The sequence below is a fragment of the Arvicola amphibius genome, chromosome 3 (genome assembly GCF_903992535.2).
Source record: "Arvicola amphibius chromosome 3, mArvAmp1.2, whole genome shotgun sequence".
NCBI classification, from domain to species: Eukaryota; Metazoa; Chordata; class Mammalia; order Rodentia; family Cricetidae; genus Arvicola; species Arvicola amphibius.
Window position 1 is genome coordinate 64633896 of NC_052049.1, and position 1153433 is coordinate 65787328.

The window sequence follows — 1153433 nt, forward strand, 5'->3', positions numbered from 1 at the left end:
CCAAAAACAAAAAAACAACAAAAAAAAAACCCTTGCTGAAGCAGATTGGACAGGAATGTGCAAGTGAGTAAGAACCTAATTTCCAATGTGTCCAACTCCTGAAATAGAATGGAAATAAAATACAGTTATAAAGACATGGAACCTTAAACCTTAGGTGACAATTATCAAGTGTTTCTGGCCACATAGTCATTGAGCACACTACCAGAGCGGGTTATTCCCTTCAAATAGAGATCTGTCAGCTCAGTAGAAGCCAAGGTCCTCCACCTTTGAAACTTTGTACCCAGTTTCCTGACATCTCCATCTGAAAATAATGATCTGAAAGGGGTGCAAAAGATAATTAGGAAAATAGAATCTCCCTGGGTCCTCCAATAAGCTAGTATGATTCTAGTAACCTCCTTTAAATTTCACTATTAGAATAACACCCAAAAATATAGTGTTGCAGCATGGAACTTCATAGCGTTACAGTCTCATACTAATGTGTTTAAAAAGTCAATGAAAAGAATGTCTACCTGTCTGCATGTGCTTTTTAAATGAGTACCTTTTAAATACTCAAATGTTGTGCTACCTGTTCTATGTTTCTTGATCTTCCTATCCCAGCTTCCTGGGTGTTTGCAATAAAACTGTGTGCAGTTAAGTCCATCTGAATGGGTTTATAAATGGAATTATAAAACATTAATAGTCGTGTTTTGAAAGACATAGGAGCTGAACTGAAATGATAAATGATCGTGACAGTAGGAATGTGCTTGACATCCAGCTCAATATGATGAGGATGGGCTCTTCTCACTGCTCACCAGGTAGAGATCAAAGCCAGTTAATCTCTACGTCATTCTACAAGCAAGTCTCCTACTCCTCTGTTAGCTGTCTCTGTGCTCCAAATTCTCAGTCAACTCCTCCTGCCCCGCACTCTCTTTGACTCTTGCCTTCCTAAATAGATGCCCCGGTGTTGATTCATCCCTGAACTACAACTACCTGAAACAGCAGCACCATCATACCACTCATGAATACAGCGTTTCTTCATTTGTATCCACATCTCAATCACCTTGATAAATCAGAATGAATCAAACAGAGCCCAGGCAGATCTCTAGGTGACTAATTCACATGTTCATTCTTTGCATTAGATTCACTGTGGACTCATTTTCTCTTCAATAAGCAGTCTTATAATCCTATAAAGAATCACATTATAACTAGAACTCAGTGGTAAAGCTGTGTGCTCATCACTCAGAAAGCCCTAGAGTCAGTCCCCAACACCAGTAAAACAATAAAACTAACAAAAGGAGATGGCATAGTCCCCTGGAGGCACAGGGGAAGAGGAACTTAATATAGCAAAATAATTTATTTCCTGTATTGGATCTCCAAGTAGCCTGACATAGCACTAATTTTAAAATAATGAACTATTTGCCATCTGTCAGTCACCTTCATATCATAACTCAAACTCTTATATTGACCAGTTTGATCTCCTACAGTTATCCAGCACAAATAAGTAATAAACATTCTGGCACAAGAGAAGATAGTGTTAGAGTTTTGCATATTAAGAATTAAATGATGGGGAAAGTCATACATATTAGAAACTGAAGGAATATGAACTCAAACAGCCTTAATATCAAGAAAAATGTAATTTTGAAGCAATAGCTCTTTGTTCTACTTGATGTAAACTGATACAAAAATATTCAAAGATTTGAAACTACAAATTAAATGCTTAAAAAAGAACACATCCTTAAATTGTTTGGTTTACGAATAGCATATGAATCTAGCTGACTTATTGTGTTTATCTTCTCATATCACATCCTATATGGAATTAGACAAAGGGATATCACAGACTTTCAAATTAAAGATGTGTATACTATGGGAGCTAGAACGGTGACTAAGTCGTTAAGAGCACTAGCTTCTCTTCCACAGGACCTAGGTTCAATTCCTAGCACCCATTTGGAGGCTCACCTTCACCTATAATTCCAGTTCTAAGGGATCTGGTACCTTCTCCTGGCATCTGCAGAAACTGCATGCACATGATACACAGATATAAATGCAAGCAAAGCTCTTATTCACATAAAATGGAGGTAAGAAAGATGTTTCTGCTTTATAAGTAAATACTATATTATGGACAAGAGGACATATCCTCATTATAGTTTTTAATATACTTGTGAATCGAAGAAATAAACGCATAGAGTTTTCCTGGTAAAAAGTCTAGACATGCTTTATATAGTACTGGAAAAAGAAGCAATGTATTTCAGAGCCATTACTGGAGGAGATTTTCTACTTCATTCCAGTAAACGAGTCCTGTGCCTCTTCCTGTGATGGCTGCAGGAGTGGAAGTGAGAGGAACCAGACCAAAAGGGAGCGAGCCACACTGGACAGGAGATGAGACGTTGCAGAAGTCCAAAGCAATGAAGAGTCTGAGGTCGATAATCAGCAGTTGCTCCGAGGCCCAGGAAGCACAAATGCTTAGACACAGGCGAATTTCCTCAATGTTTGTTAACAGAACAAATATCTTTTTAAAATTTTGCCTAAACTGTTGAAGTATTGTGAGGTCAGTGGAATAGTTGATAATTAACATTTGCTCTTTTAATAAAAGCAATATCATATAAAGCGCAGGCAGGGTTATTTTATAAATTTGAAGGCTTGGTTAGTGTGGCCCCACCTGTCCCCATGACCTTGTGCTGGTGACTTTCACACAAGCTAGAGTGACCTGAGAAAAGCAAATCTCAATCAGGAAAATGCCGCCATCAGTTAGGTCTGTAGGTCACTTTCTTGATTCCGGATTGGTGTGGGAAGGCGCAGCCCTTTGTAACAGTGCCACCCTTGGGTGATGTCAGAAATCAGGCTGAACAAACCATAGAAAACAAACCAGTAAGTAATGTTGCTCTATTGCCTCTGTTTCAATTCCCACCCCTGGGTTCCTACCTTGACTTCCTATTCTGGCATCTCTTCATCATGGACTATAGGCTGTTAAGGTAAAATAAATCCTTTCCTCCACAAGTTGATTTGGGTCATGGTATTAATACAGTTGGCAACAGAAAGCCAAATAGAACACTCTTGTCAGCTAAAATCCACCCTGCATTCCCTCTGCAAAAGCAGCTATGTGTTGAAGTTCTATCTCAAGAGCCAAGATTTGGGGTAGCAAGAACTTTTTATTTTAATTTTCCTTTCATGACTTTTTATGTATACGATGCTTCCTGCCAAATAGCTGGATCATTAAAACTATAGACCTAGCCTGAAACACTGTAGGCTGCCCTTTAGTTGACCGTCTGCACAAGTGAATGGCACTGTTGTCAAGACATGCCCCCTTGCCCTGAGTTACCATTTCATGCCAGAGGACTTCCAAGGGTGAGGCTATTATATTGTTACAGCTACTGTATTCACGCATTTGAGTCATATTTTGGCTGAAAGCCTAACAGAAGACACAGTCAATACTGAATTCAGACAAATTTATTCTTCAATATTTATAAAAGATACTTTTATAACAAGGATCAAGATGCAATAAGCATCAGTGTAATTGGTTATAATATCAAATACCATAACACATGGCATTACAAGAAACTCTATGTAAAATCCACCTCTTTTAACTCACCATTGATTTTATTCCAAATTCATATATATTTTCTGCTGGCAAAAATTTGGCCACTGTACATAGTAGTATCTATAATTAGGAATGTGGTAACTCACATAAAAATAAAATATTTAAAAGAAATATAATAATTTCTAATAAAACTTAACAAAGCCTTTAAAACTGTAATAATGCAAGAAACAAAAACATTTTAAAGTAAAACTGAACAATTAGCTATGATAGTCAAGTGAAATCAGCTGTGCTGACCTCTTTGCTCCTAGTCCCATTCCTTCCACTCTTCAACTGGACTTTGGGAGAGGTCAAGATCATGATGGGGACACCCACTGAAACAGTTTACCTGAGCTAATAGGAGCTCACCAACACATCCAGACTGGGAAGAACAAGCATAGGACCAAACTAGTCCCTCTGAATATGGGTGACAGTTTCATGACTAAGGCAGATTGAGGGACACCAGGATTTATCCCTACTACTTGTACTGGCTTTTTGGAACCCATTCTCTTTGTATGGATACCTTGTTCAGCCTAGATATAGCAGGGACCTTGGACCTTCCACAAAGCAATGTGCCTTACCCTCTCTGAGGATTGGATGGGGGTGGGATGGAAGGATGCATGGAAGGAATGAGAGGAGGGGAAGGAATGGAAATTGGATTGATATTTTTTTTAAGAAATCCAATAAAAAAATCACTAAGAAATCAACTGTGCCATGTGCCTCAGATATTAACATTCCTAAAGAAAGGAGAAGCTGCAACCCCAGTTTTCCCCAGACCAGAGTGAGCACTGCTAACTTCAGGTAGTGACTTAAGATTTTATATGTACTTTAAATACAAATTTTAAAAATTGGTCTCTAAGCATTTGCTTTTTCACAAACTTTCCACTAACAGCTGTTAACTTGCTGTGTTACCTTGGAATTCACTTCAAATCTCTGATCTGTTTTCTCATTTATGTAATTGTTTTCACTTAAAGTTTTTTAGAAATGATTCAGAGAAAGCAAGAAATGAGTCCAATTCTGCTTCCATTATATATTCGTGTCTCACAGTGGATCGCCATGGAAGGATGGACTGGAGAGGCTTTGTAGCTTCCAATCAATGGTAAATGGACACAGAGCTACAACAGAAATGGTGTGTGCCCTGCACAAAGGCACGCAAAACTGAAGTCCTTTCTTCACAACGTCCTCCTGGATACATCATCGCAGTCTGAAATTCTCACGGGATCAACCTGTCATTTTCTCTTTTGAAGTGTCTTGTTCGCTTGTGCTCAGATGATGACAATGATGATGATGATTTTAAATGCCTCATGTACTCAACTATGTGTGGATTTTATGTTTACCAGTTACATAGTCAAACCCATAGTCATCTCTTCCTTTGGAAACACAAGTAGTCTCTTTAATATGCCCAGGTTTATTCACCTCATCCAGGAACTCTGTAGTCCTTCAGTGACACACACTGGTGTGGCCTTGTGTCTATGTCTTCTTCCGGTGTCACCTCTGTCTCACTCTATGTAAAAGTTGGAGCCCTTATGTCTATTCTCGTGGCCTCATAATTAAATGCAGGATCATAAATGTGGTTTGCATATGTTATTCTCTCTCTGTCTTCCTATGCCTGCCTGCAGGGCTGCTTTGGAAATTCTCAATCTTTCTTCCTCTATTAGGAAGAACAATCTATTTTAATGTAAAACACTGGCAATAGCTATTACTCATATCTTGATAGTAGGAAGCTCACTTTCTCATCTACAGATTGCCTGTGTGTGATTTCCAACAGCTACAGGAAACACAATTCTAAAATCTCCTAGCAATTTTGATTACCTCCCCAACATTTATTCCATTCATGTCTCATATAGTCATGCTGTTTAGACTTTGATAAGCCTTCTTATTCAAGTGTGGTTCATAGGAACTCACTAAGAAAGAAAAAAAGGGACAGAAAACAATCCAGGTCCAGTTCCAGCTGAGGCAGAGCCACAGGCAACCCATGTCTCTGGTCGCATAATCATCAAGAATTCACATAATTTAGGGGTAAGGCAGTCTAACCCACAATTTCTTAGTCTCAAAAATAAGTTTCAGAGACAACATGGTGGTACATGCCATAAATCCCAGCACTCAGGAGGCAGAGGCAAGCAGATCTCTGTGAATTCTAGGCCAGCCTGGTCTATAGAGTGAGTTTCAGAACAGCCAAAGCCACACAAAGAAACCCTACCTTGGAAAAAAATCAGTTTCAGATATGCAAAATAATAAGATTATTTGACCAGTGATGCTTGGGATTTCTGATTTCTGCTGACAGACATCCCTCGCAGCATACATCAAATAGGTACAGGGAGTCAAAGAAGCCTGCCCCTGATGCTATCTTAGAATGGGGAAAAATTAAGTCAAACAATAAACCTAATGCTAATCATCACTTATCTGGATGCTGAGAAACAGTGTTTCAGGTCTGAGATGTCTTCAGATTAGGACTGTTTGTCTAGATTTACCTTGCTGAACACCACTCATCTACACAGCTGGGCTCCTGATCTGGTTTGCTTTGGTTTGGTTTGGTTTGGTTTGGTTTGCTTTGGTTTGCTTTGGCTTGGCTTGGCTTGATTTTCAATCCAACAGTACTCCAAAATGTTAGATTTTACAACATTCTAGAGGTCATATTTTCAACTGTGAGTGTTCAACAGTGTCATGAGGCCTCAGTGGGTCTCAGAAGTGTGAAGCCAGACCCTGTAATCCACCACTTCCAAAAGACCATCTTTGTCTTTCAGAAAGCTAGTGAGATATATTGTTTGCTGCAGATGGGAAAGTATGGCCAAATAAACAAAGCTGTCTCAAATCTGTCTCTTCTCATTCTGAGTCAAGAAAAGATTTATACATTTTCAAAAGTTAAAGGAGACAAGAAAGAATTTTCAGAAGAAACTGGAGTGAGAAATACAAGGGCTCTCTCTCTCTCTCTCTCTCTCTCTCTCTCTCTCTCTCTCTCTCTCTCTCTCTCTTGCACTGCTGAGTCCATTCAGTGTCATGACTATGGAGTGCTCAAAAATATTAGGAGCTTAAAATTTCCAGGAGAATCCTTGGAAGGTAAACTTATTTAATTGCAGCCAATTTGAGCTCTTAGCATAGCATCCATAGCTGTAACAATATAATTGCATTTAGAGGGAAAAACAGAAAGTGGCCATGTGCACCCATGGAAAGGAGCAGGCTCAGAAGAAAGCTGAGAATGCCTTAACGTTATTCTTGGCATAGACGGGCCCTCTAACAATTAGAAAGTTTCAGCTTTTTTTTTAGTTGTTTTTATTTGTTTTCATGGAGTTTTTCAGACATGAAGTCTCACTGATTACAATATGTATAAGAATAACATCAATAGGCACATGAATGCAGAAGGGAGAAAGTTCAGGAGGCCTCAACCCTAGACAAAGAACTATAGGCTGTCAAAAGTTATGTTACTTTGGAGAAGTGGTTTTGCTTTTGTTTCCTCAGAAAACTAGAGTCTCTGGATTTATTCAGAGTTAAGAAAAATCAGGTTTGATCAAGGAAGACCAATTGAGAAATCTCTAGTAGGAACAGATGGCCCAGATGTCTGAGTTCTACATCCAGAACAGATTCAAGACTGCTGCCTGAGATGAGGACTTGATCATAATTCTAAATTTTCTTTAGGTCCCCATAAGATTATCATCACCCTCAACAAGCAGGAAGTAGCCTGAAAAACTACACCCACATTCCCAAAAAATGAACTATGAATATTTTCCTTTGTTTAGAATGTTGGTTACAAATTGCTATGGCTAATTGTCAGGAGAAAGGCTAAACAAAGGATATTAGATTCAGAGTTCTTGTTTTAAAAAACAAGAATGGGTAAGTGGTGTGGGACAATGGTCTGTATTCTGCCAATTATATTTTAAATAAGCGCTTATTGGTCAGTAGCCAGGAAGAAGTATAGGTGGGACAACCAGACAGGAAGCAGAGGCAGGTAAATGAGAACAGGAGAATTCTGAGAAGAAGAAAGCAGGTTCTACAGTCCTGATACAGCCACAGTACAAGCAAGATGTGACTGCCTTGCTAAAAAAGGTACCAAGCCATGTGGCTAACATAGACAAGAATAATGGGCTAATATAAGTTATAAGAGTTAATAAAAAGCCTGAGCTAATGGGCCAATCAATTTATAGTTAATGTAGACCTCTGCGTGATGTCTTTGGGACTTAACAACTGTGGGAACAGGACAGGACAGAAAACTCAGACAACACACCTTGTTTAGCAAAGATTATAAGGGGAGAGGAGGATTGATCACTAATGGTCACATGGATGTGGCAGAAATGGAACCCTTAAATTGACTTAAAGGAAACTTGAAATAGTATGGGCATTATAAAAACAAAGAATGGCAGTTTCTTAAAAAACAAAGAAATTAAGAAATAGAATCACCCTAACACCTAGCAATGTTGCTTTTGAATGTATAATGAAATTTTAAAGCAGGGCCTTTGATATAAGAGTAACACTGGTTTGGTAAGAGTTCAAAAGTTCCTTCTGTTTCTTATTGCTTTGTTTATTTCTTTAACATAAAAAGTATTGGCTGTATATTTGCTTTGAAATCATGACCGGATTTGCTGTGAATTGTCTGCACTTGAGCTTTTTATTATACAGAAGACTCTCCTTTGCTTTTGTTTCTACTTCTTTGTTATATTTGTGCACACATATTCATAGCAGCAACTTCACAGTGCTAGAGTCCTAGAATCAACTTTTATTCACAGACAGATGAGCAGGTATGTACACTTTGATATACACATTCATTGGAATATTACTTGGCCTTAAAAGCAATGGAAGTTCTGACAAATGCTGTAAATTGAGAACATTCTACTAAGGGACGTCAGTCACAAAATGAAATAAAATGCTGTATAGAACTACTTATGTGAAGTGCTGAAAATAGCAGAAATCATCAAGACAGAAGGCAGGATGACATTTTCCAGGGGCTAAAGGTATTTGAGGAATGGAAAATGTTATTTAATGGGTATAAAGTTTCACTTTGGAAAAATGAATAGTCATGAGCATGGTGGTGACAATTTCACATTTTATTTTTGCTGAAGAGGAGAGACAGTCTTTCTATGTAGCTCAGGCTGGCCTGGAGACATTATACAGCCCAGGCTGGTCTTTGTAATACCTTGCCACCAGGGCCAGAATGAGTTACGTATTTTGAATATATTTGTAAGATGGTAAATTTTGGGGCATGGAAAGATGACTCATCAGCTAAGAACACTGTCTATTCTTCCAGAAGATCTGGGTTCAGTTCCCAGCACCCACATGGTAGCTCACAACAGTCTGCAAACTCTCCTGGCCTTTCAGGCACTAAATGCATTTTGTGCACAGACATACATACATTCAAAACATCCATGCTCATAAATAAAATGGGAAAAAGATTAGTCTTATTATGTAATGTGATACTTAACACAATTAAAAGGACAAAATAGTGGAGATGAAGGAGGAAGAGGAACAGAAGGCTGCAGAAGAAAAAGGAGGAATGCAAAAAGGACATAGGGAACAAGAAGGCCCATAAAGACTAAAGTATTTAGTATCTAGCCCCTTTCCTGACCCAGGGTGGTCCAAAACAAAGATAAAGACAATAAACAATCCACTGCACATCCTTAGCCATGTTGTCCTAGCACTTCCTAGGCACTAAATGAAAGTGTTTATTACTGTTCCCTTACTAAATTCTTCTCTCTCTAAGGTTGTATGACACAGTAAATAAAACCACATGCCAATCATGCTAGCATTGTTTACAATTGCATTTTCTTACCCAAATTTCTTACTCCAGAAGGTTGCATTGCACTGTCTGGTAGGTATGAACAATAGTGTTTGGCTTCCCAGGACCCATGCTGTAAGACTGTGGTCTGGGCAATCAACCTCTATGTTTCATTTTCCATCATGAGTTGATAATATTAGCAGCATGTAATATATTGTGTTAACATGACAATGAGATGGAAAGTATTTATAATGGCATTTAATACGTGGCTTAAAATAAATTAATCAAGATTATTATGTTTGTATCTCTCCTTTAAATTTTCTGAAATGTTCAAATGTCAATCAAGATTTATATATACATAAGATAAATACAAAAAAATGTTTTCCAAGTGTGTACAACATAAAGGGGTAAAAGCCAGATTGTTCTCATCTATACAACTTTATAAACTGTTCTATGATTCCTTTGCTCAGTACTTTGCACACATTATTCTTGGTTAATGAGAATTTGGAGTTGGTGACCAGTCCTCAAAGTGTGACTATTGGGAAAGGAACAAAAAGAGAGACTGAAAAGTACCCAAAGAAATCATTATTCTGTTTTTCCTTTGCTGGTTTAAGTGGTAATCAACCATTTCTGAGAACAAGAAATATCCCTGGGCACATTCCGTTGGACCTTTTTAAATTTCCCTTTTCTTTCCTGCTGGCTTTGTTTTTAGATGGGTATCAAACAGGAAATTCTAGTCCACTAAGAAATGGTGAAGCTTTTTAGCTTAAGATTACAGGGAAGATTTAAGGAAATGCTCAACATCCTTAGCCATCAGAGAAATGGAAAACAAAACAACTCTAAGATTCCATCTTACACCTGTAAGAATGGCCAAGATCAAAAACACTGATGATGACTTATGCTGGGGAGGATGTGGGGTAAAGGAAACACTCCTCCATTGCTGGTAGGTGATGAGGGATTGCTTTCTGTATGCTGTGATTACCATTGATTAATAAAGAAACTGCTTTGGGCCTATAGCAGAGCTATAGGGGAACAGATAGGTGGAGAAAACTAAACGGAAGGCTAGGAGAAAGAAGGCAGAGTCAGGGAGATGCCATGGAGCCACCAGAGGAGAAAGACACAAGCTGCCATCTGGAACCTTGCCAGTAGGCCACAAGCTTCATGGTAAAATATAAAAGACTAGAAATGGGTTAACCAAAGATATGAGATAGCTAGCAATACGCTTAAGCTATTGGTCAAGGAGTGATTTGAATAATATAGTTCCTGAGCAATTATTTTGTAGTCTGGGCAGCCTGAAACAAACAAGCAGCCTCCCCCAACAGATTGGTGCACAAATGTGTGCTAGATAAATCCACATAAAACCTGAGAGGGCTTGGAAAAGAATTCTAGACACTAAAAAATATTTTTCTCCAGTGGGCTCTGATTGCTAGAAGCAAGCAGAGACATGAATCTTTAAAAGAGGTCTTCCTGATTACAGAAGCTTCCTAGGCTGCGCTGATGAACTCTGGCTCTTTCAGGAGGCCAAGCACTTGAATGGGGTTTGTGGGCAGCATGCTACAAGTTACTTGGTGGCAGCATGGGCCAACTGGTTACCAGAGTTGAAATGGTGAGGACAAGTCCCACCCAGCAGTCTCAGAGGCAATGAACAGACTTGGGCCATGTCAGACTGGGTGGAGCCAAAAGGCAAAGCAGCCTTATTACTAGCTAAGCCATTTAACATTTTAAGAAGCAGCCCTGGTCAAAAAAGGATTACAGATGCACAATAAAGACAAATTCAGATGAAAAGACCTCTAAATAGGCTACAGTGTGTTTTTAGAAAGTACGTAGGCTTGGGGGAGAGAAGAATAAAAGTATAAAAAGTTATATAAAAAAAGAAGTATATGTTTTTTAAAAAGGTAAAGCTTTTAAAGAGACAGAGTAAAGACAGTCATAGATTAAAAGTAGTAAAGAAAATTAAGTCACACAAAGATGGAATATATACAGAAAGACTGGATTATGTATATTATTGTGTTCTCTTTGAATTTTTGACTGTTAAAGAGCTACATAATGAGAGATATTTCAGTGTATGGACTGCTAAAATAATTCAACATAAAGGTGTGTTGGCTTCAAAATTTGGGTCTAAGGGTATGTTGCTTTGGAAAAGAGGTTTTCTTTTTTTTCCACAGAAGATGAGAATCTGTGGAATCCTTCTAGACTAATGTGGTTTAATGGACCAAGACCCCCTGAAAGGTTGCTGTGAACACCCCCCAAAATTACTTTGCCCAACAAAAAGCAGGAAGCAGTTTGAAGAATTACACCCAAATTCCCAAATATTGTTTATAAATGTTTATTTACATTTAAAGGGGGATATGCTATAGAGATTTGCATTGGTATGGATCTGGATTTATTGATGCAAATTTAAAGTCAATTTTGTTATATATATGGTGTGGGAGGTCCTTCTGCTTTGGGCCTATAGTAGAGCTATAGGGTAGCAGAGCTAGGTGGGGAAAACTAAATGGAACGCTGGGAGGAAGAAAGCAGAGACAGATGTTGGGAATTTTACCCAGTAAGCCACAACCTCGTGGCAATACACAGATTAATAAAAATGGGTTAAATTAACATGTAAGAGTTAACAAATAAGAAGCTAGAGCTAATAGATCAAGCAGTTATTTAATTATAATAGTTTCTATGTGATTACTTCAGGTCTAAGCTAGCTGGGCATCCAGGAACCAACAAGTGACCTCCCTCCAACATATATATCATGATTGAGGTATTGTGTTTGTGCAGCTCATTTAGAAATGTAATATATAATTAGAAAATATAGGTAAAAAGACTGTCATTTATAATATTCAAGATTGTAGTCATGTTAGTTAGGTTTTCAAGATGCACAGAGATATATTTCAGATGGATAAATAGTCTCCAGATACTTCAAAGTTTATAGAATATGGCATTTAAAATGTTTTAATAACTTAAGACTTTTCACGACATAAGACACATCTGCTCCTGACAGCAACAATTACTTCAAAAGGATGATAGGCATTGAAGAGGCTCCTTACAGGGTTTGTTAGCCATTTAGGCAAGAAGCTGCTCTTGCCTGGACTGCTTGATGTTATGCTGTGTAACTGCACATGCAGGACCCACAAAGAAATGACTGCTAAAGTTGCCTAAAGAAGGTGAGACAGACCTTTGAGGCTCCTGCTTCATGAAAGAGTCTGCAAGATGTTCTGCAGGACACAGAAAAAAATGTGACTGACAAACTGCCAATATAGGTGAAACTGTCTTTGAAATTTTCTGCTTCATGGAAAAGTCTGCTGGATACTATTGACCTCCAGGCTGAAAATGGATGCCCCAACAGTACAGAAGAACTTTGGGTGACTGCCCAGGTATCAATATGTCTCTGTCAATTCTAGAGTTTTGGAAGTTGCTTGCAATGTACTTCCTGTTAACTTAGGTAATAGTATATGCTTCTGGAGTCTTTGATGGAGTTGAAGAATAGTTATAATTATAGTTTTCCTTAATTGTGATAAGAGATAAAATATATATAAATATTGTAACTGTAATTATTGATTGGTACCTGTTTTTATATATAATTTTATTATGTTAAAGTTAGCACCTTCTTTTTTATTTAGACAGAAAAGGAGAGGTGATGTGGGATTCCCCTTTGTATGTTGTAAATATCATTGATTAATAAAAGGACTGCATTGGGCCTATAGCAGACCTATAGTGGAACAGAGCTAGGTGGGGAAAGCTAAACTGAATGCTGGGAGAAAGAAGACATAGTCAGGGAGATGTCATAGAATCGTCAAAGGGGAAAGACATGAGCCACCACCTGCAACTTTACCAGTAGGCCATGAGCCTCATGGTAAAATATAAAATACTAGAAATGGGTTAACTAAAGACATGAGCTATCTAGCAATATCCTTAAGCTATTGGCCAAGGAGTGATTTAAATAATATAGTTTCTGAGTGATTACTTCATGGTCTGGGCAGCTTGGAAAGAGCAAGCAGCCTCATACAACAGGCAGGAGTGCAAACTGGTCCAGCCACTTTGGAAATCAGTATGGTGATTCCTAAGAAAATTAGGAAACAACCTTCCTCGAGATCCAACAATACATACCCAAAAGATGGTCAATCATACCACAAGGACATGTGCTCAACTATATTCATTCCAGCATTGTTTGTCATAGCCAGAACCTGGAAAGAACCTAAATGCCCCTTGACTGAAGAATGGGTAAGGAAAATGTGGTACATTTACACAATGGAGTACTACACAGCAGAAAGAAAATAATGACATCTTGAAATTTGTGGGCAAATTGATGGAGCTAGAAAACATCATATTGAGTGAAGTAATCCAGACCCAGAAAGACAATTATCAAATGTACTCACTCATAAGTGGCTTTTAGACATAAAAAAAAGAAAAACAAACCTAAAATTCACAATCACAGAGAACCTAGACAATAATGAAAACACTAAGAGAAACATACATGGATCTAATCTACATGGAAGTAGAAAAAGAAAGATCTGAATAAATTTGGAACATGGGAACCATGGGAGAGGATTGAAGGGAGGGAGATAGTGGGACGGGAGCATAGAAAAATATATATCTCAATAAAATCAATAGAAAATTGAAAAAAGAAAATATGCAGAACAAAAATGTAAAAAAGATTACAGGGAAATCAATACTGGACTGAGCTGAGGATGGATGGATGGACAGACTGTGGAAGAGCCGTCTTTTAACCATTCTCCCTTTGAAAGATGAAACCAGTAGCTTTCACATGTACGTAGGCAGCCACATCTAAAAGAAACACATATACATTAATTAAATCACAATTTCAAATCAAAAGGCCAACAAGGCTGCAGAGCACATATAGCCACAAATCTACTCTAATGCCTCAAAACTGGACGAATGAGGGCGTGTAAAGGTACAGAAAGACAGCGATGGTTTCTCTGCTTACTGCTGAGTGTTACCAAATGTGGGTTAAGTACCTCACATACTGGAAACACACTGCAAATTACCTTTCTTAAATTATGGATAGGAAGGGAAGCCTTTTCTTTCTTTCCTGATTTTATTTTGTATCGATCACTGCATATTCAAACCTACCTCTTCTGCACTGTAAGGAACTGATTGTGGGATGTACTTTATTACACTTGTACCATTAAGATGTTATACAGAGGGAATGTTCTGATGACTTTAGTAATCTAAGTGTACTATCAGCTTTTTTAACATTTGCAATTGCATTTAGCTAACTGTACAGTGATATAAGTTCAGAAAAGCTATTAAACACAAAAACAAAAATGACCGCAGGCTGAGCAAAATCACAACCATAGCAATACTAAGCATGGCAGCAACAGTGACAGCAAGCATGTCATTTCATCATTTGACAATAATACAGAGCTTCAGTTTGTAATAAATTTCACCTAAAGCTGGAGCAGACACCAACATTTTTGCAACTTATTTTAATGCTCTTGATGACAACATATATTAAATTGGTTCTCAGTCCAAGGATGAATAGTGGACTTCATTCTACAGATCAGTGTTATAAGACTCTAGTCCTGAATTCTGTAGTTTAGGGGATCTGGAATGGACTGCGTTGAAGTTGACACACAGCAGAATACAAAAGTCTTATGAATTATCAAACTGATATGTTTACACAAGAAAATTTAAATAACATTTAGTTATAAAATATTTTATAAACAAGTATCATGATATAACACTACAAAAGGATTTAAGTTTTATTTTATTGAAGTTCATCAAATAGTGTGCAATTTTGGGTACATAATCTTCATTATATTCAACTAGATTTCCCTAAATAATATTTATTCAGAATATAACCTTTATGGTACAAAAATATAGAAGCATCTGAATATGCTTCTTTTCTACTACAGACATCATCATAGAGAACACTATTACCAATAACTTACTGCCCAAATTTTTTAATGCAGTCCAGGGTGTGGGGGGAAGAGGTGTGTGAATATGTGTGTAATAAATGGGAGAATTATACTTTGACATTCTCTTAGCATTTATCTACAAATTTCTGATTATAGTGATCATACTAACTTTTCATTGCAGTGATCCCATCCTAAACACTGCATACCTTAACAAAGGCACAAATGATTCCATCTGACCATGTCTCTCACTGCACCTTCAACTTATATCCACACATATTAAGGAAAGAAACACTTGTTCAGCTGTGCAGGAAAAACAATTGTGCATAGGTTCATTTGGAGGATTCTGCAGAATACTGCATTTCACAAAACAGTGTAAGCAAGGAGTTTTCTTACAAGGGATCATCTTTTGGGGTTGGTATTCCAAATCACACACTTTGGGAATTGTTAAGCTGCAGAATCTAGTTTAATCATCCTAAGAATGCTGTCAGAGAGGCTGTATTATGCTCATTTTAGAAATTAAGGAAGCTAAGACATAGGAAGTTTAAGTGACTTTCCTAAAGTCACCAGCTGGTAAGTGACAGAGTTGGCATCAATCCCTGCCTCTCTCCCCTTCTCCCTGCACCACTCACAGCTCACCATCCTTCAGCATCACTAACACTCACAATATTAAGGAAATGTTCCTGTCTTTAACTGAGGAGGCTGAGCCCTAAAATATTTTGACAGTATAGATCTGAATGTCAAAGGGGCCAAGAGCATGCTCCATAGAAATGTGTAACAGGATTCCAGAGAAGAGAAAACGGTGTGACCACGGAGCAAAAGCCCTCATAGATGTTATCCATGCAACTCTGCACTTATTCCTGGTCTTCCTGATGGGGTTTCAATGGAGATAAACAAAATGTCATGAGCAGAAAGCGTGACCTCTCAGTGCTGCTTCTTCTGGGCATCTCTAAATCTTTTCGATCTCCTTCCTTTCATGTTTGCATTACTTCAAACAGTCAACCTTCCTGCAGAAGAGAGTCTTCCTCATGATTCTCACAATTCTGCTAATTTCTAGCATTGAAAACATGTAATGTTTTTGATAATGCCTCCAAAACTGAAAAAACAAACATATAGCTTCAGGAATTCTAAATGAAAAATATATTTTTTAAATATATACCTATGCATTTTAGTTTTTGTTCCTAGAATAGAAATAGAAGATGATAAATTGAAACCACTCATAAAAATGCATGTCTTGGGTTTTAGATGAGGACAGTGGTGGACTTACAGGGATGATATCAGGAAGCAGGTGAAGGTGGTAGAACTTACGGGATAATGCCAGGAAGCAGATGAAGGAAGTAGGGAGCACACAGTGATTTTAGCCCTCTCTCAATGAGTTGAGAAGGAATTCTTTAGGAAGAGGGCATGAGGAGACAGGAAGGAGTTGAAGGCAGGGCAGTTGACGGAGGGTACCTTTGCTCCCTGCAGCTACCCAGTTCAGTATCAGGATCCACCTTCACCGTTTTTCTTCTGTGGAATCATAGTCACAGCACCAGGCATTCGTCATCTTAGGACACTTGCTTTCACTTGCACCCTGATTGTGAACAATTTTAAAGACTTTTACCTCTTGAGTAGCCTTGATTTTTCTAACTCTACCATACCCTTTCTTGCCAGTTACCCATGACCCCTTGCCTTTAGTAGAGACGATGCCATTCCTTGAGCTAGTCAGTTTCTCAGTCCAAGAAGATGAACTACTGGGCCGGGCGGTGGTGGCGCACGCCTTTAATCCCAGCACTTGGGAGGCAGAGGCAGGCGGATCTCTGTGAGTTCGAGACCAGCCTGGTCTACAAGAGCTAGCTCCAGGACAGGCTCCAAAAAAGCTGCAGAGAAACCCTGTCTCGAAAAAACCAAAAAAGAAAAAAAAAGATGAACTACTGCCTTCTAATAAATTTCAAAAGCAGCATGTCTTAACATAGTGTGTAATACTATCTTACTTCGTGTCTATTTTACATAAAACTAAACTCCTGTCCACTCTTGTCAGCTCTCAAAATACATATCTCAACTGAGAAAACCAACTTATAGTTCATGAATTATTAAAGTGCTATTTACATTCTATGACCGTAATAGTTCATTTCAATTTTTACATATTATAAGAAAATATTTTAAACATCAATTTTTCTTTATCAATATTATATTCATTCTTTTGGGAATTTTATAGAATATATTTAGAATATATTAATAATTAGAGCAAACACCTCTATGCCCTTGTTAATTTTATTTATTTTTGTAATTTACTTATTTTGAACTTACTTTGTTTCACCTTTTATCCCAGCTACTGCTACAGTGGCTGGTTCTGTGGATACCTCAACCATGTCCAAACTAAGGGATTCAAAGTTTAGAGGAACCCAAGTTTTATTCTTCTCTCTGTGTTGGCTTTAACAGGTTTCATATAGCTCCAGAGAATGTCTCAGGACTGAAAATGTCCTGCCCGTTGGTGTGATCAGCTCTGGGACTCACCCCTGCATTGGTCCTTCCTTCAGCATGCTGTTTCCTGGTCTTCAAGTTCTGCTCTATAAGATTACATTCCCACACAAACAACTCCCAGGAAGGCTTTTTGCCTTGGGCTCTGCTTTTGAAGGCAATCTGGAATATTGATCAGGGTCTGGTGAGGAAACAGAAACCACACAAGTAATTTGAGCATAAAAAAGTAATATAAGGATTATTAACTTGTAAGGGAAGAAGATAGAGTACACCTGACAAGAGAAGTTTAAAGGCTGTGCTGAACACAGATAAAGACTCAGCTTCCATTTCAGAGCTGAGATAAAATATCAAAGTGGAAGGACTTTGGAAGCATGTCTTCACCCATGGCTGAAAGTTGATGTTATTTCAGCCCACATCTGCTAACTCCTGTTTGAATGCACCAAAACTCAGTAACAGTTTCTCCTATAAAAGAACTGATACAGTATTTGAGAAAGCCCCAACCTGGGGGAGGTGGGGGGTTCTAGCCAAACTTCCTAGAAATTGCTTGTTAGTTTGCTGCTCAAGTAGCCAAAGTCCTTCCTTAGAAACTGGTGGGAATTTCTGGGACTCCACCACTGTGGGCAAAGCTTGGCAGAAAGCTACTCTGGAATATTACAGAGCATGCTGGAACGTACCATCAGCTGGGCGCTGGCAAAGCCAGCGCTGGAGTGGTCATTCCATGTGCTAGCTCCACACACTGCGGGATCAGTTAGGAACAAATACGCCAGAAACACCAAAAGAAACTCCTATCCTGCGGTATCATCTTAGCATTTCCTACTGATGAAGATTAGCTTCTTGTCATCCAGTTAAGAAGGAAAGTCTCTTTGTCCCAGCTACAGTAGTACAAAGCAGAGTAGAGAGTAGATTAAGAATGGTTTTATTCCTACATGCCTCTTTATCAAGGCAAGTAATGGTTTAAAAGGGAAATTTCAACCATAACCGGCAGCAGCCTTACTCAAGGAGTTATCCAAACCATGTCCTCCATCTGCAGTTCTTTCCTCTGCTTGCCCAAGATTTTCCAACTCAAACACCACCCACCCCCTATCTGCAGTCTGAGCTTTCCTGGCTCTCACGACTTCACGGTCCATGTATCAGCTCCTCAGACTCTTGTGGGGCTTGGACAATGACTTGGTTGGTAAAAGCTTTATGTGCAAGCCTGAGAACTTGAATTTGCTTACCCGGTCTCCTGTGAAAGTCACGATGCAACCCAGTTCTGGGAGGGTAAGAAAGAAGGATGCCTGGAACTGGCTGGCTACTAATGAGTGTCAGTAAGATGCAGTCTTTCACAAACATGAATTAAGAATGATTAACACACCCAACATCAATCTTTGTTCTTCATATGTGTAAGCATATACAAGTAGGTGAACCCACATGAACACACACACACACACAACCAGAGAGTTAATATTTTTTAAAGAAAAAGTTCTTGTGTTTCCTCCATGACCTTGAGGATGCACAGAAGTCATGCCTGCCAACTGGCTTTTCCACCAGGAAACACAATTGTACAATTTAACATGCTCTTCATCTCATATGTTCATTGAGAAGTTGTCGTTGTGCACAAAGGCACTAAGCAGCCTTTGGACCCAATGTAGACGGGTGCACCACATCCTCTTCTTTTTCACTCACTGAAGGGATCATGACAATTGAAAACTCTGGAATCTGCAATGATAATCTATATTAATCAAAAGACTTCCAAGTCCCATTGTTATGAGCATTCATTCTAGAATAAGACAAGCAGCCCTCTAGTTTTGGCTCTTACATCTACTAATTGTGCAGTATTGATTTTAAAAAATCAAATTTGTTCAAACTCTTCTGTAAAATGTAAATTGGGTTTGTTTTAAAAGATGATACTCAGAACAAAAAAGAAAGAATGAAAGAAAGGAGGAAGTAAAGGAAGGAAAGAAAAAACACCACAAGTACATTTGTTCATCAAATAGTTTGTTAAGCCCTTCTATGTGTCAGAATTTTCCCTAAACACTAAAAAAAAAATAACATATATGAGGCTATGAATCAATGGCGGGACTCTAGAGTAAGAGGCGGGAGAATCTTTGTCAGTTTGAGGACAGTAACACCTGCTCTACATAGTAAATTCCAAGTTGCAAACCTTCCAAGGCTACATAGTGAGAATTCTCTCCCTCCCTGCCCCTGAAGTCCATCCTTGCCCCTTCCCCTTCCCTTCTCCCCCTCCTCACCCCATCTGTCTCTCTCTCTCTCTCTCTCTCTCTCTCTCTCTCTCTCTCTCTGTCTCTCTCTGTCTCTCTCTCTCTCACACACACACACATGCAAACACACATGCACACATGCACACACACACACACACGCACACACACACAGGATTCTGCCTCATGGTAGATGCAAGCTTTAAAGCACTTTTTTCTTCTCTTTTTTATGATGATGAAAGTGTTCATACTAAATGAGTAGAAAATTTAGCGATCCTAATCCCTCTCCTGAGTGTTTCTTGATGTCATTGAAAGCACAAAAGAAAAATTCATTATCGATTGCATTCATACACTAACATTATTAAGGCTTGTTCCTATGATGATACAGAGATGACTTGTCTCATAGGAAGTTTCAGTTTCTCATTATTGATTTAAGAAAAAATTTCCCAGAGATGCCCTGATGTGCGGTGATCATTACGGCTGTTAGTAGGCAGATAAGCCTTTTGTTGCCCATAATGTGAGTTTCAAGTGTCTTTGACATTCGTATTATTACAAAGTTTTTTGTAAGCATGAAACAGTAGCATGTAGTGTACTGAAGGTCAGACTATTTCCTGAGGGCCACTCAATGCCACGACATAATCAGGCAACCCCATGGGTGTCTGGAGCCCTGGCCCTGCTCCTCCTCTCCCTGAGGAAGCACTATCTCACCATGATGCCTACTTGCCTTTAACTGGTATTTTAGGAAAGCACACTGAAGAAAACAATGTATTACTTGCATTTCCCTCCAAATCAAATTAATCAGAAAATAAAATTAAAGTACATTTATTTAGTAGAAAGCTCCTGTTTCCATTAATGAGAATTTTATTAAATATAATAAAATATTTTGGGCAATTCCTTTCTTCCTGGTGCTTTTTTTTCCTCCCTCTTCTTTTCTCAGATTTATTGAAAAGCATTTTTATTAGTGCAGTAATAGGCTCCAGGACATGCAATTATATTGAGATGCTGACACTTTTCTGTTAGTTGCAGCCTTTGGCCTGAGGCCAAACACTGAACCCAAGCATCTGAGATCTCTGCAAGCAGCCTGGCATGCCACTCCTCGCTTTTGTCCTTACTGCAACCTCCCATTTCTACCCAACATTGAAAGTTAACTAATTTCTCCTTCCCATTACCACTGATCCAAATAGATAATCCCATCTCTTTTTTGGAATAAACCAAAAAATCCTAAAAGGATTTTTGAGAAATACAGAGCCAAAGACAATCCTGATGAGAAGGAAAGCTTTTGTCTTTAGTTTCACATGGGAAACAGAGTTCCATGACATTGGGAGCTATTTACAAACATGTAATCCAATTGTCGTGCCTCAGTCATAATTTTTTCTTATAAGTTTTATTTCTGTACACTTCCAGTTGTGAGTCTTCCCCTTCCTATGCCCCAAATTAAAACATTTCATGATAAAAATATAGATGTTAAGTAAAAACAAAATACAGAGTTACACCTCTTGTAAGTTATTTAATTTTTTAAGCAGAAGTAAATTATTATTCTTATGGGGGAAAAAGTCACTGGAAAATATCCTTACTTTTTTCTTAGAGTGTGAGTTCCAAAAGTTCAAGAGATTAAGTCTCTGGTCTTTATTAGGTTCTGTGTGACAATTCACTTCTTGGAACCACTGTATGTATTGTTAGAAAACTCATATGTAAACTTTAAAACTTTGTGAGCTGGTTGAATGCATGCATACACATGTGCAGGCAAACACATGAACATACTACACTCTCTAAATTGACTCTTTCTTTGATCCACTTGGACTTGAGTTTTGTGCTTGCGTTTTGAGGATAATAGATAGAGATCTATTTGTGTTCTTCTATGTGCCAATATCCAATTATGCCAGCACACTTTGTTGAAGAAGCTTTCTTTTTCCCATTGTATAATTTTGGTTTCTTTGTCAAAATCAGGTGTTCATAGGTGTGTGGATTTATGTCTGGATCTTAGATTCAATTTCATTTATCCACCTGTCTGTTTTTATCCCAATACCATGTGTTTTTTAATGCTCTAGCTCTGGAGTAGATCTTGGGAGCAGAGATGTTGATACATCCAGCATCTTTAACTGTGTTTTGCTGAAAGGTTCACCAGCCGTAGGAGCTCTATGGTGAAATTTTTAGTCACTATGTATACTATCATATAATCTACAAGTAATGATACTTCGACTTTTTCCTTTCAAAATTGTGTCCCCTTGAGCTCCTTTAGTTGCTTGACTGCTCTAGCTAAGACTTGAAGTACTACATTAGTAAGTCTGGGGAAAGTGGACAGCATGTGTATCAGGAGATATAGCACACATGCCTGAGTGGAGCAGTGTCCATTACAATTTTTCAGATTCTTCATTTTATTCTCATGTTTGCCACCTCTCAATAACACATCACCTGTTGTTGTTGTTGTTGTTGTTGTTGTTCTTGTTCTTGTTGTTTGAAACTGGTTCTTGCTGGCCTGGAAATACTATCTAGATATGAGGCCTTGAACTCATAGAGGGTTACCTGTCTCTGCCTCCAGAGTGTTGGCGTTAATGGGATGTACTACACACCCAGCTCTCATAAGAATTAAGTAGTTTGGCGCAAGTCCTATTTTTCCCCTTGTACACCCATGACCAGGTTGCGGATATTTCATTGTTTTGTGTATTCTGCCTAATCCCTGACTCTCTTCTGACACTAGCTACGCAATGTACCTCTGATTTGACTTTCTCCTTCTACGCCAGTGTCTTAGCCTTTTTAGACATCAATAATTTGCCCATTTCCTTAAATAGTCTACCAAGATCCCCATGCAATTCTGCCTTCATAAGATTCATTAAAAGAATACCCAACTTTCTCAAATTTCTTGTGCTTTTCTTCAAGGCACTAAAATGACATGGGCAAAGGCAAAATAGAATAAAATATAGTTAATATATCCTCTCTTAATTTGTGATTTGAATAAATATGCAGATAGTATTCAGCTTTTGTATTATAACAGTATTAATTTTGAAGCTGTGATCAAAGAATTGTTGGAAGCAAATTGCAAACTATTCCTCTTAAAATACTCATTTCATGGAACCTAGTTATATAAAATGTTGTAGACTATCCAAACATCTGCAATATATTGTTTCTATTGTCCTTTAAATTTATGATGCTTAAAAACTATACATGGGTCATATTTTATATGGAATATGAATGAAAACTTTGCCTAATTCAACACTCATGCAGTTCACAAATGACAAAGGATGGGAGCAATGCTCTCGTTATTTAAAATTTCATGTCCATGTAGAAACAAAGAAATAATTGCTTGGCCTACCTGACCCAGCAGTTCACATTAATGACATGTTGGCAGAATATTTATTTTTAATTCAAAAGGAATCATTACTTTCTATTTTGAACACGAAATGAGACTTCACTGATATTTGAGTAAATGTTCATTTCTCTGCCACCCTCAGATGAACAAGAAGAATTCAAAGCTAAGGAAAGGATCAGCTCAGTTCCCTCAAACTTCAATGGAACTTTTCATCTGAGTAGATGGACAAGTCCCTTCGCTCTGGGAGTCAGTCAAGAGGACCCTAGCAAGGCTACCGAGGCTGCTCCAGCCTCCCATCACTGGCTGGGCCTGCTCCTTATCTGTGGCTAGTGGGAAAGAGAAAAGAGCTGTTCAGACCAGTAGCACTGTGAGAAAGAGTGGGTGGTGAGAAATTCTGTCCCAGCTCCCTTTTGGGAAGCGAAAAGGAAACATTCCTTTCACCAGACAGATGAGAAACTCAAGACAATCACACATGAGCTTCAAAGCGGTAAGAAAAGGGGGCAGGCCATGTGTCCTCCCAGGACTGGTGGCTGCTGTTCAGTCACCTCTGTGCCTGTATAAGAAAGAAGCAGACCTGCTCTGAGAGTCAAGGAGCACCCAGGAGGACCCAGGTGGTGGAGCTGTTAAGCCTATAATCCGAGCTGAAGGGCCTATAAGTAGGAAAGAGTAAGCGAGGCAACACCCTCTGCTGGGGCTTAGTTCCCTGGTACCCTCAGAAAAGCCAGTGTTCAGGGAGCTCAGGGCTGAGCCCTCCAAATATAAGCCATTCCAGCAGTGAGCACTAACTGAGAGGCAGATGAACTTTCCTCTCAGCTTCAGTAAGTCAGGTGGGACAGACCTAGTCTAAGAAGCTAAATAAGCATCTTGTTGACACAGGCTCTCAGTGTGAGATCCTTCCTCGATGCTAGAGTGAGGACAAAGCTCACTTTCTTCCTCACTATCCTTGAATCGCTGTAGAAAGATAGTGAAACATTTTAAGACATATCAAGTGTAGTGAGGAGGCAAGCATGTCTGCTTTTCGTCCTGCCCGGCTCCACACATCTAGCTTTACACCCGAAATAACAACACACAAATTGTATTCATTTAAATACTGCCTGAATATTATATGCATAATAAATAAATAAATATTTACAAATAAAAACAAAAAAAAACCTCTGCAATTAAACACTGCCTGGCCCATTAGCTCTAGCCTCTTACTGGCTAATTCTCACATCTTGGCTAACCCATTTCTCTTAATGTGTGTAGCACCACGAGGTGGTGGCTTACCAGGAATATTCTAATCTATGTCCATCTTGGGCCGGAGCTTTATCGCTTCTGCCTCACTGCCTTCTTCTTCCCAGCATTCTGTTCTATCTTTCCCGCCTACCTATGTTCTGATCCATCAGGCCAAGCAGTTTTCTTTATTAATTAACCAATGAAACAACAGATAGATAGAAGACCCTCCTACATCACTCAAGTATTTAAACCTCACACTGAAGTGGGCCAAATTTGTAGTGTGGAGCTGCGGGCAGGCCTGCTTTTCATCCCACCCGGCTCCTGCATGGTTAGCTTTACACCCGAAATAACAACACACAAATTGTATTCTTTTAAACACTGCCTGGCCTATTATTTTCTGCCTCTTACTCACATCTTGACTAACCCATATCTAATAATCTGTGTAGCACCACAAAGTGGTGCCTTACCAGGTAGATTCTAGTGTGCATCCATCTTGGGCTGGAGCTTCATCGCATCTGGCATCTCTCTCTGAGGAGAGGCACGGCAGTCTGCCTAACTTAGGAGAGGCGTGGCATCTTACTGATCCTTCTACCTCACTTCCTCTTCCTGTTCTGTCTACTCCACCCACCTAAGGGGCGGTCTATCAAATGGGCCAGGCAGTTTCTTTATTAGCCAATGAAATCAACTCAAACAGAAGACTCTCCCACATCATTTCCCCTTTTCTGTTTAAACAATAAAAGAAAGGCTTTAACTTTAACATAGTAAAATTACATATAACAAAATAGTTATCAAGTAAGAATTAGTTACAATACTTATATCCATTTTATCTTTTATCATAACAAAGGAAAACTTTAACTATCTATCCATTCTTCAACTCCATCAAAGACTCCAGAAGGATATAATATTACCTAAGTAAATAAGAAGTAAGCAACTTACAAAATTCTAGAAATGAAGAGACATCTCGCTGCCTGTACAGTCACCCAAAGTTCCTCTGTACCGTTGGGGCATCCATCTTCGCCCTTCAAGCCCATAGTTTCCAGCAGACATTTCCATGATGCAGGAAATTTCAAAGTCAGTTCAGTCAGTATCTGCTGTGTCCTGCAGAATGTCTCGCGGACTCTTTCATGAATCAGGAATCCCAAAGAATCATCTCACCTTTAGGCAAGTTCAGCAGTCCTCTCTCTGTGGGTTCTTTGTGTCCAGTTTCGGCAACAGTCCAGGCAAGAGCAGTTTCTTGCCCAAATGGCTGTCAAACTCCATAAGGATCCTCTTCGATGCCCATTTTCCTCTTGAAGTAGCTAGTGCTTCCAGGAGCAGATATGTCTCATTGTCATGAAAAGCCTTAAGTTATTAAAACATTTAAGTGGAATATTCTGTAGTCTTTGAAAGATATTAGGAATGCCTATCTAACTAAAATATATCTTTATATATCTAGAAAATCTAACATGACTACAAGTTTGACTATTACTGATGACTATCCATTAACAACCTATATACATTACATTTTTAAATGAACTACAAAATCATAATACCTTAATCAAGATCAGAAATACATATACATAAAACAAAACTGACCTAAATTTAAATCACTAAAGCAAAATCCATATCAATGCAAATTACTCATCTCCATATCATATCCCCCTTTAAATGTAAAAGAACATTTATAAACAATATTTGGGAATATGGGCGCAGTTATTTCTCTCCAAACTGCTTCCTGCTGAATGGGGACGCTGTTAATCAGATCTTTCATAATGTAACCTGTGTGCCAGGTTCATCTTAGTCATCAGTTGAGCGAAGTGATTTTTTGAGGGTGTTCACAGCAACCTTTCAGGAGGGCGTGGTCTATCATACCATATTGGGAAAGAAGCAATCCATAAGGTCTCATTTTCTGTAAAAACAAAAGAAGAATCTCTTTTCCAAAGTATCATATCCTTAGATCCAAATTCTGAAGTCAAGGTATTTTCAAAATATCTTTCTTGGATTAGTTCAGCAGCATTTTTAAACAAATATATTTTAGCAGCTATTGCTCCTTCCTCAGCATTCAAACAATTCAAAGAGAGCATAGTAGCATACAGTATCATGGTTCTCAGTGTATTTTCCATCTTTATGCGGCTTTATATTAACCTCTATTTCGTTAATTTTTTACTTTTACTTTTTGAGACAGGTTCTCTGTATATCTTTGTCCTGGAATAACTCTATAGACCAGGCTGTCCTTGAACTCAGAGGTCTACTTGCCTCTGCCTCCCCAGTGTTGGGATTAAAGGTGTGCTCTACAACACCTTGAACTCACAGAGATCTGTCTGTCTCTGCCTCCCAGGCACTGGGATTAAAGGTGTGTGCTACCACACCTCGAAGTCACAGAGGTCAATTTACCTTTGCCTCTCAAGTGTTGGGATTAAAGGTGTGTACTACCACACCTAACTACTTTCTTTCTTCCTTTTTTACCCTAAGAACTTTAACCTTTAGCATGCATATATTTTTAACACAGTGTAAACCACTTAGACATTTTCTTCGACTTTGAATTTTTCTTTTACTGTATATCTCTCTTTTTGTGACCACATGAGTCTTTAATTTACCAAACAATATCGGTAGGACTAAAGCCGTGACTTTGACAGCTAGATCCAGCCCATTCCTTAGCTTTATGTGATTCCGGCCTTGTGGCTGAGATATTGGCCAGAGCCACATTCATTGCCATAATTCTACAGTGTTTCAAGGTCCCTGCCAGCAAGCAAGCTGCAACAGTGTTAAACAAACAATCAAAAGCTCCATAGTCAGGACCGCCTGCTTGAAAGAGTCGGAGTTTGCCCTGGAGGACGGCCCAGAAAGCCGGCATTTTAAAACAGCACAACTTTTTCTTGCTACAGCTAAAACCGAAAAACATGCATTCAGCTTTTCATCACACCTTTTAAGTGTTTCGTGGCAGGACCTCTTAAAAGAGCTTGCAGGTTTTTGCAGCTAAAGCTGAGTCAGGAAGCCTCTCTTAGATGAGAGCGCTTGCTCTAGCAAGCAAAGCCAAACCCGAGAAATTGCTGCTAACCGAGAAAACATGCTTTACTCTATTCTTTCCCAAGCTTTCTCAGGCTTTCTGTGGATTCAGTTATCCACGTTGGGCGCCATTCTGTATTGTGGAGCTGCGGGCAGGCCTGCTTTTCATCCCACCCGGCTCCTGCATGGTTATCTTTACACCCGAAATAACAACACACAAATTGTATTCTTTTAAACACTGCTGGCCTATTATTTTTCTGCCTCTTACTCACATCTTTGACTAACCCATATCTAATAATCTGTGTAGCACCACAAAGTGGTGCCTTACCAGGTAGATTCTAGTGTGCATCCATCTTGGGCTGGAGCTTCATCGCATCTGGCATCTCTCTCTGAGGAGAGGCAACGCAGTCCTGCCTAACTTAGGAGAGGCCGTGGCATCTTACTGATCCTTCACCATCACTTCCTCTTCCTGTTCTGTCTACTCCACCCACCTAAGGGGGCGGTCTATCAAATGGGCCAGGCGTTTCTTTAATTAGCCAATGAAATCAACTCAAACAGAAGACTCTCCCACATCACAATTAACCCAGTAAGCTATAGAAGTTGATAGGATTGTCTTAGGACACCACACCCAGACAGAAAAAAGTCTCAAGTATATGCCGTTGAAGGTAAATTTCTTAAATGCTAATAGTCCCATTGATTGAAATTCCACAATAAAGTGCGGAGATTTTTTAGATACTGTTGTGTCCAAAGTCCGTACCCCCAAATGACCACCAAGAGACCAAATCCAATGCAAAAACAAGAGTCTTTAATAAGTATTTAATGTGAGTTAGCTTGGGTGTGCCTCTCCATCTGATGCAGCAGCAGAGCAGAAGACTCCTGTGAACAGGGGCCGGGGGAGTGGGTTTTATAGTGGTTGGGTAAGAGGAGGGGGGACTTGGTGTATTCGGCAAAATTGCATAGTTACAGACTTGGGATTGGTTTCAAACACCTTGTTAGGGGTATCTGGACTGAGCTGATTGGCTACTTTAGGTCTAGGAAATTGCAGCATTTTATTCTCAGCAGGAGAGGCACCTGGAGTTGTTTTAATGTGCTTGTGATTGGTTTTTCTCTGGGGGGGGGGGGGTGTTTATCGTTCTTTCTGTAACTAGAGCTAAGGTCAGAGGCAGTCAGGAGTCTGCATCTAGCTCGGGTCTTTGTGCTATGGGCTGCAGTTCCGCTGAGGGCCTGGGTCTCTCAAAACAAAACATGAAATTGCCTAGTTTAGATTTATATTTAATTCTTCCTAAATGTTTTACTTTCTAATATATATATATATATATATATATATATATATATTGTTATATATGATGCTTTAGAGTGTGTGTGTGTGGTGTGTGTGTGTGTATCTGTGTGTGTGATGCTTGAGAACTCTGTAAGTTTACCAGTATGTTCTGAGATACGATATGACATACTTCTAGGCCAACCTCTACAGAGAAGTTTTCTAGCAGACCAGGTTAACTGCCTAGCTCTGCTTGTATACAGTAAACTCAAGTCAGGGCCTCAGCATATAAGTAAAACTCTCAGAAGAATAACCAATACAATAAAAGGTTCCACTTAATATTCTGATAAAAAATTTGTCTTTGCTACAACCAAAAGGCACTAGGCCCAAGATTTTCCTTTTGTGAATTCTAGGCCAATGTCCCACTGATAATTGAACTGTGAGCTGACTTTGGAATTTAAAAAAAAGCTACAATAGGATCTCTGTCTGGCAGCAATATGATTACTTTGGCTGTATCAGCCTAACCCCTTAAGATTCATGTCCCAATTGGCTCAGCATTGGAAGAATGATATCGAAGCTTAATACCAACAAAAAACAAGTGCTTCTCTGGGATCGATCCTTGTGCTTGGGAAGATTACGAAGCCTGTTATTTGAACCAGGGTCCTTATTTTCTATGGGGTTAATAGCAAAACAGTGGTGCTATGAACATAGCCCATGAAGGCACCCTGCTGCTGCAGCAGCCCATTAAAACAATCTAGGTCAAGTAGAAAGAAACATTACACAAAGTACATTTGTCCAGGAGTGCTTTCTGGAGCAGAAATCAGGAATGCATTTGTAGGATAGCACATACTGCATCAGCCTTAGATGCAAAACTGAAAATTGATAGGCCAATCTACTTAAAATATTGTTTGTGTATTTATAGTAACACATGAACTCAAAACACAAAACTCAAAATGCTATACCTGTTTATTTAGTAATAAATATGTGATACTATAGATAACTTATTAAAAGAGGTAGAAGTGTACTTATATATAATAGAAAAGCTATACATCAATAGTGTTTATATTATTCTAAAAGCACAGACATCATAAAATGGTCATAATTGCTTCTTATTTAACTTCACTTAAATCATGTATTTCCGCTACAAGTTCATAATTTAGATTCATATGAGCAACCTATATGTCTTAGTTTGAACTTCTTTTGTCTTTATTTTGAAAGAATGAAAGCATTGATGTAAATAATTTTTTTCTCAAAATAACAGGAAAAAATATTCTTTTACTTGCAATATTCCAAGGGGAAATCACCTTAAAATTGAATTACTCTATAAAACTACTCTCATCAACCTTGTAAGGATGACAATGTGACTGTCAATTTATTCTAATGACTCATGATTTGAGCCAAATTTAGACACAGTTCAGTCTTTACTGTACACATATCTTATTTTGAATTAATCAAAAATAGAAGTGAAATATATTGTCCTGCCCTAAACAAATACAGCTAATTTACAAAATCCAAATATCTAATTTAATATGTATTCCATATGCATTCAGTCTCCATGTGCATTCATCTTAACACTAGCAAACAAGAAGGATTACAATACACAAAAATTGTTTTTTCCACCTGCTTGGATAAACTTAGGGATTATAAAACTCTATAAGATATCTAGTGTCATAAGGTTTATAGTGCGATAGTTTTAGAAACATAGAGCTTTTCATTCTTAATTGTTTAACTCAAAATCCTTTCCACATTTCAAATGAGAGAAAAACGAAACAAAGGAAAGAGGCGGAGACAGACGAAAACTGTGGTATCTGAAGGCTAGAACAAATTACTAAACTAGCTAGCTAAGTACTGCTGATGGTAAGTATAGGTTTAGAAAAAAAAGAGGTGCTGTTGTTCAAAACATAGAGCCAGTAAAGAGAAATTCATGTTGTCAACAAATATTTATAAAGATTTCAGTGAGTCAGGGACTGGTCTAATTGTTGTTGAAGCACCAATGAGCCACCTAAATAAATCTCTCTTGTTCCAGAGCTCACGTACTCAGTGAAGAGGCTGATAATCAGTTCCATAGAGCCACGTGCACGTCGGCAGTACATAAGAATCCGAGCTGGGAAGACACAGACTTTGGTGAGAATGTGGGCCAGGAAAGGACTTCCTCAAATGGAGAGCCACGTGCAGAGATGAGGGCATATGGAGAATACCAGAGCAGATCTGGGGACCATCGCACCAGGAGGACGAGGGAAGGCGCCACAGAGTTGAAGTCTGCTGCTTACCAGTCGCTCCTGCCTTACTACATTAGATCCGCTAGATGTGCTCGTTTCTTATTAGCTTTTCAACAATAATTTCTTACTAAAGGATAACTTTGATTTCTGTGCACTAATATCTACATCACCTAACCATGTCCTCTTTTTAAATAACATTTGCTTAGAGAGCAGGAAGAGTCTTAGACGCGAAGAAGTCCATGTTCTCATTTTACAGATATGCACACTCCCCACACCAGCTGCCTGCAGACAGAACAAGGAACAGAACTAGATAGTGCTTGGGACCTCACTTGTCTGTGAATATTTGTATTCATAGTTCTTATAGTAGACTCTGGTTTCCTTGAATGTTGCATGTAACTGGGAGTGCCAAACATTTAGTAAGTAGATATCATCCTACTGTGTTGCCCATGCCTCTACACGTTTCCCTCTTAAGCGAACTCTTCAACTTTTCTAATTCCTCAACAAGTTGATGTACTTTGTCAACTGTTCCATAAGAACTGGAAATTTAAGCATGATTTCTGTCAAATACAGGTTAGAAAAGAAGGCACATTATGAACACTCAGAAATTTGGCAGCATTTTCATGTCGGCATGGCTATACTACTGAATTAAATGAAATTTCTATGGAAATCATTTAATGAAGGAACCTTATTCTTCCTTTAGAGATCTGCATACACTATTCACTTGGAATAAATAATCAGGATGGATACCACCCAAAATTTGGATGTGTATTCTCAATTAACCTTATTTGTCTCTCTTGAGAGTCTCTCTCTCTCTCTCTCTCTCTCTCTCTCTCTCTCTCTCTCTCTCTTTCTATCTATCTCTTTGTGTGTGTGCATGTGTATGTGTATGTGTGTATGTGTGTGTGTGTAATTAACAAATATTTTTACCAACAACATGGGGCTTACTGGGTTTTTATACTGGCAACATGCATAAATCCAAACCAAAGCTGAGAAGGCTATTCTAACTTCTTCTGTAGATTTTTTTGACAACAAGGTGCAATTTGATAGCATGAGAGTTTGTAACTTAGAAGCTGACAACACAAAAGAAAGTAATTTTTTTCCTAAATTTGTCTTTTCTTCACATAAACAATTTTGAAAATAAGAATCAATTTCTTTCAGAAACATGGTCAAAAAAGAAAAGAAAGAAAAAGTGCCCTGGTTTTCTGTGCCTGAGTTTCCAGTACATCTCAGGGCATTAGCTAAATGTCTCAGCGTTTCCACTATGCCGAAGTCAGAGAATTGTGGTGGAACAGAATGCAAAAAGCAACTCAGCTGGAAAATCTCTTAGATGAAATATTTTTGTCAGAGCACTTTTCTCATGTGAATTTGATTCTAGTTTGGGCTATAACCAGCCACCAGGCATGGTATCCATTTTGCCTCATGTCCCTGGGGGGCTTTAAAAAAATAGAAAAGAAAAACAGAAACTACACATGGCTCAAGAGAACAAGAGCAATAGCAAAAACAACCATGTTTTAACAGGCGCTGTGTTTGTCGCGAGTCAATAGATACGAGTCTAGTTCAGATAGCCTCTAAGGTCCTTTCCCTCTGACAGATGACAGCGGGGCAGTTGCTGAGGCTCTCTTCCTAATTTTCTCTCTTCACAAAACCAGACACATAATTATCCACAAGATTCATTCTATTTTTTTACAGATACAGGTGGAGGTTGGTAGCTTTTTATTCAAGTAAACAATAACACCTGAATATTAAAGTTTGCTTTGGCCCCAGAATGTGCCGATGTCTCAACAGGCCCTTTTCTTATATAAAGAGAACAACACACACACACAACTGCCTGTCAAGTTTCCATCTTAGACAGCTGATATCCAGAACTATACTGCCACTGGTGCGTGGTAATATCATCTGATCAAAGATAACACACACACACACACACACACACACACACACACAGAGAGAGAGAAGCTAAGAGAGTCATGTGAACATATGATGGCAGAAAACCAGAAGATAGTTACCTCCTCAGAAAGTACCACTATCTGGAAAGTAAAAGAAGTTGGAGCAATATTCCTGACTCTCTCATTAATTATTATATACACCATAAAGATATTCTGCTATATATTGCCATAGAGATTTTATAATCAGTATTATGGTAACATTTTGTTATACAGCTGTGCTGGTTAGCTTTACTTATCAGCTCCATGCAGCCTATACAAATTTGAGAGAAAACCATCAGTTGAGGCATTGCTGAGACTACCCGGCCTGAGAACTTGTATGGAGAGGATTTTCTTGATTGTTCATTGAGGTAGGAGAACACAGGCCACTCTGGGTGGTACTATTCCTGGGGCAGGTGGTCTTTAACTGTATAAGAAAGTTAGTTGAGCATAAACCTATGAGCTAGTTAACAAACAGCATTCTCCATGCCTACTGACACATTTCTTTGGCTGCTCATTGAGCTCCTTATTAGGAGGAAATGCTATGTGGAAAATTAAGCAGTTCTGCCTTCAGGTTTCTCCCTTGGGTGCCCACATTGGCTTTCCTTGGGACTACGGGTTGGAATTGCAAGCCAAATAAACCCTTTCCTCCCTAAGTAGCTTTAGGTCAGAATATTTTATCACAGAAACGAAAGGGAAACTAAAACAATGACCCTATAAAATTGCTGTTAAATTACAACCAATTGTTTGTTATGTAAATTAATAAATTTTTATAAATAAATCATATTTTAACATTCATTTTGAAATCAAGGAGACTTGTAGATTTTATGATCAATTGCCCTGTCTTTAATGGATATTGGAGAAACAACCAATGGTAAGAAAGGCAACTCAAGCATTCATGGGTGTATTATTTTTCACAAATTCTGCATCTATCTCTCCAAGAATGATGAGAACCAAGTGTCAAGGAGACGGGAGTTTGCTCACATAACTTCTCAATCACTTTTCTCTTACCAAAACTTTAAGATCATGGAGTTGAGGAAGGAAAACCTCACATGCCCACTGAAAGAGCAAAGACTATTGCTCTTTCACCTGCGCCTGAGACTTACGACAAAGCAAATACTTGTCATTGAATTTGTTTGGAAAAAGCTATGGAGCTCAGGGATTGGATGATTTTAAGAAATGGGAGAATCTGTATTGACGTTCAGTGCGGAGTTTAATGACTGATTTTCAGAAACACGGTTGTTAGGACATGGTTACATTTGGTTGCAAAGTGTTTATAACATATTTTATGGTCATTTGTGTATGATTTAGAACTAGGACCAAAGAATATCCATTTTGTATTTTTCCCTTCAACTTGAAAAATAACATTTAGTTAGGAAGAAAAAAATCAAGAACAGTGTTTGTTACATTTAAGTAAAATGTTTGAAAATCATGTTTTTCCCTTTATATTTTAAAAGAAAATATATTTTTCTTCTTGTTGGCTTAATAAATTAAGTTTTATTTCCTTAGTAAATACTAAATGTTACTTTCAAAATTGCCAGTAACTCATTATAGTTTATAACTAATCATCAAACAGCTAATGACTCAAACATAAATGATCAAGTCTAATTTTAATAGTGAGAGAATATGCCTGAATTATATATCAAAATTATTCACAGACTATTGCATGTAGTAGTTAAAAAACTTTATGTGCCATTTTTAATCTACTTCTAAACATGAAAATTTAAGGATCAGTTCTATATATGTTTAAAGTACAATGCTTTGTGGCTATGGAAAAATAGCTATATTTTCTTAATTCTAAGAAGGCAAATACTTCTCAATATCCCAGAGACACTATATAAGAACCTCTTTGTATTTATATATAATTTATTGCTAAAACTGTAAGCAGAAATGGAATATGATTACTAAATTATAATCTTCCATGTCAAAAATCAGTACTAAATAATAATGATGGTTACAAAACTATGTAAATCTTGTATTATATCCTATAATTTACATGCAGCCTTTATGTATATTCTTTATAATTATATCACATGTTGTCTTATCACTTTAGTGACGCTGAATGATTTCCATCATTGCATTAATTACACCAACTTTATGAGGCCCACATTTATTAAGGTTAATAATGCAACTCTCATCTTTTCTATTTTTATCAGTCAGAAAAATGTAGTAGAACACTGGATGTCACGATCACCAAGGAAGACAGAGATACTAAAGAGGCAGCACTGCCTCGCAACCTCCAGCATAGCCAGTTACCAGCCAAGTGTGGAGATGGCAATCATGGTGGGATAGGTGGGCACTGTAATACAGTAACCACTAGACATGTGGGGCTCTATAAATTAAACTTTGAAATAATTAACTGACGCTAAAATTTTAAATCAGTTCATTAACTACTATCTACACTACTGGACAGTGGAAAGAGCATGTCCATCACAGAAAGCTCCAGAAGTGGAACAGGTTTATAGATACCTCAATGCAGTTTGAAAGTTTAAGTGTTTTTCCTCAGTATGCTCAATTCTTTATTTTTATCTTTATCTTGATTTGTATTATTATTCTGCAAAGTAATAGGCTTCCCACTGCTCTTTTTGCAGGTGGACAATGTGCTGCAGTCCCTGCTTTCCCGCACCTTCTCTTGTCCTCCACACAACACCCACTGGCTCTCCTCAGAAGTGCCCCTTCTACTTCCATACCTAAAAAAAAAGGAGAAAGTCAGGACCGTGAGGGGTGCATTCACCCATGGAGACGGTGGGACAGAACTAACGGGAGATCACCAACTCCAGCTGGAATGGGACTGATGGAACATGCGACCAAACCGGACTCTCTGAATGTGGCCGAAGGTGGGGGCTGACTGAGTAGCCAAGGACAATGGCGCTGGGCTCTGACTCTTCTGCATGGACGGGCTCTGTGGGAGCCTTCTCAGCTTGGTTGATCACCTTCCTGGACCTGGGGGGAGTTGGGAGGACCTTGGTCTTAACATAGAGTAGGGAACCCCGATGGCTCCTTGGCCTGGAGAGGGAGGGAGTGGGGGTATGGGTGAAGGGGAGGGGAGGGAAGGGGGAGGAGGAGGGGAGGAGATGGAAATTTTTAAATATAAATAAATAAACCATAAAAAGAAAAAAAGAAAAAACCTAGATCCCGCACGTAAGAGAATGCATTTGTCTTCTGGTTGTTGTTGCTTTCTGTTGGTTTGGGTTTGGCAGGGAAAAAGACTCTTTCCTATGTAGCCCCATCTGGTTTCAAAGTCACTGTGTAACTGAGGCTGGTTTGAACTCCTGGTCACCCTGTGTCAGGCTGCCACATGCTGGAATTTGGGATGTCTTTCTGAGTCTTGTTTGTCTCTCAATGTGACCATCTTTGTTCTACTCAATGCAAGCTTCTTCCTGATGTCCTCACTTGTTTCCATTCTCCCTACGGTTACTTCTTTAGCTCAGGATCCTGCAATCTGGGAATGTTAGCAACATATAAACACTCTTACACATCATTCTGGCCTCTCCCTTCGACTAATCCATCTACAACATAAGCTGGTTAATTTTCCTCACACAGCTTTGAGGGTCTTTTCTTGACAATAGATTCATGCCGAAGAGCTTCACTTAACGTTTAGGCACTGGCTGGCTTCTTTCCTTCAACCGGATGCCCATACCTACCAAACACCCCTACTTTCTCCTGAATTCCAATTCACTAGTTGATATTTATCTTTTGCTTCCTTCTACATTTGCTCAAACTATTTTAGCATGTACAATTATTTGTAAAGTCTATTGCCTATACTTAGGTGTTATGCTCTAATCCACAAAGTCAGGTCCTGATTAATCCTAATACATTCAGTTGACCATAATCACCTTATACAACTATGCCCACAGGCTGGCAGTACTTCTTTGTAACTCTGAGAGTTCTCATTTGTTATCATATTTTTTGCTATTCTTCATAACTATCCTTGTACTTGAGGAATGCGTCATTTCCTGCTAGAAAGCGTTATACAACCACAAACAATATTTAAGGCCTGTGGGAGTCTTAATATTGTTGTGTGTATCCTTGTCTCTCTGCATTTCACATTACTTACTGCACACTTTGCATGAAATATTTTTAGTTGAGATTTTTATCTACAAAACGATATGAAAGTGTGAGAAGAATCATACTTTTAGCATAAGAACTGGTTGGATCCTCACAAACATTAAGGTTGTATATTGTTCACTCCATTTTACAGATTATGTTCCGTGAGGTTAAGTTCTTCTAGGACTAACTTTACAAAGAAAAAGAGAGGCAGATCCAATGTTTTAAGACAACTGTGAAGTACATACTATTTTAGCTCCGAGGCAAATCCTTTTTAGAAAGAGCATATCTTCTTTCCCAGCCCCAGCTGGAGCCTGATGTTTGTTCCAGCTAACAGGCCATCTTCAGTGTCCTCTGCTGAACCATAAAGGTCTGCTTGATCCCCCAGTGAGTCTAATGAAGTTACTGATGCCAAGCAGATCCACAGATTGGACTCTTATTAGAGATGGAGGTCATCAAAAGGTTCATGGCTGCCGATTTGATGGTTTAGTATCAGGAAACACTCAGGTCATTTGAAAGGGGAGGTACGGGGCTTTTGTGGAACACCATCCTTGAAGCACAGCAGGCTCATTGCTCCCTTGAAATCAGAGGGCTATGATTACTCAAACAGGGCAACACGAGATTGGACCTACTAGCGCTCCCTAGTGGAGGGGAGGATGGTGCTCATGGGGCTCAGGAGGCAATCCAAAGGAGATCCAGGAGATTCGCAAGATGTATAAGGCTCCACCACTCTCTTAAGATATGTTAGCAGTAGTGATTGATGAAAGGAGAAACTTTCAGTGTGGGTATAGCAGCCAACAAATTTCCCATGCTCCTGTAGACAAATAAACTCAGTTGTTCTCCAAGCTAGGCTTGAGTGGAATCGATTATTTTTTTATCTGTTGTAATGCTGTATCTGGGGCAAATAGAGGTTTTTTTTTTTTTGGTGTCTCCCCAGGAAAAATCAACTCAGCGTGGACATAGGTGAGTTAAATGTTGGGACAAGGGAAAAGGCAGCATGGATGTGGTAGATGCATGTGTACAAGTGCAGACATAGAAATGAAGGCATGGAGGAGTAAACTTAATTTGGATTTTAAAAAAGCAAAAGAACTGTCCTCTCCTGTCTGTACGTAGCGGTCTCAGTTATTACATCAACCAACCACTAAAGAAAAACAACCCTTTAACAATCCTTCTCCCTTCTCCTGTAAAGCCTGTACTTTGGAATAATATTCATCGTATTTTATGATTTCTATCTTCCTCTGTCTTTTAAGACTGACCATAGGGAGAACATTTATCATGTCACTGCATTAAAAGTCAGACAGGCCCTATGACTTTTAGTCTCTTGTCAATAACATAGATTCCTTATTTCTAAAGGACCATGTTAGTCTTTCGTTCAGAAATTGTAATATGATTAATTAACATTGTAGGGATCATTCATGAGCAAGTCTTCCCACTGTTTTCTGGCTAAGCCTAGTAGCACACATGCTGCCTGCCTTCTCCTGAAATCTCTTACTTTGCTTTGCCTCTCCCGCACTCAACAGACACTTATCAAATGTATGATGTACTAAAGGAAGGACAGAAGAAACAGGGCAGTTCTTGCCTAATCTCACTGTCATGTGAAGGCCCTGTGTTCTTCAACCTTATAAACAACAGAATCATCTGCTCCTGGTATTTTTGGAGATTCTGTGGAAACATTCATTCTGGGAATGTCCAGCTATACTTGCCTTGACAGAGGCAGTACTGGTGTGGAACAATTCTATATTCTGTCAATTATGTTTTAAATAAATACTGATTGGACAGTAGCCAGGCAGGAAGCATAGGTGGGACAACCAGACAGGAAGTAGGGGCAGGTCAATGAGAACAGGAGAATTCTGGGAAGAAGGAAGCCCATTCCTCTGCCGTCCTGTCCAGACACTGAAGAAAGAAGATGTGACCTGCCCCACGGAAAAAGGTACCAAGCCATGTGGTTAACATAGATAAGAATAATGGGTGAATATGTTATAAGAGCTAATATGAAGCCTGAGCTAATGGGCCAATCAGTTTATAACTTATGTAGATCTCTATGTGATCTTCTTTGGGATTTACTGGCTGGGGGACTGGGCCAGACAGAAACCCCAACAAGCAGGCCCTCATGTTACACAGTACTTCGCCTGTGGTTGTCTTGTTGTATTCTTTCTTCTGCTTCTGACCTCAGGGGTTTAACCTGTAGCCACTTATTCTGGAGTGCTCAGGTAAGATGCAGCATCCGTACTTACAGAGTCCCTCATTAAATGACTCCAGACTAAGATTTCTGCTGCATTTTCCCCGTGACTTTAGCTAATGAACCTTTGGCCCTAGCCAGAGTCGCATGTAGAAGCATTCAAGGTGGGGTTAGACTGTTCTCTGACCCCAAGGGGAACATCTGAACTCTCTGAGCTTCTGAATTTCTAAACCTTTGTTGTAGGAAGATTCCTCTTCAAGACGCTCCTCCATTAGCCATAATGATGGCCGCCCTCCTCCAGGGTCAGGGCTCTCTCTAAAAGCTCTTCTCAAATTCTGGTCTCTCCCAACTTTTTCATCCTCAGGAAAACTTTCAAAGTTGTCTTTTGGGTCCTTGAATAAGAAGAGATCAGCCTCATAATCTATTATTGCAATAAGCTCCAAGCATCTTCACTCCTCATCCAAAACTGAGAGGGAATCCTCCTTGCTAGGAATGTAATTGCCTCTGGCTGGGAGCATCTGTGCCATGCGTATAGATGGAGTTGATCAAAATGTGTAACTTCTCTAAAACGCCAGTTTCCCAGAGGACGACTCATTCTGCATGCCTTCAGTTTCCAGTCACCTTCTCTCATGGCATCAGGGTTTCCTCATGCTGTCACTACGAGAATCACACAGAAAGTCTTTCAAGTATAAAGTCTGTGATTATGCTTTCTTTCACATCTATCTCAGGCACTCCTCCTGGCTTTCCTATTCTGCCCATCTTTCCTTTTCACCTAAATAACACCATTTGGTAAAATTCCTCACCCTTACCCAAGCAGAAGTAGCATAAATGATGTACCATGTTTCTCTCTGCCTCTAATTTCAGATGAATTCCTAGTCTCATTGCATAGTAATCTTCACTCATCCAGTTGTCTTTCACAAATAGAGCAAAGCAGAATCTGCTTCTAAGTTAAACAAAAAACAGAAATCAGAATGTCAAATTATAATTGGCATATCCCAGACATAATCAATATTGACTTTTGCAAGTTCCTCCCACAGCTAAAGCAAACCCTGGTTAACGCTGGCCAAATCTTGACTAATTTGGCTTCAAGTTATTACCATACTTAATATCTCTGAATCAACATTGATGACTAAGATGAAGTAAACTACAAAAAAATGATCAGTCTTCAATGCAAAAAGTTTCCACTTTGTGCCAATGATTGCTAGTGCACCTGTTTTATGTTCAGAGTGGGAAAAGTATCAAAAAAAGATGTGGCCAATTTTGAAAGAGACGGAATGTTTTCAGTATCTCAAAATAGCTCAAATATATAGCATTGCTTCTGCTACTTATTCAAACTACAAGGCTGATTAAGCATATGTATAATGTGGGCATAGAAATAAAAAATTACCTCCTCGCATCTCACCTCACCCTCCCAGGATCCAGACTTCAGAAGAATTGGTATTGCATCCAGTAGAGATGAAGACAAGGCAGCCACTCAGCTACTATCCTTGGAGTGTCTAAAAAGAGGCAGCTATGAAGGACATTCAGAATCGCTGATAACACAATGACAAGAGCTCTTATTCCAGTCCCTGCTTTCCAGATGGATACCTATTCTATTAGCCCAAACAGCTACCCTATATGAAAGAGCTGCTCTGATCCAAACTTTAAGAAATTGAGAGGAAACCCACTTCACATTTATTAGCAACAGACTATTCTAAGTCATGGTAAGCTTGTTATTCGGGTAACTAAAGTGGCCACCAAGCATTGCCTGGAGGGTCTGTATTGAGGCTAAAGCACGGGGAGTCATGCTAAAGATTCGTAGGATTCATAACCTGAAGAAGTCTAGCGTCCAGTCCTCCTCAGGCTCAGAACAAACAGAGGCTTCAATGCTTAGTTTAGGGTTGTAACTTACCTCCGTGCCAATCAGGGGAACTGTGGTTGATCAAGAGAGGGGAGGGGCAATGAAAACCATTGAAGGGATGGACGGGGGCAGCGGCTCTGAGAAGCATATGAATCTTACAGTAAATCGTTAGGAGATTTAATACACATAGCGGAAATCTCTATGTTGAAAATCTCAAGTGTCTATTCAAGCCACATAGGGCAGAATGTGACTAGAGCCTCAGGATAAGGCTACATCCTCAAAGATAGTTTCAACATCGACACTTGGGGAACTGAATGGGATCATGAGGGTAAATGTCCCTCAGCCAAGTTTTTTCTATTTTGTTTAATCTCCAAGCATAAGATTTTTCTTTAACTGATACATCATTTAAAATAATATTCCAATGTTTTCTAGTACTATTATGTCTCATTTTTTAATTATTAGATCAGTGTTTTGGGCAACTTATTTTCAATTTCCAGTTATCTCAAATCTCTTTAATGCAAAGTATTTTTGAGGTATTAACGAGGTTGCAGAGCATAATTTTGAACAAGACGTAAGGATTATCCTAATGAAATTCACGGCAGTGAAACTATACCTTGCACAGTTATAAGTGTGCATTTGTGAAGCTTCTACAGATGGGGTTCAACCTAATGTGCAGTCAAGAAAGCACCCCTTGAAAACTGACACACGCACTGATACAAAAAGTAACTAGGTAGAAAGTTTGAAAGTGGAGTGGGTGGGAGAATGCAGGAAAGTCTGATGCCTCTGAAACAAATTGCCCAGACAACAGAGCAAGCAAAGGGGGTGACAAGAGCTCGCTGTTGGAAGTGCTCACTCGCCCTCCTATATTAGTTTTACACCTTTCACTTGGCTGCACTGAGGTACTGATCAGCTGACAGCATCATCTGATCAACCTGCATGGATACCAGAGTGACAACTGATGGTATCATCTGATCAACCTACATGGATACCAGAGTCTGTAGTGAGGTTGACAGGTAATGGAATCATCTGATCAACCTGCATGGATACCAGAGCCTGTGGTGAGGAACTGACAGCTGACAGCATCATCTGATCAACCTGCATGGATACCAGAGCCTGTGGTGAGGAACTGACAGCTGATGGTAATATCTGATAAACCTGCACGGATACCAGAGCCTGTGGTGAGGTACTGACAGCTGACAGCATCATCTGATCAACCTGCATGGATACCAGAGTCTATGGTGAAGACTGGCAGCTGGTGGTAATATCCAATCAACCTGCACAGATACCAGAGTCTGTGGTGAGGACTGACAGGTAATGGCATCATCTGATCAACCTGCACGGATACCAGAGTCTGTAGTGAGGTTGACAGGTAATGGCATTATCTGATCAACCTGCATGGATACCAGAGTCTGTGGTGAGGACTGACAGGCAATGGCATCATCTGATCAACCTGCATGGATACCAGAGTCTGCTTTATTTTTATGTTTCCATGAAGAAAAAAAATTGTAACTACTTACGACTTAGCTGGACGAATATTATGGAAAGCGGCAGGAGGTAACCAGTGTTGCTCTCCACTGAGAACACCCATAGCACAGACAGCAGCATCCCACACAGTGACTGGGATTAGGTGTAAGGCACCTTTGTTGGTTAGCATTTGAGCAACCAAATCCACAAGAACATCCTCAAATGGGAACACACATCTTTCTTTATTATATATTTCTATACTGTTTGCCAGAACACTAACATATGGAAATTTCTTTTTCTTTTAACATGCAATATGTTTAAGTTTATGTTATCTGTGGAGTTCACTTAGTTAAAGTAGAGGTAACATTGGCACTACACATAGGGAGATGAAAACTTTGGTTCTGAGATCATTAGTTTACACACTGATAAAATGGTATCCACAAAAGCCCATGCGATTCCTATGAGCTCTTTTTCATGTTGGCACTTTTAAACAATACAGTTGACCATTTCTTTGGGGATAATTCTCTTTGTGTGTGTATGACACATGATGTATTAAGACACATATATTAAAGATTGTGAGGTTGAGAGCCCAGGTTAATAATGCGGTCCACAAGGCTACTTACTACTGTCCATATGTCACACCCACAGAATAAATTTCTCACTAATTCATCTTTTTTCCTCCAACTTAAGGGCAGAACCCCTCATATGGGGTACTTTGTGTAACTAAACAAGTCCAATCTTTTCCACTCAGGGTTCAGTCAATTCTCCTACAGAACAACACAGCTGTCCTTTTATCCAGGCGTTAGCGGCATGTGCCTTTCATCCCAGAATTCAGGAGGTAGAGGTAAGAGAACTGAGTGTTCATGAAGACTGGGTTGCAGAGGGAGACCTTATTTTAAAGAAAAAGGGAATAAGCAAAAATAACAACCATAAAAGCACACAGTTGCCTTTGAACAACACAACCCTTCGTCGGCAACAGGCCTGTACTCCGATCACGTGCCCTGTACTCTGATCACATGTCTTGTGTCAGCTTCCCTTCCTTCACTCTTTGCGCACTGTTCTTCCTACTGAAATTACATATGATGTCAAGAGATCTAATCCATCCTGAACTTTCTCACTCTGCCCTGAATGTGCCGTGACATTCTTTCAGCCCATTCTCCTGCTGCATGTCTCTCTCAAGGGAACTACTGCCAAAGTGCAATTAGAAGATCTCCAGCACAGGCATAGAAATGGAGAGAGCAAAGCACTAACAAAAGCGCTCTACAGCAAAGAGTGACCTTTTAAGTGTCCTGCTTGGGGGACAGCAACTAACAAAAGCTATCTCCTTCCTAGGGACTGATGTAATTGCATGTCCCAGAACACTTTCTAGTCCATAGCTTCTCACGTAAACAAACTATGCATGGCAGCGCTCAACACAGCATCCCACTTGATAATTCTAAGCAACAACACACATTTAATATTCTACATCCACAGGGGCATGATTACATGACTCCAGGGTACACCATACACAGGAAAAGTTATAACGGTCCCCCTGGAGTCACGGCATGTGGAGCTATCTCTCCTCAAAATATTCTACCCAATATAATCTTGTAGAGAGTTAGTATACTGGAATTTACTGGCAAATAAGACTTTTTTCAAATCCATACCAACTGCTCACTGTTTAATAGGCATCTGTCTCTCAATTCTATCTCCAAATTATGTCCTGAATCCCTGTCTTCTCCGTCTTCACCTTCTATTGTAAGCACCATGCACTATCTACCAGCCCAGTGTGGCTGTGGCTCTATATTCTCTATCCCAGCACTTCTTCCACAAATAACAATGGCATTATTCAAACAAAAATCTTGGTTAGTTCATTCATTCTTCCTAAAAGCCTTCAGTGGTCTTTTATTACTTTGCTTTTTGTTTTCTTGAAATGAAATTCTGAATCTCACAGCCTCTGTATAAAACCTCTGTATAGGCTTCTCTGTTACTCTCCAGTCAAAGTTTCATCTGTCTGTCTATCTGTCTGTCTGTCTGCTTATCTGTCTACCTGTCTGTCTGTCTGCCTGCCCTCTATCACCCCCCCCCACACACACACACACACGGGACAAGCTCTTTCCTGTGTCAAGACAGTTAAATGTGCTGTTGCTTTAGGTGTTTGGTTTCACTCTTTGTGGACTCCCCCCAACCCCCAGATTTCAATACTGCTGATACAGGGGCTGTGCCTTTTCTACTGACAAATGGAACCTCTGTAATTAGCATGACACCTGTTACATAAGCTTGCTTAAAAGGCAGGTAGTAAAAAAAAAAAGTTTAAAAAGAAGACAGGTAGTAAGTTCAGAGGGAACAATGCCAGAGATAGTTGTTTAGAAATTTTTTACCATATGGTTAACAGATCAATGGCTGTGAAACATTTGTAGAAAAGAAAATATCCAGAAACAATTCCAGAAAGAAAAATCTGTACATGTAAGCAGCCTGTGCCAAAGCAAGCCAATGCCCTACTAGCAAGAAAATTTTGATCATGTAACTATAATGGTATTGGTCACAGAGACTTTGAAGGTAGCAATGGCATTGGCAATAGTGATAAAGAGGAATTTGTATATATTTCCTAATCATTGTCCACCATACAATTACATAAATTATTACGAATTCAAACTTGATCACAGCTGAACTCTGCTTCTCCAGCACAGAAACTGTGTAGAACATAACATCCTCCTCCTAAAACCACAGCCAGCTTTGACAATATTTGAATTCATTAACCTCTTAACTCTGGTATGAGTCCTATTCACAAGTAGTGACAACGATTAGTTAATGAGTTAATCATTCCTTCCTAGTTACAGTCTTTCTTAATTAGTTGATTTAAATTGAGGAGTAGGAGGAGGAAGGGAGGAATCTTCTTGTAGAGAGCAATGTTAATAATGCCAGTGTTAAGGCTTCTGAAGACTTGATTACTTTTTAGTCCCAGAAATATAGATTATATTTTCAAATGTTTCTTATAATTTTTAATCCATCAAGTACCACTAAGCTGATTATGGTATTTTTGCAAAATAAATCAACGTCATAACACTACCTGTCATTTATACTGACACTGTGCCTTAAACTGGGTCCTACAGGGACTATGAATGGGAATGTGGCATGTTACTCACAGAACTGTGAGTGGCAATTTCTCAGCCATGGACCCAGAAGATAGCCACACTTTCAGATCACTTCAATCCCTTAATAAGCTTTACTTCACATGCAGGACTCTGTTTCCTAGATTTGTTTCAAATTTGTCAAAATTGTGTCAACTTTCCCCACATGATTGATGAGGTCACAACAGAGAATTGCTATAAGATGCAGACATTGTTCAGATAATATTCTTAACATTTTCTTTTCTCCACTACGACTTCAATATTTAAGCTGCCTAAGGGTTGGCAATCTTTTTATCTTTTTAAAAAAAAAACTTAACGTTTCATTAATCTTTTGGCAATTTTGATCTGTTTGTTCTTAGCTTGTCTGTTTTCTGGAGATCATAACCAGCAAGGACATTGGTGAAAGAGGCTCCCAATGAACAGAAACCCAAAGTATTTACCAACTAGATTCAGTAGCACATTATAAAGCTCATTCCCCTTGACTGAGATCCATTGTCAAGTATGGAAGGATGCTCCAATATATGCAAATAAATGAAAACAAGCCCTTCATATCAATGTAAAAATGTCAGGTGCTCGTTTCAGGAGAGGCAAGAAAAATGACAAAATTAAACCTCTCATGAAAATGGCAAATTAAGTTTACAATAATATGTAAAAAACTCACATCTACTATCACACAAACTACAATATTTAAAGATTTCTCTTCTAAGACCTAGAGCAAGATGGGAGTGGTCTCTTCAACCATGTTTATCAACACACACTAGAAGTTCTAGATAGAGAAATTTAGCAGGAGTAAAAAAAAGGCATAAAAATTTAAAAATGAATAAATCTAATAGTCTTTTTCTGGCAGATGTAACGCTTGGTATTGGCATAAAAACAAGAAGCTTGACCAATGGAATCGTATAGAAGACCCGATCTTAAACCACAAACCTACGAAACACCTGACTTTTGATAAAGGAGCCAAAGTACACAATGGAAGAAAGAGGGCATCTTCAACAAATGGTGCTGGAATAACGGATGTCAACCTGTAGAAGAATGAAAGTAGATCCATATCTATCACCATGCACAAAACTCAAGTCCAAATGGATTAAAGACCTCAATATTAATCTGGGACACACTGAGCTTGATAGAGGAGAAAGTGGGAAGTACTCTACAAACAAATGGGCACAGGGAACCGTTTCCTACGCATACCCAGCTGCACAGACTTAAGGGCAACATTGAATAATGGGACCTCCTGAAGCTGAGCGCTTCTGGAAAGCAAAGGACATTGTCACTAAGACACAAAGGCAGCCTACTGACTGGGAAAGATCTTCACCAACCCTGCAACTGACAAAGGTCTGATCTCTAAAATATATAAGGAACTCAAGAGACTAGACTTTAAAATGCTAATTACCCAATTAAAAAAATGGGGCGCTGAACTGAACAGAGAATTCTCAACAGAAGAAGTTCAAATGGCCAAAAGACACTTAGGTCATGCTCAACCTTCTTAGCATTCAGGGAAATGCAAATCAAAACAACTTTGAGATACCATCTTACACCTGTCAGATTGGCTAAAATCCAAAACACCAATAATAACCTTTGCTGGAGAGGTTGTGGTGTAAAGGGGTACACTTATCCATTGCTGGTGGGAATGCACACTTTTGCAACCACTTTGGAAAGCAGTGTGGTGGTTTTCTCAGGAAATTCGGGATCAACCTACCCCAGGACCCAGCAATTCCACTATTGGGAATCTTCCCAAGAGATGCCCAATCATACTACAAAAGCATTTGCTCATCTATGTTCATAGCAGCATTATTTGTTAATAGCCAGATCCTGGAAACAACCTAGATGCCCTTCAGTGGAAGAATGGATGAAGAAACTGTGGAATATATACATGCTAGAATACTACTCAGCGGTAAAAAACAATGACATCTTGAATTTTGCATGCAAATGGATGTATCTTATACTTTAAAAAAACTGGAAAGAATCCATCAAATAACTGTTTAAAACTAGTTAGCAAACAATTTCTGTGAAACTAGAAAGTAGAAATCAACCCCAAATATGAAGCATTTCTATTAATTGGTAAAGTTGGGAAGAAGTCAAGTAAAAAATTCTTTTTTATATTAATTAAGTTTATTCATTTATTTTACCATCTCTATAGCTGTTTCCCCCTCCTTCCTCTCCTCCCTATCTCCTCCACACTCCCTCCCACCACTCACCAATACACCCCTCCCCTCTTTCTGTTCAGAAAGGGCAGGCCTCCCATGGGTGTCGACAAAGCATGGCCTATCAAGTTGAGAGGGGACTCAGCTCCTCACTTGTGTAGAGGTTGAGCAAGGCAACCCAGTATGCATAATAGATTCTAGGAAGTCCACCAGAGCATTAGTTAGGGACAGGCACTGCTCGCACCACCAGGAATCCCACAAGTAGATAAAGCTCCACAACCTTCACACATATGTAGAAGGCCTATGTCGGTCCCATTCAGGCTTTCTAACTTATCAGTCCAGAGTCGATGAGCTGCTATGAAGGGCAGGGAGTTGCATTTTGGGGTTAGGGAGAAACCTGGTATCAATAAAACTCTCAGGAATCCAGAAAAATGACCTTAGCTAAGACCCCTCAGCAATAGCAGATAGCCCAAACTGGCCATCTACTGTAATCAGATTGATGACTACACTAACTGTCATCAGAGAGCCTTCATCCAGTGACTGATGCAAACAGAAGCAGAGATCCACAGCCAAGCACTGGGGGGAGCTCAGAAAATCCTGCTGAAGTGTTGATGAAGGGGAGGAAGGATTGTATGAGTCAGGGGGTTCAAGGACATCAAGAAGGAACCCACAGAAACAGCTAACAAGCAAGAAAATCTATTTGTGATAGCTACAAAAAGTTAAATACTTACAAATAATGTAACCAATGAGGGCAAACTCTAAAACATTAATTAGAGAAATTGAATAAGATACAGATGAAATAAATGCATTATTTATGGATTTTTTAATGTTTAAATGTGTGTATTACTGAAATTGCCCTATATCTTCAATGAAATGTTAGTCCAACTCGATATAGTCTATACTAAAGCAAATAAGGAAAAGAAAAGCTGGAGGCATCTCACACTCTGACTTCAAAATGCACTACAGAGCTTAAGGAATCAAAACTACACTATGCTTCATAAAAACAGTCATGCAAGGAAAAAAAACTAGACTGATAATCAATTGGATTTTGATTTTTAAAAAAGGATTAAAATGTTCAGTGAGAAAGAATAGTTTATTTAATAAAATGTTGAGAACACTAGACATCTATACACAAAGCTATGTACTGAAAATAGACCTGGGTGTGGTGGCTCCAAACTATAGTACCAAAACTAAGAAGGCTGAAAGAGAAGGATCTCTAGGGGTTCTGAGCAGTCTGGGTACAGGCTGAGATGCTGTCTAAAAAATGAGGAAGGAAGGGAAAGATGACTCCCCATAAGCTTCATCATAGACAGGAGAAGCATAAAGCAAATTAAGGTCTTACATGTAAAATGCAAAGCTATACAAAAGATACTAGAAATACAATATAAGCTAAGACCTCCATCATGTTTGTTTGGCCAACAATTTTTGGACATGACCATTAAGGTATAGGCAAAAAAATCAGAAGAACATAAAACTAAAAAGCTATTGTAAAGCAGATTGAACAATCTCCAGAGTAAAGTAATAACCACAACATGGGAGGAGGGCTTTATATGAACTATTCGGTCTGATAAGGGGGTTAATGCTCAAAGGACATGCTTACCTCTGTTCAATGACAGGAACAGAAGGAACAAGGTAGAAATGGCTCAGATATTCCAGATAAGGCATTTCTCAAAGCAAGACAGAAAACAGCTAGCAAGTGCTGTTTTTAACGTTCAAAATCTCGTATAGGAAGATACAAAGCAAAACTACAATGAACAATTACCACATTTATTTAGAATTTTTAGAGTTGAAAAGAGGAAAATGGATAAAGGTGGGGGGGTGTAGCTAAATAATGGAGTAATGTGGGATTTCCCTCTGTATGCTGTGATTACCATTAATGAATAAAAGAAACTGCTTTGGACCTATATCAGACCAAAAGTTAGGTAGGTGGGGAAAACTAAACTGAATGCTGGGAGAAAGAAGGAGTCAAGAAAGAAGCCATGTAGCCCCACCAGAGACAGGGGCCAGAACTTTAGCCGGTAAGCCACAGCCACATGGCAATACACAAATTAATAGAAATGGGTTAAATTAACATGTAAGAGGTTAGCAATAAGAAGCTAGAGCTAATGGGCCAAGAAATGATTAATTATTACAGTTTCTGTGGGATTATTTCATTTCTGGGTGGCCGGGACGAACAAGCGGAGACGGGAATCAACAAGCGGGTTCTCTCCTTACTACAACTTAGCAGCCGCAATCACAAAAGTAGAGTGTTTGCCTAGCATGTGAGAGGCTGTGTTCCATTTCCAGCACCAAAGAAGAAATAAAACAAGCAAAAAGACGAAAATGGTGTTGGTGAAAATGTGTGCTACTACAGATACTATGGAAGCCATATAGAGGGTCTTCAAAAATCTTAACAACTATCATATGATCTAGCAAGAACCGTAAGAATGTAGCCAAAATAAGTTTGGGAAAATGGTCTTTCGTTCCCATGACCCATGCAGCAATGTTTACAAGAGCCAGAATGCAGCAGCTCAAGTTCTATGTGAATAATGAATCACTATTTCACCATAAACACAGGAAATTCTGTAATTTTTGCAATATAGATGAATACTGAGGACATTAGGTAAAATAACACAGGCACAAAAAGAAAAACGTCGGATGATTTTGTTCATATGAGGAGTCTGGAAGCCTTGATCTAACAGAAGCAGAGCAAGAACAGGGGTGGATTGATAGTTGGGACGGTGGTTGAAAAGATTAGGTCGAAGAGATGGCATCTGTAACCCAGATTAGGGCAATAAATTCTGGAAACCTAGTGTGTGACAAGGCGGACCACACTTATGAGTGAGCTCCTGTGACAAAGCATTGTGGGGTGTAACACTGTCACCACAGACACGATCGTTATATGAGGGATTTAAGTAGAATACAGGTCCAGAATAAATACATATATGTAACGCTTATGTCTAAATGTACAAAGTTTTATTGCTACTCAGAATGTTAAAATTTAATTAAAGTTTTTAATTAAAAACTTCTCATATTTCACTATTTTTTATTGTGAACGCTCTTAGAAGTGCAGACTTTAAATATTGTTTTAGGTAGTATACACAACTATACAGTATGGTCATTCTGTACCTTGGGGTTAAGAGAATTTTCTATTTTTACATTCTCATGTCTACATCAGAGAGGCAAGTTATTGATATCAAAGAACTAGCTAAGAACTTGGGAAGTAATAGTAGAAGCTCACTTCACTGACTCTCAAATGAAGTACCAGCAGACTTGCTTCCTGCTTCCTTTTCCTGTACTCCCTCAGCATCTTTCCATCATCAGATAGATAGGTAGGCAGGTACATAGGCAGAAGCAGATAGGTAGACAGACAGACAGACGATAGGTAGATAGATAGATAGATAGATAGATAGATAGATAGATAGATAGATAGATAGATAGATGATAGATAGATAGATGATAGATAGATGATAGATAGATAGATAGATGATAGATAGATAGATAGATAGATAGATAGATAGATAGATAGATAGATAGATAGATAGATAGATAGATAGATAGATGATTAGATGATAGATAGATGATAGATTAGATAGATTAGATAGATAGATAGATAGATAGATGATGTATATCCTTCCCTTCCCTATTTCTTTAAGTCCTAAAATAAAAACCATTTTAGTTCTCACTATTTATTTGTTTGAAAATTTCATACTTGTACACAACGTGTTCTGTTCTAACCTACCCCATTTCCTTTCTTCCAATATATGCCCTATCTCTCCATGACCACTTTCCCTCCAACTTCACTTGCTTTTTATTTTAAAACCCACAGAGTCACGTTAGAGTTTCATATATGTAAATGGATACAGGACCATGTGCTGAAGCACAGAAGCCTCCCTGGGACTGTATCCCTAAAGAAGACTGATTCTCCCTTCCCCAGAAGCCATTAATTACCTATAACTCTTCAGCTAAAGGTGAAGCTTCATGAGCACCTCCAACATCCATGCTGGTATTTTAGCTGGTTTGATCTTGTATAACATTTGTGTAGTCACAGCCACGGTGAATTCATGCATGCAATGGAGCTATTTGTCCATCAAATACTGTTTTTCTGCAGACATCTGCTCTTCTGGGTTTTGCAATCTTTCTGCTCTTCTTCCTGCAATGATTCTTGGGTGTTGGTGTGAAGGTGTTACATAGATGTCCATTTAGAACTGAGGCATGACAAGGTCTCTCATTTTCTGAAGGTTGACCAGTCTCTAAAGAGACTTACAACTTAGTAGCTATGTACTATGTACAAAAAAAAAAAAAACCACCAGCTTCTCTGATCAGGTTTGAGAGACGTGCTAATCTCTCATATAGAGATGGGAACTTAGAGACCAGTTTATAATTATACCATCTGGCAGAATAACAGCATTAGATCCTCCTGTGGGGGCCTATATTTAGTCAACCACGAACTTGCTGGATTTCTTTGATGTTCATCTACTTTGGGTTGGAAGATTGTTGTTTTTCGTTTTGTTGCTAAAGGGACATATTATCAAAATGGACTCTACATTCTTATCTCTATTCTATAGATTAATGCATTTCTCATCAAAAAGTTTCTTTGCATGCAACAGATGGAATTAATGCAGAACTCACATCTAATACAAGTACAGAGAATAAAGGATTATGTAATGTACAGTCACATGTGACTCAAGCTCAGGATCATCACAGAAAATGGAGCAAGAAGATTTTAAGAGCCAGAAGGTGAGGAGGACAAGAATTGAAACAGTGTCTTCTGGACATGACAGACTCATGAACTCACAACATCTGTGGCTGTCTGAGCAAGATCAATCCAGACAACTTTTTATCATGGAGTAGAAGGAGAGTCATGAGTTCCTATTCATAAATGAGGAGCATGGATCACTGGTGACTTCTGTAGGAGGAGGAGTCAGTTTTCTTGGAGTGTGTGACTCCTGTAGACCAACCATGCTCCATTGGACCACATCACACCCAGAAATATATGAACAGCAAATGCAGAGTTGATAGGCTGCTCCACTTAAAAAAAAGAGTACATAAAAGAAGTATCTTTAACAAATGGTTCTGGCATAACTGGATGTCAACCTGTAGAAGAATGAAAATAGATCCATATCTATCACCATGCACAAACTCAAGTCCAAATGGATTAAAGACCTCATATAAATCCGACCACACTGAACCTGATAGAAGAGAAAGTGGGAAGTAACCTGCAATACATGGGCACAGGAGACCACTTCCTATGTATAACCCTGTAGCACAGACAATAAGAGCAACAATGAATAAATGGGACCTCCTGAAACTGAGAAGCTTCTGTAAAGCAAAGGATGCTATATTAAGACAAAAAAAGGAAACCTACTGAATGGAAGAAGATCTCCACCAACCTCCACATCAGTACAAAGGTCCTAATATCCAAAATATATAAAGAAGTCAAGAAACTAGACATTAAAATCCTAAGTAGACGAATTAAAAACTGGGGTACTTAACTAATAGAGAATTCTCAACAGAAGATTCTCAAATGGCCAAAAGACACTTAAGGCCATGTTCAACTTCCTTAGCTATCAGGGAAATGTTAATTAAAACAACTTTGAGATACCATCTTACACCTGTCAGAATGGCTAAAATCAAAAACACCCATGGTAGCCTATGCTGGAGAGGATGTGGAGCAACAGGCACACTCATCCATTGCTGGTGGGAATGCAAACTTGTGCAGCCACTTTGGAAATCAGTGTGGTGGTTTCTCAGAAAATTTTGAATCAGCCTACCTCAGGATCCAGCAATACCACTCTTGCGAATATACTCAAGAGATGCTCAATCATACTACAAAAGCATTGTTTCAAACTATGTTCATAGCAGCATTATTTGTAATAGCCAGAACCTAGAAACAACCCTAGATGCCCCCTCAATGGAAGAATGGATAAAGAAAGTGTGGCACATCTACACATTAGATACTACTCAGCTGTAAAAAGCAATGGCATCTTGAATTTTGCCTACAATGGATGGAAATAGAAAACACTATCCTGAGTGAGGTAACCCAGACCCCAAAAATATGAATATGATATGTACTCACTCATTAGTGGATTCTAGCCATAAACAAAGGACATTGAGCCTATAGTTCGCGATCCTAAAAAGCTAAATAATAAGGTGAACCTAAAGAAAAAACATATATAGACCCTCCTGGAAATTGGAAGCAGACAAGATCGCCAGGCAAAAGTTGGGAGTGTGGGGGGTTGGTTGAGGGAAGGGGAAAGGGGAAGAAAGAAGGAGAAGGGGAGAGGATGGGGAGAGCTTTGGGAGTGGGATGGTGAGATGAAGGAAGGACAGATATGGAGCCGGAAGGAGATATTTTAATTGAGGGAGCCATTTTGGCTTGGAGGGGTTCCCAGGAGTCCATGGGGATGATCCCAGCTAGGAACCTGGGCAATGGAGGAGGAGGGTGCCTGAACTGGCCTCATCCCGTAGTCAGACTGATGACTATCTTGAATATCACCATAGAACCATCATCAGGCGACAGATGGAAATAGAGACAGAGACCCCACACTGGAGCACTGGACTGAGCTCCCAAGATCCAGTTGAAGAGCAGAAGGAGAGAGAATATGCGCAAGGAAGTCAGGACCAGGAGGGGTGTTCCACCCACTGAGATAGTGTGCCTGAGCAAATGGGAGCTCACCAACTCCAGCTGGACTGGGACTGAACCAGCATGGGATCAAACAAGACCCTTGAATATGACTGAGAATTGGTGCATACTGAGAAGCCAATGATAATGGCACTGAGATTTCCTCTACTGCATGTACTGCCTAGTCTGTTTGGATGCACACCTTCTTAAGCCTGGATAGAGCAGGGAGGGCCCTTGACTTCCCACAGGGCAGGGTACCCTGCCCTCTCTTTGGACTGGAGGGGGGGGGAAGAGTGAGTGAAAAAGCTGGAGGGAAGTGGGGAGGAGGGGAGGAAGTGGAAATTTTGATTGATATTATTTATAAAATAATAAAAATTTAAAAATAAAAGAAACTAAAACACTTAGGGAAAGTATGGAAGCAAATTGTATCTGGAAAGAGTTAAGAAAAGGAGTTGGGGTGAATATTATCAAAATAAATTCTATGAACAAAAAATTCATAGAAATATTTATTGAAAAAATTAAAACTCCTTTTTTTCTACCATTTAGAAAAATAAAAATTTTTACTTTAGACAGGATCTTAAATAATATCTTGTTACAGATTCATCTTCATTTTGCAAATATGTTTTTGTTCCTTGCAACTAAATCACCAAGTGGGGCATGTTGGAACACACGTTTCATCCCAACACTAAGGAAGCAGAGGAAGGTAGATTTTCTTTGAGCTCAAAGGCAGCCTGATGTAAATACAGAGTTCAGTACTGAATAGTAAGACTTTGTCTCAGATTAATTCATTAATTATCCTCATTCTGTTCAGAGGTTTAAGCCTATTGTAAAGAAAGAGGAAAGCTCTGCAGTGGGAGGGGCTCACTAACAGCTAAACCCTCCCTGAAGGGGTGGCCTTCGCGGGATTTCCCGCTGAGTCCCTCTGTTTGGCCTTAGCACTGGCCATGAGGATGAGAGGAGATTTCAGCATAGCTCCTAGGACTCCTACAGGCCAAGAGAGAGAAAAGTGAGTGTGGGAAAGAGAAGCTAGACACCACATGTACCAAAGGTCCTGTCATTTAGTCTCTTCTTTGAATTTTTTCTATGTTCTAAAACACAATTCTTAAGATTTATAGTTAAGAATTCAAAAGCACACTTATGAATGGCAAATATCCACCTGGTATTGTTCTCTTCGTTGCAAGAGAATAATTCCATTTTCTGCCGTTTTTTATTTATTTCTGATGGCACTCTGTTCTTCATGATGCCCTCATCCTTACTTTTATACTCAGTTACAGGTGTGTTGAAGGCAGAGGCCTGGATCAAATTCACCGAGGATGTAGGAGCTATGCATGTTGGGATGTAGCAGAAGCAGTTAGCAACGGAACCTATCCGGAAGGAGGAGAATTAGATATGTCATATATTTTTAGGAAGTATGAAATGTACCTACATTTGAGTAAATAATTTGAAAATCTGTTGAAATTCTTCTGATAACGTCATATCACTCTTTCTTCTTAATCTATAACTTCAAAAACTAAAAATAACAGTATGATAATTTCAGCCTAATTTTGTGTGGTGTATATACATAGTTATTCACATATTCTACATATGTAAACATATGCACATATATACATACATATTCATAAATATACATTCACTTATGTACAGATGCATATATATAAGGGGCATATAAAACTAGAGAATGAATGCCTATGTGCACCTGTTGTGTTTGTACATCTGTCAGTCAGTCGTCTGTCTGTCTGGGAGGAACAAAGAGAGAAAAAGTATGTCTAACCCCCTCAGCAGACAGGTGACTAACGGTGACTACAGCAGACTCGAGTATCTTTCCAGAATGTCAAATAGCTAATCAGTCCCTGACCTAACCACTTGAAAGGACACAGTTCCATTGATCTGTCGCCTCATGGCTACAGAATGCACTCTCGGTTGGCACAGTGGTTGGCAAGTGAGAGAGCTCATCATGGACAGGATAACGGTCCCTGCAGGAGAAGGTGGGCCATCTTAGAAACAAAGTCGTCACCAGGATTGGAACACGCAGGAAATTCAGTCTTTGGGGAAAGCAATTAGTACTGTAATGCACCTGGCATGATCCAAGAAAGAAAAATAGGTGCCAACAACTGACAATACATAACTCACAATGCAGCTCCTGGAGAACACAGGGTGGAGAAGGACTCATCATTGCAAGAAGGCTAGCAGATCCACACAAGGAGTCAAAACTTAGACTTGCATGGGTATTTTTCATCCTGCTTTGTGAGGTTTTCCAAATTTCCCTATTTTTAAACAGTGCCTGAAGCAGGATGATCAATTGTACTTACTGAATTCTTCTCAGATGTATAAAAAAATCACATACACATAGTCATTTATAAATGACTGAATAAAATAAAAATAAAAAAAATAAAAAAAAATAAAAAAAAAAATAAAGATTGAAATTGGAGTAGGGAGTTGGAGGTAGTGTATGTGGTTTAAACACTAAACATGATCTTTAAGATAAACATGTCTATCTCCTTCCTTAAAGCTGTTTCCACAGTCTTTCCAAGGAGGGGTTAGAGCAGATTATCTGGTGTATTAAATATACCCAAGCTAGGAAAGGGACTCCTGGCCACACCACCCTCACAGGTTGTGAGAAGCCATTCCCAGCGAGAGGGACCACATTGGAAGTGGATTGACAGTTTCGACTGCAAACAGCTTTCCAAGAGACTAATCTTATAAAGTACTGCAAATGAATAAGGACAACAGGGGGAGGTGACTCACCTGCCAGTCTCTGCTGTGCAAGATGAGAGCCTGTCTGTACTCACACATGCGCCGACTAAAAAAAAAAATCACATAAAAAACAACATCTTTGCTACAGAGACGTTTTTAACAAGTATTACAGAAAGAGCACCAGCTACCAAAAAGAGTTGCCAGGGCCAGAAGGAGCCATCAATCGGAACAGTTTACATTTCAAAGTTTTTCCAAGAAGAGTGAAAATGTCTCCCCTCCTTGAGGGAAAACGGAGGCGCTACAGTGAGGAATCTATTAGCTGCCTTCTCGCTCAGGCTCCCTCTCCAGAGCGGCCCTTTAACCTGAGCGTGGAGCAGGGAGAGAGAGAGGGGGGGAGAGAAGAGGGGGGGGGACATTACTTGCCTCTCCTGGGATCCACGCCCTGGGCAGCACGCACGCAAGGCTGAAGTGTTCGAATTACGTTCCTCTTCTTCATGAAGTGCATTGTTCAGAGAGGAGCTTTTCATTCCGAGGACTCTGAGGTCGCTTCATTTCTCCCCCAAGCTTCTGAAGTCACTAGGAGCTGTTGTCCCCACCAACCTTAGGGTGCCTTTTCTACTTGACATAATCCAGGAATTGACTCTTGTCTCTGCTTTGTTTATGTCCTAGGAATGGATGATAACAATGCTGTATTTTAAGCAAAATTATGTGTGTGCTTTAACTGTTATAATAAAAAAAGTTTGCATACTTGTCCTTGTTGGGGAGAAACCACACATCCTACAAGAACAATTTTCAAATGTGTAAATCGACTGATACTTTTGTTTGGGGCTTTTGTTCTTTTATCCACTTTTTGATGTTACTTCTAAGTACGAAGTCTGCCTTTTCTGAATACACTGGAATAAACTGCACATTTTTTATTTGTAGTATCTATGAACAAGGCAAGCACAAGTACTAAACCAAGAAAAAAATTAACTTCACAGTCAAGTCTTGGGGCAAAGGATAAAAACACTGGCAGCATTTTGTCACTAATATTCCATAAGACTTGCTATTGTGCACTCCCAAGGGACCAGCAACCCTACCATTAGTTTCAAAGGTGCCACCCCATACCCATGCCCAACAAGAAATTTGTACAACCATAATGAAGACTGAGATATTGAGATGACCCAATAACCCAGAAGCACTACAGCCATTGTCTTCAGTCACAATATAAACAGTATAGAAATGGGAAAAACACTGGGGAGAGGGGGGCTTCTTTTTTTTTTGAGCATACAAACAAATGCTGTTCATCATGTCTGCAGAAAGTGCAGGCACTTTCTTGGATTGTCTTATTGATATAAATTACACAGGTCTCCGGCAATTGTGGACAATTTCTATACCAACATCCTTCGCATATACCATTGGGTCTCGGTGAACTCATTGTGACCTTCTGGTCGGAGGCCATCACTGTGTGATGTACATAATTCTCTCAACACTGATCCATTACTTCTGCTCGGTGTTGGGGGTCAGGCCAATAGTGTAAAGTCAAAGATAATTAGCAGCCCTATCAATAACCAGCTACAGGGTTGCTGCCTAAGTGACAGGGCAAAAAGCCAAAGAAGGTTGCAGTATGAAGTGGAAGGGAAGTGCGGGCGTATTTGGTTCCAGCGGCTGCTATGGACTATCAGCATCACCAGGAGACCTCATTGCATTAGCATAAATTCAAATGACAAATGCACAGTGCTATTCAGAGACTCATTAATTTGCAGTGAGTGCAGTGCTCATGACATATTAGTGCAAATTCAAATGTCTTTGTAGCAATGCGAATTAGTTGTGAGACCCAAAGTCGCTAAAATGAAAATGTGTGGGTTTTTTTTTTAGCAGTTTATTAAATTATGAACTGTGATGACTATATCCGTGCATCTTTTTAAGCAGATGAGGTCCAGCGTGCTCCAGCGGCAAAACGCATGGTTTGTGTTGATATTTTCCTGTCAGACAATTTCCTAGCTCAGATAATATACCAGACAGCGCTGAGTTTTGCTGCATACGGACTGAGAGCGCCCCCTTCTGGACAAATGTCAATGACGCTTGAAAAAGAAGAGCAGACATTTATTGTTTTCCCTTTCATGTTTTTAACAGATTTCAATACGAAGAATTTCAGTACCCATCTCAAACCCAAAGGAAGCAACTTGTGATCACTTACTGTAGTAGGAGAATGCAACTTTCTATGAAGTGGAAGAGCATGACCAGTGTTTGGTCTCCAGTTATTTTGTGTGGCGCTTCTTTCTCTAACATCTCACACACAAGATTCTATTTAAAAATAATTTCCTGGTTTATATGTGATAAGAAAATAAGCAACAAACTACTATTGGTCACTAGATTCTTCTTGTTTCACAAAATCGTGGGAAAGTCTGTTATGTTGGGGTGGGGGGAGACATAGCTACAGAGTCTTTTCAATAAAGCAATCAAGTATGTATTATACGCCTCTCCGTTAATGAGATGGTGAGCAGACGAGAGAAGAAAGGCTGGACCACACCTGGTCCACATGTGGATGGTGGGCATTTTCTTCTTAACAGAAGGAACCATCTGCCCGCTTACTTCATTACTCGAAGCAGCATGTCTCAAATCCTAGCACATCCCACACAGATAGAAACTACTCCAATTAGTAAAATAACGAGATGAAGACAGTTAATTTTGTGTTCATGGTTAGCATAACAAAAATGTACAATAGCAACAACTGTATTTTCCAGGGCTCAGGGTTATTGTTACAGAAGAGTCATATCCAATGTTAAACACCCATGTTGATGTCTAATAGTAATAAATACACACATACAGCATTTCTCAGTGGAAGCTCTAACTTGCCAAATCAAGTAACACACTTCTAAATAAATTGAAAATTATATTACTACTGAAAATCACTTTTAAAATAATAAAAATTCCAGATATAAGAATCATACCACTCAGTCATTTAGGTTAGCTAATCTCCACTAGTATACAAGAATTCTGTACTACCAGACACTTAGGAAAAACAGGTTTATCATTTTGTAAGCTTTAAATAAATTACATAAAGTGAGGAGGGAGTTGTGGTGAACTATTAGTGCCTACAGGCCTAATAGTGTACTTTCTAGGCATTTAGTTTAAGATAAATGTGGAAAGAAAACCTTCCAAAGAAAGCTGCCTGTTTTAAAATCCATTTTATAATATTTATTAAAGTTGTGCATTATTTTCAACAATTAAAAGTAAGATCCTGGTCATCTATTCTACTCACTTGCGACTGGATTGTTCTTGAGTTATTTAGCAGGCTCATTTTATTTACGGGAGCTGCTACCAAGAAGATCGGAAGCTAATGATGATTGAGAAGGATCACTGTGCATTCAACTCGTGGATGTGGCGTGTGGCTAAACAATATTAGATTATCACTGTGGCCAGATGTCTAGGCATTGCTTCTTCCTAATGAACTCTCCTTTGCAGAGCGACTAAAATCCTAGACCCTGGGGATGTCAAAGTTGCACGGCCCTTTGTTGAGCATCCCTCATTTTATGGATGTAGGAGCCTGAAACTCAGAGATGTTAAGCAACTTTACCAGGACTAATGACTGGTGGCATGGAAGAGGCAAGAACTCTTCCCTCTGGAATTCCTTCTGGAACTTGAGCCACAACAAAATCAGCCAAAGGACTGCAGAAGGATGTCTGCATCTGTCTCCAAACCTCCTGGTTCTTGACATCTGAGATAGGCCTGAAGATTTTCCAGCAAGTTTCAGGCAATAGTCTCCAGATGATGCTGTTCTTGATGATACCAGGACTGATGAGATGTAAGAGTTTTTCTGATAACTTGTTTTTTATATATATAAACAAAACAATCTCAAGTGTCAGCGTCACCACGTCATTCTGGTGTCTTCTATTAACCCTCCAAAGGGCTGGGGTAAACTCTGCAGCATGAAAGACTCGAAGGGTGGTGCCACGCAACAAATAAAAAGAAAAGAGTCAAGGCACTTGTGTGGAGGTGCTTAGGAGTCATGGTCACCCCTGAACATCAGTGTTTCTAAAGAATGACACCACACAGTTAAGCGTCAAGTACAAGGAAACCAGCCTTATCCCTCACAGCCTTTCTTGCAAGCTAGCAATTCTGAGATCTGTATAGCAGTTTGAGTCCCTTGCCAGTCTCTGAAATAAACCAGCATTTCTAGACCTAAGGACCCCAAGTACAAGTCAGCATTGCTTATGCCATCTTAGCAAATATGTCTTAAGAACAGAAGAGAGCGAATGTTCGTGTGGCTGAACCTGAACTCCCCTGGGAGGACAGTCAAGATGGACTTCATCAGAGCACATGCCAGCTTAACCTAGGAACCAGAGTTTGGCGAACTTTTTCAGCACTTCAGTCGTGTTACAAATCTTATTTCCTCCTTCATTTCTTCTTCTGGTTTGGAAAAGACTGGAGAGGATATTAACATATATAACAGTTCTGTACATATTAATATATAATATGACTATATGTTATATGTGTGTGTATTGATATCATGTATATTATTCCAGCAGTATAAAAATAGTTGACTGACATTGAAATGAATTTAATTACATATGTCAACCCTGGTGTTCTTGTACTTTTTCCCACAGAGACATAATTATTTTTATAAATTCTCTTATATCTGTTTCCCCTACAGATTTGATTTCACAGAATGGGTCTGATGTAAATCCATACAATGAATAAAATGGCATTCTACTGAACATTGAGAAGATATCACCACAAAATAGAATTCCCATTTGGGGAGTTCTTAGTAAGTTGGTACATTTAAAAATGTGATTTGTTACGTTCATTGGTTCTACAAAGACAGCTTTTTTTATTGAAAACGATGCTCAAATAATACTGGATTGCCAGCAGTTCTGAGCTTCTCCTTTTATTTAATTTTGGACTGTTGTCCTAACTTGTAGAGAAACCAGCCAAGCCACAGGAAGGACTTGCACAGGCTTTATCATTGCTGAGGGTAACATATGGGGTGTCCCTGTGCTTATAACAAGATACTCACCCTAAATTCGTCAACGTCCACCATTGCCTCTCCCACGTATTAGCTCCTGATCCAAACATCTTTCCTCGCTTTGAGTACTTGCTCTTTCATTTGTTTTTCAGTTCTGGTAAAAACAAATCTTACTGCTTGACACTTCTGCATTGTAGTGAAAGTCTTGGTTTTCTCTGTCTACATGGAGCTGTGTTTACGGCTGCAGGCATCTCTATAAAAAGAACCATGCGTGGCACACATGCAAATGTCTAATTTTAGATTGAAAGTCTATGAGAGTGAGCCTTTCTTTATAGGCGACAGAATATTCTGTCCTTTAAAAGTGATTAAGCACTATCAAATATCATAACAGGTCATTGACAAAATAACTTTGGTGTCATTGCATAGGCTTGTCCTCCTGTGAATAGAAAACAGAAGCCTGCTAATCCAAGTTATCTATGCTACAACAAGATTCTTATTTATACCTTCTCATTTGAAAATATATGCCTATGTACTATTTTTATCCCTGGGTAAAATAAAGTGAGGTGTTTTTGTGGTTTATTAAGCAAGTGTATTTCACCTGTTTTCTAAAATCTTCTCTCTGATATTTTTAAGACAGTTATCTTAAAGGAAGGCAATAAAAAGAAGTATTTTTTGTCTTGAAGAATCATTATTAATTAACACGAATGTTCTCTGTGTAATTTTATATTCTGTCTCCACTCATAAAATTGTACAATTGTGTTTTGCATCTGGGTCAGTTGGTAAATTTGATTCTAAGAAGAAGAAATAGTAAAATATGCATATTATACATAAAGAGATTTTAAGTTTCAAGTTGTCGTTAAAAGTGTGATCTTAGATTTCCAGGCTTAATAACAAACCTCTGAGAGGAAGTCCCTAAAGCAAGCACTTTGCTATTGCAGGCAGTTCTGATTTTTAGATGCTTTTTGCCCCATCCCCCTAGAGGTGGACAGTTTTAGAAAAATTTGTGATGTTATCTCAAGGAGGGATCCTATGTAATCTGGCCACCTACATAAATCCAGATCTCCAGAAGGGAGTTGGTGAAGTGCAATACAGCCTGTAAAATTATGGGCTGGAGCATTCTCTGTCCATTCATACCACAAGAAGAACAAAAACAGCTTAGTGCAATTGCTCGGTGTTTCAAATTTAAATAAATACAAGTTATACAGGGATGGGGTGTGGTGGGGGTGGGGATAGTTCCTAGCTGTTCTTTTCTCCTCCAGAACACTGAATGTCTAAAACATGTTCAATCCTGTTAATGCTTGTCAAATATTTCACAGTTCAGCTTTGTTCAGTTTTTTTTTTTTTTTCCTGACTATGAAAAATCAATTTAGTGGGATTCAGATTCAAAGTTGGAAGCACTGGAAGATGCCTTAAATAACCCTACTGCACCACATGTGTAGGTGCACAGCAGCCCCCAGACACTGAGATGACTTGACCATAACCCTACTGCACCACATCTGTAGGTGCACAGCAGTCCCCAGACACTGAGATGACTTGACCATAACCCTACTGCACCACGTCCGTAGCTGCACAGCAGAGCACCAACTCTGAGATGACTTGGCCATAACCCTACTGCACCACATCTGTAGCTGCACAGCAGAGCACCAACTCTGAGATGACTTGACCATAACCCTACTGCACCACGTATGTGGGTGCACAGCAGAGCACCAACACTGAGATGACTTGGCCAAGGGTTCCGCAACAAGGACAACTTCAAGCCAACTCTGTGATGTCCCTTCGCCCTGCTCATTCTATTTTTCTTTCATAATTAAGCAATTGACATGCACTATACAATGTGATTTTATAATTACGATCAAGCATCATAGATGGGGTTATGGGGAGCTTCAGTGGCAAAGCATTTCACTTGGTATTTAGTCATTACACTCAAATAGTATCATTATCTTTCAATTACAGAGATCAATTTTAGTTCATTAGCAAAATAAAATGCTTGCAGAAAGTCCACGCAAGCTCTTCAAAGCCATGAACTCCTAAATGTCAGGATTGAGCTTCATTTCATTTTTAAAAGAAAAAAAAAGAAAAAGAAAAAGAAAAGAACCCAAGGTCAAGCACAGCTGTGCAGAACTCGATGGCCTGCATGACCAAGATCTGCAAAAGAAGAGAAAAAAAGCAGAATTCAAAGTTCTGTAAAGAAAATCTGTGTCATTGCCAACTAATAATTGCCATTTCTCATTTCATGCATTTGGTAGCTTTTCCAGGAGAGATTTGGGTCTTGGAGTATCGTGGCGCAAATATCACAGCATGTGTCTGTATGTTCAAGCTTAGATGGCCTTTGCTGCAGGAAAGGAAGAGTCAATTAAGGTTTAGCCCTAAAGAGGATTACTATCGATGGGCAACACAACAACCAAACAATACGGCTAAGAGGAATGGTGCCAGAGTCTCTTGGCTCTCCAAACTGAGCGCCAGCTAAGCAGAGCTACAGGCAGAGGGGTCACGGTATTATCAAGTCTTGGGTGATGTGAACGTCCTCTTGATGCGACTCCGTTGGTACATCTTGGAGGAAGTTATTGCCCTTTACACATTTAACTATTGTGAGGTTAACATTTAAAGTTTCTAACATTATACAAATATGTTAGTGTTAAATTTTTAGAGTATGCCAGGGGGTAGTTATGCAAGCCTTTGATCCCAGCACTTGGGAGCAAGAGACAGGTGGATCTCTGTGAGTTTAAGGCCAGCCTGATCTTCAGAGTGAGTTCCAGCACAGGTTCCAAAACTACAGAGAAACCCTGTCTCGAAAGACCAGGGGATGGGGTGAGTATAAACTAGCAATATGATCTATAGCTTTTCAACATGCTTTTACAAATATTTAAGTTATTATCTTAAATTAAATTTTAATTTAAAATAATTAAATTGTAATTAAACTGTAGCACCTCGATGTACTTAAAAATCCTATTTTAAATTGTAGTCACACTTTTTCTAAAGAGGACAGAAGTAGTCTTCTTATACAGGATATGACCATACTGATACCACACAATGATACTAGCTTTGGATAAAGTAGGGTTTTACTGATGTGGTTCAATATGTAAACTGGAACAGATGGCAAGCTTTGAATTGTGATTGTACATGTAAACCCTTTTCAGTATAATAAACTCTAATATGCAATCAATCTTCTTTGTGATTGTTTTTCCCCTAGGACACAATTCTTGAAGTGATCAATTGCCAGAAATTCAGAAAGTTTGCTCCTACAACAAAAAGACTAGATTTTTCTGCATCATGTCAGACAAATGGTGGTTGTAGCAGAAAGTCTGGACAAAAACTGAAGCAGTCAAAAAATAGGGACTATGCGTGTTGTTAACATGAAGGGAACAGCCCTGCCTGGAGTAAAGCAGCCCCATCTGTAGTGGAGCAGCCCCGTCTGTAGTGGAGCAGCCCCGTCTGTAGTGGAGCAGCCCCGTCTGTAGTAGAGCAGCCCCATCTGTAGTGGAGCAGCACTGTCTGTAGTGGAGCAGTACTGTCTGTAGTGGAGCAGCCCCGTCTGTAGTGGAGTAGCCCCGTCTGTAGTGGAGTAGCACTGTCTGTAGTGGAGCAGCCCCATGTGTAGTGGAGCAGCCCCATGTGTAGTGGAGCAGCCCCGTCTGTAGTGAAGCAGCCCCGTGTGTAGTGGAACAGCCCTGTCTGTAGTGGAGCAGCCCTGTCTGTAGTGGAGTAACACTGTCAGAAAGGAAGACACTGAAACAACTGTGGGCTCCAACAAGGAGGCTTCAAAGAGAACTGTGGCAGCCATTTAAAAGACCTGGCACTGTGGAATACTAGGAGCCAGTCTTGCCTCTAACAGCCTGGCTCTAACAGTCTTTCCTTTACAGCACTATTTGAATAAACAAGGCCACTGCTATCTGGACTGGCAGATGAAGCCACAGCCCAACAGCAGAGGAGCCCATCATATGGAAAGTAATCTAGCAGTAGCAAGGGCCGAAACTGATGCATGAAATCTTGCCTCGAGGGCTGGAGCAGAGCTTCCCTGATAGGCCGCACAATCCCTACAGTTCCTGAGCCATCTAGGAAACTGCTCGACCCTCTGGTATGCAACACTGTACTTCTCACCAAGCGGCTTCGTGGAATCGTGAGTGAGACTAATGTACCCAATAGAGAAGAAGCTAGTGACAGCCCTTGCAGGCAGAGCCAAAAAGCTGGTTATCCAAGCTATGTAAATACAGGATTGTCTTGCTGGTGTTTCTGTTTTAAAAATACACAAAGGGAGGTGACGGCTATATATGCAGGCAAAGCCTGAAGCCCCACCATATGACTCAGTCCATTTTATGTCTCTGACTGCAGGATCTCATCAGTTAGACTGTGGCATTTACCTTATACAGCAGAAAGGTAGTATTGTTCATACTGATAACCTGATACTTTATTCCATAAATGAATCCATGTTATGAGGGATGCTGACGGTCGAACAACCCTGGACTCTGCTCTTGCATGATGGACATCTTCAGCAACGTTCTTTTGCTTCCCAACCCTGCCCAACGTTTTTTCATATATATTCATATTTCACAAAGAAAGCAGGAAAAATCTTAGATATATTTATGTTTTCCTTATTTAGCTTAGAGATAAAGGGGAAGATGCAGCGGGGGGGGGGGGGGGAAGTACTAGAGTGATTAGGAATAAGTTCTCCATCAACAAAATCAACGAGAGGAAAAATAAAAGGGCGTCCAGAATAGCTTCAATGTTCTGTTTAAGGGCAAGGGGCCAAAAAAAGGTAACTTCTTTTGCAAGTTATTCTAATTTCCAATTTCTCACATGCCACATTTATGCATTCACATTAAATGGCAAACATTAAAAATAACTCCTCTCAGTTGATCATCACCCCAGTCCAAACCCAAATCTGATCTGAGCCGACAAGCCCTGTTGCCAGGGACAAGCTCATTTTTCTAAACCAGTCCTCCTGTGTCTACAAAGATACATGGGGTGCAGATATATAATCAGTGCATCACAATACCAGAGTAGATGATAATTGTGATTTGTTTGCTTTTCCATGAACACCTAAAACATAACTTTTAATTCGAGGAGGGCATAATTTCACTATTCTGAGCAGAATAAAACATTGTTTGGAATTATGAGCCTTAACCCTAGCATGGAGTTTTCCCTTTGAAACAACGAACAGAACACACCGATCTTCAAGCTTGTCTGAAACAAAAATTCACATTATTTACACCCAGACTCATTATAGATGTGTAGCTGATGAACCTCAAGTTGAGTACACATGAGCCTTGAAAGGGTTGAATTCTGTACGGTTCCCCCCAAGGCTTGCTAAGAAAAGAGCTGCCAGCAATGGACATTTGCTGTTCGCTGCACTTTTTAGGTGATTTTGTGTTGTAGCTCTGTATATGAGTCCCTTTGGAGGGTCTTGATGGAGGCATGGTCCATGGAAACTTCAAACGAATGTTCAGTCCCTTCAAGACTGCCTCAGTCTTGACCTTTGTTCAACTTCAAGTATTTAGGGAGCACTCCAGACGATGGTTAGATTTGATGAAAAGGTTTAATGGAAGGCTTGGAAAGGAGAGTGGATGGCTGTGTGTAGCAATCTTGTTTTCTTTACATAATGTAACACACTAATAGACGACATTTTTCTTTGCTTTCTGCTGTTAACTTTGAAAATAAGCAAGTTACTGTCCAAATCAGAGCCAAAAACACCACAGGATTTCTGGCTGTGAAGGGACACTTCATGCACAAATGTGGGAAAGGAAAAAGTTGATAAACAGCCAGTTGGGAAGTGTGAAGAGATTATTTTTATTTCATGGTGTTTTCAGTGTATAGTAGCTCAGATGTTCAAAAATGCATCAGTGTGCCTGCGAGTTTACAGTTCCTCTAGTAGATACAATCCAGTGTAGTAGAACGTAAAATGCTCGTCATGGCAGCACCTCCACCCTCACCCCCCTCCACCTCCCCCTACCTCCCACCCTCCAACCTCCCCCCTCTGCCCCCCCACCCCTGTCACCTTCTTTGATCCTAACCTAATTGGCTTAAAACAGTCCAGCTTGAACCGGTTGGGATTTAATGAGAGTCTGTGACACATGGTCCCTAAAAAGCAAGGCACATGCTGGACCTCCACTGCTGTCTCTCTTTCTGGTTATTTTTATTTCTTCTCTAGTCAAAAGGGACCGGCAGGGTTATGTTTCCCTTGCTGACCATTCTCCTTCCCACAATGGACACCAAAGTATTACATTCAGACCTTGAGGTTTGCAATGATAGTGTTTGCACAGAACAGAGGGGAAAAACTGAACAAATTACAACTGATCTGCATTCCAATGTTGATTCTGTTATTTTTAAAAGAAAAGTTGATATAAATGCACTCACACATTCTAATTTAAGTCAGACTGGATCTCTAGAACAATAAAATACAAGGATTGGCCTGAAAGTTTGAGCTGTAACCTCTTTGCAAGCATTCCTATATATTGCAGAGAGTATTTTAGAGGAACTTGACCTGCACCCTTCCGGATCGCTCATTCTTTCTTTCTTTGTCATCACCTCTAATTACTTTATTAATTAGAATATTGACTTTAGTACTAGTGACAGTCTGATGGTTTCACAAAACAGAAAGCTTTGGAAATTTATGAAGGAAAATTACAATTGCCTTGAATAGCAAAGGTGTGTTACTTGTCAACCTAAACAGGAAATAAATATTCTTACAAAACAAATGCCACAATAATGGAAAACTATTGGAAATACCCAAAATTCCCTTAGTAAAAGACAGTAAGTTTTCTTCTGATGTCCCATAATGAAGGTCTGTAGCATTATAATAAACTGAACTTAATATAATCATAATCACAGATTGCACTTCTTATATATTCCAATATTTTATATATCCAGCATCACTAACTCCTCCCCAAAATTGCTTTAAGATAAGCAAAGAAAGGCTCATAGCTGATGGCAAAGGCATTCAAGATCTGTAGAATATGAGTGTATATTCTGAAAGATACAGAGACCTTTGTAAAGTTGGAAAACAATTTTCAACCACTAAGTACGGATAACAGTTGCTGGGACCGCTCCTGTAGGTAGTCCATGTTCTCCCATTAGGTGACAAGCAAGAAAATCCACCTGTTTGTTGGACCCTCACTGAAAAGAACCTAAACAAATTACAGAATTCCCACTTTAAATTAGGATACTACTCAGCTCTCTTTAAGTTTCTGAAGTAATATTGATTTTAAAAAATAGTCAGAATTTCATCTCTTCTCTTTCCAGATACATGGCTCTTCTGTTCCTAGGCAAAAAGGGCTTATTTCTAGTACATAAACTATTTCATGGAAAAATAAAAATAATTTCATAAAAATAAGAATAGTGTTTCTAAGGTGAGAACAAATTGTACAAAAAGTCACATTTTATCTAATATAATTTAATTAAAACAAAATTATCATTTCCCCATTTCCTTTCTTCTTTCCAACCCCTTCCACTTCCTCCCAGCTCTCAAGTAGGTGACCTCATTCTCTTTATTATTGACACTACTTAAATCAGTGAGTTCATTGGTGCAATAAGGACCGGATGTCAGCCTGTCTTCTAGGCTTCACTTAGAAACAGGCAAATCTCTCTCACCTGCTCTCCTGCTAGAATGGCAGCTGCTTGAGGAAATGGTTCTTTATGTAGACACCTGCCTGAGAATATCATTAACGCTATTGTGCAGGTTCTGTGTGCTTTCACAGTCTCGAGTTCATACATGTATCAGTCTTCTTGTGTCTGGAAGATACTGTTTTCTGGGAGCCATTCACCAATTCTGTCTCCGAAAATCTTATTTCCGTTTTCTCTTCCATATAGATCCCTGAACCTTGCGGAGTAAGGTGTGACAAAAGTATCTCATTTAGGGCTGAGTGCTCCAAACGTTCTCACTCTCTGAGCATTGTGCAGTCATGGCTCTCTGTATTAGTTCCCATCAACTGGAAAAAGTTTCTCCAACGAAGCTGGGATGAGTCACTGTTCTGTGTGTGTGTGTCAGTATGTCATTAGGAGTCATCTTATTCATTTTATGTATGTGAATGTTTTGTTGGTGTGTATGTCTGTGTAGGATATATGTGCCTGGTGCATTTAGAGGTAAGAAGAGGGCAACAAAGCCCCTGGGATGGATACCTATGAACTACCATGTGGGTGTTGGAAATCAAACGTGAGTCTTCTGCAAGAGCAACTGAGCCTTCTCCCCATCCCTTGGATGAACAATCTTACTCCTAGGTATATGGCTCCCAAAGCTAAAAATGTAATCAAAGGACTGACATACAAAACTTTCATAGCCAACATACTCAAAAGTGTCAAGTGATGGAAACAAACTAGAAGTTGTTTGTTCATCAGCAACACGTGGACAGGGAAGACACCGTGGCATGTTATTCACCCATGCAGCAGAGTGGAGTGTGACGCACCCTGAAAACAGGATGCTGAGGACTAGGCATGCATGCCTAGTCACATGGCATATATATCCATTAGTACACAGGATAGGGAAATACACACAAAAGCAGCCTAGTCACTGTCAGTAGCTAAGTAGCATGAGATACAGCTGATCGTTTCCCACTGCTTTAAGGTGATGACGATGTCTTGTAACTGTACTAGGGCTGACGGGTTCTCAGTGTTGTAAAGTCATTAAAAGCTACTGAAGATTATTAAAGTGGTGAGGATTTTGCCTCAACAAGACAGAAAGAAAGAGAGAGAGAGAGAGAGAGAGAGAGAGAGAGAGAGAGAGAGAGACTCATTCTAACTCAAAACCTAATCTGGCCCAGAAAGACTGGCGGCAGATTACCTGGGTCCTGGCATTGGAGATGTCTTGCAAACTCTAAAAGGTATCCTTCCAGACCTGCTATAGCCCCTGCAGAGGGATTGCAGTGCCAAAGTCCACTGCTTTAAAGTTTATCCATCCATCATGGTCCTAGACATAAATACCCTGTTATGTGGACTTTTATTAACTAAGGGGGAGGATTTTAGAATATTTGTAGAAGGAGTGGTGGGGCTGCATCCCGCCACCCAGCTAGCTTTACACCCAAAATAATTACACAGAAACTGTATTTTTTTAAACACTGCTTGGCCCATTAGCTCCTGCCTCTTATTGATTAACTCTTACATCTTGCTTTAACCCATATTTAGTAATCTGTGTAGCACCATGAGTTAGAGGCTTACCAGGAGAGATCTTAACCTGCATCTGTCTCGGAGAGGAGAGGCATGGCGACTGCCTGAGGTGTCTGCGTGACTCTGCTTTCTTTTTCCCACAATTCTGTTCTGTCTACTCCGCCTACCTAATTTTCTGTCCTATTAGAGGACCAAGGCAGTTTCTTTATTAACCAATGAAAGCAACACATAGACAGATGACCCTCCTCCATCAAATATTCCATCCAAATTCAGAACATTCTGCCTTTTAGCTATTTGATCAATATTTAAAGTGCATTTTACACTTTTTTGCTTTCTTTTAAGATAACAAAGGCTTCCATTTTCCTGCAGACTTCCAGTTTACATCCACCCACCTCATGTTGTCGCCCGTTTCTGCGTCACCCTCATAAAGGTCCCCATATGAACCATCAGTGGCACCGCCCCTCTTTCAGGTGAATATTATCACTCTCCCTTCCTCATCTGTCTGCCAGGCATCTTGTCCACACAGGCTGTTGTTCGGCAACCAGTCTATGTGTTCTCTATGCTGTCCCTATAGACCCTGTCCCCAGCCTTACTGCAAGCTTGGCTCTTGACTCTCCCCAATCCCAAGGTAGAGCTAGTCACTTATAAAAAAATCAGAAATAGGTAACATACTAGGCAATGGGGGAAAGTAGGCTTTGCTATTTAATATACATTTAACACAATTCGATTCAGACATTATCCTCAGTTTACTTTAGGTGAACTGTGACATTGTAACAGTAGTTAATTTGTGAAGCAAATCAAAGCAAAAATTTCACTCACATCTATGGGCTGCAATGAGAATTCCATAGCTGCCTGCTGCGTGCAAGAACTCTGTTCTGGGTAAATCGCAGTCATCCTTTTTTTTCTGCCTGTGTGCAGTCTCAGGTCTTATCTTTATAAAGAACAGATGAAAGAAAACTGAGCTAAGAAGGCTGAAATGACCAGAGAGGTTTCAAAGGAGATTGCCACCAACCATATACCAAATTAACACATTCCTTTTAAGTAGGAATGTGCTGCTTGCTTCTTCCATCTGCCTTCCTCCTCCTGCCATGAATCTCTATGTATTTAGAAGTAGAATGATGGCAAGGGTGCATATTTGACCATCAAGTAATCTTAAGCAAAAACTAACAGTCAGTGTTTGAGCTGGATGCCTTTAGCTGCAGTCAAGGTTTACACAGGCCGTGGTAAGACAAGAAGAGTTTGCTATGAGATTATCCACTGCCCAGAGACGAGCTCCCTCTGCCAGCCCCCCCGAAGTAGGTGGTCTCAATCACAGCCCTCTTGAACTTATTGAAAATGTAGGAGCCTTCCAGCTTTGGTTTTTATCCAGCGCACTCTTGGGCCATCCTTTTGCCATAGCTTCCTATAGCTTTCTACTATCAAATGTAAATTACTGGAAAGGGTGTTAAATGGGTCCCACTTGTCAACATTACTGTGTTTGGTGGTACCTGGTCATGGCATCACCATGGAACAGCTGCCATTGTTTCAGATTCACTGATCTTTTTCAACAGCCCGGGGCTAAGATAAGATACATTATCTGCTCGGGGCAAGGGAGGTGGGAGGAGGAACTAATCCTACCAGTCTCTGCCTTTTAAACAAGGGAATCTTCCTCAGAATGTGAGATATGATACCCAGCTAGGGCCTTTTGTGTGTGTGTGTGTATTTTCTTCTCATCCATTCAGATCACTTCCATGAGAATACTGTTACTATTTCCACTATAACCTCCGTTGAACCAGGTTATGACTCACTCTTACTTTCAGCTTCATAAAAAGGTATTTGAGAGATCCTCATTATTGTCAACTGGATTCTATCCCCAACAGATTACATTTAAACTATGAGAAACAAGAGTGTCTTTCAAGCACTCCCCCATCCCTGATTACAGCCTATTTCTATTCTCTTGACCAGTTCAGGATTCCCATCCTTCCCATGCATCTCAAATGAACACCCAAACAAAATACATCTTGTGTTTATGCTTCCATAACATGCAGTAATGTTTTTAAAAGAATCTGGCGTTCTGACATTTGAAAGTGTTGGTTTGGACTTACCTTTATGTTTTTTCACTTGTTTGTTTTTGTAGGGCTGTATTTTTTTGTTGTCACTTGGAAATAATTCTGTGTGGAAGATACACAGGCCGTGAATGGTTCCCAAGTTAATAATGAATTAAATTCTTGGAAAACTAGCTATCAATTCTAATGATATAATTGAACTTAGATTTTTCATGAAATGACCGTGATGGAGGTGTACAGCGTCTTCTCTGAACGCTGACAGTAAACATTTTGGAATTGAAGCAGAACAGTCTAATCCCCCTGCACACACACACACACACACACACACACCACAGTCTGCTTTATATTTTTACAGATTAAAGACTTCTAAAGCAGGTTGGATTTCACCAGTATCAAGTCTAAATGCCAGATATGTGACATCGATCACATTATCCTCTCACCGTTTTCCCATGTCTAGAAAAATGGAGTAACAACACTTTTCTCATGGAATATTGTAAGAATTGAACTAGACAGTCCATGGAAATCACTCGGCTTCAGCGAAAGCTGTGGTTACTACTCTCATGTGTGAATAGTAATAACCAGGCTTCTACCACCCCTTCCTCTGGTCTGCAGGCATTCCTGAGTCATCACTTCACATTCTGTTTGTCCCAAACATAAACATCATCCAATGCCATTCTACACTTCTTTCTGCCAGCGTGTCAGTTCCATTATTTCTCTACTTCCCAAAACCCAAAGTTCCCCCTCTGACTACAGCCTTTATTCTTACCCTGTCATTTAGCTGGGATCTGAAGAAAAGAAAAAATAATAAAAAAAGAAAACAGCCATGTCCTTTGCACCATACTGGCCAGCTCAGTGAATGGATTGGATTGCCATAACCCATCACCTAAATTACACTTGGTGTAACACTAGGATGTAATGGTTTCATAATTTTCCATAGATTTAATTCAATACTAATTCTTGGCTATTGTCTCCTACCAAAACCTATTCCTAAGGCCTCCCTTGCGTTTGGTAAAACTATCTTTGTTCCTTACCCCAAACTCTGTGTATGAACCTCTTTCTTTTTCGGTCCCCAAAATTCAGTCTTTTATTGGCAGGACCCTATCACTTCAACTTCAAAATACATGCAAATATTTCCCCTTTTCTCCACTTTTTTCTCCTCTTTGACCTTTGTGGAGTCAGCATCAGCATGACCTCCCCTACTTGCCCTCGTTCTAGATATACCCGATCAGGAACCCACTAGAAGAGAGCAGCCCAGGGGCACCTGTCTGTATCCTAACAGGTCCGTGGATATAGTCTAAACATTTCAGTCTAAGACCCACTGCTTTACTCAAACTTTCTCCTCACTTGGAATAACATAAGAACATTTGACTCATCTGCCTGGCTCTCCCTTGCTTCCCTATATCCCATTTCCATACTGAAGTGGAGATATTTATTGTATTTAAATGACCCCAGTGGCTTCCCACATCCATTAAACTAAATAATTCCTTATCTACATACAAATGCCCCCACTTGTCTTTGTCCTTCAACTTTACAGTTAGTGACACTGGTCTTCTTGTTCTATCACTAGAACAGGTTATGTTGGTGTTTACCCCTAGGACCTCACGTTATGTTACTCAATGAGATGCTCCTGAACTCTGGTAATGAGTCAGTGTCTGATAACCAATAGTCATTCTCTGTCCACACTACAGTAGCATCCTATATCACCTACTGGAATGGCCAGATAGTAAGTACACTTTGAGTAATGTGTACCTTAAGCCAGAATAATTGCTAGCAGATAGCTACACATTTATAGGCCTGGCTAGTTAAGTGTAGCAGCTGCAGAAGAAATACCTTTTGGTGGTGTCAAGACATTTAGAAACTCTTCCTTGAAGAGACTGTGTTAAGTTACTCTAAAAGGAACAGAGTAAGACAACAGGTCAAATATATACTTGAAATCAGATTCATCAGGCTTCAAATCCCAGCACGGCCTCTCTCAAACTACCAAAATGTCCATTCCTCCCTTCTTCCCTCTACCTCTCCCCTCCCTTCCTTTCTCCTTTTTCCCTCCCTGTCCCTGTTCTCTCTCTCTCTCTCTCTCTCTCTCTCTCTCTCTCTCTCTCTCTCTCTCTCTCTCTCTCTCTCTCTCTCACACACACACACACACACACACACACACACACACACACACACACACATTCTCTCTCAAGTCTCTGACTCTGTTTCTCTGTCTGTGTGTGTATGTGTGTGATCTCTGTGTGTGTTATTCAACTTATAAATCAAATTTCTATCTTTTGTTATTAAGTGATCGTTAGTGTTTAAATGTGAAATGTCCCTACTTGGTCCCAGCTGGTGGCACTGTTTCAGAAGTTGAAGCTTATCTGGAAGAATCTGGTCAAAATAAGGTGAATCTGTCCCTGATTCCAGCAGGAGTTGTCTGTTCCCTGATCCATAAAAATGCAAGTAAGCATGTCACAAGCTCCTGCCATGCCTTCCCACCTTGATCAACGGTCTTCCTGAGCCAAAAACCAAAATAAACCTCTCTTTCCTTTTCCTTTTGGGCACTTGGTCACGGGGATGAGAAAGTGGTTCAGTAATTGTTATTTTCCTCTCAGAACTGTTGTTGAATTGGGTGACAAAAAAGGAATTTCATCCACAGTAAACATGGATTGTAGCTTTACAGACTATTTGACATTCTCTAAAAGGCAAGTTTTTTATTACCTATGGCAATACAATTGTAAATCCAAACAAAATAAAGAAAAATTCATTGTAATTGTGTTACCTCAAAACAACAACAAAAGTCTACTCTGTCTTATCATTTTTCTTTTGTATTTTTAAATTAGTTTTGTATTATAAAATCCCAAAGGAGATTGAATTTTGTAGTTTCTTGCCTCCTTTGAGAATCTACCTCAGAAAAGTCTTGTGTCTTGTTTTCTGTTTACCTTTTTAATTTTTCCACAAGCAGAGAAGTGATCACATTTCTGGGCCCCCTTGCTTCTGAAACTTGGGTTATATTACCAAATTCTACTGCAGCCCTCACACAAGCAGTTCATCTCCCATTGTGAGATTATGGAAGTCAAGCTTTTAAAATGTATGAGCAACGATTAGAACAGTGGTCATCTCAAAGGCTCGCATATCCATAGTTGATAAGGCATCTACAGAACCAAAATTCTTTGCTATCCTTTGGGCAGAAATTGCTTGTAGCAGTAAATCCTGGAGAAGAATGGAAGTTGGAGCACTCAGTCATGTGACAGCTGTTGAGCTGCATGTACTGATGAACTCTGGGATGGTTTCTCTCAGTTCTTACCCTGACTGGATCCAGGATCAGCTGAGAGACAGGCTTCTGGGTGTGCTTCTGTGAGAGCGTTTCCTAAAGGGTCAGCTGAGTGAGGAGAGGCAAACCCTCTCCAAGAAAGGGCAGTGACCCAAACAGGAAAATGTTTGAGGAAGAAGCACTGATGTCTTCTTCCTGCCACCCAAACTCCCTGCTAGCGAATGCATCTACTCTGTTGCTCCTTCTGCTGTTGCCATCCTTCAGTGACACTGGAACCTAGCTTGTTCAGCCTTCAGTGATCTTCCAAGCAGCTCTCCAGGAATCCTCCTGGCCTTCGGCACCAGATTGGAACTGTTGTGCTATCCAGCCTTGTGAACTGAGCGACCATAGGCTCTCAACCTCACTAGCATGTAGATCACCATTTTTTTTCATACTCAGGTCTTATTGTGTAAAGAATCTAATAAATCTCCTTTGTAATATCTATTCAATAAGCTCTCTTTCCTTCGAGAATGTTGGCTAATATTAAGGGCTGAGTGCTTGCAGTGACAATATAGATGAAGGAAGAGATGCATTATAAACAGACTGTGACGAGTAAACTATTATAAACCTGCAAGTTCACAATCTATACAAACACCAAAAATTGATTGCTTACTGTACAACACACAACATGCTAGATACAGGGGCTATAGCAGTGACCTAAAATAAATATGCAAATGGAGGCCTGGGTATGACTCAGTCTCCACTAAATTTATGATAGAAAATAGTAACAAATTAAATAAGTACACATATACATGTAAATGCATAACCAAAATTTTCATTAGGGAGAAAGACCAAAGTAGCATAAAATTGTAAAATATCAAGACTTCATCCGAATTTAGGAATCAGGGAAGGTCTGAGAGAGAAGTCATTGAAGTTGGATACATCAACTCACACCTGCAATCACAGCCCTTGGGCATGGAAGCAGGAAGACCAAGAGGTATAGGCCAGTCTGGGCTGCCTCAGACACTGTCTCAGCTTTTAAATATTTTTAAGAGGAGCATTTGAACTGAGAGGGAAAAGCAGACTTAAATTAGACAGTCACGTATGAGGCAGGAGCTGAGGAAATTGGGTATAGCAAGTATTAGAGATAGAGAACAGGACATTCAAAACTTGAGTCAGAAGTGACAAAGTCTTTTGGTAGAAATTGTATAAAACCCATACGCTGTTGAACAAAATCACTCATAAGATGCCATTTGGGATGTGTATATTCAGGGAAAGATTTTTAACTCATCAGGATTAAAAGAAATAGATGAGCGCACTCTGGTAAAGCAAGCGACATAGCGCCTGGCACAGAATAAAGCCATTTGCAAGTACTGCCTCATCGTCCATCACCACATCATCTCCGCTTAGAGCAGCTCTTCCTCTGTCCTAGGACTGAACTGAACGTACTCATCATCTCCGCTTAGAGCAGCTCTTCCTCTGTCCTAGGACTGAACTGAACGAACTCACATGCTGCATGGCAGTTGCTTCCTTCAAACCTGCTCTGCACACTGAATCATTTTTTTCTCACATGAAAGCATGCAGTAACGTCACCACCGGTTGGTTGTGTGCTGTGATTTTCGATATGCTTTATCATGTTGTAATATTAAAGGCCGGATGTTAATCTTATCCATCAAACATGTAGGAAATATGCCATTAAGATGGTCGTAGGGTAGCTGGAAAGATGGCTTAGCTGTTAAAAGCATGCATTGCTCTTACAGAGACCCTGGTTTTGATTCCCAACACTCACATATATGGTGGTTCTCAACTATTTGTAACTCCAGGGCTAAGGGATCTGGAGTCTTGGCCTTCCTCTGATATCCATAGGCCACCAAACCACTCATGGGATGAAAAAGCTCAGACACAAAATCAATCAATCATGAGAAGAGGGTTGTAAAGACAGAGTATACAATTCAAAATGCAAGCAAGAATTTAGGATTTAACATAGAATTAAGTAATTAGCTAATTACGCTACCGAAGGCACACCAAACTGGTAAGTCTACAATGCACCAAGAGTTGCACTGACAGAAGAAAACAAGACCTCACCTGCTGTACTGGAGACCATGGAGATGCCAGCCAGAACCATGGGCCATTTCACTGGAGACCGTGGAGATGCCAGCTGGAACCATGGGCCATTTCAAAGCAGCAAGTTGCACAAAAGTCAAGGCTCTCCCTTTCTTCTGGGTTTGGAACTCCAAACCAGGAAAATCTCTTCTTCCCACGTCCAAGACCTCAACCTCTTCCTCAACGGGGTGAGCGGTGAGGAGAAAATACAAACAGACAATAAAAAGAAATTCTGCTTAATAACTCTTAAGCATCTTCCCTATTTGGTTCTCAACTTTCTCCTGGATAATCTGCAGTAAAAATAAATAGGTGTCTAATACAAGGGACTCTAGAGGAAGGAGTCGCCCAAGTTATGAGAAGAGCATATATGATGGTGTCACGACCTGGCTCTACAGTCCTCCTCATTGCTCACTGCCTCGGAAGAAAATACAAACTATTCATTCAGCATTTGTACAGGGTATCTGTGGTGCAACCTCATCTCTCATTGAAACTTTTTCTTTTTTTGTTTTTTGTACTAGACAAGTTTCTCTGTGTAGCTTTGAAGCCTGTCCCAAAACTTTCCCTATAGACCAGGCTAGCCCCAAACTTCCAGAGATCCACCTGTCTCTGCTTTCCAAGTACTGGGATTAAAGGGTGCACCACCACCTTCCTGTGAAACTTTTATTCAGTCAGCACTCCAAACAAATTTTAACCAAAGTCAGTGAAATTTCATGAGTGCTCAGCTTGTCTTTGAGCCTTCCCTGCAATGTCCTTTCCTGTAGCGTTTCCTTCCATGCAGTGCCCTTTTCCGTAGAGTTTCGTTCCATGCAGTGACCTTTCTCGTAGAGTTTCCTTCCATGCAGTGCCCTTTCCTGTAGAGTTTCCTTCCATGCAATGCCCTTTCCCATAGAGTTTCCTTCCATGCAGTGCCCTTTCCCATAGAGTTTCCTTCCATGCAGTGCCCTTGCCTGTAGAGTTTCCTTCCATGCAGTGCCCTTGCCTGTAGAGTTTCCTTCCATGCAGTGCCCTTGCCTATAGAGTTTCCTTCCATGCAGTGCCCTTTCCCAAAGAGTTTCCTTCCATGCAATGCCATTTCCTATAGAGTTTCTTTTCTCCTCATTGCAAACTCAATTTAGAAATTACCTTCCTAAAATCTCCTATTCTAAATGCTATAGCCTGGGTTCTGTGTCCCTACCTGACCTCTGTGATTGTCACATTGAGCCATTGTCTGCTTAGTTTTTGCCTTCCAAGCCAGATTATGATCTTTCCAAAAAAAAAAGACAAAGAGGAAAGTTTTCACAAATTTCTTTTTGATACATTCACCACACTAAGGTTCTTCTTTATGCTAATGAGAAGTAAAGTCCCTCTCCTCGTGAAGCTTACAGAGCTTTGGTCTGTCACTGCATGAGTGATGTGGTAGTACCCTCTGTGTGCTGTGATTACCATTAATGAAAAAAGAAACTGCCTTGGCCTGTTGATAGGGCAGAACTTAGGGAGGAGGGAAAAATGGACTGAATGCTGGGAGAAGGAAGGAGAGAGAGAGAGATGCCATGGATCTGCCACCAGAGTAAGACATGCCAAAAATTTGCCAGTAAGCCATTACCATGTGGCAATACACAGATTAATGGAGATGGGTTAAATTAAGATGTAAGAGTTAGCCAATAAGAAGCTAGAGCTAATGGGCCAAGCAGTGTTTTAATTAATACAGTTTCTGTGTGATTATTTCTGTTCTGGGCAGCCATGAATGATCAAGCAGCTTCCTCCTACACACGAGGAGGAATTTAAGTTAGTAGCTATTATTTTTCCTTTCGTTGACTGAAAAACCACTATTTACAGCTGTACCCAGGAAATGCCAGTTAAAAACTTATTTTAATCATAATATTTATTCATTTATTTATTTGTCTGATCAATGAAAGGAATACTCAGAATAGAAAAAATATTAAAAGCAATGAGATGAGTATTTAGTCAAATATATTTACTGTATATATAAAATCTTATCACTCAAAAAAACTAGCCTGGGAAGATTGCTGTGTTTTAAGGACAGCCCGGGCTACACAGTGAGGATGAAGACAGCCTGGGCTATAGAGAAAGATTCTGATTGAAAGATCAAGAAAAACATGTGAGTAGCAGATCATCTGTAAACATAACACTTTTATTAATGCTTTAATACATATTCTTATAGTAAGTTACTGTGCATCTGTACATGTAAAGATGCACATACTTTCTATGGATTTTAAGAATGCCCCTTGACCAAAGAATGGATAAGGAAAATGTGATACATTTACACAATGGAGTACTACACAGCATAAAAAACTTACAACATCTTGAATTTTGCAGGAAAGTGGATGGAGCTAGAAAACATTATTTTGAGTGAGGTAACCCAGACACAGGAAGACAATTATCACATGTACTCACTCATAGGTGGTTTTTAAAAATATAGCAAAGAAAACAAGCCTACAAACCATAATCCCAGAGAACTTGAACAACAATGAGGACACTAAGAGAGACTTACATAGATCTAATCTACATAGGAAGTAGAAAAAGACAAGATCTCCTGAGTAAATTGGGAGCATGGGGACCTTGGGAGAGGATTGAAGAGGAGGGGAGAGAAGGGAGGAGAACAGAGAAAAATGTAGAGCTCAATAAAAATCAATAAAATTAAAAAAGATAGAATTTGTGTATCATAAAATTTATTCACTCAATGTGTATAATTTGTGTCTAGTAGTGTGCCCACAAAGTGACTCAGCCATCCTTGCACTCTGATTCAGAATGGTTTCAGCCTCGCAGGACTCTCCACAACATCCCATTTGATTAGTAAGTCCTCCCCCTCCACAACAGCCCATCTATGAATCTACTACATTCTATGAAAAAATGCTGCAACTGCCAGGTATGGTAAGTAGCACACACCTTTAATCCATGAATTTGGGAGGCAGACGCAGAAGGATCTCTGACTTCGAGGCCAACCTTGTCTACAGAGTGAGTTCTGAAATAGCCATGGCTACATAGAAAAAACTTGTCTCAAATAGAAAAAAGAAAGAAAGAAAAGAGAACAAAAGAAATGATGCTGCTAGGAAAATTCATGTACAAACGAGTATACATTTCTATATTTCTTGAGTAAATTCAAAGAATAGAAATGCCAGGTCTTTTGTCAACTCTATGCTTAAGAATTTGAGCATAGGCCAAATAGCTAAGCAATTGTTGTGTTATTCATATTTGTATCAACAATGTTTGAAAGTTTTGGTTTCTTTGCTACCTTTTAAATTAAATATTCATTAAACATAGTTTTTTATGTCTTGCTCTGTAAACTATACAAATGCTTTTCTCCTTAGCAGACTCATCTCATTGCTGTCTTGGTCTTTTCAAGCTGCCGCAGCAAAACACAACTGCCTAGTGCGGGGCTTCAACAGAAAAACTGTGCTCTCTCGAAGCTCTGACAGCCAGAGGCTCTGGAAGCGAGGTTCCAGCAGGCTTTCTGGCTTGCAGACGTGTGCTTAGTCCGTAAATGCCTTTTTGTGACCATGCTCCAAGAGAGGGAAAAGCTCTGGTCTCTCCAGATCTCATAAAGTCTCTAATCTCGGCTAATTAGCATCCCACCTCCTCAGATGAATATAATATTCATTACAAACTTACTGACGTTGTGACCAAATGAAAGTCACATTTGGGTTAGGGCTCCAGTATACAAATCTAGGGATTCCAGGATGCAATCCAGTCTATAGTGGCAGATAAATGGTGATCTATTGCAAAATCCTGTACAAAAATAATGCTCGAAAAGCAAAATTATAAAGTTAAAAAACTTTTTTCCTTAAAATACATTATTTGCAAATTTCATTTAAAATTCATTTTGTTGTGTTAGCTACATACCCTTCACGTCCAAGTGTGGATATAAGTGTCTTTCTGAAATTTCTCACCTGCATCTACTTGCAATCTGGAAGAACAGACTTCACACTCTTTCAAAAGATATTTAAATTTTCTGGGTAGCTCAACTGTTGTTGTCTCTAACTCCATTTCTCTGCTAGAGAAAATGATGCCTTTTACACCACGGAGAGCTGTGTAAGCTTGAAGGTTTTCGTTTGAACTGATGAAGGAAAAGAGGCCATCCTAGAGGGAGCCTTATTGGAAGCTTCTACTAAGAAAAAAAAAAACTTTAAATTTCCAAAGAAAACTAATTGGAACCCTGAAGCAGATGGGAAAAGCAGAAATTTTGGAACACCTCAGTGACCTCATTACAAGCATAATGAAGAAGGCAACGATGGAGTTAATTAGAAGAGAGGCAAGAAAAAAAGATTAAATGAGAATACAAAAACAACAAATGTAACTCAGAGAAAGAGAAGCATTCAGCAAGAAATAGAATATGCTGAACTCTGCAGAACTATTCAGAATGGAGGGAGATGGGAGCTAGACTCAAACAAAGGAGTATAAACCAGGTGGCCACTGGGATGATAAGCCTGCAGAACACAGAGCAGGCACCTGGAAGGAGTTACTAGATAGCCGTATCAAGCAGAAATGTAGTCCTGTAGGCAGAGGAATTTAGCTGCTTGTGCATGAAGAGCCGTTCTTTGTAAGTTGACAAAAATTAAATACCTCTGTATGTGACAGATTAAAAACTCAAGAATGTAATGGACTCAAGAACTGTCCAAATTTGTCCTTTGCCATTTAAGACTACCTTAAGTGGTTCACACCTTATGTTTGTTTTTCTGTTTCTTTGAGACCAACTCTCACTCTGTAGCCTGAGCTAAGCTTATATTTACTATGAAGCCTAGGCTGGCATCACGTTCATGGCAATCTTTCTATAAGTAGGCTAATACTCACTATATAGCCCAGGCTAGCACCGAATTCATGGCAATCCTTCTGTAGCTAGGCTTATACTTACTATGTAGCCCAGGCTGGCATCAAATTCATGGCAATCCTCCTGTTTCTTTCCCAGTGCTTGTAATCACCAGCATGGAACACTATGCCTGGCTGTTTACATCTTGGCCACTTTCTCCCAGTTAGAGACCAAAAGCTATTTAGTAGAATCATGATTTCCATAAGCTTATTTGCTCTTCCATCATAAGCTAGAAATTGTAAATTTTAAAATAGTTCATAAAAATACATTTAAACTTGCATTTTGCCCATTTATCTACAACTCATGTTTATTTTGAAAACAGGAAGACATTTTTATAACCCAAAAATTTCTGGTAAAAGTTTATAACAAAGAGGATCATTTTTTTCCTTAAAATATAATGATGTCCACTGAATAGAACAATGGCTTAAAAATGTGTGCAATAATTAGAGATGTGATTAAGAAATGATTCAGTGGACACAAACCAACTTTTAATAAGCCCATCCCCAAATATGTTTTCTGAATTACATAACTTGACTAGTACAATGAGCTCACAGACTAGAAATTTCTCATATATATTCTTTGTTTATATTTGAAATAATACATGTCTGCATGCTGTAGTTAAATTGAACATGAAACCATAAAATATGATTTGATAGGGCTCTTCTTACTGTCCCGATAGTGTTCACTCTAAAGATTCATAGTCTCACTCACACATCCCTTAAGGACATAACCCAGCTAGCATCAGATTGTACTGACCAGTCATTTTTGCTATAGTCAAACAGAGCTCTGTGTCAAGAATATATAAAATTCTCCAAACCCATGATTATTTCATGAATAATACAGAAAGAACATTTTCCACACATGCCATCTTTAAATCTCTCACAGAACCATAGTACATTATAAGGGTAAATTAAATGTTAATGCTACCCAATGCCTTTATGAGTTAAAAAGGAAAAAGATGAAACTAATGTAAGTGGAGAGAAGGATCAAATTGTTTTAAATATCATTGTTGGAGAGTGGATTCTAAGCAAAAAGAAGGCAATGCTGCATCAGTACTTAAGAATTTCTGCTATTTGGGTTGTGGATGCTGTTCCATCAGAAAGTGGTCACTGTAACAATGAACGGGCTGGCTGGCTTATTGTTTCTTTCCCGCCCGGTACCCCACAGCCGGCAAGCCCCAAAGAAATAACACAGAGATCTCTATAAGTTATAAAGCTGATTGGCCCATTAGCTCTAGCCTCTTACTGGCTAACTTTTACATCTTGATTAACCCATTTTTCTCATCTATGTTAGCCATGTGGCTCAGTACCTTTTTCAGTGAGGCAGATCACATCCTGCTGCTTCGGTGGTCTGGGCAGGAGTGGGAGGAATCAACTTCCTCCTTCCCAGAGTTCTCCTGTTCTCATTGTATCATTTCTATTTCCTGTCTGGTTTTCCCACCTTTACTTCCTGCCTGGCCAATCAGCATTTATTTAAAACATGATTGACAGAATACAGACAATTCTCCCACACCAGGTCACTATGCAAGCGTAAGGACCTGCACTCAGTTCCCAGACCCAAGTGAAAGGGCCTGGCAAGATCGTGCATACCTGTGGTGCCAATAATGGGGAGGCAGAGACAGTGGCTCCTTCACAGACCCAACCCTTCAGCCAGGCTGTGCAGCTGGGATGACTAGCTCTATCTTCAGTGAGAGATTGTGTTTCAAATGTAAGAAAGGGAACAACTGAGGAAGACATCCGACCATTGCCTCATCTCTGGGGGGCATCTGCACATACATGAACACAGGTGATACACATACACAAGCATATACAAATTAATATACTATACTATACTATATATATACTTATACTATACTATAATATACTATGCTATACTATAATAACTTACATCATTTATCTCCCTAGTGACAATTATTCCCTGGCAATTAGTCTCTTCTGCTAAATCAGAACCTCATTTCTTCAGCCCTTTCTAGTTCACTAACTTCCTTAATCGCTCCAACTCAGTCACTCCAATTATCTGCCAAGCCAGCCCTTAAATCTAAACCTGTTAATTGTTTGCTATTCTCCTGTTTCTTCTGAAAATCCTGAGATTGTTAAAGATTTTTGAGCATAAGTCAGATAGCTACGTACATTTGCCACTACAAATCTCTACCATATGTCTTTACCCCAACTGCTTTTAACTCCAAGACTGTAGTCAACACCTACAGCCATCCACTTCTCAGCTCTGGAGTCTTCCTGCCTAGTCCCTTTAAAACTGCTCCTCTCCTCTTCCTCCATCACGATTTTTTGTTGATTAGTGACCATGGCTCGCTGTGTAGATCCCTCTTTTCCTAGACCCCTGGACTTGAGCTGTGTGCTAAATTTTTATCTGTGCTTTGCATCTTGGATGAAATTCATGTTTTATTGTGTAAGGCCAAGTCTCGGTCACTTGTGCTCACTCAATGGACTCAGTTGTAACCACTCAAAGGTATTTTGTACTTTTCACCAACTGGTAAGTTACTGCCTGGTCAGGTGTACCTTTTTTGTGCCTGTCTTCAAATTTCAAGCATGATTCAGTATAAGGCTTCGAAACTCATGTGAAAACTTCTACCAATTCCTGTTAGAATTTTACTAAGGTTCATTTTTTTCTCTCCCAAATAAATCATTCTCTGAACATCTTCCAAACACTCTCTCACCTCTTGTTTGAAGTAGATGATCTAATTTAACGGTTTGTCTAAAGTCATTTCCCAATAGTCCTTCACCTTCTTCATATGTCATAGCACTTTCTCTGCAACTGGGTAGGCACAAACACTGTGCCTTACCCATGCACAGGCCTCGCACTTGAAATCACAGGGTCCTTGGAATTATGGCAGAAACAAGATTGGTTCCAAACCTCAGCCATTCATCTGGTGGTTTAAAAACATAAGATGGGAAAACCTAATGAAGGAAAGCATATGAAAGATCGAAGATATCAGGGAAGGGAGATGCAGGACACCAAGTTGAGCTCATACAAATTCTGTAAAACTTTTCAAATACCAATCAAGGTGTGAAAGCCACAGTCAGTCACTTGGAAAGATCAGGGCAGACAAGGAACAGTGAGCAGAGAACAGATACCGAGGAGGGTGACAAAGCAAACAGAGGGTGGGAATGAAGGCATTCCTCTCCTTATATGGGGCTCTCTTGCAGGCAGAGCAAAGCCCGTGATGACAGGGGTAGAATGGATGGCACTGACTGTGCCAGGAAGCCAGAGCCGAGGCCTTTGTTCTCAAAAGAAGAAAAGAAATACACCCACATTGTTAACAGGGTGTCTCTCTTTCAAAAATAAATCTAGAATCCCATTGTCACATGCACACTTTTACATGGTTCTTGCTCTATTTTAATTCGGTGGTGCATGCATGTAGGAATATATATTTATGTTATCTAGGAAAGTTCCTCTACAGTAGGTACATTTGGTAACATGTGGGACAGGTATGGGTAATAGTACAAAAATAAACTACTATTATAACCACTTTTCATGGTAGTGTTTTTTGATAAAATAGTGTTTAGTTGTATAATGAGAACAGTTGTGGTATACAGTGTTTTACTATTATATAGCACAATAATAAAAACTGAAAAATGCATTGTAACCTAATGTGACAGTCAATATTATAAAATACGTTTCCTGAGCTGGTCAGTAAATTACATGCATTCTCTTCAGTCCTAATTAGCAACTAAGGTTCTACATTGCTTGCTTTCCTCCTTGTGTCTAGCTAAATTATACCTAGCCTACTTTCTTTCTTTTTTATTTATTTATTTATTTATTTATTTATTTATTTATTTATTTATTATGTACACAATATTCTGTCTGTGTGTATGCCTGAAGGCCAGAAAAGGGCACCAGACCTCATTACAGATGGTTGTGAGCCACCATGTGGTTGCTGGGAATTGAACTCAGGACCTTTGGAAGAGCAGGCAATGTTCTTAACCGCTGAGCCATCTCTCCAGCCCTAACCTACTTTCTTTAAGAATACGTGTCCCTCTGCCTTTGGCAATCTTGTATTCTTTCAAATTTTCTAATCTTAACAATTACAAAGCGGCCACATAAACAGAGACTACGGAATCTTAATCCTTTCGTTCAGCTTCCCCAGACAGGCTGCCAAGTCAGCAGCACAGGGGTTCAATGTGCGCATGACGCCAAGATGACCAGGAAAGGCCAAAGACAGCCTACTGGAACATTCTTCAGGCTAAAACTATGTGGAAGTAACACAACTCCAACAACAGGAATGTTGTCATAAAAAAGAGAAGGGGAAAGGGGAAACCAAATAAAATTTTAGTTTGAAAACACATATAAGTAGATTCTACCAGTAAAAATGTTTGAAAGGAGGATTCTGACTCAGGGTCCTACCAAGTAACTTCTTCATTCACATAGTCTTCATTCTCTTTTTTTTTTTTTTTTATTTTATGTTATTGAGCTCTACATTTTCTCAGCTCCTCTTCCTACTTCTCCCCTCCCCTTCAACCCTCTCCCATGGTCCCCATACCCCCAATTTATTCCGGAGGTCTTGTCTTTTTCTACTTCCCATGTAAATTAAATCCATGTATGTCTCTCTTAGAGTCCTTATTGTTGTCTCGGTTCTCTGGGATTGTGAATTGCAGGCTGGTTTTCTTTGCTTTATGTTTAAAAACCACTTATAAGTGAGTGCATGTGATAATTGTCTTTCTGGGTCTGGGTTACCTCACTCAATATGATGTTTTCTAGCTCCATCCATTTGCTTGCAAATTTCAAGATGTCACTATTTTTTCTGCTGTGTAGTACTCCATTGTGTAAATGCACCACATTTTCCTTATCCATTCTTTGATGTTACCTGTTGGCTTGCTGTATATTGCCTTTACTATGTTTAGGTATGTTCCTTAAATTTCTTCTCTCTCTAAGACCTTTATCATGAAGGGATGTTTTATTTTGTCGAAAGCTTTTTCAGCATCTAATGAGATGATCATGCGGTTTTTATTTTTCAGTTTGTTTATATGGTGGATTGCATTGACAGATTTTCATATGTTGAGCCATCCTTGAATCTCTGGGATAAAGCCAATAGTCTTCATTTTCAACTGAGCTATAAAGATCTAAGTTGTGCACTAATACCATGAACTTACCCAGATGCCATGGAAGTTTTGAGTCATGGACACACACTCTGTGTTCTACTTTCCAAGGATATGGGGCTTACTCAAGCAACAGGTATCTAACACAGGAAAGTACCTGATGACTGCCCAAACACTACAGAACTATTGATCTTTTCACATATAATATAGCACAACTGTGACTTGATTAGTGGCCCTATACACTTTAGAATATAATCTACCCTGTAAAATGTTTCATATGCATATAAATTTATATTGTAGATACATAAAAAATATATAATCTGTCTTCAGAAATATTATTGCTTGGTATTTTGAATTTAATAATAGTAGGCATGGATTATCAATAGTATCAATAAGACAGTTCTTTTGCCCTAATCTTTTGTTTCTGTCTTTAAAATCTGTGGTGGTCTGAATGAGAATGGCCCCATTAGCTTATATGTTTAAATTCTTGCTCACTAATTACTAAAACTATTTGGAAAGGATTAGGAGGTATTGCCTTGTTGGAGGAAGTGTGATATTATTGGATGAGGTATGTCACTGGTGGTAAGATTTGAGGTTTAAAAGCCAACATTAGGCCCTGTCTCTCTGCTTGCAACTTACAACTCTGACATGAGCTGCCAGGACCTGCTTCATCACCAGGCTTGCCTGAGCCAAATTCTCCATCATAGTGCTCATAGACTGATACTCTGAAAGTATAAGCAAGCCCACAATTAAGTATTTCCTTTTATAAGTTTCATTTGACACGGTGTTTTGTTGTATAGTAGGGGAGTAACTAAGATACTACCTTACTACCACATGATAAGTCCAATTATACCTGGAATAGCTCTAATTAAGGAAGAACAGTACACTTCAAGAATAGTTAACATGGGGCTATGACATCAGTATCTCTGAAAGTGCTAACATGCTCCATAAATATCAAGGCAGAAATCATGGGAAAGCAGCATAGAAATGGCTTCAATAAATATTGACTTATGGGATTGTTGAGTTCAGCGTGAGAGTTTTTCTCTTGGTCTATAGTACCAATCTCCATCTTCCTGGAACAGATATACATAGTTTAAGAAGAGTTCACTGGAGATCTAAGATTACAACTTTTAACCTTAATACAGCAGAATGCATTCCATGTAGGTCTGCCACTGATGGCAAGACTGAACTCATGGGTGTCTGTAGACCACCTCACATCTCCCTCACCATAAAGCAGCTCGACCTGCTCCAGTCAGGAGAGCAGATACCTGTAATAAAAGCAAGTCAAACTGAATGCTGCCTGTCAACACCTTTCACTAATAACAGCAGCAGTAACTGATTTTCAAAAGCAAGCCTCAGTTTGCATTTGCCCTGGCCAGCCTCTTCCTATCACCAAGGCAATCCCCCCTCAATGCTGCCCCTGTGAGGTGAGCAATGCTCCTCAGTGCTGCCCCTGTGAGGTGAGCAATGCTCCTCAGTGCTGCCCTTGTGAGGTGAGCAATGCCCCTCAATGCTTCCCCCTGTGATATGAGAAATGCCTCCTCAATGCTGCCCCTGTGATATGAGAAATGCCCCCTCAATCCTGCCCCTGTGAGGTGAGCAATGCTCCTCAGTGCTGCCCCTGTGAGGTGAACAATGCCCCCTCAATGCTGCCCTGTGAAGTGAGCAATGCTTCTCAGTGCTGCCCCTGTGAGGTGAGCAATGCTCCTCAGTGCTGCCCCTGTGAGGTGAACAATGCCCCCTCAATGCTGCCCCTGTGAGGTGAGCAATGCTCCTCAGTGCTGCCCCTGTGAGGTGAACAATGCCCCCTCAATGCTGCCCCTGTGAGGTGAGCAATGCTCCTCAGTGCTGCCCCTGTGAGGTGAACAATGCCCCCTCAATGGTGTCCCTGTGAAGTGAGCAATGCCCCTCAATGCTGCCCCTGTGAGGTGTTGCTGCCTTGAATTTTCTGAGCAGAGCTTGGGTCTGATTAACTTTGAAATCAAAATATTCTAGAGGCCACACGTCCAAAGCACTCCAGTAAGAAGTGAAATTGAGGCAAAATCTGTATCTCCAGAATGTTTTGTCTTAAACAGTTTCCACATATTTTATTCTTGATAAAACTGCTTTGTCAAATGCAAGCAGTGAAATTTTTAAATAAAAATTGCAGATGACTGTAAATAAATAAGCAACAATAGAAACAAATCCTTCCTCCAAATTAATACACTATGTGTTCCGTTCCATCGGTTTAGTCCAAGCAGCCATGAAAACAATAAGCATTCAATCTAAAAGTGAAGCACTTTATTGGCTATTTAGGGCTTTTCATTTCTTCTGGCTAATAAAATGAAATTCAAATATTACATTTGAAGCTAAATCATAAAGCCATCAGAGAACTTATTTCTCCAAATTCTAACTTCCAAAATATATGGGAAATTGCCTAAAGGTGGAGAAAGTTGTTGCTTTTATCATACTGAGTGTCTGAATCCCCAAGATGATTGATTTAACGAGGTTTGCACATTAGAGGCTTTCCCTCTGTTACAATGAGAGGAAATCACAGGAAAGATTAATGCACTCTGCATGGCGCCACTGTATTAAAATGTCTTTGAAATGTCTTCACTCCAGGAGCACTTCATGCCCACGCCAGCAGTTAGTGAAGTTGGTCTCAGGGTAAAGAATTTCTTAGCAATGGCCGATGAGGATGTCGTGTAGGAAATGGATACCTGAGATTCACTGAATTTCCAAAAGACATAGATAGAAGCCAATGAGTTTCCAAACAAAGCTTGATTTCATAACTTGTCGCAAAGAGAGCTATCTTTTGAGATCCTTTCAGGTGAGGACACCTACGGCCTCCCACAGTGTCTAGAGTCTTGTCGTAAAGCACAGCGTTAGCAACTCGATTCAAAAGTCCTACCTCTCACACGTGGATCCTAGTGGGTTCTGTCGCTGCAATGTCCCTTTTCTGGCCTTAAACTCTCTCTTCTTCGCATACAATGAAGAAACCATCTCAACACCTTATTTTAATAGCTGGGATGGTAACATATGCTGATTATATACCTCATTATCTATACCTCATTATGCCTGGACCTGTTCTTTCCCATAGCAGTCTGATTATATAAAAGAGGCAACTCAGAATGCTTTATTAGCATACATTAGTTGTAGCAAAATAATGGGCTTCGCTTTGACATCTTCATGCATGCGTTTCACATACTCTGATCACATTCAAACCATCATATCTTCTTTCCTTTCTCCTATCTCTGGTCCTCTTACTCTTCACAAATAACCATCTTCCGCTTCCTTTTTTATTTCCTAGATTTTCCTCATGAGAGAAAACACATAGTATTTGTTTTTCTGGGCCTTACTTATTTGCCTAACATGCTGATCTCCAATCATTTCCCTGCAAATAAGTTGATTTTGCTCTTGAAACCTAAAAATCTCTCTCTCTCTCTCTCTCTCTCTCTCTCTCTCTCTCTCTCTCTCTCTCTCTCTCTCTCTCTCTGTCTCTCTCTCTCTCTCTCTCTCTCGTTTGTGTCAACTTGACACAAGCCAAAGTCATCTGGGAAAAGGCAACCTCAAATGAAAATGTGCCTGAATCAGATTAACCTGTGTAGTCAAATCTTGGAGGCATGTTCCCAAATAATTAATGTGGGAGGAACAAGTCCACTGTGGACAATGATATCCCTGGGCAGGTTATCCTGGGCTGTTTTAAAAAGCAATGTGAATAAGCCATGGAGAACAAGTCAGTATAGAACAGTGTTTACTGTGCTGGAAAGTTGGTTGTTGTTGTTGTTGTTGTTGTTGTTGCTGCTGCTGCTGCTGCTGCTGCTGCTACTGCTGTTACTGTTGCTGCTGCTGCTTGCTGCTAACTTGACACAAGCTGGATCATGTGAGAAGAAACCTCAGTTGAGAAAATGTTGTTCTCATCAGATTAGCCTTAGCAAATCTGCAAAGCGTATTCTTGATTGATGGTTGATGTAGAAGAACCACCTACCTACCATAGACAGTGCCAGCCCTGGGCAGGTGGCCTTGGGTTGCATAACAAAGGAAACTGTGCAAGACAGGCAGGAAAAGCAAGGCAGGAAGCAGCCTTCCTCCACAGTCTCTGCTTCAGTTCCAGCTTTCATCATCCTGTCCTGGCTCCCTACCCTGAATTCCCTCAAAAATAGAACAGGACCTGAAATCTGTAAAAAAAATCTTCCCCATATCCTTTGCTCATAGAGTGTTTATCACAATAATAGAAAGGAAGATAGATCATATCATGCGTATATATGTTTTACATATGTGTGTATCTATATATAATTTTACTTACACACCTCCATATAAATCATGTTTTTGCACATTCCTTCATTAATGAGCACCTAGGCCAATTGTATAACTTAGCTATAGTTGAGTGAAAAAATACCAAAATAAACAAGGGTATTCAAGCAACTTTATTCTGTGACAATGCTCATTTCTTCAATTATGTACTTAGAAGTATTGTATCTGGATATTATAGTTCAATTTTTAGTTTGTAAGGAGCCGACATAATAATTTCTGTGGTAGCTTCTCTAATTATATTGCCACCAACAATGTGGAAAGTGTGAAGAATTCTGTCCCATTTTCCACTTTCCTACTTCCCACCCCCACACCACCATATCTCCACCATGCCACCCCCATGCCTATCCTATGCCACAGCCTCAGAAGGATTTGTTGCTGTTTGTTTTCCTAAATGTAGCTACTCTAACCTGGGACAGTTGGAATGTCAATGTAGATTTGATTTCCATTTTCCTGGCGCCTTAAGGTGATAAATGTTTTTTACACGTTTATTTCCTATTGTGTGTCTCTTGAAAGTTGTCTAATTTGACCATCTAACGAAAACCCTGACACCATGCCTGAGAAATCTTATTTTGAGTTGATGGTCACAGTTTTCCAAGAGACTCCCAAAACATTGCAGTCTATAGCCCTTGGTTGCCCCCCAAGACATGGGAGGTCAGTCACTATTGTTCAAGGCATGATGCACTTCAGACACAGGAACCTGGGGCCTTTGAACAGTATGTTTTTTTTTAATCTGTAAGGAAATGCCATGGGAGCACATAGTAATATATGGTGATTAACCCAAAAACAGGCAGCTGGAGAGATTTCTCAGTGGTTGAGTGCTCACATGTGTGTAGGCACATGTAGGTGTAATACAAGGAATCTGTGTACATACGTATGGAGACCTGAGGCTGCTATAAGGAGTCTTAATCACTCTCTACATTATTCAATAAAGCAGGGTCTCTCGATTACATCCTGAGCTCATGGATAAGACTAGCTAACTAGCTAGCCATTTTGCTCCAGATGTCCCTTACCCACACACATCTTCTAGGTGCCACATCTACCAGACATTTATTTGGGTGCAAGGAATCCAATCTCTGGCCCCCATACTTGCTACTTATGCAGCAAGTACTTTAACCCTCAAACCATATCTACAGCCCCATATGCAATTTTTTAACCACTTTCAGAGAAAAATAGCTACATCACAGACAAAACTAGTGTATTAGCAGAGAAAGGCCATGTGAGCGATGTAGATCCTGAAATCCCCACATTTCCTTTTTCTCCATATAGCATGCCACCCTGTCCTTTATGCAGTTATTTCTTCAAGCATAGCTATTCCTTTACTAAGGTATTCTGCCTCTAAGTATCATTTTCATGTACCCTTCTGTGCTCATAGTAAATATGGGAAATACATGTAATTATTTATATTTAGGTGTAGTGTGTATTGCATGTATGACTCATAGTATATTTCTGATCACCTTAGAATATTATATGTCTTTTAACCTTTTTTGTTTTGAACTTTGGACTTCTTTTTGGCACTATTGAAAAGCCAAGTTCAAAGTCATATAAACTCACAAAAAGTAGTAATTCATCTAAAGATTATTATAAAGCTTTTTTAAAAATCTGAACAATTGGGTCTTAGAAAAAGCAATGAGACAACTGCAAGATCTCATGAACAAAATGGCATCCTTAGAGGGCCCCCAATCATAGTAAATCCTTCATTCCCCTTTATGATTGGAAGTTCAGACTACCTGACTAGTCTAGTTTAGCTCGGGGTTCCATGATACTCCATGCTCTTCAGCTCAAGAGGCTGGATACCTAGTTAATCTATAATTGAACCAATGTGAACGATGCCCTAGATTTGAAAGCTGTGATCTGCTATTGGAGCCTGTGGCCTATTCCAGCAGGAAGAAAGGATGAGGTGAGGGTTCCCTCCAAAAGCTAGAGGCAGAAGCAAGAAAGCATGCCAGAGCGTGCATCTGTGTCTTGTGCTCAGGTGATCACAAGGAGATTTTGACAAGTAAAACTAATCAGGGAGACACCTATATTCTTCATACTTATGTTTTTTTGTCTTTGTGAGTTCCACAAGAGAAAATGCTCATAAGGTTGCTTCAGAGAAGATTCTCAGAAATTTTGTTCAGCTAAAGCACGGTGTGATTACTAACCATCCATTTATGGCACTATTGACTATTTATGGGAAGAATTGTTCTCAGTGCTGAAAGGCAGCTCACAAACTTCTGTAGAAAATCCCTGGTCGTATCCCCACTGCACCACGTCCATTTAGCAGTCGCCAAGCCTCTCCCAGTCATGTATGTAGAACCCTGTGGGCCTAAAACTCCTACAGAAAACCTGCACTTCCAGTTGATGGCGCTTGTCAGGGCAAAGTAACTTTTGTGACGCTTCCATGTCTCCATGAGCACAAGTTTCATCAAACCACTTGACAATGGTAAGGGACTTGGTTTCCCAAACTTTCAGGTCTGCCCATCACTACCCCCCAGTTTGTGAATGCAGCTAAAATACTGACTTAGCTTCAGACTATGATTTTGCCTCTGCCATTTGATTGCTACTTTTATGACCCTAAATAAGTCATTTCCCCTTTGAATATTGAAATTCACTTATATGAAGAAGTGATGGGAATAATACTTTTATCTCTCAGATTTATACGGTTAAATAAGTTAATACATAAACACAGTAGCAGTGCTCGGCTAGATATTCACCCAGCTTCCCTGGTATACAACAATGATGAGTTTTTACAGTTTTAGTCTTGACCCTTACCATGTGGGTACATATTCATGTGTGTGTTATATGAATATATGAATATAAGTTTCTCAGGACTTAGATTTTGTCTTTCCCCCAAATTTGTATGTTTTGCTGTCTTCTCCCATATAACACACCCCTTTTCTTCGAATCCAATTTTTCTCTTCCTCACATACTTGCTTCACAGTCACTCAGTTGATCTTTTATAAGCGCCAATATGTGAACAAACCAATGAAGAATCTGGCCCTAGGCGCTCAAGACATAACTCTTACATTGTGGCAGACGGAACATCAAAGCAATAGTATCGTATGAAGTTGGGACCAAACTCACTCACCCTTTGAAGCTGTATATAACTAACTTGGGATTTTTTTTTAAAAATTCCTTATTCTGGAAAAAATGATTTATCTATGCTAAATTTACTTTTATGTATTCTTCTATGCTTACATCATATTATACAATTACCACAAAGAAATTTATTATAGAAAAGATGACTTTGGTGTCAAGAGCTCTTCACAACATTCAGATGGGTCCTGGAGACAGTGTCATGAAAGGCCATTGAAGCAGAAGATGCCAGTAGCATATTGAGGTCATATAAAAGTTATAATGGACTTATACAAGATGTAAAAATACAGACTTTAAGAGACTAAAAAGTGGTCAGAGTGCCAGAGACGCTTAAAGTTTATGTGAAATAACCAATTAATGATCACAAATTAATGAAATAACAGTGACATGGAGGTGGAGAGTCATACATTTTGATTGTCTACTTGCTAAAGATGTCCCTGCTTCTTCATTACAAAGAACTTTTGAATTCATTTTTTAACAAAATTAGTTTTAACAATATAAATGAGAAGAGAATGTCATAGATTAAAAGATATTTCAACAAATGTAGCAAGCAGAAATATTGCACTAACTGTGTCATAGTTATTGTTCTATCACTGAGAAGAGAAACCCTGACTATGGGAACTTGAAAACAGAAGCATTTAAGAGGGAGCATGCTTATAGTTTCAGAGTCATCTTGGCAGGCGGTAGGCTGGCAGCTACGGCACTGGATCAGTAGCTGAGAGCCTACATCCTGAGTCACAGCAGGAGACAGAGAGACAGGGCCCGGCATGGGCATTAGAAGCTCACAGAAGCCCACCCCCAGTGACACATCTACTCCACAAAGGTCACACCCCCTAATCCCTCCCAAACAGACCCACTAAACTGGAAAGCAAGCATTCGAACGTATGAGCCTGTGACAGTCATTCTCATTCAAACCACCATAGACTGTAGCGCTCTCCTTTAGCTAGTTAAGGAAATGTGGTCACATATTACTTCACAAGTAAGTCTAAGAAGCTGCATTTAACATGTGACAATAATATAGCTTTCCCTAGATAATAAAACAGTCAATTATAAAATTCTATAAATATTATAAAATATGATGCCTGCTTTAAGATCCTCATGCAAAATAAAATTATGGTGAAAGAATAAATAAAACAGATTGGTAAAAGACTTGTTGAAGCTTGGTGGTAGAGACATGCTCAAACTTTTCTAAAATGGGAAGATTTTAAAGACATGAAGAACACCTGAGATGAGAAATAATGTTTTCTCTTCCCGTTTCACCTCACAAGCAATGCTGAAAGTGTGAGCAATGGCGTCTTAGGGTAGAGAAGAGAATGGGAAACACAAGGGAATGATGCAGCTAGGCACTGCATTCACAAGTGTGGAAAACTCTGCTGGGGATTTCCTCATGGCTAGTAGCAAATGCCTTATCAGTTCCTCTAATTTTAACATAGACATTCAATCACAGGCAGTACTACTGATTCTGAGTTACATAAAATTATTTTATTGCCCTTACATTATTTATTTTTAATTAAACAAGCAATCATATGCCCATTGCAACAAAACCTCGTGTGTTTGCTGAAAAACCAACAATGGAGAGGACTAAGGGCCCAGCTTAGCTTTTCTTTCGTGTGCACATCTCCCTTCTCTTCTCATAGGCTAACAGTATTAACAGATATTTTTAATTGTTTGGGTGTTGCTTGAACAGCTCCATCTTAGATGGTATTATTTGTGAGGACTGCTTAGTGAGTTTATGTGATGATGTATCTATTGTACCTTCATGTGGAACATGATCCGTTTGGGACAAGGAATTTTCTTTTTCTTTCACCTCTGTTTCACCAGATACTACGCCCTAAGCACTTATTTGAAGGTGACACTGATATTGATAAGAACTTCTGGACTCACACAAACTTTCCTTAATGGTAAAAGCTAAACGCCAAGTCTGCAAACGTAATATTTGACCTTCCCCGCCCCCACCGAAAAATAACAATAGAGCACAAGCAGCGATAGCAGCAGGTGTGTGACATGCGCGTGGCAAGCATGGAAAGCTGACGTGACTGACATTCTGAAGACATTTTCCAGCAAGATAAATTGTCAAAGCTGAGAACGTTTGAACAGCAGGGCACAGCAAAGAGGCATTACATCTTCAAATTTCAAGTCATTTGGCTGTGCTCGGCAGAGTTACTTATAAAACTTAGTAGAGAGAAATCTACATTAACTGTTGAGCCATCCATAGGGCTGCATGTGGTAAGGAGAGAGGGCATATGTGCCCATCTGTTCCGGATCTAGCTACCTTCCCAACCTTGCCTCTCTTGTCATTTTTAGAATGTAAACAATTTGAATGTGGGGAGGAACGGGGTTCTGTGGTGTGTTCTGAACGGTTTCCAGCACTTAGAACATTTTTAAGGAATAACAACATTTTGCATTGGACTGGAGGGAATAGAACTTCCCCTTCATTTGCTAAAATGAGAATATCTTTTATTCACCAAAAGCTGTTCTTTGGCTGACCAATTTAGCAAAAGAATAAAGAACTCCCCCTCTCATGCTTAAGGACCTGTTCTTAAACAATGAAATGATAATTCAAGGAGACATGTAGTAGCAGGGAGCCAGTTTGTAAAACTACTTTTCTGGACAAGAAAGATGGTTTCAGAATGTAGGGGCTCAATTGGAAGCAGCCCTGATGCACGTTCAGTGGGAAATGTGTGCAGTTGGTCCCGGCATAGATAAAAGGAACAGAAAATGTTCTGGTTCCATATGCCTAAGTTTAAAAGTGGGCCGAGGTGTCAGCGCTGTCTCCTGCAGTCTTTAAGAAAAAGTTATAGTCTGCTTCATTAAAAGAAAGTCAAGGTTTGTAAAATCTCACTTGGCATTTATCCTTTAGTTCTGTCATTCAGATGTAAAGAAGATGCAACAAATAAAACAAGCTGTCCATGCTTACAGCAAAAGACTGGGAACAATTCAAGTGGTCCCCAAAAGGGGACCAAAAGAAGAGTAGCCTCCTCAGAGCAATAGAGTAGCATGCAGTGGCAAAGGAGGGGGAGGTCCCTTCATAAGCCCAGGGCAAGCAGAGGAGGGCGTTGCTAAGCTTACAAAATGGTGAGTGTAGTGGGATACTGGTTTCAGAGCAAAGAAATAAAAACCTATTTGCACATTTGAAATCTCTTCAGTAGCTACCCATGCAGGGTGAGAACTGGGGGACTGATCTTCAGAATGTGGTTACTCAGAGTTTCTCATTTGGATTATATTACTGCTAAAGTGTCTTTAAGTAAGTCCCTTTTAAGCACTTATTAAAACTTGAGGTTCATTAAACAGGCCAAATGTCACCTTCAGAGTGACTTTTTAATGCCCTCTTCCAACTCTGGTAGTGCTGTCTAGGCTGATTGTCCCTAAATAAACAAATTAAATAAAGCAAGTTCAAAATGTTCATGTACAATACACGACACTTCCTTAGACAGCCAATAACCTGAGTATATAAATATTTGAAATGGTGAGTTGCTAACGTAAAACGAAAGCTATAACCTCAGGAATAGAGCTGAGTCCATAGGGAATGACTACAATTTAGAGCAATACAGTCAAACTAACAGAAGAAAAATATGTATCTCCGATTGTGCCCACAGAGGCTAAAACAAGAAGTCTAGTCGAATGACAAACATTATAAGCCGTCCACAGTGAAGGCTGGCTTACATGCTACACTCCCTTTGTGTCAGTAACCATCGTATGCACACAACGTATGGATGCTTCACCCAACAGCCCATTTCCATAGAAAATAAAAGAGTAGGAAGAAGGGAAAATATGCCAGCTGCCGCTGGTTAAATAATAATAATAAATAATAAAACTATTGGGAATTATGATCCAATCAAAGAACGAATACTACAGGCCTTCAGGGGAAGCTTAACCCAATCCCTAAAACCATTTGTTGTCCTGCTTTCTGTTACGTCTTCTCAGTCACTCTGAAAGTACATGCCTGCCGTATGCTGGAGAAGCCATGATGTATGAAGACAAAGCCAGTTCTCTTCCACAGTAACACATGATCCTTACAAACTTTCTTGTTTCCTTTTTACCCTATTCTTTTAATAAAATAAGGAGAGGACACCGCCTTTTAATATCAATTTTTTAAAAAATCCAATATTGTACAAGAAAAGTAATAGACAAATTATAAACACACTGGCATTATCCTGCTGGCTACTTAATTTGTAGATGTTAGTCATGAATGTAAATCAGTGTAATATAGGCACTGCATTGGAGAACGATGAGTAATTCCATATTGTGGCCCACATGAAGCCCTTTCAGTCAGAAATTGCCACTTTTAAAAATCAGGCAAAAATGCTACTGGGAAGGCTGGAGTCTCTCCAAATAACTCAAAGAAACATAAACATGTGATAATAATCTATGTGTCACTTCAGCTCAGAGTCTGTGAAATAGAAAACTCTATAGTAAAAACAAGCAAAAAATGTGCTTTAAAAAAGCATTGTAAAATATCTTATTTTCTATGCAAACCTTTAAGGCTTCTCTTCAATTGGTCATCTTTTATGTCATCCAGGCTGAAGCTCAGTACAGATGAGGACAGTTCATTTGTGACATCATTATGTTTCATATCAAAGTCTCCATCAGTAGTTACAGATTACAAAAATTAAAAACTAAACCATCATGGTCTGGAGAGATGGCTCGGCAGTTAAAAGCACTGGCTGCTCTTTTAAAGGACCCCAGTTCAATTCCCAGTACCAACATGGCAGCTCACAGCCATCTATAATAACTGTACTCCCAGGGGATCCAACACCATCTTCTGGCCTCCTTGGGCACTGCACACATATGGTCTACCAACATACACACAAGCAAAACGCCCATAGACATAAAATGATAAAAATAAAGGGAATATTTTTTAATCACCAAAGACATTTTTGTAATAATTTTGGTTATACTGTAAGTGACAAAAAATCCAAATAAAAAAGCCAAAGAACAATCATACATGTTAATAGTTTGTTAGGACAACACAAAATCCAGACCAGTAATTCTGGAAGGGATTTCTTTTCAGCACTTGCCAAATTATGTGCAATCTGGAACAGGAAAGCTCTGTCGGTGTAGAGGCACTAACAAACCCTCTTTGTTGAGTGGTCCTAATTACTATTACTAGTTACTATTGCAATGAGTTCCTGCTTCTTACAGTAAGTCCCAAACCACTAACAAATGTCCCAAGGGGTTGGGGGACCGAATTTCCCAATATGACTGCCTTCAAAACATCCAAACCCTGCTGCCACAGGCCAGGACTTAGTGGTTCCCAATCAACCACCACACAACTTGGGAGGATTTTCTTACAATGTACTTGACAGACTCCACACCTTCTCAAGTGTTTTTCAACTCTGTGTCCCAGTTACGTTGAGACTTTAAGGCCTTAGTACAAGTGTGGATAATGCCCCGCTTCCATCAAAAGCCTGAATTTATATACCTTGCAGTCACATGACTTTCCCCATGTTTAATTTGTGATTAGACATAATGTATTTCTTTTTATTTTTATTTTTACTTACCTCTCATGGGACTGTTTACATTAACACCTGAAAATTTTACTTGATTGTTTTTAGTTTGTTTCAATTAGCATTTATTTTTAATAGAATCAGAAAATCATAATATTTTATAATATTTATGATATGAGGTCCTGCTTCCACAATAATAAAGATAATGTGTTACAGAGTAAATGGAGTATTAGGAACATTCACTAGTATCCTGAAAATTGACATTGTACATTAATCAACCAATAACTCTCTGTATTAAGCTTCACAGTCAAATATAATTACAATTGTTTATCAACAATTTCATATTTTATCCTTTTATTTGCTTGCTTTTTTAGACACAGTCTAATTCAGTAGTACCAAGCTGGCCTAAACCTCACTATATAGCTCAGTCTGGCCTGAAGCTCACAGTAATCTTCATGGCTCAGCCTTCTGAATACTGGGGTTTACAGGAGGGAGCCACCACTCTCAATTTATCATGTTTTTAAAACACATGGATGATCATAACGATCACTCGCTCTCCACTGAACAGTTATTCTCCCCACCTTCCATGTAGTAATCCATGAAAGAAACAGAAACATTTTTAGTTAGTTAGGGCCTTCTACTGTTAAAGACATGTCACTACCTGGAATCTACATTCTGTCTTGCTATGTCGTGCCATGGACCACTTTCGCCTTTGATGAAAGAAAAATAATTTCCTTCTCCACACACGTGAACTTAGAATCTGGAATCCAACTGTTCTAAAATACAAAGATTTTAAAATGCTAAACCTCGTTAACGTTACGAAGGGTGGCCATGGGCCACACAGAAACCTGGAATAGCGGTGGAATCCAGAGAGTATCTCCCAAAGTAGTTTCTCCAATGATCTTTCTCATGTGCATGGTCTTTTTTTTTTTTTTTTTTTTTTGCTCTCCCCCCTGATTTTGAGAAGATCACTAGACTTTAGACTTTTTTTTTTCCATTGTCACCTTGAGTGGCGGTTTTTCCAGTCCTGCCTCCTCTTACTAAATATTGGGAGCATCACCGAGCTGTATTGCTGTTCTTCTTTTGAGTCACATTTTGAAAAAAACATACAGGACATTCAACAGAGAGGAGTCATTTGTTGTCCGAACTCTCCTGTTCTGTGAATCAAATGTGACATTCGTAGTCCACCAAGGGCCAGGATGAGAGGTGTATGGGCATCGGAGCTACAGTGGCTCCAAGTTTTTTGGATCTTTGAGGGTTCCACTTCAGTACCTTAAGCGGCTCTCTGACCCCCACGATATCAAAGTCATAAACTACTTCTACATTTGTCCTTGGGAAAACAACCAAAGGAACATATTTGTTATGGAAACATTAAGGAGTGATACTTAAGAAGCTTCCTTTCTGTTGGCAAAAACTGCTCGTTCGTTTCTCGGCTGCCCAGACCGGTGCTTGTTCTCTCCCAGCTGCCCAAAAAGAAAATAATCACACAGACTGTATTAATTAAAACAATGCTTTGCCAATCACTTAGGCATATTTGTAGCTAGCTCTTATATCTTCCATTAACCCATTTCTATTATTTTCTATTTTACCACGAGGCTCGTGGTTTACAGGTAAAGTTCCTCAGCGTCGTCTCCTCCAGCAGCTCCATGGCTTCTCACTGATTCCACCTACTTTCTCCTCTATCCCTGCTTGGAATTCCTGCCTTACTCTCTCCTGTTCTGCCATAGGCCAAAAGAAGTTTTTTATTAACCAATGGTATACAAAGGGGATTCGCACATCACCTCTCCAAAAACCTAGAATGTCCCCTGAAATAATATGACAGAGTGCGGCATCTTCAGACTTTTTCCTCTTAAAGGAAGGTTCCCTTTTCAGTTCTACATTTTTACTGCAGCATACCTGCATTCCATGTGGATGAGGGTGTGTGCTAAGTCTAATTATTGCTCAGAGCCAGAAGATACAACTACCAAAAATACTGCTACTGTACCAGCTTCAAATATGTGAATATGAACTGGACTTATATCTGGGGATGCAGCCTGCAAAAAACAAAAATATTTTTAGAAAGTCCTGTGCATGCTTCTGAACACGGCCAGATTTGGAAAGTCTTTTACTACTGTGTTACAATTAACTCCCTTATGATATAAATCTAACAGTATTTAACAGTAAATACTGCTTTAAACATAGTCTACATGTTCTGATATAATCATCTGTAGTAAAATCTCCAAGAATATTCTAAGACTTTCATTTCCTTAAAAATGAATAAAAAGAGGATGGTAGGGGGACAGGAAACACTGGAGGAGGCAGCACCTATGTCCTGAAATGGAGCAAGTGTCTCTGCTCACTTTGGGTCTTAGAGTTCAGACTACAGGGCCTTGGGCATCAGGATCTACCCAGAAGGGGATCCTGGCTGTAGCGGAGGCTGAAGTATGTCAACACACTGGGAGCCAGACTATTGTGCATACAGAATGGACTGGGCCATGCAGAGACAGCAGGGCTCTGAGCTTTAACTCCTCTCAGCAAATGGGTTACATGTCATGCCGTGTGCAGTGAATTGTCAAGCTTCCCTCGTGCATGTGCATGCGTGTGTGCATGCTTGTATGCGTGCGTGTGTGTGTGTGTGTGTGTGTGTGTGTGTGTGTGTGTGTGTGTGTGTGTCTGAACTGCAGTGCAATGATCACCCCATACAAGACTGCATATCTCTACCTTCTCCAAGCATCTTTGCCTCTGGTACAGGCAAGTGGCACAGAAAAGGCACATCCAGCATCTCTTTAGCTTCATGCTTTCCCTATTAGCTGCTCACCGTATGCCTAACTGCCTTCTTGTGTCCCCAGCATCAATAGAGGAAAATAGCTGAGACAATCATTGCTGCTGTTTCCAGATAGGTGTGTGTGTGTGTGTGTGTGTGTGTGTGCATGTTTAGACATGTGGGAGCTTAAAAGCAACTAACAACAACTTTAAAGCAAAGAAAGGTGTACCACAACCACAAGATTTAATCGCCTTTGTGCCATATCACGAGTCTGAGTTTCCTAATTCACTGGACTCCCCTATAAGTACAAAAACACATTCTAATGGTTTGTAAACATTTATCTTTCTACCACTGTTGTAAAAAGGATCTGGTCTTCATATCCATCTTCTATTTAATTGATATAGGTGATTTATTTGTGTGTATTAATTTCATAATCTAATACCTTTCTGTGTAACATGAGGGCCAGCTTGTTGGGGATTCTGTCCTGCCCAGTTCCCATAGCTGTTAGGTCCCAAAGAAAATCACACAGAGGACTATATTAATGATAAACCAATTGGCCCATTATCTCAGGCTTCTTATTAACTTATATTAGCCCATTATTCTTATCTATGTTAGCCACATGACTTGGTACCTTTTTCAGCAGGGCAGGTCACATCTTGCTTCTTCTGTGGTCTGGGCAGGACTGCGGGAAGAGCTTCCTTCTTCCCAGAATACTCCTGTTCTCATTGCCCCACCTCTACTTCCTGTCTGGTTTTCCTGCCTATACTTCCTGCCTGGCTACTGGCCAATCAGCGTTTATTTAAAATATAATTGACAGAATACAGACCATTGTCCCATACCACTTCCCCCTCAGATTTTACGTGGAGTCAGTTTACCATGTTGGAGCGCCAATCTATAGGGAGAGAGGGCCTGTTTTGGTCCCGGCCTCCCGGCTAGCTTACACCTGAAATAATTACACAGAAACTTCCTGGCCCATTATATCTAGCCTATTCTTGGCCAACTCTCACATCCTGATCTAACCCATTTCTACCAATCTGTGTAATACCACGAGGTTGTGGCTTACTGGGAAAGATTCAGCATGTCTGACTTGGCATCTCCATGGCAGCTCTCTCTGTTGTTCTTCTTCCCAGCATCCAGTTCTGTCTTCCCCACCTATCTAAGTTCTGCCCTATCAAAAGGCCAAGGCAGTTTCTTTATTCAACCAATGAAAGCAACACACAAACAGAAGGAACTCCTAAACCATTTCTGAACTTTCTAATTATTTTTCAGTAGATTTTTTTGGAATTTTCCAGTTTCCGTGAGTATGTGTCTGTGTCTATACATTTCTCTGTGTGTAGATATGTGTGTATACATACATTTGAAGACCAGCAAACAACCTTGGGTGTCATTTCTCAGAACCTTCCTTCCTTCCTTTCTTCCTTCTTTCCTTTCTTCCTTCTTCTGTTTTTTTCTTTTTTAGGCGGAGTGGAGAGGGAGGCAGAGAGGTGGGTGGCACCAGCCTGAAATGGAACTCACCAAATAAGCTAAGCTGGTTGGCCAGCAAACCCCATGCTTCCTCTTGTCTCCTGCTTCATTCATTAGTCCATGCCCCCACTTGCATGCAACCTTGCCTGGCTTTTTTGAATGAGTTAAGGAACTCTAACTCCACTCCTTATGCTAGAAGGGCAAGTATTTTAGTTACTGATCCATCTCCTTAGCCAAGAAATTTCTGGGTATTCAATCATAGCTTGTCTCTTCTGTTCCTCGTCTTACCATTTTAAATTGTTTAGTTTTTCTTATTTAATTTTCCTAGCCAATGTTAAATGCCAGTGGGGAAAGTGAGTATCTTTATAATTTTATTCCTGACATTAGTGAGAAAATTTATTTAGTTTGTAAAATTTTATTTGGGTGATTGTGACACACAAACATATACATATCTTTGCGTACAAAAACAAGTATCTATACATATACATTTCTATCCACAAATGCAACATACAGTCAGTGCATTGATTCCCCTTTTTTGATCTCTTAAAAATGGAGGTTTTTCAGTATTTATAGACATGATGTAATTTTTTTTCCTTAAATCTATATAAAATTTTACATATCACCTTAAATTTATAATATGAATATCAGAACATCTTTGGGTAATAAAGCATGTTTGGTTATGAAGTTATTCTGTTACTATGTAACAGGGCTCAAAATCTTAGTAGGTCCCCAGACCTTAGCACTTCTGACTCCATGATGAAAGTACCACTCTGGTCATAAAACTCAACACATAGACAGCACCACCATCCAAAATGGAAAACAAAGACCTAATTCCTTGAAAGTCCATAGTTCTGGGAAAGTCTTTAAACGTACTAACTAACCTTGCTTTTGCACTTCTGCTGTTCCGTTTCTGGCTACCTGTTCTACTGACCTAAAGTATATCGACCCAGAGCATGGTTTTTGTGCTCAAAGCCTTACTCTGAGAAAGGTTTCGTGATGCACTGGGACCCTGAACACCCAGTGTAGCCTCTGGCCAGCTAAGAAAGACGCTCTGTTGGCTTAAATCCCTGTCCAAACCATCTTCTCTGACAGATACCCACAACACTAGACCACTAAATATTCTTTGCTTGTATTTCATCTACTATAAATGTATCGATATTTAGTAGTGAAATTGGTCTGCAGTTTTTCCGCATTCATTGTTTGGTATTGATGTAGTACCCACTTCGTAAAATAAATTTGGACATAGTCTTCTGTTTTTGTTGCTGAAGTATAATAGCTTAAACAGCACCAACTAGATTCTATACAAATGGAAAGTTTTAAAACCAGGGCCTGGTGACAATTTAAAGAATATCTCATTTTGAGAAAATTTTCCAATTTCTTCTCAGCGCTTCTTGCTTCCTTCATTTACTCTACCATCCAATTTCAATCATTCATTATTTTGTGGTGCTTATATTTGGAATCATATGTAGGCTTCTTTTTCCAGTAATTCATTTGTCACCATAAATGTTACTGTTTTACGTTAGGACTACTGTTGGGGCAGCTGGCCCAATCCCTGCGTTCAGGGGCGTGGCTGCTCCAGCGGGGTAGCATTCCCCTTAAATAGGATTGGGGAGCCGGAAGGCGCCCCGTTCTTTTGCGCTTCCCCGCGCTCACCTTCGGCTCCACTGGACCCTTGGTTCTGTAAGTTCCCTTATCTCCCCTTGTATTAAAATTGAGTAATTATAAAAGGACTATTTTTGGTTATTTCCAATCTTTGCCGCTTCATCTGGCGCCCAACGTGGCTAAATCCACTTAAAAACCTTACGTGGGACAAACCGCGACTCGCTTCGGCCCCGCGGCCCGGCCGGTCGTCCAGCAGCCGGTCGTTGGGAGTCCCGCGAGCGCGCGCTCCCCCTCCCTCCCAGACGAAACCGCGGCTTGCTCCGGCCCGCCAAGCCACCTGAAACCAGGCCTGCTGCTTTGCTCTGCCCGGGAGCTGTTTGCCCGGCCTCAAGGGCTGCTCCGCGCTGCGGGACCAGAAACCGCGGCTCGCAGTGCGTCCCAATAGCCAGGTACTCGGCTCCACGCCCCGTGCAGCTCGCGCGCCCCGCCGCACTCCCCCTCCCCACACCTCAGGGCGCCAAGACGCCCACCAAATCGTTTGTGAAGTTCTTGCAGGGAACCGAAGCCCCGCCCGCCGCCACTTCGCCGCTGCTTCCCCAGCTACTGTGCTCTGCGCGGGACGCCATCTTTGGTTTCCCAAAACACGTGAAACTCGGGGCCCTACGCCATCTAGTGGCAGACAATGGTAATTACAGGTAATTTTTCATTTGATTAAAAATCAACCGTTTGGATTAACAATGTCTGACAATATCACTATTAACGGATTCTATAATTTGTTCAACTACACGATGACTGAATTTTTGAGCAATACAGATGTGGTTTCCTTTGGCTGGATATTTACAGGGCTTGGTATCTTCTTTATTTTTGTTTGTTTCATTACAACGTGGTTGGAAAATAAAAAGGAGATAGAGTCCTTACAGGCAGGAGCTAAACAAGGACATAACTGGTTTGGAAAACACTAATAAACAGCTTGAAAAGACGGTTGCAGCTCTCGAGGAAAGGCATAATAGACTTTCCTCTGAGATGGCTTTGTTACTTGAGAAATTTGGAACTTTCGAGGAGAAGTTTGAATTTCATGAGGAAAGGAATAACATATCTCTCTCTGAGATGGCTTTATCACTTGAGAGGAAAATGCAAGGTATGGAGTCAGGAACAACGGATCTGAATCATAAGTTACAATCCCTGTCGGTAGGAACTGAAACATTATCTGAGGAGATTCGAACCGTTAAATGTATTAACAAGACTTTATCAAAGAGCTATGAAAGATTGCTAGACAGAATTTCAATACAAGATGGCACCATTCATGCCATGAAAATTCTGTCCAAGGATGAGACGTTATCGGTATTGGACAAACTTCATACCCTTGAATCCTCTATGAAAGCCTTGGAACATAATACTGGACAAGAGATTGAGGCATTGCAGAAGGCAATGGTAAATAGATTTGAAAAGATCGAGGAAATTATGGACTCTCATGAACAGGAGCAAATAGTACAAAAGAAAGTCCCAACCCCATCGAATAGAACTCTCCGGGATAGCTTCAATAGAACTCTACCTATTTTCCCAGTGATAACTACAGAAAAGGTGACTGGTTCTAAAAACCCTAAGATCACCAAGGAATATACATGGGAACCTATCCGTATGAATGATCTGAAAGAAATTAAACAAGCTGTTATGAATTTTGGGATGCATAGCTCCTTTGTTAAGGAGATGCTAAAGTCTTGGTCCCTTACAATTAACCCAACCCCTAGGGACTGGTTGGACCTAGTCTCAGCTGTGTTAGAGAACGGTCATCAGTTGAGCTGGAAGTGCATGTTTAGACAAGAGGCTAGGCTTTTAGAACAGCAGGAAAGATCAAAGGGAGTTGACATCACCCTAGATCAAATTATGGGTGAAGGACTTTATTCTGATCCTCTAGAACAAGCTAATTATGATGAACACACTCTATCCATATGTACTACCGCAGCCTTGAAGGCTTGGGACAGGGTTCAAGACCCAAGACAGAGAACGGAATCATATATCAGAGTTAAACAAGATCCGAGAGAACCATTTGTGGACTTTTTACATAGACTAACTAAAGCTGTACAAATAGGGATATCTGACCCAGAAGCAAGGCAGGTAATAATTGAGTCCTTGGCTTATGAGAATGCCAATGTAGAGTGCAAAAGGGTTTTGACGCCCCTAAAGATCAGATCAGCACCCCTGGAGGAATGGGTCTTACATACAATGAATATTGAATCGAATGAGCTTCACGCCCATCACGCCGATAAGTGGGTAGAAAACGCCATTGCCAACGGTACAAGAAGATATCAGAATACCAAATGTTTTAATTGTGGCAGAATGGGACATATGAAACGGAATTGCAGACAAAGGACTTACAGAAATAATAATAATAATAATGCCTTTGCCAGGAATAACAGGAATAGAAGGCCTCAGCCTTCAGGGTTATGTAGGAGATGTGGGAAAGGCAGACACTGGGACAGCGAATGCAAATCATCAAGAGATAGGCAAGGAAATCTGTTGCAGGCGGGAAACGCCATGGGGGGCCTCTCGCAGGCCCCCATGGCGAATGTGGTCCAGTCATTTCCCGTTACAACGGAGAACATGCCTTGTCAGGACAATTAGAAATCCCCATGTCTGCTGTTGGAAGCAAAAATAGCCCAAAAGATGAATTACGTGTATTTTGGCAAACTTCTATAAGTGATCAAAGACCAAAGTTAAGAGTGTGTGTAAATGGCATTTTCATTACTGGCCTGCTGGACACAGGAGCGGATGTTAGTATCATTACTCCAGAATCTTGGCATCCGTATTGGCCACTACAGGATGTAAATGTTCGACTTTTGGGAATTGGGACCCTATCTCGAGTAAGGCAAAGCACTAGATGGGTCGAATGCATCGGTCCTGAGGGACAGATAGGAAAATTAAGGCCATATGTAGCTAATATTGCAGTAAATTTATGGGGTTGTGACCTATTGCAGCAATGGAATACTCAAATTAACATTCCTGCTGCCTCTAGAGCATATATTTCTGAGGAAAACATCAAAAGGTATTACAGATGGCGAAAACCAGCCATTCGGGCTGTACAAGAACACAAACCAATGGATGCCCCTCCAGAACCACCAACAGCCCTACCTCTAAAATGGTTGACTGAGAAACCGATATGGACAAAACAATGGCCTTTATCTGAGGAAAAGTTGCAAGCTTTAGAACAGCTAGTACAAGAGCAATTGGATGCTCAACATATAGAAGAATCTACCAGCCCTTGGAATTCTCCTGTATTTGTGGTTAAGAAAAAATCTGGTAAATGGAGAATGGTGACGGATCTCAGAGCTATAAACAGGATTATTCAACCTATGGGCTCTCTGCAATCTGGACTTCCTTTGCCTTCTTTATTACCAAAAGGATGGCCTCTCATAGTTATTGATTTGAAGGACTGTTTCTTCACAATACCTTTACAAGAAAAGGATAGAGAAAAGTTTGCCTTCACTGTGCCTACTTATAATAACTCTCAACCTACCAAGAGATACCAGTGGACCGTCCTCCCACAGGGCATGTTGAACTCTCCTACCCTGTGCCAATACTTTGTGAATCAACCATTACAAATAATACGCAAGATGTTTCCCAAATCCGTTGTTTATCATTATATGGATGACATATTATTGTCTGATTCAAACATGGATACCTTAGAGAAACTGTTTGAAGAGGTAAAAACAGTTCTACCTAAATGGGGATTACAGATTGCTCCCGAAAAAATTCAGAGAGGAGATTCTGTTGATTATCTAGGTTATAGAATAGGTTTGCAAAAAATTAAGACACAAAAGGCACAAATTAGGAGAGATCAGCTGCATACTCTTAATGACTTTCAAAGGTTGTTGGGAGACATTTCCAGCCTTCGACCGGCTGTTGGGATAACACCTGATATGATAGTTCACTTAAACAAAACCTTAGATGGGGAAAGAGACCTAAACAGTCCCAGAGAATTAACAGCTGAAGCAGAAAAAGAACTGACAATGATTGAAGAAAGATTGCAAGAAGCACATGTGGATAGGGTGAATCCAGAACTCAGTTGTATTCTTGTCATTTTGCCTTCAAAAATTTCTCCTACAGGAATTCTAATGCAAAGAGATGATATTATTTTAGAGTGGCTCTTTCTACCTCATAAGCCAAGTAAGAAATTAAAAACCTATGTGGAAAAGGTTTCTGAACTAATCATAAAAGGTAAATTGAGACTTCGCCAACTAGCAGGCATAGACCCAGCAGAAATCATAGTGCCTTTCACCGCTGATGAGATACGAAAATTGTGGGAAGATAATGAACCATGGCAAAGAGCTTGTGCTAACTTTTTAGGAGAAATTAATAACAACTATCCAAAAAGCAAAAGGCTTAACTTTATAAAGAGAACTTCTTGGATTCTTCCTCAAATTGTCCGTGATGCTCCGATAACTGGAGCCCGCACGTTTTATACTGATGCTAATAAATCAGGGAAGGCAGGCTACAAATCAGAAGACTTGAGTAAGGTGGAACAAAGTCCTTATGATTCTGTCCAAAAGGCAGAGTTATTTGCCATTCTTATGGTGCTAAGGGATTTTAAGGAACCTCTTAACATTGTTACTGACTCACAATATGCAGAAAGAGTTATCTTACATATTGAAACTGCCGAATTCATACCTGATGATACTGAACTAACCTCATTGTTTATCCAGGTACAAGAAATGATCAGGAACAGACTTTGCCCTATGTATATAACACACATCCGATCCCATACGGGTCTGCCAGGTCCTTTAGCACGTGGCAATGCAGATATTGATCAGCTATTGATTGGTAGTGTGCTGCAGGCTTCCGAATTTCATGAAAAGCATCATGTCAATAGCAAAGGCTTGAAAAAAGAGTTTTCTATTACATGGCAACAAGCTAAGGAGATTGTAAAGAAATGCCCTACTTGCTCTTTCTATAACCAAGCACCACTGCCTGCAGGAACTAATCCAAAGGGCACCAAAAGGAATGAAATTTGGCAGATGGATGTGTTCCATTTTGCAGAATTTGGAAAATTAAAATATGTACACCATACCATTGACACTTATTCAGGATTCCAATGGGCAACTGCTTTAAGCTCAGAAAAGGCCGATTCAGTAATCACTCACTTATTAGAAGTCATGGCCATCATGGGTATACCTGCGCAAATAAAGACGGATAATGGTCCAGCTTATGTCTCTAGAAAAATGAAACGGTATTTTGCCTATTACAATATTAAGCATGTTACAGGCATACCCTACAATCCTACAGGTCAAGCAGTCATTAAAAGATCAAATAGGACAATAAAGGAAATGTTAAACAAGCAAAAGGGGGTGGAGAATACCCCCAGAAATAGATTACATAATGCTTTACTAACTTTGAATTTTCTCAACGCTAATGAAAAGGGGACAACGGCTGCAGAGAGACATTGGATAATGGAAAAGTCTGTTGAATTAAATCAACCAGTTTATTTCAAGGATGTGCTAACCTCACAATGGAAGCTAGGGGATGTGCTGCGTTGGGGAAGGGGTTTTGCTCTTGTCTCCACAGGAGAAGAAAAATCGTGGATACCATCAAAATTAATAAAGGTTCGGTTTGAAGAGGAGAAGCCCCTTGGAAAAGAAAAATAACAATTCATGCACAAGGATGGTGAACATACTGATGGTAAGAAACCTATAGTACGGGGGCAGGGTTCTTTTCTTATGCCCACAGGAAGACGCTCACCTTCAAAGGACCTGAGGGACCCTGCATACCTTGAATATTGATGAATTGGAACCAATTGCAACCCAACAAGGATCAGCATTAACATTGGGTAAGCTCGGTGAGTATAAAAAACAATTTTTGTATGTGTGTCAATATGCATTTCTTCATAGATATTTAGAGCTGGTTTCTTGGAGTTGGACTCTGGCCCAGTCCCTCTCCAATTCCAAGCTTGTTTATAAGAGATTTCTCAGAGTTTCTGTCTCAGGTTAGGAGTAAAATTATGAGACAGAATATTAATAACAATAATGTTGATAATGGTACCAATATATTTGCCTTCTTTGCCTTCATTCATATCTATGGTTGTTTTTAATGCACCTTTCATTGAAGATATGCACGTATACGTCTGTATGTGTTCTTGTAGATAATGCTTATCTCTCTCGCAACAAACGACAAAATTTTTTTTTCTTCAGTAATCTTTGCAGTTTCCAGGATGAAGACGGGGCCCCGCAACATCAACTCCAACTGGTTATTATGACGTCATGTTTTAGTAGCGCTAATATTTGGCCTGTTTTTTGGTACCAATTGCACAGAACACTTTTGAATGGTGCACATTTTTGACAACATTCTGGCCTCATTTTTCAAAAAAAAAAAAATTCAGAGGCTGGACACATTTTTCCTAGACAAAATGTTACCCTGGGTATTCTACCATCATTTGCTTTCACAGGAACCCCTGGGAAGAAAAGTCGCCCCTATGTCAGCTGGAAGCAATCTTGGATGACGACGCCCCCCCTCCCAACAAAGTTTACCCTCAGATTTAGGGACACTAATTGGTGGCTGGTATAGGGTGGTCGGGTTGTGGAAGGCTTTATATGGACTCAGGGGTATAAATTATGTGTATATCTATATGTATTTATATATAAAAAAGGGGGGGGGAGGGAGGGATTAACTGGTGATCTGAAAGAATAATTGATTTTTGTGAGTTATTGTTTTTCTTCCTTTTTTTTTAAAAAAAACTATATGAGTGTTGATTCTTGTATATTGATATATTGAACATTGTATGAGAGTATGATACTACCTCTGTTTGAAACAATTGTTATATTGACATTGTTTACCATATTGCACTGTACATTTCTACCTCAGATATTATTTATGTAAGGACCCTGTTTACATTTGGAAATCATTGTCTTCATTTTTTGCACAGTTGTCTATTCTATTAGTCATACAGTTACATAAGTGTTGAGAATTATATGTTGGTCATATTTATATTTAGGACAATCAGGTTTTTTAGACACATAGAGGTTGTATTTAGTATAGATAGCATAATCTTCAACCTCTTTGAAGAACTGTAGAACATGGCCTTTAATCTAACCTACAGTTTTGTATTTATGAGACACAATCACTCCTGGCAACAATGCTCTACTCCCGAGAGAACGTTGAGCACCAAAGACACTCCACTGAGAGTTTGTCTTCTACTTGGCAGAACTGGCCTTGGGGCAAAGAAAAGCCCATACCTCCATTACTGACTAAAGTACGAAATATCCATAAGTGGATAAAACAGAATTGTCTTATCTTGCCAAGACAGGATAGGATAGTTCTACTAAAGGTTCCTTGCCATTGTATAATGGTATGTCAGGTTTTTTCAGGCCTCAGCCAAAGTTGGTTGCCTCAACATTGCTATCAAGACTTCGTGTGGTTGCCCAGGTAGTCAATTGTCTCTGTCTTCTGTTGCACATTTTGGAAGTTTCTCGTTTGTGCTTCCTGGTTGCTTTGGTAATTTTACTCTCCTTCTCAGATCTTTGATGGGGTTGAAGATTAGATAATGGTAGCTACCTTCTAGATTATTTAGACTTCCCAAAGTAGAGTGATTAGAAAAATTCTTCGTTATATACTTCTCGCCTGATATTGTTTACTTTTTGTAATTTTATATGATCTGTTCCCATTGTATATAGTTGTATTTGGTTTCTGAATCTGTCTTATTTAGACAAAAAGGGGGAGATGTTGGGGCAGCTGGCCCAATCCCTGCGTTCAGGAGCGTGGCTGCTCCAGCGGGGTAGCATTCCCCTTAAATAGGATTGGGGAGCCGGAAGGTGCCCCGTTCTTTTGCGCTGCCCCGCGCTCACCTTCGGCTCCGCTGGACCCTTGGTTCTGTAAGTTCCCTTATCTCCCCTTGTATTAAAATTGAGTAATTATAAAAGGACTATTTTTGGTTATTTCCAATCTTCGCCGCTTCAGACTACTTAACATAACAACTATCAAGTTCGTTTTACTTTCTGCCATCTTCCCTCTCCTTCCAGCCCAACTGTTCTCAGGTGTTCGATAACAAATGTTCACAAATCACGCATCGCTTAGACCCTTTCCATTCTTGTCCTCTTACACCTTTTCCTTGACGCTCTATTGAACCTGTGCGCTGCTTATCCATTTACCGCCACTTCTCTCGCCATCTTCCATTAGAAGTGAATCTTCAAGTTTGCGAATTTTCTGTTTCTTGTGTGAAACGTCTGCCCATGCAAGGGAAGTTGACTTCTTGACTTTACTCTTAAGAGCAGCAAGCTACACAAACCCCTGTAGGCATTAACTGTTGCTATTTTTAAAGTATATTAGGATTTCATGTTTTTTTCCTCTAGTTTCGTGGTTTTCCTTTAGTTTGTTTCCGTGTTTTGTTTGTTTTGGTTTTTTCCGATTTAACCAGATGATCTCACTTTATTCTTAGAAGTTTGTTTTATTAGTTTCTTTCCTTACGTTTTTTAACGTAATTTTTATTGATTCTTTGGGAATTTCACATCATATATCCCAATCCCAATCATTTTTTCGTTTTTCTGTGTCCATCCTTCACCCTTGTAGCATCCCCCACCATACAAGTAAACTTTAAAAAGAAATAATAAATAAATAGATAGATAGATAGATAGATAGATAATAAAATGATACAAATAAAAATAGTGATAAAAAACAAACAATAATAAAAAAAACCCTACACCTTCGTCTTTCCTGTCTCTTCATCACCTCTTTATTTGTCTTAGTGGCACTGGGAGCTGCAGGGTGTCACTTGGTATATCCTGTTGTCCCATCAGCTTTACTTGCTCATTGTAATGAGCTGTTGGTCTGGCTCAGGGCCTCTGGAGCATGGCACATCATCAGTGCTGGACCTTCACCAAAGCATTTCTCGAATATCCTGCTGTTGCCTTAAGTCATGGAGATCCAGCAGCTACAGTTCCATAAGACAACTCCCTTCACATGCCTCTGCAGGTCATAGTTGGGGCAGATGGCTCGGTGAGCCAACTCAAAGCTCTGGATGTGGGACTGGGTGATGACTGAGCTGGTTTCAGGTCACTGGGACCATACCCTTCAGGCTAAGGGTGGGGCCAGTTTTCCCAAGTCCAGGGGTCAGCTCTCTGATTGGGGTCGGGGCAGCTCTCCCAGGGCCAGTGAGGGGTGGGACTTGCTCAACACGCCCTCGGACTTCATTACGCTTGTTTTACAAGGTCCCTAAAAGACCTTAGCTGCAGCAGAACTACAGACCCCGATATGGCCCTTGGTGCTTGGGCCCAGATGTCACCACGGCCCCAGGTGCCAGTGCAGACCATTGAAATCGGAAAGGCCCCTGCAGCAGCATAGCCCTCAGACACCAACATGGCTGCAGGTGGCAGCCCAGACCCTGGGTGGTAACAGAAGCCACATACATCAACAGGTAGGGCCACAGACCCAGATATGGCCCTTGGCAACAGCCCTGCCTGGATGTCCTGACCACCAACATCTGTGTGCTCCTCACTGCCTTCACCTCTTCTCCAGTACATGAAACCACACTGCTTATCTCTCTCCCATTTCCCCACCATATATTTGCTCCTCATAACAGCATCCCAGCACTCGGTGCCACAAGGCACAGGGAAGGACGCTGGTGCTCTTCCACCACCCAGGCCAAATGGCAGTGAGCAGGCATGGGTGTCCTCCCCTGCCCACTTTCCTTATGCCCAAAAAAAAAGTTCTGGATTAATTTTCTAAAGTGTATCACACTTTATTTCCTTCTTACTAGATTTTTATAGCATTTTGTTTTTCTTCTTGTTATTATTTTTATAAATTTCTGAACAGGATGTGGTGATACCTATAGTACCTCCACAGCAGAAGTAAAGGCAAAAGGGTAAGTGGTCCAAGGACAGCCTTGGCCACATAGTCAGTCTGAAGTCAGCCTGGGCTACATTAGTCTCTGTCTTAAAAGGCTAATTTCTGAGAGAATTTAATTTTCTTTCTTCTTCCTGAATTCCGGAGAGACAAGTAGATAAAGAAAGAGTTTCTGTAGAAACATCTCTGCTTATTTTGTGTCTGTTTGATTTTGCTCATCTAGTTGCTGATCTGGTTTTGGTTTATTTATTGTGAAAACACATTTTGCAGGGCATTTTCTTCCATTTTTTTTTTTTACTCTTTTCCTTTACCTTCTTTGCTTAACTGGGCATCACCACTTGTCTATAATGAAATGGGCTTTTTCTTTCACATGACTCACTCCCTATAAAGACAGTCTGGTAAATGGGAGAGAAGATGAATCAGTCCTGAGTCTACCTGTGCTGCAGTAACAGGGTTCCAGAGGTTGACATTATAGACGAAATGTGTTCTCATAGCTCTACAGACTGGATCCAAGACTAAGATGCTGGCAAGCTTGGCTCTTCAGGCAAGACTGCTCCCCATCCCAAGATATTGCCTTGGGCACCAGAAGGAAAGATTATCACACCCTATAGTGAGCAAAATCAGAAGGCAGAGGCAGACTTTCTATTGCAAACATTTTTGTGAGGTGACTTAATCTCATTTTTGAGAATTGACTCAATCGGCTCCCCAAAACCACACTCTAACTGTTCCATTAGGGCCTGTGTTCAAGCATGAGTTTGGGTAGGGCCTAAGACACTCTAATGCACCCTTTTCCTTCCCAATGTCTTAGTTCAAGGAGTCTGCATTCTGTTGAGACTGTACCTGGTCTACTTTTTTCTTACACATCTGAACCAAATACATGGAGCTTCTCCTCACACAAACTGAAACCCAACTCTCAGGACACCAAGTGGTGGATGACCCACAATTTAACTCCCCTCTGATACAAACCACCAATTTTAGCATAAATCTCAAAGGTGAAGAAGCCCAGTGCCATTAAAACTGCCCACATTGTAAAAATCCTACATTCCCAGAACCCCATCTCAGCTTTATTCATTTGCTAGAATTGCTCACAGAATTCAGAAAAATTCTTTTGTTCACACTTACAGCTTCATTATAAATGATATGACTTCTAATGAGCGGAATGGAAAGGATGCGTGGAGCCAGGGACGAGGGTTGAGGATCACACTGCCCTTCTGTGCCCCTTCTGTGCAGCCCACCCACACAGCACTTTAAAGTATTCGCCAGCAGAAGCTCTATGGTACTATCTACAAAATGCTATAATAGTCTCGTCAGGAAGCTGCGAGCAGTCAACTCCTCGTCCACCAGTGATTGGCTCATACTCCAGCTCCTGTCCCCTCCCCACAGGTGGATTAGTGGCTGGAGCTAAAAGTTCCAAACCACTAATTATGTCTTAGTCATTCTGCTGGCTACCTATAATCTCACAGGCTACAAAAGACAGTCTTACTAATCAAGAGAATCAAAATACTTTCAGAAAAAAATATGGCAGCAATCAGGAAAAATACAAAAAATACAAATATGAATTTTTATGACGCCATACTGTGGCTGGTTTTATTTCTATTAATCTCTAATACCACCAAGGAGTGACGATGCTCCTTTGAGTGTTTATGGACATACCCACAAAACTTCTCTCATGGCTCAGGCTGCTTCCTCTGCAAGGTTAACTGTTTACTGGCTAATCCTTGTGTAAACCTTCTAGCAAACCTCACTTTATTCCCGTGCCTGCCACCATGCGACACTGACACCATATGCCATCCTTCCCTAGCTTGGATTTCATAGTGTGTATGAATTATGATCAATCTCCTCTTTATTGAAGACTATAGAAAGTTGTGATTTTGTAGTTGCTTTCATTGTTTCTATTGGAGTCCAGAATTCTATTAGTACTAATTTCAAGTTATTACCTTCGCTGTTCCCAGTTTGTATTGCCCATGAGCTTTCAGTATAGTTTAATAGGACAAATAGATCTCTGGCAGTTATAAAAAGTTAAAGATGCCTCTGTGACCACCTATGGATCCCATAAAAGACTTGGAGGGGGGCTGGAGAGATGGCTCAGTGGTTAGGAGCATTGCCTGCTCTTCCAAAGGTCCTGAGTTCAATTCCCAGCAACCACATGGTGGCTCACAACCATCTGTAATGAGGTCTGGTACCCTCTTCTGGCCTGCAGCATACATACAGACAGAATATTGTATACATAATAAATAAATATTTTAATAAAAGAGGACTCGGAGTTCCTCTGCGACATCCACGGATCCTATAAAAGGCATGGAGGAATCAGAGCTCCTCTGCAATGATTCATGGATTCCACAGAAAGTATTAACGGCTCAGAGCTGTGACCACCCATGGATCCTATTGAAGGTTTGGAGGTCTCAGGGCTCCTTTGCAATCATCCATTGATCCTATAGAGTGCTTAGAGATCTCGGGGTTCCTCTGTGACCACGCATGGATCTCATAGAAGGCATGGAGGGACCCTGGGCTGCCTGGGACAGGTAGGTCACTTCAGAATTTGAGGGCAGAGAGAAGAGAGCATCTTCTATTAAAGCCAGATGGGTAAGAACAAAACAGGTGCATTAATTAGGAAACTATTGAGGACTGGCCAGGAAGGAGAAGAAGGGAAGATGCAGAGGTGTGGGCATGCTCTATATCTTGCCCACAACTGTCCTTATTTACATGAACAGAGTTGAGAGTTCTCATCTAACTAAACACAACATCTGTGGCTTTTACAGCTTAAAAAACAAACCTCAATGAAGATTAACAAAAGGGAGCTTGGGAGAGAGTTGTTACTTAATTTGCAGTAAATATCCAGAAATTCATATAAGTGAAGCACTGTGTTCCCTTGTATAGCCCTACAAAAAAGGGTGACAGATATTTGGCATAAAGAGAGGGCACAGCTCACCCTCTAGAGTGAGGGGTCAAGTGAAGTAGCACAATAATGGCCAACGATCACTGAGACTTCACCAGATCAGAGCAATTATATACCTGATACCAGCTGTGTTAGGCATCACAGCAACCAAGCTTCAAAGGATCAAGTCGTTTGTCCAATGCTAACATCTGGTAAATGACAGAGGTAGGCTCTGGTCATACAAGGGAGGTCTATAACCTCTCTCATACATTCTTATGTGGTATCTTTATAGCTAGCTACTGAGTTTTCAAGATAGACTCTAGTTTGGAAATGGAGGGTTGGCGTTTATTAACAGGAAGAAAAGAACCTACACAGCGAGTCAGCTGTATCTACACAAGTGTTTGGTTAACACCCCAGAAATGACACAGGAAAATAACTCCCTAATATATTGGTCTGTTTCTCTGGAGAACCCCAACACAGAACCTAGTGAAATCCACTCCTATTTTCCACAGTCTGGCAGGTGAGTGGGCCTTCATCATTCACATTCACAGAAAGGGCTTGCAGGTCCTGGGGTTTTACATGACTGTTGAGAGCCATGTGGAAATTAAACTTGGTGCAAGGAAAGAGGACTAAGGGTTTTGAGCTCAGCTTGAATGTTTTGAACCCTAAGCCAACATTGGCATTAGAGAGACAGCTGAAAAGCTTGCGTACAGGGAGGCAATGCTGCCTGACTACTACCACACCCAACTACTTCCTTTTTTTCTTTTTTACTTTTAAGAACTTTAACCTTTAGCCTGCATATATATTTTAACACATAGTAAACCATTTAGATATTTTCTTCGACTTTGAATCTTTCTTTTACTGTATATCTCTCTTTTTGTGACCACATGAGTCTTTAATTTACCAAACAATATCGATAGGACTAAAGCCATGACTTTGGTGACTGGATCCAGCCTATTCCTTAGCTTTCCAGCCTCATGGCGGAGGTACTGACTGTAGCCATTTTTATTGCCACAACTCTATGGCGTTTCAAGGTCCTTGCTAGCAAGCAAGCTGCAACAGTGTTAAACAACACTCAAAAGCTCCATAGTCAGGACCACCTGCTTGAAAGAGTCAGAGTTTGCCCAACTGAGAAAGTTTAGGAAAGAATAGAGTAAAGTATGTTTTCTTGGTAGCAGCAATTTCTCGGGTTGCTCTGCTTGCTACAGGCAAGCAAGCACTCTCATCTAAGAGAGGCTTCCTGAGGCAGCTTTAGCTGCAAAACCCTGCAGCTCTTTTAAGAGGTCCTGCCACGAAACACTTAAACGATGTTGATGAAAAGCTAAACACATGCTTTTCGGTTTTTAGCCACAGCAGGAAAAAAGTTGTGCTGTTTTAAAATGCCGGCTTTCTGGGCCAGAGGACTGCTGAACTTGCCTAAAGGTGAGATGATCTTTCGAGGTTCCTGATTCACCTAACTCTCTAAGACAAATTCAGGATTGATGAAGTCCAATACCCAACAATACAGACCAAATATACAGCCCTAGTTTCTGATTTCTTCAATAGAGTGACTATATTGCTTTGGATCTTCTGCATTTTCTTCTGTAGTCCTGAAGTTATCCATCTATTCATATTGTCGGTAGCTGACTATTAAGAGAAAAAAGTACGATTTGTTAATTAGATACATAGGCTTAAGTTTTTACATTAGCAAAAGAGACATTTATGTAAGGACTAAAAATAATTGCATTTTCATTTACAAATATACCACAGTAGATTAAAATTAGTTGACCTAAACCCACACAAATGGTCTACCAATATGATATCTAAAGTGTTCCCTATTAGTAGTATATGTGTACAAAAACCTAACTTAAAAATGGACTAAATAACTATGATCTTTAAATCTGAACAGAAACATTATGTAAATCGACCAAAAAGTCATCATTATTAGAAAACAATGCATTTGTTTTGAGAATTATATTAAAACAAGACTTTATTAATATTTTATATTTTGTTTTCTAAGATGTTTAATTTCTGAGAATTTCATATGTGACTACTATATTTATAATATTTCCACCCTCATTATTTTCATACTTCCCACTCCCTCTTAAATTCATGGCCTCTTAGTCTTTAATTATCATCATTACAAATATACAAATAAATTTATGGACAACTTGCTTAGTTCCTTTCACGTCACTTGCATGTGTTTGTGTTTGGGTCTAACTTGTTTTGGTTAATCTGTCAAAAGGTTTATCTCTAGAGAAGACTGATTCTCCTGTTAGCAGTCATTAGTTTCCTATAGCTCTCCATTTTGGGGGTAGGGTCTTAGGAGATTTCTTTTATGTTCTTCGGTAAGTCAACTGGTACTGTCATTTTTAAGGCCTTTTTAAGGCAGCCATCATGTTGAGATTTCATAAGTGCAGCTTCTCTATCATGCATCAGACTTCCCAGTCCTTTAGCTCATATAATCCTTCCATCTCCTCTTCCTAAATATTCCCTGAGACTTAACTTTAGGGGGCTTATATTATAGATGTATTATATGGGGCCAGGAACCCACAGTGAGTTGTTCTCTGCATTTTGCCCCCTTGGATCTTCCTGTGATGATCTCTACCTACTGTAAAAGGGAAGTTTATGATGATGGTTGAAAGCCATACTTACCTATGGGTATAAGGAAAATATCTAGAATTCAGTGATAAATTATACTGGTTTAGGAAATTTTCAGTAATGGGTTCCTCTCTAGGGTACATGACTTTAACAGTTAGGAATAGTGGGCTAGGTTTCCAGTACCAGGTATGAATTACCTCTACTTTAATGGACCTTAAATCAAATTATATGGCTGTCAGTTGTCCCCCAGATGTATATGCTACTATGGCACCTTTCAAGGTATCTTGCCATTCTCGTAATTGTTGTGACTCGTATACACCAGAGTAAGGCTATTGGCTGCTTATCCCTCATGGTGGCTCTCATAGCTCTTTTCAGTAACATGAGACCTAGTCCACAGGAAGGCAGCTTGCAGATCAGATCCAGCTCAGTTCTTCAAAGTAATATGGGATTCCCTTCTGTATGCTGTGAATATGTTTTATTACCATTGGTTAATAGAGAAGCTGCTTGGGCCTATGACAGTGCAGAATAGACCAAGGCAGGAATTTCAAGCAGAGACAGAGAAGAAAGTAGGAGTGATCAGAGAGATACCATGCAGCTGCCAAAGGAGACAGATGTCCCGGAACCTTACCATTAAACCACAAGCCTCATATTAAAATATAAAATAATAAGAATGGGTTAATTTAAGATGTAAGGGTTAGTTAATAAGAAACCAGAGCTAATAGACTGAGTAATGTTTAATTAATATCATTTCTGTGTGATTATTTTGGGTCTGGGCAGCTGGGAACAAATAAGAAGTAATCACAGTTCTGTGTCCAGAGTATGTGGTGTCTTCAGCAATGGGCTCCTATGTTCAGTTCCTGGGAATGCACCAAGGGCACCTGCTATAGCCCATATTGTTTTGGGAGTTGTTTTGGACTCCACTGACCAGCAACTAAAAATGATGTTTTCCATTACTGGCATTAGGATTTTGTGAGATATTCCATGGCTTTTTTGAGGGGAGCATTGTTGCTTTAAGAGGAGTAACTTCATTTATACTATATAACTATAAATAGATATAGATATGAGGAAGAGACCTGAACAGAGGTCCTTATCAGTTTAGACCATGAAACCCAATATGGACAAGTTCAACTGAACCACCATATATAGGCTGCCCATGCATGCTTTAGCATTTCTAGGGAATAATTTCATTCATTCACTCAGGTATAGATATATATATGCAAGTCCACTCATACATTATACATTCTTTAAGTAAACGTAAAGTAACATGACTCCCTATGGCTTTTTCAAACATCCTTGTGTTATGTATCCCTCCTCCCACCCTGTTCCTCTATAGCGCCCCCTACCTGCCTTTCTAGTTAAAGCACTCACACTTATCCATTTCCTTTTTTGTAGTACCTCTGTCCTACTATCCCTATTTCTAGAGTTTTTCTCCTCTCAGTCCCCTCATAATTCTCTTTTAATGTCCTGGAATCTGGGGTCACTCCAGGATATAACTTAAAGATGTAGATCCACAAATAAGAGAGAACACGGGGCATGTGTCTTTTTGAGTCTGGGTTACCTCATTCAATATAATCTTTCTTGGTGTATTCATATACATGAAAATTTATTTTATTTTTATTTAGATCTAAATAGCATCCTGTGGTGTATACATCCCATATCCCATATTTTCTTTATCCATTCATCAGTTGAAGTACAATTATGCTGTTTCCATTTTCTAGCACTTACAAGTAGAGTAGCAATGAGCATGGCAGAACAAGTATATGTGGAGCAGGATGTTGATATACTTGGGAAGATGACAGGGAAGGATCTAGTTGGGTCGTGGGGTAGAATTTTGTTTTATTTTTCAGCTCTTTGAGGCAGAGTAACAGCACCAGCTTACAGTCCCATCAACACTGAGTGAAGGTCCCTTTTATTCATCTTCACTAGCATTTATTGCCAATTGGTTTCTTGTCCTTAGTTATTCTGATGTGATAAGATGAAATTTCAAAGTAATTTTAATTTGCATTTCCATCATAGCTAAGGATAGTGAACACTTTTGGGATAATTGGTTAGATATTTATGTTTCTTCTTTTGAGAACTCTCTGTTCATATCAATTGTCCACTTTTTAATTGGGCCATATTTTTACTTCAGTTTTTGAGTTCTTTATATATTTGAATATTAATCCTCTACCAGTTGTCTCCCAGTCTGTGGGTTTCCTCTTCACTTGATTGCTTCCTTTTGCTGTTCAGCAGCTTTTTACTTTTATGAGGTCCCCCTTGTCAGCTGTTGGCCTTAATTCCTGGGCTAAATATTACTGACCAGAGCCACACGTTATCCTGAATGGCATGCTCTGGTGTAGAAGCCACATGAACTTCCTACTGTCACAGGACATAAGAAAGTCATTAGTCAGTGTGTTTAGCAAATGCTCTGGCGAGGACAGCAGGTAGCTGGGTTACAGCAGGGTAGAGAAATCTCTGCTACAGCTTCTCATGCAGTCTGACAACACTCTGGCCTTGGGGATGGAGAAAGTTCGTGATCTGCTAAATGAATACACTCAAAAAGATGCACTGGGAGTTGGGAGGATGCTGTGTCAGATACAGAGGTAGGTAGTAAACAACTACAGGAGGGAGGAGACAGAATCCAAGGTGAGTTTGGCACTTAATCGGCAACATTCCAACTTGCCATAATTGTCAAATTCTAATTCGCCTTCTAGGATCTTCAGTTTAGGTCCTACCTTTTTTTTTTTTTTTTTTTTTCTTGAGAAAAGCTTCAGCTCACTGTATCAAGCACCAGTATGACCAGCCCTGCCGTAAGAAAGAGGAGAAAGAAGGAAAGAATGCCACCGATGAAGAAAGCAGGTGGGTGAGGATGATTTCGGGACGAGCTCAATGATCTCAAGGGGAAGAAGGAATATCGGCAGGGATTCCAGCTTTTTCACTGAAATCTCATGTTTCAGGCCTCCAGATAAACCAGGGAGGAAAACAGGACAGAGAGTAGAGTTTTTGGTGAAAAGGAGACAAAGGAATGAGTCTCACCCTGAGAAGTTTCCCTTCCCGGTCATTTCCCTTTAGGGGTTCACAGTTGACTCCTATGAAGCGCCTGCCGATTTTTCCCATCTCTGCGTTTTCCCTGATCCCGCTCAGCCAGGCGCCTTCTGTTTGTTGACAGCTCTGGGTTTAAAGTTAGTACTACCACCAGGCACTCCTGCTAATGGAAGAAGTCCAAACTCTATTTGGCCACGAACACAATTACACCCACAGAAGTGTATTTTTACTCGCAGCTTTACTCTTCATTTTTGCCAGGTAGGTAATTTATACAGAGCTAGAAAAAGACTGTTTGGGGCATGGAGACAGTACATTGCCACTGAGAGACAGCCTCTGGGTCTGAGTTCAAGGCAATCAGCAGTCGTGGAATTGTTCGGCTCTCCATTGTCTTTGAAATTTACATGAAACTGATGCTCGTTGTCACCTGCAAGAAAGGTGTCATGAGGAAACTTTTTCCTCTCTCTCTCTCTCCTCTCTCTCTCTCTCTCTCTCTCTCTCTCTCTCTCTTGGGTTTTCGAGTAGTTTCACTGTAGTTTTGGGGGAGGAAACAAAGTTATCTCAGATATTCAAGTCAAAGATGTGTGTGAGTATTGCATGAGGTTCTCCATGAACCCTATTGTGTGTGTTTCTTATTTTCAACAAACATAACCTTGAAGTGCAGTCTTGGTCAGCTCGCTCTGCCCTTGCTAACTAGGGTTGCTCTCTCAGAGGACTCATCCTCATTGACTGAAGTCCACCAAACAGACCAGAGACTCCCCCTGACTGTTTCTTTTATTTTTTTCTGCTTTAGTTGCAGACAAATTAAACTGTCTCTCAGATGTTATCAGCAGCTGTCAAAAAGTATATTATACTCAGATTTCGATTTTGCTTTCAGAAAACATATAACACAGTGGCTCCAACAGCAACTTCAGGCATTTCTTATGCTGTTTGCGTGCATGTAAACAGGCAACTATACAATCGTCAATTTTTCAGATTCTGTCTGAGGGTATTCTAGAAGTGGGTCACCTAGGGTGACTCACAGAATTTCAAGGGCTCTCACCAATTCCCCCTTCCCTAGTTGTATTTTCTTAAATGAATTCCCCCAAACGATGGGAAAGGGCCCACTAAGCAGAAACACAATGGTGCTCCCTGATGGAGCCAGATGTGAGATTATGTTAAGGAGGAAAGAGCGTGAAACCAAAGACAAGGGGACTTAAACTCAGGACAGACTAAAATGCTGTGAGTCACCACCTGATGGGGAAGCAAAAGATGAAAATTAGAAACATTATTTCCAGGGTCCTTTAAGAATGTTTGCCACTGCCCCACTCAAGCCCAGCTGCCCCTAGCTGGACCTTTTGACCCAGTGAATGCGTGTTCTTCAAAAACTGAGAATCTATGTTCAGTGTGTCAAGCGGGATTTCCTGGTTCTTAAATTCTGTGTTTTCCTTTATTTTTCTTTTCTGTTTTTTTTTTCCTCTTTGAAAGAAGGGAAGAGGAGACAAATGTTTTATATTTTACTGGAAACCGCATGAGGAAATGAAAAAAAAATTGAGTTTCCGAACCTGGTTTTCATTTAGCTTTATTCTGTTCTGATTTCCTAATCAGTAAAAAAGTTCTATTTCCAGTCATCCCTCATAGCAGACTTACTCAACCACATGAGATAATGTACACAAAATACTCTGAAAATTACAATACCGAGCAAACTCTGAGTGAATATTAGTATTTTCTATTTTTGCTATTGTTGTTATTCCCCCTGTGTCCATGAAAGTTGCCTTGAACAGACTTTGGAGACCAGTGTTTTGCATTTGTTTATACAGTTGCACACTGCTGTTTCCATTGGTGAATATATTCACCAGCCTCTGGCGAAACATCACTCCGCCTCATGTGGCCAGAGGGAAAGACTAGTTCTGAATAAAAAATAAGGGTCAAGCATCCAATTGACATCCATCCCTCCTGGTCCAGTCATCTGTCTATCATAAGGCTCCTACTATACTTGGTAGGAAGTACAAAGAAAAATAAACATTCAAGAGAAGAAAAACCAGGGCAGTCATTGCAATTTTTTGCTTTTTTTCTTTCTTTCTTTCTTTCTTTCTTTCTTTCTTTCTTTCTTTCTTTCTTTCTTTTTTTCTGTGAGGGAACATACCCCAGTCTGTGTTTCAAGAAGGTATTTTGTTAAGGATTTTTTTTGTAGCTTTCCCAATATACAACTTTTTGGTGATGTAACCTGCATCTCTATAAATTATATACCATGTGTCAGAATCAAATGTTCTTAAAATATTATCAACCACTGCTAAATATATTTTGCACATTCCATCCTAATTCTATGTTATATAGTAATTGATACACAGCCCACAAAACATCTAAAAATACTTTTTACAGCAAAATAAATGCCTCCAATTCCTTTCTACTCTATGGTAAATGTAAGCCACAGAAACCAATGCAGAAATTTGTAACTACAGTTCAGGAAGGAAAGAGAGAAAATTATGAGGCAATGGTTTCCACAGCTCAGCATTGCCTTCATTTCCCCCTAATTACCAATCCACACACAGTTTGGTGGGTTAGAATCCACTAAGACCATGCCGTCTATGCCCCAGATGATGAAACATCCCTTCTCTCTACTTTTCACTTGGAATGAACGAGCAGGAAGAAGCAGGCCTGTGTTGGGGCATGCCGTCGTCTGCCTGTTCAGTATTCACTCCTCATCTGTACATGTAGGCATCTACGCTGCCTTTCCCAGCTCATCGCTTCTTTCACATGACTTTTTCACTTAGCAAGAAACATTATGTAGGTCTTACCTTTGGTCCTGAGTACAGCACACCATATCCTAAGTGATACAGATCAAGCTGAGGGGATGAACTGGTTCTATGTTGTCACAGAGATTCCCACTCTCTCCTGATGAATATGAAAAAGGAACCCACATTATCTCACATATGTGTGGAACCTTCAAAAGTCAAATCAGTGAAACAGAGAACAGGTTGATGTTATCGCGGCGTGAGAATGAGAGGTACATAGAAAACGGAGATATTGATAAAATAGTGCAGTTTCTTCGGGACCTCACCGTTGGTTGTCATTGAATTGAATTCGATCATCTTCAATAGTTCTGTAATATCCATGGAGCCTCAGATAATAGAATTCTCTTGAGTATTTTGGATGTGGGTAAATTTACTGTTTCATGGTCAAGACTTCATTGCACAGAAATACCAATTCTCATCTTATGCAAAACTTTCAATAATAATAATTATTATTCTTTTGAAGTTATATTGTCTTGGATTACAGACCATATCAGAGGTTGATTATTTAAAACAGAACAAGAGAGTACCAAAATAATATCATTACACCATGATTTTTGCATCAATAATAATCCCCAAAATTCAATCACCAATTTAAAATGCTGCTCTAATATAGGGCTTTTTAAAAATAAATTTTCTTGTATGCCATTAGGAAATGTCAAAATTTTAATAATATAAATTGTAACAGAAGGATTTCATTTTGCCTAATTAAAGCAAAGAAGTTTTTGTTTTGCTTTTAAAGTAATATTTTTACTCATGAATACCAACACCCAAAAGAGGCAATAAAGGGTGTGAAGAGCAGACTTGGTGAGCTAAGACAGAGCACTTGTACCATATCTCCAATATATTCCTGTGTCGTTTGTTACTTGATGCTTATTTTCACCCATGTCCGTCTAGTTTTCGAGTGATAACAAGATTTCCCATTTTACTTCTGCTGAGAGATAATTATTGCTGTCACAAACTGCAACATAACACTTACAGAAGTTTTAAAGGCCACTCAAGGTGTCCCTAAATAAAGACTCTCCAAGTGGAATTTATTAAAATAGCAGGCAAGCGAACAAGGCAGGTGGACTTTGCTTCTCCTACACACTACCATTCCAGCTTATTCAGAGCCTGTTGAAGTCAACATTCTGCCCCGGAAGAAGACCAAAGAAGCAATAATTTGGCTCTCATCTGGTATCCTAGCATCTGGGGTACCAATAGAAAGAAAGATCAAAAAGTTCTAAGATGGAGAGATACAACGTTAGTAGTTAAGGCTAACTTTGTATAAGCCAGGATTATGTGGATGATCTCACTGGGAACCGTTTTGAGTCACATTTGAAAGATTTATTTCTCTTGTTTTTAGTGATAGGAGGTGACCTGAGTACAGGTGCCTGAGGTCCATAAGCAGGTATTGGATCTCCTGCAGTTGAAGTTATAGTAGCCCAGGAGCCACAAAACCTAGGTGCTTGAACCAAACTTGGGTCCTTTCCAGGAGCAGTACTTCTCTTATCCACTGAGCCATCTCTCCAGACATCTTGCTGTTGTTGCTGCTGTTTATGCATATGTGGCATGGCACTGAGTTGCCTACAGAGAAGAAGGCTAGAAGGAGGCATTAGATACCTAATGAAGCTGAAGTTACAAAGACTGTAACCCATCCATGTGAGGGCTTGGAACCAAATCCAGTTCTCTAGAAGAACAGCAATTAGCCACTGAGTCACAGCTGGAAATATGTGTTGTTTTTATTGGTTGATAAATAAAGCTGCTTTGGCTTATGGCAGGAAAGAATATAGGTAGCTAAGTGGGAAATCCAAGCAGAGATTCAGGTGAAGAAGGGTGGGGTCAAGAGAGACACCAGCAGCCGCCAGAGGAATAAGATGCCAGAGCATTACCAGTGAGTCACAGTCACATGGTGATATACAGATTAATAAAAATGGGTTGCTTTAAAAGAGCTAGCTACTAATAAGCCTGAACCATGGCCAAACAATTATAATTAATATTAAGCCTTTAAATTATTTTATAAGTGGCTGAAGGGACCAGCCTGTGGGAGAGAACCCAATATAGCAGGACTGGGCAAGACAGAGAAAAGTATTTGGCTATAGTACCCCAGTATTAAGCATGCATGCAGTGAAATCTTCCTTAACTGGGGTAGCCTATGCTATCATTGGATACATATATCTATGGACTGACTTCTTGAATTGTCTGATGGTGAAATCAGTAGCTTACCTGTTTCCTATCCATTGTGAATATAGCCAGCTTGGTGCTTTAATATTCCTAAGATAAATATTATGGCTCTTAGGAGAGAGAGGCAGGATCTCTGAGCCTGGCATACAGAGCAAATCTCTGGACTGGATGGGCAGAGCTACACAGAGAGAGACTCCATCTAAAAATAAAATAGAATAACACATGTTATATATGAAATATATGTCTCAGAGTTATAGTTTCCCAATTCGTTTGAAAAGATGAATAGAGAGAAGAGAAATGTAAAAGTAGTCACTAGGTAATTCCTATATAGTAGAATGAGAAGGGGCTTCAAGATCACCCAACTGACCAATCTGAGAATGGCATCTGGGGCCTAAATGTCTAGGAGATTAATTTCATGTGCACCACATGAACCAAAAAGGTCATGCAAAGGAAAAAGAGCAGAAATATTAGAAATCTGACCTTTACAAAGGAGAAAGACAAATTCTGGTTACAATCCAGAGGTTAAATGTGGGGGTGCCACTGAAATTAGTGGGAAAAGAAGCTGAGATTAAGTGCTGTAAGTCCCATCACTGCTGCAAAAAGACGGATACTGTGCAAGCAGGTGCGAAGATGCAGCCAAAGAAGAGCTGATTTAAAGATAAGCAATGCCATCACGAAGCATGAAAAGAACAATACAGGCAAAAGTTAGGATACTGAAAGCATAAATTATAGAACTGAGTCTATGTAGGATGGACATATAATGCACAGCTGTGCATCTGGCTGGAGTGTTTTGTAGGAAACAAAGTGTGGAAGAAGAGCTTTACCTCAGGGTCTTGTCAGTGAGTTGAGGTGAGACTCGGAGTCAAGCCTCCCTATGCTTGCTAATACATTCATGTCAAAACCTAATATTGATATTAAATAAGTCACCAAATCTTTGCTAAAGTCTGTAATCCATAAGTCGAAATAATTCCGTAGAAAAGTGTGGATGAATGTGAATACTCATCACAGTACGCCGTGAGCACCGCTGTAAGCACTCCGCTTTTGATATTTCAATATCCAGCAGAGTATAATTACATAATGTCAACCTGTTATGTTTGGAAATAATACCCCCACAGGGGTTGGCTTATATCACAAGATCTTTGAACATGAATGTAGTTACAAGAATTTTCCTTTTGATTATACCTGTGTTGAGGTAGTATATTGCTATAAGGTGTTGTAATAACCTTGCAGATTATATGGCCCTTTCATCCAGTGACTTGGGGGTATGTTACTAAAAACAGGAGAGCTGAAATTCAACAACTCAAAATCACAAAGCTGTGAGTCTTTCTTTACTTATTTTGAAGCATATTAAGGATAAGAACTTTCTGTTGTTATTTTTCTTTCTCAATTTTGTCTTTGGTAACATAGAGAATTATGATAATATGAATATAATAACAATTACTTGAAGCATACAATTACATAATGAAGTAGAGTATATATAATAAGAAAAATGCATATCTAGAACAAAGGACAGTAAGATTGCTTTGAATTCTAGCAAAAACCCATCACATTTTACATGTGACAAAAGTGTGCTTCTTTCTTAATTGCTTTCTCAGTATATAACTAGACTTAGAGTTGGAGAACAGTAAGCTCTGTCTGAGGACTGGGTGAACTCACACAAGTAGATGAATCTACAACTAGTTTGCCAGCATTCACCCACTTACAAATCCATATTGTACAAAGGCAATACATTAGCACATTTTCAAGGCAAGAGACAAACAGAGCTTTAGAAAGAGAACAAAGAAGGAATGTGATCTAGCCAGCAAGAAACAAATCTACTGTACAGTTTGGATCAGTGTATTTATTGACTATAGTGATAATTATAGAGTATTATCCATATAACAGAGTATTACAATTGTTTTAAGAAAGAAAATACAATGCTATTTAATATCAACATTGATGCATCCTAACTTGAAACTGATTGTGTTATTACTTGTCAACCTAAAACTTTCATGTAATCCTGTAGGTTAAGAGCTCACCTTTGCATAATATTTATTTTTAATATTTTATTCAAATAGAAGAAAATTCGGAGTACCTCCAGGTGAATAATTTCTTATTTATTCTATAAATTTTTGACATTAACTACAACGGAGGGCAGAGGAGTAGCAGAAAGAACTGATGGACACAGAAGAAAATGACCTGGGGTCCAGTCTTTTTTGTCTTGGACCATGCATGGGCTGTGAAATGTGCAGATACACTTGTCTATGAAGAAGACAAAACACGGACATCAACTATGAACCCTCCCTACAGGAACCTAGTACCTGCTATATACAAGTGGGTGGGTGGACATCCTGACCTTATCGTGTTGTTCAGGGGAAGAGGAACAGCTTGCTACCCAACATAACAGAGACCTGAATTTCAGATTTGCTCACTGGTTACTTAAAGATCTTGCACAAACATATACATATACATATACATATACATACATACATACATACATACACACATATTACCATTATGTGAATGACAATAAATATTAATATATTTTTAAATATCTTGGATGAGACATTTAATATCTCTGTGCCTTGGATTTCCTAATGGGTAAACTGAGGGAACTATCTAGTTTCTAAAGGTGTTTTATGAATTGGACTGGTGACAAGGGATTGATAGAGGCTGGATATTTTTATAACTCTGGAACAATTTCTTCCAGCACTCATAATTGTATTTTTTCCTTCTTCCATGGACTATTTATTGGACCCTGCTATGTGGGAGGTACTCGCAGCCATCTGCTTACACACTGTATCTTTCATGTCTTATTCTAGTCATCTGAGCTACAAGTTTCTTGCTGTTTCCTCAATGTTTCTGTTTCCTGTAGTGTTTGATGTCTCCCTCTCCAGTGGAAGTTCAGCTATAAGAAACCTTCACAAGCTTTTCAGCAGAGGGCCACTGTGGTGGTTTGAAGGAAAATGGTCCCCAAAGGGAGTGGCACTATTAGGAGATATGGCCTGCTGGAGGAACCGTGTCACTGTGTGGGTGAGCTTTGAGGTCTCTTTTGTTCAAGCTTCCTTCTGTGTTACAGTAAGTCAACTTCCTGTTGCCTGCAAGCTGTAGGACTCTTAGTTTTAGCACCACATCTGCCTGCATGCTGCCATCCTACCTGGCATGCAGACAATGAACTAAACCCTTTGAACTGTAAGCTGTTTTCCTTTATAAAAGTTGCCATGGTCATGGTGTCTTTTCTCAGCAATAGAAAACTCTAACTAATACAGAAGTTGGTACCAGAAGTTGAGTAGAGATGCGGTGCATCGGACCATGTATTTGTTTGGAGAAATTTGGACTTTGGTACTTTGGGTTGAAAGCAGTGAAATGCTTTAAACACTGCTTAATGGATCATACCAGTAGGAGCATGAAAGACAGAGGTGCTAAGTGTTATTTTAACTTTTGGGGGTTCACCCAAAAGATTTCAGAGGAGGAAAATTTTAGTATGCTCTCTAGAAATTGTTCTTATGATATTTTGGTGACAAAAAAAATCTTTTGCCCTTGTATGGAAAGTCTTGCCTGAGACTAAAGGGAAAAAATTGGATTAATTCTGTTGACAAGAGACTCTGTCATGAGATTTTTAGCAATAATTCTAATGAAGATTTATAATGAAAAGGATCAAGTTGGTCTGGATAAGTCACAAAATGAAAATTTTGAGGAGAAAAGGAGTACCAGAAAGTGGAATAGAGCTAAATCTTGTGTTCAAGAAGATAAATAGATTAAGAAATGGTATAAAGAAAGTGTTGACTTCAGGACAAGATCATACTAAGTTTAGTTTCCAACTTGTGAAAGAAGCTAAAGATAAACTTGGAGCCAGGTGTGGTGGGGCACACCTTTAATGTCAGTACCGGGAAGATAGAGGCAGGTGGATCTCTGAGTTTGAGGCCAAACTTGGTTCATAGATCAAGTTTCAGGACAGCCAACTTAGGCAGTGGAGGACTGAAAGCTGTCGAAGATGTAATTAAAGGAGGGGGCCATGTTCCAATCACAGCAAGCAGCAGAACTAGGTGCTCACACACATGGTTCTGATCTTAGAGTTAAAGACACAAGAAAGGAGTATGGAATAAAGCCACTGAGGCCAGGCATGTGTCAGGGGTGTCTCTGAATGAAGACTGAGTAGAAAGGTCATTACATGGAACTGTGAAGTTGAAGCTTGGATTGCCTTGAAGAGCCAAAGGTGTTAGAGATGCCAGAGTCATGGGATACATGCCAAGGAAAGCTGCTAACAGGGAGTGGAACCAGTCTAAGATAAAGAAGTGTGTTGCAGTTAACAAAGCTGAATGGAGGTGGAGATTCGAAGAGCATTTTGGCATCAGAAATAGAGATGCAGGGCTTTTCCCAGATAGTTTGCCCAGGTAGTTTTCAGTCTTGCTTTGATCCAGTATTTCCTTGCTATACTCCCTTCCCTGCATTTTGGAATGATAATGTATATCCTGTCCCATTTTATGTTGGGATCTGCTTTTTGATTTTGATTTTTACAGGTAATTACATTTAAGAGATTGCCATGTGTCTCAGAAGAGACTTAGACTTTAGAATTTGAAACAAACTTGAGATTGTTATAGTCTTGGGACTTTTGAAGTTGGGCTGAATACATATTTTCCATTATGATATAGCTATAAGTCTATGGTGTCCAGTTGAAAGTGGTGGTTTAAAATAAAATGGCCCCCAAAGGGAGGGGCACCATCAGGAGGTGTGGTCTGTTGGAGGAAGTGTATCATTGTGGGAGCAGACTTTGAGGTCTCTTTGGTTCAAGCTTCCCTCAGTGTGACTTTTAGTCTATTTCCTGTTGCCTACAAGATGTGGGACTCTCATCTCCAGCAAACATCTGCCTACCTGCTGCCATGCTCTCCACCATAAAGATGATGGGCTGAACCTCTGACACTGTAAGCCACCACTTCAATTCAATGTTTTCCTTTATAAGAGTTGCTGTGGTCATGGTGTCTCTTCACAGCAAGAAAAACCCTAAGACAGTCACAGAAACTGTTTCCTGTTAGACTAAATGCAGAGGCCTGAGGAAGACACCTGTGAGGCAAGGGAGAGAAGACCCAAGTTTGAAACTTGTGTTTCAACAGAACTTGTGTATTTAAAAAGAAGAAAGTAATGGACACATCAGGACAATGGCCCTGCAAAGTGACTGGATTTCCTTTCTTTCCCGCATTTCATAGGGAAATCGTATCAGTAGCTTTCAGTTCTTTTTCTAGCATTTGTAGTTTTAATCCTTACTGGACCCTTCTTTGAGGACAGACAGAATCCATTCCTGTTTACCACTACTTTTTAATATTAAAAGCCTTGAACACAAAGTCATTTTGAAGCTACTTTTTTCTTTATGCTTTTATTTACTTCCTTTTGTTTTTTAACAGCAATTTCTAAATTCTTAGCCAGCACTGGTGGTTGGAAATTGCCCTTGCAGGAGAAGAGGTCACTGTGATTTATACTATATCTGCATGTGCATTCTTTCGTGCTTTAAAGATTTCTCTTTGCTTACTTTTTTTTAGAAAAGTCCTCAGTCTGTTCTTTCTGCTAATTACTCACTCGGCTGGTATTTCACTATTTTTCCTTTAAATCAGTTGCCTTTTTAAGACCTTTTGTTTTCTGATGTTCACACAATAGGATATTATAGAGACTATCCCAAATATACCACAACAGAACCACCTGCTGTTTCAGGATCTGGACTGGCCACCAGGGTCTCATTCAGTCCTAATGCTTTTTCATCAGCTTTTTCTCTAAAGGATATATATAATTAAAATATTAATATATATTAATATATATTCTATTTTCAGGAAAATGACATTTGGTGTATTTTATATAAAGTTGGCATTGTGTTCATTCCCTAACTATAAGTACTGCAATCAAGCTGAAAGAAAGGGAGCAAGAAGGAGCTATACAGAGATATTCTGTATCATCACAGAGAGAGAGGGGGGGGAGGGAGAGAGAGAGGCAGACAGACAGAGAGGCAGAGAGAACAGAGTATAAGTATGTAAGAAAAGTCAAGCAAAATGAATATACAAGATATTGAAAGGAAATTGAATGAATACTTCTGATTTGATGGGGTGAAAGATTTCTGGGGCTAGAGATTTGGAAAGTAAGTACGTATAACAAAACTCTTGTATACTGCTAGCAAAATAAAATTAATTTAACTCCTTAAGCAAGTAATAATGCAGAGTTTTAAGAGAAGTGAGATACTGAAGACCAATTAAACAAGTAGGCTAGGGTTTACTTCATTCTCAATTTAAACATTATATAATATCCAATGTTTCTACATTGGTCTCTGATTATCTGGGCATTTTTCTTGTAATGTTAATCCCAAAGATTCAGGGAGAAAGACCACTGACCCAAATCATCACAGTCAAATTAATTAAAGGAAGCTTTTTTATTTGTATAAATGGGCTGTCTCTCCATAAAAATGGGGTTTAAGAGATCAACGTTGTACATGAAGATGAGGAGGTTTTTATAGCTTATGGGTAGAGGGTCCAAATGGGGGATTTGGCAAGCAAAATAGGTAGGGTTACTGGGGCAGAATATCAGTGTAACAAACTAGTCATATCCACTTCCTGAAACAAAGACATGATTGCAAGGTAGTCATAACAACCCTCTGAAACAAGAGGGTTTAAAAACAAAGAAGTGGTTGCCATTTCTTGGAGCATGCAGTACAGAACCAAAGTAGTTAAGATTACAGATGGAACACAGTTCAGTTTTTAAGAAACAGAGGTTTAATCATAAACAGGAATGAAACTAAATTTTTTTTGCTATAATATGGCTTCTAAGTCTAAGACGGAAGCATACTGGTTCATCAGTAACATCTAGCAGACACAAACTATCCTGCCTCTAGAAAGTAGGAACAAACAAAGAAGCTCTTGCCTGAAATTAGATGACAGCTCAAAAGATCACATGTTCAAAATTCTGAGTAAATGAACAAAAACTTCAGAGACAAGTATTTCCAACCTAATACAAGAGATGGAAGAAAGAATCTTGGACTCTGAAGATACAATAGAGGAAATAAACTCACAGATTAAAGAACAAAACAAATCCAACAAATTCTTAACACAAAACATCCAGGAAATCTGGGACACCATGAAAAGACCAAACTTAAGAATAATTGGGGTAGAAGAAGGAGAAGAATTTCAACTCAAAGGCCCAGAAAATATATTAAACAAAATTATAGAAGAAAATTTCCCCAACCTAAAGAAGGATATTCCTATGGAGCTACAAGAAGTCTACAGAACACCAAATAGACTGGATCAAAAGAAAGCATTCTCATGCCATATAATAATCAAAACAAAAAACATACAGAATAAAGAACAGATATTAAGAGCTGCAAAGGAAAAAGGTCAAGTAACATACAAAGGGAAACCTATCAGAATTACACCTGACTTCTCACTGGAAACCATGAAAGCCAGAAGGTCTTGGATAGATGTGCTACAGACACTAAGGGAACATGGATGCAAGCCCAGACTACTATACCCGGCAAAGCTAGCATTCACCATCAATGGAGAAAACAAGATATTCCAGGACAAAAACAGATTTAAACAATACGAAGCCACAAATACAGCCTTGCAGAAAGTAATAGAAGGAAAATCACAAACCAAGGAGTCCAACAACGCCCACAATAACTCAGGCATCTAGAGACCCTTCACCAGCACAACTAGAACAAGGGAAACACACAAACTCTACTACAAAAAAATGACTGGAGTTAACAACGACTGGTCATTAATATCACTTAATATCAATGGACTCAATTCACCTATAAAAAGGCACAGGCTAAGAGATTGAATACGAAAACAGGATCCAACATTCTGCTGTTTACAAGAAACACACCTCAACCACAAAGACAGACACCTACTCAGAGTAAAGGGTTGGGAAAAGTTTTATCAAGCAAATGGACCTAAGAAACAAGCCAGTGTGGCCATACTAATTTCTAACAAAGTTGACTTCAAACTAAAATCAATCAGAAGACATGGAAAGGGACACTTTATACTCATAACAGGAAAAATCCTTCAGAATGAAGTCTCAATCCTGAATATCTATGCCCCTAATATAAAAGCACCCACTTATGTAAAAGAAACACTTCTAGAACTCAAGGCAGCCATCAAACCACACACACTAATAGTAGGAGACTTCAACACTCCTCTCTCACCAATGGACAGGTCAATCAGACAGAAACCTAACAGAGAATTGAAAGACTTAATGGAGGTAATAAACCAAATGGACTTAGCAGACATCTATAGAACATTCCACCCAAATAGGAAAGAATATACCTTCTTCTCTGCAGCTCATGGAACCTTTTCGAAAATTGACCATATACTTGGTAACAAAGCAAACTTCCACAGTTACAAAAAAATATTAGTAACCACCTGTGTCTTATCGGATCACCATGGATTAAAATTAGAATTCAACAACAACACTACCTCCAGAAAGCCCACAAACTCATGGAAACTGAACAGTCAACTACTGAACCACACCTGGGTCAAGGAAGAAATAAAGAAAGAAATTAAAGTCTTTCTTGAATTTAATGAAAACAAAGACACAACATACTCAAACCTATGGGACACAATGAAAGCAGTGCTAAGAGGAAAGTTCATAGCACTAAGTGCCCACTTAAAGAAAACGGAGAAAGCACACATTGGAGACTTAACAGCACACCTGAAAGCTCTGGAAAAAAAAGAAGCAGACTCACCTAAGAGGAGTAGAAGACTGGAAATAATCAAACTGAGGGCAGAAATAAACAAAATGGAAACACAGAAAACAATCCAAAGAATCACTGAAACCAAAAGCTGGTTCTTGGAGAAAATCAACAAGATTGACAAACCCCTAGCCAAACTAATCAAACGGCAGAGAGAGAACACGCAAATTAATAAGATCAGAAATGAAAAGGGGGACATAACCACAGACACAGAGGAAATTCAGAGAATCATTAGATCTTACTACAAAAGCCTGTATGCCACAAAATTGGAAAATGTAAAAGAAATGGACATTTTTTTAGATAAGTACCATATACCAAAGTTAAACCAGGACCAGGTAAATGCTCTAAATAGTCCTGTTAGTCGCGAAGAATTAGAAACTGTTATCAAAAACCTCCCTACCAAAAAGAGCCCAGGACCAGATGGTTTCAATGCAGAATTCTACCAGAACTTCCAAGAAGACCTAATACCTATACTCCTTAAGGTATTTCATAATATAGAAACAGAAGAGTCACTGCCAAATTCCTTTTATGAAGCTACAGTTACCCTGATACCTAAACCACACAAAGACTCAACCAAGAAAGAGAACTACAGGCCAATCTCACTCATGAACATGGACACAAAAATTCTCAATAAATTACTAGCAAACCAAATACAAGAACACATTAGAAAAATTATCCACTACAATCAAGTAGGCTTCATCCCAGAGATGCAGGGCTGGTTCAACATGCGAAAAATCTATCAATGTAATCCATCATATAAATAAACTGAAGAAAAAACCATATGATCATCTCATTAGATGCTGAAAAAGCATTTGACAAAATTCAACACCCCTTTATGATAAAGGTCTTGGAGAAATTAGGGATACAAGGGTCATTTCTAAATATAATAAAGGCTATTTACAGCAAGCCAACAGCTAACATCAAATTAAACACAGAGAAACTCAAGGCCATCCCACTAAATTCAGGAACACGACAAGGCTGTCCACTCTCTCCTTATCTCTTCAATATAGTGCTTGAAGTTCTAGCAATAACAATAAGACAACATAAGGGAATCAAGGGGATTCGATTTGGAAAGGAAAAAGTTAAACTTTTGTTATTTGCAGATGATATGATAGTATACATAAGCGAACCCAAAAACTCCACCAAAGAACTCCTACAGCTGATAAACTCCTTCAGTAACGTGGCAGGATACAAGATCAACTCCAAAAAATCAGTTGCCCTCCTATACACAAAGGATAAGGAAGCAGAGAGGGAAATCAGAGAAGTATCACCTTTCACAATAGCCACAAATAGCATAAAATATCTTGGAGTAACTCTAACCAAGGAAGTGAAGGACTTATTTGACAAGAACTGGGATACCAGAAAATGGAAGGATCTCCCTTGCTCGTGGATTTGGAGGATCAACATAGTAAAAATGGCAATTCTACCTAAAGCAATCTATAGATTCAATGCAATCCCCATCAAGGTCCCATCAAAATTCTTCACAGAGATTGAGAGGACAATAATCAACTTTATATGGAAAAGCAAGAAACCCAGGATAGCCAAAACAATCTTATACAATAAAGGTACTTCTGGAGGCATTACCATCCCTGACTTCAAACTCTATTACAGAGCTACAGTATTGAAAACAGCTTGGTATTGGCATAAAAACAGAGAAGTTGACCAATGGAATCGTATAGAAGACCCGGATCTTAAACCACAAACTTATGAACACCTGATTTTTGATAAAGGAGCCAAAAGTACACAATGGAAGAAAGAGGGCATCTTCAACAAATGGTGCTGGCATAACTGAATGTCAACCTGTAGAAGAATGAAAGTAGATCCATGTCTATCACCATGCACAAAACTCAAGTCCAAATGGATTAAAGACCTCAATATTAATCTGAACACACTGAGCTTGATAGAGGAGAAAGTGGGAAGTACTCTACAACAAATGGGCACAGGAGACCGTTTCCTATGTATAACCCCAGCTGCACAGACATTAAGGGCAACATTGAATAAATGGGACCTCCTGAAGCTGAGCAGCTTCTGGAAAGCAAAGGACACTGTCACTAAGACACAAAGGCAGCCTACTGACTGGGAAAAGATCTTCACCAACCCTGCAACTGACAAAGGTCTGATCTCTAAAATATATAAGGAACTCAAGAGACTAGACTTTAAAATGATAATTAATCCAATTAAAAAATGGGGCACTGAACTGAACAGAGAATTCTCAACAGAAGAAGTTCAAATGGCCAAACGACACTTAAGGTCATGCTCAACCTCCTTAGCTATCAGGAAAATGCAAATCAAAACAACTTTGAGATACCATCTTACACCTGTCAGATTGGCTAAAATCAAAAACACCAATGACAACCTTTGCTGGAGAGGTTGTGGAGTAAGGGGTACACTCATCCATTGCTGGTGGGAATGCATACCTGTGCAACCACTTTGGAAAGCAGTGTGGCGGTTTCTCAGGAAATTCGGGATCAACCTACCCCAGGACCCAGTAATTCCACTCTTGGGAATTTACCCAAGAGATGCCCAATCATACTACAAAAGCATCTGCTCAACTATGTTCATAGCAGCATTATTTGTAATAGCCAGATCCTGGAAACAACCTAGATGCCCTTCAGTGGAAGAATGGATGAAGAAACTGTGGAATATATACATGTTAGAATACTACTCAGCGGTAAAAAACAGTGACATCTTGAATTTTGCATGCAAATGGATGGAAATAAAAAACACTATTCTGAGTGAGGTAACCCAGACCCAAAAAGATGAAAATGGGATGTACTCACTCATAATCGGTTTCTAGCCATAATTAAAGGACATCAAGCCTATAATTCGGGATTCTTGAGAAGATAATAAAAAGAACCTCCACCTGGCGATGGATGATGAAAATGACTGAGCCCCACATTGGAGCACCGGACTGAGCTCCCAAGGTCCTGATGAGGAGTAGAAGGAGGGAGAACATGAGAAATAAAGTCAGGACCGTGAGGGGTGCGTTCACCCATGGAGACGGTGGGACAGAACTAATGGGAGATCACCAACTCCAGTTGGAATAGGACTGATGGAACATGCAACCAAACCAGACTCTCTGAATGTGGCCGACGGTGGAGGCTGACTGAGAAGCCAAGGACAATGGTGCTGGGCTTTGATTCTTCTGCATGGATGGGCTCTGTGGGAGCCTTTTCAGCTTGGTTGATCACCTTCTTGGACCTGCGGGGAGTTGGGAGGACCTTGGACTTAGCATAGAGTAGGGAACCGTGATGACTCCTTGGCCTGGAGAGGGAGGGAGGGGAGTATGGGTAGAGGGGAGGGGAGGGAAGGGGGAGGAGGAGGGGAGGAGATGGAAATTTTTAAATAAAAAAAAATAAACCATGAAAAAAAAGAAACCCCCCCCCAAAAAAAGAAAAGAAAACAAAACAAAACAACAACAAAAAAAAGATCACATGCTCCTTTGAAATCTCCTGGGATGGAATGTTTGGAATGACTGTGAATAATCCTGACTCCCCTTTCCTGTGCCAATGTCTTCTAGGAGGGACCTTTCCCTTCCTTTAATGCACAAGATGCTACGTGTTTGAGACATAAACTCCCCCAGGCATTAACATCCTATTTGTGGTGAACATGCAAGTTGTCTTTTGCAACAGCTCTCACTGCTTCGCAGGCCCTTGCTTGACCCCGTGCTAAAGACTGAATCACTGTGTGGGGATGCTCCATCCAGGGTGTCCAGACACTGGGCTGATGATCTGCCAACAGGAAGCAGAAAGTCCTTCTGGAAGAGCCCAGAGAACGGCAATGTTTTGGGAGTGTAATCCTAACTTAGAGAAAAGTTTCCATTAGAACAAAAATTTTCTAGGCCAAGCTTCATAATTTCAAATACAAAACAGAAAGGTACAATAAAAAGTAGTAAAATTAAAATAAAGTTTTAAAAAATTATAATGTACTTTTGTGGGGCAAGTACAAAAGAATTAATGGCTAAACAGAGAGAGTGAATGAATGTATATTGTGATTTTTTTTAATTTCATGAATTACTTGGTTTTGAAAAAAAGTGGAGACAAAACTTTGACATTTTAATTAAAAAAAATAAAATGATGTTTTCCAAAATGAAGACCTTTGTGCCAGATAGGATGAATTTTAATTCTAACTCTGTCATTTCCTGTTACTTCCATATTCCCCTCATCTATATTAACACCTGCTGTGGAAGGTTCTCTTGACGCACATAAAGCTCCTAAAGATTCCAGTGTGCTATGGTCATCTGCACACACCTGCCTTTATATTTCTTTCCCAACAACTTATGCTAAGAGGATGTGGGGTAAAGGGAACACTTCCGGGTTTACTTTAAGATCAAAAGTAAGTAAGTCCTCGAAGACAGACAAAACTCTAAGAGACAGGCGCTGAAGACGTGATTTGGAGCCACAAGGAGCAGTATATGGTTTGTCTCGACATCTCAAAGAAAGATAAACCATAGTTCTACATCCAGCTGCTCCACGAGACTTGAATGGAAACATCCCAAACACACAGGACAAAGCCTTGTGAATGATGGTCTCTAGTGAGGCAGCATCAGGCTGTCTTATTCCTCCAACCACAGTGCTCTCTGGAGATGGAGAAGCCATGAAGTTCTGTAGTTAGAGCAGAAGGAAAGGCTGCAGTGTGGACAAGGCACCAAGGTGAGGACAGAAACATTGCAAAGAAATTAGAGTCTGAACAGACCCCCTCCACCATGCCAAAACACACACACAGAAACACATCAAAACACACACATAAACACAAACACACACACACAAACTCACACACACACCTTTCCTCATTTGACTGTCAGAAAAGCTGAAGCTACACTGTGGTCTCAGGACCAAAGAGTGGAAGATTCTTCTCTGAATAAAATGAACCAGCTGGCCCAGGGGAAAGACACAGACATGGAAATGAGAGGGGACAATGGTAAAAATCAAGGGATCCATTCAGAAGGTCCCAGTGTCAAAATATTGAGAGTTACAAAAAAGAAAAAAAAATACAAGGAAACTTCCTAAACCATGAAACTTAGGAGCTTCTGAATCATGTCATGAAAGAGAAATTATAAAGTTTGCCACCATGAAAACTTAGAATACCCAACCATCAAGACAAGAAGATGCAACTAACTTCCAAAGGAAAGAAAATCACCTATAAAGTAACTATTATTGTCCACTGCTATGAACACATCTTTCTGTCTCGAGCATTCCACCTGGAACAGCTGAACGTTGGGTTATAACAGCTGTTTCGCATCACTAGACACAGTCACGGCAGCCTGGTTTTGCCCCGTCACACACAAAAGGAAATGCTTGGAGACAAGCTAATACCTCCACCAAACCTTGTACTCCCAGAACCTCTGCCAATTTGTACTGTGGGGCATCAAAGCTCTCTAAAGGGGAGGTCCACAGATTGTGCTAAACTTTCTGGTTTAGGAAAGTCAAAATAGGGTTGAAAAGCAGCCCTGTATTTTCAGCTGAGAGTCACTTAAGGGTAAGAAAAGCATGGAAATAAACCACTACCAAATAGATAGGGAATCTATTTCTATATGCCTACTGAAGTATGGAGAGGAATCTCTCTGGGAAAAAAATAAAACATAGAATCATTCAGAACTTCAATTATTTTTAATTTACAATGTCCAGCATTCAATAAAATATTTTCAGATAAGCCAAGAAATGGACTTACCAAAAATAGGGAAATGCACACAGAAAATAGGAAGACATTCATATTAGTATTGTCAAAATAGTTTTTTAAATATCTATAGTTACATATTCAAGAAAAAGGATGACAAGATGAAGAGTTTCATCTAAGCTGGCATCTATATTTTCAAACACATCAAATGGATATTCTAGAGTTGACCAAATAACTGAGTTTAAGAAATCAGTAAATGAGTGTAATAATAGATCAGATAAGTGTAGGAAAGGATTAATGAACAGGAAAATGACTCATTAGAGAAAATGATCAAAACTGAAACACAAGGTTGGAGAGATGGTTCGGCAGTGATGAGCACTTGCTACTCTGCAGTTCCAGAGAGTCTGAAATTCTCTTCCGCCCTCAACAGACACTTCACAAAGGTTTTATCTTCTAGTAAAACATACACAAAAAAACTACACTTGGAAGATAAAAACTGAAAAAGCAAAAAAAGCACAAATATAAAAGGACACAGTAGGGAGGCGTGACAGAGACATGGCAGGTGAGTGACTGTGTCCAGGAGAAGTCGTATGGCTGTGTGAAGCAGCCAGGCAGGAGGGAAAGAGGACAGGCCTCACAACAATGGAGGGCGTTATCACAGGCCTTGGATGTCAAAGCAGCGACTCTCAGAGGATTGTGGTGACTGAATAATGTACGTGTAGAAAATTAAGAACCAGTTAAAAAAAAAAAAGGATGTTTTTTCATTGTTGGGAATAGAACTCTAAAGCTTATTCTCTGAAGGAATTTTTAATTTCATGGAAAACATTTATATTATAAAGTTAATGAAACAAGATAATTTGTGGTTCATTTACCTATGCTAAATAGGTATATGTTGTAAAAATGTAAACAAACATTGATTTTAAATGATTATGTAAATTTCACTAAAAAGATGAGCAAGGATAACATTCCTTTATTAAAGAAACAAGGAAAGCAGAGAACTTTAATATGACTTTTTTCCATTAAGAAGTAGGAATGAATAATATTTAGAACTGACAAATCAAGAAATAGTACTAGAAGTTGTTACTTAGATAAAGCAAGCATTAGAGTAAATAGTTGAAAATAGAGTAGATGTCTCCAGGGAGAAGGAGGTAGAAAAGAAATCAAGCAGATCCAGCTACTGTCTAATGAGTGTGGAAGCTGTGTGTGTGACTTATTAAGCATATGCAAGGAAGGCTTTAATAAGAAAAAATCATGCTAAATTTTAAATGTGAAAATAATCCCTAGCAGCAATGGGTACATGCCATGTTTAGTGGAGAGACTGTGGGATCTCAGAGTATGTGGTGGAAGGGAAATGAGCACCATGGTAGGCTAGGGCCATTCAGGAGGAAAGAGGCTCATGGTGGGCTAGGGCCATTCAGGAGGAAAGAAGCTCATGGTGGAGTAGGATCATTCAGGAGGAAAGAAGTTCATGGTGGCTAGGACCATTCAGAAGGAACAAAGCTTGGCTGAAACTGTGCTCTTTTATTTTTTCCCCATTTATTCCAGGCTCATAAACAGTCTATTCTTAGACAATTTGCAGGCCCATATTTCTACATGGTGTGACAGTCAAGTTCTCGGGTCATGCTGGGTATCCAGAGCAGTCACATATCCTGCCAGACAGGCTGCCTCTACCCTAACAAAAGCTCAGGATGGACAGCTCCTTCTCTTTTGTAATTATGTAGATCGCCTGAGAAGAGGTGTGGATTCCAAGCTAGTGACTGAGCTGTGGATGTGACTGTAGTCCTGCTACTCCCCCCCCCCCCCCCCCCCGCCGCAAAATGTTAATGAACTTCTACCTTAGTTTACCTGAAAGGGGGGATAAAAGGTGTTTGGATAATAAACGTGGGTGATCTTCAGAAATGAATTAAGCCTGAAACTCCCTTCTGATATGGCTGTGTGAACTGTGTCGCATTTATTACCGCATCTCCATGCTGGTCCAGAGAGGAAAATATAGTTTATGTTTATGTTGGGGCATCGGACTCCGACAACAATTGGTGAAGTCCCTTGGCTTTTCAATGTTCCAGAAACTTCAAACATTGTGATCCAGGTTGTGATCACAGGTAAGTAAGCCTCTGTCGAGAAGCTGGGAAAGTTTCTCCAAAAGAAACGAAACAACTATAGTGCTCATATCTCCCCTCAGAGCCACAGTCCAGTCTGCTTAGGGGATTACATACCTGAAAGTATCTATTCATAGGCAATTTATAGCATCAAATGCACAGCAGCCCTGATAAGTGCACTTAGAAACAAAGGCAGCACACAGAAAACTTTATAGTTCACTGCTAGGATGCATGATGTGATGGGGCGGGGGAAGTGGCCAACTAGATGGATGGATCTATAAAAATGTGTATTTGTTCAGGGGACAAAAGATTATCACACAGAGAGCAACTTAAACATAGACGTGCAGACTCCAGGTCATGATGGCGACACGACACCCTGTGTGCTCCTTCCTCCCCATTTGGGGTATAATTGGACCCAGATTAGAGTCACCTTAGATAATTCCTGATCTTAGAAACAGCAGTTGGAGATGATTCAATTGTCTTTAATCGATAAGAACATTAAAGTGTTAAGTGAAGATGTTGGGGAGACAGTAATAACAGATATGAGATGTGAACCTCCATCCCTATCCCCACTGGCCAACATCCAACATAACAACAGTGAAGAAAGTTACAGAGAAGCGCCAGCCCCCCAGACGAGGTCTACCACACACAGTGAGGAGTTAACCCACCGAAGGCTCAGCTTAAACAAACGGGGACAGTTTCCTCAGCTCCAAGGCTGCGTGTACATAAAAGGGTTGAAGTTGTCTGCTAAACCCAAGGAAAGGGTTACAGGCTAGAACAGGCTTCCCAGTGAAAACAAAGTGCTGCTTTGACGGTCTTTGTAGGCCTCCTGCACAGCACAAGAGATGGGTGAGCTATGCTCAGGAAGACTGGGTCACAAGAGCACTGGATAGAGGTAGGTCGAAAGTTCCACCACTCCATTAAGTTGGCGGTATTTTAAAAATTTAGTTATAACAATAAAGGAATATGATTGCATATATGTCACCTTGTCTACATCAGTCATCCCTCACACCTTCTGTCACAAAACACAGTGAGTCAAGAAAACCACTACATTGTAACTAACATTGACAGCTGGCCTCTCAATGCAAACACTCAGCTCAATTCTCAAGTGCCCTTGGGACATCAAGAATAGTCTCTCATCTTGGGAATATCAAAACTGCTGCTTTCCCCCCTCTACCTGCATTAGAAGACCCTCTAGTGTGCATTGATATGGTGCCCCGAGGATGTCTCTATTTATAATGTAAAACATCTCATGCACAATTCTGGTTCCAGGCTGTTGTGCTCAAGGCAGCACAGAGTGGTCTGTCCCCAGTGAGTTCCTGGGGTGCCCCCCTACAATGCAAATTACACTGCCCTCAAGCTACCCTATAAATTAATTATAAAAATCTAAAATAAATAACAACATGACAAAAAAGTTTGTCTTACTAAACTCAAATCTATTCCCCTCACTCAATGTAACTTTTGTATAAAGCAGAGCAACGGTCTCCAGAAGAAACAATGCGATAGCTCACCTGGTAAGGGCCCTTGCCACCAAGCCTGATGACAGGAGTTTCATTCCTGGAACCACATGCTGGAAAGAGAGAACTGCTTCTGTAAGTTGTCCTCTGAACTCCAGATGCACAGAGCTGCCCATGTACATGTACACACATGCATGCACACACTTGCATGCACACACGCGCACGCACACACAGCATGCATGCACAAATTATTTTTAAAATATGGAAAAAGTGGACTCTAGCATGCTGCAAAGAACTTCCTTTTATACATCTCTGAATTATACATTAAGATGTTAGCAGAGTGAAGGAACCGTGTAAGGATGGGTATTTCAGGTGGAGCCCTGTTATTAGGGTACACTTCACTGTAGTCACAGAGAATCTCAAACCACCTTTTAAATTCCATTTCTTTGAGACTTTGCTTCTTACTTTCACATTAATAATGAAAGAACATGAGAACAGACTAAGAATGACTGTTTTCATATATTCCACAGCATGAAAGCATGATCCTTAGGAAGAAGTATGACCTCCAACATTCGCCAAGCTTACTACCTGGCCGGATAAAAAAGAAAACAGCAGCCCCCTCCACCATCCCACAGCTCCTAGCAGGCTGCAGTTGGGATGCATCACCAGCAGCCAAGGGAAAGGATATGGTAATATGGGAACTAAGATGTCTCCAGGCAGGACCTCAGCGCTTGTCGGCCTGCTTCTCTGCCCAGCAACAAGAGGCGACAATACTCAGAGAAATGCCCATCTAGAACCCAAACACAGCTACAGTATCAAGTATCCAATCTTCAGCTGTAGGCACAGAAGGATGCAGAAAACAGAAGTAAATGAATTAGTCAGGTGAGTGTGAGGAAGAGAGAAACTGGCCAGTGTTTTCAGAATTGAACTTGGCTCTGCTTTAAAAAAAATAGCTCCTGAAATCTACTGGATGGGCCTACAAGCAGAGTAGATACCACATACAAAACTTTTTGAAGGAAAATGTGTGATAGTGACCAAACAGGGAAAAGATGGAGGGGAAATGGCTAGGAAAGCTCGTACTACCTCTGAGACCCTCAAATTGTCCAACCAGTGGGTATGGACCTGAAATCCATGGGAAGAGAAAAGATACTGAAGAAATGAGGGCTTGAAAACTCTCCAAATTTGGATATTTGTTGCTGTCGCTGTTTGTTGGTTTGCTTGCTTGTTTGTTTGAAGTGTCTCCAAAAACTTCCACTCTTGTCCTCGGCGACCCTAATCCTTGCGGGCAGACTAAAAGCCAAAACTCAAAGGCAACGCTGGAAAATTCACATGACATCCGAATATTCTACCCAAAAAAAGAGAAAGAAAAAGAACAGAAATAACAATGTTTAACTCACAGAAGTGAATTAAGGCTGAAATGTCATGTGGTATTTTAACCTTATTCTGAATTTTCTTGTTCTAATCAATCTAAATCAGGCCTTAATGATATTTAAATGTAGCTACTTGTAATTCCCATAATAGGCAAACAAAAGAGAGGTTAAAATAATTCTATTATTTCACAATGATGAAACAGACTGAATATTTCAATTATTCTACTTATTATAGTACACAGAGAACAACACTCTGTAATCTGCTTCGATATATATAGGCTCTTTAACCACACCACAGTGGGACTTATACAGTCACTTTGGTTGAGCTGTGCTCGCTGATTCAGTGTTGGAATAAAGTACTTCACAGATTAGCTTAGTCTGCAGCGCTTAAAGGTCAGGATTTATTGTAATGTAAATCACAAAGCAATTTTATCTTGACAGAGATTACATACTGTTACAATATTTCTCGCTGAATCTAGTGATGCGTTTGCTTTTTCTTTGCAACTGCTGTGCAAATTGGACTGGAGCCCAGAAAAGAAAAAGAGATGGCAGGCTGGTTTGGCTTTTTAGAAACAACTTAATTCTCTCCATTTTTCAAAGTTCCACAAGGAAAAAAAATCTGAAAATACACATAAAATCCTACAGAAATACTTGTAAACCTTTACGGAGCCTGGGCTCTCCCACACACAGGTACCCATTAGTGAGCATCTCTCAAACGTTTTGGTGTGTTTTAGGAAAGGAAGCAATTGCTAATGACTGATTTCTTGCCATACTGTCTAAATCATCTCCATTTTCAGCAAACAAACAAAAACAATAGGAAGAGCTCTGCTTTCCATTGAAGAGATTACAAACAAAAGAAAAAGACCGGGGTCTGAACAAAAGAAGGTGAGGATCAGGGAAGGCAATGCAGTCTCCAGGCCAGTGAAGGAGAGGGAGACACTAGAATGTTGCTCTGCTTCCCTGCTGAGATTCTCCCTTTGCATGGAAGGGGCTGAACCAGGTATCAGCAAGAAATTTGGTTTCCAGGGACTAGAACAATTCCGTGTGAGGACTACTTAGTGCCCAGATCCTCAGGAGCCTCTCACTGTGGGGACTGGGTCAGTCAGTCCAGTCATCCACTAGAAGAAGTCCCTCACTGATTACCCACTAGGAACCCACTTCTGCTAGAAGGGAACTCTGTTAACTTCTTTGCCCTTTCTTACAATGAAGTCCCTTTCCCAAAGCTCACCATTCCACTGTCCATGAACTTCACTTCTGAAATTCAGAAGCCAAAGGGGCCAGAAAGCAAAGGCCCAGGGTGGCTTTGGTGGCTGTTGAGTGTCCAGGAGCCAAGCTCCACCAGTCATTTATCTGAGGAGGGTTCACCTCTGCCACCTGCTCCAGTTAGTCCTTTGTCCTTATCAGCAACAGGCACAGCTGCCGCTCACTTGTGAGATGCCTTTGTGTGAGCTGAACATGTTTGATTTGCTAGAAAGGTTCTAGTTCTGTCCTCCAGTAATCACCAATTACTGCTGTTGTCTTTATCAAAAGTATCCCGGTTTGGATGCTACTCTAAAGTAGTATCAGGTGGTTAACGCTCCAGGAAACTGGACAGTGGATATGATTCGGACTAGCCTTATTCTTGTCTGCTAGAGAGCTCTTCAATTTGGCACTTTAGACTTTATAACATGCATTATCTTATTTATTCTTCTAAATAACTCTGTCTCTAAACTCAGAACTCTAAATTACAAATGAGGAAATACAGTGAGTCAGGGAGACTCACGTGGGCTCCTCAGCTATTGCCAAATACATTAGAACTCCATCTAAACCACTGTTCCATATCACCTTCTTATGGAAAATTGGGGAAAATAGAGGTCTTGAAAGGAAAAGAACGGGGTTAGAAAAGGAAAATAGTGTGATTGTTTGGGGTTTCGCTTTGTTTTGAGAGAGGATCTTGCTATGATGCTCACACCATCTTAAACAATGGACCCTCTGTCTCAGAATCAAGGTACTAGAACTACACATAGGAACCTGCCAAGAAACATTCTAGGAAACTATTCCCTTCCACTAAAGATACTGAAAACCCGGAACAAGAAATGGACATGTATGAAACACTGCTGCCAGAAACACTGGGGAGTCCCACATTGGATGTCATATGCTACCAGGGAAATTATGGATTTTCCCTTTGGGTTTTTCATTTCGTTAATATAAATGGGCTCAGTGGGAAGCTCCAAGACATTTTTATCAGTGTTTGAGAGAAAAGAACTGGGAAAGCAAGCTGCAAGTCTCAGGAGCTGCTGGACAAAGGTATACGGCAATGAGAAAGACAGTCATGTCTTCTGGCTTAGAATGGCATACTCAGTAACGGAGGTCAGCAAACCACCACATGGCAACAAGCTGCTACACGGCAGAAAGGGAGTAGCTTCAGAGGAGTGAGAAAGCCCAAAGTGCCAAAGACAACATGGTTCGATTTTGGCCAGCATCTGAAGAAAAAAATAGAAATGGAAAAGATATGTTTTTTTGAGTTAGGATTCAGATAGCCAGGCAGAATGAAAAAAAAAGAAACCCTCATGAAATCTCTGTAAGTCCAAGAAGAAGAGTGCATTATCCCATTAGGGGAGAATTATTCCTCCTATAGTTTTAGTATAGCTTCAGGTAAATCAGCCTGCAGGAGGGGTTATCTCTCGCGTAAGCGATTGACAGGCCCAGCTAGATTAACTCTGAAGGATGGAGACAATGATATGTAATGTTCCAATCTTTAGAGCATATCAGAATATCATGTCTCCACCTAGGGCCAGAGGGATTCAATTAGGGAGGGGCCCATCTTCCATGGCCTCTAAAGATCCTGCCACATTCCCCGTCAAGAGTGGAGATCCTGAAATAATGTAGAAGTGCTGAAATTTGGGGTTAGTTGTGGCTGATTTACACCATCAAAGCACAGAGGTCCTGCTCCAAAGCTATTCATCCGCAGGGATTAATGCTTAGACTGGTGTCTCTGTCATAGTCTTGGGTATAGCTTCCACCCAGAGATGCTGCTACAGAAGACAAGAAAACAAGGAACCAGGAACCAGACAGAATACTCTCCTGCCAAGCCTGGCCTTGCTCAAGGATATTTCTAAAACTGAAGCTCTTGAGGTCCCTGTCCTAAGTTAACTGTTTTCTACCCTGTCCTTATCATCACCACCCCCCCAGGTCATGAAAAAGATACATCTTCTACTCAGTCTGTTATAAATACCACTTTAATTGCCAGAATTAGTCGACAGCCCTGTGAGATAAATCAGCTTTTTGTTTAGCCCTGAAAATATAAACAGATTCTTCATTAGAAATGAAATTTACATTTCGGCCTTCTCTGCGGATAAAAAGGAAAGGATGGGGAGGTGCAGGCAGCACCCCTGTGTAGTCTGGGAGACAGGAAGAGAAGGGAGGAGGACAGGGAATAAAATAGCTTGCCTCTCTGCGCGCCCCTCCTTCCCTCCTGCACCACCGCCACCGTGAGTGCTATGCCAAGCACATCTACCCTCCCTGCTCACATGGGGGAGGGCCCAAAGCTTTTCATTACACCACTGGTTTACACCCTAAGAAACGTCTTGTGAGCTGCAAAATACACTTTGAAGCAACTTTCTAAAAGGCATGTCTATATTTACCCATGTGTTCCACATGATTAAACTGTGAAATTTGTCTCCAGTTTGGCAATACCTTAGAGAGATGTTGTGAGGTTTAGAAAGAAAAGGCCTGTGAAGTGCCTTAAATTCCACGGAGGGGAAGCACGGTAGACTTCCAAGGTGCTGTTACACTCCCCGAGGCTCCGTTGGTGCAACAGCAAGCAAAAGCTCATAAGTTATGATGTCACAATGTTGTCATGCAGCATCATCCACAGTGAGACCAAGAAAAAACTGGTTTTTTTAAGAGCCTCTCTCCCCTCCTCGGCTTGCTAAAGCATATGGTCTTCAAAACTAGTTCACAGTGAACTTCATCTCTGCCGCTGCTGTAAATGAAGTTTCTTCTCAGGCAGATGTCAGTGCTAAAAGTTTGGTACTCATAAATACCAAATTTACATAAAATCTATATAGCTTTTTGCAAAAGTCTTTTTGGTGGGCGTAGGCTTGTCGGCTGGGAAGCGTAGTTCACTTTCTTCTTCCTGTAGTCATAATACATCTCACTAATTGGAAAAGCAATGATTCTGACTGCTCCATAGATGGTACTCCAAAAGCCCTCTCTGGCTTTAATGCCATCTGTCACACTGAAAGAAATTACAAAGTGTACTGAAAGAGATTCTTGGACTATGAAGTTAGACCTGTGGTTTCAAACTATGGGTCACTATTTATGAAAATGCACTACATAATTCAGCAAGAATTGACTGCATAGGTATTTTACTTCCACAAAAAACAACTTCTTGATTAAGTAAACTCGAATTAGCTGCTTGCCGAAGCAGGGGTAGTCACCAACTTACCTAGAGGTGCTGTCTCAGAAAAGAAAAGAAAACACCAGGTACTTACGGAACTGGGAATCTGACTGGGGCTATCTATTGGATGGGGATTATAGGAAAGGATTTCAAACCAATTTTTGAAGAATAAACAGTTATTTGATGTTACCTTTACTGGCATAGACTGGTGTAGGAGGTTCTTCTGTCTATGTGTTGATTCCACTGGTTGAAAAAAGAAACTGCCTTGGCCTTTTGATAGGGCAGCACTTAGGTATGCAGACTAGACAGAACAGAATGCTGGGAAGAAGGTCAGAGGGAGAGCCATTATGGAGCTGCCAGAGATAGACATGCCTAATATTTCCCAGTAGGCCACTGCCACGTGGCAATGTACAGATTATCAGAAATGGGTTAAATCAAGATGTGAGAGTTAGCCAATAAGAGGCTAGAGATAATGGGCCAGGCAGTCATTTAATTAATACAATTTCTGTGTGCTTATTTCAGGTGAATTTCAGGTGTAAGCTAGTCGGGTGGGATGAACAAAGGGCCCAAGCTTATAGCTAGACAGGATGACAAGCAGCCCACTCCTCCTGTTACAATAGTCTGGCCCAAGGTAGGGCGGAGTAACCTGTAATTTCAGAACCCTGGAGGTAGAGGCAGGAGGATCATGACTTTAAATCCAGCCTGGACTTCACAGATGAAAACATAGGATGTAGTCTAATATTTATGCAAGCTGACTTTCACAAACTTTCTGAAATGAACAAGAAGATTACTGACCACTTCTAACTTCCTGGGCCATAATCTTCTGCATTAATACCATGAAGCTGAAGAACAGGTAGGATGATAAAGTGTCCTTAGTGAAGCAGCTAAATGACTGCTCACGCAGCTGTGGGATGTGTGGACGGAATGGCTGCAGGCTGCAGCAGGGGTCTACTAGGACGCTCCAAATCTGGAAAAGCGAGGCCATCAGGAGCCACAGAAAAGGATTCTTCTCTGGTTACAGTCTGTGGACCTCCATGTGTGGCCCTGCCCTCTGTGGCCCCGCCTTCTTTTCCAGCTTGCTGATTTGGTTGCCTACCTGGAGATCACAGTAGGTTCTTGGCCTGGTGATTGCTCCTCTTTTTACTTTATGTAGCATATCTTTATATGTACAACATAGTCTAACACTTTTAGAGAAAACCTCAAGTTGTTTGGAAACATTCCAGTGTCATTCCTACAACAAAATGGGATCAGAACAACACTCTGCTTAAAACTTAGGAATGCCTCTTTGGACTTCTGGTTCAAGTTTAAACTTCCAAATGTCCTTCTTGAAGAGTATTTCCAAATTGTACTCTGCTGGGTGAATAGATGGAAGCTCCACATCAATAGGCCACAAGCTCCTCGATTCCAGATCCTTGGCTTCCTCTCCCTGCATATCAGGCTTGAGCTATTTGGACACATCTTTCTTTTTCCACCGATTAGGAAGTTTAGAAGCTAAAGAGTCACTTACTCTCTGAGGCACCTTACTATATTGGAAAAAAAAATCTCTTTTGTCCATATATAAATAATTAACAAGAGGATGTGTTTTCTCTAAGCAGTAGCTTATGATTTGAGGTAAAATGAGAAGGCTGGATGGTTGAGTGTACCAATTCCATGTAAATGAGAAGTTCTTGTGATAATCTTCAAGAATGCTTCCAATGTCTCCTCCCAAATCTTGAACAACCAACCGCTAAAGGGCCAGGGGGACTCTAGGGAAAATGACTCCTTTGAAAATCTCCTGTTCATTTAATGAGACTGTTTCTGTTTTATGTCTCTTTTCTTTTGTTTTTACTATTATTTTCCTAAATACAATTGACTATAGCATACATTTAACGAGGTATTCTCTCTCTCTCTCTCTCTCTCTCTCTCTCTCTCTCTCTCTCTCTCTCTCTCTCTCTCTCTCTCTCTCTCTCTCATATGCAGACATACTCCTTTACTCCCTGAACTGAGAGCCAGACCAATCTCTCTGTATGTTACTGATCTCCCTGGTCTACAAAGGGAGTTCACAGAGACACCAGGGTTACATAATAAGACCCCATCTTTAAAACAAGAAAGCATGTCTCTTTCCTATCATTCCCTTATAAATCACACCCCCTTGTGGTAATAAATGCTTATAACTTAACCCTTCATGTTTCTCTGTCAGAGAGTTTCTACAACACAGCCTACAAATCACAGAAAAACCCAAATAAACTAAAGAAGGTAGAAAACATGTGAAATAAGTGTGCTTGTGGCAAGAAAAAGAGGGGAAAAAAACTGGCACATTCAAACCAATTTAAGTTAAGTAAGTCACCCTTTGCTCATGATCAAATGATGTTCTGAGAAACGCAGTGTTAGGTGAGGTCTCCCTCTGTGTGGACAGCCCAGAGTGTACTCATGCAGCCCTCACTGCTGCAACAACCAACAGTCGGCACAGCAGACTGACATGGGTATTCATGCCATAGCCTCTTGCTCCGGAGATGACAATGAAGAGAACATCAACTTAAGTCAGAAAATAGCAGCACTATTTGTAATAGCCAGAACCTGGAAACAACCTAGGTGCCCCTCAATAGAAGAATGAATAAAGAAGGTGTGGCACATATACACTTTAGAGTTCTACTCAGCTGTAAAAAACAATGACATCTTGAATTTTGCATGCAAATGGATGGAAATAGAAAACACTTTACTGAGTGAGGTAACCCAGACCCAAAAAGAGGAATATGGTATGTACTCACTCATAAGTGGATTCTAGCCATAAATAAAGGACATAGAGCCTATAATTTGTGATCCTAGCTAAATAAGAAGGTGAACCCAAAGATAAACATATTGTTAGCATCCTGGATATTGGAAATTGACAAAATTGCAAGGCAGGGGTTGGGAGCACAGGGGTGGGGGTGAGATGGGGAGAAGGGGAGATGGGAGAGAAGGGAGAAAGAGAGGATGGGGAGAGCTTGAGGGAATGGGATGGTTGGGATGGAGGAGGGGTAGATGTGGGAGCAGGGAAGTATATATCTTAATTACGGGAGCCATTTTAGGGTTGGCAAGACACTTGACTCTAGAGGGGTTCCCAGGTGTCCAAGGAGATGTTCCCAGCTTGTTCCTTGGGCAGCAGAGGAAAGGGTGCATGAACTGGCCTTGTCCTATAGCCACACTGATGATTATCTTGCATATCACCATAGAACCTTCATCTGGTCATAGATAGAGATAGAGACAAAGACCCACATTGGAGCACTGGACTGAGCCCCCAAGGTCCTAATGAGGAGCAGAAGGAGGGAGCACATGATCAAGGAAGTCAGAACCACGAGGGGTGCGTTCACCCACTGAGACGGTGGGACAGACCTAATGGGAGATCACCAAGGCCAGTTGGAATGGGACTGATGGAGCATGTGATCAAACCGGACTCTTTGAATGTGGCTGACAGTGGAGGCTGACTGAGAAGCCAAGGACAATGGCACTGGGCTTTGATTCTACTGCATGGATGGGTTCTGTGGGAGCCTTGTCAGTTTGGGTGCTCACCTTCCTGGACCTGGGGGGAGCTGGGAGGACCTTGGACTTCCCATAGTGTAGGGAACCCTGACTGCTCTTTGGCCTAGAGAGGGAGGGAGTGGGGTGTGGGTAGAGGGGAGGGGAGGGAAGTGGGAGGAGGAGAGGAGATGGAAATTTTTAATAAAAAATAATAAAAATAAAAACTAAATAAAATAATAAAAAAACAGGAGAAACCCATGCATTCGGGAAACAAAGAAAGCACTGATGTACAAAGCCATCGCATGTGTGTTACAGCATATCCACACACACACACACACACACAAAGGTTAGCAAGTAGAGCACACTTTGGAAAAATGATAAAAATACATTAGGAAACAAAGTAATTTACCAAGTATTGTGGGATATTTGATCACACTGTGTGAAGACTTGTCTCTGTCCTTCCTTGCTTGCCTAAGGCACCTTCTGATTGGCTGGTTTAATAAAAAGCTACGTGGCCAACAACTAGACAGGAGAGGATAGGCAGGACTTCAGGCAGAGACAGGAACTCTGGGAAGGAATCGAATCTCACCAGGAGATGCAGAAGTTGAACATACAGTACTTATGAGAGGCAGTAAGCCATGTTGCAGAAGGTAGATTAATAGAAATGGGTTAAGTTTTAAGAGCTAGTTGGGAACAAGCCAACTAAAGCCAAGCTTTCATACTTAATAAGAAGTCTCTGGGGTCATTACTCAGCAGCTGGCAGTCCAAAGAATGTCCAACTACAACGTATCTTCTGGTCATGCATAACTGTGTGCAGTGTACTTTCTTAGGACGGTGGGCAGTAGGCTTTGTTTTCACACCAGTCACCACCTGTGAGGATGCGCTGTGCTGTGTCCTCGTGGTAACGCAAAGACTTTTCAGCTCAGTTATAATCTTATGAGATCATTGTCATGTATGTGGCCTGCCACTGATCAATATTATCTTCACACATTTTAAGGCTAAAAGTTAACTTATTCTTGAATTTTTAAAAATCACTATATTATCAAATAACTCACATCACCAATTTTTTGGTATTTTAACTGTTCCTGATAAAAACCCATCCAACAATCTCTGAATGACAAATTAGAACAAATACAGAAATGATTACTTTATAAGATGTGATCTAATACCATGTGGTAAAGAGGAAACATGATTCCTAATGGTATTCTGCTATACTCATAGATCAGTGCATTGTCAAGTTGTCAGCAGAGAGGCTTCATCCATCAGCAGATGGCAGTGGGTGCAGAGACCCAAAGCCAAACACTGTGCTGAGAGAGAGTTTGAATTAGAGGTCTCCATCAGGTCCGTGGCCTCGGAGATAGAGGAACCCTGCAGAAGAGGGAGAGGAAAGACTGTATGAGTCAGAGGGGATGGAGGAGACCAGGAGAATATGGCCCACCAAATAAACAAAGCAGGGCTCACACTGGCTCCACAGAGACTCAAGTAGCAAGTATGGGGCCTGCATAGGCCTGCACCAGGTCTGCTGCATCTGTTATAGCTAGTACCTAGGTGTCTTTGTGAGACTCCTAACAGTGGGAGCAAGTAAATCCCTGACTCCTTTGCCTGCTCATGAGACTCTTTACATCCTATTGGATTGCCTTGACCAGCCTCAGCATGAGGGCTTTCACCTTCTCTTATTGTATCTTGTTTTGCCCTGTATGACTGTTGTCTCTTGGAGGCCTATTCTTTTCTGAAGAAGAAACAGAGGGGGAAGTAGATCATAGGGATAGGGAAAGGGGGGGCGCTAGGAGGAGGAGTGGAAGTGTAGACTCTATTTTCAATTAAAAAGAAAAGAAGAGGAAACAGTTCATCAGTTTCATAATTTTTAAACATTGACTTTATTTTATGTGTATGAGTGTTTGCCTATATGTATGTAAGTGCCCAGAGAGTCCAAAAGAAAGTGTTGAATCCCCTAGAACTCAAGTTACAAATGGATATGTGTCACAATGTGGATGCTGGAAACCAAATTCAAGTCCTTTGCAAAAGCAGCAAGTGCTCATAACTGCTGAGAAATCCCAACAGTCCAATTTCATAATTTTAACCAACCTTCTGTTTGCCTATTATAATGATTACAAATTAACACTGAGTACTGTATCCCCCAATTCACAGGAATAGTTTCCCATACCAGAAAGGAAGGTCCCAGTGTTACTTTCTCCACTATTGCTATGAAAACCAGGAGAACAACTTAATGAGAAAGCTTGATCTCATAACTCCTTGCCTTTGGGAAGAAACCATATGGTGGGAACATGGGCTGGAGTACTTTCTTCAGTTCTTGGTCAATAGGAAGCTGAAATTAGAACATACAAGAGGAAGAGTCCAAAGCAAGATATGGTCCAAGAGTATGCCCACCTCCAGTGACTGACTTCAGTGCCCAAATCCTACTCTCCAACCTTTCAATAATGTCACCATATTATGAATGCCTTAAATAATTAATCCATTGACTTGGTCAGAGCTCTCTGGTATATTCAAGAAACACCCTGCTATGCCTTATTAATCTTCTGGGACTGTCTCAGTACAATGGAGTTGACAAGACTGATCATCACTGTTTACTTGATAGCCTATGACTTTGCAGTAGAGACTCATAAATATCTAGGGGAAAACAGCATTCTTTCTCCTATTGCCTTGGACACAGGAGCACATTGTGCTATCTGGCTCTGATCCTGATGGAAACCTTTGTTTCAATAAAAACTGGCCATTCTCCAGAGAGTTGAATTAACACGTATTCCTGGCCTGGCAACGTCAATGTATACCTGAAGCAACTCTTCTAAAGTTGCTTTGAATGCTAATAAATCTTCTGTTTTTATTTACCTTTCCACTTGACAATGTCTTCCCACTGAATAATCTAAGATACCTGAGGGTAAAGACCATGTCTGCTCTAACCTGAGACTAGACCAAAACATTTGTTTGAAGGACATCAAGAGTACAATAATTTGAGCAAGAGTATTTCTTAGCTTGCTACTTTGATGTATGTGTCCTTATTTAGAGAGATAGATTAATACTGTGTACTATGAATAGAAAGAACAACGAATTAAGCAGAAAAACACCTTGACTCTTCATCAAACTACCTATTATAAAAATGTAAACACAAATGGGAATTTGAATATGACAAATGTCTGTAATCAAGTTAAATCCATCTCAAATAAAAATTAGCTACAAATTGTAAAAGAAAAAAATGAAAAAAGCACTGTAAGCCTCTATGTGTTACATCCTAACAAAAACCTCATAGTTCAAGCATTATCTCCATTTAACAGCTAAGGAGTTGAGAATTATCACACAGTTTACTAAATTTGCTGACATCATACACCTATTGTAACAGAAATGGAATGCAAGTTGATTTCAAAGCCAATGCTTTTCTACTGTGCCACAAGAAAGACCCCTAATAAAATCTCAAAGTACAAAAAAATCAAAGTTCGATGAAGTTTTAATTATATTATAACTAAAAGCAGAACATAAAGACAAAAAAAAAAAAAACCTTAATAGGTAAAGGCAAAACCAACAGCACTGAAATAGGAGACGTGAGTTTTAGAGTGTGTTGCACCCCCTCATTCCTAATCATGAATGAGTCAATTCTTTTGGCTAAATTTGCCTCTGAGAATCTTTCCCAATTCTATTTTAATAAGCATAGATAACTTGATTGTATACAAACATGACTTTAGGGAACTTGCTATATTGTAGATTCTTGGACTCTACCTCAAGATATTCCATGCCAATTTAATAAGTATGCCCAAGAGTATACCTCCAAGGTTACTCTGATTCAAAATATCCTAAAACAACAGGAGTTTTAAAGAACTCATACTACCATGCTTTACTTGTTACCTCAGCATACATACCATGGAGTATGGGCCTTCTTCTTTGAGAAAAACCATTCTATCCACTGAAAGAAGGATCAAGGAGGTAGAGTGATGTACAGTGACCTGGCACCATATCCTAGAGTTAATCAGGTAATGGATAGATGGTAGATGAATGGTTTTCCAATAAGATTCTCTTTCCAGGAAGGTATATTTAGGATTAAGTAATTTTAATTTATTTGTAATGTTGGTGAAAATAGAGGCTATTGGCAAAATGCTGGTTGATATGACAGTGAGATTTTATGGAATTTCCCTTTAAATTTTTTATAAAGTAGCTATAGAGGTTATTGGGGAAGAAAATGAATGCAAAGAATTTAAAGTATTATATGAAAGGGAAAGTACAAAAAATAACCATCAATTTACTCTCTCACCTTCTAGATTAGATAGATACAGCTATCATGTGTATCATCAGGCCCTACAAGAGGCTTGTGGTCTCAGGTCCCAAAGAAAACTAATCAGCTAGGCTGGGTATCTTTCACTAACCATATTTAGCTTCACAGTTACAGGCCCAGAATAAACAACTGGAAGGTATATAGTTTTGACTAAGTAAGGGCAATGAATCAAAGAGAAAAAGGAAACTTATGAAGGAATTTTCTAGGAAGGATTATTCTGGAATATTATTTTAAGATGCATTACATTTGTTATGCAGTGGAACATTTGTTTTAATGCTGCAAAGGTGTGCTGTAGTCTTTTATGTTGCATTTGTTTAACTCTGTAAAACTGTGTTACTTTGCCTGTCTAAAACACAGGATTGGTCTAACAAAACAGCCAATAGCAAGGCAGGAGAAAGGATACGCAGGGCTGGCAGGCAGAGAGAATAAATGAAGGAGAAAAAGAAGGGTTGGGAAACAAGAAAGATCAAGGAGTGAAATAAGAATAGGCCAGCCACCAGCTACACAGCCACCCAGCCACACAGTCACATAGTCAGATACAAGTAAAAGAAAAAAAAAAAAAGAGCGATTACAAAAGAAAAGGGAAAAAGTCCAGAGGCTAAAGATAGATGGAATAATTTAAGTTAAGAAAAGCTGGAAAGGGGCTGGAGAGATAGCTCAGTGGTTAAGAGCACTGCCTGCCCTTCCACAGGTCCTGAGTTCAGTTCCCAGCAACCACATGGTGGCCATAACCATTTGTAATGAGATCTGGTGCCCTCTTCTGGCCTGCAGACAGAATACTGAGAATACTGTATTCATAATAAATAAATCTTTTTTTAAAAAAAAAGAAAAGAAAAGCTGGAAAGCTGGCTAGAAATAAGCCAAACTAAGGTCAGGCATTCATAAGAAAGAATAAGCCAGCCGGGCGGTGGTGGCGCACGCCTGTAGTCCCAGCACTCGGGAGGCAGAGGCAGGCGGATCTCTGCTAGTTCGAGGCCAGCCTGGTCTACAAGAGCTAGTTCCAGGACAGGCTCTAGAAACTACAGGGAAACCCTGTCTCGAAAAACCAAAAAAAAAAAAAAAAAAAGCCTCCATGTGTATTTATTTGGGAGCTGGGTGGCAGGCAAAGAGCAAAAGACTATAAAAACAACCAACAACAGATTATGATGAATCTAAGTAAATTAACTAAAGCAGGAAGAATGGCTGCTAAAACGGTTTGAGCTGGTGGGAGAGCCAATGTCTTAGTGATGTTAAAGGAATACAGCAGTTATAAAGAGAAAAAGAAAATAGAAAAAGATGGCAAATGATAGCCAGAGAATGGAATTCATGAAAGTGTTTAGCAATTATTAGTCAAGATCTAAGCTGTAACTATGAAAATTTTCTGACCTTGATCTTCAGTTCCAAGGGGATGGTCCTGAAAAATCTCCTAAGTGGCAGGAAGAACCTTGCAATTACCCACAAGTCTCATGGCTTATACTAACCAGGTGTGGCCGTTTCAATAAAAGTTGTCCCCATAGGTCCATAAGGAGTAGCATTATAAGGAGGTGTAGCCTTTTGGGAGTAGGTGTGGCCTTGTTGAAGGAAGTGTGTCACACCGTCCCAGATGCTCAAGCCATGCCGATTGTGTCACTCTGAAGATCCAAATGCAGTACTCTCAGTTCCTTCTTCAGCACCATGTCTGCCACATCTGTTCTTAAACCTAACCCATTAGGCACCATGAGGAGGGCGAGAGACAACACTTATGGTCCCAAACATTTTAATAATTCACCACATAAGCCGTCACTGATGGATCAGGGCTGCAGGACAAGGACTTGGGAGCCATGTTTCTCCTGATAGCCCCAAGCATGGGCAGAAGTGGGGTCTATAAACATAAAACTCATGAACATTTTTTGCCAAGTTCCAGTTCCAGTTTTCACCAATCAGGATTTAGAGATTGGGGCTTCCTTGAGTATTCCATCACTGTCAACTGACATAGAATGCAAGCCTTTCAGTCCAACCATCCAGACTCATTTGTTCCTTCTGTTGTTAGGAACAACCATAACGTTTCTAGAGAACTAAAGATGTGTAATGACAATTTCTATGGTTTAAGGAGGAGGTCAGTCAGCCATTGGAAAGGTCTCAGCTCCCCTAGGTCTTGGGAACCTGAACTTTATTTCATCCTGAAGTCAAAATGGCAGTACTCAGACCAAGGTGCTTTTGCCTGCTCCCTTCACTGCCATGCTTCCTGCCATGTTAATAATGAACTAAACTTCTGAAATTGTTAGCCAGCTCCAATTAAGTGTTTTCCTTTATAAGAGTTACTATGGTCATGCTGTCTCTTTCTACAATAGAAACTCTAACTAGACACTAAGTGATTGATAATCTATATGAAATGATACAGGACGGAGGCCTGGCTACTCCTCAAAAATTAATCCTGTTACTAAAGAGTTGGAGTTTTGAGACATGTGGTATCACCCCGATGGAAACAGACCTAGAGACTAAATTCAATTCAGTCAGTGACTCAATCACGCTTTCCTATATGATACAATCCTAGTAAATACTTGAACTCAAAAGCTTGGGTGATCTTCCTTGATAGGCAATTTTCTGTATATGTCATTATACATCGCTGTGTGAAGTTGGTGGCTGTACCTTGACTCCATGGGTTGAAGACACTAGAAACTTCCCACATGGAGGCTCCTACTGTGAAGCAGTACCTCCCTTGCATTTTCTCTTAGTCGATTCTCACTCCTATGTCTTTACTTCAATAAGACTGTAATCATAACAAAATCAGAACAAAGAGGAGCATAAAAATTCTAGATCTTTGTGATAACTCTTTGCATCAAAACGAAAAAGAATGAAACCAGAGAAAGCAATAAAACTTTACTGTTACACTAGAAAATTACCATGGGACAATGGTTTTACCCTGTAAACATTTGTTTCTTATACTTGTTTAATAAAATGCTGGTTGGCAGGTAGCCAGGCAGGAAGTAGAATTGGGGCAATGAGAACAGGAGAATTCTGGGAAAAAGATTCTGTAGTCAGCAGTTGTGACCCAGCAGCAGAGGAAGCAAGATGTGACTGCCTCACCAAAAATGTACCAAGCCACATGGCTAATTCAGATAAGAATTATGGGCTAATGTAACTTATAAGAATTGTAAACAAGAAGCCTGAGCTAATGGGACAATTGGTTTACAACTAATGTAGACCTCTGTGTGATTCTTTGGGACTTAACAGCTGCAGGACCGTGTGGGGCAGAAAACCTCAGTCAACAGAATGATGCCCACTGTGGAAAACTGCATCCACATAAAAACTGAGAGAGCTTGGGAAGTAATTCTAGTCATAAAAGAATGGAGTAAAGCACAGCTTATTGATATCAGCCCTTTCTTGGGTGGGCTCTGCTTGCTAGAGACAAGTGCTCTCATTTAAGAGAGGCTTCCTGACTCAGATATAGCTGCAAAACCTTGTAGCTTTTTTTTAGCCTTAATTTTTGCATTGAAGTAAATGATAATAAGCTACTTGCAAAATACAGCAGCATAGAGCTGGGAGTGGTGGTGCACATTTGTAGACCCAGCACTCAAGAGGCAGAGGCAGGAGAATGGCTTAAAGTGCAAAACCAGTCTGTTCTACACGGTGAGTTCCAGGCCAGCCAGAACTGCACAGTGAGACCCTGGATCAAGACAAATAAACAGCAACAATAGAAAATAGAAGGTTTTTTTCTTGAAAGAGAGAAAAACATGAAATTGAGTGGATAGGAAGCTGGGAGGATTTGGGAAGAGTGGGTCGAAGGGAAAGAATATGATCATAGAATATACTATGTAAAAAATTAATAGAAAAATTTAAATTGCAACATATTTAATTACTGCTATGATAATTAATACATAGTTAATTGTGAAACCCTAAGGTTTCATTGTTTTTTTCCTAGAGAAAATGTCTTACTTTCTATAGGCTAGTCTAACCTAGAACTTGCTTCATAACCCAGTCTAACCTGTAACATGTGATCCAAAAGTCTCTGCATCTAAGTGCTGAGATTACAGGCATGTGTCACCATAGATGGCTTAGGATCTCAACCTTAAAATTACTAAAACATCCAGGTTTTTATGTGGAAGATGTGTCATAACAAAATGAAGCTTGAGAAGCGACACTCTTGACCATTTCTCCCCTGGCAGACATGCTGTTCTCTCGGTTTACATTTGCTAGGACATATGATGCAGTCCACTTAATCCAGAGAGTAAGGGACTGCAATCCTGCTGTGTGACTGGGAGCAGAGTGGAGATGACTTGTCCATACACTATAACATAGCTCACATTTGAGCACTTAATCTTTTTTTTTAACACAAGACCTTACTATGCAGCCCTGACTGACCTGGAACTAACTCTCTACATAGACCAGGCTGGCCTTGAGCTCAGAAACATTCTCCCAGTCTTGCCTCAAAGTCCTGGGATTAAAGGAGAGACAGCCGAACCACGCTCATGGAAGCTCAAATTCTACAGCTGTGGAGCTTGCATGGGACCGAAATAGGTTCTCTGCATGTGGGAGACAGTGGAGTAGCTTGGTCTGTTTGAGGGTCTCCTGGCAGTGGGACCAGGATCTGTCCCTGGTACATGAACTGACTTTTTGGAGTCTGTTCCCTATGGTGGGATTCCTCACTCTACCTTGATGTGGGAGGAGGGGGCTTTGTCCTGCCTCAATTTAATGTGCCAGGCTTTGTTGACTCCTCATGGGAGGCATTACCCTTTAGGAAGAGTGGATGGGGAGTGGGTTGGAAGGTGGGAGGAAGATGGGAGGAAGGATGGAAGGGAGAACTGTGGTTAATATGTAAAATCAATTTAAAAATTAAAAATAAATAAATAATAAAGGCATGACCCATGATACCTAGCCTCAGATTTGTCGATAAGAAATAGGAAAGGAGGGGGCTGGAGAGATGGCTCAGTGGTTAAGAGCATTGCCTGCTCTTCCAAAGGTCCTGAGTTCAATTCCCAGCAACCACATGGTGGCTCACAACCATCTGTAATGAGATCTGGTGCCCTCTTCTGGACTGCCTGTATAAATAATAAATAAATAAATATTTTTTTAAAAAAGAAAGAAATAGGAAAGGATTTCTTCCTTCCCAGTTGTAGCTCAGATGTGGCTCAAACATACAATACCATCTACCCCACATCTCAGTTAATTTAAGTCTGAGACACCAAACAATCCCCAAGATGTTGAGGCACAAAGGCGTTCTTCCGAAGAGGTGAGGGTGTGAGGGAGGAGGCAGGCTAGCTTTTCACCAGATCCCTCCATATCCCACCAGTTTTCATGTTTAAGTCAAAAGGGCATGTGTGCTCAGGAATTTCAGAAGGGGATTGGAAGTTTCAAGAAAACTAAAGTATCCTGGACTATTCTAGTGAGAGGAGCTTATCTATAGAAAAGTCAAGGAACATGCCATGGGCTGGAGGTGAAGGGGTGGAGATGAAGTTCAGCTACAGATCATCTGCCTCATGAGTGCAAAACTTGGGATAAATCTCCATCACTTACACAAAAAATGTTTAGCACATATTACTTTCTATTGATGCCCATTTAAGGACGTCATGGTTTAGAAGCATTACAAATAATTGTGCAGAGGCTGGAATGATGGCTTAGCCATTGAGTGCATTTACTGATCTTTCAGGGGACTTGGGTTTGGTTCCCAGCATCCACATGGCAACTCACAACAGCCCATAACTCCAACTCCAGGGGAACTGACACACACTGCCCTGACTTCGTGAGCCAAGGGAATATATGTGGTGCATATATATACATACATACACACGTGCAGGCCACACACCATACACATAAGTCTTTTAATTGAAAAACATGATGCAATGAAAGTATGCATGTCAATTTTGTGCAAATATTTAAGAATTTATAATAGTAATTTAGTTTTTAAAAAACTTAGTAACTACCTCAAAAATTACTAACATTTTTAGCATTCCTTTATATTTTTTGATTTCTTAAGATTTATTTTAAGTTATGGGTATAAGTGTGGGGTGTGTGCATCTATGAGTATGTGCCCGCAGAGGCTAGAATGGCATTAGATCCCCTGGGATTGAAGCTGCCTGAACTGGTGATGGCCACCACACCCAGGCCTTCTATTAGAGCAGTACACAATCTTAACCACCAGGCCATCTCTCTAATCTCCATCTTCCACATTCTTTAACACAACTTGCTCACTTGTAAAATATACTAGGTCAGGAACTTTTGTCTGTGCATCAAAATCGTGGCTGCACCCAGTATGACTTTGCTGGGAATGTATTGAATGAATGAATGGGTCCATAGCCCGAGCACTTCTCAAAACAGAAGTGTTTTCAAATGCAATTTTGTCTATAGGAACCTAAAACTATTACATATTGCCATGTCTGTGTGGTTCAATACTTATCTGACTTATTTCTTGGCAATACTAAAAAAACTAGATAAGTTTAATAGAAGCCCGTTCCTCGGAAGCAATGTATGGAGAGACACAGATTGGCTTTTCATTCCAATTCCCCAGACACTTTATTCTGGGACATTTGGATTTAGTGATTTAATGATCTTGAAGCAAGGAGAAGAAATCCCGTCAATGGGCAACACGATTCTGTTTGCTCAAATCCTGGCTAAAACACACATACTGTAAATGAGTGTGAGAGACCCAAACACACGTGTACATATGCACGAGTACCTCACCAGCCACAGTGACGTGTCACGTTTTGTCTCAGATTAACAATTTCTCATATTCTCAAATTACCTCATCCAAAATTCACACTATTTCCCATTTCTACAAATCCCACAATGGCCTTTCACAAAGCCTTTGTTTTTTCTAGCTCCCTTTTCTCTGACAGCCCAAATGCAGTACACATGTATCAGTTTGATATAAAGCTTCTACGTCCCAGTTCCTAAATAAAGGCCTTTCACAGAGCTTTTAATAATATGGTCCACGCTCCTGGAACTCTAGGCAAAGCTAAAAATCATCTCTCTTTGCCTTTCAACAAATTTCAGTTGTTGCCTCTGACCAGGTGCATGTAAACTCCACTAACGTTAGTGGAGGCAAAGCTGCTGCATGTGGAGTGGAGTCTCTGAATCACACTCTGATCTGCAGAACATAACTCTGCCGTCTGTTCAAATGATACCAGAGCCTCGGAAACATACCGCATGTCTGGCTTTTCGATCTGTATATTAAAATTTATTCATGTATTTTAGTAGCTATTACAACATTAGTGATGAAATTAGAAAATAAATCTGATCACTGAGCAGGTTATATTTGTTTTAAATGGTAGAAATTTTCTGTTGTTTCAACTTGGTTAAATATATAAATATATATATATATACATATATATATAAATATATATATACATATATATATAAATATATAGTAAGGAAAAAATTTAATGTGAACAAAATAAAAACAGTGACTCGGTAGATTGTTTCTGTGTGAATCATGGTTATATAATAAATTTTACATAATGAAAATGCATTGTAATGCATGCACCATAAACACTCAGCTAAATGAGTTCATACTTGCCTTTTAGTATACTTTAAAAAAAAATCACTAAACATTAAACTTGTCAGGAGAAAATTGACTAGCTAAATAACCTTATTTTATTTTTACATACTCCTGATGCTGAGATCATGTACATCTAGTTTTTCTTGAAGGTTTCACACCCCTTCATCTTCAAATTTTATTGTCTCCACTTTTCCAGTTATCCCCTCCCTCAATGGGTTAAAAAATCAGTAAAATATGCATAAAATATGGATAATTCAAATATTTTGAAGTAAGGAAAGAAATAGTAAATTTGGTATGTTAGTGACCTCTGACTCTGGAACCCCATCCCAGTAGGACGTACTCATTGGCTAAATGTAACTCAACTTACTTGTGTTTTAAAACTCTATATATTCAATCATGGCTAAGTTCAAAGCCTTTGCTTTTCATTTCCCTCCCCCATCTTCCTTTCTTGAGAAAATGGAGTAGAGGAATTTTCGTTTGCAATAGTGCAAGTAAAAGGCCCCATGTGGTCATTGGGGTTCCACATGTTCTGGAAAATCTTGCAGCCTCTGCAGGTCTCCACAGTCTATGTTCTACAGGAACTGCAATTACTCCAGACCCCAGGGATCCATAGGATCCTTCAGATCCTATCTCTTCCATGACTCAAGCCAGATGTGTTTGGCTTAGTCCAGTTCCCATACTGATTGCTGAGCAGTCCCTTCTAGGAATTCAGTGTTCCTCTCACCCCATCTGACCCTCAACTCTCCTCAGGCTAAAAACCAAAGAATGAGAAACTCATTTCTGACGCTGCTCTTCTTCCTCTCCTCCCAGTGAGTGGATTCTTTACTTTCCCTGCTACCTGACCAGAACCATCTCTACAACATAAATCTTCCCTTTCCCATTTCCCATAGTCTTCTGGCTTCCTCTCCAACGTGCTCATGATTTTGTCCTGTCTACAGAGGCAAGGTTGTTCAGAGGGACTTAAGATCCTATCTAATTTTGAAGAGTGAACTATAACTTGGATTAGACAACCAGGAAACCTGTATATTGAGAACAGCATAGAATACCATTACGACCATAAGAGAAAACATGTGGGGGAGAGTGCTAGAGCTTCAGGGAAACTGTTTCTTTCTTTTTGTTTTAATTTGTATGTACTAACTATAAAAAGTAGTACATTTCATTGTGACATCTTTTTTTAAAAAAAACAAGGTCTCTCTTTATGTAGTTCTGGCTGGCCTAGAATTCACTATGTAGACTAGGCCTTAAATGATCTGCCAGCCCCAGCATCCTAAGTGCGGGTATTAAAGGCATGCACCATCCTACCTGCCCTATAATACTTCTATACACGTTGATAATGTTATTACTTTTATCAAATTTTCTCCCCTTCCTCTTCCCAAATACTTCTCGACTTCCCTATCTTTACATCACAGTGCACACAATAAAAGACCTGTGAGGTTTGTCTTCCTGGGTCTGCCTTATTTCATGGGACATGAACACCAACTCCAACAAGTTTCCTGAAAAATAACATGATTTTGTGCTTTGAGGATGAATGGCTCTCATAAATATTTTATTAATTAATATATGCATCTTTATATCTATTCACTATTAGTAAGCACTTAGGATGTCTTGGCTACTGTGGACAGAACTGCAAAACAGATGAGTGTGCAGGACCTCCAATGTATGTTGACTTAGATACCATCAAGGACACAAAGACAGTGACCTCCTCCATGTTCTGTATTGTAAGGACATGATGGCACAAATGAAAAACCTCAACAGATTGATCAGAAGGTAATGCTGAGATCTCAGGAAGCAGAGAACTAAAATAAAAAAAAAGAATCATGTTCCATTCTTTTCTTGTAAATTCTATGAATGATGACCAGTCCCCCTTTCAACTCTAGTACACACACACACTGTATCTTTCCATACTATTTCAGAAATTTTTTTAATTCAATGTTTTGTACATTTTGTCATGTTTATTACATGTCAAACAATACATGTCTGTGTTGGCGTGGAGGGGAGCAACCTTCAGTCCTTCAGCCTAGCCGGACCCTGAAACCCACTCTTGTTGCTTCTGCTTCCTAACTAATTTGGCACTTGCACTTTATCTAACTCTGGCTACCTGCAGGTCCTTCCTGTGACTACTACTATTGTAAGCTTTTGCTCTGAGGCATCACATCATGACCTATCATTGGGTCAAGCACTCATCTTGGAAACTTACCGTCTCAAGTTCTGGAAATGTTATTTAATTAGTTTGCTAAAAAATTGCTTTCCTGCGCATATCCTTCAAGACACCTATTTCTCTGTTCATTTTCAATATCCTTGATACAGATGCCAAACATTTACATCCTAAATGCTTCTTTTGTCCACCTTATCCCACTATTCCCTATGATTTCCTCAACTTTATCGTCTCCTAATACATCTGCTGAGGTCTGTCATTCCTACAACCATTTCTTTTCATTTCTGGACATGGTTATGTTCTTTGAATGTTGGTTTCTTGTTCTTCACTTTTCTATGATGGATGCAATACAGTCCCTTCTCTAGGGTTCTTTACCTCTTTTTATCCTACACGTTCTCTTTCTTAAGATTGAATTCTATTGTAGTAGTTGCCTAGGTCCAAATTTTCAGGCAGATGATTAATTGGGGTGTGTCCTTGAGAAAAGTATCACTTTGTCATTGCACAATTTTTATGAAATCTGTTCTTAGACAATTTCACACATATACACTGTGCATACTGACCATTCTCAGCTCCCCCTTCCTAGCCCATCATTCATCATCTCTCCACTCCCTAAGTCTCCCTTACATTCATGTCTAAAGAATATGTGTAAGGAAAGGAGGGAGAGCCGGAGACAGACATACAGACACTGTGATGCAGCTGCATGGCTGGGAGTGGGGAGGCTTCTGAACTAGACTTTCAGAATACTCCTTAATTAAGACAAACCAGGGCTTGGTGTTCCTGTCTCTGTCCGGCACCTCATTCAAGCAGCTCCTGATGAAAGAAGCAACTTTTAGCCAGGTAGACGACTCACCTGTGAGCCCTCAGCTGCCAGCTTCACCCAACAACTAGAGGAAATACTTAGCGTCTAGTCTGGAAAGGCAAATCTTCACGATGCAACATGTCCTCTATGGTCAGTATTCTGCATGAGATCAGATCTTTATGTCAATTACTAAGTGATCCTTGGTATTTCATAGTCAAGAAAGACACCCTAAAGCAGTTTTAGAAGCATCCAATACAAGCTGGTTTTTGATTACTGGCTACTGAGATCTCTATTGTGGAGTGAGCAGAGAACATTTCATTTTATTGCTTGTCAGATTCCTTTTTTCTGGCTAAGCCAGATTCCACAAGGAAGCACCTTCTGCCTGGACTGGCTCACCACCACTCTGGTAGTCAAGCGGGTCTGGATGTTTGGTACACAAATACACAACCCATCACATTGTTTTCAATTCAATTTCAAATAACAGCCCTTCTTCCCTGCCACCACACACGTGTGCATGCGTGAGTGGGGGACATGCGTGTGTGCTTCTCAATCCAGAGAGTTTCTACATTTTTAAAATTTTATCTGCTCTGAAAATTAAACCTCTGATATCCTATCAGGTTGAAGAAGGAAGCTGTGTCTATGCCACTGGGTATTTATTTAAATATTTCATAGCTGACTTTCGTCAGTTATCCTATTTTTAGTTCTATCTCCAAACCCATTTCCACACATACCTGGAAGTGCCAGTTCCTGAGCCTCTTGGTTATTCTGCAGTGTGAGAGCAGCTCAGATTTTCCCACTGTCAGCAACGAATTCTGCTTCCGAGTCCTGCTGAGGTCAGTACCACACATTCGACTGCTTTCTAGCTTCCAAATTTTGCTTCTTTTCCATTCCTTTAGTCCTGTGGGTGTATGCTTTTTTGAAAAATCTACTATTATTTTACAAAGCAAACATACAATCTTCTACTTTAGAATTAGCAAAACAATGATTTGCGTATTCTCCCCCTCAGCTCTCATATTCCCATTTTTAAATAAGTAGGATGCTCTCACTGGTCTAAAGAAAATAATTGTCTCTCAGTTGCCTCTGTTGTTCCTAATCTCAGACAGGGCCAGTATTTATAAATTCTTTCTCCTTGAAGAGTTTCTTCAGGAAATGAAATACATATCCTACTGTTCTTTTCGTGTGAAAGGAAGCTTACTGTAGGACCGTTGTACACTCTACAGGTTTCATCTCACACTGTCTGACACTCGTTACACCTCACCATAGAACTCATGCTTATTCTTTGTAAGTTTTATGTGGTGCATTGCTTAGGCAACTATCTATGACAGGGTACTTGATTTATTTCTAATCTTTGCTCTAACATACCTTTAGTAAACAATCTTGAACAAAACTAATTTGACATATAGACAAAGGCTGCTTCAATAAACATGTCATGACAAGTAGTATGTTGCCAATCACTCTGCATGAGGGTTACACTAATTCTTAACCATAACAGTAAAACTATCTGGGTTTTGTTTTTGTTTGTTTATTTATCTCATTCCTAGCATCAAACAGAGTTCTCTCACAAAAATAAATAGGAAAAAAGGGTTTCCAAAACATTTTCCCATTCCCTTATGAAATTTTTTATGTCTTAAGATATATTTCAGCCGGGCAATGGTGTTGCACGCCTTTAATCCCAGTACTCAGGAGACAGAGGCAGGCGGATCTCTGTGAGTTCCTGCTCTGCAAGAGGACAACTAGGGCTGTTACACAGAGAAACCCTGTCTCAAAAATCAAACGAACAAAAAAGATATATTTCATTTTGTTGTGCTTCAGTCGCATTGTGTGCTTATAGTTAACCATTAAGGAAGGTGTATGTTGTGTATGTTGTGTATCAGTGTAAGCATTAGTTCAAATGTATCATTCCAACACTGTTGAGTCAAATATAGAACTACAGTACATAAAAATATCCCCTCTCCTTGTAAACTACATATTTATACTTAGTAAGGACAATGAAAATAATCAGAAAGCAATGCCCAGGGCAAGGCATTTCCCACCCACAGCACATACACACACTTAAACTCTCATTACACGCTCACTAATCTAGCTGGTTCAGGAAGCATGTCTGAATCAACAGTTAGCCTATTTCTGGGCTATGTTATTAATCAACTGTATACTTTAGAAGAATGTAGGCCTTAAAATCACTAGGCAGAAAGTGTCACGTTAGCCAAAGACTGTGATCATTCTCTGCCCCATTTCCTCATCTGAAAAGAAGGGAAAGGACACTTCTCTATGCTTACAAAACTGTTCACTACTGAGACCACAACATAAAGTGTTTCTAATCAATAGACTCGGGATGGAGCTGGTCAGATGAGTCAGGTAAGAACACATGAAATGTAAAAATTAGAGCCTTCTCAAGAACAATATTTCAACCATAAAAATAGAGAATATTTAAAAAAGTATAAACTAACAGAGTACTTGATACTGAGAAATACGTAAAATCTAAAATCACAAAATAAAACGCAAAGTATGGGGGATGTGGATTACTCTTGCCCATTTTTGTCAGTATAAATAGCATGAAAATGTTTCAGAAAAACCATTTTTACATGTCAGACAAACGGAATAAAATATAGTGAATTAGAAAAGTTAGAAACTATTTTAAAATATTTTTCTTGTTTTCTACATGTAATTATGTAATATTTTAAATATAAATTATTTTCAAAGACTTACTATACCTTGATCTCATAATTATCCTACTTAAAAAGATTGGCACTAACAAATAACAAAAGCCTCAGATTATTTGTGTATCTAATTACACATTCTGTAGGATAAAAGAACATGAAATACCATTATGTGGAATATACAAGTTTTTTTTCAAACAGGTGTATACATTTTTTTTAAAATAACATCTGTAGCGCTTGGTACAACTCAGTGTGTGAGCACTTGCCTAGCATACACAAGGCTCTTCTTTCAATCCCCAACAACATAAAACACAAACAAAATAAAAACTATAATAGCATATAACTGTCTCACAAAATGCCAAGTTCTCCCTCGGATTTTTTTTTTTAAGTTGCAGCAATAGGTCCCCCTGGTGGAGATTGAGAATATATGCGTCCCATTTTTCTGTGGTTCCAAATAACAGTTCCAGTGTGAGCACTGATACGGTGCTTTTCTTCTTGGAACAACTGTGTAGTGAAAGTTGTAAGAGAAACGATGCCCGATGAAGACAGAGGGCAGGATCAAGGTTGGCGTATCATCTCTACATGTAAATTTGTACTTAATACTCGGAATTGCAGAAATCAAACTTCCTTTACCCTAAAAACTCCCCCAAACATGAAGCTGCAGTGAAGAGTTAACACAATCTACAATGCGCATAATGTCTTTTAAAGCTAGATTTACGGATATCTAACCAAGATTTGTCGTACTTGGTCTATATTCTTGTCCATATAAGACAAATGATTCTGAAGTGAGACAGAAGTGTCATTGTTCACTGAAAACTTCCATGATAATCACCAAGAGATTGTGTGCATTTTTAGGTTACACTAGGCAATATTCTATCCTAAAAATCAGAGCTGCGTGTGCCAACTCCTATGGATGAGGGAGACAGAAGTTCTGGAAGTGAAATCAGAAACACATGTTCCCATTCATTTCATCAGTTATGGGACGCCCACCCAGAAGTTCAACCACTTCAATGCATTGTGAAACTCAGGCTTCACTCCATACTCTTTCGCAAATCAACGTGTGTTGCCAGCTCAGAGCAACAACAGAAATTCTCAAGGAAGAATAAACTGCTTCTTGTATCCCAAAAGGTCCTGGAGAACCCAAACAGCCCTATCTGTGTAAAGAAATGCAAATCCCTTGCACTCAGACCAGTCAATACTTGGCAGTCCTTTCTTGGCCACTGTCCTATTGTTGCTCGCTATTTGCCGGTGGCTTCTACTACATCAGCCTTCCCTTAGTCAGAGAGGCAGCCCTGGGGAGTTACTGATATAGTTAATCTGAAGCTTAACCCACCAGAATCTCTGAGTCATATTTAAAGAGAGTAGGTCAAATAATATAAAATCTTAGCATATTTGGAGAGGATGGGACTGAACTACAGCCAACTCTGTAGCTCAGGTTGGCCTGAAATTCACTATGAGGCACAAATCGATCTCGCTCATAGCAATCCTGCACTGGCCCGAGTACTGGAAGAACCACCATGTCTGGCGTGCGCTGCTGTGGTATATCAAGTATATCACTGAGCCATGAGTATGTGGCTGGTGCTCGACAAGCATACTGTAGGTCACATTCTACTCCAAGCTCTATTACCTCTCGGCTCTCATCTTTTCCCAAAATTTGGAGTACTGGAACAAGCTGATGGGAACACTTTGCAGAGGCAGAACACGGAGAGAAGCCCTCTGAAGGCCCACAGTTTGATTCGGGAGACCTGAAATCTGGCGGTCTCTACTGTCTAACTGTGGTTGTCCGAAGATTCCTTTACCTGACCTCAAATAACGAAAGTTGTCTGTATTTGTTCTTCTCACTCTAGTTGGCATTTTATTTTTAATAACCCTAATACTTCTGTGAAATTTGCCACTAGCCTATTTTTGAAAAATTAAAGTATACATTACAAAATGGAAAGTAAGTTTTTTAAGAATTTTTGTCTTTTATTTTTAATCTCAATTAGCCGTTTAAAAGTGGAGACCTTATTAGATGGTAGGAAGCAAAGGGATCTTGACAACTGAAAAACAAAACCTCTGGACCTTACTAACTACCCAAGTAGCTAAATATACAGATCATCATTTTTAAGCTTATTTCAACCAGCTGTTAATAATGTATGGTTTATAGAAACCCTCAGATTATAATTCCTCCAAATGAATGGAGTACTTGTATGAATACTCAAATTAATCTAAATTTAAAATTCTTACATCAAGTGCATCAAGGACCTCAGACATCCAAGTTTATATGCAAACCACTCAGGCCCACAGGCCAGTAATGACTTGGCAGTCCTTTCTCTGCCATCAGAGTCCCACCAGGCTTCCTATTTCCCTGTAACTTTCACCAGTCCCCACTCTACCAACCCCACCGACATCTCAGTGGTAGAGGGTCTGCCTAGTGTGCACCAGGTGCTGGGTCTGATCCCTAGGATTAAAAGAAAATAATACTAGTTTACCTCTAAACAATACCCTAGCTATTCTAGGTTTATGTACTTAAAAGGTTCTGAGAGGCTCTGAAGATCCCAGACTTTCTAGGATAATTACAGCAATATAAATAATTACAGAATTATATGCAATTGGGCTCATGGGCCAATAATTTAAACTACATAGTAAGTCTAATTTTAACTTTATATTTTCATTTGTCTTTTCAATTCACAAATTATTTTTGACAATATAATTTTAATTTTCTCCAAATGAGATCTAGTTATTTTTCTAGTTTAAAAAATCCCCCTCCCTTTTATTAACCTTTTGCACAGTGGTGAAGTCAATTAAATTTGAAATCTTAAAATACAAATCTTAAATCTTCCCCCCAACTAATCTTAAAGAAGTCACTTTGTTTTTATAGTCAGTGTTGAAAATTATTCCACTCTCCCTTGGGATTTAGGTTCCCAACAATTATCACCCAGCAAGATTGTTAGAGAAGAAATCTCCCATAAAGTGTAGTCTGGGCCAGTTACTCAGATTTAACTGAACACTTAATCTTCATAGAAAAGGAAAAGGCAATGGAAATGTAGATCGTGCTTAAACTATGGTTGTATCTACCTCTTGGCAAAGACTTTAAATGCATGAACTTTGAGAATAATCAAAATGCACATTTTATAATGAAAGATTACTTCTCAGTAGGCCAGCCCCAAACCTTTACCCTGCTGTTAAATTTAAAGAGGCTTTCAACAGTAGAAAATGTGATTTGGAAATATTTTTATCACTCAGCATTTAGTTGATATACACTGTGTGGTTTTTATTCTAAAGTGCCGTCTATCAGAAGTAGGCTTTCAACAGTATCACGAGAATCCATGTGCTACGGCACATGCCTTTCCTTTGTCAGGTGTGTACAGACCTTTTGGAAGACCCTGGGGACAGGCAGTCATGGTAATGTCATACAGAGAAAATGGCCGCTTTTTTTAGAGAACACAGTGGTGTGCTGGACAAATGTTACAAGCATATTAAAATCAGAAATGTCGACCTCCAGGGATTCTATTAAGTATCCCTGATTTCTATTATTATGGAATAAGGAAAATATATTCTAAAATATTGTTAATTTATAAAATGAAAGTAACCTGCTGATCTTCGATTCTATAAAATGTCATCCTCCTAAAATTCACTGCACAGTGAGAACTATTTACGTAGTCTCACTATAAAATTTGTAATTTCTTAAGTTCTAATAAAAAGGTAACTTAAGATTTTATACACAATTACATAATAACTAATAACACTTTATACTTTGAGTGTTTCTCAATGGGGCAACTTTCACACATACCTCAGATAAAATAAAGCCCAGGCTTTACTTATTTGAACTACGCTAGCAGGCTGAAAGTATTTCCTATCACAATTGTATTGACTTTCTTCTTTGTTAAATTTAAAGGAAAGCCACTGACATTAACAGCTCAACGCTCTTCTTAGGAAAGCTCATATAATCAGAACTGGACTGCTGAAGATGTGCTGGGGTACCATTTCCCATAATCCTTTGTTTGCCCCTAACTTCAAGAAGGCAGAATGCCCCATTAATACCTGGAGAGTCTATCTCCACGATTTCTCGATACAACATGGAAAAACAAAGCCCACAGTGTTTTCTAGGGCTAGTGTTTTCTCCTTTCCTTATTGATTTACCACAATAAAATCCAAAATTTACATTTTTCATTTTGCCAAGAAGTTAAATGGTTACAACTCTATTCAAGCTCAATTTGTCATAACAAAATCAGATTTCTAAAATATTGTAGAAAGAAAAGATGGGCCTATATACACAATCCATAGTCCCTCCGAACTGAAGGACAACACCCTTAGGAAGGAATCAGGCATATAAATTATCCTGTATTGAAGCGAGAAATGTCAAGCTTGATGAGACCTCAGGGGATGGACAAATGTTCTATTTTATTATCATTTGTATTTTCTGATTTATTTTCAAATACAAGTGAAAGTGTAAAGACTAAAGATTTAAAAATATATTCTACTAAGTGTTAACAGACACCAGAAATCTAAAATAGAAAGTTTACCAAACTTAACATACTAATAAAATAAGGATTTTATTAATAAATGTCTAAAAAATGTGCATCAAAATAAAAACAAATAGCTAATGCTAAATTTAGAAGCCTCCAAATAACATCCACCACATTATTTGATATTTTTAAGCTTTATAGAGAGCCGTAGTTAAAACTGTCGATGCTAACAACGTTGGTCATACAGAGAAACTCAACCGCAGTAAAATAAATACAAAGGGCGCTTAGCTTTGGTCCTTGTGGAGAAAGGACTAGTTGGATTTTTTTTTTTGTTGTTTTTTAAACAGGTCTTTCGTCACAAAAAGGGAATACAGATGACAACTGCAACATTTTGGTGTTGATTCTCGCAATCCTTTATATGTCACCGGTCATAATAGCAATGAATTCCTCTTGATTTACTGTGGCAAAAAAGACAATATAATGGTCAGAGACACAGAAACTTTCTTTCCCCAAGGAACCATCACTTCATAATGTATTAAACTTTCCAACATACAAAAATCTTACAAGTCCAAACATAACTTCTAAATAAGTGAGTATCTTATCACATTAAGTAGGGACAACAGATGATATAATGTTACCATAAAAGTCAGTTGCATACATATCATTTGTGCAGAAAGAGTTTAAAAAGTGACAGTTCTAATGTAAGTGGTTTAACCACCATCTTTATAATCTTTACTAATACATTTAGTAAGGCTTCCTTCATAAGTCAGTCTGCCTATACCATGAATGTGAACTAACAGAATTCTAAAGAAAGAAAATATTTTCAAACTAGAAAAAAATGGCAAATTGTTGATTTTAAGCTTATTTTGAAGAAATGACTGAAACCAAGTCATGTAACCTTAAAAGCATTAACAGAAATAACTTAATAAAATACAATTTTTATATAGCAACTATAAAACAAGAATACAGGAAATAGTCACTTAAAATTATTTGGTAAGTTACTAAAATTATAAATAAAATTTAGTAAGAAACTTTAGTGTTTAAATTATATTTATGACAGCAACCTGTAATAAACAGGACTGAGCAATCTTAAATATGAATCTAAAGATGTATACATACCCTCATATATAGGAATGTTCAGGAAAGAGAGTTTCCTATATAAAGCAAGTGACTATGTGCATATCAAGACTTAGTAAGTCCTTTAAGGCACAAGTTATGGATGGCAATTTTTATTATGGCACAAACCCACCACACTGAAAATAAAGACCTGGCTTCTAGCCACAGCTCTGTACAAAACAGTTCTGCATGTCATCTCCTTTGTCTAAAAAGTAAACTCGAACAGGATGTTTTTAGACTGTTTCTCTTTAAATCCTAGAGAGTGATTTACTCAATCAAACACTTTCAGGTGTCTAATAAATGCAACACCACACATAGTATTGTATAATGCATCAAAACATATACAGGGTTCCTATCCTACGATATCTTGAATCAAACAGAAGTGAATAGATGTCACTATAAAATCCTTGCTAATTCAAAGAAACAATGGTATCATAAATTTGAAAGATTTTATTCTTAGTCATTGTTCAAATAGTAGAGAGTCACGTTCTTCATATGTGGATAAAGAAAGTGACCTAGAAAATGTTGAGTTAAAGCATATTTATCAGAAATTAATACATTAATTCCAGAGATAGCTCAATAATTATGTTAGGACTGAAACAGAAAACAAATGCTTGAAACATAAAATAACTTATTATAAAATATGGATCAAACCATTCTGGAAAATACTATTATGGAAGAAATCATTAATGAGAAAATTTTAGATATAAGCAAATCACAGATCGGACAGTATATCAAAAATATAGCATTTAGAAGGAAATAGGAAGCCGGGCTGTGGTGGCGCACGCCTTTAATCCCAGCACTCGGGAGGCAGAGGCAGGCGGATCTCTGTGAGTTCGAGGCCAGCCTGGTCTACAAGAGCTAGTTCCAGGACAGGCTCTAAAAAAGCTGCAGAGAAACCCTGTCTCGAAAAACCAAAAAAAAAAAAAAAAAAAAAAAGAAGGAAATAGGAAAAAGCCAACGCAGGGAAATACCATTGCAAGCACAGAAAATACCTAGAAAAATAAACTATGAATTAAGATGAATGAGATGTTCGGAAGAGGCAGACATCCATGAACTCCTGTTCAGTCTTAAACAAAAGGAATTCTGGGAGACATGGAGGAAATGGGACAAATCTATACGACTCTTAAACTAAGTCAAGGACCTGAGAAAATGGAGCAGTGACTTCTGTGGTTAAAGAACACATCTGAAGAGCTTGTGAGAAGAAGACCCATTCTCCCCCAACTAAGAATTCAAATAGGCAAGAACCCTAAGCCAGGGGCCTTATCTAAAACTCTTAATTGAAGCCATCTACACACACTGAGGCTGCCAAACCAATACAACAAGTGTTATCTTCTTGAGAAAACAATAAAAGTAGCCCCAAAATGATCTAATTATAAATCATATATTATAACAGAATTATGATTAAAATACACAAAATCTAAGAAGTAATTGCTTTACTCGATTTTCACTTTTCTTAAAATATAAAATTTCAATAATCAAATTTCAAATTAAGCTTCAAATAGAAGTTCCAAAATCACAAATAGTGGTTTTACATTATTTACATATACTTTAAAGTAAAAAAGCATTTTGAAAATATTTAAATCTATTTTATGACTTAATGTCTAAAAACATAAGTTCAAAAAGGTAAAAAACAGGAAGTAACTAAGGGAACCAATCTTAGATACCTGACTACCAGAGAGGCTTCAGATGGTAAGTCAGGTCTTGTAGCACAATCTTTCTGGTAATCAACTATAACATTAGCTCAAAAAATAAAAAACCTCTCAAGGCCAAGGAGCCATCAGGGTTCCCCACTCTATGCTAAGACCAAGGTCCTCCCAACTCCCCCCAGGTCCAGGAAGGTGATCGACCAAGCTGAGAGGGAGGGGAGGTATGGGTGGAGGGGAGGGGAGGGAAGGGGGAGAAGGAGGGGAGAGAAGGGGGAGAAGGAGGGGAGGGAGGGGGGAGGAGGAGGGAAGGAGATGGAAATTTTTAAATATAAAAAAAATAAACCATGAGAAAAAAAAAAAAGAGAGAAATTATGTCTGTAAAACCTGAGTTTACATTATAGCTTTCCCAATAAATTTCATTCTGAAAAAAAAATAAATAAATAAAAAAAAAAATAAAAAACCTGAGTGGTCAAGAAGACAGCTCAGCCTGATGACTCAGAACCAGGGAAAAAGCTGAATGGAATGGGTCTCAGCACTCCTACAGAAATGGGAGACTCTTCACATGTCAGCTAGCTGAAGCACGCAGCCCAGGAACAGAGACAAGACAGTTTAAGAAATGACTCCCAAACACACATACACAGACAATAGTGTGTGTGTGTGTGTGTGTGTGTGTGTAGATAAACGTGTGTATAAACATGTATATATACCCATATATTCATACACATACACACAGGATCTGTGACTCAAGTTACCTGAGTTAAATTCCTCCCCACGCTGCTTTTGGTCATGCTGTTTCATCACAGCAAGAGTGACCCTAAGAGAGAAACTGGTAACAGGAGAGTGGGTTTTACTGTGAGAGACCCGACTGCATTGTTTTGGCGAGGGCTGTGGAAGGGCTTTGGAACTCTGGGTTAGAAAAGCCAATGAGTGTTCAAAGCTTAGTGAGCTGTTCTGTGGGAGAGTGGAAGATAAGCAGGTGATGGAGAACTTCCAGAAGGGAGTTTGAGAATCAAAGACTCTGTTGGGGTTGTTGAATATTATGAGTTAAGCATATGTGTGGTTCTGGTTAGATGGGGCTGAAGAATGAGCTGCGATTAACAAAATAGCAAAACCACTAAGGTGAAACCACTAAAACCGCTTTAGCAAAACCTTCGCTCTGCTAGGACAATGGATGCTGGCCAGCGTGGTGGAGATTAAGAAGCGAGCAGCATCCTGGAGTGAGGCCTTCTATAAAGTGTTTCCTCAGTTAGCACACAGAAGCTGTGGTTCAGAGGTGCCAAGGTTATACCTTGTGCTGGCAGGCCAACTTGGTCTGATGTAAGATCACCCAGACGGCACAGATTTTGAAGGCATGAAAGGACACGGAGAGCAGCTGACAATTGGCACTGTGTGGCAGGGCTGGAGCCCTGAAGACAGAGATCATTGGTGAAGTGCAGCCCAATTGCAGCAAAAGACCCCAAAAGTCTGAATATGAGAGTATCAGGACATGGCCACAAAGAGCAGCAGCAGCCTTGAGTGGTGCTGGCTTGAGTTCAGGAGATAATCTGAGGACGGCAGATGTGACCCAGAGACATAGACCAGGCCTTTGGAAGAACCCAGATGCCTCTAAGTGGATGGATCCCAACATTAGATACTGGGTTATTTACAGAGCTAGGAGTTTTGTTTTCCTTTTCAGAATGTGATTGTGCCTGGTTCTTCCCTTAGGAAAGCAATCCTCCATGCCCTCTGTATCAGCTCCTGCCTCCAGGTTCCTTTCTACTTTGAGTTCCTGCCGCGGCTTCCCTCAATGGACTATGATTCAAGATATGTAGTTCAAATAAACCTTTTCCTCCCCACGCTGCTTTTGGCCATGGTGTTTCATCACAGCCACAGTAACCCTAAGACACTATCATCATTATTTAAGAAGGAGTCTACTATGGCTTCTTAAATGTTGCATTCATCTTTATTAAAGTACATACTGCATTTTGTTTTATATTATTTATATTTATATTGACATACTGGGGTACTATTCCTTCCATATTATCAGATATGCCTATGTGTCTATGTCTATTTTGTACTATACATTATTTATCTTTATATCTACATTCACTGTCTTTATTACTTAAACCCTATAAAGTTAAGAAAAATTGTTATTCTTAAAAACTGATAGCATTAAATATTTATAAGACCAAATGAGTTAGTAAAGGTCACAAAAAGGCAGCAAAGTATTTTTATCCTCAGCAGTTTAAAGTGAAAAAAATATAAAACTTGGTTTATAGCCAAGAGGATCCATATTAAATAAAGTATCAAAGCAGTTTGCTCCTCTGGATGCTATGAGCCTCAATGGAACCCTCACCAACCACAGGTACCCTTTCAGAGACTTCTGAGAGAAAGATGGTACTCAAATGTACTTGGTTGGGAAAATGTATAACACTTCAACAGACAGGCAATCAGCCCTAAGACGAAGAAGCATGATCAAATGCAAACACAAACTGTCTTCAGGACACAGTGTTCTGAAAGTTAGCGCAGGAAAGAAGAATGCAACAGAACAAATCAGGTACTAAGTGTAGAACTGGCGTAGGGGGATTTGTACTTTAATCTGCAGGTAGTAAAGACTCTCCAGGGTCTGAACAAAGAAATGACAACATTATAGCCTACAGTTTAGAAAAAAATATCATCAATAGAATCAAGAGTGGCAATTGGAAGGCTTTAAGAGACACTGCATCTCACAGGCAGTCAGGGAAAGAATACTGTAATGTTTTACATAGAAAGCAGGGCCTGAATCAGAGCAGCAGAGGTCAATAAAAAACATAAATAAGTAAAAGTGATTGAAAGAAAATCAATTAATTTAGTAATAGCTCAGAAGTCCAAGCTGGTATAGAGAGAAAGCATTAAAATCTAAAATTTTGGTAAATAGCTAAATTTTGGGGCTATTTTGTCTTCAGAGAAGTATGTATATTTTACATTATAAATTACATAGTTGTTTTAAAGATCTGCTTCAGTATAAATAGAAGTTCACAGAGTTTGGCACCCAACTGGACTCCCATCTATTCTGGTGGCTGAGGCAAAGGGATCATAAATTCAAGACCAAACTTGAAATAAGCTCAAGGCAACACGCGGCTCATCTTCAAAAATAAAAGCGAAAGAAAAGTGGAGGGAGAAAAAATTTGCTTGGAGTCTTGAAAAATCAACAGATTTTAGAAAAAAAAAGGAGGCCAGAACTTACTTTCCCCATCACCGTCTTTATCAAATTCTTCTATCATAGCCCGAAGTTCTTCATCACTCATATTTTCGCCCAGTTCTCTGGCAACACGTCGCAAATTCCTCAGGCTTATTTTACCTGAATCATCATCATCAAATAGTTTAAATGCTTTCAGTATCTCTTCATGTGGATCTCTTTCCAATATCCAGTCTGTCACTAGAATTAAAAGAAACTTTTCTTAACAAAGCTGTTCTGCTACAAGGAAAGGCATTTATTATTTTCATTACATCATCAAATGTAATTTGGTCCTATTGGAATCTATAGATTCATTTGAAAATTTCAAATGCCTGTAGCCAGAAAGTACCAGAATGTTTAATGAGCCCAAAGTGAAAAATACAATTTAAGTCTTCTACAAGTTGTTGTCTATTGCTATTTCATCTGTATTTGGCTGAGTAAGCATCTAGTCAAGCTAATGGTATATCAACTACACATAAATCCAAAATTATCTTTTAGCCATAAATTTTATCCAAAAAAAGGTTTCCAAGAAACTATTTGAAGTATATTACTATAAGTATGCAAATCAAAGCTCATAAATATTCATAAAAAGAATTGGCATACCTACAGCCATAACACCAAAATAAAATACCACACTTAACTCTATGGCACACACTCAACTAATTTTGAATTCAGTCCCAACAAGAAAGCAGGACAAGAAAAAAATGTTATGAAATTTCTTCATCGATTAAGTAACATACATGACAGGTAAACCAGAAAGGCAGACTGCTGAAACACTAACGCACTAAAGAACAACAGATGGGAAGCCAAGATGTGCAACCCTATCCCACTGACACTCTCCTGGTACTTCAGAGAGATGTCTCTATGTGTTCACCTGCCAACACTCTACCAGAGAATGCAGATTTCTTCCGACTGGTAACTGCCCCTAATTCTCAGTAACTAAAGCATTACCCAACATAAAGTGTTTTACAGTGACATTCCTCCACACCTTCACCTTCCACTTCTGTTCTACAAGTACTATTTCTTTGCAAGAAATCTTTTTTCAGTGGAAACAAACCAAGCACGGTGGCTCACACTACAATCCAGTAGGAGGATTTAAAGTAACTAACACCCACACAATCAAGGTTTCACCTCTTTAACAAAACTCCAACTTCTGTCCATTCAACCACTTTGTTTTTGATTTTTATATTGTAGTACTGCACTTTATTGGCATAAAGCATACTAAAACCAACTACAAAGATATATGATTTAATTACACTGTTGAAAATGTCCTTCCATTAAAATTATTAGACCTTATAAAAATCAGGTAAGGAAACAGCTAATTCTGAAGGACTACATTAAATCAAAAACCATGAAAGACACTGTTAGAAAGTTCCTATCCAAACATACAATATTTATTTCAAACTCACAAATATCAGACCTTCAAGTTCTTCTACAACCACCTATTGGCTTTGTTGCCCCTGAACCTCCACTGACTGAAGGGTAACGACATCATTTACCCACTCTGAAATAATGGTAATGCTTTCGATCCCATTGAGGGTCACTTATACTACAGTTCTAAGGACACCATCTTGTTCACTCTCCAACAGAGCCCTCTTTCTTTTCATCCTAGCAATCCTGACCATAAAGCCAACCTTCTGTCTTCGCCAGACTCTTGTTGGCTCATCGCCAATTTTCTCATCAGCTACTTTTGGAAAACATGGTATCCCAGTCCTTAAGTTCTGCTGACTAAAGTAAACTTTAGTACATTACATAAGACATCAGTATGACCTGAGTCTGCCTTCCCAGCGCTCTGACCTTCTCTAGCAGAGGAGACTCCATGAGATCAACGTCTCAAACATGCTGACCGTCCAGTACCACTCCGCCTTGTTGCTTTCTCTGCCTGGACTGCAGTTCCTCTACTCCTACAATCTTCTTGGGAATCTAAGATTCCTGAAGATTTAAATTAAAAATCCCCTTTGAAAAGACTTAACTTCTCTAGGTGAAGCCTTGAGAGATATTTCCAGTAATGGGCCAGATAAAAACATTTAAGTTTTCGGGGAACTTAAGCCCACAGTCTAAACTACTCACTCAAGCATGGCAGCAGAAAAGCAGCCTAAACAAATGGGTTGTAGAGCAGAGTATGCAGTTAAATTCAATCCGGGGCTACAGTCTGACAACTTTGGTCCTTGCTACCAATCTCCCTCTATCACACAGAACTATACCTACATCCTAAGGTACTAAAAACAATTTCTTGGTAATTTTAACTAATTCCCATTCTTTCCACCAAATGCAAATTTTTCTGTATTGGATAAATAATCAAAATGAAAACAATATAATATTGTATTTTAGATAGAATTTAAAATGTAAGTAGTACAAGCCAGGAACAGATGAAGTATAAAAACATCTCGCTTCTAATCTTACCTTAAAGGCAGCAATTCCTGAAACACCTGCTACTCATTACCCAAATGATGCTAACTACCCTTGCACTGAATGGACTTTTTTTCTTATAATGGGGAAAGCTCAGGAAGTGCCAAGCTCATCTGGAATTCTGTGGGACAGTGTCCTTAGGCTACAACAAATGGTCCACAAAGATAAGATCTGGGTAATATGTAACTCTGTTCTTATACACTAAAATATAAAATTTACAATTCTTAAAATTATATTTATGCAAAAGATATTTTTACAAAACTATGAATAATAATGCTTTAAGTAGCCTTCAATTATACAAGACAGAAATAAGACAAGATTACAGAATAGAATATGTCCCAACAATACAAATATATTTCCAACTTCTGAATTCAGAAACAAAGGACTCATTCCCTGACCCTCTCTTTTTCTTGGAGACAAGGTCTCATTATGTAGCCCTTGCTGGCCTGGGACTCCAAATGCAGACCAGGCTAACCACAAACTCATCGAGCATGGGCTACCTCTGCCTCCTGAGTGCTGGGATTATTCTTAATTATAATAACAGCATTTGATAGCTCTTCCTATAAACGGTAGCATTTAATATTTTCCATGTTAATGAACTACTTAACCCTGATATATTATTACACTAGCCTCATTTTATAGAAGAAAATGACACACAGACAAGTAAACTAATCAAGTTCACTGACACTTGGGAGTCAGAACCAAGATGGGGAATGCAGGGAGGGAATCGGGCTCCAAAGCAGTCTATGCTCTGCATGTGCCTGGATTATAGCTTCATCATAGCTGCATCATCCCAACCATGGCCTGACTCCTGGGTTAACTCCTGGGTCCTGGGATCCACCTTAGGAGACCACCTATATTGTGAGGGGAAAGGGGGTTCTTGCTCGCCACTCAAGGAAACAACTCTACAAATCAGAGGGTGGAATAAATCTGCTTCTAAAACCAACAATCTGCCTCTTTAAACAGTCAGCGCTGCCTCCTAAGTTGAGGATCTTCTGTGTTAGGAAGAACGCAGCTTCCTCTTACATTTGTCATTTTACTTCTGCCTCCTGTGCTTTCAGTGTGAGCTTTTTAATGAGAGCAAGATAAATCTATGTTCTCTGTCTTCTCATTACCATTTCTTTTTCTTTCCCCTATTACTTCTCTTTTAAGACTTAAATAATTGCATCGGTTTTCAATTTTTAAATATATACAAACGACTTCATGGCATGCTTAGCTCATGATTTTTAAAGTTGTATCTTTGGTTTAGCACAGCAGCTTACTAAAACTGAACCTAAATATTTATTCAATCTATTTATAACATTGTAGGTAATAAATTTAAGCTACAATAGCCAATTTCCAGCCTTCCAGAATCCTCTACTGAAGTAAGGGGGGTGTTTGTTTTTGTTTTGGTCAGAATCCGCTACTGAAAAAGCCTTATCTGTATATATCATGAGTGACTCATTATAATCAAATAGCCAAAATTTAAGCCTCACAACACCCTGTCCATGGCCTCAGCTTAGCGACAGATGACAGGCATCACTAAGGTTGTTAAGAATGCAGAGCCTCCTAAACTGTCCAGCTAAGGAGATGTAATCACTGTCTCCCACCAAGACACCGAGTCTTACACTTCTGCCATCTCCCACTTTGCCAAAAGAAACTGCGCAGGGCAGCAATCTTTAGAAAGATTTCCTCAGGATCAGCATACTACTTTTTCTTTTCCAGACAAGAAATCATTTTTGGTCACCCTTTAGTGACATGATATTAATAAACCAGAAAAGTAACACAATAATTCCTTGTTAAAATATCAAAAGTTAAAACTAATTCTCACAGTATAAGTCAAAGTATTTTTTCTTTGAAAACCAACAAAAATTTCATAATTTACCCACAACTACTGGTTATGAAGACTACTTAAGTACACACCAACTTCATTAAAATCTTGGAAGGTGATTTTGCCTGTGGCTTCTCTGTCATAATCTTTAAGAATCTTCAGCACATCAGCTTTTTTCACATCAAAACCCAAGGCTCTCATTGCCACCTTTTTATTAGAAGGAAAAAACAAATTATAAAACACTCCTCGCAAAACAATCAATCACTGATTTCTAAGAAAGTTTTACATCTTAAAAGATGACAATATAATACTAAAGCACAATGATTTTGCATTTTTATAACTAAAATAAAATGATACTATACTGGTTTTTCATTTTGAAATTAAATAGAAGTTTTTATTGACATTTTCCTTTTTTATATACCAACTCATTTTTAAAAAGTTTATACAAAATACATAAAATAGTGCACTAAATACAGAGATAGCAATTCTTCTTTCACTGAAGGATTAAAAGAAGTATCATAAATATTAAAAGGGTAACCAAGAGAATAAAAGCAGCCTGTCTTGGTGGCACATGTCTTTCAAGTTCTTGAAAGGCAAAGGTAGAGGGATCTCTGTATGCTGGAGGCCAGTCTGTTCTACAAAGCGAGTTCCAAGACATTCAGAGCTGCTAGACAGAGCAACCCTGTCCCAATAAATAAATAAATAAATAAAATCAGTAAGACACATAAAATTGCATGAACTTCATAATCTTACCACTCAGGAGACTAAGAAAGAAAGAGTGTTGTAAGTTGAAACTAGTATGGAATACAAGAAGAAAATCTTTTCTCAAAACCCAACAACCATTGCAGCAACCATGATTAGCCACCAGATTCGTTTCAGAGTAATTTAAACTGAAGCCATTTTGCTGTTAGTAGCAGGAAAGAAGAGATGTGTCACTAGATAGTGAAGTCTTAAGAGAGTCAAATCACTCCTTAATGAACAGTGCAGAGTTGGTGGAAAGGATATAGGATTACAATAGATGCTGAGCCAAAACTAGGAAGGAGGGACAAGACAGGGCTGCTTACCTTCTCAAGATGGTTAGAGTTTGGGTAGATGCAAGTGAGAAAAGTAATGAGAAAAAAATAGATAGCATTTAATAGAAAATACAGGTAGAGGGATCTTTCCTTAGTGTGCAGGGAGCAGCCAGTCAAGGTTTATGAGCAATGAACATGGCCAAAGACTTGAAGAAAGACATAAACTTAAGGTTATGAAAAGGCAAACCAGAAGTGAAGAAGCTCCAGCTATGAAATAAAATCCCAAAGCACAAGAGTCAAAGACAACAAATGGGTAAGACACTGGACAGGCATAACTCATGCTATGTGGCGGGAGGGCGGCAGCGGCAACAACAGAGGGTGATGGGGAACAAGCTAAAAGAGGAACTCAAGACAGAGGCTAAAGGGCCAGGCCTATCATTACTTTTAGATATTCTATCCTCTCACTACATAGTTCCTACCCCTCCTTGGATTGCTTTAAAAATCCCCTACAATGTTGCCATTAAAACTCCTAAATAAACATTTAAGGCTACTTAACGATTTCAAAATGTTCTCTTTCTTACTAAAATGTTCTCTTTCTTATTAAGTTGAATGTAAGAAATATAAGAACCTCACCAATTTCCCCTTCTATCTTAGGCACTAGACAATTTACATCCTTTGTAGCAAAAAAAAAAAAAGCACACTAAAAGTGTGTTAGTATTATCTTAAAAATTAAAAGACAGAGCTGGGTGGAGGTGACGCACACCTTAATTCCAGCACTTAGGAGGCAGAGGCAAGCAAATCTCTGTGAGTTCAAGGTCAGCCTGGTCTAGGAAATAAGTTCCAGGACAGCCAAGGCTATTACAAAAATAAAACCTGCATCAAAAAATAAATAAATAAAAAATAAAAGCTGGAAAGACAACATTTTCTGAAGTGGGATGTCTTTATATATAAGTGTTGTTTTATTGGTTGGTGAATAAAGCTATTTTGGCCAATAGCTCAGCAGAGTAAAACCAGGATGGAAATCTAAACAGAGATATAGAGAGAGTAGGCAAAGTCAAAGAGACACCATGTAGCTGCTGAAGGAGGACACCTGGAACCTTACTGACAGGACACAGCCTCATGATTAATAGAAATGGGTTAAGATGTAAGAATTAAATTTTCAATCTTATAAATGTCTGAGCAAAGGCAATATTCTGCACCCTCAAATGTCAATAACATTTGTTTTCAATTTAATTAAAAACACATTATTATCATACACCATGACCAAGCTGGTGTCACCTCCAGGGACGGAAGGTTGACTCAGCACACACAAGTCAATAGATACAGTCCCGTACGTGAATAGCCTTCAGGACGGAAAGTGTAGAGCCATCTCAACTGATGAAGAAACAGTTCAACAAAATCCAGTATCCCTCCACGATCAAAACTTGTGTTTGTCTTTCTGACTCTGGGTTACCTCGCTCAGGATAGTTTTTTTCTAATTCCATCCATTTGCCTGCAAATTTCATGATGTCATTGTCTGAGTGTACCACATTTTCTTTATTCATTCATCAGTTGAGGGGCATCTAGGTTGTTTCCAGATTCTGGCTATTATGAATAATGCTGTTATGAATACTGTTGCGTAAGTGTCCTTGTGATTGAGCACGCTTTGGGTATATGGGTCTTGGGGTAGATTGATTCCCAATTTTGTGAGAAACCACCATACTGATTTCCAATGTGGTTGTACAGGCTTGCACTCCCACCAGCAATGGAGGAGTGTTTCCCTAACTCCATATCCTCTCCAACATAAGCTGTCAGCAGTATTTTTGATCTTAGCCATTCTGACAGGTATGAAATGGTGTCTCAGAGTCACTTTGATTTGCATTTCCCTGATGATTAAGGATGTTGAACAAATCCTTAAATGTCTTTTAGCCATTGCCATTTCTTCTGTTGAAAGTCTGTTTAGCTCTCCACCCCACTTTTTAATTGAATTACTTGGCATTTTTTTTTGTCTAGTTTCTTGCATTCTTATATATTTTAGAGATCGGAGGTGACATTCTCTTAATCTTAAAATTGTCTATGCTGCGCCAAAGAGATAGCTCAATGGGTAAGAGGGCTTGGCCCTGCAGCCATGAGAGGCAGAGATGGAATCCCCACCACACAAAGCACAGCTCTGCCCTCCACACACGACACAATGTGGTGTGCATGCCTGCAGAGAACACATTCATGGTTTTCCAAAAACCTGAGCGCTATATACATCCTCCAAAGGAAACCAAAAACGGGAAGAGTATGCTAAGAACTGTTCCTTCTTTTCCCCTCCGCACCGCACGTGGGTGAATGAAAAGCCATCCTTTCCACCCGGATGTACCTTCACACTTAAATACAAGCTTCGAAAAGCCACAGTAGGGTTCTTGCTCAGTTTTAGTGCAGCACCTGTAGTGGGTGCTGAAAACAGCCTCACTGCTCTAAAACAAGCTTTTAAAATAGTCCTTAAAGCAACAGCCAACAATGAGACTCGTTTAAACAAAAGACGTGTTATGAAGTACACTGTTACCTTTAATTCGTGATAATCTATTGCGTGGTCTTTGTCGGTATCAAAGAGCTCAAAGGCATCTTTAATTTCTTGCTTCTGTTCTTCAGAGAGCTCTCTTCGCTTTTTCCTCTTTGTTTTGTCTACTACAAGATCACTTCTATGACACAGAAAGATGTGTTTAGTCCACTTTAACTCACCTCACTTAGGACAAGGAATGGTTTTCTAAATTTCAACAAAGCAGAGTGGAATAGTCTGGAGAATAAAGAAACTGTCCCTAAATCAGCGTCCTGAAGTCTACATGTATTTTTATAAACCAGCATCCAAAGTACTATAGTTATTATTCAAGTCACCTACCAAGATCATGAAAATAGAACAGTCCATAGGAAAGTAAACTTCATAAATGACAGCTGTGCTGTATTTGGTTTACCTTGGACAGCTTCTAATTCGATTCTCACAATTATTACAACCATAAAGTTTAACAGGTAAGGCACTTTAGCGCTGTAAGTTCAAAATGCTTTTAGATTATACGTTTCTAACAGTGCCTTGTGGTTTTATTCCATTGATATTAACCAACCAAAATATAAAAGCACATGAACATACAAATACTAGTCGGGCATACGAACAGCATCTAATGCTCGTGCCTTAGTCTATGTGATGTTTTAAAACAGTTGTAACTCTCACTTAACAGATAAAACGACAGGTTAAACGTCTTCATTAAAAACTGCAGAAGCGTAAAAGATAACCTTAAAAAAGGGTATTTAGAGCCGAAAGCGTCTGCCTTAAAGGCTGCCAATGCAAAAGCAGGCCAAATGTTTAAATGAGGGAGGGCACTACACGTGTATCCGCACGTTTTTAAAAGATGGAAGCTTTATAGCCTGAAACCCAGCAGAGTGTATGTGCGAGCGGCTAACATCATAGGGGCCTCAGGGATGAAGGTGGCGGCCCTGGGTACCCGCCACACCCAGCCCGGGGCCACCAGCGTCGCCCTGAGCCGCGGCGCCCAGCCTGAGAGTGTAGATGGACAGGGTGAGGAGCCAATGGGGAAGGTGGTGTCCGGACGTGACCGGAGGGAGCGAGGACAGCAGACCCACCCGGGTGGGCGAGCGCACCGCTCGCACAGGGAGGAAGCCGGCCGGGTCTCGACTGTCCCAGGAAGGAGCCTGCCAGGCGCGGGCCCCGCTCACGAAGGAGGGAAACCTCGCGAGACTTCGCTCCCGCCGCGGCAGCACAAAGGGCCACCCGGGTAGGGCGGCGGCGGCCGGGAGGCGGGGACCGCGGGGTGCTCGGCGCCCCGCAGCCGCTCGGCCTGGCCTCCCTTCCACGCCCCGTGGCCCTGCGCGGAGTGCAGGCACGGCCTCCTCGGTACCGACCTCAGAGCTAAACTCATTTTCTCTTCCGACCGAGATGTTCCGCCCAGGCCCTTTTCCAGGAGACCCGCTCAACAGCCGCCAACCTCCACGGCCGCGCGGACCACCCACCAAACAGAAGCTTCTGGCCGCGATTGGCTGGAAATTGCCAATAGTCGGCCCATTAGGGCGGAAGCCTCTCGGTCCTCTGTTTCCATTGGTCATTTTAAGTGTCAATCAAATACCCTTTCGGCCCGCTGCCTCTCTGGCCCCTTGGATTGGCCGGGTGCTGTTGGGAGCCCCTTGCTCTCGTCAGTCGCCACGCTGGGTTCCGGGGTCAAGGCCAGGCCCCACACGTGACCTGGTGTGCTAGAGTGGAGCACGCGGACAGCGTCGAGGGACAGCACAAGAGCCTGCTCTAAAACAGGCAGCAGTCGTTGGGAACCCAGGTCGGCGAAAAGATCAGCAATCTTGGGTGGCCCGTGCACCTCAGAAAGTTAAAACGTAAACCTGAAGACTTTGTTCTCCGTTCTTATTTCAGAAACTACCAAGCATTTTCCCCCTTACAACTTTTCCAAGTGATTCTAAGAACTCACTCTGTAGACCAGGCTGGCCTCAAACTCATGGAGACCACTGCCTTCGCCTCCCAAGTGCTGGGATTAAAGACAGGAGCCACCACCTCTCAGCTTCCACAGTTAACTAGAGACTTGTGCTTCTCTGACCTCCAGGTAAGTTTTATGTGTCAGAACACAAACAAAATACCACACAACATTCTCTCCTTTTTTACTAAAAAGAAAATTTTAACTAACATAGAAAAACTAAATATAAAGTAAGTACAATATATGTAATTATATACAGGCAATAATTACACAAACAATATCTAGTCCATTACCATTTGACAAACTTGGAGAAAACATTCCATTATCCTGTCTTAGTGAGTCCAAAGTGTTGTACCTAATTTGCTTCATATCCTCACTTGTATCACCAACCCAAAATGTCTCTCAACCTTATAAAATTTATACCTCTTTTGTGAGTTTCTTTTCTCAACTTGTTAACAAAGAAAACTATAACTATCTAGTCTTCAACTCCATCAGAGATCCAAGAAGGAAATAATTTTAACTGAGTAATAAGGAAGTGCAATCAAGCAACTTCCAAAAACTGTGAGAAATGACAGAAACAGCTAGCTGCCTGGACAGTCACCCAAGGTTCCTCTACAACTTTGGGGTATTCATCTTCGGCCTGCAGACCTAGAATATCTGACAGATGTTTCTGTGAAGTAGGATATTCTGAAAGACTGTCTCACCTTGTCTTGGCAAAGTTCAGCAGTGATTTTCTTTTGTATTCTGCTTGTCCAATTTGGACAGCATGCTGTCAGTAGTTGAGGCAAGGACACTTTCTTGCCCAGTGGCTAACTTTTGTCACAAAGCAAATAAACTCTATATGGAGTTTCTTTGATGCCCATCTTCTTCTCTGAAGAAGATTGGTACTGCCAGGAGCAGACATGACTCATTGTCATTTTAAAAAAAAACCTATGTTATTAAAACATCTTAAATAACATTCTATGGCTCTCTGAAGTGTTTGAAGACCACCTATTGGCCTAAAATATATTTCTGACCTTGAAAGCATACCTAACATGACTACAAGTTTGATTATAATAGGTGACTAACAACTTACCTGCATTTTTTTATTATCCTAGTTTGTAATAATAACTTTCAAATACTTGAAATTTATGTTATATTGTTAAATAAGTTGTATAGGTGCAATACCTTAAACAAGAGTAGAAACGTAGGTTCTAATAAGAATAACCTCAAATTTGTATCAATATCCTAAAATCCATACCAATATAAAGTATTTAAGACTAGTACTCGCTTTTTAGATTTAAATGTAGATTCAGTGATCTACCCTTTTATCCTATCATATCTATCTCCTCCGATTTTTCTTTTCAGAAAAAGATCCCTGAATCTAATCTCCTTTGTTCAGTTTTTTTCCTAACCATTACCAATAACAACTTATAACCAAGAACCCTAAATGATGACAAATATTTATAACCCATTTGAACAAGGAAAGCTTTAAAGACTCAAAATAAAGCCAAAGTATTATGAGATTAGTGGCAATAGAATAGTCCTGATTTTTCTTCTGTCCCATATCAGGTGACAGAGATTTTGGATTTTCCTTTAACAAGCATGTTTGAATTTAGAGAAAGAGAGAGCCACACTTCAACTTCAACTTCAGCTTTAATTTGTAATTGAACTGGGACCATAAAAAGACCATTCACATTATAAGTCTATAGAGATCATCAAAAATAAACATTTGGGAAGATTTATGAAATTTTATCCTGTTGGATATGTGATATACAAATAGGCCAATTTATTCTTTTTCTTTGGACATTTTCTCTGAATTATTTTTCCTTTTTATTCAGATGTCTCATTTGTCCAGTGGTTTCCATATTACCTGGATGCCTTCATTCTCCTGAAAAGACAAAGCAAAACCCTGCCACAACCCTTACTTTGGGGAGGTCCCTTTTTGGCAAGTTTTATCTGATCTAATGAAAATCATTTGTTGGTCTTATAAATTAGTTTAGAGTGAATGGCCACGTTATTTGATGAACTATCGCCTCTTCTAATGAGGTCTCTCTTGTTCAAATCTAATCTTTATAGTATTTCCTTTATGGTTTCTTCTGAATTTTTTGTTTTATCTTCTAAACTGCTCTATCATCCAGAGCAGTATGTTTTTTTTTTTTAATAATAGGCATTATGTCCTTTAATTGTTCCAGGGAGGAGTTCCCTCCCCCACAGTGAATGACTGAATCAAATTGGACAAGTGTTCCACAAGAGGCCTCCTAAGGTGTTTCCAGATGGCAAAGGTCATCTTGGCTGTTCCTCTTGATCTGCGTTCATTGGTTCATTGTCTGCTGTTGCCACACCTTCTGCATACTCCAGAAAGGAGGAGCCTTCTGTTTGGATTATTCTTAGCAAAAACATTGTTTCTAAAATATCCTGCCTACAATTCCTTTTTAGGTGACCACAATTAAAACTCTGGCATTTTTATTTTTCTTCAAGCCTCTGTAAATCACTTCTCCTATCCAAGCATCATCATAGTTATGAGATTCAATATTGTCTATATCTCAGATCCTTTCCTCTATGGATGCTGTGCTTGCCTTTAAAGGCCTAATTACCATTTTGCATTGTGAATTAGCATTTTCAAAAGACAAAGATTCAACTATTATTTGTCTATCTTCTGAATTTGATATCATTCTACTTATAGCTGAAGTCAATCTTTGTGAAAGAAAGAAAAAAGAAAGGAAGGGAGGAAGGAAGGAAGGAAGGAAGGAAGGAAGGAAGGAAGAAAGGAAGGAAGGGAAGAAGGAAGGAAAGAAGGAAGGAAAGAAATAAAAGAAAAAGAAAACATTGGAGATTCTTTTGGTCCCTGTATAACTTTAGTAAATGACTCAGTTCTCGTTCCAATTTCTTCAATTCTATCTCAAACATTCAAAGCTGCTGCACAACATAGAGCCAAGGAGTGATCATCATACAGAGACTCTTTTTGTATATCAGCATAATCACCTTCTCCAAGAAGTTGGTCTTGGGAGATTTTCATATATCTAACCCTACTTCATTATTCAATGGTCTTATCTTCATCTTTATACCAGGTTCTCTGCTGCAATTGACTACTAGTCACCAATACTGCTGTAAACAAGTCTTTCCAGTCTTGTGGGACAATTCCATTACTAGTTGACCATAAATTTATATCTGCTTCCCTAAAGGTAAATGCATACCATATGAGACTATCACTTCCTTAAATCTCCTCAAATCAATCATTTCCACAAGAACCCAATCAGCTCTTACACAGCCTTGGAGATGCCTGTCATTTGGCAATTCCTGTTGGTGACTGAATAAATTAAGGTCAGTTGTTTGAAAATCTTGGACTGTTCCTCTCTAACCTTATAGTGTGATACTGAGGTTAGTTCTCCTTTAAATCCCTCTGTCTTTATTCGAATATTTCTTAAGGCTTGTAACTTATCAGTCAAATGGCATTATTTTCTTTACTAACTTTTTCTAAGGCCTCTACAAACTCAGCACTTATATCAACCAACTTTTTAGGGATAAAACAAGAATAATCAAACCAATAATGTTTATTATTGACATTATGTAAGTCCCATCTAAGTTAATTATCCCATCACTTAATTTTTTTAAAATTATTTATTTATTATGTATACAATATTCTGTCTGTGTGTATGCCTACAGGCCAGAAGAGGGCACCAGACCTCATTACAGATGGTTGTGAGCCACCATGTGGTTGCTGGGAATTGAACTCAGGACCTTTGGAAGAGCAGGCAATGTTCTTAACCCCTGAGCCATCTCTCCAGCCCCACTTAATTTTTTTTAAAACATCCATTGTGTAATCATACAGAGACCTAATTCCCTCAATTGCCATAGTGTTTCCCATTTTTTAAGGTGGAAAAAACTCTTTTTAAAAAAACTAATGTCCCAATTGTCTCACCAAATCTGCTGACAATGATGGTGAAGATAAAGATGATGCCACATTGGGTACTAGAAAAATGAAGCATGAATCTAATCTTAATCAATAAAAACCAGAAGTTAGATATCTGTAACCCCGCTTGGCGGGTCAGCTATTCAAGGTCCTCTGAAGGGGCGCTACCTGAAAGAACATGGGCTGGAGAGAGAAAGGAGACCAAGCAAGATTCTATTTGTCAAGGTCTCATTTATTAGGGTGAAGGTTACAGCTTATATGGCCCTTGAAAGAGGAACTTGACATGGGGTAGAGGTAGGGGTAGGAACTTTGCCGGGGTAGCGAAAGTCATCAGTCAGCACCCCTGGTGTAAGCCGAAAGATGTGATTCCATTAACATTTTCCAAGATAGTTGGAATATGGGGCGGGTTCCGTAAACATAGTTCTCAAGATAGTTGGGATGTGGGGTGGGTTCTCCATAAACATCCTTAGGGCAATGACCCCTGCTATCTTTTATTTTAGGACAATGGTCCCCTGATAGATATCCAGGTAAAACCTAGAAGATCAGAGAACTGGGAGCAGCAACCAGTTGCTTCCTTCCTGTCTTCATCCTCAATTCAAAAAGCTGAAAACCTGTCTCTGCCCTACCTTATCACTTCCTCTTTCTGCCTTCCAAGTGCTGGAACCAAAGGTGTGACCCACCCCTACCCAGCTTCCATAGTTAACTAGTGACTAGCTCTGCCCTCTGATTTCCAGACAAGTTTTATTTGTCAAGACAAACAAAATATCACACAACTGCTTATTCTTGCAACACATAAATTTCACAGACTTCTAGGAAGTAAAATAAGAAAGGAAATATTATTATTAAAAATAGTACTTTAAAAGGGAGGTTTGAATAGGCCAGTAAGATAGTGCATTGGTTAAAAAAACTGCCCATGCAAGCCTGATGACCTCATTTGGCTTTCCACCCTCTGCAACCCCACTAGAAACCCATAGTGGAATGAGAGAGAACCAACCCCCCAAATTGTCTTCTGACCACTAAACAGGTGCCAATGGCTGTAGCACACATTCACATACACATCTGCACACACACATACACATACACGCACGCACACATACACACACACACACACACACCAATTATAAACTTGATGCTTCTAATATAGATAACCAAAATGAAATCACTTCAAGGAAAACAGTGGCAACCAAAAGTTCGAAAACTGAATTTGGTCAATATAAATAAAATTGAAGAATAAATTTCTGTGTCAACAACTAAAAATTATTTAATCCACATTTTTTCCTGCAAGATTTTTCTTTATTCTTGATCTAATTCCTTGCTTTAAATTCAATGTTGGTAATTATATAATTTTTATTTTGTAGTCAAGGTGGCTAGCAAAAACCTGATGATTGCAGGCAGTGTGTTTTTTTTTTGTTTTGTTTTGTCTTTTGGGGTTTTTTTTGTTTTTTTTTTTGTTTTTATATTTTTGTTTTTGTTTTTTTGCTGCTTCCCCCATCTTCTCTGGGAAGCTAACAAGACTTATAACTTGCCTACCAAGCTGTTTTTCTAAATAACAAAATGGCCTTCAAAAAGAAAAGGGGAGAAACCTCAGTCCTACAAAGGCAAAAAACTGATTCACATTAACAATCTGAACAAGAAAATATATCCTCAAAAGCCTCCAGAAAGAAGTCTAACTTTGTACATGCGTATGTAGGAATTACAAGATCCTAAGCAAGCAACTTATTTAACCCAAATATACCTAGTTAGATAGCTAATCCATAGAAATTTGGCATCACCAGTAAGATTGTTTTTAGCCACAAGGCTTGTAGAAATTTGTTCTGGAAGCAATATTAAGTGAAAACACTTCACAAATCAACATAGAGAAAATGAGAATACCAGAAGCCTAAAAAGCTGTTGCACTAACACAGATTGGTGTTTACTGGGAAGAAAACTTTCAAGAAGAACTGAATGGATTCCAAGCAGTAGAAATGGAGAAAAAAAAAGTAGATGAATTCAGTGGCACGGTGAAGACAACATTTATTTCTCTGCTATAAAAGAAACTAAAGATAATTAGAAAGTCCTTTAAAATACAATTTAATAAATATGCCATTTCTTTAAAAAGACATAATCAAAAATAATGCCACATCAGTCTATACTAAATGCAATGGAGTGCCATCTATTTTCCCTTTTCAGAATCAAAAAACTTATTCCTCCAGATTCCAAGAGTCCTGGTTACTGAAAACTCACAGTTAAATTCCTCTGGGAAATTCTTTTTTACAAAGTAGCTGCATTAAGAAAGAACATACATCTTCCATGCAGGCAAGATGCATCCAAAGATTTTTTAATATGAAGGGAAGGAAGGCTACAATTTTTTCTCATATAAAGAAACCAAGTGACTTCTTCAACTTTATGGTTCACTATACAATCCTCCAAAGCGTCTGTCTTAATTATTTCATAGTTCAACTTCTCCTGCCCAATCTACTCTGCCAGTTCTGTACCGAACTTGTTTCTAAGAAGCCTTGTAGTCAACCTCATTTGCATAAATCACTTTCATACTGTCATTGCTAGACAATCTATCTAAGCTACAGAAATCTGACAGAATATTTATAAAAAGGAATACAAGAAATACATTGTTCAAGTACACCAAAGTAGTTCAAGCTTAGTGATTTATATTTAAAACTGAAATGGTTAACTTACTGTGATGGTTAATTTTAATTGTCAATTTGATGGTATTTAAAGTCACCATGAAAACAAACCTCTGTGTAAGTCTGGGGAAAAGTTTCTAAATGGGGTTAACTGAGGTGGGAAGAATGACTGTGGTGGTTTGAAAGAAAATGACCCCCAAAGGGAGAGGCACTATTAGGAGCCTTGTTGGAGAAAGTGTGCCAATGTGGAGGCAGGCTTTGAGGTCTCTTTTACTTAAACGTCCCTCAGTGTGAAAATCAGTTGACTTGCTGTTTCCTGCATAGTGTAGGACTCTCAGCTCCAACACCAAATCAGCCTGCATGCTTCCCTTCATGATGATAATGGACTAAACCTCTGAAACTATAAGCAAGCCACCCTCAAATAAATGTCTTCTTTATGAGAGTTACTGTGGCCAAAGTGTCTTTTCACAGCAATAAAAAGCAAAACTAAGACAGCAACCATAAATGTAAATGCAACATTCCTTGGATTCAAGTCATAGACTGAACAAGAAAGAAAACCAGGAGTTGCACATCATTCATCATCTTTCTTGTGTCCTCACTGCAGATGCAATGTCACCAGCTGTCTTTGTCACACTTTCCCTGCATGGTAGACTGTCACCTCAAACTATGAGCCAAGATAAACCATCTCTCCCAGTCCTAGTCATTATTGTAATGCTGTGAAGAGACACCATTTTCAAGGTAATGCCTTTGAAAGCCACCATCCTTCCCTAAGACACTTTGCTCTGGCATTTTGTTCTAATGACAAGAAATGGGACTAATATAGTTTTTTTAAAAAAAGAAAATGCATTATAGGGCTAGAAAGATGGCTTAGTGCTTGAGCTCCTTCTGCTCGAAACTGCTGGGAGATACCACTAAGAAATGAAATGAAACTTCAAAGAGTTTAAATATTTAAGTCTAGCAAATTCTATAAAAAGTTTACTGTATGGAGACAGAGAATAGAATACAATAGTGCTACCAGAGACTCTGAAGGTTGCTGGGTGGAACAAACAGAGAGAATGGTCAATAGGCACAAAGTCACAATTAGAGGGGAAAAGTGATTTCTGGTAATTATTGCACCAAAATAGATAGAAAGGGGGAACTTCGGTATGATACAAAAGGAAATAAGTATTTGGAATGATGGAGTTGGTCAAAATACTGTACATGTGAACAAAACATCAAATTGTATCCTTTTCATTTGTAAAATAATCATGTCAATTAAACCATAAAATAACAGTATGAAACAAATAACAACTGTTAATATCAATGTGAGATCACAGGAAAATTAAAGGATATAGGTAGACAAGGAAAGCCAAAGAGGCCCTACTCCCTGAGATGCTGGCTCTTTGGTCACAGAAGACATTCTGAGGAGAAACAGTAGGAAGGCACAAGGGCAGCTGTTTGAACAGACCTAATGGGGGAAAGAGGAGGGCTCAAGGGCCTGTAAAACACCCAAAGCAGCACCATTTTATTAGACTCCCAGCATTGGACTCATACCAACCTGAAGGGATAAAGCTCTTATCTTCTCTTTCTCATAGGTGGTCTTCTGTTTTTCCCAGACGGTCAGTTATTTGTCCATTCCAGGGAACAAATGGAGTGATCCTCCTAGACAGGTACCAGCACGTAGGATTGCAGGTGAGAATATAAAAGATTACTGTGGGAAACCATGGTGATTCTTAATAAATAAATAAATCTTTATGACATGCCTCAAGGCTTATGCCCAAAAGAATTGAAATCAGAAATTTGAACATGTGACTTGTACTGGCGGGTACCGGCATGTACCGGCGGTCGGAGGGGTTTGGAAATAACCAAAATAGTCCTTTTATAATAAATCAGTTTTAATTAAAGGGGAAATAAGGGAACTTACAGAACCAAGGGTCCAGCGGAGCAGAAGGTAACGCAGGGGATAGAAAATGGGGCTCCTCCCGGTGCCCCGATCCTTTTTAAGGGTATCCTACTCCCCTGGTGCAGCCACGCCCCTGAACGCAGGGATTGGGCCAGCTGCCCCAACATCTCCCCCTTTTGTCTACATAAGGCAGATTCAGAAACCAAATACAACTATATACAATGGGAATAGATCATATAAAATTACAAGAAGTAAACAATATCAGGCAAGGAGCATATAACAAAGAAAAAAATTTTACTAATCACTCTACTTTGGGAAGTCTAAATAATGTAGAAGGTAGCTACCATTATCTAATCTTCAACCCCATCAAAGATCTGAGAAGGAAAGTAATATTACCAAATGAAGCACAAACGAGAAACTTCCAAAATGTGCAACAGAAGACAGAGACAATTGACTACCTGGGCAACCACACGAAATCTTGATAGAAATGTTGAGGCAACCAACTTTGGCTGAGGCCTGAAAAAACCTGACATACCATTATACAACGGCAAGGAACCTTTAGTAGAACTATCCTATCCTGTCTTGGCAAGATAAGACAATTCTGTTTTATCCACTTATGGATATTTCGTAGTTTAGTCAGTAATGGAGTTATGGGCTTTTCTTTGCCCCAAGGCCAGTTCTGCCAAGTAGAAGACAAACTCCCAGTGGAGTGTCTTTGGTGCTCAACGTTCTCTCGGGAGTAGAGCATTGTTGCCAGGAGTGATTGTGTCTCATAACTACAAAACTCTAGGTTAGATTAAAGGCCATGTTCTACAGCTTTTCAAAGAGGTCGAAGATTATGCTATCTATACTAAATACAACCTCTATGTGTCTAAAAAAAACCTGATTATCCTAAATATAAATATGACCAACATATAATTCTCAACACTTATCTAACTGTATGACTAATAGAATAGACAACTGTGCAATAAATGAAGACAATGATTTCCAAATGTAAACAGGGTCATTACATAAATAATATCTGAGGTAGAAATGTACATTGCAATATAGTAAACAATGTCATTACATAAATAATATCAGAGGTAGAGATGTACATTGCAATATAGTAAACAATGTCAATATAACAATTGTTTCAAACAGAGGTAGTATCATACTCTCATACAATGTTCAATATATCAATATACAAGAATCAACACTCATATAGTTTTTCAAAAAAAAACCCAATAACTCACAAAATCAATTATTCCTTCAGATCACCAGTTAATCCCTCCCCCCCTTTTTATATATATATATATATATATATATATATATATATATATATATATACATAATTTATACCCCTGAGTCCATATAAAGCCTTCCACAACCCGACAACCCTATACCAGCCACCAATTAGTGTCCCTAAACCTGAGGGTAAAATTTGTTGGGAGGGGGGGTGTCGTCATCTAAGATTGCTTCCAGCTGACATAGGGGCGACTTTTCTTCTCAGGGGGTCCTGTGAAAGCAAATGATGGTAGAATACCCAGGGCAACATTTCATCTAGGAAAAATATGTCCAGCCTCTGAATATTTTGAGGAAAACAGGCCAGAATGTTGTCAAAAATGTGCACTATTCAAAAGTGTTCTGTGCAGTTGGTACCAAAAAACAGGCCAAATATTAGCGCTACAAAAACATGACGTCATAATAACCAGTAGGAATTGATGTTGTGGGGCCCCGTCTTCATCCTGGAAACTACAAAGATTACTGAAGAAAAAATTTGTCGTTTGTTGCGAGAAAGATAAGCATTATCTACAAAGACTCATACAGACATATACGTGCATATCTTCAATGAAAGGTGCATTAATGACAACCATAGATATGAAGGAAGGCAAAGAAGGCAAATATATTGGTACCAATATCAACATTATTGTTATTAGTATTCTGTCTCATAACATGACTCCTAACCTGAGACAGAAACTCTGAGAAATCTCTTATAAACAAGCTTGGAATTGGAGAGGGACTGGGCCAGAGTCCAACTCCAAGAAACCAGCTCTAAATATCTATAAAGAAATGCATATTGACACACATTCAAAAATTGTTTTTTATACTCACGGAGCTTACCCAATGTTAATGCTGATCCTTGATGGGTTGCAATTGGTTTCCATCCATCAGTATTCAGGGTATCCAGGGTCCCTCAGATCCTTCGAAGGTGAGCGTCTTCCTGTGGAGATAAGAAAAGAACCCTGCCCCCGAACTATAGGTCTCTTACCATCAGTATGTTCACCATCCTTGTGCATGAATTGTTATTTTTCTTTTCCAAGGGGCTTCTCCTCTTCAAACCGAACCTTTATTAACTTTGATGGTATCCACGATTTTTCTTCTCCTGTGGAGACAAGAGCAAAACCCCTTCCCCAACGCAGCACATCCCCTGGCTTCCATTGTGAGGTCAGCACATCCTTGAAATAAACTGGTTGATTTAATTCAACAGACTTTTCCATTATCCAATGTCTTTCTGCAGCCGTTGTCCCCTTCTCATTAGCGTTGAGAAAATTCAAGGTTAGTAAAGCATTATGTAATCTATTTCTGGGGGTATTTTCCACCCCCTTTTGCTTGTTCAACATATCCTTTATAGTCCTATTTGATCTTTCAATGACTGCTTGACCTGTAGGATTGTAGGGTATGCCTGTAACGTGCTTAATGTTGTAATAAGCAAAAAACCGTTTCAATTTCCTAGAGACATAAGCTGGACCATTATCTGTCTTTATTTGTGCAGGTATACCCATGATGGCCATAACTTCTAATAAGTGAGTGATTACTGAATCGGCCTTTTCTGAGCTTAAAGCAGTTGCCCATTGGAATCCTGAATAAGTGTCAAAATTAAAACATATTTTAATTTTCCAAATTCTGCAAAATGGAACACATCCATCTGCCAGATTTCATTCCTTTTAGTGCCCTTTGGGTTAGTCCCTGCAGGTAGTGGTGCTTGGTTATAGAAAGAGCAAGTAAGGCATTTCTTTACAATCTCCTTAGCTTGTTGCCATGTAATAGAAAACTCTTTCTTCAAGCCTTTGCTATTGACATGATGCTTTTCATGGAATTCGGAAGCCTGCAGCACACTACCAATCAATAACTGATCAATATCTGCATCACCTCGTGCTAAAGGACCTGGCAGACCCATATGGGATCAGATGTGTGTTATATACATAGGGCAAAGTCTGTTCCTGATCATTTCTTGTACATGGATAAACAATAAGGTTAGTTCAGTATCATTAGGTATGAATTCAGCAGTTTCAATATGTAAGATAACTCATTCTGCATATTGTGAGTCAGTAATAATGTTAAGAGGTTCCTTAAAATCCCTTAGCACCATAAGAATGGCAAATAACTCTGCCTTTTGGACAGAATCGTAAGGACTTTGTTCCACCTTACTCAAGTCTTCTGATTTGTAGCCTGCCTTCCCTGATTTATTAGCATCAGTATAAAACATGCGGGCTCCAGTTATTGGAGCATCACGGACAATTCGAGGAAGAATCCAAGAAGTTCTCTTTATAAAGTTAAGCCTTTTGCTTTTTGGATAGTTGTTATTAATTTCTCCTAAAAAGTTAGCACAAGCTCTTTGCCATGGTTCATTATCTTCCCACAATTTTCGTATCTCATCAGCGGTGAAAGGCACTATGATTTCTGCTGGGTCTATGCCTGCTAGTTGAAGAAGTCTCAATTTGCCTTTTATGATTAGTTCAGAAACCTTTTCCACATAGGTTTTTAATTTCTTACTTGGCTTATGAGGTAGAAAGATCCACTCTAAGATAATATCATCTCTTTGCATTAAAATTCCTGTAGGAGAAATTTTTGAAGGCAATATGACAAGAATACAACTGAGTTCTGGATTCACCCTATCCACATGTGCTTCCTGCAATCTTTCTTCAACCATTGTCAGTTCTTTTTCTGCTTCAGCTGTTAATTCTCTGGGACTGTTTAGGTCTCTTTCCCCATCTAAGGTTTTGTTTAAGTGAATTATCATATCAGGTGTTATCCCAACAGCCGGGATTTCCAGTCGAAGGCTGGAAATGTCTCCCAATATCCTTTGAAAGTCATTGAGAGTTTGCAGTTGATCCCTCCTAATTTGTGCCTTTTGTGTCTTAATTTTTTGCAAGCCTATTCTATAACCTTGATAATCAACAGAATCTCCTCTCTGAATTTTTTCGGGAGCAATCTGTAATCCCCATTTAGGTAGAACTATTTTCACCTCTTCAAACAGTCTCTCTAAGGTATCCACGTCTGAATCAGACAATAAAATGTCATCTACATAATGGTAGATAATAGATTTGGGAAACATCTTGCGTATTATTTGTAATGGTTGATTTACAAAGTATTGGCACAGGGTGGGAGAGTTCAACATGCCCTGTGGGAGGACGGTCCACTGGTATCTCTTGGTAGGTTGAGAGTTATTATAAGTAGGCACTGTGAAGGCAAACTTTTCTCTATCTTTTTCTTGTAAAGGTATGGTGAAGAAATAGTCCTTCAAATCAATAACTATGAGAGGCCATCCTTTTGGTAATAAAGAAGGCAGAGGAAGTCCAGATTGCAGAGAGTCCATAGGTTGAATAATCCTGTTAATAGCTCTGAGATCCGTCACCATTCTCCATTTACCAGATTTTTTCTTAACCACAAATACAGGAGAATTCCAAGGGCTGGTAGATTCTTCTATATGTTGAGCATCCAATTGCTCTTGTACTAGCTGTTCTAAAGCTTGCAACTTTTCCTCAGATAAAGGCCATTGTTTTGTCCATATCGGTTTCTCAGTCAACCATTTTAGAGGTAGGGCCGTTGATGATTCTGGAGGGGCATCCATTGGTTTGTGTTCTTGTACAGCCCAAATGGCTGGTTTTCACCATCTGTAATACCTTTTGATGTTTTCCTCAGAAATATATGCTCTAGAGGCAGCAGGAATGTTAATTTGAGTATTCCATTGCTGCAATTGGTCACGACCCCATAAATTTACTGCAATATTAGCTACATATGGCCTTAATATTCCTATTTGTCCTTCTGGTCCTATGCACTTAACCCATCTCATGCTTTGTCTTACTCGAGATAGGGTCCCAATTCCCAAGAGTCGAACATTTACATCGTGTAGTGGCCAATACGGATGCCAAGATTCTGGAGTAATGATACTAACATCCGCTCCTGTGTCCAGCAGGCCAGTAATGAAAATGCCATTTACACACACTCTTAACTTCGGTCTTTGATCACTTATAGAAGTTTGCCAAAATACACGTAATTCATCTTTTGGGCTATTTTTGCTTCCAACAGCAGACATGGGGATTTCTAATTGTCCTGACAAGGCATGTTCTCTGTTGTAACGGGAAATGACTGGACCACATTCGCCATGGGGGCCTGCGAGAGACCCCCCATGGCGTTTCCTGCCTGCAGTGGATTTCCCTGCCTATCTCTTGACGATCTGCATTCACTGTCCCAATGTCTACCGTTTCCACATCTCCTACATAACCCTAAAGGCTGAGGCCTCCTATTCCTGTTATTCCTGGAAAAGGCATTATTATTATTATTATTATTTCTGTAAATCCTTTGTCTGCAATTCCATTTCATATGTCCCATTCTGCCACAATTAAAACATTTGGTATTTTGATGTCTCCTTTTACCATTGGCAATGGCTTCTTCTACCCATGTATCGGTGTGAAACTCAGTCGATTCAATATTCATTGTATGTAAGACCCATTCCTCCAGGGGTGCTGATCTGATCTTTAGAGGCGTCAAAACCCTTTTGTACTCTACATTGGCATTCTCATAAGCCAAGGACTCAATTATTACCTGCCTTGCTTCTGAGTCAGATATCCCTATTTGTACAGCTTTAGTTAGTCTATGTAAAAAGTCAACAAATGGTTCTCTCGGACCCTGTTTAACTCTGATATATGATTCCGTTCTCTGTCTTGGGTCTTGAACCCTGTCCCAAGCCTTCAAGGCTGCGGTAGTACATATGGATAAAGTGTGTTCATCATAATTAGCTTGTTCTAGAGGATCAGAATAAAGTCCTTCACCCATAATTTGATCTAGGGTGATGTCAACTCCCTTTGATCTTTCCTGCTGTTCTAAAAGCCTAGCCTCTTGTCTGAACATACACTTCCAGCTCAATTGAGGTCCGTTCTCTAAAACTGCCGAGACTAGATCCAACCAGTCCCTTGGGGTGGGGTTAATTGTTATGGACCAAGACTTTAGCATCTCCTTAACAAAGGAGCTATGCATCCCAAAATTCATAACAGCTTGTTTAATTTCTTTCAGATCATTCATACGGATGGGTTCCCATGTATATTCCTTGGTGACCTTAGGGTTTTTAGAACCAGTCACCTTTTCTGTAGTTATCACTGGGAAAATAGGTAGAGTTCTGTTAAAGCTATCCCGGAGAGTTCTATTTATCGATGGGGTTGGGACTTTCTTCTGTACTATTTGCACCTGTTCATGAGAGTCCATAATTTCCTCGATCTTTTCAAATCTATTTACCATTGCCTTCTGCAATGCCTCAATCTCTTGCCCAGTATTATGTTCCAAGGCTGTCATAGAGGATTCAAAGGTATGAAGTTTGTCCAACACTGATAACGTCTCATCCTTGGACAGAATTTTTATGGCATGAATGGTGCCATCTTGTATTGAAATTCTGTCCAGTAATCTTTCATAGCCCTTTGATAAAGTCTTGTTAATACATTCAACGGTTCGAATCTTCTCAGATAGTGTTTCAGTTCCTACCGACAGGGATTGCAACTTATGATTCAAATCAGCTGTTCCTGCCTCCATATCTTGCATTTTCCTCTCAAGTGATAAAGCCATCTCAGGGAGAGATCTGTTATTCCTTTCCTCATGAGATTCAAACTTCTCCTCGAAAGCTTCAAACCGTTTACAAAATTCTTGCATATTTTTTCTCAATTAACAAAGCCATCTCAGAGGAAACTCTACAAGACTCTTGCATATTTTTCTCAATTGACAAAGCCATCTCAGAGGAGACTCTATTATTCCTTTCCTCGAGAGCTGCAACCGTCTTTTCAAGCTGTTTATTAGTGTTCTCCAAACCAGCTATGTCCTTTTTTAGTTTTTTAACTCCTGCCTGTAAGGACTCTATCACTTTTCTATCTTCCAACCACGTTGTAATGAAAAAAATAAAAATAAAGAAGATACCAAGCCCTGTAAATATCCAGCCAAAGGAAACCACATCTGTATCACTCAAAAATTCAGTCATCGTGTAATTAAACAAATTATAGAATCCTTAATAGTGATATTATCAGACATTTTCAATCTGAATGCTTAATTTCAATCAAATGAAAAATTACCTGTAATTACTGTTGTATGCCACTAGATGGCGCAGTGCACCTAGGTTCACGTTTTTCTCGGAAACAAAAGATGGCGTCCCACACAGAGTTCACAGTAGCTGTGGAAGCGGGGGCGATGTTCCGCTAGCTTAAAATCAACGTTGAACCTCTGCAAAAGCTGCACAAACAGCTGGCAGGTGAGCAGGTAGCAATCCGCTAGCTTAATATCAACGTTGAATCTCAACGGCCTGTGGCTGGACGGGGCTGAGCGCGTTGGTGGCTACGGGGACGCGCATGGACCGGCAGGAGGGCAGGAGCGGCGCGTGCGGTGACACCATGGGGCCGGAGGGAGCCGCGGTTTTGTCTGGTCCTGCGGTGCGGAGGAGCAGCCCGCGAGGTGGGCTGGGCACACACGGGCAAACAGCTCCTGGGTGGAGCAATGCAGCAGGCCTGGCGCAGTAGAGGATACTGCGTCGTTTGGCCGAGGGCTGTCTCCGTATGGAGACGTGGAAATAAAAAAAAAAAAAAAAGTGCATGCTCCGGCTCAATCAGCTGAATTAAAATTAAGCCGGTTCAGCCCGCCTGTGAATTGCAAGCATACCGCAGCAGACTTACTGCCCCCCCCCCCGGGGTTCTGCCCCACGTGGAAGGCACCAAATGTACCGGCGGGTACCGGCGTGTACCTGCGGTCGGAGGGGTTTGGAAATAACCAAAATAGTCCTTTTATAATAAATCAGTTTTAATAAAAGGGGAAATAAGGGAACTTACAGAACCAAGGGTCCAGCGGAGCAGAAGGTAACACAGGGGATAGTAAACGGGGCTCCTCCTGGCTCCCTGATCCTTTTTAAGGGTATCCTACTCCCCTGGGGCAGCCACGCCCCTGAACGCAGGGATTGGGCCAGCTGCCCCAACAGTGACTGACTGTACATCCACACTCATAGTAGTAGTATTCACGTTAATCAAAATGTGGACATATGAATACGTATCGGGAACCCTAAAGGTCCAGCCTCTAAGGATTCCTCTCAGGGTTCACAGGAAATACACCACAATAAGCAAAGGAACTAAAGCCTGAGGGTTAAGAAGTCTCTCATAACTTGTTCTTTCTATCCATTGTTTTCTCTTCCTTGCACTCTATTCCAATTCTTCTGTCCTAACTGTCTATAATTTCTGAGCTCTAACTCTCTGTCTCAATCCTCTGCTATATTCTTTTTCTTCTTTGTTCATTTTCCTATCTAATTTCTGGAACACTGTGACTTCTGTTCCTGCTTCTGTTAACTCTTGTTCTTATCCAGCTATAAAGACCCACAAAACCTTGCAGGCATACCTAGCCAGGCAATCTATGTAAACAGACAAGGGAGGTTTCTGATCCTTGTCCATTAGCACTTTTGCCAAATGTTCATGAGCTCTAAAGGCCTTTTGGGTCTGAAGTTTACATCTTTGCTCTAAGATCAGATCCAGGAAGGATGGAGGCGGGGCTTGTTGTCTATTAGAGGTGCCAGTGGAGGTTTGTCTTCCTCCAGGCTGTGGGCAAATGGTTAATTATTTTTCCCGAGAGTAAGTAAACTGGGGTGAAGATGAGGTGAGGAGTCAGGAATCTTTTAATGCAAGGTTAGTTTTAGGTCATCACTTTTCTTACCTATAAGTGAGGTAAAACCAAGGCATGCTTATTTTTTTTTCTATCTGTGTGAGCAGTTATGAATTAATAGCTTTGGGCATGTAGTAATTCTATGTCTTTGGATATCTGGGAATGTCTTAAATGGAATGCTTTTGCCTGGACCCTAAATGTTGGCCAAATGCCTGTCAACAAAGATAATTGCAGGAAGGCAGATCTCTATGTTTACATAGGAGAGAGGAGCAAAAGCCTGACAATGGAAACTGTTTTCACATGTAGCTAGGGGAATGCAATCAGGAAACTCTAAAGGCATAGGGAAGATAGTACTCAGTGAATGAACAAGCAGTGCTGAACTGTGAGAATTAATTCCCAAATTTGTAACAGAAGGGTGGTCAGTTACAACAAAAAAAAATCTACACCAAAAAAAAAAAAACCAGCCACTTTATTCACAAGGCAATAATTCTAATATGTCCTGCATCTTGGTTTAAACCTCCAACAAAGCTTTTGGCTATAATTAGTCACCTTGTGAAATGAGACTGGTCTTAATTACTGAATGATTCTTCCGTTCATAGAAAATAAGTAAATAAAATATAGCATATATGTATAATCAAATATCATTTTGCTTTAAGAAATGAAATACATATATGTTTAGAACATTATTGATTCTTAAAATATTTGTGTTAAGTGAAATAAACCAGGCACACAAAAAATACATTTTGTAATATTCTGCTTATAGGAAACATCTAAAAGTAACTCATAGAGACAGCAGATGGGAGGAGTTAGTTATTTTACAGGTACAGATTTTCAGTTTAAAATTAATGATAGAATGTGATGGTTTGAAAAAATGCCCCTAGGCACTGGAAAATAGGCTCACAGGGAGTGCCACTATTAGGAAGTATTGCCTTGCTGGAGTCAGTGTGGCTTTATTGGAGGAAGTATGTCACTGAAGGCAGGGCTTGAAGTCTCAGATGCTCAAACCAGGCCAGGGGTTTATTGTCTCTTCCTGCCATGTGCAACCCTCAGCTCCTTCTCCAGCACCATGTCTGCCCACATGCCACCATGCTTCCTACTATTATGAGAACAGACTAAACCTCTGAATTGTAAACCACTTTAATTGCAATTGTCAGCCAATGAAATGTTTCCTTTACAAGTGTTGCTGTGGTCTTAGTGTCTCTCCACAGCAATAGAAACCCTAACTAAGACATAGAGACACAAGTTTTAAGGCATTATGAGGAAACAATCAGTCAAATAAAAAACTTAAAGTGTCCTCTAGGACAGCTGTCCTTTCCTCTCATCAAATCAGAGCATGACAAAGGGACTGACTTAGATTTTAGAAGAGTTAGGGTCTCTTACAACTCGATAAAATGCCTTTTCCTGGCTTAGATGCGAGTTTTGACAAAGCAGCTGTAAAAGGCATTATGGAGATAATTGAGGAAATTTGTATATGAATGGGGAATTCAATTATACAAAGAAATTATTAATTCTGTCAAGCATCCTAATAATATTTTTGCCTACTTATGAAAATGTTCTTTTTAGAGATGCAAACTGAGGTTTTTCAAGGTAAAAATGTCCAGAATGTCTGTGATTCACTTTAAAATAGCATACAACAAAGAGTTTAAGAATTCAAAGGTACAACAACAATATAAGAAAACCAAATGAGAGAAGAAATGGAGATAGTGGGGCCTGGGTGCGATGAATCTGTTAAGGTGTCTGGCAAACTGGTACCTGAGCTGAAAGATTAAATTGTTCCACGCGTGTCACATTCAGCCTCTGCCCCCAAGGGCTATAAAAGAAACCAAGAGCTACCTCTGAGAGGGTAAGATAGAGCAAATGGAAGGCTACATGGACCAGACACAAGGCTATTCTGAGACCTGTGGAAAAGGAAACCTGGAAGGAATATTGGATTGGAACTTTGATGGGTACCGGGAATAGAGATAATAGAAAGTCTCAGTCCACAGCCAAACATTAGGTGGAGAATGAATCCAAATTAAAGGTCTCTGCCAGGTCCCTCCCTTGGAGCTCATGGAACCCATGGGAGAGTGGGAGGAAAAAAGTGTAGGAGCCAGCAGAATAAAGGACATCGGGAGGACATGGCCCACAGAATCAACTAAGCAGGGCTCATACGTGCTAATAGAGGCTGAAGTGGCAGTGATGGACCCTGCATGGGTCTGTGCTAGGACCTCTGCATATGTTATGGCTGTTAGCTTGCTGTTTTTCTGGGACTCCTACAGTGGAGGGGCTGCCTCTGACTCCTTAGTTTGCTCTGGGTCCCCCTTTCCTCCTATTGGTTCACCTCGCCCAGCCCTGATATGAGAATATATGTTTGGTATTATTGCTTCTTGTTATGCCATGTTTGGGTGGTGTCCTGGGAGACCTGTTCTCTTCTGAAGGGAAACGGAGGAGTGGATCTGGGTGGAGACCTGTTCTCTTCTGAAGGGAAACGGAGGAGTGGATCTGGGTGGAGACCTGTTCTCTTCTGAAGGGAAACGGAGGAGTGGATCTGGGTGGAGACCTGTTCTCTTCTGAAGGGAAACGGAGGAGCGGATCTGGGTGAGAAGAGGGAGGGCCGGGAGGAGGGAGGGGACTCAGTCAAAAGGCACTGGATGAGACAAGAATTTCAAAACCATATATATAGTAAGCAAAGTTTTAAAGTTTTATAGCATATGTTTTGCTATTATTCTAATATTCTAAAATATTCTAATTGTTTGACTTCAATTAATAATACTATATTGTTATAAATTAAATTATTGTTATAAATTAAATTATAAGTTAACCTAATATCATTATAGAATAAAGAGTATCATAAAGTTTTTAAAAAGAAGAAAGAAAGTCTAAGTTCAGAAGGTACCCCCAAAGAAAAGTTACCCCTTGGAGGAGACACACACAGGACCCATTGTGTTTTGACATCCCAGATGACCACTGAAGCATTTATTTATATTGTTCTATTATTAAATAAAACATGGGAGTCAGATATCAGGATAAAAACCTGATTTATCAGAGAAGTGGCAGAGACGTGACCAGTGACTCTCTCTCTCCCTCCCTCCCTCCCTTCCTCCCTCCCTCCCTTCCTCCCTCCATCCCTCCCTCCCTTTCTCCCTTCCCCTTTTCCAATCCACAAGGACCACAAATGTTTTTAAGCCCTCTCCCTACTATTTCCTATGTCTCTCTATATGTCTCCTGGGTCCTCCAAAACCTCTATGGCTAAATCTGGTCGGCTAGTTGCTAATTCCACCCCTGCTTCAAGGTTAAACTATATTGTCAGTCTTGGAGTGTCAGTGCAAACAAATATTCCTGCAACAGGCCTTAGCCAGTGACTCGTGTGTCTCTGCCAGTCCAGGGTTGAACACAGGGTGTTTGTGACCTTATGGATGCCACAAGGCATTTCTGCTCCTCACAGTAGATTCTCTCAAAGAAAGATGTGAGCAAAATGTCTTCATTGTGTTCACATTAACCTCTGGAAGACAAAGACAAAGTCCTGATATAGGAAAAGAAGAAAAAGAAAGAAAAGTATAAAACTTGATGAGCATAGTAAATGACATAAGAAATCAAACTGATGGGCACAGTTCTGTTCATCTGGATCATAATAGACCATGATGGTGGAGGGAACTCCATCATCAAAGTGTAACCAAAGGACTTTAACTAATTTCTACCTATTACTACCCTTTAAATATAGGTTTTAGACATAAATTTACCTAAACAGCCATCTATATCTCCATCACTTTTATTTTCTTCCAACCCATGGCAAATCAAGCCTTACTTTTCACCTAGAAAGGTTTGCTAGGTTATTGCTGTGGGCCCAGTGCAGCTTGTCTATACTGCTGTCATGGCAGGCTCAGTAGAAGCCAGTCAAAGAGTAGGCCTAAGTTTCAGTTTACCCTAAGGCAAACCTGGTTCCAGGAAAGACCACAAACTGAGACCATCAAGGCACCACCCCAGAACAGACAATTAGCATGGAAGGGGAAAATACCTAGCATTCCAAAGAAAATACCTAATATTCTAACCATTGTAGATAGGATCACCAGATGTCCCCTAGAACAGCACACACCCATCCCCTTTCAACAAGACACCCATAGACAATCAGGGGTTAGCTAATCAGGGGTCATGAACATAAGAAATCCTTCACTCTGACCTCTACTATGATAAAAATAATCCCTACCCCACCGGGACTTGGTGTTCTCCGATCATTTGTCTGCACGGAGGGTCCAAGCTTGAGCTTGAAGAAAAGCTCTTTGCTTTTTCATACAAGTTTGGACTCTGTGGTGGTTTGGGGGGCAGGGAACCCAGCTATTTGACCCTGTGAATTGCTAAGTTCAACTGCTCTGTTTCAGTTTGCATCCCTGGGTCATACCTGGTGGGCTCCTTGAAACTGCTCTCCTAGTCACTTCTCATAGTTTTTCCTAGTTTCCTTGAATGTTGATTTTCCCACACTGGTTCCCCAAATGTTTCCTCTTTTCCTTTAAGTATCATGTATATACTAACGACAATGTTTTTTAGACGTTTTATTTGTAACCCTCTAGTTAGTTCACCCTTGATGTAATGATTTCAGCCACAATAAAACTGATACTTCCAGGTTCTAGGCAGCATGCATGGGCAGACAAGCTCTCAGGCAGAAGTGCCTAATGACTCCCGGGGATGTTAAAGGGCTCCCACATGAACCATGTGCCACGTGGATTATATCATCCACATATGACTCAGCTAAGCCATTGCACACATGCATGGTTGCACATCCACGTATGACTCAGCTAAGCCCTTGTACACATACATGAGCCCCGTCATCTGTGCATGACATAGCCACATCAACCCCCTGTGTGCATGCGCTAGACAGCTTTTAAAAGCTGGAATGCCATCTTTTTCTGTCTGCACACTGACTTCCCCAGGCCTGTGTACACCCTATCTAATAAACTCCTAAGTGGGTTTGTTGCATGTTCTGTTTCCTTCTCACTCACGCCAGGTAATTTCACTAATGCCATAAGACTCAGGAGGCTCTCCCACCCCAAGCACCTCTCCTAGGGTCGGGATCTGGAACCAGGTATTTTTTCCACAACAACCATGTGTTCCATCTGCTTGAGCATGATTTCTACACACACCACCAACTTCAATTGGTAAGTTTCCCCCATTCTGGTCAGCTTAACCGTTTCTCCAAACCCAAAGAATTAACTGTTGAGCTCCCGGAAATCTTCTGGTGTTCCTAGAATGGGGGGGGGGGGGACAACCCGCAACCATGGTCTTTACAGCTACGAATGAGCTCTTCACTGACATTCATCTCTGGATTGCTTTCCTTAGCTAACTAAAATCATGTTTGGACAACCCGGGGTTGGTCCTCCCATGACTGGAGGCCCAGGGTGCCTCAGGTTTTTTTTTTTCTCTTTTTTCTTTTTCTTTTCTTTTCTTTTCTTTTCTTTCCCTCCCCCACATGAAAGGCCGCTCAGAGTAACCTCTGGCCTCTCTGGCTTCCAAGTCACCCCAACCAGATCAAGTCAGGCTTTAGCACCTCCCCTGTAGGCAGAGAACGCTTTCATACAGGCCCGATGTTTGTTCAGCACAGATTTACACCCTTCCTATAGAGGGGAGACATCTTCCCATAGGCCTTGTGGTGTCACCATTTCTGCAGGTTTTCTTGGTTTTAGCTATGGAAAGCAAGCCATCCAAGCCCATCAATCCAGCCTTCCCCCGGGATGCCTTTTCAAGGCCTTGAAACCCCAGGCCTTAGCCCTACTTACAGATTCCCACACTTGTCCATCTTTGTTAAAAAAAATGGCCTCGCTATAACTTAGATAGCAATCTAAAGTGGCTGCCTAATGGCACCTTTGATCCCAATATTTTATGGGAGCTTTCTAACTACTGTCAGCGCACAGGCAAATGGAGTTTCCTTACATCCAAGCCTTTTACTGTTTAAGCTCTAAGCCTAAGCCCTCTGTCCTTGCAAGTTGTTCACCTGCTCCCTTGTTCTTGGATATGCCATCTGAGCCGGAAGAACTCTCCACTTCCTCTCTGGTCCCAGCTAATGAACCCCCATCTTTTCGACCTCAGTGGGCAGCTATCACCATCTGTTCAGCTCTTACCCCTGTTCCCTTAGCTCCAACCACAGTCCCTTCAGCTCCTACCCCTGTTCCTTTAGCTCCTAACGCCATTCTTCTAGCCACTACCCCTGTTCCTTCAGCTACTTCTCTGGACCCCACTAAGGAAACCACAACTTTGCGACCTCAACAGACACTTCCTCTCCTTTACTTCCCGCTGCCTCACCACCTCCCTCCATTCCCTCTTCAGCTCTCTCACTCTTCCCCAGTTAACTACTCCATCAGGCCTACTGGATCATTCTTCCTCTCCAGTGCATGGACACAGCAGATCCTGTGCTCTGGCACCCACCTTTGCCCCTCCTCTCACAAAGCTCACATGCTGCTATGGAACCGAACCATGACCAATCCAAGCCAGCTGCAGTTCTCCCATTGTGAGAGGTAGCTGGCATAGATGGATTGAACGGGGTACACATTCCTTTCTTTCTCTCAGAACTCTCCCATATAGAACAAAAACTGGGGTCCTATATATCTAATTCTACCACTTTCTTTTTTTTCCATTTTTATTGATATTTATTGAGCTCTACATTATTCTCTGCTCCCCTCCCTGCCTCTCTCCTCCCCCTTTAAACCTCCCCCAAGGTCCTCATGCTCCCAACTTACTCAGGAGATCTTGTCTTTTTCTACTTCCCATGTAGATTAATCTATGTAAGTCTCTCTTAGTGTCCTCATTGTTGTCTAAGTTCTCTGGGACTGTGGTTTGTAGGATGGCTTTCTTTGCTTTATGTTTAAAAACCACCTATGAGTGAGTACATGTGATAATTATCTTTCTGTGTCTGGGTTACCTCACTCAAAAGAATGTTTTCTACCTCCATCCATTTTCCTGCAAATTCAAGATGTCATTTTTTTTCTGCTGTGCAGTACTCCATTTTGTAAATGTACCACATTTTCCTTATCCTGAATCTGAACAGAAAGGTCTGAGAGCTCATGTTGTAATGCAAGCACTTGTTTGAGACCTCCTATTTGTGCCTTAAGGGCAGCTTTTGTATTAAGTAACTCCTGAATCAAGGGAGTGGGCAAAGGCATGCTATGGGGGGGGGGGCGGTCAGAGCCTAAGGCAGCGGCCACGGGAATCCTTTTTGGCTGACTAAGAAAGACGCGGGGAGCTTTATCCCCTCTACCATACCTTCCTTCCTCATATCTAGCCACTTCTACCTCTAACTCGTTTTCAGAGCCTGAATCCAAAGGCTCCTCTGAACTTTGAATCCAGCGATCTGAGTCCTGCCGGCTGGGTTTGGTTTCATTTTTAAAAGCGACCAGCGATGAATAAATGCTTTTAGGTGGTTTTTGGCTCTTATCTCCAGCGGGCACGGTCTCTTTTTGGGGAGCTGTTATAGATTTAATAGGTCCTGGGGAGGGGTCCTTGGGGATACTAATAATAACCAAAGGACAGGGGGAAGGACACCCACCCTTGTCATCTTTACGAGATGGCGGGCCACACAAATGGAAAACCTTGTATGATAAGAACTTTAACTCTTTTAAGAAAAAAAAAAATTAAGACATTAGAAAATAAAAAGATCTATTTTCTTGGGAAAGTAGAAGAAACACAGCAAAAATGACAATGTCACTGAATGGAATCTACAGATCTAATGCAAATGCCTATTAAACTTATAACAAAATTCTTTGCAGACTTCGAAAAAACAATCCTCAACCTTATGAGAAAAGACAAAAACACAGGATAGCCTAAACAATCTTAAAATCCTGTACAATCAAGGAATTTCAGAATGCATCACATTCTCTGACTTTAAACTTTACTACAGAGCCACAGTACTGAAATCAATCCACCTTGGATACAAATTCACCTGCCTACAAACAGCAGATTTTTGACAAAGAAGCAAAATTGTGAAATGGAAAAGAAGCATTTTAACTTGCTTATCTCAGAGGCTACCTTAATTTAAACCTGTCTTTTTTCCTTTAGCTGAAGCTGCGCTGCACAGCAGGGGGTAGGACACAGGCTCACTATGCCTGTTAGTGTTAGACTGCCTTCCCGAGCTCTGGCGGGCGGATTTTTAACTATCTTTTTTTATTTTAACTTGTAAATCATAAAATTAGGAGAATTTTTGAATCCTCTCCTCTGTTCTATAGACTGTTTGAGGTTAAATTTGCTCTCTAAACTTACTCTTGCTTCTGCTTGCCTTTTACCCACAGGTGAGTTAGGTTAGCTGACTGTGTGCACGTGGCTCCTCAATCTCAGCGGTAACTTGTTGATTCTTGGGCCAAAAATTATTTTTCCTTCACCTTTCTTACTCATTTAGCATGCAATAAAAGTTGCCATTCTACATCTATCACGCTTACTGATTCTCAATAACTCTGCCATTGTTCCTGCTCCATTCTTACTCCCTTTAGTTACCAACATATATAAGTGAATACTTTGTCCTTATCCCAATTATAACTTATTTACAAAGTTTTACTCCCGATTTAAATTTCGTCCTGCTTTTCTACATTTCTTTCTCTATTTTACATCTCTAATAAGAGCCCAGTAACTGAGGACAGCCTCCAGCGCGGGGTCTCCATTTTTTAACATTTTACTAAGATCTTTCCCATGTCTGGAGGTGAATTCCTGGGCTGGTTAAAATTAACCAGGGGCATTTTTCATTTATAAAACAGAAGAATTCAGCTGAATCTCTTTTTTTAACTCTTACTCCTCTCTCCCTAAGGGACTGTTGAAATTCCTGTATGAATTTCTCTTCCTTTAAAAACGATTGTCCCATGTCTTATAGATGACAATGAACCTGCACCTGCCTTGTCCTGCAGATCTGTCCGAGAATCACAGCTAATCAGGACCTTATTTTCCTTCGTCCCGGGACTGTGCCTCATCATCCGGTTAGTTGGCCTTACTTCAGGGTCCCTGTTAGGGTGCCACTGTAACCCGTCGTCAGGGTCAGCTATTCAGGGTCCTCTGAAGGGGCACTACCTGAAAGACCTGGGCTGAAGAGAGGAAGGAGACCAAGCAAGATTCCATTTGTCAAGGTCTCATTTATTAGGGTGAAGGTTACAGCTTATATAGCCTTTGAAAGAGGAACTTGACATGGGGTGAGGGTAGGAGTAGGAACTTTGCCAGGGTAGCAGAAGGTCATCAGTCAGTACACCTGGTGTAAGTCGAAACATGTGATCCATTAACATTTTTCAAGATAGTTGGAATAAGGGGCAGGTTCCATTAACAGATAGTTCTCAAGATAGTTGGGATGTGGGGTGGGTTCTCCATAAACATTCTTAGGGCAATGACCTCTGCTATCCTTTAGGACAATGGTCCCTGACAATTTTTCGGTCGAGAGGCATTTAGTTTTTTTCCAGGATCTGGCTATGACAAATAAAGCTTCTATAAAATGAACATAGTTGAGCACATGTCCCTGTGGCACAATTGAGCATCCTTTGTGTATATACCCAAAAGTGGTATCACTGAGTCTTGAGGAAGGTTGTTTCCTAATTTTCTGAGAAATCACCACACTGACATCCAAAGGGGTTGTACCAGCTTGCATTCCCACCAACAATGCAGAAGTGTTCCCTTTTCCCCACAACCTCTCCAGCATAGGTTGTCATCAGTGTTTTTGATCTTGGCCATTCTTTCAGGTATAAGATAGAATCTCAGGGTTGTTTTGATTTGCATTTCTCTGATGACTGAGGATGTTAAACATTTCCTTACATGTTTTCTACCATTTTAGATTCCTCTGTTGAGAATTCTCTGTTTAAGTCTGTACTCCATTTTTTATTTGATTATGTGTTCTTTTGGTGTCCAATTTCTTGAGTTCTTTGTATATTTTGGAGATCAGACCTCTGTCTGATGTGGGGTTAGTGAAGATCTTTTCCTATTCTGTAGGCTTTCATTTTTTCTTGTTGATCATGTCCTTTGCTCTACAGAAGCTTTTCAGTTTCAGGGGGTCCCATTTATTAACTGTTTCTCTCAGTGTCTGTGCTGCTGGGTTATGTTTAGGAAGTGGATCCCTGTGCCAATGTGTTCAAGTGTACTTCCCTCTTTCTCTTCAATAAGGTTCAGTGTGACTGGCTTTTTTTGAGGTCTTTGATCCACTTGGACTTGAGTTTTGTGCATGGTGATAGATATGGGTCTATTTTCATTCTTCTACATGTTGATATCCAGTTATGCGAGCACCACTTGTTAAATATGCTTTCTTTTTTCCATTTAATATTTTTTGCTTCCTTCTCAAAGATCAGGTGTTCAAAGATGTGTGGATTGATTCCCAGGTCTTCTATTCAATTCCATTAGTCCTCCTGTCTGTTCTTATGCCAGTACCAGGGTGTTTTCAGTACTGTAGCTCTGTAGTAGAGTTTGAAGTCAGGGACTGTGATACCTCCAGAAGTTCTTTTATTGTACAGGTTTGTTTTGGATATCCTGGGTTTTTTGCTTTTCCATATGAAGTTAAGTACCATTCTTTTGAGGTCTTTAAAGAATTTCGCTGGGATTTTGATGGGCATTGTGTTGAATCTGTAGATTGCTTTTGGTAAGATTGCCATTTTTACTATATTAATTCTGCCTACCCAAGAGCATGGGAGGTCTTTCCACTTTCTGGTGTCTTCTTCAAATTCTTTCTTCAAAGATTTAAAGTTCTTGTCATACAAGTCTTCCACTTGTTTGGTCAGAGTTACTCTGAGATATTTTATGCTATTTGTGGCTATTGTGAAGGGTGTTGATTCTCTGATTTCTTCCCCAGCCCTTTTATCATCTGTGTACAGGAAGGCTACTGATTTTTTTGAGTTAATCTTGTATCCTGCTACATTGCTGAAAGTGTTTATGAGTTGTAGAAGTTCCTTGGTAGAATTTTTGGGATCACTTATGTAAGCTATCATATCATGAGCAAACAGTGAGAGTTTGACTTCTTCTTTTCCAAATTGTATCCCCTTGATCTCCCTTTGGTGTCTATTGCTCTAGTTAGGAACTCAAGAACTATATTGAATAGATTTGGAGAGAGTGGACAACCTTGTCTTTTTCTTGATTTCAGTGGAATCGCTGGGAGTTTCTCTCCATTTAGTTTGATGTTGGCTGTTGGCTCACTGTATATCACCTTAATTATGTTTAGTTATGTTCCTTGTATCCCTGCTCTCTCCAAGACCTTTATCATGAAGGGATGTTGTATTTTGTCAAAAGCTTATTTGGCATCTAATGAGATGATCATGTGGTTTTTATTTTTCATCTTGTTTATACGGTGGATTACTTTGACAGATTTTTCGTATGTTGAACCATCCTGCATCTGTGGGATGAAGCCAACTTGATCATGATGGATGATGGTTCTGATGTGTTCTTGGATTTGGTTTGCCAATATTTTATTTAGTATTTTTGCATCAATGTTCATGAGTGAGAATGACTATAATTCTCTTTCCTAGTAATGTCTTTCTGTGGTTTGAGTATCAGGGTAATTGTAGCCTCATAAAAAGCGTTTGGCAATTTTTCTTCTGTTTCTATTGTGTGAAATAATTTGAGGAGTATTGGTATTAGTTCTTCTTTGAATGTCTTGTAGAATTCTGAGCTGAAACCTTCTGGTCCTGGGCTTTTTTTGGTTGGGAGACTTTTAATGACTGTTTCTATTTCTTCAACAGTTATAGGTCTGTTTTTTTGTCTTTTTTATTTATTTGTAGGTATGTTTAATTTGCTTATCTGGACTTGATTTAATTTTGGTAAGTGATATTTATCCAGAAAGTTGTCCGTTTCCTTTAAGTTTTCCAATGTTGTAGAGTACAGGTTTTCAAAATATGACCTGATGATTCTCTGTATTTCCTCCATGTCTATTGTTAGTCCCCTTTTTCATTTCTGATTTTGTTAATTTGGATATTATCTCTCTGCCTTTTGGTTAGTTTAGATAAAAGTTTGACTATTTTGTGGATTTTCTTGAAGAAACAGATCTTTGTCTCGTTGATTCTTTGTATGTTTTCTTTGTTTCTATTTTGTTGATTTCAGCTCTCACTTTGATTTTTTCCTGCTGTCTAGTTCTGTTAGGTGAGTTTGCTTCTTTTTCTTCTAAATTTTTCAAATGTTCTCTTAATTCACTAGGGTTGGATTTTTCCAGCTTCTTTATGTAGGTGTTTAGTGCTATGAACTTTCCTCTTAACACTGCTTTTATTGTGTCCCATAAATTTGGCTATGTTGTATGGTCATTTTCATTGAATTTTAGGAAGTCTTTAATTTCTCCCTTTATTTCTTTCTTGACCCATTGATGATTCAGGTGAGCATTTTTTAATTCCATGTGTTTGCAGGTTTTCTGGAACTAGTATTGCTGTTGACTTCTAGTTTTAAAGCATGGTGATCTGGTATATTGGGTTATTCCAATTTTTTTATATTTGTTGAGGTTTTTTTTATTACCAAGTATGTGGTCAATTTTTGAGAAGGTTCCATGAGGTGCTGAGAAGAAGGTATATTATTTTCTGTTTGGATGGAATATTCTATAGATGTCTGTTAAATCCATTTGAGTCATAGCATCTGTTAGTTCTCTTATTTCTCTGTTCATTTTTTGACCTGTCCAGTGGTGAGAGGAGAGTGTTGAAGTCTCCCACTATTAGTGTGTGGGATTTAATGTATGATTTAAGCTTTGGAAGTGTTTCTTTCACATATGAAGGTGCCCTTGTATTTCGGGCATAGATGTTCAGTATTGAAATTTCCTCTTGATGGATTTTTCCTGTGACTAATATGAAATGATCTTCTTTGTCTCTTTTGACTGATTTTAGCTTGAAGTCTATTTTGTTAAATAGTAGGATAGCTACACCTTCTTGTTTCTTAGGTCCATTTGATTGGTGTATATTTTTTCCCAACCCTTTACTCTGAGACGATGTCTGTCTTTGAGGTTGAGATGTGTTTCATGTATGCAGAAGAAGAATGGATTCTGTTTCATATCCAATCTGTTAGCCTGTACCTTTTTATAGGTGAGTTGAGTCCATTTACATTAAGGGATATTAATGACCAGTGATTGCTATCTCCTGTTAATATAGTTTTCATTGTTGCTGATGTTAATTTGTGCGTTTTTTTCTTCTTTGGGATTTGATGTTATGAGATCATCAATTTTCTGGGTTTTGGTTGGTGTAGCCATCTTCCTTGGGTTGGAGTTTTCATTCGAGTATTTTGTATAGGGCTGGGTTTTTGGGTATTGGTGAAATCTAGATTTGTCATGGAATATCTTGTTTTGTCCTCCTATGGTGATTGACAGTTTTGCTGGGTATAGTAGCCTGGGCTGGCATCCATGGCCCCTTAATGTCTGAATAATACTTAACCATGAACTTCTGGCTTTCCTTGTCTCCAATGAGAAGTCAGGTGTAATTCTGATAGGGCTACAGTTATATGTTACTTGGCCTTTTTTCCTTTGCAGTTCTTAATATTCTTTCTTTACTCTGTATGTTTTATGTTTTGATTATTATGTGGTGAGAGGACTTTTTTGGATCCAGTCTATTTGGTGTTCTATAAGCTTCTTGTATCTTCATAGGCATATTTTCTTTAGGTACAGAAAGTTTTCTTCTATGATTTGTTAAATAAATTTTCTGTGCCTTTGAGTTGAACTTCTTCTTCTTCTATACCTATTATTCTAAGATTTGGCCTTTTTATGGTGTCCCATATTTCCCAGATATTTTGGGTTAAGCTTTTGTTAGATTTAATGTTTTCTTTAACTGATGAGTCAATTTCCTCTATTGTCTCTTCAGTGCTTGAGATTCTCTACTCCATCTCTTACATTCTGCTGTTCATGCTTGCATTTGTGGTTCCTGATCTTTTTCTCATGATTTCTGTTTCTATAATTCCTTTGACTTGTGTTTTCTTTACTGTTTCTATTTCAGTTTTCAAGTCCTAAATAGTACTTTTATTCGCTTGATTTCTTTTTCTTGGTTTTCTTTAAGCGATTTGCTGATATCTTCCAATTTTTTGGTTGTCTTTTCCTCAATTTCTTTAAGGGAATTTCTCATTTCATTTTTAAGAATTTCTAACATTCTCTTGAAGTTGTCTTTTAGTTCATTTTCTTCTGGTTCATGCATATTTGGTTGTTCAGGTCTTGCTGTTGTAGGGTCTTTAGGTTTTACTGGTGTTGTGTTGCCCTTTGTGTTGTAGCATGTGATCTTACCTTTTCTATTCATACTTTCCTTTAATAGATGTGGTTGGGGCTCTCTGAGATTCTGTTTAATAATCTTCTAGATGCTAGTGAATCCAAAGCTCAGATGGTTGTTCCTTGTGGTATAGTCAGTGTCACAATTTTAGTTACCCTATTGGTAACTCGCTATTCCTGGAGATAGCTCAGAGCTCCTGTGACTTCCTCTGGTCACTTGTAGTTTGCTGTCTCAGGCCAATTTTGGCCTTGGTTGCTGGCTTTGCCCAGTTTCTGTAAATCTTGTTCTCAATTCTACCACTTTCATAAAGCAATTCCAATATATTACCCAGTCTTATAATCTCACCTTTCATGATATCTATATGATCCTATCTAATAACCTACTTCCTGAAGAGTTTGGGAACAGGCCAGACACATGCAGACCATATTCACCAAACACATGCAACACACCCTCTGGGTCAGAGGCAGTCCTCAGGCAGGAACCTCACTGGGTCTATAACACTCCAGGGTGGGATTTAAGCTAGAGACTGGTTTTTTACTTGCCTTCTGGCAGGTCTCCATAAAGCTGCCCTCAAGCTAGTAAACTATAATAAGCTCTCAGAGGTCATTCAAGATATGAAGGAAAATCCTTCTTCATATTTGGAACGCCTCCCTAAAGCTCTGTTATAATATACTAACTTAGTTCCAGAAACCACGGAAGGCAGACAGTTACTCATGACTCATTTTTTTTCTCAATGCTACCCTGACATTAAGGCTAAACTTGGACATTTGGAGAAAGGCCCCTTGACCCCACAGGCAGAAATCTTAGAGTTGTCTTTTAAGGTGTACCATGCAAGAAATGTCAAAGCCTGCAGTCATCACTGTCATGTGCTAGCCATGGCCCTCCGACTGGCCAAGGCAACAGACCAATCTCTGCTGTCCATGCTGCTCCCTTACCCCCCCCCCCAGGACTCAAGAATCACCAAGCCCATTATTCAGATGTGGTCACTGGGCCCGAGCATGCCCTAATCTTGGTTCTATGAGACCTTTGTCCAAGATGCCATAGGGAAGGACATTAGGCAGTCAACTGTTCCTGTTCATATAGTGGCATGGAGACATCAAACCCAGAAAATTCCCAAGTTGACCTTCTAGGTCTGGCCATGGACAAGTGAGGCTTCCCAAATTCCTTTGACCATCTGTAAGAGGGAGTCATGGGTAAACATCACAGTATCAGGACAGCCCATCTCCTTTCTCCTGGACACTGGAGCCACATACTCAGCATTGAGGAAATTCTGCGGGCCTACCTCTCCTAGTTTCCCTATTGTTGGGGTAGGGGGGCAGCCTTGTCTACCTCAGCTGACCCCATCACTTAACTATGTTTTTATGGGTATTTATCTCACTCATTCATTTTTAGTCATGCCAACCTGCCAGGTACCTATTATGGGAAGAGATATTTTAGCAAAAGTAGGAGCTTCCATTTTGTTTGCTCCTTCCATTCACCTTACCACAGACTCAGCAGCAGCTCCCCTCCTCCTCCTTCTAGCCTCCCAACCTCCAAGCTTCCATATGTCTTTTCCTCTACCAGCCTCTTAGGTGAACCCCCAAATCTGGGACATCAAAAACCCCTCTTGCTAAACACCATTCCCCCATCATTATCCAATTACCAGACCATACTAATTATTCCCCATCTCATTCTTGTATAGAGATCTTAGAGGATCTACTGCCCTACCCCTCACATATACAGGAGGGCAAACTGTTCCAGGACACTTATACTTGGTACACAGATGGCAGCTCCTTTTTATGTGAAGGGATTCGTAGATCAGGCTATACCATAGTGTCAGATACTGGGGTAGTGAAGGCACAGGCACTCCCTGCCCATAACACTAATCAGCAGGCTGAGTTAATAGCCCTTACCTGTGCCCTCCAGTTAGCAAAGGGACAATCTTTAAATGTTTACACAGACTCCAAATATGCCTTTCATATTCTCCTGTCCCACACAGCTATCTGGAAAGAGTGTGGGCTTCTTATGACAAAAGAAGGATCCATAACTAACTCAGGTTACATTATGGACTTGTCAAAAGCCTCCCATCTCCCCAAAGCTATAGGAACTATTCACTGCTAGTCTCATCAGACCACAGTTCCATTATTTCCAAGGGAAATAACCAGCTGACCAAGCAGCTGGAACAGCAGCATTCCAGAGCCCAAACCTACCTCAATCACCTCAGGGGCTTCATACAGTACAGCCCACATTCTCACAGATACCCCCTGACACCCAGCAAATTTTGTCCTACCTACATCAGCTCTTCCATCCTAATAGCAAAGCTCTGTTTCATTTTGTCAAGGCTCACCTCCAACCCACTCCTGAGGACTTAAGAGTTCTTAAAAGCTATCAATGCCCCTTGTAAAATCTGTCAAAAGTCAGATCCCAAGACCAAATATCGTGGCTTCCTTTTTCCCATCCTCTAGGAACTGACTGACAGCTTTATTTTACTCAAATTGCCCACAGTCAGATGAGTTAAATATCCCCTGGTTTTGGTGGACACCATGTCTGGGTAGACTGAAGCATTTGCCACCACTAACAAGAGGGCCCAGATAGTTTCGGATGTTCTCTGAGAAATCATCCCCCATTTTGGAATCCCAACCTCTCTTCAGTCAGTCTAAGACTCTTAACATTCCTTGGCATTTTCATATCCCATACCACCCTCAGTCTTCAGGAAAGGTAGAATGAACTAACCATTCCTCAAAAAAAATGTTCTTGTTAAGATGTCACAAGAGCTTCACATCGACTGGGTAAAATTTTTGCCTCTGGCCCTTCTTAGGCTTAGTGCTCTCCCCAAAAGCCCCCTTTCCATCTCACTTTTTGAACTCATGTATGGGAGGCTGGTTTTAACCCCTGGCCTCTCACCTAAAACCTCTCCCCTTCCTGATCACCTGCTTACTCCACTGTTATCCCATCTTTGCTCCCTATTACGGGTTTTTACCAACTACTCATTACCTTAACCATGTGTTAATTCATGCACACCGCCAATTAAAATAGGGGGGCATGTGCTATTCTCTCCCCCAGACCAACGCCCCTCATCCCTTCCCCTAAATGGCAAGGCCCCTTTAAAGTAATTGTAGGAGTGGCGGGCTGTGTCCCACCACCCAGCTTATGCACAGCTAGCTTTACACCAAAAATAACAACACACAAATTGTACTCATTTAAACACTGCTTGGCCCATTAGCTCTAGCCTCTTATTGGCTAGCTTTCACATCTGGATTAACCCATTTCTAATAATCTGTGTAGCACCACGAGGTGGTGGTTTACCAGGAGGAAAGATTAAGCATGTCTGACCTGGTGGCTGGCTCCATGGCGACTGTCTCAGAGACTGTCTCAGAGACTGTCTCATGGCATCTGAATAACTTCCTTTCTTCCCAGCATTCTGTTCTGTCTACTCCACCTATCTAAATCCTGCGCTATCAAAAAGCCAAGGCAGTTTCTTTATTAACCAATGAGAGTCCTCCATCAGTAATTTTTACAATTCCCACTGCTGCCAAGCTGGAAAGACTTCCTCATTGGATTCACCTGTCCCACCTTAAACCTTTTACTCTTCCAGCTCAAGATACTCCCTCATATATGGTAACTCAAACAGGGCCCTGTTCTCTTAAGTTCCAGAGGGCACCAAGATCAGCCACTCTTTCTCCAGTTCCAGAAAAATGAAAGTTTCATCACCGTACTCAACCCTCCTGCGCCCAAAACCCCATATACTCTCCCTCTTCCTCTTTCCCCTGCTTTATCAGCTTCTCTATATCTCCAATGTCATGCTTAAATTTCTAGTTAACTACTCAGCTGTTATTATAAGGACCATCATTAAACATAGAGCCAAAGGTACAAGGACTGTCAAAAGTCCAGGTGGTAAGAAACAATAACAAGTTTGGGAACATTCACAGCCCCAGACTCCAAAAACTCACAAAACAGACTTTAACATAACAGGTTCATCACTGACTGCAGCAGTGTCTCCTGGATGCTAAGGTAATACCATGATGCTAAAGAGAACAAGTGCCTTAAGATTTGCTTTAGGTAAAACATTAAGGGGTCTAATAATTCACCTTTCTAATAATTCCCCCTTCTTTTCCTCCCACCTCCCCACCATCGTCAATTCCAACACTATATCATCATGATAAGCTTTTAATATGTCTAAAATTTATTTCTTTTCAAACATTTTTTCATAAGATCCAGGGAGCCAATTGTACCTATCTAAACAGACCAGACTTACCCAGAAGAAGTATCATTTAATTCTTCACTTATTATTCCTGGTCTCAGGAACCCCTGGGAAATTCCCTCCTCTACTCCTTCCCCCCTCCCCCAAAAATCCTCTATTTTCCATCTTGGTACTTTCCTCCTTTAATCACTGGGATCTCAAATATTTTCCAGACATAGTTTTTTGCCTTTCCAGGATCTTGCAAGGTCCAAGCTGCCAGATAGCCAGTTCCACGGAGTCTGGAAAAAACACAAAAGTAATCAGCCACCCCAGGACACGGTCAAGCATCTCAACTCTGTGACACCCACAAAATCAGCAGGAAGCAGTCACATGAGACCCTACAATGCTTCATTCCAACCCATTAAAGAACACAAACACCCCAAATTTTTATAGTAAACAAAAGGGTGGAATGTAATGATTTCAGTTACAATAAGGCTGATACTTCTGGGTTCTAGGCGCCATGCATGGGCAGACAAGCCCTCAGGCAGAAGTGCCTAATGGCCCCTGGGGATATTAAAGTGCCCCTGCGTGAACCATGTCCCGCGTGGATTACATCATCCACGTATGACTCAGCTAAGCCCTTGCACACATGCTAAGCCCTTGCACACATGCATGAGCCCCATCATCTGAGTATGACATAGCCACATCAACCCCCTATGTGCATGTGCTAGGCAGCTTTAAAAGCTGGACGCACCCCCCTCTCTCTGCACACTGACTGCACTGACTGTGCACACCCTCTCTAATAAACTCCTAAGTGGGTCTGTTGTGTGTTCTATGTTTTCTTCTCACTCATGCCAGATAATTTCACTTGAACCTTAGATTTCTATCTGTGGATCATATATTTGTACCTCAATAGAACCTAATATAACAAAACAAAACCTGTCATTTTCTAAAATTCCTCATAATTTATTCTCTCTCTTTTTTCCTCAGCAACACCAGTCACCCAGTTCATGTAACCCCTTAGAATGAGGTTAAGTTCTCATAATTGTCAAAATACAATTTTCAAAATTTAAAGATATGCCAATCATACAAATATAGAATGAATGTTTTCGAGATCTATTTAACTATCGTAGAGGGAAACCAGAAAGAGAGAGTAGCTGATTCATAGAAAAGATAGAGTAGCCACAGCTGGTCACTGAAGTCTAAAATAGATTTAAGCTTTAATCTCCTGTTTCTTAACACTGTGTAGTCAAAATGAACAAATATTTAGAGTTACAGGTTTTTTTTAACTAGACAAAAATCATTTGCAACTCCTGGTCTACAGAGCTAGCTCCAGGACATCCAGGCTACACAGAGAAACTCCTGGTCTACAGAGCTAGCTCCAGGACATCCAGGGCTACACAGAGAAACTCCTGGTCTACAGAGCTAGCTCCAGGACATCCAGGGCTACACAGGGAAACTCCTGGTCTACAGAGCTAGCTCCAGGACATCCAGGGCTACACAGGGAAACTCCTGGTCTACAGAGCTAGCTCAAGGAGATCCAGGACTACACAGAGAAACCCTGTCTTGAGAAACATTTATAAGCTTACCTAACAAACAGAAAATAACAAACCAAACCAAGCTGTGCTAACAAATCAAATAATGACGAATTTCCTATAGAATTAATAATAATTGGATACATATGTTAGGCATTTCATTATCCTTTGGCCTTATTTTCAAGTTTTAAATCAGTTTTCTTCCTTGCTTCTTGAGTGAGAATGATTTTATGAAAATATTTTGTACATTCAAAAAGACTGGAATTTTTGCTGGACCTCACAGTAAACTTAGTAATATACTTTGAGATCATTTAAGATTTGGCCTGATATCCTGCTGCATACACATTCTGTTTCTTTAACCCTCCTTTAAGAGAATGGTGGCACATGCCATTAATCCCAGAACTAGGGGAACCAGAGGAAGGCAGATCTCTGAGATGGAGATCATCCTGGGTTACAGAGTGAGTTTCCTGACAGCAAGGGCTCCATAGAGAAACTCTGTCTTGAAAAAACTAAAATAAAAATAAAATAAAACAAAAGTGAACAATGTAATAGCCCACGTTAGCTGCTTTGGATTTTTCATGTAATCATCTTTTATAACCTAAGCTATGCATACCTTTGATTTTAAATATGTACACTTGCATGCCTTTGCCTCAGAACAATGTGTGTGTGTGTATGTGTGTGTGTGTGTGTGTGTGTGTGTGTGTGTGTGTGTCCATTATGGTAATCATTTACTTAAAACAGTCAACAGATAGAGAGCAACCTTATGTAACAAATATCCACCATAAATGTTGAATACATCATATGGACATAGTTGAAAACAGTATGTTTATAATACTAAAGCCCTGGGGTCAGTGGATTCAATAACTTAATCTTTTGTAAAACTCGGTTAAATATTTCTGTAAAACATCCCACATTTCTTCCCTATGCCAAGCTTTCTGTGCTTCTCAATAAATACAGAACAAAGGCCCTGGTGAAGCACACAGGTGACAGGGACAGATCACATTTAGAGACAGACTACAGACAAAATCTATTGCCAAAAACTGCAGACAAATGGAAATACAGGAAGAAAGGAGAGAATTCAAATTTGAACTTGCTCTTGTTCAAATTCACCCAAGGGGAAGTGCTGAGCTTTTTTCTTTCTTTTCTTTCCTTCCTTCCTTCTTTCTTTCTTTTTTAACATAGCATCAATGTGTTTTGGTGCCTCTGAGGTTATCTTCAATGCATTTGACCTATGGTAATTCCATGTCAATATTTACACTGAAGAGTGCCCATTGCAATGCCCATGATGTTCTCCACAAGGTATGTGAGGGGTTGGCAAGTTCATATAATCCACAAAAAATGACTTGAGTTCAGACACATGATGATAGTTAAGAGAGTATGACATAAGAGAAAGGAAACAAAACCATATCCATCTAATAGATGTGCTTTAAATAACTAACTACTTCGCTACAAACTCACCAATAGAATTCAATAACAAAAAAATGAAGGCATCAGGTGCTTGTGATGCTTTAATGTTAATTGCCAACTTGACACAATCTAGGATCACTTGGGAGAAGTTCCTCCATGCATACCTGTAGAGGGTTATCTTGATTTTAGTGAGGCATTGTGGGTGACACCATTCCTAGGGCTAGGACTCAGAACTGTATAAAACATAAAAATGAGTTGAGTACTTCCAAGCTTTCCACATCCTTCTGTTTCCTAATCGTGTGTGTGCTGTGTGACACTATTTTCATGGAGGAAAGAACAAGCAGCTGTCCAACCAGATGGGGACCCCTGGTCAGGTCAAAGAGACTATCCAAGTTCAACTTTATGAGCCAATGAGTTTTATTGCAGTTACTCACAGAAGTACGGGTGAGAGGTTACTTAAAGGAGCAGAAATGACTCAAAGGCAACTGTATCACCAAAGCCCCTCTCAGCATGGTTGATGACTGTCGGGAGACCAGCCTCGACAAAAATATTTTTCTCCAGAGTAGAGGCATGGGAATTTAGAAATATAGTAAAGAATATGAAGATGCAAATGAAAATAATAAAATGGAGAAATATATAGGATAGTATTGGGAGGGAATTCCAGTGAGTACTGAAAATTCACCTGTGTTTAATTTCCAACTGCTTAAAATACCCCTGACTCCAAAAGGTGGGAGTAAGTAAAAAGACTACATTAACGTGATACAAGGAAAGAAATATACCCATTGAAAATTATGAGCTACATTTGTAATTAAACATTCTGTTGCTGGAACAAAACAAGACACACTTACACCGTAGACCAAAACATTTTGTAAGCAAACCACTCCCTGGGTGGAATCCCAAGTTATCTCCATAAAGGGAAATGGAACTTAGTTGGATCCTTAGACTCTTGTTTGAGGTAGGAACAAACTGCTTCTCTATTTCTAGAGCACAAAGTCTGGTTATTAACTACACCTGCTGACAATAACCTTGAGAGGGAAGAACTCTCTGACCTACAGCTAGGTGGGTCCTTTGTTTGAGGTGGAAGCACAATAACCTTGAAGGAACTAGGAGATAAGTCCCTAATCTCTGACCTTTGGTCAACGTGAAACAGGTTCACATTTTCGGGCCTCCATACTTAGCCTTACAGCTTAAATAAAGACAGGGAAGGAGGAGCCCAGTGGTGTTTTACCCGTGGATTGAGGCCCCTTTGGAGGTTGAGTGACCCTTTCACAGGGGCCACTTATCAGATAGCCTGTATATCAGATATTTACATAACAGTTGTTCATTAAGTTGCTTTTGTTGGACTCTCTATATCAAGAGGAAAAGAAACTACAACGGCCTTGAAGGCAGGTGACGTGAAGAGAACCCAGTCAACATTACTCTTCCCCTCCTCTTGCCTCCCAACCATGCTGCAAGGAGCCTCCAGTACAGGAGTTTAAATTTTCATTTTACAAACCCGAGCTCCATCTCACTCTGGTCATTGGGGTGCACACCCTTATGGCACGGTCCTTGCCATGTAGAAGTCTGAAAGGTGACCCAGCCAAATGGACAGAGGTTCAAGAGTTCAAAGGCAGGAGGGGTAAATTCAGGCTTTAGGTGCCCTCCCTCTTGTGGGAGGCTATGGGTGGGGAACTCAGGGGCAAAGTAGTCCTGAACTGTGGGTCATTTGAGATCAGAACTGAGAATAATTTAGCTAGTCACATTTAGGTTTATGACTGTCAACACTTATGGCTTCCAAGAGTAGCCACAAATAGACTCTACTAACACTTAGACTAGAAAGAACATACACATCAGGACCAGAATATGCTACAAAATATAGCAGGAATTAGAATCTTTAAATTCTTATCAAGGGGCTGGTTTTTAATTTTTAAAGAAGCATTCAACTATTTGACTTTTAATTTACTTATTTGTTTTGTGTATATATATGTGTGTATACATATATATATATATATATATATATATATATATATATACACACAAAATGTGTACTGCTTAAATCAGGTTAAATGTGTCTATCTCTTTGAATATTTGTTTTCTTTATAGTGAAAATTTTAAAATATTTCCTTCCATCTTTTGAAATATAGAGAATATTCATGTCATTCTTAATGCTCCTACTGTGTGAGATGTATTGCATAAAACAGAAAATAATGTATTAATCTCAGCTCTATTCTTCAAATAAGACCACCCTGTAGCTAACATAGGTCTGAAACTAGCATTTGTGAGACTTGGATAAATAAAAATAAATTGTCTTTGTCTGCTTTATATTTCTCATAATCAAGCAAGTTGTATTTAGATATTCATATTTGTAGATTCACAAGATGTCTTTGAACTCAAATTGTGCTCTTATTACAACCATCAGAAACAAAGAATTGTACATTATTTTTTTGATGAATTCTCATTAGTAATGAGGCACTAAACATCTAGTGAATACAACACAGAGGAGAATATTAATAGGGTTATTTTTAGCTGCCACCTACATACAACATCAAGACAACATCTAGAGCAGGCACAAAATAATGGTTCTTTTAGTTTAATAAAACCATAATGTTCCTGAAAAATTCTCCTCTTTCCTCCCCAAATTGGGGCATCTAATTATACAAAGTGATTGCTGTGGCACCGTCTTAGATGAGTCCAAAGTATGAGGGGTAAGAAAAAAAAAGAGGGAGGAGGAGAAAATCGAAGTATAGAAAAGAGACTTCAGCTACTCAACAGAATATCAAACTTAAACTCTTTTCCTATAAAGTATGAAAACTATAAAAGAGAATAAAGACTCCAAAAATCTGAAAAAATCTTTAAGGGTTTAAATCATCAATATTTGAATATCAAACATAAAGTAAATGTACAAAAATGAAGCCAAGAATCATAGAATGAACTTTCATGGCTTATGATGAAAAAAAAAAAAAACACAAAGGCATTTGGGAAGTCATGTGATGAACTCTATAGAAAAGATTCAATAAAATACAAAGTATATTATTTTATGAAATAAGAGGATATAAAGGGGGTATTACCCACCCTATATAATGTACACATATCATGTATTGTTGTAATACTAGTTTACATATAATGGAAACTAAGCTATCTAAGACTACAGACCACTTAAAAATCTGTTACTAGCTTTGCATGTGACTCACTGAATCCTAAAAATAAGATAAATGTTCAAAATAAAACTACAAGATGCCAGTTTTCAACTGCTAGGTTTGCACAGATAGAACTTTGCTACTTAAAATGAACTGTGGTAGGGGTGGTAGAATAAGGCTTCCTTGAACACAGTTGACAGATAACTAAGAGAAATTTCTCTGGGAAGCCATGTAGACTGTAAACATCAAAACTGAGTGCACAAATCTTCTGAACCAGGTTTAATTTTTTTTTAATTTGAAAGTGTGTGTGTGTGTGTGCATGCGCACGTGCGCAGCCTATATGGAAGCGGCCATGGAGGTGAGAGGAGTGTGTCAGATCCCTGGAGCTGCAGTTAGAGGCAACTGTGAGCCAGGCATGGGTGTTGGGAATGAAACATCTAGAAAAACAATAAGCACTCTTTACCTCTGTGCCATCTCTCCAGTTCTTGACACAGCTTCCTGCTTCTCAGAACCTATCCTTTACACATGCCTGCTTTCGTGCAAGAAGTACATAAGAGGCTATCCATACAGCTTGAGAACGATCATGAGCTCACAAATATCATGGAATGGATATTTAACTATTAAAAAGAACATAAATAATAAGTTCTATATGAACTAATGTGTAACATCATTATGTGATCTTTTCGAGACATATTACATGTTGCTCAGGTGTGGGAAAGGCACCCATGGGGAAACCTGGGTCCTCACGTTCTGGCCTGCCAGAAGCATCCACAGGCCCTTCGGGTGCCTTGCAGCACTGGGCAGGAGGGTGCCATTATGATGAACAAGTATATGGTAGAGAAAGGGGAGAGGAAAAGAGGCATTCACACGCTGTGGTAAGAAGCATTCTGAGGAAGCAAGGACTGAGGAATGGGCTGATGTTGGCAGCCTGATTGCCCCCAGGGACCAGGGTGACGGCTGGCCCTGGGCTGCTGCTGAGGAGTATGTCTGGTTCTGTGGCCCTGCAGCAGCCAGGGTCTGAGTTGATATCCATGACTCCTGATACCCTAAAGGCTGTAGGCCAGGTGGGGATCTGAGGGTCATGCTGCCACCACAGCCATACAGATCTGAGTGGCCTGCACGGGGCACGGTGCCATGGTGAGGTCTGGGTCAGGGCTGCAGTGGAGGGTCATGCATGTCTGGGTCCATGGCCCTACTGTAGCCAAGGTCTGTGTTGATGCCTGTGGCTCCTGATCACCATCAAGGCCATGCCGACACCAGGAGTATAAGCGGCCACCTGGGGCCATGTTGGTGTCCAAGGGCCATGCTGCCTCTGGAGCCATGTCCCTCTGAGTGGCCTGCTCTGGCACCTGAGGCCAAGATAGCATCCAAGCCTGGGCTGCTGATGAAGGGGACATCTGGGTTCACTGTCCTACCACAGACAGGGCCTGTGGTGATGTCCATGGCCCATGGTGCCACCAAAGGCCACAACCTGTGGTCATGTTGGTGCCTGAGGGCCATACCACTGCCAGGGTCACACTGATCTGAGTGGCCTGTGCTGTCAGCTGTGGCCATGGTGTCATCTGGGCCAGAGCTGCTGCCAAGGGCCACATCTGGGTCCATGGCCCTACTGTAGCCAGAGTCTGTGCCGATGTCTGTGACTCCTGACACCATCGAAGGCAATGCGGATGCCAGGGCTCTGAGCTGCCATCCAGGGCCATGTTGATGTCCGATTTTGATGCTGTCATGAGGCCATGCCAATCTGAGTGGCCTGCACTGCCACCTTGGATGTCCGTGGTGACATCCAAGCCCAGGCTGCTACCGAGGACCATGCCTGAGTTCATGGTCCTACCATGATTCTGCGTTGATATCCATTGCCCATGGTGCCACCAAAGGCCACAAGAAAGCCCGGGGTCTGGACCACAACTTGTGGCCATGTTGGTGTTTGAGGGTCATACTGCCACCAGGGCCATGCCTATCTGGGTGGCCTGTGCTGCCATATAGGGCCATGGTGTTGTCTGGACCTGGACTACTACTGTGGGCCTTATCTGAGTCTGAGGCCAGGCAGTAGTCAGGTTGCCATTGTGGGCTGAGTGTTGAGGCCGAGAAATGCAGGCCCATTTCCACCTTGTCTGATGGCCAGAGAGTTTGAGAACTAACAGGCTTAGTTCTTAGTTGCACCTTCTAACTCTGGAGGTGGTTGCCTGCCCTTTTGAAGCTAAGATAGCTTGGTGCCATCCTGACAGCGGGTGGTCAAGATATACAGGTGTGCTTCTGCTCCTTTCATTTCTGACTATGATGTCACCTAGGGAAAGGTGGTCACGTACCTAGAGTATATGACTTGGGGCATTGGGGCACCTCACTACCTAGACAACAGAATGCTAATGATTAGATGTCTCAGAGTTGACTATGTGAGTTAATCTTTGCATCATGTTAATGAAGTCTTTTGTTGCCGTCTCCCACAGTTTATGGTGGGTATAAAAGCTGTGGAAAACTAAACGCACGGGAGGATTTCAGGATTTTAATCACTGAAAGGCCTTCCCAATACTTTCTATATTTTCTGTCTTATTACTTTTATGGTCTTCATATTCTTTACATTTCTTCAATTCTTACCTTGGTAAGAAGTATTTTTGCAGAGTCCGGTCCTTGACAGCTGAGCAGATGCCCGGGGTCGGGACAGCCACCTGAGACAATGTTGGTGTTCTAGGGCCTTATGACCATTAGGGTCATACTGATCTGGGTGGCCTAGACTGCTACTGGGGCCATGGTAATAGTCTGGCCCAGTCTGCTGCTGTGGGCATGTCTGGAGCCTTATTCCTGCTGTAGCTGGAGTCTGTGATGATGTCCATGACTGGACTATCACAAGGGCTGGGCATCATAGGAACCATGCATGTTCAAATCTGAAGGCTGTGCTGAGCTGGCCCAGGCCCTCACTGGACTTTGGACAGCTGACCGAGCTCCTCGCTGGACACTGCAACAGGAGAGCTGGCCCCACCTCACACACCCATGGAAGAGTTGGCCCCCACACTGAGGAGAGCTGGCCCCACCGCTCACCTAGGAGAGCTGGCTCTGCCCCTTGTCTGAGGTGGGCAGTCCCAGTGACCCAGACCAACCAGCTCAGCTACCCCCAAACCTACATCCTGAGCCTTCCTTGAGTTGGTCCACCTAACATCTGCTCCATCTATGACCTGCTGGAGCACATGAAGAGACAGGTCCTGTGGAATGATAACAGCAGGATCCTCATGACTGGGGCAACAACGAGATAGCCAAGAGGAGTTTTGATGAGAAACCAGTGGTAATGCCATGCCAGAGGCCTTCAACCATACCAATGAGTCACTGCAAAGAACATTTTTCGTGTGGAGCTGACTGGACAAAAGGGTAGACTGAGTGACACAGCGCAGCTCCTGATGCCGCTGGGATGAATGGAGAGCTGTTGGGAAGATGGAGGAGCAAGGTGGTTTTTGTTTGCTTGTGTTTTGTTTTGTTTCTAATTAATTTGGAACAAAGCGTGCTGCGGGGTGAGCGTAGATATAGAGGGACTGGGAGGGGAGCAGTTGGGATGTATGGTGTGAAGTTCCAAAAGAATCAATGAAGAATTTTGTTTTTAAGAAGATCATTAAGCAAATAAGAGAAAGTAAAACAAGTAGATAGAATATACTAATTAATTGAGAAAAAATTAATAGTAATAAAAGTTGGTGCTAGTTCGTATTGTCAATATTCCTTATCCAAAGTCCACCAGAATTACTTACAGATGAAGATAATGGGCATGTATTTTGTTTGTGTTTGTAGGACAAGGGGAAAGCATACCACAGAGTACTTATACAGTGGTCATTTGTAGGAGTACATGACCAAGGAATTTCTAAGGAATTAGCTTTGGTTGGGTGACGGGAGAATGGGTACAATCATATGATTAGCTATGTATCAAATTTTATCTACAGGAAGGCAAAGTAGATAAAGCTGCAACTGGGAATTCAAATATCTTCATTTGGTCCTTCTGGCATGGGTGAGGATGAGGCCATGACTGCTTTGTAACCATCAGTTAGACATTTCCTGAAATTTCCTGAAGTTTTATCTTGTTAGATTGCTCTCTCAGTCCTTGGTTCAAGGAAGCTGGCAAAAAAAAGCATTTCTGTTCCTGTTATTTTGGGTTTTGTTGTGATTGTTGAGCTGTGCCTGCTGGTGACCAGCTCCTCTATCACACATTCCAGAATCTGTGGAACAAACGAGATACTCGAGGAACCCAACAGCAAATCTTCCAATCCATGAGCCCTTAGAGTTCCTGCTGCCTTTGCATAGGCTTGTGTTATAGATCGGTAGATGCCCAAGTTGTGTCTAGTCCATCCCTCAGAATGTGGAAGTGCCAAGGGGGTGTATTTGTGTGTGTGCATGCACATGTGTGCATAACTGTGCATGTGTTTACAAAAACACAAATTCTAATAAGTGACACCATGCTCATGTTCTATAGAGAGAATAACTGAGAGTAACAGAAAAAAACTAAACGCAAAAATACTCTTCTTTGTGGAGCCCCAGTGCTGGAAGCTGGACTTGATTGGAAGTTGTCACAGAATTTCTCCTGCTAACTAAGACTTATGCAAAATGCAGTCTGAATTGTTTTTTCTAATAATGAGAACCATAGGCTAGTACACATTTTAAACCATAGATTTACCTGGAAATGTGAGAAATAATTTCCTCCTCTCACTTAACGTCTATTATAGTTCTATCCCTTCCTGTTTTCTGGTTTCTCTTTTATTAATATAGAGTTGCTGGGCCAGGGGTGTGACTCCATGGTGTAGCACAGGGCTTGAATATGAGAGGTCTTGGATTCAATTCCCTGCATACACCCTCAAAAAGAAGAGTAATTAAGCTCCCCCTTTGTCTAATGTTTTATTGAAACTGTGCAGTATGTCACACACAGAGAACGTCTAGTACTGAAAAGCCTGGGAAGAAAATATTCTCATCTTTTCAGTCCCATGCAACCAGTCTGTCCTTGTTGAGGATGGCTGAGCGCACAAGGGTTGAGAATACTACCCACATGTGGCCAGAAGTTTCTAGAAGGGATGCCTTTAAACATGTAGCAGAAAGGGGAGGCTGGTGTTTACTATGAAGAACTTACAACGTGAGAATGTATATTTCCAAAGGTGGCCAAGCCTGAGGGCTGAGTGGGAAGCCCAAAGCATAAGCAGAGAGGGCACACAAAAGTAAGAGTGCCACAAGGGCTCAGAAAGTCAGGCTGCAGCCTGTGGGGACCTGCGGGGACCTCCAAAGAATATAGCAAAGCCTTTTGGTTTCATAGTTGTTTTTTTTCCCTCATGTGTTGCATACACACACTTATATATTATTTATCTTGTGAGATTTCTATCATAAGGGAAAGGGAACAGGAAGAAGGGAGGAAAGAAGAAAGAGAAGGAGAGGGAAGATGAGATTCTGATTGATATGTGACCCTGTCCAATTCCTTTTCTTGGTCATAAAGCTGGTTTAGGGCACCTTTGGGGAGAATTAAACTTTTTTGGAAAAGTCATTCCACATTGGGCTGAAGAAGAAATGGTCACAGCCGAAGAGACCATCTCCCTCCAAAGAAGACCTTACAGGGGTATTTTAAAAATACTTCGCTTTGTTGCTAACGTTATAAAATCAGGAACAAAGAACAAAGACTTTCAGTTTTTGGCTTTTGTTAAAGAACCAAAATCGGGCTCAGAGACACTGCACTCTCACAGTCGAGGTGCTGCTGCCCCCTGCAGGTAGCAATTATGATTTCCTTTTCGACAGTCCCTTCTCCTACTGCAAAGGTACTGTTTCATTTTGTGCATTCCAGAGTAGATGGGTATTTTAATTCATTTATATACTAATTATCCTCAGTCTGCAATATATGGCGTGCTAACATGGGTCTGGTCAGGAAGAAAGGAGCACAGCCTTAGGTTAGTGCTTCTCAATGTGACTTTTCCACCACATGCTGAGAACTACACTCTAACCACTTCTCCAGCTGTTAATACCATAGTCTATGCCTACTGGAAAGTCTCTCGCAGGCTTCTCTCCTGCTATAAATGCTAATGCCATATGCATGAATGGAGCGATAATAAATACTTAGGGATTCAGAGGAAGGTCCAATTGTTTCTGTAGTCATTAAGAATTTTAAAACTGGTTTGAACTTTTGTAAGAGAAGGGAAGCATTCTGAACAGCAGGGAAGGCGAAAGCAAATGTGTGAACTCAGGGGGCACGCAGTTCCTGCAGAGCGCAGAGTGGGACGGACACTAGAGGCCACACTGGTTCTCCTTCAGATACGATCCTGGCTGTCTCAGGAGTGAGAGACCCACAGAAATACTGGAACGGGAAACAAATCGCATTTGAAACTCTTTCCCCCACCCCCAGAAGGCAACAGAGACCCCAAGGAGTGAGCTAATTTGCTGAATTTCACACAGCCCGTTGGCGAATCAGCTGAGATCAGATCCGCCATCCAGGATTTTCCTACACACACGGAGGCATGGGAGTCATTTCCGACATGGACAAGGAGAGGGAACTTGGAGCTGCCAGCAAGTTTTAGATGTAATTCTTCTTCCTTTCAACTTCTTTTCGCCACTCACGTTCACTTTATATATTCTTACTCCAAAAAACAAAGTAAGTGAACAAACAAACCAACCCAAGAAAGTGCTATGGGAGATGAAGTAGTATAGGAACTGCTACAGAACACTTGGGGCCAAACCGCTTTCCAAGTGCGATTGCCGTTGACTGCCCGCAAAGTGAGCCGCTCAACTTCTCAATTCTCTATGACTGTCATTCTCAGCAAAGGAAGAAACTACAAGCTGAATTTCCAGCCTTCTAATGTGGGCAGGAGTTCAGGCCTAAGGAGCCAACAGGCGTGCCTCAGGTGCAGCATTTATAACAATTGGGATCAGATTTGAAAACAATAGCCAGTTTTGTGCTGCGTTTAAACAAACTGACAGACTGACGGCCTCACATCCGCAAGGCCTACTTTGCATCTTGAAATTTGTTTGGGCCTGGCTTTGTAGCTCGGTGTTTAGAACACTTGATTTGGATTTGAATCTGGACTTTAGCATTTACCAGCTAAGTGATCCAGACAGCTGAATTAATCTTTCTAAGTATCCATCTGCACATGTATAAAATGATATGTTGATTTTTTTTTACTGTTTTCTTTGAGTTGTTAATAGATTTACTACCTTTATTTGAGTTTGCCCCCAAAGCAGATTTCAAGACAACTTTTGAGTACAGGGAGGTTGTTTGACATATGACCCCAGGAAACAACAAGGTGTTGTTGACTGGGTTTCTGTCCTGCCTGGTCTCTGTCCTCCCACCAGGTCCCACAGCCATTTAGCCCCAAAGAAATCACACAGAGGTCTATATTAACGATAAACTGATTGGCCCATTAGCTTAGGCTTCTTATTAACTCTTATAACTTACGTTAACTCATTATTCTTATCTATGTTAACCACATTGCTCGGTACCTTTTTCAGGGGGGCAATCACACCTTCCTTCTTCTGTGGTTGGGACAGGACTTGGGGTAATGGGCTTCCTCCTTCCCAGAATTCTCCTGTTCTCATTGCCCTGCCTCTTCTTCCTGTCTGGTTGTCCCACTTATACTTCCTGCCTAACTACTGGCCAGTCAGCGTTTATTTAAAACATAATTGACAGACTACAGAATTGTCCCATACCACTTCCCTGTCTTTTTTTTTTAAACAAAAGAAAATATCCATAGTCCATTTTTTGGGAATGTGGGCACAGTATTCCAGGCTACTTCCTGCTGGTTGGGGGTGCTGATAATCTTATGGGGACCTAAAGAAAATTTAGAATTATCATCAAGTCCTGACTGGAGTATCTTGTGAGTCTTGATCATCTCAGGCAGCAGTCTTTAACCTGTTCTGGATATAGAACTCTGACGTCTGGGCCATCTGTTTCTACTGGAGATTTCTCAGGTGGTCTTCATTGATTAAACCTGATTTTTCTTAACTCAGAATGAATCCACAGCCTCTAATTTCCTGTGGAAACAAAAGCAAAAATCTCTTCTCCAAAGTAACATACTGTAGTAGGAGGAGCAGGCCATGTCCTGCTGCCCAGCTAGCTTAACCCCCGAAATAACTACACAGAAACTGCATTCATTCAAATACTGCTTGGTCCATTATCTCCAGCCCCTTATTGGCTAACTCTCACATATTAGTTTAACCCATCTCCATTAATGTGTGCATTGCCACATGACTGTGGCTTACTGGCAAGATTCTAACTGGCATCCATCCCAGGCAGGAGATCCATCGCACGTCCGCCTGACTCTGATCTTCTTTACTGTATCTCTCTCTCTTTTTCTAACCACATGTCTTTAATTTGCTAAGCAATATGGGTAGGATTAAAACTGTGGCTTTGATGGCTGAATCCATCCCATTTCTTAACTTTCTGAGATTCCAGATTTATGGCAAAGGTACAGGCTGGAGCCATGTTTATTGCCACAACTATGGCATTTCAAAGCCCCTGCCAGCAAGCAAACTGCAACAGTGTGCTCACAAACCACATTCAAATGCTCCGTAGCTGGACCTCCTGCCTGAAAGAGTCAGAGTTTGTGCTGACAGGATGGCCCAGAAAGCTGGCATTTTAAAACAGTACAGCTTTTTTTCTTGCTACCACTGAAAACCAAAAAGCGTGCAGTCAGCTTTTATCAACACCATTTAAGTGTCTCATGGCAGGAACTCTTAAAGAGCTGCAAGGTTTTGCAGCTAAAGCTGAGTCAGGAAGCCTCTCTTAAATGAGAGCACTTGCCTCTAGCAAGCAGAGCAGACCTGAGAAATTGCTGCTACCAAGAAGTCATGCTTTATTCTTTTCTGTCTAGAATTACTTCCCACACTCTCTCGGGTTTTATGTGGATGTAGTTGCCCCACATTGGGTGCCATTTGTTGACTGGGTTTCTGTCTTGCCTGGTTTCTGTCCTCCCACCAGGTCCCACAACCATTTAGCCTCAAAGAAATCATACAGAGGTCTATATTAATGATAAACTGATTGGCCCATTAGCTCAGGCTTCTTATTAACTCTTATAACTTATATTAACCCATTATTCTTATCTATGTTAGCCACATTGCTTGGTACCTTTTTCAGGGGGGCAATCACATCTTCCTTCTTCTGTGATTGGGACAGAACTCAGGAAGAATGGGCTTCCTCCTTCTCAGAATTCTCCTGTTCTCATTGCCCTGCCTCTACTTCCTGTCTGTTTGTTCCACTTATACTTCCTGCCTAACTACTGACCAATCAGCATTTATTTAAAACATAATTGACATAATACAAAATTGTCCCATACCAGCAAGACCATGTTGAAGTGAGTCAGGGAAATTTCACTAACAATAACAATTCCAAAAAGCCAATAACAATAATGACTGTATTATCACTGCTTCATTTAAAGGGCTAGGAATCAGTGAAGGGCCAATAGCTCCAAATGCACTCATTGGTTGGACATAGTTCTGTGAGCCCTCAGCACCTGTGCACTTCTACCCCACCCTGCCATGCCCTGACCAAAGGTTTGACACATATTAGAGTACAGAGAAACCCTCCTACACAAAGACCCAGGGCTTTGAGACCCAGGTCAGAAGCTTTGAGTTTCCATGGGAAGTGCTTCTTAAGGCTGCCACCAACTCCTGGAAGGAATCTGGTGGGATGGTGGTGGTCTCTGTCCTAGCAAGGGGATGTACTTATTGTAGCAGTGCCTAGAAACTGCAGAACCCAGCAAAGGATGCAGCTCTTTAAGTACAAAGCACTGCACATGAAGATGGCAGAAGGGGAGAAGGGGCGTTCTCCCACAAATGGAAAAGCTATTACTGAGATGAGAGGCATCAGATCTGGCAGCCAGGCTTCCATCTGTCATCCCCCTTTCCTTCATAACCTCTGTTTTTCTCTACAGCCTGCCCATACCTTCACATCTCTCCCTGCCCCTTCTTTAACTTTGTCTCCCTCCTATCTTCTCCTCGACTCCTAAAATCCAACCTAGAGAGGGCTTGTATGTTCCACACATTCTCATCAGTCAGGGCCATCATCCACCTTTCTTCCAATATTTCCTCAAATAATAGTTTTTATTCAGAAATTCAAGGTGCTTTCAGCTTCTATGAAAAGGGATTCCAGTTGTCTTTCTTTTCTTGTGGTCTGAACCCAAGGTCAAATAGCATCTCAGTAGATGTTTTAAGATTGACCTCTTACTTCAAGCAGGGTGGCATGTGTGTGTGACGACAGCACTAGGAAACAGAAAATCACTGCACAAATGGCAGCTTGGGCTATGTTGTGAGATACTGTTCACAACAACAGCAGCAGCAGCAGCAACCTTGCCACTTGTATTATAAATATACATTTATATTGTCTTGCTAATTACATCATTCTTTATAATCAGATGTTGAACATTTGCATTCTTGAGATGTTCACAGGTGATTTGTAGCTATGCTGACACCTAACAGTCATATTTGATGATGCAACATGTCCCCTAGATCAGAGAACCCCTTTTGTGGAATTCTGGTGCCAGTCACCAATCCTAACATGCACTTGGTGTTTTAGTTCATCAGTAAAAATGTGTTTAGAGTATTTGTGCTGTTTCTCAGTGATTTTTACCAAGTTAACACCTGTGGCAATAAAACACATTAAAAGTTCATTTCCCATAGAGGAGATGGGATTGTAGATGTTAAATCTTGTTGGTGATCTGCCAGTTCTGTAACTAAGTTGCCATTAAATTTGACCAGTTATTCTATTTTTGCACCCTTGACTGCCTTTAAACATCTTCCAAAATTGTCGTTAGTTTGACTAATTTATTTACTGGAGGACTACTTCTCGAAATCAGCTGTTAGAACAGCTCAGAGAGCTTTTTAAGACACAGATGGTAGAGTGTTAACCCTAACTGATGAAGAGGGTCCAAGCTGGTGGTGTTTGTTTTTCTTTTGCTTCTTTCCTTTTGTGGTTATATGGGCAGAACTGGTCACCTTGCACAAGCGCTGCAAGCTTGTCACACTGGGACTTATCCCCAGACTAATGTTTAGTATTTTAGATAAGATCTTCAAGAAAAAAATTTGTGCCTCATGACAAAAATATCTACATAACATATAAATAGCCTAGAGAAAGGCCTTCTCCAAATGGATGCTGCCCCTTAATGCATTTCTTCTTGACAAGAACGTGACCTGTTTGAAGAAGTTATCAAGACATTTCAGAAACATTTTTTAAGTTTAGGCATATTTTAGCTTTATTAATTTCTAGTAGTTTAGTACATGTAAATAAAATCTGTTGTCTAATTATCATCATCCTTTTCTTCTTCCCTGTCTTCTTCTACTGCTTTGTTGACAGGAAATTAAATTACATATGTGACCTGCAGGCCACTAGAGTGCATGTGTACCCGTGTGACTTCCATTCTGACTTCATAGTCTTAGAATCTGCAAGGATGACTGAGAAGCCTGCAGGACCAAAGACTGCACACACCTTTCTGCTCCATGGAAGCTATACAAGAGGGTTAGGGCTTCTGCTGTGAACTGTTTGCAGGACAGAAGGTGTAGATGTTCCTTAGCAGGTTTGTAAACTAAGCTCTCTTATTCTGTTTAGCTCTTTCTCTCCACAATAGACTCTTAAATCTGTCCTAGAGAATGTTATTGAAAGCCAGGATCTTGTCTGTCCCAGGCAGAATGGCAACCATAGATACTCTGTGACTATGACAGCACTCTCTGATTATAACAGTATTCTGAAACTTTGACAGTATTCTCTAACTGTACAGTACTCTGTGACTTTGACAATACTCTCTGACTATGCAGAACTCTCTGACTTTGACAGTACTCTGTGACTATGACAGTACTCTGTGATTATGACAGTACTCCGTGGCTATGACAGTAATCTCTGATTATGACAGTACTCTTACTATGACAGTACTATGTGACTATGACAGTACTCTGTGACTGTAACAGTACTCTCTGACTATGACAGTAATGTGACTATCACAGTACTCTGTAACTATGACAGTACTCTGTGACTATGAAGGTATTCTCTGACTATGAAAGAACTCTGACTATGACAGTACTCTGTGACAATGCAGTACTCTCTGGCTATGACAGTACACTGTGAATATGCAGTACTCTCTGATTATGACAGTACACTTTGACTATGACAGTATTCTGACTATGACAGTATTCTCTATTATGAAGTTATTCTCTGATTATGACAATAATCTGTGACTATGCCAGTACTCTGTGACTATGCAGTACTCTGTGATATGCAGTACTCTCTGACTATGACAGTACTCTCTGACTATGACACTACACTATGACTATGACAATACACTATGACTATTACAGTACTTTCTGATTATGACATTACTCGCTGACTATGACAGTACTCTCTGACTATGACAGTACTCTGTGAAAATACCAGTACTCTATGACTATGCAGTACTCTCTGACTATGACAGAACTCTGTGACTATGACACTACTCTCTGACTAGGACAGTACACTGTGGATATGACAGTACTCTATGATTATGACAGTACTCTGTGACTATGACAGTACTTTGTGACTATGACAGTACTCTGTGACTGTAACAGTAATCTCTGACTATGACAGAACTCTTTGGCTATGCAGTACTCTCTGACTATGACAGTATCTGTGACTATCACATACTCTGTGACTATAACAGTACTCTGTGTCTATGTAGTACTCTGGGACTATGCAGTACTCTCTGACAATGACAGTACTCTCTCACTATGACAATACTCTGAGACTATGACAGTACTCTCTGATTATGACAGTACTCTGTGACTCTGACAGTATTATGTGACTATGAGAGTACTCGGTGACTGTGACATACTCTCTGACTATGACAGATCTCTTTGACTATGCAGTAGTCTCTGACTATGACAGTATCTGTGACTATCACAATACTCTGTGACTATGAAAGTATTCTCTAACTATGACAGAACTCTGACTATGACAGTACTCTCTGACAATGCAGTACTATCTAACTATGACAGTACACTGTGAATATGCAGTACTCTCTGATTATGACAGTAGTCTGTGACTATGACAGTACTCTGACTATGACAGAACTCTGTGACAATGATACTACTATGTGACTATGACAGTACTCTGTGACTGTGACAGTACTCTGTGAATATGACAGTACTGTGAGTATGATATTAATCTCTGATTATGAGAGAACTCTGTGACAATGACAGTACACTCTCTATGACAGAACTCTGTGACTGTGACAATACTCTCTGGCTATGACAGTACCCTGTGACTGTGACAATACTCTGTGACTATGCACTAGTCTGTGACTAATACATTATTCTCTGACTATGACAGTACTCAGTGACTGTTACAGGACTTTCTGATTATGAGAGTACACTGTGACTATGACAATACTCTCTGACTATGAAATACTCTCTGACTATGACAGTAATCTGTGACTATGACAGTACTCTCTGACTATGACAGAACTCTGTGACAATTGCAGAACTCTCTGACTATAACAGTACTCTCTGACTGACAGAACTCTGTGATTATGACATAACTCTCTGACTATGACAGAATTCTGTGACTATGAATCTGTGACTATGACAGTACTCTCTGATTATGACATTACTCCTTGACTATGACAATACTCTGTGACTATGACAGTACTCTCAGACTGTGACAGTACTCTCTGACTATGACACTACTCTGTGAAAATAACAGTGCTCTATGACTATGCAGTACTCTCTACCTATGACAGAACTCTGTGACTATGACACTACTCTCTGACTATGACAGTACTCTGTGGCTGTGGCAGTACTGTTTAACTATGAGAGTACTCTGTTACTATGAGAGTACTCTGTGTCTATGCAGTACTCTCTGACTATGACAGTACTCTGTGACTATGACAGAACTCTTTGACTATGACAATACTCTGTGACTATGAAGTACTATCTCATTATGACATTACTCTCTTATTATGACAGTATTCTCTGACTATTACAGAACTCTGTGACTATGACACTACTCTCTGACTATTAGAGTAATCTGTGGCTATGCCATTATTCTCTGATTATGACAGTACTCTGACTATGACAGTACCCTCTTATTATGAAGTTATTATCTGATTATGACAGTACTCTGTGACTATGACAGTACTCTCTGACTATGACAAAACTCTGTGACTATGATAGAACTATGTGACTATGACAGTACTCTGTGACTGTGACAGTACTCTGTGACTATGACAGTACACTGTGTCTGTAACATTACTCTCTGGCTATGATAGTACTCTGTGACTGTGACACTACTCTGTTATCAAGATAACTGTGACAGTACTCTGTGACTATGACATTACTCTGTGACTATGACAGTACTCTGTGACTATGAGAGTACTCTCTAACTATGACAATGCTATGTGACTATGACAGTACTCTCTGATTATGACATTACTCTCTGATTATGAGAATACTCTGTGACTATGATAGTACTCTGTGACTATGCAGTACTCCATGACTATGACAGTACTCTCTGACTATGGTAGTATTCTCTGATTATGACTCTATGACAATGAAAGTACTCACTGATTATGATATTTTTCCTTGACTATCACAGTACTCTGTGACTATTACAGTACTCTCTGACGGTGACAGAACTCTCTATGACACTACTCTGTGAAAATAATAGTACTCTATGACTATGCAGTACTCTCTGACTATGACAGAAATCTGTGACTATGACACTACTCTCTGACTATGACAGTACTCTCTGATGATGAGAGTACTCTGTGGCTATGGCAGTATTCTGTGACTATGCAGTACTCTATGACCGTGAGAGTACTCTCTGACTATGACAGTACTCTATTACTATGATATTACTCTGTGACTATGACAGTACTCTTTGACTATGACAGTATGTGTGACTATCATAGTACTCTGTGACTATGACAGTACTCTGTGACTATGAAAGTATTCTCTGACTATGACAGAACTCTGACTATGACAGTACTCTGTAAAATGCAGTACTCTCTGACTATGACAGTACACTGTGAATATGCAGTACTCTCTGATTATGACAGTACAGTTTGACTATGACAGTACTCTATGACAGTATTCTCTAATTATGACGTTATTCTCTGATTATGACAGTACTCTGTAGCTATGACAATTCTCTCTTACTATGACAGAACTCTGTGACTATTATAGTACTATGTGACTATGACAGTACTCTTTGACTGTGACGGTATTCTGTGACTATGACAATGCTGTGACTATAAGAGTACTCTCTGACGATGACAGTACTATGTGACTATGACAGTACTCTGTGACTGTAAGAGTACTCTCTATGACAGTACTATGTTACTATGACAGTACTCTCTGACTATTACAGAACTCTGTGAGTACAACTTTACTATCTGAATATGACAGTACTCTCTTGCTATGACAGTACTCTGTGACTGTGACAATACTATGTGACTATGCACTACTCTGTGACTAAGACATTATTCTCTGACTATGACAGTACTCTGTGAAAATAACAGAATTCTCTGACTATAACAGTACTCTCTGACTCTGACAGAACTCTGTGATTATGACACTACTTTATGACTATGACAGAACTCTGTGACTATGACTCTGTGACTATGACAGTACTCGCTGAGTATGATATTACTCCTAAACTATGACAGTACTCTGTGACTATGATAGTAGTCTCTGACTGTGACAGTACTCTCTGACTATGACACTACTCTGTGATAATAACAGTACTCTATGACTATGCAGTACTTTCTGACTATGACAGAACTCTGTGACTATGACACTACTGTCTGACTATGACAGTACTCTGTGACTGTGACAGTTCTTTCTGACTATGAGAGTACTCTATTACTATGACAACACTCTCTGACTATGACAGTACTCTGTGGCTATGAATGTACACTCTGACTATGACAATACTCTGTGACTATGACAGTACTCTCTGATTATGACAGTACTCTCTGACTTTGAGAATACTCTGTGACTATGACAGTACTCTATGACTATGACAGTACACACTGACTATGACAGTACTCTCTGACTGTGACAGTACACTCTGACTATGACACTACACAGTGAAAATAACAGTACTCTATGTCTATACAGTACTGTCTGACTATGACAGAACTCTGTGACTATGACACTAATCTCGGACTATGACAGTACTCTCTGATTATGACATTACTCTCTGATTATGACAGTACTCTTTGACTATGACACTACTCTCTGACTATGACAGAACTCTTTGACTATGCAGTACTTTCTGACTATGAAAGTATCTGTGACTATCACAGTACTCTGTGACTATGAGAGTACTCTTTGAATATGAAAGTATTCTCTGACTACGACAGATCTCTGACTATGACAGTACTCTGTGAATATGCAGTACTCTATGACTATGACAGTATCTATGACTCTGATAGAACTCTCTGACTATGACAGAACTTTGTGACTATGATAGTACTATGTGACTATGACAGTATTCTGTGACTATGACAGTACTCTGTAAATTTGATAGTACTGTGAGTATTACAGTACTCTCTGATTATGATAGATCTCTGTGACTATGACAGTACATTCTCTATGACAGAACTCTGTGACTGTGACAGTACTCTCTGGCTATGACAGTACTCTGTGACTGTGAGAAAACTCTGTGACTATGCACTACTCTGTGACTAAAACATTATTCTCTGACTATGACAGTACTCTGTGACTGTTACAGTACTCTCTGATTATGACAGTACTTTCTGACTGTGACAATACTCTCTGACTATGAAAGTACACTCTGACTATGACAATACTCTCTGACTATGACAGAACTCTGTGACTATGACACCACTCTCTGACTATAACAGTACTCTGTGACTATGACACTACTCTGTGACTATGAAAGGATTCTCTGACTATGACAGAACTCTGAATAGGTCAGTACTCTGTGACATGCAGTACTCTCTGACTATGACAGTACACTGTGACTCTGCAGTACTCTCTGAATATGACAGTACTCTGTGACTATGACAGTACTCTGACTATGACAGTACTCACTGATTATGATGTTATTCTTTGATTATGACAGTAGTCTTTGACTATGACAGTACTCTCTGACTATGACAGAACTCTATGTCTATGATACTACTATGTGACTATGACAGTACTCTGTGACTGTGACAGTACTCGGTGAATATGACAGTACTGTGATTATGATAGTAATCTCTGATTATGATAGAACTCTGTGACTATGACAGTACACTCTCTATGACAGAACTCTGTGACTGTGACAGTACTCTCTGGCTATGACAGTACTCTGTGACTCTGACAATATTCTGTGACTATGTACTACTCTGTGACTAATACATTCTTCTCTGACTATGACAGTACTCTGTGACTGTTACAGTACTTTCTGTTATGAGAGTACTCTGTGACTGTGACAATACTCTCTGACTATGACAGTACACTCTGAATATGACAATACTCTCTGACTCCGACAGAACTCTGTGATTATGACACTACTCTTTGTATATGACAATACACTGTGACTGTGACAGTTCTTTCTATGAGAGTACTCTGTGACTATGAAACTACTCTCTGACTATGACAGTACTCTGTGACTATGAATGTACTCTCTGACTATTACAATACTCTGTGACTATGACAGTCTGTCTGAATAGACAGTAATCTCTGAATATGAGAATACTCTGTGACTATGACAGTAATCTGTGACTATGCAGTACTTTGTGACCATGAAAGTACTCTCTGACTATGACAACACTCTATGACTATGATAGTACTCTCTCACTATGGCAGTATTCTATAACTATGACTCTATGACTATGCCAGTACTCACTGACTATGAGAGTACTCTCTGACTATAACAGTACCGTGTCTATGTAGTACTCTGTTACTGTGACAATACTATGTGACTATGCAGTACTCTCTGACTATGACTGTACTCTGTGACTATGACATTACTCTGTGACTATGCAGTACTCTCTGACTATGACAGTACTCTCTGGCTATGAGAGTACTCTGTGACTGTGACAACACTCTGTGACTATGCACTACTCTGTGACTAAAATATTATTCTCTGACTATGACAGTAGTCTGTGACTGTTACAGTACTCTCTGCTCATAATAGTACTTTCTGACTGTGACAGTGATCTCGGACTATAAAAGTTCACTGACTATGACAATACTCTCTGACTATGACGGAACTCTGTGATTATGACAGTACTCTCTGACTATGACAGTACTCTGTGACTATGCAGTACTCTGTGACCATGAAAGTACTATATCAATACTCTGTGAAAATAACAGTACTCTATGACTATACACTATTCTCTGACTATGAAAGAACTCTGTAACTATGACACTATACTCTGACTATGACAGTACTCTGTGGCTATGACAGTACTCTCTGATTATGATAGTACTCTGACTATGAGAGGACTATGTGAAAATAACAGTACTCTGTGACTGTGACAGTACTCTCTGACTATGACAGAACTCTTTGATTATGCAGTTCTCTCTGACTGTGACAGTTTCTGTGACTACGATAGTACTCTGTGACTATGACAGTACTCTGTAGCTATGAAGGTATTCTCTGACTATGACAGAACTCTGTGACTATGATAGTACTATGTGACTATGACAGTACTCTGTGACTGTGACAGTACTCTGTGACTGTGACAATACTCTGTTACTATGCAATACTCTGTGACTAATACATTATTCTCTGAATATGACAGTACTTTGTGACTGTTACAGTAATTTCTGATTATGAGAGTACTCTGTGACTATGACAATACTCTCTGACTATGACAGTACACTGTGACTATGACAATACTCTGTGATTATGACATTATTCTCTGATTATGACAGTACTCTCTATGACAGTACTCTCTGACTATGATAGTACCCTGTAACAATAACAGTATTTTATGACTATGCAGTACTCTCTGACTATGACAGAACGCTGTGACTATGACACTACTCTCTGACTTTGACAGTACTCTATGTCTGACAGAATTCTCTGATTATGTCAGTACTCTATGAGAGTACTCTCTTATTATGAAGTTATTCTCTGATTATGACAGTACTCTGTGACTATGACAATACTCTCTGACTATGACAGAACTCTGTGACTATGATAGCACTATGTGACTATGACAGCACTCTGTGACTATGAAAGGATTCTCTGAATATGACAGAACTCTGACTAGGACAGTACTCTGTGACAATGCAGTACTCTCTGACTATGACAGTGCACTGTGAATATGCAGTACTCTCTGAATATGACAGTACTCTGTGACTATGACAGTACTATGATTATGACAGTACTCTCTGATTATGACGTTATTCTACGATTATGACAGTAGTCTGTGACTATGACAGCACTTTCTGACTATGACAGAACTCTATGACTATGATAGTACTATGTGACTATGACAGTACTCTGTGACTGTGACAGTACTCTGTGAATATGACAGTACTGTGAGTATGACAGTACTCTCTGATTATGATAGAACTCTGTGACTATGACAGTACACTCTCTATGATGGAACTCTGTGACTGTGACAGTACTCTGTGGCTATGACAGTACTCTGACTGTGACAATACTCTGTGACTATGCACTACTCTGTGACTAATATATTATTCTGACTATGACAGTACTCTGTGACTGTTACAGTACTTTCTAATTATGAGAGTACTCTGTGACTATGACAGTACACTCTGACTATGACAATACTTTCTGACTATGACAGGACTCTGTGACTATGACAGTACTCTTTTTTATGAAGTTATTCTCTGATTATGACAGTACTCTGTGACTATGACAGTACTCTCTGACTATGACAGTACTCTCTTTCTATGTCAGTACTATGTGACCATGACAGTACTCTGTGACTGTAACAGTATTCTCTGACTATTACATTACTCACTGACTATGACAGTACTCTCTGATAATGAAAATGCTCCGTGACTATGACAGAACTCTGTGACTATGACAGTATCGGCCTATGAAAATAATCAGTGACAGTAACAGTACTATTTGACTATGAGAGTATTCTCTGACTATGACAGAACTCTGTGACTATGATAGAACTATGTGACTATGACAGTACTCTGTGACTCTGACAGTACTCTGTGACTATGACAGTGCTGTGACTATGATAGTACTCTCTGACTATGACAGAACTCTGTGATTATTACACTACACTCTGACTATGACAGAACTCTGTGACTAAGACAGGACTCTCTGATTATGACATTATTCCTTGACTATGAAAGTACTCTTATACTATGACAATACGCTGTGTCTGTAACATTACTCTCTGGCTATGAGAGTTCTCAGTGACTGTGACACTACTTTCTAACTATGACAGTACTCTGTGACCATGACATTACTCTGTGACTAGGTCAGTACTCTGTGACTATGAGAGTACTCTCTAACTATAAAAATACACTGTGACTATGACAGTACTCTCTGATTATGACATTACTCTCTGATTATGACAGTGTTCTCTGAATATTACAGTACTCTGTGGCTATAACATTACTCTGTGATTATGACAATACTCTATGACTATGTCAGTACTCTGTGAAAATAACAGTACTCTATGTCTATGCACCAGTCTCTGACTATGACAGAACTCTGTGACTATGATAGAACTATGTGACTATGACAGGACTCTGTGACTCTGACAGTACTCTGTGACTATGACAGTGCTGTTACTATGACAGCACTCTCTGACTATGACAGAACTCTGTGATTATTACACTACACTCTGACTATGACAGAACTCTGTGACTAAGACAGGACTCTCTGATTATGACATTATTCCTTGACTATGAAAGTACTCTTATACTATGACAATACGCTGTGTCTGTAACATTACTCTCTGGCTATGAGAGTTCTCAGTGACGTGACACTACTTTCTAACTATGACAGTACTCTGTGACTATGACATTACTCTGTGACTAGGTCAGTACTCTGTGACTATGAGAGTACTCTCTAACTATAAAAATACACTGTGACTATGACAGTACTCTCTGATTATGACATTACTCTCTGATTATGACAGGATTCTCTGACTATTACAGTACTCTGTGACTATAACAGTACTCTGTGACTATGCAGTACACTGTGACTATGTAGTACTCTCTGATTGTGACAGTACTCTCTGACTATGATGGTACTCTATGACTATGACAGTACTCTTTGACCATGGCAGTATTCTCTGAGTATGACTCTATGACTATGACAGTACTCACTGATTATATTACTCCTTGACTATGATAGTACTGTGTGACTCTGACAGTACTCTGTGACTATGCAGTACTCTGTGACTGTGACAATACTCTGTGACTATGACAATACTCTGTTATTATGACATTCCTCTCTGGTTATGACATTATTCTCTAATTATGACAGTACTCTCTGACTATGACAGTACTCTGACTATGTAGTACTCTGTTACTATGACAGTACTCTGTGACTATGCAGTACTCTTGATTATGACAATACTCTATGACTATGAGAGTACTCTCTGATTATGACATTACTCTCTGGTTATGACATTACTCTCTTATTATGACAGTACTCTCTGACTATTACAATACTCTGTGATTATGCAGTATTCTGTGTCTATGCAGTACTCTCTGAATATGACAATACTCTCTGACTATTACAATACTCTGTGATTATGCAGTATTCTGTGTCTATGCAGTACTCTCTGAATATGACAGTACTCTCTGAATATGACAATACTCTGTGACTATGACAGTACTTTCTGATTATAAAATTATTCTCTTTTATGACAGTACTCTGTGACTAAGACTGTACTCTCTGACTATGACAGTACTCTGTGACTATGACAGTACTCTGTGACTATGCAGGAATCTGTGACCATGAAAGTACTCTCTGACTATGACAGTACTCTATGACTATGACAGTACTCTCTGATTATGACGGTACTCTGTGACTATGACACTAATCTCTGACTATGATAGAACTCTGTGATTAAGACAGGACTCTGTGATTATGACATTATTCCTTGACTATGACATTACTCTTAAACTATGACAGTACGCACTGACTGTAACATTACTCTCTGGCTATGACAGTACTCTGTTACTGTGACACTACTTTCTAACTATGACTATATTCTCTGACTATTACAGTACTCTGTGACTATGAAAGTATTCTCTGACTATGACAGAACTCTGATATGACAGTATTTTCTGATTATGACGTTACTCTCTGATTATGTCAGTACTCTGTGACTATGACAGTACTCTGTGACTATTCAGTACTATGTGACTATGATAGTACTATGTGACTATGACAGTACTCTGTGACTATGACAGTACTCTGTGGCTATGACTGTAATCTCTGATTATGACAGTACTCTTACTATGAGAGTACTATGTGACTATGACAGTACACTCTCTATTACAGAATTCTGTGACTGTGTCAGTTCTCTCTGACTATGACAGTACTCTGTGACTGTGACAATATTCTCTGACTATGCACTACTCTGTGACAAAGACATTACTCTCTGACTATGACAGTACTCTGTGACTGTTACAGTACTCTCTGATTGTGACAGTACTTTCTGTCTCTGACAGTACTCTCTGATTATGACAGTATACTCTGACTATGACAATACTCTCTGACTATTACAGAACTCTGTGACTATGACAGTACTCTCTGATTAAGACAGTACTCTGTGACAATTACAGAACTCTCTGACTATTAGAGTACTCTCTGACTATGACAGAACTCTTTTATTATGACACTACTCTCTGACTCTGATAGAACTCTGTGACAATGACTCTGAGACTATGACAGTACTCTCTGATTATGACATTACTCCTTCACTATGACAGTACTCTGTGACTATGACAGTACTAAGTGACTGTAATGTTATCCTCTTTCTATGACAGTACTCTGTAACTGTAACCGTACTTTCTGTCTATGAGAGTAAGCTGTGACTATAACAGTACTCTTGGGCTATGACAGTACTCTCTGTCTAAGACAGAACTCTGTGACTATAACAGTACTCTGTGACTGTGACAGTTTTCTTTAACTATGACTGTACTCTCTGACTGTAACAGTAGTCTGTGATTCTGACTGTACTCTGTGACTATTATAGTACTCTCTGACTGCGACAGTACTCTGTAACTGTGACAGTATTCTTTAATATGAGAGTTTCTCTGAGTATGAGAGTACTCTGTCACTGTAACAGAACTCTGTGACTGTGACTATTCTGACTCTGACATTACTATATGACTTGTCTGTACTCTGTGACTATGACAGTACTCTCTGATTATGATAGTACTCTCTGATTATAACATTACTCTATGATTATGACAGTACTCACTATTACAGTACTCTGTGACTATGCAATACTCTGTGACTATGTGGTATTCTCTGATTATGACATTATGCTTTGACTATTACAATACTCTGTGACTATGACATTACTCTCTGATTATGACAGTACTCTGTGACTATTACAGTACTCTCTGACTATGACAGTACTCTGTGACTATTACAGTACTCTCTGACTATGCAGTACTTTCTGACTATGACAGAACTCTGTGACTATGACACTACTCTCTAACTGTGACAGTACTCTGTGACAATAACAGAACTCTCTCACTATAACAGTACACTCTGACTATGACAAAACTCTGTGATTATGACACTACTCTTCGACTATGACAGAACTCTGTGATTATGACTGTACTCTGTGATTATGACAGTACTCTCTGATTATGAGAGTACTCAGTGACTATTACAGTCCTATGTTATTATGACAGTACTCTGTGACTGTGACTGTACTCTCTGACTATGACAGAACTCTTTGACTATGCAGTTATCTATAACTATGACAATATCTGTGACTATGACAGTACTCTGTGACTATGCAGTACTTTCTGACTAAGAAAGTACACTGTGAATATGCAGTACTCTCTGACTATGACAGTAATCTGTGACTATGACAGTACACTGACTATGACAGTACTCTCTGATTATGACGTTATTCTCAGATTATCACAGTACTCTGTGACTATTACAGTACTCTCTGACTATGACAGTACTCTGTGTCCATAACAGTAATCTATGGCTATGACAGTACTCTCTTACTATGACAATACTCTTTGACTATGACAGTACTCGGTGACTTTGCAGTACTTTCTGACTATGAAAGTACACTGTGAATATGGAGTACTCTCTGACTATGACAGTACTCTGTGAAAATGACAGTACTCTGACTATGCCAGTACTCTCTGATTATGACTTTATTCTCTGAATATGACAGTACTCTGTGACTATGACAGTACTCTATGACTATGCAGTACTCTCTGAAAATGACAGAACTCTTTGACTATGACACTACTCTCTGTCTATGACAGAACTCTGTGACTATAACAGTACTCTCGGACTATGACAGTACTCTCTGATTTTGACATAACTCTGTGACTATGAAAGTACTCTGTGACTGTGACAGTTTTCTTTAACTATGACAGTACTCTGTGACAAAAACAGTACTCTATGACTATGCAGTACTATCTCATTATGAAAGAACTCTGTGAATATGACTATGGCAGTACTCTCTGATTATACAGTACTCTGTAACTATGAAAGTACTATGTGACTATGACAGTACTCTATGACTGTGACAGTACTCTCTGACTATGACAGAACTCTTTGACTATGCAGTACTCTGTTACTGTTACAGTTCTCTGTGACTGTGACAGCACTCTGTGACTATTACAGTACTCTCTGACTGCAACAGTACTCTGCAACTGTGACAGTACTGTTTGATTATGACAGTATCTCTGAGTATGACAGTACTCTGTCACTGTGACAGAACTCTGTGACTGTGACAGTTTTCTGACTATGACATTACTATCTGACTTGATTGTACTATGTGACTATGACTGGACTCGGAGTATTACAGTACTCTCTGAATATGATGTTACTCTGATTATGACAGAACTCTGTGACTATGAGAGTACTCTCTTTCTGTAACAGTATTCTGACTATTCAGTACTCTTTGACTATTCTAGTACTCTGTGACTATGACAGTACTGTCTGACTATGACATACTCTGTGATTATGACTCTACTCTGTGATTATGACATTACTCTCTGATTATAACAATACTCTCTGACTATGATAGTACTAAGTGACTATGACAGTGCTGTGACTGTGACAGTACTGTCTGACTATGAAAGAACACTGTAACTATGAAAATACTCTTGTTACTATGACAGTACTGTGTGACTATGACAGTACTCTCTTACTATAACAGAACTCTGTGACTATAAAAGTACTGTGACTATTATAGTACTCTCTGATTCTGACATTACTCTCTGATTATGACCGTATTCTCTGACTATGACAGTAATCTGTGGCTATGACAGTACTCTCTGACTATGACAGTACTATGTGACTATGATAGTACTCTGTGACTATGACAGTACTCTGTGACTGTGACAGTATTTTCTGACTATGACACTAATCTGTGAAAATAACAGTACTCTATGACTATGTAGTACTCTAATATTACAGAAATCTGTGACTATGACACTACTCTCTGACTATGATAGTACTCTCTGACTATGAGAGCACTCTGTGACTATGGCAGTACTCTGTTACTCTGCAGTAAGTACTCTATGACCATGAGAGTACACTCTGACTACAACAGTACTCTATGACTATAACAGTACTCACTGACTATGACAGTACTCTCTGACTATGACTCTGTAACTCTGACAGAACTCTTTGATTTTGATATTATACCTTGACTATGAGAGTACTCTCTCACTATGACAGTACTCTGTGACTGTTACAGTACTCTGTGACTGTTACAGTACTCTGTGACTGTGAAAGTACTGTCTGACTATGACAGTACTCTGTGATTATGACAATACATTGCGATTATCACAGTACTCTCTGGCTATTACAGTACTCTGTGACTATGACAATACTCTGTGACTATGACAATACTCTGTGATTATGACATTACTCTCTGGTTTTGACATTATTCTCTAATTATGACAGTACTCTCTGACTATGACAGTACTCTGACTATGTATTACTCTTTTACTATGACAGTACTCTGTGACTATGCAGTACTCTCTGACTATGACAATACTCTGTGGCTATGACACTACTCTCTGTCTATGACAATACTCTGTGACTATGACAGTACTCTCTGATTATGTCATTATTCTCTGATTATGAAATTACTCTCTTATTATGACAGTACTCTCTGACTATGACAGTACTCTGTGACTATAACATTACTCTGTGACTCTTCAGTACTCTGTGACTTTGCAGTACTCTCTGAATATGACAGTACTCTCTGACTACAACAATACTTTGTGACTATGACAGTACTCTCTGATTATGACATTATTCTCTGATTATGACAGTACTCTGTGACTAAGACTGTACTCTATGACTATGGCAGTACTCTCTGACTATGATAGTACTCTGTTACAATAACAGTATTTTATGACTATGCAATACTCTCTGACTATGACAGAACTCTTTTACTATGCAGTACTCTCTGACTATGACAGTACACTGTGACTATCACAGTACTCTTTGATTATCACAGTACTTTCTGATTATGACAGTACTCTCTGACTATGACAATACTCTGACTATGACAATTCTCTGTGACTATGACAGTACTCTGTTACTCTGACAGTACTCTCTCACTGACAGTACTCTGTGACTATGACAGTACTCTGACGATGACAGTACTCTCTGATTATGACTTTACTCTCTGATTATGACAATACTCTCTGACTCTGACAGTACTCTGTAACTATGACAGTACTCTGTGACCATGACAGTACTCTGTGACCATGACAGTACTCTGACTATAACAGTACTCTGTGACCATGACAGTACTCTGTGACTATAACAGTACTCTGTGACTATGCAGTACTCTCTGATTATGACAGGACTCTGTCTGTATGACAGTACTCTGTTACTATTATAGTACTCTCTTCCTGTGACTTTACTCTGTACCTGTTACAATAGTCTGTGATTGTGACAGTAGTCTCTGACTGTGACAGTACTCTCTGACTATGACAGTACTCTGTGCCTATGATAGTACTTTGTGACTATGATAGTACTTTGTGAATATGACAGTACTCTCTGACAGTGACATTAGTCTATGATTATGACAATACTTTCTGTCTATGATGGTACTCTGAGGGAGGACTCTCATTGGTTAATAAAGAAACTGTCTTGGCTTTTTGATAGGGTGGTATTTAGATAGTTGGAGTAGACAGAACAGAATGCTGGGTGAAGGGAAGTTAGGCAGACACCATGCCTCTCCTCTCTGAGACAGACGCCATAGAGCCAGCCACCAGGTCATACATGCTGAATCTTTCCCAGTAAGCCACCACCTCTTATTAGCTAATAAGAGGCTGAAACTAATGGGCCAGGCAGTGTTTAAATGAATACAGTTTGTGTGTTGTTATTTCGGGGCATAAGCTAGCCAGGTGGCCGGGAGCTGGCCAGGGAGGCAGTCCGCGGCTCTCACTACAGAATGGCTCCCACGTAGATAACTGAATCTACAGAAAGCTTGAGAAAGCTTGGGTAGGAATAGAGTAAAGCATGTTTTCCTGGTAGCAGCAATTTCTCGGGTCTGCTTTGAGAGGCTTCCTGACTCAGCTTTAGCTGCAAAACCCTGCAGCTCTTTTAAGAAGTCCTGCCATGAAACACTTACATAATGTTGATGAAAAGCTGACTGCATACTTTTCAGTTTTCATCCATAGCAGGAAAAAAGCTGTGCTGTTTTAAAATGCTGGCTTTCTGGGCCATCCTGCCATGACAAACTCTGACTCTTTCAGGTAGGTGGTCCAACTGACTGTAGTCTGTGAGCAGAATGCTGTCGCTTGCTTACTGGCAAGAACCTTGAAACGCCATAGAGTTGTGGCAGTAAAAATGGCTACAGCCGGTACCTCCACCAAGAGGCTGGAAAGCTAAGGAATGGGCTGGATCCAGCTGGCAAAGCCACAGCTTTAATCCTACCCATATTGCTCAGTAATTTAAAGGCTCATGTGGTCAGAAAAAGAGAGAGATACAGTAAAGAGAGATTCAAAAACAAAGAAAACCTCTAAATGATTTATAGTGTTAAAAATATATGCAGGCTAAAAGTTAAAGTTCTTAAAGTTAAAAAAAGAGAGTAGTTGGGTGTGGTGGTACACACCTTTAATCCCAACACTTGAGAGGCAGAGGTAAATTCACCTCTGTGACTTCAAAGTGTGGTAGCACACGCCTTTAATCCCAATGCCTGGAAGGCAGAGACAGACAGATCTCTGTGAGTTCAAGGAAAGTCTGGTCTACAGAGTTATTCCAGGACAAAGATATACAGAGAACCTGTCTCAAAAAATAAAAGTAAAAATAAATGAAATAAAGGTTAAAATAAAGCCACACAAAGATGGAAAATACACAGAGAATCTTGATACTGTATGCCATTATGCTCTCTTTGAATTGTTTAAATGCCGAGGAAGGAGCAACAGCTGCTAAAAGATATTTGTTTATAAATGCTGCTGAACTAATCCAAGATAGATATTTTGAAAATACCTTGACTTCAGAATTTGGATCTAAGGTTATGATGCTTTGGAAAAGTCCTTCTTTTGTTTTCACAGAGGATTAGACCCTGTGGATTGCTTCTATCCCAATATGGTATGATAGACAACTCCCTCCTGAAAGGTTGCTGTGAACACCTTCAAAAAATTACTTTGCTCAACTGCTGACTGAGATGAATCTAGCACATAGGTTACACCATGAAAAATCTGATTAACAGTGCCCCCATTCAGCAGCAAGAAGTTTGGAGAGAAATAACTATGTCCATATTCCCAAATATTGTTTATAAGTGTTCTTTTACATTTAAAGGGAGATATGACATAGATATGAATAATTTGCATTGATATGGATTTTGCTTTAGTGATTTAAATTTAAGGTCAATTTTGTTATATGTGTATGTATTTCTGATCTTGATTAAGGTATTGTGATTGTGTAGTTCATTTTAAAAATGTAATGTATAATTAGGAAATATAGGTTGCTAATGGATAATCATCTATAATAGTAAAGCTTGTAGTCATGTTAGTTAGACTTTCTAGATGTGCATAGATATATTTTAGATAGACATTCTTCATATCTTTCAAAGACTACACAATATGACATTTAATGTTTTAATAACTTAGGGCTTTTCATGACAATGAGACACGTCTGCTCCTGGCAGCACCAATCTACTTCAAAAGGAAGATGGGGGCTGGAGAGATGGCTCAGAGGTTAAGAGCACTGACTGCTCTTCCAGAGGTCCTGAGTTCAATTCCCAGCAACCACATGGTGGCTCACAACCATCTATAATGAGATCTGGTGCCCTCTTCTGGCATGCAAGCATACAGGGAAGGAATGTTGTATACATAATAAATAAATAAATCTTTTTAAAAAAGGAAGATGGGCATCGAAGAGGCTCCTTATGAAGTTTGATAGCCATTTGGGCAAGAAACTGCTCTTGCCTGAACTATTGCATACTCTGTGACTATGTGCAGTATTCTGTGACTATGGCAGTACTCTCTGACTATAACAGTACTCTCTGACTGTGACAGTACTCTGTGACTGTGACAGTACTCTCTGACTATGACAGTGCTCTCTGACTATGACAGTACTATCTGACTGTGACAGTACTCTCTGACTGTGGCAGTAATCTATTACTGTCTATGAAGAACGGAACTCTATTTTGAGTAAACCTAGGTAAGCTAGTATGTTTCTAAAAGTCTCAAATTTGCTTCAAATATAAAGTTATGGGCTTCAAAAAACTCTCAGTTGTTTAGAGTTTTGGCTACTCTCCCTGAAGACCTTGGTGCCGTTTCTAGTGCCCATATGGTTACTCCCAACCATGCATAACACCACGTCCTAGCAATATCATGCCCTCTTCTGATATTCTCAGGCACTGACATGCACATGTGTCACATAGACATATGCATGTAAAACAGTTATGCATGTAAAATAAATCTTCAAACTTTTTTTAAAAACAGAAAGTAAAGGGGGGATCAGAAGGCTCTGAAAGTTGGGGAAAAATATTCTACTGAGTTATTGATAATTTTTGGCTTTAAAGGGTAGTCTGAGAAATGTCCTTCATGTATTGTGGCTCTGTGGCTCTATCTGTCAGAAATTCTGTCTTTATCTCCACTCTCCATTAGAAATGAACTAGATCTACAGTAGAATGCAATGATTCTCCTTTACAGAGGGAAAACATTATATCTATATGAAAATAAATAATATTATGATTTATCTGGACTTGCATATTAATATTTTGGGGATTGAACTTTGGCCATCAAGTTTTGCAGCAAGTACCTTACTCTCTGAGCTATATTACCATCCCTAAGGAAGGTCTTTAATAACCTGACTATAGTTATATATAATTGTTTAAATATATATGCCTATTTATTTTATGTAATAATTTTAAATTTTTGTAACTATTAATTTGACTGATTTAATTTTTGTTTAATTTCTGTCTTAGAGTTTCTTCAGTTAAATATTATACTTTGTTAGTATTTTCTGTGAAAAGATTCTGTGTGTTCTGAATCCTATCCTACTGGATTTCATATGGCCTTGAAATGAAATGAAAGTGGTCAGGTCTGAAGTACTGATTCAAGAGGTGTATTGCTATTTGCTTCTACAAACAAAAATGCTTTCAGATTCAGGTCCACCCGGAGGAAAATAAGTCAAATTTGAGGGTGGAAAAAAAAATCGCTTGACTGGATTTCTTCAATTAAACCACTAGATGGCGATATCCTCGTTTCTTTGTAAATCCCCTAGCAAACAGGCTCCTATGGAAGCAATTGTATTTTGAAGGCTGTCAAATGATTTGGTTCTAAGAAGGAAAGCTACAATAGAGGGATTCCAAACACTAAGAGGGGAATTGTATTGTGTACAGGCTGTGGCACATTAGAATCTTTTCTGATTGACAGAGAAGCCACCGGGTCACGGTGAGGAGAAGAAAATATTCTCCCCAGAAGCAGTGAATAGTCCAATATCCAAGGCCTACAAGGAGACCTCGCCCAGGAAGACGCGGATGGCCGTTGCTCCCAGATCTGTCATTTCTTTACTGCCTGATTTCACCATCTCAAAAACCTTAACCAGGATTTGCCATGGTAGTAAAACACCTATGATTTCAGCGTTCAGAAGCTGAGGTGGGAGTTCAAAGCCAGACTGAGTTACTTAAGAAGTCCCAGCTCACAGAAGAGAGGCTAACACACCATGATCGAGATGTTCTTACCTTCGAAGACTGCACACGCTCGGCATCTCACACATTGCACACAAAAGTTAAAGTGCTCTTTCCCTCCCAGACCACATCACTCATTGTTGTCCAATTTAAACTCTAAGACTTGACGGTCTACCTGGTTTGTTTTTTAAATGAAAAATATTTAAATATAAAAATAAAAGTATCAAACATTATGTTGTTAAATTACATTTTTTAATGTATATGTGCAAGTATGTCAGTGCACCATGTTCATACCTATTGCCCTCCGAGGCCAGAAAAGGGCATCGGATCCCTTTGGACTAGAGTTCGAAACGATTGTGAGCTGTTGTATGCACTGGGGATCGAACGCAAGCGCTCTGTGAGAGCAGCTAGTCTCTCTAGCCCTATATTACAGTATTTTCAAGTGAAAACACACATGTGATCTTTATTCTCATGCAGATATAAAAAGACCGTAAGTGAAAGCTTTTAATTCACCTCATTCATTAATTAGAATCTGCTTAAAGAGACCCACCCGCCTTGCACAGGGCAGGTGGCTGAGCTACTACAAATCTACAAATGAGTGAAGGAGCAGGGAAGAGATGGAAGAGGAGTGAATGCACCGTGGAGAGAGCCAGCACTGGAGACAAGATGGCAGTGATGGGGTGAGAGACGGCTGAGCCGATGGTGGAAAGTGTTGTTGCCCACTGTGGGCAGAGGTGTGGTGTGCAGCAGCCTGGGGCTTATGCAGACACAGACCCAGCCCTGCCCATGCCGGCCAACACACTGCGCATGCCTGGGCAGTGACCAAGACCCTAGATGAGGAATGGTTCGCTTTCTGGACTGGACCTCCTCAAAGGACCAACATGGTCTTTGATGCCGCTGGAGGCCACGTTGATGTCTATGGTCCATGCTGCTGCCTCAGGCCATGATGAGGCCAAAGATGCAGTGTGGGCATATGTGGTCTGAGCAGCTATCTGATTCCTTGATGATATCCTTCGGTTTTTCAGCCTTGGCCATGCTGAGGCCTGTGATCTGTGCTGCTGCTGGAGGCACGAGTGGGTGTGTGATCTGTTCTGTCTCACCAGGAACCACGATCCTAGAGAGCAAGGGAAGCTACTTTTGCTGTGACATCGATGACTTAGATGCTTAGCTAAGAAAGAGGGATGTGGAAAGCTTCTGCGACAACCCCTAAGCCCTGCTCCAAAGGTAATAGCCTAAACAGGAAGCCACAAAAGGGAGCTCCTAAAAATTGTGATAAGGATGCTGAAGTATAGCTTTCCACAGTCTGGCAAGGGTGTGGGAGGAAAGGACGCAATTCTACTTAAGGGACAGGCCACTTTGACAATGCTCCAAATTGATCTTGCTTTATTTATTTTTTTATTTTGTTTTGGGGGAGCCATAAATGGGGAAACATTCAAAAACTTATATACATACATATCAACATAAGCAAAGATGCTAAAACAAACTTCCTGATTGATGCCAAGCTATTTATTATCCTACAAAGCAATGTAAATGTAATACGTGGTGATCTTTTCTCAAGTGTATCTGTAACAGATAAAATTAACTGATTTGAAACAGTATGTATAAATTTTATGTAAATTAATTTCTACTCATACTGAAAAGCAAAATAGCGTCCAACCCCTTCAAGTCCATGATGTCAGAACTAAACAATAATCTTGTTCAGCCAGACAATCTTCAGAAAGTCTGCTAAACTCGATAGCCTTTCTCTTTCCTATTTCTAAATGTCAGACAAGGTTCCTCACAACACCGTTTTTCAAAAATAATAGCCACGTTGCTGTGAGGAACAGCATCACTGGAAAGAGTTTGGTTCTGTTGGCTGCAGTGCTAGGAATGAATCCACAGGGAGGCACTATTTGCAATAGGTTTTCTACATATGGGTGAGTAGGCTCTGTCATTAAATTGAGAATGTTATCATAAAGTTTGATCACAAAGCATATAAACAGTAGATTACTTTAACTCTGGCAGTAACTGTCATAAAAAATACACAAAAAATTTCAAAAAAAATTAAAAATGGCTCCATTCTGACTTGGCTTGCAATTTAAGTGCAATGTGATGTCACTCAATAGTCTCAAACTGGGTTGGGAGAATGTGGGGGGTGTTCAATGCTGTAACATTTGCCTAGCATATGGGTGGTAGTTTGTATATAACTGGTCCCCATAATCTCATAGGGAGTGGAACTATTAGGAAGTGTGGCTTTGTTGGAGTAGGTATGGTCTTCTTGGAGAAAGTGTGTCACTGTGGGGGTGGGCTTTGAGGTTTCATATACTCAGGATACCACCCAGTGTGTCAGTTGACTTGCTGCTGCCTCCAAGAAGTAGGATACTTGACTATTTCCTGGTCACCATACCTGCCTGCACGCTGCCATGCTCCCTGCCATGATGCACTGAACCTCTGAGCCACCACAAGTAAATGTTTCCTTTGTAAGAGTTGCTGTGGTCATGGTGTCTCTACAGCAATAGCACCCCTAAGACGGTATGTAAGACTCTGGGTTTTATCCCCATTTTTAGGTCATGTAGTTGGATAAAGTTATTTTTAAGGTCACTTTCTTCCGTTTTATCTGTGTTAGAATGTTCAGGTCTTGCTGTTGTAGAATCTCTAGGTTCTAGTGGTACTATAGTGCTCTTTATGTTGTTTGCTTTCAATGAGTGGATAGGACATTGTCCTTTGCAATAGGACCCACTACCATCTACCCATCTGGGTTTGGGGTAATTATAGGTACAGGTGAGGGCTACAAATGGTGCCTGTGCCTCCAGGAGCTGCTGGAGACACAGGGAATGGTTGGCTGGTGGGGGGTGTTCCATGGGTTTGGGGGCAGAGTGGGACTTGTAGGTTACAGGGTCCAATGGGCGGCAGGGGTAGTGGAGCAGCCTGGATGCAGGAGTCTTGCTTGCTGACCAGTTGCTGGGGCTGCAATGGATGGGAGAGGGGCACAGCTAGGGCCCAGAGATGGGGCTGTCCAGCCAGGAGACCAGTCACTTACCTCTTCTTTCTATCAGTGCAGGCCTCTGATGTGGTGGGGATGTTTCGGGGGCGGGGAGGATGATAGGTACCATGTGTTTGGGAGATTGAGTGGACTTGTAGGTTACAGGGTCCAGTGGGAGGCAGTGGTGGTGGAGCCATCTGCCCACAGGATTCTTACCTGCTGACTGGCTGCCAGGGCTGTGAGAGATGGGGGAGGGGCACAGGATGCCATCCAGAGCCTAGAGCCTAGAGACCTGGCACTCCAGCTAGGGGACCAGTTGTTCATCTCTTCCTTCAGTTGGTGCAGGTGGAGCCTGTGTCTCTGGGGGCCTCTGATGCTGAGGGGGACGGTTGCCTGGGGGAATCAACAAATTTCTAGATAGATACCACTTATGAAAATTTAAAAAAGATCAGATAAGCAATTTAAATAGACTTTAAACCCCTAATGAAATAGAAGCAGTCATTAAAAGTCCCCCCCAAAAGACAAGGCTAGACAATTTTAATACAGAATTCTACCAGAATTTCAAAGAAGAGCTAATACTAACATTCTCTAAATTATTCCACAAAATAGAAATAGAAAGAACTCTGCCAAATTCTTTCTATGAGACCATAGTCACCCTGTTAGCCATACCACACAAAGACTCAACAAAGAAAGATAGTTACAGAGCAATTCCACTCATGAACATTGAAGCAAAAATAATAAAATACTCAAAATACTGAATACAAGAACACATCAAAAAGATCATCCACCATGACCTAGTAGGCTTCATCCCAGAAATGCAGGGATGTTTCAACAATGTAACTCACCATAGAAATAAACTTTTTAAAAAATGATAACCTAATTAGATGCAGGGGGGGAAAGCCTTTGTCAAAACTCAATACCCCTTCATGAAAAAAGTCCTAGAGAGTTAAGGGATACACGGGACATACCTAAACATAATATAGGCAACTTACAGCAAGCCTATAAATAACATCAAATTAAATAGACAGAAACTCAAAGTAATTCTACTAAAGTCAAGAACAAGACAGAGTTGTACCACTCTCTCCATATCTATTCAATTTACTACTTGAAGTTTTAGCTATAGCATTAAAACCCCGACAACAAATGGCGCCCACATGGACAAGTGCATCCACACAAAGTCTGGGAGAGCTTGGGAAGTAATTCTAGACAAAAATAAATAGTGTTAAGCACAGTTTATTGATAGCAGCATTTTCTCAGTGGGGCTCTGTTTGCTAGAGGCAAATGCATCTCATTTAAGAGAGGCTTCCTGGGCTGAAGAGATGGCTCAGAGGTTAAGAGCATTGCCTGCTCTTCCAGGGGTCCTGAGCTCGGTTCCCAGCAACCACATGGTGGCTCACAACCATCTGTAAAGGGGTCTGGTGCCCTCTTCTGGCCTGCAGGCATACACACAGACAGAATATTGTATACATAATAAATAAATAAATAAATAAAATAGATAAATAAATAAATAAGTAAATATTTATTTATTTTAAAAAGAGAGGCTTCCTGACTCAGCTTTAGCTGTAAAACCTTGCAGCTCTTTTAAGAGGCCCTGCCACAAAACACTTAAATGGTGTTGATAAAAAGCAGACTGTATGCTTTTTGGTTTTCAGCCGTAGCAGGAAAAAAGCTGTGCCATTTTAAAATTACAGTTTTCTGGGCCATCCTGCCAGGGCAAACTCTGACTGTTTTAGGCAGGAGGTCTGGCTACAGAGAGTTTGAATGTGGTTTGTGAACACACTGTTGCAGCTTGCTTGCTGGCAGGGACTTTGAAATGCCATAGAGTTGTGGCAATAAACATGGCTATAGCCCGTACCTCTGCCATGAGGCTGGAATCTCAGAAAGCTAAGGAATGGGGTGGATCCAGCCATCAAAGCCATGGCTTTAATCCTCTCTATATTGCTTAGCAAATTAAAGACTCAAATGGTCATAAAAAGAGAGATATACGTTAAAGAGATTAAAAGATGAAGAAAACTTCTAAATGGTTTCCAGTGTGTTAAAAATATATACAGACCTGGGAGAGAAAAGAGTTAAAGTCCTTAAAATAAAAAGAAAGAGAGTAGTTGACTGTGGTGCCAAACACCTTTAATCCCAGCACATGGGAGGTAGAGGCAGGCAGATCTCTGTGAGTTCAAGGACAGCCTGGTCTACAGAGTGAATTCCAGGATAGCCAAACACATACTTAGAAACTCTGTCTCAAAAAGCCAAAAATTAAAAGTAAAAATAAAAGAAATAGAATTTAAAGTAAAGCCATATCAAGATGGAAAATACACAGAGAGTCTGGATACTATATATTATTATGTGGTCTTTGAATTATTTGACATCTCCTTAGCAATAGCTGCTAAAAGACATTAAATATAAATGCTGCTGGATTAATATAACATAAATATTTTGAAAGTACCTTGACTTCAAAATTGACGTCAAAAGATATGTTACTTTGGAGAAGAGGTTTTGCTTTTATTTCCACAGAAAATGAGAGGCTTTGGATTTATTCTGAGTTAAGAAAAATCAGGTTTGATCAAGGAAGACCACCTGAGAAATCTCTGGTAGGAATAGATGGCCCAGATGTCTGAGTTCTACATCCAGAATAAATTCAAGAGTGCTGTATGAGATGATCAAGCCTCACAAAATACTCCAGTCACAACCTGATGATAATTCTAAATTTTCTTTGGGTACCCATAAGATTGTCAGCACTCCCAACCAGCAGGAAGTAGCCTGGAAAACTATGCCCACATTCCAAAAAAGTGGATTATGGATATTTTCCTTTGTTTAGAATGTTGGTTACAAGTTGTTATAAATAATGGTCAGGATAAACGCTAAACAAAGGATATTAGATTCAGAGTTCTTGTTCTTTAAAAAAAGGGGGGGGGAGTGCTGTGGGACAATGGTCTGTATTCTGTCAATTATAATTTAAATAAACGCTGATTGGTCAGTAGCCAGGCAGGAAGTAGAGGCAGTACAACCAGGCAAGAAGTAGAGGCGGGTCAATGAGTACAGAAGATTTCTGGGAAGACGAAAGCTTATTCTGCAGTCCTGACCCAGCCACAGAAGAAGCAAGATGTGACTGCCTCACAAAATAAGGTGCTGAGCCACGTGGCTAACATAGACAAGAATAATAGGCTAATATAAGTTATAAGAGTTAATAAGAAGCCTGAGCTAATGGGCCAATCAGTTTATAACTAACTTAGGCTCTCTGTGATTTCTTTGGGACTTAACAATTGTGGGAACTGGGCAGGGCAAAAAAACTCAGTCAACAATCACCTAATTCGATGCAGGAAAAAAAAAGCCTTCAACAAAACCCAATACCCCTTCATGATAAAAGTCCTAGAGAGTTTAGGGATACAAGGGACATACCTAAACATAATATAGGTAACTTACAGCAAGCCTATAAATAACATCAAATTAAATAGACAGAAACTCAAAGTAATTCTACTAACATCAAGAACAAGACAGAGTTGTACCACTCTCTCCATATCTATTCAATTTACTACTTGAAGTTTTAGCTATAGCATTAAGACAACTGAAGGGGATTGAGGGGATACAAATTAGAAAGGAAGAAGTCAAAGTATCTTTATTTGCAAATGGTGAGATAGTATACATAAGTAGCCCCAAAAACTCTATCAGGGAACTTCCACAGCTGATAAACACTTTCAGCAAAGTTGATGGACACAAGACTACCTCAAAGAAATCAGCAGGCCTCCTGTAGCAAATGACAAATGGATTGAGAAAGAAATCATGGAAACAACACCTTTCACAATAGCCTCAAATAATCCAAAATATCTTGGGGGTAACTCTAACTAAGCAAATAAGAGACTTGTATGATTAAAAACTTCAAGTCTTTGAAGAAAAAATATTGAAGAAGTTATCAGAAGGTGAGATCTCCCATGCTTATGAATTGGTAGTGTTAATAAAGTAAAAATGGCTATCTTACCAAAAGCAATCTAAAGATTCAACTCAAGCCCCATCAAAATTCCAACGCAATTTTTTACAAACCTTGAAAGGACAAGTTTCAACTTCATATGAAAAAACAAAATATCCAGAATAGCTAAAACAATTCTGAGCAATAAAAGATCTGTGGGAGGTTTCACCATCCCTGATTGCAAGTTATAGTAACAAACACTGCATAGTATTGGCATAAAAACAGACACTTTGACCAATGTGATTTAATTAAAGACCCAGTCATAAATCCACACACCTAAAGATACCTGATTTTGATTTAAAAGAAAAAACAGAAATACACTCTGGAAAAAAGAAAGTATCATCTTCAACAAACAATGCTTGTCAAACTGTATGTCTGCATGTTGCAAGAATGCAAGCAGATCCATATCTATCACCCTGCATAAAACTCAAGTCAAGTCAATGACCTTTACATAAAACCAGACATACTAAGCCTGATAGAATAGAACATAAACACATTGGCACAGAAGACAACTTTCTATTCAGAATACTGATAGCACAAGCACGAAATTAAGAATTAATAAATGGGTCCTCATGAAACTGAAAAGCTTCTGAAAGGCCAAAGACATCATCAATTGGACAAAGATGCAGCCTAAGGAATGGGAAAAGTCTTTTGCCAACTCCACATCTGATAATGGTCTACTATTAATTCATATTAATATTAATATGAATTAATATTAATATTAATGGTTAATATTAATTCATATTAACATATGAATGACTCAAGAAACTAGATTTAAAAACCAAATAATCCATTTATAAGGTAGTACTCATATCTAAAAAGAATTCTCAGCAAAGAAACCTCAAATGACTGAGAAACACTTAAATGTTTCAATGGCTAAAGAAATCAAAATGGCTCTGAGATTCCATATTACATATTTCAGAATGGCTAAGATCAGTAACACAAGTGACAGCTCATGCTGGGGAGGATACTTAGCAAAGGAAACACTCCTCCATTGCAGGCAGGAGTATAAACCTGTACAGCCACTATGGAAATCAATATGGGGTTTCTACACAAAACTGAGAATCGATCTATCTAGAGATCCAGCTATACCACTCTTGGGCATACACCCAAAGGATGCTCCATTATAATACAAAGACAGTTGCTTATCTATGTTTATTGAGATTTTATTCATAATAGTAAGAAACTGGAAACAACCTAGATGGCTCTAAACTGAAGAATGGATAAAGGAAACAAAGAATGGGATATTGTAGTGTTGAGCTGCGGGCTGCATTCCCGCCTGGCTCCCAGCCGCCTGGCTAGCTTATGCCCTGAAATAACAACACACAAATTGTATTCTTTTAAACACTGCTAGGCCCATTAGTTCCAGCCTTTTATTGTCTAATTCTCACATCTTGATTAACCCATTTCTAATAATCTATGCAGCACCATGAAGTGGTGTCTTACCAGGAAAGATTCAGCATGTCTGACCTGGTGGCTGGCTTCATGGCAACTCTCTCAGAGAGGAGAGGTGGGGCAATTTGACTGAGCCATCTACCTCACTTCCTTTTTCCTGTTCTGTCTACTCCACCCACCTAAGGGTGGGCCTATTAAATGAGCCAAGGCAGTTTCTTTATTAACAAACACAAACAGAAGACTCTCCCACATCAGGATATTACTCAACTGTTTCAAAAAATGAGATCATGAAATTTGCAGGCAAATGGAGCTCAAAAAAATCATCCTCAATGAAGTAACCCAGACCTAGAAAGACAAACATAGTATGTATTCACTTATAAGTGGATATTATCTGTTAAGTAAATGATAATCATGCTACAATCCACAGACAGAGAGGTTAGCTAAAGAAGAGGGCTATGGGAAGGAAGCATGGATCTCCCTGGGAGGGAGAAATAGAATAGATTCTGTGGCTGGACTGCCAGTGGGTGGGAATGGAAGCAAGAGGGATGAGGTTGTCAGGGGGATGGAGGGATAGAGTGTAGGGAGAGACAGCTGAAATGGGGAGGGTTATATTCTGCTATACACATAGATATTCTGCTATACGTTTGGAGGGTTGACATGGAAACCTATTGCCATGGAAACCACCAGGATTCTGTGAGGGTGGCCCTAGTGAGGACTTCTAGTAACAGAGGATAGAGTCTGAACTGGCCATCTTCTGTAGCCAGTCAAAGCTTCCAGTGGTGGGTTGCATTACAGTTGAGTTGTTGTTCCTGTGTTGTTCCTTAAACAACTCAGAGTGATGCTAGGACAGAAAGTCACCCGCTGAAAACAGTGGGCCCTATTGCAAAGGACAATGTCCTATCAGCTCATTGAAAACAAAGAGGTTGTTGGGGGCATGGAGTCTTCACCCGTTCTAGTCTCTTTGGCATGAGAAGGTGCTCTGCAGGCTACAGAAAGAAAAACCTGTTCATCTTCCCAGCCACAAAACCCCCCACTTACAACCTATCCTTGATGGAGGAGAGTTATCTGTCTATGTTTCTTTTATTGGTTAATTAATAAAGAAAACTGTCTTGGCCCTTTAAGAGACAGAAAATTAGGTAGGTGATGTAGACAGAACAGAATTGTGGGAACAAGGAAGTAGAGTTGGGGAGACGCTTCAGGCAGTCTCCATAGTGAGTCTCCATGCTGCTCCTCTCCGAGATGGACGCAGGTTAAGATCTCTCCTGGTAAGCCACACCTTGTGGTGCTACCCGGATTACTAAATATGGGTTAAAGGAAGATGTGAGAGTTAACCAATAAGAGGCTGAAACTATGGGCCAGGCAGTGTTTTAAAAGAATACAGTTTCCGTGTAATTATTTCGGGTGTAAAGTTAGCCGGCGGCCGGGTGGCGGGACACAGCCCTGCCACTTCACACTACAGATTGGCGCCCAACGTGGGGCTAAATCCACTTAAAAACCTGAGAGGGCTTTAAATAAAGGAGAGAGAGAGAGTTTAACACAGTTTTTTGCTGTTTGCCTGGACGTGCCGTAGAGAGATTTCCTGTTTTGGCAATAGCGGCAGAGAAAAAGCTGAGTCATTTTAAAACGCGGCTTCCTGGTGCTCTGCCGCCATGACTGAGGCAGTAGCAGCTCTGGCTCTGCTCCGCCATGCTAAACTGTGCTGACCTCAGGCAGGTCTATCGTAATTACCATAATAACAGCGCAGTTAAGGTTTAGACTTGGCTGTAAACAGGCGGTACCGTATTACCTCTACCTGGCGCAACTTAAGTTTTTAAGAAGTGGTTAACCTTTTAAGAAGTGCTCCTGGATATTAAAAAATTACAGATTCACAATAGGAAAGATTCAGACATAGAAGGCCTTTAAATGGCTCACGTAGGCCTAAAAGGAAAAAAAATATAAAAAATAAAGTTAATGCCTTTAAAAAAAAGGGTAAAGTGTTTAAAGAGACAAAATAAAGTAAGTGATAGAGTAAAAATAAGCCACATAAAAATGGAAAATTCACAGAGAGTCTGGATTATGTATTTTATTGTGTTTTCTTTGAAATTTTTGACTGTAAAGGAGCTAAATACAGAGAGACATTTCATTATATGGGCTGCCAGTCTAGACCAGAATGGACATTTTAATGGTATGACTTCAGGATTTGGATCTAAGAACATGATGCTTTGGAAAAGAGTTTCTTCTTTTGTTTTCACAGAGGACGAGACTCTGTGGATTGCTTCTATCCCAATATGGTATGATAGACCACGCCCTCCTGAAAGGTTGCTGTAAACATCTTCAAAAAATTACTTCACTCAACTGCCAACTGAGAGGAACCTAGCACACAGGTTACACCATGAAAGACCTAAATAACAGCGCCCCCATTCAGCAGGAAGCAGTTTGGAGAGAAAAAAACTGCGCCCATTTTCCCAAATATTGCTTATAAATGTTCTTTTACATTTAAAGGGGGAGATGATATAAATATGAATAATTTGCATTGGTATGGATTTTAAGGTCAATTTGTTATATGTATATGTATTTCTGATCTTCATTAAGCTATTGTGATTGTGTAGTTCATTTTTAAATGTAATGTATAATTAGAAAATATAGGTTGTTAATGGATAATCATCGATAATAGTCAAGCTTATAGTCATGTTAATTAGATTTTCTAGATATATAGAGATATATTTTAGTTAAATAGGCATTCTTCATATTTTTCAAAGACTGCAGAATATGGCATTTAATGTTTTAATAACTTAGGGTTTTTCATGACTATGAGACACGTCTGCTCCTGGCAGCACCAATCTACTTCGAGAGGAAGACGGGCATCGAAGAGGCTACTTATGGAGTTTGTTAGCCATTTGGGCAAGAAACTGCTCTTGCCTGGACTGTTACATAAACTGGACACAAGGAACCCACAGAAAGAGGACTGCTGAACTTGCCTAAAGGTGAGATGGTCTTTTGGGGTTCCTGATTCATGAAAGAGTCTGCGAGACGTTCTGCAGGACACAGCAAAAAGTGACTAAACTGTCTTTGGAATTTCCTGCTTCATGAAAAAGTCTGCTGGACACTATGGGCCTGAAGGCTAAAGATGGATGCCCTAACGGTACAGAGGAACTTTGGGTGACTGTCTAGGCAGCGAGCTGTCTCTGTCATTTCTAGAGTTTGAAAGTTACAAATGACTTGTTTACTTAGGTAATATTGTATCCTTCTGGAGTCTTTGATGGAGTTAAAAAATAGATAGTTATAGCTTTCCTTAGTTATGATAAAAGATAAAATAGATTTAAATATTGTAACTGTAATTCTTGCTTGATAACTGTTTTGTTACATGTAATTTTACTATGTTAAAGCCTTTCTTTTTTGTTTAAACAGAAAAAGGGGAAATGATGGAGGAGAGTTATCTGTCTATGTTTCTTTCATTGGTTAATTAATAAAGAAAACTGCCTTGGCCCTTTAAGAGACAGAAAATTAGGTAGGTGATGTAGACAGAACAGAATTGTGGGAACAAGGAAGTAGAGTTGGGGAGACCCGCTTCAGGCAGTCTCCATAGGGAGTCTCCATGCTGCTCCTCTCTGAGATGGATGCAGGTTAAGATCTCTCCTGGTAAGCCACACCTCGTGGTGCTACCCAGATTACTAAATATGGGTTAAAGGAAGATGTGAGAGTTAACCAATAAGAGGCTGAAACTATGGGCCAGGCAGTGTTTTAAAAGAATACAGTTTCCGTGTAATTATTTCGGGTGTAAAGTTAGCCGGCGGCCGGGTGGCGGGACACAGCCCTGCCGCTTCACACTACATATCCTGCCTCCTAGAGGTGCTGGGGCAATGGTAGTACAGAATATGTAGGAGTGGCCAACCAATGTTTTGTTTAACTTGAGACCCATGCCATAAGAGGGAATCCATTTCCTACAACTGCTGGATGATCAGAAACTGGAAACTGGATAGCCCAGAGACTTAGGGTAGAACCAAACACAACTGGCAAAAATGCAAGAGAGTAAAATTAATAAAATGGTTCCTAATGATATTCTGCTATACACTTGGATGCCTTGGCCACCTATGCAGTTATCCAGTCCTGGCAGCAGATGGGAGCTGGTGCAGAAACCACAGCCAGGTATTATGCAGATCTAAACTGGAGGTTTCTAACAGGTCCCTTCCCTCGGAGACTGGGGAAATCTACAGAAGGGATGGAAAACACTGAGAGAACATGGCCCACTGAAACAACTCAGCAGGGCTCACATGGCTCCCAGACATGGATGTGGTGAGCACCGGGCCTGAATGGGTCTGCACCAGGTCCTCTATGTAAGATTATGACCATTCGTTTGGTGTTATGTGGGAGCAGCTGTATCTCTGACTCTTTTGCCTTTTGGGTTGCCTTGTCCAGCCCCAATGTGAGGGCTTTTGCCTGTCTTATCGTATCTTGTTTTGTCTTGTTTGGCTGTAGTCTCTTGGAGGCCAATGCTTTTCCGAAGAAACGGGAAGTAGATCTGAAGGAGACGGGAGGTGGGGACTATGAGGAGGGGGAACATGGAGAAACTGGTTGAGATATGTTGTATAAGAAGAATCTATTTTCCATTAGAAAAATAGCTATTACCTGTTTGCTTCTTGGGTCCATTTGTTTGGAAATCCCTTTTCTACCCTCTTACCCTGAAGTGATCTCTATCCTTGATATTGAGGTGTTTTTCTAAGATGCAGCAGAAATTAGACTCTGTTTTCTCATCCAGTTTGTTAGTCTGTCTTTTTATTAGGGGATTGAGATAATTAACATAGTTATCAGTGAAGAGTTTTTATTGATTTTTTTTTTATTTTGTGGTTGTGTTGTGGGTGTTTCCCCACCTCTTTTGATTTACTATTCCTAGACTATTTATTCACTGTGTCCTTTTGGGTGCAGTTAATCTCTTCAGACTGAAGTTTTCCTTCTAGTATCACCTCTACAGCTGGATTGGCTTATAGGACTTGCTTAAATTTGGTTTTGAAGTGGATTTTTTTAATCCATTGGTTATGATTGACAGTTTTGTTTACTATATACAGTAGCCTGGGCTAGTGTTTGTGATCTCTCAGAGCCTGTATGATAGATGTTGAGGCCTTTCTGGCTTTCAGAGTCTTCACTGAGAATTCGGGTGTTTATTCTCATGGCCTGTTTTTGTGTGTGACTTACTTTATTCTCATGGCCTGTCTTTGTGTGTCACCTGGTCTTTTTTCCATGTAGCTTTTCGTTTCCTTTCTTTGTTCTATATATTCAGTGTTTTGATTATTATTGTGGGAAATTTCTTTTCTTATCCTGTCTATTTGCTGTTCTGTAGATTTCTTGTATTTTCTTAAGTATATTTTTTAGAATGGAAAAGTTTTCTTCAATAATTTTTGTTGGGGTAGACCGAACTGAATGCTGGGAAGAAGGGCAGTGTGGCAGACGCCATGAAGCACCTGCCTGAGACTGACGCTGGTTACACTCATGACGGTAAGCCACAACCTTGTGGTAATAACCAGATTAGTAGAAATGGGTTAAAGCAAGATGTGAGAGTTAGCCAATAAGAGGCTAGAGATAACTGGCCAGGCAGTGTTTAAATGAATATAGTTTCTGTGTGGTTATTTCGGGTGTAAGCTAGCCAGGTGGTGGGATGCAGCCCACTCCTTTAGCCAGGTGGCCGGGACAAACAAGGGACCCTGCGCTCTCAGGTTTTTTGTTGTTGTTGTTGTTGTTTGGGTTTTCTTTATTTTTAAATTCTATTTCCATGTCTTGTAATGTTTTCATTATTTTTCCAAGAAGAATATATTTTGCTGTATGGGTATTTTGCCTACATGTAGAGTTATGTGCAGCACATGCATGCCTGGTGATATGGATCACTTTGAACTGAAGTTACATGTGGCTGCCATGTGGGTACGGGGGATTAAACACTTGTCTTCTAAAGGATCAGCCAGTGCCCTTAATCACTGGGCCATTGTTCGAGCCCCTGGCTTTGTTATTTTAATAAATTGTGTTTTCACAGTGTTCGTTAAGGCATTTATTCATATCCACTTTAAGGTCTGTCTGAGGGTTTCTACTGCTGTGAAAAATACACTATAGCCATATCAACTCTTACAATAGAAAAGAGTTAATTGAGGTGGCAACTTACAGTTCCAGAGGTTTAGTTAATTATCATCATGGCAAAGAACATGGCAGCATGAAGGGAGATATGGTGCTAGAGAAAAAGCTACTATATCATGATCATACAAGTAACAGGAAGTGATGTCTCACTGGGAGTAGCTTGAGCATATACTAGACCTCAAAGTCCACCTACACAGTTACACATTTCCTCCAACAAGGCCACACTTCCTCCAACAAAGCCATACCTCCTAATAGTGCCATTCCCTATGAGCGTATGGGAGCCAATTACATTCAAACTACCACAAGATCCTTGAACATATTCACAATTGTTATTCTGAAGTCCTTCTCTTGTGCTTCAGCCTAATAGTTTTTCTCAGGGCCCAATGTAATACAGTTGGTGGCTTCTGGAGTAAACATAATGTTTTAGCTATTCATGTTTTCTTTTTGCATGGGATCTAGGCATCTGGAGTTATTATGTTTGTATTCTTTCTTTGTGTACATGTCTTGTCTTTGTTGCATGGGTGTTCTGTTCTTTTGTTGCTGTTGTTCACTATGGATCCAAAGTCAGGGTGGTGGCTGTGGGGTCCCAGGTAGATAGTGTTTCTGCAGGTCAACAACACAAAGAATGGAGATAAGTTAGTAGTAGGAAGGCTCAGAAGGGCAGCAGGAAAGAGGAGGACCCTGAGTCTGCACTAAGAGGCAAAGTTCGCAAAGAATGGAAGTGTGTTTGGAGGAGGGGCTCCTACAGACAGAGAGCATCTTTATAGTTAAGAATGTATTCTGGGTCTACCCCGATATTCTAGAATAAATTAACAGGCTCTCTTATTAGAAAATACTTCTATCAAATAAGTAGCATTTCTGTTCTCAGTCTCTCCTCCTCCCTTGGATTTTCCTTCACCATAAAAAGTAGTGGTGGATCCATAGCTGCTGGTTCACCAAATACTTTATTCTGCAATAAATGCTCATACAGGCAGGGTCAGAAGCCAAAAAAGGAGGTGGCTGCTGTGGATTAGAAATAACACACATAGCCGGGCGGTGGTGGCACACGTCTTTAATCCCAGCACTCGGGAGGCAGAGGCAGGCGGATCTCTGTGAGTTCAAGGCCAACCTGGGCTATAAGAGCTAGTTCCGGGACAGTCTCCAAAAGCTACAGAAGAAACCCTGTCTCGAAAAAACAAAAAAAAAAGAAAGAAAGAACACACATGTACTACTTGTAATATCTTCTTAAATTGTTGATCAATGATTTACTTGCATTTTCTCCTCTGTGTTTCATTTTTTCCACGTATCTTTCTAGGTTCTCACTATAATTTATAAATAAAGAGTACATTTTCAACTATTCTTTATAAAAATGCTATATTTGTAACTTTATTGTTTCGTTCAGTACTGGGTAGCTTGTGAGTTTTATCTTCTATTATTTCATTTCTGATGTGGGATTCCTCTTTGTATGCTGTGAATACCATTGGTTAATAAAGAATACGTCTTGGGCCTGGCAGGGCAGAATAGAGGTTTGCGGGGAAACTAAACTGAATGCTGGGAGAAAGAGGTGGAATCAAAGAGATGCCATGTAGCCACTGCTGGGAACAGACAAGCTGGAACCTACAGCCACATGACAATACACAGATTAATAGAAACAGGTTAAATTAAGATGTAAGAGCTAGCCAATAAGAAGTTAGAGCTAATAGGCCAAGCAGTGATTTAATTAATACAGTTTCTGTGTGGTTATTTTGAGTCTGGGCATCCATGAACCAACAAGTAGACTCCTACAACACATTTCCATTTCTATGTATAATACACAGTAACAATTTATATAAGTATACTATGTATCAGTCTTTACTATATAGAAGTATTTACTATGTATAAGTTTTTATTAGGAATAAGTCTTTACTATGTGTCCATCTTTACTATGTATAAGTTTTTACTATGTATCAGTCTTCACTGTGTAAAAGTATTTACAGTATATCTGTCTTTACTGTATATCTGTCCTTACTGTGTATCCGTCTTTACCGTGTATCCATCCTTACTGTGTATACACAAGCACTGAAGGATACTGAGCTGCATAGTGTTTATTGAAACTAATGTCACAGTTACTTTTATATTTGTATGACTAAACTCCATGGTTCAGGCAACTTAAGAAAGAGTAATTAATTTGGGACTTGCAGTTCTAGAAGGTAAGTCCTACATCATCATGACAGAAATCAGGGCAACAGATAGGTAGGCATGGTGCTGGGCCAGGAGCTGAGAGATTACACCTTCATCCACAAGTACAAGGCAGAGAGAGCTAAGTAGGAAATGGTGTGGACTTTTGAAACCTCAAATCCTCCCCAGTGACACATCTCCTTTAGCAAGACCATATTTCCTAATCTTCTCAAACAGTTCTGCCAACGGGGGACCAAGTATTCAAACATATTAGCCTATGGTGTCATTCTCAATATTCCACCATATTCCATTTCCTCAAACCCTGTAGATGTGTGCCTATATCATAATGCAAAAAAGCATTTCGTTCAACTTCAAAAGTTCCCAGTCTTTCACAGTCTCAACACTGTTTAAAAGTGCAAAAAGTCTCTCCTTAGGCTCAGGGCCATCTCTTCATTCTAATCCCCTCTAAACTAAAAAAGCAAATTACATACTTCCAGCATATTATGACACAGAATACACATTCCTTTTCCAAGAGGGAGAAAAGGGGGCAGAGTGAGGAAATGCTGGATCAAAGCAAGCCTAAAACCACACAGGCAAACTCCAAATTGTGCAGTTCAATGTATGCTATCAAACATCTTAGATGGCTCTACTTTTTCAGCTTTACTGGCAGCAACACATTTTTCTCTGGTTCCGTGTTGTCTGCAGCCTGCTTTAGCAGATATCCCATAGCTCTGGTACTTCCAACATCCTGGGGTGTCCAACACAACCCAGAATTTACTTTCACAACTTCATAAAATGGACTTTCAGGGACTCCTTTCCAACTTGCCTGGCCTCAGTTGGTTCTCCTCAACTGCAGAGAAAGATTTCACAATGCCTTACTTGTATACACTATATAACTCTAAAGCCAGAACTATTTGGCCAATGTTACTAGTTGGGATGGAACCTGGCCCCCTCCTTCAATTACATTTTCATAAACTTCGATTCATTGCTTCCTACGAACACATTCCTTAGGCCCTTTACCTTCATACATTGCAGTGATAGCTGGCTGGGGTTGGCCTAGTACACACCCCCTTTATTCCATTTTGCATCCGGCCTCTCCTTAGAGCTTTCAGCACAAGCTTTAGCTCCAACGTTAGATTAATGATGATATTTTTCTTCTCAAACTGCATTAATTTGTATTTCTTTTTGCCTTGCTTGCTCTTTTTCATTGTAGAATGGCATAAGAGTATCACTCATAAGTCACAGACAGATTCTTAGGATAAGGGCAGGAAGCAAACATATTCTTTGCCAAAATACCACATGAATGGTCTCTAGCTCAGCTGCTAATAAGGGAAACCACTGGAGCTGGGCTCCCACAATCCACATTGCTCTCAGTACTATTGTCTTCCTACTTGGAAGTTCATTTACAGTGTTCAACTATTTTCTTTGTCTAAAGTTCCAACATCTTCCATATTCCTCTAAAAACAAAACACCATATGATCAGGTCTATGAGAGCAGTAGCCCACTTCCTGGTGCTAACTTCTGTCTTATATGCTTTTCTATCACTGTAACAAAACACCGTGGCCAAGGCAACTTATAAAAGAAAGCATTTAATTTGGGGCTCATGATTCCAGAGGATTAGAGTACCATAGGGTGGGGAGCCCAGCAGCAAGCAAGCAGGCAGGCGTAGTGCTGAAGTGGGGGCCAAAATCTTATATCTTGACCCACAAACAAAAGGCAGAGGAAGATAACTGGGAATGCAAGGGGCTTTTGAAATCTCAAAGCCTTCCTTCAGTGACACACCTCCTTCAACATGGTCACACCTCCTAGTCCTTCCCAAACAGTTCCACCAACTGGGAGCCAAGCATTCAAATACATGAGCCTTTAAGGGACACTGTCATCCAAAATACCACAATTAATGTGGAGAGAGAGAGAGAGAGGAGAGAGAGAGAGAGAGAGAGAGAGAGAGAGAGAGAGAGAGAGAGAGAGAGAGCATTTTAGTAGTTGATATGATAGAACCAGGTGAAACAGATTGAAGTTAGAAATATGAAGTCAGAATGTTGAGTCACAGCATGAATATGTTAGCATTTTTAAAGGAAAATCAGAATATCTTCTGTGTTTGACTCTGCATACCTGTGAGAGAAATGGGAAAGCCAAGAGAGTTGTGCTGCAGACGAAATGTTTGTGTGTTCCTCAGTTCATGTTGAAGCATATTCCACAATATGGAGACACCCGCAAGTACATACAGCCTTTATAGCTGATTCTATGAATGATTCCTTCATTAAAGGGACAACAGAGTGCCCTCTTCTCTTATGCCTTCTGATCCTTAGAATCACAGCAAGAAGGCAGCAGTGTAGGAACTATGAAATGAGCCCTCCCCGAATTTGTTGGCATCTTGACTATGGAATTGCAACCAAAAAGTTTTACTGGAGATTTCAACCAAAAACTTGAAAAAGAACCCATATTCAAAACTTGTCCCCCAATATTGGAGAGAAGGGACTAGTAGATTTAACCAGAGCAATTTATGCAATAAAATGAAGTAAAAGACATAAAAATATGAAGAAAGATACATCACCTTATATAAAATGTGTAATGGTTCACCAAAAATTTCACATAGCATCTTTTCTCTAAGATATTAAAAAGAAATTTGTTAATGGTATATAAAAAGCACCACTTGTACACTGAAATAAATGGCCACTTTAATAGTTACCACACCAAGGTTCACATACACTTATTGAAAAATTATAGGATAATTTGTGCATGTCACATTCATATTACTATCCATATAAGAACAAACACATAAGCATTTATTCAACTACATCAGCATAGCACACAAGGTTTCAGTTTGTTTTAAGCTTTTCAGTTCAAAGGAGACATTAAATAAATAAAAAAGTAAAAGTCCACAAGTTCATTATTAGCAATATAAATAAGAAAAATTATTTTGAAATGTGTAACATTTTGACAACTTTGAGTTACATTTACAATATTCTATTTCCAAAAATCATAAATCAAGGGTCACTGTCAGGGTGAAAATATATTTTTTATTTTCTAAAAATGCTATTAGAATTTGATATTACTTGAGTTATTCTTCATATATGTGACATGTTGGAAAGTAAAAATATATGTGGCCAATTCTATGGATTGTGCATGTTTAAAAGAGGGTACAGTTTGGTAGCAGACAAACCTGTGTTCAGTTACCAGCTTCGTTCCTAGTCCATGTTGTACGACACTGGTCAATTACGTCTCGGAGCTGGAACTAGGATACAAATTTAAAATGCATCATGAATACTAAATGAGTATGAATTTACTTCCATATGTTTTACATGGTAAGCAATACTGAAATATCGCCATCTTACACTGCAATATAACTGGAAAACTGAAAGATTGGGGAAATCGACAAAAATATCAGCTTATACTGAGAATTGCACTTTTAACAAATAGGGAAACATCTCATCAGGAATAAATTTTTCCTAATAAAACTTAATGCCTACTCTATCCTGATTTTAAATAAATAACTAAATTATGATAAAACAGTCAATGATTAAGGACTTTTGGCTTATTTTGTGCTGCTGATATAAAAATAATGGCTCTATTTAAGGCTTATTAAGTGATTGTAGCTGCCCTGAACCAACCTCTACTCTCAGTACTGTGTCATCAGTTGAAGCAGACCCACTATCCTGAAGGACCAGGACAGAGTACTCATGATACTCCATATCTAAGCCAATCATGGCCTCCTTTCTGACTCTAATCCAAGGTTTCCATGGTGGCATGTGACCGCTAGGTTCATCTGCCTTTAGGAATATATACATATGCAATCACATATACAATCACAAACCCATCCTTTTTATGATAAATACATGGTACTTAGAAGGAACGAGATTGCAGAAAATTAAATTTATATGGTCACAAGGAATAGGCTAGTCCACCCAGCAATTCTTGAAACCCAAGGTTCACATCTTTCCCAGCTCCCTCCAAGTCTGCTTCATAAATCCCCTTTTCAAGGGTCTCCCCTTACCCTACTTCACATCCTTCCCTATATCCTTTATATTGAAACATAATTTATATTAACTTCAACATGCCTATATTAGTTTTTGGGTTTTGTGACCTTTAACATCCAGCTATAATGTGTGAGTGGTTTTTTTCACTTTCAAACCTCCTGGCATTGTTTAGGACAGTGCTGTGTGTGTATGTGTGTGTGACCGTGTATGACTGTATGTCTGTGTATGTATGTGTGTGACTGTGTGTGTGTGTATGTCTGCACAGTGCTGTATATGTATGTGTGTGATTGTATCTGTCTGTCTGCATGTGTGTGTAACTATATGTCTGTGTGTGTGCACTCACACTTGTGTGTGTGCGTACTCACACTTGTGCATATGTGTGTAACTATATGTCTGTGTGTGTGTGCACTCACACTTGTGCATGTGTGCGTACTGAAAGAATAAAACAACTAAAGACCCTGGGTGTGTGCAGGATAAAAAAGTTGAGTAACCTGGCAGAAACAAGAACTGCTGTTTTTTCCTAATATTAAATGATCTGATTTCCAAAAGTCGATCCATTTGGTCTAGAATATCAACAATAAAATGTTAATAATAAAAAATGTAGTGGGAAACTGTTTTAAAAACTTTTATGAAATACTCCAAAAGGCTTTTTAATAGGTCATTATTAAAAGCACCAAACCCAAACATTTTACCTAGTGTTGCTGAACAGTGGCTTAATGTTTTTTATGACATATGAACATAGACTTGTTTTCATTCATGACAAAGAATACTGAGCAGAAACAGGTGTTGTGAATCAGGATAAGAAGGCCATTTGCTCTCATCAATACATAATACATACACTGCAACTAATTTAAAAATTCTTCTGTGGTACGTAAACATGTTACATCAATCAAAAGAATGGTTTACATTAAGAAGTCATAGATATCGGGAATTATTTTGGTACTGTAAAACATGACACAATACTGAAATTGCTATTTAGCCAGAAAAATTGTTTATAATAGATATTAATACTAAAATAGGATATAATAAAAAATTATTCTCAATGTATATATTTTCAAATTTGCCTGACAGTGTCCTTTCAGAAACCTGACAATCTGAAGTTAGGTTACATACATTGAATTTCACTTTCATGACGGAAAATATTACTTACACAATAACAACAAACAGTAGTGTTTTACTGAAGCACTCTGCAATTTATATTTAAAGCTTTGCAATACAACAAAAACCCATTGTACTATTCATAAGTTAAATTATAGAGCACAATATGTCTTATAGAAAGAATAGGAAAAATAAACAAGGAGGCATAAAATTCAGGATTACAAACATGGGATGTTTTAGCTGTCATTCTAAATGCTAATTTATATTGAGTTCTACTTTATTTTTGAACTCAAGAAACTTTATCTTTAAATAAAATACGGAAATAAAACCAAGTGTGAAGTGCAAGCATAGAACTACATTTGATTCCTCTAGGCACCTGAGAAGCGCACTGAGGAGGAGCAAGGGCAAGCCTGGTGCTGCCCTGAGGGAGTGCATCCTTGCTGCCCACATCGCTGCCCACATCACTCCCCAGCATTCCCAGAGCAAACACTCTGGAACAGCAGCGCTGGCCAATCACAAGCTCACGTAAGCGGCTTTTTCCTTGCAAAAAAGAAAAGGATACAAAGCGAAGACTGCTTTTCTTTATTTTTGTTTCCCCATTTTTAATCCTTTTTTTCTCTAATATACAACATGGTTATATAAAAGCACTTCTTGAAATGCTCACGAGTAACCATTTTAAACAACACAAGGGAACTGGGTTAATTTACACAGTTAATGCAAACAAATAAATCAGTACAGATACTAAGGTGAGGTCCTAGAATTTGTTATACGGAGGGCTAAACTTGCAAGCGACCTCATGGCAAAAGTAGACACTTTGTGGCATATCCCAGCTTTTGAAATATAGTTAGAAGCTAAACGAAAAAGCCTTTCAGCACCAAAGGTGTTGAAGTGCCCAGGAAGCACCTTCTCCACAAGACCTGTGTCCACTAACTCTATGAGACGTTCACAAGTTCCAATATAGTCACTTATCCTGCTGTACGGGAGCCAGTCAATCAGTGATCCGTCATACACCACATCGCCACTGAAGAGAACCTTCCGGTCTTTGTCATGTAAGCAAATACTGCCTCTGGAGTGGCCTGGCATGTGCATAACAGTGAGCTGTCTGTCACCAAGGTTGATCACATCCCCTACAATTAGAAACAGAAGTTACCAATAAATATATCACACGATAGTTGACTTGAATCATTGAAAAAAAACAGAAGAGCTCTTTCCCATCTTCCTCTTGGAGAGGCAGCTTCGCTTCTCCCCTCTCCCCTTTCTCTTCTCCTCCTTCTCTCTCTCTCTCTCTCTCTCTCTCTTCTCTAAGTAAAAAATGTCTGCTTTAAAAAAAAAAAACAGAAGAGCATTAAATAGGCTTCAAGGAAACTGATGACATTGGGTTTACTTTCCTTCCACAAAGACTGTTTCTGCATGCACGCAAACACGGCTTGTGCGCGCATGCGTGCGTGCGTGAGTGTGTGTGTGTGTGTGTGTGTGTGTGTGTGTGTGTGTGTGTGTGGTGTGTGCACATGTGTGGTGTGTGTGTGGTCTATGTTCATGCCTGCAAATGTGTGTGGAGGCCAGAGTTAGATGTATCTTTATTGTATATTTATTTCACACTTATTTTTGAGACTGAACCTGGAGTTCACTAATTGGACAAGAATAGCAGGCAATGCACTCCAGAGATCCCATTGTTTCTGCCTCTTACATTACGTCAGGTTTATTCCACAGCTGTTAGGAATCAAACACAGGTCTCCATGCTTGCATGGCAAGCCCTGAGTGGGCCACTCTCCGGCTCCCAGTACTGTGCTTCTTAATGCTAATTTAAAATAGGTAGCCTTGGGGCTGGAGCAACAGCTCAGAGGTTAAGAACACTGCTGCTCTTCCTTCTGGGTGACTCAGGTTCAGCTCTCAGCAACTATGCCCATCAGTTCCAGCTACAATGAGATCCCCACCTCCGACCTCCATGAGCATCTGCACTCGCATGAACATACTCACATGCAGACACCTACACATAATTTAAAAAGATAAAACAAAAAACTCTTAAAGTATAAGTGGTCTTTATTTCACTTCTGTTGTTTTATAGACCAGTATTTGACAGATTAGCTTTTGCCCAAGTAACTAATATCAGATGCTACCTCTACGAGTTATTAAAACAAAATTTTAAAAATGATTATCCCGTGGTCAAATATTTTTGAGGATTCTTGCTTTAAAGAAAATTAATCACATTTCTTTTGTGTAAGCTTCAAAGAGCTATTAGCATGCCAACAATATTGCGGATCTGGATACACACAGCTGTAGAATTTTCCAAAGTCACTGGACCATGAACCTTCGACTCAGCACGGGCGTGGTAGCACTATCCTGGAGGCACAGGCTGTGAATGTGGTTTTAGTGAAATGCACCATACTTTGCCTCTCATGTTGTCCTGTGGGGTCTGGGGCTTGAGGGGAAAGTGCACGTGAATACACTCTGGGTAATGCTATTTTTGTGAACAATGAAAGTTCATCCTCGTTTCTCACCCACGAACCCCCACCTTCTGTCACTCCAGTTAAACTTCAGGCTTCCCTGCTGCCATCCAAATTGGGTATACTCTCAGATTCCTCACAATAACTGACGTCAGGGAAATGGAGGCATACAGGGGAAGGAAAATTGCTGTTTAACTGGGATTAAATCAAGTACTAACCCAAAGTAAATCATTACCTACTTAAAAAGATTCTTACTGTAATCTCTAGTGCAAATAAAACATCAGAAGACAATGAACTAAAAAGTTAACAAAGGAATTAAATGGTATAAAAATCAAGGAAAACAATAAATGAAAGAAGACTAAAAATAAATAACATACAACCATGAAAAGAACAAACATAAAAGCAACTGTGTCATTACGTATGAATGGAAAACCCTCAAACTGTGGTCAGAAATGGATTAAAAGTAAGATGCACAAAGTTGCCAAGAGAGGATCTTATAAAGTCAATGGCTAAATCATGAAAAAGATATGCCACATAAACATTAATGATAACAGATTAGAATGGTTATCTTTTTTTTTTTTTCTTTCCCAAGACGGTTTCTCAGTTGCTATGGAGCCAGTACTGGAACCTGCTCTGTAGACCAGGCTGGCCTTGAACTCACAGGGATCCACTTGCCTCTGCCTCCCAAATTCTGGGATTAAAGGCATACACTGCCCAGCTAACATGGCTATCTCAATGCAAGACAAAAATAGATTTTTGTCTAGTAAATATACCCAAAGTGAAGAAGTAGATTTTATGAGGGTATATTAGGTCAATACATTAAAAGAAAAAATTATATATGTATACTGACCTAAAATCAATACTAAAAGTACATGATAGGAAAACTAAAAATTCAGCCACAAGTGATGTGTCCAACCTAAAATCTCAGCACTTGAGAAAATGAGGCAGGAGTTCTGCCGGAACTCAAGGTTAGCTTGGCAAACAATAATTTCCAAGCCATCCTGAGCTACAAAGTGAAAACCTATCTCAAAAAAACCAAATTATATCAACAAATAACTTTATCTTTAACTTTAACAGAATTAAAAGTCCCTCTCTGAATAATTCAAAAACAAGAGAACGTTAATCAGAGTACAGAAGACTTAACTTGATCAGAGTACAGAAGAAATAACGTAACTAGAAATAATGAAAATTTATAGTGCATCTTAAATAATCAAAAAGTTAAGGAAACAGAAAAAATGAGGATGGGAAATATCCACAGATGTAACCACCACATTTCTACACAGCTTACGAAACCAGAAAGAATTAAGTATCCTGGGTTGAAGTAAGTTGGATGAAATCATAACATACCAAAATTTGTGGAAACTGGTAAAGTAGTATTTAAAATTGCTTTAAATGCTTACTTTATAAATTATTAAGTATTGAGCTCAGTTCTAAAGATGCTATCATAAGAAGATAAGGGCAAATCAAACACAAATGTGTACCAAGAAAGAAGCAATAGCTGACTGGAGAGATGAATTAGTCACAATGCCTGCCACAAAATTACCAGGAGCGGAGGTTGGGTCCTCAGCACCTATGCGATATTGCTGGGTATGGTTACATGCACTGGTAACAGAGCTCATGATGAGTGGAGACAGGAAGGTTCCTGGAGTTTTCCGGCCAGCCAATCTAGCCAATTTGTGAGCATCCGCTTCAGTAAAAGATTCCGTCTCAAAAGACGAAGGTCTGGAGGCAGACCGAAGAATATACTTAATGCAGACCACTTAAGAGAAGTGCTGCTCTCGCGGAGGACCTGGGAGAGTTTCCCAGGACCCAGTGGCGGCTGGAACTTTGGTTCCAGGGGCGCTGACAGGCCTCCTCAGCACCAGGCATGTAGTACACATGTATAAATGCAGGAAACATTCATACACATAAAATGCAAATAACTAAATCTTGCTTTTATAAAAAGAGCATCAAAAAATAAAACAGCAAACAAACATCATTAGAGAAAAATCACGGACAAACTGATTTTTTAAAAATGAAACAAAATTAATATAAACTTACCTAGGGAAATCAAAACAAAAATTGAAAAAAAAAGACACATTGTCAAAATGAAGGGTGAAAGAAGGAAAGGGAAGGTCTAAAGACAGGAAAAGGGGAGCTGAAATTACCAGTTAAGACAGCAGGTTAGAAGCTAAGGTCACACAACCAGACAAAGGTGAACTCTCAGGAGGAGGAAAACCCACTCTCTTCCTCCCGAGAAAGAGGAAGTGCATCAGAATAACGGAGTGCCTAGGGCAGTGGAGAAGCAGGGTGAACAGGAGAAGGCAGCAACACCATTAAGAAGCACAACACCCTCAAAGTAGGGGCGGCTCCAACCCCAGTTCGCGTCCCCTTGTACCTGGCTGGCGCCAATACTCAAAACACATCAAACTACGGCTCCTATACATTGTTTTCTGCTTTGCTGGTATTGTGGTCCTGCTATTTGGCTTCTCAAACTTTGTAATTTCATGGGCTATGATCAAGACACCAAACCTAAGACTCAATTAGGGAGAAGGAGGAACTAAGATACACATTAAAAGCATAGAAAATCTGATCAGAGATTTAGAGCATAAAATCCTCAAATACATGGACATCCAAACATAGTGGACATTTTGCATCCTAAACAGCCATGACTAAAGAGCAACCCCTCTGCAGCCTATTATGGTCAAGATGTGAAAACCACAGAACAAGAAACAATATTAGAGCTATAAGAGAAAGATACCAACTGACATTCAAAAGCAAACGCAGAATAACATCAGACCTCTCAAAAGAATGAAGTCATGAAAATGTGAATGATAAGTTTCAAGTCTGAAGGTTAATAATGTCTAAGCAAGCTATATTGCAAGGCTATCTTTTAAGATCAACAGATAAAGATGTTTCAAGACCTATACAAGGTAAAGACATTCCTTACCACCCAGCCAGCATTACAGAATATATCTGAATTCAAATCACAGAGAAGAAATACAGGATTAATTACCACAACACAGGAAATAATACATTAATGACAGTTAACAGATGCAGGAAGACAAAACAGATAATGATCAGTCGTAACCAAATTACTCAGCCCTAAAATTTTAACTGATATGGGGAGGAAAAAAAAAATAACAAACAACAACAAAATCAACCAGAAAACAACCAATGAAATGACAGAAATTAGTAAACTCTATATAGTAACTCTAGATAGAAATTAGGAAACTCTGTATAGTAACCCTAAATGTAAATGATTTAAGCTCTACAATTTAACAAAACTATACTAGCTGTTTGGATTTAAATAACACGATTGAACCATACGTTGTCTAAAAGAAGCACACCTCACTGGCAAAGACACAGACGAGAGTGAGAGAGTGAGAAGCAAGTGCCCAACAAAGAAGCTGGCCTAGCCACTCTTGGGTGAGAAAGCCCTCAAGCCAAAATTAATCCGAAGAGATAAAGCAGTTCAGTACATATCAATAATGGGAACATTTAATCAAAAATATGGAAGCCGGGCGGCGGTTAATCCCAGCACTCGGGAGGCAGAGGCAGGCGGATCTCTGTGAGTTCGAGACCAGCCTGGTCTACAAGAGCTAGTTCCAGGACAGGCTCCAAAGCCACAGAGAAACCTTGTCTCGAAAAACAAACAAAAAAAAAATATGGAATCATTTTGTCTAAATATGCATCATATATTGGGCTCTGAATTTATACAACAAACACTAACAGACATAAAAGGACAGTGGGTCCTAATAAAGGGGAGGGGCTAGCTTCATATATCACTTATCTTTAGAGAGGTTATCCATACTAAAAGCCACTAAAGGAACGTCAGTATCTACACTAAACGTCAAATGAACAACTATAGAATTTTCTTTTCTTTTCTACATACATTCTTCTGAGCAGCCCATGAAACCCTCTCTGGCATAAATCACATTTTAGGCATAATGTGTGTGTCTACAAATTAAAAAAAAAGAAGTAATTTGTGTATCTTATCAAATTATAATTGAATAAAGCTAGAAACCAGTAAGAAGAGCAATGACAGAGACTATGCCAACAGAGGGTGGACTAGACAACATGCTTTTGAACGACCAGTGGGTTAATTCTAAATTGAGGCAGAAAAAATGGCTCAGCAGTTAAGAGCACTAGCTGCTCTTCCCGAAGACCCATGTTCTAATCCCAGTACACACATGGAAGCTCATATCCATATGTAACTCCAGTCCCAGGACATATCTAATACCCTTGCCTGGCCCTATGGGGGTGCACAGACACATAAGTGGATAAGACATTCATACATATAAAATAAAAAAATAAAAAGTTAAATCTTAGAATCAAACAAAAATTAAAGCAAAACAATAAAGGAAGTTCTAAGAGGAAAGACCAAATAAATGAGAAGTGATTACACTGAAGAATCAGAGCGATATCAAATATTTAACAATGCACATCCAGGTCTTAAAGAACAAGAGCAAGGCAAGCCCAAGAGCAGTAAATGACAAGGAAAGAAAAGATTGGGGCAGAAATTTAAGGAAACAGAAACCAAAAGAACAGAAGGAATCCATTAAAAAAAAGGACTGGCTCTTTGAAAACAAAATAAACAAGATCAATTAGCCATTTTCCAAGTTAGTACAGAGAAAGACAAGACCTAAATCCATATAAAAAGGGGAATATTAAGAAGCCTCAGAGAGAGAGAGGTAGCATGGCACTGACCCCAGTATAGCCGGAGAGACCAGAGAAAAGAGCAAGGACCCCAGAAGCATCAACTGCAGTGGCTTCCAGAAACAATATTAAGAAGTTTCTCTGTAAAGTCCAAATGGATCAAAGACCTCAACATAAAGCCAGCCACACTGAACCTTATTGAGGAGAAAGTGGAATTGCATTGGCATAGGGAACCACTTCCTAAATAGAACCCAGCAGCACAAACACTGAGAGAAACAATTAATAAATGGGACCTCCTGAAACTGAAAAGCTTCTGTAAAGCAAAGGACATGGTCATCAAGACAAAACAACAGCCTACAGAATAGGAAAAGATCTTCACTAACCCCACATCAGACAGAGGTTTGATCTCCTGATGGAGGAGAGTTATCTGTCTATGTTACTTTCATTGGTTAATTAATAAAGAAAACTGCCTTGGCCCTTTAAGAGACAGAAAATTAGGTAGGCGAAGTAGACAGAACAGAATGCTGGGTAGCAGGAGTGGGGAGACGCTTCAGGCAGTCGCCATAGTGAGTCGCCATGCTTCTCCTCTCCGAGATGGACGCAGGTTAAGATCTCTCCTGGTAAGCCACACCTCGTGGTGCTACACAGATTACTAAATATGGGTTAAAGGAAGATGTGAGAATTAACCAATAAGAGGCTACAGATAATGGGCCAGGCAGTGTTTAAAAGAATACAGTTTCCGTGTAAATATTTCGGGTGTAAAGCTAGCCGGCAGCCGAGTGGCGGGACAAGCCACACCTCGTGGTGCTACACAGATTACTAAATATGGGTTAAAGGAAGATGTGAGAATTTGCCAATAAAAGGCTGAAACTATGGGCCAGGCAGTACTTAAAAGAATACAGTTTCCGTTTAATTATTTTGGGTAAAGCTAGCCGGGTGTTGGGACACAGCCCTGCTGCACCTTCTACAGATTGGCGCTCCAACGTGGTGACTAAATCCACTTAAAAACCTGAGAGGGCTTTAAATAAAGGAGAGAGAGAGTTTAACACAGCTTTTTGCTGTTTGCCTGGACATGCTGTAGAGAGATTTCCTGTTTCGGCAATAGCGGCAGAGAAAAAGCTGAGTCATTTTTAAATGCGGCTTCCTGGTGCTGTGCCGCCAGTGCAAACTCTGGCTATAAAGCATTTCAGTAGCTTTTATGGACTGGATGTTTCTGTGCCTGCTCGGGATCGGATAGAAAGTACTCTGAGACCATGCCAATGGCTCAGCACTCCCTGCCTGCATCTGGGCAGAGGGCGGAATCAGGCTTAGGTGAGCTGGAGAGCATGGCGGATTTCTGCCGCCATAGAGAGATGTTTCCAGGCTGCACGGTGCTCTGCGCATCAGATTTGGCTGTAACTTGGATGAAAAGAGTTTCTGTGCTGCAGGCACAGTCTCGGAATTAAACTGCTGAGTGCGGCTCCAATGTGAACTGCTGTGTGCCTGGAACTGTGTGCGGCTCAGGGGCACCAAATGACTGAGGCAGGAGCAGCTCTGGCTCTGCTCCGCCATGCTGAACTGTGCTGATCTCAGGCAGGATCTATTGTAATTACCATGATAACAGCGCAGTTAAGGTTTATACTTGGCTGGAAACAGGCTGTACTGTATTACCTCTACATGGCGCAACCTAAGTTTTTAAGAAGTGCTTAACCTTTTAAGAAGTGCTCCTGGATAGTAAAAAAATTACAGATTCACAATAGGAAAGATTCAGACATAGAAGGCCTTTAAATGGCTCACAATGTTGGATGAATATACGTAGGCTTGAGAGAGAGAGAAAAATAAATATATAGAGAATAAAGTTAATGCCTTAAAAAAGGGTAACGTCTTTAAAGAGAAAGAAGTGAAGTGATAGAGTAAAAATAAGCCACGTAAAAATGGAAAATTCACAGAGAGTCTGGATGATGTATTTTATTGTGTTTTCTTTGACATTTTTGACTGTAAAGGAGCAAAATACAGAGAGACATTTCATTATATGGGCTGCCAGGCTAGACCAGAATAGACATCTTAACGGTATGACTTCAAAATTTGGATCTAAGAACATGATGCTTTGGAAAAGAGGGTCTTCTTTTGTTTTCACAGAGGATGACACAGTGTGGATTGCTTCTATCCCAATATGGTATGATAGACCACGCCCTCCTGAAAGGTTGCTGTGAACACCCTCAAAAAATTACTATGCTCAACTGCCGACTGAGATGTACCTAGCACACAGGTTATATACTATGGAAGACCTAAATAACAGTGCCCCCATTCAGCAGGAAGCAGTTTGGAGAGATTACTACGTCCATATTCCCAAATATTGTTTAAAAATGTTCTTTTACATTTAAAGGGGGAGATGATATATATATATATATATATTCATATAGATATGAATAATTTGCATTGGTATAGATTTTAAGGTCAATTTTGTTATATGTATATGTATTTCTGATCTTCATTAAGCTATTGTGATTGTGTAGTTCATTTTAAAAACTGTAATGTATAATTAGGAAATATAGGTTGTTAATGGATAATCATCGATAATAGTCAAGCTTGTAGTCATGTTAGTTACATTTTCTAGATGTGCATAGATATATTTCAGATAGGCATTCTTCATATCTTTCAAAGACTGCAGAATATGGCATTTAATGTTTTAATAACTTAGGGTTTTTCATGACTATGAGATACGTCTGCTCCTGGCAGCACCAATCTACTTCAAGAGGAAGATGGGCATCGAAGAGGCTACTTATGGAGTTTGTTAGCCATTTGGGCAAGAAACTGCTCTTGCCTGGACTGTTGCATAAACTGGACACAAGGAACCCACAGAAAGAGGACTGCTGAACTTACCTAAAGGTGAGATGGTCTTTTGGGGTTCCTGATTCATTAAAGAGTCTGCGAGACGTTCTGCAGGACACAGCAGAAAGTGACTGAACTGTCTTTGGAAGTTCCTGCTTCATGGAAATGTCTGCTGGATACTTATGGGCCTGTAGGCTGAAGATAGATGCCCCAACGGTACAGAGGAACTTTGGGTGACTGTCCAGGCAGCGAGTTGTCTCTGTCATTTCTAGAGTTTGAAAGTTGCATATGACTTGTTTACTTAGGTAATATTATATCCTTCTGGAGTCTTTGATGGAGTTGAAGAAAAAATAGATAGTTATAGCTTTCCTTAGTTATGATAAAAGATAAAATAGATCTAAATATTGTAACTGTAATACTTGCTTGATAACTGTTTTGTTATATGTAATTTTGCTATGTTAAAGTTGAAGCCTTTCTTTTTTGTTTAAACAGAAAAGGGGGAAATGATGGAGGAGAGTTATCTGTCTATGTTACTTTCATTGGTTAATTAATAAAGAAAACTGCCTTGGCCCTTTAAGAGACAGAAAATTAGGTAGGCAGAGTAGACAGAACAGAATGCTGGGTAGCAGGAGTGGGGAGACGCTTCAGGCAGTCGCCATAGTGAGTCGCCATGCTTCTCCTCTCCGAGATGGACGCAGGTTAAGATCTCTCCTGGTAAGCCACACCTCGTGGTGCTACAAAGATTACTAAATATGGGTTAAAGGAAGATGTGAGAATTTGCCAATAAGAGGCTGAAACTATGGGCCAGGCAGTATTTAAAAGAATACAGTTTCCATTTAATTATTTTGGGTAAAGCTAGCCAGGTGGCGGGACACAGCCCCGCCGTTTCCTTCTACAATCTCCAAAATATACAAAGAACTCAAGAAACTTAAGTCCAAATGGATCAAAGACCTCAACATAAATCTAGCCACACTGAATTTCATAGAAGAGAAAGTGGAAAGTACCCTTGAATGTAATGGCACAGGAGATTACTTCTTAAATATAAAACCAGTAACACAGACACTGAGAGCAATTAATAAATGGGACCTCCTGAAACTGAGGAGCTTCTGTAAGGCAAAGGACATGGTCAACAAGACAAAACAGCAACATACAGAATGAGAAAAGACCTTTCCTAACCCCACATCTGATAGAGGGCTAATCTTCAAAACATACAAAGAACTCAAGAAGCTAGACATCAAACCACCAAATAATCCAATTAAAAAATAGGGTACAGATTAAACAGATTTGCTCAACAGTAGAATCTCAAATGGCCAAAAGACATTTAAGGAAAATGCTCAATATCCATACTCATGGGGGAAATGCAAATAAAAACAACTCTGAGATGCCATCTTACACCAATTAGAATGACTATGATCAGAAACACTAATGACAACTTATTCTGGAGAGGATGTGGAGTAAGGGAAACACTCCTCCATTGCTGGGGGGGAGTGCAAATTTGTACAGCCATTGTGGAAATCAGTATGGGGATTTCGCAGAAAATTAAAAAATCAGTCTACTTCAAGACCCAGCAATACCACTTTGTGGTATATACCCAAAAGAGGCACAATCACACCTGTGATATATCTACTCAGATATATCAAAGAATATCTGCTCAGCCATGTTCATAGTAACATTATTCATAATAGCCAGAACCTGGAAACAACCCAAATGCTTCTTGACCGAAGAATGGATAAAGAAAATGTGGTACATTTATACAAAGGAGTACTACTCAGCAGTAAAAAACAATGACATCTTTAAATTTACAGGCAAATGGATGGAACTAGAAAAAAAATCCTGAATGAGGTAACCCAGATACAGAAAGACAAATATAATATGTATTCACTCATAACTGGATATCCAACATAAAGCAAAAGATAATAAGCTAACCACTGGGAACAATAATAAGAACAAAGGGATTAAGACCATAATGGAGAAAACCACAGAGTAACCCAAAATGATGGGAGATCACTAACTCCAGACTGACAACCTGGGGAACCTGCAAAGAACCAAAGTAGGCTCCCTGAATGCAGGTGACAATGGTGTGGTTTCGGCAGTGTATGGGGCCACTGCAGTGGGACCAGGGTTTAACTCTAGCATGAACTGACCTTGTGGAGCCCATTCTCTATGTAGAGATACCTTGCTCAGTCTAGGCACAGGGAGGGAGGTCCTGCCTCTAGGAGATGATGAGACAAACTTAGCCGACTTCCGGGGGGGGGGGGGGAGGCTTTAACCTCTCTGAGGAGTAGATGGGGGTTGGGTGGGGGAGTGGGGAAAGGTGGGGAATGGGAGAAGAGGAGGGAGGGTGATCTGGAATTGGCACAAAAATTTAATTAATTAATTAATTTTTTAAAAAGAAAAATAGATAAGGGGGACATTAAGAAAATACCAATAAAATTTCTGAGATAATTAGAACATACTTTGAAAACACATTAAAAAAACACAAATGACCCACCAAAATTTAATCAAGAAAATATAAACAACTGAAGGATAGTTATATAAACCCAAGGCGAAAGCTATAATAAAGAGATTTCCAACATGAAAAGCTTGAGATGTACTGCTCATGTCTACTTGGCCTTTAAAGAAAAATTAAAACCAATTCCTTGAAGTATTCCATAGAATACAAAGGAGAAGAAAACTTTCAAACTCATTCTATGAACCAGTACTACCCTGATAACCAATCAGATAAAGACACAATATTAAAACTATAGGCCAATTTCTCTGAGAAACATACATGCAAAAATCCCGAATAAAATACTTGCCAGTCAAACTGAACAACAACCTCAAAGGCCACAGCAGGCCCAGCTGCTTCCTCTCTGCCTGATGTTCAGACAGACGCCAAGCTTCCAGCTACTGCTGCAGTGGCAGGTCTGTCTGTCTGCTTCCTGTCATGACCATAGAGTGACCCTCGAAAACTATGCAAGCCCATAACTAAACGCTTTGTTTTATAAGAGCTTTCTTGACTGAGAAGTCTCTTCACAACAACAGAACAGTAACTAAGACATAGGGTCTTATTATGTAGCCCTGGCTGGCCTGGAATTCCCTATATACACCCGGTTGGTCTCAAACTCATAGAAATCTGTTTCTGCCTCTTAAATGCTAGAATTAAAGACATGCACCATTATACTGAGTCATCAAAAAATTAAATATGAAACAAATACTTTCAACAAAGCAGCAGTCTTACAAAACTGTTGAGAAAAATCAGATTTTAGACACTAATAACATACTTATGAAAAAAGAAATCAGAAAAAAACATATAATTTAAAAAGTAAAATACCTAGAAATAAACCTAACAAAGAAGTTTAAAGACTTCTATAATGAAACTGAAGAAAAAAACTTTAAAAGACACTAGAAAACAGAAAAAAGTCATATGTGAGTTCCTTTTTTCTGATGTTGTTAGCAAAATACCCTGACAAAAGCAACTTAAAAAAGGTCAGCATGGTTCAGTGTTCAAAGCACAGCCTATCACATCAGGGACTGCAAGGAGGCTGGAGCTCGGAGCAGTTGGGCACACTGCACCCATAATCAAGAAGCAGAGAGAGAGAGATGCTGTGGGATACTGTACAGTGTGAAAAGGTATCGCTCTGACTGGCGTAACAAAAGCTGAACCGTCAATAATAGGAAAGAGGTCAAGCCGGACTTCCAGGGACAGAGAGGAAACTTAGAAGAGGGAGACACAGGAGATGTGGAGGAAAGCAGAACGGGAAGTATAGAGATGAAGTAATGAGCCACATGACAGAATGCAGTGATGGAGGAGTGTCTATGTGTTACTTTCATTATTAATAAAGAAACTGCCTTGGCCCTTTAAGAGACAGAAAATTAGGTAGGCGGAGTAGACAGAACAGAATTGTGGGAGAAAGGAAGCAGAGTTGGGGAGACACTTCAGGCAGTCGCCATATGCAGTCGCCATGCCTCTTCTCTCTGAGATGGACACAGGTTAAGATCTCTCCTGGTAAGCGACCACCTCGTGGTGCTACACGGATTACTAAATATGGGTTAATTAGCCAATAAGAGGCTGAAACTAATGGGCCAGGCAGTATTTAAAAGAATACAGTTTCCGTGTAATTATTTTGGGTAAAGCTAGCCGGGTGGCGGGACACAAGCCCGCCGTTCCATCTACAATGCAGATTAAAATAAATGGATTAATTTAAGTTATAAGAGCTAATGGTTATAAAAGCCTAGACTAAGGCCAAGCTTTCATAATCAATAATAAGTCTCTGTGTTGTTATTTGGGAGCTGGCTAGCAGGACAGAAGAAAAGGCTACAGAGAGATGAATGAATGCTGTTGCTGCTGACCAGCTAGCTATCTCTGCATCTTATACAGCTCCACATTCCTCAGCCAAGGAATGGTCCTGCCCACTATTAAGACAGACCTTCCCACATCAATGAATGTAATGTAATCAAAATAATGCTAAACAGACCCAGAGGCCCACCTCCAAGGTGATTCTAGATTCTGTCAGGATAATAGCACCCATTAGAACTCTCCAAGCTTTAACTGCCAAAGTCACAATGATGGCTGTGTTACCAAGAACGACCTAGAGATTTAATGCAATCACCATCAAAATACAAGTGGAATTCACGCAGAACTACAAAAACAATTCTAAAATTTACACTGAAGCACAAAAGACTTTGACTAACCAAAGCAATATTAGGCAGGAAGACAATATCCCATATGTAGTTTCAAGTTACACCTCAGAACTATAGAAGCAATATCAACATTTAATGGCATAAAACAGATGTCAGATCAATGGAGAAAAGTAGACTATCCAGGCATAATAAATGTAACTGTAGCCACATTTTTTCAACACATTTGTCAAAAATACACATTGGGAAAAAGTCTCTTCAATGAATTCTGCTGGGAAATGGGATATTCACATGTTGTGTAACATTTCCTGGAGAAACATGACCAAACATCTGTTATTCCTCAGACAGCAGAGACAATGAGCCAAAGAAACTTCCATCCAAATTCAACCTGATGACTCAATCAGCTTCTGGAGTTACTTACAGGAACCTGGGTAACTCAAGACATTGCATCACGGTAAAGTCTGACCCAACCTGGGTGTTGCTCTCACAAGTACAGTATCCGTATGTCCCCTTCAGATAACTGTCCACATCCTGTAACCCTGCATCCCCAAGACTACATGTGGCTGTCTGTGTGAACGCAGGAGTGGATGGCTGTATGATGGTGGAATCCTAGGTTAGGGTTCTCTCTTCCTGTTAGCAGAGAGACAAGTGCTCCCCTCACCGTCATCACAGAACTAGCTATCATTGTATTGTTTCCCTTATTTCCCTGCAGCGCCTATGAGTAAGAATCCAGGGAGAGTCACAGCAATCTCTGCTCCATGGCAGCTAACGGTCACGCCACACTCGGAGAAAATGGCCATTCCCCAACACAGCACTCCTGACAATGAGAAATGAAGTCCTGTCTTTTACTCTGTACAAAAATCATTCAAAGTCAAGGATACGTCACTGATAGGAGACCTGAGACTCTAAAACTGTTGAGGCAAAACACACAGAGAGGCAGAGAGAGGCAAGAACTTTCTCAAAAGGCTTCCATTAGCTCAGGAAACAATTGTACAAATTGACAAATAATACTACATGAAACTCAATAGCACTTGCACAACAGGGGGAACAGCTAGCAAAGTGGAAGAGACAGCAAACAGTGTGGGGCAACTCTCGACAGTGCATGTGGTACAGGATTAACAGTGAGAACCGATAACGAAGGAGACACTCAACAGAAATTTAATCAAGAAATTTAAGGCTAGTTTGGGCTACATTGAGACTGTCCCTAAAAACAAGGAGGAGGTAGTGGTGGTATGGAGGAGGGGGAGGAGGAAGCATGAAATTATCTCAAAACACATCAAAAAAATTTATGAAACCCTCAGCAAATTTCCAGCAAAGCAGACACAGCAGGGGAGGCACTTAGCTTGATAACAGGTACCTTGGAACACTACAAGCAGTATTTCTCTCAATAATAATGACAAAAAGCTTTCCTTCTAAGGCAGGAGCTTGACACCCAAGACCCTGCCAGGGCAATAATTAAGAAAGTAGAAGTAAAGTCACAAGTATTACCAAAGAAGAGATTCCGTCTTTGTTAACAGGTGGTACGACCTAATACAGAGAAATGCTATGATGTGGGGTTTCTGTGACCAGCACAGCCAGCAGAGGAACATAGGCCAGAGATAAGAAGGTAGGTGGAGCCAGGCAGTGGTGGCACCCGCCTTTAATTCCAGAGGCAGAGGCAGGCCTACAAAGCGAGTTCCAGGACAGGCTCCAAAACTACACAGTGTAACACACTGTCTTGAAAAACAAGACAAAACAAAAAAAGAAGGTAGGTGGGTTCAATACAACTCAGTAGCCAGTTCTGGCTCAAACTTTGAGAGTCCAAGTAGTTTATTTTAGGCTTTTAGGCATATTTAAACATAGCACAATTTGAATTTTTTTTTCTGGTTTTAATGAACTCAATCCCCATGTGTACAATAAAGCTTAAGACATGACTATGTCAAAACTCTTTGTAAAGTACAAGTGACATTTTCCATAAAGATAGGTTGTACAGATTAACTAAAGAAAAAAATTAACTAAAGAAACAGGATCAAGATAAGGGTCTGAGGACAGGGCCATTGACAGAGACAAACAAGCTCAAGATAAAGGTCTGAGGAGGACTGACGTGGTCTCTGCCACACAGATAGTATAAAGGTCACCAGACAACATCCCTTCCGGGCTGGGCAGAAAGCAGGTTCTACATCTTTCTTTGAAGAGGCATCCCTGTGTGTTTGTCAGCCCTGGTTCCTGATGGTTATGTGTGAGCACAAGGACCTACTGCCTCCTACACTGTGCCATGAAGGAAAAGCCAGGGAACAGTGAGAAAGAGATGGTGGGGGATGCTAGAAGGTGGGGGTGGGGGTCCTCACTCAGCCTTCCCAGTGCTGCCACCCTTCAATACAGCTCCTCATCTTGTGCTGACCTCAACCATAAAATCATTTCATTGCTACTTCATAGTTGTAATGTTGCTACTGCTATGGATTGTAATGTAAATATCTGATATGCAAGATATCTGATATGCGACCCCTGTGAGAGGTCGTTCAACACCCAAAGGAGTAACTACTGCTATGAGGTATCAGGTGACCACACACACAGACACACCAAAACAAAGAAAGGAAAAAAACACTATTTTTATATACTATAAAGAATGATCAGCTGGACAGTGGTGGTGCACGCCTTTAGTCCCAGCACTCGGGAGGCAGAGGCAGGCGGATCTCTGTGAGTTCCAGACCAGCCTAGTCTTCAAGAGCTAGTTCCAGGACATACTCCAAAGCAACACAGAGAAACCCTGTCTCGAAAAACCAAAAAAATAAAAGATAAAAAAGATCAAAAAATCATTTTAAAAAAATTCTAAAGAACATCAGGGAAAAGAAAGATGCTCACGGGCAGGCACAGTGGTACAGGGTTTGATCCCAGCCACCAGGGAGAGGGCTGAGGTAGGAATGTCACAACTGCCAAGCTGGCCTAGTTTCCTAGTTTAAGGCCAGCCAGCAAAATTTAGTGAGATCTTGGTAGCTCAGTGGTAGGAGAATTTGCCTAGAAAGCATGAGGTCAGCTTACAGCTCCAGCTTGTGGAGGAAGGGCATAAGAAAGAAACCGAGGTAAACTGAACACCCACTGTTACATTAACACAGCAGTGGAGAAAATAGCTGGGGGCACGTGAATCCCAGAACTACTTGAAATGAGATGCAATTAAAACCAAAATTTTAATCTATTTTTTGTTTCAGTTTTTATTATGACAGTCACATGTGGTTCGTGGCTGCTATATGTTTAATGTAGATTCACCACAATCTCAATGACAATTTCAACATGATTTGTGGAGACGGGGAGGGCAGAGTCTGCACGTGTGTTTTTGTGGATGCTGTGTGTTTGTGGGTGATGGGTGTCAAATAAAAGCAAAGTTCTAAATGCCACAATGAAACCAATTTCTGTGTATTTTAATCATAAAATTAATTTACAGAAATTAAAAGAAATGGGAATAATTGGGGCAAAGACATTATATCCCTTATAACTTTCTCCCTAGCTCCAACTTGGACAGGTTTTCTAACCAGTTTGTACACTTCCAAACTGGGAATAATAACAGTTGTTGCCTTACAGAATATTTTATTTTTTTAAAGATTTATGATGTATATAGGATTCTGCCTGCATGCATGCCTGCACACCAGAAGAGGGAACCAGATCTCACTATAGATGGTTGTGAGCCATCTGGGAGTTGAACTCAGTACCTCTTGAAGAATAGCCAGTGCTTTTAACCTATGAGCCATCTCTACAGCCCAGTATTTTAGTTTAAATGATGTAATGTCTGCAATCAGAATGCTTCTCAGCACACAGATGTCAGTCATTTTACCTTTACCACTGCCATCTTCCTCCTCCACGTCCGAAGATGATGCTTCTAGACTCAAGTTTACTTTCATGTTCTGTCCATCATTTGCTGTGTGGAGTTTTAATCCTCTCTCTCTCTCTCTCTCTCTCTCTCTCTCTCTCTCTCTCTCTCTCTCTGTGTGTGTGTGTGTGTGTGTGTGTGTGTGGGTGTGTGTGTGTGTGTGTGTGTGGGTGGGTGTGTGGGTGTGCAGGCGCGCAACATTAAGAACTTTTTAATCTATTAAAAAAAAGTAGAATCTATTTCATAGACTTGTTTTGACAGGCATTGCAATAGCTATTCTTAGTTGTCAATTTGACTAATCTGGAATGATCTACAATCCAGAAATGGAGGGTGTGTCTTGAGGCAAGAAGATAACATACCTTTGATCCACATCTTAAGGTTGGCAGACACACACCTTTAATCCAGACCTTGAGGTAGAAGGCACACCTTCTGTCTGTGCTCCGCCTTCTGCTGGAAGCCCGCAGAACAATGGAAGGAGGGGCTTATTCTCTCTTCGCCTGCTTGCCCTCCCCTGCTAGCACATTCACTCCTTCACTGGCATTGGCGCCAACGTCATCAGGGCTCCAGCATATGCTGAAGACCAGCTGAGACACCCAGTCTCCTGCGACTGAGCAACTTCTAGATTCCTGGGCTTCCTATTCACAGCAAGTCATTGCTGGATTAGCTGACTGCAGCCTGTAAGCCATCCCAATAAACTCCCTACATACATACATACATACATACATACATACATACATACATAGAAAGAGGTTGATAGATTTATTCCATAAATTCTGTGACTCTAGAGACCCCTAATACATAAATGTTAAAAGCTTTCTTATAAAGAAGAGGAAATTTGTCTATAAATTTACACGAAGGCTAAGTTGTGCATTAGTGATACAGCGCATGCCTGGATTTGTGAGGACCCAGGTTTAATCTACAGAACTACAGAAATAAAAGTCCATAAAAATGCACACAGCCCTGAGAAATAAAGACAATTATGATAAGATAAAGTGGGAAGACTTACACTACCAGCAAGTAACGAAAACAATGTGTTTCTGCCTAAATGACAGACGCAATGTTAGTTTGAAGACAAATGCGTTCACATGTTTAAGTACTTGGTTGCCAGAGGATGGGGCTGTTTGGGAAGTGTGCAAAACCTTTAGGTGACTCTTGGTATCAGTCAATTTTGAGACTCAATGAACTAAGCCAGCTGTTTTCAATCTTCAGTATGCACTAAAGTCCTATGAAGGGTTTGTAAAGCTGTAGACTGGGGTTCTACCCATTTCTGCTTCCATACAGAGTGATGTATAAGAATCTGCATTGTGACGAGTGCCAGGAAACCTGCAGGCTTCTCAGGACCACACTCTCGGAAGTACTGTGTAGAGAGTTGACCTCTGTAGTGATGCCAACGTGAAGAAGTTTGAAGTGAAAACTGTCTCTCCAAGCAGAAAGGCAGAACTGATACCTGATGGTCCAGCATCATCCCACTCACAGTATTAGTCACCCAGAGTGTCCTTAACAAGAAGGCTTCCTTTCCCGCATCACCCCTGCAACATCTAAAGTGTTGGCTATTAGGGCCTATGTATTTCTGTTTTTAACAAATTTACTCCAAAGATTGTTTTGAAACCCAGAGTTCTGGAACCACAGTCACACTTAATGCTTCTTTTTTTCTAACAAATGATCCCAAACAATACAGAAGCACAGAGTTGAAGGCTCTGGAAAACTTTGGTTCTGACTGTAGTCCCAGAACATTTATACTACCTGAATCAGGCCAAAACAAAAAACAAAAACAAACAAAAAAAACCCAACAAAACAAAAAAAGCCTCATTACTACCTCATTATTCTATCTGGGCCTGACTTAAATCTCAGCAATGACACTAAGATAATGTGAGACATCCCCAGATTTCCCCAAATTCTACTATTGATGTCAGAATTCTACTGGTTTAAAGTATTTCTGAGAATTAAAAGCCAGCATCATTCACTTTATGCTCGCTGGTTAGGGAAAGAAATCATTGTTGATTCAATAATACAGAAGTTGGTTACTCATGCGGTGCTGAAGCCCCAGGACCAAACTCAGCTTGGAGAGGAAAGGGTTTATTTTGCTCACAGTTCATCACTGAAAGCAGTGAGGGCAGGACCTGGAGGAGGCAGGAGATGCTGCTGAGGCCCTGGAGAGGTGCTCCTCATTTGCTTGCTCAGTCCAAAGACGGCCCCACCCACAATAGGCTGGCCACTCCCCCATTGGTCACTCATTAAGAAAATGCCTTAGAGCCCAATCTTCCGGAGACTCCTTCTCATTTGAGGTCCCCCCTCTCAGATGACTCTAGCTTGTGTCAAGGTGACATAAAGCTAGCCAATGCAAGTTGAATTGAAATGTAAATCACTTAACAAACGTACAGAAGGGAGCGATGGGAGGGAAGTTTTTTGCTCAGAAGAACCAACAAAAGAATGGAGTCTACTCTAGTAGACTAGGCGCTCTCCAAAACGTCTTAACAAAAGGAAGACAACCACTGGGCAGAGCAGACATCGACCATGGCTAAGGCCTTGGTGCCGAGCATCATCTGTTCTGCTCTGCCTCGTGGTTTAGGAAGGCTTCCCACATGCCGAGAAGTCTCAGGTATGGTGTTTCATGGAAACCTCTTATGAGAACCAGTCACCTGGGAAACCCCTCTCTGCTCTCCTTGCGTCCTCTTTCCCCATCTCTCGACGTCTCAATGTCCTTTCCCATTTGAGCATCCCCCAACTCTTTTCTAATTGCAGGTTCTAATACAAAAAAAAACCTATATGTTAAATAAGATGTTTAGGACTTTAAAATGTAAGAGCCATTTCCCTGCCCTATTCTCTACTGCCAGTATACCTCTCCAAGGTGACCACTTGACAGAACTTCAGCTCCTTCTTCTGACAGTTAGTGCTACAAAATATAGTTGTCTCAACTAATAGCTGTACTGCCTTTTTTCGAATTACCAATTTGATATATTCCAGTAATTTCATGCATATGTTTCTATTGATTTAAAATTTATACTACCGATTGATTTCTACATCTTCAGCTTTTTATTCTCTACTGTGGTACACATGCATTTCTCATCTTCTCAGCACACAGCCATCCAAAAGAATTGTGGTCCGTCTATGCCTGTAAATGATCATCAGTGCATCCACTCCACTATCCCGAGGCTGTGTTTTGACTTCCTTTCCATTAGAATTATGCTATTGTATTCAGCACCTTCCTCTCTGTTGGCTTCATCTCTTACTTGTAAGCGACATATTCCTGTGTGTTTCCTAAGTAACAGGATATAGGAAATGCTTTTGTGAGCACTTCACTGATAGTGGGATGGATGCAAAGTTCTAAGACGGGAATGATTACTACTCAAGAGCAAAATATCTGCTGTAAACCGGCTCTGATCCCATTATTTGGCCTTGTGTACACTTCTGGAAACCTGTTGGGCCTTCTTTGATGTCCATGTTCTGACTTTTTTTTCTATGTGCTTGGCTTGGATGTTTTATCCCTGAGCTGGGAACCCCGTGGGGTCTCTCTGTCTGAATGCACACCTTAGACTATGGATTTTCTGGTATGTCTTAGGATTGCTTCTGTGCTCTACTTCTTCCTCATCTGAATGAGCTGCCCCACACTCCCGTGCTGACCTTTCACACCGCTCCCTACTCACCTAGTTCTCCTTCTCGCTTAGGTTCCATTTTATCTATCTGCTTTTCGTACCCGTATTCTCTTCTTCTGCAGAGTTAATTGTTATGCTTTAAATTCCCTAAACTCCTGTGGAAGTTGTTTGTCGTCCACCTTTAAAGCAAAGCATCCTAGCCGGGCAGTGGTGGCTCACGCCTTTAATCCCAGCACTCGGGAGGCAGAGGCAGGTGGATCTCTGTGAGTTCGAGGCCAGCCTGGTCTACAAGAGCTAGTTCCAGGACAGGCTCTAAAAAAGCTTCAGAGAAACCCTGTCTCGAAAAACCAAAAAAAAAAAAAAAATAAATAAATAAATAAATAAAGCAAAGCATCCTTATTGCCTCAAGAAAACCTCTCTATTAGCTTTGCTTATTTTCAGACAATGTGGATGAAAACCCCACCACAACTTCCAAGGGGGTTCATACTAAATGTTAAGATATTTGATCTTGCATTAGCATCCTTGGACAGAAACTTTACCAGTAAGATTCTGCTTGAGGCACTCATCTCTGAACGAGAAGCTTCTTTCCTATCACCCTCACAGTATTTGGTCCAGCTTTCTTCTCTCACTTTCAATGGCTTAAACTACCACACACCAATAGTTTACAATACTTTTCCTGCTCCAAAACCAGCAGGATTTACCATCAACTGGGATTAGCAAAACAGGGTCATAATCCCAGTTTCTAATCAGCATAGCTGATCTCCAGCAGAAATCTTAGCTAGGGCCTCAGGAAGCAGGCTTGACAGTAGAGTGATCAGGCGAAGGATGGCAGATAGTCCCCAAACTGGCACCTTCCGTCTTTGAAGGAGCCAGATGTTCCAGATTCTAGTTCTTTAATAGGGGAATAGGAGGCTTAGCTCTCGAGCGAGGGAAAATGTAAACTGAGTACTCTCACCCGCTGGTTCCCTGTGCTCCATGTGTTCCCTGAGCTCAATTGTACTGAGCACTCCCCAATTAAGAAACCCATTTATTTCCTATCCCTGAAGAATAAACTAACCAAATGGAGGAAGGCATTCCTTTTAGAAGGGCTCTATGTTTTAAGAACCTCTTAAAGGCTTACAACCTATTTATCAGTGTTAGTGCTCCCTACATCCCCACAAAGGTCCCAGGACTGATGTGAACTAAACTGGTTCTTGAGACACAACTGTTCCCTCAGTCACACCTAACTCCCACCCTTGGTCAATGTAGCTCTTACTTCAAGTCACAGTCTCTTGACGGTACTGCTAGTTCCACGGCGGAGGCATGGAGGTCCTCACAGGAACGTTAAACAGACAGCTGTCCCTTCAAAGAGAGGGACGTATAAACTGTTTGCCACCCAGAAGGCCAGAATGGCTGTGGTTAATAGCCTGGTGACCTTTGTGTTACCTGTGGAGTCAGGCCACACTGGACCCCCCATCTTTATCTTTCCACTTCAGTCAATCTACAACACTCTCCTCCCCAGACCCTTATCACGAGCTTGTTTCTCTGGAACCTGTTTACTCAGTTTACCCACAGAGCCTGCCTTTAAGGAAAATGTCACTTGCACTTTACAAGAGTTTCGATGTGGTCATTTCTTAAGCATTGTTGTGTGCATGGAATTGAATTATCACCAGGAAACTTACCAAATCATGTTTGCTTAAATATAAGTAAACTACTTCAGACCTCTGAAGTTTGAACCAACATCCATTACATGAGTTACGTTAAACAGAACTGTCTCATCTGTCCCAGATGGAGATTCTGTTGGCCTTGGTGATCACAGAGACACCCACAGTTCTAGGAGGTCCCCAGAGGGAAACGAATTACAGGTCTGTTCACCCTGTTCTGGTAGATGCCGCTTTTGTTTTTAACGTATATAAATGACGTAAGTCTACCTGAAATCACTACTCTGAGGTAATTTATCTTTAAGCAAACTGTTTAGATAGGGATAAGGGGGACAAAGGGACAAAGGGACAAATCACTTGAAACTGAGTCGCCGGAATACTGTAAAAGGTGGACTGTGGTATGTTCTAGCTTAAAAGGCCTGGGCTGTAGCTCAGATCTACTACTCTCCTCTTCTGCTAGTACACAGAATTGCTTTCTGTCAAGGCTAATGTGCGAGATGAGATAGCTCTCCTCTCTGACCTTCCCTTAGACGGTAGCTTTCAGGTTAGAGACACAGAGCAGATTTATGCTTCTTCATGACAGCAAATCATCAATTCACTTAATGAAATATAAGTGATTTTGTCCACTTGTGTTCTAACCAGAGCTGATCTGTTACAGCTGCGTATGTGTGTGTGCAAATATATATGAATTTTTAATATAATTATCTTACATATCCTTCCAGACATCTGGACTATGTTAATACCCAGTCAGCAGCCCACATCCTTCAGAAGACAGGAAATTGATATTCCTGAGATGAGAGATCAGATGCTACTTGAGAGCGCAAGGCATCCATGTCTTAATGAGATGCAACTTTCCACACTGTCGCCCTGAAGCACCACACTCCAGTAGTTTACAGTGCTTTTCCAGCTCCAAAAATGTCAGGATTTACCACCAACTGGGGTTTGGGAGACCACCACAGTTACAGTCCCAGGGTGTGACCAGTCTAGTTTGTCACAGGCAGGACATGTTCAGCCAGTCGCTCCTCCCTGCAGTCTTAGAGAGAAAACTGCAAACGTGTGTGTGGTATGTGTGTGTGTCTGTGTCCGCACGCACACACGCGTGCACCTGTGTGTGTGAGGGGGGCTCGCACACACAGGCGTGCTTACGTGTCAAGCTGTGTATGTGGTTGTCAGCCTGCTGGAGCAGCTTCTCTCCTACCATGTGGGATCCAGGGACCAAACTTAGGTCAGCAGCCTTGGCAGAAAGGGTCTGTACCCACCAGGCCATCTCACTGCTTCCCACCTCTCTCTTACCCTCAATTCCCTACTGCCCGCAATAATAAAAGTAAACAAATAAAATAGTTTTCTTTTAAACAATTTAATATATTTTAATATTAATGTCTTTTTTCTTTTTGGTTTTTCAAGACACAGTTTCTCTGTGTAAAAAGAGGGTATTTTTAATTTTTGGTGGCTTTGAACTCCTGACCTCCTGCCCCAGCCTCCTCAGTGCTGAGATTACAGGCTTGCGCCACTTACCGTTCAAATTAATTTTCCTTTCTTTCTGAATTCACTATGTAAAACAGGCCGTTTTGCCTCTGTTTCTCAAGTGCTGGGATTATGCGCTGTCACACTTGGCTAATGGAAATATTTTTTAGGCTGGGTGCCAGAATTTACTTTGACTACCCATCAAGTACTTGGAAACTGTACCAAAGAAACCATCAATTTTTAAGAAGAAATATGGTAATAAAAATTATCTAATGTAAATGTATATTTTAAATCTCAAACTAAGTAGACTTCCCTCCAAAGCAGTTTTTAAAAAAGAAATCTTTAGACTTAAGATTTTAATGAAGGGACCTGTTAGTTGGATGTAAGGGAATGGAATTTCATGCTTTTTAGTATCATATATTATATCCAGTGGCATAAATGCATTTCTGTAAAATATTTTATTATTTACATAATGTTTAATTCTTAGTAAGCACCATTAGAATGCAAGCGGATTTTTTTTATTCCAGAGGAGTGTTTCGGCGATTAAAATGATTAGCACTGACAGAGTGCCATCCATCATCTACTCACAATTATCATAATGTGTCTCATGCGTAGGATTTATGTGTATTGTTTGCTTTCCTGTGTTATGCCTTGGTTCAGGATCCAGCTTTGATCATGATTCTGCTCAATGGACTCTAGGTGAGACATTTAACTAGGGGTCTCTGGCGTCACTTCACAAGTGTTATGTGGGAAAAAATTGAAAAATAAATTCTAAAAAGAAAATAAGAAATTAATATAGCCCGTATTGCTGTCGTCACTAATTAGTCCAATTATGCAGTTCCTACATGCAGAGAAGGGGTTAGGGCCCACTCTATTTGGCTCTGGCCTATCAATTTCACAGCACTAGAGAATGACGCCTGCATTAGCACACAGGCTTGATCCGCCGGAAACAACTCCCTTATTGATCTTCCCTAGGCCTTGCTCTCATGCAGACCAGATATTTGTCATAATTCTACTTTGCTACGTTCATGTTCACTGTCAAGCCTTTCTTTCTTCTTGTGGGGCAATAATTCGGAAACAACCCCATCTGAAGGGTAAGGATGGAGGAAGTAACCACAGCTCTCTAGCTTTTTAAGCCTACAGGTGGGACCGCAGTCACTCCTCGGTGAGCACGCCGATGAAGCTGCAGTTCTCAAAGCACAGAGCGTAACACTCTTCACAAGGTGCTGTTCCTTAAAAGCCTACCCGCTACAAAAGCTGGAAATGTTCGACCCGTGCTTGGGGAAAAGGAAAATCCCCAGTCACAAGTCTCTGCGGTGTTACTACTGTAGCGGACATAGTGAATTGACTGGGTATGACGCCAGCTTTTAGAGAGACTGCTACACAGTTGCAAAGCGCTTTCACGCTGCAAAGGGTGAGACACACTGTTCCCGCACTATACCCCAGCAGAGCCAAGGTGGCCACGGAGGTCTGCAACATGCAGCACACGCTCCCCAAACCCCTCCCTCGGCAACAGCGCGCGCCCGCGGGGGCCCATTACCATCCTGCAGAATGAGGGTGGGTTGCACTGCTTGCACTCGGAACTGCCTGGCCCTCCAGCCAGGGCTGGGGGCCCGCACCACCTCGCTGTCAGAGAGCCAGGTCACGGTCTCAAAGTTGTCCCCGCGAGCCAGGGCCTCGGCTTCGGCGCGGTGCACGGCCACTTGGTCGAACTGGTAGAGACCCCCGGAGTGATCGAAGTGCACGTGGGTGGCCACGGCCAGCAGCGGCCGGCGCCCAGCATCCTCCTTAGCCCCGCAGTCCTGCAAGAGGCCGGAAGAGTAAAGGTACTCCGGGAGGCTGCGCAGCCCCAGGCCCGTGTCGATCACCACGTCCTGCTCCGAGCCGCGCACCAGCCAGATGTTGGCGCGGTTGCCTGACTCGTAGAAGCGTTCTTGAATCCAGAAGATGCCATCGCCCAGAGACTTGTGGGCGTACCACTCGAGCGCGGACATGCTGCTGCGCAGGGGTGCGGCCGGGAGAGGTGGGTGTGCCTCCCACGGGCAGTCCGGGACCGGCGCTGCCGCAGTGAGCCGCGTACCACTCTCAGCCCCGGAGGAGGCGCGAGCGAGGGGCGGGGATGCGGAAGGGAGCGCGGATAGGACGCGGCGACGCTATCCTGATCGTCCGGTGCGCAGGGCGCAAAGGCTGCAGCACAGGCTGCCGCAGCTTCTGCAGCCGCAGCACCAAGGCAGTAACGCAGGCCGCTGCAGCTGGGCGGAGACACGGAGCAACCCGGGCCTCCTCGGGGTTCTACTGCAGAGGCTGGGGGTGATGCGTGGGAAGCGCCAGGACCGCCCCCACACCGGCAGTGGGCGCAGCTCACTCGCCGCCGGGCTCAGAGCGAGGCAGAGCCAGTTGGAGACTGACTACGGCGCCTGCCAAGGGCTAAAAAGCTCTGAGCCGGGGGTGTGGCCTCACCAGGAGTGGGCGGGACTCATAGTGGGCTAGCAGAGTGCTGGGGCCGCGTGCGCCCTGCTGGCGAAGTGGAGTCCGTGGTTCTTGACTGCCCCGACCGCCCGCATCCCCGCCACCTCGGCTGCACAGCGTGCCCAAGCCTCGAGACTAAGCAAGCAGGTAATAGGAAGCTGTCCGGGACTGGGCTGGAGGTGAAGAGATAGAAGGGAGTTGATGAGGGCACGTGGAGAACGTGGTGGACCGGCATCCCGAGCCCAAATTCAGCAAACCTCTGGAGTGACTTGTGAGGGGAGCCTTACCTCTCCAAAGCATACTCCTGCCTTCCAAACCCTTTAACGTCTTGGTAGCCAGATTTCCAATCTCCTCTTGGGGGTGTTCTCAGTGAAGTAGAAGAGTTTTTGCTCTTGAGGATACTACAGAAGAATTTAGCAAATCAAGTAATCCTACGGTTTGGCACTGGTTTGTCGGCAGATTGCTGCTAAGAGCATACCACTCCGCTTCTGTTTTCTTAACTGTTGGCACTCTTGATAATGGGTTAAGGGGTTGTTGAAGGGATTCTTCTTTAAACAGGTCAAAATCCCCGTCAGGTTTTGCGCGGTTCTTTGCTCTTTGAAGAGAGCAGAGATAGCAAAGCATAGCTAATAAAGGGTGGAGCACTTTGAAGCGACAGGAAAAGTGGATAATGACTGGGTGTGGCCTTGCGGGCCACTGAAATCGCCCCCACTTTTAACATGAAGTCCTTGTGCTCTCCCCCCCACCAGCCCTGCTAGCTGCATTTATTTAGGATTCAGAAATTCCCTTGATAAGTTGACAAACCTTCAAAAAGTACAGACCCACGGGGCAGCATTATAAAGGATAATTAGGAAAATGCTTTCTGTGGCATCTCCTAATACACTTTCCTGGAGGGAGGGTGTATTCTTCCTACAATCCTGGAGTCTCTGGTGAAAATGCGAGCAGGTCGCTGCCCCTTTGAGTATTTTGCTAATCTCATCTAAGTAGAAGTTATTCAGTTATGCAATTGGAACCATTCTTAGCACTAAATGGTACATGACGAACAGAAAGCTATATTTCATAAAAAGTCTGATTTGAGTTCTTAAGAATCTGAGGAAGTGCACGCCTTTAATCCCAATACTCAGGAGAGGTGCACCTTTAATCCCAGCACTCAGGAGTGGCAGGCAGATCTCTGTGAGTTCAAGACCAGCCTGGTCTACAGAGCGAATTCCAGGACTGGCACCATAACTACTGAGAAACCCTGTCTCAAAAAGAGGAAGCTAATATTGGTATACAAATATTTGTAATATAAGGCAACATACACGCAAAAATCGGATGCTGTGAGGAAGGCATCCTGCATGTTGAATGCCTGCAGCAGCCTTAAAGAAGACGTTGTCAACAGAGAGGCACAGTGCCTCCTGTACTTGATGCTTCCCTGCAGATGGAAGCCACTAGGTAAAATAGTACAGTATCATTACTTGGTCATGAGCTCAGCAATAATTTGCCCATAATTATTTGGCTTATGTCAGGCTGCAGCTCCAAACGGTTCTCTTTTTCTACTTTTCAGTAGACTTTGCTTCTCATCTTTGTTAGATTTACACATGGGTATTACCGAATGAGGCAGGACTTCTTCAACTGGCCTTTCTGGCCTTTTTCTTACTTTGATTCCGTACCACCTACCAGTCTCTTGACAGTCTGGCTAAGCTATATCTTGCCTGTTTCTCCTACTTGACTGAACTCCATCAGAGCAGGGGTGTTATTTATTCCCTCTGTATTTCCAACACAGAGAATGACTTGACACAGAGGGTTATCAATGAAGACTCCAGTGGCTGATGGAAGCCCCTCCCTGGGGAGACACACAAGAACCAAAAGTTACTTGGTGAGAGGCAGAAGTGTCCTAAGCTCTGTTGAAAGAAAAGAGTGGCACATCAGAATTGTAAAGGTCTGCCTTCTCCTAAAATGACTAGAAAGCGGACTGAAACTCGGAACCTGAACTTCAGCGGTCTATGTTGGAGGGTCAGATGGGAGAAGCTGAAGGCCCGAGCTAACGCAGAAGTAAAAGAAGGGCAAGAGCAGAGAATGCAGAGCTAGGAGTTTTCTGCTAGGGTGCAGAGGATACAGTCAGGGTAGAATGAGTAAGGCTTAGAGCAAGTTGCGAGTCCTTCAAAGTTACTGTGGCCTGGTTTCCGCTGCCTGCCCTGGCTTCCAGCCACTTGGACATTTATTCATCTAGCTAAATGTGTAAGGCCGTGTACAACATGAGGACAGTACTTTTTTAAAAAACTATTTATTTATTATGAGTAGTGTTCTGCGTGCATGTATGCCGGCAGGCCAGAAGAGGGCACCAAACTTCATTACAGATAAGTGTGAGCCAACATGTGGTTGCTGGGAATTGAACTCAGGACCTGTGCTCTTAACCACTGAGCCATCTCTCCAGCCCGAGGACAGTATGTTTAAGTCACAATCATAACTCGTGACAGTTTGGACCTAGGACAAACTGCAGAGATTAGTTTACACTCTTCCAGAAGATTGTATTTAGAGTTAATTAGGGTAGACTTTCAATCTGACCTCCACAGACACCTACAGTCATGTATACATACACACCTGTAAAATAAAATCTGAAAATTCAGAACTTTTGGCAGTTACTAATTTCCCTTATTGATTCTACATCTCTGGGATTAAAATGATTATCAATTAGTTTAGACACATGCTTCCAGAAATAAAATATAGATCGGACATTGAAAGGATTTCCTGAGAACTACTACTTTGGTAGGAATTGATTGAGACTATCAGATAACCTTTGAACTCTTCTAGAAAATGGGAGATTCAATCTACTGTAATTCTTAGTTTAGTTAGGGCTGCATAGTAAGTGAGACCCGAGAGAGAGAGAGAGAGAGAGAGAGAGAGAGAGAGAGAGAGAGAGATCACTTACAGTAAATATTGATGTCAGAATATTTGAAATTAAGGGATGTTTTGAAGGAAGAACTGGGTGAGAAGCTTTAGTGCTCTCTGCTCAGTACCTTTCCAGAATGTTCAGTGCCAGTTGAGGAAATTACTGAGTTAAATTGGGCCATTCTAAACAGATTTGGATAATGGGGAAATAGAGAAAACAAAAACTCTTCATTCAAGAAGTTTGGAAGCTGAAGCAGGAAGATTAGAAATTCAAGACCTGCCAGGATGTAGAAAGTGCTCAAGTTCAGTCTGCCTCAAAAATTATGTCTGTAAATTAACAAAAATTAAAAGGCCAGGGCTGAAGTTTATTGGATGATTGTGGTGTGAGAGAAGCCTGAGTTCAGTCCCTAGCATCAGAACAACATACTTTCCCCTGAAAATGTCTGACAGGTGGAAAAAAATAAGATCAGTGTATTGGATAAACCAAGTAAAGGATTTCTGTGACTGATGCCTAGGCCTCACTTGTGAGCTTCCCCTGGCTATAGGAGAAGTGTCCAGGACCTATACCATGTCCTGATCACCAAACCGAAGAGAACAGCATGTAGGATGTCTAGTAATGGCCAGTATGTCTAGTAACAGTATGTTTCAAGAGCTAGGATAGGATTTTCCGCAGGTTACGTTTAGTGTTATGATTTATGCACAATGACGGCATGATAAAGATATGAAGGTCGAGTCTGCAAAGCGTATTTTCTTGGGGAATATTCCATTAAACTGTGTTAGCTGAGACGCTCTCTTGAAGTGAATATTCCAAACTGTTTCCAGGGCCCAACCCCAAAAATATTGGTTTATTAGGTTTGAGACCAGTTGTTCCCCAGTAATATGGTTTATGTCTCCCAGTTAATTCCTATGATCAGCTGGGCTTGGCAAACTCTGCCTAGACTTGTTCTTAATCTTTAATTAGCGACAGATTCCAGACTGGAATGTAGCACAGTGGTCCTGGCCATGCCTGTTGGGCCCCTCCAGCTGTTCCATGGAGTAAAAGTGTGAGCCTCTTACTCAGCAGTTGCCTTACTTGAAATACCAGCTTTTTGTAGACTCAGCATGTTTGAGTCTACACGCAATTGCAATGAGGCCATTTGGATGAATTACCCCTCTTCCACAATAGACAGATGGAACGAACTTCAGTGTTAAGATGAATTCATGAACGGACTTTGTTTTTAAGGTAACTGGTGCATGAGAAAAATTAATTCCTAGTAGAATTTCAATCAGCAAAATAGAAAAACGATTTTAAAAAAACATGTATCATTCAAGTCAACAGCCCTGTAAAAAAATTGCATATCAGCATTTTGTAATCTATAACGGAATAGTAGATCTAGACAATTTGATAAATGTGATAAGCGGCCTATACTAAGCAAAGCAGACCAATAGTAACTAACCCAGGGACTATCCTGACTGCCACCAGGAGAGTGATTAAATGTGTATTGCTATGATATAATGAGAAAAACAGTATTTCTTAAATGTGCTGGCAACAAAAGTCAGTCCAAAATCTGAGTGAGCCTCTAATTTACCTGCCCATTGGAAATAGTGTTCAGAGTGATGCTTAAGCTACCTGCGTATGGGGTCGCTCACACCCGAACAGGGGAAGCTGTTGCTGATTTTGAGCTGTGCTCAGCTGCAGTGGCATCTCTGGGAACCTGTGGTAGAAAGTCCTTAGGGCCCCGCTCAAGACCAGCTGCATCAGAACGCAAACATTTGCTTGTACTTGCATGTTCTGGTGACGAGTGCTTTACAGGACAGCAACCTAGTCTTTTCCAGAAATCAATAGCAAGGAAAACAGAACAGGGAAAGCTTTCCAACTGGAAGGAGATGTAAGAGACACATCGTTCCAGTGCCTTGTGAACAGAATTGTAAAGCCACTCGGGTAGTGGGTGAGGGGGTTTGGATGCTGATTACATAAAGCATGAGAGTAAGGAACCGTGACAGTTCTGTGTGTGATATTATGTGGGTTTAAAATTTTTAATTAGCTCATAAATTAGCATATTTCCTGATAGTATTTTCATACATACTTAGTTTTGGTTGGTCCTTCATCTTCTGCTCCCTGTCCCCAGACTCTCCACCGCCTCTTCTCCCCCTTCCACTATTCCACGTGTGTTCTTCTGTGCCATCCGCTCCCTCAAGGCTTCCTTTCTTCTTCCTCGTGGGCCCCTTTGCAGCTTCCTGACCTCTGACTACTGCCACACAAATACACATAAACGGAAAATCAGAAGCCAGGATCTGCACATGAGACTATAAACAGTTTTGGGCTTTTCTATCCTGGGCTACCTCAAGTAATATAAGTAATATACATTCCAGTAATACACATTTCCCTCACATTTTATAATTTTATTTTTCTTTATGGCTGAATATGTTTTCATTGTGCGTATGGACTGCATTTTCATTACATTCATTGTGGATGGACAGCTAGGCTGTTGATGGATATTTGGTCTAGTTCCGTGTTGTTGCTACTGTGAATAGACATGGAATAGGCATGGATAGACAGGTCTGTGATCATCCTTTGGGCGTACACCTAGGAGGCTATGATTGGCACATACTAGAGTTCTTCTTAGTTTTTTTGAGAAACCTCCATATTGATTTCCACAATGGTTGCATTGTATTTTTTTTCTCATGTAGCTCTCAGAGAATATGCATGATGAAGAGTTTTTAAATAACCCAAGTCACAGGACTTGGGGAGCATGAAGAAGTGATTAGTCATATATTGGTAACTCCTGAGGCCGAATGGTCGGTAGGTACACGGGAGTCAACGAAGCTGCCTGTCCCACTCGCGTATATATGTGCATAGACTCGTGGAAGGCAATTGAACTCTGCAAAGACGGTAGCACACTTATATAATTATTTCTTAATGTTCAGGCACTGGTGTAGGCAAATGCCAAGTAGTAAATGATATATGTATAATGATGAATTTCGAAAACATATAATGTAAAATTGTTTCTGAAAATGTTCTCAGCTTCAGCCGTTATAGTAAGTCCAAGATTGCTTGAGCAATTCACAAAAGAGAGGAAACAGTATTTCCCCGCTGATTTGATTTTTCTTCATGTAACTACAGCCATAGACATATGAAATCATTGACTCTGACAACCGCAGAGCCTTTAAGAAACTGCAGTTATTTGTTACTGCTTATTTCCTGTAAGTGAATTAACAGGTTGGTCTGTGGCATCCTGTGTTCCAGATGTGTGGAAGGTCGCAGTCATTACATTATGGCTGTTTGAAAACTAACGTCACTGAGGATAATTAATATAATTTCAAACCTCAGAGGTGGGGCTTATGAACAGGTATATCTGTGTTTTAACTGAACTACTGGGCAGGTATCCCCTGGAGCATCCAGTATCCTCAACATATCCTGTGTGTTGTAGTCATCTGGTCAGATTTTCAGACCACTCTTGCCTAGTCTTCATGCCAAGCAATCTTGATTGAGGGTTTCCATGATTCACCTTTGACATGCATTAGAACTACCTTGAGACCGTCTTAGGATACAAATTTAAGCCACACACTGAAGCCAGCCCCTAGAGATATGACCACTCCCTCTCATTCCTCTCCTCTCTTCTTCCTCCTTCCTTTTTCTTTGCAGTAGGACCCTACAGTTTGCATTTTCAGCGCTTACCTGAATGAGGCTGCTGTCACCTGCACTATTGAGAAATTACTGCTTCAGTGTCTCGGCTCCCCGAGTCATTAGACAATGACTGCCGGGGCTGAAGATTCTTTTTATGTTGGCCCCACAATAAGGAAAGTTTAGATTTCCAGGCGTTTCAGCCAGACAATACGAAGTAGCTAGCACCTTGTTTATTTTTGGAGGCCTTCCCTTATCTTTGATGTCACAAAGCCAAGAGGACTAGCTTAAGTAGTCTTGGCATCCCCACAGGAGACCTGGTTTGGAAGAGCATCTGTGCGAAACACTGTTGGCCACATGATCGCGAGAAAGGGGCTGTGTTAGGCAGGCAGAAGTGAAAGTTCCTCCAGTGTTCTGTGGTTAAGAGGTCAGGCCACTCTCCTGGGCACCATTGTGCCAGAAGTGGGAGTGGCAGGAGTGTGCATTTTCATCCTCACCACAGTTCACCGTGGAATCCCACAGAAAGAGCCAACCCAGTTCTCATGCTTTAGAGCAGGGCTCCTTCAACTTCTGCCACTCATTGACTCCTGTTTACCTGAGAAATTTTATACAGCCCAGGTATATATGTATGTGAGCATATGTATACGTATTATTGGTAATCTTAAATTCATGCAACCCTAGGTATGTCGGTATGTAAACATATGTATACATATTATACACTTCCTACTAATGATAAATTCATACAACCCCAGGTATGCATGCATATGTATACATATTACACACCTACTGGTAATCTTAAATTCATGCAACCCCAGGAATATAGGTATGCAAACATATGTATACATATTACACTTATGGTAATCATAAATTCATTTTGGAACACTTGCTTGGCATGCACATATTTTTACCATTCAGTGAGGAAGCAAATATGACTACTACTAAGCTGGACGTGGCTGGGAGAAGAACTCAATCCTGCTGAGAGTTTGATATTGTAGGACGTAAAGCATCTTCCGAGATTTTCAGAGTTTCTCTGTTGCTCAATTTTATGATCATTAGTGCTGAAAAAGCGGTTTCACACAAGGAAAACAAACTGGCAGAAATGTCTGGGACCCTTTTCTGGAATTATTGGAAATTCTGTCCTAGTCCCAAGCCTAGACCCAGTAAGCAAGTTTTTATGAAGCTCAAGTCAGTAATTCAAATCACAGTTTTTAAAGTCATATTTTGTGGGTTTTGATACATGCTGAAGAATGACTAGGAAACAGTAGAAGTCTTTGTAAAATATTGAAAGTCTTTGTCTTCTACTATGTTTCTTTAAAAGCAGAGGCTCGCTGCAGTTTGCAGCACACAGTAGCCCCGAGTCTGAACTGCGGTGTCTCAGGCAGTGACTGCCTGCCTTGTGTGATGGGAGGGCCTGCACGCTGCCGTGTGTGTGTGTGTGTGTGTGTGTGTGTGTGTGTGTGTGTGTGTGTTTTCTTCAGTATAAATTTTTGGTTTGTTGTCTTGGAACTCTTTAGACTAGGCTGGCCTGGAACTCACAGAGGTCTATCTGCTAGACTCTGTCTCCCAAGTGGTGGAATTAAAGGCCGCGCCCACCACCCTGGCTCTCTCCCTCTTGCTCTTTTTCTTTAAAAACAAACAAACAAACAAAAAACAAAAACAAGAAACACACACAAAACCCTTCACAAAAACAGACACCAAATATACAAGCAGAAGACCAAACAAAACTTCACAAATCAATATGAAACAAAAATTCTAAAAAGAAAAAAACTTAGGGTTTGAGCTCATTTTGTGTTGTCCCTCCACTCCTGGGCATTGAGCCTACCCAGAAAGGTGGTTAATGTATCCAGTGAGACTCCACTGGAGAAAACTAATTTTTCATTTGCAAGCATGTATCAAATGTATTTTGTCCGTGGCTTCTTGGTTAGGGGTGGGGACTGTATCTACTTGATTTCTTTGTTACTGGTGGAAACTGTGTCTATGTCCCTCTCTCCTGATGGAATCATATCTACTCTGAGCCTGTATAAACCCTGTGTGCGCTGCTACAATCTCTGTGAGTTCATATTTGCATCAGGCCTGTTGCCCCTGGAAGACAGATTTTCTTTGGAGTCATCCATCCTCGTGGGCTCTTCTAATTTCTACTTTTCTGTTTGTTCCACTGCCTCCTCTTCTGCATAGACTCTTGCACCCAGTTAAAAAGTACTTTGAGCCGGGCAGTGGTGGCACCATGCCTTTAATCATGAGAGTCAGAGGCAGGCAGATGTCTGTGAATTTGAGGCCAGTCTGGTCTACAAGAGTTTCAAGACAGGTTCGTACTTTGGAAGGGCTAGAGGGCTAGAGCTTTGCCTTTTTTTTTTTTTTTTTTTTTTTTTTTGCTTTAAAGTGCTTCTTTTCTTTGATGTGTGATTCAGTAACGCTTAACGTTTAACCTTGTCTTTCAGGGTTGTCCACCCTTCTGTTTGCCCACACGTCTGCTTTAATCAGTTCTGATGGCTGGTAATAAAGGAAGAGGACGAGGACGTGCTGCCTATTCCTTTAATATTGAGGCTGTTGGCTTCAGCAGAGGGGAGAAGTTGCCTGATGTGGTGTTGAAGCCACCGCCACTGTTTCCTGTAAGTGTAACAACAGCTTGGTTTTCACAATGTATTTTTGCATATTTTAAGGGTTTAGGGCTTTAATACATACTGCTGTCATGATATCCTCATGTCTAAGAATAAAAGACTATGTTGCATCTACTTTGTACTCAAACAACTGGTTGTTCTTAGAACCTATCCGAGTTTTCAGACTGACTTTTTAAAATACAGAAAGCAAAACTATATATACCTTTCTATAAACACAATGAGTACAGTGTGAGCTAAGAATTATTTGAAATCCTCATTTCTTCTACTGTGTTATTAATATAGTCTAATTGCTAAAATAATATTTTAAGTCGTTTTATGATGCGTACAATGATTTTCTTCCTATTTTGTATTTGTAGAAAACAATTTTGCTCATTATTATACCATTTTGTCTCATTCAAGTTTATTGCTGTTGTATCTTTGCTTTATTGCAGTCTCTTTGAATTTTGTTACTTTCTCAGAACAGAAACATTTCTACTACTTTAGGGATTGCTTCTAAATTTAACAACATAAACTGGGGGGCAGTGGTGGCACACGCCTTTAATCCCAGCACTCGGTAGGCAGAGGCAGGCGGATCTCTGTGAGTTCAAGGCCAGCCTGGTCTACAAGAGCTAGCTCCAGGACAGCCTCTAAAGCTACAGAGAAACCCTGTCTCGAAAACAAAAACAAAAACAAAACAAACAAACAGCAGAATGGCTGATGTTGTGATTGAAAGCAGTGGCTTACATTTTCAGATGTGTGTATGCTGCTGCTCAAAGCGGACTAACCACAGATGCTCTTAGTAATTCCCTGCATTAGCCTTTCCTGTTCTAGATGGAGAAGTCCTTTGTTGAAGGACTTACGGCGTAGAGAACCCTGGATAGGTGGATCCTTGTTCTAGACACTCACAGAAACAGATACTTTTTAAAAATAATATTAAATATTTTAGATTTTTGAAAATTGTATGCATGAATACTGTACTTAAATCATCTTCACTCCTCCAGCTCCTCCCATATTCTCCTAATTCCCTCTCAAATTCATGACTCTGCTATAAATATTGTTGTTACACATATACACTTTCTGTGCACAATAATGTATATATAACATGTTTACATACACACACAGTCTACTGGGTCCATTTAGTGTTGCTCGTATGTACATGTGTTAGGACTGTCTACTAGGCATTAGATAACCTAGTAGAAGCCTTGTTCTTGGAGAAAACTGATTTTCCTTCTCTCTGCAGCAATTGGAGACTATAGCTCTTTATCTAGAGCTGGGGATGGCGGGCTTTGGAATTCTCCCACCCACCTTGGCATGTCAGCTGCTATTGACATTGTGCGGAGCTGTCTTGACCCACCATACTGCTGAGATTTCAGGGATGCGACTTCTGCCCTGTCTGAAAGACACTGTCTTGCATGCCATGATCTAACTGGCTCTTGCATCGGTCCCCTCACTCGGTGTTATGCCCACTGAGGCTAGGCGTAGAGGTTGTGGTTTTGGTGTATTAGATGAGCACCCGTGGTCTTTCACGTTGCATTTTGACCAGTGGTGGATCGTTGTAAGCACCTCTGTGTGCTGCAGAGAGGAGCTTCTGTGGGAAGAGCTACATTCACTTGTGGGTGTCAGGATTTTTGTATTTAGAATACAGTTACAAATTATATTAGTCAAGGGAACTGACTGTAGTAGGTTTTCTCCAGGGTCTGATTTCTTCAGCCTTGAGTAGTTGGTTAGGTTTGCAGTGTCAGGGATGAATTTCCTTCTTCTGAATGGGCCTTACGTCCAGTTGGACAGCTGTTGGTCACCCCCAAGTTAACAGTGCCACTATTACAGCATTGAGGATATCCTGCTGCCAGGCCATTCATTGTTGTTCACGTTGTTCATCTGGGTAGGACTGCTGATTGCCGTTCTCCTTTGCCAGTTCTCATAGCACCCTCGAGTACCGCAGGAGCAAATCCTCGGGCAGGGGCTTCCAGGTGGTGTCCTCAGCACCTTAACGTTCTGGGAGGCAATGAAGGCAGTGGCAGTAGCCTATGTTGTTTTGAGAGTGCCTTGGACACCTCGACCAGTGACTCAAAGAAGCTAACCCACACCTGACACTGGGTCTTTTTAGTCCATGGCTCTTGTGGGGAATGTTTTTTTTTTTTTTCCTGCATACTGTAACTCCAGCACACACACACACACACACACACACACACACACACACACACATAATGGTTCCTTGTGGCTTTTCCCAGCATCCTTAGTGTCATTTATCTCTCCCTTCCGCCCTCCCTCTATAGCACCCTCCCTTCTCTTCCCTAGATGAAGGAACACCTTCCCCCTTTATAACACCTGTGTCCTGTTATGCTTTTTGCTCGTCACATTTTATTTTTAATACATAGCTTGAAAACAGAGAAAAGTATCTCAGGTATAGGCCTAATATCTCAGTACAGTGACTAACTTCAAAATAAGGCTACTGGGTGTGAGGTTAGCGCTAAGCACTGGGAAGGTTAGCATGTGGCATCATTTTCTTCTGGCCAGAAGATTGTGTCTGCCCTTGCTTCCTCATGTCCCAGCCTTTCCTCATCGCTGTCTTTCTCAAGTCCCAGCTGGGCTGGACCCCTTCCCCTCTGGGATCCCTATGTGTAACAATCTATTTTCTTTGCTTCAATAGCTGATTGATTTTGTCCATATCTCTGTCCAAATATGGCTTCCCCAAGGAACTATGCTTGTTTACCCTGTGCAGATTAGCCACTACTGGCCCCATGTCATGTCCTCTGCTCTCTTTGTATTTGTTTTTATGGTCTGAAATGTATTGTACCTCTTGTGTATTTAATTGTGTGTTCCTTCCTCAGGATGTAAGTTCTGTTGTCTAGTACATAGTAGTTGCCCAGGAAATAGTTTTGAAAGCCTGAATAGATTCCGAATCCATCTTTGGAGACATACTGTATCTTTATCTTCCCAAACCGTATGCATCTTTACCATGTGTGCTGGGAGCCCACTTCATAATGAATATATACATATGATTATATTTTCATATCAGCACATGCATGTAAATATTGTATGTGCAGAGTATTTCTCCTACCTCTGAAATAAAAGTGAAGTAGGAAATGGCTAAAGAGTTAAATCATGGAAGTTCAACGTCTTTATTATTTTATTTTCTTTAAAATGAGACAGAAGTTTACATTGTAGCCTGTGCTGTCCTGGGACTCACTCTATAGCCCAGGCTAGCCTTGAGTTGGAAGCAGTATTCTGCCCTAGCCTTCCAAGAGCCAAGATTACCAGAGTGACCAACCACACCTGGCTAGACACAGTAGTTTTTGAGTTGATGGTAAAGTTTAGTGCTCATGGAGCACAGTCTTTCAAGAAGAGCAACATTGTCTAGAATGCGGAGGAAAAAAATACTACAATTCTTGGTTTGTTTAAATAGGCTTTGTCTCATAATTTAACTAGGATACAGATTACAAGCCAGTGCCCCTGAAAACAGGAGAGGATGAGGATTACATGCTGGCCTTGAAGCAGGAGTTGAGAGAAACAGTGAAACGAATGCCTTACTTTATTGAAGCACCTGCAGAAAAGCAAGGTATGCATCGGGCTCTTCGTCAGGCGGTTTGCTGATAATAGACGATGCCTAATTAAAAAATGACTTGATAGAGATCTCAGAGAGGATAAACATTTATATCTTACTGTATCTTCCTCTTCCATGAGTTTCTCTTTGCAAACTTGTTCATAATACTCTGTGTCTTCCCTTTATAATGCCATATCAGCCTTTTAAAACATTAGCAGTCTTAGACAATATGGCCTAATAGTTATGTTATTCCATTATTTGGATGAAACACTAATTATCGCTACTTCCTGCTGTCAGAATGAAGTGTTTCTTCCTTATTTATTTCTTTGTTTTTGCATAGCAGTGCAATGCTATGATTGTTGCCACTGCACATAACTTTTTAATGGATGTCTCTGATTATTGATAGTTTGGGCTAAAAAATCCTTGATGTTTGGTTTATTTCTTATATCCTGATGACATAAAATATCAGTGTGTGTTTATTCTTGATGCCGAGGGCACAGAGGAGGAATTGCACTGTGAGAAGGCTCAGCCGTCTCAGACTAGAAATGGGAAGTGGTTTTGGAGGAAGTGAGCTTGCTTATAAGCACTTCTTAAGCACAATAAAAGTGTATTGATTGCTGGAGAGATCAATATCGTCTTTGGGTTCTTAAAACAACATCATTAAGCCATGAGAAATTCGTATAGTATCAGCTCATGCCATTAGTGTTAAAGCTGCTCTCTCTCTTTCTTTTTCTTTCTTAGAAATTTATATTGGTTGAGTCAAAAAGGAAATGTATAGATGATGTTACTGTAGCACCAATTCTAATTGGTCTTAATAAAAACCTGGAGTCGGTATTGGGGGGGAAAGCTGAAAGATCAGAGAAGCAGAGCGGTCAGCCACTAGTTCTTACCTCTACAAAGTCCTCACACTGAATGGGAGGTCCTGTCTCTACAAGTCCTTACACTGAATGCCTGAGCTCATGTCTCCTCCTGCCTCATATTCCCCTCTCCACCCAGCCATATCCTTTCCTGTATCCGTCTTCCTACTGCTGAGATTAAAGGCGTGTGATTCCCAAGTACTGGGATTAAAGGTGTGAGCCACCACTACCTGGCTCTGTTTCTCTTTTAGACTGGATCAATCTCACTAGCCAAGAGTGGCCTTGAACTCACAGAGATGCAGCTGCCTCTGCCTCCTGAGTGCTGGTATTAAAGGAGTGCTCACCACTGCCTGGCCTCTATGGCTAACTAGTGGCCTAGCTCTGTACTCTGATCTTCAGGCAAGCTTTATTTGTTGGATCACAAGTAAAATATCACCATTTGTTATTACATATCTTTATAAGAAGCACATTGAGCAAGTTTAACTTTGGTGACTTATCTGCTTGAGTGTATATAATAGTTTGATAAATGTTACCACAATAATAGAGATTTGTTTTCTTACTTTCTTGATTCTGTTGCACTCTTTTGTCTGGCTTTAAAAATAAAATTAGATTTTATATATTTTAAAAATAACTAATACCTATTTTGTTTTAAAAATTAGCAATGCATGATATACTTCAATCCTATTAAAATTTGATTTTTCTTTAGATAGGAGACATGTTTAGCTAATGGGATGTGTGTTTATTAAAATGCATGCCTAACTGAAAAGCATATCAGCTCATTCAAACAGTTATATGAGTCTTTTAGGGAGGGTCACTGTCTTACTTACTGTTCTGTCGCTGTGAGAAGACACCAGAAACAAGGCCACTTACAAGAAAACATTTTATTGGGGGCTTGCTTATAGTTTCAGAGAGTTTGGTCATGATCAGTGTGGTGGCACAATCAGGCACAGTGCTGAAGCAGTACGTGAGAGCTCACTTCTGACCCACAAGTTGCAGACCGAGAGAGTGATTGAGTGGGCTTGTGAAACCTCCAAGCCCACCCCAGTGACATCTCCTCCAATAAGGTCACACCTCCTGATCCTTTCCAGAGTTCCACCACCTGGAGACCAAGCCTTCACACATGTGGGCCTCTTGGGCCATTCACATTCAAACCACCACAGTCATTAAGAACAGGTTATTAGTCTGTGGGAGTAAATGGTTTGAATCAAGATCAAGGGAGTACTTTATCCTTGGTAACTATGTAATAAAACATAAAAAGATACGTACTTACTTGCTTAATCCCATAAGAAAATTCTATATAGGATTTTTCCAAATTGATAGAAATAAAGCTTTCTATATCGTCCTGTCCACTTCTCTTTCCTGATATGGTACACTTTAAAAAGCACTGCGGTTCAAGTGCAGTTTTAAATAAGGTGCATTCCTGTGTGTGTAGGAGCACACACAGTGCAGCAATCTCCTCTCTATTCATGGGTAATATGTTCCAAAACCCCAGAGGATGCCTGAAACCACAGATAGCACCTAACGCTGTGTGCCAGCACTGTGGTTCTGCCATTGATAACTGAGTGTCTAACATAGGGATGCTGGAGAAAGGCATGAGTCATACAGCATACTATGCATCTTTTCATTTCTAGTAATCTACATTCTGCCATGTGGTTTTGCCTCTCTATTGTCTTGCACCCCCTGTTTTCTCTGTGTCTCCTCTTACTCCCCCCTCCTTCCTAGTGTCCTTAGTCTGTTTTTTCCACCTAACTTTATCCTGTCCAGCTATTGGCTAGTCAACTTCTTTATTAAACCAACCACAGCATAATTTACACAATGTACAGAATGATTATTCTACAGCATGCATCTCTTAGTTTTACTTTTATGCCAATCAAATATTACTCCAGGGATTATTTTTGTGTGTTTCATTGGGTTTTTTTTTTTTTGTTTTCTTTTGTGTTTTTGAAATAGGATCTCTTTATGTATCTCTGGCCAGTTCAGGCTGCCTGTCCATTCTGATCTGGGGTCGTCCTTATAGATTTGTGGGAGTTTCCTTTGCACTAGATTTCTACCTGATCCCCAAATCCCCCATAGCCTCTTTTAGTACCCTCACCCTTATCCACTCCCAGACCATATCCCTCCTGTTCCCCTCCCCACCTGCCCCCAGAAGATCTCTTCTATTTCCCCTTCCTAGGGAATTCCTTGAGTCCCCTCTCCCCCTTACCCTCTGCTTTGGGCCCTCCTTGTTACCTATCCTCTCTGGGTCTGTGGATTGTAGCCTAGTTATCCTTTACAGCTAATATCCATTTATGAGTGAGTACATACCATGTTTGTCTTTCTGGGCTTGGGTTACCTCACTCAGGATGATTTTTCTTTTCGTGCCGTTCATTTGTCTTCAAATCTCCTCGTGCCATTGTTTTCAACAGCTGAGTAATCCCTTGTATACTTGTACCACGTCTCTTTATCCATTCTTCGGTTGAGGGGTATCTAGATTGTTTCCAGGTTCTGGCTATTATGAATAACGTGCTGTGAACATAGTTGAGTAAGTGACCTTGTGGTATGAGTGTGCATCCTTTGGGTATATGCACAAGAGTGGTATTGCTGGGTTTTGAGGTAGATTGATTCCCAATTTTCTGAGAAACCACCATATTGATTTTCAAAGTAGCTGTACAAGTGTGCCCTCCCACCAGCAATGGAGGAGTGTTCCCTTTACTCCACATCCGCTCCAGCATAGGCTATCATCAGTGTGTTTGATCTTAGCCATTCTGACAGGTGTAAAATGGAATCTCAGAGTCATTTTGATTTGCATTTCCCTGATAGCTAAGAGTGTTGAGCATCTCCTTAAGTATTACTCTGTCATTTGAGAGTCTTCTCCTGAGAATTCTGTTTAGATCTGTACTTCATTTTTTAATTGGATTATTTGTATTAAATTTTTATACATTTTGTTTTTTTCTCTTCTTCAACTCCTCCCAGCTCCTCGCCACTTCTCTGTCTTCTCAACTTTATGTTCTTTCTTTCTCCCTCTCACAAAACCACCAACAACCAAGAAACCAAATTAAACCAAAGCCAAACAAGGCAAGAAACAGAAAAACTCCCACAAAGACACAAAAGAATAATTATAATAAACAGGTGAAAGATCAGTCAGACCAAAAATGTTAAAAACAAAACAGTAAGTACACAAAGTACCAATGAGAACATTTTGTTTTGCCAGCTCCTCCTGGGCATGGGGCCTGCCTTAGAGTATGGTTGATAAGCCTAGTGAGACTCCACAGGAGAAAACTGATTTTTCCCTTTGCCAGTGGGTAGCAATTGCGAATATTTTCTTGGTTAGGGATGGGATCCTATGTCCACTTCCCACTCTTCAGCCTGGAACCCCATATGTTTTGAACCTGTGTAAGCTCTGCGTGTGCTGCCACAGTCTGAGAGTTCATACGTGCACCAGTCTTGCTCTGTCTGGAAGACATTGTTTGCTCGGAGTCATCCACCACCTCTGGTTCTTCCAATCATTCTGTCCTTTTCCTTATCTTTATCTGAGCCTAAGGGCAGGAGTTTGCTGAAGACGTCCTAGTCAGGACTAAGCCTCCAAAGTGTGTGTGTGTGTGTGTGTGTGTGTGTGTGTGTGTGCGCAAGCGCACGCATCCCTGCCTGTCTCTCGCTTGCACATTGTCCAATTATGGGTCTCTGTGCTGTTTCTCATATAGTTTAAGAAGAGCCTTCTGTGATGTGGGTTGAGTGAGGCTCTGATCTGTGGATATAGCAGTTTGTCATTACAGTCAGTTTCCTGAAGTCTGAGCTCCTTTCTATGGTAATCCATGCTTCCAAACGTCTGTGTTATGGCTCTCTTTACCAACTTGTGTTGCTTGTGTGCAGGCTAGGGCTATTAAAAGCATTGTGTTGCAAAGCTGACAAATTAGAAGCCAGACACAGCCATGGCTCCACTGACGCTGGCAAGTTCCGATGGTATCTGTAAGGCTCCTTTTAGTGCTTTGTAGAAGGCTCTGAGCCACTACACTTCATCCCCCAAACAGGTAGCCTCGCGCTGTGCTCAGCTTTCCTTTCTCTACCCTTCTTCCCATTGTGAAAAGTTGCCCATTCAGGAACCTCGCAACCTGATTCTGCATATATGAAATGCTAGAAGTGAGCCATTAGTCTTGCCGACCAAGGTATCCATATACCACAGTTAGACCAAGTTTAAATGTGGAGGCTGGAGGCCAGTAGCACAGGCACATAGAAGATGCTGAATAGATCACTGTCTTTGTCCGGGAATGGCTTCCTAATCTGAGGCTAGGCAGGTTGTCTCGTTCCAAGTGCCAGGTTCAAGACTGGCATCTCTCCTTAGCCCGCCGTGGCTCTTGCCATATTTGTAACCATGTTATTCCAGTTGAACTTGTGAATGTTGGTTCTGTTACATATGTAGTATACAAATGTAGGAAATATAGGAAAATAAAAGACTGGTGATGGAAGTTATTTTAAAGAATGGCGTATGTTTTTATGTTTCTAATAAATGCTTTTTCTTTTTTCACCCTAGATGATATTGAAAGGTACAGTAAAAGATATATGAAGGTATACAAAGAGGAATGGATACCAGGTACTGTAAAACAGATCATGCTAAAATGCCTTTTCAAAAGATTCATCCTAGTTTTATTTACGTATGTGTCTGTGTGTGCGCCATGTTTGTGAGGGTGCCCACGGAGGCTGGAAGGAGTCAGATGTCCTGGAGCTGCGTCACAGGACTTCTGGGTGCTGTGAGCCCCCTGGTGTGGCTTGAAACCAAACTTTGGATAGGAAGCAAGTGCTCTTAACTACTGAGCCGTCTCTCCAGCCCCTTAAAGTACTTCTTAAAGACCACAAAAAATATATTAGGTTCTTAGGTGTTTTCTTTGTTTTTAATTGAAGGAAAGTAGAGTCTTTTTTTCCTCCTCCTGTAATTAATTAGAAATGAAAATCATTTGGAAACTAAGAAAATATGTTTATACTGTAACAAGAATGTCATGAAGTATGTTTTGCAGTTGGTTTATATAGGTGTGTGTATGTATGTGTGCATAATATACATATAAAATATGTTATGTGTATATATAGTATAGAGATAAAATATATACTATATATACATACATACCTGCATATATGCATACACATATATATTTGTATATGTGTATACACACACACACACACACACACACACACATATATATATATATATATATGAATAGAGCTTACCAGCTAGATTTTCATTAGCCACAATCACAATATTTATTTGTAATACCAGAAAGCACTTGGTTCTTAGTTCCCGGTTGATTTTTAGAGTGTTCTTGTTTGTTAAGACACCATTTACCCTATGTAGTCCCTGTCAGCCTAGAACTCCCGATCCTCCTGCCTCAGCTTCCGCTTCCTGAGTGCTCTCCATAGTGCTTTACCACACCAGGCCAGCCTTTTGGATTTTTGGCTTTTTGCCCTGTTTTGTTGACAGGGTCTCATGTATCCCAGGCAACCTTTGACCTTCTATGCCTGCCCCTGGCCTGGTTTATCTCAGGCAGTTCAGTGTGGTGCTGGGTGCTGACTTTCAGGTTCCTCCATAGTCTGTGAATAGTCTCACCAAATGAGGCTCCTAACGAGTCCTGGCTTTGAGACTTTTTAAGGAGAAAGTAAACGCCCAACCTGAAGGGTATTTTAACCCAAACTCACGAGTCTTTCTGTTATTTGAGGGGATGTTTTAGCTGCTAACATCATGTTTCAATAGAAACATGCCTGACGGCTTGTGTTAGCTTTCAGAAGTATTACAATCAACAGGGTGGAGGGGGCTTTAGAGGAAATGTCATTCAATCAGGCTATTTTATAACAGAAAACAGTTGCCATAGAATTGGAGTAACCTGCCATGGTCTCTCACACAGACCTCGGTCGCTCAGGCTTTCGTCCAGGTGTCCCCCGCTGCGTCACCGCTTTCCCGAGCAGAGTGAGCAGAGTGCGCACGTTACTGGTTGAGCTTAAGATGTGGGACGAGGGTGGAAACCTTCTCCCAAATCATTCTTTTTGCATGCTTTCTTGTGGTCTGGGTGGTTTCAAATTAAAATATATTCAAAACAAAATTTATCACTGCAGGTAGGATGGTGAAAGTTTGTACAGATATACTGACATTTCTTTATTAGCAGACAGTTTCTTTAAATCTTTTTTGAATATTTCAAATGTTTTAATTAATTTGTGTATTTGTGTTGGGTGTGTGTGCGTGTGTTTACGCCACATGTGTCTAGGTGACATAGGAGGCCGTAGAGGGCATCAGAGTTACAGATGGCTGTGAGCAACCCAGCATGAGTGCAGGAAACTGAACTCAGGTCCTCTGGAAAGACAGGAAGTGCTCTTACCACTGAACCATCTCTCTAGCACCTATACATCTGTATTTATATAGCTTCAGTTTTATATTTAATTCTCTTATTAAAAATTAAAAATGGGGTTAAGGATTGTAATTTGCCTAGCATAGATGAGGCCCTATGAAGCCTCAAGTTCAGTTTCTAGCACCATCCACAAATTAAAAGAAAGTTGATAATTAAAGGAATTATTTAGTTAGTGCAGCTGAAAGTCATTATTGGAGAGAATTTACATGTTCACAACTACTAGTATTTTTTAGCTGAAAATTTTTAAATATTGTTTAAATTATTTATTTTGTGTGTATTGAGTTGACTGCATCCCTTAACTTTTGAAAAAATTGCTGCTACTATATATATCAACAGATAACTTACAAAATACAAAGTAGTTAAATAATGTTTAACAAAGAGAGTTATGACCTTGGTATTAACATTCACAAGGAATTTCCATGAGATGTCTTTCCAAGACACTTTATAGCAACATCTCAAAGCTGTTTGAGGAACTCCTCTCCTTTACAGGAGAAACTTTGTTGCTCTCCGTTCTGTTTGTGTTTGTTTTGTTATGTTCCAGACTCACTCTGTACGACCAGACACTAAGGAATTCTGCTGTCTTGGCATGAACAGCTGCTGTTATGTTCTTTTAAATAATTAAGTCCAAAGCCGTCAAGGAAACTAAGAGTTTTCTATTCTTTCTTTTGTACGCATAGACTGGAGAAGACTTCCCCGAGAGATAATGCCGAGGAAAAAAGTCAAAAAAGGTACACGGACTAACTGTAGTCCAGGATGGGAAGGGTTATTGCTTAAGCTCAGCACTGTAAGCTCTTTTTCCTGGAGTATGCCTGGCATTGCATGATTTCAGCGGAGCTTGGTTGCTGTTGATTTTTTGGACCTTCTGTTTCTGGCATTAATCTCCACAGTTGTGGGCTGTTGCGGGGAGGAGCATCAGTTTTCTTTAAGGATGTGGCCACTGGTAGGCAACAGACGAATCAGTGGATTACTGAAGAAAAAGAAGACATGAAGTGAAGTCAGGAAGGAGAATGCAAGTGGATTTGGGAAGAGTTAATAGGAGAGGAGGATGAATAGGAACAAAAATACTCTCTATACATGTATGAAATTCCCAAAGTGTTAGTGAATTATTTATCAGTTAAAAAAAAAAAAAAAAAAAAAAAGCATGACTGAACTAGGAAAAATTGAGGAGGTGATAAAAGAGAATTTTATGTTAAAGAGGTACCAAAGTGACCGGGTGGTGGTGGTTCACGCCTTTAATCCCAGCACTTGGGAGATAGAGACAGGCGTATCTCAGTGCGTTCTAGACCAGCCAGGTCTACAAAGCAAAATTCACGACAGCCAGGATTGTTATACAGAGAAACCCTGTATAAAAAAAGAAAGGAAAAAAAGATACCAAAGTGTATATTTTATCTTTGTTCTTTAGTAATTCCAGTCAATAAATAATAGAATGTCTGCTATAGCCAGACAGTGTGCCATGACGAACAGAGCCCAAGATGTAGGTGGGCCTGCCCTTGCCTCTTGGTGCTTGCAGTTCGGTGGAGGTAAAACATGAAAGGGACTGGACAAACGTCTCAGTCAGTAATAAAGTGCTTGCCGCTTAAGCATGGAATCTGAGTTCAGATCTCCATCACACACCAAATGTGCGGCACTGCTGCAGGCCCCTGTAAAGCCCCCGTGAGCTCAAGGATCAGTGAGACCCTGTCTACAAAATAGATGGCACACTATTGAGGCAACAGCCAGTGAGTGTTGGCCTCCAAGTGAGCACCCATGGGCATGCACACTCACACAAACAGCACATGAAACAAAACCACATGTCCTTTTAGGAAGGTTTTGAGGAAGTGCGTTTGGAGTGGCCTCTGAAGGGTGGTTGGGTGCTTACTGGGGTGTGGAGTGGTGGGGATTTGGAGGAAGACAGGCTTATGGAGGTGGGATCACAGGTTTGGTTCAGATGTGTTCTTATTTGTTGTTGCTTTGAGATACACCTAGAGTGTTGACGGTGCTCGTGGGGTGGTGCGGACCGTGAAGCAAGACTGTACTCATCAGCACAGGAAGGATGAGAGATCAGGAGAACCAATAAAATAGCCAAAGGGGAAAGTAGATCATCGAGAGAGAGCAGGGCACAGTCTGAAGATGAAGGAAATACAGAACTTAAAGAAATGGTGAAGGAGATTGATCAAGCAGAAAGTGCTCTTAATCACGGAGTTTTCTCAGGCCCATAGTTCCTAATTTCTTTACTATCAAGAAGAGTCTCAGATTCTATACCACTCTTCTTTCCTCATTTTGGTTTTAATACTTACTTCATGAACACACACTCACGTTCAGGGGAGAAGTACCAAGTCACCAATATCACAGAAAGACCATTTTTAATCCCTGTTGACGTGAAAATTATCTATAGTTAACATTTTATTTTTTTTACATGTGCACATACTTGAACTTATTTCTTACGGTATCTGTTAGAAGCGGGTTGGTTCTTCACCAAGCCTCTGCCACCCTCCAGCCCTCTGCCATTGTCTGCTTTCATGTAGATGGATGGAGGCCATCACAAAAGGGGGATAAAGCACAGCCACACTGCATACAACTAAAAATATCACAACCTGGTGGGGGAGTTAATTCCCGATTTCCTTTCCACCGGTGGAAATCCTTGCCAACGGAAGCTGTCACTAGACTGCTGTATAAAGCTCCAGTGATTTGCAGAATAGGTGTGTTCTCAGATCTCTAGTCTGCTACGCATGGTGGTCCACTGAGACATGACCAGTATCATTTATGCACTTAATGTTTTATCACAAAAACAGTACAGTTAGCTAATGAAGAACAAGAGTGTAAAAGATAGTAGTACCATGTAAAAATATTTTCCCTTCAAGTTAAATAGACATGCACTTTAAACAAAATAGAAACACTTCCACTTGAAATACATATGTACACACTTAACGCACACTTCAAATACGTGCTCTTCCTTGTACAACCTTTCTAACTATTAAAATGGGCAAGGGGAAAGTCCTCTCTTCTCCTGGTTGCTACCCGCTGTTATTAGTATCGCTGCCTGGCCCATTTCTTTGTTCTTCATAGGAAATCTCTTTTAAAAAAAAAAAAAAAAAAACTTCATTAATTCAAGACCGCTAAGGTCAGTGGCTCCTCATTTGGTTTAACTTGATAGACTTTAAGTCCACAGTTGATCGTCCAGGAAGTCTAAAAGTCCTTCTCTGTGTTAAACGCTCGTCTCTAACACAGTGAAGCCTTCCTGAGCCCTATTTCTACTACCTGGGATTGCTGTTGTTGTTGTATTTAGTTTGGTTTTGGCAAAGAACTGTGATCATTCCTCCCCATCATGAAAAAAATTTATAGCTTATAAAAATTCCTTGGTAATTTGTAGGATCTTCATATGAACTAATCCTCTATTCCCTACTGTTTTGGAATAATCCAAAAGTGGAATATTTGCTTAGAGTACAACAAGTTATGGTTCGTAAGGCTGCTGAAACATGCCATTTCGTGTATATGGAGTGACAAGCAAAGCATTTCAGTCTTCCCTGTGAAGACGGTGCTCGTGGCCTTTGAGTGCAAGCTCTTTCCTATCCCTGCACCGTTAGCCGGTGCAGCCCTACCCTGCACTTCTGTTTGCTTCACACCTGTTGAGATGCACTCGGCTGATGAGTGACAGGAAGCCCTTGCAGGGCCTCCACTTATTATCCTAGGGCATCAGTCTGAGGTCACCCTACAGCAGGTTCTGTCTCTAGTGATAATAATTCTAAGACTAACGTTTCAGTACTTAGTTAAAATATACCTGATTGTAGTTGTTAAAAATATCTTGTGAAGTGATTGTCATTTGTTTTGAGTTTGGTGAGGTGTGGTGATTTTGTGGGAGGAACTGAATTTACACCGGAAATGATATGGCTGCCTGGTGTGAGGAGAGCTTGGGGACCCCGTTCCTGAGGAAGATCTGCTAACTGCTGGCTGTTTCCTTCCAGCGGATCCAAAATCCAAAATGGCCAAAGCTGCAGACAGAGGTCCTTCACTCACTAACTCTGCAGATGTGTTGAAAAAAATTGAGGTAAGGTTACAGTTACAAACGTGAGCTGGAAAAAACACAGAAGGCCATACTTCCTTTACCTGTCAGCCTTATCTTTTTAATAATGTGGAGCTGGCCGAAGAGAGCTTGGTGCAAAGTTAGGTATGGAGGAAAGAGCTCCCCTGGGGTTGAGCAAACGTGGACACTTGCCTGCCCGTCTCTCCTAAGCTTTCTTTTCTTCTTCTTTGTTAAGCACCACTCCCAATGCCAGGCTTTCTTTTTACTGTGTCCTTAACGCCCCCTTGTATTATTAGACTGGGGTCTGGGGGAGCACAGAGAAGCATGAACCGCTCGCATGATTAGATGTAATTCTTTAGAAAGACCTCGCTTTCCTTTGGTCCATGTACATGTTCTCTACCCGCTCCCCCAAGGGTTTTGCAGTATAAATAAAAGAGTCTATTGAGAGAAAGCTGGTACTCTGTGGACCTTATTTTTCTAGCATTAGGCAAAATAAATAAAGATTAGGTAAGTTCCTTAAAAATGTGTTCTCATCCCTGTCCGTATGTTTATTTTCTTTGTTGTGAACTCCAAAACTATGCATTTCTTACATATCCTTTCAGAAATTTTACTCATAAAAAATACAGAATACAGAACTTCCCCCCATAAAGTTTTTTAATCCTTAAAACTTATTTTATTATTTTATGTGTATGAGTGTTTTGCCTGCATGTATCTGTGTGCACCACTTGAGTGTCTGGTGTCCGTGGAGGTCAGAAGCAGGGTTCAGATCCCCTGGGGCCTCCGCAAGAGCAACAGTGAGCCAAGAACCCAGCCTGAATTCCTTCTTCTAATAACAAAGTATGTCACATTTCTGCATTTTTATTTTATTTCTTAATAAAATGCCATGAACATGGTTTCATATCCAACTCTACAGAGCTCCCTCATTCTCTCATTGGTCGCAGCAATGTTAGAGTGAACCACAGTTGTTTAATAACTAGTCCTTACTGACGAATAGTGGCTTTATAGTAAGTATACATTATAATGTATACTTACTATAAATGTATAATGTATATATGTATAAATGTATAATGTAAGTATACATTATAATGGTAAAAATAAAACGGCATCGTTCCCCGAAGGGCGGCAGCGGGCAGCAGGCAGCGGGCCACGAGGGCAGTGGGTCCCAGGCAGGGAGCCTGCAGCAGTGAGAGACCTCGGTGGGTCAGCTGGTCCCACAAGGAGCCTCCAGCCTCTGCGGGTTATGGAAGAGAAGGGGTAAGGGGAGAGGGAGGGAGAAGGGGGATGGAAAGAGAGAGGGAAAGAGAGGCAAAGAGAGAGAGAGAGAAACAGAGAGAGACAGAAAGGAAGGAACTCAAGCTGGAAGTGGAAGGAAGATCCACTTGTCTCAGCTCTCTGAGCACAGAGAAGGGAGTGGGCAGAGCTTGTCTCTTAAAGGAACAGGACAGACCATTACACACATGAGTAGAGTAGTTTTAGGAAGTAGAACTGTTGGGCAATCATTTTATGCCTCGTATAAAAGAGTTGGTGATTGCCACATTGATCTCTCCCTGAGGGTTCCACCATGAAACCCTTCTGCTTGTGTGCATTGATGTTGATAATTAATTACAGCAAGACTGACTGAGAATGTGTATATGCCTAGCCATTTGATGAGTGCTTTATGTGTAGTCTGTCCTTAAAAGCAGACAGGTAGGTTGTTTTATTCCTTACTTACAGAGGAAAGTCGATGGTTCAAAGTGTGTTTTTTTTTTTTTTTTTTCTTTTTTTTCTTTTTTTCTTTTTTTCTTTTTTGGTTTTTCGAGACAGGGTTTCTCTGCAGCTTTTTTAGAGCCTCTCCTGGAACTAGCTCTTGTAGACCAGGCTGGCCTCGAACTCACAGAGATCCACCTGCCTCTGCCGTGTGTTTTTGCTGACCTCTTTGGCACATACACTTGATGGTAGCTCCTAGTTTTACTAATTTGTTTTTGTACAGTACTTGAGCAAGATGACAATATGTCTAAAATGTAAAATCTGGAAGATCAATGAAGGAATAGCAATGACTGTCAGGTTTACCTAGGTGGAATAATTGGTGGGATTTATGGACTACGAATCCTGCCTGCTGGTAAAGTTTTGAGTTCTAGAAGATGCACATAAAGTACACATAAGGCAGACTGTGGCTGTACTTTCTCCAGAGGACACTGTCTGCGGCACACAAGGGAGTCTCCCTGTGTAGATAGTGTCTAAGCTAGAACTGTTCTGGGGATCCCTAAGGCAAGTAGTAGGCTGGCAAAACTAGCCAGAACCTGTTTTAATAAACTAAATGGAGAGTGACTGAGGAAGATATCCAATTTCAATTTCCAGTCTCCACATGCAAGTCCACACACATGAACACATTAATATGCATGCGTGCATTCACACACACACACACACACACACAGTCATTCAAAACTAATTCATTTAAACTGGGTCTGTTTAAAGTTGTCTTTTCTTTCTTTGCCTTTGAACTTCTTCAAGTTGGAATTAAAAGAATTTTTAAATATTCAGGGAGTTAAAGAAGAGCTAAGTTGTGAATCCTCTGGATGTAAAATATGTCTTCTGTTCATGAATAATTGGCAAAGTCGATTAATTTACTAATTGCTCTTCTAATTACTGTGTTAAGACAAACCTGAAATTAACTCATGTGAAGCCTTAATTATGAATATACAAAGTGATTATTGTGCCCATCTCACAGAAAACCTGTGAAATTCTGTCCCTTATGTAAAGTGAGGGTCATCCAACTTAGGGAACTGACAGTGACAGTCATGAAAATGGGTCACCTTTGTCGATTAAAAAATAATTGGTGATAATGAGGCATTCGTAAAATTAAAATTGTGAGCTGGTGGCATGGTGGTTTTTCAAGTAGAAAACAAGAATTCTCCAGCAGTCATGGCTTCCCAACTCTGTCTCTTCCTTATTTCTAGAACTGGGCATAACAGCTGGTGTGGTTAGGGATGTGTGTTTTAATCCCTTTTTCTCAACCTTCTAGATGTATCATGAAGCAGAAATTCTTGGGAATGGGAAGTAGTGAAAGACAAAGGGGATAGGAAGGGGGATAAACTAAATCCTGTCCCACATTTTCAGAGGAATAGAGATAGGAATCATGGAAAGAAGGCATTGTGGATTAGAATTCTAACCCCAGGTTAATTAACAACTGAAAGCCGGGCAGTGCAGTGACCCTGTTTCTGAGGTGGGAGACTGGCGGGCATGTTAATTTAGGAGTAACCTAAAATGATCCATAAGTCTTCTCTTTGGGCTGGGTGTGTAGATCAAAGAATAATTGTCCGCGTGGGAGCTAATGAATCTCACTTTATCAGGAACTAGAAAGGAGAGGCGATGGCGAAAAATCGGATGAGGAAAACGAAGACAGAGAAGGGAGCAAAGAGAAAGAGAAAGATGGCGACGACGAAGACGACTCAGAGCAGGAGGAGTACGAGTACGATGAAGAGGAGCAAGAGGAGGTAAAATCTGCTGATAAGAGTTATCCATGGCGTAATACATCCATTGGCAAACAAAATCGCGCCCGTAAGCCTAGCAAACTCCCGAATGAGGCGGGAGGGGTGTGAGGAGCTGGGCCTACATGGTAAGGCTTTGTCACAAAACAAAAACCCAAGTTTATAGATGCAGAAATTTTTTTTTTGAAAGGCTTTCTCTGTAGCTTTGGAGCCTGTCCTAGAACTCACTCTTTGGACCAGGCTGGCCTTGAACTCAGGAAGATCCACCAGCCTCTACCTCCCAAGTGAGGGGATTAAACACGTGCACCACCATGGCCAAGCTGCATATAATGGTTCTTACTTTGAGGAGTGTGCTTGATTTTTGCTTGGTCATGAGAGTATGAGAAGAGATGACCGTTCCTTCATGGAAATTATTCTACAGAGGAAACAATCAGAAAGGAGGCAGTTGTTACTGAAACTACCTGGTTCGAGTGAGAAGGAAACACGTAACATGCAACAACCCCGCTTAGGAGTTTATCAGAGAGAGGAAGATGGTGGGTCCACCTTTTAAAAGCTGCCTAGCGCATGCGCACAGGGGGTTGGCGTGGCTATGTCATACGCAGATGACGGGGCTCACGCATGCACACAATGGCTTAGCTGAGTCATATGTGTATGATGTAATCCATGCATGCATGCAAGGGTTTAGCTGAGTCATGATGTGATCCATGGCTCACGCAGGGCCCTTTAACATCCCAGGGGGGCATTAGGCGCTCTGCCTGAGGGCTTGTCTGCACGTGCTTGGCCCCTAGAACCCGGAAGTATCAGCCTTATGTGGCTGAAATCATTACAGCTACAACACAGAGAATAATCTGTGGTGTAGAACAGGAGGCTGTAAGGGCACAAACCAGGCACGTGCTCCTAATTGCAGTACGTGGAAGGTGGAGTCAGGAGGGTCAGGAGTTCAAGGTTATCTTCAGCTAGCCTGACCTTGTCAGACTACAAAACAAGACTACCTGTGGGACCTTGAGAGTCAGTGAGCTCTAGGGGAGGGAACTTGCAGGGAAGGCCTGCAGGTAGGTGCTGAGAGCTGCTTGGTGTTTCTGCCACTGACCAGGTAAGTTAGCTGGACTCGAGGGGTTAGAAAGGACTGCAGTAGGATTCACTAGGGATATTGGAGAGGCATTAAGTTTGGATGGCAGATGCCAGTATTCTAGACAAAGCTGACTTTATAATGCTCTTTTAGTGTGTGTGTGTGTGTGTGTGTGTGTGTGTGTGTGTGTGTGTGTGTGTGGAGAGAAGACCTAATCTATTGGCAGCTTGTTTGGAACTCACTTTACAGCACAGGGTGGCTTCAAATTTACAAATTACAGCAGTCCTCCTGCATCGCAGCTCCCCAGGTATTGGAATATAAAATCAGAGCTACTATGTGCAGCTCAGAAATGCTATTTTGATAAAATCAACTTCCATTGAGTCTAGACCGCGTGTGTTAAAATTAAGTTTTAGTTGTAACAATTACAAATTCATCATCTTGGGTGGTAGAGCGAACCTTTAATTCCAGCACTTTCAATTCAAGGCCAGCATCGGTGTTTCCAGGCCAGCTAGGGTGATAATGTAGTAAACAAATTTTAAGTTTCTATATTTCATAGAAAAGCAAAGCTACAGAGAAATGAGACTGAGTGAGGGCTAGAAAGGGACCTCCCTTAGAGGTCTTGTCTTTAAAGTTCTCTTTGTTCTTTTTAATCAATTAATTAATTGAAATTTTATGGTAATTAATTTACTCATTGAATTGAGACTTGATAAACATTATTTTGGCGAGTATAGTGCATCATCTGGTAACACATGTTAAAGAAGTTGCTTCTTTCTCTTCTGATATTTTGAATATTTAGTTTAAGAATAAACCTGGCGCTCAGGGGAAAGCCAAGAGCCAATCAGGCCATTGGTCTCAGCAGGCTCTCCAAACATGTCTGCATCAAGATTGCTGGCAGTGTAAGCATTTGACTCACTAGACATACTTGGGAAAGGTACCCATGTCTAAAAGACAAGTGCTACTTGCTTGATTGGCAATGCCAGGTTTCTCTTCCTTGCTGTGTGAATGAGTTCGTTGCTTCTATTTCCCTACACACAGAAACAAGGCCCTGTTTACTAGGTAGCTTCATTTGAATGCTCTGCCTGTCACCCTCCCTAGTGTGTAGGCCCCAGGCCTTAGCTTGGTTTCTGGATGTTTGTGGAATTCTTGGCATCCGAGAAGCTAGGCCAACTTTAGGACGCCACAGAGGGTTTGTGTTGGAAGCATAAACGTGCAGGATTTAGGGAAGACAAAGTATTACACAATGAACAGAAATGCATAGACATTCCAGATGTTTGCAAAGAAAACCTGTAAGATAAAGCTGGTATTCAGAAAGCTTTCTTTTGAAAATTGTTATCTGTTTCCACTATAAATAGCAGAGATGAAGAGATTTGGAGGAATGGGGTCAGGGGTGAGGCAGGGTCTTGCTCTGTGTGTGTGTGTGTGTGTGTGTGTGTGTGTGTGTGTGTGTGTGTGTAGTCCAGGCTGGCCTTGAAGTCGGCATTTCTTCCCCTCTGTTTTCTCAATGCTAGAATTGCAGGTATGAACTACCATGCTTCTTCAGTGCATAGCTAGTTTTCCAGTGATGTTTTTCTTCATATGTACAGCAGCTCCCTGCCTGTTCCTCCGTGTCCTTCAATGCCCCAGTCTATCCGGGATCATAGTAAAAACAAGCCCCAGCATTGCACATCCCTAAGTATCTCAGTGTGGACGCAAGCTATCATTGCACTTAATGTGATCCAGTATCTCACCACTTTGAACTTTGCTTGATTAAAAAAAAGATCTTTATTACAGTCCATATAAAATCCTTACCCTGCACCTGGCTGAGAAGTCTCAATCTGTATTCAAATGGATTTTTGAAGTTTTGATAGAAGGCACACATATCTTCGGACTCATTTTGAGGCATGAAAGCCTTACTCAGGCTAGAACTAAGACACGGCCAGAAGCTGGGAGGAACATAAACGGATGGAATGTGGTTTCCCGTAGGTTTGGGTGGGGAGGAGATTGCACTGTGATAGGAAATGGTGCCCCCTGTTGCTGTTACACTTTGTGACTTCATGCCTGGGTTCTGATGCAATGTAAAGACTGTTGATGGAAACACAGTCTTGGTTGGTCAATGCATTGGTGAGATAAATGACCAGTGTTGCAGCTCCTAAAACCCCCGAGTCGCTCCAGCGAGGAGCTGCCCTGCACATTCCTGCTGGGATGGAAGCCCGGCCTTTCTGGTCTCGTATCTGGTTAGCAGCTAAGCATTGTAAGGAGTGGTACTGAGGGAAAGGGGTGGAACTGCTTTCTAAGAGGAGAGCAGTCACAAGCAAAGGCTTTCTCTTCGGGTCTTCTCTATTTTCCTTTAATTTGGTATTTATAAATTAACGGAGTGCATTTTTTGTATAATATTCATAAATGTTGCTGAGTCACTATTGACTAAGGAATATATCCCTTCACTTAGGAAAATGACTACATTAACTCCTACTTCGACGATGGAGATGATTTTGGTGCAGACAGCGAGGACGTGGACGAAGCGACCTACTAGCCGTGGAATTTCTCTTTCTCCTTTTTTTGGTGCAGCTCTGAGCATTTGTACTGACTTACTTTATTTCTGATATGGATTAAGACCATATTTTCTGTCGCTCAGTGTTTGGTTTGATAAATTCTTTTCAAGCTCTTCGGAAGCACTGTGCGTTTACACGCGACCTTACCCCAGCACCTCCACTCCTCTGATTATGTAGTGGAGTTCGGGGTTCTTTGGTCTTTGTTTGGATTTGAATGTGCCTGGAGAGCTTTAACGTCACCCACTCTGCGTGTTCATACTTGAAAAAGATCAGTCTCGCTTAGCTGCTGACCTCTGGTAAAGCTGTTAGTGGTCAGAGTGGATTTCTCGTGCTACTGCACAGGGAGCACTTGAAACACAAACTGGAAAGGGTTTCTCTTACCTGGTATGTTCTGTTTATCACGTGGTGACTGCATAGACCCGAGTTCTTAACAAGTGCAGACTCAGGAGATGAGAGTTCTGGTGGTGGGAAACATGCCCACGGCAAAAGACAGTGAACTAGGTGAAATAGCATTGTTTACATCTCAGCGGGAACAGAGGCTTTCACGTGGCTGAAAGGATGAGAACGCTTGGCTTTGGAGGTAATTCCATGTGAATTAATCATTCCACTGTGTTAAGTTTGACATCTTCAATTTTGGAGGTTTATGGAAAAAAATAACTGAGACATATGGTTTAATTCTCTGTTTATGTAAGTGGAAATAAGTCCTGGCTGAATAAGCCCTGTAACAGAATGACGTCTGGGAATGGAGCTGGGCAGTGCCCTTGGCTTCATTTCACAAGATTCAGAGACTGCAAGCCAAGGATAGAATCGTGGAAAATGAACTCAGGTCATTTTCAAATTACAACTGTTTCTTCTTGTTTTAACTTACAGGGTGACTCCCCTGTAGTTTTATATTTTGCAGGAGAAGATATCCAGAACCCTTCACCTCTAACGACTTTGAACATGCCAAAGATTTCTAAGGAAATGTATATTATACATTTCAAAACTAATATCTTAAAATTATCTACCTAAAGGAGGAAACCCTGCTCTCTGCTTTGGGGAGACTTGTCATTTATTACCTTCTGACCTGGAAACTGGAGCCCTGCTTTTTCTCTCAGGATCAAGATAACCTTGAAATTGAGCTTAAGTTCATGTGCCTTAATTTCTCCACTTGTAAGCAGTTTCCTATAAAAATTAAGCACTAAGTAGAGTTTACTAAGTATTCCATCTTTTACCTTACAGAAACAATCATGCCCTAAATTTTATTTTTTACCCTGTAAACAACTGTACTGTGGAAAGCAAGATAGTTGTGAGAACCATTTTTCTGCTACATTATAATTCAATTTTCCGATTGTACCCACGTTAGATTTGTACAGTCTGGCGAGATTCCAACGTTCTTTTCTCAGGAGAAGAATACTTTAAATGGCAATACTTCTTCAAATATTTCTTCCAGATGGGTGTGATGACCCATATCTTGTCTGTATAGTGCTGTACTGACCATGTGTGACTTACATCCAGTTCCCTGGAACTTGTAAAAAATATTTTAAGATTCTAAGTGGAAACATGAAAAGTCTTTAATGATCCAGTGTGTTGGGGAAAAGTTTTTCATACCAAATGCTGTTATTTGGGAATGACAGGTACTTTATTCTCTTACATTTGGTACCAGAGCCAAACATGTATGTCATAGATGCTCCTTCCTTCATTACAAATCAGCAAATAACTGTTCAAATTGGGGAGATGTGTTGGCAATAACTTCTTCCCTAGCTTCTGGTTTGTCTTCACTGCTGTTTCTTCTGTGGGAAGCCCCTTTCAGGCAGTACTTGTTCTGGGGCATCTGGCATCTTTAGTGATGTTGTCACGCTTTGAAAGATCAGTTTACAACTTAAAATATATTAATTTTGAGAAAAGATGTTTTTTAGGTTGCTTGACTAATAAATCTTGTTTTCTTGGCTTAAGCTTTGAGACTGTGAAATTGCTTTAGAGATAAATTCTTAATGGTTAAAGTACTTACTGGGACTGGTTGGTGAAATATCTTAACAAATAAAGCTATTTGCTACAATGCTGATTATTCTGTATTTGTTTATACATATATATAAAGTTTAAAAAATAAAAAATAGACCTTAATACTAAGATGGTTTACAGTGAACATTTATTTGGTAGAGAAAACTAGTTAATTATGGTTTTTTTCCTTCTAAAGTAACTTCATTTATTGAGCAGGGATGGTTGTTGAATAAACTCCACCACACACAACCAAGCTCTTGCCTCTGATTTGACAGGGCGTGTGTGTTCACTGTTGGCACCAAAGGATTACAGTCCCTCTGTCCAACCACACCTTCAGGTGACAAGTGTCAGAGAGATTGTAAAACAGCTTTTAAGGTCACATTGCTGTAAAATAGAAACACACAGGAAAGATAAGTTTCCCCAGGAGAGTTTCCTCAATTCCTTATGGTTCTTAAGTATATACATACATACGTATGTATACTTTGTGTATGTGGTGTGCATCTAAGTGTTCATATGCGTGCAAGTCTGTTTGCAGGCCAAAGGCTAAGCAGAGTCTTCCTCTTCACCAACCCCACTGAACTGTCTGGCCAGCCAGCCCAGGGCATCTTCCTGGCCCTGCCTCCCCTGTACTAGGATCACAGGAGTGCCTCTTTCACATGAGTGCTGGGGTCTGAACTCTCATCGTGCGCAGCAAGCACTTTACTGAGCATTCTCCCGAGATTTATATTCCTGAAAGACATTTTTTGTATATAACACATTACAGTCTACCTAGAGAGCACCTCCTGAGACTGACTTAGCTCTCTGAGCATGGCCTGGACTTACCAAGTCTCATTTGCCAGAAACACAATCCCCATCGCCATTTATCTAACACTTGTTTTAGTTCCACAGATAACCCAGTGGGAAATCTGAATTCATGAATGTGTGACAACTCGATCTTATACCCAGCTGTGAACTCCACTAAGTACAACAAAGACTGCCCTGGCAGGACATATCCATTAGTGAAATAGTGGCACAAGCATTATAGAAGTAGCCGGTTACTTGCTATTTAGATTTCAGCCCTGTTCGCTAGATGAAACTCACACTTGGCACCATTATTGAGCTAAAAACCTACTGTTAGAGACATCATAGATCCTAAGGAAAATCTATTAGGCTTATAAGTAAAATATTAGACTCCTAATGATTCAAAACTCATCTGAAAAAGCTAACATGCAGTAAATGGTGATTGACTGGCCAAAAAACAAAGACTAATTGCACACACCTTCCTTCCAAGGCTAAGGGATCGCTGAAGAGAAGGTGGAAGGATTGCAACAGCCAGAGACAGTAGATGAGCACTTGGAGACATCTGGACAGAGCAATGCAGCTGTGCCTATGAACTGTTGGGACAGCATGTACAAGCTCCAGACAGATCAAATCCTAGCGTGACAAGGAAAGCCGGGCACACAATCTCACTCCCAGTCATGTAGCACATGGGAGATGACAGCAGCTTGGAGGCTGCAGTTTTCTGTCAGTGCATCTCATGGTCAGTCAGCCACCATGCTCAGTGGAAGGCACACATCTAAGAATATTTGGGGCAGCAAATTGGCCTTAATGTGTGTATGTGAATTAAAGGACACAAAGGCGGGTGTATAGGAAGAGGTAGATCTGGGAAGAGCTGGAGGTGTGTGTGAATACGAACAAACACATACATAACTTGAAACTTAAAGAAGTAATGTGAAAAAACGTATTCCAAGGGACTGGAGAGATGGCTCAGGGGTTAAGAGCACTGGCTGTTCTTGCAAGTTCAGTTCCCAGCACCCACCCATAAAATTGTTCACAGCCATCTGTAACTCCAGTGCTAGAGACTTGGCACCCTCTTCTGGAAGGCACACATGAGGTATGCAGACAAAAGCCCATACATGTGAGTTCAAACAAACATTAAAAACATTTTTAAAATGTATTTCAAGTAGCTTGAAAGAAAATTAAATATTTGCTTTATTCAATTACATTCAACAAGTTCCACTTTCAAACTGATTAATAAAATAGAAACTTTATTAATATTTTGCATGTCCTTAAAATATGAAAAGGCAAAAAGTTTAAAAACCAGTTTTACAGATATACATGCTACAATGGTTTAATACATTTGCAATTATATAAAACACATTATACAAAGGATTTATAGTTTTGCATACATAAAATGAATTAAATAAAGCATTCATATATTTCTACGATCTAACAGTGCAATATGCACATACTTAGAAATACTGATTTCCTGAGCAACAGTGTTGTAATTCAAAATCAGAGTCCCATGATAATGCAGTGTTTAAATAATTCAATCCTATTCTAGCACTCTGAGACAAGATCTCTGCTTCCTTTTCTAACCACAGCCTTCACATTTCCAGTGAGATATAATCAGTTACTAAAGAGTGGTTCATTTAATGAATTTTCACACCACCAAAAAGCACAGTCCAGAAAAGTTTTTAACACTCAAACTCCACTGGAAAAGAAAATTTGAGATTGCACGTTGCTTCCTAATCTATAACATGGTCCACTAGACCATAATTTTGTTTTGCAGAGAGGACAGTGAAGGTATTTAAGTAGCTATCCATTGGTTCAAAACAAACTCTAACTAGTGTTTAACAAGTCAATAATTTGTCCTAACAATATCAGGTTTTTCTTGCAATTCCAAATTTTTAAGCAAACTGGTATTAATGACTATGACTCAGTTATGTTATAACTATATATACACATACCACACACGTTAAAGCCTCAAAGCAAATTCAAGTAAGGGCTTGAACATGATCCACAGCATCAATGACATTTGTGCTTATGTTGTCTAGAGTACAATGAGTTTGCAGTTGCCAATATTTGCATACATTTGCAAATGTGTATTTAATATAGTTTCAAAAATTCTATTAAATGCTTAATTTTTTTATTTTAAAGATAAAAGCATAATTCTACATAAAAAAAATTATATTCAATTAATAATTCTAAAATATATAGGAAAAGAAAATTGGTTGGTTGTTTCCTAAGGATGTGTGTTGTAGTTCCTTCGAAACGGATGCTCAAGGCAGACATGATTGTAACCAACATCTCCTCCGTTAAACACAGTCCTCAAACCCCAGATCACATCTCCAAAGTAAAATCAGCAAGACAGAATTGCCAACTCTGTAATTTTATGTTTGATGTAAACAAAGTTCTTCAGAGGTTATGTAGCCTGTACTGCCCTGAAGTCTTCATTTTCTACCCTAAAATTTGATTTTTCAGTAGGCTTAATAAATATGTAAACTATCAGTGTTAACACTGAGCATAATTAAAGATTGTGCTCATTTCAAAATGCACATGTTAAAACAAAAATTATTTTAACTAAGATATATGAAGTGAATCAATTTACTACAACTTTCCTATTATTAAATACTTTAAAGGTAATTTTCTAAACTTCTCTCATATATGTAAGGGCTTTAAAATGACTGACTTTTGTGTCTTTTTGTAGTGCTTTTTCTTCTCAAAGTATATAAACCCCCCAGAATAATAAATATGTATTAATAATTTCCTGTATCAGGATTGGAATTTGGTATACAAAATGTTTAAAAGCTGAAAAATTTAGGAAATGCCCCAAAAGTGAGATGATAAAACATATTTTAAGATGGGCAGTTTATTATACATGCAATCCAGATTCTGCCACCTGTACTTATATTTTAAAAACACATATTTAAAATTAAACACTGAAATCAGTACACAAATGCTTTCTGATCAAATTGGTTATATGTTATATCACAGTTGACTTAGAAAAGGCCACTATTAAGCCCTTTTGATTAATCCATATAACTTTGGCCTGTGTTTCTCATTTTGATGGTGCATATTAGGTGGGGATAATCTAAACTGGACATTTTCTTTTTGAAAAGCAGAGGTCAGTGGATCACCACATAAAGTAATCTATCTCCTGCTAATGTAAAAGTCCTGTTTACTCATTTTTTGCTTAATCAGTCATGTTTTTCTGCATTACTTCAAAGGCAGATAGTAGCAATTTGTTTGACTCCATTAACTTATGCTTAAAGGTGAAGACAGACAAACTTACAGAGCCTATGGAATAAAATCTGACCATGTTTCCACTGTAAAGTGACATTGTAAGGCACTACGTGTCATTAAGGCATGTTACTATTTGTACCAGTAGTGATTAGTCATAGTATATAAAGAGCAAGGTGCTGAGTATGCTTTTCTGTGTACACAGTGCTTCTAAATATCAGACACATGTTGTTCTTCTGGTTTTGTTTTTATGAGTGGAAGTGAGGTTGGAGGGCTGCTCATAGAGCATTCCCTTTCCATGGGCTAGGTCTTGACTGTTTCAGTGCCCTTGTGATCAAATCAAATGGTTACGTTTCCAACCGTAAGACATTATTTTGGGGTCTTAATATATTTAAAATTGGTTAGCCTCTATTACAGGAATTATAAATTATGTTCCCATATTTGTTTCTATATCTGCTTTCATGGCATGTGTTAAAACATGTTTTTAAATTTCAAAATTGAGTATTAAGTACATGTTATCATAAATAATTTTAGAATCAAACTTACAAGTTTTTTGGTGGTATGGTAGTGAATTTTCTTCAGTTGTAAGCATTTGAAACACTCGACATGAACAACCTTAAATTAAAAAATCTTTTAAAAATAAGTTTAAACATAACTAATCTTGAAAAAGAAAAATGATAGATAGCATCTTCTAAGTTATAATTCCTAGAAATACATTTAAATTAATTTCTGCTTTAAGAACTGACACAGCAGATGTATTCTGACCACTCTCAGCATAAAGAAGCCATCGTGTGTGTTATACAGACAGTCCATCTGTAAAAGGATCAGGGACTCCTAGGAAGGTCAAAACAAAGCATCTTCCATGCTCCTAGATTCTGATTTAGAAGCTGTTGTTGGGTATCTCTGAACCACCGTATTCCATATGCACACATGATCATCACATACCAGGCTCACTGCTATGTTTTGTGCTGAGCAGCAGGGGACTGAGAATGTTGCCTGTACAGTCTGTGGTCATCTTGTTGACCAGCATGTATTCCTTTTGTTGGAACAAGTCCATTTCCTGTTTCTCTGTGCTGCGATGGAGGTGTGAGTTCTGGATGCAAACGTGAAGAGCCCACTGTTGAGTGGTGACTAACATCCACTTTAGCTAAAATTTCATAATATAGCAAATAAAATACTGGTGTTATTATACCCACTATCAACATTATCACTACCGCTGTCCACCAGCCAATTCCCCAGTCGGCTCCATAGTATGGGTCCTTTCTGTGAGTGCTTCTGCTATCCGGCTCAAAGCGGATCTGTTGGGCTGCTAAGGCAGACACTACCTCATTCAGGTTCTCCTTCTTGGTGTCTGTGCACTTTACCAGTTCTTCTATGTCTCGATCCACCTCTTTCAGGAAACTGCCAGCTGACCCGCTGGAGGAGAGAGAGTCCTCTGGGGGCACAGTGTCCTGCTCTTGAGCAAATGGAACAGGTGGGGGATGAGAGCCTTGTCTTCCTTTCAGAGGATGAAGACTTTCAGTCAAAGAACTAAACTTTTTCACTGGAATTTTGATAGACCTAAGGGCGAAAAAGTCTTGATCACTGATGAGATTGTTAACTCTTTTGATATCTGCTACCTGCAAAAAAGGAAAACACAACATTCAACTGAATTCTAAAACTAGACCTAAAACCTTCCTTCATTCATTTACTTTGCAGGGAAAAACCACTGAATTTCATTCCTACTGTTAATATCTGTCCCACACCCAGATTTTACATTTACTTGTATATGAGAAGTCTAAACACTAAATTTACTTAGTGTTAGGAAATCACCAGCGATTTTGTATTGTCACCTAGACAGCAGTAACGTTAGTTATATGCAGACATTTTGTCGTTCTTCTTTGCACGTCATTCAATTCACCACAGGAAATGTATGTTGGCATGCAACTTGTGAATAAGAATTGCTGGTACTAATGTTCGTGCTCCAACCTTGCAATTGCAGGAAAGCACATGAACTTACACAGATATAAGGAGCACATTTTAGCAAAACTAAAATGCATCAACACTACTGTGCCCCATGATTCTAGTTCTCTCTTAACAGGGAAAAACTGCACCAAATAGAAGAAAGGTATCTTTTTACCACTCTAGTTGGCGCCATAGACCTAGGAGAGCAGGGCCTAAAATGAGGCAGCCAACTTTATTTGGAGACCTAAATAATGTACACTGATGTAGGAGGTTCTTCTGTCTATGTGTTGCTTTCATTGGTTGAATAAAGAAACTGCCTTGGCCTTTTGATAGGGCAGCATTTAGGTGGGCGTAGTAGACAGAACAGAAGAAGGGCAGTGTGGCAGATGCCATGAATCTCCAGCATGAGACAGACATAGGTTAGAATGTTGCCGGTAAGCCACAGTCACGTGGTGACACACAGATTTAATAGAAATGGGTTTAATCAAGATGTGAGAGTTAGCCAATAAGAGGCTAGAACTAATGGGCCAGGCAGTAATTTAATTAATACAATTTCTGTGTGATTATTTCAGGGGTTAAGCTAGCCAGGCAGCCCACTCATTCTACTACAGTACACATCACAAGAATAAGCTACACATGGCAGAAACGTGTTTCTCCACAGCATCATATGAATAACAGCTGAAGTAAACTCACTCCTACCCACTACGCCTGGGAGAAATGTTCCAACAACAGTTCCATGTTTAGAAGAAAACAAGGTCACAAGACTCTTGTTTTCTCAGAGTATTCTCACAGCACCGAGAATTCGCCATCTGGACAGCGCAGCAGGCATCATTGCTACTTTGAGAGATGTTGAGATGGAGCTGTGCTGATGTCCAATATGCACTTTACTCACTCTCCTGTCTGCAGAGTGAGTGTGCCCTGGATCCATCAGTGCAAATACATTAGGCAATTTCTCCAACATCAGGTTCACAGCTTTCTTACATACATTCTATAATTCTCACCTGTCCCATGCCACTCTGAAGGGGAGAAAGGGTGGTTGTTTCTCAGATTATCAATTAGTAAGTCAAGTTTTCTCCCTGCCTTTGAGTTATTAGTTCTATTAGTTACATTTTAGTCAATACCTCAAGCTCTTACCCTGTGCTACCCAACTAATGTCAGAGTAGTAGAATGAGTCTAGGGGGAACTTTGGTCTGCTCAGCTCCTTGCGAGATAATGCCACTTAGTGACACAGTATAGTGATATTTTGTTTGTGATCGAACAAATAAAGCTTGCCTGATGATCAGAGTGAAAGGCTAGTCACACCAGACCAAGCAGTGGTGGTATACACCTTTAATCACTGCAGCTACACTAGTTAGTGACAGAGGCTGGGAGGTGGTGGTGGTGCATGCCTTTAATACCAGCACTAGAGAGGAATGAAAGGCAGGATGAGATGGAAACTCGCTCTCTTTTCAGTCTGAAGATTTCATAGAGTCTCTATCAGTCTTCTGCAGTGAACCATGAGCATACCTAACAGCAGCAACCTTTGAAGTCTCAATAAGGAGGATGAGGCCTCACAATGACTATTCCTCCAGGACTATAACACCACTGAACTGAAAAACACCACCTAAAGATCGACTCTTGAACTACAAACAACTATGAACAATTTCAAGGTGGCTAGCTGAGATGATCCAGCCTCATCTCAGACTACTTGAGCCAGGACTTGAGACAAGTCCTGCCCTTTCCTATTACATAGAAAATGGACAACAAATGATATAGCTACCTCTTCCAAAACTTGACAATTAGCCCAAATTTTTCTTTTCAGAACCCTGTAAAAATACTGTTGCCCCCAGACAGAAGAAAGTAAATTTAAGAATATGACCCCCACATTCCGAAGAGGTAGGGTGGATGGTTTTTGGTTGTTCAATGGGTTAGGGATGTTTGTCATTGTTTAGGTGGGTGGGTTACAAATTGTTACTGGTTATAGTCAGGAGGAAATCTGAACAAAGGAGATTAGATTCAGAGTTCTTGTTTTGAAAAAAAGGGGGGAGGCCATAGATTATATGATAAAAAGGTAGATTACTGAATCTACTTTTTAAAAGCAACTACTAGTTTTAAATATTTTACATTGGATTAGACTTTTGTATATTGTATACAAATTTTGTATATTGATACAAACTTGACATTAATTTTGTTAAAACATACTGTATGTATGTTTCCAATCATATTTGCAGTATTGTGCCTATACAGCTCATTTAACAATGTAATGCAAAGTTCTAGTTCTTGAAATTTATTATTACCAACTGTTTAGGATAATAAAGAACTGCAGGCTAGTAATTAGTCACATATTACAATTAAACTTGTAATCATATTAGGTATGTTCTCAAGGTCAGAGATATATTTTAGATAGACAAGTTATCTTCAAATACTTAGGAGATCCACAGACTGTGGCATTTAAGATGTTTTAATAACATATGCTTTTTTATGATAATAAAACATGTCTGCTCCTGGAAGCATAATCTAATTCAGAGAAGATAATGGGTATTGAAGAGACTCCACATGGAGTTTACTTTCTTTGTGGCAAAAGTAAGTCACTGGGCAAGAACATGCCCTTGCCTCAACTGCTGGCAGTATGCTGTCCTAACTGGACATGCAGGACACAAAACAGTTGACTGTCAAACATTGTCAAGACAAGGCAGGACAGTCCTTCATAGAAAAGTCTGTTGGATATGCTAGGCCTGTACGCTGAAGATGGATTCCCCAACATTGCAGAGGAACTTTGGGTGATTGTCTAGGCAGCCAGCTATTTCTGACATTCCTCCCATGTTTTGGAAGTCACTTGCTTGCACTTCCTACTTTTCAGTTAATATTATTTTCTTTTTGGAGGTAGGCGAAGACTATACAGTTACAGTTTTCCTTGTTTACGAGACTTAGAAAAGAAATTCACTAAAGAAATGTAGTGTACAGTTGGGAGATATCAAAAGATAGTTTTAGGTGGCAATGCAAGATATGACAAAGTAAATTAGGTACAAGACTTTGGATTCACCAAGATAGGATAGATAACGGCATATTTTCTCTGAATTTGTCAAATGCAAATAGACTAGACATTGTTGATGTGCTTACTGCTTATATGTAACTACTGTAGTTACTGTGTAGTTTTTCTTATATTAGTGATAACCTTTTTTATATTAGACAAAAAAGGCAAATATAATGATACTTTGTTTAAGATATAACAAACAAAGCTTGACTGAAGATTATTAGAGTGCAAAGCTAGCCATACTGTCAGCCATATAGGCCAGGCAGTGGTGACACACACCTTTAATCCCAGCAGGACACTAGCTGGCCATAGAGGCCAGGCAGTGGTGGTTCATTCCTTTAATACCAGCACTAGAGAGGAATATAAGGCAGGATGAGACAGGAACGTGCTTTCTTTTCAGTCTAAAGATTTTGCAGAGGTAAGAGCTCTCTAGTGGTTGGCTGAGTTGCTTCTCTGATCTTCAGTTTGAACCTAAATATCTGTCTCGGGGTTTTTATTATTGGTGCTACAATATAGAGCCCAGCGGAAAGTGGAAAACGTGCACACAGATTTTAGATACAGTGGCTTTTAGGTTCCTGAGATGTGAATGATCTTCAGCAGAGGTAGACAGATGTCTGAAAGTCAAATGAGGGGATGTGAAACTTGGATAGAGTCACTAAAGAATGTTATGGGGGGAAAACTGAGAGAATGCCCATCACAACACTATGACTACCAATGGGCTCAAATATATAAAACTACCTGGAGTAGCCATCTACACCATGATGTGGGAGGGTCTTCTGTTTGAGTTGATTTCACTGGTTAATAAAGAAACTGTATGGCCCATTTGATTGGCCAGCCCTTAGGTGGGCGGAGTAGACAGAACAGAATGCTGGGAAGGGAAGGTAATAAATCGCCAGGCCTCGGCTCTCTGGGGCAGATGCCATGCCTCTCCTCTCTGAGACAGACATAATGAAGCTCCGGCCCAAGATGGGCGTAAGCTAGAGTCTTCCCGGTAAGGCACCACTTTGTGGTGCTACACATATTATTAGATATGGGTTAATCAAGATGTGAGTAAGAGGCTGGAACTAATGGGCCAGGCAGTGTTTAAATGAATGCAGATGATGTGTTGTTATTTCGGGGCATAAACTAGCCGGTGGCTGGGAGCCGGGCGGCGGGAAGCGGCCTGCTGCTCCTCACTACAGAATGGCGCCCACGTAGATAACTGAATCCACAGAAAGCCTGAGAAAGCTTGGGAAAGAATAGAGTAAAGCATGTTTTTTTGGTAGCTGCAATTTCTGGGGTCTGGCTCTGCTTGCAAGAGGCAAGCAAGTGCTCTCATCTAAGAGCTGCTTCCTGACTCAGCTTTAGCTACAAAACCCTGCAGTTCTTTTAAGAGGTCCTGCCATGAAACACTTACAAAGTGTTGATGAAAAGTCGACCACATGCTTTTTGGTTTTCAGTTGTAGCAGGAAAAAGGCTGCGCTGTTTTATAATGCCAGCTTTCTGGGCCCTCCTGCCAGGGCAAACTCTGACTCTTTCAAGCAGGCAGTCCTGACTACAGAGCTTTTGAGTGTTTACACTGTTGCAGCTTGCTTGATGGCAAGGACCTTGAAACACTATAGAGTTGTGGCAATAAAAATAGCTACAGCGGTACCTTTGCCATGAGGCTGGAAAGCTAAGGAATGGGTTGGATCCAGCCACCAAAGTCACGGCTTTAGTCCTACTGATATTGTTTCGTAAATTAAAGACTCATGTGGTCAAAAAAAAAAAAAAAAAAAAAAAAAAAAGAGATATATAGTAAAAGAAAGATTCAAAGTCGAAGAAAATGTCTAAATGGTTTACTATGTGTTAAAAATATATGCAGGCTAAAGGTTAAAGTTCTTAAAAGTAGAAAAGAAAAAAAGGAAGTAGAAGGTGTGGTAGCACACACCTTTAATCCCAGGCTGAGGCAAGTGGATCTCTGTGAGTTCAAGGACAGCCTGGTCTACAGAGTTATTCCAGGACAAAGATATACAGAGAACCTGTCTCAAAAAGTAAAAGTAAAAATAAAAGAAATAGAGGTTAAAACAAAGCTGCACAAAGATGGAAAATACACAGAGAATCTTGATACTGTATGCTATTATGCTCTCTTTGAATTGTTTGAATGCCGAGGAAGGAGCAACAGCTGCTAAAAGATATTTGTTTACAAATGCTGCTGAACTAATCCGAGATAGATATTTTGAAAATACCTTGAATTCAGAATTTGGATCTAAAAAAGATTCTTCTTTTGTTTTTACAGAAAATGAGACCCTGTGGATTGCTTCTATCCCAATATGGTATGATAGACCACGCCCTCCTGAAAGGCTGCTGTGAACACTTTCAGAAAATTACTTCACCCAACTGATGACTGAGATGAACCTGGCACACAGGTTACACCATGAAAGATCTGATTAACAGCGTCCCCATTCAGCAGGAAGAAGTTTGGAGAGAAATAACTGCGCCCATATTCCCAAATATTGTTTATAAATGTTCTTTTACATTTAAAGGGGGAGATGATATAGATATGAATAATTTGCATTGGTATGGATTTTAAGGTCAATTTTGTTATATGTATATGTATTTTGATCTTGATTAAGGTATTGTGATTGTATAGTTCATTTAAAAATGTAATGTATAATTAGGAAATATAGGCTGTTAATGGATAATCATCAATAATAGTTAGGCTTGTAGTCATGTTAGATTTTCTAGATATATAGATATATTTCAGTTAGATAGAGATTCTTCATATCTTTCAAAAACTACAGAATATGGCATTTAATGTTTTAATAACTTAGGGCTTTTCATGACAATGAGACACATCTGCTCCTCGCAGCACCAATTTACTTCAAAAGGAAGATGGGCATCGAAGAGGCTCCTTATAGAGTTTGATAGCCATTTGGGCAAGAAACTGCTCTTGCCTGGACTGTTGCATGAACTAGACAGAGAACCCTCAGAGAGACGACTGCTGAACTTGCCTAAAGGTGAGATGTTTTTCGTGGTTCCTGACTTATGAAAGAGTCTGCAAGACATTCTGAAGGACACAGCAGATAGTGACTGAACTGCCTTTGAAATTTCGGCTTCATGGAAATGTCTCTGGATACTATGGGCCTGTAGGCCGAAGATGGATGCCCCAATGGTACAGAGGAACTTTGAGTGACTGTCCAGGCAGCAAGATGTCTCTGTGATTTCTAGAGTTTTGGAAGTAGCTTACTTCTTGTTCATTAATATTATTATATCCTTCTGGAGTCTTTGATGGAGTTGAAGAATATATAGATAGTTATAGTTTTCCTTAGTTATGATAAAAGATAAAGTAGATATAAATATTTTAACTGTAATTCTTGCTTGATAACTGTTTTGTTATATGTAATTTTACTATGTTAAAGTAAAAGCCTTCTTTTTTGTTTAAACAGAAAAAGGGGAAATGATGTGGGAGGGTCTTTTGTTTGAGTTGATTTCACTGGTTAATAAAGAAACTACCTGGCCCATTTGATTGGCCAACCCTTAGGTGGGCGGAGTAGACAGAACAGAATGCTGGGAAGGGAAGGTAATAAATCGTCATGCCTCGCCTCTCTGGGGCAGATGCCATGCCTCTCCTCTCTGAGACAGACGTGATGAAGCTCCAGCCCAATATGGACATACGCTAGAATCTTCCCGGTAAGGCACCACTTCGTGGTGCTACACAGATTATTAGATATGGGTTAATCAAGATGTGAGAAAAAGGCTGGAACTAATGGGCCAGGCAGTGTTTAAATGAATGTGGTTTGTGTATTGTTATTTCGGGGCATAAGCTAGCCAGTGGCCAGGGGGCCAGGCGGCGGGAAGTGGTCTGCTGTTCCTCACTACAACACCACATAATATGATGCTAGCTTTTATTGATTACTACTTAGCATGACACTCTGTGAAGTCCACAGTGTTAGGTCAAGCAGTGTTTAACAGGGAGCAGTGAACAGAATCAGACCAGCGATCAGTATTTGGAACATGGGAAGACACCCACCTGAACAAATTCTCTTGTATTTCTGGATGACTATGGGAGAACTATAGACTAATTTGGAGATGAGACAGTAGAGTACTTGTTGCCTGTCTGCTTTAGCCCATTTTGTCTTAAAGCAAGTGAAGACTCAATGGCAAACCCCAAAGCACGGCCCAATCTATTTTAATTTCTTGTGCTTTATTAAGAACTGCTCAGTACTCGGCATCTCAGACTCACCATATATGAGGCTACGTCTCTAAATATACCCAATGATGTTTTCTGGGTTACAGTAACAACTTGGACACATTTAGGATGACAGTCCTGGATATATCATTCCCTCATCACTGTTTTGTAACAAGCATATTTTCAATATAGCAATAAGTACTGAAAGTATAAGCAATGAAGTCCATTTGTAAGCTAATTTATTTGGCAGGCTGAGCACTCATCACAAGGGAGCACTCTGAGCAAACAGTTCTCCCTACACAGCCAGTGCCCTCTATGCTCTGCTTCATCAGCCGTCAGCACTCCTGTTTCAATCCTTAGTGACTCTGCAGTGAAAACCAAGTGCCCATCTCTCTACACATCAAAAATGGATCCCAATAAAAAAAACCTTATTAATCTTTAAAACTAAAGCTATAATTTATTTTGATGTACTATGAATGACTAGATTAATTACTTTATCCTGAAAAAAAATTACATAGAATCTCATGGCCAAAGAAGTTATTTTCAATACTATTTAAAAACACGTACATACATAGATACAGCAAATGCATAAAAATGTGCATTCTTATACACACCAGTAAAGAGATTTCAAGTATAAAAATATTTTATATTATGAGAAATTCTATAGATGAAAATACTAAAAGAGAAGAAAGAATGATACAGAATTTCATTTTCTTAAAATGAGCTCTCACGGTATCTGGTGAAACTGAAACAGGGCTGAAAGGGGGGGAGGCTTAAATGCATGTGCTGATCTTGCACAGGACCTGGGTTTGGTTCCCAGCACCCACATCAGGCAGTTTACAACCACCTGTAACTCCAGCTCAGGGGAACCAATGCCTTCCTCGAGCTGCCATTGAAGTAAGTCCCTATTGTTATAAAGGGTGCCCAAGAAATGAAAGGTGCAAGTTGCAGTCATTCACAGCATATGTCAATTTTCAAAACAATATATATACATCAATCCTTTATCAGCCCCTAAATACTTATCTACATAGATAATAACAAGCACAAAAAGAAGGTAGAGAAAAGCACCAAAGTGACAGACTGAATTAGCAGAAATACAAGCATTCACTTAAAATGTTAAAAAGGTCACGTGCACAGGCATGAGAGATCTCTGTGTGAAGAAGACAATTGAGCAAAAAGGAAAGGAAGATGGTAAAGGGCACAGAATTACTCCAGTTCTGGCTGGACTAATAAACACCTGATTCTGGACTCTATTTTGCAAAGATAAATGAAATGAAGACTTACCGTACAGCAATACTGAAGGGCTACTGCATTTAGAGTGTCCCCTTCCTGTATATCTCTTGTTAATAGAACGACGTCATCAAGTCTGTCTCGCGATGTGCTTCTTCGAACCTTCTCCTTTCCTCTGGACCGAAGTTCATACACTTCAGCATCTTCTTCCAACACATCACTGTCTGTACAGTTCCCAAAAGTATGCAGCTGGCCACTGGCCTGAACTCCTGCGAAGGCAACAGTTCGATTTGGATTCCTCCCCGCCATGATCTTACACTCTGGAGGAAGAAAAGACAAAGCCTTAGCATGCCACTGTCCGGTGTCACTGATTGACATGAGCCACATGCTCTAGATACTATTTCTAATAGTCCTCTTAGTTACACAGGAACTGAGGTCCACGTTCTGGACCTGCGGACCTGCGGACCTGCGTCCCACAACCTGACAGTGGTGGCAACAGTATGGCAAAAGGACAGCTAAAGCGAGGCTTATATGATCTACTCGGGACTCTTGTTCACCCAAGACACCTTACACAAGAACACTGACAGATAATAATCAAGATTTCATTTAAAAACCATTACTTGGTACACATTTGTTTTTACCATTTGTTAAAGACAAAAGTAAATCTCAATACTGAGATGTCCTTGTGCTCAATCTGTCTTGTGCCACTGCGTTGGCTCTGTGGTTAATGGTGCTTTGCTGTCAGGCCTTGCTACTAAGTTCACCTCTGGGAACCATGCAGTACAAGGAAAGAAAAGTCCACAAACTGTCCTTTGACCTCCAAATCCATGATGTGTTAAAAAAATATTTCAAACATCAATCTTGTCTGAATTTTTGGTACTGTACAACATATAGAATTTTCAACATTTTTCAGAGTTGATCAATGAAATGATTTAGAGTTGCCAGGACTGATAATGTTGCTTCACTTAAATATTAGCACAAAATGTCATATGTTATGGCCATTTCAGAAATTGTTCAAAGTCTCAAGCCAAATTCATTTAACAATTTCTCATAAAACCCAAGTCAGCAACTCTAAGAGAAGTCATTTTTATTAATTAATCTATTTATTGACTGTGTGTGCTGCCATGATGTCAGAGACAACTCGGGGTACTTGGTTCTCTCCTTCCACCATGTGGGCTCTGGAAACAGATCTCAGTTCTCCAGGGTTGGCAGCAGGTACCCTTAAACACTAAGTCATTATGCCAGTCCTCTAAAAGCAATTTTTCAACCTAGCATCATAATAAAATACTATCCAAAATTATTAATTAGATGCTTACATGCTGAGACATGTCAGGAGAAAAATGTTAATACCTTTGTTCTGTGTAATGGAAGCATTATGTTTCTTGGAGTGGGACGCTTGCCCAGAGCTGTTGCCATGGAATCTGATGGCACACAAAGTGCACATGTGCAGAACCAGGGCTGCAGTGATGTGGTGAGCACTGCCAGAGATGCCTCACACACTGGATTGCTGGCTCTCAACTGATTGGGGTTATTCTGCTCTCAAAACCCATTTATTTGTTGTCCTGATTGTTCATAACCTCACAGTTGGGGTATGTGATCCCAGATGTGTTGAGACCCTGGTTTAAGAAGCTGTGACTGTCTGTCTGGGTATGGCAACACAACCTTTCAACCCAGCATGGGAAGTCAGAGAAAGGCAGGTACCCCCATGAATTCAAGGCCAATCTGGTCTAAACAGTGAGGTCTTGTCCCTCAATAAGATGAGAGAATGAGAGAGAGAGAAGAGAGAGAGAGAGAGAGAGAAGAGGCCATGATTTAAACCACCTGTCCATAAAAACATGGAATAACTATATTACAGAACTAGAAAAATTACTGTACTTTAGAGTATCAAAATATGAACTTCTCATTCTATTACTATAATGAAAACTTAGAAAGTTCTGTTTAATTCTTAAGATTTCTGACGGTTTACAAACTATAGGTCTTGAAGGAATCGATAGTATGTGTTTCGATACCTACACCACACAATTCTTCTAGGAAGGTCAATCCGTTTCTTGGCTCTACATTTGACTTCACATGGGATTAAATATCTGCACTTCTGACTCACTGGATCATGTTAAACTCAGAATTTACATTTATTACAGCACAGTATATACTCTGGGTCATGTTAAATTCAGAATTTATATTTATTACAGCACAATATATTTACTCTGGGTCATGTTAAATTCAGAATTTATATTTATTATAGTATATATTCTCAGTTAAATGTCACAAGTTGGCTCCTAAACAGGGATGTTTCTTTGAAAGCCTTTGATTTAAAGTTCTCATCAAATTCAATTTATACCCCATAAAGACTGAGTGGATTTTAGGCATTTATATTCACTTATACTTTAAAAAAATACATCAACTGAGAACTGAGCTAAGAAATATTTATCAATGAATACATCTTATTTACTTCCAAAGCCACTATCAGCATGCCTTCATCAATTTGGTCCAAGCACATTATCCTAGAGAACAAATTTCACATCCTGTTTTGGCTTCACTTTATTTAGCCCTGTAAGCGAGGACAGACATAATGAGAAAGGCTTTTGCAGATTGAAAAAAAAAAAAAAAAAAACCCAAAACTTTCAAACTTCAATGTATTTCAGACACAAAACAAGAAGGTGAAGTATCCATTCCTGAATATAGGACCGTTCTCTTAAAATACGGAAGACTAGGAAGAGCCAGGCACAGGGATCTGGTGTGACTATTTTGCCGGTGAGTTTTCCTAGTTAAATTTGACTAAGAAACTACAAACTAGAGTAATCTGAGAAAAGGAAACTTCACTTGAAAAATGCCTCATCAGACTGGCCGTTAGGTAAATCTGTGAAGCATTTTCTTGATTACTGACAGATATGGAAGGGCCCAGTCCACCCCTGGGCAGGTGGTCCTGGGATGTTTAAGAAAGTGCGCTGAGGAAGCTATGGAGAGCAACCCAGCAAACATCATTCTTCCATGGTCTCTGAGTGCCTGCCTTGGCTTCCCTCAATGGACTGTGATGGGGATGCGTAAACCAAAGAAACCCTTTCCTCCCCAAGTTACTTGATGGCCATGGTCTTTATCACAGTAATAAAACCAAACCAGATCAATTATAACGAATTCCTCTAAGACAGCAAAACCTAATGTTACTACACAGTGTGTTATCTCAGTGAGATAAAAATCTTCAGCTAACATGGAAAAAGGGAGTGCCCAGGGAGGAAGAAACCATTAAAATGTTATACCATTGAATCCTAGAATTGCAAATGAAGTCTAGAAGGATGTATTCCTGTTTTGGATTCTAGGATGAGAAACAAGTAAAAACAAAATATGCAATCGGTGGGGGGGGGGGGTGCTAAGCAGTGAAAAAACAAAAACAACTAACTCCAAATCACAGATGACAGAAGATTATAGTCTCTATAATACCTCAATTTCATAACCTAAATTTCAAAACAATGTCATTTAACTAAAAGCAGCTCTTTAAAATCCAGTTTTGACCTTGCTTTACAGCAACACTGTATTGCTTTAGAAATTCAAAGTTTCTATGTAGGTAACTTATTAACTATAGCTATACCTTAGTAGCTTGATTCAGCTGTTGCCACAGGTACTACATTATTTGTTGCCAAAAGCTAACACTCCCACAACTTGAGAGCCCCAAGCTAAAGAGAGCCACATTTCACATCCCAGGAGCAGTTTACGTCAGCATCAACCTGTTTCTCCAAGGACAATTTTGCTTTCATTTATCTGGAATTTATTGCATAATGCGTTAAAAGCCATTTGAGACAAATTTACTTATATCAATCTTTTTCCTCACGACAGGAATGAAAGGCTCGCATCTTCACGTACTCTGACCCTCTTCTCTAAAGGACAAAGGAAGCTGGATAAACAAACCTGAACACTCATGTCTGATAACTAAGAATTGGCTGGCTCATCTGTAATTCCAAGTGCCAAGCTACACTTTGGCCCAGGCAGATAATGATATGATCAAAACTACTAAAGATTAGAAGTACACAGTATCCGTTGTCATCCGGCTCAATTCTCTTCACCTCTCTAAATTCTATGAAATCTGGCTTCGTGAAACTAGAAACAACTTGCATGCTGCACCGCGGACAAACGGCCTGAAAGTGCCTATCAACCGATACAGTGAGTATGCTTCATCTGCTCAGCCTATAACCGAAGCGACCTCCCAACACCCTAGGTACTACACAGTAACTGCGCTACGGGGTGTCTGGTCTTGACCTTAGGCAGGGCGCGAACAGACCGACTCCTAGGGCTCAGGCCAGTTCAGCACTCGAGACTGAATCACTCCGTCCTATCCACAAGGACCAATTTTACACCAAGGCAACAACTACAAAACCCCCTCCCTGTCCATTCCATTCGTTTACTTTTATTTTTTCCCCTTTTCCTCCACTGGTCCCCCTTCAAGAATCACACTCTGTGATTCTTAAGTCTCAAGCATCAGGACTGGGACGCTAAGAGCAGATGCCTGGGTACAGCCTGGCGCGGAAAGGGCTGCCCGGATACCGAGAGGTCAGCATCCTGCCATGGCCGAGCCGGTGGGGCAGCGCCCCGCGGGACCCCGACCGACGTCGAGCCCGCCCGCCAGCGCCCCAGCCACCGTCACCTGGCCTCTAGCTGGGACGCGGCGACACGGTTACGTCCGCCACCACAGCCGCGGGAAGCTCATGACCAACTCCAGGTGCTCGGCCGTCCCGAGCGCACTTCTACGGCAGTCGCCGCCGTCGCCACCTTCCGGACCGACAGCCGCCGCCACGTCCGCAAACCTGCGGTGCGTCATCGCGTAGAGTAGGCGGAGGTGCGAGGGCGCGGGCGGGGGCGGGAAGCCCAGAACCCGGGCGGCCAACCGCAGGCCCACGCTAGCACGCAGGCGCGCCGATGCAGGGGGCGGGGCATGGATTCAGCCCCGCTTCCAGTCCCGCCACTATGGGCGGTCCTAGCGGGTTTGGATTTCCCCCGCTGTGGGCGGATCGGGCTAGCCCAACCCCCCGAGCAAACAAAGTCTTGGAGAGGGCAGGATGAGGGGTCAACGGAGAGCCACTGCGCTTTTTTTCTTGCTCGCTATCTGTACTTTTCTTCCCGGTGGGGCAGAGAAAAGCACAAGCACGGTGTTAATGTTCCTGTTTTATGTGATCGAGGGCACAGGGCAGCAAGACTGGCAGAGTGCTGGGTTGGGAGCAGTCTTGGGTCCCTAGGTGAGCTGAGTGAGCCCTCTAAAGCCAAGTCGGGGAAGGGTTGCCCTGGAGCTTACACCACTGAACGGGACAAAGTTGTCAACAACTTGTCACTAACCTCGGATTGGAAATTAACTGGACGTCACTGTAGTCAGTGTTGCAGCATCCGATGTAGAAGAAATAAAAACCCCATGCCTTCCGACTTAATTTTATCCACAAATTTATTGGATTTTGTATTTATTGCAAATGACTGTACGACATTTTAATGGTGTGTTGGTATTTTGTGTTGACTACGGGCACTGCCACTTGACTGACTACCCATTTAGGCCCACGTTACTGAACGACCGGATGTACCGCACTTTCTCTTTACGTCTGAATATTCATTCCTTATGAGGCCTTTGGGAAGCCGTGCAATACCCCTTTTCTAAGGTTTTGTTGGTTGATTGTTTTGTTGCTTGTTCGTTTTTCTGGGAAGTGTCTCTGCAAGGGTTGGGAATTTTACTTAGATTGCAGTAAGCGCTTTTTATTGGAAAGGTTGGGGACAGTGCACCGTGCTGAACAATGTTACAAAGACCTCTAGGCAAAGAAAACCGAGGGGGAAAAAGTTGCCCCTGTGACACCGCTGTCTGTAACCATTTATCACGGAGACGTTTTCTCATCAAGAGACAAAGGATATATCGTCCCTTGGCTGGTAGGGCTTCAGCTTGTTCCGCTCTCATGCATGCTAATGGAATGAAACCTTCCTTTTGCGCGTAGGTTACTTTTCTTACTCAGTGTCAATAGGCCACCGGAATCCTTGGGAGAGGCTGAGCGACGGAATGAATTCCAGGCATTGCTACCTGTTCACTTTGAAAAACATTCTATATGATATCCGCAAAGCTTTTGAGCAATTATTTCTATCTAACAAAAAATGAATAATGTATTTGTTTTCAAAAAAGGCCACGATATATGTATATTTCATTATGAGACTATACAAAAGAAGCAGTTGACCATGAATTTTGGCTAAGTTCCAAAAAGCTGACCAATAGGAACAAGAATTTGTCTTTGAAGAAAGGATGTTCTCAGCAATTCGCAAGGCCTGAGGGAGGCTTTGTTTTTTTCAGATCTCATCTGATATTTCTTATTAAACTGCTGTAGTTGAAAGGACATGTCTTTCTATGAATTTGCATTTTTTTTGTCCCTAGCATTTAGGTTGAGCTAGAGTAAATGTTGTGTGGCATAGAGAATGTAAATTGATATAACCTGTTAGAAAGGCCGTTTGTGAATATGCATTAAAATTAAAAATGCAATTTGCTGGGCTGCAACTTTACTAAGTACTTACCTTAAATTCACTTACAGATACGATTGAATAAGATGTAACAGATAAGTTCAGGAATGTTTACTACAGTAATGGCCAAAAGAGAGAAAAATCAAAGTGTTCATCATTACTAACTGGATACTTTGGGTTCATTAAAACATTGTAATATTTGATCAAAAATTTAACTTAGTATTTATTTACAGATTTATTCATTAATTTGTCTATAAACTTTAGGTTAAGGAGTGTACAAGAAATGTATTCCACAGCTGGGCCGTGGTGGCCCTTTAATCCCAGCACTCGGGAGGCAGAGGCAGGTGATCTCTGTGAGTTCGAGGCTAGCCTGGTCTATAATAGCTACTTCCAGGACAGGCTCCACAGCTACAGAGAAAGCCTATCTTAAAAATCCACACCCCCCCACCCCCCCCACCCCCGGGCTGGAGAGATGGTTCAGAGGTTAAGAGCATTGCCTGCTCTTCCAGAGGTCCTGAGTTCAATTCCCAGCAACCACATGGTGGCTCACAGCCATCTGTAATGAGATCTGGTGCCCTCTTCTGGCATGCAAACATACATGGAAGGAATGTTGTATACATACTAAATAAATAAATCTTTAAAAAAAAATCCAGCCCCCCCCCACACACACGCACAAAAAGAAATGTATTCCAGTCATTACAGATACAGTTCCTTTTTTCAAAAGACAAAATACCAGACTAGAGGACATGCTTTTGTAGCCCAACACCCAAATAAAAATCCAGGCGTGTGTGTGTGTGTGTGTGTGTGTCTGTGTGTCTGTGTGTGTGTGTGTGCGCGCGCATGCTTGTAACCCCAGTGTGGGGTGCAGGTGGGGAACAGAAGCAGGAGGATCCCTGGCGCTTGCTGACTGCCAGTCTAGCTCCAAGTGCAGGAAACCCCTGTCTGAAAGGAATAGGGAGAATGATAGGATAGGATACTGGTGTGGGAGGTTTTTCTGTATATGTGTTGCTTTTGTTGGTTAATGACTAAAGAAGCTGCTTTGGCCTGTAACAGGGCAGAATAGAGCTAGGTGGGAAAACTAAACTGAATGCTGGGAGAAAGTAGGTGGGAAAATCGTGACGCCGTGTGGCTGCTGCCAAAGGAAATAGATGCCTGGGAAGTTTATCAATAAACAGGGAGCCTCGTGGTAAAATACAAAATAATAGAAATAGATTAATTTAAGATGTAAGAGCTAGCTAGCAATACACTTAAGATATTTCCAAACAGTGTTTTATTTTTTTAAATATGTATTTATTTATTATGTATACAATATTCTGTCTGTGTGTATGCCTGCAGGCCAGAAGAGAGCACCAGACCCCATTACAGATGGTTGTGAGCCACCATGTGGTTGCTGGGAATTGAACTGAGGACCTTTGGAAGAGCAGGCAATGCTCTTAACCTCTGAGCCATCTCTGCAGCCCCCAAACAGTGTTTTAAATAATATTGTTTCTGTGTACTTATTTTGGGTCTAAGCAACTTGGAATGAATGAACAGCCTCAGCCAAAAGGACACCTATCAGGCAGGGTTTCTGCTGTTGTGACAGAACATCATGACCAAAGAGCAAGCTGGGGAGGACAGGGTTGATTTGGCTCACACTTCCACACCACTGTTCTTCATAGAAGGAAGTCAGGACAGGACCTCAGACCTGGCAGACACCTGGAGACAGGAGCTGCTGCAGAGGCCATGTAGAGAGGTGCTGCTTGCAGGTTTGCTCTCAAAGGCTTGCTCAGCCTGCTTTCTTACAGAACCAAGAACCTCCAGCCCAGGACTGGAACCACCCACAATGGACTGTGTTTGCCCCCACCAATCACTAATTAAGAAAATGTCTTACAGCCTTGCCTACAACCTGATCTTATGAGGGCATTTTCTTAATTGAGGTTCCCTCTGTTCAGATGACATCATCTTATGAAGCATGTATGACTATAAGCATGTAGAAAAATCTCCAAAATATATTTTAAAGTTAAAAAAGTAGATAGTCATGTAGGAGATACAGTGGGTTTTCTTTGAGGACACAATTTAAATGTACCTTCCCCACTTTATTATCAATAAAATATTGAGAGTGGACACATTTATTTTTTTATAAGTAGTCATGTTTCCCCAGAGCCAGCTGCACTCATGTCTGAACCATTGTTGAGTTGTTTGAAACTCTGTATCCAAGTAACCAAATTGGCTTCTTTAGAAATGAAAGTCAAAGCTTTCCTTTTTTTTTTTTTAAGGTTCTCTCTGATCCCCCAGGGCCACTTCTTTCAGCCCTGGGGTGCCACTTTCTGTTACTTTCTACACCTTTTCAGAAGCAAAACAGGAAACCATTGTTACGTACTCAAGAAAACGCTGAAAGGAATTTCAAATTGGGTTATTCAGTGAGTTTTAAAAAAACCCTCATATCTAATCTTCAAATAATTTATGTGTAGAAAACACCGGTGCTTCTCTTCTGTGTACAACAGGTAGAGAATAAACCAGTGCCTGCTTCAGATCTGATGTGCTGGCGGAGAACAGGCCTCTTACTCACCGCCCACCTTGTTGTCTACAGCATGGTGATTATTATAATCACAGTTTTGCTACATGGACATGAAAGAGGAGTCAAATACAGCATGGGAATACAGAGATGCTTATAAATGCTTATAAGTTACAAATGGAAGATTAAATATGATTCAAAATAACTATCTTCAATATCCCCAGCTATCCAGATTTTATTAGATAAAAGCTAGTCTCCCAAATATTATTCTTAAATCCTTTAGTTAGGTAGACAGTCCAGGTAGACAGGAATAGTTATATGCCTGTAATTAAACAGACTACCTAGTAAAATCTTTGTTTCTAATGGTCTTTACAAGAACCATGATCACATAGGCAAATTATCATATATGAATGCTCCTAGATCCTACAACCTACTTGGATGTGTGCCTAACCCTTCCGAAAATTTATCTCAAGTGGTCAGATGGAATTCAGTTAACTCACAGGGTGTGGTGGCCCATGCCTTTAATTCCAGCACTCCTGGAGGCAGGGGCAGGTGGATCTCTGTGAGTTCAAGGCCAGCCTGAGCTACCTACAGGGTGAGTTCCTGGGACACCGGGGCTAAACAGATAAACCTTGTCTCAAACAAAACAAAACAAAAGGATCGGTTATGCCTTCTTCACTGAAAGAAAAGAAAATATGAGCTGTGGCCTTTACTGTGGCACTGGCTGAGGACAGAAGGGAAAGCATAGGGCAATCACTCAGAAGTACAGAGCTAGTCAAGAGAGAATGCAGAGGGAGACATCTAACCAGAGTTCCAAAATTTTTATCCTATATTCAGGAGGCAGAGACAGGCAGATCTCTGAGTTTGAGACCAGTCTGGTCTACAAAACATGTTCTAAGACAGACAGAGTTACACAGAGAAACTCTGAGTTAAAAAACCAAAATAATAATAATAATAAACAATAAAACAAAACAAACCAGGAAACAAGTTTATCCTGGTCTAAGCCTGTGCAGATTGACAACTATTTCTGTTGAAATTCCTTATGAACACTAACTGAAAATCCAAAACAAGAATGCCAGTTTCACTGGTTTGCTTGGGGAAAATCAGATGAGCCAGGTTCAATGGCATTTTCAAGCTTCTGCAAGAGATTGGGCTTTTGCTCTAGTCAAGGAGAGAAAGTGGAAGTATTATGCTGAGAGGGGGACGTCATCTCCCTTTAGAGAACCTGTTAGGACTGAGGTGGAAACAGAGAAATCCTTAAGGAGACCACTGCAGTGACACAGAGAAACACCAAATACCACAATGATTTGGATTAAAAATACTTGACTTAAAAAAAACTTTTTCAGGGGCTGGAGAGATGGCTCAGTGGTTAAGAGCATTGCCTGCTCTTCCAAAGGTCCTGAGTTCAATTCCCAGCAACCATGTGGTGGCTCACAACCATCTGTAATGGGGTCTGGTGCCCTCTTCTGGCCTGCAGGCATACACACAGACAGAATATTGTATACATAATAAATAAATAAATATTTTTAAAAATGCCTTTACTCCTTTGAAGCATTACGATCATCTTAAAAAAAAAAAAAAAACTTTTTCAAAGCCTCCTGTTTCCTGAGGGCATTTAAACTTGGTGTTTAATGTATCTTTCAGAAGTTCTTTCTTGCAGACATTGATAGTGACTCTGCACTTAGGTTTTCTTTCTAGCAGTTCTAAATAGGAGGGGTTATCACTACAGCCAGTGCTGGTTGTAAACCAACTTCCCCTTCTTCTTCCCACCATGCTTTCTATTATTTACATTTAAATTTCAGCTGAAATTCTCCTGGCTTCCCAAGCTTTAATCCTATCTGGTTTCTACTCCCCCTTAGAATAATTTGAAGCAAAGCATGCCTAATGACTTTAAAGAGCGCTTCACAGCTGGATTTACTCTAGGGCAGGGCGACTAGAATAGCTAAGTCCCCTCCTTTCCAGGCAGAGGTGTATAGGCAGTGCTGTAGAGAAGAAGCACAGAAACCCATTTGCTGTTGTTGTTTTGAAAAGGACTTAGTTTCCTTTAGAGTATTTTTTTTTAAATTTGGAAATCTGTTATTTAAGGGGAGAATAGATTTGTATTGATTGAAATTTGATTCATGTTCTTTTTATTACTTTGTCCTTAATACCATATGGCAGATTTGGTTTAGCATAACACAGATGAGCATTTGGTTTACAAAGATTAATAAATCCTATCTTTCAATCATGTCTTTGAAAGATAAGCTTTTACTACATCAATTCTCTAGAAAAGGACCCTCTGGTATTATTCTTGGCTTTGTTGGAATGAGAGAATGGATTATCATAATAAAGAATGATTCTTTGTGAGAAAAAATATTGTTTGACAGGCAAAGCCATAAAAATCAATGCACAATCTGTTTCAGTAAAATAAATAAACTAGCAATGTCTTTCCTTCTGTTTTTTAACAGGATGGGAGAGTGTTTGGAGGTGAATATGGTGAGCATTCATACAGAAAATTTGCTTCCCCCAGCTATTCCGTTACATATTCCCCGAGCCACATTCAGCTTCCTCTCACTGTCTGCCTTAACTAAAATTAAAGTTATGGTGTCATAAAAACAAAAACTCGGACTTTTGCATATTGTATGTGAGCAATAAGAACACACAGATGCGCGGTTGAGAGAAAATGTCAACAAAGGAAATTCTGATAAAAAGCGCAGTATCTCCGGGGATGATGTACACCTTTAGTCCCAGCACTCGGGAAGCAGAGGCAGGTGGATCTCTGTGAGTTACAGGCCAGCCTAGTCTACAGAATAAGTTCCAGGACAGCCAGAGCAACACAGAGAAACCCTGTCTTGAAACCAACCAAATAAATAATAAAACCCATGACAACATCGACCTCTTCTAGTATTGCCAAGGTAAAGCAGTCTGTGGCAAATAACTTTAATCGTTGTACCGACTGTTGTCCAAGTGTGATCTCCACGTTTCTTCCAATCCCCAAGACTCCTTCCTTGGACCCTCCTTTGTCTTTATCTGAAAATAACTTATCTTTGACGTGACTAAACTTTGGCTAGTCGAGTAGAATATGACCTGAGATCATTTAAAACTATGTATGTAGCCTGCTGTCTGCTGTGTGCTTAGCTGTTCAACTTTGACCTGTTTTTAAGACAACTGTGTGGCCACCCTTACTGTGCCTCGAATTTCCCATGCAGTCTGCTTTTATAACCTAAAATAAAGGCACAAGTTTAAAATTAAACTATGTACTCTTTCATGCCTTTGACTCATAATAATGTGTGTATATTGTGGTAACCACATGCTGAAAGCAGTTAACAGGTTGAAAGCAACCTTAAAAAAACAAATGTCTTTTAAATGTGGGAAGCAACATTGGATATTTGTTGATGTCTGTGTGCAGTTTTGTGTGCTGTTCTGGGTCAGTAAAGTCACTTCCTTCCTTGTGAAATGCTGTTACAGATCTGTGGAAACTTGCCCCTCATTCCTTTCCTATACCGTGCTTTATGTTATGTTCAATAAACAGAGAGCAAAGTCCTTTGTTAGGGACAGGCAAATGTCAGGACATATCAGACACTATGGCAGACACCGACATGCTAGTAGCCACAGATTCCAGACACATGTACAGGGAGAGCTCTGGAGAATTCAAATGTGGGCTCTCTCGTGGTCTGAATTGCCAGAAGCAAAGACCTGTATTTTGAGATCTGTATTTTGTTGACAGTTCACAAGTAAGATATTCACCTTTGCAGGGCAAGTTCTGGACCTAGGACTTTAGCCTCGTGAGACCTGCAGGCACCAGGCTTTTATAAATAATTAGCATTTACTTTGTTAGTCAACAATCACAGACCCTCAGTATTTACTTATCAGCTAGGGATGTCTCCAGGCCTGAATCTGAGCAGACCTCACACATCTCCCCTCCCCCTTACCCATTTGCTATATAACAGCTTCTGAGAAATAATAAAATCGACCCCTGCTCCTGGGGTTACCTGAGGACAGTTTCTGGTCAGCCAGCTAAAACATTGTTTGTTGTTTTTTGTGCTCTCTCTGCCCCCGCCTGGTGATTAGCTGTAGGGCATTGTTTACTCCGTTTTGGGTGTGGCATTTCCCACCTGCCTGGGGGGAATTCCTTGTGCAGCAGCTAGGTATTTAAGGATTTCCCCAATGCTGAATAAAGGGCTGATCGCCTTTCGAATGACCCAGGTCACTTGTGTGTTCTTTCAATCTTCAGGCCCTTGCCAGACTCACTTACGGTACAGTGGTGCGGGAACTGTACCGAGGGGGGTAACACAGAATCGGGTGTTACAATCAGAAACCCTGTCTTGCCGTAATTTCTCTTGTGCCTTGTGCCTTGTTCTCTTGTGTCTCCTGTGCCCTTCCATTCCTCTTCCTCCTCTAGGTTTATCAGGGACTCCTGTTCATATCCCGCTGGCCGGGATACTGAACTACTACAAGAGCAAGTCTCTCCATTCCTTAATGAAGCACTGGCCCTCTTGAGCGCTTCCACAGTTATCTACCCATCTTGGTATTACTCACTTTCATGACTAGTCCTTAGCATAAATCAAGGTGAATTAACCAAAGGACGTTAGTGGTCACTGCCTTCCCCTTGCCTCCTTTTTCCTCACTAAAAACTAAAGAAGACATCTCTGGGCTTACCTCAGTGCTAGAGAGCTGGTCTAGCATGCTCGAGGTCCTGGGTTTATCTCTAGTGGCACTAGAGTAAAATTATATATATATATATATATAGCTTTTTAAAATTGATGTTCACTTTTAATGTTCCTTGATTAAGCAGTTTAACAAAAATCTGCTAAGGGTCTGAGAAGGAATCTCAGCAGTCAAGAGCATGTTCATTCACGCAGCCTTGTATAGATTGAGTAGGTAATGTTTAGGTTGTATGTATGTATTTATGTATATGCATCAATAACAATTCATGAAAAAAGAGGCCATGAATTTGAAGGAAAGCAAGGAGGGGTGTTTGGAGACAGGGGAGGGAAGGGAGAAATGCAATTATATTATAATCTCTAAAATAAAATTTAAAAAGAAAAACCGAGGGTAATTTCTGTATTCCTGAGTGGATTTTTTTATTGATATTTATCATGTCAAGATGGGAGCCTAGGCCCCAGCCCCTCGCATCTATCCCAGCCCCCAGGCCAGGTCTGGACTCCCAATCCCCAGCAAGCCAGATCGGGAGGGGTCAGGACCTCTCCTGATGGTATTTAAATGAGTTCCCAAAAGAGGAACACATGGTCCCTTTTCCTTCCTCCCTGTGGTTGTATTTACCTGCTTTTTAGTTCCCCCTCGGGGCCACCCGAGAGAGCAGAACTCCCATTAATCCTGGATATTTTTTGGTTTGGCTTGATTGGGAATTTTGCGTTGGTAGGGAACTCGCGCGTTAGGAAATATTCCTAACAATTGAGCTCTATATTTTTCTTTGTTCCCCTTCCTTCCTCTCCCCTCCCCTCTTCAATCCTCCCCCAAGATCCCCATGTTCCCAATTTACTCAGGAGATCTTGTCTTCTTCTACTTCTACTTTCTACTTCCCATATAGATTAGATCTATGGATCTATGTATGTCTCTCTTAGTGTCCTCCTTGGTTTTTTTTTGTTTTGTTTTTTTTTTTTTTTTGGTTTTTCGAGACAGGATTTCCCTGTAGTTTCTAGAGCCTGTCCTAGAACTAGCTCTTGTAGACCAGGCTGGCCTCGAACTCAGAGGTCCGCCTGCCTCTGCCTCCCGAGTGCTGGGATTAAAGGCGTGTGCCACCACTGCCCGGCTCAGTGTCCTTGTTGTCTAAATTCTCTGGGATTGTGATTTGTAGGCTGTCTTTCTTTGCTTTATGTTTAAAAACCACCTATGAGTGAGTACATGTGATAATTGTCTGCGTCTGGGTTACCTCACTCAAAATAATGTTTCTAGTTCCATCCATTTTCTTGCAAAATTCAAGCTGTCATTTTTTTTCTGCTGTGTAGTACTCCATTGTGTAAATGTACCACATTTTTTCTTATCCATTCTTTGATCGAGGAGCATTTAGGTTGTTTCCAGGTTCTGGTTATGTCAAACAAAGCTGCTATGAACATAGTTGAGCACATGTCCTTGTGGCACAGTTGAGCATCCTTTGTATATATACCCAAAAGTGGTATTGCTGGGTCTTGAGGAAGATTGTTTCCTAATCTTTTGAGAAATAGCCATTGATATCCAAAGGGGCTGTGCCAGCTTGCATTCCTACGAGCAATGCAGAAGTGTTCTTTTTCCCCACAACCTCTCCAGCATAAGTTGTCATCAGTGTTTTTGATTTTGGCCATTCTTACAGGTTTAAGATGGAATCTCAGAGTTATTTTGATTTGCATTTCTCTGATGACTAAGGATGTTGAACATTTCCTTAAATGTGTTTTAGCCACTTTAGATTCCTCTGTTGAGAGTTCTCTATTTAGGTCTGTAACTCCAATTTTTTTTATTGAATTATGTATTCTTTTGGTGTCCAATTTCTTGAGTTCTTTGTATATTTTGGAGATCAGACCTCTGTCTGATATGGGGTTGGAGAAGATCTTTTCCCATTCTTTTGGGAATGTTTGTTTGTCTATCTGTTTGTTTTTTGAAACAGGCTTTCTCCATATATAGCTATCTGTCCTGGGACTCGCTCTGTAGATCAAGCTGCCCTCAAACTCAGAGATGGGGTGGATTTTTAAAAATATTTACATAATAAGCCATTTACTTAAGAGAAATATGACAATACTTGCTAGCATTAATAGAATTCAAATTCTCAAGCAAAACATGTATTTTAGAAAAGAAAAAAGATTGAGGCAGGATTTCTCTGTGTAACAGCCCTGTCTATCCTGGAACTCTCTTTGTAGACCAGACTGGCCTTGAACTCATAGAGATCCACCTGCCTCTGCCTCCCGAGGAGGAATTAAAGGGATTAATACCATGCCTGGCATATTTTAGAAAATTTTTATTGTCTATGAAGTTAATAGGTTCTTAAAACTAAAATAATTTTGTGAGAAAATTGACATTGATAACAGCAGTGAGATATTTGAAAAGAAATATGAAAATTTTCAGCATGTGGGAGATCTGTGCAACCCAGTTAAAATAATAAGCAACCCAATAAAATCCAAATAAATAATGCATTGATACTTCAAAATTATTCACAGATAAAAGATTCAATCCAGCTGCAAGGTTAAGATATTGCAATAGGGGGCTGGAGAGATGGCTCAGAGGTTACGAGCACTGGCTGCTCTTCCAGAGGTCCTGAGTTCAATTCCCAGCAACCACATGGTGGCTCACAACCATCTGTAATAAGATTTGGTGCCCTCTTCTGGCATGTGGGCATACATGGAGGCAGAATGTTGTATACATAATAAATAAATAAAGTTGTTTTTAAAAAATAGATATTGCATGCAATAGTGTGGTGGTCTGGATGTGAATGGTCCCTGTTGGCTGGACTGTTTAGGAAGGAGCAGGAGGAGTGAACTGGCTGAAAGGGGTACGTCACTGGGCATGGGCTGTAAGGTTTCAAAGGCTTTCGTCCATAGTGTGCTCTCTGCCTCTTGCTGTCAGATCCAGAGGGGAGAGCTCAGCTCTTCCCGAGGTCATTCCTTTACTCCGCCTTCATGGACTCTAACCCTCTGGAACCATAAGTCAAATAAAAATTTTTTTTTCAAGTTGTTTTAGGTAGTGGTGATTTGTCACAGCAATAGAAAGGGAACAAAGGCAGATGGGACTGAGTAAATGAGCCTTGCTGATATGGTTTTGGGTGCTACAGTGTAACTGGTCTTTATGAAATTTCCATTCATTGAGTTTTGGCATTGTATGAAAGCGAATCTAATGACATACTAATCCATAAAGCATATAAACGACTGACTGACTAACACAGAAATCGCTGGTATTTCTTTCCACCGAAAATGAAGGATTTGTAAGCGGTATTAAGAAAGCTACCCTATTATCCATAGCATCAAAATAATCAAATGCTTAGGAACACAATCAGCTTAGGACTTGTACAGTGAAACACTGCAAAATATTGCTGATGGAAATGAGATGATTTCTAAATAAATGGAAAGACAGTAGGTTGACAGATTTAAGATCACTAGACAAGTATTACTTTTAAAAGGTACAGATTCGATATGATCCTTGTTAAAATCGCAATGGCAATTTTTGCTAATTTAAAAATGGATTGATTATGTTATTTGACACTTTCTTAATAGAGTGCATTCTGATTACCCTCCCCACATCCTTCATAGCTCCTTCCCATCCCTTTGACCTGTCCTGTGATCCCTGCTGGTGTACATTGATAGCTGCAGAGAATCACAACTGGTCAGGGTCAGAGTGACTGCTGAATGCTCAGCCATAGTGGAGATGTCTGTTTCACACCTTCCAAGGCTCAGGGCATGTGGTAGAAGAGGGAGGGGAGAATATAAGAGATGGAGGGAGAAGAGGAGTGTGAGAAAGAGTAGCTTTGTTGCCATCCCTCTTGGAGGCTCATGATATGGAAGACGTCCAAGTAGGCGAGGAAGTAATTCTTGGAGCTTAAATAGGAGGCAAAGCTTTGCCTTGTACTGTCTGAGACATGGGATAGCATGTTCATGATTGAAAATGAATGTGGGCAGCTGGGCAGTGGTGATGCACACCTTTAAGCGCAGTATTCAGGAGGCAGAGGCAAGTGGATCTCTTTGAGTTCTAGACCAGCCTGGTCCACATAGTGAATTCTGGGATAGTCAGGGCTACATCGAGAGACCTTGTCTCAAAAAAACAAAAAACAAAACAAAACAAGCAACCAAACAAAAAAACAGCAACAACAAAAAGAAAATGAATGTGAGGAACTGGAGCCAGAGCTTAGCGGTCGAAAGTACTTGTTGCTCATGCCAAGGACCTGGGTTCATTTCCCAGTGCTCATGTGGCAGCTCCGAACATCTGTACTCCGTGTCCCAAGGGATTCAATGCCCTTTTCCAACCCCCGTGGGCCCTGTGCCTGTGGAGCAATAATACATGTAGGCAAAACAATTCATACACATAAGTACATTTGATTTTTTTTAAAGGAAATGAATATGATGCATGGGATCTCCCCAAGATCTATGCTATCATGAAGGACAGTGATTTAATGGGCTGGTCGATAAGAAAGAACAAAACTTTATTGAGTTAATGCAATAGACTGACCACTTCCTTAGGTTAGTCTTACATTCAATATGAACAAGAAACTCCCTCTGTAACATCAAGGATGTCTCTGACCCTTGTCTCCAATTTAGAAAGATCTAGAGATCATTCTATTCCCGAGAGATTGTCCAGAACTAAGTGCTATGTGACTGTGTGTGTGTGTGTGTGTGTTGCCCCGAATACTTCTAGTTATTGGGTGGAATAGATTATCACTTACAGCCTGGAATTCATCAGTATTGCCGCCCAGTGCACCTGCAATGGGAGGCAGCTGCAGGTATCTCTCTGTGTGAGCAGGCCAGCCGTCTGTATATCAGCACTGCTCAGGGCTGCTGAGTTCTGGAATAGAGATAATGCTTGTCCATCTTTTACCCCATCAAAAGACTATCTTTAAACTTGGTTACAGGAAACCATGGGAAGATTATTTTTCTGTCTTAGTTCAGCCCATTCAGCCTGTCTTCCCATTCCAACTTCCCTCTCTCTCTTCCACACTGTTTCTGTGATTAGCTAACTTCTAATTGTTTGATTTTTTTTTATTTACAACACTGACCTTTGTCCTTGGACCCCAGAGGGGACAGGATGTCTCTGATTAGTCTGGAAGCTCTGGCATAGATCGGATGTGTCCCGGAGCCACATCTCACCACTTCTGCTCCACTTGCCCCCGTCACCTCCCTCAGATCCTTCCCTCCCACTATGGCCACAAAACCTGCCTTGGGGCTCCAAAGTACTAGAAACAGGGAGCAGGGCACCTCATTGGCATCACCATTTTGAGAAGTACAGTTGGTCTTCGTCTTCCCATGAGCAGGACTATTCTTTTACTATTATTTTAAGTAAAGAAAGGATTCCTGTAAAGATTATCACGCTTACTGCTAAGTTTATTCCCACGCAAGAGCTGGCATTTGAGTACATGCAATGATAAACGTTTAGTGGGATGCTAAGACATTAACTGATTCATGTGTTACAGAATCATTTAAATAAAATAAGGTAAATAAATAATTTAAAAAATTAAGCATAATTTCTTTCTCTTGAGTGATGGTGGCAATGAATAGACCATCATTTTAAATTATTGGGAAAATGAGGAATTGATTTGACCCACATGGAATTGTCATTATCTACCAGTTTTGACATTTTGTGGTTATTTACTCTAGGAAAATGTAAGTTTCAAGACTTGGCTTAATGTTGTTAGGATATTTCCTTTTCAATTTTTCTTTCCCATGGTTTGCAGTTACTGCACACTGCCAGTAGAGGGCAATGATTGCCTTGTGAGCTCACGGGAAATTATAAAACATCCACACACGCATCTGGTTATAATTTCCCTCTCCTGCTCTCCGCTTGAGCAATTCAACTTGATGTTGCATAATTTCTTCCTCTTTTCTTTTACTCTACATGGTGGCAGAACCAGCACAAAAAGATGAATACTTTCTGTACCTTTCAAATCCCTCAAAGCGGCCCAGCTTTCACAGTCTATCCTATTGATACTGCATTTGGGCAGTGGAATAAAGGCACACGTTAAGTCTACTCATAATTGGTTTATTTGGATAGATTTTTCTTCTGAACTAGTTGGCCACCCGTGATTTTATAATTATCAGAAGTTAGCTAGCTCAGCACTTCTTGTAGGAATTAGTCACAATCTACTTACTTCTCACATTGGAAGAAAAGCACAAAAGGGAAGGGAAAGAAAAACCAGAGTCTTTAGGGAGCTCTGGTTCGTTCGGGATTACGCCCTTGGATTGCAGCGAGCAAGTCTGGGCTTAGTTTTTGCCATGCATGGCCTTCTTCCAAAACCAGCCATAATCATCCTTTTTCCTTTCTCGGAACTTTACAAGGAGGGACAATTAATGAACTTCTCTTTTTGAAAAATTAAGGCCCGTCTAGTGTATGCTTCCTGACAGGATCCGTCGTGTAACACCTGCAGACAGCACAACGGAACCCTGCAGCACCCTCTTTCCAGGAGTTTCAATAGGAACTGGAAGGTGGAACACCCGAGATCAGTTCCATGTTCCATGAACCAGGTGCCTACATGTAAGGCGTGAACTTTACAGGACTCTGCATAGTGCCTACATACCACCAGTCACCCTTTCTTCCTTTAGGGCTTGGTTTTCCCACCCGTGCAGGAGCAGACAGTGGAATCTTTGTTTCTAGGGGTTTTGTTTGCTTTCAGTCACTGGTAAAGCAAACATTACCTCAGATCAGAGAAATCCTTGGTAGAGTGCAGGGGTCCTGGGAGAGCTCTGATGAGGTTATCAAATTATCTGGTGTGGCCTGCTGAGGACAGTTTAATTGCAGCGCCCCGTGCAGATCGGATAGGTCTGCCCTGGGTCTTGAAGAGGTAAACTGGTTCACTTCTGGAGTGAGATGCAAAGGAGGACGGAAGAGAAGCTTGTCCTCTCTTACTACATGTAGCCTGCTCTCCCTTATAAAAAGAAGACTTAAGAGCCCTTTGTGTCTCATCAGGCAGAGTGGCGTTTACACTTAACTATGAGTACGTCAGCTTCACACAGTGTGGATGAGCTCCGCTCTGAACTTAAGCCGGTGGTGATCAGCAAATTGAAAACTAGACTCCTTTTGTGATGCGCTGTATCAGAAACACATGATTATTACAAAATTGCATTTTAAAACAGGAGGTTCATTTTATAATTTTATATTTGTTGAGTGGAGAGTGTATTGTTTATCGGTAATGACTGGTGGAAATATTTACTTTGTAACTTGCTAATTCTGCTTCTTGTTAATTATGTTTCAGGATGGGATATATAAAAATGGAATTGAAAGAATCCTTTATCAAAGATTTAGACATTTTATTATTTATCAAAATGTTTCCCTCCCTACCTCCACATCTCTATCTAAGCTATTGCAAAGGAGCTGTGCTATTTAGATTCCATGCTTGATGATGGAAGGTTTCTGGAAACTGTAGTTGTCTTTTACTATATCACGAAGAATGCAAACACAAACTTATTTCAAGGTAATTATGCAAAGTAGAAGCCTGGTATCTGTCCTCAAAGAGAAAGCACAGGCAGAAATCATAACCTTGATCCAAAGGGAACTCCATGTCAGGAGCGAAGAATTTCTTAGTCTCATCCCCCAACCTCAAGTAACGGATTTCAAGACCTTCAATATTGATTCAAGAGAATGAATGGCTGAGTCACTGCAGAGGGACCGTGACAAGTGGACAAACGCTACCATGGTGACGTTTTGATATGCAGTGTGGTTAGTGAGCCTTGATGGCTTCCTACCCCTGCCATTGAAGCAGAGACAAGCCATGGTATGTGCCACCCAGCAAGCCTGAACCAGAGGCAAGCTGGAGGAACCATTTAGCCAGCTCTTCTTGAGGGATTAAACATTCCATATACATTTCTGCCTGATTCATGGGAAATTCAGTTTTAAACACGAGAAAAACCTCAGAAATTTGCTTCTAGTTAAGAAATAAAAACTTTTCTTTAAAAGTCTCCAACAGCATTTTCTGAAAATGTTTTCTAAAATGGCTGCTTGCAGAAAAATGTGTGGTTTAGCTTGAGAAGCAAAAACATGAACGATATTTCATAGGATGTGAACTATTCATCTACTCTTCTGGTGACTAGGATAGTAAAATCCCACTCGCGGCAAGTAGTAAAATAAAAGGAAACTTGCAATTGGTCACTACTGTAGGTGTACGAGGTAGACTTGGGGGCATTTTTTAGGCTGTTGCTTGAGCATGATTTCCAACTACATTCTAAATATTTATCATTACACCCACAGGCAAGTGTCATTCTCACTCATCATGAATGAAACTACCCACGAGAGATCAAAATGCAGAGAACAAATGGCCATGTGGGGTCCAGTCCCAAATGATACATTTACCACAGAATTTAATACCTTTAAAAATAGCATTTCTCAAAGTTTATTTTGTGTAATAGGAATAGGCTAGAAAGAAGTTTCTGTGATCAAAGAAATTTATAAACATTTTCTTTGTTTTTTTCGAGTCAGGGTTTCTCTGTAGTTTTTTTAAATTGATTTTTATTGAGCTCTACATTTTTCTCTGCTCCCCTCCCTGCCTCTCCCCTTCCCTTTAACCCTCCCCCAAGGTCCCATGCTCCCAATATACTCAGGAGATCTTGTCTTTCTCTACTTCCCATGTAGATTAGATCTATGTATGTCTCTCTTAGTGTCCTCAATGTTGTCTAAGTTCTCTGGGATTGTGATTTGTAGGCTGGTTTTCTTTGCTTTATGTTTAAAAACCACTTATGAGTGAGTGTATGTAATAATTGTCTTTCTGGGTCTGGGTTACCTCACTCAAAATGATATTTTTTACATCCATTTTCCTGCAAAATTCAAGATGTCCTGGCAAGTCATTCCATAGACCAGGCTGGCCTTGAACTCAGAGATCCGCCACCTCTGCCTCCTAAATGCTGGGATTAAAGGCATGTGCCACCAACCAGCTTGATAAACAATTTTTTTTTTTTTGGTTTTTTTGAGACAGGGTTTCCCTGTAGTTTCTAGAGCCTGTCCTGGAACTAGCTCTTGTAGACCAGCCTCGAACTCAGAGATCCGCCTGCCTCTGCCTCCCGAGTGCTGGGATTAAAGGCGTGCGCCACCACCGCCCGGCTTGATAAACAAATTTAAACTGGCCTATTCTCTATAATGTTCAGGTCCCTTAAAATTTCATTGCACTTAGTCATGCCACATATGTGGCCTTTCCTTTGCACTTTGGGGGACTGAATCTATAATAATATTTTTTGAAATGGTGGGCAAATCCTTTGCTTGAGTGGTTTTAATTCAGTGTGGTTTGAACATCCATTGGTATTCCTGTCGGTAGCTTTTTCCATATGTATGTATACATCCTATGTTAAATTTATACTCGTAAGCTCTATGTCAGGATTCTCTAAAGGACAGGCCTGATATAATGAGTAGATATGCAACCCATATGAAGATATCATTTATTAGACTGTCTTACAGCCTTCTCCACCAGCACTGCATTCAAGCGGAACTGGGAATCAGGCTTTGTCTTCAGAACGTCAACATCCTCCCAACATCCTCCTTCCTCACACCTCCTTCCACATCCCTACTGGTCCTCTTTCTTTCCCTCCCTTCCACCCTCCCCCCTCCCTCCCCCCCCCACCCCTGCCCTCTTTCCTTGTTAATGTATGACACAAACAACAAAGTCTCTGAAGGTTGTAAATAGTGGTTCAGGCTTAGAAAAACGTCCCAGTGGTGGGATCCGCCCATGTGAAGATCTCCAGTGTCAAGCAGAGGGCAACTCTGCTCAAGGCTCCGAGGAAGAGTAACTGGGCTGCGTGCTGGGCACGCTGTGAAACAGCGGAGGAGGTGGTGGACTGGAGGACAGGGCACAGAAGCGGGCAGGGCCTTGGGTTCATGTCAAGGGTGCGGACGGAAGTACAGTGGTCCGAGTGCGGAATGTCACAGCGGTCCCGTGCGTGGCTTGTTCCTTCCAGGCAGATAATGAGCTTCCAGAAAAACCAATATACTTCTTCTCATTTAGAACATGGGCTATTGTTTGGATTTTAGATGTCCCGTAAGACACATGTGGCAATGGCTTGGTCCCCAGAGTGGCATTTTCTGGAGGTGGGAGAATCTTTGAGAGGGACTATAGGGTCTCCTTGGGTCACTGGAAATGCATCTGAAGGGTAAGCCCACTGAACTATTCTCCTTCTCCTTTGTTCTCTGGGCTTGCTGTAGACTTTTCTTTTCTTCTTTTCTTTTTTCTTTTTTGCTGTGTGCTGCCTCCACTTAGATCCAAAACCATGTGGTCAACAAATCACTGGTGGGAACCTGGAAAAAATTGAGCCAAAAGAAAACTTTTCCTTATCAGTCGTCCGGCTCAGTTGTTTTCTTGCAGTGTAGAGAGTTGTCTGACACAGTGACTCTAACTTTCTGGGCTGCTAAGTGTTAGTTTTGCTTTTGTTATCATATTCTGAATTTGAAGTGACTGAATTTTCACCTTTGCATTTCAAGAATGCAAAGCCTAAAAGACTGAGCACTGCATCCCCGAATGATCTTTTCCCACAACGCCTTCCCCTTTCTTCTGTATCCTAAACTCTCAATGATTACCGCTAGCGACTCACTCACAGGAGAACACATTTTCATTTCACTGCTAGAAAAAGTCACTGCCAGAGAAAATATGCAAGTTGTGTTCAAAGATATAAGACTTGATGACACAAGGAGTAAGAATATTTGACCTACAGGGACCAAGTTTGAGACATTTTAAATAACCAGCAAAACAAACCAGGCCAAAAACAGTTTTCTAATTTTACTATTTTGTTTTGCGCTATAATTTTCTGGATAACAGTCACTGTTTTAAGCCTGTGTTGTCTGAAACCCCGCCGCTATGATGCAGAATTTGAGTAAGCATTCCTATCGGTGTCTACAGCATTTACTGCTTCCAGAAGCAGCTCATAATACATTAGTATCCCCGGGTCACAGTTAGTCACTTAAAGTTTATTTTGTTTAGATTAACTGGGAAGGGCACTGAGGATCCTCGACTTGCCTTTCTTTATATTTTACTTAGCCACTCAAATTGTTCTTAATTTAAGTTTCCTTCTCTCATTAAAAAGTGGAGGTAGAGGGTTGGACTCAGCCTCACTGGTTTGAGCCTTTCTATGCACGGCGCTTCGGACACTAGGGCTTTCGTGTGCGTGTGTGTGTGTGTGTGTGTGTGTGTGTGTGTGTGTGTGTGTGTGTGTGTTGGGGGGGCGGGGAGAGAAAATAACGTCTTTTAAAAACAAAACTATGTGCCCCTAGTGCCGTAGAGATGCAGTTCAGACACCACCTGGTTCCCTTACTCCTTGAAGCAATGAGGTAAGGGCGAATACTGCAGTTTTTATGAGATGACGACTATGCGGCCCTTGTAATGAACGCAGAGATACAGCCTTCATTGCTAATAATTCACCCTGAATTCCCAGAGTGAACATTTGAAGAAGGCTTCAATCGACGGTAAAAAGAAACATCTTTTTAGGAAGGACACAAGACTAGGCAAGCACTATTCTCCCTGGAAAGCAGTCTGGAGGTAGCTTACAGAGGCTTGGCAGACCGGGGTGCGGCAGCTCGGTGACGGGTCCATGTGTCCTAGGAGCAACTATAAAGTTAATGGCCCTAGGACATATGGGGTTAGCATGCCGCTCCTGCGCTCAGGCAGGTCAGCGTCTGCGCCCACTGCTGGAAGAGTCCATTAACGATGGCCAAGGCGGGGAGTTCCCGAAGCCAGAGTGCGACCTGGCTGCCCGCTGCGCAGAGGAGGGCGCACAGCCACCCCCTCTCGGACGATAAGGTGAGCCCAGCCGCGGGACGAAGTCCTATTGGAGCAGAGGAATGGGGGGGGGGGGGTCGGGGCCGGGAAGCCTTAGACCAGAGGAACAGTGTGGGAAAGGATTAGCAGCCGAGGACAGGACTTTGCAGAGGGGCAGCACTGGCTGTGTGAAGCGAGCCCCGGCTCAGGCGGGGACCGGAGGACGCGCAGATGTCGGTGACCCCAGGGCCAGGTAGGATATGACTTGGCGTTGGTGCTGCGAGAATCCAGTGGGTCGGAGAGCGCGACAGCATCCCAGAGGCGGTTTCCGGGCAGGGGCTGCTGCACCTGTTGCTGGAGGTGGGAGAGCGGGCGGCGCGGAGGGCGGGGAGAGCTGGTGGCCGGCCGCGGGTAACGGGACAATTGCCCAGTGCCTGCAGTCCACATAAGGCGGAGGCTTGCATAACGACCTCCAAAACTGCCTTCTCAGAGAAAGGGGAGCCTGGGATGAGCAGAGTAAAGTTTCCATCTTTCCCTTTCTGCTCACTTGAAACCTAAGCTCTAGTTTTAAAGTTGGCCTGGCTCAGAACTGCAGGGGGTCAATAAAACTTATTCCTGGGAAGGCTGAGATAAATTTAAGGAGTCTTGTTAATGTTCAAGATACTTACTGCGTTAGGAAATTTCAGAAAAATACATTATTGTCAAGGAGTCAGAAATTAGGTTAGAGTGTAAAAATTACACATGCGAATAGGTATATACACATATATCTTTATATTTTAAATTTCCTGAACTATTTTGGATTTTTTTAATTGGGAAAATGACTTTAAAGTGCAACATTAACTTGTATAGAACTTGTGTATGCCAGCATTGTACAAAATCTGTAGTCTTCTTTTTTAAAATGTCCACGATGTGCTTATAAGTAAACTGCACATTCTTAGAAACTGCTCTTAAGATTTTGTTTCGGATAGGAAAAGCTCAAAATATATCTTAGCTTGTTTAGCACTGCTTAAAAACGTCCTGTAAGAGTTCTGACCACCTTCTGTTCCTGAAGTGAACCTTCTCCCTTTGTGTGTCGTTTATCAAAAGAACTACATCAAAGAAATAGAGAAAAAGACACGAAGAAGAAAAGCAGAAAGTAGATCTTTACCAGGATAGGGCTCCCAGAGTTTACTCCTGGGTGGTTTCCTAGGCTAAGTAGTGAACTCTTACACTTCTACAGATGCGTTCTGAGCTGTTAAAATGTGTGCATGTGAGTAGCCACTACGTCCTGATGCTGCCGCAGTTCACCATCACTGTGGACATCGAAACCACGAAAGCTTTCTGGACCTTGCTTCCATCACTTACAGTAAAGCTATTGGAGTAGGTGATTGCAAGGATTTAGTCCAGCTAAACATTACATCGCTCCAGAGTGTATCTTAAAAAAAAAAACAACCATGCAAAATATGATTGAATGATCATATTTCGATGATGGATATGGATTATATATATATATATATATTTCTTTATTGACATTAAAATTCCATAGATAGAGACATTAAGTAATGGGCCCAGTGAAGTCCTTTATAAACATCTTACTGGACATATCACTGTCATAAACTGGAAAATATTATCCTATTTCCTAAACAATGCCACTGAGGCTGGGAAATTTCAAGATTCCTGCTTCAAATGGCCAGTTACTAAAAGCTAATCAATGGTCTTTCTTGAGTAGTTTTCACATCTGCGTTATGCTGAAGATTAGGAACAGAAACTTAATCTGCCTATAGACTGGAGAAATCTGACTGCACTGTGTGCCCACACGGGACAAAGGCTAACCATGTGAGCACATCCCGTCTTGATGCTATCAGATGTAGGAGTAATGAGTTCATTAGCATCCACAAGAGTTAAGAAAATAATTTAGTTTTATGCTATTGGATTCCTATTGTATTTAATGTCATAGAATAATAATATTGGATATTATTTGGGGTACAACAGTTTTATAGAAATAAAAAATCCTTGTTAGAAGTGATATAACAGAGTAGAGGGTCATGTTACACCAGAGAGTATCAGCTGCCTTTCCCCTTGGAGGTGCCATGCTCAAGACAATGGGGGACGCTGTGTCCTGGGAGAAGGGGAGTCAGCAGTTAGCTGGGACCGAAGGCTTTGTTTCCATTCCCATGATGAATGGCGATGGTGTGCAGCGTTTGCCCTGTGTACTCGATAGGCCAGGAATCCTACTACGCTCTTTACATAGATTCACTTCATAGTTAGCCACAAATGATGCTTCTGATTTCCATGGAAGTAACTAAGGCAGAAACATCTATGTCATGGGAGAATTTCCCCACCTTCTAAAGTACTTTCTTGTCTTATTCTCTGTGGGAGACACAGATGAACTTCTGAAGTACCAAGAAAAGCCATAGAGCCAAGCTGGACGAACTTCTTTTTATTTATGTGACGAAAGTGGGACTTAGGGGAGTTGAGAACCAGTTAAGGCCAAACATTCTCTTCACTTTGGCCAAGAGAGAAGTCCCATCATCTGTAAACTGAGATCCTCAGTGCGTGAATTTGTCATCAAGTTATTGTCACTCACAGATGGCACTCCATGCATGCCCTTTTTATACTGGTGCCCTTCTGTACATGACTTTGTTAGGTTTTGACATGGTCAAGACCATGTAAAATCACGTGGGAAGTTCAGACAGTGTAATGAATAAAAGTCCCCATAGCCTCCCTCATCTGAGCACTGGAGAAAGCTACCCAGAGAGACAGCATCCCCCAACTCGGTTGACTCAGTGAGAGCTCGATATTTATTGAAACCATTCATAGTCTAAAGTTAAATTTAGTCTTAGTATTCTGTTATTCCCGTGCAGTTCAGATATATAAATAAAAGTATCGGCTGGGAAATGAAGATAAGTGGATTCCCATCAAACAGCAGAGAATGAAGCACTATAGGAAATCGATTTCTCAGTCTGCAAGCACAGGCGACATCACTGTGTATAGGGAGGGCTCCCCCTAAATTGGGTTGTCAGGCCACACAGGAGGGAAGCCCCAGCACTGCAGCTTGTGGCCTGATGGTGGTGTAGCAGGGACGGGTGGGAGCACAAAGGCTGTTTTGGGTGTCCACTGTGACACACTGTCCACTTTAGAATGTGCTGGAGCAAGTCACTCCCCTAGCTGCTGGGCAGGTGGTCAGAGGCCTTTTCTTGTGCACTCAGGCAGAAGTCTGGCTATACCTCAAAGGGAGGGCAGGAAGCTTACGGTACGTTTTTCACTCACTCTTAATGACTCTGGACGCCTAGAGTGAACCCTTTAAACAGTAGGGAAATATTGACCATTGGAGTAACTGTCCATACATGAACTTTGAAATAATACAAAATTATTAGTTTATAAAAGAAAGCTGAATTCTCTTAAAGAGAGTCAGTGAGAGCAATCTCCCTCTACATGCGAGTGTAATCACACTGAAAACGGTTTCTAAAGATAGTCATTGTATGAATCTCATGAATTTGTTTTTCAAAACTTTTCCCTAGGTGATTTTTTTCGGTTTATGCCATCTACTTGAGCATAGAGTCCTTTCATGTTTTCTGTTAGGGCTTCCCACGGCTTTGAGCCAATGGTCTCTTCACATCTTGGCACATGGACATTATCCGAGGTGCTGGAAGAGGCTCAGCAAATTTCCCACATCGTAAGGGTTATGGAAAAAGCTACCTTTATGAATAGATTTCAAGTAATTCTCAGCAAGCCAAGGGTACAGACGTGGAGTAAAAATGCATTTCATTCTCTGAAGCACAAGGTCCCCTGTCTGTCTTTAGTTCCCCTGAAAGGCAATTAGCATTTCAACTAGCCCATTTGGTTACATGCACTGAAGTAGTTGGTTTGTAATTTGCTGCTCTCTGTCTGAGGCTGCTGAGTACTAGCTCTTATATAATCCTCTCTGAGTAGCCGCCTCTCCAGCATAGTTTTTGTTGCTGCTTCTAAATCACTAACCAGCCCAGAGTTTTCCTTGTCTTCAACTGTAGGGTGCCATAGGGCAAGGAAAATTAAATGTCAAGCTAATGAGGGGATAATTATAATTATAAATAGCCATCTTTATATGTGGGATAGGTTGAAAGATATAAAATAGCTTTATATAAAGTGTAACTCTAAAAATGCACTTGTGTGTCATTATTAGTAGTTTATTTCTGCATGCAATGTGCACCACACATAAAGGGGACATAGCTGCCATTAATGAGCTAAGATGACACAAAGTTAACAATGAAGAAGCATTTTTTTTAAGTATTAACTTTACTTCTTTATGAAATAGCAATATTCTACAAAGGGAGTTGAGTAAAAGGGGAAAAGATTCTTAAATGTTCTAACGAGTGAGGGAGTGCTCTGAGGATGATTTGGGGAAATTATAAGGTTCTATGTCTTCATGCTAACTGAAAATAGGATTTTGTTAGCTTCTTTAGTCAGGAATTTTGATAATTGTGTACTATTATCATGCTTCACCTATATCCTCACACCCCTCTGCAGGAAACACTGCATTTATCTGTAACATGAAGGGCCGGCTTGTGGGGTTTCTGTCCTCCCACCAGGTCCCACAGCCGGCAAGTCCCAGAGAAAATCACATGGAGAGTCTACACTGATTGGCCCATTAGCTCAGGCTTTGTATTAGCTCTTATAATGTGTATTACCCCATTATCCTTAACTATGTTAGCCACATGGCTCGGTACCTTTCTCAGCCTGGTAGATTACATCTTGCTTCTCGGTGGTCTGGGCAGGAATGGAAGGAATGGGCTTCCTCCTTCCCAGAATTCTCCTGTTCTCATCGCCCTGCCTCTACTTCCTGTCTGGTTGACCCACCTAGACTTCCTGCCTGGCCAATCAGCATTTATTTAAAACATCATTGACAGAGAATTCTCCCGCACCATTTATCGTAATCCTTTTGCGAGGATGATTGAGCCGATAGTAGCCTTAAATTTGAGTCACGGGACAGCAGTTTGCTGTTGCTCATCTTTTCATGAGCCACTGCTTTCGTATGTTTGCCCTTGTGCAGATTATTTGAAAATAAAACAATGTACGTAATCCTCAGATATTGACCAGCTGAAAGAAGACGTGAGAGAAGTGTTTTAGATGGAAGCCTTGCAGGCCATTAGGGCAAGTTTGGGAAACTCCATGGGTAGCTACCCATTCTCTGCATTGTTAATCTGTGCTCACAGCAGCCTGTGTGCAGCTACCCTTAGAGCTTTAGCATGATATTCAACTAATTCCTGCTGCTGATGAGTGGGTGTGGGATGAAGAGGGCTCCCAAGGTATCTGAAGACTGGTTACATACATCTGGAACCTGCCTAGAGAAAGTGGGACAGCGGAGAGTACTGACTGGTCAAGCAATGGGCTTGGGAGTACTTCAGATCAAAGGCACAAGGAAGAAGCATGTAGGCCTTTTCCCAAACAAGTTATTTTCACCTTACTCGAATTGGTGATGGAAGCACAGGGCACAGAGGGAAGCACACATTTCTCTTTCAAACATTGAGATATAATTTACAGTGATGATGTTTTGTGTCTTGTTTCTGTCACTTAGCATGTTTTAAAAGAGTCACCCATGTCCCTGTACTTTTTATTTTATTGCCAAATGATACTTTATTGTATGGATATAGCTTTCATTTATCATTTATCAATTGATGGGTAATTTTTTTATTTCTGTTTTGTGACTATCATAGTGCTGTGTAATATCTGTGTGACAGCTTTTTGTGCGTATGTCAGGATATATATTTTTAAATTTTATGGTGATATACTTATGAGTGGTATGTCTTGATTGTTGACTGGCCTATGTCTTACTTTTTGAAGAACTGTTGGCAGTTTTTAAGGTGTGTGCACGCCACTTTGCATTTATATCCTTTTCAGCAGTGTATGAATGTATTAATATTTATTTCCTCAACCCATACTAAAAGGTTTTCTTTTTATTTTAGCCATCCTCCTAGATGTAAAAAGTGATTTCTTTGCTGTTTTGATAGTTTCCCAGATTGAGTGGTTTTTTTTCATGTGGTTCATATAGGGTTCATGTGGGGAACTATTTTTATTGAGTCTTTTGCTATTTTACAAATTGGTTATTTGGTTATTTTTGTTGAATTGTAGAAACTGTTAGAGAATTCTGGAAAGAATTTTATACCAGACATGGCACTTGTGAATATTTCTGTCACTGTATAGATTTTTTAAATTGATATTTATTGAGCTCTACCCTTTTCTCTGCTTCCCTCCGTACCTCTCCCCTCCGCTTCAACCCTCACCCAAGGTGCCCATGCTCCCAGGAGATCTTGTCTTTTTCTACTTCCCATGTAGATCTATGTATGTCTCTCTTAGGGTCCTCATTGTTGTCTAGGTTCTCTGGGGTTGTGCTTTTTTTAAAATTTTCTTGTTAGTATCCTTATTCTTTGGGAGCTGAGGAGGGAACTAAATCATTGATGAGCTCATTTATGTATGTTTTAGTTTCTTGTGCCTTGTTACCTTTTCTATAAAGCGTTCCCTTACCCAAGGCCACAGAGATTTGTTACAAGTGCTTTCACTTCAGTTTTATAGTTTTATCTCTCACATCTTATTACAGTTTCTTGTTAGATTTTTTTTTATGTGGCATGAATTTGGGGTCTAACTACTTTCATTTCCATTTGGGTGTGCAGTGTCTACACACAATTTGTTGACGAGATTATGATTTTGTCGTCTTAATAAAAGTATTTAAGAAACTTAGTTGTGACATTGTACTGCATATCCTACTCACATTTAATGTGATTATTGATATGACAGGGTTAGTGCCATCACCTTTCCCCACCTGTTCCCCTTCTACTGCCTCTAATTTTACAAAGGTATTTTTCCAGAAGTGTCTTAGTCTCATGGTTGCTCCCTTTGATACATTCTTTTCATTTATTTTGTTGGTTGCCGTGGGCATAACCTTGTAATAATCAAATTCAGTTATTAAGCTAAGTGTGTTCAGAACCCCACATTCAACCCTCAGCACTGAAAAGGACAAAACCACAAACAAAACAAAGAAACCTCTGACCCCAAATGAAGGAACCAACACAAACCCACCACCACCAAACCCATTTTTTCTCTATGCTATATATATGCTGTTGTGGATTTTATACATTTCTGTCTTGGGAACTTTACTAGTACATCTTAATTTTTCATGTAGATTCAAACTACTTTCTAGTTCCCCTAAAGTTTACTCTGAAAAACCTCCTTTCTTGAAAGGAAGATTATGAGAAGTGTATACTTATAGTTTTTGTTCATCTGTCGATGTCTTAATTTCATCTTCAATTTCGAATGCTATTTCTCCTTCTCGATTTCTTTGTAAGTTCTTGATGGTCTGTTTCTCACAGAATTTTGAATTCATCAACCTTGCTTTTTCGTGAGAAGACAGATGTAAATGAGGATTTTATGTGACTACAGGCTTCTTCCTGCTTCCCAGAGCCACTCTTTTGCCAGTTTATTATTAGTTTTCAAGCTATACCTGGGTTTCTTTGAGCTTGCCTTAGTTGGAATTTGTTGCACTGTTAAGGATGTAGAGCAATGGTTGTTATCGAATTGTGCCACTATTTCTTGAAACATTTCCTCACCATATCTCTTCCTTTTCATAGCCCTCTGCGATGTGTTTTTAGTGTATTTAATATTGTACAATACAACTGAAGTCATTTAGTTTTCTCCTTTATTTTCTATTCTCAAGAATAGATAACTTCGCTCATCTTCAAGACCATTAATTTGCTCTTCTGCTTTTATGTTTGTAGATCAGCCTTTGAGTTGCCTGAAGGTTTGAACTATTTAATGGTGTTATTGTTTATTTTTTTAATTTCAGGATTAATTTCTCTCTCTCTCTGTCTCTCTCTGTCTCTCTCTGTCTCTCTCTGTCTCTCTCTCTCTCTCTCTCTCTTTCTTCCCCTTCCTCCTTCCCCATCTCTTTCTCTCTTTCATTCTTATTAGAAATAATTTTAAACTTTTTGTTATTCTTCATTTGGTGAATGTGATGGCTAACTTTGGTTGACCACTTGAAGCACCTGGAGAGAGGGAATGTCAATTGGAGAATGGCCTCCTCAGACTGACCTATGTTCACATCTGTGTGGGAAGAGTCCAGCCCACTGGGGGTGGTGCCACTGCTGGGCAGATGCTTAGGGAATGTGGCTGAGAAGCCAGAGGGAGCAAGCCTGTAAGCAGCTTTCTTCTCAGTTTCTGCTTCAGTTTCTGCCTTGACTTCCTATCTTAGATTTCCTCAATGATGGACTGTGATGTGTTCAATGAAATAAGTCCCTTGCTTCCCAAGGTTTGTTTTGGCCAGTGTTGTATTGCACCAACAGAAAACAAACTAGTACAGTAAGAAATAATTCCCTTACCCTTACTCTGATTTAGTTATATAGACATGGCCTCCTAAGTCTTTGGGAAGGATTTAGAGATGATGTAGTTTTGGTGTAGTCAGTCATTTAGGGAACATTTAGGTTGTTCCCTAAGTTTAGGTTCTATTGATTCCTTATTGTTCTTGCATGTTGGCTGCAATTTTTATTTTCATGTCTAGTGGTTTTTGCTGTGGTTGAAAATTGACCATTTTAAGTAAAATAATCTTTGACTTTAGGAATCAGAATGTGTTGACTGTTGTGGATTTGTTGGTGGTCTATTTAGTGACTTGTGGTGATACTTTGTTTGTGATCTAACAAATAAAGCTTGCCTGAAGAGCAGAGTATTTTGCTAAACCCTTGAGGCCTGGCAGTGGTAGCACACACCTTTAATCGCAGCACTCAGGAGACAGAAGCAGATGGATCTCTGTGAGTTTGGGGCCAGCCTAGTCTACAAGATAGGCTCCAAAGCTGCAGAGAAACCCCATCTGTAAAAATCAACCAACCAAACAAACAAACAAAAAAAATCCAGTCTAAAAGAGAAACAGAGCCAAGCAATGGTGGCTCACACCTTTAATCACAGGGCATGGGTGTTACAAGCCTTTAATTGCAACACTAGGGAAGTAGAGACAGGAAGGGACAAGACTCGGCAGAGAGAGGAATATAAGGCGGCAGGAGTCAGGAATGGAGAGCATTCAGTCTAAGGATTTGCAGGGACAGGATCACCCCTTTGGTCTTGGGTTCAGTAAAGGTAAGAACAAGTGGCTGGCTGCTCTGTTTCTCTGATCTTTCAGCCTTAACCCCTATATCTGACTCTGGGTTTTTATTATTAAGGCCAACTAGAATTCATGCTACTGTGACTTTTTGCAGTAATTTTAAAAGTGTATGTTATTTTTTGTATGATCACTATATCATGGCTCGGCTGTTTTTTTGCCAGTGAATAACCAGACAGAGATTTCCCGAAGTCCCCCAAAACGGTAGGCCTCCAGTTTCTGAGGAGCACCATGATCAAGCTTCAGTATGCACTCGTAGGCACTCTAGAGTTCTACCCGAGTCTTCACAGAGCCAGGCAAAGTCAGAGATTTGGGCCTTCACAAGTCTCCCATGAGAAATTGTGCACTCTGTGTTTGTGTGCTGTCGTGTAGTTTTTAAGACTGAGTCAGAGATTTTCAACAACCCCAGGGTGTGGGAGCACCCACATGCATGGAAGATATTGTAGAATTGTCTTTTATTGATGCTTACGTCTTTTCCTTCAGGAATTATGGGAATTCTTCTACGTTCCTCTTGTGTCTTCCTGAAGTGACCTCCGCTAATCCTGGGTAGCTGCACTGCAGACTCTTGAGCACTTCTCTTCCAGACCCCAGCTCTTCTCTGGCAACCGTGAGGAAGGTGGAGAGGTGGATGTAATTTCACTAGGTTCTACACAGGGACCAATTGAACAAAGGCAAAGTGACATGGGGGACGTCTGAGGGACACATTGCTTCCTTAACAAGACTCATCATGTTTCAGTTTATGACCAGAGCAGCTAAGGCAAAGCCCATAGTTGATAGACATCACTGTGGACACACAACAAATCCATGTAGGCCACCTTTACCCTGGTGGATATTTCCACAGCTAAGTTCAGAGACAAATGCTTCCAAAGAAGTGTGCGGAATTCCCTTGTGTGTGTTAAAGGAAATGATACAAAAACCCATTAAAGAAGAAATTCTATTGACAGGTCTTGAATCTAATCAGTTTACTGCAGTGCTCCCGGGCTTCGGACAGTGCTCCCAGGCATATCACAGAGTGTATGTTTTGAATATTGTTAAATAATAAGTGAAAGTTAGGCAGAGCCAGAGCACAGCCTGCATGGCTTTTCTTTAAGCTCCCTGAAACTGGTGTGCATGAAATAAAAATCATTTGGTGAAGAGGTTGTTTATGGACCTGTGGCTTGAAGGTGGCACTAAAGAAGTGCCCTAGGCCATTCTCTCAAGGGTGTGGTAAGATGAGCAACAGGTTGCAGCAGCAGGCCTGAGCGGAGGGAGGAGGTCAGCTTGGAACCTCCTTTAGGAATGCATAAACCTCTGGAATTCTGCAGAAGCAGGCCTGGGCAGAGGGAGGAGGTCAGCTTTGAGCCTTCTTTAGGAATGCATAAACCTCTGGAATTCTGCAATGTATAAGCAGGGATTTCTTACCAGCATGGTGCATGGCATCTGGAGTATTTAATTTCATTGAAAAATAATGAAGCTGTTGCTAAGTGGGCACCATAGGCGGTGTGGACTTGTTCTCACTTTTTATAGACCAAGGAGGTCTAAGAGTGAATGCATAACAAATCATCAGGTTTTTTATAATCATATTATAGCTTGTACAGGCATGGATGTAGGAGCATCTTCTTCTACTGGAGCAGGAGTAGCTGTTGGGGGGGCCATATCCCGGAAGAATACTGACTTCTTTCCCTCAGCAGCCATCAACTGACAATAGCTTCTTAGCGAGGGATTGGAACTTCATGATTCATGGGGAAGGAATTGGAAAGAAGGGAAAGGACTCTGGATTGGATCAAAACACACTATTTGCATGTATGGAATTCTCAAATAATAAAAAATAATGAACAAAATCTCTGTAGAAAAAAAGGTAGTCATGAGGATTAGAAGAAATAATACACACAACTGTTAACACAGGGCTTAATTTACAATAATCACTTAGCAAGTGTGCCTGCTTATTAATTCATCCCCTTAAATTACTGGAAATGTAACGTCCCAAAGATGTTTCTGGAAGTAAGACTTTAGGTTGAAACTGTTTTAAGAAACCGAAAGGGAATTTAATTTAAAATTTGTGTGTGTGTGTGTGTGTGTGTGTGCCTGTGTGCGTGCGTGCATGTGTGTGTATGTGTGTGTGCACACATGTGCAGGCCAGAAGGGGGCATTATCTGGAGCTACAGGCTGTTGTGAGCCACCTGTTGTGGGCGATGGGAACTGAGCTCGGGTCCTCTGGAAGAGTAACAAGTGCTCATAAGCACTGAGCCGACACTCCAGCCCCGGTATCGTACTTCCGGTATCGTTCTTTTTATATGTCAGTGACTGTGGAGTTGGGAAGGTGGAATCTCAGGGAGCTTTTCTTTAGAGGTACAAATACATGGGAAGAGGTGTACTGCTGCGCAGGCTGAGATGGCATGGTAGCCATTTCTCACCTCTTCAGTGTGTGAGAGACACAGGAGGAATAAATGGATACACTACTGCCATTGCCTCAGGCTTCTACTTCCGGTGGTGGAAATGTTTGTGGTCTAGGCAGGGGTCTCATCAATTTTAAACTTGTTGAGGTTGTAGAAGTTCGTGAGAGAATCGAATGTGTTTAGATGCTTTTATTTTGTACCAAGACTTGTGTTTTAGCAGGATTTTATTGTGGGAGGAGGGGAGGAAGTGGGGATTTTGATTGGTATTATTTATAAAGTAATAAAAAATAAAAAAATTAAAAATTACGTTTAAAAAATCAGTTCTTTATAAGCTAGGGGATTAAGCTTGGACAAGGAGTTGTTTTGCCAGTGGTTTGTCTCAGACCACTTTGTTTTCAACTCCTGCATTTCACTGGTGCTGTGGAAAAGGCACACACAGATACAACTGCAGTTCCTAACACTGACAAATTTTGCCCTTCTGCTTTGCCACTGATAGCTAAACTTGAATGTCTTCTTGACATAGTTGAGAAGAGGGAACCTCAGTTGAGGAAATACCTCCATCAAGAATGTCTGTAGAGCGTTTTCTTGATTGCTATTGCCATGGGAGGGCCCAGCATATCAGTAGCAGGCAGTATCCCTAGACAGGTGATCCCGGACTACCTAAGCACTGCAGCTGATTCTAAGACTGGAAGCAAATCAGTAAACAGGATTCTCCCATCATCTGCTTCAGTTCCCTTTCTAGGTACCTGCTTTGATTTCCTGTCTTGGTTTCCCTTGAAGGTGGATTATAAACTGTAAGCTAAAATAAACTCTTTTCTCTGCTGGTTAATTTTGGCCAGTTTTTTTTTTTTTTTTTATCACAGCAACACAGAGCAAATGAGGACAACAGAGATGAATGTAACAGGGACACGAGCATCCCCAGTATCCCCAGAGTGCTCTTCCTTTGGGTTTGTGCCTGAGAGGGTGCAGATATATATTGTACACTGATTTGACTTAAGGGTGGCCATGCAATCTGTCACAATCTCTATTACAATGTTTTTTTCAAATACAGGATTGCATTCATCCTCCTCCTGACCTTGTTCAGATTTAGTGGGTTCCTCATGCTTCTTATTTGACCTTTCAAGCGTTCTGATGTTGCTATGATGGGTGTCCTCCAATGGGATGGTATAGGATGCCAGCTTTTCTTTATTTAGTTTCCTGACTCTGGAAACTGAAGGTCTGGAGCCTGGAACCTGGAACCTGAGCACAGACATCCCTGACGTTACAGGATGGACTCACCTCTCCTCTTGTGGCTACCCTTGGGCCACAGCTGCTCCTTGTGGTTTGTTTTGACAGTTGATGAAACTTAAGGCCCAGCATGTGTTCAGTGTTATGACGCTGGAAAGATGCAAGAGCTACATTTGAAGTGAAGGCTGCTCTGGGTCCCATCACTGCCTCTTGCTTAGGAGGTTCCTGAGGGCTCAACACCCTAGGAGCCCTCAGTGTCTCTGGGTAGACACTTCATGGTGTCTTCTTGATTTTAGAAAATGATCTGGAAGTGTAGCTTTGAAGAGGTGATTATTCACATTTCTCAAAAAAGATTTATTGTTTTTTGCATCTGTGTGTGTGTGTGTGTGTGTGTGTAGGGAGAGGCCAGAAAAAGGTCCCTTGGAGCTGTAAGTTGTGTGACTTGGGTGCCGGGAATTCAATTTGCGGCCTCTGGCGGATCAGCAGGCAACACTCTTAACTACTAAATGTTCAGGGCCTGATGTGTCATCTCTTAAATCTTGCCCCAAGTAACCTTGCATTATATATATAAATAATTTGAACTAAAATGTATTCCTCTGGCCTGTGGGTTGAGGCCTCTAAGTAGCCCATGTTTTTCTTTTCTTTGCCTGCTGCAAGCACAAGCAACTCCTCTAGGAAGCACTGGTGCTTATTTTTCAGCAGAGCTGGGTGTTTCCAATTCTGATGCAGAAGAGGCTCTGGTAGCACCTGGAGGAAGCCATTCTTTCTGTGTGGGTAACACTGAATCTCAGGGGAGAAACACACATTTTCTTTCATTGGAACTAACAAGAACTGTGCCAAATGACATCGTTTCCAGAAAAATCAAAATGTGTGTAAAATTGTAGGATGACCGTTTATTAAAAGTTATGGGTGAAAATCTTTAGATCCTTAAGGCCTCTTTTTACAGCGCCAGAAATTATTTTTTAAAATCTTTTTGAAGACGGAGTGGTGCCATCTAATGGTGATACAAGAAATCTTAAGCGCTTGATCCTTATTTTTCAAAAGAATTAAAAAGTCCACAGCTTGGCTCCCACCCTAGTGGGGAAGCTGTCGACAACGCTGCCTTCAGGGAGAGCATTTTCTAGGCGGTGTGACCTCTGGTAGATCAACCACACTCCAGCCTCCCAACTATCAGGATATGCGCAGACAGAGTAGACTTCGTGGGGATGGGAGGCAGGAAGTGATCCGGAGAAGTTAGGGGGAGGAACGAGTAGTGGATGTCATCAATTGTATCATATGCATGTATCAAATGATAAAAGAATTAATAATTTTTTAAAAAGTCAGGTATATCTTAGCTGTGCTTTGACAGACGCTGTCACTCAGTTGATTTATCACTCCACGGATAAACCTGGATTTACCAAATTGCTTCTAAGGGTGCCTCAAAGTCTTTAGAGTAGTGAGACTTTCATTTTCCACCTTGCAGAAGTGAAATAGAGAAAGTGCAGCTGAAATCCTTGGTTCTCTAGAGTCTCATGTAGCTCTAGCGCTGAAGCATCTGAAGAAGTTATGTCCTTCCTCCTTGGTGTTATGCCGTTATGAGCAGTGTGAATGGCTTTGTCTTTTGCTTCTTGGGGACTCATGCAGATGGGCATGAATGGTATTATGCAAAATGTTAATCTTAATTATTGTGCAATGAAGTTAGAAACCAGAGGACAGACCCCTGATTTAGAAGAAACCACGCATTCCCTTAGGTGGACCACCACTCTCATTCTCGATGGAACCATTCATTCAAGTGGTGGCGAGAAGTGTGCTTTGTGTCCTGAAGAAATTCACCAGTCTTGGCTTCTCTAGGGGAAAAACGTCTTACAAGTACAGCGAGCAAATGTTTACAAAGCTGACTCATGAAATGAAGGCATTTCCAAAGCCTTTTCCTATTCTTTGCTGAATGAGGTCACTCTCTGTGATGCTATTTCTAGAGTATGTGGGAGCAGCAGTGAAGTCGACGTGAAGCTTTCTGGGTTAGACACACACTGGTTAGTGTCATACAGGCACCCCCCGTATCTGCAGCCTGCTGAGCATCTGCTATGTTAGGCAAAACTTATTCATGTCTTTACCTTAGAAACTTTTTCAAATTTCTGTGAAGCGTCTTTCTGCACTCCTTTTACCAGTAGCGAGCAAAGCTTAATTAAACAGAACATGGTTTCTCCAGACCTTGGTGCACCTGTGCCCTCTATGATGGTGTAAGCAGCTAACACACCACTTCTTTTTGGAGACTGCAAGGTTAAATTTAACTGTAGTACGAAAACAAGAAAAAACAAACAGGGTTTTCATACTCGCCAAATACAAACATCTCAGATTAAGAATTCTTAAAATCTGGGGCTGGAGAGATGGCTCAGGGGTTAAGAGCAGTGACTGCTCTTCTAGAGGTCCTGAGTTCAATTCCCAGGAATCGCATGGTGGCTCACAACCACCCATGATGAGATCTGGTGCCCTCTTCTGGCCTGCAGGTAGACATACAGGCAGAACACTGTATACATAATAAATAAAAAAAAATTCTTAAAATCTAAATAATTTATGATCTGAATGATGAAACGTCTCTTGTTCCATGGAGGAACTCTGTTGTTCTAGAGAACCCCTTAGGATATGTAATAGAACGCAAGTAATTCTAAACTTGAAAACCCTGCACCATCAGGATCACATTTTCGGTGTTAATTACCTGGTGGTCACACTGAGGGAAGATGCTTGCTGAGCCACTGACTCCAGAGGCTGCCACTGAAAGCACTGTTCCCCCTTCGACTGCGCTAATGATGTGGATTTTTTTCAGGACACATCTATCACTTGTAAATTTTGTACAATTACTTTATTATGAAACGGTTACAGGCAGAGTTAGCTTTCCATTTGATGAAAGACAACTCTATTTTGCTTGCTAGTGCTAAGGATCAAACCCAGGACGTTGGGCATGGGAAGCAAGCCCTCTAACGTCAAGCCACGACCTCAGCACACATTTTTTTATAAATGGAAATTGGTTATTATAAAGTTGATTGAATTTTATATTTTATTTTACACTGCTGTTTTGAGTCTTTATTCTGCATATTTATTTTTACCCTATATCTTTTCAAAAGATAATAAGAATTAATTTCTTCTGGAACTATTTTGAGCAACCATGACCCAGGAACACAGACTTAGGTTACCCCAACTTTCATATTCCACCCTGAAAGCAGTTTTCATAGTTTTATAGAAGAAAGAAAATCATAAATCAAGGGAGTGTAAAACATGTTGGTGGGGACACCAGAGAGGTAAAGTGAGATGGGGAAAGCTTTTCTTAGGCCCGAGATGCTATCTGAGTTTTCTTAAATGTTTTAAAGCCCATTTCTTATTCTACTATGCTTTTACAGTTATCGAGGCTTTAACTAGAAGACCCCTCATTTCCTCAGACTACGCTTTGCCTCTCACATTTCCTAAGGTGCTCGTTAATATGAGCTCTGTGGAGAGCAGCACCAGCCTAGATAAACAAGACCAAACACTCAACAGCAGTAGCGAATGTGACATTTAGTGTTATGCGCTGAGTAGTCTAAGGGAGAAGTAAAACTGGACAACACCACTATCAAGAAAGACCCGGAAGCTGTTTTAGCCCAGAGGCTGCGAGTTCCAACATGTGGGGTCCCATCTGCTTCCCATGCTGAGCAGGGCAGAAAGACACAGTCCTCCTCTCCACAGAGGGAAATGGAATGATGCAGGCCCTGCTGAAGGCAGACACAGCGGACCCTGGGAACTCGGCACATGGAGAGCAGTCTCTTGGCCCTGTCTTCATGGCCCAATGTTGTGTCCTGTTGGACAAGAAGGATCAAGCAACTTGAGAAATTCTTGTTTGTTTTTTTAAAAAGAGATCTTGCCTCAAATTTATTTGTAAAAATAGCACATGGCACTGTTTACAGATTTGATCATCTGCAAATAGTGCATAGGGGTGTCATAGCAGCCCAGTTCTCTTCACCTTTTTTATGGGTCCTTCCCAGAGGCCTGGGCACCTTGGGGAGTCTGCGCTGGAACTGTGGCCTTGCCTTGGCTTGAACCTTGGGGCCTGCGTTGGTAGAACTGTTGACAGAGGTTTCTGTCCCACCCAGTCCTGCAGCTGTTCAGTCCCAAAGAAGCACACAGAGGCCTATGTTAATTATAAGCTGTTTGGCCTATTAGCTCAGGATTCTTATTAACTAATTCTTCTTAAATTAATCCATAAGTCTGTGTTAGCCATGTGGCTTGGTACCTTTTATCAGTGAGGTGATCGCATCTTGCTTCCTCTTGGTCTGGGTGATGATTGCAGACTGAACCTTTCTTCTTCCCAGAATTCTCCTGTTCTGGTTGCCCCACCTATACTTCCTGCCTGGCTACTGGCCAATCAGCATTTTATTAAACAAATACAAGTGACAAAACTTTGCAGGGTACAACACCATTGTCTCACAGCATAGAACCTATGACACTTTATCATTATACTGGCTGGTTTTGTGTGTCAACTTGACACAAGCTAGAGATATCAGAGAGGAAGAGTCTCAGTTGAGGAAATGCCTCCATGAGATCCAACTGTAGGGCATTTTCTCAATTTGTGATCAGTGAGGAAGGGCCCAGCACATTTGGGGGCGGTGCCATGCCTAGGCTGGTGGCCCTGGGTTCTATAAGAAGGTGGCTGAGCCAACTAGGGAAAGCAAGCCAGTAAGCAACACCCCTCCACAGCCTCTGCATCAGCTCCTCTCTCCAGGCTCCTGCCCTGACTTCCTTCAGTGGTGAACAGTGCTGTGGAAGTGCAAGCCTTCTTCTCCAACTTGCTTTATGGTCATGGTGTCTCTTCACAGCAATAGAAGCCCTAGGACAGCCATGTAGCTTTGAATCCGCTTCCCAAGCTTGGGGCGCATGACGAAAGTGAGACAGCTGAGTCTGGGGCTGGGCCCTTCAGTGCCTTAGGCTTTACCAGGGCTTCAGGGGTCTCAGCATGTGCACCCCTTGCCTTCTCATTGTTCGCCAGCATCTTCTTCAGGTCTTTTTTGTGCTTCTTGGCAAAGTGCATGTTCCTCAGGAACTTGGGATCAACCTTCTTAAGAGATTTGTATCCTCGTGACTGGGGTTTCTTGATGCCATTTGGCCTTGTCCGTATCTGCATGGTGACCCGAAGCTCCTGAAACTGGAAGAGAAAGAACAACGTGAGGAATTCTTGAGGAGCTGTTCCTCATGGTCAGTCACTCCTAGCGGCTGTGTAAGACAGGGAAATGGACAGGAACACAATAAGGCTCAACCCTGCTGCCGCTGCTTCCAGAGGAAAAGGAAACATGTTCCAGTCAATCTTGCCCCCTTCTCTCTCGTATGCGTGTTTGGGTGTTATATACCTTCATGGATAACATTTTTGAGTTTGTTCCTGCCAATATCAGTTTATAGAACTATTCCAGTGTGGATTTTTTTCTGTTATATGAGTTTTGGTTTCATTAAATAGGCAATTTTTTTTCTTTTCTTTTCTTTTTTTTTTTTTTTTTTTTTTTTGGTTTTTTCGAGACAGGGTTTCTCTGCAGCTTTTTTAGAGCCTGTCCTGGAACTAGCTCTTGTAGACCAGGCTGGCCTCGAACTCACAGAGATCCGCCTGCCTCTGCCTCCCGAGTGCTGGGATTAAAGGTGTGCGCCACCACCGCCCGGCACTAAATAGGCAAATTTATAAGCCACTGAAAACTAAAAGGACCTGGAAAACATGCGTAGAAATAATTAATGCCATTCTCATTTAAGTAAGTAGTTGCTGTGTTCCTTTCAGGACCTAAAAGTCACTGGCCTGTAACAACCCTGCTGTGTTTGATTTTTCAAGGTGTTCTTGCTACTCATGTATTGATGTGGACTGAGTAAAGATGGTAAAAACAACTGTATGAGAAAAGGAAAACTAGCCCATGCGGAGACCAGGGCTGCTTGGTGTTGGCGATTGGGAGGAGTCTCCACTGGGCTATTGCCACATGGGCTCGCAGCACCACTAGATGGATGTTAGTAGATAAATATTGATGTTGAAAGTGACAAAGTTGAACCCAACATAGAAGACAAAAAACAAATAGGTGTTTATCGATTTGTGTATGTGGGTGGGTGGATCTGTACATGCCACAGCATGCCTGTGGTTAGAGAATTGCTTGCAGTAATCTATTCTCTCCCGCCTTGTGGATTTTAGGGGCCAAATGCTGATTGTCACGTTTATAGTAAAGAATCTTTACCCAGGGCACCATCTCACTGGCCCATAAAAATGTGATTTATTGTCATCACAGTTGAAAATCCTGGGTAAGGCTGAATCCAGAAGCTTCATCTCGACTCCTGAGTCACTGGCTCTCCCATCTCTTCATCGGAGCTGGCTTCATGTCACTGTGAGGGGCAGTTGCTCTAACCTTCACAGTCCAGACACAGGCATTGACAGTCCAGGGCTTGAGCAAAAGTTCGCAAGCTCTGTCTTGGTTTTGATTCTCTACACTCAGCTCATGCGCCTATTCCTGCGGGTATCTTGGAGTCTAGGACCATGCCTTCAAAAACTTGGGTCCTCAGTGATTAGCAGAGGGATTATCCAGTGCAGAAGTCTCTGAAAAACACAAATCCTATAGCAAGCTGTATGGTATATCTCTGAAAGCATTCAATTTATATTTTAAGAGCTACTCAAATATATTTCAAATTCTAATTCTCCTCTTTTCTTGCAGAATTAGGTGACTTGGATAGAATGAATATGACCGCAAGAGTTTAACAACCTATATCTTTGTACCACTGTGTTATTATGACAAGCTAAACATCATAGTTCCATCTGGGAAATAAGCAAGAATGTATGTTAATTCTCTAGTCTCTGCCCATGGCAGGAGTTCTGTGGAGGGACGAGCAATCTATTGGCAGCAACAGTTATGATTTCCTCTGATAATACCAAACAAGAGAGGGAGGCACGAGGAGACACGCTGGTCGGGGTAGTTTGAATTCTGTGCTTCTGAGCCTTTCTGGAGAGAAAGGAAAATGTCAACAAGGCTAAAATTGTTCTTTTATGGTTGTGGCAGAATATGAATTATGTACTTTGTAGTCTTTAAACATATGTTGTCAAAAATTTATTTTATAAATAAGTTTAAAATAAAAAACAAAAAGGGCATTTAAATATTTTTATCAAATCTAAGAGCAAAAACTGACCTGAAACATTAGTCATATTTATAATAATGCCATTTACTAATATTTGGTCTTCTGAGTTTAATCAAAAGACATTTTCATATAATCAATTTTTAGTATGATAGCAGAAAATGTTCTTAGTTACTCTAAAACACATACTTCAGTGCTTTAGTGTAATTATGACTGCCTTCTAAAGGAAACTTCATTTTCATTGCTTTGTTTCATCTTTTATCTATTCAAGTGCCAGCTTTGCCTGACAACCTTTCCTATTGTATGAAAGATGTAAGCAAAAAGATGCAATTAGCAATGATGCCATGCAGTTTGAGGCATTTCCAATCATGCCTGTTGGTTCCTTTGGCATAATTTCAAAACTCATTGCTGTGGGCCAATTTAAAATGAATTTCCTGAGATAAACATGAGATCTGTGTGCTCTAATTGCTAGGGAGGTTGTAAGAGTCCAGTATTTGAGTTCACTGGTCTTGATATGAAAAGGTGCTGTTAAATATTTAAAGTATTGGAGGGGCCTGCAGTGTCATGAATACCTCTAAAGCGCATTAGAATAACAAGGGGAAGCCTTCAGAAGGTCACGGTGGTGTGGGTCTGTTACATGACTTTAAAGAATTTTAATGCTTGGAAACATGTAGAATGGTCAGTCTGTTACTAAGGAGGGAACAAGAAACTTTTAGGAATAAATTAAGAGGCTGACTGGATGGTTTCTGTGTAGAGAGTGAAGTCCAGCCTGTCCATAGACACACACTGATGGTGTATGTCTACTAACCTTTCTGTCTTAGTTTCTACAACAGTAGATGAGGCCAGTGGTTCTTGTTCCTTTTAGCGATATTGTGGGAACTGAATGCATTCATGCGTGTAAAGTGCTCAAATAACGTTGTATAGATAAAACAGTTGCTGTGGGGACCATTAGGTCATTACAGTTTTTTAAAGATGAAGGGAATATTAAAGTACAGCACCAGAGGAGGTAGAAAGGAACAGGGAGAAAGGATGTGATACGTTCCCACCCATGGCTCTGAAACAGCAGTTAACTTCCAGTTACAGACGTGCGCTTTTCATGGCCCTGCTAAGACCTGGTAGAGTTTGAGCAGTGTGGTTATAAGTGTACCAAGTGTACTCTGCACTTGATTAGAGCAGAAAAGGACCGTGATAAACTGTAGGTTCCGGGACCCAGCCCGGATGTCTCAGATCAGGAGTTCTGAGTGAGAACTGGCTTTGCACCAAGTGCAGGGTCGACAGCTTTGAGAGCTGCTCAGATGTGCCTGGGGTGCCCTCTCCTCAGGCTGTCTTCTCACTCTTAGTCCTGCCCACCCTGACATTCAGATGACCATTTTAGTTCTGCAGCTCAGATTCTCTGATATCTCGTATTCTGAGGTTTGTCTCCTTTAACATCATAAGGCTGTTCTTTCCCTAACACCTGCAGTGTGAGCTGTCCTCCTCACCCTCCCAATCCTTATTGCCATTACATCTAGGTCACTTCTTTCCCATGGCTTGTCATATTTACTCTAGGAAATCTCTCTGGCATTAGATTGATTCCAAAGAAGATCTTTACTTTGCAGTAGTTTAGGAACAGATTAAAACAAACAAACAAACAAAAAAAACTTTGTACAAACAAACAAACACAAAGCCCCAAGTCCCTGCATCTCTGACCCCTGGTCTATGTTTGTTCTCTGGACTCCATTTGAACTCTGGGCCTCCATTTGTGTGACTTTACAATTAAGAGGCATGTAAGACATCATCAAGCAACCTGGAAGTGCTTGTCAGAATATCCTGGACAGGGAACATTCCAATCAAATTCTAAAATATATCAAGGATTCTTGCATTGATGCTCCTTACGTATGAAGTCATGTGAAGCTGTGTAGAAATACCACATGTGGAATTTCATTGTGTTTTGAATAAGGAAAGATTAAAGGGAGCAGTTTGGCTCCTGGAGTAGGTACTGCGACCCTGTTTTAGAACAGTGCCCTTTAGAAGACACAAATGTGTTATGTTCGTATGACTGGTCACATAGATCCATTGGAATCTTAACAATCCAGGAGATAAATTGCTCTCATTTCTAGAGGTCCATCTACATTACAAAACATTAGGCTTCTAGGAGGCCACTGCAGGGTTGTGCTTTTCAAAGCTCTTGAGTAGCAGGCATGCAGCTCAGAGTAGAAACATTTCTGTACAGGAATTGTAGTACAAAGAAAGAAATAGGAGTTACGGAAAAGGAGCACATTTGGCTGAATTTGCTTATTCTAAAGCCACACTGACATTGTTCTAAGAAGTGTCGGTAGTTTAGTTAATAAAATTAGTGAAAGAAAGTTAAGTCCTGAAATTTACATCTTTGAAGGATTGATACTTTCAAATAATTGTTTTTAAGACTTAGGAAGAGTCAAGGAAGATATAGACATCAACCAAGAAATCAAAGTTTTAAAGTTTATCTTTAATTATTTAGTTTTGGCTGTCACTTAACAAGTTTTATTTGGAAAAGATGGTTTTAATTTAATTTTTTTGTATGGTATTCTTAGGCTTTTTAAAAGATGAAGTGGTAAGTTTCAGTAAGTTAAAGAACAATTATTGCTCCATATTTTAATAAAATAATTTGTATTAATGTGTTAGGATGTAGAATTTTGCTATACATTATATAATGTTTAAGTCAAGTTACTGATTTATCTTTTTTTTGGTGAAAGCATCCAAACTTCTAGCTTTTAAATTTAAATAATAGTATTATTAATTGTCTGATAATTTCATACAATGTATTTGATTATCCATACTCCTCAACTCCTTCTGCCTTCTCTATTCTCATCTCCACACCCACCAATTTCAAGTTTTCTTATTGTTTTTCGCTGTGTATTACCTACAGCTCTTGGGAGTGGGGCTTGCCCTGGAGTGTGGTTGACCTACCAAAGGTCAATTTTCTACTACTCAGCAGCTATTCAATCAAAAGGCATTGGCTCCCCAGCTAACTGGGGATTTCATGCTGGCCCCTGTGCCTCCGAGATTTTTGTCTGGCTGGATTTGAGCAGGTCTTAGGAACACCTAGAGTTCATATGTCTGTGTCTGGAAAAACACCATTTACTTGAACTTATGCACCACTCTGACTCTTGGCTCCTAAACAACCTTTTCTTCCCCCCTTTTCCAGTGGTCTGCAAGCCTTGTGGGGAGGGTGTGATATAAAATGCCCTAAGGGCTAAGTACTCCACTGAGTCTACAGGTTGACCAGTTGTCTGCTTCTGCAAGAGTAAGCTTTCTCTGATGGAGGCTGACTGAGAGATACATTGACATGGGTTAATAAGTCATTTGGGATCATTAAAAAAGCAAATTTAATATAGTTTACTTTATACCTATCTTGATGTAGAAGATACATGCAAAAATGTAGTTTTAAATACTAAAAGGAAAAACATAGCAAATCTCCTATCATCACACATTCAACTTGGATGTCTTAATAGCTGTTATGTTTATGTCTGTCTTAATTGCTTATTTTTTTATTCTTTGTAACACTGAGAACAAAATCTTATTATTTAGCTTTATGACTTTGTTTCTTGTTTTTTTCTAGGGATGATCTCTTCATATTTAGTAGTAAGCCTGTCAGCTTTGCTCATCTCTTTTGTATCTGGAGAAGCAGAAATAAGATTTTCTGGACAAACTGAATTTTTCGTTAATGAAACAAGTACCACAGTCATTCGTCTTGTCATTGAGAGGCTAGGAGAGCCAGCAAATGTTACTGCGATTGTGTCGGTAAGAAAGTACCGCAGCCCTACTTGTTAAAAATGAAATACGTAGGAGAATTTTTAGCATCAATAGAAACAAAGTCTTGAACTGTTGGAGGTGCTGAGTGTGAGTTTCATTGTGACAAATGACTGGAGAATGAGTTACTGTATCCAAATCTGATAGGGGTTCAGAGACTGGCCCAGTGTTGCTATGGACACCTGACAGGCATTTACAAAGATAAAGGCTATTTATCTTAAATAATTTATGTGTTTGTTTTAAACAAAACTATTTTATTTTGGGTTATTTGAACTATAGCATCTTTCTTTAGTCATTCATCGTCAGGTGACTTAGATAAAAATATATGCAATATTTAAAAGACACAAATAACAGAAAAAAAAGAAACCCTACGTTCAGTTGTTAGAGAGTCATTGTTGGAGAATTGAAGTATATTAACTTCACGAAAAGTTAAGTAGATTATGTAAATTCTTTATTATACAAAGTTTGTTCATATTAGATGTTTAATGTTATGTGTTTGGATCTATTTTGCCCAGAAAGCAATGTCATATGGCCAATAAGGATATTGCTATATTAGGGGCTCAATGTACTTTAAAACTTTGGGGCAGAATAATGTTTATGTTTGTGTGCACATGTACATATGTGCTATGAGTACACATACTTCTGTGTACATAGGTCAGATCAATGTCACATGACTTCCTCTATATCACTCTTGCCTTATTTTTAAAGAGAGTCTCTTAGTGAACCTGCCACTGACCACCCACACTCAGCGACTGACAAGAGTGGGTGGTTACTTATCACCAGGATCGTCCCAAACATTAGGGTGATACACTAAAGAATTTCTACCCTGGGCTTTTTACCTGGTGCTGCACTGAAATCTGCATGCCTTCAGGGCAGGCAGTTTATCAACTACCCCATCTCTCAGCTCTTCCAAAGTGATTCTTTAACAATATGTTAAATTATGTTATAAACTATTGTAAAAAGAAAAAGAGAAGAAAAACTTCTCATAGAATAAACCCAAGGTTATAATTTTATTCACTTTAGTTGCTGTTTAATTTGACATGTATGTATACATTTACTGACTTTGTTTCTCATTCTAGTGTACACTGTATTTGACAGTCTTTTGGTGCAATTTTACCTTTTTCAGGTTGCAGTATTTTGATTTTCTTGGTAGATTATTTTATTCTAAACGTTTCTCCATTGTTTTTCATTGATGTTGCATTCAGGTTTTGCTATCTATATTGAATGTCATCCTGAAGAGTTGTTTCTATACATGACTATATGACTGTTTCCTTGGATTTTGTGTTCATTCTCATAGAGTAGATTAATGTATTTCCATGTATGCTCAGTGCCTCTTGATAATACTTTCTGGAAAATTGCAATTTTCCAGAGCAGGTTGTAAGAATTAGTTTTTCAATACCCTCTCAACGCTTTCCAACTTATTTTGATTTCTCAACTGTTTAAAACTTTTTACAAATTAGAACTAGACAGAGACTAAATTTTCCAAAATATGTTCTGATTTCTCATTTGTGCTAAATAATTTTCCCTAGTGGTTAAAGTATTAATTTTGAGCTCTGGTGAAAAAACTGTCATTTGACTATGTGCTTCTTTATAATATTGAAATTATCACTGTGTTGAGAGTTGTCTTAGCAGTGTTGCCTCCACAGATTAAAATCTTAGGAAGTTTTATACTGATAAAACTTGGGGTCTCTACTTCAATTGCTGTGGATATTCTAGGTACAATTTGAGGGTGAAAGTTTTGGACATAATTTTTTTAACCCTTTGGGAAAACAGTAGCACCACCTCAATTTTACAAGCTGCTTCTGACCCCTCCATTGTAAGTTTTAGCCATAACATGTCTTGCTAGGCTGTAGACTATACCAAATCAGTTAAGAGACAGGAAAAAAAATAGCATTGCTTTTCTATTAAATTAATGGTTTTTGTGTGTGTGCAATCAACTTTGATTCCACTATACTAAGAACTATTTTATATGTAATTATATATTTCTGTGATTTGTATTTTTTTTACTTTTATCGTATTTATTTGTTTATGTGTGTCTATGGACACACAGGTCATCAGTCTTGACTGCAAGCACATTTGCCCCTGAACCATCTTGCTGGCTCTCTAGTAATTTTTCAGAAGATGAATCATACATTTTGCTCAATATTAGTCTTTGGATATCCTATTATACATGCCAATGCCATTTGATTTATGCATTTAGTCTTGACTGCTCTCTGGAGCGTCAGTTTTTGCTTCTCCAGCTTCTGGTTAAGTGAGGATGTCTCCTTTGCTCTTGGTAGCTGAACGGAGAAGACACTGGTGACTTTTTTGACACATACGCTGCGGCATTTATCCCCTCTGGAGGAACAAACCGGACCGTGTACATAGCCGTGTGTGATGACGATTTTCCGGAGCCCGATGAAGCTTTCACCTTCCTCTTGACGTTGCAGGTAAGCTCATTCCCTTTCACCTTGAATTCACAGAATGTCTTCTAACACCTGAAAATCTATTTAATTAGTAATAAGTCAAGGGCTATATATCATGGTGGCTTTTGTAGATCTCCTTGACAGGTGTACAGCAGCGTGGGCGAGGGTTTGTTTACAGGAGCACGTGCTCCTTGCCGGTGGACACACCACTGAAGATCTCTTCCTCTCCGGAGCTGCGAACTGCCTGTGGTTTATTCATGCTCTCTCTGTCTCCCCCAGAGCTGCTCACTGCCCATAGATGTTAGAGAGGGGTGGTTTATTCATGCTCTCTCTGTCTCCCCCAAAGCTGCCCACTGCCTGTAGATTGTTAGAGAGGGCTGGTTTATTCATGTTCTCTCTGTATCCCCCAAAGTTGCTCACTGCCTGTAGATGTTAGAGAGGGCTGGTGTATTCATGCTCTTAATTAAAGACAGGAATTCTGCTGAAAGATTTTTTCTAATATTTAATTTATTAATTTGTATATTTTCACTTTAGAAACCTTCAGCAAATGTGAAACTTGGATGGCCAAGGACGGCGACTGTGACAATATTATCAAATGACAATGCGTTTGGAATTATTTCCTTTAGTGCGGTATGGTTACAGTGTGCAGACTGGAATGGTTGCAAGATACTACTACATTCAGTTTTTTAAAACTGATTTTTCTTGATGTTGACTAGTGCTACTCTCATGATTTTTGACTAACCCTGACATTAGCTCCATAGCTACTCTACATTCTGTGTATTTACACTGTTGCACATTGAGACATTTGTGCTCAGGATCCACACTTACAGTATCCATTTCTGACCATTGACTTGGTCATTGCCTGGCCTCTCATGCAGATGTGCTTCTGGGCTTTTATTATGTATTTATTTCGAATGCCATTTAATGAAGTCTGACTTGCCATTAGGCTGGCCTGGCGGTCTAAAGCACTGTGTTCAGGAAGTCTGATCTGTTTTTCCAGACTCTTCCGTATGTTTGGAGTAAGTGTGATGTGAGACAAACTTACAGCTTATTTAGGATTAACCTGCAAATCTAACAGCTCTTTCAATTCAACTCTCATGTCAATTCATATTCTCTTACATAGGATAGTCTCATTTTTAGTTCTCATATCAATTCATATTCTTTGAAATTGACTCTCCTCATGTTCAATTCTCTTATTAATTCATATTTCATGGAAGTTAAAACTCTGAGATTCTGTTCAGTGTATTTCTCCTCCTCCATCAAATTCTCATTCTTCTAGCCCGTTCCATTTTCAGAAACAAAAACACAAGTCTCTCCTAGAGAGAAAGTATTTCTAGCTCCTGAGATAAAATTAAAGGTTGTCTTCAACACAACTGGTTTTGGATACCAAGTTAAAGGCTATAATAATCTCCCTGATGGTCTTTTTGAATTCCGTTGCTAAGCAACATTGAAAATTCTGCTGCCATGGTCTCTAGCGTTTTATTTATTTCCACTTCCAGCACCTGCGCTTGTGTGCCTTGTGTCACAGCTCTGTAAAGTCATCATTGAAACAAGGCAAGCTGTAGATAAATGTGCTCTTTATGCTTGTCTTTCTTAAAAGGGGGTTTTCCTAACTTAAGTTTAGTAGATATTTGGGAGCCTACAAATGTATTGTCATTATAAACGTTAATTACATTAATTAGAAATTCTTCAGTGAAGGGACCATAATGCACCAAATTCTTCTGTCTGATTTATTCATACATTCATACTTACCTCTGAGCCTCATACTCATGTGTCTAAAAGTTGCTTCTCTTTTCTTTTTCCTCCCCTCCTTTTCTTTCCTCTCTCTTTTGCCTGACGTTATGCGCCACCGGCTGTGGGAATGAGTACTAGTTACTGGGGTTGGTTGCAGTGCTACTAGGCCTCCTCTGACAGACTCAATATGCGCTCCATGTCACAGTAGGTACTCAAGGCTGCTTTCATCTGTAGCCTTTTAACAATTTTATTGATAATGAACATGGCATTGATACATTGATAGCAGTCAACAGTTATTGGATACTGAGCGTATGTCAGGAAGTAGGAAAAGGTCTGGATGTAAATTATCTCATTGAGTCTATCCCAAACCTGTGAGGCAGGTATTCCTAGCCCCAATATCTGATGGCTGTGACGCAGTCGCTCCTTGAAATGCCCACTGCTGCCCTGGGACATGGGGGCTTCCTTTTCCCCATCTGTCCTGTCTCAGCCATCCCGAGACAGCATGTTCCAACACTTGAAGTCCTCCCTGTTTTTCTATTGAAGTGATTTTCTTTCTGGTTCTGAAAGTCAGTCATGGCTGTCTATTTTCAGTGACATCTGACTAATTATGAGGCAGGGGTGCTTGAGAACAAGTGGCCCCAGTGAGTCCCGAGCTTGGTCATAGCAGGTAACTTATTTTTGTGGCCTTCTGGGCTCTGTGAGCATTTTAATCTATTATCCTTTAGTTGAGAAGCCTCCAAGAGTCCTCAGAGCAAACACTAGCAGGGCAGGAAGCCTGTCACTGCATGCCTTGTTTTCTTTTTACCCTGCTCCTCTAATTTCATCATTTTTTGTCATCTACAGTTTATTGGTGCTAGGAATACACAGTGTAAGATACAGTCCGAATTGATTTGCAGTAGACTTAGCATTACCTTAGCATTTAGCATTTCTAAGGTGGCAGTTTTACCACCTCCTGCCTCTCTCTGACAGATCAATGATTGTCTTTCTTCTTGCCGATAGCCTTCATCAATCTCAGTGATTGAGCCAAGGAGCAGAAATGGATCTGTGCCTCTTACTCTCATCAGGGAGAAGGGGACCTATGGAATGGTCACTGTAACTTTTGATGTAAGTTTACTTTGAAATAATTTTAGATGATAACATGTTAAGCGTTCATATCAGACGATTGCAATTTAAAAACAAGTCTTCTGTACAATAAATATCACACTTAAAATTAACTAAAGACAAATACTTTTGCTTTTATCCACTTCACGGTGGATAGAAAAGTGTTTTCCTTGCTGCTTTCACGTATTGAGTTTCCTCTAGACTTTCCCCTCCTCCTTCCCATCCCTCCAGCCCTTCCTAGCTACCCCCTGGCTCTCTTTCAAATACTTGGCTTCTATTTCCTTAACTGTTGCTACAATATGTATTTTTTTGTTTAAACGGTTATAGTCAAAACTTGTGGAGCTTTTTATATTGCCCTATGCCCTGTTCTTACACTGGTAATTGCTGCAGTTCAGGCCACCCTGTCCCCCAGCACTCAGCCTCTCTCTTGATCTTCATTTTTCCTCTGTAAAACTCATGTCCCCGTGTTGCACATGAATATTAACTTACATGTCATTTAGTGTTGTCTGCTATCTGGAAGTCCCATATGGGAGGAGTTTGTGTTACAGCTTTTGTATTCAGGGCCTGGCAGATGAGGCACGTGCTGCTCACGTGCTTGAGTGAATGAGGTTGCACCTTCTCACCTCCCCTGCAAAGCAGACGCTCTCTTGCCTACTTTAACAATGAGGAGAATGCCGTACAGAGCTCATTACAGATGTTTGTGGAGCCATCATGTGGTTGCTGGGAATTCAACTCAGGACCTCTGAGCTCTCTCTCTCTCTCTCTCTCTCTCTCTCTCTCTCTCTCTCTCTCTCTCTCTCTCTCTCTCTCTCTCTCTCTCTCTCTCTCTCTCTCTCTCTCTCTCTCTCTGTTTCTGGATTTTCCAGACATGGTTACTCCGTATAGCTATGGAGCCTGTCCTAGAACTAGCTCTTGTAGACCAAACTGGCTTCGAACTCACAGAGATCCGCCTGCCTCTGCCTTCCAAGTGCTGGGATTCGAGGCTTGCGCCACCACCACCCCACCAGGCAGAGCTCTTAGGCACTGAACCAGCTCTCCAGTCCCTCATTTGTCTTTTGTAAACTATCTTTAAGCTTCAGAAGTTTGCCAGCTCACATGACAGTAATGACATATTTTCGGATGCTTTGTTTAACTGGTGGTACTGTTCATGTCTTCGCAGGTGTCAGGTGGCCCAAATCCCCCTGAAGAAGACTTGACTCCCGTTAGAGGAAATATCACCTTTCCCCCTGGCAGGGCCTCTGTAATCCACAGCTGGACAGTACTGGATGATGAGGTCAGCCAGTGCTAAGTGTGCAGAAGACACAGGCTCTGTGGCAGAGACTTGTAGAGGGCTGTTTGTCTAATATTAGATTGCATTTATTATTTGAAATTATTCAAGAATGCAGTCTTTTGGAAACTAATGTGTTATACCCATTTATACTTCAACCATGAGTAGCAAGCTGTTATCTGGGGATACAGCTCACAAATATTCACCTGATTTATTTCATGTTAAATTGTGCTTACCAGGCTGGGGTGTGGGGAGGAATTTGCCTACCACATGCAAGTCCCTGGCTTCTATCCAGTGTCTTAAAATGAACTTAAATAATGTTTAACAATTAAATATAAGGTAAAGATTGAAGAATTTTATAATGACTGTTTAATTTTTTTTATTAATCATTTACTTACTATTTGAACAGAGATATGGGTGCTTATCTAGCAAGTGTGTTTTAGTACAAGTTTAAGAAAAATGCTACTGCAATTGATACTTTTGTTTAGGTTAACTTGTTTGTTTACTAGTGTGTGTGTGCACATGTGTGTGCATTGCACATGTAGTTCTGGGAATCAATCCCAAGTTACCAGTCTCCATGGCATTTTAACTGATAAACCATCTTGATGGCTTCTTTCTTTAGATGTTTTTAGTTTTGCTGTCATGAAGATTTTATGGTTAGATTTTACATGTAGTCCACTGAGAACTTAGATATATGCTATAACTCAATTGCAAAGGCCACCCCAAATCTCAACAGTAGTGTGCAAGGATGTTCTTCATGAGCCAGTAAAATCAAAACAAAACACCCCCCAAAGCATGCAAAGGAATCCAGATATTGCTAAAGAAGTGAAGACAGGAAAAATAGACAAAAATATATAACCTTCTACAGAAATTCTATAACCAAAGCAGAAACAATGCTTAATAGAAGAAAATGTGGTAGACACTTTAGAAAGGTAAATTTCTCTGGAAAGACCTGAAACATTTGGTAGCATTGATGACCTTTGTTTTTCTAGTTCAGGAGATCAACGAAAGCTTTCTCCTCTGCAATCTAAGGGCAATCGTAGGTTATGATTTGTTTACATGGAATTAATTACTGATTTTGTAAATTTAAAAGATTTAATACTGTGCTTTAGGAGGGGTGTCTTTAAATTGCCACTGATGGAGGTAAAGTGGGGTCAGTTTTCACTGTTATTAATAATATAGAAGTTACAGTGAAACTCACTGGAGAGCAACTCTGGGGTCTCTGTAAGCGACAGAAAGCTATCCTCTTGAATAATGTCAGTATTTTCTCAAGAAATGACTTCTGGGCCATTTCCAGAGAGCCATGGTTTTCTCTTAATATCAAAGAATTGACTCCTGAATTAGAAATCACACAGAGATGCAAGAGAAATTCATATGCTGAAATTAAGCAAGTGTTTGATATCTAATGTACTTTCCAGATTCTAAAATACTGTTAGGCTTTGAATTCTCTTTATGACCCTACCAATGACCTAAAATTGACAAGGACTTATTTCCATTTGTACTTCATATACTTTATAGTTCTCTTGACTCTGATCAAGATTTAGAGAAAAAAAAGACATTACTAATTCTTAATGTCATTGCTTTATTAAATTATTCTTTATTTTTCTACTACCTGAAAGTAAATTAATATTTGGAAGTTATCTTAGTATGTGGTGTCTAAATGAGCCTTTTAACATTTAAACTTTATTATTTCTATGAAGCATGAGTCTTTTTAAAATTTGGGCCTGATTGCAGGTATTTTGGCTAATGAAGTTTTGTTTGTATCCTATAAACAGGTGCCAGAAAATGATGAAGTATTTTTGATTCAACTGAAAACTGTAGAAGGAGGAGCAGAAATTAATGCCTCTAGGAGTTTGGTTGAAATCATCGTGAAGAAAAACGATAGTCCTGTGAAATTCGTCCAGAGTGTCTACTTGATTTCTGAGGATGACCACATTCTCACCATCCCAGTGGTTCGCGGAAAGGATGGCAATGGAAATCTGATTGGATCTGATGAGTCTGAAGTTTCCGTCAGTTACAAAGTCATGGCTGGGGATTCAACAGCGCATGCCCAGCCAAACGTAGACTTCATCGATCTTCAGCCAAACACCACTCTGACCTTCCCCCCTTTTGTTCATGAATCACACTTGAAATTTCAAATAATTGATGACAGCATACCAGAGATAGCGGAATCATTTCACGTCGCGTTACTAGAAAACACCCTGCAGGGGGATGCCGTGCTAATGGGTCCTTCTTCTGTGCAGGTCACCATTAAGCCCAATGACAAACCTTATGGAGTACTTTCATTCAACAGTATTTTGTTTGAAAGGCCAGTTATAATCGATGAAGATAAAGCATCCAGGTATAGTTTTCTTTAAACTTACAAACATAATTACTGTATTATATTGTTTTTTTGTTTTAATTTTTTTTTTTTTTTTTTGGTTTTTTCGAGACAGGGTTTCTCTGTGGCTTTGGAGCCTGTCCTGGAACTAGCTCTTGTAGACCAGGCTGGTCTCGAACTCACAGAGATCCGCCTGCCTCTGCCTCCCGAGTGCTGGGGTTAAAGGCGTGCGCCACCACCGCCCGGCTTTTGTTTTAATTTTTATGATGTTGACACAATGCTGAGCTGTTAGAACATGTGCCATTTTCTCTAAAACTGCCTCATTGATTTTTTTTGAATGATTTCATTTTTTTAAATTTTTTTATTGATATTTATTGAGCTCTACATTTTTCTCTGTTCCCCTCTCTGTCTCTCCCTCCCTTCTGCAATCCTCCCTCAAGGTCCCCATTCTCCCAATTTATTCAGGAGATCTTGTCTTTTTCTACTTTCTCCTTTCCATATAGATTATATCTATGTAAGTCTCTCTTAGTGCCTGCATTGTTGTCTAAGTTCTCTGGGATTGTGGTTTGTAGGCTGTCTTTCTTTGCTTTATGTTTAAAAACCACCTATGAGTGAGTACATGTTATAATTGTCTTTCTGTGTCTGGGTTACCTCACTCAAAATAACGTTTTCTAGTTTTATCCATTTTCCTGCAAAATTCAAGCTGTCATTATTTTTTTGTGCTGTGTAGTACTCCATTGTGTAAAAGTACCGCATTTTTCTTATCCATTCTTCGATCGAGGGGCATTTAGGTTGTTTCCAGGTTCTGGCTATGAACAGGGTTGAGCACATGTTTTTGTGGCACGATTGAGCATCCTTTGGATATATACCCAAAAGTGGTATTACTGGGTCTTGAGGAAGGTTGTTTCCTAATTTTCTGAGAAATTACCACACTGATATCCAAAGGGGCTGTACCATCTTGCATTCCCACCAGCAATGCAGAAGTTTTCCTTTTCCCCACAACCTCTCCAGCATAAGTTATCATCAATGTTTTTGATTTTGGCCATTCTTACAGGTGTAAGATGGAATCTCAGAGTTATTTTGATTTGCATTTCTCTGATGACTAAGGATGTTAAACATTTCCTTAAGTGTCTTTCATCCATTTTAGATTCCTTTGTTGAGAGTTCTCTGTTTAGGTCTGTACTCCATTTTTTATTGGATTATGTGTTTTTTTGGTGTTCAATTTCTTGAGTTCTTTGTATATTTTGGAGATCAGACATCTGTCTGATGTGAGGTTGGTGAAGATCTTTTCCCATTCTGTAGGCTGTCATTTTGTCTTGTGGACAGTGTCCTTTGCTTTACAAAAGCTTTTCAATTTCAGGAGGTCCCATTTATTAATTGTTTCTCTCAGTATCTGTGCTGCTGGGGTTATATTTAGGAAGTTGTTCCCTGTGCCAATGCGTTCAAGTGTACTTCCCACTTTCTCTTCTATAAGGTTCAGTGTGGCTGATTTTATGTAGAGGTCTTTGACCCATTTGGACTTGAGTTTTGTGCATGGTGATAGATATGGGTCTATTTTTATTCTTCTACATGTTGATATCCAGTTATGCCAGCACCATTTGTTAAATATACTTTCTTTTTTCCATTTGTTATTTTTGCTTCCTTATCAAAGATCAGGTTTTCGAAGATGTGTGGATTGATATCCGAGTCTTCTATTCGGTTCTATTGGTCCTCCTGTCTGTTCTTATGCTAATACCGTGATTTAATTCTTAAATTGAATTCATGTGATTATAGGTTCTTAGGCTATATCCAAATATATGTATTTTTCATATTAAAACAAATCAGATTTTGTGTTGTTATCTGATTTATGAGAATGAATGATATTACCTTATGTGTTCTGAACAATTTTAGGTTTGAAGAAATCACAGTGGTTAGAAATGGTGGCACCCACGGAGATGTTTCTGTGGATTGGTTGCTGACACGGAACAGCACTGATCCCTCACCAGTGACAGCAGATATCAGCCCCAGCTCTGGCACTCTCCGGTTTTCCCAAGGGCAGATGTTGGCACCCATCCTTCTTACTGTCATTGACGATGACCTTCCGGAGGAGGCCGAAGTGTTCCTCCTCACAATCCTGCCTCCCACAGCACAGGGAGGTGCTGAAGTCAGCGAGCCAGCACAGGTAGGGCCTTTGCCAGGCTCTGCTCCTGCATCCCTGTCACGTGTGTGACAGAGGAGCGCTACAGCCTTTAAGCATCCAGGTCCAATCTCAGTTTAGCTCTGTGCGGCAGGAAAAAGGCTGGTTTTGCAAAAGTGGCAGTGACTTCTCTTCATCATCCGAATTTCTTCTGAAAATAAGATACAAATTAAAACAACAAAACAAAACCTCCAAACAAATAAGCACCCCCAAAACATTGTTTTTTGGTGTTGGATGTGGGACCCAGGGCCTTGGATGCTTCTCTACCAGCCAAAGCTTCTGGCACCATGTTTAAGACATAATATTTTACCACCTAAGAAGTTTCAAAACTTCTAGTTTCTGAAAAGTTTCAAAACTGCTTTTGATTCTTTTTCTCTTCTTCGTACACAAAGTGATCATGTAAGAGATGTTGTATAAATACATAATAAAGGTCAGAATAGTCTGAGTCGCCCCACCTGTGAAACTCCTGAACTGAGCTATTCTCTTTCATTTGTAGCTTCTTCTCTACATCCAGGACAGCGATGATGTTTATGGAGAAATAGCCTTTTTTCCTGTGGAAGGTCAGAAGATTGAAAGCAGTCCGACTGAACGATGCCTGTCTCTGAGTCTTGCTAGACTAGGGGGAGCTAAAGGAGACGTGAAAGTGACTTATTCTGCTCTCTATATTCCCGCTGGAGCTGTGGATCCCTTGCGAGCAAAAGATAGCATCTTAAATACATCCAGGAGTGGCAGTCTCCTTTTTCCAGAACATAGCAATCAAGTCACTGCAAAACTACCAATAAGAAATGATGCTTTCCTCCAGAATGAAGCCCATTTCCTAGTACAGGTACTTTAATGATTATCTTAATTTTAGTTACAACCGCTCTTGTCTATGCAGAATAGCTAACGTTAATTTGCTTTAATCTATAATTTAGATTCTGTTTCTCATTTGAAACTACTTAGGGCTGGCACAGTGGTATGCACCTATAATCCTAGAACTTAGGAGACTAAGGTGACAGGAAATGAGAGGCAGTCCAGCCTTGTCTACATCCCGAAACTGTGGGAGTCCAGCCTTGTCTATATCCCGAAACTGTGGTAGTCCAACCTGGTCTGTATCCCAAAACTGGTGGAAAACAAACAAGCATGAAAAACCAAAACAAAACATTTTGGTAGACTGTCCCTTAATCAATAGAACCTTCTATGCCATACAGATCTGAACAAGAGAAGGGTTCTGCAGAAATACGTGTGTCAGCCAGTTGGTACTAAAGATCCACCAGTTAAGACACGCAAAGGAGACCACTGTCGTACACATGGTAACTATACAGGCCCTTGAGCAGTGCACAGGAGACAAATTCACCATAGCTTTGACTTGGTTTGAAAAATAAGACATGACAATTGAATTTATGGAGTTAATAATTCTCATAATATCTATTATAAGAGAAGCATTTCAGAAACTAAAAGCAATCTGAAAAGTTTTTTTTTTCTCTTTTAACTAGTACATTCAAAAATCTGTTTCTTGCCGAGCGGTGGTGGCTCACGCCTTTAATCCCAGCACTCGGGAGGCAGAGGCAGGTGGATCTCTGTGAGTTCGAGGACAGCCTGGTCTACAAGAGCTAGCTCCAGGACAGGCTTCAAAGCTACAGAGAAACCCTGTCTCAGAAAACAAAAAAAAAAAAAAAAATCTGTTTCTTCATTCAGTGTGGGTCGGATCTCTGGACCTCCCAGGTGGGAGTCTTACGTCATGCCTCCATCTCGTCACTCTTAGTTTTCAACTTCTATCTGCCGAACACTATATTTATTTATTTATTTATTTATTTATTTATTTATTTATTTATTTATTATGTATAAAATATTTATTCTGTCTGTGTCTGCAGACCAGAAGAGGGCAGCAGACGTCATTACGAGCTACCATGTGGTCGCTGGGAATTGAACTCATGACCTTTGGAAGAGCAGGCAATGCTCTTAACCACTGAGCCATCTCTCCAGCCCCACATTATTTTTTTATATTAAAGTTTAAAGTGGCTGCACTCATTTCAGGTGGATAGCATCTCTGCATTCCATGTATCTGACATTGACAGATTCTTCAATTAGAAAACAATGAAGGTTGTTTGTCAGATTTTTATGATATAAATAAATTTAATACAGAAAGCTAATGGAAATAGATTTATACAATTAAATCATATCTCACACTGAGCATTGGTGGTGCATGTCCTTAATCCTGGCACGAGGGAGGCAGAAGCAGGGAGGTCTAAATTTGGGCTATAACACAAAACAGAACAAAACCAAAAGAAAAAAAAGTCTGTCTCACTATCCACGGTACCATCTACAATGTATGCCAAACGAAATAACATTTTCCATTGCTCTCTGTGTGTTGTACTGCTGAATGAGTTCTGCATTCAGACCTAGGCTTCATTTCATGGCTTATGATGGCTCTCTCTGGAGATTCTGCCCATTCTCCTTCCTCACCTGTTAGATCTCCCATAAGTCTCAGCAGTGCTGAAAGTTGAGATTGTCTGTATTATCTGTTTTGTTTCTGTCATCTCCTGGGAGGGAAGTTTTTAATAAACTCCTGGATTTTCTTAGCTCTCATTTTCCCCCTTCAGATTATGTTTTACTTTGCTAAAATAGACTCCTCCTAAAATACATATGCAGAAAGTGTGTATGTAACATAAATTTCTTGAGGCTTTGCATGGGTGGAAATGTGAAATCTGACCCATAGAATGTGTGTTTATTTGGGAAATTAGTTGTAGATTAAATGGTTTCTTAATTATCACACAAAAGGCAGTCTTTTAGCTTCCAGGTTGTGGCTGAGAAATTTAAAAGGAAGGGAATTATTAACTGTTTAGGTAATTTTGTTAGTCTCCAAAAGCATGTAGTATTCTTGACCCCCTAAATGCAATGGCCCTGTATCCAGCCCTGCTATGCAGGGAGGGTGGCTCTTTCCTCTTTAGCTGAGCTGTATGCATGCCTTATGGGTTGCATTCCAGAGGGACAGCTTACCACGTGGCCTGGTGGATGGCTTGTTATGGGAATACATGGTTTTCCAATACTTGGTGAACACTTTTTGGTGAGTGCTTGTCTAGTGGGAAGCGTTTGTCATGTTCCTAACGTCACTGGTGATGGAAATACTGACCTTCATCTGTATTATCATGATTTTGTTATGTGTCCTTCATATGGAGAAATTTTGCTGTGATTTGCCCAATACATCCATTCTAAAGATTCCTAGAGGCCCCAGATCCTCACACTGCCCTCACTCTTCCTTGGTTTACGGCATGCCCTGTGAGATGGCTGGCCACATGGTAGAGTGCCGGAAGTTGAGCACAGCAAACGCTTAAGACCGGAGCTCTCTGTGGCAAGGACTGAACACAAGAATGCCGCCATCAGAGCACAGTGGGCATATAGTTAGAAATTTTTAAAAAGTTAAAAATATGCCATAACTTGTGGCAAAAAGAAAACATCTTTAGCAAATGGTATTACCATAACTGGGTGTCAACATGTAGAAGAATGGAAAAGATCCATATCTATTCCCATGCACACAACTCAGGTCCAAATGGACCAAAGACATCAACCTAAATCCAGCCACAATGAACCTCATAGATGAGAAAGTAGGAAGTAACCTTGAATGCATTGGCATAGGAGACCACTTCCTAAATATAACCCCAGTAGCACAGACACTGAGGGAAATAATAGAAATAGGACCTCCCAAAATTGAGAAGCTTCTGTAAGACAAAAGACACAGTTAGTAAGACAAAATGGCAGCCTACAGAGTGGGAAAAAATCTTCACCAACCCCACATGGGACAGAGGCCTGTTCTCCAAAACATATAAAGAACTCAAGAAACTAGACATCAAAATACCAAATAATCCAATTAAAAAAACTGAGGTACAGATTTAAACAGAATTCTTGACAGAAGAATCTCAAATGGCTTAAAGACATTTAAGGAAAATGTTCAACATCCATACACATCCTAGAAATGCAAATCAAAACAACTCTAAGATACCATGTTATACCAATCAGAATGGCTAAGATCAAAAACACTGATGATAGCTTATGCTGGAAAGGATGTGAGTAAGGGGAACACTCCTCCATTGCTGGAGGGAGTGCAAACTTATATAGGCACTTTGGAAATCAATATGGCAGTTTCTCAGAAAGTTTAGAATCAATCTACCTCAAGACTCAGCAGTACCACTCTTGGGCATATACCCAGAGGATGCACACTCATACCAAAAGGATATGTGCTCAACTATGTGCACAGCAGCACTATTCTTAATGACCACAACCGGGAAACAACCTAGATGCCCCCAACTGCAGAACAGGTAAAGAAAATGTGGTACGTTACACAATGGAGCACTACTCACAGGTAAAAACAATGACATCTTGAAATATGCAAGCAAAATGGAACTAGAAAAAACTATCCTGAGTGAGGAAACCCAGACCCAGAAAGACAAACATGGTATGTACTCACTCATAAGTTGATGTTAAACACAAAACAAAGGATAACCAGCCTATAGTTCATGACCCTAGAGAACCCTAAGAGAGACATACATGGATCTCCCCAGAAAAGGGAAATAGACAAGATATCCTGAAAAAGCTGGGAGTGTGTGTGAGGGAGGAAGACGGGGATAAGAGGAGGGAGAGGGGAGAAGGGGAGGGGAGGAGAACAAGAGGAAACAGGATGGCCGAGATGGAGGAAGGACAGAGGAGAGCAAGGAAAGAGATATCTTGATTGAGGAACCCATTACAGGGCTAGCGAGAAACCTGGCACAAGGGAAATTCTCAGGAATTCACAAGGATGACCCTAGCTATGATCCTAATCATTAGTGGAGAGGGTGCCTGAACTGGCCTGTAATCAGACTGATGACTAATTTAATTGTCATCATAGAACCTGTATCCAGCAACTGATGGAAGCAGATGTAGAGATACACAGCTAAGCACCGGGCCAAGCTCCCAGAGTCCAGTTGAAGATGGACAAAGCAATTATACAAGCAAAGGGTCAAGACCATTATGGGGGTACCCAAAGAGACATATGACCTGAGCTATTGGGAGTTCCCTGACTTTGAACTGACAGTGGGGGAACCTGCATAGGACCAAACTAGACCCTCTGAATGTGGGAGACAGTTGTGTGGCTGGGGTAGTTTGTTGTAACACCCAATTCTGTGTTACCCCCTCGGTACAGTTCGCGGGCCACTGTACCTTACGCGAGTCGGACAAGGGCCTGGAGATTGAAAGAACACACAAAGAGACCTGGGTCATTCGAAAGGAGATCAGCGGAATGCGGTTTATTTAGCCTTGGGGAAAATCTTATATACCCACTCCTGCCCAAGGAATTCCACCCAGGCAGGTGGGAAATTACCATATCTAACTGCTGCACAAGGACTTCCACCTAGGCAGGTGGGAAATTACCATGCCAACAATAGAGTCAACAATGCCCTACAGCAAATCACCAGGCGGGGCAGAGGGAGCACAGGAACAAACAGAATGCTTAGTCATCTGCCCAAAAACTGTCCTCAAGATGAGCCCCAGGAATAAGGGCAGACCGGGGCCCTACAGTTTGTGGAGCCAGTGACAATGGAACTAGTACTTATTCCTAGTGCTTGAATTTTCTCTTTTAAGCCCATTCTCTTTGGAGGGATACCTTGCTCAGCCTTGATATGTGAGGGAAGGTCATGGTTCATCCTCAGAGTGATGTGCCAGACAGACTTTGTTGACTTCCCATAGGAAGGAAGCGTTACTCTCTCTGAAGAGTGGATGGGGCTTGGGGTAGGGGGAAGGTGGGGTGGCAGGAGAAGGAAAGGGAATAAGAACTGTGATTGGTATGTAAAAAAAACAGAGTTGCCATGGTTATGGTGTCTCCACAGCAGCAGACACCCTAAGACAAGTGCACAACATGGCCTTGCAGGGAAAGCAGAGCAGAACTACAGGGAAGGGACCAGAAACCTGCTCTCCTCATTTGAGCCCTTCAGCCAGCACGCTGCTGGGCACAACATTAGGAAAGCATTCACTGTCAATAGCAGAGATGCGAAGGCAGAGAATGGCCCCTTATGCATGCGGGGAACACCTTCATTTTGAGTCCCTTTAAGGAACCAGAGCGGCAAAAGCAAGACACTAAAATTAGCATTTATTTGATCAGTTCATTGAATGGTCTTTTTCATCATCTTTTATATCATTCCTTTGTAGTTTTCAAAGGTACAAAGCACTAGAATTAACTATGACTTTCTGATAAAAGTAGCTAAAATGACTTACTACTTTTCCTTTGCAGAACGTTTTGAGTGAAAAATATATTGATCTCTTCCTTTGATACTGTGACCCTTTGATATAGTTCCTCATGTTGTGGTGACCCCAACCATAAAATTACTTCATTGCTACTTCAAATCTGTAACTTGCCAGTGTTCTGAATTGTAATGTATTTTTAAAAAATGTGTTTAATTTAATTTTTTTTCCATTTTACATACCAACCACAGTTCTCCCCTACCCCACACCATCCCCACTTTCTCCCCCACCCAAATCCCCATCCATTTCTCAGAAAGGGTAAGGCCTCCCGTGGGTTGTCTATAAAGTCTGGCATATCAAGTTGAGGTAAGACCAAGCTCCTCCCACCTGTATCTAGGCTGAGCAAGGTATCCCTCCATAGGGAATGAGCTCCAAAAAGGCAGTTCATGCGCCACAGGCTGCCCAAGCCACAGGATTGTCATCAACAGAGGACCTAGTTCAGTCCTATGCAGGTTCCCTAGCTGTTAGTCTAGAGTCAGTGAGCTCCCACTAGATCAGGTCAGCTGTCTCTATGGGTTTCTCCATCATGATCTTGATATTTTTAGAGATAGAGATTTGCTAATGGGACTGTGACCCACAGGTTGAGAACCAGTGCTTTAGCCAGTGCTAACAGCTTAGAGATCTGTGAAGAGCTGAGAAGGGAAGTGTACTCACAGATGGTTGCTTACACATGACCAGGGGATTTCAGATACATCTTTACCTCTAACCAATACAAATTCTGTTTTCAGGTTTCATTCAGATGTGTCTATGTTATTTACTTTTTGTGCTATTTTCTGAGAATATATATATATATATATATATATATATATATATATATATATATGACCGTGCATGTGTTCATTTTCTCTGGGAATAAAAGCTTTATGCAATTGGTTTAACTACTAATTTGTCTTTACAGTTTATTAATTTTGTAAACTCAATATAGTTTATTTAAGAATAAAACTGTTTTATTTGGCTTAGTTTGTATATCAATATTGGGAAGAATTTATTTTCCTTTAAATGATTAGTTACTAAGTATGAACTTCTTTATGCCTTTCTCTTGTACATAATTTTCAACAAGAAGTTTAACATTTAAGTGAGGCATTTACATTGGCTCTTTGGAATGTGTGTTGATTGTCACAAAGTATTCCAGTTATGGGAGAACAGTCCAGTCCTGTCCATTTCTGAAAAACACCACATAAGCAACAAATCTCTACTGTGGTTAACATGTGTCATCATGCCAACCTTTCAAAGCTTTGTGGAGGAGGAAATTTGAAGAGCTTTGTAAAGCTGAAAGTCTCATGGAAGCTTAAAGCTCTGGTCTTTTATAGTCCAAGATGACTAACTCTTTCATTTGACCAGTGTGGACTCATAAAGTTCCATACGTAAGATGCTGAAAGTTGCACTGTATCAGTGACCCTGTAGAGCTGTTTGTCCTGCAGGGGCCAACTATAAATGGTTGATGCATAGCTGCTGCATTTCAGGTTTGTGTTGCAGATGGGAACATGCAACACGAACACACATGCCTTAAGATCCTAAGCAAAAATCTGAGCTAGAAAATAATGAACTAATGGCATATGAAGTTGTAGTTACATCATAAGCTTAATCAGAGTAGCAGAGCTTCCAAAGGGGGTGGTCAAAGACACCTGGAGAATCCCAAGAAATTGTCACACGGAAGAGAGGACATTTAGCTGGTTTTTAGGGTGAACTTGAGATTGTGAGATGATGAAGGGAGGGGCCATTCTGGGCGAGGAGACTACTGTCTTCATCAACTACTGGGAGACTGATCGTGTGTTAGATGTGTACTACATTTCTGTAAGCATTCGGTTGCTCTGGCTGTAGTTGGAGTTCTGAACGGTCTTCTTGTATTGACTTAGGTCCGGCAGAGAAGGGGAATAGATATCTGATTGGATGTATGGGTCAATGGAACCTGGCAGAAAACGTAGAGATTTTTTTTTTACATTAGACTTTTAAAACATTGGTGCAGTTGAATATAGGTGACAGAGTGGACAAACAGGTGGTGACACACGAAAAGCTAATGGTGGGTAGGGCCTGGAACAGGAATAGTGATTTCTGTTTCGACAGTGTATCTATCCGTACAATGTCTGCGTGACATTGGTGAGATGCTCACTAGTGATGGTTATAATGACCTGAAGTTTGAGGAAGATATTCAGATATTACTAAAGGGATAGGGTGATGTTACATGGTAAAGAACCCAGGGAGAGCTCCACTCAGTAATCAATCCTGAGAATCAGAAGAAATGGGGCTCTGGCAGTCCTTTCAGGAGGTGCAGGCCAGGTACTGTCTTTCAGTCACTGGTGACCTGTGACTGCACCTACCTAGACATTTCATCCTGGGATTTTTTTTAATTTAATTAATAAATTAATAACTGTCATATCTCTTGTTTTTGTTTGTGTTTTTTAGCTGGAAGCTGTGATATTGGTGAACATATTTCCCCCAATCGCACCAGTAAGTCCCAGATTTGGGAAAATCAGAAATATTTCTTTATTAGTTACCCCAGCCATTGCAAACGGAGAAATTGGCTTTCTTAGCCACCTTCCAATCATTTTGCATGAACCCAAAGGTTCTGACACTGAGGTGGTGAGTACGCATTGTTAATATGTCCTAATGTGTCTGAGGAACGGAAAACCTTTTTGATATGGGGCCAGCATGTAGAGTTAATAGAATACGTGCTATTTAGAATAAACAACTGGTGAGCGTCTGGTTTTCCTAGAATATTTACTATTTTTAAGAGATTGTGCTTTTATATATTTGCACATATACACACATAAATGGCAGGAGCCATCCCCATTGGTTGACAGGTTCCAGCAAGGGAAGGAAGTGAGCCAAGCCATGGTGGTTGGGAGAATCTTAGAGCCAGAGCACTTCCTTATTTATACAGAATTTAGTAAGCAGGGATTATATTTATGTTGTTCCAAAACATAGATTATATCATTTTGTTTTTGGACATGTGTTTCACTTCCTTTTGGTCATCTTTTTGCTCATCATTAATAAACTATGACAAAACAGTTATCATTTCCAATCATTTTCCTCAACTTTTGACATCATTGATTGAATAGGATGCTCAGGACTATCCTGGGGAAGCTTAGAAATAGCATTGCTGGGGGCTGGAGAGATGGCTCAGAGGTTAAGAGCATTGCCTGCTCTTCCAAAGGTCCTGAGTTCAATTCCTAGCAACCACATGGTGGCTCACAACCATCTGTAATGGGGTCTGGTGCCCTCTTCTGGCCTGCGGGCATACACACAGAATATTGTATACATAATAAATAAATAAATATTAAAGAAAAAGAAATAGCATTGCTGGAAGAAGGCATAAAAGATTCATAGGAAAATTGCCATCAATCAAATATTCCCAAATTGTACAAATATTAAAAGTCTCCCAAGTCTGCAGCAATGGAGATGAAAAGCAAAGGTGGCGTGGCGGCCATCTTGTGGCTCAGCTTTGCTGGAACTTTGCCAGGCAGCTGTGCTGGTTTTGTGACTTCTGCCATTCCATCAAATATGGCTGTGCCATTTCCTCCTCGTTTGTTTGTGAACATAAGCTCTGTTCTGATGCAAAATTGTAAACATCTTTTTTTTTGTTGTTATAACCTTGGAAACCAAGGCAGACTCCTGTCAGTGAATGCATATTCGAACGGTATGCTAAAATAACCAGACCAGCTCAAAACAACAGATATAATTTAATAATTGAAAAACGGGGAAACTCACGCTACTGGAGTAGAAGGTCCGAAGTCCAAATGGGTCAGGCGAGCAGAAAGGGCACGCGCACCTATCTGGGCTCCAGGCGGCCACACCCTAGCCAGAGGTGATTGGCTGAGCTTCCCCATCAGACTCCAATTGAGCTGAATTTGCTAAGGCAAAGACTGCATGTTTGTAGCTAGTTCAGAATTGTTTCATAGGCCATGGAGGTGGGGAAACAGGCTGTTCACTCATAGTATTTACCTGGGTCCAGTACCTGTGAGAGGTGAAATCAAATCAATTTTCTGAAGCTTACAGGAACCCTTTTTAAGTTTACAAAAAAAGGTAAAAGAACATCAAGATTCCCAAAACTGTTTACTCTGCCTTGGAGGGCACCAAGGCCTGCCATTAACTTTATAATCAAGGATTTTTTTTTTGTGCATACTAGTTCCACGTTTCTGAGGCAAAACATGAAAACCTAATGATTCAGTCATAGTTTGTCAGCTCCTAAAATTTCCCTATGTTTTCTTCTTAAATGATTTATTTCAGATCCTATATCTCATGTTCTTTGGTACCACTTAAGTAATAATTTCTGTAGAAGATTCAATTTCTTATACAGCAAGTTCTCCCAGGGAATCACCATAAGTTTTATTCCTAAAATCAGGTTTCACAAGAGTTGTTCCATTGTCCCAGTTTTGGCCTCAGTGAGGGGCCCTTACCAGCAAGGAGTCAAACATTAAACATGTCAAAGACACAGGAAAGAGTGGTGCAGCACTTCCAGCAAGGACAGCGAAGGGTCAGTCTAAGTCGTCTGAGCACTGTGATCTTTGTCAAGCAGCAATTCCAGGGTACTTAGCATAGCCACATAAATATATATGTAACAAATTTAGTCATAGATAAGGATGTTATTAACTTGAGAGTGGAAATGGCTTGGTAGGGTTTCTAGGAAGTAACTGAGAGTGGCTGGAGGAAGGAAAAGGAAGAAGGGAAATGATGCAATACTATTTCAATTAAAAAATTTAAGGAAAAATGTAGAATTAATTGCTCAGGGTGAGAGTAGATTGTAAATGGAGACTGCTCTTTCATTTCCTGATTGTTCAGACATAAGCAATCACACAGAAACTATATGAATTACAACATTGTTTGGCCAACAACTCAGATGTACTGCTAGCCAGCTCTTATATCTTGAATTATTATTTTTATTTTACCATAAGGCTCGCAGTTTATTAATTCTTGCTTCTTGGGCAGTTACATGGTATCTACCTCCTTCAGCAGCTACATGGCTTCTACCTCCTTCGGCAACTACATGGCATCTCTCTAACTCTGCCTACTCTCACTATATATCCCTTTTAGCTTGTCTATATTCTGCCTTGCCATAGGCCAAAGCCGCTTTATTCATTAACCAATAAAAGCAACACATATACAGAAGGTCACCATCTCCCCTGTTCTATCTAATTAAAAAGGAAGGTTTTAACTTTGACATAATAAAATTGCATATACAAAACAGTTATCAAGAAAAATTATAGTTATAATATTTAGTCCATTTATATTTAGTAAATTAAGGAAAACATTTTATCATGTATCTTATCTTTGTGACTCTAAAGTCTCATATCTGATTTATCTTTTATTATAACTAAGGAAAACTATAATTATAACTATCTATTCTTCAACTCCATCAAAGATGCCGGAAGGATATAATATTGCCTAAGTTAACAGGAAGTGCATTGTAAGCAACTTCCAAAAGTCTAGAATTGACAGAGGCATCTCACTGCCTGGACAGTCATCCAAAGTTCTTCTGTAAAATTGGGGCTTCCATCTTCAGCCTACAGGCCCATAGTATCTGGCAGACTTTTCAATAAAGCAGAAAATTTGAAACACTTCTTTGCCTGTATTGTCAGTTTGTCAGTTACTTTCTTCTTTGTCCTGCAGAATGTCTGGCAGACTCTTTCATGAAGCAGAAACATTATGGGACCATCCCATCACTGGGAAAATTCAGCAATCACTTTTCTGTGGGTCCTGCAAGTCTGGTTCATATAGCATACCATCAAGCAATCCAGCCAAAAGCAGTTTCTTGCCAAAATGGCTAGCCTTATCACACTGAAGGCAATTTGATAATGAGTTTCTTCAATGCCCATCAACTTCTTTGAAGGAATTGGAGTTGCCAGAAGCAGCATGTCTCACTATTCATAAAAGTCTAAGTCCTTAAAACATTTTAAATGCCATAGTCTGTAAGTGTTTGAAAAATTTGAAGAATACCTATTCATATGAAATATATCTCTGTACATCTAGAAAACCTAACTAACATGACTAAAAGTTTGATTATTATAAAAGACTATTAATCTGTATTTCTTAATTATATATTACATTTTTAAATGAGCTGCACAAATACAATACCTTAAACAAGAGCAGAAATATGTATACACCATATACACATTGTAACAAATCATCCTTAAATTTCTATCAATATACCAAGATCCATACCAATGCAAAATATTCATCTCTATATCATATCCCCCTTTAAATGAAAATAAGCATTTATAAATAATCATTTTGGGAATTTAAGTGTTGTTTTCTCTAAACTGCTTCCTGCTGTTTTTTGGGTTAAGTATTTTTAGGGTTCACGGAGACCTTTCTGGGGGGTTCTTGTTGCATCAAACCAATTAGCCTGGAAGTAATCCACATGTTCTCATCTGTGGAAACAAAAGCAGAACCTCTTTTTCCAGAGTAACATATCCTTAGACTCAAATTTTGAAGTCAAGATACCTTTAAAATATATATGTTGGGCTTAGCTTAGCAGCCCCCAGAATCAAATGTCTCTGTGTAGTCAAAAAATTTAAAGAAAACACAATAATAAATATAATCCAGACTCTGTGTATTTTTCCTCTTTATGTGACTTATTTTTCTTTACTTCATTAATCTATGACTGTCTGTATTCTTTTATATTACTTTTACTGTCTCTTTAAAGACTTCGTTTACTTACTTCTTTTTATAACTGTCTATATTCTTTTTTCTCTCTCTGAAGCATACACACACACACACACACACACACACACACACACACACACACAGAGACACTGTGACCCCTTCAGAGATTTATTTTGTCAAATCTGTCTTTATTGCATATCTGTAATCATTTTCTGACCAGAAGCACCTTTTTCTTTTTAAAAATGCTAATCAGGGTGACTAGAACCAACTCCACAGCTCTGCCTATTTGCTCTGCCCCATCTAACATGGCAGAGGCATGTTTGCTGCCTCTTCAAGCCATGCTCACCACCCCAGCTCCAGGGACGTAGGGGATCTATGTCACCATTAAACAAATAGTAGCATTGCTGTTCACAAACCCATTTAAGTGCAGAACCATAGTTTGTGCTGTCAGCATGAACCACGAAGACCTTTCTTAAAGAAGTTGCACAGTTTTTGCTGCTAATGCTAAGCCAGGAAGCTTTCTCTTAATGGAATTGTGCCTCTGCTTGCCTCTAGCAAACAGAGCCCATCTGAAGAAATGCTGCTACCAAGAAGCCATGCTTAACTCCATTCTTTTGTGTCTAGAATTCCTTCTCAAGTTCTGTCAGGTTTTATGTGGATGTAGTTGGCCCACATTGGCACCATCTGTAAGCAGAGACTGCCCTTTAATTTCCTGACTGCACAGACACAAATAATCACACAGAAATATTAATTACAGGCATATTTTTAGCTAGCTCTTTTATTTTAAAGTATTATTTTGTATTTTACCATGAGGCTTGTGGCTCGTTACCTCTTGCTTCTTGGGAAGCTACGTGGTGTTTACTTCCTTTGGCAGCTACATGGTGTCTCCCTCATTCCACCTACTCTCTCTCTATCCCTTTCAGCCTGGCTATATTCTGCTCTGTCATAGGCCAAAGCCACTTTATTCATTAACCAATAAAAGCAACACATGTACAGAAGGACATCCCATATCAGTTAGATTGTTAAAAAGTGATTGGTTTTACACAGGGTATAACATTTGATAGCCAGTTATGAATCCGGCTTTTAGTGGTCATATTGTAGAAACACAAAGTAGTTTTGGGTTTTGTTCTCTGACTTTCGTTTGTGCTGCCTCAGGTATAACTGAAGACTCAGAGGTAGCTTGGAGGTCCATGGTTAATACTAGTTATAGTGATGTGGATTTGTGAAATGCTTAGCCTTAGCAACACACACACACACACACACACACACACACACGCATGCACACACATGCACACACACGCACATGCATGCACACATATACAGACACACACGCACAAAAGCATGCTCCTCTCCTCTTTCCTTCCCTAAGCATCATTGTTGTAGTTGAATTGTGACTAAGTGTCCTTCTATTTAGGGATACCTCTGTATTGCTGTATCACATTCTGTCAAAGACAAGTACCTCCCACTTAGGTTTGCTTTAAATTGGTAATGTTTAGGTCAGAAACGAGGGGAGTTGGTTTTGTTATCAAAGTCTCATGTATCTTGACCACTGTTTCCTTCATTTATTGTTAGATTCTACAATTCTACGGACGGTGAAGATTCACTTTTCAAAATGGTTTTGACTTCATATATTTTCAAAAGTTTACTCTTTTCCCCGCAAAGCCTAAAAAGCATCTACTTCATTCCCTGGGAATGTGTTGCTTTGTTTACTGCGTGAAGCTGTGAATTTACTATTTCTACTGTTCCAGGTCTCACCCAGCTCCCTCACATGACTGAGGGTCACCTCTTTGTAGTTTTTATTTTATTTTATTTATTTTCTTCCCAAGAATTTTTCTTTGCTTAGTTGTTTCAGGCTCAGTTGCTAGCCAGAATAGCAAAATGTACAGTTTTATATTTTTCGCTATTTTTTAGTTTTCTAATATATTTGCCTTTTAATTAAGATAATTCCAAGGTTATATTTTTGGCATGGTATATATATTGCAGGTAAATTTGATCAGCAAAAAACATAAAAAGTATCAAAATTATTTTCCTGCTTCTTCAACTGTGTTTCTAATACCACCTGGTTGTTTACTTCTTTATATGAAGTACACACGGTCAGCCAGTTATACTTGCATGTGCGTGGAAAGTTCATGTTCCTCATGAGCATACATGTTTGGGCAAGTTTTTCTTCTTTTTCTTCTTAATATAAGGTATCTATCCCCCTACATCGAGATGGAACTGATGGCCAGGCTACTGTCTACTGGAGTTTGAAGCCCTCTGGCTTTAATTCACACGCAGTGACCATGGATGATACGGGTCCTTTCAATGGCTCTGTTGTGTTTTTATCTGGGCAAAGCGACACAACAGTCGACATTACTGTCAAAGGCGATGACACACCGGAGCTGAATGAAACCGTTACCCTTTCCTTAGACAGGTAATAATGGCTCGTGGCGGGAACGGTAACTTCTGTCTGTTTGATTAATGATTTTGATTTTGATTTTGTTTTAGTTAATTTCTCCATATGTGGTGAAAACTGTGGAGAAGGGTTAGCATGGCTTTCAGATGTTTCTGTTGTGTATGGATCAGCTTTTCTTTGAAGACTATTGTATTTGTGACCCTTCACCATCCTGTTTTACTCTGGGGGAGCATTATGTAGAGAGTCATGGAAGAGTAGCTGACAGTTATGAGGAGTAGCTGACAGTTATGGGGAGTAGCTGAGAAGTCTGAAACATAGTCATATTGCTCTGCTTATGAGGGCAGCAACAAGCCATCGAAAACGTTAGTGACACACTCATCTTCACTTTCAAGAAAGATTAGACTTCTATGAGTGATTATAAAGACAAGATTAACCTTTATTCTCTTTACATGGGATTTACGTACTAAGTAATTATTATTTTATAGAATAAAATCATACAAATTCATGCATTAACATTTTAGCCATCATAATAAGAAAGCATGCAGCATTTCCAGGAGGCACCACAGTCTCTAAGGGCTTTGTTATATTTTATTTATTTATTTTTTAAGAAAATTCAGATGCTTTCTAAAGAGGAAATGGAGCCTGATTAATTGGTGACAATGGTTTTAGAAAGCAAACACACCTACGGCGCTGTGGGTAGAGTGCACTGCAGATGTACAGTTAGAAACACAGCTACAGCGCTGTGGGTAGGGTTCTCTGCAGATGTACAGTTAGAAACACAGCTACGGCGCTGTGGGTAGAGTTTTCTGCAGATGTACAGTTAGAAACACAGCTACGGTGCTGTGGGTAGCGTGCACTGCAGATGTACAGTTAGAACTCTGAACTTGACCTTTTTATAGCATGTTATTTATGAGTAAGGCAGGAAAAGCTTAATCGTGTCATCTTTTGTATCTGATTGTCACTTCCTAGGCCTCCCCACCCTTGTTTTTGGTCTGGTCTGGAACTCTCTCTGTAGACCAGGCTGGCTTCAGCCTCACAGATCCACCTGCCTCTGGAGAGGAAAGTGCTGGGATTAAAGGCGTACACCCCCTTGTCTGGTGTAGTTTTAAAGTGAATGAACAAAATGTAGACTACAGAGAGTGGGTCTTTTGAGAGGCCACTGGTCATTTTGTTATCATCAGAACTTATTTTTATTTATCAGAACATATACTTATTTTCTTCTTTCACAAAAATAAAACAATAATAAATCCCAACAGCTAAAACCCACAGTCTTAATGTCACCATCTTATAACACCATGATACAGACGGCTTTGTGGAAAACTGCTTCATGTGATAAAAGTTAGTGAAATTCAATGACATATAAATTGGCAATTAATTTTTTTCCATGGAGCTTTTCAATAGCTTCGGTCTGAGCTATTGAACTAAACTAAAGCAAATTGGATAATAATTATAAGCCCGTGGAACTTGCTCGAAACCTTGTTAGCCTGTCTGATCTCAACTAGATATTTAAAGAACAATTGGAAGTATATGTACCTCTGCAAGTCCAGTGGCACTTCTGTGTAATCTTTAAGTGTAACATGAAGATTGAAGTGAATTAACTCTTTTTTTAAAGCTTTTTCTTTCCTTTCCTTCTTCTCTCTATGTGGAAGAGTATATCATACACCACAGGAAAGAGCAAATCATAGAGTTCTTTGTTTTTTAAAATATTATGGTTCTTTTAAAACAAAACCAATCAGTCAAATTCTACACCAAAATGTCAATTCAGTTAGTAACTGGTGTTCAAACAAGAATAGCCTAATAATACTCTTGCATCCAAAGAAATGCTCAGATAAATAAATGACAATGAAATTTACCATTTGGAAGTGATTTTGTCAAAATCTTCCTTTAGTTTTGCAAAGTCTTACCCAAACTTAAGCAAATAACGAATGAACAAAGACTAGTGTGATCATATCACAATGGAAGAAGGAATGCTTTATTAGGGTAGGTTTCACAGTTTTATCTCAAGGTCAACTCAAGTGCTTTAAATTTAAACTAAATATAAACAGAAATTGGCTTGATACTAAACAGTTAAAAGTAACTTCAATATAATACCTATTAAAAGTATTCTATTGTTTAATATTCTGCAATAAGAAGCAATTTTTGTTATTTTATTTCATAAAGACAATTATATGGTACATAAATCTTTATTTATAAATGATATGTTCTACTTTAAACTCTGAGCTCGAGAGGTCTTTGTTTTGATGTGTACCTTTCAAGTGGACGATGAAATACACTAGGGATGTGGACAACTAGATTTCCTGACACTAAGCTGTAGTTACAGTGGTGATGTCTTGTGACTCAATAAATGTATTCTCTGAAATATCGAAAGGTATAGATTTCTCTGCTACGGGGTTTTGATGATTTTAATGCAAATAGCAACTGGCTTTAGATCTGAAGATGAAAGGTTTTTTTTTCCAAACCTAATAAAGTGAGTAAGTAATTATAAGTAGGGCTGAATGAAATTTGCTCAGCTGCTGTGGCTTCTGGAAGTGCACACTTTCAGGCTTCTGTGCTCTATAGGGGGCCAGGAAAGGAATGTCTTGACATGCTTGCTTGACATGCTTGCTGGTCATGGGGTCATCTTCCCTGAGTGGGATTGCTAGCATTTGACAATAGCAGAGAACACAATGTGCACAGTTCCCGTAAACTGAAAACTGCTAGCTCTAGGAGGCGGGGTAGGGGTGAGTAGTAAGGGCGCTTCCTTTAACTTTATTTCACCATTACACTGAGCTTTCCATCCTGAGGTTTTAGCAAATGCTATGTTTGCCTTCTCTCCTTCCCCCTTCCCACAGTTCTTTCTGTGTTGACAGGGTAGAAACGGAAAGATTTGTCGTGTATTTTGGGTAAGTGTGCAGAATAATGTCTTGTTCTGAAGATTCACTATTTTTTTCCTGTGAGTGACCGTTTTATGATGAAGCTGCCATTCTGCATGACCAGTCTTGAGCAATGCTGCCTGTCCACCTGGCTGTGCATGTCTGTGTGCAGTTTTATTCTCTAATGACAGTGGGTTTTGTCTGAGTGGTTTGAAATTTGAGGTCCTCAGTTTTGCGTTCTGAATGCACTTAAAATATTTAAGAAAGCATTGAAGAATTGAGTGTTATCACATTTTGAAGCATTTTAAATTTTAAATTTCCAAATAGTTTACACCAGAGAGTAACTGTAGTTTAACTCTGAAATCCTTTATGACCATATTTTGCTTAATAGAGAATATGAAACCAGTGGCTTTTCTGGGTATATCTTTGCAGTTTCTTGCTTTCATGCCTGTGTTTTATAGAGAATATTTTTGAGCTTGCATCATACATTAGAGAAGTCTAAAAGTAACTATTTACTGTGCATACTGATTTGTATGCTTTGCTTCTCATCCAGTTTTCTTGTCTCCTAGCTTACTTGGACACAGGGGATTTCAATTGATGAAGATATTTATAGAAATGAAATAGAGGCATTGTTAACACAGCAAATAGCTGTCTGGTGTTCGGATTACTTCCTTTGTGGTCACTAGCATGTTGGGTATTGCTTGTGTGATTTGTATAAGCAGAAGCATGTTAATCATTTTTTCCCTCTTTGAAACCACCAGCCTGTGTGCATTTCTATGGATTGTTTGTGGTTTCATTGTGATTTGGAGCTCAGATCATGACTATACTTTTGCTCAGTAGGAAGTGACATGTGGAGAGATTCAGTTCAACTCATGTGGCTAAGACTTCCCGAGAGCTAACTCCAGATCTCAGAACCTGCTCTCTCTTTGATCATCCCAATTATACTCTTACACAAATACCAGAAATTTAAAAAAGCTTATTTATACACCTGTTGATCTACACACACACACTCACACACACGCACACACACACTCCTCACGCACACACACACATTCACACACACATACATGCACACACACTCACACACATGCACATCCACTCACAAACACACACTCACACACACACTCTCACAGACACTCACACACACACCCTCACACACACACTAGTTGTTATTGCATGTCAGCATCTCAGATCCACTTCATTCCTTTTATTCTAATATATTTTACATTTTCTTTTCTAAAAAAGTTTGTGGTTAAAACTGAGACATAGGAAACACTTCAAAGAAAAAAAAGTATTCATAAAAGTTTGATCAAAATTGTGTTTATTTAGTTTTCATCATTTGTAGTGTGTAGTTACCCAGTTAATACATATTACTACACAATTAACATAATCATTTTTAAGGAGACTTAAAAGAAATTCACATGTAAATAAAATTTAAAATGTAAAACACATATCAGAGAAGCAGAATGCAACAGCTATCAGGTTATTTAACTATATTTTCCAACCAATTACAAAATATAATTTTCTAAAACTGCAGTAAAATTTTACAGGATTTGATACTTTATATGAATAGTTTTTATATTCTTTTGTATCTATGCAGTGTTTAGTCCAGTCAAATAAAAGAAAGATACAAAAATGTGAAAGTCTTGCAGTGTTATCAGTGGAAACAGGTTTGGTGTGAAGTGATTTTAATACTTGTAAATTTACTGTAAGCTTTAACTCCTGGTTGCCTTTCGAATTATCTGGGAGACATGTAAACACTCCTGTCTCTTTCAAAGCATGAACAATTCAGAATAGCAGTGCTTTTTCTTCTCTCCCTTTTCAGGGTGAGTGTGGACAGTGAAGTCCTGAAGTCAGGATACACTAGCCGGGACCTAATTATTTTGGAAAATGATGACCCCGGGGGTGTTTTCGAGTTTTCTCACAATTCTAGAGGACCCTACGTCATAAGAGTAAGTCTGAACCTTCACTTCCTATTCATAGCTTCAGGGACATGTTCTAGAAGAGATTGAAATTCTGTGGATTTTTTTCAAGGAAGGAGATGCTGTAGAGCTCCGCATCACTCGGTCCAGGGGGTGTCTGGTGAAACAGTTCCTGCGCTATCACATAGAGCCCAGAGAGAGCAATGAGTTCTACGGAAACACAGGGGTGCTGGAATTCACACCTGGGGAACGAGAAGTAGTGATCACCTTGCTCTCAAGGTTGGATGGCATGCCAGAGGTACCAGGTTTTGAATTTCTCTTTTGCTCATGGGGCAGGCTGTATATTGAGAATAGAAGTATTTTGAACATTGACAGCAAGATATGAGAAAGAATAAGTATTCATCTTTGGAAATACTTAGAAAGAAGCTTAAAAAGAAGAATAAGATTCATTCAGCTTAGAAGAGTGTATTCTTGTCCTCCAAATAAGAAATAAAAAACCATAAGATTTTGCTTGTCTGATCAGTTTTCTCCATTAATGTAAGTTTATTTTATATTCTCTATATCAACAACTCTTACTGGTGTAGTTCTGAAGTAAAGTTTTGCTATAAAATTATTGTTTGGAAAGAAATAAATCTGCTTTATATGAGAAGAATCAGATGTACTTTACTTGTGTTTATACTGCAATACATATGCAGCTTCCAAATTGATTTTTTACTCTTGCTCATTTAAATGAATACTAGATCATCAATAAAAAGTTCTTGAATTTTTACCAGATTAAAATAGTATCATCGTTTCTTTTGCTTTTTTATAATGCATATTATGTCTCCTGTCTTTCATTTAGTAGGCAAATATTTTTAAAAATTAGGAATAACACCAGTTCTTCTGTTGTTTTAGTGTTATGTATGTTCCTGAAAAGTTGAACATATTAATATTGTAGGTAATTCATGCATTGTGTTTGCTGTGAGAGCATCAACTTTACCTTTTTTTCTAATTTGGCATGCTTTCTGTAGTTGGATGAGCACTACTGGGTGGTCCTCAGCAGCCACGGTGAAAGGGAGAGCAGGCTGGGAAGTGCTACAGTTGTCAACATAACCATTCTAAAAAACGACGAGCCTCATGGAATTATAGACTTTGTTTCTGATGGTTTGACTGTGTCAATAAAGGAAAGCAAAGGAGAGGATATTTATAGTGGTAAGCTATTATGTTTACTACATTTTATTTCTTTTCATGGAAGAGGACATTAATCTCTTTTCACCTTAATTTAAAAATATTTCTATTTGTATGTGTATTTGTGCGTACTTGTGTGAATTTATGCGCACCATGTGTGTACAGATGTCCATGAAGTTCACACATTAGTGGTGGTCAGCCATCTGTTTGGGTGCTAGAACTGAGCCTGGGTCCTCTGGAAGAGCAGTAAGCGCTCTGAACTGCTGACCCCTCTCACCATCCCCTTAGCTCATTTCTTTAGTAACTGTTGTGAATTTTCCAGTCTGCCTCGGAAATTACATGCAGCTTAGAAACTTACCTTTTAAAACTCATATGAAGGGTTGCCGTTTTCATTTCTTACATAGCATTGTGATGATATTGAAGACTTCAGATACAGTTTGATTTTAGCTAATACATTATAACTCAGACACGGGGGAGGAATCAAGTCAAGTCAAATGGAGTGGACACTACAGCTAAGAGTTATTGTGGAGGAACTATTGCAGTGGGGATGAGAACTCCATTACTTGAAAAGTAATGTCTGGGTGATTAAAATTACTTCGTCTGTCCAGTACAAGTCAAGCTTCCAGTAGTGCCTTTGGTGGAGCTTTATAATAGTTGTACATAATTGATTACAATCCCATTTCTATGCCAGATGACTTTTTAATATTGAAGAGGCTCAATACATATATATATATATATACACACACACACACACACACAGTTATGTTAACCTTGTAATTTTGCTAAGCAAGTGTTTTTGTGGGTTTCCTTTTGTCTTTGTGGTCAGTTGGCCATCAGTCCATGAGAACAAAGAAGCAGAAGCCACAACAGAGATCCTTGAATGGCATGTGAACAAGGGAGACAGCCCTCCAGAAGAGACTTCAGTGAATCAGCTCAACCTTATTCCAGAGTATAGGAAATGTATAGGATTGGGGAGCCTGGGGACAAATCCTAATTTGCATTAAGTGGCACACCCCTTTCAGAAGGCTTCGTATGTGGCCGTGGCTCTATGGCAGAGCTCCTATTATAAGTCTTAGTTACTACATGCGCAGCAGGGGAGGCTCCTAGCAGGAAACTGTGCCAAGGGTCACCCTAGGGATATATTCGGCATCTGGCTTAGAGACAGCTTTCAGAACAGTCAGTCCTCCAGATCTAGGCACGTTTTCCAGAAATACAGGTAGAGAGCAGGAAGTCACACTGGGGGCGGGGTGGGGCAGGGGGTCCCCATGTCCTTGAACTTTGGAAAAAAAGCTGCCAGGCCATGATAGACTGCAACCTCCAACCAGCAAGCAAGCCTCCCAACAAGTGTTGATGAAGAGGTTTTTTTTTCCTGTTTATTTCAGAAGTTGTTTTGCTTGTTTGAAAGATCAGACTATGTTCATGTGTGTATTTCCCAGCTGTCTATGGTGTAATACGAACTCGAGGCAACTTTGGTGAAGTTAGTGTATCATGGATGGTTCATCCAGACTTCACTCAAGACGTGTTTCCTGTGCAAGGAACTGTTTATTTCGGGGACCAGGAATTTTCGAAAACTCTCACTGTTTACTCCCTTGTGGATGAAGTAAGTGCTGCTCATATAGATCCTCGCCTGCTCATTGCGTTATTCTGTTGGTTTATCTTTTGTGGTGCTGTTGGTCAGACTCTCTATATACCATGTGAACATTCTAAATTTAAAGCCCTTTCATTCTTTTCTTAATTAAGTAATTAAATATCTGGCGATACATTTTGTTATGAAACTGTAATAAAGAGCTCCATTATGACAGACTGGATAGACAACAAGAAAGCAATGCTATTTGGGTGTCTTTGAAGGCATTTGTACTTTGAAATCCTTACAATTGGTGGCGATCAGTAACCCCATCATATAGCAAATACCAGGGATTCAGGCTTTTGGAGGATGTTTAGCAACTGGTTTGTCTTAGGCACTTTGAAGAAGAGCCCTCCTATGGGTATCTCATTGTACACTTCAGCATCAGGAAATAGCACAGGTGTTCTGAGCCCCCAAAGGAAAGACAAGGAACTGCTCTGAGGTGGGGAGTGGAACTTTCTCAGGGCAAAGCTGTGAAACATGTCCCCTTTGCCCCAAAACTGTCCCCCAACAGACAAATTTTCATGTTTTATCTGTCTTGGTGTGGGGAGAAAACTAGATCACACAAACAATGTGAACAGGACCCACCAGGGGTAAGAAGAATCAGAGGAATGGAAATCTCATCATTTAAAGAGCACAGTAAGGATGCCTTTGGACCTACTCTGGAACCTTCCTGAAGCTTTAAAGACAAAAGCGAGCCCTAACATCCTAGCAAGTCTTAGTGCTCTGTTCCAAAGTTTACATTGTTTTTATGTTCCATTTTTTCCTCTTACAGTTAATTTCTTTCCTGTTTTCTTATAGAAATAAAATAAGCTCTGGCATAGCCATGTTTTCCCTACTTAAGTCAAAACACATGTATTTCCATTGCACGCTATAGCTACAACAAAATTAAATGGCTGCTTGGAAGAATATTGAAATGATTTTAGGGTAATCTGAGTTTTATGGGAACATTTTAAGAAGCTTCTGCCTTAGAGATGAAAAGGAATATTAGCAGTTATAACTGTGCTTTCAAAAAATGAATAGGCATGCAGAATGACATGTATAATTCACTTGACTTATATGTATGTACCATTTCCCCAAAGATTCCGGAGGAGATGGAGGAATTCACCATCATTCTATTTAATGCAACCAATGGTGCTCAAACAGGAAATAGAACAACTGCCTTCCTGAGGATTTTAAGGAATGATGACCCGATTTATTTTGCAGGTAGTATTGCTATCTTGTTTGAATGACTTTGCATACTTCTAAAATACTATATGTGTTTTAAGACATTCTTATTTAATTTTATGTGTATGTATGTTTTACCTGAATGTATGTATGTGTACTCTGTGCATGGCTGGACCTGTGGAGCCATATGAGGAAAATGGGTCCCTACAACTGGAGTTAGGATGTTTGGAAGCCGTCTTGTGGGTCTTGGAAGTCAAACCTGGGTCCTCTGTAAAAGCAATAAGTACTCTGAACTACTGAGCTATCTCTCCATCCCCAATACATATGTTTAAGAATTATTAATTGAACATTTTTATAGTGTTGTTTAAATATAATTTCACAGTTCATTTGATGATTGATTTTCATTGTTTGAGTTTAAACATTTTTTATTTTTAAGACCTTCGGAAACACAATGAAAACAAAGGAAAGCCCTGGATACCTTTGTTTCTTCTTTGAAATCCCATGGCATTGCCTTTGCTTTGGGTAGACAAGAGTGTGCTTCCCCAGTCACTTCCTAAGAGCATAGGATGGGTTCAGGGCTGTGTTCTTCCTAAGGGCGGCCACTTATTACAGTAGCAGATGAGCAATAGACATATTAATGAAGGATTTTCCATTTTTGTCATTTTGCTGCTTTCTGTACAACTAACTTTTGCCCCTGAGGTATCTTTCAGTTTTGTAAATGAGAATCAGACTTTTAATTCTCTGAAATCTCTTTTATACGATGTATATAGGTGAAACTGCTGATATAGTAACACGCTGAGCCTCTTGAATTTTACTTTTGCCATTCTTAGCCTTCAGGTAACATAGTTAATGAGTTAGTCTTGGTCTTTTATCCCCAACTGTCATGGCAAAATGAAACAAGAGATCTATATTCAAGGAACTTATCTTTAGTATGAGGCATGATAAACAGAAGTAAAAAAAATTTTAGAAATCTCATGAGCTTTGATGACAGAGTAGTTGCCAGAGACACTGGGTACCATGGGCATTATGCAGGAAAGGACATGAACTTTTGAAGCAATCAGGGGGGAGCAGAGTAGACTAGAGTACAGACTTTCCTTGTTGATGACAGGGAGAAAGAAGCATGCTCTGAAAATGTGCTCACGGGATGGAAGTGGCTCACGGGATGGAAGAGGCTCACGGATATCTATGTATGTTTCAGAGCCCTATGTCCTGAGGATCCAGGAGGGGGACACTGCCAACTTCACAGTGCTCAGAAATGGATCTGTTAATGTAACCTGCACTGTCCAGTATGCTACCATGGATGGAGAGGCTTCGGGAAGAGAGGGAGACTTTGTTCCTGTTGAGCTAGGAGAAGCTCTCGTATTTGAGGCTGGGAGCAGGGAGCAGAGTGTATCCGTATATGTCAATGATGATGAAATCCCTGAAACAGATGAACCTTTTTATGTAATCCTTTTCAATTCGACAGGTAAATACATGCTGTTCTGCTAAGTATTGTGCCAGGCTGACCTTTACTATAACTGTAACTGCTCATGAGGAAGAGAGTTGCTCTGTTGCGTTCTTGACTGGTGGGTGAAGAAGACAGCTGTCACTGTGCAGTCTATAGTAGATTCCAGTGTGACAAAATTCTGTGAGATCCAGCTCATAAGAAGAAAGAGTTTGGCTCATGGTTCCAGGGGGATTAGCCCAGGGCTGTTTGACTACGTCCTTTCTGCACCTGGAATGGAGCCTGGCATTGAACTCAAGAAGATGGTGTCAGTGCACAGTCACCAGTCAGCATTCAGATTTCTTTAGTTCTTCCAATACCAGCATTCGCAGCAAAATTACCCTACTGAAACGATGCATTTCATTTAGTAGTAATGTCCCTCTAATCTTTATAATCCGAAACAATTCCATAGTTCTTATTTGGCTTTCATGATCTCAGCAAAACCACAAGCTTGAATATCTCTCATTTGAGTTTGCCTGATGGGTCTTTTTTATTTGACACAAGTATTTTATCTTTGGTAATAACACCACAGGGATAATTCTGTATTCTCAATTTCTCATCAGGATTTTGTTTTGTCCCTTTATTATTTGTTTTGGTACAATTAAAAGTGATGACCTCCAAGTTTGTGGCTAGTTAATTTGCAATTATATGGTTGTTTTAATACTCAAAAAAATCAAGTTTTTCACTGATATTTATTGGAGTAGAATCTTATTCTATTTAGTGATAATGTTAGTGGTATTACAATCATTTACTTTTATGGTTCCCTCCACTCGAATTTGGCTAATAGTAATCTATTCAGCATGGCCTTTTGCTGTTTGACATGTCCTTATTATTCCTTAAGCACTTTTCTACCTCCTGTTGCACCAAGCTGTTCACACTCATGTGTTACCTTCCCGCAACAATTCTGAAATCAGCCAATTCTTTTGGAAGCCCCGCATTTGAGAATTTTTTTAGTAAATAGGATCTGACCACTGGGTGTGTGGTTATTACTACTGATGTCTTGTTATTTTTAGTGCCTTTTAATGTGTGTGGCCTGGGAATAAATATGCGTTCACATGAATACTTTGCTTGTGTCTATGCTCACACATGTATACACATGGAGGCCAGAGGATATTGTTAGGAGTTGTCCTTTAGAATTCTCTCCATGCTTGTGAGGCAGAGTTTCTCACTGACCATCATTCTTGCCCTTTCATCCATGTTGGTTGACCAACAGGCCCTATGGATCTCGCAACCTTTGGTCTACTCATAGCTGGGATTGTGGAAGCTCCCGCCTTTTATACAGATGCTTTGGTCTGAAGGCAAAAACAGACACATCCAGCAAGTGCTTAACCCATTGAGCACTTAGTATCTTTAAAGACATTGAGTCTTTAGTATCTTTAGTTTCACATTTCTTAAAATTTAAGTGAATAAAATGAATACATATTAAAATTGTTTTAGTTAAATTAAAGGAAGTTTCTTTTTAAATTACTTTGACCTTTTTGTGTTTAATTTAGGTGACACGGTAGTTTACCAGTATGGAATAGCCACAGTCATAATTGAAGCCAATGATGATCCAAATGGGGTGTTTTCCCTGGAGCCCATAGACAAAGCAGTGGAAGAAGGAAAGACGAATGCATTTTGGTAAGTATATTTGGAGAAGGAAAGTTAAAATCAGATACAACAAAATAAGATCTTTAAGTGTGTGAAAATTGAAACACTGTTAATGTCAACAAAAATATAAATGTATAAATAAATTATAACTTTGTTTATGCTCCACTATAATATTTTTCATTAAGAGAACTAACCATGAGAACCATTTATGTGCTAAATAGAATTTAATCTTTCTGCCCTTTTCCCTCCATGTTCTATCTTCTCAAGGCTGGAGGACCACATTTATTCACTTTTCAGCTTCTGACTCCTTGCACGTGGTGTTTTCCTTTCTTCTTCTCCTTCAAATGTGAATTTTGATGTATTACTTTTTTTGGTAAAAACATTCTTCTTTCACATATTGCACACTGACTGCAGTTTCCCTTTTATCCTCTCATTGAAATCACCTCAACCTCCCTTCTTTCCCAGATCCACTCCTTCTGCATTTCCCTTCAGAAAAGGGCAGGCTTCCCAGGGATATCACGCAAACATGCCATATCATGTTGTAATAGAAGTAGACACATCTCCTCATATTTAGACAGGGTGAGGAAACCCAGTATCAGGAATAGGGTCCCAAAAGCAGGCAAAAGAATCAGAGAAAGTCCTTAAGAGTGCCACGGAACACCAAGCTGCTAGGAGTCCCAGAGGAATACCAGGCTGCTAGGGGTCCTACAAGAACACCAAGCTGCACAACAGTCACATATATTCAGAGGACCTAGGTGAGACCCATGCAGGCTCCCTGGAAGTCATTTCAGTCTCTTGAGCCACCATGAGCCCAGATTAGCTGATTCAGTGGGTTTTCTTGACCCCTCAGGCTCCTGCAATACTTCTTTTCCCTCTTCAGAAGGATTTCTTAAGCTCCACTCAATGTGTGGGTGTGTGTCCCTGCATCCGCTCCCATCCTTTGCTGGGAGTCTCTCTCATGATGATTATGTAGGCTCCTCTCTACAAGTATAGCAGAGTATCGTTAGGAATCATTTCATTGACTTTTTCATTAAGGTTCATGTTTGTTTCTATCCTAGGTCTCTGGGCCATCCAACCTCTGGTTCCTGGTGCTCAGGGATGTGTCATGGGTGGGCTCCCTTTCATGGCATGGGTCTCAAGCTGGGCCAGTCATTTGTTGGCCACTCCCACAAGTTCTGTGCCACCTGTACCTCAGCACATTGTGCAGGCAGGACAAACCGTAGGTTGAAGGTTTTGTGGCTGGATTGGTGTCCTAAATCACTCCTCTGGAAGTCTTGCCTGGTTACAGAAGGTGGCCGGTTTAGGTTCTGTATTCCCCATTACTATGAGTCTTCACTAGGATCACCCTCATAGATTCCTGGGAGTTTCTATTGCACTGAGTTTGCGCATTGCCCTTTAAATATGCCCTCCATTTCCAGTTGTCTCTACCTCCATAACCCTCATACCTGATCCCTCTTGTTCTCATCCCCACATGCCCCCATAACCCTCAAAATCTATTCTATTTTCTCTTCTCAGAGAGATTCATGCATCCTCCCTTGAGCCTTCTCTGTTACTTAGTCTCTCTGGCTCTGTGGATTGTAGCATGACTGTCCTTTACATTGCAGCTAGTATCCATTTATAAGTGAGTCCTTACCATGTTTGTCTTTCTGTGTCTTAGTTACTCAGCAAGATTTTTCTACTTTCATTTATTTACCTGCAAAGTTCATGATGCTTTTTTTTTTCCAATGGAGTAATAGTCCATTGTATAAATGTACTACATTTTCTTTTTCCATTCTTAGGTTGAGGGACATCTAGGTTCTTTCCAGTTTCTGACGGTTATGAATAAAGTTGCACAAGTGTCTTTGTGGTATGATTTAGCATTCTCTGGGTGTATGCTCAAGAATGCATCTTAAGGTAGAGAGTCCCAATTTTCTGAGGAATTGTAGTATTGATTCCCAAAGCAATGATACTAATTTCCACTCCCACCATCAATGGAGAGTGTTCTCTTTGCCCTGCATCCTTGCCAGTATGAGCTGTCATTTGTGCATTTGATCTTAGCATTTCTGACAGGTGTAAGATGGAATCTCAGACACATTTTTGTTTGCATTTCCCTGATGACTAAGGATGAACATTTCTTTGTTTCTCTGCCCTTTGTGATTCCTCTGTTGAGAATTCTTTATTTAGAGCTGTACCTCATTTTTAATCAGATTATTTGATTTTTTGATGTCTAGTTTCTTGAGTTTTTTTAAAAATATATTTTGGGTATTAGCCCTTAGTCAGTTGTGTGAACATCCTTTCCCGTTCTGTAGGCTGTTGTTTTATCCTGTTGACAGTGTCCTTCGCCTTACAGAAACTTTCAGTTTTGTGCTCTTAGTACCTGCTCTGTTTATTTTCTGTACAGAAAGTTGTCTCCTGTGCCAATGTGTTCAAGTCCTTTTCCCACTGTCTCCTCTATCAAGTTCAGTGTACCTGGGTTTATGTTGAAGTTATTGATAAACTTTGACTTGAGTTTTGTGTACAGTGATAGATATGGATCTATTTGCATTCTTCTACATGCCATCATACAGCTTGACCAGCATCATTTGGAGATGATGCTTTCTTTTTTCTATTTTATATTTCTGGTTCTTTATAAAAAAAATCAGGTGTTCAAAGATGTGTAAATTTATGTCCATGTCTTTGTAATACAGTGTGAAGTCAAGGATGAGGATACCTTTTATCATTCAGGATTGTTTTTGCTATCTACCTTTTGTTTTTTCATATGAGGTTGAGTATCGTTCTTCCAAGGTCTGTAAAAAATTGTGTTGTGGGACAGGAAATACTACTAGCTAGGGTCTGTAAAGAATTGTATTGGAATTTTAAAGGAGATTTCACTGAATCTGTAGATTACTTTTGGTAAGATGGCCATTTTTACTATGGTAATCATACTGATCCATGAGCACGGGAGATCTTTCCATATTCTGATGTCTTCTTCAATCTCTTTCATCAGACTCGAAGTTCTTGTTATACAGGTCTTTCACTTGTTTGTTTAGAGTTACTCCAAGATACTTTCTATTATTTGTGACTACTGTGAAGGCTGTTGTTCCTCTGATATATTTTTCAGCCAGTTTGTCTTCTGCATATAGGAGATCTACTGATTTTCTTTGAGTTAATCTTGTATCCAGCTACTTCACTAAAGGTATTTATCAGCTGTAGGAGTTCCCCGATAGAATTTTTGGATTTGCTTATGTATACTGTCAAATGATCTGTGAATAGTGGTACTTCTATTTCTTCCTTTCTAGTTTGTATACCTTTGATTTCCTTTAGTTGCCTTATTGCTCTAACTAGAGCATTGAGTACTATATTGAATAAATATGCAGAGAGCAGACAATCTGCTCTTGTTTCTGATTTATGTGGACTTGCCTTGAGTTTCTCTCTATTTAATTTGCTGTTGGCTATTTGCCTTGCTGTAAAATGCCTGTATTTTGTTTAGGTATGTCCCTTGTATCCCTGATATCTCCAAGACTCTTATAATGGGCTGTTAGATTTTTGTCAAGGACTTTGTCAGCATCCAATGAGATGGTCATGTGAGGTTTTTTTTCTTTCAATTTGTTGATATGATGGGGATTTTCATATGTCTGCATTTCTGGGATTGAAGCCTATTTGATCATGGTGGATGATCTTTTTGATGTGTCCTTGGATTCGATTTGCAAGTATTTTATTGAGTATTTTACATCAATGTTCATGAAAGAATTTGTTTTGTTATTCTTATTCTTCGTTGAGTCTTTGTGTGGTTTGAGTATCAGGGTGACTATGATCTCATAAAATTGAATTTGGCAATGTTTCTTCTGTTTCTATTTTTTGGAATAATTTGAGAAATGCTGGTATTAGCTCTTCTTTGAATGTCTGGTAGAATTCTGCACTAAAACCATTTGACACTAGACATTTTTGTTGTGAGACCTTTAGTGACTCTTTCTATTGCCTTAGGGGCTATTAGGTCTGTTAAATTGTTTTTATGATTTTGATTAACTTTGATCAGTGCTATCTATCAGAAAGTTGTCTACTTCTTTTAGATTTTTCAATTTTATTGAGTAAATGTTTTTCAAGTTATGACCTAATGATTCCTTGAATTTTCTCAGTGTCTATTGTTAGGTCTCCCTTTTTGTTTCTGATTTTCTAATTTTGGATGTTTTCTCTGTGTCTTTTAGTTATTTTTTTAAAATAAGGGTGTGTCTATGTTGTTGATTTTTCTCAAAGAACCAACTCTTTATTTCATTGATTCTTTTGTATTTTTCTCTTTGTTTCTATTTTATTAATTTTAGCTATCTGTTTGATTATTTCCTATAGTCTAATCCTTTTGGGTGTATTTTCTTATTTTTTTTCTAGAGCTTTCAGGTGTGTTGTTAAGATGCTGGTAACAGATCTCTCCAATTTCTTTATAAAAGCATTTAGTGCTATGAACTTTCATTGTGTTCCATAAGTTTGGGTATATTGTAGCAGCATTATTTGTCATAGCCAGAACCTGGAAACAATCTAAATGCCCCTCAACCAAAGAATGGATAAGGAAAATGTGGTCCATTTACACAATGAAGTACTACACAGCAGAAAAAACATGACATCTTGAAGTTTGCGGACAAATGGATGGATCTAAAAAACATTATATTGAATGAAGTATCCCAGACCCAGAAAGACAAATATCATTTGTACTCACTTATAAGTGGTTTTTAAATATAAAGAAAAGAAAAACCAGCCTACAATTTACAATCCCAGAGAACATAGATAACAAGGAGGACCCTAAGAAAGACAAACTTGGATGTAATCTACATAGGAAGTAGAAAAAGACAAGATCTCCTGAGTAAATTGGAAGCATGGGGATTATGGGAGAGGGTAGATAGGGAGTGGGGAGAAAGGGAGGGGAGCAGAGAAAATATATAGCACAAAAAAACAATTAAGAAAACAAATAGGCATCTAAAGAGCAATAATAGAATATAAAACGAGAAAAAAATTTTGGGGAGTATGTTGTACACTCATTTTCATCTAATTGTAGTAATCCTTCAATTCTTTCTTTCTTCCTCAACTCAGTGTTAATTCGGTTGAGAACTTCAGTTTCCATGAGTTTATAGGCTTTCTGGTGTTGAGGAAATCCTGCTTTCATCTGCGGAGGTCTGGTAGGGTATAGGGGGTTATTTCAGTTTTCTTGTATCTAATGAGACTTGCACTGTGACAGTATGTAGACAGTTTTGTGAAGGTATATTCTTTTGTGTTTGGGTGAAATGCTCTGTATATATCAGCTAGGTCCATTTGGTTCATAATAATTGTTGGCTCCATTATTTCTTGCTTAGTTTTTGTCTGGATGACCTGTCCATTGGTGAAAGTGGGGTATTGAAGTCTTCCACTATTAATGTGTGAGGGTCAACATGTTACTTAAGCTTTAGTAATGCTTCTTTTACATATGTGGGTACCCTTGCCTTTGGAGCACAGATGCTAAGAATTGAGACATCATCTTGATGGGTTTTTGCCGTGGATGAGTATGAAATGTCCTTCCCCTTCTCTTTTGATTAAGTTTAGTTTGAAGTCTATTTTGTTAGATATTAAAATAGCGACACCAGCTTGTTTTGTGGATCCACTTGCTTTTAAAATAATTTTCCAACCATTTACTTGGAGATAATATCTGTGTTTGATGTTGAGGTGTCTTTCTTGGATGCATAAGGATGGGTCCTGTTTTTTTTTTTTAATTCATTCTCTTAGTTCATGTCTTTTTTTTTTTTTTGTTGGGGAATTGAGTCCATTGATATTGAGTGACATTAATGACCAATGATTGTTAATTCTTGCTATTTTGTTGTTAGTAGTTGTGGTGGTAGTGTATGTGTTCCCCTTATTTTGATTTTGCTTGTGTGAGATTATTTATTTCCTGAGATTGTATGGGTGCAGTTAGCTCTCTTGGGTTGGAATTTTCCTCCTAGTACCTTCTATAGCACTGGATTTGTTACTAGATATTGTTTAAATTTGACTTTATCATGGAATAACACATTTCTCCATCTAGGGTGATTGAAAGTTTTGGTGGATTTAGTAGTCTAGGCTGGCATCTGTTGTTTCTTGGAGTCTGCAAGACTGTCCGAGACCTTCTGGCTTTTAAAGTCTCCATTGAGAAGTCAGGAGCAATTCTAATTGGTCTGTCATTATATGTTTCTTGGCCGTTTCCCCTTGCAGCTTTCAATACTCTTTTGTTGTTCTGCATGTGCTGCGTTTTGATTATTATGTGGTGAGGGAACTTTCTTTTCTGGTCCAGTCTATTTGGTGTTCTGTAAGTTTCTTGTACCTTTATAGGCATATCTTTTTCAGGTTAGGAAAATTTTCTTCTATGATTTTGTTAAAATATTTTCTGGGTCTTTGAGTTGGAAATTTCCTTCTATTCCTATTATTCTTAGGTTTGATCTTTTCATGCTGTCCCATATTTCCTGGATATTTTCTGTCAGGAATTTTTTAGATTTAACATTTTCTTTGACTGATCATTTTCTTCTATCGTATCTTCAACGCTTGAGAGTTTCTCTTCCATTTCTTGTATTCTGTTTGTGAAGCTAGTGTCTTTAGTTCCTGTTCACTTACCTACATTTTCCATCTCCAGGATTCCCTCAATTTGTGTTTTCTTTAACTGCTTCCATTTCCACTTTCAGATCTTGAACAGTTTTATTCATTTCCTTCACCTGATTTTTTTCCTCAGCCTTTTTTGCTTTTTAAAAGGGATTTATTAATTTCTTACCATTGTTTATTTTTGTTTTCCTGGATTTCATCAATGGATTTAAGTTTTTGCTACCCTTTCCTACCTTTCCTTCTTTGCTCAGTGAGACCTGCTGGCTACTTCAGGGATAAGTAGAAAATGTATACTTTTAAGAGAAGACAGAATGCTTTTGTTATATTCACCATATACATGTTTCATAAAAACCATAAAAATAATTTGTTCCATTTTTACATAGGATTTTGAGGCACCGAGGACACTTTGGCAATGTTTCTGTGATGTGGCAACTGTTTCAGAATGTTTCTCTGCAGTCTGGACAGGAGTTCTATGAAATGTCAGGGACGGTTAACTTCATCGATGGAGAAGGATCAAAGCCAATAATTCTCCATGCTTTCCCAGATAGAATCCCTGAATTCAATGAATTTTATATCCTAAAGCTTGTAAATATTTCAGGTGAGGGCTTTTTTCACCTCTTATCTATCACCAAAATTTTTATAATATATGCTTCATTAGAGTTGTATATAAAATCCAGTTGATGGTAAAGTGTTTTATGATTGTCTGATTTTAATGTCAAAGTCCCTTTCTTGGTAGAAATTGTTTTGTTTTGTTTTTGCAGTACTGGAGTCAAACCTTAAGCCTATGTACATTAGGAGCCCCCTACCATTCACAGATCTACAGCTCTTTCTCTTTTTTTGTTTACCATTTTGAGACAACAGGGTGTCTTTGGTGATGTACTGGTTGGCTGGGTTTGCCGTGAGATCTCACCGTCAGCGCAGCATGGCCTTAAACACTGGATCCTACTGCCTGTATCTCCAGAGTGCTGGGGTTATAAACACATGACAATGTGTCTGTCTTAGTTTTTCTTACTTATTCATTGGTATTAAGCATAGAATCTGAGGCTCTGCGCTAATTATCTGCTCTGCTATTGAACTTTGCCCTTAGCCTCAAACTGTTAAGAGTTTCAGTTTTATGAATGGAGGCTTGCTCTAACTCACAATTTTTGGTTTTAAGTGTAAAAATATTGGGGGGCGGGACTTGAATGATTATCAATATGAATATGATAATTGATATTATTCATGAAATTGCCATTCAAAATGTGGTGAAAACAATATGATAATCCCATTATTTACTGATAATGACTAAATTATTTAACTAGAACATTTTCTGTAACGCATACTTCTTTTTTTTCTTAAACTAAAACTTCTGGCTTTCTAGTAATTCTAAATTTTCTTCCTATAGGTTTTGGAGGTCAGCTAGCAGAAACAAACCTCCAGGTGACAGTTATGATTCCATTCAATGATGATCCCTTTGGAATTTTCATCTTAGATCCAGAATGTCTAGACAGAGAAGTGGCAGAAGATGTCCTGTCTGAAGATGATATGTCTTATATTACCAACTTTACTGTTTTGAGACAACAGGGCATCTTTGGTGATGTACGCGTTGGCTGGGAAATACTTTCCAGAGAGTTCCCTGCTGGTTTGCCACCAATGCTCGACTTTTTGCTAGTGGGAAATTTCCCGAGAACTGTGCATTTGCAACCACACATGCGACGCCACCACAGTGGAACAGACGTCCTGTACTTCAGCGGACTAGAAGGTGCATTTGGGACTGTTGACCCAAAGTACCACCCTTCTAGGAACAACACAATTGCCAACTTTACATTTTCAGCTTGGGTAATGCCTAATGCCAATACAAATGGATTTCTCATAGCAAAGGAGGATGGCAATGGAAGCATCTATTATGGGGTAAAAATTCAAACAAACGAATCCCATGTAACCCTTTCCCTTCATTACAAAACGTTTGGATCAAATGTTACATATATTGCCAAGACCACAGTCATGAAATATTTAGAAGAAGGTGTTTGGCTTCATGTTTTAATTATCCTAGATGATGGCATAATTGAATTCTATTTGGATGGAAGTGCAATGCCCAGAGGAATCAAGAGTCTGAAAGGAGAAGCCATTACTGATGGTGAGTGTCAACTTCATAACTAGCACACTGAATTTGAAAGATTCTCAATTTTCAATTAAAATTTGATTTTTAAAACACAGCTAGGAACTGTTTTGAAATATGACTTTTTTCTTACAAAGCTGTGTGCCATCTTGAAGTTACGTTGAATATTTCTAGGGAAAAGAGAAACAGGCTCTAGGCAAGACCTGCGTAAGCAGATGACTAGAAAACTTTGTAGGAAGAAAAGAAAAACTAGGAGCATCGGTTGTCTCTCAAGTGAGTGGTCAGGATGAGAATTGTTCAGCATAGTAATGAGCAAAGGTCTGGAATTCTGAAACAGCCCTTTGTGTCTAGGGAACTGTTTATCCTTCAGGATGATCAGAAGGGAAAGGCAATGGACATTAGGAAGAAGAGGATCAAGGCAAAAATATTCACCAGAAATGATTACATGCTTTATATTATTAGTAGGAGCGTGGATGAGTTCTGTGGCTTACTTTGAAGAGACAATCTTTGTTGACTTTCAGCCGAATCACATGCTCTCTCTCTGAGTAACTCGCTATAGACTATGTTCTTGGGTGGCCGAGGCCAGAGAATCATGAGGAACACGTTAACCTGAGCTACGTAGCAAGTTACTAGCCAGAAACAATAATGAGATCTTGTCACAAAACTTCAAAACCCAAAATAAAAACAAAGCAACTAAACTAAAATTGACGAATTCCTAACAAAGACTGTGAACATGTAGGGATATATCGCTGGCCTGTACGCTGTCCCCATTTTTAGAGCTCTTCCTGCTAAGACCTGCTTCTGTTTCCACACTGAGTTAGGTTTTAGATGAAATGATATAGTTGGTGTTGTGTGATGTTTTACTCTTTTGACTTTTTGGGGGGCCCATCACCCAGCTCCCAAATAAATCCCACACAGAGGCTTATTCTTAGTTATGAATGCCCGACCTTATTGGCTTGTTTCTTGCCAACTTTTTATTTTAATCTAAATTAACCCGAATACCTTTTGCCACTGGGCTTTTATCTTTCTCTCTTTTTGCATACCTTTCTTTACTTCTTTCTCCATGTTTACCGTCTTGCTTGGTGGCTGGCTTCTGGTGGCCTACTTCCTCTCCTTGCTCTCTTGCTCCTTCTTTTTTTTCTTCGGTCTCTGTTCTCCTCCTATTTATACTCCTGCTTCCTAGCCCCACCTATCCTTTTTTTTTTTTTGATTCACTATTGGCTGTTCATCTCTTTATTAGGGCCATCAGGCGCTTTAGACAGGCACAGTAACACAGCTTCACAGATTTAAACAAATGCAGCGTAAACAAAAGTCACCCACAAATATTCACCCACAGTTGGCCTGTAGAAAACCATCATGTTCCTAGAATTCATCATGTTCTAGAACCACCATTTTATTTAGCTGGAGAAGAATTTTTAGTTCATAGAACTTTCAAGTTCTGTAGGATTTTAATCTGAAGTTTTAAAATTGGGCTCGAACTAGCCCATGGCATTTTATATCAATAAATAATTTTAAAGTGGGGGCTGGAGAGATAGCTCAGAGGTTAAGAGCATTGCCTGCTCTTCCAAAGGTCCTGAATTCAGTTCCCAGCAACCACATGGTGGCTCACAACCATCTGTAATGGGGTCTGGTGCCCTCTTCTGGCCTGCAGGCATACACACAGACAGAATATTGTATACATAATAAATAAATAAAAAATAATAATTTAAAGTGTTATAGGACACATGTCTACTCAAATAAATATACAACACACAAACATACATGGCTACACATGTAATACATATATACACATATATAAATGTATGAAATTATCTTTCTGTCCATAAATGATTTTGACAGATTGATATAACTTACTTTTAAGAGCAGCATTTAATTTCAAAGCTAGATACTGCAGTGCAAAATCACAAATCCCAGACATTATTGTGCAGGTTCTCTTTTGTCATATAAAAGATAATGTTTATTTGATGACTTTCTAGTTATGCCAGAAGTTTTACTTACCAAGTATATATTTTAGTAAAATTGTCTTGCTTTCTGAATCACACTTATAACTTGTGACAGGAGCCAGCATCTGTTGTAGCATCTAAACGCATGTGTAATTTCAGGTCCTGGAATCCTGAGAATTGGGGCAGGCATGAATGGCAGTGACAGATTCACAGGTTGGATGCAGGATGTGAGGACCTATGAGCGGAAACTGATGACAGAAGAGATTTATGAACTCCATGCTATGCCTGCCAGGAATGATCTACACCCCGTTTCTGGGTATCTGGAGTTCAGACAAGGAGAAAGTGCCAAGTCATTCATCGTTTCTGCGAGAGACGACAGTGACGAGGAAGGAGAGGAATTCTTTCATCTTAAACTGGTCTCTGTCTATGGAGGGGCTCAGATTTCTGAGGCAAACACTACCGCTAGACTAAGAATACAGAAAAGTGACAATGCCAATGGCCTGTTTGGTTTCACAGGAGCGTGTATACCGGAGGTAAGGTGGGAACTCGGAGAGGTTCCTAGTGAAACGTTCACTGCAGGCAGATTTGTCTGGGGTTGAGCTAGCTTCCAGAAGCTGTCTTAGCTGTGTTTGCACGTATACATCTCAGTCCCTGTTCCTGGTGGTTTTCAGCTGAAGTAGCCTTATTGAGGTAAAGCAAAAACAAAAGAACAAATAACTCTTAGCAATTAGCTGTAAAGTTAATCACTTTAAAGACTGAGTAAATATGTACCATATATAATTTTGCTAATATTTTGGATACCATATATGTAAATGAAATAATTCATACTGAAAGCCTGTGTGGATAATTGAAATTGAGACTTTATTTCAATTTGCATTATTTTCTTACAGGGAAGATATTAAAGTAGTTATAGGATTCTTCCGACTTTGTTGTAATTGTTTCTTACCAACGTTCTTGGCTGGCTTCATTCATGAGACTGCTTTACTGTTCTTATCAGTTCTTGCCGAGTTTCCAGAGCTATGTGATCTGTGGTCTATGTCCTGATTAGTAACATGAGAGCGCCTGAGGCGGCCTCACAGGTGTCGCTTGTGCTAGCAAACACTGTTCACAAAACCCTGCCAAGAAACAGGAGAGCTGTTGGCCCTGCAACTTGACACCCGTAGAGTTAGATGAATGCATATGTGATTGGATGATTAAGAAAGATGGGATGAGTAGAGCTGGAAAAAGTTCTATGTCACAGGCCTCATTGTAGCTTAAATTGGAATGCCCAGATCTCTGGAATTTCATGTTGCCTCTTAGTTTCCGTGGCAACCACAAGACGAGATCGTCAGTTGTTTTTGTTAAACTTCAGAAATACCCTATATGCTTATAATGACTTTAAATTGCTTTTCTACATCCATCTATCTATCTATCTATCTATCTATCTATCTATCTATCTATCATTTATTTTTGCTTATCTTTGCATGTGTATGGGTGTGTGTGTGCCTGCTGTGCCTGCTGTGCCTCTGAAGGTCAGAGGAAAACCAGTGGGACCCAATCCTCCCCTTCCCCCATGTGGATCGGAAGATCAAACAGGACATCAAGCTTGCTAGCAAATGTCTTTGCCCTGAGTCATCTCATCTGTGCTGACAATGCCTTTAATGGGGTACCCAGACATCAGTGTTTACATATTCAGATGATAAAGGGGGTACACACACATCAGTATTTACATAGTCACATGATAAAGGGGATACCCAGACATCAGCGTTTACACATTCACATGATAAATGTGGTACCCAGATACCAATGTTTACATATTTAGGTGAGAAAGGGGGTACCCAGTATCAACATTTACATATTCAGATGGTAAAGGGGGTACCCCGACATCAACATTTACATATTCAGATGGTAAAGGGGGTACCCTGACATTAATATTTACATATTCAGACGTTTGCACTGTTCTGACAATCTGTAAGACATATGCATGTCAATGCTCTCACAGCAGATTCCGAGACAGAGTTACAGGTCTGAGAAATAACTATCCTAAGCTGAATTAAGTCAGGCAGGATCAAGTCAAATGCCTGTTTAGAGCTTTGTATTTATTAGATCTTAATGAATATCAATTTCGTTCTTTTCCTCTAAGATATTATAAAAGAACTAGAGTCTGAACCCGTCTCTTGTGGTTCTTAATCTGTTATCTTTCTCCATGTGTCTTTAAATGCCATTATGCCTAATTTGAAAACTTGGATAGCTTTAGCAGGGCTGTGGGGATTACAGTGGTGCCACGTGATGTTACCGTCCTTAAGTTACCATCCACATCTGCCTATGATGCTGGCCTTATCTGTCTCATTCCCATCTTTTGGTTCAGACTGACCTGCCTTGGTACAAACCCAGTGTCAAGATACAGCATTCATCAGCCTCTGTCTTTCCTATCGTTTTCCTCCATTTCTTTAGCAGTGGTTACTCAAAGACACTCTCTCTTATTTAAAGTGACTGATGACCTTCTCAAAAACTGCTCTTTATCCACTCATGGTTTAATGTTTTGGAGCACTGATCACATTATCAGTTTCTTTCTGGCCTCCATAAATCTACTTAAATATTGCTTACGTCTATATCCACCACTCCGAGAAACAGCTCGGAGCCTCAGAAAGGTCTTGTTATTCATTATTGTATCAGTAGCACCACCAAGAATGGAGCATTGTAGGTGTTCAGAAAACCTGGGGACCTTTTGAATATATTTCATATCAAAATGCGAAAAAGCACACAGCAGTTCGGATAGTGTTTAGTTTTAGTTACATATATAGCAACTAAACCGGAAAAGCAAAGCCAACACTTTGAAAATACTTAAAATTAGTGTTCGCTGGTCTCAGCCACCGTAGTCAGGCTTCCAGCTCTGGCTTGTTTCTCAGATCATATTGATGACCTACTTAGCGACCGTTTACTATGTAGTTATGCAACTTCGTCTCAACAGATTCCACCAAGCCCTTCACTGTGGATGAGAGGATTTGTATGCATAGACCACACGACCCAGGCTGCACTGAAGTTAGCTGGTCTTTTCAATCCTATAAGAGATTATAGATATAAGATGATTGGATCGATATTTGAAAGATAAATGTTTGGTGATTAAGAGAGGAAAATCATTGAGTCTAAAAGAGTAAACATTGACAATTGACTTTTAGAAACATTATACCATTCTTATTTTTGAAATGATAAGAGAAACCTGGAACTCCTATTTTTATCATCATTACCCGGGATGCATGCTGCTTGTGCTGGCAGAGACTTACTGTTGTGTTGTGATTAGTGGTCAGTCATTACTCCTTTGATTTTTGGACTTTTAGTGCTGTGGATGACAATGGGCTTCACTAACATAGAAGCTGTGGGCGTTTCTCAGTGAGTTTATGAATGTGCAGATTCCACAAAGGAAAAGATTTGAGAAGTCTTGTTTACTCTGTGCCTCTTAAGGCTGAATTTAATAGCTACTTGGTTCGCTTTCAGTAGTGTTGAAAGTGATCATAATTACTTTGATGTTTCTTCTTTGCCCAGGTGCATGCACCATGTCTCAGGAAATAGCAGGTGCTTAGTGGCTATAATAGGAAGAGTCGGTAAACTTCTGAGCAGATTGGAGCTCTGAGAAGGCATATCAAATGATTATTTGGATTGCAGTTGGGACCTGTATTGAATAGAGGGCTGATCATTTTAGACCCAGCTTGGTACCCATGTCTCACCATGCTTTGTTATTCTGTGTCATTTCTATGTTATTTCTTCTCTAACTCACTTTATAAAATCTTGTACTCCATATAATTAATCAATGAAATTACCTTTTCACAATAATTCATAGAACTTGTGAGACTCACATTTAATTGGAATTAATCCTTTGTTTTATATTTTGATACACATGGCTTAAGAATCGATTTAGAAGTGGCTTGGGAAGACCACTGTGGAATGAGACACTCCTTTCACTAACTGTGTTCTCAGTGCCTCTTACATGAGATGAATACATTCTAGCACAGTACAGCCCCTCACAAAGCCTTGCCCAAACATGACACAGAAAAAAACCTCAAACAGGAGTTCTAATTCTTTAGTTTCAATTTTTCTGTTTCAACTAAGAAGCCCTGTTTCTGAATAAATGGACTTGAAAACTCTCCTTATTGATTACCCTTGCTTCTCGTCTTCCATTGATAGGAACATTTGGCAAAATGCTGGCTAAGCACAGGGTGCTGTAGAGATGGCCTGGTGATTCAGAGCACGTACTGATGCTGCAGAGGACCTGAGTTCGTCCCCAGCATCCATACTGGGCAGCTTTCAACTCCCGGAAGGCACCTGCACTTGTGTACACACACCTCCACACTTACACATATGTATCATTAAAAAGAATTAAATTTCAAAACAAAAGAGGGCACAGTGTTGAGGACTGCAGGCTGTTTCTCAGGAGAAACTGGATCAAGGTAGATTTCAGGGATCCACTCACTGGCCTAGTTGCTGAGTCAAGACTGGAAAGTCAGTTTAAATAAATATGATAATGTTAGGTAAAACCTTTAGATATGTTTTCTCTCTCTTTCTACACTTCATATACTTTGTAGTTCAGGGCTTTTCCAAATGTGTCAGAAATGTCAAGTTTGTGTTACTAGGCATCCTGACTCAGGATACCATTCTGGGTTTAGATGTCTGGTTCTGGGAGAGAAAATGAATCAACCTGAAATTAAGTCTCTGTAGATGATGTCCGCCCAAACAGAGCGGTGAATTAGTGGATACAGCATGCTCATTGCCCAGCGTCAGTAATTAACCTTTTCTCAGTACTGCTTCATCTTTCTGACCTAAGCATTTAAAACAACAAAGTATCAGGGGATGCCATTTCTTTTATAATAATTGTGAACATTAATGGTATATTTTTTTAGCCTACCATTCTTAAGTGTTTTGTTCCTATGGAATCTTTCACTGAAAGTTTTTAAGATATACTTTGCTGAATGCAGCGCAAAGCCGTCACATATGAGCTTCCATATGAACCTCACATACAGCATGGATTTGAACAGACTTGTGCAGGGTGTCAGAAGCATAGCAGGATTTTGTTGATGGTTTTACTAGTTGAAGGTCTAGTGTGTAAACAGAGCTCTTTCCTAGTTCTGGACCCTCCACACCTTCCTGAGTAAGTCTTTGCATATGTTACTCCTGCATTTTGCTGATTGGAGGGGGTGAATATTTCCATATTCAAATTAATGATTTATTAGCTTAGATTGCACAAAAATATCATTCTCATTAAAATTTGGAGTAATACCAAGATAGATCACTTTGGAGTCCAGACCAAAGCAACTTCCAGGTCACGGAGGCTGGGACGGATGCTAGGGGCTGGGGGCTACACCCCCAACTTAACACCTACCATCTCACTCAAAGTGAATGCCCTTGAATGGCTAATGACTCAGCCAAGTTGCTGGCCTAGGGTCCTTCACTTGTAGATTTGGAGTCTTCTCCCCAGATGTCCTGTGTGCACTCAGTGCTGTTGTCAGCTTCTGAGTACATTATCACTGCACTAAGGCTCAGGAAGCCAGAAGTAGAAGCAACACTGACCCTAGCTCCGCAAGTTTTTCTGATTCATTGTCTGAATCTGTTTCCAACCTTCATCCTCCCCACACTGCCACATTAGAGGTTCTACAATGACTGGCTTTCTGGGAATAATCTGACTGCCAGAAGATATACTCATGACTCCACTGAACTCTTATCTGGTTCTTCATCTTGTATCGCTTGGCCAGCAGACTGTGTTTGCTCTGGTGTGTTTTCTCCTGCTTACTTCAGATCCTACTGGGTTCCTGCTGCCCCTTGAAATTCAGGATTTGCTGGAGAAAGTCTCAATGCATGCAGTCCACATGCATTGAGAATTTGTTCCACTGTTCCCCCCCAATAGACAAGTTCCAAATCAGTTTTCTCCAGCCGTACCTTCAGTACCGAAGTGAGTCTTATGCTGTGGGAGATATTTACCTCTGCTCAGACCAGTTATTTGTCCATGAAGTTTGCTTACAAATGTAAAAACAAAGTCAAACCCAGGTCCCGTGCAGAAGATGCCAATCTGTTTAAAAGACAGCAGACGTCTTGCTCCATATAGTTTTGAATCATTGTCTTCAGTTGTTTAGATCAAATATTATCTTTCTCAATAATGTACACAGATATGTTTATGCATTTTATGTATGAGTAAACAAATAATTAAATTGTTTCCAAGCATATCACAAAATGCACCTTTTATTCTGTTCCCTCCACTTGAGTCATCTATCTATCTATCTATCTATCTATCTATCTATCTATCTATCTATCTATCTATCTATCTATCTATCTATGGAATCAGGGCCTTGCTGTGGAGCTGGAGCTGGCCTGGAACTCACAGAAATCCTAATCTTCTGTCTTCGTTTCTCAAGTGCTGCGATAAAGAGCCACATGTCTAGCTAGTCAGTTCTAAAATATTTTCACTTTTTTTTTATCACTCCCCAATGATTCCACCTAATAGTGATACTTTTTTAACCCATTTCTAGAATGTTCTTGATGTTGTGTCTGGCCTTCTGCCATTCACTACTCTGACCTGGGGTGTAGGCTCTTCATTGTTTGTTATATTGTGAGACTGTTGCCTTCTTTGGTCTCCCTTTATTCTGTGGAGGGTTGTGCATTGTTTTGCAGAAAAGATCTTTTGCAAACATCACCCCTGGCACTGTGTCTAGCAGGCAGGAGCTACCAGTGAATGAACTACTCAGACAGCAAAGCGATTACAATTGCTTTTGCTTTGTACCTAATACACACGGGGAGAAACAGTGCTCTCAAATACACTTCGTAAATGTAGAGATCTGTTTTTACACGTGGGAAGTCATAGAACTAAGGAATACAGAGCAGAAGGAGTCAGGAAAGCACTGATTTTATCACTGCCCCTGCATTTAAAATTCATTTCTGTTCATTTACAGATTACAGAGGAGGGGTCCACCGTTTCCTGTGTGGTAGAGCGAACAAGGGGAGCTTTGGATTATGTTCACGTTTTCTACAGCATCTCACAGATCCAGTCGGAAGGCATCAATTACCTCGTTGACGATTTTGCCAATGCCAGTGGCACTATCACCTTCCTCCCTTGGCAGAGGTCTGAGGTAAACTCCACGCCTGGGTTTTTCCTGATGCTTCTGGGAAAGTGTTTCACCTCTTTATTTATTCATTGATTAACAGTTCCTTGGTGTTTATGCATTTTAAACTATGTGGGAAATTAGGTGTGTCTATTATTCTTTAAAACAAAAAATAATTTAGCTTCTCTGTGAGAGAAAAATTAATTTTGAATGTTAGTTTCATAAATTCCTTAGTGCTAATACAATAAAATTAATATAGCTTGAGGATATATCATTCCAGATTTGTATTATTACATATTTTATTTACTTACCTATTTTGAAACATATGGCCGAGGTGGGCCTTGGAATTGTTATCCTCCTGCCTTACCTCCTGAGTGCAGATCTTACAGATGTGTATTACCATTGTTATGTGTTTAGATTGTTATCACAAAATACTTTACCTCACGGAGTTTGTAAACAACAGCATTTTGTTGTTCACAGTTTGAAGTCATGGAATGCCCAAGGGCAGGATGCCTGAAAATTCAGGGTGTTGAAAGGCTCCTGTTCTGCTTTTTACCTGTGGTGTGGAATCACTGTGTCATCGGGTAGAAGGAGTAAATGAGCCCCATGACCTCTTTCATAATGGCACTGATCCTGTGCCCATTCATTAAGTCTCCTTTAATACCCAATTCTCTTTTAAAGTCTCCATTCCTAACACCAACACCCTGGGAAAAAGATGTTAACTTGCGAATTTTGGGGTAACACCTTCAGTTTATTAACATAAACATTATTAACGAGTTAATAGTCTCAGGTTTCTTCTTATTTTTATATGCACCTACGTGTGTGTGTGTTTGTGTGTATGTGTGCGTGTATTTTATTGTTACTGAAAATTTCAATCATACATGATTTAATTTAAAAGTTGGCTCTTTTCCCCGAGTAGTAATTACTGCCATGCTTTTGCATTGAACAGGTCCTGAATCTATATGTTCTTGATGAGGACATTCCTGAGCTTAATGAGTATTTTCGGGTGACATTGGTTTCTGCAGTTCCAGGAGATGGAAAACTTGGTTCAACTCCTCTCAGTGGTGCCAGCATAGATCCTGAGAAGGAAACCACAGACATCACCATTAAAGCCAGCGATCACCCTTATGGTAAACCGCGCTCTCTTGCAATGATTGCTGCTTCTCTTGCTGTACTTGGTTTTGTTAAGAACTTCTTACAAGTGAATATGAAGTTTATGAAAGAAAATATAAAATCAACTGTTGTCCTTAAACAATACATTCAGAAACTTTGCAGGGTTTTTTAAAGTGAAGGGAACTTTTATATATTTATCAAAATTTCTATGGTTAGAATATTTATGGTGCTGTGTTAATACTGAAGTAATTGAAAACTGTAAAATATGTCTTAGTGGGTTTCAAAAAGTGGAGTTCTTACTATAGTAGTTTGACTCTTATACTAACAAGTGATGGTTTTAATTGGGACCTATAATGAATGTTGACAGTTTTTTATTAAAATGTATTTTGTGTGTGAACAAAGGGAGGACATCTTTGAGTGTCTGGGTAGGGAATTAGAGAATCTTTTATTATGTTTTTAGTGTTAAGGGAGGGCCTTGGACCTTCCACAAGGCAATGTGCCTAACCCTCTCTGAGGATTAGATGGGGGTAGGGTGTGAGGGTGTGTGGAGGGAATGGGAGGAAGGGAGGGAGTGGGAACTTGGATTGTTATATTTAAAAAATATAATAAATAAAAAAGGAAAAAAATTAAAGAAAGTGTTGCAGATTTTTTAGAGCATCATCAGTATGACTGTATATCAATTCAAGAATCCAGAAACTTGTCAAATATGAGTCAATATTTGGAAATACGTATTTTTAAATTCCCCTAATGTTTCTCTTACTGATTGTTCAGTGAGATTAAACACTTGTCTTTGGTAAAGACAAGGAAAACTAACACTTTAATGTTTGACATTATGAAGGCCTAAAGTCATTCTGACATTTCTTGAAGACAGTCTCAGAGAAAATACCCCGTTCCTCTGACTCTCACAATGTTTCTGTCCCCCCTTCTGCAATGATTCCAAGCCTTTGTGCTATAGATGTTATTAGTTGGGACAATTCTACATTGCTGACCAGTTGAAGCTTCTGTAAAGGTCTCCATCTGTTGCATAGAGAAGTTTCCTTGCTGAGTGCTGAAGACTTTATTTACCTGTGGGTATAAGGACAAACACGTATTAGAACATAGTTAGGGATTATGCTGGTTTACTAAAGTGGGGCTATAGGTTTTGCTACAAGATCCATGACTTCACTAACCCTGGTTACTGGCTGGGTTCACAGAACCAGGCCTGATTTTCTTCTTGCTTAGTGGGTCTTGAGTCCAATCACAGGGCTGTAGGTTATTGCCAGGGTATACATGCTGACTCTTAGGATCACCATGCCACAGTGGGTGTTATGGTCGTAGATGTCCAAGCTGGGTAGGACTGTTGGTTGTTTCCTCATACACCCTTAATAGTCACCATTGGAGAAGCTCCAAAACAATTACGGGTGCAGCTTCTGACAATTCTAGAAGACACAAACTCACATTTTACTCACCAGATGGCTGCCTAAACATGAGGGGAACAAGGATGGCACCAGTAGACATGCTAACGTAGACATGAAAAATCTCATGAGGCCTCAACTCTAAACACAGAACTACACCAACCAATGGGTGCTGAGAATGGGAGAAATAGTCTTCCTTAGGAAAGAGTGCACCCATCGGTTACTGAATACCAAATAGTCAGCTATGAAAGCTTACTGTATTATTAACATTATATTGACTGACAGGTTATATTTATGAATTCAAGAATATCTATTCCTATACATACATACATATATGTACACAGCAATAATTAATGAAAAAAGAGGCTATGAATTTGAAAAACAACAAGGAGGGATAGATGGGAGGGTTTGGAGGGAGGAAGGGGAAAATGTAATTATATTATAAAAATAAAAGAAATCATTAAAAAGTTGTAAGAAAACTATCCCGCATCAAAAGTATGTTATTGACCCTTTAGTAAACATGTGAAGCCCTCAGGTTCTCAGCCTGATTCTAGAAATGACTGCACGAGATTGCTTCAGCTGCATAAGAAGTGCTCCAGAGATGACTAAGAAACCCCTGTCTCTGTCTCTCCCAGGCTTGCTGCAGTTCTCCACAGGGCCACCTCCTCAGCCTGAAGATGCAATGAGTCTGCCTGCCAGCAGCGTGCCACACCTCATCGTGCAGGAAGAGGACGGAGAGATCTGTTTACTTGTCGTCCGTGCACAAGGACTGCTTGGCAGGGTCACTGTGGAGTTTAGAACAATGTCCTTGACAGCATTTAGTCCAGAGGACTTCCAGGTATATCACTAAGACTTGGAATTTTCATTTGTATTATGAGCATGTCTGTTTTGCCTGCACGTGTATCTGTGCACCATGTTTCTGTCATCCCCGTCAAGGCTAGAAGAGAGCCTTGGATCCCCTGAAACCAGAGTTACAAATAGTTGACTTCTATATTCGTAATGGTGGAAACTCATGTTTCCTACTCTTAATTTCTTTGTCTGTGAAATCGTGATGTCTTCACTGAGCAGGGCCACTGTGCAGATGGATGGCAGCACTGTTTGTGTTGCTCACTGCGCATGGCACATGCACAGTGACACTCACTCAGCACTACCTGCTCAGAAGTACTTTGTAAGAAAATGGTTAGAATTCCTTCTCGAGAAAGATATTACATACTTCAATATTTATTGATTTGCAGGTAACTTTTCAGTATGAGTTCTTGCTCCTCACCTTCCTCAAGAGTTGACTTTGTATCTGCTTTTCCTCCTGAGCCATGGAAGTCCTGGCTAGCTGAACTCCATTCCTTTCACTTCTAATCCAGTTGGCTATGGATTCAGAGAATTCTTCTTCCACTAACTCTTCTTAGGAAATGATTATTTTTTTCCTTTAGCACGTATTGTATCTTTAATGAGGCTGTGTATAGCTCATTCCACAAGGCATGTCTTCTTGGTTTAAAGTGTTCTCTGCATTTCTTAAAGCAACACTTCAGGACTCATATTAATAATCTTTAATTTCTGAGTAGCTGAAATAACCACAGCTTCCAATTTTTTTATCATTTTCTATAATAAATCAAACAAAACAGAAAGCCTATGCAGTCCTTTGTGACAGATAGGAAGTGTGTGTCCTGAGAGAGAGCTCTCAGTATTTCCAGAGGGCACTGAAGTTCTGGTTCGGACAACACCACTTTTAACTACTTATTTTTACTTAGCTCTGATAACTTGATAAGGTTTGCCTTCATTAATTCTTGTGATGCATCATCTATCTCTGGTCTTTAGTATCATAGATTAATTTAAAATATATGTACGAGGAAAGGTCCCAGGAGGGATCACATATGGGAGAAGAAACAATGGAATTTCAAATATCGTTGTTCTTAACTTTATTCTAATACCCAAGTGACAAGTGAGCCTGCCTCCTAAGTCTTTCATCCAACTGTTTGCAGTTCTGTGTTTTCACTGTTTTACTCATTTGTTCAAGAATTTCATAAACAAGTGTAATGTGTTTGGCCAAATAGACGCCTGCTCTCTCCTTGCAAACCCAAATCACCTCCATATTTTTCTCTCCCAACTTTATATAACTTTTTTAATCCGTTGAAGCCATTAGTGCTGCAAGCATGTGTAGAGGTGTAGGGACCTCCTCTGAAACTCGGACAATTTATCAGGGCCATAGCCAAGGGAAAGTGGTTTTCCCTCTCCCGCCACTCTCAGTGGCCAATAAGGAACACGGCTAGTTATTTATGGGATTGTATCTTTAGATAAAGTCTAGGCTGTGATCTGTGAGGGTGGCTGTGAAATAGGTCGGAATCAGAGCTTTCTGCTGATTTCAGAAGTTTAGGAGGAACAGTGTAGATGAAGCAGGGGCTAACTGGTAATATGGTAGATTTGAGAAGGGCCCAAGTGTTTGGAAGGGCCCACCTGTCAAAGGGACTTCAGGAAGGCCATTTTCCCTGTGACACGGAGGGCCAGGTGTGGTGAAAGAAGACATGGTCCACTTAGACAAGCTCACTCAAATCCTTAGAGCTCATACCACAATTTTATCATTTTAAGATTTTTTAAGAAGATGAAGGAATGCAGAGGTGTTATGCATTGGGTAAAGACGAGACTGAATTGTGGAGAATGGGGTGAGAGAAAGACAAGGAAGAGGCCCGTTAGTGGAGCCAAGACAGGGCAAGAAAGACAAGGAAGAGGCCCGTTAGTGGAGCCAAGACAGGGCAAGAAAGACAAGGAAGAGGCCCGTTAGTGCAGCCAAGACAGGAAGAGAAAGACAAGGAAGAGGCCTGTTAGTGGAGCCAAGACAGGAAGAAGAAGACAAGGAAGAGGCCCGTTAGTGCAGCCAAGATAGGAAGAGAAAGACAAGGAAGAGGCCCATTAGTGCAGCCAAGATAGGAAGAGAAAGATAAGGAAGAGGCCCCTTAGTGCAGCCAAGACAGGGCAAGAAAGACAAGGAAGAGACCTGTTAGTGCAGCCAGGACAGGGAGAGAAAGACAAGGAAGAGGCCTGTTAGTGGAGCCAAGACACGGAGTATTTGAACGTGGCTAGTGCCACTATCCCTGTAAAGAAGCAAATGGGCTAAAGCCATGCTTCAGAGATAAAAATGGCAGGAGCTGAGGACCAGTGTCTCTCACAAAGCAAAGAAGATTGTCAAGAATGTTTCTTGACAAGAGTGACTGACTGCCCCAGGATTTAGTGCTATGCAGAGGATTGGATAAAGCATAGTTTAGAACAAATTAAATGTGAGCCTTTGACAGAAATTATACAACACGCTTAGTTGTTAAGTCTGAATATCAGAGGCAAGACCCTGGCAGCTGTGCTCATCTGTATAGTATTAAAAGCCTGGGCTGTGCTTATCTTGTCTAGATGGACTGTCTGGAGAGTTTGATAACAACAGCTGTTACAAGTCCATTTGGAAAATGCTCAACACTGACAGGGAGCAGTTTGGAAATTAGAAAGGAAAAGAGAGTGTGACGTTAGGCAACAGCACAGAAGAGCAAGGTCAGAAGTGTTCAGGGTGTAAGACACGGCGTGGCTCCAGGCAGTTTCCGAAGACAGTCCGATGTCTGTCAGTCCGGTGTCAGTCTGTCCGATGTCAGTCTGTCATTATACTGTGAACTCCTCCACCCAATGCCAAAGTGGAGCCATTAGCTCCATCTGCGCTCTAACTTCACTTACTCCATTTGGATGCTTTTCATTGTGTGTAACACTCTTTCATTTCTGTAAATTTTAATTAAAATTTTGATATGTATTGGTGTTTTGCTTGCATGTATGTCTGTTCACCATGTGCATGCCTGGTGCCCACAGAGGTCAGAAGAAGGCATTGGATCCCCTTGAGCTGAGTTAAGTGGTTGTGAGCTGTCACGTGGGTGCTGGTTCCTTTGGAAGACCTGCTAGTGCTCCTAACTGTTGAGTCCAAACACTCCTTTTAGAACATTTTCCAAGGAGTCTTACTGGTCTTGGCTGGTTTAGAATCTCAGTCATGTAGAGTTAGTGCCATGCATGTTCTCCATGTTGAATAAGCGAGTGAGTGTGTGAATCGGCGCCACAGCCTCTCGCTGAGAGCTCAGATTACGAACAGCTGTAGAAGATGAAGAGCAAGCGCTCACACAAACTGACACAACAATTTAACTGGCTTCCAAATTTACGGCCGTAAACTCAAGAAGAACGTGTTTTTGTCAAGTAATTGAAGAGTTTTCTTATGTCAAACTGACGCAGTTCTGTAAGAATTTGAGGGGTTAGCTGGATTTCTCATTTTCTTTCACTATTTCTTTATGAATAAAAAGTGAATAAGACAGAAACTCATCTACTTATTTAGTTAGAAAATAAGTATTCCTTAGAGCTTGAAAATTATCTTCTTGGTGGAGCATTTAATTATAATGTGCACAGTCTTGGGGTCAGTCTCCAGTGTCACAAATAATAATCAACCACATGTGTTTAGGGTTTGTATTATGAATTTTCATATCAGTTATATGAGTTTCAGTTTTTCCATCTCAAAATTTATGACAACTTGATATATAGTAAATATTTTGCTTTTTCACTTTTACACAAAGAATAATTGTAACATGATGTATCAATTTTATTTGTGTTTCAGAGTGCAGCTGGCACAATAGAATTTCAATCAGGAGAAAGATATAAATATATTTTCGTCAATATCACTGATAATTCCCTCCCTGAACTGGAAAAATCTTTTAAAGTTGAGTTGTTAAACTTGGACGGAGGAGGTAAGACCGGTATTTGCTTGTCTGCTGATCATGATGCGACCAGACAATTCAGCTCAAAAGTTCCTTTGCGTCACTCACAGTACGGGTTCACTCAGTGCAAACCACCAGGCTAGTGACCGTCTGTTTGAATTTTCTTAATGGGCACACTAGGGCCATCTCCAGATAGAATGTAGGCGTCTATAAGCACAGTCCAGAAGATGATTATAGGGAAAACAGACCTGTCTTACTCTTCATTCTAATGAACACAAAACCAGAGGTCTCAGCAGTTTAAACTCAATGCACTGGCAACATTTTCTGTTGTAAAATGAAGCTGTTTATGGTAGTTATTCCACTTAGGTGAGCTATGTTTATGTTTCTTTTAAAAATATAAAGAAGATAAACACATTAGTGTTTATCAGGTGCTGCTTAAGGCCGTGATGGAAGGCACATAGTATGTATTGCACTACCTTTGGTACATGTAAGAAAGGTAGTATTTTTTGTGGGCATTTTCTTCTACTACCAAGCCTGGCTTTATCTCATCATTATTAACATCTGTATCATTTAATGAAGAAAATCATAGTATAGGAAGCTTTTGAGCTGAAAGTCTAGGTAGGACAAATACAACAGAATTGTCTTTTTGTATGAATAAGATTGGGGGGGGGGTAAGTAAGCAAATTTACCCTTTCTTGTGTTCCTTAACCTAAATGAAGAAAAAGGGCACCAAGCCAGTGCTTGGGAACAGAGAACATACTCAATAAACAGTGCCACATATTGGTGAATGTCTAAAACGGGAAAATACAATGGAAAGGTTCATGTAAAAGTACCTCTTTTGTCTAGAGACAAATTCACATTGCCACATCAGCTTTTTAAGCCAGCAGTTTCATTAATGAAAAGATTAACATGCACTATTTAAAGTCGCTGACTGTATCACTTAAGAATACTTAGGCAATAGAAAGAAAATGTCAGTGATTGTTAGTAGTATTAGTAATAGCGAATCATCAAGGCCCTTAATCTGAGCAGTTTGGAGACACAGACAGATGGATTGCTGTAAGTTTGAGTTTCAGGCCCCAAGGCATATGGAGACTGTCTCAAAAAATATCATCAAAATTTTGCAGTTCTGGGATCAATCCCAAGACCCTGTGCATACCAGGGAAGTGATTGACCACTGAACTGCAACCCATTCCGTCATCATCAAACGTAACTGGGATATTTACCACTACAGTGATACTTGAGAGTTTATGTAGAAACACTCCTCAGATATTTAGAATATGCAGTTATACGCTAACTTGTGATAGATCCTCATTTGTAGTGTTCTAGGAAGAAGCAGTGAGAGATAAATTTTCAGTAGTGAGTTGAGGATAGGAGGAAAAGTGGTCTAGACGTCAACTTTCCTCTGTATTCATTGTTAGGAACTGTGCAGTAAGTGGAACAATTTGCAGAGCTAAATACCTTGTGGGTCAAGAGAGCACTCTGTGTGCCATACCGTTTGGTTCCTAAAGTTGATTGGGGATGCTAACCATGACCTTAAGAGATGTTTGATTCTAATCAACGTATATGTGGCATGGAACTTTGCATTTCTTTCTTATAACTTCTAGACATTGTAGGAGCAGTTATGAACTGTATAGTTGCTGGCAATCCATTCTGTCTCTGAGATGATTTTAGGCAATGGGTGTGTTATAAATTCTCAGGCCTGGCATATTCCAGTCTCTTTTGAGGGAAGGACAAAAACCAAGACAGACCTTAACCTGGGCCTGTCAATCAAGAATATTGGTAAATGTGGCTTGCTTTTCTTACTCTGCTTGTTCATCATTGCCCTTCCTTTCTTTGTAAATATTTTGAAAAAAATCATGACTGGAGTATAAGATATATTAGACATGAATGTGTAACTACTTTGTACTTATTACACCTCTCCTACATTCCCCGGCATTATATATTTTAGGGTATTGTTTTAAATATGTTTTTTAAACTTTGCGAGATCTCTGTAAAACCCAGCACCTTTTGCAGGTGAGAAAGTTGAGACACCGAGGAAGTGAAGTGTTTTGTTGACTGTTTCCTACTAGTATCCCTATACCAGCATTAAAAGAGAAACTTTCAACTGATGATCTAGGACTCTTCCCACAAATTCAGTGTCTAATGGGCAATTAAGTTTGAGGATGGTAAATGTGGGGTTTGGATGTGTGGTGGGGAAATGTTTGATGCATCTCCCTAGTTTAAATTGGTTGTGATTGACAAAGTGACCTTCGCTGGCTTGTAAGTCTAAATATATGATTATATACACAAACATTATCAAAAATTTAAAAACGTTATGGATTAAAATTGCAGTGAAGGGTAAAAATTTCCAAATAAAATTATTTAGGTTATTGAACATGAAAATATTAGTTAATAATTAATTATTTGAAGCGTTTCCCAAAATTAGAAAGATTTAGTAATTTTATTCATGTTACATATCATCATTCAAAATGACCTTCTGTCTGCGGAAGAATGTACATGCTTGCCGGCTATTACTGCATTTTCTTCTTTATTTGATACATTTTAAGTGCTCTTAATTTTCTCCTTGTGTTGCTGTGTGTTGTGTGGGCTGTCTCTGTGTGTCTCTCGTGAAGTGTCTGAACTCTTTAGGATGGATGGCAGTGGTAGTGGAGAAGGGGACATGGATTTCTTCTTTTCGCCTATTCACACGCATGGTAAGCAGCTGTCCCAGAGTCCCTTACTAGTGTTTTTATTTTAGCTTCTCATTTCAAAGACAGCAATACTAACCACGCACTGCCATCTTTGGAAACTAGATAATCCTTTGTGTGTTTTAACTCATTAACCGGCACAGCAGCTTTATGAAGATTTTTCTCTCAGTGATAGAGACAAAAACTCCTTCTTGTCTGCTTCTGATGGTCAGGCACCCCTCAACAGGTGGGCCCGACAGGATTTGCTGATTCTGAACGAAGGGAAACTCTGCTTGTATGCCATTATAAACGAATTATTGTTGAGAACACTTTACATGGCTTTGAATGCCTGTAAAGTGATCGATGGAACGTTTGCATTTTCAAGTTAAATCCATCCCACTTATTTTCTGTGTAGTAAGGAATGTGAGTCTTCATATGTATCATTTGATCAAAACAGATGAGGAAAATCAGAAATGAAGGGAAAATCAGCTCCTAATTAATTGCCACTAAACAGAGGTTTCTCTTGAATTCATATACAATTTACATACCCAGATTCATATACAAATGGTCCTCAGCTTTTTATCCTAGTTCTTTTCTCATATGTGCAGAGAACGTTTAGCATAGCTGCCTTGTTAAGATCACACTTCTATCTTTCAGATACCCCCTTTCCTAATGTCAGGCTTTGCATGTTAGCCCCAGAGGGCATGCTACTCCTGCTAACACCCATCAATGTGTCATGATGTATCTGTGACTGTTGCTTTTAGGATTGTACATTTTTTGCCTTCAGGCATTAATAATAATAGTAATAATAATAATAATAATAATAACCATAAACATGCTAATTAGGAGCACATTGAATGCATCTTTAGGCTTTAGAATCTTTGCCAATATAAGCATGGATTACTTGGGATCTAAGGAAACTCATCTATAATAATACGAGGAGGCTTAGCGTTAATGCACATTAGAAACTAAGGACACTGCATTTACATGCGTTAAAGCCCCAGGGAGGCTGCTGTGCCAGGGAGGGAAGAGTCGCTTTGGCTCCTGTTCTTCAGAGGTCAGCATGGTCGTGGGAGACCCTCCTCACAGGGCTTTGTATGGGAGAATATGCTTTCAAAGAGAAAAGAAAAAGGAAAACAAATTTTCCCTGTTCATCTCCAAGTGCTTAAAGCAGCCGTTGCTGCCAGAGCAGAGAGGGTCGTAAAAGCACAAGGATGTGTGGCGACCATCTGTGTCCACCTTTCTTTGTAAAACCAATTAGCATGTGCTTCATGAATGGAAAGCCTTTCATTTTTTTTCAAATAGTTGTTCATTGGCTTTTATGGTGGTTTGTAAAATACTGATTAACATTTTTTTTTTTTTTTTCTGTTTGTGGGATTTGTTCATGCAGCTAGTCTAGGAGTGGCTTCCCAGATTCTGGTGACAATCGCTGCTTCTGACCATGCTCATGGGGTGTTTGAATTCAGCCCTGAGTCACTCTTTGTCAGTGGAACTGAACCAGAGGATGGGTACAGTACTGTAGTATTAAACGTGAGTACTTCCTGAGACACTCCTAATCTTAAAATGATGTAATATACTAGTAAGATTTCTTCCCCCCCCCCCTTTTAATGTGTAAGTGGTTAAGGGTGAGCCTACAGGTAGCAAGAGTGCAGATAGAGAATCAGTGATTTAGCATTACTGTGTGGTTGCGTTTCCATGTAAATTCATTTTGTGGTTTTGAGTGTTCCTTACCTTTTAGAGAATATAATGTATCACCCTTGGATTGATGGAGGAAACTTGGAAATAAAGCAGACAGGCATCTTAGGAAGGAAGCAGAATTGTTCCTTAATCAGAACAACAGAAGGGACTTGGGGAAGTGGAAGTGAGACCATGAGCATGTGGCATAGAACTCTTGGGGTTTTATAGGAAGGGAACGGGGACCTTGGGGATGGAAGAGTCCATCTTCAAGTCTGTTCCTCTGCAGTGTGGAGCAGTAGACAATGCTGTGTTTGGTATGCGCAGAGCTTCTCGGTCCACTTGAGGCGTTAGAATCATTACCCTTCATGGTGGACATATGCTATAATTCTGTCTCTCAGGTTTCTGCATTAGTTCAGATAGACTGTGGCAGCAAACGTTTCAAAATTTCAGTGTCTTAGCACAATAACCACATTGCTTGTGGGGCCTATCGAGATAGATGACCTAGCAGGCAAAGGCACTGACCATCAGGTCTGACAACCTGAGTTGAAACTTTGAACATCCACGAGGTGGGAAACAACCGACTCCTGAAAGACACCCCCTGTCCTCTGCACTCTCACTGAGGCACCCCTAAACCAGCACACAGTCAAATAAACGGGGAAGCTACTTTGAAGAGAATTTTTGTTTCTTCCTGGTGTACATCCAACCAGGGTGACCAAAGGACTCTGATTCATCAGTCACTTTAGAAGTCAAAGATAACTTATCTCCATCAAAGCATGGTTGGGCTTGTGAGTGTCGAGAAGGAAGTGACATGTTATGTCTGTAAGTGAACTACATCGCCAAGTGGTTCCATGCCACCTCATATAGAAGAAAAGGGAATCCCAAAGATCTGTGAATAGTAAAATTACCACTAATATTTGGTTTTGTGCCTGTTCTTCTGTGTTGTAGCAGGCATTGAGAAGGATTACATTGCTAACTGACTCAACAGAGCTCAGGGCTCACTCAGCTTCCTCACTTCTCCTGGAACAATGAAGAAAGGTGTGCAAACACATCCTTCTTCATTAATTAATGAAATTAATTGAACAACTTCAGAAAGAACTTAGGACCAAAAATAAGAAAAAGTAGCATACCTCAATAAAATTATTGCCTCATTTTATTTTGAGTCGAAAGTAATATTTTAAATACAATTAAAATTATTATTAGGACTAATACGTTAGACTTTCTTTAGAACAATTTTAAGCTTTTCATTCTTAAAATATTGAAGCATTTCTTCTCAATAACTTTTCTGAAAATGTTACTGATGTATTCTTTACAGGAGAGGCTGCTCCACCTTTTTCAGTAAGTGTAAAGAGTATCTCGTGTGTGCACACAAATAGAACACATTGTCAGCAACATTTGATTCATTGTTTATATGTGTTATAAATTCACAGAAGGCAACAGCTGTGATGTACTTGGGAGTTGAACATTTTATGTAGTGTGTGGTTTCTGCCCTCCCCCCCTCCCCCGGTTTTTCAAGACAGGGTTTCTCTGTAACTTTGGAGCCTGGCCTGGAACTAGCTCTTGTAGACCAGGCTGGCCTCGAACTCACAGAGATCTACCTGCCTCTGCCTCCCAAGTGCTGGGATTAAAGGCATGCGCTACCACCGCCTGGCATCATAATCTCTTTTTATACACCCTCCATATGTAAGGTTCCTTGAGTATAAGGATCGGTGTACACATCTTAAGTCTCGAGAACTGGAAATGAAATGAAAACTTAAAATTCTTTGTGGCACTATTGTGAATTTAAATACAATTGTTAAGTCAGTCTTCCAGCTTCTCTTTTAATGCTTAAATATTTCCTAGGTCACACGGACTCAGGGAGCCCTGTCGCATGTGACTTTGCATTGGAGCGTAGACTCTGACCTGCATGGGGATCTCGCTGTCACCTCTGGCAACATCACATTTGAGATTGGGCAGAGGACTGCGTGCATCACTGTGGAGATATTGCCAGATGAAGAGCCAGAGCTAGACAAGGCACTCACCGTGTCAATCCGCAGCGTCTCCAGTGGCTCGCTGGGAGTCCTTACTAATGCCACATTGACAATTTTGGCTAGTGATGATCCTTATGGGGTCTTCATTTTTTCTAACAAAACTAGACCTATTAGTGTTGAAGAAGCAACCCACAATGTCACATTATCAATAATAAGGTTGAAAGGCCTCATGGGAGAAGTTGTAATCTCATATGCAACTATAGATGATATGGAAAAACTACCTTTTTTCCCACCTAACTTAGCTAGAGCAAGTCAAGGAGCAGACTATATATCAGCTTCTGGATTGGTTCTTTTCAGAGCTAATCAGACTGAGGCAACAATTACTGTTTCAATCCTGGATGATGACGAACCAGAGCAGGCAGAATCTGTGTTCGTTGAACTAGTCAATTCTACTTTAGTACAGAGAGTACAGAATCGCCCAAGTAAGTATCTGTTAGTGTGTTATTCTTAGAGGTAAGACTACGTAAATGAGAAACTTAAATTTTATATAACAGAAAATTCTACAAGAAAGGAAAGATCAAAGGTAAGTAATGCTACCTTTAAACAACTCTATTTATGTTATGTGTTTGTGTGTGCGTGCATGTGTACCATATGTGTTCAGAGGAGGGCAGCACATCCCCTGGAACCTGAGTCACAGGTGGTTGTGAGCTGCCCAATGGGGTGCTTAGAACCAAACAAAGTCAAGTCTCATACCAGAGCAGCACAGGTGCTCTTAGCCACTGAGCTTTCTCTTCAGCTCCAAGTGCTATCTTTGAAAGTCTCACTAGTGAAAGGTTTTCTTTAAGACAACTGGAAAAAAGTAGTTATGTTCCCAGAGTTCGTTTTGAAACTTCTGTGCAATGGATATATAACTGACCTAGTATTGTTTTGTTGCTTCAAACTCTTCTGCAATGAATCCGAAGAGCCCATATGTAGTAGTTCTTGTGGCCACACTGTGAGCTCCTTTCACATTGGTCCACTTCTGCCAGACTCCCTCATCAGCAAATGTGTGTAAGGTGAGGAGAAAGGGCTGTACAACTGTAAGAACTGAGAATTTGTGTAGCTCCACGGGGTAGGATTTAAGATCAAGATCTGCATGTTATAATGTACTACCATATGAACTAAGAACTCCCAACAGTCAGCATGCTCACCTTGCCTGGGTCAGTGTCACATAAGGTGGACAGCAGTCTTCCTAACCATAGGTGAACACTGCAGGAGGAAATGTACAGATTTCAGGCTCAAACTTTGTCACAAAATGTCTCTGCTGTTCTTTTAGGATAGATGTAGGATCAGTTATAATTGCAAAGAAGTTGAAATAGAACTAAATAATTAGTCTTATTAAGTAAGAATTATAAAGCACATAATGTTTTTTGAGCAATTTTTAGTTTATTGAGATTGTAAAAAAATCAAAAGGGATGGCTGCATGTACCACTGGCATGGAGCTATGTTGAGATCAGACAACTTTGTTCCAATGTACAATAATAAATTGTTGGTCATAATCTTTGAAAGCTCCATTTCCTTATATAATTAGGAACTAATAGGAGTGTAGATAATTTATTTATAATACATATGGGGAGTACATGTGGTGATATACGTAAAGACTGACACAGTGTCTACTTAAGTGATCATGTTAGAGTGGCCACTGAGAGCCCTGTGCTGTTGGGATGGGGGAAGTAGTCAGCACACCTTTTTATGGAGTAATACAGTCCAGCTATTATGTAGGCAAAAGAGTAGACAAGTGCAAAATTGAGAGGGGGAGGGAGAGACAAGTTCCAATTTTAATAAACAAAAAGTAGTATGAGGTCTGGCAAGTTTTCACTGAATGTAGTCATTATGTTTATAAATGTGAGCAGTCTAAGAGTATTCGAAGTAGGGTGCCCACTTGTGGAAAACTGCAGGCATTACACATGGCCTACCGAGATTTTACCTCTGGAGGAGGAAATGAATATAGTATGTTTCTTGGTTATGTCTGACAGGCAGTAATATAAGATCTTAAGTAATTTCATTAGCTCCTTTACGGCATTAATTCATTATCTGTAGAAATGTGTGCATGTGTCTGTGTATACGCATGTATATATGCAATCCAAATATATCAATTATTTATACAAATGTATAAAATATTATGCTGGCTAGCTTTCTGTCAATTTGACACAAGCCATAGTCATCTGAGAGGAGAGAACCTCAATTGAGAAAACGCCTCTGGAAGATCCAGCTGTAGGGCATTTTCTTAATTAGTGATTGATGGGGAGGGCCCAGCCTATTGTGGCTGATGCTAGCCCTGAGTTCTATAAGAAATCACACTGAGCAAGCCTCGAGAAGCAGGCCTAGAAGCGGAATCCCTCCATGGCTTCGCATCAGCTCCTACCTCCAGGTTCCCATCTGGCTTAGTTCCTGCTTTAGCTTCCCTTACTGGACTGTGACTCAAGGCTTCAAGAATTACACTTAGATCATCAGTGTCAAATGCTCATTAAAATATTCGTACAGTCTAACTGTTCCTTTGATAATGCTTTTAATTCTTAGAGTGTGTGTGAAAAGAGAGCAGAAAGTCGCTGTCAGCGTTGATTTGTATTTCTAGTGCCCAGACTAAGGCTTACAGGTATACATATGTAGACTTTTAAAACCGTAAATAGGGGCGAGAAGAATTCTGTCGAATTCCTCATGGCTGTCAGTTCTTCAGATTTGCGGTATTGCCTCTTATGTCTTTCAGTTCAGCACTCCCCACGCCTTGGGCCCAAGGTAGAAACTGTGGCCCATCTCATTATTGTTGCCAATGATGACGCATTTGGAACGGTGCAGCTGTCAGCACCAATTGTTCGTGTAACAGAAAATCACGTTGGACCCATTATCAATGTGACTCGACTGGGGGGTGCGTTTGCAGATGTCTCTGTTAAGTTTAAAGCTGTACCCATCACTGCCGTTGCGGGTAAGAGAAGATGGGGGAGGGGCACTGGTGTGTCTCAGAGTGACCTGTGTCTGTGAGCAACAGTATCTCCAAGATGGGATGGGATGACCTGTGGTGTTCGCACACGCATTTAATCCCAGCACTCGGGAGGCCCAGCACTTTGTGAGATCAAGGTCAACCTGATCTATAGTTTGAATTCCAGGAGGGGCTTCAAAGCTACAGAGAAACTCAGAAAACCAAAGGCAGTGGGGATGGGGGTGGGGAGACAGACAAAAAGTAGCTAAAGATGGCCTTGAACTTCTGATTCTCATCTACAATGTTCACATAATACGTATGCACCAAACTGGGTATATGCACTGCTGGAAATCAAATCCTTGTGCTTCTGCTTAGGCAAGCAATCTCCGGCTGAGCTACATCCTCAGCTCCCAATACTTATGCTTTTTTAGACACAAAAGATAAATAATTTTCATATCTGTGACACTGAATGTTTGAATTTGTGAGAACTGATTGTAAAAGTATGTATAGGTTGAGATGCTCTGGTGATCAAGAGATGGGTCAGCTGAGGAGGACTCAGACCTCGTGACTTCATGTTTCCGAAAGGCAGCCACGTGCAGATAATTGCCGAGACACACAGGAAGAAGTGGGAAAATGGCTTTCGGGCTTTTCGGTTGACGGGTCTCTGGAGCCATTGTCTTATGTGTTCATTTATTTTTGAGGAGCATGGATCAGACAGTGTTTAGAGTTGGTGATTTTATATATATAGAGAAAAATGATTTCATGGCTGGATAGAAGTCAGGCCACTGCCTTTCTATAATGCCATCCTAGCTTGTACAGGGTGATTTTCCCTAGAACACCTGCTAGAACCTCTCTAGCACCCTCTCACAGTAGCAACAGTGTGAATGTGTGTGTGTGTGTGCACGTGGACATGCCCGCAGACTTTGTGGTGAGCATCCCTTTGGTATGTGTGGCTGCCTCTAGCGACAGGGAGCAGCGACAAGTGCTGGGTTATGAGTGAGAAGTGATTGAGCGCTACAGGGCGCACCCCTCCCAAATCGGTCCTCAGCAGCTGATCGAGCCTGCTTTGTGGGGACACCTCTCTAGCTGGTCAGTAAAGATGCTCCCCTGTAGCCCTGGACACCTGCAGCTTGTCTTCCCACTGAGATCACGATTCTAGTTCTGCTTGTTCTGACAGCACTGTACACGTCTTTTAAAAAATTGAAACCAAGAGTCATTGTTTTCTCTTTGTCCTGCTTTTTATATATTCTTATTCATACGATACAAATTCCTCAGAAAACTGTTATTATACGTAGGTGTGTGTGGGCCCACGTCTTCATGAAGATGAAAGAATGGACTCGAAAGTGCAGGAAGATGACTATTAGCAAACACACATTTTCCTAGTTTGAAAAGTAAAACTTTTCAAGTGAATGTAGCTAACCTCCTCCAAAAATGTCTTTCATGTGTGTCCACAAAGTTTGACGCAGCACTTTCCAAGCACGTGGCGTGCTTATTATAACATAAGCGTCGGTATTTCTCGTCAGAGATGACGGTCTGTAGCATGCTTCTCCTGAAGCAAGCTCTCACTTCTCCCTTCCTGTCCCTGCAGGGGAAGATTACAGTATAGCATCTTCAGATGTTGTCTTGTTGGAAGGGGAAACCAGTAAAGCTGTGCCAATATATATCATCAACGACATCTACCCCGAGCTGGAGGAGTCCTTTCTCGTGCAGCTGCTCAATGAGACCACAGGAGGCGCCCGACTGGGGGCTGTAACAGAGGCAGTCATTACTGTAGAGGCTTCGGATGACCCTTGGGGATTGTTTGGTAACCACATTAATTCCTTTAACTCTCTTACTCTGTAAGTCACTGATAATGACCTTTTCTTTATTTATTTAAGATTGATTTGAGTGAGGCTTTTTTTTAGTGTGTGTGTGTGTGTGTGTGTGTGTGTTTGTGATGTTATTACTTATACATAAGATTCCTGGCATAGGAAATGAAAAGTAATCAATCACCTTTTGGCACAGAGACAGTTGTAAACTGTTTGATTTGTGTCATTTTGGCTCCTAGATGTGTCCTGTAAATCCTCTTTCTGAGCTTTGGGAGACAATGCCTTGCAACCTGTGATGACTGGGCTGTCTTGGAACTTGAGACTCTCCCTTTTAGCCTCCTGAATGCTGGGATGACAAGCCTGGACTACCGTGTCCAGCTTTTACTTTTATATAATGCTTTTAAGTAATTAATTAGCAAAATTTACACTCATATTTGAGTTGTTTAACTTTTTGTATATGTAGGAAAAATGGTGAAATTGAGCCCTTTCTCCTCATAATGTCAGCCAGGAAGCAAAATAGCCACTACCTTTGTAGCTCAGGCTGGCCCTGCAGTAGCTGCTGGGCTCACTGGGTTTATTCAGCTCATGCTGGGCCAAAATATGGCTCCCGTAGACATCTATGACCTGCTTTTAGCACAATAAAAAGTCGCCGGGAAATCTTGGTGGTCTTGTCCACCTGAATCACGCCACACCGCCGGAGCTGCTAGGGGCCAAGGGGAGGGAGAATTCCTACTTTCAGTGGTACCAGCTTGGTCTTTGATTTTCACGGTTTTACTTTGTGTCTAAAAACAACTGTTCTGTCTGCCCTTCAGGTTTTCAGAATACTAAATTTATTGTAGAGGAACCTGAGTTTAACTCAGTGAGGGTAAGCCTGCCAGTAATTCGAAATTCTGGGACACTCGGCAATGTTACTGTTCAATGGGTTGCCACCATTAATGGACAACTTGCTACTGGCGACCTGCGAGTTGTCTCAGGTAATGTGACCTTTGCCCCTGGGGAAACCATTCAAACCTTGTTGTTAGAGGTCCTGGCTGACGACGTCCCGGAGATCGAAGAGGTGAGAGGACTAACTAGTATAGAATGATGTTGTAAACTGTGGCTTGTCTTACAGAGTGGCTAGGGCAGATAACTGTTGTTGAGGCCTGAGCAGTATAGAAGGACGTTGTAAATTGTGCCTTGTCATATATAGTGACCACACAGCTAACTGCTGTGAGAATGGCAATGACGTGATTTCTGTAGGGAGTTCACAGAGCACTAGTCTAAAGGTGCTTCTTACCAGTGTAGGAGTGCATGGTGCACAGGCCAGCTTGCCAATTTCAGATTGCTTTTGTGTGTGCAGTTTTGGTGTGTTTTAGAAACTTTCCCTAAGCGATTATGCATGTATGTCTATCATAATTATGTGACATTTGTTTCATGTAATTCTGACTTGTATCTCTGCTCCCATCTGAGTGTGAGCGCCAGTTACACTAAGTGTAGATTTTAATTTTCCACACATTCACTCCTCCCGTTCTCCCACTTTTACAGCACGCATGCTAGGTCCATTTCCCTGGTATTTCTCATGATGAACATGCAATTTGACATATAAGAATAAGCTTATTGATCAGTAACACATTATCATAGATAATCTTATTTTAAGAAATTCAAATATTGTTAAAATCTAGATCTCATATTCCTTTTAATAACAGTTCCATTTAACAGCATATGAAATCTATAAAGTTTATTTTTATGGCTAATTGTACCATTACTCACTTTAAAAATATTAATCATGCATTAATACATTAATATATTTTCTTTTCTTCTTTTGAAACTTATATGGCATCATGATTTTTAAAAAGTTTTATTGATAATTGCCGTTAAGATATTGTAGGGGAAACCAAGAATCGATTTACTTTACCACTGAAATGGATTCACAATATTTTTTTCTAAATAAGAAAGGCATAGGTTATAAAAATCATATTATTACAATGATAAGCAGGATTTAAAAACTGATTCCCATGACTGTCTAAGTAAATACTAGGCGATTTCAACAGCCTGTATTTCTTATGTATTACTGTGCTCTGCTATTAAAAGTTGATTGTGTATTAATCTGTTATATGTGAGCTTCTGAGTGCATTTGAGGCAGTATCTTTGGAATCATTTATATTTTATTGTATTTTGTTCTTATGGATTGATGTGTTTGATTTTTCTTGCTTCATTCATAATTTTACTGATATTTTATAGAACTGGGATGCTGTTACGGAAGTATTTACTCTGTTTTTAGGTTATCCAAGTGCAACTTACTAATGCTTCTGGTGGAGGAACAGTTGGCTTAGACCGAGTGGCAAATATTGTTATCTCTGCCAATGATAACCCTTATGGTTCGGTAGCCTTCGTGCAGTCTGTTTATCGTGTCCAAGAGCCTCTGGAGAGAAGTTCCTCGGCTAACATAACTGTCAGGAGAAGGTGTGTGTGATGGTTGTGCATCTGTAGGAGTGTGGGCTGGGGAAGTTGCCTGGAGTAACTAAACAATTTAGATTCATATTTTTTCAGTTGTAACATTCCATACATTATTATGTTAGTTGGATTGTGTATACTGATAGCCTTAATCACATTTATTAGAAGAAGTGTTAATAAAACAAAGATGACTTTTACCATTGTGCTTTTGAACTGCCGAAATCTATTGTTTTACTATGTAGCACATTCTAATTAGAACTTGAATACAGCTAGTTTTTAAACTCAGATGGTGCATGAAGGGTAGGTTTCTAGGTTCTGTTTTTCTTTTCATTTCTTTTGTAGGGAGCATAATGTCCACTGACCTTCTTCAGAAATAGAACACAGTGGGTTGAGGGACCTGTTGCAACATTGTTGCGATTCTCTAAATATCTTAATTTTTTGTTATTGTTATTTTTTAAACTTATTTATTAATTATGTATGTACACAGGGTTCTTCCTGCATGTATGCCTTCAGGCCGGAAGAAGGCACCAGATCTCATTACTGATGGTTGTGAGCTACCATGTGGTTGCTGGGAATTCAACTCAGGACCTCTGGAAGAGCAGTCAGTGCTCTTAACCTCTGAGCCATCTCTCCAGCCCTCATTGCTATTTTTTTTTAGTGAAATCTAATAGTTAAAGTTTTATAATTATTTTTGGAAATTCTGAAATGGCTACAACTTGCCTGCCTTGCCAAATGTTTTCATGGCATGTTTAAAAGTAAGCATTATTGGTTGAAAACTAGACAGCCTAGTTGATACTAGAAAATAAAAATTTGAAAGACAAACATAATTTAGAAATGTGGTTGTTTTAGTACTAGTGCTTAAAATATTACCGAAGAATCTTCTCAGAACCATAATCCATGCTGTTCTTCCCTCTGGGTAGCTCAGTCTATAGTGAGTGCTTAACCTGTTTTTCCATTGCCCCCTCATTTCAGCGGAGGCCACTTCGGCCACCTGTTGTTGTTCTACAGTACTTCTGATATTGATGTAGTAGCTCTGGCTGTTGAAGAAGGTGAAGATGTATTGTCCTACTATGAATCGCCAACTCATGAGATGCCTGCCCCACTCTGGAGAACTTGGGTGAACGTCTCTTCCGTGGGAGAGGCACAGGACACCTGTGCCACTCTGTGTCTCCAAGAACACGCTTGTTCCGCGTTCTCAGTTGTCAGGACCACTGACGGTCCCCAGTGCTTTTGGATGACGTCCTGGGTCAGCTCAACTGTGAACAGCTCAGACTTCTGGACCTACAAGAAGAACCTGACAAGGGTGGCCTCTCTTTTCAGTGGCCAGGCAGTTGCTGGGAGTGACTACGAGCCTGCAATAAGGCAGGGGGCCCTGATGCTCGAAGGCCATGAGTTTGCAAATCTCACTATTTCCCTCCTTCCCGACGACATTCCAGAGATGGATGAAAGCTTCTTGATTTCTCTCCTGGAAGTTCACCTCGTGAACATCACAGACAGTTTTAAAAATCAGCCAAGCATAGGGCAGCCGAATACTTCTGCAGTGGTCATAGCACTGAATGGTGATGCCTTCGGAGTGTTCATGATCTACAGTGTTCGTCCCAACACCTCTGAAGATGGCTCATGTGTGGACGTGCAGGAGCAGCCACAAACCTCTGTGGAGCTGGTGATCCAGAGAACAGGAGGCAGCTTGGGGCAGGTGATGGTTGAATGGCGTGTTGTTGGTGGAACAGCTACTGAAGGTTTAGATTTTATAGGGGCTGGAGACATTCTTACTTTTGCGGAAGGTAAGTCATGATATGTATGGATATGCTAATGTTCATAAATATTTTATTTACCTACATATTCCTATTCATATAGAGATGAAATGTGGTTTTGGAAGCAACAGTGATTCAGCTTACAAATGATTAGCCTGTCAGACACTGCCTTCTATGTGTATGTTTTTAACTGTTTAAAGGAGACGTTTAGGGAAGGTGTGAATGTTAGCCCCTTACATGATGACAGTGCTTTCCTGTGTCAGAAGCAATCACAGGGAAGGTTCGCATTTCATGAGGAAAGTTACCGGAATGAGCTGTTTTCCTATGACCAAAGGTGTTGAAGAAGCAAGGCTACCTGAGAATAAAACATTTTCAAATGCAGGATAGAACTTTAGTAAAAAATTTAAGTAAAAATAGTCTGGTTTGAGAGTTGTCCTTATTTTAAAGTGGTCCTTATCACAGATTGATTTGCTATAGTATTCTGAAACTTGCCCAAGAGTGCTGTGGGGTTTTTGTAAGCGATGTATGAGATGCAAGCAGCAGACTTGGATGTAGATTATCTTCAATCTTAGCAATAGTTGATTTATGATGTTTAAAATCTAAGAAGTTCCTAGTTAAGCTTTGTATAGTAGAAGTAATTTTATTCTGGGTACTTTTTTTAAAACCCTGAGTTGAACAATAAGAAAAAACATAGTTCTCAAGTGTTTTTTTCTTTTCCTTTCCTGACTGAAAAAGTTGCACATATTCATAAGAACCTCATACTATACACTGGGTAAAAGTTTAAAGTTTTAGTAATTCTATGTCGCAGAGCAATTGATCATATCTAGCTATATTTTAATGCACACACATTTTTGAAACTAGAAGCTATTTAGCTGTCTATTATTAGACTTAGAATATCTAATAAACATTGTGTTTGAAAATATAATTGTAAAATGTCATAAACCTGGATGGAAATGCACTCAGCCAGGAGAATGTTTGCCTGGTGTCCACGAAGCCCTGGCTGTCATCCCCAGCACTCCATAAATCTAGAGTTGCAGTATATACCTGCATTCCCAGCCCTCCACTGATGGAGTCAGGAACCAGAGGGCCAGGGTTTATCACCACCTGCAAATGTACTGAGTTTCATGTATTACTGGGCTCCCTTAGATAGACTATCTCAAAAAGTAAAATAAAATAAAAATTAAATGCTAGCAAACATTTCTGTTTTGGTCATTTCTTATTAATCATTTGGGGTAGAAAGGTAGCTGAATCTTGAATGGTGGAAGGAGGTAGGTTGGTAATTGGTGATATTTTCTCCTGTTCGAAAGTGAATAACAAAAATGTAATAAGATGGGGTACAGGTAACAAGTTATTGTTAAATTTTCCCATGGCCTACATATAAAGGACCATATCATATAAAGCATCACCATTATATAAATTATTATTACATTGAATTATAACTTTAGCTTTATACAAAATGGACTTTATTTTGTAGCTAACGTAGATTGTTAGGTAATATTTAGTCTCAAACCAAGATCCTTGGTTAAATACCCAGAACCATAAGAAAAAAGGAAAATGACCTGGGATCTCTCAGTGTTCATCTTCTTTCCTGAACACGGGAAGGAACTAAGCAGGATCTCACCTGTGAGCAGCAGAAGCAGGGCACGTCTTCTGGACCTTTCTCTACTAGTGGAAGCCTGTGTCAAACCCTTCACCCTTCCTGGACTCCCCGTTTTCATTACATCTCTCCTTTGTCCTCCTAACGTGTCCTGGGAACTAACATGACGCCGCCATCGCAACTCCACCCCAAACTCATCCCACTCTTGCTGGCGTCTTTGCTCAGAGCTTTTTGTTCCTCTGGGTCCCACTTTGACGCCATCCCATATGTGCTGGTGGCCTTTGAGGGAGACATTGGGCTGAATAAAACTGTTCACAGTAATGGCACAATAAGAATGGGGCCATCATTTCCTTAATGGAGCCCCTCCTAACCATGACTAGCACCTTTCCCCAGGTAGATCCTTGTTTTTGACAAAGACCTGGGTGGAAACTGTGATTCTTTGGAATAGTTCTCCCCATTGACTTTTCTACAGCTGCGTGTCCTCCAGGCTCTCTCCATGTTGAGACTTTTACAGTGCCTTATATGTAAGAAATCAAGTTAATCAAAACATTCTTACTTACCTCCTAAAATTAAAGGTTAGTTTTGGCCCTTCTGGTTGGTATTTTACTGATTTAACTTTTAATTCCATTAACTCTTTTTTTTTTTTTTTTTTTTTTTTTTTTTTTTTTTTTTTTTTTTTTTGGTTTTTCAAGACAGGGTTTCTCTGCAGCTTTAGAGCCTGTCCTGGAGCTAGCTCTTGTAGACCAGGCTGGTCTCGAACTCACAGAGATCCGCCTGCCTCTGCCTCCTGAGTGCTGGGATTAAAGGCGTGCGCCACCACCGCCCGGTTATCCATTAACTCTTTTATAGGTGAAACCACAAAGACAGCCACTTTGACGATTTTGGATGACCCCGAGCCAGAAGATGACGAAAGCATCCTTGTTCATCTGGTGCACACTGAAGGTGGAAGCAGAATCCTGCCTAGCACTGACACTGTGACAGTGAACATCCTGGCCAATGACAATGTGGCAGGGATTGTCGGCTTTCATATGGCCTCGAGATCCGTCATAGGCCTCGAAGGTGTGTCCCTTTTCTTGTTGAACACATTCTGATTTCCATAGATGTTGTTTTAGTCTTGTGTTTCTTTCTTTTTTTTTCATGGTTTATTTTTTTATATTTAAAAATTTCCATCTCCTCCCCTCCTCCTCCCCCTTCCCTCCCCTCCTTCTTCTCCTTCCCTCCCCTCCCATCCACTCATAACTCCCCTCCCTCCCTCTCCAGTCCAAGGAGCCATCAGGGTTCCCTACTCTATGTTAAGACCAAGGTCCTCCCAACTCCCCCCAGGTCCAGGAAGGTGATCGACCAAGCTGAGAAGGCTCCCACAGAGCCCGTCCATGCAGAAGAATCAGAGCCCAGAGCCATTGTCCTTTGCTTCTCAGTCAGCCCCCACTGTTGGCCACATTCAGAGAGACGGGTTTGGTCACATGATCCATCGGTCCCATTCCAACTGGAGTTGGTGATCTCCCATTAGTTCTGTCCCACTGTCTCCATGAGTGAACGCACCCCTCACGTTCCTGACTTTCTTTCTCATGTTCTCTCTCCTTCTGCTCCTCATCAGGACCTTGGGAGCTCAGTCCAGTGCTCCAATGTGGGGCTCAGTCATTTTCTTCATCTATCGCCAGGTGGAGGTTCCCTCACGGTCCTGACTTTCTTTCTCATGTTCTCTCTCGTCTGCTCCTCATCAGGACCTTGGGAGCTCAGTCCGGTGCTCCAAAGTGGGGCTCTGTCATTTTCTTCATCTATCGCCAGGTGGAGGTTCTATGGTGATATGCAAGAAATTCATCAGTATGGCTATAGGAACTGGCCTTTTCAGGCTCCCTTTCCTCAGCTGCCCAAGGAACTATCTGGGGGCATCTCCCTGGAAACCTGGGAACCCCTCTAGGGTCAAGTCTCTTGACAACCCTCAGGTGGCTCCCTAAATTAAGATACATGCTTCCCTGCTCCCATATCCACCCTTCCTGTATCCCAAGCATCCCATTCCTCCGAGCTCCCCCCATTCTCCCCTTCACGCTTTTCTCTCCCCATCTTCCCTTGGCCGCGTCTTGCCCAACCCTCAAGTTCCCAATTTTTGCCTGGCGATCGTGTCTACTTCCAATATCCAGGAGGATTACTATATCTTTTTTGGGGGGTTCACCTTATTACTATCTTCTCAAGGATCCCAAATTATAGGCTCGATGTCCTTTAATTATGGCTAGAAACCGATTATGAGTAAGTTGTGTGTGTTTCTTTCTTTCTTCTTTGTTGAACCATGTGTTTAGTCTGTGCAGACTTCCTTTAGAAGAGAGCACCTGTCGTACATGACATTGCTAGGTGTCGGGGCCTCACACATACTGTGACCTAGCTCACCACGCCCCACTGCTGGGAGTGCCATGAGCCTCAAGGCTGACATGCCTGGCCTTCTCACCTGCTGAACCACAAAACAGTCCATACTTTAGAGAGCTCTGTTGGAGGAGCAAGTGACCTGTAAATTGGGAAGTGCTTAGCTTTTGGTAAGCATAGTGTGTATACTTTGGTACCTATTAGAAATTAAACAGTGAAACATTGAATTTATGTGAAATTATTCATAATTTGTGGCTATGTTAGCCTCAACTGTTGTCTGTCTCTGCACTGTAGACTTAGAGCTTGCGAGTCTGCTGAACTTATCTAAACCTGTGAGCCATTTTATAACACTCTTTACATATATTAATGGCTTAGAATTGCATCTTGTCACTCAAATAATGAATAAAAGTAACTGATAAATTGTCATAAATCTACTGCAAAGACAAATTACTATCAAAAGTTCTTTGTAGTGTAAGTTAAAACGCTACTCGCAGAATCCTCAACAATGGTGACAAGTTTAAGTAGTGTTCTCTGTGCCAGATTTACGCCCATTAGGTCCTCATTTTAGCCACAGTCCTATGGTGCTGAGTGTAGTATATTGCACAGCCTGAAATACAGCGACAGCACTTGCGATCAGCTGTGCAGCGTCACCCCCACGGTACCAGAACGCAAAGCCCGTACTCCTCAGTAGGGATGCTCCTCAACAGAGACTCTATAGCCTGGATTTGTATCTGCTACAGAACCCGACAGTGAGGAAACTGTGAACAGTTGAAGCGATTTTAGCTGCAGGACTACTAAATCTGAGTAGTGCTGTCTATTTGAAAGAAGGATATCTGAAAGAGAATCTTGCCCTATCTGTAATTAGAAATAGAAGCTGGATTTTCATAGACATCATGGGCTGAGAGAAAAAGCACATACCAGCATTGGAACAACAGCTTAAGGTACTGGAGAGGAAGCCATTGTGACAGGAGAAGGTACAAAAGACACCCAGGAGGAAAAGACTTCAACAGTGACCCAAATCGTCATTGCTCCTAGGGGAGAGACTACTCATATTACTATGCTACAGTGCTAAACAAGCTCCGGTGAATTGTTATGCCGTAGATGAGTGCATCGCTCAGCCCTCATCAGAGCAGCCCCTTGTTGGGGAGGAGTGCACAGGAAGATAAGAGCCTGAGGCAGCGAATAACTAAAATAGACATGTCTTCTGGATGCTGCAGGGCAGGTGCACATATGAATTCACAGTGTTATGACACCATGCACAAGTCCTGCGGAAGTTCACATCGGATGAAATGGCAGCATGAGGTGGGGAGGTGGACATGCAGTCCCATCCCTGCTCGGAGAGGATGAATCAGTTTTCTTTATGGCTGTGTCTCCTGGTAGGCAGAACTCACTCTAGTGGTCACATACTCAAGCATCTGTAGCCATCACTGAGTGGAGCAGATGACTTATTTATTTATTTATTTATTTATTTATTTATTATTCTGAGACAAAGAGACAAAGTCTTGCTATATAGCATTGGCCATCTAAGAACTCATTCTGTAGACTAGGCTGGCCTTGAACTCCTAGGCATAGATACCTAGCATCCACTTACAGTGTTTTTATTGTCACACAAGCTTATTCTGTAAGAGCTAAAGTATTGATAGGAGGAATGTGGGTGGGAGACTCCTGCAGGAGCCAGGATCTGTTGGTGGCTATCATAGCATCTTAGAGAATCTACAGACCCCAAAACCTATGTCTTTGGGGCTTGGATAACTTTTACCTGAAAACCGTATTATAGTTGTTTTGCTTCTGAGAGCCACATGTCTTCAACAAATACAAGGATGAGGAGTTAGTAATTAAACTAACTTAATCAGTAATCAAGTCCAGTCAGGAAATCCCCACTCTGAGTTTGGTCTCCTAGGTTCAAGGCCTCCTAGGTGGGAAGTGACAGCATTGGTGGAGACTGATGCTTGGTGATCTGTTGCATGGCCAGCCATCAAGTCAGAGCAGATGCTGGAGGGACAAACACATGAACAGAGCACACTCGCCGTGAATTCAATCTTACACATGGTGCTAGAAGGACAGAAAATGTTGCAAATGTGGAAAAGTCATCTGAACCTACAGAGGACCTGCAATGTTTTCCAGCCTTTGCCTTCCCGGATCACACAGTTGAGTGAGCCTGTGTGAGCCCAGGGAATTGCTATGCTTGCCAAGGAAAACCAGCAAATCCCCTTGAATCTCTACGATCTTATCTTGAAAACAAACAACAAACAAACAAAAAAACAAAAAACAAAAAATCAAGGCACAGTCTGAAGATCAAAACAGATTTCTTGGGGAGAAAAGCAGACATGGATTGTGACTGTAGATTTATGTGAGATGCGTTAATTGCCGTGGTTCCCCTCTGTTTTAGGACTGTAAGACCCTTCACGGACTAAAATTTATCACTGGAGTTGCAGTGAAGAGAGCAGAGTTCCTATGTTTTCATTCAGTCACCAAATTACTTAATGAGAAGAATCTGTATTCCTCCTTGGAATGTCTTTAACTTTATTTTTAAAATGGCCTTCAAAATAAATGTTCAATACACACACACACACACACACACACACACACACACACACAGCCTTTGCTGGCTGTGTGGACTTCATATCAGATGATTTTTCCAGTGCTATGTGTAGACCCTGGCAGGTGAGATCATGCCTCAGCAAGTTATGGGCAGTGGTTCAGGATCACGTGAAATGTTTGTATTTGGAAGTCAGAGCATGCCCTCCTTAGGCTTCCCTCCAGTTCATTGCCAGATTTAGAAGGCAAAGCCTTCCTAGGTCTGATTTTCCTTTTCCTGTGACTGTTCTTTGAGGGCCACCTTGTGAAGGTCACCTCCGACATATATGAAGTTACTTTTCCCAGAAGGCAATTTCAATAGCCTTGGGTCTTGGGAATGTCCTGAAAAGGCAGAACCATGTCCTTCGTTGTCGCTATAGCTTAGAAAAATTTTCATGCTTGTCTTGCCCCTGGCGTGGTTAAAGCTCTGAAGACCTATGAAACTATATGGGGAAGAAATACCTTACTTCTGTTGGGTACTGAATGTCAAGCTCTAAACTGTGTTTCTGCCAATAAATAACTTAAGGTAGCTGCTTATGGAACAGTGTTAGCCGCTGAGGATTTTACACGAGGCAGGCTGGAAGGGAGGCTTTTACTGCTTTTACTGCTTTCCTCCTCTCCACATTTCATGTTTACCTTCATCACAGAATGGCGTCTTTATTCCCATATCTTTGTCTACAGTGAAACAATCCCAGTCTTGTAGTAAGAGTGTGGGATCCCCTTCAACACTGATGCCATTGGCCTACCCATTCCCTTGCCATCTGTATTCTTTTTGCATTTTTTGCACTTCACGAAATTACGACTATTTTTGAGGTAGTATCAGGTTTTGTGATTTTTGAGAACTTTGCACACCATGACTCTAGAAACCTTATCACTGATGCTGCCCATGAAGCATGTTGATAACTGCAGCACTCTCCCTCTGCCTGCAATACAGACATGCTCTGAAAGCAGCTCTCAGTGCTGCATACAAGAGGGCTCTAGAAGTTTGAGCTTGTGTTTTTCCATGTGGACTATACACACATGTAAAACCTTCAGTGATGTTCGGGCAACTGTGGCCGATTGCATGCTCTCAGTGATTCTTAAGTCTGAAGTATTCTCTTTGTGATCATCAATTCCTATGTGTAAAACAAGAACACAATCAGATATATAGTCTACTCAAGTCATGAAGACTAAGTACTTTTGTATTAAAATACGTCAGAAGTATTCAAAAACCTTCCTGCTTTGCCCATAGATAATTCATTTAAATAAAATTTTGTGTTTAGACTTAGCATTAAAATTTTATTTTGTTTTATTTATAATACTAAGTCTTTACATGAATTGAGCCATGGTATTTTAATTTAAGAGATTTATACTAAAAATAATGTTTTGAGGTCTTAAGCTGTAGCCCAGCGTGTGCTGGCCTAGCATATATGAGGACCCTGGGTGGGGTTCTCCAGAAATACCAGAAATGAAACTAAAGAGAAAGAAATGTGTGTTTTCTTTGATTATATTTGGAAGTTTAGAAATGTGGTAATTTGGAAAAAATATAACATGGTGTTCATATTTTATTTCTCCTCTTGTTTGGAAAATGTTAGAAAATGACCAATACACACAAAAGCTGTGAAATGGTATGTTTGGTGAATATTTGGGGATTTTGACTTCATTTTTGTGCTACAAATTGCAAATAAGAATGTGTTCTTAAAACCTTTTAAAATAACACTGATTTTTCTTTCATCTTAACTTCCATGATTTTGTTCATAGTGTACTGCAACTGTATTTATTATTATTCCGAATTAGCAACTTGAGCATAATCTTAGCAAGCCATGTAGCCATCAGCATAACTCCAAGTAGCCTCCTTTGCCTTTTTGCCAATTTTAAAGAAATGACCCTGAGGATTTTCTTCTGTTTTATAAAATGTTACATTTTATAAAAGCCAAGAAAGACAAGCAGCTATGCAGTTACTAGGGAATGATAATGTAAACGTGGTGAAGCAACAAAGGGACAGATTCGATCAACACCTTTCTTTGTGTTTCCTTTTACAAAACAAAATCCTTGGTGGTACATGTAAGTTTAACCTAAACAAATGTGATTTTCAGGTATCTGAGAGCATTTTTATGCATGCATTGTGTAAAATCACATTGTCTCCTGGTGTAAGGAATTTATGTCCTTGGGAAAACAAACGCAGGAAGGAATTCGTGTCCTCACAAGCTCTGCCCATGCAGATGCAATGTTCTGGTGCATGGTTTGGAATGCTTACACGTTTCTCTCCCATTTCACCAGCTGCTTTCTCAACTTTTGTGATACACCTTGTATTTCCTGAAGTTCTACCCACAGAAAGTATTTGGAAGTAGAATCTCTGCTAATGAATAACAAACATGTGTAAAGCACCCAGAAGAACCACAACAGAGCAAATAGCACTGTTATGTTCTTGGAAAAGGACCCAGCAGAGTTGCATGCTGAGTTTGGGTTCTGTTGAGTTCAAACATTACGTTCATTTCCAGTAAGTGCTTGTTAGCCTGTGTCTTTTACTTGCAGGAGAGATTCTGCAGTTCCATGTGATCAGAACACCGCCTGGTCGAGGAAATGTCACTGTTGACTGGAAAATTGTTGGACAAAATCTCGAAGTCAGTTTTGCTAACTTCACAGGCCAACTCTTCTTTTCTGAGGTAGCACCACGAAGGAAAGTTTTGCCATAGTTTTAGAAGAAAATGGAATATTTTGAGGAAAGCAGAGTAGAAAATGAACACCACTAAGCTGTGTTTATCATCGCTTTGCCCGTTCTATGCCTACCTTGTTTGTGTTCTTCACTGAGTGATTTAGCTTGTCTTTGTTTCCACTGCTATGACATGGAGAGAAAGTCCAGTTGCTATTGCCTTGTGTGCTGTATTGAGCATCTAATGACTGGAACCCTGCAAAAGTTTTGTTTTCTCATTTTTTTCTATTATCACTTTTGCAAAGATCTCTTCATGTTAATCCTTTTCCGTGTTCATCAATCATTGATAAAGATTTAAATAGATTGCCTCGGATCAATTTCCAGTTAGTGTCTCTATGCTGTAAACCTGCTACCCCATGAGTCAGTGGTTTCTGTTTAGTTCATTTCTAAGGCAATGTTTGGTTCAGATGGAGCTGTGCTGGATTGCACAGCATCAGTGTAAGGACAATGAAAGCAGGAGCTACTTTATGTGCAGCAACCACACAACCGAGGTTATTTCTCTCTGCCGTAGGGGACATTGAATAAAACAATATTTGTACATTTGTTGGATGACAATATTCCTGAGGAGAAAGAAGTTTACCATGTTATTCTGTATGATGTAAAGACACAAGGTAATTTAGAATTTGGTTTTGAGCTTTTCTTTGGTGTTTTCATTTCAGACCAGAAAGAAATGAGGTAGCTTCTGTGTGCGTTTAACAAGTATGTTTGTGCCAACCTAAAGAAAGTTAGGTTGGAGCCAGCATGATGCTGTACAATTGTGATCTTAGTGCTTGGCAGGCTGAGGCAGGAGGATTGTGAAGTTCAGTTCACACCGTAAGTGCAGGTCAGCCAGAACTATAAAGAGAGATACTATCTTTTAGAAAAAGCTACTTTAAATATTATCTGTCCCACCGAAATATTTTATTGAGAAAACCTCTAGGATGGCATGGAAACACTTATCTCTCTGTGCTGGAGAAAACTATTCTAAATTTTTTCTATATAGGTCTGAGAAGGTGGCTCAGTGGGCAAAGTGTTTGCTGTGTAACTGTGAGGACCCCAGAACCAAAGCTGGACACGGTTGTACATACCTGTAATCCTAAACACTCCTACAGCAGGGTGCGAGATAGAGACAGGAGATTCCTAGGGAGCTCACATGCTAACTAGTTTGGCACACACAATGGCAAATAACAAAAGACCTTGTCCCAAGTAAGTAGAAAAGGAACTGCACCCAGGGTTTTCTACTGATGTCCACATGTGCACTGTCATGGTGCGCGCGCGCACACACACGCACAGGAACCCACCGGCACTCATCCACAAACAAGCTTAGCAATGATGTAAGATGCTGAGCTGCTATGCAGTGGTTAGTCTTCTGAGACTGTGTCCTGCTGTGTAGACCAGGCTGGCCACAACTTCTGAGTTATCTTCCTACCTCAGCCTAAGCAGGGTTTGTTGACATGTTGGATATTTATTTATTGAACAAAATATATTTCTAAAGATGAGTATTTCTGAATTTGTTTTTCTGCTAGAAAACCAATTTAGATTTTTGTATCAATTGCTGTTTATGGATAATTTAAATTTGGTCATTTTTGAGCAAATTGCTTGGGTGGGTTGTTTCCTGTCTATTACTTTCTATAATTTAGACAACTAGTATAGTCTGTAATGACAATACCATCCACACAGAAGAGTTCACAGTTTGTTGTGTGGAAGGAAATTGGGATGCTTATTGGTTGTCAGCCTGCTGATTTCTCAGAGGGGCCTGAGGACTGGCTAGGCTTCGCGGGCTCAGCAAATAGGTAGCATTTGAAGGATTTTGAAGTTTCTGAAAAGGTGCGTTCGATTTCCTGATGAGCTCCTTGATGTATTTAGGAGTTGTGCCTGCTGGAGTGGCTCTGCTTGATGCCCAGGGATATGCAGCTGTCCTGACGGTAGAGGCCAGCGATGAACCCCATGGCGTTTTAAACTTTGCTCTCTCCTCAAGATTTGTTTTGTTACAGGAGGCTAACGCAACGATTCAACTATTTATCAACAGAGAATTTGGATCTCTAGGTTTGTTGGAATGAGTGGTAAATGGGATGTCAAGGGAAGGGCCTTTAAAAAAGATTTATTTTTCAAATTCTGTTTTAAATCCGTCAGGAAAAATGATGTTCAGGATAGTATTTTGTAATGTTTCTACTTTTACCAAAGAATTTGTCTGTTTTCATAGAAATGCTGTGTTCCAAACATCTCTCTAGTTCCAGGGCAGACAGTTGGCTGCTCTGGGGTCTGCCTTCAAGGCTGGGCTCGTTCTATGTGGCTGTTCTTCATGCTTTTCATCATCCCTTTGGGATGAGTCAAGATAGAATAAAGCAAACACAAGTATACAGGCCCCCAGGGTATAAACTTAAAATTCCTACATTACCACTTTCACCCTATACTATTGTCCAGAAAAAGTTCCATAGCCAAATGCAAGTCCAAAGGCAGGGGCCTGCATCTTGGCCGCAGTCCACCATCCCTGTGCTGTAATATGTGCGACAGGCGTACGCATGGGAAAGACTGAGGGATTGGGGCCACTCATGGGACTCACGCTAAAAGGAGAAAGTTCACAATGAGACATGCTTTAAAGGTGTGGAAAATCATAAGATCTTTTTACAACGAATTCCCTTAGGAGCTATCAATGTCACATATGCCACTGTTTCTGGAATACTGAGTTTGAAAAATGAGACATACGGAAATCCAGCGGAGCCAGAGGTTGACTTTGTCCCTGTGATGGGCTTTCTGGTCTTAGAAGAAGGGGAAACAACAGCAGCCATCAACGTCACTGTTCTTGAGGTAAAGATGTATGTTATTTCCGTGATCTCATAGGTCTAAATAATAACAGGAAAAGTAGAAATGGATGGAATAGTCTATTTATTAGCAAATAATAATAATAATAGCAAATATGTTTAAAGATTTATAATAACTTTGTGTTTAAAGGTAGCAATTTTCATGATGATTAAGATTACATAATACCTTTACTTGTCTCTAGATTAAATATTATTGTTTTTAATATTTGCAATTTTTTTGAAAATTTGAAAACTCTACAGTGTTTAGAGATCTTGAGAATCCGTTTGGCTGGTCTCCCCTGCTGGTGACTTTCAATTGGTTTCTTGCTTTCCCTGACTTTTTTTCCTTTCAGATTCCCCAGGATTTGCCATTTGTGTTTAGATTGGGTAGTCTGCTGCTATGTGTTTTATTACAGAACTATTGAGTGACAGGTAATTTCCTTAGGACCCTTTCCTATAAAGTGACTCTGGCCTAAGAGGATCCAAGGGAGCATTTTGATAATGCCAAAGGATTCCCTGAACCCACAGATTAGTAATAATCACTATCATTTTCAAAGGATCCTCAAAGCTGAATATCCTGCATCCACTGTTTTTAATTATTACCCACAAACAATACCAGTGTGATTATTACTTCTCCATGAATACACAGTAGATTTGAGGCTTTGGAATGTAAACAGCTCACCTCAAATTCCAGAGGCTGCCCTCAGCTTCCTGTTGCAAAGCTTGCATTGTTTCCATAGCACCTTTCCTCCGTCTGAACAGCAGGTATTAGGGAACTGGAAACCTCTTGCTTACGTTGTATTTAAAGTGATTAGGTTCATATAGTTAGGTAGCTGATTTGGTTATAAACCTTGTTTAAAGTATTATAATTTTGAGGTGATTTCATAGTGTTCAACCTAATAACTGCCATATATAAGCTTAACACTATTATAGTTACATTTTCTAATTTAAATATTTTTCCTATCTGTTTTCTATTATGTATTTGCTGTTTATGCATATGCATTTGTAATATAACTTGAAAACATCTTATGAGGAATAATTAGTTTGAAATAATTAATGGTTTTTCTTAATGATTGTAACTTTTGCAGGATGATATACCAGAGCTAAAAGAATATTTCTTGGTGAATTTAACTCATGTTGATCTCATTATGGCTCCTCTAACTTCATTTCCTCCCAGACTAGGTAGGGTGACTCTTTTTTGTGACTCTTTTTGCTAACTTCAAGTGAAATGAAGTGACTGCATTTTAAAATCAGAAATATTCCTTGTTATGTTTGCTATTGTTAGCTATGTGTGAAAATAAGATGCATATTTTAGATTCATTACAATTAGAGATATCATTATAATTGTGTAAAGCAATATAAAGACTAATTATTGTGATGCTTTTTGAACTTTACAACTATATTATAGCCAAATCTGCAGTCGGCAAAGTATTGGTACATCTTTCAAATGTATTTTTCTTTCATTTTCTCTTAAAAATATAATTAGCTATTTTCCTAAGCTGCCCTCTTTATTTTCTTTTAAGTTAAGCATATATTTTGTGTGTTCTGCTTCTTGCATTTCTGACCTTTGATCTTTTTTCTTTTCATGCTTTTAGAAAACATAATTTATTATAGACTGAAAGATAAAACTTGAACCTTGGTATAAACTTACATAGACCCTTCATAAGATACACCCAGGTCCTGCTGGCAAGTGTGATGTGTGCATCAGGGTTAGCCTGGGCCGCTGCTCCAGCCATGGTCATTTGTCTACTGGACAAAGTGAACCTGGATAAGAAGGGACAGCAGAAAGCTTGGACAGGTGTAGCGGCCTGAGGACTTTTTTCTAAGGCTTAATGTTACAACTTTGAAAACAGTAGCGCGTTTTCTACGTGTCATTAGTTAGTTTTAGATAATTCCATTGACTAAGCTCTCTATGAAAAGTGTTAATATAAGATTGCTATCATTCATGCTAAGAGAACAATATAGTACTTTATCCATAGATCCTATTAGTGCAGTTTGAATAGAGTCCTTTCTGGTCTGGTCCTGATTTTGATTATTATGTGGTTGTGCTATTATTTCTCACATCCCCATTTTACATATGAGACAATAGGAACTACAAGAAACTAGTAACATACTTCGAATTACAACCAAACATGAAAGAGCTGCTTTTTTTCTTATAATCTAAAAGTTTATTATCTGTAATTTAACTCTCCTTTCCAAAATATTTTTTGTTTATTTTTGGAATTGTAATTTCATTTCAACATTTCTCCCTTCTTTTTCCTCCCTCCAGACCCTCTCAAAGCCTCTTGACTGCTCTCTCTCAAATTCATGGCTTCTTTTTTTTATTTATTGTTATAACATTAGTAAATATGAATTTGTATTTACATATATATTCACAAATAAAATCCGTTGAGTCACACACACACACACACACACACACACACACACACACACACACTAATCATTTGCTGTGATTTTAGAATGTCTGACTGTAAGCCAGGAGTCCATAGGGTATAAATCCTGATTTCATACTGTCTTCTGAACATTATTATTGTCTTCAGTCTAAAGACAATTGGTCTTCTTCTTTATACACCTCAGCAGCTATGATAATTGTCCTTAAGTAAAAGATAAAGTACACACACACACACACACACACACACACACACACACACACACACCAGGGGGAGGATTAATGTTTCAATATAGAAGAACAGCTCTGTGTAGTCCACTGAACTGTATGGACAGAAATGCAGCACAGATAAGAGAACTGTACTAATTTTTGCTCTAGCAAAGCCTTTCTGTAGTAGCAGTATTAATGTTTCTCTCCGAGTCACTCATTCACACATGTGTTTTCTGTGACCTTCTAACTTTCCCTTTTAAGTTTGTCTTTCTTTTTTTCTTCTCCTTTCTACTCTTCCCACCTGTACCACTTACTCCCCTCCTAAAATACAACAGAGACATAAATACTGTTTCATTTATTCAAAATGAACACCTCTAGCTTGAAATCCCATGTTGTTCTAGTGAAATAGTTATACATCAGTAACTCTTGATAGTAAAATATTCCTTTCTAATGTCACCAGCATTCTTTTTCTATTTTCTTAAACATCTTTTTACTACCTATATACCTACACATGAAAATTTATGTAACTTCATTCTTAAATTCTGTGCCAGACAGTGTCTTTAACTATAGTTTAAATGACATTATATTAACTTATAGTCATTTAATACATCTCTGTTTTATCAGACTCAGAAGGCTTGACTGCACAGATTGTCATTGATGCCAATGACGGTGCCCAAGGTGTAATTGAATGGCAGCGTAGCAGGTAAACCCAAGGCTGTGTAAGCTCCTTTCTTAATTCTGGATTCTTCCCAATTACCAAACAGAAGTTATGAGAGAAAAATGAATCTGTTCTCTTGATCCCAGATTTGAAGTGAATGAAACCTATGGCACTGTAACACTGGTAGCCCAGAGGACCAGAGAGGCCCTTGGCGAGGTTTCGCTGTTCATGTATGCCCAGAATCTAGAGGCCCAGATGGGGCTGGATTACATGTGCAGTCCGCAGGTAAGGCTCTGCATAATCTATGACGTCATTTATCAGCACTGTCCTTTGAGAATTGTAGTGCTGTGCATCTTGCATGAATAAATTAATCTTAACAACCACTTTGTACACTATTCCATAGTGAGAGCAGACAGAAGATTTCTATACTGTATGGTTCTCTCTGCTGTAACAAGCCGTTGAATTAAGCTTTAATGCTGTTGTAAATGTTACTCCGAATTCACTATTTTTTGCAGTATTTAATTCTGAAGACTTCTAGGCCATGCGTTAAAAATGTAAATCGTTAGACTCTCCCAGAGTGTATCTCACGCTGCTGGAAAACTTTCCCTCTTCTCTCTTCGTTTTGATTTACTAAGATACTTCAAGCCCTTAAAATAGGTTTAAAAATCTTTTTCTGTTTATCCCCTTTATTCCTTAACCAAATGTTTGCTTTCTTCTACTCTGTAAATTTAACTTGAAATATTTTCAATTTAAACAAAAAGAGATTTGTAAAACCGTATGTGTCTGCACACGCATGTGTGCCAGGAGGATTCCAGAAGGTGTCAGATCACTGGAGCTATACTTTCAGGAGTTTACAAGCTGCATGGTGAAGGTTCTGAGGACCCAACTTGGGTCCTCTGAAAGAAGAGCAAATGCATTTAACTGCTAAGCCATCTCCACAGTCCTTAAAATAGCTTATTCCCCACATCAAGAGTTATATGGTATTGTTTTCTAAACATTTTATGAAAACTCAAAGTCAATTTAAGTACATGGTCTTTTCTTCTATCTTTTTGACTAGATTCTTCATTTTGCTGATGGAGAAAGGAATAAACCCGTGGAGGTTGTGATCCTGGATGATGACATTCCAGAAGGAGATGAAAGGTTTCAGTTAATATTAACAAACCCTTCTCCTGGACTAGAGCTGGGGAAAAATACAATTGGTAATTAGTCATTTCTTTCCCGCAGTCTCCTTTTTCCTGTCTTGGCTTCTGCAGTGTGGAGGCAAGAAGGATGAGCCTTTTCCTAGACTCATAAAGAAAGCCTCCCAAGGGCTGGAGAGATGGCTCAGTGGTTAAGAGCATTGCTTGCTCTTCCAAAGGTCCTGAGTTCAATTCCCGGCAACCACATGGTGGCTCACAACCATCTGTAATGAGGTCTGGTGCCCTCTTCTGGCCTGCAAGCATACACACAGACAGAATATTGTATGGATAATAAATAAATAAATATTTAAAAAAAATAAAATAAAAAAAAGAAAGCCTTCCAAATCCTACATTTAGGTGTCCTGTCAGTGATAACGAGTTGACCCTGTGTGTTTGTGTATATGAAAACAAGGTCAGAGTAGGTTGATACTAGGAGTTGTATTTAATGATTTTCTAATTACTGTAGTTTTATTTAATGTGTAGTCTCTTCCTCAGGATTGGAGTTCTGCTCTGGTTGTGTTTAGCAATGAAAAGAATGATAACGACAGTTCTTCAGTGCTGCGGGACTTACAGAGTAGGAGGTGCTGAAGTCTCCGACATGTCATGAGAGCTTTGATTCTTGAGTTGGAATGGTTTGATATTTTTGCTGTGGGTTAGACACTGTGGTAACTGCTCAACAAAGGCAAAACAATAGTGACACAGAAAACCTCATGAATCTATGGAGTTTTGTACAAGAAAACCTAGGCTCTAGAAACTACAGGGAAACCCTGTCTCGAAAAACCAAAAAAAAAAAAAAAAAAAAAGAAAAAAAAAGAAGAAAACCTATTTATATGTGTACTTATTATAATTTTTTATTCTTTGACAATTTTATATACATTTACAATGAAATATACTTGTATCCACCCACACTTCCCCCCCCCCCCACTTCCCCTTGGATCACTCTCCTCCAACATGTCCTATTATTGGAGGCTGCTTGTTCGTTTCCTGTCCACCCAGACCCGAAATAATCACACAGAAACTGTATTAATTACAACACTGCTTGGCCAATTAGCTCATGCATATTTCTACCTAATTCTTACATCTTAACTTAACACATTTCTATTAATCTATGTATTACCATGAGGTTCATGGTTTACCAGTAAGGTTCTCCAGCATCTGTCTCCTTCAGCAGCTACATGGTGTCTCCCTGACCTGCTTTATTTTTTCCAATATTTTAGTTTTCCTGCCTAGCTCTATTCTGCCCTGCTGTAGGCCAGAGCAGGTTTTTTCATTAACCGATAAAAGCAACACATATACAGAAGGATTTCCCATGCTATTTCCCCTTTTTTGTCCAAATAAAAGGGAAGGTTTTAATTTTAACATAGTAAAATACAAAATGGGTATCAAACAAGAATTATAGTTACAATATTAAGTCTACTTAATCTTTTATCATAACTAAGGAAAACTATAATTACAACTATCTATTCTTTAACTCTATCAAAGACCCCAGAAGGATATAATATTACCCAAGTAAATAGAAAGTGCATTGTAAACAACTTCCAAAACTTTACAATTGACAGAGACATCTCACTGCCTGGACAGTCACCCAAAGTTTTTCTATATCATTGCAACATCCATCTTAAGCCTTCAGGCCCATAGTATCTTGCAGATTTTTCCATGAAGCAGGAAATTTGAAAGATTGTTTCGCCTCTATTGGCAGTTTGTCAGTCACTTTCTTCTGTATTCTGCAGAATGTCTGGCAGACTCTTTCATGAATCAGGAACCCTAAGGGATTGTCTTACCTCTAGGCAAGTTCAGCAGTCATTTATCTGTTTGTCCTTTATGTCCAGTTCATACAGCATAATATCAAGCAGTCCAGGCAATAGCAGTTTCTTGCCCAAATGACTAAAAACCTACAGAAGGAGTCTTTTCGATGCCCATCATTTTCTTGAAGTATATTGGTGCTGCCAGGAACAGATTTGTCTCATTTTCATGAAAAGTCCTAAGTTCTTAAAACATTTTAAATGTCATATTCTGTTAGTCTTTGGCAGATCTGAAGAATACCTATTCATCTGAAATATATCTCTGTATATCTGGAAAACTTAACTAACATGATTACAAGCTTGACTATTATAGATGACTATCTATTTACCTGTATTTTTTAGTTATACATTACATTTTCAAATGAGCTGCACAAACACAATACCTTAATCAAGAGCAGAAATATACATACAACAAAATTGACCTTAAATTTGTATCAGTACAGCAAGATCCATACCAAAGCATTTATCTCTATAGCTTAATTCCCTTTAAATATAAACAAACATTTATAAATGATATTTGGAAATTTGGGCATAGTTTTCTCCATACTTCTTCCTGCTTTTTGTCATACTCCGAGCAGACTCAATCCTGTTGCCTGCCCAGGTGGGGGGGGGGTGCTGAACTTCGGGCATGGTCTCAGCTATGTTCCTCTCCATCCTGAATGGGCACACAAGCACCCAGACCTGAAGTATGTGGTGTGGGCATCAGCCCCAAACATTCGTTGGACACCATGTAGACCCAGAGAGGGTGCTTGTTTGTTTCCCGGATGCCCAGAAATTTGATTAATTACAACACTGCTTGGTTAGTTAGCTCATAAATATTTCTAACTAACTCTTACATCTTGAGTTAACTCATTTCTGTTAATATATGTATCAGCACAAGGCTCATGGTTTACCGCTAAGGTTCTCTGGTGTCTGTCTCTTTCATTCACTACATGACATCTCTCTGACCCCTCTTTCTTTCTCACAGCATTCAGTTTAGTTTTCCCACCTATCTCTAGTCTGCCCTGTTGTAGGCCAAAGCAGTTTTATTCATTACCTAATTAAAGCAACAAATATACAGAATAACTTCGCATACCAATGTCCCCCTCCTAACTTCCCATTATCGCCTTCATATTATTTCTCCTCCTTGTTGTCATCATAACTTTTTCCTCCTGTCATCTTAATACTCAGAGGGTAGGGGCAGGAAGATTATGAGTTCAAGGACATCCTTCGCTTACATATGAAATGCAAGGCTAGCCTGAGCTTCATGAGATTTTGAAAAAAAGCTAATGTAAGTGGGTGGGGCAGAAGCTCTGTGGAGGAACACACATAGCATTTGAGAGGACTGGTACCCATGGTCAGGATTTGCATTGGATTGTTCCAGGGTCGTGACCTCTTATTCAAGAATTAAATAGAATTCACACACATTGCAAAGTAGCAAGGAAGGGTCATTCAAAAGTAAAGAGATAGAACAGATTAGAATTCAGTGTTAAGACTGACATTACATCACATTCATGAGGGTATTATGGTCTGTTGGGGCATCTGTGTGTGGGGTTTAGGAGAAGGGAGAGTTGGGAATCTGGGATGGATACTGTGAGGGGAGATGCTTGGTGGGTTGAGACAGACTTCCCAGTAGTTGAAGGCCTCTATCTTCGTTTCCTGCTCTTGATGGGGTGACTGGTCCAGAGATCCATACTCCTTGGAAGTTTTACTGACCATAAAGTCTACCACCATATTAGTGGATCCAAATTCATTGTCTCAGCAGTAAATGGAGCTTGTCAGAATGTTCATTGAGGACAAATCTACCACAATCAAAATTAGAAGACTAGGTGTCACTGTTTAGGTTGCAGGACATAACCTGATCCCCAGGATAGTCTAAGATGACCATTGGGGACCCTGTGGCACCTGTTATTTCCCTTTATTGGTGTCATATTTTATTAAAAGACTCACTTTATTGAGTCTGGCAGCTATTTCTAGGCAGCTGGTCTCATTCACAGCAGACACACTGAGGACATTCAGCTCTGGGATGTCCTTACCTACATCCCAGTGGGGTTTGTGAGATGGTACCTGGACAGCTCTACAACCGTGATACTACAGTTTTCCTGAGATGCCATCCACAGTTTTTTGAGTAGCAGTAATGGCATGGCAAGGATTGTGGTCATGGGTCCCTCCCTTCATGGTGCTGAAGTTGTGATGGAAAGGGATAGAAGTACAGTTCTGAGCACTTTGTGGTACAGGAGGCACTGCTGACATCTTGAATAAACTTTCATATTCCTCATGTTCATGTCCATCAAAAACTATATTAATTACAACATATTAATTCTCTCTGTGAATTTTCCACCTTTATGTGGCTTTTTAAAAACTCTATTTCTTTTATTTTTATTTTTAATTTTTGGGGTTTTTTTTTGAGACAGGGTTTTTCTGTGTTCTTTGGCTGTCCAGGATCTCACTCTGTAGACCATGTTTGCCTGAATCACATAGAAATCCACCTGTCTCTGTGCCCCCAAGTGCTGGGATTAAAGGCATGTGCCACCACACCTGATTATAATTCTTTTTTAAGGACTCTCTATCCCTTTTCTTTTCTCTCCCAAGCCTATGTATATTTTTAAACACTCTGTAAACCATTTATAAGCTTTTTTTTTTGACTCTGTCTTTAATGTATATCTTTTTCTGATCACAGGAGTCTTTAATTTGCTAATCAATATGGCTAGGATTAAAGCTGCAGCTTTGGCAGCTAGATCCACCCCACTCCTTGGCTTCCTGAGAGTCTAGCTTCATGGTTGAGCTACTGGTGGGAGTCATGTGTGTTTTTCTTTTAACCACAACTCTGTGAATTTTCTAGATCCATACCACCACAAAGAAGCCTGATGCTGGCTGCTGATGAACACCATTTAAGTATTTGTTGGCAGAGCCTCTTAAAAGAGCTGTGAGGTTTTTGCTGCTAATACTGAGTCAGGAAGTCTCTCTTAAAGGAGCTGCACCTCTGCTCGCTGCCAGCAAACAGAATCCACTAGAGACATGCTGCTACCAAAAAGCCGTGCTTAACTCTGCCCTTTTTGTCAAGAATTCCTTCCCAAGCTCTCTCAGGCTTTATGAGGATTTAGTTGCACCACGTTGGTGCCATTTGTAGAAGAAGACTGTGCTTTCATTTTCCAGACACCCAGACCCAAATAATCACACAGAAAGTATGTTAATTACAACACTGTTTGACCAATAGCTCAGGCATATTCCTACCTGGCTCTTATAACTTAAATTAACCCAGACAGCGTATATTATTTTACTATATTCTTATGGAATTTGCACAATTTTGATTTTATATTATTATTTTTAATATAGAAATAAATTTTTATGGATAATTATAATATGTGAGATACTTGTATAAATTTACTTTTCTTCTGAAATGTATACGCTACTACCCTAATTTGTAAAAACAGCCTTTCATTGGCTATTTTTTAAAATTTTATGTATTTATTTATTTTACATCTCAACTGCATTTTCCCTTTCTTCCTCTCTTCCCATTCCTTTCTCCACATCACCTCTATCCCCCTCCCTCTATCTACTAATCCTCTGTTTCTGTTCAGAAAGGGGCAGGCCTCCCACGGTTATCAACAAAGTATGGTATATCAAGTTGCAGTAAGAATAAATACCTCCTCTTGTATACAAGTTAGTTGTTTCTAAGGGTTTTCTTTTTTAATTATTTATTTATTATGTATACAATATTCTGTCTGTGTGTATGCCTGTGTGTATGGCAAGGCAACCCAGTATGAGGAATAAGGTCCCAAAGCATTAGGGATAGCCCTTGTTTCCATTGTTAGGTGTCCCACAAGTAGACCAAGCTACACAGTTGTCACATATATGTAGAGAGCCTATGTTGGTACCATGCAGTATTCTTGGTTGTTGGTTCAGACTCTGTGAGTTTCTATGAGCCCAGGTTAGTTGTTTCTAAGGGTTTTCTTTTTTAAAATTATTTATTTATTATGTATACAATATTCTGTCTGTGTGTATGCCTGCAGGCCAGAAGAGGACACCAGATCTCATTACAGATGGTTGTGAGCCACCATGTGGTTGCTGGGAATTGAACTCAGGACCTTGGGAAGAACAGGCAGTGCTCTTAACCGCTGAGCCATCTCTCCAGCCCCTCTAAGGGTTTTCTTGTGATGTCCCTGACCCCTTTGGCTCCTACAATCCTTCCTCCCTCTCTTGAGCAGGATTCCCTGAGTGTGGGCTAATGTTTGCCTGTGGGTTTCTGTGTCTGTTGTTTCCATCATTTACTGGATATGGCTCTCTGCTATAATGCTTAATCATCAATCTAATCACAGGGTATGTTCAGTTCAGGTTACCTATCTACTATTGTTAGGAGTTTTAGCTGGGGTTATCCTTGCAGATTCCTCGGAGTTTTCCTTGCATCAGGTTTCTACCTGACCCTGAAATGCCCCCACTTCCAGTCATCTTTTTTTAGTACTCCCCCTCCATCCATCATCCCAATACAATTTCTGATGTTCCCATCCCCACCTGCTCTCTTCCATAAACATTAATAATTATTCTAATAATAATTCTCTTTTATTAATCTAACACACACACACACACACACACACACACACACACATATCTTCTATTTCTACTTCCTAGGGATATCTACGGTCTGCATTCCTCTTTGACCCTCCTTGTTACCTAACTTCTCTGTGTGGATTGCAGCATGGTTATTATTTACTTAACAGCCGATATCCACTATGAGTGAGGATATACCATGTTTGTCTTTCTCCATCAGGGTTACTTCACTCAGCATGATTTTTTTCTCGTTCCAACTATTTGCCTGCAAATATCATGATTTCATTGTTTTTAAACAGATGAGTAATATTCCATTGTGTAAATATACCATATTTTCTTTAGCCATTCTTTAGTTGAGGGGCATCAAGGTTGTTTTCAGGATTTGGTTATTACATACAAAACTGCTATTAACATAGTTGAGAAAGTGTCTTTGTGGTATGATTGACCATCCTTTGGGTATATGCCCAGGAGTGGTATGAGTGAGGTAGAGTGACTCCCAATTTTCTGACAGACTACCATATTGATTTCCAAAATGGCTGTACAAGTTTATACTCCCACCAGCAGTGGAGTGTTCCCCTTACTCAACATCCTGTCCAGCATGAACTGTCATTTGTGTTTTTGATCTTAGCCATTCTGGCAGGTGTAAGATGGAATCTCAGAGTCCTTTGATTTGCATTTTCATGATGGCTAAGGATATTGAACATTTATTTAGGTTTTTCTCTGCTATTTGAGTTTTTTTCTGTTGAGAATTTTCTCTTTAGGTCTGTACTCAATTTTAAAATTGGATTATTTGAGTTTTTGATGCCTTGTTTCTTGAGTTCTTTATATATTTTGGAGATCAGATCTCTTTTGGATATGGGGTTGGTGAAGATCTTTCCCCATTCTCTGTATTGCTGTTTTGTTCTTTTGATGGTGTTCTTTGTCTTAGAGAAGCTTTTAAGTTGCATGAGGTCCAATTTATTAATTGTTGAGCTTAGTGTCTATGGTACTAGTATTCTGTTCAGGAAGTTGTCTCCTGTGCCAATGTGTTCAAGACTATTATATACTTTTTTCTGTCAGGTTCAGAGTTTATCTGAGGTCTTTGGTCTACTTGAGTTTTGTGTATGAGGATAAATATGGATCTATTTGCATTCTTCTATATGCTGCCATCCAGTTATGTCAGCACCGTTTGTTGAAGATGGTTTACTTTTTCCATTTTATAAAAAATTATACAAAGGCTTCTTTGTCAAAAATCGGGGTGTCCAAAGGTATGGTGATTTATGTCTGGGTCTTTGATTAGAATTCATTTGATCTAATTGTCTATTTATATGGCAATACCATGCTAATTTTTATTACTATAGCAATGTAGTAGAGCTTGACGTCAGGGACGGTGATCCTTATGGCAGTTCTTTTATTGTATAGGATGTTTTAGCTTTTCTGGGATTTTTGTTTTTCCATATGAAGTTGAGTATTGTTCTTTCAAGATCCATAAAAATTGTGTTGGAATTTGGATGGGGATTGCATTGAATCTGTAGATTGCTTTTGGTAAGATGGCCATTTTTATTATGTTAATCCTTCCAATCCATGAGCATGGGAGGTCTTTCCATCTTTTAATTGATTCTCCAGTTCCTTCTTCCAAGACGTGAAGTTCTTGCCATACAGGTCTTCCACTTGCTTGGTTAGAGTTCCTCCAAGATATTTTATGTTATTTGTGGCTATTGTGAGGGTGCTGTTTTCCTCATTACTTTCTCAATGCTTTTATGATTTGTATATAAGAGGGCTACTGATTGTTTTGTGTTGATCTTGTATCCTGCACATTACTAAAGGTGTTTCTCAGCTGCAGGAGTTCCCTGGTTGACACTATCATGTCATCTGCAAGTAGCAGTACTTTGATTTTTTTCTTTTCCAATTTGTATCTCTCTTCTCCTTTAGTGGTCTTATTGTTCTCGCTAGAATTTCAAGTACTATATTGGATAGATATGGAGAGAGTGAACAGCCTTGTATTGTTCCTGATTTTTGTGGAATTGCTTTGTGCTTCTCTCCATTTAATTTGATGTTGACTGTTGGCTTGTTGTATATTGCTTTTATTGTGTTCCTGATATTCCCAAGACTTTTATCATAAAGGGGTGTTGGAGTTTGTTAAAGAATTTTTCAGCATCAATGAGATGATCATTTTTTTTACATTGACATATTATTGTATGTTGAACTGGCTTTGCATCTCCAGGATAAAGTCCACTTTATGTTGGATGATCTTTTTGATGTGTGTTCTTGGATTCAGTTTGCCAGTATTTTATTAAGTATTTTTTTCATCAATGTTCATAAGGGAAATTGGTCTGTAATTTTCTTTCTTTGTTGAGTATTTGTGTGGTTTAAGCTTCAGGGTAACTGTGGCCTCATAAAAAGAATTCGGCAATGTTCCTTTTGTTTGGGTTTTGTAGAATAACTTGAGGAGTGATGTTATTAACTTTTCTTTGAAGTTCTGGTAGAATCCTGCACTGAAAACGTCCGGCCCATGGGCTTTCGTTGGGAGACTTTTGATGATTGTTTCTCTTTCCTTAGGAGTTATAGGTCTGTTTAAATTGTTTATCTGATTCTGATTTAATTTTGGTAAGTGGTATCTATTAAGAAATTTGTCCCACTCTTTAGATTTTCCAACTTTAGGGAGTGCAGGTTTTTGTAGTATAATCTGATGATTCTCTCGATTTCCTCAGTGTTTGTGTTGTGTCCCCTTTTTTCATTTTGGATTTTGTTAATTTGGATATTCTCTCTCTGCTTTTAGTTAGTTTGGTCATCTCGTTGATTTTCTCAAAGAACCAACTCTTTGTTTCATTGATTCTTTGTATTCTCTTTGTTTCTATTTTATTAATTTCAGTCCTCAGTTTGATTCTTTCCTGCCATCCACTCCTCTTAGATGTGTTTGCTTTTTTGTTCTGGAGCTTTCAGGTGTTCATTCTGTTAAATCATTAGAATGAGATTTTTACAAATTCTTTATGAAGCTGTTAGTGCTGTGAACTTCCTCTTAGCACTGCGTTCATTGTGTCCCATAAATCTGGGCATGTTGTACATTCATCTCCATTGACTTCTAGGAAGCCTTTAATTTCTTTCTTATTTCTTACTTGACCTAGTAGTGATTCAGTTGAACATTATTCAGTTTCCATGAGTTTGCTCATGGAAATCATGAATTCTAATTGGTCTTAATAATAGAAACTCAGAGTCAGCTAACAGGGGTTGAAAGATGAAGAATCAGAGAAGCCAGCTTCTAGAGTGTTCTTACCTCTACCAATGTCCAAATCAAAGGGGCAATCCTGTCTTCAGACTACATCCTCAGAATGATTGCATCCTCAGACTGCATCTGTCTTTCTAAAACCTCAGACTGCATTGCACTCCTGTCTCCTCCTGCCTTACGTTCCTCTCTCCAGCCAGCCATATCACTGCTCTCTCCATCTCCCTCGTTCTGGGATTAAAGGCGTGTGATGCCAAGTGCTGGGATCACCTCAGTGTGAGCTCTGTTTCTCTTTTAGACTGGGTCAATTTTGTGTTGCCCAGGGTAGTCTTGAACAAACAGAGATCTGTTTTTTTCTGTCTCTGCAGTGCTGGGTTTAAAGGTATGTGCCACAACTGCCTGGCCAGTATGACTGACTACTGTGACGGGCTCTGAGTTCTGATCTTCTGGCAAGCTTTATTAGTTAGCTCATAAACAAAACATCACCACAGTAAGCTTTCTGTGATTTGTGTTAGTGTTGAATTCTAACTTTAAGGCATGGTGATCCAATAAGATAGAGGGGTTTATTCCAATCTTTTTATGTTTGTTGATATTTGATTTGTGACTGAGTATGTGGTCAGTTTTAGAGAAGATTTCATGAGATGCTGAGAAGTTATATTCTTTGTGTTTGGGTGCAGTGTTCTATAGATATCTGTCAAGCCCTCTTAAGCCATAGCATCTGTTAATTTCATTATTTCTCTGTTAATTTTCTATCTGGCAGACATGTCTATTGGTGAGAGTGAGGTGTTGAAGTCTCCCACTGTTAGTGTGTGGGGTTTGATGTGTGATTTAAGTTTTAGTAATTTCTTTAAACATATTTAGGTGACCTTGTATTTGGGGCACCAATGTTCAGAATTGAGACTGCTTGATAGATTTTTTTCTTGTGATGAACATTAAATGTCCTCTATCTCTTTTGATTAATTTTAGTTTGCAGACTACATATTCACACACCATGACGTGTGCTCTCCCCACCTAATAAATTAATATAAAAATGAGTGTAAGACTGGTTGCAACTGTCTTCCTGGCTTGTGCCACAGTTCTGTTCCCTTCTAGGTTTTGAACTTCTATGGAGCACCTGTGCATATTCTGTTAGAGGTTCTGTAACATGGGGATAGTAAAAGATTCTCCCATATAGGGCTATGGTGAGAACTGAGTTAATGATGCTTAAGCAGTCAGTTGTGAACGCACTGTCTTTAGGATTTGTAACACATTTGTTCTTCAGTTACTGCCTGAATATTTTTGTTTCAACAGCTTTGATTACTGTCCTTGCGAATGATGATGGCCCTGGGGTTCTGTCCTTTAACAACACTGGGCACATTTTCCTCAGAGAACCAACGTCTCTCTACATTCAAGAGAGTGTTGCAGTGTTAATCATCATTCGGGAGCCTGCACAAGGTCTGTTTGGAACAGTGGCAGTTCAGTTTGTTGTGACGGAAGTCAACTCTTCAACAGAATCTAAGGATCTGATTCCTTCCAAAGGCTTTATTGTTCTAGAGGAAGGTGTTCGGTCCAAGGTAGAGTATGAATCTTTAATATTGTTAATGAGAACTCAAGATTATCTTTAGTATTTTAAAATAATTCTTTTAGAAATGTGCTACAAGTTCTCAAGAAACAAAGCAAAGTGCAACAAAACAAAAACTCTCTTAATGGAGCAAAGCAAGGCACTAGAGTGCGGGGCTCGCATTACAGTGTTATAAAGTGTATACAGAGGCAAGGGGGGACATTTACTGTTAATACAGTAGGGGAGTGTGGGAGAATGTGTGGTTTGCATTTTAGAAATTAAACTCACTTAAATGGTATTCTTCCTTTTTCCTGTCTGTAAGAACATAGCTTCCATCCTTGTCTGTCTGCTACATTTCAGTGAACACACATAACTGCTTGCTCTGGACTACAAATACAGAAATCAGAGAAGTTGAGAAAAATGCTGGATTTGAAATTAGTTTTGAATGCAATCTGTATTCAAAAACAAAACCAAACCCACATACCTTCCAACCTTCCTTTTCTGTAAATACTAACATTTTACGGTTTTGGGTTGCTCAATTTTATTAAAAACATCTTCTTTAGATTTATTTTATTTTTATGTGTCTGGGTGTTTGCCTGTATATATGTGTGTACCACATGTGTGCGTGGTGCCTGTGGAGATCTGAAGGGAAGCATTGGATCCTTTGGAAATAGATTCCAGATGGTTGTGAGCTGCCATGTGGTGCTGAGAATTGAACCCACATCCTCTGGAAGAGCAGCCAATGCTCTTACCCACTTGTGCCATCTCTCTACCCCCTCAACTTTGAATTTTTAGGTACAGTTAAAAATACTTGATTACATTAAATTACACATTTTAGAGCGAAACACAGCACTACATGAGTATACCAACAGTGATTTCACATTAGAGTTCACCTGTTAACTGAAAAAGCCTCTGTTTTCTGTGCTATAGGTTGGACCCAAGGCCTTTTGACTGCTGGCTAACTCAGCTACATCCTCAGTCCTTTTGTGTCCTCTTGCCTGGTCATTTGCTCTGTGTAGATGGGATTGTGATGTAGTTATGTTGATGTCTTCCACAGGGCACTCTGGGAGCACATGATTGCTCCCTATCCGTAGCTGGTTCTTTCCCATTACTGTGCTGGGTTCCACTGCTGAGATTACAGAGCATTTGATTAGTTGTAGTTTGTACCCACTGTGCTTGTCCTTGCTTCTTGACAACCATTTACAGATTGGGATGAGGTTAATGAAATTATGTAGCCTGGATAGGACAAAAGGTCACAGAAATCAGCTCATGCATCTAACATTGCAGTCAGTTTTTGATTTGTTTTGAAAACTTAAGAAAGATTTATTTTTGTTTTAAAATTATGCATATATATTGCTCTGTATGTGACCGTGGCCAGAAGAGGCCATCCAATTTTCTGGGTCTAGAGTCATGGCAGTTGCAGACTCCTGACGCGGGTGCTGGGACTGAGTTTGCGTGCTCTGGAATACTCAGCAGGAACTCTTACTGCTGCAGCGGTGGCGCCGGCCTCCATCCCCATCACTGTCATTGCCACCAACTGTCGCTTTTCAGCCTTTCAGACGCTTTAGGGCAGCAGATCACAGGGCTGAAAACCCCCAAGGAAGGAAAACAAGTGTTGTCAAAATGTTTACTAAAGTTTCCACATGTTTGTTTCGAAAAGAATCATATCCCAGTAACTTTATTTTTTGATTTTGTTTCCAGGCCCTGCACATCTCTGCCATATTAGACACGGAACCAGAAATGGATGAACATTTTGTCTGCATGCTGTTTAACCCTACTGGAGGTGCTAGACTAGGGACCCATGTTCAAACCCTGATAACAATTCTGCAAAACCAGGCCCCTTTGGGGCTATTTAGTATTGCTGCCATTGAGAATAGGTATGGGCTGTTTACAACACATTGCCGTTTTGAAGAAAAACAGGCATCACTCGAATGGAGGAGATGTAGAAGAAAACTAATGTCTGGATAGTTTTTAAATGTCTGGGAGTGGACAAACATTTTCATTTCATAAAATAATTTAGGGATCTAACTTTATTTTTTTAAAATATTTATTTATTATTATGTATACAATATTCTGTCTGCGTGTATGCTTGCAGGCCAGAAGAGGGCACCAGACAGACCTCATTACAGATGGTTGTGAGCCACCATGTGGTTGCTGGGAATTGAACTCAGGACCTTTGGAAGAGCAGGCAATGCTCTTAACCACTGAGCCATCTCTCCAGCCCCGGGATCTAACTTTATTAATAGGCTAAACATTACCTATTTCATTTATTTCTCATCAGATATCTGAGTTATGTGAGAAGAGATTTCAGAATGGCAACATTATTTGACTATATATTGCAATGTGACAGACCTTTAATCATTGTTATGATAAGAGTATTGGAGTGTTACATTTGCATTTTTTATTTAAAAAATCGATCAGTGAATACTTTTGAATACTACAGTCTAGTATCTACAGTGCATAAATTTGTGGGTCTCATTAAGGGTGTACAAACTTTACTGAGCAATAATCTGGTAGTGTGATATGTATGTTGAATATTTAAATATTTAATATTTATACTTTTTCTGCTTTCCAAAATCCATTTGTTTCTCTTTTAGTGCTACCTCTATAGATGTTGAAGAATCCAACAGGAGTGTATACCTCAATGTGTCACGTACGAATGGCCTTGACTTGCCTGTGAGTGTGCTGTGGGAGACAGTGTCTGAAACAGCTTTTGGCATGAGTACGTTTAGCTTTATTTCCATGAACTCTATATTACTAGTCTATTACCAACGGAACAGGACTTGATTCTATAATTTTATCCACAATATTTATTGTGCATTTCATCTTGCAAAGCTTAGAATTTAGACATCGCTAGAAATAAATATAGGAAATAAAAATAAATCTGCATTGCAAATGATAATAATGCTTTTTTTGATAATAATGCTTTAAAGGGGAAATTGGAAGTAGTAAATGTGAGGGCTGAAGAGATGGCTCCATAGTTAAGAGTACTTAATTCTCTTCCAAAGGACCTGGGTTTTGTTCCTAGCACCCATGTCAGGAAGCTCACAACTGCCTTTAACTCCACACAAAGGCACATATGCGCACAGATGCACACACATGCACACAGACACACATGCACATAGTTGCACACAGGCATGCATACACACAGGCCCACACGACCACCTTCATTTTCTTTCTGATATGCTCACTAGTTTCTCTACATAATATATCAAATAAGATAATGTTCAGGTGTGATTATATACCCATAAGTAATGACTTATCTTATTGTTTTAGGGGGAGTGGAAGTTGTCTTTTCTGTATTTCAAAGCTTGTTTGACCAGACTGCATCTGGCTGGTGTTTCTTTACCGTCGAAGATTCAGTGTATGGTGTAATGTTAAGAGAATCATCCTTAGCTGTTTACCGATGGCAAGGGACTTTCATTCCAGTTGAGGTAAACGTTTTTGCTTTATGGTACACAAAATAAAATGGATGTAAAAATTTTGATATAGCATTATTGTTAATATCATTTGTATTTCCTAGGATTTCAATATACCAAGTCCTAAAACTTGTGAGGCCTTTAATATCGGGGTTTCTCCCTACCTTGTCATTACTCATGGGGAGAGAAATGGAGAAAAGCCTTCGACTAATAGTGTGTACACACTCACTTCTGGATTCAAATTATTCCTGGTAAAACATTTTTCATTTTTCTGTAGATTCTTTACTTAAGTGCAATTCAAATCCATAAGATTAATCAAAATGGAAGATGAAATATGTTCTACTTTAAAGTAAAAATGAACTATTTTGCAATTGATGCACATTGTAGCAAATGTTTTAATTCAAGGCTGTTTTTGTCTTCTGGTTAGACTTAGGAATGCGTAAGCTACAAATTAAACACAGTCTCAGATCATAAGGCAGGTGCTAATCCTTCTGCTACTGCATCCTTCCATTGCTCCATTGCTAAGGACCTTTAATGTTTATCCCCGCTCGTCTGCAGGTCCATTGCTAAGGACCTTTAATGTTTATCCCCGCTCATCTGCAGGTGCAGACAATCATCGTTTCCGGAAGCTGTCAAGTACGACATTTCACCTCAGCCAGTCAAGATTATTTCATCATTGCAAGTCAAAGAAATGATTCTGAGTTAACTCAGGTGCGATTCTCCTGAAGTGAAATTCCCCTCTTCTAAAGCATGCTAATCAAATCTGTTTCTCTATGGTCTGTAGGATTTGTGTAACAAAAGCTATAATTTGGTGGTGGTAGTGTGAAATCATACTGATTGGGCATAGTTAGTTTTTGAAGACTAGTGTTAAAATAGATTTTCTTGAGGAGCAAATCTAATAATAGTATGAGCATTTGACTGGAGTCTAATTGAGTTGGGAATCACTGTGGATTGGAATCACAGCTCAACAGGTGTCACTAAAGCTCCACACTCACATTGTGAGTGGGTATTCGGGTTCTGCCACCCATCACACACTGCTCTGGCACTGGCATCTTGTCATCTCAGTCCTTGCCTGGTATTCTTTGTCACTCAGGCTTCCATACATGCTTGTTAGCTCTTTGTTTCCAGCCAGGGGCTCTCCTGCAATGCAGTCGACTAGAAGGAAGCTTACTACTTCCCACAGCACTGGAAACCCAGCCTCATTCTCCTTCCCATCACAGTGGGGCATGACTGTGGAAGCCTGGCCTCTCACACCCATGCCCTTCTTGCCTTCATAGGCTCTCATTAGTTCCCATGCTGCCCTTTTTCTCTCATGGGGATTACTACAGTGAGCATCATATTCAAACCCTGCCCAATTTAAAGAGAAAACTCTCCTCCCTAATACTTCCTTTCTCTGTGATATGAAGAAATCTCCCCTTCCTTGGCCTGAGTTCCATTGTCAACTTGACAGAATCAAGATAAGGTTAGCCTTTGGATGTGACTGTGAGGAATTATCTAGATTAGGTCACCTTCTGTCCAGCAGCACCATTCCACAGGCTGCAATTCTGGAGGAAACAGAAAAGGAAAAGATGTCATGAGCATCCATCTCCGTCTGCTGGCTGTGGATGCAGTGTGACCTGTGGCCTCCAGTTCCCACTGCCCTGCTTTCCTCACTGTAGGGGGCTCTACCCTAGAACTGTGAGCCGAGATCAACTCCTTCTGCCCTGCAGGTGCTTCTCTCTAGTGCTTTACCATAACAACAAGATAAGTAGCTAATATGGCCTCTCGTGCACACCGATGGTGACTGAACTGTGGTTCTCCTGGGATTGCGTGTGTCCTTGAGGTGACTTGAGGTATGGCAGTTGGCATACCTCAGACTTGAAACATCTTTTCTTCAATTTTCTAATTGGATGTCTCTGTATTCTGTTGTTTGACATCTGGTGAAGACATCAAGGCATCAAGAATTTTGTATTTTAAACTTAGTTCACTTTTCTTCTAATTTTTGTTTTCTACTGCCATTACCTCTCTCTATATTTTATACTGATCTCTTCTCAAAAACTTCTCTTTTATCCATTGCGCTATGCACATGCACGTGCGCGCGCGCGTACACACACACACACACACACACACACACACACACACACACACACACAAAGAGGGATGGGGAAAGAAGCAGAGAGAAATTGAGAGAGAGAGACTCAGTTTTATTATGTTTTATTATCACTACCCTCCTAACTAAACAGAAGGTCAGGAGTGTGGGCCTCTTAAATTGTCACAGGTGCTGAATTCTGGGTTGTAAGACCTTTGTGTTTGGACTTTTCCTGCAGGTCTTCCGATGGAATGGAAGCATCTTTGTCTTACATCAGATGTTGCCTGTCCATGGTGTGCTGGGCATGGCCTTGTTCAGCAGAGGAGGCTCTCTCTTCTTAGCTGTTTCCCAGGCCAATGTCCGACGAAATGCCCTTTTATTCACTTGGTCTGGCAGTCAGTTTACTAACTTTGAAGAAGTGTCGGTCAGTGGGATTACACAAGTGGAGGCTTTGTCTTCAGGCGATGATGTTTACTTAGTTTTTGCCAAAAATACCTTTTTAGGTGAGGAAATATGGTGCTTGTAATGTATGTACAGTTACTCCTGAAACCATATAGCATTATGTTGTCTGTTTTATGGAAGATGTTCTCTTTTGATGAGTAGTAGACTTTCTTGATTGAAAGCACTAAAGTCAGTTAGAAATAGATTTTACCAAAAAATGCTTTGTACATGTGACCGTGTGCTGTCCTGAACCATGTACTTTTTGAACTTGTGATCGTGTCCTATGCTGAACCACCGTAGGCTTTGTACCTGTGATTGTGTGCTGTGCTGAACCACCTAGACTTTATACCTGTGACCCTGTGCTGTGCTGAACCACCATAGGCTTTGTACCTGTGACCGTGTGCTGTGCTGAACCACCATTTTAAACTTAAATTCCTATAAGATGAGGAGTAGATGGATAATGTAAAAAAGTGTATAAAGATTTCATAGTCAGTCTTCCAAAAGTTATAATTTTATATGGCTGTGCTTGGACTGTTGTGGGAAATTTATAGAACTGATAGTGTCTAGTGACTTTTTATAAAACTGATTCAGAATATAATCTGCATAAAGGTACACATTTCATCCCTTTCTTTCTTGTGGTATGTCTCAGTGTGTGTGCTTCATGTGACAGAACATGTCTCCTGGTATGTCTAAGTGTGTGTGTGCTTCATGTGACAGAACATGTCTCCTGGTATGTCTAAGTGTGTGTGTGCTTCATGTGACAGAATATGTCTCCTGGTGTGTCTTAGTATGTGTGTGTGTGTGCTCCATGTGACAGAATATGTCTTCTGGTGTGTCTTAGTATGTGGGTTTCATGTGACCGAAGCATGTCTCCTCTGTGTGTCTCAGTGTGTGTGTACTGATATTTCATTTGTATTTTATTAAATAAAGCTTGTCTGAAGTTCAAAGAGTAAAACAGCTGCCCTGGTCAGCCTTACACACCAGGCAGTGGAGACACACACCTTTAATCCCAATAGTCACTAGTTTGCCATGGAAACCAGATAGTAGTGGTGCAGGCCTTTAATCCCAGCACTAGAGTGGAATAGAAGATGGAGGAGAGAACTCTGAGACACAGTCTCCTGAGATTCCTGGAGGCAGGATCGCCATTTCAGACTGAGGTAGAAGTAAGAGTCAGTGGCTGGCTGTTTTCTTTTCTGACCTTCAGCTTGAACCCCAATTTCTGTTTCTGGGTTTTTTAAAACCGTGCAAAAAGTGTATGTGTGCTTCATGTGACAGAAAATGTCTCCTGGGTCTCTCTGTGTGTGTGTGTATGCTTCATGTGGCAGAATAAGTGTCCTGATGTGTCTTAATATGTGAGCGTGTGATTCATGTGACAAATATGTCTCCTGGTGTGTCTGAGTGTTTGTGTTTGTGTTTGTGTGTGTGTGTGTGTGTGTGTGTGTGTGTGTGCGCGTGCCTAATGTGATAGAATGTCTCCTGGTGTGTCTGACTGTGTGTATGCAGTGTGTGTATGATTCATGTGATATAATATGTATCCTGGCGTGTCTTAGTGTGAGTGTGTGTGTGTGTATGTATTTGCTTCATGTGGCAGAGTATGCTTCCTGGTGTGTGTGTGTATGCTTCATGTGGCAGAATATGTCTCCTGGTGTGTCTTAGTGTGTATGTGCTTAACATGATAAAAACAGAAAGGGCTTGCAATGTTCACTGCCAAGTTGAATTGTTAAAATAGATATATTCTATGGAAATTTTTCTTTAATTGAATTTAATGCTTTATTATAGTTCTGTTGTGTAATTTTATCATTTTCTTTGTACAGCTTGTTGCTTTTTATTTCTTAATCATAGGAAATCAGAATTCAGTTGACATTTTCATCTGGGAAATGGGGCAGTCATCTTTCAGATATTTCCAGTCTTTGGACTTTGCTATTGTTAACAGGATCCATTCCTTTACACCAGCTTCGGGAATAGGTAAGAACTTTTCAATTACTAGTCCAGCTTAAACACAGTGTGGGAATGCAGATTGACTCTATTCTCATCAACTTTAGATAGAATGGGAAGTTCTCAGAGCCTATGAATATAATATCAGATCTTTATAATAAACTAATAGTCTATCCAGGCATCCAGAGTTTCAAAAAGATTGATACTTTCTGGTTTATTAATTTTATTTTATGTTGTTTGTGTGTTTTATATGTTTTACCTGCTTTTGTGTGTGTGTGTGTGTGTGTGCCTATAGAGGTCAGAAAACGGCATTGCTTCCTGTCTTTGGGTCTCTGTTGCTGTGTAAATGTATATGTGGCATGTATGTGCAGGTGTGTATACTTGTGTGTGCACATGAATGTGTGTACAAACTGAATGAGGATGTATGTTGTCCTGCTCTGTTACTCCCCTTGAGAAAGAGCTTCTCACTGAGCCTGAAGCTTGGTTGGAAGTCATCAAGCCCCAGAGATATAACTGTCTCCAGTGTCCACAGAGCTTGGCTTGTGGGAGTGCAGGTGTGTGTGCAATCATGCCCGGCTTTTTTATGTGGATACCAAGAGCAGAACCCAGGACCTCATTTGTGCAGCAAGTGTTCCTAGCCCGAGTTATTTCTTTAACCCGTTGTAATGTTATCTAAGAAAACAATTCTCACAAAAGCATTTCCTAGAAGAATGGTGTATTTATTTAATTTCTGGCTTATTAGATAATATCTAGGTAATTTTTAACTTGCTTACTTGTTTTTTCTCTCTGTATTTACGTGTGAGTGAAATAGAAGCATGGTCATACTCACTGTGTACCATGTACCGTGTACCATGTACCGTGTACCGTGGGATGCTTTGAGGCAATGTGACATTATTGTTTCAGTAAGCTATATGGCCTATCACTTCACCATTTCTGTTTGTGTATATGTGATGAAAACTCAAGATTTTGTCTTCTAGCATTTTCTGAGTTTTCAAGTCATTAGTAGTAGTACCGTTAGCACCCTGTACAGTGAGCTCTCCAGAAATTATCAACAGCTGAAGATCTAGTCTGATCAACCTCCTTCCATTTTCTGCAATGGAAGGCCCTGGCAACCACCATTGCACGTATATTTTTACTTAAAGATTTATTTATTTTTTAGTGTATGTGTACACATGCGTGTTCACTGGTGGTGAGCCCATGACACAGTTGCATGTGGAGATGTAAAGACAGTTTTATTCCCACCACACTGTAAAGTGCTGAGTCTACAGAAACAAGCCACCCCACTGCTTTTCTACATGGGATCTGGGGCTTGAACTCTGGCTGGCGGGCTTATGATGCAAATGCTATGATTTTACCTGCTGGTCCATCCCCTTAGCCCCATTGTAAGCTCTTTTTCGAAGAGTTCAAACTTTTAAGACTCTCATGCAGGTTGAGTGCCCTTATAACGAACATCTGAAATCTAAAATGATGTGACAAGTGAAAAATTATGCACACAATACCTTGTTTTAGGCATAAATTAATAAAAATATTGTGTAAGATTACCCTCACCAATATTATAAGATGGAATGTGAATTTTATGGTTTTGGGGTGTTCTGTTTTATTGAGACAAGGTCTCTCTACATAACTCTGCCTGTTTCAGAGCTCACTTTGAAGACCAGGCTGGCTTTGAACTCACAGAGTCCTGCCTTTGCCTAAGTGCTGGGATTAAAGGTGTGTACCACAATGCTTGTGTATTTTATGTGTATAATTGGGATTAATTCTTGGTACATTTTGACCATGTAGTTTTTGAAATCTGAAACATTCTTGTCCTTCATATTTCATATAAAGGGTCCTAGCCTGTAGGAGGGGATTAGTGTCATCTGTCTTTCTGCATCTGCATTCATTCTGTCATAGTATAGCCAGTCACATAGACCCAGGAAACAGGAGTGAGGGAAGCAGTCAGACAGCCTCTCTGGACCTCAGAGGCTAAGTGTCTCAGAACCCTGAGCAGTTCCAGGCTCGCACTCTGAGCATGGATGAGGCAGAGAAGTCTTCAAAGGCGTTTCGGAGGCACACGCTGATCAAAGCCCTTCTCTGACGGTGTCATGTGGATTTTGTGTGAGAATTATGAATGAAATGTGTTACAAGTCCCTAGTGCGACTGAAAGAAGGTCATGAGCTTGGAGGGACTATAGGTGCCTGACAGTTTTATGGACAAGAGATCTAACAATGAGCATTCATGAGGAGTTCTGTCTACTCAAATGTGGGCAGCAAAACTCCCACACTTTAGAAATTATGAGGTTATTAGTATTGAAATTAAGAAAGACTGTAGGAAGAATTCATTTATTGGAAGCAAGCACCAGCGGGTTCCAGGTGGCTGTGGTTTAAGGCGATGGTAACACATTGAGGTGATTAGAGGTGCGGAGGGGAGTCGGGGGATCAGACATGTAGATTTCAGAGACTCCTATGCTTGGAGACAGGTGAAATTGTGCAGTTAAGACATCCAGAGGAAATTATAGGAGGCTGGGAGGATTAGCACAAACTTCAGGAGTCTGCTTCTGCTTCTTTTTTTTTTTTCTTTTTTCTTTTTTTGGTTTTTCGAGACAGGGTTTCTCTGCAGCTTTTTTAGAGCCTGTCCTGGAACTAGCTCTTGTAGACCAGGCTGGCCTCGAACTCACAGAGATCCGCCTGCCTCTGCCTCCCGAGTGCTGGGATTAAAGGCGTGTGCCACCACCGCCCGGCTCTGCTTCTTTTCTTAATGGACATCTAGTTCTTTCTTTCTCTGTGCGGCTTTGTGTCTTTCGGCAGGGTCACAGCAAGCTCCTCTACCATTGAGCTTGAATAAGAGGTTTTCCCTGGTTTTGTTTGTTGGTTTAGTCTTTTTTAGCCAAGATCTCTTAATAAGAGAGAAAAAACATAGTTTCCTTTGTTTCCATGTTTCCTCCTCCTGGACTCTGCATTCCTGATATACCGTCTAATTTTCACGTCGTCTATTGTATGCCTGTGTAAGTGTAAGCTGCCACACTTGTCTTACTGCACCCTAGACCTGGACCGTCCTTGCTGCTCACACAGATGTGGACATGCATTGTCGTGCTGTCCTGTGGTGCACAACAACACTAGCTTTCTTACTCAACAATTGATTTACTGAATAGAATATGTATCTTTCCTTCTGTTTTTTTTTTTTCCAATTTTTCTACCTGTCCTTTAATTTGGGCCCTTGAATGTCTGCTTTTCTTGTAGTTCAGGTTTTCAAATGGATGGACCGTCTACTTAAGTCCCTTATTGGTGTTCACAATGGTTGCCTAATGAGTGTTTTTAAGGAAGAAGTGTACTGCATGGCTGGGCTGTTAATTGAAGTTATAGAATTCCTTTTAAAGATTTTCTTTAAAAAAAATATAATAGGCACACTTTCCAAAAGAATTCAGGGAAAATTCTGCCAGAGGTTTTATGAAGAGCCCATTGTGAGGTCTCTGTTTCTTTTGTTTCTGTGACTTGAAGTGGTAGGCGCATGAAAAGACTGTAGGAAATTACTGAGAATAGCTATTATAAATCCCTGAAAGCTGCAAGTATGCATTAAAGAATGTTCAAAGGATTTCTTATTTTGTGTATGTCAAATGTTTTATTAAAAATGTTAAATTGGAGCCAGGGGCATAAGTTCACATATTTGCTCTGTGGTTAGTTTGACAACTGATTTCTGAAAATGGAAGAGGGAAAATGAACAGGACGGATATTTCAAGAATATATAAGCTTGCTGCTTATTTCCTTTTGGAGGGGGCTTCTTCATTAGTTAATAGATTTAAATGTGGCAATCACAGTGGCAGAGCCTGTGGGAACAAGGCCAGCTCAAATCACGTCTTGCAAAATGTAGTGTGTACTAGGATAAAGAGATGTGTGTATGTGTGAATACCTGTGTGACAAATAGGATTGTAACTGTAACAGATAATTCCCAAGAAATAATTTAATAAAATATTGGCAAAGACTTGAGCTGGTTAATGACCTATCTACAAAGCTCTCTTCAATAATCACGGGATTAGGAATTTATCAGTTAAATAGGAGACAAGAAGTTGAGCTGAAGATGAACTCTAGGCAAAGCATTCAAACCCTGCAAAGAGGCCAGGTAGAGGAGTGAGCAGATACTTCTGGAAACAACCAGAAAGAGCCTGATGTAATCCAAACACGAGCAGTGAGGGATCAGTGGCAAGAAGCGTGAACAAAGAAAGATATTAAGCCAGTTAAAAGGAGCAATTGAAGGACTGCTATCTTTATCCTAAAACTTAGAGTGCCTTTTGTGGGAAGGGATGGAGGGAGAAAAGAAAAAAGGGAGTCAGAGAAACAGAGAGACATAGATACAGAGATAACTCAACTCTCTTTGTTGACTACTTTAAAAGGGAAGATTTTTAAATGTCATGGTAGAGTTTGTTGTTTTTGGAACATCAATAATTTTACAAAACTTTGTGCAAAGTATTTGCCGTTTAAAGATTCTAATAAATTGACATTTTCCCCGATCTTTGCCTTTATGCAACTCTTAGTAACATGCAACAGTACCTAAATTAGTTAATCTAATTAATGATTTAACAGTAGAGAAATAGTAATGACCATGAGTTTTGATGTGTAAGAGCCAGCCTGTTAGGCTTCCCACTGTAGCCAATGGCTAACATATGAGAAGGTTGTCAACCTTTCCGATTTTGTGTTATTTTAATGCTGACTCAGTCTTGTTTCCCAGCCTTCTGCTCTGGAGTACTTCAGTCAGCACCAGAAGTTGCATGTTTCTCTGTGGTTCCCCAGCCCCACTCCATCTGTGTCTGAAGAGTGGTAATTATTGTATGTAGCATTTGAAACCACTGCTTTCCTAGCCTGTGTAGCTGTACACGTGCCATTGCTATGAACTAACTAAAGTATGAGCACTGGTAGCATCAAAAGTGCTCCTGCAGAGTGTGTTCGCAGGGTCACAAGTCCGTTCGTATTCTTTGCATTGATTAAGTATCTTGAATAATTTGCCAAGTGGAAAATACATATTTTGCTTCTATTTAATATTGAAAACTTCAAATGTTAAACAACAGGAAAACTTCAATCTACAGGAATTATTAAATATAGTTAAGAACAGTTATGCAGATTAGAACTCCTATATTGGAATTAGAAACTTGTGTTGGTGAGGTGGCTTAGTTAGTAATGCTGTTGCCATCAGGCCCACCAGTCTGAGTTCCATCCGAGAACCCATGTGGTAGAAAGGAGCCAGCTCCTGAGAGCTGTGCTCTGAGCTCCACATGCCCCTGGCATGCACACGCCACCCACTGTGGTGTGGACAAAGTAAATGGGGGAAAATTTAAACAACCACGAACGTGAATACTGTGCAGCAGCGCATTGGCCATGTGCCGTGTGCCACACTTCGATTATGGAACAGGACGAGGTCAAGCTCCTGCTCATTTGCTCCAGCTGTCGATTATAAACATGTGCGGTGGCGACTAGAGGAGAAAAGAGGAAAGTGAAATATTTTGGGGTGGCATAATGAGGGTTTTGTGCTTTGAAACGTTACTTTTATCTAAGTTTAGATATGAACACAAATGAATCCAAATCCATTTTCATTTTATCCGCCAGTAACTTATTTTCCTGAGCTGATGTGTGCACTTTGTCAAGCTGAATTGGTCAATGCACAACACCCAGCAATTTCTTATATCTTGTTGTTTCAAAAACGGAAACAGATTTGCTTTAGTCTAGAAATCAGTCTGGAGCCTCGAGAGTTGGAAAGGTTTAGCTTTGGAGCCACGAAGGGAGCCTGCGTGGGCAGAGGACGCTTCAGTCCTGTCCCTTTTCTTTCCTCCTTCCAGTTCACATCCTTCTCACTGGCCCAAATCAGTCTGCGCTTTACTGCTGGAATTCGGGGCGGAATGAGTTCTCCTTTGTTCTGGATGCACCTGCTGCTCATGATGCAGCTTTTGTTACAGTGAAGTCGCTTAATTCAAGCAAAACTTTAATTGCTTTTGTGGGAGCTTCTCACTCACACTTCTACGAGCTGACTTACATCTCCAGCCAGTCTGACTTTATTCCTAGGTAGGTTCAATGCCTTTAATCTAACCACAGCTTGGTATGGCACCAAATTTCTCCATCTCATTGACTGAGTTACTGCTTAACATAGAATATAAGAGCTATTACTAAGCTGGAAATCTGCTCATTATCCGTACTTTTAGTATCTAGTCTACCAAGCTAATCAGTATTATATAAATATTTTGTATGAAAATTTTGCTTTTGAAACATTTTGATGCTTGAAAGACAGCATTACTCAGTGTGATAAGAGTTATATCATTCATTGGTCATCACTGACTTCTTTTCTATGGCCTTCTTATGCTAGTTTAGGTGAACTGATATTTGAACCTGGTGACAAAGAGGCAATAATAGCAGTAAACATCCTTGACGACACAGTTCCGGAGAAAGAAGAATCCTTCAGAGTCCAACTTAAGAATCCAAAAGGAGGAGCAGAGATTGGCGTCAGTGGTTACGTGAGAGTCACTGTTCTCTCGAACGATGATGCCTACGGAGTTATAGCATTTGCCCAGGTAAAGTGACTGAAGACTACACTTTAAAGTCAAAGCTGTCAGACTGAGAAACTGGTTTCAATCAGCTGTTAGGGCATGAGTGACACTTGGCCTGTTTTCAGTCTTCTCCCTCCCTTGCCTCCGTCTCACTCCTTATCCTGTCTTCTAAGGTGAATTCTGATGTTGCAGTTTCTAGAATTAGACGCTGGATTCTGGAATACCACATCACCATTGTTCTTGCTTGTTTAGTTGTCTTGAATATATAACACATTCTGCCACGCACCGCGCCCCCGTGTCTACGCTCTGTGTGCTATTACCCAGTTACCGAGCTTTGGGCAAGGGGCTGGAGGTTAAAATACACAGACACATACAGACAGAGAGACAGCGACACGGGCCATCCTTGAATTCCTTAAGAATGCCCCTTTTATTGTGTTCAGGGGCAGATTATATAGAGATAGCCATGCCCCAGCCAAACCCACCAGAAACCACTCTCCTGCCATCAGGAACTCCTGAAGGTCTCGTGCTCAGAGCAGCTGTAGGCACTCAGATCAGGGGATTACAAGAAATTCAGGATCTGGGGTCTCACTGTTCCCAACATCTCCCCCCTAAATTTTTTTTAAAACAGAAGACCCTCCTGACCACACAGCCTTTAGTCATTTTGATTGAACCTGTACTCTTGAGAGAGTGACAGCATCTCCTCAGGAGAATACTGGCTTTTAGGAAACACAAGAGAGCAACTTAAGCCTGTAAAACAGGTAGATTCAAGTATCCCAGAGACTGTTGGTTCCTCATACAATTTCCCACACACCCTCTTCCCCTCAAGTGAACAGAGGTGTGTGACCATATCAGGGTCGGACTTTTAGGAATGGCTTTGCCATGACCCCAGGAGCAGTCAGAAACCACTGCTCCTTCAGCAGTCCCCTAAATAACATATCCCAGCTGCCAAACTCCTGTGGCACATTCATTCTTGTCAGCTGAGTGCATGAAGACACCTTCTCACTCGTGCACCTCTTTGGCTTCCCTAGCAGCCCAGCTGATCCTGCTTGTGCTAAGTGACCATATGCTGCATTCTCATGGGTTGTCTGATCTTACACAGGATTTAAAGATGAATGCCCATGACAACAGGCGTTAAGGTTGCCAGCAGTAGGGTCCCCAGTCACCACTGAACCCATCCTCCCATTTGAGCTATGGTGTTCAACCATCCCTTTGGCTAAACAGTACAATCTGGTGTGCTAATTGTGACATTTCAACAGTTATTCAAGTAACCATTGAGTTGTTTCACCACATAAGAGGCATTAGCAATATTAACAGACGTCATACTAATGGAATAATGAACAAGACATTTGTTGTACTAGCCATAAGTCCACCTGCTCCTACAATAGAACAGTCACTTGATTTAAATTCGTTCTGCCACAGACTCTTCGGTGTGCAGAGCCTAGAACTGCCACTGCCCCTCAGCACCCGCCTCCTGGAGCCGCTTGGCCTTGGAGCTGCCACTGCTCACACTCTACTGCAACATTTCAGGAGGTCTCGGGGATTCAAACCACATGAATCTTGAATAAATCCTTAGGCTCTCATTGTCTGTGGAGACAAAAACAGAACCTCCTTTCCAAAACATCAAATTCTTAAGCCCATATTTTAAAGTCAAGATACCTTTCTTAGCAGTTCCTAGAATCAAATGTCTTTCTCCAGTCCAGAACACAAAAGACAACACAATCAACATATCATACATCTGTATACATTTATCTTTTTAAGCTATATACATGCTTTCTATCTTTTCCCAATACATACGTCCCCTCCAGCTGGGAACAACCATGTTCGTTTACCCCTCTTTCTTGGTTGGACTTTGCTGCCAACCCGAGCGAAGGATGTCAGGATTAACCATACCCCCATCCACCCTCACCTTCTGAGGGCAACCTCTCAGCATTCCCTAGTTCCCAAATCTCGGCTGGGACCTCCAATTGCCGATATCTTGGTGGAGACCTCCAATTGCCGCTATCTCGGTGGAGACCTTCAATTGTTTCTAGACTTAGACGCTGGATTCTGGAATACCACGTCCCCATTGCTCTTGCTTGTTTAGTTGTCTTGAATATAACACATTCCTATTTGGTTTTTTCCCAGTATTTTGCTTCAGGTATTATTGTAAAGAAAAACAAATTTTTGAATAAGAGGGTAATGGTGAAAAAAATCTAGATACACTTCATCGTGTGTATGTCACGCATGTTACATATGAATGTGACATCAGATGGGGTAGTGGGAGGCTTCTAACTGTACAGTCATTGTGGACATGTAGATAGATGCCTTTGCCTCGTTTTCTCAAGGAAGGAACTTTAAAAATCTTGTTCTCCATTTACGTGGGCTTCATGTTTCTTTACCAATGAGAAGAAAGGCATTCATAGTGTTATTTATTACTGTCTTCAACATACATTCAGATGTATTAACTTGTTATATTAGCAGAGCTACCATACTTTCTCCCAAATCTCCCATGTATGAGGAAGGTCTAATTCAGATGGCTTTAACCACTAGGAACACAGCAACAACAAAGGTGGACTTGGAGCTGGTAAGTTGGTTGCCTCTTACTCTGTGTCACCATGGATCAGACTGGGCCAGTGCACATCTCCATGCGTCATTGGAAAGCTGCGTCCTCATTCTGCCTGCTTGAAAGCTCCTGTGATCGTTACAGTGCTGTTTACTATTCAAGTCCAATCCGTGACAGAGAGACGCTTTCAAGGCCCTATGACTCAGCTTCAATGACTCACTAGGGATTCCTGCAGTACTGGGTGTCCAGTCTTGTGACTTTCTGTTTTTGCACACACACATATACATACACATTATGTATATGTATAATATATATTATACATGCTTTATGTAATTACATCATTACATCATATATTACATATATATGCTATCTGTAATATATTATATATGTATTATACACATATATATGATATATAAGCAAATATTTATATATAAATACACACATATGTATATATATAAACACAAAAGTACACACACACACACACACACACACACACACACACACGGGAAATACTGATGAGTAAATCCCAGAAGAAGCCAGGTGTATTTTTCCATGAGCTGTTTAGCCTTGAGGTCACAAAGAATGTATCAAGCCAGTTTTCCCTAGCAATGAGTTGTGTTGTTGTAACACTTACAGAATTTGGCCATTCAGAGAATCTTAGTACAGGCTCAAAGTCAGGGTTCTCATTGCAAGCTGGTCATGTAGTCATCCTCTGCCTCACACTTACTAAAACTTTAGATTGCAGAGGAAACACAAAAGCCAGCATAAACCATAGACTGTATTATTTGTGTAAACTGTTTGTATAGAGGAACTTCTTATCAGGTCAGGGGATGGAAGGGACCTCTTGGAAACCAAATTCTTAGATACCAGCTGATGGTCAGCCTTGTGAGATTTGCTCTTACAGGCTAGCCGCCAGACCTGCTGTGTTAGTTAGCACTAGCCTCTCAATGATAGTGAATTTAGCCTTTGGTGGATGGAACACGAGGAGGTGTTGAGAAAGTGGCATGACATTCCAGTCCGTGACGTGTGTTTGAAAAGGATCACGCTAGCTATTGTATCATGAGATTGACATTGTTCTGAAGCCACTGGGACAATTCAGTCATTATCACATGATGGATCTGGGGAAAGCATGAGTTTACCCTTCACTTCTTAGGGACAACTGTAGGAAAAGCTGGTTGAGGGATGAGGGTTGTGCATAATTGTCTGATGGAGGATTCTCATTGGCTAATAAACAAACTGCCTTGGCTTTTTGATAGGGCAAGATTTAGATAGGTGGAGTAGACAGAACAGGAAAAAGGAAGTGAGGTAGATGGCTCAGACAATTGCCCCGCCTCTCCTCTCTGGGACAGACTGCCCTTCTGTCCAAGATGCTCACATTTCCACTACCTTTTTCAGGTCCCTCCCCAGATGACACCTTAGCAGAAAGGGCTTGTGTGGTTGACCACTGGCGCCCACCATCTAAACCTTCATGTCCTTCCCTTTTTTCTTGAGAACACTTAGAGTTGGATCATTTATCTGTTTCTTTTCATTAAAGTTGAAAAGTACATGAGCCGGCATCTGCTCTGTCTATAGCTGGGCAAGGAGGTGGAGCCTGCCATTGTACAGGGGTGAAGACAGCACTCACGGGGCTTCCTGGTGCTTCTGAAATATGTGAAGGGCAAGGCTGTGGATAATGAGCTGAGAACTTGAGAGCGGACAGACTCCATAGGCTCCTCCTCTACTCCCACCACAGCCTCTTCAGGAAGCTGGTCTAGATACAGGAAACCCCTGTGGTTTCATCCTTGCATGTGGGCAAGATTGGGAGTTCCTGGGAGCCACTCAGTGCAGGTTGCCTGCGTCTGGACAGCCAGCCGCCTTTTGGATGTGGCAGAGTAGAATTTTTGGCACATCTTCTGGCTGTATGGAAACCCCCTCTTAATAACCATCAGTAATGAAGAGCATAAAGCCAGGGAAAGGCTTATCATTTCTGAACAAATTATGTGCATGTTTTAATGTTTTGTGAATCATTTTATCACCTTGAACACAATTTTGTTACTTTGAAACGTGTAACATAACACTGAACAGCTGTATGAAATTTCCTTGGGTTGGCTCTTTTCAAATTAACATTTCTATAAGCATTTTGGAGGGGTCTTTTCAGATGGCCATTGTTAAAAATACATGGGAACTCCTACAGAAAAGATTTTTTTTTAAAGCATCTTTATTCTCAATATGATTGCCTTATTGAGAAATCAAGGGGAGGGATTTGTGTCCAAATTGCATGTCAGTAGCTACGAACGTGGCTGAATGCAAAACTGTAATTTACTTAAAACATTATGGGAGATTTTTAACCAACACAGTTGTACGGTTCTTAAGTGTGGACTGTGTAGATGATAAGTTCATGTCATCGCGCCTAGTAGCTGGACATGTGTGAAAGTATTCTTTCTGAGGAAAAGTTCTGTAAAAAGCTAGCATGAGGTGCTGCAAGTAGTTGGCAGAGTGATAGTCACGGAGTGGTAGACATTGGGATCGAAGCAAAGAACCAAGGCTAGGAAGGACAGGAGGAAAGAAAGGAATCAAGACAGCACACAGGGGGATTTTTTTTTTTTCAGGTAGGAAAAACAGTTGCATAGACCACTAGCTAAGGAAAGGAGAGGCACCAGAAGAAACAGGTCAGCTAACTGAATAATTCACAGGACGTGATTTAAGTGTGAGACACATTAACAAGTGATCAGAGATCAGTGTCTCAGTTCTCTGAATGTTGTTGACCTTGGGAGGGGTACTGGAGACTTCTGCGCCTAAGTCTTAATATGCTAGTCGGAGAGGGAGACCCAGAGAGCCTTTCCCCAGAGGCAGAAGGTTTTCCAGTTCTTTTACAAACCTTTCAGTGCTATGTGTATCGCTTTAAAATGACAAGTATGCTGGGTATAAGAGTAATATCTGCCCATTGAGCAAAATGTGTCAGGAAGACAATGCAGTAAGATGACTGGTGTCTTGTGACTTCAGGTTATTTATGTACTTACTGTGGAGAGAGTTGCACTGTAGTTTGGGTCTTCCTGCCTCCTGGGCATTACAGGCCTGAGCAGGACACCTTACACCAGGACGCTGTCCACAACTGTTGTTCCCCTACATTTCGTGTTGAACTTGGGAAATATGTAGCAACACAAAACAAGGAAGAGATTGCTTCGCTGTTTCAAGGAACCCTTGTGCCTCTCCATGTGTTTTTCAGAATTCATTGCATAAGCAAGTGGAGGAAATGGAGCGAGACAGCCTGGTAACCTTGAATGTTGAACGTTTAAAAGGAACAAATGGTCGCATAACTGTAGCGTGGGAAGCAGCTGGAAGTATCAGTGATATATTTCCTACCTCAGGAGTGGTATGTATTTTATAGAACTGTAGAAGACACTAATAAATCATGGTTATCATTCACTGATGCTTGCCACCATTTCCTGCCTGGTGGAAGAAACGTTAGAGTTTGACCATATAAACACTGGATTCTCGCTTATCACCATAGAGTGGGATACAATTTAAGGCTAGATTTTTTTCTATAAAAGAAAAGCTATCTGTACATAAAATGAACCCTTTTGAGGTTCAGTACATGAGTTAAACAAATTACATTGCAGTGTCTGGAAGATAAGTGAGCCAAACTGAGAAGGAAATGTGTTAAGTCAGGAAAAGGCAGAAACGGTACTTAGCGGGCAAGTCTGTGGGAAGTCTATGGGAAGTAGGTGGAAGAAACGGCCAATGAAAGCTGTGGGCAGAAGCAGTTTCTGTTTGCTGTGAGCAGACCTTGAGGTGAGAGCCCTGGGCAGGAGGCTTGCGTGAACTAGTCATCTGCAGGTGAGGAAGTGTGGGGGGAAGTGTTGAAGTGTTGGTCCATGAGGGGTCCCTTCCGGTGTCATACAGGGAAGCGGAGCACGCGAGGAGATAAGAAGGAAATCCTGGTCCAGATCATCAACCTGGATCAGACTTCCGGGTGTCTAATAACAGGTAGTTTATTTCCAATATGTTTAAGCCCAGCATAATTTGGAAAAAAATGTTTCCTGATGTAATACAATCCCCACTGCACACGGAAGCATAATTACATTGAAACTCAACTAGGTGTCATTTCCTCCAAGAAGATGGGTTCTAGAGATGCATTAGCTGTATCAATTTAGAGGCCTACGGGTCTGGCCCGGTTTCCGCCATATAGATAGCATAAGAGCATTTGGACTATTAGCCACCTCCGGTCCTGGTTGGGGGAACTTGTGGAGCCTCTGGCTATCGGCCATTTAGATTACTAGCCACCTCAGGTCTTGGTCTTCAGAGCTTGATGACCAACAGATAACACACATCACCAGGCAGTTCATCTTTTTCCATTCTCAGCTTTCTGGGCGGAAGAACAGGTTTTTCTTCTTTCCTATTGGAAAGACAATCTTGTGTGCTTAGCATTCTTGGTTTCTCTGGGCTCAAGCACCTTAGTGTTCAGTGCCCAACAGATCTAAAGGTGATTGCAGTTCCAATGGAGGTTGATACTGGGGGAGAGATCAGTGTCTTAGCTGGTCCTTGGCTGCCATTCCAGTTTCAGGCCTCATCCATTGGCATCCTGTTTTCCACAGTTATTGGTCCTAGGGTGCCTCTAGGTGGGGGTTGACCTTGATTGACACCATTTGCTGAGGCTATGGACTGTCTCCAAATGTAAACACAGAATTTGCTGTTCCCACTAGTTGAAGGATGGGCTCATCGAGGTGTCTGGGCTGAGAATCACGTTATCCATCTCTCAGATTAGTGTAAAATTGATACTCTGCTTCAAATATGTATCAGAATGACCAACAGGACAGTTTTAACTATTTGTGGGAAGGGCCACCTCATGTGTTTCTGGGGTTTCATAGGTCAGGATTTTATCCAAATATTTCTTTGAAGAATTATTTAAAGGAGCATTTTATGAAATTATCTCCTGGAAAAAGAGTGTGTAACAGTTCAGCATTTCTAGGTTCTTACTTTTTCAAAGGTGATGGGCATTTCAATGTGTTAAGGATGTCTTAGCAGTCTTTTGTATTTAACACTCAATTCTATGAAAATTACAAAAACTACTAGCTGTATCTCTGTTTCTGTGTGCACTGAATTATATCTCTCTAGTTTATTATGTGAATATGATTAAGATTTGAAATTTATAATTGCCTATTTCCTTGACATTCTTTTTGAAAGAGTTATCTTTATGTAGTGTAGGAGTCAGTAGATTGTTTTTGTAAAGGGTCACATAGTAAATGCTTCAGAATTTTTTCTGCTTCTGCTTCTTCTTCTTCTTCTTCTTCTTCTTCTTCTTCTTCTTCTTCTTCTTCTTCTTCTTCTTCTTCTTCTTCTTCTTCTTCTTCTTCTTCTTCCTCCTCCTTCTTCTTCTAAAAAATAACTACTTTGCTTTTGTGGCACAATTGTACCAGGTAATATAGAAAAGTTATTACAGGTAGTGACTGCTCAATCAAGTCTGTTTGACTGCATCCCAATAACACTTCATTTATATAAAACGGACTTGGCTCATAGGAGAGCTGGAGGCCTCAGCCTGCAATGGCAGTTTGAGTAAATGATTTGGAAATGGATATTAGGATGAATGGTGTAGGAATAGCATCGAGAAGTGGACAGATCCCCATCAGCAAGAACATCAGATGATTTCAGCACATTTGAATCTGACACCAGATAATGAGAGCAGAGGAAAGAAGAGGTTGTAGCTTCCATCTCTGCTGTCCTCCTCTTCTCCCTTGAATCAGTAGTCATTGCTACATGGCGCATCCATCTGCAGGGTCAACTATGGCAAAAACTTTGTAGATAAAAACATTTAAACTTATAAACCCTTTTTTTATTTTCCAGAGATTTAACATTCTATCTATCTATCTATCTATCTATCTATCTATCTATCTATCTATCTATCTATCTATCTATATTCCCGAGAGACTGTGTCCTTTATTTTATAATGAAAAGCAGGCACCAAGATATGACAATTTGGCTACAAGTATTAACTTGAGTTTTTGAAATGTTTTAATATAAAAGATCTTCTAGTTTTAATATAAAAGACATTTGATTTGTTTGTAAAATCATATTATGTTGCAGGATCATCTTTGATTTATAAATTGTGGTCATATTAAAAGAAAATAATAGATTGACATTTTATGGTATGATGTTAATCCCAATATGAGCCAAGCTATATATATATATATATATATATATATATATATATTATATATAATATATCTTTTCTTTTCTTTTCTTTTCTTTTCTTTTCTTTTCTTTTCTTTTCTTTTCTTTTCTTTTCTTTTCTTTTCAGATTTCATTCACAGAGGACCAGGCACTATCTACAATCACTCTGACCGTTCTTGCGGATGATCTGCCAGAGCTATCTGAGGTTGTGATTGTGGCACTCACTCGGATTGTCACAGAGGGTGTTGAAGATCCGTCAAAAGGTGCTACTGTGGATGAGAACAGAAGCAAGTCCGTGCTAACCATCCTGCCCAGTGACTCGCCCTATGGCGTGGTTGGCTGGCATACTGATTCTCTCTTCACTAGGGTGCCAGAGCCCAAAGGTAAGTCCTGGTAAAGGTTTCTTAAGTTCTAATAAAAAGTTTCTTTGGACATTTTGATTATAATATTTGAAAGGAACATAAATTTCCTTTTTCATGTCTTTTTCAGCTTGATAGGCCATATTTCTTTTAATATATTTTAAATTGTATAATTATGGAGTCCCTTTGCAGTGATGGTTACTAACGCCCTTCTGATTCCCAGAAGCATACTTTGGTGGTCACTCCTACGCTGCTTTCCCAGCATGCTTTGGTGTCACTCCTACGTTGCTTTCCCAGCATGCTTTGGTGTCACTCCTACGCTGCTTTCCCAGCAGGCTTTGGTGTCACTCCCACGCTGCTTTCCCAGCATGCTTTGGTGTCACTCCCACGCTGCTTTCGCAGCAGGCTTTGGCTTTTACCTCCCTTTTCATTGTTTCTTGACTTCTCCCCTTGCCACACCCAGATTTCCCCTGTGTTGTTGGTAGGTTTAGGGAACAGTCAGCTACAGTGTGGATGGACTTGGTGCTGTGGTTTTAATTATGTTACCTCGAAAGGTAACTGCAGTGATTTCACCCTGTGATGTGTGCCGTGGCCAGTCCTTAGAGAGCTGAAATGTTCACCTAGCTAACTACTCACATCCTTTGCTGAATAAACATTCTAATAGGTTATGGTCAATGAACCTATTGAAATAAAAGATTATATATAATATATATTTAAGATGAATTTACAGAATGGCTTGAAAAATTTCAGATAAAAATGTACAGATGTCAGATTCCTTTCCATCACAGAGCTGATGGGAAGTGTGATATGTAGTTATTTTTCTGGGCCCTTGTCTATCTGAATGTGCAAGACCCCAAAAATATAAACTTTAATAAAATAATGTTTTCAGTTTCAGTCAATAAACATAGTAATTTGTGGGAATTTCATTATCATTTTGATAAACACAATCATTAGAAGCTTAAACTGGTGAGAATACTAATAAATATTTTTAATGTTTTATATAACAAATTATTATAAACTAAGAAATGAAAAGTAATGGGTTCTGGGAGACACTTTGAACCTTGTGACTGACACTTCACTACAGAAATTAAAATCACTCTTCCAGTGATTAATTAATTATGTGTTTTTAGGTACTCATTTTCAGAAAATTTCTGAGGATTATGCAATTATCGCCCGTGTTGTACCCCCATAGTTCACTTCTGTAAGGCTCCCTCAGGCTTTCTTCCAGTGTGTGACCTGTAAAACACTGAAGGCTGCGGTGGGGACAGAAGGCTGAAGCAGATTAAGGCGGGAGCGGATGGCGACTTTGAACACAGCTTTTGGGGCAACGGAGACAAAACAGAACTCTCCATAGGATGGTGTCCTTGTGTTATGTCTGCTTCCTTAGCTGTCCAGACACCGTGCATTCAGCCGAGGTGCTTGGAACAACATTAGCAGATCACAGAACAGCTCACTAACTTGAGGCACGTTTATCTCCTAGAGAACACCACTGTTCTCCAGTTACGTGTCATTCGAGACAAAGGACTATTTGGGGACATTTCCATTCATTTGATGGCAAAACCCAACTTCTTACTGCCCATCAATAATCAAGCTACTGAGAATGAAGATTATGTGTTGCAAGACCCAGTGATAATAATGAAAGAAAACGTAAAAGAAACTCATGCTGAGGTTGCCATTTTGCCAGTAAGTATAGATTATAATAAATATATGAGATTAACTAGCATGTTTAAAACCATAAAACTGTAATTCTCTAATAGTTAAAAATAAAAATAAACATTTTATTATCAGATGAAAATATGACAGGCAGTGTATTTATTGTGTTTGCTTTAGAGTAGGAAAGATTCGGATGCATTTGAAGTACTGAATTTGGATTGTTTATGTGTCTGATTGATTGGTTACACTACAAAGATAATTGGGTAACTGCTTTAATAATGGAATGATTTAAATCTCCAAATATTGTTTGCTTGGCAGAAGAGAACTTTGATTTCATGATGCAATGACTTCAATAAGAAGAACATTTAGATGGTTTAGGTCTAACTTTTGCTGACTACATCTTATTCCCTTTTCCATTCTCTGTGTCAGGAGGAGAGGGAGCTAGAGATGCAGAAACACAGAGGGACCAAGCAGGGAGATACACATAAAAAAGGAGGAAAAAATCAGAGGTGCTAGAACCGCTCTTGCTGTCCAGAACGCCATAGTAACATGGGATATCAGAGCTAACTTGCTTGCCTAGCATAATAAGGCCCTGGGTGTGATATGCAATGCCATAAAATGTTTAAGTAGTACGTTTGTAAATAACAACATGTGATGTTAATGACAGTATATATCGGACATGTAAACATATCATGTGTCATTAAGTAGATGCAGTAATATTTGTATTCCTGTTAGAAATTTTAATGGTTATCAGTTACCTTTCCCGTGGAGAGGACAAGAGGAAAAGCCCATAGCAGGAGAGAGTAGGGATCACTGTCCTTTTATTTTCTGTTTGTCACTTCTACATCTTGATAGTTTCTATTACTTTCACACAAATAAAGTAATTTTTTCAAAGTTAACTGATATTTGCTTACACCTAGATTTATATCTAGAACTTTCACTTTTAAAATACTTGTAAGTTTATCAAATTTTCCTAAATTTCTTTCAGAATGTTGTATATGTGTGATGTCTTCAGTAGAGTAAGGTCACAATTGTGGGACAGGACTGTAAACATTGCTAAGGCAGCAGTGGTGCCTTTGAGAGGTCATCATTAGTCTTAAAGATATCAAAGATTCTGAGGGCGCCCTGAGAATGTACTGGATGCATTAAAATATGACAAGAAATTATGTTTATGTGACAGAGGCACCAGTCCTGTATAGCAAGTTAGTTGCTTGCTGAAAAGTATCAGGTTTACAATGGAGATGGAATATTGTTTAAAAATATAATTTGGAGCTGGTACAGAGACTGTGGCAGGGCCACCCAGGCCCACAGACTTGACACCAGCCTAGCTAGGCATCATCTTAGGAGCCAAACAACCACATAAAGCATCTTCTGTCCCCACTTCCCAGGACGAGGCTGCTGAACTGGAGGAAGGCCTCATCGTTACCATCGCTGCAGTGAACTTGGTGAACCCCGACTTCCCTGCGGAGCAGCTGCATGTGCGGAGGCCACGGATGGAAATAGCAGAGATAATGATTGCAGAAAGCGATGATCCCAGAGGGATCTTTACGTTTCACATCGCCAGAGTGAGATGCAACTTCTCGTATTTATAGTACTATAAGTAAGGCTGATCTGTGCTGATTTGGTCAGTGCCTTTACAGTTTGTTTTTGCAAAGTAATTTGATTTGTTTGTAGACATGTATACGAAGATAGGAATTCAATTTGTATTATGAATCATTTTTAGTTCTCTGAGCAGAGCACAGAATTCCATATTACACAATTACACAAGTTTTTCATTACATATTGTTGTAAGTTCTAAGCACTTCTTACACACATGAGAATAATAAATTGAACAAGTTATTGCCTAGGAGAGTTTTGAACTTGGCTTGCCTTTCAATGTCTGCTCGTTTTGAAGGGTGTTGGTGGAGTAGTTACTGCTCATGAAGTGCCTCCACCCTTGAATGTCCTTCAAGTTCCTGTCACCCGGCTGGCTGGAAGCTTTGAGACCGTGAACGTTCACTGGAAAGCAGTACCAGACAGTGCTAGCCCAGAAGACTTTCAGCCCTCTCATGGGATTCTCCAGTTTGCAGATGGACAAGTATGTTTATTGATGGTTTTGCTTTGCTTCAAGCATTTGTGAGCATCTACCAAGTGAACATGCATTAGTGACTGATAAATGCGTTCTAGTCTGTTTCTTTATCAAGTGAAACTTAATCTTATTAATTACTATATAGTCTATTAATAATCTCAGGAAGATAATTCTTTTTTTTTTTTTTTTTTTTTTTTTTTTGCTTTTTTCGAGACAGGGTTTCCCTGAAGTTTTGGAGCCTGTCCTGGAACTAGCTCTTGTAGACCAGGCTGGCCTCGAACTCAGAGATCCGCCTGCCTCTGCCTCCCGAGTGCTGGGATTAAAGGCGTGCGCCACCACTGCCTGGCGGAAGATAATTCTTTTATAGTTTTTAATGAAACATGCTTGCAATGTATTTTAATCCACTTTCCCCTTCTCCCTGCCTCACTCAATTCCACATGCTTTCCTCTCTTTAAAAAACAAAAATCAATAATCCCAGCACTCGGGAGGCAGAGGCAGGCGGATCTCTGAGTTCAAGGCCAGCCTGGTCTTCAAGAGCTGGTTCCAGGACAGGCTCTGTCCTGTCTCGAAAAACCCAAAAAAACAAACATCAAACCAAACATCAATTCCAAAAAACAAAGATCAAGAAACACATACAAAAGCACAAAAATGGAAACCAAAGTATACAAGCAAAAGATTAATATGAGGAAAAACGCCCAAAGCGTAATAGGACAAATCGCACTGAGTTTGTTTTGTGTTGGCCAACTTCTCATCTGCAGGGGTCCTAACCTGAAGCATAGGAAATCTACCCTGTAAGATTCCATTGGAGGAAACTAACTTTCCCTTTTTCTGTAGGTTTCAGTTGTAGATAGCTTCCTGGATGGGGTCGGGGCCTGTGTCCACTTCTCCCTTTCAGCTCTGGGGCTCTGTCTGCCTTAAATCTATGTAGGTCTTGTGCATTCTGCCACTATCTCTGTGAGTTCAAACGTGCATCAGTCCTGCTGCGCCTGGAAGCCACTGTTTATCCTTAAAGTCAGCATCATCTCTGGCTCATACACTTTTTCTGCCTCCTACAGAGAGAGAATTCTAAAAGACAAGAACCCTGCCTTTTTTTGAACTTCTCTCTGATTTGAAATAGACGTTAGGTAGTGGGTAATAATAGAAGTCAATTATTATTGACTACAGGTTCTTAACCAAATCTTTTTTAAAAATGCCCTGATATACTAGTCTCTTCCCAGATTTAGGTCCTCTATTTATTTTATTTTTTAGTATTCTTAACTTGATATTGTTTTATATTTATTTATTTTTAATGTAGAACATGAGCAGTTGCAAATTTATGTAATTAGTTACATAATTAAATAATACTCATTACTCTCTCAATCTCCCTGCACTGAAACTTTTCTTCCTTCCTAAGTCCCGCTGTTACTTTGTATCTTTTCCTGTGCGTGGCACACCAAGTGTGCTCAGGTTGCTTGCATGAGCGTGAGTGGGAGGTTATTTCCTCCAGCATGGGTTACTTTTCATTGACAACATCACTGAAGAAAGTGACAGCCTTTTCCCCTGGAGCCATTAATTACCTATAGAGCCTCAGGGAGGGCTGGGACTTTGGTCCCTCTCCCACCTGTGATGAAATGTTCATGGCCTAATCTGGTGCAGGTCTTGTGTGGGTGATCCGATCACATTTTAGCGAGTCTGTGAGCACAATAGCCATACTATGCCCAGCATTATTCCGTGGCATGCCTCCTGATCCTCTGGCTCTTAAGATCTTTCTTCCCATTCATCCATGATGCTCCCTGACCATGGAAGGGGAGATAAATATGCACAGAGGACTGCACCTTATATTAGCATCTGTTTTTGTTGTTCTGACCAGTTCTGAGTCTTTGACTGACTGCTGCCTGTGGTTTTAAGAAGCTTCTTGCTGTAGGGTGAGAACAGAACTAAGTCGTGGGTATTTAGGAGCAGTTTAAATGTCTCTTTAGCGAATAGCAGTATGTTCTACTAACAGGCCACAGCTGCAGGCTTTTGGACAGGTGTACACTACCAGGCATGGCTTTCCCCCCTGGGAATGTGCCTCAAATCTAATCAGGAGGCAGTTGGTTGGTTCTGTCCTAATCAGCCCTGTGTCACCAGTCAGATCAGTACTGTGGGTCAGTTCTGCAGTTAGCATGGTTTCCTCAAGGCAGAACTGGGGACAGCTCTTCTTCCCAAGCACTCTGCCTTGTGCTCTGGTACTGTGAAAACTAGCCAGAGGGAAAGGGATTTCCTGCTTAGAGGAAGCTTGCTTTCTGTCTTCTGTGTCTTCAGTGTGTGGCTGATTTCTGTGTTCTGTATCATTAGTGAGTGGATGGATTTCTGTGTTCTGTGTCTGCAGTGTGTGACTGATTTCTGTGCTCTGTGTCTACAGTGAGTGGCTGGATTTCTGTGTTCTGTGTCTACAGTGTGTGGCTGGATTTCTGTGTTCTGTATTTATAATGTGTGGCTGGATTTCTTTGTTCTGCATCTATAATGTGTGGCTGATTTCTGTGTTCTGTGTCTTCAGTGTGTGGCTGATTTCTGAGTTCTGTGTCTACAGCTTGTGGCTGATTTCTGTGTTCTGTGTCTACAGTGTGTGGCTGATTTCTGTGTTCTATGTCTACAATGTGTGGCTGGCATCTTCAGCGATAAGTTCATACCATCATGTCCTAGTGGATAACCAATAACAGTGACCACAGGTTGTGTTGTTTTAGAGACCTCCCTAGCCAACAATTTGAAGGAAAGTAGCCTCCACCTGGTACTGGAACTGTTAATAACCTGTGGTGACTTCGAGGAGGCACAATGTACACCTATACTGTTTTTCTCAATTCCAATTCCTTTTAAGATGTTATATCTTCTAATAAGCTTACAAAGCAGCAGGTTTTCAGTGTTTTTCCATGTGCTCTGGCGTTGGTTACTCCTCTCTCCTATGCCTTCTCCTCTGCACCCCACGCCTCTCTACTCTTAAATTCCCCCCTCCAGTCTCTGCATCCTGACGATTTTATGTGTTCTCTTCTTGTTCCCTTCAGGTCCCCCCCCCCCCTACTGTTTAGCAGTTGCTTTCTGTCTCTCGGCCTTCTATTATAGGCACTACAGGTTAAACACACTACTCAGAATATGAACCAAGCCCACATGTTAGAGAGACTATACAGCTCATCTTTCTAGGCCTGGACAGTTTCACCCAGTATATTTTTAGTTCCATTTCCATACAAGTTTTATAATTCCAGTTTTGTCAATGAGTAAAATTCCATCACGTTTGTGTTGCACATCTGCATTATCCATCCATTGATAGCTATCTAGGCAGGTTCTATGTCCTGGCTCTCGTGAATAGATTAACAATGAATATGAATGTATGAGTATCTCCTTAGTATAATATAGACAGAGCTTTTGAGGTGTGTTCTCATGAGTATAGCTGGGTCATATGGTCGTGCTATTTCTAGCTCTTTGAAGCATCTCCATACTGATTTATATAGTGTGTAAACCAGCTTACATACCTACAAACAGTATATATGATTCTTCTTTTTCTGTATCCTCACCAGTATTTATCATTATTTGCTTTCCTTTATTACAGCTATTCTGATTGTACTAAGATGAAACCTCAAAATAGTTTTATATTTCCTTGTGGTTAATGACGTGAATGTCATGAATGTTTGTACGACTGTGTTACTGGTTTGTGCATGTGTATGAGGTTCCCAAGGAAGCCAGATTAGGGCATCAGATCCCTTGCAGTTACAGGTGATTATGAATCACCTGGCTTGGGTACTGGAAGCCAACTTGGATTCCCTCAAAGAGCAATATGTTCTGACCATCACTGAACTGTCTCTGCTACACACAGTGATTGCTTTTATGATCCCATTTCCTATCATGCAAAATTAATATCGGGCATACTGGGTTTTATACTAGTGTGATGGTTGTTAGGAATTGCATGCCATTTAGAAAATTTGTTCAATAATTCATTACCTTTATATCACTAATAGAACAACCTATATTTTATTAAATATGTAATTTATCTTGAAAAATTATAGCTCTTAAATTTCTAACCATGAAGTACTATATATACATTATTTTAAGTGTATTATGGATACAATATGGAAGAATCTATTATTTTCTTTTCTACTGTGTTTTGTTTTATTCAACTAAAATAATTAAAATATATTAGAGGAAACATTGTTACTATATTACATCTACCCCCTTCTCTAACTCTTCCTCCCCTCCCCTCTCTTTGTGTTTCATAGGTCACTGCTCTGATAGAAATAACTATAATTGATGATAGTGAATTTGAACTCATGGAGACATTCAGCATCGGCTTAATGAGTGTGACTGGTGGTGGCAGACTAGGTGATGATGTTGTGTTGACTATTGCCATACCACCAAATGACTCTCCATTTGGAATGTTTGGATTTGAAGAGAAGACTGTAAGTTAAATATAAAACATTTTCTGCCTGGAGAAAGAATCAAGCAGAAATCCTTGAGTGACTTGTAATAAGCTAGCACCTAGAGGACAGGAAATGTTTGAGAATGGTGTTTCTATAATCTTGTATCCTGAGATTGTTATTATTTTGTGATAATTCCAATCACATAATATTTCTAGGAATATTGGCACATATAATATACTAATTGACATCTTCTAGTACACATGATTATTTTTCATTTAATGTAATTGTAATTTAATTTTTAAAACTTGAACAGGGCTAGCTGCTTACATCTTCAACTGGTGAAAACTTATAAAACACATTGACTTGTGACATCATCGAACTTGAACTTGTACATTGAAATCTGTATTTAAGCCACCCCTCATTTTATGGATGAGAATAATTTCATGGTTTATTGTTCAGTCCTTCTGTTAGTAAAGACTTTTTGAGCTTGTGCATTCAGTTTATCTTAGCTGCTGCTATTAGCATTATTATGCTAAACCTCACTTAAGCATGATTGGAGAATTAATCTATGAGCCTCCAGTAACTATTTGTCTTACTCCAAAAGTAACATTAGACACCCAGGTCCTATTGTAATTCTTCACAAAACAATTGCAAGGCACAAATGAGTTGCTGTGTGTAGCGCATGCACATGTAGGATTTGCATTCAGAATGCAGCTGATATTTTTACTCTTGGTAGAATTGGTACTGATTGTCACTCAGTCCTTGGCCTTTGCTTTCCTCATATCCTGTCTTTCTTACCACAAAGTGTCTTACTCTGCAGCATGAATGTGAAACATATAATATCGTGCACAGCGAGTGGTATTAATTGGTGACAGATTAGAAAGAAAACCGAAAACATTGAGAAAAGATTATTAATATAAACCAGTCAAGATTAAAGTGCTCACAAGGGCAATGTGTAAGAACATAGACACGGGATATCTACGTGCATATTCAAAGCTAAGAAGAAAATATTCATGCAAGTTTTTTATAATTCATCCCTTTCTTCATTGTTATATAATATTTCTGGTGCCTATGTAGTGACATGAACAGTACTTGGTGTGGAGGCAAAACACTTGAGTTAGATTTGAGACTCTTTTTATCCAAATATGTGTACGTGTCTGATCTTGGAATTTCTATGATTTCTCTGGGCTTAAATAAAATGAACTGTGCAAAAAAATAGCACAATAAAACCTTAATAAATACCAGTTATTTCCAAATCTCTGTTCTTGATTATAACATGGAACCTAGTGAACAAAAAACCAAGCAAACAAACACAAAAACAAGACTGTTGTGTTTGGTGAGTTTCTGTGTTCAAAATGGAAAGCATTGTGTTCCATTTCAAACCTGTGTAACTGAGTAGTATGGATTCCCCTTGGCCTTTGCTGCCTCAGGTGAGCATGCAGAATTCACTCATACCAGAACATTTAATAAGGACTTAAGAATAAGAAATGCTACTGCTAGGAAATTCATGTAGTAAGTCTCCTGTAATAAGGTGGAAGGTGTCTCAGGAGAAGAGTCAACGGGGGCTCCGAATTCAGATGCCAAGAGCGTACATAAAAGTCAAATCTGTGGTAGAAACATTTATAATCCCAGTACTCTCATGGTGTCTTAGTTATTTTTCTGTAGCTGATAAGAGACACCATGACCAAAAACAAACAAACAAACAAACAAACAAACAAAAAACAAAAAAGGAAAAGAAAAAAAGCAAAAAAACAAAACAAAAACTTAGAAAAGTTGGGGACTTGCTTGTAATTCCCGAGGATGAGTCCCTGGCCATCACGGTGGTAATGTGGTAGCAGGCAGACAGGCAGGGTGCTTTTGAGAGCTTATATCTAATTCACAAGCTGGAAGTAGAGAAATAGAGACCTGTCCTGGCATGAGCTTTTGAAACCTCAAAGCCAACCTCCCAGTGACACATCTTCTCTGAAAAGACCACACCTCTTCATCCTTCCTCAAACAGTTTCACTAACTAGGGACCAGAGATTCAAATATATGAGCCTATAGGGGGCCATTCTCATTCAAATTGCAACATATGGAGAGGTGGAGGCGTGTGCAGAAAAAGTCCTGGAAGTCTGTTGGTTAGCTAGCCTGGCGCATGCAGTGGCAGGGCAACAGAGGGAGCCTGTCTCAAGCAAGGTGGAAGGCCAGCACCAGTGCCCAGGGTGTACTCTGACTGCTGTGCTATATAGTGGGACATGTACACCTGCTTTCACACACAGGAATGCACACACTTGTGCTCAGCGTACACTCAAAACATCTAAAGAATGAGAGAGGGAGAGAGAAAGAGGGAGAGACTATGTGTTCAAAACTATTTTATTAATTTGGACTCTCTCTTTGTCCCTCCAATCAAAATTGTTTTTAAAATACCTTCTCTTCTGATAGAGACAACCAGCTTAATAAACATCTCAGTGCACCAAAGATGGTAAAAACTGACCATTCAGGATAGTCTATAACTGCAATTCTTGGGAAACCTATATGCTATAACAAAGAGTCCCCAAATCTCAGTTCCTTTATTATAAGCATTTGCCTCTTTGGGCAAGAGTTTCACAGTAGTGTGCCTATTTTTTGGATAGCTGTGGACCCCTTTGCTCCAAGTGGCACAGCAGGCATAGGATTCCTCCCATCTCTGCATACTAGCTTTTTAAAGGCTTGGGGCATCTTCTCTGTTTGCCTACAAATGGGAAAAGAGCAGACGTGGAAAATTGTGGGCAGTTTGAGTGGACTAGCAGCTACAATCTCTTCTACCAATATCCTATTGACAATGCAGTCACTTTGCTCCACCTAATTGCAAGAGAAATTTGAAATATCAAGTCGCCTAATGTCTAGGAAAGTAAAGAAGTGGGTCTGAGAGAAGTCTTGTCCCTGCTACGTGTTAGTACGTCATGAATAGAATTTTAAATTCAAACTACATTGATCACAAACAATAAGATTATCTCTTCCATTTTTTAATGTGTTCACCTTACTGGCTTTTAATTTTTTCAGGTAACAGTTGATGAATCGATTTTGTCTGATGATCCGGATTCATATGTGACGCTGACAGTCGTCCGGTCCTCAGGAGGCAAAGGAGCTGTCTCTCTTCACTGGGCTATAGAAGAGAAGGCCAAAGATGCTCTCAGTCCTTGGAATGGGACACTTCGCTTTGATGAGGTATGGTCAGGCTCCAGTTCCTGTACCTTTGTCTTCTTTTTCACAGACTGGTATGGTTTAGCAATTTACATGCTAGTGTTCAATATTATTTCTGTTTTCTTTAATTCATGAGCAAAGAGAGGAAGTGGGAGGAAACAAGGAAAGAGGGAGAGAAGAGGAAGGGGGTATCTGATTGCAGAATTCAGACCCCGTCTCTGTAACACAGTCCCAGGCACCTTCCACATTCCCCTACTGCCTGAACAGCTTGAGTCACCCAGACCAACCGAACATCAGCGCGTCATTCCTAATGCCAACCTTTCTGCAACCATTACATACATTTTATCACTGAGTCGGATTTTCTGTTTACTTTTGAGTGTGAAGAACTTCCACAGTGAGTCAAAACATTGATAGTGCAAGTCTTTAAGACAATATCAAATCTACAAACATCTAGCCAACATATTAAATGCACACCATAGTCACATAATGTGAAAGAATCTCAAACTTACAGACTTACATTTTGAAAGCCGTTAACACTTTGATAACACGATTGAGATACCGCCTCAGGCATCCACTGCCGAGATGTGAGGTAGGGACACACTCAGGAGGACTGTCTCTGCTCTTAGCGCGACTGTCGTTCTGCTTCTCATTAGTCATCTTTGCCTTCTGCCTGCTCCTGCTGCCCTTGCATCCCTGTGCCTCTGAGAAGAGCACCCGGGTTCTCTTTTGTAGCATGGACCTTTGGATACGCTGCTCTTGACAGCTCCTCCCCTTTCCCATCAGTTCTCTGCCTCCACTTCACAGTGTGCAGCTTCATGTGGATGAGAATTGGTTCTGCAGTCACATCTTTAAGATTGTCATTCATCTATAGCCATGTGTAGTATATAGAGCTATTATGATGAATCCAATTTTACAAAGAATGTATTTTTTAATTATGTGAGAGCTTCTAGAAAAATATGATGTCTTGCCTGTGTCTCGTGGGAAGCCTCTAAGTCCTGGGGTGTGGTGGTTCCCTCTCCCACTGTGTTCTCGTGGGAAGCCTCTAAGTCCTGGGGTGTGGTGGTTCCCTCTCCCACTGTGTTCTCGTGGGAAGCCTCGAAGTCCTGGGGTGCGGTGGTGTCCTCTCACTCCAGTCACCTTAGTCTTAGACCCCTGTGGTGTCTCCACACTTAAAGATGCAACATCTTCCCCAATCAGCCCACTGTCAGTCCAGCCCAGAGTCTCTTCCATGTTTATGTTTTTATTATAATGGCCATGTGCTCTTGGTATGAACCTCAGAAGTTCAGAGGGATGGAAAATAAGCAAAATTCCTCCACTCCTCTTGTGACGACCACTATTGATAGTTTCTTTCAAAGCATATGTACCTTCTTCTTCCACACACGAAATTTATGCTCAGCATCTGTTCTGTAACTTGCTGCTTTATATTACAATTTAAATTAAACATTTACGAGGTGGGAGGTTGGGGGAGGGGAGCAAAAAAAAATTAAACATTTACTTTTCATGCTAACCAAATTGCATTTAAAACTTGAGTAAAGCTGAGTGGTGGTGGCAAACACCTTTAATCCCAACACGTGGGAGGCTGATGCAGGCAGATCTCTGTGAATGTGAGGGTGATCTGGTCTATAGCGTGAGTTCTAGCACAGCCAAGGCTACACAGACAAACCCTATCTCGAAAAACAGAACAAAACAAAAACAACAACAAAATCTTGGGTGAATGCATGTTTTGCTCAGTGTTTACTGCTAACCCCCCCCCCCACTCCTACAATCTCTTTGTACCGTCGTGGCTTTGGGGGTTCAGAGATTAATATCTGTCCTTCTGTTCTCACCACTTGCTGTGTGCTTTATTCTCTGAAGTTCTTTCCTGCCCACTTTTGTACTATGACAGATTTCCTTTAAGCTGTGCTTCTCTTGTAATATTGGAAGGAACCATGGGCAAATTTTACATCTAGTGAGACTAATTGAAATCTTCTTCCTACTATTTAGCACTCTGTGGAGCTAAGTAAATTTGTTAATGTTGATCACATTTGGTTCCCAAAGTACAAAATGAGAGCAGCAATGTTTAACCAGGCAAGTCCTAAGGATTATGGGAAATAGTCTTTGTGAGCAGGCTGATATCCTGAGACTTCGAAGTACTTAATAAAATAGATGATATTTACAAAGAGTTAATGAAAATAGCCATTTCCTCTCAATGTAGTGAGACCCATTTTTCCTCCATTGTGTGTTTAAGATTTAATAACTTTGAAGTTGCAAAGCCAGTAATAGTTTATATTTCTGTCTCTCTGAAATCACCTACAGTGGTCATCCCCAAGTTGCTGCTCCATAGAGCTTTTGTGTAGAATATAAATAATAAAAATTTCATGGAAATCTTTGCCATAATCAAATATTTTTGAAAACTCTTGATTGAATTAAGGAGAATTTTTTGAGGGGTTAGGTGAGGAGATTTTTTTTTTTAAAGAAACTTTGTACTTAAGTAAATTTTGAATCCCTAGTAGAGGTTTTCTGACCTCATCTCCCCATGAATCCCCATTGGCTCTTTGTGCCAGAGCCGTTCTTATCAGTTATAACTGGCGTCACAAACTGTTGATTGGGAGTGTCCGCTTTTTTCTCCTCTTACCGGCTGTTAATTCTGTTGAGAACTGGAGACTCTGTGACATGAAAAGTTGCCTTCCAGGTTTCCTAGAAGGCAGTGTGAGTACACAGAACACTGTAGATTCTTATGGTTCATGAAAGTGTTGTTAATACTTCTGCATTTGCGGATTCATATTCCTTGGTCAGCATGCCTGATGCTTTCACAGTCTTTTGCTGACACAGGCAGAGTGGTGGAAAATTCAATTTTATATCCTGTGCACTCCTGCTGAGGGAAGACAGAAGGGAGTCATTTCTACCTCATGACACAAACAAATGTCTTTTTTATGGAATATGTTTAAAGTCATTCTCCTCATCTGTGGATTCGTAATTTCTCTGATTAAAGTGAATCCCATTGTAGCACTGTGATCTTTTGTTTTGAGCATAAGGAAGGCTGTAACACAACATGAACAGCAAATGCCATGTGTGTGCTAGATTAACTACGCTCAGGTATGAGCTGGGGTTCTTATTTAACACAAACACATGTTAGAGCAACTCTAGGTTTCAAATAATATTCATATATCTAGTACCAACCAAAAAGTACCCCAAAGTCGATTTGAGGTTGCGAATGAGTTTTGGAGAACAGACAAACTTACTGTCTAAGGGTGGATAATGTCTGGGGCACTTCAGAGAAACATCTGATTGCACAAATAAGGGTGCGCAAGGATACCTGTGGTGGTATTTGTTAAAATGGTAAGTGAGCTAGCAGTTAGACGAGCATAAATGTGTCCCTGCAAACAGTGGAGCCTCCATAATAATCAAAGGATAAATGGACTCCACAGAGGGAAGCACAGACAGCTCCAGCAGCATGAGGTACCAAGGGGCAGTGTATGAGGTGAAGCGTGCATCTAACAGAGTGGCAGGTGGGGGCGGCTCTGGAAGACGGGCCTCAAATGAGAGTTAAAGAGAGACAAGCAGAATATAAAAAAAGAAAAGCTATGTGCTCTCCAGTAGGGATATCATTGATATCATATCAATGAAGTTAGTATATTTGTGTCAGCATTAAAGATAAAAATTCATATCAGGAAAATGTAAAATACCCAGGAATATGTTCAGTAAGAAACAAGAGGCCTGTGGAAACAGATAAATGATAACCTGTAACAAAGCACTGGGCTTCGAGAGAGACTCCAGAGTCTCCATTAGTCTTTGCTGCGACTTTCACCCAGGATTGCCAACCAGGAAGGCACCACCACCCTACCACTGGGGAAGCCAGGGGCTGTGGGCAGCAGACATCCCAAGAACTGTCGAGTGCAGCATGGAATGCTCTCTCCTTTGAGTGCAGTGCTCTCTGTCTTGTGTGCTTCAGCCCCGTGGCCTTGGTCTCTTTGGGATGGGAACAGTTAGCTCTACAAGTTTGGATTTTCAATGCTGGAAACTTTTCAATAAACGTAAGAGTTATGTTAATTTTTTCTCACTTTTCTCCTCAAGACACTAAAATAAAATTTGTAGTTTTTACATTGCAGTCCTTCCTGCATAGAATTCCGAATTATAGGTGACAAAATGGCCTCTTACGCAGTTTATGCACGTAAATATTATTTTTCTAAGGAGAACATTCAAAATTTGATTTCATTACTATTTTTTGAAACTGTTTCCTCTAATTTAAATGCTATAGAATGAGTACCAAAAGGTCATTGCGTTGCGTACCCTTCAAGACAGCACACTGAAGGAGGACAGGCGCTTCACCATTGAGCTGTCAGGAACTGATGAAATAGAAATATCTCCAATTAAAGGTAAGAAAAATTCACATAGTTTTCTAAATTAGATGTATCCAAAAATCAGTAGTTACAAAGATAAGACAGTGCTGGGTTTTGTAATTTTTAAAAGTGTACTTTAGTGTAAATATACATTTATCTGTCTTATAGGCAAAGTTTTAAAAATTAAAATTATAATAGAATACTTACAATTTATACAGTCAGATCAAACATCATATACTTCTGGATTTTATGTTTTAATGTAAAGCTCTTCGTTATAGTATTGTTTATATAATGAAACATGAGCACTAAATGATTAAACAGTAGTGAGCTATTGAATGTCACTGTACATTGTAGCAAAAATTTTTATTACAATAAAATAAAGAATAATTAATTTTTAAATTAAAAATTGTGTGTGTGTGTGTGTGTTCATGTGGGTATGTGCACGGGAGTGAGGTGTGCATGCAGGCCAGAAGAGCTGAATCTCACTGGGGCTTCTGTTACCTTGAGTTATGCGCTGCCGTACATAGGAGTTGTAAGCTGAACTCAGGTCTTTAGTAAGAATGCTACATGCTCTCTTAAATGCTGAGCCATCTACCCAGCCCCAAGAATTGTTTTAAATATTTATTTAATTTAGTTTGTGTGCCACTGTGTACACATATGTGTGTGCATTGTGTACATATGTGTGTTGTGTGTGTGTGTGGTGTGTGTGTGTGTGTGTGTGTGTGTGTGTGTGTACATGCATGCATGGGTGCCCAGGGAGGCCAGAAGAGGCCATTTGATCCCTTTGTATTAGAGTTTACAGTGTTTGTGAACTGCTCGATTCTGGGACTGAAATTTGGTTGTTTGCAAGAGCAATAGACACTCTTAATTTTTAGATCATCTCTCCAGTTCCAAGAATCCTTAATTACATGAATAATTGTTGTGTTATACAATTGGACTTCATATGCTCAATATAATCCCATTTTGTTATGTCTTTATGTAGATGAATTTAGAATTATTACCTTGAAATGCCATTAGTGATGCTTGATTGCTTATAATTTTTATGTATTTATAGTAATCATATAGTGCATAATTTAAAAAACACATGAAGTATGATTATTATAGCTTCTATCTACATTTCTATCTAAAATTAATCACTTGACTATTTTAAATTTTCATAAACAGGTATCCTGGTTCTTAGATCTTTATAGGAAAGACAGGTCTTTATTTCATTTTGCTATGAGTAATATAACAACAGAAAGGATGAGAAGTTCTAAAATAGAAATGATTGTTCTACAGTCCATTCATAACATTGAGACTCATGCTGAACAAGTCTCTGAGACTGCCAATGGGTACTGTGTTCAGAGTCATTCTCAGAAGTTTATGTAACACTAAGGTGGTTGGTTACTCTTCCTGCATTTTGGTTCATGATATTGGCCAACCTGTGAAATAGTCCTATCGAGACCCCATATCCTGCATAAGTTTTAAACTAGGTCAGTGACATCTCATGAGAGTGACAGAGCTCATGTTGCACAGGATTCTGCACAAAGTAGGAATATATCCATGGGGCAGGGTACACCCGGAATTAGCACAACACAGTCTATGTATGTCTGACTCATTGCAGCGGGGTACACCGGTATCAGCATAACAAAGTCTATGTATGTCTGTCTCATTGCAGCGGGGTACACCCGGTATCAGCATAACAAAGTCTATGTATGTCTGTCTCATTGCAGCGGGGTACACCCGGTATCAGCATAACAAAGTCTATGTATGTCTGACTCATTGCAGCGGGGTACACCCGGTATCAGCATAACAAAGTCTATGTATGTCTGACTCATTGCAGCGGGGTACACCCGGTATCAGCATAACAAAGTCTATGTATGTCTGACTCATTGCAGCGGGGTACACCCGGTATCAGCATAACAAAGTCTATGTATGTCTGACTCATTGCAGCGCACTTGTAAATGACAAACCACTCTTAGTTTCATTAAGCCATTGCAAGGAATACAAAAATGCAACCAACACATTTTTGGTTTTGTTTCCTATGAAATTCCATTGTGTGCTCCTGGAAATAATCCCCATCAAAGTACGGCTAAGTTGTTGTAGGTATTCTCAAATTATTAGATGATTTAATTTACATTTCAATAATTGTAAGTGATCAGCTTCATGACTAGTAGTCAGGAAATTAAAAGTTAAGAAAGGGCCCTCAAGAATCGCATTGACAAAGCCACACAGCCAAAAGCAGCAGGGTGAACACTGCAGGAGTAGTTTAGGCATGCAGTAGAGAAGAGCTTGCTCATCCAGCGAGAGTGGGGCTTTTGTCAAGCGTCTGCTGGCTGCTTCTGCAAGTGTGATCATGGGAAAGTCTTCAAATGCTCCAGTGCCTCAGTGTGCCTTTCAACCCCGCTAATGAAAGGTGGCTCTCAGTGCCTACCTGCTGGAATTACCATCTTAGTTTAATTGGTGTGTGTGTGTGTGTGTGTGTGTGTGTGTGAGAGAGAGAGAGAGAGAGAGAGAGAGAGAGAGAGAGAGAGAGAGAGAGAGAGAGAGAGAGAGCATTTACATGTTTGCATCAAAATGGACTATATGATCTGATCTGAAACTTAGGTAGTGCATCGATAATCATTCGAGGAGATAACGGCGCATCAGAAGTGGGGATTGCTTCATCATCTAGACACGTCATTATTGGGGAACCCTCAGCAACGTATAATGGCACTGCCTTCATCAGGTGAGGATTTTAGGAATTTTTTTCTTTGTTTTATTTAATTATTCCTAGAGCAGGAGTTCTCAGCCTGTGGGCAGAGATCCCTTTGGGGTTGCATATAGGATAGCCCACATATCATATATTTACATTACAATTCAAAACAGTAGCAAACATACAGTTATGAAGTAGCAACAAAATTATTTTATTATTGGGAGGGTTACCACACATGAAGAACCGTATTAAAGGTCACAGCATTAGGAAGATTAAGGACACTACCTTGATCACCATTCTCAAGCACCCATAATACTCATTAACACATTATGTACTGGTAAGCGTTGTGTGGAGAATAGAACAACCCTCAGGCCCAAATTAAAATCTCTACCCAAGCTGCCTTGTAGCTAGATCACAAAGAGTCTTGTTCTTTTAGGGATGAACTGCACAGCCCACAGCCAAGAGCATGCACTGGGGTAAAATCAGCAGCCCCATGGGGCACCGCATCCACGATGAGTCACTCTCTCAGTATGCACTACACAGTATGCAGCTTTTATCCCAATACTTGGCAGATCTCTGTGATCTGAGGCCAGCCTGGTCTACATAGCAAAGTCCAGGGCAGATAGGGCTACATAGTGAGATCCTGCATCCAAAAATCCCCAAATGTAGAAAAGTATGGCAAATCAAAGCAAAATTGCATTTATTTCATGAGTAAACATATAGATTTGTTGATCAAAGGTTTGCTTCATGTATTATTGGGGTGAAAATAAGATAAGTTAACTTATTTTAAGTAATTGTTACAGAGAAAACATTTGATAAATTTAGCAGCAAAACCTGACTTAAGCAAAAAAAAATGTAAACTTAAGTTTTCAATATAGCATAGCATAGCTACAAGTTTTAAAACCCTTCTTTCTTAGTCAGGAAGAGCACCAAGGTACAGTCTCCTCCTGCCAGCCAGTTCTAAGTTTGACAATACCAAGATATAACATATGCTGTATACAGATATTAAACATTAAAAAGTTACCGATTGTAAGTTGGAAAGTTTTGTGGATGGAAAATCTAGAAATTCAGTACATAGCATCATTAACCTGTTAATTCATTAAGATTCCTAGTTAACCTAGTTAACTGAAAGGCCTGCCCTTTTGGAAAGAGGCTAAGGCGGAGGGGGGCGGGGTTGGTAGATGGGAAGTAGGGGAAGGAAAATTGTGGTTGGTGTGTAAAATAAATGAAAAAAAAATTAAAAAATAGTTCACTAATTTCACAACAATTTTATGCTCACGCAAAAATGAGGGGAGTTACTAAAATTTTCCAGATTGAAAAAGATGATTAGCCAACATGTCTACATATAAGATTCGTTTGCATTTCCAGCTAATAAACTAACAGAAAGTCACTTCCAGCAAAAGGCTTAAGAGTGCCTGCTTCTAAGCCCACCTCACAACTGAGTCATTGTGACTGGGGTAGCTGGGCCCCCACATTTTCTGAAGAATGAAGCAGCAGTCACCAGTGCAGTTGCTGGGCTGGGCTGGAGATTTTCTTATGCCGCTGTTTGAAGTCCATACCTGGTCCGGACTTCCTCCTTTCCATGCGGCTGCTCACGCGTTTCTGTTCTTCAGAGGACCTGTTAGGCTTCTTCTCATAGTCGATGTGGATGTTAAATAAAATTCATAAATGCTGATTTTTGTTCCTTTAAACCTTCAGGTTTAGTGTTCATTTTTGTCAATGTAGACATGCTAGTTTAGGGGTTCTAACACTTCTACCTTGGAATTCTAAGACTTTTGCCTGGCTTACAATTGATCGACAAGGTTATTTAAAAGCATAACATTCTTGAGATAAGTGAAAATTGGTTGAGAGGCACAGAAAACGTTTATGGAATATCATGAGTTAAAAATGTACTAAATGTATATCCATGTATTGTAGCCTTGTTCGTGGCCCAGGGGTTTCAGAGGAGATCACAGTGTACTGGAGGCTAGTTCCTCCTTCTGTGGGGGAGTTTGCCGAAACGTCAGGACAGCTGACAATGCAGGATGGACAGTCTGAGGCTACCGTAGTCATTCAGGTACCAGTGTGACTGCCTTCTGTTAGCCCACGTGCGTGTGTGTGTCCGTGTGTGTGTGTGCGTGTCCATGTGTGTGTGCCTGTGTGTATGTTTGTGTATGTGTGTGTATGTGCATGTGTGTATGTGTGCGCGCGTGCATGCGCATGTGTGTTCGTGTGTGCATTTGTGCGTGTGTGTCCGTGTGTGTGTGCGTGTCCATGTGTGTGTGCCTGTGTGTATGTTTGTGTATGTGTGTGTATGTGCATGTGTGTATGTGCGCGCGTGCGTGCATGCGCATGTGTGTTCGTGTGTGCATTTGTGTGTGTGTGTCCGTGTGTGTGTGCGTGTCCATGTGTGTGTGCCTGTGTGTATGTTTGTGTATGTGTGTGTATGTGCATGTGTGTATGTGCGCGCGTGCGTGCATGCGCATGTGTGTTCGTGTGTGCATTTGTGCGTGTGTGTCCGTGTGTGTGTGCGTGTCCATGTGTGTGTGCCTGTGTGTATGTTTGTGTATGTGTGTGTATGTGCATGTGTGTGTGTGTGTGTGCATGAGTGTGTGTGTGTGTGTATATGTGTGTAGAATTGGAGAGAGGTTACAGAGTCCGTGGCTTTTTCTATGGATAGGACACTTCCTTACATTATGCCTGTTTTGGTTTTTGTAACTTCTCCAGGCTCTGAATGATGACGTCCCCGAGGAGAAGTGTTCCTATGAGTTTCAGCTGACTGGAATCAGTGAGGGTGGGGCACTGAATGAAGCCAGCGTCACCGCCAGAGTCACCATGGTGGCCAGTGATGACCCTTATGGCTGGTTCTCATTTTCACATGAGCAGCTTCGAGTCTCAGAATCAGCACAGAGGGTATGGCGTGGGCAGCTTCAGCTCTTACTGCTTCTTTTGTTTTTAGTGTGGTGAGCAGACATCAAAATGCTTGTCTTTTTCGTTTCTTTTCTAAAGCTTTCCCCCAGTGGATTAATTTCTTTCTGGTATCATTATTATAACATGTAATTTCTATAATTGTATAGAGTTAAATTTAATTCCAGTATAATTCCAGTAAAAAGAATCTTTAATTAGAGATGATTTGTTCAGTGGATTAAACATTCAAATTAAACAGGTAAGCAATTTTCTTCTAGGTTAATGTCACAGTTATCCGCTCGGGTGGCTCTTTCGGACACGTGCAAGTCTGGTACGAGACTGATAGCAGGACGGCCAAGGCAGGCTGGGACTTTGTTCCCGCATCAGGGGAGCTCCTCTTTGAAGCCAAAGAGAGGGCGAAAAGTCTGCATGTTGAAATCCTTGATGACAGCCTTCCTGAAGGCCCGGAGGAGTTTGCTCTCACCCTTACAAAAGTGGACCTCCAGGGAAGGTAAAGGAAATGGGGGGCGTGAGGAGAAAGCAAGCGGGAAAGACACTGGGCCAGGACTGAACAGAGAAATTAAGACAGACTGCTACTTTCCTAATTTTCTGGACTTTACTCCCCTACTTCCGGGCTGAGACAGCATGTTCCTGTTCTGTGCCTTTGTCCCGCAAAGCCAGGGGATTGCTGTGGCGTCTTGCAGCTCCTGTGGCATTAGCCCGACTGTTGTCCAGGGCAGCGCTCCTCTGGGGTGGCCCTTCTGGACCCCTGAACCAGTGGGAGTGGGAAGCAGATGTCCTTGGTATACCAAAGTCTGCTGTCTTCTCGGTGGCCCAATGTGATCGATCCTTGCTCTATAGCAGTTTAAACTGGAAAAAACAATCGAATGGTAGTTGACAAAACTGTGCAGCATGTTTTCAGCGAGGAATCAGAATTCATGAACTGAGGCTTGTGTCTTCTCCGGGGCTGGCTTGATTGACAGAGCAGGAGGCTTCTAGCACAGTGAACTGCTCTTGGTTGACTCAGTCAGCCCTGTTCAGTCTACAAAGGGCCCAGGAGGGGACCTTTGCCTAGAACAATGCATGAAATCAGAGAAGACTGGAAGTTTTCTTACGGATTAGAATATATATCCATTAGTCTTCAAGTTCCTATAACTGTAACGAAATACCATGACCAAAAAGGCAAGTTGGGGAGAAGTGGGTTTATTTATCTTATATGTCCATATTGCTATTTATCATTGAAGGAAGTCAGGACAGGAGCTCAAACAGGACTGGAACCAGGAGGCAGGAGCTGAAGCAGTAGGCATACAGGGCAGCTGCTTACTGGCTTGCTCCTCATGACTTGTTCAGTCTGCCTTCTTATAGAACCCAGGACCACCAGCCCAGGGATGGCACCACCCACCTGGGCTGGGCCCTCCTCATTGATCACTAAGTGAGAAAATGCCCTACAGCTGGATCTCATGGAGGCATTTCCTCAACTGAGGCTTCTTCCTCTCCAATGGCTCTAGCTTGTGTCAGGTTGGCACATAAACCAGCCAGTACACATATAAATTTTCCAAACTCAGTATTTCACTCAGAAGCATATGTAGAGTGTGCATTCTTAGAGAGCCTTAGAGAGCTAAAACTGTATTTTGAGTTCACATCAAGTCTTCCACTTTTAAGAAATGATTCAGTATCTGGCAGTGGGAATTCAGTCTCTTCCCTTGCTCAGTCTTGCTTCCCTGAATGCAGTTTAGAAAGAGCAGCTCCCCACCTGTGCCAGCATGTTTGCGACTTTGATTAGCTAGGACTTGGAGATTTTGCTATCTTGGCTACTCTTTCAGATATAAATTTCCATGTGAATTCTGTGAAACAGTTTTTGCTTGCTGCTAATTACTAGGCTTCCTTTGATACGAAAGGGGCAATAGAATACAGTGCACTTCTTGTATTGCCTCTCGGCAGAGAACTGCTTCTTTGGTGGAACTTCTGGTGTCCAGGCAGTCCACGGCAGATCTCCTAGTGCTGAGGAGCGCAGTTACTCCTCCTGGTGTTTCAGCCTGTGCTGCTCTGAGTTCGCTTCACGGGCGATCTTATTTAGCAGGTCTCAACATTTCAGTATAAGATGGCTACGAGCACCACATTAGAATTTGGGGATTGAAGAAAGGATTGGAATGGTTTTGTATTTTTTAAAAAATTCTTTCACTTCAGGAGTTGAAATGCCATAAGGACCTGGAAGTCCAAGCTCCTTGATGGGAGCGACATCAGTATGAGTCTTTTGCCAAAATAGGTTGTTGTTATTCAAGTAAGCTGAGGACTGGATTGGAAGATACTGGTTATATTAAATTGCATTGCCTTGTAGCATTATTATTTTTATTTTGTCCAAACTTGTAATTTTATACTAGCCTTTATTTCATGTAAATGCCGAATACTTGGGAGCAACAAAAAACCTTGCTTCACACCAGACAGCCTTAGTGCTGGGGACACTTAAGGTCGTTACAGTGCTAGGGTAGAGCATTTGCCTAGCATGCGTAAGGCTCTGATTTCACTGTGCAGTACTGCAATGTAAATGGAGGCAGTGTATTACTTAGTAGCACTAAGGTATAGGAGCTAGAAAGACCACTATGTTCACGCTACACATGTGCATGCTTGTTACGTTGTTATGTTTTCATTTTTGTTTCCTATGACTTTGCAAGAGGGTATGATTTTACCATCCAAGAGAATGGACTTCAGATAGATCAGCCTCCTGGAATCGGAAACGTCTCCAGTGTTCAGATCATAATCGTGGGAAATGATAACGCAGAGGGCATCATTGAGTTTGACCCGAAGTACACGGCCATCTCAGGTGCACTCACTTGGCTTGTCCTAATGATCACGGCATTCTCTGAATTGCAAAGGACTTTTGTCTGATCACAAAATATCCCTACGTTAAAAATTATTTTCAGTTACTTTTAGGGAGTCTTGCGTCTCTGTATTTTGCTAGGAAAATAATTGATGTTTAAACTTCAAGGATGACTCAAATATGTCTGTTTATAGCATCGTTAATGGGGCTGGAAAGATGACTCAGTGGTTAAGGCTGCTTGATGCCTGTCTTAGCTGGATTTCTATTGCCAAGATAAAGTCCCATGGCCAGAGCAGCTTGAGGAGGAAAGGGTTTATGACATCTTCTGGCCTCTGGTCCATCATCCAGGTCAGGGTGGGAACTCACGGCAGGAACCTGGGATAGGGAGCTGATTCCCGAAGCCGTGGGGAACGCCGCCTGCTGGCCATCCTCCTGGCTTGCTCAGCTTGCTTTCTTATCACATCTAGGACTCCCGGCCCAGGGGTGACGTCACTCGTAATGCTGGGGCCCTCACACATGTATCATTAATCACGATAGCACCCCACAGATTTGCCTACAGGCCGATCTTATGGAGCTATCTTTTCAATTAATATTCCCTCTTCCCAAAAACCAAACAACACGCTGCTTTTGCAAAACACTGGAGTTTGATTTCCTACATCCATATCTGGCTGCTCAAAACTGCCAGAAATTCCAGCTCCAGGAGATCTGATGCCCTCTTCTGGCTTTTGGGGGAACTTGCACATTCAAAGACACATTAACGTGAATAAAAATTAAATAAATCTAATTTTTTAAAAAGAAAAAACTTTCACATTTATGTAAATTAATTTGATATGATCATAGCTTAGTGTCTACTTACTCTGTAGTGAATATCACCATCGAAATGAGCATTCTCCTGTACTGTAGCTGCAGATCAGACCTGGGACCGGTCACGTCGTCTTCAGCCCCTGTCAGGCTTGCCCAGGGCCGCAGTTTTCCTATGTGCGATCAGGACATAGAATGTTGGTTATATTCCTTTCTGGGCAGAAAGAGAGGACTACCTTTCTAGAATATGCTTCTGTTCAATGGTAGAATGTAAATATTATTTAGAAGTAAGGTGGGTGGTGGTGCTCACCTTTAATCTGGTACTCAGGAGGCAGAGGCAGGCAGATCGCTGTGAGTGCAAGGCCAGCCTGGTCTACAGAGCAAATTCTAGGACAGCCAGAGCTACACAGAGAACACTGTCTAAAAAATTTTTTTAAATATTCATAATTTTAAAATAAACATATTACCTCGTTTTTGCAAATTGTTCATTGGCTCCATCGCCCCTCCTCAGATTCTTTGTCCAGCTGTCTTGAACACTGGACAGAACCCCCTCCTGCATGTTTTCTATGGACTTTTTGGATAAGACATGGCTTATCACATAAGCTATTTTGTGAGTTTCAGCCCATTACTGATAAAGTGATGTTGCTTGTTTGCATCAAGAAACAAATATGATTTTTTTCTATTTACTCATTTCTCAATAATTTACTGCTTCAGGGAGGAACTTTTGCTAATAAATACTTTTTAAAATTTGAATTTGAATTTTGGAATTGAAATCAAACATAAATATTGGTATTTTCTGATTTTTTCTGGTTAAAAATACAATAGTTTATATATATATAGATTTAAAAATATTCATACAAGGGCTATTGAGATAGCCCAGTGGGTAAATGCACTTGCTGCCAAGCCTGGACTGAAATCAAACCTGGAAACCCAGCTGGAGGAAGAAGGGATCTGACCTCTGAGTACCACACATGTGCCATGTGTGCATATATAAATATATGTGTATATATACACACACAGACACACACATGCACATTAGCGCATACACACATATGTATATGCACACACACACACACACACACACACACACACTATAAATGTGAAAAACACCCCACGATAGAAATAGCATAAGGTTCCCTTGCATTCACTGTTTGTATTTCAGCTGAATATGTAGAAGCGATCCAGATTACTTCCCCTTTATGGACACCCTATGTTTATCTCCCACCGTCTCATCAAGAGTTTCTTATTTGTGCACAGCGTTAAGAGAAAGAGTGCCCATAGGTTGCTTACATTTTTAAAAATTAGTCATTTTAAATCTCAACATCTGGCAAACTATATTCTTCATAAAAAGATAAAAGGGACAAGACTTTCACTAATTTTTAAGTTTCGCTAATTTCACTTATGAATCATGAAAACCACGAGCGCAAGCACTGGCCCATTATTCTGAGTTGCCTGGTACAGTTTGGCTGTATCGTGTAAGCGTCCTTTGCTTTCTCTAGTAACCCGGCTAATTGCACATTCCGTTCCAGTGGAGGAAGATGCCCGCATGATCACGATCCCGGTGCTGAGGCTCCATGGAACTTATGGCCGCGTGTCAGCTGACTTCAGGTTCCAGGGCTTCTCTGCTGCCCCAGGAGGTTACGTACTACATGGCAGCACGGTCGCCTTTCAGCATGGGCAGAACCTAAGCTTTATAAACGTCTCCATCGTCAACGGCAGCACAAGGTTGGTCACAAGGAAGCATTGGTACCCGGGCCTGAGGACGAGCATTCCTGCTGACAACACTTGAGAGAGAGAGAGAGTAGGGGGTACCAGGAAAGAGGACAGCATTGTGGTTGTATACCTCGTGTTTTTCTCAGATAAAAAAACCCTAACTTCTGCTCCTTACACAGCCTGATAAGGATGTGGCAGCATCTTTGGGTCCAGTTTCTGGAGCCTTCCTCAGTTTAAAAGTCTGATGTCTGGGTCGTGAGAGCTTCATGTTGAGTCTGCTTTTATGCTGAGCACCCTTCTCCTGGTGTGTGCCTGTTGTGCCTTGAATATTGATGGCCAATTTGGGAAATGTCTAGCTATTTGGATTTTTCAGGCATTTTAATATGTTTAGACTCACAGATTGCTCCTTCTTGCCATGTAGTGAATTTGAGGAACAGTTTGAAATTCTGCTCACTGGAGCTTCTGATGGAGCAATCCTTGGGCGCCACCTAGTGAGCAAAATCACAATTACCAAGAGTGACTCCCCGTTTGGTGTCATAAGATTTCTCAACCAAAGCAGAATTTTGATTCCTAACCCCAACTCCACAATGGTTTTACACTTGGTGCTGCAGCGGACTGGAGGACTCTTGGGAGAGAGTCAGGTAGGGTCATTCTTTCTCTGATGTTAAAGTAATTCTGATGTTTTATACATGACGTTGGATCTTCTTATTCCCCAGATGTTTGTTTGTTTATTTATTTGTAGTATTTGCTAATTACGGTAACGTGTTGAGTGGCTCCTGAGCCTGATGAAGTCTGTAGAAGTGTAGAAGCTGTAATCTGTTTTCAGGGACTCTTAGCAGCAAATGAGGAAGCGAATGAACGACTGTGATAAATACCAGTCAGTCCAACAGGAAGAGAGCGTGTTTGGAAATGACGTCATCCCTGCTTTCACAGTGCTCATAAACCTGAATAGTCACAAACTAGATTTTTTCTTTTTCTTTTTCTTTTTCCTTTTCTTTTCTTTTCCCTTCTTTCTTTTTTAAAAATTACACTTGTGGTGAATTCCGCTTGTAATGTTGGGATACACAGTCTAAATGACCTGTGTTACCCAGTATGTGATGATTTGGGAGAAAGGAATGGAGGATCCTGCAGAGGAGCAAACCTGACTTGTTGGAAGGAGAAGTCCATGTAGTTGGGGATTAAACGAAAGAGTCAGTCAGTGCACGGGTCATTGATGACGCAGGACGGGTCTGAGACATCACGCACGTGAAGAGCACGGCATTAAGGAGACTTCACCAGAGAATGTGTTACCCTGTTTTCACTCCCATGGCTCACCTATGGCTGACAAGAAGTCCGTGGAGCCATGTGCAAGCAGGAAGGGTGGATAGGGCTTCTGTCCTGTAGTCAGTCAGGAGTGATGGGGACAGAGATGACAAGATGTGGATAGGCTGTTGGTTAACCCACAACCAGATGGAGGCAGAAGAGAGAAATCATGGGTGACTCCTAGAAGCAGCTGGAATGTAGTTTCATGGCTGCGGTGAATATTAAAGAATTCTGCTTTGTGTATGTTACTTTGAGATAACGCTGGACAAGTCCATGGAGGGGTGACGTAGACTGAGTCTGCTCGTTGTCAGGTTGTTAGGTGTTAGGTGGCTGGGGATGACAGGTAAGGCAGGTGTTTATGTGTAGGGAGCCACTGAAGCCCGAGCCTGTGGTATAGCTAGAGTTGTTGTGAAGAGTGCAGGCTGGGATCAGAGACAGGAAGGCTGGGGAGTAAGGAGGGAGTCCTGTAAGCATCTCACGAAGCAAGGAAGAAGGGGCGTGCTTTCCAGCCGGAGGGAGTGACCAGTGCTGCAGAGCAGACCGTTATAAGCAAAAGGAACTACATGGTTATGGTCCTTTTTCTCCAGAGGGTATGAAAATGATACAAATTAGAATGATAGAAATCTAAAGCATGTTTTTTATAATTTTAATAATAGTTTCTTATCAAACATAAACCCTTACACTCATTTTTATAATGAGAATTTAAGTATCTTCAGAAAAAATTGCACAGGGCAGAAATTTCAATTTTGATGTCTATGCTACCATGCTCTGATTGGCAGAACCCAAGCGCATGGTGGACAATGTTGGACTCTTAAACTTCACTAATGTCATATGTTTGCAATATAAATATTTATGATATAATTTTGTTTTCCCATAGTTATTACAAATTACTAAATATTATTTTCAAGTTTTTATTTGAAAATATTATTTTCATCTCAGGTAAGTCAGAAATTATCCCAGTGTGTCCTAGAATAGTTTCATCATTGTGTGCTTTTTCTAATAGCACACGTAGTGCACAAATCCCCTGCTTAACACTGATCATGCCTTGCAGGTGAGCTGGGAGATAGTGGGGCCCAATTCTCAAGAAGCCTTACGGCCACAGAATGGAGACATTGAGGAGCCTGTGAGTGGCACAGTCTCTTTCAGGGAGGGAGACGGCGGTGTGAGAACCATCGTTGTCACCGTTTGTCCTCATGAGGAGACTGAAGCTGAGGAAACATTCATAGTGCAGCTTACGCCTTTGAAAGATGCTAAGTTAGATCCCAGAGCGAAAGCTGTCGCGATAACAGTAAGTCTGAGTGTCTTTGCCGCAAACGTTTGGATCTATGGTAATAAACTGTTCCTATGGCTTGAGACACACTAATGCTGACGAGAAATGTGAGAACCCTTGGAAGGGCTGGGGACGTGGCTCAGCTGGTGTGCGGCTTGCCTAGCATGCGTGAAACCCAGGCTTTGAGCCTAGCTTTCCAAACCCCAGCGGTGGTGGATTACACCTATAATATATTCCCAGGACTGAGGGGGGAGGAGCAGGAGGATCAGAAATTCAGGGTTAGCCTTTGCTACATAGTGAGTTTGGAGCCAGCCTGGTATACAAGAGACCCTGTCTCAAAATAAACAATAACATAAAGTTTTAATAATTCTCATGAGTGAAACATTCTCATTTTTATATTAGTTAATTACACAATAGCTTCATTATTGATAATTTTTGTTAAGATTTGAATAGAATGCTAAATTGCTTATTTTATAATTTTAGAGAAAATTTGGTGTGGGAGAATATTTGACATATCTAGAGATGCGTTACTTATTGTGTCATGGTACATAGAGTATCTTGTCATCAAACTTGTAAAAAATTCTTAACGTTTAATGAGTCGGACTAAAGGTTCCTGCTCACTTGGCACAGTGATGTGGTGTTGGCTCTGGCCTGATTCCTGCATCTTCCATATGAGTTATACAGTCCGGGGGGGAGGGGTGGAGCTCTGGGGGTAATAATGGCTGGCTTCGGAAAAACAGTAAAGAGAAATGATTTTGTTTCTGAAAACCCTGTTTGGTGTCTGAATCTGTTAGTGGTTTCCTGAGAAAGAGAACCAAGGGAAACACACATGCCTGCACACACGTGCTCATATGCATACACACATACATGCACACACATACGCACACATACACATAGGCACACATGTGCATGTATACCGTGTATGGTGAGATAGAAAGGGAGTGGACAGGGAAGAGAGAAGAAGGGAAGGAGGGAAGGAAGAGAGGGAGGGAGGAATGTATGAATTTGGTCAGCAGCTGGGAAAAATGAGAGCGATGCAGTGGTCTTGGTATTTATTCCACGTGGCAGTGACAGGAAACTTAAGCATGGCTTCTAGGTTCCAATCTTCCCTCTTTATCATTCCATCTTTCAGCTGATTGGATGAGATCTACCCACATTATTGAGGGTAATATGTTTTATTTAGAAACAAGTGATTTGAAAGTTAATTGTATCTCTAAGACTTTCCCAGCAATACCTAGAACGGTGTTTTAGACAAGTTAACATCATATCCTTGCCCACTTGGTGCACAAAATGAAACAGCATGGGGGCTGGGGAGTACTCAGTGGTAAAACACTTGCTGAGCATGCGCAATGCCCGGGCTCCATCGTCAGCATAGGAAACACTTGCTGAGCATGCGCAGTGCCCGGACTTGCTCCTCAGCATGGAAAGTAACATCGACCGCCACAGGGCCTTTTGTCTGCTCTGTGTCATAGGAGGCATCTGAACGAAACCACCTGGCTAAACGTGGGAAGCATATGGTGGCTAAAACACCGGCCTGAAGCAGTTACCCTTTGGACTTCCTTCAGATACCCTTTCTAATTACTTCTTTCTTTGGCGAGTAGGAAAGGATTTGATCTAGACAATAGTCAGTATAGTGAGGAAGATTTTTTTTCACATCAAATGGATTGGTAGATTATACTCAAGCAGTACGTGTAGCAGTACGTGTAGAATCCCAGGGTTAACCTGTTAGATTCTGTCATGATTATCCTCTATTCTATTGACGTCCTGTTAACGTTTGGTAGGTGCAAAAGTTTGGCGATCCGAATGGAGTCATTCATTTCGCTCCTGAGTCTTTATCTAAGAAAATGTATTCAGAGCCACAGCCGTCAGATGGACCCACATCCATTTCCTTCCTTGTCACAAGAGCCAAAGGTGTCTCTGGAGAGATCATGGTATTACTTTTTATTTGATTTTTTTGAGTGAGTTTCAGCTTGCCTCACATATGTGGTTAGGGGAATAAAGAAACTTTATGTTCTAGTAATTAAAGATTTTGCTGACTTGAAATTACTAGGGTTTTCAGAGGAACTAAGAGGTTTAAGTACCTTTGCAGTCTGCAGCGAGAACCAGCCCCGAATGTGCTCTCTAAATTAAATTTGGCACAGTGATCAGAGCCATCAGCTTCATTATTATGAAGGGCCGAGGTGTTTTGTATTTTCTCACTTACTCTAACAAGAAGCCCCCTTTCTTAAGCCCCACAGTGATTTTTGTAAATTGCTTGTCATATTTGTCAATGCTTTATTTCTCAGAGAACATTTCTATGTAAGCAAACATTTTCTAAAGAACTGCATTCCATGTTTGTTGGTGAAGCCTGCATCTGTGTGCCTGGGAGCGCTGATGCTGTGTCTGTGGGAGCTCCGATGGCGTGGCTGTGGGAGCTCCGATGGCGTGGCTGTGGGAGCTCCGATGGCGTGGCTGTGGGAGCTCTGATGGCGTGTCTGTGGGAGTTCCAATGGCGTGGCTATAACAGATAAGGGGATCTGTGTGTTCTAACGCCATGTTTCGCAGTTTGTGAAATTTCCCTAAACACATCATCTCTCCTCTGCGCTGAAGATGAGCTATGTTTTTTGTTTGTTTCATTTAAAAGTTGTGATCTGGTCACAGCACTTGTGAAGTAATGATTAATTATTATTATTTTAAAGATATTTATTTAAAAAGCAACAACAATAATGAGTTGTATATTCAATTTGAAAGCTTTTTGAAACTTTACTGTTAAACTTGCAATCCAAATAAAAACATCCCATTCCAAAACTAACCTGACCCAAAGACTGTATAACTACAGTTAAAGTGGGTGTTCAGAATGGAAGCCGTGGAGCATCACACGCAATATTATAGTTTCAGTATCAACTATATTTTGTGTGCTTACCCATCACCAAAACAAACAACAAAACTCCATGACAGAATTAGAACTGGAAGAACAATTCACTTTTTGCCTTCTTTCATAATTAGCAACCACGACCTGTACCCAGTCCTTCCTGACCCCCAATAATTAGCATTTCTTGTTTTTCCTTCATGTTGTACTATAGCCATGTGTACATTTGTTTACATATATGCATGTATTATTGGCTAGGTTCCACATATGAGAGAAAGCATGTGTCTTTTTCTTCCTGAGCTTGTGTATATAAAGATTCTCTTGATATTATACATTCTAAGTTCATCAGTTCTCGTGCAAAAATTTAACTTTATTTTCTCTAAAGCTTAATAATATTCATATATATATATATATATATATATCAGAATTTCATTTTCCATTCATCTGTTAATGGTCAACTAGGTTGATTCCAATTCCTTATAGCGAATGAGGCAGTAATAAATATGGATGTAGAAGAATCTCTCCAGATCTCTCCAGTATGGTATGCAAGGCCAGGGATAATTTAGGATATATCATATACTGATTTTTGGCTTTGAAATATTGTGTATCGTTCACAAAATGATGTTTGTGTGGAACTGGCACTTAGAGTTTACTTGACTCTCTTTATCTTTTCAAATCGTGGTCTTTTTTAGAAGATTATATAATAATCTTAATAATAAGATTAACAAACACTCTGTCCTTCAGATTCTCTTTGAAAGGACCTAATGTACTTTCCCAATTAGTATATAGTTCCAAGTTTGTCTAAATATAACAGCATGTAATTTGCATGTCTTTTTTGCATGACACAGAGGAAATGTAACTGGGAGGTTTCCTGTTCCACATGCTGAGTTGTGTCCTCTTTCCATCCCAGGTGCACTGGGAGCTGAGCAGCGAGTTTGATGTCACTGGAGACTTTCTTTCTACCAGTGGATTTTTCCCCATTGCTGATGGAGAGAGTGAGGCAAGCTTTGATGTCCTTTTGCTGCCAGACGATATCCCTGAGATACAGGAAGAATATGCCGTGCAGCTGGTTTCTGTAGAGGGCGGTGCGGAACTGGACCTGGAAAAGTGTACCACGTGGTTCTCCGTGTCTGCAAATGATGACCCACATGGCGTGTTTGCCTTGTATTCAGATCGTCAGTCAGTACTGATTGGGCAGAACCTCAGCAGGTCCATCCAGATTAATATTACCCGCCTTGCCGGGATGTTTGGTGATGTGGCTGTTAGATTTCAAATACTGTCTGATAATGAAGAAGACCCTGTTGCTACTGAGAATGAAGAGAGGCGGCTGGTGATCAAAGATGGCACCCCATACAAAGTCGACTTGGTGCCCTTGAAGAATCAGGTGTGTAGCACTCCTTCAAATGCCTGAAGGTTCTAGCAGTGCTCCATTGGGAGAGCCCTTTGTAGCCCCTGATCATTTGAAAGCCTTATTTTAATATTTAAAGGTAGGCGTAAAACTGCCTTAGAAAATGCATAGTAATTATTGCATAATGCATTGCAGAGTCTGAATGGACAACCAGATTTCCATTCAGAATCAGTAGCTAGATTTTCATTCAGATTTGGAAAGCAATTGTTTAGTACATACGAAGTGCAATGGTCAGTGTACTGGGAACTGAAGCATGTTCCCGGGGTTTGGAAAACTACAAAGACACAGCCTGATAGCGCTGCTTCTGTAACTAGAGATCTGTAGCAGTGACACTGACTGTGACTGTCTAGATGGTAATGAGGGGCGAGTCTAACAGCCTTCTCTGCAGGCACTTTGTAACAGGGTGCACGGACTGGGGTGGGTAACACGGCTCAGGGAATAAGGCATTGTCATTAAGATGACCTAAGTTTAATCCCAGTGACGCACATGGTGGAAGGGGAGAATCAGCCTTCACATAGGAGCAGTGATGTGCGTGTGTTTTCCATCCCCATGTAAGTAAAGAAACAACAGAGTCCTTGGGGGCAGAGGCAGGTAGATCTCAGCAGTTTGAGGCCAGTGAGATCTACATAGTGAGTCCCAGATGAGCCAGGGACATACTTAGAAAGGCCATGGCTCAAAATAAAGTAATAGTTAAAAAAACATAAGATGCCCTCATACAGATACACATGCCACATATGTACACACACACACACACACACACACACACACACACACACACACACACCAAGCCCTGATCGAAGTTTGCTAGAAGATCCTGGCAGTCTTCTCTGTCTAAACGCATAGGAAGTGGTTGAGCAGCTCTATACATTCTCCGTTAGATGAGAGATGCAAGTTTTGCAAGTTTAATTCATTCACCTGCCACTTGATGGTATTTGTAGTTTATGGTTAAGAAATCTGCTCAGAAAACACCTAGATTAGAGCCTTGAGAAAAATCTGAAGCTTGCATCATGAAACTAGAAGGGAATCTCAAAGTCGTGGGGGAGTGTAGTGTATTGTCTCAGTGGAGAAAGGGGGAAGAGTGAATTCTGAAGCCTGTGGGGAGCACCCAGCGCAGTTCAGTGACGTACTGAGCACAGGAGGGATGTTGTCAGTCATGCTGGTCTGCTTTGTCAGCGAAGGGAGGACTAGAATAGAGAGGCCAGACTTGTTGCTTGTTTAAAGATTCTTTTCTGCAGAAGTAGTTTGAAGGTGGACGGACATGTCCAACATTCGGGAGACTGGCGAAGAACTGAAGACTCATAGACAGCATGGCATGTCTTCCATTGTCAACCTATGCCATGGGTCTACTACCTAGAACTGTTGTAAATAGAAAGCTTTAATTGAGGATAATGCTACACTTTAATTATGCACATCCGATCAAAGTTCCAAGGATCTGAAAGGTGGGAGAAAGAAACCCATGAGACACTCATGGGGAAGTGGAGTAGTTTTCTATTTATGTCACCCATGTTTCATACAAACTTATGACCCATGACAGTTAGGCTCCTTTACATGATAAACAGCATGCCTATTTCAAGAATTTGTACTTAGCATGTGTCTTAGTTAGGGTTTCTATTGCTGTGAAGAGACACTGTTACCACGGCAACTGTTAGAAAGGGAAACATTAATTGAGGCTAGTACAATTCTAGAAGTTTAGTCCATTGTCATCATGGCAGGATGCATGGTAGCGTGCAGGCAGACATGCTGCTGGAGAGGAGACCGAGAGTTCTCCATCCAGATCAGCAGGCAGCAAGCAGGGCAAGTGAGACATCCAAGCCTGGCTGCTGAGCATCTGAGACCTCAAAGCCCACCCTTACACACATACTCCTGCAAAGCCACACCTCTTAGTAGTGCCCCTGCCTGTGGGCCTGTGGGAACCATTTCTTTCAAACCACCACTGTGCGACCTTTCTTTTAACCTTTTCTAGGTCTTTTGTTGGTGCTTAATGAATGGGGACATGGGTTTCACGATCATTCCTGCATTTTTGCAAATCTGTGGGAAACTGATCCAAGTATGACTCTGATTTGTCAAGTACTAAATCTATATCCTGTGCCTAAACAAATCAGCACAAGCAGACATAATGAAAATGTGGGAAATGAGACATGCATTAATTTGACGGGCAAGGGGTACTTACAGGAGCAGAAATGACTCAAAGACAGCTTGTCGCAAAAGCCCACCCTAGCATGGGTGACCAGTTCACAAAAGCTAGGAACCTGGAGCACACTGACTGGCCTTCTATGCAGCTCAGCAGGTTGGAGAGTGTCCTTTCTAAGTGGCTCTGTTGGTCTAAATCTCTTCCAGGAAGCTCAGCTGACTGTGCTTCTTCTGTTTTCTAGTCTCAGTTTTCTCTGCAGCTTGGTTTGTCTACTCTTGGGAAGAAGGGGCCTAATGAAATTGGTCAGTTGTAGGGGTTTCCTGGAGCTATTTTGTTGTTTACCTTCCTTCTTAAGGAGCTTCCCTACAGGAGGGAATGCTTCAGTCTCAAAGGAAAGTGTTAAATAGCACATCTCTATTGGATACTTTCCCTGCAGGGCTCATAGATCATTGAGGAAGATGTTTGGGATGAGTGTCGAGCCAGAGGTAGCAGAGAATTGCTATAAAACTGTTTTCTTGATATGACAGAGCCATTGCCCACACAGACTCACAGTGACTGTGATTATATACCCAAATCCTGCACAAGAGCCAGCCAGTCAAAATCCCATGTAGACAGGGGAAGGGCTTCTAAAGGTCACAAGTAGCTGAGGAGCTCCTGACAGCTGGTTACTGGAAGAGGAAGGGTAAGCTTTCCTGCGTTATGACCAGAGATAGACTGTTGACATGCCAGTGGGTGGCACTGTGCCATGCACATGCTGGCAGCACTCGGGTTGATCCTCCAGGTAAGGGCTTGGAGTAAAGCTTTACTCTGAGCCATCTCTCTAGCCTGCTTTTATGTGGTTTTTATTTGTATGCAACACTTATCAAACTTGATATATATGTCTGTGTATATGTATATCTATATGTACATATAGATATATTCTAACATATATGACCTGAACATGATTCATGTTCAACTTTAATGTCAGTTGCACCAGGTCTTGTGTGTACTGAACAGGCCTAGGTAGGAAAAGTCACATAAATGACTTGGTACTTTACAATACCACCTGATCCTTTATTCGTCATGAAATTGGAATAAAGCCCCATTAGCTGCCCAGCCATTGGTTGATGTAGATCGGAACGGGACCTCTGGGAAAGGTGAATGCCATTGTTGGGACTTACAATGTTGTGGTTTGCTTGCTTAGCATTGACCCAAAAGTTTCGTTTAGAGAATGTCATCTTGGGAGAATGAAATCTGTACTTTCTCATGTTGCACATTTGAGGCAATGCTGTTTCGTGAGCCTAAGGGCAGGATTATGTTGAAGTTCACTGTGGGAAAAGGCGATGCTCCGCAGGCGAGACGCAATGTTTTTAGGAATATTCCTGGTTTGGTACTGAGTTGGGCTGGGCCGTCATCATGGCCGTGTTTGGATGAGAAGATACACCGCGGGTTCCAGACAGTTCTAGTCTGAGAACAGCTTGTAGCGCAGGATGGCCCAGTCGGCTAGATGCTAAACTTTGACATGCATCATCTAGCGTCAGTGTTTATGATTTTTATTTGCCCAGAGTATTGAAATGACAAGTGTGTCCATTCTACTGTCCACTCCAGGTGGCTGTCATTAGAATCATTCCTTACTGCTTAACGAAGAGGGAGGAAGTGGGGCTCCCTGGGCTAGCTGCCTTCACCCCACTATGTGCTTTCTGTCCCATTCTTTGCACGTTGTAAGTTTGTGTGTTTATTCTCTACCAGCACAGCTGCACACCACCCTCTAAAAACACCTGGAAGGCCTGCACCCACGGAGCTGCCTTCTCCTCACAGAACTTAGGCTGTGTGCTGTGACCCAGGCCACATGCCTCTGTTTCACTCTGAAGATTGCTTAACCCTTTGTTTACAGGTCTTCCTATCCCTGGGCTCTAATTTCACTGTGCAGCTGGTGTCTGTGGTGCTTCTGAGTGAACCTCTCTATGGATTGCCAACAATTCTCCAGGAAGCAAAATCTGCCATCCTTCCCGTTCCCGAGGAAGCTGCCAATTCCCAGGTAATTGGCTCTGAGTGTAGTTCTCTCAGGCAACCACAAGAGGGCAGCACGAACAGGAAGACTAAGGTCTTCAAGAATTAATTAATTAATTAATAATTTTTTACATGCTTTTTTGTTCTTCTTTTTCTTTGTGAGCTGAATGCAGTGAAGTTTGGTCATGTTCGCTTCTTCTCCTTCCCCATAATGCTGCCAAGCTGTGTGCCTCACCTCCCCACTCACTCAGTTTCCTGTCCCCCTTTTTAAAATTTACCAAACTCAGTTTGTGCTGCCCATGTGTTTGGGGTGGGCCTGTTCACTGAAGCATGGTTGAGCTACAGGAGAAGACTATGAAAGGGATTTTGGGCTTTTTTTTGTTTTTGTTTTTAGGATTTTAAAGTTCTAAACTTTCTCAAGTTTAAAATAGACCTGTGAATATCAACAGATCCATTATATAAAATAATTTGTCAATTTTCAATATTAGTTAGAAGATTTATGTGCCTTTTCAGCAGTGTTGAAAGATTTTTATCTTGTACAGCTGTTCTAGAATATAAAGTCCTTTTAAAAGGACCAGTCACCTAAAGCCAAAATTTCTAAGTGTTGATGTTAAATCTTTAATATTGAGGCATTTAATGCTAAGTAATTAAAAATCAGAATGAAGCACTGTAGACGCTTTCATTTGCTGACAGTGTTCATGTTTAATACCTGGGCTTTGCCTGCCACAGAAAGTCTGTGCTGATGCACGCCAGTGTGGGTGAGTGTTCTAACCTGAGTCTGAGAGTTGTTTACCATCTCTGTGGAAAAAGATGATTCTCAGTCACTTCAAAGGCTCGCCAGAAACAAAGCCAAATCCTTCCCTTTAGGTTCTTTCCAAAAAAGAAAAAGAAGGTGCTGTTGGGCTGTGGCGTGAGTTTTCCCAAGCTGCTCTGAGACAGCCCTGCTCCACTACTTCAGAAGGAGCCCAGAGACGAGGGCAAGCCTGGCCTTGCAGGGCTGTGGCATGGGGCAGAGGACTGCACGGGGTGTGGATGTGGATGATCTGAGGTCACTAGTGGATGTCCTTCAGCTGCTGCCTCCTGGTCATCTCCATAGGGAATGAATTCGTTCTGCCCCTAATGGATCCACGAACATTACAAACAGCCAAAACAGACCATACAAGGTGGCACACACCTGTAATCCTAGGAGGCAGAGTCAGGTGATCACTGTGTGACCAGCTACATCTACACAGTGTGTTCCAGGTCCTGGGCTACAGTAACCACTGCTCTGGTTTCAGACAGAAAAGAGGCATTTTAAAGTTCCATTGCTCTCTGGCTTCCAAAGTAAAAGTGTTGCTATGGAGCTCCAAGAGTGCCCTCAGTACATCCCCGCTTGCAGACATGCTTGGGAGCTCCAGAAGTGTCCCTCAGAACATCCCTGCTTGCAGATGTGCCCCATCAGAACTTTAAAAGGGGAGATATGTCTTCATCTACAATTGTTGGTTCAGTGATAACTAGATTTCCATTGTAATGAATGTAACTTGAGCTATTCATTCAAAGGGTACAAGACTGGAAATCAGGCTGATGTCCTCTAAACCACTGATTAGAATGAACTTCAGCTCTAAATCGTATGCCCGGGAAGAGTTTCCCTCAACACAGATTCTTCCTGGATGTTTGTGTGGAGCATAATTATCCCAGTGGGACAAGTAGACAAACAACAAGTGTACCTTGTGCCTCAAAGAAATGTCAATATCAAATGTGCAAAAAAATTAATGAAAGAGCCAGAAACCTTAATATGCAGTCTTATTTCGAGGAAGAAGGAACGGAGCGTTAAATCTGTGAGAGGCGACTCTCAGTTCTAGAGACTGGAAAACTCCAGTGAATAAGCCACACTAAAATGTTCTCTAAGAACTGGCCATGTGGGTAATGTCTGTTATCCCAGCACTCTGGAAACTGAGGCAGGGAGACCGAGAGTTCAGTGTGACCCTCAGCAATCTAGTGAGTTAGCCTCTTCAAAGGATGAATAAATGAGAGACACATAGCCACCACAAACTTTTAAAGCAATGTAATTTACGCTCCTTTGCTGTGATTTCATTTAATTATTATTACATTCATTTTTGGATATTTTATATTCAAACAATTACATATTTAAAAAGAAAGCTAGAAACTATAATCTGAAGGATGGGCAGAATGAAATTTCAAATCAGATTTCCTTAAGTTCTTCTCTTCTGAATATATTATCATATGTGGGAATAAATTGTATTATCCAAAGCAGAGTTACTATTTCACCCATGTTTCAGAGCCCAGGAGCATTTAGACAAGAATTGGGTCCTCTAAGCATATCTTTCTTCAGGTTGGATTTGAATCCAGTGCTTTCCAGCTCCTGGACATCACAGCCGGCACAAGCCAAGTCACAGTTTCTAGGAGGGGCACATACGGCGGGCTGTCTGTGGCCTGGACCACAGGATATGCCCCTGGGTCAGACATCCCTGAGCCCGTCGTCCTCGGCAACATGACGCCAACACTGGGTGAGTCGTGGCTCTTGTAGCCCAGCTGCAGGGTGCTGTAAAAGTGATGGCTGTCCAGGGTCGTTCCTCCTCTGGACACTGAGCCGTGTGAGTCCTAATTTGGTGCTCCTAGGTGAGGCGGTGCTCCTTTGCATATCTATGGTGATATTGACTCCTTGGCGAGGAGGGGAGGAACTTTCCAGTCAAATGCTCATATGCCATGTCCAGTTGATGAAGAGCGAGCACACAGCTCTGTCAACTCTTTAGAAATTTGTTAAAAGTCGCTTTCAGTATCCTATTTGTCTGACACAGTGATAAAGAGACACAGCTTGCACCCATCATGAGTTCTCCAGCATGTCTGACAGATGGGCAGGTGTCACTCCACATATTTGAGTTTTAGGTTGATGCCAGTAGCCCATTGAGAGCAGTAAGGTATGGATGTTGGATGGTGTGACCTCAGCTGTGGTTTCCCCTGATGGCAGTGGCAAGCAACTCCCCATCTCTGTCTCAGAACTTTCCACCTCCCCCCATTTACAGTGTTTTCCTGCTCACCAGGCAAATGTTACTGTGAGTCACAAATCTCAAGACTGATAAAAGAGCTGAGATCCAGATTCCCTCATTTGGGATGATGGTGTGTTCCGAGGTTTCATTTAGGTGAGAAAATGAATGCCAACTGAAGCCCTTTAGAGGATGAGAACAGAATCGTGATACCAAAGTGACTGCAGTGTTCTGTCAGCTGCCACGGCAGTATTAGCCCTGTAGAATGAATTCGTCTGCTACTTCATTGGAGATACCATGGCGCTAGAGTTGCCTTGGGCACAGCTGCCACGGCAGTATTAGCCCTGTAGAATGAATTCGTCTGCTACTTCATTGGAGATACCATGGCGCTAGAGTTGCCTTGGGCACAGCTGCCACGGCAGTATTAGCCCTGTAGAATGAATTCGTCTACTACTTCATTGGAGATACCATGGCGCTAGAGTTGCCTTGGGCAGAACATTTTGCATCCATCACCTAGGACCCCAGATCGAATGTATCAGCTACTTATGGTTCCTATTTTCTTTTTGGCTCATCCCATGAATTAAAGATAGTTTATTATCTTTTTTACCTGCACTCCAGCCACTCTCTTCCACATTACTCATTGTTACTCTCCTGTCCTTTCTGTCATTTGCTTTGCTGTGTCCGCCTATGTATAATGAGGCACTTACAGTCTATGCATTGCTGTGTCCGCCCATGTATAATGAGGCACTTACAGTCTATGCATTGCTGTGTCCGCCCATGTATAATGAGGCACTTGCAGTCTATGCATTGCTGTGTCCGCCCATGTATAATGAGGCATTTGCAGTCTATATGTAGGAATTTTCTTTATGTGCATGTTGTGTGCGACTTTGTTTGAATGTAAATTTTTAAAATGTTTTAGTGAATTTATAATAACTTGGTTAAACAAAAAAGGAATTCACAAATAGTAGGTTTATATTTTCAAATCAATTAGATTACTCTTTTGAGATTTTATAACATTTGAGTATTAATGAATAATAAATATAATTCCTAAATCCATTGGCTATTCTTAAGAGTTGTAATCTGTCTTACTCATGATATTTTCTTATAAAGTAAAATACACATATTGTGATGTTTTACCCAAAGTCTTGTGATGTCAAGCTCTTAAAAAGTACAATGTCTAGAACTTAAACCACATCTTAACACCAAACTTACAGGAAAACTTGCTTAACACAATTCTAGTCATTCTCTTTACAGTGCTTGATTTGGTAACTGGAGAGAAAGAGGGAGGAGAAGGAAAAGGAAAGAAAGAAAAGGGGAAGGAGGAGGAGAGATGGAGGGGAGAGGGAAGGACAGAGGGGAGGAGGGAGGGGAGGGGAGAAAGAAGGAAGCAGGGACTGAGAAACAGGGCTATGGAGCCTCAGGAAATGTCTATAAATGTACTTATCTCTCATTACATTTATTAAACATTTTATCTTTTTGGAACCAAATTAAATGTTGGAAAAGAGGTCATTTCAGAATGTGTTTTAGTGTCAAATTTCAATTTAAGAAGCTCAAGTGGCCCGGAGAGGTGGCTCAGTGGTTAAGAGTACTGGCTACTTTCCCGGAGGACCTGGGTTCCATTCCCAACACCTACAGGCCTGCTCAGAACTGCCTCTGACTCATAGGTCCCAGGGGGATCCTGTGTCCTCTTCTGGCTTCCACAGCACTGCGCACACACAGTACACAGACATGCATGCTGGCAGAGTACCCATGCACATAGAATAGAATTGAAAAGACAGAGGTGAGCAGCGGTAAGACCTTTCTCATCGTTCTTCTTCCAGGGAGTCTTTCCTTTCTGCATGGAGAACGGAGGAAGGGAATGGTGCTGTGGGCGTTTCCCAGCCCTGGCCGGCCAGAGGCCTTTGTCCTTCATCTGTCAGGCCTGAGGAGCAGCATTGCGGGTGGAGCGCAGCTTCGGTACGGCCAGATAATTTCACCATCTGAGGAATGTTGCAGTGTTTCCATCAGACCTGAACAAGACACCGTGAGGTTCTTTGCCTTGATGCTGAGACTCTAAGATTCTCTAATGATGCAGCCTCCTGTTTTGAAAGGGAGCTGTCCTCTGTGGTAGAGCGGCAAACTCATATTTCCCCACACCATTAAAAATATTCGTAAAGGGTCACAGTTAACTTGCTGAAATCAGTGACTCGTTTCTGTTTATTTCTATTTAGCAGTGTTATTTATCAAGTTAATGACTCTTTACATAGAACCCAGTATACTTTCAGAAAACCGTGTTTTACCTAAACACAGTTGACTTTTCTCTTTGTTGGCATGGCCTTTGCCAGAATTCCAGACAGGGCTGAGAGACATAGCAATGGACTCATGTAAGTACAAGAATGGTTACATACATGTCTGCAGATTGAGAATAGTTATCTGTAGAGACAGATATGGTTTGATTATACATATCCCATTTAAGATAGTATTAGTCCAAAGAAAATACTTCAGGCAACAAATGTAAAGATCTTTAACACCAATATTAATGACAAATAGATTTCTAGTGCTTACCCTAAAACCAGGGATGTTTGTAAGCCGCCCTGCTCTGCTACCCCCCACCCCTGCTATCCACTGCATACTCAGCATTATGTGTCCCATTTTATAAATGAAGAAAGGAACCAAGAGGTGGGATTCTAGTTGGTTTTTTATTGATGTCATAGAATGCATGCCCAAAAGAAATGTGGAGGAAGAGATTTATTTCAAATGATCTCAGGTCACACGCCGTCACTGAGGGAAGTCATGGAAGGGATGTGAAGCGAGAACCATGCATGAATGCTGATTACTTGCTTGCTCTTCATGGCTTATTCAGCACACTTGTACAGCCCCGGGCTACAGGGAAAGGGTAGCACTGCTTCCAGCCCAAATTCGTCATCAGTCAGGAAGATGCCCCAAGACTTGACCACAGGCCTGCTGATGGAAGCATTTTCTCACTTGAGGTTCCTCGTCACCAAGAACTTTAGCTTCTATCAAGTAGACAAAACAGTGACCAGGACAAGATAGATTATGTAAGGAGCCGATATCTTACATCCCAAGTTAGTAGGTGGCTCAGGCTCTCGGAGCACTGTCCGAACTCCTCAATGTAGTTTATAAGCTTCTCAGTGGAGATGGAAGGGCATGAGGTATGCAACTTAAAAATCACTCTATAAATACATGTAATTGATAATTTGACATATCAATATATAAATATACGCATATTTGTATGTAATTTTCATAAATGCTACCCAAAGAAAATATTTTTGTGGTCAGGAGCAGGCTAGTATTCTACCAAATATAACTTCTGGTGTAATTATTACCAATAAAAATGCATAGGAAAGAGTTAGGGATAAATTGTTCAACCAATGAGATTTCTTTCTTCCAACTCACGTCCAAGTTTTTGTTATATTTTTGCGAGAGAATAGTTTCCTTATCAAGAGCTGGAAGACACAAGAATTTTGCTCACAGTATAGGAAAATAGCTCTGCTTGGTAGCTGTGAGAGAAAGCCAGCTTTCAGAGCATCGTAGCAGTTTGTGTCCCTTTGTCCTGACCACAGGACCCCTTCCTTTACCCTCAGAGCACTGCTCCTGTGTGGCAGGGCATCGGGCGCTCAGACGTGCTGTTTTGAGGGGTAGGCAGCATGGCAAGCGCTGAAGAACTCTGTAGTGGCATTTCCTCATCACACCAGCCCTCATGATTGCATTTTCTCCCAGATCAGGCTTTGCTACTGCTGAAATCGAACCCATGGGAGTCTTCCAATTTTCCCCCAGTTCAAGAAATCTCACAGTGTCGGAGGATGCCCGGAGGATCCGAATACACGTGCAGAGACTGTTTGGCTTTCACAGTGATCTGATCACGGTCACCTACTCGACGACTGCAGGCAGTGCCAAGCCGCTGGAAGACTTTGAGCCCGTTCAGAATGGCCGAGTTTCTTTTCAGAGGTTCCAAGCTGAGGCTGATTTTGAAATAACCATTATTAATGATCAGCTTCCTGAGAGAGAAGAAACTTTTTACATTAACCTCACTTCAGTAGAAAATAGGGGACTGGGAAAGGGTGATGCCAATTGGAGACCTCGTCTAAATCTAGGTCACAGTGTGGCAGCGGTCACCATACTGGACAATGATGACCTAGCTAAAGTGGGTGTTTCTGTCCCGTCGACAGCCGTGATGGTGGCGCTTGACAGCACTCTTCCTGCTACCGAAGCAAGCCCCACCACACACCCTAGCACAAGCAGGGTGACCACCATCCCACACACCACTGAGATGTCTGCCACTGGTACAGAGACAGCAGGTGTGCCTGCCACCCCCGAGAAGCTTGTCGCCACTCCTGCTGCCTTGTCAGAGAAGCCGGACTTGGCCCCAGGAACTGTTCCTGCTGCGGACTATGGGATACTCAGTCTTGGACCTCCCGTCATTTATGTGGCAGAGGAAAGGAAGAATAGCACATTAAGTACTGCAGAAATCCTTATCCAGAGGACTGGTGGGTTCACAGGCAATGTCAGCGTAACAGCGAAGACCTTTGGTGGCAGATCTGTTCAGAAGGAACCAAATGTGTGGCCCTTTCAGGATGTCTATGGAGTTGCCAACCTAACGTGGGCCATTGAAGAAGAAGACTTTGAAGAACAGACGCTCACCCTTACATTTCTAGACGGGGAAAGAGAACATAAAATATCGGTTCAGATTCTCGATGATGAGGAACCTGAGGGGCAGGAATTCTTCTATGTGTTCCTCACAGACCCTCGAGGGGGAGTGCAGATCGTGAGAGGAAAGGACAGCTCTGGGTTCTCAGACGTTGCTGTCATCATTATCACAGGTAATGGCGGCATAGGACGGAGAACATATAGTGCAGTGTTTGTAAGAAGAGCAGTCTGTCTGAACTTTAACCCAAGACATTTGACAACCCAAGACATAATAATTCATTAAAAAGTGTCTTCCTTTAGAATAGACATGGTAGCACACTCCTTTAATCCCAGCACTCAGGTGGCAGAGTCAGGCAGAGCTGTCTAAGTTCAAAACCAGCCTGGTCTACATAGTGAGTTCCAGGTCAGCCAGGGCAACATAGTAAATCCTGTCTAAATAACAATAGCAACAACAGCTAGTTGTCTTCCTAAAGTAATGGACTAAAGCATGAATTCACGTTTTATAATCTAATATATTCTATGTGTTACGTAGAAAGCGTCAGGTACGTGGTCTGCAAGTCTGTAGTTGCACAACATTGAGAAAAGTTCTTAAATCCACACTTTCTTTTCTAGAAAAATGCTGGGTTTGATGTCCAAACATATGATTGCTTATCTTGTTCTGGAACCTTATTTTAAACTTTTGAGCCATTTTCAGTAATCAGTCCTAAAACAAAAAAAGCCATTGTCAAGAAATTCTCTGTATTTTTTATGAATTAGATTAAAATTAGTATCTTTTATTCATTTTTACCCAACACAATTTACATAATCATTTTAGTAGTTGGATACACTCACATACATGTGCACACACACACAAATGTACATGTGCATACACACATACAGAGTCCTATTCATTTATGTTATATAGTTTAAAATTGTGTACGGTTTTTGATCTAATGCATATGAACAGTTAATGCCTTTCAGACTCTATTGCTCCCCTCTCACATATGATATAAGTGTATATATCATATATACATATATACATATACATAAAACAGCAGCTTACATTTTTAGTTATTTTAGGAGTTCCTCACACATCTTGATTTGGTGGTAACTTATAGTTTAGTCTTTGAAATAATGCTATATATTTCATTAGATAAAGTAGATCAGCTTGTCAATAACTAACTAAAGTAGTAACGAGGCCACTTCATGATTTTGTTTTATTTTGACTACATATTACCTACCTTCATATTTATGGAATGTAATGTTTGAATAAATTTTCAAATGATTAAATCAAGTTAACATACATATATAGCATCTCAAGGGGGTACTTAATTCTTCCATGGTGAGAACATCTGAGGTTTATTCTTAGCAATCTCAGAGTATACAATACCATGCTTTTAACTACCCATATGCTCTGTGCGCTCTCAGGACTCACTGGGAGAGCACGATGCTGTCTTGTATTTATGCTATTTTAATCATTCAGCTATGATGTCATAGTAACTTTCTTTATAGTGGTTCTCCTATTAATGATATCCTACAACTTTTCACTAATTATAATTAATACCATTCATATTCCAACAGTTTATTGGGAGCATTGTAAATTTTAACTCATTTCTGAAAGCGTTTTACATTGGCTTAATTGATTTGTATATTTCTAGTAAAATTAATTTGAAATTAAGCACCACCCTCACATTCCATGGTTTAAATATTTTGCTTTATTATAGCCATTCAGATATGACCACCGCTGACAGCCAAAATATTTATTAATTAGTGTGGTCTACTCAGTCCAGTGAAAATAAAAACGGTTCTTTTGAGGTTCCTTGCTGTTCCAAACAGTTTCTCCATTAGTTTCTGTGTAATAGAAAGGACTCTAGTCCTGGATAGGTGGTTGGCAGAGGGTTCTTTCATGGTCAGGATGGTATTTGGAATGAATCTGCTTCTACATTTATCAGGCAATGTGACACACCAGAGTCTGCCCAGATACCAGTTCTGTGCCCCTCACACGTGTGAGCCTTGTGAGATTCTCTGTCATCTGCATGGGGTGTTCAATCGTCTGAGCAGTGTGGGATTCTCTGTCATCGGCAGAGGATGCAATAGACTCCTGTCCTTTAGTGTCAAGAGATATAACACACCTGATACTGTCACCTGTAATGTCCACATGACTGCATTATTTAAAGGTCTTTTACTTTTTGTTCTGCCATCTAGTCTGTTATAACCTGGCCTTTTCTCTTAATAATATTTCTGTTTTAAATAGATCATTAACTTTATTGATTCTTCTTACCCTCAACCAGTTTTCATAATCTTTTCCCATTTCAATGTTAGAACTTTAAAATAAGCCAGGTGCTAAATCTGTCACATCTAAAACCACCTCACTACAAATGCAGCCCAGATTTATCGTAGCTGTGACAATAGAATGTTAATTAAACCCAATCTGTTGCTGTGCGAAAGAATTCCACGCTCACCCAGAATGGAATATAATAAAGGCTTGTTTATTAGGGATTAAATTCACAGAATCTAGTAGTGATCCACAGTCCTCTGCATGCGTGGGGAACTGGAACCGACTCCAGCAGCCAGGGGCCTGGCAGACGCTTTACATCTGCATATATAGTCCATAAGACCACGCCCAAAGTGGGCCGGCATTTTCAAGGCTGTTGGCTGAAGGAGTTCCTACAGCACCTATCAGTGGCTATTGCTCTACAAAGAAAGCAGGGAAGTGTAAACTCCCAGGAAAGAAGAGAACCAAAGGTGTGTGGGTAAGAATTGCTACCAAAGAGAAAACATCATATTCTGATGTTCAGCTAAGAAATGATTATAATGATTAATTGATGAAAATGAGGGTTGGAAACCTAGCTGATGAAAAGCACAGGGTAATGAGTGTCCATGATGCGTGTATCCACCTTTTCTTACACTTCAGAGCGGAGAGTCTGAGTTTGGGTTGTATTTGAAGCTGATTGCTTTAGGATTTTTCCTTCTAGGATCATTTTGAAAGACTGGGATATTTGGAACAAGATAGTATGTACAGTAGTTAAGATACTGGCCTAATCCACGTTCACTCTTGTGCTGGCTGGACACGCATGTGTCAGCATGGTGTGTGTGTGTGTGTGTGAGAGAGAGAGAGAGAGAGAGAGAGAGAGGGTATGTGTGAGAGTGTGAGTGTGTGAGAGAGAGACAGTGTGTGTGTGCAATGGTTCCTAGAATCTCCTATATTCTGAGCTTCTAACACTCCCGATTCTCAGGAGTTGCATAACCTCTCTCTCTCTCTCTCTCTCTCTCTCTCTCTCTCTCTCTCTCTGTCTGGAGCAAAGAAGGAAGTGTGTGAAATAAATAACTGTCAACCCACTTTAAAAAAAAAGGTGAATTACTTACATAGTTCATTTCCTTGACGAATACTTATTAACCGCTTGTCAGGAGCCAGTGCTCTTGTCCCGGGCGCCGGTGCTCTTGTCCTGGGAGCACAGCTGTCAAGACAGTCATTGCTCTGATGGAGTCGGCTTTCTGTGGGATGTAACAGCAAATGACTGTTAATGTGCTGTGTAATCTCCTTAGAAAATCCTGTCCAGCCTCGATTTGAGGACTTTTTCCTCATCTTACTCTACTTTGTTTTGTCTTGTTTTGGAATAGTTTTAGAAAAACATTATTAGAAATTATAGTTCTCCCCTCCCACTGTGAATTTCTCATTTATTCTTCTGGGCTATGAAGCCTACTGTAGCCCTGGAGGGTCAGCAATTCCTGGGTGCATTAGAGCTCTCCGATTTCCTTTCCAGGGAGCGACCTCCACAACGGCATCATAGGCTTCAGTGAGGAATCCCAAAGAGGCCTGGAACTGAGGGAAGGAGCTAGTGAGAGCAGACAGCACCTAACCGTCACGCGGCAGCCGAACAGGTAGGTGTGTGTGTGGGGGGGGGTGGATATGTGCATATGCGCACGTCTGTGAGCGTGTAGATGTGACTTTATATACAGAACAGTGAGGGCAGAGTGAGTGTTGATAGGTTTTCTGCAAGCTAGTTAGTCAGCATTAATATATATTTTTATAATTGAAAGCATTTTTATTACTTGTGGTGTGGGCACGCCCGTCTGATGCTATGGGTCCATCAGAGGACAACTTTCAGTTGTGACTTTTCTTCTTCCATGGGATGAAACTCAAGTTCACAGGCCAGGATGACTAGTGCTTTACTGGCCGGAGCACCCCACTCGCAGGCTAGGACGACTAGTGCTTTACTGGCTGGAGCACCCCACTCGCCTGGAGATTCTGCATTGTCCATCTAGTAGTAAACACGTTGGGGTTTTGACCATAACATAGGAGTGCCCAGAACATTTTGCACACCGTCTAAATCACTGTCAGATGATTTAGGCCGTCACTTTGTCGGGATTTGCACTCTGAGGTGACTGATTCTAACCGCTGAGCTCCAGGGCACAGGCAGCACCGGAGCTTTCCGTGCAGCGGACTCTGGAGTGAGACCTTGGGTCTCAGTGCATACACATTTGTATGGAGTAATGCCTCCACCTGGGGCCTAGCCTGTCAAAACGTAGGACATGGTTTTGCTTTAAATGTTATGATTATACCTGTATTTAGGAGTAGTATTGTCCTCTAAAGACATTATTGAGAAAACACAAATAATACTCATTTGCTTGCGGTTAGAGATTATCCCTACTTTTTGTCTGCACATTTTTGTTTCATTGGACAGAAAGAATTTTACTTAACTTTCCTCACTGGTTCATTCCTGACCAGTGCACATCCGAGAACTCTGTGGAGACTGCTAGCTGTAGTTTTCTATTTACCTTCTAAAAGTGCTCCGTGCCGCCACTCTGTCGAGGAGGACGGACAGCTAGCACAGCTGCCAGGGACTGTGTCACTCTGTCACTGCTTGCATGGGTTTGTTTTGTACACAGGGCCTTTGAAGATGTGCAGGTCTTTTGGCGAGTCACTCTTAACCAAACGGCTACCACTCTCCAGAAAGAGGGACTGAACCTAACAGATGAACTGCGCTTTGTGGCAGGGGTCACGACTTGCACAGTGGGTCAGACCAGATGCTTCATCCACCTCGAGCTCAATCCGGAGAAGGCAAGTGTGATGAACTGCTAGCCTTTCCTTTAGAATTGTTCATCTCAGAGCATAGTTATTGAAACTTACGCATTATGTGGTGATTATATTTAGCATAACATCTTTATTAGATCAAAGACTTTAGATGTAAAATGGATGCCATTGTCAATTTTCACTGATAGTGTGTTCTGTGTTTCTGCTTCTTGCCCTTTGACCCAGCCACTCGCTGTGTGTCAGACAGATTAGTATCGCTCACTGACTACAACCATTTACAGCTTTTGTTTTTACCATGTTCATAAACATTCTTCTTTTATTTATACATGAAGGATCTTTATTCTTTTTTCACATATCTTGGGTAGTAGAGTTTTGATTTATAAAAAGAGTCACAGAAAGCCTACTTGGTACATCCTCAAATAAATGAGTACTGGTTCAGCTGTAAGTGGCTCTGGGAGGCAGACTCTGACCCACTGTCAAGATAGTCTGCACCATTCAAATGGCCATTAGAGCAATGACCCAATGCATGTTTAATAATCTAGTAAGTTTTTTTTATCCACTCTTCTGTGAGATTCGAATGCTTGACTGTCCAAGGTACAATTAGTACTATTCATTCTTTGATGAATATTTATTAAATTAAAATATCTAATAAAAACTGCCCGCCAGATTGTGATATGAATGTGCAAAAGCAAAATGGCTTCCCTGCATGAAGCCAAACTTCACATAGCAGAGAAAGCACACACACGGACGTTCTTGCCTCGAAGCTGTTCTCGACACTCCATCCTGATTTAAGATAACAGCCTCATAGCCTTCAGTTTTTTCATTTCGCCTTCTTTTTGCACCATTTGCCATAATAGTTATTTATACTAATCTCATCTAAGTCTGTCTCTATACATATTTTTATATTTTGTGGAATGTTTGTTCGGGAACTGAGAAGGACCACTTGTCACTGATGACCGAAGCGGCCCTTGGTAACTGCTACTTTGCTTTGTTTGGGTTGTGAGACCTAGTTCTTCCCTCTAGCTCTTTCACATGGGAAGTGCTGATCAAGTAATCCACTTGGAACATTAACTTTTTTTTTATTAATTCATGCCTTCAAGGATAATTTTCTCAGTATGCTCTTTTCCCAGAATAATCTATTCTTTAAACTCCACAGTGACAACTGTATAAAAGTCCTGTTAGAACTTCTGCCTGGGTGAGGTTGCTTCTCTCTGTCTCTGTATCTAGGAGGGCAGCCTGCTCTTCTTCAGCCCATGTTCTGCTGGGTTAGAAGAGACAACTGCCACCCTTATTTCTGCTTCACTTGTTTCTGCTTCACAGGTGGTGATCACTTAGTCCCATTTGTGATAGGTTTTGCTTTTCCTAGAAATAAATCTTTATATGCAGTCTTCTTGATGAAAGAGAGCAATGATGAGTCTCTTTTTTATTGAAAATAGATTTCTTCTCATAAAATATTTCCTGATTACACTTTCCTCTCCCTCTACCCCTCCCAGCTCCTTCACCTCCTCTTCTTTGCATTCCCACCCCTTTCTGTCTCTAATTAGAAAATAAACAGGCTTCTAAGGGAAAACAATATCATAGTAAGATATAATACAATAAAATAAAAGGTAGAACAGAAACTAATATATCAGAATAGTAGAAAACAAAAAAACAGATACTCACCCATTCACACACTCAAGAATCCCATAAAAATCATAAAACTGAAAGCTGTAATCTCTCTCTCTCTCTCTCTCTCTCTCTCTCTCTCTCTCTCTGTCTCTCTCTCTGTCTCTCTCTCTGTCTCTCTCTCTCTCTCTCTCTCTCTCTCTCTCTCTCTCTCTCTCTCTGTGTGTGTGTGTGTGTGTGTGTATGTACAAAAGACCCATGCTATAAAAAATAAGACAAAAATCTACTACTGGATATGCAGCCTGCCGTTAAGAGTAGTTTTTCCCTAAGTGAGACTCCCTTGCAGAAAGGAAACTTTCATTTGTAAGTGGTCATCAGTTGTGGACACTTTCAGAGTCAGGGATGGGGTGTGTGTCCACTTCTCCTTTCAGCTGAGGGACTGCATCTGATGCAGACCTGTGAGGCGCTGCGCTTGCTGCCTCAGCCTCTGCGAGCTCATGTGTGTGCTGCTTGTGTTGAATTGAAGGCCTTGTTTGCTGAGTGCCCTCCGTCCCCTCTGACTCACACACTCTTTTGCAGGATCCTTTTCCCTGCTCCTTAAGGGGAGCGATTTAATGGAAGCATCTCATTTAGGGCTGGGTGTTGTGAAGTCTTTCACTTGTCTGGCTGTGGCTTTCTAGTTTGAGGTTCTTGGTCACTCAAGCAGTGTTGGTTGGGTATGGGTTTCATCTTGCGGACTTGGCCTTGAGTCAAATCAGATACGGGTTGGTCACTTCCACAAGGTTTGTGCCACCATTGCACTAGCATATTGTGCAGGTAGGACACCAGTGGGTTGGTATTTCCATTTATCCTTTGGTATGTGCAGAGTAATTTCCTGTACCAAAGATGCTAGAACACAAGGCACCAGCTAGACTTCTCTATGTTCAATGAGCTGTATAGGTATTGTCTTTAACAATGGGGCCTTGTCATCAGCTTATGAGTCTTGGCAACCACCTTGCTTGTTTGGGGGATTCCATGGGACAGACTCCTTTGGCCAACAGCTCAGTTAGATGTAACACATTCCTAGTACTGGAAGCTTCATTTGGTGGCAAGAGATGTCCAGTTGGGCTCTGTCTTTCCCATTATTTGGTGATTTCATTGTGTGTGTGTGTGTGTGTGTGTGTGTCTGTGTGTCTGTGTGTGTGTGTATGTATATGGAAACTTCTACTGTATTAGGTTCCCATACTGTCCCTCAAATGGCTCTTAATTTTAACTGTCCCTCCCCATATTCTCTCCCTCACCTCCCTCTTCTCCTCCCCTTCTCACTTGATTCTCCCATTCAAGTCACCCCTGATCCAGTGTGTCCATAAAATTCTATTTCCATTCCCTAGGGAGCTCTGCCTGTCCCCCTAGTACCTTGTTCTATATGTAACCTCTGTGGTTCTGCAGATTGTACCTTTGTTATCATTGATTTAACAGCTAATATTCACATATGAATGAATACATAGCACATTTTTGATGACTTTTTAAATAAATGAACACACATTTAACAGAAGTTCCCAATATCTCTATATTTATATTCTCTTACATATTAACATTAATAAAATAGCAAGTATTCATTTATGCCACACAACTTTAAAATTTTTTATTTGTTATTGCTGCATGTCTGAGTGCTTCAGGTGGCACATGCCATTTCACTAACATGGAAGCCAGAGATTAACTTTGTCCAGTAGAGTCTCTCAGTTTGTGACCTTGTTATTGGATTTTTTCTCATGGAACTCAGGCTGCTCGGCCTGTGTGGCGTGGCTAGTGTCTTTACCTGCTGAGCCATTCCACCAGTATTCACCGACATGTTAGACTTTATATTTTGATGCCACTGTAGTTTAACTTTTAACTGATTTTAGGTCCTTACTGAGCTGTAGGTTTTTTTAAGTTAAATAATTCTCTTGTGACTACTAAACATATCATTAGCTTTTATCTTTGTATTACTTTTAAATTTTTGGAAGCGTATTTGCCTTATGGTGGTGTTGTGTTTTCAGAGTCATCCCAATTTTTCTTGATCTGAGATATTTAATCAACTCTTGCCCAAGGTCCAAAAATTGCTTAATCATAAAGCATTTTAGAGATTGATGTTTATGAATTAATTACAAGTGAAGTTATTTTGAGCAAATGTCCAACTACTGTGGCTTATTATAACTAAAAAAATCTAGTATTTTGACAGATCTAGAGTTCTATTTTAGTATTTTACATGCTGTAATTGCATTTCACCTTGCTTCAGTGGGGTTTGCCTCAGCTGTTAGCACAGCGCCGTGCCACATGGCAGTGAGAAGCTGCTGCTTCTCTTTGCTTCAGTGGCGTTTGCTTCAGCTGTTAGCACAGCGCCGTGCCACATGGCAGTGAGAAGCCGCTGCTTCACTGTTCATGGTGTTAGCTCTTGTACTGTATCTGAAAACACTTCAGTCACATTCATCCTTCTGACTTTTCGTGGTGATGCCCGCAGACTGAAAGGTAAGTTAAGCAGAGACTGGCTGCTCTGTGCTTGTCCTCTTTGCAGGGGTGACACCGTGTGGGAGATGATACAGAGGATTCTAACTGCATTTAGACTGGCTCCTAACTTCATGGTTCTCAACCTGTGGGTTGTGATCCCTTTGAGTCACAGGGGTCACCTAAGACCATCTGGAAACACAGATATTTACAAAAATTGAGGTTATGAAGTAACAATAACATGATTTTATGTGGGGTCACCACAACATGAGGAAATGTGTTAAAGGGTGACATCATTAGTAAGATTGAGAACCATCGTCTTAAGTAGAACAATGCCCTAAGACTGTATTTAAGTTGTTTTGGATAGGTAAGAAAAATAAAATTTTCAGATATTTTGTCTTCTTTGTCTTTCCAGCTATTAAATGGCAAGGTTGGCATATTCTTATATCAGTCAAAGGAAATTTAAACCAAGAATGAGCTGAAAGTAGAGACACAGATCTTTAATCCAAGTTCTCCAGTGCCTGAGGCATGAACACAGTCTGAGGCTAGGCTGGGCCCATAGACACGATCTCAGGAGTAAAGGAGGGGGCCATGGCTGTGTTCTTAAGAAGAAGAAAACAATAAACCACTATAACCTGCTATGCATTTTTCACAAATTATGCTTTATTACTTAAAATGGATTTGGCTCTTCAAGTTTGGATTCTGTTTCTCATAAACTGAGAACTAGCAGTATGTGCCAGGAAACAGCAGCCATGACTTTTGCAGTGAGGCTGGGAGCCTATGTGGATGTGCCAGCGGGCAGATCCAGTTAGTCCTAACCTTCTGGCCTCAGCACTGTGTGAAGTGCTTGCCAGGGCAGTGGTTTCAGTCACACCGAGCTTGTTCAGCAGTCTGTATGGTAGCTCAGACTCTAAGCTCTGATGACAGAAGTCCTTGGTTCAAATCTTAGTCCATCCACTAATTAATTAGGTAATGCTGGATGGGTTGTTTAGCCTTGCTCAGCTTCCTGAGGTTAACAGGGGTTAATCAAAGGGCCATTAGGAAGAGCAAATGTGATGATAACGAATGAGGGTTAGTAGTGCAGTTCTTGGCAAGGAATGGACCCTGAGAGATGACTGATGGTGCTGTTACTAAGAAGGGCTGGGCCGGGAGCCCGAGGGAGTCTAGACTTCTACAGGAGCTGCAGCAACACTCATGAAGGTTTGCAGAAAACACATCTGTCCATACAGCGACACAAGACTAAAGTGCTGATGCGGCGAAGATTGGAAATAACCAAAAATAGTCCTTTTATAATTACTCAATTTTAATACAAGGGGAGATAAGGGAACTTACAGAACCAAGGGTCCAGCGGAGCCGAAGGTGAGCGCGGGGAAGCGCAAAGAACGGGGCACCTTCCGGCTCCCCAATCCTATTTAAGGGGAATGCTACCCCGCTGGAGCAGCCACGCCCCTGAACGCAGGGATTGGGCCAGCTGCCCCAACATCTCCCCCTTTTGTCTAAATAAGACAGATTCAGAAACCAAATACAACTATATACAATGGGAACAGATCATATAAAATTACAAAAAGTAAACAATATCAGGCGAGAAGTATATAACGAAGAATTTTTCTAATCACTCTACTTTGGGAAGTCTAAATAATCTAGAAGGTAGCTACCATTATCTAATCTTCAACCCCATCAAAGATCTGAGAAGGAGAGTAAAATTACCAAAGCAACCAGGAAGCACAAACGAGAAACTTCCAAAATGTGCAACAGAAGACAGAGACAATTGACTACCTGGGCAACCACACGAAGTCTTGATAGCAATGTTGAGGCAACCAACTTTGGCTGAGGCCTGAAAAAACCTGACATACCATTATACAATGGCAAGGAACCTTTAGTAGAACTATCCTATCCTGTCTTGGCAAGATAAGACAATTCTGTTTTATCCACTTATGGATATTTCGTACTTTAGTCAGTAATGGAGGTATGGGCTTTTCTTTGCCCCAAGGCCAGTTCTGCCAAGTAGAAGACAAACTCCCAGTGGAGTGTCTTTGGTGCTCAACGTTCTCTCGGGAGTAGAGCATTGTTGCCAGGAGTGATTGTGTCTCATAAATACAAAACTGTAGGTTAGATTAAAGGCCATGTTCTACAGCTCTTCAAAGAGGTTGAAGATTATGCTATCTATACTAAATACAACCTCTATGTGTCTAAAAAACCTGATTGTCCTAAATATAAATATGACCAACATATAATTCTCAACACTTATGTAACTGTATGACTAATAGAATAGACAACTGTGCAAAAAAATGAAGACAATGATTTCCAAAATGTAAACAGGGTCCTTACATAAATAATATCTGAGGTAGAAATGTACAGTGCAATATGGTAAACAATGTCAATATAACAATTGTTTCAAACAGAGGTAGTATCATACTCTCATACAATGTTCAATATATCAATATACAAGAATCAACACTCATATAGTTTTTTTTTAAAAAAAAGAAGAAAAACAATAACTCACAAAAATCAATTATTCCTTCAGATCACCAGTTAATCCTTCCCTCCCCCTTTTTTTTATATAAATACATATAGATATACACATAATTTATACCCCTGAGTCCATATAAAGCCTTCCACAACCCGACCACCCTATACCAGCCACCAATTAGTGTCCCTAAATCTGAGGGTAAACTTTGTTGGGAGGGGGGGCGTCGTCATCCAAGATTGCTTCCAGCTGACATAGGGGCAACTTTTCTTCCCAGGGGTTCCTGTGAAAGCAAATGATGGTAGAATACCCAGGGTAACATTTCATCTAGGAAAAATGTGTCCAGCCTCTGAATTTTTTTTTTTAAAATGAGGCCAGAATGTTGTCAAGAATGTGCACCATTCAAAAGTGTTCTGTGCAATTGGTACCAAAAAAAAAAAAACAGGCCAAATATTAGTGCTACAAAAACATGACGTCATAATAACCAGTTGGAGTTGATGTTGCGGGGCCCCGTCTTCATCCTGGAAACTGCAAAGATTACTGAAGAAAAAATTTTGTCGTTTGTTGCGAGAGAGATAAGCATTATCTACAAGGACACATATAGACATATACGTGCATATCTTCAATGAAAGGTGCATTAAAAACAACCATAGATATGAATGAATGCAAAGAAGGCAAATATATTGGTACCATCATCAACATTATTGTTATTAATATTCTGTCTCATAATTTTACTCCTAACCTGAGACAGAAACTCTGAGAAATCTCTTATAAACAAGCTTGGAATTGGAGAGGGACTGGGCCAGAGTCCAACTCCAAGAAGCCAGTTCTAAATATCTATGAAGAAATGCATATTGACACACATTCGAAAATTGTTTTTTATACTCACAGAGCTTACCCAATGTTAATGCTGATCCTAGTTGGGTTGCAATTGGTTCCAATTCATCAATATCCAAGGTATCCAGGGTCCCTCAGGTCCTTTGAAGGTGAGCGTCTTCCTGTGGGGATAAGAAAAGAACCCTGCCCCCGAACTATAGGTCTCTTACCATCAGTATGTTCACCATCCTTGTGCATGAATTGTTATTTTTCTTTTCCAAGGGGCTTCTCCTCTTCAAACTGAACCTTTATTAACTTTGATGGTATCCACGATATTTCTTCTCCTGTGGAGACAAGAGCAAAACCCCTTCCCCAACGCAGCACATCCCCTGGCTTCCATTGTGAGGTTAGCACATCCTTGAAATAAACTGGTTGATTTAATTCAACAGACTTTTCCATTATCCAATGTCTCTCTGCAGCCGTTGTCCCCTTTTCATTAGCGTTGAGAAAATTCAAAGTTAGTAAAGCATTATGTCATCTATTTCTGGGGGTATTCTCCACCCCCTTTTGCTTGTTTAACATTTCCTTTATCGTCCTATTTGATCTTTCAATGACTGCTTGACCTGTAGGATTGTAGGGTATGCCTGTAACATGCTTAATATTGTAATAGGCAAAAAACCGTTTCATTTTTCTAGAGACATAAGCTGGACCATTATCCGTCTTTATTTGCGCAGGTATACCCATGATGGCCATGACTTCTAATAAGTGAGTGATTACTGAATCGGCCTTTTCTGAGCTTAAAGCAGTTGCCCATTGGAATCCTGAATAAGTGTCAATGGTATGGTGTACATATTTTAATTTTCCAAATTCTGCAAAATGGAACACATCCATCTGCCAAATTTCATTCCTTTTGGTGCCCTTTGGATTAGTCCCTGCAGGCAGTGGTGCTTGGTTATAGAAAGAGCAAGTAGGGCATTTCTTTACAATCTCCTTAGCTTGTTGCCATGTAATAGAAAACTCTTTTTTCAAGCCTTTGCTATTGACATGATGCTTTTCATGAAATTCGGAAGCCTGCAGCACACTACCAATCAATAGCTGATCAATATCTGCATTGCCACGTGCTAAAGGACCTGGTAGACCCGTATGGGATCGGATGTGTGTTATATACATAGGGCAAAGTCTGTTCCTGATCATTTCTTGTACCTGGATAAACAATGAGGTTAGTTCAGTATCATCAGGTATGAATTCGGCAGTTTCAATATGTAAGATAACTCTTTCTGCATATTGTGAGTCAGTAACAATGTTAAGAGGTTCCTTAAAATCCCTTAGCACCATAAGAATGGCGAATAACTCTGCCTTTTGGACAGAATCATAAGGACTTTGTTCCACCTTACTCAAGTCTTCTGATTTGTAGCCTGCCTTCCCTGATTTATTAGCATCAGTATAAAACGTGCGGGCTCCAGTTATCGGAGCATCACGGACAATTCGAGGAAGAATCCAAGAAGTTCTCTTTATAAAGTTAAGCCTTTTGCTTTTTGGATAGTTGTTATTAATTTCTCCTAAAAAGTTAGCACAAGCTCTTTGCCATGGTTCATTATCTTCCCACAATTTTCGTATCTCATCAGCGGTGAAAGGCACTATGATTTCTGCTGGGTCTATGCCTGCTAGTTGGCGAAGTCTCAACTTACCTTTTATGATTAGTTCAGAAACCTTTTCCACATAGGTTTTTAATTTCTTACTTGGCTTATGAGGTAGAAAGAGCCACTCTAAAATAATATCATCTCTTTGCATTAGAATTCCTGTAGGAGAAATTTTTGAAGGCAATATAACGAGAATACAACTGAGTTCTGGATTCACCCTATCCACATGTGCTTCTTGCAATCTTTCTTCAATCATTGTCAGTTCTTTTTCTGCTTCAGCTGTTAATTCTCTGGGACTGTTTAGGTCTCTTTCCCCATCTAAGGTTTTGTTTAAGTGAACTATCATATCAGGTGTTATCCCAACAGCCGGTCGAAGGCTGGAAATGTCTCCCAACAACCTTTGAAAGTCATTAAGAGTATGCAGCTGATCTCTCCTAATTTGTGCCTTTTGTGTCTTAATTTTTTGCAAACCTATTCTATAACCTAGATAATCAACAGAATCTCCTCTCTGAATTTTTTCGGGAGCAATCTGTAATCCCCATTTAGGTAGAACTGTTTTTACCTCTTCAAACAGTTTCTCTAAGGTATCCATGTTTGAATCAGACAATAAAATGTCATCCATATAATGATAAACAACGGATTTGGGAAACATCTTGCGTATTATTTGTAATGGTTGATTCACAAAGTATTGGCACAGGGTAGGAGAGTTCAACATGCCCTGTGGGAGGATGGTCCACTGGTATCTCTTGGTAGGTTGAGAGTTATTATAAGTAGGCACAGTGAAGGCAAACTTTTCTCTATCCTTTTCTTGTAAAGGTATTGTGAAGAAACAGTCCTTCAAATCAATAACTATGAGAGGCCATCCTTTTGGTAATAAAGAAGGCAAAGGAAGTCCAGATTGCAGAGAGCCCATAGGTTGAATAATCCTGTTTATAGCTCTGAGATCCGTCACCATTCTCCATTTACCAGATTTTTTCTTAACCACAAATACAGGAGAATTCCAAGGGCTGGTAGATTCTTCTATATGTTGAGCATCCAATTGCTCTTGTACTAGCTGTTCTAAAGCTTGCAACTTTTCCTCAGATAAAGGCCATTGTTTTGTCCATATCGGTTTCTCAGTCAACCATTTTAGAGGTAGGGCCGTTGGTGGTTCTGGAGGGGCATCCATTGGTTTGTGTTCTTGTACAGCCCGAATGGCTGGTTTTCGACATCTGTAATACCTTTTGATGTTTTCCTCAGAAATATATGCTCTAGAGGCAGCAGGAATGTTAATTTGAGTATTCCATTGCTGCAATAGGTCACGACCCCATAAATTTACTGCAATATTAGCTACATATGGCCTTAATTTTCCTATCTGTCCCTCAGGACCGATGCATTCGACCCATCTAGTGCTTTGCCTTACTCGAGATAGGGTCCCAATTCCCAAAAGTCGAACATTTACATCCTGTAGTGGCCAATACGGATGCCAAGATTCTGGAGTAATGATACTAACATCCGCTCCTGTGTCCAGCAGGCCAGTAATGAAAATGCCATTTACACACACTCTTAACTTTGGTCTTTGATCACTTATAGAAGTTTGCCAAAATACACGTAATTCATCTTTTGGGCTATTTTCGCTTCCAACAGCAGACATGGGGATTTCTAATTGTCCTGACAAGGCATGTTCTCCGTTGTAACGGGAAATGACTGGACCACATTCGCCATGGGGGCCTGCGAGAGGCCCCCCATGGTGTTTCCCGCCTGCAGTGGATTTCCTTGCCTATCTCTTGATGATTTGCATTCGCTGTCCCAGTGTCTACCTTTCCCACATCTCCTACATAACCCTGAAGGCTGAGGCCTTCTATTCCTGTTATTCCTGGCAAAGGCATTATTATTATTATTATTTCTGTAAGTCCTTTGTCTGCAATTCCGTTTCATATGTCCCATTCTGCCACAATTAAAACATTTGGTATTCTGATATCTTCTTGTACCGTTGGCAATGGCGTTTTCTACCCACTTATCGGCGTGATGGGCGTGAAGCTCATTCGATTCAATATTCATTGTATGTAAGACCCATTCCTCCAGGGGTGCTGATCTGATCTTTAGGGGCGTCAAAACCCTTTTGCACTCTACACTGGCATTCTCATAAGCCAAGGACTCAATTATTACCTGCCTTGCTTCTGGGTCAGATATCCCTATTTGTACAGCTTTAGTTAGTCTATGTAAAAAGTCCACAAATGGTTCTCTCGGATCTTGTTTAACTCTGATATATGATTCCGTTCTCTGTCTTGGGTCTTGAACCCTGTCCCAAGCATTCAAGGCTGCGGTAGTACATATGGATAGAGTGTGTTCATCATAATTAGCTTGTTCTAGAGGATCAGAATAAAGTCCTTCACCCATAATTTGATCTAGGGTGATGTCAACTCCCTTTGATCTTTCCTGCTGTTCTAAAAGCCTAGCCTCTTGTCTAAACATGCACTTCCAGCTCAACTGATGACCGTTCTCTAAAACAGCTGAGACTAGGTCCAACCAGTCCCTAGGGGTTGGGTTAATTGTAAGGGACCAAGACTTCAGCATCTCCTTAACAAAGGAGCTATGCATCCCAAAATTCATAACAGCTTGTTTAATTTCTTTCAGATCATTCATACGGATAGGTTCCCATGTATATTCCTTGGTGATCTTAGGGTTTTTAGAACCAGTCACCTTTTCTGTAGTTATCACTGGGAAAATAGGTAGAGTTCTATTGAAGCTATCCCGGAGAGTTCTATTCGATGGGGTTGGGACTTTCTTTTGTACTATTTGCTCCTGTTCATGAGAGTCCATAATTTCCTCGATCTTTTCAAATCTATTTACCATTGCCTTCTGCAATGCCTCAATCTCTTGTCCAGTATTATGTTCCAAGGCTTTCATAGAGGATTCAAGGGTATGAAGTTTGTCCAATACCGATAACGTCTCATCCTTGGACAGAATTTTCATGGCATGAATGGTGCCATCTTGTATTGAAATTCTGTCCAGCAATCTTTCATAGCTCTTTGATAAAGTCTTGTTAATACATTTAACGGTTCGAATCTCCTCAGATAATGTTTCAGTATGACAGGGATTGTAACTTATGATTCAGATCCGTTGTTCCTGACTCCATACCTTGCATTTTCCTCTCAAGTGATAAAGCCATCTCAGAGAGAGATCTGTTATTCCTTTCCTCATGAAATTCAAACTTCTCCTCGAAAGTTCCAAATTTCTCAAGTAACAAGGCCATCTCAGAGGAAAGTCGATTATTCCTTTCCTCGAGAGCTGCAACTGTCTTTTCCAGTTGTTTATTAGTTGCCATCTCAGAGGAAAGTCTATTATTCCTTTCCTCGAGAGCTGCAACCTTCTTTTCAAGCTGTTTATTAGTGGCCATCTCAGAGGAAAGTCTATTATTCCTTTCCTTGAGAGCTGCAACCGTCTTTTCAAGCTGTTTATTTGTGTTTTCCAAACCAGTTATGTCCTTGTTTAGTTTTTTAGCTCCTGCCTGTAAGGACTCTATCTCCTTTTTATTTTCCAACCACGTTGTAATGAAACAAACAAAAATAAAGAAGATACCAAGCCCTGTAAATATCCAGCCAAAGGAAACCACACCTGTATCGCTCAAAAATTCAGTCATCGTGTAATTGAACAAATTATAGAATCCGTTAATAGTGATATTGTCAGACATTGTTAATCTAAGCGGTTGATTTTTAATCAAATGAAAAATTACCTGTAATTACCGTTGTCTGCCACTAGATGGCGCAGGGCCCCGAGTTTCACGTGTTTTGGGAAACCAAAGATGGCGTCCCGCGCAGAGCACAGTAGCTGGGGAAGCAGCGGCGAAGTGGCAGGCGGGGCTTCGGTTCCCTGCAAGAACTTCACAAACGATTTGGCGGGAGACTTGGCGCCCTGAGGTGGGGGGAGGGGGAGTGCGGCGGGGCGCGCGAGCTGCGCGGGGCGCGGAGCCGAGTACCTGGCTATTGGGACGCACGCGGAGCACAGAAGCGAGCCGCGGTTTCTGGTCCCGCAGCGCGGAGCGGCCCGTGAGGCCGGGCAAACAGCTCCCGGGCAGAGCAAAGCAGCAGGCCTGGTTTCAGGTGGCTTGGCGGACCGGAGCAAGCCGCGGTTTCGTCTGGGAGGGGGGGGAGCACGCTCGCGGGACTCCCAACGACCGGCTGCTGGACGACCGGCCGGGCCGCGGGGCCGAAGCGAGTCGCGGTTTGTCCCACGTAAGGTTTTTAAGTGGATTTAGCCACGTTGGGCGCCAGATGATGCGGCGAAGATTGGAAATAACCAAAAATAGTCCTTTTATAATTACTCAATTTTAATACAAGGGGAGATAAGGGAACTTACAGAACCAAGGGTCCAGCGGAGCCGAAGGTGAGCGCGGGGAAGCGCAAAAAGAACAGGCCGCCTTCCGGCTCCCCAATCCTATTTAAGGGGAATGCTACCCCGCTGGAGCAGCCACGCCCCTGAACGCAGGGATTGGGCCAGCTGCCCCAACAAAGTGCCATCTCCCTAGGTCCAGTTTCTTCATCCTCAACTTTAAAACTTTTTTTCCTGTAGTCAACTGTTCATTTATTCAGTATGTTCATTTTCAAGTTATGAAGAATTTAACTGACTTGCCTAATCAATTTCTCAGACAGGGTAGAACCCATCTTTTGAATTTCAGTCAACTCACCCTTTCTCAGATAATTTGTCTCATGGTTCTACATTAACAAAGTATATAAAACAAGATTTAGCTCAAGAAGTAGGATAGTTCTGATCTTAGAAAGAGGTCTCAATGAGGAATGGTCTATATTAGATTGGCATGTAGGTGCACCTGTGAAGGCTTTCCTTAATTCTATTAATTGAGGTAGGAAGAGCCACTGGGAAGGTGAGCAGTACCTCTGTGTAGGCTGCTCCTAGACCGAATGAAGATGAGAGAAGGCCCTAAGCGCTAGTGTGTCCGTACTAACTCATGCTCTCTCCACCGACTGTGGATGCAGTGTCCCTAGCTGCTCCACCTTCTCACCTCCTTGACACCATCACCATGATGGGTGGTGACTAGAACTGTGAGCCAGAAGCCCCTTTCATTCACAACTTGCTTTTGTCAACTTAATTTATTATAACAACAGTAAAAACCAAGACAGCAGGCACGCTAAACTGGCTAAATCTACTTCGACTAAATGAAACGTTTTGACACTGATGCAAATTTACTTTGGAAAAATATTTAGGTAAGATATTGCTTTGTTTTTACTTCTCTGCTTCTGAGCAGTTCAGAGCCCAGAGAGAGGAATTTTATACTAGATAGGGGCAAAGGCCACCCTGAAGTGCAGCCGCCTCCCTAGCAGAGGGCCCGCTGCAGTTCGTGTGCAGGGGTTCGTGAGAGGTCTCCCGTCATGGTGAAGTCTGGAGAGGTTCAGATATGATCTTTCAGTCTATTTCTCAATAGAATTGTTTGAATAGAGCATTTCTTTGTCTGACTGGAAGAGTCCTTTGTCTCTAGTCTAATTATATGTAGGCACCCATCTGTACACTATTGAATTTTTAGATAGTGCTTTACTTAGATTACAGCACATTCTTTTGATGGTAAGTGGCTATAAGTAATGTTCTAATCATCATCACAATGAAAAAGGAATATTTTACTGGAAAATAAAGACAAGAGTGTCTATTGGAATTTAATATGCCAAACCCTTAGTTCAAAGAGACCATTGTTCCCACGGCCACTAGGGATATTAGCTCTTGAGTAAGTTGCCCTTACTTTCTCTACTGCTTCAGCTTCTTGCATTTGCCAACTATCGTTTCTTTACGTGGAAAAAATATACTTATTTCTATATTCTATCATATACTGACAGCATATCAACAAAGTAAAGAATGTTGTGTGCTGTTGGAGAGCTAAACATATTCTTGACTTTGAAAATGGGATTAAGAACATTTCCTTAAAAAAAAGAGCATTTCCTTATTAAAGATAGAACAAGATAGAACGTTTTGGGGTAATACCGAAGGATTTGATGTTTGTTTCATGACATAACAATTATCACTTAAATGATCATGAACAAATGATGGATTAGGCTCTGCTGGCACATAAAAATATGCCTAATATATCATTAGACAGTGACACGTGCACTCGAAAACATATCAAGTCGCTTTAACAGGATCTGCCAAGATGCTAACAAACACTGCTAAATGTCTCAGATTTTATTTTGTAAGAATAAATCATTTGTAATAGCAGACGATTGACAATGTATTATGAGAACAATTCAGGCTTCAGAAAATGAATGATTTCAGGGGAAAAACAAGGCTGTAGCATGAGCAGATTAATTTTGATTTGATACAATGTATTTCGAGAATTTGAAAATTATATGAAATTACAGAATTTGTTACCAATTTATCCTCATATTTGTTTAAAGTTTTAAAAACTTAAAAACTCTTGGACTGAAGTTGTAGCTCAGACGGCAGAGTGCTTTCCTTGCACAAGCAAAGCCCTGGGTTTGGTCCCCTACATCGCACATCTGGAAACAGTGGTGCACACCTGTAATCCTAACACTTCAGAAGTGGAGCAGAAAGAGGGTTAGGAACTCAAGGTTATCCTTGGATACACTGTGAGTCCAAGAGTAGCCTGTGCTACATGAGACCCTGTCTCAACAGTAAGTGCAAATAAGTAGACTTTATGAAGTTGAATTCTCCCATTCTTTTCTTGCAGTCTGTGTTGTTATTCAGCTCCACGCTCTGCCCTGGTTCCCACCTGACATCACTACTGAAGCAGCTCCTATCATGTGTGATGTTCTGAGTTTTGACTATTTATGTAAATATCTTTTAACCACATGGAGTAAACATTATAACATGGTTATTTTTATACTTAAGGTATCACATATAGGTATATAATTATGTAATCTTTATGAAGCCTGATGTTATTTTTTTATTGCCATATTTTGAGATCTACCTATTTTGAAAAATATCTGAACAGTTTTTGCTTTTACTGGTTTTTAACTAGCGGGTTATCTGAATATGTTTTATTTAGTCAGTATTTGCTTATTGAGTTTAAGTACATTGTCTTTGGATCTTGCCTTAGGCAAGGTTCTGTTTCTGTGAAGAGACAGCATGATCAAGGCAACTCTTATGAAATAAAGCATTTAACTGGGTGGCTGTCTTGCAGTTTCCGAGGTTTAGTCCATGATCATTATGACATGTCGGCAGATACTGGAGTAGTAGCTGAATGCCACATTCTCATCCATAGACAGAAAGAGAATGCTGAGGTCTAGCATGGGCTTTGAAACCTCAAAACCCACCTCTAGGGATGCAGTTCCTCCAATGAGGTGACACCTCCCAATCTGTCTGGTCCTTTCAAGCCACTCCGCGATAACTAAGCATTCAAAAATATGAGCCCACCGAGGCCATTCTTATTCCAACCACCACAGATGTTTATCTTACAGAGAGACGCTCACTTTCAGAAAATATAGTTTTAAAGAAAGCAGTAAAAAAAGAATAGCCAGGTCCCGAGCAGCCTGGACAGGTGGGTGCCACTACGAACAGGTGTGTGGTAGAGAAATGGGGGAGAAGGGAAATGGAAGTTTGTGTGCCATGGAGAGAATCCCAGCTGAAGATGGCAGTGAGGAACGGGCTGATATGGATGGCCAGTGTGGCCACCTGGGCCCATCTGATGTCTGGGCTGGGCTCCTGTCGAAGGCCATGTCTGGGTCCATGGCCCCGCTGTGACTGGTGGCCTGTGTTGGCGTCCATGGCCCATGTTACCATCGAAGGCCATACAGATGTTTGAGGTCTGGGCTGTCACCTGGGCCATGTTGATATCTGAGGGCCATGTTGCCACCAGGTCATACTAATATAAGTGACCTGCACTGTCACCCAAGGCCATGGTGACATCTAGGCCAAGTCGCAGGCGAGGGCCATGTCTGGAGGAGCTGATCCCACCCCTTACCATCCCTATGGGAGAGCTGGCCCTGACCCTTACCTGAGGGGATGGTCCTGGTGGAGGCTGGGCCTACTATAACTCAGCTGCAGGCCCATGCCCAGGCCCTTGGGTTGGCCCACCCTAGCATCTACTCCATCTACGATTGCTGGAGCACGTGGAGTGTAGAGCCATAGCCGCAGGATCTCCACAACTGGGGCAATAGCAGGGTATTTAAGAGAAGTTCCCAGGAGCACCCAGTATTGATGGTGCAGCAGAAGCCAGAGGCCTCGAACTGGCAATGTCTCATTGCAATGAACGTTTGTAAGTAGAGCTGTTTGCGCAAAGAGAATGCTGTACAGACACTGCTCCTCCCAAAGCCACGGCCACAAATGAATACGTGATGCAGAGGCGGGGAAGGGGAAGAGTAAAGTGGTTTTCTTTCTTTTCTTTCTTCTTTTTCTTTTCTTAATTTTCTTTTTTGGGGGGGGAGTAGATACGAGGATGGCAGGCAGACATGGAAGAACTGGGAAATGAGTGTGATTGGAGTGCATGATAGGAAATCCCCAGAATCAATAAAAATTATGTTAATAGAAATAGTTGCTATAGTGATTTAATAGAAGAATTTAGTTTTGTAATTATATAAAATGCATTCTTAAGTATGTATTTCTTTTAAATATGTTTTAAGTTGAAATAGAATTATATCACTTTTTTCTCCCTCCAACCCCTCTCATGTTCCCTTCAACTCACAAGTGGATAAACTCTGTTTTCTTTGATAATTATTGTTGCATACACATATACATGAGTATGTGAATACATGAATATATTCATGTCTATAATGCTGCAGATGAACTATAGCATGTTCTAGTGAGAGAAATTTGTAAAAACAGAAGTCTGTTTATAATAGCTAAGTCTTTTTTTTTCCTCACTATTAGGTGCCTCACGTTGAAACACACTTTTTTGTGGAGCTGTATGACGTCACTGCTGGGGCAGCTATAAACAACAGTGCCAGATTTGCTCGGATTAAAGTTTCCAGGCCGGATGGACCTCAGGGTCTCATTTCCTTTTCTGTGGGATCTCGGCTGGCAGTGGCTCAGAAGAAGGCTACTTTGATCAGTTTGCAGGTGGCCAGAGATTCTGGGACAGGAATGATGATGTCTGTTAACTTTAGTACCCAGGTGGGCATGAAAAGGAAAGCCATGTGTGTTCAGATTCTTTTCATTCATAAGGAGTACAATGAAACAATAATCTAAACAATATTTTCTGATGATACCATGATACCTTGCTGTTTATTTAAGACATTATTTGTCATTATATCAGGTGAGTTTCTGTCTCGTAACTAAGATATCATGTTTTAGAATTATAGGCTTTCTGTTTGGATTGCTCTGTTCGGCAGAGCTATGTCTGATGCCAGACATCACATGCAAATCTGCTCCATCACATCTCTGGGGTCTTAGCAAATGCTTCCTCTACGAAACTTAGACAAAAAAAAAACACACAGAGGTTGCCTACAACTTATATTCAAACTAGTTCTGATTTTTTTCCCCTTTCGATCCTTAAATATTAACTGATCTTACATGTTGTAGAGCACCGGCTCTGGTGCTCACTGCCCTTCTGTCCTTCCATGTGGTGTGCAGTGCAAGACTAGCTGGTTTATGGGGGCCCAGGAGAGGAACACTGAGCACAAGAAGAGACCAGGGCCTACGTGCTCTTTCTTTTCTACTTTGTTTCACCAGCAAAATTCTAATACATTAAAAAATGTTATTTATTTTGCTTGAAGCATGATTGTGGAGATTATAGCTTGCCTATTTTGGCCCTCTGTGCTTTCCCCTTTACTTGTTTAGCACCAGGAATTAAATAGATAGGAAACTAGAACTGTGCATAGCATTGCTGTGCACCCCATTTTAAGTCTCCATGTCTGGCGATCTAGTCCTCAAAGTCTTATTCAATATTCATTGTAGTGTGGCTCATGTGATGTCGTGTGGCTTGTGTGATAGAGTAAGATAGATTTAGAGTCAGGGGTGGGAAGCTGCTCTGGAAACCTGCCAGACATCAGATAACAGAAGACATTTCTCCGCTGTGTGAGACTATAGTGATATTTCATTTATATTTTAATAAATAAAACTTGCCTAAAGATCAGAGACTAAAACAGCCTCACTAGTCAGCCTTATAGACCAGGCAGTGGAGACACACACCTTTAATCCCAGTAGCCACACTAGCTGCCATAGAAACCGGGCAGTAGTGGTCCATGCCTTTATCCCAGCCCTAGAGAGGAATATGATGTAGGAGACAGCTCTGAGACACAGTCTCCTTCTGAGATTCCTGGAGGCAGGATCGCCATTTCAGACTGAGGTAGAGGTAAGAGCCATTGGTTGCTGTTTTGCTTTTCTTACCTTTAGGTTTAACCCCAATTTCTGTCTCGGGGTTTTTATTATTCATGCTAAATGAGACCCTAAAAATAAACTCCATTTTGTATAGTTTTATAATACTGCAAACAGACAGAGAAGCAATTTCATTCATATTGAAATTTTAGTATTTTGTTTAGTGTGATTCTGAGGGAAAGGAAAATGAGAAAATGTGTGCTGTGCTTGTACCTCTCCCATGAAGTATTTCCCCATTAGGCCATGAGTTTATAGAGCAGAAGAAGAGACACTAGACATGTGAGCATATGATGAAGATATTTGAGGCGCTTTTTTTAGCAAGTTCACATGCCCAGATGAGAGACTTGAAGAGTTGATAGATGGATATATGTATGCATGCAGATACACCTGCTAATCCAGTTACCATCCACACTGCCCTTTATAGACTCAGTGCTATGATACCAATGTCATGTTACAATTTTAACATAGAAGTGAAAACCGGAATCTGAAGCTTTTCCTACAAATGCAGATTTTGTTTCTCTAGTATGGAACAGATATGCCCTCCCCTGCTCAGTACTACAGGCTGGGAATTGTGTTTGAAACAATAGTAGGTGACTCTGAAACTACAGGGGAGCATTCAGATGAGTAGGGATTTGGGTCCCAAATGGTCCAGAGAAAGGTAAGTTCCACAGTTTCCCCCTTTTTTGCCTTGTACTCAAAATTTTGAGCTAACGAGCTTGTCATATGGGTTCACTAATAGAAAAGGAAAAAAATTAAATAATATTTAGATATGCTGTCTGTCGTGCAAAGAGCAAAATTCCCCATACAGATATAATGTCTAAATGAAAGAGCAGGAACCGCCCCTTCCACGAATGTGCTATCTGAAGTGCAAAGAATAAAAAACCTCTATGGAGATTCGGTCTGTAATGCAAGGAATGAAAACCTCCTATCGAGATGCAGTCTGTAGTGCAAGGAATGAAAACCCCCTATAGATATTCTGTCTGTAGTGCAAGGAGCCAAGATAGAACCATGCAGATATGCTTTCTCTAGTGCAAGGTTCAGCAGAGGGACAGTTGAGCAAGACAGAAAGCTTTTAGTTAAAAAATCTTTGTATTCTCTAATCAAACACGCCAGAAAAACTTTACTTCAATGTTATCCACATCAGCAATGTGTTTGTGTGTGTGTGTGTGTGTGTGTGTGTGTGTGTGTGTGTGTGTGTGTAGGTGTAGATTTGTATCCTTTCCAGGGGTCCCAGTCTCTGCATACTATGTCAGAGGACTGGAGAGAGCTGAGCATCAGACTGCGTGAATGTCTCTGGTAGCTTATTAGTAATAAAACTATCCATCAATCTGCAAAAGGTTAGCTAAACCATGGGCCTCTACCTAGTGTGTTAAGGAACAAACCATCAAGACACATGTCAGCCAGTGTAATCTCCTAATGATCATGTGAAAGAAAAAAATCCCCAAAATTATAGAGTTCAGATTCCATACCAATATGAAAATTGCAACATCATAGAAATGTAGAATTTAGTAACTGAGAACAATGAGGGACTGGCAGGCAGGGAAGTGAGGGATTATGAAAGATTCTTAGGAAAAGAAAATAGTATTGTGACTATTATCACAATAGTGTCAATCATTCTGATTTTATAAATACATGTGTGTGTGTGTGGGTGTGGGTGACATTCCTTTGTGTGTCGGGTTGTCCTAACTTGGCATCTTCAGTGAAATGTCTAGGGACACTCAAACTTCGTGTATGTCATACGTATCTTGCACGTGTTTTCCTGCCAGCTATAGGGTAACTTTTCCATCCAGGCCAGCAGTCAGATGTCATGCTGAGTTCTCATGGTCTTCCCACCCTGTGCTGAATATATCAGAAGATCCTATTAACTGCATTCATACTTTCCCAATCTGGCTGTTTCTGCTCTTTCTACTAATCTGTTCCTTGAGTGAGCTGTCTCAGAGACTTGTCTTTCTTCTTCCTACCTCGGAGCTTAACCTTACTATACATTAGCATACATATTCCTCTGAGCGTTCTTGGAGTTCTTTAAAAAAAATGGGCCACTCTCCTGTTTAAATTCTGTGTTTTCTGGCTACATTTCAATTAATGGCACACATGCTGTGACCATCCACTCCTCACGCCCATGTCTAACACTCCTCTCCTGCATCCATACTGCCCTTCCAGTTCTTCCTATCATAGACTATTCTCACCACAGGGCCTTTTAAATTGCTCCTCTCATTGCCTGGAATTTTTCTTCTTAGATGTAGATCTGTCACCTGGGGCTAACATGTAGGCAGTCCTCTAATGAGGCTTCTGTTGAGGTTCCATGTCCAGCCTGATTTACAGTTGTACCATCACCTCATCATGTATCTCTGTCTCTACTTTGTCTTATTTCCCTTCATAGAAATTCATGTAGAAACATAGCATTAATCACATAGTCTCATACTGTGTATCCTCTGCCAGAATCATGGGTTCTAGGAGTGTAGGTCTTATGCCTGTCACTTCTGCGTCTCAATATATGCTGGAGTAAACTAGGGCTTTAATCCTTAGATAGTATTAAATAAAGACAGTATTTTGGCTTTTCCCTGGCTAGAGTATTCATCCTGAACTTTCTAAAACCTCTGCAACAACTATGATTTGAAAAGTGAGATGTATATTACTTAGAAAACCAATCCAATAGCTCATCTCCATACTGAAGGGTAAGAAAGAGACAATTCCTTCTCTCCCACCCCAACTTTTGCCATCAGATCTCCCTGCCCCTAACTTTCTAGGTGAGATTAAAATGTAAATGTTTCTTCTCTACCCCCCAAGCTTAGTTCTCCAGCATTTTCTGTATTCATAACTGAAGATCCTTTTCTAGACCACAGTGTTATTTCATTTCTAGTTCTAGTTCTTTTCCTTGATTAATTTCAGAGCAGAGCAGAGCCCCTGTCCCCTAACCTCGCCATCCCTGTGGCGTATTGAGGGCAGTTACTAAAAGTAGAAAGGCCATGTTTAGTGGCAGTGTAGTTGCTGCCAGTTAGTTGACTGAAAAGAAGGATTTGTTCAAGAAATAAGAATGGTTTAGGATAACCTTAGAGGCATAATAGTCTCATTTTCCTTTCTTGGTTTACTCTTCAGGAGCTGAGGAGCGCTGAAACAATTGGTCGTGTCCTCATCTCTCCAGCTGTTTCTGGGAAGGATTTTGAGAGAACAGAAGGCACACTGGTCTTTGAACCTGGCCAGAAAAGTGCTACGCTGGATGTTGTCTTAACACCAGAGAGCGCATCTTTCAATGTGTTCCCGAAACGCTTCCAGATTGTGCTCTTTGACCCAAAAGGTGGTGCCAGAATTGACCAAGTGTATGGGACTGCCAACGTCACTCTTGTCTCGGATGTGGATTCCCAAGCTATCTGGAGGCTGGCGGATCAGCTGCATCAGCCTCTACATGAAGATGTTCTCAACAGAGTCCTGCACAACCTCAACTTGAGAGTAGCCACAGAGAACACGGATGAGCAGCTCAGTGCTGTGATGCACTTAATGGAGAAGGTAGGGCATCCTTGCAGATGTAATATATGGCTCAGTAAGAGGGCCATAAAGCCTACAAGACAGCAGATACCAACCATATCCTCTTATAATGCCCATTACTATGAAATCAAGATAAAATATAATTTCTGAATGTAAACATAAAAGTGGATCTGTCCTACCTGCCACTGTGCTTTCACTGAGTAAGGTCTCTTTGGCATCCTTGCTCTTAAGCTGGAGAACCATGAGTAAGCTGCAGTAGCCAGAATCCAACCAGAGTTTGAAAGGCAGCAGCTGGAGCTGACAGGTCCTTCCTGATTCTCCAGAGACGGCAGCAGATGCTGGAGCAGGCAGGTCCTTCCTGACTCTCCAGAGACTGACTGGGTTCTTTCTTGCCATTTGCTCATTAGGGATTGAGTTCAGAAGAAGGCTCGGACAGGACTATAAGCTGTGTTAGTCCTTTCATTCACGAAGCATGAGCAGTCACTCCTCTGCTCTGCTCTTCCTGGGAAATAGCAAATGTTTGTTGAGAAGGGAGAATAAGGAATGGCCAAAGAATTTTAGACATCAACTTGCATGGACTGATGTAGGTGTGTCTTCTATCTATCTGATGATTTCATTGGTTAATTAATAAAGAAACTGCTTGGCCTGATAGGTCAGAACATAGGTGGGTGGAGTAGACAGGACAGGAAGAAGGAAGTGAGGCAGATGGCTCAGACAATTGCCCTGCCTCTCCTCTCTGGGACAGTCGCCATGAAGCCAGCCACCAGGTCAGACATGCTGAATCTTTCCCGGTAAGACACCACTTCGTGGTGCTACACAGATTATTAGAAATGGGTTAATCAAGATATGAGAATTAGACAATAAGAGGCTGGAACTAATGGGCCAGTCAGTGTTTAAAAGAATACAATTGTGTGTTATTATTTTGGGGCATAAGCTAGCCAGGCTGCCGGTAGCCGGGCAGGATGAAAAGCATGTTTGCCTGCAGCTCCCACTACAATGGACTTGCCATAGTCAGCTGTTACATGAGGTGATTTATTTATTTACCTTCTACTAAGTGTGTAATCACACCTAGATATAAAAGTTCAAGATTGTAAATGGAAAATGATATCTAAAAAGTAGTATTTTTGAGGGAAAATGTTTTATAGCTTGTTTTTTTTTATGGCTTATTTTATATATTCTCAAGATAATATTTAATATATTGATATACATGCATAAAGTTCTGAGTACATGCATATTAACCCACAGGTGCTTTATTTTCTACATAGAGACCTTTAATTATGGAAAATGTTTACAGTGTGATCATAAAATATTATTCCTACTCTACATGTTTCTCAAAGTGCAGGAAGGGTAGAGGAGAAAATTGTAATGAACAGGTCAGAAGAGCCTATAGCAAAGCTTTGTAAAGCATAGAGAATAACTGCTGTTTTATGCAGAGAACACTCTAGATAGAGTTTATGCCAAGAGTGATACTTAACATTCTAAAAATGAGACCGATGGACCAATAGTAACTTGTTCCTGACCGAAAAGAGAGAAACCATGAGTAATGACCACATTTTAGAGTAGAAAGAAGAAAATTTCAGATATTTTAGACAAAAATGACAGAATGGAATTCTGCTACTCTTTTTTTTTTGTCAGTAAGTTACACATTAAAGCCATGTATTACCAGTAAAAAGGCAACACTTAAAATAAGATATTGTGTAGGGCTGGAATACTCAACAGTTAAGAGCACTGACTGCCCTTCCAGATGACCAGGGTTCAAACCCAGCAGACACATGGTGACTCACAACTGGCCATAGCTTTAGTTCAGGAATCCAATGCTCTCTTCTGGCCCCAAGGCACTAGGCACACATGTGGAACACAGGCATATATGTAGACAAAGCACTGCTATACAGAAAACTAAATAAGTAAGTAGATAGATGGTAGACAGACAGACAGACGGACAGATGAGGGAACACATGCTAATATTCCAATATTCTAGAGGTAGAGACAAAATGTGAAGGCAGGAGACAGAGGCTGGTGAACAACAGTTTTAGGCTAAATCTGAGTTGTTTAGTGAGACTTTGTCTTAAAAAAGTCAATACTTATGTCAAATGTTGGTGGTCCATGCTTGTAATCAATACTTATTTCAATAAAGTTTTCAAATAGCTCAATGGCATATGGCCAATATTTATTTTGAATATTCATATACTTTATTAGATAAGGAATTAACTTTGCTGCATAAAAGTTTGAGTAGCTCTAGAAACTTACATCACAGCTTCTAATGGTTCTTTCATGGTGAGCACCTATTGAGTATTGCATTTTAGAATAGCAAATGGAAACATTGGTGTAAGAATATGTGCGATATAAAGCTTTGTTTCAGAACTATTATTATAACAGAAATTGCAAGAAACAATAGCTATTAAAGTTGAGCTAGTGACTCAGTCAACAATGAGTTGTGTACAATATTATTTTCACAACATTAAAAATGCTATTGACTGCCATTTGTGCTCCATTTTCCATGTGTGGATATGTAAATGCCGTATATACAGTTACCTGCAATATTTAGTACATCAGCATTCCCTGAAGATGGGCAGCGAGAGTGAGAGTCAGTGTTACACAGCCCGTGTATGCAGAGGCTGACCATGGAGGATAGTGGAAACACACTGTGTTCTGTCTTCTTCATGACAAAATCAGATGTAGCCCTTCTGATACACTTAGTTAATAAGTTATTAACCGACATGAAGATGACCACATATAAATAAGGTTGTGACTTTAGCAAACAAAAATAAAGGATGATTAGTTAGTTATGACTTTCAGGTGAACAACACATTCTAAGTGTAATTATATCATTAACACTTCATTTGAGATATACTAAGAACTAAGAGTTACTGTTCATTGTCTGAAATTCAAACAGAACCAACTGTACTTTATGCTGTAACCTTCACAGGAAGTTAAAAACATCAGAGCAGCTCAATTTCAGCTTCAGAACAGACTAGATCTTCCACGTGCTGGGTAAAATGCTATGTGACCTTGTGTTTTAAGTGAATATATTTGGCATTTGGAAATTTTGTTTTCTCTCTGCTTCTGAGTTCTTTGACGATGTATCTGTCCGACAAGACGGTGCTTTTGACGAATGGTAGATGGAAATTCTGCACATTGGACCAGTTTTGTTTGGATAAGACAATGTTGTACTTAGAAAGAATACCATCTTTAAGAGACTCAATATAAAGATTTTCTGGATAAAGCCCATGTGTGGGCTCAGACAGTCTTTAGCATAACAATATTCTGGCCCCTGACTTTCTCAGGTATGGAACAAAGCAAATTATTTTTGGAGCTATCAGTTGCTTAATAACAATCCAGACTTCAAGCACCTGTGGGATTTGGTACTCTATTTTTTTTTATTTCATTAAGTTTGTTTTTCTGGTCATTAGAACTTGGTAGAACTTGAGTCAGGAGTTCTGATGTTATATTCTGGAACACCCGTAAAAGCACGAGAAGAAAATGTTCTCTGGAGTCTGACAGAACTACCCACTTGCTTCTCCATCTTAGTTGCAGAGCTGATAACTTCTTAGTGTTTTTCCCATGTGAAGTTCAGGTCTTCATTTCTTTGTGAATGAATTTTGATAATTTGGGTTTTTCTGTTATTTTTACAAATGCCCTTTTGTTTTATCATATGCTTCTTAATAACATATGTTTTCGCCTGCAGTTATTTCTACATGTGATTTAGTTTGTGAACTCACTAACATTGATTTGCAGTGCACTCAGTTTTACAGACTTGTCAGTGAACTAACTCTAGTTGTGCTGTTATGTTCTGACAAGTAGGAATGCTGCAAGCAGGTGCAGGCGGCTGGCATCATGTCGTGAGCTCAGTCACTAAGTTTGTGCTCTGGGTCAAGTTGGTTGTTCTTGTTTTGTCTCAGTTTCTTTATCTAGAAATAAAATCATGATGATAAGATCTCGGCACATGACTTGAGATCAGAGAAGTTTTGTAAACTGCTAAGAGTAACAGTGACCTGTCTAAGCTAGCAGTAGAGGGATGTATTGTTATTGTTGTTTTCTATGTAATTAAACTTTTTGTTTTCCTTGAGCATAAATCAGAGTTTGAGTAGCTGTCAAATTGTGGGGTATAAGTCTTACTTCTTCAAATTCTACACATATTTCTCCTCGGTCACTTCCTTTCAGAAATGTTTAATGTCAAGCTGAACTTTCATTTCTCCATTTCTGGTGTCATCTGTCTCCATTGTAATTTTATAGTTCTGGAAGTAATATTATCTATTACATCTTTTTATTTCCTCAGATATAAAACCATTTCTGTATCTGTAAACACACATACTTGTGCTACTCATTAAGAACCTGTTATGTTCTCCTCACCTGCTCTCAGTTGCTATGTCCTAGGGATTTGACTCAAGATTGTCTTCTATGTCAGTTCCCCCTCTGAGTCCTAAGAGATTGTCTTCTATGCCAGCTCCCTCTCTGAGGCCTAAGAAATTGTTTTCTATGTTAGTTCCCTCTCTGAGGCCTAAGAGATTGTCTTCTATGTCAGCTCCCTCTCTGAGGCCTAAGAGATGCTCAGGAGCTTGTATTTCATTTGTCTGCTTTTGTCTCTTTGCCTCCGCACCCAATGGCACACTCTCTTCATTTGTAACCGTATTACCAAATAGTGTTATTTTTATTGTGCCTTCCCTGTGGACTGTTCTCTTGAGATAGATAGTCTTATAAATTAATAACTTGAGTTTGGGTGTGAGTTTGAAACTGCTAAATTACAAAGCTGCAAAAAAAAAATAAGGATAACATGAGTTATTTCATTATTAAGCTTACCTGCTAGGGAAAAAGGGTAATCATCTCAATGATGTCATGAGTTTATTACTAAAGATATACAATAAATCAGAGGGACTGGTAGTGTGTGTATTGGCAGTAGGCACAATGGACGACTTTAAACTGATGACTTTGGAGTCTGGGATTTTCCAGATATATTAGAATATAAAAGAACAATAATATTGTCCTTGTTCTTCAAATAGCATCTCAGTCCTTTAAGGTAGAAAGTCACATTTTAAAAGGCAGTGTGCCAGGATGTCTTGAATGTTCTTGATTGAATAGAATTTTCTCACTTCTTGTGTTTTTGTTCTTTAATGTTATATGGTGGTCACTATTTGTTCATTGCAGTGCAGATAATTAAAAGAAATCTTATTTCTGTTACAATCATATTTTGATATATTTATTACTTTATTTGTTCATCAAAGACATAAAGAATTCTTGGGGTAGATGTAAAAATGTGATTTACTTTAATTCATGTTGTTAACTATTGTTGCTAACTTAGATGATGCACAACACTATTTGGAACTTTAAGGAATCATTGTATAGAAAGTATTTTAATGATTATTTTGTTTCTTTGTCAATGATTACCTATGCCTTTTAGATGGAAATGGGTATATTTGAAATATAATTTTGCTAGCATTTTTCCTCAGTTCTTCATATTTCCATCTTTGTCATTCTTAATGATTATTAATGAAAAACATATGTAGTATATATATTATATGTAATCCAAGAAGTCATCTGTTTAATACATGTTTTAATGCTTAGATTTTTCTTCCAGATAATGATGAAAGGAAAAAGTCAAGCTTTCAGTATCAAAAGCCAAACTCTATTATATGAACTGCTTTGTGCGCTAATTAACCCAAAGCGCAAGGACACCAGGGGATTCAGCCACTTTGCAGAAGTGACTGAGCATTTTGCCTTTTCTCTGCTGACTGATGTGACCTGTGGGTCTCCTGGTGAAAAGTAAGTGCTTTGTAAGATTGTTAGTTCCCCAAACTGTATTTCCTCCTGGCTTCCGAGGCAGTGAAGGCTGCCAGTCGACACTGAGATGATCACAGAGCATGTGATCGGCGCTTTGCTTCTGTTGGTCAATGGGACAGCTTACCTGAGGAAGGCAGCATCTCCTGCCAGAGAAATGAGTGTGTACCACCAGCACTTGGTGCTATTGTTGCAAAACATCTTCAAGAGTAAAACAAAACATCGTCTTGTCTTCTCTTGCTGTCGTTCAGTTAGTGGAAAGCACATTCTGAGGTGGAAGGATGTCGGGATTGTGTTGGGGTTCCTGCTGCCCAAAAGCTGCAGATATTCCTTCACTAGGAGGCAGCTCTCACACTTTAGGGTTTTCTGTGGCTAGAGTTCCACAGCAGGAAGCTAGCAAGAGGAGGAGCAAATAGCATGTAGCACATGGTCATTATCAGCTGCAGAATCAGTTATGCAGCCATAGGTTAGTATTTTGTGCACAGTGATGCAAGAAATTACATTCACAATCTAAATTGTGTTATTGTAGTCCAATGAATGTTTTATTTGTATTTGACAGCCAAAATTTATGGGCATTAGAACATGGGCAGAAATTAAAATCCATCTTGATTTTCATGTTATTCATATATTCTACCTCAAAATGATAAGTATCATTTTATTGCATTTATTGGGTACTTGGTTAAGAATATTTATATAAACTTTATCAATTTTATCATTTATTTTAATTAAAACCATCATCCATGTTTAGTAAGTCATGATACATGAATCATTTTAGTAATGAATTCTGTAAACTAACAATGAAATCAACTGATCAAATAAAACTTTGAATATTAGTTCTTTGGTTGCAGACACATGAAGTTCAAAAATAGTAAACTACTTATAAAAGACAAGTTTTAAAATACGGAGATCATTGATAATATTAATTATATCCTTGCTATATCCAGACTGCATTAAATTGAATAATATGCATGGACATTTTATAGATAGAAACAATGTGATACTGAAAATTTTATAAGGTTCAGCATACCTCTTTATAAAAATTGGTGTGTATATATAGTTTACAAATCATCCCTTCGGGTGAGCTATTGGAAGTTGGAGTTAGGACTTTATTATTTCTATTCAGAGATTCAGAAACTGAGGTTCAGGGTCCTGCTTACCTTGACAAAGTTCACATGAGTAGTTCATGGAGAGTCTCGTGCTCAGTCATAGACCTGCTTAATTCCATAGCCCCTCCCAGCCGCCATGCTTAGTGGTCAGAAGAGGGTGATAAACCCAACCTTACAGCCCAAATTGTTGTTAGAGATCCACTCCCGGATATGGTGGAGTTGGGAAACATCTGCTTACTCTCCTACGAGTGCTAATGCATCTTCTGAATGGGGGAATCAGCAAAAAATCAGCAACATATCACAGGAGCCTCTTTGGGACACCCTCTTTCTTGTCCTTACATGGTTCCTACGTGCCCAACTGCAATAAATTCTATGCTAATCTATTTTAGTGCCATCTACATGTCTCCAATCCTGGCTACAAATACCTCTGACATAGATTAGTTGCTTGCATTGAGACCACAGAATGTATTTGGAACATTGAAATCTAGAGTAACCACTTGGAAATCAAGCACAACAATGCAATTAGTCCTGAGGATGATTACTGTACCCCTGTAAAGGGGTGCCGGGTAACATGCACCCCTCCCCACTTTGGTCTGTATGAAACAGATGGTGGTCTTAGCAAAGAGAGTGCATTTAGAGGGCAAAGAAGTAGGAGGTTGGGGTGTCAGCAGGAGTTTGTTTATCAACAGTTAAAATGGGCCAGAAATCTGGGGTACTTGTGGGAATAAGATATTTGTGTGTTGTTAGTTCACAAAGTGGCAGGAACCATGAAGTCTCTGACTAGTCTGAGTGTCTTGGGAGTGGGTTAATAGAGTGTTGTTCAGCTGGGTGGCTGAAGTTCTCTGGTTTCTGTGGCTTTGTGCCTAGTGAGGAGCTCTCTGGCTGAGGTAGAACTGTGTTTGATATGGGGGGCAGAGGGACGAGATTGACAAGTTATTATTGAGGTATATGGGGCCCATAAATATTCAGGTGGTATATGGGGCCCATAAATATTTAGGTGTTTACATAGGAGGCTTGACCAGAGACCTAGCATCCTGGATATGATAGAATAGAATATCAAAGCCACTGACTACTGGATTTCTTTACTTATTTATTCATTTTCATTATGTTATAAAATTTCCTTAAAATTTTTTCATATAGTATATTTTGATCATATTCTTTCCCCTCTGCCAAATCCTTCTAAATCGTCCCTACCTCCCTACCCAACCAACTTCATGTTTTTTTTTTTTTTCTTTTAAAAAGACCTACATCCAGCCGGGCGGTGATGGCGCACACCTTTAATCCCAGAACTCGGGAGGCAGAGGCAGGCGGATCTCTGAGTTTGAGGCCAGCCTGGTCTACAAGAGCTAGTTCCAGGACAGGCTCTAGAAACTACAGGGAAACCCTGTCTCGAAAAACCAAAAAAACAAAAAAAGACCTACATCCCCAGCAAAAACCAAAACAAAATCATAAAAGACAAAAACAGCTACATAAGGATCATGTTTTATTGTTGGTCAGCTATGGCTGAGCCTGAGGACTGCCCTGGCGTGTGGTTGATACAACTGATAATGAACACTTTAAATGCTATCGTTCAAGCCTTGGAAGAGACTTGTTATAAAAAGGACAAGCAGCTGGGGAAGAAGGTTCCCTTTACTCTGCCATTTCCCACATTTTCATTTAGCACTGTCTGATCCATTGCTCACATTGCAGGTCGTAGCAAGGTATCATTTTGATCCACTCTCTAACTACATACTTTGTGTACATTGTGACTGATAGAACCTTTACCATTGAGCAGATACATCTCCCAGTGTCCTAAATGTCTCCACATTGTTGAAAGCAGGTTTCATGTTTATTTTGACTTGGTATCTGCTCTCTCTTGCAAAGGTGATGATGCTAGGAACAACTCATTGCAAATTTAAAGAAAACAGTTAAAGATTCCCATTCATTGAACCATCTGTATGCTCCCTGTGTAAGGATTGTGCCTTAGCAAGGCTGGCAAGGCACCTGTACTTTAAACCAAATCCGCAGGAGTTCAACTCACACTGAGGTTTGAAAGCAATTTAATTGAGCATAGGATCTTATTATCCCTAAAAGGTGTGAAAAAATAGAAATGTCGGAATTATCAAGACCGTTATTCAGATGTTTTCTTTCTTTTTAAATTTTTTTTTCATTTTACACACCAACCCCAGTTCCTCCTCCCTCTCCTCCTTTCACCCTCCCCAACTCTCCTCCATCCTACCTCCCATCCACTCCTGAGATGAGGTAAGGCCTCCCTTGGGGAGTCAATGAAGTCTGGCATACCAAGTTGACGCAGGACCAAGCCCCTCCCACCTGTATCAAAGCTGAGCAAGGTATCTCATCATAGGGAATGGGCTCTAAAAAGTCAGTTTATGAACCCAGGATAAGGCCTGGTCCCATTTCCAGGGGCTTCCCCAACAGATCAAGCCAGATAACTGTCACCCACATTCAGAGCGCCTCGTTTGGTTCCACACAGGTTCCTCAGCTGTTAGCCCAGAGTCTGTGAGCTCCCACTAGCTTGGGTCAGCTGTCTCTGTAGTTTTCCCATCATGATCGTGACCACCTTCCTCATATGATCGCTCCTCCCTCTCTTTAACTGGACTCTGGGAGCTAGGTTCGGTGCGTGGCTGTGGATCACTGCATCTGTTTCCATCAGTGACTGGATGTAGGTTCTATGATGACAATTAGGGCAGTCACTAATCTGATTATAGGGGAGGCCAGTTCAGGAGCCCTCTCCAGGATTGCTAGGAGTCTTAGTCTGCACCTAGCTAGGTCGGATCTGTTTTCTTACGAGCTGGATGATTATATTAGAAGGTTCTGATGTACTGGAAAGGTATGAGTCACCTGAAAAATGTAACTATAGATACATGTGCCTTATGATTTTAAATAAAAAGGTTTCACCCTAGTGGACACACTCTTTCCTCAGCCTGTTCTACCATAGCCTGTGACTAACATGAAACAGTACACTCTTAGCCACAGATTGTACTGTGATAACCATGTAACAGCTTCCAGTTACTCCTGTTTTAGGTTACACGAAAGATCAAGCAAAGGGATGTGGAAAGATGTAAGCATCGCTAGGAAACCAAAAGCAGATGGCAATTTAGTGTTGGGATTAGTAGAGTCATTGCTGTACATGAAGAGAAAAATCCTCAATTTAAACATTTGAGCAAATACAGTTGGGTGTGCTGATACAAATACAGTTGGGTATGTTGATACAAATACAGTTGGGTATGCTGATACAAATACCTGCCACCTCAACACAGGCTTGTTTTCTCTTGTAGAAGTGAAACCATCCTTGATAGTTGCCCATATTTGTCAATACTGGCTCTTCGTGGGTACCCTCAGCAAATCAATGGACATAGGTTTGAAGGAAAGGAAGGTGATTACATTCAGATTCCGGAGAGGTTATTGGATGTTCCTGATGCAGAAATGGCAGCTGGGAAAGGGGCATGCGCATTAGTCCAGTTTGTGGAATACAGCAGCCAGCAATGGTTCGTAGCAGGAAACAGCCTTCCTGCCCTGAAAGACAAGGTAACCTCTCATTGAAGATGATGTGATATTTTATCTTATTTCTCCTTTACCAGAAACACTTAGAACACATTAGCTTAGCTGGTTTTTCGGGTGCAACACAGGAGTAGCGTGAACATTATTCTCTCTGTAAGCCATGTGTAGTATTTTTGACTTCGGATGTTTTGTGGAGTATTTATGTATAAGGACAAAGTGTTGGCATATATCTACCTTCTCAGGAGGCCAGGCAGTGATACTTACAGGGGTGTGGTCAGCTAAAGACGGACAGCGAGTGCCGTGGAGTTGGACTATGATAGTGGGAAGCCAGTCAGAGTTGCATTCAGTAAGAGAGCCGGCTAAAGGTACTGAAGGAAACACTATAGGGCTAGGCATTAGCAAAACGAAGTCTGGTTTTGACAGGGAGACTCAGTTATATTACTAGTTGGAAAATTACCATTGAATATTCTGTTTTTTTCTGACCTTCCAGGTGTTGTCCCTGAATGTGAAAGGTCAGAGCGCCCAAGCCCTGCCTAGCAACAACGAGGTTCTCTACAGGATTTATGCAGCTGAACCTAGAATCGTTCCTCATACATCTCTCTGTCTCCTCTGGAATCCGGCCACAGCCAGGTGTGGACTGATAGATGTTAAGAACAGTTTGTATTATAAAAAAATTCTTAGTTAAAAAAAACAAAACAGAAAAACAACAACAACAAAAATAAAAACAGTGTTTGGTGCTTCCCATCCGGAAACATCCGGAAACACCACACCTGTGTTTGTTAAGCATAGTTGGTAGCCTCAGGTGAGACTTCAGACTGAGGAGCAATCTCCCCTGTAAGTAAAGTGAATCAGTAACAGAAATAGTCTAGCATCATTCCACTGGGGGCCTGCTGGTAGTTGAACTATGTGTGCAGGGTGTTAGTTATTCCTTCTTCATTATAGATATTCCCACGCGGTGTACCTTGAGTTACTCTCTGGGTAGGTTAACTTTTCTGAAGTTCTCAGTGAATTTGTTATACATAAAAGGAAGCTCTTCCAGCAGCCCTGCCCCTGCAATTCAGGAGCTGTGGCTTATGTTTAGCGGGATCAGCAGGGTTTAAGAATTCTTGCTCACAGGTAACTCAGACTCCTTTTGGGATTAAACCCAGACATCACAGCCATGAAAGGCTGAATGTTTCTTTGAGTCTCTTTGGCCTCTGGGCTTAGGTTCCCGAGAAAGTAACTGTCACTAAAATCCTAGTTCATGCTGTAGGGTCTGCTCTTGTTCGAAGAGGGGACTGTTGTCTATGTCAGCCACAAAATTCTGCTTATTACCGGATTTCAGCCTGACAGGGAAACCAACTCATCTATTTGGGTTAGTCTTTCTTTCTCCTCAATAAAATATTTTGAACAGAAATTCCTAATGTGTGATGCTGGATCTTAAACCTGATACATAATGTTCTCTATATGTGATAGTTCAACTTATAGTTTTATACTTGAAGTGTATGCAGAAATAACACTTTCCTGAAACTACTAGAACCTTGAACTCTGACCTTTTTCACATGGGCAGTCTGTGATATGATGCTGAGCAATGACTGAGCCATGGTAGCAGCAGTCTGCTCATGAGGGTGAACAGTCAAGTGTGCCATGAGTTAGGTGCTAGTGAGTTAGGTGAAACACCACGACCAAGGCCACTTATAAAGAAAGTGTTTAATATGGGCCCTGCTTACAGTTTCAGAGGGTCAGAGTCGCTGGCTATCATGCCAGGGAGCGTGGCAGGAGGCAGGCAGGCATGGTGCAGAAGCTGGAAGCTTACATCTTATCTGTAAGATGTAGGCAGAGGGAGGGGGGCTAGCATGGTCTTTTGAAACTTCAAAACACTCATGGTAACACCCCTCATCCCACCAGCCACACCTCTTTGAACAAGGGCATACCCCTAATACTTCTCAGAAAGTCCTTCCAACACCAAACATTCAAATATATGAGCCTTTGGGGGACCACTCTCCTTCAAACCACTACAACATACAAGTAATTCATAATTCATGTGGTGTGGTGCAAAATGCAAAACTATTGAAAGCAGGAGGAGAGGTTAGCCCCCCCCACACACACACAGTGGCTGCTGTACTGGCTGGTTTTATGTCAATTTGACACAAGCTAAAGTCATCAGAGAGGAAGGAGCCTCCATTGAGGAAATGTCTCCATAAAACACAGTTGTAAGGCATTTTCTTAACTAGTGATCAATGGGGGAAGGCCCAGCCCATTGTGGACAGTGGTATCCCGGGGCTCTTGGTCCTGGGTTCTATAAGAAAGCAGGATGACTCCATGGGGAGGGAGTGAGCCAGTAAGCAGCTCCCTTCGATGGCCTCTGTATCAGTTCTTGCCTCCAGACTCCTGCCCTATTTGAGTTCCTGTCCTGACTTCCTTTGGTAATGAACAGCAATATGGAGTTATAGGCTGAATGAACCCTGACTTCTTCAGCTTGTGTTTGGTCATGGCGTTTCATCATAGCATTAGAAGCCCTGCCTAAGACAGCTCTGCTGATCTGTGGGGATCCATACACGCCATGGCCATGATGGTCTGTTGGGATCCATATAAGCCGTTGCTGTGCTGATCTGTTGGTGTTCACACATACCGTAGCTTTGTTAATCAGTGGGAATTTTTGAATGACTGAAAAGAACAAATTTGCTTTAGGATGGTCAAGGAAGCTACACCATTGCTGAGCAGGCTAGCTTCTTTGGTATGGCAAATGCTCTGGCAGGTACGGTTGGTATTTACACTGAGTCTTAGGTGTTTTGATGGAAGCTATTGGGTCATGTCCTGGACAAGATAGTCCCTTTGGTGTTCCTTCTGGAAAGTGTAGTCTGCTTAAGTCCCGAGTAAAGAACACTTAATTTCAGCTAGTTATTTTTCCTCTAAAAACACTCTGAACATCTCTGAAATATTATTGAAAGAACAGTGACTATTGTGTTTTGTTCTAGCTGGTTGTCTGACAGCCAATTTTGCAAAGTAGTTGAAGATACTTTGGACTACGTGGAATGTGCCTGTTCACACATGTCTGTGTATGCCGTCTACGCCAAGACTGACCCCTCGTCCTCTTACAATGAAGCTTTTTTCTCTTCTGGGTTTATTTGTATCTCAGGTCAGTGGCAGGGTTTTCAAGTTATGAATTTTAAATACATGTGAAAATGAAACTTTCCCGCAGTTTCTTTGTGTGTGTGTGTGTGTGTAAGATGTGAGCGTACTATGATTCATCATGTTCCCATCAACTTAATTATTAATACATACAGCAAGTATTTATGGAGGGTCGACTCCGAACTTCTTTGCTGAACAAGCCATGCTTTCATGAAAAGCATGGGATATAGCGTGAGATAGAGATTAGATAACAGGGAGCCATTTGTGCTTTAGAAATTAGGTTATACAGTTAGAATATTGGACTGATATAAACCAATACATATAAAAATTGTGTTTTCATTAAAATAATTATTTTATGGATTCAGCTGCTTAGCAGTCTCCAACTTTGGAACATATTAAACCCTATGCTAAAAATTATCTTCTATTCAACATATTTAGCCTTCTTTTTATTTCAGTGATAGGAACTTGGATTTTATTAATGTCTGTCAAGTTGTTTACATACAACATAGCTATAGACTTATTCTCAGTTGCCTATAGGGCCTTGAGCACCAGACTGGTAGTGTTCAGGTATGCTAAGGCAGACTCCATACTAAAGCTTACACCATAACCCATCTGCAGATGACTTAGGTCAGACCCATGCAGCCTCCCTGATTGTTGGTTCAGTCTTTGTGTGTCCTTGTAAGCCCAGGTGAGTTGATTCTGTGGATTTTCTTGTGGTGTCTTTGACTCCTATGGTTCTTAACAATCCTTCCTCCCCCTCATCAGCAGGATTCTCCTAGCTCCACCTAATGTTTAGCTATGGGTCTCTGTGTCTGTTTCCATCAGCCGCTGGATGAAACCTCTCTGATGACAATTGGGTTAGGCACCAATCTATGAGTATAGCAGACTATCACTGGGCATTATTACATGAATGTTCTTTTTGTTTCCAGTTGTGTTTTGTTCTATCCCAGGTCTCTGGGTATCCAGCCTCTGGGTTAGTGCTCCAGGTAGTATCAGGGGTGGGCTTCCTCTCATGGCATGGTCTCAGGTTGGACTGTCATTGGTTGGCCACAATTTCTGCACCACCGTTACCCCAACACATCATGTAGCCAGGTCAGCCCTATTTCTTGTTGAAGAAATAAGTAACACACAGCGTGTTTCAGATCAGATATGGTTTGTGCAGTGTACCAACTTTGTACTTTCAAACCATATTAACTCAGTCACTTGGATACAAATTCTGAAATACAGTGTATTCCTTCATCACTCAAGAAGAATGAACAGTTCTTTGCATTAGAATTTTCTGTGATAGTAGAAATATACTGTCTAATATGTGAGATATTGGCTATATGTGGTCATGCATCCTTGAAATATGACTGAAATTTAAGTTCTATTTAATTTGACTTATGGAAATTTAAATTTAAAAAACTTCCAACGGCGAGTAGCTATTATGTTCAGGATCCACTCCTTAATTGTCAAGGCTCTTGTGTCTCTGACAACATCATCCACCCCCTAGCACATGGAGTTGTTGAGAGTTGGCCCTACTGGAGGAGATCTTTTCAGGCTTGGCTGCTTTTCCTTACTACCCTTAGCTTATTAGTTGCACTAACCCCTGCATATTGCACAGAGGGGAAACCTGAAGAAGTATCAACTCAGCTGCGATTTTGTAACAATACAGTAGAAAAACCCTACAATCACAAGTAGCATGAGGTAGAAAAGAAAAAAGCCTAAGTTAAAGAGCTAATACGTGACTTAATAGTGAAGTAATAGTAAGCTGATCTCATTTGGATTTATCTAAAGAGGAAGTAGGTATAAATAGGGTGATAGACTGCCACCTTAAAATGCAAAATTCATAAATATTTTAAAGAAAAATTTGTAGAAAATTTACTAGCATTTGTCTTGTGTGGGGCTAAATTGCAGGGACAGGGGGGTATTTTTACCTGTAAAATTTGTTGAAGAACAACAATGTCTCCTGGCTCTGCTTACTCAATACAAACATCACATGTGTTTATATTTACATAAATACTCCAAAACTGTATGTATACTTAAGATGTGTGGTCAGGTCTAGCAGCCACAAAGGATATCTCCGCTGCAGAGCTGGGCTGTCAGGTGTTATCGATGTTGCTGTTTGTGAAGAACAGTGCATCTTCCTCCTTTTCAATGTGTAGACAGTCATTTGTGTCAGTGAAGGTTCTTTCTCTTCCAGCTCAATCTGTTATCCATACAGGGTTAGAAAAAAAAATATTACTCAGGCAACAGATTGTTTCTCTGTAGAATTGCCAAGAAATAAAACCGTAAAGATTCTAGAGTGCATATTTAGGTAATATATGGAGTTGTTATAGTTTGTTATACTTTATTTTAGAAATTCTATCATTATACATTCTATGTTTTGTGATTTGAGTATTTATAGTAAGGAATGTGAGCAAAGAACTGCAATTAAAAATATTTCCTTGTAAACGTTAAGCATATATGCTGAACATATCTCTCTTTTTCTAGTCTGAGGATAGGGTATTTCCTAAATTTGGATATTAGTGGTACTTAAATTTGTATATAGTGATTTAGAAACTTCATAACTAAAATATTTATTTCTTTAAAGCTTAAGTATTCTATATCCTATTCAAAGCCAGATGGCTTTGCCTAGTTTAGAGCACAGCTTGTTTAAGATTCTCATGAGAATTCTTTCAGTGAAGAATGAACCAGTGCGGTGCTCTAGTTAGCTTATGATTGCTGTTCTAGAATGCCCATCTGAAGCATCTTGGGGAGGAAAGTGATGATTCTGGCTCACAGCTGGAGTCCATGAATGAAAGACAGGGAAGGAGCTCCAGGCGGGACCTGGAGGCAGGATCTGAAGCAGAGGCAATGGAAGATACTGGCCTGTTTTCCCTTGCCTTTTCGTGTGCCCCAGGACCACCTGCTCTTGGTGGTACTCCTCATAGCGAGCTGGCCCTCACACATCAGTCTTCGTCAAGAAAATGCCCCCACAATCTTTCTTCCAGTCCAAGCTGATGAAGGGATTTTTCTCAGTGGAGGGTCCCTCTTCTCAGATGACTCTGGCGTGTGCCATGTTGACATGGAACTAGCCAGCATGGCCAGATAACTGTGACACATTATGTTGAAACGTTAATAAATTCTACACACCTTCCACTTTTTCCTGCCCATAATAAAATCCACTTTCTTCCCAGGATTTGATTCCTGAAATACAATCAGGAACTATAGTAGCATTTTAATGAAGCTTTTTAAATACACAGCTATATATTTATAAGCTTTATACATAACATTTAATTGTGCTAAGCTCCTATGGTGGACCAGGAATACAATGTTGAATTGATTACCAAATTAGGAGGGAAAAAATACCACTGAATAAATACTTCTTCTGAAGTAGAGTGAGCAGGAAATGTATGTTTTCCTCCCTTGGCCAGGACTCAGCCCTTTGCCATGCATTGTTAATGCCCAACCCAGGGAACTTGTAGTAAATACATATTTGTGATCGTGTCATTTATACTGATAAGTGACTTCCTTTGAAGTCACTGTATTATACACACACATAAGCACACACCTTTAAGTATGAATTTGAACAACTTATGAATATCCTAGAGGCTCTAAAGGACACAGTGATTGGTTGCGAGCATCAACGGCGGTAAAGAAGAAAGGGAAGGTGTAAAACCTGCCCGACCGCCATCTGTGGAAACACTATCACCTGTGTGGGTTGCTCTGGAGGCAGTCCCAGCACCTGCACACCTGATTTGGGATGCCATGGCACTTGTGCTAAGAGTGGATTGCTCTAGACTTCCTGGAGGAGCTTCTAGACAAAAAGCCCTGTTCCTCAATACAGGGAGTTTCCTCTACTCTATTGAAATATAATATATAATTGAACTATTTTTCTAAAAAGAATTCTGAGGGGCATTTCTGAACAAAAAGCAGTCGGAGGACCCTGGGTAGGCGTTCTGTAGACAGTTAACTCTTTTGTTCTTCATGTGGTTCGCTCTGGAAACTCACTGCAAAGCTCCAGAGAATATAAGGGAGAACAAAATGTTAAAACAGTGCAAAGTCTCGTCTCTGGCAAGAGGGCACTGATGTTAAATGAGGTTCTATATGGATTCCGCATGATTGGTGGTCTGTGCATGCCAGCATCTGGAATGCTTCATTGGTTCTTACACAAAACAATCCGGTCCACAAAAACATGTGGTAAAAAGTCCAAATGAACAAACAAGTGATCACTGTTTATTAAATTAATATCTGAAAACTTTAAGGCAGAAAATATTCTTAAAGTATTCTGCCTTCAAGTTCTAGTATAATGGTGCATGGCTATAATTCTAGTACTCAGGAGGCAGAGGAATTGCAATTTTAAGGCCAAAGGTTTAAAGATAGTAATGCCAGCTAGAAATGGAAATTTTTATTCATTGTGGAAGAATGAACAAAACTTCTCCTGGTTTTGACATGCAGCAACAGAAGGTTATCCAAAGTTCATCATGACTGCTGCTGTGGTCATAAGAATGCTGCTGTTAGCTGAAAATGGGTAATTATGAATATCACCTTTGGGGGGGGAATCATTCACAATTTTGTGCCCCAAAAGTTCTAGTTACCTTTCTAAATATTTTTGCTGACCCAAGCCATTTACTCTAAAAAAATAAAATAAAATAAACCAGATTTAAACTTAGGTTGCAAAAGCATATTTTAAACACTAAAATGGACTAATAACAACTTAGAAAATAAAATGCTTATTAAAACTATAGTGTTAATTATTTTACCTTCCTTTTTACATAGCAGACAACTCATAAATAATTGGAAAATTAAAGTTGTCCTTTGGATTAATTGATAAATGAGAAGATGGTATATATCATGCAAAACGGGATATGTTGCGATTTCAGCACAATTGTTCCCAAAGCTACTATGCTTTGCTGTATATAGGCTGGGCTTTTGTACTTACCTGTCCCAGTGACTTTTCCTTCTGGATACATAATCTCTTCATGAATTCCGAAAGCTCACAAGGGATCTTTTGTTTCCACAGGTCTCTGCTTGGCTGTTGTTTCACACATGTTCTGTGCCAGATATTCCATGTTTGCAGCCAAACTGCTGACCCACATGATGGCAGCCAGCTTAGGAACACAGGTAGGAGACAGAAAGCCATTCTGATTCCTCATGAGATGCCCTTGTCTCCTCTTCTATGGTCCTTGACCTGAATGTCCATGAGTAACTTTTCTCAACTTAGCTGTTAGCTTTTGTATTGGAGAAATGTGGAGAAGAAGGGAAGCATTCAAAAATGATAATATCAGGCCCAGAATGTGTATTTAAAAAACTATTTGTTTTATTTTTGAAGTTACAATGACCTCATTTCCCCATTGCCTGCTTTCTGCCCAAACTTAGTCACATACTCCTTTGCTCTCTGTCAAATTCATGGCCTCGTTTTTTTCTTACCTACCTATGTATGTAAATAAATATATATATATATATATACATATATATGTATATATATATATAGAGGGAGAATTTTGCTACTGTTATGAATTTTAATGTAAATATCTGATATGTATGATATCTGATAAAGTGTCATTCAATACCAAAGGGTCATGACCCACAAGTTGAGAACCACTCTTTTAGAAGAACAATAGTATTTGGTTTCCCCCTAGGTCTATGGCCTATCTAGTCCCAGGTTCTTGGCCACCTGGGCAGTGTGCCATGCAGAGTGACTGATTTCTCGATTGGAGGCTGGTTCTATGAATGGACTCAACTTTTATAAGTTTTTCATTGCACACTGTTGCTTTAGCAAACTCGTGTGCATTATTGAAGTACCAGAGGGGCTAAACTGGAAACTGGTCTGGGACACTGGCGTTGGGTTACATTTTTGTAGTTGCAACTGTTGCTCCAGGAATGACAGTGTCCTTTAAATTTCATAGCATTTTCTTCAGAGAAAAATTAAGAGTTGTATTCCAGGTTCCATTTTTAAAGAATTTACAGACTATAGAAATTAGCCCGTTTCCAAAAGGAGGTGCATCGACTTGACAGGTAATTTACCTTACCCAGGAGCCAGTCATAACTGTCTCATCTTGCCTAGGCTTCTTGTGTCTAACACAGTAGAGAACTGGTCTGCTGTAATTAGAGTTTCCTTGGCTGGAGTCACCACCCGTTTTGGTGGTATTTTGGCAGCGGCATTTATATAAGATTTAATTATAGCACCATATTATTATAGACAATTCTTAAGCATGATAGCAGACAAATTTGCTCGTGTCTGGGGATGAGAAGGAAAGACCAGAATCTATGTGTTAGAACATTGCCTACAGAGTCAAATTGGGCTTTACACTGATTTTGAAGAAAAAGATTAGTCAAGTGTATACATTTCCAGCATAATTTTAGAATGGATAAAACAATATGGCATAAAAATCATGTAAGGAATGACTTGTGGCACAAAATAACTAAAAAATATGTTTCAATAGCTTCTTTTACTCAAGGTAATGTTTTAGTTATTCCATGTCGGAAGTCATGCAGTATAGAATTGGTGTAGTTTTCACTGAAGTACTGTTTTCTCAACATATTAACCAGATACTTGGAATTTTAGATATACTGTCTAACTTAAAGTGAATGTTTTTCTCAGTTATCTAAGCAAGAACTTTTTAAAATTTATTTTATTTTTAGCTCCCAAAGACTGAAGTGGCAAGCACGGGGCCTGCATGGGTCTGCACCATGGCCTCTGCATATGTGTTATGGCTGCTAGCTTAGTGCTTTTGTGGGGCTCCTAACAGTGGGAGCAGGTATGCTCTGACTCTTGCCTGCTCTTGGGACTCTTGTTTTTCCGTTGGGTTGCCTTGTCTAGCCTCAAGATGAGGGCTTTCATCTTGTCTAATTGTGTCGTGTTTGGTCATGTTTGGTTGTTGTCTCTTGGAGGCCTGTTCTTTTCTGAAGGGAAAGGGAGAGGGAGAGGGAGTGGATCTGAGGGAGATGGGAGGAGTAGACGGAGGGGAAACTGTAGTCTGGAAGGAAAATATTTATTTTATTCTGAATACTATGTGTGTATGTGGGGGAGATGTGCTCACGAGCAGGAGTGCCAGCAGAGAGAAGATGTTGTATTCTGTGGAAGTGAACTCGTTGGCTGTGGCGAGTCACCCACATGAGTGCTGGGAACAGAACTCGGATCCTCAGCAAGGGCAGCAAGTGCTCTTAACTCCAAAATGAGAAATGGAGATGTCTACAGAAACGACTTCTGCACATTCCAAATCCTGAAACATTTGTAGTAAAGTTGTAGATTTGTGTTATTGGGGTCATTACAAGTCCAGCCATGGTGCTCTCATTTCGGACCCTACATCCTTGCAGAATAGACATCATTAGAGCTTAAATCAACTGGAGAAAAAAAAAAGCAATGGTCCTTGCTAAAGGAATGAAATGTCTCTCGTTAGTTTTTCCAGGAGTTTTATTTGTGAATACTGGGTATATTGGCATGCCACGACCATTCCTCTTCAGGACTTAGTTGATTGTGGGGTGTGTGTGTGTGTGTGTGTGTGTGTGTGTGTTTGTGTGTGTTTGTGTGTGTGTGTGTGTGTGTGTGTAAGAGGGAGTAGGATCTCCTGTGGCAAGGCTACCTTGAACTTGTTATGTAGCTGAGATGACTTTGAACTTCTGTTCTTTCTGCATCTACTTGTAGCATGCTGACGTGAAGGACGTGCATTTCCATACTGGTTTATGCTTTGTTGAAACTTGAACCCAAGGCCTTGGGCATGTTAGTCAAACATGACCCTCTGAGACCTAGGTCTCATCCCCCTTGACCTTTTTGAAGTAGTACAGAGCCATGTATTTGTGAATCAGGCTGTCTGAAAAGTGTGCTAAAGTTTGGTTGTTTTCTAATTTTAGAAACATAGAATATTGTATCATCAATTCGCTATATATTTATTATATCCAGAAATGGAGGAAGATGCACAGAATCAATGGATTGTTCTTGTATTGAAGTTTGAAGGGTAAGGAGGTGGGGAGAAGGAGATGTAGAAATATGATCAATATATATTTTGAGAAAAAATTAATTAAAAAGTCAAATGTTAATAATTCAATCCAAGTGGGTCGTTCTCTTTGAGTTTAATTGACCATAATATGCCAGCAGGTGGCAGTAGAAGATTTTTTTCCCCCTAAAAATCCAAATCCATACTACAGAGTTGGGGTTAGGTCAAAACTAAAGAATGCTTTCAAAGATTTCTTTGGTTGAGCTCAGAGAATTTGCAACATAGTAAATGCACGTTTGTGGGTGCCTGGCTTTGTCCTTTTGTCCCTTGTATTTAAAATCAGAGTGAATGCATTTGTATGCGTGTGTAGGTTAATAGCAGACAGCTTTTACCTACCTGTTCTTGGAAATGCCTTGCTGCTCCCGCCACAGAATTATGTTCCATCATTACATTTATGCTAATAGTAATTGATATAGAAATTTGTGTTTCTTGGGATATCATAGAACTTCTGAGATATGGTTTATATTTTTAGTAGTTTATCAAAAGGGATGTATTTTTCTCCAGTGTCAAGTTGTATTTTCTCATTTATCTACAAAAAAAAATGATAAAATGGCAAGAAGGTGTGGGAGCACCCATTTCCAGGGTGATGGGAAACAGAGCCAACAGACTTTCATGGCGTTGGCAGATATTCCTGGGAAAAAACATCAAGTTCTATCTTTGGAACATTTATCTTACAATCACATTGCCCTGTGTGTGCCGTGAGCAGGCTTGTGAGCGGCAGGGACAAAGGGCACCTTTGCTGCTTAGGGCTTTCAGTTCCAGGGGTTCTATCGGGAAAAGCAACTCCCCAAATCTAAAAAAAGAACAGAAAGATAACACTGTGTTTACTCAGATTAATAAAACCTGCCAACGGGGAAACATTTGATTTCTCTGTTTCTTTTTGTCTGTTGGCTTTTCACCTTGTCTTCTGAAGTGGAATAACAAATCTGTCTAGAGAACCTTTATGTGAGTGGATGCCGTTCCAAGTCCCATGGAGCCTCTATACGGATTGAAACTGGCCAATGGGATGAGCTTAGAAGATGAAATACTTCAGTGGTTCTTGTTTTATTTTTTTTGCCAGCCGTTGGTTGTGCATGGATGCTAGATTTGCCTCTCTTCTCCCAGGAAGGCAGGAGAGGATTCTTGTTAATTCTGAGCACTGTTATGTAGAGTTCCACAACAGTTGAGCTGCTTCTTATTTTGCAACACTTAGGAAGGTCGTTGGACAATGTCTCCTTCCCAGGAAGGACCCAGATTGCACACATTGCTGAAAGGCTTTCCCCTTGAATCTGAGCTTTCTGGCATTTTAACTCTGAGTACCTACCATCTTTGCAAGTTCCTGAGGGTCACTGACTGCATCTACAAAGCCAGAGCCATGTGGTAGGACGGAGCCTAATTTTTCCAAGCAACTTGACCTGTTGTGTTGAAACTGTTACTGAAAAAAAGATCATGCTGTCAGGGCCCTATATGCTATATCTAACTAGCAACTCTGTCTGTCTACCAACTGTATGTATGCTTGTATGTATGTATGTATTTATGTATGTATATAATCTGTCTATACTCTCTCTCTCTCTCTCTCTCTCTCTCTCTCTCTCTCTCTCTCTCTCTCTCTCTCTCTCCCATCTCTAGCATGATAGCCATCACTTGGCTGTCTGGCTGTTCGCTATCTATCTGTCTGTCAGTTGTAAGAAGAGCTGGTTTTCCCTTAGCTAGAACATTTTGCTACTCACTTATTTTAATCTGACTTTTGTTGTCTTTACTTTTGCTACTAAAAAGAAAAGAAAGTTTTAAGAGTTAGATACTAGAATGAAAACTAGATCTTGCTTTGAAGACTGGGAACCTTTGTGGTTTTTCAAGATGAGACAGGGTTTCTCTGTGTATCTCTGGCTATCCTGGAGCTCACTCTGTGGACCAGGCTGACTTTGTACTCACAGAGATCCACCTGCCTCTGCCTCCCTGAGTGCTAGGATTAAACTGAGTGCCACCACCGCCCAGCTGGGAAGTTAAACTGTACCAAAGATTGTCATTCAGAACATTGTGACTTGCATGTTGTGCAGATATAAATGGACCAAGCATTTCCTAAACTGTAGCGTAAGCAGCCTATTCAAGTTCAGATGCTGAGCCAGTAGTCAGGGCTACCTCATCTCGTTCAACAGCCTGCAGCAGCCAGGAGTGACCTACCCATGCCTCTGCTTGTTGCTGCTGCTTCTGTCGTCATCGTTATTACTGAACCTAAGATGGCAGCATTTGTTCTGCACTAGAAAAGTATCTTAAGAAAGCCCACCAACTTTTAATTTTATTTAAGAATAAAAAAACAAGTAAAATGTCTTTAAAATTACTTTTAGCTATTTAGCATTACCTTATCTTTGGAGGAAGGTCTCTTATGTTAACTTGTTTTTTCTGCATATGCACTTACGGAATGCATGTGTACACACATGTGTTTTCATGTGTAGATGCGTGTGCATGTGTGTTTTCATATGTACTTGTATGTACATGTGGAGGACGCAGGCTGATTTCTACAATCTTTTCTTTTTTGGTTGTTAGCTTTTGCTTGTTTGTTTGCTTTTGTTTTTTGTTTTCCTAGACAGGGTTTCTCTGTGTGGATTTGGAGCCTGTCCTGGAACTCACTCTGTAGACCAGGCTGGCCTCGAACTCACAGAGATCGCCTGCCTCTGCCTCCTGAGTGCAAGTGCTAAGATTAAAGGGTGTGCGCCACCACTGCCTGGCTCAGCAATATTTTTGATCCCTGTTTTATATTATTTAGTGAGACAGGGTCTCTTAATCAAACCCAGAGCTCTCCAATAGGGCTAGTCTTGCTAACCACCTGTCTTCCTCTGGGTGTCTCTGTCTCTTCCTTCCTAGACTAGAATTATAGGTGACCCTCATGACCAGATAACATTTACATGGTTCTGCTTGCATGACCAGTGTTTTAACTGCTGAGCCACCCCTCCAGTCACTCATGTTACTTTTTTGTCTTTTAATTGATCCATAAGTTTTGTTCATATTTGTGGGGACAGTGTGAGTCAGTGCATGCCCATAGTGTGTAATAATTAGGAGATGAGTGTGAGTCCCTCTGCATATCATTTCTGTGTGGGGCTCTTCAGACTCGCCTTTATTAGTCTGAAATGTGTAGCAGGGTGTTGCAGGCTGTCGTTACTCTATGACGCTGTGCATCACCAGAGCTGACCCCTCCCGTCTTCCTGCACCTTGGCACCTGTTATCTAGCCTCTCAGTTTTCCTTTTCTACCCTCTCAGTCTCTTGTGACCATGCTTCTGTTTTCTGCTTTTTTTCTGTTTTCTTTTTTAGTTTTTTTCCCGTTTTTTTTTTTTTTTTTATTTTTTGTTTCCTTTCCTTCCAAGACTAAAACAGAGACTTTTCTATGCAAGCTTATATGAGACACACATGAAGTTTTGATCTGGTCATTTCTTGTAAAATTTCACACTTAGAGGAATTTACTAGTTCTTTGCTATAATAAACAACTAAGCTAAGTATGGTGGCTTACACATGTAACCGCAGCATCCTAAGAGCTGAGTCAGGAGGATTCCTGCAAGGTTGAGTCCAGCCTATCGCTTTTATTATTAGGTTGGACCATAATGTAAGACTCTGCTATATGCAACAAACAGTATCACAAAGTTGAAACCAGTTGCTTTTTCCAGATTCTTCCTTCATTTGAACAGCTGGACTTCATCCACCTTTTTATACAAATCTTTCCAGAGATATTTAACTGAATTTTTCCTTCATATAAGGGTTGGCTTAATAGACATGACTGGATAGGGATGCATGTGTAAGGTGGGTTTATCACGGTCATTATCTCTTAACCTAGCTCTATGCCATGCGTGTGTTTGGCAGAAAGATCATCATACGCACATTTAACAATCCAGTAGTGAAATTAAGACAAGAGAAATTGGGAGGCCAATGACGTGCTCTGTCCAAGGCTGTATAGGGTAAGAATAAACGGCCTCACTGTGTACAGTGTCTGCAGTGGAGTGGAGCCCAGCCTGGATGCTGACATGTGCATTTGATTTAGAGACAGAATATGGCACAGGGTAGGCAGGAAGAGAGTAACCATAGAAGTATGGCAGTGTAGTGAGCCTGGTGAGCATCCCTTGGGTAGGATCACAGATACCTGCTGAGAAGTAGGGAAGTCGGAAGGTGGGGGAGTTCCATGCTGTGTGAGATCTGTGTGGAGTTGGAGTCTCCACTGGTGTCACCATGCAAAAGTCCTCTCTTGTGGAGCAACACCGTAGTGAGGGTTTGAATGAAAGCTGATTAAGACAGATAAAAGGCTAGAGCTGGGCAGACTAGCTTTAAAAGGCCCCAAGGGGAAACTTGCTGTTATCTGCTGTGATTGGTTGGAAACTTAGACAATAATGATGGAAATCAGAATTCAAAGGATAAAAACTGATAAAAATGACTTTGTTTTGCATTGTGGAAGTTTTGAGTTTGTTTCTCTTTTAAACAAATCATAGGAATATACTGCAGGTTTTATCTTATTTAATAAACATTAATATAATAATCACTAAATATTATATAAGGTAAGGATATCCGATAGCTATAGTATATTGCTATCTATCAGATGGAAAAGTGGCATCATACAGAGTTTGCTACAGAACTGGCACAGCCTCCAGTCAATGCTGTAACCACTCTGCAATGCTGCCTCACAAGAGAAGTTCATCTAACGTATCACTGAAGGAGGAGGCTCCTAAGGTATACATGGAGCGGCTGTTTCCTTGAGGTGGGCATGGAGTGGCCATTTTCTTTGGCTTCGCTGGAAAGGCTGAAAGGTTCTTATGTGGGAATGAGCACAGTTTGGAGTTTGGGGGTTTTAATGTTTCTATAGTACATTCAAGCTGATAAAGAAGCTATTTCCTGGATTGATGTCTTGATGCTGTAAAGCAAATCCTATGAGGAGTCTTTGGGATACAGAAAGCCTTGAGTGGTTATTGCCTCCTAGGCCCTTGAGATGTTAATTATCCCTAATTACATATGGAAAGCAAGGACATCCTAAGAATGTTAAAGAAACAGGGATTTCCATGGAAGTCCGGATAGTTAGGAAACCCAGATTTTATATAACATGTTGTGTGGAGTAAGGAAGCCTGCTTACAGATAATTAGAATATAAAGACCACTTTAAAATCAAGATAGAAAATGATTGATCTTCTGTGGGAGATTATTTCTCAAGTTCAACAAGAACCAAGTCCCTGGGAACCTGTGGAAAACATGGTGGGAAGTAGGAAAGATTAAAGAGACTGAAGAGACCATCACTCCAAATATGGGAGAAATCTGACTGCTGGGGGAGGCTGCTTTGGAGGAGAGATGAGCAACTGCTTCTCCTCATCTGCCTCCTCCTCCTCCTCCTCCTCCTCCTCCTCCTCCTCCTCCTCCTCCTCCTTTTCTTCTTCCTCCTCCTCCTCCTCCTTTTCTTCCTCCTCCTCCTCCTCCTCCTCCTCCTCCTCCTTTTCTTCTTCTTCTTCTTCCTCCTCCTCCTCCTCGCCCTCCTTCTCCTCCCTCTCTTCCTCCCCTAGAGGCTTTGCTCTAAGAAGCTCTTTGAGGAAAACTGACCCCTCCATCTGCCACCAGGAGACAGCTCCTTGCTTCCTTGATAATAATTTCTAGACAAGACGTGACCTGTAGTAGCTCCGTGAAAGAGTTATAGAAATTAGTAACTTTCTCTTCGCTTCAGCGTTTTACTCATACAATTTTATCACTTTAATTTTTAACAACTTAAAAAAATAACAAATCACTCCCTGCACATGTGCCAAGCCTATAATTCCATTGTAGCTTAGGCGGAATGAAAGCTGTGGTACTTGCCCTGGTTCTCAAATCTAAATTTCTATGCTTGTGGTGGATGTCATAGCACACGTCTGCGATTTTATTACTTGTGATGCAGAGGCAGGGGGATCGCTAGTTGAGAGTAGCCTGAGCTGCATGTTGACACCCTGACTTGAAAAGACAAAAACAAGAACACATTTTTATAAAACTCCAACATTTTTGCTAATATTATTTGTTAATATTTTATACAGCTTTTATAACCAAAACACTGTATAGTGTGTTTTGGGAACTTAGGATCCTTCAAGTCAAAAATGACATTAACGTGAATATTGATAAAAGTATCATTTTCAAGAAGGAAAGATATACACACTGTATTTATCTTGAGTGTTCCTTTTCTACATCAAGTCTTTCTCGGAATGTTTCAATAACAAAATCCAGTTCACTTTTTTTCAACAAGCTTTGAAAGCTCAGCTTACAGAGACTGTTCTCACTAAATTGAAAACAAGTGGACACCAAAGGTATAAAAATAGTCCCATGGCCACACTATTGGGAAATCCAAACTTTCCCAAGTGCCGAGAGAGCAAAGCAACAGAAAGCGTGAGTAATAATCCAAATGAGGCTATGGTGACATTATCATGTTTGAAACATGGCTTTTGTTACTTAGGAAAATTCGTGAGGCAAATCCAGACTTTACCAGAAAATACCAGTTTGGAATCTTCTATTACAGCCTCAGAAACATAAACTATCCTTGACTTTCAAAAGACTTCTTTTGATGTCTCTGACAAGACTCGAAAAAAAAATGTTTTGTGAACTTTTAATGATAGCTTTAAAGGACTTTAAATAACAAATATGCAAGCATCTGGGTTCTGGAATTAGGAGGACACATGAGTAACATCCCTAAATTGAAAAACAATCATTAGCAAAATAGTGAGAAAGCCCATCTTGTGGAGCCATTAGGGAGACAGACAGTTACTCTTGTTCAGTAACCATAAAATGAGATCTCAGAATGGCTGAATGGAAGTAGATCAGCAGGGATTGACTGCTGTGCCACCAACACGCAGTGGCCTTTGGGAAGCTCCTGCACCCTGGCACCCAGAGGCTCTGTGTGTCCCACTGGGGAGCTAGAGCCTGTGCCTCTCTGCTTGATGCTTTCTTTAATCAGATGCAGCAGTTGTGACAGCTTTGTAGGCGTGTCCTTCCTTCCCTCCCTTAATACTTCGTTCTAGCTAGCTTGTTCCAGTCCTCTTGTCATACTGGCCACAAGGCTTTCTTGTTGATCTCCATTGTGTATAATTAGACATTATTACCAATTTTGTTTTCTTTTTCAAATAAGCTATTTCCTTCTAACCAGAATACCTTTCATGTGTTTGTGTCCTTATCGCTGGTGTTGAGTTCTTGAATATTTCAAATGGGTTAGATTTGTTTATTAGTCCTTTCTATTAAACAATGCATGTGTATGTACTGATATGTGGAGTGGGCTTGTGTATGTATCTACACATTTGAAAGGTCCAGAAGAATAACAGTTACAGGTTTTTATAATTAATTATTTGCTGCACTGTGCCTGTAACCAACCCATCCTTTTATTTGATAGGACCTGCCTCTCTTTTGTGGCTTTTAAATTGGTAGCCCTTCCACTACTGGACTCTAGAATTCCATTTTGCAAGCCCTAGGAAGCTGGAGAATCCTGACTGACTTGCTCTACCAAGAGAGAGTCCTGTGTTTAGTTGGCTATTATCTAGTGGGACTTTAAGCTCCTGAGGGAAGAGACTACTCCTTTGTATATTACATACTATGCCAAAAGGTAAAAACCAAAATAACAAGTCATAAAAATAAAACAGCTTTTTGATAGGCCTGCCACTCTGGCTGAGTCCAAGCATGTCATCTCCCAGGAACATACACTCTGTGTTCTGCCAGGAACGAGGCTCTTGGTTTCAGGCACCATGTTTTGGTTCTAAGGGTGGATATGGTTGCCAAACTGAAACATTTGTAGGTTACATGTCAACAACCAAGAGGGGTTTGAGCCAAACTTCCTCTGCAGATGAGAGCATATGCAAATGATCTTGGGGTTTCAGCTTGCTAAGGAAGAAATGTTTTGCTTATGCTGTCTTCCGTTTGTTTGTTCTCATGCCCTCCTCGACAGAGCTGAGTGGAAGGGAATATTGGAGGATGGGTTTCTCAATTGTTACCTATGCCTAATGCTTTCGGAATATGAATTTCTTTTAAAAGCACATATTTCAAGAGTTTAAGCATATCGGAGAACTGAATGAACTTTCTTTGTCCTTAGAGAGTATAGTCTGGTCACATCTGTTTCTCTCAATTCCCACCATTTCAGATTCATCTAGCTCGTCTCCTTTTGGAAAAGCCTCCAAACTGTTCCCTGTGTTTACATTCTGATCTCTCTCCTTCTGTCTTTCCTCCCTCTCCTTTTCTTCCTGCTCCTCTGTGTGTCTGGTGTGTGTGTGTGTTTGTGTATGTGTGTGTGTGTGTGTGTGTGTGTGTGTGTCTTATTTTTGAAACAGGGTCTCTCACTGAACCGGAAGCACACCAATTCCGCCAGGCTACTTGCCTAGAGAGTTCCTGGAATCCTGTCCCTGCCTCCCCAGCCCAAGGATTAAACTCATAGAGCTTAAAGGTGGTTCCTGAGGTTCACACGCAGGGCCTCATGGGTATGTGCAAGCACACTTCTGACTGATTCCTCTTAGCTCCTCAGGATTCCATCTTTGTAGACCTTTTCCTTCTCAACATCAGGAGCGATCCCTTTAAAGACAAAATCAGCCTCAATCACTGTTCAAAAGTCTCCTGTGGCCTCCTATTGCACATGACAGAGGAACCTCTCTCCGGCTTCCGGCCCCATCAGGGGCAGTTGGTGCCTTTTCTGGAATCGCACTTTTACCCAGTTCCATCTTGCCCAGGTCCCAGAAAGGGATGAGTCCCAGTTTCTGAGTTGTCCCTGACCCACAAAGTCACCTTGCTGCTAGCTTCAGTCATATCATTGTTAAGGTCTTGTTTGTCCTGTTCCTGTGTTGAATTCCGTGTTCCTTCTTCCTTTCCAGTTTCCACCCCACATTATCAACTCCACTAGATCAAAAGTTGCTTGCCTGTTTTTGCTGCTCTTTCTAATGTCCACAAAAAACTTTCAGGCACATAATAAACTTTCAGATTGGCTGGTAAAATAAATGAGAAAAACAGTGACGTTAAAGCATGTTACAGACTTGTTCTACAGAATAGCCTTCAACAATTTAAACTCTCCTATCACCATTTTCTCAAGAACACCCATACTTTCTCTGCTTCCAATTCTTTAAAAGGGCAAATTAGAACAACAGCTTTGAAATAGAAATTATTCCTACTCTTAAATGCAGTGCTGTAATCTACATTTAATGAACAAGTTGTATTACATATCTTTAAGTTAAATGTATTTAATCCAAAATTAGTTTTACCAGAAAAAAAAGTTCATACGCCAAAGCCCATGTATCTCCTAATCTGTCTGACTATTGCAGATCTTAATTGTACTTTGTAACTTCATGTTAAAACACATTCTAAATTCTGAACATCTAAATCCACAACATCACTGCTGTTCTCCCAGGCTCTCTTGTAGGGCTCTGCCCCATCCTGAAGCCCATAGGAGCAGGTAGCAGAGGCCCAGGCCCACGGCGGGGTGGGCAAAGGTGAGCTGGAGGGAATGCAGCGCACTCTGAAAGCAGCTTCTTGGGTTCAGGCGGAGGCTGTTGCAGGTGGCTCAGATAGCGCCTGTTGATATTTCTGAAGCGCAGTGACATAGACTGTGCATAGAAAGAAATTTTGTTCTTTAAGCATCTTTAACAATTCCTTATCTACGGCCAAGGTTTGAGATGAGAGAACAACCTTGGCAGCATATAGAAGACATTTTCCTATAATTTTCCTATATTCCATAGCAATGCAAATTGTGTGTGAAGAATAGACATTCATGATGAATGTTAATTACCTATGTATAATAGGTGATTCTGATAAATAACTAACAAATGTATGTCATGCCAAAGTAATTAACGTAGGCCATTAAAGTAAGGAAGTAAGGAATTAGTGGTAGGTTAGAATTTGGGCTGAGTTTAAATATCCCAACATATATCATGAGCAGTCCTGTCACATTGTTGTCATTTTATCTTTGTGCATTTCTTGATTTATTATGTCTAATGTCACTTTCTAAAGACTTTTAGCCTATGAGTATCTGAAAGCTTTCCTTAAAAAGCTGTGTTAATGATATAACAATCATAACTTTCTACTACCCATCCAAAAATATTTAAAAATTTAAGAAGTAAAATTTTATCCCTTAGAAGTTCACGAAAACTATAAGTGTTGACTCTTTTTGCCACTTTGAATTTGCCAAGGGAAATGGTCAATAAATATTCATTTTGGAAGGGCAGCAAAATATTAGCTGTTACCTAAGTTTAGTTGTGCAGGCGCTAATAGCACAGAACCCTCACCCCGTAGAGGGCAGTGCTGCGGTGATTGACCTCAGGAACGCAGACTAGCCAACTGGGGGAGTTATGATCTGGGTTTTGCAATCATCAGCGCCCCCCCCCCCGATACTCATAAAACTCCAATAGAAATGTCCTTTTTCCCTAGGTGAGGAGTGGGGCTTAGGATAATTTTGATAAAGATGAGAATGCTTAAGCTATAATGAAAGATGAGGATGACCTGCCTTCATCGGGTAGACTCAATAACTAAAAGGCAGCCATTAGTAAAGGCAGAGGTACACGGTGTATCTGGGTAGGATCTATGATGCAGAGGAATTGTTTTAACCTGGATTATCTTCCGTCTGCAAGGACTCGCTGGTGGTTCAACTGGTTAAGAGTTGCTGTGGGAGGGATCTACTTCCGGTGCAGACTTGGAAGTGGTGCTGAATACTTCCACACCCAAGCACAACTGACTTAGGGAAAGTAACAAAAAGTAGGAAGGCCTTCCAAGTATTCCTGGTGAGAGTTTGAGCCCCACTGATCCGTATGTGTGTCTAAAAAGCACTTCTCTTAGAAACACATTAACTGATCTCAAAAGCCCAAGTGCCCATCTTATTCTACTTCTGGAAGTTTTTCTATTAGGCATGGGTAAGATGACAGGGTTTTTTGTTTTAATTTTTGGTCCTTTATTGTTGTACCAAGTTAACATCTATTAGAAATTAAGCATTTACTATACATTGAGATGGATTTATATATTTAAATAGTAATGTCTTACACAATCTTAAAATTCTTTGTTACTATTTCCAGTGAAGAAACAGGAAACAATCAGGTATAAACTAAATATTTTTAAATGGTACTTCAAATTTATTCTGACAAGATCGTGCACCAAGGACTCACAGAAACATAATACATGTATTTTTGTAATATTTAAAAGTCTGTAAAATAATAATTAAAATTACTTCTATATGTCCTTTATTATATAAACCCTAGTGGAATAATTTCATGTAGAAATACAATGAAATTGTAAAAAAAAAAAAAAACCCAAAAAACCTAACTGGATAACTATGGAAATGTATCCTGTGTATATTTTCAATGGGACTGATCTGTCAGCTCACCATTAATTCATAAATGAAAGACAGCATTCACAGCACACAAAAATGTAGTAAAATAACACAGGAAGATATTTGTGCTGTTGTTTAAGCTTTACCATGTGCACTTCTTTTCTCTAAGTTATTAATAGACTTGAGAAAAATAATATAAGCAGTTGGTCCTAAATAGAAGCAAGTTTGAGGGAGCAGACTTCCGTCAGAGCCAGCTTCTGTTTTGGAGAGGGGAAGCTGGAGTCAGATAGTTTTGTGAGAAACTGGGAAAGAGGAAGCAATTCAGCCTCACAATCACTACTGATATTTGATTTACTCTTTTTGGAGTTTACAAGTGGCTGCCAAGTTGCGTCTAATGCATGCTGCGTAATCCTTGGAGGCCTCCCCCCAGGCTGATGTGTGCGTCAGTGGTGACCATGAGAGAGGAAGCAACTTAGAAAAGATTGTTTACTACTTAGTTTAGCATGGAATTAAAAGACTAAAATAAGCAGTTCAGAGCAACATTGGAAAGCTGGTTTTTGTTATTGTTATTGTTTGTTTTTTTCAGAGGAAAATAAATTCATGACTCCCCCAGAGAGACAGCAAGCACACAGTTCCAAATGTTAATTAGAATGCCATTCTAAGCAGCATTTTTTAATGACTTCTTTGAAGGTCACTAGAAGGCAGAGGCATGCTTTTACAATGACTTCCATCTTCACCGTCATTTGTAAGCCCCATGTGAGATTAAACAAACAAACAGACTAACCAAAACTTACCACAGTACTCACGGCCTTTTTATCAGTTCCATGTGAGAGTAGACCAACAGACTGAGTCCAGCCCAGTCATGATGGCGTCCTCAAGAGCACAGTGATCTCAGGAGTACGAAGGAGATTGCATGAAGCAGAGGTAAACAGAGGGTGTATGGAAAAAGCTGCGGAAAGCCCTGTAGTGGCCTTGCAGTCTTTGTTGCTGGGTACTTACTCATTTTCCCAGTTAACGGGTTATTATTTCCTTGAGGGTAAAGACTCTCCATAGTTGTTTGTTAAGTCTCTTCCGGTTGATAGGCTGGAACAAATGAGAGGGGAAAGCATTGAGCAGCTGTGAGTGACTCTTTCCCTGGGGTAAGGCTACTTCAGCTGCTAAGTGGGGACTGGCCTGGGAAAGGCGTTGGGGAAATAAGGTCACAGGCCAAGCAGTGTGTGGGAAGGGGCTTTTGTTGGCTTCTTCTCTTTTGCATGCAGAAGGGAGTCCTGGGAACGCCCATCAGCACAGTTGGTTGAAGAAGGCTCAGCCCCATTTCCACAGCTCTCTCAACAACAAGACTGGATTCCCAGATACCCACTTAATCCCATTGTTCCAGAAGTAGTTTGAGAAACACAGGACTGGAAGGCCTCTAGCATCACACATAAACCCACCCATCATTTACACTCTAGAAGCAATCATCTGTGTACTTGAAAATGAAGACTCAGTAAACAAAAAGAGCATTCTAAGTTTTTAAGATGCAAAAGAAAAGTGCTAAGCTCACTCGACCTCAGCTTTAGATACAGAACTGCAGGCAACCAAGGAATTTTGAGAGTGGGAAAATGGTGGCCCAGGGAGGAGCACACCGATTGGTTACCAATCAGGGTGGCCAGCCCTGAACACATAGGCACAAGGAACAGTATGCAGATTGAGGAAGTTGTATTTATGTGTTTACGAATGCACACACATATATGAAACAATTATTTAAAAAGAGGATATGAATATCAATGAGAGCAAGGGATACATGGAAGGGGCTGGAGAGAAGAAAGGGAAGAAGCCAATTATGCAATTATTATCTCAAGAAATTATTAAAAAATAAAGGAGATGGCATTTACTATAGGAGCAAAATATAAGTTATTTTATTAGTTTAGGTTTAGTTATTTTTGACTTTAAATGTGCAAGTTAAAGCTATTTATTATGGGACTGTATTCCCCTCATCACAAGATAAGCAGCTTTTCCCCATTTCCATCTGAGATTTTATATTTTCAGTTTTCTTCTTCATTATGCTGTTCTTTTAATTGTTTTTATCTTTCATTTTCCCAAAGGGCCAATAGCATCTATTCAGTTTTAAATTTTAATTTAATTAGAGTGAATTATTTTAAGATGTTTAAGCCCCTTGAGTCCCCAAACATCATCATTTGGGATTTATAAAGTTTAGAGAGTATTCAGTACACCCCAGAGTGGAACACTGTGGCTAATGCCATCCTCCTTACTGAGATCATTGGGGGAAACTTGGAAGGGCAGGTTTGGACTGGCCCAGGAAGGCTGGGAAAGCTTGACTTGCAAGCTGACCAGACCACAAGGTGCCCTGTGTGATCACATCTCAGCCTTGCTTCTCTGATCATTCAAGAGCTGCTCATTTGAACAGTTTCCTAATGATAGCTTCCACCTCAATGTGTCTCCATTTCCCGAGAATGCCAGTAATGTGCTAAGAGAATAGAGTCATCTCCAGTTGCTCCTGTCTGATTAGCCTCTTCCTTTGTAAGTCAGCCAGCAATACACAATAAACTAACCTTAGAAATGACCTTTTCTTGTTCAGTCCCTCTCTGACCAGGAGATGCTCTGTGTTCGGGGCTTCTCACGGCCTCTGCCTTTGAGGAAACATCCCATCCTCTCAATGGTGCACCCTTATTCTCACAGCCAGACTCTTTCATCTACACTATAAAAACATTTTCCAGGATCATTGTATAGCATCTTCTCTTGATAATTGGTGGAGCAGTCTACATTTCTTACACCCTACCTTACGTCCGAAGCTGCTGGATCCTACCTGTGCAATTCTGGAAAATAAGTTAAATGATGAGTTCCAGGAAGGATTTACATTTGCTTGTTATTTCTGGTTTAATCAAATTAAAAGGGAAGAATCAAAAAAGAACAGCAATGTCAACTTGTCTAGTGTTACTGGAAATTATGACCCTGCTAGTTTGACATTTTTTATTAAAGGTTTTAATTATCCAGCTGTTAATAATATTAGTTAAGTGCTCATTAAATGTGTTACCTTTTAATAGGCTTGCCTGATCAAAAACTTTTGTTAAAACTCTTAGGAAAGTGGTTTTTTTTTTTGTTTTGTTTAGAGTTTTTTTTAAATGTGTTTTTCCACTGACTACTTCAGGAGAGGTGGACTCAGGCCATACAATTACAGGGAAAGGTGGAGAGTGAATAAGAAATTTGTAGAATTTAGAATTTATCCCAAGGTATGGATGTAGATGTTGAAAAACAAATCTACAGAGTGATTAAGGATATGAAAGAAGAGGCAAGAAGCATACACTGGCATGGGCAGGGACAGCTTTTCTTTTTTTAACATTTGAAGGTATGCCAACTTTTACACTAAGGAATAAGGCAAGAAAAACATGAAGCTCCTGTGTTCAGGAAAGCTCCTTGTAGGTGTGGCAGACACTGTTTACATTAATGTGCTCTCTGACCATTAGGTCTGATACTCTTGCCTGCAAATCTTCTTCATCTATGTTTTGTATCTTTCTCATTCTCTTTGAATGAGAGAGGAAATAAATGTTATTGATTATGCTGTTTAAAGAAATCAGGATTGTAGTTTTATAAGAGTTTCACAGAGGTGGACATGAGTAACTTGCCCAATTCTCTGATTTAAATATAAGCCTCATTCAGATCACTGCTAAGCTGACTTTTGCACTGTGCACATGCCTTTACACTTTCCACTAGGGACTCTGTGATAGGTCCCACTTGGACATTTGCAGAATGTTGTTCTCGTTGGTGAAGCTGCATCTGTGCCCAGATGGAGGTTCCCGGTGTAAGCATGTCACATCTGGAAAATGAATGCCTCTTGTTTTTCCAAAGGAAGTGGAAGATGAGAAACAACATCAAGAAATGAAATATAAAACTAATAAATCATTTTTAACATGAACATCCTTGTATTTTAAGATGTTACTCTCAGCTGAGTCATTAAATAATGTAAGATCCCTCTGTTTAACCCCTCGCATGTTTAATACACATTCTCAGTATCATGTGATGGTTCAGGACAATTGTTTATAGTCTGTCAATTATGTTTTAAATAAATGCTGATTGGCCAGTAGCCAGGCAGGAAGTATAGGCGGGGCAACCAGATAGGAAGTAGAGGTGGGTTAATGAGAACAGGAGAATTCTGGGAAGAGTGAAGCTCCCTCTGCAGTCCTGCCCAGACTCAGAAGAAGAAAGATGTGATTGCCCCTCTGAAAAAGGTACCGAGCCATGTGGCTAACATATACTAGAATAATGGGCTAATATAAGCTATAAGAGTTAATAAGAAGCCTGAGCTAATGGGCCAATCAGTTTATCATTAATATAGACCTCTGTGTGATTTCTTTGGGGCTAAATGGCTGTGGGACCTGGTGGGAGGACAGAAACCCAGACAACAATGTGAAATGTTGAAAAGATGTGCTAGTGATGTCCATCACATGCCTGTGGCAATCAACTGCCTTGCCCTCACTCCAGCTGCTCTTTGGAGGTGTTCTGATGATAACTGTGGTTTTTTTTTTACATGTTGTCTTGTGTGGTTTGTTTGTTTGTTTGTTTGTTTCAAACTAAACATCAAATTTCAATTTTTGGTTAAAACTTTACCCTGTGAAGTCATTGTATTTTGTTCCTGAGCTCTAAACACACAACAAATTATCATCTTGTTTAAGGTGACCAGTTGTCCCCATCTGCCTGGGTCTGTCCTGCTTAAAAGGACAGACCTAGATCCTGTAGCTCCTAAATCCTGGTCAGCCACTTACTTTGGGAATACTTGGGACCGCTGAAGATCCTAATTACTATTTCCTCTATTTTCACGATAATCAATGCTGTTTAGCCTGTGGTAATTTCTGTTGCCCAGTGCTTTAAGCGATTTATTCCAGCCCCGTGTGTTGCGTTTGACCCATAGAGGTGGTATGTGTAATCTTGATGGAGGAGGGTCTTCTATCAGTCTGTTGATTTCATTGGTTAATTAATAAAGAAAACTGCTTGGCCTGATAGGTCAGAACATAGGTGGGTAGAATAGACAGAACAGAAAGCCGGGAAGAAGGGAAGTGAGTCAGATGCAATGAAGCTCCGACCCAAGATGGACATAGGCTAGAATCTTCCCGGTAAGCCTCGCCTTGTGGTGCTGCACACATTACTAAATATGGGTTAATCAAAATGTGAGAGTTAGCCAGTAAGAGGCTGAAGCTAATGGGCCAAGCAGTGTTTAAAAGAATACAATTTGTGTGTTGTTATTTCGGGGCATAAGCTAGACAGGTGGCCAGAAGCTGGGCAGCAGGAACACAGCCCGCTGCTCATCACTACATAATCTCATAGTATTTCTCAAAAAAATGAAGATGAGTGCTTGCAATGGACCTCCGAGCCCAGTGTTCCTTTATGTTCGGCTTCTCCACATTTATGTTAATTTATGTTATTTATGTTAATTACTTTATACCTAGCTGTCCTTGATTTATAGCCCAATATTCAAGGACTACTTCTAGCTCTGTTTAATGAAGAAAATATTTGGCTCTGTACAGACTTTTCACAAGGGAAACTTGTGGATGTACTTGCTCAAGATTTCTTTCAGCTATTATGTAATATGCAATCAGCTTTCTGTACAGTTTACAATCTCTTGGCAGGCTGTTTCAAAGTTTGCCTGCTCCTGAGTGATTAAGGCAGACTTCTTAAGCTGCTCTTGGGACTTCACAAATGAAACAGATAGCAATCTGCATGGTGTTGTTTTAGGATTACAAATATTATCTTCCCCATCCTTAGTAGATCTCCATGGAGATAAAAGGGTAATTTAGTGATAGGCAACCTCCTTCAAATTAAAAGTTTCTCACCGCAGAAGTTTTTGCATCTGTGGGAAACGGTAACCATATTTGTGTAATGGTTTGATGTGTCATCTGGCTCTGACACAAGCCTGGGCAAAAAGTAGGGGGTTGGGAGAGGAGACTGAAGCTGGAGTTTTGACACAAAATGACACTAGATGGTGTCACCTTAAGAGGTTACAATGGTTTGGAGACCTGCTGGGAAGAATTTGGTGGCAGAAGTTAAGGTTGAAAAAAGACTGAGGTGCATCTGCCTCATAATGTATTTTCTTTTCTTGTCTTAGTCTCATGGTTTAAGAAGCTCCTAAGTCGTGGGGTCCTGTGACTTTCTGCATTCAGCATGAAGGAGAAAGGGAGCGGGGTTCCTTCTTCCATGCTCGCAGTAGCCTTGAAGTGGGATCATCGGGATCCCATCAAATGCAGAACATGTGATGCCCGTCTCAGCACCCTCTCTAGGGTTTGTGCAGCAGCATAGAAATTGTGCTTAGGAGGTACAAACAATGCTGCAGCTAAAGCTATTCACTTTTTGCTCATAGTAATAAGGCACAAAATTGAACAGCCATAAACAAATTCATTGCAATTGTCTGGACTCATGCTCTTTGACACTGTTTTATAAGAACTAGCTTCAAGGGAATCAAAGCAGAATTTTACTAGCAATGCCTAATTGTCAGAGTCTTTTCTTTTCCTCTTTGAAGCTGCCAGAGAAAATGCATAGATTATTCTTGCCAGGTTGGTATCGGCTGCAGTTCCCAGATTTGCTGGTCAGCTACTAACTGCTACAATTTTCTGATCTTGCTGGGCTTGCTTTTGTTCCTGACCATATCAGGATTTAACCAATGGGATAAGTCTCATCTTGAGAGTTTAATAAAAAATGCATTTACAAAGTTGCCATCAAAAACATATTGAATCAGAATCTCCTCAGGAAATGTTTCTACAGACAGAAATTATAGGGACATTACGCCACATTGTCTCCATAGGTGATCTCATCATTAGCCATAGCTTTAAGCTTTAACTGGTTTTCTGTGCTTCATGACTTGCAAATTTATAGCTTTACTGCCGTTCCCTCTTTGAAGCTCTGGCCCAGTATATGTTCTTGCTTTTTGATAGCTCCTCTTGGATGCATGACAGTTGACTCCATCTCAACATGTCCTAACTGTGCACTTGATATTCCCTTGAAATCCATCTCCTGCAAAGTCTCTATTTCATCTGTCTGTAATTGGGACCATCATTCACAGAGTGTCTTATTCCTTCTTCTGTGCATGCCCAGCCTACTAATAATACATATCTGATTTTTGAAAGTCTTGTTGGTTCCACCTCTAGATTATGCCTTGACTCCATTCTCTTCTTTCTAACTCCCCCTCCCCCCACTCCGCTGCTTCTGTCTACATGAGACCATACCATAGAAAACTACTGAAACAGACTTCTGGCTGACCTTATTTGTTTTCTTTCTCCCTATTGATTTAATATGTATTTATAAACTATTGTCATCTTCAAAAATGTCATGCACATCGTCCATTTAAACATTTTGTTATTTTGCTTTCAGTATGTAATTTTGAAAATTTTACAGAATGTGTTTAGATCATTTTCACTTCCTCCTCCAAGATCCACCCCTCTCTTTTCTATCCACTCACCTTTATGTCTTTTGTGGGGGTATACATGTGTTTTTAAAAATCAAGACCAATTTGTGCTGCTCGAATATACCCGGATGTGTAATCTTTCACTGTAGTATGGTTGACTTAACAGGAGCCACACTCTTAGAGAAATTTATCTCTCCCATCCCAGCAGTTATCATTTGCCAATAGCTCCTCATCGGGGGAGAGAATTCTTGTCTACCTCTCATGATGCTGGCATTTGGTTTGGCTTGAGCTTGCACAGGTCTTATATATGCTGTCACAATGTCTGTGAGTTCATATGTACAGCTACCCTGCCATGTCCATATGATACTGTTTCCCTGGAGTAATCTACCCCCTCTGACTCTTACAAATCTCCATGATCCTTGAGTGTTGGGAAGATGGGTTGCAATGTAGATATTTAATTTAGGGCTGAACATTCTGCAGCCTCCTACTCTCTGTACCTCAACTAGTTTTGGATCACTGTGTTGATTATCATCTACTGCAATCAAAAGTTTCTCTGGTAAGAGTCAAAAGATATATAACATATGGTTATAATGGTAAGTCATAGCAGTAGGTTCCTCATTTGGGTGTATGATTTGTCTAGATATAGGTTCTTGGCTTCATAATGGTATTAGGTTTGAGTTTCATTTTGTGGAGTGTGACTTAAATATATTTAAAAATGGTTGGTTACTTCCATGATGTTTTGCCACTATTGCACTAGTGGGCATGTGTTGCTAGACTTTTCATTATTGTAGCTCAGAAAGTTCACAGATGGTAAGATTTTGCTGGTGGTGTACATGGCACCTTCCAGCACTGGGAAAGCTAGCCAGGAGTGATGCAGTTGTGAGGTGAGTACCAGCTTGATTTCCCCCATGTTCTGTGACTCCAGTATGTGTTGTCTTCAGCAATAGGGTCTTACCATGAAGTTCTGGAAGGTAATCAAGAGAATTTTCAATAGCCTGTAATGTTTGGAAGTCTTTGGGACCTCATAGGCAACACTTCTAAGAAGTAACTCATTCCTGGCACTGGAGTTTTTGTTCGTTAGCATGTAGTTTCTAGTAGGATCATTGTCACCTCATTTACAATAACTCCATTTTAAGTCTGTCTGTCTGTCTGTCTGTCTGTCTCTCTGTGTGTGTATGTGTGTGTGTGTGCATGTATTTATGTGTATGTGTGTATGTGTATATTTGTGTGTGTATGTGTGGGTATATGTGTATATATATATATATAAAAGTTTCTACAACCAAGCTGACAAGGCCCACACAGAGCCCGTCCACGCCATAGAATCCAATCCCATCGCCAATGTCCTTGGCTTCTCAGTCAGCCTCCAACGTCGGCCACATTCAGAGAGTCCGGTTTGGTCGCATGTTCCATCAGTCCCATTCCAACTGGAGTTGGTGATCTCCCGTTAGTTCTGTCCCACCGTCTCCATGGGTGAATGCACCCTCATGGTCCTGACTTTCTTTCTCATGTTCTCCCTCCTTCTGCTCCTCATCAGGACCTTGGGAGCTCAGTCCGGTGCTCCAATGTGGGGCTTTGTCATTTTCTCCATCCATCGCCAGGTGGAGGTTCTATGGTGATATTCAAGAAATTCATCAATATGGCTATAGGATCTGGCCTTTTCCGGCTCCCTCTCCTCAGCTGCTCAAGGAACTAGCTGGAGGCATCTCCCTGGACACCTGGGAACCCCTCTAAAATCAAGTCTCTTGGACCTGGGGGGAGTTGGGAGGACCTTGGACTTAACATAGAGTAGGGAACCCTGATGGCTCTTTGGCCTGGAGAGGGACGAAGTGGGGGTAAGGGTGAAGGGGAGGGGAGGGAAGGGGGAGGAGGAGAGGAGGAGATGGAAATTTTTAATAAAAAATGAGAAAAAAGTTTCTACAATAGTAGGTTTCCATATGTTTTGTGCAAGATCTTTTATTTATCCCTCTCTGTATTCCTTCTTCTACTCTGCTCTCCTTGTTCCAACCAAATTAAATCTTCCTATTTATTATTTCTCTTTTGCTCTTTATGCCACTGTGATCTATCTCCCTTTCCTGGAAAGATTCCCTAACCCCTGACATGGCCACTTAGTAATTTCCTGACTTGTGTAAGTATTCTAAATGAGACATACATATTTGAAAATCCAAAGTTAACATCCACAAATGAGAGAAAATATGTGATTTTGTCTTTCTGGATCTGAGTTATTCACTCAGAATTATTGTTTCCATCCATTTACCTGTGAACATCATAACTTTGTTTTTCTTAATAGCTGGATAATGTTCCATTGTGTATTTACTACATGGTTTCTCATCATATTTTAAATTCAATTGAGCATGCTAGTGTCTGGTTAGATTGAGCATGGCAAGCTACCCTTGTCCTGGCTTCTTTGCATCCACTTCCTCCAGGGCAAGGACATCGTCATACTGTTCTTACCTTTGTTTCCTGAAGTTTCCCTATCTATGTGACTGAAGTACTTTTGCCAAAGCATTGGCTCTTTGTAATATATTCATTTCCGATCCTCTAAGGGATTAGTCAATGCTTGCTTGTGTAGAATCTCCCTTCTGTTTTCTACTAAATGCTCCCGCTTCCTCAACACATAGATTTTCTTGGGTCCTTTTTCCTAACTTCTACAGCATTCAGCATGCTGTAACTATTTATTTAGAGACACTATGAGGGCAAGGTCTGTAGGGTTTTCCTCACTGCTGTAAATCACTCCTGCCTTAATGTCTGGGTAATGATAAACACTGGATACATATTTATGAAAGAATTAACTAATTTCAGTTATATTGTTAATTTTTAATGTAAGATTAGTAAGTGTTATTTGAGAAATAGAATTTTATTGAGATTTCACAGAATAACTAATTTGTTACTGAAGCTTTAAGGACTGAAGCCAGATATATTCCACCCAATTTCTTGCTATCCTTTTTCTGTTGTGCTCATGTAAAGATTAGAATAAATATTTAACATTAACCATCCCATGTGCCCTTCCTTTAGTTGCATAATTAGAGGTATAATGTGTGTATAATAGTTTAAAAATGCTTCATTGTTTCTAATACAGTTTTCCTCTTCTGTGTATATATCATATATTTGTGTCACATATGTATACACATATGTATTTAGAACCATATAGAAATACTCATTCATTTAGTGGTCAAAGTAGGAATCAGGTATCCTCCTGCATCCCTTTCTACCTTGTATTCTGAGACAGGGTCTTTTACTAAATCTGCAGCCTGCTGTTTGGCTCGGTTGGATTGTCAGATAGATCACAGGATCTCTGTCTCCACTCCACCAACACTGAGGTTACAGGCCTGTACAGTCTTCCTTTGCTTTTACATGGGTTTTAGGGATTTGAATTCAGGTCTTTCCCCTTTTGACAGCAAGTGCTCATATCTCCTGAGACAGCTTCCCAACTCCATTTCTTTATGTTAAAAAAATCCAGAAAACCACACAAAGTTGACCTTAGATACAGAGATAAACTAGGCATGTTCTCACTTGAGGGAGAGTGTAAACAAATAAAACTCATTGCTGTTCTTCAAGTTTTGAAATTCATGCGCAAGATTTTTATCGTGTTGTGTGTTCTCTCTCTGAGATTCTGTGTGATCATATATGTGTGAAAGTCATCACAATTCCAAAGCTCAATGCACACGTGATCTTGTTTATATTAGGCAGGCGAATTGGATTGCATCAAGTCATCTTAAATGGTAAAAGGAAAGATGAACTTGGAGTGGAAGCTGGTCGCCATACCACTCTATAACAACATCATTTCATCACTCAAACCACCTGTGTTCTTGCTCATTAATGCATATGAACTCTTACAGAGCAAAATGCTTTTTAAGTTTGTATCAATGGGGCATAGAAATACACGTTGGGATAAGCTTGCACTAAAATGACTACCTCCATCAAATATATCAATATCCTGTGATATTTCAAAGTATATAAAATGCATATTCTTCACACAAACTGGACTGATATGTTAAAATTTGCAAAAATGCACTTCTGGACCTTGGAAAAACCAATAAGTCTTATTTTCTGTAAAAATGCAGGTTGTTCGATGATGGGTATTGTGCTTCAGCTGTCAGCTCTAGCAGTTTAGGACAGGTTTGCTTAGTTTTTACATCCGTGCCTTAGTTCCCTTCTTTCCTCGTCTGCTCATTTCACTTTCTACAATTGGCTTATTTTGGTTAAATGGTACAAACATTGAGAAATAGTTATTGATGTTGGCACATGTTTCACAGTCCCCTGTGGCCTTTCTCCTCGTTACCCCACTTGACACTCCTCTCCCAGTCCTTCTGCTATCCCCACCAGACCATCCTCCTTTCCATCCTCTGGCCACTGCTTCTCTCATAGTAGACGCTGTGGCTACACCTTGGATATCATTAGCAAGTTAAATGCTGAATATCACATCTTGGATTGTGGCCTCATGAGTCATTTGCCTTTTGAGCAAGGTGTGTCCAATGTTGGAAAGAAATCACAGCAAGGTCTACACCAGAGTGCCAACAAGGTTTCAAATGGGGTTGCCACACCTAAACCTAAAGCATTTTTTCAACAGTTAAGATTAAGAGTAATTAACATTTAATATAAGCATTGCTTGTTTGTTCTTTAAGTTTCCATGAAAACTAGCATTGAGCCTTTGTGTTGGTGCCTACGTTAACCTTGGTCTTTCAGACATTACACTTCGTCGGATCTATCCTTTCTCACCAGAGAATTAAAGAAAGCATATTAAGTCCTTTTTATACGAAGCAGTGATATTCTATAAAGGCTATGATCTCAGTGCACAGCATCAGCATTGTGCCCCCTTAATCATCACACAGGAAAGACCTATTTGGAGCATGAAGACGAACTCAACGCTATTGCTTTATATGACCTAGTTTTATATTAGGATATCCCTAGGGTGAATATTCCTTTTCAAAACCATTGCTAGGATGTACACTCTTTAGGAGTGTGCCTTTCCTGTTGTTGGTCCACTTCAGCACTAAAGACATGCTTTGCTATTAGACTTATAAGGGAGGACAATAGTGCTCAACTTCTACTTTTTATCATTTACTCACCCTTTTCAGTTATGTAAAGATAATCAGATTTTCAGATTCGTATATATTCTTCAGTGAGAATTTATGATTTGCATTTGGTGTTAGTACCTACCCATGTGCTTGAGAGCCTATATAGTATAATAAAGCTAAGTGGAGCCATACTAGTCTTTGAGTTATCCATTCCTATATAGATATGTGTGTATATATATATATATATATATATATATATATGTGTGTGTGTGTGTGTGTGTGTGTGTGTGTGTGTGTGTATGCCTATATAGGCCAGGAGAGGTGTTGAGTTTCCCAGACATGGAGTATAGGCTGTTTTGACTTGCACCATATGGATGCTGGCAACTAGATTCATGTTCTCTATAAAAGCAGCTAAGCCTCTTAACTGTTAAGTCATCTCTTCATCCCCATGTGATACTATTTGTTTAATACAACAATAGTTGTCCTGAGTCAAAAAGGTAAGCCTACATATCAGAGGAAGCCTGTGGAGAGCAAAGGTGTGCACTGTCTCCCCTTGTGCACGTAAGCAGCATCGTTCCTTTAGTTGAGATCATGCATGTTCACTACAGCTGTCAAACCTTCCCCACCCCAGTGCTCACTACCAATTCTAATCCTGCTGATTAGTGTGAGCTCACAATATGGACACTTTGTAGTAGGTGTTATCAATCCCTGCCCCCAAGAGATCTCTTTTATTGATCTTTATTATGTATCTGTTTTTACGTAGTCTAAGATTGAATTAAGTATTTTAACTGCAGGAAACCAATCAGCCAATCAAGACAACTTTAAGTGTCTTATCTTTTTTTTTTTTTTGGTTTTTCGAGACAAGGTTTCCCTGTAGTTTCTAGAGCCAGTCCTGGAACTAGCTCTTGTAGACCAGGCTGGCCTCAAACTCACAGAGATCCGCCTGCCTCTGCCTCCCGAGTGCTGGGATTAAAGGCGTGCGCCACTACCGCCCGGCCTCTTTTTTTTTTTTTTTTTAAATTTCATTCCATGCTAAGTTGTTGAAATACATACAATTGGGTATGTATACGTCTTTCATGTTCTGTCTCCTGTTTCTATTCTTCTGTGCTATGGGAGCATGCTATGGCAGTGTGTCCTTCCTGTCTGGATGGACTTCTACCTTTGAACTTATTGCTTGTGTTTCTGGCTCACCTGCTACCAGTTCGGCCTCTTTGGCAAGGCACAAACTCTGTGCCTCGATTTGCTCATATTTTAAGTAGGGAAAGGGGCATTTCAAAGGGAAGGACAATAGAATGAAAATATGAAAGACTTAGAATAATGCAAGAGGTTCTTCACAACGGTTAACTATTGTATTTATTAGTATGACGCTTTTACAGCCCTCTACTGACACTTTTTCATGGTCAGATTCCTGGAACGATAGTTTCTAAAGCATAGAACAGGCGGATCTTCATTATTACTGAAAATTATTCTCTGATGATATTGCCCGAAGCTACTCTGTAAGGTGTAAGTGTCATATGAATCCCCCTTTCCCTTGCCTTTGCCAGCACTCTGTATTTGTAGACTGTTAATTACTTTCACTGTGTGATAGCTCCCTGCAATTTTAATTTTCATTCTCTGATAAAGAGTAAAGCTGAAAAGCTTTTTAAAATGGCTTTCTGGAGATGGACAAATAGCAGACTTTCCTACAAACAAATGAGTACTCCTGGAGAAGAAATTAAAATATAAAGAAACTCAATTTTATCCTCCAGCAGGAAGGACAAGGATACAATGAAAGACAGAGGTTTAGCTTCAGTAATATTATATTTCTTTAAATGCCCCAAATTTAAAACATGCATTCAAGTAACACTATACAGACTGAGATGAATATATTTATGCATCTAGGACTATGTTTGCGTGTGTTTGTGTGTGTGTGTGTGCGCGTGTGTGTGTGTGTGTGTGTGTGTGTGTGTGTGTGGTGTGTGTATGCGTGTGCGTGTGTATGTGTGTATTTGTGTGTATGTAACAATGGTTAGTGAAAATGAGGCCATGGTTTTGAAAGAGAGAAAAGGGATACAGAGGAAGATTTGAAGGGAACAAAAGAAAGAGAAGAATGATGTAATTATAATTTAAAAACTAAAAGAAATAATTTAAAAATTTTGTTGTTTTAGGCACCTTCAGAAGAAAAAATGTAGTTTTTTTAAATTGAAATATTCAAGTAGCTACTTGAATATTACTTTTTCCTTTTCAAAATTTTAAGATTTTGTAAATTTTTAAGTAAATATAAATCTGAATTTTATCATGAACCCAGATCCAGCCTTCTTTTTGATTAGGCATGTCCCTGTAGCTGACTTGCTTCTTTTTCACTGTTTTCTAAATGCCTTCAGAGAAACAAGCAGTGGATACATGTCATTGAGCAGTTACCACCTGTCATGGGGAGAGCAACTCTCTACTTGTTAGTAAACTACATCCAAGAAAGCCAGTATATGCATGTTACTTTATGGTCACAAATTGTTTATTGCAAGCATTTAGTTGTTAAAGTAGTGAAATTAAGATAATAATCCTATCCAGTTTATTTGGGCAGATGTAGACAGGAAGGGGGGAACCTCACTTCAGATTCTGAGCCATGTTCTTTCTTGGACGTCACAGCTCGTGGAGATGCTGTTCCGTGGCAGTGAGCTCCAGCCTCCATCACGAAGTAGTCACAACTGCGACTAGCCAGCCCTCCTCAGTGCTGTGCTGTCTGTGCTCCTGCATTATATTCAGTAACAAATCACCTGGGAGAGCGAGAGCTTCATGATAAAATGGGTTTTGCGTCAGATGATTTGTCCCATGTGGAGCTAATGAAAGCTGCTCTGAGCATGTTTAAGGTAGTGAATGAACTAAGCTCTCGTGCTCACGAGGCTGGATGAATAAGACATAGTTTTAAGTTGCATTCCATCTGCTGCAAACTGATCAGGGCAAGCATCTTAAGAAGTATCTGTGTATCAATAACACTTTCCTTTGGTGTAATGTAAAAGTACCTTGCTTCTCAATTTTTAGAATGATTTTTAAGATAGTTTCACTTAATGAATGAAGTGATTTTTGTCAATACATGGAGGCAAATATCATCAACCCCAACCACTATTGATCATGAAGCCAGTTTTATGTGTCTATGCAGTTTTTGATTTGTTTAGACATTGGTATACATGTAAAAAACATCATAATTAATATAGAAATCTTGATTATAACATGGCCGAATTATATATGTGATGACCTGAGCTATGTAACTTATCCTTAGTCTATATTAAAAAACTTGAAAATTAGAATTGCAAGTTATATTTATATACCAGGATTCTTTTTTAAAATTTATTAGATTTTTTAAAAAAAATACCAATCCAAATTCCCACTCCCTTTCCTCCTCCCATTCCCTCCACATACCCTCCTACTCCACTCCCCTCTAATACTAAGAAAGGGTAAGGCACTTTGCTTTGTGGAAGATCCAAGACTCTCCCTACTACATCTAGGCTGAGCAAGGTATACATACGAAGAGAATAGGATCCCATAAAGCCAGTAAATGCAGTAGAGATAAATCTCAGTGCCACTGCCAGTAGCCTCTTAGTATGCCCCAGCCATACAACTGTCAGCCACATTCAGAGGGACTACTTTGGTCCTATGCTTGTTCCTTCCCAGTCCAGCTTGAGTTCGTGAGCTCCCATTAGCTCAGGTGAACTGTTTCAGTGGATGAACCCTTCATGGTCTTGACCTCTTTGCTCATATTCTCATTCCTTCTACTGTTCAACTGGACCATGGGAGCTCAGTCAAGTGCTCCGATGTGGGTCTCTGCCTCTGTTTCCATCTGTTGTTGGACGAAATTTCTATGGTGATATTTAAGATAATCATCAGTCTGACTGCAGGGTAAGGTCAGTTCAGGCTCACTCTTCTCTATTTGCTTAGGGTCTTAGCTGGGGTCATCCTTGTTGATTCCTGGGAATTTTTCTAGAGCCAGGTTTTTTGCTAACCCCATAATGGCTTCCTCAATCAAGATAACTCTTTCCTTGCTCTCATATCTGTCCTTTCTCCATCTCAACTATCCCATTTCCTTAAGTTTCCTCAACTCTCCCATTCTCCCCTTTCTTCTACCCTCTGCCCCTATGCTGCCAATTTTGTAAGGCAATCTTGTCTGTTTCCAATTTCCACAAGGGTCTATATATGTTTTGCTTTGGGTTCACCTCATTACTTAGCCTCTCTAGGATCATGTCTAGGTTCAATGTTTATAGCTACTATCCACTTATGAGTGAGTACATACCATATTCATTGTTTGGGACTGGGTTACCTCACTCACATTACACTCTAATGTGTAAATGTGCCACACTTTCTTTACTCATGCTTCAGTTAAGGTGCATCTAGGTTGTTTCCAGGTTCTGTCTATTACAAATAATGCTACTATGAACATAGTTGAAAAAATGCTTTTGTAGTATGATTGGGCATCTTTTGGGCATATTCCCAAGAGTGGTATTGCTGGATCCTGAGGTAGGTTGATTCCCAATTTTCTGAGAAACCGCCATACTGATTTCCAAAGTGGTTACGCAAATTTGCATTTCCACCAGCAATGATGACTGTTCCCCTTACTCCACATCCTCTCCAGCATAAGCTATCATTGGTGTTTTTGGTTTTAGCCATTCTGATGGGTATAAGATGGTATCTCAGAGTTGTTTTGATTTGCATTTCCCTGATAGCTAAGGAAGTTGAACATGTCCTTAAGTATCTTTTGGCCATTTGAAATTCTTCTGTTGAGAATTCTCTGTTTAGTTCAGTACCCCGTTTTTTTAATTGGGTTATTCAGAATTTTAATGTCTAATTTCTTGAGTTCTTTACATATTTTGGAGATCAGTCCTTTGTCTGATGTGGGGTTGGTAAAGATCTTTTCCCATTCAGTAGGCTGCCTCCTTGTCTTATTGACTGTGTCCTTTGCTTTACTGAAGCTTCTCAGTTTCAGGAGGTCCCATTTATTTATTGTTGCTCTCAGTGTCTGTGCTACTGAGGTTATATTTAGGAAGTGGTCTCCTGTGCCCATGCATTGAAGGCACTTCCCACTTTCTCTTCTATCAGGTTCAGTGTGGTCGGATTTATATTGAGGTCTTTAATCCATTTGGATTTGAGTTTTGTGCAAAAGGATTTATGGGTAGTAATTTCCCTAAAAATTTCTTCCTACTTTCAGGAAGTGACATTGGCTTTTTTATGGACTTAAGTTGTTAATCACAGGTCTATCCTGGACTTAGGTTGTTAGTTACAGGTCTAACCTGGACTTAAGTTCTTAGTCATAATTTTAATCATCTCTTTTGCTTTGAAGTGTTTGTCTCTCAGTATTATAAGACTCCATAGGAATGTAAAAATCACCCTTTATTTTTTATTATTTTTATAGAACAAATTATTATTTATTTTGGGAAGAAATCTGACTTTTCAGTTATTCTTAGGTTTAAATTATCCAAAATGGTAAAAATTATCTCCTTTCTAATGATATTGGAATAGAACATAATCAAGACAATTGGCTTCTTAATTTCCTATATACCAAATTAAAAATTCATCACCATTTAGACCTAGAAATTTGAAAATTAGAGAAATTGTATGATAATCAGTTAGGCTTTTGAAATAATTTCATTTGTGTACCATGCAAAAGCAAAGTATGCACATTTAAAATATGTTTTGACATAAGCATCTGCCTTTGTGATTGCATTCTCTCTGCCCTCACGAGGCGACTCTGATCCCCTGTAGTTCCTCACCCACATCTAATCAGCAAGTCTTCTGCTTTCTGTGGAAAGGTGACTGTTGTTTCTGGAATTATATGTATGAATTTATGCACACATACACATGCGCATGCACACACATACGTACATGTACACACATACACATACACACACATACATACAAACACCCCTTTTGCTTAAGTATATTGATATAGCAATGGCAACTTCAAACCAAGTTTCTTAAAGTGATATAAGTTTCCCAATGACATTTATGTATTCACTCACATCTTTAAGAAATGTCTAAAACACAGTTTACGTTTGACTGTAGCGTTTAATCAAAGCTTAACAGTAGATGTTAGTGCCAGTACCAGTAAGGTGTTAGAGAGAAGCATTGCAAGAATATGTTTGCATTAATCATCTATGGCTGCACAGTAAATGACACTAAAATGTCACATCTTAAATAGTGAATATATATTGCATCACATAATGGGAGAGGTGGAGATGCCCAGGATAAGCTCAGTGGGCAGTTTTGGTCTAGACTGGGATATGTGTTCTTCCAGTGAGGGCTGTGATTGAATGGATGCTTGGCCATGTTATAAACTCCACAATGTCTTACTTAGGGGATAATTAGCCAATGGTTTGAGTTTCTTGCTTGCTCTGTTGTCAGAAGGTCTCAGGGTCTTCCTCTCTGCCCCTTTGAAAGACACTATTCTGTCCTCTCCTGTGACAGAGAATGTTGAGGCAGAGTGAACATGGGCATGACAACAATGTTCATTGTCCTCAAAGTCACATGTCATCCCTTCCATATTCCTGTGGTGTAGAACAACTTGGTCTCCTCTTAGGAAATACGACAGTAGTTTACCAGTAACTGGGAATAATTGGACCATCTTAAAGAATGGCTATGAAGGTATGTTTGGTTATAGGGTAAAACTATTTACCATGTTTCATACTCTTGTGAAATTAGCCCATAAAATCCATCCTAGAAGGATCTATGTAACTGTAAGATGATTATGTAGTAGTGTTACAAAAAATTAAATAATAGCTCTTCAAAGTACATTTCTAATGTTTCTCCATAGCAGTTGAAAATAACCTTGTATTTCCTTTGAATGAATTGGATAATTTTTGAAGAAATTTTATTTAATGTAAACTTAATTTTTGAGGTACATTGAATTACTTATAAGATTTTCATATAAATAGAGAATAATCTTTATTGGTTATTTGTTCCGTTTTTCAAAGAACTTGACTCTGTTGTTTACTCATGAGATTTACTCACAAGAAACCAACTGTGCCAGAAAACACCTGTAATTGCAAATTTGGGAGCCTGAAGCAGGAGAATATTGACATTGAGGCTAGCTCAGGCTACAATGAAGTAAGACCATGTTTCAAATAATCAAAGAGAAATGATTACTCACAAGGATGAGTAACAAACATGAAACTAATATTTATTTTTCCAGACCTTACAGTAGCACACCATTGTACATTTGACGGTTGTTATTATGTTGTTCACACTGTTCAACATATTTCTAATATTCTAGGTATAAACATATTTGAAAAATTAATATTACTTTAAAATTGATATGAAGAGATGTAAATGGGAGGATTTGGTGTAAAATTAAATCCACTTACACATTCAACATCTTTTGATACAATCTTAGAAAAGCTCAACTGTAGCTTAGTGCAAAACTGTAAGACAGACTTAAAATATTAATAGATATTCTCACAACTTAACTGTAGTGGATAAAATATTAATAGATGTTCTCACTACTTAACTGTAGTGGAGTGTGTTACTCAAAGTAAGCCATCCCCCCAACACAAACAGTGCTAACTAAATTGAACACAGTATCAAAATTCCTTATACTTTGTTTGACACCATAGATTTGGGGCTATTCTTATGTTTTTGTTTTAATGTATCATTTACTGTGTTTTAAAAATTGAAAACCTCCAACAGAAGTCCAGTTTTCTGATGTCATAAAGGTCTTCAAACAGCTTTATTAACTGTGTTCCCTATAACATCTGTTCCTTTATGCTAAGAACAGACAACTTTTGGCCTGGGAGTGTGCTGGTCTATGCTTACACGCACCGGCTGACTGCAAGGGCTATGTTGGCATCTGAGCATGTAATCTTTCTTGCAAAAGAAGGATAGTTGGAATTAATGAGATAAGGGCAGGGATTTCTACTTAGTCTTCCTATTTTCCCCATAAGGAATTAAAACATGTTCAAATTTATGAAGACATAGATGTCTTTCATATTAAATCATTGTTTAGTTTAGTTTCCCCAATACTATTTTTTCATTCTGCAGAATTTTGTGTCTTTACAGAAGAGACCATTTTCCCTCAGTAAGTCTTCCCTACATTTTGATATTTTGTTATAGTTTCAATAATTCACTCTTGATATAGCTCTTCACACTGAGTGCTGTTGTCATCCCTAGCTATCCGTGGCCATCTGCGCAAGGCAAAAGCATTGCTATCGCTTGGTCCCATGGTGATCTGAGTAGCACAAACTGGCTCGAAGTCTATCCCACTTCCTGTCCTTCCTGTAAATAGCCATAGATGTGGGATACATCAGGGCAGTAGCTTTGCTTTAATGCTTGGTTAAGAAAGTGTCTAATGTCAAATTCAATTTGTGAGATATGAGAATTAATATCAGTCAAATGTGCTGAATTCGCCAGCCATTTTGTGGTTTCATATTCCCAGCCCCATATTATCTCAGTTGCCTCTATTTTTTTTTTGTACCCAAGAACCTTTTCCTTAGGAATGAGCGAGTCGATTTGGCTTTTGTTCAGGTTATTTTGCATAGTTAACAGTTTCAATTGGTGACTGCTATGGATTTTAGAAGTTGAGCACTCCTTGTGTTTAGTGTGTGAGCTTTTTAAAATTAATACTTAGGCCCCTTTGCATTGTCTATGCTATTACTGTGACCCCCATACACACAAACACAAGCTTTTTATTTCAGTGAGGCAAATGGGCTGGAGAGATGACCAGTGGTTAAGAGCATGCATGGCCCTTACAGAGGACCAGACTTTGTTTCCTAGCATGCACACTAGGAGGATCATAGACTTCTGAGTCCCAGCTCTAGGGGAGCTCATGCTTTTTCTGGCCTCCAAGGGCACAGAAACATACTTGCATTGCTCATATTAACATGAAGAAATAATATATACAAAATGAAGTAAAATAAAATATCTTTTCTATGAGATAAAACAGAGCTCAATGGTTTTGCTGTGTCATTGGTATTAAGTTGATGTCTATTAAAATACCCATTATTCTGACAATCTCATAGGTGAAATATGGCTCTGGGGCCTATTCTGGAATCCTGTGAACTCTCATATACCATGGGTAGTTGCTTCTTTTGTCTGTTTGTTGAAATGCATGCTTTTTTATGTGTGTTAGGAAAGATGAACAAGATTCTGCTATCCGCTTCCTCTTAGAGAATGTGCGCACCTGCAGCCATCAGCTGCTTCAGGGATTATGAATGTTCACAAAGCAGTGAACACATGTTCTTACTGTCTTCATGATGAAGTATAACATAAGTTTGTTATGTTGTTATTTTTGTTCTGTAATCAGATAAGCAACTATTATTCCCATATATAAAATTATGCAATTTTATATAATTCAATTTAGGTAGAATTTAAGTAGAAAATTCGCCTAACTGAGAGAGGACATGTGATTTAAAAGTACATGACCAGGTCTGTCCTGCATGAAATAATTGTTATCTGGGATTTTGTCTGAGAATCAGCAGGAAACCCAGGTCAACTAGTCATGGGTCAAGAAGGTCAGAGAATCTAAGGGGCTGAATGTAGAGAAGTAGAACCAAACCTAGAAGGTTTAATAGCTGATGGTAGTTTCTGTCCTATTCTACATGTGATATACATCATTGATACAGGGTTAGCTTGTGGAGGAGACTAACTGCAAGTATGCAGGTATCTGTATAGGAGGAGTTAGGTGGAAGGGTAAGAGACCTTGCACAGGTTCACGTAAAAGGCAATGCTAGTTTAAACCAGGGTGTTTGCAGTGGGACAGGAGGTTCAGGTTTGCAGCATACTCTGAGATAACGCTGACAGCATGTGTCAATGGGTCTGATATGTGTGGTAAACAAAGACAAGTCTGACAAGTCCTAGCTTGAATCTTGAGTCATTTCATCTTTGATTTCCCCAATATACAAATTATAAACATTTCTATTTTAAGAATTCCTCTTTATTTAATTCCCCTATAATTATGTTGTTTCCCATTATTTTTTCTCTTTCTCTCTCATCATCTCTCCATGGATGGTTACAGATTATACCTCTTTCGTGAACTTTCTACCAGATGTTGTCATCCTTGTTATTTCACCAAACTTCTCTGATTGAGCAAAGACCAGACTCTTGCCACATAGTTTAATCAGGTGGAGGGAAGTGCTGAGAACTTGCTGACCCAGTGCAGACAGACCCACTGCCTCCTCAGTACCCTGTGCTAAACCTTCGTTAAAAAAAGACTGTGCCCTCCATGGTAGTAATAGGTTCTTCTACAAGTCTCAACCCCATTTTCCATCCGTATGAGTGTCTGTCTTTGGTATTTAGTTCCTGGAGGCCAATTAATGATGTATATTTAAAATAAATATTTTAAATGACACTAACTTTTTTATTCCAATGTAGTCACTGTGTTCAATAAGAATTTTCATTACCTTTTACCAGTAACTGGGTTCTTTTTATTTCATCTTCAAAGGAACAACAGAGTATTATTCCAAATACCTGGTCATTTCACAGCACAGCAGTCTGCCTTCTGTGATGCATGCTGGCCTTTTTAGTCTCCATTCTAATGACATCCTACCTTGTCATTCCACCACCCGCACCATATTTCCCCAATGCTAGAAAGCCACGTCTGTGTTAGAAACTGTGTGGGAAAGGACAGAAACCCTTTATTTTCAGAAATAATTGGCATTCTGCTGGAGCAACAGATCTCGAACTCTCATTTAGTTGACTTTTCATATTGTTTTTATAAGCCATGTTTAGCAATGGGAATTAATTTCATTTGAGTATCACCATGGAATTTTGCAAAGCATCAATGATTTATTTGCCTTGTGTCTAAGATTAACCAAGTTAAGAATGGAAAAATCCTATTAGATCATAAGAGACCGATCCTTTTCCCAATGTGGGATTATGTGCTAAAGTGTATTTTCTAAACTTTGTTCTTTTTTAAAAAAATAACATTCATTCTCCCTGTATTCCTTGAGAAGATCTTACTCCAGATATTTCCATGAAATTACATTACTCGATTTTAGATGAAGACAAAGCCTCAAGGTTTGTTTTATCCTACACACTAAAGATTGCTAATACAAGCTTGTTTACTTCTTCAAAGAGTAATTAGACTATTCCTCCAGAAGTTTAAGTCAAAGTTGTCTTCCCCGTTACTCGAGAAACATTAACTATTATTTTTAGAATCATGCTATTTTGTTTGGATCATGCTCTGAACTGTTGGTCATTTGTGGTATATTCTTTGCTTTATGGAGAAGTTAGAATGTACCTTCAGCCAGTGGGCAAGCCGATCACAGTGAGTTTCCACAGTTTGGGTGTCAAAAAGGCAGGTTCAAAGATTGAGGATCCAAGGAGACATAAATAATTTGAATAATGATGATGATGATGATGATGATGATGATGATAACATCATATGCGATTTATTTATTTATTTATTTATTTATTTTTAGAACATCCTTCTCAAACTGGTGTATTTATTACCTTCAAATTAAGAGCTTCATTAACAAAATCCAGGAGTTGGTGCAGAGATCATAGATGGGTGTTTCCTATTGGCTTGCTCTTCATGCTTGCTCAAGCAGCTCTCTTTTTTTTTTATTAAAAATTTCCATCTCCTCCTCTCCTCCTCCCCCTTCCCTCCCCTCCCCTTCACTCATATCCCCACTCCCTCCCTCTCCAGGCCAAAGAGCCATCAGGGTTCCCTACACTATGTTGAGTCCAAGGTCCTCCCAACTCCCTCCAGGTCCAGGAAGGTGAGCAACCAAGCTGACAAGGCTCACACAGAGCCCGTCCTTGTCATAGAGACCAAGCCCATCACCATTGTCCTTGGCTTCTCGGTCAGCCTCCACCGTCAGCCACTTTCAGAGAGTCCGGTTTGGTCGGATGTTCCATCAGTCCCATTCCAACTGGACTTGGTGATCTCACGTTAGTTCTGTCCCGCCGTCTCAGTGGGTGAACGCATCCCTCACGGTTCTGACTTTCTCATGTTCTCTCTCCTTCTGCTCCTCATCAGGACCTTGGGAGCTCAGTCTGGTGCTCCAATGTGGGGCTCTGTCTCTATCTCCATCCATCTCCAGGTGAAGGTTCTATGGTGATATGCAAGATATTCATGAGTATGGCTATAGGATCTGGCCTTTTTCGGCTCCCTCTCCTTAGCTGCCCAAGGAACTAGCTGGGGGCATCTCCCTGGACACCTGGGAACCCCTATAGAGTCAAGTCTCTTGACAACCCTCAGATGGCTCCCTTAATTAAGGTATATGCTTCCCTGCTCCCATGTCCACCCTTCCTATATCCCAAATATCCCATTCCCCCAAGCTCTCCCCATCCTCCCCTTCACGCTTTTCTCTCTCCATCTCCCCTGTGGAATATATACATATTAGAATACTACTCAGCGATAAAAAACAATGACATCTTGAATTTTGCAGGCAAATGGATAGAAATAAAAAACACTATTCTAAGTGAGGTAACCCAGACCCAAAAAGATGAACATGGGATGTACTCACTCATAATCGGTTTCTAGCCATAATTAAAGGACATCGGAGCCTATAATTCGTGATCCTTGAGAAGACAATAAGAAAATGAACCCAAATAAAAGCATACAGTTATCCTCCTGGCTGTTGGAAGTAGATAAGATTGCTGGGCATAAATTGGGAACTTGGGTGTGGGGTGGGATGGGGGTAAGGGGAGATGGGGAGAGAAAATCATATGTGATTTATGTTCTCCAGTGCCCCGTTGTTTGTCTAGACCAGGTAAGATGCAACAGCAACAATCCTGTCTGTGGGCTGTGGTCTTAGAAAATAGTTGAGATGAACTGAATAGACAACTTGTTAAAAGTTCAAACACATCTGAGAGATCTGAATAGGAGACAGTGTCCCTTCACCCTATGGCATGTCATTAGTCTTTCGGTCACTGCCACTGCCATCTTGACCTTAACAGTAGATGCTCTTTATAGTGTTCCCAAAGAATTCACAAATTAAATGATGCTAAAAATAATAGCTAACTTTGAAAGCAGAAGAATAAACTCTGATATTGGATCCCCATCGTTTCCTAGTAACAGTCTGAATTTAAACAATTACTTAAATTAATAGATATTTTTTCCAAGGATCACTGTTTGAGTCTACTGATTTACTCTTTAAAAATTTAGCATGGCCCACCAGCATTTTCCAGATGATGTTTAAACTTCTTAATACAACTTATGCTTTATCTTGAAGCTACTTTCCGGTCCCTCCTCCCACCTCTTCTTCTTCCTTTCCAGCCTCAAACTCCAGGTGTTTCCTGGTACTCACCTCTGGGGAGTGTTCCAGGGAAAAGCTGCATCTTCTCACTGTCTGTACTGGTTTCCCTTCATGCAAACCATAGCTTGAGAGAGTGTTTGGTCCTCCACTTCCACTAGAAGATTGGCAATGTTTCGGGATGAAATCTTTAGGAAATCAGATCTCATGGAACATGTTTGCTCATAGCCCTCGCCCATCATGAGATTTTTCTTGGACTCAAACTGTACCTCAGAGCCAGAGCGCTGAGAATGCAAAGGGACCAGAGTTCAATTCCCACTTCTGCAGCAATAAAAAGGATGAGTGTTTTCTTGTAGATGTGGGTCAGGTCTCCCGGAACTGGATCAGTTCCCAAAAGAACACGTTGTTGTAGTAGGTCTGCTTCCTCCCCTGAATCTCTCGTCTGCACATGCCTGACACCTATTGGGCATGCGTTCTTATTCTCAGGAAGGCAGTTCCTGATGCCATGCCAGTGGACCATTATGACCACAGAAACAGACTGAGACAATTCCCAGTCTAAAGTGGCTGGACGTCTCTGGACTTCATTAGGGCTGGCTGAAATGCTTTCTATTCTTTGGGGATTTTTTTAAGACAGAGATGATGCTCTACTTATGTCTGTATTTGTTTCTTCCTCTAGCATCTTCCACAGGGTCTGCTAGGTATGCAGCAATAGGAATATTCTACATGTTTATGGGATCTACTAATAAATTAATAAATGAATGCCATGGTAATCCACCTACAGACAGATTGTAGTCAATGTAATAATGACCAGTGTCCAGTATTTCTTATACTGATTCTTCACATCTCACATAAGTGAGGAGATCTATACCTATATCTGATGTATTTTGATCAGAAGCATTTTTCACTACTATTACTTTGAACTCAGATTGAGTGGAGTTTGATTATAAAAATCTAAGATAAATTATATGATATCATATAACTATGTTATTTGCAGACATTATTTTGTGCATTTGCCTAAGTAAAGAGTTATTGTTATCCTGAGGACATTTGGGAATGTTTAAGAAGCATTTATTGTTAACATGTATAACATGAATTCATATCTCTGGGCAATGGAAACCTGAGGAAAGTGATACATGATAATGTTAGAAACACAAAAAACTGTCTGGGTGGTGGTGGCACATGTCTTTACTTCCCAAACATGTGGATTTCTGAGTTCATGGCCAGCCAGGTCTACAGAGCAAGTTCCAAGACAGCCAGCTACACAGAGAAACCCTGCCTTGAAAAACCAATAGATAGATGGATGGATGGACAGACAGACAGACAGACAGATAGGAAAAGAAAGAAAGAAAGGAATGAAGAAAAAAAGAGAGAAAGAAAGGAAGGAAGGAAGAAAGGAAGGAAGGAAGAAAGAAAGAAAAAAGAGAGAAAGAAAGCAAGCTGTATGCAGTTGCAATAAAAAGCTTAGATGATATAATAATTAATTTGGAAATTTAGGGAATGATACACTGAGATTATTAAAAAGGACTAGGGAAAGAGGCAGGACTCTAGTGGGGTTTTAGTGAGGAGAGGGGCAGGATACCCCAGTAAAACGGTGCATCTCGGCAGTGTACAAGTTAAAGAGCCATGCTCTCCAGAGTAAGGAATATTTCCCAGGTCTCCACGTGTCACTCTACCCTTTCTCTAGTCACTGCTGTTTGCCTGCTGCTTTGCACGGGGTCACAATGACTGTCCTGGGAAAGCGTCCAGTAGGAAACCTGTGAGAAACTTCCTGGCTGTGACAGCAGTTTGCTACAGTGTGGAATTGTTTTGTTGCTTGGGTCTCACATCTGTTTCCTTGTCCCTTTACCAACTGGTGCTAAAGTGCATCTCCGATTCCTGGCTCCTTGGCCTTTTGACCATTTCGAAAGCCTTGCCACTGTGCTCGCCCTGGCCTGCATAATTTCTCTGCTTTTGATCTCCGAATGCCTGGGATCTGTAGGTTCTCATTTCTTCCAGCTGAGGTTCCAAGCTTCCTCAGCTCACTCCTGCTACCTGGGTTGATTTGTAGTTGGATTACTCTGCATCTACTGCTAGCCTACTGTGTGGATTACTCTATATCTAGTGCTGACCTACTGTGTGGATTACTGTGTACCTAGTACTGTATAGATTACTCTGTATTTACTGCTGGCCTACTGTGTGGATTACTCTGCATCTACTGCTGGCCTACTGTGTGTGGGTTACTCTGTACTTTGTGCTGGCCTACTGTGTGAATTACTCTGTACCTATTGCTGGCCTACTGTGTGGATTACTCTTCATCTACTGCTGGCCTACTGTGTGGATTACTCTGTTGGTGTGGGACAATGGTCTATATCCTGTCAGTTATATTTTAAATAAATGCTGATTGGCCAGTAGCCAGGCAGGAAATATAGGTGGGGTGACCAGGCAGGAAGTAGAGGTGGGGAATGAGAACAGGAGAATTCTGGGAAGAGGAAGCAGTTTGCAGTGTGACCCAGCCACAAAAGAAGCAAGATGTGACTGCCTCGTCAAAAAAGGTACCAAGGCACATGACTAACATAGACAAGAATAATGGGCTAATATAAGTTATAAGAGTTATAAGAAGCCTGAGCTAATGGGCCAATCAGTTTATAGTTAATGTAGACCTCTGTGTGATTTCTTTGGAACTTGACTGCGGGGACCAGGCAGGACAGAAACCTCTGAACAACACTCTGTTCTTTGTGCTGGTATACTGTGTGGATTACTCTGTACCTAGTGCTGACCTACTGTGAGGGCTACTGTGTACCTAGTACTGACCTACTGTGTGGATTACTCTGCTTCTACTGCTGACCTACTGTGTGGATTACTGTGTACCTAGTGCTGGCCTACTGTGTGGATTAATCTGTACCTAGTGCTGGCCTACTGTGTGGATTACTCTGTACCTAGTACTGACCTACTGTGTGGATTACTCTGTACCTAGTGCCGACCTACTGTGAGGATTATTCTGCATTTACTGCTGGCCTACTGTGTGGATTACTCTGCTTCTACTGCTGGCCTACTGTGTGGATTACTGTGTACTTAGTGCTGACCTACTGTGTGGATTACTGTGTACCTATTGCTGACATACTGTGTGGATTACTGTGTACCTAGTGCTGACCTACTGTGTGGGTTGCTGACCTACTCTGTGGGCTACTGTGTACCTATTGCTGACCTACTGTGTGGATTACTGTGTACCTAGTGCTAACCTACTGTGTGGATTACTGTGTACCTAGTGCTGACCTACTGTGTGGGTTACTCTGCTTCTACTGCTGATCTACTGCACTGATGGCATTATAAACCATAAGTCATTACAATCTCAGTCTCTGCTCGGCTTCTTGTTCTGTGCTATTACCTGCTTTGCTTGATCTAAAACATTCACTGTGGGTACTAAAAATATCTGTAAGAATACAAAAAAGAAATTAGATAAAACTGGACTTGACTGGAAAGCATCCAGAAAAGTTGAAGTTTGCATTTTATTCTTTATGTTGGTGATCCTCAAAATGAATAATTTAGGTCCAAAACTAAATAAGATGATTCACAAGAAAATGGAAAGTTATTATCATGATGAGTCAATGTGTTCAAATTTCAGAAAAATATTTTCACTTAAGAAGCAAAGGAAGTGAAATGTATTAAAATACCAATATTTAAATTATGAGCTGACCCAGCTTACTCTCCATGCCAGAAGGCCACGTGCTGAGTTGGTCATAGACTTCAGTAAGGAGCTAATTCATGGCCTGGTAGGGTCAACAGTGAGGACACTGTTGTTCCAACATTTTTTGTGCAGTTATAGTTTATGTGCTTAGTTTTGTAAGTAACATTTCTAGCTTTATCTAAAACAGCACTCAAAGAACAGACTTTTACATTAAGAAAATCTCCACCCAGAAGCTAGAATTGAAGCTGCCACTCAGAATGCCATCATGAGGTGAAGCTTGGACTTCTAGACCCAAGAGCAGCTTTTCAACACAGCTTGAGCAAAAAGGTGACCGTGTTTTAATGAGGAACAAACAAAACTAGTAATTCCCAAGGAGACGGTCAGAAATGTCAGTATATCCAAATACCTTGGACAAAGAATCTCACCATTAGTGCATATCCTATGTAGAAGCACCATGTGTATCATGATTTCCTAGCCATTAATATGCACGGGTTGTGTTAATTTCACATCCAACCTTTGAAGTCCACTTTTACCATACTGAGAGACCTATGTAAATATTACATTATCTATCCAAACAATATCCACATTTGACCAAATGATCAAAAATATTTTAGTGGCCAAGATATTTCTGTAGTCATGTAGTTGAAAATTTTTAGAGTACAGATAATTCTCGCACTGGGTAGTTTCCATATGTGAAGGACAAGATGTGTTTAGAGTTTTCTAAAGTATAGCCTGAGGAAGCTAATGAAAGAATAGTATTTATTCATGATTAGATTCTTGCTTGAAGGAACAGACTACCAAGCTTTCTAGTGTAAAGAGGTCTAGTGGCTATTTCCTCGACATATTGAGCATGAGTGGAGGTGGATGAGGTCAGTTGTCATTGCTAAAGGAGACACAGACACAGCACCCTCACGCACTCTTGTCTCACACTCACAAGGCACACATCTCATGTCTTTGTCCCTAATAACAAGAATAAGATTTGTCCCCTATTCGAACGACTTAGGAATTTTCCTTCTCCCAGCGCTGCACTGTAACAGTCTCTATTTACAGGGACAATAGTTCCTTATCGGCGTTTCCATCTACTTCCCGTACAGCTTGATTTGTGTATTTGAACTTGGCAATTCCAACGAGAGAGAAGAACATTGACTTCTCTTAATGATCATAATTCATTTGTTTTAAACACAGTGTTCAATTAATATTTTTCTGCCCATTCTACAAATAAACCTAATAAGGAACTGTTAACAGAGAACTCAGAATCTCAACACATGGGGCACTTCACCCGGAAGCATGTGAGGTCTGTAAATCCGTGGAGCTCTTTTAAGTGAAGTTCTTTAGCAAGGAGGGGTGGGCAGAAGAATGAGAATTCTACTTTTACCTTAGCTCTGTTCTTTACTGTATTGACAAATGCTGACCCTTGTGAACAGACAACCAGGCATGTAGCTTTTGGACCCTTTCGTATTCTGCAAACATTAGGATGTAGCTCTGTAGCTCCTGGTCTGACCCATTCAGACCTCACGTGCTGTGCCCGTGATCATTCTTATTGACTTACACAGCGTTCATCAAAGGTGCAGTCTGGGTTCCTTTCCTTTGTAGGTCCCTGAAAACCAAGACCTTGTGTGGCTGGTTTGCATGGAAAGAAAATGAAGTTTTTTTTCTGATTGTAATAAACTCCACAAAATGAGCCACACAAAATTAGACTTTGAAACATTCAATTGAATTTATTTAAAATAAGGACTTTTAATTTTTAATATAATTTTTACGAACTTGTCCTTTTCCTGTATTTATTTTGGCTTCCACTATCTCACCTTCCTACTTCTCTGAATGTTTATTATGCTTTTGAAATCAGAAACAATGTCATAGACTTTCCCTCTTGTCCTCCCAGGAAGTTGATTAAAATAGTGCTCCTGGTCCCACAGTGTCTTCCGGTAGCTCAGAGGGAGGACAGATTGTACATAGGACATGCAGGAATAGCTGCAGCATCTGCTGCCTGCCAGGAACACAACAGTCAGAGTACAGTCTTTGCTGTAGGCAACTGATTCCAGGAGCCCAAAACACACACTCAAGCATTAACCGTGCGTGCAGACATGCTCGGTTCCCGCACTAGGTGCCTGAGTGCTTCCTAAGGGAAGCTGCAGGGCATAGTGTTCTGCCTCTGCAGTGCACAACCGTGGGAATGGGGTGTTTGAGTCGGTCGTGAATGGCCAGCACTGAAAGCAGAACACGGTCAAAACGGGTGCATCGCCGATGGTGGAAGAAGCAGGAGGAGGCTTAAGGAAGACGCGCAGCAGATGGCTTTTGAGTGGCGCTAGTCAAGGGTCTCCATCTCCACTTTTCCTTTTCTCAAACTTGATTAAATCCACTTCTCTACTCTGCGTTGTCCGCGTTTTCTTCTCTACAGTGGAGATTTGGCTCTCCAGTGATGGGACGTGAAATAAACATTCCTCCTTCAGGTCTGCATCACATGGAAAACCAAGCTCGACAAACATAGCCCTTGAGAACGCTTGTCTAGACTGAAGCAAATGAAAACCATTGTTGCGAAGCAACCTAGTATAAAGAGAACTCTTCCTAACCTGGAATTTGAGTGTTTCATAATAACAATAAATCATCAGCGATGGCGTTAATTGCTTGTTCACCAGGCAGTGATGTAAACATAAACTTACTTAATTACCACAACTGTACTAGGAGTTAGCGGGTGCTGGTGTCACTTTTCACATGAAGACGCTGAGGCAGAAGTTACCTTTCTAAAAGCTAAAAGCCTCTTTTTTTCACTGTTTAAAGAATTTTTATTAAAGAATTTTATAATCCAAATTATGTTGCATTGCTTAGTTATCAGTTCTGCTACTTAAAACAGAACTGACATCCCAAGCTATTCCACAGTAAAGAATTACAAAATTAAAGAAAAGAATGCTTTAACTTTTTGTACTTTACTAAAATTCTTTCCCCAGGGTCTATAAAACATTAATTTGTTTTAATATTTTACTTTTTTTGTATTTCTAAAAGCCTCTTCACCACTTGGTAGGTGGTTCTGCCCCAGTGCACATGCCTGGATGTTTGTCTCTGCCGATCTCTCAACCCTGTTCAGCGTTGATAAAACTCACCAGGGGTGCTGACCATTTGTGTAAATGCTGTGCCACACTGAGCCAGGGTTTTATGTTTTCCATGGGTAACATGACCCCCAGGTAAACACATTCTAGCTGAAGAAGATAGGGCTAATCTAGTCAGTGCCTTCCCAAGGGTCGGGTGCTGGGGCAGGTGGGAGCAGCACTCAGAACCTGCCCCGGCTTTGAAATGGAAGCCTATCTTTTGCACTGTCCATGGTTACTCGGCATAGAACCAACTGATACCAATGGTCCAAAGTGTAAGCTGTGTTTCCTGGAGTTTATTGAGCTTCTCTTGTATTAGTATCTGAACTATTTTCTTTTGGAGGAGTACTTTCTTTGACTTGTAACCAGTATGCAGCCAGGTAGTCTTACTAAAAGTTTGACTTTTAAAAGTGATATAGTACGAAATGTTTTAACTTAATGATTGATGAATACGTGGAGTTGCAAGATGCCAATGACAATTCTGCTAGGAATCTGATAATAATTAAGCTGAATAGCAAAGTGCAAAGAAATACCACTGAGTTCTATTTTTACTTGATTGTAGTAAATTTGGATTTGGTGTGGAAACCTAGGTGTGCTCTCCTGAGAGTTAGGAGTGTAGTTATCACAACCCCTATGTCTTTTCCCATGGCTGAGTGGCTTTCTAAATATAATCACAAAGGACAAGCTTCCTTTCCCTGAAACTTCATTCTGAAATGAGCTTCAAGAGGGGCCTCGGAAAAAACAAGGCAGTGGAAAGTGGCTTTCAAGGTACATACACATACTTACTTTATGGAAAACACATTTTATTTCTTACTATAACGTGCTACTTTTGCCCTGTCTCCGCAATGTGAATCTTTGCAGGTAACTTACGATGTAGAATTTTTTCACCAAGGTAGGAATTTTAGGAACTTAGTAAAACCTTCTTACCATGCTTGACTTGATCCTGAAAATCAAAGTGATCGGCTGCTTGGGCAGTGTAAGGACTGTCCACATTTCTAAGGTTAGCTTAATAAACACAATTTTTAAATTTAAGTTTAAAAGATCTATGTATTTATTTTTATGTTTATTTTGCAATATATGAAGGTCAGAAGACAGCTTGGAGTGGGTTCTCTCTTTCCACAATATAAGTCCCAGGAATCAAACTCAGGCCTTCCAGTTTGGTGGCAAGCTCCTTTCACCCCCAAGCTGTATTAAAGGCCCCAGAACTGTTCTTAAGGGAAGCTATGTTGTGTGCCAACTGCTTTACCGAATCTTCATGGAGGCACTTCCATTTAAACCTTAAACATACCTCTTAATGACTGGGCCTGTTTTTAAAGTCGATTAGACTGATTTTTTTTTAATTCTAAAAGGGTGTTTTTGTTGTTATATGTCTAAGATTATGTATGTGTTAAGTGCGAATAAACTACTCAGGCCTAACTCCAGATTGAGAGTTTTGGATTTTGTGCAGGGTGAGATGTAGCTAACTATAAACCCACGCGTGGTGACATATGGCTATAACATAGCAGTCACAGGAGGATGAGGCAGGAGGACCAAGGCTATCCTTGGCTGGAGGCCAGCCTGGCCTACTTCACCCCTCTGTCATAAACAAACAAGTTGTATAATAAATACATTGTTAAGAAAAAGTAATCTAAAGTTTTACCAACATTCTTTGCTTAATAGTGGACCTTGATCAATAGCGATGTTTAATAGTGGACCTTGATCAATAGCGATGTTTAATAGTGGACCTTGATCAATAGCGATATTTAATAGTGGACCTTGATCAATAGCGATGATGTTTTTCACTTATTTTTAGTTGCTAGCAGCTGCCACGTCCTGTCCTGTTGGCTACACTCGCGTGTCACGTGACCACTGATAAGAACGTTAGGTCTACTGTCTGAATTTATTGAGACAACAACAACCTGACAGCAAGAATCTCTGCTAACCTTCTATGAGGGAATATATTTTAATTACCTTCAGGATCTCCTAGGAGCCCAGCATTCTTTGATAACACTAAGGTTTATGAGCGAAGAGGTTTTACATCTCTGCACAGGTGTCCCCCAAATCTGGAAGACGTGTGATGTTTGTGACAGTTTCCCTGTGGTTTCCACTTTTAGCTTTAAGAAATGAATGAAACAGATATGACCAGAATAAGCCGTTTTTCTTACTGCTTTCTAGTGTCCCAATTTTCTGCAAAAGCAGACTTTTTATAGTAATTATTAGTAGTAGTATGTGGCAATGGTTATATAGAAAATGCTTACTTAAATGCAGTTTATGAAACTTATTTTAAATTATAGTTTATATGACATTATCATTGGTAAACAGTAATTAAAAGTTAAAAATAACCAATGATCTTGTTTAGAGGAACTTGTTTGTTTACTGGAGTACCTGTGGATTTTGGCTTATGAACTCAGTAGCTATCTAACCTATGTCTGACTTACTAAGTATTAATTAATTACATATTAATCTCTGTGCCCTTTGGTTAGAAGTCTGAGGATGAGCCACATGAACTGAGCGTGACAGGGTTAGTGACCTTGTTTGCTTTTCCTTTGTGTCTGAGACTAATCTCTTCGGGAAACTCAAAACATCCTTTCAAAAATTAACATTGGCTGTGAGGTTGGTAGGAAAGGGGATGGGTTCTAAACCCCTGACCTATGTGCTGTAAGTGGGGGCTGCTGGGAACTGGCTGGTGTTTGGAAGCTACCCACCCCCAGAGGGAGGTAGAGCCCAGCTTTGGGTCCCTGGATTTTCCCTTGGGTAGTGGAATACATGGGCATCCCGCATCCTCAGATAAAGTACTGAGATAAGTGTTTTACGAAGAACAGATTGGTGACTTTGGTTCATGAATTCATACTTAATTTGTGTAAACATGGAGGCACTGATGGTGATAAGACTTGGGCTGTGTTTACCAAAATTATTTATTCATATATTCTGGTCCTTAAAACAAAAAAAAAAATCCATTTGGGGTAGCAAGGTTGGGCCGAAATGACTTGTTTCATAATGATAACTTTGTAAATGCCTGTGTTGGCATGTGTGGGTTTCTTTGGGTGTGACCCAGGAGCATGGGAGATGGTGAGATGTTTTGGTGGCTTCTTTGGATAGAATGCCATTGGCCTCCCATTTAATAGTCCTTGTCACTGTCTTCTCCTGTTATATCCATGGGAGTCCCTCCTTATTCCATCCCAGTAGGTTAATTGCTGGTAGGCATTATGTTTAACAGGGCAGTGTTGATATTTTAAAACATGGATCAAATGTGGTAAATTTTAATTTCATTTGAAATGACACTTAGATAATTATATGACTTAATACTATTTAAAACATGTAAAGATACTTTAAAATTTGTAGCATCATTATAATAATTGAAATTTAAAAGAAGTTTAACTTTTAAGTTTTTCCAATACTTGAGACACTTTACAACCTATGTCAAGCGATTGGCAGATCTTGTGTGGCTAATCCCTAGTACTGAATTTCCAGGCTCTCTGCTGGCAATTCCATATACATGTGCTGAAGAAATATGTTCTATAAAGTTGCAACCACACTGTAAATAGTATATCATCTTCAAATCTCATCCTAATTGATTTAACTTCATAACAAATGTCTGGCAAACTTCTTTCTAGTTACATATTCCCTAAGTATGACTTGCTATTTTAGCATCATCATTTGTTAAATCTTCCCTATAGAATTGAATATTTAATTGTAAGTTGGTTGTAAACAGTGGTGGCAGAGACCTGAGCTTGCTGGGTCATTTCCATAACAAACCATGGAGACTGAACAAGCCTGCTGTTCCTAGCTGCCCCTTGTGTTAAGAATGAATGTAGCAAGTGCTGCCGTATTAAAAATCAGGTTTCTTCACCACCACATTCCTGGAGCAAGAATTAGCATTTGCTAAACACATTTTAAATCTTCATTATTTTCCAGGCTCTTAAAAATGAGGGTGATGGAATTCAGCAAATCGTTCTGTTTTCCATAGAACAAAGGCACTTCCTTGGGGGCGGTCACAGTGGCGCTCACAGCACCACCTTTGTAATTATACAAACAGGCGATCACTCTGAATCAGTGCTAACGTTTTAAAATGTGAACTAATCTCAAGATATAAAGAAAAAAAATTAACTACCATGCTATGACAGCCACGTTACCAAAATACTTAAAATAATAATGGCTGCATAAATAATAATAAAATAATAAATACTGCAGTGAATCCTAACAACAGTTATGAATAAACAGCTGTAACCAACTATACTTTCCTAGAGTCTATGTTTCCTTGGTTTGAGAGAACCAGATTTTTTGAGTATTCACCCTTCACTGTAGAAAACCTTAGAAAGCCAAAAACAGTCTTTGGCTCACAAGTACCAAAATATCTAGATGTGCTGCAGTCTCCCTTCTCCCCGCTGAATCTTGTCTTGCTTGCACCACCACCACCAGTGTTGCTGTTAATATCACTGCAATTGAGCATTTGTGAAGTGCTTCCTCCAAGAAGTACTCTGTCTGCTTTGTATCATTTAATCTTCATCATAGATCTTAGGGAGGGATATTTTACTGCTCCATTTTTCAGAAGTGGAAACTGAGACTGGAGGGGAAGTGTCACTCATTAGGAAACACGACACTGGATTTGAGGAGGCGTCTCAGATTCCCAGTTCTGAGCTCTAGCTCTGTACCGGAACCCTTGAGAAGGCTGGCTACATCTGTTCTGCTGATGAAGTTCCAGTCAGAGTTGAGTCAGTCCAGTCACACTGCAGGTGCTACTTCTGGATGGAAGTCGTCCAGAGTTGTGGACAGTTCTAGTTCTTACGATCAGACAGGAAGGTTTTCTTCATTTTCAGGAAGCCTGCCTGCAGTGTTTTTATGGCTGGCTGTGTCTATTCAACTAAACAAAAGCCTTATCCAGAGAGAAATGGTGTAACTATCTATTTCTCAGAGCTTAGAACTGCTCTTATTGTCCTGGTACTTATTTCATCAGGTGAGAGTCTTTGTGTTCTTCTCTGTCATTTCTCCTTGCTTCTTCTATACCTACAAGTCACTAAGCTCAATATGGGAAGTTTGTAGCAAAGATGAATGGAAACTTTACAGACTTTGAATGGAGATAAAACTGTTGGATATATAGACTTGCCAGTTACTATTTTTCTAATTTTGTGTGCAGAGACACTTAGTATCCTTGTGCCTCAGTTTTCCTTTCATTAGAACATGTATAATAATCTTGCTTATTAAATAAGATCAGTGAATATAAGTATATACTATATATGATAGTTTTGCTATATCATAATACCATGCCCAGCACTGATCCAAGGGTAGAACCAACTGGGGCACTGAAGGAATGAAGCAATGACAGACAGATGGGCAAATGGACAGAATGTTGGGATCAGGTGCTCTGGGCCCTCTACTGGGGAAGCTTTAGGAGCCTGAGAGCTCCATGTACTTATTATATACATTTGAACAGAGAGGTAAAGTCACTGCTCACGATGGGCACGGTCTATGGTATACAGCTGAATCAAGGAGACAGATTTAGCTTATCTGGTTAGGAGCAGTCTTCAGGCCCTAGACATGCAGTGGAGGAAGCTACGGTGGACCTTCTATGCACACAGTCAGCATCCGACTCAGACCACAGGAATCTTTGTCATTGCCACGTGACTGAGATGAGGGTCCTTGACATGGTCATTCATATGTCGACAGCAGACATTCACTTGGGACTTCACACACTCAGGATGCCTCTTTCCCTCCTCCCACCCCGTGGTTCCTTCAGCCAGCCTTTCCTATGTCTAACCTTGTGTTCAGTTAACATAATTTACAAAGGTTCCTTGTTTTGCCTCTGCTCATTCGGGAAATCACAGTGAGTGTTCATGAGCCTGAGGTCTAACGTGATGGTGCTCCTTTTCCCTACCGTCTGTGAAAGAACATCAGATGTCTGTAGACAGCTCTTACCATTCCTGCCCTGTCTCATCATAATGAAACAGGACATGCTTCCCAAGATAATTACTATCTCTTCCTCTTATGTCCTATTAGCTCCTACAGACCACTTTTTCTTGTAGCGTATCTTTATACCACAGTTTAAGCTTTTCAGAAAGCTTGTAATATTTTATTTTAATTTCTTATTTTAGGGGGTTATGCCATCTATAACCCCAGCACTTCAGATTAAGATTAGAGGATTGTTACCAGTTCAAAGCCAGCATGGTCTACAGAGTGAGCTACTGTCTAAATAATATGACTTTGAAGCAGGCCCTTAAAGGTGTACACTATCTTCCAGTGCCTAGCTCTTGTTTGTGTTCTTGGACCTGTGGTTATGCTTCCACAGACGTCTCCACTCGGCCCTTGACTGACTTTGCTGGGCAGTGATGCCAGGTCTTCAGTCGTGGACCATGCTGCTTCCTGCGAGGCATCACTGCGCACTGACTTCGACAAGCGTTAGAATGTTAGCTTCTGGGAACATTCCATTGCACAGACTTTTATGGAGTGGGGCCTTGGGGAAATCTCAAAAGGTCCATAGAATTACATATTGAACTCTGAAAACTGACTGGTATGATTTTTTTCACACTGAGGATTTTGTTGTTTTCTTGTTTTGTTTAATTTACTCACCTGACTGTAGCACGAATAATAAAAACCCAGAGACAGATGTAGGGGTTAAAGCTGAAGATGAGAGAAGCATAGCAGCCAGCCACTAGAGAGACCTTTCCCCTCTACCAATGCTCAGACCGAAGGGGCTATCCTCAGACTGCCTAGACGGCACTGTGTCTCCACCAAACCTCAGACTGCACACTCTCGTGAGTTCCTGTCTTCCCTTTATGTTCCTCTCTCTGCCCAGCCACATCGCTCCTATCTCCACCTCCCTAGTGCTGGGATTAAAGGTATGAGACTCCCAAACACTGGGGTTAAAGGTGTGAGCCACCACCACCTGGATCTGTTTTGGGATCAGTCTTGTTTGTGTAGCCCAGGGAAGCCTTCAACTCACAGAATGCTTCTGTCTCCCAAGTCCTGGCATTAAAGGTGTGTACCACCACTTCCTGGCCTTTTGTGACTTAGCTTTGCACTTTGGTCTTCAGGCAAGCTTTATTTATTAAAATACAAATAAAGTATCACTAAACCTTTGTTTTCTGACTATAGAAAGTATCGCAAGCTGTCTACCCTAGATATCAGGTCCAAACTTTGTTTTCTGGTATTTAACATGTTCAGCTACTAACAGCATCCTTCTCACCAAACATGTTAGGAGCTCGGGCATGATAACAACTGCAGAACTGACTGGTGAACCAGCCCTATTTTTCCTGAGTCTGAACCTATTCCTATTTTGTTTTGTGCTTGCATCCCAGTGGGATCTCCTCCCTCATACACAGTGGGTGAAACAGGACGTCTTGTGTTAGCGTGGGATCTGAGACTTCCAGATGAAATAGTCGAGTACACCTGCAGCTACGTTTGGTCTGTTAAGGAGTCTGTTTCTACAGATCCAAATTATCTCTCAGGATTTGCTTGCTTTGTGGGCAGAAGCTCACCATGTGTGCTGACTGGCCTAGGACATGTGATCCTCCATTTTCAGTCCCCTGAATGCTGGGATTACAATGGTTTCTAGCACTCATGGTCGTTGAATTAAGAGAAGAAAATAACTGGAACTACAAAAGTAAAATCTGTCTTCCCAATAGTCTGCTTTCTTGCTAAACTCACCATAGTTATGAGACTGAGGTGAGCTTCACTTGCCTGAGTGTATTCAATAATGGAATACTGCTAACAGCTCAAGAGCCAAAGCATTTGCATCACTAAGTAGGAAAACGGTTTAAAAATAGAATATTTCATGAGACTTTCTTAGTCTGTGTTGTTGCTGTGACAAAATACCATGTATTTTATGTGGTTTTGCATCTTTTAAAGAGCATGATTTTGAAATTTATAAATTTTTAATTCTTTCAGAATTTCAGACAGCATATTTTGATCGTGTTCAACCTGCCCAGCTCCTCCTGTATCTATCTCCACCCCCTTAGTGTCCTTTTCTTTTTTCTAAGATCAACGAGTCCAGTCTGTGCTGTCCCTGCCTTCATGGGTGGGGCCAGCAGCTTGAGCAGGTTGACCCATCGGGGACCACACTCTTAAACTGTCATGCATTCCCAGAAACCACCAATTGTCAATAGATCTTCAGATACAGGTCTTGGGAATTCAAACACTATCTATTTCTCACACTTCCGAATGGTGGAAAAATTCTTACATCACCACCAGTCTGGCGAAGGCGTCTTGGTGTTTTGTCAGTGTTTTCTCTCCCGTGTTCTCACTGACTGTAGCTAAGGGGTCTCATTTTTTACCTTTGTCTAAGGACACTAATGCCATTCACGAGCAATATCTCTCCAGTAAGTTTTATGGGAAATGATTAACATTTTTAAAGCATTTTTGAAATGGGCCAAGTGCATCAAGGAATAGGTATTTTATCAGGTGACCTAGATCAGTTAAAACCCTGCTAGTTTCCTCGTTATAAGCAGTTACATTGTTCTGTGAAAAACAAACGACAGTGGAAATGTTATAACATTTAGAACATAGGTGCATTTGTTGAAAAATAACCCATGTTTTCATACACTTTCCAAGCTTCTTCTTGTGGATATTGTTAGTGAGATGGTTCTTGGTAAAGGGCACAATGAGTTTCCATTTCTTACCTATTTTGATGCCATTTAGCATATCCTACCTTGAACTGTCTATATATCTATAGATAGATATGTTTTACCAGGTCAGTTATTTTAAAAGTGAGCATTCATAAGCACCCTTCTTGTCTTGTGAATAAAGCACACCCTCAGAAGAATGTGTATGGTCCTTCCTGCCCAGACAGAGAAATCCCTTATCCAGCACTGGGCATTTATACCCCCGAGCATCTTTAATATGTGTGTGCACTCCTGGGAATATGCCATATCATTTTTGTTGTTTACATAAGTGATATCACTGTGTGTTTATGGTCTGTGCCTCCTATTTTGCTTCTTTGTCTGACATGGTTTCATGAGAATCCTCTCCCTTTTGTGTTTTGGTTTCCTGGAGCCCCGTCACCCTGGCCCTTCTCCTATTACTCACCACCCTTCCCTAGGCATTCCCTGACTCATGTGGCCTTCTCAGTCCACACTTGTTTGTCTCAAAACCTACTAAATACCTGCAGCAGGATATCCTCAAGAACCATGAACATTATCCTTAAAATACGGGTTTATTCTCATCTCCCCTGACATGCAACTTCTGGTCTGCTGTTAAATTTAGTCTTCCTGGTGATTTTAATCTTTTATAATTGCTTCCATGTCCAAATCCTTCTGAAGATAAAAGTCAAAGCAGAACTGTTGGAGCATGAAAAATAATACATACATGTGATGAATCTAACAAACCCGCAAAGTTCTAGCTTGTCTCGGTTGGCCTGCTTCGGGTATTTTCTCCTGCAGAAGTCTGAGGTGTGTGCTTCAGCTCACTGGACCTCTCTGCTCTGATAAACACTTCAGTGATTTAGAGCACTCTGTGTCCTTCATCTTCAAAAACACACCGCGTGGTTGCCCTTATAGCCAGTGTCCAGGGCGCAGTGCCACTTCAGGATCTAAAGAAGATTCTCAAGCAAGAGCCAAATGGTTGCCTTCATTTGTAGTCACATTGTGCTGGATGCAAGGGTTCTGAGAGCCACGAGCTGTAAGTGGGAGGTCCCCCATGTCACAGTTCTACACCCCAAAAGCCTGGGAGAATGAACTTAAGTGGTGTTTCCTATGTCTGTCCCATATGTGGCTTCATTGACTAAGTTTCAGGACTTACTGCTTTACCGCATTGAACTGCCATGGGCTTCACCAGCCTTTCCTTAAACGACTTCAAACCCCATCACCCTTTTCACTTATTTCTTTCAGTGTACCCGCTTGTAATATTTGAATTACCTTTCTAAAATACTGATGCTCTTTTATTTAATTTCAGAAAAATATTGCTGGGCTTGCTGAACTTCCTCTAAGGGTATTCTCCATGATACATGACATACATGCCAACAGCCATAACGTGATGAGGTTACATTTCTGTTCACACCTTTAACACTAGGCCAGAAATCCTTCTCTTTGAATGTGCACTATCTCACTGTTGCTTTGTTACACAGTGTTACACAGTGTTACACAGTGTTACACAGTGTTACACAGTGTTACACAGTGTTACACAGTGTTACACAGTGTGCTGTTGTTGTTTCCTTCTTTGTTTTTAAACTTCAAATCTTTCCGTTTCTGTAAAACTCTTTCCTCTCTCTCTCCTCCCATCGTGTCTCTTTCTTTTCTTTTCTCTTGTTGTTTTGAGACAAGGTCCTTATAGCTCATGCTAGCCTGAAATTCACTATGTAGCTCAGACTAGCCTGCAGCTTCCTAGGAACCATACTCCTGCCGCATCCTCCCAAGTGTTGGGCTTCTATGCTCAGGAGCTCTTTTTCCTGTGTCCCGTGAAATTTTGATACATACCAGTAGCTTTCCGAACATACTCTCATCAAAGCAGACAAAGTTTTTAAACCTTTGTTCTTTGTTATGTGCTCGGCAGACCAGCAGCTCTCTTTCCTCAGAAGCCTGTCAGAAATACAGAATACTGGCCCCAACCTCATTTACTAAGTCAGCATCTACACGTGTAATGAATTCCCAAGGTCTCTAGCATTGCTGATGGCTCGGGCATTAGACTCAGCTTTTATTTATCACAGTGGTCTCTCTCTCTCTCTCTCTCTCTCTCTCTCTCTCTCTCTCTCTCTCTCTCTCTCTCTCACACACACACACACACACACACACACACTTGATGTGACCTCCTATAGACTACAGTGTGGGAACAGTATCTTGGAATGCTCAAGACCTTCCAAAAACCATGTGCCATGGGCTCTTTATGTGTGTGCTAAGTGATCTAATTTGTATTTTGTCATTCATTTTTTGGGCATATGCGATCAACAAAATCATGTTTAGAATCTAAGTGCTTTCAGCCCTAAATAAACTGGCTTGTTTCCTTGAGAAACGGTCTTCCTGCCATCTAAGACCAGGGCCTTTTAAACATAGAAGTGTTACAATGCATATATCACATAAGGCAGATAGATTATTTGTAGTTTATGATCACAGTTTTTGGCACACCTATAAAGGATACATTATATTAAAGAACATTTTCATAAGCAAATTCTATAAGTGATATCTGTTTATAAGTGAGGATAAACCAGTTTAATGACAGAAGTTAAGGTTGGATTTTATATACATTGTAAAATTATACCAGAAGTTAGAATCTGCCCATGAAATCTATTTTCATAATAGAATTTATTTAAAACAGTAAAAATAGATTCAAATATATACTTCAGTATAAATATAAGGGTGGGGGTGGAGAGAAGGCTTAGTAGTTAAGAACACTGGCTGTCCTCTCAGCCGGCCAGGGTTCAGTTCCCAGCACCATCATGGTGGCTCACAACCATCTGTAGTTTAGTTCTGGAGGATCTGATGCCTTCTTCAGACTGCTATGGGCATGATGTGGTGTACACAAAAACATTAAGGTAAAATACTCATATGTACAAAATAAAATAAATATAAAAGGATGTGATGTAATGTTAGTAAAGTGTAAATCTAAAGTTTTAATATAATGCATAAATTGTCATTTTTATTTTGTTATATATGATGATGCATATTTTTCTAAATAACTTTCAATCATCATTTGGGCCAATATAGATTATGCTGCATTGCATCTATTTAAGTTGCTAGCAACATATCAGTAACTATGTGTTTCTTCTTGTGCAGTGTTAAAAAATATTCTGATGATTGGGCAATGCAGAAAGCTTGAGAATTTTTCTTAAGCTACAGGGCAGTTATATTAGAGCTTAAAGGGAAACCTGAGGGCAAGAAAGCTGCAAATCTCAGCAGCTGCCTAGAGTAGGAAAGTGAAGGAGAGAAGGGACAAATGGAAACTGTGTCACTTGAGTTGAAGCAGACTGGAGATCAGCCATGTAGTGACAGGGAGACATATGGTGGGGACCAGAGCTTTAGAGAAAGGGTAAGGAAACCCAAGGTGCTAAGAAAAGCATCTCAGGACACAGAGGGATGACTAACGAAAGTTATGCTCTTTACAGTAATTCCAAACAGCAGAGAGACTTCCTAAGAAGAATGGCTTTATTAAATATAAGACTAATAAGACATAATTTTTAGGGAAACAATCATTAGGTGTTTGTTCGTTCACATTCTTCTTTTAATAGATGAATTTAAAGAAGCTGATCTAAACTTAAAATATGCATTAGTTTCAGCCTTAGATGTTGGTTTTCCATCTGAGTGCCCCGCCCTGTTAAGATTCTTTGTTGATTGTTTCTTCCTTCTTTAAGTTGGCTCATCTGGAAAAGCTAGAGTGGAGGAAAACGTGTGTTAACAGTACCATTTTGAGGACAGAGATGAGATTTTTGCTGAAGCAACTTCTTGATAAAGTGTTCAGTTTTCTTATTGGAAACACTGGTGCCAACATTTGCTTTGATTGCTAGTATAACAAAATGAACACATTGTCAGAATCATGTGGAGGGTCCTTTCTGAGAAGTTTGAATCAAGGACAAGTAGATGCAGTGAATGGGAGGGCCAGCGTCAGTCCCTTCATAGACTCAATGACCAGACTTCTATTCCCCAGTCCTCTAAAGTGCATATGGACACATCCTCCAGTGTACGGGCACCTCTGCAAATGCATTTTCATAACTCAGTACCCAATGTATTGTTCTCAGTAAGTTGGCATGTTTGTGTGGCTAAGTGTTTTAACTTCTCTTAATCTTTTAAAAGGGAGATAGATGCTACCTTTATTGCATGTTTGTGTTTTATTGCTTTAATCAGTTTGGCCTTGTTCTGACCTAACTGGCCACATCTAATAGAAATGGGGACATTGTAGTTTCAAGTCCAGAATTTAAGCTGGAATTAATGGAAGCTGTCTCAAAATAGGAGTAAATTCATGAGTATATTCAGTTCTATAACCACTTGTGGCACACACCCCCACGGACTTGCACTATGCTGGATCTGAAGAGGACTGTATTCGACTTTGAGAACGCAGTAAACAGAGTGTCTTAGTGAAGATATCAGTTTTCATCCATAGAGTGTGAACTTACAGTGAAAGCTCAGAGAAGGGGCCTCTCCCTTCTTCCCAGAGTGGATGACCCTGAGCTGGGCACTAGCGGATGACAGTGTTGGTAGGTGACGAAATATTTGAGAGAACAAACAGCGTTGGTAAAAGAAGGCTGCTCAGACAGAGGTTCTCGTGTATACCAGAAAATAAAATTGAACTGGAGAAATGGCTCAGAGGTTAAGAGCACTGGCTGCTCTTCCAGAGGTCCTGAGTTCAATTCCCAGCAACCACATGGTGGCTCACAACCATCTATAGTGGGATCTGGTGCCCTCTTCTGGCAGAACACTGTATACTTAATAAATAAATAAAATCTTAAAAAAAATTGAACATCAGCTTAAGATGCTGAAATATAAAGCAAACTTTGAAGAGTGTGGGATGAGGATGGTGTGATAAGAAGTACATTATTGGGAGCTTGGGGATGTCCTAGAGAGAGGTGGCAGGGACGGGATGGATCATCTATCTAAAATGTCAAAATCTGACAATGGATCTATTTCCATAATGGAGACATGTATTCTGTTAATTTTCTTTTCAACTTTCTTTTCTTAGTTCAAGTCTCCCATTAACCCTCCAGTTGATAAACTTCTCTAAGTTAGATATTTGCTTTCCTCAAATTAATGACTGCTTCAAAATTCTCAAATCACTTACAGTCACCCAGTGTAAGGAAGAACCTTTTCGTTACTGTACTGATACAACTGGAGCAGAAAGAGCAGACCTAAACAGACATGCAGGTGTGACCGCCTTTCAGGCTCATAAGTGTTTCCATGAATTTCCTGCTTCACTTCTAGTTTATAATTTAACATATTTCCTAGATAATTAACTGAGAGAAATACAAGCTCAGCTGGGTGTATGCTTGAAAATCCCTTGCAGTGTATTGAGACTGAGAGAAAGAGAAATTGGATTCATACAAATTTGGACACCTGAAATCTCAAAACCAATTTGAGTACTTGGTGACTAAAATTGCCCCGTAGGATCAGAGGTGCAAAGCTGGCATAACAGGGCTGTGAAGACCGCCAGCTTCGTGTTTTTCTTTACTCTTTGTTTTACTTTGTTTCATTTTCCTTCCTCATATAGCTGTAAATTTTCCACTGGCTAGAAGGGACTTCGCAGGCAATGCAGTGGTGTTCAGCTTATTTTCCTCGTGGATAAATCCATGTGTAATTATTTTAGCAGGTGAGAGAATTCAAGGAAGTGGTGACTGGCTAGGAAATGAGTTTGCAAGGCTGTGATTTTTTTTCATTAATGGCATGATTTCCCAAGTATCCCATTTCATCTTCATGTAAAAGGTAATTTTCCATTTCCTCACGTCTATATAAGTTTGGCCACTAGACGGTACTCTTCCCAAAGGCTCTTTCCCGCAGTGGCAGGACATTCCCCAGTAACCTTGCAGGCAAGCACTCACCTGGTTTTCAAAGTTTTCCATCTGGCCTTTATTTTTTTGCTGATATAGTCGATTTATGTTGTTTATAGGCAAACAAACCAAACAACTTTGAAGTGTTTTCACTAATACCCATTTCTTTAGGTAATTTTGGGCAGAGATGCTTTACTTGTTAGAAAAAACATTTCATCTCAAATGTCAGCTGAAGTTCAGCTAGTCTCTTTATTCTTCTCATATGTAAAAACATGTAAATCTTGAGTGTGTCGGTTGTGAATGATTGACAATATTAAGTCACAATTAAATGTAGTGCTACAGAAAGTAGACAATGATCTTTGTTAGGGAAAGCTTTCGGATTAAAAGTTCTCAGAGAGGTGTTAGTGTATGCTGTTCTGTGTGGTAATCTGGGCGCGCGCGTGTGTGTGTGTGTGTGTGTGTGTGTGTGTGTGTGGTAGGGGGATGTGCACACATATGCATTGCATTGTTGCTGTTGTCAAGCACCACTACCAGAAGGAGCTTAGGGAAGAGTTTATTTTAGCTTATGGTTCCAGAGGGAGAACTTTTAGTGGTAAACACACATGGCAGCAGGCAGCTGGAGCAGTATGCCAAGTGATCGCATCTGCAATCAGACACACAAAGCGGAGAGTGCAGACAGGGAGCGGGGAGAGGCTGTAAACACTCAAAGCCCACATCTGAAGATGTGCGTCCTCCAGGAAGGCTACACTCTTGAAGGTTCCACAAACTCTCCATCTGGAGATGATGTCTCCAAATACCCAAGCCTACGAGGTGCTTAGTCAGTTCCAACCCTCATACACAAACAGACAGCAAAGGCAAGTGACTAAGAGGGCATTCCTTTTAGTGGTCCGTGAAAATGAGTGCATCATCGCTGGCCACACAGTGCTATTAATCCCATGTACGTGATCCACAAACAAAATTAATCTGCATTCGTTACTCATGCCAGAAATGATCAAACTTGTTCTGTTGGTTTGAGGTTTGTTCCTGCAGTCCAAACCTGAGTAGTTTCTATCCTTTGAAACCTATTTGTTACTTCCCTTCTGCCAATGGCAGTGTGCGCAGAGACCCTTTAGTGGTGGCACTCATCCCGCTGGGGTGTAGTGAGGCCGTGATGCACAGCAGCAGGGCTGAGTGTTGTGCAAAGGTAATGTGCTGCTGGAAAGGAACGGAGAGATGGAGACACTTTTTACAGAGATGCCGAAGGAAGGCTGAGAAAATATCGCTCGAGGTCCGAAGGAAATGAGAAGAAAGCCGCGGGTGAGCTCCGGAAGAGACTTCAGACAGAAAGCACGTACAGCCTGGAGGTTTATTCCTGGGATGGTAAAAGACCATGGTTTAGAGTGTAAGACAGAGCAATGGCCGTAGAGTCAGTGAGGTGGGAGGGGACCTCAGAGTTCTCCCCCAGCAACACAGACTGCCAGCACATTCTCTGCAGAGGAATTGACCTATTAGGCTCTTGTTTGGAGAACTGCGAATGAAGCGTAGGCTGGATAGTGTGTGGGCTAAGGGGAAACTAATATAAGTTGGTCTGTAGTTATTCAGACAAGAAATAATGGTTCTGCCTGGATTGAGGAGGTTTCACTCTGGTAAGGCTCCTCGCTGATGGCAGTGTAGGGGATAATGCGAAATATGTGTTAACTTGCGTTGAGGCCCAGATGACAGAACATGATTGCTCTGTCGGCCAAGGCTTTGTGAAGCTGATTCATCCAGTTGCCTACATGAGTAACAACATCTGTTTCACCCCAGCAATACTGTAGCCCTGGTTATTACATGAGTTAACGCACTATCTTCCCAGTCTCTGTCTGTTGTCCAGTGCCAGCCACGTTACATCATTACACAGTTCCATATATGTATTTTTTTTTCCTTTTGCCTGTACACCTAAGCTCAAGTCACAAGTATCTGGAGGTTCTCTGCAGCCTTGTCTTTAATTGGATCAGTGGATTTGGCAGTCAAAGCCCTCACCAGTTCACTCGCTGGTTGCTTCCTGAAAATGCCCTCCGGTGAAATGCTCTTGGGTTTTGTTTGGGGCCCTCTACCTGGAGGGCCTCTTCACTGGTTGAGGTGGGAATCTCAAGCAAAGCAGCCATCTGTGATTGATGTAAATACTGAACCATACCTCACAGAATGAGGCCAGTTCTGCTGGGGGATGGCGACAGTCTCAGCTTCTGCCATAGCTGTGCTGCAGTGTTAGGACACAGACCTCCACACTGGGAGAGGTTGGAGCAGCTCTCACGCATAACCACAAAACTGCTGCTGCCTTTTCTACTCCAGAAAATGTCCTAGTAAATGCAGCCATGGGTCCCACCTGACCTGGGCTCTCCAAACCTGCCGTGTTCTGTCTGTTGCCCCTGGGATCTGGAAGTCTCTCTTCTTTCTTTCCTCTCTTTTCTTCTGCCTTGAAGTCCTAATTTAAGGTGGGTTTGTTTGCTCCTGCTGGATATTAGTCCGGAGCTTTGATCTCTTGGTTCTCTTCATTCTGCCTTCTGACTGATACCTTCCTGGGCAGTTAGTTAATTCCACTCAGGGGTTGGGTGGGTAGAGATGGCAAGGAAATTGAGAGAGAAAAAAAACCCTTGGTTATTTCAGAACCTTGTAGCGTCACATAGCCTCTCAAGTCTAACAAATTGTACATGTCTTTTCAAGCCCGTCTTGCTTATCAGTTTTGTAAGCTGCTGGCATCTCCTGCTCCCTTACATCATAGGAGATAAGTACTCTCCCTACACTCCCAAGCATTTTGAATGTGTCCTGTATTCTGATTCATCACCTGGTAGTAGATCACTTCCTGAAGAGTTGCTCCAGCTCTCAGGCAGAGGGACATTGAGAGTACAGGAACACAACTTCCCTTCTCTTTGTTTTCCCTGCTTTCTCTGTGATGGTGGGATTGCTATTGTGTCTCACTTGTTTTCTTTGGTGTGACTACCAAGCCTAAACATAATAAAATACAGACGACAGCTGGGGTTTTATGATCTGGAAGGCATGTCTCACCAACATGCAGTCTGGGAAATCCAAGATCAGGCCACTAGAAGGACAGATTTTATTTGAGGCTTCTTTTCCTGGCTTGTAGCAGCCAGCATACCGCTGTGCTTTTCATACAACCTCTTTGTGCACACACACACACACACACACACACACACACACACACACATGCGCGAAGAGTCGAGCAAGCCCCCTACTGTGGTCAGCAGTCCCAGCATGAGTGCCTCACTCTCCTGACCTTTCTTGGGTGCTTTACTGTTATAAGAGTCCCAGGGCACTGGAGAGGTAGCTCAGCAGTTAAGAGCACTTATTGCTCTCGTGAGCACCTGTCTTAAGTTCACAGCACCCACAGCTCTTAGTGACTCCAGTTCCAGATGAGCCACTGTCTTCTCTGATGTCTGAGGGCTAAGCACACACATGGTGCACATACATTTGCTCAGGCACACATACACATAACAAAATAAAGATTTTTTAAAAAGCATTCTATATGTCTCAGTGTAGCGATAAGACCACAGGAGAACAGATTTGAGATTGTTTCCTTCACCGGGCTCCCGCCCAAAGTTCCTATGTCATGATAATGCACCCTGATGTTAAAACTGAACAATGTCAACTTTACAAGACAAGCCTTCGATCCATAGCTTTTTTCTTTTCTTTTACTTTAATCTTTAGCATGCATAGTGGTTCTAATTAGCTTCTATCGCAGTGGACATTGGACTACTTAGTGTATCCACTGGGGCAAGAAAACTTTCCCAGTCTTGTCAAAAATCCCCAAGGCATCGGAGCCAGAACAGGAGCATTTCAGTTGATATCAAGTCAGAATCAGTAATTCACATATCTTGTCATCCCTGTTTCAATCTTTTCTATATGAAGAAAATACAGAAAATACCATTTTATTTTAAAATACTTCTATTGTTTTTAATTGTGCATGAGGGTGGGTATGAGCTTGTGAGTGTGTGCATGTCGAGGCCAGAGGCACTGGAGCCCATGGAGCTGGAGTTACAGGTTGTTGTGAAGTGCCTCATGTGGGTCCTAGGAATGGAACCTGGCCATCTATGGGAGAATGCACTCTAATTTGCTGAATCATCTCTTCAGCTTCCAGAAAATACTATTGTTTATCAATAGTGACATTGCTCAAAGAGAAGGACAAGCAGTCTGAGGCTTTGCATTTCCCTGCCTCCCCCCAGTCTCTCCATCTTTTGGCCCCTTGACCCCTAGCTAATAGCAGCCAGCTAAGGGAAGTAGCTGGAAGCTACCTGCGTGACCTTTGCTCTCTAAGACAGGGGAGACCGCTTGGTTATACTTTTAGAACTTAAAGAAATTCCTCCTATTCATATGTACATACAATGTCAGGAACAAGTTTGAAGAGGGGCCTGCAACCCAGTGGCATTTTTGTGGACATTCTGTTTCATTTGCTTTATTTTGGCTTTTTTTTTTGTCTTAATAGTCTTTTGTTAATTTTGATTTTCAGGGTTTTTTGGAGGGAGGTTATACTTCTTGGTTTTTTTTTTTTTGCTTTTGTTTCCTTTGTCTTTTATGTTTTCTCCCCTCTTCTTTGAAAGGGAAAGAAAAAGAACATGAAGTTGTCGGGGGTGGGGGGTGGTCTGAGAGAAACTAGGGGAAGAGAAAACCATGATCGAAATATATTGTATAATAAAAGTTTTGGTTACATTAAAAGAAAAAAATTAAAGACCATCCTTAGATACATAGACTTTGAACCCAGTCTGGTATACTTGATACTCTACCTCAAGAAGAAGAATAAAGAGAGAGAGAGAGAGAGAGAGAGAGAGAGAGAGAGAGAGAGAGAGAGAGAGAGAGAGAGAGAGAGAGAGAGAGAGAGAGAAAGAGAGAGGCAAGCAGCTCCACAGTGCAGTTTAGTCAAGAAATTACCAGGGCAGGAGAAAGGCAGTAGGAAAGAAAAATGAAAGATGGGCCCCTGATCATAGGTTTGTTGCTGTTATTTAATTATGTCTGTGGCCATGGCAAGTTTTATTGTGACCTCTGTGCTCCCCATGATTAGGGAGGTGCACTGAGTGTCTGCAGATGAGTGTCTCAGTGTCAGGACTGGAAGGCCAGCGTTCTCAGAAGATGAATGTTAGTATCAACCGGGATTACCTCTAATGCTTGCTGAGTGTGAAGTTTTTCAGAGCTTTCTGATGGTCCTCTCCCTCGATGAAGTGAGCAATCTGCATTTATAATGATTTCAGAGTGAACTGTACTGAGCAGATGAGTCACTGTCTCTGTGGTGAGGAGCGGCAGCAATGTGTTGTTCCAAGCTGTTCTTGGGCTTCTCTAGGTTGAGAGCAGTTGGATTCTGGGTTCATCTTAGTACTAATTATTGCTGAATGGTTTTGATTTTTATCTTATATCTAATTTTGCTTAAATAAGGTATTCTTTATCTCTCTCTGTCACACATACACACACTCAAGTCTAAACATAAATCTATGTATCTGTTACTTTCAAGTCTATATGTCCAAAATTATTTATTCTTTATGATATTCTGAATGTCATCAGTTGAACTTCAGAAATCTTTTCTATTTTTAAAAATATTTTTGAGAATTTCATATATTTGATCAAATTCATTACCCTCTTTCTCAACTCCTTCAAGATTCACCTCTCACCTTCCTACCCACTCAATTTTTATCTTCTTTTTTCTTTTTTTAAATCCATGGAGTCCAATTTGTGTGAGCCAAATACCCCTAGGTGAGGAGCCAACCCCTAAAGCATTGTGGACATTCCCAGTAGCTCTAGTTACTAGCAGCTCCTCCGCTAGGGCTGGGACTTCTTGTCAACCTCCTCCTCCGTGCTGGGTTCTATCTGATCTGAGCTTCCCTGTATCTTGTGGGTGTTGTCACAAGTGCTGTGAGTTCAAGTGTGCACCCGCCCTCTTGTGTCTGGAGAACACTGTTCCATTGCCTCTGGCTTTTACAGTCCCTAAGCCTGGTGGGGAGAGCTGTGATGTAGATGTCCCATTTAGAGCTAAGCACTCTGTACTTTCTTATTCTCCATTGACCAGTTAGTTGTCATCTTTCCCTGCAGAATGATTACTCAAGGTTTTACTGATATTTTAGTGAATAAACTGATGGTTCTATTAACTGCCTTTTCTAGTAAACACTATTTTTTCTTCCTCTTTATTTTCTACATTATATTTTTATCTTCTATTTACTTAGCTGATTGCATTTTTATCTCTTATTTTTGGTTTCGTTAGTACAATTTAGTCTATAAATTCATCTTTATTCATTACTGTGTCTGATTTTAATCTTTGGTATTTAATGCTTCCATTATCATTTAATTCTACATATTTTATTTCATGCTCATTTTTAAAATTAATTTAGAAATGCATTGAAATATTTAAAAAATTAACATTTTTACCAATTTTGCTGTTGATTTCTAATAATATTATGTTAAAATAAAGTGTATCTGATTTATTTTTAAATTTTCTTCTGAAATTTTAGGTGGACTATAGTATTCAATTTTTGTAAATATTTCCCATCAGTTTCTCAAATTATTCTGCCTTCAGAGCATTCTGTACTCGTTTTATCTCCTCTACCCATGACTCTCTCAGGGAGACAGTTGAAATCCTCGTTATTATCTCCTTCCCATATCACAAAAGGAAGTCAAATATATTTGCAGAGTACATTGATAACAGTTCACGTGTAATGTTTATGTGTTCGTGTGTGTGTGTGTGTGTGTGTGTGTGTGTGTGTGTGTGCAGGTATGTGTGCATGTACATGTGCAAATTGTGCACCTGCATGTAGAGACCAGAGGTCAACATGTGGTATCTTCCTCTGTTGCTTTCCATCTTTCTATTCCCACTAAGGGTCGTTCTTTATGTCTGTGTGTACCTGTGTGGGCTACATACTATGTTGTACATGTGGATATCATGGACAATTTTCAGGAATCAGTTTCCTCTTTCCAACCATTGAGTCCCAGCAGCCAAAATCAAGCCACCAGATCATGTGCAGGTGCCTTTCACCACTGAGCCGTCTCAACTCACCCAGCGGCTTAGTTTTTGCAGCAGGTTTTCTCAATGAGCTGGCTGGCCAGCAACACCCAGGAACCCCTTTGTCTGCCTTCTCAGCTTTGATTACAGGCAGGCACTGCTGCACCCAGCTTTTTAAAGTGGGTACTGGAGATCAAACCCACGTCCTCACGGTTGCCTGGCAATCAGGTTTTCCAACTGATCTATGACCAAAACTCCTGGTCTATTAATGTTTTGTATTTTCTCAGTGCTTTTTAAGATGTATATATTGTGTGATATTTTTATTACTAAGATATATATATATATATATATATATATATGGTTATAGTTATATGGTACATCTCTTTTGTACTTTATTTTCAATCAGTATATGTTTAAATACAAATGATTTACAAAGAGGATATAGCTTCTTTAATATTGATTGAGAATTCCATACATGTATATAATGTATTTTGATAAAAATGAACTAGCTCTCTGTTCTCTCTGGTCCAATTCCTTCACTATCAGTACCACCACGATTCCTTCCCAATTTCACATGTTCTTCCCCTCCTGCCCTGTAAGCCCACTGAGGATGCTTTGTAGTGTTGAGACGAGCAGGCCTGCTTTTCATCCTGTCCGGATCCCACACGGCTAGCTTTATACCCGAAATAATTACACGGAAACTGTATTCTTTTAAATACTGCCTGGCCCATTAGTTCCAGCCTCTTATTGTCTAATTCTCACATCTTGCTTTAACCCATATTTAGTAATCTATGAGGCACCACAAGTGGTGTCTTACTGGGAAAGATTCAGCATGTCTGACCTGGTGGCTGGCTCCATCGCGTCTGTCTCACTGAGGAGAGGCAGGGCATCTGACTAACTTCCCTTCCCAGCATTCTGTTCTGTCTACTCCACCTATCTAAATCCTGCCCTATCAAAAAGCCAAGGCAGTTTCTTTATTAACCAATGAGAGTCCTCCATCAGTGCTTGGTATTGCTGGCATATACACAAGTACAACTGCCCTGTTGCATGTGGAGGATGCCTTCTCGCTGTAATCATCCACCATGTCTGCCTCTCACAATCTTTCTACACCCTCTTGCACTGTGGTCTTTGAACCCTGTGAAGAAGGGGTGTGATGTAGACATCCCTTTTCGGTATGAGCACTTGCATTCTCTGCATGTTGACCAGTTGTGGGTCTCCCTCTTAATCACCACCTACTGCAAAAGAAAGCTTCTCTGATGAGGGCTGAGAGATGCACTAATCTATGGGTAAAACTATGATTAGGTTTTACTTTTCCATCATTAAATCAAGTAGTGTCTGTGTTAGTTTAATCTTTTGGCATTCATTGTGCTAACTGATATTAGCTAAGCATCCACATTTTATGTTTTTTATCATATTTTCTTTTTGCACTTCTTACTTCTATTTGTTTTGTTGACTTAATTTTTTTCTTTAGCATCTTTCCTATGATCATTTTGCAACTGTAGATCTTATTAATGTTCACTGATAAAACTTAACATATATATTCATTGCTAGAAATCTAGGAGCATTGCACCTAGCAATTCTCTCCCCTCTTCTCTTACCTATTTGGTTTTCAGTAGCCATGACCATGGTGTTCGTAGAACTTCCTTTTGTTACAAGGAGTTACTGTGGCTGTCTGCTGTGCACTGTTGCTGTGTTGCAATTTCTACTGATGCTTCCCTTCCTAGACAACTCATTGCCCAGGTCCTTTGGAAGGATGGTGCCTATATCTTAATGGCTGTTCGGACAAAAGTCTTTATTTTGGTTCTAATCTTTCATAGCAGTTTGGCTTGGTATGAGTTGATAGTTAAGTCTCTATATACCTGGAAAATATCCTGTCTTTCTTCCCGATCTGTTTTAGACATGGGGCATTTCTCCTCTGTTTTGTTTTGGTTTTGTTTCCTTATTTTTTAAAATTCAGAATTCATTTATTCTGTCCAACTCTGATTTCTGCGGAAACGAAGATGTCGTGAGCAGTACAGGTGGCTCAGGCTTGAGTCTCCTGGGGAAGGCTCACTTTCTCAGGCTTCTCCAGGCTTACGAGGGTATTGTGGTCTCCAGAACCATGTGCGATGATATTGAGGACTGATTCTCTCAGATCCCTCCTGTATTCATCTCTCCAGTTCTCACATCAAACCTACTCTGTCCTCAACCACACGCATGCATCTTTCTCACTCTTTTCTTGTAACCTGATCAAGATATTGTACTTCTTGGGAAACACATTCCAGTCTGAGCAATTTCTAAAACATAAACTTGTGGCTACAGCTCCCTGGTCTCCTGGAATCTGCCACAGCCCTTACATTTTATATTGCCCATGCGGTTCCATACCTTTCCTGGATTCGCATGCCCCTCTTAGCTCAGGTCACCCTCATAAGTCAGGTTGTCTAGGAAGCCTAGAGCTACATCACCATAACCACCTCCTGCTGCTGTTGCTATTATTGTTGCTAAGTCTTGTTCATGTTTAGTCTTTGTTTCTAGATCAGTTTCCTCCAGGCCATAGTCATTGGGTCATAGGGTTATGCTGTGTCATGTCTGGAAAAGTCTTGACAAAGGCTGTGCAGGTTGAGGCTCCCCTCTGGTCATTTTTAAGGTTATTCAATTTCATTACAGTTTGTCTAGGTGAAGGTTTGTTCTTCTGTGGCCTACCTTTTGTTCTACTTAGTACTCGGATACATTTTTAACTTAAGGCTGTGTGATTTTTTGTTGATTCTGTAAAATTCTTAGCCATAGTTCTTCATAGCCTTCTCCTGTTCCCTCTCTCTGATAATTGGTTAGGCTGCTTCCCTGTATCATCAGTATTTTATCATAGCATTGGATGCACTCTTAGGGGCTCCCTTAGTGCCCACCTCCCTTTCATTAATTTAGTTTTTCTCCCAAAGCTGTTCTGTTTATTAGTTTTCATGATTTGAATGTTATAATTTCCTTTCTGAACTGTGTATATGGTAAAGACCCTGAATTTTAATCATTCTGTTTTCCCTAATCTCAGGCCATCAGCAGCAGATCTTAAATTTTGTGCCAGATTATTTTATGAGAGGGGCTTCAACAAGGCATGGTGGAACATGCCTATAATGAACTCGAGCCTAGCCTAAGGAACCTGTGAGACCTCACAAGAAAGTGGGCCAGGCAGAAAAGAAGAAAGGACAGAAGCAAACTCATATGGAGTGCATCTATATTCAAAATGTTCATATATTTGCTAATTAATTTTTATTTTTAACTTTCTAGTGTATTAATTTTTATTCCTTTTCTATAAACACACTTGATTGTACTTGGCCCTAGGCGCCATTACTCCTCATTGCACCCCACCATCAGTGTGCGTTTCAGTGGGATTCCCTCATGGAGTTACTGTGTACCTGGAACTGAAGTCCTCAGCAGTGTGACTGAGCAACAGCCAGGAACAAAGCTAGCCACAGGCGCTGCCCCTTGTTATTTTTCTCTGTTAATTATGGCAAAATCGTTTTTTTTTCTCCCTTGTTGTTTTGGCACTTAGTGCTCTGAAAACGTTCACTTTGGTTAACTGGAGTATTTCTTGTTCCAGCTGACTCCGTTATGGATCCAGTTGCCTTTAGTGTGACGTTCATTTCCCGGTGTGACCCCACGAAAAGCAGTGAGCGGTATACCTTAGAGAAACAAAGGTTACAGTGAAGCTAGTAGAAGTCAGTGTCCAAAAAGCATCAGACTGTTGAAAACGTCCCTGTTGGGCAAATGCAGAAGGGTTTTCTGTGTCTATTCTAGCTCTCACTGTCTTGCTCATTTAGAACTTCTGCTAATTCTTCATCCCCTTTAATTCAGAAATTGAGGGGAAAGTCCAGCTGGAAAAGAATCTGGTACACAAAGATAAGGTCCTGTGTTTGAGTCCTCGACACCCACGTAAAAGCCAGGCACTGATGGACAGAGACAGGTGGATCCCGGGAACTCTGTAGGCCAGCCAGCCTAGGTTAAACAGCAAACTTGTCATGGTGGAGAGTGAAAGAGGAAGATGCCAAAGGCCTCCTCTAGCCACTGCGTACACAGGCTTGAGCAGATATACATATGTGAGTATGCACATGCATACACCACTCATACACACATGTAATTTTTTAAGCAATCGTGGTATGTCAGACAGTGTTTTGTTCACTGGCTATATGCTGCAGACAAATCACAAAACCTATATTCTACTCTTTCCAGAATCTCCATTGCAGCCTATTGCAGGCTAGAATTTGTGTTAGTCATTGAAACAGGTGCTAAAGATAGAATCCTGGCATTATTTGTTATGCACAGTAAAGGTAAGAGATATACGGTGGTGATTCTACCAACCGCTTTTATTACCTTTCCACCTAATAGCCATATCCAAGGATACTCAGCTTATTAGAAATACTCTGTGTGTGTACATGTGCATGTGCATGCATGTGTGCATGTGTGTCCTTGCATTTCCCACTTTTTTATGTCACAAATTACTCTGAAGTTTAAAATAAATGTAGGAGAAAACTGATAATATATTTTGCTTGCCTATAATAAAAGGTAGCAGTGGCAGAAAATGCATTCAAATCTTTTAGCTTAGAAGCAAGTTAAACTAATGTAGTTACAGTGGAGCAGATTCTCCATTGCAAACTAAACATCATGTTTAAAAACCAGTAGCCGAAGGCCGTGCTCACTTTTCAGTAAGTACTAGAAGTGGACTGGTGTTCCTCTCACTAGGTAGCTCTGTAAGGAATGATGCCTCAATAACATTTGTTTTTTTTTAATTAATATGCTCACTTTTATTCCTGATCTGCTGCTGGGATGGATGAAGTTTTGAGCGCTAGTGATTAGGTTAATTTGAATTCATTATTCAGATGCCAGGGCCTAACAAATGCAACACTAACCTGAAGGTCAGGAATGGCTGCTCCATCTCTGATCATTGTCTGTGCACTGCGAATGTCCCTCTTCTTTGTGGAGACACTGCAGATTGATGCTGGTGTGGTTAAACCATTCTCAATGACAAGGCTATAAAGTTCTATGAAAGCAAATATTGGAAAATATGATAAGTTTAAAAAATCTCTTCCGTTCACCTAGAAACAATATTAAAAATGCATGGGAAACTTTTCCAGTGGAAATGTCATTATCTCCAGATGCAGACTTTCTGTTGTTTCTTAGCTCACTGAGTAAAAATGGTATCTGGCACTTGAAAAATGTTCTCAAAGTATTTGTGCCCAGTTTCATGCAAACTTTATCCCATGAAAGATTCTTCCCCTAGGGTTAAGAGCTGTTAGATGCATTTATCCAGTTTTGCAAAGCTAAGGGCCAGTGGAACATCCATATGAGTAGGAGACTCTGGTGCCCACCTCACTTCTTCGTGTAGTTCAGAGGTAACTTACATCCCATGCTTACAGCATGGTGTCCACATTTTCTTCAGACCTCTGAAGATGTCCTTGTTGGGGTTTTTCACTTTATGGCCTATCCCTGCAAACAGTTCTGAGCCTTTACTGACACTAGCAGACCACCAAAGGACCTGCAATAACTAAGGTAAGAATGTAAAAGTCTTAAGGTCCCAGTATCTGTCTTTTAAGTACTTGGATGCAAACCTGATTCTGTCTTACCCCAAATGGAAATGACTTTTATTTCCACATCAGAGCAGACTTGGCTTTTACAATATTGCCCAAAGAGCAAATATCCTCTAGGCGATTCTTATTTTCTCTGGGAATCCCAGCTAGCTCCTAAGCAGTTATTCTGAGTTTGCGGATCAGCTGTGATTGTGATATTTCTTCTTTGGGCTTGTCTGGAACTGGCAAAGGGCCCAGGCAAGGTGAGCTGGCTATTTTAGGGTAATGTTCTTTTAACTGTAAATATCTTCACTGGGCCTGGGTAGGCTGCTCTTCTGCACACTTTGTTATGACTGGGTCACAGTAAATTACTTTTAAAAGGAGTCTCTAAAATTAAATTAAATCTAAAACTAAAATGTGGGCAGAGCTGAGAAGCAGGCTTCAGGTATAGCTAGGAAAGGTGTCTAATATCGCTGAAGGGAAAGCTCACAATGTCAGAGGCTGCCAGGGGCTGCTAACACCATAAATGTCCACCTGAAGACCAATGGAAGGCGATAGGAAGTGTTGGCAGTGAAGACATGAACACAAGCCCAGCCCTCTAGCCACTGACTAGCCAAACAGGTCATACTTAGAGCTGATTTTCTCTGATCTTATTCATGCTGTTAAAGCCAAGTGTGTTCTCTCTGCCTCTTAGCTTGGTAGATTCTATTAGATTGTTAGGCACAAGTTAGTGAAGTATTGACCAAAAAAGACTCACTTAGCCATTGACATTGCTTTATCTTTTTGCTGTTCCTACTCTAATTTCCATAACATAGATTTTCATGCATGCACATACATAAATACCCACACATTTATATTTAGTAATACAATAGTCAGAGGCTACCACCTCATTCATAAGAGGTTGTCCAGTCTTTAACACTGAAAGGCACACTATGGGGAGTCTATTGCCAGCTGTGTGGTGACTATATACTGTTAATTTTCATTTCATTAGAATATGGGATTTTTATGCCTTGAATTTCCCTTTAATTTGGACACTTGGGTGACACGGGCACTCAGTTCAGAGTGAAACATAATTGTAAATTCAGCTTCCGCTCAAACTGCGTGAGTGACATTTGCCAGTTTTCTCTTTGTGCTTTTAACTCAAGTCTGTCCTATTTAAACTTCCCGACTGCCCAGTGGAAAGCAGAAAAAGCTTAAGATAACTGAATGGACTTCTCTTAGATTTTTGTTAGACTGTTTACATTAATATTTTGGTAGGACTTGACAGTAAGAACGGCCCTACAGGACAACAGTTAACCAAGGGCTAAAGCTACTGAGTTACTGCAGCTGGACAAAATGCACAGAGGCAGACGTGGAAACAGATAGAGAGCATGTGCTTCTCTTCACTTCAGATACATCTTAAAAATAACTGAGTTATTAATAGGCATTAAATGATAAGCTGTAATGCATTTCAGTTTGTGGGTTGGCTGTACACGCTGTCAAGGCAAAAAGCCATGCTGCATTTTTAGCAGAACAAGAACAGAGGAGCTGTCACTGCTGCAAGAAAGAAATGGGTAGCAAATATGCTTCAGGCTGGAGCCAGCTGGTTTGAGCCAGTACTAGTGTGCAGTGATGGGGTGAGAAGAGGTGGGACCAATGGAAAGGAGGAGCTCCCAGAAGAGGGATTGCCTTCCACAGAAGAGAACCTCCTTTCAAAGTTGTTGTAATGGCCAATTAGAGACTCATCTGGGTGTGTGGGTCTGGGCTTAATGCTCTCACAGACTTCTTGTTTTCCTGTGACAGAGACACAGAGATAGCTGTCTGCTGTAGCTGAGCTTCCCACATTTCCTCACAACTCCCTCCCCTCCAGGATATAAATGTGGGTACTGGTGCAAAAAAAAAAAAAATCCTCTGTTTTGTTTTGATTTTTAGTTGTTATTTTGTTCCCATATTTTCCTGAGGAAAAATGAAGAGCAAAATGCCCCAGAAGAATTTCTACTAAGATGGTGGAGAGGAGCAATAATCCTTCTCAACATCCTAATCTCACTCAGTGTAATGTCTAATTGCAAACTACAGTGTGCACAAAGGGCCTTTGCTGGCTTGAAAGAATAGACATTGCGTTCAACTGTCTGCGAAAATTAACCTCAAAAGTTTGGCTTAACATTGTCTGAAAGAAGTGAGCTGATTCATATTGTATGATCAGTCTTGTGAAGATTTACAACGAAATAACCATTTTTTAAAAGATGATAATAGTCTTCAGGCATGAGTGAGTTGCAGTGGGTGAACATGAGGGTAGCTATACTGCTTCTAGAATGTTCCAAATTCATCATTCCTAAATCAGTTCTGTCTCATTGATTTTGATTTTACTACTACTAGGGAGCAATCTAATACCATTTAAAGCCTTCTAGGTGGTTCCTGCTCTAAGAGCCACTGCCAACTCAGTGCCCTAGCTAAAAAATACAGAAAGTGGAGACTAGTAAGAAAAATGTGTAGCCCAAGCACTTGGCCAGACAGACATCCACAGGAACTGGAAGATTCAGCAATGCTAGGGAAGACCCTTTGTGATAATCTAAATTCAGGTGATGCATGAGAAACAAATTATATGTCATTTTTCACATTCTGTGTCATGGAAGCCATATAGGATTAGCTTGAGTATATTTTTAAAAAGAATGTAATGATGCATCTTCAGTGTTCCATGGTAATTATGTTCATGGAAAGCCTGAAGAGCCTTACTAGTTACAAACATTGCCTCTGTCCCTCTTCTCATGATGCCTTATTGTAAAGAAATCCATCAGATGAGATTGTTGTTGAGCCAGCACCAGTTAACTGTAAGATCATCTTTTTCTCTCTTTAGATATCCTTTTCATTTCATTTTATTTTTTTTTCATTTTGCCTTCCAACCACAGTTGTCCCTCCAACTTTTCCTGCTGCCACCACACCTCCCCCCAGCCCACCTCCCATCCACTCCTCAGAGAGGGTAAGTCCTCCCATGGAGAGTCAACAAAGCCTGGCATATTAAGTTGAGACAGGACCAAGGCCCTCCTTCCAGAATAAAGGCTGAGCAAGGCATCCCACCATAGAGAATGGGCTCCAAAATGCCAGCTCATGTGCCAGGAATAGATCCTGATCCCACTGCCAGGGGCCCCTCAAATATACCAAGCCACTCAACTGTCTCCCACATACAGAGGGCCTAGTTTGGTCCCATGCAGCTCCCCAGCTGTGGGTCTATAGTTCATGAGTTACCACAAGGTTGGTTCAGCTGTCTCTCTAGATTTCCCTATCATGATCTTGACCATGCTCCCTCCCACATCAGACAATCCCTCCTCCCTCTCTTTGGAGCTTGACCTGGTGCTTGGCTGTGAATCTCTACATCTGCTTCCATCTGTTACTGGATGAAGGTTCTATGATGACAGTTAGGATATTCACCAATCTGATTACAGGGGAAGGTCAGTTCAGGCACCCTTTCCACTATTGCTTGGAATCTTAGCTGGGGACATCCTTGTGGAATCCTGGGAAATTTCCCAATACCTGGTTTCTCCCTAATCCTCATAATGAGTCCCTCCATCAAGATTTCTATTTCATTGTTCTCCCACTCTGTCCCTCCCCCAACTAGACCGCCCCTTTTGTTTACTGAGAAGCTGATGCAAAGGAGACTTTGCAGAGGGATTTTTATTAACACTGTATGTTTCTTCCCTAGTCTGCTTGGACGGCAAACTGAGCAAATCAAATTGCCATTTTGTAAATATATGATGACAGCATTAATTGTACTATGTTTAGGAAGCTGTTGCAGTTACTGTTTATTCTGTTTTCCTAGATATAATGTTAGAACATGTTCTTTTTTTCTATTTTTCATTGAATAAGTGTTTGAATATTTGAGGTGATATACTGTTGTGACTTCGTGTATAAACACAGCTATGAGGCTAGTCACACTTTAATTTTAAGAATTAAAGTATTTCCTTAAAATTTCTCAGAACAAAAAGAAGTTCACAAGAAAACTATTCTCTGTTTTCTCAGTTCCTTGATAGGCAGTCACTGAGTCATGGATTGCTTAAAAATAAGGGGTTAAAGCAAAGCAAAACAAAACAAAACAAAACTAGTCTAATGTTAAGTGAATGGAATCTCTGACCTGCCAAGGTTTCTCCCTGCTGAGTGATTGGCATCACCATTGTCCAAACATGTTATGAAAGCTAACCATGTGTATTGTAGTTCCTAGTGCTAAGATGATAGCAAAGACATTTATGAGAATCTTAATGTTTGGCTGAACATGTATACTTGGCAGGTAACTGACAATGCCGTGCAGTACTCAATTAAATCTCTTAGTAGCAAACCCAGAAAAAAAAGGTTAGTTCTAGAAAAAATAGTACATGGGTATCTAAGTAAAAGATTATAATTTGAATCACTCTCTGGAAGAGGGATAGAATTGAAAACAAAATGAGAGGGAACCAGTTGGTATATGAGTAGAAGACTGTTATGTTCTTTAAGGCTAGTAGTGGGTGCTGATTTTGAAACAACTACACAGAGTGAGGTCAAGGTGAAGACTGAAAAGTTGATCCTTGTTGACGAGTGTTCAAATGCTCAACTGCCCACAATAATCAAGACTTAGAGGATGATTTCATCTCATAGCATTGCAGACAAATTAGGGTAGGAAAGAAAAGCATTCAGCATTTTATTCAGGATAGAGATACAAGAAGCATTCTATGACTGCAGGTAACTTTGATCAGGAAAGCCTCTTCCTCTCTTTTCTCAACTGTGAGCTGAAGAGATTGGCAAATATGCAATTAGTTTGCTGGCTGATTAAACTGGCCCTTTTCCATCTTTCTTTAGGTGCTTTAGCTAAAGAGACTCGCTGTCACTCTAACGACAGGTTCCTCTGTTTTGATCTGTACTACTAGCCCCACACCCTATACTTTTAATTGCCTAGGAAATTGAACTCTCTCTTTGTGTTTGATTGGTTTCTAAGGATTTTCTTATAACTGGGAAATAATGGAGAAGTTCTAGCCTCTAGTCTTGGAATCCAAAGACTTAGAAGCAGTCTAAATTCTGCTACTTCTGACCTTAGAACCTAAGATGGCTTCTTGAACTGACAAACACTTCAGTTTGTGGTGTAGGAGGTCCTTCTGTCTTTGTGTTGTTTTCATTGGTTGAATAAAGAAACTGACTTGGCCTTTTGGTAGGGCAGCACTTAGGTAGGCAGAGTAAACAGAACTGGAGGCTGGGAGGAAGAAGTCAGACAGGGACAGCCTCCATGAAGTTGCCAAGTCAGAGACTCTGAATCTTTCCCAGTAAGCCACGACCTCATGGTGATACACAGATTAATGGAAATGGGTTAGATCAGGATGTGAGATTTGGCCAAGAAGAGGCTAGATATAATGGGCCAGGTAGTAATTAAATTAATACAATTTCTTTGTGGATATTTCGAGGGTTAAGCTAGCGAGGTGGCGGTACGAGGCCAGCTCCTCCTACTACAAACTTGGGACTTTGGCACATTTATTATCACTTTCTTTTCCTTAAAAGTTACAGCAAGGTGCACACCTTTAATTCCAGCACTTGGGAGGCAGAGGCAGGTAGATCTCTGTGAGTTTGAGGCCAGCCTGGTCTACAAGAGCTAGTTCCAGGACAGGCTCCAAAGGTATGAGCTAGTTCCAGGACAGGCTCCAAAGCTACAGAGAAACCCTGTCTTGAAAAAAAGAAGCTCCAGCTACAATGCCACTTCCTCAGAAAACACTTCCATGACCTAAGGCTCCCAAGGCTCTCTCATCTGTAAGTGTCCTTAGGCTCTGTAGCAAAATGATGCTGCTGAGACAAATTGTTGTGCTCTAGACAGCTGGATATCCAATCAAGGCATCATCAGAGTCAACCTAGCCTCAAGATCTCTGAGTGCGATTCCTTCCTTCATCACCAAAGTCCTGGCTCCTGATGGTGGCCAAAATCCTGTCTTACTTGGATTATAGCTACAGCTCCTCCACCTCTGCACGTTTTCACACGGCCATAAGTTACTGAGTTTAGAGACCCCTACATTTAGGATGCCCCCATCTTACCCAGTGACATCTGAGAAGATTATTTCTAAGCACCTCCTGAGGTTTTCAGTGCCCATGGAATTTAGAGTGACATTCTTCAGCACAGTGCATGAGCTTCAGAGGAGGATTACACTACACTTTTGTAGTTGTGTATTGAATTGTTGATTTACCTTTCCAACATGGAACTCCTGGGAGTCAGAAGCTTCAAGTCTGTTCTATTCATTTCTACATAATCTATATGTAAGTTTTGAGAACTAGAAGTTAATTGTGATTGTCAGAATGAGAGTGTCTTCGATAGGTTCATATGTTTGGATGTTTGTTTCCAGTTAATGGAACTGTTTGGGAAGAATTAGGAGGTGTGGCCTTGTTAGAGGGAGTATGTCACTGGGGATGGGCTCTAAGGTTTCAAAAGTCCAGCCAAACCAAGTGGTACCTCTTGCTAGAGGGCAATATGTAAAGTACTCAGCTACTGATCCAGCACAATGCCTGTCCACTTCCCACCATAATGGTGATGGACTAAAACTGTCAGCAAGTTCCCAAGGAAACACTATATATTTTTGATTTTTATTGAGCTCTACATTTTTTTCTGCTTCTCTCCCTGCCTTTCCCCTTCCCTCTTCAACCCTCTCCAAAGGTCCCCATGCTCCCAATTTACTCAGGAAATCTTGTCTTCTTCTACATACCATGTAGATTAGATCTATATATGTCTCTTTTAGGGTCTTCATTTTTGTCTAAGTTCTCTGGGATTGTGGTTTGTAGGCTGGTTTTCTTTGCTTTATTGGAAACACTATATTTTAGGAGTTGCCTTGGTCATGGTTTCTCATCACAGCAATGGTATAGTAACAAAGGCACTAGCTTAAAAGTATATTTCTATAAATTAAGGTGCCTAGAAGTTTGTCTAAGTGATTCTTTATCTTTTCCAACTAACAACCAATATGAACTATGAAAAATATGCCCCTTTCCAATTTGACATGCAAACATGTCAATATTAAGCCATAACCTTTCAACTTCTGTCCCTATAGGCTCATAGCCTTTTAATAAGCAAATGTACTTATCTAACCTTTAAAGCCCCTATGGTCTTTAGCAGTTTAAACAATGTTCAAACAAAATGTGTACAATCTTCTGATACTTAGGCAAACTCTTCACTGTAAACCCTGTATAATCAAAAACAAATCACGCAGCCCAAACACATATGACAAAGAGTAAATACATTCATCCCAAAGGGTAGAGGAGTCGCAACACAGTGAGGAACGACTGGACCAAGGCAAGACTTCAAACAGGTAGAGAAAATGCCAGATCATGCAGCTCCATGTCAGGCATTTCTTATAAACTCATTTGGGGTGCAAAAGATAGCCTACCCCCTGTCTTTGTCAACTCCTGCATACATAGCCTCTCTCCTAGATTGGCTCCACTTAGTTGGCTGATGTTCTACAGTTTTGACATCTTCAACATCCTGGGGCCTCCTTGCAACTTAGGCTCTGCTTTCACACCTGTACAGCATGGCCTCTCAGGGTCTCTTTGGAGGGACTTTGATCCTGTCATACATTGCTTAACTGCAAAGGCCCTCTGCAGCCTTGGAAAAAGGCTCCATGAGCCCTTGACTCTCGCATGGACCCTGCCACTAAGTCACTGGGTGAGGCTGCTCTTTGTTTGGGATGTGGTTTGGCCTACTGGTTCTCACGGGTCTTTCACTTTGCACTGTCAGATTCACTGTCCCTGTCAGTGAGGTGATGAAACTCTTCCCCCCTTCTCTTCCTGGAACAGAGTCTGGCTTTTCTTGGCATGATTATTCTGAGTCATACAGAGGCAGCCTTTAACCCACTAACCTAACCCGGAAGCCTGTACCTCATCTTTATTTAGATAATATCTGGGAAAAAAAAAGAAAGAGAAATATGTATGACTTTCAAATACCAATTATTTTTCTGATGTTAATATGAGAGTTAGGAAAGAAATAAGGAAATTCAGGTATTCTGACTATTCTACATGCAGTAAATATTCATTGTGCATTATGCTGTGTGACTAAATACTCTGTAACTAGAACATCTAAGTGCAGTTTTCACTTTTATGTTTAAAGTAACTAATATCAAAATAGAACTTCCACTTCAGATATACAGCATTTGCCCACAGGGGTATAAGGGCAGAACAGTTACTTCCTGTGGAAGTTAACTTAGTTATCTGAATTACTTTGGTGACAAACTGCCAGCAGTTTGTTAGCAGCTTTGTAACACTTTGTAACAGTACAGTACTGCTGAAGCATCCTCTTGGAGACAGTAAATGCTGCCAAGAAACCACACAGTTCTGCCCCTAGGAAAATGAGCACTCCAGATTAAAACATGACTTTATTCGCATAAAAATTGATAAAAGAAATGTTGAAGGAGAGAGGGCCTGCTTTTGGTCCCGGCTGCCGGGCTAGCTTACACCTGAAATAACCACACAGAAACTGTAATCATTTAAACACTGCCTGGCCCATTATCTCTAGCCTCTTATAGGCCAACTCTCACATCTTGATTTAACCCAATTCTAATAATCTATATGTCACCATGAGGTCGTGGCTTACTGGGAAAGATTCAGCATGCCTGACCTGGCATCTCCATGGCGGTTCTCTGTCTGCCCTTCTTCCCAGCATTCAGTTCTGTCTACTCCACCTACCTAATTGCTGCCCTATCAAAAGGCCAAGGCAGTTTCTTTATTCAACCAATGAAAGCAACACATAGACAGAAGAATCTCCTACACCAAAGAAACTCCAAAATTCCTTAATATTTATAACTAAAAAGAAAAATTACTGTATGATTAAAATAGAAAGTAGTTGAGTATATTAATATTTGGGGGACATTAATGTTGGTGAGCATAAAAACTTGGTAATGTGGGTATAGCTGGGGGCATGGCTCTTCTGGTAGACTGCTCACCTGATACTACAAGCTGTGGAACAGCTAATGTGATGGCCCATGCCAGTAATTCCAGCACTCAGGATGGGGAGGCGAAGGATCATGTATTCAAGGTCATTATTACCTACTTAGTGAGTTTGAGGCCATCCTGGGCTGCAGGTGACCCTGTCTACAATAAAAAAGCAAAACAAAACAAATTGTTAATCCTTTTATGTTATTGGGAATATCTTATACACCATAATGATGTGTGAAGTTCAGACATGTCTGATTTTTTTAAATATCTCTGTTGAGTAAAGTGCTGTCTTGCAAGCATAAGGACCCAAGATTGATTTCTGAATTCAATCCCTGAACCTATATTTAAAATGCTGCATGTGTCATAATGTACTAGGAATCCTACTTCTGTGAATGAAGAGACTTTGGGTGCCTGGATACATCTCAGTTACACAACACAGCATCTTCTTACTGCAAAGATAGATCTTTCTCTTCCTCCCTCCCTCCCTCCCTCCCTCCCTCCCTCCCTCCCTCCCTTCCTTCCTTCCTTCCCTCCTTCCATCCTACCTTCCTCCCTACCTCTCTCCCTTTCTTTTTTCATTTTTTTCTATTTAGTCTTTTAGACCAATCATTCCAGTAGAAAGAGAGGAAACTGAGCTCTAGCCACTGAGAAGAAACATCTGCAGCCTATTGTCTGCCTTACTCACATATGCTTTGTCTTCTCATTCAATGTGACTGTGATTCAAGACAGGGCTTCTAAGATAGCAGGATCCAGGATCACTATAGATGTTAGATTCATGTTTTGGTCAATTCTGAGGCATGGGTAAGAAATTTCATTAATAGAACTTTGTCTAATATGTAGTGTACTTTAATGCAGTGCATATTGAACTTGTGTAACATATGAGGGTTTGCTTGTTGGGGTTTCTTCCCTGCCCAGTTCCCACTGCCAGTAAGCCCCAAAGAAATTACACAGAGAATCTACATTAGATATAAACTGATTGGCCCATTAGCTCAGGCTTTGTATTGGCTCTTGTAGCTCATATTAACCCAATGTTCTTATCTATGTTAGCTGCATGGCTCAGTACCTTTTTCAGCAGAGCAGGTCACATCCTGCTTCTTCGGTGGTCTAGGCAGGACTGGGAGGAATGGGCTTCCTCCTTCTCTGAATTCTCCTGTTCTCATTGTCCCACCTCTACTTCCTATCTGGTTGACTCAGCTATACTTCCTGCCTGGCCAATCAGCATTTATTTAAAACATGATTGACAGAATACAGACAATTCTCCCACACCAAACTTGTAGCCCCCCCAAAAATGAAGCTAATCCAACTGGGGATGATTCTAATTAGAAGTGGTGGGTGATGCTTCACTCCCTTGTATTTTGACTTGTATTTTGACTCTGAGTCAGACAGTATGCTAAGTGCTAAGGTTACTTATGGTGATCCTTTGAAATTGTGATGGAAGTCATGAGGTAAATATGTAAGCTGATAAGACAGAAAAACAATGTGGTTAGGGGACTGTGTCCAAGGAGATGACATTTGTATATAAGATGATGCAGGAACATCCCAGAAGAAGGATGTTCTGGAAAAGAGGGGAATATGGACGAAGAACACACAATGTGCTCCTGATTTGCAGAAGGATCTGCACAGAGTGAGGAGCAGGCAGAACGTGGTAGATGCTGAGGTCACACAGCAGATGACATGGCAGAGATGGTCTAGGGCGCTGCAAGACCACAGCCAGGAGGGCTTACCACAGTATAGACATTTCTCCAGCAGAGGAAAGGGAAAGGTAGAGCTTTCGTGGGAGGAAAAATAATGGTTTGAGGTTTGGCTATAATCATTTTTATTATCTATGGTTATTATTTGCTGAGTGGATTATTAAAGATATCAGTGTGGATTTCAAGAGAGAGAATGAATCTAAAATACAGATTTATGTGGCATGGAGTTTTATAGGAAGATGGAAATGGGTTTATGAGAGACACTCGGGAGGAAACTCAGAGCAATAGAACATCAGAGGAGGAGCAGAGAGAGAAGGCTGTCCCACAGGGGGATAAGGAAGATGATGAGCAAGGCACTCTGCCTGAAAGTTCATGTTTTGTCAACAGAGGTATGCATATGGTTCACAGAGGTGATGTTACAGGGTAAAAGCGTACACATTCCCTGTCTCCCTGCAGGGGCATCACTAGCACTGATGTGACTTTAATACATAATAAAGTTAATATCTACTTTGATTTAAATAAACTTGGTGACATTGAGTAAAATAAAATTATATACATTTTTAAGGATTTTTCTGATGCATCCATATAACATATTTTTACCAAGGATAAAACTCAAGACTTCCTGAAATTCAATAGTCATGTTCTTATACCAAATATCTCCTTAAATCAGCAGTTCTCAACCTGCATGTTATAACCCTTTCGGGGTAATACGTCCCATTCACAGGGGTCACATATCAGATATCCTGCATGTCAGACATTTACATTATAATTCATAACAGTAGAAAAATTATAGTTACAAGGTAGCAACAAAATAATTTTATGGTTGAGGGTCACCACAGCATGAGGAACTGTGTTAAAGGGTCATAGCATTAGGAAGGTTGAGACTCACTACCATAAATAGAAAAGTTTGGCATATACTAAATATATTAGAACTTATTTTTTATAGTTACCCTATTAAGTAGTTATTATTAACTTCAATTTAATTATATAGATACTAAAGTTTGAAACTTAATTAGTTTCTATAATACTATTATTTTAACTACTGGTGATGTTAAAATTTAAAACTTGGGCTCTTTGGTGCTAAAGCCTTAAATCTTAATGCTATGAAAGCAAATGAGCTAAGTACAACTGCCATGTCCTGCACAGCTGGGTCCTAGAAATCTTACTCATTGGCATCAGAATAGAGAAAGGACAGACAGAAGGCACATGCACAGAAATGCTGAGATCAGATGGGCCGTGTTCACTTGATTGAGGAGCAATAACTGGGAACATGAACCTGTTTATTATATACAGCAGAAGAGGGTAGAGTTAGCTAGTCTTGGTAGGAGGCCTCTATAGGGAAGCAGTCTCGGGTTGCAGTCATCACAGAGGAAGAGACTGCAATTGCTAGTTTTTGCACATAGTTTTCAATCATTCATAAACATGTGTTCCTGAACCAGAGCAAGGCTTAGCCATTCCTTGGAGCCATCACCTGGAAGATATTGTCAGTTCCCTGAGTCTGAAAATATTAGTGCCTTTGACTTGTCGGTGCCCATATCAAGAGGACACATTCACTCAGGACTTCATCAATTTCCTCACTCCCTACATACAGTCTAATATGAAGAAAGATGTGAATAAGAATATGAAATATCCAAAATTACATATGGATTGAGTACTAAAATGGCCCGATGGTATTTATCTCTGGGGGTGGGGTGAGAGTACAGCCTAGTGGTGCACACCTGTAATTCTCACACCCAGAAAACTTAGGAAGGAATTCCTGTCCAGTCTAAGCTAAAAACCAGTTCAAAGACTGAGCTCCATACCAAAATCCTCCTTCATGAAACCAAAGCTAGAGATGTAAATGAGACACTTGTCTAACATGATAGAACATTTGGCTAGCATGCCAAAGGCCCTGGGTTTGAGTGATAACATTGAAAAAGATGTATGTTTACCATATGTGTGTATGTGTATGTATATCTATTTATACATACACATATATGAACTGTATATATATGAATGCACATATATACATATACATGTATGAACCACTATGATAAACAACTGTTCATCTGGAGTGACTGAAATTAAAACAGATAGCATACAATATCAAGTACTGATTAAATATTAAGTAACCGCTACATATAAACTTTTAAACACGTAGACACATTTTATCTACATTTTAATTTGATTTCTAAGTATATACCCAAAAGGAAGTAATTCATAAAATAAAGATACATGAAATACTTAATGCAGCTTTCTTAATGGTAACCATGTATTGTAAACCACTGATATATCTAGCTGATGTATCATAAATAATACATTTTTTAAATTTACCAGTGGAATTCATCATGAACAAATCTTACAAATATATGACAAGAGACATCTATCATGTACAAAATCATACATGTTTTTGGTTTCCATTTATTTGAAGTTCAAAAGAGGCAAAACTCACTGGTAGCAATGCTTGCCTGTGTGGTGATCATGCTAGGCTCATAATCAAGGCTACAAGTGTCAGAGATAACCTTACAGGACATTAGAAATGTTCTCTGTAGCACAAGTGTAGTATGTGTGTGCTGTACTACAATTTAAAACATTTTAAAATAGCGGTTCTCTTCATTAGCTTGATATAGTAGGCAAAGAGAAAGATGCTGTAAAGTCTGAAGATATTTTTAAAAAGAGAATCAGGCCAAAGAGTCCAACATCTGGCTAGTAGGGAATCTAGAAGAAAGGAAAACAGAAAAGGAAATAAGTGTTTTAAGTATTTTAAAAGTTCCCAGAAATGTAGAGAGTATTCTCTCTCTCTCTCTCTCTCTCTCTCTCTCTCTCTCTCTCTCTCTCTCTCTCTCTCTCTCTCTCTCTCTCTCTCTCTCTCCCTCCCTCCCTCCCTCCCTCCACTTCCTTTAAAATATGTAAGTGTGGGTCTGGGGAGGTATCTCAACAAATACTATGGTTTTCATAAAACCACGAAGACTTGAGTTTAGATCCCTAACCCCTGTTTAAAACATGGGCCTGTCTGCAAGGCTCTGTAACAGCAGTGGAGGTGGCTAGAGACAGCTATAGCTATAGAACTCCTGGCCCACAGAGCTGAGATGCAGAGCTCCAAGTTTGGCAAAGAGACCCTGTCTAAAAAGACAAGATGGAGAGCAACTGAAGAGGACCTCATCATCAACCTCTGTCTCCTACAGGTCCACATAGAAGCTCCCACACACATGTGCACAAGAATGAACACTTACACACTCCCATGCCATACAAAAACATATTAGTATACATGAACATTGGCAGACTACTTAACACTAATTAGTTATCACAGTTATTCATTGTAGACAGAAGGGAGTCCAGGGACGGGGTAGGAATAGAAAGGTGTGGAGGGACTGGCTTAGTCAAGGGGTCTTTCAAAGTCCGTCAGTCACAATTTGAGAACTAATTGCCCAAGATAAAGGAAAAGGGGGGTAACCTCGTTCAGTAAATTTTTCTATAAAGTGATAGGGCGGTGGGAGAATATTCGATGGAGAGTTAGGAAATTCATCTAAAGATTTGTAGAGAGTGGCAGTGCTTCAGGATATACCCATTACAAGTTCTCATAATTATAAATTATTAATTCACAAGCAATATCCTCTCATTTATGAATATTTTTTCCCATGGATAATGCAGTTCATTGAAAAATACTGAATATTTTACTAATATCTAAAGTGAGAAGTCTTTCCCTTATTTTATATTTGTTGTACATTTTCATAACAAGCAATAATCTTAACATTTATGGTGAACACAGAAGCAGTGGGGAGAAGGGGAGGAGGTATGCACTCTCTGCACCTGTGCTTGCGCCTGTGTCTGCACCTGCGCCTCTGCCTGCGCCTCACTGCACGTGTGCTGTCGTCTCCTTCCGAGTAGGAATCACATCTTCTATAGACTCCATAATAGTCATCTGGATCTGGGGAGACATCCGGTTTGCTTACATGGTATAGGAGGTATGAGGATTAGAGTTTATTTCATTTTTTATTGGGACAGGTATTACAGATAGTTTTAAAAGTAAAATCGAGTTTGAAGACTCCTGTGTCTTATTTTATTGACGAAAAATGAAGAAGATTTGTAACTATTGTCGGCCCCTAAATGTTGGAAACTTTGGCCTTCTAGTGGTGAATGTTCATCAGCAAGCTCTCTGTGACTGTGACAAATAAGTAAGTTACAAAGAGAGGTGCTTTGTCTTGGCTCAGGGTTGCCTGTGATGGTCTCTGCTCTCCCGGCTGCATTCCTTGGAGCATGCGTCAGCACATCATGGCAGGAGAATGCGCTGGGCAGCATGTTCACCTCATGGCTAATAAACGAAGAGGAGGAAGAAGGGGCAATGTCTTGATCCATTTGGAATCCTTACATCTTAAAGATGACACCAGCTCCCAATAGCACCAGCCTGACAAATAAATGTTTAATATATTAGCTTTGTGTAGATAGTTTAGATCCATACTAGCATAATCTTAAAATATTTCTTTTTTAGATTAGCATATAAAGTAACGAGTTTCATCATCATGTGTCTCTTACTCTTTGCTGTTCTTGGTCGACTTCAACTCTGTTCCCTTGTGCTGGCCTCTTCCATATCCACACTAACTGCTGCATTATTCACCATAGCCAGGAAACAAAGCCAGCATGGGTAACTGGATAGATGCACTGTGAAATACATACTCAGTGGAATGAAAAGATAGGCTTCAATTTGAATTGATTACTTCTCACGAACAGAGCCTATAGGCTGGAATCATCTCCCCCTTGTCTCTATTTACCAATATCAATTAGCATTTGCATGAAGTTAATCCAATTTATGCTTTCTTAGAGAACAGAACTCAAAGCGGTTGTTTTGTTGTTACTATGCTTTAAGCAAACAACTTTAATGGTACTAGTAATAAAATGAACAGGTTTGAAATTCAAACCAAGCCTTAGCGAAGAACACAGGAAAAGGGACAGAAAAACTGTAAAACCGGAGGACCAGAATGCCTGCACTGAGATTGCATTTTCTATTTAGGACAGGAAAGCTGCACCCAGGAATTCTCAACAATCTGGTAACCTAAACAAGACCTAAACAATGGAAATACCAGTTGACAAACCAAGGTAGAAGGGGGAAACCCCACAATACCCAACCCCTAGATAAAGAACCACAGGCAATTAATGCCTGTTTGGAGGGTGAATCAGTCTTCCTAAGGGATGTGCAACCTAACTGGTCATGGAGATTTCGACTTGCCTATATTTACTTGCATGTATTTTTAAATTTTTGATAATTATTTATCTTAATTTTATGCGTATGGGTGTTTTCCTTGTGTGTATATTTGTGCACCATGCATGTGTGTTGCCCATGGAAGCCAGAAGATGGTGTGAAATCCCCTGGAACTAGAGTAATGGGTGGTTGTGAACCACTATGTGGATGCTGGGAATTGAACCCGTCTCCTCTGAAATAGCAGTTGCGATCTTAGCTGCCGAGCTTTCTTTCTAGCCCCATCTTATGGTTTCTACTTTTTAATAAACAGCCCTCCCCTTGTGTCATTTCATGCTTCTGAATTTTCTGTAGCAGAAACATTTCATTAACTTCTTAAAGCCACTACATTTTCTATTGATAGTCATTTCACCTTTTTATCATTTAATAATGAAGTTTATTATTAAAAATATGAGACCAAACCAGAATCTCTGAATGTGGCCGATGGTGGAGGCTGACCGAGAAGCCAAGGACAATGGCACTGGGCTTTGATTCTTCTGCATGGACGGGCTCTGTGGGAGCCTTCTCAGCTTGGTTGATCACCTTCCTGGACCTGGGGGGAGTGGGGAGGACCTTGGTCTTAACATAGGGTAGGGAACCCTGATGGCTCCTTGGCCTGAAGAGGGAGGGAGGGGAGGTATGGGTGGAGGGGAGGGGAGGGAAGGGGGTGGAAGAGAGGAGGAGATGGAAATTTTTAAATATAAAAAAATAAACCAAAAAAATAAAAAATAATAACCTGAAAAAAAATTCGAAAATAAATAAATTCAAAAGCCAGTTCATAGCATGTATTCATTGATTAACAACCCAATGATCTCTGGGCATGGTGGCACATACCTTTAATACCAGCACTTGGGAAGCAGAGGCAGGCAGATCTCTCTGAGTTTGAAGCCTGCCTGTTCTATAAAGCAAGTTCAAGGTACAGGCTATGCAGAGAAATTTTGTAAAACAAACAAACAAAAATAGCAAGGCAAAACAACAGGAACAACAGCAACAAACAACAACAGTCATCACTGTCAAGGGTTGTCAAGTACATGGGAAAAGAAATATAACAGAAATTGTCTTGAAACATAAGTGCAGATCTCAAATTCTGTCTCCCCAGTCAAGGAACTAATAGCAGGTGTTGCTGAATGTCAACATTGTTGATGCAAAAGCATAAAGGTGTCAGAGAAAGGCAGGTGTCGTGGTACATGCCTGTAAGCCCAGCACTAATGACTGAGGTAGGGGGATTGTGAAACTCAGGAGAGCATGGGCTATACACTAAGACCATGTCTCAAAAGCAAAACAAACAAACAAGCCAACAAGGCAGAATCAGAAAGGGGTTGAGTTGGAGTCAGGTAAGCCCGGATTTTGTCACCCATTACCTATGGGTTTGTTCTTCCGCTACAGCAAAGGAGCAATGTCCTTGAAAGACTATGAGAATAAGTGAAGCCAACTTTGTTCTCATTGACAGAGTGTCTTCTGCCGTGCCATATAAACCCTCTAAGTGATGGTTACTTCCATCCCCATGTATCGGTGCCCACACATTGCCAAATGTGCAAAACACTGCCAAGTGCTCACACAGTATTTCCCAGTTTATGACAGTTTTGGAGTTCACGAGTCATCTACAAAATATAGCACACTGTTAGCAAACTTTTAATAACTTAGGTCATAGTAAGTATTCTGATGTTTCTTATCCAATAACTGACACGAAGTTGAATGCAATTCATACCTTTAAAAAAGGTCACAGGAAGCCATGACTTCATTTGATAACATATAATTCTTTAAAATGCAATTCTATCAATCCCCAAATAATTCCCCAGTTGAGAACAAGGTTAATTTTCTGCTGCTGGTTGTGCACTCAGCTCACAATTTTCATGAAAATAAGGACTCCAAAGGAGCCATGCTTACGGTGACAGAGTGGCTCAAAGTGTTAGACCTACTGTCGTCTTCTAAAATGTTTAAATGTGTTGATTTATCATTACATTTATGTTGTGTTTGTGTATGTGTGCATGTGTGTCACAGTACATATCTCTGAACTCCACAGGCACTCAATGGCACAAGCATGCATACAGAGACACACAAATAAATAATTGTGTGTGTGTGTGTGTTAATGGAAAAGAATAAGAAAGAAGATTCTAAGGAAGGTTGCTCTTATATTCAAATTATATATATTTATATATTCAGGTAATTTATGTCATTTGAGCCCCTTCATAGAGAACTATAATATATTTGTGCTTGAAAATTCATTCTCACACAAATAATAAAGCAATAAAATTAATCATTGATGCATGTTACCTTCTTTGTCAGCTCTGTTGGACATGGCAGTTGGGAATTCTGGGTCATAGTTTAAAACATGACTAGAATGAGAAGGGGAATGAAATCATACCCTTGAAGTTAAGGTACAGAAAAAATACATTTTATTTTTTAAATATGTAATATATTTAAATATATTATATATTCCAAGTAAAGTTTCATGTAATTTTAAGTGACTTCTACATTCTTGATTGAGTTATTTATCTAAGATATTTAGAGGTATATATATATATATATATATATATACATATATTAATAACAAAAAATAAATGGAAAATGAACACAGTTTTACTTCAGTAGTGATTCAACAGCAACAAAATCCTATATAATGTGATTTTTCAGATTCATATGGAAAGTACTTTTCTTAGTTATTTTTCTGTTGCAGTAATATCGCACCATGACGAAGGGAACTTATGAAAGAAAGAATTGAATTTGGGGGCTCAGGGTCCAAATGGTTAGGGTCTATGACCATTATGATGGAGAACATGGCAGCAGGCAGGCAGCCATGGATGGAGTAGTAGCTAAGGTCTCATATTCTAATCCAAGCATGGGGGAGAAAAATAAGAAGCTAACTGGGAATGGCCTGGGCTTTTGAAGCATCAAGTTTCCCTCCCAGTGGCACATGTTCTCCCAAACTGCCCACACCTCCCAATCCTTCGCACACAGTTCCACTACCTGCAGAGCAAGTGTTCAGCCATATGAGCATATGGGGACCATTGTCATTTAAGCCACCACAGTACTGAAGCACAAGGCTCAGAGACCCATGCCTTTATGAAGGCTTTCTCTGTGTGACCTACAGATATAGAAGACTGTTGTTTCTACAGAACTTTTAAAGTCAGTCATTAACAATTATTAGAACTTTGAAAATCCAGGACTACACTTAAATTTCAGTTGTAACTTTGTGACATTAAGACCATCTTGTTTATTGTTTCACCCCACCTCTATATGTGTTCTTTCTTCAAGTGACATTAAGACCATCTTGTTATTGTTTCACCCCACCTCTATATGTGTTCTTTCTTCAAGTGACATTAAGACCATCTTGTTATTGTTTCACCCCACCTCTATGTGTTCTTTCTTCAAGTGACATTAAGACCATCTTGTTTATTGTTTCACCTCTATGTGTGTTCTTTCTTCAAGTGAAAGGATTTAATTGATTTCTTGAACTTCCTGTACAAACAGGAAGTATGTGGTCTTAGTGATGGTTGGGGCAGAGTCTAGCACCATTTTAAGTATTAGACATGATTAGGAGCACAGGCTTTGGAGTGAACACACTTGACTAAAGTTCTGGGTTTGTCATATCTTAGGTCTGTAACCTTGGAAAGTTTACTTTGGTCAGTTTTAGTTTTCTTTACCTAAATTGGAAGCAGGGCCTGCTAATTCTCATAGGTATTAAAGGACAGGACGAAGTAATGGCTGCAGGGCATGTAGCTCAGGAGACTAAGTTAGTGCATCTCTGGCTGAGTCCCAGAAAGAGAAATCTAGTCTACATCTTTTTGAAGTTAATGAATGACTCATAAAAATCCTATTTTTTATTTTTTTTTGTTTTTTTGTTTTTCGAGACAGGGTTTCTCTGCAGCTTTTTTTTTTTTTTTTTTTTTTTTTTTTTTTTTTTTTTTTTTTAGAGCCTGTCCTGGAACTAGCTCTTGTAGACCAGGCTGGCCTCGAACTCACAGAGATCTGCCTGCCTCTGCCTCCCGAGTGCTGGGATTAAAGGCGTGCGCCACCACCACCCGGCAAAAATCCTATTTTTTCAGAGAGAAAATTATTTCTTAAAGATAAAAGAAGAAATAAAACTTAAGGAAAATACCTCCATAAACATATTGGAAAAGACCTTTGGTTTCTTCTCGTATAGTCAGTTGGTTATACTTTGTCAAATTACCTTTAAATATGTCTGAATTTGTGAGTGGATGCTACTGATATCATGCTACCAAAGAGATGCCACGAGATTATGAGCTAACTGCTTTTTTTAAATGCAAATTTGATTGATTCTCTAAGCCATATTACTGAAACAAGCATGTCTATCTGACTCTGTACTAAGGGAACACCCCAATATCTATGTGCCTCTGGCGCTCAGTTATAGCCACGGATTTATTTATTGTATGCATTTGTACATTTCCATTGTTGTATATGGTAAGAAGACAAGAAACATCCTAATGTCCTCACAGTGAAAGCACTAGTCAGAGGCCAATGCCCTCTCTGGGTTCCATTGTGTATTCATATGTTCAGGGATGAGGATTCAGGGACAGGAGCGAGCAGAATGTGCCTTAGAAAACTGTTGCTGTGTTGATTGGCATTGTATTTTTACCATGGCAACTATGGACAAATAACCACCATCAAATCCTATTCAGATGGATCTCTGTTGTCTAAGAGTGGAGCACGTCTTTAATCCCAGCACCCAGGAAGCAGAGGCAGGTGGATCTCTGTGAGTTCAAGGCTATCCTGGTCTACAGAGATAGTTCCAGGACAGCCAGGACTATTACACAGAGAAATCCTGTCTTGAAAAACAAAAAAAAAAAAAACAAAAACAAAAAAAGGATAGTATAAAGGTCAAAAATATGTGATTTTCTAACTTAAAAATTTAGTTTTATCATGGAAATTAATATTTTGACTGACTTATTTATTAGCTAACATTGAAAAAATATAAAACCTTTTGTGATTAATAGAAACTACATAGTTTAGGCAATGTGAGTTGCCAAAATTCAGCAGTAATGAGCATGGAAATAATTATTTAAGTATTTTTTTCAAATCTGAACACCATGGAAATTTTTGAGATTTTAGTTAAAATACAAAATATTTAAACAAAATTCAAAATAATAAATACCAAGTAGATTTCTGCTTTGAATCTAGGTAATAAACATTTGCCACCTGTCAATGAAGGCAAGTGGTCTCTGATGTATGCTAAATAAAGTGGGCTTAATTTCCCTGGAGACCTTCATCATAAGAGTTTTTAGACTTTGGCATAAAGAAGTATGAGTGTAGATGCTGGAAGATTCAGAACTGGAGACTAGGTGAGAGTCGGCGCAAGCCCTGGTGGTTAGGCAGAATACTCATCAGCAGACCCATGGCTTCCCAGTGCACAGAGAATGGTCCTGTGTCAGCCACAGGGAATAATTACCTTTGGCTAAGCACTGCAGGCATCATAATAGATTGTAATAGGGGGTAATGAGAAGAGCCAAAGGGATTTTTTTTTCATAGGAATCCAAGTAAAATGACCAAAAGATATGAGACTACCAATAGGCAGGAAAACATATCCCATAATATGACATGCCAATAAATTAATTGGTATTGAGTGTTAATTGATGTTTTAATTGGCAGACAAGAAGAAATTTAAAAGAATGACAGTGGAATTCTATATTTTAACAATATTTAAAATCAAACCTACACATGAGTTATGACATGTGACGTAAAAGTTTAAACATATACCAATAAAATTAACAGACTAGAAATAATGAAAGAAAAAATCAGTCAAATTGAAAGCATAGTCATATAATTTTCTAAAACTGAAACCAGAAAGACTGAAAATCATAGAGACTGAGAGAATATTAGAGAGTTGTAGGGAAAATGAAAAGGTTTGGTATGTGTGTGTAATTGAGGTTCAGCAACATCTGTAAAAGAGTGTGAATGGAAAAATATTGGAAAAACATTTTCAAGCTTGCTGTAATTATAAAACCACAAATCAACCAGTAATCTACAACCTGAAATATAAAGGCACTAAATAAGACTGTCATGATAAAATTCTTCAAAGTTTGTTACAAGAAGAAAAACTTAAAAGCGACAAATGCAGAAACAAAGACTTTATGTAAGAATTAAGGCTGATTTCTTTTTAGAAATAATATAAACACAGAGACAGTATAGTTACATGTTTAAGAACTGAAGGAGAAAAATGTTGGCCATTATGATGGTCACTATTATGACCGTTGTTATGGTCAACATAATAGTTTAAAGCTATTGCTTTCTAATAAAGGTGAAATAAAGATATTTTCAAGCACATAAGTGAAGGGAGGTATTGCCAGCGGTATCGTACTGTGGGAAGACTGAAATCTTTCAGGCAGAAGGGATGCTACTAGATGGGAATGTGAATTTGTATACAAGCAGCACCAGAAAGACTAATCAGAAGGCAAATGCAGAGGAAATTATTATCTACGTATGTTTTAAAGATAACTGTGTCCAAGCAAGGGTTATAGCAATGAAATGTGAGACTTGAGTGGTCTGTAGCTATAGTGTCTGCTAATAATGACAGAAGTTAGAAGGAAAACTATTAACTAGACTTTGCTGCCTGGGAAGTCTGTCCTGTCAGCCAGTGCCCATCACCAGCACCAGTGTGACCCTCTGAGCAGTTTTAGTCAGTAAGAGCCTAGTGCATCTCAACTAAAAGACAGCTAGCCAGCTGCAAAGCTGACTTAGTATTCAAACATCAATGTAAGTTATACATTAGCAAACTAAAGTAGAAAATAATGATAATCTTGACATAGAATTTGACAAATTTCAAACACTATTCCCAGAACACATTCCCAGTACAGCAAGGATAGAAGGGAATGATCTTGGTTCTTTACAGAGGGAAATGTGTTTGGTTAGTTTCTGGTGTCTGCAGATTTGAACATGTCTGAGACCTCCCTCCTTGGTTTTGGCTGGTCACCATCTTCCCGTGTCATCACTGGCCTTTTCCCTTAGTGTGTGTGTGTGTGTGTGTGTGTGTGTGTGTGTGTGTGTGTGTGCCATGACCAGGATTTCCTCTTCTTCTTAGAGAGACAATGTTCTGAGACATTGATGTTTTCATCACCTAAGAACTGAAATTTGTGGGGCATCTAATTCTCTTATATTTAAGAAACATGGAGACCAAGAGTTTCTAGCTGAGTGGCTGAGCCCTGGACTGGCATTCACAATGTTTGTTTGGTTGAAATAAACAGCCATGAGCTAATGACAAAATTGACAAATGATGCCTAGGAAAGATGGGAAAGAAAGTCTAGTGTAAATAAGGAAAATCGACGGAAGCTCATTTGGAAAACAGCAGGTGCACACAGATTAGAGAGTTGCACCAGGCAGTGAGTTTAAGGAAAATGGGTAGGAAGCAGGCAGGATTTAGGATTCCCTCTGCACAGGCTCTTGAGTCCTCCTCGCAGAGCTAACCATCCTCTGCGTTCCCCTCAGACTCACTCTCTTCTGCTAGAAACAGCTGTCACAATTTATTACATTATGCATAGAGCTGCCTTCCATTATAGACCACCCACTACACGAAAGAACTACAGCTGGCTGTTTAGTACCAAGGTCCTCCCGTTTAAAATGGGAGAATCTAGAAAACACGATGATTAGTGTAGGCAGGGAATTAACTGGCCCCATCAAAACTAAGGACGCTTGGGACAGGCAGAGAGTAGAGATGTTGAAGAATGGATTCGGAGAAAAATATGTTTCCACCGTTAAGTGGGAAAGGGGGAGAATGCATCTCAAGGAGTAATAAGAATTGAGAAAAACAGAAAACTCAATATTTATTATTAGATTTTACTTAGCAGCAAGCAGGGAAATAAAGCAACCTTTATTTCTAGTCTCCCCATTGGCACGGTAGAGCTGTCATCCACCAGCACAACAGAGTTTTACTTTATTTTAAATGAACGAAATATTGAGCACTGTAGCAGACTTTCTCAGACTGCCAGCCCCCAACACAGATACTTATTAGTTATAAATGCTTAGCCTTAGCTTAGGCTTGTTTATGGTTAGCTTTTTAAATTTAAATTAAGCTGTTTCTCTTCATCCACATTTTGCCCCTGGCTTTTTACCTTTCTTTCATTCTGTGTGTCCTGCTTCCTTGCTTATTCCATGTCTGGCTGGCTGGTCCTGGGTGTCTCCCCCTCTTTTTCCCTTGTTCTCTCTTGTCTCTGAAGCCTACATTTCTCTTCCTACTTCTTTGTTTGCCAGCTCTGCCTATCTCTCTACTGCCTAGCTATTGGCTATTCAGCTTTTTATTAAACCAATCAGGTGCCTTAGGCAGGCAAGAAAAAACAAACGCAAGACATCTTTACATAGTTAAACAAATGCAACATAAATAAATGCAGCACACATTTATGTAGCTAAAGTAATATTCTGCAACAAAAATGTAACACATCTTCACATGTTTAAAGTAATATTCTACCACAATTCATTCTTGTAGGGTTTATATTTTCTGCCCTTCGTTATGATGTACATATGTTATAATAATATAGAGATAGGAATAGCAATGGTCAATATGACACTTGGCATTTTTTTTCAGTTACCATAAGCCATGAATTTGGAAAACCTGAGAATCAATAAGATTTCAGCAGTTTGAGATGAGGCTTGTATCTGGTTCAGCTATGCATACAACATCATGTCATATTAGGAAGACTTAAACCGTTGGTCTTAAAATAGGCACACCAGATTCTGAATTCTGCTTTGACTCTAAACCATGTTTAATGATCTACAAACATGTTAATTATCCCACAGGCCCTGTTTTACTATTATTTATTAAATTGAGATAAAATCATATAATGTGACATCATTCATAGATAAGTTTTATGTTTATGCACAAGGCATGGCACATGGTGTCATGCTTCTGGTACACAGTCACCTTTGGCATTTTGTGTGCTCATCTTGCCCAACACAGTGCTCTAAAAGGAACAAGTGTTTAGGTACAGAAAGGGTCAACACATGGGAAACTAAATACCTTTGAATAATTGCTTCTTTGACTTTGCAGTGTTCAACTGAATTGTTATCAAAGGGCAGCTATGAAAATAATATTTATTCTAGTATCTCATTGCGTTGTAGAAAACACAGAGCTCAGAGCCCATCTGTTCTTAGATTATATAGTCTTAAGGTTCTGTGAACCACTAATGCATAAAGATTATATTTTATTTTACTTTATTTCATTTCAGTATTTAAATAAACTATTGGGGCAGGTCTATTGACATGACATGTAAGCTTTTGAAGTATTTTGAGCTCATCTTTGCTAAAGGTGGAGGCAGCTCATTTTTATCTTACTAATTTTCTTTCACACAGTGAGAAGTAATTCTCAATATTCAGAGAGCAAATTGAAAAAGCTTTGATGGGTCACAAAATTGTACTGGTGTTCTTATAACTTAGGAAGACAGATTCAAATCTAAAAAAAACTTGAAGATAGCACACCCTCTGAATGGGATTTGAGGTGTTAAAACTATGTTCTGGAAGCAGGGGCAGTTTTAAACAATAACCTTCAGTGATTTGTTTGCTTCTAAGAAAAATGTTAGAAAAATACACTTAATCAGCATTCCATTTACAGTTTCACAGAATCTGCAAACTAAATATACATTCTCAGTTACAATTTGTGTGGTTATTTTTTTTTATAGCAAACTGTTCAGGTTGAGTGTAAAGAAAACATCAGATTTCTACAAAGTTCTACCCTTCAGTCCAAGATTGAGAGGATTAGTGTTGTTGCAGGTACATTTATGGAGTCGGTGAAAGAGATGCCGGTGTGCTTAAAAACGAAGACAATTTGTCACAGGGATTCTGGGAGTGGAGGTGAAGTTATACAGACTTTTACTTCTGAGGATTTTTTAAAGGCCAAGTCTTACCCAGTTTTCAGGACCTAGAAAGTGTTCTGTGGAATTTACAAGGATAAATTTATGAAATATGTTTTCATTATTTGGAAGTTACACACAGAAACTGAAGTCTAGGAAAATCTAAACTTGCTCTAAGGACAAGCCATAATGATTCAAAAACTGCTGTGTGCTGTGTTCTGGCAGCGTGAGTTTGTTGCTAATTTGGGGGGTATTCCTATCTTCTAGATTATTAAGAAACAATGCACAGTGAGTTTATAGTTTGTACTTTAAATGCTGGCACTTGCTGGCTGTAACAGTGTAGAGTGAAGAAAGCCAAGCCCAGGACTAATAAACAAAAAAATTGAGTGAGGAAGCTTCATGTTTACAAATAATTCTGAAACTCTAGGATATAAAAGGGCTACACTTTAATTTTTGCCAACTTTGCTATTACTGTTGAAGAAATTAAGTACACAGTTCATTTGCTCAGATGTTATAGTATTATATTGTTGCACCAATCTTTCTTTTTCTAACTGTATTTCCCATTATAAAATTTGATATTGGAAGAATACAAAATGATCTTCCATTTGCTTTGACCATTTATTCAATGGGTGTTTATTGAATTCTACCATGTGCCAAAGGTCTGGTGTTTGAAATTCATCAGCAAAATCAAAGAGTCAAAATTTCTGTCCTTATATTCTAGTCAGTAAAATAATGAAGATGATGATGATGACCTAGAGTATGGTAGAAGGACATGAGGATTCATTTTATAAAAAGAGTTAAGATTCAGATGTGTGGGGAAAGATAGAAGAGATACTATTTAAGTAGTGTGGAAGCAGTCATTTTCCATGTAAGGGTAATATTGAACACAGACTTGAAGGTGATACTAAAACCCACCATTTAGGTAATTTTGAGACTTGAAATTTTAAGCATACTTGAAGCCTATTTTTCTGTGTGTTGCTAGCTGGCAAGAGGTGGCAGATGGGAGAAAAGTCAAAGATTCTTCTTGATCTCCTTGTCTCATTCGCTGGGAATGGCATTTCCACACTGCTTCTTCCCTGCCTTGCTGGAATAAATGGCTTTCAAAGCTCCGGTTTTGGTCCAGCAGTGAAAAGAATGTGGTTTACTTTGAGAATTTGCACTTGAGAGCCTTACAGCAACATGGCACACAATGTTATATCCTTTATGGGTTCTTAGAAGTGCAGAAGTTCACACGCTGCCCTTAAGGTTGGCTCTTCTTATGTGAGTCAGGCAACAGGCCAGCCAGCCTTTCTCTCAGTTACAGATTCAGGTGAGAAAGTGGCTTTGTTTTCTGGACAGTCTTCATCAATCTTGGCACAACTTAAAATAGAACTCTCTCTTTCTTCCAGGTTGTGTTCCTGGCTTCTGCATACGCAAGTCCCCAGCTCGGCGACGAGAGCTGTGCTGCCGTGGCTGCTGTGACACATTACCTGTATCTGTGCCAGTTCAGCTGGATGCTCCTTCAGGTTGGTTGCTCGTTCACTCCCCACCGCTGCCTCCAATGACTCTGGGTCCCGAGGCAGCCTTACTGCCTGGTGTTCTCCATGCTGAAGGAGAAATAATCCCAATATAGCCATCACACCTTTCCCAGGGTGTAAACGCAAAAAATGTGTGGTAACTTTGCCGCACCAGAGAGCACAGTTAGGAAAATCGAGGCAAATCTAGCATGACTGAAAACAAAAGGGTGTGGAAGAAGAAACTTGGAATATGGCCCTATAGAAGAGAATAAGCCCTTTGAACTGCGTTCTCTGGATCGTCATAGAAGTTGTTGAAGAAGGGGAATGGTGTGATTAGATTTCGGTTTTAGGAAGATACTCCGGCTTGTGGTTAACTGGAGGTAGGAAAAAGTGATTGGGGATACCAGTTACTAGTGTTAACTGGACCATAAGATGGTGGAACAACCCTACCAAATAGAGAGGTGTCGGAAGAAACAAAGTGAACAACTCTGGGTATTTCTTTTCATCAATGCAGAATTTGGGGTGTAGATTCGCTGTCAGGAATTCAGAGTCCCTGGATTCTCCATATCTGGTGTGAGTATCTGATGGAGAATGGCTCCTGTGCTGAGTAAGAGCAGTGAGGAGGCCAAAGAGTTTCCAGTGATCAGCAGCAGTAGATGTGGCAGCCATGCAGAGAGGGACAGAGGGAGATTCTTTTTTTTTTTTTTTTGTGGCGGGTGAGAGACAGACAGATAGGCACGCTATGCAGAGTAATGTTGGATATTTATTAAGTTGGTTATGAAAGGAAAGGGGGAGAAGGAGAAGAGCAGAGAGGGGAAGAGGGAGAGGGGGGGGGGGGGGGGGAGAGAGAGAGAGAGAGAGAGAGAGAGAGAGAGAGAGAGAGAGAGAGAGAGAGAGAGAGATTCTTGAATAGGCCTCTGGCCTTGGCCCTCTCTGCACATCTCAATCCAATTATTTCCTCTCTCCAAGGTATGTTTCTGAATCTGCAGATGGGGATGATAATTTCTTACTCCTAGAATTACTGCTTTATAGATCTTTCAGAACCTCAAATCTGGAAAATATGTCATTATCTCTAACATCTCTGTCAACTGATTTAAAAATAAGTCTAAGCCATAAACAAAACTGAAATAGCTCCTTATTGGAATAAATTTATTAGATCTCCTGATTGCAAGATTACTTTAGGATTTGATCTAAGCTGGAGGTATAGTAAATGACTGTGCAGGTGGGTTATCTATCTGCCTGGACTGGGCCTGCAGTGGTTTCCTGAAGGCCTTTGTCCCTGTCCCTGACATATTCTGAGTTTCTGATTAACGATGTAGATGAAAACACAGGAAACTTCATATCATGTCTGAAGATATCCAGAGAGAACAGGAGAGTCACAGCAGGAAGCCTTCTGTGTCAGGCTCCCTGGAGAGCCAATATGAGAGCCTGTACTTACATACTTCTGTGTCAGGCTCCCTGGAGAGCCAATATGAGAGCCTGTACTTACATACTGCATGATAAAAGGGCAGCGTCACTAATAAATGTAATATAAATGCTGGAAATTTCACTCTAACATAAGCTCATTGGCAATGTGCTGTGTGACCAGAGTACCACACAGACCTAGGTTACATGAGTAACAGTGTGAAGACAACCGTGACTGCAGTGTGGTCTATAATGCACTGTTGTCCTAGGGACACAGACCACGTCCACAGTTCATGTCCTAACTTGTGGGGAATCAGAAGGCTCTTTCTTGGAATGGGTTTGGGAAGATGCTTCTGAAAGAAATCCCAGGAGAGATCCTGCAGGAGGCAAAGCCTGGACCAGTGTTCTGCATTTGGCAGAACCAGAGCAAAAACTATTAGAAAATGAAAATGTCATTCAAGTTAAGAACATTCACAGCTAGTAATACTCTCGGAGCTGAAGAGACTATTTTGGAAGCACAATGAATCAAATGCTGAGTCATATTCAAACAGAGAAATGACTTTCGCATGTATTTCAGGTGGAGTCCCTGTTTCTGGGGCATTAAACCCGAGGCTATATAAGATTTAATCAAAGTTAATGGAAATCTGTTTTTTCCTTGCCTACATATCTGGTCAGCAAGGAAATCTGGTTGTGGCTGATGCATATTTAGTAGATTAACTATGTTTCTGTGTGGCCATGGTTTAGAGAAACGGTTGTGAGTGGCAGTGAAGTATAATGCATTTCAGATGGTGCACTACACATCCTGCATGGTTTGTGGTGTGACCACAAGGGAAAATCCAATAACTTCTGAATTTTAGGTAGGTTACTTTTAATAAGTTATTTTATGGCCAGATGACATTTTGCCAATCTGTACTTTCCATTTATAAAATGCTGTGTGCTGAAACTCGTTTTAAAGATCTAAGTCAGTCTTAAAAATCACTATGCAGTAAGATAGGCTAGTATTAGTTCGATCCTATGAGGAAAATTTGGTTAAAAACTTGAACACGAGCACATACATAGTGTGCAGAAATGCATGCAGGCAAAACACTGATACATATAAAATAAAATAAATGAAAAATTTAAAAAGTCTTGAAAGAATGTTAGCACTCTAATTCTTCCTGTTTTTTTTACCATGACAGGAGGGAATCAGATGCTATATATGGGTCACGTGATGATAATGAGTTCATCATTAATCCTTAGTCACAAAGTTGAAAGCACCAGATGTATCATATTGGGTTTGAGAGATGGCTCAATGGGCAAAATGCTTGCTGTCAAGACTGAGCCTGAGTTCAAGCACTGAACCCACATGTTAAAAGGAAGGAATCGCTTCTGATGAGTGCTTCTCTGACCTCAACACATGTATACCCTTGCAATACACTCATTAGGATGCACATAAATAGAGACAATAAAAAATGCCCTTAAGACAAACATTTTAAAATTACAGACTGGTGGGTATTTTGTTTGGGTCACACTTTCAATGTCAGGATAAACATTTGTAAATGGTCACACTTTACTTTTCTGTCACATGTTTTCAACACCCGATGGTAAAGTCAGATTACATTTAGACTGCTGGGAGGACCCTCTCATTGATAAAGAAGTTATATAACACCTCTCAGCCTATCTTGCAAATCAGGTTACAGTTTCACCGTCTTTGAAAACTGTGAAAAAAGCGAAACTAACTAATCCATACAGAAAGTTGTTCCTGTGCCCGGCTCAGGGTGTACACTGTGCACATTCCCTTCTGGTGCGGCAGAGGCTAGCGTGTGACTACAATAGCAGAGATGTTGAATATTCTACCTCTGCAATGTAATCAATATCTTTCGTTGAATGGGGGATATGTTTGCTTCATGGGAATAGGCTGATTTTAAGAGACGCCACAAAGTCTTAGCACGGCTAATCTCTGATCTCTAGATTAGCGCACAAATGCCTATTCAGCCCCGTTTCTCCCACCAACAACCTTACTCCCTTCCTCAGGCTTGGTTTTCTCTCGCTGGGGAGTCACACAGCATGGTGGGAATGTAACAATAGCAAAGTTTGCTTATTTAGTTTTGAAACAAGCAACTCACAAATTCCATATTGGGCCAAGGATGATTGTCCTGCCTTTCTGTTTGTTCTTCATGTAAGATCACTCAGTGTGAACATTGAAATCATTTCCCACTTCCTTAAGGTGCCAGGGTCATGTTTACTCTAAGTTAGATTGACAGCTAGAATTTCAAATATTGGAATGCCTTTCCTCTATGCTGCTGACTAGTTGTTTTGATTTTTTTTCATTTTGGAGATAACATACTAATATTACAAAATAAATACACGTCAGAGTGATGTCAAATCAGTTGTACATCTTCCTTGCTATTTTGTATGTTTGACATTTTTGCTTTATCCCCAATGCCATGCTCAAAGGTAAACAGTGCTAATGGTTTCCTGTGTATGCCTCCACAAATACTCCATGAATAGACAAATATTTATAAATCTATAAACAAGCACACATGTGTATCCTTGTGATTGTATATACTTTTTATGTGAATGTATATATATTTATGTTTGGGAATCTTTACTTTTACAGTGTTTAACTCTACTCTCTTCTATGCTATAATATGGCTATTTTGTAATTTATTTTGTAGTCTCTAATTAATTCTGGTTAATGGTAGTTAGTTCTTTGTATTATAAACAATAGTTGTTTGCTTAGAGAGTATCTGTAGAATTCCTAAATATTATGTCTTTGTTATGTATGGTCATACAAGACATGCTTCCAATTGGATTACCAGATCATGGGTTAACTGAAGAACTATAATATAAACTGTGATTGTTTGCAATATTCACATACAGTAGAGGTAAATGTTACTTTGCTTTTGTATTCACTTGGCTCAGTTTTATGACCCATCATGTCACCATGTTAAATCACTGTAGAGCAACCTGCTTCCCTCACAGAGGACAGGAGAGTCTTGCACTGTCTCTATAATCTCATTCTCTCATTCCTAAGGTCACAGCTTATTCAAACATGTTTTAATTTGAAAGTCAAGTTTCCTTGATGAATGCATTCTTAAATTGGTACAATAGACTAGAAATCACTGTGTTTGAAGATTTATATCTTCTGCCTTAGCTTCTCCATGTAGCCTGACAATAGAGAAACAAACATACAGGATCTTAATTCCTCAGTAGCAAGGGCTGGAGCATGGCAACAGGAAGAGGAATGCTAAAATTAGCCATGCTTCTCCCTTGTCATTGATTGAATTTGACAGAACTTCAAAAGTATTGAAGACAACAGACTGATAATTACCAAGATAAAAATGACATACCCAGGAAATACTGAATTATCAAGCCTCCAACAGCCTTGCAAATCTTTTAATGCAATAAATAATTTTAAAAAGGGGAAGGAGAAAGACATGTGGGAGCATTTCTTAGATTTGCATCTAAAATGAATGATTAAGAACACGTGGTGATGGGTAGAATTAGTAGCTTGTGTGATTGCAGATTACATGTAATGCTATACATGAGTTCAGTGATTCTAGTGAAATAATTAATAACCAAGTATTATACACAGCCTGTATAAAGTCTTTGTTCATATGAAATTTATAGAGTTCAAATAGCCTATTTAGCCTAAAATAAATTACATGTCTCCTTTATATTTTCTAACATACTAATGGTTATATGAAGACATAGTAATGAACTAATGGATTTGTGTTTATAGAATATATAAAACCATAATTCTGACTTATGATACCTAAAGCAATGTTTTTGATTTTTTTGTGTGTAGATACTTCTCTGTGTAGTAATGTAACCAATATGCTTATAAATACAGCCTTTAATTTATTCTTATGTATATTCAGTCTAAAAAATCTTATTTGGGTATTTTAGTTAGTTTTTTTGTACTTTAAATGGAATCAATTAAAAATTTCGGAGTCCCAGTTACTAATTCTGGAAATGTAGTTCTTATGTGAGAGGTGAAGACAGAGAGACAAAGAGAGGAGAGACAGCGAGGACTGAAATAACACAGCACAAAATCGCTTGAATTAAATTAGATTGATGTATATTATTAACTCATGAGGTCTATATTTATTTTTCTATAAATATTGGTTAAACTCATGTTTTGCATTTAGTATTTTAAAGTTTTCACTAGTTAACTTGTGTTCCTCTTAATAGGAGGTTTGATGAAGTAAAATCAAGTCTTCTAAAATTCCTTCCGAACAAAGGTTTTAAAGTATGCACATACGTGCACATGTATGTATGCACACATGCACGCCTTCAAAGCTACAAAGAAACCCTTTCTCAAAAAAGATCAAAAAAGAAAAGAAAAAAGAAAGAAAAAGAAAAAATAAGGGTCTTATGCACAAGATGCTAATATTAGTGTTTTATAAACTTCTATGGAAATAAATCTTATATATATATACATATATATATATATATTTAGTCTTGGGTTATTTGTTTATTTATTGCAAGATCCCATATACCTCAAGATATCCTAAAACAGGTTATTCAGCTGAGGGTAACCTTGCATTCCTGATTCTTCTGCTCCCAGAGTAGTACTGAGTACTGAGGTTAGCAGAATGTGCCACTACATGTGACCTCAACACTCTTACATCATATTACAAACGAGGAGCCACTACACATGACTTCAACACTCTACATATTACAAACAAGGAGCCACCACCTGTGACTTCAACACTCTACATCATATTACTAAAGAGGAGCTGTGAGTTTAAGGACAGGAAAATGGTTAAATTCTCAGTCTATCTTTATCTTTTAGCTTCAAGAATGGCGCGCGCGCGCGCACACACACACACACACACACACACACACAGAGTTGCTTTAGAAGACAAGGTAAACTAAGTTAAACTGATTGAAACAGTACCAAATCATGACAGTGGTAAGTAGATAAGAGCATTCACTCAGCCGCAGCTGTGAGTGCAATTTGTCTGTCCAGCCTTCCCTGCGAACACTTTCTCTCCAGACGTTGCTGTAGCACAGCTGCTGCAGGTCAGTTTTCATGAACAGCTTAGGTGATCATGGGATTGCTAGATGATTCAATGAAGAGATTGGTCCAGATGAATCCTGGTTTCTGTCCTTGACTAAACCAGCTGTGGCCAGCTGAACAGGGTCACATGGCACATGGAGCTTCTGAGCCAATACTGTGTATGGCTTGGGGAGATGACAGTGCTTAGAAAAGGAAGTTCATAACCCAGGCATGCATCTCAAAATATGCCTACCTGAATATATTAAAATAAAATTTAAGGTCAAGTGTGACTCTAATGTCATGCTTTTAATATTAGTACTTGGGAGGTGGAGGCAGGAAGATGAGGAATCCATGACTATTTTTGGCTATATATAAAGAAAGAGAGGTAGGAGGAAAGGGGGAGAGAGAGAGAGAGAGAGAGAGAGAGAGAGAGAGAGAGAGAGAGAGAGAGAGAGAGAGAGAGAGAGAGAGAGAGAGAGAGAGAGAAATAAAGAAAGGATAAAAATTCAGGAAAACTGAATGAGTCAGAGAAAATCTTACACATGGACCACATGGTTGTCAAGAATAATTAAAATATTTAAAAATACTATTTCCAACCTATACTGTGAAAAATGATATACAATGTAATGATTTCTTCATAGTTTATTTCAGTGATTGTGTCTTGTTAGGAAGGCATTTACATGTTTTCAAACTGACAGAAGTTTCTGGCACGGAGCTAGTTTTCAAGTCATTGAGAATCCAGTGACACTCTGAAGTCCTGCACGGATGAACCTAGAAAACAGTTCTCTCAGCTTCTCACCTCCTCTTAGCTATGACTGGCTGAGATGTTTCTGGAAGGCTCAGCTGTCCTCCGTGAGAAATTACTGCTTGTGTGAAAGCAGACGTCAGAGAAAACCCCAAGGCTTACCAAGCTGAAAGTACGGAGACGTCACTCACTACACCCCTCCATCTGGACACCTGCCCCTTCTGCAGTGCAGGTTGACACACTGTGCATATGCTCATAGACATCCTGTATTAGAGTGTATATTGCACAACTGGTGTGTCTGGAGAGACGTTTAGCTTGGGTGACTTTTCGTCCTCTAATAACCAGCATTGGCTACCTCAGCATCCTGTACACAGCAGTCGCTGGTTTGAGTCTACACCCTATGCTAAGTGTAGAGGGAGGTGTGCACAGAGGGTGGGGGTAACACAACAAGCTTTGGCCTTAATCACTTTTAAAGAGAAGTTAGAACAAATTTGCATAAGCAACAATTCAAAATATGCTTTATAATTGCATTTATATGCAGATGTGCATAAAGATAAGGAAAAAATTTAAAGACAAAAATCTCCAAGGAACCAAATATTTTTATTCTTCCCAAGTTTAGCCCAGTATAATTCCTCAAGACAGAAATGGTGCAGATAGGATCTTGCTCAGAAGCCTCAGGAAACAGCATCTAAAAGCCTCCCACAGCATGAGACACACTTGTTTTCCACTCGAAGGGCTTACACTGTGTCATTCCGAGTTTGGGGCATGAGTAATTTATGCTTGTCCACATCCTTCTAGGAGACTTGAGGAACTGGTGACATTTTCTGGTGGGAGCCATGTGTGTGCCCAGCAGTTTGCGTCACCAGCCCTCACTGCATCTTTCTAATAACCATGCATGATAGAGAAGCAAAGTACACATGCTGTCCCTTCCGGAGTTCGTCCTCCTCAGGAACATGTGTGTAAAGTCACGTATACCCACACTTCACACATTGACTTGAGGAGGGTGACTTTTGCAGGAAGGAGATATAATGGGGTGCTGTGACAGTCATTGTCATGGCTGTACTTAGAAATAGCTAAGTAAGGCAATCAAGGAAAGAAATTGATAGAAGACAGAATAGATAACTTCTAGATCTGGCCTTGACACAGCTTGATGTGGTACTTGGGGATAATGACAACATTTACGGGCTTTATTTTCCACATTCCATCAGTCTAATCTGTCTCTACGTCCTCCTAACTCAAGGCAGTGCCCCTTGTATACTTTTATCCTAAGAACTAGAAGATATGTGGTGTAGTTTTGATATAAAATAAATGTTTCTCTTACTCATTTGGTACCCTCTTGTTAGAATCTATGATTCAGAATAGTAAATTACATCCCACCCTATCAGCAATGCATCCTCAGTGGCTAGTCTGACCTCTGATATTCACTATCTTCTTGGTAAATATCAGTCAAGTAAATGAACAAGAAAGTGCAAACAGATTGCGATCTTTCTTGAGTTTTCTCCACTCATAGCCACACTGTGTTTCGGATTCAGTCGTCCTGCGTGCACACACTGTTGAGATGGAGCCTGGCTCTCCCCTATATTAGGCGCTCATGTACAAAAGCTTTCAAAATCTCTGAAAGTTCAGAGGCATTATTTCTTTATCCTCATCATGAATTTGTTCCTGTGGGAAGTGGTTTGGGTGACAGACACTGTTTGATTTTTCAGAGGCATGTTTACAGACACTCAGAAGATCATGACAAAGTTTAAGACAGAACATAGTAGGGAAAAGAAAAGGGCCCTTAGATTAAATATTTTCTCATATTCCCAGAGTTTCTAAAAATGCCCCAGAATTCTTAAATATCTGAAACAAAGGAATATTGTACGTAAAAATAACCCAACTTAAACTTTTTATGAAGCTGGTCTTCCACTTCATTACTAGTGACCCTGCGTCTTGTGCCACTAACCTGAGCCTGCTCATATCGCTTCCTTCCCTAGTCTGTGAACTTCTGGTACGTGCTGGTGATGAGTGATGAACATACCGAGAGGCGATACCTGCTCTTTTGCCTTCTGAGCTGGGGCCTTCCGTCTTTTGTGGTGATTCTCCTCATAGTTATTCTGAGAGGAGTCTATCATCAGGACATGCCGCAGATCTATGGACTCATCCACGGTGACCTGTGAGTACACCCGAGCAGCATGCTGCTACCTTGGCCTGTTGGTATTTTCAATGGTAAATCTGGTAGAGAGGGACACGGCCAGAAGAGGGTGTAAGTGCAGCCATTTCACCCCTGTGCTTTCCTGCTCACTGTCTGAAGCTGCCCTTTGTCTAGTCATTCATTCCCTTAAAAATGGAATCATTGCCTCTGGATTAGCAGTTTTCTTTGGCAAGAGGTATTAAGTAGCCAACAGTAGATTATATCTTTGGGTAACAGTTTACCCAGACTAGACAAAGAGATGACCAATCAAATCACCGTGAACATTTTGATAATGAATCAATGGAAAATTCTGGTATTAACCTCACATGTCAAGGATAAAGCCCATTTAGTTCCTTCTGAAATGGAGTTTTCCGCTTTCCTTTGAAGTGTTTACCATACCATCTTGGTGTCTCCATCTACAGAACCTTCAGGTAACAGGGTTTGAGCTTTCAACTGCAGAGAACACAATGCATGTTTAGATTTTATAATAAGAAATTTGCAATTGTAATTTCTTGAATCAAGTATCTACCAGACTCAGAAATAAACTAAGCAAAGATCTTAATCTTCAAGCTAAAAATCTTATCTCGATTTACTGAAAACAAAAATAAGTCTGTTTGCTTAAAACAAAAATAAAGCTGGCATGAGTTCACAAAGGGTCTGTAAGTTGCCACACTAAACTGTAGAAAGGCTGCATTTAAAGTTTATATTTTATATTATTTGGAAATATTTTCAGTTCTTTATTGTTTTTCTAAGGTTTTCAGTGGTCTGATGTTTATTGTTGATTACAAATTTGAAAGGAATGAGGGTGAAATTCAGTAGTGCTTTATAAGGCCAAATCAAAGTTTTCTATGTGGGGAAAAAAGAGTAAAAGTGTTCTAAGTTTTATTTCTGGTTTGAGTCTTGATCTACGATTCATATTCTTTCTGGCTTCTTTGGTACATTTTGGGGAAGTCTGCTGCCTCTGTGTGTGGAGTAATATTATGTACAGAGTTGTCTGTATTTCTTTAAAACAAGAAAACACCAATCAGTACATGGGCATATATTACATAAGGGATGGGGTGGTGCATTATAGGCTCCAACAAAAACAGGAAACATGGAGGAGTTGGGAGGTGAGACAGCTGGGGTGAGTGTACATCCAGGGAACAGTTACTCTTTCATGGTTAGTGCCAAGGCCTACACGCAACCCCCAACTCCCTGTGCCCTTCGCATTAAAGACATTGAATAAGAACAAAAGCATAGCTTAGGGAATCGAGGAGAATGGCAGCTACGTCACTGTCCCAATCTGTTGTCTTCATGTGGGACATCTTCAACAGGAGCGTAGTCACTGACAGAGCAGAAGAGACAGTAAGGCCAACCTTAAAAGTCTGCTTGCAATTCTAACTCCACTCCTGTGAACTGGGGAGAAGGCTTTTAAAACCGACTTCACTGTTTGTGTTGGAACCAACCTTCTGGTTGCTAGCTTCACTTACTTCCTTAAATCTCGCAGACTTCTCTCGAAACAGCTTGTTTACTCTTTCCAGTACTAATCTCCCAGGCATGTATTGATTGCAGAGCTGAGAGCATGGAAGGATGGATGGATGGACTTTGTCTCTTGTTTGTTCCATAACAGAAAGAAGAGATTCTCATTTATAACACAGACCTACTATTCAAGGAATCCTAAAGCAATAACACAATAACATTTTTCAGCACAATAAAATGGTGTACTCATGCATGGTTTTCAAGTCCATTGGAGTTGTTAAAAAAATGAAAAATTATGCTGTTGCATATTTTCAAGAGGAAGAGAGAGTAGTGGGGACCATCAGCCCATAGATGCCTAAATACCAGAGACATTGTCAGAACAAGGAGAGGATTTCTAAAGAATATGGCCACAAGGAGACCTTTACTAGACATTCCTGTTAACACCTTGTGATCTTAAGATCAAATACTTCTACACACACACACACACAAAGAGACAGAGAGAGACTTGCACACACAGACACACATACGTATGCAAGCATGTATAGAGACATATAAATATACACACATGCACAACTTGTTTCTGAACCTTGTATGTTACTTCTTTGAAGATGACTCATCTTCGTTATTAGCAAACCATAAAACAAAACCCTTTATGATTATAAAGCTTAACCAGCTTCCATACTCTAATGAAAATGAGAAAAAAGTAAAATTCTAAAAGAAATAACCTACTTGCAAGCTTATGAGAAAGATATCGCCCATATGTCACATAAGTTTCTGTGAAATTATCAGTTACTTTGTAAATATGAAAATGTTTGAAAAATGGAACACTATATATGCAGAAGTCATTGCAAGGTCATTGTTGCTTCTAAACAGTTAAGTAGGTAATAAGTACTTGTTATTGATATACACAGATGTGTTCTACACATGCACAGCCATGACACAATGTGGTGACATACTTGGCCAATGGCAAATCATATGATATGTGTTCAAATGCACAGGCACACACTGGCATGCTATTTATATTCACAATCATTTTGTCTTCTTATTGGGTCAAGAAGAACCTGTCATACTGATTACTTTAGGGAATTGTGTTTTGTTTATGTAAACTCTAGAAGATGGCCATCAATGTCATTTCAAAATAAGAAAATACATATCTTGCTATTAAATTTTGAAATGCTAGTTAATTTTTCAAGTTTCTGCATCATCCTTTGCTGAACACAAATAAATCATGAGTAAAGAGCTGGTGGCTTGTGGCAACTCCTTTCTTATGTGAAGTCTTTGGCAAGACAGAGCTTCTTTAGGGGTAGTTTTAATAATGCATATCTTCCCAGCCTTGATGAATGGGAGCCCACGAGAAGCTCTCTTACTGCTTTTTAGAGGATTGTCACAGAAGTACGAGCTCCACAAGAACATCCAAATGAACGTACTCTCAGAACGCTTATCTTCTCAAACTTAAAGAAGAGTGATGTCTTAAAGCAGCTAAACTGTAGTAAGTGAACAGTACACTAACATATCTGGCTTAATGCTATAGATTAGTAGAACCAAAGTGACTAATCTTATAATTCCTTTTCTCCCTAATTCACATACAACTTTCTTCCTTGTTACCCAAGGAACTCAAATTGAAAATAATTCTGTTTTTCAATAGAAAATCAGTCTCAACATAAGGGCATAAAATAGTTCTTATTAGCCTTAAAGCCTCAGAAACCTGCATTACCATGTCACAACATGCCTTCTTGAGGTCTTATGGTGGAAACTGTGGTTGTGTGATATGCATGGCAGTGACCCACTGACTGGTGATGGCTTGGCAGTTATACATGTCTTACTTGCAAGGAGATTTTTGTAATTAAATCTTTAATGCTTTTGTATGTGAAAGCTGCTAATTTTCTGAGATTTTGTTGAAATGAAGGTGGTATTGATTTCATAAACTGAAAGGTCTGAGGTCATGTCTTCCTTAGAATGGTGGAAGACAGTGCTCGTGGAACCATCCACGACTTTCTTAGGAGGAAGGCTTTTAATTAAAGTTGCACTTTCTTTAAAATATCTCACTATTTGTATTTTCTATTTCTAATGTTTTTAGAATTTTGTAAATTGTTGTATTTCTATGAATTTTCCATCTCATTTAGCTAATGTTTATAAGCTCCCGGCAATCCATCCTTTCCATTTTTGATATTGATAGGTAGTGTATATATCTGTGTAGTACTGTATTGGTTAATAGCACACATTGATAAAGGATAGTCCAAACCAATTTTTTTACTAAATAATTTATATGATTCAGAAGTAATGTTTTAATGAAGGATGATACAGTGAATAACTGAAAATATAATGTTCTCTAACTGTGTTCGTCTGCATATCTTCAGAAGCATTATTAACCACTATTGTGATTACTATATTTTTTATGATAACCTCCTGTGGTTGGCTTTTTTGTTTTAGCCTAAAACTAATGCCTCTATATCATATAATTAGGCATATTATAAATGTATCTTTCAGAATGATATAAAGCTATACAAAATCTAGAATTAAAAAATAATGAATCCTTAGAAACACACACAGACACAAATAAAACAAACAAACTATCAAAAAGAAACATAAATGTATGTGGAAATTTTTTTTCAACTCATACCAACTAGAATGGCCAATAACAAGAAAGCAAATGTTGCTGAGACTGTGAGAGAAGAAAAAGGAACACTATTGTATTGCCAGTAGAAATATGAATTAGTTCAGTAACCATGAATGTTAGCTTGGAGGTGCCTCAAAACCTAAGAGCAGAAGTCCCTTGTTATCCAGTTATCCCAGTCCTGTGATGCTCCCAGAAGAAGTTCATGTCAGATGAAAAAGAGGCAGTGAATGACATGCCTGTAGTACTGCTGCCATGTTCACAGCAGCCACGTCATAGAGTGGCATGCCTGTAGTATCGCTGTAGCATTCACAGCAGCCACGTCATAGAGTGGCATGCCTGTAGTACTGCAGTGTTTGCAGCAGCCACGTCATAGAATTGGCATGCCTGTAGTACTGCTGTGGATTTCACAGCAGCCACGTCATAGAGTGGCATGCCTGTAGTACTGCTGCAGAGTTCACAGCAGCCATGTCATAGAATGGCATCACTTCAGTGTTCACAGCAGCCACGTTATAGGATCACCCCCAAGTTCCTCTCAGAAGGTGAAGAGAGGAAGCAAATGTGCTATACAGAAAAGGTAGAACATTACTCATCTCAAAAGAATGAGTCATTCATTTCCAGAAAAATATGTAGGACTAGAGATTATCATCTTCAGTGAAAGCCTGACGCAGACAGGCAGTAGTCATGCGTTTGCCCTCATAGTAGAGACTAGTGGTGAGGGGATCATAAAGTAGAATGCAAACCATTGGGAAAGCAGAAAGGATTAAAGAGAAGGGGTGGCAGGTATGCGAGAGAGTTGGGTAAAATATGATGGAAATATGCCGTATCTATCTGCAGAAAGGACATAATGAAACCCATTACTCTGTACAACTAATATATATACTAGTAAGACATCATCAAGAGGCTCTGAATATCCTTGAGAGGTGTTCTCATGAAGGTCATCTATCTTGCAAGCACCCAGCCTTTGAATCTGATGCCATGTCTCTTCTTGCCCACATCCTACTGTGATGATCCATTTCCCAGTCCAACTATTGATTCTTAACCTTTTCCTAATGCATGTCTGATCTTAGTCATCTCCTATTTTACCACCACTGCTGCTCTGTGACATCTCTTATCTTTGGGGTGGAGGGTTGCCTGACCACTGCTGTTCTTTGGCCTCTTTTATCTTTGGGGTGGTGGGTGGGTTGTCTGACGCTCTTCCCGACTCGTAATGGCTTCACGTTGTAATATTCTGCCAAATCATTGGTGTTTTAGTTCTAGTTGCTCTTTGTAACTCCCAGGTCGTGGTTCAGCAGGTCCCACTGCTCAGCAGCTCAGCACTGCTGCAGACCTGTTTCCCAGATTAGTCCTCCAAGCCACCCCCTTGTTGTCCTTTGTGGATGAACTTCTTCACGTGTGTTCCAGTAGCTAATGTTTACATTGTTTATAACTCAGCTTATTTTCCTTCACTCAGTACATCCTTACTTTTCTCCAGAGTAACAACTTATGTATCAATTGAGTGAGTGGCTATTTTCAGAGTGACACATACCTCTGATGGTGTTTCATGAATCTTTTGGCTGTGTCAATGATGCTATACAAAAAATGCTTATTTGTGTCAGTTTTGTAACTTGAGATTCAGCCTGGGCATCACTAACTAATCACAGATATATAATGATTTAATGAACTCATGAATGATACAGCATTTAACTTATCCTTGAGTGGAATAGATTAACTAAGAAAAGGAAACTATTTAACAGTGCAGTATATAAATTTATACAAGTGAAAATACAAAATTTCAGGAAAAGCTTTCATGATATATATAATGTGTGTATGTGTACATGTGTGTATGTATGTATAATAATATATTCCTTTTCTTTATATATAATTAATCTTTCTCCACCTTCATCACCTTCTCCCTCATCTTCTCTGTACTCCCTCTCTTGCTCTCCTTCTTTATATTCTGTGCCTGGTCCAATAATGATTAATTAAAATATATGTGATATATCTGGAGCTCATAAAACAATGTTAAATATCTAAACATTTTAAATGCTACAGGAGTCACAAAATCTTGTAAGGAATTAATCTTTTTGCACACAAAAGATCAAAGTCTAATTTGGCATGACGAATGAATTTGTGGAGCTTGTTTAATTCACATAACATCATTTAGAGATAGGCCTAAGGGGTCACAAAGTGGAAATGTGCTTCCATAATGTAGAATATCTAAACTATAACTACACTTGATTCTTTGTCATTGAGACAGATGAGTCTGTAACAGCTGGGGAATTTCCTTGTTCAAAGTTAATAAAAGAAGCCCCTATGTCTTCTGATGAATTAATACTTAGCTCAAATAGTGGATGCAAGCAAATCTGCCCCGAATGATGGCCATTGACTACCAGTAGCATCTGGGTGGCATCCCTATTGAATAGTTGATGCTGGATGTCTTTCATAGTCATCAAATATTTTTCTTGGCCTGGTCCTTTGCTTCTGCAGGTAGAAGAAAACATACAAAATACAGGACTGAGTCAAAGCCACAAGAAGAATATGGTCTTGAGGGTGATTAATAATGACGGTTAACAGACAGGATCTACAATCACCTCGGAGGCAAACTTTCTCTGTGCCTGTAAGGGGTTGTCTATATTACATTAACAGAGGAAGAAGGACTCACTAGGCATGTAGGAGGCACCATTCTATGGACTGGGGTCCTGGACTGAAACAAAGAAGAATACAGTGTAAGCGTTCATCTGTCTTTGCTTCCTGCCTGTGGACATACTATGACAGGATTCCCCAAGCTCCTGTCCCCATGAGTGCCCTGCAGTGATTGGCTATACCCTGTGAATCATAACAAACCCTTCTACTTTAATATGCTCCATCGGTATATTTTGTCACAGCAATAGCAAAAGCAAGGAATACAGTTTCAAAATGAGAATTTGACATTCATCTGGGACCTAACTCACATGGAAACTTGTGGATAGAGTGATTGGGAATGAGTTTCAAATTCATGACAATTACTGAAGACAACAACATCATTTGCCTTGATTTTTTCTTCCATCTTTCTTTTAAAATAATTTTATCAATTGAGAATTTCATACAATTTATTTTGCTCATATTCACCTCCTACACCAAACTCCTACCAGATTCGCCCCTTCCTCCATATCCACCAAACTTCATGCTCTTTCTATTCAAAGCTTCATATACGCTTTGCATGTCTCAGTACACTTAGGTGTGACCTGCCTTAGAAAGGGAAAATCTGATCTTCTCCTGGCAGCTATCAAAGGCCAACAGCTCCTCAACTAGACATGGAATTTCCTGAGCACCTCACCCTTTCCATGATTTGGTCTTTCCCATGATTTTGTCTGGCTTGACTGTGGGAAGGTCTTGTGCATGCTGCCACAGTAAGCGTGATTTCATAGGTGAGTTCACCTCCCATATTGTGTCCAGAAAACATTGTTTCCTTACAGTCGCTCACTGCCTCTTAGAATCTTTTGGTGTTCTCTTCTGCGTTGATAACCTGACCCTTGACTAGGGGATAGGGTGGAGATGGTCTAAGCATTCCATTTAGGGTTGAACACGACATAATCTTATTCTCTGCACTTGGATCAATTATGGTTCTTCCTATTAAGTGCCACCTACTGCAAGATGCTTCTTTGATGTGGACTGAGAGATGTACTAATCTATGGGTATAATTATGTCATTAAGAGCTGTTTTAGCACTGTGTGCATTCAGCATTATAATAATAATAGGTCTCACCTGCAGCCTGTAACCAGTACAGCCACAAGTTCTTGGTTTCAGTATCTCTTCCTCTTATCAGCAAGATCCCAACATGTTAATAAATATCAATAATAGTAAAAATGATGTAGTAATTGTGATAAGTTGTTTTGTATTTTCAAAGTGCTGGTTTCTTCTCTTTGGTGCCAATTGGCATTCAATAAATATTGTTATGGTTATGCTCAAAGTTCCTAGAAACCAAGTTTTATGATCTACTTTAGATTCTCTTAACAAATATTAATTTTTAGCCTACCCGATTTTCCTGCCCCTAAACTGAATTATCTGTCTTATAAATTGTTCAGTCCTCAGAAACAATCTAATTTTTCTAGCTGTATTAGGAAAAATGTTACTAATATAGAGTATACATCTTCATGATCTAAATTAGAACTAAGTAGAAGTAATTGTTATCTGTAGGACATATGATACCTTATGACAGTATTTTCAATAAATTGATTAAAAATGAATCATTAAAAATGCTTATAAATGCAGGGAGCTTGTTTTACCTGATTTCTGAGGATTGAAAGAGCAGGTATCATCTAGGAAAAGGAATGCTGTCACCACCTCTTCCTGGATTTCTGGGCTAGGAGGTGTACCATCATCCACAAGCACAAGCACAGGCGCACACAAACAGGAAGCTTAGCTAGCATTTCTCACCCATTCAGATCCTAATATAAAGATAAATTGTGCCTCCCATCATGCTTTTCAGCTTGTTTTATGTAGTAGTCAGTAAAACAACCCAAAGGAAACTGTGACTACTTTCCAAGTGCACTCAGTATAAATTAGTTAATGGAGTGTGATTTCAGATACCTCCTGGTACACATTGATAGCTGGTCCCCTACAGAATCGTAGGGATGGGAGCATCTAGCTTGTTTCCCTAAAGATCAGGCACATACTTCAAGCACATCATGTTTCAGATCATATGTCATCCTGCACTACTTACTTGTAAACAAGCTGAGTGTTGGACTTCGTGCAAAAGTGGCTCATTTCCTTCTGCTAGCGCTCAACTGTTCGCACACCCCGTCCCAGTCTCAGCCCCACAGTCTCAGCAGTACCCTGGGCTCCTCAGACTGCTCATCTGTCTCCCCAGGAAACATCCCAGCTGCAATCTGAGTGGATATAACCTGGATCCTGCTCTTTTTAAGTGGACCACGGGAATTTTATAAAGTGACACACCCAATCTCAGGTCTGTGGAGAGCCTCACACAAGCGTTCCTTCATACACTTCACACAAACGTTCTCTCATTCACTCCACACAAGTGTTCCGTCATTCACTCGACACAAGCGTTCCCTCATTTTGATTGAAGTTCTTTGTTTTGTGTAATATGAAGGTTGTTGATTCTGTATGCAAATCGTTCACCCTGCACGTTTCTGGTTGGAAGCCTAGTCTTTAATGGCTGAGCCATCTCTGCATCCTGTTGTTATCCTTTCTGAAGTTATTTTATTTAGTGTGCTTGAGCTCCTGGGGATTTCTAATATTACAACACTATCATCTTGAAACACACATAGACTTTCCCCTCACATGTTCTGAGTGGATTTCTCTTACATGATTTCATTGGCTAATACTTCTAGTTCACAGAGCATAGCTGCTTCCCTGGCCCATTCTGCATTTGGTAACCATGACTAACATTTTCTACCTTACATAATATAACTTTATAATATATGCATGGATTGTTCATTTAATGAATATGTCTTCAAGGGGATTAAGATATATAGTAAAAGTGTGTTGTGTCTTATCTAAGTCCACATAGCAGAAGCGAAATACAATTCTAATACTCAATTCTTGGTTATCTGAATCTATGAATTAGTCTAGATCTCAGTAAAATAAAGCAAGTAAATAAAGTATGGGAATGTCTTCTGAGTCTTTATTCTTTGGTGTTTTATGGCTAATGGATGTTGAGCTTTATGAAAGTGTTTTTGCAAACCGTGAAGCCAGTTGTTTGATTAGTCTCCTTTATATCAATGTGGTCTGTGACAATATTGAATGAAACCACCTGGAATTCCAAAATGCCAAAATTCTTCATTATAAAATGTTTTTTTATAAAACGCAACATTCATTCACAAGACAATACTGAAGATGAAGGAATTAAGAAATTTCTTTTTCCTTAGATCTGTTAGTTACTTTCTTTAGTTACTTTCTTTAGACTTTTAAGGCTAGCAAGAATTAAAACATGGGTGTTTTGCTTCTTGGCTGTTGTGTACTATCTTTTTTAGTGCGGTAGGATTATTTTAATTTATCCCTTCTCTTAGTACTTCCACACCTCTATTCTCGAGTCCTTTTGGTCTGTAGCTCTCTTTCCTGAAGCTGCCTTTTTGTTTGTTTGTTTTGTTTCACAAAACAGTGTTTTGATTGCTTTATTAAAGTAGTTGAGGTTTTCTTCTTTTGTGTAGAGGATGGTTAGTATTCCTCTTGGGAGTTGCCCTGTGGAGTTCCCTAAAACATCCTAGCTCTTCTGTACACTTCACTCCCTTTAAACTTTCCAAATCAAGCAGAAATGATTTTGTTCATCTGATTTTACCCAGAAACAAATTCATTTCATGTAGATGTTCTCTTTTGAGCTGAGAACCGAGAATACCCACCAATTCTTTATGAGAGGATCACAGAATGGAATTTTCCACAAGTGACCTGACTTAGCTAATGTCAGAACAGCAAGACAAGTTCCTTGTTAACTGCTGGTACCTGAAACCATAAATAATGAAGGAACAGCTTTTGACAGCTCAAAATTCATCTAGTGTATATTCTTCACACTCCAGTTTGTGTAATTCCAAAGGTTTTCATAGTCTATCTGTGCCCCAGCAGTAGTGTAATATTACAGCTGCTAGCACAGTGGTTCTCAATCTGTGGCTCAAGACCCATTTGGGGGGTAGAATGAACCTTTCACAGAGGTCACATTATAGATATCCTGCACATCAGATATGTTCATTACAACCAGCAACAATAGCAAAATTACAGTTGTGAAGAGCAAGAAAAAATTATTATGGTTGGGGGTTACCACAACATGAAGAACTGTATTAAAACATTTCAGTATTAGGAAGGTTGAGAACCACTCTGCTAGCAAGATACTGCAGTTAATCAAAGTTGCCATGAGAAGACAATGTGAGAGTAATTTGTGAATGATTTAACATTTACATTAGTATATACACACACATACATACACACACATACACAAACACATACACATATACACACACATATACACATACACACACACATATCAGGCAACTGACAGCATAGTTACTAAAAAACTTTTCCTTCACTGTTCCCTGCATTAAACACTTCTTAACACATTTTTTTAAACTCACAGTCTCAAGTAACCCAAGTTACCCTGAAACCTACTATTTAGCCGAGGATAATCTTGAACTCACAGATCCTCATGAGTCGACCTCCTGAGTGCTGTGAGTCATGCATTTGCCACTACTAGCTTCACAGAGCACTCTTTCTAAAGGATGACAGGTTAACTGATTCCACATATCCTGTATTTTGGTAAAGATTAGGTACCATTCAGCAATCATTCTATCATTCCATCTCCAAAATCCTTCTCTACACAGAAGATAGCATCATTAGTAGTATCATTAGTGAAAAGAAATATTTAATAAATACTTAATTTCTATGACTTCATAACATTTATAATTAGGTTCCCCCTTCTCAAAAATTGACTACATACTCGGTAACAAAACAAACCTCAACAAATACAAAAAAATTGGAATAATCCCATATATCTTATTAGATCACCATGACTTAAAACTAGAATTCAACAGCAATACTAACTCCAGAAAGCCCACAAACACATGGAAATTAAACAGTGCTCACCTGAATCATCAATGGGTCAAGGAAGAAATAAAGAAATAAATAAAAGACTTCCTAAACTTCAAGGAAAATGACCACATAACACACCCAAATTTATGGGACACAATGAAAACAGTGTTAAGAGGAAAGTTCATAGCACTCAATGCCTACATAAAGTAGCTGGAAAAATCCTACACTAGTGAATTCACAGAACATTTGAAAACTTTAGAACAGAAAGAAGCAAACTCACCCAAGAGAACTAGATGGCAGGAAATAAAACCTTAAGAGCTGAAATCACCAAAATAGAAACAAAGAAAACAATACTAAGAATCAATGAGACAAAGAGTTGGTTCTTCAAGAAAATCAACAAAATAGACAAACCTATCCAAACTAACCAAAAGGCAGAGAGAGAATATACAAATTAACAAAATCAGAAATGAAAAGGGGGACATAAAAACAGACATGAAGGAAATACAGAGAATCATATTTCAAAAAATTTTCCACAAAATTGGAAAACTTAAAAGGAAATGTATAACTTTTGGATAAATATGATTTACCAAAATTATAAGCAAATTAAACAGACATATAACTTCTGAAGATATAGAAACAGTCATCAAAAGTCTCCCAACCAAAAAAAGTCCAGGACCAGATGGTTTCAACTCAGAATTCTACAAGATTTTCAAAGAAGAACTAATACCAATACTCCTCAAATTGTTCACACAATAGAAACAGAAGGAACATTGCCAAACTCTTTTTATGAGGCTACAATTACCCTGATACCCAAACCACAGAAAGACATTACTAAAAAAGAGGTCAATCTCACTCATGAACATTGATGCAAAAAAACTAAATAAAATACTGGCAAATAGAAACCAAGAAAACATCAGAACTACCATCCACCATGATCAAGTCAGCTTCATCCCAGAGATGCAGGAATGGTTCAACATATGAAAATCTGTCAACGTAATCCACCATATAAACAAATTGAAAAATAAAAACCACATGATCATCTAATTAGATGCCGAAAAAGCTTTCGACAAAATACAACATCCCTTCATGATAAAAGTCTTGGAGAGACCAGGGATACAAGGAACATACCTAAACATAAAGAATGTAATATACAGCAAGCCAACAGCCAACATCAAACTAAGATGGAGAGAAACTCCCAGCGATCTCATTGAAATCAGGAACAAGACAAGGTTGTCCACTCTCTCCATATCTATTCAATATCGTTCTTCAGGTCCTAACCAGAGCAATAAAACACCATAAGGAGATCAAGGGGATAAAAATTGGAAAAGAAGAAGTCAAACTCTCACTATTTGCTGATGATATGATATTTTGTAAGCGACCCCAAAAATTCTACCAAGGAACTTCTACAACTCATAAACACTTTCAGTAATGTACCATGATACAAGATTAACTAAAAAAAAAATCAGTAGCCCTCCTGTACACAGGTGATAAATGGGCTGAGAAAGAAATCAGAGAAACATCACCCTTCATAATAGCCACAAATAGCATAAAATATCTCGGAGTAACTCTAACTAAACAAGTGGAAGACTTGTGACAAGAACGTTAAAGCTTTGAAGAAGACACCAGAAAGTGGAAAGATCTCCCATGCTCTTGGGTAGGTAGAATTAACATAGTAAAAATGGCAATCTTACCTAAGCAATCTACAAATTCAATGCAATGCCCATCAAAATCCCAGAAAAATTTTTTACAGACCACAAAAGAAAAATACTCAATTTCATATGGAAAAGCAAAAAAACCCAGGATAGCCAAAACAACCCTATACAATTAAAGAACTTCTGGAGGCATCACAAACCTTGACTTCAAACTCTACTACTGAGCTATAGAACTGAAATCAGCCTGATATGGCATAAAAACTGACAGAAGGACCAATAGAATTGAATTGAAGACCTGGATATTAATCCACACACCTTCGAAAACCTGATTTTTGACAAAGAAGCAAAAAATATCCAATGGAAAAAAGAAAACATATTTAACAAATGGTGCTGGCATAACTGGATGTCAATATGTAGAAGAATGAAAATATATCCATATCTATCACCATGCACAAAATTCAAGTCAAAATGGATCAAAGACCTCAATATAAAGCCAGCCACACTCAACCTCATAGAAGAAAAAGTGGGAAGTACACTTATACACATTGGCATAGGAGACCATCCTGAATATAACCCCAGTAGCACAGACATTGAGAGAAATAATTGATAAATGGTACCTCCTGAAACTGAAAAGGTTCTGTAAACAAAGGACATGGCCAACAAGACCACAGAATGGGAAAAGATCTTCATTAACCCTACATCAGACAAGTGGTCTAATCTCAAAAATATACAAGGAACTCAAGAAATTGGTCATTAAAAAAACAAATAATCCAGAAAAAGAAAAAAAACAACCATGGAGTACAGACCTAAACAGAGAACTCTCAACAGAGGAATCTAAAATGGCTGAAAGACACTTAAGGAAATGCTCAACATCCTTAGTCATCAGAAAAATGTAAATCAAAACAACTCTGAGATTCCATCTTACACCTATAAGAATGGCCAAGATCAAAAACCCTGAGGACAACTTATGCTTTAGAGGTTGTGGGGTAAAGGGAACACTTCTACATTGCTGGTGGGAATGCAAGCTAGTACAACCCCTTTGGATGTCAGTGTGGCAACTTCTCAGAAAATTAGGGAACAATCTTCCTCAAGACCCAGTAATACCACTTTTGGGTATATATCCAAAGATTGCTCAATTGTGCCACAAGGACATGTGTTCAATTATGTTCATAGCAGCATTGTTTGTCATAGCCAGAACCTGGAATCAGCCTAAATGCCCGTTGACCGAAGAATAAGGAAAACGTGGTACATTTACACAATGGAGCACTACACAGCAGAAAATTAACAACATCTTGAATTTTGCAGGCAAATGGATGGAGCTAGAAAACAATGTAGGATGAGGGCCTGCTTGTTCATTCCGGCCTACCGACTAGCTTAGCCCCGAGAAATCACACAAAAACTGTATTAATTAAATCACTGCTTGACACTTTAGCTCTAACTTCTTATTGGCTAACCCTTACATGTTAATTTAACCAATCTCCACTAGTCTGTGTATCGCCACATGGCAGTGGATTACCGGCAAAGTTTTGGCATGTCTGAATCTGGCAGTGGCTCCATGGCATCTCTCTGACTCTGCCCTTCTCTTCCTATGCTATAGGCCAAGCCAGTTGTTTATTCTTAACCAATCAAAGCAACACATAGACAGAAGGACCTCCCACACCAAAACATCATTTTGAGTGAAGTAACCCAGACCCAGAAAGACAATTATCACATGTACTCATAAGTGTTTTTAAACATAAAGCAAAAAAAAAAAAAAACCAGCCCACAAATCACAGTCCCAGAGAACCTAGACAACAATGAGGACCCTAAGAGAGATATACATAGGTCTAATCTACATGGGAAGTAGAAAAAAGACAAGATCCGAGTAAATTGGGAGCATGGGGACCTTGGGAAAAGATTGAAGGGGAGGGAAGAGGCAGGGAGCAGAGAAAAATGTAGAACTCAATAAAATCAATAAAAAACACAATAAATAAATAAATAAATAAATAAATAAATAGGGTCCTATGGCCAGAGGTAAGCCTGAAATTCTCTCCACTTTCTAGTGTGTCATGAACTTAATGCATTCATTATATAAAAGAATCATATACTGATAAGAAGGGAATTGAATGCATATTTCAGTGAGTATCTTTTGCTAAGTATATATTGAGATGCAATTATAAAATTTCCTTTATTGAACTAAATAGCTGCCCATTGTTTAGCAGCATTTCAAAGGTAGATATATTAAAGTCAAATACTGGCACTTCATCACCTGTGCATTTGAACTTCTTCATCTGTAGAATAAGCTCAACAAACTTGTCATGAGACTGTGGTATAGACTAAGTGAGGTGGTGCATGGTGGGAAAATGGGTGTTTGTTGCCTGGCACAAAAGAGAGAATAACAGTTACAGGTTGACTGCAGATGTCTGTGATGGGCATCTGTCATAAGTAGTAGCTGTGTGTAACTCAGCAGACACAAGTTACACACTGGCCATCTGGGTTCCTAGGAATTGCTTGCTGTTTTAATTCCTCCCATTATTCTGAAACTTTATTGTCATGTTTGATCTTTTCTTTTGTAAGGGTCTTTGTCATTTGAATTGTAAACATATTCTGATGTTTCTGGAACTAAGCAACCTCTGTCATCCTAACTGGAATTCATTTTATTTTCATCATAAAAGACAAAGGGGAAAATGCTTCTAAAATTGCAGTGTTTAATTGTGCTGTCTTAGTTCAGAGTGGTGTAATGGAATGCCATAGAATGAGTGTCTATAAACAGTGTTTTCCATGGAACATCACTGTACTATTTTGCAATTTGCTTTTTACTTATTGGACAATTTTCCATGTTAAAATGTATTTTTCTTACAGTGCTCTGTTGTGGTTTTTTTTTTTTTTTGGTTTTTTCGAGACAGGGTTTCTCTGTGGCTTTGGAGCCTGTCCTGGAACTAGCTCTTGTAGACCAGGCTGGTCTCGAACTCACAGAGATCTGCCTGCCTCTGCCTCCCGAGTGCTGGGATTAAAGGCGTGCGCCACCACCGCCCGGCTGTTGTGTTTTTAAGATCAATTCCTTTATAAATTTTGATATTTCCAATTTCTCTTTATAGCGTGTGAATATGTTTTATTCCATTTTTAATTACTACTAGAAATTCTCAAGTATCTAATTTCATAAATAAAAGATCCTTATTTATCCCTGTTTTAAGACTCCAGAGGGTGAAAGTGTAACTTGCTCACCTCCAGCGAGGTTCTTTTAAGCTGTATCATATCGTGATGTTAATGCATACACAGAAGTCAGAAACTGGGTGCAGTTTCCAGTCTGTGGTTCCAGATTCTTGAGAGATGGAGGCAGGAGGATCACATTGGGCCAAGGGGTTCAAGAGCAATCTGAGCCACAAAATAAAATGCCACCTAAAAAACGAAATCAAAACCAGCAAAAGGCAATCAGAAGTTCCCAGTCCTTTCTCTGGGCATGTGCCCAGCTGACCTAAGGACTCTCAGCTACGATTTTACCTACTGCCTTCCATCATTGCCACGCTAGGGACCAAGTCACCCACACCTGTACCCTTTGGCGAGAGACATACCTAAACTGTAACTAAATTACAGCAACTGTAGACATGAAATATATTGTGCTAAATATTATATATTTGTTTTACTGTTGGACAGGAAATTACCAAAATGTTTTACAAAAGAATGAACCTCTTACACTCAAACCATTAATCGTGACAGAGACTCTTTATTCACATTGATGTGAACTCTGCCATATTTTTAAATATTTACCCATGTAATATATTTGCTATAAACTATATTCATATTTCCATAAATCTTCATGTCTTAAATTAATAGCTATGCTTCAGTGGCTTCACCGATGATGTACCAGAGACCACACTAAGTATATCTTCTTGATTATTTTTTATGTAATCCTGTGAATTTGAATAACTTTGCATTGGTTGATTTAGCATTTTCATTTCTTCTTTTGATTAGTTATCCAGCCCTGTGCATTAGTTCTTCTCAGTGTCTCAGTGTCATGTTTTTCAAACTCTTGACCCCTTGAGTTAATTGGAAATTATTTGAAAGCCTTTTTTGTTCTTATTTTCTGTCATTGGGTATAAGGTGATAGGCTGAAGTAACTTATTTTTCTTAAATTTTCATTCCTTTATTGGCATACCTTTTAAAAAGACTGTACATTTTACTGTATAAATGAGCTATCAAACTACTCTAGAGAACTATGTGGTCTGCTAATTAAATTTCCCATCTGTAATGATAGCACAGTTAACATGTTGGGAACATTTAAATTAGTTTCCTTGAGGTCAGAATGATGAAACCATGTGTTGTCTAAGAATCTCAGTCTGTGTTCATTTTTTATTATCTAGGGATGGGGCAGGAAGATTAATGATTGCTTCTTACTTCAAAGTGCTAATTTCATATGCATTTGAAATACAAGTGGAACAGAGGATTACAAAATAGGTAATTGTAAGCTACAGGAGGCAGACACAAGGAAAGCGATGTTTGTGAGTTCCTGTATCGTCTGATTTTCCTGAAAAATTTTATGAATAAAATGAAAAGTTTAGCCATCTTTTGTTTTCAGGACAGTGCCCAGTAGACAGTGTTTTACGTTCAAAGACCCTCATTTGGCAAACTGAAAATGCTCATGCAACCACAAATGTTTAAATGTGTGTCATTTGAGAAGCAAAGGGTTGTGTATACAGGAAATTCTGTTATACACGTCTGTAATGTGAAAGGAATCACACACAAATACAAACAGTTTGCCAAGCAGGATAGGATACAATTCAAGTAAACCACTGCTGAGTCACAAGGTTCCCTGACTGTAGACTTGGGGCTTGCAGTAGTCAGTGTAGGCCAGCTGTTCCTTTTGGAAAGTTAGGCCATGCCCTTGATTGCAAGTGTAATCAATTTGCTTTAGAAATTGTTGAAAGAGGAGAGGATATAATTTTAAAATAAGATTTAGATGTGTCTTCATCATTGAAGCCTAAAGCACTTCTTGTCATTGAACTGTATCTGTCTGATTTTATGTTTTTGCTTTGTGAAACAGAACTTGGATAAAGGAGTTTCATATCATTTTTTATTTTGCTTTGGCATCCTAATTATCAGGAGAATGACATCAGCAAGTCTAGTGAGGTCCCTCATTCTGTCTCAGTCCCATGGCAGGAACTGTCAGATGTAGTACACGTTTCTTTGTCAATGCACACTCTTTCCGCTGCCGCCACTTTTGCTATTCACAGAGCCCACCGTATACTTGCTGTTACATTTCTACATCCGATTGCTTGAACTGAAGTCATGGTTTGAAGAATAGCACCTTTGGAAATACTGAATGTACCACGTTAGCATCTCATTAAGTGTCTTCGATTCTGGAAACAGCCAGGCTATAATTCTCATTAGTGCTGTAGCTTTAACAGGTAAACATGGCGTGTTTGTCAGGGTTTCCGTGGGAAAGGCCTACAGAGTGTGTCTGTGTGAACAGAAAGAAATCTGCAACTGTGGGAAGCATCAGTTCGGAAAATCCACCAGGTGGGTCAGCAAGCTGGGGACCTAAGAGCACATGTTGAAGTTTAAGCACAAAAAAGGACAAAATAGTATTTCAAGTCAAAGATGACAAATAGGAAGAGTTCTCCATTACGCAGGGCATCCTTAAGACAAAAAAAAAAAAGCAAAATCCAAACAAAATAACCTTTAACTAATTGAGTAAGTTCCACTTGTGCTTAAACTGAAAGCCTGCTTTACTTATTTTGACAATTTAAATATTAATTTCATGTATACACCTCTTGCAGACACACCCAGAGTAGCAACCAAGCAAACATCTGTCATGTTAGGTTTTCTTTTGTTTCTGTTTTTCATATCCCATGCAGCTCCGCAGTGAACGCTCTGTGCTACATCTCCAAACGACTAAACAAAGTAACTGTCACACACCCTATGTAGCCCAGTTTTGTAGCGAGTTTTAGAAGATCAAGGAGTGTTAGGCTTCTTTTGATCTGTATTGTCTATGTTTCATTTACTTAACTGCTTTTCATATTCTTCACTTATTTTATGCTTTTGTTATTGATTTGTTAGGGTCTCCTTACCACTTACACAGTCCTTGACGAAAACAATTACCCCAGCATGATTTACAATTTTGAATTATAATAAAGTTTATCCAACTTTTGCTACATTTTCTTTATATGTATGATCCAGAAACTTAAACTTTTCTAAAACATCATTTCATTTCTTTGTATGTTTGAGGATTCTGTATTTCTCAGCAGCCACTGCTTCTTTAACCTCCTGCTTTCCCCCACTTTGTACTATCTTCGCTTTAATTTCTTTCGTAGGCATTTTTTTCTTCTTCTCGATATTTCCTACTTGTTCCTAATTTAATTGTAAGCTTCATTTGTTTTATTCCTTATGATATTAAATAACTTATTATTTATTCTGGCTATTCTCTTTTGCATAAAAACTCAGGCATTTTATGATACAGAAATTAATCTTAATTTTCCATTAAATTGCATTTCATCTTTACCTTTTTGCTTGCTTACATATTTTCACATTTTCCTTTTATAATGTGTAAACTTGCTTTGAAAATATGTGTGTGTGTGTGTGTGTGTGTGTGTGTGTGTATGTGTGTGTATGTGTTGCCTAAACATTCTTGGTTTGCCTGTAAGTCTACAAATAAGGTGTATTATGACCAGTAAACTTTTTCAGTTTTACCTAGTTGAATATAATTTAAGTAAGCCAAAGGAATATATTTATCATCACTTTAGCTTCCACATCAGTAATAATCAAGATTGTGTGTATCTGTGTCTGTGTGTGTCTTTGTGTGGGTAACTTTCTCTCTGCGTTTCCCCATGCATGTCATAGCTTCTCCAGGTTGTCTGTTGTATCAGTCACTGGGCTTCTCATTGCTGTTCCCCCACTCTTCCAACACAGGACCTGTTGTTAATTGTGTCTTTCGCTTTCCTTTTGCTCTTTAATTGAAGTCATCACACAACTTTAGTCTGGAGGGTATTTTGCTTATTTCCATTATTTCTTATTTTTCTTAGTTTATTCATTTATGTATATATGTACTATATCCTTTATTCTTTCTCCCCCTTTTACTGATATTCTTCTCAGTAAGTTCTTTTCTGATTTTATGCACTTCTGAGCCTCGTTGCATTTAACTAGGTTTACTTGCATGAGCATGGATGGAAAATTCTTTTCTTGAACAAGGTCAATTTACCAGTGGCTATACCACTGAGAACTTTATCTCCCCCTCCCCACAGAAACAATGAACTGCATAGAAGCTCCTCTGGGGGTGTTGAGGTCTCACAAACCCTCCCCTATCCAAGAGGGACTGTTGATGGGCCCACAGTCCCATGGGGTAAGCACTGTTGTATTGGGCCCATGGGAACACAGGCTATATCAGGTCGTTTGCACCTTCTGACTCTTACATTCTTCCTGTTCCCAAACCCACAATGCTCCTTCAGCCTTAAAGGAGGTGATGCCTGTTACAAATGTCTTGTTTAAGACTAAGCAATCAACAGTCACTTATTCCTAACACTTTGACAAGTTGTGATCAGCATTAGTACAACTGGAATTAAACCCTGTGTGTTTGGCTAATCCATAGATCCGTAGCTACTTTCAAAACCAAATTTCAAGTAAAAATTCTGTTCTACTTGAAATGGAGTACTGGTGATATTTTGTTTGAACATTTGAAAATTTCTTTTAAATTAGATAAAGAAATGAAGCAAATTAACTTACATAATTTTGTTTAGTTCTCAAAAGAGAGTTGAGGAACTCCCAGCAGAAAATGCAGTTGTCTTATGGAATCTCTTATAAACATGGTAATTACGTTCACAATTCATGTGTACACTAAAATTGGAGAATATCAATACTGAAACAGACTAAAACAATATTTTACAAACATGGGCAATAAGAAGCAAATGAAAGTTGCAAAAATTAAATTCAAATGAATTACTGGGAATTATTTTAAGAAGGAGAAGGGGAAATTGTCATCAATATCAGTATGTACCTTGCTGATGGACTCAGCATGGACAACCCTAACATAAGACAGTCTAAATAGTATGAGAACAGTGACCAGTATCAGAAGAAGAAAAACTTAGAATTGAAAATTATGAACTGGGACTGGAGGCAATACCTCCTAAAATTCATGATCTAATTGAAATGGACTCCGCAGGGTACCAATGGCGAGCAGAAGGAAAGCCTGTAATGCGGAGTAGTCAGTAGAGTATGCGATACATGGGGTGGAAAGGCCGCAAGGAGCCCATTACCATTTTATCTTTATTTCCTATATTTCCTCCTGGCTTATATTCACTGTGCATAGTGGGTTTCCTGAGACGTTTAGTACAGGTGTCCTGCACTTGACCATGCTTATTCCTTTACTATCGCTTTTCCATCCCCGCCACTAGTTTCCTTCATAGTCCCCAACGCAGCAGCAATTTTGTGATTTTTTTACATCCCTATATCAAGTCTAAGACTCACAAATGATAGTCTACATCTGTATTCACTCACTGACAAATACTTAGGCTGATTCTATCCCATGGCTGCACAGTGCTGCAGTGAGCACAGATGTTGAACTGCATGGCGTGTTGGTTTAGAATCTTTCAGTTTGTACAAAGATGTGCAGCCGGGTAATATGGTAGTTCTAGTATTGGTTATATGAGGGACCTCTCTACTGATTTTCATAGTGTTTGAACTGACTTATGTCCCACAAACAGTGTGTAAGGGTTCCCTTTCCATACATTCTCAGAAACATTCTCTGCTACATGTTTTCTTAAAGATGGGCATTCTGACTAGAGAGAGATGGACTCAGTGTACTTTTAATTTGCATTTAAAGGTACACTTGCACTTTATCTTTTGACAAACATGTCTTTTCCTTGGCATTTTATTGGAGTAGATTGTTAGCTTTCTTGAATATTTAGTTTCTGTATTCTTTATATAGTCTAGATATTAATCTTCAGTCTGATGCATACTAACCTAGATTTTCTTCAATTCTATGGGATGACTTTTGAATCTATATCTTTTGTATGTGAAAACTTTTACATATTATATAATCCCATTTGTCCATTCTTGAGTTTATCCTGGGCTGTTGTAGTCCTTCTTAGAAAGTTCTTGCAGTGTTGGAATAGAACAATGCTGACATCCTGCTCTGCCCTGAGTTTTGCTCTCAAACAGAAAGAATCTTTTGATGGAGGGGTGGTAAAGGCTACTTGCAAAAGATTTAAACTCTTAGAGAAGTCTGCTGATTAAGAAAGTATATAGTGATCTAAATATCTTTACATTTCTTTCACGCTTGAGTGAATATTGAAATACAAGAAACTAGTTGGAGTAACATTAAGTAATGTCAAAGGTGGGTCAGTCTGACAACACCAATCATTCCCAGTTTCATACACTTAATTGAGTCCTCCTGGCCTTACAAAAATCCTAAAACAGCTTAGTTACCAAGTTCCTTGAGGGTGCTGAGAAAGAAGCTTACTTAAAGTAAGAGCTGCACAGCTCCGCACATACGTGTGGTACTAACATGAGCGAGTATGTGGACACCATGACCCCTGTCATCCTCTCTCGTGAGGTTCCTAAGGACAAAATAGTGAAATAGTTACGGCTGAGTTAATTTGTGATTGGTTAAATATAAACCATATTGATTCAACAGCTCTCCTTTTTTATTCTATGGCTAAAGATGAGTACTAGAAAAGGGTGGAGTCCCAGGAGGAGAAGGGTCACACTGGCTAGGGAGACGTGAGATGACTGTTTGGAGGGTCGTGGAGAGAATCCCAGTGAGGGCTCTTCTGTGAGAGTTGAGACTCAGTGGAGAAAGAATGGCTTTCTTCAGATGCACGAGAGTGGAAGCGGGCCTGTGGGAATCAACTGGAAGAGACAGGCTTGGCTGGAAGTTGGAGGAAAGCTAAAGTCTGCTCAAATTGTAAAATTTAGGCCCATAATTTAGATTTTGTAAACTCTGATACTGATATATATTTTTCAAGGAAGTATTAAAAGTACTGCATTGAATCTTATACTGTCTATATTCCTTTGAATTCACTTCAACTTTCAACTTACCTATGTTGTATGTCCCTAATTTACTTATAGTACAGAGTTATCAAGGCTAGTGTTAGAGTAATGCTCAACAAGCTGTTCAGTTGACCTATTTTTTAAATTCCATTTAATTTATAGATGTGTGGCTTGGTGGGAGAGTCCCTGCTTACTGTCCCTGAATCAGAAAAAAAGTAAGCAAGTTGTAAAGGGAAAAGAGAAGAAAGGAGAAAAGAAAGTGACAAAGAAATCTCTAGTTGTTGCTAAAATATCACATAAAACTTCATGGATAATTAAAAATTGCCTTTTACTAACAGAAATATAAAGCACAAAACACTTTTTAAAAAATCCAATGGAGATGTTAAAATGTATCTTAAAATGATATCAACACGGTGTCATTCCAGTTTGGTAGCTATTACTATCTACTGCTGTCCAATGTCTGCTTGTGTTTGCTTTTCCTTCTCATCAGCATCCATATTCCTTTAGTGCCCAGTCTAGCTCACCCACAGTTCTCCAGCCTAGATCACCTACAGTTCTCCAGCCTAGATCACCCACAGTTCTCCAGCCTAGATCACCTACAGTTCTCCAGCCTAGATCACCCACAGTTCTCCAGCCTAGATCACCCACAGTTCTCCAGCCTAGATCACCTACAGTTCTCCAGCCTAGATCACCCACAGTTCTCCAGCCTAGATCACCCACAGTTCTCCAGCCTAGATCACCTACAGTTCTCCAGCCTAGATCACCCACAGTTCTCCAGACTAGATCACCCACAGTTCTCCAGCCTAGATCACCTACAGTTCTCCAGCCTAGATCACCCACAGTTCTCCAGACTAGATCACCCACAGTTCTCCAGTCTAGATCACCTACAGTTCTCCAGCCTAGATTACCTACAGTTCTCCAGCCTAGATCACCTACAGTTCTCCAGCCTAGATCACCCACAGTTCACAGTTCACCAGCCTAGATCACCTACAGTTCACAGTTCACCAGCCTAGATCACCCACAGTTCTCCAGCCTAGATCACCTACAGTTCTCCAGCCTAGATTACCTACAGTTCACCAGCCTAGATCACCCACAGTTCACCAGCCTAGATCACCTACAGTTCTCCAGCCTAGATCACCCACAGTTCACAGTTCACCAGCCTAGATCACCTACAGTTCACAGTTCACCAGCCTAGATCACCTACAGTTCACAGTTCACCAGCCTAGATCACCCACAGTTCTCCAGCCTAGATCACCTACAGTTCTCCAGCCTAGATTACCTACAGTTCACCAGCCTAGATCACCCACAGTTCACCAGCCTAGATCACCTACAGTTCACAGTTCTCCAGCCTAGATCACCCACAGTTCTCCAGCCTAGATCACCTACAGTTCTCCAGCCTAGATTACCTACAGTTCACCAGCCTAGATCACCCACAGTTCACCAGCCTAGATCACCTACAGTTCTCCAGCCTAGATCACCCACAGTTCACAGTTCACCAGCCTAGATCACCTACAGTTCACAGTTCACCAGCCTAGATCACCCACAGTTCTCCAGCCTAGATCACCTACAGTTCTCCAGCCTAGATTACCTACAGTTCACCAGCCTAGATCACCCACAGTTCACCAGCCTAGATCACCTACAGTTCACAGTTCTCCAGCCTAGATCACCCACAGTTCTCCAGCCTAGATCACCTACAGTTCTCCAGCCTAGATTACCTACAGTTCACCAGCCTAGATCACCCACAGTTCACCAGCCTAGATCACCTACAGTTCTCCAGCCTAGATCACCTACAGTTCTCCAGCCTAGATCACCTACAGTTCTCCAGCCTAGATCACCCACAGTTCACAGTTCTCCAGCCTAGATCACCCACAGTTCTCCAGCCTAGATCACCCACAGTTCACAGTTCACCAGCCTAAATCACCTACAGTTCTCCAGCCTAGATCACCTACAGTTCTCCAGCCTAGATCACCCACAGTTCACTGTTCTCCAGCCTAGATCACCCACAGTTCACAGTTCTCCAGCCTAGATCACCCACAGTTCACAGTTCTCCAGCCTAGATCACCTACAGTTCTCCAGCCTAGATCACCCACAGTTCACAGTTCACCAGCCTAAATCACCTACAGTTCTCCAGCCTAGATCACCTACAGTTCTCCAGCCTAGATCACCTACAGTTCTCCAGCCTAGATCACCCACAGTTCACAGTTCACCAGCCTAGATCACCTACAGTTCTCCAGCCTAGATCACCCACAGTTCACAGTTCTCCAGCCTAGATCACCCACAGTTCTCCAGCCTAGATCACCTACAGTTCTCCAGCCTAGATCACCCACAGTTCACAGTTCTCCAGCCTAGATCACCCACAGTTCTCCAGCCTAGATCACCTACAGTTCTCCAGCCTAGATCACCCACAGTTCACAGTTCTCCAGCCTAGATCACCCACAGTTCACAGTTCTCCAGCCTAGATCACTCACAGTTCTCCAGCCTAGATCACCCACAATTCTCCAGCAGCTCCCTTGCCTGCTTTCTTTATGCCCTGTTGGGCCCTGGACTGTTGATTCTGAGACAACACTTAAAGCCTATTCTTGCCTGTCACTTCCCATCCAACAGACAACTGAATCTGTGGGGACAGACTCTCTCATCTATTCTACCATTTACCCCTCATACTAATCCTTTTCTATGCATTAGTAAAGCTTGTTTGATGGTTAAGAGTCTTAGGTAGCCCAGGCTGGCCTGAAACTTTCCACATAGCCCAGGATGACCTTGGACTTCTAGTCCTCCTGCTTCCTCCTCTAAAGTACTGCCTACTAGGATCACAAATGTGCCCAGACACTCAGCTTAAAACAGTTCAGTTAAAACACAAACCCACTTAATACTCCCCAGAGACTTGGTTCCTTGAAAAAGTTTCAGCCCTTATACACCACAGCCAATGCATTTTATTGCTCCCAACCAGTGTTTTTCTAGGCCTTAATAGCTGCTTATACCCTGAACTTGCATACTCTTCAAGCTGGTATAACTTAAGCATGTCCAGAATAATAGTGTTCCAGAATAAACACACTTCATTTTCCAGGAATTGTTATTTTATTTAAATTTCTAAGATCTTTAAAAGTAATCCAGTTGGTAAATATGCTTAAAGTAGTTTATACTGGGCACATAGTATCATCCCTGTGATATTTGTGTGGGAGAAAATAGACAACAGATCAAAGCTTCAGAGGGACAGAGCTGTCTATGACTTGAAGAACCAACCATAATAAAAAGCTTACAGAACCATAAATTTGAAAGTAGATACAAAAATGAATATTCTTGTGAAAAGAAAAAAATCACAACAGATTTTACATTTAACAATCCAACTAACTGTACAAACATACAAAATTCAGGAAAATGACATGATTGTTTTAGTATTATGTCAGGCACACATCTAAGTTTTTCTTCATGGTTTTTGTCTCTATGATTTCTTCCTATTAAAGTATTTTTACTAATTATTTTGAAAATTTCAAGCATATATATTTTGATCATATTTACTCCCCTTGCCTCTTTCTAGATCTACCCCCATGTCCCCACCACCTTATATACATATATGACACTCCTACCAGAAGCCATCAACTGTCAATCGCTCTTCAGCTAGAGGTGGGGACTCATGAGCCATTCCCCTTCTGTGTTCAAATACTGATTGGTTTGATCTGTGTGTAGGTCCTGAGCAACCAAAGCTGCTTCGGTTCATGAGTGCAGCAATTTTACCATCTCCAGAAGACACTGCTTTGCTCCTGTCCTCTACAACAATTTGCTTTTGAAAATCCTCCCCCCTTTTTCAGAATGGTTCCTGAGCCCTGAGGAAAAGTGCAATATAGATGTCCCAATCTATCATATTCCACAGATACTTATTTACTGCACTTTGACAGGTTGTGGGTTTCTGTGTTAATCATCGTCTACCACACCAAGGAGCTTCTCTGATGAGGCCTTAGAGCTGCACTATGAATATATTCAGAGGGAATTTGATACTACATCCAGTTAGCAACTGTGATGGCTAGTTTTATGTTAACTTGACACAAGTTAGAGTTATCTGAATGGAAGGAACCTAAGTTGAGAAAACACCTCCATAATATCTGGTTGGAGGGCATTGTCTTGATGAGTGATTAATGGTGGAGGAAGGGCAGCCCATTGTAGGTGATGCCACCCAGGGCTGATGGTCTTGGATTCTATAAGAAAGCAAGCTGAGCAAGCTATAATGAGCAAGCCAGCAACATCACTCCCCGTGACTTCTACAACAGCTTCTCTTCTAGGTTCCTAAGTTGCACTGGTCATGGTGTTTCATCACAGCAATATTAACGCTAACTAAGACAGCAACATAATAGCATGAGTTTATTCTTTGGCCTCTGAGCTTCCCACATGGGTTCTCTGCTCAATTTTCAACATCAAGCATATGTTTCCCCTGCGAATGGTCCTTAAATCCAATCAGAAGGCAGTTTGTTATCCTATAACATTTCTGCCCCCGTTTAATCCATGGGTATATCTTGCCACACTGGTTGCTGTAGCTGCCCAGGTCCCAGATGGGTAGGACTCTTTCTGTTACTATGAAATCTAGAGCTCCGTGGTCAGTACCACTTTGACCTCTCCTTGCCTTGTGACCAAAGAATGTGGTGCATTCAGCAATAGGGTCCCACTGTCAAGTTCTGAGGAGCAGGAGCAGTGGCAACTGCTTAACATTGTGTTGCGGACTTCCAGTGCGACCCTGACCAACAGCTCAGGAGGACACATCTCACATCTGGTGCTGACCTATTAGTTTGGAACCTGTGACTTTTGAGGACAGCATTATTCCCTGTGCAGGGTAATCCCAATTAAACTCTTTCATATGAACACAAGCACATGAACACACACACACACACACACATCATCTGTGTACTGCATACTATTTTTCAGGTCATTTAATCTTTTCTCCTCTTTCTTTGCTTTCTTATTATCTCTTAATATGGTTTCTGTTTTAACACATTACATAGAGAAACTTGAGCGATAGAACATTATTACTTAAAGCATAATGAAGTGAAATTTATTATCACAGATGTCCTCACTGTTTGAAGTACTGTTACAGTCCTTGTTTAACAAATACAGAATTTTCACCAATTCTGCTCCTATGTTATTCTACATTAAAATGGATACACTAAACATTTATTGCTGTATTCCCAATATCTCTCTGACAGAAGAGGGTCCAACAAGCAGAAGCTCTTTTCCTGGGTCCTCTTCTGGCTCTATGCATCTGAACCCTGTTTCTCTTCTATGGCCTCTAGAATAGACTTCACTGGGCATTTTCATATTACTTTATGACTTCTGTCCCCGTTCATCTTCATCACTGTTGCTTTGGGACGTGGTCCACAGAGTAGTGATTCCCTGTGTCTATAAATGTGTCAGCATCTCATGTGAATGTATCATACATGCTCTAGCCAAATTTATCTGAACCTGAACTTCTTCTCGGTCACTAATTATTACTCCACCACCACCTGCTTCAGGAAAGGTGACAAAGGTAATTTGGGAGTGAAAAGAGACTGGTCATTATGGACTGCAATGAAATGTCTTAGTTTTCTAAATGTATCAAAAACCTATGGCCACTTGAGCTTATTGCTAGGGCCTCTGCCAGAGCCTGTGAAGGGATTCTGCTGGTGAGAGTCCCTTCCATAGGTTTATGGGGCATCCACCTCTGCTCATGCATTTGGTGAGGAAGACTGGTTTCCTGGTACTTGATCACTAGTTCCAGTCATGTAGCCTTCAGTACTTAGCACCATTCTAAGAACCTGTCCTTCTGGGTCTTCCTTATCCACACGATAAATGTCCCCGATCTGAAATGTGTGATAGGGGAAGTGTTTTAGATTCTGAGTTTTCAGATTTTGAAATATTTTATTGACTTCATCAATTTAGTATCCCCAATCTAAAATACAAAATCTGACCCCCCAAAAATGAGTGCCATGTTTTGGATTTCCGATTTTCATTTACTTTATCCTCGCTTTTATATCACCTCTCCCTGCCCTGTGCTGCTCCTGTCGCTGCTGCTCATGGCAAGGTGCTTGTACGCCTCCCCATCTGGGATGTGCTTGCTGAGCCTCACATCTTTAGAGGCGAGCCGATGTGAAAGCACAGTGTTTTCCCAGGTAAGGTTGAGGGCCACTGCTGTAGTCGAGGGGCTGAGATGGGGAAAGTGGAAAGGGACAGAACCCTGGCTGAGCCAGAGGGAATAACATGGGTAGTGGGAAATACAAACTAACTCATTAGACAAATGTCAGGAAACTCAGTCTTAGCTGCAGCTCCAAGGCGATAGAGTTGACCATTAGTTCTTCCCATAACTATTTCAGAGTAGAACATCTGCAGCACATGGCTCTGGGACTCTCCCTTATGCCCACTGTGGTGAGTGCTGCCTGCTCCATCTGGCTCCCTGCGGTTTTTCACTCAGCTCTCAATGTCTAGTCCAAACATTGCCTATTCTCTTAGTTTTCTTTGAAAAACTACAGCAAAACTAATTATGCCCCTTCTTCGGCAGCATTCCCATTTTATATTTTATAAGATATACTACAGTTAAATATATATACTAAATAGCTAAGTATTTGCGTACTCCTGACTAGTTTTTATTTTGGTTTGTTTTGATTTTTGGTTTTGTTTTTTGTGATAGGGGCTCATAAAATCTGGCCTCAAACTCTTTGTGTAACCAAAAATGACTATGAACTTCTGATCCTCCTGCCTCTACCTTCAGAGTGGTGGATCACCGGCATGGACAGCATGGACATGTATCTTGGGGGTGGAACTCAGGGCTTCATGTGTGCTAAGTAAGCACTCTACCAGTTATGCTATATCCCCAGCCAGGATGTTATCCCCCGACATTTGGGATTTTACTTTTGTATGTAATTCTAGGCCTGACCCACAACCACCACCATTAGTATGCTAGTATTTAATGTCTGACTGGTGGTGCAAAGAACAATTGATTTGTAAGACACATTAATTTCTATGTTGTAATACCACCACGATTGGCAAATGCAGACCCCTGAACACCACATTGGAAAGAAAGGTGTACATTATGGTGTGTGTTCGAGGGTTTATACAAAATGGAGTACAAGTGAGAAGTAATAAAATGAAACAAAACCATTGGGAGGGGGTGAGTGATGTAATTCACTCAACTTATGTCTCCATATGATTAGACAAATAGAACTCTGTATATTTTCAGGTTTAGCAGCAGCTGTGAAACTGGCTGGCTGGCTGGCTTTCCTGAAAACTGGTCACAGCCAATGTCATATGGGCACCATTTGAGGCTCCTTAGAAATGGGTGTAGATAAATCACAGCAATTATATTCAGAGAGTGGGAGTATCGCATTTGTAATAACTCAAGTCACAAATTCTGTCAGTCCTGGCATTATCTTCAGGTGAACTGCTGCCATTTTCACACAGCTGCCTGTCTCTCGTCTCTTCAGGTCACACAGAACTATAACTGTGTTCCCCATAGAAGCAACACACAGAATTCTGTCTATTCCTCAGGGTCCCTCCAGGCATGACTCTTTCCCCCATGTCAAGGAGCAGCTATGACTTCCCACTCGAAGCATCCACAAAACGATTGCTCCTCTGTGAAGTAATGAGGAGCAGAGGTCTGGAGTCATAACTGTCGGCATTTCCTTAGATAAGGTCGCAAAAATCCCAGCATTATAACTGAACCACAGGCCTGGGCCACACTTAGTGGCCCTATTGGAAAGAACTGGAATCAGGAAAGGTATGTCATAGAGTGCTGAAGTGTTGCAAGACTCATTCACTGATAGAACCCTTAACAAGAAATAAGATATCCCTGGGAGAGTTCAAGGTGAAGTTTATGTTTTATTCTAAATGTGCACACAAGCTAATATTTGCTCTGCCATATAATAAATACTGATTGACATCAAATGCTGGAAAATGGTTGTAAATTGTCTTCTGTTAAGGCTATTACTTTTGAACATGTTTTCTAAAAATTAACTCTAAGGTTTTGTTATCTTTTTTACTCTGTTTTGCAATAGAAAATAAGATATTGATTAGCCATGCCTGCACTAGAGTTAGATACAACGCATGCCCATAAAGTTGTGCTCAAATCTTAACATATTGAATCGGGTGGATAAGTGTGAAGTGTGTGTATGTGTGTGTGTGTCCCTTCAGGGATATGGAGTCAAGGAAACAGACTAAAATCATTAGAATTTTGTGTAATGGCACAGACCTTTAATTCTAGCACTGGGGAAGCAGAGGCAGGTAGATCTCTGTGAATCTGAGGTCTACCCTGGTCAACATGGTGAATTCCAGAACAGCCAAGACAAGATAGAGAGAGACTGAATCTCAAAGAATGAATCAGAAAATTAAGGACTTACATATGTTTTGATAGTTTGGTGATAGCTACAGGAATTGCAGATTCACATCTCACTTGATTCTGTTCTTTCTAGTTGTAACCCTCAGACTTTAATCGCTAAACCATCTCTCCAGCCTTCATGAGTATTGAAAACTACAAGTGGTTTGGATTTCTGAGGTCTACTAAGGCATCACAGAAACAAAAGTACCTTGAAAAGATGAGGGTCCCCCTAATAAGACTGTCAACATCTTACCATCTCATTCATAAATTGGCCCATGGTGGGTCACAAATAAAATTGTTTTAAATATGAGTTCTTAAGAGTCTTGCCCTCTGATCTCCATCTGCACATGTCCCCACCCCACAGAATCAAACTGAAAATGCTTGTTGGTTTGGGAAGTAGATGTCAGTGGCAGAGCAAACAGGCACACAGAAGGCTGAATGCAGCCTCGGCTTCCTGAGGGGCTAATAATGATCTCATTCACTGTTCCTGAGAGGAGGCGGAAGTTGCTTAAGCAGAGCTGGGTGGATCAAAAAAGCCACCTAAATCTGAGCACACATCCTCCAAGGAAGAGGAAGCTCTGATTGCACACAAAGGCCGGGTTAGAACACACATTTTCTTCTCGGAGATCAGATCACTTCGAGGCATAATTTCATTGACTTGTGTGACTGGTGCATACATATTTAGAAATCTCAGAAGAGGCCTCTGTCTCCTCTGAGTCCCGAAATATGTGGAAATAGGGCAATCGAGTTACATTTGTTCAAATATAGTTTAGTGGGCCAAGACTAAAATAAAATATTTTAAACCAAATACATTATTAGATATGAGAACTACTCAAAAATTGATACTTTAAATGTTCATTCTGTAATACAAGACCCTTTCTGAACTCTCTGAGAATGCTAACTCGCTGCCTTGCTCGCACTGGGAAGCTTCCACAATCTATAGAATCTGCAGCTCACTCAAGCTTACGCCAGGCTCCTCGGCTCCTCTTTATTCTGCTGGACTCTATTAACTGGAAATCCTGAACGTGTTCTTGCCTTTTAAAGTTGATTTACTAGTTCTCAAGCAAAATCCTGCTTCTGAGAATGCCATGCTGTGTCCTAAGAAAGAGAATTTGATTTTAAGTATTGGTATTATTAGGAACCTGTTCCTTATATTAAATATCGTTCCAGGGACCAGACAGACAACACAAGCAGGAGGAGGAAGGCAGGGGAGTGCCTCTGCCAGGCTAATACTGGACTCTGGTGGATTTTGACTTGAAATGAGCTCTTCTGTGTGTTCCTGCCATGAGAGCTGGAACCTTCTAAAACCATGGGACACTGGAAGTCTTTCTTCCTTCAAGCTGATTTATAGGATCTTTGTCACACCATAAGAAAAAGTAATTAAACTACCTGTTGTCATATTTTGACAGGAAGAATTCTTTTATAATTCTTGTATATTTTTTCTCAGTTCCAACTTCTCTTCAGAGTTCTGTGCTCATCTTCTTTTATTGCACGAGCAGCTTTTTCCTTTAGTTGTGGTCTCCCTATTATACTGAATATTCAGTGCATCTATGTTTATGAGGAAGTTCCTCTCAATGGTTTTTCTTATCTTTTTGGAATACTACAACATTCAAGATATTTACCTTTGTGAAGCCTTTGGTCAGTTAGCGTTTAGCATGCTGAGTGCTTGTCCAACAATCCTCATTGGTAAATGAGCATGATGACTCTGAGCTGTAGTGAGGAGCTGCGGGCAGGCCTGCTTTTCATCCTGCCCAGCTCTCGGCTGCCTGACTAGCTCAGCCCCAGAAATAACAACACACAGACTGTATTCTTTTAAATACTGCCTGGCCCATTATTTTCAGCCTCTTTCTCACATCTTGACTAACCCATATCGAATAATCTGTGTAACACCACAAAGTGGTGACTTACCAGGAAAGATTCAGCACGCCTGACCTTGTGGCTGGCTTCATGGCGTCTCGCATCTCTCTGAGGAGAGGCACGGCAGTCTGTCTAACTTAAGAGAGGCGTAACATCTGACTGAGCCATCTACCTCACTTCCTTCTTCCTGTTCTGTCTACTCCACCCACCTAAGGGCCGGTCTATCAGATGGGCCAGGCAGTTTCTTTATTAGCCAATGAAATCAACTCAAACAGAAGACTCTCCTACATCATTTCCCCTTTTTCTGTTTAAACAATAAAAAGAAGACTTTAACTTTAACATAGCAAAATTACATATAACAAAACAGTTATCAAGCAAGAATTATAGTTACAATATTTATATCTACTTTATCTTTTATCATAACTAAGGAAAACTATATCTATCCATTCTTCAACTCCATCAAAGACTCCAGAAGGATATAATATTACCTAGGTGAACAAGAAGTAAGCTACTTCCAAAACTCTAGAAATCACAGAGACATCTCGCTGCCTGGACAGTCACCCAAAGTTCTTTTGTATTGTTGGTGCATCTATCTTCGGCCTACAGGCCCATAACTATCCAGCAGACATTTCTATGCAGCAGGAATTTCGAAGGCAATTCAGTCACTATCTGCTGTGTCCTGCAGAATGTCTCGCAGACTTTTTCTTGAATCAGCAACCCCGAAAGATCATCTCACATTTAGGCAAGTTCAGCAGTCCTCTAAGGGTTCTCTGTGTCCAGTTTATGCAATAGTCCAGGCAAGAGCAGTTTCTTGCCCAAATGGCTATCAAACTCCATAAGGATCCTCTTTGATGCCCATCATCTTCTTGAAGTAGATTGGTGCTGCCAGGAGCAGACATGTCTCATTGTCATGAAAAGCCCTAAGTTATTAAAACATTTAAAATGCAATATTCTGTAGTCTTTGAAAGATATGAAGAATGCCTATATATCTAAATATTAAGTTAAATATAACTTAAATATATCTCTATATATCTAGAAAATCTAACTAACATAACTACAAGTTTTACTATTATTGATGACTATCCATTAACAACCTATATACATTACATTTTTAAATGAACTACACAATCACAATACCTTAATCACTATTAGAAATACATATACATATAACAAAATTGACCTTAAATTTAAATCACTAAAGCAAAATCCATATCAATGCAAATTATTCATCTCCATATCATATCCCCCTTTAAATGTAAAAGAACATTTATAAACAATATTTGGGAATATGGGCGCAGTTATTTCTCTCCAAACTGCTTCCTGCTGAATGGGGACGCTGTTAATCAGATCTTTCATAATGTAACCTGTGTGCCAGGTTCATCTTAGTCATCAGTTGAGCGAAGTGATTTTTTGAGGGTATTCATAGCAACCTTTCAGGAGGGCGTGGTCTATCATACCATATTGGGAAAGAAGCAATCCATAGGGTCTCATTTTCTATAAAAACAAAAGAAGAATCTCTTTTCCAAAGTATCATATCCTTAGATCTAAATCCTGAAGTCAAGGTATTTTCAAGGTATATATCTTGGATTAGTTCAGCAGCATTTATAAACAAATATCTTTTAGCAGCTGTTGCTTCTTCCTCAGCATTCAAACAATTCAAAGAGAGCATAATAGTATACAGTATCAAGATTCTCTGTGTATTTTCCATCTTTGTGCAGCTTTATTTTAACCTCTATTTCTTTTATTTTTACTTTTACTTTTTGAGACAGGTTCTCTTTATATCTTTGTCCTGAAATAACTCTGTAGACCAGGCTGTCCTTGAACTCACAGAGATCCACTTGCCTCAGCCTGGGATTAAAGGTGTGTGCTACAACACCTTGAACTCACAGAGATCTTTCTGTCTCTGCCTCCCAGGCATTTGGATTAAAGGTGTGTGCTGCCACACCTTGAAGTCACAGAGGTCAATCTACCTCTGCCTCCCAAGTGTTGGGATTAAAGGTGTGTACCACCACAACAAACTACTTCCTTTTTCTTTCTTTCTTTCTCTTTTTTTACCTGTAAAAACTTTAACTTTTAGCCTGCATGTATTTTTAACTCACTGTAAACCATTTAGAGGTTTTCTTTGTCTTTGAATCTCTCTTTACTGTATATCTCTCTTTTTCTGACCACACGAGTCTTTAATTTACCCACCAAAATCGGTAGAACTAAAGCCGTAATTTTGGCAGCTGGATCCAGCCCATGCCTTAGCTTTCTAGCCTCATGGCGGAGGTACCCGCAGAAGCCATGTTTATCGCCACAACTCTATGGCATTTCAAGGTCCCTGCCAGCAAGCAAGCTGCAACAGTGTCAAACAACAGTCAGGACCGCCTGCTTGAAAGAGTCAGAGTTTATCCTGGCAGTACAGACCAGAACGCCAGCATTTTAAAACAGCACAACTTTTTTCCTGCTACGGCTGAAAACAAACAAGCATGCAGTCAGCTTTTATCAACTCCATTTAAGTGTTCCGTAGAAGGACCTCTTAAAAGAGCTGCAGGGTTTTGCAGCTAAAGCTGAGTCAGGAAGCCTCTCTTAGATGAGAACGCTTGCTCAGATCCAAGAAATTACTGCTATCAAGAAAACATGCTTTACTCTATTCTTTCCCAAGCTTTCTCAAACTTTCTGTGGATCCAGTAATCCACGTTGAGCGCCATTCTGTAGTGAGGAGCTGCGGGCAGGCCTGCTTTTCATCCTGCCCAGCTCTCGGCTGCCTGACTAGCTCAGCCCCAGAAATAACAACACACAGACTGTATTCTTTTAAATACTGCCTGGCCCATTATTTTCAGCCTCTTTCTCACATCTTGACTAACCCATATCGAATAATCTGTGTAACACCACAAAGTGGTGACTTACCAGGAAAGATTCAGCACGCCTGACCTTGTGGCTGGCTTCATGGCGTCTCGCATCTCTCTGAGGAGAGGCACGGCAGTCTGTCTAACTTAAGAGAGGTGTAACATCTGACTGAGCCATCTACCTCACTTCCTTCTTCCTGTTCTGTCTACTCCACCCACCTAAGGGCCGGTCTATCAGATGGGCCAGGCAGTTTCTTTATTAGCCAATGAAATCAACTCAAACAGAAGACTCTCCCACATCACTGAGCTTTCTCTGGTCCCTCACCGGCCTCTTATCTCTCAGCGACTTAGCTTCCCTTTCGCAAAGGCATTCCCTGTCTTGATTTGGTAAAGTGGAGGGGAGGGGAGAAGCTAGACTCACAGAAACAGCTCCACACTTGAGAAACCTGTTTTATTAGCTTGGAATTGCCTTCTGTTGGTTGTACTAGCAATTAACTGATTTATTCATTTAGACTAAAAGCTTTTCTTCTCTGGGAAATGAGCCACAATTATCTTCAAATGCTGGAATTCTCCCAGGTGTCTGAACCCACCTGATTCCATTCCCCGCCCTCCACGCTGCAGGGCTACACGTCGTTCTCATCCATTCTTCTTCGTGTTCCTCACGGGGGATCTGTTTCTTCAGTTCTTTCTTTTACCACACACTTGTATGATTTGGAATACTGAAAGATTGACGCCCTTCAATTTTTCCTTTATCAGACCAGGATCCTAGGCTTCCAGCCATTCTTGTGGTGACTAAGTTCCTGCTGATTGCCCAGTGAAGTCTCATTTCCCTTCTGTGCACACAGAGAACCTCTCGGTTCATCCTATAACTGGTAAATATTGCGTCTGTTCTAGCCGAGCTGAAATGTATGTTAGTATTCTCCTCGAATGACTTTCACCTTCCTTTCTGTACTCATTTATATATTATTTATTTTATCAAATTATAATTAATCTTTTCTCAAATATCTTTAAGAAATCTTGTACATGCTTTGAGACTAAATTCCATGAGTTCTAGGCCCCCTCCTTCGTTTTTGTTACAGTTGGTTCTCTCCTGTACATTGCTTTCTATTTAATTAACCTTGTGGCGGTTTCCATCCCCCTGTGTCATCATACATCTACTTTTCTCTGCTATGACCAGGTGACTATTTTTATGTGTCAAGTAGTGTAATATCTGTCTTAGTTAGGGTTACTTTGCTATGATGAAACACCATGACCAAAAACAAGTTAAGGAGGAAGGGATTTTTCTGGCTTACACTTCCACAGTGTAAGTCCACCACTGAGGAAAAGTCAGGACAGAAACTCAAGCAGGTCAGGAACCTGGAGGCAGGGGCTGACGCAGAGGCCATAGAGGGAGCCGCTTACTGGCTTGGTTATCATGGCTTACTCAGTGTGTTTGATTTGGGTTCTTTAGTGTGAAAGGCAGCTTTTGTTCTTCTGAAGAAGATAAATTTATGTCTTTCCTACTACATTTGTTCTAAATCAACTGAATGGGAAAATGCAGCCATTCATCCATATAAATGCATTAGAAAGTTAATCCTAAGTATCTTACGGGAGAATCACAGAGATTCCCTTACAAACCATTCTTCCATAGCACATTTATGGCAGTTCTGACAGTGTCTTCATATTAGTGAAGCAAAATTCAGTTGCACAGAGTTCGTGTGAATGCCAGAATAAGCCGGCATTGCTTAAGCTCTAATCATCAATAGTGTTGTTGTGCATGGCTGGTTTCAGACACTGCTAAACCTGGAAGCTCAAGACGTCACTGCATTGTGTCTTATCTAAGTGTGGCCAAAGTCATGAATTCATCCACTTATTTCCATAAGATGCTTTCCTCAGGATGGCAACATGACAGCTGGCCACTTCAAGGTGTTGATTGTTGCGGCTTCTGATCCTTACACATTTCCAGATTTTCCAACAAAAGTCCTCATTAAAAGTTGTGTTTTAAGTCAATATTCAGCCATGACAATACTTTTGTGCTATTGGCTACATTGTAATAGGTAACCATATCTTGAATATTTATGCCATTAATTTCTCCAGTGTTATATTTTCCATTGCTAAAACAAAAGTCCTGAGTCTGAATAATTTACAGTGTTAAAGGTTTAGTTGGTCTATAATTCTTGCAACATAGCACCATTACCATAACAAGTGCCTCTGGCTGTGTTACAACATAGAGAAGCAGAAATGGAAGCATGTGTAGACATGTGTAGAGGAAGCCTAAGCACAGGTAGTTGTAACAGCCTGTTCTTTTAAGAACTAGCCCAGTCACAGGATATTTGCCCTCCCCCTTCAGACCACCATTAACCTCTCGTGAGGTACGGGCACCTAATTATCTTCATTTAGTTCTCACCTCTTTACGGCTTCCAGCATGTGAACCTTCAGGGGTGAAAACATAGTCAATGGTAGCCCCCAGGTTCCTAATTTCTATGTAAGGAGATTGGATGTCATGCCAATGATCCCGGTTTCATAGGAGTCTGGTGACTTTATGATGGACTGTAAGTAGGATTCCCTATCGAACAAAATGGTTTTGGAAAAAAATAAAATAAAAAATAAAAAAAATACATGTGTCTAGACACAAGTTCTTTAAAAAATAATTTTTTTATTAGTATGTCACTTGCTTCCTGTTCACTTTTATTGTGACTATTTAGATATGTAAAGAGGAATCTACCCTTACATCACAGAACATTTCCTCATTCATTTGTCTGGATATTCCCTTTCCTCTGTCCCTTTTCTAACCCCTCAGACCTCTTTCTCCATGGATAATTATAATTTGAGCAGACAGAATATTAAAATTCCTCACCAAGTACCCGGCCATCAATACCTTGTCAACAAAAGTATCTATCATGTCTTTAAAACATTGTAAAGTAAATATTATTATAATATAAATTTATGTGCATTGTGAGCACAGCAGGGCAATCACAGTGTTTCCCCCGTGGTCATAATGACCCCGCTGTCTGTCTTCCTGTTTTGTAGGCAAACCTCAGTTGAATGCTTTCTTGCTGTGCTTTCATAAGCTAACTTTTAGCCCACAGAGTCCAGTTCTGTTTTCTCTTCCTCTAGACCATGTGACTTTTGCAATACTGACACAGTCACTGACTTTCATCATGTGGTCAGCAGGTCACTAGAAAAGTGAAAACTCACATCTGCATTCGACTTTCCAGTTTAGAAAGTACTTTCGTGCACACCGTCCCCCAGTGAAGGAACTCTTGCTATTCTGCATTTGCCAGTACAAACTGGAGGTTAGGGACTGTTAGTGACTTGGGCTGGGTTATGTAACTTAGAAATGACATAGTCATGTCTGTGTTTTGGACTGAGTCTGTTTTTCCCTCACACCATTTCCTGGAATCCATCCGGGCATCTGTAGACTGTGAGACAGAGCTAAGCATGTGCAAAGACCCACTGCTCTTGTGTGCATCTGTCATGAAGGTCTTAAATCAGAGCATGCTCAGGCACCTAGGTGTGATGGTCTAGGAGCTGGGTGGATGTTGAGACACTAGGCAGACCCTTGGAAGAGAAGGGAACCAGCAGGAGGGGTGTGAAAGGATATTAAACACCATGGCCTTGATACCTAAACCTTGGAAATATTATTTAAGATGCACTGACTTCTAGTGCATTTAGCTCATGCTCTACTTGTATTAAGTCATATCAAAGAAATATTTTTGTAGATATCACTTGGTTAGAAGTATGTCAAACTTTGAATACTTTAAGCTTAATTATCCCCAGCAAATTATGAAATTTGCTTTTGTTTGTTTTTTGAGAACGTTTTACAAACTTTTAAGTTTCAAAGCAAATTTAGTGCAGTTTTCTTCCCATATCAGAAACAAATCCAATCAAGGATTTGGGACACTTAAAGTCGTTATTTTAACTCTCTAAATATATTATTGGGACATGGGCGTAAGGGGAAGTGTTTTATCCAATCGCAGTTCGGCCAGATTTGAAGATGCCAGTCACCACCATCACAGCTAGTGTTTTTGGAGCTCTGAGATATAAAGTCACAAGGTGCTGAGCTACACTTACCAACAAGCACAATACGACTTGAATTCTATCTCAAACCTACTCTCTTTCTTGATCTTCTGTTGCTGTATTTACAAAGTTAGACATAGAAAATCCAACTTGGGTGCCTGGAAACAGATCAAATGATTTAATGTGCTCTGCTTTATTTATATTTGGTGGAGAAATCAAACATGAGACTAATAATTTCTATGCCCATAAATGAATGAGAGACATGATTAAAGTCACACGGAATGGAGACCACATATTACACACATCATGGAGTGCTCCTAGTCTGTCTAGTTCATCACCTTCCATGTTACCAAGGAACTTGCCAAAAGGATGAATCCTCCACCTATTTTAAAAGAAGCCAGCAAGTGTAAGTGATGGGACTACCCCCAAAACCCATTGCCTCCTAAGGGCTGCAGACCATGGTGGGCCTTGCCCTGACTTTTCACAATATACCCGGGTGAATAGGTAGTTTAAGAGTAGCATGTGGATAGCAGGCATGGTCAGACCTGCAACTGAATCAATGACATTCAAGTCTGCTTCAGATTTGATTTGGGGACATAAAATCAGGTCCTTCCATGGACGTTAAGGTTTGAGGGGGGTGCTTCAACTATTTCTTGATGTTGAAGATATTTACATTCTTATTTGTGTAATCCCTGTAATCAAGGCTAAATACAAACACCTAAGTGTTTGCTTGGCCTGTACTTACTTGAACAGACAAACACCTGCTATGGGCTCACAAACCCTGCTTTTGTCTCCACCCTTGGAGAGTGAGAACTTGGCAAACACAACCCCCACTTGGGAGCAACAAAAACTGGTCCACAAGTAAGACTGCTTACTCATGGGGAACACTTTTTTTCCAGATGAATATAATAATTTAGTTTCCCTAGATGTGAGAGATGCATTTGCTCCAACAGGTTCACAGTTAACAGTTTAGCCTGAAGCTTCTCATAATTCTATTTAAGATACCACATTTAAAGAAGACAAAGAGATAAATAATAATTAAATTCCATTGTGAAATCTTAGGACCTTTGAATGCAAATTTGTGGACCTATTGATATTTTTTATAACTTTTAAGTTGACCATTATTTCCAGTCTTGCTTCCTTTTATATCACTTAAAATAGGAATGACTGGTTTGCATCTGACTAAAAATTGTGCAGGGTAACCTAAGAGTAAATGACTTAAAGAAGAATTGATGTGCCTATAGAAACCTTTTTTATAAACAAGGTATATGTGAGATTTCCCAAATAATGAATTTTATTTTAATGTTTAAATATTAAAACACTCTAACAATTGAAAACACTGACATGTGTGTGAGAAGAGAGGAGTTTAATAGAAGCTGTGTACAGTGGGAACGCGAAGACTGCTTAGAGGCATTCACAGCGAATTAAAGATGAGAGCTTGTGACAGCACAGGGACAGACAAGTGAGGAGAAGAGGAATAAAGGCACAGGAGGGTATGCCCTGGCCAGGGAAGGGGAGCAGAGATGGGACAGCGGGGCAACATGGCTGCATCCTGCATCTGAACACCTATGGTGCAAGGTGTCTACGTTCTCCAACTGAATACCTACGTGTTCTATCTCCACCCTTTGTTTGGGATTTGAACCAGGTTTATTGGCCTGAACGGCTTGGGGTCTAGTTGCCAGAATACCGAGTGAAAGGCATTTTTGGAAGTGTTCTATAGTATCCAGTGTGGAAATATAAGTCACATTTCTTTGTGTAGCTTTTGTCTCACAATAGCAAAGAATCTTGGGCCCTTGCAAGCTGTGTTGGTGAGCCAGGGGCCCAGAATTCTAAAAGTGCTTTCACCCAAGTATGAGAAAGGCTGTCAGAGCTGGTTGTATTCCGTACTTTTGGAAAATGCAGAGTAACAAAACTAACAAAATTATGAAAGTGTTTGAAAAATATTTCAGGTCCTAAATATAATAATACATAGTACTTTTTCATGATCAAACTTTGCAAAATAAAGTTAACCCTTTTTTGATTTTCATCTGTAGAGCCAGCCAGTCCTTCTTAACCTTAAAAACATTCAGATTACATGGAAAGTTTTAATACTGATGCAGATGCATAGGTGATTTCTTTCTTTTTCCAGGCTGGCCTCGAACTCACAGAACTCACAGAGATCCACCCGTCTCTGCCTCCCGAGTGCTGGGGTTAAAGGTGTGCTCCACTGCCCGGCTGCATAGGTGATTTCTAAGGCAATTTGTGAGTCTGCTGTTTAAGGCTCAGGCATGAGAATGGCCCCATCACTTCCCATTGAGTACTGGGTTCCCACTCTCCAAACACTCAGGCCTAGAGTGGCTCCTAGTCTGAGCTGGTTGACTTCCTTAATAACTTTGGTCATGGCCTCCAGGGTGCTTCCAGCCTCACCAAGGGGTCAGTGGTTCCAAGATGGAGAAGAACACCAAGGTTGAAGAACTGTCCATTCTCAGCCTCTAGGGCAAAAGAGCAAGGGTTAGTAATATTTTCTTCTAGAAATGGAAGCAATTTGATTAACAACCCCCAATGAATTTATTTTATTTAAAAAAGAAAACAAACTATCTTTCTTTTTATTTTTACAAACCAATCCCAGTTCCCACTCTCTCCCCTCCTCCAATTGCCTCCACCTTTCCCCCCCACCCCAGCCTCCACCCACTCTTCAGAGAGGGTAAGGCACATTTCTTCCCCCAAGGAATTTTTATGTTAACTACTCTCCTTACCCTATTGACATAAAAGAGCTGAGTGTGTTAAACTGCTCTGCACATCTTCTGTAAACCAGCATTGCTTTGTTTCCTTCCTGAGATTTAGCTAAAATCAGTTCTCCATTGAACACACATTGAAAGAATATAATACATGCAATGATTAAAACACATAAAGTAAAATTTCTAATGTCTCTGAATGTGTTTAATTATGAGAGGTACTTTTCCACTGAAACTTTCCATTTGGTAAAGACACACATTTATGTATAATTAACTTGTCCCAAACCATACCAAGAGAGTTTTCCCTGGGCTTTAGAATTTTACTTACTGCATAATAGGGTAAATCTTTCCTTTCAGTGAGAAGCATGCCCTTTATGTTTCTCACCAGGATAAATGACAGTTGAGGCAATTTACATCCACTAAGATTTCAGTAATTTGATGCAATAGCTTTGGCAGCAAACTTTTACCAAATGAAAAGCATCAAATTGCCTGCAGTCCTTGGGGCTCCCCACTGACTTTGCTTGGAACTGAGCCAGAGTTAAAGACTAGGGTTTTCCATCAGCAGCCAAAAGGTTTGCTGGAGCTGGAGCTGTTGAGCTCCTTTTTAGGACAAGGAGATTGGTTTCCTACAGCAAGTACCTCTGACCCAAACCTTAAAACAAGAAAGGGAGGAAGAGGGGGGGGAGGGAGGGAAGAAAGGAGAGAGAGAGAGACAGAGACAAAGACAGAGAGAGACAGACACAGAGAGAGAGAGAGAGAGAAAGAGAGACAGAGAGAGACAGACACAGAGAGAGAGACAGAGAGAGAGAGAATGCTCACAAAACTAGATGTGTAGAGAGGTGGGGAGCATCTATAAGGAGTTGGGGGAGGGTGAAATGATCAAAATATAATCTATAAAAATGTAATTAACAATAAATGAAAAAGCTCTCCCGTGCGTGAGTTACCACTCATCCTGACTCTACGAAGCTCTCCTTCTCTTTAACAGTCCTCACTCCACTGGGCTGCTCTGAATCACAGCTCCCAACTTTCTCCACTGTGGGAAATAATTTATATAAAAATCATGCAGTTAGGGATATTCAGGAGCAGGCAACTGAAGAAACATCATGCAGTTAGGGATATTCAGGAGCAGGCAACTGAAGAAACAATAATGTTACCTAAGGCAGAAAGAAGATTTTGAAGTCATGACTTAACCAAGCCAGAGAGTTAAGCTTGTTCACAAAAATTATCAAAATGGATGCATAAATAGCCAAAAAGAACACACAATTTGACATAAAGAAAACAAAAGCAGTTGCCTTTGTGAACATATAATTGGAGCAACAAATATAACCTCTTTGAAAATATAGTATCTTTGATCTGCTGCAAGAGACAGCAAGGAAGAGCAAGTTATGAGAATGGATTGTTTTAGCTAATTGCTGGAAAATCTGCAGACTCAGCCAGCAGTGTCCTCTTTCTCCACACTTCCACTCTGAGTACAGGGACATAGCCTGGGACAAGAGGCTTCAGCAACGATTAGTGGTGAAGTGGGATGGCAAAATGCTCACATCTTCACAGGACGTTGAGTCAAACTTGTTTCTCCGGGGAGGAACTAAGTCCTGAATGTAAGGGTACCTTGTTAGAATAAGGCTCTGTGTGGTAAGAGAGTGTGGTAGACTCACTTCAGCCTACAAAGGCGCTTACATTTCCAACAAGATACCATGGAAGATGATAAGCAGGTAAATGTTATCCAACAGTGACGCCCTTGTGACCAGCTATCACGGTGAGAGATTTCAGAAGGGAAATGTCTGACCCACAGAGCAGTTACAGAAGATGCTTAGGAAGTCCTACAGCTGGAACCTTGTGCCTGGCCTTATTCCAGCTCTCGGGCCGGTGCTGTAACTCACGCTACAGCTCCGTCAGAAAATCCCACTTGAAATGTGTATGCCTTACAAGCAACATTAAATATTTGCAATACTTTAATTTGAATGGCATGCCAGCAGATGAAATACACACCCCTTTTTGCAGAGCACAAAATAATGCCGTTTTAAAAACCAAGGCCAAAGTCATTTAACTGCTTTGGGATGTTGTAAATATTAGTTAGGCCATTTTTTAAAAACTTATGTGCTCATGGATGTGAGTGCAGGCGCCTGAGAGGCCAGAGGCATCAGATCCACTGAAGCTCGAGTTCCAGGTGGTTCCGAACCACCTGACATGGTTGTGGGGCTCTCAATTCATCTTTAGCAAGGGAAACAAGCAGTTGTAACCACTGAGCCCATGAGCCATTATTTTTTAACTTTGACATTTAATTGTGTGATATAGTTTTCTGCTTTGGCTCTGTTCTCTTTCCCTATATTGACACAGAGGATCTGAAAATGAAAACTTTCCAGGTTTGACACTGGAGCAGGAGGGGAGCATCCACCACCTTGCATTTGCTTGGAGTGGCTTCAGATTGGCCCCTCCTTGGATTTCAGTCACGGAGGAGAACGTGCTTGATAGGGAAGGACTTAAGGAGTTTGACTGGCATGTTGACCATACTCCTGATGGTCTCATGTGTGCTGAGTGGATATCGGAAAGTACCAAAAGGTCTGGCATATAACAGACATGGAGCCTTGGAAGTCTTGGTAAAAATTATTGATATAAATAAGAACTGATGCTCTCATAAAGACAATCTCATCTCTTCTTTTACACTTTGGTGAAGAAAGGATGAGAACCCGACTGGCCTAGAAATCAGCCCCTTTTCTGCCTGCTTCTAACTTGAGGAAAAGAACAGTCTCTAAGGTCTGACTTTCCAACCTGTAAAGTAATCAACGTGTTAAACAATAGTTGCTAACCTCTTTGACAACCTAACAGAAGCTCAGAACTCTCTCTTGAGTATCAGGCACTCATAAATACAACTGAGTCCTCAGATTCCTGAAGCTCGTCATAAAACTTATAGATCAAATCCCCGAAGAGCCAGTGTTATGCAGTCTGTTAATTTGGAATCCTAAACCGTTGAGACAGTGGGTTTATCTTCTGCTTGGGGAGGATGACCAGTACCTTGCAGAGGATGGGAATCTGGGAGGATAGCAAGAGAAAGGGCTATGTGTCTAGTCTGCCCGTGAGTCACGTTCAAATGAGGTGGACGCTAGAGAGATGACTGTGTGGTGCTTAACACAAATTGGAAAGGACTTGACTGAGAAGGTTCACTTGGGTGGCGGAGGGGACAGTTTGATTTTGCTGTCCCTGTACTTGTGGTGCTTTATACACTGGTCCAGAATGTTTTGTTGGGATTTCACTAACGAGAAGCTTATCATTGAGTTTCTTTTCCCACAGCAGCACTAAGAATGAACAGTCACAAAAGATAAACAGGGAGCATTGCTTTTCCTGTGTTGTACAATAGTAAGTTTAATCTGTTGACAGTAGCGCTGCTGGTGTAAATACTGAATCTTACAATGAACTTCTGTAGAGCCTGCTGGCTTCTAAACTTTTCCAAGCCCACAGACTTCCCTTTGTTGCTAATAGACTATTTTCTAGATCAGGACTGGCAGACTCTGTAGGCTAGGGAACACAAGGCCACCATTTACTACTCTGCTTCAGACTTGCTTTGGTTTAGCCGGGATTCTTTAACCCCATGCATGGCTGAATTTCAACTTTACTCTGCTTTTGTTTCTTACTTAAAGAAGAAGACAAGATAGATTTCAGTGTAAAGAAGAGAGCTGGGGAATGGCTGCTTTTCTCTCTCCTTTAAGGCCCTGTGGTTTAAGAAAGGACCCAACTCCACCCCTAAACCAGCTCCGTTGTTCTCTTCTCCTTCTTGTCCAGACATCCGCAGAAACTCGACACAAGTTTCTGTTTTGTTTGTGACTGGGGCTTTGTTTCCAAAGCATTTCAAGGTACATTTGAGACCCTCAGGTCAGATTTGGTATTATTCCATTTTATGCATCTGTTTGAGCTAACCCACCCCACCTCTGAACTTCCTGTAAGGGCACTCATCTTACATGACTGTACCTGTCTAACGTGCAGACCAAGCCTAAGCTGACGATGTTTACCAACTTCAGATTAACTAGCTCTACCACTAACATCTGGCCTCTCTGAACACCACCTGAGCGGAAGACCAACAGTAAAAACAGACTTTTCAAGCCTCCATGATAGTCCTACATGGTACATAGATTGCTCCTTATCTTTATTGCCGATTTTAATCCTCCTCATAGGCTATGTTGAGTATAAATTTGTATGTGTTTACTTATCCTTTTGTGATTAATTAGTCAAAAAATATTTCAGAAATTCCAAGTGATACGCTTACCATTAATTCGCGCCAACTGTTCTCTCTGTCAAATCTGAATGCAAGACATATGCTACTCTCATTTATTAGCTATAAGTAGATATGTGGATTTTTTTTTCTGAAAATTTTGTAGTTAGAGGACAGCGGCTGAGTAAACGCATAGCAAAACCGTGTGTGCAGTTTTCCAGATCATATAAGGACCAGTGAAATTGCTGTATCTCACATAGAGACACGTAAATGGTAGAGACTGTCAAGCTGCTCTTGATGGTGTTGCAGTGACTTGAACCCACCATCCAAATCCTGTCCCCACAGTTTCACTAGCACGTGACCACTGTTGCTTTCCCGCAGCTGCTGCTTCTTTAATTTCTTTATTGAGTCATACTCTAAGGAGTGTAATCCTTTGTCAACTATATGTTACCGTCTCTCTTGTCCTTTGAGTGCTTAAAATGATTAGATGTGTTAAGTTTTAACAGTCATAATTAACCAATATCATTCTTAAAATTTGATTATGAAATCATCCATTCCACTATTGTAAATGTTTATATGCCTTCAAAAAAATGTTTGAAGCTTTACTTTTCTTTCTTAGAGAAGTTACCATTTGAAATATAGTTTGTGAATTGTTGTTAAACAGGACTTTCCAGAAGAGATTTCTTCAGCAGCACTTGTCAAGTAGTCTCCCCAGTTCTTTCTCAGCTGCTCCCATTCAGGTCCATGTGTGAACAGGGTCTTCCTTTTGTTTGACTGGATTCTTCCTGCCCCAGCCTATTGTACTATGTGACTAATGTTAATATGTTAATAGTGACATTATATGATTATATTATTGAAACTTAACCTAATAATAAATGATCTTTGAAAGCTTTCAATAAATGCTAATTACTTGAGTACACTCTTGGATTCTGATTACTAATATTACTAATTACTAATCTATTACTAATATATTGATATAACCCATAACCCATATAAACTATAAGAAGGTTTTTTTATGAATCTAGCTGATTTAATTTTGGTATTTTGGTATACAATTGTGATAGCAACAAAAGTGAGATGTTGAAAACTTGTAAAAGAATCTTAAAGAATTTTTGTTAGTTACAAAAGTAACTATTTTTTTTGAAAAAAATTAATTAATTTTTTAAAATTAAATTAAATTAATTAATTTTTTAAAAAAAAATTTATTAATTTTTGAAAGGTAGGAAAAATACCCTGCTGGGCCTTACTGACTCCATGGATACAAAGCAGTGTTTTGCTATAATTTCTTTGTTTTTTGTTTTGCTTTGTTTTTCGAGACAGAATTTCTCTGTAGTTTTTGGAGCCTGTCCTGGAACTAGCTCTTATAGACCAAACTGGTCTCGAACTCACAGAGATCCACCTGCCTCTGCCTCCCGAGTGCTGGGATTAAAGGCACAACCATGGCCCGGCCTTGCTATAATTTTTTTAATAACATAGGTTTTTTTTAATCTAGTCTTTTTGCTTCTTCTTACTGAGCCACTAGAACTTTATATGGAAATATTTTTTTCACTAAGTATTAGAATTCATTGCATTGGGCATGACATAATTCATATTATTTGTGGCTAAAGTATTACTTCCTTTTATTCTTAAGGCTACATTTTGCAACTGTTTTCTTTTGACAGTCAATAATATCAAAGACCCTCAATGATTTTTCTAGCAAAAAAAAGCAGCTCTATAAAACAATTACATTTCTTTTCATATAATCAAAAGCTTGAGTAGGCTGTATGACATTGTGTTTCAAGTGGTTGTAAGGAGAGAAAGAAAGGAGAGAGGGAGGGAGGAAGAAGATAGAAGATCTCAGTCCCTGGTCTCACAGAATTTACCAAGCACTGAGAAAGAAACACAGATATACAAATGATCAATCATAGGGGACAAAGGTAAGGTAAAAAGTGGATCGAGGTGAGAGCCTGCTTCAGGACACACACAAGAGTCATCACTGAGAAATGAGATTGAACAGATTTAAAGGAAGTGAGACCATTAGCCATGTTAGGTATCTTGGAAATAATCTTCCCGCAGATGAACAGGCCCTTGTGAAAGCCCGACCGGTGGAAGCACACTTGAGCATGTCCTGAGGACTGGAGAGGCCAGTGCAGCCTGTGGTACGTGAGAGGAAGAGAGGAGCTCTAACTAGACAGTCTGAGCCTGTCCCAAGCAGCGGGCTGAGAAATGACACTGTGTGACTCAGAGCTCCCAAAGCGAATGTCATTGATGTGGAAAACTTAAGCACCTGAAACAATAGTGCAGAAGAGGATGGTCCCTTGGACTGAGGTAGTAGCCATGGCAATGCTGAGTTGAAATGGGGGTCATCTGGGTCTGCTGCTTTTATTTCATCAACACTGATTTATATCTTTATTATTGTCTTGTTCTGCTACTGTTAAATAATCAGTAAGTTCTTATTCGGCTCTAATTATACTTAAATATATTTGGCTGCATCTCTTAATTCTGTGTATTTACTTGTTTATTTCCTTACTAATTTTTTGTTTCATTAACTTGATCAATCAATTTCTGAAAAATAGAAAATATCCCGTTTCACATTTGGTAGATGTTACCTTAGTCTTCACATTTTTACTACCATTCAAAAATTACTTATGTTGTTTTTGTTTCTTTTGTTTTCTTTTCTTTCCTTTTTTGTTTTTTTCTTTTTTGTTTTTTTGGGGTTTTTGTTTGTTTGTTTGGTTGGTTGGTTTGTTTTTCGAGACAGGGTTTCTTTGTAGCTTTGGATTCTGTCCTAGAACTAGCTCTGCCTACCTAGTGCTGGGATTAAAGGTGTGTGCCACTACTGCCGGGCCCTCATGTTGTTTAATATTCATGATACCACCTTACATATAGTTCACTTAAAATCTACTTTATTTTATTTCTTGGCACCAAATATTTCCATCATTTTATACAAGAGAATATTCCTGTTTGTCACATCAATACTCCCTACTGACCATAGGTTTGTTAGATAGCCTTTTTTTTACTTTATATTTTATGTTTGGTTGGATGCTAAGAATATCAAACGACAGTTGCTTATATTCCATAAATCTTCCAAAATGTAGCTGATTACCAAATCTCAGGAAAACCAAGAGGTTACCTAAGACTTATTTAAGCTTGTGAAAACCAAGCAAGATCAGTCTAGGTAGAAACATCAAATTTCTGTTCAACAAGGTCCGTCTTAGAGCCATATTTGATTTAGAATCTGCATAACACCGACTCATGGGAATCATCTTTAAGGGCATGACGGGGCAAGGTTTTCTGCATACTGAAAAAGAGAGGCAGTTCAAGTGGGAGGTGTGTCCTGGTAGGTTATTAACATCAGTGAATGTGTCTCCAGGACAATTGGCTTCTTAAGCTTTTGTTTATCAAGTTCTTCATGCCTTAAGGTTCTGCCAGCTTGGTGTGACCTCCCGTGACAGAAAGAACAGGAAGAGTGTTCCCCTGAGGAAGGACAGAAAGAGGGCCCCAACCAGGAAGGACAAGAAAGAGGGCTCCCCCCAGGAAAGGACAGGAAGAGGCCCCCACACTGTCTCTGAGGACAAGGGTTCCCCCCAGGAAGGAAAGGAAGGAGGGCCCCCACCAGTGTCCTCTGAGGAAGTGTGTTCTCTCCATGTTTATTCTCATCTCTCCTACTCCATTTACCCTCCAGCTTCTTGTCGATACTTGCCTCTGCCCCTCATTGACTCGAAATGAAGTGCACACTCCTTTTATATTTTTGTGTCCTGCCAAGGTCTCCTGGCACAGAGTAGGAAGTTGATGAAACAATGTAATATGTGTTTTGTTTGATCTTGAAACTTTTAAAGGTCAAGAGACAGGGCTTGCAACAGTCCCTGCATCATGCTGACAGTCTTGGTCAATAGTTCTCTTCCAATCTGACCTTCCATCACTCAGTCTGTCCTTGCTCAATTACTCCCTCACCCCCTCCCACATCCTTCTGTCTGCCCACCCCATGTCCTCAGCAGCTCTTACTGTATGAATAAGCTTCTTGGGAACCCATGATCTTGTAATCCAAGTTCAAAAGACAAAACAAGGGATACAGGCCATTTGTAATGTAAAAGAACAGGACAGAATATGGGAATCAGAGGATGGAACAGGGGTGAGGAGGGGGGAGTGGAAGAAAGGAGTGGGAGCTATGGGCCAACATTCATTTTTCTTTTAAAAAATAATAATAATAATAATAATAATAATAATTTTTCTTTAGTTTCTTTTTTGTTTTTGTTTTGTTTTGTGTTTTGTTTGTTGAGATAGGGTTTCTCTATAGGTTTTAGAGTCTGTCCTGGAACTCACTCTGTAGACCAGGCTGGCCTCAAACTCATAGAGATCTGCCTGACTCTGCCTCCCGAGTGCTGGGATTAAAGTTGTGCACCACCACTGCCCGGCCTACTTTAGTTTCGCCTCTTCTTTCTCTTTTTAAAATTTATTTATTATGTATATAGTGTTTTGGGCACCAGATCTCATTATAGATGGGTGTGTGTCATCATGTGGTTGCTGGGAATTGAGCTCAGGACCTCCGAAACAGCAGTCAGTTCTTTTAACCTCTGAGACATCTCTCCACCTCTTCTTTCTTTAATGTCCACTGTTTACTCTGAAAGGCCCATGAAGGAACACTCATGGTCACTTCCTGCTAGCACCTGACTTCTTGGAACAAGACTGAAAGCATCACAGGTGAATGGGTGGAAATGTGAATATCTGGAAGACAGTTCAATACATCCATATAACAAAACACTATGGTTTCCCTAGGCATGGGTTTTGACCATGCTTACCAGGCATGAATTTCCTCCCATGGAACAGGTATGTCTCCGGTGCAACTGAGAGTGATTTATTACCACCATAAGCATTTGCCTCTGTTGTGCCAATAGATACATCTTGCCTTTTAGGTCAGAATTATGGCACTAGTAAGATGATTGCTTTCTTTTCTGTTTTAGCAGTCTGCGTAGCACCACCTTGCATGATGAAATAATAGAGCGAGCTCATTTTTGTCCTGTAGCCAAGTGCATAGTGTCTTTAGCAACAGGCCTTATCTTCTAGTTGTGGTGACAATCAAGAGGGCCAGCTATACCCGGTGTGGTTGTGTTGCCTTTGGGGCCTTCTTGACTCAGGGAAGCATTCTGTGCACAGCACTGAAACTTTTATATAATAAGCTAAGTCCTCTGGAAGAAGCACTGGTCATGTGGCTCTATTCAAATTCCCCTTGTAGTTTCTGTTTTTAATTAGCTTCATAAGTTTTCTTGTGTACCCCAAGGTTGGCTTGCCCCCCACACCTCTCCTTTCCTCCACTCCTGCCATATCCAGCCATGCTCAGTTCTCTAACTCCTATTATTCTGTCCTGTTCTTTTCTATTACAAATGTTCTGTATCCATATTTTGTTTTTAGAACTTGGACTGTAGGACCATGGGCTCCCCAGAAGCTTCTTCATGCGCATTTCCTTTTGGTTCAGTTTTCCCTTGGCCTCATTTCTTCATCTCACCATTTTGCCATCTGCTTGAGCCCTTCTGCTCCCAGTATTTCTCAGGAAATCAAAGAAAGTGTCCAGGAGGAAATGGCATTTTTAAACAAGGCCTAACAGCACATAGGAATTAAGTTGCATAGGAAAGCCAGTGTCCTGGGTGGAAGACATACCCTCTCAAATGAGGGGCCACTATGTTACTGGACAGACTACAAGGCTAGAAGCTCCTGGGGTGCTCAGAGCAGCAGGAGCTGGACAGGATTTTGGATTTAGTCTTCATGACAACACCAGGGATTTGAGACATTTCTTAAATGTCCTGACCTGTGTGATCATTTTTAGTCACGTGCAATGTAAATTTGGACATAGTGTCATTATTGATGAATGCCCTTTTGTGAATTCTAATGAGCTTTATGTCTTTTTTTGTAGTTGTATTTTCTTATTACCCATAGGCATTCTGACTGTATAGGTAATATTCAAGCACGTTAAATTCAGGGGAATAAGAAAGAAGCCATGAGAATCATCTTTCCTGAAAATTCAAATAGAAGTTGACAAAAATGTAACTCCTGCTAGCCTAAGAAATACTGTGCAGTAAAGGCATCAGAGTAGGGGGAAGTTCTAGGAGAGCCAGGGTACAGAATAGTTCCTCAGGGTTCAGCCTCACTTGGTCCCTGATTCCCGAGTCCTCCTTACTTTCATTGTTAGACAGACTTTCTTCCTGAACCAGCAAAAGAAAACTGCTGTAGTTTCAGGCTGGCATGGCCCTCAGATTTGCCAGCCAAAAGTAATGTTGCTGTGCTGCAAGAAACAGGGAAAAGACTATGTGAATCCTGACTCAGCCAATCATGGTGCCCACAGCTGAAAGGCTGACTGTTGAACTCACCTGTGCTTACCTCTGCTACTTATCTATCTGGTTTTCTGCAACATGAAAAGGAGATGATTCAGAGCATGGGAAAGAAAAGAAGGGTGAGCATGCAAAATAACCAACAAAGAATAAATCAGTTCAGAAAGTGCAGCAACATAGAATGAGTCCAATCTGAGGGCAGTATAGAATTGCAGGCCTGGAAGACTCAACAGGACATAGAAATATATGGTAAGGGAGGCAACAATTGCCAATAATAATACACACAGCAGAGAGAATGAACATCATCTGATGCTTGTTCATCTGGTGACAATGTTGTCGAAACAAGAAAATTTCCAGATGAATATGGAAACAGTACACAATCTAGAACAATGATTTGATGTCCGTAGTTTACTACCCTTTAGTTCAAACCTTATATCTGAGCTGAAATTGCTCAGCCAATGAGAAAGACTGAACGCAACTGGAAAGGAGTCAGAACGGTTCTCCAAAGATAACTAATGGGTGGAAAATAGAAATGTGAACCCGAGTAAGTATGTACGTTGCTATTCTGTAAGGCGTGTTGAAAAGATAATATTATAAAATTATTGAGTGGAAAATAAATTTAGCATTGAGTATGCATTGTTCTAATTCAGTAAAAAAAAATTTCTCTCTTCATCTGTACTCAAGGAAAAAGAATATAAAAGAAATTCAAGTTGTCATGTGTGTAGTGAGGCACTGTGGGCAGGCCTGCTTTTATGCCCCGAAATAACAACACACAAACTGTATTCATTTAAACACTGCCTGGCCCATTAGTTTCAGCCTCTTACTCACATCTTGATTAACCCATATCTAATAATCTGTGTAGCACCACGAAGTGGTGCCTTACCAGGTAGATGCTAGCGTACATCCATCTTGGGCTGGAGCTTCATCACGTCTGGCTCAGAGAGGAGAGGTATGGCATCTGTCTGAGCCATCTACCTCACTTCCTTCTTCCTGTTCTGTCTACTCACCCACCTAAGGCTGGCCTATTAAATGGGCCAAGGCAGTTTCTTTATTAACAAATAAAATCACACAAACAGAAGACTCTTCCACAATCACATGTGAAATATTTGTATTAGAGATAGGTTCTTTCTTAGGTGAAAGTGTTAATAATAAAATGATTAAGTGAATTTCAGTCTTGCTATGAGATCTGTCCTCTTGTTATTCTTGTGTGGTGGGGGAGTGTGCTGTACTGCTCAGAATAGGGTGATCAATTAGAAGACTCACAGGCTTCCTGGAGAGGAGCTTGCATTCTATACACATCCACATCTCAGAAGACAACACATAATATATTCTGAAAGAGCTGCTGAGGGAATGTGCGTTGATGATCACTTGTGTATATATGCAATTGTGCAATTATCTGTGAATGGAATCTGTTTTGGGATCTACCAGATATTTTACCTATCCTGGCATTGTCTTCATCATAGCAGACTCCTTGGCTGCCAACTTCCCATCCATCATGTTCTCAGTGAATAGAATCTAGATGTGCTATTCATTCAAGGTAAAAGACCAAGGACAGTGTAATTTGTGGCTGTGGTTTTCAGTTATCTGTAGTTCTTTAGTCCTCCGATTCACTACCTTCCACCATCAGCATCAACTAAGAGTTTGTTTTAGCAGTAATTGTGAAATACATGGTTTATAAAAGCCTTGCAGTACTAAAGAAAAAGCACACAGACACTGCGCCTTTATGAACATATTCAATACTGAATACAATGGGGAAGGACAGAGCATGAGGAAGCTCAATAAAAACAGGGTAAAATGTCAGATATGTTTTAAATGGTTACTCAGTGCAAACCTGTTACTTGGACATTGAATTTGGGTTTAAGAAAAGGAATGCCAAGACTCCTCTCCTACCCCCAGCTTTCTCTTCTCCATTCCTGATATAATTTTTTTTTTTTTTTTTTTTTTTTGGTTTTTCAAGACAGGGTTTCTCTGCAGCTTTAGAGCCTGTCCTGGAGCTAGCTCTATAGACCAGGCTGGTCTCGAACTCACAGAGATCCGCCCTGCCTCTTCCTCCCGAGTGCTGGGATTAAGGGTGGCGCCACCACTGCCCCGGCTTACCATTCGATATAATTTATGTGATAAATAGACTGAAGCTCACCTAGTGTTCACTGACTTTCCGACTGCAAAATATGTTCTTTATTGCAGAAACTGGGCTACCTAAAACTACTTAAAAGTGAAAACGGTTCTGAATCTAAGAAATTTTCAGAGGCCATAATAAAATTATTAACTTCACTTGGTGAATGACATCAAGAGATGTCATTAAATGGGCATAGTGACACATACCTGTAATCCCCGAATTCTGAAGGAGGCAGATTGAAATTTGTTGTCTACCAGGGCTACCTGGAGAAACCTGGACAGGTGGGAGATATTGATTAGCCTTTTTTTGCCATAATACTTTAGAAACAAATAAAAATATGTAGCATTAAAAAAATGCTTAATTGCTTAGTATATTTATTTTCCCTAATCTCCATAAATTAGAAAAGTAAGACCCAAGTTAGCTCTTGGTTGGAGGTGATTTAGGATTGAAGAATTTAGGTGTTATGTCAAGGCTGCACACAGTTTTTAAGCTTGATACTCTTGATGTGTTTCCCTGATTTGCTTGTAGTCTAAGCACTAAGTTTCAGGCACCACTAGGCCCCGGAAAATGCATTCACTCAGCTCAGAGCTCTCACCGGACCCTGCATGTGTTCGTTTGAAATCAGTTGAGTAGTTAATAGATGATCTTGTTTCATAAAATCTTTTATTTTAAATAGTAAATTTAAAAGTTGATAAGTTTCACTGTATTAATGAGTTTTCATAATATCACACTATACTTGAGACATAATATTTAACACCTTTCCACCAGTATCCAAAGTACTTTTTGTCACTTGCTGCCACACCAGAGCTGTCTGCTGGATACACAGGAGGAGTCAGCCTACCACCTTGTATTTCTAAACAAATCTTATGTTGCTTAAGCAGTAGAACATTTGGGGCTTCAGCAAATCCAGTTTCAGAAAGCTGTCTTTAATATTAAAACAGAGTAATTTAATCTGAATAAATCTCAGCATTTTAAAATATAGCAGCCTTTAAAAAATAATACTCTACACATTAGCAAACAATCTTGGTCTTGTTTCCTTTATGCAGTCATAAAATGATGTATGTCAGGGCTTTAACAAACTTGCACTTGTGGACCATAAATGGGAGGCACCCCAGAATGTAGCACCCATGACGGTTGTCATGTGACTCAGGGAAGAAGAAAGGGCTCACTGTTGTGCTCCAGTTCTTTATTGAGGTCCCTAAAATTTGATTTCTAGACTTTTTTTCTTTTCTAAAGAGAACAAACAAACTATAGTTTGAGTAAATGGAAATCTTAAGCATTTTTCTCAGAGTTTGCTCCACAACAGTCTGAGCCTTGTATAGTTGCTTTCTTCACAGTAGAGTGTGTATGTGCAGCGTCCTGGTCACCATCTGGGGAAGGCGTATGAGTTCCTGTGAGGCTTCCATTGCTTCTGCGGTGTCTTCAGTGCCTGGGACACTCTCTTCCATCTCTGTATTCCTTCGGTGAAGCTTGCCCCTATGTTTCCTGATCGAGTTCCTACAATTTTCATCTTCAGTTTTCTTTGTTTGGGTTTTCTTTATTGATTCTATTTCCACTTGCAAGTCTTGAACTGTTTTCTTCATCTTATTCCACAATTTGCTTGTGTTTTAATGGATTTAAGGGATTTATTCATTTCCTCTGACCTTCAGGCATATTCATAAAAGCTATTTTGAAGTCCTTGTCTTCAGCTATTTTGCATTTCTCAGGGCATGCTATGGTAAGGTTGCTCAACTTCAGTGGAGACATGTTGTCCTGACTGCTATAATTGTGTTTTAATGGTGGCATCTAGGTTTCTGCATTTAGGATGATTGTAATTCTAGGTATTCTTAGAGTAAACAGTCTCTTTCCTTTCAAGTAACTTCATGGCTAAAGGTGAGACCTTGTGCCCAAGTCCCATCCACATTGGGGTTTGGTCTGTTGGGCTCACACAGACTTTGTACATGCTGTTGCAATGTCAAGTTAATATGTGCAGCTGCCCCACTGTGTCCAGTGTCGCTACTCTTGCTCAACAGAATGCTTGAAGTTTTAGCTACAGCAAAGAGACAAATGAAGGAGATAGGACTAGAAAAGGAATAAGTCAAAGTGTATATCTACAGATGGTGTGATTCTATTCAGAAAAGATTTAAAGCACCCACCAGAAAACCCCTATATCTGATCAACACATTCAGCAAATCAGCAGGGTATAAAAGTACTGCACAAAATCAGTAGCTTTCATACATATAAATCACAAACACACTGAGAGAGAAATCAAGGAAACAGTCCCATTTAGGATTCCAAAATATATCTTGAAATAAATCTAACCAAGGAAGTGAAAGCCATGTACAATAAAAATCTTTAAGACACTGAAGACAGAAACTGAGGAAGATAGAGAGCAGTCCCGTTCTCATGGATCAGCAGGATTAGGTGGGAAGTGGCGTCCTTTCCTATGTGAAGATGCAGTGCCTGTGGTAGTGAGAGGAGGGACTGAGTCAGACTCGCGGCTCAGGCCTTAAGCAGCTCTTTCACCTCTGTGCCCTGGCTTCCTCCACCTGAGAAGCAGAGATGCTAATGTTCATATTTCCCTCTCCAGATTATTCTGGATTAAACATTCCAGGTAACTCTGGAATGCTTAGCATGCTTGGATATTTCTGTAAAGTTTCCTATCTCAAAGCCTCTGTACTTGCTGTCCCTTCTCTCTGGAATGTTCTTTCCTTCTTTTTTTTCTTGAAAACTTCTTTTTCCATACAGTATTTTCTCATCATTCTTTTCTACTCTACCAAGTCCTGCCAGACCCTCTCTGCCTCTCCACTCTCTCAACTCCGAATCCTCTTTTTCTCTCTCTTTAAAAAACAAACAAAAGAAGAAATTCACATAAAAAACTTCTCACAAAACAGAAACCAAATATAAAAACACAACAACAATGAAAAAAAGACAAAAAATGCCTGAACAAAGCAAGACAAGACCAAACAGCTACAAGATACCATTGAGTACGCTTTGTGTCAGCATTTACTCTGGCCCTAGGGCCTACCTTTAAGTGTGTCTTCCACACCCCACTGTGTGTCAGCATCTACTCCTGGCCCTATAGCCTACCTTTAAGTGTGTCTTCTACACCCCTCGAGACTCTATTGGTGAAAACTAACTTTTCCTATACAAGTGAATATCAGTTATGGACCTCCCAAGCTCAGTAGCTGTCATATTCTCAGGACAAAGACACCGCAAATGTTGCTCCTCCTACAGTTCAACCCTGGTCATCGATTTCACTCTTGAGGCCCTTCACTGTTTTAAAATGATGCTTTAGCTGCTACTCAACATAACATATTACCTTCATTCTGTGCTCTACCTCTCTTCTACGGACGTACACTCAGGGAGCTCTTTTACATAGGGCTGTGTCTCTAGACTCAAAGAAGTGCGAGTGATCTAAATAGAAGGCACTGAACAAATGTGACGGGTGAAGAAATTGTTACAGGGGTGTGTGTGTGTGTGTGTGTGTGTGTGTGTACAGTCATGTATTTCTACAGCTACCTGAATATTTCTTTGAAAACTCCTCAGAACACAAAATAATCACAATTTCCCCACTACAAACTAGATGCTAATTTTAGGGTCTGTCGCTAATGATTGAGAGACACTAAAGACACTAAAGCTCATAAGAACACTGGAGAGCGATGCGTAACCAACCCTGCCTGTCTCTTTCTCAATGACAGCTGTGTTTGCAATACAAATAAAGCTAAACACATACTTAAAACAGAAAGATAAAATGGTATAGTTTTTAAATTTCTTACAACAAAAACAAGACAATGGCCTCTATTTCTGGTAAAGAACAGCATTTTAAAGTTGCAGTCTTTTGGTAGGTGTCTACTAGGGCATATTGCAGATAAGAAAAGACTGTCTCAATTTCAGTTTTGCATCATTCAACAGCGAGCTGTGAGAACTATTGGAACATACCTGAGGGTATAAGTAGACAGAGGCTCTTTAATCTACACAGTGATGTCAAAACATGAACATCAAAAAAATGAAGGCACTTTAATCCACACCAGAATTACGAGGGCTTTGATATTGTTATTTCTGTATATTTTTTGTAAATAAAAACTAAATTGACTTTGCCTTTTAAAATTTCATTAAAATACAGCTTGTCAGTTTTTTCAAGATAAAAGGACAAATACATCTTGAGTCATTATCATGCACTAATAGGCTTTGTATGGAGCAGAACAGAAAAAACACTAAAGCTGCAATCTTATTTTTAAAAACTTTTTGAGGAAAAAGAAAACCTACAAAAATGGTGAGAGATCAAAGCACACACTTAGCTCTTCAGCTTCTACAGAAATCCCAATGCAAGGGAGGTCAGAGTGAGTGGCTGCAGCCAGAGAGTCAGAGGAGAGGAGACTGGGAAGTTGTGGGCAAGCACTTAGGAACAAAGGCAGCATACTAGATAGCTGGGGAAAATGGGGCAGTCCAGCCAAGGAGTGAAGCCCAAGTCCAACGTGGGCAAAGCAGCTCCACCAAAAGCCAGAGCTGGGGCTTTCAACAAGGATTGTCCAACGGCCAGGGTGTATTTTGCCTGCCTCTTGCCATCTTACAAATATAAAACCTTCTTCTTACAGCTGTATTTTCAAGCTTTCCATGAATAGTGGACATGCATATTAGCCGGTTGCCAGATAGTTATCTTAAAAGAATACAGTGTTTTACAACATGATAGGCCATGTTTGGTTGGTATCCCTGGGAGGCCTGCTATTCTCTGGAGGAAAAAGGAGGAGTGGATCTGGGAGAGAAGGGATGTGGAGGGAGTATAGGAAGGAGGGGAAACTGAGGTCAGGATGTAACATGTGAGAGAAGAATAAGTTTAAAAATATATATTTTAAAGAAAATGCAATATTTATGTGCTCATATTTAGTGAGTAATCTTTTGACCAAAAATTAAAGAAATTCTCTCTCTTTCTCTCTCTCATACTCTATGATGTCCCTTAAGGAAGCAGCAAGGGTCTCGTGGGACCCACAGAAAAATAACTGCAGCACAGATGCATCTGAGACCAAATTCTTTCATCAAAGTCAGTGGGGAATAAAAAGACTTCATTGGTCAACATTTGTTGACCATGGTACAGTAAAATCATGCTGATGTGAGAGGTCCGCGATCAGGATTGGGACTTGGGTTTCCATACTAGAAATAGCATAAACAATTTCCACAGCCAATGGTACCTTTGTCCTTAAAAAATTAACTTTCCCTTCAGCTATCTAGAAAAGTAGAAAAGATGTGTGAAGGGGCTTGGTAGACCTGGAGCAACTGTATGAGTGCCCTTTGAGACAGGGAGTCCCCACTGGCTTCTTACATGAAGCTGATGGTCAATGCCTTTGACATACACTCAGCTGGTAGCCAGGGCAGTCAATGCTGAATAACAGGAGTAATGATCCAGGTCTTTCTATTTTTAAATCTCAATAGTGTAGTGATAGGGCGAGCAGTCCCATGTTGGGTGCCATTCTGTAGTGAGGAGGCGAGCAGGCCTGCTTTTTGACCACCCAGCTTCTGCACGGCTAGCTTTACAACCACAATAACAACACACAGATTGTATTCATTTAAACACTGCTTGGCCCATTAGTTCCAGCCTCTTATTGGCTAATTCTCACATCTTGATTAATCCATTAATAATAATCTGTGTAGCACCACGACGTGGTGGCTTATCGAGAAGATTCTAACCTGCGTCCATCTCGAAGAGGAGAGCTATGGCATCTGCCTTACTGCCTTCTTCCCAAAATTCTGTTCCATCTACTCCACCTACCTATGTTCTGACCTATCAGGCCAAGCAGTTTTCTTTATTAATTAACCAATTATATCAACAGATAGATAGAAGACCCTCCTCCATAACAATAGTATGTCTGATTGAGGAAGTCTAATCATAAAGCAATACTACTGTATTATTCCCACTTTATTCTCTTAAGTTACAGTATTTTTATTAATTTCTTGAAAACTGTATACAAGGTGATCATACTCACCTTCTGCCAAATCTCTTTCTTTATAATAGGCCCAATAGAAGTCTTTGCTTCTAAATAAAATACAAAAAAAGCCTCTTCACACTGCTAAATATTCTTAGCAGTTGCTACCTTAGCCCATCTCAGTTACTTGCAAGTCTTGTCCAGCAGAATGGTCAGAGCTGTTTCTAATTCACTGCAATGACTCTTTCTCCCATGGCTAGTACTTAGCAGGTATGAGCTTGTGGATTTGCACCATTTTCTGTACTCTCTCTTCAGATCTGTTAATTAATTCTTATTTCTGGCTATCCAGGGTTAGAACACAAGGAGGAAGAATAGGAAAAGCAGGCAGGAAAATGCTGGCATATTTATTTCATTGATATAGTCATAAGCTGGAAACTATCTTCTAGAGAGTTCCTTTATATTTGTAGTCTCCAGCAACTCAGTAATACCCAGGCTTTCTCTGCTACAACTTTCCGACCTTCTAGAAGGTTCTTTTGGGAACAGCTAGACTCGTTTCATGCCAGCTCTCTCTTGCATAATACACCACAAACATGTTCGTTAGACTTTGTTCCAGTATAGGTTTACTCAGCCCAGCAACCTTCTCCAGCTTGCTGCAAGAGCAGCCTGCCAAACTGCTAGGGTGTCGTCCCTACTGAAGTTCTCCACCGAAGAGTCAGCATCAGACCTCATTTTGTCCCTGACTCCATGGGTTCACTAAGTGTCTCTAGCACCTTCCCTCCCAGTCTCTTCTCCCTCCTTCTACCCTCCTCCTCTCTTTCTCCCCTCTTATTCCTTCCTCCTCCCCTCTGCCTCAGTCCTCTTTCCCCTCCCCTTTCCCTCTCCCTTTTCTCCTCTCCAATCCCTACTCTCTCTACTCTCCCTCTCTCTTCCCCCTCACTCCTACTCTCCTCCCCTTCTCTCTCCTCCCCCATTTCTATTCTCTTTTTTCCTACCTTCCCTCTCCCCTTCCTCCCCTCTCTCTATACTCTCCCTCTCCTCTTCTTCCTTGCCTCTCCCTAATAGGAAAATGAGATAAATTACTAAAACTCTCCCCCTCTCTAGTCTTTGATTCTCCCTCTCTCTGACTGTCCTGTGCATCTAGTCTCTTCAAAGACATGTAATTTCTCGGCTTTCTGAATATATTAGTGTTTCTGCATCAAATCCTTGATATTCATGTCTTGGGCTCATCAGCAACAAACAACAACAAACTTCTGTATAGAATAGTATAAATCAGCAAAAATGTCTAAAGTTGTAGCTCTTTTAGTTTCTTTTAGTTTACTAACTCCAACACAGGATTATCTTATCTGGGAGGAATTCAGTTAAAGCATTAGAGATGAATGAAATTAACTAATTTATAAGGAAATTTTAATATCCAGGTTTTTTGTGTGGCTTTTACATTACAACAAACATTTGTGGTACATTTTGCCTTTCTATAATAGAAACAGAAACCAAAACAAGAAAACAAAAACTAATACTAAACCAGGAAAAATTACTGAGCTGACTCAACTGATATTTGCCAGTGTGCTGAGAATCAAGGCCAAGGCTCTGCGTGCAGGCAGAGACTGACTACTGAGCTATACCGTGAGGTCCGGGAAAATGTGTTTTGGAGAGAGTTATGCTTTAAAGACTTTTTGAAAAATTCAAGCTGAGCAGTGGTTTCACATGCCTTTAATCCCAGCACTCGGGAGGCAGGAGAATCTCTATGAGTTCGAGGCCAGCCTGGTCTACAAGAGCTAGTTCCAGGATAGGTGCCAAAGCTACAAAGAAACCCTGCCTCAAAAAAAAGTCTTTTAAAAAATTCTTGGAAAAATAGCAAGCTTTTTTCCCTTAACAAAATGTGTACATGAGACAGCACTAGCTTATCCCTATGAACCTTAGTAGTAAGCAATAACTCAATTATCCTCAATTTTTTCACCCACTTAGTTGCTCTTGATAATGGGGTCTTCTCCTTTACCAGCACTGTGGGACATTTTTGGTAAAAGACTGTAGAAAGTATACTAGTTTGGAGGAAGTCATAGCTGACCTTTAAAAGGTTCTGTAAAAGTTGTTTGTTTTCTGAGTGCTTGTAAAATAATTGAGATGGAATACTAACTATAGAGACTAGAGGCATTTGGAGGACATCAAAAGTCCTAAACTGTCTTTCTGAGATGACGGTGAGGAAGGTTGGTGGAGGTGGCTTGGGACTCCTCTGCTGTTAGAGCGCAGATGTGTGGGCCTTTCGGTTTGCTTCCAGCTCCGAATGTCACAGTGTGCCCCGAGGGTCCCTCCAAATTCACACCTCTGCTTCTCATGTCTAATGGAGAAGTCGTAAAAGTCTATGCTGAGTGGACTTTTCTCGCTTAGAACCCCATCGAATTAGTCCAGCATTAAAAATATGTCCTATTTTCAAACTTTCCACAGGTGGACTACTTAGAGTAAGGTAGCCTGTTTGAGATAAGTTAATGAACCAGTGAATTAAATGCATGTATGTTACATTTAATGGTCATATATGAACAGCTATTTCTTTGAATGTTCACACATATTATCATTATCATTCAGGTGGCTTTGGCAAATTCTGAGATTTGAAGATAGTTATAATGAAATTAAATGGACTCAAATTGAAAAGATATCAACCTCAGGCACATATAAAGCTCAAATCTCTTCTGTTTCTTAATTATTTTTAAGGGAATTTTTGTTTTGATTTGTTTTGTTTTGTTTTTTTTTTTTTTGAGACAGGGTTTCTCTGTGTAAGCCTTGGCTTGCTTTGTAGACTCGGCCTGCCTCTGCCTCCCGAGTGTTGGGTTTAAAGGCATACACCACAACCGTTCAGCTGAATGGAAAGATTTTTAAGGGAAATGGACAAACTGGACATCAGAACAACAATATAACATATAGTAAGATTTTAAAGGCCATCATAAAATGCTACTGACAGCAGCTGCCAATCATACCTGCTCCTCTGACAGCTTCTCCTGCTCCAGTGCCGGGGTGACTCACAGCAATAGAGACCCCAACTAAGACAATAGTATTGAAACATAAGTGTCACATTTCTATGTGTTGTCAAGAAAGTCTAGCATTAAGATATAGCGTTTTTACTGTCTGTGCCTTGTTTTAAAAAAACTTATGCCAAACTCTTGTTGTAGTTTAAGAGGAATCTCTGGGGTAGAGTCTAAGTCTGGAATGCGCCCCTCTGAACTGGTGTGTCACTGGATTTTTCCAGGGTGGTGGCTTTGTGAAGGATTAGTGCTTTCTTAGGCTAGTCAGTCTGATTCATCAGTGGTTAATAAAGGCAGTAGAGGTGAGGGGCAGTGAGCCTGCTTCCGGCTGTGCGTCCTAAGCTCTTCCACTCAGTTTTGATCTACGCTTTGTATCTTGTCTTGTCATCACTGGTTGAAGGGTCCTGGAAGAAAGTTGGCTCAGTAACCACTTCCTTCCTGATATAGCTGTGATCACAACGTTGTCTGGGCGCCTTTGAAATCCTTGTATGACAGCTGTCGGGCTTTCCTCCATGATTATCTTTCTTTATACAGACTGCATTCGGGATGTTACAGAGCGATGCGCCTTTCGCTCTAGGTCCTCTTTCTAAAATTAGGAGATTACAGTCCTTGTATCTTTTGACAAATCTTGAATAAATTTTAATTCTGTGTGTTTATTAGTTTTGGCCTCTGCCTCCAATCTCAGTACACACATACACAAATCTTTGGCCTTGAAAGTTTTATGGTCCCAAAGGAACAAAAATTAATCATAATTATATTATCTTCCTGAAAATCTTCAGCCCTGCTTCCCTTTTAAAGTGTGCACCACAGATGATTCCTGAACCAACAGGAAATAAAGCTGATTTTTTTTTTTTACTGTTATGCTTTCTTTGTCATTGTCCAGGAATGGAATAGGGCTCCCAAGACTGTCTCACCCATTTTCATATGGGCTGTTAAAGGAACAGGTGTTCTCAATTCTATTTTATTCTTTATTTAACAAATTTGATATCACCATCTACCTCTCTGTCCACAGTAGTCTCCTCAGTCTTTTTGTTGTTGTTTGCTTGTTTATTTGTTTGTTTTTGAGACAGGGTTTCTCTGTAGCTTTGGTGCCTGTCCTAGAACTAGCTCTTATAAACCAAGCTGGCCTCGAACTCACAGAGATTTGCCCGCCTCTGCCTCCTGAGTGCTGGAATTAAAGAAGTGCACTACCACTGCCGGGCTGGCCCCTCGGTAGCTATGTTACCATGCCTAACACACTGTACACCAATGCTGATTCTTTCTAGGTCAGGAAACCTATCTTACCCAGCTCTATTCATATAGAAAATAGCTATGAGGATACTTATAAATGTTGCTTACTAAATTAACAAACATCTAAACAGTAGCCATGTGTCAGAACTCCATGTTACACAAGTAGGAGATTATGAACATTGCCCACTACATCTCACAGGAACCACAATTCTCTCACGTTGTTCCCAATTGAGGAGGAGTGGATTTGGGGGAGAGAGGCTGCAGGGCTGGGAGGAGTGGAGGCAGGAGAAACTGTGATCAGTCTGTAAAGTATGAGAGAAGATTAAATAAAAAGACAATGAAAAAATTAAAAAAAAATATTTAACTTGTAATAGCATTTTAAAAAGAAAAGACCTGCATGTCACAGTTGGGAGAAGGGACGGCTCAGGTGAGCAACCAGAGATGAATGTGATATGCATTTGGCATTTTCAGGACCCTACTCTGGCTCCATATTAGTTTATTTTTCTTTGCTTCATTTTTCTCATTTTAAATTTACTTTATATATTGGGTGTATATCTTTGTAAACATCTCGAGAAGCCTTACAAGTTTATATAAATAATAAAGAAACTTAAGGAAGAATTAGTACCTCTTTGCTGAAGAGGAAAGTAAGGGAAGAAAATATCAGATGTAGTTGCTGTTGCTCAGATATTGAAATAACATGAAAGGAAATAATCTTTGTCTGGTTGAGTTACTAAGGCAAAAATATAGACAGGATTGCTTAAGCAACAAACATTTATTTCTCATACTTTTAGAGGCTAGGAATTCTAAAATCAGAGCATCTGCAGGTTAGAGGTCTAGTAAAGGCAACCTTTCTAGTCTCTGTAGCAGTGGTCTCAGCCTTCCTAATGCTGCGACTCTTAATACAGTTCTTCATGTAGCGATGACCCCAGCCATACAGTGATTTTCATTGCTACTTTGTAACTGTAATTTTGCTACTGTTATGAATTGTTATGTAATTTCCTGTGTTTTTCAATAGTCTTATGTGACCCCTGTGAAAGAAAGGGCTGAGAACCACTGCTCTAGACAGCTGTTTTATTACTGGTAAAAATAGCAAAGAAACTCTCTGGGGTTGCTTTTATAGGAATACATAAACATAAAGGTCCTACCTTCAAGTACCTTGGCATTGTTGGAAGGCCACTGAGATTTCATGTGCTGCCATACAGTTTCGCCTAGTAGTATAGTGGCATTTCATCTGTATTTTAATAAATAAAGCTTGCCTAAAGATCAGAGAATAAAACAGCCCCAGTGACCAGCCTTACAGACCAGGCAGTGGTAACACACACCTGTAAACAGAGACTGGGCATTTGTTTCCCCGGCCACCCAGATCTGAATAATCACACAGAAACTGTATTAGTTACAACACTGCTTGGCCAATGATTTGGGCATATTTCTAAATAGCTCTTACATCTTAAACTAACCCATTTCTATTCATCTGTGCATTACCACGAGGTTGTGGCCTATTACTGAGGTTTTTCCATCCTTCTCCTTCAGCAGTTACATGGCATCTCCTGACTCTGCCGTCTCTCCCTCCCTCCCTCTCTCTCTCTCTCTCTCTCTCTCTCTCTCTCTCTCTCTCTCTCTTTATATTTTCCACCCAGCTTTACTCTGCTAAGTCATTGGCCGAAACAGCTTTATTCATCAACCAATAAAAGGAACATATACAGAAGGACATACCACATTACATACCTTTAATCCACATTAAGTAGTCACATTAGTTGTCATAGAAACCAAGCGGTACAAGTCTTTAATCCCAGCCCTAGAGATGATTATAAAATGGGAGGAGACAGCTCTCATTCTCAGTCTTGTTTTGAGATTCCTGGAGGCAGGATTGTCATTTCAGACTGAGGTCGCGGTAAGAGACAATAGCTGGCTGTTTTGCTTCTCTGACCTTCAGGTTGAAACCCAGTTTCTCTGAGTTTTAATTAATTGTGCTTCATAGTGGCCAGCATAAACACACCTGACCTGGACAAGAGTGGTGCATACTTTTAATCCCAGCACTCAAGAGACAGAGTCAGGCAGAACTCTGAGTTCAAGGCCAGCCTGGTCTACAAAGTGGTTTTCAGGACAGCACAGGGTACATAGAGAAACACTACCTCAAAACAAATTGTAAAAACTGCAATGAACACACTTGACCTATAAACTAATCGGTAGCCAAATACTAAACATCAATCATTGAAAAATAAAAAGAGATTATAAATTTGAAAGAAAGTTCAGAGAAGTATATTGGAGGGTGTGGTGGTTGAATAGGTATGGCCCTTATAGACTCATGTGTTTGAATGCTTGGCCCATAGAGAGTGGCACTATTAGGAAGTGTGGCCTTGTTGGAGGAAGTATGTTACTGTGTTTTGAGTACTCATCTATGCTCAAACCATGCCCAGTGTTGCAGTTTACTTCCTGTTGCCTGCAGATCAAGGTGTAAGACTCTCAGCTCCCTCTCCAACACCATGTCTTCCTGCATACTGCCATGTTCTGCCATGATGATAATGGACTAAACCTCTAAAACTATAAGCTAGCCCAAATTAAATATTTTTCTTTATGAGAGTTGCCATGGTCATGGAGTATTCCATAGCAATGGAAACCTAATTAAGACAGGGTTTGGAGAGAGGAAAGGGAAGAAGAAATGGTATAATTACAATCCCCTAACCAAAAGAAATAATAAAAATTAATCAACATCTTCCCTTAAAAATTAATCTAGGCAGTTTTGGAGGTCAGTGGTAAAATCAATCAGAAAAATTTAAATTACATTTAAAATTTTTATTTTCAACCACCACATAGAGCTCATATTTGAAACATTGCTAAAGCTCGAAGACACATGTGGCCTGTCCATAGAAATGGTATTGGACGCCAGGTGCCAGGTCAGAGGTAGTGATGACTGGGAACATCTAGCAAATTTGCTGGTTAAAAACAATATTAACTAAATATTTGGGTGCCGTGTACAATGGAATGTGAGTGCAATTGTGTTCTGGTTTCTGGATGTGAGCAGATGTGGCAAGGTAGTTAAGTCTTGCATGTCTGTATTGTCATTAGTTAATGTCTGTCTTGTCCTTTCTATGTGGTAGGCACTGTGATAAGCACTTCATTCTGTGTATGTTTATTTCATATTTACTCGGTGGTCCTTGATTAAACATGTCCCAGCATGCTGTAACTTCAGGTGACTCTTCTGATCTTTGAGACGTTCATGTAACATGTTTTGATCGTATTCCCCTCTTTTCCTCAGCTTCTCCCAGATCCACGGGGTCCCTTCCCACCCAACTTTGTGTCTTTTTTCCTGCCCCATCAAGGCCAACTTGTGCTGTTTAAATATTCTTGGACGTGTGGCCTTCCACAGGGGTGTGGTTGATTTTCCAGAGGATACACTCTCGGAGAACACTGACCCCTCTCCTCCCAGCCAACAGTTGCCAACAGCTCTGTGAATAGGTGCGGAACTTCATGCCCAGCTTCCCCCTTCATGCTTGGGTTTGGTCTGGCTTGGAGTTGCACAGGTCTAGTGATGTCATGTCACCCTATGTGAGTCCGGAAGACACTGCTTCCTTGTGGTCCCCTCCTGCCTCTGGCTCTAACATTCCTTCCTCTCTGAGTGTTTCACATGATCCTCCCAGCAAATTTACAGAAAAAGTTCATGTTACCCAGGCAAAGCTCAGAGGCTCAGGAAGGTAGCTTCACTCCCTCTGACCCCAGGACTGCTGAACCATATGCTGGGTCTGGAGGAGGACCTATCTGCAGCATAGCTCACATCCTAAAGCTGCTTTCTTTCTAACTATTGTTTTGTAAATCGTTGTGTTCTTCTGTCTTTAATTCAGAATGCCTAAAACAGTGTGAGCTGGGGTGTACCTCTAACCATATGCAAAAGCAGGTAGGTTAGCCTGTGTTAAGGAGAGCAGGCACTAGAATCCTCAAACAACAATAGTTAGACCCAGAGGACTTCAGTTTTCCAGGCCCCTTGGCATGCACAGCCATGTGATGAGTCAGGAAGGGCCACCCTGACACTGGGGAGATTTAATAATTAAAAAGTGCATGGCATCCTCCCAAATGGCAGATGTGTGAGATTAAGGAGTTGGCCTCAAGTGAGAACTTCAGCAAATACTATTTAATTAATATTGGATCATGATACATTTTTTAAAGAGAAGAAATTAAGGAAGTCCATGAAGAAACAGCCTCTGATTTAAAGTCATCTTTTTACCAAGTGTGCTTTAGTCCATGTCCATGAGGCTGCTTAGCAGTCGGTGTTACCTGATGTTCCCATTTCAGTTCACTGCCCCAAGATCCTGTTGTTGAAACTACAGGGCATGGAAATAACAGGAATATCCTGTTGACAAAACAAATTGCGTATGATAGAATATTGTTTGACCAAGGTCAATTTGGGGGTGGTGGCAGCCTCAGTGGGACAGGTTTCTGGGTGGCAGAATGTCTGTTTGGAGTCACTGTTCTTTCTGTGTGCCTTCGTGACATCTCTCACCAAAATAAAATACATGGCTTTACATGAGTTTTATATTTTGCAAATCTATAATGTGTCAGTAGGACCCGTTTTATGGGAGACGCAAGTATGATCTCAGTGAGATTATTAATACTGAGGATTGACCTTGGAGACACACCTTGTTGAGTGTTTTATTGTGTAATTTATCACATCCGATAGCCTTGGGGATTCGCGTGCAGAGTAAAATAAAGCCTGCGCCGCACTGTCTTTAAAAGGGTTTAGATTAGCAGTGGAAATGTCTCCTCTTCACGCTTTTACTGTGGAACTGACTTGTTCTCCAGAACTCCAATACAACTCTGGCCTGGAGTTTAGGTACTGGGCAGGCTCTCCTAAACTTTATGTCTTTTGTTTGTTTCTTTTTGAAATTGTTATTTAACTACAACATTTGACCCTTACCTCCCCCTCTTCTAAACCTTCATAAACCTCCAGGCTCTCCTTCAAATTGATGGACTCTCTTCTCATTAGCTGCCATTGCACACACATATGGATTTGTATATGCCACCCTGTCCAGTCAGGGTCATGGTGCTTGTGTGCATGTTTTCAGGGCTGACTGGCTGACACTAGACACCTAGCTGGTGTGACCCTCTCAGGGATGGACGCCTTTCCCATCCCTAGGTTTGTTAAGTTGTGTGAAGTACTTTTTATAGGGTTGAGGCCTCAGGAGTCTTCCCTGCCTAGTTTGTCTAGCCTCTCGGTGTAATCCTTTCTCAGCTCAGGTTTGGGTGAAAATGTTGGTAGATTTTGCAGGCATAGCTGATATTAGAAGGAGATGCAAACTATGAGCTCTTATAATCTTTCTGCCCCCTCTTCCAAAATGTTTGCTGAGCCTTAGGCATGGGAGTGTTTTGTAGACACATCCATTAGGGTTGGGCTCCACACTGTTTTGATTGGTTGTGGTTTTCAGCAGCCGGTCTCCATGCATTACAAAGGGAAGTGTTCTTGATGAGGGGTGAAGACTCCATCTAGGGTGTGTTTGTTACTCTTGAAGCAAAAGTAAAGCCAGTTCTAAGGGTCTGTTAGTACTTTTTTCCTAAAAGAAGGGCATGCTGTATTGTTTTGAGTGGGGAGCTTAGGGTGACCGGAGCCTCCAGTGCTGGCTTGCTGACAATATCAAGAAACATCCAACAGTAATCCCTCAAAAGATACTCTTTGTCCTGTTTGGAGGCTTTGGGCTAAAGGGGTTGCAGGGCAGGAAGGGGCGGGGGGCACCAGCTAGAAAAGTCGGTGACTGAGAGCTGAGCCCACTGCTGCTGATGGTCCCGGGCCAGCAGCATGGTCAGTGTGTGGTGTGATCACGGCATGTTGGCCTTGCTCCTTTCAATGTTCCATGAGCTGAGCCCACTGCTGCTGATGGCCAGGGAGCATAGTCAGTGTGCTGGTGTGACATGGGGTGTTGGCTTTGCTCCTTTCAGTTTCCATAACTGCCCTCGCTCTTCAAAGTGGAAGCAGGACTCAGAGTGGCCTTTGCAGAAACACGTGAGTCATACGGAAAGCGGCAGAGGGCAATCCGCCTGCCCGCCCCGCCCCGCTGCAGAGGTGTTCTGGCTCCAGACAGATGGTTCACTTCGCGTGAGTCGGCCGTGTGCAGCATCTGATGGTGGCTGGATCTGAGGAATCCAAGAGTGGAAGTGTGACGCTGTGTAGGGCTTCAGGCTCCGTTTCAGGAAGTCTTCCTTGATCAGCTCAAACACCATTTTCCTGGCAAATCCATAGATTTCCACTTGCCCTGATACACAAGCAAATGCAAGAGATAGTTACATTCCCTTCAATAAGGTTATCCATCTTTTCAACAATGCTTAATTCTAGTCCGTGAATAAGGACATTGCATCTCAGTCAGAGGTGCTAATAAAGACCATGTTTAGATTTTACAGAGGGCCTCCGGTGTTGATTCAGTCAGTCTGAATCACCACATGCCTATCTTCATTTTATATTTTAGGAAACTGAGGTACGGAAGACTACCAGCCCATCACAGAGTTGATAGGAGGTCCAAGACTATTCCAAAGAGTCGGCTTCCAAAGCTGTCATATTAATCATTATTTTCCTGTAAGCAGAAATTTCTCAGTCAGCCAGTGGGCTGGTTTCCTTTGTGTTGATGTAACCAAACACCTACCAAAATCATTTTCCTGAAGAAAAGTTTTGTTTGGCACCATGACTGGTCCCTGCGATTCCCAGCCCACAATTGCTCATAAGGCCATGCAGAATGACTCGGTGCATGGTGCCAGAAATCATGAAGCAGGAGACCATGGCGGACATGCCTCGCCTACCCACAAACCCAGCTGAGAACACTGACCCAACCCAGAAGCCCCGGTAACCACTAACTGGCCCTGGTGGCCTCGTTTAACCATCCTAATAATCCCCAGAAAGCATTGCCAGCTGGGAATTAGTGTTCCAACACAGTGGCAGGTGGGACACTTCAGACTCATACCAGCACTGAGTAAATGCTTCTGCTGGCTCCAGATTGCACTCTCTGCAGCAAGATCATTTCCTCTCTATAGATAAAGAGAAAGGAGATTGCTTGGGACCCGTCTATACCGTGTCTAATAGAAGCTGTGCACCTTGGGACTTTTACATGTTGCTTCTTTTCTGTGTGATTCGGTCTCTTTGGTACCCAGGCTTTAGAGAACAGAAGATGGGTTGCTTCTGCTTCAACACCAGGCTGTTTCAGAACGTGGACAAGCGTTGGTCTTCGGTTTCACTTCTGCTTTCTGAAGTGAATACCTGACATCGACTCAGATTTCCCCTTGGTGTTCTGAGCCATACTTTAACCTATTTGACATTTCTTAGCTATTCCTCAAATACTGGAAGAGTATCTTAGCATTTCATAGTACTCTCTTACTGCGGGGATATAGTTTTTGATCCCAGATCAAATGATCTAGGTGGTGGTTGTGGGAAAGTTGTGTATCCACATAGTGAAGAATGAACTCGATCCCTGATCTCGTATGAGTGAGGAAAATCAACTCAAACTGCAATAAGTCTTCAGTAAAAACCCCAAACCACGAAACTGCTTCAGGAAAAGCTGAAGAGCCCCCACAGAGAACAGTGAAAAGACACCCTACTAAATGGAAGGAAACCATTCAGAGTTATTCATCTGACAAAGATTAATAGCCAGAATATGTGATGGCTTATGCAATAGCCAAAAATCATCATCTGGTTTTAAAATTATATTTTTAAAAACTTAACTAGGCATTTCTAAAAGAAGACATAAGAAAACAGATGTGCAAAGGGCCAGTGTGTGTTTGAAAAGCTATCCATCATCAGCAATGACCACGAGAAAACCAGAACCATATTGACATGTTATCTAGCTCCATTAGCAACTGTTACAGAAAGGACAAGAAGCAATAACTGCTGGCAACATTTGGACAAGAAGAAAACCCTATGCACTACTGCCAGTGTCAATAGTACAGACATTGTAGAAATCAATATGGAGGTTTTTCAAAACCTAAATCTAGAATGCCATATGACCTGGCCACCTCACTGCTCACTACCTATTCCAAGAAAATGAAACTAGTATATGGGAGAGACAGCTTCACCCCTATATTTATTGTAGCATTATTCACGGTAGCGAAATTTCAGAATCAGCCCAAATGTTCAGCAGTACATGAGTAGATAAGGAAAACAGAACATTTTGTTTATTTAAAGGGATGAAATCCCATCATTTGCAACAGTGTGGTAGGACATAGACACTATATTAAGAAATGTAAGCAAAGAATATGGCATGAAACAGCCTATAACAGCCTCACATGGGAAATCTAAAGCAGTGAAGGTTTTAGAAGAGCAGGATCCTAGTGACCAGTCCTGTGAGAGAAGACCTCAGGGAATGGAAAGTGTGACTTGTCAGTAGATGCGAACATCCAGGCTCCGGAAAGGGGAAGCTTCCGGGTTCTGTGGTGCAGTTTGACAAATACAGAGCATCCATGTGGTAGAGACTTCAAAATAGCTGGAAGAGGATTTTGAGTGCCTCTCATGAAGAAACGATAAGTGTAAACAGTAAGTAGCTTCTTGTTATGCTTAAGAAATACCTGAGTAGGCTACTTAAGAAGGAGAATTTACTTGACAACTTCTTCTGGAGGTTCCGTGTCCTCACAGCATAGTGACGGCTCTGAGGTACGGACCACTGCACTGAGCAACAGTAGGAAGACAGGCAGGAGAAAGAGAGAGCTGGGTGGACTTGCTCCTCTTATCCTCAGTCCAGAACTCAAAAGGCCACATATTAACCAGCTCATTTCCCCAGTGACATGTAGGACTCTCCATACCTCTTGTAACCACAACCCTGAAAACTAAGGCTCCAATCACATCTAAGCTCTGGGAGACATTCAAGCCATACAGAGGGAACAGCAATGTAATGTAATGTAATGGCTATAGAAATAACTCTCACATGATCCTTGTGCAATGCATGTGCATGCTGAAATACGTATTTGTGCCACTAATACCAGAGGCCTTTTAAAATTCATAGTACAGAGTGTGAAGTAAATTTCAGCAGGGCTGACTGAACTACGTCATTGCCATCCCTAAAATGGGTGAGTAAGTGCTCTATACTATACCATCCCTGTGTGGAATGCAATGGAAGTAAGCAGAGGAGTTTAGAGGACCAGTCTTCCAGATACTGTAATGTGCTTACTATTCTATGAAATACACCGATTAATTAATACCTGAGTTATCCTTCCACAAAATGATTCTTCCCTCTGAGAAGTCAATGCTTCACTCTGGATTGCCTCCTCCTCAAACATATACATATTGGGTGGCACACAGTGAACTCTTGGAAGTACAGACCACATACCCTTCTTTCTCAGCTTTTCAGGGGTGAGAAATGACATATACACACGAATCTTACAAGCGTATTTGATAGAGATCACTTCAATGCCTATAAACTTTTTTTTCTTAGAAAAAGGAAGTAATATATTTGCTAACATGTCACATCGATTTGCTTCTTCTAAGCCATCTTTAAAAAGTTCATTAAAATCCCAGGTTTAAAGTCAAAGAACAAAAGCCAGACCTGTAGAAAATGGATATAAAAATTTTTAACTCCAAAAGTCATTGCTTTTGTAACATTAGCCTGAGCACAAAACTACTATACTGTGCCCATGCAGTGTGCACTTACCTCAGGCAAAGCTGTGTGATTGTCATGTGTAGAGGCTCAAAATTCAGATTGCCTATGAAATCAGATGAGGTAGAGAGGAGCATGGGATGAATGGGTGGATGGATGGACAGACAGATGCTAGATACAGTTAGATGGATGGATGGATGGATGGATAGATTAGATAGATAGATGATAGATAGATAGATAGATAGATAGATAGATAGATAGATAGATAGATAGATAGATAGATATAAATAGACAGACAGGAAGGAAGGAAGGAAGGAAGGAAGGAAGGAAGGGTAGAAGGTAGATAATAGAGATAAATAGGTATTTATAACATTAATGTCATATTTTCACAGTCACCTCTGTAAATCTTTTTCACAAAGTTATAAACACCTATCATTCTACCATCATCAAATACAAGAAAGTACCGTGATTATTCAGGAGCTTGTTAAGAAGGGTTAACAGCAGGACACCGTTGAATACTCTAGGACAATGACATTTTCAAGTGCCAAATGGGTTGGTTTTATGAGAGAACAGAGAACATTAGTACATATAAAAAATAAGAAGTCAGCTTGACCCCTTTCCTGATGAAATTCTCGAGGGACTGGTTCACTGGAGCCTACCTGGGGCAAAGTTGGCGAGCTCTGTCCAGTTGCTCTGCAAAGCGTCATCACTTTAGGGAACAGTTTGCTCAAGTCTGAAAGGCCTTGGGAAAGCCTTTTCGAGCATCATGGTTTTCAGACTGCTTTTTATCAGCTACATTTAACCTGTTAATGCTTCAGGTCTATCACCATCTCTGTAACTACAGATGTTTTACTTTTATATTGAGACTGATGTGGGCAATTCTGTTACATGCATCCCTATCTTTCTTTCTTTGATCTTTTCAAATACTGCAAACACGAGTACCTGTTACATATTCAAAAATGAGCTTGAGTCTTGCCCTTTGGTCTTCTGGCTTCTTTCTGGGATGCTTGTGAAGGCAATTAACAACAATAGCACAAAACAAAGGCAGGCAAGGGCACAAGTGACTCTGCATCTTCAAGTGTCATGCCTTCTGTGTTGTTGTATGTCATTTATTTATTTATATTTAATGTTATTTTGAGTAAGAGTTTCACTATCATCCGAGCAAACCTCACACTCAAAACCTCCTTCCTGGTACTTCCAAGTGCTGGAATTAAAGGTACATACTTCCATTCTCATTCTAGCAAGAGCATTGTCTTTTAAAGAAACATTGGATGAGCTTGGTATGAAGGCTTCTGTCTAAATCCTCATATAGAGGTTGAATCAGGGGGTTGTTGTAAGTTCAAGGGAGACCTAAATTACAGAGTAAGACCCTCTCTTAAAACCCACCAACAATAAAATTATAATTTCTCCTCTTTTCTCTCTATTACCTACTCATTGAATATATTTTAAGTGTGGTCATTGTATTACATGTAAAATTTCACCAAAGTGAGTTAAATTGTGGATGGAGGGAGTAGTTAGAGAATTGTAACCTAGGCATTCATATGCTATTCTGAAAAAGGAAAAGATCTAACAGGAAGAAATTTATCCCTGGAGTCAGCACTGCCTTCCATCTCTCAAATATGTTTCACACCTCCGATTGTTACAAATATCTGTACTTAATCCACTCAAATTCTCTTCCGCAACTTTCTTTTTTCCCAGATTTTTTTCTATACATTCATTGTACATTTAATCCAATATAGTTATTTCCATTACTGTACACTAGCTTTCCTGTTTATCAATCATGTGTGGTGTTTTCAAGAGCCAAAGTCTTTCTGGCTCAGCCTATTTTCATAGCAGAGTCCAGTGATGTGTCCAAAGAGAGCTGGATGAATGGCTGCCTTTGAGTCATCAGTGCATAGGCATGTGAAGACAGAGGCGTGGGGCAGAGAAATTGACCTGTGTAGGGCAGGGTGAGTGTGTCTGTGGCACTCACACATGGATGTGTGACCTGTGTAGGGCAGGGTGAGTGTGTGTGTTTCACTCACACATGGAGGTGTGACCTGTGTAGGGCAGGGTGAGTGTGTCGGTTGCACTCACACAGAGAAAGACCCTTCAGAAGCTAGAAAGGTTTGGGAAAGATGAATGCCGCCTTCCTGTACATGCACCAGCTCCCACACCACTTCCCCCAGCCCACCACTCCAAGTCTTTGTATGTTCACCGGTTTAATGTGAGCTTTACTCTTTCTTCAGTCAGAATGCTCAGCCTGCATTTTCAGCCTCTTTGGTCTCAACTTCTCTTCCTCCTGATGCTTTCCTATTGGTTCGTGAGGTTGCTGGAAGCATCACAAGCTCTGGGACCCCTGGGATTACACAATCCCTTGACCACTAGACCACTATGTCAAAAAGAGGTAATGATGGGGAGGAGATGGAAATTTTTAATAATGAAAAAAAGAGGTAATGATTAACTTGTTGACTACGATTGACTACTTCATGTCTCAGGAGTGTTGGAGGATGAGGGCCTGCTTGTTCGTCCTGGCCACCCAGCTAGCTTACACCTGAAATAACTTCACAGAAACTGTATTAATTAAAATACTGCTTGGCCCATTAGCTCTAGCTTCTTATTGGCTAACTCTTACATCTCAGTTTAACCCAGTTTAATCTTTGTATCCCCATGTGGCAGTGGCCTACCAGGAAAGATTTGGCATGTCTGTCTCTGGTGGCTCCATGGTGTCTCTTTTATTCTGTCTTCTTCCTCCCAGCATTTAGTTCTATCTTTCCTGCCTACCGAAGTTCTGCCCTATCAACTAAGCCAAGTCAGTTTCTTTATTCATTAACCAATGAAAGCACCACACATACAAAAGGAACTCCTACACCACAGGGGTGTACTAGAAAAATACTTCTCAAACTTTTTTTGTATCTATGTCCACATCTATCTCTCTATATATGGAAAGAGAGAGGAGAGAAGACACACCTGGGGATCTTGTGAAAACTGGAGTTGACTCAGGAGCTCTGTGTGGGTCGAGTGTTGGCATGATTTATAAATTTCCAGTTGGTGCTGATCCTGTTGGTGAAAGAGACTACGTTCAGAAGCTTTGTGCTTCTATTGTGGTTATTGCCCCTTGATGGATCATAACTTAGCCAGCTTTATGGGCCCTTCCATTGCCAGCAATATGCCTAGTATGTGGCATACTGACATATTAGTTGAACTTTTTTCTTCCCTTTTATTAAATCTTTGTGGATTTGATATCATGCATCCTGATTTCGCTTATCTCCCCATCCCCTTGAGTCTTTCCTCTACCCCTGCAACCTCACCCCATGAACAAAACTAAATTTAAAAGAAAAATCAAAAGCCAAGCAAAACAAAACAAAAGCAGAAAAAGAAGTCTTATAATGGAAGCTGTAGTGTGGCCCATTGAGACTCCTATCTACCCATTTTGTTTGTTCATCCTTCCTTGCAAGTGTTCATTGCCAGTCATTGGTCTGGTTCAAGGTCTCTTGCTTCTGCCACAACAGCGATAATAATGTCTCACTGGGCTCTTTGAATATCCTGTTGTTGTCCTGTGTTGTGGAGATCCTGCAGTTTTTGATTCATATGTCCATTCCCTTCACAAGCTCCAACAGTTCAAAGATGTGGTGGATGTTGGGTGGGCCAACTCATAGCCCTGGCTCTGGGCCTGGGTGATAGCTGGGTGGGTTTTTATTGAGCTGAGCAAACAGGAAATACAGACTTCTCTCCACGTGTTTTTAAGTGAATGACTTTCAAAGAGTGCTAAGACACAAACAAGGGCCTAACTGTACAGAGCTCTCTGCAGAACAAGAAAACGAAAATGGTTCCTGTCCTTAAATGAGAAGTGGTATATTTATCACTATATTGTGGCTTGTAACTAATTTTCAAACTTCACAAGAAATAGTGAGCCTATTATTGCTATAGACAATAACGTGGGTGGCATTTCCCTCATACATGCAATACAGCTAGTAAGGTTATGATGCTGTTTTGTGTCTAATTCATGTATGGATACAGTATCCTACAGCATCCAGTCTTGCAGGTAGCAATGACTGCTATCCATGGTAGTGGCTAGCTAACATTTAAAACAATCTCTATTACAGTTTAAGAAGGTACTATACTTCATTCTTCTCTACCCTCTGAAGTCCATAAATTATACCAATGACCACTTTCACTATGTAAGGCTTATCTGAAATTTAATCCTAAGATTATTTTGGTTGAGAAGTTAAACTTTATGCAATCTATGGGGATAGATACATGCAATTGCAACACTGAGGAAGGTTAAAAAGGAGGATCACACACTAGGAAACAGCTTGGAGCACAGTGAATTACAACCAGTGTGGTCCACAAAGTCAGACTCTGTCCCAGAAAAACCCCAATGGCCACCTGTGGTGATGCATGACTTTAATCTCATCACTCAGGAGCAGAGGCAGATAGATCTTTGTGAGTTTGAGGCCAGGCTGGTCTGCATATTGAGTTCCAAATCAGTCAAAGATTCATAGGGATATCCTATCTCAAAAAACAAAACAGAAAGAAAAACAAAATAACACCCAAAATAAATAAAGCTTAAACATTAAGTAAAGTGTATTTTATAATTAAGTTGATTATGAAAATTGCTATGTGCTTTGCAACAGAAAGCCAGAGTAATCTATTTTCCTTCCTGACAGCTACTTAAATCCAAACTATTATTTCCCCTAACTCTAGGCCTTCATAAATTTATTCCTTTTCAAGGGTTAAATATGGGATAGAATAAAAAGGTAACATCTTTATAGTATTTTCATCATTTACCATTCTTTGTCATTTCTGATGGTCTGGGAAATGTTTCATCCACATTAATATATGCATTCCCACATACATAAATCCACAGGTAAATAAAAATGTGGGCAAAATAAGAGCATCATCTTTGGAAAGAAAGTAAGCTGGCCGCAAAAGTAGAGAAATATGGAGAACTTAAGTATTGACTTGGATTTTATTTATAATTGATATGCCATTACATGATGGAGAACGTCTTTATTCTTCACCCGATAAAGCGAGAGAACAGAAATTTTCTATACAAAGTAGGAAAGTTTTCAGTAGAGATAACTATTTATCCATATTGAATACTGACTATCCTTCTTCTGGGTTTATTATACCTTCTGTGGATTTATAGGATGAAACAGACAGGGCATCTCCATTACTTCCCAGAACAGTAAGGCTTTGATGTGAGGTCAGGAGGGAAAGATTGTGGAGACAGCAGGGTAGCCTTTGCTATGGACACCATCTCTGAAGGGGCCCTGATACCCAAGAAGGTCAACACAGGAGCCTGTGCGCATTACTGACATGCCGTGAAGTACTTAGAAGTACTTTGGAGACAAACACTTATTACTCTTACATCTCCTACATCCTGTTTCATTACCTATGGAGCCCAGCTGTGACCCAGATGTCAGCCAGCTGGATGTCTTCACATTCCCCAGGTGGCTGGGGTCAGCTTGTTCTATAAAATATAGTTTAAGTGAACTCAAACCACAATCTTAAGAACAGTGAGTTCCGTCTGTCCATCCCAGTAAGGTCAATGACACTAAGCAGAGTATGTTTTCTTCTAGAGGCTTCTGAGCCCCTGCCTCAGCTGACATCATACAGAAAGAAACAACAAAGACCCAAGGCACATATATATATTTTTGTAAAAGTTGAGTTAGGTGGCACAGGTTAAAACATTTCAGAAAGCATAAAGAGCTGCTGATTGGTGGAGGTGACAACCTCACTAAACGGGAAAATGATCTCAGACCTTGTGAATGATGAGGGGGCACTTGGAAGAGGATGATCTGAAACTAATGGCGTGCATGGACTTGTTTTGTGTGGTCTGACAGGAAGCACTGGCCCTGTCTAAGAATAAAGGGGAAAGAACTCAGAAAGTTTAAATGGGAAGAGCAAAATAGTAAAGTGACTGAAAGCCCTCAAACCTAGAAGCATGCCCAGTGCCCCAAGAGGGACAGCCACCAGAGTCCTTGGGAGCTGGTGAGCTGGGAATTCTAAAAGCACACTTTGACAGCCCTTTTGAAGGAAGGAAACTCACATGGCCTTCATCTGTTTTCCCAGGTTCTGCCAGATCTATTAATGTAGTAGTTGCCAGCGTGTTAATCAGCTGCCCTGATATATGCATGGCTCTCAGTCTCCTTAGCTTCCCTCCACTCTCTCCAAAAGCTGATCCTAGCTTAGTTCAGAGGGTATTCTGCCACGACATTCACATGTGTCCTACTGCTTTCTTGTGAGCAAATACTCAGAGCCACCAGATTTAGTTATTATTTTGTTAGCATGGGAGCAATTCTGGTCAGCAAGACTGGTTTTTGAAAGGACAGAATATAGTTCATTTATCTTTGGCCCTTTAAAAATATATAATTTTTCTTAAAACTTAGCAAAAACACCACTCATATAATTTTGCACAGAAAATTTGAATAATGTGCCAGGCCTTAGCCTTATTTCCCAGGGAAAGGTGAGTACACTATCTGCCTCTTCTGTAGCTCCATGAAGCAGGACAATAAGATCCACAGCCGCACGATGCAGGACAATCAGACGCGATAGGGAGTCAAGTCAAAGCAGGAACTCAGTTTATTACTGTGAGCATCAGCTTATATAGGTTAAGTGACATTGTGTGATGTGGGGGTACCTCCCGCCAATGAGAGACAGCCAAGCCCCCCCTCTGGCTGGAGGGGCATCTACCTAGATTTTGCTGTCTCATCCCCCCTCGGTAGCTTTGAGACTATCCTTCAAACTCGAGCCAGGCTTTTCTCTGTCCTACAGGCCTCGAGGTACAGGCCCTAAGATAATTTTGGCTTAAAAAAACAAAAACAAACAAAAAACCAAATTAAATGAGACTTTAAAACAAGAAATCAGGACTATGTTATAATTTGGGATTAGCCTTTCCCAGTCTCTTCCACAGGCTGAGTGTCGGGAGTGGCAGGTCCTATCGGTCATTTCCATTGCTATTTATCTTATACCCTGCTTCATTTGCAAATGTTTATGTGTCAGACGTATCTCTGGACTCCCTAATCCATACACATACATAAGTAAAAATAAAAAATAAACCTTTAAAATAAATAATAATAGAGTTTAAACTAAGCTGACATAGTTAAGGGCCTTACTCAGATTAGCATGAACCACTAAATGGAAGTAAACAAGACACATTTTTAGGTATGTCTCAAAACACGCTGCATTTGCAGAATGCCAGAGTGATGAACTTCCTTCTTTTAGAATTTCATTTGGATGGCGCAAAGCCAGAATCCTTCTGAAGCTAGCTTTATACAGTCAGGCCAATTTTACCTAGGTCAAAGAGTGAGGAGTAAATCAAACCAGCAAACATTACAGGTTTGATATCGAATACATTTCTGTCCTAAAAGCAGTGGTTTTGTTATCTTTTTGTTTTTATAACATGGATGTCCAACAGCTAGGAACTGCCTTTCCTGTGAACGACGGAGGACAAATGGAGGATTCACATACTGAAGAAGGACACCACCTACAAGGGTTGCACTACCTTTCTTTTTACTTGAAAAAAATGTCATCACAGTTGAATTTTGGGATAATTATAAAATCTACTGTGATGTTACCTAGGCATATTTCATACAGAATGTCATGGCATTGGTAGGTGGGGAATACGGTGCAACACCCACATTTACTGTAGCAGCCAACAAGTATACTTAGTTCTCTATCTGCAAAATTTCATAAGAATTTCTTAATTCTTAAAAACAGATGCTTAGAAAACAACAAACACCTTGTTTCATTGGTCCACAGGCAAAGTAGACCTCCAGAAGGTCAGAGGTCACTGGGTGTGTCTATAGCACAAAGACTTCCCCAAGCATCACTGCTCCGAGACTCCCCTTTGCTGTCTCCTTCCTCTTGTGACTTTGGGTCCATTCAGCTATGGGATCAAAAAGGGCACAGTCCTAAAGTTTTTCCTTTCTGTCTCCTTAGAATCTCCTCCCACAGGTTATATCCCTTCATGAGCAGAAGTCAAGTAGGAAAGTCCAGGCAGAAACCTGGATGCAGAAACTAGAGCAAAGACCATGGAAGAATGAGCTCACTGACTTGCTCCCAAGGCTTGCTCAACAGCTTTCTTCCTTAACCCAGGACCACCTGCTGAGGAGCCGCACAACCCACATAAGTCATTAGTCAAGAAAATGCCCTACATACTTGCCTACAAACCATCAGATGGAGACATTTTCTCATTTGAGGTCCCTCTTCTCAGATAACTTTAGTTTGTGTCAGAAGAGAACATTTATCCTCTGGAGCTTGTATTAGAGGTGATTGTGAGCAGCCCAGCAAGGATGCTAGGAACCAAACGTGGGTCCTCTGTACTCTGCAAGCAAAGTATATTCTTCCAATTGCTGAACCATCTCCCAAGCCTTTTCCTTTAAACTTTTTTTTAGAGACAGTTTTCTCCAGCTGCAAGAATGAGCATTTACAAAATCTACCTAGATTTTGTATTTTGAGATTTCCTTTTAAATGTATTTTTCCTTGACTTTTCTTCAAAGTTTACTATGGCTATAATATAACATAGGCTTAAAAATATTATGCAAAAAAGGAAATTGGGTAAAATAAAAGACACACTCTTAACGTCTTAAGAAATGTTCCTCCAAGATGAACGGTCTCATCTCACAGGAAACTGCTACTCTACAGCAGTACAGCTGAGAAATGACAAAGCTGTCAAAACCAAAGTGTCCATGGAAAGGTAGAAAATCCTCAGACTTGTAGCAAGCAGTATGTGAGGAGTGCGCACTGTGGAAACCAGTGCCCTCCTTGAGTGCTCTTCCTCAAGACCATCTTCTTTGAGAAAGGGTCTCCTGTTGGCTAGCAGTGTGCCATAGGCTAGACTGGGTTGGCTAGCAGCGTGCCATAGGCTAGGCTGACTTGGCTTGCAGCGTGCTGATTAGGCTAGGCTGGTTTGGCTTGCATAATGCCGATTAGGATAGCTGGCTTGGTTTGCAGCGTGCCATAGGCTAGACTGGCTTGGCTTGCAGCGTGCCATAGGCTAGGTTGGCTTGGGTTGCAGTGTGCCGATTAGGATAGGCTGGCTGGCTAACAAGCCCTAGGGGGTCTGCCTGTCTCCTCTGCAGGGTTGGGACTGCAAGCACATTCCACCATATCTAGCCTTTCTGTGCATTCTCAGGATCAAAGATAGAAAACACTTTTCCACCTGAACCATCTCCCCACCCTCCCCATATCCCCAGCATGCTCCTCAGGGGTTGTATAGGAAGATGGGGCTAGGAAAAAGAAGAAAAATGTTGTTTCTTAAAAATTTTCTAGCTGTGTAGCAAACTAATTCAGTTAATTTTCATAACTAACTTCTATTGTGGATGCTGTTGCAAATTTTATTTTAAAGATAAATGAAGTCGTAGAAAGGCTAAATATTCCTAAATCTGTTAGTCAAAATGTAGTGATAGACCTGAATACCACTCTTAGTCTGAAGTCGAGGTACACCGGCTCTGTGCCTCCCCATGCAGCCTGCACAGTGACAGGCGTAAGCTCTGGATCTGAAGTTCATTTGGCAAACTTATTTGGAACTGTCTCATTTTCTCAGAGCCTCCTCAGTGACGCGTAGGTAGACCTGTGTCTCTTCTTCCCTACGACAGCTTTAATTTGTTAAGGCGACACCGACTTTCGCCAGCATCTCCAGTCACAGAGCTGGGGCGAAGTGATGAGAAGATGAAGTATGGATGTGTATCTTCATCTTGTGTTTATCTGAGCTAATGCTTGCCCGCTCTCTTCCAGGTGCTTCATTCCAAACATCTATGCTGCTCTCTTCACGGCTGCTCTCGTTCCTCTCATGTGCCTCGTGGTGGTATTTGTGGTGTTCATCCATGCCTACCAGCTAAAGCCACAGTGGAAAGGTTATGACGATGTCTTCAGAGGACGAACAAATGCAGCAGGTTAGGAAAGAACTATTTTTGCATCTTAGAAATGTGAACTTCTCGAAGGAAGGGAGGGAATGCCATGGAGAGTTGTGTATTCCGGGTTTGTTGTTGTTTTGTTTTGATTTTATTTTAAACGAAAGAGAAGGGTGTAATTAGGTTCAGCTTTCAGCACCGAAGCCTCCGTGTCTACTGCTTGGTTCTTCCTGGCAGCACTCATCCTAGCGGTCTGGGAGTTTTATTGCTGTTTCCAGTTTCCCTTAAGGTGTCACCATCCAGGCCTGTGAGTCACTGGCTTCGGGAATCGCTTCCCAGGCTTTCCCCAACTTAGGCAATAACAACCGACATTCAACCTGTGAAGTCATTTCACTTCCTGCCGATTCTGAGACTTGAGAGTCAATCAAGCAAACCCCTGCATGCTCTGAGTGCTGGACTTTGCCTGAGGCTTTCTGATCACTCTGACAAATGCTTTAAAACACGGGTGAACAGACAGCCTCTTAAGTGGCTACACAGGTCTCGTTACTTTAGAGTGCAAATCTTTCCAGCTCAAACTGGCTTTTCCTGTAGCTCACTTTTTCCCTTCGAATCATGCTCTGCACAGGTTTTTATGGTCAGATTTTCTTTTTGTTGTCCTTAGAATAGAGTTTCCTAGGAATTTTCTTAAATAGGAACAATAAGCACACACCTACAGACAGAAACAGTTACTTAAACACTGTGTGGGTACCCAAGAGATTGAGGGGAGACTTAGGAGTTAGAACAAGGCTGTTCTTGGGATAGTGATCTTTCCCAAGCTTCTGCAAATCTAACATCATATGAAGACCTAACAGAGCCAGCTAATCCTCTGAAGACCTGTCTCCCCAGTACACCTTAGACTTGGCGCTCTGCTGATTAGACCCCAGATCCCCGCGCACTGAATATGATGGCAGATGTCCTGTCAGCTGTATCTCAACTAGGGGCCCACTCTACAAGGAAACACTAACAGAAGCATGGCTTTATGTAGCCTTTCTAAAGCAAATCATTTATGGCATTTCTGATTCTCTCCCACATTTTATATTTGTTTGTTTTTTAAGACAGGGTTTCTCTGTGTAACTGCTCTGGCTGTCCTGGAACTTGCTTTGCACATGAGGCTGGCCTCAAATTCACAGAGATCCACCTGCTTCTGCCTCCTTAGTGCTGAGAATATAGGTGTGTACAACCACCTCCAGGCTCTTGATTCCCCTATTCTAATGACAATCTAGTCTGGAAAGTTATTGCTTCATGTCTAGGCTCCTTACATCTTTCTGATCAACTTCTTTTTATCTAGACTCATTTTTTTCTCCATTTCAGTGACTCAGATGCCCGTACTTCAAAACTATGCAACAAATATTTCACTCTCCAGTTTTTTGAGGTTGAGTTTCCTCAGAGCCCAAAGCAAAAGTTCAGTCTGTGTGGTCTACAAGAGTCCCCATAACTCACTACTCACCCGTAAATGAGTGCTACTCGCCCTACATCCAGACCAAGCCAGTCTCCTTTCTTTTCCCTAAATCAGCAGATGCAGCTCTTTTGGGCTGTATGGAATCCTGCTCAATGAGATGAGTACTTCTGGATGAATGAGATAGAGAGGTAGATGTGGTTTATCACACCCTCAGAATCTTCACTAAGTCTGAAAATACCCCCAAATCCAAATTAGAATGGTGTAAACTCAAGTTAGTTTCTCTCAGTCTTGTTCCATTTCTTTTTTTTTTTTTTCTCATGGTTTATTTTTTTTATATTTAAAAATTTCCATCTCCTTCCCTCCTCCTCCCCCCTCCTTCCCCTCCTTCTCCCCTTTCTCTCCCCTCCTTCTCCCCCTTCCCTCCCCTCCCCTCCACCCATACCTCCCCTCCCTCCCTCTCAAGGCCAAGGAGCCATCAGGGTTCCCCACTCTATGCTAAGACCAAGCCCGAGACCCTTCAGTACCTTGCTTTATCCATTGTTCCATTCCCTTACAGAAACCCCGAGACCCTTCAGCACCTCTGTTTCTCTGTGACACTCTGAGATCACCTCTTAGCAGCATCATTGCAAATAAAAATCACTCCTTCCCTGTGCCTTGAATGTCCTCATTTGTGTAGTTGCCACAGCCCTTGTCAAAGCATGGGTCTACGCCTTATTCAGCTTTGTGTGGTTAACTTTATACAAACATTCCTTGAAACAAGGAATACTCAAGGTTCATTTATACATCCCTGGGATCTTTCACAAGAATATGATTAGTGCCGGGCGGCGGTGGCGCATGCCTTTAATCCCAGCACTCGGGAGGCAGAGGCAGGCGGATCTCTGAGTTCGAGGCCAGCCTGGTCTACAAGAGCTAGTTCCAGGACAGGCTCTAGAAACTACAGGGAAACCCTGTCTCGAAAAACCAAGAAAAAAAAAAAGAATATGATTAGTATCCTTAAATAATTGAAGAAATGAAAATTATTTAAGGTACTATAAACCCTCCAACTGTATAGTGGGTACCCCATGAAATATATCACAAGAATAGGCACTGCTGCATCAACAAAGGTGGAATTGAAATGATTTGTCTTGTTGATTTGTTTGTCCATACTTCATTAAAAATAGTGTATAATTAGCACTCATTTTTCCCTGTCCTTGCCTTCTGTGGATCTCAGAACTGTGTTCGAATTTGCTCTTTACTCTTTAATTATGCATTTGAAACCCAGTTATTCCACTTTATGTAATGTTCTCCATATATTGCAAATCTTTAAAAAAAAAGCATTTTTTTCCTACTCTAATCTGGAGCATTTAGTACTTTGCTTCAATCTTCTTGTTAAAATTGGATCGCGCTGACCTTTAAAATATCCAATTAAAGTGGCACTGTAAATTAGTGTTTTACCTTATTACTCTACTCAATATAGAGAGTAGCTAAAGATAACATATTAATCAAAGAATATTAAAAATAAGATAAATGTATCTTTGTGACTCAGAAACAGAACAGAAGCATAAAATGGTCATCTGGGCCCAAACCCTTATATTTCCTGAGACCAAAAGATGAGGATGCAAACTCTCATCTGCTCAGGTGGTAAAGTGGACCCTGGGAGATTCTAACTCACAAGGGGAAGTTACAGACGATGGATCATTCATGAAAGATGCGTGGGAAAGCTGCCTCAGCAATATGTCAACACAGACAATCACATTTTATTAAATACCAGGGCCAAGCTCTCCAGAGTCAGAGACAATATCCAAGTAGCCATAATGTCCCCGTGGAAAATGAAGGACCTGGGCATGGAAATACTCTCTGAGGGCTCTGAAAGCCACAGGACTGTTTAGGGGAGTCAGCAGCAGAACCATTTCCGTGGTAATGGTTGAAGAAACTAGAGTAAAGGAGCAAATGTTTTCTATTCAAAAGCAGAAGGAAAACTAACACGCATAGACCTTGAAAGTTAACAAATGGCGAATTTAACTCATGAATCTGCTCCAACGGAGAGGCCTAGAAGACTTTCAAATGAGTGCATTAAGGACCCTGAGCGATCAGAAGCCGTGAAAGCACATTAGGGTCCTGCAACCTCTCAGCAAATCCCTCTTCCAGGTTAGCTGTCCTCTCTGGAGAGTGTTCCGGAGGCACGGATCATATGCCGTAAAGTCCCTCTGTTTAAGCTGTCCAGTTTCATGAGGGTTAGCATGCTTATACTATTGTAGGACTGCACTACAATCTAACTCTAGAGCGTCTTCGTGGCTTTGTGAGAAGCCTCACCCTCGTCACTAGATATGCCCGTCCTCCCACCTTCCTGCGCAGCAAGTACCCACTAAGCTGCCTGCTCCCCATCAGTCGTGATGTCGTCTGTACACTTTATACAGTAGGATCCTAGAACACATGGCCCTGCATTGTAGAGGGGCTGCGTCCCGCCACCCGGCCGGCCGCCGGCTAGCTTTACCCAAAATAATTACACAGAAACTGTATTCTTTTAAAACACTGCCTGGCCCATAGTTTCAGCCTCTTATTGGCTAATTCTCACATCTTCCTTTAACCCATATTTAGTAATCTGTGTAGCACCACGAGGTGTGGCTTACCAGGAGAGATCTTAACCTGTGTCCATCTCGGAGAGGAGAAGCATGGAGACTCACTATGGCGACTGCCTGAAGCGTCTCCCCAAATCTTTCCCAGAATTCTGTTCTGTCTACTCCGCCTACCTAATTTTCTGTTCTCTTAAAGGGCCAAGGCAGTTTTCTTTATTAATTAACCAATGAAAGTAACATAGACAGATAACTCTCCTCCATCACTGCATGTCGAGCTTCTTAGCTTAGAATAATGTACTCCAAGTTCATCCATATCATCACATAGACCTTTTTATTGTGCCTGTTAAAAAAATATTAAGAAGGGGGGGCGGCTCCGCTGGTGCAAAAAAATCCCATTAGGTCAAATCAAACCAAATGTAAATGACCATTGTTTTATTACGTACGGTGCTCTTGGGTGGCCAAATGCATGGCAGGGAGACAGGAAAGCAGAGAGCCCATGCAAACCTGGAACCATGTGTTTCTCCTCTGGGAGCCTACTTAAGTACCCTGTGGGAGTGGTCCTGACTTCCCCCCACCCCCCGGGTGATGTCAGGACCTGGTATGCTGGGATTTGGAATCCAGACTAATGCAACTCCCAGGCCAGGGGGCTAGGATGGATGCCAGGGGCTAGGGCTATGCTCCATACATAGCAGTACCTAGTACCTTTTTACTGCCCAACAACGGTCTACCATAAGGACTTTCTAGTAGGTCTTCCTATCAGTTGAGGGACGTTTGAGCTGATTTCTCTTTGAGGCAAATATAAATAGTACTAGTATGAACGTACATGTAGGTGTATGTAACTGGAGGTTTCTGCCTGGTCACATAACGACTTTTATTTAAAATAACCACTCAGAGGGTTAATATTAATTATAAACTCTTTGACCTCAGGCTTATTACTAACTATCTCTTACAACTTAAATTAATCCATAATTCTTATCTATGTTTAGCCACATGGCTTGGTACCTCTTCTCAGTAAGGCATTCTCATCTTGCTACATCCATGTCTGACTGGCAACTGCATCTCCACCTTTCCTCTTCCCAGAATTCTCCTAATCTGGTCAGCCTGCCTATACTTCCTGCCTGGCTACTCGCCAATCAGCGCTTTATTACACCAGTGCAAGTGACAAACCCTTACAGTGGACAAAAGTGTTGTCCCACAGCATGTGTAGGTTTTGGCATTGATGAGTGTCTTCATTCCTCTGGGGCACAGTGTAGGAGAAGACTTGCTTGGCATAAGGTGACTGTATTAACTATGATCTGTGAAAAAAAATGTTTTCCATGATGGCTGTGGTGATCTGTCTGTTGGTTCTTCTTTATTTGTTTGAGATGGCTTCCCCTCTATGTTGCTCAGGCTGGTCCCAAACTCAAATGATCCTTCTGTCTCCACCTTTTACGTGCGGGGATCACAGCAGCCTACTTGACCTTTCTTCAAATATGGACTTTATATTTTTTTATAATCAACCCACATCCATTTGTTTACTTATTGTCTATTTTCCTTAGGCAGGGTTGAGTCCTAAGACTAGGCAACCTGCAGAGAATAACTTATTTAGTACCTGGATCTTCTTTTTTTTTTTTTTTTTTATGAAGAAATAACCTTTTAATAAGATTACTGGGGAAAAAAAGTGTTAAGCTATGAAAAGTTCAGCACTCTTTGAAACCACAAACAAAACACTGAATTTCAACCCAACAGGTTGCTTCGTTTAATTCATTCATCCACGCCTGGCAAAGACATTCCAAATTTGAACTTAATTAATATTCCCTCTCTTGGTTTCCATAGTTTCTTTTTAAACACGAGTAGCAGCGAAAACTGGCAGTAACTTTACCCATATTCTCAATAATAACCCCCTCTGGCTGTCAGTATGGATGAAAAGGGGAATTTTTTCCATACCCAAGGAGCCTCCATTTTCGTGTCTTTTGTCTAAAGCTCTGCTAGTGATATGTTTTCCTCTTTTTTTTTTATTTTGAATATACCGTCTGCCATAGTTAACTCTTTCCTGGATGGTGGCGCCTGTACCAGTGCTTCAGTAGAGAAGGAATATTCAAGTGTAGATTGCCATTCCTGGATCCAAACAATAGCCTCCCTTCCCTTTCCCTCCGACCACATAGGGCAGCGGTCTTCTCCACTGGAGCCTGGCAGTCCTGTTTCCTGGAGGAACTCAGCGCCTACATTGCGAACCAGCTGGCACAGCAGGGCAGGCCCCTTTGTTTGTGTTAACAATGAATGCACGTTTCTTTGGCCACTATGAAAAAGGAAGAAATGGGTATGGAGCATGTGTTTGAGTAAATGACATTAGGCCCGCTAGAATGGTTGCTTTAGGGGCAACTAGTTCAGCATACCTGGATCTTCTGATGTGAAAGATGACAGTCATGGGAGTACTTAAATACAACTAACCAATCAATCAATCAATCAATCAGTCAATCAATAGGGAATGCAAATGTGTCATTTCAGAAATAAGGGATAGCATATCACCTAAATGGTAGCTATATGAGTATTGAGATAACTCTAAACACAGCAGAGAGGTCAGAGTTCACGCATAGATCCTAAAGGAAAGCTCCAGTGTCACAAAGAAAACATATAAATGAAGAGAAAATACAAAACAAGCTGAGAATACGTAATGATAGGCCCACCAATAAGAAAGGAATAGAGGAATCACAAATGTCACAATCTGAAGAGATAAAGCTTCAGAATCTTATGGAATAGGTATAAATACACATGAAATAAATCTATTTAAAAGAGCTAAGAGGCTTACTGAAAATCATTGTATTCTTAAGGTACTAAGATCATTTTGAACATGTCTGTGTCTGTAGTTTGGGAATCCGGGTTGTGAGCATCTTTCCCTTGTTTCTGATATTCTCTACTCTCACTGTAAGTAGACAAGTCCCACTCAGGACTTGCAAGTCTATGTTGTGAGCAAATATGCGATTTCCTGAAAACCTACGTTTCAAAGACAGCACAAAACCTGGCTCCCTCATCTCTTTCTCCAAGCAGCTGGTGCTCTTCGCACCCTCCTGGACACTGTCTGCCGGATATTAGTGTGTCTAGTCATGCTCCAGGAGGCCCAGCACCACCCACTACAATTCTAAGGTAACTCAGACAGCTAAGAGTTTAACTGTATTTCCCCTGCATCATATAGTTAATACCAGCGTCAGGCATATTTGAGTAACTGAAGGGTCAGATCATTTCATTTGGCCTGTCTTAGCACTGCCCAGTCACTCCCTTTGTGGAATAGCTATGCCTGACAAAAGGAAAAACTTTCCCAACAACTTGCATTTGCCTCTACTTAATATGATATCATTGCGTATCAGTTCCTCACATCTGACACTTTGGGTGACTTCTTTTGTTTCTGACATCTCTTAATTTCAAGCTACATTCAAGTAAACTCAGTGAAATCTAAAGGAAAGGTGGGGGAGAGCTCTCAGGAAGTTAAATGCCCTGGGAACAACAGATAATCATCTTCTATACCTTTCCTTCTGAGCTGGCCTGGAACAGCCTAGCAGTGTGGCCTTAGGGGCCCTGTAATTGACCTGTGTGAACCTGACTCTCAAAGGTCAGTGGTTCTCTGTGGGATTCTGAGCTTCCTCCTCCCTCAGTGGACAAGATGCGCTGCAAGAATGAGTCAGAAATGTATACTAAACTGAATCCCAGTGTCTCAAGCATCTTTTCAAGCGAAGCCTGTAATTTTCAGGTTTGGCTTTGCTCTCAGGCAGTGATAAACGGGTCTTTCCTTTCAAACTTACTTAGAAGTCGCTGACTGCTTTCTGACTCATCAGCCAGCTCCTAGGTGATGAAAGATTCATGGGGCAGAGAGAAAAATTAATTGGAATGAAAAGAGGAAGTAGGTGATTACAAGTCCTTTTGCCATAAACTCTCCACAGAGGCTTTAATACAGATGCAAAGTTGGGCAAGTGTCTTGGGTCTAAGGTCACACCAGCCTGCACATACCTGCTATGGTCTGATCTCAGAGGCTAAGCATGCTCGTGGTTAGCACTTGGATGGGAAAGGTGGCTTGAGCCCCTTGGCCACGCACACTGAAACTCTGAAGTGTTTTCGAAGCCCTGGATGGCCATGGCCAGTTCTCTTGAGTGGGAGCATCATTGTGGCAGATGCTTCCAGCCCTGCTATGGCTCAGCCTCCTTATCCTAAAGTGAACAATAATAGTTAAGATAAAGTTTCAATACGGTGGTGGAAATCGTTGAAAACTTGTGATGAATGTAAAATATTTTATCACATCTTAAAGTTAATGACTTTTTTATTACTAATGTTAAAAAAATTCCTCATTCCAAAAACCATGCTGAAATCCAAAAGAGTAAGAGTAAAGAAATAGCTCCTGATAAACAGAACACTCCATATTGTCATCTTCTAGATAGCTGACTCCTTGTTCCCCTCTTCTCAGACAGGGGAGCTCCTTTTTAACAGTAAGTGGTAGACTCTCCTTCCCTTCCATAAATCTGGGTTGGCTGTGGTCTTGCTTACACTAATCTCATGGAAGTGATGCTGTCACACAATGGGTCCAGCTTGTCAGAAGACTAAAAGTTTTAACTGCCTTTACCTTGGAAACCAGCTGCCATGTACATGTATGTTCAGTTATCCTGAGACGGCCACACAGGTAGAAAGACCAAGCTAGCCAATGGGAAGCCAGCATGTGGAGAGACATGTTTAGCTGTTTTGCAGGGTTTTTTTGCCAGGGGGTGGGGGGGTGGGGAGGGGGAGATCTGAGCCCTGGTTCTGGATGTGTGTGAAGAAGCTATCTTGTAGAGTCCAGCCACACAGAACAGAAAACCTGCCAAGGGCAGTTGCAGTAGTGTGGCAAATAACTTCATTTTAAATAACAGGTTTATGTTGCTCTATTACAAATAGTTGGAAAATTTAGATTTAAAAAATTTACATTTAAAAAAACCTCATGTTTTTCAATTCAAATTATGTATTACTGCCATTTAAAGTTTTACTTGCAGAAACATTCATGGTTTATAAGTAAAATTTCAAAAATACCTTCTGATTTTTTTTTAAGCCCAGCAGTGTGGCTTACACTAATGCAAAGAGAGTCATCTTGCCTTGAACAGTACCTGTATGCTTGCCTGGGATCCTGAGCAACCAACTCAACAGGTTTTCCGTGGCCTTGGCAGTGAAAGCTTGTTTGCAGTCTCCTCCCAGTTTTACTGCTGAAACAAGATTAAAACACAATGCCTGGAGAGCTACGGAAAACCCCAGAGCTCTTCACCATACAATGGCCGTCTGTTCACTTGAGTCTTTGCGAGTGCAGCTCAGCCTTCCCACATTTTGATAGTAGTGGTGGGGGAAATCCCAAATGTTCCAGGAACCATTATGGATACTCCTCCTCCATGACCTCAGCCCTCAGAGATTCAAATCAGAAATCTTTGAACACAAAATCTGATGTGCAGTTAATGCTTCCTCCATTTTTTGCACTTGGAACTTGACATTAATCACTAAAGACTGCTAGAACAGGGTTAGGTATACCTCCGCTGTAGCTTGCTTGCTATCACAGGCCCTAGGTTTAATTCACAGCACCATAAACAAGCAAGCAAAGCTTCCTAGAATGATAGTCTCAGCCATCCCCTATGCTTGCAAAATAAAAGAGTTGACATTTAAAATTCTGCCCAAATCCCCAATTATACATGTAACCAAAAAAGAGGGACTAGGGGACTAGGCCTTTCTAGAACTCACAGTTCCTGAATATCCTTTTATTAACCAACTAAACGATTTTTATTAGTGTTTTGAGAGATTCCCAGGAAGGGTTTAGTTGTCCTCCAACTCTTCCCAGATCCACTCCCCACTCTCTCCCCACTCTGCTTCTGCCTGAATATCTTTACCTCAGGGTATCTTTATCTCTTTATCTCTTCCCCACTCTCACTGACTCACTGGTGACTGACAAAGGTAGCTCACCATCAGTTAACCAAATGGATATATATTCTGGTTGCACAGACTTCATAAAGCATGCAAGAGTAGTGAATGGACTGGGCCTGCCTCTAAGCGACAGGTGTGAGTTCTGAGTTCATGAAGTTCTACTTCATGATGATCATTATCATCATCTCCACTACCATTAGGATTTTTCACCCACCAGGCACTCTGCTGAGAAGTTATGCAGAGAGACAGCTTTCATCCCAAAGTTTACATGAATCCCATGAGAGAACTATTATTATCCTTATAGTCAGACAAGAGAATCCAGGCAATGCAAGACTGGGGAAAGTTCTGCATGAAGTTGGGATAAGACACACAGGTGAGCAAGCTCTGCCGAGCCACCACAGTGATGTACACACTCTGCAGAGTCACCACAGTGATGTACATGCTGTACAGAGTCACCGCAGTGATGCTGAAGCTCTGCAGAGTCACCACAGTGATGTACATGCTCTTTAGAGTCACTGCAGTGATGTACATGCTCTGCAGAGTCACCGTGGGGATGTACATGCTCTTCAGAGTCACCGCAGTGATGTACATGCTCTGCAGAGTCACTGCAGTGATGTACATGCTTTTCAGAGTCACCGCAGTGATGTACGTGCTCTTCAGAGTCACGGCAATGATGTACATGCTCTACAGAGTCACCGCAGTGATGTACATGCTCTTCAGAGTCACCGCAGTGATGTTAACGCTCTGCAGAGTCACTGCAGTGAGATACAAGGTCTGACAAGCCACCACAGTGATGCAGAAGCTCTGCAGAGCCACCACACTGCCAGCACCTATACTGACCCCTTAGCATTTTGCTATCAAAACTTTCACTGATAATCCCAATCTGTAAACCTTAGTTTTAGAAGATGTCCATAAAAATAACCATTAGATTCTGTCTCCCCGAAAGACCTCAAAGGGATTTTGGATGGGAAGTTATTCTCGTATCTGCTGCTTCATTTTTTATTTCTAACAAAAACCTCCCCCTCTGTTCTATTACAACAATGCCCAGTTTTCCTCCATATTATTCTAATTGATGAAGCTGCTAGGCTACTGTTCTGTTTCATGGAACTGTTTGATTGATAAAATGCCAACATCTATAGGTGTTTAATAAGCTCTAGACTACACTAAGAGCTTGAAATTTGTTCTGTTTTTTATTAGTTTAATACTGTTCAGTATGTAATTGGCATAATACCACAAGATCCTTTCGTTACCATACTTTCTAAAAGTCTCTCAGATATTCCCTTCCCTTCCTTTCTCTGTGATTATGCCTAGAGGATTGGGCATCTCTGGCTGCCGTGAGGATATCTCAGGCTGTAGATCCTGAGAAGAGGCATTTATTTCTCACAGTTACACAAGTCCACTCTGAAGGGGCCAGCTGGTTTGGATCTGGAGGACTGTCCTCTTGCTGTGGCCCTCTGTGCGCTCATAGAAGAGAAAAGAAGATTCCTCCTGTGTCTCCCCTTCTAAGGCAATAGCTCCAGTGTGGGAGCTCCACTGACCCCATCATAGTAACCTCCTGCAGACCCAGCTCCACTGACCCCATCAAAGTAACCTCATGCAGACCCAGCTCTAGGGTACCACCACACTGCATGTGAATTCAAGGGCTAGAAGACACATTCCATCCATGACACCTGGGTCCTATCTCCCATCATCTTACAGACTCTTGCCACTGTCCTCAGACTGGTGCTCCTTGGTTCTTATTTATCTCTATTCTGTGTTGAAGCATTCTAATACGCCAGCTGACTCTGGCACTAAAATAATCTAATGGTGGCAATCCTGCGACTTTCCCAGTGAACTTCACATACTAGAGTCATTCTTACCCTTGCTGCTACCTCACAGCCGTATGACTCCTAGTAAGTGTGGGTTAAAACAGCTCTGCTCATTCTTGCCTAAGTTCACTCATGGTGGTTTCAGAAGAGGGTAGAGTGTGGAACCGTATCTCATACTTTTAAGTGGGACAGCATACTGTACTCATGCAAGGATCTAAGCCACGGTGTGTGCGCGGAGGCCAGAGAATGACTCTTGGGAATTGGTTCTCTCCTGTCATCTTATGAGATCCAGGCATCAAAGAGATTGTCAAGTGTGTACATAGCACCTGGACTTCCCGAAGCATCTCAGCAGTCCTGTAACTGATTTATACCTTGCTGTCCACCTTTCGGAGGCTTTGGCAGAGTAATGGATGATATTGTCTATATGGTAAACAGTTACAGCCAGCATCTGTGGCTGTCAAATGGTTTCATGACTGGAGAAGATTCCTAATGTGCATGACACATTGTGTACCCTTGCCATGTTACATCACGCTTGACCAGAGAACCAATGAAATGTTCCACATTTTTCATAATGTACCTACTGGCTTTCAATGTATTTCCTTCTTGCTCATGTCTAATTTAATAAAAAAATTTAAATTTAAATTTTCCTGGTGGCATCCACCACTTTTTAGGAGGATTTACTCTTCTTTATTTATCCTTTTACACTTATCTTTTTAAATTATCAGCGAGTCATCATTTTCTAATCCTTGAAAACACTATAAAACTATTATTCCTTTTTATTGCTTTTCTCTGGAAGCAGTTTTTAATGGATGATAACACTCTTCCATTTAATTTCTAGCTAAGGAAATGACAGTTCCTTATATTTAAAATATGTTTATCCAGAATTAGAATTTACACTACTGCCAATGAGTACATATAAAACTCAGAAGAAATATCAGGGTTTTGAGCCTGTTTCATCTTGGAAAGTTTGTATTCTGAGACAGTAGTGAACACCTCTGGAAACTTCTCCACTGGGTCTGTTAATGCATGGCTCTGCCAGGTCCTTAGTTGCAGATTCCATTGTAACTTTTTCCATGTACATTTTATTGCCCTTATTATTGCAAATTTTTTCTACTTATGATTCAGAGTTTACGTTGCTCTTTATAGAAATCAGCCTTGAAATGATGGCTTGTATGGATAGACTTGAAACTGGCTGAATAATAAAATATTAAGGACAAATCTAGGAATAAAGGAGAACAGGATTGTTATTACTAAAGAGGGTACAAACTAGGGATGAATTATCTGGGAATGAGCAATTGGGTCCTATTGGGGGCACAATGCCTGTGCTCTAAATGTCTTTCTTACTAGTTTACACATTATAATGCTCAGAGAATCAAACAGGAAAATGGCATTTTTGCCATGCATTGTTTCTGAAGAAAAGCACACTGTGTCAATGGAGAAGTGTGATCCGAAAGGCGGCACATTCTTTTGGAATGCTTATTAGGAAGGAAATAGGAGCTGTGGTGCCTTCTGTCAGACGGCTGCACAGGACCACGGTTCCACTTATCAGAAAGCTGAAAATATCTTTTCTGCTAACATCCTGGGACACTGTGGCTCTGCCTCCACGTGTCCAGTTTTCAGACCCCTCCATTTGCTGCCACCCTCTGCCCTCACATTGTGGCAGGTGCCTGCTCTCATGATCACCCTCCATTGCCCCCTCCATCCTTCCTGCTGCTTCTTCCCATTGCCCTTGGTCTTCCGGGTGACTCTCTTTTCTCTGGACCTTTCTCCGACATCTGAGAGTACATTGAAATTGGACAGTTCAAGGATATTTGCCTTAATCTTTTGATTTCCTCACCAATTTGCCTTCTTTTTTAAGTAGTTTGTTCACTGCTGGTCTGGTCTGGTCTAGGCCACAGAGTACTCCAGTATTCTTTATCGCTCTTTATTCTTCCCAGGAACTCATAAAGATCCACCAGCCTCTGCCTCCCCATTTCTGTGATTACTGTGATTGAAGGCAGGTGCCACTTGCCCTATGATCAATGGATGATGGACAGTGGCAAACCTTCATACAGTACATGTACCAGACTGCTCTGTGGTCGGTTTTATATTCTTGAGAGCAGCTCTGTATATGGGTGTGATGTTCATTTTCTGCATTTACAGATATAGTTACTTAATAACTAAAAGTGACACAGAGTACTAGTAAAGAATAAAGTAATAAAATGAAACTATTAAAAAGAAAGTAATACAGAAAGTAACTGTCAGCCAATCAGAGGTGCTCTGTAATGGATACTAATTTATTCTAAGCAACCTTAACTGGGCCATATCAGCTTTCCCAAAATCTTTGGATTATCTTTAATTAGTTCCTAAGTAGTCTTTGAACCAGAGCCAGCTGCCATTAAGCGTTGCAATGCCTTCTACCTCTACAAGAAATTAAGAACAATATGGCGCCACCATCCTTTGTCATTCACCACTGCCCTCCTTTTTTACCTAAGTAGCTGCTTTTCAGGAAAACCAGCCTCCCTTCTGCATCTTCCATCTGGTTTTCCTTCTCTTGAAACTAGGTTTTTTGCTGAACTTTCCACTGATGTTTTTCAGCTTCAATCTCAGTCCTCCAGGCCTTAGCCACAATCTAAAGATGTGTAAGGCTCTACACTACCCGGAGCTTGCTCATAATGTCGCTGCCTTATCAAGTTCCTGCCCTGCCTCTCCCCCTTCCTTCACCAACAAGTTTCCTCAGCGGTGTGTACTATTCACCTGGTATTCACAGCTGCACCACAGCCTGACTCATCCATCACCCAGGCCCTTGCACACCAAACCCAGCTGCTTTTCTCTCATCTGTTTATCCTTAATCTCTCCTGCTTAAGGCAGTGCTGAGAGCCACCCCTCTTGAGAAAACTCATCTCCCTTGTGTTGGTGATGTTTTCCTTTTCCTACTCACCCTCTGCTAATGGTTCTTCCTTGTGAAGGAATTCTAAAGTGGGTTTGTTCTTCAGGGATCACATCTGCTCTCCATATCACGGTGACTAGTCATTTTAAAATCTGCTAACTCTATCCCTGCTCTGTTTCCACTTACACACACAGACACACACACATACACACACACACACACACACACACACACACACACACACACATTTTCATATGCTGTTAGGATATATCCACCCCAATTTCCCTCTGATAGGTTATCCTCGGGAAGTATGAGAAGGTTTCACCCGTCTTTGTCTGCCTTGCTCAGTTCCTCTGAGCTCAATGTTGTTTATGTTTCTTGTTCTTTTCTGTCTTTTTGTTTACAAATCTGGGACACCTGCATAATTTCTTTCCCTCTCTGCTCACAGCCACTCACTCGGGTGGATGGTTATCATAATGGAAGCATCAAGAACTTCTGTGGCTTCAAGAATTCTGGTCTCATGAGTCTGAGGACTTACTGACTCCGCTTCTTTGGTGCTGAGCTCCCACTGTCCATCTTCACTCCCTACTAGGGTACTACTGAGGTTCTGTCTCTTTGCCCCCGCCACTGCTTACACTGGAGGAGATGCTCTTCTTCCTTGCCTCAGGCCTTTGTAGTCACCCACGCAGACTGCCACTGTGGTTACTAATGTACTGACCCTGCTCCTGCTTGCTTGCCATCAGCCTGTTTGCTTTACTATGGGATTAAGCGCTCTTTCATGGGATACCCCTTTTTTATCACAAGTGTTAAATGGCTATATATGTGATGAAAAATCATTCCATGTTGCTGGACCACTGCTGTGAGATTCTTCTCATTACTCACTCCAGTGAACTTTTAACTGTAGCCAAAGGAACAATCTACTGGGATTTATAAACTTGCCTTTTCCCCTTTCTTTATGCTGTTCTTATTTCTTTAACCTCAATATTTACATGACTGCCTTCAAGGCCAAGACTGAAGACAAACTTCTTTCTTCACAATGCTTTCCTGAGTCCACTAGAGCCAAGTACCAGCATGTACATGGACACACTCAAAAATCAGACAATAGCATCTATCTTACATATGGACCAGCCTAACCATGATTTGAAATTCTTGATAAATTCAAGAGGATGAGAGAAAAGAATGCTAGAATTAATATCTAAAACAACAACAAACAAATGAAAGGTTCCATGTGACAGTGACATTCAGAGAAAGAAATGTTTAGTGAGCTATCCTTGGATGCAGGTCATGTTGAAATTATCTACTCACTAATACATAGCATTGTCAAAACAAGTGTTTGTTAGGGTTTTGTTGGTTTTCTTGTTTATGTTTGTGTAAATTGGTTAGTTTTAATTTTTTTATGTGTAAGTATTTTGACTGCATGTATGTCTGTGCTCCATATGCAGGCCTGGTGCCCGTGAAAGTCAGATGAGCTCACTGGATCCTCTCAAAGAGAATTACAGATGTTTGTTAGCTACCATGGGATCTGGGAATCAAACCTGGATTCTCTGGAGCCCCCAGTGCTCTTCACCACTGAGTCATCTCTCCCACTCCAAATTTTGTTTTGTGTTTTTGAAATAGTCTCTCACTCTGTGTGCTGGCTGTCCTGGAACACACTATGTAGACCTGTTGACTGAGAATGCAAGAGATCTACCTGCCTCTGCCTCCCCAGTGCTGGGACTAAAGGCATACCACCATGCCTAGTGATTTATGGTTTTGTTTTGCTCTAATGGCTTCCTTTCCATTAAATCATATAGGGGGTTCAATTTGGGACTATCTTTTTTCCTCCACACAACTGTTTTGCCTTTTTATTCTCTGAGACTTTAAGTAAGAATGAGCAATGAGATATTAGATTACTCCTTGTACATGAAAATCCATGCCCTACCTCTGTGTGTTTTGCCATTGGACAATGGCAAGGCTTTCTGTAACACAGATTGCTCTGTGGTTAGTTGTACATTCCTGAGGACAGTTCTGTGTGTGGGTGTGGTGTTCATTTTCTGTGTTTATAGGCATAGTTATTTAACAACAGAAAGTAATGCACTCAAACCTTTTGAGCAATCCAGTATTATTTCTAAGGAGAGGCAATTTCTCTGTAATCTAATAGTGAATGGGAGAGGAAATGTAGTCAATTATCCTGAGAAGGAACAGGTGAGGGGGTGCTAGCTCCTCTTTGATTCCAACACTCAGGTAAAGGCAGGCAGATCCTTGTGACAAAGCAGTGGAAATTTTAAAGAATTAAAATTTTGTTTTCTAGTATGATGGTTAAGTTACAAAGTTAAAGCAATAAGTAAGTTTTGGAGTAAATTGGCATTGATCCAGACTGAGGCTCCATCAGAAAATCATTCTGGGGACTGGCATATTTGACAACCCACAAAAAGAAATTTTCTTGAACATACAGAATAATCATTAGTGGTAATTATTATGAGATGTTTTGTTACTAAACTCAAGACTTTGACATTGATCTTGAGCCTGCTATCCTAATGATTGCTTTGTGATATACTATATATAACTTTAACTCATTACTAATGGGTGCTTAGTTCGTTACTTAATTCTATAAATATTGTAAGGCCATCTAGAAAGAATCAAAATAAAAACATGTTGTACATCTCTGGTGTTCTGACAGATGAACATGAGGGATTGCTTCCTGGTACCAGGGCGTCTTTATAAAAGAGCATCTCAAGCTTCAACACGGAGTAAATGGTGATGGACAGAAATAGGCTCAGTCAACCTTCAGTGTTTACTTGGCTGCTTCCGTTTGCTTTAGAACTCTGATGTCTAAAAACTTTTGTCACTTTCATTTGGCAAAACATTCATAGAAAATTACTATTTCAGTTGTGAGCCTGGATGATAATTTCCCTTCCCGTCCTTCCAAGAGGAAGAAAACAGAATGTTTGCCTTTCCTTGACAATCACAGACATAACCAACAGCTCCATCGCACACAGCACAGTATTATCCAGCAACGTGGAACTACATGGTTCAAATAGAATTACTCTAATAACAGTTTTTGCAAGGTCGGTGTGGGCATGTCTCATATAACTTGGTTATTCTCCTTAGATTCAAAATTACAGTCTGCAAATTGAAAATTATACATAACTTTTGCAAGGCAAGACCATAATTCTAGGCTTTCACCATTTTTCAGTCTGTATAAATCACACTCAAACAGAAGTGACACTGGGCTTTGCTTTAACATCCTAGCAAGACCGGAGTCTGTAGTTAGCAAAGCCCTGATAGTTAGGTTCTCAGCAGAACTTGAGACCCTAGGAATAGACTCCCATTTCTTCAACCCTGCAAAGTTCACTAGTAAATAAGCTAGTATTGACTTCTGTCCTGTGGTCCAGCATGTCACCTGCACAACTCCATCCATGCCATCATTCCCACATCCATAATATCAGCTATCTATGCCTGAAGATGCTAGGTGTAGGCCTGTGCTACAGACACGATCACTCAGGCTTCCTTCGCCCAAGTTAGAGTATGACCCCCTCTCAATTCCCATTTCAAACTTAATGGACTGTGTGCCATCATTCACTGGTGAGTCTCATTATCAATGCATTTCAAGGAGAATTGGATGTGATAGAAAGGGGTGATGGCTTGACACAGCATAGAGTGAACAGAATGGAAGAAAACGTGCTAGAATTTATGAAGCTTGTCTCTCCAAAATGTGCAGACCTGAGGGGGGTGGTAGTGCACACCTTTTATCCTAGCACTCGGGAGGCAGAGATAGGCAGACCTCTGTGAGTTCAAGGCTAGTCTAGTCTACAGAGTAAGTTCCAGGACAGAGAATCTCTGTCTCAAAAAAAAAATGTCTAGTTCACAAGCATATTGCTTTCTGTGATTGGTGGTTGGTAGGGTTTCAAGGTCAGGTATCTATGGCAGATCTGACTCATTCAGTGATCTTCGAATTGGCATAGAATTATGGACATCTTAAATAAAATGGACTGATTTGGAGAAGTGGTCAATGTTTGTCACCCCTTTTCTGTCTTCCCCCTTCCATTAACATGTAAGTAATTGTACTGGAAAGATAGATTAAAAGGTAAAGGTAGTTGGTGGTGAGCCTGGAGACTGAATTCAGTCTCCAGACAGTCCTCTGATCTTCACATGGGCACGAGAGCATGGACTTACCTTCTCTCAAAATAAATAAGAAGTATAATTTAAATAAAAAATAATCACAGGGATCTGTCATTGGGAGGATATCATTAATAGGTGGCTTTGCCTACAAACCACAACCACAATTTTTTCTGGCATGTTTTCTCTCCATCTTAAAACCTGTCATCCCTCTTCCTCCTTCCCTCTCCCTCTTCCTCTCCATCTCCCTCCCTCCCTCCCCCGTGTGTGTGTGTGTGTGTGTGTGTGTGTGTGTGTGTGTGTGTGTGTGCATTTTAGTAGAAAGCAAGAGAAATAAGTACTAGTCAGGTGAATTTAGCTATCTGTCTACTTTTAACTGTACCATAACTAGTCCTACAAAGACTTGAACTAGAATTTGGCTTTTGATTACTAATTTAACTAAGTTTGCTCCCCCACCTTTGTAAACAAGGTGCAGAACTAAGCACTTGTGAGTGTTTTCATAGCCTTGTACAGTAGAGGATTTCACAAGGCACAAATGTATTTAGCTTATCCATAGAAAAAGAACCAACAGGCATTATATATCCATAGATAGATAGACAAAAGCTAGGTAGATAGGTAGATAGGTATCTTAGTTAGGGTTTCTGTTGCTGTGAAGCGACATCATGACCACAGCAACTCTTATAAAGGAAAATATTTAATTGGGGACTGGAATACAGTTTCAGAGGTTTAGTCCATTATCATCATGGTGTGACATGGTGGTCATGCAGGCAGCCATAGTCCTGAGTACATCTTGATCTGAAAGCAACCGGAAGTGGTCTGAAACCTGGGTGTGGCTTGAGCATATATGAGACCTCAAAACCCATCTTCAAAGTGACTTCCTTCAACAAGGGCAAAAACAAAACAAACAGATCATACATTTTCAACTTATAATAGCAGGGGATATACATTACCTTTCCAAAACATAAGGAAATAATGAAGAAATACTGGACCAAAGCAAGACCAAAAACTGGCTGGGCAAATTCCAAACTCTGCATCTCCATGTCTGAGGGCAAAATGCTCTTCAGATCTCCAACTCCTTTCAACGTTGTTGACTGCGACACACTTCTTTCTCTTGAGCTGGTTCCACTCCCTGTTCCAGCTTTTCTCATCAGGTTTTCCATGGTCCTGGCATCACCAACATCTTCAGGTCTCCAAGGTAATCCAGGCTTCACCTTCACAGCTTCACACGATGGTCTTTCTAGGCCTTCTTGCAAGGACTCCCCTGTCATTTGCCTGGCCTCAGCAGTGTTTCTTAGCTGTGGAGGAAGGTTCCATAACACCTTTTTTATATCCTTGATTCTAAAGCCAGAACCATGTGGCTGAAACTGCTAAGTTCTGCTACTTGCTGGGGTTAGAACATGGCTCCATTGTTCAACTACATCTTCATCGGCTTTCTGTGTTCCACAGTCTCCTTCACTGCCTGTCCTTGGCTGTTCTGAAACTTGTTCTGTAGACCAGGCTGGTCTCAGACTCAGAGATCTGCCAGGCTCTATCTGCATAGTGCTGGGATAAAAGCATGTGTGGCTTTAAGCTTTTCTTAAATTCCTTTCTACAGGATAAAAACTTATCTGGGTGGAATCTTGCCCTGAGCTCACCACTACCTTTATTCCATTTCTTAATCTGTTTATTTCCTTTAAACAGGACTTAGCTTTATTCCACTTCCTGGTAATCTTTTTCTCCTCAAATTATACATTTTATATTTTTCTTTGCTCAGCTTGCTCCTTTTCATTATAAATCTTCACTACAGTTAATACTAATAACCACATACCAGTCTATATTAAATTGTTTTGAGATTTTCTCTGCCAATGAATTAATCCAAAACTATTCAGTTTTATTTTTGGACAAAGGCAAAAAGCAGCCACATTCTTTACCAAAATATCACAAGATGGGTCTCTTGGCCATGTGCTAACATTCTTCTCTGAAGTGTCTTGATCCACTTCAATTCAACTCACACTCAGCACCACTGTCTTCCATGCTCCTACTAGGATGGCCCATTAAACAGCACTTAAGGCATTCAACTGCTTTTCCAATCCACAGTCCCAAGGGCCATCAAAGAAAAGCATGGTCAGCCTATCAAACAATACAATATTCCAGTCCCTGGTACCAACTTCTATCTTAGAAATTTCTATTGCTATGAAGAGACATCATGGTCATAGCAACTCCTTTAAAGGAAAACATTTAGTTGAGGCTAGCTAACAGTTTTAGATGGTTAGTCAATTATCATTATGGCAGGACATAGTTGCATGCAGGCAGACATGGTGGCTGAAAGGTATGTAGTCAGACAGACAGACATCTTCAGGGAAAGAGATATAATGCAAAGTGCTGGCTCCTTTTATTATGAGAACTGAGAAGTCTCAAAATCTGACACCTGCAATGGAAGACCAAGGATGGCTGTGGTGTAGGTCAAGGGCATAAGAATAAGAGTTTAGAATTCTGGTCCATGTCTGAAGGTCTGAGAGCCAGGAGTAGTGAGGTCAGAAGAAGAGCATGCTCCATATCATGCAGTCAGGTGGAGGGAAGGTATAAGCTTATGCCTTCTTCTACCTTTGTGCTTTGTGCAGACCCTCAGTGGGTTGGGTGATATCCACTCTCAATGGGGAAGTCTATCTGCCTTATCCACAATTTAAATGCTCACTTTTCTCTCAAACATCTTCAGAGACAACCCCAGAAAGTTTAAGCACCTACTGAGGTCTCTCTTTTCCCAGTCAAGTTAACATATAAAATCAATGATCACATAACTTACAGAATAATTTGATGCTTATAAATGCTATGAATTTTTAAAAATAAAGTCAGGAGGTTGAGGGTAGAGAAGAGAAGCTACAGAAAAATTATTTTTAAGTATTTTTAAAGAAATAATAATATTTTAATTCTTTAAGGATAACATACAATGAATTATTGACCATAATCACCCACCCCTTGTCACTCCTCTCAGATCTACCCCTATTTCCCTACCCTGCCCCAACTTTGTGTCTTCCTTATTTATTTTTAAGCAACCCATCAAGTATAATTTATGCTATTAATATATCCCAAATGTAGGCCCATCCACTGGACTGTGGTCAACCTACCAGTGACCATACCCTTAATAAACTGACCATCCCTCCCCAAGAGCCATAAATTCCATACAGTTTTTCATTTAGCAGTAGACTTTCAAGAGCCGCCTCAACATACCCCCCCCTCTCTCTCTCAGTGTTGACTAGCTCAATACTGTACACATCTGGTGCCGGCATCCACAGCTGCTGAGAATAAATGAGTTCAGTGGTCCTGTCATGTCCAGAGGACACTGTTGCCCATTCTACCTAACCTCAGACTCTTACAGTATCTATGCTTCCTTCTTCCATTATGAACCCTGAACCTTGGGATTAGATGGCATATATGTCCTATTTGTAGCTGAGTATTCCGCAGATACTTATTCTTTGCAGTTTGATCAGTGTGAGTTTCTTCATTAACCATCACCCACTGCACAAAGAAACTTCATCAATGAGGTCTGACTGTACTAATCTATGTGTAGAGATAGAAATTTAGAGATCAGTTTGATTCTCTGTCCATTTAACAGAATAATAGTAGTTAGGTTTATCCCTTGACCTCTGAGCTCTCAAACCACAGGTTGTTGGTGAGATTTTCAGTGCCAGGAATGAGGTTCCTTCTGTGGAACTGGCCTTAAATAGTTGGTTGCCTTCATAGCATTCATGCCACTATTGTACCCATGGGCATTATCCTGCTGCAAGAGGTTTTTTTTTTCAATGGGTTGAACAGAATATTTTCAGTTGCAGTTTGAATGTGATGGAGCTTCTCCAAAACATTTAGGGGTTTGCTGCAGAAGTACTGAAATGAGAAGGAAATTATAAAGTTGTAACCATGTTTAGGACTTGTGGTTAAAGATTAAGAGTATAAAATGACCAAATGTGCTGGAGGTTGTCTCTGTAAACAATATCTAAAGCTTACCCATACATGTTATTTTTAACTTGCTCCATGTAGTGATCTAATGCTGATTGACAGTTCTGAGTCATGACTACACTGTACTTTTGTAGGCCTGGATGCTTCTAGGCATGTTTGAGAGCAGTGGTGAGTGCTTGTGTGTTGTGGAATCAGTGCTAATAAGTAAGGAGGCTCAGGGCACAATACAGTCTCACCAAAAAGTGTGTCAGACCACAGAAACATCCCTGAATTCAAATACTGTTAATTTCAGAATAACAACCATGCTTTAGAGAAAGATTTTTGACACTTCTTATTTTCACTGTACCTGGTTTTCTAATTTAAATGAGTGCTCTGGTGGAAAACACCATAGATATCTTAAATTCCCATCATTTCACTGCCATGCTTTTCGTTTTATGTTGATGAGTCTGTTTTAGCACCACATCCCAAAGGAAAAATCTGGAGGTCAGTGAGGTAAGAATTTTGCAAATGCATTACAAACATCAGCCTCACACATGCGAGGTGCTGTTTCTACAAATAAAGCCATAACTGTTGTCAGTGCACACACAGCTTCACAGGGGTAATATCAAGGAAAACAGTTAAGAAAACAATGGGCTAAGAAGGGTGGTGGTGGCGCACGCATTTAATCCCAGCACTCGGGAGGCAGAGGCAGGCAGATCTCTGAGTTCGAGGCCAGCCTGATCTACAAGAGCTAGATCCAGGACAGGCTCTAGAAACTACAGGGAAACCCTGTCTCGAAAAACAAAAAAACAAACAAAAAAGAAAGCAATGGGCTTTCTCTTCAAACCTTAATTAAATGTGATGAGATTGCACACCCCACCACCACAACCCAAAACCCAAAACCAAATGAACAGATGGGATGCAGTCCCTCCTCACTCAGGTGAGGTGCCCACTTCTAGTGGCAGCAGTTTTAACACAGAACTTTCTGTATTTTCCCCTTTCTACAAGTAACTTCCAAGAAAGTTTAAAATGCTTTGTTTTTCACATTAGTAACATCTTGCTAATTTAAGTATTTCTGCATTTTAATAATTTGCTTTTGTAGTCTCTCTCGCTCTCGCTCTGTGTGTCTTTATGCATATATATGTGCATACTACATATATATATACACATACTACATAGATAAACAAATGCATATATAATGGCTCGACCTCAGTGTTGGTTCTCTCTCCTCCACCATCTCTCCTACCCTCTCACCCTTTCCTCACTTAAACCTTCCCCCATCACTCCCCTTTGCATCTTCCTTCCACAAGGATGGAACTTTATTTTTACACATACCTGACTTAACAGCCTTTCCCTCTTTGTAATAATATATATTATATGTATATACATATATAATATATGTAATACATATATATATATACTAATATAATAAATTTAGTACTTAATCAAGATGTCTGGACTAAAGAGTATACTGTGTGACTCACTGGGCCACACTAGAGCTTCCATGCCAAGCTTTTTCTGTTTGTTTGTTTTGGATTATTATATTTTTGTGGGTTTCTTTTATTTTGGTTTTACTTTTAAATTTTGTTTTGGGTGAGAGGTTGCAAAGGCAGAGGGCAGAGTGAGTGGGGATGAGTGGAATCAGGATGCATGATGTGAAATCCACAAAGAATCATGAGGAAAGTTTTAAAATTTTAGCACTTAAATGTTTTCAGTATCCACTTAATTATCATTAAGCATCATTAATTATACAGTTAATTATTACCCATTCTCACCATACTGTGCAACCATCAGCACTATCAAAATATCCTGAAGCTTTTCATCATCCCAAACAGAAACTCTGTGTTTGCCAAATAATAACTCTTTGCTTATTGCTCCTGGCTCCTGGTAACTCCCATGTACTTTCTGTCTCTATCAACTTGCTTACTACCTTGGTGCCAGTGATTTATTTATCCTTTTGTGTCCATATTATCTCCCTCAAAGGGTTCATGGGTAATAAGTCTCTGTTATTACACAGGTGATATTATAATACTATGCTTTGTTTGCTGTTGGTGGACATTAGCTGTTTCAATTTGATTGTTGTTACTGATGTTGCTGTGAATTCTGGTATACTTGCATTTCCTCCCCAACTTTCACTTCTTTGGCATGAAACCAGGCCTGCGATTGCTGGATCCTATAGTCACTTTCTGTTTAACTTTTAAGGAACTGCCAGACATTTTCCACGGCAGCCACATATGACATTCCCATCAGTGGTTCTTATGTGCTCCAATTTCTTCCCATCTTCCCACATACGCTTTTCCCATTTTTTGGTGGCAGCTATCATAATGAGTATGAATTAGAGTTTTTTGTAGTTTTGGTTTATTCTCCATGGCTAGTTATGTTGAGTATCTTTCGCATGTTTATTGGCTCTTTAGATAGTTATCTAGTTATTTCTCAGCCCTTTGCCCTATTGGAGTTGAAGCGTTTGGAGGTTTTGCTGCTGCTCTTGGGCTGTGGACATTCTTTGTGCACTCACTATGCGTGGCACCGTTGGTTATATAGATCTCCTCATTCATTGGATAGAATACTGTGTTTTTAAGGTTTCTTTCTATGGAGAACATTGAAATTATTCTGCTTTATGTTAACAGAGCCGTCTCTAAAATCAGTTGTCTCTAACGTTACCAGTGATAAGTGTCTTTTCTGATAAACATTGACTATAGGCAAGAGATAAGTTACCAGTAATTTATTAGATGCAAAAACCCAGCTGAGTAATCGTGAAACTGAAGTTATTTCCATTAAAGGGAACAGTAATGTCCAGCTTGCCAAATTAAATTTGTGGTAGGATAGTAGCCATTTAACAACATGCTTCTCCGCTTCCATCTCCACCCTGTATTCTTCTCTTACTGAGCCTCCAGAGAATTTCAAAGATGGCTCTTCAGAGGTCGATTAACAATAAAGCTGTTGAAGCTTGAGTTTCAGAGCCTCTCATTTGGATGGGCGCCGTCTTAGATGCTATAACCCAATTACAGACTTGCAATTTTTGTTTTTTAAAGGAGTCCCCCCTCCTCCAGTTTTATAGGCTTAAAGCCCACAAAATCCAGATGTGCCTCTGGATTTTCTTCCATCTAAAACCCTTGTTTAATTACTGCTGCTCTGCTGGAAAGCCAGCGTGGGGTCTGCTGCTAAGTGCAAAGTTATTTATGACAGGCTTTTTTTTTCCTTGCAGAGCCTCTGCTCTGGAGCACCAAGCTACCACACTGCTTACAGAAGGAAATGGGCTGTGGGCATCTCTAGGCGACAGCCCCGTGTGCTTTGTTGGCGGTTGCACTAAGTTCTATTGATGCACAGTGCTTGCTTAGCACTGGGTACTTAGAAGAACATGTTAACCAAATCATGAAACCATGGATCCTAGTTATGCATTTAAAATTGTGCATGGCCTTTTGTGCTCCACACAGAGCCATAGATAAAAACTTCCGTTTACACCGCGGAAACTAAAATGCCACTTGTAGAGTTGAAGATGAATCTTTGAAAGATGAGCAGCTCCCTGTACTCGTCGGAGCTTCAGACTCTTAAGTAGGATTTCATTGGGAAGATAAGAGAACTTTGATTAAAATTTAAATCAGAACATAGTCTCTGTTGTTTAACTACAAGACATTAGTGAAAAAAATTACTCATCAACATTAATCTATTTTATATTATGCTATTTTCCCTAGAAGTTATTAATAACTCAGAGGATTTATGAGTGTATCTGAGCAAAATATCAGCAAAGTCCCCGCTAAGGCCTCTTTCTTTAAAAATAAACAAATAAATACATCTGATTTTTCTATCTCTTGCCACTTCTCTTTCTCTTTTTCTTGTTTTCTTTTTTTTAAAAAAAAAAATGGAATTGACTTTAGTGCTATAAAATGTTATTCACAAAGAAGTTGGTGATTGTTTAGGAACCAATTAATTGAACTTGTTAAACATGGTTGCAGAAATTTCATTTCTCTAGTGAGTTCTTCCTAAGCTGCCTAGAATTTAAACAGATAACATTTAATTTTTTATTTATTCTTTTCTCATACAATACATCCAGACGACAGCCTCTTCTCCCTCTAATCCTCCCAATTCCCCCACTTTTCCTCCCCCAGATCCATGCCCCCTGTTTCAACCCAGAAAAGAGCAGGCCTGCCAGGAAATGAACGTGGCACAACAAGATGCCATAAGGCTAGGCACAAACCCTCACAGCAAATCTGGGAAAGGCAACCCAGTAGGAGGAAAAGGGTCCCAAGATCAAGCACCTACCACTGTTAGGAGTCCCCCCACCCACTCTCCCGACAGGTAACACCAAGCCAACAAACAAAACATTTATGCAGGACACCTAGGTCAGACCATGCGGGGTCAGCAGTTGCCAGTTCAGTCTGTGAGCTCTAACGAGCCAGGGCCATGCCATCCTAGTATCCTTGATCCCTCTGCCTCCCACGGTTCCTCCTGCCCTTCTTCTGTAGAGGTTCCCCTAAAGCTCTGAAGGGAAGAACCTGGTGGAGACCTTCAACCTGTGTCTCTCTATCTAATGTTTGGCTGTGGGTCTCTGCATCTGTTCCTATTTTTTTCTTTCCCTTTCTGTTTCTCAACAATTACATACCAAACCCACTACTTGGTTCAGAGCAAGGTAATGAATATACCACCAGGTACTCAAACATTGACCACGAGAACCCAGTCATGGCTGGCATTATCTGGTGAGCAGTAGGGTATGGCACAGAATTCGGAGTGAGTTTGGAAGTTCTATGCATGGGTGAGCTCAGATGGCTGAATCAGGAGCGAGAATCCATACAGGGAAGTGAATAGAATTGTTAAGATTATTGGAAACAACAGGGGAACGGACTGCTTAGTGACAGAAAACACAGTCACAAAATGTGGAAATGGAGAAAATCAGGACTAATGTTTGTGATATTGGTAGTAAAAGTTGACATGAACTGAGAAATTTCATTACTTAGAGAGATATAAACACTCAAAGTTGACAGCCCTAGTAGTATCTCACTTTCCACAGTTTCATTTCCCTATACCAAAGTCAATCCAGAGATGAACATTTGACAAGTTTTAAATTGCACATCATCTCCACAAGCACAACAGATTTCATGCCATAATGTTCTGCACAGGCTGAGATGCAATTGCCCCTTTGTCCAGGGAATCCACACTGGATGCGCTACCTGTTCACTAGCTATTTAAAAGCTCTCAGTTGGCTCTCAGGGCGACTGCCCAAGTATTGCATTTCTTGGGTTCAAGTAACACTTAATGGTGGCCCAAAAGTGCGAGAATAGTGATACTGGCAATGTTAATGTGTCAAAGGGAAGCCAGCGAGTGTTTTCTTTAAGTGATACTACAGAGGTCATCAATAGTATCATAAGCATGTAATATGACAAACATAGCATACTATGCACGTTTTCAGACATGCATCTGGAGTGTATCCTCTGAGAACCATCAGAAGCAGTATCATTGAATTCTGGGATTATCCACTGGAGTTAGCTTCTATGAAGGGAAAGAAACCTTTATAATCAATAAATATCTTACATAACAGGAAACTATTTTAGGTGTGAGAGGGAGTTAACACATATATAATTTTGAGAGAGAGAGAAGAGAGAGAGAGAGAGAGAGAGTTCTTAGCTACTGAGACACCTTAGCAGTACCAAAGCCAAGTGACTATTTCTAGCTGTAGATCATACAGATCATGGAATCCAAATACTATTTTATTGTCAAAGAAACCAGGACTTTTACCACAGCATGAGGAACTGTATTAAAGAACTGCAGCATTAAGAGGGTTGAGAACCACTGTCTGATACAGGCCAGGCCCCTTGCCTTGGCAATGAACCACCAAGAGTGGCCTGGTTCTTCCACACATCAACTAATATTAGTAATCAAGACAAATCTCCATAGACAGGCCAACCCAATATGAATAATCTCTCACTGAGAATTTCTTCCCAGGAGAGGCTAAATTGAGTCAAGTGAAATATAAAGCTAACCATCACAGTTCTCTACAAGAAAAACTACCTACCTGCAACCAATGAATATGTCAGATTCAAAGATCTTCTTACCCGTTATCTTCTTACCTGTTTTGGTTCAAGACAGTACAGAGATGTCAGCTATGCAGCACTGGCTCTGATGCACAAAGGGAATTGTTAGAATAACTGAATGGTGTCTGTGAGATGCTCGGTGTACAAACTGCTTGCCATGTAAGTCTGATGACCTGAGTTCAAGCACCAGTACCTACTGTAAAGGAGAAAATCCAACCTGAAAGTTGTCCTCTGGCTTCCACACATCCTGTGACATGCAAGTGGCCTTTCTCAGGCACACACACAAAATACACACACACCTACATTCATATCAACATCAACGAATACTCAAAAACACATATGTTCACGCACAAATAATAAATTAAAATTTAAAAATAATAACCAAATGGAACTTGAACGTGCTAGTAATGTTTTGGTGCAGCTTTCCTGATTTTTGAAACTGTGTCTGCATACAAAAATGTCTTCATAGAAGATAAAACTCCTAGTTTTAAATAGTGAAGAAGATGAGGTTGAGAACGTCCCAGCAACTTACTAGCCCACAAAACCCTGTCACCATGCTGTTATTGCAACTTGCTGTTAGCATGAAGTTGTTTCAGAACAAAATGAAAATTTCAAACTGCTCAAATCATATTTAACTATTCAAACCCCACAGTGTGTGAGGACTTTATGTTCTGCTGGTGGATTATCAGGACTGTCCTGAGAATTCCTGTGGTGTAGTCTATCATAATGCCTTTCAATGGCTTGAAAACATTTATTTATGGCTGATTTTAGATCTCATTCACTTTCCAAATTGCACATAAATTGGTAAATAACTATTAAGATCTCTCCTGTGAAGACATTTGAGAATTCAGATCATCTCCCCTCTCCCAAAATCGAAGAAGAGACGTGGAAGTGACAATAGCATCCTTGACCCAGAATCCATTTTGAAGAAGCGTTAGATACTCTGGAGAAAAGGTCTGTGGTTTAGAGCATCTGTGCCTTCCCAGAGGACACAGATCAATTCCCAGCACCCACATGATGGCTTACCCCTGTCTGTCATCCCAGTTCCACAGGATCCGACACCCTCTTCTGGCCCATAACAGGCACTGCTTGCAGTGTTGCATAGACATACATGCAGGCAAAACATTCATGCACACATGCAGAAATAACAACAGCAGCAACAACAAAAAACAATAAAAAGACATTATGGTGCTCCAATGGCACAATGAGCACACTGTGCAGGGTGCTTAATATGGAACCCGTGGAACAACTACAGGGGAGCATGGTGGACAGAACCAATGCTCCCTGCTGGTACTCACCAGTTAATGCCTTCATCTCCTTCCCAGGACATTTGCTTTCATCTCAGGGACTCGCAGAAAACAACTTTAAAGCTTATGATTCAAATGCTGCGTTGGAGTGTGTTCATGGGGAGCTCAGGGTCACCCCTCACTCTTCAGGAAATCTTGTACTTGTCTATACTACTTCTCACTTGGTCCAGCAGGTGGTAGCCTATGCAGGGACAAAGTTCTTCCTTCCCCTTCCCCAAGTGACAAGCAGACCCATTTGAAAACCAGGAGCAATGTGGCTGAGCACTGCACCCTCTCTACACCGCACAGGAGATTTCCTGGGTTGTTCTCTGGGAGGGTATTAGGACAGAAACCATCCAGCAGAAGGAGGCCAAAATAGTTCTCTGTTCATGTGTGTTCATGTGGTCTTCTGAACCTCAAGTTTTTGTTTTCTTCGTATTTTCCAGAAATTCCTCTGATCTTATATCTCTTTGCCCTGATTTCTGTGACGTGGCTTTGGGGAGGACTGCATATGGCCTACAGACACGTCTGGATGTTGGTTCTCTTTGTCATTTTCAATAGCCTGCAGGTAAGCCAAGCCTTCCAAGGCCACACACGTCTAATGAATGCAAAACTCAAGTGTCAACATTCAGGAAGTAAGAGTCTACTTACAGATGAGTTTGCATGCACAGTGACGTACAAAATCTTAGAAAAATGTGGTGGGGGCTAAATAGCTAACATTTGAAATATGTCTGGAATTCCAACTTACCCATCATGTACGCTTGAAAAGGAAAATATTTACTTGTTTCTTTTCAGCAATATTAAGTAACTGCCAAAATATGTTCTTTATGGTTAGTTATAATCAGATAGCAACCATGTAGGACCAATGCACATAAATGGGCCATAGCTGTGTCTAGACATTAGGTCAATTGAGCAGTTAAATGGATGTTTAAGCAATTTCCGCTTAAACCCTAATGTTTAGATACAAGAATATTTCAGTGACTAAAAATGATTTCATCCTTTCTTGAGTCCAATGGTGGCAATTTTAAGTTAATTTTACAAATATATATGACTAAAGGTTATTAGTGATTTTTAGTGCTTTTGTTAAATGGGAAAATGTTTCTTCTGAAATTATCAAATGAAACAAATGAATACATTTTTCTTATTTTCCAAAGTAAAAAGAGCCCAGACCCCCCCAAAAAGTCATGAAATTACCAAGAATACTTTTACATAGTTACTATTTTGTGTGCCATGTTGTAAAAAATGTATATATGCATATATACATAAAATTAGAGTCATACACAAGACCTTTTGGTCAATACCTAGTCTTAAAGTAGAAGAAAGAAAGAGGAAGGGGAGACAAATTCTTTAATCCGAATATAGCCTACATGATGGCATTGAATCAAAGTACATTATCTGGTTAGGAAGGGAAAACCATAAAGTGACCTTAAAGTTTGGAATCGGTGGAACATGGGCATCTCTGTATAGGACATTGGAACACATACACTGCCCAAAAGGTCACCGGTACTATCAATACCTAGAGAAGACAGCCATACCGTTGTAGGACTGATGATTGAAATGAGTAAACAGTTAGCTACAAGTTATGCAGTGACAGGTGACATATGGGTGTTATGGGAGCTGAGAAAACTGTCATTTCCGTGCCTGTGCCAGCATGCAATCAACGTGACATGCAATGGTAAGCCCTTAGGTCAGAGGCCCTGCCTTGGCCACCCTTGGATACCTAGGTTCTAGCAGAAATAAGATCAGAGTCCACATTGACAGCCTGTTGTTGTGTGACAAAACTTTTCCTGGGGAGACAAAACACAGTCATCTACTCACCCCCCAAACTGTGAATGCCACCAAACTCAGACTTGGTGAACCAATAACTTTTGTTGGGGTTACTTAAGGAGTATGGGTGAGGGGTTACTTACAAGAGCAGAAATTACTCAAAAACAGCTGCATCACCAAGACCCTCACCCCAGTCTGGGTGACAGCTCCCAAAGCTGGGAACCTGGAACACGCTACATGGGATGCAGATGGCTCAACAGGATGAAGAGTGTCCTTTCCAGCTGCCTCAGTTGGTCTAAGCCTCTTCCAGGCAGTGCAGCTGGTTTCTGCTTCTCCCAGGCAGCAGAGTCTGGTCTCACAGTCTTCTTTTGCAGCTCAGCTTGGTTTCTGTAGTCTTTTTTGCAGCTGTGCACTGTTTACTGTGTCAGAGAAGGGCTAGTGAATCTGGTCAGTTCCAGGGACTTCTTGAAGCTGTTTTTAGGGGTTTAGCTACCTGTTTAAGGAGGTCCCTGCAGGATGGAATGTTGTGACCTCAGTGCTGTGACCTCAGAGAAGGCTGTCACATATCTGCACTTGCAGTGCTGTGACCTCAGAGAAGGCTGTCACAACATCTGCCCTTGCAGTGCTGTGACCTCAGAGAATGCTGTCACAACATCTGCCCTTGCAATGCTGTGACCTCAGAGAAGGCTGTCACACATCTGCCCTTGCAATGCTGTGACCTCAGAGAAAGCTGTAACAACATCTGCCCTTGCAATGCTGTGACCTCAGAGAAGGCTGTAACAACATCTGCACTTGCATTTGCTTTGGTGGCTGCGCAATGGTCCAGGAGTGATTCAGATTTTTAAATATTTGCTGCAGGCCTTTAAAATTGAGAAACATTAAAAACCTGAATTCCTGACTTGTTACAGAGCAGTGCATGCATGGTGGTGGTTTTCAAGCCACTGTGTAGACAGAATATGTGACGTGACATTGTATGTGGTGTGCTTTATTGCCCCTACCTGAATCCATTACACCCCCATGCTTTTAGGACAAATGAAGAATGTGTGGCTATCAATGGGCTCTTTCAGGCTGAGAAAACAGTGTTAGCTAAAGTTGTAAAAGAAGAAAGTGATTAACATTGTCTAGATTAAGAAAAGGGTTGACCGGGGGAAGAAAAGTGAAAGAGGAGACAGAAAGGGCAGGTTGTGCTGCATACCAGCTCCCGCACTCTCTCGGGATGGTCACCAGCTGCCTTATCCAAAATGAAGGCTTTAGACTTGGGAGTTTGGATTATTTTGTCTTCATGGATTTTATGGTCAACCTTTTCTCACTTTGAATGGGGATGACATGTTCATACACTCATGTTTGCCCTTTCAAAGACTGTCTAGAAATGTTTAGGATGGGATACTGAAAAGAGCCACTGTGAGCAGGCAGGCTGTTGTCATCTGAACTACGGTATTCTGACAGTGTTCTTCAGGTGAGGGGGTAGTGACAGGTTTTAGGGCTGTTGAGATTTGGTTAGTGGTTACATATGAGGATGAAGAGTGCAGGAGAAGAACATCACTGAGAAATTCCTGACTTGGATGGTAAGTAGATGTGAAGATCTTTCCTCACATGAAGACCATGGTTCTGGGGAATACGCAGCAGAGCTGGGTGTCTTGTGGTGACACTATCAATTACAGCAACCTTTCCGTGACTGAGTGTGGAGATACTGGTGGAAGCGATTGCTAAGGAGTGATCAGAGAGCACAGAGGAGAAGGAGGCTACGAGTTTGTTATCGCTGTAGGAAAGAGAGCTTCAACAAGATGCAGTAGCTACTCCATGGCTGTGAAGAAGTCAATAGGAAGAGAATACACGAGCAATGTGACTTCATAGGGTAGCTTCAGAACTTTCTATGTATTCAAAGTATGTCCACTATATAAAGGGGTCTGCCAATAAGCAAACCACTGGACCTCACTCCCGGAGCTGTTCTTACAATATCTGGGTAGACTCCATAATTGTTCAGTTCTGACAAGTTTCTGGGTGATGCCAAATCAGGGATTTAGGGGCCATAGTTTGAGTGGAGAAGGCAGGGAAAAATGGAGGAGACTTATAGTTTAGGAAGAAAGGATGGATCACAGAGAAGACTTCTGATCCTTGTGAAAAAAAAAACCAACAAGGGAGAAAGTGACACCTGTAAAACAGGCTCTATGCAAGGTCAGGCTGAGGCAAGAGGAGCAGGAGCACATTGCTTCTCTGAGGAGCTGAAGAGGCATCACCGGCCAGCTGGAGAAATATCTACTCCCGTCAGTGGTAGACATGACAGACCACAGCAGCCGAGAGATGGCGTTTTATCTAGCAGCCTCACTCTTAGGTGGAGCTGCAGGGTCACGCTTGGAGAGGAGTGAGTTAAAAGCCTGAGGGGACACAACATGAAAAGCGGGGAGCAACTTGTACATAGAAAGTAACTCAGGCTGTATTCAAAGATGCTCAAGAGCTGAAATCAGTGGGGTTCAGTGGGATTTGCATTTGTAATGGAGCCAATGAGAAGTCACTAAATCAGCCCTTCCCAACCTGGAGGTCACAACCCCTTTGGCAAGCCTCTACCTCCAGAAATATTTACATCACAATTCGTAACAGTAGCAATGTTACAGTTAGGAAATAATAACAGAAATAATTTTATGGTTGGGGGGTCACCACAACTTGAGGAACTGTATTAAAAGGTCACAGCACCAAGAAAGCTGGGAAGCACTTCAGCAGATAATAGAAACTGTAAGACTGCGGTGGTAGCCCATGTTGTCTACCGAACTACATACTTACATACATACATACGTGTATACATACATACATATATACATACATACTGAAAGTACAATGGTGGATTTCATCAGAAGATAGAAAAATTAGTATCTCTTCTTCAAGGTCCTGATTGCAAGCTAAGTGAAAAGTAAAACTATTGCAAGATCATGTTTAATGAGCTAATTTCCTCTCTGTGACATTCCTGGATCAATGACCCTGTGTGACACTACTGTGTGGTACCCAGCACCTGGCACAGTCTTGATATCAGGGGCTCAGTAAAATCATTCTTCAAAGTCATGCCTGTAAAGAGCATTTGGAATGGTCATTCCTCTGGATTTCTTGAGTCAATGTAATTTATAAACTCCCTTGAATCTTCAATGTAAGCACTTCCACGCTGTATGCCTATAGAATAATAGGATCTTCCAGGTATGTTCCATGAGGACTCAATGATTTGTCTTTAATTTTTGTTGAATTTCTGTGACTCCAAATTATATTGTTTGTTGGGTTTTTGTGACCACAAAATTATACTGTGTATTTGTGCTTTCCTTGGTTTGTTTCGCTTTGTTTTGTTGGTTGGTTTTTTGAGATAGGGTCTCTCTGTGTAGTGCTTGCTGTCCCAGAACTTGCTCTGTAGACCAGGCTGGCCTCAAATTCAGAGATTCACCCACTTTTGCCTCCTGAGTGCTAGGATTAAAGGCCGTGCCACCACCCCCAGGCATGCCTGCTATGCCTTTTATATTTTGCTCAGGGATCCCTGCCTTATCTTTTAAAATCTGGATTATTAAGATGCCATGCCTCCTGTGAAAGCAATGAATAAAAGGTGTATTTTTTTGCTATATAGTTCTTTTATGTATTGGTTGATACATTTTAAATAAGGAAACTTTTTCACTTGAAATACTGTTGGAAATACATTAATGTCTGAAAGATCCAAGTTGGACTATCACACTACTAATATATTTGAGCATTTGGAACTATATACTTGTAAATTTATATATTTTAAAGCATAATAAGAAAATGCAAATGTAAGGTTAGAATAAAATCATCATTCTAACTATGTCAGTTATTATGTCTAATACTCAGTCCCCCATGACCTGTTAAAAAAAAAAAAAACAGAAATTTCTCCAAGAACTGAACTCGTGTTCAAATTCTTTTTGGTTTATAACCATTAGTTATATTTCTTGGACTCTTTTATGTTTGGGTTTTTCTTAATCAACTGGGTATTATGAGAAAAATATAGAGAATAAAGATTTTAAAAATGCATTTTAAGTTTGGACCCTAGGAATCTTCTCCTTACTTCAGTAACCAATAGAAAAAGCATGTCATATCTAGTCATGCTACCATCCCACGATCCTCTTGATGTACTGTGGATAGACCCGATTGTCCACTGAGCATTGTTTTGTGTCAGAGTCGGGACTCCAAGACTGCTGAACAGAAAGCAATGTTCCCTTACTTGTCCGTCATACACAGATCCCAGGACGCTTCCCTCCATGTTTCTGGCTGGACATTCTCAGTTCACTGAGCATGGTGCCTATCGCCCGATTTACCTCCCAACAACTTCCCAGCTCTAGTGAGAAAACAACTTGTTCCTCAGGAAGGACCACGCTGCTCCACCCCACTCACATCCCAGACAGGAATCAGTCACATGGTGGCCCGGGCTCAAGCTAGGCCCAAGCTGGTTCCATGTACTGAGTCCAGTGGTGGAAAGGGTCAAATTGATCCTAAAACAATGGTGGACTGTGTATCAGGAGAAAGGATTCTCTTGCCAATAGGAGAGATCAGGCCAAAATAACAGATGTCCATTGTATATACTTTCTAAATCTCCTTATTCATTAATTAAAGTTTTGAGGAAGCCAAGGACAGCTGTTGTCAAACTCCTAGGAACTTCAGTGTCTGTTATCAGCGCCAAATTCATAATAGACAACATTTCCTTAATCCCCTGTTATATCATTGCAATAACTTCTATCTTAAAAGTAAAATGAATTGACTTTGATATTCTTTTTAAGAAGGTTTTTTAAATTCTGTGATGTCAGGAGAGGTCTATACATATAAGTACAGATGCCTGAGAAGGCCAGAGAGTAGGATCGCCTGAACTGGAGTTACAGGCAGTTATGAACCACCTGATATGGATGCTGGGAACTGAACACAGATACTCTACAAGAGCAGTATGTGTTCTTACCCTATGAGTCATCTCTTCAGCATGAGTTTGTCATTTCTTAGTCAATTCACGCTACTATTTATAGATCTGGTTCCTTGAATTATTTAAGCCAAAGTATATCCAAATTTGTTTAACAATGAAGGGGAATAATTACCAGGCTGATACTTGGATGGGAGGCATAAGTAGGACCCCATCCATCATTAAAATACTAAAATATTACTACCCAAACCTACTAAGTCTGTTTCATACTTCTACAGATCTCATAAGCATTCCCAGATTTTAGCCACAGAAAGTGTCTGGAAAGTCATGGCTCTTCTCCTGCACATGACACTGTACCACTCAGCCTGGAGAATGCCCAGGCCATGGTTATAATTAAATACAGCAAACCACAGAAGTGACTGGGATCTACAATGTGGTTCTGTGTTTAATAAGAACCAGTTAGAGTCAGTCTGATATACATCATTTAGTTCAGGTTTGCTTCTGTGTTTCTTACTGTCAAAATTTTACTGGATGGTGAAGAAACAGACTAATGGGATACAAAATCAAGCCTCCCTCCCCCATCCTTTGTTTGGAATTCCCTCTTAGCATCCTGTGCAGTTCACTGCAGGTGTCTGCTTAGATACAGTACACATTTAGTCTTTGCTGCTTTCTTTGAAGGATAAACAGCTCTTAGGAAATGTGCATTGTTAAAATAATCAGTTACAGAGAACTAATTGTTTCAAGACACTCCCTTCACTGTTGCCTTCCAATAGCCAAAAAGCCAACAGTAATAAGAAATGTCACTTCGTTCCCATTAGAGACTAGCACTATGAACTGTTCATGAAGAGTGTGAAGCAGTCTTCCCTCTTCCCAGAAAATCCTGGAATAAACGTGGAGAAGACAGGGAGGCTGAGGCTCTTCATCTTTCATCTCTTTGTTGATTTATTCCAGAGCTGTGTGTGTCAAGTTCACTTGGAGGGGGGCAGGGAGAAGACAGACAGAGTCCATTTGTCTTGAAGAGTAAGATTCAGGGGGTCTAATAAATACCTTCCTCACTCTTCAGAGCACCCTGAACATCCCCATAACTGTTCAAATAAATACACGGAATTCAAGAGGAGCAGGTGTATTTTAACATCCCCTGTCACTTCTCCCCAAGCTCTCCAGAGTTTGGTACCATATGGTCTGATAAAATGTCTGTTTATGTAAGCTGCTCACTCCTTCTGACAATGCGTGACTCTCAGAAAGCTGCAGGCTTTCCACTTGGCAGGAGCTCTGTTTTCCAGGTATGTGCTCCCGAAGCTAGTTTGCCAGTAAGCGACACTGAGTGAAGTGGGGGAATATTTATCACATGGTCACACATAGCCACACAGACAGAACTTCCCAAAGCTGACTCTGTCTTTCCAAAACAAGTGCCTCTGTTTCCCCTGTCCCAGCACAGCCATATTCTATCCTTTAGCTTTTTTCCTCTTGGTTTCGTTATTATTTTTGTTGTTTTCTTTTTTTGTATTTTCTGGGTCCTCTATAACCACATCTTTTCAGTTCACTTTAATAGTATAGCATGCTCCTTGAGAAGGCATTTAGCACACTGTAATACCCAAAATTGCAAGCTTAGCAGCTTTGCAGTAACCAAGATGCAAATAAATGTCATCAGTCAAACAGTTCTGGAAAGCAGAGCAAGCAGTGATGTATGAGAGCCGCTTTTATGTAGTCACTCAGATTTGTCTTCTTATTGTTAATATATTTTCCCAGAATCTAAAACTTTATTACCTTTTTATATTGTTCAAATTCTAGTGTGGTGGAGGATTATCTTTTATAATATTTTTCTTCACATTTTACAGTAACTTTCTTTAATGTTTGACTGTTGTGTCCCCTAGAATAAGCATACAACTGCTCAGCAAACTCAGTTCTACCCCATCACTGGGTGATCAGGGTTGAACCAAGGGCTTATGGTATCCTTGGCAAATTCTCGTGTTCAGCTATACACTCCAGTCCTCTAACCTTAATTCTGCTCTCCTACTTGACGTTATCTGAGAAATAGTTGTCTATTTTCTAAACAAGTGATGATTCTAGACCTAAATTGTATCCTTGTAAAAGTATTGTGTAAAATATGTATGCATGCATGCACATATCATATAAATTTGTAAACTATACCATATTTTATAAATGTAAAACTCTGTAAACTAATCCGTGAACAGAAAGGTTTGTCTCATGAGCTGCATAATCAAAATTGAGGCCAAAGGGATGAGCTCACCATCTCGGTCTTCTTCAAGTCTCCCATTGGAACACTGGTACTCCTCCGAATAAGCTCATTGCATTCCCTCCATAGAGATGCTATAGGTCCATCAATCTTAGTTTGTAACACAAAGCTTTTGTGTACTTTATACTGTCTTGCTTAAATATGTAACCAGTGCCTTATAATTCAAGCAAATGATTTATAAGGCTGAAATGGTTTTGAGATGGGAATGCAGATAGACAGGTGCAGAACCTGGCACAGCCTCCACCCTACAGCACTAAAGTGCAAAGGTAGAAGCAAACACAGCTTTAGCAGTGTAAATCCCACAGCAGGCAGTTTCTGTAAACCTCTGGGAAGAAGTAAGTTTTGATTTGTCACAACAGAACTTCCTTTGGAAGGCTTGAGCATGTAGCTTGATCAGTAGAAACTGTCTTCAGGCTTTGTGAGAGTCACCTAGTTTGTCTCCTCTCCTGGGGACAAACTCTGGTGAAAGTCTTTTTCCTGCCTCGCAGTCCCTGGTCTCCATCTCCTCACCTCTCAGCCTTGTGAGCTTCATGAATTCTTTAACTTCCAGGCAGCTGCTTTCTGCTCAGTTTCCCAGTCTTCCACTCCCAGCAAACAGCTTTAGCCATGGTAAAGGGTCCTGTAGGTCCCATTTTATCTGGAACTTTCTTTCCTTATGTCTACTCTTATTTTGTTGGTTGTTTTGGATGTTGTTTGGTGGGAGATGTCTGGTGCATATTCCAGAGTGCAGCGTGCCACTTTCTGTACATCAACCAAGCCTCTGACTCAGAACTGGAACATTCTTTAGAGGGACAACAAAAACAAAAACAAATAGCGGTAAACGCAGGGTGCCCTATTTAATGAGCTTCCTTCTCTCTAGGATGTTGGACCAGCTATTCTGATGGCGCTATGATGCCTTCCGCCATTTTGTTATAGTATATATGTGTCTAGAACTCCTTCTCCACCTTGTACAGTTCTGTCCAGTGATGTTAGTCTGATATTATCTCATCTGTCAGAGCCAGCAAATCTAAATAGATTTAGTTCAACAAGCATCTCATAAATTTTTAAATGAAACAAAATTCATATTAATAAATGGAGCTACTAAAAGCACTGCAGTTCATCAGGAATTTAGTGGCTACTGTTAGGACACGTGCACTGACGGAACTGTAATTCAGGGATGTTTTTGCACGAAACATTGCACAGTCAGCAGATGAGGCACACTTAATGCTTGGTGTAGCATCAAGATTAAGTAAACTACCGGAGAGGGCTTTAGAATCTATAATCTATCAATCACAGATTAAAATTTAGAAACCACATACCTATTTCAAAAACTGGAAGAAAATATTAGAAAGGGTCATCAAGGGGTTTGTGTGGAAAAGGCCACACAAATCCGAGAACCTGAATTCAGTCCCTGGAGCCCACAGTGGAAGGGAAAATCTACTCCCAAAATTGTACTCTGACCTCCACACACATGCCATGGCACATGCACACCCACACTCTAATACACATGTCATACATATACATACCAAGAGAATAAATAAGTGGCTCTTTGGACATGAACCACCTTTCCTGAATAAGTGTAGCTCTCACCCCTCATCAAAGACTCTCAGAGGAAGAGACCTTCACAGGAAACCACGATCGGCAATATGGAAATGGAGAGTGGAACGCCCAGCCCCAGTGGACACATGTACAATCCAGGGAGCATCATGGAAGAGAAGGCAGGAAGACTGTAAGGGCCAGAAGACTTAGAAATCTTCTGTCTACAGTTTATAGTAGCAAGCTTTCTTGTCGAACGACCTTTGACCTGCCAGCATGCAAACAATGGCATGGACATGTCTTATTAATTAGGAAAGCTCAGTCTATCACTTAGGCTTGTTCCTAACTAGCTCTTATAACTTAAATTAACCCATTTTTATTCATCTGTGTTCTATCATGTGGAATTCCCTCTTTCATCTTGTACTCTCTATGTCTCCTGGGTTCTCCGGAGTGCCTAGATTCCTCCTCCTCTTCCTTTCTCTCCCCAGAAATCCTGCCTATCCTCCTGCCTAGCTATTGGTCACTTAGTTTTTTTATTACACTGATCACAGCAACACATCGTCACAGTGTACATACATCCCAAAACAGCCTGCCCTAAAAATGGCTTCATAAATAAGACCAGAACAATAGCGGTATCGATAGAGATGTTGACATGAAAGGGAGAATTTTCCAGTATCTTACCCCTAGACAAATACCTGTAAGCAACTAATGATTACTGGGAGGTGGAGAATTAGCTCCCCCAGGGATGAGCCCCCTTATGTCCAATGCAAAGTGGTCAGACCCAAAACCATACATGCACAAACAATAGAAACTCAACAAGTGTATTTCTGTGTGCTTGTGTGTGTACATGTACATGTGTGTGAATATATATACATGTATTTAAAAATAATAATCAAAGAAAAAGAGGTTATAAACTTGGGCATGGAAGCGGCTCAAGGGAGGAAAGGGATAGGGTCAGTGATGATTTCTATTTCAATTAAAATCATTAAAACTTGTAAAGGATTTTGTTTCTAAATTATAAAGACCAAATAAAAGTAAAAGTATACAAAATCAAACAAGACTGACTGACTGACTGAATGAATGAATGAATAAATGAATGAATGTTTTAAAGCAATAGAGAAGATAGAGTATCACCATGGAAGAGTAGCTCAGGGTGCTTAGTTCAAAAGGTCCCTGCACCTGTCAACAGGTCTGCTTTCTCAGCCTGGGGACAGTTCTACTGAGAAAAAAGATTAAAAGGCATGACTCAAAATTAAACTGATTCTTTTTTAGACTTCATTAGACACTTGGGTCAAGGAATGTTAGTCTTCAATGCTTCAGACTGAACCAGTTCTGTCTCACTGTTTTCCTTCTCAAGTATTCTAAACTTGTCCCTTTGCTTTGAGAGTTCATGAAATAGCCCGTTAAGTGATGCTTCACTAGCTGTAAATCCTGCCCTAGCATTTTTTGCTTTTGTGAGCAAAAGTTATTTGATTTCTCAGAGATGAGGATAGCCCTATTTGCTTTACAAAATGTCTGTAAAAACAAAGTGAAACAAATGCATTAATCTTTCCAGCACATTGGTAGGTGTGTAACAACACACTCACTGCTTTTCTGTCCCTTAGGTGATACTAGGAGTGCACAGGTATTTTAATTTAAGCTTATTTCACACAAACAAATCATCCTCGTGTCAGTGCTTCACAGCACACCACTGAGATCACTTAACAGTGTTGCTCTAATTGCTAATTATTCAACTGTTATGAGGTCCTGTGTGTCACATACTCAACAGCTGACCAGCGCAATACCCCCATCAACAAGACGGTAAGGCATAGGCGGCATATAAATGTGATATCAGCACAAAAACAGCAGATATATTTTATCCTGTGGTCATTCTTTCTCTGGCCCACCAACCAGTTCCCAAATAATGACATGGAGACTTATTTATTATGACTTAGGCTTGGTTTTAACTAGCTGTTATAACTAAAATTAGCCCACATTTTTATCAATCTACATTCTACCATGTGGATTTTACCTCTCTCCCATTCTGTGTGTCAGACATGAAGTGTTCTGAGTCTTGCTGGCCTCTCTCCTTTGTCAAGATTCATTTCCTTCTTCCTCTCTGTCCGGAAGTTCCACTTATACCTCCTGCCTAGCTATTAACCATTCAGCTCAGTGCCGAGCAGTGTCTAGGAGCTGCCACTCCATGGCTACTCCATCATCCATGTTGTCTCTAGGGCAAGTGATAGACACTCCACCATGCTGCCAAGCTGCTGTGCTAATCTGTAAAGAATACATTCTGTCTCATTCTGTCTCCCATTTAGCCTGGGTATGTAGGATTATAATTCGTCATGAGTCTAGAAGCGTCTGTACAATCAGTCATTGCAAAGGTGGTAAAGGATAGTTGATTTGAAATGTAATACTTGATAGAAAGATGTGGACATTGTGATCAGTTCATTGCCTTGTTAAAGATTTTTTTGGGGTCTTTTTAAAGAATATATTTTTAGTAATAGACATTAATTATAGACTATAATGGGTTCCATTGTGACATTTAAATAATGTAAATATGTGTTTTGATCATTTTAACCCCCAGTTCCCTCTCTTATCTCCAGAATGTTTGCATTTTGCTTCAATTTTGATTGCTTGAATCAAGCACTCATAGTATTATGTCTCCTAGAAACAAAATGAACTGCTAAGATTACTAAAAACAATGCATGGAAAGATGGCTCAGCAGTGAAAAAAAGCACTCATTGCTCTTTTAGAAGACCTAAGTTTGGTTCCCAGCATATCCGGGCATCCCACACTTTGATGTATGTCATAACAACAGTAACAACGCTACCAGATCATTAGGGAGTTGTTGTTTTCATTACAGTTCTCATTCATAGAGAAATGTCCCTGCAAAATTGCTGTATGTCATTTGTTTCCTTAATTCTATAACTTATCTATTCTTAACAAAAGTAACCTTCAGGAACAAATTAAATTAGTGAGTAAGTTCCTGTTACCTACTCAGGCCACTGGAGAGCTTTTATTAAGAAAGGAGAAACAGGGCGGGAGAGGTGGCTCCACGGCCAAGAGCTCCTGCTGCTCTTCCAGGGCAACAGAATTCAGGTCTCAGGACGCACATGATAAATGAAACTCATGACTGTTGGTAACTGACTTCGGGGAATTCAGTGCCTCTGGCCTCCGTGGGCACCTGCACTCATGTGCATATACCCACATGCACACACGTGACTAAAAGTAACAAAAATCAGTATTAAAAAGAATGGCAAAATGAATATGACTTCTGGCCCCACGTGCAGGATGAACTCCCCAAAAAGGAGGAGGTGAAGTTAATGCGTGTCCTTGGCTCCATGGCAACGCCTGTCTTATTCCTTCCCACCCCTCATTGCCTTTCCCATCCTATGGAGCCCGTGCTTCTAACTGTAACTGCTTTTTACCCAACTAATTCCACCTTCATAACGGAGAATAGAATGTGTGCTGGAGCTACAGCTAGTGAGTGCCTAGAGCACGCGAGTCTGTAGGTTTGGGCCCAGTAATAGAAAATCAGAAAAGACAAGAGTCACCTGATGGAGGACTATGAAGCACTTGGAGACTCAGGCAGTCCTATAAGAAAGCCAAGTACTGGAGCCTCTGACCCACGTTATTTGTGTTCAAGAGGAGCCTGGCTGAAAATCCCCCAAGGCAGCATACACTGAGGTGAACACAGAGACTGGGGATGCTTTCAGATACTCAGTGACTCCTGAGCCCAACTCCACTATTTGCTGAGATCTTTGGGATGTGATATGTTCTATGAATGTCTATTGATATTATTATTATAGCAAATGCAGAGGAGAGCTAATATTTCCAGGAAAATGCTAGAATTCTAGTTTTACTCTGTCTACTTAATTGATGATTGCAGTGAGAAAGCAAAGGCATAGTATATTCACAATAGCCAAGGACTGAACATGCCGTGAAGTGACAGAATCACTCTGGTGCACGTCACAGGGAGGACTTGCTCCAGGTGTAGCTGGTCTCCTAAAATGAAGCGAGGATTTAGGATCTGAGCAGTCATTGTTCTCGTCTCCTCCTGTTTGTCTGCCTTCTCACTCCTGTGTGCATAGGCACCCCACTGTTGATGCTGTGAGGCTTAGGTTTATCATGCCTCTGGTCCTAGGGAGGACTGAAGCTAGAGTGGAAGAGACCAGCAGGAGCTAGAGTTGCATATCCTCATTTTGTGATTGTTGATTGGCTACTGAAAGGAGGTCTTTCTTAAAGGAATCTGTATGATAAGCTGTGAAGACAATTGATAGGCAGGCACAATACAACTGCCCATGATTTTTCCTCTGTACTGTGCATGGGGTGATCCTGTATACGTTTTCATCTTCCTGCATGGATATGGATTTTATATGTAGTTCTTGCTATTATCTAATTTCCTATGCCTACTTTTAAGCCATCACCTTTTGTGAAGAATTGCTATGAAGTAACAAGACAGGATGTGGGTGACAGTTGTATGGCTGGAGCAGACTGTGGGACACTGGCAGTGAGACCAGGATTTATCCCTACTGATTGTTCTGGTTTTTTAACCTATTCTCTCTGGAGGGATACCTTACTCAGCCTAGATGTAGTGGGGAGGGCCTTGGTCCTGTCTCAAAGCAATGTGCTAGACTTTGTTGACTCCCCATGGGAAGCCTCTCTGAGGAGTGGATGGGGGTGAAATGGGGGTGGGAGGCGGGGAAGGTGGAAGGAGCAGGAGCAGGAGGAGGGGAAGGAATGGTAAATGGATTTGGCATGTAAAATGAGAAAAGATAGTTTTTAAAAATAAATTTAAAAAAAAAAAGACAGCTCATGGATATGCTCCCTTGACTGCTCGTCCCGATGTGAAGGCTTCTCAAGTGTCTCTGTCTCTGCAGTCTTCATTGTTCTATAAAAACATAGACGCTCCCTAACTAATAACGGAGTTAGACCCCAGATACACCACAGAAGTGGGCGACATCCCAAGCTGAAGATTTTTTTCACCAGAGTTGGCTCTGACTTCTTCAACTGTATGACCTTAGCATGCAGTTCAACAAAACCACTTCCTATGAAGCCATTATAAGTGCTTGAATATCTCACAGAGTACAGTTCTGGAAGTGAGAGCACACCATCAAAACACAAAACACAAAAGCTACGTGATCGGTTTGGGGCAATCTGGATCTGTATTAGGAATAATTATTAATAATGTACTTCTCTTTCTTAAATTCTATTATGAATGCTTAAGACATGTTTAAGAAAATTACCCTATTTATTCATCATTTAAGACCTACCATTTCCCCTAAGAAGCCAACTAAGTTGACTTTACAGGAAAATATAAAATATTTTTATATTTTCTTGAATTTTTTTCCATTTGAAAATTTGTTATTACCAAAGAAATTTTAATTTTTGAAGAAACATCTAGGAAAGTAAGTTCCTTTCCATTGAGTATGAGTCTGAGACAGTGTTTGAATGTCTCTCCTCTAAGCCAGCATGATTTAAACTATGTAAAGTTTTCAGTAAAGCAAAATAATGTCCCAATTCAGTGAAGACTGGCAGGATCCTGTCAGGTGGAACTGGACCACTCTTTAGTGTGGTCTTAGGTCTGAGTCCACTCCAGAGTCAAGTGATGAGAAGAATGTCATTACCATGATGTGACATGATATAGCATGATGTAACATGATGTAGCATGATGTGACATGATTTTCAGATGCAAGAAATCTTAGAATGTATCTATGAACCAGTGTGGTTTCTGTGTTGCTATATTTATCATCTAAGTATTTCTCTAGAATGAATCATATGTGCTCATAAAAATTCCTCATTATAGCTGGGTAGTGATACTATACGCCTTTAATCCAGAGGCAGGAGGGTCTCTGTGAGTTTGAAGTCAGCCTGGTCTACAGAGCTAGTTCCAGGACAGCCAGGTTTACACAGAGAAACCTTGTCTTTAAAAAAATCCTCATTCTCCTCTCCTCTACTTAGTATGTTGTTGTTTACATATAAATGATGAGAGCCTCAGAGTTCTGCAACTATTCGATCTCCCTCCTGCACTGAAATTAAGTGTTTTCTTCCTTGGACAGAGACCATGGCATATTTTTCTTTTCTTTTCTTTTTTGTTTTTGTTTAAATACTTCTAAATTTCATATGAATCAAATATTTTAGGAGAAAAAAATGGAGTCAGAGGAATAAGAAGGTCATCTCTACTAAAAACAAAGCCACATTTTGTTAGTCCTTGGCATTTCATCTCACCATGTGCTTTTCTCTCCCAAGTTTGGCATGCACATTTTTAGCGCGGAAGTAAGTAAAATCCAAATATAAAATCTCATTGAAATGTGACTCTGTTTAAAACACCAAGAGTAGTTCATGAATCCGCGTGAGTTAGCAAGATCTCATGAATGCCCAATCTAAGACTGCTCTTGTATCATCTCCCATCACTTCCAGGAGTCCCCAGGCTGATTCTTTCTTGTTACTGTACAGTGGTGCTTGTCCCCCTGTCTACCACTAAATGCCCTAAGTGTCTGTTACTTCCTTGGTGCCACCACCAAGTACACAGCGTGGAACTCACTCAACCCCTATTCTTTTCTTCATTCCATCTTCATCTGTAGACGTATCACTTATCAGACACTGCATCCAGAATCTTGAGACCCTGAGCAAGTTCCCTTCCTCGCAAACACCAGGCAGCCTCTTGTCCTTGTCCAAACATGTTTCTTGCTTCTCTTCATTTTTATCTTCTAGGATATGCTATTGTCCCTTTGTTCCTTTTCTTTTCTTTTTTTTTTTCCTCATGGTTTATTTGTTTTTTTATATTTAAAAATTCCATCTCCTTCCCTCCTCTTCCCCCTCCCTCCCCTCCTCCTCCCCCTTCCCTCCCCTCCTTCTCCCCCTTCCCTCCACCCATACCTCCCCTCCCTCCCTCTCAAGGCCAAGGAGCCATCAGGGTTCCCCACTCTATGCTAAGACCAAGGTCCTCCCAACTCCCCCCAGGTCCAGGAAGGTGATCGACCAAGCTGAGAAGGCTCCCACAGAGCCCGTCCATGCAGAAGAATCAGAGCCCAGAGCCATTGTCCTTTGCTTCTCAGTCAGCCCCCGCTGTTGGCCACATTCAGAGAGACGGGTTTGGTCACATGATCCATCAGTCCCATTCCAACTGGAGTTGGTGATCTCCCATTAGTTCTGTCCCACCGTCTCCATGAGTGAACGCACCCCTCTCGTTCCTGACTTTCTCCCTCATGTTCTCGCTCCTTCTGCTCCTCATCAGGACCTTGGGAGCTCAGTCCAGTGCTCCAATGTGGGGCTCAGTCACCTTCCCCATCTGTCGCCAGATGGTTGTTCCCTCACGGTCCTGACTTTCTTTCTCATGTTCTCTCTCCTTCTGCTCCTCATCAGGACCTTGGGAGCTCAGTCCGGTGCTCCAATGTGGGGCTCTGTCATTTTCTTCATCTATCGTCAGGTGGAGGTTCTATGGTGATATGCAAGAAATTCATCAGTATGGCTATAGGAACTGACCTTTTCAGGCTCCCTCTCCTCAGCTGCCCAAGGAACTAACTGGGGGCGTCTCCCTGGAAACCTGGGAACCCCTCTAGGGTCAAGTCTCTTGACAACCCTCAGGTAGCTCCTTAAATTAAGATATATGCTTCCCTGCTCCCATATCCTCCCTTCCTATATCCCAAGCACCCCATTCCTCCGAGCTCCCCCCATTCTCCCCTTCACACTTTTCTCTCCCCATCTTCCCTTGGCCCAGTCTTGCCCAACCCTCAAGTTCCCAATTTTGCCTGGCGATCGTGTCTACTTCCAATATCCAGGAGGATTACTATATCTTTTTTTGGGAGTTCACCTTCTTATTATCTTCTCAAGGATCCCAAATTTATAGGCTCGATGTTCTTTAATTATGGCTAGAAACCGATTATGAGTGAGTACATCCCATGTTCATCTTTTTGGGTCTGGGTTACCTCACTCAGAATAGTGTTTTCCATCCATTTGCCTGCAAAATTCAAGATGTCATTGTTTTTTACCGCTGAGTAGTATTCTAGCATGTATATATTCCACAGTTTCTTCATCCATTCTTCCACTGAAGGGCATCTAGGTTGTTTCCAGGATCTGGCTATTACAAATAATGCTGCTATGAACATAGATGAGCATATGCTTTTGTTGTATGATTGGGCATCTCTTGGGTAGATTCCCAATAGTGGAATTGCTGGGTCCTGGGGTAGGTTGATCCCGAATTTCCTGAGAAACCGCCACACTGCTTTCCAAAGTGGTTGCACAAGTTTGCATTCCCACCAGCAATGGATGAGTGTACCCCTTACCCCACAACCTCTCCAGCAAAGGTTATTATTGGTGTTTTGGATTTTAGCCAATCTGACAGGTGTAAGATGATATCTTAAAGTTGTTTTGATTTGCATTTCCCTGATAGCTAGGGAGGTTGAGCATGACCTTAAGTGTCTTTTGGCCATTCGAACTTCTTCTGTTGAGAATTCTCTGTTCAGTTCAGCGCCCCATTTTTTAATTGGGTTAATTGGCATTTTACATTTTACCATCTAGTCTCTTGAGTTCCTTATATATTTTAGAGATCAGACCTTTGTCAGTTGCAGGGTTGGTGAAGATCTTTTCCCAGTCAGTAGGCTGCCTTTGTGTCTTAGTGACAATGTCCTTTGCTTTACAGAAGCTGCTCAACTTCAGGAGGTCCCATTTATTCAATGTTGCCCTTAAAGTCTGTGCAGCTGGGGTTATGCGTAGGAAACAGTTCCCTGTGCCCATTTGTTGTAGAGTACTTCCCACTTTCTCCTCTATCAAGCTCAATGTGTTCAAATTAATATTGAGGTCTTTAATCCATTTGGACTTGAGTTTTGTGCATGGTGATAGATATGGATCTACTTTCATTCTTCTACAGGTTGACATCCAGTTATGCCAGCACCATTTGTTGAAGATGCCCTCTTTCTTCCATTGTGTACTTTTGGCTCCTTTATCAAAAATCAGGTGTTCATAGGTTTGTGGTTTAAGATCCGGGTCTTCTATACGATTCCATTGGTCAACTTCTCTGTTTTTATGCCAATACCAAGCTGTTTTCAATACTGTAGCTTTGTAATAGAGTTTGAAGTCAGGGATGGTACTGCCTCCAGAAGAAACTTTATTGTATAAGATTTTTTTGGCTATCCTGGGTTTCTTGTTTTTCCATATAAAGTTGATTATTGTCCTCTCAATCTCTGTGAAGAATTTTAATGGGACCTTGATTGGGATTGCATTGAATCTATAGATTGCTTTTGGTAGAATTGCCATTTTTACTATGTTGATCCTCCCAATCCACGAGCAGGGGAGATCCTTCCATTTTCTGGTATCCTCTTCAATTTCTTTCTTCAAAGACTTAAAGTTCTTGTCAAATAAATCCTTCACTTCCTTGGTTCGAGATACTCCCAGATATCTTATGCTATTTGTGGCTATTGTGAAAGGTGATACTTCTCTGATTTCCCTCTCTGCTTCCTTATCCTTTGTGTATAGGAGGGCGACTGATTTTTTGGAGTTGATCTTGTAACCTGCCACGTTACTGAAGGCGTTTATCAGCTGTAGGAGTTCTTTGGTGGAGTTTTTGGGGTCGCTTATGTATACTATCATATCATCTGCAAATAATGAAAGTTTAACTTCTTCCTTTCCAATTCGAATCCCCTTGATTCCCTTGTTTTGTCTATTGCTAGAACTGCAAGCACTGTATTGAAGAGATAAGGAGAGAGTGGACAGCCTTGTCGTGTTCCTGCATTTAGTGGGATAGCCTTGAGTTTCTCTCCGTTTAATTTGATGTTAGCTGTCGGCTTGCTGTAAATAGCTTTTATTATATTTAGGAATGACCCTTGTATCCCTATTCTCTCCAGGACCTTTATCATAAAAGGGTGCTGAATTTTGTCAAATGCTTTTTCAGCATCTAATGAGATGACCATATGGTTTTTTTCCTTCAGTTTATTTATATGATGGATTACATTGATAGATTTTCGTATGTTGAACCAGCCCTGCATCTCTGGGATGAAGCCTACTTGATCGTAATGGATAATTTTTCTAATGTGTTCTTGGATTCGGTTAGCCAGTATTTTATTGAGAATTTTTGCGTCAATGTTCATGAGTGAGATTGGCCTGTAATTCTCTTTTTTGGTTGAGTCTTTGTGTGGTTTAGGTATCAGGGTAACTGTAGCTTCATAGAAGGAATTTGGCAGTGACTCTTGTGTTTCTATATTATGAAATACCTTAAGGAGTATAGGTATTAGGTCTTCTTGGAAGTTCTGGTAGAATTCCGCATTGAAACCATCTGGTCCTGGGCTCTTTTTGGTAGGGAGGTTTCTGATAACAGTTTCTAATTCTTCGCGAGTAACAGGACGATTTAGAGCATTTACCTGGTCCTGGTTTAACTTTGGTATATGGTATTTATCTAAAAAACTTTCCATTTCTTTTACATCTTCCAATTTTGTGGCATACAGGCTTTTGTAGTAAGATCTAATGATTTTCTGAATTTCCTCTGTGTCTGTGGTTATGTCCCCCTTTTCATTTCTGATCTTATTAATTTGCGTGTTCTCCCTCTGCCGTTTGATTAGTTTGGCTAAGGGTTTGTCAATCTTGTTGATTTTCTCCAAGAACCAGCTTCTTGTTTCATTGATTCTTTGGATTGTTTTCTGTGTTTCTATTTTGTTGATTTCTGCCCTCAATTTGATTATTTCCAGTCTTCTACTTCTCCTAGGTGAGTCTGCTTCTTTTTTTTCCAGAGCTTTCAGGTATGCTGTTAAGTCACCAATGAGCGCTTTCTCCGTTTTCTTTAAGTGGGCACTTAGTGCTATGAACTTTCCTCTTAACACTGCTTTCATTGTGTCCCATAGGTTTGAGTATGTTGTGTCTTTGTTTTCATTAAATTCAAGAAAGACTTTAATTTCTTTCTTTATTTCTTCCTCGACCCAGGTGTGGGTCAGTAGTTGACCGTTCAGTTTCCATGAGTTTGTGGGCTTTCTGGGGGTAACATTGTTGTTGAATTCTAATTTTAATCCATGGTGATCCGATAAGACACAGGTGGTTACTAATATTTTTTTGTAACTGTGGAAGTTTGCTTTGTTACCAAGTATATGGTCAATTTTCGAAAAGGTTCCATGAGCCGCAGAAAAGAAGGTATATTCTTTCCTATTTGGGTGGAATGTTCTATAGATGTCTGTTAAGTCCATTTGGTTCATTACCTCCATTAAGTCTTTCAATTCTCTCTTAGGTTTCTGTCTGATTGACCTGTCCATTGGTGAGAGAGGAGTGTTGAAGTCTCCAACTATTAGTGTGTGTGGTTTGATGGCTGCCTTGAGTTCTAGAAGTGTTTCTTTTACATAAGTGGGAGCTTTTATATTAGGGGCATAGATATTCAGGATTGAGACTTCATTCTGATGAATTTTTCCTGTTATGAGTATAAAGTGTCCCTTTCCATCTCTTCTGATTGATTTTAGTTTGAAGTCAACTTTGTTGGAAATTAGTATGGCCACACCCGCTTGTTTCTTAGGGCCATTTGCTTGATAAACCTTTTCCCAACCCTTTACTCTGAGTAGGTGTCTGTCTTTGTGGTTGAGGTGTGTTTCTTGTAAACAGCAAAATGTTGGATTCTGTTTTCGTATCCAGTCTCTTAGCCTGTGCCTTTTTATAGGTGAATTGAGTCCATTGATATTAAGTGATATTAATGACCAGTGGTTGTTAACTTCAGTCATTTTTAGTAGTAGAGTTTGTGTGTTTCCCTTCTTCTAGTTGTGCTGGTGAAGGGTCGCTAGATGCCTGAGTTATTGTGGGCATTGTTGGACTCCTTGGTTTGTGATTTTCCTTCTATTACTTTCTGCAAGGCTGGATTTGTGGCTGCGTATTGTTTAAATCTGTTTTTGTCCTGGAATATCTTGTTTTCTCCATCAATGGTGAATGCAAGCTTTGCTGGGTATAGTAGTCTAGGCTTGCATCCATGTTCCCTTAGTGTCTGTAGCACATCTATCCAAGCTCTTCTGGCTTTCATGGTTTCCATTGAGAAATCAGGTGTAATTCTGATAGGTTTCCCTTTATATGTTACTTGACCTTTTTCCTTTGCAGCTCTTAATATCTGTTCTTTATTCTGTATGTTTTGTGTTTTGATTATTATATGGCGTGGGGATGCTTTCTTTTGATCCAGTCTATTTGGTGTTCTGTAGGCTTCTTGTACCTTCATAGGAACATCCTTCTTTAGGTTGGGGAAGTTTTCTTCTATAATTTTGTTAAATATGTTTTCTGGGCCTTTGAGTTGTAATTCTTCTCCTTCTTCTACCCCAATTATTCTTAGGTTTGGTCTTTTCATGGTGTCCCAGATTTCCTGAATGTTTTGTGTTAAGAATTTGTTAGATTTGTTTAGTTCTTTAATCTGTGAGTTTATTTCCTCTATAGTATCTTCAGAGTCCGAGATTCTTTCTTCCATCTCTTGTATTCGGTTGGAAATACTTGTCTCTGAAGTTTCTGTTCGTTTACTCAGAGTTTCCATTTCCAGTCGTCCCTCAGATTGTGTTTTCTTCAATACCTCCATTTCATTTATCAGGTCTTGTACTGTTTCCCTTACCTGTTTGATTGCTTTTTCTTGTTTTTCTTGTTTTTCTTGGGTATCTTTGAGAGATTTATTTATTTCGTCTACCTTTTTGTTTGTCATCTCCATTTCTTTATGGCAGTTTTTTACCTCCTGTTTAAGGTCCTCTATTATTTTCATAAAGTACTGTTTAAGGTCGGTTTCTTCCCTATCTTCTGGGGTAGGGTGTTCAATTCTTGTTGTTTTGGGATGTCTGGCTTGTGGTGATGTCATGTTGCCTTTCATGTTGTTGGAGGAGCTCCTGCATTGGCGCCTGCCCATCTCTTCCTTCAAAAGGAGCCCAGAGGCGTTTGGTGTCCTAGACCAATCTTTGCTGTGACTGAAACTGGTTGGATCTCCCCAGTGCCAGAGGAGGACCTATTCCTTGCGTCACAATCTGAAGAAGCCCGCACTCCCTTGCAGGAATCCTCAGACCTGCCTGGAGGCCAGAGTCTGACTCCTCTGGGTGGATGGCCTTAGAACAGGAGCAGGACACCTGAGAACACTAGGGAAAGCTTGGAAGACGCACAGGGAAGGGAGAAACCGACACAAGCCTGCAGAGGGAAGTGGGAGTAGGGGGTCTGTGCTCTCTTTCAGGGCAGGTTGCTCCAGGGTCCGCATTCACTCACCAGTTCAGATGGAATGTCAGGGCACAGGATCAGGGATTCCAGGCAGCCCAGGGTCGCAGCCCAGACAAAAGGGCCAAGGTGGGGGCAGGGCGGGATGGAATACCACACAGCGAACCTGGCAGCACAATCTGAAGGAGCCCGCACCCCTCTGCAGGAATCCTCAGACCTGCCTGGAGGCCAGAGTCTGACCCCTTTGGGTGGATGGCCTTAGAACAGGAGCAGGACACCTGAGAACACTAGGGAAAACTTGGGAGACACAGGGGCGGGAGAAAGGGACACAAGCCTGCAGAGGGAAGTGGGGGTAGGGGGTCTGTGCTCTCTTCTAGGGCAGGTTGCCCCAGGGTCCGCATTCACTCACCAGTTCAGATGGAATGTCAGGGCTTAGGATCAGGGATTCCAGGCAGCCCAGGGTCGCAGCCCAGACAAAAGGGCCAAGGTGGGGGCAGGGTGGGATGGAATACCAAACAGCGAACCTGGCAGCACAATCTGAAGGAGCCCGCGCCCCTCCGCAGGAATCCTCAGACCTGCCTGGAGGCCAGAGTCTGACCCCTTTGGGTGGATGGCAAATCCAAGGTTCCAGCGAGGAGGGCAGGAAAACAAAAAGCCCCTTTGTTCCTTTTCTATAAAAACATGGGCTAGTCTTTTTTCTCACAGAAGCACCAAGAACATTTTCATCATAGAACTAGATTCTCTCTGACTTTGTAATCCTGGGTTGTTGAAATCATTTTACAGACCTCAGTCAGAGAGTCTGATCTTCTAAGTCACTTCTCAGTTTTTGTTTTGTTTACAGTTCTTTTCATTTGGGGCCAAGAAAGTCTTTGATTAAAGACTGCTATAAACACTGACAAGTTTATTACCATATAGCTCAAAGATGAGCAAGAATGGAACCTGCTAGGAATTCTGGATCTTCAGAACCTGTGAACAGAGCTGCAGAGCCATCCACTAAAAACCAGGAAGCACAGACCTGGCCTGTTGTGTTTTGTGACTTGTGTGACTGGGCTGAGATCCCAAGGCTTGCTTTCTCCATCTGGAAGTGAGCAGAGTCAAGCTCACTCACCTGCATCAATTATAAAACTTCAGAAAAGAAAAAAAAAAACAGTGAACCATGCCTTGTACCCAGAAAGGTTTTATGAACAATGAATTTTTTGGTAAGTTTTTCAAAATTTCCAAATATAAATGTTCTTTAGAATTCTTGTTTCAGGTTGAAGGACTGAGAACTGAGGGAGTCTTAGGCATCTCTAGACTAGCAGGCCATCAAGGGCACGTACTGGGGCTGAGAAGTAAACTTTGGCTTTCTAGAAGCTAATGGTCCCCCAAACACTCTGGGTCATAATTCTTCATTTGTGAATGCTCCCTATGCAAGCGATTCCTATGCAAATGCTCTCTATGTAGGTGCTCCCTATGCAGGCACTCCCTATGGAAATGCTTCTTGTGTAGATGCTCCCTATGCAGGTACTCCCTATGGAAGTGCTCCTTGTGTAGCTGTTCCCTATGCAGATGTTCACTGTGCAGATGCTCCCTAAGCAGGTACTCCCTATGGAATTGCTCCCTGTATAGATGCTCCCTAAGCAAGTGCTCCCTGAGCCCTTCTATGCTCTTTCTCAGATTTGTTGGAACTAACAGAACACATTTTTATTCAAACTTTATTTTTTATTGAAACTGACAATTCAAAAGCTATGTTTATAATACTTTGATAATTATACAATAATATAGCAAGTCGAGAAAGAATAACAGTAATTTGATGCTTATTTGATCAAACAGACAATGATTCTCAATCACTAGTTGTCATTTTGGAAGGAGACAAACTTTCTGCATTCCTTTTTCTTTCTGTGAAAAATAAGGAGAAAAATATTGTCACTGAGAAGACTGAGTAATATAAATAATCCATATACTGACTCATGGTGGGATCACAACTATGCTTTAAATGCACCTAAAGCAGCAAACACCTTGGCATAACCTGCCTTACCTTCGTTGCTCTAGGAAACACTGTTTACTTGCACTTGACAAAACCATACAACATAGTACATGTTTTATAATGAGGTTCTAGTTATCTTAAATGATTTGTTAGATACAACAAACCATGGATGGATTATTAATTTTGTGATCACATGGCTTATGAGGTCTTAGCTTCACTGCCACTGCCTCACACTGTGGGTCTCTCCTTACTGTATATATTACAGTGAGAAAATTAAACTGTGTATGGTAGTGTTAGTCAGACTTGCATTGCTGTGGAAAATGAGAAAAACAACCTGGAGGCAGAAAGGTTTCTTTGGGTTTATGTATTCAGAGGCCTCGTCCTTTCCTGACAGGCAGAGCACAGTTCAGGGCAGCTCACTTCACAGCAGCCAGGAAGCACAGACAGGGTGGACCCCAGTGGCTGGCTTTCTCCTTTCTCTCCTTTATTCTGTTATGCTGTGTGTGTGCATGTCTATGTGATGAATGTTTAGCAGCTTTATGATGACAGTATTCATACACTGTAGTATGAGCAGTATGAGCTTAGCCCCAAAATAACCACACAGAAATTGTATTAATTAAGTTACTGCCTGGCCCATTATCTCCAGCCTCTTATTGGCTAACTCTCACATCTTGATTTAACCCATTTCTAATAATCTGTATCACCACTTGACTGTGGCTTACCTGCATGAGTCTAACCAGCGTCTGTCTCGGGCAGAAGAACCAAGGCGTCTCCCACACTGCCTTCTTCCTCCCAGAATTCAGTTCTCTTTTCCACACCTACCTAAGCTCTTCCCCATCAAAAGGCCAAGGCAGTTTCTTTATTTAACCAATGAAAGCAACACAAATACAGAAGGACCTCCTACATCATTTCCTCTTTTTCTGTTTAATCAAAACGGAAAGGCTTTCATTTTAACATAGTAAAATTACATATAACAAAACAGTTATCAAGCCAGAATTGCAGTTACAATATTTAGAACTATTTTATCTTTTATCATAACAATGGAAAACTATCTATTTTTCAACTCCATCAAAGACTCCAGAGGGTATAATATTACCTAAGTAAACAAAAAGTAAGCAACTTCTAAAACTCTAGTAATGACAGAGATATCTCACTGCCTGGACAGTCACCCAAATTTTTCTGTACCATTGGGGCATCCATCTTCAGCCTACAGGCTATAGTATCCATGAAGCAGGAAATTTTAAAGACAGTTCAGTCATTTTCTTCTGTGTCCTGCAGAATGTCTTGCAGACTCTTTTATGAAACAGGAACCCTGAAGGATCATCTCACGTTTAGGCAAGTTCAGCAGTCCTCTCTCTGCAGGTTCTTTGTGTCCAGTTTATGTAACAGTCCAGGCAAGAGCAATTTCTTGCCCAAATGGCTAACCAACTCCATAAGGAGCCTCTTCGATGCCCATCTTCCTCTTGAAGTAGATTGGTTCTGCCAGGAGCAGATGTGTCTCATTATCATGAAAAGCCCTAAGTTATTAAAAACATTTTAAATGCCATATTCTGTAGTCTTTAAAAGATATGGAACATGTCTATCTGAAATATATCTATGCACATCTAGAAAATCTAACATTAGAAACTTGACTCTTATAGATGATTATCTAATATACCTATATTTCTTATTATACATTACATTTTTAAATGAACTACACAATCACAATTCCTTAGTCAAGATGAGAAATACATATACATATAACAAAATTGACCTTAAATTTATATCAATAAAGCCAAATCCATATTCATATCTATATCATATCCCCCTTTAAATGTAAAAGAACATTTATAAACAATATTTGGGAATATGAGCATAGTTTTTTCTCTCAAAACTGCTTTGTGCTGTATGGGGGTGCTGTTAATCAGGTCTTTCATGGTATATCCTATGTGCTAGGTTCATCTCACTTACCAATTGAGTAAAGTAATTTTCTGAGGGTATTTATGGCAACCTTTCAGGAGGGCGTGGTCTATCATACCATATTGGTCTAGAGGCAATCCACAGGTTCTCATCTTCTGTGAAAACAAAAGAAGAACGTTTTTCCCAAAACATCATATCCTTAGACCCAAATTCTGAAATGGTGTGGCATTTTTTCCTGCTGAGTCAGGAAAATTTTTTGCAGCAAGCCTCCAGCAAACAGCAAAAAGCTGTGTTAAACTCTGTTTTTATTCTGTATGTGTAGAATTCCTTTTCAAGCCCTCTCAGGTTTTACATGAAGTTAGTTGACCATGTTGAGATGCCAATCTGTAGTATGAGGAGTGTGCTACGTCCCATCCACCCAGCTAGCTTAGCCCTTAAATAACCACACAGAAATTGTATTAATTAAATTACTGCCTGGCCCATTATCTCCAGCCTCTTATTGGCTAACTCTCACATCTTGATTTAACCCATTTCTAATAATCTGTATCACCACTTGACTGTGGCTTACCTGCATGAGTCTAACCAGCGTCTGTCTCGGGCAGAAGAACCAAGGCGTCTCCCACACTGCCTTCTTCCTCCCAGAATTCAGTTCTCTTTTCCACACCTACCTAAGCTCTTCCCCATCAAAAGGCCAAGGCAGTTTCTTTATTTAACCAATGAAAGCAACACAAATACAGAAGGACCTCCTACATCAATACACTACTCTATTATTTTTTTATTTTTCTTCAAATGCTTTCTGTTTCTCACTTTTATTTTAAAGAAACTGTGTATCACTATTACAAACATGAAGAGATACCCCAAGGAGTGGCTCCATTTACCACCACTGCTATGCTCTCTCCAGTATTTTATGTATTGGACTAGGTCAATAATTACTAAAGAATGAAAACATTCCACACTGAAAATGGATCTTGAATAAATGAACTATTGCTGTAGCCATCTCCAAGGTCTAAAAGCAGAGGCTCAGGAAACTCAATTACTTGCTCAAGTCCACAGAACCAAAGTGGCAGCCAGGGCCAGTTTTATGTAGAGCTTCCATTCTTTCCTTACATTATAATGACAAAGCTATGTGATTGTTTAATATACAAACATACTCTGGCTCTGTTCATAGAAAATATACCACACAATAAAACAGGAGGAGTAAATAATGGCAACAAAAGCCTGAATAATATCATGGCACTGAGCAGTCAGGTTCAAATGAAAATGTACTGCAGTATTTCTTGTAGTCAGAGGCTGCTTGTTTATTCCTGGCTGCCAGACCCAAAATAATTACATAGAAACGATATTAATTACAACACTGCTTAACCAATAACTTATGTTTCTTATTAAGTAACTATTACATCTTAAATTAACCCATTCTTATCATTTTCTATTTTACCACAAGGCTTGTGGTTTACCATGATCAAAGGCTGTCTATGTCCTTCGGTGGCTACATGGCATCTCTTTGACTCCACTTACTTTCTCTCTTTATCTCTTCCTGCCTGACTATATTCTGACCTGCCATAGGCTGATTCAGCTTCTTTATTAACAAATGGTAATAAAACATATTCACAGTATACAGACAGGAATCCCACATCACCTCCCCTTTCCTGTCTAAGTAAAAAGGAAGATTTTAACTTGGACATAGTAAAATTACATATAACAAAACAGGAATCAAGCAAGAATTACAGTTAGAAATTTTATATCTATTTTACCTTTTATCATAATTAAGGAAAACTATAATTATAACTATCTATTCATCAACTCCATCAAAGACTCCAGAAGGATATAATATTACCTAAGTAAACAGGCAGTGCATTGTAAGCAAATTCCAAAACTCTAGAATTGACAGAGACATCTCACTGCCTGGACAGTCACCCAAAGTTCTTTTGTAACATTGGGGTACCCATCTTCAGTCTACAAGCCCATAGTTTCTGGTAGACTTTTCCATAAGGCAGTAAATTTTAAAGATAGTTCCACCTATATTGACAGTTTGTCAGTTACTTTCTTCTGTGTCCTGAAGAATGTCTGGCAGACTCTTTCATGAAGCAGGAACCCCAAAGGACTGTCTCACCTTCTTTAGGTAACTTCATCAGTCATTTTTCTATGGGTCCTGCATGTCCAGTTCATACAGCTTACCATTAAGTAGTCCATGCGATAGCGGTTTCTTGCCCAAATGGCTAACGACCACTATAAGGAGTTTCTTCGATGCCCAGCATCCTCTTGAAGTAAATTGGTGCTGCCAGGAGCAGTTGTGCCTCATTATTGAGAAAAGTCTAAGTTCTTAAAACATTTTAAATGCCATATTCTGTACATATTTGAAAGACTTGAAGAATACCTATACATCTGAAATATATCTTTGTAAATTTAGAAAACCTAACTAATTTGACTATAAGCTTGACTATTATAGATGACTATCTATTAACCTGTATTTTTTATTAAATATTTATTTATTTATTTGTTATGTATATAATATTCTGTCTGTGTATATGTATATAGGCCAGAAGAGGGCACCAGGCCTCATTACAGATGGTTGTAGGCTACCATGTGGTTGCCAGTAATTGATCTCAGGACCTTTCGAAGAGCAGGCAATGCTCTTAACCACTGAACCATCTCTCCATCCTCTTAACCTGTATTGTTAATTATACATAACATTTTTAAATGAGCTGCACAAACACAGTACCTTAATCAAGAGCAGAAATATACATATAACAAAATTAATCTAAAATTTATATCAATAGACCAAGATCCATACCAATGCAAAGTATTCATCTCTATATAATACCCTCCTTTAATTGTAAACAAAGATTTATAAACAATATTTGGGAATTTGGGTGTAGTTCTCTCCAAAATGATTCCCTGTTTTTTGTTGGGTGAAGAATGGGGGGCAGGTTATGGAGACCTTTCAGGGGTTTTGGTCCATCAAACCACATTAGTCTGGAAGGAATCCTCAGGTTCTCATCCTCTGTGGAAACAAAAGCAGAACCTCTTTTCCAAAGCAGCATATCCTTAGACCCAAAGTTTGAAGTCAAGATACCTTTAAAGTATGGTTTAGCTTAGCAGCCTGTAAATAAAATGTCTCTCTGTACTTAGCTCCTTCACAGTCAAAAAATTCACAGAAAGCATAATAATATACATAATCCAGATTCTCTGTGTATATTCCACTTTTAGGTGGCTTATTTTTCTTACTCTTACTTTTTCTGTTTAATATTCATTTTGTTATTTTACTCCTTTAATCTATAACTGTCTGTACTCTTTTATATTATAACTGTCTATACAGAAGAAAAAGTTCTCTCTCCCAAGCCTATGTACATATATCCAACACAGTTACCCATTTAGAGGTCTTTTTCATCTGAATCTGTCTTTATTGCGTGTATATCTGTAATTATTTTCTCTCCAAGAGCTCCTTTTTTTTTAATGCTAGGAGGATGTGGCTAGGACCAACTTCACTGCTCTGACTGTTGGCTCTGTCCAGTCCAACATGGCAGAGACATGTTTGCTGCCTTTGAGAGCCAGGCACACTGCCCAAGCTCCAGAATCACAGTGGGTCTATGTCACCATTAAGCAATTTGTAACATGCTTCTCACAGACCCCCATTTAAGTGCTCAGCCTTCTGAGAGTGTCATAACTGTTTGTGCAACTAGCACGAACCAGGAAGCCCTCCTCTGAAGAGCTGCCAGTGCTGTCAGGAAGTCCTCTCTTAAAGGACCCACAGCACCCCTGCTCACCACCAGCAAACAGAGCCCATCAGGGGAAAAAAATACAACTACCAAGAAGCTGCGCTAAACACTGTTCTTTTGTATCTAGAATTCCTTTTTCAGCTCTCTCAGTACATGTATGGACATAGTTGCCTCACCTTGTGCCATTTTGTTGACAGAGACTGTCTCTGCCTACAGTTTCCTGTCTCTCCCAATCCACGGACATAACAGAAAATGGTGCCTTCCCTAGGATCATGTTCTCAGAAATCAACTGTGAGGAGTGGAGAAGCTTCTGCTGTCAGAGTTATTGAAATCTTCCTGCAGCACAATACTAGACGATATCAAGCAGGAGGGAATCAAAACTATTGACTTAAACAAGCCACATGGTTCCCAGTGACAACAGCAGAAGGCACAAGTGAATCCTGCCGATCATTCAAAGTTATAATACGAAGCAGCGTGATTAGATTTTTTTTTTTTTTTTTTTTTTTTTTTTTTTTTTTTTGGTTTTTTCGAGACAGGGTTTCCCTGTAGTTTCTAGAGCCTGTCCTGGAACTAGCTCTTGTAGACCAGGCTGGCCTTGAACTCAGAGATCCGCCTGCCTCTGCCTCCTGAGTGCTGGGATTAAAGGCGTGCGCCACCACCGCCCGGCTGCGTGATTAGATTTTATGCAATGCTATGAGTGATTCTTCCAGGGTGCACAAAGAACTCTGCAGAACTGTGAAGTTGGTTTCATTCTAGCAAGTTCTAGAGTCAGCATGACTTTAGGAAAGAGGTGGATTGTTTAGGCTCTAAATCAACAATGTGGCAGTCTGTTGATTTTGAAAGGATCCCAAATTTTTATTATGGAAACAAATAAGAATTAAATGATTTGGGACAAACCCTGGTACTTGCTGTAATGCCAGCTTCCTGATTTTGTGTCGTGAGTTCAAACTGCCAATCCAATTTGCTATTGATTCATCTGCAAGTCACTCCACTGACAAGTTATCCAGCCAGGGGAACTACTTTTCTTAGCCATCAATCAACTCCGTGCATGGCCTCTTTTTATAATAACTCACATGCCTAACAAGATTGATCCTCTTGAGCAAAGCAACTGTTCAGCAACTTGATCACTACCTGCAGAGTAAATCCCAACAGTGATAAACAGCTCATGGTGGGTGGGTAATAACAGGACTTCCATGCTGGTACTGACATCATCTTTGGCTGGAGGTAGTCACTATCTCATTAATGGAATTTGGAAAGCAGGAAACTGTGATCCACAAAGCAGGCACCTGTGGATGCTCTGGAATGCTGAACGCCTGCCTTCTGATGTTAGAGAATCCAACTTTATCTATCCTACTTTTGTCTACCGCTGGCTGCTGGGAGCGACGGCCTTTCCCTCGTTGCTCCCAGCCCTGGTTCTGTGGTTTGTTTTTTTTTTTTTTTCGGTCCCTCAACCTTTTCTACAGCACTGGCACAGAAATGGCAGAGCCAAGTCACAGAACAATCCTGCCTCCAGCTCAGTGTTGCAAACAGAGTTTATGTCATGTATTGGACTTCTTCCACAAGGAAAAAAACACTTACAAGAAGCAAAGCAACTTTTCAAAGCAAAGTAAACATGCGGCCCATGATTGGCTGCATTTGGCATAGGAAAAAATATGTCCTTCCAGTAGACCAAGTGCGCTGACTGAGGCACCAACTTCACTTTCTGCTCAAGGCCACCAGAGACTGCCTTGGGGTTGACCTCATTCCTTCTAACCCCACACTCAGTCTGTCATTTGAGTCAAGCGTGTAACCTTTAGCTAGTTCAGCTCCTCTAAGTGGGACAGTGCTGCTGGCTATCAGCACAGTTCTTAGGAAAAGTGTTGGTTAATTAAATATGTTTTTAATATAAACGTTGTTTTGGTAGTACACACTGGAAAATGACGAAGTGTGTCAATAATCTGAAAATGCCATCTTGAGGATGATAGAATTTGTTAGTCATTTCCATGAGAGATTTCTGCAAATGAGGAGGACTCGTAGGGGAGTGGGGGCATTGGACATTTCAAATGCGAGATGGAATTTAACAAGAATTTACTGAGGATCTTGTGCTGGCCCTGTAATTAAGATTTATGGGCTTTACTGGCAGAACAGAGGAACTGGGAGAGTAGATCTTCAGGGAACTGTTTAGGGAACAGCCTCAGGCAGTGGAGAACAAGGTGCCAAGGGGGCAAGGGGGGTGGGCAGAGAGGCTACAGGGCTGGAACCAGAAGAGGTTGCTGTAAATTAGTGAGTACCCAGAGTTATCAAGTAAGTGAACGGTTAAAGCTGGACCCTGAGCAACCAAAGAGAGGTTTGGGAAGTATTATATACGGGCATACTAGCATGGTTGAAGGGGGATGGGAATAGGATCATCCACCATGTACCACACGTGAGCATGAACACAGTGTTTGGTCATCCAACCAGTGTACCTCGAAATACATGTTTTATGGTTTGGTGGTCTTATCTACACTGAAAGTCTTAACAGAAACTGACTTTAATGAAAATAAATCTAGAGAGCTATTTAAGAGCATCAGGCTCTCCTCTCTTCTCCCCTTCTTCTTTCTCCTTGTCTTCATGCTCTTCCCTCCCCTGTCCTGTCCATTATAAAGCTACTTTTTTTTTTACTATGTGCTTACTGTGTGCCAAGCATGGGGCTAAGCACTTCAAGCATGATCTCATTTACTAGGAGTTGGGATATCACTGTACCTGGAAGGGAAATGAGGCCTCTGACCTAAGTACTTAAGTCTCTGCTGTAATCTTCTGTGGATTCTCCCTTGGCATTCTTTGTGATCAGGTCATTTACCCCAGTAACTCTCTGTTGTGGTGCCACTAACTGTAGGCTTTACTACATCTTCGTGGACACAGAGTTCCAATCCTTCCACAGGTTTTTATGCCGGGACTCAACCAATACAGGCAGGAAATACTCTTCCCAAGTCATACTTGTACTGAACAGAGACATACTTCTCTTCTTGACATTTTCCACTAGACAATGTAATATCCAGACTATTTGTACAGGTTACCCCTTGGGTTGGCTATTGTAAGTAATCTAGCGGTGATGTGGGAATACGAGAGGCTGTGCATCCGCTACATGCAAACACTCTCAAGAAGGATTTGAGAATGGGCAGACTGTAGTGTGCTCAGTGGGATCCTGGAGCAATCTTCCCCACACAGAGCGATGATTGTATGTTCATGGCTACTGTTGGTGTAAGTAGTGTTGTCCTGCATGACCCCTCTGTTCTAACTAATGTCTTAAATATCTCTCAGAAGTTCAAACCTTGCTCCCAGCTGGTGGCCCTACAGCAAGTGCTGGAAACTTTGGAGCTAGGGCCCAGAAGGAAGACAGTCAGGCCACTCTGGGCATGCCCTAGAAAGGTGCTGTAGGGCTCTGTCCCTGATGCCTCTCTGCATTTCCTAGCTGTTAAGAGTGAACAAGCGTCTTTTGCAGTGTACTTCTTCCATGGTGTGCTTCCTCCCACAGACGGAAGAGCCGTCAGGAAAACCAACAAGGTCTGAAACTGTGAACAAGATAAAACTTTAATTTCTTTTGTTTTGTTGGTTTTTGTTGTTGTTTGTTTGTTTGTTTGTTTAGAGACAGGATTTCTCTTTATAACAGCCCTGACTATCCTGGAACTCGCCTTGTAGACCAGGCTGGCCCCGAACTCACGGAGATCTGTCTGCCTCTGGAGTGCAAGGATTAAAGGCGTGTGCCACCACACCCAGCAAAATGAAACTTTCTCATGAGCCAAATGTCTCAAGTGATTTTGGCACAGCAGCAGAAACTTAACTAACATAATCCACAAAAGGAAATCATACGTGTTGATTTTAAAGATTTAGTTATGTATTTGCTTGCCTGTGTGCACACATGTGCACACACGTGCACCGTGTATATGTGGGTGCTAGTGGAAGCCAGAAGAGGGTGTCAGATACTGTGGAATTCCAGCTACAGGTATTTTTAAGAAGCCTAACATAGATGCTAGGAACCTCTGGAAGAACAGTCAGTGCTCTTAACCACTGAGTCTTCGCTCCAGCCCATTCATCCTTTATAAAGGCAAGTAGTCTCACATCATGCTAGCATCTCAGAGTTTAAAAGATTCCCCTACAGCTAAAGGGGATGTTTATAGCTGCAATCCTCTACTCTGAATAAATCAACAAAGGCAAGACCTACCCATGGAGTGAGCCTTCTCACCTCAATTAGCCTAATTCCTCAACCTAGAAACTCCCTCACAGGCATCCCAGAGGCAATTCTAGATCTTGTCAAGTTAACAGTTAAGAGGCCCTTCACACTGGGCTTCTTAGTGGGCGTCTTTGACCACCTATTGATTTAGCAGGGTTCTTACTTCCCCAAACTTCACATTCACATCTAACATGCTGCAGAATGTTCTTGTATTTATTTGTGTTACCATCTGTTCTTTCCACTTCACCTACATTCCACATTCTGCTAGGATCTCAACTTTTCAGAAGCAGGCATTTTTGTTAGTTTGGTCATTTATGTAGAGAAATTATTAACCAGTTGCTGAGTAGAATGGATGGATAGATAGATAGATAATAGGTAGAAGATGATAGATAGATAGATAGATAGATAGATAGATAGATAGATAGATAGATAGATAGATAGATGATGGATGGAGGAGCTTCTAATTCTGACAATAGTAAATGTGTAATTCAGGTAAAAGAAGAGTACTTAAAAGTTAAGTCAGAAAAAAATGAGATTTTTAAAATATGGGTTTGTCTTCCCCTAAAATACAAGTTGAAGCTTGATTTCCATTGTGATTAAGGAAAGAAGCCTATAGAAGGTGGTCCTGTGTTAAGTGCTCCACTGTCCTGAGTGCAGTTAGTGTGCCGTAAAGGCTGGAGGAGTCTTTAGCCTCTGCCTGTCTACATCAGACACCACCTCAGTAGAAAGATGGACTATTGCCACTTGGACTCTGATAGCCTCAGAACTGTGAGAGCAAGTCTGTACTGTTTAGAATCTACCCATTTTAAGGTAATTCTAGGACTGAAAAGTCTAAGGAATGAATAATAACAATAATACCACATTTAATACCTACTTGAATAGCTACTATGTATGACCACACTTTAAAGAGGTTTGTGCGTCTTGCTTCATTTAGTCTTCACTACAATCTCTTGGAGCACCTGCCATTCACCTCACCTTACCGTGGAGGAGGAGGCATGTGAATGCTTGCGATTGGCCCCATATGAGATGATTAGTGAGTTACAGAGCTGGGATTTGGACCAGAGCCTTGGAGGACTGTTCCCAAGGCATGTGGCTCCCAACCTTCAGTGTGCCCAGTGCCTCTCCAGGAGCACAAGAGCCCCTCTCTCTCTCCCTCTCCCCCTCTCTGTCTGTCTCTGTGTCTCTCGGTGTCTCTGTCTCTGTCTCTCTCTCTCTCTCTGCATCCTGTCAAAAGTCATTCCTGAGATCTGTTCTGTGAAACCCTCGGTGGGCCTCGGTGATGAGGATGCAAGCTGGAAGGTTTGGAGAAGGGAGGGAGAAGCAGAAAGACTCGAGCGACAGTGAGAAGCCACTGAAGATGAGCTTCTGCATAATATGCCACCGCCATGTGTTCTGTCACAGCTGACAGTCAGGCCCTAGCCTGTGGTCGCAGAATTTGCAGGCAGACTAGAAGATGCATTCAGTAGACATGTATTGTTTCATACTGCTACATCATGCTCGCTTGTTGTAGACATATTTATTTACTTATGTGTTCTCTTCCCTCTGTTGGAAAGATGAACTCAGTGCCCTGCTCATGAGCGGTATTCCCACTTCCTTTTTCTGGAGAGTGAGGTCTCAATATGCTGTGGCCAGAGTAAACAGTGCTACTGACGAACAACAGCTTGAACAAGCTGTACTTTCTCTTCTTCTGCTGGGTCTCCATGTGCTGACGCTTGCTTCGTCACCCCTCACGAGTTATGAAAAGGAACCGACTTCTCTCCTGGAAGAGAGAAGTCATGGATACCATTTGGGAAATACCACTGGGGGACGTATTCATTAAGAACTTTATTTGTGTAGTTATAAATCTGTCCAAAATTATGGAAGGGCAGTAAGAGCATAAGAGGGAAATTGTGACACCCCGCCCAAACACCACACAGAGTAATCAGAAACAGGCTGCTGTGAAACGGCATCTTCTATCTCTTAGGGAAGCCTCTGAGAGACAAGGAAAGGAACGGAAAGTCATCAGGTGCATTGCGATCTCATCTTTCTGATTTCAGAGCTGCAGAAACATTCTTAGGTTTGCTTTCTGCTGGATAAAACATGAAAGAAGTTCAATAACAAGTCAATGTTTCAAGTTATTGGGTTTTTCATTTTAAACAATACTGACCTTTAGAGAAGCAAAGGAGTAATGTTTGACATTTTGTAGAAAATAAAGAGACAATTTGGCAATTTTTAACTAGTTGTTGTGTCCTGCAGCTTTAGCTTGTTCAACTCTTTCCAGACACAAATGTCTTTAAATCATGCTTCATCTTCCTTTTCAAATCACAAGTAAATAAACAACTTTGATCACATGTAGCTCAGAGCCTGGGGTCATCTTTTCCTCTCTGGGGGGAAAATCTGCTAAAGAAAGAAGAAACACAAGAAAGATGTGGGGGAAAGATGAATAAAAGAGGGAGAATGATAAGAGAGAGAGAAAGGAAGAGGGGAAAGGGAGAGAGAGAGAAGGAAGAAGGTGGGAAAGAAAGAAAGGAGGGAGAGAAAAAGAGGAGGTGCGACAGACTGAAAGACAAAGAAAGGGAGGGCACAACCGCCCCCAGAAAGGCAGGATTGCTGTTATACTAAGCACTGTGCACATTTCTGAATCAGATCAAGCCAAAAGTGCAGGTCCTGGCTTGGTTCTTCAGACTTCTGGCTCAACTCTCACACAATAAAGAAGAAACACACCCATGAGCTGGGGTGGGGTTGATGATGGGTTCATTTAACTTGTACTATGTTTTATCTGATAATTTGGCTTTTTCTTGCAGCGAAAATAGCCTGTTGTCTCCATGTCGGGCACTGGACTCCTGGCTATTTTGGGTGGGGATGCCCAGTGGCCTGGTGTAGGGATGCCCGCAGTCAGGCAAACTTTCTGATCTTCCTCGCAGATGGGTGGGGATTCCAGTGGCCTGGTGTCGGGATGCCCGCAGTTAGGCAAGCATTCTGAGCTTCCTCACGGCTGTGCAGCCTCTACTCGCACTCTTGATTTCCATGGTTTTTCTTGTTGAGGGTTGAGGAGCAGGCACCGCATTGCCCTCCACAGCCTTGTCTCTTGTGTTCCACAGTTTGTGTCATTTTCTGTATGGACACACTGCCTCACCAAGCGCAGCCAAGCTGTGTCTGGCCTGACTTCCCGTGGTGTGTGACTTCTCCCTCTCTGTAAAGGATAAATGGACTTGTGCCTGCTCTGGGGCTTGTGTTCCGGAGCGATCTGAAACTCTGCGTTCTGTTCTAGTCCAGAACAGACCCAAGAGTCCAGCCTCTCCCTCCTCCCCACTCAGGTCAGCCACAAGACTTGAGGGTGAATGATTTGAGGCCACCCCGGGAGCTTGGGCTGGTTTCAGGCTCAAAAAAGTGGGGGCCAAGGAATCTTAAAACAACTCTGACTTTAAAAAGAAATTTGTAGATGGCAGAGTCAAAAGAGTGCGTTCCCTTCTCCTTGTCTGGTAGCGCTACAGCTGGCCGCAGTGAGCCGCCTACTGGTGAGCTCTAATTGGCCTGCACAATGTGTAAACGTTGTCCACGAACATAAGAATATTAGCAACCTAGGACTTCGATTTCTGACTTGATGAAAATCAGAGAGTCTATCTGACACTGGACCAGTCTGGAAGAGTCAAGAGCTGGTATTCTTAGAGAAGGTGAGTTGCTGACCTTAAGCTCCAGACTGGGCCTCTCATAACCCTACAGCCCCAATGGAATTTCACGTGGGGTGAGCAGGGCAGGCTTCTCTGGCAGCACCAGGATGGGCACTGTGTTCTGGTCATAGCCACTCAGTGAGACTTGGCTCATGCTCTTCCTCACTCACCCTCATGCTGCTTGCTGCCCTGAGACTGAGTAGGTGCTCAGGAGTCAAAGGGTCAGTAAGGCCAGGCAGAGGGGAAAGCGTCACAGCAGCCCTGCTGTCTACTTCCAATTCTGCCTTGTCTGGACACTTGAGTGAGGATCATAATACAGCCAAGAATCTGCCAATGAGAAAGATCCAAGCAACCCCATACCACTGGAGAGATACAGCCAGCCAAAGAAGTGTGAGCATGGCATTTTATTTTACGTTTTAAAGTCAGACCCCAAACCAGGCAGCCAAGTTGATCCACATGAGGCACAATGCTGAAGTCAAAGTCCCAAGAACACTAAAACGCTCTCTCTGCTTGTACCCAAAATTACAGAGATAACATTCAGACTCCGTCTTTGGGGTAGCTGCCAGCCCTCTATAAAACAACAGAGAAGAGCTTTGTTGAGCCACACACAATGTGACCACCACTGGAAGGCTATGTGATAAGCCCATAACAGAGGCAAAAGACAAGGGAGACGGTGAAAGTCTTGGGCGCTGCAACTGTAGGCTCCTGTTGGCACCGTGGTGGTATGTCAACATGCATTTCCAATCCTGAGCAGCTCTGCAAACAAGAACAGCCAACTCTTGGCTGACCTTGGAATGCAGTTGCCTGTACAACTCTTCACAGCAAATGCCATTCCATTATTAACAGCTAGCGGGAATGTGCATTGACACAGATATGGATCATTCTTAACGTTTTCAATCCTAAACTGGAAAATTAGTCATGTCTTCTAGAACAGTCAAACACCCTTACCAAACCTTGCTATGTGAGTGCTTTGGTTTTGTGTGACTTTTGGATGTATGTACGTGTGTAGTGTATGTGATGTAGGTGTCTGTGTGTGTGTGTGTATGTGTGTGTGTGTATGTGTATCCATGGGGCCAGGGTACATCAGATCTTCTACTACATTACTCTTTACCTTATTCCCTTTAGACAAGGTCTTTTGTTAAACCCAGAGCAGACCAGTATATGTGTAGCCTGGTGTATGTGTCAGTGAACAAGAGCCCCTGTCTCAGGTAGGTGAGGACCGGTACACAGGTTGTCCTCTAACCTCCACATAGGTGCTATGGTATGCATGTGCCTGCACACACACAGTCTGGGGGAGACACCCACACATAATTTTTAAAAAATTCCTCTATAAGCAAAGGAAATATTCAAGAGAGTAAAGAGACATAAGAGAAAATATTGGCCAAGTGTATATTTGAAAAATACATTGTTATCTAAAACATATATGAACTTAAGCACCACAATACCAAGATACCAAGAGTAACAGTAATAATAACAACCTAGTTGAAAACAGGAGACCTAAATAGACATTTCTCAAAAGATGCACAAATGATCAAGAGGTCTATGAAAGTTCAAAATCCCCTGTGATTCAAGAAATGTAAATAAAAGCCTCCGCCAGCAAGAAATGTTTTTATTGATACTTCCTGCAATGCATGCTCATAAAAGGCTGGTGAATGGGAGCACCTTGAGGCGTCCTGACGTGAGTACAGACTAGTACAGCCATTGCAAAGCGTGCTTACAGGGCTGCCTCAGAAATTGAAAACTACCATGTGGTCCCCAAACTGCACCAAAGCAAATAAAATGAAATAATATAGAAGAGCATCTGCATTCCCATGCCAAGTTCAGCACGGTTCAGACCAGCCTAGTAATGGGAACAATGCAAGTGTCTGTGAGCTGATGAACGAGAGAGGAAATTTGGTGAAAACTGGGCAAGTCAACAGCTTACCAAGGAAGGGGGAGGGGTTCACCCCCCAAGGATTTATATGTGATGAATGATAGAGGGAGAGAGATTTTCTTTGATGCTGTAGCTCCTGTTAAGGTGCCCACACTCCTGTAAACAAGCTCTCACCCAAGTTCGAGCAACTCTAGTGAAACTCATTTGGTAACACACAAAAGAGGCATGACAGTAGAGGGAGGGTATTGGGAAGGAGAAATAGAGTCAGTGGGTGTGGATGAGGATATTAGATGGTAAGGGGAATGAATTATGATCTAAATACATTGTGTAATTTATAGAAATGTGACAATCAAATCCATTATGATTTATAATTAATACTTGCTAATAAAACAGCTTTAAAAGTGAAATATACGTGTGGTGAATATTTATAGCAGCATATTATCTAGCCATAGAAAAGAATGAAACCTTGTGATTGGCAGCAACATTGAAGGAGCTGGAGGTCATTAAATTAAATGACACAGAAAATAAGTAATATGATCTCACTAATGTAGAATCTACAAAGTTGATCATGTAGAAAGTACAGAAGTGTCCTCAGGACTAAGGTCCTTAGGGAGAGGAAGTATGGAGAGATGTTGGTCAGACAATAATAATAGCTTAATAGAACATAATTCAGGAGACTCACTGTATAACATGCAACATACTACTCTTCTGTATATGGTGCAATGCTAATTTTCAAAATCAGAAATTATATTACTTTATACCTGACTTTTGACTCCTCACTTTGGAATGTCTAAAAACTCTAGCTACCATATTTCCCATCACTTTATGGATGTTGTTTTTGTTTGTAGGATTTACGTTTCTTCTTACAATACTCCACCTCAGAACAACACCAACAAATTCATGATCTGATCCCTAAAATCTGGATCCCTGGTTCAGATCTTTGTGCATAGTTCTGCATCCTTGTTGAATATTACAATGAAGACAGCTCAGACCAAAGAGGGACAAAGTAGGACTTGTCTATATCCTTTAATCTCCTTATCTTGTGAGTTTTGTTCTCAATACCCATGAAAGTATACTTAAACATCCTACTTCCAACAGTGGATTATCCCTAATCCAAGTTAGCTTCATAGTCTTGCTCCTGACACCCACCTTTGCCAACTTCTGCCACTGCATCTGAGTCTGTCCTGCCTCTTGCTTCATCTACTTCCCTTCATCTATCTTTCCTACACTTAACTTCTGCCCAGTTCCAACCATACTGAACTGTCTTTGCCCTCAAGAATAAAAGGAAAGTAAACATACCTGTGAATGAAAATGAGGACATGACCACTCCTAGGTGTGATTGAGAAGGTTTTATTGTAAATATGAAGGAAAGTACAGCCAGAAACATCTAGAAAAGCACAGACTGACCTGGGCCATATTCGGGGGGCGGGGTGAGAGAGGAAGAGAGGGGTGGGCAAGAGAGGAACCTCAGACCAAGAGGTGAGGAAACTATGACTGTTATGAGCGCCATACAGAGGGCCCTGAAAGCATAGAGCAGGAAGCTCATGTGTAAGGCATTGTGACGACGTGAAGTGAGGGGGCTACTTATTACTCAACCCAAACATCCCTCAGACCAGCAGAGTATTCCAGAGCAAGGGCACAGTGGCCAGTGTGTGCACGTGTGAAAAATACTTGTGGGATAGTTGAAAAAATGGATGTGCAGAAACCTTCATGTGTGTGCGTACTTGAATTTAGTGTTAGAATAGCTAGGTTTGGGCAGTGAATGTGTAGTAACAATGATGGTGTTGAAAAGCAAGTGGGGTTCTGGTCATGCAGAGGCTTGCCTGTGGTAAGATTTAGCTCTTTATAACTCCAGGTGAGAAAGGGACAGATAGATTCTGGGTAGGATGTGATCAGGGTGATTTTCTGTTAGCATTGGATTTGAAGAAAGTTGAAGGTTTGAGAGATATTTGGGGATGAAATTGACTCATTTTGTTGAAGGGATTGATTTGGGACTGGGAAAGGAGGGTGAAGGGGCCCCTCAGATGTACTGGGTCATGATGGAACTGGGAGATGAAGGGGAAGGGGCCCCCAGATGTCCTTCATCGTGCTGGGGCTGGGAAAGGAGGGGGAAGGGCTACCCCCAGATATCCTGGGTCATACTGATGACTTCAGTCTCTATAGGTGATCAAGATCATGAACCCTAATGAACAGTAGTTTTGCTGCACACATTCCTGGTCTCCCAGGACTGCACACCCATCCACCTGAGCTGTGATAGTACTCACATACAGTGGATATGCAAGATGAACACTCCATTCAGTGTACAAACCTGTTCAGGAGAATCACACACCAGAGAAAAGAAGTTGCTGAGCCTCACTGAAGGCTCATAGCATGAAGGATAAAAATATTTTGTAGACTGTTAAAAGATTTGAACAAGAGTGAGTAGAATCTTTGAGATGGCAGTCAGCCCATCCAGAGATGCTGCGAGAGAGAAGTTACCTTTATCCATGTCTGCTTATCGTCACACTTCTAGGGATCCTGCTGGCTTTGGTCCTCTACTGTGAGTGAGAATTGCTAGCTCAGGACTGAAATTTCAGCAAAGGATGTGTATTCACATGGCATGCTAAAAGCAATGGCCTGTTATCAGTTAGGTAATAACCCTGTGGTGCCATAGCTACCACTAAGGAGAAAAGGAACTGCTCGGTCCGTTACTGTCTTCAGCTTTATATGCCAGAGCTTCAGTATCATGTTATTGACAAAACTCATATCTCATCCTGTTGATTAAACACATATGCCTAAAATCCACAGGGAAGAGAAACAGTGGGTACACTAAAATCCTAAGTTTCTGTAATTCTTCAGTAGAACCAGAAGCAGGCATGCTTCTGTGTGCTTCCTATGTCTTACAAGACTGCATGCTATTTCTTTAAGTCAGAATGTTCTTGCTGACACAGGATATAAATGGCAGTCACTATATAAATGACTTTGTACCAAGTTAACAGTTTATAACAACTGTGCTTACAAACCTTCATACCCTTATTTACTCAGAATTTGTCATAGAAACAGACACCAAAGAGAGAGCCCCAGTTAAAGAATTGCCAGATTTCTGGGAGAAAAATGTGTTAATGAAATGGCTTCAGGTATATGCACATTTGGGCAGTCGCCGAGCCTGTGCATAACAAATCAGTTATCACTTGCTCTAATGTTTTAAAATAAATTTATTCATTTATTAATTTTACATCCCAACCACAGTTTCCCCTCTCTCCTCTCTTCTACTCCTTCCCTCTGTTCCCACTCCTCAATCCACTCCCCCTACATTTCTGTTTAGGAAAGGGCAGGTCTCTCATGGATATGACAAAGCATGGCATATTAAGGTGCAGTATAATTAAGCACCTTCCCATGTGTTAAGGCTGGGCAAGGCAACCCAATATGAGGAGTTGTCCCAAAGCCTGTAAAAGAGTCAGCACAGCCCTTGTTTCCACTTTAGGAGCTACACAAAAGGATCAAGCTACACAACTGTAACATATGTGCAGAGGGCCTAGGTCAGCCTCATGCAGGCTCCCTGGTTGTTGGTTCAGTCTCTGTGAGTCCCTATGAGCCCAGGTTAGGTGGGTCTTCTCATGTTATCTTTGACTTCTCTGGATCCTACAATCATTTCTCCCCTTCTTCTGCAAGATTCAGTACTCTCTCCTGCCCCCCAAAACCTGATTGCTCATGTTTCCATCCTGACACTCAGTCCACTCACAAATTTCTTCTATTTCCCTTCCTAGGAAGGCTGAAGGAGCAGAATATGCTCCCCCACCAGCATCCCAGCTAGCTCAGTCTGTAGAGCATGAGACTTTTAATCTCAGGGTCATGGGTTTGAGCCCCACATTGGGCACCAATTGTTGTAAAGGAGGGGCTGCTTGTTTATCCCGGCCACCCAGCTAGCTGAGCCCCAAAATAACCACACAGAAATTGTATTAAATAAAACACTTGGCCCATTTGCTCTAGCCTCTTATTAGCTAACTCTCACATCTTGACTTAACCCATTTCTATTAATCTGTATATCGCCACATAGCAGTGACTTACCGGGAAAGATTCAGCATGTCTGACTCTGGGGCTCCATGGCCGCTCTCCCTCACTCTGCTTTCTTCCTCCCAGCATTCAGTTCTGTTTTCCCCACCTACCTAAGTTCTGCCCTATCAAAAGGCCAAGGCAGTTTCTTTTTTCATTAACCAATGAAAGCAACACATAACCAAAAGGACCTCCTACACCATATGAAGATCTGGGTGTCTCCACCACAAACCCTCTTTGTTTCCTAACCTCTCTGGGGCTGTGGGTTGCTGCATGTTTATCCTTTATTTTTACAGCTAATATACACTTATGAGTGAGTACCTATCATGTTTGTCTCAGTCTGGATTACCTCACTCATCAAGATTTTTTTTCTAGCCTCATCCATTTGCCTTCAAATTTCCTGGAGCCCTTGTTTTTACCTCTGAGTAATACTCCATTGTATAAATGTACCACATTTTCTTTATCCATTCCTCAGTTGAGGGGCATCTAGGTTGTTTCCAGGTTCTAGCTATTACAAATAATGCTGTTACAAACATATTGGAGCAAGGATCCTTGACAGCTGGGTCTTTGGTAGATTGATTCCCAGTTTTCTGAGGAACCACCACACTGACTTCAAGAGTGGCTGTACAAATTTGCAATGGAGGGGTGTTTCCCCTGCTTCGTATCCTGTCTCACGAGATGTTAACTTGTGTTTTTATCTTAGCCATCCTGAGAAGTATAGGATGAAATCTTGGAATGTTTTAATTTGCATTTCCCTGATAGGTAAGAATGTTGAACATCTCCTTAAGTTTCTCAGCCATTTGAGATCCTTCTGTTCGGAATTCTCTGCTTAGATTTGGTTTCCTGGTATCTAGTTTCTTGAGTTCTTTATATATTTTGGAAATCATGCCTCTGTCAGATGTGGGGTTGGTGAAGATCTTTTCCCATTCTGTAGGCTGCTGTTTTGTCCTATTGATGGTGTTTGCCTTACAGAAACTTTTCAATTTCATGAGGTCTTATTAATTGTTGTTCTTAGTGCCTGTGCTAAGTGTGTTCTATTTAGGAAGTTGTCCCCTGTGCCAAAGCAGTCAAGATTATTTTCCAATTTTTTTTTTATTTAGGTTAAGTGTATCTGGATTTATATTATGGTCTTTGATCCACTTGGACCTGAGTTTTTTGCATGGTGATAAATATGGATCAATTTGTATTCGTCTACATGCTGACATTCAGTTATGCCAGCACCATTTGTTGAAGATGCTTTTTTCCATTATATAATGAAAAATTTACCTTTCTTGTCAAAAATCAGGTGTCCATATGTGTGTAATATATGTCTTATTCTTGGGTTCAATTCCATTGATCCACCTGTGTGTATACCATGCAGTTTTTATGACTATAGCTCTTTAGTAGAACTCAAAATCAGGGATGGCAATGCCTCCAAAAGGTCTTTTATTGTACAGGATTGTTTTAGCTATCCTGGATTTTTTGTTTTTTTATATGAAGTTGAGTTTTATTCTTTCAAGGTTGGTAAAGAATTGTGTTGAGATTTTCATGGGGATTACATTGAATTTGTAGATTGCATTTGGTAAGATGGCCAGTTTTATAATACCAATCCTACCTATCCATGAGCGTGGGAGAGCTTTTCATTTTCTGATATCTTCTTAAATTTCTTTTTTCAAAGACTTGAAGTTGTTCTCATACATGTCTTTTGCTTGCTTAGTTAGAGTTACACCAAGATATTTTAGCATATTTGATGCTATAGTAAAGGGTATGGATTTTCTGATTTCTTTCTGAACCTGTTTATCATTTATATATAGGAGAGCTATTGGGTTTTTTTAGTTAGTCCTGTATCCAGCTACTTAACTAAAGTAGGTTAGCATCAGTAAGAGTTTCCTGGTAGTTTTTGGAGTTCCTTAATCATTAAGTCATACTTCAAAAACTTGTACTCTACAAAATTGTAAAATCTAAAAGAAATGGACAAATTTCTTCATAGATACCACTTACTGCCCAGGATGGTTTTAATGTACAATTCTACCAGACATACCAAAGAAGAGCTAAGACCAGTACACTTCAAATCATTCCATACAATGGAAATAGAAGGAACACTGACAAATTGTTCCTATGAGGCCACAGTCACCCTGATACCCAAACAAAAGACTCAACAAAGAAAGAGAAATATAGATCCAGTTCACTCATGAACATTTATGCAAAAAAATACTCAACAAAATACTAGCAAACTGAATCTAAGAACACATCAAAAAGATCATATACCATGACCAATCAGGCTTCATCGCAAAGATGCAAAAATGGTTTAACATATGAAAATCTGTCAATGTAATTCACCATATAAATAAACTGAAAGAAAAATGAAAACACATGATCATCTTGTTAGATGCTGAAAAGCCTTTGACAAAAAACTTTACACCACTTTATGATAAAAGCCTTGAGGATATCAGGGATACAAGGGATATACTTAAACATAATAAAAGCAATATACAGCAAGCATATAGCCAACATCAAATTAAATGGAAAGAACTCAAAGCAATACCACTAAAATCAGTAACAAAATGTCTAATCTCTCCATACTGATTCAATACAGGACTTGAAGTTCTAGCTAGAGATATAACTAAAGGAGATCAAGGGGATGCAAATTGGAAAGGAAGAAGTTAAAGCATCTGTTTTCGCAGATGGGATGACAGTGTACATAAGTAACCCCAGAAACTCTACCAGGGAACTCCTACCATTGCCCTCATTTTTCAAAGATGGTGTCAAGCTAACATAAAGTTGGCCCGCACACCTACTGCTTCCCAGTCTGTAGGTTGGACAAGTCAGCTATCTCAGGTTAACTCGGTGATTAAATCAAAACTGGCAGTAGAGAATTTTCAGGTGTAGATCATTCCTATGTAGAAGGAAACTGGCTGAAAAGTAGATTTTGTTTAAAGTTGGGGCAACTGACAGCTGTCCTGCATGAACTAAGATAGTATGGATAAGCCAGGCCTTTGGTGAGCAATTGCTAGTTTTCCATGTAATTCACTATCATATCAGTTGTATGAAAAGGGCTGTGTGTGTGCATGTGTGTATGTGTGAGTGTGTGTGTGTGTGTGTGTGAGTGTGTGTGTGTGTGTGTGTGTGAGAGAGAGAGAGAGAGAGAGAGATTGGGGTGGTGATGGGAAGAAAGATGCTGACTCAGCACACTCACTGAGAAACCGGAAGCAAACCAGGATAGCCACAGGCAAAGTAGAATTCAAGGTCACTCTAGTAATTGCTAAGCCATAAATTCAACCTGTTTGGTTTTTGTTTTGTTTGTTTGTTTTTCTTTTATGCTTACTGGGAAAAAAATCATGTCTTCACATAATTAACAGGTTTTGGGAAAAATCTACCGAATGTAGTTTTCAGGAATTTAATATCCAAGATTGAGAGTGTACTTCTGAGTGGTAAGATTTACTATTAAAAAATCTTTTAATCTCTGTATTTTCTTCCTCTTTTCTTTTTGTCAATAAACATGAACTTAGTTTGCCTCAAGTTTTTTATATTTTAATGAAAGTATTTCTGGACTGTTCAAGTTTTGCTAGTAATGACTCCATATGGCATCTACAGAACCCCCATTTTACTGATAAGAAAATTGGGACAAAATGACATCAAGTCATTTGTACCTACTAAACAATTTCTTTATCATCAGATGCTGATTAAGATTTTAACAAATAATATCTCCATAATATAATATGCTAGTTATTAATTGAAAGCTATTGTTTATGTCTCTTTTGTATGGTATCACATCTGCAAGTGTGGAGTCTCCAGGGTTCTAGCTTAAGGAATATTTATCTGCTAGTGAAACTTGTCAGCTGTCTCCTTGGGCTGCTTTGGCAGCTGCCCCATGTTAGGAGCTTCTTGGAGTCTGTAACTGTTTTCCAACTGATTCATGCAGAAACGCTGAAAGACAAAAGTCTTAAGTTGGGTTTGATATTTGATTAACCACACTATCATGAAATAAATCATTTCTTTAAAGTTGATTTATATGATTCATTTCCTTTACACAACAATATAAAATCTAGAAGCCCAGGACATGTGTCTTTCGTAGCTATGTGGCAGAAATCAATCACGAACACCAATACTGAGCATTTCCATAGGTTCATGTCAGGAAAGGGAAGACGCCTACAGTGTCTTGCAAAGCAGATGACTGGCGATGCACAGCATCCTCCACATCTCCTGCCAGATGGAGAACCTGGTTCTGTCAGCTCTTTCAAGAACTTGAACTCTGGGCTATACAGTCTTTCACTATGAATAAGAAAAGGAATAACAGAAGTTGGTAGTGTCGATAGGAGTAAAACCACCCACAATGCCCACTTAAGTATCACACTGAAGGATATACGATCTTGAGTCAGGTCACCCTCCTAAACTAAAGATATCTTCTTATCAGCACTGGGCATATTCCATATTTTAGCCTCCTGCCATCAGCCTCTCTGTGGTCACTGTTCTCTGTCCGGCTGTATCAGTTGCACCTGAACACATGCCTTGTTCACTTCCCCCTTGATGTCTGTTTCTGACAACACAGAGCATGTCACACCTATAGAACACGACCTTCTTTTTGCATCTGTACAGTTGTGGCTGTCTTCTGTCCTGACCTGCACGACCAGTTAGGTGTTTCTTGTTTGTGTCCCTGGTTATTCTTCCTGCTATGTCCTCTAGCTCTTTAGTCCTGTGTTCTCAGCTCTTTTCTCTGCAGAGTGTTTTCCAGAAGCAAAACAACAAAGAGTTCGTCATGAACATCATGTACTCATATGGCTCGGGTAGCCCCACCACACAGCTGTCCTCTACACTTCGGCCTCTGACCTTGCTTGCTCTCCTCTCTTCCAGTCTGGCACTTCAAATATGTCAGACATGTTCACTTCAAACTTGTAAGAAATTTAGTTTGCTGCCACAGGCAACTGATCTCCTCTCTGTCTTCTCCACTTGCGCCAGGCCATTCAATGTTCCTGACTCATCCTCATAGCGACAATCTTCTTAGGTCACCCAAGTTTACTCCACAGAATGACTACAGAGGACTCTACAGACTAGCGGTTGAGGCAACTTGAAGGATGGTGGCGGACACTGTTGGAAAGGTTTAGGCTAAGTTCCTGACAGGAACTACAACACTTCTGAGGCTGACGCAGCAGGAATCCATGTTTGAGGCCAGCCTGGGCTACATAGCAATTTTCAGACCAGCCTAGTCTTCTTAGTAAGACTCTGTCTACCTTAATTACTATTACATTGCTCTGAAGAGACACCATGACCAAGGTAGCTTATTAATGAAAGCATTTAATTGGGGCTTGCTTACAGCTTCAGAGGGTTAGCCCTAACCATCGTGAGGTGAGTGCAGTGGCAAGCAGGCGTGGTGCTAGAGCAGGAGCTGAGAGCTCACATCCTGACCAATAGGCAGAGGGGGGGGGGGATAGACAGACAGTGAGAGGTGGGGGGGGGGGGGCTTGCCTGGGCTTTTTGAAACCTGAAAGCCCACCCTAGTGGCACACCTCCTCCAAAAAGGCCATACCTCCTAATCCTCCCTAAAGAGTTCACCAACTAGGGAAACAGACATTAAAATACATGAGCATTTGGGGGCCATTCTCATTCAAACTACCATACTGCCTCAGGAAAAAAATCAAAACCTATTTATAGGAGAGCTAGAAAGATGATTTAATAATCAAGAACACTAGCTGTTCTTCCAGAAGACCTGAGCTCAGTTCATACATAGTGGCTCACAACCATCTGTAGCCCAAGGGACTAAACACTCTCCTCTGGTTGCTGATGGTATACAGGTATATTTGCAGGCAAAAGGCACCCCGTACACACAAGATAAATTAAAAAAATTTTAAAATTGTTTAAAACTTTATTTCTATGGCTATCCAGAAAAGGAAAAAAGAGAGGGGGGGGAGGTTGGAGGAGCAGGCCAGAGAGCATAGAAAGAAAGGGGACAAGGGCAAACAAAGCACCTGCAAATGTGGGCGTGTCGCAGTGAAACACAGGAGTGTGTATAATTAATAAGTGTTAATTATAAAGTACTCATATTAACATTTGAATGGTTACAATACAATTTGGAATTTTATATTTTTGAATGTTTCCACTTATTAAAAATAGATTCTTTTCTCTATATAATCAGTCTATCTTGATTATAGTTTCCCCTTCCTCCCAGTCCCTGTCCTTATCCCTCCCCCCCCCCCCCGGGTCCACTCCCTTTCTGTCTCTCATTACTAAAGAACAGGCTTCTAAGAGTCAACGGTTTGAGAATTTTACACCCCAGTACTATATATTATATCATTTCTCCTCCTCCTCCTTCCTACTCCCACTCCTCCGGTGTCCTCCCAAAGCCCACTCCAATTCATTATTTTTCCTAATTATGTTTACTTATCTAGAAATAAAAGCATTTAGAAATGCAGCCTGCTGTGTCCCTTTAGTGGTGCTCTTGTGTGTATGTGTTTAGAGATGACCACTTGGGATAGATAACCTATCAATGCACTCATCCCTGGAGAAAACAAAATACTCCATTCACTTACAGCTCACTTCAATTCTTTCCTCCTTTTTATGATTACAGCTTGTCATTTTGTTCTCAGATTTCAACCTTGTTCTGTGTCTGTGAGTTCCATCGTGGCACCGATTGGCCACCTCCACTGGTATCTGCCCCTTGATCCTTCCACCCAGCTTAGTTTATAGTTTGAAAACTATTCCAACCTAAGGACTCCTGGGGTTTGTGGTATCATCAGTTTGTGTTCTTGTGACTTGAAGCAAATTTAATTTATAGTTTCTCTCTCATGTCTGCCTCCTGGTAAGTAGATTCATGATTGGTTTGTGCTCTGAACTTTGAGACCTGACAGCAATACCATGGAAAGGGGAGAAGCTCAGTCACACAGGACTCGAGAGGAAAGACTACAGAGTGCAGGTTGCTCACCTAAAGAAGAGGTCACTGAGCCATGGCCTAATAATTATGTTTTGATTCATGAATATTTATCACAGTGAGAATACTGACCAAATATGACACGCAGAGGAATGTACCCTGAAATTACAGACAGGGATAAAAGGAAGGACATATTATCTGCCTCCTAAGTATTTATGATTAAAAACTTTTCAGACTGTTGTTCCTAGGAATTGTTTTGTTTAGGATAGACATTTGTCTAGACCTGAAAAGGGAAGGCCTGCAGTCAACCAGAGCCACGGACATGCCTGGAGCCAGCGGACTTCCTTTTCAGTGTACTAGTTCTGAACTGGAAGTCCCTTACACTAGACGGCTTAGAGCAGACCTTGACAGAACCCCCAGTGCATACTGGGTAGTGTCGCGAGAAGTGTTTGAGTAATAATTGCCCCCTACTTGACTAAGTATCAATTACCCTGGCTAATCAACAGTCCTCAGAATGAACTCATTGTTTCCTTTCTCTGTTTATTTGGTGTACAGATTGAACTACAGATCTAATTACAAGTATAAACACTAACAAAATCAATTTTCAATGTAAAAAGTAAAAACTTCAAAATGAAGAAATTAAGGATGAGATTCCTACTTCTTTCATTGCTAAAAAAATAATATATGTAAATGCAGAAACCCTGTATTTGTCTCCAGCTTTGCCATTTGCTAAATTCTATCTTCTTTACTGCCATGTTACTGGTGATTCAGAATACAGCTGGTCAGAGTCCTAGAACAGTCCTAGAAGAAGTCCAGAAAGAAGGGATCTCAGTGGCTTTCTGTGTCTGCCTAAGCGAGAGGGAGAGCAGAGTCCTTGAGGGAAAACTAGCCACAGGAAGGAACCATAGAAAACTGCGTGGCTAATAGCAAAGTAACCGGCTTCCAAGAGATGCCCACAGGAAGAGCCCACGTCCCTACCCTGCCCCGACTGTTTGCTCCTTCTCCCAGGAAGATGACCTCTACACAGGGCATGTAGAATGGAAAGACTGAACCCTAGAAGCATCTGGCCAAACCGCTACCGAATGGTGTAGCTATAGTTTCAAAAGAATCAGAGGGCAGAACCTAGCTGGAACCTCAGGCCCACCTCTGTCTTCGCCCCTTGCCACTCTCTCCTGCTGACGACAGTTCAAAATCTTGGTCTCTGGTTTATCAGTTATTTCTTAAGTCCCTCCTTTAAGTCAGAGACTATATTATAAACCATCAGTTTTTAACCTGTGGGTAGTGATCCCCGGGGGTGGGGGGGGGAATCAAACAAGCCTTTCACAGGGGTCACATATCAGATATCTTGCCTATCAGTTATTTACATCATGATTCATAATAGTAGCAAAATTATATTTATGAAGTATCAATGAAATCATTTTATGGTTGGGGGTCAGCACAGCGTGAGGTCTCAGCGTTAAGAAGACTGAGAACCACTCTTTCCAACACAACAGAGAGATGAACCTTGCCTCTTACTGTCTAAGAACTTGCAGTTTAATAGATTTCTTGGATATTCCAAATGTGTGAGTTTAAGAAAGCCTAATTCTGATGGTGCTACCTTGTCCGCCCCATCTCTGAAAGAAGGGGAGCAGCATGACTTCACAGAGAAGCCTGAGGCGTCCCTCAGCCAGGAATCTTTAAGCTTTGAAGAAGCTGGAGAAAGGCCTGAGAAGAGAGTGTCCAACAGAGCCAAGCCACCTCCCACCTTTCTGTTCTAGCCAGTTTTCTTCCAGCACTTCTTGTTAAACTTGTGACCTGGGACACGAAGAACCCACAGAACTGGTGGCGAGGACAGCTGAGATCCTTGCCTTCCCTGGTATTCTGCTTCAACGCGAGAACTCTGAAGACTCATCTGTGGTTAAGCACACACCCCCTGCTCTTGCAGAGGACCTGGCTGTGCTCTGTACCACCCACATAGCGACTCAGGAATGCCTGTGACTCCTGTTCCAGGGAAGCCATCACCTTCTTTCCCCCTCTGTGGGTTTCCACATGCATGGGATGCAAATAAATCCATGAAGGCACATACAAATAATAAATAAATCTTTAAAAATAGAGTTATGAGAATATATAATCCTTTAGACTATATGATTTCATTTGTGGCTCACTTATATTGACTAATAAGCTAAAGTTCCTAGATCAAAAGAAATATAGAATGGGGCTTGATGTTATAGTCAATCCAGCTATAAATAAATTAAAGATTTTTAAAGCATTTTTATGATTGTAGGAGGGTGATGAAATAAAACAGCAATCCACAGACAGAATTGGCTTCCCTGTGAATGTCAGGAGGTGCAGGTGAATGTGATCTGGAGCACAGGAACTTGCTACGGAGTAGGGGTGGGGGCAGGATGTCCTGTCATTTGTGAGCAGTTTGAGAGCCAGAACCACGCATGGCTCATCCTCGCACCTCAGTGCCTGGCAATACACACAGTGAATATGCACCGTTCTACAGCCTGACAACCTAGGCGACTCCTGAAGTGGCTTCACACAGCCCTGCAGCAGGAGCCTGCGCTCAACACGCAGTGTTTGGAAGGGGAACTTGTTTCTCCCCTGAGGTCAGAAACTTCCACAGCTGAGGACAGTGGATAATGGAGGGGCCCCTTTTCTCTGTTTGTACAGCTTGGCCCAGACCAAGCAAGAGTCATTTAAACATAATCTGCATATTTCCCTTTTTATTTTAGCCATGTTTGTGTTTCCTAGGGCATGTCTAAAAGTCTCAAAATATTTACTGTATACTTCCGTGCTTTTAAGAAAAAGAAATGCGGTTTGAGAATGCAGTTCTGTTCAGCAGGCACAGCGTTTCCTGGCACACGAAAGGCCGCGCTTGAAAACAAACAGGAGAAAGACTGTTCGGCTTTAACAGATGGGGCCTTAGAGATGGGTTTTAAAGCTCGGGTTTTGTTTCCTTATCCAGCTTTTAACCTGTCACTTCTCAACATTTACAGTGACCCTGAAAAATAAATCAGTAACATTTGCACAGTTTTTAAGGCTGACACTTTAATTTTTTCTTTCCTGTTTTGTCTACCACTGTGGCCAATGTAATTAGGTCATAGTCATGTGAAAAGCTAGTTGTGTGAGAAAAATGTTGGATGAGCATGAGTGTTTTCAGGAAGATGTTGTTTCTATTAATGTGTACTTGAAACTAAATCACTGAGCCTACGTAATTTGGAATATTAATGTCTCTCCGAAAGAACCATTGAACCGAATTCAAAGGGAAACATATGCTTCTGCTTGCTCTTGTGAGATGATTACAGCAATTAGTTTAAAAAAATATGTTTACCATGTACAGCACTTGTAAACGTGCTTAGTTGTGGAGACAGTTGAGAAGCTGTCTCCCCAGTAGGAAAACAGTCTTGACCCTCACGGTCCTCCCAAGACCCAAAGAGACCAAATGCTGACCCGTGTAGCATGGCACTGTCCCCTCAGTTCACGTAGGTAAAGCGTTGCTTGTGACTGCGGGGCCATGGTGTTTCCTAAGAAACATTTTGCTATTTATACCAGTAGGTATAAATATTTTAGGTTTGTACAGTTGCTGTTGCTTCAATATCCTAGAACCATGGAGAGTACAAACTCTATACAGCATTGACACTTATATTTTTGGAAAAATTTTATATGTTATTCCATTTCTTCTTTAATTAGCTGAGTTTATTTTTATCTTTATTGATTAAGAATTTTAGTAACAGATATTCTTTCTTGCATTAAAGTTTTCAATACCAAAACACAGAGGACACATTTAAGGTATTTTATTGTCTAAATAAAAATGTCAGAGTGGGGTCGAGGGGCACACTGCTTTGGAGAGCAGTCATAGAGTAGAGCACGTGTGGAAATCATGATGAAAAGGATTGTAACGAGCAGAAGACAAACAAAAACCAGTCCCTTCTTGTGACGGAAGCAGAGCAATTATCAAGAGTTTGCGCACGTTGTTGAGGGATTTGAAGGGCTAACAGCTTTTGAAGAATGCACGAGATAGCTCTGTCGCTCTTGGGAAACATTTATGGAGAAGCATGGATTGCTAGATCTTAAGCAATCCGCAGTCCCTATGCAGTGACTTGGTTCCAAGTAACATAAGTAGGTGAGACGCACACAGGGTGTCAAGTGGCACTTCTTTGGCTCTCTCCAGATACACAGAAAGTAAGTGGAATACCTCAATTAGCTAAATAGGCATTCGGTGGGAGATGAATAAAAATAAAGGACAGGAGGTTTGCCTTTTAAAACAAGATGAATATAGCTCAGTAATAAATTTCTGTAATTTATTTCATGTGTTAGTAGACTACATTCAGAGTTACTAATATATATTAAGAAAAAAATGATCGATGAGCGCCCAGTCTTCCTAAGCAGCATTGATGAGCATTTTGTGACTTGGAATTTGTAGCGTGGCCTCTTGTCTGACTGCTGGCATACTCAGTTGCTCCTAGATTTGAGTAAGATTGGAGCCTCCTGATGATGATCAGCTAGCTTACTGCTGTGTTTAGGCTTCAGCTGTGCTGGCCAGACTGCATTGGACATACTAATGCATTTTCTTCTTTTTATAGGGACTTTATGTTTTTGTGGTTTATTTTATTTTACACAACCAAACATGTTGCCCCATGAAGGCCAGCTACACGGTGGAAATGAATGGTCATCCAGGACCTAGCACAACCTTCTTCACTCCTGGGAGCGGAATGCCTGCAGCTGGAGAGATGAACAAGTCTACCCAGAACCTCATCAACGCTATGGAAGAGGTGTGTCCCCGGCCCCACCCTGACACCATCTCACCTACTGACCAGCCCTTTTTTGATAAAAAGTAAAGACAAAAAAGATGCTAACCAACTTTTGAGCCCATCCCTCTGTGCAGAGGCATTTGGAGGATCTTAATTAGTTATTTTTTCTGTCCTGTGAGCCATTTTTATTGAGAAATCAAAGTAAAATGTGTCATTTCCTTCAAAACCTTCTAATCTGGTATGACAGGAATTGAATATGTCTAAGAAATGCTTTTCAAAAAAACCATTCTTCCTAAGATCACACTCAAATTCATCCTTATCTGCTTCTCCCCTCACAATTCTTTAATCCCAACAAAGAGAAACAAACAAGCAGGCACTCCTTTCTCTTTAAACCCACTAGTCAGTCTAAAGCAGAGCTCAGAGGCTGCTTTGTGGCACTCCTGAAAAATCTAGGCGGGATTTCCTCCACAAAATCTGCTTCCCACTGCTGGCTACATTATTCTGTCCATATACGTCTGATTTCCTGAGCCTGACTCACATACCCTCCACCCCTGCCTTTTGGCAAAGTGTTAGTCTGGACTGTAAAGCACACCTGAATACATCTTTCCCAGAAGAGGCAGTGTTGCACAGCCTTCACAACTGCAGGTTCGCGATGTGCTTGGCTGCATGCCTTAGGAATGAAAAAAGCAGGTGTGTTTCTTACTTTCATACAAATGCATGAAATTAAGAAACATTTTATTGAATAAGAAATATTGATGGGATGAAATATGGATAAATAAATAATGATAATGATAGGTAACTGTTAGATGGTTGCTAGAGATGTGATAGACAAAGACAGAAAGACAGATAGATAGATAGATAGATAGATAGATAGATAGATAGATAGATAGATAGATAATCTACCTGCCCAGAGATACCTTATGTGGGATATACTCTCATTCCTGTCAATTTAAAATTGAAGCAAAATGATTACAATGTCATTACTGTATATAGCCTTTTTATTTGAATAAAAAATTACTATAAAGAATTATAAATTCATAATGGATAAGCATACATTGAATAAAAATGGTTGGCAGGGCTCATAGGTAGGAGATAAATAAAATTACAGATTAAAAAGAATGTATTTTGTCTGTCAGATGAATAAGCTTAAGAAGGATGTTTAAAAATTCAGATATGCCAAAGTTAGAGAGATGGCTTAGCAGTTAAGAACACTTTCTGCTCTTACAGAGGACCCAGGTTTAATTCCCAGCTCCCACCTGTGGCTTACAACCATCTATAACTTCAGTTCCAGGGACCCAGTGCTCTCTTCTAGTCTCTGCAGGGACCAGGCATTTACTCATACACACATGCAGGCAAAGCACACATGCAGGCAAAACACTCATACACATAACATAAAAATAAATAAATCTTCAATTTTTTAAGAAAGAAAAATGTTGAGATATGTCTTTAGTACTTTGATATTGAAATTTGGTACCATTTTATATGCCAGATATTTTTTTAAACTGAGTTATTTTATCATAACTAGTGACCAAAAAAGCCAACAGGAGTGTTTTTAAGATCCATCAGTCTTGTTGAATCGTTACCAATTTAGCATTTGTCCAGCTCTGACCTGTCTTGTGGAATATTTTTTAACTATGTGTGGCTGAATTAAAGTAACTAGCATTACAGATCTAGTTTGTCATTCACTCAGTGACACTGTAAATGTCCCAGGGACAAATGTGCCCAGAAGCTGCAGTATCAAAGAACTTAAATATGAACAATTCTTGTCACTGCAAACAGTTCTGTAGAACAATGCTGTCCTCGATGCCTGGACTCGTGGTGACGATCATATGAGGTTTCACCTTCTCTCGAGTTCATCTCTGAGGTTCTTGGTTTCCTCTTCTCAGTATGAAGTGTCCCTGAAGTCTCTCGGCAAACCCTTACATCGGAAGGCAACAGCTGTGACCCTCCGGTTCCTGGGCTGGAGCCATTGCTTGAGCTTTCCTCTGGGGTGTTGCACAACTGCATAGCTTAAAGTCTGTCTGCATTCCTCAGAGGCTCAAAATTGGCTGTGATTCAGCTGTCAATGAGAGACTGCGGGAGATGGTCTAAAAAGCCAGCAAGAGCAGGGAAGGGCAGGGAAAAGAAGGGTTAAGGGCTCATTTGCCACTAACCTGGTTTGCCAGTAACCTAGAAAGGCAGGAATACATTTAATCGTCTCAGAACAGAACTCCTTTGAGTGTTTAGTCAAAAGCAAGGAAGGATTTTGATAAATTCCCTTTAGTTCAATGTGTTTTTTATATACTGGCCCCAATTAAAATATATTTCAGACTGATAATTTCAGGGTTCTTCTGAATTTCCTTAATATACATTTTACAAATAAATAAACAGAGAAATAGTTTTATTTCCCCTTACATGACATCATAGCAATCTACACGTGATTTTGAGAAACTATTAAATCATGAGGTTATAATAGCTCGAGGGGAGGCATGCTTTTCTGAAGAACAAACACAAAATGCAAGCTCATAAAAACAATTCAGTTGGCCATCCACCGTTTTTAATGAAATGCAAAAAATTGTTGCAAAAATGAGCTTCAAATTTAATGCGTACATTCATGAATTCAATTGTCACTTTCTTCTGCTCTTGCCCCAATCCAAAAGGTGCCATCTGACTGGGAGAGAGCATCCTTCCAGCAGACCAGCCAGGCAAGCCCTGATTTGAAGACAAGTTCCCAGAATGGTGCCTCATTCCCTTCTTCTGGAGGATATGGGCAGGGGTCCCTGGTAGCCGATGAAGAGTCCCAAGAGTTTGATGACTTGATATTTGCATTAAAAACTGGTATGTATAAACGAACCCACAACTGGCATTAGAAACTGGCAGCCTGTGAGCCTGTTACTTTCTCTCCCCTTCCGTGAGAGTGAAAACACACTGTCAACCACGGCATGTCCTGATTCTCATGACCCGTGTCTGATCCCAGTCAAGCCCTAGGATATTCTGTTCCTAGCATCAAATATAACACAGCCTAAAAATAATTTACGATTTGCTTTTAACAAAGAAAACAACATATTCTAACTAAATGTAAATATCTGTGTCCTAAAATCTGGCTAGAACACCAAGACCTTAGTAAGTCGGATTCAATATAAGGAAGCTCACTGAAGGAGTTTGCCTCTGATCTGCAAAAAAAGAAAAAAAAAGAATGTCATTCATGAGGACGTATTTCATATACATTCAGAAGTCATGTAACAAACATGTATATGTCTGCAGTTTTCAAGGTATACAATCACATGTCGTATATTATTGGCTGTGTGTGTGTGTGTGTGTGTGTGTTCAGTTCCATTCAATCTATAACCCTAGTGGATAATTCCTATATAGAGAGCAATAAGATCCTAAAGACCCCAACATATTACCTAGAAATGGAGAAAGTGAGAAATCTGACTGAAGGTCACATGCTAGTGGAAAAACATTAATAAATGCCATTCTTTTTAATGTGTAAATGTTCACATTAGTGGCAGTGTAATCTTTCCACCCCTGTGACAACCCATGACCGAAACATGAAAGGGTGGTTTCTTTTGGCTGATGATTTCAGAGGTTTCAGTCCGTGGTCAGCTGGCTCCCTTGCTTTCAGGCCCAAGACAAAGTAGAAGTATCAAGGAAAGGCATGAGGAAAGATGGCCACTGTCTGGCAACCCAAGTATAAAAAGAGTAGGTGGAAGGGGCCAGGGTCAAGACGTCCTCTTCAAAGGCATGCCACCAGCAGCATGTTTTTGGGTGCCACCTTCTGGATATTCATTCAATTTTAGAAAATATCAATGAATGACACTACTGACTAGGCCAGAGTGAGTCCCCTGATTTTAAAATGACCTTATAAAAAACCCTGAAAGGAGAGCTTTGCTAGAGGATGAGATTACTTCTCAGTCTGGTCAAGTTGGCAGTGAAGATTAGCCATCACAGTAGTTTAGGTTAGATACATAATGTGCCATAACTCTATTGTGAATATTAATCATTTTAGAGTTTCCAAGTCCTATAAGCAGTTTTTAAACATTTTCTTTTTCAAAAAAAATTTGAACTATTCCTATTGTAAAAGTAGTAATGAAGTTTTTAAAAAAGCAAGAAGATACGGTTGCAAAGAAGAAGCTTCTTAAATGCTTACTTAAAAATGTTTCTGTGTAAAGTAGCTTGTTTCTATGACCAGATATTCCTTTGGCAAAGCATTTTTGTCATTACAAAGTAAATCTCTTACATCTTGAGAATGACTGGAACAACCCAGGGACTCATCTCAATTTGTATTCCATATTAGGGTCTCGTTATTAAGAAGTAGTAAGAATACAAAGCACATCACTGTCCCCCGGCCCCTCCCTATGCCCACACCCAGAATGTCACGCTGCCCTCATGCCCTTTTGAGAAAGGACAAATCCAACTGAAATGAGAACAAACTCACCCCTTCATACACAACAGGTGCTGATACTCAAATGACAGCAGAGGGACCTGTCAAAACATGAATGATCGAATGGATAAAAAAAAAAAAAACGAAACCTGGGACTGTTGTGGAGGAATAGACACAGGAGTTAAAGAAGAATAAAATAAATAATCAAGAAAATTGTAGAGTTTTGTAATCAAGGGACAAAGCTCTCTCAGTTGAAGAATGTGTAGTGTATAAACAGGAAAGGAATGGAGGAAGGGCATTCATTACACACTCAAGGAGTCTAAAGAAAATTTTCAGCCTCAGTGTGAAGCTTGATTGTGGAGAACATCATTAAGGAGAAGGAACAGTGAACTGAGTAGGCTGAGACAGTCTCACAGGGGCGCTGCTCACACTGTCAGCAACCAAAGCAATGAGGAGTGAAAACGAGCACACCCCTCCTCAGGGAGCAACCCCTGCCAAGGTGCATTGGGGAGACTATAGATTCATAGCCCAAATTAGCACTTTGACAGTTCTAAAGTGTAGTAGGAGGGAGCTGCTTGTTTGTCCGTCCACCTAACCAGCTTAGCCCCGAAAAATAATCACACAGAAACTGTATTAATTAAAACACTGCTTGGCCCATTAGCTCTAACTTCTTATTGGCTAACTCTTACATATTAATTTAACCAATTTCTATTAATCTATATATCACCACAAGGTCGTGGCCTACCAGCAAAGTTTTAGCACATCTCTCCCTGGCAGCGGCATCTCCCTGACTCCACCCTTCTTTCTCCCAGCATCCAGTCCAGCTTTCTCTGCCTACCTAAGTTCTGCCTTGCTAAAGATCTAAAGCAGTTTCTTTGTTTATTAATGCTAATCACAGCACATGGAAGGGACTCCCATATCACTAAAGTGCTGTAGAAAGACCACTTTATTGAATTTAACCTTGCACTTCTGGGATATAGTTAGTGGAAATTTCCTTTTGGGAGTACAGAACCCTTGGTGCTGTTTAGCACAATGTTAAAATGCTGTTTGGTAGTCCTAAGTAGTGAACTGTGGAGGTTTTTTGAGAAAAAAATAACTTTTAAAAAGGATAAAGAGTAAATTATAAACAGTATTAGAAAGGCTGGAAAGATCTCAGAGTGGGCCAGGGTCATGACCCTAAGACCCTGCATAGAAAAGGCCAATGAGAACGGAAGAGGGCAGGCCCTGAGGAAGAACAGGGGCTGATGGAGACTTGCTTCTTACCTGAGTGAGTGGTACAGAGCTTCCTTAATGTGTTTGCTGAAAGAAACTGGTGTATTTTGATGATGAATGTTCCTCTTGGGTATTCATAAGGTTCCAAGTACCGTGGGAGATGGTAGTATTTGAAATACATCAGAACAGAGATTTTATTGGTAGTTTTGGGAATTATTAACTCTGAATTAGGAAAGGGGAAGAAGAGAGAATAGAGGAAAAGAAATGAAGAGAGAAGCTAGAGAGAAAGGGAAGAAAAGAGAAGGGATGGGAAACAGGAACACACTAGATGATGCTTGCCTCCGTGTCAGAAGGGAAAAGGCAAGAAATTCTAGCAAACAAGAAAGGCAACTAAATACAGAAACGAGTTTTTGTGAGAATGAAATGACTAGTTACATTGAGTAGAATTGGAACTGAAAGAAGGTTTACAAATTATGATTAGGTTCCCTAATGTGTTCTGTAGGCAGTACCATTAGATCTTTATGTTCAAACACTGAAATAAGATGAATTCTTGGAACATAATTAAATTAGATCTGTGGGCTATATATATAACAAGTACTGGGTGTATTTGGTTCAGGAATGCATGGAATGACTTGCTTAGAGATTTAGCTTAGCATTCCTTAGAGCTCCCTAAACTCATTGGGAAAAAATATTTTAAGAGATCAAAATAGCAATCTCTAACATTGCTTCTCTATATTATGGAAAAGATGCTATAATAACCAAGCATCAGTCCCTGGACACATTCCATCATAGGATATGGTCGAATAAAAGAGCCACCCACATGCTATCTATATACATTAGAATTCAACAATGGCCTGTAGTCTGGATTTGGCCTAACAAGGTGTTTTGCTTGATTTACACAGCATTTTAACAGTTTTTCAGCTAATATCAAAAATGTAGAGATACTGTATATAAGTCTAGAAAAAAAGTCTGACAGCATGGACTTTAAAATAATTGAGATGTTAGCATACAAAAAGATGGGTTTGTTATATTTTCATATACAGTGTCATTATACTTTGTTCCTATCTGCCCCATTACTTCTTCCCTCTGGCTGAACTTCTTCCCTCACAAAGAGTTCCTCCCCTTCTTCTCTACCTTCATGCTGTCTCTTTCCCTTCTTTCTGTATACCTCTTCCTTCTCTCTCATCTTGTCTGTTTCCACATCATATATGTATATGAACATGTATATTTAGAGTCCATATAAAAGAGAAACATTCTATATTTGTCTTTATTGTTCTGACCTTTCCCACTTTAGGGAAGGATCTTGAGCTCTATCCATTCTCCTGTATGACTGAGTAAAATTCCATCGCTTGTATGCACTTCCTTCTCTATCCACTCATTTCTAGATGGACATCAAGGCTGATTCCATACTTTGCTATTGTGAATAGTGCGTCAAAAACCATGGGTGCACAAATAGAGACATGGTGAACCCATAACTGAATTGTATGTTAGAAAATCCCTGGGTAGACTACACACTTCCAGCAAAGTGACAGACTATAACACCAGCAAATAGAAGCAGGGAGCCTTGCTACGCTCCAGGAATATACTTTCTGAGGATAAAAATCAGTTTAATCAATTTACAGTGGCTTTGAAGTAAATAAACTAATGAACAAGTATATGAATGAAACTAATCAGAGGTAAAGATACCTACTTTATTAAAGCTTCAAAACATCAATAAAAGAAAGAAATTGAAGAAATACTAGAAGATGGAAAGACAACCCTGTATTCATTGACTGAAAGAACTAATATGTTACTAAATTAGACCTACAAATTCAAGGCAATCCTCACAAAAATTCTAATGGCATTATACACAAACCTTTTTTCAAAAATGCTATTGTTCCATACCCATGCACATACTGGCATTACTCGTGAGACTCAGTGGGTTAAAAAAGAGTATATGAATTTGTGTAGGGAACTGGTAGGAGTTGAAAGAAAGGGAATAGGAAGATGGATTAGATCTAAACAGGTTGTGGATGCATATGAAGTTCTCAAGAATAAATAAAAAAATTTAAATTCTAAAATTCATATGGAATCACAAAAGACACGAAAGAGTCAAAGCATTTTTCAACAAAATAGAAATGCTGATGACTTCATAATACCTGATCTCAACTTATACTGTAGAACCGTAATAACAAGACCAGCACAAAACTTCCACAACAGACATATACAGTGGAATACAATAGATGACCCAGAAATAACTATAGACAGCCACATGGTATTAACATGTATCCAAATCATACATTGACCAAACAATAACCTTGTTAATGAATGATGCTGGAAAAACTAGATGTCTGTATGCAAAGGAAACTAGATCCATATCTTTACCCTGTATCAAAATGAATTTGAAATAGATCAGAGACCTAAATGTACATTCTGAAACCACTAGAAGGAAAAACATTCGCGATAGAAGCCCTATGAGTCAGGCGTAGACAAGAGTCATCTAATATGGACTCAACAAATGACAAATGGATGCCGTGAAATAAACACTTCTGCCCAGGAAAATGTCATCAACGTGAAGAGACCGCTACAGAACGGTGGGGGGAGAGTTTGCCAACTAGGCATCAAGTAGGAGATTAATATTCAGCACTTATAAAGAGCTCTAAAAATTAAATACACAATTGTCATCCAGCCAGCAAATAGTCTAATTAACTGATTAGATGTTTCTCCAGAGAAGAAACACAAATGGTCAAGAAATACTTGAAAAAACATTTGAAACCCTCAGCCATCCCAGGAATGTCAATCAGAACTGCTTGATATGGTCTCACCCAGGCAGCATAGTTCTGGTCAAGAAAGCAGACTCCTTTAAGAAGTTTTTAGTTTCTTTTTGAGAACTATCAAACCCAAGGACTGTTCCTAAGATGTCCATCATTACCCATGTCTGCAACCCCACATTCAGGAAGCCAGAAAGGAGACATCATTCCAGAAGCCTAAAGTGCACTTTAAGACCCTTTCTCAGAACACAAATAAACAAAACTATTGTTTATTATTTATCTTATTTAAGGATTTCCTTATCATATTGAACTTTAGCTAGGTGATAATTAAAAGATAAAATAAGAGTTTATGGATATTTTCTATGTCTTTTCCCTCAAAAGGGGATGTGCGTTGTATCATTGTCTAACTGGGGGAAAGCCACATAAATTGCTGGTGGGTCACCACCACAAACCCCACATCAAAACCTTAGTTCTGTGGTTTCCTTGCTTTGAGTCTTCAGCAAGGAACTGAGCCTTTCCATTTCCTTCGGTATCAAGTCATGCAAGTGTTGTGGCATTAAGAATTGTCTATGTGAAACACTAATAATCAGAGTGTGGCAGAGCTTAGGTTTCCTGAGGTCAGCGATGTAAACTACCAGTTGGGCACACTTTATTGTTTGACTTAAAAGCTATTTTAAGGGCTGGGAGACAGCTCAGTCAGTAAGGTGACTGCTGGACAAGCTAGAAGCTGTGTTCTGTCCTCAGCTCCACATAAAAGCTTAGCTCAGCAGGAAAATGAATGTAACTCTAGGGCAAAGACAAGAGGATGCTGGGATTTGCTGGCCAGCCAATCAAGCCAAATCAGTAAGTTTCAGTTCAGTGAGAAACGTTGTCTTGAAAAAGGAGGTAGAGCACTCAAAGGGAAGACACCCAACATTGGCCTCTAGTTACAACATACACACATGTGTATATACATACTCCCACACAGGAGTGTATATATACAATAAATTAAGTTAAATGTTCACAACATATTCTGCTAACACCTGATTGTTGATTGCACCATGACTATGATGTGACCTAGATGTTTGGGTGGTTTCAATTTTTTCCAAGGGGCCTGCCCAGCCACAAGGTGATGGAGGTGGGCTCATAACCTGGTTTCTGAGTACACACCAAAGACATATACCAAACACCTGTAATGAACTAAGTGCTTTCTATGAGTGTGAATCAGAGTAATGGGAAGGATGCAACCCATAGGAAAGGCTGACATTTGGAAAGAGAATCGTGGTGCTTCCACAGGCATTGAGGGCAGCACTTGGACTGATGTTCATAGCAGAGCACAGGCAGCCAGATAAAAGGGGTGGAGGACAGGAAGGGAAGGACACTGAGGAAGCAGGGCCGTGCTTTTATAATACATATAGATCTCCTGTAGAGGTCCCCAGTACCTAAATAGTGGAAGAAACAGACAGGAGCAAAAAGAGAAAAGATCTGGAAAGAGCCAGGGGATCTGAGCAGGAAGTGAGCAATTTATGTGACCCAGAAACATAGGAAGGAATAAGGCAGATGGTGAAGGACGAGGCCAGGTGAAGTGGGCTTTGGCTAGAAGGAGTGGACGTGGACTCCGGGTTCTTTCCCCACATAGACTAATCTGAAGCTAAGCAAACTCTTTCCCATAGCTACCAGCAGAAGAATTGGCAGGGACTTAGTGGCTTCTTATTTGACTCTTTTTCTGCCAAGCTGAGTGGTCAGCAGTGGGGAAAGCACCAAAATCTGTTACCTGGCCATTGGTAGCAGCCCACTCTGTAGCCACATCTGTATTCTCTGTCTTTCTCACTATGTGCATGTGTGCATGCCTGTGTGTATGTAGAGACAGAACACAAGAGTAAATACAGTCCCCATATTAGAGAAGAAAAGAACCTAGTATAGTTTTAAACTATGTGCACTGTGAAGGGGAAAGTAGTGTCTAGTAGAAAATCTTCAAAACAGAAGCTTGGGGTGTTACATGCTGTTAAGAACAGCTAGTTTCCTGGGTTTCTGATGAGATGTTTGCCCTGTGTTATTCACATGTCTTAAGCTCAATCTTCAGGGCCAGTTTTCTAGGGGCACTGATAGGACACCATGTAGACTCCCTCCTGCAAGTCTGTCTGTCTTCTCAGACTAAGAAACGCTGAGCATCCCTCATCGGGCTACTGGACTCAGTGAAGTTCCAAGAGTTGGTGGTTATATGTTTTCTACCCCACTAATGAAAAAGTCTGGTAATTTGCCTGATTTTCTACTTTGATAAGCCCTTCATTGAGAAACCCCACTCTCTATTACCAATTATACCTGTCTATCACATGGCAACAAGAAAAATAGAGAAAGCCAAGTGTACTGGCTCACTCCTGTAATCTCAGCACTCAGGCTGATGCAGGAGGGTTGCTGTGAATTTAAGGCCAGCCTGGGCTACATAGTGAGAATCTGTCATAAGACAAAATGAAAACATGAGAGGCCCAACATTATACCTTTAGAAATCAATATCTATTTTTAAAATCTATAAAAGTAGCTTCAATTTAAAGTATAATTCTTTAATTTTAAAGTACTTGCTGTTTATTCCAAATAAATAGCCTGGACTTTTAATAATATAGAAATAAATGTTTTGGTTTAATGTGACTTTCCCATTAAGAATTTCTGTACTAATAGCTTGGACTTAAGTGTTGATTCTTCTTTATTCCAGGTGCTGGTCTCAGTGTCAGTGACAATGAATCTGGACAAGGCAGCCAGGAGGGAGGTACCCTGACCGACTCCCAGATTGTGGAACTCAGGAGGATACCCATTGCTGACACCCACCTCTGAGAGCCTCGCTAGCACTAACCATTAGAAAGAGGATAATTTTTGTATTTGCCTCGACTTTTTTCTTAACTCTGTAAGCACTTACAGCCGTGTAGCAATGGTGTGTAAGTCACACTAAGTGACTTACAGAGACGTGATTGTTGGCTGGAATATACATTGCTTAGTATTTGTGCAATTTAAGAATTGACTGCTATCATAAAAGATCAGATCATTCCTATAAATTACATATAAGGATGCATATAGTTCAAAAATATTAGTTGTTTCTTAATCATCCTAACTCAACTAATATTGTTTAATGAAAGTACTAATCAATAAAAGCAATAGAATCAAGTTGGTATCATCAAGGCTCGTTATTATAAATAAGAGTGCATGGGCAGAAACACAAAGTGTGTATTCTTGATGGTGTCTGGCACATGTCTCTTTTAGCAGTGATTGAAAGGAATCCAAAGTGCACACTTCTCCCCATGTAGATGATTTTGAGTCCTGAACAGCACTGTGTGGTCTGTGAAGGACTTTGCACCTGAGTGTGGGTGAGACGCTGAGGTTGCAATGTCTTTTTCATCAGCAGACAGATTCTGCTTTCAACAAACTTAAGGTTCTGAACATGTTCCAGAATGAATGTTCTGTCCCCAGTTAAAAATAACTCCACCACAGTCGTTCATGAAACTGAGAGGAGGTTCATTCAAACAGTACAGTTTGTCTTGGAGAAAATTCTCTTGGTTTGTGATTTTTAGTCTTTCTTTGTCTTGGAATGGGAAATCAGGAAATCTCTCCCAGAACACTGTTGTAGACAAGATGATTTCATTTACTGTGTTTCCAGAAGACGTGCTGGAAACAGAACAAAGTTGCTCGTGGAATGCTTTGTGACCTTTGATTTTGGAATTCTTACATATTTTTTAAGAAAACTAAGCATCATCCCAAAGAAAAAATGTGACATTATTTTAAATTTTAAGAAACTTTGTTGTGATAATGATTTCCCTTGAGCTCCATTTACCACACCACTGTGCTCCTTCTGGGTGTTGAGTGTGGCGTACGTGACTTGAAACCTGGGTGGCACTTGATCAACCTTGGTTTTTGTTTCTTCTCAAAACCCTGCATCCTTCTTACATTGAGCTATGATAAGCAGTTGTTCTCAGAAATAGAAGACAGAACTCCACAACAAAATCAAGGAGTATACAAAGCAGAGGCAATGGCTTTGGTTAACTTACATTCCCTTGTAGGAACTTTAGAAAACGTGGTACTTGAACTAAATTTGCCTGAAGTGACAAGTTTATGATCCTTCAGCCTGGAGCGCTGCCCAGCCATCTGTCTCATGATAGGACTGAAACAACTAAAATATGGCTTAAATACATAAACCATAAGGAGGAATGCTTTAAATTAATGGCCATTTCAATGTTATTGAACTTTATTGAATTTGGCATTAGGTGATGAGGATTCAACATCTCTAATCCACCACTCATACTCAATAGCAACACTTTCTATCAGGTTCCTAGAACTCAAAACTTCTCCGAAGGCAATTATCAGTAGCTATTTTCATTTCTACATGCTTTCAGAATTTGGAAAAACATACATGTAATATGTATGTGTGTATATGTATATGATATAAAGTGATGGTTGAACAACATTGCAAATTATACGATGTCACCAGTACTGCTAAATTTTGCTTTAATGGATTATGTGGCAATTTGACATTACAGAGTAGGGAGAGGGAGAAAGAGGGAGCAGGGCGGGAGGGGGGAGAATAGCTCCATTGTGGTACCCCTGATTCTTTTATATCATTTCCCATAGTTGAGCATGAGTCTTTAATATAATTGAAGTACAGAAACAAGGCTCTCGGAAACCAGGTTCCAGGACACATAAGCCTCATATGTCAACAGCAGCAGCCATTCACTAATGTGTTTTGTCCCAGCACAGTCTGAGATGAGACTGTGAGCTGATCACCTGTTTGGAAGAAACAAATCAAACCAAAGGCGAGAGTGAACATTGCAAGGCAGAGACTCGCACCTGTTACCTACAGCCTTTCTCTTTCACATTTCATCCCCATTTCTTTAACAGTTTTATTGAGATAAAATTCATATCCCACAAAAGCTTCTTTATTGGAAATGTGTAATTTAATGATATTTGGCATATGTTATTATGGCTCTGATAGAATGTGCTAGCGCATCATAGCATTGAATTCACCTTATGACCTGTTTAAAGTGGAGAAGTTATTAACACCGATGACATTCACAATGTAATTTTAATGTTGCACAATCACAACTTCTCTTTCTAAAATATCTGCATCGCTTTAAAACAGGTGTGCTTCCCATCTCCCTCAGTTTCTTTCTTCTTCTGAAAGACAGGTAGAGTTTCTGTAGCAGTTCCCCTGCTGCTGGGGTGTAGCAAGCTTTCTTGTTGGACTATCTTTAAACCACCAGCCCACAAGAAATAACCCAGAGACATCATTAACTATTAAAGTTTGGATTTACTTTAGGCTTTTTCCCAACTAGCTCTTACAACTTAACTCTTATTTTTTTATCTACATTCTGCCATGTAGCTTTGTTACCCCTTCTTAGTATGATGCACCCAACTTACTCTGAATCTACTGGTGAAGTTGGGCACCTAGATTCCTCTCTCCTCTTCTTCTCTCTCCCCGGAAATCCTGCCTATCCTGTCCTGCCTAGCTATTGGCCATTCAGCTTTTTATTATACCAATCACAGCAATGCATATTCATACAGCGTACAAATATTCCACAACACTGGGGTTTGAGATTTAACCACCAGCACTCATATCTTTTAAAATTTCATGTTTTAGAATATTAAAACTGAAATGTCTTTTCCTATTTGGATGCAAGTGAAGAGGCAGATGAAATGTGGCGTGAGATAGTGATGAGCCAGGTGGAGTCCGTACACAGAACGGCAGTGATGGAAACCTCCCTTCAACAGCGCAGACACTCTCCCTCTGAGTGTGTTCTCAACGTGATTCCAAACTTTATAGCATTTTTCGTATCTCTCAATTCTGACCACGACTGCTTAAATACACTGGGGATACAACTTCAGGAATGTCGCTCTCAAAGCCTTTCGCCTTGTGTTTACACTTGAGAGGCTCCTTGTGTTTAGCCCTAAGGACTCTAGGTACTTCTGTGTAAGGGTAGGCTCCAGTCAGATAAAGAAGTGTTTGTTACCTTCCTAGAGTGGTTGACTGCCAAAGTAGGTGTCACCTAGATAGCCTGCCCTGGAACAAAGAACACCAAAGGGCCCTCATGTCTTCCATTTTAATTTTGGGGCAAAGGCCCCATCTTGCCAGGCTTCCATAGGAAAAAAAACCAAAAACAAAAAACCAAAAAAAGGACAATATAATACAACAACAAAACAGTTGAAGAACCTCATTGCCCAAGAGTCGTGCTGAAAGAAGCACTTAGCTGGCAAAGACTAGGATACTTCCTTGCCTTGAATTTCCTAGTTCTTCACTGGCCAATGTGATAATGACAGTTAAGTTGAGTGATCTCTTTATTGATAAACTTAGCTGTACAATCACCTTATTTACACTCAATTTCTCTCACTTGTCTAAATTGTATCCCATAAAATTCCACACAATAGTTTTTCTAAAAGAAAAAAAAATCTTACTTTTCTGAAAATCCCAGATGCTTTCAGCTGCCACACACACTACCTAGCCCATACATAGCACTGAATCAAGTATTCCATCCTCCAGGAGTCTGTGGTCTGACTACTCAAGTAGCCTTGACAAGCTAGGCAACTACCTTAATTGGGAATTTACTGCACTCTCTCCATTTGCAAAGTTGAATCACCTTACATGTGAACATGAAGTTTATCTTTACATGGTAGGCTTCTAGGTGTTTCCATATCTTCACATCAGGAATTATGCTGTAATTCACATGAGAGTGGGGTTGTCACTTCAGATCCTGATTTGAATTCTTTTTGATATATATCCAGAGGTCAGGCTGCTGGATCACTTAGGCTCTTTTTTTTTTTTTTTTTTTTGGTTTTTCGAGACAGGGTTTCTCTATGGCTTTGGAGCCTGTCCTGGAACTAGCTCTTGTAGACCAGGCTGGTCTCGAACTCACAGAGATCCGCCTGCCTCTGCCTCCCGAGTGCTGGGATTAAAGGCGTGCGCCACCACCGCCCGGCACTTAGGCTCTTTTTAAGTAGAGGCTAAACACACCATTTTGTGCTCCTACCAATGGTGTACAAAGATCCCAGTTTCACTACTAGACCACAAAAATTGTTCTCATTTTTCATTTTTTACTTGTTAGCATATGTTACTTGTACATAATGGATTTCATTATGACATTTTCATGCATGTGTATAATTTATTTTACTTGTATTCATACCCCATTGCCATCTCTTGTCCTTCTCTCAATTACCTTCTTCTGACAGGCCTGAGGTGACATCTTAGTTTGCCTCTCACTGGTGACATTAAACATTTTCATGTTCATGTTAGTCATTTGTATATATTCTTTAGAGAATTATCTATTTAAGTTCAAGGTCCCTTTTTAATTATGTTATCGGGGTTTGTATATTTATTTCTTTTTTCTTTTTTGTTTTTTCAAGACAGGATTCCACTGTATAACAGCCTTGGCTGTCCTGAAACTCACTCTGTACACCAGGGTGGCCTTGAACTCACAGAAATCCACTCGCCTCTGCATCCCACCCAAGTACTGGGATTAAAGGTATGTACCACCACTGCCTACCTTGTATATCTATTTATTTCTCTTGAGTTGTAGAGACCTTCTTTACCTAAGCATTAACCTTATTGGATACATGATTTGCAAGTATTTCTTCCATTCTCTATGTTGACTTTTTTAATTCATTATCAGGTGGAATAAAATATGCACAAAAGAATGAATACAGATGCTTTCCTGTATATGAGTCATCTAAAATAGCCAATCCAGTGTATGACCGAGGTGGTGGTGCAGGGGCTGAGGGGAGACGAGGAGTTGTGTGTAAGTGGCACAAGTACAATAAAGTGGGATGAATAACCTTTAGCAATTTCAACTTTGTTTATAAAAATCAATAATATATTTTATGCCTAAAGTTTAATAAGTTATCTAAAACAGTAAAATACATTTTTGAAGCTGATAGGTCATCTGAGCACTATTCAGGGGAATCTAAATCTTGTTTTAATTTCCAATCTCTTATGGAACTCAGACTGTCTCTCTCAGAATGCCAACTGACATCTACAGAACCTCCAACTGAGAAACCTCACTAGACTGAAGGCTTCTTAAAAGTGGAAAATGTGTCTTATTTGTTCTGGTGTCCCATGCATTCTACATACTGCTAAGATAAAAGCTGATTCCAGTAAGTCATTGTTGGCTGAAGAATAGTCCACCTTATTTAGCCAGTATCGGAGTTAGAGAATCATTTTATTCATCTCTTAAATGTTATTATCAATAACTTGCACTTAAAAACCCAAGTAGATAATAAATGTCATATCACCATCATATTACCAAAACTTCTTTCTCCTTTCATTTTCAAAGCTATCATTTATTAAATTATAACTTTAATTCACATTGTTCATTTATCCAGAGTCTTGAAAACCGCTAAAGACCCATAACAAATCCATGGCATTCATTCTGGCCATGGCCTAGTAGGAGATGAGCTCACTTTCTGTTGTTGTAACAAAATGCCTGAGTAGTATTTTATAAAGCAAGGAGGTTTACTTAGCTTGCAACTGTAGAGACAGAAAGTATGAGACAGAGTAGCACTAGTCGCCATTGGCAGCGTCACGTACCAGATTCCATCATGGTGGAAGTGCACATGGAAGATGTGGTGAAACAGGAAACCAGAAGATGAGTGATTCGGGGGGCAGGCTCGCTATCCTAAAACAGCCTGCTTTGTAACATCACTTACTGGGACACAGCATTAATCCCTTTTGGGGCAGCCCTCCAATGACCACTGCCTTCTGCTAGGTGCTGCCTCTTAAAGGCTTCACCAAGCTGAGGACCGTGCCTTCATGGTGGCAAACCACAACCAAAGGCTCCTATGCAAAATTGTTTCCTAATTATGTGGACAGAGACCATCAAGCCAAGGACAAAAGGACAGCAAATGTCATTTGTCCCTCATGTCATCACTGTTCTTAGCCTGTTGGTCACCAGTAGGGAATACCTCATGTGCACAAATCTACAACTTTCCTGCTCATCATGCCCCACAGTGGGAGGCTCTGGATGTGTACATTTGTAGCCTGTCATTGATCTAAGCTGCCTGTGACCAAAACATCATGCTCTACACTAGGTAACGTGCAATTTTTTAATCAGTGAGGACAGGCAGCATATGGTTCATGGGGGAGAATAATTCTCATGTTTATGTTCATGCTCTGTTGCATGGTATTCTCACGTTCATGATCAAGCAAGGCTCTGTTGCACGGTGTCCTCACATTCATGATCAAGCAAGGCTCTGGTGCACAGTGGTTAGGAGCAAACTGATGGTTCTCGTCAACACCTTCCCATGTCCAGCTGCATTTGATTCCTCAAAACAATGAAAATATTATCATCCAGAACTCACAACTTCTTGCCAGTCACTAAGATAGAGAACAAAAGAGAAGTAGACCTTCCTTTTGGCAAAGGACAAATATTTGGAAAAGCACCTAATGTTTTAGAAGTTATTTTAAATTCAGAGAAAAAAATAATGAAAATTTTAACAATCCAGTTGACTGGTGCAGACTCTGTAGCTCGTCGACTGGTTGAACTAAAGGCTAAGTTAAATTTTATTCATCCTTCTTGTTCCCTTTTCTTAAAAAAAAAGATTGGCTTATTTGTTGAATTTTATGTCCCTGGGTATTTTGCCCGCATTTGTGTTTGTGTGCCCTGTGCATGCAGTGCTCATAGGGCCAGGAGCAGGCACTGAATCCTTGAGTTGGAGTTATAGATGGCATTCAGCCACCATTTGAATGATGTAAAGCAAACTCCGGTCCTCTACAAGAGCAAATGCTGAGCCATCTCCCCAGCCCCTTGCTCCCCTTTCTAATTTGTCACTTCCATTGTTTTTTGTTGTAAACTCCTATCAACTAAAGGAAATGTTTGTTAATCCTGTGGAAGTTCCCCTGAAAGACTGTTCACAGAGTAAAAACCAAAAGGGAAAACCTTGGGGTCTTTTCTTCTTCCATTCCCTTTTCCCTCATTTTCTCTTTTTTATTCATTAAGAAAGATTTCTGAAAAATCATATAGGTTTTAAGACTTTTTAATATATGTTAATGTGTGTGTTTCTCTGTATGTGCCTCTCTCTCTCTCTCTCTCTCTCTCTCTCTCTCTCTCTGTGTGTGTGTGTGTGTGTGTGTGTGTGTGTGTGTGTGTGTGTATGTGTATTCCACATGGGTGCAGGTACTGGTGAAGACCAGAGGGGTTGTGGAATCCCTTGAAGCTGGAGTTACAGGCAGTGCTAAACAGCTCAACATGGGGGTTAGGCACCAAACGCTGGTTCTTTGGAAGAGCCATCTCTCCAGCCCTCAAATCATAGTTTTCCACATATTCTTCATACTGTGTGGAAATTCAGATATTTGTTTGGATTTTCAACAAATATAAAGATCAAATTGTTTTTTATTAGTGATCCTGTGTGAAGCACCTTTCTGTCTACAGAACAGAGAGGGATTATTAGGCATGGCAAGACACTTGGTCTTTGTAAGGTAGCTTGAGCAGGAAGAAGGAAATAGCAAAATTTGCAAACACAATTCCTGAGCATGAGTTATCCCAGGTTTCTGTCCTTGAAATGTCAAAGCAGAAGATAGGTCCATATGGTGCCAGGAAAGATTGTACTGCCCTTTGTAATTGACAACTGTGAATCTCCAGTACTTTGGGAAAACTGACCTACTTCAAAATGATCTGGTCCATTCTATTTTGGGTTGGTCTTATCAGTCTCAGGGTGGAGGGTTCAGGCCAAAGCAAAGGCCTGTTGTAGTAAGAATGCTATTCTCAGAAGCATTATAAATATGGGTTATAAGAAAACCTTGATTATAATAAAGTGAAGTGCAGCTGCCTGCTTATTAGAAGGTGATAGCAAGAAAATTACAATGACTGCTGCTATGCCATTTGCACCAAAGCCTACACCACCGATGGATTCCTATCATGCACACACCATGGGCTAATAATGTCTTAGTTACTGTTCTACTGCTTGACAGGACACCATGACCAAGACTTAGAATGAAAGTATTTAATTGGGGGCTTCCTTTCAGCTTTTGAGGAATAGTCCCAATTGTGGCAATAAACATGACTCGGGCCCATACCTCCACCGTGAGGCTGGAATCTCAGAAAGCTAAGGAATGGGCTGGATCCAGCCATCAAAGCGACGGCTTTAATCCTAGCCATATAGCTTAGCAAATTAAAGACTCATGTGATCAGAAAAAGAGAGATCTACAGTAAAGATAGATTCAGATGAAGAAAACCTCGAAATGGTTAACAGTGTGTTTAAAAATATATGTAGGCTTGGTAGAGAAAAGAAAACAGGCTAAAGTCATTAAAATGAAAAAGAAAAAAGAGAGTAGCTGGGTATGGTGGCATACACTTTTAATCCCAACACTTGAGAGGAGGAGGCAGACAAATCTCTTTGAGTTCAAGGTGTGGTGGCACACACCTGTAATCACAGCACTTGGGATGCAGAAGCAGGCAGATCTCTATGAGTTCAAGGACAACCTGGTTTACAGAGTGAGTTCCAGGACAGCCAAAGATACACAAAGATGCCTAGTCTCAAAGAGCCACAAATTAAAAATAAATATTAAAAAATAGAATTTAAAATAAAGCCACATAAAGATGGAAAACACATAGAGACTCTGGATACCATATATTTTTATGTTCTCTTTGAATTGTTTGAATGCTGAGAAAGATGAAAAAGCTGCTAAAAGATATTTGATTATAAATGCTGCTGAATTAATCCAAGATAGATATTTTGAAAATATCTTGACTTCAAAAATTGAAGCCAAATAGTATGTTACTTTGAAGAAGAGGTTTTGCTTTTGCTTCCACACAAAATGAAAGGCTGTGTATTCATTCTGGGTTAAGAAAAATCAGGTTTGATCAAGGAAGATTCCCCTGAGAAATCTCTGATAGGAGTGGATGGCCCAGATGTCTGAGTTCTACATCCAGAACAGATTCAAGACTTCCTCCTGAGATGATCAAGCCTCACAGGATAATCCAGTCATGACTTGATAATAATTCTAAATTTTCTTTAGGTCTCCATATGATTATCAGTGCCCCCAACCAGCAGGAAGTAGCCTGGAAACTATACCTACAGTCCCCAAAAAATGGACTATGGATGTTTGCCTTTGTTTAGAATGTTTGTTACAATTTGGTATGGATAATGATCAATAGAAAAGCTAAACAAAGGTGATTCGATTCACAGTTCTTGCTTAAAAGGGGGAGGGGTGCTGTGGGACCATGGTCTGTACCCTGTGACTTATATTTTAAATAAATGCTGATTAGCCAGCAGCCAGAGAGGAAGCATAGGCAGGACAACCAGGCAAGAAATAGAAGTGGAGCAATGAATGCTGGGAAGAGGGGAGCACAGTTTGCAGTCCTGACCCAAACACGGAACAAGGAAGATGTGACTGCCTCACCGAAAAAGGTACCAAGCCACATGGCTAACAAAGACAAGAATTATGGGCTAATATAAGTTATAAGAGTTAATAAGAAACTTGAGTTACTATAATTTTTATAGTTTTATAATTAATTTATAATTAATTTAGACCTCTGTGTGTTTATTTGGGACTAAACAGCTGCAGGTGGTGCGGTTAACATAGAAGGACCAGGTAAGACAGAAACCTTGGTCAACACTTCCTTTTTATTTAAACAGAAAAGGGGGTGTGAGGTGGGATTCCCCTCTGTATGCTGTGATTACATTCATGAGTAAAGAAACTGCTTTGAACCTATAGTAGGGCAGAGCTTAGGTAGGCAGAGAAAACTAAACTGAATGCTGGGAGAAAGAAGGGCAGAGTAAAGAAGCCAAGGAACCTCCGTCAGAAGCAGACACACCAAAACTTTGCTGGTAGGCCACGACCTTGTGGTGATGCACAGATTAATGGAGATGGGTTAAATTAAGATGTAAGAGGTAGCCAATAAGAAGATAGTGCTACTCCCAAGGTCCTGATGAGGAACAGGAGGGAGAACATGAGAAAGAAAGTCAGGACTGTGAGGGGTGCGTTCACCCACTGAGACGATGGGACAGAACTAACGGGAGATCACCAAGCCCAGCTGGAATGGGACTGATGGAACATGCGACCAAACCGGACTCTCTGAATGTGGCTGACAGTGGAAGATGACTGAGAAACCAAGGACAATGGCAATGGACTTGAACTATATGGCGTGGACGGGCTTTATGTGAGCCTTGTCAGTCTGGTTGCTCACCTTCCTGGACCTGAGGGGAGTTGGGAGGACCTTGGACTTAACATAGTGAAGGGAACCCTGATGGCTCTTTGGCCTGGAGAGGGAGGGAGTGGGGGTATGGGCAGAAGGGAGGGGAGGGAAGGGGGAGGAGGAGAGGAGGAGATGGAAATTTTTAATAAAAGAAATAAAAAAAATAAAAAAGAAGGTAGTGCTAATGGGCCAAGCAGTGTTTTAAATAATATTGGTTCTATGTGATTATTTCGGAGCTGAGCAGATGAGAACCAACAAGTAGTCTCTTTACAACAAATATGTGCAAAGATGTGGTAGAAAGACGCCCTCTTAGTCAATGTGCATCTATGGCAAAGGCAGAGAGAAGCATGTTTCTATAGACTTAGGTGAATGATTTGGGTGTAAGACAGGCAATAGAAAGGATGGGATGAGCCTTCTTTGTTTCATTCAGTAGAATTCAGATATTCACCCATTCTCATCTCTCTTTGTCCCCACCACTTTCTCCTTTCCCCCTCTTCCTCCTGCCACTCTTGTTCCTCCCCTTTTTCCACCTCCCTCTCTTTCCTTTCTCAAAACTAGCAAACAGTAGACTGGGAGTGTAGCTCAGTTAGCAGAATACTTGCTTAACATGCCTAAGGCCTGGGTTTGATTCCCAGGACTGTAAAGGCAGTCACAATAGCATACATGTAACTCCAGCACTCAGGACGTGGAGACAGAAGAGTAAGAAATTCAAGTTCATCCTTGCCTCCATAGGGAGGTGGAGGTCAGTCTGGGTGCATGAAATACTTCCTTTAAAAAAAAGTTGTTAGGGATTAACAACCAAACAATCATTTAGTTTCCTTTGAAATTCAGACCAGTAGGCAATGCCTGCTGATAACTAGGAAGTCCTATAAAGGAAATTACTTACCTGAATATAAAACAAAGGAGCTTATACAAATAAATACAACCACTCATAAACTCTACCACTACAGAAAAATGTAGGTCATACAATAGACCTTTCAGCATCTAATATTCACAGAAGGCTAAGTCTATGAAGTGGACATTCTATTTTGAAGTGTCATATACATATGCAAGGATTAAAAAGCGAGAGCTGGAATCAGCTATGGTGGCTCCCACATAAGTTATTGGTGCCAGAAGATTGTGGCTGGAGTACAACTTCAAGTTCAAGGACAGCGTGTACTACAGAGTGAGTGTGTCTTAAGAAGGAGAGAGAGGAGCGAGAGTTAGGGAAGAGGGAGCTAGAGAGGAATAGGAAATGATTTGAACAAGTCTCAAAAACAGATAAACACACTACATCTTCAGGACTCTGAATATTTAGGTCAACGAGACAAGATGCATAGAAAAATGAAAATAGGTAACATGATTGGAAGAGGATAGAGTTACTGAGAGATTGAAATATTTGTGATACAACTGCAGACTGTCATCTACCTAGACACTAATTGCCCTTTACCATCACCCACTTGTTTTCCAAATCCCACTAAACTTAGCACACCATGAATATACATGTGCAGATTCAAATTTCCTGCTAACATAATGCACACTACATGCTGCATGTTTTCTTGGTTTCTGGGTACCATACTGTGACCATGTAGCCCTATGCAAAGTCTAGTGAGTTTTGTACTTTGCTTAAAAACTATCTCTAAAATACAAGGCCATCCGTCTAGTATGTCAAGATGCTGTCATTTTGTAGACATTGTACTGTTTTATCAGTTTTCATCTGCTTAGAGAACGACTGTCACATGATTTTTATGGTAATCAGTTAAATCTCAACCACAATTCAGAAATTTCTGAAGATGTCAAGAATGTCAAGTCATTTTTCATTAGTGTTTTGTGCTTAGAGTTCATGTTCTTCTTAAGCATGCTTGCTGAATATCACACCTTCAAAGTAGACAAATGCCTATTGCAGTAGAATATATTCCATGGACTTCGTCAACTTGGCTCATGGTACCACAGTAAAAGTGTAGAGTCCAAGGCTTAGTAAAATTTTTGAAATGAGCAATAGTTACTTTTCCTCTTAGACCTAAACCTTGTAACATGAAACAGAGGCAAGGATTGCTCTCTGCTGCCTTCTTCAAGGCAAAGAGAAGATTCAGCTCAGCATGTCATCACGTATTTACCAGTGACTTATGTGACATCCCAAACTCACAGATTTGGAGAGTGCCAAAGTTTCTAGTGCAATAGGAAACTACTAATGATTCCTTTGTGTCTGTCTGTTTGTTTGCATTTGTTTGGCTTTGTTGTTTTTGTTTTGATTTTGTTTTTTTGAGACAGGTTTTCTGTGTATAGCCCTGGCAGTTCTGGACCAGGGTGCCCTTAAACTCAGTGATGAGTGCTGGGATTAAAGGCATGCACCACCATCACCCAGCACATAAAAGATTCTTATTATTTATCATTTTTATTACAGGAAAAGCAGAGAAACCAGTGCTTAACCTCAAGCAATAACTGACTCACGAAAGACATTAAAGAACCACAGTGTCTAATTATTAAATTCATTGCTAAACCAGGTAGACTTCTACTACGGGCTCTGGTTCCACGCAAAGAGCATAGAGCATATGGAGCATAAGGTTAATATCCTTCCATGATGCTGATGAGATGCAGTGCAAAGTGCTCCCTCATAACTCTAAAGCTCCATTTGCAGGGCAGGAGACAGGTAAACAGAAGCTATAGTGGTAAGATAAACAGATGCCACACACATACATTCTTCTGCCGTAAACACTTTAGGAAAGTGAAATCAATTTAGGAAAAGAATTCTTATGAAGACATCTGGAAGAGAATATTTTTAGTTCTTAAAAATAGTGCCAATTTGGAAGACTTCTGTCTTAATAAGGCTTTTACTTCTGGGAAGAGACACCATGACCACAGCAACTCTTATAAAGGAAACATTTAATTGTGGTAACTCACTTACTGTTTGGAGGTTTGTCCATCATGGCAGGGTGCATGGTGGCATGCATGCAGAGGTGCATGGTAGCATGCGCAGAGGTGGTACTGGAGATGAAAGTCCTACAACAGGAAGTCACTCACAGACTGGGCTGTATCCTGAATATATGAAACCTCAAAACCTGCACTCATAATAATATACTTCGGCCAACAAACAAGTAGGTCATGCCTACTCCAACAAAGCCATACCTCCTAAGAGTGCCACTCCCTATGACTTTTAGGTTTATGAAATTAGTGTGCCAATTACATCCAAACTATCACAGCTCAGCAGTTAAGAGCACATATAGACACATACTGATCTTACAGAGGACCTAAGTTCAATTCCCAGCACCCACATTCATAACAGTCCGTAACTCCATCTCCAGGAGATCCAATGCCTCTGGTCTCCATAGGCACCTGCATTCACAAGCATACCGACCCACAACACAGACATATAATAAAAATTTCTAACTAAAAATATAAATATTCCCAATTAGAATAAGAAACTACATAATACAACCCAAGGTTTAAAGCTACCAAACACAAATATAATGAAACTAAATGAATATAAGTGCTTCCACGCAGTAAACATAAAAATTGCAAATATTTGACATAATTTACATATTGATAGTGTAAATATATATTAAAGTTTTTCTTTATTGTTGTGTGTATATAATGAACGACATAATAGATTTTACACATCTTTACACTCACAAAAACGTATACATATGTAACAAGTGAGTAATAGTGTAATTGGGATTTTCTGATTCTTCTTTGGTTTTTCTGTGTTTTGCATGATTTCTGTGAATGATTTGTGTTTTCTCTGAAATCAAAAACCACCAACAACAAATAAATGAAAAAAACTTGACAAGGCTCATGGAGATTTTTTGAGCTTTGGGTTGAAAACAAGCAGTGTTTAAGGCACCTACTCTTTAGCTAAGTCAACTAGCCATACAGCTATTACTGGCTAGATTTCCAACCTGAGAACTGTGGACTCCCTACATTCAATACCAGGGACATCCTAGTGTAATCTGTCCATGCTGATGAGGTGAGCAGGATTTGTATACTATGAGTCTCAGGACTACCCATGCTGAAGTGTTGCACACTTTGGGCCTTCACTAAAGAATTTCAACCAGCTGTGGACTTGCAGACTATGGACCCTCTACCTATGAACTTCAAACAGCTTCTCAACATCTGTGATGTTGTAGAAAAGAAGGAAGGAAGAAAGAGGAACCTCAGTCGACTTCCTGTTGCCTGTAAGATATAGGGCTCTCAGATATTTCTCTAGCACCATGTCTGCTTGTATGCCACCATGCTCCTCATCATGATGATAACTGACTGAACCTCTGACTTCTGTGGGATGGGGCCCAAGTCAGTGACCTGTGCAGGACCAAAACCAGGCCAGTGGCCTCTGCTAGAGTAGTCCCAGACCCAGACCACTGACCTCCTCCAGAGCAGGCCCAAGCTAGTGACCTCCATGGGAGCAGGTCTGAGCCAATCACCTCCATGGGACCAGGCCTGTGGTCAACGACCTCCACAGGAGCAGGCCTGAGTCAGCAACCCCCACAGGAGCAGGCCCAAGCAAGTGACCTCCATGTGAGCAAGACCCAAAGACCTCTGGGATTACAAAGCAAACTCTGGGAATGTCATATGACCTCCTGGGTGACTGGAACCATGGCCCCGATTCTACCACAAGAAGCAACCTTGATCCACTGGCACCTGGAAGAGTGATCACCAGAGACACAGACACAACTACACCAATTAGAGGAAAAGATAGTAGATAAGAAAAGACACTCAATACCACAAAAAATGATACAACACCAACAAAAACTAGTGACTCTAAAACAGCAATACTTGAACACCCCAATACAGATGAAGCAGAAGAAAATGACCTAAAAATAACTTTAGAAGAATGTTTGAGGCCCTTAAAGAGGAAATGAAAAATTCTATCAAAGAAATGGAGGAAAAGACAAACAAAAATTGGAAAAAATCAACAAATCCCTCAAAGAAAACCAAGAAAAAGCAACCAAACAGGTGAAAGAAATGATTTAAGACTTGAAAACTGAAATAGAGACAATAACGAAAACACAAACCAAAGGAACTCTGGAAATGGGAAATATGAGAAAACAATCAGGAACCACAAGTGCAAGACTAAACCACAGAATACAAGAGATGGAAGAGAATCTCAAGTGTTGAAGATATGATAGAGGAAATAGACTCATCAAAGAAAACATTAAATCTAACAAAAGCTTAAGATGAAATATCCAGGAAATATGGGATACCATGTAAAGATCAAACCTAAGAATAAAAGGGATAATGGAACGAAAGGAAGTCAAACTCAAAAGCACAGAAAATATATTTAACAAAATCATAGAAAAAAACTTTTCCAACCTAAAGAAAGATACCGTAAAGTCATATGCTCAACAGCAGCATTGTTTGTCACAGCCAGAACCTGGAAACAACCCAAATGCCCCTCAACTGAAGAATGGACAAAGAAGATGTGGTGTATTACACAATGCAGTACTATACAGCAAAATAATAATAATAATAATAATAATAATAATAATAATAATAATAATAATAATAGTAATAATGACATCTTGAAATTTGCAGGCAAATGGATGGATCTGGAAAACATCATATTGAGTGAGGAAACCCAGACCAAGAAAGACAAATATAACATGTACTCACTCATAAGTAGATTTTAGACATATGGCAAAAAAGCCTACAATTCACAATCTCAGAGAACCTAGACAACAAAGAGGATCCTAAGAGAGTCGTACATGGATCTAATCTACATAGGAAATAGAAAAGACAAGATCTCCTGAGTAAATTGGAAGCATGTGTATCATGGGAGAGGGTAGAAAGGAAGGGGTGAAGGAGGGAGGGGAGAAGAGAAAAATATATAGCTCAGTAAAAACAATAAAAAAGAAAGAGGAACCTCATGCCACAGGGAATGCCTACCATTAACCATGAGAAGCAAAGGGGTGCCTTGTCTCTGATTGGTGTCAGGATGTTGGTGTTGAAAAGAATGTTGCGTGTGATAGGTAAAGGCAGTCAGCTGTGGAAGAGTGACATTTAGGGTGTTACTCAGACTTGGGGATTCATTGCACATTTCAGAGAGAAAAACTATGCTATATTTCAAAGCAAACTGTAGCTATAAAATATCCCTTTAATGATTCTGTAAGTTCAGAGAACCATGCAAACCTGTCACTACATTTCTCTTTTGGCTAGTAGAAAGTGACACCTGATCGCTATGTTTAAGTTCCAAAAGGCCAGGGCAGTTTGCCACTGCCATTCTTCTGAGCGGTAGGCCAGCATGCCCCACGCTGAGTTACACACAGTCCAAGCATTCTCCACATTAGTGCCCATCATTTCAGCGCTCCTCCACTCAGCAAGCCCAGCGTGCCAGGCCTCTCCTGGGTCTCCCCATGGAGTGTATGAATAGTGTACTTTAGCATTTGGAAAGTCTTTTGATAGCTGTATATTTGTCAATATATATACTGGAACTTAGTGGCTGTCTTTTCTTTTCATCTTTCCTAATAAATTACTGTATCTCAGTTATCTGTGTGAAATAGATAATGACAATCTTTAATTACAGTTGTCAAAAATAAGTCAGCCTACTTTTATGCCCATCACGGCACATTTAGAGTCATCTCGCTCGGCGCTAAAATTAGCTCAGCACATCTACAGTGTTACCCAACTCACAGGCCCTCCGTGCCCAGTGCCATCTGTTTTCTCATGTCTGCCCACCACTACCCTCTTGTTGAGTAACATTTTCCATTTTTGCATTCGTCTATTTTCTTGTTATAATACTGTCCAAGACAACAGCGTGCCAAAAGGGACAACTAGCGCTAGATACTCTAATAACCAAAGTTCAACTTGCAGTGATTTCACAGTTCCACTCACATAATTTCTTGCTTTACCTTCCTATTTGAGCACTGTCTCCTCCCATTCTGGGCAACACCATCCTCGAGGCTCTCAGCATCCTTCATTGCTAGCAAGCAGACTGAGAAAGAGTGAGTGATGGGAAGCTTTCGTGCAACACCCTTGGATGGAGTAGTCCACTGACTGACTACTCAGTCACAGGGCACTGGCGATGTGCTAGAGGAACTAGGAAATGCAGGGAGCCATATGTCCTGTAGATGAACCCCTACAGTCTGTCATAAGAGACCCCTCTCACATTTTCCCTACAATTGCAGTGCGCTGGGTGAGCACCTGAATCCAGGGCATGGTTTTCATGTGCTCTCACCCCTTTTAGCATTCCAGCCATTCTGTGATCTCAGCCTTGTCTCTCTGGCATTTCTTTCGAGCCCCCCTCACCCCCGTTATTCTCACTCTCCTTGTATGTCATTTTCTGCTCACTCTTACCACTCTCTTGAGTTCCATGTGGAAATCAATTATTTGTGTCCTAGCTGACTTCTGTGCTGCTGTGATAACCATGACCAACAACAAGCTGTGGAGGAAAAGTTTGTTTCATCTTACACTTTGAAGGAACAGTCCGTCACTGAGGGAATTTAGGGCAGGAATCTGGAGACCAGGGTGGAAGCAGAAACCATGGAGGAACATTGGTTACTGGTTGGCTCCTCATAGCTTGTTCAGCCTACATTTTGATATCACCTATGATAGGGGTGGCATGATACAGAATGGGCTGGGCCCTCTCGCATCAATCATGCGTATGGAAAAGCCTGCCATGCTTGCCTGCAGCCTGGTCTTGCTGAGGCACTCTCGCTCTCTTAGTTGATTTTTGTCTCTTTTCAGATGACTCTAGCTTGTGTCAAGTGAGGGGAGAGAGAGCCCTAGTCAATGTTCAGATGACAGTCTATGATCAAGGGAAACCAAGTCAGAAACTCAGTGCAGGAACTGAAACAGAGACCGTGGAGGGGCATTGCTTGCTGGCTTGCTCACAGGCCATCTTCAGTTCAGCATAGCCCACACTGAGCTAGACCTTCCTGCATTGATTAGAAATCAAGAAAACGTTGCAGACATGCCCACAGGCTAATCTGACAGAGGCAGCTTCTCAGCTGTGGTTCCCTCTTCGGAACCACTTTTGGTTGACAACTAAGATAAACCATCACAACTTCCAAAGTTGGGAAACTTCAAAATGTCTCCCAAAAGATTGTGTCTTGTCCCCGAGCTTGGATGCTGTTTTAGATGTCTGTAGAACCTTTAGCAGATGGGGCCTGGAGGATGAATGTAGGTTAGTATGGAGACGGTCCTTTGAAGATTACCCAGCACTGTTCTCCACTCTCTCCTCTGCTGGGCTGTGAGCAGCGGCTTCTGTGAATGCCCGCCATCGTGAACTTTGCTGTTTTCCCACCATGAAGGGTTAGAATTTTCTGAACCTGTGAATCAAAACAATTCTTTCTTCATGTATGCTCTTTCTCTAAGATGCTGTGGTCACGGTAGCACAGAAGTGACTAATATAAATGTTAGAGTTTTTGGGTGTTGATCTCTCTGGGCTCTGTAAGCAAAGAAAACAAAATGATGCCTGTCTATCATGAGAAACTACTCCCAGGCCAAGTGTGATGGTGCATACTTCAAATCTTAGCACTGGAGAGACAAAGATAAACAGATTTCTGTGAGTTGGAGAACTACATGGTGAGACCCTGTCTCAAAAACAAACAAAACCAAACCCACCCACTGCTATAGAAAACAAGCAAATGAAGATGTACACTCATAGGTGTTAGAGACACCACAATTGCTACATCAAAGAAACTTCTAGAGAAAGTTTATCCTAAAGCTTGCTTTTTAAAAATAAAAATAAATGCAATAATTTTTTCGAGAGACATAGATTTTAAATTCTTACCAGTTTCCTGAGATGAAAGTTTAGCACTCAGTACTCCTCTGCACTGACATGCAGCCTGAGTGCAGGGTTTGGAGCTGGGAAAGAGGGGTGTCACACTTTTCCTACAACCTGCAGACCTGAAGGAAGGGCATAAAAGACAAGGTAGTCATGAACAAACAGCAGCTGTGGATACCTGCACAAGGGCCACACAAACCTAAGACTTTCAATAATCCATCACTAATGGAGAGGTGCCCAAGAGGGCCCAACCTTCCTGAGGAGGTACTGGCAACCATTGGTGAGGAGGAGATGTGATTCTCTTCAGTGCTGCAGATAATGGTGATTTGCCCATGCTCCAAGAACTAGCCCCCAGCCTGTGTTCATGGTCCAGGAAGTGCTAATCAAACTCAGTGGGCCCAAAAGAGAACGAGAAATGAAGGAAGAGGGAAACTAGTTTCAAAAAGGGGGTTCAAAACTATAGGGAGGTGTTGTCAAAGTCCTCTGGCTCATTCCCGGGCGCTCAGACTTGAAATAACCTCACAGAAACTATATTATTTGCAATACTGTTTGGCAAATAGCTTAAGCATCTTTCTAAATAGCTTATATATCTTAAATTAACCCATTTTTATTAATTTGTGTATCGTCATGTGGCTGTGGCTTACCGGCAAGGTTCTGGTGCATCTGTCTCCTATGGCACCTACATGGCATCTCACTGACTCTGCCTACTCTGTCTATATTTCTTTTGCAGCCTGGCTGTATTCTGTTAAGCCATTAGCTTTCTTTATTAACCAATGGCAATAAAACATATTCATAGCATACAGAGGGGAATTCCACATCAGGGAGGGAGGGTTAAAGATGAATATAATTATAACACATTTTTCTATATGCATGAAATTTTCAAAAATTAAATAAAGAATGAAAAATCAGAAAAGTCCTATGAAAATGCTAAATAGCACTGGCTCTAAAACAAGAGAACAGAGTCACCACGAGACGTGTGTCTGCTTCTTCTGGAACCTAAAGGACAATGAAGTTGCTAGGTTTTCTCAACTACTTAGCAGCATAGCCCAGTAGTCATTTACAAAAGAGCAAATTGTTCTTATGTGAATTAATTAGAATAGGACACACTATGATCAGGGAACACACTCCTGTGCATGTGTGTGCAGACACCAGAGGAAAATGCCTGTGTGTGAGAGTGTGCACACATTCGTGCATGTGTGTACAGCATCCAGAGGAGGGCACCTGTGTCCAAGAGTGTGCACACACTTTTGCATGTGTGTGCAGAAGCCAGAGGAGGATGCCTATGTATAAGAGTGTGTGCACATCTATGCATGTGTGTGCAGAAGCCTGAAGAGGAGACCTGTGTGTGAGAGGGTGCACACACTTGTGCACATGTGAGTATGCACGCAATTGTGCATGTGTATGCAGAAGACGACAACAACTGTTCTTTTCTATGACTCTCTGTTCTGTTACTGCAAGGCCTCTCATTGAATCTAGCTTTCTTCCTTTTTTCTTTACTTCTGTCCCACCAGGCTTGCTGGCTGGTCAAGCTCAGTGACCGTTCTGTCCCTTTGCCTCCCCTGCGCTGGAATCACTGGCTCATGTGGCTCCAGAAGCTTTTGTGTTGCTGCTGGGACCTGTACTTAGGTTGCCTTGCTGGCACAGTGAGCACTTATCCATCAAGTTCTCTCTCTACCACCACACCTACCTCTGGTGCTTTTGTGAAATTCTTTAATTTCAGACAGGGCTTTGCAGTGACCAAGGCTGGTGCTGAACGTGATCCTTCCCTCTCCCTGACACCACACAGCTGCAGCCACAGGCTTGCACCACTGTGCTCTGTTTGACTCCTTTCGGTAGTGCTGAGTGGACCCCATCTTGTATGTGCTAGCGGGGTGCTCTACCACTGAGCCACCCTACCAGAATCCTTTGTACCTTTATGGGAATGGAGAGTCCCTTCAGTTTAATTTACACAAATGCTGCCGTTGAAACCCTTCTCATTTTAATTGTTTGGATAGGAATGTGCTACATTTTTTAAATAACAATTAATTTAAAGCTTTCTACTGGGTCAGATTTTCCTGTTGGATGAGGAATAGTAGTTGTTACAACTAAAAGTGAAGAAATCATTTAGATCAGAGTAAAAATTTCCCCTGGCTTTTTTACTTACAGGAAATTGTTGATTATTCTTTTCCAAAGGTTAAAAAAAAAGCTTCTGTGAGTAATAAGACAAAATTTCACACAAAGAAGTAATAACATGAGCTAGACAGATGTTGCATATAATCTACTTCACTTGTGCCATTTCTCTGGAAAATTGTTCAATTTAGGAAAAAGACAATCACTTAAGTTGAAAAAGAAGCCATGTTTTGCCATTGGGATTTCATTATTGTATCCAATAGGTAAATTTCAGATTGCTGTTAAAGTTAATAAACTCAAAATATTAAGTGATATAATAATGCCATATATTAGATTATAGTAAAGATCCACTTTTAACCACTGCCAGCTTTCTCTCATATAGCAAAATATCTGCGGTAATTATCATCCACAGATCAAGATTCACTTTGGCTCACAGTCTAGTGGCTACAGTATAAGGGAGGATGGATGTACCCCTTTTAGATCGCTGATGAAATGGCCAAATAGCAGGTTTATGAAGCAAGTGCTACAGCAAATAGTCACAGGAAGCAAGAGAGGACCAGCTCCTTTGAGGGCGCTGTGTTAAGAGCCAAAGGTGACTGACTAGGGCCCTTTCCTAATGGCTCTACCATAGGGCCATCACCTTTAAAGACACAGCCTTTTGGGGACATTCAAAGGCCAAACTATAGCACCAACGAAGTCTCAATTCCATTTTTTTAAAAAATGAATCTAAGATTGCTGCAGATTTTTTTATTTGAATTGGGCTTTTTGCCTCTAATCCAAAAATTTTTTTCACAACTGGGTCCCTTCAAACATATGAAAATCAGAGGCACACTTCTAGTACAAGTGAAGGAAAACAAAATACACAGCAATAAAAAAAGTCAGGAAATAGATTCACAGGAAAGAAAAGAATAGAGAGCTATGGGTGATTGCTCTGATGCTTAGGATCATGCTTTGGTGGCATGTCACACACAGTCTCAAGGCTCCACTCAAAGGTCCAGGCTGTGTGTAAGCTACAGAGTTGGCTTCCGCAGTAACACCACAAGCGACAGGAAGATGCCTGAGCATGAGTTGGTGTTAGATCTTCTCACTCTGCCTGTCAGACTCTACCAGCACTAGTAACTATGACTCAGTTAGTACTCACTGCCAAGCTCACAGGGCTACCTTGAGGGGGAAAGTATTTTGTGTATTGCAAATATGTGAATTGCCGGGCTTGAAGGCTCTTCACTGAGGACTTTAACACTCATTTTCATGTGCTGGGATATGGATGTGCCACCCTTCGGAATCTCACTGCACATTGTGGTCCTGTGGATCTCTTAGTACACTCAGAACCTTTCTCAGTTAGACTGGTGTTTGTGCACATGGAAGCTAACTTTCTAACTACACTGTGGATTAATAGAAGCCAAAGTTGGGGCTAGGGCTATAGCCTCTAATCACAATGTCTTGAGAAGTTAGGCGCAAGGATTTCAGGTTCAAAGCCAGTCTGGGCTACATAGGAAGTATGAATCCAACTTAAGCAATTTAATGAGACCTTGTTTCAATGATAAAAAAGCAAATGTATCGAGGGGCAGGGGGCACTGGAGATTACACAGTCTATATTATGTCCTGGGTTCAATTAGAAAAAAAAAAAGTTTGTGCATGTCAGGGATCTTGGATAACTGTATTAGTTGTCTGTTATTGCATAACAAGTCCCACCAAAATTTAGCAACTTATAGCCACAAACACCCATTACCTTACACAATTCCCAAGGCTTGGTAATCCGGGAGCAGCTTAGCTTGGAGAGAAGGGACTGTCATACTGTCACGCCTGAACTCCAACCTTAGGAGAGTCACCTGATGACTCAGGAGCCTCATCTAAGATGGCTCAGTCAGATTTCTGTTACCAAGAAACATCAGTTCATGGCAGGGCAGGCTTCTCCACAGCACCTCCTTAATACCTCAGGGTTGAGCTACTGTTTGCCCAGTGGATCTGTTGCAATGTCTCCCATGACTTCAAAGTCATAGACCATAATTTCTACAATATTCTATTAGTTAGTCAGTCGTCAAACCCAGGTCACTGTCAAGGGAAGGAAAACTAGCCTACACCTTCTTTGAAGGGTGGAGCATCTTAGAGCCTGGGCATGCATCTTCGAGCCCCACAGCTGTCTTTCCAGTTGTGTCAGCGTGCCTATCTTCTAGTCAGTGTCATAGTCAATATTTTAGCTTGATTTGTACAACGCTGTAAAACAAATTGCCAAAGTGAAATATGAACTCAAATCATATTCATATCTTAACCTTTTCCTTTTGTTTTCTTTTCTAGGAAAAAATGTATTACTGATCAATTATTGTATTCATTCTTTTCTAGAATAACGATTGCATGACCTTTACTTCTTGTTAGACATTGTCAATAGTCAAGAACGTAAGTAAGTGGGCACAGTCTCTGTCATTGTATCATAGAATCGCCCTGGAGGAGTTGTTTAAATGCCTACTTAACCCAGGACAATGAAGCCAGTCTCTGATATAGTAGGGCTTGGTGCTGATGTTTACACCATTCTTCAGAATTTAATATATAAGAAGGACTTATCAACTGAACTAAATATTTTGAGTTTCTTCTCCATGACTTGTCTTCTGTAACGATCCTCTGACATTGAAGTAGTTTGCTTATGGTACCTGTATAATGATAGAACTCTGCTGAACCCAAAGAGGTTTTGAAGAAAGCCTGTGAAAGACTTGATCCCATGGCACATGGTGTGTGCAATCGCAATCCTACACAATTGAATTTAGGTGGAACATGGTATCTGAAAACTATATGCCCAGCTGCTGGAGTAAAGACATCAGGATGATCTCCTCAGGACTCACCAAGGTGGAGGCCTCTTTTGCTTAGTGTTTGACCCCTGCTCACAGGCCTTCAGAGTAAATGGTTGCCTACTCCCTGGAAAACTGTGCGAAGGGGAGAGATGGAGGCATTGCCTTCCTTCTTCCTCCTGGGTGGACCAAAGTCACTTCTCGTTGACTGGCTACAGACTCATCTTCACTCTCGGTAGGGTTAAGCTCAGTGGAAAATAGTATAATTTTGAAGACCTATAATTGAAGAGGTTTCTCCTTTTCTGGTCATTGCACGGGTGGGCCACTGTGCCCATCATCCTGTCTCTGCCTCCCTGTGCTATGAGTTCACACTTTGTGTGGGTGCTGTGCATCAGACTCAGTAAGCACTTCGCCCACTGTCCAAGTCTACTGGTCTTTTCTCTATTTCTCTCTTTTATGTTTCTAAAACTGGACTTCTTGTTCTTGCAAATAGGTAAGCAGGCGGGGAAGAAAAACTAAGGTGAAAAACAAGACAGAACAAAGGAGCACAGCATAGGTTAGGAAAGGAGAGGGTGGTGTGCAAGCATCCAGAACTGGAATGGCAGCTGCTCCAGACTGGCATCAAACAACCCCTGGGATGGAGGGCGTGTCTCTTCAGGAGGGCGTGTCAACTCGGGAGACCCATCTCCGCCTACTTTCTAATTATCTCCATTGCAAAAGCTCCTGTGTTATTTGATGACTCATGCCATTTTTATTGAAAAACAAACCAAAGATAATAATAACAGACACACAGTCTTGCATGCAAAAAGGGTGGGAGGAGGCTCCAGACTCATTATTGAATCCAACAGCCCAAATCTCTATACATAAAGTATAGTGATCAGGGGGCAAATTAATCCTGTAATATGCTTTAACAATCCTGGGATTATGATCTCTCTCTCTCTCTCTCTCTCTCTCTCTCTCTCTCTCCCTCCCTCCTTTCTTCCCTCTCTCTTTTGTTGTTGTTGTTTTTCGAGACTGTCCTTGGTAGACCAGGCTGACCTTGAACTCACAGACATCTGCCTGCCTCTGCCCCCACCCCCTCCCTGCCCTGAGTGCTGGAATTAAAGGCATGTGCCACCAACACCCAATTTGTCTCTCAGTTTTTAAACAATTAAATTGGATTTGTCTTTGATCAAAGGAATATTTAAATAAAAGACTGACACAGAGGAGGAACTTGTCCCCTGGAGAGAGATTTCACAGTCTTAACACCTGTCCCAACAACCTTACCCATAGGACTGAAGTGCAGATGCAGACCCTGTTGGGGGTCCTCACCTGGCCCCTGCCCAGGACTGCTTAAATGTGTTCATCCTTGGCTCTAAACTTTGATCTTAGGACACTGGAGGTGGATGTTAGGGCTTCACTGGCTCTCTTTGTCCCTCTTTCCAGTGTGGCCACATTAAAATCTCTTTCCTTTTTTTTTTTATTTTTTCTCTTTTGCTTCCCACTTTTAAATTGGCTCTTTTAATTGGGCTATTGAGAATTGGTGGATGGATCTGACTTGGGGTACAAGTTGTGACCCCCAAGTCTAATAACATTAAAAATGCAATTATTGGTCACCTCTAAAATGCCAAGCACTGTTTTCTGTACTTTACATACTTGGCATGAAGAACTGCAATAGTTTCCCTAAAGCCTTTTTACTGTGATTCTTCCTGTGTTTTCTTGAATAGAAAACTGAGCCAGAGCAAACCAAAGATGCTAATCGTTCCTGCACACACACCACCCTCTCCTTTCCTAACCTGTGCTGTGCTCCTTTGTTCTGTCTTGTTTTTCACCTTAGTTTTTCTTCCCCGCCTGCTTACCTATTTGCAAGAACAAGAAGTCCAGTTTTAGAAACATAAAAGAGAGAAATAGAGAAAAGACCAGTAAATTCGGACAGTGGGCAAAGTGCTTACTGAGTCTGATGTACAGCACCCACACAAAGTGTGAACTCACAGCACAGGTAGGCAGAGACAAGATGATGGGCACAGTGGCCCATCCGTCTAGCCAAACTGCTGATTTCATGTTCAGGAAAGACCTTGTCTCAAATACATAAAGGGGAAGCCTTAGGGGAAGATTCCAAACATCCACCTCCAGCCTCTGCAGTGCACGTGCACCAACAGTGCAGGACGGGAGAACCTGTGTGTGCGTGCGCGCATACAAACACAGACACACATACACACACACACACACACACACCCCACTGAATCTTAAAATAAAATAAAAACAAAAGGCGAGTAGAACTTGCATTGGCTTTAACTTGCTGCTCAAAAGCGAGGTGTGCAAATCAAAGATTTACTTTTGGCTCAACCCTTCTACCTTATTCGACATTCCCCAGAGCTGGCTGCCTTACTTGATTGCAAAATCAAGTTAAAGGAGGTGGAATGGTTACTGCAGCTTATGACAGACACACTTGCCTGGTCTCTTCCTCACGTAGTCAATGCCGAGGTTGGTGAACCTCCCCTTTCTGAGTCCACTGGTCTCACCGCATATCCGTTCCCAACGCCCTACTGCCTAGGGGGCAAACACCACAAAGAATCAGGAGAAGTCGGACCTGTGGGTGCTTTTGTATTTCACACATACAACCTTCTGTATAGCCCTTCACAGAAGTCATTCTTATGGACATCACATACATGTGTTAGAACATCTCATTTATTGGACTCTATGATGTCCAAATAGGGAATGGAGTCCCATTAGTTTGAGATCTTAATTTAAAAAACAAAAGTCATTGGGCAATGGAAGTGCATGCCTTTAGTCCCAACACTTGGGAAGCAGAGGCAGTCAGATCTCTGTGAGTTCAAAGACAGCCTAGCCTTACAGAGGGAGTTCTGGGACAGCCAGGGCTACACAAAGAAACCTGTCTTGAAAGGAAATAATAAAACAGATAAAAACCCACCACCACTGTCTATTTTAGTAGTAATTCTGTTTCATGGAAACAATAATGACAAAGAATACATAGTGGCACAAACTAAAGCTAGTTCTGGTGACATCTGTCTAGAGTCATTGACATTTTTCCTCCTAAATATGCAAGCTAAAAATGTCCCACTGAGTCCCAGCTCTCTGCCGTACCTCACCTCCTGGGACACCTCATAAGTCTCCCTTTCTTTTCTAGGCAGCTTGTGCCTAAGGAAGAGTCTTCAAATCATAAAGTTTAGGAAGACTTTTCTTGTTACATATTATTGAAGAAATGAATGAACAGAAATAAGTTCATCTCCACTGTGACTATATTGAGCCCTTTAGGATCTAACATTCCACGGTGGCTATGTTGGGCTATTAGGAACTTGTATGAACCTGGTGTGGGGGTTTATGCCTGTAATGTCATCATTCGGGAGGTGGAGGCAGAAGAATCAGGAGGTCAAGGCCATTCTTGGCTACCTAGTAAGTTTGAGGCCAGCCTGAAATCCATGAAACCCTATTGCAGAAAACAGAATGAGAGACATCATAATAACTCAGTGGCTAAAAACAGTTGCCACAGAAGCCTGCATCCTTGAACCCAAAGAGAAAGATGCAGTGGGGATGTGGTAGTGCACACTGTAGTAGGGATGCGGTAGTGCACACTGCAGCGGCAGATGTGGTAGTGCACACTGCAGTGGGGATGCGGTAGTGCACACTGCAGTGGGGATGCAGTAGTGCACACTGCAGTGGGGATGTGGTAGAGCACACTGCAGCGGCAGATGTGGTAGTGCACACTGCAGTGGGGATGTGGTAGTGCACACTGCAGTGGAGGATAAAGTAGTGCACACTGCAGAGGGGATGCGGTAGTGCACACTGCAGCGGGGGATGCAGTAGTGCATACTGTAATCCCAGCACTCCTGCAGCAAGAAAAGGGGCAGAGAGAGGAGAGAGCCCTGAAGCTGGAAGACCAGTCACCCTGGAGGACGTTAGTACAGCAGAAGCCACACAACCATGTCTTAGAGAGGTGGAAGGTAAGAACAAACCTCCAGACTCCAGAGAGTTGTCCTCTGCCCTCCACCTGCACACATGGGTAAGTACACATATATATTACACACACACATCACACATGTGCACACAGACAAACACAGCACACACCACATACCACAACACACATATACACACCACACACACATACACCACATGCACACCACACATACACACATACTACACATATGCACATTATTATTATTGATAATAAACAAATTTCAAAACTTTTACAATTTTTTTTAAAAAATAATTTTGTATAATCTCATGTGTGTGAATGTTTTGCCTGCATGTATGTCTGTTTACTGTGTTCATGCCTGCTGTCTGAGGCAACTAGAAGAGGACACTGGGCTGGGAGTACAGACAGTTGTGAGCTGCCACGTGGGTGCTGGGAACCGAATGCAGGTGATCTGGATGAGTAACCAGACCTTTCAACCATGAAACCATTTCTTCAGCCCCAATAAGCAAATTAAACTAAAATCAAGCAGGGTAGATCACCCGGAGTCTCAGTGAGGAATTTTGAAGACCGCGTTGGCCTGTGAGGGAGTTTCTCAGTGGGATTGATGAGGTGGGAGATAGCCCTGCGCCATCTGTGGGCTGGCCTAGGACTGAATGAAAAGGAGAAGAGCCTGCAAACATTGTTAGTTCATGGCCTTCTGCTCTGGCCTGTGTATACCCTGTGACCAAAGTGGCCTCAAGTCCCTGCCAGCTTGTCTCTCCCTCAGTGATGGACGGATACCTGCAACTGTGCCCTAAATAAGCCCTTTCTCTAAATTACCTTTGCTGGGGTTTTGTTTAGTTGTTTGGTTGATTGTTTTTTCTGTTTGTTTGTTTTCTGTTTGTTTGTTTTTTATCATAATAGCAAACCACACTAAGACGTAAGATAATGTATGGCTTTAACTAGGATGTCTGTCCTGTGAAAGGAACATAGTAATAAAATTACATTCAGCTGTACCCGGAAATCAGTGTCTCCCTCAGCCCTCATCACAGAAGCTTCCTCCAGCAGTAGATGGAAGCTAACACAGAGAAGCACAGCTAGACAATGTGCAGAGAATGAGAGGCTTTGAAACACTCGGTCCTAAAGAGCATGTCTTCACCAAACCCCTGCCCTCAGGGGTCAGGGAGCTATGCAAAAGAGGAGGGATTGGGGGACTCAAGGAAACAATGTCCTCCTGTTCAACTGGATTAGACTGTAAGCAGGGCAGGTTAGAGCCAGATGGGGCTCTGACACTAGGAAGGGGGAGTGGACTCTATCTCCCCTCTCTAACTCAGAAGCCACTTACAACTGTCACCCCCTTGTAAAGGAAAAGTTACTTTTCTCCAATGGAATCTCACTGTGTGCATTAACCGCACTCCACAGTGGCCCCATGGACAGCCACAGATGTCCAACCAAAGAAACTCAGTGATATATTTGTAGACTTTATGTTTCATATTGCTTTGTTTGAACATTTTTTTTATCTTATTGGCCTTTTGCTTGTATATATTATAGTTTCCCATTTTGTATTTGTGTAGTCAAGAGGACTTTTTGTGGGATTTTGGTTATCACTTTAGATTTTTCTGGACTCATTTATTCATTGTACAAATCTTCATTTTGGAGGTTAATAGTGTAACTTGATGAAGTTTGTTTGACAAATCCAGGAAAGGAAAACCCATGTTCAAACCCCACATAGAGAGGGCTGAACCAAGTTTTCTCCCCATCTTTTGGCTTTTTTAAAACTGATTTTTATTTAGCTCTACATTTTTTTCTGCTCCCTCCCTGCCTCTCTCCTCCCCTTCAACCCTCACCCAAGGTACCCATGCTCCCAATTTACTCAGGAGATCTTGTCTTTTTCTACTTCCCATGTAGATTTAATCCATGTATGTCTCTTTTAGTGTCCTCATTATTATCTAGGTTCTCTGAGATTGTGATTTGTAGGCTGGATTACTTTGTTTTATCTTTAAAAATCACTAATGAATGAGGACATGAGATAAATGTCTTTCTGGGTCTGAGTTACCTCACTCAAAATGATATTTTCTAGCTCTATCCATTTGCCTGCAAATTTCAAGATGTCATTATTTTTTCTGCTGTGTAGTACTCCATTGTGTAAATGTACCACATTTTCCTTATCCATTCTTCAGTCGAAGGGGCATTTAGGTTGTTTCCAGGTTCTGGCTATGACAAATAATGCTGCTATATGAACATAGTTGAGCACATGTCCTTGTGGCACAATTGAGCATCCTTTGGATATATACTCAAAAGTGGTATTGCTGGATCTTGAGAAAGGTTGTTACCTAATTTATTGAGAAATTGCCACACTGATATCCAAAGGGACTGTTCCAGCTTATATTCCCACCAACAATGCAGAAGGGTTCCCTTTTCCCCACAACCTCTCCAGCATAAGTTGTCATCAGTGTTTTTGATCTTACGTGTGTAAAGATAGAATTTGATTTGCATTTCTCTGATGACTAAGGATGTTGTACATATCCTTAAGTGTCTTTCAGCCATTTTAGATTCCTCTGTTGAGAGTTCTCTGTTTAGGTCTGTACTCCATTTTTTATTAGATTATTTGTTCTTTTGATGATCAGTGTCTTGACTTCTTTGTATATTTTAGAGATCAGACTTCTGTCTGATGTGGGGTTGGTGAAGCTCTTTTTCCAGTCTGTAGGCTACCGTTCTGTCTTGTAGACCATGTCCCTTGCTTTATAGAAGCCTTTCAGTTTCAGGAGGTCCCATTTATTAATTGTTTCTCTCTGTGTCTGTGCTATTGGAGTTATATTTGTGAAGTGGTTTCCTCTTCCAATGTGTTTAAGTGCACTTTTCACTTTTTCTTCTATGAGGTTGTATGTGGCTGGCTTTATATTGAGGTCTTTGACCCATTTAGACTTGAGTTTTGTGCATGGTGATGGATATGGATCAATTTTCATTCTTCTAATGCTGATATCCAGTTATGCCAGCACCATTTGTTAAATATGCTTTCTTTTTTCCATTTGATTTTTTTGTTTCTTTGTCAAAAATCAGGTGTTCAAAAGTGTGTGGATTAATATCCGGGTCTTTGATATCTTTCCCTTGGTTTTCCTGTCTGTTTTTATGCCAATACCAGGTTGTTTTCAGTACTGTAGCTCTATAGTCAGGGATTGTGATGCCTCTAGAAATTCTTTTATTGTACAGGATTGTTTGGCTATTCTAGGTTTATTGCTTTTCCATATGGAGTTAAGTACCATTTTTTTCCAATTCTGTGAAGAATTTTCTTGGGATTTTGATTTGCATTGCATTGATTCTGTAGATTGCTTTTGCTAAGATTGCCATTTTTACTATGTTAATTTACCTACCCAAGAACATGGGAGATCTTTCTACTTTCTGGTATCGTCTTCAATTTTTTTCTTAAAAGATTTAAAGTTCTTGTCATACAACTCTTCCACTTGTTTGATTAGAGTTACTCCAAGATATTTTATGCTATTTGTGGCTATTGTGAAGGGCGATGTTTCTCTGATTTCTTTCTCAGCCCATTTATCATTTGTGTACAGTAGGGCTACTGATTTTTCAAGTTATTCTTGTATCCTGCTACAATACTGAAAGTGTTTATGAGTTGTAAAAGTTCCTTGGTAGAATGTTTGGGGCCACTTATGTAAACTATGATATCATCAGCAAATAGTGAGAGTTTGACTTCTTTTTTTCCAATTTGTATCCTCTTGATCTCCTTTTGCTCCAGCTAGAACCTCAAGTACTATATTAAATAGATATGGAAAGAGTGGACAACCTTGTCTTGTTTCTGATTTCCATGGGATCACTTTGAATTTTAATTTCTCTCAATTTATTTTGAAGTCAGCTGTTGGTTTGCTGTATATTGCCTTTATTATAGTTAGGCATGTTCCTTATATCCTGCTCTCTCCAAGACCTTCATCATGAAGGGATGTTGTATTTCGTCAAAGGATTTGCGGCATCTAATGAGATGATCTTGTGGTATTTATTTTTCAGTTTGTTTATATGGGATTACGTTGACAGATTTTCATATGTTGAACCATCCCTGCATGTCTGGAATGAAGCCAACTTGATCATGGTGGATGATGGTTCTGATGTGTTCTTGGATATGATTTGCCAGTATTTTATTGAGTATTTTTGTATCAATGTTCACGACCGAGATTGGTCTGTAAGTCTCTTTCTTAGTAATGTCTTTATATTGTTTGGGTATCAGGGTAATTGTAGCCTCATAAAAATAGCAATGTTCCTTCTATTTCTATTCTGTGAAATAATTTGAGGAGTATTGCTATTGAAAATCTTGTAGAATTATGAGCTGAAACCATTTGGTTCTGAGCTTTTTTAAGTTGGGAGACTTTTGATGACTATTTCTATTTCTTCAGCAGTTATAGTTCTATTTAATTTGCTTATCTGGTCTTGATTTAATTTCATTAATATCCAGAAGGTTTTCCATTTGCTTTAAGTTTTCCAATTTTGTGGAGTACGGGTTTTTGAAATATGACATGATGATTCTCTAGATTTCCTCCATGTCTGTTGTTATGTCCCATGTATGTTGTTATGTCATTTCTGATCTTGTTAATTTGGATATTCTATCTCTGCCTTTTGGTTAGTGTGGATAAAGGTTTGTCTATTTTGTTGATTTTCTCAAAGAACCATCTCTTTGTCTCATTAATTCTTTATATTGCTTTTCTTGTTTCTATTTTATTGATTTCAGCTCTCAATTTGATTATTTCCTGATGTCTAGACCTCTTGAGTAAGTTTGCTTCCTTTTTGTTCTAAAATTTTCAAATGTTCTGTTAATTCACTAGTGTGGGATTTTTCCAGCTTCTTTATGTATGCATTTAGTTCTATGAGCTTTCCTCTTAACACTGTGGCATGAGGAGGGTGGCCCTTTGTTTGTCCTGGCCACCTGGCTAGCTTACACCCAAAATAACTACACATAATAATCACTGCCTGGGCCATTATCTCTAGCCTTTTATTGGCTAATTCTCACATCTTGCTTTAACCCATTTCTATTAATCTGTATATCACCACTAGGTCGTGGCTTACCAGGAAAGATTCAGCATGTCTGATTCTGGCAGCTCCATGGCGGTTCTCTCACTCTGCTTTCTTTCTCCCAGAATTCAGTTCTGTCTTCTCCACCTACCTAAGTTCCGCCCTATCAACTTGGCTAAGGCAGTTTCTTTATTTGTTATCCAATAAAAGCAACACACAAACAGAAGGAACTCCTACACCATAACACTGCTTTCATTATGTCCCATAAATTTGGGTATGTTGTATGGTCATTTTCATTGAATTTTAGGAACTCTTTAATTTCCTCCTTTATTTCTTCCTTGACCCATCAATGATTCATGTGAGAATTGTTTAATTTCTATGTGTTTGTGGGCTTTATAGACTTAATATTACTGCTGAATTCTAGTTTTAAGCCATGGTGATCTGATAAGATACATGATGTTATTCCAATTTTTTTTTTGTATTCTTTGAGGTTTGTTTTGTTACTGAGTACATGGCCAATTTTTGAGAAGGTTCCATGAGGTGCTGAGAAGAAGGTATATTCTTTTATAACTGGATGGAATATTCTATAGATGTCTGTAAAGTCTATTTGAGTCATAGAATCTGTTAGTTCCCTTATTTCTCTGTTAATTGTTTATCTGACTGACCTGTCCAGTGGTGAGAGTGGAGGGTTGAAGTCTCCCACTATTAGTGTGTGGGGTTTAATATATGATTTAAGCTTTAGAAGTGTTTCTTTTACATATGAGAGTGTCCTTGTATTTGGCGCATAGATGTTCAGTATTGAGATTTTTTCTTGATTTTTTTCTATGACAAATATGAAATGTCCTTCTTTGTCTCTTTTGATTTATTTTAGTTTAAAGTCATTTTGTTAAATATTAGGATAGCTACACCATCTTGTTTCTTAGATCCATTTGGTTGGAGATTTTTTTCCCAGCCCTTTACTCTGAGGTGATGTCTGTCTTTGAGTTTGAGGTATGTTTCTTGTATGTAGCAGAAGGATAAATTATGTTTTTATATCCAATCTGTTAGTGTGTATCTTTTTATAGCTTAGTTCAGTCCATTTATATTAAGGGTTATTAATTACCTGTGATTGCTATCTCCTGTTAATTTAGTTTTTGTTGGTGGTGATGTTAATTTGTGTGTTTTCTCCTTCTTTGGGATTTGCTGCTGTGAGATCATCAATTGTCTGTGTTTTTCTATATGTAGCCAACTTCCTTGGGTTGAAGTTTTCTTTCTAGAACTTTGTGTAGGACTGGGTTTGTGGACTGGGTTTGTGGCTAGGTACTGGTTAAATATAATTTTTTCATGGAATATATTGTTTTGCCCCTCTATGGTGATTGAAAGTTTTTCTGGGTATAGTAGTCTGAGCTGGCAACCATGGTCTCTTTATGTCTGCATAATGTTTGACCACGACCTTCTGGCTTTCATTGTGTCCAATGAAAAGTCAGGTGTAATTCTGGTAGGTCTGCCTTTATATGATACTTGGCCTTTTTCCTTTGTAGCTCTTAATATTCTTTCCTTATTCTGTATGTTTATTGTCTTGATTATTATGTGGTGAGGGGATTTTTTTGATCCAGTCTATTTGGTGTTCTGTATGCTTCTTGTATCTTCATAGGCATATCTTTCTTTAGGTTCAGAAAGTTTTCTTCTATGATTTTGTTAAATATATTTTCTGTGCTTTTGAGTTGAACTTCTTTTCCTTCTTTTATACCTATTTGTCCCATATTTCCTGGATATTTTGGGTTAAGCTTTTGTTAGATTTAATGTTTTCTTTGACTGATGAATCTATTTCCTTTATTGTATCTTCAGTGCCTGATAGTCTCTCTTCCATCTCTTGTATTCTGCTGTTTATGTTTGCAATTGTAGTTCCTAATTGTTTTCTCATGATTTCTGTTTCTATAACTTCCTTGTCTCTTTTTCAGTTTTCAAGTCTTGAATAGTTCCTTTCATATCTTTGATTGTTTTTTCTTGGTCTTTTTTAAGAGATTTGCTGATGTCTTCTAATTTTTTGTTTGTCTTTTCCTCTATTTCTTTGAGAAAATTTCTCATTTTCTCTTAAGAGTCTCAAATATTCTCCTAAAGTTATTTTTTAGGTCATTTTCTTCTGCTTCATTTATATTTGGTTACTCAAGTCTTGCTGTTGTAGGGTCTCTAAACTTTACTGGTGTCATGTTGCTTTTTGTGGTGTTGCGTGTGTTCTTGCCTTGTCCACTCATCTTTTTCTCTAATTGGTATGGTTGGTGCTGTCTGTGACTCTGGTAATTAATCTTCTAGGTACCAGCAGATCCAAGGCTCAGATGGTTGTTCCTCATGGTACAGTCAGTGCCACAATTCTAGTTACCCTGTTGGTCACCCCATGTTTCTGGAGGTCACTCAGCACTCCCAGCATTTGCTCTGCTCCAATGGAGCTTGCTGTCTCAAGGCTGCTCTGGTCTAGGTTGCTGGCTCAGACCTGTTTTTGTAAATGCCCCTGGTCTGGATCTGCTCCTACAGAGGTCCCTGGCTTCTGATTGGTCCTACATAGGTCTCTGGCTCTGATCTTCTCCCTTGGAGGTCCCAGACTCAAGTGGTCCTGGACCTGCAGAAGCCTGGCTCAGGCCTACTCCCTCAGAGGTGCCCAGACCCACAGAGCTTTCTGGTTCTTGCCTACTCCCTAGGGGGTCCCAGACTCAAGCCCAGCCCTGCAGGGGTCCTGACTCAGGTCTACTCCCTCAAAGGTCCCAGATTCACACCCAGACCTGCAGCAGTCTCTGACTCTGGCCCACTCACTCAACAGTTACTCTCCTGTACCTGCTCCTGTGCAGTTCGCTGCCTCAGGCCTGTTCAGGCCTAGGTTGCTGGCTCAGTCCTGCTCCTATGGAGGTTGCTGCCTCAGGCCTGTCCAGGCCTAGATCGCTGGCCCAGTCCTGCTTCTGCAAATGTCCCTGGTCTGGATCCACTCCTGTTCCCACGGAGTTCACCATCCAAAGCCTGCTCCTGCAGAGGCTCAATCCTACTCTTGTGAAGTTTGCTGCCTCAGGCTTCAAAATGTACAATTTGAAAAGAAAAGGAATACCATGAAGTGGAGCTAACTTATCTTGTGGGGTTTTGTGTAGTGTGGAGCTGCGGGCAGGTCTGCTTTTCATCCCGCCCGGCTCCCGGCTGCCTGGCTAGCTTATGCCCCAAAATAACAACACAAAAACTGTATTCATTTAAACACTGCATGGCCCATTAGTTTCAGCCTCTTACTCACATCTTGATTAACCCATATCTAATAATCTGTGTAGCACCACAAAGTGGCGCCTTACCGGGAAGATTCTAGCGTACGTCCATCTTGGGCTGGAGCTTCATGGCGTCTGTCTCACTGAGGAGAGGCATGGCATCTGTCCCAGAGAGGAGAGGCGGGGCAATTGTCTGAGCCATCTACCTCACTTCCTTCTTCCTCTTCTGTCTACTCCACCCACCTATGTTCTAACCTAATAGGCCAAGCAGTTTCTTTATTAATCAACCAATGAAATCATCAGATAGATAGAAGACACACCTATATCAGTTTTGTTTGTTTGTTTGTCTGCCCATTTGTTTTTTGAAAAACAGAGAGAAATTAAGAGCTGGAATTCTTTGGTTGGGGAGATAGGATGATCTGGAAAGAGTCAGGTGCAGAAAGTGTAATCAGAATATATAGCATGAAAACAAATTATTTTCAATTAGAAAAGAATGAAAGGGGGACACAGCAAGCAATGCAGCCAGACAATACATGTAAATATAAACTGTTTAATGTGGGAGGATGTGTGACCAGCCTACCCACTAGTTCCTCAGTGTGTCTCATAAGCGTTTATCACATCAAAGAGTAGTAAAGACGCTGTTTCCTTTCTTTTGCTGTTTAGACATGCATACTGTATTTTACTTTATCACCTTTTAAGCTCTTGGTTCTTGTCATGTTGCTCAGGCTGTCATCAGATTCTGGGCCCCAGTCTCTCATATCTGGGATTATGGCTGTGTACTAATGTCCTGGATCATCATATAGCTTATTTTGGGTATACTATGATATACATTTCCACCTATCTAATTGTCTGACTCCTCCAGAAAAAGAAAGAAGAAAACTTTAAAATACCTGGAATCCAGCGAGATGGTTTAGCGAGTAAAAGCTCTTGTCACCAAGGCTGGTTGCCCGGGTTTTGTTCCTGGAACCCATGTGATGGAGTGATAGAATTGACTTCCACAAATTGTCATCTAAACTCCACATGTGCTCAGTAGACATGTACAATGACAAGGGTATTGTGAATATTCCTTTACATTGGAGATGTGTCACTGTGATTAGTTTAATAAAAAGTTAAATGGCCAGTAGCTAGGCATAAGGTATACCAGGGACTTCTGGATAGAGAAAGCTCTGGGAAGAAGAAAGGCAGAGACACCAGTTGGATGCAGAGGAAGTAATGAGTAGAAATGGGTTGTTATAAGAGCCTTGGTACAAGCCTACGCTACAGGTCAAGCTTTCATAAATAATAAGTCTCCATGTTGTTTTGGGGGGAAGCTGGTAGCCCAAAGGAAAGACCAATTACAAGGGAATTTAGGTGGTCTTCTAAGGAAATTGTCAGCTGATAACTTTAAATGTTTGAATGGATCACAAAATAACAAAATATGCTATGATGAGATTAACTTGTCAATAGAAAAAAGTAACAGCTATCACTATTTGCCCTTACTGAGTCCTATGTGTATTTTAGATCGACCTTATCACTGAATCTTAAAATGATTTATTCATGAAACAGATACTTTCATCATCTTCACTTTCTGGAAAAGGACATGTGAAACAACTTATGCTAACTTACTTTAAAACAACTTCTAAGACTCATGAAATTTAAAGTTGGGGCTAAGAGCCAAGCCATACAGTATAGTTCTAGAAGTGTCTATGACCTATCAACAGCAGCCTGATTGAAAAGTGATAGCAGAGGCAGGAAAACAATAATTTGCTGGCTTTTGTGGACATCCAGACACAGGAACAGAAGCAAAGGCAGTATGATTGTGATGTCCCAGGGATTTGCCAGGGAAGTTACACATGTTAGCTTCATCAGTAGGATTAGTGTGGCTTACAAGCATGGTTTTTAGGGGGAGACTTTATGAAGAAGTTGATCGCTTGCTTGTTTTTGAACATGTTGAATTTAAAGGGCATCTGAAATTAAACATATTAACGTTGTCTAAGAAGCAAAACAAAATGTAGAAATGAATGTGTCTGTGCTTCTCCGCTTTGTTCCCTATCTTCATAAAATCTATGATTTCCATGAATGCTGTTAACAAGAAAACTTCTGCTGCAGAAATGAAAAGGAGGCTCTTGATACTTTTTAATATCTTCCTCAAGATGACACAGTTTGTAAACAACCAAATTGTTGTATTTTTTTGTGGGTCAGAGTCCTCTTCTCCCACAGTGATTCTGAATTCTTTATGGGCAGAGAGAGCTCAGCGCGTGAGGAAGCGAACAAGTGGTGCCACAGATGAGGGAGTGACTGAGGAGGTAGCTGATGTAAAATTTAAGAGCAGCCTCTACCCTGCCCTTCCGTGCTTTTCAGCTAAAGAAGGTAGGTTCTGCTGTGTGCTCCGTATCGACCCGTAGTTTTGTTCTGTAGCTTTACTTTCACTCCACATGTATATTCTTGGGGTTTTGTTTGTTTTCTGATGCTGAGGATTGACGATAGGGCCTTCTGCAGGCTAGCCATACACTTGTAGTACATGAACTGCCTGAATTTCTTTGTATAATTAGAGCCGAACAGATGACTCAGCACTTAAACTTCCCTTGCAAACGTGAGAACCTGAGTTTGAATCTCAACACCTATTTTTTCAAAAATAGGTGAAGACTTGATCTAACCCCAACTGTGAGGGATGGAGACAGGAGGAGGAGTGTGATCTGCTGGCTTCCACAAGCTCAGTGAGACGCCCTGTCTCAAGGAAATAAAGTAGAGGACAGAAAGACACACAGTGCTCTATGGTCTCTGTGCGCATGCACATAGGTACACACACCTACACATCCATGTATGTAATACCATAGTCACATGTATATAAACTATGGTCACACAAATACATACAAGCACACACACACGTGTTCAAAAATAAGTAAATGCCTTTTCCTAATGCAAACATACTTGCTTTTGCTTCCTGTAACTGATGGGAGGAAGCTTTTGTTTCTCAAGTAATCCTTAAAACATGGATTTTTATCCTTACTATATTTCTACATGCACTGAGCTTGACCTTTCAGAACTAGGTCTGTCCTAGACCTGCAGGCAGCACACTCTGGTCTGTCGCTTCCATCAGATGCTCTTAGCTAGTGAGTCTCATGCCTCACATGCTTCTTTGTATAAATGTTGACTTTTTGGCTAGCTTTTAAGGGGCTGGTTTGGAAATGGAGGGCCCCTCTTTTTAACCATTTTAAAAGGCGAATTTCACTGTGTTTGAAAGAACTTGAATTCTCTCTAGACAGGCATTAGCTTATCTCGTTTACTGAGCAGACGTTATGATTCAACTGTGTGTGTGGAGCAGTGTGCTCATCTCATTCTAAGGGATGCACAGCCACCAGAGTTTGTCACCTTCAAACAGCAGGTGGCCAGCCCACTAGCAAAACGTAGGATTAATGCGGCTTCTGCACTTTATACAGTTTCTCAACTCTTATGGGAAAGTGCTGTGGTGGGTGTCCAAGGGAAATCTTTATGCTCAGGCTAAGTGTCTGCCTTCATGGGCTCAGCTTTCTCTCTCCCAGAGTCAGTGCCAGCTAGGACCCAGCTGTTTTATGAGGTGGCTAACGGGGTTTCAAGACCAGTTTCAAGTCTAGAATGATTCAGGATCACGTGAGCATCTGATTCCTATGGGTGGACCCCAAGAATGCATTTTCAGTGTTTTTCCAGAGGGGATCCCATCCTGGGTACCAGACTCGGGACCACACCCTAGCCTGAGCTCTCACCCCAGAGGGGCTGAACAACTTGCCAAATCCAAAAGCCATGAGGAGACTTCTCCAGTCAGTTCCAGGCACAGGCGTTTCGAGTTAAATTGTTTGGATTGCTTTCCTGGCCTTTGCTTGTTTGAAAAGGGGCCAAGAGGAGGACAGTGAGTGCTACTCTTGCCTAGATCTGGGGCTACCTGCTAGATTTCTATCAGCACTCACTTCGCAGTCCAGTGCCTCTATTTTCGCATCCCTTCCCTTTACCCCCAAAACAAACTAAAATTCTAACTTAGGTGATAAGGTCTCTCACCAGCCCCTAAAGAGTTAACATCACTAAAGAGTCAGTCACTCGGGTCAGACAGTAAACCAGCTTGGAAGTGAATGCTGTGAGGACATGGAATTTAAGCTGTGGAAGAGGCTGAGGAAAGCACAGAGGGAAACTTTGCTGTCCAAGTTTCAGGTTGCCAAGGAGCTGTTTTAGGTCGCTGGAGATGCGCCCCTCCCAGCTTCTCTGTGACTCACTGTGTCCCTGCGAAGCCCCGGACTCAGCAACTAGAGAAAGCTCACGAATTACTGGGACCAAAGCTCCAAAGTGCTTTGCTTTCCAGAACATGGGTGTTCCTGAGCACACACCAGGAGATCCTGTCCCCTGGTTCCTAGAAGTCGGCCTGGTTCTAAACCACGTGGGAAAGTGGGGAACGCAGAAAGCCCTGTGACAGGTCCCACAGGCGCAGCAAGCAAGGAAAGGGCAGGGCCTGAGCTCTCCACCAGCTCGGAGGTCTGTGGTGGCTTGGCGCTTCCTGAGTCACACTGGCCTGCTGCTAGAAATTCCTTCCGACCCACTTAGTCCCCGGAGGCCCCTGGCCCCGTCCTCTCAGGTAGATGTCCCCACACCACCAAGGAAAGTGTTTCCTCGGAACCCTTGTATTCCAGCCAGCTCATGCTGTGTACTCCCGATCCAAGACCAATCCCCGCCAGCCACAGGCAAGCCATTTTTCTTTCCCACTGAGAGGAACACCTCATGCTAACACCGTTAGTCAAACCTTTACTTCCTTTAGAAGGGCTTCCCACGCTTGAACCTGGGAGTTTTGCTGAAAGGCAGTGTGCCCATCTTCCTTGGTGATGCGCGTACACGCTCTGCCCCACCGCTCAGCATTGCTATGGGAGCAGAGGGCTCCTTTTGGTATTTGTTTCTTTGATGTTTTGTTTTGTTTTCTTTATAAGATCCTGGGGTTTTTTGTTGTTGTGGTGGTGGTGGTGGTGGTGGTGGTGATTGCTTTTTAAACTGAATGGTAGAAGTATATTCTAATATTTTTTTCCTGAACTTCCTGAAAAAAATGCTAGGCCATCAGGACCCAGAAAATAAGTCAGATGCTTATTTTATTTATTTATTTTATTTATTTATTACTAGTGGTAATAACCACTAGTGTTCAAAATCAGAAATGATATTTATTAAAGTTTTCTTTAATGAAATTAAATGAAATTCATTTTGAATTGAAATGAATTCAAATTCATCATCAATGAAATTGAAGTTGAACACAGGAAAACTTAATGCAATAGTAATAGTTTTCTAAAATCTTTCAGCTTCCTGGGTATGAGCCTTTGATCCCAGTACTCAGAAGGCAGAGTCAGGTGAGTTTCTCTGAATTTCAGTCTGTTCTGCATAGTGAGCTCCAGGCCAGCCAGTGAGATGCTATCTAAATAAATAAATAAATAAAACATATGGAAACCTGCCATTTATGAGGATTACAGCAAAAATTCTTTTGAAATCTCTTGCAACTTTTTCATTTTGTTGTGGCGTAAGGGTGCTGTTCACAGTGGGAAGAAATTTCATAGAATGTTTACACATCCCCTTTTTAATGGTGGCTTTAATAATCAGTTTAAGATGTAAAACCTGAGTTGGGTCTGTTGCTTAGTTGGCAGAGTACTTACCTGGCTGCACAAAGCCCTGAATTCCATCTCGATAAAGCAAGAGTAGGCCTGCTCTTGTAATCCCAGTGCTCTGGAGGTGGTGGCGGGAAGATCCAAAGTTCAATGTCATTCTTAGCCGGGAGGGGTGTGTGTGTGTGTGTGTGTGTGTGTGTGTGTGTAAGGGAGGACTGAGGCTAGCTTGGGATATTAGGGAACCTATCTCAAAAACAGGAAAAAAGAAAACCAGTCTGGGCTCCACTGCAAAACAGCAGCCTGGCCGTGGAATCCATGGCTCCTGACATAGACTGAGGTGCTGTCCTGGCCAGCTCAGCATGGAACCTATGGTTCCTGACTAGACTAAAGTGCTGTTCTGGCCAGTTCAGCCATGGAACCTAGGGCTCCTGACTAGACCAAGATGCCGTCCTGGCCTGCTCAACATGGAACCCATGGCTCCTTACCTAGACTGAGATGCCGTCCTGGCCAGCTCAGCATGGAGCCCATGATCTAGACTGAGCTGCTCCTCTTCCTTTAGCCTTCAATTTGATGTGGTAGATTTTAACCAAAAACTTCAGGGCTGATTTCCAAACTGGATACTGTTTTAATTGGTTGCTCCATCATTCACATTTCGATTCCAAACACCTGGATTAAGAGATGAGGGCATTCCTGCTTGTTAGTAGTAATATAACTATTGTTGGAACAAAATAGTGTTTGAGGCCTCTAAACGTGTGCTAAATACAACAAAGTATCCTGGCAGACGATTGGATCTCTTGCTAACATGTGTTAAGTATGACGAAGTATCCTGGCAGATGATTGGGTCACTCACTAACATGTGTTAAATAAAACGAGTATCCTGACAGATGATTGGATCACTCGCTAACATGTATTAAAGACGACAAAGTATCCTGGCAGAAGATTGGATCTCTTGCTAACATGTGTTAAATATGACGAAGTATCCCGGCACTTCCTAACACGTTTTAAATACAACGAAGTATGCTGACAGATGATTGGATTACACGCTAACATGTGTTAAATATGACGAGTTTCCTGGCAGATGATTGGATCACTTGGTAACACGTGTGTGGGAGCCCTTCACATCTCTCTGTGTAGCAGTGTTTTACTTCGATAGTAAAACCCAGCCTTTCCATTAACAAACTGTTAGTCTGCCAAGAATAGGGTTTTCAAGGTATGTTTTACAAACGAACAGTTTATGACAGGCACATGTGGAATACAAGTGAGTTTTGCCCGGCTGCTTGGTATACTTCACTTTCTGGTAGCTTGTAAAGAAGTTTTATTTTAAGCTGTTCAAGGGACCTGAGGTAAAAGCCACCGGTGTTTGAGGGTGTTATGGGATATAAATCCATTTATTTTAATATGATGATAAATATTTATTAAATGATTATGACACACCTGGGATTTAGCTCTTAAAATGCAGCAGTTGAAAATATAAACTGTGACTTTAGAATTTGTGGAACTTAGAAGATTTTAAGCAGATAATGACAGAGGCAATTTGACACAGTGGGAGAGAACTCTGTCACCGCCACTGTGACGAAAGCCAAGCATAAGTAGCGCAGAGAGTGCGTCAGGGGAACTAAGTATGTTAACAAGGTGTTTCACAGATATCATTGAGAGGTGACATGCTAGCTGGCCCTAAAGGAAACAGACACTATTCAAGACAGGTGAGAAGGGAAGAGTCAGTGTGGCCACTGGCAGAGAGCCCAGAGAAGGAGATCAGCCCACATAGGCAGAGGACGGCAGGGCCACGACACACTGGGAACAGACAGCCATGTGAAAGACACTACGTTTCATGTTAAGAACAGTAAAAACTAACTTTCAAGAGTTTCTTATAGGGCCATGCCTTGAATCCCAGCACTTGGGAGGCAGAGGCAGAGACGTGCTAATCCTGGGTTTGGGCCAGCCTGATCTACGTTTTGAATTGCGGGCCATGCAGGGCTATATGATGAGACTCTACTTAAAATACTTGAAAAGAGACTTTTCTACAGGGTGGGGACCATGGGTGACACATATGAGTCCAAGAGCCTAAACACTTTGCAGATTTCTAATCCCCACGGGGAACCACAGGGCTGAGCTTCCACAGGAAAGCAATCACTACGAAGAGTCAGCTCCCGAAAAACACACACAAAAGAACAGCTTAGAAGCGCTGACAGCTCACTTCTCCTGCCAGTTTCCCTGCCAGATTCAGTTACTGTCGCTAAAAGAAGCCAATGCAAAATGCACAGGGATCAATCCGACAGGTTGTGGGACAGGCCATTCTCGGAGAAGACTCCAGCTCCGTCTGCTGCTCTTTATCAGATCACTCCGAGCTAGAAAAATGCAACTGATCGCCGCATCATAAAAACGGCTAGCCGTCATCACAGTTATGTTTCAACTGTCACTCAGCACCCCGAGAACATTAAAGGGTTGTGCTCCACCCACCAGGCAGAATTTCAGTGTTCAGGCTCCCGAGACGAACCTGCTGTGAGTGAAGGGTTATTGCTGCCTGGAGAGGGACCGTGTAATGTGCCAACTCTTCCTGCGCTGGGCTGTGTAACAGAATGAGGCCAAGACAAACTGAAACAACATCAGTTACCTCTAAATTAGTTAAATTTCCTAAGCAGGCAGCACTACAAGTGAACCATGACACTGTCTTTTTATTCCTCAACGATACTTGGGGGGGATAGCCTTCGGTAAGGCTGCAGTGAGGCGCAGATTTGTTTATATTCTAGACTACTTCTTGGATGCCTTTTCCACAGCAGAGCTCTTGGTGGTATCTTTTTTATCTTCTGTGCTGTAAAATACCTGAAAAAGATCTTCTAGAATTTCAAATCTATCTAGTCTTGATTTTTCATTCCACATCACTGAAGGAAAATGACCTTCCTCTGCCATGTTAATGAATGACACTCACTTCCAGAACCTCCCAGACTAAACCAAAGAATCATTTTGGCTTCAAAGAGAGACATTATCAAAGCTACAGGCCAGATCCAGTGGCCAGCTGCCCATAGTTCTGGGGCCCCACTGTTCCCTCAAGAGTAGGAGTCTCTTCAACGTTTTTCATCCTAGTGAGTCTCCACCAAACCTGAAAGAGACCTGAAAGGCAGAGGCAGCTGACATCTTCACAGTCCAGAACCCAGAACTGGACTCATGCCCCATCTCTCCCACGTTCCATTCCTTCAGCTGGGGTAAGCCACTGAGATGAAATGCTTTCAGAATGCTGCTCATTTTAAAGCTATAGCAGAAAAGTTGCTAAGGTATTTCAAATACTAGCTTTTTGTTTGTTTCAAAAAAGATTTGGGGCCATATTCCTGAAGAAAATTGACTCTCCCTCCCCCACATTATACGTGTGCATGAAAGCCTCAAACAATTTAAAAGGCTTAGATTAGAGAAGAGGCACTGCTAGTTCTCCACAGCCCGCCAGTGCATTAGTCAGGGTTCTTTTGAGGGACAGATCTAATAGCATAAGTATATAATAAAAGCATTTGTTTCTCAGACTGGCTTATGTGACTTGGGTTGAACAAAAATTCAAAAACATCTCTCCATACCTTGGAGAGCCAGAGAATGCAGAAACCGTTTAATGTGAGAAGCTGGAAGTCTCAGAAAAGAGGGGATGAATGATGCAACCCTGGTCTGATGCCAACGTCAAGCTCCCTGGGGAGGTGAAGTAGTTAAGTTTGTGTGTGAAAGCTGAAGTCACCAGCCTGAGGTCCATAGGCCACAGCCGCAGTAACAGAGAAGCACATTCTGGAAGGATGTACACATTAACTGTCTTCCTGCTGCTTCCGCCTTCTTTTCCATCCAGATACCTTGCACAGTCAGCAGTCAGAGTGAACGTTTTACCCATTGTTAACAGAAGAACAACTGTTCACAGAGGCTGTTGGTTTGTTCCCGGCTGCCCAGACCCAACATAATCACACAGAAACTGTATTATTTGCAATACTGTTTGGTCAATAGCTTAAGCATATGTCTAGCTAGTTCTTATATCCTAAAATAATCCATCTCCATTAATCTGTGCATCACCATGAGGTCATGGCCTTACCAGCAAAGTTCCTGCAGACTCCAGCAGGGGTGTCGGTCTCCTACAGTGGTTACATGGCTTCTCCCCAACTCTGCCTACTCTCTCTCTCTACATCTCTGTTCGGATTTCCTGCCTGGCTTTACTTTGTTAAGCCATTGGCCAAAATCAGTTATATTCATTAACCAATAAAAGCAACACATATGCAGAAAGACTTCCTACACTATTTCCCCTTTTCTGTTTAAATAAAAAGGCAGGTTTTAACTTCATCATAGTAAAATTCATATAACAAAACAAGTATCGAGCAAGAATTACAGTTATAATATTGATATCTACTTTATCTTTTGTCATAACTAGGGAAAACTATAACTTTCTATTCTTCAACTCCATCAAAGATTCCAGAAGGATATAATATTACCTAAGTTAACAGAAAGTGCACTGTAAGCAACTTCCAAAACTCTAGAATTGACGGTGACATCTTGCTGCATGGACAGTTCTCCTGTAACACTGGGGCATCCAATCATTAGCCTAAAGGCCCAAAGTATCCAGCCGACTTTTCCATGAAGCAGGAAATTTGAAGATCTGCTCTGCCTTGTAATGGCAAAGTCCATCAGTGGCTCTCTTCTGTGTCCTGTAGAATGTCTGGCAGACTCTTTCAGGAAGCAAAAACTCTGAAGGATTGTCTCACCTTCTTTAGGCAACTTCAGCAGTCATTTTTCTGTGGGTCCTGCATGTCCAATTCATACAACTTACTATCAAACAGTCCAGGTAAGAGCAGTTTCTTGCCCAAATGGCTAGCAAACTCCATAAGGAGCCTCTTCGATGCTCATCATCCTTTTAAAGTAGATTGGTTCTGCCAGGAGCAGATGTGTCTTACTCTTGAGAAAAGCCCTAAGTTCTTTTATCCCCCCCCTAAGTTCTTAAAAGATTTTAAATGCTGTATTTTGGAAGTCTTTGAAAGATTTGAAGAATAACTATCCATCTGAAATATATCTCTGTACATCTAGAAAACCTAACTAACATGGCTACAAGCTTGACTATTATAGATGGATATCTATTAACTTGTGTTTCTTAATTATACAATACATTTTTAAATGAGCTACACAAACATAATACCTACAACAAAATTGACCTTAAATTTGTATCAGTAAACCAAGATCTGTACCAATGCAAAGTATTCATCTCTATATCATATCCCCCTTTAAATTAAACAAACATTCATAAACAATATTTGGGAATTTGGGTGTAGTTCTTTCCAAAATGCTTCCCTGCTTTTTGTTGGGCAAAGTGTTTTTTTTGTTTTGTTTTGTTTTGTTTTTGTTTTTTGGTGGGGAGGGAGTTCACAGAGACCTTTTGAGAGATCTTGGTCCATCAGACCACATTAGTCTAGAAGAAATCTAGGTTCTCATCCTCTGTGGAAACAAAAGCAGAACCTCTTTTCCAAAGCAACATATCCTTAGACCCAAGTTTTGAAGTCAAGATACTTTTAAAGTGTATCTGTTGGTTTAGCTTAGCAGCCCATACAATAAAAATCTCTCTCTGTACTTAGTTCCTTCACAATCAAATAATTATTCAAAGAAAACACAATAATATGCATAATCTAGACTCTCTGTATATTCCATCTTTATGTGGCTATTTTTTTTACTCCTTTTTCTATGACTATTTGTACTCTGTCTCTTTAAAGACTTTGTTTTATTTTTTAAAAAATGCTTTACTTCTTTTTATAACTCCCTGCATTCTTTTTCTTCTCTCTCCCGAGCCTATGTACATTTATCCAACACTGTGACCAATTTAGAGGTCTTTTCCATCTGAATTTGTCTTTATTGCATGCATATCTGTAATTATTTTAACCAGGAGCGCCTTTTTTCTCCCAAATACTAAGCGGGTGTAGCTAGGACCAACTCTGCAGCCGTGCCTGTTGACTTCACCCAGTCCAATATGGCAGACACATGTTCATTGCCTCTGAGAGCCGGGCACACCACCTCATTTTCAGGCACACAGTGGGTCTATATTGCCATTAAGTAAGCTGTAGCACTCTGCTCACAAACCCCTTTAAATGCTCAGCCTCCTGAAAGAGCCAGTGTTTGTGCTGGCAGCACCAACCAGGAAGTCACCATTTGGAAACTGCAAGTTTTTTTGTTTGTTTGTTGTTGTTTTTCTAATGCTGAATCAGGAAGACTTCTCTTAAAGGAGCCATGGTGCCTCACCATCAGCAAACAAAGCCCATCCAGAAAAAAAAAACAATGCAGCTACCAAGAAGCTGCACTTGGCTCCTGTTTTTATGGCTCTAAAAGCCCTCTTTTTCTTTCTTTCTTTCTTTAAAATTTCTCTAGGCTTTATGTGGGTGTACGTTACCAAACATTGGGCAGCAATTTGTTGACAGAAGCTGTTTGTTCCTGGCTGTTCAAACCCAAAATAATCACACAGAAACTATATTATTTGCAATACTTATTATCTAATAGCTTAAGCATATTTCTAACTAGCTGTTATGTCCTAAACTAACCCATTTCCATTAGTCTGTGCATCACCATGAGGTAGTGGCCTGCCTGCAAAGTTCCAGTGAGCTCCAGCAGGGCATCTGTCTCCTGTGTGGCTACATGGTTTCTTTCTCTTCATCTCTGTTTGGATTTCTTGCCTAGCTTTCCTCTGTTAAGCCATTGGCTAAAAGCAGCTTTATTCATTAACCAATAAAAGCAACACATATACAGAAGGACTTCCCACCAAAACACTGTCCATCTGCAAGATGGCGGAAGTAGATTTGAAGCAGATCAAAATGTCAAGTAGAAATTCAAAACTCTCCATTGTATTAAACAGTAAGATTTTTCAGGAACCCTTGTTTTATAGCTTCTAGCACTGATGGTCCTAATTGGGTTGGTACCCTGGGATAATATTTTGAAGTTTAGCCATCTGAAAAGGATTTTGAAGTCCCAGAAAAAACCATCTTTACACATGCAAACAATAATGATCTTCAGGAATAGACCAATGTTCAGGAAACACAGGTAGATCTCTAGAGTTAAATGCATTAAGTAAGCATATATACCAAGTGGTGAGCTAAAATGTGGGAAACACACAAAAAAAACCACTTTCAAGAATACTGTTGGAAGAGTAGAAGTATTTACAGAGAAAGCAAATAAAAAACTGGCTTTTTATAAACAAATGCAGATTATGGGGGGAATCAGCATTGGACACAGATGGCTCCCCTAGACTTTTTTGTCTCAGGGCAACAATTAACCAGGAGCACCCTTATACCAAGTGTTGCCCAAGGTTTCTAGGCCCAAGCACAGGAGAGAGGAAAGGCCGCAGCTCCATGCCATACCTTGCAGCTTGGGTGGGCAGGTCTCAATCAAACAACACCTGTGACCCAACCAAGAGCCCTGGCACCCCAGAGACAGGCACTATTGTGGTAAGAGAGAACAGGGTGGCGAAGTTGAAAAGAAGGAAGAGAGAGAATGGTTATTGGGCCAATCTGGAGAGATGAGGGTGGTGAGGAACGGTGTGTCATAAACGGTTTCATATCTGGGCCTGGGCTATGACCAATGCCCAGGTCTTGGTGTGGAGTCCTGGAGCACCCGAGAGGACATGCGTAGACAGGGGCCTGTGATCTGTGTCACCTCCTGGGAGCCTTCTGGGTATCTGAGGGTCATGCTGCCACTGGGCCCATGCCTATCTGGGTGGCCTGCAGAGCCACCTGGGGCTATGGAGACATTCTGGTCTAGGCTGCTGCCAAGGACCATGTCTGTGTCCATGGTCCTGCTGTGGCCAGGATCTGTATCGATGTACATGGCCCATGTTGCTGCCAAAGACCACAGAGATGCCCAGGGTCTGGACCACAACTTGTAGCCACAAGGATGGCTCAGGGCCATGCAGCCACTAGGGACATGCTGATCTGAGTAACTTTCACTATCACCTGGGGCCATTGTGCCATCTGGGCCAGGGCTACTGTCAAGAGCCATATCTGGGTCTGTAATCCTACAGAAGACAGGGCCAAAGTTGATGTCTATGGCTCCTGTTACCACTGAGAGACCTGCAGATGCCCAGGGTCTGATCAGTCACCTGAGACCATATTGGTGCCCAAGGGCCACGCTGTCACCAGGGCTATACTGATCTGGGTGGTCTGTGCTATTACCAGGCTGTGATGATGTCTGAGTTCAAGGTGCTGCCAAGAACTATGTCTGGGTTTGTGGTCCTACTACAGCTGGGGTCAGTGATGATGTCCATGTCAGCACAGGGGCTCATTGTAATAACGCTATGCTGAGCTGGCCCTGTCCCTTAGGGGAGAACTTGCTCTTGTCCCGGGCACTTGAAGAGGATGGCCCCACTCCTCACCACAGGCATGCTTTTCACCCGGGCAGCACACTAGAGCTGACCCTGTTGTCAGGGTGGAGGGGTTGGCACCAGGGAGCCATCCCTGAGGGCCGGAGAGCAAGGGCTGACTTCCCCCGCATATGTCTCCTACAGCAACCAAGTGTGGAGGGGTAGAAAGAGGGAGAGTGAGAGCCAGCCCTGCATTTCCCCTGAGAACAGTCAAGTTGCCCCTGGCTGTGAGTGTGGGTGGCCTGGATCTGAGGAAATGAGAGTGCTGGCCCCGCTCCTTGCTGCAGGCTGCACTCAATGAACTAGCTGTCGCCTTGCTACACAGCTTTGCTGGATTGAGGGAAAGGCAACAGGCTGACCAACCCAGCTCCAACCAGGACCAGAACCAGGACTCTGAGCTGGCCCACCCCAACATCCAGCACTTCTATGAACTGTTGGAGCTTGTGAAGGAACAAACCTACAGATCCAAAACAGCAGGATCTCCATGGCACAGGACAATAGGATATCCAAGAAGAGCCCCAGTGAGAGCACATTGGTGGTGTAGCAGAAGCCAGAGGCCTTGAGGCAGACCAGTGACTCGTGGGCCTGACTGTGTGCAACTGAAGATGAACGGACTGACTTGTGACTATGCAGACTGCACTACAGCTTCCAAGGCAAGGTTCTTCTTTTGTTTGCTTGTTTGTTTCTTTGTTTTATTTGGCTTTGGTTTTGTTTTGGGGAGGTGCAGTTGCAAGGGCAGAGGGTGGATTCTAGGGGACAAGGAGATAAGTGGGATTGGATTATATGATGTGAAATCCACAAGGAGTCAATAAAGTTTAACAAAATTTTACTCAGAAACCCTATCAAGGGAGTCTTAAGTACAGAGGTAAAGCCTTAAAGACTAAGCAGTGTGGTCAACAGGCTGACGCCTTTTCCTTTCTGCCAAGATCATATACACACGGCCTCCATTCCTGGAGAATGTGACGGTAGTGGAAGGTGTGTCTTTCAGGGTGATCAGGTTAGTGAAATCCAGCTTGAGTAGGGTCCTTACCATAAGAAACTGGGACAGAGGAGGGAAGTCCATGAGAAGACAGGGAGGAAAGAGCTGCTGATGAATCAATGACAGCATCCTCAAAAGGAATCAGCCATACTAACAACTTGTACTAATTCCTTTGTTGTTGTTGTTGTTGTGAACAAACACCTGACAGGAAGCAACTCAAGAAAGGAAGAAGTTATTTCAGTTCAGCTGAGGAACACACAGTTCACCTTGGGAAGGAAGGTGTGGCTATAGGAACGTCTGGAGGCTTCTGCAGTTATGAGAAAGAGAACAGGAAATGAGGTCAGGCTCTAAAACTTGGAGATCCACCCTCCAGCGATGCACTTCCTTCACTGAGGCTCCTTCTCCAAAGGCTCCATAACCTTCCAGCCCCACCAGATGGAAATCAAGAGTTCAAATGCATGACTCGTTGAAGACATTTCAGATCCAAATCACAATACATCTTGACCTCAGACTTCTAGCATGAAGAATTGCAAGAAACACATCTCTATTGTTTAAACTACTTGGCTATTGGTATTTATCATGTCAGTCAGCAAACTAACACAGGCACAAATTTCTTAATGGTCTGCTCTGTTCCTTTAAGAGACAAGACACACCCACTCCCTTCCTGCTTCATCCTAGATTATAAAAATTCACCCCACTTAATGTGCATTCTTAGTAAAAACTACACTCGTTTTTAAAGTCATGTAAGAAGTACTAGAAAACAGGCGAATGAGCCATTTCTAATTTTTGGTTTATCAAAATCATATTGAATGGAAATAGCCATGATAGGGAAGTAATAGATAAATTCCACATCATTTCTCTTTGGGATGGCAAAAATATCTTGAAGTTGACTGTGGTGATGGTTACAAATATCTGTGAATAAGCTAACAGCCTTGTATACTGTAAATGAGTGAGCTGTATGGTACGTGAACTGTATCTCAATAAAACTGTTTAAAAAGTAGACATCTTTACAACTACATCTATTTACCCTTCTGCAGTCGTTATCTGAAATATGCAAGCATTAAAATGATTAATAATGGGAATTCCTGAACTTAAGGGGCTGTACATCTTGCATATAAATACATATTTCTTTTTAAAATTGGTGTTGCTGAATACTTTATACATTTTTGCATGTGTTCACATGTGTGCAGGGACTCACATTTAGCAGAGGCTAGAGGAAGTTGTCCATTGCCATCCCCTTTCATTCTTTGCCTTAATTTCTTTTTAAAAATGTTTTCTTCTTTTTATTGAGCTATATATTTTTTTCTGCTCCTCTCCTTTCCTCTCCCTCCCCTTCTACCATCTCCCATAATCCCCATGCTCCCAATTTACTCAGGAGATCTTGTCTTTTTCTACTTCCCATGTAGATTAGAACAAATACATATTTAAATGAGTATATCTAAAATATACAAATATTAGGATGAGTGTTTCTTCTCATAATTACTAATGTTAGGCTTTGGTTTATTATTTTTCATTTTACTGATCTAAATAATAAAAGACAATGCATTTTGCTTATTGTTATTATGATTCTCATTATTATCCTTTGTCTGTTAATTACCCATGCTTACTTTATACTTAATTTTTAAAGTATATTTTCTAAGATTATTTTGAATCTTAGAGAAACTTTCCCAAGTCTTTAAAACAATACAGTTGTAATATTTTCAAGAACATATCAATAAAACAAGTACTTGTAAAAACAGCATTGTTCCATCAATTCTAAAACATCTTTGATTTGATACTACAGTAGGATTTTGCAGTACATTGAAGAGCATGGTGGTTAAAGTGTTATTTAGGACCTATAAACTAGAGAAACAGTAAAGAGTAAAAAAAAAATCAGCATTGAGTGGATATAGCTCAGTGGCAGAGCCATTGCCTATTAGGTACAAAGCCCCAGGTTAAATTCCCTGAATGAAAGAGAGTGAGCGAGAAGAAACAGAAAAGATTAATCCACAATACCCCAAGTCAGCATTACAAAATAATAAATAAATTTGATAAACTCACAATAAAATGTTGTCTGGGTTTTTGTCCTGCCTGGTTTCTGTCCTCCCACCAGGTCCCACAGCCATTTAGCTCCAAAGAAATCACACAGAGGTCTGTATTAATGATAAAATGATTGGCACATTAGCTTAAGCTTCTTATTAACTCTTATAACTTACATTAACCCATTATTCTTATCTATGTTAGCCACATGGCTCGGTATCTTTTTCAGAGGGGCAATCACATCTTCCTTCTTCTGTGGTTGGGACAGGACTGGGGAGTAATGGGCTTCCTCCTTCCCATAGTTCTACTGTTCTCATTGACCCACCTCTACTTCCCGTCTGGTTGTCCTGCCTATACTTCCTGCCTGGGTACTGGCCAATCAGTGTTTATTTAAAATATAATTGTCAGAAAATAGACAATTGTTCTGCACCAGTAAAACTAATCAAAAAATGGGAAAACAAGAAAGAAAAGGAAAATTACTAACTAGTATCAAGAACAAGATGGGTATCACAGTGCACATGCAGACTAGAAGATCTTGGGAGAATGCTCTGATGACTTTATGCCAGCACACTGAAAGATGTCTAGGGACTTAAGATTCCTTTCAAAAACAGTGTTACCAAAATTGGCTCAAGGAGAGACAGAAAAACTACAACTTTGCCTTTACTCAGATTTATACTAAAACTTTCCTAAAAACAAAGTGCTATGCCCACATAGCTTTTCTGGTGAGTTATGCCAAATACGCAGAAAAGAAATAATTCCATCCTGAACACTCTCTGAAAGCAGAAAAGGGGATTAAGCATAAAATGAAGCAAAGATGATAAAGTTCTGAAGGTTAAGTCTTTTTGCCACAGACTTGAAGGAAGCATCTGCTATATAATAGCATCTGTTTCAACCGAAGACGTAAGGAAAGCATACATGTAAGGATAATGCAAATTATTTAAGCACTGTATTTTTCTACTTAAAAACTTTCTAATGTTAGACATGAAAATGTAGAGGAAATGTGTATTTATAAATCTGTGAAATGTGGGAGAATGCAGCTTTTGTAGAACAGTCACAGTAGCCAAAGTGTAAGCAGCCCAGTAACAACAAATGGGCAAATAAAGGACCTGCAGTGTGTGTACGAGTGGAGCATCACCACCGTAAAATAAAGGACCTGCAGTGTGTGTACCAGTGGAGCATCACCACCTTAAAATAAAGGACCTGCAGTGTGTGTACCAGTGGAGCATCACCACCTTAAAAAGGGAGGGAATTCTGGCCTATGCCACAATGCAGATGAAACAGACATGCTAAGTGAAACAAAGTCAGTCACAAAAAGAAACAGAGAACTCCACAGATGGTTCATCAGTTAAGAGCACTGCCTGCTCTTTCAGAGGACCTGGGTTCAGTTCCTAGCACCCACTTGGGCATCTCACAATCTCTGGCAATTCCAGCTCCAGGAAGATCCATCTCCGGCCTCAGTGAGTAACTTCACTTAAGTGTGCAAACTCTAACACACACACACACACACACACACACACACACACAAATTTAAATAATAATAATAAAGGAAAAATACTGCATGAAGAAGTAACCAGAAAAATTCATTCCATAGAGGAAGAAAAATATGGTGATTGCCAAAAGCTTAGGGGAAGTAATATTTAATGAGTGTCTTATTAGAGTTTCTGTTGCTGTGAAGAGACACCATGACCACTGCAGCTCTTATAAAGGACGCCATTTAATTGGGGTGACTTAAGTCAGAGGTGTACTTCATTATCATCATGGAAGGAAGCATAGCAGCATACAGGTAGATATGTTGATAAGCAGGCAACAGGAAGTAGACTGTCTCAATGGGCGTGGCTTAAGTATATATATATATATACATATATATATATATATATATATATATATATATATATATTTTCAAAGCCCGCCTCCACAGTGACATGCTTCCTCCAACAAGGCCGCACCTCCAAATAGTTCCACCCCTTTTGGGCTCCATTTTCTTTCCAATCACTATAATGGGTACAGACGTTCAGCTAGAAAAGATAAAAAAAATTCTAGAGATGAGAAGCAGTGAGAGACAGCAGCAGTGTGAATGGACAGGTACTTAGTGCCACAGAACAGCAAAGTTACAGTGTCTACTTTACAGTGGTAGCTTGTGTTACACACACACACAGAGAGAGAGAGAGAGAGAGAGAGAGAGAGAGAGGGGGGAGGGGGAATTCCAGGAAAAAAATAATTGCCTATTTGTATTAGAGTCCAAATAGATACCCATAGCCATGAAACAAAACCAATAAATAACTAAGTGGTTTTGTAGGAGCTACTTGATGGTCACGAACTCACGCTGGTCACAAACTCTTTCCAAAGCTAGAAAAATAACCAAGAAGCTCTTGTCTCCTTGTATGGTGTTCAGGACTAAGTGTGGCTTGCAGTTCTTTTAAAATTCGAGAGCCTACCTCCAACACTCTTACTTCATAAGAGAACATATACAAACAACTTCTTGAAGATTATGGCATGCAAATATTTCCTAACTTTTAGCCCCAGACAGCGGAGCACTGCTAGGAGCTGAAAAGCAGTACAAACAGCGCTGAGAGGTGCAGCTGGAAAAGACAGCTCCCCAGTTCAGAAAGGCGCGCATGGCTCTAGTGTGTGTGCCCCGTGAAAGAGGTAAAATGCAGTCCTCAGCACTCCAGCAGAAACCAGCACTTCCCTGGAAAGCAAAAGCAGCATTTGGCGTATATATACACATTTGCATACAAATAAAGTAAATACACCAAAATCGTAAGAAAGTTCCTGCATCAATAGTAGACTGTTGCTTCCATTTGGTTCTGGAACAGACTATTCCTAAATGCATAGCCCAACACGCTACTGTAGCTGTGGACCGTGATAACAGCCAGAACCATCCAGTGGTAGACATGAACTTTTGTACAAAGCAAGAGAAATTTCTCAATGGGTGCTTCCTAAGACTCTAGCACAGGACAACCTGCCTGATGCAGACGCTGCCCTCTGAGAAAACAAAGACAAAGACTGCAGGTAGTGAGAGAGCACACAGATGACAAGTGTGAGAGTGCACAGATAACGGAGTGTGAGAACACACAGATAATGATTGTGAGAGCACACAGATAACGAGTGTGAGAGCACACAGAGAACGAGCGTGAGAGAGCACACAGATAATGAGTGTGAGATCACACAGATAACGAGTGTGAGAGAGCACACAGATAATGAGTGTGAGATCACACAGATAACGAGTGTGAGAGAGCACACAGATAATGAGTGTGAGATCACACAGATAACGAGTGTGAGAGAGCACACAGATAATGAGTGTGAGATCACACAGATAACGAGTGTGAGAGAGCACACAGATAATGAGTGTGAGATCACACAGATAACGAGTGTGAGAGAGCACACAGATAATGAGTGTGAGATCACACAGATAACGAGTGTGAGAGAGCACACAGATAATGAGTATGAGATCACACAGATAACGAGTGTGAGAGAGCACACAGATAATGAGTGTGAGATCACACAGATAACGAGTGTGAGAGAGCACACAGATAACGAGTGAGCAATAAATAGATGAGACCGAACGCACACCTTGTGTAAAGATCAAAGTTCATGGGAACTCTGAAGCAGCACGTGCGAAGGCGTCAGCTCTTCCAGCCTACATGAGAACGCGACTAGCAGTTATAGTGTTCTAAATTAGATTATCATCGTATAAGAAACGGCACGTAAAATGCAAAAAACTAATATGAAAAGGTAATTACTTCCTTTGGATGAGTGTGCCTATCTTTTTATACTTCTTTTCATGTCTCCTTTTTCCTTTTTCTCTTTTTTCATTTTCTTTTTCTTTTCTTTTCATGTTTATTTTTTTTATTTTGAGATAGTTTCTCTGTGTAGCCCTGGCTGTCCTGGAACTTGCTCTGTAGACCAGGCTGGCCTCGAACCCAGAGACTACCTGCTTCTGCCTCCTGAGAGCTGGATTAGAGGCATGTGCCATCACTCTCAGGTTATTTTCTTTCGTTCTTCATGAAATCAGTATTTCTCCATGAGTGATGAAAATTGTTCAAACTGATGATTTTTTTATTCGCTTTGGTGTCACAAATGCCCTTGGAAGGACTCTAAAGAATCTTTCTTGAGATTAACTCAGCTTTGCCAGATAATTTTTATTGTTTAGCTGGTGAAATATATTGTAAAATTACTTGTACCAATTCAATTGTTTTATATCAATAAATGTTATTATCCACTGATTTGTATTTCATGCTGCAGGGATCTACTGCATCCATGAGTTACATAGGGTTTTTTGCAGACACTATCTTTTATTAGCCCAGGGAAGAGGTGTATTTATTGCTCATTATTCCTCTGATGCAGGATTCATTCAGTATAAGATAAACCTGGATCTCAAATCTGGGACTTGAGTTCCCTAGTTAGAGTCTTTGCTGCTTCTTGAAAGAGTCAGAACTACAATGAGCTCATTGAATGGCCACTCTATCACAGCAGGTAGGTGGCAAGTAGCCTGCCTACCCTAAACCTAGAGAAGTAGATAGAAAAAAAGACAGTTTTTACTGACTAAAATGAGCACAAAATTAAATTTAAAAGATAAAACATTTCATTTTCTTCAAAATGTAATACAAACAAAATTTTATTAGAAAATTATTTGACAAGTAGAAATGAAGCAACATGTTTCTACAGATAGTCTAAATTCATAAAATATATATTTAAAACATAATTGATATCTGTGAAGGACTAAAGAAGCAGGAAAAAGTATATATTACTTTCTATTTGACCTCTAAAAGTTCTCATAGCATTAATTTTACCCACATTAAGCTTGTTTAATTTCAAATTTTGAAATCAGGTTCCAAAACTTGAGTGGGTAGTTAACTAAAGCAATTTAGCATGAGCGCATAGAATCTAAACATCTTTGTGGTGAGCTGTTGTTCTATATAGTTCATGCTAGTGATCCTGTCGGCTCTGCAGATTTCAGAACGCTTAACCCAACAGAATAGTTGCTTTTCCCACCACCAAGACAAACCATCCAACAGACACAAGCTAGGGAAGAAAGGGTTTACTCGAGGTTCAGAGAATAGGTTCGGAGAAGGCATGGAGGGAGCGGGAGTGCATTTCACAGAGGCAGCAGCAGACAAGTCACCTGGTCCAAGGCAAAAGCAGTGAGGAGGGGGCTGGCCCTCTGGTCAGAACAGGGCTAGGCCTTACTGGAAGACAGCGCACGTGTCATTGCATCATCGCTGCTTCCTCCTGCTAGGCTCCACCTACCAAAGTCTTCTGCAGCCCTCCCAAAACAGCTTCGTTATTTTTGCCTTGGGGCCTGTGTGTATATAATTCTTTCTAGGTTAGACTTTCCTTCCCTCTTTGATTTTCTTACATCTGGCCAAAATTCTGCTCGCTTGCCACTGACTACCTGATCTTCTAAGCCATGCACTAGACTTGAATCAAAATGTGTATAACCACCTTCATACCAATGTACTATAGAGCAGTTTTTACAATCTATTTCAAGACTGATAAAATGGCTATGTAGGTAAAGGTGCCTGTCACCAAGCCTGCCAGCCTGAGCTGGACCACAGGATCAGAGGTGGAAGGAGAGGGATGACCCCTGAGACTTGTCCTCTGACCTCCACATGCAGACCTACACATTTGCCTCACAGAAATAAGGTGAAATCTCCTCCTTTATGCAAGAGCAGGCTCTAAGCTAAGTCAGGGCACCAACAGCAGCAGATAAACTACATCCGAAAAGCCCAAACCACAGTTCATTTAGTTTCCCACATGAAGTCCAAAGCAGGTGTTCCAAAGTGTCGGGTGGCTCCACATCAAGCATGATTCAGGGTCCCAAATGCCATCTTGTGCCGGGGCCAATTTAATACATTCCATTTTGAAAAGGACAAAGGAGGGTTTATTTGCCATGTCTTTGGGGGTACACAGGACTCTGCCACGAGCTGTCACCCTCAGGCACGTACATTACCATGCTCATTACAAAGAGACTGGGAGAAGTGTCAAGCATACACCTTAGAGAAGGGGACAGTCATTCAGGCTCGGTTAGTGGAGTCTCCGGGTTTCTTGCTCCTTGTAACACAGCTGATGAGGGAATGACAAGCAACAGATGGTACAAGTCTCAGCACTTAGCAGGCTGGTGGAGTACTCCACACACCAGAAGCCCACATAGAAGAGAGAGGCTTCAGGGAGGATACGATCATAAGATTAAAATTAGGTGGATCCACAATGACTGGAAGATCTAAAGTGGCCTTCATAGGATAAAACAGCATGGGAGAAAGTATCCATCGAATTCTTAATTATCAGTCTAAATAAGATGTTTTATAGGTTCTACGTGCTCTACTCAACTTTTCTACTTTATTATTAATATTTTATTATTTTGTTTAATTAGGATTTCCAATAAGAAATAATACTTGTTTTAACTGAATTTTTTTTCTTTTGTCTTTTTTTTGGTTTTTCGAGACAGGGTTTCTCTGCAGCTTTTTTAGAGCCTGTCCTGGAACTAGCTCTTGTAGACCAGGCTGGCCTCGAACTCACAGAAATCCGCCTGCCTCTGCCTCCCGAGTGCTGGGATTAAAGGCGAGCGCCACCACCGCCCGCCTTAACTGAATTTTTTAAACCGGGTTTGCTAAATAAGACCATCATGAGTAATTCTCAACGTATACCTTATCTATAGATCTCTAAAGACATCACGTAGAAAGAGATTTCTCTTTTGTGCCTTTTCTATTGTAGAAAAGGAAGTTGAATTTTCAAATAAAAAATTGGTACCAGGAACTTAAGAGATGGCTCGGCAGTTAAGAGCAATGACTGCTCTTCCAGAGGACCTGGGTTCAATTCCCAGCCTCCACAAGACAAGTAACAACTGCCTATAACTTCAGTTTCCAGGATATACAGTGCCCTCCTCTCATATCTACAGACACTACACACACACACACACACACACACACACACACACACACACACACACACGCTCGAGATAAAAACAAATTTTTAAAACCACCATTTACTTATAATGAAAAACAAAATAGTTCAAGAGAAGCCACATAATTGCCTTGCTTACCATGTAAAATCAATAACACCAACCACAACCACTGACCAGAGAAAAGCCCAAGTAATATACTTCTTTATTTCTATTGATTCTTACTTATAATAACTTAAAACTCTAATAAAAGCGATTAGGAGTATATTGGCAAGAAATTGATACTCAGGAATTTGTAGTGTAAAACTGTTTAATGTTGTCTCTGTGAGTTCTTTCACAGTACACTAGGGGGGTAAGTTTGCTAGAGAAGACTGGAGTAGGTCTTCCTCAAATATGCTTTTCAGGAAAGACCTGCGATGGACCATTGAGCAGAGGGCAGAGTGGGACGGGAGGATACCTGTTTTTCCCGGTTCTGTTCAGACAACTTCCACCCATGCGCTTGTGGAACACATGCCGACACCTGTGCCTGGTCCAGATCGAGTTTGGATGTTTTCTGTCCTAAATTCATTTTGAAGACCAGCTAGAAAAACTCAGTGCTTAAAAAGTCTACTGAAAACTTTACTCTCGATTTCAAATTATCTTTCAAAAATTTGACCTCTCCTTTCTTTTTACATTTTAACTCCTGAAAGAAATGTGTTCTAAACAAAAAGTATAACCGTCAACCATATAATTACAGAGTAGTCCCAAGATTAAAAAGACATTGGCTTTCAATGTTTTCAGAGGAGGAGAGGAACTCCTGCGATGGAAGTGATACGTGAGTTGTTTCTCTTTACCTGTGCATTGCATTAAAGCCTTACCAACCCACAACTGCTAGGACCGCAAGCTCTGTAAACCGGGGAGTTCTGCGAGCTTCACCACTTTTCCTTCTCAGCACTTTGGTATCTATTTCCTCAGCGTTCCCAGTACCAGCTTGGTAATCCCCTCCCACTCCCTGCTGCAGGAAACCTCCTGCAAAAGAGCACTCAGAGCATCCACAGCCTGAGGTCCTCCATCCACAGCTAAGGCAGGCTGCTTCGCCTCACTCACCATGCTCAAAAGCACAGGCTCTTTCTTTCCTGACCAGGTCCCTTCCTCCTTCCTCTCTTCCACTGAGACTCAACCTCCCAAATCTGATACATTTGTCAATGGGCAGACAGATACCAGGAGCAGTGACATAAGGATGGTGGCTCTCACTAGAGTGTTTGTTTGCCTGCAAATGCGGGTACACTGGTTTTAATAACTGATGCAATGAAAGCAATTAATTTTGCCCTAAGTCAGAGACAGATGGATGTGTTAGAGAAGGGTAAATATCGCACAATAAATTTTAAGGAGAGAAAAAGTAAATCTTCACACACACATCCCCCAAAAATTGTTTTAAGCCCTCCAAGTTCCACATTTCAGGTACATTATTAACCTGATAGATTTTGTTTTGTTTTAAGATGTGCACCCTCTATGTAGTCCTGGCTGCCTTGGAATTTGTTGGATAGACCAGGCTGGCCTTGAACTCAGATTTTCCTGCCACTGCTTTCTCCATGCTGGGATCAAAGATCTGTTCTACCATGATATGCTCAGCTTGATAATATGTTAACAGTTCAGTGATCTCGAATATAAAGGGACACCTGCGGTAACTACACAGACGCTCATTTAAACAGCAGAAAAGCACACGTGACAACCAGATGGGAGATAGCATCTTCTTTCTTCATTCTAATCCTAAACTCAAGGAACCCGAGGAGCTCTGATTTCCAAGAAGCTAGCATGGAGCCAAAAGAAAACTATTTCCTTTTTAAGTTAAATGTATCGTTCAGAAGATCTTCAACAAAGTAAATATCCTGGTTTCATAATAAGTTCCTCTTATGATGACTGGCTCTAACCAGTCCTCAGGAAATGTGCTGACAGACAGACATTACATAACGAAGTTTAGGAGAGACAGTACCCGAGCAGTGGCAGCTGTGCCAATGATTTGTGCCCCTTGCATATCTATATGGATAAAGGAATCCACCAAACAATGCCATGCACTTACTTGTTATTGGGATTCGGATGATGCCATCCGAGGAGCTCACGGCCTTCTTCATAAAACCTTTAAAGTAAACAATGGTGTTCATTCTTTTGTAGCTGGACGGGGGAAGAGTGCCTGGATGGGGTTTGGCCATCTAGACAGACATCTAGGGAAGACAGCTGCCCACACAATGTAGTTTAAAGGAAGCCCCAAGACAGAACTAATGGGAGATCACCAACTCCAGTTGGAATGGGACTGATGGATCATGCGACCAAACCCGTCTCTCTGAATATGGCCAACAGCGGGGGCTGACTGAGAAGCAAAGGACAATGGCTCTGGGCTCTGATTCTTCTGCATGGACGGGCTCTGTGGGAGCCTTCTCAGCTTGGTCGATCACCTTCCTGGACCTGGGGGGAGTTGGGAGGACCTTGGTCTTAGCATAGAGTGGGGAACCCTGATGGCTCCTTGGCCTTGAGAGGGAGGGAGGGGAGGTATGGGTGGAGGGGAGGGGAGGGAAGGGGGAGAAGGAGGAGAGGGAAGGGGGAGGAGGAAGGGAGGGAGGGGGGAGGAGGAGGGAAGGAGATGGAAATTTTTAAATATAAAAAAAAAAACCATGAGGAAAAAAAAAATAAAGGAAGCCCCAAGGTCTTTCATGCTGGGAAGTATTTCTCCTTTGATTTTTCGGAAGAAAAATCTTGTGTTCCTGGCCTCCATTCCCACCATCAGTCACCAGTGAGTTAGATGCTAAGGAGAGGTATTATCTCCATAAAGCCATGGTAGAAATGCCCATGGATGATTTGAGAGGAGAATTTGGCTTTCTCCCACTTATACAGCAAACCATATTGACAACAATTCATTTATCTGGATTGTTGGCCTGAGAAGCAAACGCTAGGATTCTAAATGTATGAGACATAAATGACTTTGGCAGACTCTATGAGAGTTCAGCATGTGAGTGTCATAGGTTCTTGCCCCATATCAGAAGAACTAGTTGGGGCCCAACAGAGGGTACCCTAAGAAATTAGCACATGGGCACTAAATTCTTAATAGTGGATATGGGTTATTAAAGCTAGCTTTGTTTACTGCTTTGTAAATTTTATAAAGCCGGCCCTAAGAAAACTGGACAACATGAATGTTGGCTGATTATGAGTGCCCAGGGGCAGTCTATTATTTTTGAAATCTTCCAGGTGCCGAAAAGTACCTTCCTTCCCTCTCCCCTCTCCTCCTTCTTCCCCTTCTCCTCTTCCTCTTTCTCTTCTCTGCTAATAGTCATATATAATTGAATTGCCTCTGGCGGAATAAGTCACTTTCTTTCTCCACCCCCAAAATACAGTATCAAGGAGCCAACAGCCACAGAAGGCACAGGAAAGGTCATTAGAAAGCCAGAGGAGAATGGGGGCTGAAGCTCAGCACAGGGAATAAACAGCCTGCAAGGACAAAACCTTCCTGGCTGTTCCACGAAGTAGAACATAAGCAGTGTCCACCCAACTCCTTCTTAGACTGGCGGTGTCATAGCGGTGACTTATTTATAGGTATCGATACATAGAGGCAGATCTGTTCAATCAGAAAGTAGAGGTACCTCTCCATAAATCACAGTAAAGAGTTGCAAAAAAATGTGTGGAGCTCTCTCCACACACTGTAACAATCCCAGCACAGCGACTGCTACATCTGGAGGAGAAGAATGGAGTTTGGAAAAATTATCATAGCAAAATCAATAACCAATGATAACCTAGGGTCCACATGAGTGTACAACATATCTCAATATAGCAACTGACTCTTTCTGTTGCCAGTTTCCACCTTAAAAATACATGGAAATAATTTTTCTGTAGCAATGATCTTTTGTTCTGGCATGAGTAAATACAGATATGCTGTATAGTTTTACTTTTTTCTTTTTTACAATGTCTTGCTATGTAGCAGTCACTAGCCTGAAACTCACTATGTAGATGAGGCTGGCTTTAAATTTGAAGCAATCTTGCTTGCCTTTGCCCCCTAAGTGTTGGCATTACAAGTGTACACCATCATGCCTAGATAAAAGCACTATATTTTGATGAGTCAAAAAAAGGAAGAAGAAGAAGAAAAAATGAAGGATAGAGGGATAGACAAAGCCTAGACTTGCTCATCTTGTTATAGTCACTACCTTTTTGTAGTGAAAATTTTCAAGGGTGCTTAATAAATGCCAATGTAGGTAATAGCCTGGTTAGGGACACAAGAGAAAGGGCAGCTAAGGAAACTTGATGCATAGAGTGTGTGATTACAGTGCGTGATTACTGTTAAGTTGGGAGCATAGACCCCAGCCCCTTGCATCTATCCTAGCCACCAGGACTGAGAGTTGTACTGGTCTGGACTCCAAGTCCCAGCATGCCAGGTCCTGACCCCCACCCACCATTCCAAAGGGTACTTAGGTGAACTGCCAAAAGAGGAACACGTAGTCTCTTTTCTCCTAGCCACCAGGACTGAGAGTTGTACTGGTCTGGACTCCAAGTCCCAGCATGCCAGGTCCTGACCCCCCCCACCACCATTCCAAGGGTACTTAGGTGAACTTCCAAAAGAGGAACACGTGGTCTCTTTTCTCTCTCCCCAGTGGTGGTCGAGTTTGCAGTCTCCAGGTTCCCCCTCAGGGCCACCTGAGAGCGCAGGAATCCCATTAAACCTGGAGGAAATGACACATAATTGTAAATTTAGAAATTTTGTCAGAAGTTAGGAAAGTCTAAACCTTGAACTGAAATTAGGGGGAGAGCGTGGTCATTTAGAAAACATCCCCATGATCAAAGCCAAGGCCAAATAGTAGGATACAAAGCCATTTAGAAAGCTAGGTTGCTCCAGAGATGGAATTTTCCAACCCCAGATCAGCCTAAAGAGAAGGCTTACTTGGATTAACAAAGCATGCAAGAATAGCACCGCTGATCCACTTCCCCAGCCAGGGACTGAGTCTTTATAGGAATAAGCAACTTGTTCAAGCCCATTTAGCTATTATGTTTCTGGTCCTGTTATAAAAATAAAGCTTCCTTAATTCCAAAGTAAACATCTTCCCTTTTCTTGCTTTGGCTTGCTCTAAAACTTCAGTTGCTAAACCTGGGTAAATTAAACTAGGTTTGCAACTTGATATCGAGGCCTTCGAACATCTTACTGCACCAGGATCAAACTCTTCAAATTAATTGTTATGATTCCAGAGCTAGAATTAGAGACCCTTTCACAGTGGTGGCAATTCTCAAACTTACCCACACACTGGAATGCTATTTGGCATTTGCTAAACACAATTGGAGAGACAGTTTAAGTGATCCTAATTATGGCCTGTGCATCAGGATTTGTAAACCACCCCTAGATGATTCTGACATGTATCTGCCCTGGAAACTACTAACCATAGCAGAAGTTGAGACACCTTAATTGTCTGTAGTGGAGATCTATGGTTCGGGTTACATACTTTCTAAATGCTTTATTTGCTGGGACTACATCCAAGTTATAGAACTTGTTAATTGCTTAACACACAGTTAGTATAGAAATATGCAAGACCCTGTCCCAACACCTATTGCCAGAATCCTTGCCCAATGAATCCATCTAGCTGCATGTTCAAATGTAGTAGGAAAAATACTGAAGGACTCAGGGGTTCATTTTTCATTTCTCTCAGACAAGTGGCCCATAACGTACACTCTGCTTTTCCAGTTTAACCTCCTAGAAAATTTGCCAAAAGTAAACAGGTGAAGAATTAACCTTGCAAATCAAATGACTCTGTGTTCTTAGATTCCAAGTTCTGACTGTGTGTGACCGAAGGTGAGGTTTTAGACCTGAGCTCTCAAATTGCTCATTAGCATCCCATGCTTGGTTAAAGCTCTTACATCACCCCACAATGGAATGTGACCCATGTTAAGAAGAAAACAAAAACATTTGCATTGCTTTCAAGATTAGTAATGGAACTGGAGAGGTGAGGTGCTTGAAACACTATGTACTTTCCCACCTCGCTGAGACCTGACTCAAGTTCTAGTGACTAATCCTTGCAAACTCAGTGATATAGCGAAGGCATGGTTCGGGTTACATACTTTCTAAATGCTTTATTTGCTGGGACTACATCCAAGTTATAGAACTTGTTAATTGCTTAACACACAGTTAGTATAGAAATATGCAAGACCCTGTCCCAACACCTATTGCCAGAATCCTTGCCCAATTAACTACAAAACAAGTGCTCATTTGTTTAGTGTGGTTAGCTATGCTTACTGAAGAAATTTCTAGTGCACAGCTGTGATTTCAGCATAATTATTACTAGTACCTTCTCTCATTCCTCAGACTATCTCAGCTTAGATGGTAAATCCATCACACCGCTTATTCAATCTGCCTTCCCTCTCTAGACGGCACAGGTAATCTCAGAACTAAAATGTGGTCCTTTTACATTCAGAACAACACTCACACTGTTTTAAAAAAAAATGAGGCCACTGGAATATTAATTAGTTAAATGTTATTCTTTAAAGACCCCTATTAAGACAGAAATCCCTTTTAGACAAAAGTAAAAAGACCCTTTGCAGGAAAAGGTCTAACTTTTTTCTACAGCTAGAATCTAGCTCCACATGACCTTGGACAAGGTGTTTACTTTCTGGTTCAACTTTTCTTCCTTGCAAAAATAACAGGTTGAACTAAGTAGCTGCTTTCACTTTTGGGTCTTAACTCTGTGATCTGGATTGCCACTGTCTCTAAGCACTCTGTTGTTGCTTTATCCTAGCAACATTTTGCCTATTCTTCCATATATACACGTTTTGTATTAAACTGAGCTCATTAACAGACAAGACAAAATCTGTTTTTATTTTATTTACCTAGTTCACTATCATAAGGATAATCTATTCATGTGGTATTTACATATTATTGAAGAAGATAGCTTTGACTCAACAGTTTTTGAAATATTGACTAAGCCCAAGGATATTCTAGTACATCACTTTTTACACTTAAATTTTTATTTGTTTAGTCATAATTCTATTGGTAGAATAAAGTCTGTGTAACTTTAGAGTCATCAAAAACACTATTTCTAACAATGAAAACATATTGCCTGTTTTTTATAATTAATTTTATTTTTTACATACCAATCCCAGTTCCCCCTCCCTCCTCTCCTTCTGTTTCTCCCACTCTCCCTCCCTTCCCATTCTAACCCCCATCTGCTTCTCAGAGAGGGTAAGGCCTCCCCTGGTAAGGGAACTAAGTCTATCCCATCACCTCATTGAGGTTGGAGAGGCTGGACCAAAGCCTTGCCTACTCCCCCTCCACACACACACCTAGGATGAGCAAGGTATCTCTCCATAGAGAATGAGCTCCACAAAGTCCGTTCACACATTAGAATTAGATCTTGGTCCCCCTGTCAGTGACCCATATACTGTACAAGCCACATCATTGTCATCTGTATTTGGGGAGCCTAGTTCAGTCCTATACAGGTTCCCCAGTAGTCAGTCCAGAGTCAGTGATCTCCCCCTAGCTCAGGTCAGCTGATTCTAACTCTATCATGGTCTTTACCTCTTTGTTTATATTATCACTCCTCCCTCACTTGGATTGTACTCTGGGAGCTTGGCCCACTGTTTAGTTATGGATCTCTACATCTGCTTCCATCTGTTTCTGGAAGAGGGTTCTAGCTTCTCTGGGGCTGTGGACTGTAGGCTGGTTATGCTTTGCTTTATATCTGTTATCCACTTATTAGTACATACAATATTTGTCTCTCTGGGTCTGGGTTACCTCACTCAGGATGATTTTTTTCCTAGTTCCATCTATTTGCCTGAAAATTTCACAAAGTCATTGTTTTTTACCACTGAGTAAATAAATGTACCACATTTTATTTACCCATTCTTTGGTTGAGGGTCATCTAGGTTGTTTCCAGGTTCTGACTATTACGAGTAATGTTGCTATGAATGTAGTTGAACAAATGATCCTGTGGTATATGACCAAAAATGGTATTGCTGGATCTTGAGGTAGATCAATTCCTAGTTTTCTGACAAATCACCATACTGATTTCCAAAACAATAGAGAAGTGTTCCCCTTACTCTGCATCCTTTCCAGCATAAGCTGTCATTAGTGTTTCTGATCTTAGCCATTCTGGTAGATGTAAGATCACAGTGTCTTGGAGTTGTTTTGATTTGCATTTCCCTCATGACTAAGAATGTTGAGTATTTCCTTAAGTGTCTTTCAGCCATTTGAGATTCTTCTGTTGAGAATTCTCTGTTTAGATCTGTACTCCATTTTTAATTGGATTACTTGGTAGTTTGATGTCTAGTTTCTTGAGTTCTTTGTCTGTTTTGTAGATCAGCCCTCTGTCAGGTGTAGGGCTGGTGAAGCATGTATCTGCCAAATATAGAAGTGTTGCAGGGGGCCACTTGTTCATCCCAGGCACCGAGTTAGCTTAGCCAGAAATAACCACGCAGAAACTATTAATTAAATCATTGCTTGGCCCATTAGTTCTAGTTTCTTATTGGCTAATATTCACATCTTAATTTAACCCATTTCTATTAATCTGTATATCGCCTTATGGCAGTGGCTTACCAGGTAAAATTTCCAGCGTCTGTCTCTGGCATCTCTCTGATTCTGCCTCCTTTCTCCCAGCATGCCATATAGTTTTTTTTTTTTTTTGCCTACCTAAGTTCTGCCTTGTCAATAGGCCCAAAGCAGTTTCTTTATTAACCAATGAAAACAACACAAAGACAGAAGGACCTTCTGCACCATTTCCCCTTTTATGTTTAAACAAAAAGGAAGGCTTTAACTTTAATATAGTATAATTACATATAGCAAAACAGGTATCAAGCAAGAACTACAGTTACAGTATTTGTATCTACTTTATCTTTTATCATAACTAAGGAAAACTATAATTATAATTATAAATTCTTCAATACCATCAAAGACTTCAGAAGAATATAATATTACCTAAGTAAACAGGAAGTGCATTACAAACAATTTTCAAAATTCTAGAATTGACAGAGACATCTTGCTACCTGGACAGTTACCCAGAGTTCTTTTGTATTGTTGGGACATCCATCTTCAGCCTACAGGCCCATAGTATCCAGCAGACTTTTACATGAAGTAGGAAATTTTAAAGACAGGTCTGCCTATATTGGCAATTTGCCAGTCACTTCTGTATCCTGCAAAGTGTCTCACAGACTCTTTCATGAAGCAGGAACCCTGAAGGATCATCTCACCTTTAGGCAAGTTCAGCAGTCATTTCTCTGTGGGTACTGCATGTCCAGTTAAGCAGTACAGGCATTTGGGCAGTTTCTTGCCCCAAATGGCTAACCAACTCCATAAGAAGCCTCTTCAATGCCCATCTTCCTCTTGAAGTAGCTGGTGCTGCCAGGAGCAGATATATCTCACTGTCATAAAAAGTCGAAAATTCTTAAACATTTTAAATGCCATATTCTGAAAGTCTCTGAAAGATTTGAAGAATACCTATCTAACTAAAATATATCTCTATACATAGAAAATCTAACATGACTAAAAGCTTGACTATTATAGATGACTATCTCTTAACCTATATTTCTTAATTACACATTACATTTTTAAATGAGCTACACAAATACAATACCTTAATCAAGATCAGAAATATGTATACATATAGCAAAATTGGCCTTAAATTTGTATCAACAAACCAAGATCTATACCAAAGCAAATTATTCATCTCTATAGCATATCCCCCTTTTAAATATAAACAAACAGTTATAAACAGTATTTGGGAATATGGGCATAGTTCTGTCCATACTACTTCCTGATGTTTGGGGGTGCTGTTAATCAGGTCTTTCATGGTAGATCCTGTGTGCTAGGTTCATCTCAGTCAGCAGTTGGGCAGAGTAATTTTTTGAAGGTGTTCATGCGACTTTTCAGAAGGGTGTGGTCTATCAGACCATATTTGTCTGGAAGTATTCCACAGGTTCTCATCTTCTGTGGAAACAAAAGATAAACGTCTTTTCCAAAACACCATATCCTTAGACCCAAATTCTGCAGTCAAGATACCTTTATAATATACATGCTGGTTTAGCTTAGCAGCCCATACAATGAAATGTCTTTCTGTACTTAGCTTCTTCACAGTCAAAAAATTCAAAGAAAACAGAATAATATAAATAATCTAGACTGTGAATTTTCCATTTTTACACTGCTTATTTTTCTTTATTTCTTTTAATCTATAACTATCTGTACTGTCTCTTTAAAGAGACTTTACCCTTTTTAAAAGCATTAACTTTATTTTATGACTCTCTATACTCTTTTTCTTCTCTCCTCCAAGCCTACGTACATATATCCAACACTGTGACCCATTTAGATGTCTTTTTAAAATCTGAATTTGTCTTTATTGCATATCTGTAATTATTTTCTGACCAGAAACACTTTTTAAAATGCTAAGCACTTCTTAAAATGTAAACTGTGCCATTTTTAGGGGAAATACAGAAGTTCCTGCTTGTCTGCACAGTCTAAAACATAAGCTGCACAACTACTATGGTATATATGGTACAGCCTGCTAGCTCCACACAGTCCAGCCTGGTGGAGCCACTTGTGTCTCTGAGCCGAGCACAATGCCCCAATTTCAGGCACACAGCTGGTCCATATTGCCATTAAGCAAGCTGCAGCATGCTGCTCACAGGCTCCATCCAAATGCTCTGTTGCTGGACCTCCTGCCGGAAAGAGTCAGATTTCGTGCTGGCAAGGCCCAGAAAGCCAGCATTTTAAAACAGCATGGCTTTTTTTCTTTTGCTAAGGCTGAGTCAGGAAAACCTCTCTCAGAGGAGCTGCACCATACCACCAGCAAACATCAAGAAGCTGAGTTAAAATCTGTATTTTTGTGTCTAGAATTAAGCTCTCTTGGGTTTTCAAGTGGATTTAGTCCATTACATTGGCACCAATTATTGCTGGGGGCCACTTGTTCATCCCATCCTCCCAGTTAGCTTATCCCAAAATAACCACACAGAAACTATATTAATTAAATCACTGCTTGGCCCATTAGTTTTAGTTTCTTATTGGCTAATATTTACATCTTAATTTAACCCATTTCTATTAATCTGTCACATAAGTCCTTAAGGACAAATACAGAGTTTGATGTTTAAGCACAAAACAAAATGGTTGAGTTTATTCCCTGCCTTCCTCGACAGCTGTGTTTTAAGTACCCAACATATACCTGGGACTCCAGTAATCTCTAGGAACTCAGAGTCAAATAAAGCCTCCCCCAAGTGGCTCAGAATCTAGGACATATGTATACTTTCAGTTTACCTGACATGTCAGTAGCTGTGTGAAAAGCCATATGGATTTTAGTTAACTATGAAACAGATAGTAGCTGATAGTATCCAAGCACAAATACAATAGCTAAAAAGTAGAACAGTGCTCAGAAATGAGGATAAAATTCTCAGATAGTCCACTGAGTTCTAAGAAGTTTCTCCAAAAATGTGCTCAATTTTGGGCTCCACCCCAAGTTTTCAATGAAAGAATTGACCTGCACATTGATATGTTTACAAATCACTTAGGCTCTTTTTGTGGAGCTGAACATTGTCCATATTTCATAGTATACATGTCATTTCATTTATGCTAATTGCAGTGTTGAGAAAGTAATCAAAGGTCAGGGTGGACAATTCTACATTTTGGATATGTTGGAGATCTCAAATTCAAATGAAGCAGCCAAGAGACTTTCTGAAGGTAAGGCATGTGGTGGTTGTATGTAGTTGGCCTCCATGGGCCAAAGGGTGTTTTAGGAGGTGTGGCCTTGGTAGAGGAACTGTGTCACTGTAGAGGGTGGGCTTTGAATTATCTACTTCCTGCTGCCTGTATATTACCACATAGCAACTACATTTCTGGCATCATGTCTGGCTGCAGAACACCAAGTCCTACCATAATAATAAACTATACCACTGACATTATAAGCTACAACCTCAATTAAATGTTTTTCTTCATAAGAGTTGCCATGGTCATAGTGTCTCTTCACAGTAATAGAAAGACAAAGCATTATATGGAAGACTTTTAAAAATAAATAATAGATCAGATAATTAAAATTCTTTTTAAACCATCATATTTTGTTTTTAATTATTTGTATGTGTGTGGAGATACATGCATACAATTGCAAGAACCCACAGAAGCCAGAGGTGTTATATCCCCAAAGCTGAAGTTACAGGTGTTCATAAGCTATTTGATGGAAACCAAATCTGAGCCCTTTGTAAGAGCAGCATGCACTTTTAACCGTGAGTTGTCATCTCTTCAGCTTCAAAATTAAGTGTTGAAGGTTATTGTTCTCACATGAAGACTTGATGAAAGGCACAGAGGTTAGGCGACTCAGTCTAAACTCTGGTTAACATTGGTTGACTGAAACATGTTAATAATGATTTTTTTCCTTGTGTTTATATGTATGAATTATATAATAGAGTACAATTTTTTGAAGGTTGACTATAGTCCTAAAATTTTAAGTTCTTTATGTTTTATGGGACTAATAACAGAGCTATTATATGTTAATGTCTGCTAGGTCAAGAATACATATGTTGTAATTACCAGGGAAATGATTAAAAGAAGCAACAAAGTGTACAGTGATAAGCTAATAGGAGAATGAAGATGAAAAAGACATTGATCTAAAAGAGAAAAGTGATGAAATGAATGGGAGGGGAGCAGAGAAAAATGTAGAGCTCAATGAAAAAAAAACAAAAAAGAGTAAAAGGATGAACATAAAACGTCAGTAATTACATCAACTCCAGATGAATCAAAATCAGTTAGATGTGGGCATAAAGCGATGGTACCTGTGGCTCCATAGTTTTCCTCTTAACATAAGGCAAGGGGAGGAATGAACAGCCTACTGTGTCTTATTTACTTCCAAATCCAAACATTGATATTAGAGCTATATTAGAAAGATGTAAGCCAATTAGCAATTTACAAAATTGTAATCTCTCTTTCATGATATAACTTCACTTACTTTTTTTTGAATCACTCAAACATACTCTTTAAAAGAAAAAATATTTTGCCTCACTTTAGAAAAAAAAAAAACCAATGCAGACAGCAGACAAATGAGAACATACTGGTAGACAAGTGTGCACTACTCACTAGAAGAGCTGCAGAGCCCAACTTCAGGCTAAGAATGCAAAGTAAAGTTCAGCTCTTTTCTCCTAAGGATACAATTGCGGATACAAGCACAGCAAGACCCCTGTTCTGGGTTCCTGGTATCACCAATTCTGGTCAAAGCCCAGCTATGGACCAGCTCCTGACCAGCTGACATTCTCAAGGGATGTTACTCCACCTCCAACATGCTCAGCCTGTAGTGAAAGTCTTTCTTTGCCCCACACCAATATCTGAAAGTGGGGAATTCTCCAAATATAGATAGGGACTTAACTACTGCCATGTGGCCAAAATGGATCATAATGTCCCCTGAAAGGTGAATTTCTGGCAGTCAAACATCAATTTGTGAACTCCTTCCCTTTAAAAAAAAAAAAATTCTCTCTTAACCTAAAGTAACTTTCTGTCTTTTCCCATATAAAGAGAACAGCTGAAGTCTTTCCCAGCCTGAAATTCAGGTTTTCTGGAAGATGTCCAGTTCTGGAATTATGCCATGGCCTTGTCTTAATATTCTATAAACTCTGGACTAATATTTAAAACAAACTACATCAAAGTGTACTACAGAAAGAATGGAGAGTGGAGAGTACAAGAAAAACTGCTGTGTGTGTAAATACACATTAAGGAAAATAGGGGTAGATGTGACAGTCTTATTTCTGCACAGGTTCTTGGTACTGCATCAGTACTGACGCTCCGTCATGTCTACTATCAATGTCAATGGATTCAAAGGATGTTGGACAGTCTAAGACTTATTGAGAGGGTTAGAGACACTGATTTCAGCCTAAGAACACAAATGAGCCTTTCTGTTGTGTTCCTGTACCTTCAGGACCAAGTTCACCCATGGTCATCCTGACTGAGCCTCCTTGCTCAGTGTTGGGTAGCAGTTCTTTTCTTCATGTTGGGTGGTGCACTCAGCAGCACTACAGCGTCACAGAGCATCCCACATTTCCTTCCGCACTCTCTTGAAGTCACTGTGCAGCAACAGTACTCATAACCCTCTGACTCCTCACCCTCAGCTTCTAACTCAGGGAAGAGAGTTTTCTTCTGTCCTAAAGAGGCAGCCTTGCCTTAGCGATTGTGAGGTCTAATCTCAGCAACTTGACTAAATTTAGAAATGATGGTGAGTACATGCGGGGGCAGCCCAGAGGGGACTGATGGACAGGGAAGACTTGTCTTGAGAAGAGTGGTTCCGGGAGAGAATAAAAGGCCGATAAGGTTCAGGACCTGTTTCCCTTGTTCTCTGCTTCCTGGTTTCTCATGGTATGACCTGCCGGAATGGCCTGAGGCCTCTGGAACTGTGAGGAAAGCAGAGCTTTTCTCCTGGAGCTGTTCTGTCAGGTATCTGGTCGCAACAGGAATGGAATGTACCTGGCACAGTTACGGACCCCAAACCAGCAGAAACTGAAGTGAGCAAGTTAGAATTCATGCGAGTTGATTCTCCAACTCTGCCCCACAAGGAAAAGGATGACAGAAATATTGATGCTATAAGCAAGTCACCCAGAACACATGCTCTGTAGACCTGTAGACTGCTACACCGCATTCACAGATTGCTGCCTCCTGACTGCCACCATAACAACATGTGGTGTGACATTTCAAAATCCCATAAAGCACATAGCAAATGGATAACGGGTTATGTGGTAAAGCTGGTACCTATGTGATCTTAAATCCTGCATAAAATAATGACTCCCCAAGAGCCAGTTTACACAGCACATCTTAGGAAGTGGACAGGAAAAGCAAACATATATAAGTGCTAATAATGACCCAGCTCTTGTTGGAGTGACTTGAGGTGTGGACTTAACTGTGTCCAGGGGTTAGATATCTCCAGTGGCTTAGCAGGTATCGAACCCTGTGTTCTGCTAAAGGGAAACTCAGGTGGTTTGGCATTTGATGAGAGTGACCGCTGTGTTGGTAGACACGGTGGACCGAGGGGAAGGATCAGGTCCCAGTGTGGGCGGGCACCACCCAGTGCGCTGGTAGACCGGCGGGCACCACCAAGCAGGCTGGCAGTCCAGAAAAGGTGAAGGCTGCACTTGGCCTCTTTGTTCTTGAGTTAGTTCTCTGTTACTTGTGTGTTCTCATGCCATGAATGTCTGAACTTTGAACTCTGGGGCCTACACTAGAAACCCTTTATGAACTTGGGCTTTGGGCCCTGGGGTAAGTATTACACTATTTTCTTCCTTAGTTGTAAAGCATTTAGACTTGGAGTGAGTCTTAGTACTGGCTTGCCTGGTTCTCCAACTTCCATGCTCACCTATTTGGTGATTTCTAGGTCCCCAGAGACAAATGAGTCAACTCACCAAGTAAATACATTATCTGACTGACCGGCATCATAGATACACAGACAGAGAGACAGACAGACAATTTCCTCTCTGTTCTTTGTCTCTGCACTGCCTTGCCAGAACAACCACCTACTCCCAAACTGATTTTCCATTATGGAAAGAGCCCAAACAAAAACTGAAATGTCAATGGTTCAAGCCTAGCAAGGGACAATTTTATCCCCAAATGTATGTAGTGGTTTCCTTCTTGAATTCAGTTGAAGCTCCATCTGGTTTCTCAGGTTCCTGTGACTCAGGAAGATGTCTATTTGCTACTGACGACCACTTAGTTGAGTTACGGCTAATTTCTGGAGCTACTAACAAAGTGATGGGAAACCCTCATGAAGTTAGTACCCTTGCGAAAGTTGGTCATGAATAAATATCTCACAGATTTCTCATCTGTCTTCTCAAGATTGCTACATGACAGGTGAGAAACACTTGTGTGTTAACATGTCTGAAACACAGCTCTTGATTCCTCACAGATCCCTTTGTTCCTCTTCGCTCATGGCACCACTCTAGTCTGTTGCTCAGACCCCAGACTCTGGTCTCTTCTCCCTTCCAGGCTTTCCTCTACCCATCTGCAAATGGGAGTGCTTTCTGATCACTTTTCAAAGTGTGACTAAGATCCACACACTGTCCACTTTCTACACTCTTGTTCTTCTCGGGGTAGAATCTTCTCTTAGCTGGACCATTATCTTGGACTTATAACAGGTTTCTTGTTTTAATGCTTTCTCCTCTGTGACCTATTCATCACACCATGACCAAAATGATATTTACAACTGGGGATAGGGGAGCAAACAAAGTCTCACTATATAGACCATGCTGGCCTCAAACTCACAGAGATCTGGCTGTTTCTGCTGCCTGGGTGCTAAGTACCACACTTACCAGTGGTCTTCTACAAATTTTGCCAGATGGTATTACTAATATCATAGGGTAGAGATTTGCTTTCTCAAAAAATTCATACTTTGAAACTCGAAGCCCAGTGTGACTATATTTGGAAATATAGAAATAATTAAGGCAAATGAAGGTATCTGGATAGGACCCTGGTCCAACAGAACAAGGCACCCCAGGTAGCTTGTTCTGTCCTTGCACTCCCACTGAGAACACGAGAAAGGAACTCTGCAAACCAAGAACATGGACCTCACCAGAACTGGCTCGTGCTCTCCTAATAACTATGGTGATGCGAAAATAATTTTTCGCTGACATAGAATGCACTCAGAATTCTAAAGGGCCCACACGATTCTTACCTGCCTGGGAGCATCCTCTCCCTCACATACTTGACACAGCACACTGGCCCTCCTGGTGCCTCCTAAAGCCCCTCTCACAGCTCCCACCAACCAGGGCCAAAACAACTTAAGGAGAAGTTGATTTGTGCTCACAGTTCAAGGGTCCCATCCTCTGTGACAGGGAACAAGGGAGCAGGAGCATAAGGCAGCTGATCTCTCCGCAGCTTCCGCTGAGGGTCACTCTTCCTTCTCAGCTAAGCGTCTCCCAGGCAGGCTCAGAGGCCGGTCTCCTGGGGATTTTCAATGTCTCCCAATTGGCAGTTGGTACCAACCATCACAGCCATGCATGGCTTTCACTTCCTGTCTGCCTTTCTGCTCTCCACATTCCAGCCTGACTTATACCCTGGTCTTTCTAGTAAGTCCTCTCTTGACAAAGAGATTCTCTTTGTCTGAGCAATCACACCCATCCCTCCACAGCCTATCACTCTGTTCTCTCACTCCTTTTCTTCATGATGCTATTCCTACTTAGGATTGTATTACAGATGAATAACGCTTGTTTTCTAAAATACTCACCAACTGGAAGATGAACCCAAAGAGGGAAGGGCCTCATCTTGTCTGTGAGCCATTGTATTAAAAATGCAGGTCTAGGGTGAAATATGGCCTGTGGTGGTTTAAATGAGAATGACCCCCATAAGCTCATATATACACGAATGCTTGGTCCCAGGTAGTAGAACTGTTTGGGGGGATCAGGAGGTGTGACATTGGTGGAGGAAGTGTGTCACTGGGGGTAGGCTTTCAGGATTCAAAGGACAATGCCAGGACCAGTGTCACTCTCCCTGCTGCCCATGGACTAGTACGTAAAGCTCTCAGCTACTGCTTTAATACCATGCCTGTCTAATGTCATGATAACCATGGGGCTCTCTATAACAGCAAATGAGTCCCCAATTAAATACTTTCTTTTATAAGAGTTACCTTGGTCATGGTGTCTCTTACAGCAATAGAACAGTAACTAAGTCAGGCCCTCTAGACAATTTTTTCAGCCCTATGTGGTCCAAAAAACCTTTGCACAGGAAATGGAAGGTAAAGATATTTAAATGCAATATTAGAATAATAAAAAAATCTTTCTAGAAAAATCAATAATGTGGTTAGTCAAACGATGTGTTAAAATACAAAACTATGAGGTAATGGAGATCATGAGACAGACACACACATATACACACAGAGAAAGAGAGAGACAAAGAGACAGAGAGAGAGACACACACACACAGAGAGAGAGAGAGAGAGAGAGAGAGAACTCAGTTTACTCTGTTAGAAACACCTGCAAAAAGGGCTCTTAGTGGTCTATAAAATATATATGTTCATGAAATCGCAAGGGAGGACTATTTTGGGGAGGAAGTGGACGAGCAAGGAGAAAAATTAGGGAGGGAAAAAGGAAAGCACCCAAATGACAATGGAGTATAATGATGGTTTTTATGGAAATGTAACAATGAAGGCCAGGTGTGATGGTGATCGCAGCACCCACTAACCTGATGCAGGAGAATTGACATGAATCTGAAGCTAACCTGAACACAATGAAACTCTCTACTTTGTATGCTGACAAGTTATTCATTTTAAAAGAAAATAGGCAAAAGGAGATGCTTCAATACAGTTACTTTAAATTTTTTTCTCAGTATATTGTAGCTTCTAACCATCACCCTCACCACAAGAATTTTTATTACTGATAATGAAGCAATACTTTAGTTTTATGGAAAACAGGGTAGACTTGTTACCCTGGGGTGGGGGGATATACCTGTGACCCTCTAGGCTTGCAGTGTAATAAAGATTGGCAGCTGGAGACAAAGAAAACTCAGCTGGAGAGGCTCTTATCTGGTAAATCCTCTCCACCCCCCCCCCCCACCACATACACCAATTCAAGGCCACAGGGAATGGCCTGCTTCTACTCACTGCTTGGCCAAGAATGGGTAGCTTGCAGCAACCAGGAAGACATGTTTAAATTGGCACCCTCCTCTCCCTGCTTTGACCTTGTGACTGGAGTATCCTGCTTTGGGATTTGGGTCAGTCAATCAGCAGGTATTTATCCAGTGCTTTCTTTGGACCCAGAATACTGTTAACTCAGCAGGATGCCACAGGCAAAGGCAAAGGGTTAGAGGCAGGCAAATGTTAGAAAAGCAAACAGTCGAGTTCAGGATTAAGCACCATGTTGACTTCCTCTTCTCTCCACTCTACAGCCATCTCCTTGTTGCTCTGTCCCTGGGTCTCTGTGAAAGCCACCTCCACACAGCATGGTGGCCTTCAGTCTCCAGCCACCTGTCCTTACCGTCCAGCCTTGTTTCCTGAATGCAGCTATTTTCCCTCCTTTACAGTTCCTCACATTTTCTTGGCAAAACTCACCGGTGGCTTTCCTCCTGTGAAATCCTTTCAGCCCATTCTGCTGTGTTTCTGCCATAAGTGACTTACTTCTTGAAGTTCTTGCCACCATCTTTTTCCAAAGACAATGACTTCTCAGAGAATTCCCCACCTTGTCCATCAGGGCCTACTTCTCAGGTGCTGGTGTTTCTCCTTTTCTGCTGTCTGGTATTGCCTTGAGAACCTGCTCTGGTAACCCCCCAGTCTATGTAGTCTTCTCTTCCCTTCAGAGAACCTTCATTTATCATGAAGTCCTAGCTCACCTGAGTCCAACCTGGCTAAGAGAAGCTCATGTTTCACTTGAACCCTCTTCAGTCTATTTTCCTTGTTTTTAGCAAACATCGTTGCTGTTTTTATGGCAAATGGCCAGGTAGTTTCTTTCTTTGATGTCTATCTCTGTTGTTTGGTTGGTTTTTGAGATAGATCTTGTTATATAGCCCAGGCTGTCCTTAGCAATCTTCGTGCCTCAGTGCCTTGCATGCTGGAATACAGACACGAACCACCACACCCAGCCCTCCCATAGTAATTGTGTCTGTGCCTTCTGTTATTCTTTTGGCCCTTTAAGGAGCAAGCAACGCCCACTCCCAGCGACCCCTGACCTCTCACCGCCATCTTGAATCTCCTTTCCTGTCCTTTCTTGGGCGTGTGCACGCATGTCTCTCCCTCCCTCCCTCCCTCCCTCCCTCCCTCCCTCCCTCCCTCCCTCCCTCCCTCCCTCCCTCCCTCCCTCCCTCCCTCCCTCTCTCCCTCCCTCCCTCCCTCCCTCTCCCTCCCTCTCCCCCCTCTCTCCTCTAAGTAATAAATGTCCAGTTCTACGTGTGCCTACTGTGTCTATGTGCCTTTTACCTGCCTCATGTCCACACCCGCCCCGCTAGCTGTCTCTCCCAGCTCGCCACATGGCGGGACCAGCTCGCCCGGGATGAGCCACCGCTTGAGAACCGCCACGGGATCTTGGGCAACCCTCTAGGGACCCGCCACCCACTGGGCTTCCGCTGCTCTGTGAGCTTGCCGCCTGCTCACATGGCCCCCGGGGATCTTGCAGGGACCCACAGTCGTCTCTGCCTTGGGACTGACTGCTCCCAGAGTCTGCTGCCTGCCTACAGCTGCCGCCTGGGACTTTAAAGCATTTAAAAAAAAAAAAAACACCTAGCAGGGCGGTGGCACACGCCTTTAATTCCCAGCACTCGGGAGGCAGAGGCAGGCGGATCTCTGAGTTCGAGGCCAGCCTGGTCTACAAGAGCTAGATCCAGGACAGGCTCTAGAAACTACAGGGAAACCCCCCCCCCAAAAAAAAACCTTCCCTTTGCTAAGTTAGACTTGTGTCAACCCTTTCTCCTATTAATGCTTACTCATCACCAAGCGTGACAACTACAAATCCCTTAAAGCATTCCCGGCCCAGCCAAGTTTAAATATCTGTTGCTGGTACCCATTAAAACCTTGCAAGACTGTTTACAACCGTATGTGTACAATAAATTATAATATATACACATATGTGTACACATATGTATTATATATGTTCAGATAATTAAAAGAGCCTTAAGGCAAGGCGTCTGAAATTTTTGAAGGACCACAAGACTCTCAGTAAGGCTGGGGCATTAGGGGAACAAACAGTGACATATAGAAAGTATATATTTAGAGTACTGCTTTAAATATCAAAAAGTCACAAGCTTTATCCCCAGCACCACATAAAAGAGAAACATACCTATAATCTCTGAACTCAGGTGGTAGATGGAGAAAAATCAAGAAGTCAAGGTCATCCTCAGACTTCAAAGCCAGCCTGGGCTATAGGAGACCCTGTCTTAAACAAATAATTCAAAACCAGGGAAGTCAGGTGGAATTCCAATCAAGAAGAACCTACATACACAATATGATAAAGGTGTGTGTGTGTGTGTGTTTGTGTGTGCATGCATGCGTGTGTGTGTGTGTAAAAGTCCTAACTACGATAGCAAACCAGGAGCATTTGTATGGTCGGCAGTGACAAAGTCCTATTTGAGCTTTAAAATGAGCTTGCAAAGCTAAAAAGCAATGGTCACTTGGTGTAGGGAAGGAGAATACACGAGGAAAGACGACAGAGTAAAAGTTTTTGACATGTTCTTTCTTACAAGCAAACAAATCAGACAATTCTGTTTTATTAAATTAATAATCTGTTTCAGGATGTTGCATGGTCATTACTGACTGCATCCTGTGACTATCTGGAGGCCAGAATGACCAGCCAAGCCCCATGTCTTCTTGCACACACACAAATAACTTTTACAAAATTCATTGGCATGCTCTACAAAGTCTGCTGTGTTCTTTGAACTCTCCTGACCTTGGGGAGCTAATTTGCCTACAGAAAACCTTTCAGCCAATTGTTGTTGGACTCTTCTTAAAGGTCACATGCTCTCTCATATTAGAAATATTATTTGTACATTTCTATTTCCTTTACTGGCTCTAAACGCTACAATTTTCTCATGGAGCAAAGAGAAATGAAGATCAATGAAACAGAGAAATAGAGCTCAGACTGGAAATAAGCCTTCTGATAGGACAGTTACCAACCTTTATATCAGAAATGATTGGTGCCACGATACGCTCCTTCGTCCCTCCATGGACACCAAAATCACGAATGCACCTTGTATACACCTTGTATAAAACGGTTTAGTATTTGTATGTAACTTATGCACATTCTCCTATGGACTTTAAATTCTCTCCAGATTACTTGTAGTGCCCATCACAATGCATTAATTTAAATCAAGAAGTCTGTTCATGTTCTGTATACATATGTTTAAAAGTTTTTTGATCAGAAGTTGGTTGAATTTATAGGTGTTAAACATAGAAAATGGAATTAATTGCATATGGGTGAGAAAAACTAAAAATACTCATTTGTGGTACAGAAATATATCTCTGTGAGCTATAGGAAGACACAAATAAGTAACTACATACAGAAAACTTCCATGTAATCAGTGTGCCTTAGAGGATAAGTAAGTAGAAATTTAACAAAGCAAATATCCAAGGGTTATACCCACACCACCTATATACTCAATAAAGCAAATATCAAGGGTTCTATGCACACCACCTATATACTCACTAAAGCAAATATCCAAGGGTTCTACCCACACCACCTGTATACTCACTAAAGTAGAAAACAGTCCCAAAACAAAAGTGGAGAAAACAAAGATGTAATTGTACACGGTTGATTTGTTTCTTCTGAAACTTAATGTCTTGGCTAGTGATTTAAATGGCTTTTCAACTTTTCTGGTGTAGTTAAGAAACAACTGTTGATCTTCTCAGCTGCCAGTAAGATGAGGAAACTTAAGAGGGTTGATATAACAACAAATATGGGGTAGATAAGTCCACTGACTGAGTGTGTGTGTGTGTGTGTGTGTGTGTGTGTAGTTGATGTAACATAATAAATATGGGGTAGATAAGTCCACTGACTGAGTGTGTGAGTGCATGTCTGGTGTGTGTGAGCGCATGTGTGTGTAGTTGATGTAACATAACAAATATGAGGTAGATAAGTCCACTGACTGCATGAGTGCATGTGTGTGTGTGAGTGTGTGTATGTGTGTGTGTGTGTGTGTGTGTGTGTATAGTTGATGTAGCATAGCAAATATGGGGCAGATCAGTCCACTGATTGTGTGTGTGTGTGTGTGTGAACATATGTGTGTGGTATGTGTGAGTGGCACGTGCAATGTGCGGTATGTGTGTATGCACACATGTGTGTGCGTATAGAGTTTTGAGAGATTACAAGCTACTAGGGAATATATAAGTTAAAATTGTCTTCTATGTTAGTAATACTTTAATCAATTTCACTATGCATCAAATCACCTGCTACTAAAAATGTGACTTTGGAGAAGCAGCTGTGAGTGCCAGCTTTCAAGTAAGCCATAGGCCTAGTTTCAGGGAAACAGCTTTAAAATCAGTTATGTAATGATGGTTCCATAAATATTTATTGAGACCTAATGCTGCTCTTAGTTTCCATAACTAGATGTTATGGATGACCAAGCTAGCACCATCCAAAGATCCCATTTATCAAGCCATTGGATGGAGAATTCTGTTCATAATTTAGCAATTTAAGCCCCACATACACAGTTACATAGGTACACAGAAATTGAAAATTCTGTACTTAAAATAATCATACAAAAGAGATAGAAGTAAAACTTTACGTATTACTAGTTCTGTGGGGTGAAAACCATGTGAAACAATACACTGTTTTTCAAACGGATGTTTTAAAATGGCATATTGAAAATCTAAATAAAAGAGATAATCAGCTCCATATCAGGCCTCTCATCCCTTTCAGCACAAGCCTTAGCTCCAACACTGAATTTTCTGGTGCTCTTTAGTCCTCAAACTGTATACTTTGTATTTATTTTTCTCTGCTTGCTCTTTTTCACTGGAGGCCTGAATGAAAGTTGCCGCTCATAACCATGCAACAGAGAGCTAACTGGGATAATGTGGACTTTTGAAACCTCAAAGCCCAGCTGCATTGATATACCTCCTCCAACAAGGCCACCAACTTGGGACCCATTATATAAATATAGAGAGAAAGGTCATCTTCAATTAAATCATCACAATCTGACTGGGTAGAAAGTGTGGGTCTGATTTTTTTAATTAGTATAGACAATATTGACAAGATATTTTTAAGTCTTGAAACAAAATCAAGACACAATTTTCTAAACATCCCTTTGACGTATTAAACTAATGTTGTTAGTAAGCAGCAATAATGAGGAACCTCTCTCTGAAGTTTTTGTTTCATTTTATGTGTGTGAATACTTGGCTTGCATGTATGACTGCACATCCCAGAGAACTCAGAAGAGATTATCAGATCTCTTCTGTAACCCAAGTCATAGGTAGTTGTGAGGTAACATGTGGGTTCTGGGAATCAAACCCAGGTCCTCTGCAGGAGCAGTTAGTGATCTTAACCACTGAGCCTAAACTCTGGGCCTAAACAACTTTAAAAATATTCGTACATCCTGTCTGTTTTTATTTCTTATGACTATTATGAAATCTCAAGTAGAGTAGACTCCTAAAATTTTCAGTCATTGACATTCTCCTATCAATAGTCTTACTAGTTAGCTCTCTCACTCACCCAATATCCACTGATCATGTATCTTCCTCAGTTTCTGATAGTTAAGTGCATAACAGTGGGCCAACAGCAGGGAAGATCAGAAAAGGCCCTGGGTACTCAGGCCTGCACAGCACAAGGGGAGGTGACACTGTAAGAAGCATCATGTGACATATGGTGACAAATTCTCAGAGAATAAAATAAAGCAAGGAGGATATAGAATCTTGACTAATGAAAGTGTAGTAATTACAAGTCTAGGTCTATTTCTATCTAAATTCACTGGCGGCTTCAAAGCCTGAATATACACCGAGTACTTACAGATATTTATATTAGATGGTCATCCAATGAGTTTATATTATATTCAAAACAGATAGCTCTGTACTTGGTGTATAATCATCAAATCCACATTGGTAATGAACAATAGCAACAATAAGGTTTTCTTTGTAAAGTTAAATTGTGGGTTCTATTTATGTCTTAGATACTTACCTACTTCCATTATTCTTAGATAAAGCTTGCTTTAAATGTATCTACAAAGTAGATGATATAAGAACCCAGCCCCTGCCTGTGTGACCAACCTGTGTCCTGCAGCTGAGGGTCTTTGCCCTTTCCCATTGACTTATCTCATCATCCAGCAAAGTCTGTTGTTATTTTAATTAGAAAAGTCTAAGTCAGATTACAACCTAGATAACTGATTCAATACTCATTGGATTATGTGCATGGTTCTTTGATAAAAACAGATTCTTCAATTTTTCTTATAAACGTGCTCTAAATTTACAACATGATGTAATCTCACAGAACAATAAATTATCCTTTTAAATACTTTAAAAAAAACAGGACTGAAGAGATGGCTCAGCAGTTAGACATGTGTACTGTTCTAACAGAGAATTGAATTCTGTTCCAAGTATCCACATTGGGTGACTCACAATACCTGTAACTCCAGTTCCAGAGCATCTGGCACCTTCTTTTGGAATTCACAGACAACTATACTCACTAGTAAATCACACACACACACACACACACACACACACACACCTAAGAGGTAAAAATAAAGTTTTAAATAAATACATAAAAATTGACTAACATCTTTCAGGTGTATATCAGACAAGCTATTCTTTTTCTACCCCTGATATACTGGTGTTTTGGTAAATGTTGAACAGATGGTTCTTCCGGGTAAAAAGACACAATGTATAGTAACTTGCTATTCTGTGGTATAACTACTCTTGTTATGACTAATTTTAAATTAATAAGTGGAGTATGACTCAGGATGGCTCAGTGATGGAGGGTTTGTCTTGTATTGTGAAGCACTGAGGTAAATCCCCAACACTGAAAAAACAAATACAAACTATCAATGATGATTAAAAAAAAAAAACTAAACCTCAAAAGTTGTAAGCCAGCCCAAACTAAATGTTTTATTTTATAAGAGTTGCCGTGGTCATGGTGTCTCTTCACAGCAATTGAAACCCTAATTAAGGCAGTATCAAAAGTAAAAAAAGTACTGAGTGACCAGGTCTGACCAGCCTTCATCCCTGATAAATACATTATATTTCCTGTACACAAACCTGCCTCTTCTTGTGGGGGAGGCCACTATTTCTCCCTCCTAGTTTCTTTGCTATGTATATATTCATTACAGAAAGTCTGAAGCAAAAGTGCTGGTCTTTGTGTTCACAAAATAGCAGAAATGTGAAAGAGCCATGGAATCCTGCTCTTGAGAATACCGAACCTTCAGCAAGTTGGGCATGATGGTATATTCCTGTAATGATGGCTCTTGAGGCTGAAGTAGGATGATCAAGAGGTCAAGCCAAGCCTGAGCTACACAGTGTGAGCATGTCTTAAATGACACCACCAGCTGGGAAGATGCCGCCACAGATGTGAGTTCTAGCCACACAAGCATGACAGCCTGAGCTGGATCCCTGAAAGCCAAGCTGGCTGGGAAGATGCTGCCACAGCTGTGAGTTCTAGCCACACAAGCGTGACAGCCTGAGCTGGATCCCTGAAAGCCAAGCTGAAAAGAAAAGCAAACACCCAGCTGTAATGATAGCACCGAGAAGCACCCTGCAGCTGGTGGGCCAGCTAGCCTGGAGCCTACCAACAGCAGCAGAAGCAGGAGAGAACTTGCTTCAACAAGATGAAGATGAAAACTGATGACCAAACGTTGTCCTGTGGCCACGTGTGCTGGACATTGTGCATGCACACACAGGCACACAAATTAAAAATTTAAATAGGGCAAAAACCACAACCACAAAAACTTCAGGGGGTGTAATTGGTATCATTTTGTTTAATAAATGTGCATTTGAAAACACCCATGTCTTAATTTCTTTTCCTAAAGCTATGATAAAATGCCCTTACAAAAGGTACTTAGCAGAAGCAGGTTTTCTTATCACCTTATAGTTTGAAAGGGCAGCCCATGGTGGCAGAGAATTCAAGGTAGCAGGAATTCACACCAGTGGGCCACATCTCATCCACAACCAAGAAGCAGAGAGTGACCAGAGCCTGTGCTCAGCTTGCCTTCTCCATTTTGTTCAGCCAGAACCCCAAACCAGGAGCACTGCTGCAAATCTTTAGGATTTTAGCATGGGACTTCCCACCTCAGTTATCCTAACCAACCTAACACCTCACAGAGTAGCCAGAGGCTAACCGAGCAAGACACTCCCTCATAGCCATAGCCAGAGGCTAACCTAGCTGAGACAATCCCTCACAGGCATAGCCAGAGGCTAACCTAGCTGAGACTCTCCCTCACAGGCACAGCCAGAGGCCAACATTGCCTAAATAATACCTCACAGGCTCATGTCTCTGGAGTCATGTCTCCTGTGTGCTCCTGGGGTCCTGGCTCCCATGTGCTCCTGGGGTCCTGTCTCCTGTGTGCTCCTGGGGTCCTGGCTCCTGGTTGGTTCTGGATCATGTCAAGCTGCCAATTAACACTAACTTTCACAATGCCCCTGTTGCCTTTTTCATTCTTTGCTTCTTGAATATTTGACCCATTATCAGAAATTATTTTCTCCACCATCAAGAACAGCTTACTTGATGGTATGTACTCTGGACATTCAGTTCAGTCTGGGATTGCTGAAAATCAAAAGCTATTCTATCAGTTTTGTAATTGAAAGGGCTTTTCTTCACTGAATAAAAATTATAGCTTATTTTCTTTCAATTCATGTATTTATTTTGACCTTCCTTTTGCAAATGAATATATCATTCTACTGTTGCCCCTTCATAATCTTTCCTTTGCCTTGACTTCTTTCAAGACTTACCTTATTGTTTTTGTAATTATCTGTAGCAGTTTTACGAGAGGTAAGATAAACTATCTACCTTGGGGTCACTGAATGTGGTTTTATTAGTCCTCAAAGCTGGAAGGTTTCATGCTACTGCCTTTGTATTTGCTACTTTCTCGGGGTGTTATCTCGATGTCTCCACACCCTTCTGTCTGTGAGTAGAGAAGACATGGTTTCAAAACTTCCTGTTTTATGATAAGACTTCTGAAGCCTTTCCAAGATGATTTTAATTTCATCAAATTTCTGCTTCCCTGTGTTCCTGGTTATTTTTTTATTGTTACTGTGTATCAAAACTTGTGTTTTAATGATTACTTGTTGTCATAATTGGTGATTTAGGATAATGCTAAATTTCTCCAAAAAATGTTTCCCTTTGGATTATTTAGGTCTCTAGTTATCATTTACTTTGATTTCAGTGATGGATGTAATTTGGCCCAGTGCTCTGGAGAGAACCAGTCAGCTTCCATTTTACTCCTAATCTTAGCCATAGCTCTTTGGAGTTCCCACCTCATAGTAAAGAGTTTCTTAACTCCCCCACTTGAGAGGAAAGAAAATCATACAAGCACAAAACATCTTGTGAGTTTTTAAGTCTCTATTTCGATTTTCAGGTTCTGCATGGACAGCAAGTTTCAAACATAGTACAGAGATCTCTGTATTTTTATTTTCTTTTAAACTTTGAAATGATTCCTCCTACTTTTCTATCTTTCTTAATCCTGAGGTAGATTCCTGCCCGTGTTTTCTACTTTAACTCACGAGTCGCTTTGATCGGATCTTTTAGTTTGCTACTATCAGGTTACTTGGTTGTGAGTTGATTGTGATGTCTGGTCATCATTGAAGGGCACGTGGTGAGGATCCTCTTTCCTGTGACGTACCTTGCCTCGGCCCAAGTCATAGCACACATCATCACCTCCAGCACTATCCTAACAAGTGCGATGATTTTTCCCTGGGATTCCAGTCAGAGCTTTCAGCAGTACAGCAGTCGGAAAGCTGATTGAGGCTGACAGAATTGGCACAGAAGTGGCAAACAGTGAAACTTGGAAAGAAATTGGGTGTCTGGCGGACTGTCAGATGCTGGCTAGTCCTGCACTGATAAATGGGTGCCACTTTATATGTGCACAGGGGCGGGGAGGAGAGAGAACAGCAAAGAACAGGTGTGCCCCGGGCTCCTGCGGGTAGCGCCCTCCAGAGACCAAGTTGCTTCCCTATGGCAACTCCTTCAATCACGGTCTCCAAGAGTGGAGTGCCGTTCCCTTCCACTTGGAGCATCAAGAAAGAGGCTAATGGTGGAGTTAGGGTTTCCTCACTCAGTGGAAAAACCCATGCGTATCAGCACGAAATTGCAAGACTTCTAGGGAGAAGAATGCAGTTCATGGATATCGGGCCGAAAGTGGATCAGTAGGCTTTGTTCTAACGAGATGCTAGATTCACGTAAGATCAAGTTTGCAAAGATTTCCATTTTAAGGCCTGCCAGTTGTGCAGCCTTGACGAGCTTAAATGTGTGTGTGTGTCTGAACTTCAAGTCCGCTGACAACATTCCAGCTGCCAAGCGGAGGGCGGGAGTGTTTTGTCAGCAGGCAGCTGAGGGGTGAGTGAGGACAGCCAGGCTGGTCCACCACCACACTTCCTGTGTACGCGCAGCTTGCATCATGGTTTCCTTTTCTCCCGGTCAGCTCTCTCTGCCGCCGAACCCTTCTGCTTAACACTATATATTTAAACGAAGCTGCATTTTTTTTTTTTTTTGTAAATTTTGTGTGCACTTACTTATGTTTAAGGTCACTTCTTAAAAATGAAACTTGTTAAGGCAGAAATCACGCTTTCTTCCTTTATTATGAGATGATCTAACTAATAGTGATGCGAGCAGGGAACAGGGCCACAGCGCAGATCCACAAGATGGCTCCTGTCGTCTGCCATCGAGGCTGGACTGAATAAGTGGACGTATGGAGAACCATGCTAGACTGCAGCTGTGACCAACCCACAGTTATTGGGTACCCTCCATTTCTGATATTGGGCCTGGCTGTAGGAAATGAGCACAAGAAAACACTCCTCTCTTCTAAAATACTTGCGCCCTGATTTCTGAGTATATCTGTATGTTAGGGAACACAACCTTATAGTCAGTATGGCAGTCACATAAAAAATCATGATACCCTCAAAGGCGCTTGAAACTACCAAGAAAACACAAGTCATTCCGTCTAAGCTACTCCAAGAAGACTTTTGAAACAGTCTAACATATGGGTTTTCAGTGAGATGGGCCAGCCAGGAAAGCAAACAGCAAGAAGGAATTCCAAATATAAATCACAAAACCACATGCAATCTGCTGCTTCCGTATTTGCAAGGCTGAGGCAGGAAGTTCATGAGTTTGAGACCAGACTGGGCTACAGGAAAAGCATGGAAGGAATAGTAGGGTCAGACCTTCAGGGGTTAAGCAAATCTGTTGAGGGGGCCCAGGCAAGAAAATCCAAAATAGAAATTTACCTGACTTTTATCTTGATAGTTCCTAAGCCATCACCCCATCAGTGCTCAGAGGGCACAGCATATAAGCAGAGAGACTGTGAGGGCAAGAGGGGTGCTGGGGGAATCCTGGACCACATTGCTCTGTTTGAGTCATATTTGATGTCATACTCATATTAGATGGGGTGTGGATTATGTTTCTGATTTCTTACTCATTTTTAAATTTATTAAGCAAATTTACATTTTTGTTTATGGCAACAGATCCTCCTGTAAGCTCCTCAGTCACATGGATACCACTGTGGTTTCCCTCAGACCTTGGAAACCTTGATATGTTTCCTTGATAATGTATTCCTGATCTTGTATGGATTCAGGGGCTGAAATCCAGCAGTTAACTATACACAGAGTATGTTCCTTGAAAGCGTCCCAGTGGAGAGCAGACGAAGCCCCGAGTATTGTGTATTATTGACATGAGCATGGCCACATCAAACATTTGCGTGCCTCAGATCCACAGGAATGGCAGAGCCTTCTCCAGGTCAGGCTCATGGGAAAGCCTTCCTCTGGTCCAAGAACAGATGCTAGGAATGATTAACCATCAGCCAAAACCAATGTCTGCAGAAGCCCCCAACCACAGTTTCCTGGGATGACTGCAGCCTGGATTGCTCACCTGCAGAAACCTCCAGATATCAGCAAGCCTTCCTCCCCCTCCTTTAGCTCAATACAACAAGCCCGCCTGCTCCCACAGCCATGTGTAGTGAACAAACTGAGTGTCTATGTTGCTGGCGCATCTCCATCAAGGAGTATGGCTCACCCCATCCCAACTCTTCTGTACACGCATCTGTAAGCCTGTGCTTTCTTCTTGTCCCCTTAGTCAAGTCAACCCCCAAACTGCAGAGGTTGTGGCACATCCTTCTTGACCTCTACCACCCCTCCTGTATAAGTCGCTTTTGTAATATCTTGAGGATTTTTTGTCTGCAGGGTTCAGGGAACAGTTGTGATCAAGACATTGTAGCACTTGAGGAAATGTTTCATTTTAAACATGACATACCCCCACTCCTTCATTAGCATTCTGACAAACATTAGCAGCCATATTTATCAATGAAGCACAGAAATCCAAGATCTCCTTCCCGAGGAAGCTCTCAACTGCTGAAAACCCCCAGGTTCAAATAGTTTTCTAAGAAAGCAATTTAGTCAAACACTACACAATAGAGTCATAGCTCCATCCGTGGACATGGAGCTCAGTCATTAAATATGAGCAGGCACCAAGGATTGAGGATATTTTGAGAAAAGTCTTCAAAATGAAGAGACATTAAACAACTAAGAAGACAGACTACAAAGAGGAGAAAATGTTATTATTGACACTTTCAGATAGAAAAGAGCAGGCTACATTGTTAGAACAGAATGAAAAAGGCATTAGAAATTATAAATATAGTAGCAATCTCCATGGGAACAGGCCCAAACAACCCCCAGTATTGCAGAGCGATCCCCAGGAGCATTGAGCAACCTCCAGGAACATCAAGTGACCTCCTGGGTGACTGGAACCATGGCCCTCAGTGCACCACAAGGAGCAACCATCTGAACCTTCTGAACTCACTGGCACCTGGAAGATTTATCACCAGAGACAGAGCCCCAACTACACCAATCAGAGGAAAAGATGTGTAGACAAGGTAAGAACACACTCAACATCACAAAGAGAAACATGACACCAACAAAAACTAGTGGCCCTACAACAGCAAGACTTGAACAGCCAAATATAGATGAAGCAGAAGAAAAATGACCTAAAAAATAACTCTAGGAGAATGTTTAAGGCCCTTAAAGAGGAAACAAAAACTTCCCTCAAAGAAATGGAGGAAAAGATAAATAAAAATTGGAAGAAATTAACAAATCCCTTAAAGTAAACAAAAAAAGCAATCAAACAAATGAAAAAAATGATTCAAGACTTGAAAACTGAAATAGAGACAATGAAGAAAACACAAACTGAGAGAATCATAGAAACAGTAATTAAGAGAAAACAATCAGGAACCATAAATGCAAGCATAAACAGAAGAATACAAGGGATAGAAGAGAGAATCTCAAGTGCAGAAGATACAATAGAGGAAATAGACTTATGGGTCAAAGAAAACATTAAATTTAACAAAATCTTAACACAAAAATATCCAGGAAATATGGGACACCATGAAAAGACCAAACCTAAGAATAATAGGGATAGAAGAAGGAGAATAAGTCCAACTCAAAAGCACAGAAAATATATTCAACAAAATCATAGAAGAAAACTTTCCCAACCTAAAGAAAGATATGTATAAGAAGCTTACAGAGCACCAAATAGACTGAATTTTTAAAAAAGTCCCCTTGCCACATAATAATCAAAACACTAAACATACAGAAAAAAAAGAATATAAAGAGCAACAAAAAAAAAGGCCAAGTAACATATAAAGGCAGACCAATCAGAGTTACACCTACTTCTCAATGGAAACAATGAAAGCCAGAAGGTCCTGGTCAAGTCTTATACAGACATTAAGAGACCATGGATGCCAGCACAGACTACTATACCCAGCAAAACTTTCAATCACCATAGGTGGATAAAATAAGATATTCCAAGACAGAATCAGATTTAACCAGCCACAAACCCAGCCCTACACAAAGTTTTAAAGGAAAACTCCAACCCATAAAGACACAGACAAGAGATTATCTCACAATAGCAAATCCCAAAGAAGGGAAAAACACACACAATAACATCACCAACAATGAAAACTAAATAAACAGGAGATTGCAATCACTGGTCATTAATATTCTTTAATATAAATGGACTCAACTCACCTATAAAAAGACACAGGTTAACAGATTGGATATGAAAACAGAATCTATCCTTCTGCTGCATACAAGAAACCTCAACCTCAAGGACATTACCTCAGAGTAAAGGGTTGAAGAAAAGTTTTCCAATCAAATGGACCTAAGAAACAAGCTAGTGTAGGTATCCTAATGTCAAAAAAAGACTTTGAACTAAAGTAAATGAAAAGAGACAAAGAGGAACATTTCATATTAGTCACAAGAAAAATCCATCAAGAGGAAATCTTAATACTGAACATTTATGCTCCAAATACAAGGGCATTCTCATATGTAAAGGAAACACTTCTAAGGTTAATTCATATATTAAACCCCACACACTAATAGTGGGACTTCAACACCCCACTCTCACCACTGGACAGGCCTGCTAGACAGAAACTTAACAGAGAAATAAGGGAAGTAACCAATGTTAAGACTCAAATAGACTTAATAGACATCTAAAGAATATTCCATCCAAACATTAAAAAAATATATACCTTCTTCTCAGCAGCTCATGGAATCGTTTCAAAATGTGACCACAGACTAGGTAACAAAACAAACCTCAACATATACACAAAAATTAGAATAACTCCATGCATCTTATTAGATCACAATGGCTTAAAAATCAGAATTCAAGACCAACACTATTTCCAGAAAGCCTACAAACACATGGAAAATAAATAATGGTAACTTGAATCATCAATGGACCAAGGAAGAAATAAAAAAAAAATCAAAGACTTTTTAAAATTCAACGATAATGATCACACCACATACCCAAATTTATGGGACATAATGAAAGTAGTATTAAAAGGGAAGTTCATATCACTAAATGCCTACATAAAGAAGATGGAAAATTCCACACTAATGAGTTAACAGAACACCTGAAAATTCTAGAACCAAAAGAAGCAAACGTACCCAGGAGGACTAGATGGCAGAAAATAATCAAATTAAGAGCTAAAGTCAACAAAGAAAACAATACAAATAATAAATGTGAAAAAAGATGGTTCTTCAACAAAATCTACAAAACAGACAAGCCTTTATGCAAACTAACCAAAAGGAAGAGAGAGACTATCCAAATTAACAAAATCAGAAATGAAAAGAGGGACATAACAAATAACAGAGAAAATCCAGAGAACCTTTAGGTCATACTTCAAAAACCTGTATTCCACAAAATTGGAAAACTTGAAATAAATGGACAGTTTTCTGGATAAATATCACTTACCAAAATTAAACCAAGGCCAGATAAGCAAGTTAAATTGAACTATAAGGAAACTTCAGGACTGCTAGAGAAATAGAAACAGTCATCAAACATCTCCCAACTAAAAAAGCGCAGGGCCAGATGGTTTCAGCTCATAATTCTAAAAGTTTTCAAAGAAGAACCAACACCAATGCTCCTCAAATTATTCCACACAATAGAAACAGAATGAACATTGCCAAACTCTTTTTATGAGGCTACAATTGCCCAAATAAAACAAAGACATTACTAAGAAAGAGAATTTCAGACCAATCTCACTCATGAACATTTATGCAAAAATACCAAATAAAATACTGGCAAATCGAATCCAAAAACACATCAGAAAAATCATCCACCATGATCAAGTCAGCTTCATCCCAGAGATGCAGGGATGGTTGAGCTTATGAAAATCTGTTAATGTATTCCACCATATAAACAAAATGAAAAGTAAAAACCACATGATCATCTCATTTGATGCTGAAAATCCGTTGACAAAATACAACATCCCTTCATGATAAAAGTCTTGGAGAGAGCAGGGTAAAGAAACATACATAAACATAATAAAGGCAAGCCAACAGCCAACAACAAACTAAATAGAGAGAAACTCAAAGTGATGCCACTGAAATCAGGAACAAGACAAGGTTGTCCACTCTCTCCATATCTATTCAATATAGTTCTTAAGGTTCTAGTTAAAGCAAAAAGACAACAAAAGGAGATCAAGGGGATACAAATTGGAAAAGAATAAGTCAAACTCACACTATTTGCTGATGATATGATAGTTTATATAAGTGACACCAAACATTCTACTAAGGAACTTCTACAACTCAAACATTTTCAGTAATGCAGCAGGATACAAGATTAACTAAAAAAAAATCAGTAGCCCTCCTGTACACAGATGATAAATGGGCTGAGAAAGAAATCAGAGAAACATCGCCCTTCACAATAGCCGCAAACAACATAAAATATCTTGGAGTAACTCTAATCAAACAAGTGGAAGACATGTATGACAAGAACTTTAAATCTTTGAAGAAAGAAATTAAAGAAGACACCAGAAATCAGAAAGACCTCCAATTCTCTAGTAAAACTGTCAGTCTTAGCAAAAACAATCTACAGATTCAATGCAATGCCCACCAAAATCCCAGAAAAATTCTTCACAGACCTATAAAGAACAATACTCAACTTCACATGGAAAAGCAAAAAACCCAGGATAGCCAAAACAATATTTTACAATAAAGGAACTTCTGAAGGCATCACATTTCTAACTTCAAACTCTACTACAGAGCTACAGTACTAAAAACAGTCTGGTATTGGCATAGAAACAGACAAAAGGACCAATGGAACTAAATTGAAGACCCAGATATCAATCCACACACTTATGAACACCTGATTTTTGACAAAGAGGCAAAAAATAGAAAAAGGAAAAAAGAAAGCATATTCAACAAATGGTGCTGGCATAAATGGATATCAACATGTAGAAGAATGAAAATAGATCCAAATCTATTCCCATGCACAAAACTAGAGTCTAAATTGATCAAAGACCTCAACATTAAACCAACCACACTGAACTTCATAGACGAGGAAGTGGGAAGTATACATGAACGTACTGGCACAGGAGACCACTTCCTTAATATAACCCCAGTAGCATAGACTCTGAGAGAAACAATTAATAAATGGGATCTCCTAAAACTGAAAAGCTTTTGTAAAGCAAAGGACACAGTCAATATGACAAAATGGCAGCCAAAAGAATGGGAAAAGACCTTCACCAACCCCACAGACAGAGGGCTGGTCTCCAAAATATACAAAGAACTCCAGAAATTGGTCATCAAAAGAACAAATAATCCAATACAGGAATGGGGTACAGACCTAAACAGAGAACTCTCAACAGAGGAATCTAAAATAGCTGAAAGATACTTAAAGAAATGTTCATCATCCTTAGCCATCAGAGAAGTGCAAATCAAAACAACTCTAAGATTCTATCTATACCTGTAAAAATGGCTAAGATCAAAAACACTGATGACAACTTATGCTGGAGAGGTTGTGGGGTAAAGGGAACACTCCTGCATTGCTAGTGGGAGTGCAAACTGGTAATCCCCTTTGGATGTCAGTGTGGTGATTTCTCTGAAAATCAGAAAGCAACCTTCCTTGAGACTCAGCAATACCACTTTTGGGTATATACCCAAAGCATGCTCAATTATACCACAAGGACATGCACTCAGCTATGTTCATAGCAGCATTATTTGTCATAACCAGAACCCAGAAACAACCTAAATGCACCTCGACTGAAGAATGGATAAGGAAAATGTGGTACATTTACACAGTGGAGAACTACGCAGCAGAAAAAAATAAGGACATCTTGAAATTTTCTGACAAATGAATGGATCTGGAAAACATCATACTGAGTGAGGTAACCCAGATACAGAAAGACAAATATCATAGGTACTCACTCATAAGTGGCTTTTAGACATAAAGCAAAGAAAACCAGCCTACAATTCACAATCCCAGAGAACCTAGACAACAATGAGGACCCTAAAGGAGACATACATGGATATAATCTACACAGGAAGTAGAAAAGGACAAGATCTCCTGAGTAAATTGGGAGCATGGGGACCTTGGAGGAGGGTTGAAGGGGAAGGGAGAGGAAGGGAGGGGAGCAAAGAAAAATATAGAGCTCAATAAAATCAATAAAGTAAAAGAAAAACTGAAAAAAACTTTTTAAAAGTTTGATAGGTGGTATTGGGGCACACCTTTCTTATCTCTGAGGCCAGCCTGGTTCTACAGAGTGAGTTTCAGGGCAGGCAGGACTACATAGAGAAACCCTGTCTGTGCCCTTCCCCCCCCATTATAAGTTGGGACATCATCTCATCATAAATCATAGTACGGAGCATGGAAAATGTTCTGAAGAAATCCATTGAAGAGTAATCTAATAACATTTTATGGAGCAGAAGAAGCTCGTGAATTTTATATGGAAAAGGCCTTTGGAACACGTGGCATATGAATAAAATGCCAAGGTTCATCTTTAGGAAATTTTAAAATAGTGGAGATAAAGGCTTTCCCCAGAGGGGGAAATCAGGTTGAATATGCTCTTTAAGGCACTCTGGCTACCATTCGTGCACTCATGTACCTGCACACACATGTGCACATCACAAGCACACATACACACAGATAAAATGAAAATCTTGGAGAAGGCATTAGTTACTTTTCTAACCACTGGGCAGAGTGCCTGACATGAAGAAATTAAGGAGAGAGGGTTTACTTGGGTTTTCGGCCCACGGCGGGGCTAGTCTGTCAGGATAGGAAAGAAAAGGAAGTGGGACCAGGTCCTGGTCTCAGTAGCTAGAAGCTGGTTGTGCACATCTCCACCGAGCCAGAAGAAGAGAAACCAAAAAGAGTGCCATTCTCCTGCCTTTCTTTTCCTAACTTTTCAGCCAGTGACCTAGCCCATGGTGGTGGTGCCAGTCATGTTCAGGGTGGGACTAATCCTGACAGCTAATTCTGTCTGGAAATGTTCTTACACAAAAGCCCAAGGGTGCGGCTCCCTAATGACCCAGTGTAGGGTAAAAGAGCCAGCCAAAAAAACCACCCTGACCCTGAAACCAGAGACAGGGAAAGAAATACTCCTAGTCCTGAAACCAGAGCCAATGGCAGAAACACACCTTGGCCCTGAACACAAAGCCAGTGAAAGTAACACTTTGGCCCTGAAACCAGAGCCAAATATGCCCCCGACCAACTGAGTACAAAACCAACCTATCCCAAAGCAGGAAAACCAACCAATCACTGAACAGAAAACTATTCAATCCCTGAGTTCAAAATCTAGCCAATCTGAGCTTGTTCAAACTCAAGGGGATTGGAATATGATCAATCCTCTTCCTAAAAAATCTTCCTGGAAAAACGTTCCCCTAAGAAACCCTATAGAAGCCCTGTGCCCGTTAAGTTGGCAGCTGCCCTTCTGCACCCTGACAGTGGCAGCCACTCTCCTGCATTCCTCCCTCCCAAATAAATTTCTTGAAAGAGTTTGGGTGAAGACCTTCCTTCACCTGAGTGCAGCAGAATATCTGCGGGGAGACTCTTTGCAGAGTGACCAGAGAAGCAATGCACAACTCCCTTAGGGAGCTTCGGCTGTGGAGAGAGGAGCAGGATTGCCACATCCTATGTGGAGACCACTCCCCACTGGAACCCCTGACTTTCCAACCAGTCAGGATGCCTTTCCCTCTGGAGCTGTAACATTTGCACCTAGGCAGTTCTTAATCTGCTTAAATCGTCAGCTGAAATCAGCTATCTCAGGGAGTGGGGGTGTGGAATGATTTCCAAATTAGAATCCTATGCTCCATTAATGTATATACTACTAGGAAGGAGCCCGGATCTCCTAAGTTAAGAGTAATGTTTTACTGTTCACAGATAGATCATTTGTTTTATTATTTCTTTTAAAAGTTTAGATTTATTTATACACACACATTATCTGAGTGTTCTGCATACATGTATGTATGTGCAACATGTATGTTCCTGGTGTCCACAGAAGTCAGAAGACAGCATTCAGTTCCCTAGAACTGACATTTCAGGTGGTTGTTAATCATTATGTGAGTGCTGGGAACAGAACCTGGGTCCTCTGCAAGAGCAACAAATGTTAACTCCTCAGCCATCTCTCCAGCCCCCTGCTTTATTATTTCTTAAGCCATAAAATTACATTCTATATTTAACCTGACATATAACTTTAGAAAGAAAATAGTATCTAACATGGCCAAAGTTTATAACTTGACAGAAGATGGTCTTGAGGACCTGTATATATGTGTGTACATTCTAATATATATTACAAAGACAACTTTTAACTACTCAAAGCAATGCAGGTTGGGCAAAGAAGGGGCATTGAGACAAAGAGTGGACAGTATCCTTTCCTGTGAATGATGAAGACATTTTTCACTGCAGGCTCATATACTACCAGTTCTCATCGCTGTGGATGGTGCTGGTCAGAAGCAACTGAGGAGGGGAGGTCTATTTTGACTGACAGTTGAGCCTATCATGGTAGGGAAGGCATGACAGAGTTCACAGTGGTGGGAACATTTGGCAGCTAGTCACTCCAGCTGGCAAACAGGAAGTAGTGATAACAGTCAGGAAGCAGCAGCAGATATGACCACTGAGCACCGCCACGCCTCTGCCAGAGAGGCTTGAAAACATCACGACCAACTGGAGACCAAGGAACCCAGCTCAAGAGCCTGTGGGGATGCTTCACTTTAAAACATAGCACGATCATTTTCATAGGCAGTCCTGGGCAGTGAGTGATCTGCCCCACTTACAACCACAACTCTATTTTCCCTAAATAATAGACCTATCAGATGATTTTCTGTATCCTACACAGTGCTGCTATTCCCTCCTCTACATATTCTACCCTGGAAATAACTAGGGTGGGATTAAAGGCCTCTTAACTTGGATATGAACGCAGTCACAATGAAAAGAAATAGATGCGTGGTGGGGAAGGTGGCATATGTTTGTAATAGCATCATTGGGAGCTGGAGGCAGGGGCACGTGGAGGTCAGAGTGAATCTTGGCTACTTGGACAGGGGACAAGCATGGGCAATATGAGACCCTGCATCAACACCTACTCCCAGTAACGACAAAGAGAATACCACGTTAACTGTGGTAACACTATAAATGGGTGTACAGCAGTCCCTTGAAGGGGGTTCTCTGAGCTGCGGAACTATTCATGTCTGTTTAAAATTCTGCAAAGCTTTTTTTCAATCAACACTCTCGATGCTCCTTAAGGTGCAAAGTAATTTTGATTGGGAAAATAAAAGGATGCGTTATAAAAATAGGAAATATTGAAGATGACAGTCTTCCTTAGAAATCAAAACTGTAGTGGTGTCTGTCAAATATTATCTGACCAAAGACTCAAGCAAGAAAGAGGACTGAGCACTAAACTGCACTGTTAGAGTTTGCCTCCCTTCAAAGGCCGCAGAGCTCAGAAGGCTTTTTCTCTTTTTTGGACAGGGTTTCTCTGTGTAGGTTTTGTTGTTGTTGTTGTTGTTGTTGTTGTTGTTATTTTTTGTTGTTGTTTGGTTGGTTGGTTTTGAGCCTGTCCTGGAACTTGCTCTCTAAACCAGGCTGGCCTTGAACTCACAGGAAGCCACCTGTCTCTGCTTCCCAAGTGCTGGGATTAAAGGCGTGCACCACCACCGCCGGGCTAGAAAGATTTTTTAAATGACATTAAACATAACATTTAAAAGATAGACTTTAGAAAATCCTGTTGTGTGGTATTAAAGCATACCAAAAATTCTTATCATCTTCTGATTTATATGGAAAGGTGAAAGGTACATATATCCTTTGAGCATCAATATAAAATTCCTCTAAAATCACAAAGTGGCCCTTACCTGTACCGTTTTAAATGTCGAACCTTGAATTTTACAGTATTTCTTCAAACAAAGGAATTGTTTATAACATGCAACAAGAGTTTGGTATGCTAAAGCTGGAATGATTTAACTATGATCTGAATAGGGTCAGGTGACGGGAGTGTCCCTTGCAGGGCCTGTTGAGCTGAAGCTGTACCTTAGCGAGTGTTACAAATGTAAGGACATGACTGTGTCCTCACTCGGGCTGAGTGAGAAGGACACTGCACTTGGCCGAGTGCAGACCAGGTGTGAGCGACTCTGGGCAGGGCAATGCTCTGGGAAAAGGGTTCCCTTTACCTGTGGAGGCTTGAGAATCTGGGAGCCCAGGCTGAAGGGAGAGCTGGGAACGCCTGCAGGCCTGAGAGCCGCCAGAGCAGCACAGAGCTGAGGTATTTCTTAACCACCCAGGTCAGCTCTTGGCGTCTGTTGGAGCTTAAAATAGGTAAATAGAGGTCGAGCCCTTAATCAGTTTCCCAAAGAAAGAAACAACTTTCAAGAGGAAACCCGAGGAAACAAAGGTTGTGTTGGAGAGAAATTACTAAAGAAATCACGTTTTGAGATGACAAATCAAGAAGCTACAACAAGAATATGATTAGAAATACAGCCCTCCCCAAATTATCTGCAACTCTGTTTGCCTTTTAGTTTCCAGAATTTGGCATCTTTTCTGTCTTCTTTGTTTCTATGTCTCTGTCCTTTTTAAATTCATTTTAATGAGACAAGAGGGAGAAAGGGCAAATAGCTATATTCCATTCATATAGTCTTCACTTGTCACCGTGTCTCACAGCAAGCAGCCCAGACGATGGAGCCGTTAAGAGTGTATGGAATGCCCAAAGACTGATGTCTTCCACGCTTCATGTGGTAATAACATTGTAATGCTGGCATTTGAGAAGCTGAGAGGCAAGAGGACCGTGGGTCCTAGGGCAGCGAGGACTACAGAGAGACACTATTTTTCTTCTGGTTTTGTTTTGGCTTAGCTTAGGTGGCTTCCTGCACTCCCAGAGCTTCTGGGGGTGGGCTTGGTTTCCAGCCCCCATGTGGAGCAGCACATGACTGCCTATACGTCTAGCATCTTCTTGTCTAGCACCCAGGCACATGGAACTGACGTGTGTACACATAAACCATAACAATCCAGGGCTGAAGAGATGCCCCAGCAGCTACGCGTGCTTTCTTCTCCTCCAGAGGACATGAGCTAGCTTCCCAGCACTCATATCAGGCCGCTAATCTTGCTCCATGGCATGTGCACACATGTTACATGTGCACACAAGCACATACACATAAAAAGGAATAAATATTTAAAAAATAGTTTAAGCTGTGTATTTGGATTTTCTTTTACTCTAGCCCCACACTGGGATGCCAAAATGTAGTTGGCTGTTTGTTGTCTTACTTTTTGGCTCTTTGCTCTTTGGTCTTTTAGGGGCCTGCCACCCAGCTCCCGAATAAATCACACACACGGAGGCTTATTCTTACTTAAACATGCCAAGCTAAGGCTGGGCATGTCTCTAGCCAGCTTTTCTTCACTTAAATTATCCTGACTTCTTGTGCCTCTGGGCTTTTTCCTTTTCTTACTTCTGTAATCTGACTTTCACTCCTACTCCATGGCTGGCTGGGTGACTGGCTCGCTGGCCCCTGACAACCTCCTCTCCTTCTCTTGCTTCTTCTTCCCTCTTTCCAGATTTTTCCTTCTATTTATTCTCTCTGCCAGTCCTGCCTATCTTTTCTCCTGCCTCATTATTGACCATTCAGCTCTTTATTAGACCATCAGGTGACTAGACATGCACAATAACTTCACAGAGTTAAACAAATGCAGCATAAATAAAAACAACACATCTTTGTATTAATAGACAAACATTCCAGAGCATAAACAAATGCAACACACTGTAAAATAATATTCTACAACAAGGATGATTGTATATATGTAAATTATTAAAACAATTTAATTTTTAAAGTTTATTGACTACTAACAACTTAATTTGTAGCTTAGATGTTGCTTAAATTAACTCAGTTAAAATAAAACTTTCTCCTGATTCTCAAGGGCCTAAAACAATTAAGTAATAATTTGCATAATTGTGTGTGTGTGTTTGTGTGTGTGTGTGTGTGTGTGTGTGTGTGTGAGAGAGAGAGAGAGAGAGAGAGAGAGAGAGAGAGAGAGAGAGAGAGAGAGAATATGCAGGTGTCCAAAGATGCTGGTGGTGTACTAGAGTTACAGGCCATGTGTTGCGAGCCCCTGATGAGGGTGCCGGGACTCAAACTCAGGTCTTCTAGAAGACCAGTACACACTCTTAGACACTGTGTCAGCTCCTCAGCCAGTTTTTTTGTATATATTGAATTTTTTATTTGTGGTAGAGGAATAATGACAAGTCCTAAAAACTATAATTTTCACATACTTCCTATTTGATTTTAATAAAATAAAAACAGTAGTAATTTATTTGCCATCAATTATTCAAAGCACATGGTAGATTATCAGTATCTGAACAGAACAAACAAGTTAATATTTGCATTTTTGTTGTTCTTTGTGTCTGCCAAGTGAACATGGGCCTTACACAATGAATGCAGGCTTGCCATGCAGCTGGTATCTTAGCATGATGATCACACACAATCACGCATGATGATCACACAATGATCACACATGATGATAACACACGATCACACATGATGATCACACACAATGATCACACACAATGATCACACATGATGATCACGAGGCAAAACTGCCAGTGAGGGGTCTAATGGCTGATAGTAGTTATTAATTTTTGCTCCAAAGGGAGGGAGGCACTAAAAAAAAACAAACTATTTTTCTAAAAACACTGTAGAAATAGTGTGTCTTCTATAGAAAATCAGAAAGATGAGTGGGCAGAATTCCCAACAAGGTTAAATGGCAGCCACGTTTTATTTTTAAGCCTATTTCCTAAAAGTTAATTCTTTTGTTTAAGCACTTGGCTCAGAGCTGTTTTGGAGTGTGTTTGTGAAGGACATTGAGGCTCTCCATGAGCATTATCTCCTGTGTTCCTTGCCAGCACCAGGAGGCAAAATAAACATTGGCTCCTTTGCCTGAGGATGAAAAGGTTCACTGAGAGCTGGCTGGCCAAGACTGCTCTGCTGGCAAGCCTCTCACAGGTACCCTGAGTCATCCCAGACTGAACAAAACAAAGAAACTTGGAAGCTGATATTTTCATTATCATATATTTGCTTCAGACTATCTCTCTCCCCAGAGAACTGGGTGATTCTGAGAAAATGTGATTCCCTGAAGAATGATGTCAACTAGGCATGGTAGTGGTTCATGCCTAGAATCCCAGTGTAGGGAGGATGAGAGAAGACGGTTGTCATGGATACGAGGCCAGATGAGGCTAAATCATAAGTCCCAGGTCAGCCTTTGGGCCAGTGTAAGACCCTCTCTCAAAACTGCAAACGGCAAACAAAATAGAATAAAATATAAATTTAAAAATGTATCAAGAAGTATCTGGGACAAAGCATGGTGGACACGCCTTTAACCTCGGCGTTTGGGAGACAGGCAGACAGCTGAGTCTGCATCGTGTTCCAGACCAGCCGAGGAAGATAGGAAGACCTAGTCTCCCAAACAAAACAAACGACCCTCCGAACTTTGTCTTGGGCATCCTAAAGTGAAACAGAACTGGATTTGAAATTCTTTAAAGGCAAGGACTGTATTATCTATCATATTGTATCACTTTAGACTTCAGAGGATCATAATCAGGTGTCTGAGGCCTTTGTTTGCTTAACAATTGATAGAAATTTCCAAATAAACCTCTGTTTACCAGATTTGAATGGCTTTTATTGAAAATTACTGTATAGGCAATGCTTACTTATGCTACTATATTGAAACAAACCTGTGGTTCACATTCCTGCTGTTTATGGCGTTTTTGAATTAAATAAATGGCCAAAGCATCTAGAACAAATCATGGTGGCACACGCCTTTAACCTCAGCACTTAGCAGGCCGAGGCAGGCAGATCTCTGTGGGTTCTGTCAGCCACAAATGCAGTTTTTAAAGCCCCTAGGGAAGTTTGTCTGCTTATTATTTTATTTTGCTTAATCTGATATTCCAAGCTTACATAAATCCAGATTATACCTGCTTTGGAAAGCCTGGATTTTATTCTGATAAGGGATCTTTCCCACAAATCCTCATTCCACTCTCAGCTCGTACCAGGACAGAATGTGCATTTGGACGGTCTCCAGCTCCAAATACAGATAGAGTTTAAGCCATCCATCTGAAGGAACAACGCAGAAACAGAACTGTCCAGGGTGCTCTGATCCATAAACATGACACTCAGGAGCTGTGGTCTGGTCCTCATTACCCTGAACATCAGATGATACCACAGCTGATGTCTATGATTGGTCTGGAAAATAGAAATAGGATTGCTTACTGCCTTTGAGTGCTTTCAAGAAATAACTAATATGTTACGTTTGAACATTAAAATGTCCATGTGTGTATAGAGTCAGGCCTGAGCATGAAATATTTTAACAATCTCATACATACGTGGCATATTATTAGGCAACGTAAAGGTTAAAATTTTCAACTTTAGAAAGAAATCATTCCCCTTTAATTATCCTCAAAACTTAGTCAAATTCCTTTTTTGAAAAATTGATATCATGTGGTCTTAAATACTTAATTATACACAGTAGATCATATCAAATAAACCAGGAAAGTCTTGCCATATTAATATGATAAATAACACTCTCAGAATTGTTGAACAATCTAGTTACCATAGATATTAACAAATATACACAGATATTGTGTTTTTTTAATTTTTAAAGATTTATTTATTTTTGCCAGGTGTTGGTGGTACACGCCTTTTATCCCAGCACTGGGAGGCAAAGGCAGGCAGAACTCTGTGAGTTAAAAGCCAGCCTAGTCCACAGAGTACGTTCTAGGATGGCAGGGCAACACAGAGAAACCTTGTCTCAAAAAAACAAAAAATCAAAATAAAAAAATAAAGAAAGAAGAGAAAAAGATTTATTTATTTTTGTCTTATATGTATAAAAGTTCTGACTGCATGTTTGTCTGTGTACCATATTCATGTAGTACTCTCAGATATCCTAAGATGGGATTAGATCTCCGGGAACTGAAGTTATGGGTAATTGTGAGCCACCACGTGGGTGCTGAGAGCCAAACCTGGGACCTCAGGAAGAGCAAACACTCTCAACACTGAGCCTCTCTCCAAGTCAACACAGATATGTTGTGTTTACAAGTGTCAAGTTCCCATTACAGCCTTATTCCAGACACTTTAGACATCTTCCAAACGTTTACCATGGAACAAAGGAGTCCATACAACCCAACCGCACTTGTACAAATAAACCCTCCTTGTTATGGTTTATTCACTTTTATTTTAGAGTAAATGAAATCATCGTATCATATGCTCAACATCATGAAAAGTGAAATACAGTTTCCACACACGTTTTGTTTAAATTTATCTACAAATGGTCTTTCTGTGTGAATGTCTCAGCTACACCTACCAAGAAGCAACACAAACACATATTTGAACAGATTTTTACTATTGCAAAATATGTAAAGAAAAAATACAATTACAGCAGCCTTAGATATTTCAGGGACTAATTAACAGAAGTCACAAAGATATCTGAAAAGTCAGTTCTTCAGCCGGGCAGTGGTGGCTCACACCTTTAATCATAGCATTTGGGGGCAGAGGTAGGTGGATCTCTGTGAGTCCAAGGCCAGCCTGGTCTCAGAGTGAGTTCCAGGACAGCAAGAGATACACAGAGAAACCCTCTCTCGAAAAGCCAAACCAAACCAACCAAACAAACAAAAAACCCAAAAAACAAAAAAGTCAATTCTTCATGTAGACTTCACTGACCTATCCTCCAGTCAACTCCATTGATTTAATATTATAGTCATCTGTGCTTTGGGCTGTCTGTCACGGTTATTAAAAGTATTGATATTTGATATCTTTATATTAGTTCAAAATTGGGCACCTTTATGTATAAGTCAATAACTGATTAAATAATATATTAGCTCTAATTACAATCAGTTGACCCCATTCAATGTCTTAGCTGTGTCTTTATTGCTGTGGTGACACAGTGAAAGCAGCAAGTTAAAGAGGAGGGGCTTATTTGGCTTACACTGCCACATCCCTGTTCATCATCAAAGGAAGTCGGGTTAGAAAGTGAAGCAGGGCCAGGACCTGGAGGCGGGAGCTGATGCAGGGGCCGTGCACAGGAGCTGCTAACTGGCTTGCCCATCATTTCTTGCTCAGCCTGCTTTCTTCTAGAACCCAGAAACACCAGCCTAAGAATGGCACAACCACCATGAACTGAGCCCTCCCTCAACAGTCACCAATTAAGAAATGCCTTACAAGTTACCTGTAGCCTGATTTTATGGAGGCATTTTCTTAAGTGAGGCTGTTGCCTCTCAAATGACTAGCTTGGGTCAAGTTGACATGAAACTAGACAGTATATCCATTAAGCACATGAAAACATCCTGGTCTTCAAGAGACTTTAAATAAACAAATGAATCTCATTTACTCACATAAACCAACCATTTTTACATGAGTATTTTGCCTGAGTGAAATGAAAACTACATAAACTTACACACAGATGCCTGTAGTAGTTTCATACATAGGCAAAACACATGGGGTCGAAGTGCTCATCGACACACAAACAGAAATAAACTGTAACATACTCATAAGATGGAATACAACGGAGGCTAGGGAATGACCGACCGACACAAGCAAGAGCGCAGATGAATCTCAGCGGGTGAATGCTATGCGAACAACAAGGCCCAGCGGGTACGCACAATTTTCAATAAATCATAGAGAATACAAAATGAACCTATTGCTGTGGTTTGAAAAGAAACGTCCCCATAGGCTCCTGTATCTGAGCACCTTGTCCTCACTGGTGTTGCTCTCTGAGGTTATGGAGCCTTTCTGGGTGGAGTCTTGCTAGAGGAATTCCATCATGGGACATTGCCCTTTGCCACGCTCTCGCTTCACTCCCAATGCTTCCTGCATGTGTTTGGGAAGGCGTGACCTCAGTTTCCTGCTCTGGTCACCTGCCTGCCTTTTGCTGCCATGCCTTCTCTTGGATGTTCTGTTCCTGTTCCCCAATCCAAACAACTCCCTTCTTGGAGAGTTCAGTTGCATCTCTTTGCAAAAGGATCATCCCAGCTGGACTTGCTGAGTGTTACCATCCCCTCACGAAGGGTGGAGCGATCCTGAGCTCTTCACCCAAGTATCCAGCTGTTCCCTACCACCCATTTTACACAACATTGCCTTAATTGCTTGTGGCCTCAGGGAGGGTCTAGTGTATACAGACTGGTGTCTTAGTTAAGTTTTTATTGCTATGAAAAGGCACCATGACCACAGCAACTCTTAAAAGAAACATTTAATTGGGGTGGCTCACTTATAGTTTCAGAATTTGGTCCATTATCATCATGGCAGTATGTAGGCTGATGTGGAGCTGAGAGCGCTATATCTTGTCGGCAACAGGAAGTCAACTGACAGTCACGCTGAGAAAAGCTTAATCAAAAGAGACATCCAAACCCACCGCCATAGTGACACACCTCCTCCAACAAGGCCATTCTCTTTGGGGGCCATTTTCTTTCAAACCACCACAGCTGGGGAAGGTAGGGTTCCAATTTTATAGGTATAGGAAACCACTGATCTCTACTTAGTACAGGCTTTGGGGTATGGTCTGCTAGCAGGGGAAGGGCACCCACATCCCTGTCATGAACCCCTCAACTATGTCCTGTAAAGAAGCCCAATAAACTCATTGGTTGCCCCAAAGTGAACTTGTGCCTATATTTGCCACTGGGATCTTAGGAACCAAGCAAATGTTGTTTATGTGCCCCCGCCCCCCCACACTGGTGGTGTGGCTTTTTACCAGCATCTCTCTGCATGATGGCTCCTCTGTCATGGTGTTCACCACAGTGACAAAAAGTTACTACCACAATTTTTACTTTTTAAAAAAATCAGTTGCCAACAACTGGGTGGAGGTAGAATTGGCTGGGGAAGGCCATTGAGAACAGGTCGATTTGGAGACTTAGGGTTTACTCATGCGTTCTTAGTCCATGGTGTACACTTAGAATGGAGACATCTTCCAGTCTTTTATAACATGTCCTGATAATAAAAATAGCATAACACATGACTGAGACGAATGTACTAAGGACAAATCTCCATAAAGAAAGGGAAGATCACTGAAAATGTAGTTTTTCTTTTCATGAAGTGCACTGTGTATCACATGCTTCTAGGGCCAGTGCAACCATCCTGGCCAATAGCACTCTGTCGGGATGGCTTCCTGGGAGGCTTACAGGCCAGTAAGTAAACTCTGTCCCTCCGGAGCATAAGGGATGAGCTCTGGAGATGCAATCTCCACAGAAAACAAAACCCAAAGGACTGGGGACAGGCGGGATGGGGTAGGGACAGGCGGGACGGGGCCAGTACTAACCTGGTTCCTTGCTGGGAACTCCTGCTATCTTGTTCTGTATTTATCCAGTGCTGAATTTAGAAAAGATTAAATCAAAACCGTGAAATTAAAACACGATGAGTGACAGTTCTGAGAGACAACAGCTGCGGCGCTAGATTTTCATCATGTCAGGCCTGGGATCTGGGTTTCAGGTCACTTTTTTCCATTGGCTCTCGTCCTGAAGGGCAAAAATTATCTTTCTCCTGGCTATTTTCTAAGCCACCTGTTGCCTCCATGGGGTAAAAGATTAATAGGGTTTAAATGGAAACAAGCTATTTCAAAGGTCTAGGTTGAACAGGATCCTCATGGAACACTCACCTTCAGAATATTTTGATAAAGCAAAATATTACCTGATGTCAGCAATGATCATCCTGTGTGCTATATTCCCTAGTAAGTGGGAAAAAATCTTTTAGACTACACGATTCAAATGTATACCACAATAAAAAGTGGTTCTTGAAATAGTTATACTTAATATATGTTCTAATAAATCTAATGAACCTAATCACTGTAGAATTCAAGAGGAAACAGGAATTCATTTCATTTTTCTCTTTATTTCTTATTTGTTTTGTTTTCAATTTTATTTTTTCAAGATACTTTGTTTCACTCCATTTCTCTGGGCATTATGGAACTCCCTATGTAAACCAGCAGTCCACGACCTCAAAGATCTGCCTGCCTCTACCTCCCAAGTGCTGGGATTAAGGGCATGCAACACTAAGCTGATTTTGTTGTCCTGGAGTGAGTTTTATTTATAAAATAAAATCATTTCTATATGGTTTAGCACTGATATTGAATGAACTACTGGCATATCCTACCCAGTGAAATGCCATCGGAAGTCCTCTGTGACAAAAGTTGGAACATCTCAAATGCGCTGTAGTCAATGAAAGAGGTCAGTTCAGGAGACTCTGCATGCTGATAACACTCATACGACAGTCTCCTGGAAGAGACGAAACTACAGAGACAGAAAACAGCTGAGTGGTTTCCAAGGGCCAAAGTGAGAATGGGCCAGAGCAGTAAAGGAACATCTTTGTGTTATGATTATGGGGTAGGTACATGCATGAGTATGGGCAAGAACTAATTGTCAAATGGTATTAAAATGACTCTATATATTTTCAGATAAGTGTTGCCTGACCCAAATCTGTTTTAAAGTGAAGGAAGAATTAAGGCCCATCATAGCAATGCAGATTTGACAATTCCCACTAGACTCTGAAGGTGCACTGAGTCATCACACTCTCTATTAATAGCGAGCGAGCTGTGTGAGTCATGGCACTTCAGGAAGGTTGTGACTCGGGAGGACTCATTGGTACCATTGTCATTTTTCGCATCTGTTTTTAGATACGCAAGAGAGGCGCTGTAAGTTTGAAACTGTGCTTCTACAGTTAGAAAATTCAGATACCTGTCTGATCAGAAAATCAAATTTTTTTTATCTCTCTATTGTTGTTTGGTCTACTCTTTGAGTTACGAGTCAGAAATTGATTTAAAAAAACAGGCATTTAGCTTCTGTCTGTGAACCTGAAGGACCCAGCCACAAGCTCAATAGAGTCCAGAGTCAGTAGTTTACCCTAAAGCAATACCTGGATCCAAGAAGGCCACAAACAGAGACCATCCAGGCACCACGCAGGAACAGACCATCAAAGGAAATTCCTAACATTCCAACCATTATAGATAGAGTCACCTGCCAGCACACACCATTGCTTTTCACCAAGACACCCCTAGACAAACGTCAGCCAACCAGGGTCCTGAATGTTAGAAATCCCTCACCCCAACCTTTGCTATTATAAAAGCCCCACCCCAACTGAGCTCTCTGATTACGCCAATATGTTGGACACACGGAGAGTCCGAGTTTGAACTTGAATAAGAATAAAGGCTCTTTGCTTCTTTGTATAGGACTTGGTCTCCTAGTGGGTTTTGGGGGGATGCTGTGATCTCGGCATAACAAAATTTTCTAACCTAAAATTTACATATAGTTTATATAACCTAAATATTACATAACCTATCCTCATATCTACTTAACTATTATTCAACTATAATCTAGCCTACTCTTATTAGTGACTTCCCTGTAAAAGAGGCATTTGAACAATATTTCTTGGGGATGGCGTTTGATATAGTGTCTGGTAAATAAAACCAAGAAAGGAGTCATACCTCATCTTGTTGTTTCTTTCCTTTCATGGTAACAGATGATCTGAAATCCTGGAGTCATTCAGGCTCACATTCAGAAGGCATTTTTTATTTCGTCTTCCACCATCTCCCCCCATATCATGCATTTGCCAAGGGAGGTGATGGTGTTCCCATTTCTATTCTGTCCGGTACAGTCACCTCCTCCCAAAGTCACCATTACTTCTTCATGCTGCTCAGACCAAGGTTTCTATATAAGAGCCAGGGAATGCGGTTTGCTTGCTCGCTTGCTCGCTTGCTTGCTTGCATAGAGACTCTGTGGTTCCATTCAGGAGAAGCAGAATCAGGAGCCCCGTGCAGGGCACAGGAGCCCCGTGCAGGCACAGGAACCTATATTTGGGTGCTTCCTAAGATAAGGCAAAAGAAAGACATTTGTAATTCCCAGTCTGAACATTTTCTCAGAGCCTGACCTGTAGGAAAAAGTAGCAGAAGAGGAGTAAAATTGTCCAAATAAGCTGAAAATCAGAAAAAAACAGGGAACCACATTTCCCCCTTCAATTCCCCCCCCCCCCACACACACACTTAACAAACACACAGGATACAAGGAACTGGTCTCTTCAGAAAATCTAAAGAGTATTTTCTAAGTTATTAAAAATACATGAAGGGAACAATGGTAACTGGTAGGTTCTAGGTATTGACCTCCCCAAGTCAAATTATTCTGGTATTAGAAGAAGTGGAAGCCTTCTTCTAGTTACTAGTTATTAACTTCCAGTTACTCTACACCCATCCCTCTCTTAACTAGCATATTTATTGTTCTGATACAAGGAAGGCCTCACTATATAGAGAAAGCCGACCTCAAATTAGCAATTGTCCTGAATACTGGGATGACAGCTGTATGACACCACACCTGGCTTCTGCTCTCTCTCTTTTTATAAATTATAAACACACAAGCGTGTGTGGTGTCACCTGTAACCCCAGCATTTGGGAGGCTGATGCAGGAGAGTTTGCAGGTTTGAGGTTAGCTGAGGCTGCATGAGATCATCCTAAGAGAAAATAAACAAGTAAATACAACCAGAATTATCCCTAGACATAGGACAAAAACTTGTCAAACGCACCAATAGAAAACTTAATACATAAAACAAGTAATAGATAACAAGGGATCAGTTTTTAAGTCTAATAACTTTATAAGATAAATTTAGGCAAATAAGGAGTTACAAAAATGTTAATGATAAAGTCTTGATAGACTGATATAATATAATAGCCCAAACAGGATTAGAAGATACAAATCAAGGAAATTCTTCCAGATAGTCAACAAAGCATAACAAAAGATGACAAAAGAAAATCTGTCAGAGTAGGGCATGGTGGCCCATGCCTTTAATTCCAGCCCTTGGGAGACAGAGCACATAAATCTATGAAGGCTTAAATACATACTTAAAGCCACAAAAAGTTAAATTTTTACCTATTCAAAGCAAATTATCTGTAGACAATGTAGTTACAAACAGAATATCTACCAGTAAATGTCATTTCATTTACCAAAATCCATGAAAAATTTTGAGACTTTTTGTTTTGAGGTAGCCAAACTGGCCCCAATTTATAATCCTTGAGAGTTTGTTTGGAGGTTCTGGCAGGGAAGCGCAGCTACCCTTGATGGAAGACCATCCTCCTTTATTGAGAAAGGTCAAGCAAGCTGCTTCGGGAAGGGATGCACATGGAGCCCTGGGGGAGGAAGGGGACACCCGCCTAGCCAGTCAGATTAGCCAAATCAACTCTGGTGATCAATGGGGTGACAGGCATCGCAGCTAGATCTCCCTTGCACCCCCAACTCATAATCCTTCAGCCACTGCCTCCCTAGTAGTGTATAAGAACTCACCAGTCCCCAGCACGTTGGTAAATAAATGGGAAATTGTGGTGCTTTTCTTTAGTAAACTTGAATATTACAAATATAACAAAAACCCCAACCAAAATAGAGATGGTATAAAGATTACATTGGTTTCTACAAGTAGCAGGAGAAAGGGTAGAAGATGGCTCACCAAGTGAAAATGCCTGCTGCCAAGTCTGATGACCTGAGTTAAATCCCTAGGACTCAGGGGCGAGAAAATAGACTCTCAGGTTCTCCTCTGAGAAAGCCTTTTTTTGCATATCTGGGTGGTTTGGCTGGTTTAGAAGAAGATAATGACTCAGCTTGAAATATAAAGTGCAAGGATAGCTGGTTACAACAAGAGCACAACCAAACAAGCTGAAGAGAATTCTGTTGTAATTCAAAGTACATATTTTATTTCACTTGGGTGCAAAATACTGTCTCGTGTTGTCTTAGTGAGTAATCAATATGTATCCTCACCAATATTGTTTATTATTGTGTATGTGTATGTAGGCTCATGTGTGCTTGTAGCTGCACAGCAGGGCATGTGACTAGAACACTCAGGCCTTCGGCTCCACCTGCACCAGAAGGCTTCATCACAGTGACAGGGCACTGATAATTTATGTGACCATCTTGTCTTTTACTTTTCTGATATTTCAGACCGAAAGATGAATAAACAAAGCAGAATCAACAGGTCAGCTGGCCTGGAGCTGGTGAAGTTTATATTGCTGTTGAGAACAGGGATGTTTAAAACTGTTAAAAACTCCGAGACCTTCCAAACACAAAGTCCTTCACATTCAGAGGGGGCTTTGCTTAAGACTCAGAATCTGACCCAGGAAGTAGTTTCTCAAGACTCTGTAGGTAATTTCAATACTAAATCTGTTGGGGGCAACATTGCTTTACTCCAATAACAAAAACTTACCTTATATTTATTTATCTATTTTTTTTTTTATCTGCAGTGCTGGGATCAAACCCAGAAAGCCCTGCCTGCTATGCAAGCCTCCCACCTCTAAACTTTCTGTAACATTTTAAACAAACAAACAAACAAGACAGCGGTGTAGAGTAAACAGGCAAGGCAAAGACAAGAGAGATCAAGTTTAGAAATTCTGTTGCCTTCCACCAGAATTCTCCTCTGTAGGATTTTCAGATCACAGGCGCCCAAGTCGCTGGCAGGTGGCTGGTTTCTAGTTTTATCCGGGGCATTCTGCAGCTCCAGTTTGGAGTGAGATTGAACTTCTGGGACAGTTGGTCCGGACTGCACTCCGAGAAATGCTTATCTCTACTTCGCTGTAAACTCCAAGGAGGAAGCAAGGAATGTGGCCACTATGAAGACAGATTTCAACAGACTATCCAAACCCCCAAGACTTCTCAAAGGGTAAGGCAGCTAATCAACGCCTGAGATGACAGATAGGAGTCCTGGTTTTTACAGTAAGTCACTGCCTGTACACCATGCCAGATTCCAACCAGACTTGCGTCACCACAGTTGTGGGTTTGTGACAAGATTAGTTACCAACATACTGAAAAGATAACCTTATGAAACGGAGGGCAAAACATAAGATAGAAGTTTGGAACAGCAGATGTAAAAATCTGAACGGAGGTCATCTCAAAGTCAGTGTTCAAGGACAAAGTCGTTGATTTGTTCCTACTAGCTCTGACGGAACAATTTGATCCCTAGACCAGTTAGCCCATAAAAGCAAAGGAACCATGCAGGTAGAATACTGGGCGTGGTCGGGATTCGAAAGCTGTAAAACGCGTCCTGCTCCGGGAAGCGACAAGTCTGCGGTGCACGGAGGGCTCTGCACCAGGGTGCCTTGTGCCCGGCTGCCCGCGGCTGGCGGGGCGAGCAGGGAGTCGGCGAGGGGCGGTGACTCAGCGCTGAGTCAGAAGCGCGCTACGTGCGGCTGCCAGCGCTGCCGGCTCCGGCTCCGCGACTGCCCGGACCGGGAACCACTCACCGGTGACGTCCAGAATCCGCAGCCACGTGACCCCCGTTTCCAGGGCTTAGGCTGACGCTTTACCCCCTGTGTTTCCTCAGATCCGAGATGGCTCCGACGGGATTTTTTGTTTTGATTTGGTGGGTTTTTGTTTTGTTTTGGCGTGCTCTTAGATTTTTGATAACCAGCCCTCCATTTTCCCAGCAGGGGAGTGATGCTGATATTTTTTTAATGTTTGCCAATCTTTTAAATGAGGCACCGGAAGAATAAGTTAATAAAAACAAAAGCGTATGTTGCAAATGTTGCGTCAAATCATCATACGACTTTGAGGCTAAATTAATGTGGCCACAGTGGAGGCGCGGAACATTGGGCAACTTTGGAGAGTCTAACTAGGTTCTGATTTGCTGTGTTAAAGAGAGCAAATCTTTGCTCATTGTACAATCACTTTCTAATCAAGGATTTTTAAAGCTGGAGACATATTTGATAGTGATTCTCTACAGAGAACCGTGGCGGTGCAGTGGGTCTCTAGCATCCTGTCCGGACTTTGCCAAGCAAGCGTGGTGGTGGTGATGACTGTGGCGATGCTGTGTTGAGAGCCAACAGTGCGTATTGCATGGTTCAGTGTAGCTACTCAATAAGATAACCCGTGACAGGTCGAGTAATAATTGATTAGGGACACCTTTGAGCTGATTTTTAGGACAATCACACTAGGTCTTTAGAAACTGCCAACTTTTGCCAATTGTTCTGCAGGTTCCGGAGAATTTGGCCCATCTCTCTGGATCCCGTTGTGTGTGTGAGATGATGCACAGGGCGCAGCAGGCTTCTGTCCAGAATGCTTTCCCTGCAGGAAGAATTTCCAAGTTGGAGTGACTCTCCAAGCTTATGAACAGATATGACCGCCCTGTTTTTTATTTAAAGGAAGTTTAAAACCCCAAGCCAAAATTAGGAAGGAAGGAATGAAGGAAGGAAGGGAAAGAGGGAGGGAGGGAGGGGGGGAGAGGAGGGGAGGGGAGGGGGAGGGGAGAGAAGGGGAGAGAAGGAGAAGAGGGGAGGGGAGGGAAGGGAGATGAAACTGTGAAACTGAGATGGAAGAGATGAGAAATGGTAGGTAGTGTACTTCACCTACTGATGACAGGAAACTGAGTTATCCTTTGAAATTTTGAGAATATTGTATAGAATATTTAAAATATAACTAATTATATTTGTCAGCTGGTGTTTGAAAACGGACTTCTGGGACATTATTCTTACTTAATCTGAAATCATGCTTTGACGGTTTCAGGGTGAATTTGAAGTCTGTGTTCATTTTAAAATGTGGCCTTGGGCTTGTTTATTAACCTACCTCATCTTTTGAGAAATGAAGATCATTATCTTTGGTTCATCAGTTCGTAGACAAGACAGGATTCAGTAAGAGGATGACTGAAAATGCTAAGCACAATGCTAGGCACGTGTGTCAAAATCATTCAGTCCGTTTGTATCTTGTCATTATTAGTAAATGTGATTGAGCAGTTGGTTAGGTGGTAACGTGCTGGTGAACTGACCTTGGGCAAGCACTTGGCTAGGTTCCAAAGCATCTGGGCATGAATCCTTCGATCATTAGACAGAATCAAATAAACAGAGTCTAAATCAAGAGAGCGCTGATGGTCCTCAACTAACCAGAGAGGGGATGACTAAGGCAACCAAGCAAGGGCCATTCTTGCATCCTCACAGAGCGTGGGACAGAGCAGAAGAGCAGTCCCAGAAGAGATGACATCACCTTTGCCCTTTAGGTTAGAGGTCAGCTCCTGGCTGTGCAGCAGTTCTTTATCTCCCTGAGTCAGGGGCTTTCATCTTTCCGGGTGTAAGGCTGATGATCGTAAGTGTAGACCAACCGAGGCCAACAGCCAATCTCCTGTCCATTTCTTCAGCAGCTCATGAGAGAGGTAGTCTCCTGGAATACTGTAATATGTGCTTGTTTTTGTCAGTTTGGGCCATAAAAGACACCTGGACTTGGTAGTCCCAACAGCAGACAGGTCACACAGTCCCAGAGGCTAGTAGTCCAAGGTTAAAAGGGACGATAAGGAAGGTCTCATTCCAAAGCCTCTTTGGTCACCTTGCAGGTGGAGGCTCTCTTGCTGTGTGCTGAAGTGATCTGTTGTTTGTGAGAGGAGTGTGTACAAAATACAAAAGGGAAATTCACCATCAATGTCCTTTAAACTTCTAGATGTCTTTTATTTGGGATTCTAGAATAAAACAGTGTGCTTGACTAGGCCTAGGACAGCTGGGATTTTGGCAGGAAGAAGGAAACAGTCATGGAACAAAAGCAGGCTGATAACTTTAGTCAGGTTACTTCAGGCGGTTTTTCTGGTAAGGATGCAAGAGGATTGACTACTTCCTTATTACCATGGTTTGGTTGCCTGGACCCTTTCCATTTCGTAGCTATGGGTCTCCTTTTTCTGGAAAAGCTTGTCTGTTTGGTGTTTGTCTGCTCCCTTAACTTTTCAGTATGTGACGCTTAGCACTGACGACTCCACTTGGGTTGATCTATCAGGGGATACTATGGAAGTTTAATTAAAAGCAATAGTCTCCAGCTGTAGTGTAGAGGGAGGGCACTTTTGTTCTTAAAAAGATAGTAGCTGGGCAGCTGTGTTTGGCTGCCAGCCCAGTGGGCTGGTGTAGCTGTGCGGAGACTCGCGGAACACGTGTGACCAGGGCGGCGGGTGAACAGGCAGTGCGGCGGCGGGTTAACGGCACAGACCCAGAAAATAGACATAAAGCTTTATTAAAGGAGAGAGGGAGAGAGAGAAAGAGAAAAAGAGAGAGAGACAGAGAGAGAGACAGAGAGAGAGAGAGAGAGAAAGAGAGAGAGAAGGGGAGAGAGGGGGAGAAGCAGAGAAGTGGGGAGAGAGGCAGAAGCGAAGCTGCCTCTCCAAGAGGAAGATGGAAAAGAGAGCAAGCTCAGGCCGGAAGCTGAAGATCAGCCTGTCTCAGCGGATGGGGGAGGGAGTGGGCGTGGCTTGTCTCTTAAAGGGACAGGGACCAAAACCATAACAGGCACCATCCAGGCCACAGGGACAACTTTTAAAGATTCTCCTAAAAGAAAGCAGATGCAGCTGGGCAGTGGTGGCGCATGCCTTTAACCTAGGACTCAGGAAGAAGAGGCAGATGGATTTCTGTGAGTTTGAGGCCAGCCTGGTCTACAAAGCAAATTTCAGGAAAGCCAGAGTTGTTACATAAAGAGACCTTGTCTTGAAAAAAAAGCAAACAACCCCCCTCCACCCAAAAGAAAGCAACTGCTTTGAAAATTATTCCAGTCCTACTACTAACTGGAGTGCATTTTCTGTGGTAAATATTTGTTGCAATGATTTTCATGTATCTCTTTCATAAATTCATCCAGTAGTCTCTGCGATTTCAGTTTCAGGTCACAGAACCTTCATGGTGCTCATCTAGCCTTCTCGACTTTTGTTCATGATGCTGACCCTCTCCTCTCTACGTGCTAAAATACAACTCCATCTCAGAGCACAGGTAAAGCCCTGCTTCCCTGGGAGGCTGAGCCTCACGGAGCTCACTCCACATCAGACTAGTAAAATACATCCACTCTCTGTGCCCCAGCGTTTTCTTTAAAGATTACTCTTGCTATCATTATTTGCAGCATTGGAGAGTGAGCTTACTCACACCCAGCAGGCAAGCAGTAAGCCACTCCTAGCCTCTGGCTAGTCCTTCTCAGCCTTTGAGCAAGCCAGCCTTTGTAGACGGTTTGATGGAAAAAGTAGTAGGATGTAACCTTCACCCTACCCCGTTAATCAAATTAAGGAATAATAACAGTTCATACCATCTGTATCCAGGAGAGAGTAAACATGGCTCCCTGCCCCAGTTCAAATTATTATTTGAATTTTTGCTGAATTTTCCTCAGGAAAGCCCTGAACTCCAGCCTTTCAGAATTCTACGTTTGTTTGTTTGTTTGTTTGTTTGTTTGTTTGTTTGTTTTTCAAGACAGGGTTTCTTTGTAGCTTTGGAGCTTGTCCTGGAAATCACTTGGTAAAACAGGCTGGCCTCAAACTCATGGAGAGCCACCTGTCTATATCTCCCCAAAAGTTGGTATTAAAATCATGTACCACCATCGCCTGGCTCAAGAGAGGAATTCCAGGGCATCGCGGTACTATCTTTGATTGTCCCCAGAATCATCCTCACTGGATGCCTTGCTGAATCAAGCAGGCCTTGACCCACTAAGTGGACCCCTGAGTGAGAAAGAAACCATCAAAGGGACAGAAAGTGTCACAAGAAGATGACAGTGGTGACGACCTAATCGCTTGTCCCCAACCAAGATATTCCTTTGGGATTTTCCACAGCCAGCCAGCGCAGAGCCTACAGCTGGCACCCATCCCAATAAAGAAGCACACTTGTTTTCAGTATCCTTAGCAATTTCCTGGATGCTGAAGAAAGCTGAGTCATAGAAAAACAAATCTTTCCCATGTCTTCAAAGGTCCAAGCTGTCTTAGTGTCAAGACGGTCATTTATGACTGACTGCACGCTTATTCTACAGTTATACACAACTTACATAGTTCTGAGTCCCAGATGATTTGCTAGATCTGCATTTTTCCATGAGCTCTGAAGAACCCTGGGAATTTGGGGTAGCCAATAGCTTGTGCCACAAGGTATTTGTCCCTGATGGCTGCAAGGACACACTGTGCCACTGGAAGAGTTGCTAAATGTTGGCCTGCACATGACTCTTCTTCTTAGCAAGGCGCTTACTAAAAGGAGAGATCTGTGTGAATTAGCACAGGCCTAACTTACTGATATCTGGCCAGGTACATTTGTGCTTTCTCGCATAGCCAAGTTGGGCCTGCCTCTAGCTAAATGTTTCCCTGGGGAAAACCTTCCTTCTAATGAGAGAAGAGGATAGCTTTCAAGATCAAAATTCAATGAAAATTCAAGAAATCTAAATGAATCTAACAGCGATGTTGAAAAACCTTAGAAGACCTACTGTTACAATGCTGTTAGCTACAGGTTGCATTAGTGTGGGGAGGCTACAGTTGAACAATAAGTCGCCCGCTGCGTGACGGAAGCCAGTGCGAGCCAGTGACATTGACGAGGTTCGCTCGGACTTCGCTCTTCTCCATGACACCCTTACCTTTCCACAGTACTCTTGAGGCCAACTAGGACAATATCGCCTATGATTCTTCCAGTTTGGATGAATTAACTGTATCAAAAGATTACATGCTTTATTGAGCCACCCAGAAATGAGGCACCTTTAATACCTCTGCTGCCAAACACAGCAAGACCACTAAGGATAACACCTGAGTTTTATTACTCATGGGCTAGCACTCCTATAGGCTTTGCATTTTGATGGTGTGAGGATGGTAATATGATGACTAGGATTGCCCAGCCACTTTTTATTTTTGGTTATAGTATCTCTATGTAGCTCTGCTTAGTCTGAATTAATTGTCTAGACCATGCTGACCTCAAACTCACAGACTCACAGAGATCTACCTGCCTCTTCCACCCAAGTGCCACTATGTGCAGCCTGCCCAGTCACTCTTGAATAAGAGGTGAGAGATGCTTAAACCAGAAGTTTTGTGTGTGTGTGTGTGTGTGTGTGTGTGTGTATTTTGTCTAGTGAATCACGTGGAACAGAGGAAGCCCCAGAGAATTTGCTACTGATAAAAATTGTAAACACAGTAAACACTTGGTTATCATGACAGGGATTGTGTGCGACCGGTCTGGCAGGGTAGCTCACCCCAGTCAATCCCAGCACATTGGAAGCTGAGACAAAATGTTAGTAAATTTGAGGGCAGCCTGTGCTACATAGCGACCCTGTCTCAGTCTCCCTCCCACAGAATGATTAATTAAAGTTAAAAAAAAAAGAAAGTGGATGTTCCAGAATAAACCTGCGTTATGATCAGTTCTTCTACAGGAGCCCTGGCCAGGTGTCGCGCTCCAAGCAGAGCTCTTTGGTGAGCTGCTTGGCTAGGTGAGGCTCAAGCACACCGTGCTTCCCAGCGCTTTGGCAAGGAGGGGGCCTCTGTGAGCCTCTGAGCTGCTCACCCCCTTCCACCCAAGTGAGACAATGTCTAGGAAACAGGCTTTCTTCATTCCAGACATGAAGTTCCATCCTGGATCATGAGGAACTTTGCTTTGACTTTTCCTCAAGTCCAAAGAAGCTTAACCCTTTCTGAGAGCACATTCTCAGCAACAAACAAGTGAGCATGTATAAAACAAAATATAGCCAGGGACAGTGGCTATGTCTGCAATCCCATCACTCAGGAGACAAAGGCAGAAGGTTTGCCTGTGTTTGAAGGACTCTTGGGCTACACTATAATACTTTGTTTCCAAAACCTAATAGGTTGCATAAATATTTTCCTAATTAGTTTTAACTTGACACAGTCTAGAGTCACCCAAGAAAGGAGTCTCAATTGAGGGATTGCCCAGGTCAGACTGGTCTGTGGATATATCTGCAGGGAATTGATTGTCTTCACTGTCCATTGATGTAGGAGGGCCCAGCCAGTTGTGGGTGGCACCATGCCCTAAGCAAATAGTCCTGGACTGCATGAAAAAGCCAGCTACCAAGTCCTCCTCCTGCATGCTTTCTGCTCCAAGCGCCTGCTTTGACTTCCCCCTATAACTACCTGCCACCTGTAAGGTCACATAAACTTGCCTTACCCTGAGTTGCATTTGGTCAGAGAGTTTTATCATAGCAACAAATTAACAACAGAACATACACACACACCACGGAGGTTCACATTAAATACTAAGACTGACAATCTCTTCATGGACATCTCCTTAGCCTCTAAACACAGTAATAGGAGCTGGATGTGACATACATCCATACAATAGGTAACTATATCAATCAAACCTCAGACTGTCAAAATTCACACACATAATGGTAAGAATAGTCCATTTATTTAATAATTATGATGACCATGCTGGTGTGGGTGATGATAAACAGTATTTACTAAATGCTTAATGGTTTTATATCTCATTTAATCATGACAACAATATTCACAGCATTTTTGTTCTTTGTTTATAGAAGTGGAACTTCAGGCTGAAGAACTCGCCCAGGTCATCCAGCTGTTAAGTGGATGAGCCAGGATTTAAGCCCAGATCTGTCTGCCTGAAAGGCCTGTCATACTATGAAAAGCACACAGACTAGACACTTACTCAGTCAGGCAATGTCTGTGCATATCATGGTGAACAAAATATTTCCATATAAAGATGTGTATGGATAAGGCTTGATTTCTCTATTGTTGATTTTATTTAACTCCACTAAAGAGCCCAACATCCGCTGTTAGTAAAGAACTGTATTTTATTCAGATCTCATTCTCTTCAGGATAGTTTTTACTTTGGATTATTCTTCTATACCTTCTCTTGCTACCATTTGGGGAATGCGTTACTAAGGAAAAAGGACCGAAAGAGAAAGAGGGGGAGCAGAAATGTCGAGGGTGTTAATGAAAATAAGCAGGGATCTTCTGGGAACAAAGTGGGCATTGGGAAACCTGGCTGCTATACTTTAATCCCTGATGGTGTAATTGGCCCTGCTGACCTCTGATGTTGCTGCCGAATCTGTAAGTTGTGGATGTATCTGTCAGGACTAGGCATGCTGTCTCCCTTTCCACGGGCTCCTTTGGGCCCCTTAGCTGCTCTCATTCCTAGTGCCCTTTTTAAAAACTGTAGGATTACTCACGTGAGGTGCAAAGACACTGCCTGTAATTCCAGCTGCTAGAGAGGGGGAGGCAAGAGGATCAAGAGTTGAAGCCAGTAGGGCAAGGCAGCAAGGCCTGTCTTGTCTCTAAATAATAAATAAAAACAATTGAGTCATTAATTATACTATGAAAAAAGACCTACCCTGTGGAAGGGTATGGCACTGCCAGATCCTCCCCTCTATTGTCCCTGGTCTCTAGATGCTGTATCACCTGTTACTCGGGCCAATTCTCTAACCTGTGTCTCCTCAGGCTCTTCTCTGAGAACAGAGGCAAATCTTCCATGTTATCCATATCCAATCTTAAATGTGTGAAGTTTCTAAGATTGGAAACAGGTAGCAAGGAAACCTAAATAGGGCCCCCTTTGAACCTTTGTTCCTTCAGACTACAGAAGTCTCCATCCCTCTCAATGCTGGAGAAAGAGCCATTCTGTCAAAGGTGGTCTGGGGCAGGCGCCCAGTGCCCTGGCTCCTTCAGGCATGCAGTCTGGCAGCTTACAAGCCCCCTCTCTTGTGAGTGATGGCTTTCAGGTTTCTCCTCCCCATGTTAGCCTCAGAAATGCTGCTGACGGTCTCCTTCCACACCTCCCTCCTCCTGAGAGGGTCTGCTCCACTGCCCTGCTGACAGATGTGGGCACACACCTCCCTCCTCCTGAGAGGGTCTGCTCCACTGCCCTGCTGACAGATGTGGGCACACACCTCCCTCCTCCTGAGAGGGTCTGCTCCACTGCCCTGCTGACAGATGTGGGCACACACCTAAGGGTAGAAAAGGAAAGCTTCAGCTGGTAGTTGTGTGACTTGTGTCTCCAGAGGGGCGTGTGTGTGTGTGTGTGTGCATGCATGTGTGTGTGTGCATGTGTGTATGCGTGTGTGTATGCGTGTGTGTGTGTGTCCGTGTGTGTGTGTCCGTGTGTGTGTGTGTGTGTGTGCGTGTGTGTGTGCGTGTGTGTGTGGTGATCTGTTCTTTTTATTATTGTCTTCCATGGGGGCTATGGACTAGCCTCAGCTTCCCCCATAATTCAAGGCTAGCAGTCGCTTTTCACACATATTCAGGCTGCGTTGTCTCTAATGGGATGAAACTACCTACCATGGGAGGGGGTGTGAGGCTCTAAGGCTTTGCAGCTACACTTTCACTAGCAGAGAAGCAATTAAGATGTGTGAAAACGCATTCTTTCGTGTGTGTGAACAACTAATCAGGCTGACTTATTTTGCGTAAAGGACTAATTACCTTCTGTGCTAAGAGTGATATAAAGGGAATCTACGAAGTTGTAGCCACTGCAAAGTTTAATTCCCATTTCCATTGAAGTTTAGTCATTGAAATCTTCATCTGACTGCTGTGGGACCTTGTTAAGGGTGTGGAACACAAACACCTGAGTGTCATGGTTGCATGGTCTCAGTCGTGTTTTATGTCAGCGGTTACACCCTCTCTGCATACACTAGGTTCTGCAGGTCACTTCTAAGGTTTGTTTTCCTTCTTGAGACCCACAGAACCCCAGCACAGGGCAAGCCTTGCGCAAGAAGGCAAATTATAGCTGGTCCCTCCTCCAATTGCAGTCTGTACCTACAAAGTGTTGACAGTCATCACCTCTAAAGAGTGATGCTGAAGACGTAGGAGGGGTACTTTTGTCTTCAATTTACACAACTCTGTGCTTGCATCCATTTCCCCAAATCTACTATCCTGGTATGAAGTACATTTGCTCTTTGCCCTGGTTCTAATTACGAGAATCCTAAAACCTTGGAACTCCCTTAGTGATGGTGTCTTCTCCCACTCAAAATATGTGCTGTATATTGGTCTCAGCCCCAGTGCTTCTTTCAAAAACTGTAGGATTGTTTGCGTGTAGACACAGCCTGTGTGGCCCAGGGGAGTCAGGAAGTCCAGGTCATCCTCAGTTCCAGGAGGAGTTTCAGCTCAGCCTGGGCTAAATGAGACTCATTCCTAAACCTCATTTCCAAGAACAAACAAACAAGCAAAACCACGCCTATTGAGCAATATTGGTATTATTATGGTAATGAGGCAGAGCAGGCCAGGGCTACAGGGACCCTCGGGTTGGGGCCAGACACAGGAAAGATCTATGGATGGCCAGCCTGAAGGTTTAGAACTGTCGGCACCACCAGTCAGCCTCCAGGAACTGGGGTGAGATGTGGCAGAAAGCCCTAGAAAAATGACCCAGAGGTCGAAAGCACTGGCTGTTCTTCCAGAGGACCCAGGTTTTACTCTCAGCACCGACATGGCAGCTCATAACCATCTGCAACTCCAGTTCCAAGAGATTCGGTGCCCTCTTCTGGCCTCCGAGGTTTCCAGGCTCATATGTAGTATACAGACATACATGCAGGCAAAACACACAAACACATAAATATTTTGAAAAGCTGTGGGGATCACCAAGCAAGTTTTGGAACCCCTCTTGGCCAGGAAACAAGGCTATCCTGGTGGTTACACCTAAAGAGGAAGTGAAAACTGCATGCTCCCTCTTGCCCTTCCCCCGTCTACCTCACATGGCCTCTCCATCTAGCTACTTGTCTATAACCTTATAGTAAGCCAGGAACTGAAACGCTGTGCCTATCTGAAATGGGTGAACAATACTAACGAGTTATTGGATGTAGAGACCAGGCTGTGAAAACCTTGATTTGTAGCCTGTTGTCAGAAATACAGGTTACGACCTTGAATTTAGAACCTTAGCCTGCGGGATTTGAACTGGTTCCAGGTAGAATTAACTGCAGTGAGCGTCACTCAGTTGGTGAGAACTAGCAAACTGTCTGTGTGAGGAAAGCCTGCGTCCGTCCGTCGCTCACGTGTTCTGTGTCGAGTCTGAGAGTGAAGAAAACAAGTTTTAATTTTCCCCTTTGTCACCTGTCAAATGGCAACAGGTTAATGACCTAATTGATTTTATCATCCATCTTATGATTACATAAAGTAGAATAGGTTGTTGGGCTGAGCTCAGCTGAGTAGGTTGATTACACGGAGAGTGAAGAGATAAGAAAAATAAAAACCAAAGGAGAAAGAGCAGACTGGACAAGGTTACATGTTACAACCTTGGCACCCAGGACACAGACCCTGTATAAGGCAAGACCCTGTCTCAAAAAAAAAAAAAAAAAAAGCGAATGAGTTATTTTAGGTTACTCTCCCTAATTGCTTAACATAAAGTTACTCAAATCACTTCATTTGTATAAGAACTAGCTCTACTATCAATGCAACTGAACATAACCTAGTTAAGAAATTTCTGATATCTTTCTAAACCTGATTCCTGATTGCTCAGAAGTTCAGATGTGGATTCTTTGCGGCTGGGAACACAGAGCTTCAGTGTGAATGACTCCGCCTGATTTGAGCCTGTACTACTGGGACACAGTGCGACAGCTGAACCCAAATCAACTTCCACAAACACTGTGACAATAAAAAGAGCATCAAATGGCAGCGGTGCAAGGGGCACATCATGCTGAAGATTAGTCTGCAGGTGTTTGCTTCCATCTGATGCAGGGTGTGGGAAAACCTGGTGTAGTACTTGGGTTCTGCAGAAGAAAATAAAATGGAAACAAAAATTGAACAATGGGCAAAACGTGGGGTCTTTGCAAGTCTTACAAAAGAAAAAAGGGAAGGAGCAAGGAAGAAAAGAGAGGGAGACAGAGACAGAGGAGAAAAGAAAGGGGTCAAATATGCATCCAGGTACTCCCTGAAAGGTCTGGCCTCCTCAGCTTCACCCTGACTCTCACCCCGCACATCCCTTCCAAAGTTGATCCAACTCTCAGCAGCATGAAAATCACATCTTAATCCTACCTCAGCCCAGCCAGCCAGAAATTCAGCATATTAATGAAGAGAAGGCTATGTGGCAAGCCCGGTTCTGTGGCTGACACGCTGCCCTGGCACCTTTCCTCCTGACATGTGCCACTCCTGGAGTGCTGGGTCACTCCACCCTCAAGCTAACTCCTGGCTGAACTGGGGGCATCCTGGCTCCTGCAAAGGAGAGGCCTCAGTCCTGCTTTTCACACTTGAACTTTTCGTTCCGAGTGAAAGCCAAAAAATGCAACCTATCTAGAGCACCGGCCAGGATGTCGATGCTGCCAGGCAGTTTCTGGCTTGCTGGACCACTGCCTCCGACTTCTGGATCCAGAGGATACACAAAGGACCAACCTCCTACAAGGCAGACCTTGCTAACATGTCACTCATCCCCGCAGATTTCTTCCTTTGCCACAATTTTTGCTTGGTAGTGAGATTTATACTTTGTAAAACTATGTTATACATTTAGACTAGTATTATATAGATGAAATATAAGAAATAGATGTAATATTCATTTAAAAATAATGACCTTGGAAATTATAAGAGATTTTAGAGGAGGTGGAGTTTTATTTTTGGTTCAGATTAAATCTTAAATCTTCCCGGAAGTTGCTGTGACATGAGATTCATTGTGTCATTGCCACAATTCTAGGGTCATCGTGTTCTTTCTCTGCATAGAATTGTCGTGTGTGTTGGCTTTAAAATTATGTAAATGATCCTTAATTCATACAGAATGGTCTGTGACTTAGAGTAAATAAACATGTTTATGGCTCCTATTAACACAATGTAGTCTAGGAAAACACATAGTAAATCTAAGAATACTGACAGAATACACAGTGAAAACCAACCCCACAGTATGCAGATTATCGCAAAGGCTTGCCTCAGGAACCGACAATAAAATCCTAAAAGTGCATTTTACTTCCATATAATCTATTACTGTCACTTTACATTTAGCCGGAAAATTTACTTGTCAAAACACACTGATGAGTCTGTCACTAGAGCTCTTGCCTAGCATGCACAAAGACCTGGGTTCCATTTCTTGTACCCCATAAAGCTGGGTGCTGAAGTACTGACTTGCAATCCTAGTAGTCAGAAGTCTAAAATCACTTCAGCTACATAATGGGGTTGAGGATAAGCTGCCTTGCATAAGACTTGTCTCAAGTTAAGTTGCTTGAGTACCGGAGTCGGGTCCCCTGATTGCTTGTAGTTTCAGCATTTCCGGAGCAGTCAGGGAATCCCCAGATCAAGCTGGTTAGTTAGACTAGCTAAAGCTGCCAGCTTCGGGCTCAAGTGGGAGGCTTCCTTCCCGTGTATAAGGTGAAAGGTCACCAAGGAAGTAATATCCACGTCTGGCCTCCACAAGGGTATGGATGCACACGTGTGCGTGTGCACCCCCCACACACCCACACATACACGTACGTAGAGTCAGTGAGCTGGTTCCATGCTGCCTGAGCAGTGCTGAATTTGATCACTGGAACCCACAGTGGAAGGAGTATAATATCAAAAGTTGTCCTCTGGCGTTCATGAATGTACCCACACTTACACACACCATAATACACGCAAGAAATAGAAAAAGTTTGAAATAGAAACAAATTAATACATGAATAAGTAGATAGACACATCCCTTTTAGTCTTATTTTTAAAATCAAGAGAATGGACTTTCCTGTAATGAAAAGGCCCTGGGTACAGTCTCCAGTAGGCACAGCAAGCTCACAAAGAGTCGCCCCCACTGACAGAGTGGCACACTTGCCTGTCTGGAGTCACCACTCAGGCAGAGCCACAACAAGGAGTCCAAAACCTTGTCTCCATAAGTAGCAAACTTAAGAGTCAGAGAAAAACCAACCCTCTGTGGTGGTTTGAAAGAAAATGGCCCCACAGGGAGTAATACTATTAGGAGGTGTGGCTTTGCTGGAGTAGATGTGGCCTTGTTGGAGGAAGTGTGTCACTGAGGAGGTGGGCTTTGAGGTCACCTATGCTCAAGCTACACCTGGTGGCACAGTTCATTTCCTGTGGCATGAAGATCAAGGTGTAGAACTCTCGGCTCCTCTCCAGCACTGTCTGCCTGCACACCTCCATGTCTCAGCATGATGATAATGCACTAGACCTCGGAAACTGTCAGATAGCCCGTTAAATGTTTTCCTGTATAAGAGTTGCTGTGCTACACCTTCAGACACCTCCGAGTGCCTCCGCCTCCCAATAGCTGAGATTATAGATGTTTGTCCCCAAACCTGACAACCAAAGAGCAAATTCCAATCATCCAATGCCAAACCAAGTATGAAGTTTGTTGAAACAGCCAGCCTCTAAAGCTCACTTTTCCAGACAATTATGCTTTATTGTTCATGTTTGTTAAGCACTAAAACCTTAAAAAACAAACAAACAGGGAGCTGGACAGATGGCTCAGTGGGTAAGAGCATGTAATACTCTCCCACAGAGCTCAAGTTCCATTCCCAGCAACCATACAAGCAGCTTCCAAGAACCTGAAACCCCAGCTGCAAAAAATCTGATGCCTCTGAGAAAACCTGTAGTGTATGGCATATTCTCCAGCACACACACACACACACACACACTCTCTCTCTCTCTCTCTCTCTCTCTCTCTCTCTCTCTCTCTCTCTCTCTCTCTCTCTTAAAAATAAAATCTTAAAAAGCTTCTTTTACATCTGCATATTTGTCATACACATATCAATGTGTGTGTGAGGTCAGAGGAGAATTTGCAGAAGACAGTTCTCTCCTTACACCGTGTAGGATCTGGTCACTAAACTGATTGTCAGGCTTGAAGGCAAAGCCCTCCTCCACCCACTGAGCCACATTGCTGACCCCATTGCTTCAATTCTTAACGCCATCTCAGAGCTTTGTCTCCAGTTAGCGTGCCTCGTATGGGTGACCTGTAAGCACTATTCCAGCACTGCTCACCAGAGGTGGAAGCAGACATCTGTAGGAGGAAAACTGCTAACACACGGGAGGTGTTCACAGTGGCTGGAGAAAATACAGAATGCGAGTCTGCTTGCTTTTGCTTTGCTTTTGTTTTTCTTGTTGGTAATTTTACTGTTTCACAACAGAAGAGCACAAGTTTAAGTTATGGCTGGGACTATGAGGGGTGAGTGACCCCCGCTCCACAGCTCTCCAATCTGAGTTGTGGCCAGGACTATGAGGGGTGAGTGACCCTGGCTCCACAGCTCTCCAATCTGCGCAGTTCACACTGAAGCCCTGGAAACACACTGCAGCTTCTTGTTTTCAAGCTGACCATGTCCCTACATGTGCTGACCACATAAATGACAAACACTGGCAAGTAAGGACATCTGAACTTCCCTTCACTTGTTCCCAATTTGACCAGGGGGAGAAAATAGAAAGTTTTCTTATTAGATTAGACATCACTTATGCCTGACTGTTTGGATGAAGCAAGCTAGTGAACCCATCCGAGGAAAGCTTGCATTTCTCAAGACTTCATTGCGGCCACTCCTCATCAAGGGGAATGAGTATGAATGTGAAGTCACATTAAACTCTGCATCTCTGTTCCTATGATGGGAAGCTTCACTTCGTGTGCTTGTTGACACACGAGACTCTTCCTTTTTAGACGTCCAAGCAGACTGAAAAACAAATTGCAAAACCTCACCAACACTAAGAAATATTGCGTCACTCTACCCTGCCTCCACACTTCCCCCCCTGTGGGCCCCGGAAGATTTCCTCACATCTGAGTACATCAGCAGCGTGAACTGACATTAATACCAGAGTCCCTTCCAAAGCACTGCTTTCCAACGAGCATCTACGGGATGGAGCCACTGACTCGCACTTCGTTTGCCTCACTCCGATCTAAACAGAGTGGAGAGGAAGAACTGACAACTTCTGTTGTCATTAACACAATATTAAGACACCGTGTCTGTTACATATCTTTCTAGTATGTCAGTAAGCAGCAAAGAAGTTCTGTTTAAAGATTACTACAAAGAATATGGGCAGAGGTGATGCATGCCTTTAATCCTGGTATTGAGAGGTAGATGCACTTGGATCTCTGAGTTTCCGAATAACCTGGTCTACAGAGTCAGGACAGGAATAGCTACACAGAGAAACCCTGTCTCAAAAAAACCAAACCAACCAAACAAGCAAACAAAAGCACAATGCTGTTCCCTCTAGCAGCTTTTCACAAAAAGAGTTAGTTTAGGGTTGTTCTCATTGGTGGAAGCATCACCAGGCAGAAGGGGAGGACAAAGAACCCCAAAACAGAACTGCAAGATAGATTATCTGTGTGGTAACAATGGATATGGCCCCAGAGAAACAGTTAGTTCATGACAGGCTTTGCTATTTTACCAGCCTCACCAATAACGATCAATATCTGTTAAGCTATCTGTTATTATAAACATTTCTAGTCTTAATAATTTTTCTCTATAGTATAGCAATATTTGGTACATTGAAGGCAATCAGTCAATAACTGTTTATTGAATCAATGAATGAATGAATGACAATAAAGAGTTAAAAATTACTACTTAAGAAAAAACAATTTGGCTTTTGTTTTGCTGTGCAAAAGTATCCCTTTATAACTAGCTATATTTAATTTCTTTTCTTTTAGACCCCAATTTTCCATTGTTTTACTCCTCTGTCTTCTGCTTAGAGCTAATGACTCGGGATCTTTGTGTAAGTACCATGATATTTGCATACAGTGCATGCACAACCTCCCTTCTGCCCCTGGTTTTCTGTAAGAATTGATTCTACAAAACAGCTATCACAGCATATAGTTTGGAGCATAATAATGAGGGTACGTGTCTGCACATAGTCAGTACAGATACATCTCTTGATGTTTTGGCTTGGTTGAGTTTGGAAGCAGAGTCTGTGGTGCAGAGGGTAGACCAATTATGCCTCTCAGCCAATGTGATCTTTCCTGAACTCTGGTTGACAACAAGAGCTTGAGAGCTCTTTATGGTTGAAGGGCGAGAAGACTGGCAGCCATTGTTTCCCCAGGGTGACTGCAGTGTGTGGGACTGAAGCGGGCCTTTATCTCCAGCTCGCTTCTGTTTATCCATCTGGAAAGGAGAAAAACAATACTCACTGGTCTGGTATGGAAGAGATTGCCAAGAACCTTGTGATCCACACAGGGAAGGTGACACCAGCTGCTACAGCTTACAGGCGTTTCCCTGTGGCTAAGAGGAGCTCAGTACTTTTGGAGATGCTGAGCAAGAGAAAAAAATCAGAAATAGATTTATAGATTTTCACAGTATGTACACATTTCTTCAATATGTTAGCAAACATTCTTTAGCCTGAAGTTTCAGACCATAGGTTCATTCAGCCCAGTGTTTCTTGACCAGGGTATGCCACATTCCTTGTGGAATCTACAATTGTTCCGGTTCCTCCTTATTCTCCATGGTATGGAACTAGTCATTGTGTCCAATTTTTTTCTTTTTTCTTTCTTTTCTTTTTTTTAATGGAAAAAATGGTGTATTGAATGAAACAGAGTAAGTAGTAGGGGGAATAAGAGGAAGAGGAGGAAGAGAGTGGGGAAGGAGGAGGGATGAGAGGAGGGACAGGAGTGGAGGGCTAGAGTTAGTAAACACGGCATCAGAAATGAAGTCTTTTTATGTTCTAGCATCTTCTGGAGTGTTTTTTTCAAGTGATATTAGATCTTTAAATTATTAAAAATATGTCTCAAGGTAAATTTCTTTGCACAGCATTGCAGTAGGCACTTCCAAGGTTTTCCTGGGCCATTTTATAGTCTAGAAGCAATCCCTAGTCCATTTCTTATCTAACCTATAAGTATTGTTTGAAATAAATTCAAACCCTTGTAAATTTTCAAAGATCTGTTAGTGTTAGTCTATATCATATTAGAGCAGGAATCCTTTGGTATGGTTCTGTACTAAAAAACAAACAAACAAACAAAACATTGTCTTCCTTTCTGCAGTTTTTCTGGATGTGACTTCCTGGAGACAGGAGTCAAGAGGTTTGTTTCTGCAACAACACCCGCCAGTAAAAGCCCTTTGCCATCAGTGCGCTGAGCTGGTGGTTGCTAAACTCCAGTTTGTTCTTGTCTCTCTTCTTCACTTCCAGAGGCTCTGATTTAAGAAGAGTAGAATGGAAGTAAGGGTTTGTGATGTGCTTTATTTTGTTAGGCAGGGTCTCCAGGCACAGCCCAGGCTATCCTGGAACTCAGTACACAGGTGAAATTAGCCTTGAACTTATCCAGGATCCCCATGTCTCAGCCTCAGAAGCACTAGGCTTACAGGCATTAAGGCACCATGCCTGATCCAATTCTGCTTTTCTACCTAGTAGAAACTTGGGCAGTGGCACTTGAAGAAAAACCCTTCACAGTTTCCGCTTTAAAATCTGCTCCTTCATCAGGAGAGGGTGAGAAAAGTTGGAAGGAATAAACTAAAATTTCTTCCTGGCAGCCAGTGTTGTGGTCTCTCTCAGTATAGTTTCCCCTTATGACCTTGACAGCTCCCCCAAACACACAGGAGGTAGTGAACCTTGAGATGGGAGGGTGGCTAGGTTCTTCTGTGATCTTCGGGAAGGCATTTACTCTCCCAGCTCTTCATCTGGCTCAGTTACAGAATCTTTATACCTGCAGAATACATTGCAGCTGGCCTTCCCACATTTCAGCCTGCTCCTCATCCCTCTGTAGCTGGCAGTGTGCTTCAAGAATTATCCAGCTTTTGGAGTGAACTAATTCATTCAAATTACTGGTAAGAACACTAATCCTCAAGGCTCAAGAAGACGAGCCCTGCCCACCTAGCAACTATGGTTGTGGACATAAGCAACTGACCGAAGTGAGGCTAAGGAAAGGTGTTGCTTCCACTGTTTGTAGAGGGATTGCTACTGTGCTGTCTATACTGAAAAGGAAACAGTCCTGCTGGCAGCCACATTACAGAGGGGATTAGCATTAGGACTCATCCAACACAGTTTCAAGACAGTGGAGAATCCTGGAAACCTTGGGACACTGTGGTTTCACTGATCTGCCATTTCTCCCACTCACAGTTACGTGTGTCAATAAATGGCTGTAGCTGAGCATGGCAGAGGATTCCATGAGTTTAAGGCTGTCTGCTTAGCAAAGCCCTGTCTCAAAAAGACAAACAAGCAAACAAAACAACACACAAACAAACAAGCAAAAGGGCTGGAAAGACAACTCAGTAAAGTAAGTGTGGTATAAGCTGAGGACCAAAGGCTGAGCTACAACACCCTCATAAAGGGATGTACTTATGCCCAGAGCTGGGCTTGCCTAGCCTGATCATGGAGCCCCAGATCCTACCCAGAGATCCTGTCCAAGGAAAGAAGATAGATGGCTCCAGGGGAGTGATGCCTAAGTTTGACCTCTGACCTTTATATTATGCACAAACACACACACATGCACACATGCGCGATCACACGCGCGCGCGCGCACACACACACACACACACAGGGTTTTGCATCCATTCACCAAATGTCAACTAATACCAGAAAGGTTAGTAAGCACACATAATAAACATTCGACCAGTGATTAGATCAGTCTCCTCAGACATCTCCGTTCTTTACCAAGAACGCAAACAACCTTAAATGTCAGCTAGTGTCTGACTGACTGTGCCTTTAAAGTGCCCTTCCCAGAGCAGGGTAAGAGAAACAACACAAGGTAAGCAGCACTGCTAATGAGGGGGACTTGGTTGTCATTGTCTTGGGATCTATGGACTTATGGAAAACAGAGTTGGTTAACTTCTAGGAAGAAGAGCAACAACCATTCAGCAGGTACTGATTTCTTGAGTCAGTAGCTGAAGAAACAGATCCCAGATGAGGCAAACATCCCCAAACCAAACTGCAGGACACTGCTACCCTCTGCATCCTTCAGAGCACTGCTACTACTGCATCCTTCAGGTCACTGCTACCCTCTGCATCCTCCAGGGCACTGCTACCACTGCATCCTTCAGGGCACTTCTATCCTCTCCATTCTGCAGGGTACTTCAACCACTGTACTGAACCTGTGATTCTCTTCATTTTGGCAAAAAAAAAAAAAAAAAAAAAAAAATTTACTTCCATTTTAATTCTCTAGGCCAATAAAAAATAATTTTTTAATCATTATAATCAATGCTTTACATTAAAATTTTTAAAGTGCTAATGAAAGAAAAATAGAGATCAGGGATTAGTAGTTCAGTTCAGGCCTATAATCCTAACATTTGGGGAACTGATGCAGAAGGATTGCTGTGAGTTTGCGGCTAGCCTATGGTATGTAGTGACTAGCCTGGACTTGAGAGCACAACTCTGACTCAAGAAGGAAAAGTAAGCAAAACAGATGCTGGTGGCCATCAATGAATAGTTGCAGGGCAGTGTTTGTTAAGGTCTGGGATACACTACCATCACTTCAGAGAAGAACACATCACTATCATCTAGGTGTGTAAAAAAAATCTCCACGATTTTGAGGGTAAATGTTAGAAGGAATAGAAACATGCAAATCAGTAGGTACACCTGGGACTCGGGTATTGCTCATGCTTGTGTATACACATGTGTATCTGAGTGTGTACCTGTGTGTATCTCTCTGCATCTGTCTGTGGGTATCTCTGTGTATGTTCTGTGTGTTTGTGTATATCTCTGTGTATCTGTGTCTCTCTGTGTTTATCTGTGAGTCTCTTTAGGGTTGTCTGCATCTCTATGTGTGTATCTTTGTGTTTCTGTGTGTCTCTGTGTGTGTCTATGTGTGTTTGTGTCTCTATGTGTGTCTGTATGTATCTATGTGTGTATTTCTGCATCTCTCCTTGTGTGCATATTTCTAAATCTGTGTGTCACTTTGTGTGTCTGTGAGTCTGTGTATGTGTGTCTCTATGGATGTCTGTATCTCTATGTGTATACCTGATGTATCTACATATTTGTGTGTGTGTATCTGTAGATCTTTGTCTCTATGTGTGTCTGTGTGTATCTGTGTGTGTGTCTGTGTGTATCTCTGTGTGTGTATTTCTTTTTTTTTTTTTTTTTTTTTTTTTTTTTTTTTTTTGGTTTTTCAAGACAGGGTTTCCCTGTGGTTTCTAGAGCCTGTCCTGGAACTAGCTCTTGTAGACCAGGCTGGCCTCGAACTCAGAGATCCGCCTGCCTCTGCCTCCCGAGTGCTGGGATTAAAGGCGTGCGCCACCACCGCCCGGCATGTGTGTGTATTTCTGAATGTCTGTGTCACCTTCTGTGTTTGTTGTGAATCTCTGTGTGTGCCTGTATATATCTCTGTGTATGTCTGTGTGTTTTTCTTTCTGTGTGTATCTCTGTGAGTCTGTGTTTTTCTCACTGTGTGTGTGTCTGTGTTTCTCTCTGTGTCTGTATGTTTCTGTGTATGTGTGTATCTCTGTGTATTTGTGTGAATCTTTGTGTGTATATCTTTGTTTATGTGTGTGTGTGTGTGTTTCTCTGTATGTGTGTTTCTGTGTATATGTGTATCTCTGTGCATTTGTGTGTATGTCTTTGTGTGTGTGTTTGTATCTCTGTGTGTGTGTTTATGTATGTGGGTGTTTCTCTGTGTGTATGTGTACCTGTGTGTCTATGTTTCTGTGTATATGTTTCTCTCTGTGTGTGTCTCTGTCTCTCTGTCTTTCTCTGTCTCTCTCTCTTTCTCTTTCTCTCTCTCTCTCTCTCTCTCTCTCTCTCTCTCTCTGTGTGTGTGTGTGTGTGTGTGTGTGTGTGTGTGTGTGTGTGTGTGTAGATGTGAATGTGTTGGTGGTAATTTGTCTCATTGTCTCATTCTTGGCACTCACTCAGTATTCAGGAAAACCAGATTGAAAATTTGGAATCTGTGCCGGCATGGATTGAAACTGGCCTCCAGTCACTAAGGAAAAGTCAAAACAAAACACACAAGAATTTAGAGAGGACATTTTCCTGCCAAAGAATAATTTTTCCTTGATGTTATTTCTTATCCAGGCCAATATTCCAATGGAAAAAAATAGGCTGGTCAAGAGTTCAATATAATTCTCTATGACATTCAACCAAAAGTAACAAAATAAAACCTTCAGAGGCTGGGGATATAGTTCAGTAGGTAGAGTGTGTGTCTAGCAGGAATGAAGCCCTGGGTTCCATCCTGGGTGCCATTTGAAACCAGGTGTTTCTACCAAATACATGTAATCTTAGCAGCTAGGTTCAGCTATATAGTGAGTTTGAGGCCAGCCTAGGCTACATGAGACCTCATCTCTCTCTCTCTCTCTCTCTCTCTCTCTCTCTCTCTCTCTCTCTCTCTCTCTCTCTCTCTCTCTCTCTCTCTCTCTCTCTCTCTCTCTCTCTATTTCTCTCTCTTTCTCTCTCTCTCTGTCTCTCTCTCTATTTCTCTCTCTCTTTCTCTCTCTCTATTTCTCTCTCTCTCTCTCACACACACACACAAAATAATAATGTCAGAAAATTGTATTCCTTCTTTATGATATATGTTTGACTATTTCATAAAAAATGTATAAAACAAAAACAAAGAACCCTGGATAGTCTAATGTTTTTTATTATTTGGAGAATTAACTCTGAAGTTTATTAATAAAATAGTAGGTGTTACCTACTAGATACAGACGCTTGGGGTGATTAATGGAAACAAAAACTAACAAAATTGCACACACAGATGAAGGTTTCAGGACTGTCAGGGTTCTAAGATTATTGTAAACCAATTTATTATCTTGTGTTCTTGCCACGAACACTTAATAAGCAGTGTTTAGAATGCCTGGACTTTTGCAAGTACAAATTATAATGTGGCTTGTGTTCTCTGTTGAGTCGAATGGTGGGATAGTTGAGGGGCACCAGCATGTGTTGAGGGGGAAACTGGCTTGAGAAGACAAAGGGTAGGTCCTCCCTCATGTCATGTGTGGACAGCAGTCTGCTGCAAAGGAAAGACCTTTTTGACATAGGCCACATATACATGTTGAATATTATTTCAAATATTTCACATTTGAAAGAATATTATTCATATATAGTTAATTGTTAAGTACTTTGTATGTAACAGTGTCCTTTAGAGAGGGTATTTCAGGTTATGGTCATTTTAATGATTTTTATAATTTTTCTAACGAAGGCACGAGTTTACACAGGTTGAGACTGTAGTCACAGAATCCCATCATTAGGCATAAGGCTATCAGTAATTCCCTGAGGAAATGACTGGCCTTATCAGGTACAACCCAAGTCACAGGAGAAGAAGGTAATGAAAGTAGATACAGAGGAGGTGGCCCCTTACATGACAAGGGGCCAACCACCATCCTGGGCGTCGTTTTACTGAGTTCTCACAACGACTGACATGGGCAAATTGCTCACTGCATCGGGGATGGCAGTCATTCTTTTGCTCGTCGGTGGAGCAGCGAGGACAGGAGAGTGATCATTCGTCTGCCATTAAGGATTCTGACACCTTCTGAGGAGCGGAACCTTTTTACCTTCAGACGTGACCCTCTGGACGTGCAGCATTGACCTGCATGTAGAACTGCCTTTCAGGAACCTTGCTGCTGGAGAGACCATGTACACGCTGAGGCACCGTGGAATTAAAAACAAACAACAATGAAAAGACTTCAGTCTATTTGGAGATGACGTTAAGGATCCAATATCTGTGTGTTGTGAGGTCCTGCACACCACTCTGTTCCTCCCCTACCCAGCAGAGTGCACAGCAACTTCTGAGCACTTGCTCAAAGCACAGGAACAAATGAGGGCAAACCCAGGATTGCTCCACTGATTGAAGGGTTCCCATGAAGTCTCAGGCATCCAGTGCCACCCTACAGACTGCCCCGGCTGCCAGCAGAACAGCTGAGCCCGTGTATGTTCAGATCCCTGGAGAGCGGTCATCCAGAATACATACCTTGCAAAAGCTAGGGATATTCGGGTTGAGTAACACTCAGACGGCTTGCAAATAGCACGCTCGTCTTTGTGTTGCTAAAGAGTTCTTGCTAGGGAACGAAACACTTGCAATTTAATATGCAATGTTCTCAAGAGTCCCAGGCCAAACCACCTCAAGCCATGAACGCCTTGGCTCTGGAGAGCTAAGCAAGGGTCAGGGCAGGGCAGGCTCTGGCCTGGTGCCTCCAGAATAAACCAAACAGCCACAGGAAGTGGTTTCTGTGATTCAGTAGGTGGCACACTTCCTTTTGAGTCAGAACTGAGTCACAGCTGTGAGGGGCGAAAGGACCTTTTTCTTTATCCTTTCTTCCCTTTTCCCAATAGTAAAGTTACCACTCTGTCAAATGCTGTGTCTCCTTTAGTTTAGCGCATAGAAATGAAAAGGGGGGGAAACAAGAAAAGGGTGGGGAGCACAGCAAGCTGAACTGAATCCTGTTGCTGCCTCCTAGGGCCACCTTCTCAGAGACGTGAAAGAAAATTACCTTGAGGTGTCACTGGGGTCATACGGGCCCTGGTTCTCCCAGATCCTATCTGACCCACTTCCAGTTGGAGCCTTAGATCACAGTTACATAAGCCGTGTTACTTAAAATGGTCCTGCTGGGCTCTCCACTCAGAACCTGGCTCACCCCCGGTCGCAGGTCAGCCGTCCCCGGTGCTGTCCCAAGCATGGCCATCGGTCAGCTCCGCCTGAAATGATCCTGTTCTGAATGTACTGAATGCTGTTGGCAACATTGAAAATCGCTTTGAGGCCCAAGGAAAAAACTCCACAGATATCAACAAGTCATAAAAACAGGCACGGCGCTCCGCATCTTTTCCCTAGTGTGTCTTATTGTCTAACATCAGAAGTTCTGAGAATGTACATCTATTTAACTACGTTTTTATCTGCTGACCTTTGCTTCAGTATTTCTTTGTGGCTTCTTTCCAAGGCATCTTCTTTAGACGGGTAGCATGTATCTGAACATGGCTTCATAGGCCCAAGCTAAATGCCCGGGTTGCCTTACTCCTACGAAACCGAAAATCAGGCTCGAATCAGAAATCTTATGACAATGTTAATATCGTGCGGTTGTGTTGTGAACCAGTCCACAAGTTTAAAGAACACATTGATTTGTGTTCAGATTAAAGATAAACAAGGATTGTGACTGTTTATATAATTCAGTGCTGAGTATATTTATGTGCAGGGCCTTGGTGTCTGTCCTTAGCCGGGTAAAGTGTGTGTGTGTGTGTGTGTGTGTGTGTGTGTAGGGGGTTGTGGAGGTTTTTTTTTTTTTGGTTTTTCAAGACAGGGTTTCTCTGCAGCTTTTTTTTTTAGAGCCTGTCCTGGAGCTAGCTCTTGTAGACCAGGCTGGTCTCGAACTCACAGAGATCCGCCTGCCTCTGCCTCCCAAGTGCTGGGATTAAAGGCGTGCGCCACCACCGCCCGGCGGGGTTGTGGAGTTTTGTGGAACCTTACATAAGTCTCTCGATCTCTCTGAGGCTGCATTTATTTATTCTATAAAATGGATTTCTAGCACAAGGATAGTATTACTATGAGAATGAACACTTTACATGGTGCCCGGGACAGCTCCTTTCTTATGTTCAGTGTTTAAGATCAGTTTGTGCTTGTTCTCTTTACTTACAACATCTTTTCACTGGGAGATAGGAACAACATTCAGACACACAATATGGGCCAGCTGAGTCTCGTCTTGTCCAATGACATCATTTACCTCCAGCTCCTGTAGGAATGCCATCCACAACACCTGCAGCACATGTGACATCAAGTGGCATGTTGGACTCCTTAACAGACTGGTGGGGAAGCAAGCCAGGCAGGCTTCAAAGCCAAAGCCAGCTGTCTGGGCTGAACAGCCTGGCTTAGGGACAGCAAGCAAATGCGAAGGGAGTCCTCATCTGACACATGGGAGGGAGTGCCAGCAGGATCAGCAGAGGGCAGGGCCAGCAGCAGTAGCACTCATAGTGGGCAGACTGGCAACGAGTGTCCGGGTCAAACCAGGCAAAGGCTGACAGGCAAGTAGAAATGTACATCCCTGTTAGATATGAAAAGTCCTTCAAAAACTCCCCTCTCTTGGATTCATCTGGTGCCTCCTGAATCTCTTCGGTTGCTCCCAAGATGACATCCATTCACAGAGGGCAAGGTGCACAGCTGGGCTCCTCATCTCCCCTCCTCCAGGACACAGGTCCAGAGCATCGTTGACATCACTGTGTGCTCACCTGTCTCAGAACTAGAACATTGTGTTCTGTGGTTGGTTGATTGTAGTCCTCCCTAGACTGTGAGCTCCTAAGCACAAGGAATCTCTCCCAAATGCTGAAGTTACAGACAAGAGCCAGCATGCCTGGCAGGTCTCTGCCTTGTTCATCTTCTAAGCAGCTCTGGTCTGTACCTCCGTGCGTATCTCACCGTGGGTGCTCAAACAATGCTTGCTAATGTGGAGGACATTATAAAAAATAAAGTCAGAAAAGAACATTGTTGGCATGAGAAAATCTGGAAGAGGAATTGGGGGCCTCAGGTGCTAAAGTCCCTGGGTGCTAGCTGGACAGGCTCCCTTGGAGTAAAGGAGCCAGAAGTCTGAAGCCACTGGGACAGTGTGGAACAAAGAGGGTGGAAACAGAACAGCACTGGCACAGGCTATCCAAGCTGACAGTGTTGGCGCAGGCTATCCAAGCTGAAATCTGGCATTGTCTATGTAGGGTGGCGAGTGTGTGTCTCCTGGACGCTTCTGTTGAAATAGCTCACAGAGCAGAGTGACTCAGCAGTTAGAAGATGGGACATTCTAGCAGCTTTCCTCCGTAAGTGACGAATCACACAGCCCTGGGTGTCTAGAGCCTGGTGGCAGTGGCAGTCTCCGATACAACACACACTCTTCTCTTGTCAGGCTATCACTGGGGGTGCCAAGTCACACTTTACTAATCTAGGAACTGACAGAATTTGCTTGACAGGCGTGGCTACGTCCTGCAAGTGTGGGGATTCATTTTGACACAGTTTTATCAGAAGATCCTGTTTCTGAGAGCGAGACTTAAATGTCTAGATTCTCTACCATGGTGAGCCCTGCACAGAGCCATGCTACCTTCGCAGCATGGGCCACTTTAACTTGTTTCCATTGTGATAATGGCTTGCTGCCATTTATTTGTGAGCTCTGTGTCCCTGGCAGTTAGACTGTAGCAAGACAAAGCTTTAAGAAACAGGCCTGGTAGGAAATCCTATCTGCTAGCTATTTCCTGGAAACTGCAGAAGTTTAGTAACACACTTCATCTCAGTCACTAAAGCGAATATTCTCTAGATTTGTTGGGCAAATTCTGGTCACTTTTCAAGTAGGGACCTAAAGAGAGCTCACACAGAAAACCTGAAGCTTTCCTATGGGATTTGGGGATGGGCTGTGTGAAACAGACTCAAGAAAGTTTAATCATACCACTAAATGGCAAGTGAGCTTTAACATGCCTACAGACTGCTCGAACTTTCACATTCTATTTTTTGTCGACACGCAGCTGAGATTAAGGAAGTAACTCACCCTGTCTCCCGCAGTTTCATTTGTCACCAACAATACAATCAGTGAGTCAGTAAGGTCTCCCACCACCAAGGACCTGGAGTTTCCGTGGGACCTTCGGTGTACGCACAGTGCTGAAAATCCTTTGGAGTTCGTTTTACTTTACCTCTCTCTCTCTCTCTCTCTCTCTCTCTCTCTCTCTCTCTCTCTCTCTCTCTCTCTGTGTGTGTGTGTGTGTGTGTGTGTGTACGTGTGTGTACATATATGGGGGTTATGTCCAGCTCTGTGAGTGTGTGGAGGCTAAAGGTCAACATTGGGTGTCTTTTTCTGCTCCTTACTTTTTGAGATTTCTTTCTCCGAAACTGGAAGTCACTCTGTCAGCGGGGCCAACTGCCAGGCTCCTGGGTTACAGATGCAAGTCACAGTGCTGGGCTTTCTGAGTGCTGAGGATTCACACTCAGGGCCTCATTCTGGGGCCTCATGTTATCCAGCGACTCATCCCTCTCGCTCCTTGTTTCGTTTTCTCTAGAGATAGCCTACCATGATGTAACCAAGACTGGTAATCCTCCTGCCTCAGCATTGAGAATACTGGTAGGAGCCACGCACCTGGCTTTCTCTGAAAGAGGAACTTGAGCCTCCAAACCCTGTTTACGGCGAACTGTGTCTCACTGTGCCCTTCATTATTTCCCTGTTGACCTCATGATCACGTGCAATATTAGTCTCTTTTAGCATGCAATGTTCATTTTACAGACCCCCTTGAAAGTTAGGAAATGGTTGTTTGCTTGAGATAAATATCTGTGTAACAGAAACAGAGACAGAAAATATTCTGCTCACAGATTTACTTTCCATTTAAATTATTTGTTTTAAGTTATGGTGTAATTGTGAGTCCTTAGGACTTTTACCATTTTAGATTGCCTATAATAATTTAAAAATGCAATGAAACAACCAGGCATAGTGACACACATCTGTGAAAACACTATAGATGCTGAGGCAGGAGGATGGCAACTGGTAGGGAATTGGGGGAGAAGGGAGGAGAAGGGGGGTGAGCATGAATCTGTTTCAGTAGTTTCCTGGGGACACTTAAAACTATGCAGGGCAAGGAAGGTGGCTCGACCTGTGAAAGTACTTCCTACCCATTCTGATGTCCCGAGTTTAATCCCTGGGACCCCCATGGTAGAAGGATGGAACGGCAAAGGATGCCGCCAATCTCATGTCCACGCTATCCTGCATGGATGCACCTGCACACACAACAGAAAGATAAGTAAATAAATGTCATCAAAATAAACAAATATGTAATTAAGCGTTAAGCAAACAGAAGAAATGCTGAGATATCTATAATCTCATAACACAGGAATCTGGCTGACATTTAGGACATATAAATTCTGTATGTAAGGAGTCATATTGAACATACTATATTACTTTTAAGTGTTAATGACATGTAATTCACTTCTTCCCATGACAATTTAACTGTTAGGACATCATTTTATGGCTTCTTCATAATGTATTTAAGCAAACTGTATTTCACACACTATTATATAAAGACACTTGTAAGTAAGTATTTTTAGCAATATCTGTTTTGGCCCTGACAAGTGAAATTACTAAATCAAAGTTTATGATCTTCTTTCTGGAGCTTTTTCTGTAGATTAGGTTGGCCTTGAACTCACAGAGATTCTCCTGCCTCTGCCTTGCAAGTACTGAGATCAAAGGCGTGCGTCAGCACATCCCATTTCTTACACCATTTTATTTGTTTGATTTTCTGTGACATGGTCTCACTATGTTTGAGGCTGACCTCAAGCTCAAATGATCCCTGATTCAGTCTTCTCATAAAACTGTGTCAACTTAGGGTCCTGTGAGTGCTGTAGAGTCGCCTAGAACCATAGTGACAATCTCTCTCTGCTCCCAATGCCTTTGAGATATGATGTGGGCTTATGTTAACAAACATTTGCGTAATTTTTAGAATATTTTCTTATAATTTTTGGATATGTGTACATCTGAATGTGTGTATGTATATGTGCATGTGGTGCCCTCTGAGGCCAGAAGAAGGCATCGGATCCACCGAAGCAGGAGTGGCTGTGAATGCTCTACTTGGGTGCTAGGAATTGAACTCTGGGTCTCTTCCAAAGCAGCAAGCATTCTTAACCAAGGACCTTTGTTAGTATACAAGCATATGTACTGTCCTGCTCTTGGGGTTCTGACAGGATACGTCCTCAGTTGTAGCCACTAACCACACCTCCTGTGTACATTCATTATGTTCCCTTTTAAAAGAGCTGTGACAACCTCCTCTCTCTCTCTCTTTCTCCCTCTCTCTCTCTCTCTCTCTCTCTCTCTCTCTCTCTCTGTGTGTGTGTGTCTAGTTCTTTCTCGCTATCACTCTGCGTCTCTGCCTGTCTCTCTGTCTCCCCTGGCCTCTCTCTCCTCTCCTGCTGCTCCTGTCCCCAGAGGCCATCTCCTCTCTCCCCTCCCCTTTTCTTACATTCCCTTTTCCCTAATAAAAACCTCTCCACATGAACTCTGCTGCATGGTGTCTTTCTCTTTCATGTTACTTTTTTTTTTAATTACAACACCCATCTCAACAATCAACAACAAAACTTTTTGGGCAGCAACTTTAGATCCTTTCCTAAGCCCTGGGAGACTGAAGAAGAAAAGCAAAGACCCTGCTTCAGAAGATTTGAACTGCAGAGGCAGAATTGTTCAACAAATAATATAATTTGAGGGTGTGAGGTGCTTTGAATGAGAAATGTCCCTCAGAGATTCACGTGTTTGCGCTCTTGCTTACTGGTGCTGTTTGAGGAGGTTTAGGCAGACAGTCTTGCTGAAGGAAATACAAAACTGGGGCCAGGCTTTGAGATTGTTTAGCCTCATCCTCCTTTCAATCCATTCTTTCTGCTTCATGTGTAAGTTTGAGTATGTAAGTTCTGAGCTTCCTTTCCTGCTGCTGTGCTTGCCGCTGATGTTGTGCCTTGCTGCCTTCATATGTTCTTATCCCTCTGGAGCCATAAGCCCAAATATACTCTTCCATCAGTTGCCTTGGTCACTGTGTTTTACAGCAATAGAAGTAATAAAGACAGGTTGCAAAGTATGCTTGAAAGAGGAATAAAGCAACATGTGTGTCTTAGGGTTTTTATTGCTGTGACAAAATACCAGGACCATGGCAACTCACAAATGCAAACATGTGGCTCGCTTGCAGTTTCAGAGGTTCAGTCCATTTTCAGCATGACAGGGAACATGGCAGCGTGCGGGCCGACATAGTACTGGAGTAGCTGAGATTCCTCCATCTTCCAAATAATGGGAAATCGACTGAGACCCCGGACAGTACCTGAGCACAGGAAACCTCAAAGCCTGCCCCCACAGTGACACACATCTGCTAACAAGAGCATTCCTACTCCAACAGAGCCGCACCTCCTAATAGTGCCACACCCTTTGAGATTATGGGGTACTACCACAGTGTGTATATCCTTACGTTAAAGTTTATGGGGTAGCCGGGCGGTGGTGGCGCACACCTTTAATCCCAGCATTCGGGAGGCAGAGGCAGGTGGATCTCTGAGTTCGAGGCCAGCCTGGTCTACAAGAGCTGGTTCCAGGACAGGCTCTAGAAACTATGGGGAAACCCTGTCTTGAAAAAAACAACAACAACAACAAAAAAAGTTTATGGGGTCTACATGGTCTGAGAAGACTTTTACTGTAGGATTCCATGTTATCACGGGAAGAAACTGTTTCTACACTCATAACTTTATTTGAGTGTGAACAAGTCTAAAGAGAAATAAAATTATCCATAATTCAGGGTGTTTAAATAGATCTTTTGCCGTTTTCTTTCTACCTTTGGCTTAATCACTCACATTTCTTGTAGAACACACTGGTTTTAAACACTGCTGGAGCGCTCACACACTCAGCCTATGGAGACAGCGATAGTCACAGGGTTGTGAGGTCTGTGCACCCACTGAGCAGACTTCCTCCTCACAGAGGCCTGGTCTTGCTCTGTGAGCCAGTTAACAAAAGATTTCCGCAGGCAGCAGCCTCCAGTCATTTGGTTCAGAGCATTCCCTCTCCCTTCTAAAATAGCTACGTGGCAAACACACAGGCTTGCACTTTAATTAAAGTGGGTTAAAAATTCATTCCCATGAGTGGAAATACTTGCAAAATGCTAAAGATCATCAGAGAAACCACAGAAGACCACAGGGCAGGCACCAGGAATTACAGTGTGGGAATGAACACCACCAATAGGAAAAACCTTGCTATAGCAACCTTGCAGATTCTTGAAGGATATCCTGCCGCATCTAAAGAGAGGGTGGGGGGCAACCCCAAACCACAGTAAATTCCATCTCCGTCAGATCACTAAATAACACCTTTCTGCTCTGTGGAATTGCAAACGAGGAGTCTTTTGACTCTTTTTCCTGCTGTAGCCTATACCCACTGCGTCAGCAAGTCCTGCTGGCTCCATCCTCCAATTGAATCCTGACTCTCAACTGTCTCTCACCACCTGGTGATCACCCAGGTGCACAGAGCTGTGCTCTCTCATCTGGATTATTATCATGGATGCTGCTGCTGCTCCTCCTCCTTCTCTTCCGCTCTTTCTCCTCCGCTTCCTCCTCCTCCTTCTTCTTCTCTTCCCTTCCTTCTCTTCCTTCTTCGATTTTTCGAGACAGGGTTTCTCTGTGTAACAGCCTTGGCTGTTCTATATCTCACTCTGTAGACCAGGCTGGCCTCAAACTCACAGAGATTCACCTGCCTCTGCCTCCCAAGTGATGGACTTTAAAGGCATGTTCCATGATATCCATCAGGATAATGACGCTTTTCAAGTGCATGTCAATAGAGATCTAACTTTCTTCCCCCTAGGTCTTACCTTCTAAAGGTTCCAGTAATTCCCAATAATACTCTGGGCTGGGCAGTAAACCTTAGTATACATAAGTGTGTTTTTCAAACCAACACCTGCTCATCCCAGGCCCCACCCTTCCACATGTCCTCCAATAAAATGTTGGTCACATTCTTCCTGCCTCATATTAGCAAGTCCACTTGCCTGGTGAAGTTAAAACAGCATCTAAGAACCAGACCTGTCTGGGGAATGGGCTTGGTGTCTTGGCTTACATATGTGCTTGCTTTTTTCTCCTTAGAGACTTCAAGGCTCTTTCTGCTATGATCTCTGCTCCATCTGTCCTCTGATGTTTCCTTTCTTGGTCATGTGGGTCCTTCAAGCATGCAGTGCCCTGTGTCCTTTACATGTGTAGCTCCACTGCCTGGTTATCCTTCCTCTACGTGGCCACACAATCTGATGCTTTTGTCAGATCTCTGTTCAAATGTCACCTTCACTACAAGGACATTCCTACCCACTTGTGAGAGCAAACCCTGTGAACCCACTTCTAGTCTCTAATTCTTTACTCATTTTATTTATCTTTACATGGCCTACCACCACAACAGATATGTGTGCCCTGTGCTATTCTGTGCCTAACACAGAATATGTGTTATTTGCGTTTATGTGTTCACTGCACTGACAATGAGCACAATAACACACTCCTGAATAATCCTTACAGCCTGCCAGGCACCGCTTTGCTTTACAAAAGTTAACTTATTAAGATCCCCTTATCATTTCCTATCAACTGTTGCCAGTCATGCTTCACAGATAAGCAAGGTGAAATGTAGGAGATTACAGAATCTCCCCAAGGTCACAGAACTAGAAGACGCTGGGAAGAGATTTAAACACAGACAAGGAGTGGACCCTTGATGAGAACTGTTAATGAGCCAGCCAAGGACTTACTTAGCTTTGCTCATGCCCCAGTTCCATATCAAAGGTGTAGACTAATATTTGGCCCTCAGTAGAAATTAATGAATTAACAGTTGGTATGTGATGAGCTTCTTCCAGTTGTTTTTAAAATAATAACATTAAGACATATGGTGAGCTTAAGTCAGTGCCTTGTGTGTAGTCCGAGCTCAATAAAAGTGGACGGTACCTGCATACAGCTGCCTTCCACTTACCCCGGGGAGCACGAATGTCGCCTCCCTTCTCCCAGCAGCAAGGCTAGGTTTCAACTCAGGATACTTCTCAAGCAGTGTTCAAATATGCCATCAAATCTATAATGCTAGGCTCAGCTCGATTAATGTCTTCGGGGCAAAAATCAAATAATGGAATTTTCCCAGCTCTTGCAAAAAAAAAAAGTAGTTTGAGTTTTTTACAGTTATTTTTTTCTGATATTTTTTCAAACATCAGCAATTACGTCTTATCTACTGGGTAGAAAAGTGTGTGCACATGAACCAAATACTAACAGGAAGAGGTGGAAATGGCCTCCGATGGACACCAGGAAGCAGGCGTGTTTTATTTATAAACATTAGATCTGACAGCATGATTTACATCACCAGCATTGAATACTCTGAAAAAAATCAAGTAAAACGCGTGTGCCAACATTTGTATAGCCAACTAGAGTGTGAGTCTAGATACAGACACATGGATAGAGATGTCGTGATGCACTGAAAATCAGAATTTGTGGATTAAGAGAAGTATAGATGTAGTTTATCATGTAACAATTGAATTCCAGAATATTCTGCTTCCTGAGTGAGTTATGAAAAACATTGAGTTAGGAGGCCACAAACGAAAAAAGTCAAAACCTCCTGCTGGAGATTTTTCCAGCGATTCCCTTTTCGCTTATATTAGGACACCTGCAAGAACTGGAGAGCCTGCGCCCGGTTCCTCATACTGGGGCATCTCACCCACACGCGGGGCATTTCACGCACACGCTGGGCATCTCACATCTTACCCACATGCCGGGCTTCTCACCCACACGCCGGGCATCTCACCCACACCTCACCCACACACAGGGCCTCTCACCCACACCTCACCCACACACAGGGCCTCTCACCCACACGCTGGGCCTCTCACCCACACGCCGGGCATCTCACGCACACACGGGGCATCTCACCCACACGCCAGGAGCGCTGCAACTGCAGGGCTGTTCAGACCATCAAATAATACGGAGATTCATTTTTTTTCTCGTAACCATCACGAAAATAGGAAATTTTGTTTCGTTGGTTGGTTAGGGTTGAGTTTGTTTTTCACTGTTTGGTTTTAGGTGTTTGGAGACAAAAATCTCCTATAGCTGAGGCTGTATCAGACTTGCTATTTTAGCTGAGGCTAGTCTTCAAAGTCCCAGGTGTCCTGTGTCCACATTTTTAGTGCCAAGGTTATAGGTGCATTCTACCGGGCCTAACTGAATTTCGTTGTTTTAAAACTGAAACCAGAAATATGTATTTTTTAAAAAGTCCATAAACCTTGAATTATCTTAATTATTTTTTTTGCAAAGTAAGCATTTCATCATAGGAAAAGAAGGGGAAGAAAACTGCAGCTGCAGAGCAAAGCTTAAAAACAGCGCGTCACGCGGAGGGCCTAACCGCTGTCGGAAGGACAACTGGACTTCGCTACTTTCTTTGTGGGCATTGGCTACAAATTCCCACTTCAGTCAGGCTTTGCTCTTGCACCCAAAGCCACGCCCTTTATGTAAATATTAGTGCGATTTCTACCACAAGCATAAACCACAGGGATAATAACCAGATCTCCTCCAGCAGTTCCACGGAGCTCCTCCTGACTGTAATGAATCTTGGTCAGCAATCTGCAGAGACGTGTTTATTTGAAACATTTAAACATTCACTTGGTGCGAAAAAAGAGCGCAGCAGCAGTGCGCTTAATGGTGGTTCTAGCAGAAGCAGAGAAAGAGACACGCAATCCCTGAAACCTGCAGAAAGCCATATGAAATCCCACCCTACACACAAAGTAAAAAATCATTTCTCCAAAAGCCAAAAGAAACACAAAAATCGTAACACTTGGAACGTCCCCTTTTCTTAGTTTTTCTTCAGTGCTGGCATCCCGAATCCTCTCTCGTCCACCTTTTATATCATTAGGAGAGATCCTGTCTCTTAGGCTGTGTTAATGGAACCTTTCTGAGCTTGACAGCCACAAGAGCAATTTGTCCTCTACAGAAGAATTCTCACTCTAAGAACCAGCCTGGCACCCAGAGACAAGCACAGCAGACGCTATCACTTGTATGTATCAGTGTGGGACCTGCTCTGCCATCAGCTTTCTACGCTGATAGGACAGTTGTACGAGCGTGATTTAGAAACTTAAATAGAGCTGGGGGTGTGGTTCAGTGGTGGAGTGCCGGCTCAGCATGCAGCAGACTCTGGCTTTAATCCCCAGCCAGAGACAGAACCAAAGGACCAGATAGTCACTGTTTTTCCTGTTGCCGTAATAAAATACCCCAACAAAAGCAACGTAAGTGAGAAGGCCCTGTCTTCATCTTATAGCTACTGAGGACAGTGTCACTGTGGACCAGCACTGAAGAGCAAGTCTTGAAACAGCCGGTCACTCTGTCTCCACCGTTAGGAAACATAACGATGAAAGCTTTGCTCCTTCCAGTGTGGGACTCTCTGTGGATGGGAATGATGCCATCCACAGAGACTGGATATTATAACCTCACATCATCTAATCAAAAGAATCCCTCCCAGGTATGGTTCTCTAGGACCCTCTTCTAGGCAAGCCTCATCAAGCTGACAGTTGAAATCAACCACTATAGTCTCCCTGTTTAAAATATGGATTAACAGACAAAATGGTGCAAGCAGCCTCATATTGTAGACGCAAGCTGCCTCTGCTTCTCTCTGGCGGCTTGCTTTATACGAAGACACAGCCAGCCTTAGGTTACATTGTAAGCATATCTGGTTACACTATGTGAAATAAAGCTGATATTACCAGAGTCCCGTTTAAGTCAAATCTAATAAACCTGAGGGTCATCTACTAAACAACTTGTTATGCTTCCTCAACCTGGCACGTATGCTAGTTAGCTCAGAATATGTGAGATAATCAGTGTGGTATTCTGAGTGAGGAATATTCCCCAAAGGCTCAGGCAAGTAATTCTTGGTGTCCGGTTGCTGCTTTGCGGGGAGTTTTAGGAGGCTCAGCTTTGCTGGAGGAAGCACATCACTGGGGGTGACGGTGCGAGCTTTAGCCTCACCTTTCCTCCACTTGGCCTTCTCTGCTTTGGGCCTGCAGTGGAGGCTGTGATTTCTCATCTTTTTGCCCCTGCCGTCTTGCCTTCCCGACACTGAAGTCTCCCTCTGAAACTGTAAGCCCAGACAAATTCTTCCGCCAATAGCTTGTTCTGACCACGAGACTTTGTAACAGCCACAGGAAAACTAGTACATCAGCATAATAATGGACGCAATTAATTTGGGATCACAGCTTAAAGGTTTCAGTCACGTTCATTGCCCTGTTGCTTTTGCCTGTAGTGGTACAAAGAAACATTATAGCCACAGGACTGTTCATTTCTGGGGGCTGAGACTCCCACATGTCTTCCAAAGGCATACACTTAATAAGTTGTTTCCTTCCGCTAAGATACCATCTACTTAAGCTTCTGCTGCCACTCTAAACTGTCACCGCATGGTGGGCTCCTGACAGCTCAGTGAAAGAACTTGGCTATTATGCATGGGGTCCTAGGTTCATTCCCTAGTATTAGGGTTGGTGGTAGGAAGCAATTTCATTTTAGAGTAAGACCTGTTGCTACACAACTGTGATCGCAGCTATTTGGGAAGTAGAGATAGGAAGACTGTAAATTCAAGGCTAGCCTGGACTACATAGCAAGACATTGTCACAATAAATAAAATTAAAAAAATAAAAGCTGAAAGGGGATGAGATGTAGCTAAGCGTTAAAATACTTTCCGAAAATTGTCCCATTCTTATGATGAAGGGTTACAGATGGGAACAAAACTTTTTAACCTATGCGCACTTGGGGATTATTCCAGATCCAGACAACAGCAGCCTAGGAAATTGTTGGGAGCCACCTTTTTGGGGTGACCTCTGCCAGGATCCTAGCATGTGTCCCAGCATAGGGGCATGAGGAGTAAAAAAGTTAGGTAACCACATCAGACAGAGAACTAATCTCCAAAATAGACAAAGAACTCAAGAAGCTTAACATCAAAAGAACAAATAATCTAATAAAAATATGAGATACAGACCTAAACAAAGAACACTCAAAAGAGGAATCTAGAGGCCAGGCGGTGGTGGAACATGCCTTTAATCCCAGCACTCGGGAGGCAGAGGCAGGCGGATCTCTGAGTTCGAGGCCAGCCTGGTCTACAAAAGCTAGTTCCAGGACAGGCTCTAGAAACTACAGGGAAACTCTGTCTCGAAAAACCAAAAAAAAAAAAAAAAAAAAAAAAAAGAGGAATCTAACATGGCTGAAAGACACTTAAGGAAATGCTCAACATCCTTAGCCATCAGAGAAATGCAAATCAAAACAACTTTGAGATTTCATCTTACACCTACCTGTAAGGATGGCCAAGATCAAAAACCCTGAAGACAGTTTACTCTAGAGAAGATGTAGGGTAAAGGGAACACTCCTGCATTGCTGGTGGGAGTGCAAACTTGTACAGCCACTTTGGAAATCAGTATGGTGATTTCTCAGAAAATTAGGGAACAATCTACCTCAAGATCCAGCAATACCACTTTTGGGTATATACCCAAAGGATGCTCAATCATATCACAAGGATAACAACATTATTTGTAATACCCAGAACCTGGAAACAACCTAGATGACCCTCAGCTAAAGAATGATTAAAGAAAATTGGTCCATTCACACAATGGAATACTACTCAGCTGTAAAAAAATAACGACACCTTGAAATTTGTAGGTAAATGGATGGATCTAGAAAAAAAAACATATTGAGTGAGATAACCCTGACCCAGAAAGACAGATATATAATATTCACTCATAAGTGGGTTTTAGACATGAAACAAAGAAAAGCCAGCCTATAATCCACAAACCCAGAGAAGCGAAACAACAAAGAGGACTCTAAGAGAGACATGCATGGATCCAAATAGGAAGGAGAAAATGACAAGGTATCCTGAGTAAATTGGGGGCATGGTGGTCATGGGAGATGGGAGAAGGGAGGAAAGGAAGGGAGCAGAGAAAAATGTATAGCCCAATAAAAACAATTTTAAAAATTGATTTAAAAAAGTGATTTAGGAGGACAGAGATAAGAGAGAAACACAGAGGCACAGGATAGTAGCAGGAGGGCAACTCAGTAAATACTGAATGCTGAAATCTTAGTTTTGAGTTCTGAGTTCACCCATGTTTAATTTTCCACACACTTTTGTATCCCAATACAAAAGCAAGGAAGCAGGCAAAAGACTGCTTTAACATGATACAAAGGACAACAATTACTTGCCCCAATACTTGAGCCATCAAGCCATTAATTCTAGAGAAAAGTATTTTATGCTTGGGGCAGTGAAAACACCCTAAACCAAGAATCCTGCAGGCAGCCACTCCCTAAATCGAACCTCCTGTTTCAAAAGAAGCAACAGAAGTATGCTTGAATTCTCTGACCTTTGGTCAGGATGGAGTGGATCTACATCTATGGGCCATCTTAATGTCCAAAGCACTAAGTAACTACACCCTAGGTCAGGGTGTGTAGCCGCACTTGTTAACAACTTCAAATAAGCTCTAACTGTCTGACCTTCAGACAAGGTGGAATAGGTTCACATTTTTGGGCCTCCACAGGAAATAACATTAATGCAAACAAAATATTGAAAAGCTAATGCTAAAATGTATCTTCCATTCAATAAAATCTATGAATTAAAAACATTAAAAGTAAAGCCAGGTATGGTGGCACACGCCTTTAATTTCAACACTCAGGAGGTAGAGATAGGCATATCTCTGTGAATTCTAGGATAGCCAGGGGTGTTACACAAAGAAACCTTGTCTTGAAACACACACACACACACACACACACACACACATATATATATGACTCTGATTCTAGATAGAATTCATAATAATGTACGAGAAAGACTGTAGTTAATATTCCAAGAAATAAAGTTGAAAACATATGTCTTAGTTTCATCATGACTGCTGTGATGTAACATGATGACCCACAGCAACTCAGGAAGGAAAGGGTTTATTGCACTGACAGCTCCCTATAACAGATCATCAAAAGCAGTAAGGGCAGGAACTTGGATGCAGGAGCTGATGCAGAGGCCATGGAGGGTGCTGCTTAATGACTTGCTCCGCGTGCTTTTCTTACAGCTCCCAGGGCCATCAGCCCAGGGATGACAGCACCCACAGCAAGGTGGGTCTTCCCCCATCAAGTGAGTACTCATTAAGAAAATACCCTACAACCAGATCTCATGGAGGCATTTTCTCAATTGAGGTTCCCTCCTTTCAGATAACTCTAGCTTGTGTCAAGTTGGCATAAAATAAGCCAGCACAACATATAATTTAGAATATAATTAAAATGTGTGATGTCAGGTGTTGTGGCTCAAATCTGTAATTCTGACAACCAGCACCTGGGAGGCTGAGCCAGTAAAGCCAGCCTGGGCATGTAGTGAGACACTGCTATAAAACAAACAAAACAAAGCCCGCAAATAATTGTATCAGGTCAGGAACGTGTTCTAAGTCAGCATCTACCTGAAAATATCCACAGAGCTTTATGGATTTGTTTGTTTGTTTCTTTGTTGTGGTACTGGGCATTGAACCCCAGGCCTTGTACATAGTATGGAGACTCTCTACCACTGAGCTGCATCACAGATTTCAATCATAAAGTACAGTTTTAAATGTAAATTCAAGAATAGGCTCAGGACCTCTCAGTCTACACTTAAGACTCATTACAGCTGCCTTCACCGGCTTGTTGACTTTATTAATCCAGTTTCTAGTAGCAAGTTTTCTTGTTGAACTATATTTGGACCACCAGCCCACAAATAATGACCTGGAGACTTATAATTAATTATGAAAGTTTGGCCTTAGCATAGACTTTTTCCCAACTAACCCATATTTTGTTAAATCTATGTTCTGACATTGGTTAACTCTTCTAAGTACAGCATGCTCAATTTTGCTGGCAAAATTGCACACTTAGATTCCTCCTCCCTGTTTCTCTCTCTCTCTCTCTCTCTCTCTCTCTCTCTCTCTCTCTCTCTCTCTCTCTCTCTCTCTCTCTCTCTCTCTCTCTCTGCCTGAAAGTCCCACCTATTCTCTCCTGTCTATCTATTGGTCATTTAGATCTTTATTAAGCCGATTGGAAGGTTCCTTAGGGAGAGATATACCTCACAGTGTAAACAAATATTCTAAAACAGTTTATCAAGGTATCAAGGTTTTACAGTTTAAGTTTTTGGGTTTTTTTTTTTCGGGGGGTTGTTTTTGTTTTTATTGAGACAGGGTTTTGCTGTAGTTTTGGAGCCTGTCCTGGAACTAGCTCATGTAGACTAGGCTGGCCTTGAACTCACAGAGATTCACCTACCTCTGCCTCCCTGAGGGCTTGAATTAAAGGTGTGCACTACCACCGCCCAGCTAAGGTTTTACAGTTTAGCATGATGGCAAGTGCTTTGGTCCCAGCACTTGTGAGGAAGAGGAAGGTGGATCTCTGGGATCAAAGAGGAAAAGGCAGGGGAATCTGTGGGTTCAAAGCTTATAGTGAGTTCTAGGCTAGACAGGAAGTCTCTCAAAGAATAAGAAAAAAGATTTTGTAGTAAAAACCATAATATAGTATATCTTCTTGCATCCCTAAATTTTTAGATGAAAATAAGGATCAGACATTTTTGGAATAGTCAAGTCACAGGTCTGCAATCAGCTCTCAAAAGGCAAATGGATGACAATTTGAGGTCAGTGTCAGCTATATAGCAAAACCTTGCGTAAAAATACAAAATCAAATGAAACACTGCAACAACATTTAGAAAAAAAATTTAGTATGCCTTAGGCAGAGTTTCTCTGTGTCCCAGCAGCCACTTCATAATAATCATAGTGAGCCTTATTATTAATTAGAAATGCTCAGCCAATAGCTCAGGTTTATTACCAACTAGCTCTTACAGCTTAACCCATTTCTATTAATCTATGTGCTGCCCTGAGACTTGTAGCTTTTACCTCTATTCCATTTTGTGTGCCTGAATCTTTCTTTGTCTGGCTAGAGTTCTCCTCTGTCTCCACCCTTCCTTATCCCACCATTCTCAGTTTGGCTTTCCCGCCTTTATTTGTTTAGCTATTAATCAGTCAGCTTGTTTATTAAATCAATTATAGTGACATGTATGCACACAGTGCACAGAAGGATTATTCCACAGCAGTATGCTTTATGAGATTTCTTTACTTCCTACCCCTTCACATCCATCCATCACATAGTCCTGTCTATGCTACACTAAAGACCTTGCCCGTCTTTGATGCTCTTGTCTTAAAGTCTCTCACTAGACTACTGTCTTCTCACCAGTTGTAGTTACTTTCTGGGCACTGTGACAAAATTCCTGGAAAGGTATTTTAAGGAAGGAAGCAGTGTTTTATTTTTGTTCACAGTTTTCGGACTTTTCGTTCACTGTGGGGAAGCAGGAGTGTGAAGCAGCTGCGCACGTTGTATCTACAGGAGGTCAGGAAGCAAACAGAAATACTTGCTGGAGCCCATTCAATGTTTCCATTCTTTTTTAGTTAGCCCAGAACTCCAGTTAATACGATTGTGCTAATCATGGTCAGGGTAGATGGTCCCTCCTCACAGGAATCTATATGCTGTTTTGTTTTTTTTTGTTTTTTTTTTGGTTTGTTTTTGTTTTTTTTGTTTTGTTTTGTTTTATTGAGACAGGGTCTCACTAGGTGGCCCAGGCTGGCCTGGGATTTGCTATGGAGACCATGCTGGCCTGAAACTCACAGAAATTTGCCTGTTTCTGCCTCTCAACAGTGCTAGGACTAAAGGCATGGACCAAGTTATATGATTCTGGAAACATCCTTCTGTATTTGCCCAGAGGTATATCTCATAGGTGATTCTAAATATAATCAATTGACAATGCAGATTAATAATGGCGACACATTGAGGTATTTAATTATTCTAAACTAAATCACTTGAGTCCTCTTCTTAAAATCCTCAGAGCATTGAATTGTGTTCAGAGTCAAATACAGACTTTCTTGCAAAAGGCCATTGTTGCAGCTTCTGGCTCCCCGAGCCTGGCACATTAGTGTGCTCGCTGGATCCCAGGCATACATTGGTCTTCCCCCATTTCTTTGATGTGCCAAATGCTTGGCATTCTTTCTGCCTGAGCCAATGGTTCCTATATGTTTAAGACCACCCTAGAAGTATTGATCTTTTGATATGGACAGTGGTGTCCTTGCCTTTGTCACTCTTCTGACACTCCCGGAAAGATCCTGCTGATTTATCATGACCTATTATTATGTGTGGTTAGGTGAGGTCAAGGGCATGTGACCAGTGTCAGCCAATGAAATACAAGAGTAATTAAGACCAAAGCAGTGGTCTCTCTTGTCTTTTCATGATGTATCTGTTAGCCTCATTCACATCTTTGTTCAAATGCCACCCACTCAGCAGCCCCCTCTTCCAGTCTGTATGAGTCTGGTTTTTCCCATTTGAATGTACTTTTTGCTATTGAAGTCACTGCTTCTTTGCTTCTTTATCTAATATTTTGTGTCCTACTAATAATATTAAGTTTCTTAAGACAAAGGCCTTTGAGCCTTTGCTGTGCTTTGTCTAGTCTGCCTATTGTGGTGTGTTACACATAGCTAGAGCTGCAGAACTAATGTGTTTAAATTACATAAAAAAAAAACCAAAATTAGGAACTTTACCCCCATCTTACTTTTATAGACTTCTAATAGGAATATGACATTTATCAGTTCGTCCATCTGTTTATTCACAAAATTTCCACCACCACCACCCCTTTGGTCTGTAACACCAAACTCCTACGGATTTACCCGTCTCTTCCTCAGGTGCTGGCTGATAGGTGTGCACCACCTCACTTGTCTACTTCAACATTTTTTTAAAAAAATTCAATTTTAATAAGAACCTATTGTGACCCAGGCCTTGTACAATTATATTGCTTTTTTGTTTTTTTTTTTTTGTTGTTGTTGTTGTTTGTTTTTAAGTACATAAAATAGGGCCCCAGCCCATGAAGTGTTCAGATTTTGGCTAAAGAATGCCTTAGTCCATTATGTGTTTTTATAACAGAATCTCAAGGCTGATTTGTTGACTTTGATTTTGTTTCTGCTTTTGTTTTGAGACGGGATCTTACTGTTTAGACCTGGCTGGTCTGGAATTTGCTAGGTAGATCCTGCTGGCCTTAAACTTGCAGATATCCCCCTGTCTCCCAAATGCTTGGATTAAAGGCACACACGACCACGCCTGGCCTTCAAGGTGGATTTGAAAAATAGAGATAAAAAAGGGTTAGGGGCTGGGGAGAGGGCTCAGCTGGTAAAGTGTTTGCTGCACAAGCAGGAGGACCTGAGCTCAGCAGCCATGTGAAAAGCTAGACGTGTTGGCATGTGCCAGCAATACCAGCAATGACAATGACAAGCAGACAGAAGGACGTTACAGCTCATTGAGCAGCCATACTAAGCCAATGCCCTGCAAGTTCAGGGAGTACAAAATAGCGAGCAACTGAGGACAGCACCAGATGTCAGCTACTCTACTCTTTCTACCCACGCGCGCGCGCGCGCGCGCGCGCACACACACACACACACACACACACATACACACGTGCCACAATACACATAAACAAACACATGTACTTCAACACACACACACACACACACACGGGAAACAAACAAACAATGCTTTATTGTGCACAAGAATCCAGTGTTTGTAAGGTCCAAACAGCATGGTACTAGCATCCTGGTAAAGACAAATATGCTCTGGTGTTGTCACACTATGACACGGATGTGTGGGTGTTCAGATGAGCATGAGAGGAAGAGAAGCAACCTCATGGTATCTTGGTTTTGTTTCAAGGTTTCGTGATGATAAAATACCTCAGAAAAAGCAATCTAGGAGAGAAACGGTTTGTTTCAGGTCAATTCCGAGTACTAGTCCATCATGGCAGAAAGACAACGACCACAGGAGCTTGAGAAAATGAACATTTCACATCCACCATGATCTGGCAAGAGCAGAGCCGTAGAAGCCTGCACCGGTGCTCAGCTTGCTGTCTCTGCTGTCACAGAATCCAGGCCCCCTGCACAGAGGCTGGAGCCCAGCAGAGTGGGAAGGTCCTCCGACCTCGCTGACATAGTCAAGATAATGCACACAGACATGCTTACAGGCCGACCTGCTCACTCCAGTCCCTCACTAGAACCACGACCCAGACTATTCTACGGCATGTCTGTCAAGGTGACAACTAAATTCACCATCACGAATAATTGAAAATACGGTGTTTAAGGGCATAATTTTATTCTCCAAAATGTGACTTTAAAGGTAAAATCGTTTGAAAAGAAACGAGACTCTTTATCTACAGTTGTTGCTTATGTAGATCTCAAAGGAGGAACTATTTGGATACAAGGTTGCAAGAACCTAGTAAATTTAGAGCTGGGAGAAACATCAGAAGTGTCTTGACCAGAGCAAGAGTTGCTGAATTGCCAATAAAATTTTAAAACCACACTGGAAAAAAGCCAAACCGCAAAAGAGAGTTCTATAGTCTGGGCCTCTTGATGAGGAGCAGCGCTGCCGTCCCAGCCTGTGCATTCTTACCATGTCCCAGGAACCCGGTGCAGTTTGTGCTGTCTGTCTTGGACCATAGTCTGAGATGTGGGTGGACAGGGCACCAGCCCCCAAGCATGAAGACGCCTACCTAAAGAAGTCTTCCTCTGCCCACCTCACTGGCTTCCTAGACATTATTTCAAGGACACGACGTGTGAGTGGAGAGAATCTCTGGGAGAAGGCAACTGATGAGGCCGTGCAAACAGACTGTAAGGGGAGAGCCTGAACGTCTTTTCTATGTCGATATGCAGTTTATGAAAGCTGTCCCCATTCCTTTTAGGGGTTGACAATGAAAGGGACTGTGTGGATATTCTACAATTAGCGATTGTAAGCATTGGGCTACAGTCCCCGGGCAGAGGCATTCTACAGTTAAAAGTGGAGTAACAATCACTGTGCAAGCACGCGCACACACACACACACACACACACACACACACACACACAGAGAGAGAGAGAGAGAGAGAGAGAGAGAGAGAGAGAGAGAGAGAGAGAGAGAGAGAGAGAGAGAGCTATTATTGTGTACCCTAGCTAGTCTGGACTCTAACTTGAGTACTCGGCCTCCTGAGTACAGGGATTGTAGATCTACAATCTATACATGATCAAAACTTGTATTATAATTTTGATTGTTCAAGTAAAAAAAAAAAGTAAGAGCCAGGCATGGTGGTGCATGTCTTTAATCCCAGCACTTGGGAGGCAGCAGCAGGCAGATCTCTGTGAATTCAAGGCCAGCCTGGTCTATAGAGTGAGTTTCAGAACAGGTTCCAGAGCAACACAGAAAAACCCTGTCTTGAAACAAACAAACAAAATAAGTTCTTGAATGCTTATATCTGCGTTCCATAGAACCGATAGACCCAGTAGTAACATATTTCATACATATGTATATATGCATATATGTGTATATATTTTGAGATAGGGTCTCATGTATTCCAGGCCAACTTCAAACTTGCTGTGTAGCTGGGGATAATCTTGATGGTTCTGCCTCCACCTCCCAAGATCTGGGAATACAGGTGTGCACTCCCAAACCCAGTTTGTGCGGAGCAAGCATCCTTCCATGGACTCATACTCCCAGCCCCTGTCTGACTTTATACGACTACTTCACCGGGTGTGAGAGCATCTACCTGTGCTGTCAGCATTTGGCAGGCTGAGGCAGGAGGATAGTGAGTTTGAGGCCAACCTGGTCTATAGCAAGAACTTGTCTGTTAAAACAACAAACAAAGAAAGAAGCCAGCTAAACAAACAAATGTAAAAATAAGGCACACTCCTTCCTTGTGGTCCTGGAACCACTTGCTCCTCCATCTGTCTCTTCTACAAATATGTAGAACATGTAGAATATGTAGAACATGTAGTATCCACAAACTTCACTTCTAACGCAGAAAACAAGCAGTGGTGTATGAGGAAGTGTTCAGTGCTGTGTGAGAAAGAGAGAAGACAGTGTGTGTACACACCGCAGGACTACGGCACCAGGGCCGGATGATGAAGATGGCTAATCCGGCGTTTGAGGCCTAGAGGCAGATGTAGCTCAGACCTGGTTCTGGGGTAGCTTTTCCTGCTCCTTGTTAAGCATCATAGAAGAAGCCAAATCATAAGCTCATCGCTGTGAACCAACCCACGGTACAGAACATGCTTCATCCACCGCAAGGGACTGAACCCTCTGGAATAGTGAGTCCCCAGTTTTCCGTCCCTCAAGTTGTCTCTCTGGTGTTTTGTCATAGTGGCAGGAAAAGGCACCAAGATGGGATATTTTCTGAGGCATAGCGATGAAGTTTCCTGTCAGTTGGGATGGGTTATATGAGAAAGATAGAAGGATATTGCTTTGGACTAAGCAGAGACAGGACAAGGGAGGCATGACCAAGATGTATGTATTCCTGTGTTTTGCCTAATCTTGAAGCATTGTGGGATATTTGATGACACCGTGTAAAGATGTGTCTGTCCTTTCTTGTCTACATAAGACACCTTCTGATTGGCTTAATAAAGAGCTGAACAGCCAATAACTAGGCAGAGGAGAGAATAGGTGGGACTTCTGGGCAGAGAGAGGAACTTTGGGAACAAATCTGGTGTGAGGGATTCACCCACCAGACAAGGAGGAAACCGGATATAAGATACTAAGGAGAGGAAACAAACCACATGGCAGAATGTAGATTAGTATAAATGGGTTGATTTAAGTTTTAAGAGTAAGTTAAGAGGAAGCCTAAGCATAGGCCAAACTCTCCTGTTTAATAAGAAGTCTCCATGTCATTATTTAGGTCCAAGGATAGCCCGGGTACATTGCAGTGTAGTTAAAAGTCAACCAATCGTAATGAACACAATAAAAATGAGGCATGGATATATACCAGGTAATTGTGAAGCTCTGGGAGCAGATACTACAGTAGTTATAATTCTGCCTTGTTACTTGGGAGTTGTGTCTCCTTAGCAACATCTAGCAGCATCTGTGTGCCTCCAATTCCTTCTCAGAAACACGAGGATAAGGATAATTCCTGCCTCAAGACACTGCAAACATTTATGCGATTGATAACTAAAATTTCTTAAAATCAGAATCTGCGGCCAGGTATGGTGATGCCTGCCTGTAATCCCAGCTCTCAGGAGGCTGAGGCAGAAGAGCCCGGCAAGTTTATGGCCAGCCTGGGTTTCATAGCAAGTACCAGACCAGGCTGAGCTATATAGGAAGATATTGTTACACAAAGCAAAACCAACCAGCAACAACAATGACCCAGAGGCTAGGGTCTGCATCAGCTAACAGTACAAGCTGAACAGTTCATGTGAGAGGTTCTTTTCTCTGTCACATAAGAGTACCCACCTTTCCTTCCCATGGGTGACCCTCAGCTGGGAAGCTGCAAACTTTTCTGAGTACTAAAATAGAGTAGGCACAATTTTAACTAACCTGTCATGATGTTAAAAGGACAAGAGCAAGAAACTGTGGGACACACCAGAGGGAGTAGATACACACAAGCAAAGATAGACATCCTCATTCAGCAGTTATGCTCAGAGCCACACACTAGCTAGATCTAACTAACTAGTTGTTGTGCTAGATCAATAGAGAGCAGGAATTCTGAAAAGGAGATGCACTTCAGAGTTTAGCCTAGCCCTTATTTGTTCTTATTGGTTTGCCATTCAGCCCAGTCCCAGTATTGTGCCCTGCCCCAGAACAAGGAAACCTCTGATATCCATACAAGGCTGGCTCCCATTTTCCAGGTGAGATTGCATCTCTACCTTTGTGACCTTGGAGGCTTTCCCATTTTTATTCCTTGTCTTCCAGTTGGTGTTTCCTTTGGGGATTTCAAACGACATCTGTCTCTGATTTTTTTAAAATCCTGTTTCCCAGCATTTAACATGGCTACTGACTCCCATTTTATAAAACAACACTAAGACAAGCTTAGGTGAATAGAAGTTCTGACTGAAAAGTAGAACCTGCCTGGGTACCAGCATTTGGGATTTACGTCCTTGAGGCAAGTAAACCAAAAGTTTAAGGTGGTGGCACACGCCTTTAATTCCCACACTCGGGAGTGAAAGGCTGGCAGATCTCTGGGAGCCTGATGTCAGCCTGGTCTGCAGAGCAAGTTCCAGTCCAGGACGGTCAGAGCTACATCCTGAAACCCTGTCTTGAAAAACAAACTAACCAACCAACAAACAAAAGTTCAAGTTTATCCTTGGCTACAAAGCAAGTTAAATGCAATTGTGAGCTACATGAAATCCTGTCTCAAACAAACAGAACAAGTAGAGACAAAAGCTGAACTAAACCAAATCTTAAAGGTTCTATCCAGAGCAGAGTACAGCTTCAAAACCAGCACTGTGACTCTCCTAGAACCTAGCAGTATCTGGCATTCCATTATGTAGAGTGTGTCTTTGTTCTCTTGTTTTTCTTCTTGACTTCCTGCCCCTGTTTCCTGAATGCTGGTAAGTTAAGAATTTCTATATATCCTTCATATATAGCTCTAAGTTTTGTTTTTGAGATGTCAGGTTCCTCTTCTCCCAGGCATCTCTCATTCTCAAGATGTTTAAATTCTCACTTTATTGTGGACAGCAGTTAAACTCTTCAAATTCTTTTGCTTTACCTAAACTGAGGATTTCTAATTCTTCCTCATCTACAGAAAGCAACTATATTAAGGGTGTAGTGATAAGCAGAAGGAACATTTATTTTAACCACCACTAGTTGTATTAAATGTCTTAGAATGCATGATACAGACCCATTTATTTTAAAAGTCAATTATTTAACTAACTTGTAAAAGTAAATGTATTCATCAGTGTGTGCATGTGTGTATGAGTGCATATAGAGCTCAGAGGAAAATTTTTAAGAGTTGATTCTCATTTTCCACTTTGTTGAGGCAGGATCTCTCTTGTCCTTCTAAGGCAGGATCTCTCCTCTTGTTCTGTTGAGACAGGATCTCTCTTATTCACTGAGTCAGGATTTCTCTTGTTCTGTTGATGCAGGATCTCTCTTGTTAATACTCCATCTTAGCTGTCCTCAAGCTACTGCTGATTACCTTGACTCTGTCTCTCATCTTGTTATAGGAGTACTTGGCTTACAGATTATCAGGTTTGTGCAACAAGAACTTTCATTTGCTGAGCCCTCTTCCAGTCCCTCTTTTTAATAACATCAATTGAGCCACTAAAGTAGGTAATGCCTGGGTCTCTGAGAAACAACTAGGGGAGTGGGTGGTGACCTTGCCCTGACAAAACTTATGACGAATTGGCAAAAAGAGATATTTGAAAGAAGGAAACGGAAATTCTAGACTAAATATGGTGGTGAATACCTAAAATCCCAGCCTGTGGGAGGTGATGCAATAAAATCAGGAATTTAAAGTCATCCTCTGCCAAATTGGCTAGGCAAGACTAAAACTATACAATTGCAAAAACAAAAGAAAGCAAAACAAAGAGGAGATGTGAAACAAAAGTAAACAAACTTGCTGTGCAGACTCTAAAGGGTGAGAAACGAGGAAAGGAAACACTGTAGGCTCACTGAAGGTTGATATCCTTTAGTGAAGACAGATTAAGGAAGATTTCTGGAGCCTGAAATTAGATATGAAAGTTTAGAAGAGATAACAGTCTGGGCAGAACTGAAGGTTTTGGATGGAGGGAATCAGGGTGGCCTGTGCAGCAAATGCAGTATGACCCGAGCGGTGGGAACAAATGATGTCTGGCACCAGAATGTCAAAGGTATATGCCACAGGTTCTCTTAGGTGTGTAACTGCCAAAGTTGGAATATGTACATCAAAAATTCATGTGTTAGAAACACATTTTCATGTTTATGTTGTTTGGAGGTGAGATTCATGAAGGTAATAGAACTAGGATTAGTTGAGGTCATGAGGATCAAGCCTTCTGATGGCGTTAGTGACTTGGTTTGCTTTGAGATGGGTCCTGCTTTGTAGCCACCAGTTTCTATGTCCTGGTAGCAGAGAACAGAGACCTCATACTAGCGTGCTTGTGCCACAGGTCCCATGTTATGACTCAGTGAAGAAACCCTCGTCAGGTGTTCAACACCAACTTCTCAGTCTATGGAACTGTAAGTTCAATTCAATCAGTAATGACCCTGAGGTAGAATCTTTATAGTATCAGAATATGGACTGAGTGTACCGTTGGCATTGCTTAGAACTGAAGGAAACTTGCTATGTAGTGAGTGGAATAATGGAGGCAGAAAAAGAAACACAAAGACTAGTGGAGATTGTGTTTGAAAAGCTTAATCAAGAAGAGTTCAGTGGACTTGATGGTAAGGTCCTATTGCTGAAGACACCATACACTTTGGTTCCAGGACACAGAGAAATCAAATTGATTCTAACCAGGATGTTTCCTCCTGATGGCTGTCTCTCATATTACTGGAAGGTCCCATGGTGGCTGCTATGAGAGAAAAGTCATTAAGAGTTTTAATGAGTTGTGAACCCTTGAGCTACAATAACCACCTGAACGTCAAGATATGTTCATGTGATAATGATGGCATGAATGTTATGTTGGTAACAGTGGTGGTTTGACAGAAGATGGCCCCCAAAAGGAGTGGCACTATTAAGAGGTGTGGCCTTGTTAGAGAAAGTGTGTCACTGTCGGGGTGGGCTTTCAGGTCTCTTTTGCTCAAGCTTCCCTTAGTGTGACAGTCGTTGACTTTCTGTTGCCTGCACGATGTAGGAATCTCAGCTCCAGCACCATGTCTGCCTGCACGCTATGCTCCCAATCATGATGATAATGGTCTGAACTTCTAAAACTGAAAGCAAGTCACCACAATAAATGTTTTCTTTGTAAGAGTTGCTGTGGGCATGTTGTCTCTACACAGCAATAGTTACTCTATCTAAGACAGTGACGAGTTGCTTTCACAATGAATTTGAAGCCTGCTCCACAGGAGAAATGGTTTTGTAAATCAGGCCATGTACCCATGGTTGGGGAACTCATAGGCCCCAGGACTCACCCTCTACAATTTTGACAAATGGACATAGCTACAGCCTTCCCTCTAAATTAGGATTTATCTACTCATAGGTTAGTGTCATGTCAGAGAAGCTGCAGTAAATGTGGTTAACACAGATCAAAGTCCAAAGAAGAAGTGACTGTGGAGTGCTTAGCCACACAGGGCATCCATCTCATGCCCGGTAATCTCATGCCCGGTAGCCTCAAGGCTCAAGAATCATCACAGAGCAGGGGATAAAACATTGTGTAAGAGTCAGAGGTCAAGGGGAAGAGGGTGAAACAATGTCTTCTAGGTAGATCAGGGTAAGGCTGCAATGCATAGCAATTACGGCTCCCTAAATAAGACCTGTCCAGTATCAAGCCCATCAGTAAGTTTGTGCTCACAAATCCTAGTCAACTTTTCCCTGAACTAAAACTATGTCCCAAGGTCCTGTGACACACTGAATGTTTCAAATAAAGAGAAAACTACGATACTTCTAAGTCGAGGTTTTCTCATTCCGCCACATTGGCTTGAGGAAAGGAGAACTGTCCCATGTTGGGTGATATGCAGTGCACTGTGGGATATTTGATAGTATGCCCGACTCCACCCACTGGATGCTACTAGCGATTTAGTGGCCTCCATCCCCCGGTGACAGCTGAAACTATGTATTTTATTATTTATTTGTTTGTTTATTTATTTAATTCTGGTTTTTCAAGACAGAGTTGTAGATTTGGTAACTATCCTGGAACTAGCTCTTGTAGACCAGGCTGCCTCTGTCTCCTGAATGCCTGGTATTAAAGGTGTGTGTCACCACTGCCCAGCTCAGATGAAACTATTTGAACACTAAACACTTTGTAGAGTGCTTTGCTATTGAGGCCAAAATTGCACTGGCCAAGAGCCATACTTGCTTATATGACCAGAGAACACATTTATCTCAATATCAGAAAATATCCAAAAAATATTAAGTTGGCTTTGAAAATAATTGAGATGGCAATTATAACTAAACAATATTTCTGGAAGCAGTCTATAATAAAAATTCAACTTTATGAAGCAGGGTTTTCAATAGTATAGCTCTGGATGGCCTGGAACTCATTTATATAGAGCAGGCTGTCTTCAAAACTTATAAAGATCCACCTGTCTCAGTGTGGAGATTAAAGGTATACCGCACTAGTCCTATTCCAAAACTAAAACAAGTTCTAGTAGGTATAAATAATAAACGCCCAGAGTCAGATACAGGGGGAAATGCTGAGCGATCAGAGAGACAACCCCACAGCCACCTTACCTACTCATCTTCTCAGCTGGAAAGAACCTGAGCTCCTGCTCCTCCCACCTTATCACTTCCTATATCCGCCATGTCATATCGCTTCCTCCAGCCCTGCATGGTTAGCTAATGGCTAGCTCTACCCTCTGATCTCCAGGTAAGCTTTATTTGTCAAACAAGATATCACCATACTTCCCTTATTTTGTCTAAATTTGAAAAAGAAAATTATAACTAATATAAGAAAAACTATATACAATAAGTACAATAACTATATTCAATATATACAAGCAATAAATAATCAGCAACGTCTAGTCTAATTAACATTTGACAAATTCAGAGAAAATTCTCCACATCTGTCCTATATGTATGGGGCTACAGCATTTTTAGTCAATCCTGAAAAGAAAAATTTGAGTTAGTTTTCAAGTCCTGGGAGAGATAGCTGTATCATTTGTTGTCCAGGCTCTGTGTAATGGGAAGCACAGGAATCCTGGCAAGAGTAGAGTGCAAGGTTGGGTCATCTCCTTTAGCCATCTCAAAATTGTCCTGAGTAGCTTGTAGTCCAAACTCAATCTTTAGTGGTGTTTTTTCAGCTTTGTGGTGCTGTCAGAGTCCCTGGTGGAATTGTTGTTATAGGGCTTTCATCCTCCTGTTGGAGACTTCAAGGTTGCTGGCAGGCATGGGTCATGCTCACTGTGGAAAACAGAGACTCAAACCCAGAATCATGGACAGGAAAAGCAGATGATTTTTTTCTAGAATTAGTATACTACATAACCACTAATATGATAAAAAAAATTTAAATATATGTATTTTAATCTTATAAATTTTTAGATAATATTTGTACCTCAAGAAAAGTTTCAAAGACTTAAAATAGAACAAAAGAATTATGAGATTAGTGGCAATAAAATAGTTCTTTAATTTTGTTTTTCTTCATCCCATATCGTCTGACATGAGATTTTCCTTTAACAAGCATGCTTGGGTTTAGAGAAGGAGAGAGCCACATTACAACTCCAAATAAGCTTTAATTAATTTAATTGGACTAGGACTACAAAAAGACAGTTTGCGTTATATGTATGTAGGAAATAGCAAAAACAAATGTATGGGAATATTTATAAGATTTTATCCTGTGGGAATGTGATATACCAATAGGCCAATTTACTCTTTGTCTTGGGACAGTTTTTTTTCTGGATAATTTACCGTTTTTCTTCAGATGCTTCATTTTTCAGTGTTTTTTCGCATATTACTTAGCGGTATGCTTTTATTTCTTCTGAAAAAACAAAAACAAACCCTTCCCTAACTCTAACTTTGGGGAGATTTTCTTTTGGCAAGTTATATCTGATCAAATGAAAAGCATTGTTAGTTTAAAAGTTAGCGTAGATTGAACAGCCATGCTGTTGATTAGATTAAATGTTACATCTTTCAATCAAAGAGTATCTCTTGTCAAATCTAATCTTTATCAATTTTTGAGGCTTCTTTCTATAGCTTTTCTTCTCCTGTGAAACAAAAGGCAAAACCCCTTCCCCAATGTACCACATGTCCTCATTTTCATTCTGAGGTCAACAACATCTTTTAAAGTACACCAGCTGATTTAATTTAATATTTTTATACTATCCAATGTCTCTGTTTCTCTAAAACTATTGTTCCTTTCACTAACATTTAAAAATTTAAAGTTAATAAGTCATTATGTAATCTATTTCTGGGGGTCTTTAGCATCCCTTTCTGTTTATTTAACATATCCTTTAGAGTTTGATTTGATCTTTCCATAACTGCTTGCCCTGTAGGATTGTGTGGTATACCTGTAAAATGCTTTATAACATAATAAACAAAAAAACTTTCATTTTCTTAGAGACATGTGCTAGAGCATTGTCTTTATTTTTACAGGTATACCCATGATTGTAGAAAGGAGCAGCGGGGCTGCGTCCCACCACCCGGCCGGCTGCCGGCTAGCTTTACACCCGAAATAATTACATGGAAACTGTATTCTTTTAAAACACTGCCTGCCCATTATCTGTAGCCTCTTACTGGTTAATTCTCACATCCTCCTTTAACCCATATTTAGTAATCCATGTAGCACCACGAGGTGTGGCTTACCAGGAGAGATCTTAACCTGCTTCCATCTCAGAGAGGAGAATCATGGTGACTACATATGGCGCCTGCCTGAAGCGTCTCCCCAACTCTGCTTCCTTTTTCCCACAATTCTGTTCTGTCTATTCCGCCTACCTAATTTTCTGTCTCTTAAAGGGCCAAGGCAGTATCTTTATTAATAATGAAAGTAACACATAGACACTCCTCCATCATTTCTCCTTTTTCTGTTTAAGGCCAGGCAGTGTTTAAAAGAATACAGTTTCCATGTAATTATTTTGGGTGTAAAGCTAGCCGGCAGCCGGCCGGTGGCGGACGCAGCCCCGCTGCTCCTTTCTACAGATTGGCGCTCCAACGTGATAGACTAAATCCACTTAAAAACCTGAGAGGGCTTTAAATAAAGGAGAGACAGACTTTAACACAGCTTTTGCTGTTGCCTGGACATGCTGTAGAGAGATTTCCTGTTTCGGCAATAGCGGCAGAGAAAAAGCTGAGTCATTTTAAAACGCGGCTTCCTGAGGCTGTGCTGCCAGTGCAAACTCTGGCTATAAAGCATTTTAGTGGCTTTTATGGACTGGATGTTTGTGTGCCTGCTCGGAATCGGTAAGAAAGTACTCTGAGACCATGCCGATGGCGCACTGCTCCCTGCCTGCACCTGGGCAGATGGCGGAATCAGGCTTAGGCAAGGGGGAGAGCATGGCAGATTTCTGCCGCCATACAGAGAGATGTTTCCAGGCTGCACGGTGCTCTGTGCATCAGATTTGCTGTAACTTGGATGAAAAGAGTTTTTGGTGCTGCACGCTCAGTCTCAGAATTAAACTGCTGAGTGGCGGCTCCAATGTGGACTGTTGTGTGCCTGGAACGCTGTGTGCGGCTCAGGGGCACCAAATGACTGAGACAGGAGCGGCTCTGGCTCTGCTCCACCTTGCTGAACTGTGCTGATCTCAGGCAGGATCTATTGTAATTACCATGATAAACAGTGCAGTTAAGGTTTAGACTTGGCTGGAAACAGGTGGTACCGTATTACCTCTACGTGGCACAACTTAAGTTTTTAAGAAGTGCTTAACCTTTTAGAAGTGTTCTGGATAGTAAAAAAAAAAATTACAAATTCACAATAGGAAAGATCAGACATAGAAGGCCTTTAAATGGCTCACAATGTTGGATGAATGTACGTAGGCTTGAGAGAGAGAGAAGAAGAAATATAGAGAATAAAGTTAATGCCTTTAAAAAAAAGAGTAAAGTCTTTAAAGAGACAGAATAAAGTAAATTGATAGAGTAAAAATAAGCCACGTAAAAATGGAAATTCACAGAGAGTCTGGATTATGTAATTTTATTGGTGTTTTCTTTGAAACTTTTGACTATAAAGGAGCTAAGTACAGAGAGACATTTCATTATATGGGCTGCCAGGCTAGACAGAATGGACATCTTAATGGTATGACTTCAGAATTTGGATCTAAGAACATGATGCTTTGGAAAAGAGTTTCTTCTTTTGTTTTCACAGAGGATGAGACTCTGTGGATTGCTTCTATTCCAATATGTACGATAGACCACGCCCTCCTGAAAGGTGGCTGTGAACACCCTCCCACAAAATTACTTCGCTCAACTGCCGACTGAGATGAACCTGGCACACAGGTTACATCATGAAAGATCTGATTACAGCGCCCCCCATTCAGCAGGCAGCAGTTTGGAGAGAAAAACACTGCGCCATTTTCCCAAATATTGTTTATAAATGTTCTTTTACATTTAAAGGGGGATATGATATAGAGATAAATAATTTTGCATTGGTATGGATTTTAAGGTCAATTTGTTATATGTATATGTATTCTGATCTTGATTAAGGTATTGTAAATGTGTAGTTCATTTTAAAACTGTAATGTATAATTAGGAAATATAGGTTGTAATGGATAATCATTGATAATAGTTAAGCTTGTAGTCATGTTATTAGATTTTCTAGATATGTAGAGATATATTTCAGTTAGAATAGACATTCTTCATATCTTTCAAAGACTGCAGAATATGGCATTTAATGTTTTAATAACTTAGGGTTTGTCATGACAATGAGACACCGTCTGCTCCTGGCAGCAACAATCTACTTCAAGAGGAATATGGGCATCGAAGGAGGCTACTTATGGAGTTTGTTAGCCATTTGGGCAAGAAAACTGCACTTGCCTGGACTGGTTGCATAAACTGGACACAAAGAACCCGCAGAGAGGACTGCTGAACTTGCCTAAAGGTGAGATGGTCTTTTGGGGTTCCTGATTTGTGAAAGAGTCTGCGAGACATTCTGCAGGACACAGCAGAAAGTGACTGAACTGTCTTTGGAATTTCCTTGCTTCATGGAAATGTCTGCTGAACACTATGGGCCTGAAGGCCGAAGATGGATGCCCCAATGGTACAGAGGAACTTTGGGTGACTGTCCAGGCAGCGAGTTGTCTCTGTCATTTCTAGAGTTTGAAAGTTGCATATTTCTTGTTTACTTAAGTAGTCTTATATCCTTCTGGAGTCTTTGATGGAGTTGAAGAATGGTTCAATAGTATAGTTTCCTTAATTATGATAAAAGATAAAATAGATTTAAATATTGTAACTGTAATTCTTGCTTGATAACTGTTTTGTTATATGTAATTTACTATGTTAAGTTAAAAGCCTTTCTTTTTTGTTAAACAGAAAAGGGGAAATGATGGAGGAGTGTCTTTATGTTACTTTCATTATTAATAAAGATACTGCCTTGGCCCTTTAAGAGACAGAAGATTATATAGATGGAGTAGACAGAACAGAATTGTGGGAAAAAGGAAGCAGAGTTGGGGAGACGCTTCAGGCAATCACCATAGTGGGTCGCCATGCTTCTCCTCTCCAAGATGGATGCAGGTTAAGATCTCTCCTGGTAAGCCACACCTTGTGGTGCTACACAGATTACTAAATATGGGTTAAAGGAAGATGTGAGAATTAGCCAATAAAGAGGGCTGAAACAATGGGCCAGGCGGTATTTAAACGAATACAGTTTCCGTGTAATTATTTTGGGTAAAGCTAGCTGGGTGCAGGACACAGCCCCGCCGTTCCTTCTACACATGATGGCCATAACTTCTAGTAATATGTGATTATCAAAACCAGGCTTTTCCAAAATCAAGCAGCTTCCCATAAAAACCTGAATAGGTATCAATGGTGTGGTATACATATTTTAACTTTTCCAAATTCTACAAAATGGAGCACATCCATCTGCCAGATTTTATTCCTTGGAGTACACTTTTGGTTGCTTCCTGCAGGTAGTGGTGTTTGGTTGTATAAAGAATAAGTGCGACTTTTTTAACCTTTGTTATTAACATGAGTTTTTAATAAAATTCTGAGGGTCTCCAGCACATTTTCCAATCAATAGTTGAAAATTCCTTCATTATCTTATACTAGATGGCCTGGCAAACCCGTGTGGATAGATGTGTGTTTAGTTATATGGGATAATTCCTATTCCTGATTATTTCTTGTAACTAAATAATAATAGGTCAATTCTGTATTATATAGTATAAATTCAGCAGGTTTCAATATGCAAAACAGCTCTTTCTACAAATTGCAAATCAGTAGCTAAATTAAGAGGTTCATTAAAATCCCTTAATACGTTGATAATAGTATATAATTCTGAAATTTTGGACTGAATTAGAAGAGCTTAGATCCACTTTACTTAAAGTTTCTGATTTGTAACACTGCCTTTTCCTGATTTATTTGCATCAATTATAGAAGTAGGGACTCCAGTTATTGTGTTTCCCTAACATTTGAGGAGGTATCCAGTTAGTTCTCTTTTTTTCTTCTTTCTTTCTTTTTTTTGGTTTTTCGAGACAGGGTTTCTCTGCAGCTTTTTTAGAGCCTGTCCTGGAACTAGCTCTTGTAGACCAGGCTGGCCTCGAACTCACAGAGATCCACCTGCTCTGCCTCCCGAGGTTGCTGGGATTAAGGCGTGCGCCACCACCACCCGGCTGTTAGTTCTCTTGATAAGTTAAATTTTTCTGGTTTTGGAATATTTGTTGTTATCTCTCCCCCCAAACTTACTATACAAACTCTTTGCCAGGGTTCACTTTCGCCATAATTTGGCGATTTCATCATTATTAAAAGATATATAATTTCTGCTGGGTCTACTATTGCTGCTAATTGACAAAGTCTCAATTTTTCTTTTAGAATTAACTCAGAGACCTTTTCCACATAAGTTTTAAATTTTTTACTCAGTTTATGTGGTAAAAAGATCCGTTCTAGGATAATATCTTCCCTCTGCATTAGAGTCTGTAAGGGAATGCTTGGAGGGTAATATAACCAGAATGAAGTTAAGCTTCGGATCTACATGATCCACATGTACAATTTATAATTTCTCTTCTACAAATATCAATTCTCTCTCAGCTTCAACTGATAATTTCCTGGGACTACTTAAGTCCTTGTCACCATCTAAGGTTTGAACAAATCTCAATCATCAGGTTTTATCCAATCGTGGACTGTAGAGTAAGAAACATCTCCTAGTAAGCTTTGAAAGTCATTAAGTGTCTGTAATTTATCTCTCCCAACTGGTACGTTTTGAGATCTAAATTTTTTATAATCTATTTTATAACCTAAATAATTAATAGACTCTCTTCTTTGTATTTTTTTCAGGAGCAATTTGTAATTTCCACAAGGTAACAATTTCTTTATTTCTTTAACCATTCTCTCTGAAGTATCTACCTACAATTTTGAATCAACTAGTAAGATGTCATCCATGTAATGGTAAACTTAGACTGAGGAATTGCTATGTATCTTTTTCAGCTTCTGATGTACAAAATATTAGTACAGGGTGGTACTATTTAATATTCCCTGTGGGAGAATATCTCATTGATATCTCTTAGCAGGCTGAAAATTATTAGAAGTAGGCACTGGGAAGAACAAATTATTCTCTGTCTTATTCTGTAAGGTAAGAGTGAAGAAATGGTCTTTTAAATCAATACTATAAAAGGCCATCTTTTAGGCAATAGAGAAGACAAAGAAATTCCAGACTGTAGAGAGCCCATTATCTGAATCACCTTATTAACAGCTCTTAGATGTGTTACCATTCTTTATTTTCCAGATTTTGTTTAACAGCAAATACAGGAGAATTATAAGGGCTAAATGCTGAGCATTTAGCTGCATCCGGTACCAGCTGTTCTAAGGCTTGCAGTTTCTCTGTTGTAAAGGCCATTGCACAACCCACACAAGTTTGTTAACCATTTAAAGGTAGGGCTGTTGGTGCCTTTGACAGGATCAGCAGCTGCTGTTTCCCTGTCCTTGTATAGCCACATATGGCTTTAGTTTTCCTCTCTGACCTTATACATTTGGCCCATCTCATGCTCGTTTACTGAGATATAATTCAATCCTTAAAAGCTGAAAATTTTAACTCCTAAAGAGGCTAAAATTGAGATGCCAAGATTCTTGTGCAATTATTGTGACGTCCGCACCTGTGTCTACAAGGCTTTCAGTGAATGTCATTTATTTTTATTTTTAATTTTAGTCTTTGTTCATCTATAGAAGTTTTCAAAATATTTGCTTTATTGTTTTTTTCTGATATTTTTCTCTCTTATATAGCTGGTCTATTATCCAGAGCAGTATGTCTTCTTACAATGGGCATTAGGTTCTTTAATTGCTCTGGAAAAGAATTTACTCCTTGGTTATAGGAAATTAGTGAACCAAATTTGGCATGGGAGTTTGCGAAGAAGGCACTCAAGGCATTTCCTACGGGCAAAGGATTATCCTTTATTGTCCCTGTTGACCTACAATTTATTTGTCCAATGCCTGCCTTTGCCACACCTTCTGAATAATTCGAAGGGAGAGGCAATCTGTTTGAATTATGTTTAAAAAAAAACATTGTCTCTAGGAACGCCCTGTTACAGTCCTTTTAGGTGACCAATGTTGGCCATAATTGAAACATTGAACAGTTCATGGTTCTTCAAACCACTGGAAATCACATTCTCCTATCCATGCACTATCATGGTCATGAGATTTAATGTTGATTGTATTGCTCCAAGGGTGTTGATCTTGCCTTTAGTGGCCTCATTACCCTTTTGCATTGTGCATTAGAATTTTCAAAAGTCAGAGATTCAATTATTATTTGTCTAGCTTTGTGGATCTGGTATCATTCTATTACTGCTAAAGTCAATCTTTGTAAGAAATCTGTGAAGGCTTTCTTTGGGCCCTATATAACTTTAGTAAATAACTCATTTTCTTTTCTATGTCTCCAATTCTGTCCAAGCATTCAAAGTTGTTGTGTAGCATCAATCCAGGGATGTGGTCATTACATAGAGATTGCCTTTGTACATCAGTTTCAATCTCCCTCTCCAAGAGGTTGGTCTTAGGTGATTTCTATACCTCTAGCCCTGCTTTGTTGTTCCATGTGTTTAGTCTCTTTTTTCTACCAAGTCATCCATTGTAAGTGACGACCCAGGCACTAAAGACCACTTCACCAAGTGTCTCCAATTTCTAGGGATAATTCTATTACAATTGACCGTGAGTTTAACATCTGCTTCACAAAAAGTTGAATACATGCCATATGAGACTATCGTTTCCTTGAATCTCCTTAAATCTAACATTTCCACAGGAGTCCATTTAACTCCTGTACAGCCTTTGGGATATCTATCATCTGGCAGTTCCTGTAAGGTGACTGGATAAAATTGGTTGTTTGAAAACCTTAGGCCAATCCTCACTTACCTTATAATGCAACACTGAAATTGGTTCTCCTTTGAATTCCTCTCTCTGGATCTGAATATCCCTATGGCCTATTTTATTAAGGTTTTCTAAAACTTGTATCTTAGCATTCACATTAACCAGCTTTTTAGTGAGAAAGCAAAAATGATAAAATTGATGTTTATAATTGATATTGCGTAAGCCCCATCTAAATTAGTTACCATCTCATTTAATTGTTCCATTTTCAAACTGTCCAGAGAACTGTACAGAAAACTAAATCCCTTCATATTATTGTGTTTCTCATTTTTTTAATGTGGGACAAAATCCTGTCTTTTAACTAATTCTTGTAGTGGGAAGCGGCGGGGCCGTGTCCCGCCACCCGGCCCGGCTAGCTTTACACCCGAAATAATTACATGGAAACTGCATTTTTTTAAAACACTGTCTGGCCCATAGTTTTAGCCTCTTATTGGCTAATTTTTACATCTTCCTTTAACCCATATTTAGTAATCTGGGTAGCACCACGAGGTGTGACTTACCAGGAGAGATCTTAACCTGCGTCCATCTCGGAGAGGAGCAGCATGGAGACTCACTATGGCGACTGCCTGAAGCGTCTCCCCAACTCTACTTCCTTGTTCCCACAATTTTGTTCTGTCTACTCCACCTACCTAATTTTCTGTCTCTTAAAGGGCCAAGGCAGTTTTCTTTATTAATTAAACCAATGAAAGAAACATAGACAGATAACTCTCCTCCATCATTTCCCCTTTTTCTGTTTAAACAACTGAAATATATCTATGCACATCTAGAAAATCTAACATGACTACAAGTTTGACTATTGAAAGATATGAAGAATGCCTATTTAACTAAAGCATATCTCTATATATCTAGAAAATCTAACTAACATGACTACAAGCTTGACTATTATCGATGATTATCCAATAACAACCTATATTTCCTAATTATACATTAGTTTTTAAAATGAACTACACAATCAAAATAGCTTAATCAAGATCAGGGCCGGGCGGTGGTGGCGCACGCCTTTAATCCCAGCACTCGGGAGGCAGAGGCAGGCGGATCTCTGTGAGTTCGAGACCATCCTGGTCTACAAGAGCTAGTTCCAGGACAGGCTCCAAAGCCACAGAGAAACCTTGTCTCGAAAAACCAAAAAAAAAAAAAATCAAGATCAGAAATACATATACATATAACAAATTGATCTTAAAATCCATACCATTGCAAATTATTCTCTATATCATATCCCCCTTTAAATGTAAAAGAACATTTATAAACAATATTTATAAACAATATCTCTATATCATATCCCCCTTTAAATGTAAAAGAACATTTATAAACAATATTTGGGAAAATGGGCGCAGTTATTTCTCTCCAAACTGCTTTTTGCTGAATGGGGGCGCTGTTATTTAGGTCTTTCATGGTATAACCTGTGTGCCAGGGTCATCTTAGTCAGCAGTTGAGCAAAGTAATTTTTTGAAGGTGTTTACAGCAACTTTTCAGGAGGGCGTGGTCTATCATACCATATTGGGATAGAAGCAACCCACAGAGTCTCGTCCTCTGTGAAAACAAAAGAAGAAACTCTTTTCCAAAGCATCATGTTCTTAGATCCAAATCCTGAAGTCATACCATTAAAATGTCCATTCTGGTCTAGCCTGGCAGCCCATATAATGAAATGTCTCTCTGTATTTAGCTCCTTTACAGTCAAAAATTTTAAAGAAAACACAATAAAATACATAATCCAGATTCTCTGTGAATTTTCCATTTTTACGTGGCTTATTTTTACTCTATCACTTACTTTATTCTGTCTCTTTAAAGGCTTTACCTTTTTTTAAGGCATTAACTTTATTTTCTATATTTTTTCTTCTCTTTGCTCTCAAGCCTACGTACATTTATCCAACATTCTGACCCATTTAAAGGCCGTCTATGTCTGAATCTTCCTATTGTGAATCTGTAATTTTTTAATATCCAGGAGCACTTCTTAAAAGGTTAACCACTTAAAAAAGCTGCAGAGAAACCCTGTCTCGAAAAACCAAAAAAAAAAAAAAAAGGTTGAACCCACTTCTGAAAAACTTAAGTTGCGCCAGGTAGAGGTAATACAGTACCGCCTGTTTCCAGCCAAGTCTAAACCTTAACTGCGCTGTTATTATGATCATTACGATAGACCTGCCTGAGGTCAGCACAGTTAGCATGGCGGAGCAGAGCCAGAGCTGCTACTGCCTCAGTCATGGGGCAGAGCACCAGGAAGCCGCGGTTTAAAATGACTCAGCTTTTTCTCTGCCGCTATTGCCAAAACAGGAAATCTCCTCTACGGCACGTCCAGGCAAACAGCAAAAAGCTGTGTTAAAACTCTCTCTCTCTCCTTTATTTAAAGCCCCTCAGGTTTTTAAGTGGATTTAAGCCCCACGTTGGGCGCCAATCTGTAGTGGGAAGCGGCGGGGCTGTGTCCCGCCACCTGGCCCGGCTAGCTTTACACCCGAAATAATTACACGGAAACTGTATTTTTTTTTTAAAACACTGTCTGGCCCATAGTTTAGCCTCTTATTGGCTAATTTTTACATCTTCCTTTAACCCATATTTAGTAATCTGGGTAGCACCACGAGGTGTGGCTTACCAGGAGAGATCTTAACCTGCGTCCATCTCGGAGAGGAGCAGCATGGAGACTCACTATGGCGACTGCCTGAAGCGTCTCCCCAACTCTACTTCCTTTTTCCCACAATTTTGTTCTGTCTACTCCACCTACCTAATTTTCTGTCTCTTAAAGGGCACAAGGCAGTTTTCTTTATTAATTAACCTGTTGGGGCAGCTGGGCCCAATCCCTGCGTTCAGGGGCGTGGCTGCCCCAGCGGAGTAAGCATTCCCCTTAAAATAGGATCGGGGCGCCGGAAGGGGCCCCGTTTTGATTCTCCCCTGCGTACCTTCTGCTCCACTGGACCCTTGGATCTGTAAGTTCCCTTATTTTCCCTTGTATAAAAATTGATTAATTATAAAGGACTACCGTGGTTATTTCCCTAAACCCTATAACCGCTGGTACCTTGCCGGTACATCAACCAATGAAAGAAACATAGACAGATAACTCTCCTCCATCAAATTCTTCCCTTTAAGACTTCCTAATTGTCTTGCTAAACCTGCCAACAATGTCAGTGAACTGTGAGGTGTAGCATGTCTGAGCAAAGAACGTAGGTGGTGAAAAGCTTGGCTGAGAACAGCTGCAGCTGCTAGCCTATAACCGTGATCTGAGCGTGGTAGCCCACAGAGGGGGGTATAGGGAAAGCCCACAACCACGGTGGAGAAAGAGAGTGATCAGGCTGCCTGAAAACTGCGCACAAAATTGTGCGTCAAAAGCGTGTGTGGCAGAGGCTGCCTGAAGGCAGAGTCAGCCAGTCTAGGTGGGTAAGTCCTGTGGCATTAGGAGCTCAGGTGCTCCTGGAGTTTGGGTGGCAACTAGAGATTGTTTTTAGAGAGACTACAGTAGGAAAATCCCATGCTCGCTAAGAGACTTGGTGAAAAAAGAAATGAAAACCTAGCCAGGTGGGGAAGTGACTCCAGTGACTCCACTTGCAGCGCTGTCGTGAGCCCCACATGCAGCTCCATCCCACATGCAGCTATGGCGGGAGCCCCACAAGCAGCTATGGCGGGAGCCCCACATGCAGCTTCGTCCTGAGCCCGTGGCTGCAAAGCCACAGGCAAATTACTTTTTCGTGAATTTGGGCCTTAAAGTAGGATGCCAATATGTAGCACGAGTTTTAATAGGTCTTAATAATAAAAGCCTGGATTCAGATATAGGGTAAAATGCAGAGAGACCGCAGAGATGAAGGGGCCAACAACAACCACTTTATCTATTCAACTTCCCAGCTGAAAAGAAACTGAAACTCCTGTCTCCTCCTGTCTTATCACTTCCTCTCTCTGCCCACCCATATCACTTTCTGTCTGTCTGTACAGAACTCCAGGCCTCTGTGGTTAGCTAATGGCTAGCTCTGCCCTCTGATCTTCAGGGGAGCTTTATTTGTACAAACAGATATCACCAGAAAAAAACAGCTTTTCCAAGTTTGTGAGGACAATGGCCCTGTCATGTCCAGAAGACACTGCTTTGTCCTGACCTCCTTCTGCAGTAATTTCTGAGTTTTGTGTGTGTGTGTGTGTGTGTGTGTGTGTGTGCTCAGCCCACTAACTCTCTTACACTTTGACTAGTTGTAGTTATGAGTTTCTTTGTTAACTACCAGCCACTAAACAGAGAGAGATTTTTCTTATGAGGTCCAAGAACAGTACTGGGCTTAAACTGTTTTAAGCAGGATAGTTTTCAAAATTCTCTCTTTGGTCTGACAGAACCTTCTAGAAGGACTAGAATGAGTCCCAACTTCTGGACACATTTCCCTCAGCAGAAACAGGCCTGTTGGAGATACACAGAGACAGTAATATAACCAGGTTGATTGAAGGTTGGTTTTCCTTTTCTTGAATGTTGGGACTGAATATTTTAGATTTGTGTGTCATGTAACCTGCAGTTAAGAAATTTAGAGCCTCCATGTAAAGCTTTATTTCTCAAGACTTGAAAAACTATGCTGCATAAATGGCCAAGAATTTCTGAATTCGACTAGTTGTTGAGATCACATGAAAAATCTGGCCCACATCATTTTTTTGAATAGTTATAACTTGTTTTAAAGAAAGAAGAATTCTCTCAAAGATCATGTAGCAGGGACTTTCCTGTGGAGTTTATTTTTTTCTTTAGCAGACCTGTTTACTGACATCATCTGGGGTTCAGCTGCCAAATATTCTTGATAGATAACTGGTGTTCAGTAATTTCATTGTTTTTGATTTAAAACACGCGTTCTAAGCGTAGACTAACAAGAAGGGCCTGTCACATACCTCTTCCTTTTTATCTAGTTGATGTCTCACTGCGTAGTCAGGCTGGACTGCAGCTCGTGACTCGCCTGTCCTGAGGGTTAGGATTTCAGGCACATGCCACACACCACTAGTCTTTCTGAGCCTAAGATCTGACATAGTAATGAGGCAGAATCTCCTTTTTCTGAATTCTTCCTTTTATCTGCAGAATCTAGATTAATATACACACATGTCATACATACATATATATGACACAAAAGCAGAATAGATACTTAGGGGAGAGATGATGGGGAAGGGTGAATATGAACACAATACAATGGCATGCATGTATGAAAGCATCATAATGAAACATTACTTTGTTCATTAACTGAAAACTAATTTTTATGAAATCACAATTAATTGTGGTTAAGTCGGGGCTAGTAAGAACATGAGTTTAAAGTTATTGTGGTGATATCGAACTAGAATTCTCTTTGGGAACTTTCAGATTTCCAAAATATCAGGGTTCTGATCACTTCTCTCGGCAACTGATTGCTGGTATTAAACACTGAGATGTAATCCAGAGATCAGGACATTTTGTACTGTATGTTTTGCACGTCAGCCTCACAAATCATGCCACTTCCCCCAGAACTGGCAAGCTCTGAGAAAGCACATGTGTCCTAAGCAGACAGAACATATGTGCAGTGTGTCTTTCCCTAGCTGTGCAGATATGTTCCCTAGCTGCACCATTGCACGTCCCGCCTAAAATCTACACAGCAGGCTCCTCACAGTGACTTCAGAGAAACCTGGTCTGGGCCATTTACATTTCATATATGCTATGCTTTGTGGGGAAAAAAACCACATGACTTTGTATGAGTAGCAAATGCTGTCTCCAGACTAAAACCAGTCGATTAGAAGACTCCTTGACAAATTGTTCCACATACAGAAACTCTCCAAAATACTGAGGACGAATATTCCGAGGAAGAGGAAAGTGGTGGCAGTGGTGTGGGTGCGGGTATAACTCTTTAGCTTTTCTAGATTCATATGTAAATAATATCTTATCCTCAGAATTGAAGTAATAAAGAAAAAAAAGATAGCATGGTAGCAGTCCAGCCTGTGACAGGATGCTTCGTTAATGAACATCTTTTTCTTTTTCTCAACTTTCTTCTTCCCTCCCTTTCTTCTTTCCTTCTTCCTCACACTCATTGAAATTCTTTTGCAGTTAGTTTCTTATATTGTATTCTTGCATATCAAAAATGGTGGGAAGCATTCCCAAGTCTAGCACTTTCAGTTCTACCTTTGAAGGCATCCTGTCAATTCCTCAGCATGCTGCTGGGCCCTAGGCTTTGCCATTGAGATGCCTGGGAATTCTTAAAGAGACAGGATTAGGTTTTTTTTTTTTAAAGGTGGATTAGCTAAATTGATCCGGTCTCAAGGGCTATCCCAACAGGTACTTCACTTTCCTATCTTACTGAGACTGGACAATAGCTAGCTGTTCTAGGACTTGACCATCATTTCAGTTTTCTCAGGGTCCTTTAAAACTACCATTGCTCCAAGACAACAGAAAGTAGTCTAGAAAAAATGACACCTACATTCCCAAGAGGTGGAGTAGGTGATATTTGGTCATTCAGTGGGTTATGGACATTTATTGTCATTTAGCAGTGTTGGCTGCATATTGTCACTGGTCACAACAGGGAAGGAAACTAAGCAAGGAAGCTCAGATTTAGGGATCTCCTTTAGAAAAGATAAAGGAGGTATCTATATGATAGGATAAAAGAGTAGATCACTGAATGCACTTACAAACTAAAAGTGCAACTACTAATCTTAAATATTTTACATTGGTATGGATATTGTGTATATTGATACAAATTCAGAAGAGATAATTACATAAGAGATATAGAGGGTATAAGGTTTAGAGACATAAAATTTAAATTGTTTAGCTAAGAAAATGTTTTGTGGTCTAAAAAGATAGTTTTGGGACAAGTTAGCAGAGAAAATGAATTAGGTACAAAAGTTTGGACTCACCAAGATAATATAAATAATGGAATACTTTCTCTGATTTTGCCAAATGCAAATGGACTTGACATTATGAATGTAATTCTTACCTGATAATTGTTCTTATTGTATATAGTTTTACTATGTTAGAATTAAAACCTTCCCTTTTTATTTAGACTAAAGGAGGAAATGTCAGATATTTTGATCACACTCTGACACTTCCAAGACTACCAATAAAGTTTACTTTGAATCAAAGAGTGGAGTTAGTTTATCAAAATTAGCTGTAGCAGTTTCAGAAAACCAAGGACATATAGAGAGACACAGGAAGTAGCATGGTGGGGCTTAGAAAACTTCTCTGGCATTTTGGATTGAGGAAGGAGAGAGGAGGTCACAGGTCACTGCTCTGCTGCTTCTCTGATCATACAGGTTCTTATCCGGATATCTGATCCCCAAGTTTTTATTGATAAAGAATATTTAGATAAATGTTTTAGGCTTTATCTCTTTTTGCTGTTTCATTTGTTTGTTCTTGAGATGTGATCTTGTTATGTAACTCCAGCTTTGCCTGACCTGAACTGCATCTCAGCCTCCAGAGTGTTGAGGTTATAGATATGAATTACAAGTATGTGCCACCATGCCCAGTTGCCTTTCTTCTTGTTATCAAAATGAGTCAACAAAGAGTTTTGGACAACAATGATAACTGAGGTGTTCCTAAAATAGCAGGAAGGTAGAGTATTCCAATCTTGTCATCAGAAATAACTAAAACTTTGTGTATATACAAGTCACTAGCTACTGCTTCATAAGTACTACCTGGTGAAGAAAGATGGCAGTGTACTGGGATAGAGAGGTGGATCCCCAGTCAAGGGCTCTGCTGGGCTAGAGAGGTGGTTCCCCAGTCAAGGGCACTGCTGGGCTAGAGAGGTGGCTCCCTAGTCAAGGGTACTGCTGGGCTAGAGAGGTGGCTCCCCAGTCAAGGGCACTGCTGGACTAGAGAGGTGGCTCACCAGTTAAGGGCACTGACTATTTTCCAGAGGAATGGGCTTGATTTCCAGAACATCTGAATGAAAGGCTCACAGCTGTCTGAATCTCTAGTTCTAGAAATACCCAGCATTCTCTTCTGATCTTTCCCAGCACTACAAACATCAAGAAACAAATAAAGCAGAACACCCATACACATAATGTTAAATAAATATTTCTTAAGAGATTACAACATACTGTTTAATGTTATAGGTACTGAAACGTGTATGTTTTGGGATGAGGGAAATGATCTTCAGACTCAAAATATGTATTAAACAACAATAAGAAGAAAATAAATTGAGGCACTCTCGGTGTTGTACACTTGTAGTTTAGGTTCATAGGAAGTAGGACAGAAAGACTAGCAGTTCAAGGCCATCATTAGTTACAGAGCAAGTTCGAGGTCATCCTGGACTCCATGAAATCTTTTCTTAAAAACAGAAAATAACAGCATGCCAACAGGACTTCTTACCACTTTTTGGTTAGTTTGCTTCAGATAGGGTCTCCAATAGAGTGGTCCTCTTATCTGGCTTTACAATAGTAGCTATTTTTAATTTTCTATGTATTCTTTCACAATTTTTACCCATATACTATATTTTGATCATATCCCCACCCATTATCCATACTCCTTCCCTCAAGCAAACTCTTTTCCCAACATATTCTCTTCCTCTTTTGGTGTCTTTCTTTTGTGGGGTGGCCTTATCACCTAAGGTGGCTGCCAGAGTGATCTTGAATGGAGTACTTATTTGAGTTTACTTGAACAAGGACAACATACCAATGGTTGCACCAAGGAGACCTATGGTTCTGCCTCTTTATAGTTGTTACTTGCCTATAGCTCCTTGGGGAGGGGTGGGCTCTCATGAGCCTCCCCTCATCCAGGATGGAATGTTGAGTAGCTCATTCTTTTGCGGGTCTTGTTCAGGTAACCAGTGCTGTTTTGAGTTTGTGGATTAAGCAGTCATGTCCTGACTAGAAGATTGTTTCATGGTGATCTGTTCCTTTCTCCAGTTCTTTCATTCTTTCCGTACATTCTTCTGTGGTACTTTCTAAACTCTGCTGCTGCTGCTGCTGCTGCTGCTGCTGCTGCTGCTGCTGCTGCTGCTGCTGCTGCTGCTGCTGCTGCTGCTGCTGCTGCTGCTGCTGCTGCTGCTGCTGCCAGTGGTGGTGGTGGTAGTGGTGGTGGTGGTGTGTGTGTGTGTGTGCGCGTGTGCACGTGCATGTGTGTGTATTATAGATGTCCTACTTAGGACTGAGCACTCACCAGTCAATGTTTACAGCACTTTGAACAGTTAAATGTCTCTATTGACCTATGTCCGCTAAAAAGAAACTCCTCTGACCCAGTAATTATGGTTGTAAACATAAACACTTTGAAGGTCCTTTGACAATATGTTCATTTAGGAAAAGCAATATTAGCAGAATCCCTCACAGGCCCAATGACCTCCTCAGACATGGACTTTTAACCAGGTACATAACAAGGCATGAATTCCTTCCATGAAGTGGGCCTTGTATCCACATGTTGATATCCAGTTTTCCTAGCACCATTAGTTGAAAAGGCTATCTTTTCTCCAATATGTGTTCTTCGCATGTTTGTAAAAATAAGTCGGTGGCTATACTGTGCAGGCTTATAGCTAGATCATCTCTTTTATTCCATATATCTGCATAAACTGTTCTTGTGCCCATACCATGCTGTCATTTATAACTTGAAATCGGGCATATGACACTTCCAGTATTGTTGTTATTGTTGAGGACTGTTTTGTCTCGTTAGTGGTTTTTATGTTTCTATATGAATTTTTAGTTTTTTCTTTTATTCCTGTGATTGTAATACAATAACATTGTTTCCTCTTTCTCTTTCTTCCTTCCAAACCTTCCAATGTTCCCCTCCTTGTTGTCTCTCAAATTCAAGGTCTTTTTTTTCATTAATTGCTATTACATGTTAAATGTATATGTAGATAAATATATTTAAAATTATAACCTGCTCAATTTGTAAAATATTGCTTGGATATATATATTCTACATGGATATATATATGTGTGTGTGTGTGTGTATATATATATATATCCATGTAGAATATTGTATTAAGAAGAAAATTGTTAGACTCCAGAATCTGAGACATCTCCTTAAGAAATATTCTCATTAGAAGTGTCAAGTTGGTTACCTTGCCTTCACATATCCTTTCTGTCTCTGCCAAAAACTCTAAAATGGCATTCAAATTATTTTAGGTAGGATATATCCTAACCATGTATTCTGTAATAAGAATGTTTCACCACCTATGGTTAAGGTTACTTATCATCATAATCATAGAATTGATGGTCTAATTAGGAAGAAACTAATCATTCCACCTGAAACAAGATGATAATAATTATAATGTAACAAGCATACCCAAGTTATAGAGTGGGTAAGGAGTTAGAGTCATGCACTACTTAACAATGAGGCTATGCTCTTAGAAATGTGTCATTAGGCAATTTTGTTGTGCGCACTTAGTAGAATGACCTTTTCAGACTTATATGATATATCTTAATACATACCCAGACTATATGGTATATGTGTACAGTCTAGACAAAGGATACCTGAGGCCATGGTGAACAAAACAACAAGAGATTAAATCAAGCGCAAGAGAAAATGATGCAATCAAGAGACATAATAAAACCAAGATATAAAAGTCTGGTGTGAGTGTAACAGGGCACACAGTCTTCCAGTAAATGTTTTATACATTATCTAAAGTAAATGTAGAGTACAGTAAAAAGATAAGCCAGTATTGGTTATTTGTTACCACTACCAGGTCTTCTGCATTGTATACAATGGTGTGCGCTGTACTTTTATATGTCTGAAAGTGCAATGGTTTGTTTATGCAGGCACTACCACATGCGTGCCAGTGAAGCACCATGTGACGTCACTAAGTGATAGGAATTTCCCGGGCTCCACTAAAAACTTATGGGCCCACCTTTTATGTGTTGGCTGACTTAAGTAGGAATGTTATGAGGTGGATGCCTGTATATAAACAGTGTATGATCTAACAGCTACACAACCTGTCTAACTCAAATAAATGTTCAAATATACGAGCCTATGGGAGCCATTTCTATTCAAACCACCACATATTGTTAAGCGTGCTACTAGTATTATAACATGAATCTATTACCTCAAAAAATCTAACCGTTGAAACATAGCAGCTAATGTGATGGCATTGAAGGTGTGGTTGGACTAAGAGGACCCCTTTGGAACCGAGGTCTCATCGAGCATCTGGCTTACTAGCTTTCGTGTTGCACCATGGGGAGAGGTGACATTCTTTCCCTCTGAGGTGTCAGTGTCATCTTGGCAAAGAGCAGTCTAACTGCACAGTCAGTCCTGCCACCCCTTAGTCTTACACCTCTCAGACTACAGCAACGTGAGAAGACATCTTATTTTTTATTAAAGGCTTATGTATTTGCTTGTGTATGTGCATGTGAGTGGATGTATACGCCTGTGCGTAGAGCACACACGCCTGTGCACAGAGCCCAGAAGAGGTGTTCTCCTATCACTGCCTATTCCATTGAGTCAAGGTCTCTCCCTGTATTAGTCGGGGTTCTCTAAGGTAACAGAATTTATAGAATGAATCTCTATCCATCCATCTCTATCTATCTATCTATCTATCTATCTATCTATCTATCTATCTATCATCTATCTATCATCTATCTATTATCTATCTATCTATCTATCTATCTATCATCATCTGTCTATCATCTTTAAACATACAGGCAGAGAATAAGATTACCACCACAATTTAAAGCCAAATTTGAAGAAAACTTTAATTAAATACTGGCCAGGTGGATGGCCTCTGGGCTAGGTCCATACTCAGGTTCCTGGGAAATGGCCCCAAGACACAGTTTGCAGTGGTTTAAGTATTTCCCATAAAGTCCAATCAGAGGCAAACATACATCATGATGTACCTCTGACCTACATTCACTCAGGGAAAAGTGTATATTCTGATGCATTTCCTGCCTGTGAACATCATTTCCACATCTGATCAAGCACATTGGGTCACACAAACTTGCTTAGGGGAGTGAAAACACGTGGCTTGTTAACCCCCATTAACAATAGCCTCCAGTATTTCAGGAACTATTTGTCCTTGGTCAAGGGACTTGAAGATCAGAGACATTCTTGTTTCATGGATCTCTATGGCATACAAATTAAAACTTAAAATGTAAATTTGACTCTCAAACTATCAAGTTCAGGAAGTTTGTATGCATGTGCTTGCACGTGCGTGCATTGTTTGTGTGTTTGTGTGTGTGTGTGTGTGTGTGTGTGTAGATTTAGTAGAATGACTTACAGATTGCTGTCTAACTAATCCAACAATGGCTGACTATGAACAAAAAGTTCAAGGACCCAGTAGTTGCTCAGTCCACAAGGCTGGATGTCTCAGCTGGTCTTCAGTAGACACTGGGATGTCAAAGAAGTAGTTTTCAATGACAGTAAATGAATGGACTTGCTAGCAAGGTGAGAGCAAGTGGGCAAGGAACAAAAACTTCCTTCTTCCGGGGCTGGAAAGATGGCTCAGTGGTTACGAACACTGGCAGTTCTTCCAGAGGACCTGGGTTCACTTCCCAGCACCCAAATGGCAGCTTACAACTGCCAGTAACTCTACCTCCAGGGGATCTGACAACCAGGGAAAATACAATGCACAGAAAGTATAAATAAATAAACCATTAAAGAAAAAGAAAACTTTCTTCTTCCATTTTCTTATTTAGGCTTCCAGCACTAGGTGTGGCCCAGATTAAAGGTGGGTTTCCCAGCTCAAAGGCTCTGGATTGAAGGTGTGTCTTCCTATTTCAAAGATCCAGATTAGATGTGGAGCTTCCCACTTCAAAGTAAGCAAACATCCCTCACAGGCGTGCCCTCTGTTGTGGGGGGGTTGGTGGTCACTTAATTCCAGATGTAGCCAAGGTGACAACTAAGAATGGTCATCATCCTCTCTGAATCTGGGGCTTGGTTCAGCTAAACTTAAAGCTAAGAAGGCCCAGCTCTCCTTCTGGCTCTGCCCACCTTGGAGTTGGTGTCAGGTGTGCATGAGACACCAGGCTTGCTACAGAAGCACTGGGAGGATAGGCAGGAACTCTGCTGCTCTGGTTGTTTAGCAGTGGTTAACTACTGAGACATCCCTCCAGCCCCAAGAAGACATATTCCTAGTCTGTTATTCCATATTCCATTCTGTTATAGCAGATGAACAGACTTAGTCACCTGGAAAAGAGCACATAGTCTGCCCAAGCTGGCTGCTACTGTCATTTCTACTGTACTCCATTCCTCAAGCAAAGTCACAGGCTCCGTTTTCTTATTTTAACTTCTGAAGCGATGGAAAATCATTTTTAAAATATACTAACCTATGCTTGGTGACACATTCCTACAATCCTAGAATTTGGGAAATAGAAGCAGGAGGGTCAGTTCAAGGTCAGCTATAGTTGCAAAGTTTGTTCAAGAACTACCTGAGCTCCAAAAGACTTTATGTTAGAAAACCAGGTTAAAGAAACAAAAGTTTAGTAGATGTGCTTTCAAACCAAGTGTCGCAGCTGTTAGCAGGCCATGCCATGTGTTTAGTGATTTAGAGGATAAAACATGATCAGTCATCACAGTTAAATACAATTAAAACTTCAAGGTCTGTCCCATATTATACAGTATACATTATTATTATTATTATTAGTAGTAGTAGTAGTAGTAGTAGTAGTTACTATTATCATTATTATTGTGTGTGTGTAATGTGTGTGGGTGTGTGCATGCATGCCATGTTGCCCAAGTCAAAGTCAGAGAGTAGCTCTCTAGAGCTGATTGTCTTTTGTCTCCTTTACATGGTTCTGGGGATTGAATTCAGGCTTTCATGGCAAGTGATTTAACTGTGGAGACACTTAAAAGAAGTGTTGTCATGTGAAATTTATCCCACACCTCTGTATATATGTATATGTGTTCTCGGTGGTGAAATTAAATGTGGTTGTAGTTAAAGAGTTGGGGCACACCCACCCTGGTGGCAAAGAATTTCAACCAGCAGTTTCATGCCTGGGAGCTCTCTCAAGATTTCAAGTTTCATCCCAAACTTGCCTGGGTTAGGATGTGCATCTTGACAGGATTCTGAGGCCGTTTTTCTTCATACTTTCAGGTAGTGAAGGCCTGATCTAACTCTTGCACGGGATGGGGTGGGGGAGCAAAAAGTGTCTCAGGAGCAAGGAAAGTGGGTGTGTGCGCGTGCATGCGTGTGCACATGTGTGTGAAGGAATTCATGTGTGTATGTGAATGTGTGTATATGCACATGAGCACATGTGTGTGTGTGACAGAAAGAGAAAGAGTGTGTGTGTATTAGGGAATGAATGCAAGCTGACCACATACTTTATATCTTTTTTTTTTTTTACAGATTTATGTATTTTAAGTATACAGTATTCTCAGTATTCTGTCTGTATGTATCCCTGCAGGCCAGAAGAGGGCACCAGATCTCATTACAGATGGTTGTGAGCCATCATGTGGTTGCTGGGAATTGAACTCAGGACCTTTGGAAGAGCAGGCAGTGCTCTTAACCTCTGAGCCATCTCTCCAGCCCTGACCATATACTTTAAAGCTAAGCTGGATCCCTAGCCTTTCAGGTAGATTATTTTCCCCTTTCCTTCCCGTGGATTTTATTTATTTATTTATTTATTTATTTATTTATTTATTTATTTATTTATTTATTTGAGACAGGGTTTCTCTGTAGCTTTTTAGAGCCTGTCCTTGAACTAGCTCTTGTAGACCAGGCTGGCCTCGAACTCACAGAGATCCGCCTGCCTCTGCCTCCCAAGTGCTGGGATTAAAGGCGTGCGCCACCACCGCCTGGCCCCGTGGATTTTATTAATCTGCAGTCTTTAGACCATCTGTAGGTTTTCCCACTTGAAAGTGATTTAGACGTCTGACCTCAGCACAACAGTTTAGCTAAAGTCTATGATTCCAGCTGTCACACAAACATGTCATCCTGGGCCTCCTGCTGCTTGCAACTGGCTCCTGGCTCGCTCTGCAGACATTTCAAAGCCCACGTAGCGGGTTTCATGTAGTCCTCTGCTGCTCCCAGTGGATTTTGATTGCCCTATTTGTATCCCCTTACGGTGTCTCTTTGAATGTTCATTCTGTTGTTCCATTGTTCAGTTCAGAAACTATAATTTGTAGACCTGAGAGGAAAACTTAATGTAATTTTAATCTAACACACTCATGTCGAGTGCCTTAGGCTGTCAGATGGATTGGCGGAGACTCTCTCTAGGACCTATGAATGCAGACAGCACAGACCAGGCTTTGAAGGCAATGGTTGAGTGGGAGGACACACATTCTCTCTTATGAATCAAACTGTCTTTCTTAGGATCAGCGTAGCTTTTCTTCTTTAAGAAAGATGTTTCTGGCTGGACATAACTGAGAGCAGATTCACCCTGGTTTAGGCAAAGAAGGAAATTTCCTAGCTCACAGAGTTCCGCAGTGCAAGGCAAGGTCAGGCTTCAGGATATCAAGCCAGCGTTCCAGTTCTGTTGACCTTTGGAGTTTATTAGTGCTGCCCATGCCTGTGTCTTAGTTCATTTCCACTGCTATAACCAAATACTTAAATCTGAGTAATTTATGTTCTGGAGGGCTGCGAAGTCCAGGAACCTGGTGCTGCGTCTAGGGAGGGACTCCCTGCTGCATCACACAGGCCACACAAGCAGAGCTTAGGTTTACAGCAAAGCCAGCCCTCAAGAGCTCATTAATCCATTCTTGTGGGCAGAGTCTTCAAGAGCCTACCAACTCCCAAAGATCACATCTATAAACAGCATTAACATATGAACTAAGGGTTCCATTTCCCATAGTACAGGTAAAACTCAGGGGAACACACAGCAAAGCAGGCTACCCCAGTTTTAGCGTGACCTCTGTCGCAGTTGATGGTGACAGAAGCTGTTCCATCTACAAGAGATTTCAGAGAAAGCGAGAACTGTCACTGGTAACTCTTTAGTTAAAGGAAGTTTCCTAGAAATCCTCATATTTTTTCTGATATTTTTTTTTGGGGGGGGGGAACAGTGTTTGGATTGTGGAAGTCCCCAGGGCCTAGGCAACAGGATTAAGCTAAGGGGAAAATCCACTCTTTAGTAGTTTATGACTTACCTTACGGTAAGAGCTGTGGTCTAGGAAATTCCTTGTTGTAAAGGAATTCCAACAGGAGGAATTTCAAGGAGGAGTACAAAACCCACACAGAGATACCAGGTGGTGGTGGCGGCACACGCCTTTAATCCCAGCTCTCCTGAGCAGAGGCTGGTGGGTCTCTGACAGTTCAAGGCCAGCCTGGTTTACAAAGTGAGTTCTAGGACAAGTTCCAAAGCAACACAGAGAAACTCTGTTCTGAAAAACAAAAAAAAAAAAATTGCTCAGAGCCTCTCTCCCGCCAACTTTATATAGTCAAGAAGCTTCCATAACTGTGGTCTCGGGTGTTCATTCATACATAGTGAAAAAACTATTTTAACTGCTCTCTCTCCCTTTCTCTTGTGGGTCTCTCTCTCTCTGTTACTTTTTCTTTGTCTCTCTTTTTGTGTGTCTCTCTCTGTCTCCGACTCTCTCCTTTGCTCTCCCTTTCTCTCCATAAATGTAAATGGCTCTCAGATTCTATTAGTGACATTAGCCTTTCTCCATGTCAGTCTTCCTACCAAAATGATAAAAATCAGATTACTTAAACAACAGAAACTTACCTACTTACAGCTCAGGAGGCCGGAAGTCTGAGAATTAGATCAACGTATAAACTGCTTCCGGACTCCAGTGAGAGCCTACTTCTTGGCTCATGAATTTTTGCCTTTAATCCCAGCACTCAGAGGATAGAGGCAGGAGGGTCTCTGTGAGTTTGAGTCAGCCCGGTTTATGTAGCAAGTTCCAGGATGCCCAGGGATACAAAGAAAGATCTTGTCCCAAAACAACAAGCAACAGCACTTCTTGTTAAGGATACAACTTTACTGAATTAGAACCTCACTGTCATTTAACTGTCATCCCCTAAAGACCCAGACACCGTTACATTTGTGGCTAGGGCATTGACTCTGGGGGAAGCCAATACAATCCATACCAGTGCTTCAATTTTATCTTTCAAAGCAGGTAGTACTGTGACCTCAGCTTGCCTGTCTTTCGTCATATAGCTTAGTTTCATCCAAACTCACAGCACTCTTCCTGCCTTGGTCTCCCCAGAGCTGAGAGTGCTGGCCATGGGCCACCAGTCTTCGGTACCCAACTGGCAGCCATTGTTTGGTATCTAAAACCATCTGTTTTAACTCATCTTGGATCATGCATCATGAGTGTTAATAATGGAGCAGGACAAAGTGCGAAGTCATGTTTTTTGTTTGTTTGGTGTGAGTGAGTGTGTGTGTATGTGTGTGTGTGCGCGCGCGCACATGCGCTCATGACCCATTCAGTATGGTTAGGGTTGATTATGGATTAGAAGGAGGGAGATTATTTATGGAACATGAACAACATACTAACAGAGACATTACTAAAGAAAACTGGTCACCTTCCTGCAAGAGACTATAATCCCCTCCCCAGACCATGCTGGAATGTTGACAGGTTCAACAGTGTAGGTAATCCTACAGTCCTGTGTAGGTAATCATAGCTGCGAAGGGTTCACTGGTGCAGCAGCTATGCCCTGCCCAAAAGACCCTGTTTCCATCCAGCACTCCTCCCATCCTCTGGCCTCATTTTTTTGTCTCCTTTTCTTTGATGTCTTCTGAGCACTGAAGGGGTGTGAAATAGATGCCTGTTTAGGGCTGAGCACTCCACTCAATAGCCACCTTATTCTTCCCACTTTGACCAGTCAAGAGCATCTACATTAACTGTGGCCCAGTACAAACAGAAACTTCTCTGACCAAAGTTAGGAGCAGTGCTATCTATATGCAGAAGCAGTATAGATATAGGCAGTTTGACAGCGTGCTCATTTAGGGACGCAATGGTAGTGGACTCGCTTAGGTTTTATGAGTTCTCTAGCTTTGGGCATTTGATCAGGTTTACAGTGCCAGGAATGGAGGAGCAGATCTCAAATCTAATGAGAAAAGTGGTTGTTTACACCCATAACCAGCCCTACTCCTATGGCATCCGTGGGGCACAACTGGCCTGGCAGTCAACACATATCAGACATCAGAACAAGGCCCACTGCTTTATTTTCCCTTTTCTTCTCTTTTTTTAAAATTATTATTTATTTTGTTTATTTGTTTGTTTTGGTTCTTGAGACAGGGTTTCTTCTTCTTGTGTAGCCTCGAGATGTCCTGGAACTAACTCTTCTTCTTCTTTTTTTTCTGAACTAACTCTTTACACCAGGCTGGTCTCAAACCTCATAGAGAGGTGCCTAATTCTGCCTCCCCAGGGCTGGGATTAAAGGCATTCATCACCACTGCCCTGACCAGGTCCACAGCTTTTTAAGACTGTTTATGGTGGCAATGATGGTGAACATCTTTAATCTTAGCACTTGGGAGGCAAAAGGAAACAGATGTCCGAATTTGAGGCCAGTCTGGTCTACATAGTGAGTTCCAGGACAGCCAGAGCTCCTCACAGACACAACCCTATTTCAAGGGAGAAGGAGAAGGCTGAGAAGGGAGAAAGAGGGGGACGAGAGAAGGAGAAGGAGAAGGAGGGGAAGGGGACGGGCAAAGCAGAGGTTGAAGACAAAAGCAGAAGATAGGAGAAGGAGAAGAAAAGAAGAGAGAAGAAGCCGAAGAAGAACGAAGAGAAGAGAAGCAGAAGAAGAAAGCAAGAAGACGAAGAAGAAGACGATGAAAGAAGAAAGAAAGAAGGAGGATAGATGTCATGATCTTCCTTTCCCCAGCAGCCTGTGCAGAACAAATACGTTAGAGGCAGAATCAATGACAGGGTCACAATGATCCCCAAACTCTGTGGAGTTGAAAATAAAGCCAATTTTTCCATCTATCTATCTATCTATCTATCTATCTATCTATCTATCTATCTATCTATCCATCCTTAATTGAGTCAGGGTCTCATGTAGTCCTAGGCTGGCTGTAAACTCCCTAGGTAGCAGAGGATTTTCTTGAACTTGTGATCTTATGGCCTCCACCTCCTAAGTACCGGGATTAACAAGTGTGTGTTTACCAGGCTCAGTTAAAGACGGGGTTGTAAAGAGGTAAAGAAAAAGGAGGAGGAAGTCCTGCAATGGGATCAAAGCCTAGTACAGAAGTGTAACAATGGGAATGGTAGCAAATGCCTAAGGACTGACTGTATAGTGCTCTGGCAAGAAAACACCGTCATAATAGCCAAGCCAAGGGAATCAATAGGTGACAAGAGGCTCTTCTGTAATGGAGATCATAAATTAGATAGTACAGCTGGGTGGTGGTGACACATACCTTTAATCCCAGTACTCGGAAAGCAAAGGCAGGAAGATCTCTGTGAGTTCGAGGCCAGCCTGGTCTACAAGAGCTAGTTCCAGACAGGCTCCAAAGCTACAGAGAAAACCCTGTCTCGAAAAACCAAAAATAAATAAATGAATGAATGAATAAATAAATAAATAATAAATAAATTAGATATTAGAATATGATTAGATATAAAAGGATAAGAGTTAAAATTGTTTTGAGAAAACTACAAAGCTTAAATAAAATTACTTATAATGTCACCAAGAATAACGAGATAGTGGATGTTCAAAATCATGATAGGGCAGCAAACTGAGGCTGAAGAAATAAAGGAATCTTCCTGAGAAAACATGGAGGGAAGACGTGTGGAAGAAAGGCTCTGAACGGCCATCACCGCTCCAGAAGGGTCTTGTCATCAATAGTTGCCGACTGTGCGGAACTACTGAAAAGGAAACCGTGGACACAGTTCGTATTGTCCTCAGGGTATGTGCCATATTCACATTATGATAAAGGTGTGTCGGCTGACTTTAATAACGAACGAATGTGCGGAGTTTATCCTCTGCAAAGCCCAGTATATGTCAGGCATGTTTTTGAAGTTAATACAGTTTTTCCAATTTCATCTAAATGAGGTGCTATGAACACACGTCGCTATTCATACACTTGAAGAAGTAACGAACTGGGATTCCTCTATCAGAAGAAGGGTTAATTAGCTTAGGTTTCAGTCACATCGTCTGGCTGTCAGAACATCCAGGGATATTTACACACAACATTCCAGTGGGCAAAGAGCCTGGACATGCACTGCTCTGTGACCTAGTTTTCTCCTTGGACTCGGGTTCGCTCTTGGGTTGATCATGGCCTCTCCTCCCCTTGGCAGGTCAGCTCTCACTGACCTTTCCTTCTGTGCCAGAAGTTGCTACTGTCGGTCTGGACCTCTAGGCTTCTGTGGAGCCAGTGTGCAGTGGTCCCGTTTACATATCCTATACTTGGCTCTCCTTTGGGAGCTCAGATCCTAAAGGTCTCAGGATCTTCAAGCAGATCTCTTCTTTGACTCTCAATATTAGCATTGTGGTGTTCAGGTCTTGTGGAACCAGATTGTACACAAAGAATTTTATGCTATTGGAGCTCCCTTAAAATAAAGACTTGGTTCAAACCATAGGTCAGAGCCAATTAACATGTTAGGTTACAGTAAAATACAAGAACTTTGTTTTTTCAAGACAGAGTTTCTCTGTGAAACAGTCCTAGCCGTCCTAGAATTCACGCTGTAGACCAGGCTGGCGTTGAACTCACAGAGATTCACCTGCCTCTACCTCCCAAGTACTGAGATTAAAGGTATGTGCCACTACCACCACCCAGCCTCAATCAATTTTAATTTGCTAACTGTGGGATTTAAGACAGTTACTCAACCTTTATTGATCACAGTTTCTCTTTAAAAAATTTTTTTTGTTGTTTTTGTTTTTGTTTTTCGAGACAGGGTTTCTCTGCAGCTTTTTTAGAGCCTGGCCTGGAACTAGCTCTTGTAGACCAGGCTGGCCTCGAACTCACAGAGATCCGCCTGCCTCTGCCTCCCGAGTGCTGGGATTAAAGGCGTGCGCCACCACCACCCAGCCTCTCTTTAAAAATTTTAACATAAAATATAAAATAATAAAGACATAAAATTGAAAATTGTAAGATTTAGTTACAGTAATATATATAAAGAGAACTTGAGTATTGTAACATTCCAGGAACTTGATAGTTTTTATATGATAAGCCCTAGATATATAAATTTATTATTTTTTATATTTAGATAAATAGGTATATCACATCTCCCCATTCCAAGCCACTCTGTAAGAACTTAGAAGTTTATAGATTAAGGAGGACAGACATACAATCTTTTCCCTAACTAAGAAATATATACTCCAAGTCGCTCCCTAATCAGGACTTTTTTGTTTTCTATACTTGGTAAGCTTGCTCATCAGTGCATTTTTTTTAAATGGATTCTTAGAGAATGGAAAGAGTTAATTTTCCTTAAACTGGAGCAATTTTATTTTCCTTTCTTGAGTCAATAAAGCTAACTGTCGAAGAGGAATAGATGGGAGCACAACTCTATCACCCAATGTTGAGTCAGCAGCATTGGGGGGACATTTCACCATGAGGTAAGGGAACTGCTGCTAGAGACTCTGCTTTAGGCCCCACCTCCATCTTAGAGCATTTAGTCCATGTGAAATAACCCCAGATTCCCCATTCCTTCTTGACAGAATCTAATGTTAACACTCTCAGATATCACCATCTAAATGATGTGAATATGAAGAGATAAATATCCACCCTTTTTTGGAAGGGAATTTTCCGTTTACCTGTCTTGCTCCAGGCCCTCACCACCCTCCTTTCACGCCAGCCTGAGTCAACCGTTATCTTCGCCATCACGCAGGCAGTGACTTTACTCTTCACTCTGGAGAAATTCCCTTCCTTCTGACTCTTGTTTCAGCTGAGATACGAATGCTCTCTGTGTGTGTGAATTAATGTTTCCTGTATAAATTTTGTCAAACCAAATGTGTCACATACTAGAAATGCATTAGTATATAGTTATACATATTATATATCCTATGTTATAATATATAGCAATCACATATATTATGGGTTTCATGGCCATTTATTTGTGTTAGGAATATTCAGGATCCTATTAGTTTGTTTGTTTTGTCTGTTTGAGACAAGCTCTCTCTATATAGTCGTGGCTGTTCTAGAATCACTCTGTAGACCAGGTTGGTCTCAAACTCACAGAGATCTGTCTTCCTCTGCTTCCTGAGTGCTAGAATCAAAGGTGTGTGCCACCAAACCCTGTCAGTCTATTAGTTATCTGAAGTGTTGTCAATCTTAGCAATTTCATTGTTCTGTAGATCATATATACATACACATATGTATATATATATGTATATATAAATATAAATCTTATATGTCATATACACACACATATATATATATCTTAACTTTAAGGCTGCACACTAGAACTGCTACTGCCAGTTAAAATCACATCTTTATGGTAAAGTTGGGCATTCTATAATTGTGCTATCTTAAGCAAGGTTTTTATGTATAAATAACCCCAAACAGCTACAAAGCCCACTTGTGGCATCGCGAGGGAAGGGTGTCTCCTGACTGCCATCCCTGTAGCTAGAAGAAAGGTTAGAAGTATGGAAAACGCTCACGTTTAGTCATAAGAATGACATCCAGGAAGTTACTGCTGTTTTCCTTGTGATGGCTGTGCAGTGGAAGATGAGAATGAAGGCTACTAATTCCTGGCAAAATATACTTCCCCAAGTATGGTCTTTACTAGATAAAAGTGTGGCTAGCTTTAGAAGAACATGCCAGGCCAGGTGGTGATGGCTCATGCCTTTAATCCCAGCACTTGGGAGGCAGAGGCAGGTGGATGTCTGTGATTTTGAAGACAGCCTGGTCTACAGTCTGGTCTTCCAGGACATCTAGGGCTATTGCACACAGAAACGCTGTCTCGAGAAATAAAAAACAAAAACAAAACAACAAACAACAACAACAAACAAATACCAGATTCTATTATTTGAAATAAGATAGTGGCCTAATCCAAGTTCAAGCTACTTCCTAGAGGTGAAATTAATTTGTACAAATTTTAAGCTGCAGTATTTAAACATTTATATATTTTACAACAATATGAATCTTGAAGATTACAGTTGACACACAAGGACCTGACATTTTTAGCAGAGTAAGCACTACAAGTAAAAAGATGCTGCTGGATGGGCTGCCAAAGTCCTTTTTAAACAATCTATGCAACAGGAGGTGAGGCTACAAAGCACTCTACCACAGGCGCTGAAGCAGGCCAGACTAAGAAGGTGTGTGTGTAGAGCGCAGGCTAAGCTGCTGATTTCACAGTTCAGGACTGTGTGTGTTCTGTAAGGTGAGGTCTAACAGTGCATTTATTATCGTTAGATTTTGCATATGTAAACTGCACACGGTTGTGTTACCAAGGAGAGAAGGGGATGATGGCAAGTTGAAATGAATTCTCAAAAAGATATGCTGCCTCCGTCTCCAAGTGGCGAGGTTACAGGTGTGTGCCACCACATCTGTTTGTAGGCGGTGTTCGTGAACCCAGGACTTCGCGTGGGCTAGTCAAGATTCTACCCATTGAGCTACATCCCAGTTCCCCCAGTTTTAACTTTTCTGAATTACATTACACCAGCAACCTGTGCACACATATACTTTTGATAAATAAAACCAGAAGCCCTTTGGATTACTTACTTTATATTGCTGTGACCTAAATACCCCTGTAAACAACCTACAGGATTTATTTTGGTTCATGGTTTCAGAGTGCTGAGCCTATGGCAGCAAGGGAAAACAGGGTAGCGGGAAAGAGCCTCTTCTCATCAGGGCAGGACACAGAGAGGGGATCCTGTGGAAGCCTCAAGGACACTCAAGATCACAGCTTCTTTACCCAAAGCCTTTACTATTCCACACTGTTGCATCGGAGTCCACACACAGCAGCCACGGGGACCTTCGGATCTATGCCATCCCGCTTTGCATACTCACTTATTAACTGCATATCCTGTTTCTCTTCCCCTTCGGCAAAAATATTGCGTGTAACAAAATAAACTTGCTTTTTAGAAGTTTGTATGTGTGGGGGAGTGGAGGTGCTGGAGAGATGGCTCAGTGGTTAAGAACACTTGACACTCTTCCAGATAGATAATGAGTTCTGTAGGCAGCACTCGTGTGGTGGTTTACAGCCATCTGTAACTCCAGCTCAGGATCTGGTGTGCTCTTTTATCTCCATGGACACTGTAATCATATATGCATAGACACACAATTTAAAAGACACACTTCTGTGTAGTGTTTGTATATATGTGGGTATGCCCTTGTGTGGGCACACGTCTCAGGAGTCCAGAGGTCCTTGCCTGTAACTTCTGCCTTATTTTTGACACAGGGTCTCTCACTCAATCTGGAGCTTGCTGATCTGGCTAGACTTGTCGACTGGAAAGGCCCTGGGAGCCCCGACTCTGACTCTCTGCACTGGGATTGTAGGTATGCAGCAGTGTTCAACAGTTTTTACTTGTTTGAGACAGGGCTGGCTGCACAGAACACGCTAAATGTGAATTTACAAGACGTGCCTGTCTCTGCAGAGTACTAGTACGGAAGGCCCTAACCATCACACGTAGCCTTTTTTTTTTTTTAAATGTGTGTGTTGGAGTCTGAAAGTCTTCATGATTCCATACACTGCCCTCTGATCCATCTCCCCATCCCTCATTTTGTTACCAATAAAATGTTTTATAAGTTGAAATAAGTTGATTTCATAGTATGAAATCAAAGAATGAGAAGACTAGCATCTCACCGCAGTGAAGCATTTCCGGAAACACATAGATAACACTGAACTCCGAAAGTACAACTGCCCATATAACTGGAATCAACAGTTAATACATTGTTGTACTGAAGACAGTCTGAGTTTCTTTCCCATATAAAATCCTGGTACACATAGGAAGAGCAGTCAATAAATCCAGGCCAGCTTGACAGTAACAGCACTCACAGTGCTATTTAACGAACTTCAGTTTCGATGACTCCAGTATCAACTTCTCAAGAGTGCTGGGAACTGGCAGTCATACACGGTGTAGAGCATAGCATAACTTCCTTAGAAAACGGACAAATCCGTGCCTTCAACTGTGAGCATCTTGTGTAACTTCTCTTCTTTCCAGAAGCGAAAGTCAGCTTAAGCATCTTGCTCCGCACCTGTCCAGTTCCAGAACTGAGAAGTTCATTTTCTCCTCTCACTGACCCCTTTGCTAATCATAAAGACTGTGTCTTCCACCGGAATAAAAGGCTGACAGTGTTTCAATATGGAAAATATATAATTGCATACAAATAATGTACTAATGTCTCCTGGTAACATAGGAATTCTCCTTGAGGGCACTAGATAATCCTTATGTGCATGTGTAAACAATGAACAAGAAAAACTAAACTTGACTTCAAAATGATTTTGAAGATTGCCAATCACTATAATGGTCATACCTAATTTTAAGAATACTACTGTTTTTCAAATGTGGAAAAATTGTTCAATGTTTTTCAACCTAACTTCTAATGTCCTCTTTTAATGTTGGACTAGAGCACATTGGGGGGCGGGGGGAGGGGGAGGTGTGCACCTGAATGCAAAATTACCTGATTACATTTGGTTCATTATTTATGATTGAGGGTCATACTATTTAAGTCCTCAGTAATTTCCCTAAGTACAAACTTAAAAACAAAACACTGAGAGTGATCATTAAACACTAAGTTTAATTGTAATGTTGAAAGTGTTCGGTGCATTGCTAACCCCACCAAATTTCAAATAAATTGCCAAACAATTATACAAAAAAGAAGAAAAAAAAAACACTTTTATTTTCCACAAGGAAGAGCAATAGGAAAAATGAAATCATTTTCCACATAGTTTTCTTAGAACGGAGCCTACAAGGACATATTCAGCACCAAATAAAAAAGATTACAAACAGCCATAGAGTATAGTCTATACAGCAAACATTTAATATTGCACTTTGTTTCGCCAACATTTTGGATTTTACTTTTCCTAAATGAAAATTCAGGAAGCGATCTTGAAGACTAGAGCGTGACTGTGACCCTCACATTAGACAGGAACTGACCAATACTTAGAAAAATGTAATGCCTCTGAGTGAGTAAAGAAATAGTTAATGGTAAAAAGGAAACTTTGTCACCAAGTCTTAAAAGAATTTTGTCATCCAGTGCCAATTTTTACCATATTGGTCATTCTTGCTTATGTAGTATTTTGTAAAATGGTAGTGAGTGCCCCGGAGCCATGCGTATCAACAATTGTTCCCTAGTTAGAACAGGAAGAGGAAGAGGCATCTTCAGACAAACCCTCCCAAACAAAAACAACACCAACAAATGCCCTTTATGCCAAATATCCCATCAGCTTCTTTTGAGGGGGACATTCACAAAATGATTTAATAAAAAAATAATTCACCCCCATTCCCTTATCATCTACTATTAGCTTGCTACGGGAGCACAAACCCTTTAACCGAATCACTTAAAACGCGATTCATTTTTACAGTGGGCTTTCTTCACCCTGTCAGCATTATTTCAAACATGAATTGTCTTCCATGTTTTCTTAAAGGCCACTTATGGAAAAGCCTATTTTGTATGAAGCTTTAAGACAGTATGTAACCAGGTCAAGCACCAAGCCAGAGTTACCATTATTTTCAGTCACATTACTAACTGTGGGTTAGATGCCAAGGTAGATAGATGTAACACCCATTTCACACATATGCTGCGATATCAGAGATGCTGGTGTGTCACTAGAAACGGAAGTAAACTCCTAAAAAAAAATCATTTCACTTTGTACGTGGGAGGGTGGGGTTTTAGATTTCCCTATGAATGCTGGTACTGAAGTGTTGCCCTACATATACATGCTCTTCAGATAGGAAAAAATAACACACGGACAAATTAAAGCTATTTGTCTCAGCAAACATTCTAGTATTTGTAATTATGAAGTTACACACTTTGGAAACAAATTTGGGATTTTACTCTCTTAAACTTGAGCAAATGTATATATCAAGCTACTCCAATCATAATTGACATACACATTCTGGCTTATTAAAGTACTTTGCATCGGCAACAATGATTTCCAAACATGTGTTTTGGAGGTAATGAAGTAACTCTGTATAAAAATAAATGCACTTTCTCTTCCCTTCACTAGTGACTAGACAACTTCCATTTACTTTTAAAAATAAAAAATAGTTTACAGAGCAACAGCCCTTAACTCTGCGCTGGTGCCTGCCCTGTCTGTCTGTCTGTCTTCACTCCGCTCTGAGCTCTAGTTTCTTCTTAAATGTAATGATAAAAAGGGGATGAGGGTGGTTATCAGTTTTGTGTATGTCCCATTTCTGAATTTCCCTCTCCAAAAAGCCAACCAAACAACAACGACAAAACAACAACAACAACAACAACAGCAACAACAAAACAGTGCAACAAAACAGAAATAGCATTCCGACAGTTTGGCAAGTGATGCAGTCACCTGAGATTAGTGATTTTTAGGCAGTCAGTAACAACATGCTGCTTCGTTGTCAATAGTAGAAAGGCAACACATTCTCAAAGAAACCAGGGTACAGGACCCTCACCAAGTCTCTTATCAGCTTCCTCCCCTTGTCCTTTCCCCCACGCATCTGTTGCGGATCTACTACAGTAGGCTGCAAAAAACGTACAGCAAAAGGATTGGCTTGAAGGCATTTGATGTTTGTAAATAAATCCACAATAGGATCCCAGCTGAAGAAGTGATACATGGTCAGCCTAGTAGGACAATTCTGAGCATGTGCATATGCAGGGAGAGTCCAGGCTACATTAACTTAAACAGAAAACAAAACAAAAAAACCACAAACTGTCAGTGCGTTTTTTTTTTTCATGTAAAAGTTTTTCAAAGCTTTCTTTTGTTCCTTGTTGTGCTGACCACAAACAAGTTTCATGAGTATCAAGAGTCTGGCATAAATGGAAAAAAAGGAAAAAGCTGTAGTGACATTGAACTGCACAATGTAAGCATTGAGCATGTGCAAATTTTCAATCAGAAGGACCCCGTCCTTCTTCCCAACGGTGTCTTGACACGTATGACCACAGGCTAAGAAGACTGCTCTTAGCTTGTGCAGTTTTAAAGGAGAAAGCTTAGATCTTCAAGCATGTCGGAGCAGCCCCAGAACGCTGCCGTAGGATTCTAAAGCACGGTCACTGGCTGTTTCACGTATTTGCCCCTTTCCGGCAAAAGCAATTCCACTTCCTCTGAAAAACGTGTCTCCAAGTTACTTCTCTGTCCTCAGCCGGAAGAGACAGAGTTCGGAACCCACATCAACTTGACTCACTCAAGTGTTCCTTCAGCGAGAGGGGCAGGATGGTCTGTCCTCAGATGACTGATCAGGATTTGGATCAATCTAGTAGAAAGAAGATACAATTTTCAAAGTTAACCTGGTAAGGTATAGGAAGAAAGCAACATGACTGCTTCTGAGTACTAGTCAGCAAAGGTAAGCAGTACGTCAGTGCGCATATGTAATGCCCTAGCAAATGGTACCCTAGTCTCTCCAGGGTGCTAGATTACCAATATGATTTATAGCTATGCACAAATACCTCAATTTCACAAAAGTTATAGGAAATTTTTTTTATGGAAGGGATTTTTCACTCAGCATTGCAGGACTTAACCTCTGTTAAACACTGGGTACACCACCAAACTACTCGGCTCTTTTGTAAAGTCTATTTTGGTCTTGTCTAGTCTAAGGTCACTGCATCTCTTACCTAGGCTCTGTGAAGAATGTGCCTGGCTGTCCTGTGGATGTAACTCAGATCTGTGGGCAAGTCCTGTTCACTTTAAATGTGAGACAACCCCAGCACTTCACAAGTGTTATGCCAAATGCACATTTTTGAAGAAAAGATGCCAATTACCTTTTAGTTAAATCACACTCCAGTGCTATTTTGGGTTGTCCAACGTTTAAATTATCTTACATTCATCTTGAAATGTGAAAAGATTTTATGACAAATTAGATAAAAGTGAGCAACAGATATCTGTTCTTTTCAAATGCTCCCCTTGAAAGCTATGAACGCTCAAAGAGAGCAGCAAAGTAAGAAATGGCAGACTACAAATAGATAAAACTTGTGAGAAATGGCAGAACGTTTTCAGTATGTAACTTTTTTTTTTTTTGTTTTTTTTGTTTTGTTTATCGAGACAGGGTTTCCCTGTAGTTTCTAGAGCCTGTCCTGGAACTAGCTCTTGTAGACCAGGCTGGCCTCGAACTCAGAGATCCGCCTGCCTCTGCCTCCAGAGTGCTGGGATTAAAGGCGTGTGCCACCACTGCCCGGCTTAGTATATAACATATTTTTATGGCCTTAGTAAGATAGGAAAAATGTCTACTCAAAAATTTGCAAATACAGATTCTGAGTCCCCTATAATGAATGAAGATTCTACACAAACACATCCGGGGAAGGTATTTCTCCAGCTATGGCGTCACAACGATTGGTTTCAAAGTAAAAGCAATGTCTTCAAAGTCTAATCAATATGAAAAAGTATAAACTATAAAATAGTGGAATAAACTATATAACAGAGTTTCTTGATTTATAGTTATTTTGGTTATCAAGGCCAATTTGACAGATCCTATAAAAATATAGACTGTTGGCTCCAGTCATGCTAAAAAAGTCCTGGAACTGCTGACCCAACCCCTTCTTGTCCTTTAGCTGGGCTGCTCTTCCTGCCTTTGCTGTCCTGCCTGTGGAAAGCTACTCAGTTTTTAAAATTCAGTCCTCTGACTTCTAAGGCCCAATAAATAGTTCACTAAATGAGTGGTGTTTCCTAACACTACTGATGCTGGATTTTGCTTCTAAGTTCACTTTTCTTGCTACTTTGTGAGTGTCCAATGTATGCAAGTGCTCATCTTATTCACACATGTGCCAAGTGTCATCAATATGAAGTACATAATAATCTAGCAGCGCAGGAATGCTGTTTAAGAAGCTATTTGTAAATATCTTCTCTTATGACTAAGAATGCTAAAATATGCAAGGATTAGATTGGAAAAGGATTGTGGGTATTCTAAATTCTACCTTTTTAATTATGCTTATAAAATACCCGGTCTCCTACTGATGCTTTAAGAGTCATTCATTCAAAAATGACAATGGTTCAACTGGAGACTGACCATCATCTTATTTTCTGAATGAAATCTTACTCAGGTGTGAAGGTTAAGAGATCTGACAATAATAACTTTTAAACTGTTGTTCTAGAATTTTTTAATCAGGAAAACCAAGAAGCCACTATCTTTAAAAAGCCTGTATCTTTTTAAAACTCTGCGACTGCTGCTTTTGAGGAGACCCAGCATAGTTCACACTTGACTTGGTGCTTACCTCTGAATAAAGAGGAGGCGGCAAGAACCGAAACTCCTGGATATACGCAAACAGTGGTCCTTGAAGAGCTCTCTCTAAATCATCACAAGCACTCATTGGTGCGAGATTATTTCGTCTTTGTTCCTCGGTTACTACTTCTGCATAGCTGGGTGGTGCTGAAGGAAAAAGATACACGCAATTCGAACAACATGTTCTTATGCATGTCAAAATACACAGAATAGTAGATATTAAAAAAATGTCATGTAAAAGAGTAATTATTTGTTTGGTGATTAAAACTAGGGAGACATACAACAAAACTTATTAAAGTTACATATGCTAACTAAGGAAAGATAAAAATTTAACTAGGGTTATAAAATATTAAAAATAAAAGAAAAAGTCTTAATAATAATAGAGTAAATTTAGGTATGTACAATCAAATTACCTTCAGGTCTTTCTGGAAGGGATAAACCAAGCCAGTTCATGTTCATACTACACTGACTGCTCACACTTGAGGTTCTGCTACCAAATGGATGAAGAGGAATGGTACCGATGACAAGTGGCAAATTAAGAAATAAATCCATAGCTCCAGGAATATCCACATATACCTAAAAAGTGAGCAGATGCTGCAGTCAGCATTTTAAGGAGATTTTTCTTTAAAATTACAACTTCATTTTGGCATTAAATTTTTGGTATTAAAATTTCTCTTTTTTGTACAATGCCCTAGGTTTATGTGAGGCAATATACACACTTTATAACATCTCATACATTTATCTACGCTCCATCAAACTAGGATAAGCCAAATTAGAACCCCATAGATTCAAGATGAAAGTCGCGAGAACATCTTACAGTGACACCCACCATTAGCGAATACTCCACACGGATTATACTACAATCAAGGATGGAGGGGGAAACTGGTGGAATTTTTAGCAGCTTGCCATTCCAAGTCTCTGTCTTCCCAGAGGATAGGGACTCTCCACGTAAGTTTGCCACAAGCTGTTTGACTTCCTTCATTTTCCCTTTGGCATAGAAAGCCTGCGTTTGGTAAATGGCTGCCTTTGGCACTACCATTCGGGAGGAGCAGTTCTCAATCTCGGCAAATATCTGTATTGATTCACCTGGAGAGGGGAGACATTTATTTACTCTTAGGAAACAAATAAGCAAATACACATTACCAAGTGTAGACTTTTGAAGCTCTACTAACTCCACGGAGGGAAAGCTATCCTACAGAAGTAAGTGAGGGGATTGTCATAAAAATAACCGGCTCACTCAGTGGCTGCACAAAGGGAAGTGGATTCGTACACTCCACAGCTTTACTAAGGAATGCCGAGTGTACTAACACTGAGGTCTACACAGAGTGCTCAGTAAGACATACCTGGCGTGTAGCCCTTCCTCTCGATTTTGGCACTTAAGGATATGGGGCCTGAGGTGCAGAACCAGCAACAGAGTGTCTTGTCTTTTGTGCCTGCTTGGGGTGACTGGAAGAAATAGAGAAAAAAACATCAGTGTATAAACTCATAAGAATACCAGAATGCTCAAAAAGTCAACTAAGAGAATCAACTTTTTTCCCAAAACATGTTTTTAAAATTATATTAAACTTATATCTTTATATAAACTTCTATTCCATAAAGGAAAAAAGAATGGGTTAAAAGCTGAGTACCCTATTCCAAAGCAGACTTTTAGCCCATTGTTCATTGTGTACAATAATAAAAACTAATCAAATAAGTAAAAAAAAAAAAAAAACCCTTTCCAAATTCCACATAAATTGTCTTAAACTTGGTTGTAATTACAAATGGCAACATCTTATTTTGAAAATAAAACTCATTTTATGTCCTTTAAAGATGTTAATAATTTGTTTAAAAAATTTTTGACGCCAAATTTCAATTAGTATCATAAAATGGAATTAAAAAGAAATTATTTTTCTCCATGAAAGTGATGCATCCCCATCATTTGACAACCATCCATAACTGGAATAAGGTGATGTGGTACCAGGACTGTGACAGTTTCAGTAAGAGCTTTAAACCAGCATCTGAAACGATTAATACTGTTTGTCAACTAAAGTCATTTAGGGGCCAGACCTCATTATTGCTGTGTTCTGCATAAAAGACACTTCCTATCACACACCGGACTTGTAAATTCACCGATCCGACTGTGACAAACAGCACACTCTTCATTTGCTTGTGTACAGTTTAAAGTAGGTATTTTTAGTGGAATTCAAAAAATTGCTTTTTAAAGTTATGGAGATGGCATAGATTAGGTGGCTATTCTGTCAAAAAGCAACGAAGAACTCAGTAATCTCTTACCAGTAATGAAGGAGTGTTGATATCTATATGCTCAAAGACTGTAAATTCCTTCTTTAATTTTACTGGTAGAAGCCAAGGCCTATGCAATTCAGCTTTCACCCAATAGCGCACACTACCGTGTCGGCCTTCGAATGAGGTAGCAAGTGGTCTGTGCAAATATAAAAATGGATATATTAATTTTATGCCTCTTTCCATTGGAAGAAACCCATTACCATGCTGTACTGTCTATGAAGCGCCACAGGTAGAGAGCTCACAAGGTCCACTGGCTGTGGACCAATGCGGTACCACATGGGTGAGTCGATGGGGAAAGGCATTTATTTTCAAATAATGATAGGAGTTAAATGTAACAGAAATTCTGTTTTTAATGCCAGAAGAATAAAATCCCTTTATGCTAAAGAGTCTACTTTTAATGGTGGTGGCAAAATCATGAAAGTTAAATGCACTATTCTTGAAAAGGTAGATATTTTAATTTAAAAATAAAATTAAGAATGGCCTTACTATTTCTATATAAAAATCCTAGACCCCAATCAAACAGTCAGAAAAAATTCCGTATACTGCTCTACTTTCGTTAGCTAAGAATTAGAACCTCTTTTTATAGCAACTAATTAAGTATAGCACAGAATAAGCCTAGAATAGTCTCTATTTTTCTATTTCATAAATTCATAGAGATGGAGAAGGTGCTTACACCCTGTCCACTCATATTCTAAGTCCCTGTTGGCTGTTTTCACCTTCACTTTCCAAAGCTTGAAGAGAAAAACACTCCCATTAGCCTCTGTCGGGAGACTCAGAACTGTCTCTGGACGTGGCCAGATGGGAGGCCTGTTGTCTGCGCAGGGTTTTCCCAAGGAGTCTGAGGAATGGCCAGTGCGTCTGTAGAGGTCAGAGGCCACAGCGCACTGGGAGAGGCGCCTGTATTTCACTCTACGTAGACTTCTAATGTAGAGTTAGTAAACACAGATCATATATGTTCAAGGCTTGATAAACTATTATTATGAGCTGTTTATTCTACATATCAGTTGGTGCCAGTTTATAGGTTTTAGTATCTGCTATAAGGCATTATGCAAAAATGTTTATATTCTCTCCCAGAAATCTGTTAAAATTCTAAGAATGCACTATATTTCAAGCTTTCCACTAAGGTAGCTCTGACAGACATTTCCTTTTAAGTCCAGGTTACGGTATCTTATGTAATGTCCCCAGTAGCAGTAGCTCTGTGTACAAAAGCTAGCGAATTTGTGTCTAAAGCACAGGCCCCTCCTTCAGTTAGGACAGTCTTATCTTACAGCTCTCTTAATAAAGCAAATGATAATCAGCTATCTGATTAAAGACTTACTATTTGATTAGCACCTTCTGATTCACCAGTGCTAGATTAAATATTAATGTTTTCTATCCTTCAAACACTACTTGTAATACTAATAACTGGGTGTGCTTTCTGTAATTTTGCCACATTAGATTAAAAATAGCTCCTTCTCTTTAATACATTGTTTCCCTCAACCAAGTTTCTGTAATAAAAAGGGTTTTTTTTCAAAAAAAAAAAAAAACCTAAAGAATTTATGGAATAATTATAAGATTGTGCGTAACTAAGAGTGTTCAAGAAAAATTCTCTTTCTTGTAATACTTACGTCTGTGGAAGCTCGAAGCTAAATGCATATTCATGCCTTCCTGAATGAATAGTGTTGAAGCCCTCTTCAGAATTGTCATCATCTGAAACGAACAAAAAGAAAACAAAACCTTGTGGTTAAATGTCTACATGCTCAGGTGGCAATCTTCAAGAGTGTTCTGAAGGATCCAAGCCACCGGCCTTCATCTTCATTGTTTGCTCTGGCTAAAATAAAAACCCTTGCTCTTCATCTTCCTCATCACCAAAATGGAAAGAACGGGGATGAGGAACACATACTTTATAGGCTATTTTATTTTAATGGGGAAAAAAAGATTCAACAGAGAAAAAAATTCTATCAAATACAGAATTCAACAAAAGGTTCTGGTTATCAAACTCCACGGCTATCTTGGTCAGCAATTGTTTACGTAAGTGTGCAGAAGTAAAAACTGCTTGTATAACTTTTTAAATGGCCACTTTTGGTGAATATTGAGTTTCTTGAGGCAAATATTCCTGTTGCACCCAGCAGGAAGCAGAGGTGGGAGGACCTCTGGGACTCAAGGCCAGCCAGAGGGGACCCTATCAAAAGGGAGGAAGGGTGACTGCGATGTCTCAAAGGTAAAAATATTCACTTAGACAACATTCAAAACTCAATTGGTTTTAGCAGCACCTAAAATAAACCCTTATACGTTTACTTTAATAACAAAGGACTGAAAGCAAGCATTTTTACAAAGATAACATTTTGTTCAACACCCTTAAGAAATGAATTCTGACTGGGTAGTTTCCACTTGAGAAGGGTGGGGGTGGGGAGGTAATGAGTTTTCATTTTACAATCAATTTGTTTTGCTCGAATTCATTATTGTGTCATGAAAACAAATTAACAAAAAAATGTAGAAAAGGTTTGGGGTAAAAAAGTCCTTTTGGCTGTCTAGGTACCACACCAGCGCCCTACTTGCTTTTCTTGGTGTGCAATCCTTTTTAATAAACTGGGGGGGTGGGGGCGTGCTGCCGCCTTATCATTATACTTTTCTTCACCTAAGTATTGAAAATACACAAAAAGCCGTGACTTTCATCCCCAAATTACGGTGACCCGCCGACGTCTGGCACTGCTGCCCGCGCCTCCCGGGGAGCCAGGGTCCTCCACCCGCTCCCTCCGAGGCGCCCAAACTTCGCCTCGCTCCCGGCTCCCTTTTGTGCCAGCTCAGCAGTCTCATTGAGTCGAGCAAAGGCCGCCGCGCCGCCGTGGTAAACAAGTGCCTGGCTGTCAATCAAGAACTAGACTCGAGCAGGAGAGGACCGGCCTAAACCGGCGCTGAGCAGATCCCAGCCGGCTCGCCCGCGCGCGCCCGCGGCCCGCGCGCCCCGCTATACATACGGCATACGTCGCGCGGCGCTCGCGCCCGCCCGCCCGCGCAGCCTAGCCTGCTGCCCGGGGGCGGGGCCACGGCGCGCCGCGCTTCCGCTTTCCACGCCCCAGCCGGTGACCGGTTCGATCTGGCTCGGGCCACCCTGACACCTTGGCTGTTACAGCGAGGGGGACCCGGGGCGGCGGCGGCGGCCGGGAAGCGACGCCGCGGGGAACAATGGGCGAGGTCGGGCAGGCAGACGGCGGCGCGCTCCCCTCCCCACCCCCGCCTGTCCCGCCGCTGTCACGTCCCCTCGGGTCGCCCAGGTACCGGCCCGGGACGACCCAGCGCCCGGACCGTCTCCCGATCCCACAGCAGCGACCAGGGCGGCGGCGCGCGTGGGCGCCGGCCGCGGGCGTGGGGGAGGGGAGGGAAGAGGTGGGCGGCTGGGGCCGGGGCCTGGAGGGACCTTTACCGGCGCACGCCGGTTCCCAGCCTCGCCCCAACCGGCGCGAGCCGGCTCGCCCCACCAGTCCCTGCCCAAGCCAATCAACGCCTGGCATCGCCTTAGCAACAGGCTAACAAACCCGGCTCCGCCTATCGCCGGGCGCCCGAGGCGGGCGCTCAGCTACCCAGGCTAGTTTGAGAGCTCCCGGTTTGAAGTCATTGAAACTATTCCAGCCTTTAAGAGCTCGTCCACGCGGAGCCACGCTCGCGGGCACCTCGCAGGGTGCAGGTAGTTTCCTTAACCGTGCAATCATGGTGCAACGGATGCAGTCTGGGACCCCAGAACTCGTCCTTCTTTCTCCTACTCCATGGTCTTAACTCTTCCAGAAAAACGCCTTTGTCTCTTCTCACTCATTTTACTAAAGGCTGCAACGACCAAGCAAGCAGGTTGAAACGCAAATTCATGTGTCTGCCTGTTTTTTTTTTTTTTTTTAAACAAGAGCACTGTCATTAGGTATTGTATGCCCTCTCTGTGGACGCCAGGGAAGGTTAACTAGGGAACCATTGCAGGATGCAAAATACCTCGGTGTAGCTGCTTAAATCCTATGAATGGATTTCACCTTCATATTTAAAAATGGGTATAATTATGTGTAACTTAAAGCATCTTCCATTTCTCACTTGCCTTAGTTCAATTAACATCTCCGCAAGGATGTACGTTTAAGATACTAAAAAAATAAAAATGAAAGTGTGCTTCTATCTGAAAATTCGTCAGTATTTGCACTAAAATACTGCATTAGAAAGGAGAAACAAATTACATAACCAGTTTTAACATTATATTCTTCTTGGACTAGGAATTAAGTCATCGCCACCACCTGACGCGTGTAACCAATCTGCTGAGAGCAGAACAAGCGCCCCTCCTCACCATCCCCCAGAACTGGTCCGAAACAGGATTGAACCGCTTCTAACAAAGGGTGGAAACTTAGAAAAACAAGCTTGGAGTCGCCTATATTTCCACACTGTAACCACTTAAACAACAGATTGCAAATTTCAGGACCCCTTCTCCCTTTGACAATGCCTTTATCTTCCTCATGTACCACAAAACCAAATCCGATGGACTTAACAATTCCATCTGTCCGCCGTGGGTTTCATTGAATCCACGTTCCAAAGTTAGACATGATGCTCGAGAAGAAAATTACTGATCCCGAATGGCTTTTAAAACTGACTTAATAGTTTGCATAATGATAGATACTATCCCTTAAAAAATAAATGATGCTTGATGTCCATTTTAAAAGGAATTGGGAGAAATGGGGAAAAAACACGTGGGGTGTTAATGCCATATGTCAAAATAAGCCCTGGAAGCCCGTTATCAAAGAACAATAATCGAGTCTTTAAAGTCTTTTGCATATGAATATTAAAATCAGATCCATCTAGCAACCTTCTTAAATTGTCAGTACAGTTCTTTTATTTGAGCTCATTTTTGGGTCTAAGATCATAAAATAAAGGGGGAGATACAATATTGGACTGCATCTTTTGCAAACGAATTTGAGAACATTAGTAAAATGACCGAGTCAGATTTAAACACTATAAGGTGCAAAAGGATTCCGGGTGCGTATGGCAGCTCCGAAGCCGGTTATGGATGTAGTTCAGTAAGTGCAGTTTGCAGTCACTTTGCAGACGCCTGCATGGATTATGGTTTAACACGCTTGAACGTCAAGGAGACTTACATCTTCTAAGTTTGCTAACCTTTATCAAACTGCCGGTTTGAACTGCATTAAATGAGGCTAAAGTTCTCATGCAAAGACGACAAATCTAGTGACTAATTTAAAAACTTACCTCTTTCGTGCCCAATTAGGATGTCTTTATGGTTGAAATATTCTACTTCTTCAGTGTAATTCTGTGTATAGGCAGTATTGGAGCCGGCGTTTCTTGATTCAGTCCAGCGTACTTTCGCATGTCCTCTTGCATGAATTTTAAGAGATTTTACTCTGATTTCCCCAGTAACTTCTAAATTCACCCTTCCTGAGACAGTGTCTCCGCTAGAATACACGGGGACATTGCTGTCATTAAGACAGTCAAAGCTTATCGTCAAACTCTTCACCTTTCCCAGCACCATGATTATAACAAAATCTATAAAAATATAATGTAAGACCAAAAAAAGTCAAGATCGCCTCTAATATGTGATCTTCACTTAACACTGATCAGTGTCTTTGCCTTGCAAAGAAAAAAAATCTTGCAGGCTGGATCAGTGATTGTCTACAAATAGTTCATTGAGATTTCTTAAAAAGTCAGGGCAGCAGGGAAGCTGCTCCTCCACGCTCCTGCTCCTTTCAGTGGTCTCCTTACAAAGACGGGCGGCTGGAGGCTGCCAGCTCACTTTAAGAGCAGCTTTGTGAAAAACAACCCCAGTGCGCAGGCGCACGCCGCGGCTGGCGGCCAGCCTCCCTGCGCGCTCCCTCCCGCGCGGCGCGCTCCCCGCTCGCCGCGCGCTCCCGCCCGGTGCAGTAGGTGTGGAGCGGGCGCCGCCGGCTCCGGGCTTCTGGGCACGGCCGCCGCGATTGGCAAGCGGGCATAGCGCCACCCCCGCGCTGCACGCGCTCGGCGAGCTGGGCAGAGGGTCTGCCCGCGCCCCGCCGTCCGGGAGAGTGCGCGAGGGCCGCGGACCCCGAGGAGGACGTGCGAGCCGTGGGGGAAGGGGAGAAACCGGTTGGGCAAGCGGCTGGTGGCCCTGACTAAGCTAATGAATTTCAAAAGAAAACGTAATAAAAAGCAGGCAAATATTGTTCACAGAAGAAAGCATTGTTGACTTGGATGGGAACAACAAAAGCCAGCAGCACTTTGTAGGGCTGGGTGGCACTTGACTGAGCCAAGGCCCGGGGAACCGTGAAACAATGCTCCAGGACGGCCCTTGTCTTCAGGGGCCTCCCAGACTCCAGCAGCAGCGAACAGCCCAGTCGTCTGTGTGTGTAGGCCTGACCACTTCCTTGAAGGGAGAAAAGCCCTTTTTCAAGACACCACCTACTCCTCCATTTACAGGGGATGACGCGATTACAACTCCTGTATCCACAGGAGTAAGAATAGAGTTCACACCCCAAATTACCACCTCCTAAGAGGCAGTTTGAACATAGTGATTTAGCCGACATTGTTTACCACAGGCTGGAACTTAGCTAGGGAGCATAGACAGTGGTTTTGGGTCTTAAGTAAAATTTGTTACATAAGTGAGGCTTAATTTTGTGAAGCCTCACGTTTAATTCAGTTTGCTAATTGCCGTGGTACTTCTCAAAGTCAGGTACACCTCTCCTTTGTGAACGCTTTGGTTAAAAACAACAGTAAGCTCTAAACAACACCAGGATTCAGAGGGTGCTGACATAAACTAAGGTTATGTGTAACCAGCAGAGCTTCTTACAACAGGAGTGTGCAAAATAAAGCCAAAAAAGAGGGTGGAGGAGTTTGTCCGTAGTTAAACCCTTTAGATTCTTTTGCATAGTAAATCTGGATAGATTGAATCACAACAAACTAAAACACATTCATCTTGTCCCTTTATTTTAAAAAAAAATGCATTTTTATTTAGTTGGATATTAGTTCCCAAGGCGTCTTGAACTAAAAAAAGATAGAGAATGTAACGATGTCAAGAAAAATTGCTGAGTAAGCCATTTATCTGAGGAGTTCAGCTTGTCGTGAATAAAATTGTGCATTTATGTGTTTAAATGGGGGGACTCAACCTTCTCTCGGTTGACACCTGGTGGATCATCCGGGTAAAGTACCCGACCCTTGGTTTAATCGGTGGGAACAACTACTACTGGTGTTTCTCTCCCCCTAGTGGTCACAGCTGGAATGTCAAGTTTGCTCTGGATAAGTGGATAATATGCGTTAGGCATTCAAATAGGATAGAGCAAGGGTTGGAGTTAAAAGTGGGCACAGCGAGTACATAAATAATTTTTAAAGATTTTATTTATTTATAGGTACATATGTTTATCTGTGTGAGAGTGTGCAGTGTATGTGAGGGTACCTGTGGAAACCGGAAGATGGGGCGGCCTGGATTTCCTGTAATGATAGTTGTTAGCTTGGCCCTGTGGATGCTGCGAATCTAGCTCAGGTTGTCTGCAAGAGCACAGTCCCAACTGTTGAGTCGGTTCCCCAGCCTCAGTACCTCAATCCCTTATGGAACTGAAGCCTAAGGGGTGACTGAGCTTTTGAATATAACACATTGCTGAAAAATTAAGAATCAGTGTTTAAGTACATAAGAACTGCATTTAATGGAAAAGACCCTGGTATTATTTGTAGCTGTAAAGTTTCTGACTGTAGAGTTCATCATTTTATTTGATGCTCTCTTGCTTCATTATATTTATTTTGCTATTTTCTCTAACATAGGTTCTCAAACACTTTAGTAACTGGCAAATTGCTAAAAATTTCCTCACCATCGTTTTTACCTGCGTTCCATTCTTTTTTTTTTTTTTTTTTTTTTTTTTTTTGGATTTTTGAGACAGGGTTTCTCTGTAGTTTTTGGTGCCTGTCCTGGAACTAGCTCTTGTAGACCAGACTGGCCTCTAACTCACAGAGATCTGCTTGCCTCTGCCTCCCGAGTGCTGGGATTAAAGGCGTGCGACTCTGCCGCCGCCACCACCACCCGGCCTGCATTCCATTCTTTTAATTCTGTTGCACCTTTAAAGTTTAGATTTTGGCACATATTATTCCTCAAGTGTATAAACAAATATATTTGATTCCTTTTGTTTCCCCCATCTATTTATTCAAACCACAAAAACACGGGAAATAGAACAGATTCTGGTATCTTTAAATACTTGTTTATATTTCATTTCTAAAAGAAATATGCTGAGACCAAATTGTGTATGTTATTTCTCCTGATTTTAATAACTTTGCATTTACAGACTCAAAATGTCTTCCGTCTAGGTGGACAGAGGTCATAGATTGTGGCATGCCATCTTGGGCTTCTCTGCTCTTCACCTTCACACCACAGTAATGACTGCAACCCAGCCCACAGCTCGTATGCTGTCTCCTCCTACTAATCTGCTAATTCTCTACTCCTGTCAAGCAAATCTCCCCCTTTGTTGACTTGGCTTGCTATGGCCAATGTGTCCTTTAATCTGGTTTCTGTGCCCCATCTCTCTCCGGCACCCTCTCTTTGCCCCCTTCCAGTTCTTCCTGTTGACTCATTTGGGAGAGGTGCATAAATGCACCAGACTGACCCCGTCCCAGTCAGGCCGGCATAGCTTCTTCAGCACGTAAGCAACGATCTCTTTTTGTTATAGTTATTCCACAGATTTATGAATTGAAATTCTACCTTGGTGTATAAAATTTTGAATTCAAATCTAAAGAACTGTCTACGACTGAATATGAAAGAAGCCATGCTGTGTCTGAGGATTTTAGATTTTATATCGACATGTTCACATAAACACACACAATAAAGCAATTTTAACTGAAACTTTTGGTGCTTTGGTGTGAGAACAACCATACAACTAGACAGATTTGTTTCTTGGAGAAAAGTCTGAAATCCATGTTTAATCTTCGCCCTTGGCAGGTATGTGATGACAGACCTAAGGCTTTGTCTTATTTAGTGTTGAGTCTGGATTTTAAGTGTGTATCTCGGGCTTTAACCTCTTAACATCACAGGAATTCAGAAAATTGGTATGGAGACAAGAAGTAAGATTTTCAACAATATTAGCAACATGACTTATTTCATATAATTGAGTCAATTAGTGCATTATCCATATAAATTTGAATATGCTGTAGATTTTGTGATAATTATTCAGTCCTGTGTTTGTTCTGTTTTCCTCATTTAAGAGCTAGTATAGTTTTGTTATCAGATTTCTTCACTAAAACAAACATAACCACCAGTCTTCTGTTCTCAGAGTCCACTCCTCACACCCCAGGAAAGTTCCATCTTTACAAATTGAAGAGCTCTGCTTCCTAAGCTGAGGAGAGGCCTCTGTGGGGAGGTGGCCTTCCTATAGCCTGTAATGTTTATTCTGCGGGTTCCTGTGGCACCTGGTTTGGAAACCCTTCATTTCTTTCTGAACTGCTTTGCCACCTTCATTCTCCCCACCCTTCTTTTGTTTGTTTGCTGCTTTTGAGAAAGACTCACACTGTAGTTCAGACTCCTCAGAGTCAGTTGCTCCTGCCTGAACCTCAGGAGAAGTGAGGTTTACAGTCTCAGGCCCTACCTATCTTGGGCCTTTTCACCTAGCACAACTTTATATTCAGGATGAAATCAGTATATTCTTGGAGTAATTTTTTTGTTTTGTTTTGTTTTGTTTTTCATGACAGGGTTTCACTGTAGTGTAGCTTTGGATCCTATCCAAGAGCTTCCAGGCTGTAGACCAGGCTGGCCTTGAACTCACAGAGATCCAGCTGCCTTTGTCTCCTGAATGCTGGAATTAAGCAATGCTCCACCACTGCCCAGCTGAAGATACTGTAATTTAAAGGCAAAAGTCACCAAGACACAAGAGTTCCTAGTTTTGTATAGCAACTTCATGTTTTGCAGACTGAATAACACCCTTCCAGTCACCTACACTGTCTCTGTTGTTAACGGGGCTTTTAATAATTGATTTAAAAAAATCAGGCACGCCTGTAATCCCAGATTCGGGGAGGTGGAGGCAGGTGGATCAGGAATTCAAGGCCAGTCATGGCTAGCTAAAATCCTGAGATAAATAAAAAAAAAAACCAAAAAGCCTCTGGCCACCACTGTCCTCTGAGCTTAGGGAGGGTTTCCAGCCTAAGGCTAATTTCACTGTCATCCTGAACCACCTTTATTTACTGTAACTATACTTTTGTAAAAGGAGATTACCACTCACGGCAACCAGCTCAGTTTTCATGCTGTGTTTGTTATTCCTGTTTGGGAAAATTTTTACTTGCATAGATATGGTTAAAAACAAACAAATATCTGCCTGGAAAAAGCTGGAAGGTAAGGCAGCTTGAGTTTGCAAGCTGGTTGAGGATGGGCTCCTTTCACAATTCTAAGGTTTTAAGTGACCCGCTATTCCAGGGTCAGGAAGCAGATGGTAGCTCAAGTTGTGAAGAGCACACTTCATCAATGGCCTTGTGAATTCTCATGCATAATTGGCACTTGGGTTTATACTTATTACTTTGGCAACACAAACCTTTTAATTCCTATATCAACTGTCCTAAGCAGCCCTTCCCACTGGAGAGAAGATGGGAGCGGAAATTCCTGTTTCAACTGTGTGAACCAGCCCTTCCCGCTGGAGAGAAGATGCTAGCAGAAATCCCTACTCAGGATTATGCTGCCCTCCTTACAGCCATGGATGGATTTTACTTCAGAGACTCGGACAGACTTTTAATGCTTTATCATTTTGGACTTTGAAACACGTGTCGGCTATCCACTTATCTGTGGGACACACCCCCTAAAAGAAACAAATGATTCTTCCTCCTCCAACAGCTATCAACTGCCATTAGCTCCCCAGGAAGAGACAGGGACTGCAAAGCCCTTTCCTATCCATGCTGGAGTTCTGGCTCGCTTGGTCTTGTGCAGGTCCACAGGGCTTCTGCGAGTTCATGATGTGGAGCGTAGACAGCACTGCCCTCCCGCCCTCCCTCCTTTGGCTCTGTGTTTAAAGCATGCTATCTGTAAACAAATTTTCCTAATAAGATTTTAGAATTTTATGGGTTTTCTAGCTAACCACAAAGAACCACATGAGACTGATGAATTACAAATAAGTTCAAACCACATTATTTAAAAAGGGAGTGAATGCCCAATTCCAGTTTTGAAAATTAAGGATTAGTGATGGTTGGTTTTTGTCAGCTCTACACAAACTGAGACATATTTAGGCAGTGGGAATCTTAGTTGAAAAAATGCCTCTGTAAGTTTGGCCTGAAGACTAGTCTTCCGGGCATTTCCCTACTGAATTATTTATGTGGGAGGCCCAGTTCTGGGGGAGGCACATCCTCCCACGCCTGGAAAGGTGGTCCTGCATGTTTTAAGAAAGCAGGCTGAGTATGCCCTGGAGAGCAAGCAGCACCCCTTCCTGGTTCCTGACTTAGTTCTGTGCCCACACTCCTGCCTTGAGTTCCTTCCTTGGCTTCCCTCCAGGAAGGACTCTGACCTGTAAGTCAAGTGAGCCCTATCCTCCACAAGTTCCTAATGCTTTCACCACAGCAAAAGAAAGTGAACGGCAGGATTGATGACTTTTGCCAAGTTATATTGATTAAATGGCAATATTAGTAATAAAAGTCACTTCTTTTAGCGGTTTTTTTACTTTATGATTTTCATGTATGGTTTTTCTCATTCTTCTGAGTACTTAAACAAATTGAAAAGGTGACCAAAGTTCACATTTTCCACTGTTGCTTGACACATGCTTCTTTGGAAAAACTTAGTCTGTGTTAATTATACTGTGGAACTCTGAAGCCATTTCTGACAACTCTCAGTATCAGCAGTAATGCTCCCCCCTTCCCCTCTTGGAACCAAGGACCTAACAATTGCCCACCCACGTACTGAAATGTTGGGAACATTCCATCATCTCCCTGAGTCCTTGTGAATGCTCTCCAAATAGAACTCAGTTATTAAATAGGGGCAAGATAAGCCTTAGGTGTTGACTCAGTTACTGATGTTTTGACTTAGGCCCTGGGAAAGGGGCAAAGTGACCCTCAGATGCTTTCCTTTTGTAGTGTGAAGCGGCGGGGCTGCGTCCCGCCACCCGCCGCTGGCTAGCTTTACCCAAAATAATTACACGGAAACTGTATTCTTTTAAACACTGCCTGGCCCATAGTTTCAGCCTCTTATTGGCTAATTCTCATATCTTGCTTTAACCCATATTTAGTAATTTGGGTAGCACCACGAGGTGTGGCTTACCAGGAGAGATCTTAACCTGCGTCCATCTCGGAGAGGAGCAGCATGGAGACTCACTATGGCGAATGCCTGAAGCGTCTCCCCCACTCTACTTCCTTGTTCCCACAATTCTGTTCTGTCTACTCCACCTACCTAATTTTCTGTTCTCTTAAAGGGCCAAGGCAGTTTTCTTTATTAATTAACCAATGAAAGAAACATAGACAGATAACTCTCCTCCATCATTTCCCCTTTTTCTGTTTAAACAAAAAAGAAAGGCTTCAACTTTAACATAGCAAAATTACATATAACAAAACAGTTATCAAGCAAGTATTACAGTTACAATATTTAAATCTATTTTATCTTTTATCATAACTAAGGAAAGCTATAACTATCTATTTATTCTTCAACTCCATCAAAGACTCCAGAAGGATATAATGCTACCTAAGTAAACAAGAAATAAGTAACTTATAAAACTCTAGAAATGACAGAGACAACTCGCTGCCTGGACAGTCACCCAAAGTTCCTCTGTACCGTTGGGGCATCCATCTTCAGCCTACAGGCCCATAAGTATCCAGCAGACATTTTCATGAAGCAGGAAATTCCAAAGACAGTTCAGTCACTTTCTGCTGTGTCCTGCAGAACGTCTCGCAGACTCTTTAATGAATCAGGAACCCCAAAAGACCATCTCACCTTTAGGCAAGTTCAGCAGTCCTCTCTCTGCAGGTTCTTTGTGTCCAGTTTATGGAACAGTCCAGCCAAGAGCAGTTTCTTGCCCAAATGGCTAACAAACTCCATAAGTAGCCTCTTCGATGCCCATCTTCCTCTCGAAGTAGATTGGTGCTGCCAGGAGCAGACGTGTCTCATTGTCATGAAAAACCCTAAGTTATTAAAACATTAAATGCCATATTCTGCAGTCTTTGAAAGATATGAAGAATGTCTATCTAACTGAAATATGTCTCTACATATCTAGAAAATCTAATAACATGACTATAAGCTTAACTATTATCAATGATTATCCATTAACAACCTATATTTCCTAATTATACATTACAATTTTTAAAATGAACTACAATCACAATAGCTTAATCAAGATCAGAAATACATATACATATAACAAAATTGACCTTAAAATCTATACCAATGCAAATTCATATCTATATCATCTCCCCCTTTAAATGTAAAAGAACATTTATAAACAATATTTGGGAAAATGGGCGCAGTTTTTTCTCTCCAAACTGCTTCCTGCTGAATGGGGGCGCTGTTATTTAGGTCTTTCATGGTGTAACCTGTGTGCTAGGTTCCTCTCAGTTGGCAGTTGAGTGAAGTAATTTTTTGAAGATGTTCACAGCAACCTTTCAGGAGGGCGTGGTCTATCATACCATATTGGGATAGAAGCAATCCACAGAGTCTCGTCCTCTGTGAAAACAAAAGAAGAAACTCTTTTCCAAAGCATCATGTTCTTAGATCCAAATCCTGAAGTCATACCATTAAGATGTCCATTCTGGTCTAGCCTGGCAGCCCATATAATGAAATGTCTCTCTGTACTTAGCTCCTTTACAGTCAAAAAAATCAAAGAAAACACAACAAAATACATAATCCAGACTCTCTGTGAATTTTCCATTTTTACGTGGCTTATTTTTACTCTATCACTTTACTTCTTTTAATCTATAACTATCTGTACTCTGTCTCTTTAAAGACTTTAACCTTTTCTTTTTAAGGCATTAACTTTATTTTCTATATTTTTTTTTCTCTCTTTTAAGCCTACATGAGCCATTTAAAGGCCTTCTATGTCTGAATCTTTTCTATTGTGAATCTGTAATTTTTTACTATCCAGGAGCACTTCTTAAAAGGTTAACCACTTCTTAAAATCTTAAGTTGCGCCAGGTAGAGGTAATACGGTACTGCCTGTTTACAGCCAAGTCTAAACCTTAACTGCGCTGTTATTGTGGTAATTACGATAGATCCTGCCTGAGATCAGTACAGTTCAGCATGGCGGAGCAGAGCCAAAGCCGCTCCTGCCTCAGTCATTTGGTGCCCCTGAGCCGCACACAGTTCCAGGCACACAGCAGTCCACATTGGAGCTGCACTCAGCAGTTTAATTTTGATACTGAGCGTGCAGCACAGAAACTCTTTTAATCCAAGTCACAGCCGAATCTGACGCGCAGAGCGCAGAGCACCGCGCAGTCTGAAAACACCTCTCTCTCTATGGCGGCAGGAATCCGCAAATGCTGTCCCGCTCGCCTAAGCCTGATTCCGCCATCTGCCCAGGTGCAGGCAGGGAGCAGTGAGCCATTGGCATGGTCTCAGAGTACTTTCTTTCCCAAGCGGGCAAGGTTTTTAAGTGGATTTAGTGACCACGTTGGAGCGCCAATCTGTAGTGTGAAGCAGCGGGGCTGCGTCCCGCCACCCGCCGCTGGCTAGCTTTACCCAAAATAATTACACGGAAACTGTATTCTTTTAAACACTGCCTGGCCCATAGTTTCAGCCTCTTATTGGCTAATTCTCATATCTTGCTTTAACCCATATTTAGTAATTTGGGTAGCACCACGAGGTGTGGCTTACCAGGAGAGATCTTAACCTGCGTCCATCTCGGAGAGGAGCAGCATGGAGACTCACTATGGCGAATGCCTGAAGCGTCTCCCCCACTCTACTTCCTTGTTCCCACAATTCTGTTCTGTCTACTCCACCTACCTAATTTTCTGTTCTCTTAAAGGGCCAAGGCAGTTTTCTTTATTAATTAACCAATGAAAGAAACATAGACAGATAACTCTCCTCCATCATCCTTTACCTCATCTGATCTGGCAACCACTCTCCAGCCAATTATTGGTAATAGCCCTTTTGAATAAGCCAATCATAATAGTTAAAAATCAATCATAATAGTTAAAGATCAATCAACCCCCAGACACCCCTTCCTTCTGTGGTTTTTTCCCTTTAAAAATATCCTGTACCAGCCATTCTGGGTCTTCCTAGCCTCCCGAATGCTGGAAGACCCTCTCATGACAGAATTAACAAAATCCTCATGCTTTTACATCAGCTGTGGTGTGAGAGACGGTCTCTGGGGGGAGAGACTCCTCCTCGGTGATTGGACTCTAGGGTCCAACAATATAAAATATGTTTTCTTTTAAAATATTTTATCAATTATTTGAGAATTTGATAGCTTGTATTTTGATCATATTCACCTTCACTCCTCCCACTAACTTCTGGATCCATCCCTCCTCCTTACCTCCTTCACTCCTCCCACTAACTTCTCCTGGATCCATCCCACTTCCTTACCCCAACCCCAAGGTTTTGTGTCCCCTTTAAAAAGAAGAACGCCGGGCATTGGTGGTGCATGCCTTTAATCCCGACACTCAGGAGGCAGAGGCAGGTGGATCTCTGTAAGTTTGAGGCCAGCCTCGTTTACAAAAGCTAGTTCTAGGACAGGTTCCAAAGCCAAAGAGAAACCCTGTCTTGCAAAACAAAAACAAACAAACAAACAAACACCCAACCAACCAAACAAAACCCTTGACTCAAATTTGTTTTGTTCAATTACTTTTTAAATGTGTATAGGAGCTTTGCTGCATGTCTATGCACCACATGTGTGTCTGTGGAGGCTGAAGGAGACATTGGATCCCTGGAACTTGAGTTACCCTGTAGATGTTGGGAATCAAATGCAAGTTCTTTGGAGAGCAACTATCTCTCTACTCTCTAGTTCCTTGACCCCATTTCATGCTATCCACATACTCCTGGGTGTGGGGCCATCCAATGGAGCATAGTTGACTAACCAGAAGCCAGGGGGGTTAAAGAAAACTGTCTGTCGCTCTCCCCTGGAAGAGCTGTCGAATGTCCATAGCTCCTCATGGGTGGTCATGGGTAGGTGAGTGAGGGTGGGATAGGCAGGGCTTCATGAACCCCTTCCTACTCAGTGCTGGAATGTTTGGTTTTGTGCAGGTGACGGCTGCTCTGAGTTCATAAGTCTTGTGATGTTTTCTCAAGTCCTCCCCAAACCCTGGCTCTTACTGTCTTTCCTCCCCTTTCCAGTGAGTGTTCCTGGGCCTTTGGGGAAGGGTGGCGTGGATGGCTCATTTGTGCCTTTGTACTGCACTTGTACTTATTCTCTGCACCTTTACTGGCTGTGAGCTTCTGCAGTAACCACTGTCCTCCACACAAGAAACACACAAAGCTGGGAGTGGGGGCACACGCTTTTAATCCTTGAGTTCAAGGCTAACCTGATCTACAGAGCAAGTTTTAGGGATCCAAAACTACACAGAGAAAGTCTGTCTACAAACAAACATAGCTGTCTGAGAACTGCACCAATCTATGTGTAGAGATAGGAATTAAAGGCAGTTTGATTTCTGCCTATTTAGCAGAATACTGTTAGTAGACTCATCCCTGGAGCTGATGAACTGCCGAACCATGGGTTCTAGACAAGATTTCCAGTACCACCCATGTGTTTTCCTCTATGTAGGGAGCCTTAATCCCATCAGAAATCAGTTGATGACCCCCATAATATGTGTGCTGCTTTGCACCCAGAAGTCCACCTCACCCATTGGTCATTTTCACACAAGTCCTCTGGGACTTTGTATTCTTTGCACTGCTACCCTTTCATGTCCACTGCCACTTTCTTGCTCGTGCCCCTCTACCACCCTTTCACTTTGAAATATAGATTTTGTGTAAAAGGAAAAAATTCATATTTGTCTTTCTGTCTGTCTTACTTTGCTTGACATTATGCTCCTTACATTCATCCATTTGCTGTACACGACAGTTGATCCAAACACGAGCACACAAGTGCCAACGTGTGCTTTTGTCTTTACTAAAAGGCCTTTGGATATAAGCACAATCAGGATGATTAGAACAAACCAGATTTCTCATTGAAACTTTTGAAATATCTGTATCAGTAAAGTTGATATTAAAAGATGCTTGATAATCTTAAGCCTCTCAGTTTCTTTAACAAAGATTTAAACCAGAAAAATTAGACTGTGGCTTAGATCTGAAGATGATTTGAGAACCCCTAGTGGCTGGCAAATCAGTGACTGTCTCCTGAAGCACTACTGTCTTCAGATATTCTCCTCTGAATTCTCCTCAGTGACTCTTGTTAAGTGTTCAATAATGGACGAGGTTAATTAGAGATAAAGTAATTTTGCCTTATCTTAATCATCCTCTTGTCAGAATAAATTAGCCATTTTAGCTCCCATTTTCTGGAATTCCCAGTGTCCATAGACACCATTCTTGAGGCATTTATTTGATAGCCTCATAAAAAGTAAAACCCAACTGAACTTTGAAATGCTAATTATTAGTAGGATTATCAAACTTAATAATCACAGAGATTTTCTCAGATTGTGGAAAATAAACCCAATTCAAGCCCCTCACAGACTGGTTTCCTCTTCCCTGAAATATCTGGAGACTTTCATTTCCTGACGTAGAATGGGTGAAACTATAGCCTTTAAATGAAGGGAAGAAGGAGCAGACTTGCAGTGGACACCGAAGCGCTGGCATCATTCCTGTCGGTACTGGGTTGAAATCAGAGTGCTGGGAAGCGTTCAGATTCCGTTGTCCAGGTTAACTTTCCCCCGATTGCCCACCATCCTGTTCTCTGGTTCTTTTTGTATTCTTGCCAGAGAGGGAACAGTTGCATGAGATGGACTTCTGAGCACTTTCAGCTGCCACATTGCTGTCATTGACCCGGGGAGATGAGTGTGTCAGTTCCTCTAGGAGCTCAGGTAAGTGGGCTTCGTGATTGAGATTCAGAAGTCCCAAACTACATAAACTGAAAACAAACGGGTTAATAGTTATTAGTTCATTTGTATTTTGCAAGGCAAAATAACACAGTGGTTTTTATCCGAGGTAATTTGGGAAATAGTCAAACATTTGGCTTTAATTAAAAAGGCAGGAAAATACATCAGAACTAGATTCCATTTGGGCAGGGTTTGTTTATCCTTCTCATCTTGAATTTGAGCCAGAAATCCTCAGTTTTGACTAATTCGTCAATGTTATTCCAAATTTGGGCAGAGCCTTTGGCTTATTTGGAGATAGATGTCACTTAATTCAGCATTAAATCAGAAGATTACTAGTACTTGGGACTCAGTATTTCCCAGCATGGAGAGGATTTGAGTGAATAGGGCAGATTGTGGAGGCAGGGGAGTGTCTAACCAGTCAGTAGATGCACACTAGAGGTGGAGGAAATCTTTATGAGGTTGTGTTGACATATAATGACACACACACACACATACATATACACATATATATGTGTATATATACATACATATAAAGACAAAATCAGGATTTGGATCATTCCCTAAGGAGTAGATAAGTAATTCTGAAGACAGAATCGAGGGCAAGGCTAAATTGGGGGTATATTTATGAGGAGAATGGAATGTGAGATTTTGGAGCATGCGGAAGATACCTTTTTTTTGTATTTTATTTGTTTGGTTATTTGCTCTGACAGCCTAGGCAAATGCAAGCAAGTAGAACTGTTGGTTACTTTGCTCCTCTACTTTACTGTGACACTGAATTTAGCCCATTATATGTGCTATCTTTACCTCAAAATTGCCACTGTATTATATATTTATATATAGGCTTTGTTTATATTTACTAATTAATAATTGTACATATTTATGGCATACATTGTGATATTACAATAAGTGTGTTCAATGTGTACTGATTAAATGAAGGCAATTAGCATTTCTATTTTCTTATCATTTCTTTCTGTTTGACTTTTCAAGCTATATAGTTTGGCTACCTTACCTTTTATTGTCTCATTCTATCCTGTTATACTGATATACCATAATGAGTTTAAACTGTTTTTAAAATATTTATGATAATCCTTTTATGAGTAGACTTAAAAAGACCACATTTTCCATGTACGCATGCATACCCACGGGATAAATGACTAGGAAAAGTGTGTATGCCATTGTGATTTTGAAAGCCGTGACTACCTCCACTCATAAAGAATTGTGCCATTGTATATCTCCATAGGAGTAAACCATAGAGCATCAGTATTCAGCAAAGTATATTGCCAAGCCTTTATATTTCCACAAGTGTGATTTTGACAAATGGTTTCTTCCCCCTCCTTCCTTTCCATGCTTCTCTCTCCTCTCCCTTCTCTCTTTCCCTGCTCCCTCATTCTTTCTTGCTCTCTCCTTGTTTCATTTCAGATTTTTGGAAAGTTTCTCAAATACATGGAAATGTTGCAAATACATGAAAGCACACTTTACTTGAACCATTTATGGATAACTTGGTAACCTGTTATGCCTGTACCCCTGAACAGGGCAGGTTACATGTCATACAGGATATTCTTATGTAACTGCAACAAACCATGTGTGCTGGTTTAAATAAGAATGGTCCCCATAGGCTTGCATTTGAATGCTTAGGAAGTGGCATGAGGAGTGGTGGCCTTTTTAGAGTAGGTGTGGCCTTGCTGCAGGAGATGTGTCACTGGGGGTGGCCTTAAAGGTGTCTTATGCCCATGCCAGGCTTAGTATCTCTCTTTTCGTGTGGCCTTCAGATCCAGATATAGAACTCTTGGCTTTTTCTCCAGCACCATGTGTGCCTGCATGCTCCCATGATGAAAAAGGACTAAACCTCTGGATTTGTAAGACAGTCCCAATTAAATGTTTTTCTTTATGAGAGTTGCTATGGTCATAGTGTCTCTTCAGAGCAATAGAAACCCTAATTAAGACAAACTGGTACCAGGGACTGGAGTATTGCTGTGACAGGCCTGACTGTGTTTCTTGGTGGAATATGGACACTGGGAGTTTGGGTTAGGAAAGCAGTTGCATGCTTTAAGCTGGGTTTAATGGGCCATTATAGCAGGAGAGTGGAAGACAGTGGTGCTGAGGGTGATTTGAGCTGTGGAGCCCTAGATCAAAAGGAGAAGCTCAGAAATATGTGGCCTAGAGATGGGTCTGGTGATAGTTAGGCTAAGGCTGTGGCTGCTTTCTGCCCTTGTCCAAAAAGAAATCTGCCTAAGGCTAAATTGAAAAGCTATGGATTAACAACTTTGTCAGAGGAGATTTCCAGACAGCCTAGCATTGTTTATTGGTTATTGGTGGCCATGTTTATGCAGATCAATAATGAAAAGGAGCATAATAAACAAGGAAAAATACAAAGGGTACAGTTTGATGAGAAAAGGAGCACCAGGAAGTGAAACAAATTAAAGAAATGTCTGGTGCTAAGTGGAACAAAGGGAGTAGAGATCTCAGAGCAAGACCCCACCCAGCCAACTTTGCAAGTTGTGAAATGGAATTAAAGAAAAGCTTAAGGCTGGGTGTGGTGGCTCAAGATTTCGATTCCAGCACTAGGGAAGCAGAGGCTGGAGGGTCTCAGAATTCAAGGCCATCCTGGTCTGTAGATCAAGGTCAAGGACAGCTAAACTTACGTGGTGAAGGAAAACATTGAAAACAGGAAGTTGTTGAAAACATGTTTCAATTCCCTGTTCCAGCCTTAGCAAGCAGGAGAATCTGGCAGCTTCAGTCACATGGTTCTGGCTTTAGGGTCAAGGGTACAAGAAAGGGGTTCTAAGGAAAGCTGCTGTGGACAGGCCTGTGTTAGGGGTATCCAGACATGGACCCAGAGAGGCTATTTTATGAAGCTATGAAAGTAAAGCCTGGGTTGCATTGGAGACCCCAAGATGTTGGAGATACCAGAGTCTTGTGATACCTGCCAAAGAAAACTGAAGACTGGGTGTGGAACCAGCCCAAGAGGAAAAAAAAGTATGTAGTGTCAACAAAGCTGAAAAAAGTTGGAGATCTCTGAAGGGCATTTTGACATCAGATATGGGGATGCAAAATTTAGAGTTTGCTTAACTGGTTTTTAGTCTTAGTTTGTTCTAGTATTTCCTCACTATGCTTCCTTTCCCCCCTTTTGGAA

The 1153433-nt window shown here is 40.6% G+C and overlaps 6 protein-coding genes across 8 annotated transcripts; 2 read left to right on the forward strand and 4 right to left on the reverse strand.

Moving 5' to 3' along the window:
- Positions 1–179066: 179066 nt before the first annotated feature.
- Positions 179067–193976, reverse strand: Cetn3 (centrin 3). The gene is made up of 5 exons (XM_038322804.1): positions 193855–193976; positions 192506–192641; positions 189055–189169; positions 184753–184944; positions 179067–179240 (listed from the first exon to the last, which is right to left on the reverse strand). The coding sequence occupies exons 1-5, from the start codon at positions 193869–193871 to the stop codon at positions 179197–179199; spliced, it is 504 nt and encodes a 167-aa protein (XP_038178732.1). The 5' UTR covers positions 193872–193976; the 3' UTR covers positions 179067–179196.
- Positions 193977–288146: 94170 nt separating this feature from the next.
- Positions 288147–316357, reverse strand: Mblac2 (metallo-beta-lactamase domain containing 2). The gene is made up of 2 exons (XM_038321825.1): positions 315505–316357; positions 288147–290040 (listed from the first exon to the last, which is right to left on the reverse strand). Exons 1-2 carry the CDS (start codon positions 315956–315958, stop codon positions 289655–289657), a joined length of 840 nt encoding a protein of 279 aa, XP_038177753.1. The 5' UTR covers positions 315959–316357; the 3' UTR covers positions 288147–289654.
- A 113-nt stretch (positions 316358–316470) lies between these two features.
- Polr3g (RNA polymerase III subunit G) lies at positions 316471–349373 on the forward strand. Of its 2 annotated transcripts, none has more exons than XM_038321826.1 (8): positions 316471–316580; positions 325347–325517; positions 328935–329064; positions 334414–334473; positions 336949–336999; positions 340213–340295; positions 343601–343744; positions 347233–349373. In XM_038321826.1, the coding sequence occupies exons 2-8, from the start codon at positions 325395–325397 to the stop codon at positions 347314–347316; spliced, it is 675 nt and encodes a 224-aa protein (XP_038177754.1). In that variant the 5' UTR covers positions 316471–316580; positions 325347–325394; the 3' UTR covers positions 347317–349373. The 2 variants fall into 2 exon arrangements, with proteins under 2 accessions (XP_038177754.1, XP_038177755.1); XM_038321827.1 differs by having other exon boundaries at positions 316567–316704.
- A 1949-nt stretch (positions 349374–351322) lies between these two features.
- Lysmd3 (LysM domain containing 3) lies at positions 351323–368451 on the reverse strand. Its single transcript, XM_038321824.1, has 3 exons — positions 368288–368451; positions 363709–363974; positions 351323–354936 (listed from the first exon to the last, which is right to left on the reverse strand). The coding sequence occupies exons 2-3, from the start codon at positions 363961–363963 to the stop codon at positions 354274–354276; spliced, it is 918 nt and encodes a 305-aa protein (XP_038177752.1). The 5' UTR covers positions 363964–363974; positions 368288–368451; the 3' UTR covers positions 351323–354273.
- A 20625-nt stretch (positions 368452–389076) lies between these two features.
- Adgrv1 (adhesion G protein-coupled receptor V1) lies at positions 389077–925505 on the forward strand. Its single transcript, XM_038323536.1, has 90 exons — positions 389077–389205; positions 412324–412505; positions 414794–414943; positions 415454–415549; positions 417653–417757; positions 418914–419027; positions 420797–421362; positions 423232–423502; positions 424014–424343; positions 432170–432346; positions 438559–438782; positions 443442–443568; positions 443651–443836; positions 444549–444729; positions 446142–446305; positions 447412–447535; positions 448695–448961; positions 450473–450599; positions 457499–457713; positions 458500–459231; positions 461316–461689; positions 468071–468247; positions 469170–469350; positions 471363–471565; positions 475346–475475; positions 478058–478138; positions 479502–479641; positions 481628–482237; positions 484502–484717; positions 486300–486515; positions 487332–487576; positions 488780–488961; positions 489925–490736; positions 493153–493362; positions 499753–499883; positions 500442–500541; positions 501776–501955; positions 502554–502717; positions 503799–503892; positions 505934–506012; positions 506114–506252; positions 507025–507166; positions 517967–518229; positions 519918–520093; positions 520814–520938; positions 521493–521650; positions 521740–521886; positions 522239–522346; positions 523942–524206; positions 525987–526109; positions 531883–532105; positions 532404–532608; positions 538332–538478; positions 541401–541656; positions 543113–543315; positions 544674–544850; positions 545180–545362; positions 549580–549759; positions 552742–552906; positions 557120–557237; positions 559788–559908; positions 561793–561931; positions 562582–562767; positions 563040–563272; positions 565434–565582; positions 567910–568105; positions 568515–568734; positions 570447–570683; positions 572447–572596; positions 574424–574897; positions 578926–579069; positions 581374–581548; positions 583846–583981; positions 585746–586845; positions 590416–590533; positions 591542–591713; positions 609486–609728; positions 614028–614435; positions 619987–620171; positions 624571–624820; positions 625284–625423; positions 627751–627911; positions 632889–632989; positions 733256–733372; positions 742476–742654; positions 827624–827781; positions 858079–858200; positions 913916–914104; positions 916723–916900; positions 925098–925505. Exons 1-90 carry the CDS (start codon positions 389184–389186, stop codon positions 925214–925216), a joined length of 18888 nt encoding a protein of 6295 aa, XP_038179464.1. The 5' UTR covers positions 389077–389183; the 3' UTR covers positions 925217–925505.
- Positions 925506–1125592: 200087 nt separating this feature from the next.
- On the reverse strand, positions 1125593–1138151 carry Arrdc3 (arrestin domain containing 3). Of its 2 annotated transcripts, XM_038323326.2 has the most exons (8): positions 1137626–1138147; positions 1134025–1134106; positions 1132406–1132553; positions 1131478–1131580; positions 1130964–1131220; positions 1130548–1130710; positions 1130127–1130281; positions 1125593–1128175 (listed from the first exon to the last, which is right to left on the reverse strand). In XM_038323326.2, the coding sequence occupies exons 1-8, from the start codon at positions 1137903–1137905 to the stop codon at positions 1128119–1128121; spliced, it is 1245 nt and encodes a 414-aa protein (XP_038179254.1). In that variant the 5' UTR covers positions 1137906–1138147; the 3' UTR covers positions 1125593–1128118. The 2 variants fall into 2 exon arrangements, with proteins under 2 accessions (XP_038179254.1, XP_038179255.1); XM_038323327.1 differs by lacking the exon at positions 1125593–1128175 and having other exon boundaries at positions 1130128–1130319; positions 1137626–1138151.
- Positions 1138152–1153433: the final 15282 nt, after the last annotated feature.

Bases quoted from the DNA above. Each gene is read 5' to 3' on its own strand.
- Adgrv1 (XM_038323536.1), top strand. From the start codon at position 389,184: ATGTCGGTGACCCCAGGGCCAG. The intron at 482,238-484,501 runs GTAAGTATCTGT...TATGTCTTTCAG, and splicing joins GAGAGTACAGAATCGCCCAA to TTCAGCACTCCCCACGCCTT. The intron at 520,939-521,492 runs GTACGTTTAGCT...TTATTGTTTTAG, and splicing joins TGAAACAGCTTTTGGCATGA to GGGGAGTGGAAGTTGTCTTT.
- Polr3g (XM_038321826.1), top strand. From the start codon at position 325,395: ATGGCTGGTAATAAAGGAAGAGGACGAGGACGTGCTGCCTATTCCTTT. The intron at 325,518-328,934 runs GTAAGTGTAACA...TAATTTAACTAG, and splicing joins AGCCACCGCCACTGTTTCCT to GATACAGATTACAAGCCAGT. The intron at 329,065-334,413 runs GTATGCATCGGG...TTTTCACCCTAG, and splicing joins AGCACCTGCAGAAAAGCAAG to ATGATATTGAAAGGTACAGT.
- Lysmd3 (XM_038321824.1), bottom strand. From the start codon at position 363,963: ATGGCGGGGAGGAATCCAAATCGAACTGTTGCCTTCGCAGGAGTTCAG. The intron at 354,937-363,708 runs GTAAGTCTTCAT...CCTTTTTTGCAG, and splicing joins CCCTTCAGTATTGCTGTACG to GTAGCAGATATCAAAAGAGT.
- Mblac2 (XM_038321825.1), bottom strand. From the start codon at position 315,958: ATGTCCGCGCTCGAGTGGTACGCCCACAAGTCTCTGGGCGATGGCATC. The intron at 290,041-315,504 runs GTAATGGGCCCC...TTCTAATTGTAG, and splicing joins CACCCTCATTCTGCAGGATG to GGGATGTGATCAACCTTGGT.
- Cetn3 (XM_038322804.1), bottom strand. The intron at 184,945-189,054 runs GTGTGTACTTAA...TTTTAATTCTAG, and splicing joins CCAAGATTTTAATGAAGTTG to TGACAGACTGGATATTGGAA. The intron at 179,241-184,752 runs GTAAGTTCTGGC...TTTTTGCCACAG, and splicing joins TAAAGACGGTGATGGGGAAA to TAAATCAAGAGGAATTCATT.
- Arrdc3 (XM_038323326.2), bottom strand. From the start codon at position 1,137,905: ATGGTGCTGGGAAAGGTGAAGAGTTTGACGATAAGCTTTGACTGTCTT. The intron at 1,134,107-1,137,625 runs GTAAGTTTTTAA...TGTTCGTTTCAG, and splicing joins CCTAATTGGGCACGAAAGAG to ATGATGACAATTCTGAAGAG. The intron at 1,132,554-1,134,024 runs GTAAGTATTACA...ATATTTGCACAG, and splicing joins AGCTTCGAGCTTCCACAGAC to ACCACTTGCTACCTCATTCG.